This window comes from Bombus huntii, chromosome 17 (assembly GCF_024542735.1).
Source record: "Bombus huntii isolate Logan2020A chromosome 17, iyBomHunt1.1, whole genome shotgun sequence".
NCBI classification, from domain to species: domain Eukaryota; kingdom Metazoa; phylum Arthropoda; class Insecta; order Hymenoptera; family Apidae; genus Bombus; species Bombus huntii.
Window position 1 is genome coordinate 58,885 of NC_066254.1, and position 1,153,433 is coordinate 1,212,317.

The 1,153,433-nt window shown below is 38.7% G+C and overlaps 27 protein-coding genes, 4 long non-coding RNA genes and 1 pseudogene across 66 annotated transcripts; 10 read left to right on the plus strand and 22 right to left on the minus strand.

The window, feature by feature from the left end:
• Window positions 1-442: 442 nt before the first annotated feature.
• LOC126875016 (putative fatty acyl-CoA reductase CG5065) lies at window positions 443-2,908 on the minus strand. The gene is made up of 7 exons (XM_050637638.1): window positions 2,641-2,908; window positions 2,222-2,538; window positions 1,875-2,122; window positions 1,454-1,637; window positions 1,003-1,188; window positions 655-909; window positions 443-583 (listed from the first exon to the last, which is right to left on the minus strand). The coding sequence occupies exons 1-7, from the start codon at window positions 2,884-2,886 to the stop codon at window positions 505-507; spliced, it is 1,515 nt and encodes a 504-aa protein (XP_050493595.1). The 5' UTR covers window positions 2,887-2,908; the 3' UTR covers window positions 443-504.
• An 86,774-nt stretch (window positions 2,909-89,682) lies between these two features.
• LOC126875044 (uncharacterized) lies at window positions 89,683-92,885 on the minus strand. The gene is made up of 2 exons (XR_007693226.1): window positions 91,119-92,885; window positions 89,683-91,085 (listed from the first exon to the last, which is right to left on the minus strand). It is a non-coding gene; the product is annotated as an uncharacterized LOC126875044 (long non-coding RNA).
• Window positions 92,886-92,905: 20 nt separating this feature from the next.
• LOC126875034 (uncharacterized) lies at window positions 92,906-96,198 on the minus strand. The gene is made up of 3 exons (XR_007693217.1): window positions 96,148-96,198; window positions 93,984-94,070; window positions 92,906-93,244 (listed from the first exon to the last, which is right to left on the minus strand). It is a non-coding gene; the product is annotated as an uncharacterized LOC126875034 (long non-coding RNA).
• Window positions 94,497-97,474, plus strand: LOC126874979 (katanin p60 ATPase-containing subunit A-like 2). Of its 6 annotated transcripts, none has more exons than XM_050637541.1 (9): window positions 94,497-94,590; window positions 94,947-95,017; window positions 95,091-95,147; window positions 95,434-95,631; window positions 95,725-96,013; window positions 96,190-96,358; window positions 96,417-96,547; window positions 96,743-96,942; window positions 97,093-97,474. In XM_050637541.1, the coding sequence occupies exons 1-9, from the start codon at window positions 94,528-94,530 to the stop codon at window positions 97,451-97,453; spliced, it is 1,539 nt and encodes a 512-aa protein (XP_050493498.1). In that variant the 5' UTR covers window positions 94,497-94,527; the 3' UTR covers window positions 97,454-97,474. The 6 variants fall into 6 exon arrangements, with proteins under 6 accessions (XP_050493498.1, XP_050493501.1, XP_050493499.1 ...); XM_050637544.1 differs by having other exon boundaries at window positions 96,417-96,529; XM_050637542.1 differs by having other exon boundaries at window positions 95,734-96,013.
• Window positions 97,475-98,710: 1,236 nt separating this feature from the next.
• LOC126874998 (survival motor neuron protein-like) lies at window positions 98,711-100,904 on the minus strand. 4 transcript variants are annotated; one of them, XM_050637610.1, is made up of 7 exons: window positions 100,569-100,904; window positions 100,412-100,500; window positions 100,049-100,231; window positions 99,809-99,923; window positions 99,148-99,421; window positions 98,956-99,026; window positions 98,711-98,887 (listed from the first exon to the last, which is right to left on the minus strand). In XM_050637610.1, the coding sequence occupies exons 2-7, from the start codon at window positions 100,463-100,465 to the stop codon at window positions 98,829-98,831; spliced, it is 756 nt and encodes a 251-aa protein (XP_050493567.1). In that variant the 5' UTR covers window positions 100,466-100,500; window positions 100,569-100,904; the 3' UTR covers window positions 98,711-98,828. The 4 variants fall into 4 exon arrangements, with proteins under 4 accessions (XP_050493567.1, XP_050493566.1, XP_050493568.1 ...); XM_050637609.1 differs by having other exon boundaries at window positions 100,412-100,904; XM_050637611.1 differs by having other exon boundaries at window positions 100,421-100,902.
• Window positions 100,905-101,254: 350 nt separating this feature from the next.
• On the plus strand, window positions 101,255-103,279 carry LOC126875005 (adrenodoxin-like protein 2, mitochondrial). 5 transcript variants are annotated; one of them, XR_007693163.1, is made up of 6 exons: window positions 101,258-101,622; window positions 101,720-101,766; window positions 101,897-102,073; window positions 102,168-102,280; window positions 102,445-102,577; window positions 102,945-103,279. XR_007693163.1 is itself a non-coding variant. In XM_050637625.1 (4 exons), exons 1-4 carry the CDS (start codon window positions 101,618-101,620, stop codon window positions 103,033-103,035), a joined length of 486 nt encoding a protein of 161 aa, XP_050493582.1. In that variant the 5' UTR covers window positions 101,269-101,617; the 3' UTR covers window positions 103,036-103,279. The 5 variants fall into 5 exon arrangements, 1 of the variants encoding a protein (XP_050493582.1); XR_007693162.1 differs by having other exon boundaries at window positions 101,255-101,766; XR_007693164.1 differs by having other exon boundaries at window positions 101,261-101,766; window positions 101,897-102,019.
• Window positions 103,280-104,211: 932 nt separating this feature from the next.
• LOC126874996 (dual specificity tyrosine-phosphorylation-regulated kinase 1A-like) lies at window positions 104,212-109,271 on the minus strand. The gene is made up of 4 exons (XM_050637607.1): window positions 109,193-109,271; window positions 108,664-108,749; window positions 107,685-107,809; window positions 104,212-106,617 (listed from the first exon to the last, which is right to left on the minus strand). Exons 1-4 carry the CDS (start codon window positions 109,201-109,203, stop codon window positions 106,081-106,083), a joined length of 759 nt encoding a protein of 252 aa, XP_050493564.1. The 5' UTR covers window positions 109,204-109,271; the 3' UTR covers window positions 104,212-106,080.
• A 512-nt stretch (window positions 109,272-109,783) lies between these two features.
• LOC126875118 (putative fatty acyl-CoA reductase CG5065) lies at window positions 109,784-112,235 on the plus strand. Its single transcript, XM_050637842.1, has 7 exons — window positions 109,784-110,029; window positions 110,132-110,448; window positions 110,548-110,795; window positions 111,033-111,216; window positions 111,482-111,667; window positions 111,761-112,015; window positions 112,087-112,235. Exons 1-7 carry the CDS (start codon window positions 109,784-109,786, stop codon window positions 112,163-112,165), a joined length of 1,515 nt encoding a protein of 504 aa, XP_050493799.1. The 3' UTR covers window positions 112,166-112,235.
• A 2,074-nt stretch (window positions 112,236-114,309) lies between these two features.
• On the minus strand, window positions 114,310-115,405 carry LOC126875120 (uncharacterized). Its single transcript, XM_050637843.1, has 2 exons — window positions 115,395-115,405; window positions 114,310-115,243 (listed from the first exon to the last, which is right to left on the minus strand). The coding sequence occupies exons 1-2, from the start codon at window positions 115,403-115,405 to the stop codon at window positions 114,310-114,312; spliced, it is 945 nt and encodes a 314-aa protein (XP_050493800.1).
• Window positions 115,406-143,213: 27,808 nt separating this feature from the next.
• On the minus strand, window positions 143,214-145,618 carry LOC126875121 (putative fatty acyl-CoA reductase CG5065). The gene is made up of 7 exons (XM_050637844.1): window positions 145,351-145,618; window positions 144,932-145,248; window positions 144,585-144,832; window positions 144,178-144,361; window positions 143,711-143,896; window positions 143,364-143,618; window positions 143,214-143,292 (listed from the first exon to the last, which is right to left on the minus strand). The coding sequence occupies exons 1-7, from the start codon at window positions 145,594-145,596 to the stop codon at window positions 143,214-143,216; spliced, it is 1,515 nt and encodes a 504-aa protein (XP_050493801.1). The 5' UTR covers window positions 145,597-145,618.
• A 7,739-nt stretch (window positions 145,619-153,357) lies between these two features.
• LOC126875122 (uncharacterized) lies at window positions 153,358-173,794 on the plus strand. Its single transcript, XM_050637845.1, is given in 10 exon segments — window positions 153,358-153,979; window positions 154,033-154,486; window positions 154,850-154,996; window positions 168,920-169,059; window positions 169,901-169,996; window positions 170,389-170,600; window positions 170,704-170,880; window positions 171,340-171,638; window positions 173,249-173,427; window positions 173,506-173,794. Coding segments are annotated over 10 exon segments (2,472 nt in total). The 3' UTR covers window positions 173,652-173,794.
• Window positions 173,795-180,836: 7,042 nt separating this feature from the next.
• Window positions 180,837-853,051, plus strand: LOC126874980 (putative fatty acyl-CoA reductase CG5065). 15 transcript variants are annotated; one of them, XM_050637559.1, is made up of 9 exons: window positions 467,226-467,386; window positions 482,621-482,777; window positions 675,097-675,212; window positions 675,316-675,632; window positions 675,732-675,979; window positions 676,193-676,376; window positions 676,651-676,836; window positions 796,656-796,910; window positions 851,974-853,051. In XM_050637559.1, exons 2-9 carry the CDS (start codon window positions 482,648-482,650, stop codon window positions 852,050-852,052), a joined length of 1,515 nt encoding a protein of 504 aa, XP_050493516.1. In that variant the 5' UTR covers window positions 467,226-467,386; window positions 482,621-482,647; the 3' UTR covers window positions 852,053-853,051. The 15 variants fall into 15 exon arrangements, with proteins under 15 accessions (XP_050493507.1, XP_050493508.1, XP_050493509.1 ...); XM_050637548.1 differs by lacking the exons at window positions 675,097-675,212; window positions 675,316-675,632; window positions 675,732-675,979; ... (2 more) ...; window positions 796,656-796,910; window positions 851,974-853,051 and adding exons at window positions 481,876-482,130; window positions 482,982-483,298; window positions 483,398-483,645; ... (2 more) ...; window positions 484,610-484,864; window positions 484,936-485,142 and having other exon boundaries at window positions 482,621-482,893; XM_050637550.1 differs by lacking the exons at window positions 467,226-467,386; window positions 675,097-675,212; window positions 675,316-675,632; ... (3 more) ...; window positions 796,656-796,910; window positions 851,974-853,051 and adding exons at window positions 180,837-180,847; window positions 482,982-483,298; window positions 483,398-483,645; ... (2 more) ...; window positions 484,610-484,864; window positions 484,936-485,142 and having other exon boundaries at window positions 482,619-482,893.
• LOC126874990 (fatty acyl-CoA reductase 1-like) lies at window positions 193,542-195,262 on the minus strand. Its single transcript, XM_050637595.1, has 5 exons — window positions 194,974-195,262; window positions 194,553-194,736; window positions 194,102-194,287; window positions 193,754-194,008; window positions 193,542-193,682 (listed from the first exon to the last, which is right to left on the minus strand). The coding sequence occupies exons 1-5, from the start codon at window positions 195,245-195,247 to the stop codon at window positions 193,604-193,606; spliced, it is 978 nt and encodes a 325-aa protein (XP_050493552.1). The 5' UTR covers window positions 195,248-195,262; the 3' UTR covers window positions 193,542-193,603.
• On the minus strand, window positions 195,302-197,950 carry LOC126875123 (putative fatty acyl-CoA reductase CG5065). The gene is made up of 3 exons (XM_050637847.1): window positions 197,666-197,950; window positions 197,532-197,576; window positions 195,302-195,592 (listed from the first exon to the last, which is right to left on the minus strand). The coding sequence occupies exons 1-3, from the start codon at window positions 197,948-197,950 to the stop codon at window positions 195,317-195,319; spliced, it is 606 nt and encodes a 201-aa protein (XP_050493804.1). The 3' UTR covers window positions 195,302-195,316.
• LOC126875124 (fatty acyl-CoA reductase 2-like) lies at window positions 227,528-231,157 on the minus strand. The gene is made up of 4 exons (XM_050637848.1): window positions 231,032-231,157; window positions 228,414-228,526; window positions 227,881-228,128; window positions 227,528-227,643 (listed from the first exon to the last, which is right to left on the minus strand). Exons 1-4 carry the CDS (start codon window positions 231,155-231,157, stop codon window positions 227,528-227,530), a joined length of 603 nt encoding a protein of 200 aa, XP_050493805.1.
• On the plus strand, window positions 255,846-260,442 carry LOC126875125 (phospholipase B1, membrane-associated-like). The gene is made up of 7 exons (XM_050637849.1): window positions 255,846-255,975; window positions 257,334-257,396; window positions 257,707-257,918; window positions 258,056-258,232; window positions 258,692-258,990; window positions 259,950-260,128; window positions 260,209-260,442. The coding sequence occupies exons 1-7, from the start codon at window positions 255,846-255,848 to the stop codon at window positions 260,349-260,351; spliced, it is 1,203 nt and encodes a 400-aa protein (XP_050493806.1). The 3' UTR covers window positions 260,352-260,442.
• On the minus strand, window positions 272,683-332,778 carry LOC126874985 (phospholipase B1, membrane-associated-like). Of its 4 annotated transcripts, none has more exons than XM_050637582.1 (7): window positions 332,449-332,778; window positions 277,981-278,076; window positions 277,377-277,588; window positions 277,097-277,273; window positions 276,339-276,637; window positions 273,050-273,228; window positions 272,683-272,971 (listed from the first exon to the last, which is right to left on the minus strand). In XM_050637582.1, exons 1-7 carry the CDS (start codon window positions 332,576-332,578, stop codon window positions 272,826-272,828), a joined length of 1,239 nt encoding a protein of 412 aa, XP_050493539.1. In that variant the 5' UTR covers window positions 332,579-332,778; the 3' UTR covers window positions 272,683-272,825. The 4 variants fall into 4 exon arrangements, with proteins under 4 accessions (XP_050493539.1, XP_050493540.1, XP_050493537.1 ...); XM_050637583.1 differs by lacking the exon at window positions 277,981-278,076 and adding an exon at window positions 331,511-331,606; XM_050637580.1 differs by lacking the exon at window positions 332,449-332,778 and adding an exon at window positions 278,918-279,289.
• On the plus strand, window positions 309,553-310,617 carry LOC126875004 (putative fatty acyl-CoA reductase CG5065). Its single transcript, XM_050637624.1, has 3 exons — window positions 309,553-309,755; window positions 309,848-310,102; window positions 310,174-310,617. Exons 1-3 carry the CDS (start codon window positions 309,580-309,582, stop codon window positions 310,250-310,252), a joined length of 510 nt encoding a protein of 169 aa, XP_050493581.1. The 5' UTR covers window positions 309,553-309,579; the 3' UTR covers window positions 310,253-310,617.
• LOC126875126 (multidrug resistance protein homolog 49-like) lies at window positions 349,259-352,451 on the plus strand (the record flags this gene model as incomplete). Its single annotated transcript, XM_050637850.1, has 1 exon — window positions 349,259-352,451. A coding segment is annotated over one exon (3,165 nt), but the record flags the coding sequence as incomplete, so codon positions are not given.
• Window positions 383,415-602,063, minus strand: LOC126874981 (putative fatty acyl-CoA reductase CG5065). Of its 7 annotated transcripts, none has more exons than XM_050637567.1 (9): window positions 602,019-602,063; window positions 598,376-598,460; window positions 581,709-581,981; window positions 581,301-581,617; window positions 580,954-581,201; window positions 580,533-580,716; window positions 580,069-580,254; window positions 579,721-579,975; window positions 579,442-579,648 (listed from the first exon to the last, which is right to left on the minus strand). In XM_050637567.1, the coding sequence occupies exons 3-9, from the start codon at window positions 581,952-581,954 to the stop codon at window positions 579,570-579,572; spliced, it is 1,515 nt and encodes a 504-aa protein (XP_050493524.1). In that variant the 5' UTR covers window positions 581,955-581,981; window positions 598,376-598,460; window positions 602,019-602,063; the 3' UTR covers window positions 579,442-579,569. The 7 variants fall into 7 exon arrangements, with proteins under 7 accessions (XP_050493525.1, XP_050493524.1, XP_050493523.1 ...); XM_050637566.1 differs by lacking the exon at window positions 602,019-602,063 and adding an exon at window positions 600,245-600,289; XM_050637568.1 differs by lacking the exons at window positions 579,442-579,648; window positions 598,376-598,460; window positions 602,019-602,063 and adding exons at window positions 383,415-383,500; window positions 600,160-600,266.
• LOC126875002 (phospholipase B1, membrane-associated-like) lies at window positions 532,656-535,213 on the minus strand. Its single transcript, XM_050637621.1, has 3 exons — window positions 533,634-535,213; window positions 533,186-533,481; window positions 532,656-533,006 (listed from the first exon to the last, which is right to left on the minus strand). The coding sequence occupies exons 1-3, from the start codon at window positions 533,853-533,855 to the stop codon at window positions 533,000-533,002; spliced, it is 525 nt and encodes a 174-aa protein (XP_050493578.1). The 5' UTR covers window positions 533,856-535,213; the 3' UTR covers window positions 532,656-532,999.
• On the minus strand, window positions 642,098-781,160 carry LOC126875038 (uncharacterized). Its single transcript, XR_007693221.1, has 3 exons — window positions 781,063-781,160; window positions 654,548-655,022; window positions 642,098-642,328 (listed from the first exon to the last, which is right to left on the minus strand). It is a non-coding gene; the product is annotated as an uncharacterized LOC126875038 (long non-coding RNA).
• Window positions 826,763-828,677, minus strand: LOC126875003 (putative fatty acyl-CoA reductase CG5065). The gene is made up of 3 exons (XM_050637622.1): window positions 828,260-828,677; window positions 827,912-828,166; window positions 826,763-827,840 (listed from the first exon to the last, which is right to left on the minus strand). The coding sequence occupies exons 1-3, from the start codon at window positions 828,433-828,435 to the stop codon at window positions 827,762-827,764; spliced, it is 510 nt and encodes a 169-aa protein (XP_050493579.1). The 5' UTR covers window positions 828,436-828,677; the 3' UTR covers window positions 826,763-827,761.
• Window positions 853,052-862,883: 9,832 nt separating the features above from the next.
• On the minus strand, window positions 862,884-866,245 carry LOC126875127 (putative fatty acyl-CoA reductase CG5065). The gene is made up of 8 exons (XM_050637851.1): window positions 866,104-866,245; window positions 865,083-865,414; window positions 864,668-864,984; window positions 864,321-864,568; window positions 863,906-864,089; window positions 863,445-863,630; window positions 863,102-863,356; window positions 862,884-863,030 (listed from the first exon to the last, which is right to left on the minus strand). Exons 2-8 carry the CDS (start codon window positions 865,326-865,328, stop codon window positions 862,952-862,954), a joined length of 1,515 nt encoding a protein of 504 aa, XP_050493808.1. The 5' UTR covers window positions 865,329-865,414; window positions 866,104-866,245; the 3' UTR covers window positions 862,884-862,951.
• A 12,573-nt stretch (window positions 866,246-878,818) lies between these two features.
• On the minus strand, window positions 878,819-881,736 carry LOC126875128 (putative fatty acyl-CoA reductase CG5065). Its single transcript, XM_050637852.1, has 7 exons — window positions 881,457-881,736; window positions 881,052-881,368; window positions 880,705-880,952; window positions 880,063-880,227; window positions 879,605-879,638; window positions 879,341-879,511; window positions 878,819-878,963 (listed from the first exon to the last, which is right to left on the minus strand). Exons 1-7 carry the CDS (start codon window positions 881,700-881,702, stop codon window positions 878,819-878,821), a joined length of 1,326 nt encoding a protein of 441 aa, XP_050493809.1. The 5' UTR covers window positions 881,703-881,736.
• A 73,583-nt stretch (window positions 881,737-955,319) lies between these two features.
• LOC126874989 (odorant receptor 24a-like) lies at window positions 955,320-971,630 on the minus strand. The gene is made up of 6 exons (XM_050637594.1): window positions 971,337-971,630; window positions 970,862-971,268; window positions 956,234-956,333; window positions 956,069-956,170; window positions 955,841-955,996; window positions 955,320-955,754 (listed from the first exon to the last, which is right to left on the minus strand). Exons 1-6 carry the CDS (start codon window positions 971,628-971,630, stop codon window positions 955,689-955,691), a joined length of 1,125 nt encoding a protein of 374 aa, XP_050493551.1. The 3' UTR covers window positions 955,320-955,688.
• Window positions 971,631-1,002,535: 30,905 nt separating this feature from the next.
• Window positions 1,002,536-1,003,448, minus strand: LOC126875130 (odorant receptor 85b-like; the record flags this gene model as incomplete). The annotated part of the gene is made up of 4 exons (XM_050637853.1): window positions 1,002,536-1,002,586; window positions 1,002,745-1,002,900; window positions 1,002,989-1,003,102; window positions 1,003,191-1,003,448. Coding segments are annotated over 4 exons (579 nt in total), but the record flags the coding sequence as incomplete, so codon positions are not given.
• A 52,698-nt stretch (window positions 1,003,449-1,056,146) lies between these two features.
• Window positions 1,056,147-1,057,075, minus strand: LOC126875036 (uncharacterized). The gene is made up of 2 exons (XR_007693219.1): window positions 1,056,396-1,057,075; window positions 1,056,147-1,056,328 (listed from the first exon to the last, which is right to left on the minus strand). It is a non-coding gene; the product is annotated as an uncharacterized LOC126875036 (long non-coding RNA).
• A 35,149-nt stretch (window positions 1,057,076-1,092,224) lies between these two features.
• LOC126875131 (uncharacterized) lies at window positions 1,092,225-1,094,702 on the plus strand. The gene is made up of 5 exons (XM_050637854.1): window positions 1,092,225-1,093,386; window positions 1,093,453-1,093,976; window positions 1,094,055-1,094,328; window positions 1,094,405-1,094,535; window positions 1,094,613-1,094,702. Exons 1-5 carry the CDS (start codon window positions 1,092,225-1,092,227, stop codon window positions 1,094,700-1,094,702), a joined length of 2,181 nt encoding a protein of 726 aa, XP_050493811.1.
• A 30,734-nt stretch (window positions 1,094,703-1,125,436) lies between these two features.
• On the plus strand, window positions 1,125,437-1,138,211 carry LOC126875132 (uncharacterized). Its single transcript, XM_050637855.1, has 3 exons — window positions 1,125,437-1,125,704; window positions 1,126,674-1,128,771; window positions 1,138,010-1,138,211. The coding sequence occupies exons 1-3, from the start codon at window positions 1,125,437-1,125,439 to the stop codon at window positions 1,138,209-1,138,211; spliced, it is 2,568 nt and encodes an 855-aa protein (XP_050493812.1).
• Window positions 1,137,719-1,137,837, minus strand: LOC126875290 (5S ribosomal RNA; annotated as a pseudogene).
• A 4,351-nt stretch (window positions 1,138,212-1,142,562) lies between the features above and the next one.
• On the minus strand, window positions 1,142,563-1,143,099 carry LOC126875133 (uncharacterized). The gene has a single exon (XM_050637857.1). It carries the CDS (start codon window positions 1,143,097-1,143,099, stop codon window positions 1,142,563-1,142,565), a length of 537 nt encoding a protein of 178 aa, XP_050493814.1.
• Window positions 1,143,100-1,153,433: the final 10,334 nt, after the last annotated feature.

A 1,153,433-nucleotide genomic window follows, 5' to 3' on the forward strand; every position in this document is an offset into this window, starting at 1 on the left:
GCCGATTGGTCAAGCAACTGCAAGGTTCATGAGCAAACAACTTGAGAACCAAAGTGAGCCTTTAGAGCAATTGAAGGATTCTTAAAAATGATTTACTTTAGCACTATTATATTTTAAAATATATTTATTTTCTACCATCATTGTTTATTGCTCAGTAGATTTTTCCAATAGTAAATTATTATTGTCAACGAATAACTATCTCGTAACTTTTGTTTGGTGAAGAATGATAGAGGATTTTGTCATTATACCGTTGTCCTTATAATGCAAAAATGTTTATATTCAGTGAGCAGATGAATTGCTTACAGCTCTGAAATCATGTGCGTATAAATAACTGCATTCTTATTAAAATATTATAGAAAAAACAAGCAATGTCATAAATGGATTTATTTAGAAAGGGACGAGTGAAAAGGCAAAATGAAGAGGATATGAGGATGTTGAATCCCTTCTTCATAAGATTGTATTTATATTCCTTTGGTTTAAACAGAAAAAATAAGGTTCGAATAGTCAGTACACGATACGGTATACTATCCATAGTAAGATCATTATACCGGACATTTTAGTGATCTGGTGTATCCAGTACAACCTGAAATAACCGAAAATAAATGAATTTATATTAGTTCCTATTTTTTTATACGAAGATACTTTTATATGCACCTTGATAACCGTTGTCGGGCTGCTGACTTAAACTCTTGTTTCAGAATAAATTTCCTAACTCCCATTTGGTAAATTGCAACATACTTCTCCCAATTCATAGCCCGTAAATCTAGTTTGACCATATCGCCGTCGTTCAACATTTTCACTTTTCTCACTAAGTCAGAACAGTTATCCCTTTGGAAAGTCCATTCGTGCGTGGTGAAATATTTTACCGATGTGAACAGCTTGTTGCAATTTTTTAAAAGTTTCATCATTCTGAAATATCATTTTTAATTATTATTATAGATGAAGTCAGAGATTATCCCAGAACGATTGTTCCTGTTGTTTGACGATCGATGGAACACTCACATTGGTTTACTACCTCGAAGTCTTAAAAAGATATCTATGACGACCGCAGGCAAAATACGCGGAATTACACACAGAACGTGGTAAATATACCTATTAGCTACAACTGAACATCCTGGGTACCATAGCGTATCGTTTATTGGCATTTCTATGCTACATTTTACTATAGCATCTATCATCGGACCCCACCTTGTCAATTGAAACACTAACATTATTATTAATTACTAGAATTATACTTAAAGCAAAGTTTATTATCATACGAGTATCTCGGGAAATATTATGGAAATGACATAAATATTATATTGTATCGCCATTTTTCTAAACTAATGACATATTGAGATCTTCTCTATTTGTTTGCTCTTCTATTGTCCACGTTACTTAAATAATCTGAAACTTTTGGAATACTCTAACAACCGAACAACATTAGTTGAAAATTACTCGTAAGAAATATTACTTAAAAGGGCATGCGTTACTCGTGCAGTTGTATACTTTAACTTCACGATCACGATGTAGCGTGACATGCCATGCTGTACATATTATCATGTCGACTACGAAATCGACAGGCACTACATCCAATCTTGCCTCTCTTATACCTCGTATCGCTGTTGCACATCCTCTGCCGATTAGCACAATGGTACCTGGTAACATTAAATTGGTTTAGAAATTATTTGTGAATTTTGATTACCAGAAATGTAGCGCTAAATAGATTGGTAAGAATTCTCGTAATTGTGAGCAACAACAAATGTGAACTATAATAATGATGATCAAGTGGAGAGCCTCTCATTTATCCTCTCACAAACAAATCGATTAACTTCACTTTTAGGAAATGTAAGGAGTATTGAAAAATTACTGTCGGAAAAGATCTATGAAAATACTTGTTAATGCAGAAATATTCTCTATCCAACCAGGACATGGTTCTTGCAAAGAGGCACCAACTATGCTTGGCCGTACTATCGCAACTGGCAGATCTTTGCACTTGCTTGCTACAATCTGCTCTGCTAAATTCTTACTAAATGCGTATGTATTTGGATAAGTTTTTAAAATCCCCTTTTCCATTAGGTTTATCGAATTTTTGTCGAATTGGTCACATATATCGATCACCTCCGAAGGTTTCAAGCTCGTACTGCAAAGTCGATAATAAGTGAACATATTATTCACGTTATAATTATGAATATAATATTCGTAAATCATGGAACAACGTTTACGTATAACTTATTCTTACGTATAAACTTTTTCCCCAATCTCATGTAGATTAGCATTACTAAAAGCTGTGCTGACGTGGACGAAGCTAATTGGATGCTTTAGTTCGTTCCAAAGTTCGATGATACGATCTGTACCTTTCGTATTCACATTAACAGCCACGTGTAATGGCTCGTTGAATCTCACAGTGGCCGCGGCGTGAAACACTATATTTACTTTCTCTGACAACATACTTCTATCTTCTCGCGAAAGACCTAAATCTGGCAGACTCACGTCACCATTTACGGGATAAACCTTGTTCAAAGCTGAAGGGTGTTTTGCTTTGATGTCATCGTAAATCTGAAGACGAAAAATTACCAACTCAATTCCAGAAAAGAAAGTTAATCAATTTGGCTCCTGACAGCCTTAAATATTGAATGGAACAAGTATATATTTACGAACGGGATCATCTATGAGCTTCTTAAATCGTTGTTCTATCGTTTCGGTAGTTTTTGGACGAATTAGTATAAAAATGGCAGCGATGCGTGGACATATGCGGATCAGTTTTTCCAGGAGACCTTTCCCAACGAAACCGGTTGCTCCTGTCACAAGAATTCCACTACCGGCGTAGAATTCCTCGAGAGAACTCGTCTTATTCAGTTCTTTATTGATTCCATTTTCATTTGTTTCTTTATTGATTGTATCCATGTTTCAGGATCTTCGCACTTTCTGTCCCAATATTTGCCACAGAGTAACAAATAGTAAGTGGTAAAACTTTTAAGATAATGTACAAAATTTGTTATAGCTGAGATTTTTTTACATATTATTTTCCAAAGAAATCTACAGTTAATCTTCACAAAGAGAAACATAATCCACCAATAATGGTTTCGTTTTCCACGAACCAAAAAATTGCGTTATGTCAATGGCGCTTCCATTGTAATTTAAAAAATATTTCTCCTACTTGGTAGACTTTAATTTAAAAAAAAGCGAGAAGTTGAAAGAACTATTCAAGCATTAAATTCAATTTTTCATGTGGCTGTACATTAATTTGTATTATTACACATTACTCCATAAAAGTATAATTAATACTTCGAGTTTAACTTTATTCGAGTCAAGCATTTTCCAATTTCGTTTGACTTTTTCATTTCATATTTTATGTGCATGTATATGAATATTGTAATATGTAGTAATCAGTAATTTGCGTGGAAAATGTGCGTGGTCGTACGAGACAGTGTTCGCCCACATTTAGTAGCACCTCCAGAATACTTAATACGTATGTGATTTTTCTGTGCACGCATGGACGAGACGGTCGCGTTGTGTATGTGAAATCAGTATAAACATTGTTTATATATGCTGTTATTCATTAATTATTTATGGAGTCAAAAGGAAGCATATTTCCGATAAGTCGTTAAAGATTTCAGTGAGTAAACATCAATAAATAACAATGAGTATAATCTATAATCGATGATTATTCGCGTTCGTGTAAAAAACAAAGCGCAATTTTGTTGTTCTCCATTTTCACCTTAATTTAGCTTCAAGATTCTGCAACCGAACAACCTATAAAAGTACCTAACCCCCTGTCCCGATTTATCCGAGCACCAATTATTCGATTACCCTAATACCGGAACAATCTATTATCCGAACATAATATTTCCTTATAACGAATGCCCCTTTTGTTTGAAATATGTACTGCATACATATTTTATTAGCGTTCGTGTGTAATGTATTCTAACGTATTCTTTCCTTTATTCGGTTCATTAAATTCTGTTTATAAGACTTTAGTATGAAACTTATAGTGCTGTAGCCATCTAAACAAAATAAAAGAAAAACTCGAAAGTGGTGTCAATGGACTAGAATTTATAAATATACATGGTGTAGGGAATGGCCACATGACATACGTTGTTGTACTGATATAATGAACTGGCTTCACTGCGAAACAGCTAATGAAATGATAAAAAGTGCCTTTTGAAACGTATGTATTCGAGAAATGGCCTCAATGTCTAAGAGTACAAAAAGATTGTAGCTCGTTGCAGTTAATTATGTTGAAAGAATTATGTGACTTAGCAGCCAAGAAGATATGAAATACATATACACTTAAAAGAATTGTCATTCAATCGTAATCTATGTTTCAATAAACGAAATTTCATATCAACGTGATTGTTCCATTGTCCGGACTATTCTGCCTCCCTGTTAATTCGGATACGGGAGACTCCACTGTATTTCAGATTACCTGGTTGAAATTTTACTGTCATTGCAAACTGATGAGCAAGGTGTGATAATGTAAATGAGCACAGCGGCTAATGAAATCAACCAAAACATAAAATTTTTACAAATTAGGTGTCTCGTATTATATTTATATCTTTATTATAATATCATATACTCTGTAATTTAATTATGTACGAATGTATGTATTTATTGCTATGTATGTATCTGTTATTGTATACGTGTATATCTATATTGCTTTGCAAAATGTAAAATATAAAATAAATGTTTGGGAATTCAAAAACTTCATTTAAACTATTGTAGTAATTAATGATCCGATGATATTTTTGGCATATATGACATTGATAATAATGAATGACATTAATGAAACACTCAACTGAATACAAAATAACAAGCAATCGCCTGTTACCTGATACTGTTTCCACTGCGTATTATTTCGAACAAAAATGCGACTTCACGGTAATAGATACCGATACGTTTGTCACAGTACTGCAACGATATTCGATGTGATACTCCTCTAAATATACTTTTAGTAACATACCCTACTACTGAAACTGGATAATGTTATGCATGAATAATGCGATTTATATATTTATCTCCAAAACCAAACAAGAAATAGCCTTGAATAAGCTTTGATCGTGAAAGATCGACGGGAATTGACTTTTTATCCCTGACTGCTTCCACCGCTTGCATTTTAATGACATTTGCATGACATACAACTTCTTATCGATCAAGACAAAGGTTGCATTACAAATACCATTTCTGATGATTACGGATGATTTGTTGTAGTGGAGTTAAACAGCACTAACTCAGAGGCAGTGTAAAACGTATACATATAGGCATAACCTTAATAAAATTATGGTATAACATCACTTATTCTGAAATATTTAAAAAATGAAAAATATATATGTCGGAGATGAAAGGACATCGAAGCCCCCCCCCCCCCTTTGGAACTTCAGGATAATCCCCTAACATTGTAATCTAGAGTCTACTATAGCTGTAATGAAACAATCGTAGTTATTCAATCTGACTGTAATTGTTCGAGATTAGTGACAGTGAGATTTGGCTCGAGGCGACAGTGATAGTATGACCCTCATTAAAGGAAATACCCATAGAGGTACCTGACAGTAAAACATTTTTTTTCTTTTTTTATATTTATTAAAATTTACAATCAATTCTCGCATTGAGAATTTTCAGTAATTTTTCTGGCGTGGCGCAGTGACATGGCTGTTTATTTATAATAAGTTAATACTTATTATAGATAAGTATAATTTATAAGTATTATAAGTAAGTGAATATTACTTAATTTAGATAACTAATTGAATCTAGCGTTTAGGTCTAGCGGGTAGTGCCTCTTCAGCCTGCGAATCTGGTCCGTCGTATCAAGTAGTCCAGTGATTAGGGGATTTCGGTGTTTGTTGACTCTTTTGCTATATCTGTCGCTGTATTTTGCTATTTCCTCTTTGACTGTGGGTATCTTGAGGTCGCGACGGATGGTTTCGTTGGTAACATACCAAGGTGTGTCTATTAAGGATCTTAGCGTTTTCGATTGAAGCGTTGAAGTATTTCAATGTTGGAGTTACATGCTGTTCCCCATAGTTGGATTCCGCAGGTCCAGACAGGTTTTATTACGGTCTTGTAGAGGGTAATTTTATTCTGTATGTTTAGTTTGGAGCGTCGGCCCGTGAGCCAAGAGAGTTTTTTTAGTTTGTCCTTTAGTTGCTTCGTTTTATCTGAGATGTGTTTTTTCCACGTTAGTCTCCTGTCCAGGGTCATGCCCAGGTATCTGACTGAGTCCCTGCTAGGAACTGTTGTGTTGTTGATGGTGACCTGGGGGCAGGTTTGTTTTCGGAGCGTGAAGGTTACATGTGAGGATTTCTTTTCGTTGATTTTGAAGCCCCATTTGTGAAACCACTTTTCCATGGAGTCGAGACTTCGCTGGAGAGTGGATGAGGCTATTACCGGGTCTGCGTGGGTAGCTAATAGCGCTGTGTCGTCTGCAAATGTCGCTATTGTTATATCGTTTGATATAGGTAGGTCGGCAGTGTAGATGGAGTACAGTAGGGGTCCGAGGACACTACCTTGGGGTATGCCGGATTCTATTGGGAATGTTGCGGAAGTGGCGTCTAGGCATTTAACAATGAATTGTCTAGTGGTTAGGTAGGATTTTAGGATGGAGTAGTAGGGGTGAGGTAGGATCTTTTTAATTTATAGTAGCCCTTTTTTTCTTATAGTATAGCATATAGTATAGTATAGTATAGCATCTTTTTTTTTATAGTAGCCCTTCATGCCATACTTTGTCGAATGCCTGTTGGATGTCTAGGAAAACCGCTGAGCAATATTATTTCTTTTCGAGTGTCTGGCTGATCGTATGGGTTATGCGGTGGATTTGCTCTACTGTTAAATGTTGTTTTCGGAAGCCGAATTGGTGATCTGGGAGTGTTTTCAAGTTCTCTAGGAGTGGAAGGAGTCGGTTCGTGAGCATCTTCTCGAATAGTTTGGACAGGGTAGGTAAAAGACTGATTGGACGATAGGAGCTGGTTTCGTATATCGGTTTACCGGGTTTAGGGATGAGGGTAATCAATGAGATTTTCCAGGCCTTAGGATAGTGTTCAAGGCGACGGATAGCATTAAAAATCGATGTGACGAGTGCTATCCCTTTTATGGGAAGTTCCTTGATTGCTTTATTGCCTATTAGGTCGTATCGTGCAGCTTTCTTGGGGTTTAGGCGACTGATCGTTTCTATAGTCTCTGCAGAAGTGAAGGGTTCGATAGGAGGGGACATTTGGAAGGGGGTGTGCAAGTATTCAGTAACGTCTGCGGCAGCTTTGGGGGAATGGGGTTTGAATACTTTTGACAAGTATTTAGCAAACAGGTAGGGTTTTCTATAGATCTTCGCGCTCATCCACCTTGCGGACGGCGGATCGGTGGGATTATTTGTGGGGGGCGTGTGAGTTTCCTGGAGGCCTTCCATAGTAAGTAGTTGCAGTCGGCTGTGGGGGATAAGCTGGCGAGATATTTTTGGAAACAGTCGTTTTTATAATTTTTTAAGGTTTTGGATAGCTTTCTAGTTGCGTTGTTTAGTTTGCGTTTGTCATTCGGTGTTCTATGGGTCTGCCATACTCTTCTTAGTCTACGTTTTTCTGCTATTTTTTTTTAATATGTAATGGGCATATTCTCGTTTGCTGATCGACGTCTTTGTCGGTGTGGAGAGGCGGATTGCGTTTATTATGCTCGTGTTTAGGTATTCCGTGGCTGCTTCGATTTCTTCCTTTGTTTTTAGTGGAGTTAGGGCTGAAGTTGAGTGTGTAAAGACTTCTCTAATGAGCTGCCAGTTGGTGTGTTGGTTGTGAATGGAGCCTTTAGGTGTATTCTCGATGATTGTTGAACTGACTGTTGCTATCACGGGGGAATGATCAGAGGAGAGATCAGCCGAGGAGTTGATCTGGGCGTGTCTTGATGAGATATTTTTAGTTACAGAGAAGTCGAGAAGGTCGGGTATTTTGTTGGTGTCAGTGGGCCAATATGTGGGTTCGTATGTGGTGAGGTAGTTGAGGTTGTTGTTTATTATGCTGTTTAAGAGGTTTTTGCCTCTTGCTGTAACCAGTCTGCTGCCCCATTGGATGTGCTTGGCGTTATAGTCTCCTCCAACTATGAATCTGTTGCCCAGGGTGTCCAGGAAGTTATCAAAGTCTTCTTTGGCGATGGAGTGTCTGGGACCGCAGTATACTGCTGAAGTGGTGATTGTGCCATGACAGTCTTCTATTGCTACGTTTGTTGCTTGGAGGTAGTCTTTCTGGAATGATGGAAGTTCGTAGTGCTTAATACTTGCTTTGATTATTATTCCGGTGCCACCGTGGGCCTTTCCGCTGGGGTGTTGGGTATGGTAGAATTTGTAACTATTTATTTTCAGGTAGTTTTTGTCGGTGAAGTGGATTTCCGATACGAGCATTACGTCGATTTGCTGGTGTTTTAGGTTCTAGTTCAAGTTTGTGTTGCGCTAGACCGTTGGCGTTCCAAAGAGCTATGCGCCTTGGTTTTATTTTGCGTCGGGACGTATTAATTTATCCAGGATGAGTGTTAGTAGTGTTAGCAAATTATTTATTTGCTCTGATTGTTTCTCTATTAGCTTTTCAAGCCTAGAGGAGTTGTCTGTGTTAGGTGGGTTGGGGACACTATTTTGGGGAAGATTCCTTTGGCTATTCGGGTTATTTTGGATGCGTTGTACTGCTTGGGCATAAGAGGTTAAGGTGGTGATGAATTTGGTAGGACTGGGTGTTTTTTTGGTTGAGGGGATTGGGGTAGTCGTGAATTTCGGCGGGCTGGGTGTTTGGTTGGTTACCTCTTTTGCTCTGAGTTTAGGGTACCTGTTTGTGTATAGAGTTTTATAGGCTGAGCAGCCTTTATAGTTGGCAGGATGGTCACCTTGACAGTGGATGCATTTCGCTGGGGTTCCCGGTGATTTAGCGCACTGGTCAGTGGAGTGAGTGCCTGCACATTTAACGCAGCGGAAAGTATGGTTGCAGTATTTCTGCGTATGACCGTACCTTTGGCACCTTTTGCATTGCAGTATTTCTTTTTTCACAAGCGGTGGTTCGAATTTTACTATTGCGTTCATTAGGCAACTGATATTGTAGATTTCCTTATTGTTAGGCTTTTGTTTTATATCTATGAAAAATAAGGATAACGGGTCTTTCGAGACTCTATGCCTTATATTACTTACGTTGATGACTTCGTGGCCGAGTTTTGAGAGTTCGTATTTGAGTTCGTCTATGTCTGATGAGTGGTGGATGTTTCGTCGGACCACCCGGAAAGGCCTTTCCTGTTTGAGTTGGTAGGTGTGGAAGTTGGCGTTCAGGGTCCTAAGTATCTTGGTGAGTTTTCTGTAAGCTTCTGGGTTCCTCGGCAGTATTTTTACTTTGTTGTTATTTATCTTTAGGTTGTAGTCCTCCTTGGAGATATCTCTCTCTAAGGACTTGATCATTGTCTGTATGTCGATGACATCGTCCACAAATATTTGTGGGGGAGGGGGTATTCTCTGTGATTGTTGGTTTGGCGGTGGGTCTGCGATTTCCATGGCGTCGTTAGTGGATTGCAGTACGGCGAACCTGTTGTGCGCGTTTATTTGTATCGTTGATTGTTCGTTCCGGGTGTCGATTGTGTATGGTTTTGCTGTTCCTATTTTCCGTTTCTTGGTAATATCAGCGTCGTTGGTGCGGAGAGTTCTGCTACACTTCTGCCACGGGGGAGGTAGCGCGGGGTAGTTGCGAGTCTGCTCCGGAGACCCTGGTCGCGATTGCTGGGCCATCATCGAGCTAGTTTATTCAATATGAATAACTAGTCGTGAGGCTATGAGGCTAGCATTCGAGTTGGGATTAGGTGCGTGGGATTTTCTTCTCCCGAAAGAATAGCAAACACTTGGCTGTGTTCACTTTCGACGGTTGGGCGACACGTGTTGTTTTCGGACTACACTGGAGACACGTCTGCACGCTTCGGCACTCCACAGCGAACTGGTCTTTAGAAATGATTCGGAAAACAGTGTTTTTTGGGTCTGAAGGACCTTAGCTAGCAAATTACTGGGATTTATGATGGGTCCTTAAGAATATTGCGGGTACGCAGCAAGGATGAGCGGACATCTGTTTCCCGTCTGGCCCGCGGTGTGTGGCCTGGTCTAGGTACAGTGTTGCCCGACGCAACATACTCCATGATAAGACACGACAGACCGAACGCCAGTCAAGGAGGAGGAACAGCAATCCTCAAAACAACCCCATAAAACACAAAACAATTCTAAATGACAAAATAACAAGTTTCAAAATCCTAGAAACAACGATCATAAAAATAAGCAATAAGGAAAACTTGTTTATCACTGTAGCCTACGCAACCCTCGGAAAACAGAAAGAATTTAGCGACGAATTCAATAAACTTTGCGAACTCTTACAGCTCAATAAACCGTAGAACTACTATATAATAGCAGGCGAGCTTAACGCAAAACATACGAGCTGGAAAAACGAAATAAACAACACGAGAGGCAACTTCATTAGAAACTGGCTAGACAATAAAAGCATCCACTACAAAACAAACTTATACACCTCCGAGCTACCCTCTTGCCAGAAGGAGGCTCACACCTGGACATATGCCTAGCAGATGCGCGACTAAAATTTCAAAACCTACGTTCAAATAACACTGTCACAAAGCCCAAATAAACCAACAAGTGAAGTACAGGACTGCTCAAATACAAACGAAATAGAGATGGAAATCATACACAAAGACGACGAAAAGAACAACATCAACAAGGATCTACCACAATATAACGAAAGCTGGAAGACTGTAACTCCCAGCAAAGAAAGAAAAATAAACACAAACGATAGGAGGACCACAGAAACAGAAAGACAACAATGGCTACAAGAAATTCCTAGACGAAACTCCTTCAGCTCACTGACAGAAGAGATGGACACAGACCCTACAGAAAAACCAAGAACACACACTCCCAAGCCACCACCAATCTACATAGACGCTAAAATAATAGACCCCCTCATTGATCTGCTAAACAGCACGGCAGGAAAAGAAAACTATACTATCAAACAGCTCAAACTGGATCAGGTGAAAGTACAAACTAATAACCCAGAAATCCACAGGAAAGTAACAAAAGCGCTAAAGGGAAAAAACGCTGGGTATCACACTTACCAACCCAAATCCGACAAAAGCTACAAAGCAGTAATCAGAGGTCTACACCCTAAAACAAATACAAACAAAATGTGCGAGGAATTGGCCAAGATCGGACATCAGGTAAGAACGATCAACAATATAACCAGATTTGACACTAAGCAACCACTACCGCTATTCCTAATAGAGCTAGAACCGAAAAGTAACAACAAAGAAATATTTGCAATTAAAAAAATCTCAAAACAATAATCACAATTGAGCCACCCAGACATAAAAAAGACATACCACAATGCATGCGGTGTCAACAATATGGACACACAAAAAACTCCTGCAACAGAAACACGGCGTGGGTCAAATGCACAGAAAAGCACCTAACAGTAAACTGCCCACACACGGGGAAAATAAATGACGTAAAATGTCACAATTGCGGTGGAAATCACCCAGCCGGCTACAAAGGCTGCGTAGTCAGAAAACAACTACAAAGCAAACTTTTCCCGCCGATTCGAAACAGGACACGCAACAATTTCCACACGCAACAGAACAACGCAGAATCTATGTCAACACCAAATACACAGCATGTAATGAACAATAACCACACTAACACCAACACCGTTAGAAATCGAAGCTACGCGCAAGTAGTCAACCGGTCGTCACCCTTAGACAGTCAAGAACAGAACAACCACAGCAACGGTACTACAGAAATCAAAGAGTTAATAAAACATTCCATAAAAAACACCGAAATACTCACAAAAATTATAAGCGAACAAAACGAACTCCTCAGACAGCAAACAGCAGATAACAATCGTGTTACAATTACTTACTAACATGATGAGCAAAAAATAAAAATAGACACGCTTAAAATAGCAGCCTGGAACTCTAACGGCCTACAAACTAAAACATTCCTGTATAGCAATAACATCGATATACTACTCGTCTCAGAAACACACCTCACAATAAAAAGCTACATAAAAATACCGCACTACACCATATACAACACCAAGCGTCCCTCAGGGAAAGCACACGGAGGGACGGCAGTAGTAATAAAAAACGACATTAAACATCGCCTACACAGCCAGGTCAGTAAGGAACATATACAAGCAACCACCGTTACTGTACAGACTAGCAGCAACCAACTGCAGTTGTCAGCAGTATACGTACCGCCGCGACACAAAATTACATCGCAAATGTGGGAGAGTACTTTCGACACTTAGCTGACAAGTATATTGCAGCTGGAGACTATAACTCAAAGCACACACTATGGGGATCAAGAATCACCACACCTCGAGGCAGAACCTTGGAAAAATACATTAGAAATAATAACCTCAATATATTATCCACAGGAAGATCGACATACTGGCCGACAGACCTGACCTGCTAGATTTTGCAGTTACAAAGGGACTAAACGCAAATAAACTAAACATAGCACCCAGCCTCGAGCTTACCTCTGACCATACGCTCATAATAATTACATACGGAAACAAACCTTTACAGCAGCACAGAGACGCTATGCAATAAAACCACTAAATGGCAAATATTCAAAGAAATAATAGAGAGCAAAATCAGCTGCAACATCCCACTGAAAACACCTGAACACATCGATCAAGCAGTAACAGGGAGTTCGCTGTGGAGTGCCGAAGCGTGCAGACGTGTCTCTAGTGCCCAGCGTAGTTCGAAAACAACACGTGTCGCCCAACTGTCGAAAGAGAACGCAGCTAAGTGTCCCTTACCCTCTAGGGAGAAGAAAATCCCACGCACCAAACCCCAACCCGAATACTAGCCTCACAGCCTCACGACTAGTTGTTCATTCCGAATTAACTAGCTCGATGATGGCCCAGCAACCGCGACCAGGCTCTCCGGAGCAGACTCGCAGCTACCCCGTGCTACCCCCCCCCCCCCCCGTGGCAGAAGTGCAGCAGAACTCTCCGCACTAACGACGCTAACACTACAAAGAAAAGGAAAATAGAACCAGCAACGCAAATAAACACACACAACAGGTTCGCCGTATTGGAATCCTCAAACGACGCCATGGAAATCGTAGAACCGCCACCAAACCAACATCCACAGAGAATCCCCCCTCCCCCACCAATATTTGTAGACGACGTCATTGACATACAGACAATGACCAAGTCCCTAGAGAGAGATATCAGCAAGGAGGAATATAACCTTAAGATAAGCAACAACAAGGTGAAAATACTACCGACGAACCCAGAAGCTTACAGAAAACTCACCAAGACACTCAGGACCCTGAACGCCAACTTCCAGACCTACCAACTCAAACAGGAAAGGCCTTTCCGGGTGGTCCTACGAAACATACACCACTCAGCAGACATAGACGAACTAAAATACGAACTCTCAAAACTTGGCCACGAAGTCATCAACGTAAGTAACATAAGGCATAGAGTCTCGAAAGACCCGTTATCCTTATTCTTCCTAGACATTAAACAAAAACCGAATAATAAGGAAATATACAGCGTCAGTCGCCTAATGAACGCGATAGTAAAGATCGAACCACCGCTCGTGAAAAAAGAAATAGTGCAGTGCAAAAGGTGCCAAAGGTACGGTCATACGCAGAAATACTGCAACCATACTTTCCGCTGCGTTAAATGCGCAGGCTCTCACTCCACTGACCAGTGCGCCAAATCACCGGAAACCCCAGCGAAATGCATCCACTGCCAAGGGGACCACCCTGCCAACTACAAAGGCTGCCCAGCATATAAAACACTATACACGAACAGGTACCCTAAGCTCAGAGCAAAAGAGGTATCCAACCAAACAACCAGCCCGCCGAAATTCTCGACTACCCCAACCCCCTCAACCAACCAAACACCCAGTCCTACCAATTTCATCTCCACCTCAACCTCCTATGCCCAAGCAGTACAAGGCATCCAAAATAACCCGAACAGCCAAAGGAACCTTCCCCAAAACAGTGTCCCCAACCCACCAAACGCAGACAACTCCTCAAGGCTCGAAAAGCTAATAGAGAAACAATCGGAGCAAATAAATCACTTGCTATCGCTACTAACACTCATCGTGGAAAAATTAGCACGCCCCGACTCAAAATAAAACCAAGGCGCATAGCTCTCTGGAACGCCAACGGTCTAGCGCAACACAAACGTGAACTAGAACTCTTCTTAAAACACCAGCAAATCGACGTAATGCTCGTATCGGAAACCCACTTCACCGACAAGAGCTACCTGAAAATAAATGGTTACAAATTCTACCATACTCAACACCCCAGCGGAAAGGCCCACGGTGGCACCGGAATAATAATCAAAGCAAGTATTAAGCACTACGAACTCCCACCATTCCAGAAAGACTACCTCCAAGCAACAAACGTAGCAATAGAAGACTGTCATGGCTCAATCACCACCTCAGCAGTATACTGCCCTCCCAGACACTCCATCGCCAAAGAAGACTTTGATAACTTCCTGGACACCCTGGGCAACAGATTCATAGTTGGAGGAGACTATAACGCCAAGCACATCCAATGGGGCATCAGACTGGTTACAGCAAGAGGCAAAAACCTCTTAAACAGCATAATAAACAACAACCTCAACTACCTCACCACATACGATCCCACATACTGGCCCACTGACACCAACAAAATACCCGACCTTCTCGACTTCTTCATAACTAAAAATATCCCATCAAGACACGTCCAGATCAACTCCTCGGCAGATCTCTCCTCTGATCATTCTCCCGTGATAGCAACAGTCAGTTCAACAATCATCGAGAGTACACCTAATGGCTCCATTCACAACCAACACACCAACTGGCAGCTCTTCAGAGAAGTCTTTACACACTCAACCTCAGCCTTCACCCCACTAAAAACAAAGGAAGATATCGAAGCAGCCACGGAATACTTAAACACGAGCATAATAAACGCAATCCGCCTCTCCACACCGACAAAGCCAACCAACAGCAAACAAGAATATCCACAATTCATATTAAAAAAAATAGCAGAAAAACGTAGACTAAGAAGAGTATGGCAGACCCACAGAACACCGGAGGACAAACGAAAACTTAACAACGCAACTAGAAAGCTAACCAGAACCTTAACAAACTATAAAAACGACTGCTTCCATAAATACCTCGCCAGCTTATCGCCCACAGCCGACACCAACTACTCACTATGGAAGGCCTCCAGGAAACTCACACGCCCCCCACAAATAATCCCACCTATCCGCCGTCCGCAAGGTGGATGGGCGCGAAGCCCTATCGAAAAAGCCGACCTGTTTGCAAAACACTTGTCAAAAGTATTCAAACCCCATTCCCCCCAAGCCGCCGCGGACGTTACTGAATACCTACACACCCCCTTCCAAATGTCCCCTCCTATCGAACCCTTCTCCTCTGCTGAGACTATAGAAACAATCAGTCGCCTAAACCCCAAGAAAGCAGCAGGACACGACCTAATAGGCAATAGAGCAATCAAGGAACTTCCCACAAAAGGGATAGCACTCATCACATCGATTTTTAATGCTATCCTTCGCCTGGAACACTATCCTAAGGCTTGGAAAATCTCATTGATTACCCTCATCCCTAAACCCGGTAAACCGATATACGAAACCTGCTCCTATCGCCCAATCAGTCTTTTACCTACCCTGTCCAAACTATTCGAGAAGATGCTCACGAACCGACTCCTTCCAATCCTAGAGAACTTGAAAACACTCCCAGATCACCAATTCGGCTTCCGAAAACATCATTCTACAGTAGAGCAAATCCACCGCTTAACTCATACGATCAGCCAAACACTCGAAAAGAAAAAATATTGCTCAGCGGTTTTCCCAGACATCCAACAGGCATTCGATAAAGTATGGCATGAAGGGCTACTATACAAACTTAAAAAGATCCTACCCCTCCCCTACTTCTCCATCCTAAAATCATACCTAACCAATAGACAATTCATGGTTAAATACCTAGACGCCACTTCCGCAACATTCCCAATAGAAGCCGGCATACCCCAAGGTAGTGTCCTCGGACCCCTACTGTACTCCATCTACACTGCCGACCTACCTATATCAAACGATATAACAATAGCGACATTTGCAGACGACACAGCGCTATTAGCTTCCCACGCAGACCCGGTAATAGCCTCATCCACTCTCCAGCGAAGTCTCGACTCCATGGAAAAGTGGTTTCACAAATGGGGCTTCAAAGTCAACGAAAAGAAATCCTCACATGTAACCTTCACGCTCCGAAAACAAACCTGCCCCCAGCCCTGTCACCATCAACAATGCAACAGTTCCTAGCAGGGACACAGTCCGATACCTGGGCATGACCCTGGACAGGAGACTAACGTGGAAGACACACATCTCAGATAAAAGGAAGCAACTAAAGGACAAACTAAAAAAACTCTATTGGCTCACGGGCCGACGCTCCAAACTAAATTTACAGAATAAAATTACCCTTTACAAGACCGTAATAAAACCTGTCTGGACCTACGGAATCCAACTATGGGGAACAGCAAGTAACTCCAACATCGAAATACTCCAACGCTTTCAATCGAAAACGCTAAGATCCCTAATTGACGCACCTTGGTATGTAACCAATGAAACAATACACCGCGACCTCAAGATACCCACCGTCAAAGAGGAAATAGCAAAATATAGCAACAGATACAGCAAAAGAATCAACAAACACCGAAACCCCATAATCACTGGACTACTCGATACGACGGACCAGATTCGCAGGCTGAAGAGGCACTACCCGCTAGACCTAAACGTTAGATTCATTTAATTATCCAAATCAAGCATATGCACTTACTTATAATACTTATAGATCATAAATTATAACTATCTATAATAAGTATTAACTTATTGTAAATAAACAGCCATGTCACTGCGCCACGCCAGAAAAATTACTGAAAATTCTCAACGCGAGAATTGATTGTAATTTCAACAAATAAATAAAAAAAAAAAAGCAGTAACAGCATTTACAGAAACTATCCAAGAAGCAGCAAGGGCAACCACTATACCTGAAACAACCAACAGACAAACAGAAACAGTTCCACTAGACATCCTCGAAAAAATTAGAGAAAAAAGAAAAGCGAAAGCAAAATGGCAAAGACACAGAACAAAAGAAAACAAAAAACACCTAAACAAACTCGCAAAAGAAATAAAAAACAAAATAAAAGAGCACAACAACAACGAGTTCACAAAGTTCATCGAGTCACTATCTCCTCATGAAAACTACAACTACTCTCTATGGAAAGCCGCAAAAAAAAAATAAAGAAGACAATAAAAATGGTACCAGCAATCAGAAGAGCAGATAACACATGGGCAAGAAGCAACGAAGAGCAAGCTGAAGAATTTTCAAACCACCTATGCAACACATTTACCCCACATAACATCAACAACAGCAGCCACAATAGTCATACGGACGAAGATGCGCTAACCACTAGTACACCAGCTGACAATAACTACACCATACCCAAAGCAACAGCACAAGAAATCAGAAACATAATTGAGAAAACAAAAAATAATAAAGCACCAGGAATCGACCTAATTAACGGCAAAATCTTGAAAAACCTTCCACCAAAAGCGATAAGACAAATCACAATAATAGTTAACGCAATACTAAGAATACAATATTTTCCAAAATCTTGGAAACTGGCACAAATCATAATGATACCCAAACCAGACAACGACCCACACGAAACCAAATCCTACCGACCAATCTCATTACTTCCGGTGTTCTCTAAGATACTAGAGAAAGTAATTTACGACTGAATAAAACCTATAATAGAGAAGAATCAACTAATACCGGATCACCAATTCGGATTCAGAAACGAACACTCCATAATAGAACAAACGCACAGACTCGTCAATGAAATCTTACAGGCGCTGGAAACAAAACAATATTGCACGGCACTCTTTATGGACATCGAGAAAGCATTCGATAAAATAAACCACACTAGCCTACTCCAATCAATCAGGAAACAGTTCCCGGAGCAGATATACCAACTAATCAAATCATACTTAAGCAGCAGAAGCTTCATAGTAAAAATCAAAGACACATACTCTGAAGTTAAAGAAATCAAGGCAGGAGTTCCGCAAGGAAGCGTCCTAGGACCAATTTTATACACATTAGACACGGCCGACATACCAACAACTAACAATAGCAAAATACTGACATTCGCGGATGACACAGTTGTACTAGTCAGGCACACTAGCCCTGCAACAGCAGTTACATTACAACAGGAACATATCACAAAAATAGAAAAGTGGCTTCAAGCAAAACAAATCAAAGCAAACCCCGAAAAATGCAAACACATTACATTCACACTGCGAAAACAGAAACCACCAAACATTGTACTAAACGGCACACACATGATACAAACAAGGCAAGTCAAATATCTAGGACTCCACCTAGATGCACGACTCACATGGAAACAGCATATTAAAGCAACAATAGACAAAATACAGATGGCAAGGAGACAAATGTACTAGCTAACAAGTCGAAAATCCAAACTAAGCATAGAAAACAAACTAAAAATATATAATATGGTCATAAAACCAATCTGGACATACGGAATAACCAAACCAGATAACCAAAATACAGGCAATACAATATAAAATACTCAGAACAATAGCAAACGCGCCATGGTACGTTAGAAACGAGGACATTCGGAAAGACCTGGGAATACCAACGGTCAAGGAGAAGATTAACAGAAGTGCAAGAAGGTACAGAGAAAGAATAGCAACGCATCCGAACCGGCTGGCAGCGGAAACGGTCGGCGCAACAAACATAAAAAGAAGACTAAAAAGGAAACACCCAACAGATCTCACAAAGGGCATAACCTAACATACAAATACTCACCATACTAAAGAAATAAATCAATCAAATTCGAAGATGGTATCCCACTGGGGGTAGCCATCCACATGTTATATTATTACATGACTAAGCTATAATATTTTACCAAATGTCCTACTAGACAAATTGTAAAATGTAAATAAATAAATAATTAAAAAAAATGGGACCACAAGAAAGAATGACTTTCCGTCCCGACGATGCCACACAGGAAAACTATAATGGGGTGTGTCCAAGGACACGAGATCATCGGATACGTCGAGAAAAGCCTTCGTTCAGAAAGTAAGGGAAATTGGCGTTGCTGCTAATTGGTCAATCTCCATATCGGTGGTTAGAAAAAGATGCTAGCCGCCCTCGAGCGAAAGTTGCTGGTGGGAGACGTCGTTCGTCGAAAAAAATAGATTTCCCCTATCTTTCCTTAGTTGAGGCAAAGACTGTTTGTCTGTTTGAAGGACTTTAGGTAACTAGATCTTAGTGTTTATAACGGTCCTCGGGCTAGCTGATCAAGTACTGTGGAGACGTGTCGGCATCTGGTAACCATCATACCCGAAGAATAGGATCTGCGTGTGGCGAGCCACGGGACAGAAACCGTTGGAATGTTTATTGTCGCGTGCCGCTACAAATATTTCTTTTAAGGAAAGCTATCAGTTCGCTGTTGAGTGCCGAAGCGTGCAGACGTGTCTGTAGTACCCAGTGAAGTTCGAAAACAACACGTGCCGCTCAACCGTCGAAAGTGAACACAGCCAAGTGTTTCCTATCCTTTAGGGAGAATAAAATCCCATGCACCTAACCCTAACCCGAATACTAGCCTCATAGCCTCACGACTAGTTATTCATTCTGAATTAACTAGCTCGATGATGGCCCAGCAATCACGACCAGGCGCTCCTGAGCAAAGTTATAACTAACCCGCGCAATCCTCCATGGCAAAAGTGCAGCAGATCCCCCCGTACCAATGACGCCATTAATTAAAAAAAGCGAAAGATAGAAACATCAAAAACAAACACGAACGACATCCGGAACGAACAATCAACAATATGTGACGGATGAAAAGAGAGAGAGAGTGCGTTTCGTCCCGGGACTACCGGTGGACTCGTCAGTAAGGCTATGCCAGGTAGTCCCTGCCTTAGACGTAGAGGGAGTCTCGCCAGGTGCGGTATTTGTTTCAATCGCTCGTATATTCGACCGCTAGCGAGTTAGACAGACAGACTCGTTGTCGTCGTAGCCCTCTAGTGTTGGCGGTTGGTACCCGCGGCTCGACGTGTCGGCGTCCTATTGATACCGATCCGCCACAAATACAAATAAACACTCACAACAGGTTCGCCGTATTGGAATCCTCAAACGACGCTATGGAAATCGCAGACCCGCTGCCAAACCAACACGCACAGAGAATCCCCCCTCCCCAACCAATATTTGTTGATGATGTCATTGACATCCAAACAATGCCAACCAACGGTGTTGGTGTTACTGTGGTTATTCTTCATTACATGCTGTAGATTTGTTGTTGTCTCAGTTTCTGTGCTATCCTGTTGCGCGTAAAAGTTGTTGTGCGTCCTGTTTCGAAGCGGCGGAAACAGTTTACGTTGCAATTGTTTTCTGACTACACAGCCCTTGTAGCTAGCTGGATGCTTTCCATCGCAGTTGTAGCATTTTACTTCATGTCAGATATTATCGAGATAACGTATGTATTCTTTTCAATTTTTTCTAAATTAAGCTTCTACCAACGTATTTGTAAAATCTTTTTGATTAAAATGAGACTAAACACGGTGCAATACGAATTATATTGATTTACCAATATGCATTTAATAACATTCAGCATAAGCAAATATGCTTCGGATTGTATCATGCTTTTTGCCATTTTAATCGGAAACATCTAACAAACAGTTGGTAAAAGTTCTATTCATTGGATATTAAAAATAAGAAAATTTGATTTTTCAGCTGAAGAAGGTCTCAGCTTATTACGCAGCTTCATATTTTATACGTCGCCGAATACTTCGACTCTCAGTCCCTGTTTCTCTTTCCTTTTCAATCGCATTATTCTTTTCTACGTTCGCCACGTGTAACACTTCATTGTCACTAGCTTTAGGAATAGAATCGTTTCTACTTCTAGTTTACTATCTAATTGCGGAATTTAGATCACGAATTTCAGTCAAGAATCATCAAGACATTGGACGAGACAATACTAATGAAACAGAGAAATCTTTTTACTGTTTAGAATTTTTTGAAATTAAATTTTCACTAACGTACTTGTGAAATTTTGATGATCAAAATAAGACCAAATACAGCGATATGCTACTGTTAAGTCCGATGACTCTTTGCGTAACACGGAATCCATTCCTCGGTCGATGCGGCCACTAGCTGTGCAAATATAATTAGTCGGACCGCAATAATCATAAGGAACTGTCATAAATCTAAGCTTTTCGATTTTACGCTTAAGCCCGTTAATTGGTATAAAACACCTTCAAGTCAAGAGGTTCCTCATGGTTATTGCTCCATCAGGTAAAAAAGTAGGGAAACGGGGCTTTCCCATTTTTCCCGAGATTTTTACCCATAAGCGACCAGTGGTGGGGCGACCAACACCCAGCAAGAGTTTTCCTTTGCGACAGCATCGTCACCGAACTTCACTGGTTTATCATCTACAGATCGGTCAACACATCAGCACTGGTTTCTCATCGTTAGATCAGTCAACATCTCAGCACAGGTTTTGCATCTTTAAATCAGTCATCTGTTTAACTTATATCTATACGCACATACGAGCGTCACTGTCTATGTCTACAAGTTGTTGGAATAAAGCCTTGAATTGTAACCTGTTACCTTAGTGTTATAATCAATTCAACCACCTCCATCATCCTGACCGAAATAGAGGATCGATCATTTCGTGGCATCGATTCCATAATCGAAACGGGAATTTACGATTCCCGTTGGCGCGCTTCCTCGCGATCGCATCTCTTCGCGAATGGTCGAACGAAGTGAGATGTATCTGAACACGGTTACTCAATTAAAGCAACAATTACATGAAATACGGTATGTATGCATTACAGCCAATGCGTGGTCTAATAGAAGAAGGAGTTTCCTCGGTGTCATTGTACGTTGCTTAGGTTGAATTGCATTCGAGCGGCAGCCAGCAGCTTTGGCATGTATGAAGTTCAAAGGCGTACACAGTTTTAATAAGATTGCTGATATTCTTCGTCAAATTCACTTAGAATTCGATTAAAGTTCTGAGGTGATATTGGGTGTAGCGCGTCAAATAATCACTTGGTGTTTAGATCAACAATATATTTGTCGGGTTTACATTAGAATTAGGGTTAGGGGCGTGAAACGAATCTTCGTTTGGGTTACACGTTGTCGTTATGCAATAGAGAAGACATTGACTAGTGCAAATACGATTATTATAGAACCGGACAAGTAACCGCGGTAGTTAGGTACTCGAGAAACTAATGACAATGATCCTAGGTTCAATAACGAATCCGCGGTCGACGGGATGATAGATGAACGTACTCACAAAATCTAAGTCGGACGCGTAATATTCACTAATCGTAAAGAATTACTCCTTTCATCAATGAGATCGCGAGCGAGAATGTCTTTCCCGTCCCGATCATGCCACAGAGGAAAACTATAATGGGGTGTGTCTAAGGACACGAGATCATCGGATTCGTCGAGAAAAGCCTTCGTTCAGAAAGTAAGGGAAATTGGCGTTGCTGCTAATTGGTCAATCACCATATCGGTGGTTAGAAAAAGATGCTAGCCGCCCTCGAGGGAAAGTTGCTAGTGGGAGACGCCGCTCGTTGAAAAATATGTCTCCCCTATCTTCCCGTAGTTGGGACAAAGACTGTTTGTCTGTTTGAAGGACTTTAGTTAACTAAACCTTAAGATTTATAACGGGCCCTCGGGCTAGCCGAACATGTACTGCGGAGACGCATCGACATCTGGCAATCATCTTACTCGAAGAATAGGGTCTGCGTGTGGCGAGCCACGGGACAGAAACCGTTGGAATGTTTACTGTCGCGTGTCGCCACGAATATTTCTTTTAAGGAGAGCTATAGAATTACTCCATACCTTTGTTAGACAAAGCGTTCATCCCGTGACCGCGGCTACGTTCGGCGACTGACTGTCGCCTCGAGCCCAAGCTCATTATCACAACTCTCGAACAATTACAATCGGATTGAATAACTACAATTGTTCAATTACAGCTATAGTAGACTCTAGGTTACAATGTTGCGGGATTATCCAAAATTCCAAAGGCTCCGGTGTTCTTTCATCTCCGACATATATATGTCGGAGTCAGGTTGGCACTTTGGGGTGTTCTATGAACCTTTACTTACTTTACCGTCACGGATGTGGTTAGTATTTATCAGTGCGAATATGGGCACTACAAGAGGCTATGAGTAACGGCAATAGGATGTCCGAGATGATGGTGACAACGAATCCAGGTTCGATAACGAATTCACGGTCCACGGGATGACCAGTATCAGCGTGACTTACTCGGCAATTCGCCCAACGACTAACTAACTAAAAACTCTCTCAATCCAGATGAACCTGCCCTTATATACTCCTGTCCTTGCTTCTTGGGATTTTTCCGAAGTTCCAAAGGGAAGGCTCCGACGTCCTTTCATCTCCGACATGCATAATACATAGTAGCATTCGTGACAAAAAGTGCAAGTTTTTTTGTCATATGCATTGATGCTGTAATTTTTCAAATGGACGTTACTAAGTGATTTCTTCAAACTGTTGAGGTTATTAGATGTATAAACAGAGAAACGCGTGGATAAATTATAAGGTAGAAAATATATCTTAATGCAGAAGTGTAATTACAAGTAGGTATATAATTTGAGCTGGTCCAGATCCGCACGCTAGCAGTGTTACCATATAACTGAAAACCCCGAAGCCAACATCGCCTGTCTATAGTTTATGGTCTGCCTTCGTCCCAGTCTTTTGTCTATACGCTGTCGATGACTTCAGTGCTTGAGAAAATTAAAAAGACCAGATGTAGAGTTTTCTTAGAAGTGGTGACCACTTCAACACAAACAATTTTGAAAATTCCTTATTAACTGGTCGCATTTTTGTTCAATACGTTAAAATTCTTAGTCACAAATATTTGTCTGTTTTTAATTGTATCCGAGATATTCCTTTAGGGGTTGAACTTTAGAGGATGGTTACACCTCATAAGTTTGATTTACCGCAACTAAAAAAGAATACGTGTTTAATATTTCGCGCTGTTCTTCAAGTCTCAAGTTTTATTAAAGTCAGAGTCTGCCTATTCGCGACCTTTTCTTGTTAGTGAAGTTTCCTTTTGATTCCATTATGTTTTGCAAGTATCGTGGCATTGAATTTATCAAATTGCTGAGTACTCCACTTAAAATATTTTTCCATTTTTTAAAGGAAATCGTCTTTAAACGATTTTATGATGATATATGGTGAATCGTTATTTTTCGTTTCAGGTAGTCTTATGCATTTTCAATAATGGAGATATTGCGGAACTGTTTTTAAGTGTTTCTAAACATGATACAAGATTAATGCTCGTGTATTAGCATCGTATTGCATAGCATTGTATATCGTGTATTATCGTGTTTTGGATAGTTATCTTGTATCAGGATGAAATTGTCTTTCAAATCCATTTTTTAACGCATTGATGCAGATTATTTTTAAAAATATTTATACACGTTTTAACCTATGAAGCGCTAACTGCACGAATATATATTACACATATATTTTTATCATTAGCTTGATTCTTTTTAATATTTTCACAACAGAAATCAGAGTCTAGTTTGGACAGTCCGTTTAACGCGGAATCAGCGGACTATAATATCAAGAAGAAAACATCGACGCAGTGAACCAGGAGGGTTACAAACGCCAGCAGTTACAAATTCTAATCCACTGTATCCAATCTACTGGAAGGAATCTGAAGAAACGGAAGATAAGATGCCTCTGATATCGTCTTACGCTGATAATTAGGCCAAGATACTCGGCACTAACGACACGAAGAAGAGAACAAGAGCTAAGCTAGTACAAACATTAAGAATCAACAACAAGAATACGCGATTCGGATGGTTCAGCAGGGGGAGCTCTGTCTCCCAATTAACCGTAAATCTTCTTCACGCCTCCACGTTTGCTTTACTTGTCACTGTCACTTGCTTTATTGAAATCGACAACACTTCCTGGGGCGTTGTGTTCAACGACACTTCTTGGGTCGAGGTGTTCAACGACACTTCGCAGGTCGTGCGCAGGTTCGCAGGATGACGGGGTGGCGGCGATCCAGACTACGAGGTAGACAACGTGCTCTCAAGGCAACGGCCTTTCGGCCACGTCATCAAGTTCACCCCGGCGACGACTACGTCTTCCGGACGATCACAGTCAGACGGCAACGAACATCCTGGATCGAGGTTTCAAGCGGCTCGTCTCACTAGCGAGCCAACACGATCCAGCGGACTAAGGTCAACCAGCAATCGACAATGAGTTGGGTGGGAAATTCAATTAATTTCTCTTTATAGAACTTTTGATCGGTAGCCTCTGAACGGGTGGAGGGTGTTACGTCCGGCGACTCTTTGCATAGCCCGAAATCCATCTCTCGGTCGAAGTGGCCACTAGCGGTGCAAATATAATTCATCGGACCGTAATAATCATAAGGAACTGTCATAAAACTAAGCTTTTCGATTTTACTGTTAAGTCCGTTAATTGCCATAAAACACCTTCGAGTCAAGAGGTTCCTTATGGTTATTGCTCCATCAGGTAAAATGTGGGGAAAAGTGGGTTTTCCCGTCCTTCCTGGGATTTCCACCCATAAGCGAGTAATGGTGAGACACCGAAACCCAGCAAGAGAGCACCGAACTTTATTGGTTCAACGACTACAGATTAGTCAACATCTCGGCACTGATCTATATCCACATTAGATCAGTCATCTAGTTAACGTATATCTATACGCACCGAGTGTATCTATTTTATCTACAAGTTGTTGGAATAAAGTGTAAATTGTAACCTGTTACCTCTGGGTTATAATCAGTTCAACCACCTCTATTATCATAACTGAAATAGGGGATCGATCATTTCGTGGCGTCGATTCTATAATCGTAACGGGAATTTACGACTCCCGTTGGCGCGCTTCCTCGCGATCGCGTCTCTCCGCGAACCAATGTGAATATTTTATCTTTTCAAAGGGATAACTGTTCCGACTTGGCGAGAAAAGTAAAATGTTGAATGACAGCGATATGATCAAACTAGATTTACGAGATATGGATTGGGAGAAGTATGTTGCAATTTACCTGATGGGAATTAGGAAATTAATTCGGAAACAAGACATTAAGTCAACAGCCCGACGACGGTTATCAAGGTGTATATAAAAGTATCTTCGCATACAAAAATAGATACTAATTTAAATACATAAATTTTCGGTTATTTCAGGTTGTACTGGATACGTCAGATCACCAAAATGTCCGGTATAATAATTTTACTATGGATAATATTATGTTTTGTGTACTGACTATTTGAACGCTACTTGTTTGTTTTTAAACCAAAAACAATATAAATAGAATTTTATAAAGAAGGGATTTATCATCCCTCTCATTTGGTCTTTCCACTCGTTTCATTTCTAAATAAAACTATTTATGACATTGCTCGATAATGATGCATATATTTACACGCGAACAGCTTCAGATTTATAAACAATTCACACATGATATTTCGATCTGATGTAGATCTTCGATCTTCATAACCATTATGTGTCTCTCTAGGTGTCGAATCTTAGGTTTCTGGAATAATACTTAAATCAAAACGATAGTTGCTGTCACCAGAAATATTCGTTAAACTATTTCGAATAGTTCAATTCACGTTCGTTAATTTTTGAAACAATTTTGAGATCATTCCATTCAATCCTTTCTAATAACTATTTCTGATGTCAGCTACTACTGTTTTGATCTAAATATGATTCGAGAAATCTAAGATTCGATACCTAGAGTAACACGTAACTGTTACGAACGCCGAAGATCAACACCAGATCGTAACATTTCTCTTTTTTACTTTTAATTTCGGCTAATGGACATTTAAGGCCACGTTTTTATTGTTATGGATTTTGTTTTTAAATATGATCCCTTCTTGCTATTGACATCTTTTTTCTTTTGCACGTGGAGAAATCCTCATGGGCACTCCGTTGCTGCTGATAAGCGGCAACAGCAGAGTAGTGTCGGATTCTTACCAACTAAAACTCCGATTTCAGCTGATCAACGAGGGAGACGAACATCGAGGCGTCGAGGCCGTCCTCCCAAACTGGGAGGCATCGAGAAGCCCCAACGGCCTCCCGCTCACGTTCAGGATGACCCAGGTGCTCACTGGACACGGCGTATTCGGCGAGTTCCTGAGGAAAATCAGACGGGAGACGACAGATATTTGCCATCACTGCGGAGAGGGAAGGGACACGGCGCAGCACACGTTGGAGTTTCGTCCGGCGTGGGAGTTGCCCCGCTACACTCTGCGTTACACTCATAGGCGAGAGATTGACCTCCTGGGCGAGCGTAGAAGCGATGCTGAGCGGGCCGCAGGAATATGAGGCTCTCCGCCTCTTCGGCGAGCGAGCTATGTTCGTAAAGGAGCAGGCAGAAAGGCAGAGAAAGGGAAACTCTCATCCTTGCTGGGTTACGCGCTGGAGACGCAGCGGGACGTGACTAAAAGGAGAATGGCGCCAGGGGCAATGGCCTCCACTGGTGCCAATACATTAGGACCGGCTCGATAAAGAGTCGTGGAGAATACACTGGTAGTAATTCGCAAAGACCGAGACTACGGGGCATTCTTGTCACACGCGTAGACAGTACAACGTGGAGTTTCAGTCGGTAAGAGTCCGACACTGCTCTGCTGCTGACTACAAGCACTATACCATGCCTAATAAAACAAGTAATTAGAATCATAACAGAGGAAACAAAAAACAATAAAGCACCAGGAATCGACCAAATCAATGGTAAAATCTTGAAACACCTTCCCTCAAAAGCAATATGTTTAATCAAAATAATATTCAATGCAATTTTAAGAATACCATACTTTCCCAATCCATGAAAGCTAGCACAGATCATAATGTTGCCTAATCCAGACTAAGACACACAGCAAACTGCATCCTACAGGCCAATATCATTACTTCCTGTGTTTTCCAAAATACTAAAGTACAAATTATCTAATAAGAAAAATACTGTTACGTCTTGGGACCCTCCACGTAAACCATACTCCATCCATCGGTCTAGATAATCACCAGATGTGTCAACATCCTTAGTCGGACCTGCAATAATCCTAAGATCTGTCATAAATTTTAGCATTTTTTATAATCAAGGACCTTAAATTTCTCAAGTATCATACAAGTAACGAGAATTTACGACTCTCGTTGGCGCGTTCTACCGCGGACGCGTTACTCCGCGAAGCGGACGAACAAGTCTATCTTTACTGCGCGTGACGGTAAATCCACATCAATATATTTTTAATCGTATGCGCTCGGCATTTTAATTAGCATAGGTTTTTTTTTAAATGGATTCTGCACCCGGACACAGAATGGCGCACATGTGTTTATAGCCGATATCCACCAAGTGTGTTGTAGAACAATTATCTGCTTGTGTTTCTCTGCACCGGTTATGTGTTTTCTTTTGTGTCTATTTTCCTGTAATATCTATTTGTTTATTTCTCACCCCTGTGAATTCTGTGGAAGGCATCAATCTGAAAGAAAGAACGGGAATAATACTCTTGATATCGACAAGTGATGATTGCGACGAAAATATAACAAGCAAATGTCATACACTTGCGAATGTAGCGCCTATCGTAATAGCAGAAAAAGGATTATCATCTACTAAAAATAAGCCTGCTATCGCGAATGGGATTCGTTGCGTGATGAAAAATGTAACAAGTTTTGAGTCATCATATTTCATCAAGAAATCATTTAAAGAAGGCTTTTTTTAGGAGAGTGGAAAGATATTTCCAATAGAGTACTCATCAATTTGATAAATTCAATACCACGACAGTTTCAAGCCATAATAAAATCAAAAGAAAATTTTCTACTAACAAGAGAAGGTGGCAATCGGTTAGACGATGATTTCGATATAACTTTGCAGGTTCATCCTTTTTATCCTTTTTAGATGTGGCAGCTCACGTTTGAAAGATGAAACCACTCTCTAAAGTTCAAGCCCTAAGAGGTTGTAAATTCGACCAATTGCGGGGAGACGTAATCGCGAGGAGAGACGTCAACAGGGGTCGTAAATCCCCGTTACGATTATAACAATCGACACCACGAATTGATCGATCCCCTGATTTCCGTTGAGATAATAAGGGGTGATTGAGTTGGTATAACACTGGGATTCACAGTATTATAAAGTATATATTTCCAACACTTAGTTACACTGACGTAGAGAAATAAATAGTTAACAACTTGTCGCACGAAGATGCGATAGATATGTACGCTAGAGCAGGGCTCTTATAATGGAAATTAATGTGTCAATGGACTTAGCACTATGATATGTTTAGGAGAGAAGATGTATGTTCGACAACACCGAGAACCGACAAAAGATGTGCGTGAAGTATGCGACTCTCGCGCTATGTGTAGCCTGCTGCGTTAGGCGTTAGTTGGTAGACTGTGTGTCGCTCTTTTTTTAATACGGAAGAAAAGTTCGGTGTGGGTGTGCCCCTGTGCCTAAAGAACGCGGATTCGTTGGTCCCACTTTCGTTAGGAAAAGTGAGGGTAACGAACCGCGGTGTCGATTGGTCATGACCTGCACTACTGCTCGAAGGGATGAGTAGGGAGTCTCCTACCATCGTGGTGCGTAAATGACTGTGTGTGTGAGAAAAACCTAGCCTGTTTTATTACAGGGCTATTCGGATTTTCTTAATGGGTGCATACCCGCTTTCTCCGTGTTTTAAAGGCGACTAATAAACCCAAGGACACCTCTAAAACCGACTGTGTTTCGAGCCTATTTTTAAGCTTTAGCAATTCTTCAAGACAAACGGATTGAAGACATATGGCGAAACAATGCAGGGAAGTGAAAGTTATGGTGGGTCCTTAGGTTTATTGAGGGTCGAAGTGACGTTACGCAGGTCGGTTGTTGTCCGGTCGCGCGGGCTGGCGTGCAGATGTTTTAGGCGTCGTAACAGAGGTTATTTCAGAATCAGTTAAACACAGATAAAAATTTGTTAATTTGTAAATTTCATGATTTCCAGCGTATTGAAAGAAACTGCTCCTATTAATAACAAATTTTCAAAATTGTTTGAAGAAATTACATTAATCATGTTCATTTGAAAAATTATGGCAGCAATACATATGACAAAAAAAATTGTATTTTTTGTTGAGAATTGTGGATCTTGATAGCCGAAATAATGTTATAGGAACACTAAATTTACACTTGGAATTAATATTAAAATAGTTATATATTTGTTTTATGGACGATTTCTAAGATAGTCATCGATACACGCTTGCACGCGTCTCGGCACTTTCTTCTATACCCGATTGTTATCCGACTGTTTTCAAGATGCCGCGCACACACATACCTCCGCATACTGACACCCACATACAAGTATCTCTACTACGCATTTAACCCAGTTCAGCATACAAAATTATACATATTTCAATATTTTTATTATCAAATCCTTCAAATTATGGCATGCAGTCTTTCGCGAACCTGAATCTTGATATTTGCTGATTGAGGATGTTACGGCATTGATTATATGGCACAAAAGTGTAATTGGAACTTAAGTAGCATCTGATGTTAGGGGTTTCACTAAGTGCCATAACCATTTAGAGTGTTTGAATTCGACAAATTTTTTAAAATTATAAGTTTTGTCTGGTATTCGCCGGTGATCGATTTAAAATATTTTATGTAAACACTTTAGCGAATATGTATCAGTAAAGGCGATAATTAATCTTATTTTTTAGGAACACATGGCCGATTTATCTTTGATATGGATTTAAATGCCGTAATATTAATTTCTGAATCGCCAAGTTTTTCACTTAGTTGCTGAAAATATATTGTGAATAACGCCAATTTAAGGAGTAGAAGGAGTAATTTGTGATCCATATATCCTTGTGCTTGCCTTCATTTCCTTACACGCTCATGCGTGTAATTGCATGCTCATTAAAATCCGTAACATCATATCGTAAACTGCGCCAGGGTGTTTTCGAATAGAGAGGATTAGTATTTCCTCTGAACCTTCGCCTTCATAAATAATTAATAAACAAATATACAAGTAAACAATTTGTTTACAAGTTTACCTAGCGTAGGAAAATCACACACGCACTGCGGTGGCCGAACTGTTCCCAGATAAATCGTAACAAAAGTAGCAATATTTATACAGAAAAACCACATATGCATTACAAATTTATGAGCTGTTAATAAATGTGGCAATACGTTGTCTTCTATGAATCACACAAAATTTCTGTACAAATCATTGATCATGTTACGCCACGAGGCTTACTATAGGCCGTATTTCTAACCATCACTCCTGGTCCTACAGTGTCGCAGACGTATCGTCTTATCTGCCCGACGGTAGATATACAATGTATCGACGAGCGTGTCACGTAAACTTGAGGGTTGGTTGATGAAATAAAATAGCTGAGTCGTAACACAACTATTAATTTTGTTTTAGTTAAACTTTATTACGAATTCAGCAATCACAACGGAATACACACTGAATTAACATAAGTCACAATTCACTCGAACCACGTTATGTAAAACTTAGTTACAATGATACGTTAAGTACGCGACTGTTATAAGGGTAGAGACCGGTGAAGATATGTTGACTATTCTAAGGATACAGAATAAGTGAAGTTTTACTGACGATACTGTGTCTGAGGAAAGCTAGTGGTGGGTGTGTCTAAGGACATGGGACTATTGGATTTGTTGATGACAATTTCGGTTAAGGAAGTGAGGGCAGTAGACACCGTCTCCGATTGGATAATAAGACGGTTGGTGGACCAGAAAGGGTTTTAGTCGCCCTCGCGAGAAAGTTGCTAACGGAACATACCAGATGTGAGGAAAACCAACTTTCCATGCTAACACGTGGTAAACAATAAACGTAAAAGGAAATCTAAGGCAAGTGATACTTGCTTGGACCGAAGGACCTTTTTTTTCTTTTTTTATATTTATTAAAATTTACAATCAATTCTCGCATTTAGAATTTTCAGTAATTTTTTCTGGCGTGGCGCAGTGACATGGCTAATTATTTATAATAAGTTAATACTTATTATAAATAAGTATAATTTATAAGTATTATAAATAAGTAAATATTACTTAATTTAGATAACTAATTGAATCTAGCGTTTAGGTCTAGCGGGTAGTGTCTTTTCAGCCTGCGGATCTGGTCAGACGTATTAAGTAGTCCAGTAATTAGGGGGTTTCGGTGTTTGTTGACTCTTTTGCTATATCTGTCGCTATATTTTGCTATTTCCTCTTTGACTGTTGGTATCCTAAGGTCACCATGTATTAGTTCGTTGGAGACATACCGAGGTGCATTTATAATGGATCTTAGCGTTTTCGATTGGAAGCGTTGAAGTATTTCAATGTTGGAATTACTTGCTGTTCCCCATAGTTGGATTCCGTAGGTCCAGATAGGTTTTATTACGGTCTTATATAGGGTAATTTTATTTTGTGTGTTTAGTTTGGAGCGTCGGCCCGTGAGCCAATAGAATTTTTTGAGTTTGTCCTTTAGTTGCTTCGCTTTGTCTGTGACGTGGTTTTTCCAGGTTAGACTCCAGTCCAGGGTCATGCCCAGAGATCTGACTTTGTCTTTGCCAGGAATTGTTGTATTGTTGATGGTGGGGGCAGGTTTGTTTTCGGAGCGTGAAGGTTACATGTGAGGATTTTTTTCATTGATTTTGAAGCCCCATTTATGAAACCACTTTTCCATGGAGTCGAGACATCGCTGGAGAGTGGATGAAGCAATTACCGGGTCTGCGTGGGAAGCTAATAGCGCTGTGTCGTCAGCAAATGTTGCTATTGTTATCTCTGCTGATATAGGCAAATCGGCAGTGTAGATGGAGAATAGCAGGGGTCCGAGGACACTACCTTGGGGTATGTCAGATTCTATGGGAATGTTGTGGAAGTGGCGTCTAAGCATTTAAGCATGAATTGTCTATTGGTTAGGTAGGACTTTAGGATGGAGTAGTAGGTGTGTGGTAGGATTTTTTTAAGTTTGTATAGTAGCCGTTCATGCCATACTTTGTCGAATGCCTGTTGAATGTCTAGGAATACCGCTGAGCAATATTTTTTCTTTTCGAGTGTTTGGCTGATCGTATGAGTTATGCGGTGGATTTGCTCTACTGTTGAATGTTGTTTCTGAAAGCCGAATTGATGATCTGGGAGTGTTTTCAAATCCTCTAGGAGTGGAAGGAGTCGATTCGTTAGCATCTTTTCGAATAGCTTAGACAGGATAGGTAAAAGACTAATTGGGCGATAGAGCTAGTTTCATATATCGGTTTTCCGGTTTTAGGGATGAGAGTAATCAGTGAGATTTTCCAGGCCTTAGGAAAGTATTCAAGGCAGAGAATTGCGTTAAAAATCGATGTGATGAATGCAATCCCTTATGGGAAGTTCTTTGATTGCTTTATTGCCTATTAGGTCGTGCCCTGCTGCTTTCTTGGGATTTAGGCGACTGATAGATTCTATAATCTTTGCAGAAGTGAAGGGTTCAATAGGAGGGAACATTTGGAAGGGAGTGTGCAGGTATTCAGTAACGTCCGCGGCAGTTTTGGAGGAATGGGGTTTGAATACTTTAGACAAGTATTTAGCAAACAGGTTGGCTCTTTCTGTAGGGCTACGCGCCCATCCACCTTGCGGACGGCGGATTGGAGGGATTATTTACGGGGGGCGCGTGAGTTTCCTGGGATCCTTTCATAGTGAGTAGTTGGAGTCAGCTGTGGGGGACAAATTGGCGAGATATTTATGAAAGCAGTCGTTTTTATAATTTTTGATGATTTTGGTTAGCTTTCTAGTTGCGTTGTTTAGTTTGCGTTTGTCATCCGGTGTTCTATGGGTTTGTCATACTCTTCTTAGTCTACGTTTTTCTCCTTTTTCTTTTAATATGTAATGGGCATATTCTCGTTTGCTGATAGAAGTCTTAGTAGGTGTGAAGGAGCGGATAGCGTTTATTATGCTCTTGTTTAAGTATTCCTTGGCTGCCTCGATATCTTCATTAGTTTTTCGTGAAATTAATGCTGAAGTTTAGTGATTAAAGACTTCTGTAAAGAGCTGCCAGTTGGTGAGTTGGTTATGAGTAAAGCCATTAGGTGTATTCTCGATAATTGTTGAACTGACTGTTGGTATCACGGGGGAATGATCACAAGAGAGATCAACCGGGGAGTTGATTTGGGCGCATCTTGGTGAGATATTTGTAGTTATGAAGAAGTTAAGTAGATCGGGTATTTTGTTAGTGTCAGTGGGCCAGTCTGTGGATTCGTATGTGATGAGGTAGTTGAGATTGTTGGTTATTATGCTGTTTAAGAGATTTTTGCCTCTTACTGTGACCAGTCTGCTGCCCCATTGGGTATGTTTGGCGTTATAGTCTCTTCCAGCTATGAATCTATTGCACAGGGTATCAAGGAAGTTATCAAAGTCTTCTTTGGCGATGGAGTGTCTGGGAGGGCAGTATACTGCTGAAGTGGTGATTGTACCATGGCAGTCTTCTATTGCTACGTTTGTTAATTGGAGGTAGTCTTTCTGAAATGATGGAAGTTTGTAGTGCTTAATGCTGGATTTGATTATGATTCCGGTGCCGCCGTGGGCCTTTCCACTGGGATGTTAGGTATTGTAGAAGTTATAACCATTTATTTTCAGATAGTTTTTGTCGGTGAAGTCGGTTTCAGATACGAGCATTACGTCGATTTGCTGCTGTTTAAGGAAGAGTTCTAGTTCAAATTTGTGTTGAGCTAGACCATTGGCATTCAAAAGAGCTATGCGTCTTGGTTTCATTTTGCGTCGGGGCGTATTAATTTATCCATGATGAGTGTTAATAGTGATAGCAAATTATTTATTTCTTCAAATTGTTTTTCTATTAGGTTTTCAAGTCTAGAGACGTTGTCTATGTTTTGTGAATTGAGGACACTATTTTCAGAATGGTCCCTGTGGCTATTCGGATTATTTTGGTTTCCTTGTACTGCTTGGGAATAGGAGATTGAAGTGAATTTAGGAGGACTGGGTATTTGATTGGTTGTCTCTTTGGCTCTTAGTTTAGGGTACTTATTTATGTGTCGGAGATGAAAGGAAAACCGAAGTCTTTCCTTGGAAATTTTGGGAACATCCTCTTGTACTCTAGCTTAGATTTTATCATAGCTGTAATTGTTGGAGATTTGTGATAGCGAGATTGGGCTCGAGGTGATAATTGGTCGCCGAACGTAGCCACGATCACGGGATGGATGTTTTATCTAACGGAGGTCTAGAGTGGTTGTATGTGTTTTCCGAGAAATGTGGTTGTGGCGGCATGCGGCCTCGAGAGCGGGCCGAGCCACGTGTGATGTTGCCTCGGAGGTGCCGATGCAATGGGACATACATTGTATTAGTAATCAAAACTCCAGGCAGAAACTGCCTAGCAACGGCGTTTGGAACTTTCTCGATGCTTCCAACGAGTGTGCCTAGCAACGGCGTTTGGAACCTTCTCGATGCTTCCAAACGGGTATAGAAAACAAAATGCAATCGTACAGGGAGAAAAATCTCCACGAGGCTGTCATTCTTGGGATTGCCTTGGAGAGTGATACATCGAGCATTTTCGACGATCGCATTTGCGTCTAAGTTAGTTTCGCTTAGTAAGGAGTTATCCCGGTGACCGTGGATTCGTTTGAACTCAAACATTGCTAATAGTATTATTTAATTTAATTATTCGTAGATCGTATTATTCATTAGGCTTAGTGTTTGTGAGACTTATTATTAGTTGTACTTATTATTTGTTAAGCTTAGTGATAGACCTGTATATACGTGTAAATAAAATCTCGGCTTTGCGAAACGATGGCTAGTCCACATGAAGAGTCGTCGCGCGCCCAAAATTCGAATCGTGATCCGACATATATATAGTATAAAAGAGAAGAAAATTAATATAATCAACTAACAACAATTTGGTAAAATACTGAAAATAAAGTCCTTTTAACTCACAAATGTTTATGAAACGATGTTTATATTGTTATTCTAAGAGATATTTTGACGCAGCATCTGAATAATTAATAAGTATAATTATAAAGAATGTGATTAATATAACAAGAGAAATATATTTTATCACCATGTAGAGTATTTTGCTTAAATTTAATAAAATAATTGCGTAATAACTTACTCCCTCTACTGCCATTTCATCGTTTCTTTTAAATGCAATCAATATTATGTATGTGCACTTCAGTTCATTTGCGTATATTTCAGTTTATTTATTAAAAACAAGGGATCTTACCAGTTAAAATGGAAAACGCCTGAAATATCTCGCATGGTTAATGTTGTCACCGCGGAGCGCATTTTCAATTTCCATAAACGCGAGAATCGAAACAAGTCCCAACAATAACTTGTGAAATATCGTCCCCAAACTCAATTTTTGACAAAAATTAACCGATGTCTCACGCAACTATCTCGCAAAGGCGAATGTTCCGATTACCTCTATTGACTGGTTGTAAATTATTGAAAAATCGAAATATTGAACCATTTCATTGCGTAAAATGTAAAATACAAAATATTTGAGTATTCAAAAACTTCATTTAAACTATTGTAATAATGTTAGGGAAGTGATACATTTACACTGTACATGAGAGTGTGTGTGTAAGGGTTAGAGGGCGTCAAGGTCTTAGTGGAGACAAAAGACTGTTGCCAGATGTTAGAAGAATCTAGGATAGTCTTTTGGCGACCAGCGTGCGTGCAAGACGTTCTTCAGAGAGTAATATAGATGTATAACTGTTGTGTGGGAAATATAGTAAATAATTTGTATTCCCAAATCCTCGAATTTCCTTAACAAATAATTAAAGACCCGAATGATATTTTGGTATATATCATATTTACAATAATAAATTAATTAATAAATTAATGAAAGACACAATTCAATACAAAATAACAAGGAATCGTCTGTTACCTGATAATATTTCCACTGCGTATTGTTTACCAAAGATCGATCAAAAGTACACTTCACGATAGTGAATACCTACACGTCTTCCACAGTACTGTAACGATATTCCATTAGTCGCTCCTCTAGATTCTTATATTATTATCAAGCCCACCCTACTACTGAAACTGGATAATGATATGCGTTAAAGAGTCGGTTAACTAATTCATCTCCCACATCTTTGGTGTTTATGAAAGTACAAAATATGCTGCTCAGCGTTAATTACATCAACCATGCGAGATATATTTTAGTTGTGTAACATTTTAAATGTCAAGATCCTTTGTATTTAGTAAAATAAACTGAAACATGCGCAGATGAAATGAAGTATACTAATCTAACATTGATTACATATGTATAAAAGATACCATGAAATGATAATGGAGAGATATTTACTACGCAATTATATTACTAAGTTCAAGTAAAATATCGTTCATCGTGATCACATACATTTTCCTTATTTTATTTATCACTTTCTTCATGAATATACTTGTCAATTATTTAGATGCTGTGTCAAAATATCTCTTCGAACATGACGAAACTGTACGGTTAATGAAGCAATCACTTTCATGTGAAATTTCATTTATTCAAATACACATCAAGATTGATTGATAGTACCTTTCACACTAAATCTACCGACACTTCGTGTACATCTCTTCCTACCTTATCGGGTCAAAATGACCGGTGATTAAAGAAATAACAGTTTTTATGATTTAGTTTTGATAATGGTTAATTTATAACTCAATGTATATAAAATGATGAGCTTTCAGAAAATTTCGTCCAAATTTGCTTTTGTTTAATTTCAATTCTAGACTTAAATAAAATTACACTTTTATTTATGTAGAGATATATCTTCTTCAACCTCGCTGCATTTTGTACAAATTATCTTATTATCGAATGTACATTTGCCGCATACATATTTCCCGCATCTTAAACTCATTTTCGTAATTTTGTAACATTTACAATTTTTTATTTGACAAGATATTGTAGTAATGAATCTGAACTTATTGATAGTATTATTACGTGGTTTTTTTGCCACAGTCTTTATACAAAGGTAACGTATGCACCAGGTTTATAACTACTTTGTGAATTCTCTATAAATGGGTCACCATACTGTAGATACCATTGCAAATTTATTGGCTTCATTCGCTCTTCTTATCAAATCGTATAAATCTTATCCTTTCAGCAAAGTCATTCCTGCTCATTGTTTTCGAAAAAATGCAGGCCCCCAAATTTCATTCCACAAATATGAGACATCTAAATTCTTTGCCTAATACGCACCGTGGGCATATAGCGGAACAATAAATGCATCTAGATTTGTTGCATCTAGCTCCCTCTTGGACCCCAATACTCTAAATGCTTTTTCTTCCGTATATTTTATTATATGATTCCTTATACGGTGATCAGTGATAAAATAAAATGTCGTCCTTACTTGTCCTTTCATTATATGCCGTTTAGCATATCTCTAAAAATATTATGAACTGATGTCTTGGCAGGTTTGGGACTTGCATCTATTTCTTTCCAAGCTGTCCCATCGGGCCCAGTTTCGATACGTTGGTTCTCTACATCAGTCTCAGTCTCTACTGTTAACGATAATTTCTTTCCTTCTTGCTCTAAACGTGAACGCTTAATAATAATATTGAACATTCATTCGCTTATAAATAACTTTTCATGTGTTTCCATGCTGTTTTCTCTTGCTGAAGTTTTTTGTTCATCGCACATTCAACATTCTTCTATGTCCGTTATTTTTTTTAATAATTTTTTTTGGAAACTCTTGACATTTTTAGGGTAAATATTTATCACAGAATAATGTAATGAAAGGAATACAAAATTGTTGTCAAATTATATATTCTCCTCCTTCTCCTTTTATGACAACTTTACACAAAACGCTCTGAGATGCTTGCTCTCAGTTTTAGAGATTAGAAGTTTAGATGTCGACTTATTGACTAACAAACTGAGATATATTCTGGTCGAAAGAGCAATAGCGTAAGAATATGGTCTGTGATGGCGATATTTAAGCGAAAATATCGATGAGTATTGGCCGTTCTCCACCAACGGTTCCTCGGGGGTGGAGTTTGGAAAAACCCACTTTTACCGTATTTTAACGCAATGAACAATAACCCTAAGGAACTTCTTGACTTTTAAAATGTTTGTAATAATTGACCGTAAAAGATGCTAAATTTTATGGCGGTTCCTTAGGATTATTATGGGCCTAAGTTGATGCTTTGATACCTAGCGGCCATCTTGATCGAGGGATGGATTACAGTTTATGACAAGATTACGGGCGTAACAGTTGTTATTATTTGTTACTACTGATTTTGTTTGTCATCTGACGTGGAGATAGCCTTTTCTTTGTACTGATTGCATTTATTTTAAGAATAAATAAAATATTATATCGGCTGGTCAAATTGATCGCCCGCTGTAGGTAGGGTAGAATACAAGTTTTTCTTAGAAAAGAAAAAAGCAAACTAGAAGTAAATACCGAAAAATATTTTGTATGCATGTCTTAGGAAGCATGTTATGTCAGAAATTCTGAAGCGATATGATAACGTTTAAATATGGCTAAATTTGTGTAGAAGTTTGAAAAAGGTCAATTTGACTAGCACTGGTAGGTTTAGTGTTAAACATTTATGGATTCTATATCTTGTTGGCTGCTAATTTAAATAACGCTTTTAACATAAACAACTGCAAAGAGTTACGTTCTTTTTGTACTTTGAGCCAATGAGGCCATTTCTCGAATACACGTGCGGTTCATCATTGAGAAGGCATCTCTTCATTACAATTTCATTTGCTGTTTTGCAGATAAACAAAATCATTACATCAGTATATCCGACGTCTTTAAATGTGACTTTTCCCAACACTATGTATATTTGTTAATTCTATTGCATTTACACCACTTTCGAGTTTTTGTTTTGTTTTGTTTCGATAGCTAGAGCACTATTAGTTTCATACTATTCACTGAACCGAATAAAGGAAAGAATACATTGTACATGAACGCTAATAAAATATGTGCACAGTAGATATTTGAAACGGAAAATAGTATCATTTACTGCAAAATGTGATGTTCGGATAATAAATCGTTTTTACATTAAAATATTGCGATAATGGGTGCTCGGATTAAGGGGGGGGGGGAGTCTTTAATGGGGACTCAACTGTATATAGTGTTACGATCTGGTGTTGATCTTCGATGTATGTAATTATTATGTGTAATTCTACATGTCGAATCTGCTGTTTCTCGAATTATATTTAAATCAAAACGGTAGTTGCTGTCACCAGACATACCCGTTAAACTGTTTCGATTAATTCGAATTTCGTTCATTAATTTTTGAAACAAGGCGAACGACTGACTAGAATATTTTCAAAAACTTGTCGTACTATTTTGAATATACCAATATATCGTGTTCCTGATATGTTTACGACAACTGAGTAGAATAAATTCGAAAACTTGTCGTATCCAATTAAGCTCGGCAATATTTTTAGTTGTTTTTTTTGTACGTCATCCTCATGGACACTCCGCTGTTGCAATGATCGCGTAACAGCAGAGTAGTGTCGGACTCCTACCGACTAAAACTCAATGACCATCCTGCGCGTGTGACAGGAATGCTCCAGGAACCTCTTATGAAGTAACTTCCGTTGCACCCCCTTCACGCAGCCTCTTATTCGAGGATATTTTTTTGATGATGAATAAAAAATATTTATTTGATGATGAATAAATTAAAAATTTTTTGGTGTCTCCGCATAACTCGCTCGCAGAAGAGGCGGAGAACCTCGAGTTTATGTGGCTCGCTCAATTTCGCTTCTACGATCGCCGAGGGGGTCAATCTTTCACCTATGACGTGCCGCAGGACGTCCCGCCGTGTAGCGGGACAGTTCCCACGCCGGACAAAGCTCTAGCGTGTGCTGCGCCGTGTCCCTGTCCTCTCCGCAGTAGTGGCAAATATCTGTCGTCTCCCGTCTGATTTTCCTCAGGAACTCGCCAAACACACCGTGTCCAGTGAGAACCTGGGTCATCCTGAACGTGAACGGGAGGCCGTGGCGGCTTCTCGGTGGCTTCCAGTTTGGGAGAACCGCCTCCGCGCCTCGATGTTTGCCTCCCTCGTTGATCAGCTGGGATCGCCACAGGTCCCACGTGTCTTCCTCGGCAGTTCCTAGGTCGCTTGGAGCCGCCTGCTCGGTCAGATCTTCTCCCGGATGCCATACTCTCCGACGGGTGTATCTCCTTTTGAGCGCCAGCGCCCGGAGCACTGGGGGGACGCGACTTGAGCGGCCGCCGACGCGCGGGACACCGTCCGGTTTCCCCTAATGTTTCTGATGGCGGTTACCCTGTGCAGCCTCCTCAGGAGCAGGATGTTGCGACGACTCGCCATCAGATCGTCCGCCCATACTGGGGCCCCTTACATCACTCGGGACCGAACGACGCCCTCGTAAAGTCGGCGCACCGCAGCTCCCGCCCCGCCGATGTTCGGTAGCAGGCCGCACAAGGCATTGGCAGCCGCCGACACCTTCGGAATGAGGGAGTCGAAGTGCGGCTCGAACGTCCACTGGCTGTCGATGACGAGACCCAGATATTTCATCTGCGATACCATCCGGACGATTTCGCCTGCCATGTTTATGCATAGGCCGGGCGGTGGAGTCCCTCGCCTCTTCTTGTCGTAGAACCAGATGGCCTCCGACTTCGCAGGAGAAACCCTCAGGCCCAATCCACGCACAACACGGGTCGCGCACCAGGACTTTAGATTCCAAACTGCTGTACCCTTGATGTTTTAATTCGTTAATATAACTGTATAGCTAGCGTTAACTAGCGTATCAATAGAATTGATAAATACAATTTCAATTTTGGATTAGCCGCTCTGTGCAGGAGTAATAGCTCGGGGAGGATTAAAGTTTTCTTGGAATATTAAATATTCTCAATATCCTCTTGATTGTTGACAATAATAGTCAATAAATAATTTTACTCCAGTAAATGTGGTGCAAGTCCGAAATCGAAAAGGAAAGTGTTACAATGTTTAGCTTCTCACCTTGCTTATATGTGGTGTCGATCGCACTCTTGGACTACCGTAGGAAGATAGTGTAGTTGTTAGATGATTGACTATATTAATCGTTGACGATTGTTTTCATTTTAAATGCTTGGTTTTACTTCCTGACTTCCTTACTCAAAGACTATTGTAAAACAATTCACAGCTTCATATTAACTCTCAACCAATTTTGTACTCGACTCAACTGACACATACTGACTGAATGACTGAACCCTTAACAAACTTTTAACTGAGTGACGTCTTGATAACTGGAGTCTGGACAAATTTTTAACTCACTGACTACTGTCTCTAAGTGACTACACTTATTTATAGTACGGCTATGATGGGCTAATTGTTACGTGATTATTCAATGCTAGAGCAAAGTTTTGGTACGTGATTACTTTCTTTGGTTCTGTTGGTATCCTTCCAGAAATATTAGGGTTGCAGCTGATGTGATTTACGTGGAAGTATTATTCAAGTTTCCCATTTTCTTTAACTAGTCCTTGTTACCGCGTTCTTTTTGCAGTATTAGTTTCTGCCGATACTAGGCTGTACTCTGCTAAACACGTGGTTACCTTGCTGATGCCGGTACTTGATCCTTAGGCGTGAGCTGCTTATTGTACAGTGTATGGTCACAGGGAGAGCGGTACGTGACAGTGGACGTCTCATTGTTCCTTGTTTCTATTTCCATATTCTTATATTTTTAATTTGTTCAATAATGCCTTGGATTATTGATTTATTGCGATATTTAAATATTTGGATGCGTTGTATCTTTTATTCCCTTTAAGATTTCTGTTTTTAATTCCATATGCCTAGAGTTGTGGCTCGTGCAAATCGCGAGTTACGGCGTAATAAATACGTTACGGCTCGTGTGGAGCGCGAGACCTCAACGAACGAAATCGAACAAATCGTGAGCGCCAACTTACCTCATACAAGTCGCAGAAAAGGAGATTGTGACATTCGAAATCGCAATCCATTCTGCGTGATGCTTTCTAAGAAAGATCATACATTATAGATTAAACCTGTTTACTTATTGAAATCTATAACGCCGTATCGCAAATATGACTCCTTTTGTTTCCATAAATAAATAATTCAAAGAGGCGAGGAAAGAGGCAGAAATAGAGATAAGGATACAAACATTGAAAATTAAAAAGAACCAGAGGAGGATTTGAAGGAAAGATTAAAATAGATAGAGCAGAGAGAAGAGTTAGAAGAAATAACATAATGCTTAAGGCAAATGATATGCCAATAGGTCGAAGGGAATGGTAAAAATAGCAATAAAACAAACCATGCAGGTGGAAACTGAAGACGTCGCGTTCTAGATAGGATGGGAAAGCAGAAGCAGCATGATAATAATACAATTAAGGAAATGGCAACAAGGAAAAGAAATGATGGTGAAGAAGAATAGGATGAAAAGGCAAGGAAGCAATTTACTTAATAGAAAGTTAATAAATATTTCGAAAGATTGGGGCAAACCATAATCATACAGGTATGTAAAATAAAAACACAGAATAAAATCTGAAGAATACTAATAGTGTAGAGTAGAGATACGAAAAAACCGGCGGAGAAGATGGAGAAAATAATCGGAAACGTAAAGGAAGAACGGGTGCCGATTGGCGAGGATTTCAACGCAAGGATAAGAATGGGTGGTCCGTTACGAAGCAAGGAAAGAGGAAGAGGAAACGAGGAAGCCAAAGTATAAAATAAATGCACAGAAGGAACGAAACTGTTCGGATGAGAAATTCTGTACGGGAACATGGTAGGAAACGATGTAGGGGATTACAATTTCATCGGCAAGAAGGACAGTTGAGTAACCGATTATGTAATAATACAGCCAATGATAAAACACCAAGTTAGAAGAATCAGAACTAAAGATATAATAGAATCAGACCACTTACCGATGAGGGTGGAGAAATGTAGAACAACTAGCTCGAATATTCAAAGTGAAGAGCAGTGTAAAAAAGGAAAGGTATGAATAACAGAAGGAAAAGACTAGACTTCGAAAACGAGGAAACAAGCGAAATGATGGAAGAAATAATACGAAAATAAAAGAGGCGCCACTGAAAAGATTTGATGTGTGTGTGTGTGTGTGTGTGTCCGTGATACTTCTAGATGTTGGTGTAGTTTACTTGCTTAAATTTTTAACAGTGTAAAATGTAAATATGAAAGAGGCAAAGAAAACAGAGGAGCGAAGGATCATAAGAGCTTCCGTCATCCTGTTATCGATTAACGTTTAAGTCTCACTAGGAAGTAAGTATACGTACGAAGACGCGTATTTGGTTTCCATGTAGAACATCATAAAAATCTTTCTGTTACACGCCGACCTAATTGTCTCGCAAAACTTCCTCTCATTTATTCTGATAATTTTAGTACATGATCTTATAATAATAAGATTTTTAGATATTTTCTCTGTCTAGAAACAAAAATTAATAGATATATTTCTTTTTCTGAAGATAAGCCAGAAGCACATGTACCAACACTCCTCATTGCTGTGGTATACATTGGTTTTGTTTCTTCTGGAATTGGTTCCTCGTTATTAAAACAACGTAAAACATAATAACATAATAGATACTATACGAGTAAATATAATATTATCTACTATTTTTACAAAATCAATAACACACAATGGGATATTGCAAGATATCGCAAGATATCGCAAAACATCGTATAAAATGTAAGATATTGCTCAAGACATGGCGGAAAACATCACATGATACATTACGCAAAATTTGATTCTGAGTTTTAGTACATTCGTGATACACTTGATCGATCAATAAATATTTACCCACAGAGGCAGGTTTTTGTTTATCCTCTTGCTCTTTTATAGCTCCCGTTGTTGTTTTTCTTGCTCTCTTCATTGAGCGTAATTTGTCATTTTGTGTTGTTCATAGGTTGCGTTGCGATTTTCTGAGGCAGGAGTACGTGCAAGTGTAAAATTCTATATTTTCTCTGTGATTACAAGATATCCTTTCTATATTCTACTTATATTTTTGTAGATGTTTTCTGTTTTAATGTTCATCCAAGTTGCTGCTATATTCAATAGATAACGTTGCATGTAACACAAAAAAGGTAAGTTCAGGTGATCCCCGGAATGAATTACGTGAAAAGACATTGCATGTCCTGCCTATTCTGTACTTTGTGTTGTCAGAGACTAAGTTTCCTCTTCGCTACTACAATCGAAACTTGATATGCGCCATCTATGAGTTGCTGTTAGAACTAGATTTAGGTATAAGCGATTACACAGTGGAAGATTCGTATCGTCAATCATTCCAGGGTATGTTTTACATGAAAGATAATCATTTACGTACTATAGCACCATTCACATATAACAAATATTACAAATATAATTATTACTAAAATTTACTTATGTACGGCGTTTTCCATGGGCTTTAAATCTCTACAGGGCAATTACGGGCACAGTATTACTCTAAATCAAACATCAAATTAGCACACCATTCGTGATGAGCTAAAAATTTATGTCTACTTAAGAAGTCAATGGAAGGAATAAGGTATCATGAAAGTCGTTGCATCTACAAAGAGTCTACAGCTCTGCTTTCTGCCGAAAATAGCATCTACGTGATCTAATTTCAACGTTTAATTTTCTATTTAAATATTCTCAATATTCTCTACCTATACCATAACTTTGCACTGCTTGCGATTTAATTATTCAATGTAATTGTATTTTAAATGTGTTTTAGAGGCATTAAATGTTTTGTTAAACTGGTTAGTTAAATTAATACAAAGTGTCTAAAATTCAATTACATGTTTATTTATCTTTACAATTCCGTGTTATTTATTTTCATTTAATGCAACAATTAGGAATATTCATCAGTCTCTAATACAATTTATCATCGGTATATGACTAATTAATCTCATCACGGCTACTTAAAGGAGTATCCTCGTATATACAGACACTCTTATAAAATTCAAATTATACCTAATAAAATTTGCAATTCAGATAGTTGCGATAGCGCTCGACGTAGCCTAGACCTTCGTAATCTAGATATAGACGAGGTTATGTCATGACGAAGCCGCAAAAATCCATCTCTACGTAACAGGTAAACGAGCCAAGGTAAACTATGCAAATCAGGATTGAGAACACAGACTGTAAGAATTTATGACCAGCGAAGAACTATGTCGCATAAATGTACTTGTATTTGGTGACACTATATAGCTATCCCCGGTAAAAGAACATTGTTGTTTCGTACAACTACAGTTGTGATTATTACAGTCACATTGCAGATATTAATTCTTGGTACCAATTTTCAATCTGCGAACTCGTCACGAATACCATATAAGGCAGAAGGACGATACAGAGCTTATCGACCTATTAAGTAATTTACGATTTCACGACATAACAATTCCTCAATAAGAAATACTATGCGAGCGAAGGAGAATTCCTGTATTCTGAGAGTTTGTAGTTGGTGCAGCATTAAAAATATTCCCGACAGCAAAATTAATGGACGAAAATGATACAAAAATGAGATAGCATAATCACATTGTATACACATTACTTACTCAGTAAGACGAGTTTCGCTAGATATGGAAAAAGATCATTCAAGAATGTTATTTCTGCAAATGTAAATAAATGCAGCGGAATGTTGCATACAATAGCATTAGCTGAGAGATCACGAATTATGTTACAACGAAACATGTCAACTCTCACCCTTGTAGGATAAGACGATGGAGAGGGATGGCAGTCAGACGACCTAGAGCCGTTCCACCACCGTCCCAACGGATCACGACTGGAAGAAGCGACAGCGCTAGGGGCAATGACACCCCCTAACGCCGAATTCAATAGTCAGGAATTAGTAGGAATTGCTAGAACAAGAGGACGCGTGAAGGGGGCGCAACAGAAGTTAATTCATAAGAGGTTCCTGGAGCACTCCTGTCATACGCGTAGGATGGTCATCGTGGAGTTTTAGTCGGTAGGAGTCCGACACTACTCTGCTGTTACACAATTACTAGAACAGCGGAGTGTCCATGAGGATTTCTCCACGTACAAAAAAAAGGTTAAAACGTGTATAAATATTTATAAAAATTATATGCATCAATGTGTAAAAATGTGGATTTGAAAGACAATTTCATCCTGATACAAGACAACTATCCAAAACACAATAATACACGATACACAATGCTAGAAAGTACAATGCTAATACACGAGCCCTAATTCTGTATCATGTTTAGAAACGCATGAGAACAGTTCCGCAATATGTGCGTTATTGGAAACATATGACTACCTGAAACGAAAAATATCGATTCACCATATATCATCATAAAATCATTTAAAGACGGTTTCCTTTAAAAAATGGAAAAACATTTTAAGTGGAGATACTCAGCAATTTGATAAATTCAATGCCACGATAATTGCAAAACATAATGGTATCAAAACGAAACTTCACTAACAAGAAAAGATCCCGAATAAGCAGACTCTGATTTTAATAAAACTTAAGACTTGAAGAACAGCGCGAAATATTAAACACGTATTCTTTGTTAGTTGCGGTAAATCAAATTTATGATGTGTAACCATCCTCTAAAGTTTAACCCTTAAAGGATTATCTAGGATACGGTTAAAAACAGACAAATATTTGTGAGTAAGAATTTCAACGTATTGAACGAAAATGCGACAGTTAATAAGAAATTTTCAAAATTGTTTGAAGAAATCACGCAGTAATGTCTATTTAAAAAGTTGTGGTATCAATGCATATGACAAAGAAAAGTTGCATTTTTTATCACGAATGCTACTATGTATTATGCATATATATGTCGGGTTTACATTAGAATTAGGGTTAGGGGCGTGAAACGAATCTTCGTTTGGGTTACACGTTGTCGTTATGCAATAGAGAAGACATTGATTAGTGCAAATACGATTATTATAGAACCGGACAAGTAACCGTGGTAGTTAGGTACTCGAGAAACTAATCACAATGATCCTAGGTTCAATAACGAATCCGCGGTCGACGGGATGATAGATGAACGTGCTCACAAAATTCACTGGTCGTAAGGGGTTACTCTTTTCGTCGATGAGATCGTGAGAAAGAATGACTTTTCCGTCCCGATGATGCCACAGAGGAAAACTATAATGGGGTGTGTCTAAGGATACGAGATCATCGGATTCGCCGAGAAAAGCCTTCGTTCAGAAAGTAAGGGAAATTGGCGTTGTTGCTAATTGGTCAATCTCCATATCGGTGGTTAGAAAAAGATGCTAGCCGCCCTCGAGAGAAAGTTGCTAGTGAGAGACGCCGCTCGTTGAAAAATATGTCTCCCCTATCTTCCCGTAGTTGGGACAAAGACCGTTTGTCTGTTTGGAGGACTTTAGTCAACTAAATCTTAAGATTTATAACGGGCCCTCAGACTAGCCGAACATGTACTGCGGAGACGCATCGACATTTGGCAATCATCTTACTCGAAGAATAGGGCAGAAACCGCTGGAATGTTTACTGTCGCGTGCCGCCACAAATATTTCTTTTAAGGAGAGCTATAGAATTACTCCATACATTTATTAGACAAAGCGTCCATCCCGTGACCGTGGCAACGTTCGGCAACTGGTTGTCGCCTCGAGCCCAAGCTCATTATCACAAATCTCGAATAAATACAATCAGATCAAATGACGACAATTGTTTAATTACGCCTATGATAGAATCTAAATTACGGTCTTAAGGGATTTTTCCGAAGTTCCAAAGGGAAGGCTCCGATGTCCTTTCATCTCCGACATATATATTACAACTATATTATAATTGTATCATGTTTCAGATAGAGGAATATGTTTAATATACTGAATATAAAGTATTTTTTTCACACTTTCCTGTACACTTCTTTTCATATTGGCCTTTACAATGAACTTTCTTTTAAACGTAAAATATAAAATTTTGTTATTCTTTGGTAAATTTATCATTAACGCATAACTGAGCAATCTCTCCACGGATACAGAAGAAGACATTGGTGTGTTATATCAAAGAAAATTCTTCTCTATTACAGGTTTTATGCGGTCGTAAATTACTTTCTCTAGTATCTTAGAGAATACAGGAAGTAACGAGATTGGTCTGTATGGTTTGGTTTCGTGTGGGTCCTTGCGTGGTTTGGGTAACATTATGGGGAAGACAAGTTGCGCAAAAAATTACTACTACATACGCTATCACACTAATAATAAGAAAATTGTTTTATCTGTACGTACATGTCAGCAACAACCGTTTTAAGTTCTGCATATAATTCTGGATGGTGACTCATTTCGATGTAATTCAGCCAACGCGATTTGAATTGTGAAAGCGAGAACGCTGTAGCTGCAGTTTTCTTACCCCCAATAGTGCCAAAATAAAAAGAGGATTCCAATCTTGTATAGAAACTCTTCAATAATCCTTTAACTAATGGCATACAGTACTTGCATTACCTTTTATTAATGTTTCTAACTTTTTTTAAACATACATCCCAAAGCACAATGCCACGATGTGGTCCCTTTATTCCCTGGATGATATCTAAAACTTTTACTAGTGGTAGTAGATGTTGTAGATACTCTCCGATATATTCAAATTCAGTGCCCTTTATGTTAGCGTTTAAAGTTTCTCACGAATTTTAAAAATTATTTGCAACGAGATCGCATGGAAAATTCCATCTTGCTATTCCCGGTCTGTTAAAAGTATGTCTTAATGTATTTTCCATTATTTCGGCAAACTTGGGACGTGCATTTCCGTAATGCATTCCATTTGGACATAACGTTGTTGTTAATTAAGAGCAATATGTCACATTTTTCATACATTACCGCCATGCAATCAATTGTAATACATAAACTTAAAGTATATGCACCTCTAAATTGTTGTCATAAACACGGACTGATATCCAAGGTGAAAGATGCATCGTCGTCTTTATCGACAGTTACATAATTTTCGTCTTCATGATTCATTACATGATCTCGATATTCCTGATACAGATGCTGACGATAGTTTCTCAATGTATCTATCACATTCAAAAGTATCTGAGGCATAAGTGTTGTCCGTGATAATTGTAGCTGCTGGCTATAGATGTTGCCTGCTGAGGTACTGCTGTATGTTTCTTCTCATTTTAACACGTTCCTAACCTAAGGCGCTAACCACTGCGCTACCGTTGTCCGGTATTAGTTAGTGTCGAGTAGCGGTATTCGTTGTCGAGTGCCGTCACATATCTATACGAATGCTAAACAAACGAAATGGATTTACGGAGCTACCGGCGTTGTTTGTAATTACTGTCTGCATTCTAAAGAACTTTAATCGAATTCTAAGTGAATATGACCAAGAATATCAGATGGAATGCAATTCAACCTAAACAGTGTACAATGACACCGAGGAAACTCCTTCTTCTATTACACTTATTATCACTAGCTATGTTTCTATGACTCATCATCTTAATTGCGTTTCCATGCTCTTTGATTCTAACGTTTCCAAAAATAAGTCGAAGGTCATCGACAGTTGATAAGGCTGCCATTCAGTGAACAACATATTCGTGATACATATGCGTTGCGTCGTTCCTCTAATGACCGTTCCTTTGCCTCTTTGCTCATTGTTACTTATGAGGAGAAATGTGTAACTAAAGCAATATACGAAATTTCCTTAATTTCATTAGATTTCTTGTTCTGTTTAACATAATCTTTATATTCGTGAAGGATTGTACCGTCGTGTTTACGCTTTCAATGTGATTTATAATTAAACGGCGAAGATGATCTTATGAAGTCTACTTGTTTGCAAACTGTCAACATTAAATTAATACAAAATTCTTATCATCTCTGCTCACAGCTGTACCTTCAGCCGATGTCACTGATCCCTCGAAAACGTTCTGATTTTTAATGTATTGGTTCATATTTAAATTCTATAAAAAAGACATTCATAAACATTATGTAATTTTTCAAATGAATCACTGCAAATATTTCCTATATTATTCCTTTATCATAGAATACTTTCACTCTTACAGTTCAAAATATCGACTTTTCATATTTACAACTTGTACGTGATTCGTACTGATAACGTTGCTGATAACATATTTATGTATTACGTTGTTGTGCGTCGAAATATGTCGACGTTTCGGAGGGAGATAAATTCTGATCCTGGAAATCGCTGGTCGGGTGGGAGCTCGAGAAAAGGCCTCGCTCCTGACCGAGAGCATGGCAGGGTCATTAGGAATACCCCCGATAAGGTCGCCGTGCCTCAGAAGATGGCAGAGTCAACACTTAACCAACCGAATAAGGGGATCTCCTCTCTGTGAAGAACATCGCTACGTGACCGAACGGGAAGATCTCCCTTCCTGACTTTAGCAACGCGTTTTCTTTTTTCTTTTCTCTCTTTGTTCTTATCATCAGTTATTGTTTACCTAGAATTGTTCCCAATTAATTGCGCTACCCTTTCTGCTTTCATAAAGCACAGTATATAATAAAATACACTAAATTAGTGGTGTTAAAATTAATTAAATATTTACATTATCAGTTATGACTAAATAAACTTATAATCGAACGATACCACACTGTGAAAGAATATCAAAGTGCATTATGAAATTTAGGAGAGAAGACATCCCGCAGACTAGCACAGGCAGGAAAACGAGAGAAGATGGAATCAGTTTCAGAGCCTGGTGGAGCAGGGGGTCGATCTGGCGGTAGCTACTGAGCCATACTACATACCCGACGAGTTTCAAGGCGCGGATGTCTAGGACAACCCGGTCGCCATTTTTTGGACCGGAATTAGGGGAGCATCACTTGCTCGGTAATTGGTCTGGGTCGGTTGTTTGTAGCGACGGGGAGGGGGGGGGGGGATAAGAAAGTGCGCCCGGGCTTAGTGTCATCGAGGCCGTTCTGCCAAACTAGAAGGTTTGGTTGGACGGCGGCGGGTTTCCCTTGACGTCCAAGGTTATGCAGGTGCTCACCGGACACGGATGCTTCGATGAGTACTTGCATCGTATACGGAAGGAGGCGACTAGGCGATTCTTCGGGCATTGCATGGAGTGGCTTGTGCCACGCCGCTGTGCTATCGTGGAGATAGAGGCTGATCTCTCGCTGCCGGCGGTTCTAGGGATCATGTTGAAGAAGAAGGGCTGCTGATGGTCACTACCCTGTGTCCTCCCCCGCGAGGACGCGTAATGCCTATGAAGATTTCCTGCACGTAAAAAGAAAAGAGAAAGGTCCGTCTGAGAAGAAATGATCATTTTTAGCATAATCGTTTAAAAAGTTGCATATAACACGAAACCTATCGTCTATATAAACAGCTATGTAAGCAACAGCTTCATTTTCAACAATATCTCCTATTATTGTTTACGGATCTAGTGAATGACGTCTACAATTTGTTTGTTAATAACAAAATTTTGTTATAACAATAATTGACATAAAAAGCACAAAGGTATATAATTTTCACTTAGCAATGAAATATAAATTATTATTTTGCATCAATAATAATTTTTTGCATACATGTCGTTTAGAAAAAAGATGTATTCAATTATACAATATTAACAATACATTTTTTCAGTTAGATCTTAAATTATATTTTTTCCCGATTACTTACAATTTATTGAATTGAATATACAGGTATTAATTGGACAGAAAACGATGTTTGTTTAACTGAAACTAGATGCGATACTCGTATCTATCTCAAATAACTTTACAGTTATTTGGCAACTCTCGTCACAACGAATTTCTCTCTCTCTCTCCCTCCCTCTCTCTCTCTCTCTCTCCCTCCCTCTCTCTCTCTCTCTCTCCCTCCCTCTCTTTCTCTCTCTCTCTCTCTCTTTCTCTCTCTCTCTCTCTCTCTCTCATTCACTCACTAGCAACTCTAACAACTCTACAACACTGATAACTCGATCAACTCTCTCAACTCTATTCTTCCATGTCTCGATCAACTCTGACTCTCGCAACACCCTCACTTTTCGATTCGCATACTCTGACGTCTCGGTCATCAAACCCGAAAGCGTCCTTCTGCTCTAACGTTGTTTATTGTTTTTCTCATATCTTTGCAAGAACTAGGTGACTTTAGTCACATAGGTGCTCTTAAATGTAAACGAACCACAGAAGGCCGACGTACACGGTTTTTTCTATTTTCAACCGATCTCTAATCAAACTCTTTTATGATATTACAATTAATACATTTATTATGGTTTAGAATGAATTTGAATCTTTGCATAAAGTTTTTCCTTGTTTCAAGGTAGAAACCTATACATATTGTCCGTTTCTTGATTCAAGGAATCTAACCCGTTCAATTCGTTATTAAATCGAATCACTTCTTCGTCAAGGTCTAGCTAAAGATTTTCTTCGTTAAATTCCAAAGTGTAGGTTGTCGTTATATCTGATCTATCGCTTAAATCAATTAAGGTCAAATCATCAGCTTTTTCGGTGTTTGCCCTTTTAAGCAATAACCGGAATCACCGGAATGTTTGCCTGACATGTACCATATTAATCTGTGGCGAAAATTTAAAGATCATGGCTGATCATTCGTCACTCTCATACTTCATAAGTACCAAAAAAAGATTCTCTCAGCAATCCTGTGTCAATAGATTTGTTAGAATAAAATACATTTTGAAAGTGGACGAATTAAACTGTTCTGTGGATGCGGCAGCAATTTCTGAAGAGAAATGTTATTTAAAATAATCCTATTTTTTTTTTTTTATTGAAACCAAACAACGGTTATTGTCCTGAATCAAAAAACCTTCCTTGCCGCATAACATTGCATCTCCGACAGTCGTCTTGAAAAAAATCCTTTTTATATAGGTATTTTTTGTCTAATGTGAGTCAGAGGCACCTAAGTTCTATTGAGTAATTTTGAAAATAAAATTTAAATCGGTTAAATTTGCAACGGTAGGTTTATCAGTACAGTCCTTGGTAATATGTTCTAAATTTAGGAAAAAGCATGACTTAAAGAGTTATCTCCTATAAGTTTTAACAAATGAGGTCCATCATTACAAAGAAAAATTATTGTTACGACCGTTCGCGGAGAGACGCGGTCGCGAGGAAAACGCGTCAGCGAAAGGCGTAAATTCTCGCTACGATTCGGTGAATCGACGCCGCGAAGTAGTCGTTCCTCTATTTCGATTAAGATAACAGAGGTAGTTTAATGAATTTAACACTGTTTTAACGGGTTAACATAAAATAGTAAATTTGACAATAATATGATGCCACAAATTGTTTAACAATGAATACAGTAAATATGTTACAGAAAGTTGACCCGACTTTACGATATCTCTCAATGAATTCGTTAGATTATGCGACTTTAATTTTAATCGTCAGATCTCTCGATGTATAACGTTTGACTCTTCAGAAGGGACTGATTGCTCTTCGATCATTTCTTTGTCTTCTCTGGGAGACGACCCCCATGTAACGTCAATTCACATCAGAGACCAGGCCACACACCACGGACAGGATGGCACCCATATGTCTGCATATCCTTGGTGCGCACCCTCAATAGTCTTAAGTGCCCACCAGGGGCCTTGGCATTTTCATAGTTAAGGTCCTTCGAACCAAGCGAGTATTTCCTGTCTTAGATTTCCCTTTACGTTTATTGTCTACCACGTGTTAGCTTAGAAAGTTGGTTTTCTCCACATCTGGTATGTTCCGTTAGCAACTTTCTCGCGAGGGCGGCTAAAACCCTTCCTGGTCCACCAATCGTCTTATTATCCAATCGGAGACGGTGTCTACTGCCCTCACTTCCTTAACCAAAATTGTCATCAACAAATCCGATAGTCCCGTGTCCTTAGACACACCCACCCCTCGCTTTCCTCAGACACAGTATCGTCAATAAAACTTCACTTATTCTGTATCCTTAGAATAGTCAACATATCTATATCGGTCTCTACCCTTATAAGTCGCGTACTTAATGTATTGTTGTAACTAAGTCTTACATAACGTGGTTGGAGTGAATTGTGATTTATGTTAATTCAGTGCGTGTTACATTGTGATTGCTGAATTCACAATAAAGGTTGATTAAAACAAAGTTAATAGTTGTGTTACGACTCAACTATATTTTATTTTCACCAACCAACCCTAAAAATTACGTGACACCCACTACGTTCGAGTCACGCCACCGTTCGCGCCTATGATCACGTATGCCACCTTCTTATGTGGAAAAGTAACGGACCAAAATTGACGTTTATAGATCTCGCTGCTTGGTGACAACTATGCGCTCGTAGATACATTGTATATGTTCCGTAGGGCAGATAAGACGATCTGCCTGCGACTCTGTAGGACCGCGAGCGACGGTTAGAAATACAGCCTGTGGCGTAACAATTATACATCGTTACCAGATGAATGTACGGAACAAGGCTTTTGGAATTTCTCTGCCCAGGCACTGATTCATTTAAAACTTTACTATTAGTTGGTGCAAATCACAGGTAAATGCGACAACAATGCAGCAATGCTTTGTACAATTGAAATATGACGTCGTTTACTCTATCCTTGACCAGAAATTTATCGTAATGATAGAAAATAATTATCTTTTAATTATCTAACAGACCTCCGAGAATAACAAGTCTCACAGTTTTGCGAATTTGTGTGTTCCTTTTGTGTATTTCCATCCTCTGAGAAATGTATACGTGGCTGAAACAACTGATGCTTTTCGTTTCATGAGAAATAAAACGTTGGATAGAATGCCTTGGTGAACTATCATCTGAATAGCCCATTTTCTAAGCGTTGATAAAGCTGGAAATGGATAATGATTCTTTCTCAAAACGTGATAGGCTTCTGGACTCACGGTGCTCAATATTATGGCAGTACACATGGTTGCCACACTCTACTTGACTCTTTTTTTTTATCATTTATTAGAACATTACTGAAAACTCTCAATGCGAGAATTGATTGTAATTTTAACAAATAAATAAAAAAAAATCTATTAGAACATCTATTTGTTTTTGAATGAATATCCTTTTCAAAATATTACGTACATTTTCTTTGATTATGTTTTGTAATTTGAGATGTTCCTCTTTCTAATCGATTTAATTTTATTTCAGCGTTTTGTTTTCTTTACTCCTTTTCTTCAGTTATTCGTTTAAATCGTTTGTATCTTTCGTTTGACATTTGAAAAAAATACAAATTATTAAGAAAACTTTTTTTTTCTGTTTATTGATAGGTTATAATAGTATGAAAACGTTGTGAAAATGTCAAATTTTATAACGCCCTAATTTCTTTAGAATAAATATCTTTATTTATTTAAAGTAGATACTTTACTACACATTACACAAAATTAATTAGAGTAAATTTTTGTGATTCTGGGCTAGATTGCTCAGAAGATGTATCTGCATCACTTTCTATCGATGTGTTAATTACATTAGTTGTAATTGTATTGGGACTGTTTTCACTGGTGAAAAAGAAATTTTAGATAGAGTGAATATATTATATTATATAATATACAATAGTACTAGTAGCATATATTAATATCAATAATTGACAATTTGCTAAATAAGCTGATTTTTCTTTGTATTTTCAGCATGGAGAAATGTATAGAGCTTATACGAGCTACAGAAATGTAATTAATTGAACCATTACAAATACATAGAACAAACAAATACTCATATATTATGACCGTGAATACCATTTTGAATGTTAATTTTTTTATTTTAGGCTTCCATCCATCTGAAAGCGATTTCCTTATTTTTAGGAAAAGAGAAAAACACTCAATGACAAACTTACTAACATTACACATGATATATCTAACTATTTATATGTCGGAGATGAAAGGAAACCGGAGCCTTTCCTTTGAAATTTTGGGAAAATCCTCTAATACTTTAGCCTAGATTCTATCAGCAGTAATTAAGCAATTGTTGTCATTCAATCTGATTGTAATTGTTCGAGGTTTGTGATAGTGAGATTGGGCTCGAGGCGACACAACTGATCGCCGAACGTAGCCACGGTCAGGAGATGGACGTTTTACCTGACGGAGGTGTGGATTGGTTGTATGGTTCTCCCTGGAAATGTGGTTGTGCTGACATACGGCCTCAAGAACGGGCCTAGCCACGTGTGATTTTACCTCGGAGGTCCCAATATAATGGGACACACGTTTTATTAATAATGAAACTCCAGGCATAAACTGCCTAGCAACGGCGATTGGAACTTTCTCGATGCTTCTAATGAGTATAAAACAAACGAACGCAATTGTAAAGAGTGGAAAGTTTTCATCAGTCTGGCGTGCGATTCGTGCGATCGCCTTGGAAAGTTACACATCGAGCAGTTTATACCGAGCGTCCCAGCAATAGTATTTTGTGCTTAAAAGTATTCTACGCTTAGTAAAGAGTTATTCTTGACCGTGGATTCGTTATCGAACCCAAGAACATTATCAATTGCATCTTGCGTGTTTAAACACCACGGTTGTTCGTTAAACTTTGTAAAAGTCATTTTTGTACCTGTAAATATAATCTTTGTTGTACAAAACGATGTCTAATTCAAAAGAAGATCTGTTACGCGCCCTAAATTCTAACGATAACCAGACATATATAAATAAAATAGTTTTGATACACACAGAATAATTATGTAAATATGTATATCTATATTATAATATACTTTTAATTATTGCAATTAACTTTATACGGAAAATTTTTTCTATAAAATCAAAAATGATAGAGGTACTATATGGTTGCCATTTAAATGTCCCGCTTTGTATATTCAAGATAGTGGTCAGATGGCGCTCTTGTCACGTAGGAGACACAAGAAATCACGAAACTGACAGATCACCGGTGATTCCTTGCGTCGCAGTTCGACCGTTTCACAAATAAGGTAACGAATTGAACTTTAGACACAGTAGTAAAACTGATTGTACGAATCCAACAGAGTGCCGGTTCAGAGTGTTAAAACAGAGACTGTCGAGAGCTGATTTTAGCAAGGTTTATATACTATAGGTTTGGCTCTTATAGAGGGGGTGTCGCCCAAGCCCAGGTCAGAGATCGCCATGCTGTTACTGTTTTCTGACACTGGAACACACTCTACGTTGTCGTTTCGATGGTCTGCGGGATGTTCGTTAGATCCCCTTGGATTTCCTATCGCAAATTTATGGCTCTGTGACACTCGCTTGGTTCAACCGCCATGACTACATAGAAATCTTTTACTCTCCTACAGAACCACGGTAAAATATACAACGTACTATATACAACGATATAAAGAACACAGTTTGTTTTCCTTCCAAATAAATTAAAAAATGTTTGCGTCTTGTTTGATGTTTTCACGGTTGCAGGATACGATATCTTTTTAAACGTACATATCCTTTCATAAAACTAGCATTTAATTCTACGGTAACATAAACTTAGTTCTCAGATTTCTACTCGGAATACAACTAAACTTTTACGTCATAAATGTAAATTGCAAAGTAATTAATAAAATATAAAATATAATACATGTATAAATATAAACGTAATCTAACGTTATCTACATGATATGCATATAAATATCTATATTACCATTTTTCATTATTAGCTGTATTTTCGACCTGTTGCGGGGAGACGCGCTCGAGAGGAAACTCGTCAACGGGAGTTGTAAATTCCCGTTACGATTGTAATAATCGACGCCGCGAACAGATCGATCCCCTGATTTCCGTTGAAATAATAGGGGTGGTTGAGGTGGTATAACGCTGCGATTAACGGGGTTATAAACTGTGTATTTCCAACAACTTTACACAAGATAGTAACGCCGATGCGTAAGATGTCAGTGAAGAATAAATGGATTACTCTTAGATGAGAGAATCAGTGTAGAGGTGATGACTGATCTGAAAACAGAGCTCGAGTCCTGATAGATATGTTGTCGTCGAAGAAATCTTGAAGTGATGAGTCTGTTAGAACTGAGAGATAACTGAACCTCCGCTCTCATGTAATTACGGAGGAAAGCTCGGTGTGTGGGTATTTTTTGAACGAAGGAAGCGGATTCGTTGTTCACACTTTTCGTTATGAAAATTGAGTGTAACGATCCGCGATACCCATTGGTTATGGCCAGCGTTAATGAATGAAGATAGGAGGAGGAAGCCTCCTACCAACATGGTTCATGGGTGACCTTGTTTATGGAAAAAAGCAGCTTTTTCGTAAACCATACTCCACGTAAACCTTATTCCATCCATCGGTCAAGATAATCACCAGATGTCTCAGCATCCTTAGTCAGACCTGCAATAATCCTAAGATCTGTCATAAATTTTAGCATTTTTTATAATCAAGGCTCTTAAATTCCTCAAGTATCATTTAAGTAACGAGAATTTACGACTCTCGTTGGCGCATTCTACCACGAACGCGTCACTCCGCGAAGCGGACGAACAAGTCTATCTTTACTGCGTGTGACGGTAAATCCACATCAATATATTCTTAATCGTATCGCTCGGCATTTTAATTAGCATAGGTTACTTTTAATGGACTCTGCACCTACACACTGAACCGCACGCATGTGTTTATAGCCGATATCAATCAAGTGTGTGGTAGAACAATGAGCGGCCTAGTGTTTCTTTTCATCGGTTGTTATGTGTTTTCTTTTGTATCTACTTTCCTATAATATCTATTTATTTATCTCTCATCCCTGTGAATTCTGTGGAAGGCATAAATCTGAAGGAAGGGCGAGGGCCAATACTTATGATGTCGACAAGTGATGATTGCGACGAAACACGCAAATGTCATAACGCCTATCGTAATAGCAGAAGAAGGATTATCATCTACTTACAATAAGCCTGCTATCGCGAATGAGATTCGTTGCGTGATTAAAAATGTAGTAAGTTGTGGTGCAGATATAATCAACGAGAAATTTGTAAAGAAGGCGATAACAAAATAAATGTTCGAGAATTCAATAACATCATTTAAATTATTGTAGTGATTAATGATCCGATGATATTTTTGATATATATTGTATTGATAATGATAATTGACAATTAATAGAAGACACAATTAAATATACAATGTCAAGGAATCTACGATCGCATGTTACTTGTTGCTATTTCCAGTCTGTGTTCTTTACCGAAGATCGAACAACAACGCGACTTCACGATAGTAGATACCGACACGTGTGTCACAGGGCTTTAATGAATTTCGGCGTGAAACACCTCAAGATATACATACCTTTAATAACATCACCCTCTTACTGAAACTGGATAATGTCATGCATTAATGATACGATTAACATTTTTACTTCCAAAACCAAAGTAGAAATACCTTTGAATCATCTTAAGGCGTGAAAAATTGACAGCAGTTGAGTTTTTATCATAGATTGCTTCTACGTTTACATTTTAATGATATTTTCATTACGTATAAGTTTTTACTGATTAAGATGAAGGTGAAAATGTTTGAATTGCTAATTGCATCTCATACGAACGATCTATTGTGGTGGTATTGAAAAGAAATACCACACAGTCAGTGTAAAAGATATTCATACAACAACTAACTGTGACAAAAATTAAAATTATGGTAGAATATCGTTAAGTAAGAAATTTTTTGCAAATGAATAATGTGTATATATTCTTACAGGTCTCCAAAGTAATTTAGGAAAAAATTCCTGTTACATATTCCTGTTCTGAAAATATTAATAAGAATCTAGCTAATGATAAAAATGTATGTGTAATATATATTCGAACAGTTCGCGGTTCATAGGATAAAAAGTATATAAATATTTTTAAGAATAATCTGCATCAATGCATAAAAAATGAATTTGGACGGCAATTTCGTCCTGATACAAGGTAACTATCCAAAGCACGATAATAAACGATATACAATGATATGCAACACAATGCTAATACACGATCGTTAATTTTGTATCATATTTGGAAACACTTAAAAATAGCTTTATAGTACAAACATTATTGAAAATATATGGGACCACCTGAAACGAAAAATATCGAGTCACCATATTTCATCAAGAAATCATTTAAAGGAGGTTTTTTTAGGAGAACGGAAAAATATTTTCACGACAGTTTGAAGCCATAAAATCAAATGGAAACTTCCCACTAACAAGAAACGGTGGAGATCGGTTAGATTCTGAAACTTTGTAGATTTGAAAGGCGGCGCATAATATTAGACTCGTATCTTTTTTAGCTGCGATATGCCTAATGCTAATGCCTAAGAGATTATTTCGCAAGCAGTTAAATGCAGATAAAAATTTGTTAATACAAATTTCACGATGTCCAGCGTATTGAAAGAAACCTCTCTTGTTAATCACAAGTATTCAAAATTGTTTGAAGAAATTACGCTAGTCATGTTCATTTGAGAGATTATGGCAGCAATACATATGACAAAAAAAATTGCATTTTTATTATCAATGCTACGACATGTATATATATGGGTTCTAATTAATGTAAATATCCTATTTATATTCCGATATTTCATTTTGTATTTATTACGCAGACGACCGAAATCAGTGTCGCCGACGATCAACGGTACAAGCATTTTCACTGATGATTTGATAATAGTAGTGGCCGTGGATGCTATCGTTCGAGAATGTTTATTAGAACTAATAAGGATTACGATTTTTGTACATTCATATTTTTACTAATCTGATTACTACAAACCAATGCCATTATATATGCATATTGCTATATATCGCATTTTTAATTTTATTACATTCGAAGTCCAATATTGTGGAACCTGAAGAACGAGGTGGTCCATGAGGAGCAGGTCTGCGTTCTGTCCGCAAGAACACAAATGTTTAATTAAAAAATTGGCGAACTGGTCAACAATGAGGTAGGCCGCAAGCAATCATACATGCAATAGATTGAGTTTACGCCTGTGCATTAACTTTAATACAATTTGTTATGGAGTCACGAACGTAAAAATCGCAAATATAATGCACTTGTTATCGATGCAGGCACATAATTCCATTCTTGATTAAATCAAAATTAAAATTATCGCATGCAGTCTTTCGCGAATCATAACCCTGATATATCTTGATCGAGGATGTTACTGCATTGGTTATATGGCACAAAAGCGTAGTTGCATCATAAGTAGCATCCGATGGCAAAATTTGTTAAAATTATAAGTTTTGTCTCACATTCGCCGATGATCGATTTAAAATATACTATGTAAACACTTTAACGAATATACATGAGTAAAGGCGATATTTAATTTTGTTTTTAGGAACACATGGTCGATTTAATTTTTGATATGGATTTAAATGCCGTAATATTAAGTTCTGGATCGCCAAGTTTTTCACTTAGTTGCTGAAAACATATTGTGAATAACGCCAATTTAAGGAGTGGAAGGAGTAGTTTGCGAACCATATATCCCTGTGCTTGGCTTCATTTCCTTACACGAACGAAAATATGTCAGCTCGAGCATAGTGCAGAACGATTCCAAATGAACGATGCATGGTTAGTAGCTTACAAGTCGTAGAGAAGCAGATTACGGGATTCGCAGACGTAAATCATCCTGCGAGACGTTTTTTAAGAAAAATCATAGATTGAAAATCAAATCTGTGTGCTCATTAAAATCCGTAACGTCATATCGTAAACTGCTCCAGGGTGTTTTCGAATTGAGAGGATTAGTATTTCCTCTGAACCTTCGCCTTCATAAATAATTAATAAACAAATATATATGTAAACAATTTTTTTGCAAGTTTACACATCGTAGGAAAATCACACACGCACAGCGGTGGCCGAACTGTTCCGAGATAAATCGTAACAAAAATAGCAATATTCACAGAAAAACCACGTACGCATTACAAATTTATGAGCTGTTAATAAATGTGGCAATACGCTGTCTTCTATGAATCACACACAATTTCTGTACAAATCATTGATCATTTATATTGCGATATTCACATACATACACATGAAATAAAATCCTACATCCTATTTATATCTAACTTAAATAGAAACCTACCTACTACTTATTATGTGAAATAATATTTTATTCAGCATGAATATTACATTTAGTCTCTATTTCGTTGATTGTACCATATATTTTAACGCCGACTGGTCAAAAAACGACAAGGTTTGTGAGTAAACAACTTGAGAATCAAAGTGAGCCTTTAGAACTAATGAAGGATTCTTAGAAAAGCTTTACTTTAGAATTATTTTATTTTAAAATATATTTATTTTCTATCATCATTGTTTATTTCTCAGTAGACTTTTCAATGGTAAATTATTATTGTTAACGAATAACTATCTCGTAACATTTGTATGTTGGAGAATGAAAGAAGTTTTTGTCATTATAATTGTGGCGGATCGGTATCAATAGGACGCCGACAGGTCGAGGCATCAACGCGGCGCAACACCTCCCGGGCGATCCGCTGGTACCAACCGCCAACACTAGAGGGCTACGACGACAACGAGTCTGTCTAACTTGCTAGCGGTCGAATATACGGACGATTGATACAAATACCGCACCTAGCGAGACTCCCTCTACGTTTAAGGCAGGGACTACCGGGCATAGCCTTACCGACGAGTCCACCGGTAGTCCCGGGACGAAACACAAACTCTCTTTTCATCCGCCACATAATGTTGACATTATAATGGAAAAATGTTCATATTCAGTAAGCAGATGAATAATTACTTACAGCTCTGAAATCATGTGCGTATAAATACCTACATTCTTATTAAAATTTTATAGAAAAAATAAACAATGTCATAAATGGATTTATTTAGAAAGGAGACGAATGAAAAAACAAAGTGAAAAGAATGATAAATCCCTTCCTCATAAATTGTATTCATATTGTCTTTGGTTCAAAAATAAAAAAGTAACGTTCAAGTAGTCAGTATACAAAACATAGTATTATCCATAACAAAATTATTATACCGGATATTTTGGTGATCTGATGTATCCAGTACAACCTGAAATAACCAACAATATATGTATTTATATTAGTTCCTATTTTTTTATTCGAAGATACTTTTATACGTACCTTGCTAATCGTTGACGGGCTGTTGACTGAAACTCTTGTTTTAGAACAAATTTCTTAATTCCCATCAGGTAAACTTCAACATACTTCTCTCAATTCATGTCCCGTAAGTCTAGTTTGACCATATCGCTGTCGTTGAACATTTTCACCTTCATGGCCAAGTCGGAACAGTTATCCCTTTGGAAAGTCCTTTCGTGTGTCACGTAATTTTTGGGTTGGTCGGTGAAAATAAAATATAGTTGAGTCGTAACACCACTATTTACTTGGTTTTAATCAACCTTTATTATGAATTCACCAATCACAATGTAACACGCACTGAATTAACATAAATCACAATTTACTCCAACCACGTTATGTAAGACTTAGTTACAACAATACATTAACTACGCGACTTATAAGAGTAGAGACCGACATAGATATGTTGACTATTCTAAGGATACAGAATAAGTGAAGTTTTATTGACGATACTGTGTCTGAGGAAAGCGAGGGGTGGGTGTGTCTAAGGACACGGGACTATCGGATTTGTTGATGACAATTTTGGTTAAGGAAGTGAGGGCAGTAGACACCATCTCCGATTGGATAATAGGACGGTTGGTGGACCAGGAAGGGTTTTAGCCGCCCTCGCGAGAAAGTTGCCAACGGAACATACCAGATGTGGAGGAAACCAACTTTCTAAGCTAACACGTGGTAGACAATAAACGTAAAGGGAAATTTAAGACAGGAAATACTCGCTTGGTCCGAAGGACCTTAACTATAAAAATGCCAAGGCCCCCCTGGTGGGCACTTAAGACTATTGAGGGTGCGCTCCAAGGATATGCAGACATCTGGGTGCCATCCTGTCCGTGGTGTGTGGCCTGGTCTCTGATATGAATTGACGTTACACGTGCGTGGTGAAAACTGCTATCGATGTGAATAGCTTAATGCCATGTTTGAGAAGTTCCATCATTCTGAAATATCATTTTTATTTATTATTATAGATGAAGTCGGAGATTATCCCAGAAAGATTGCCCTCGTTGTTCGAGGATCGATAGAATACATTCATTGGTATACTATTGTTTACTATTGTATACAGTATTGGTATACTGGAACATTGGTTTACTACCTCGGAGTCTTAAAAAGATATCTATAAAGAACGCACGAAAAACATGCGGAATTACACTCGGACCATTGTACATACATCTAGTAGCTAGGACTGGACAACCTGGATACCATAGCGTATCGTTCAGTGGCATTTCTGTGCTATATTTTTCCATAGCATTTATCATCGGACCTCATCTTGTTAATTGAAACATTTTCATTTGTATACTTATTGGAATTATACTTAAAGTAAAGTTTACTATCATCCGAGTATCTCGGGGAATATTATGGAATTGGAATAAATATTGTAATATCGTAGAATAGCTTTGATTGGAGATCGGCTGAAATTAGAAAACACCGTGTACGTCGTCTTTCGTGGTTTGTTTACATCCAAGAGCGCCTAGTAACAGTGACGCGAGAAAAGATAAGCAGCGTCAAAACAGAAGTACGGTTCCATATTTCAAGGAGTGGCAATCGAGAGGCCAGAGTATGTGAGCCGAAAAGTGTGTGTGTGTGTGTGTGTGTGTGTGTGTGTGTGAGAGAGGACGAGAGCAAGAGTGAGCACGACCGAGCAGGAGTGTATTGGCGAAGATCAGAGCTAATTGAGTCGTCAAAGAGTAGAGTCGTGAGAATTGATAGAGCTGTTAGAGAGAGAGAGAGAGTGTGTGTGTTAGAATCGTTGTGACGAGAGTGGTCAAATAACTGTAAAGTTATTTGATATAGATACGAGTATTGCATTTAGTTTCCGTTAAATAAATATCGTTCTCTGTCCAATTTATATTTGTATATTCAATTTAATATTAATAAATTGTAAGGAATCGGAAAAAAATTTCTATTATTATTTTCCGATATTACAATATTATATTGTATCGCTATTATTCTAAACTAATGACATATTGGGATCTTCTACGTTCGATTGCGTTTCCAGTGTCCAAGTTACTTAAATAAATTGAAACTTTTAGAATACTCTAACATTGGAATTACATTAGTAGAAAAAAATTCGTAATAAATATTACTTAAAAGGGTTAGCGTTCCTCGTACAGTTGTAAACTTTAATTTCAAGATCAGGATGTAGCGTGGCATGTCATTCAGTACATATTATCGTGTCGATTACGAAATCAACAGGCACTAAGTCCGATCTTGCATCTCTCCTGCCCCGTACTGCTGTTGCACATCCTCTGCCGATTAGCATAATGGTACCTGATAACATTAAATTGGTTTAGAAATTATTTGTGAATTTTGATTGCCAGAAATATAGCGCTAAATAGATAAGAGAGAATTCTCGTAATAGTGAGCAACAACAAATATAAACTATAATAATGATGATCTAGTGAAAAGCCTCTCATTTATCCTCTTACAGACAAATCGATTAACTCCACTTTCGTGAAATGTAAGGAGCGTTGAACAATTACTATTGAAAAAAATCTATGAAAATACCTGTAAATGCAGAAATATTCTGTATCCATCCAGGACATGGTTCTTCCACAGAGACTCCAATTATACTTGGCCGGACTATCGCAACTGGCAGATCTTTGCACTTGCTTGTTACTATCTGCACTGCCAAATTCTTACTGAATGTGTATGTGTTTGGATCAGTTCTTAAAATTTTTTTTTCTATTTGGTTGATGGATGTTTTTCCTAATTTGTCACACATATCGATCACCTCTGAAGGTTTCAAACTCGTGCTGCAAAATCAATAATATGTGAACATATTCTTCACTTTACAATTATAAATATAATATTCGTAAACGACGGAACAACGCCTGTGTATAACTTATCCTTACGTATAAACTTCTTCCCTGATCTCATAAGCTGTGCTAACGTGGACGAAGCTAATCGGATGACTCAGTTCGTTCCAAAGTTCGATAACACGAGTAGTACCATTCGTATTCACATTAATAGCTGCGTGCAACGGCTCGTTGAATCTCACAGTGGCCGCGACATGAAACAATATGTTTACTTTCTCTAACTACACATTTCTATTTTCTCGCGAAGGACTTAAATCCGGTAGACTCACGCCACCTTTCACATGGTAAACTTTGGTCAAAACTGAGAGATGTTTCGCTTTGATGTTGTCGTAAATCTGAAAACAAAATAACACCAGCTCAATTCCAGAAAAGAAATTTAATCAATTTGGCTCCTGACAAGCTTAAATATTGAAAGAAACAAGAAGAATATTTACGAACGGGATCATCTATGAGCTTCTTAAATCGCTGTTCTATCGTTTCGTTAGTTTTTGGGCGAATTAGTATAAAAATGGCAGCGATGCGTGTACGCAGTGATGCATCAGTTTTTCCAGTAGACCTACTCCCACGAATCCGGTCGCTCCAATCACAAGGTTCCTACTATCGGCGTTGAATTCCATGGGAGCGAGTTTGTCTTATTCAATCCTTCATTGGTCCCATTTTCATTCGTTTCTTTATTGATTGCATCCATGTCTCAGGGTCTTTACATTTTTAGTTCTAATATTTGCCATAGATTAAAATTTATAGATATTATATTTGCCATAGATTCCCGACAAACAGTGTTTAGAAAAAGTAAAGAATTATGTGACTTAACAGGCAAGAAGGTATGGAATCCATAGATATTTAAAGGAACTGTCAAGCAATCTTAATCTGTATTTGAATAAATGAAATTTCATATGAAAGTAATTTTTCCCACATCCGAGCAGTATTGTGTCCCTGTTAGTTTTGATACCGGAGGCTCTACTGTATTTCAGATTACCTGGTTGAAATTTTATTGCCACAGCAAACTGGCGAATGTAATAATGTAAATGAGAACTGCGGTCAATGAAATCAACCATAACATTTAACATCATTACATGTTATATGACATATATCATATCTACATTTTTATTATAATTTTCATATATCCTGTAATTTTATTATGTACGTATGTATGTATATATTGTTATATACTATATCTGTCATTGCATATATATATGTGTGTAATATGTTTTTATATCATCATGCCTATGTATATTATGTTGCATTATGTTCTACGGCATTTAGTTTTGTAATTTGTTTTCTGCTTGATCTTTATAATACCAAGCCTTTTATAGCACAAGTTGTTATGATATAGAGATTTAATACGTTGAGTATTGTACACGCACATTTATATATAGTATAAAAGTGAGGAAAATTGATATAATCAACTAATAACAATTTTACAAAAATACTGAATATAAAGCCCTTTTAACTCACAAATGTCTATGAAACGATGTTTATATTGTTATGCGAAGAGATATTTTGACGCAGCATTTAAATAATTAAAAAGTATAATTATATTTATTTTTCTTTATTAATCTTAGTCCGTGCCTTTCGGCTTTGGACGACTTCCAGATTACATCTCTTATAGAGTATAATTATAAAGAATGTGATTAATATAACAAGAGAAATATATTTTATCACCATATAGAGTAATTTGCTTAAATTTAATAAAATAATTACGTAATAACATACTCCCTCTACTGCCATTTCATCGTTTCTTTTAAATGTAATCAATATTATGTATGTACACTTCAGTTCATTTGCGTATATTTCAGTTTATTTATTAAAAACAAGGGATCTTACCAGTCAAAATGGAAAACGCCTGAAATATCTCGCATGGTTAATGTTGTCACCGCGGAGCGTATTTTCAATTTTCGTAAACGCGAGAGTCGACGCAAATCTTAACAATAACTTATGAAAATCCGTTCCTAAACTCAATTTTTGACGAAAATTAACCGATGTCGCACGCAACTATCACGCGAAGACGAATGTTCCGATTACCTCTACTAACTGGTTGTAAATTATTGAAAAATCGCAATAATGAACCAGTTTTACTGTGTATAATGTAAAATACAAAATGTTTGAGTATTCAAAAACTTCGTTTAAACTATTGTAGTAATTAATGACCCGGTGATATTTTTGATATATATGATAGTGGTAATAATGAATGACTTAATGAAAGATTAGGGAATAACAAGGAACCGTCTGTTACCTGATACTATTTCCACTGAGTATCGTTTACCAAACATCGAACAAATATACGACTTCACGATAGTGGATACCGACACGTCTGTTGTAACGTCGCCCAGAAGCCAGGAATCCGCCGACCTCAGGATATGCATATAACACCTGGTCATGCGATAGCGGTGAGAATAGACAGTAGCCGGACTCCCATCCGTGAGATATACGAATCATAGTGAGGAGGTAAAGATCCCAGTCCTTTAGTCAGTATGTCAGTCTGTATTTTGCTATTGAAGTGTAACTTCGCCTTGTGAATAAAATATACGAACGGGCTATTGTTAATTCGCCCCTTTTTTTATATATATATTACCTCGTCATTTATTACGTGACATTTTGGCGATCCTACCAGGATCCATTCGGTTCAGTGTAAACGAAATCACGATTTCGGCGTACGCGCATCACTGAAGATTGAAGGATCAGCGGACCTCTGCATAGATCAGCTCACATTGCGTGAAAACGACTTCTACGGAAAGCGGACTACGATCATCGTCCAAAACTGAAACTGGTCAGAGCAACATTCACGAAAGGAAAGATACCCAGGTGAAGAACTGGATTATTTTAAGCACTATCGTACTCGTAGCAACAGCTTCAATAGTACAGATTCCGACGACAGTACAATAACCACTATGAACAAAAGATCAGAAGACACATGTTCTGCTAGCTCTATGGCTATAGGTGTGGATCCAAATATTCGGGCCATACTAGAGGCTATGCAAAAACGAAACGAAAGACACGAACTAGCTTTGAGTATCTTGTATAAACTAATACACGATGAAAGTCAACAACGCATTAGAGAGATTGAACTCTTAGGTAGGAGTGTAGCTTAACTACGAGTAGGAATTCAATCAATTTCCACATGTGAATTTAACTCCATTATAACTGAAGACGTTAGTGCCAGCATTATTCAGAAAAGGCGACCTCCTGTTCCTAGAAAGACCGAAATAAGACCTAACGAAACGGACAATGCGGACAGTGAAGATGAATGCGTTAGATGTTTATTCCACGTTTGAACACTGTTTCTGGAACGACGTTCGACTACGTAACAATCGGCAATTCATTCACCCAATTATAGATGAAGAGAATTTCGTATTGCAAGCGATTATAACCAATATCCCAACCAAAGTTTTTATGTAAAATAGTACATGATTTCATTATTGTATAAGTATCCATCATTTTATCACACGTTATAGGAAAACGTCATTAATAGAATAAGTCTAGAAGTATTTCTTTAGAATACTTTCTCTCACAATCAGAAAGTTACATATGTTGTATTTTATTCTGGAATGCATTATAATAATATCAAGATCAATAGTTGTACACCTCAAGTGTATGTAGTATGTACATGAAATTTATATTCACATGTAGATTGTGTAGATTGAACATTAAATCGTTTCAATTTTTAATTATAAACAGTGTAACGGTAAATCATCTTTTATTGCAAAGTATCAATTTAAATATTATTTAGATACGTAATTATCAGAATTTCGGCAAAAGTTAGTATTATTATATTACGGAAGCAGGTCAATACAATTTTTACTATACTATCAACGTGCGCATCGATTTCTTTTACTTTCAATCGACATCTACATTTAGCACGAAGACAAGTGGATAAGTGATCGTGCATATATTTCTATACACATATGTGTATGTATATGTACTTGTACAAGATGAATGTGAGTATTATCACGCGATAACGATTCTGTAAAACGCAATGAGATTTACCCAATTGCCCCGTTGGTTATGCGATCTTTTATAAACTTTAATTTACATAGGTAGGTAGCGTGAAGCAGAGAAAGTGCGAGTCGTACGAGATTTGTCGCATTTAAGAGGATGTTGCACGTAGCGATGCACTTGAGAACGCAGCTCGAAGAAGCAATAAGCCGCGATGCATTTATTTCTTTTAACACAACCTACCTTTCTAAAGATTTATCATTAAGTAAAGATCAATTGGAAATTGTACATTTTATATAGTTGGAAAGTTTATGTCGATCAATTTTTAATTGTCTTCGTTTCATTACTTTATTTTTATTATGAAACATTATACGTAATTCGTTTACCGATATCGGTATATTATTGAATGAGATTTATAATATTTGAATAATTTTATTATTTTATAATTTTTAGAGATCAATTTTATTTTTAATTTATCTTTGCACGCATAATGATTTTTTTTTATAATTGATTATAGTACGTTGCATAATAGTACGAATACTTTGTTACGTTTATCGAGTCACGAGTTTCAGATTTGTTATACAGGTTTTCGTGCATGTTGCAAACGACAGCGTTCGATAAAAATGTTCAGTCAAATGAAATGGTCATTATTTTATCATCGTTAAATGAATAGAATGTACATATCTGCAACAAACAACAGAATAATTTGGAAATGACAAATTGGAAACGTCGATCATACGCGAATAAAGTTCCAAAAATATTTGCGAATATTTTTAGAAAGTTATTGCATACAAATTGTTCTATTGCAAAGAACGATATTTCCATAAAATTCTTTTTAGCATTAAGGTATCAGTTTGTTTTTCCAAACACGTTTACTATCGCTAAAGAAGATGCAATAAACTATATTTTACGTTCTGTATGGAACAGTGGCAGAATAAAGCAGTCGAAAAAGCGGAAATGAAAATGAAAATCAGAAAATCGAATAAGTATCGAATAAGTATCATTCGAATATTTATGAATAAAAAATTATAATAACCGTAACCACGATATTTGGATAAAATTCGGCGCCGTTAAAACATCGAAAGTCAGACATTGCAATAACACGATATTTGAATCGATGGAATTTTCTATTGAAAATTGTTATTAACTACGATACAAAATAATCAATTGCAGTAAAATCAATATTCTATCACAATAGAAAATACAGGCTACCTTTGCGTGCACACTAAAACTTTCGATCGAGTTGCATTAGTCTGAAATATTTGCTCGGGGAACAGTGTAATCAATACAAAGAAATGCAAGTTCCATTCATTTGACTCAACATGAGGCACGAATCTAAATTTGTTCTGTCTCGTTGAAACAGTATGCTTCGGATTTAAAGATAAAAGAAGAAGACGGGAAAAAGGAAAAAATAAACACGAGGTGAATTGTACATTCAGGGGAAAATAGTACGAAAACACGCGCGTAGAATCTATTCGTGTGTGTGTATATTCGTGTGTGTGAAGCACGAAAACGCTTGAGACCGAGCTAGTTCCGTTTTTTAGGGGACATAATCGCCGATCAAAGTTTAGAAGAATTTACCGATTAACCTCCTGAAATACGTTTTTTCTAGACGTATACGAACAACTTATTACTATTTTATAACGTGTAGAGGATGACAAAGGTGATAGCGTAGTGGATGAAACAAGTGCGTGTACCAACGATGCCTCATTGTACGCAGATAGAGTCATTCGCTGTTAAAGTATAGTCGACACTTTATGTTCATTTCGAGAGAAATGTTTCCCTGCAGTACACTGTACGTTTATATTTCCGCTGAACGCTGAATAAATTATCATTTTCTATGCTACAACAAACGGCCTTTGTATTTTATTGGAACACCTGCGGCGTAACGAAATTGAGAAAAATGTCGAACAATTTTCGTTGGAAATTGCTTGTTATTTATAAGATGATATAAATTGAAAAATTCCATTTTAGAAATAGATTCGAGATATTTGACGAAAATTATTTATTGAAAATAAAAAATTTGAAGCAATGGTATATAGAAACTAGGAATAATAAATATAAATAACATAGCACTTGAATACGGACAAAATAATAATGAGTGAATCGTAATGCGAGATATTCGGATTGACACAACTGCACTGTGCACAATTACACTGTGGACTGCAATTGTTCGATATTTTCATGTAATTTAAAATGTTCCTTGCCCCGGTAGAATATTCCAGAGCTGAGTAAACGAGAAATGCGGAAATCACAGAGAAATCTTATATCCGCGAGCAACATCGATTCGTTTACGATAACAAAGAAAGGGACTCGTTTGTCAACGAGGAAATAATATCCTTTCTTATTTCGACCATGAAAGTGTTATCGTTCCAATTTTTATTATTCCAACGCACCGTCAATCTGCCGTATTGCTTCATGACTTGGTCATGAAAGTAAGCAAATGTTCCATAGCTATCGTGCAGTCGGTTTTATCTTGGCAAGCAATGTCATGCCACGAATCTCGTTGATACAATCTCCCTTTCAGCAGTTGTCTTTCGACTTTGGTCTTGTTTCTTGTCCCTCTGCGGGAAATGATCGTCGACTTCATAATTGGTACAGTCTCCTTTCTCGTCAAACTTCCCTGTGAAACTGGGCTACGAACGATTGAAAAGGACAATGAGATTTGTTTTGGTTCCTGGTTCTTACTTGTTGAGGTTATTCGGTGTGTAAACAGAGAAAACACGTGGATAAATTGTAAGGTAGAAAATATATTTAAATAGAAGTGTAATAAGTAAAAATACAATTTGAGCTGGTCCAGATCCGCACGCTAGCTGTGTTACCTAATAACTGAAAAACCCCGAAGCCAACGTCGCCTGTCTACTGTTTATGGCCTGACTTCGTCGCAGTCTTTTGTCTACACGCTGTCGATGGCTTCAGTGCTTGAGAAAACTAAAAAAGACCAGATGTAGAGTTTTCTTAGAAGTGGTAACCACTTCAACATTACTTTTGTCTCTTAACCATTGAAAGATGGTGCAAGCTTTATTGAGGTCTCATTTCAAGGGGAATCGAAATTTTCAAACGTAACAGAATTGGCAGAATAGGTTTTGTATATGTATCGTAGAGGCTGCAAAACCAAGTGTTTTTGTTCCAGCAATTAAGAAACGTTGCGCATGTCATCATGTGACTGTGAAATGTGTATGCATTTATGAGAAATTTACAGTGGCTACGAAAAGTATATTCAATTGTTTCTTTTATCAAGCTCTGCGTTTCACTTTCACAGTATCGAATTTTTGTAGGCAGATAAAAGTGTTGCTAAATGATACACGATAAACTTGGATCTAATTAATTAGTAACAAAATCAGTGCTGCAATAATATATAAAATGGCTTGCGAATGCTTTTTACAGACACTGTATAGGTGCGAAAATTGAAAGAATACAATTGAATATTCAAAATGTATAAAATAGACAAAATAGCGTACTCGTAATATTTACGTCGTAAATGGAAAAGAACATTTGATCATCCTTCGAAATGTGAAATAATTAGAAATTCGTTTATAGTTTGAATAAAGAAAATGAAGTATTAATGTGTGATTAACTTGATTGATGGCTTATACAGCAATTGCATTTTTTATTCAAAGTGTGTGACGAGTGATTTGGAAAATAAATAAATACGTAAAAATAATGATTTTAGAATAAAGTACTAGTTCCAGAATAGAACTCAGAAGAATAATAGAAACTGTAGACTGAGATTTAATGCTTCACGGCTATGTGATTTTTAAAAATAGAACAGGATCCTAATTTAATGTCGTGACATAAAACTGAATGGGGTAGAAAATTAAGTTAAAAAAATACGGAAGGGAGATACATCAACTGGCATCGAATTTTTTTAAGGATTTTCGAGTCTTTTCGGTAAGATTTATTCCTGTTTCCCTTTTCGATCTCATGTTTCTTCTCTAATTTGTTATTTCGATAAATTTTCAAGGAAATTTTAAATTGCAGTTATGTACAGTCTTCTTTTTAAAACAATGAAATGTTAAAACCTACTATTTGTAATAAACCAGGAAGGTCATGTTACAAAAGAATTATTTTTTACCTAAATAAGGTTCTCTAAGGTTCTCTAAGCTGTGTCTAATTATTTATAAACCTTTACAAAGCTAAATAAATATCATAGATATTACAAATAGAAACATTCTCATATTTTCAAATTTAGATGAATGAGTCAGAATTATTTCTATTTTTAAATCAATCAAATTTTAAATAATAAGCAATTTTGTAGTCGAATATTATTTTCGTCACATTTCGTCGCATAATGTCACTACCACATAGTTTAAATGCCGATCCAATATAACGTTACAAAAATGAAAGCAGAAACAATCATTGAAACGTTCCATTCATTTTAATTAATTATTTCTATTCAATAAATTAAACACAATCTATTCATCTATCTACGCTCTCTGATGTTAAATACTTTATAATACGACAACGGAAGGGTACAATAATACAATACAAAGATATAGATTCCGTCATAGCTAATTAACCGCAGCATAATTATCACTTATTAATTTATGACCTAGAATAAAAATTTATCAATAATTTAGTGATATATTAAATCTCGTTTCGTCTTGAATGAAATGCTTATGAAACGTGATAGAATTAAATAATTAACAAAATAATCAACCATAGCTGCTTCAACTTGTGATTTTTAATAAAAGATGAATCGTAACCGATCGATCAAAATATCAAGACTCTTTTCTGTTTAGATTAAACATGTTCTTAGACTAAGCACGAAAAATGTGATGGATTAAGGAATAGAAGAAACACATAGTCATTTATTAATGAAATGTCGCGGCCATGGCACGGCTAGATATCGCGACCCTCCACTAAATATTCAAGAGAGGAGCCGGAATACGGTAGATCCTCAAAAGCAAAATGAAACTATTTTGATCGCGGCATATCCGCCGTCAAAGTGTCTGAGAGACGGCGAAAATCGTATTTTACTAGCGGCTATGTCGCTACTAAAGGAAGGAATACATTGTAAGTACTTCGCGTTGCTAGCTAATGCTGGATATGTGTCAGCATAATTTGCGGTATTCCCAATATGATAACAAAGCTGCCATTTTAATATCATTGCCAATCATGCGTTTATGTACTTTAGTCCGTTGTGTGTTGCATTATTAGACAGCAGATATTTATTCAGCTATGGAAAATACAACGCAAAGATTTGTAGAATGTACATAATAATGAAAACTGTCAAGTTGGAGCATACGAGACGTTGTTTTTTTTTCCAAAAAAATCTTTAAATCTTAATTGGTAGCTTTTTCGAGTCATCATACATAGACATATTTAACCAAAGCAATAACTTCTATTTTTTATCGAATCAATGCACGTTCGTAATGACTAAATATGTACATGATTTTATTCATTCAAATTGAGGAAAATTATCAATCCTGCGATTAAACAAACCTTGAAATGGGTCTGTGAGTGTCTCATGGGTCTGTCCGGTTCTGTAACGGTGTACATTAAAAATGTTGTTTATAATAAATAGAATAGCGTGGATCTCTTTGACCTTCTTCAAATGCCTTAGGCACATGGGTATCGGAGAGACATAATCAAAATTTACTAAGAGTAGCTAATCGACTGTTTACATATATTCTTAAAATGTATACTTGTACTAAACATTTCCCAGTACGTTTGTAATTTGACCAATGTTGTCGGATTACATTGTGTTATGTTTGAGTGTTTTCTATGACACACACGAGCTACTGTATTATAGAAAGCCATCGAATATTATGATTATTTATAACGACTAACAATGTGGTCGTAATATTTCTATGATAAATTTTAGTAACGTCAAGTAAACGTGATTTATAGAAAATGTCTCCTTTTCTCTTCTGTTTCTTTCTTTAATACGGTTCATATATAATGATGCTATGACAAAATTATTTTTTATCAGTACCTTCTCATCGGTAATTTCACAATTTCGGGATAGAAATATACAATTTTGCAGACTAGATTAATTATAGATAATTTAGTTTATCTATTCTGAACACTTTACCCCTAAAATATATATCTTTTTTTAACCGAACAACACAGACATATAAAAATTGAAAGAAATATCGAATTTGTATGCTTTAGAGGAATTATTATAATAACGTCGTAACATTGAAAAGGTTGCTCTGAAAATGTAACATTTGAATAGAAGGGCATGCTCGTCAACGTTGCTTTTGTCACGTAAAATAACAAAATAAAAAAGGAATTTGAGGTAAAAAATAAAAAAGAAAACTTTATTTTTTTTCTAACATCAATACACTTTACAATCTACTTCCGAACTCTAGGCGTGATTTTCTAAGACTGACTCTTATGAATTTACTTTCGATCGGATCCGATTACTTTCTTTTGTCATCCCTCAACATCCCCACCGTCCATGCATTTGCTAGGCGTCCGCGATCGTTGCCACGTGCTCTTTCTTCTAGAACCTTCGGTGGAAGGACCGTTGGGATGTTGATGGTTCATTAGGCACTTCAGCGATATACATTGTCGCCGAGTGCCGCCACATCTTTATCTCTATCGTCAGTCCGTCGGATTTGAAGTATGCCGGTCGTGACACTAGCGTTGTCGAGAGAGCGTTGGATCCGTGGTGAGTTGCAAATTAACTATCTAGTTTTCTTAATTATAATTGTTAGAATTTAATCTCGGAATTAAGGTTAATAAACTGTGAAAGACACAATGTTTGTGTTGAAACAATACTATGTGATATTTATTAAACAAAAATTACAGTAAATATAAGTAAACGTTGTGAATGTCGACAGTTGGCTAGTTATTCTCAGACAGACTTAGTGACCCATGACCTTGAACAGATGTGGAACCCCCCCTCTCTATGCAGTAATGAGTGTGACCTGTGTAGATGGCTTTCTGACGGCACGTGCCACGGAACCTTCCAGCAGCTTCGCGATACAAAGCGCTATGCCGTCAAAGCGCGACATCCACGTGCCGAATGATCCATCCATATCCTTATACTTCTTCCGCCGAATTCTCGGAAGAGCATGCACGCGCTAGCAGTCGCGGTACATCTAACGAACGCACTCTAGTGGGGATATCGCTGCGCAACGAAGGGAAGAATCCGTTCGATCAATCACCTCATCTGTATGCGATTAATATCGTTGTATTCCAACAATAATACGTTATTGTGATTAGTTCACTTTAAACAACCATCGTTTCCTATTTAACCAACATCTGTTTAATCCATTTATTGTAAATAAACTAATTGTAGTAAGGATCCTACAAAACGGAGTATACTATGTTTGGAATAACTTATGACATCGCTGGCTCAAGCAAATTTAAGAACGTCTACTTCCTGTTTTATGTTTACAGGTAATTCTTCATTTTATATATTCCATTTTTTCCTACAGTTTAACCAAAAGATTGATAAAATGTTTTTAGTCATCAACAATTTTCGTTAAAACTTCTTAAATTTTATTTCTTTTCATTATTTTAGGCAATTTAACGATTATTGTCGAAGGCCCAAAACTATGTGAAGAAATGCAACAATACAAAGTCACAAACAAGAACTAAACACTATATATTGAAAGTTAGCGCCTTAATGAAACATTCTATTGATGCCGATTACGTTTAATTAGGGTCACGGTCATGTAAACAGTTCTTGACACGCATATACTGAAAGCATAGAAGAAATGGTCCGAAAGTTGTGTTGTGTGAAAGGAAGACAAGAAAGGCATTCTACGTATGGGTGGCATGCTATGAATGTCACAGACAGAGACATTGGTACTTTATTCGTCTCCGCCTGCCTCGTATGAACGAAGGCGAAACTGTAAAACCGTTCCATGTTCTCTGATTTCGATGATTTGTAAAGCTCAACATTTTAAACAATCTTTTCCTCCATATGTAAACTGTGGATGGGCTACGGTCTCGGAGAAATTTGCAAAAGCTATCGGTACAGCTACAGTGTACTTTCGCTGATAATTGTGTTTCTATGGCAGCGCACGTATCATAGGCTGCCAGCGGCTGAATCTATCACTCACCCTCTCTTTGTCTTGACGAACGAGGCTGGGACGAGCTTGAGTAAAGCTCCGTACACAATTGCATATGAGATATTCTAAGATATTGTAGTATCATTGACAAGGGAGCGTAGGGGGGGGGGGGGGGGGGGGGGGTGTCGTGCGAATTGTAAACGAGCGGTGTGCATGATGGGGCTTAAACAAAAGATATCAGACAAAAGACAAAGGGTTACTAAGAGACATAAACGAATTAACAGGAGTATGAGTTGAGAAGCCAGAAAGTGTGGATTGCGTTGTCGAGATAGTGTTGTTAGCGTTGTTGAGAGAGAGTTGAATTTGTGTTGACGAGAGTTGTTAATTAATTATAATACGTTGTCGCGATTAGTTCATGTTAAATAACCATTGTTTTCTGTCTAATCCATTTCTTATTAATAAACTAAGCTAAATATATTTATATTTACGATACTAAAATTGGGGGTTCGTGCTGGGATTGGACAAGACAGAAAGCGAAAAGTTTAGCAGAACTATTCCTGCTAGTTTTGAATTTGCCGGTGAGCGGTGCGATAAAAGACGATATCGTTGAACGTTGAAGTTCGTGTGGCGTTGAGAAAAAATAATAAAAATGGCAAACGTTGAGGACGAACGATTGTCAAGTGAAGAGGGTTTGACGCTGGAGGAATTGAGGAGTAAGCTTGCACAGATGGATTTGCCTATATCTGGTGCGAAGTCAGTGTTGATTGCCAGATTGAACCGAGCGTGCAAGGCTGACCGATCGACTCCTAAGGGATCGAAGTGCGGTGAAGAATTAACAAATCAGCGAGACCTAAGGAGCAGGCAGAGCGCTGAGCGCAATCAAGAAGAGGACGAAGACCTCGAGAAGCTGAGGACGAAGGAGTTGAGAGAACGCCTCGCTAGTTTGGGGTTAAAAGTAACGGAAGGAAAAACTGATCTACGCGCACGGTTACAAGCGGCCATGGATGGAAACAATATACCGTCGGAAGAAGAGAGCGCCGACGAAAGTGATGATGAAGACGATGGAAAAAGCGTAAGAGAATACAAGAGAGGTACGCGAAGGGTGTACCAGGACTGTGATGAATATTATCGAAAGATATGTGTTGGTTCGACGTTGAGCCTCAAAGACGTAGAGGACTCGTTAGAGAAATTCAACAGGGATGACCTGCTGAGTATAAATCGGTGGGTAGAAGATTTTGAAGAAATGGCAGAAGTGTGTGGTCAGACATCCACATGGTAGCTTACGCCAAGAAATTGCTCACAGGCTCTGCTCAGGCTTTTGTACGACAAGAACGATGCACAAAGTCCTAGGCAAAGCTAAACAAAAGCGCTAAAGGATGAATTCGAGAACGTAGTGAGTGACCAGCAGATACATCGCAAGCTAGCGCATAGAAGGAAAAAACAGATGAGAGTCTGCAGCAATATATGTATAATATGCGCGAGATTTCGGAACAAGGAAGGGTTGATACACAGTCGTTAGTCAACTATATTATTCAAGGTATTTCTGACGGGGTCACAAACAAAGCTACGTTATACGGAGCCAGGAACATGCAACAGCCGAAAGAACGCTTTAAGCAGTACGAAGCGATGAAAAGGGACATGAAGGTGAAAACAAAATTTGAGAAACAGAAGAGTCGTGGAACAGAGTCGATTGTGAAGCCGGCTAAAACCGAGAAGAGCGAGAAGCCCAGTCAATCTGGAGATGTAGTGAAGAAGACAAGGTGTTTTAATTGTGGTGACAAAGAACACGTGTGTGCAGAGTGTCCGAACAAGTCGAGAGGACGTAAGTGCTTTAAATATAGAGAGTACGGACACATCGCATCGAAATGCGACAATCCGGGTAAGTCCTTTAAAGAAGTTTATAATGCGCGGAATTTGTCGCGGGCGAGTTGTAAAGGTGTGAAGATCGGAAATTTCGAATTGAACGAGCTGATAGATACCAGTAGCGAATTAACCTTAATGCGAGCGGATCAGTATGTAAAAATTGGAGCGGCCAGATTAGGTCGGAAAATTGTTGAATACCGCGGTATCGGATCCGAAAGAAATTGTACACTCGGAGAATTTTCAACGAATATTCTGATAGATGATGAATCGTACGATATAAAAATACATGTAATTCCGAACATTATGATGCGACGTCCGTTGTTAATAGGCACGGATTTTCTAGATACCGTCGAGGTGAGCATGAAGGGGGAGACATCTCCATTCGTAGAGTAAAGGACGAAAATTCCGATGAGTTTCCGGAGGTCCTTAAAATAAACGTAGAGACGGGAGCACGCGAGATAGATTTGTTCCATGTCAAGAACATGCAACATACGCAGGCAGTAGACAATTTGATTTTTAGGTTATAGGTCACAGAAAACGCGCGAAGTAGGAATCGAGATGAACATAATATTGCAGGACGATCTGCCAGTTTACGAAAGGCCGCGGAGACTATCTCCACAAGACAAGGTCGAAGTTGACAAACAGATCAAAATGTGGCTGGAAGACGGAATAGTACGCCAGTCACATTCTGATTATGCCAGTCCTATTATGTTGGTCAAAAAGAAAGACGGTTCGACTAGAATTTGTGTCAATTATAGACAGCTAAATCGAAAGGTAGTGAAAGACAGAGATATCCGCTGCCCTTGATCGAAGACCACTTTGGTTTATTGCAGGGCTCGACAGTATTCAGTACTTTAGATCTTAGAACGGATTCTTTCATGTTCCTGTTGGAGAGAGTAGCAGAAGATATACGGCTTTCGTAGTCCCCACAGGCCAGTATGAATTCCTTAAGTTGCCGTTTAGATTATGTAATCCACCGGCCGTTTTTCATAAATTCATAAATGTGGTTTTCAAAGAATTGATCGCGACGAGGGTTGTGCTGACGTACATGGACGATCTGATTGTGCCGTCGACTGACCTCTCGAGTGGACTAGAAAATCTAAGATCGGCGTTGCATGTCGCTAGCGAACACGGACTACTCGTAAACTGGAGTAAGTGTCGATTTCTACAAACAAGAATAGAATATTTGGACCATATTGTCGAGGGCGGTAACATTCAACCATCGGAATACAAAAGCAGGGCCGTCGCCAATTTTCCGGAGCCTCGGTCCGCTAGAGATGTGCAGAGTTTCCTTGGCTTAACGGGATATTTTAGAAAGTTTGTGCCCCGATATTCTGTCACTGCGAGACCATTATCAGATTTATTAAGAAAAGATGTCCCATTCGGATTCGAGTCGCGCGAGCGACAAGCGTTAAGAACGCTGAAAGTAGCGCAAAGCGAGAAACCGCTGTTGAAGCTGTATTGCGTGGGAGCGGAGACTCAGTTGCATACAGATGCTTGTAGCGTGGGATACGGTGCGATTTTATTGCAACGCGACAGCGAGGACAACGTTTTTCACACTGTATAGACTTCGCCGGCTGAGGAGAAATACACCAGCTATGAGCTTGAAGTTCTGGCTATCGTGAAAGCGTTGACGAAATTCCGCGTCTACCTGCTCGGCATTTCATGTAAAATCGTTACGGACTGTTAGGCATTAACGATGCGGAAAAAGGATTTATGCGTATGTCTTGCGAGGTGAGCAATTCTTTTAGAGGAGTTCGACTACAAGATAGAGCATGGGCCCGGTAAAAGCATGATGCACGTCGATGCACTGGATCGAAATCCGTTACCCGCGGTTATGCTGATAGACGAGGGCAAGCGAGGGATTGTGGCGCACGGTTGAGGAACGCGCAGCTGCAAGAAGACCACCTGCGGCAGATTCGAGACAACATTGCACAGTATCAGGCCAATGGATATGTTTTAAAGAACAGAGTTTTGTATAGAGAAGTGAGGGATACACCGCTGTTGGTCGTGCCAAAGTTGATGCAAACTCAAGTGGTTCGACGAGCCCACGAACACGAAGGGCCGCAAAAGACTTCCACGGCGGCTGATCATATGAAGTGGTGGAACATTGATGGTGTTAGTGACGCGAGTGAAAGTAGCAATGGTGAGCACATCTGAAGGCAGATGTGTTTGTCAAGTATGACCGAGTGTAGTATCGTGGATGAGGGGCTTAGGTGGTTGTCGTGCGAATTGTAAACGAGCGGTTGCTGAACGTGTGCATGATGGGGCTTAAACAAAAGATATCAGACAAAAGACAAAGGGTTACTAAGAAACATAAACGAATTAACAGGAGTATGAGTTGAGATGCCAGAGAGTGCGGATTGCGTTGTCGAGATAGTGTTGTTAGCGTTGTTGAGAGAGAGTTGAATCTGTGTTGACGAGAGTTGTTAATTAATTATAATACGTTGTCGCGATTAGTTCATGTTAAATAACCATTGTTTTCTGTCTAATCCATTTCTTATTAATAAACTAATGTGGCGGCACACGACAACAAATAACGCCACTCGACACTAACTTCTACCGGACGACGGTAGCGCAGTGGTCAGCGCCTTAGGTTACGAACGTTCTTCGGGACCCGGGTTTGAATCCCGGCACCCGTAGTTTTTCTATTCTTCTTCCACGCATCTAAATTAGAAGAAAAAAATTAGTACCCCAGCAGCGACATTTACAGCCAGCAGCTTATAATTATCACGGATATCACATACACCTCACTAAACTAAATATTATTATATTTAGGATACTACAATATGTTTGTTATGATTCAATCAAAAGCGAATGTCGTCAATATATTGGGTATTGGGTTTCGGTTTAGACTACTTATTTCAATGTAGTCAGAGCGAGACGACCTGCAACGCTAGCGTGAAGTAATAACAAACTAATTATAAAAATGGTAGGTGAATGAATAATTGTAATGTAATTGTAATTAAATATAATTGTAATAATGATATGTAGATATTTGTTAAATAATAAATGTAATAAAATAAATATTAACTTCTGACAGTATTAGAATTCATCGGTATGAATAAAAGCCATATACCATATTTGTGTAGGTAATCGGACCTACGTTTTTCTTTTTTTTTTTTTTTTATTTATTTGTTGAAATTACAATCAATTCTCGCGTTGAGAATTTTCAGTAATTTTTCTGGCGTGGCGCAGTGACATGGCTGTTTATTTACAATAAGTTAATACTTATTATAGATAGGTATAATTTATAAGTAATATAAGTAAGTGCATATGCTTAATTTGGATAATTAAATGAATCTAGCGTTTAGGTCTAGCGGGTAGTGCCTCTTCAGCCTGCGAATCTGGTCCGTCGTATCAAGTAGTCCAGTGATTAGGGGGTTTCGGTGTTTGTTGACTCTTTTGCTATATCTGTCGCTATATTTTGCTGTTTCCTCTTTGACTGTGGGTATCTTGAGGTCGCGATGGATTGTTTCGTTGGTAACATACCAAGGTGCGTCTATTAAGGATCTTAGCGTTTTCGACTGGAAGCGTTGAAGTATTTCGATGTTGGAGTTACTTGCTGTTCCCCATAGTTGGATTCCGTAGGTCCAGACAGGTTTTATTACGGTCTTGTAGAGGGTAATTTTATTCTGTATGTTTAATTTGGAGCGCCGGCCCGTGAGCTAATAGAATTTCTTTAGTTTGTCCTTTAGTTGCTTCGTTTTATCTGAGATGTGTTTTTTCCACGTTAGTCTCCTGTCCAGGGTCATGCCCATGTATCGGGCTGAGTCCCTGCTAGGAACTGTTGCATTGTTGATGGTGACCTGGGGGCAGGTTTGTTTTCGGAGCGTGAAGGTTACATGTGAGGATTTCTTTTCGTTAATTTTGAAGCCCCATTTTTGAGACCACTTTTCCACGGAGTCGAGACTTCGCTGGAGAGTGGATGAGGCTATTACCGGGTCTGCCTGGGTAGCTAATAGCGCTGTGTCGTCTGCAAATGTCGCTATTGTTATCTCGTTTGATATAGGTAGGTCGGCAGTGTAGATGAAGTACAGTAGGGGTCCGAGGACACTACCTTGGGGTATGCCGGATTCTATTGGGAATGTTGCGGAAGTGGCGTCTAGGCATTTAACCATGAATTGTCTATTGGTTAGGTAGGATTTTAGGATGGAGTAGTAGGGGTGAGGTAGGATCTTTTTAATTTATAGTAGCCCTTTTTTTCTTATAGTATAGCATATAGTATAGTATAGTATAGCATCTTTTTTTTTTATAGTAGCCCTTCATGCCATACTTTGTCGAATGCCTGTTGGATGTCTAGGAAAACCGCTGAGCAATATTTTTTCTTTTCGAGTGTCTGGCTGATCGTATGGGTTATGCGGTGGATTTGCTCTACTGTTGAATGTTGTTTTCGGAAGCCGAATTGGTGATCTGGGAGTGTTTTCAAGTTCTCTAGAAGTGGAAGGAGTCGATTCGAGAGCATCTTCTCGAATAGTTTAGACAGAGTAGGTAAAAGACTGATTGGGCGATAGGAGCTGGTATCGTATATCGGTTTACCGGGTTTTGGGATGAGGGTAATCAATGAGATTTTCCAGGCCTTAGGATAGTGTTCAAGGCGAAGGATAGCATTAAAAACCGATGTCATGAGTGCGATGCCTTTTATGGGAAGTTCCTTGATTGCTTTATTGCCTATTAGGTCGTGTCCTGCTGCATTCTTGAGGTTTAGGCAACTGATTGTTTCTGTAGTCTCTGCAGAAGTGAAGGGTTAAATAGGACATTTGGATGGGGGTGTGCAAGTATTCAGTAACGTCCGCGGCAGCTTTGGGGGAATGGGTTTTGAATACTTTAGACAAGTATTTAGCAAACAGGTTGGCTTTTTCTATAGGGCTTCGCATCCATCCACCTTGCGGACGGCGGATTGGTGGGATTATTTGTTGGGGGCGTGTGAGTTTCCTGGAGACCTACCATAGTGAGTAGTTGGAGTCGGCTGTGGGGGATAAACTGGCGAGGCATTTTTGGAAACAGTCGTTTTTATAATTTTTTAAGGTTTTCGATAGCTTTCTAGTTGCGTTGTTTAGCTTGCGTTTGTCATCCGGTGTTTTATGGGTCTGCCATACTCTTCTTAGTCTACGTTTTTCTGCTATTTTTTTTAGTATGTATTGGGGATATTCTTGTTTGCTGATAGACGGTGTGGAGAGGCGGATTGCGTTTATTATACTCGCGTTTAAGTATTCCGTGGCTGCTTCGATTTCTTCCTTTGTTTTTAGTGGAGTTAAGGCTGAAGTTGAGTGTGTAAAGACTTCTCTAAAGAGCTGCCAGTTGGTGTATTGGTTGTGAATGGAGCCATTAGGTGTATTCTCGATGATTGTTGAACTGACTGTTGCTATCAGGGGGGAATGATCAGAGGAGAGATCAGCCGAGGAGTTGATTTGGACGTGTCTTGATGAGATATTTTTAGTTACGAAGAAGTCGAGAACGTCGGGTATTTTGTTGGTGTCAGTGGGCCAGTATGTGGGTTCGTATGTGGTGAGGTAGTTGAGGTTGTTGTTTATTATGCTGTTTAAGAGGTTTTTGCCTCTTGCTGTAACCAGTCTGCTGCCCCATTGGATGTGCTTGGCGTTATAGTCTCCTCCAACTATGAATCTATTGCCCAGGGTGTCCAGGAAGTTATCAAAGTCTTCTTTGGCGATGGAGTGTCTGGGAGGGCAGTATACTGCTGAGGTGGTGATTGAGCCATGACAGTCTTCTATTGCTACGTTTGTTGCTTGGAGGTAGTCTTTCTGGAATGATGGAAGTTCGTAGTGCTTAATACTTGCTTTGATTATTATTCCGGTGCCACCGTGGGCCTTTCCGTTGGGGTGTTGGGTATGGTAGAATTTGTAACCATTTATTTTCAGGTAGTTTTTGTCGGTGAAGTGGATTTCCGATACGAGCATTACGTCGATTTGCTGGTGTTTTAGGTTCTAGTTCAAGTTTGTGATGCGCTAGATCGTTGGCGTTCCAAAGAGCTATGCGCCTTGGTTTTATTTTGCGTCGGGGCGTATTAATTTATCCATGATGAGTGTTACTAGCGATAGCTTTATTTATTTGCTCTGATTGTTTCTCTATTAGCTTTTCAAGCCTAGAGGAGTTGTCTGTGTTAGGTGAGTTGGGGACACTGTTTTGGGGAAGATTCCTTTGGCTCTTCGGGTTATTTTGGATGTCTTGTACTGCTTGGGCATAGGAGATTGAGGTGGAGATGAATTTGGTAGGACTGGGTGTTTGGTTGGTTACCCCTTTTGCTCTGAGTTTAGGGTACCTGTTTGTGTATAGAGTTTTATGGGTTTCCGGTGATTTGGCGCACTGGTCAGTGGAGTGAGTGCCTGCACATTTAACGCAGCGGAAAGTATGGTTGCAGTATTTCTGCGTATGACCGTACTTTTGGCACCTATTGCATTGTACTATTTCTTTTTTCACAAGCGGTGGTTCGAATTTTACTATTGCGTTCATTAGGCGACTGATATTGTAGATTTCCTTATTGTTAGGCTTTTGTTTTATATCTATGAAAAATAAGGATAGCGGGTCTTTCGAGACTCTATGCCTTATATTACTTACGTTGATGACTTCGTGGCCGAGTTTTGAGAGTTCGTATTTGAGTTCGTCTATGTCTGCTGAGTGGTGGATGTTGCGTAGGACCACTCGGAAAGGTCTTTCTTGTTTGAGTTGGTACGTGTGAAAGTTGGCTTTCAATGTCTTAAGTAGTTTGGTGATTTTTCTGTATGCGTCGGGGGTTGTCGGCAGAATTTTTACTTTGTTGTTGTTGATCTTCAGCTTGTAGTTGTCCTTGGAGATATCTCTCTCTAAGGACTTGATCATTGTTTGTATGTCGATGACGTTATCCACAAATATTGGTGGGGGAGGGGGGATTCTGTGTGATTGTTGGTTTGGCGGCGGGTCTGCGATTTCCATGGCGTCGTTAGTGGATTGCAGTACGGCGAACCTGTTGTGGGTGTTTATTTGTATCGTTAATTGTTCGTTCCGGGTGTCGATCGTGTATGGTTTTGATGTTTCTATTTTCCGTTTCTTTGTAATATTAGCGTCATTGGTGCGGAGAGTTCTGCTACACTTCTGCCACGGGGGAAGTAGCGCGGGGTAGTTGCGAGTCTGCTCCGGAGAGCCTGGTCGCGGTTGCTGGGCCATCATCGAGCTAGTTAATTCGGAATGAACAACTAGTCGTGAGGCTGTGAGGCTAGTATTCGAGTTGGGGTTAGGTGCGTGGGATTTTCTTCTCCCTAAAGGGTAAGGGACACTTAGCTGTGTTCTCTTTCGACGGTTGAGCGACACGTGTTGTTTTCGGACTACGCTGGGCACTAGAGACACGTCTGCACGCTTCGGCACTCCACAGCGAACTGACCAAAAAAAGATGACTAAAAAGGAAACACCCAACAGATCTCACAAAGGACGTAACCTAACATACAAACACTCACCACACTAAAGAAATAAATCAATCAAATTCGAAGATGGTATCCCACTGGGGGTAGCCATCTACATGTTATATTATTATACCACTAAGCTATAATATTTTACCAAATGTCCTACTGGACAAATTGTAAAATGTAAAATAAATAAATTAAAAAAAAAACCGTTTCGTGAAGTGACGCGTTCGCGGTAGAACGCGCCAACGAGAGACGTAAATTCTCGTTACCATACGATAATCGACGCCACAAATTAGTCGATTCCCTATTTCTGTTATGATAATAAGGCTGGTTGAATGATTATAACACTGAGTTATTTATTTCCAACAACTTTAATGACTTGAGCTTTTACGCGTGGCGCGTGTAGAGTTTTCTCAGCGCAGTGTTAATAGCAAGTGAGATGTGTTCAGATCTCAGAGTTACTAGCAAGTGCCGTTCGGAAACGGCGATGTCGGGGAGTAAAACTATTGATGGGTGTGTCTAGAACACGAAACAAGCGGATTCGTTGACAGCAATTTTCGTTAAGAAAGTGAGGGCAACGGACATCGCTGCTAATTGGATGAGGAAACAACTGGTGGGTAAGGATGGGCGCTGGCCGCTCCCTACCAAAGGTACTCACGAGTGGCATTATACACGAGAAGAATTCGCTGTTTCGCGTTTTCCCGGAATAAACAACTCTAAGGAACGTTTCGATTTGAAAGATTCTTGAGGGATTTAAGGGACTTGATTGTAAAAATTGCTAAAATTTATAACGGTTCTCAGGATTATTGCAGGTCCGAATAAGGATGTTAGACATCTGGTGATCATCTTGACCGATGGATGGCGTGGGGTTTATGTGGAGGGTCACGGGACGTAACAGTATATAACTGTAGATTCGCAAGTATGCAGCGACTTTGCGATTGTAAGTGCGCGAGCCGACACAGTCTCACCAAATTTATATCTATTACAATATATGTAATTTTGTGCGTTACTCTGCATCGACTACGCAGTAGTGATGCACTTATGTGTTTGTGAGTATGTGCGTGCGCAGCGTCTCGTAGAAGAAAAGAATGTCACTGTTTCGTATACATGCTGTAAAAGTGAGACTAGAAGAGTGCTGAAACACGTGTAATGGGTATCTATGAACATCTTGTAAATCACACAGTAAATAAATACAAAACTATTTTATTATCATCCCTACATGTAATTAAAATGTTACTGCATATTTATTTCGGCGATTACGATCCACAATTCTCAACAATACTGCTGCCCGCTCTTCATCTCATTGAAAAATCTAGATTTTTGAAGATACAGCGGTTGAAACCATCTCAGTGTTCGAATTTGAAAATGCCAATGGCGGATTCGATATGGAAAATAATTACCAATCGTCGTTGATTGCCTTGACAATTCGGGTCGCAAAGACCATAAAAGTACCCAATGGAACCACGTTTAATATTTGATAATAATGTCCCATTACAGTTTCGTCATTTTCAATTAATTAAACACGATCCTCTCTTTAAAAATTAGAAGATAAAATACGTAATACAAATCTACTCGAAATCTTTTAAACCTTACGGACGACTACTTATGGTCTTTAAAAGCAGCAGGGATTAGCAGAATATTAACTGCGGATTTTTCTTGGACCGCAGCATGCAATATGGAATATGGTTATTAAAATGTACACTGAAAATTTCATATCCATAAGATACTCGTGCTTGTAGAACCTTGAAAATGAATTCTTAACCCAAATAGTCGACCGCGATACTCGAGAAATTTTGTGAAGCTGACGTCAATACCAATATGTACCGTCGTTGTGCTATTATTTCGTGATAAGCCGTATTGATTGCACTTCCATTTCACGGAATTAATTTTTCCACACAAAAAGTGATAACGATAATCGAAAAAAGAAAAATATACTACCACTTTTCGTATCAGCATACACAAGCGCACTCGATTTTACACGAGTATACAATTTGCAAATTCGACGGAACGATCGGATTTAATTATTTTTTCGATATTTCAGGCATCAAGTTCTATTTACACATCGAACGTTGAAATACGGCGAAATACAAAATGTACAAACCACTCTGGACATTAATTAACTTTAAACGTTATTGATTAATTAAAGAAACCAACCATTGTGTTGATTTTTACATTTTGAAAAATTGTTATCCACTTTTGCTTTGTTTAAAAATTGAAAAAAAAAATACGTTTATTGTAAGTCACGAGTATCTCTTTTATTTATTTAAACTTTAGATCAAATATTACAATTTATAAATATATCATTTATTTAGATATACTTGTAATATCTGTTTTATAAGTTTCTACAACCATTTATCTATTTATCTATTTTATTTGCACATAATCTTTAAAGACTGATTTTGTAAAGAATAAAAAATTGTGATTCTATTTAAAAACGATCGTGTCAGACTCAAGTGATAAGCGATATATATTTCAGCGATATATATATTCAGATTTCACCATCACATAAACGGTGCATAAACGGTGCTATTGGAAACGTTTCACAATGGACGTCTTACAAGCGCCTGCGATGTCCGTCATATGTAAAGCTATACCACTGAATCACGGCCGACATTTAGTGATTAAGGTCGATCACTTAGAGCTGTTAATCCGACATAATGGCGAGCAATACATCGAAGACATTATTGGAAACACAGTTACAGTTCAATTTCATTGAGCTTATTTGCAAATAAATGTGTACAATATATTTTAGAGGTTTAAAATATTATTGCTGACTAAACTTCGCGTCTGCGCATCATCTTTCTTTAACTTTTTTTGCATTTTCTTATCGACGCATGAAGACGAAATGCGTAAATTTTATTATTTATTTAAACATTACTATATTGTGCTCAAAGTAGCGGAATATCGTTTTATTATCAATATATGAAGAACTAAAAGAATTAAAAAAGAATTAAAAAAATATGTAGTTCAATCAATACTTCGTGTATTTTTCTATCTCCACAAGACAATATCCGGACGCTTACAGTTACGCTTACAGTATCAACAAAGATTTGTCCAGCCATACGGAATAAGTCGTACTCGGTAAAAGTTTAAAAGTATTAACCGCACGAACTCCAGAAACACTTTTCAAGTAACTTTCGAACCAATAAATCCCCGAACTAAGAACTGTCATATTTCGTCTCTATTTATCGAATATTGTTAGAAAATGCAACAAAAAAAAAAAGAAGTTAAATAGAAAAAGTACTTGGAAACTTAAAAGAAAAAATCTCGAAAAATCTCTTAATACTTTTTACTGTCGTCTTGAGACGCACCATATGTTAAGCTTCTTCGTAGTTACAACTTTTACCGCAGATGTAACGAACTGACAAATGCTTCGAATGGCGCGCGCGCGTCGACGCCTACACTTAAATTTTAAATAAATGTTTTTAAATAAATGTTTAAAATAATACATTAAATGTATTAACTTTGTTGCGCAGTTTCATTTAATTTCTTACGATATGGAGGGTTTAATTACGTTTAAGATATCTATTTGAATCTTTTAAATTCGAAGTTTTTTAAAAAATTACCTTAAACTTTATAAAATTAAATCGTCTTTCCACTTTGTTGTATCATAAAACAGTTACTTAAATTCAAACCTTACCGTCGTCTTAAAATATTCTATATTTTCCTCGTCTTAAAAAATCTCCCTACAGAAAGAATAAAGAAGAATAAATTCCCATACGTTAAATTTCGCGTGATTGATGGAATACATAACGATAACGAGAACTAACTAGCGACAACAAGCAACCATTAGCAAGGACAACTGGCGACTATAACTGTCGTCTCTATGATGTATGGCGACTAAGGAGAACAGCCAGCAACTACGGATTACATGTAACAACCAACTGCCCCACTTCTAAAAGGCAACTAACTTGCAAACCCTTTGATGGTTTCTGTAGCGTGATATACCCCTTGAACGTGGTTAAAGAATGTGGTCGCCGCTGGACGGCCGTTTGACAGCAGAGCGATCTCGCCAATTCAAAGCTTGACATTACAAACTACCGAGAATCATTAGGCTCGTTATCGAGCATCTAGCTTTCAGAAGGTGCTTTATCATATGATATGACTTCACGATATTCTTATAGCAAGAAGAATGGCCAACCTCTAACAAAACAAATTTTTACTAAGTGCTGCATGTGAGCTGCAGGCCGGCCTACTAGGGAAATTTGACGAATGAATAAACTAAAATATATACGAATATATTCGTTATATCATAAAATGCCCGCATTGTGTTCTCTAACACCATAGAGGAAACTAAATTTATATATTAAAAAATTGGAATACCTGTTATAAGAGAGTTAATTAAATTCTAACCTATCGATGACTCCATAAAAACCTTTATTTCCTAAAAATGTATATCTTTCAAATTCTCCTTAGAAAGTATCATAGAGAAAATATGAAACCTGAAAAGTACATCACGCTGATGCCTCGATCAACCCTCGTGCTTCGCAGTCCATGTGTCCGAGCGATGAATTCCCTCCAAACAAGGAAAAACTAAAGGGAGGTCTTCTTCGAAGGACGTGAGAGGGTAAGGGAAGCAACGGGAACGATGATCACGCGATATACTGGCGGCGTACGTATAGAACGGCTGTTGCGAGAGAGTTCGCAAGAAACAAGAAGAAAAAAGGAATCGTAGGCCGACGCGACTATACGCTGTCGACGGACAAACAGCGATTGAGCCTAACTGAAACGAACTCTGTCGCAGTATGAGCACGGGCTACGTTCGCGGGTCGATCGAACACGTTCTGCGTCTCTCCTCGGCACCGGCGTCAAAACCACCCCCGACGAGCGCAACGCACTGGTGCACCTGCAATATTAACCACTGGTCTTTCCTTTTTCGCGCGATATTATATCAGCACCTATGATACCATTTCAAAGACCGCAAACAAAACATTAAATACCGCATTAAAGTCATACAATAATTCGCAATATTCATTCGTAAATGTTATTGTATATGTGCTTAATTAATCGTTATTATGTTTCGAATGATTTACTACCTCGTATTCCATAAGCAGATATATGGTTCATTTTCACCTCAAGTACGATATAATTTGTAACAAATATTTATAATTCACAATGTAAAATATTTATAATTCATTGGAAATATTTTTCTATCACGGTATAGTGGTCAAATTTCACAAGTGGTTAAATCACAAACATATGGTAGTCAGAAGCTATACTCACGACATGACAAATCATGAAGATGTCATGAAAAATGGCGTCCGTCCATATATATTCAAACGCAACGAACAAGTTCGAACTTTTCGAGAACAAACGATTTGTTCGATAACATCTGTCGCGAGCTTCTCTTCCTTTAACGATAACAATTGACAACTAAAGCTCGAGAGGCTCGTAAGGATGAACAGCGACGAGTATCTAGAAGCTATGTACTCACCTGGGCAAGGAGACTCCAACACCAAGGACGTTGGAAGTTTCGAGAAGCGAAGATGGAAACTGAAGTAGCACGTCAGGTCAACTCCGGCGAAAACTGCTAAAGAAAGAAAAATCCAACTAATTTGTTTCCAACAATAAAATGAAATTAATTTGTTTCACAAATTATTAACTGGATATTATTCAAAAATTATTCAAAATTCGCTTGATTGATTCACGGCCCGGGACATTTGGGTCATACCATTTTGGTAATGGACGAAAATGGCAGAAGGAAGAACGACCGTTTTTTTTCATATTTCTCTTTCCCCGGGAAACGATGGAATGCCCGAGCACCTTGTTTCATTTCTTCTCGACATCAATTTCAATCTTTTTAAACGAAATATAATCTGAACGATGAAAAGTTCATTCAAATAATGCTCCGCGCCAGACACTCACGAAAATTAAGAAGAAACACGGAAAATTCGCGAATAAAACGGATTTCTTTGTCCCAGTGAGATAATAAACCTCGTTCACGTATTGGTTTTTAAAATCAATATATCCACCAATGTGCACTCGTTTAACAAGGATGATGGAACGTGCCAAAAATCTCTCAAGAGGGTCTTGGCAACGGAAGAGTCGAAAACGTCACAATTATGAATGAAAAATTCGAATAGTTGCTGATTTTACAGTCGAAACCGATAAAGAACTCCAGATATTCCCCCAATTAATTTACAATAAATTCGCGAAAATGATCGATTGTTGACGTCATTGTATTCTTGAAAAAACTTATTATTGAAAAAACTTATATTCGATGATAACACTTCTAATAAGAGTACTAAGAGGAGCGATTCTGTACTCACCTTCCTGTCTCGAAGTACCGAACGCAATTAACCGTCCGCCCAGGATGGAACCGTTCGGAACTTTTGTAAGTCACTGCACGGCCGCTGCTTATGGTGGAAATGTAATAGATATAAGTACAGAGCGCGTGAGCGAACTAAAAACGCGATAGAGAAGTAGAGAGAGGATGTTCCGTCCTTGTTTAATGACGCGCACTTGTACAGGAAATATGTAACAGCGGTATACGAGCAGCGTCAGTGTCCACTAGTGTGCATGCCTGATTAAACAAGGACAGGAAGTATCTATACATGGTGTTCTCTTTCTATTTCCATGTTGCATCCATCTTACTATATAGTACACACACTCAGCTATTCTATCATTATATTTGTGCGTTGCTTATGTGTGAACCAAACATTTCCATGGCAACAAATCGTTTGTCTCTTGTTTGATGCACGGTTTTCAACGGAGTTGAAAGAATTTTTTAAGAGAAACGTAATGGACGGGTTGTTTTTAAAGTAATAAACGGAAATTCCATTGAGAAACGATAGGCGATTTGAAAGTGTTACTATGAACGGTGATTTATCGATGCAAGGTAGTATGAATAAGATATTTTATAATCTGCGAAAAAAGGTAAGGAATATTCTAGATTTTAGATTTTAGATTTTAGATTTTAGATTTTAGATTTTAGATTTTAGATTTTAGATTTTAGATTTTAGATTTTAGAATTTCCACGTCACAGACGAGTGTGTTTTGTTATTTGATTTGTAATATTGCTGCAGTTCTCTCAATAGCTGTTCGTTTCATGCGATACTCGCACATAGTATCTATGACTTTTGCTTCTAACAATTTTTATAATTAGGCTGTATCAAATATTTTTAACGTTCGTGTTTCATGAAAAATCATGTGTAACTCGTTGAATTCGCAAATGTAACAAAAAATTACATGAAAAAACTTATATTATTGTAATGAAAAAATAATTATATTAGGAGGAGAGTCGTATTTCGGAACGTCATCGCAACATATTATACCTTGTATGTGATTATTTGGAACACAATGGGTGAGTATACTATAATTAAAATATATTCCTAGTTCCAATTCTCTTGAATAGTGTCAGTGACCAATCGAAATAGAAATCAGTGGACATCGTGGAAAGAGAAGGCGAAACCAAATTTGAAAATTCGACATCGGTAATTCAGTAGTTAAGAATAACTTAATCGATAATGTAGATTAACTAGTTATAAACAAATATATGAAATATAAATTCAAATTATTCTTATCCATCTAAAAATTGGAAATTAAAGAGCAGAAGACAAGAAATTATCTTCGAGGATTTATATAGTAAATACATTCTTTTGCCCGTCTTACCTAGAGATAAAACAGTTGTTTGATGGTTATCTTATAGTGTTCAGTCATTGCGAAAAATATTTTTAATCAGTTAAAAACTATAATTAATTAAAAACTACATTTTTTTAGGTATATAGACATTAGCGATGTATTATTCCGGGAAGCTCGTCTGTCTCCCGAACATCGGGTCTGCGACAACATCGATTTGGAAATTATCGTTGCAGAGTATGAAAATTATTACAAGATGAAATTTCAAAAATATCCCATATTGTGTAAGAAAATAACTGGAAGGGAAATGACGAGGGAAGTGACAAATGCAAGCAAAACGTAAGAATTTAAATTATTTAACGATATTAAACGGTATTCAACTATCCTATTCAACGTATCAAATTCAACGTATCGTATTACAATATGATCCAGTGTTTGTAGAAGTATTGAGACAAAAGCCAAATCTGTTAGTAAACAAGCGAGAAGTGAGCCTGTGAAAGAGACGAATCTACAGCAGAAGATAACTGATGACAATACAAATCATATTAATCTCGCAATGACAGTGACGTCAATATTCCCCAATGAGAGTGATGGACGTTCATCAGAAGAGCTATTTAACGTCCCAATGGAACAATCCATGCAATCGAAGATATTGAAATGCATTGAAAAGCTTTATTCAGATAATCCGGAATTACGAAAGATTGCTGAGGACGTCTCATGCGTAAGTTATTTTCGATTAATATACGTATCGTAAAGCTTTTAAACGATAAAATTCCCGTCGATAAATCGTCCAACGTATATCGACGATGACGTGATTTCGGTAACGCTTCAAATATCAAATTACGTAACACTTACTTAATATAGAGAAGACGCCATTTTATCTTTGTATCGTCACAGGAGATCGTAGTAAACAAATTAAATGTACATTGGGATGACGTTATAGGCCTAGAAGAATGTAAAACCGCTGTTAAGGAGGCCGTTGTGTATCCCCTTAAGTATCCTATCTTTTTTGATGGCCCGTTTTCCCCCTGGAAAGGTATTTTGCTGTACGGCCCACCTGGTACAGGTAAGATACTCGCATTCTTTTCATTTCTGTACGTGTTTACAAGAAATATACAAAACAGGGAAAACGATGTTAGCGAAGGCAGTCGCGACAGAATGCCATTGCACCTTTTTTAACATAACTGCCAGCTCATTGGTCAGCAAATGGAGAGGCGATTCCGAGAAGTATATACGTGTAAGTTGCTTTGTCTATGTAAGTTTCTTTGTTCCTTTGTCTATGAAGGAGAGATTCTAGGTATAAAAAGATTTGATTTTATTTTTCGTCATTTATATATAAATAGAATAGTTGTTTGGAAAACGAAATGATATCATATTCGCGATGAGGCAATGAATTTAAGGAATTTCGAATATAATATTTAATGAATAATACATTTGTTAAACTGAACAGGTTTTATTTGAACTTGCCTATAGTCATTCGCCTACAATTATTTTTATCGACGAGATTGACTGGATCGCCACAAATAAAGGAGACTGTATATTGTCTGAACCTGCAAAGAGATTCAGATCAGAACTTCTTTCTAGATTGGATGGATTAGTGTCTAATGAGAATTCTAATGTAGTTCTTCTGGCTACAACTAATTCCCCTTGGTACGTATATCACGTTATTTCAATGTTTTCTAAGTAGAAAATATCGTAATATTTCTCCAAATTCCAAATATGTTATTGTGTTGTTTGAAGTATTCCTTCATTATTATTAGTATAATAGAACGATAATATTTATTGTAAATATGTTATTAGGGGCATTGATGCAGCTTTACTCAGGCGTCTCGAAAAGCAAATATACGTATCATTACCCAATGAAGTTGCTCGACTTGGTATATTCAAATTATACCTTAGCAACCACTTATTAGAAAATACAGATATTGTAAACCACATAGTAAAATGTACTGAAAGATATTCTTGTGCAGATATAAAATTGCTTTGTAAGCAAGCGTGGCTACTAGAAATAAGCCCGATATGGAGGAGACTTGAAAAGAAAGAAACACCTGTTACCACTTTGAAATATGAATTAAAAAGTTATGAAATATTAGCAAAATTGTTAAAAAAAATGTCACCTACAGTTATGCAAATAGATAAATATGATACGTGGAACAAATAAATACGCAATCGTAATGACAGATATTGAAAAATATAAATAAATGGATTATCGTTCGAGAAATCATTCGCATGTGTGTGCATGTGTGTATGCGCGCATGTGTGTGCGCGCATGTGTGTCATGTGTGTCATGTGTGTCATGTGTGTCATGTGTGTCATGTGTGTCATGTGTGTGCGTGTGTGTGCGTGTGTGTGCGCGCACACGCTATAGGCTAAGTTTAAAATGTTCGGTTGTATTATATCCTTGTATTATATATGTCGGAGATGAAAGGAAAACCGGAGCCTTCCCTTTGCAATTTTGAGGAAGCCTTCTAATGCTTTAGCCTAGATTTTATCATAACTGTAATTAAGCAATTGTCATTTGTAATTGTTTGATATTTGTGAAAGCGAAAGTGGGTTCGAGGTGACAACTGGTCGCCGAACGTAGCCACGGTCACGGGATAAACGTTTTGCCTGACGAAGGTGTGGATCGGTTGTATTGTTCTCCCTAGAAATCACATAGAATTGTACTTTAGAGATGTCGATATAATGGGACACACGTTGTATTAGGAATCAATCTCCAGACAGAAACTGCCTAGTAACGGCGTTTCAATCTTTCTCGATGTTTCCAAAGAGTATACAACAAACTTTTGACAGAAATTGCCTAGCAACAACGATTGGAACCTTCTCGATGTTTCCAGCGAGCATATAACAAACAAATGCAGTCGTATAGCGAAAAAGATTTTCATCAGATATTCATTCGTGTGATCGCCTTGGAAAGTGATACATCGAGCAATTTACCGAGTGTCTCAGCAATTGTATTTTGTGTTTAAAATTATTCTACACATAGTAAAGAGTTATCCCGTTGACCGTGGATTCGTTTGAACCCCGGAACATTGTTAATAGCGTTAATTAAATTCATTATTCGTGAAACCTATCAATCGTTAATCTCATTATACGTTAAATTCATTATTCGTAAGACATATTATTCGTTCCTCTTATTGTTCGTTAAACTTATTAATCTTTAATCTAATTATTAGTTAAACTTATCGTTTGTTAATCTTATTATTTATTAAACTCATTATTCATAATATTTTGTAAAATCTTGTTTATTCGCGTAAATATATTCTCTGTTTCGTAAAACAATGGCTAATTCAAACGAAGGATCATTACGCGCCTTAAATCCTAATGATAACCCGACATATATATGAGAGTGTATTTTATCAAAAATATGTTTTTTAGTTTTTCTTATCTTAGTAATTATTTTTAAAAAAATAAAGTCTTATATGAAAATAAAGCTGTTCTTTATTTCAAATAATTGAAGTAAATAAATACAATGAGTTTTATATTTTATTATATCTTATATTATCGTTATATTGTTATTGAAAAAATTGATATAATCAACAGTTCTTCCTGTTCTCTTGATTGTTTCTTGCTTGTTTCAAACCATGATAATAACCTACAAAAGAAATAACATAGTCCATTGAAAATTTAATATACAATAAAATACTTATATGAAATAATTACCTGTGTGAAAACCACTAATATACCATGACATCAACATACTTGAAAGTGCGTCTGTATCATTATCTGGTAATCTAGTACATTTTATTAAAATTTCGTATTTTTTTTTCCAAATAAAATGTTAAACTTATTCCAAATTACTTATTAATATTAGAAGTATTCAGCATTCCATTAGAATTTTTAAATTGTACTTACTTGGCCATTAATTGTGGTGGTAAAGGAGGTGCAGGTGGCATTATATCAGTCATCGAATTGAAAGATGGTCCCGGTATGAAGTGATGTTCACAATCCATTTTTTCTACATTATATTTTTTCGAATTTACATTTGTAGAAAAATTAGTCTCACAAGTCTCGTCGTTCTCTTCATTGAATTTCTCTTCCAAAGCTTTCTTTTGTTGTGCTATTTGACTTTGCAAACCTTCTGATTCTAAAAGAGAACTCAACTCGACTTTCTCTGTATTACCATAGCCTAAACACAGAGTAAAAGAAATTTTTGTCATTTAATAGAATGGCTGAGTGACATTCAGTTACTGTCCTTACAGGCAATGTATTAGAATTTCCCGTGCATAAATGTATATGTATAAATGTTTGCCTTGATATATGTAGTAATAATCACTCGTCTAATGAGGAGAATTATATTCCAAGCAGCTAATAATGAACAATAAGTAACATGCATGTTTATGGTTCATGACCCTATATCCCACGGGTCTCCCCATAGACATTGACAGGTACTCCTGCCCAGTTAAGAACCTGCTGAATGACACTGTGATAGACTATGCGAAAGCCTTTACTTCATATATATATGTATTTTTAGTACATTTCTTAATTGACATAACCATCATGCTAAAGGTATTACCTACAAATTTTACAACACACGTGCCATTGTTTTCGTAAATTTTTGATATTATAGCTTCATAAATTTCTCCATCCTCTGAGTATATTGCACGACAAGGTGCTCCTATGATCCATTTCTATAGAGAAAAGATGTGTATACAAATAAATATAAGTAAATAGCAAAATAAAATAATTTGCTTCTTAATCAATATATTTAATAATATTCTGTATCAAATTTGTAATATTCTATCAAAATCACAACCTTGTGTAATTTACTTGCGTGTTTAGGCTGCTTAAGATTTTGTAGGTTTTCTTTCGGTTGAGAATTTCCAACATCCATTCCCATTCGCTTGATAACTTCTTCCTTTGCTAAATTTATTGCTTTATCATATGCTTCTATTAATGCACTATCGTCCCAAACATTATCATTGGCTGTGTCTGTATCCTTTTGAGATAGCAAATTATACGTTATTAATATCGATACAAGTATTTTATTATCAAACTATTGCAAATTATCATATATGTCATTTTTCAAAAATTGACTAAAAGGTAATGGATACTGTTAATTACTATTATGCTAAGATCTTGTACTAAAATAATGTTAAAACCATTACGTTTCCATTACCATACATACGTTTCCATTTCCTCGTATAAAAAGAACATTCATATCATCTGCCATTTTAAAATAACATCATTTAAATATTGAATTTGCTTCTGAAATATTAATTTGTCTCATTTCTTTAACTCTAACACATTGTAAACAATGATGACATTATACCAACTATAATACTAAAAATCTATTCCCCATTCATTCGAAAGATTATTTTTTGAAGCAAGGTTAACATTGAATGTTCCCAGACTTCAATAACTGTATTTTACTTTCTTTACAATATCTAACAATATATTAGAATACTATAAAAAAATATTGTATGCACAAAAAACTGTTTATAGCGAAATAGCAAAAGAATTAATCACATATTATAACTAAAACGAGATTGTTAAGTAGATTATATTATACTGCATATGCGTTAGTGTTTCAGCTGGTAAATATAGTTTTTATATCTGAAGATAAATAAGATTTAATTCTATAAAATTGCATAATGAATTATACATCTATTTATTACTATTCGTATTTCCCCTTAGTTGTATGTTGTCAATAGCATCAATCACGAACATATAAATAAATATAGAAGAAACCTCTATATGGTTTCTTCTATATGGAAATGGAAAGGGAAAAATGAACATGGAAGACAAGAAAGTTTTCTTCAGGTTTAGCGTATGCGTGATACGCTTTGAATGTCTCAGATAAAGATAAAGATACTCTGCTCATTTCTATTTGTTCCGCAGAACGAGAAATTTATTGTCTTTCATATTGGTTTTTACGATTCAATTTTTGGGCAGTTTTCCCTAGCGAGTGTCGGTCCCTGTTTGATATAACCAGACCGTAATTTATACAGATATGTATTATAGATATATATTTGTAAAACTGAAATCAGATGAAATAAATGTTGCCTGAGGTTTTAAACGTTTGATAAAAACAATATTTCATTTGGAAAAAATGTAAGATATGTAAAATTACACATTGATCATTTTGCTGGTCTTGTATCATAAAACGTGTGGCCCGAAGAGCACGTGTCCGGTAGAGATACGTCACTTGTGTTAGGAACCGTTTTATAACCTATCACAGTAAAGGAACGTCCCAGTATAGCAGCCGAAGAATGCCGTGAAAGTTTCTGTACAAAGTACAATTGATCTACAATTGATATTTTCCGCAATACTTATCTGGTGTTCGGTCAGGGTGTCCCATACTCATGATATTTATGACAGTGGAATGGCGTTAGTAAATCAATTACAAAAATTTTCGAGATCAATTCTCGGTATTGCATCAAATTATTCAAAATATACAAGCAACACAACGTTACCCTTTTTGCAGGCAACAAGAGGAATATCGACCACGCAACCACTTTCAGAAAAACAAGAGTAAGTGATACAAATTTTCTTGTGCTTTCCTTCTTTTTTTAATAGAATTTCAGTACTTACCTTCCAATATAAAATTGGTGTCAAAATAATAATGCTAATAATAATGTCTAAGAAATTTTTCTCTTTGTAGGAGTATAACATCTAGAAAAATAACATAGTATTAATAAGAACAACATTGACAGTGAACAACTAAAAATATAACACTGTTATAAATATATGATATACGAATTTTATTTATGTATTATTAAGACAAGTATATCTTATTTTTAAATTATTTCTATTATCATAAGTGATACATATAATTAAGGTATAATTAAGAGAAGATTAATTGAAGAAACACAAAAAATAAAGAAAATAATTATATTGAGATAATTTTTATCTTTCATAAATATTATTTTCAGAGTAAATATAACGTTTGTTAAAGCAAGTAGAGAGAGAATCAAAGCAAAAGGGAAAGTTGGAGATACTATATTAGGCATAGTAGTAAATAATGAAATTGATTTAGATGGATATGGTATGTTTTAAAGAAGCATAATTTACTTAATTTAAAATAAATAATTTTGAGGTAGAAAATATTTGAAAATTTTCATTTTTATCGAGTTTAATATTCTTATTATTTTTAACTTTTGATACTTTATTATATAAGTATGTTGTAATATTAAAATATAATTGATATAGGTGCTTGTGAAGGAACATTAACTTGTAGTACGTGCCATTTAATATTTTCGAAAGAAGTTTATGATGCACTTCCTGACAAACCAACAGATGAAGAATTAGACATGTTGGATTTAGCATATGAATTAACAGATACGTGAGTTCATAATAATCAGTATCAAATCATTCACATTATTAATTCTATTACCTTTTAATATTTTATAAAGTGAATTTTTCTTTGTAAATTTATGTAAAAACAGGTTAGTATTGGGTATTTCGAAATCTGCATCTCAATGTAGAATTTCAAATCGCTATCTCTGAATACTACGAAACTGAAATTATAATAAATTTTCATAGTTTTTTATTTATGACCCTATAATCATTACGAATCTATGTTGGAATTAGCATATTTACAATGTTGATTTTCAAATGGATAAATAGAAATCTTATTGTGTATTAGTATTAATTTGTATAGCAATAAATATATTTATTGACATATTCAGTTATATAATATTTAATTTTAGGTCACGGCTAGGCTGTCAAATAGTAATGTCTAAGGAACTAGATGGAATTGAGGTAAGAGTTCCATCAACAATTAATGATGCAAGAGCATAACTGAAATTATCTATAGGTTTTTGAAAATTTGTATACAATGTTATACATCTCTTGTTAAAAAACCCTTGTTATAATTATTAAAATATTGGTATTAAAAAAATATAATAAAGAATCTTGTGTTTAAATGTGAAGCTTATATATATACATATGTTATATAGTATAATTGCAATTTTGATATTTGTACATTGCCATTGTAAAAAGCCTATCCAATTATGAAGAAAATATATCTTTTATTTTTAATATACAGGGTGTCAATTTTAAAACATTCATCTAAATTATTTTCGTTACTATTAAAGATAAGAAGAAATTACTAAGGAAGACTTAAATGGTTTTAAGATGTGTACTTGGTTATGATAAAAAAGACTCTTGTGGAATAAATTTTGCAACTTCTGAAAGATTAGATAAAAGCTTAGAACCTAAAAAATAATTTGAAATTAATTTCGTTTAGATATACTGTTTGATTTCTTAGCTGTGGGCAAGTTTAAAAGATCATCAAACTCATGGTCAACAAAACAACAGAAATGTACATGCAATGCTTTTTCGTTTCACAACAAGTTATCTGACACTATCATCATTTTCGTGGCACATGCAACATTATCGATTCAGTATAGTAATGTTTTGGATTGAAACAAGTGTCTCGACATTGGGGCAAAATATTTCAACCTTTAAGGACTAAAATTAAAACTTATGAGTTTGTTTATAATTTTAATAGATTTTATTAATATTGTGTTTACTGGTTTATTAATTACAAGAAAGTTTGTAAAAGACTGAAGTTTTACGTAAAAAGTACAAATATTCTTTCAACAAAATTAGTCAAATCACATCATTATTTATACATATTGTATATAAATAAAATATGCGGATATATTACTTTACCCTAGAATTAAAATTCAATAATATTGAGGAATCTTATTTATTCAGATTTTGTACATTATCGCTTCTAACCTCGGATAATAGAACAACAAATTAAATATTTTTAAACAAAAAAACTTTGTTCCTTTGTTTGATTTCCCTTGCTCGCGTTTCTTAACTACTTAGATATAAAATACTTACGTTTTCGAAAATTCATACTTTACAAGCTATTAAACGCTTTATCTGTTCAGAATAATTTATTGTTTTCTTAACTAGGTACATACCAAATACATCTATTAAGTTGGTATTTCTCATAATTTCCAGTACATAAAGCTAAAACACTTTTGTACTATGCTTGTTATACATGGATCTAACAAATAATTTAACTTGTGTATTGTCGTTTGTATATTTTGTTACGTGTAAAATATTCTATTTCTACACTACTTACAAGTTCGATAAAGTGTACATTACACATCGTGAAATTTACATATTTTCACTTGGTTACCCTGCCCAATTCGAATATAATTCAGAACGTATGTGCTATATTTATATATTCTGCATTTGTTTTGTATATTATGTACACTGATCTGATCTTTGTAAACGCGAGTTTTACGATATTAATGAGAAATTTGCCAATTTAATGGAAGTTGTTAATTTTTTCTGGCACGTTTCACGTTAGCAGACATTTTTCTTAAGTTACAGTCGAAAAATGTTTTTATGTAAAAGAATAGGAATGATTATTAGGAAGTTATTTTAAGATGACAAGATATTTCACGTCTTCTATTTAAATATAGCGTTAAATTTTAATTCCGTCAATTCGTATATACTCGTACATCGAATTTCCTTTTCTCATGTCATTTCTTTTCTTTCATTTCACATTTAATTACAAAGATAAAGTGTAAGTACGTTGCTCATAAAATTAATATCAAATGTCGCAAAATATACAAAAGTAAACTAAGAAGAGGGGTACATATTATTACACAAACTGTCGTTCATATTGCATATGTACATATGCAGTATAAAAACAATACTTTTTAGTTTTTAATCTCTTGTTTAAATAATCCTAATATCTAAATTTGTATCGGTCATTGATTCGATATAACTGCGTTTATTGGAAGTAATTAAGCTATAGCCTGCGCACAAGAGAAGAAGGAACAAACACGTATAGTATACACGCTTAAATAACAAAATTAAGTCAGTTTACGTTCAATGTGAACTTGATCAAAGTTCCAGTCTCGAATTATAGAGTTTCTTACTATCAGTTTACAAAATTCGATATTACGATTATGTACCGTATTTGAAAAACATAAAATGCTTTGTTCAATTTTAAATAAAACTAATATTTACCAAAGCGAATACGAAAAAAATGTTATCATCAAACTCAATTTTCAATTATCAAACTTAATCCAGCACAAATACAAATGTTCTTCGTGCTTTTTTACTTTTACTACTTTTCAACTCTCTATAGTTCGAGATTTGAGTTCCGCTAACTTTCTTTCTACTGCGCATGCGCAACAGGAAAACTTGAATTACACGTAATAGTAAAAAATTCGAAAATCTTATCCTTTCGTGGCAGCGAAAGTAACCTAGGACTAGAGGTTCCATAACATTAATAATAATAAGGCAATAATATTAATATTAATAATAATGTAATCGAGTACTACTAACAATATTAATAATAATAATAATAATAATAGTATGGTAATGGCAAGATACACGCGGGTATAAATTAATCATTCCTTTCGTAATATCTACGACGTCTTCGGGATATTCTTTAGAAATTACTTTATTTCTGGTCAATATTCATTAACGAGCAACTTTTCTCTCTGTTTCTTATCACGATTTTTTTCACTTCATCACAATTGTACCGTTAGAAATTATTCAAAACATTGTTAAAATGTCCATGAAATATATGCAATTGCCGTATTGAATAAGCGAGTAATGAAGTTGCTGTTTCACTGAATAAAAGTGAAATCTCCAATGCGTGTGCTCAAGTATATAAGTTAAAAAAAGATTGGTACATCAATGCCTATTATTCTTAATCAATATTCATCATTTAACAATTAGGACCGAATTTTTACAAACCAACTCTAAACCACGACCCAATTTACAAATAAAAAGATCGATGTGTAAATTAACTATCAACTATTAATCTCCAATCCTATGTGAAGATATAATGTTCGGACCAAATTTCTAAACTAACGTGGACAATTCATGCGGACTATTGGTGGTTGCTGCGCTACTTAGATCCAATGTGGCAGCCGGAAGACCAGGACTGACGCTGCCGGTTGCTTCCCGTGGCAAATGCTGCGATCTATTTAGCTTATTTCCAGGACTCGGTGGCGATCTATCTGCTGGTGTATCCGGTGGCGTAACCACGTTTCTGTGTCCGCTCACGTTCAGATGATTGTGCGTCGCCGCGATCGGAGCTGGCGATGAGAGCAACAAGGGCGGTGGGGACATTGACACGTGTCGATGATGATGATGGTGATGATAGTGTTGGTACTGTGCAGCTCGGCCGTGCGTTGCGTGGCTGGTATTTAGTTGGTTCGTCACGGGCCCGACTTTCGTTGGGCAGCCAGCATGGTGGATGGTTAACGGGCCACGTAGTTGTTGTTGCTGTTGTAGCTGGGGCTGGTTCTGGTGCTGTTGCAGCTGCTGCTGACGCTGCAGCTGTACCGCCGCTTCGCACTGTTCGCGCGCTAACGCCTTCACGGCATTCGTCTTCTCCTACGAAATAAGAATGATAGGTTAGGTTGTAGTCAGGGGCCATAACAAATTAAAAAAGTTATAATATAAGAATTTACATTTTAGTTGAAATGATTCTAGTTACGAATAAGTATTAAAGATGATTCAAATCTTTTTCGTTACCGATAACCATGGTGAAAACTCTTTTGGATTACTTTCAGCCATTGTCAATCTTATTGTCTTATTATACTACATGCTTGAAGTAGAAGGAGGGGTACAGAGAAAAAGACTTTTTCTCAGCAAATATAATCGTTACTCAATTATTTTGTTCAACAGTTTTACAAATCTCCCCAAAATAAACGAGAATACGAAAATACACTGAATATCGTGTGTATGGTTATTTATAAAATCCCCTTGAAATAGTTGCGATCGCGGATCACATAAACAAACGAACCTGTCATTCTACAGAGTATCTTTTTCGGTGAAATTATGCAAACGTAAATGTAACTTCGGTAGAACTCCTCGAGAACTTGTAAGCTTATATGACTCTGACCCAACCAGTCCATTCTAAAGTGTATAATTTATAAAAGGGGATTATATTAATACGCGGAGGATGTGGTAGGTGGTAAGTTTTGCATATGAATGTTTGTTGATACAACGAATGGTTAAATGGAGGTTTTCATGAATGTGATAAGGACTAGATCGAATGTTTTAACACTTATAACTAGAATGCGTATTTTTATACAAGTTTGTAGTTTTACGAACATAATCAAAGAAATAAAATTTTAATAGAGATTTGTTTTCTTATATACGTATATTTTAGCGCATTTTATGCATTTTGCGCCATTTGCGTACTTTTCAATTTCGCACGAACGTATAAAGATCCGCAATATAATTATAACGCTTCTTAAAAATGTGAAAAATCCTGGTTTCCTAAAAGCTTGCAATTGATTTCAGAAAAATTTTTATGAACTCTACCAGATAAATTATGGTAACTCTGAAAAACAAAATTTCACGATAAAATGATTTCCGGGTAAAATACACATAAAAGATGATTTAGACGTGTTTGAACGTGTTCGTTTTCTTTTTTAATAGCGATATGTTCTTACCCTCTGCCACACGAAGACGTTATGGACCATTGCGCATCCACAAAACACGATGCCAAGGCCTATGAAAACCGACGTAACGATTGCCGGCGTCGAATGAAACTGGATGAATGTATACAATATCATACCTGAAAGCATTGTTAGAGGATCATTATAACACGTATGCCATAACAAGCGGGACAAAGAATCGGCGCAAATACATATTCTCAATACATATAATTCTCGAAGCGTAAACTATATACATATGCTTTTAATTGAAATTTTCAATACTAGTTGCAAATTATTTTTCAATTAATTTATTATTTAAGTCTTTATATATCAATTCTCGACGAATAAATTACTTAAATTATAGAGAATCTATCTTCAGACAATAGAGAATTCAATATTTTTGGTCGTTAAGTAATTTACAAATTTCTAAAACGATTACGTTCGAAGTTTTGGACAGTATTTGAAGTTTCTAACATGACATTAAAAAAAAATAAATAAATTTTATGATATAATTAAAAAAACATTGTAGTCTATCATAATTTCTATTCCGTCAAATTTATTAAAACGCAGTTTTCTTCTGAACAGAGTCAAAATGTCCGTCTTGAATCGAGTTCAACAGCTTAACGATCGATCGAGCGAATGATAGCTGTGTAAACTAGCATGACACAACGTAAACTTTAGATTAGATCTCGATCCATCCACCAGCCGTATTCATGCATGACATGAATATTCTGTTTCAGCTCTTTATAAATTAATCTGTTAAAACTTCTCTAAAAGACGATCATTTTTTATTTTTCTAAGAAAAATAATGACTATTCGGCGTTAAAATTAACTTTATTTCCATTGGATTTCTAAACTGATTTCATACACTCAGAGATAGTTCACAGTATCTTTTAGATTCATGCCTGAATTCAAGAAAAATTAAACGTATAACTTATGTACTAGTATCTTTCAAAAGGTTAAAGTTGACAGAATTGAAGGAATTGGTTCTTACCAGTTAGAAAGACGGGAATGCTAATGAAAAACCCTCCGACAGCACATATCCGGCTGATGGATGATTTTTGCAGGTACTTGTTACTCCTGAAACAGACAAAATTTGAAGTGAAAGTCAGTTTCACGATTCTATGATAATTGAGCGAAATATAAAGGAACCAGTTTTTTGTTTAACAGCCAAGAATCTTTCAAAAATTCTACTGTAATTGATACTTCAAATATATTTAGTCAGACAAAGGATAATCATAATCGCAACATTAATCTTAACTTTAATTCAAGGATCAAACAGTATCATTATACATATAAAAGTAAACATAAAGTCTATCCACATTATTGTTATTGTTATTATTATTATTATTATTATTATTATATGTTATTCTATAATTGATTTTTATTTCTTTATTATCAATATTATTCTATTTTCTATAATGATTCAATTATAGATCTTATTTTTTGTCAATCATATTTCACTGAAAAGATCACTTTGAAAATAATCTAATAGTAAAAAATGAAAAATAATCCTTTTCTACCTTGTCTTCATTTTTTACAAACTCTGTCCACCGCCGTAAACCTATTAAATGCATGAAACGACAAAGCAAAGCTGCTTCACATAATCGAATACTGTTTCGCATAAACCACACACATTTTCCACACAAATCACTGACCACTGCCTATTACAATATTCACATACATAAACCTAAAATAAAAAATGAAAAAGGCAAAGGAAATTACATAAATATTGTTTAAACTAATACTCGAAGGATTAAAAAAGGTATCGTTTCATGGAGCAATGGATAATAATGCAAATTATTGAACAGCCAAATTAAAAGCTGCATTTATTGCGTTGAATAGTTCTTTTTTGGTGAAAATCTACCATAAAGTAAAATGATTCAATTATTATCATTATTTAATTATTTCATTCATGCTAAACGAAACCATAATTATTAAATTATGTTTCTCTTTGTAAAGATTATCTGTAAACTTCTTTAGAAAGTAATGCACAAAAGGGTATCAACTATAATCAATTTTCTATATCATTTAGAACATTTTTCCACTTACTAATTGTTGGGAATGTTAATCTATGGCAAATATAGGGACTGCAAGTGTGAAGATCCTGAAACATGGATACAATCAATAAAGAAACAAATGAAAATGGAATCAATAAAGAACTGAATAAAACGAGTTCTCTCGAGGAATTCTACGCCGGTAGTGGGATTCTTGTGACAGGAGCAACCGGTTTCGTTGGGAAAGGTCTCCTGGAAAAACTGATCCGCATATGTCCACGCATCGCTGCCATTTTTATACTAATTCGTCCAAAAACTACCGAGACGATAGAACAACGATTTAAGAAGCTCATAGATGATCCCGTTCATAAATATATACTTGTTCCATTCAATATTTAAGGCTGTCAGGAGCCAAATTGATTAACTTTCTTTTCTGGAATTGAGTTGGTAATTTTTCGTCTTCAGATTTACGATGACATCAAAGCAAAACACCCTTCAGCTTTGAACAAGGTTTATCCCGTAAATGGTGACGTGAGTCTGCCAGATTTAGGTCTTTCGCGAGAAGATAGAAATATGTTGTCAGAGAAAGTAAATATAGTGTTTCACGCCGCGGCCACTGTGAGATTCAACGAGCCATTACACGTGGCTGTTAATGTGAATACGAAAGGTACAGATCGTATCATCGAACTTTGGAACGAACTAAAGCATCCAGTTAGCTTCGTCCACGTCAGCACAGCTTTTAGTAATGCTAATCTACATGAGATTGGGGAAAAAGTTTATACGTAAGAATAAGTTATACGTAAACGTTGTTCCATGATTTACGAATATTATATTCATAATTATAACGTGAATAATATGTTCACTTATTATCGACTTTGCAGTACGAGCTTGAAACCTTCGGAGGTGATCGATATATGTGACCAATTCGACAAAAATTCGATAAACCTAATGGAAAAGGGGATTTTAAAAACTTATCCAAATACATACGCATTTAGTAAGAATTTAGCAGAGCAGATTGTAGCAAGCAAGTGCAAAGATCTGCCAGTTGCGATAGTACGGCCAAGCATAGTTGGTGCCTCTTTGCAAGAACCATGTCCTGGTTGGATAGAGAATATTTCTGCATTAACAAGTATTTTCATAGATCTTTTCCGACAGTAATTTTTCAATACTCCTTACATTTCCTAAAAGTGGAGTTAATCGATTTGTTTGTGAGAGGATAAATGAGAGGCTCTCCACTTGATCATCATTATTATAGTTCACATTTGTTGTTGCTCACAATTACGAGAATTCTTACCAATCTATTTAGCGCTATATTTCTGGTAATCAAAATTCACAAATAATTTCTAAACCAATTTAATGTTACCAGGTACCATTGTGCTAATCGGCAGAGGATGTGCAACAGCGATACGAGGTATAAGAGAGGCAAGATTGGATGTAGTGCCTGTCGATTTCGTAGTCGACATGATAATATGTACAGCATGGCATGTCACGCTACATCGTGATCGTGAAGTTAAAGTATACAACTGCACGAGTAACGCATGCCCTTTTAAGTAATATTTCTTACGAGTAATTTTCAACTAATGTTGTTCGGTTGTTAGAGTATTCCAAAAGTTTCAGATTATTTAAGTAACGTGGACAATAGAAGAGCAAACAAATAGAGAAGATCTCAATATGTCATTAGTTTAGAAAAATGGCGATACAATATAATATTTATGTCATTTCCATAATATTTCCCGAGATACTCGTATGATAATAAACTTTGCTTTAAGTATAATTCTAGTAATTAATAATAATGTTAGTGTTTCAATTGACAAGGTGGGGTCCGATGATAGATGCTATAGTAAAATGTAGCATAGAAATGCCAATAAACGATACGCTATGGTACCCAGGATGTTCAGTTGTAGCTAATAGGTATATTTACCACGTTCTGTGTGTAATTCCGCGTATTTTGCCTGCGGTCGTCATAGATATCTTTTTAAGACTTCGAGGTAGTAAACCAATGTGAGTGTTCCATCGATCGTCAAACAACAGGAACAATCGTTCTGGGATAATCTCTGACTTCATCTATAATAATAATTAAAAATGATATTTCAGAATGATGAAACTTTTAAAAAATTGCAACAAGCTGTTCACATCGGTAAAATATTTCACCACGCACGAATGGACTTTCCAAAGGGATAACTGTTCTGACTTAGTGAGAAAAGTGAAAATGTTGAACGACGGCGATATGGTCAAACTAGATTTACGGGCTATGAATTGGGAGAAGTATGTTGCAATTTACCAAATGGGAGTTAGGAAATTTATTCTGAAACAAGAGTTTAAGTCAGCAGCCCGACAACGGTTATCAAGGTGCATATAAAAGTATCTTCGTATAAAAAAATAGGAACTAATATAAATTCATTTATTTTCGGTTATTTCAGGTTGTACTGGATACACCAGATCACTAAAATGTCCGGTATAATGATCTTACTATGGATAGTATACCGTATCGTGTACTGACTATTCGAACCTTATTTTTTCTGTTTAAACCAAAGGAATATAAATACAATCTTATGAAGAAGGGATTCAACATCCTCATATCCTCTTCATTTTGCCTTTTCACTCGTCCCTTTCTAAATAAATCCATTTATGACATTGCTTGTTTTTTCTATAATATTTTAATAAGAATGCAGTTATTTATACGCACATGATTTCAGAGCTGTAAGCAATTCATCTGCTCACTGAATATAAACATTTTTGCATTATAAGGACAACGGTATAATGACAAAATCCTCTATCATTCTTCACCAAACAAAAGTTACGAGATAGTTATTCGTTGACAATAATAATTTACTATTGGAAAAATCTACTGAGCAATAAACAATGATGGTAGAAAATAAATATATTTTAAAATAAAATAGTTCTAAAGTAAAACTTTTCTATGAATCCTTCATTAGTTTTAAAGGCTGACTTTGGTTCTCAAGTTCGCTCACAAACCTTGTTGTTCTTTGACCAGTCGGCGTTAGAATATATGATACAATCAACGAGATAGAAACTAGATGTCACATTCATGCTGGATAAAATATTATTTCACATAATAAGTAGTAGATAGGTTTCTATTTAAGTTAGATATAAATAGGATATAGGGTTTTATTTCATGTGTATGTATATAAATAACGCAATATAAGTGATCTGTTACGACCATTCGCGGAAAGACGTGGTCGTGTCACGACCGGCATACTTCAAATCCGATGGACTGACGATGGAGATAAAGATGTATCGCTGAAGTGCTTAATCAACATCCCAACGGTCCTTCCACCGAAGGTTCTAGAAGGAAGAGCACGTGGCAACGGTCGCGGACGCCTAGCAAATGCATGGACGGTGGGGATGTTGGGGGATGACAAAAGAAAGTAATCGGATCCGATCGAAAGTCAAATCATAAGAGTCAGTCTTAGAAAGTCACGCCTAGAGTTCCGAAGTGGATTGTAAAGTGGATTGTTGTTAGAAAAAAAATAAAGTTTTCTTTTTTTTATTTTGTTATTTTTTTATTTTACCTGACAGTCGTGAGGAAAACGCGTCAGCGAGAGGCGTAAATTCTCGCTACGATTCTACTAATCGACGCCGCGAAATAGTCGTTCCCCTGTTTCGATTAAGATAACAGGGGTAGTTCAATGAATTTAACACTGTATTAACAGGTTAAGATAAAATAGTATATTTGACAATATTTAACAATAATATGATGAACACACCACAGATTGTTTAACAATGAATACAGTAAATATGTCACAGAAAGTGGACCCGATTTTACGATATCCCTCAATGAATTCGTTAGACTATTCGACTTTAATATTGATCGACAGACCTCTCGATGTATAACGTTTGACTCTTCAGAAGGCACTGATTGCCCTTCGATCATTTCTTTGTCTTCTCTGGGAGACGACCCCCACTATGCTCGGGTCACGCCACCTTTCGCGCCTATGATCACGTATGCCACCTTCTTTATGTGTATGACATAACGGACGGAAATCGACGTTTCCAGAACTCGTTGCTTGGTGACAACTATGCACTCGTAACGTCAATTCACCTCAGAGAGCAGACCATACACCGCGGACAGGATGGCACCCAGATGTCTGCACATCCTTGGCGCGTACCCTCAATAGCCTTAAATATCCACCAGGGGTCTTGGAATTTTTATAGTCTAGGTCCTTCGTCAGTTCGCTTTTGAGTGCCGAAGCATGCAGACGTGTGTCTAGTGCTCTGTGAAGTTCGTAAAACAAAATGTGTCGCCCATCCGTCGAAAGTGAACACAGCCTAGTGTTTCCTACCCTTTAGGGAGAAGAAAATCCCACGCACCTAACCCCAACCCGAATACTAGCCTCATAGTCTCACGACTAGTTATTCATTTTGAATTGACTTTTTTTTTTCTTTTTTTAACGTGGAGAAATCCTCATGGACACCCGCTAGCGGGTAGTGTCGGACTCTTACCGACTAAAACTCCACGGTGGTCTGTCCTGACACCTGAGTCGAGATGCACCCGGGATCTCTCCCGAATTACTACCGGTTACCCCCGGGCGTCTATCTCCCTGTCGTTATTGAAGGGAGGCTTTCTTGGGCCGTTAGGGGGGGACCACACCCCCTAACGTCTCTTCTGGTTCATCACACTCCTACGGTGGCCGCGGCGGCGTCGCGCCTCCATGGCGCGTGGTGTTCCTCCGATGTTGTTGTTGCGTCGTCCTCGAAGGATGCCGCGTTCTCGCCCTGTTTCTTTCCGCCCGCTCCTTCGCAAGCATCACCTGCTCGCAGAAAGTGCGAACGGCGGCGAACTCCCGACGCCCTCTGAGCATGGCCTCCACCAACGCTTCCGGGGCCAACCTCTCGCCGATTTCGAGCTGCAGGACGCGTCGCTGTTCCGCCCACGCCGGGCAAAACTCCAACGTATGTTGCGCCGTGTCCCCCTCTTCCTCGCAATGGTGACAGGTGGACGTCACCTCTCTGCGAATCCTCAGCAGGTACTCGCCGAACACTCCGTGCCCGGTGAGCAATTGCGTCACCCGGAATGTCAGCGGTACCCCGCCTCGCTCTCTCCAGGCGTCCCAGTTGGGAAGCACGGCGCGAACGGCTCGGTGCGGCCGCGCGGCGTCCTCTTCCAGCAGTCGAGAGCGCCATCGCTCCCAGATCTCCAGTTTGGCCTCCTCCCGGATGTTCGGGGATAGCGGCCCGTCCGAGCTCGAGCCCCTCAGGTGTTCGTACACCCGTCGGAGCGCCAGGGCCTGCAGCTCGAACGGGGGCGACGCCGCCAGCACGGTCGCCGACGCGTACGACGTCGTCCTGTACCCCCTGGCGATGCGAATAGCCGTCGTCCTATGCAGTCTCCTCAGCGCGATCAGGCTGCGCCGACTCGCCGCCAGGTCTTCAGCCCACACCGGGGCCCCGTACAGTACTCGGGACCGGATCACCCCCTCGTAGAGTCGACGAACTCCCACTCCTGCTCCGCCGATGTTCGGCAGGAGGCCGCACAGAGCGTTTGCCGCGGCCGTCACCCTCGGAATTTTCAATTGACTAGCTCGATGATGGCCCAGCAATCGCGACCAGGCTCTCCTGAGCAAATCCACAATTGCTCCGCGCTACCTCCTCCGTGGAAAAAGTGCAACAGATCCCCCCGTACTAATGACGCCAAAACTCTAAAAAGCGAAAAATAGAAGCATCAAAAATAAACACAAACGCAAGCCAGAACGAACAGTCAACAAACCAAGTAACCATATATGACAGATACGCAATATTGGAAACGACTCCGTGGAAATTGCAGACCCACGAACATACCAACACACCCAAAAAAATTGCCCCCCCCCCCCCCACCAATATTTGTTGATGATGTCATCGACATGCAAACGATGATTAGGTCCATAGAGAGAGATATCTGCAAAGAGGACTACAACTTAAAAACTGTTGAGGTTATTCGGTGTGTAAACAGAGAAAACACGTGGATAAATTGTAAGGTAGAAAAATATATTTAAATAGAAGTGAATAAGTAAAAATACAATTTGAGCTGGTCCAGATCCGCACGCTAGCTGTGTTACCTAATAACTGAAAAACCCCGAAGCCAACGTCGCCTGTCTACTGTTTATGGCCTGACTTCGTCGCAGTCTTTTGTCTACACGCTGTCGATGGCTTCAGTGCTTGAGAAAACTAAAAAAGACCAGATGTAGAGTTTTCTTAGAAGTGGTAACCACTTCAACAAAAACAAACAACAACAAAGTAAAAATCCTGCCGACAAACCCTGACGCATATAGAAGACTCACAAAACTGCTGAAGACCATGAATGCCAACTTCCACACATACCAACTTAAACACGAAAGACCTTTCCTAGTGGTTCTACGCAACATCCACCACTCAGCAAACATAGATGAACTGAAATTCGAACTCTTAAAACACGGCCACGAAGTAATCAACGTTAGTAACATAAGGTATAGAATCTCGAGAGACTCGTTATCTTTATTATTTATTGACATAAAACAAAAGCCTAACAATAAGGAAATATACAACATCAGTCGTCTAATGAACTCAATAGTAAAATTCGAACCACCGCTTGTCAAAAAAGAGATAGTGCAATGTAAAAGGTGCCAAAGGTAAGGTCATACACAGAAATACTGCAACCATACCCTCCGCTGCGTTAAATGTGCAGGTACACACTCCACCGACCAGTGCACTAAATCACCGGAAACCCCAGCGAAGTGCATCCACTATTAAGGTGACCATCCTGCCAACTATAAAGGCTGCTCAGCCTACGAAACCTTATATATAAGTCGGTGATGAGAGGACACCGGGGCCTCCCCTCCGAAACTTCAGGAAAATCCATAAAAATTGTAATTAAAAAATTTGCCGTTATTTTACCCAATTGTATTTATTTGAGATTAGTGACAATGAACTTGAGCTCAAGGCGACAGTCAGTTGCCGAACGTAGCCGCGGTCAACGGGACGAACGCTCCGTCTAACAAAAGTATGGAGTGATAACATAGCCCTGCCCCAAATTCACCACTTAACAGCAGCGTCAATTTCCCTCACTTTTCAAATGAAGACATCTCTCCACGAATCCGAGAATGCCGTGCTCTTAGACACACCCATCATAGTTTTCCTGGACAGCGTCACCGTGACGGAAAGTCACTTTTTCGCCGGGACGCGCTCTTGTACGAGTTAACTAACGTCTTGCTGGATAACCATTACAACTTAGACTTGTACGAAGAAACAAGCCTACCAACCCGTTGACCGCGGATGCATTATCGAATCTCAGACCAGAATCACAAGTGTCCACATTTGTACCAATAAACATTAGCTACACCCGCGATGGTAAAGTAAGCAAAGGTTCATTGAACGCCCCCAAAATTCCAACCTGACTACGACATATATGTCGGGTTATGGTTAGAATTTTGGGCCCGTAACAACTCTTCACGTGAATTAGCCATTGTTTTATAAAGCCAAGATTATATTTACACGTATATACGAGACTACTACAAAGTTTAACGAATATTAGAGTTTAACGAATAATAAGTTTAACAAATAATAAGTCTAATGAATAATAAGTTTAACGAATAGTAAGTTTAATGAATAGTATGTTTTACGAATAATAAGTTTAATGGACGCTATTAACAATGTTTTTTGGGTTCAACCGAATCCACGGTCAACGGGATAACTCTTTACTAAGCGTAAACTAATCTTAGGCGCAAAAATACGATTGTTGAAAATGCTCGATGTGTCACTCGCCAAGGCAATCGCACGAATGCCAGCCTCGTGGAGATTTTTCTCGCTGTACGATTGCCTTTTGTTTTCTATACTCGTTTGGAAGCATCGAGGAGGTTCCAAACGCCCGTTGCTAGGCAGCCTCTGCCTGGAATTTGATACGCACTCGTTGGAAGCATCGAAAAAGTTCCAAACGCCGTTGCTAGGCAGTTTCTGCCTGGAGTTTGATTATTAATACAATGTATGTCCCATTGTATCGACACCTCCGAGGCAACATCACACGTGGCTAGGTCCGCTCCCGAGGCCGCATGCCGCCACAACCACATTTCTCGGAAAAACCATACAACCACTCCAGACCTCCGTTAGGCAAAACGTCCATCCCGTGATCGTGGCTACGTTCGGCGACCAATTATCACCTCGAGCCCAATCTCGCTATCACAAATCTCCAACAATTACAGCTATGATAAAATCTAAGCTAGAGTACAAGAGGATGTTCCCAAAATTTCCAAGGAAAGACTTCGGTTTTCCTTTCATCTCCGACACATAAATAAGTACCCTAAACTAAGAGCCAAAGAGACAACCAATCAAATACCCAGTCCTCCTAAATTCACTTCAATCTCCTATTCCCAAGCAGTACAAGGAAACCAAAATAATCCGAATAGCCACAGGGACCATTCTGAAAATAGTGTCCTCAATTCACAAAACATAGACAACGTCTCTAGACTTGAAAACCTAATAGAAAAACAATTTGAAGAAATAAATAATTTGCTATCACTATTAACACTCATCATGGATAAATTAATACGCCCCGACGCAAAATGAAACCAAGACGCATAGCTCTTTTGAATGCCAATGGTCTAGCTCAACACAAATTTGAACTAGAACTCTTCCTTAAACAGCAGCAAATCGACGTAATGCTCGTATCTGAAACCGACTTCACCGACAAAAACTATCTGAAAATAAATGGTTATAACTTCTACAATACCTAACATCCCAGTGGAAAGGCCCACGGCGGCACCGGAATCATAATCAAATCCAGCATTAAGCACTACAAACTTCCATCATTTCAGAAAGACTACCTCCAATTAACAAACGTAGCAATAGAAGACTGCCATGGTACAATCACCACTTCAGCAGTATACTGCCCTCCCAGACACTCCATCGCCAAAGAAGACTTTGATAACTTCCTTGATACCCTGTGCAATAGATTCATAGCTGGAAGAGACTATAACGCCAAACATACCCAATGGGGCAGCAGACTGGTCACAGTAAGAGGCAAAAATCTCTTAAACAGCATAATAACCAACAATCTCAACTACCTCATCACATACGAATCCACAGACTGGCCCACTGACACTAACAAAATACCCGATCTACTTAACTTCTTCATAACTACAAATATCTCACCAAGATGCGCCCAAATCAACTCCCCGGTTGATCTCTCTTGTGATCATTCCCCCGTGATACCAACAGTCAGTTCAACAATTATCGAGAATACACCTAATGGCTTTACTCATAACCAACTCACCAACTGGCAGCTCTTTACAGAAGTCTTTAATCACTAAACTTCAGCCTTAATTTCACGAAAAACTAATGAAGATATCGAGGCAGCCAAGGAATACTTAAACAAGAGCATAATAAACGCTATCCGCTCCTTCACACCTACTAAGACTTCTATCAGCAAACGAGAATATGCCCATTACATATTAAAAGAAAAAGGAGAAAAACGTAGACTAAGAAGAGTATGACAAACCCATAGAACACCGGATGACAAACGCAAACTAAACAACGCAACTAGAAAGCTAACCAAAATCATCAAAAATTATAAAAACGACTGCATTCATAAATATCTCGCCAATTTGTCCCCCACAGCTGACTCCAACTACTCACTATGGAAGGATCCCAGGAAACTCACGCGCCCCCCGTAAATAATCCCTCCAATCCGCCGTCCGCAAGGTGGATGGGCGCGTAGCCCTACAGAAAGAGCCAACCTGTTTGCTAAATATTTGTCTAAAGTATTCAAACCCCATTCCTCCAAAACTGCCGCGGACGTTACTGAATACCTGCACACTCCCTTCCAAATGTTCCCTCCTATTGAACCCTTCACTTCTGCAAAGATTATAGAATCAATCAGTCGCCTAAATCCCAAGAAAGCAGCAGGGCACGACCTAATAGGCAATAAAGCAATCAAAAAATTTCCCATAAGGGATTGCATTCATCACATCGATTTTTAACGCAATTCTCCGCCTTGAATACTTTCCTAAGGCCTGGAAAATCTCACTGATTACTCTCATCCCTAAAACCGGAAAACCGATATATGAAACTAGCTCTATCGCCCAATTAGTCTTTTACCTATCCTGTCTAAGCTATTCGAAAAGATGCTAACGAATCGACTCCTTCCACTCCTAGAGGATTTGAAAACACTCCCAGATCATCAATTCGGCTTTCAGAAACAACATTCAACAGTAGAGCAAATCCACCGCATAACTCATACGATCAGCCAAACACTCGAAAAGAAAAAATATTGCTCAGCGGTATTCCTAGACATTCAACAGGCATTCGACAAAGTATGGCATGAACGGCTACTATACAAACTTAAAAAAATCCTACCACACACCTACTACTCCATCCTAAAGTCCTACCTAACCAATAGACAATTCATGCTTAAATGCTTAGACGCCACTTCCACAACATTCCCATAGAATCTGACATACCCCAAGGTAGTGTCCTCGGACCCCTGCTATTCTCCATCTACACTGCCGATTTGCCTATATCAGCAGAGATAACAATAGCAACATTTGCTGACGACACAGCGCTATTAGCTTCCCACGCAGACCCGGTAATTGCTTCATCCACTCTCCAGCGATGTCTCGACTCCATGGAAAAGTGGTTTCATAAATGGGGCTTCAAAATCAATGAAAAAAATCCTCACATGTAACCTTCACGCTCCGAAAACAAACCTGCCCCCACCATCAACAATACAACAATTCCTGGCAAAGACAAAGTCAGATCTCTGGGCATGACCCTGGACTGGAGTCTAACCTGGAAAAACCACGTCACAGACAAAGCGAAGCAACTAAAGGACAAACTCAAAAAATTCTATTGGCTCACGGGCCGACGCTCCAAACTAAACACACAAAATAAAATTACCCTATATAAGACCGTAATAAAACCTATCTGGACCTACGGAATCCAACTATGGGGAACAGCAAGTAATTCCAACATTGAAATACTTCAACGCTTCCAATCGAAAACGCTAAGATCCGTATAAATGCACCTCGGTATGTCTCCAACGAACTAATACATGGTGACCTTAGGATACCAACAGTCAAAGAGGAAATAGCAAAATATAGCGACAGATATAGCAAAAGAGTCAACAAACACCGAAACCCCCTAATTACTGGACTACTTAATACGTCTGACCAGATCCGCAGGCTGAAAAGACACTACCCGCTAGACCTAAACGCTAGATTCAATTAGTTATCTAAATTAAGTAATATTTACTTATTTATAATACTTATAAATTATACTTATTTATAATAAGTATTAACTTATTATAAATAATTAGCCATGTCACTGCGCCACGCCAGAAAAAATTACTGAAAATTCTAAATGCGAGAATTGATTGTAAATTTTAATAAATATAAAAAAAGAAAAAAAAGGTCCTTCGGTCCAAGCAAGTATCACTTGCCTTAGATTTCCTTTTACGTTTATTGTTTACCACGTGTTAGCATGGAAAGTTGGTTTTCCTCACATCTGGTATGTTCCGTTAGCAACTTTCTCGCGAGGGCGACTAAAACCCTTTCTGGTCCACCAACCGTCTTATTATCCAATCGGAGACGGTGTCTACTGCCCTCACTTCCTTAACCGAAATTGTCATCAACAAATCCAATAGTCCCATGTCCTTAGACACACCCACCACTAGCTTTCCTCAGACACAGTATCGTCAGTAAAACTTCACTTATTCTGTATCCTTAGAATAGTCAACATATCTTCACCGGTCTCTACCCTTATAACAGTCGCGTACTTAACGTATCATTGTAACTAAGTTTTACATAACGTGGTTCGAGTGAATTGTGACTTATGTTAATTCAGTGTGTATTCCGTTGTGATTGCTGAATTCGTAATAAAGTTTAACTAAAACAAAATTAATAGTTGTGTTACGACTCAGCTATTTTATTTCATCAACCAACCCTCAAGTTTACGTGACACGCTCGTCGATACATTGTATATCTACCGTCGGGCAGATAAGACGATACGTCTGCGACACTGTAGGACCAGGAGTGATGGTTAGAAATACGGCCTATAGTAAGCCTCGTGGCGTAACATGATCAATGATTTGTACAGAAATTTTGTGTGATTCATAGAAGACAACGTATTGCCACATTTATTAACAGCTCATAAATTTGTAATGCATATGTGGTTTTTCTGTATAAATATTGCTACTTTTGTTACGATTTATCTGGGAACAGTTCGGCCACCGCAGTGCGTGTGTGATTTTCCTACGCTAGGTAAACTTGTAAACAAATTGTTTACTTGTATATTTGTTTATTAATTATTTATGAAGGCGAAGGTTCAGAGGAAATACTAATCCTCTCTATTCGAAAACACCCTGGCGCAGTTTACGATATGATGTTACGGATTTTAATGAGCATGCAATTACACGCATGAGCGTGTAAGGAAATGAAGGCAAGCACAAGGATATATGGATCACAAATTACTCCTTCTACTCCTTAAATTGGCGTTATTCACAATATATTTTCAGCAACTAAGTGAAAAACTTGGCGATTCAGAAATTAATATTACGGCATTTAAATCCATATCAAAGATAAATCGGCCATGTGTTCCTAAAAAATAAGATTAATTATCGCCTTTACTGATACATATTCGCTAAAGTGTTTACATAAAATATTTTAAATCGATCACCGGCGAATACCAGACAAAACTTATAATTTTAAAAAATTTGTCGAATTCAAACACTCTAAATGGTTATGGCACTTAGTGAAACCCCTAACATCAGATGCTACTTAAGTTCCAATTACACTTTTGTGCCATATAATCAATGCCGTAACATCCTCAATCAGCAAATATCAAGATTCAGGTTCGCGAAAGACTGCATGCCATAATTTGAAGGATTTGATAATAAAAATATTGAAATATGTATAATTTTGTATGCTGAACTGGGTTAAATGCGTAGTAGAGATACTTGTATGTGGGTGTCAGTATGCGGAGGTATGTGTGTGCGCGGCATCTTGAAAACAGTCGGGTAACAATCGGGTATAGAAGAAAGTGCCGAGACGCGTGCAAGCGTGTATCGATGACTATCTTAGAAATCGTCCATAAAACAAATATATAACTATTTTAATATTAATTCCAAGTGTAAATTTAGTGTTCCTATAACATTATTTCGGCTATCAAGATCCACAATTCTCAACAAAAAATACAATTTTTTTTGTCATATGTATTGCTGCCATAATTTTTCAAATGAACATGATTAATGTAATTTCTTCAAACAATTTTGAAAATTTGTTATTAATAGGAGCAGTTTCTTTCAATACGCTGGAAATCATGAAATTTACAAATTAACAAATTTTTATCTGTGTTTAACTGATTCTGAAATAACCTCTGTTACGACGCCTAAAACATCTGCACGCCAGCCCGCGCGACCGGACAACAACCGACCTGCGTAACGTCACTTCGACCCTCAATAAACCTAAGGACCCACCATAACTTTCACTTCCCTGCATTGTTTCGCCATATGTCTTCAATCCGTTTGTCTTGAAGAATTGCTAAAGCTTAAAAATAGGCTCGAAACACAGTCGGTTTTAGAGGTGTCCTTGGGTTTATTAGTCGCCTTTAAAACACGGAGAAAGCGGGTATGCACCCATTAAGAAAATCCGAATAGCCCTGTAATAAAACAGGCTAGGTTTTTCTCACACACACAGTCATTTACGCACCATCACGCTCCCTACTCATCCCTTCGAGCAGTAGTGCAGGTCATGACCAATCGACACCGCGGTTCGTTACCCTCACTTTTCCTAACGAAAGTGGGACCAACGAATCCGCGTTCTTTAGGCACAGGGGCACACCCACACCGAACTTTTCTTCCGTATTAAAAAAAGAGCGACACACAGTCTACCAACTAACGCCTAACGCAGCAGGCTACACATAGCGCGAGAGTCGCATACTTCACGCACATCTTTTGTCGGTTCTCGGTGTTGTCGAACATACATCTTCTCTCCTAAACATATCATAGTGCTAAGTCCATTGACACATTAATTTCCATTATAAGAGCCCTGCTCTAGCGTACATATCTATCGCATCTTCGTGCGACAAGTTGTTAACTATTTATTTCTCTACGTCAGTGTAACTAAGTGTTGGAAATATATACTTTATAATACTGTGAATCCCAGTGTTATACCAACTCAATCACCCCTTATTATCTCAACGGAAATCAGGGGATCGATCAATTCGTGGTGTCGATTGTTATAATCGTAACGGGGATTTACGACCCCTGTTGACGTCTCTCCTCGCGATTACGTCTCCCCGCAATTGGTCGAATTTACAACCTCTTAGGGCTTGAACTTTAGAGAGTGGTTTCATCTTTCAAACGTGAGCTGCCACATCTAAAAAGGATAAAAAGGATGAACCTGCAAAATTATATCGAAATCATCGTCTAACCGATTGCCACCTTCTCTTGTTAGTAGAAAATTTTCTTTTGATTTTATTATGGCTTGAAACTGTCGTGGTATTGAATTTATCAAATTGATGAGTACTCTATTGGAAATATCTTTCCACTCTCCTAAAAAAAGCCTTCTTTAAATGATTTCTTGATGAAATATGATGACTCAAAACTTGTTACATTTTTCATCACGCAACGAATCCCATTCGCGATAGCAGGCTTATTTTTAGTAGATGATAATCCTTTTTCTGCTATTACGATAGGCGCTACATTCGCAAGTGTATGACATTTGCTTGTTATATTTTCGTCGCAATCATCACTTGTCGATATCAAGAGTATTATTCCCGTTCTTTCTTTCAGATTGATGCCTTCCACAGAATTCACAGGGGTGAGAAATAAACAAATAGATATTACAGGAAAATAGACACAAAAGAAAACACATAACCGGTGCAGAGAAACACAAGCAGATAATTGTTCTACAACACACTTGGTGGATATCGGCTATAAACACATGTGCGCCATTCTGTGTCCGGGTGCAGAATCCATTTAAAAAAAAACCTATGCTAATTAAAATGCCGAGCGCATACGATTAAAAATATATTGATGTGGATTTACCGTCACGCGCAGTAAAGATAGACTTGTTCGTCCGCTTCGCGGAGTAACGCGTCCGCGGTAGAACGCGCCAACGAGAGTCGTAAATTCTCGTTACTTGTATGATACTTGAGAAATTTAAGGTCCTTGATTATAAAAAATGCTAAAATTTATGACAGATCTTAGGATTATTGCAGGTCCGACTAAGGATGTTGACACATCTGGTGATTATCTAGACCGATGGATGGAGTATGGTTTACGTGGAGGGTCCCAAGACGTAACAGTATTTTTCTTATTAGATAATTTGTACTTTAGTATTTTGGAAAACACAGGAAGTAATGATATTGGCCTGTAGGATGCAGTTTGCTGTGTGTCTTAGTCTGGATTAGGCAACATTATGATCTGTGCTAGCTTTCATGGATTGGGAAAGTATGGTATTCTTAAAATTGCATTGAATATTATTTTGATTAAACATATTGCTTTTGAGGGAAGGTGTTTCAAGATTTTACCATTGATTTGGTCGATTCCTGGTGCTTTATTGTTTTTTGTTTCCTCTGTTATGATTCTAATTACTTGTTTTATTAGGCATGGTATAGTGCTTGTAGTCAGCAGCAGAGCAGTGTCGGACTCTTACCGACTGAAACTCCACGTTGTACTGTCTACGCGTGTGACAAGAATGCCCCGTAGTCTCGGTCTTTGCGAATTACTACCAGTGTATTCTCCACGACTCTTTATCGAGCCGGTCCTAATGTATTGGCACCAGTGGAGGCCATTGCCCCTGGCGCCATTCTCCTTTTAGTCACGTCCCGCTGCGTCTCCAGCGCGTAACCCAGCAAGGATGAGAGTTTCCCTTTCTCTGCCTTTCTGCCTGCTCCTTTACGAACATAGCTCGCTCGCCGAAGAGGCGGAGAGCCTCATATTCCTGCGGCCCGCTCAGCATCGCTTCTACGCTCGCCCAGGGGGTCAATCTCTCGCCTATGAGTGTAACGCAGAGTGTAGCGGGGCAACTCCCACGCCGGACGAAACTCCAGCATGTGCTGCGCCGTGTCCCTTCCCTCTCCGCAGTGATGGCAAATATCTGTCGTCTCCCGTCTGATTTTCCTCAGGAACTCGCCGAATACGCCGTGTCCAGTGAGCACCTGGGTCATCCTGAACGTGAGCGGGAGGCCGTTGGGGCTTCTCGATGCCTCCCAGTTTGGGAGGACGGCCTCGACGCCTCGATGTTCGTCTCCCTCGTTGATCAGCTGAAATCGGAGTTTTAGTTGGTAAGAATCCGACACTACTCTGCTGTTGCCGCTTATCAGCAGCAACGGAGTGCCCATGAGGATTTCTCCACGTGCAAAAGAAAAAAGATGTCAATAGCAAGAAGGGATCATATTTAAAAACAAAATCCATAACAATAAAAACGTGGCCTTAAATGTCCATTAGCCGAAATTAAAAGTAAAAAAGAGAAATGTTACGATCTGGTGTTGATCTTCGGCGTTCGTAACAGTTACGTGTTACTCTAGGTATCGAATCTTAGATTTCTCGAATCATATTTAGATCAAAACAGTAGTAGCTGACATCAGAAATAGTTATTAGAAAGGATTGAATGGAATGATCTCAAAATTGTTTCAAAAATTAACGAACGTGAATTGAACTATTCGAAATAGTTTAACGAATATTTCTGGTGACAGCAACTATCGTTTTGATTTAAGTATTATTCCAGAAACCTAAGATTCGACACCTAGAGAGACACATAATGGTTATGAAGATCGAAGATCTACATCAGATCGAAATATCATGTGTGAATTGTTTATAAATCTGAAGCTGTTCGCGTGTAAATATATGCATCATTATCGAGCAATGTCATAAATAGTTTTATTTAGAAATGAAACGAGTGGAAAGACCAAATGAGAGGGATGATAAATCCCTTCTTTATAAAATTCTATTTATATTGTTTTTGGTTTAAAAACAAACAAGTAGCGTTCAAATAGTCAGTACACAAAACATAATATTATCCATAGTAAAATTATTATACCGGACATTTTGGTGATCTGACGTATCCAGTACAACCTGAAATAACCGAAAATTTATGTATTTAAATTAGTATCTATTTTTGTATGCGAAGATACTTTTATATACACCTTGATAACCGTCGTCGGGCTGTTGACTTAATGTCTTGTTTCCGAATTAATTTCCTAATTCCCATCAGGTAAATTGCAACATACTTCTCCCAATCCATATCTCGTAAATCTAGTTTGATCATATCGCTGTCATTCAACATTTTACTTTTCTCGCCAAGTCGGAACAGTTATCCCTTTGAAAAGATAAAATATTCACATTGGTTCGCGGAGAGACGCGATCGCGAGGAAGCGCGCCAACGGGAGTCGTAAATTCCCGTTACGATTATAGAATCGACGCCACGAAATGATCGATCCCCTATTTCAGTTATGATAATAGAGGTGGTTGAACTGATTATAACCCAGAGGTAACAGGTTACAATTTACACTTTATTCCAACAACTTGTAGATAAAATAGATACACTCGGTGCGTATAGATATACGTTAACTAGATGACTGATCTAATGTGGATATAGATCAGTGCCGAGATGTTGACTAATCTGTAGTCGTTGAACCAATAAAGTTCGGTGCTCTCTTGCTGGGTTTCGGTGTCTCACCATTACTCGCTTATGGGTGGAAATCCCAGGAAGGACGGGAAAACCCACTTTTCCCCACATTTTACCTGATGGAGCAATAACCATAAGGAACCTCTTGACTCGAAGGTGTTTTATGGCAATTAACGGACTTAACAGTAAAATCGAAAAGCTTAGTTTTATGACAGTTCCTTATGATTATTACGGTCCGATGAATTATATTTGCACCGCTAGTGGCCACTTCGACCGAGAGATGGATTTCGGGCTATGCAAAGAGTCGCCGGACGTAACACCCTCCACCCGTTCAGAGGCTACCGATCAAAAGTTCTATAAAGAGAAATTAATTGAATTTCCCACCCAACTCATTGTCGATTGCTGGTTGACCTTAGTCCGCTGGATCGTGTTGGCTCGCTAGTGAGACGAGCCGCTTGAAACCTCGATCCAGGATGTTCGTTGCCGTCTGACTGTGATCGTCCGGAAGACGTAGTCGTCGCCGGGGTGAACTTGATGACGTGGCCGAAAGGCCGTTGCCTTGAGAGCACGTTGTCTACCTCGTAGTCTGGATCGCCGCCACCCCGTCATCCTGCGAACCTGCGCACGACCTGCGAAGTGTCGTTGAACACCTCGACCCAAGAAGTGTCGTTGAACACAACGCCCCAGGAAGTGTTGTCGATTTCAATAAAGCAAGTGACAGTGACAAGTAAAGCAAACGTGGAGGCGTGAAGAAGATTTACGGTTAATTGGGAGACAGAGCTCCCCCTGCTGAACCATCCGAATCGCGTATTCTTGTTGTTGATTCTTAATGTTTGTACTAGCTTAGCTCTTGTTCTCTTCTTCGTGTCGTTAGTGCCGAGTATCTTGGCCTAATTATCAGCGTAAGACGATATCAGAGGCATCTTATCTTCCGTTTCTTCAGATTCCTTCCAGTAGATTGGATACAGTGGATTAGAATTTGTAACTGCTGGCGTTTGTAACCCTCCTGGTTCACTGCGTCGATGTTTTCTTCTTGATATTATAGTCCGCTGATTCCGCGTTAAACGGACTGTCCAAACTAGACTCTGATTTCTGTTGTGAAAATATTAAAAAGAATCAAGCTAATGATAAAAATATATGTGTAATATATATTCGTGCAGTTAGCGCTTCATAGGTTAAAACGTGTATAAATATTTTTAAAAATAATCTGCATCAATGCGTTAAAAAATGGATTTGAAAGACAATTTCATCCTGATACAAGATAACTATCCAAAACACGATAATACACGATATACAATGCTATGCAATACGATGCTAATACACGAGCATTAATCTTGTATCATGTTTAGAAACACTTAAAAACAGTTCCGCAATATCTCCATTATTGAAAATGCATAAGACTACCTGAAACGAAAAATAACGATTCACCATATATCATCATAAAATCGTTTAAAGACGATTTCCTTTAAAAAATGGAAAAATATTTTAAGTGGAGTACTCAGCAATTTGATAAATTCAATGCCACGATACTTGCAAAACATAATGGAATCAAAAGGAAACTTCACTAACAAGAAAAGGTCGCGAATAGGCAGACTCTGACTTTAATAAAACTTGAGACTTGAAGAACAGCGCGAAATATTAAACACGTATTCTTTTTTAGTTGCGGTAAATCAAACTTATGAGGTGTAACCATCCTCTAAAGTTCAACCCCTAAAGGAATATCTCGGATACAATTAAAAACAGACAAATATTTGTGACTAAGAATTTTAACGTATTGAACAAAAATGCGACCAGTTAATAAGGAATTTTCAAAATTGTTTGTGTTGAAGTGGTCACCACTTCTAAGAAAACTCTACATCTGGTCTTTTTAATTTTCTCAAGCACTGAAGTCATCGACAGCGTATAGACAAAAGACTGGGACGAAGGCAGACCATAAACTATAGACAGGCGATGTTGGCTTCGGGGTTTTCAGTTATATGGTAACACTGCTAGCGTGCGGATCTGGACCAGCTCAAATTATATACCTACTTGTAATTACACTTCTGCATTAAGATATATTTTCTACCTTATAATTTATCCACGCGTTTCTCTGTTTATACATCTAATAACCTCAACAGTTTGAAGAAATCACTTAGTAACGTCCATTTGAAAAATTACAGCATCAATGCATATGACAAAAAAACTTGCACTTTTTGTCACGAATGCTACTATGTATTATGCATGTCGGAGATGAAAGGACGTCGGAGCCTTCCCTTTGGAACTTCGGAAAAATCCCAAGAAGCAAGGACAGGAGTATATAAGGGCAGGTTCATCTGGATTGAGAGAGTTTTTAGTTAGTTAGTCGTTGGGCGAATTGCCGAGTAAGTCACGCTGATACTGGTCATCCCGTGGACCGTGAATTCGTTATCGAACCTGGATTCGTTGTCACCATCATCTCGGACATCCTATTGCCGTTACTCATAGCCTCTTGTAGTGCCCATATTCGCACTGATAAATACTAACCACATCCGTGACGGTAAAGTAAGTAAAGGTTCATAGAACACCCCAAAGTGCCAACCTGACTCCGACATATATATGTCGGAGATGAAAGAACACCGGAGCCTTTGGAATTTTGGATAATCCCGCAACATTGTAACCTAGAGTCTACTATAGCTGTAATTGAACAATTGTAGTTATTCAATCCGATTGTAATTGTTCGAGAGTTGTGATAATGAGCTTGGGCTCGAGGCGACAGTCAGTCGCCGAACGTAGCCGCGGTCACGGGATGAACGCTTTGTCTAACAAAGGTATGGAGTAATTCTATAGCTCTCCTTAAAAGAAATATTCGTGGCGACACGCGACAGTAAACATTCCAACGGTTTCTGTCCCGTGGCTCGCCACACGCAGACCCTATTCTTCGAGTAAGATGATTGCCAGATGTCGATGCGTCTCCGCAGTACATGTTCGGCTAGCCCGAGGGCCCGTTATAAATCTTAAGGTTTAGTTAACTAAAGTCCTTCAAACAGACAAACAGTCTTTGTCCCAACTACGGGAAGATAGGGGAGACATATTTTTCAACGAGCGGCGTCTCCCACTAGCAACTTTCCCTCGAGGGCGGGTAGCATTTTCTTCTAACCACCGATATGGAGATTGACCAATTAGCAGCAACGCCAATTTCCCTTACTTTCTGAACGAAGGCTTTTCTCGACGAATCCGATGATCTCGTGTCCTTAGACACACCCCACTATAGCTTTCCTCTGTGGCATGATCGGGACGGGAAAGACATTCTTTCTCGCGATCTCATTGATGAAAGGAGTAACTCTTTACGACCAGTGAATATTACGCGCCCGACTTAGATTTTGTGAGTACGTTCATCTATCATCCCATCGACCGCGGATTCGTTATTGAACCTAGGATCATTGTCATTAGTTTCTCGAGCACCTAACTACCGCGGTTACTTGTCCGGTTCTATAATAATCGTATTTGCACTAGTCAATGTCTTCTCCATTGCATAATGACAACGTGTAACCCAAACGAAGATTCGTTTCACGCCCCTAACCCTAATTCTAATGTAAACCCGACATATATATGGCTTCCTCATTAGTTAATGTAAATGTCCTATTTATATTCTGCCATTATATTTTCTTTTATTATGACGGCCAACATTAACACACCTTAATACATAACTCTACCATAGTAGTAACCATCAACGCTATCTTTCGAGAATTTAATGAAACTAACAAGGATTATGATTTTCGCATATTTTACAAATTACATACATTTTATTGTGAGCAAAGTTCAGTGGTGTCGAATATGGTGAACGGGATGCTCCATGAGGAACGGGTGTGCATTCTGTTCGCAATAATACAAACGTTTCATTAAAAAATTGACGATCTGGTCGACTATGACTTGAATCGTGAGCAATCGCATATGGAATAAATAGAGTTTAGGCCTGTGCTTTAACTTTGTGCTGCTTTATATTTGCTACGAAGTCGTAAAGGTAAAAATCGCAAATATAATGCACATGTGATTGATGCTGACGCATAATTCCATTCTTGAATAAATCTTTCGAATTATTGCATGTGGTTTTTCGCGAGCCCAAGTGCTGGAATTTGTTGATTGAGGTGTTACTGCATTGATCATATAGTCCAAAAACGTAGTAGGATCATATTAATATGCGAATGCATTCGCTGAACGTTAGTTTCTACTTTCGCATGATCGGCCACCTTACGGCGCGGTGGTCAGAAAATGAAGCATAATCCCATTCTTATATCCAATTCTATTACCTAATTACAGATACACGCTCGCACTAACGTCAAAAATATGTTATTGAAGCTCACTGTTATCGCACCGACCTCTTAAATTATTTTTCTTATGATACAAACGTCTTGACAAAATGAATAAAGAAAATTATTTTCATATCCACGAAATAGCATTTCGAGAAATTCGTCCACCTTTTCCTCACCGAAGATGGTATCCCGCCGAGGTAGCCATCCACATGTTATTTATTAATTAAGCTAGAAAAATTTACCGAATGTCGAGCTGGACAAATTATAAAGTACAAATTAAGCAATAAAAAAAAAACAGAAATTGTACCTTTAGCTCTTTTACCTGGTACGTCGCGATGGGTTTTTGCAGCTCCGTCATGACACGACCTCGTCTACCTCAGGTTACGAAAATCTAGCCTACGTCGAGCGCTATCGCGTGAATTATCTGAATTGCAAATTTTATTAAGTATAATTTGAATTTTATAAGAGTGTCTGTATATACGAGGATCCTCTTTCCTGTAACCGTGATAAAATTAATTAGTCGCGTACCGATGATAAATTGTATTAGAGACTGATGAATATTCCTAATTTTTGCATTAAATGAAAATAAATGACACGGAATTCTAACGATAAATAAACATGTAAATGAATTTTAGACTCTTTGTATTAATTCAACTAACCAATTTAACAAAACATTTAATGAAAGCCTCTAAAACACATTTAAAATACAATTACATAAAGTAATTAAATCGCAAGCAGTGCAAACTCATGGTATAGGTAAAGAATATTGAGAATATTTAAATAGAAAATTAAGCGTTGAAATTAGATCACGTAGATGCTATTTTCGGCAAAAAGCAGAGCTGTAGACTCTTTGTAGATGCAACGACTTTCATGATACCTTATTACTTCCATTGACTTGTTAAATAGACATAAATTTTTAGCTCATCACGAATGGTATGCTAATTTGATGTTTGATTTAGAGTAATACTGTGTCCGTAATTGCTCTGTAGAGATTTAAAGCCCATGGAAAACGCCTTACATAAGTAAATTTTAGTAATAATTATATTTGTAATATTTGTTATATGCAAATAGTGCTATAGTACGTAAATGATTATCTTTCATGTAAAACATACCCTGGAATGATTGACGATACGAATCTCCCACTGTGTAATCGCTTATACCTAACTCTAGTTCTAACAGCAACTCATAGATGGCGCATATCAAGTTTCGATTGTAGTAGCAGAGAGGAAACTTCGTCTCTGACAACACAAAGTACAGAATAGGCAGGACATGCAATGTCTTTTCACGTAATATATTCCGGATGTTACAACCGTTCGCGGAGAGACGCGGTCGCTAGGAAAACGCGTCAGCGAGAGGCGTAAATTCTCGCTACGATTATGTTAATCGACGCCGCGAAATAGTCGTTCCCCTGTTTCGGTTAAGTTAACAGAGGTGGTTTAATGAATGTAACACTGTATTAACATATTAACATAGAATAATATATTTTACAATAATACGATGAATATGTTACAGAAATTTGACTCGACTTTGCGATATCTCTAGATAAATTCGTTTGCTCGTCAGATTTGTCGAAGTGTCACGTTTGACTCGTCAGAAGGAACTGAACGCCCTTCGATTATTCCTTTGTCTCATTTGGAAGACGACCCCCACTATGCTCGGGTCACGCCACCGCTCGCGCCTATGATCACGTATGCCTCTTCTTGTGTGAAAAACCTAACGGTCAAAAATCGACGTTTCTAGAGCTCGCTGCTTGGCGACAACTATGCTCTTGTCACGTAATTTTTGGGTTGGTCGGTGAAAATAAAATATAGTTGAGTCGTAACACAACTATTTACTTGGTTTTAATCAACCTTTATTATGAATTCAGCAATCACAATGTAACACGCACTGAATTAACATAAATCACAATTCACTCCAACCACGTTATGTAAGACTTAGTTACAACAATACATTAACTACGCGACTTATAAGAGTAGAGACCGACATAGATATGTTGACTATTCTAAGGATACAGAATAAGTGAAGTTTTACTGACGATACTGTGTCTGAGGAAAGCTAGGGGTGGGTGTATCTAAGGACACGGGACTATCGGATTTGTTGATGACAATTTTGGTTAAGGAAGTGAGGGCAGTAAACACCATCTCCGATTGGATAATAGGACGGTTGGTGGACCCGGAAGGGTTTTAGCCGCCCTCGCGAGAAAGTTGCCAACGGAACATACCAGATGTGGAGGAAACCAACTTTCTAAGCTAACACGTGGTAGACAATAAACATAAAGGGAAATTTAAGACAGGAAATACTCGCTTGGTCCGAAGGACCTTAACTATAAAAATGCCAAGGCCCCCCTGGTGGGCACTTAAGACTATTGAGGGTGCGCTCCAAGGATATGCAGACATCTGGGTGCCATCCTGTCCGTGGTGTGTGGCCTGGTCTCTGATATGAATTGACGTTACACTCTCGTCGATACATTGTATATGATCCGGCTGGCAGATAAGACGGTCTGCCTGCGACGTTGTAGGACCGCGAGAGACGGTTAGAAAATACAGCCTGTGGTAAGCCTCGTGGCGTAACACTATTCATATAAATATTTCTCTTATATACGGAAAAAATGTTCTTTTTCTACTGTTAAACAAATATTTCTTTTATAATTAAATCTATATATCTTGTACATTTGAAAAAGCTATTTGTATGTATATTTAAATAGAAAAAGATTGAATCTATTTTTACCATTGGGGTCACGAGCTGATAAGTGTAGAAATAACACGTGCTAATAAGGGAGGAAAGACAAAATTGTAGTTTTCATGATTTAATGAAGAAGATGAAATCGTATTAAAAGGGTAAGAGGAAGAAGTGATTAACCCGAAAAAGTAAAGATACAGAAAGAAAGTGAAAGAAAAGGCAGTCTGTAAGCAAGCTGAAACTGTTCAGAGAAATAAGAAATTAGAGCGATAAACGATTAACGTGAAACGATAAACACAAACGGCAGATCGGTACGATAATACGAGAAAATTAATACGATAAGGAAAGGTAAAACGGTGCCACCTACCGGGTGAAAAGAGAACATACTCAGATGATAACGACGGTAAGTCAGGCAGACAAATAGATAGACACAAAAATGGGCAAGATAAGAAAAGATAAAGTACCTTTATATTTGATTAGCAGTTGTATTTTTCGAGTACTTTAGTGGTATTAGAGAAGGAATGAGAGCGTTCAAGCTTATGGTTGTTTCCGGACTAGTACTGCACAATGCGGCTAGGTACTGAAGATGACACATGCTACCATATACAATATTCTATAAAATTATGGATCCACCCTGTTTGGTTACGCGCTAGCATAGACAAGAACCTATAGTGTTCCACGCTACAAGAACCTATTTAATTGTATGGTTCTACGGAAAAGTTCACATCTATTTGCCTATCCGAGATAGACGAGTATGAGAATAACAATATCGCGCAATAATTCCAGTGGCACGAATATTTTTTCGTCGTCCCATGGAACCACATAAATATTTCTCTTCCTTAGTACGTACTATGAAGATTATTGAAACGAATTCAATGACCTTGCCCGTGAAGACATGTACTGCTGGTACAGTACAGTATCGATGCTACTGGATGTTACCAGAAATTTCTTAGCGGGAGAAAATTGAATGTTTCAATATTGTTTAAGGATGCAATGGTAAAGGTGTAAATTACTCATTTATTAATACTCCGTTATCGATTATGAAGATTTGATCGTCATGTGTAATAAATTTATTTTTAATGCTTTACAATACCTTTAAACACCATACTCTACAATACTATAAGTTCATTCATTATTCATCTCCATTTATTTGGCATTTGTGATGTTCTTTGAAATTTTGTATATTGTACATGAATCATCCAATATCAATGGCATCCAATATCGTATGCGTCGATTACTTTGTGCATAATGCCATCTAAGGGAAAACGTACGATACTAATCGTCGAAATGAAACGAGAGATGCTCTGAAAACTATAAAATAGGAAAGTGATGCAGAAGGTGGAAAAATATTTTTCTAACATTGAAGATACTTTTGCTCTGAAGCATTGATGATACTAAAAAAAAGACATTTATAGGTGGTTTAAGTCACAAATAAAATGTAATTCAACGCAGTTTAATATATTGAACAACATCGCGCCATTTAGTGGGAAAAGTGTTATAGGACTCATAAGTAATTAACACACTGTTACGTTTATGGCAATATCTTACCCTTCGCTGTTTTAATCTTGGAATTAATATTATTCTTTTTACAATATCTACTAGGAAAGATGGATATTAATCCAGATACTGAAAATCACGTTATATCTATCATATAATATGGATATTAAATGAAAGAAATTTTTCAAAGAATATGATATCCAAAGTTTCAAAATCATTGCTTCCAAATGAAGCGATGTACTTTTATCACTATTGTAAATAAAGTCATGTTTAATATGTTTCCTTTTGGGCAACTCTTTTAAAAGGCAATTTATATGAAAATTAATTCGTGTATCGATCAAGTTTGTCCGCGACATAACTCAGTTTATAAGAAACTGAATTTTCGGGTACAGTTTCCTAGTTTCTAGACGAAATAATATTAGTAACGTAATAGGAATTTTCGTCATTTTTGCGTTACTGAAAATAGATTTGATTCCATGTTTGTGTAAGTGACCCCGCCGAGCAGGCGGCCCGTGACGTTCGGGGGAAAGTTAGACGAGTGGTGTGACCAGACCAGACTACTGAGATCAGATCCGGGGCCACCGAGCTGTTAGATCGATCCTGCCAAACTGTGAGGCTTGGAGAGAAAGCGGAGGGCTTCCACTGTCCTTCCGGATGACGCAGGTGCTCGCAGGACATGAAGTATTCGGGGAATACCTGTGTTACGTTTTTGTTTGGTTCGTTTTGGTTGTGTTGCCGTCAATTTTTGAACTTAGATTAAATTGTAGCGTTGTCTGATGTTTAATGCGATTGGCAATTAAACTCCACGTTTTAGCTAACCTGCTACGCGCAGGAGTACTGGCACGGGAGAGGATCAAAGTTGGTGAAAATAAATGTTCGGTTAATCCTATTATATTATTAGACAAATATTCTTCACAACAAATGTTTATTCGTATTCTAATTGGATATTGACAGAATTGTCGTTGAGATTTCGAATACTCGAAGTTACAATCGTCCGCAATATTTTTTTACTCTTATTAATTACAAGATTTCAATTTGATTGATTTTCAATAATTTACAAATTGACAAATATAAACACGTTGATTAACAAAACTGACAAGAACTGGGAAGTAAGGATCAAAGAACTAAAAGCTAAAGAACTAAAGAGCTAAAGAACTTAAGAACTGAGAGCAAAAACTAAGAGCTAAAGGAACTAAGAGCTGAAAAGCTAAGGAACTAAAGAATTGAAAGGCAAAGGAACTGAGAAATTAAGAGCTAAAGGAATTGAGAACTAATCGCTATGAACAAAGAAATTACTCGCCAAGAATTGGGGAACTGATCGCCAAGAACCAAGGAATTAATCACCAAGAACTGAATTATTTTTCTCTCTTCTATGTCGCTATGCTTATCTATATTTAGGTCTACCGTGGAGGGGTCGTCATGTGACGGGTTATTCCGTGGGGGTTGTGAGGCTCGAATTTGGTTTCTATACAAATTGTTAAAGTTTATTTGAATCTCAAATTGAGACGCTCACTCGCGCTATTGGTAGTTTTACTCTACGTTACGGCGCGTGCGCAGCGCGGGACGTGACACCTGAATAAAATCGGAAGAGAGGTAACGTGCACCTGTTAGCACTGCGGTGTGGGCGAGGACACGGCCCAGCACACGTTGGAATTTTGTCCGGCGTGGGAGGCCCCACATCGTATTCTACGGCTGATGATTGGCGGAAGTTTAGACCCCTCGTCAGTTGTGAAAGCGACACTGAGGGGGCGGCAGGAGCTCGTCACAGTACGCTCATATTGCGAAAGCGTAATGCTCGTAAAGGAACGAACAGAGCGGGAGAGGGTGAGAACATCCCACCCTTGCAGGGTTCCGCGCCGAAGGACGACCCTACGCCGTCCTAGCTGGTCATAGAGGCCGACACGCCGAGGAGGATCTGAACCTCCTCAGACCAGCACGACTGCCCAGGGCATAGCGTAGAGAGGTGTGGTCCCTCCCAATGCCCGAACTAACCAAGGAACGACTCCCTCAGTCAGGAGAAGACACAGAAGTGCGCCGGCAGTAATTTGAAATAGGTCCCTGCCATTCCAGCTGAGCGTCGGGCGGTCCACCGTGGAGTTTTAGTTGGTATAGTTCGATATTACCCGCCGCTTCCAAGCGGGGGGGGGGGGGGGGGGTGGCTATGAGGATTTCCCCACGTATAAAAAAAATGTTTGAGTAAGTGAAATCACAAAATGAACTTCATCCAGATCGTAATGACCGAATCGTATGACCTAATGAAACATATTTTCTCGGAGCAAATAATCACGATGAGGAAACACTCCCACAATCAGCGCGAAATGAAAGCGAACTTTAAGTACAGGTTCCATCAGACGTTCTATTTCCTTGCAACATTACAGGTAGTTAAAACTTTATTTATTATTGTTTAAAAATTTGTATTTGTTATTATGAAAAAACGAAATCATCCTTAGATATTACTTTTTCGTATTTACTTTTCCAAAATCACTGCTTAATTTAAATTGCAGTTAGCCGTGTTTTGCCTCGGAAATTTAAATTAATTAAACGCACAGTAATTTTAATATACTTTTAAGTTTATTTCTAATCTCTTTATAGTATTGTCATTTTTCGTGATTGATATTTATTTAATCGATACTGTTACGCCCCGAGGTTTACCATAGACCGTATTCGTAACCGTCGCTCGTGGTACTACAGTGTCGCAGACAGATCGTCTTATATGACCGACGAAAAACATACAATGTAGCGACAAGCGCATATTTGTCATCAAGCAGCGAGTTCTAGAAACGTCGATTCTCCTTCGGTCCGTTATTTCATCTCCACAAAGAAGGGGCATACGTGATCATAGGCGCGAACGGTGGCGTGACCCGAGCGTAGTGGGGCTCGTCTCGGAAAAAGAGAAGACAAAGAAAAATATCGAAGGGCAATCAGTATCATTTGAGGATCAAAACGTTATGTATCGAGAGGTTCAGACGAATAAAATTGAAGTCGTTTAGTCTAACGAATATATCCAGAAATATAATAAAGTTGGGTCGAATTGCTAACAAACTAATTGTATAATCGTTAAATAATTTGTGACGTGCTCATTATAATATTAAATATTGATAAATATACAAGTTTATATTAACCCTGTTAATTCAGTGTTAAATTCATTTGAACCACCTCTGCTATCTTAATCGAAACAGGGGAACAACTAATTCGCGGCGTCGATTATCCGAATCGTAACGAGAATTCGCGCCTCTCTGTAACGCGCTTTCCTCGCGATCGCGTTCTCCGCGAACGGTCGTAACAGATACAACAATTATTCAAACATGGCAGATCTATTTATCTCCAATTAATATTTTATCGCCATATTTTTAAGTCATTATATTTAAATAAATAGATTCATTGCCGTAGCTTGGTACAATTGTTAGGATTTGTTGTAATCGCTCGATATAATTCCAGGAACTGAGTATCCTAAATCTTTTATTCTAACCCCTTTAGGTGGTAGGTCTCTCAAAGTTCCCGAGCCGGTTCATCGTTTCAGACCAGGTGACAAAGATGTTATTGCCGCGATGGGCTCTCTTATTTACTCTTATTCTATCGTCTTCTTTTTCTCTCTTCGATCTTTTCTTGCGCAATCCTGGACTTCATTATTTTATTACATAAAGCCTGGAACTTAGTCCAGTGGTCCTCTTTCTTCACCAGTAGCCTGATCAAATTGTCAATTGTTATTGATGTGCCGAGGTGATTCTCCCATTCGGTCCTTTCCCTTATCCACCTGGGGCAGTGGAACAGCGCATGTTCGGCATCGTTACTATCACCATTGCAGTCTTTCCTGATCATCCGTCGGTACATTTAGTGTCTGCCGCCGTAGCAGCTCCAATTACAGGACCATACCTTGGCGAAGTGACCATACCGGACCTGTGCACCCCTAGTTACATCTCCTCTTACCCATTGGCGGGGGGTACACTTTTTTAAGTTCGGAGGCACATGTCGTTTCCAGAATAGTCTGTAAACATTCCCCACGCGCTTCCTCGTCCTCGACCTTTTAATCATAAAATTATGCAAGACGTATCTGTGGTCCGATGCCGACCAGACCTTCGGCAACTTCCCACCTGCATATTTCTTAGCCAATCCCTCGTTGGTACTAATAATGTCGAGGTAACTTTTCCTTCCGTTCTTACAAAATGTATGATCTTCGTTCATCTTGACCGGGACGATCACATTGTTCGCGAACATGTTCAAGAGACTGGTTCCCCTGCCATTTCATTTCATTTACATTTACATGGCCTCCCTATGCGGTTGCCTTTGAGTTAAAATCTCCGGCGATCATCGTTGCTGGTTAACTCCTCTTGGTCGCCTGAATCAAAGTGTCCAACTCCTGTTAAACTGTTCCATATTCACATTGGGGGAGGAATAACCCCAATACAAAACCCCAATACAAAATACGTCCACGCTGACTCCTACGATTCCACATCTAGCGACTAATCTCTGGTTGTTTCCCTCTGAAGAGCGTCACCCACAACGACGCATCGCCCTTATCGTCATTGTACCAATATGTCTGCTGCCTATAAGGCTCCGATATGAATACAACGTCTACTCCAGCTTCGCAGACATACTGGTACATTAATTCGTGTGCAAGCCTCCACCTATTCAAGTTAATTATTGAAATCCTTATCTTCCGCTAGGATTGCCTCTCTTCGTCCTCTCTTTTACTACAGGGCACTCCTGGGACCGGTAATGTGCCTCAGATTATTCCTATTTTCCTTCAGGCAGATAGCACACCTTGGTTCCTTCGTGCACTGGTTTATGGTGTCGTCCTGTCTTCACATCGTCTGCACAATTCTCTACCAGGGCTCACTACCATACACCTGGCCGCAGTATGCCCCAGCATGCGACACTTATAGCATCTCACTACGTTGCGCAGAATCCTCGCCGACGCAATCGTCAATCCCGTTTTAATCTTGATCGTCGGTCTGTCCCAGGGAGCAGTACTCGCAGACAGCACAACCACCGTCTGCTGGATTCCCCACGGCGTCATGCTTAGGGGCTTCACCTCTATCCATCTCCTCTACCTTTAAGTTCAGTTCAGTGGATATGTTTTCCGCCAATACTTCAATTCCAAGAGAACAATTTCACCTCCTCTTCTGGTTCACAACGCCCTCTTATTCACTAGAACCTTCTCCATTTCCTCCGCTTTCGCTCCTTTCCTGAGGTTGCTAGTACCTCTGGTCGATCAACTCCGCTTGAGAGTTAATTTCCATTTAGATGTTTTGCCCCACCTTTCCCTTTAGTAATTCCTTGGCACTCTCCCTTTTGCCGACCAGAATCAACGATGCTACTTAGAATCTTTTCTCTGTATCGCAATCGATCCCATGATGCCCGGTCGCTCTTTCCGAGCGAGAGACGGCCTTGGGACCGACCGTCCTCTCCTCGTTCCTCGCCCAGTCGTGTAATGATCGTCGGGGCGACCCTGGGGAGGTACCACTCGTCGAACTGACGGGGCTTGGGGCCTTCGAAACCCCTCGAGCCGTACTTTTATTCTTCCGTGTCACTCTATCCATATTTTTTTATAAGTTAAGAATAGACTATTACAATAGTCCATTACAATAGGACATTGTCATGTCCAGTACGTTGCCGATATTGTCATATTGTCGTTATTCTGTTTCCATTGTCCGTATAATCTTGCCAGGTTCGTATATTGCGTATCATCCAATAACTCCTTTTACCTCACTTTTATTGGCGTCGATGTGTGTACATCATCATATGTGTGTATATTCCTTAATTTTACCAGTTCGCTTACCGCTTCATCATGTATATAATTGCATAAAACTAACATAATTATTTACATCTCTCTCTTATTTAACTGTCATCTTCATCTTGATGTTGTTGTTATGTTACCAATTAACATTAACTTAACTATATACCATTAACGGTATTCAGCAAAACGAAAACAAACAAAATAAAACAAAATGAACAGTCTTAATCTGTTGAGACATTGTTATTAGAGGCTCGTATAATCCCTCACTTTTGTTAGTCATAGCTAAATTCTATTTACTTTCCTTTTCGTTCATAATTTGACTTTATATGATTCTGACCCAAATAACCTTATTTAACGACCATTGTAAATAATACTTATCGTTATTTATACTTTATATGTATGTATATGTCTTATATCCCTTATATACTTAAAAGCTATACTACCAACATTTTGGAAATTAACCATTTATTAATTAATTTATAATTAATTAATTTCTGATAAATGGCTCCTGACGAAAATACTGTCAATAAACCCGGCCCTTCAAACGTACTTTCCAATTATTTATCATGACGCCCAATACTCATATGGTAATAAATACCACATGTGAGTATTATTCTTTCTTAATTTATCAAATTATTCAATATTGAAATATATTCATCAGCTTCTATACTTTCAATATTACAATTACTTAATTTATTTTAGGTTTAAAGGCGACGATGTGTAGTACAACCACCAGTATCATCTATTAAGATTCTATCGTATTGCAACACTATGAGAGTGAGGATATGGATCAGCATAAACTTATACACTATACTTGTACTTATACCTTTATTTATTTAAATTTTTCTATTACAAATTCATCCACTTGTTCTTCTATCAGTCAACCTCAACATATGTAAACAATTTGTTTACAAGTTTACCTAGCGTAGGAAAATCATAAACGCACTGTGGTGGCCGGACTGTTTCCAGATAAATCGTAATAAAAATAGCCATACTCACATAAAAACCGCGTACGCATTACGAATTTATGAGCTGTTAATAAATGTGGCAATATGCTGTCTTGTATGAATCACACACAATTTCTATTCAAATCATTGATCACTTATATTGCGATATTCACATACATACACATGAAATAAAACCCTACATCCTATGTATATCTAACTTAAATAGAAACCTATCTACTACTTATTATGTGAAATAATATTTTATCCAGCATGAATGCCACATCTAGTTTCTATTTCTTTGACTGTATCATATATTTTAATGCCGATTGGTCAAGCAACTGCAAGGTTCATGAGCAAACAACTTGAGAACCAAAGTGAGCCTTTAGAGCAATTGAAGGATTCTTAAAAATGATTTACTTTAGCACTATTATATTTTAAAATATATTTATTTTCTACCATCATTGTTTATTGCTCAGTAGATTTTTCCAATAGTAAATTATTATTGTCAACGAATAACTATCTCGTAACTTTTGTTTGGTGAAGAATGATAGAGGATTTTGTCATTATACCGTTGTCCTTATAATGCAAAAATGTTTATATTCAGTGAGCAGATGAATTGCTTACAGCTCTGAAATCATGTGCGTATAAATAACTGCATTCTTATTAAAATATTATAGAAAAAACAAGCAATGTCATAAATGGATTTATTTAGAAAGGGACGAGTGAAAAGGCAAAATGAAGAGGATATGAGGATGTTGAATCCCTTCTTCATAAGATTGTATTTATATTCCTTTGGTTTAAACAGAAAAAATAAGGTTCGAATAGTCAGTACACGATACGGTATACTATCCATAGTAAGATCATTATACCGGACATTTTAGTGATCTGGTGTATCCAGTACAACCTGAAATAACCGAAAATAAATGAATTTATATTAGTTCCTATTTTTTTATACGAAGATACTTTTATATGCACCTTGATAACCGTTGTCGGGCTGCTGACTTAAACTCTTGTTTCAGAATAAATTTCCTAACTCCCATTTGGTAAATTGCAACATACTTCTCCCAATTCATAGCCCGTAAATCTAGTTTGACCATATCGCCGTCGTTCAACATTTTCACTTTTCTCACTAAGTCAGAACAGTTATCCCTTTGGAAAGTCCATTCGTGCATGACGAAATATGCTGCCATTGTAAACAGCTTATTGCCATTTAGGAGAAGTTTCATCATTCTGAAATACCAGTTTTACTTTTATTATAGATGAAGACAGAGATTTCCCCAGAAACATTATTCTCGTTGCATGAGAATCGATAGAATACTCACATTGGTTTACTACCTCGGAGTCTTAAAAATATATCTATGACGAACGCAGGCAAAACATGCGGAATTATACTCCGAACCTGGTAAATATATCTATTAGCTATCATTGGACAACCCGGGTACCATAGCGTATCGTTCAGTGGCGTTTCTGTGCTACATTTCACAATGGCATCTCTCATCTGACCCCATCTTGCCAATTGAAACAATTACATTGTATTATTAATTAATTGAAATACGCTTAAAGTAAAGTTTATTGTTATCCGAGTATCTCAGCAAATATTATGCAATCTAAATAAGTATTACATTACATCACTATCTTCCTAAATTAACGTATTGAGATCAAAATTGGACTTTCGTATTCTACGTTTGTGTGCGCTTCCATTGTTCACCTTACTTAAATAAACTGAAACTTATGGAATACTCTAACAATCGAATTACATTAGTAGAAAAAAATTCGTAATAAAAATTACTTAAAAGGGCATGCGTTACTCGTGCAGTTGTAAACTTTAACTTCATGATCTCTATGTAACGTGACATGCCATGCAGTACATATTATCATGTCGACTACGAAATCCACAGGCACTACATCCAATCTTGCATCTCTCCTACCTTGTATCGCTGTTGCACATCCTCTGCTGATTAGCAGAAAGGTACCTGGTAACATAAAAATGGAATAATTTAGAAACTATTTGTGATTTGTGATTAGCAGAAATGCAGCACTCGCAATTGTATTATAGTTCAAAACAAATTTGAACTATAATAATGATAATCTAGTGGAAAGCCTTTCATCTAGCCGCTCACAAACTAAGCAATTAACTCCAATCTTGTGAAATGTAAGGGATATTGAATTACTATTGAAAAATATCTGTTAAAATACCTGTAAATCCAGAAATATTCTCTATCCAACCAGGACATGGTTCTTCCAGAGAAGCACCAATTATGCTTGGCCGCACTATCGCAACTGGTAGACCTTTGCACTTGCTTGCTACAATCTGCTCTGCTAAATTCTTACTGAATGTGTATGTGTTTGGATAAGTTTTTAAAATCTTTTTTTCTATTTCGATGATGGACGTTTTGTCGAATTGGTCACATATATCGATCACCTCCGAAGGTTTCAAGCTCGTACTGCAAAGTCGATAATAAGTGAACATATTATTCACGTTATAATTATGAATATAATATTCGTAAATCATGGAACAACGTTTACGTATAACTTATTCTTACGTATAAACTTTTTCCCCAATCTCATGTAGATTAGCATTACTAAAAGCTGTGCTGACGTGGACGAAGCTAATTGGATGCTTTAGTTCGTTCCAAAGTTCGATGATACGATCTGTACCTTTCGTATTCACATTAACAGCCACGTGTAATGGCTCGTTGAATCTCACAGTGGCCGCGGCGTGAAACACTATATTTACTTTCTCTGACAACATACTTCTATCTTCTCGCGAAAGACCTAAATCTGGCAGACTCACGTCACCATTTACGGGATAAACCTTGTTCAAAGCTGAAGGGTGTTTTGCTTTGATGTCATCGTAAATCTGAAGACGAAAAATTACCAACTCAATTCCAGAAAAGAAAGTTAATCAATTTGGCTCCTGACAGCCTTAAATATTGAATGGAACAAGTATATATTTACGAACGGGATCATCTATGAGCTTCTTAAATCGTTGTTCTATCGTTTCGGTAGTTTTTGGACGAATTAGTATAAAAATGGCAGCGATGCGTGGACATATGCGGATCAGTTTTTCCAGGAGACCTTTCCCAACGAAACCGGTTGCTCCTGTCACAAGAATTCCACTACCGGCGTAGAATTCCTCGAGAGAACTCGTCTTATTCAGTTCTTTATTGATTCCATTTTCATTTGTTTCTTTATTGATTGTATCCATGTTTCAGGATCTTCGCACTTTCTGTCCCAATATTTGCCACAGAGTAACAAATAGTAAGTGGTAAAACTTTTAAGATAATGTACAAAATTTGTTATAGCTGAGATTTTTTTACATATTATTTTCCAAAGAAATCTACAGTTAATCTTCACAAAGAGAAACATAATCCACCAATAATGGTTTCGTTTTCCACGAACCAAAAAATTGCGTTATGTCAATGGCGCTTCCATTGTAATTTAAAAAATATTTCTCCTACTTGGTAGACTTTAATTTAAAAAAAAGCGAGAAGTTGAAAGAACTATTCAAGCATTAAATTCAATTTTTCATGTGGCTGTACATTAATTTGTATTATTACACATTACTCCATAAAAGTATAATTAATACTTCGAGTTTAACTTTATTCGAGTCAAGCATTTTCCAATTTCCTTTGACTTTTTCATTTCATATTTTATGTGCATGTATATGAATATTGTAATATGTAGTAATCAGTAATTTGCGTGGAAAATGTGCGTGGTCGTACGAGACAGTGTTCGCCCACATTTAGTAGCACCTCCAGAATACTTAATACGTATGTGATTTTTCTGTGCACGCATGGACGAGACGGTCGCGTTGTGTATGTGAAATCAGTATAAACATTGTTTATATATGCTGTTATTCATTAATTATTTATGGAGTCAAAAGGAAGCATATTTCCGATAAGTCGTTAAAGATTTCAGTGAGTAAACATCAATAAATAACAATGAGTATAATCTATAATCGATGATTATTCGCGTTCGTGTAAAAAACAAAGCGCAATTTTGTTGTTCTCCATTTTCACCTTAATTTAGCTTCAAGATTCTGCAACCGAACAACCTATAAAAGTACCTAACCCCCTGTCCCGATTTATCCGAGCACCAATTATTCGATTACCCTAATACCGGAACAATCTATTATCCGAACATAATATTTCCTTATAACGAATGCCCCTTTTGTTTGAAATATGTACTGCATACATATTTTATTAGCGTTCGTGTGTAATGTATTCTAACGTATTCTTTCCTTTATTCGGTTCATTAAATTCTGTTTATAAGACTTTAGTATGAAACTTATAGTGCTGTAGCCATCTAAACAAAATAAAAGAAAAACTCGAAAGTGGTGTCAATGGACTAGAATTTATAAATATACATGGTGTAGGGAATGGCCACATGACATACGTTGTTGTACTGATATAATGAACTGGCTTCACTGCGAAACAGCTAATGAAATGATAAAAAGTGCCTTTTGAAACGTATGTATTCGAGAAATGGCCTCAATGTCTAAGAGTACAAAAAGATTGTAGCTCGTTGCAGTTAATTATGTTGAAAGAATTATGTGACTTAGCAGCCAAGAAGATATGAAATACATATACACTTAAAAGAATTGTCATTCAATCGTAATCTATGTTTCAATAAACGAAATTTCATATCAACGTGATTGTTCCATTGTCCGGACTATTCTGCCTCCCTGTTAATTCGGATACGGGAGACTCCACTGTATTTCAGATTACCTGGTTGAAATTTTACTGTCATTGCAAACTGATGAGCAAGGTGTGATAATGTAAATGAGCACAGCGGCTAATGAAATCAACCAAAACATAAAATTTTTACAAATTAGGTGTCTCGTATTATATTTATATCTTTATTATAATATCATATACTCTGTAATTTAATTATGTACGAATGTATGTATTTATTGCTATGTATGTATCTGTTATTGTATACGTGTATATCTATATTGCTTTGCAAAATGTAAAATATAAAATAAATGTTTGGGAATTCAAAAACTTCATTTAAACTATTGTAGTAATTAATGATCCGATGATATTTTTGGCATATATGACATTGATAATAATGAATGACATTAATGAAACACTCAACTGAATACAAAATAACAAGCAATCGCCTGTTACCTGATACTGTTTCCACTGCGTATTATTTCGAACAAAAATGCGACTTCACGGTAATAGATACCGATACGTTTGTCACAGTACTGCAACGATATTCGATGTGATACTCCTCTAAATATACTTTTAGTAACATACCCTACTACTGAAACTGGATAATGTTATGCATGAATAATGCGATTTATATATTTATCTCCAAAACCAAACAAGAAATAGCCTTGAATAAGCTTTGATCGTGAAAGATCGACGGGAATTGACTTTTTATCCCTGACTGCTTCCACCGCTTGCATTTTAATGACATTTGCATGACATACAACTTCTTATCGATCAAGACAAAGGTTGCATTACAAATACCATTTCTGATGATTACGGATGATTTGTTGTAGTGGAGTTAAACAGCACTAACTCAGAGGCAGTGTAAAACGTATACATATAGGCATAACCTTAATAAAATTATGGTATAACATCACTTATTCTGAAATATTTAAAAAATGAAAAATATATATGTCGGAGATGAAAGGACATCGAAGCCCCCCCCCCTTTGGAACTTCAGGATAATCCCCTAACATTGTAATCTAGAGTCTACTATAGCTGTAATGAAACAATCGTAGTTATTCAATCTGATTGTAATTGTTCGAGATTAGTGACAGTGAGATTTGGCTCGAGGCGACAGTGATAGTATGACCCTCATTAAAGGAAATACCCATAGAGGTACCTGACAGTAAAACATTTTTTTCTTTTTTTATATTTATTAAAATTTACAATCAATTCTCGCATTGAGAATTTTCAGTAATTTTTCTGGCGTGGCGCAGTGACATGGCTGTTTATTTATAATAAGTTAATACTTATTATAGATAAGTATAATTTATAAGTATTATAAGTAAGTGAATATTACTTAATTTAGATAACTAATTGAATCTAGCGTTTAGGTCTAGCGGGTAGTGCCTCTTCAGCCTGCGAATCTGGTCCGTCGTATCAAGTAGTCCAGTGATTAGGGGATTTCGGTGTTTGTTGACTCTTTTGCTATATCTGTCGCTGTATTTTGCTATTTCCTCTTTGACTGTGGGTATCTTGAGGTCGCGACGGATGGTTTCGTTGGTAACATACCAAGGTGTGTCTATTAAGGATCTTAGCGTTTTCGATTGAAGCGTTGAAGTATTTCAATGTTGGAGTTACATGCTGTTCCCCATAGTTGGATTCCGCAGGTCCAGACAGGTTTTATTACGGTCTTGTAGAGGGTAATTTTATTCTGTATGTTTAGTTTGGAGCGTCGGCCCGTGAGCCAAGAGAGTTTTTTTAGTTTGTCCTTTAGTTGCTTCGTTTTATCTGAGATGTGTTTTTTCCACGTTAGTCTCCTGTCCAGGGTCATGCCCAGGTATCTGACTGAGTCCCTGCTAGGAACTGTTGTGTTGTTGATGGTGACCTGGGGGCAGGTTTGTTTTCGGAGCGTGAAGGTTACATGTGAGGATTTCTTTTCGTTGATTTTGAAGCCCCATTTGTGAAACCACTTTTCCATGGAGTCGAGACTTCGCTGGAGAGTGGATGAGGCTATTACCGGGTCTGCGTGGGTAGCTAATAGCGCTGTGTCGTCTGCAAATGTCGCTATTGTTATATCGTTTGATATAGGTAGGTCGGCAGTGTAGATGGAGTACAGTAGGGGTCCGAGGACACTACCTTGGGGTATGCCGGATTCTATTGGGAATGTTGCGGAAGTGGCGTCTAGGCATTTAACAATGAATTGTCTAGTGGTTAGGTAGGATTTTAGGATGGAGTAGTAGGGGTGAGGTAGGATCTTTTTAATTTATAGTAGCCCTTTTTTTCTTATAGTATAGCATATAGTATAGTATAGTATAGCATCTTTTTTTTTATAGTAGCCCTTCATGCCATACTTTGTCGAATGCCTGTTGGATGTCTAGGAAAACCGCTGAGCAATATTATTTCTTTTCGAGTGTCTGGCTGATCGTATGGGTTATGCGGTGGATTTGCTCTACTGTTAAATGTTGTTTTCGGAAGCCGAATTGGTGATCTGGGAGTGTTTTCAAGTTCTCTAGGAGTGGAAGGAGTCGGTTCGTGAGCATCTTCTCGAATAGTTTGGACAGGGTAGGTAAAAGACTGATTGGACGATAGGAGCTGGTTTCGTATATCGGTTTACCGGGTTTAGGGATGAGGGTAATCAATGAGATTTTCCAGGCCTTAGGATAGTGTTCAAGGCGACGGATAGCATTAAAAATCGATGTGACGAGTGCTATCCCTTTTATGGGAAGTTCCTTGATTGCTTTATTGCCTATTAGGTCGTATCGTGCAGCTTTCTTGGGGTTTAGGCGACTGATCGTTTCTATAGTCTCTGCAGAAGTGAAGGGTTCGATAGGAGGGGACATTTGGAAGGGGGTGTGCAAGTATTCAGTAACGTCTGCGGCAGCTTTGGGGGAATGGGGTTTGAATACTTTTGACAAGTATTTAGCAAACAGGTCGGCTTTTTCTATAGATCTTCGCGCTCATCCACCTTGCGGACGGCGGATCGGTGGGATTATTTGTGGGGGGCGTGTGAGTTTCCTGGAGGCCTTCCATAGTAAGTAGTTGCAGTCGGCTGTGGGGGATAAGCTGGCGAGATATTTTTGGAAACAGTCGTTTTTATAATTTTTTAAGGTTTTGGATAGCTTTCTAGTTGCGTTGTTTAGTTTGCGTTTGTCATTCGGTGTTCTATGGGTCTGCCATACTCTTCTTAGTCTACGTTTTTCTGCTATTTTTTTTTAATATGTAATGGGCATATTCTCGTTTGCTGATCGACGTCTTTGTCGGTGTGGAGAGGCGGATTGCGTTTATTATGCTCGTGTTTAGGTATTCCGTGGCTGCTTCGATTTCTTCCTTTGTTTTTAGTGGAGTTAGGGCTGAAGTTGAGTGTGTAAAGACTTCTCTAATGAGCTGCCAGTTGGTGTGTTGGTTGTGAATGGAGCCTTTAGGTGTATTCTCGATGATTGTTGAACTGACTGTTGCTATCACGGGGGAATGATCAGAGGAGAGATCAGCCGAGGAGTTGATCTGGGCGTGTCTTGATGAGATATTTTTAGTTACAGAGAAGTCGAGAAGGTCGGGTATTTTGTTGGTGTCAGTGGGCCAATATGTGGGTTCGTATGTGGTGAGGTAGTTGAGGTTGTTGTTTATTATGCTGTTTAAGAGGTTTTTGCCTCTTGCTGTAACCAGTCTGCTGCCCCATTGGATGTGCTTGGCGTTATAGTCTCCTCCAATTATGAATCTATTGCCCAGAGTGTCCAGGAAGTTATCAAAGTCTTCTTTGGCGATGGAGTGTCTGGGACCGCAGTATACTGCTGAAGTGGTGATTGTGCCATGACAGTCTTCTATTGCTACGTTTGTTGCTTGGAGGTAGTCTTTCTGGAATGATGGAAGTTCGTAGTGCTTAATACTTGCTTTGATTATTATTCCGGTGCCACCGTGGGCCTTTCCGTTGGGGTGTTGGGTATGGTAGAATTTGTAACCATTTATTTTCAGGTAATTTTTGTCGGTGAAGTGGATTTCCGATACGAGCATTACGTCGATTTGCTGGTGTTTTAGGTTCTAGTTCAAGTTTGTGATGCGCTAGATCGTTGGCGTTCCAAAGAGCTATGCGCCTTGGTTTTATTTTGCGTCGGGACGTATTAATTTATCCAGGATGAGTGTTAGTAGCGATAGCAAATTATTTATTTGCTCTGATTGTTTCTCTATTAGCTTTTCAAGCCTAGAGGAGTTGTCTGTGTTAGGTGGGTTGGGGACACTATTTTGGGGAAGATTCCTTTGGCTATTCGGGTTATTTTGGATGCGTTGTACTGCTTGGGCATAAGAGGTTAAGGTGGTGATGAATTTGGTAGGACTGGGTGTTTTTTTGGTTGAGGGGATTGGGGTAGTCGTGAATTTCGGCGGGCTGGGTGTTTGGTTGGTTACCTCTTTTGCTCTGAGTTTAGGGTACCTGTTTGTGTATAGAGTTTTATAGGCTGAGCAGCCTTTATAGTTGGCAGGATGGTCACCTTGACAGTGGATGCATTTCGCTGGGGTTCCCGGTGATTTAGCGCACTGGTCAGTGGAGTGAGTGCCTGCACATTTAACGCAGCGGAAAGTATGGTTGCAGTATTTCTGCGTATGACCGTACCTTTGGCACCTTTTGCATTGCACTATTTCTTTTTTCACAAGCGGTGGTTCGAATTTTACTATTGCGTTCATTAGGCAACTGATATTGTAGATTTCCTTATTGTTAGGCTTTTGTTTTATATCTATGAAAAATAAGGATAACGGGTCTTTCGAGACTCTATGCCTTATATTACTTACGTTGATGACTTCGTGGCCGAGTTTTGAGAGTTCGTATTTGAGTTCGTCTATGTCTGATGAGTGGTGGATGTTTCGTCGGACCACCCGGAAAGGCCTTTCCTGTTTGAGTTGGTAGGTGTGGAAGTTGGCGTTCAGGGTCCTAAGTATCTTGGTGAGTTTTCTGTAAGCTTCTGGGTTCCTCGGCAGTATTTTTACTTTGTTGTTATTTATCTTTAGGTTGTAGTCCTCCTTGGAGATATCTCTCTCTAAGGACTTGATCATTGTCTGTATGTCGATGACATCGTCCACAAATATTTGTGGGGGAGGGGGTATTCTCTGTGATTGTTGGTTTGGCGGTGGGTCTGCGATTTCCATGGCGTCGTTAGTGGATTGCAGTACGGCGAACCTGTTGTGCGCGTTTATTTGTATCGTTGATTGTTCGTTCCGGGTGTCGATTGTGTATGGTTTTGCTGTTCCTATTTTCCGTTTCTTGGTAATATCAGCGTCGTTGGTGCGGAGAGTTCTGCTACACTTCTGCCACGGGGGAGGTAGCGCGGGGTAGTTGCGAGTCTGCTCCGGAGACCCTGGTCGCGATTGCTGGGCCATCATCGAGCTAGTTTATTCAATATGAATAACTAGTCGTGAGGCTATGAGGCTAGCATTCGAGTTGGGATTAGGTGCGTGGGATTTTCTTCTCCCGAAAGAATAGCAAACACTTGGCTGTGTTCACTTTCGACGGTTGGGCGACACGTGTTGTTTTCGGACTACACTGGAGACACGTCTGCACGCTTCGGCACTCCACAGCGAACTGGTCTTTAGAAATGATTCGGAAAACAGTGTTTTTTGGGTCTGAAGGACCTTAGCTAGCAAATTACTGGGATTTATGATGGGTCCTTAAGAATATTGCGGGTACGCAGCAAGGATGAGCGGACATCTGTTTCCCGTCTGGCCCGCGGTGTGTGGCCTGGTCTAGGTACAGTGTTGCCCGACGCAACATACTCCATGATAAGACACGACAGACCGAACGCCAGTCAAGGAGGAGGAACAGCAATCCTCAAAACAACCCCATAAAACACAAAACAATTCTAAATGACAAAATAACAAGTTTCAAAATCCTAGAAACAACGATCATAAAAATAAGCAATAAGGAAAACTTGTTTATCACTGTAGCCTACGCAACCCTCGGAAACCAGAAAGAATTTAGCGACGAATTCAATAAACTTTGCGAACTCTTACAGCTCAATAAACCGTAGAACTACTATATAATAGCAGGCGACTTTAACGCAAAACATACGAGCTGGAAAAACGAAATAAACAACACGAGAGGCAACTTCATTAGAAACTGGCTAGACAATAAAAGCATCCACTACAAAACAAACTTATACACCTCCGAGCTACCCTCTTGTCAGAAGGAGGCTCACACCTGGACATATGCCTAGCAGATGCGCGACTAAAATTTCAAAACCTACGTTCAAATAACACTGTCACAAAGCCGAAATAAACCAACAAGTGAAGTACAGGACTGCTCAAATACAAACGAAATAGAGATGGAAATCATACACAAAGACGACGAAAAGGACAACATCAACAAGGATCTACCACAATATAACGAAAGCTGGAAGACTGTAACTCCCAGAAAAGAAAGAAAAATAAACACAAACACAAACGATAGGAGGACCACAGAAACAGAAAGACAACAATGGCTACAAGAAATTCCTAGACAAAACTCCTTCAGCTCACTGACAGAAGAGATGGACACAGACCCTACAGAAAAACCAAGAACACACACTCCCAAGCCACCACCAATCTACATAGACGCTAAAATAATAGACCCCCTCATTGATCTGCTAAACAGCACGAGACGAAAAGAAAACTACACTATCAAACAGCTCAAACTGGATCAGGTGAAAGTACAGACTAATACCTCAGAAACCTACAGGAAAGTAACAAAAGCGCTAAAGGGAAAAAACGCTGGGTATCACACTTATCAACCCAAATCCGACAAAAGCTACAAAGCAGTAATCAGAGGTCTACACCCTAAAACAAATACAAACAAAATATGCAAGAAATTGGCCAAGATCGGACATCAGGTAGGAACGATAAACAATATAACCAGATTTGACACTAAGCAACCACTACCGCTATTCCTAATAGAGCTAGAACCTAAAAGTAACAACAAAGAAATATTTGCAATTAAAAAAATCTCAAAACAATAATCACAGTTGAGCCACCCAGACATAAAAAAGACATACCACAATGCTTGCGGTGTCAACAATATGGACACACAAAAAACTACTGCAACAGAAACCCGGCGTGGGTCAAATGCGCAGGAAAGCACCTAACAGTAAACTGCCCACACCCGGGGAAAATAAATGACGTAAAATGTCACAATTGCGGTGGAAATCACCCAGCCGGCTACAAAGGCTGCGTAGTCAGAAAACAACTACAAAGCAAACTTTTCCCGCCGATTCGAAACAGGACACGCAACAATTTCCACACGCAACAGGACAACACAGAATCTATGTCAACACCAAATACACAGCATGTAATGAACAATAACCACACTAACATCAACACCGTTAGAAATCGAAGCTACGCGCAAGTAGTCAACCGGTCGTCACCCTTAGACAGTCAAGAACAGAACAACCACAGCAACGGTACTACAGAAATCAAAGAGTTAATAAAACATTCCATAAAAAACACCGAAATACTCACAAAAATTATAAGCGAACAAAACGAACTCCTCAGACAGCAAACAGCAGATAACAGTCGTGTTACAATTACTTACTAACATGATGAGCAAAAAATAAAAATAGACACGCTTAAAATAGCAGCCTGGAACTCTAACGGCCTACAAACTAAAACATTCCTGTATAGCAATAACATCGATATACTACTCGTCTCAGAAACACACCTCACAATAAAAAGCTACATAAAAATACCGCACTACACCATATGCAACACCAAGCGTCCCTCAGGGAAAGCACACGGAGGGACGGCAGTAGTAATAAAAAACGACATTAAACATCGCCTACACAGCCAGGTCAGTAAGGAACATATACAAGCAACCACCGTTACTGTACAGACTAGCAGCAACCATTTACAGTTGCCAGCAGTATATGTACCGCCGCGGCACAAAATTACATCGCAAATGTGGGAAGAGTACTTTCGACACTTGGGTGACAAGTATATTGCAGCTGGAGACTATAACTCAAAGCACACACTATGGGGATCAAGAATCACCACACCTCGAGGCAGAACCTTGGAAAAATACATTAGAAATAATAACCTCAATATATTATCCACAGGAAGACCGACATACTGGCCGACAGACCTGACCTGCTAGATTTTGCAGTTACAAAGGGACTAAACGCAAATAAACTAAACATAGCACCCAGCCTCGAGCTTACCTCTGATCATAATAATTACATACTGAAACAAACCTTTACAGCAGCACAGAGACGCTATGCAATAAAACCACTAAATGGCAAATATTCAAAGAAATAATAGAGAGCAAAATCAGCTGCAACATCCCACTGAAAACACCTGAACACATCGATCAAGCAGTAACAACATTTACAGAAACTATCCAAGAAGCAGCAAGGGCAACCACTATACCTGAAACAACCAACAGACAAACAGAAACAGTTCCACTAGACATCCTCGAAAAAATTAGAGAAAAAAGAAAGGCGAAAGCAAAATGGCAAAGACACAGAACAAAAGAAAACAAAAAACACCTAAACAAACTCGCAAAAGAAATAAAAAACAAAATAAAAGAGCACAACAACAACGAGTTCACAAAGTTCATCGAGTCACTATCTCTTCACGAAAACTACAACTACTCTCTATGGAAAGCCACAAAAAAAAATAAAGAAGACAATAAAAATGGTACCAGCAATCAGAAGAGCAGATAACACATGGGCAAGGAGCAACGAAGAGCAAGCTGAAGAATTTTCAAACCACCTATGCAACACATTTACCCCACATAACATCAACAACAGCAACCACAATAGTCATACGGACGAAGATGCGCTAACCACTAGTACACCAGCTGACAATAACTACACCATACCCGAAGCAACAGCACAAGAAATCAGAAACATAATTGAGAAAACAAAAAATAATAAAGCACCAGGAATCGACCTAATTAACGGCAAAATCTTGAAAAACCTTCCACCAAAAGCGATAAGACAAATCACAATAATAGTTAACGCAATACTAAGAATACAATATTTTCCAAAATCTTGGAAACTGGCACAAATCATAATGATACCCAAACCAGACAACGACCCACACGAAACCAAATCCTACCGACCAATCTCATTACTTCCGGTGTTCTCTAAGATACTAGAGAAAGTAATTTACGACTGAATAAAACCTATAATAGAGAAGAATCAACTAATACCGGATCACCAATTCGGATTCAGAAACGAACACTCCACAATAGAACAAACGCACAGACTCGTCAATGAAATCTTACAGGCGCTGGAAACAAAACAATATTGCACGGCACTCTTTATGGACATCGAAAAAGCATTCGATAAAATAAACCACACTAGCCTACTCCAATCAATCAGGAAACAGTTCCCGGAGCAGATATACCAACTAATCAAATCATACTTAAGCAGCAGAAGCTTCATAGTAAAAATCAAAGACACATACTCTGAAGTTAAAGAAATCAAGGCAGGAGTTCCGCAAGGAAGCGTCCTAGGACCAATCTTATACACATTAGACACGGCCGACATACCAACAACTAACAATAGCAAAATACTGACATTCGCGGATGACACAGCTGTACTAGTCAGGCACACTAGCCCTGCAACAGCAGTTACATTACTACAAGAACATATCATAAAAATAAAAAAGTGGCTTCAAGCAAAACAAATCAAAGCAAACCCCGAAAAATGCAAACACATTACATTCACACTGCGAAAACAGAAACCACCAAGCATTGTACTAAACGGCACACACATGATACAAACAAGGCAAGTCAAATACCTAGGACTCCACCTAGATGCACGACTCACATGGAAACAGCATATTAAAGCAACAATAGACAAAATACAGATGGCAAGGTGATAAATGTACTAGCTAACAAGTCGAAAATCCAAACTAAGCATAGAAAACAAACTAAAAATATATAATATGGTCATAAAACCAATCTGAACATACGGAATAACCAAACCAGATAACCAAAATAGAGGCAATACAATATAAAATACTCAGAACAATAGCAAACGCGCCATGGTACGTTAGAAACGAGGACATTCGGAAAGACCTGGAAATACCAACGGTCAAGGAGGAGATTAACAGAAATGCAAGAAGGTACAGAGAAAGAATGGCAACGCACCCCAACCGGCTGGCAGCGGAAACGATCGGCGCAACAAACATAAAAAGAAGACTAAAAAGGAAACACCCAACAGATCTCACAAAGGACGTAACCTAACATACAAACACTCACCACACTAAAGAAATAAATCAATCAAATTCGAAGATGGTATCCCACTGGGGGTAGCCATCCACATGTTATATTATTATACCACTAAGCTATAATATTTTACCAAATGTCCTACTGGACAAATTGTAAAATGTAAATAAATAAATAATTAAAAAAATTGGGACCGCAAGAAAGAATGACTTTCCGTCCCGACGATGCCACAGAGGAAAACTATGATGGGATGTGTCTAAGGACACGAGATCATCGGATTCGTCGGGGATAGCCTTCGTTCGGAAAATAAGGGAAATTGACGAATTGGTCAATCTCCATATCGGTAGTTAGAAAAAGATGCTAGCCGCCCTCGAGAGAAAGTTGCTGGTGGGAGACGTCGTTCGTCGAAAAAAATAGATTTCCCCTATCTTTCCTTAGTTGAGGCAAAGACTGTTTGTCTGTTTGAAGGACTTTAGGTAACTAGATCTTAGTGTTTATAACGGCCCTCGGGCTAGCTGATCAAGTACTGTGGAGACGTGTCGGCATCTGGTAACCATCATACCCGAAGAATAGGATCTGCGTGTGGCGAGCCACGGGACAGAAACCGTTGGAATGTTTATTGTCGCGTGCCGCTACAAATATTTCTTTTAAGGAAAGCTATCAGTTCGCTGTTGAGTGCCGAAGCGTGCAGACGTGTCTGTAGTACCCAGTGAAGTTCGAAAACAACACGTGCCGCTCAACCGTCGAAAGTGAACACAGCCAAGAGTTTCCTATCCTTTAGGGAGAAGAAAATCCCATGCACCTAACCCTAACCCGAATACTAGCCTCATAGCCTCACGACTAGTTATTCATTCTGAATTAACTAGCTCGATGATGGCCCAGCAATCACGACCAGGCTCTCCTGAGCAAAGTCATAACTACCCCGCGCTACCTCCTCCGTGGCAAAAGTGCAGCAGATCCCCCCGTACCAATGATGCCATTAATTCAAAAAAGCGAAAGATAGAAACATCAAAAACAAACACGAACGACATCCGGAACGAACAGTCAACAATATGTGACGGATGAAAAGAGAGAGAGAGTGCGTTTCGTCCCGGGACTATCGGTGGACTCGTCAATAAGGCTATGCCCGGTAGTCCCTGCCTTAGACGTAGAGGGAGTCTCGCTAGGTGCGGTATTTGTATCAATCGCTCGTATATTCGACCGCTAGCGAGTTAGACAGACAGACCCGTTGTCGTCGTAGCCCTCTAGTGTTGGCGGTTGGTACCCGCGGCTCGACCTATCGACGTCCTATTGATACCGATCCGCCACAAATACAAATAAACACTCACAACAGGTTCGCCGTATTGGAATCCTCAAACGACGCTATGGAATCGCAGACCCGCTGCCAAATCAACACGCACAGAGAATCCCCCCTCCCCAACCAATATTTGTTGATGATGTCATTGACATCCAAACAATGCCAACCAACGGTGTTGGTGTTACTGTGGTTATTATTCATTACATGCTGTAAATTTGTTGTTGTCTCAGTTTCTGTGCTATCCTGTTGCCCGTAAAAGTTGTTGTGCGTCCTGTTTCGAAGCGGCGGAAACAGCTTACGTTGCAATTGTTTTCTGACTACACAGCCCTTGTAGCTAGCTGGGTGCTTTCCATTGCAGTTGTAGCATTTTACTTCATGTCAGATATTATCGAGATAACGTATGTTTTCTTTTCAATTTTTTCTAAATTAAGCTTCTACCAACGTATTTGTAAAATCTTTTTGATTAAAATGAGACTAAACACGGTGCAATACGAATTATATTGATTTACCAATATGCATTTAATAACATTCAGCATAAGCAAATATGCTACGAATTGTATCATGCTTTTTGCCATTTTAATCGGAAACATCTAACAAACAGTTGGTAAAAGTTCTATTCAGTGGGTATTAAAAATAAGAAAATTTGATTTTTCAGCTGAAAAAGGTCTCAGCTTATTACGCAGCTTCATATTTTATGCGTCGCCGAATACTTCGACTCACAGTCCCTGTTTCTCTTTCCTTTTCAATCGCATTATTCTTTTCTACGTTCGCCACGTGTAACACTTCGTTGTCACTAGCTTTAGGAATAGAATCGTTTCTACTTCTAGTTTACTATCTAATTGCGGAATTTAGATCACGAATTTCAGTCAAGAATCATCAAGACATTGGACGAGACAATACTAATGAAACAGAGAAATCTTTTTACTGTTTAGAATTTTTTGAAATTAAATTTTCACTAACGTACTTGTGAAATTTTGATGATCAAAATAAGACTAAATACAGCGATATGCGACTGTTACGACCGGTGACTCTTTGCGTAACACGGAATCCATTCCTCGGTCGATGAGGCCACTAGCTGTGCAAATATAATTAGTCTGACCGCAATAATCATAAAGAACTGTCATAAATCTAAGCTTTTCGATTTTACGCTTAAGCCCGTTAATTGGTATAAAACACCTTCAAGTCAAGAGGTTCCTTATGGTTATTGCTCCATCAGGAAAAAAAGTAGGGAAACGGGGCTTTCCCATTTTTCCCGAGATTTTCACCCATAAGCGATCAGTGGCGGGGCGACCAACACCCAGCAAGATTTTTCTGTTGCGACAGCATCGTCACCGAACTTCACTGGTTTATCATCTACAGATCGGTCAACACATCAGCACTGGTTTCTCATCGTTAGATCAATTAACATCTCAGCACAGGTTTTGCATCTTTAAATCAGTCATCGGTTTAACTTATATCTATAAGCACCAAGCGTCACTGTCTATGTGTACAAGTTGTTGGAATAAAGCGTGAATTGTAACCTGTTACCTCAGTGTTATAATCAATTCAACCATCTCTATCATCCTGACCGAAATAGAGGATCGATCATTTCGTGGCATCGATTTCATAATCGAAACGGGAATTTACGATTCCCGTTGGCGCGCTTCCTCGCGATCGCGTCTCTTCGCGAATGGTCGAACGAAGTGAGATGTATCTGAACACGGTTACTCAGTTAAAGCAACAATTACATGAAATACGGTATATATGCATTACAGCCAATGCGTGGTCTAATAGAAGAAAGAGTTTCCTCGGTGTCATTGTACGTTGCTTAGGTTGAATTGCATTCGAGCGGCAGCCAGCAACTTTGGCATGTATGAAGTTCAAAGGCGTACACAGTTTTAATAAGATTGCTGATATTCTTCGTCAAATTCACTTAGAATTCGATTAAAGTTCTGAGGTGATATTGGGTGTAGCGCGTCAAATAATCACTTGGTGTTTAGATCAACAATATATTTATTAACAAGTGTCTTCTTTTGATCGCGTCGCGTATCGCTCTCGGTTTCGCTACTCAGTCTCGCTGCGTGGTTACAACGCGACCTTTTCACTTCCTGGTTCAGACCTAACCGTCGATCGGATTCGAATCTTTTCTTTTTGTTGCCCCTCAATATCCCCACTATCCACGCGTTTGTTAGGCGTTCGAGACCGTTGCCGCGCGTTCTTCTCCAACGTTCGGCGGAAGGACCGCTGGGATATAGATGGTTCATTAGGCACTTTGCTTCAGCGGTATACAATGTTGCCAAGTGTTGCCACTGTTCTAGTATGATACAGACAGTAATTATAGACAATGCTGGTAGCTCCGTAAATGCATTTCGTTTGTTTAGCATATCATTTAGCATTGGTGTAGATACTTTTCAATGTGATAAATACATTGAGAGATCATCGGCAACATCTGCATCAGGAATCATGAAGATGAAAATTATCTAACTGATGTTGAAGACGATGCATCTTTCACCTTGGATATCAGACCGTGTTTATCACAACATTTTAGACATGCACACATGTCTTTAAGTCTATGTACTACAATTGATTGCGTGACGGTAATGTGTGAAAAATGTGATTAACAACTTAATTAACAACAACGTTATGTCCAAATGCAATGCATTACGGAAATGTACCGCACGTCCTAAATTTGCCGAAATTATGCAAAATACATAAAGTTATACTTTGAACAGAACGGGAATAGCAAGATGGAATTTCCTATGCGATCTCGTTGCAAACACCACTAGTAAAAGTTTTAGATGTCATCCAGAGAGAAAAAGGGCCACATTATGGCATTGCGTTTTCGGTTTTGTGTTTAGAAAAAGGTTAGAAACATTAATAAAAGGTAATACAAGTTTTGTACGCCATTAGTTAAAGGATTATTGAAGAGTTCCTATACAAGATTGGTATCATCTCTTTATTTTGCCACGATTGAGGCTAAGTAAACTGCAGTTATAGCGTTCTCGTTTTTATAATTCAAATCTCGATGGCCGAATTACATCGAAACGAGTCACCATCCACAATTACATGCAGAACTTGAAACGGTTGTTGCTGACAAGTACGTATAGATAAAATAATTTCCTTATTATTATTGCGATAACGTATGCAGTATTATTTTTTTACGTAACTTGTCTTCTCCTTTTTATGTTCCTTAGGGACCGTCAGAGGATATTGATACCACACATGATGACCTTTTCGACTTTGGATCGTCACAATCTGAAATCTATAATTGAGTTTCTATTAATACAGAATTAGAAATCACAAAATTTTCTTCCACGAAAGTCGTGATTTGCATATGTTAAAGGATTATCCATTGATTCGACGTATATTTTCTTTGATATAACACACCAATGTCTTCTTCTGTATCCGTGGAGAGATTGTTCAGTTATGCGTTAATGATAAAATTACCAAAGAATAACAAAATTTTATATTTAACGTTTGAAAGAAAGTTCATTGTAAAGGCCAATATAAAAAGAAGTGTACAAGAAAGTGTGAAAAAAATACTTTATATTCAGTATATTAAACATGTTCCTTTATCTGCAACATGATATAATTATAATATAGTTATAATATATAAATATAACAATTACAAATATTTTAATTGGGATAAACCTTTATCCGATTAAGTGATATTTATATTATATCGACTTCGAGAGAGGGGACTTCTAATTCAATGATTATATCTTTTTCTTTCCTTTTTTTTCATGCATCTTGTAGGATATACTCTTTCGTTAATCTTGTTAAGAAAACTTTTCCGATTTGTTTATTCTAAACTATGTTCTGTTTTAAAACATTAATTTCACCGATGAATGATATACCGATTTCGTGTATGTCTATCGATTTCCATGGAACGGCTTGATGAACCAAAACGATTCCTGTTGCATCTCATAGAGCATATTCTCCTGTTGGTCTCGTGATATAATCTTTTTGCGTTAATTTTTCAGTGATTGCTCTGCAATCGTTGAACTGATATTAAGATGTTTCGCGTAGGGTATGTCTTCCGTTGATCCCATTAAAGAATTTTTCACGCATGATTATTGTCAAGTAGTCAGTCAAGCAGTCATGACCATTTTTATATATGCGTATCGATCGCTCTGTGTTGGATCAACCAGTTGGGATAAAACATCCTGCATCTTGTAGAGATAGTCTAATGATTGGTCTCTCTTGTGAAATTTGTTCAATTTCTTTATTCTTATCGTTATTGCAAATGAACTGTCTTATTCGTCGTTTCATTCGGTTGTATCCCACCGTTTCTCACAAACTAGTTGCTGGAAGTGATGAAATTGGGCGATTGTTTTACAAAATTTTCATTGGGAGAGTACATCGCCCGGTTCTAAATATAGGTTTGTCATTCAATGCTGACTTGTTTCGTATATTTTATTACTAACTCCTCGTTTCAAAGATATTTGGGTCGTTTCTTGACACATTGGTCGTAGAAAGTAGGCTTCAGCTGTTTTTTGGCGAAGAAAGTCCTGGTAATCTTTGCATTTCTGCAAGTACCTTTTCGTCATAGGATTCATTAATAAATGTCTTAGGCGTTAAATCAGATGTAGCAAGGCCGTCTAACGTTTTAACACGACTAAGAGCAAAGTAGATTTGGTCGTTTGAAAAATTCTTTTTGCCAAGACCAATTACAGCCCTGTTTGGTGTAGTTTCTCGTAATTTATGTACAGTCACTACAGCTTAGGATAAGGGATAACATTCTGCGTTTAACGTTAATTTCATAACCTTTCATCGCCTGAAATGTTGCAGATATCGGAATGTAGCCATCGATGTCTTTGAATTTGCTTTCAATGGATTCGTCGTTAAATTTTATAAGCACTGAGTCCGGGAATGCCCCGTCTTTCAGTTGATTTCTTCAAAGTGTTGACGATGTAAATTTTTTTACGACTCCCGTTGCGCCGTTCATCAAACCACCAGAATTGACACGTTTCGTCGTAACATTTCGTGATCTCTCAGCTAATGCTATTGTATGCAACATTCCGCTGCATTTATTTACGTTTGCAGAAATAACATTCTTGGAGGATCATTTTCCATATCTAGCGAAACTCGTCTTACTGAGTAAGTAATGTATATACAATGTGATTATGCTATCTCATTTTTGTATCATTTTCGTCCATTAAATGCTGTCGGGAATATTCTTAATGCTGCACCAACTACAAACTCTCAGAATACAGGAATTCTCCTTCGCTCGCATAGTATTTCTTATTGAGGAATTGTTATGTCGTGAAATCGTAAATTACTTAATAGGTCGATAAGCTCTGTATCGTCCTTCTGCCTTATATGGTATTCGTGACGAGTTCGCAGATTGAAAATTGGTACCAAGAATTAATATCTGCAATGTGACTGTAATAATCACAACTGTAGTTGTACGAAACAACAATGTTCTTTTACCGGGGATAGCTATATAGTGTCACCAAATACAAGTACATTTATGCGACATAGTTCTTCGCTGGTCTTGAATTCTTACAGTCTGTGTTCTCAATCCTCATTTGTATAGTTTACCTTGGCACGTTTACCTGTTACGTCGAGATAGGTTTCTACGGCTTTGTCATGACATAACCTGGTCTATGTCTAGATTACGAAGGTCTAGGCTACGTCGAGTGCTGTCGCGTGAACTATCTGAATTGCAAATTTTATTAAGTATAATTTAAATTTTATAAGAGTGTCTGTATATACTCTTTTCTGTAACCGTGATAAAATTAATTAGTCATGTACCGATGATAAATTGTATTAGAGACTGATGAATATTCCTAATTGTTGCATTAAATGAAAATAAATAACACGGAATTGTAACGATAAATAAACATGTAATTGAATTTTAGACACTTTGTATTAATTTAACTAACCAGTTTAACAAAATATTTAACGAAAGCTACTAAAAGACATTTAAAATACAATTACATAAAGTAATTAAATCGCAAGCAATGCAAACTCATGGTATAGGTAGAGAATATTGAGAATATTTAAATAGAAAATTAAGCGTTGAAACTAGATCACGTAGATGCTATTTTCGGCAGAAAACAGAGCTGTAGACTCTTTGTAGATGCAATGACTTTCATGATATCTTATTCTTCCCATTGACTTGTTAAATAGACATAAATTTTTAGCTCATTACGAATGGTATGCTTGATGTTTGATTTGATGTTTGATTTAGAGTAATACTCTGTCCGTAATTGCCCCGTAGAGATTTAAAGTCCATGGAAAAACGCCGTACATAAGTAAATTTTAGTAATAATTATATTTGTAATATTTGTTATATGCGAATAGTGTTATGGTACGTAAATGATTATTTTTCACGTAAAACCAAACCCTGTAATGATTGATGATACGAATCTGCCACTGTGTAATCGCTTATACCTAACTCTAGTTCTAACAGCAGCTCATAGATGGCGCATATCAAATTTCGATTGTGTAGCAGAGAGGAAACTTCGTCTCTGACAACACAAACAAAGTACAGAATAGGCAGAACATGCAATGTCTTTTCACGTACTACATTCTGGGGATCACATGAACTTACCTTTTTTGTGTTACATGCAACGTTATCTATTCATTATAGCAGCGATTTGAATTATGATTAAAACTGAAGACTTCTACAAAATTATAAATAGAATTTAACATAATATAGAATTTTACACTTGCACGTATTTCTGCCTTAGAAAATCGCAACGCAACCTATGAATTACTCAAAAAGACAAATTACGCTCAGTGAAGAGAGCAAGAAAAACAACAACGAGAGCTATAAAAGAGCAAGAAGATCAACAGAAACCTGCTTCTGTGGATAAATATTTATTGACCGATCAAGTACATCATGAATGTATTAAATCTAAGGATCAAATTTTGTGTAATGTATTATGTGATGTTTTTCACCATGTCTTGAGCGATATCTTACATTTTCTACAATGTCTTGCGATATTTTGCAATATCCCAATGTATCCCATGTGTGTGTTATTGACTTTGTGAAAATATTACATAATATTATATTTGTTTCTATAGTATCTATTAGGTTATTACGTTTTACGTAGTTTCAATAACGAGGAAACAATTCCAAATGGAACAAAACCAATATATACAATAGCAATGAGGATTGTTGGTATATGTGCTTCCGGTTCATCTTCGGAAAAACATATATATCCATTAATCGTTGTTTCTACACACAGCGACAGAGGAAGTATCGAAAAATCTTATTATTATAAGATCATGCATAACAATTACCGGAATAAATGAGAGGAAGTTGTGTGAGACAATTAGGCCAGTGTGTAACCCGCTCTGTAACGTATCGACGCAAACAGGAAGTTTTTTATGACGTTCTACATGGAAAATAAATACGCGTCTTTGTACGTATACTTACTTCCTAATGAGACTTAAACGTTAATCGATAACAGGGTAACGGAAGCTCTTGGGATCCTTTTCTCCTCTGCTTTCTTCGCTCCTTTCACATTTGCATTACACACTGATAAAAATTTAAGCAAGTAAACTGTCAAGAACTTTTTATACTGTTATATTTATTGTATTAGATTAGTGTGATCGGGATTTGACTCAACCCCGATATATATACGAGGAATACGAGGAAAAATTATATTTATAGGGAACGGAAACACGTAAAAGTGTACCGGATTAACGATCGCAAACAGAAAAGATGTCGAACAAACATTATATTTCTTTGTCTTTGCATCACCGGCTCTTGATATAAATTGAACAACTTGGATGTGATATTATGTTACTGTCTGTAACTATCTAACTGTAACTATGTTACTGTTTATCGAATTATACAATTAAATTGGTTTAATACTACAAAACCTGGAGCTATTGCTTTCCTCTCTTCGAGCACGACATTCGATTGAAGAAAGTGAGTATAAATTCAAGTATCATAATTCGTGTTCGGAATTTTGAGTGGCCATCCGTTTATGGACAGGCCCAATCCCTTTTTTAGGAAATTCCGAATTACATGTTCTCCTCGAGCTGTAAACCTGATGACTTCGAGGTTAGGTAAAAACCCCGGGAAAGGACCAGCCAGAAGGGCACGATGGACAGACGAAACCCAACAGCTGGTAAGGAGAATCGGCAACGTAAGAGAACAGTTAATATTGAAATTACTGAAATATTGAAATTTGAAAATCAGGAGTGCCAACTTTAATAAACTTCAAATAGAATACACTTTCGATTAGAATAACGTAAAATTATTTTTTTCTATTATAAATTAGTTTAATGATGACGTTCCCTGTTAGAAAATAAGTTATGTTAAAAAAATAAAAAAATTCTCGGCAAAGCAATCAACGAATAAACATGTAATTAGCAACCAGTAACGAACTAGAAACTAACATCTTCCGTATTAACTCCGTTCATTTAAATATTTTCATTTCAGAGAATACGGGAAAATGCTTCGCATAAGGATTCTAGGATTTAAAAGACTGAAAAATGTGGTAATAAGGTTTAGAGAAAATGCAAAAGTCAGTTTTGGTTTTTCAAATAAAATCATATGCCTTTTAATACGTTAATCCAGTTCGGCATTCTCTATAAAAAAGTATTAACCTATTTTTATCCAAAACTATATTAATTTAGCAGATATTTTAACTTGAATTTATCATATTTAACGTATGAAAGTCAAGGAAAGCAACATCTGTAACATTTTTCTTGAGAAAAATTTTTCTTTCAAATCTTTTTTCTTGTTATACAATTTTTATAGTATGCTTAAAGTACAATAAGAAATAACGGTAGTCTATACACGTTATATTGTTACGTTTTTGTTTGGTTCGTTTTGGTTGTGTTGCCGTTAATTTTTGAATTTAGATTAAATGGTAACGTTGTCTGATGTTTAATGCGATTGGCAATTAATCTCCACGTTTCGACTAACCTGCTACGCGCAGGGGTACTGGCACGGGACAGGATCAAAGTTGGTGAAAATAAATATTCGCTTAATCCTATTATATTTGTAGGAGGTTGAATGATGAGATTACTAGTAGGTATGTAAAATCGTTATTGTATTTAAAATCGTCAATACAATGTCCTAGTCGTAAAACGGTGTGTGTAACGTCGTTCGATCACAGTTTATAATAATCCGTTTGCGATCGCGTCCGTTTATTTATAGTAGTCAGAGGGAAGTCGGAAGATTCAAATTTGTCTTTGTTTTACGGTTACATGTAGCGGCGACGTTGTTTTGCTCGCAGTTTGTTTATTCTTACATTATACGTAACCTAACGAACTTCATACTCCGAAGCAAAACAACAACATGATTTGAATGGAATTCTAACTCTTGTGCCGCTATATATTATTAGACAAATATTCTTCACAACAAATGTTTATTCGTATTCTAATTGGATATTGACAGAATTGTCGTTGAGATTTCGAATACTCGAAGTTACAATCGTCCGCAATATTTTTTTACTCTTATTAATTACAAGATTTCAATTTGATTGATTTTCAATAATTTACAAATTGACAAATATAAACACGTTGATTAACAAAACTGACAAGAACTGGGAAGTAAGGATCAAAGAACTAAAAGCTAAAGAACTAAAGAGCTAAAGAACTTAAGAACTGAGAGCAAAAACTAAGAGCTAAGGGAACTAAGAGCTGAAAAACTAAGAAACTAAAGAATTGAAAGACAAAGGAACTGAGAAATTAACAGCTAAAGGAATTGAGAACTAATCGCTATGAACAAAGCAATTACTCGCCAAGAATTGGGGAACTGATAGCCAAGAACCAAGGAACTAATCACCAAGAACTGTGGAACTAATCACACAGAACTGAGGATTTAACTACTCTTAACTAAGGAATTACCTCTCTATCTTCCATGTCGCTACGCTTATTTATAATTAGATTTAACGTGGAGGGGTCGTCATGTGACGGGTTATTCCGTGGGGGTTGTGAGGCTCGAATTTGGTTTCTATACAAATTGTTAAAGTTTATTTGAATCTCAAAATGAGACGCTCACTCGCGCTATTGGTAGTTTTAGTCTACGTTACGGCGCGTACGCAGCGCGGGGCGTGACAATATAATATGTAAATAAAATTGCCCAGGCGTTGCCTATCCGTATTTATTAATTTTCCTGACCTTGTTAACGACGTAAATGCAAATACATAAGCAAGAAAAATAATTGAGATGGGAGTATCTGAATCTAAGAATACAATTTATCTCACATTATGATCATGTAGCATAACAGACTCAAACCTTTTATGAGTGCGAACAGTGTTCATAACGATCTTTAACTAGCAACAGCTAAGACTGGATGCGGTGCTATCAAGGTCCTCGATAATACGCGCCACAGTTAGCAGTCATCGAAAAAACTTATATCTTTTTATTCTTATAATCAACAAAAATAAAAAATCACTGTGGAAACGTAAAAGTGACCATTTGATTGTGCAAGAAAACTTACGATGAAGAAGCTGTATCTGTGCCTTGTATTGGAATTATGCGTACTGACCATGTCGTAAAGAACTGCCTTGGATACGTCGATTCTTAATTCCATCTACCGTGGATATCGTAATTGGTTAACGCAATCCTACGGTACGTCTGTTTTAGTTTATTTCGTGTTACGTCTTTATGCAATAATATCACTTTCTTTTGGTTAGAGAGATGCTTTTTGGAGGAATTGAAATATTGTGTATCTTATTTTTCATAGACTAATGTTTTATTGTGAATATATATATTTTCGTGATAAAATGATAAGTTGTCGAAATTTTTTTTCGGTAAAAGTAGACAAAAACTTGCACAGCACGGATCATTTTTCTTTTAACATATAAATATTGTAGAGATTATATTTTCAAGTAACATGCGCTATGAATTCTGTGGCACCCTCTTCTGGTTCTTGAGATGAGGAATTTTGCAAACAGTACTTATTTCGAAATTCGTAACGAAACTAAACAGCAGTCCTGAAGTGTATTAAAAGTGACGAGTTGTTAGGTAAATGTGAAATCAAAAAATGTCCATTTCCATTTGTTCTTAAAATACTGGCCAGTCTTGTTATACGAGTACAAGAGGCAGCAACCTGATTGTGATTTCAGATGGAAATTGGGTTTTGGTTAAGTTAGTGACGGGCTGCGCGGGAAAAGTTGATACCTCGCCACTGAACGCCTTTATTTTATAGCATAAATCTTGAAAATATACAGTAGCTCACGAAAGTTTTCACATACTATTAAAACTCTAGACGATTTAAATACGCACGTTAAATTTAAGAAGTGAAAACATACATCTGTATATCTAAAATTAAGAACGAATTCGATAACGTTTGTAAAAGTTCTGAAATCCTTCGTTGTAATTACTTGATCGGAATTATGACATATCGCGCGCAATGCTTCATCACAGATGAAGTATTTTTGTAAATTGTTTTAAAATAACTATTTTGTAGGCACAAGAAATGGCGATCGAATGTCTCAATTACGAAATAAATATAAATTTCAAAAGGAAGTTCCAATAGACGTCCCTTTTCCTTGCAATGTAACAGGTACTTAACCAAATTTATGATTATTATTGTCAAATACTTCATGATATCACTTGTAAATATTATATCGTCGTATTTATTCTTTAAAATCATTATTCAATTTAAATCGCAAATTTCTTTTATTTCCAATAATTTTTGCAATTTATCCTAGGGACAATCGGTAAATTTCTGTAGCAGGAAATTACAGTGAAGGACGCTGTTCTTTATAATTTGTAATGGCCACAAGAATGTCAATGTGATTTCGAGTTCATCCATAGTCTTGTCCTATTAATATCATTTTTGAAGATATATAACATTATAAGCTTCTCACCCCACTGTAGTTTAAGAATAGTAAAATTGATGCTTATCTTTTGAAGTTCACATGTATTCTAATGTATTTACTTTAATTTGTTTAGCCGGCAGGTCTCCAAAAGTTCCCGAGTCGGTTCACCATTTAAAACCAGGAGACATAGATGTTATTGCCGCAATGGGTGATTCCGTGACAATCGGCGCTGGAGTTACTTCGATTTATACGTTCGAAGTGAACATTGAAAATAGAGGCATAGTGGGTAGTATCGGCGGTCAAGGAACTTGGCGAGAGTACCTGACTCTCCCTAATATTCTTAAAGTATGTTCATATTTTACATCTGCATTGTTTACGCACACGATTTGTGTTATCGCCATAAATGCGAATACTGAAATCTTTCATAGTCCGATTTTTCTATATGCAGGAATTCAATCCTAAATTAATAGGTTATTCACTTGGAGACGCTATAAGTACTGATCCAGCTGCGCAGTTAAACGTCGCCGAAGCTGGAGCTATGTCTAAAGATATGACTTTCATGGCGACATATCTGGTCAATAAAATAAAAGTTGACCCGAGAGTAGATATAAACAAACATTGGAAGGTTCGTATGTTGGTAGACAAAGTAATTATATATTATACATATTTACTACATGACAAGTGGTGTTTTAATATGCATATGATCATTGAAATTAACAACTGATTAATGGAACATAAATTCACATAAAATCTAAATTATTCACCTTTACCATTTTTATTCAAATATTAAAATAAAAATTAGACAAGGCCTTTATACGTTCATTAATAAGGAATAAAGATCATAATGAAATTATTGGCATTATAATTCGAGAAGTATTTCACTGCAGTTCTGGTGAACTGTTTTCAAAAGTTAATTACATTACCTTTTATTCACTAGAAACACACTTGCAATATAATTAAAAATTACAATTACAATTTAAAAAGATTAGATGCAAGTATGAAATTGCAAGTATAAGATGCAAGTATAATTTCATTTATTGTTTAATCGTTTACGCAATAATATCTACATTTTTATGTTTTCCAGTCGATTTCGTTGATGATTGGAAGTAATGATTTTTGCTCTAATATGTGTGCAACTTCTTCTCCATGGACTATGTTAAATGATCACAAAATAGATTTAATTCATACTCTTAGAATCTTAAGAGACAATTTACCAAGAACTTTTGTTGCTCTTATACCACCATCTCACTTAAAGGAACTGGTTGCTGCACACCAAGGAAGAGAGTCATTCCTGTGCTATTTGGCATCCATGATTGAATGCTCATGTATGTTTGCTTTACAATTTAGGGATCGAAGACCGGAATATTATAAATTAATTGAGAGGTTTGTATAATTTTCCGAATTTAACTTTTTAAATATTTTGTGCTTGAGGATTAAACACTTACAAGAATTTTGTTATATCATACTTTATATTTAATCTTAGTAATTATAGATAAAAGGGGCTACAATTCCCATTTTAATGAAACTTAAGTATGTTGTGAAACTCAACATTTTTCCTATAGGGGGTAAACTCACTTAGTTTCCGAAATATTTAGAGAAAGCTGCTGCTACTACTATGTTGAATCTGACTTATAAGGCATGGTGTGACTACACATCTACTGTTGCGTGTCTATAAACACATCGCTGCGACCTGCAAATAATCTCTTTGACGGGCGAACTGTTTAATACTTATCCTACCTAACTACTATTCTAACTACCTCGAAAACGTAAAAAAACATTTTGAACGCACAAGTCTTACATATATCAGCGGTTGTCAAAAACTATACAAAGCCGAACCCTATTCTAGAAAAGTATCAATACTGAACAATTCAGTCGTCGCACCGTGAGGAGGCTGACTGCCATCAGACTTTAACGACGGCCTAATTGAAAGACCGATCTACATTCAATACGGATTGCGCTCTTGAACATGCATTTAGTTTTGCAACCTTCAACAAGTAATTCATGTACACACTTTTGAGCTAAATACGAATTGGCCAACCATTTTTTGCTAGAACGCACAGCTTTTGAAAAACTCAATTTTGAGAAAAAATGTAAGAAAAATTCAAATTCGCAACTTCGCGAATGTTTTGTTTATTTACATTAGTAGCTATCGAGATGTGTTTTGGACAAAAAATATTGTGGCTCTCTTGAATTAAATGATATGTACTGTTATGGTATTATAGACATTTAAATATGTGTAGATAATGATTAAAGCGAGAAGAACGCATAGAACGCGTCATTTTTTTGCTTAGATTTTCCAACTTATTTCAAAAATTAAAGGTCTACAAGAGAATCTAACACTAGCACGCGATAGAACAAACATTTTTGCTAAGGACAGCTTCAATAAAGCCAGAAAATCATGTTTTGTTTTTAATGTAAATGCGAAGAAGTTTGACAAAACACGCGGTGACGGCAATGGTACTCAGTGTTACCCAGTGTAAATACCCCAACTTTCATCCTTCTTTCTCTCCGTAAATGAATCATCGACAATTCTCCTTCAGTTCGAAACAGTTTCAATTCACCTCTAGCCTTTACTAAATCAATGGCGTCAATCCCGATTAGGAATGCGGCATTTACCCTAATTATCTTGAAAAAGTGTTGCACCTTTCCATTACCATACCGTGTATCGGAAATCGTTAATTTTGGTAGTGGATTATTCCACATAATTTGTAAAAAACTACGAACTTTTAGTTACTATGATAATCCAAATGATCACGAAGTGTAATTACGAAGCCAAAATGTGAGATGTTTATACTGAAAAAATGCGAAGTCCTGGTAACTAACAAAGGCATTTTACTTCTGTCTCAGCGCGGTGCGACATTTCGCACTGCAATCAGCTTATTTTTCTTATTTCACATTTATGCGATATTATTTCCCTAACACATTTCAAGTACCTTTTGATATATATTTTAATATACATATGAAGAATAAGCTAGTTTGTTTCATTTTTTTAGGTGGCAAGAAATTGACGAAGAAGTCGCTAATTATCCAGAATTTCATAGAAATGACTTCACCGTAGTAATTTTACCGACTCTGGAACATGCAAAAATACCTCTAGCCGAGGATGGATTTGCCGACTTCTCATATCTTAATGCTGATTGCTTTCATTGGAGTCAAAAACTACATGCACTATGTGAGTTTAACAGATGAAACTATACAATTATTTCATGAGTGTTACGTTGATAATCAGAAATGTTTTGTGTTTCCCAAGATGCGAATAATCTGTGGAACGATTTGTTGGAACCAGTTGGTAACAAGAGTAGGTTTCTCACTTCGTTATTTGAAAAATTTCTGTGTCCTACTTCGGAAAGACCGTTCTTGATGACGTATGAAAATTCACAGAACAATGAAACTTAAGGATGGTTAGAGAAGTTTAGAACAGTTTCTGTAAGTGGAAGATGTATTATAATCTTCGTATTTGTCTATTTAAAAATGACAAAAATTATAATCAGCAAATGTTCCAATATAAGAACCAATGTTGGAGCAATAATAATATTTAATTTTTACTGTGGTACTTCACTCATTATCATATTGTTCTTATAATTTAAGTTCTTTGTGAATAAAGGTAATAACGAAAATAGGTAATACGCTGACCAATGGAACATTTTCTCAGTCCTCGTCGGACGTACAAATTCAACATGAAATTCGGCTTTTTCGAAAATGTTGCGCTTTTCCTATCTTTTTGCTTTAGTTACTTAGTTACTTATTTCTTCTTTTGCTTATGTTTAAAGTATATACATATATAGTATATCATTGATATGTTCTTGTTGAGAATTGTGGATCTTTGAGGCCGAAATAATGTTATAGGAACACTAAATTTATATTGAGGATTAATATTAAAACAATGATATATTTATTTCATGGACGATTCCTTATATATTTATCGATACACATTTGCACGCGTCTCAGCACTTTCTTCTATACCCGACTGTAAACCGACTCTTCGACGACCCTTAACCGACCCTTCGACGGATCTTAACCGAACGAGGAGTTTACATTCATCTGTTTTCGAGACGCTTCGGACACACATACTTCCACACACTGATATTCGCATACAAGTATCTCTACTACGCACTTAACCTAGTCCAGCACAGAAAATTATACATGTCTCAACAGTTCTGAACGTGAATCGTGCATGAATCCAGAAATGAAAGAAGAAAGGAGATCTCCAGTGGAGAAAAAGAATCTACTTTTCATATTCACATAATCGTCATTAAATCATAATTTGTATTTTACAATTTGTCCAGCTGGACAATCGGTAAATTTTTCTAGCTAGTGTAACATGACCGAATGTCAGATATTACCGAGATTTGGATGGGTGATCGCCTGGGAACTCCATGTGGCGTTGGCGAAGCGCGCTGGGCTCGCCGCGCCCCCCGGTGAGATTCGGGCTTTGGAGCTGGCAGCTCAGCGCCTCGGGGCCGCCAAGCAGTCTGGTAGGGGAACCGGTCACGGTTGCTCCGGCGAGGAGGCGCAATGTGACATGGCCACATACCGCTCCATCAGTGGCTGTATTAGGCGCTCGGGGGGGGGGGGGGGCTGTTGTGTCGCTCGCACCGGTTCCCGGGCCTCTCTCGATCGCAGCCGGGACGGTCATCGTGGAGGTTTTAGTCGGTTGGAGTCCGACACTACCACGCCGCTTTCCCCAGAAGCGGCCTGGCGTCCGTGCGAATTTCCTCCGCGTAAATATATATGTCGGAGATGAAAGAACACCGGAGCCTTTGGAATTTTGGATAATCCCGCAACCTTGTAACCTAGAGTCTACTATAGCTGTAATTGAACAATTGTAGTTATTCAATCCGATTGTAATTGTTCGAGAGTTGTGATAATGAGCTTGGGCTCGAGGCGACAGTCAGTCGCCGAACGTAGCCGCGGTCACGGGATGAACGCTTTGTCTAACAAAGGTATGGAGTAATTCTATAACTCTCCTTAAAAGAAATATTCGTGGCGACACGCGACAGTAAACATTCCAACGATTTCTGTCCCGTGGCTCGCCACACGCAGACCCTATTCTTCGGGTATGAAGGTTACCAGATACCGACAGATACCGTATCCACAGTACATGATCAACTAGCCCGAGAGCCGTTATAAATATTAAGATTTAGTTATCTAAAGTCTCTCAAACAGACAAACAGTCTTTGTCCCAACTACGGGAAGATAGGGCAGATCTATTTTTCAACGAACGACGCTTCCCGCTAGCAACCTTCCCTGAAGGACGGCTAGCATCTTTTTCTAACCACCGATATGGAGATTGACCAATTAGCAGCAACGTCAATTTCCTCCACTTTCTGAACGAAGGCTATCTTCGATGAATCCGATGATCTCGTGTCCTTAGACACACCCTAGCATAGTTTTCCTCTGTGGCATCATCAGGACGGAAAGTCATTCTCTCTTACGATCTCATGGACGAAAAGAGTGACGCCTTACGATCAATGAATATTACACGTTTTATTAACAAAGAGTCCGACTTAAATTTTGTGAGCACGTACATCTATCATCACGTTGACCGCGGATTCGTTATCGAACCTAAGGCCATTGTCACTAGTGTCGCGAGCGCCTAATCGCCGTGGTTGATTGTCAAGTCTGTGGTATCCATACTTGTGTTAATAAACCGTACCTTTGTTATACAATAACGATGGCTAATTCCAATGGAGATTCATTAAACACATACAACCCTATCCACAACGTCACCCCGACATATATAACATAACCTCTGTCTTTTTACAAACAAACTATGGTATGAGAATGATACACACAACACGTATTGTACGCACTACACACACTACATACCCGAATCACTCGCGTTGGAACTAAATAAAACATTTTTTAAATAACAAAGAATACAATAATAAAGGAAAGAAGTTCAAGGAACTAAAAATAAAGAAGCCTAAAAATACGTACAGCGAAATAACTTAAATCTATACTACAATTACGATTAACTTCAATTTTACGTTTATACAGTCCTCTTAACCCCTTCCCGTACTTTAGCGAGTCAGACTCGCGATGAAGATTTTGGCCCAAACATGAATATCGCGAGTCTGACTAGATACTTGGGTCAAACGTAAACATAACAAGCCGGGCTCGCGGATTGTTTTTTGCCCCTTACGATCGTGACTGAATGTTAGTTCCTGTTTACGAGCATCAGTCTGGTCTGTTTCGTCGAGCTAAATGGCACGGGAAGGGGTTAACGTCTCTCTTCGACGATGTCGAAATAAATTTGCCCTTCAAAAACTGTTCTATCCTCTTTCTAAAAGAAAGAGGTTGGGCTCTGCCCAAATTTTTAAAGTCACTAAAACATGTTACATAACAAGGTAATAGTGGAGAGTTCTTGCAGAAAGAAAATGTACAATATTCTTGGCCAACCCGTTTACTTCTTTTGTATGATTTTTTCGAAATTGGCCAGGAATGGACACGTTAATTGAGGTGTTTCTTTGGGTATGTCTATTGAAAAAACGTATAGGCTGCTCACCAGATGTGTTTCAAAATGGTTAGAACTGCCTTCCAAGGATAGTATCATCTCGGCAACAAAAGCGAAAATTTTAAAAGAGCTATTTAATGCCATACATATAATTTTTCAATTGACATTTATTATTACCCGTTACTGCATAAAACGATACCTTAATTAATTCTTCGAGTATAAGTTTAAATCATTTTTTTGCAGTTTTTTCCGTGTTTCCTGATTTCTTATTTCATGTGCATGTGTCAGTTCGCTGTGGAGTGCCGAAGCGTGCAGACGTGCCTCTAGTGCCCAGCGTAGTTCGAAAACAACACGTGTCGCCCAACTGTCGAAAGAGAACGCAGCTAAGTGTCCCTTACCCTCTAGGGAGAAGAAAATCCCACGCACCTAACCCCAACCCGAATATTAGCCTCACAGCCTCACGACTAGTTGTTCATTCCGAATTAACTAGCTCGATGATGGCCCAGCAACCGCGACCAGGCTCTCCGGAGCAGACTCGCAGCTACCCCGTGCTACCCCCCCCCCCCACCCGTGGCAGAAGTGCAGCAGAACTCTCCGCACTAACGACGCTAACACTACAAAGAAAAGGAAAATAGAACCAGCAACGCAAATAAACACACACAACAGGTTCGCCGTATTGGAATCCTCAAACGACGCCATGGAAATCGTAGAACCGCCACCAAACCAACATTCACAGAGAATCCCCCCTCCCCCACCAATATTTGTAGACGACGTCATTGACATACAGACAATGACCAAGTCCCTAGAGAGAGATATCAGCAAGGAGGAATAAAACCTTAAGATAAGCAACAACAAGGTGAAAATACTACCGACGAACCCAGAAGCTTACAGAAAACTCACCAAGACACTCAGGACCCTGAACGCCAACTTCCACACCTACCAACTCAAACAGGAAAGGCCTTTCCGGGTGGTCCTACGAAACATACACCACTCAGCAGACATAGACGAACTAAAATACGAACTCTCAAAACTTGGCCACGAAGTCATCAACGTAAGTAACATAAGGCATAGAGTCTCGAAAGACCCGTTATCCTTATTTTTCATAGATATAAAACAAAAGCCTAACAATAAGGAAATCTACAATATCAGTTGCCTAATGAACGCAATAGTAAAATTCGAACCACCGCTTGTGAAAAAAGAAATAGTGCAATGCAAAAGGTGCCAAAGGTACGGTCATACGCAGAAATACTGCAACCATACTTTCCGCTGCGTTAAATGCGCAGGCTCTCACTCCACTGACCAGTGCGCCAAATCACCGGAAACCCCAGCGAAATGCATCCACTGCCAAGGGGACCACCCTGCCAACTACAAAGGCTGCCCAGCATATAAAACACTATACACGAACAGGTACCCTAAGCTCAGAGCAAAAGAGGTATCCAACCAAACAACCAGCCCGCCGAAATTCTCGACTACCCCAACCCCCTCAACCAACCAAACACCCAGTCCTACCAATTTCATCTCCACCTCAACCTCCTATGCCCAAGCAGTACAAGGCATCCAAAATAACCCGAACAGCCAAAGACAAATTCCCCAAAACAGTGTCCCCAACCCACCAAACGCAGACAACTCCTCAAGGCTCGAAAAGCTAATAGAGAAACAATCGGAGCAAATAAATCACTTGCTATCGCTACTAACACTCATCGTGGAAAAATTAGCACGCCCCGACTCAAAATAAAACCAAGGCGCATAGCTCTCTGGAACGCCAACGGTCTAGCGCAACACAAACGTGAACTAGAACTCTTCTTAAAACACCAGCAAATCGACGTAATGCTCGTATCGGAAACCCACTTCACCGACAAGAGCTACCTGAAAATAAATGGTTACAAATTCTACCATACTCAACACCCCAGCGGAAAGGCCCACGGTGGCACCGGAATAATAATCAAAGCAAGTATTAAGCACTACGAACTCCCACCATCCCAGAAAGACTACCTCCAAGCAACAAACGTAGCAATAGAAGACTGTCATGGCTCAATCACCACCTCAGCAGTATACTGCCCTCGCAGACACTCCATCGCCATAGAAGACTTTGATAACTTCCCGGACACCCTGGGCAACAGATTCATAGTTGGAGGAGACTATAACGCCAAGCACATCCAATGGGGCAGCAGACTGGTTACAGCAAGAGGCAAAAACCTCTTAAACAGCATAATAAACAACAACCTCAACTACCTCACCACACACGAACCCACATACTGGCCCACTGACACCAACAAAATACCCGACCTTCTCGACTTCTTCATAACTAAAAATATCCCATCAAGACACGTCCAGATCAACTCCTCGGCCGATCTCTCCTCTGATCATTCTCCCGTGATAGCAACAGTCAGTTCAACAATCATCGAGAGTACACCTAATGGCTCCATTCACAACCAACACACCAACTGGCAGCTCTTCAGAGAAGTCTTTACACACTCAACCTCAGCCTTCACCCCACTAAAAACAAAGGAAGATATCGAAGCAGCCACGGAATACTTAAACACGAGCATAATAAACGCAATCCGCCTCTCCACACCGACAAAGCCAACCAACAGCAAACAAGAATATCCACAATTCATACTAAAAAAAATAGCAGAAAAACGTAGACTAAGAAGAGTATGGCAGACCCACAGAATACCGGAGGACAAACGAAAACTTAACAACGCAACTAGAAAGCTAACCAGAACCTTAACAAACTATAAAAACGACTGCTTCCATAAATACCTCGCCAGCTTATCGCCCACAGCCGACACCAACTACTCACTATGGAAGGCCTCCAGGAAACTCACACGCCCCCCACAAATAATCCCACCTATCCGCCGTCCGCAAGGTGGATGGGCGCGAAGCCCTATAGAAAAAGCCGACCTGTTTGCAAAACACTTGTCAAAAGTATTCAAACCCCATTCCCCCCAAGCCGCCGCGGACGTTACTGAATACCTACACACCCCCTTCCAAATGTCCCCTCCTATCGAACCCTTCTCCTCTGCTGAGACTATAGAAACCATCAGTCGCCTAAACCCCAAGAAAGCAGCAGGACACGACCTAATAGGCAATAGAGCAATCAAGGAACTTCCCACAAAAGGGATAGCACTCATCACATCGATTTTTAATGCTATCCTTCGCCTGGAACACTATCCTAAGGCTTGGAAAATCTCATTGATTACCCTCATCCCTAAACCCGGTAAACCGATACACGAAACCTGCTCCTATCGCCCAATCAGTCTTTTACCTACCCTGTCCAAACTATTCGAGAAGATGCTCACGAACCGACTCCTTCCAATCCTAGAGAACTTGAAAACACTCCCAGATCACCAATTCGGCTTCCGAAAACATCATTCTACAGTAGAGCAAATCCACCGCTTAACTCATACGATCAGCCAATCACTCGAAAAGAAAAAATATTGCTCAGCGGTTTTCCTAGACATCCAACAGGCATTCGATAAAGTATGGCATGAAGGGCTACTATACAAACTTAAAAAGATCCTACCCCACCCCTACTTCTCCATCCTAAAATCATACCTAACCAATAGACAATTCATGGTTAAATACCTAGACGCCACTTCCGCAACATTCCCAATAGAAGCCGGCATACCCCAAGGTCCTCGGACCCCTACTGTACTCCATCTACACTGCCGACCTACCTATATCAAACGACATAACAATAGCGACATTTGCAGACGACACAGCGCTATTAGCTTCCCACGCAGACCCGGTAATAGCCTCATCTACTCTCCAGCGAAGTCTCGACTCCATGGAAAAGTGGTTCCACAAATGGGGCTTCAAAGTCAACGAAAAGAAATCCTCACATGTAACCTTCACGCTCCGAAAACAAACCTGCCCCCAGGTCACCATCAACAATGCAACAGTTCCTAGCAGGGACACAGTCCGATACCTGGGCATGACCCTGGACAGGAGACTAACGTGGAAGGCACACATCTCAGATAAAAGGAAGCAACTAAAGGACAAACTAAAAAAACTCTATTGGCTCAGGGGCCGACGCTCCAAACTAAATTTACAGAATAAAATTACCCTCTACAAGACCGTAATAAAACCTGTCTGGACCTACGGAATCCAACTATGGGGAACAGCAAGTAACTCCAACATCGAAATACTCCAACGCTTTCAATCGAAAACGCTAAGATCCCTAATTGACGCACCTTGGTATGTAACCAATGAAACAATACACCGCGACCTCAAGATACCCACCGTCAAAGAGGAAATAGCAAAATATAGCAACAGATACAGCAAAAGAATCAACAAACACCGAAACCCCCTAATCACTGGACTACTCGATGCGACGGACCAGATTCGCAGGCTGAAGAGGCACTACCCGCTAGACCTAAACGTTAGATTCATTTAATTATCCAAATCAAGCATATGCACTTACTTATAATACTCATAGATTATAAATTATATCTATCTATAATAAGTATTAACTTATTGTAAATAAACAGCCATGTCACTGCGCCACGCCAGAAAAATTACTGAAAATTCTCAACGCGAGAATTGATTGTAATTTCAACAAATAAATAAAAAAAAAAAAATGTGCATGTGTGTGGATATTGTAATATTTAGTGATCAGTAGTTTGTATGGAAATCGTTTCTGATTTATGCAAAAAAGCGTACGGCTGTTTGAATACTTAATTCATATGTAGTTTTTTCTGTGAACATTGCTATTTTCATTACGATTTTCTTGTCAGCAGTGTGCACACTCGAGGTACGTGTGCGATTTCCCAACGTGTGTGAATTTTCTACAAATATTGTCTATATGTGCTTTTGTTTATTAATTATTTATCGAGACAAAGAATTAAAGGAGACACTAATCCTCTCTATTCGAAAATAAAGCGGTTTACGATATGCTGCTATGGATTTTAATGAGTAAGCATAATCGATGATTTTTCTTAAAAAACTTTACGCAGGATGATCATCGTGTACCCCGCTGCTTAAGCTGACCTACTTTCGTTCGTGTAAGGAGATTTACTCGCGCACAGTGATATTTCGGCCGATTTTTAATTGTCAATAATTCAAAAATAAATCCGAAAACGCAATTTTTTCCTTTTTGATTTCCGTCTTATTTTACCTTCAAGAATCAGCCTTTATGTTGTTTTACATTGAACATCCTGTATATACTATAAACAAAAGATGGTCGGGCAACAAATAACAGCGCGTACGCTGTCGCGGATGCACAATTGTATATAATTATATACATTATACATTGGTAGAATTCATTGGACTGGCGTCGATAATTTTTTCCGAATATCTCAGAAACTATAGCCGTCTAACAGTTACATGTACAGGAAATGGTTGTTTAGAGTCGTATTCCCGATAATGTGTTCAAAAGTCATCGAAATCATAGAGGATGTAGCTATTCTACAGTTCCACGTTATTCGTTTCAGGAAAAGGCGGAAGAATTTCTCGAAATGCTATTTCACGGATATGAAAATGATTTTTTAAATCATTTTGTTACGACGTATGTATGACAAGAAAAGTAATTTAAGAGGATGGGACAATGACAGTGATTTTGAATAAAATAACATATTGTTGACGTTAGAGCGAGCGTGTATTTGTAATTAGGTTTGTGATTATTAAATGAGAATGGGAGGACTATGCTTCATTTTCAGACCACCGCGACGTAAGGTGGCCGATTATGCGCAAGTAGAAACTAACGTCGAGTGAATGCATTGATTATTTGCAATATGATTCGTGAGTATGTCGACGCTTTTTCCTGTTATTTTTTTCTGTTATTCGTACGACGTAATAGAGTGATTAAATAAAATACCGCTTCTGCCCGCCTTTCGCCCTCTTGCTGCTCGCTTTCCATCAGCTTAACATTTTCCACACTCTACCAGCGCATTCAATGCTGCGCTCGCTCAGATTTTGTCATTCATAAAATTTATTTAAAAATTGCGAAACAGAGCAACACATCCCGTAATATTTAATACATATTTATGTTGTACAGGGTGTACAGAGAGTAAAGTGTAAAGAGAATCTATCGTATAGTAATTTTACACTTTCGGATCGGTGAAGATTTGTAAAAAATAATTTGTTCAAAAACGATCTTGACCATGAAGTTCGAGGTCTAACATTTTTATTGCTATGTACTCCGTTCGTCACGAGGAACAAGGGTCTCAAAAGAATCATGGGTCGCAAATGACCCCTTCTCTGAGGAACAAATGTTAAAGTGCATATTGACATTTACTTTTATTAAGAAAAATATCCTACTATCGATGAAGCAGCAGAAAATTGTAGGTATATCAGAATACAGAGATAACGGAAGGCTTTTACATGAGAGAAAAGGTTAACCAACGCTACGATTTACAGTGAATACGTGAATTTGGTGAGCAAGAACTTAATATTACGACGTTTAAATCCGTATCAGAGGTAAATCGGCTGTGCATTCCTAAAGAAGAGATTAATTGTCGCCTTTGCCCATGCATATTTGCCAATGTGTTTATATATAGTACGTTGTTCAATCAATCGGAGAATATAAGACAAAACTTGCAATTTTATCAAATTTGTCGTGTTCAAGCACTTCAAACAGCTATGTCACTCGGCGAAATTTTTATTGGATACTACGTAGGTTGCAACTACGCTTTTGGACTATATGATCAATGCAGTAACACCTCAATCAACAAATGCCAGCTTTTGGATTCGCGAAAAACCACATGCAATAATTCGAAAGATTTATTCAAAAATGGAATTGTGGCGGATCGGTATCAACAGGACGCCGACAGGTCGAGGCATCAACGCGGCGCAACACCTCCCGGGCGATCCGCTGGTATCAACCGCCAACACTAGAGGGCTACGGCGACAACGAGTCTGTCTAACTCGCTAGCGGTCGAATATACGAGCGATTGATACAAATACCGCACCTAGCGAGACTCCCTCTACGTCTAAGGCAGGGACTACCCGGCATAGCCTTACTGACGAGTCCACCGGTAGTCCCGGGACGAAACGCACAACTCCCTTTTCATCCGCCACAGAATTATGTGTCAGCAGCAATGACATGCGCATTATATTTGCAATTTTTATGTTTACGACTTCGTAGAAAATTTAAAGCAGTACAAAGTCAAAGCAAATGCGTAAACTCTATCTATTTCTTACACCATTGTTCACGATTCATGTCATAGTCGACCAGTTCGTCAAGTTTTGAATGAAACGCTTGTATTATTGCGAACAGAATGCAGACCCGCTCCTCATGGAGCTTCCCGTTCTCCATATTCGACACCACTGGACTTTGCTCACAATAAAATAAAAACTGCATGTAATTTATGAAATATAAAAAAATCATAATGCTTGTTAGTTTCAATAAATTCTCGAACAATTGCAATAATGGTTACTACTATCGTAGATTTATGTGTTAATGTCGGCCGTCGTAATGAAAGAAAATAAAATTGCAGAATATAAATAGATTAACTAATGAGGAAACCATATATATATGTACAATACATGGTACCATTCGTGACAAAAAGTGCAAGTTTTGTTTGTCATATGCATTGATGGCATAATTTTTCAAACAGTCGTGACATGTAATTTCTTCAAACAATTTTGAAATTTCTTATTAACTGTAGTACTTTTCCTATATGTTAACATTTTTATTAACAAATTTTTGTCTATTTTTAATTGTTTCGTGGTAGCCTTTTTGGGCTAGAACTTTATAAACTTCATAAACTTGATTTACCGCAACTAAAAAAAAATGCCTGTTTAATTATTTCGCGCTGTTCTTCAAATCTCGAGTTTTACTAAAATCAGTCTTCCCACTCCCGACCTTTTTCTGCTAGTAAAGTTTCCTTTTGATTCCATTATGTTTTACAAATATCGTGACATTGAATTTATTAAATTGATGAGTACACCACTAGAAATATTTTTCTATTTTTTAAAGGAAACCTGTAAATAATTATACTATATTATATTATGATATGTACATTGTATCCTATGAAGCGCTAACTGTACGAATATGTCGGGTTTACATTAGAATTAGGGTTAGGGGCGTGAAACGAATCTTCTTTTGGGGTTACACGTTGTCGTTATGCAATAGAGAAGACATTGACTAGTGCAAATACGATTATTATAGAACCGGACAAGTAACCGCGGTAGTTAGGTACTCGAGAAACTAATGACAATGATCCTAGGTTCAATAACGAATCCGCGGTCGACGGGATGATAGATGAACGTACTCACAAAATCTAAGTCGGACGCGTAATATTCACTGATCGTAAAGAGTTACTCCTTTCATCAATGAGATCGCGAGCGAGAATGCCTTTCCCGTGCCGATGATGCCACAGAGGAAAACTATAATGGGGTGTGTCTAAGGATACGAGATCATCGGATTCATCGAGAAAAGCCTTCGTTCAGAAAGTAAGGGAAATTGGCGTTGCTGCTAATTGGTCAATCTCCATATCGGTGGTTAGAAAAAGATGCTAGCCGCCCTCGAGGGAAAGTTGCTAGTGGGAGACGCCGCTCGTTGAAAAATATGTCTCCCCTATCTTCCCGTAGTTGGGACAAAGACCGTTTGTCTGTTTGGAGGACTTTAGTTGACTAAATCTTAGGATTTATAACGGGACATCTGGCAATCATCTTACTCGAAGAATAGGGTCTGCGTGTGGCGAGCCACGGGACCGAAACCGTTGGAATGTTTACTGTCGCGTGTCGCCACGAATATTTCTTTTAAGGAGAGCTATAGAATTACTCCATACCTTTGTTAGACAAAGCGTTCATCCCGTGACCGCGGCTACGTTCGGCGACTGACTGTCGCCTCGAGCCCAAGCTCATTATCACAACTCTCGAACAATTACAATCGGATTGAATAACTACAATTGTTCAATTACAGCTATAGTAGACTCTAGGTTACAATGTTGCGGGATTGTCCAAAATTCCAAAGGCTCCGGACTTCTTTCATCTCCGACATACATATAAAGTATAGATAACGATAAGTATTATTTAAAATGGTCGTTAAATTAGGTTATTTGGGTCAGAATCATATAAAGTCAAATTATGAACGAAAAGGAAAGTAAATAGAATTTAGCTATGACTAATAAAAGTGAGGGATTATACGAGCCTCTAATAACAATGTCTCAACAGATTAAGACTGTTCATTTTGTTTTATTTTGTTTGTTTTCGTTTTGCTGAATACCGTTAATGGTATATAGTTAAGTTAATGTTAATTGGTAACATAACAACAACATCAAGATGAAGATGACAGTTAAATAAGAGAGAGATGTAAATAATTATGTTAGTTTTTTGCAATTATATACATGATGAAGTGGTAAGCGAGCTGGTAAAATTAAGGAATGTACACACATATGATGATGTACACACATCGACGCCAATAAAAGTGAGGTTAAAGGAGTTATTGGATGATACGCAATATACGAACCTGGCAAGATTATACGGATAATGGAAACAGAATAACGACAATATGACAACATCGGCAACGTAACTGGACATGATAATGTCCTATTGTAGTGGACTATTGTAATAGTCTGTTCTTAACTTAACGGGCCCCAAGCCCCGTCAGTTCGACGAGTGGTACCTCCCCAGGGTCGCCCCGACGATCATCACACGACTGGGCGAGGAACGAGGAGAGGACGGTCGGTCCCAAGGCCGTCTCTCGCTCGGAAAGAGCGACCGGGCATCATGCGATCGATTGCGATACAGAGAAGAGGTTCTAAGTAGCATCGTTGATTCCGGTCGGCAAAAGGGAGAGTGCCAAGGCATAGGAAACTAAAGGGGAAGGTGGGGCAAAACATCGAAATGGAAATTACTCTCAAGCGGAGTTGATCGACCAGAGATACTAGCAACCTCAGGAAAGGAGCGAAAGCGGAGGAAATGGAGAAGGTTCTAGTGAATAAGAGGGCGTTGTGAACTGTTGAAGTGGTTACCACTTCTAAGAAAACTCTACATCTGGTCTTTTTTAGTTTTCTCAAGCACTGAAGCCATCGACAGCGCCTAGACAAAAGACTGCGACGAAGTCAGGCCATAAACAGTAGACAGGCGACGTTGGCTTCGGGTTTTTTCAGTTATTAAGTAACACAGCTAGCGTGCGGATCTGGACCAGCTCAAATTGTATTTTACTTATTACACTTCTATTTAAATATATTTTCTACCTTACAATTTATCCACGTGTTTTCTCTGTTTACACACCGAATAACCCCAACAGGTTATGGGCCCAGGGCTGTAAATTGCAAGGTAGCAACGTGAAGTGAATAAATCGTTAAAGTGTTGTGCTTAGTAAAATAAGAGATAGTGCTAAAATGGAATCAGCAAGTTCGAAGGTCGAGATGTTACGCGGCGAAGAAAATTGGCTCCAGTGGCGTTTTGTTATGCGTACACTTTTGGAGGAAGATGACGACCTGATCAACGTGTGTGAAGGGAATTTGTGTCATCCAGATAACAGCGCGGAGAAAGAAATCGCTCGTGGAAGATTTTTGAAAGCAGATCGATTAGCGAGAAAATTAATCGTGACCTCAGTAGGCAAGAAACTGTATTTTCTGACATTTAAAGACGATTTTTCAAAATTCACAAAGATTTACTTCTTACGACGTAAGTCAGAAGTAATTGAAAAACTAAAAACCTTTTGCCTAGAAGTTGAAAATCAATTTAAGGATAAAATTAAAGAAATTCATAGTGATGGAGGGAAAGAATTCCAAAATAAAGAAGTCAAAGATTTTTTAAAAAGTCAGGGAATTAGGCACACGATTAACGTCCCATACACTCCTGAACAGAATGGTGTCGCAGAAAGGGAAAATAGAACAATAGTAGAGGCAGGTCGGTCGATGCTATATTCGAAACCAAATCTACCGCTGTTCTTATGGGTCGAAGCCATGAACACTGCAGTACATGTCATAAATAAGACGGGGCCGACAAGACAAGATAAGAAAACACCATATGAACTGTGGTACGGGAAACCGCCGAATTTAGAAAAGTTTAGGGTTTTCGGTACTGAGTGCTTTGCTCACATACCTGCGGAGAAAAGGACAAAACTTGACAAAAAGGCTAACAAAGTATATTTGGTAGGCTATTTAGATGACGGACGAGGGTATCGAGTGTACGTGCCAACAGTAAAAAATGTAATATTAAGCCGTGACGTAATATTTAAGCCTGAACTAGAAAATGCGAAATTCGTAAAATTAAGTTTACAGAAAATTGTCGAGCGCGAAGATGTGAGTGCGCAGAGCGATAGAGCATGTACGTATGAAAGTGCAGAGAGTGAACATGAAAAACAACCTCATGGAACTAGCGACAATGTGAGACAATTGAGAGATAGAGATAAGATCAAACGAACCGATTTTTATGGTAACCCAGTAACGTACGTAGCGGAAAAATTACCGGTGGATTTTAACGAAGCGATGAGATCCGAAAAGAAAGAGTTATGGGAAACAGCTATGAATGATGAAATGAAATCGCACCATGAAAATAAGACGTGGATACTTGTAGAAAAACCTAAAGATCAGAAGGTACTTAGCAATAGGTGGGTTTTAACGATAAAGCTAAATCCGGACAACTCGGAACGATACAAAGCGCGACTTGTAATAAAAGGGTGTTCACAGAAAGAAGGCATAGTTTATAAGGAAACATATAGTCCCGTTGCTCGATTTGACACAATTAGATTAATGCTCAGTATTGCAGCCAAAAATAATTTACACCTCGGACAGTTCGACATTAAAACCGCATTCTTATATGGAAGTCTGAAAGAAGATATTTATATGAAACAACCTAAAGGTTATGATGATGGTACAAATCGGGTTTGCAAATTGCTAAAAAGCCTATATGGCTTAAAGCAGTCTCCAAGATGTTGGACGGAACGTTTCACAAAATTTATCTCGAACTTAAAATTTTATCAGAGTAATGCAGATCCTTGTTTTTATATTTATACAGAAGACGACAAATTAATGTTGATGACCATATACGTAGGCGATGGACTGGTAGCAGCTTCAGACGAATCTTTAACTGATAAATTCTTCGATGATTTAAATAAAGAATTCAAAATTACGAGTTCGAAAGAAGTAAAGAGTTTTCTTGGGCTTGAAATTAATAGATTAGAAGATGGTTCAATATTCATTCATCAGAGTAGGTATATCGAAAACATATTGGAAAAATTTAATATGAATGAGGCAAACAGTGTTTCTACACCTATCGAGACTAATTGGAACGAAAGTAACATAGACGATAATGATTGTAACGCACCATACAGAGAAGCCGTAGGGAACTTAATGTTTTTACAAACCGTAAGTAGGCCAGATATTAGTTTTGCAATAAATATAGCGGCGAGACACTTAGAGAATCCAAACCAGTATCAATGGAAATTAGTCAAACGAATTTTGCGCTACATAAAAGGGACCGCAGACATGGGACTCTTATATACAAAAGCAGGCAGTCTCGAAACCTTTAGCGACGCTGACTATGCAGGCGACAAAGAAACAAGAAAGTCGACATCAGGCGTTGTATGTAAGTATGCGAATGCGGCCATCACATGGCAATGTAAGCGACAACAATGTATAGCTCTATCTACGACCGAAGCTGAATATGTCAGTGCAGCCTCAGGAGCGAAAGAAATTATGTGGCTAAAGAAAATATTTCTTGAATGTAAATTAGAGATCCTTAAGTATATGCTATGTGTAGACAATACTAGTGCCGTGAAATTAATTAAGAATCCAGAATTCCATCAAAGAAGTAAGCATATTAACGTAAGATATCATTTCTTGCGAGATTTATACAATAGAGGCGAAATTGATATAACGTATGTAACAAGCGAAGAGCAATTGGCAGAAATATGTACAAAGGCGTTGCCAAAACCGAGATTTGAATATTTAAGGAAAAAGTTAGGTTTGAAAAGTAAAAAAGATATTAAGAGGTAATTGTTTGTAAACATGTAGAGTTTTTAGGGAGGGTGTCGAAGTGATTATTACTTCTCAAAAAAAAGAGGAAAAACTCTACATGATCTGTTTAGTCTTCTAGTTTTTTTTTTTGTGTAATAAATTAATTTGTATGGAAAAGAGAAAGGCGGCTGGCAAACGTACTTGAGAAGGCATTGACAAATTAATTTTCAGATATTTACGACAAGAGTTAGAAAATATTAAGAGATAATTTGTAAATTTGAGATAATTGTTTGTTGGGATGTAGAGTTTTAGGGAGGGTGTTGAAGTGGTTACCGCTTCTAAGAAAACTCTACATCTGGTCTTTTTTAGTTTTCTCAAGCACTGAAGCCATCGACAGCGTGTAGACAAAAGACTGCGACGAAGTCAGGCCATAAACAGTAGACAGGCGACGTTGGCTTCGGGGTTTTTCAGTTATTAGGTAACACAGCTAGCGTGCGGATCTGGACCAGCTCAAATTGTATTTTTACTTATTCACTTCTATTTAAATATATTTTTCTACCTTACAATTTATCCACGTGTTTTCTCTGTTTACACACCGAATAACCTCAACAGTTTTTAAGTTGTAGTCCTCTTTGCAGATATCTCTCTCTATGGACTTAATCATCGTTTGCATGTCGATGACATCATCAACAAATATTGGGGGGGGGGGGATTTTTTGGGTCTGTTGGTATGTTCGTGGGTCTGCAATTTCCACGGAGTCGTTTGTGGATTCCAATATTGCGTATCTGTTATATATGGTTACTTGGTTTGTTGACTGTTCGTTCTGGCTGGCGTTTGTGTTTATTTTTGATGCTTCTATTTTTCGCTTTTTAGAGTTTTGGCGTCATTAGTACGGGGGGATCTGTTGCACTTTTTCCACGGAGGAGGTAGCGCGGAGCAATTGTGGATTTGCTCAGGAGAGCCTGGTCGCGATTGCTGGGCCATCATCGAGCTAGTCAATTGAAAATTCCGAGGGTGACGGCCGCGGCAAACGCTCTGTGCGGCCTCCTGCCGAACATCGGCGGAGCAGGAGTGGGAGTTCGTCGACTCTACGAGGGGGTGATCCGGTCCCGAGTACTGTACGGGGCCCCGGTGTGGGCTGAAGACCTGGCGGCGAGTCGGCGCAGCCTGATCGCGCTGAGGAGACTGCATAGGACGACGGCTATTCGCATCGCCAGGGGGTACAGGACGACGTCGTACGCGTCGGCGACCGTGCTGGCGGCGTCGCCCCCGTTCGAGCTGCAGGCCCTGGCGCTCCGACGGGTGTACGAACACCTGAGGGGCTCGAGCTCGGACGGGCCGCTATCCCCGAACATCCGGGAGGAGGCCAAACTGGAGATCTGGGAGCGATGGCGCTCTCGACTGCTGGAAGAGGACGCCGCGCGGCCGCACCGAGCCGTTCGCGCCGTGCTTCCCAACTGGGACGCCTGGAGAGAGCGAGGCGGGGTACCGCTGACATTCCGGGTGACGCAATTGCTCACCGGGCACGGAGTGTTCGGCGAGTACCTGCTGAGGATTCGCAGAGAGGTGACGTCCACCTGTCACCATTGCGAGGAAGAGGGGGACACGGCGCAACATACGTTGGAGTTTTGCCCGGCGTGGGCGGAACAGCGACGCGTCCTGCAGCTCGAAATCGGCGAGAGGTTGGCCCCGGAAGCGTTGGTGGAGGCCATGCTCAGAGGGCGTCGGGAGTTCGCCGCCGTTCGCACTTTCTGCGAGCAGGTGATGCTTGCGAAGGAGCGGGCGGAAAGAAACAGGGCGAGAACGCGGCATCCTTCGAGGACGACGCAACAACAACATCGGAGGAACACCACGCGCCATGGAGGCGCGACGCCGCCGCGGCCACCGTAGGAGTGTGATGAACCAGAAGAGACGTTAGGGGGTGTGGTCCCCCCCTAACGGCCCAAGAAAGCCTCCCTTCAATAACGACAGGGAGATAGACGCCCGGGGGTAACCGGTAGTAATTCGGGAGAGATCCCGGGTGCATCTCGACTCAGGTGTCAGGACAGACCACCGTGGAGTTTTAGTCGGTAAGAGTCCGACACTACCCGCTAGCGGGTGTCCATGAGGATTTCTCCACGTTAAAAAAAGAAAAAAAAAAGTCAATTCAAAATGAATAACTAGTCGTGAGACTATGAGGCTAGTATTCGGGTTGGGGTTAGGTGCGTGGGATTTTCTTCTCCCTAAAGGGTAGGAAACACTAGGCTGTGTTCACTTTCGACGGATGGGCGACACATTTTGTTTTACGAACTTCACAGAGCACTAGACACACGTCTGCATGCTTCGGCACTCAAAAGCGAACTGACGAAGGACCTAGACTATAAAAATTCCAAGACCCCTGGTGGATATTTAAGGCTATTGAGGGTACGCGCCAAGGATGTGCAGACATCTGGGTGCCATCCTGTCCGCGGTGTATGGTCTGCTCTCTGAGGTGAATTGACGTTACGAGTGCATAGTTGTCACCAAGCAACGAGTTCTGGAAACGTCGATTTCCGTCCGTTATGTCATACACATAAAGAAGGTGGCATACGTGATCATAGGCGCGAAAGGTGGCGTGACCCGAGCATAGTGGGGGTCGTCTCCCAGAGAAGACAAAGAAATGATCGAAGGGCAATCAGTGCCTTCTGAAGAGTCAAACGTTATACATCGAGAGGTCTGTCGATCAATATTAAAGTCGAATAGTCTAACGAATTCATTGAGGGATATCGTAAAATCGGGTCCACTTTCTGTGACATATTTACTGTATTCATTGTTAAACAATCTGTGGTGTGTTCATCATATTATTGTTAAATATTGTCAAATATACTATTTTATCTTAACCTGTTAATACAGTGTTAAATTCATTGAACTACCCCTGTTATCTTAATCGAAACAGGGGAACGACTATTTCGCGGCGTCGATTAGTAGAATCGTAGCGAGAATTTACGCCTCTCGCTGACGCGTTTTCCTCACGACTGTCAGGTAAAATAAAAAAATAACAAAATAAAAAAAAGAAAACTTTATTTTTTTTCTAACAACAATCCACTTTACAATCCACTTCGGAACTCTAGGCGTGACTTTCTAAGACTGACTCTTATGATTTGACTTTCGATCGGATCCGATTACTTTCTTTTGTCATCCCCCAACATCCCCACCGTCCATGCATTTGCTAGGCGTCCGCGACCGTTGCCACGTGCTCTTCCTTCTAGAACCTTCGGTGGAAGGACCGTTGGGATGTTGATTAAGCACTTCAGCGATACATCTTTATCTCCATCGTCAGTCCATCGGATTTGAAGTATGCCGGTCGTGACACGACCACGTCTTTCCGCGAATGGTCGTAACAGATCACTTATATTGCGTTATTTATATACATACACATGAAATAAAACCCTATATCCTATTTATATCTAACTTAAATAGAAACCTATCTACTACTTATTATGTGAAATAATATTTTATCCAGCATGAATGTGACATCTAGTTTCTATCTCGTTGATTGTATCATATATTCTAACGCCGACTGGTCAAAGAACAACAAGGTTTGTGAGCGAACTTGAGAACCAAAGTCAGCCTTTAAAACTAATGAAGGATTCATAGAAAAGTTTTACTTTAGAACTATTTTATTTTAAAATATATTTATTTTCTACCATCATTGTTTATTGCTCAGTAGATTTTTCCAATAGTAAATTATTATTGTCAACGAATAACTATCTCGTAACTTTTGTTTGGTGAAGAATGATAGAGGATTTTGTCATTATACCGTTGTCCTTATAATGCAAAAATGTTTATATTCAGTGAGCAGATGAATTGCTTACAGCTCTGAAATCATGTGCGTATAAATAACTGCATTCTTATTAAAATATTATAGAAAAAACAAGCAATGTCATAAATGGATTTATTTAGAAAGGGACGAGTGAAAAGGCAAAATGAAGAGGATATGAGGATGTTGAATCCCTTCTTCATAAGATTGTATTTATATTCCTTTGGTTTAAACAGAAAAAATAAGGTTCGAATAGTCAGTACACGATACGGTATACTATCCATAGTAAGATCATTATACCGGACATTTTAGTGATCTGGTGTATCCAGTACAACCTGAAATAACCGAAAATAAATGAATTTATATTAGTTCCTATTTTTTTATACGAAGATACTTTTATATGCACCTTGATAACCGTTGTCGGGCTGCTGACTTAAACTCTTGTTTCAGAATAAATTTCCTAACTCCCATTTGGTAAATTGCAACATACTTCTCCCAATTCATAGCCCGTAAATCTAGTTTGACCATATCGCCGTCGTTCAACATTTTCACTTTTCTCACTAAGTCAGAACAGTTATCCCTTTGGAAAGTCCATTCGTGCGTGGTGAAATATTTTACCGATGTGAACAGCTTGTTGCAATTTTTTAAAAGTTTCATCATTCTGAAATATCATTTTTAATTATTATTATAGATGAAGTCAGAGATTATCCCAGAACGATTGTTCCTGTTGTTTGACGATCGATGGAACACTCACATTGGTTTACTACCTCGAAGTCTTAAAAAGATATCTATGACGACCGCAGGCAAAATACGCGGAATTACACACAGAACGTGGTAAATATACCTATTAGCTACAACTGAACATCCTGGGTACCATAGCGTATCGTTTATTGGCATTTCTATGCTACATTTTACTATAGCATCTATCATCGGACCCCACCTTGTCAATTGAAACACTAACATTATTATTAATTACTAGAATTATACTTAAAGCAAAGTTTATTATCATACGAGTATCTCGGGAAATATTATGGAAATGACATAAATATTATATTGTATCGCCATTTTTCTAAACTAATGACATATTGAGATCTTCTCTATTTGTTTGCTCTTCTATTGTCCACGTTACTTAAATAATCTGAAACTTTTGGAATACTCTAACAACCGAACAACATTAGTTGAAAATTACTCGTAAGAAATATTACTTAAAAGGGCATGCGTTACTCGTGCAGTTGTATACTTTAACTTCACGATCACGATGTAGCGTGACATGCCATGCTGTACATATTATCATGTCGACTACGAAATCGACAGGCACTACATCCAATCTTGCCTCTCTTATACCTCGTATCGCTGTTGCACATCCTCTGCCGATTAGCACAATGGTACCTGGTAACATTAAATTGGTTTAGAAATTATTTGTGAATTTTGATTACCAGAAATATAGCGCTAAATAGATTGGTAAGAATTCTCGTAATTGTGAGCAACAACAAATGTGAACTATAATAATGATGATCAAGTGGAGAGCCTCTCATTTATCCTCTCACAAACAAATCGATTAACTCCACTTTTAGGAAATGTAAGGAGTATTGAAAAATTACTGTCGGAAAAGATCTATGAAAATACTTGTTAATGCAGAAATATTCTCTATCCAACCAGGACATGGTTCTTGCAAAGAGGCACCAACTATGCTTGGCCGTACTATCGCAACTGGCAGATCTTTGCACTTGCTTGCTACAATCTGCTCTGCTAAATTCTTACTAAATGCGTATGTATTTGGATAAGTTTTTAAAATCCCCTTTTCCATTAGGTTTATCGAATTTTTGTCGAATTGGTCACATATATCGATCACCTCCGAAGGTTTCAAGCTCGTACTGCAAAGTCGATAATAAGTGAACATATTATTCACGTTATAATTATGAATATAATATTCGTAAATCATGGAACAACGTTTACGTATAACTTATTCTTACGTATAAACTTTTTCCCCAATCTCATGTAGGTTAGCATTACTAAAAGCTGTGCTGACGTGGACGAAGCTAATTGGATGCTTTAGTTCGTTCCAAAGTTCGATGATACGATCTGTACCTTTCGTATTCACATTAACAGCCACGTGTAATGGCTCGTTGAATCTCACAGTGGCCGCGGCGTGAAACACTATATTTACTTTCTCTGACAACATACTTCTATCTTCTCGCGAAAGACCTAAATCTGGCAGACTCACGTCACCATTTACGGGATAAACCTTGTTCAAAGCTGAAGGGTGTTTTGCTTTGATGTCATCGTAAATCTGAAGACGAGAAATTACCAACTCAATTCCAGAAAAGAAAGTTAATCAATTTGGCTCCTGACAGCCTTAAATATTGAATGGAACAAGTATATATTTACGAACGGGATCATCTATGAGCTTCTTAAATCGTTGTTCTATCGTCTCGGTAGTTTTTGGACGAATTAGTATAAAAATGGCAGCGATGCGTGGACATATGCGGATCAGTTTTTCCAGGAGACCTTTCCCAACGAAACCGGTTGCTCCTGTCACAAGAATCCCACTACCGGCGTAGAATTCCTCGAGAGAACTCGTTTTATTCAGTTCTTTATTGATTCCATTTTCATTTGTTTCTTTATTGATTGTATCCATGTTTCAGGATCTTCACACTTGCAGTCCCTATATTTGCCATAGATTAACATTCCCAACAATTAGTAAGTGGAAAAATGTTCTAAATGATATAGAAAATTGATTATAGTTGATACCCTTTTGTGCATTACTTTCTAAAGAAGTCTACAGATAATCTTTACAAAGAGAAACATAATTTAATAATTATGGTTTCGTTTAGCATGAATGAAATAATTAAATAATGATAATAATTGAATCATTTTACTTTATGGTAGATTTTCACCAAAAAAGAACTATTCAACGCAATAAATGCAGCTTTTAATTTGGCTGTTCAATAATTTGCATTATTATCCATTGCTCCATGAAACGATACCTTTTTTAATCCTTCGAGTATTAGTTTAAACAATATTTATGTAATTTCCTTTGTCTTTTTCATTTTTTATTTTAGGTGTATGTATGTGAATATTGTAATAGGCAGTGGTCAGTGATTTGTGTGGAAAATGTGTGTGGTTTATGCGAAACAGTATTCGATTATATTCAGTAGCACCTGAAGAATGCTTGTTGCGTATGTGATTTTTCTGTCCCCACCCGTGAACGCGCGCGTGTTTGAAATCTGTATAAACATATTTCATACGTGATCCGCATTCATTATTTATTTATGTGCCGTTATAGATTTCTATGAATAGACGGGTTTAATCTACAATTGATGATTTTTCTTAAAAAACGTCGCGCAGAATAGTTTGCATCTCCGAACGTCGTAGTCTTCTTCTTTACGATTCACACGAGGTAAGCTGTTGGCCATCTATCGTGTGAAAAACAAATCGCAATTATCTTGTTCTCCATTTTCATTTTAGTTTATCTTCAAGAATGTGCTATATTTTTATATTATCATGATTGTGCATATTATATTGCATTACGTTCTACGTCTTCTAGTTTTGTAATTAGTTTTCTGCTTGATCTTTACAGTACCAAGCCTTGTGTTTCAGAAATTGCTGTTTTATAGAAATTTAATACGTTAAATACTGTACACATATATATGTCGAAGATGAAAGGACACCGAAGCCTTCCCTTTGGAACTTTGGGAAAATCACCTAATATTATAATCCAGATTCTAATCATAGCCGTAATTAAGCAATTGTCGTCATTCAATCCGATTGTATTTGTTCGAGATTTGTGATATCGAGCTTGGGCTCGAGGCGACAACCAGTCGCCGAACGTAGCCGCGGTCAAGGAATGAACGCTTTGTCTAACAAAGGTATGGGGTAATAAGTCTCCTTAAAAAGAAATAGTTGTATTGACACTCGACAGTAAACATTCCAACAGTTTCTGTCCCGTGGCTCGCTACACGCAGACCCTATTCTTCGGGTAAGATGATTACCAAATGTCGACGAATCTCCACAGTACATGTTCAGCTAGCCTGAGGACCCGTTACAAATGTTAAGATTTAGTTAACTAAAATCCTTCAAACAGACAAACTACAGGAAGATAGAGGAAATTTATTTTTTCCGCGAACGACGCTTCCCGAAAGATCTAAATCCGGCAGACTCACATCACCTATCACAGGATAAACTCTGTTGAAAAGTGCGGTGTTCTTTGCTTTAATACTATCATATATCTGAAAACGAAAATTTCAGAAAAGAAAGTTAATCAATTTAGCTCCTGACTGCCTTAAATATTGAAAGGAACAAGAATATATTTACGAACGGGATCATCTATGAGCTTTTTAAATCGTTGTTCTATCGTTTTGTTAGTTTTTGGACGAATTAGTATAAAAGTGGCAGCGATGCGTGGACACATGCAGATCAGTTTTTCCAGGAGACCTTTTCCAAGGAAACCGGTTGTTCCAGTCACAAGGATCCCATTACCGGCGTAGAATTCCTCGAGCGAATTCGTCTTATTCAATCCTTCGTGTGTCCCATTTTCATTCGTTTCTCGATTGATTGATCCATGTTTCAAGATCTTCACACTTTCAGTTCCAATATTTGCCATAAATTGCCATTCCCGACAAACAGTAAGTGGATAAATGTGTTAAATAATATACCATATTGGTTATAGTTGAGATCTCTTTATATATTACCTTCTAAAGAAATCTACGCAATTCAACAATTATGGTTTCGCCTTGCATGAATCGAATAATCGCGTTAAGTCAACGATGCTTCCAGTGTAATGTACAAATATTTTTCTACATGGGAAAGTCGTTCATCAAAAAAAGGAAGAAGTTAGAAGAGCTATGTGACGCAATAAATACAATTTGTCATGTGGCTGTACATTAATTTGTATTATTGCACACTACTCCATAAAACGATATCTTAATTAATATTTCGAGTCCAAGTTTAAACAATCCTTATGTAGATTCATTTGACGTCTTTATTTTTTATTCCATGTGTATGCTTGTGAATATCACAACATATAGTGATCAGTGATTTGTGTGGGGAATGTGTGTGGTTCATGCGATAAAGTGTCCGCTCACATTTAGTCGCTCCTCGTGAATACTTAATGCGTATGTGATTTTGCTGTCACCACCCGTGAACACGTGCATATGTGAAATCTGTATTAACATATTTTATATGTTCTCTTCATTCATTAATCATTTATCGAGGCAAAAAGAGGCAAATTTCCGATTTGTCGTTATTGATTTCAATGAATTATGTGACTTGACAGCCAAGAAGATATAGATTCCAGAGATATTTAAGGGAACTGTCAATCAATCTTGATCTGTATTTGAATAAATGAAATTTCATACGAATATGATTGTTCCAATATCTGAACAGTTTTGTCCCCCCGTTAGTTTTGATACCAGAGGCTGTATTTCAGATTACCTGGTTGAAATTTTATTATCACAGCAAAGTGATGAATGTGATAATATAAATGAGAACAGCGGTCAATGAAATCAAGCAGAACATAACATTTCTACATGTAATATGTCCGATATATTATACGTTATTTGTATTATAATTTTCATTTATCCTGTAAGTTTATTATGTACGTATGTATGTATACATTGTTATGCATTATATCTGTCATTGTATACATATATATCTATATTGCTTTGTATATATGTGTAATATATTTTTATATTATCATGCCTATGTATGTTATGTTGCATTATGTTCTACGGCATTTAGTTTTGTAATTTGTTTTCTGCTTGATCTTTACAATACCAAGCCTTTTATAGCACAAGTTGTTGTGATATAGAGATTTAATACGTTGAGTATTGTACACGCACATTTATATATAGTATAAAATTGAAGAAAATTAATAGAATCAACTAACAACAATTTGGTAAAATACTGAAAATAAAGTCCTTTTAACTCACAAATGTCTATGAAACGATGTTTATATTGTTATTCTAAGAGATATTTTGACGCAGCATCTGAATAATTAATAAGTATAATTATAAAGAATGTGATTAATATAACAAGAGAAATATATTTTATCACCATGTAGAGTATTTTACTTAAATTTAATAAAATAATTGCGTAATAACATACTCCCTCTACTGCCATTTCATCGTTTCTTTTAAATGTAATCAATATTATGTATGTACACTTCAGTTCATTTGCGTATATTTCAGTTTATTTATTAAAAACAAGGGATCTTACCAGTTAAAATGGAAAACGCCTGAAATATCTCGCATGGTTAATGTTGTCACCGCGGAGCGCATTTTCAATTTCCATAAACGCGAGAATCGAAACAAGTCCCAACAATAACTTGTGAAATATCGTCCCCAAACTCAATTTTTGACAAAAATTAACCGATGTCTCACGCAACTATCTCGCAAAGGCGAATGTTCCGATTACCTCTATTGACTGGTTGTAAATTATTGAAAAATCGAAATATTGAACCATTTCACTGCGTAAAATGTAAAATACAAAATATTTGAGTATTCAAAAACTTCATTTAAACTATTGTAATAATTAAAGACCCGAGTGATATTTTGGTATATATCATATTTATAATAATAAAATTGATAATAATGACATTAATGAAAGACACAATTCAATACAAAATAACAAGGAATCGTCTGTTACCTGATAATATTTCCACTGCGTATTGTTTACCAAAGATCGATCAAAAGTACACTTCACGATAGTGAATACCTACACGTCTTCCACAGTACTGTAACGATATTCCATTAGTCGCTCCTCTAGATTCTTATATTATTATCAAGCCCACCCTACTACTGAAACTGGATAATGATATGCGTTAAAGAGTCGGTTAACTAATTCATCTCCCACATCTTTGGTGTTTATGAAAGTACAAAATATGCTGCTCAGCGTTAATTACATCAACCATGCGAGATATATTTTAGTTGTGTAACATTTTAAATGTCAAGATCCTTTGTATTTAGTAAAATAAACTGAAACATGCGCAGATGAAATGAAGTATACTAATCTAACATTGATTACATATGTATAAAAGATACCATGAAATGATAATGGAGAGATATTTACTACGCAATTATATTACTAAGTTCAAGTAAAATATCGTTCATCGTGATCACATACATTTTCCTTATTTTATTTATCACTTTCTTCATGAATATACTTGTCAATTATTTAGATGCTGTGTCAAAATATCTCTTCGAACATGACGAAACTGTACGGTTAATGAAGCAATCACTTTCATATGAAATTTCATTTATTCAAATACACATCAAGATTGATTGATAGTACCTTTCACACTAAATCTACCGACACTTCGTGTACATCTCTTCCTACCTTATCGGGTCAAAATGACCGGTGATTAAAGAAATAACAGTTTTTATGATTTAGTTTTGATAATGGTTAATTTATAACTCAATGTATATAAAATGATGAGCTTTCAGAAAATTTCGTCCAAATTTGCTTTTGTTTAATTTCAATTCTAGACTTAAATAAAATTACACTTTTATTTATGTAGAGATATATCTTCTTCAACCTCGCTGCATTTTGTACAAATTATCTTATTATCGAATGTACATTTGCCGCATACATATTTCCCGCATCTTAAACTCATTTTCGTAATTTTGTAACATTTACAATTTTTTATTTGACAAGATATTGTAGTAATGAATCTGAACTTATTGATAGTATTATTACGTGGTTTTTTTGCCACAGTCTTTATACAAAGGTAACGTATGCACCAGGTTTATAACTACTTTGTGAATTCTCTATAAATGGGTCACCATACTGTAGATACCATTGCAAATTTATTGGCTTCATTCGCTCTTCTTATCAAATCGTATAAATCTTATCCTTTCAGCAAAGTCATTCCTGCTCATTGTTTTCGAAAAAATGCAGGCCCCCAAATTTCATTCCACAAATATGAGACATCTAAATTCTTTGCCTAATACGCACCGTGGGCATATAGCGGAACAATAAATGCATCTAGATTTGTTGCATCTAGCTCCCTCTTGGACCCCAATACTCTAAATGCTTTTTCTTCCGTATATTTTATTATATGATTCCTTATACGGTGATCAGTGATAAAATAAAATGTCGTCCTTACTTGTCCTTTCATTATATGCCGTTTAGCATATCTCTAAAAATATTATGAACTGATGTCTTGGCAGGTTTGGGACTTGCATCTATTTCTTTCCAAGCTGTCCCATCGGGCCCAGTTTCGATACGTTGGTTCTCTACATCAGTCTCAGTCTCTACTGTTAACGATAATTTCTTTCCTTCTTGCTCTAAACGTGAACGCTTAATAATAATATTGAACATTCATTCGCTTATAAATAACTTTTCATGTGTTTCCATGCTATTTTCTCTTGCTGAAGTTTTTTGTTCATCGCACATTCAACATTCTTCTATGTCCGTTATTTTTTTTAATAATTTTTTTTGGAAACTCTTGACATTTTTAGGGTAAATATTTATCACAGAATAATGTAATGAAAGGAATACAAAATTGTTGTCAAATTATATATTCTCCTCCTTCTCCTTTTATGACAACTTTACACAAAACGCTCTGAGATGCTTGCTCTCAGTTTTAGAGATTAGAAGTTTAGATGTCGACTTATTGACTAACAAACTGAGATATATTCTGGTCGAAAGAGCAATAGCGTAAGAATATGGTCTGTGATGGCGATATTTAAGCGAAAATATCGATGAGTATTGGCCGTTCTCCACCAACGGTTCCTCGGGGGTGGAGTTTGGAAAAACCCACTTTTACCGTGTTTTAACGCAATGAACAATAACCCTAAGGAACTTCTTGACTTTTAAAATGTTTGTAATAATTGACCGTAAAAGATGCTAAATTTTATGGCGGTTCCTTAGGATTATTATGGGCCTAAGTTGATGCTTTGATACCTAGCGGCCATCTTGATCGAGGGATGGATTACAGTTTATGACAAGATTACGGGCGTAACAGTTGTTATTATTTGTTACTACTGATTTTGTTTGTCATCTGACGTGGAGATAGCCTTTTCTTTGTACTGATTGCATTTATTTTAAGAATAAATAAAATATTATATCGGCTGGTCAAATTGATCGCCCGCTGTAGGTAGGGCAGAATACAAGTTTTTCTTAGAAAAGAAAAAAGCAAACTAGAAGTAAATACCGAAAAATATTTTGTATGCATGTCTTAGGAAGCATGTTATGTCAGAAATTCTGAAGCGATATGATAACGTTTAAATATGGCTAAATTTGTGTAGAAGTTTGAAAAAGGTCAATTTGACTAGCACTGGTAGGTTTAGTGTTAAACATTTATGGATTCTATATCTTGTTGGCTGCTAATTTAAATAACGCTTTTAACATAAACAACTGCAAAGAGTTACGTTCTTTTTGTACTTTGAGCCAATGAGGCCATTTCTCGAATACACGTGCGGTTCATCATTGAGAAGGCATCTCTTCATTACAATTTCATTTGCTGTTTTGCAGATAAACAAAATCATTACATCAGTATATCCGACGTCTTTAAATGTGACTTTTCCCAACACTATGTATATTTGTTAATTCTATTGCATTTACACCACTTTCGAGTTTTTGTTTTGTTTTGTTTCGATAGCTAGAGCACTATTAGTTTCATACTATTCACTGAACCGAATAAAGGAAAGAATACATTGTACATGAACGCTAATAAAATATGTGCACAGTAGATATTTGAAACGGAAAATAGTATCATTTACTGCAAAATGTGATGTTCGGATAATAAATCGTTTTTACATTAAAATATTGCGATAATGGGTGCTCGGATTAAGGGGGGGGGGGGAGTCTTTAATGGGGACTCAACTGTATATAGTGTTACGATCTGGTGTTGATCTTCGATGTATGTAATTATTATGTGTAATTCTACATGTCGAATCTGCTGTTTCTCGAATTATATTTAAATCAAAACGGTAGTTGCTGTCACCAGACATACCCGTTAAACTGTTTCGATTAATTCGAATTTCGTTCATTAATTTTTGAAACAAGGCGAACGACTGACTAGAATATTTTCAAAAACTTGTCGTACTATTTTGAATATACCAATATATCGTGTTCCTGATATGTTTACGACAACTGAGTAGAATAAATTCGAAAACTTGTCGTATCCAATTAAGCTCGGCAATATTTTTAGTTGTTTTTTTTGTACGTCATCCTCATGGACACTCCGCTGTTGCAATGATCGCGTAACAGCAGAGTAGTGTCGGACTCCTACCGACTAAAACTCAATGACCATCCTGCGCGTGTGACAGGAATGCTCCAGGAACCTCTTATGAAGTAACTTCCGTTGCACCCCCTTCACGCAGCCTCTTATTCGAGGATATTTTTTTGATGATGAATAAAAAATATTTATTTGATGATGAATAAATTAAAAATTTTTTGGTGTCTCCGCATAACTCGCTCGCAGAAGAGGCGGAGAACCTCGAGTTTATGTGGCTCGCTCAATTTCGCTTCTACGATCGCCGAGGGGGTCAATCTTTCACCTATGACGTGCCGCAGGACGTCCCGCCGTGTAGCGGGACAGTTCCCACGCCGGACAAAGCTCTAGCGTGTGCTGCGCCGTGTCCCTGTCCTCTCCGCAGTAGTGGCAAATATCTGTCGTCTCCCGTCTGATTTTCCTCAGGAACTCGCCAAACACACCGTGTCCAGTGAGAACCTGGGTCATCCTGAACGTGAACGGGAGGCCGTGGCGGCTTCTCGGTGGCTTCCAGTTTGGGAGAACCGCCTCCGCGCCTCGATGTTTGCCTCCCTCGTTGATCAGCTGGGATCGCCACAGGTCCCACGTGTCTTCCTCGGCAGTTCCTAGGTCGCTTGGAGCCGCCTGCTCGGTCAGATCTTCTCCCGGATGCCATACTCTCCGACGGGTGTATCTCCTTTTGAGCGCCAGCGCCCGGAGCACTGGGGGGACGCGACTTGAGCGGCCGCCGACGCGCGGGACACCGTCCGGTTTCCCCTAATGTTTCTGATGGCGGTTACCCTGTGCAGCCTCCTCAGGAGCAGGATGTTGCGACGACTCGCCATCAGATCGTCCGCCCATACTGGGGCCCCGTACATCACTCGGGACCGAACGACGCCCTCGTAAAGTCGGCGCACCGCAGCTCCCGCCCCGCCGATGTTCGGTAGCAGGCCGCACAAGGCATTGGCAGCCGCCGACACCTTCGGAATGAGGGAGTCGAAGTGCGGCTCGAACGTCCACTGGCTGTCGATGACGAGACCCAGATATTTCATCTGCGATACCATCCGGACGATTTCGCCTGCCTGTTTATGCATAGGCCGGGCGGTGGAGTCCCTCGCCTCTTCTTGTCGTAGAACCAGATGGCCTCCGACTTCGCAGGAGAAACCCTCAGGCCCAATCCACGCACAACACGGGTCGCGCACCAGGACTTTAGATTCCAAACTGCTGTACCCTTGATGTTTTAATTCGTTAATATAACTGTATAGCTAGCGTTAACTAGCGTATCAATAGAATTGATAAATACAATTTCAATTTTGGATTAGCCGCTCTGTGCAGGAGTAATAGCTCGGGGAGGATTAAAGTTTTCTTAGAATATTAAATATTCTCAATATCCTCTTGATTGTTGACAATAATAGTCAATAAATAATTTTACTCCAGTAAATGTGGTGCAAGTCCGAAATCGAAAAGGAAAGTGTTACAATGTTTAGCTTCTCACCTTGCTTATATGTGGTGTCGATCGCACTCTTGGACTACCGTAGGAAGATAGTGTAGTTGTTAGATGATTGACTATATTAATCGTTGACGATTGTTTTCATTTTAAATGCTTGGTTTTACTTCCTGACTTCCTTACTCAAAGACTATTGTAAAACAATTCACAGCTTCATATTAACTCTCAACCAATTTTGTACTCGACTCAACTGACACATACTGACTGAATGACTGAACCCTTAACAAACTTTTAACTGAGTGACGTCTTGATAACTGGAGTCTGGACAAATTTTTAACTCACTGACTACTGTCTCTAAGTGACTACACTTATTTATAGTACGGCTATGATGGGCTAATTGTTACGTGATTATTCAATGCTAGAGCAAAGTTTTGGTACGTGATTACTTTCTTTGGTTCTGTTGGTATCCTTCCAGAAATATTAGGGTTGCAGCTGATGTGATTTACGTGGAAGTATTATTCAAGTTTCCCATTTTCTTTAACTATTCCTTGTTACCGCGTTCTTTTTGCAGTATTAGTTTCTGCCGATACTAGGCTGTACTCTGCTAAACACGTGGTTACCTTGCTGATGCCGGTACTTGATCCTTAGGCGTGAGCTGCTTATTGTACAGTGTATGGTCACAGGGAGAGCGGTACGTGACAGTGGACGTCTCATTGTTCCTTGTTTCTATTTCCATATTCTTATATTTTTAATTCGTTCAATAATGCCTTGGATTATTGATTTATTGCGATATTTAAATATTTGGATGCGTTGTATCTTTTATTCCCTTTAAGATTTCTGTTTTTAATTCCATATGCCTAGAGTTGTGGCTCGTGCAAATCGCGAGTTACGGCGTAATAAATACGTTACGGCTCGTGTGGAGCGCGAGACCTCAACGAACGAAATCGAACAAATCGTGAGCGCCAACTTACCTCATACAAGTCGCAGAAAAGGAGATTGTGACATTCGAAATCGCAATCCATTCTGCGTGATGCTTTCTAAGAAAGATCATACATTATAGATTAAACCTGTTTACTTATTGAAATCTATAACGCCGTATCGCAAATATGACTCCTTTTGTTTCCATAAATAAATAATTCAAAGAGGCGAGGAAAGAGGCAGAAATAGAGATAAGGATACAAACATTGAAAATTAAAAAGAACCAGAGGAGGATTTGAAGGAAAGATTAAAATAGATAGAGCAGAGAGAAGAGTTAGAAGAAATAACATAATGCTTAAGGCAAATGATATGCCAATAGGTCGAAGGGAATGGTAAAAATAGCAATAAAACAAACCATGCAGGTGGAAACTGAAGACGTCGCGTTCTAGATAGGATGGGAAAGCAGAAGCAGCATGATAATAATACAATTAAGGAAATGGCAACAAGGAAAAGAAATGATGGTGAAGAAGAATAGGATGAAAAGGCAAGGAAGCAATTTACTTAATAGAAAGTTAATAAATATTTCGAAAGATTGGGGCAAACCATAATCATACAGGTATGTAAAATAAAAACACAGAATAAAATCTGAAGAATACTAATAGTGTAGAGTAGAGATACGAAAAAACCGGCGGAGAAGATGGAGAAAATAATCGGAAACGTAAAGGAAGAACGGGTGCCGATTGGCGAGGATTTCAACGCAAGGATAAGAATGGGTGGTCCGTTACAAAGCAAGGAAAGAGGAAGAGGAAACGAGGAAGCCAAAGTATAAAATAAATGCACAGAAGGAACGAAACTGTTCGGATGAGAAATTCTGTACGGGAACATGGTAGGAAACGATGTAGGGGATTACAATTTCATCGGCAAGAAGGACAGTTGAGTAACCGATTATGTAATAATACAGCCAATGATAAAACACCAAGTTAGAAGAATCAGAACTAAAGATATAATAGAATCAGACCACTTACCGATGAGGGTGGAGAAATGTAGAACAACTAGCTCGAATATTCAAAGTGAAGAGCAGTGTAAAAAAGGAAAGGTATGAATAACAGAAGGAAAAGACTAGACTTCGAAAACGAGGAAACAAGCGAAATGATGGAAGAAATAATACGAAAATAAAAGAGGCGCCACTGAAAAGATTTGATGTGTGTGTGTGTGTGTGTGTCCGTGATACTTCTAGATGTTGGTGTAGTTTACTTGCTTAAATTTTTAACAGTGTAAAATGTAAATATGAAAGAGGCAAAGAAAACAGAGGAGCGAAGGATCATAAGAGCTTCCGTCATCCTGTTATCGATTAACGTTTAAGTCTCACTAGGAAGTAAGTATATGTACGAAGACGCGTATTTGGTTTCCATGTAGAACATCATAAAAATCTTTCTGTTACACGCCGACCTAATTGTCTCGCAAAACTTCCTCTCATTTATTCTGATAATTTTAGTACATGATCTTATAATAATAAGATTTTTAGATATTTTCTCTGTCTAGAAACAAAAATTAATAGATATATTTCTTTTTCTGAAGATAAGCCAGAAGCACATGTACCAACACTCCTCATTGCTGTGGTATACATTGGTTTTGTTTCTTCTGGAATTGGTTCCTCGTTATTAAAACAACGTAAAACATAATAACATAATAGATACTATACGAGTAAATATAATATTATCTACTATTTTTACAAAATCAATAACACACAATGGGATATTGCAAGATATCGCAAGATATCGCAAAACATCGTATAAAATGTAAGATATTGCTCAAGACATGGCGGAAAACATCACATGATACATTACGCAAAATTTGATTCTGAGTTTTAGTACATTCGTGATACACTTGATCGATCAATAAATATTTACCCACAGAGGCAGGTTTTTGTTTATCCTCTAGCTCTTTTATAGCTCCCGTTGTTGTTTTTCTTGCTCTCTTCATTGAGCGTAATTTGTCATTTTGTGTTGTTCATAGGTTGCGTTGCGATTTTCTGAGGCAGGAGTACGTGCAAGTGTAAAATTCTATATTTTCTCTGTGATTACAAGATATCCTTTCTATATTCTACTTATATTTTTGTAGATGTTTTCTGTTTTAATGTTCATCCAAGTTGCTGCTATATTCAATAGATAACGTTGCATGTAACACAAAAAAGGTAAGTTCAGGTGATCCCCGGAATGAATTACGTGAAAAGACATTGCATGTCCTGCCTATTCTGTACTTTGTGTTGTCAGAGACGAAGTTTCCTCTTCGCTACTACAATCGAAACTTGATATGCGCCATCTATGAGTTGCTGTTAGAACTAGATTTAGGTATAAGCGATTACACAGTGGAAGATTCGTATCGTCAATCATTCCAGGGTATGTTTTACATGAAAGATAATCATTTACGTACTATAGCACCATTCACATATAACAAATATTACAAATATAATTATTACTAAAATTTACTTATGTACGGCGTTTTCCATGGGCTTTAAATCTCTACAGGGCAATTACGGGCACAGTATTACTCTAAATCAAACATCAAATTAGCACACCATTCGTGATGAGCTAAAAATTTATGTCTACTTAAGAAGTCAATGGAAGGAATAAGGTATCATGAAAGTCGTTGCATCTACAAAGAGTCTACAGCTCTGCTTTCTGCCGAAAATAGCATCTACGTGATCTAATTTCAACGTTTAATTTTCTATTTAAATATTCTCAATATTCTCTACCTATACCATAACTTTGCACTGCTTGCGATTTAATTATTCAATGTAATTGTATTTTAAATGTGTTTTAGAGGCATTAAATGTTTTGTTAAACTGGTTAGTTAAATTAATACAAAGTGTCTAAAATTCAATTACATGTTTATTTATCTTTACAATTCCGTGTTATTTATTTTCATTTAATGCAACAATTAGGAATATTCATCAGTCTCTAATACAATTTATCATCGGTATATGACTAATTAATCTCATCACGGCTACTTAAAGGAGTATCCTCGTATATACAGACACTCTTATAAAATTCAAATTATACCTAATAAAATTTGCAATTCAGATAGTTGCGATAGCGCTCGACGTAGCCTAGACCTTCGTAATCTAGATATAGACGAGGTTATGTCATGACGAAGCCGCAAAAATCCATCTCTACGTAACAGGTAAACGAGCCAAGGTAAACTATGCAAATCAGGATTGAGAACACAGACTGTAAGAATTTATGACCAGCGAAGAACTATGTCGCATAAATGTACTTGTATTTGGTGACACTATATAGCTATCCCCGGTAAAAGAACATTGTTGTTTCGTACAACTACAGTTGTGATTATTACAGTCACATTGCAGATATTAATTCTTGGTACCAATTTTCAATCTGCGAACTCGTCACGAATACCATATAAGGCAGAAGGACGATACAGAGCTTATCGACCTATTAAGTAATTTACGATTTCACGACATAACAATTCCTCAATAAGAAATACTATGCGAGCGAAGGAGAATTCCTGTATTCTGAGAGTTTGTAGTTGGTGCAGCATTAAAAATATTCCCGACAGCAAAATTAATGGACGAAAATGATACAAAAATGAGATAGCATAATCACATTGTATACACATTACTTACTCAGTAAGACGAGTTTCGCTAGATATGGAAAAAGATCATTCAAGAATGTTATTTCTGCAAATGTAAATAAATGCAGCGGAATGTTGCATACAATAGCATTAGCTGAGAGATCACGAATTATGTTACAACGAAACATGTCAACTCTCACCCTTGTAGGATAAGACGATGGAGAGGGATGGCAGTCAGACGACCTAGAGCCGTTCCACCACCGTCCCAACGGATCACGACTGGAAGAAGCGACAGCGCTAGGGGCAATGACACCCCCTAACGCCGAATTCAATAGTCAGGAATTAGTAGGAATTGCTAGAACAAGAGGACGCGTGAAGGGGGCGCAACAGAAGTTAATTCATAAGAGGTTCCTGGAGCACTCCTGTCATACGCGTAGGATGGTCATCGTGGAGTTTTAGTCGATAGGAGTCCGACACTACTCTGCTGTTACACAATTACTAGAACAGCGGAGTGTCCATGAGGATTTCTCCACGTACAAAAAAAAGGTTAAAACGTGTATAAATATTTATAAAAATTATATGCATCAATGTGTAAAAATGTGGATTTGAAAGACAATTTCATCCTGATACAAGACAACTATCCAAAACACAATAATACACGATACACAATGCTAGAAAGTACAATGCTAATACACGAGCCCTAATTCTGTATCATGTTTAGAAACGCATGAGAACAGTTCCGCAATATGTGCGTTATTGGAAACATATGACTACCTGAAACGAAAAATATCGATTCACCATATATCATCATAAAATCATTTAAAGACGGTTTCCTTTAAAAAATGGAAAAACATTTTAAGTGGAGATACTCAGCAATTTGATAAATTCAATGCCACGATAATTGCAAAACATAATGGTATCAAAACGAAACTTCACTAACAAGAAAAGATCCCGAATAAGCAGACTCTGATTTTAATAAAACTTAAGACTTGAAGAACAGCGCGAAATATTAAACACGTATTCTTTGTTAGTTGCGGTAAATCAAATTTATGATGTGTAACCATCCTCTAAAGTTTAACCCTTAAAGGATTATCTAGGATACGGTTAAAAACAGACAAATATTTGTGAGTAAGAATTTCAACGTATTGAACGAAAATGCGACAGTTAATAAGAAATTTTCAAAATTGTTTGAAGAAATCACGCAGTAATGTCTATTTAAAAAGTTGTGGTATCAATGCATATGACAAAGAAAAGTTGCATTTTTTATCACGAATGCTACTATGTATTATGCATATATATGTCGGGTTTACATTAGAATTAGGGATAGGGGCGTGAAACGAATCTTCGTTTGGGTTACACGTTGTCGTTATGCAATAGAGAAGACATTGATTAGTGCAAATACGATTATTATAGAACCGGACAAGTAACCGTGGTAGTTAGGTACTCGAGAAACTAATCACAATGATCCTAGGTTCAATAACGAATCCGCGGTCGACGGGATGATAGATGAACGTGCTCACAAAATTCACTGGTCGTAAGGGGTTACTCTTTTCGTCGATGAGATCGTGAGAAAGAATGACTTTTCCGTCCCGATGATGCCACAGAGGAAAACTATAATGGGGTGTGTCTAAGGATACGAGATCATCGGATTCGCCGAGAAAAGCCTTCGTTCAGAAAGTAAGAAGAAGACATTGGTGTGTTATATCAAAGAAAATTCTTCTCTATTACAGGTTTTATGCGGTCGTAAATTACTTTCTCTAGTATCTTAGAGAATACAGGAAGTAACGAGATTGGTCTGTATGGTTTGGTTTCGTGTGGGTCCTTGCGTGGTTTGGGTAACATTATGGGGAAGACAAGTTGCGCAAAAAATTACTACTACATACGCTATCACACTAATAATAAGAAAATTGTTTTATCTGTACGTACATGTCAGCAACAACCGTTTTAAGTTCTGCATATAATTCTGGATGGTGACTCATTTCGATGTAATTCAGCCAACGCGATTTGAATTGTGAAAGCGAGAACGCTGTAGCTGCAGTTTTCTTACCCCCAATAGTGCCAAAATAAAAAGAGGATTCCAATCTTGTATAGAAACTCTTCAATAATCCTTTAACTAATGGCATACAGTACTTGCATTACCTTTTATTAATGTTTCTAACTTTTTTTAAACATACATCCCAAAGCACAATGCCACGATGTGGTCCCTTTATTCCCTGGATGATATCTAAAACTTTTACTAGTGGTAGTAGATGTTGTAGATACTCTCCGATATATTCAAATTCAGTGCCCTTTATGTTAGCGTTTAAAGTTTCTCATGAATTTTAAAAATTATTTGCAACGAGATCGCGTGGAAAATTCCATCTTGCTATTCCCGGTCTGTTCAAAGTATGTCTTAATGTATTTTGCATTATTTCGGCAAACTTGGGACGTGCATTTCCGTAATGCATTCCATTTGGACATAACGTTGTTGTTAATTAAGAGCAATATGTCACATTTTTCATACATTACCGCCATGCAATCAATTGTAATACATAAACTTAAAGTATATGCACCTCTAAATTGTTGTCATAAACACGGACTGATATCCAAGGTGAAAGATGCATCGTCGTCTTTATCGACAGTTACATAATTTTCGTCTTCATGATTCATTACATGATCTCGATATTCCTGATACAGATGCTGACGATAGTTTCTCAATGTATCTATCACATTCAAAAGTATCTGAGGCATAAGTGTTGTCCGTGATAATTGTAGCTGCTGGCTATAGATGTTGCCTGCTGAGGTACTGCTGTATGTTTCTTCTCATTTTAACACGTTCCTAACCTAAGGCGCTAACCACTGCGCTACCGTTGTCCGGTATTAGTTAGTGTCGAGTAGCGGTATTCGTTGTCGAGTGCCGTCACATATCTATACGAATGCCAAACAAACGAAATGGATTTACGGAGCTACCGGCGTTGTCTGTAATTACTGTCTGCATTCTAAAGAACTTTAATCGAATTCTAAGTGAATATGACCAAGAATATCAGATGGAATGCAATTCAACCTAAACAGTGTACAATGACACCGAGGAAACTCCTTCTTCTATTACACTTATTATCACTAGCTATGTTTCTATGACTCATCATCTTAATTGCGTTTCCATGCTCTTTGATTCTAACGTTTCCAAAAATAAGTCGAAGGTCATCGACAGTTGATAAGGCTGCCATTCAGTGAACAACATATTCGTGATATATATGCGTTGCGTCGTTCCTCTAATGACCGTTCCTTTGCCTCTTTGCTCATTGTTACTTATGAGGAGAAATGTGTAACTAAAGCAATATACGAAATTTCCTTAATTTCATTAGATTTCTTGTTCTGTTTAACATAATCTTTATATTCGTGAAGGATTGTACCGTCGTGTTTACGCTTTCAATGTGATTTATAATTAAACGGCGAAGATGATCTTATGAAGTCTACTTGTTTGCAAACTGTCAACATTAAATTAATACAAAATTCTTATCATCTCTGCTCACAGCTGTACCTTCAGCCGATGTCACTGATCCCTCGAAAACGTTCTGATTTTTAATGTATTGGTTCATATTTAAATTCTATAAAAAAGACATTCATAAACATTATGTAATTTTTCAAATGAATCACTGCAAATATTTCCTATATTATTCCTTTATCATAGAATACTTTCACTCTTACAGTTCAAAATATCGACTTTTCATATTTACAACTTGTACGTGATTCGTACTGATAACGTTGCTGATAACATATTTATGTATTACGTTGTTGTGCGTCGAAATATGTCGACGTTTCGGAGGGAGATAAATTCTGATCCTGGAAATCGCTGGTCGGGTGGGAGCTCGAGAAAAGGCCTCGCTCCTGACCGAGAGCATGGCAGGGTCATTAGGAATACCCCCGATAAGGTCGCCGTGCCTCAGAAGATGGCAGAGTCAACACTTAACCAACCGAATAAGGGGATCTCCTCTCTGTGAAGAACATCGCTACGTGACCGAACGGGAAGATCTCCCTTCCTGACTTTAGCAACGCGTTTTCTTTTTTCTTTTCTCTCTTTGTTCTTATCATCAGTTATTGTTTACCTAGAATTGTTCCCAATTAATTGCGCTACCCTTTCTGCTTTCATAAAGCACAGTATATAATAAAATACACTAAATTAGTGGTGTTAAAATTAATTAAATATTTACATTATCAGTTATGACTAAATAAACTTATAATCGAACGATACCACACTGTGAAAGAATATCAAAGTGCATTATGAAATTTAGGAGAGAAGACATCCCGCAGACTAGCACAGGCAGGAAAACGAGAGAAGATGGAATCAGTTTCAGAGCCTGGTGGAGCAGGGGGTCGATCTGGCGGTAGCTACTGAGCCATACTACATACCCGACGAGTTTCAAGGCGCGGATGTCTAGGACAACCCGGTCGCCATTTTTTGGACCGGAATTAGGGGAGCATCACTTGCTCGGTAATTGGTCTGGGTCGGTTGTTTGTAGCGACGGGGAGGGGGGGGGGGGGATAAGAAAGTGCGCCCGGGCTTAGTGTCATCGAGGCCGTTCTGCCAAACTAGAAGGTTTGGTTGGACGGCGGCGGGTTTCCCTTGACGTCCAAGGTTATGCAGGTGCTCACCGGACACGGATGCTTCGATGAGTACTTGCATCGTATACGGAAGGAGGCGACTAGGCGATTCTTCGGGCATTGCATGGAGTGGCTTGTGCCACGCCGCTGTGCTATCGTGGAGATAGAGGCTGATCTCTCGCTGCCGGCGGTTCTAGGGATCATGTTGAAGAAGAAGGGCTGCTGATGGTCACTACCCTGTGTCCTCCCCCGCGAGGACGCGTAATGCCTATGAAGATTTCCTGCACGTAAAAAGAAAAGAGAAAGGTCCGTCTGAGAAGAAATGATCATTTTTAGCATAATCGTTTAAAAAGTTGCATATAACACGAAACCTATCGTCTATATAAACAGCTATGTAAGCAACAGCTTCATTTTCAACAATATCTCCTATTATTGTTTACGGATCTAGTGAATGACGTCTACAATTTGTTTGTTAATAACAAAATTTTGTTATAACAATAATTGACATAAAAAGCACAAAGGTATATAATTTTCACTTAGCAATGAAATATAAATTATTATTTTGCATCAATAATAATTTTTTGCATACATGTCGTTTAGAAAAAAGATGTATTCAATTATACAATATTAACAATACATTTTTTCAGTTAGATCTTAAATTATATTTTTTCCCGATTACTTACAATTTATTGAATTGAATATACAGGTATTAATTGGACAGAAAACGATGTTTGTTTAACTGAAACTAGATGCGATACTCGTATCTATCTCAAATAACTTTACAGTTATTTGGCAACTCTCGTCACAACGAATTTCTCTCTCTCTCTCCCTCCCTCTCTCTCTCTCTCTCCCTCCCTCTCTCTCTCTCTCTCTCTCCCTCTCTTTCTCTCTCTCTCTCTCTCTTTCTCTCTCTCTCTCTCTCTCTCATTCACTCACTAGCAACTCTAACAACTCTACAACACTGATAACTCGATCAACTCTCTCAACTCTATTCTTCCATGTCTCGATCAACTCTGACTCTCGCAACACCCTCACTTTTCGATTCGCATACTCTGACGTCTCGGTCATCAAACCCGAAAGCGTCCTTCTGCTCTAACGTTGTTTATTGTTTTTCTCATATCTTTGCAAGAACTAGGTGACTTTAGTCACATAGGTGCTCTTAAATGTAAACGAACCACAGAAGGCCGACGTACACGGTTTTTTCTATTTTCAACCGATCTCTAATCAAACTCTTTTATGATATTACAATTAATACATTTATTATGGTTTAGAATGAATTTGAATCTTTGCATAAAGTTTTTCCTTGTTTCAAGGTAGAAACCTATACATATTGTCCGTTTCTTGATTCAAGGAATCTAACCCGTTCAATTCGTTATTAAATCGAATCACTTCTTCGTCAAGGTCTAGCTAAAGATTTTCTTCGTTAAATTCCAAAGTGTAGGTTGTCGTTATATCTGATCTATCGCTTAAATCAATTAAGGTCAAATCATCAGCTTTTTCGGTGTTTGCCCTTTTAAGCAATAACCGGAATCACCGGAATGTTTGCCTGACATGTACCATATTAATCTGTGGCGAAAATTTAAAGATCATGGCTGATCATTCGTCACTCTCATACTTCATAAGTACCAAAAAAAGATTCTCTCAGCAATCCTGTGTCAATAGATTTGTTAGAATAAAATACATTTTGAAAGTGGACGAATTAAACTGTTCTGTGGATGCGGCAGCAATTTCTGAAGAGAAATGTTATTTAAAATAATCCTATTTTTTTTTTTATTGAAACCAAACAACGGTTATTGTCTTGAATCAAAAAACCTTCCTTACCGCATAACATTGATCTCCGACAGTCGTCTTGAAAAAAATCCTTTTTATATAGGTATTTTTTGTCTAATGTGAGTCAGAGGCACCTAAGTTCTATTGAGTAATTTTGAAAATAAAATTTAAATCGGTTAAATTTGCAACGGTAGGTTTATCAGTACAGTCCTTGGTAATATGTTCTAAATTTAGGAAAAAGCATGACTTAAAGAGTTATCTCCTATAAGTTTTAACAAATGAGGTCCATCATTACAAAGAAAAATTATTGTTACGACCGTTCGCGGAGAGACGCGGTCGCGAGGAAAACGCGTCAGCGAAAGGCGTAAATTCTCGCTACGATTCGATGAATCGACGCCGCGAAGTAGTCGTTCCTCTGTTTCGATTAAGATAACAGAGGTAGTTTAATGAATTTAACACTGTTTTAACGGGTTAACATAAAATAGTAAATTTGACAATAATATGATGCCACAAATTGTTTAACAATGAATACAGTAAATATGTTACAGAAAGTTGACCCGACTTTACGATATCTCTCAATGAATTCGTTAGATTATGCGACTTTAATATTAATCGTCAGATCTCTCGATGTATAACGTTTGACTCTTCAGAAGGGACTGATTGCTCTTCGATCATTTCTTTGTCTTCTCTGGGAGACGACCCCCATGTAACGTCAATTCACATCAGAGACCAGGCCACACACCACGGACAGGATGGCACCCATATGTCTGCATATCCTTGGTGCGCACCCTCAATAGTCTTAAGTGCCCACCAGGGGCCTTGGCATTTTCATAGTTAAGGTCCTTCGAACCAAGCGAGTATTTCCTGTCTTAGATTTCCCTTTACGTTTATTGTCTACCACGTGTTAGCTTAGAAAGTTGGTTTTCTCCACATCTGGTATGTTCCGTTAGCAACTTTCTCGCGAGGGCGGCTAAAACCCTTCCTGGTCCACCAATCGTCTTATTATCCAATCGGAGACGGTGTCTACTGCCCTCACTTCCTTAACCAAAATTGTCATCAACAAATCCGATAGTCCCGTGTCCTTAGACACACCCACCCCTCGCTTTCCTCAGACACAGTATCGTCAGTAAAACTTCACTTATTCTGTATCCTTAGAATAGTCAACATATCTATATCGGTCTCTACCCTTATAAGTCGCGTACTTAATGTATTGTTGTAACTAAGTCTTACATAACGTGGTTGGAGTGAATTGTGATTTATGTTAATTCAGTGCGTGTTACATTGTGATTGCTGAATTCACAATAAAGGTTGATTAAAACAAAGTTAATAGTTGTGTTACGACTCAACTATATTTTATTTTCACCAACCAACCCTAAAAATTACGTGACACCCACTACGTTCGAGTCACGCCACCGTTCGCGCCTATGATCACGTATGCCACCTTCTTATGTGGAAAAGTAACGGACCAAAATTGACGTTTATAGATCTCGCTGCTTGGTGACAACTATGCGCTCGTAGATACATTGTATATGTTCCGTAGGGCAGATAAGACGATCTGCCTGCGACTCTGTAGGACCGCGAGCGACGGTTAGAAATACAGCCTGTGGCGTAACAATTATACATCGTTACCAGATGAATGTACGGAACAAGGCTTTTGGAATTTCTCTGCCCAGGCACTGATTCATTTAAAACTTTACTATTAGTTGGTGCAAATCACAGGTAAATGCGACAACAATGCAGCAATGCTTTGTACAATTGAAATATGACGTCGTTTACTCTATCCTTGACCAGAAATTTATCGTAATGATAGAAAATAATTATCTTTTAATTATCTAACAGACCTCCGAGAATAACAAGTCTCACAGTTTTGCGAATTTGTGTGTTCCTTTTGTGTATTTCCATCCTCTGAGAAATGTATACGTGGCTGAAACAACTGATGCTTTTCGTTTCATGAGAAATAAAACGTTGGATAGAATGCCTTGGTGAACTATCATCTGAATAGCCCATTTTCTAAGCGTTGATAAAGCTGGAAATGGATAATGATTCTTTCTCAAAACGTGATAGGCTTCTGGACTCACGGTGCTCAATATTATGGCAGTACACATGGTTGTCACACTCTACTTGACTCTTTTTTTTTATCATTTATTAGAACATTACTGAAAACTCTCAATGCGAGAATTGATTGTAATTTTAACAAATAAATAAAAAAAAATCTATTAGAACATCTATTTGTTTTTGAATGAATATCCTTTTCAAAATATTACGTACATTTTCTTTGATTATGTTTTGTAATTTGAGATGTTCCTCTTTCTAATCGATTTAATTTTATTTCAGCGTTTTGTTTTCTTTACTCCTTTTCTTCAGTTATTCCTTTAAATCGTTTGTATCTTTCGTTTGACATTTGAAAAAAATACAAATCATTAAGAAAACTTTTTTTTTCTGTTTATTGATAGGTTATAATAGTATGAAAACGTTGTGAAAATGTCAAATTTTATAACGCCCTAATTTCTTTAGAATAAATATCTTTATTTATTTAAAGTAGATACTTTACTACACATTACACAAAATTAATTAGAGTAAATTTTTGTGATTCTGGGCTAGATTGCTCAGAAGATCTATCTGCATCACTTTCTATCGATGTGTTAATTACATTAGTTGTAATTGTATTGGGACTGTTTTCACTGGTGAAAAAGAAATTTTAGATAGAGTGAATATATTATATTATATAATATACAATAGTACTAGTAGCATATATTAATATCAATAATTGACAATTTGCTAAATAAGCTGATTTTTCTTTGTATTTTCAGCATGGAGAAATGTATAGAGCTTATACGAGCTACAGAAATGTAATTAATTGAACCATTACAAATACATAGAACAAACAAATACTCATATATTATGACCGTGAATACCATTTTGAATGTTAATTTTTTTATTTTAGGCTTCCATCCATCTGAAAGCGATTTCCTTATTTTTAGGAAAAGAGAAAAACACTCAATGACAAACTTACTAACATTACACATGATATATCTAACTATTTATATGTCGGAGATGAAAGGAAACCGGAGCCTTTCCTTTGAAATTTTGGGAAAATCCTCTAATACTTTAGCCTAGATTCTATCAGCAGTAATTAAGCAATTGTTGTCATTCAATCTGATTGTAATTGTTCGAGGTTTGTGATAGTGAGATTGGGCTCGAGGCGACACAACTGATCGCCGAACGTAGCCACGGTCAGGAGATGGACGTTTTACCTGACGGAGGTGTGGATTGGTTGTATGGTTCTCCCTGGAAATGTGGTTGTGCTGACATACGGCCTCAAGAACGGGCCTAGCCACGTGTGATTTTACCTCGGAGGTCCCAATATAATGGGACACACGTTTTATTAATAATGAAACTCCAGGCATAAACTGCCTAGCAACGGCGATTGGAACTTTCTCGATGCTTCTAATGAGTATAAAACAAACGAACGCAATTGTAAAGAGTGGAAAGTTTTCATCAGTCTGGCGTGCGATTCGTGCGATCGCCTTGGAAAGTTACACATCGAGCAGTTTATACCGAGCGTCCCAGCAATAGTATTTTGTGCTTAAAAGTATTCTACGCTTAGTAAAGAGTTATCCTTGACCGTGGATTCGTTATCGAACCCAAGAACATTATCAATTGCATCTTGCGTGTTTAAACACCACGGTTGTTCGTTAAACTTTGTAAAAGTCATTTTTGTACCTGTAAATATAATCTTTGTTGTACAAAACAATGTCTAATTCAAAAGAAGATCTGTTACGCGCCCTAAATTCTAACGATAACCAGACATATATAAATAAAATAGTTTTGATACACACAGAATAATTATGTAAATATGTATATCTATATTATAATATACTTTTAATTATTGCAATTAACTTTATACGGAAAATTTTTTCTATAAAATCAAAAATGATAGAGGTACTATATGGTTGCCATTTAAATGTCCCGCTTTGTATATTCAAGATAGTGGTCAGATGGCGCTCTTGTCACGTAGGAGACACAAGAAATCACGAAACTGACAGATCACCGGTGATTCCTTGCGTCGCAGTTCGACCGTTTCACAAATAAGGTAACGAATTGAACTTTAGACACAGTAGTAAAACTGATTGTACGAATCCAACAGAGTGCCGGTTCAGAGTGTTAAAACAGAGACTGTCGAGAGCTGATTTTAGCAAGGTTTATATACCATAGGTTTGGCTCTTATAGAGGGGGTGTCGCCGGGGGTGTCGCCCAAGCCCAGGTCAGAGATCGCCATGCTGTTACTGTTTTCTGACACTGGAACACACTCTACGTTGTCGTTTCGATGGTCTGCGGGATGTTCGTTAGATCCCCTTGGATTTCCTATCGCAAATTTATGGCTCTGTGACACTCGCTTGGTTCAACCGCCATGACTACATAGAAATCTTTTACTCTCCTACAGAACCACGGTAAAATATACAACGTACTATATACAACGATATAAAGAACACAGTTTGTTTTCCTTCCAAATAAATTAAAAAATGTTTGCGTCTTGTTTGATGTTTTCACGGTTGCAGGATACGATATCTTTTTAAACGTACATATCCTTTCATAAAACTAGCATTTAATTCTACGGTAACATAAACTTAGTTCTCCGATTTCTACTCGGAATACAACTAAACTTTTACGTCATAAATGTAAATTGCAAAGTAATTAATAAAATATAAAATATAATACATGTATAAATATAAACGTAATCTAACGTTATCTACATGATATGCATATAAATATCTATATTACCATTTTTCATTATTAGCTGTATTTTCGACCTGTTGCGGGGAGACGCGCTCGAGAGGAAACTCGTCAACGGGAGTTGTAAATTCCCGTTACGATTGTAATAATCGACGCCGCGAACAGATCGATCCCCTGATTTCCGTTGAAATAATAGGGGTGGTTGAGGTGGTATAACGCTGCGATTAACGGGGTTATAAACTGTGTATTTCCAACAACTTTACACAAGATAGTAACGCCGATGCGTAAGATGTCAGTGAAGAATAAATGGATTACTCTTAGATGAGAGAATCAGTGTAGAGGTGATGACTGATCTGAAAACAGAGCTCGAGTCCTGATAGATATGTTGTCGTCGAAGAAATCTTGAAGTGATGAGTCTGTTAGAACTGAGAGATAACTGAACCTCCGCTCTCATGTAATTACGGAGGAAAGCTCGGTGTGTGGGTATTTTTTGAACGAAGGAAGCGGATTCGTTGTTCACACTTTTCGTTATGAAAATTGAGTGTAACGATCCGCGATACCCATTGGTTATGGCCAGCGTTAATGAATGAAGATAGGAGGAGGAAGCCTCCTACCAACATGGTTCATGGGTGACCTTGTTTATGGAAAAAAGCAGCTTTTTCGTAAACCATACTCCACGTAAACCTTATTCCATCCATCGGTCAAGATAATCACCAGATGTCTCAGCATCCTTAGTCGGACCTGCAATAATCCTAAGATCTGTCATAAATTTTAGCATTTTTTATAATCAAGGCTCTTAAATTCCTCAAGTATCATTTAAGTAACGAGAATTTACGACTCTCGTTGGCGCATTCTACCACGAACGCGTCACTCCGCGAAGCGGACGAACAAGTCTATCTTTACTGCGTGTGACGGTAAATCCACATCAATATATTCTTAATCGTATCGCTCGGCATTTTAATTAGCATAGGTTACTTTTAATGGACTCTGCACCTACACACTGAACCGCACGCATGTGTTTATAGCCGATATCAATCAAGTGTGTGGTAGAACAATGAGCGGCCTAGTGTTTCTTTTCATCGGTTGTTATGTGTTTTCTTTTGTATCTACTTTCCTATAATATCTATTTATTTATCTCTCATCCCTGTGAATTCTGTGGAAGGCATAAATCTGAAGGAAGGGCGAGGGCCAATACTTATGATGTCGACAAGTGATGATTGCGACGAAACACGCAAATGTCATAACGCCTATCGTAATAGCAGAAGAAGGATTATCATCTACTTACAATAAGCCTGCTATCGCGAATGAGATTCGTTGCGTGATTAAAAATGTAGTAAGTTGTGGTGCAGATATAATCAACGAGAAATTTGTAAAGAAGGCGATAACAAAATAAATGTTCGAGAATTCAATAACATCATTTAAATTATTGTAGTGATTAATGATCCGATGATATTTTTGATATATATTGTATTGATAATGATAATTGACAATTAATAGAAGACACAATTAAATATACAATGTCAAGGAATCTACGATCGCATGTTACTTGTTGCTATTTCCAGTCTGTGTTCTTTACCGAAGATCGAACAACAACGCGACTTCACGATAGTAGATACCGACACGTGTGTCACAGGGCTTTAATGAATTTCGGCGTGAAACACCTCAAGATACACATACCTTTAATAACATCACCCTCTTACTGAAACTGGATAATGTCATGCATTAATGATACGATTAACATTTTTACTTCCAAAACCAAAGTAGAAATACCTTTGAATCATCTTAAGGCGTGAAAAATTGACAGCAGTTGAGTTTTTATCATAGATTGCTTCTACGTTTACATTTTAATGATATTTTCATTACGTATAAGTTTTTACTGATTAAGATGAAGGTGAAAATGTTTGAATTGCTAATTGCATCTCATACGAACGATCTATTGTGGTGGTATTGAAAAGAAATACCACACAGTCAGTGTAAAAGATATTCATACAACAACTAACTGTGACAAAAATTAAAATTATGGTAGAATATCGTTAAGTAAGAAATTTTTTGCAAATGAATAATGTGTATATATTCTTACAGGTCTCCAAAGTAATTTAGGAAAAAATTCCTGTTACATATTCCTGTTCTGAAAATATTAATAAGAATCTAGCTAATGATAAAAATGTATGTGTAATATATATTCGAACAGTTCGCGGTTCATAGGATAAAAAGTATATAAATATTTTTAAGAATAATCTGCATCAATGCATAAAAAATGAATTTGGACGGCAATTTCGTCCTGATACAAGGTAACTATCCAAAGCACGATAATAAACGATATACAATGATATGCAACACAATGCTAATACACGATCGTTAATTTTGTATCATATTTGGAAACACTTAAAAATAGCTTTATAGTACAAACATTATTGAAAATATATGGGACCACCTGAAACGAAAAATATCGAGTCACCATATTTCATCAAGAAATCATTTAAAGGAGGTTTTTTTAGGAGAACGGAAAAATATTTTCACGACAGTTTGAAGCCATAAAATCAAATGGAAACTTCCCACTAACAAGAAACGGTGGAGATCGGTTAGATTCTGAAACTTTGTAGATTTGAAAGGCGGCGCATAATATTAGACTCGTATCTTTTTTAGCTGCGATATGCCTAATGCTAATGCCTAAGAGATTATTTCGCAAGCAGTTAAATGCAGATAAAAATTTGTTAATACAAATTTCACGATGTCCAGCGTATTGAAAGAAACCTCTCTTGTTAATCACAAGTATTCAAAATTGTTTGAAGAAATTACGCTAGTCATGTTCATTTGAGAGATTATGGCAGCAATACATATGACAAAAAAAATTGCATTTTTATTATCAATGCTACGACATGTATATATATGGGTTCTAATTAATGTAAATATCCTATTTATATTCCGATATTTCATTTTGTATTTATTACGCAGACGACCGAAATCAGTGTCGCCGACGATCAACGGTACAAGCATTTTCACTGATGATTTGATAATAGTAGTGGCCGTGGATGCTATCGTTCGAGAATGTTTATTAGAACTAATAAGGATTACGATTTTTGTACATTCATATTTTTACTAATCTGATTACTACAAACCAATGCCATTATATATGCATATTGCTATATATCGCATTTTTAATTTTATTACATTCGAAGTCCAATATTGTGGAACCTGAAGAACGAGGTGGTCCATGAGGAGCAGGTCTGCGTTCTGTCCGCAAGAACACAAATGTTTAATTAAAAAATTGGCGAACTGGTCAACAATGAGGTAGGCCGCAAGCAATCATATATGCAATAGATTGAGTTTACGCCTGTGCATTAACTTTAATACAATTTGTTATGGAGTCACGAACGTAAAAATCGCAAATATAATGCACTTGTTATCGATGCAGGCACATAATTCCATTCTTGATTAAATCAAAATTAAAATTATCGCATGCAGTCTTTCGCGAATCATAACCCTGATATATCTTGATCGAGGATGTTACTGCATTGGTTATATGGCACAAAAGCGTAGTTGCATCATAAGTAGCATCCGATGGCAAAATTTGTTAAAATTATAAGTTTTGTCTCACATTCGCCGATGATCGATTTAAAATATACTATGTAAACACTTTAACGAATATACATGAGTAAAGGCGATATTTAATTTTGTTTTTAGGAACACATGGTCGATTTAATTTTTGATATGGATTTAAATGCCGTAATATTAAGTTCTGGATCGCCAAGTTTTTCACTTAGTTGCTGAAAACATATTGTGAATAACGCCAATTTAAGGAGTGGAAGGAGTAGTTTGCGAACCATATATCCCTGTGCTTGGCTTCATTTCCTTACACGAACGAAAATATGTCAGCTCGAGCATAGTGCAGAACGATTCCAAATGAACGATGCATGGTTAGTAGCTTACAAGTCGTAGAGAAGCAGATTACGGGATTCGCAGACGTAAATCATCCTGCGAGACGTTTTTTAAGAAAAATCATAGATTGAAAATCAAATCTGTGTGCTCATTAAAATCCGTAACGTCATATCGTAAACTGCTCCAGGGTGTTTTCGAATTGAGAGGATTAGTATTTCCTCTGAACCTTCGCCTTCATAAATAATTAATAAACAAATATATATGTAAACAATTTTTTTGCAAGTTTACACATCGTAGGAAAATCACACACGCACTGCGGTGGCCGAACTGTTCCGAGATAAATCGTAACAAAAATAGCAATATTCACAGAAAAACCACGTACGCATTACAAATTTATGAGCTGTTAATAAATGTGGCAATACGCTGTCTTCTATGAATCACACACAATTTCTGTACAAATCATTGATCATTTATATTGCGATATTCACATACATACACATGAAATAAAATCCTACATCCTATTTATATCTAACTTAAATAGAAACCTACCTACTACTTATTATGTGAAATAATATTTTATTCAGCATGAATATTACATTTAGTCTCTATTTCGTTGATTGTACCATATATTTTAACGCCGACTGGTCAAAAAACGACAAGGTTTGTGAGTAAACAACTTGAGAATCAAAGTGAGCCTTTAGAACTAATGAAGGATTCTTAGAAAAGCTTTACTTTAGAATTATTTTATTTTAAAATATATTTATTTTCTATCATCATTGTTTATTTCTCAGTAGACTTTTCAATGGTAAATTATTATTGTTAACGAATAACTATCTCGTAACATTTGTATGTTGGAGAATGAAAGAAGTTTTTGTCATTATAATTGTGGCGGATCGGTATCAATAGGACGCCGACAGGTCGAGGCATCAACGCGGCGCAACACCTCCCGGGCGATCCGCTGGTACCAACCGCCAACACTAGAGGGCTACGACGACAACGAGTCTGTCTAACTTGCTAGCGGTCGAATATACGGACGATTGATACAAATACCGCACCTAGCGAGACTCCCTCTACGTTTAAGGCAGGGACTACCGGGCATAGCCTTACCGACGAGTCCACCGGTAGTCCCGGGACGAAACACAAACTCTCTTTTCATCCGCCACATAATGTTGACATTATAATGGAAAAATGTTCATATTCAGTAAGCAGATGAATTACTTACAGCTCTGAAATCATGTGCGTATAAATACCTACATTCTTATTAAAATTTTATAGAAAAAATAAACAATGTCATAAATGGATTTATTTAGAAAGGAGACGAATGAAAAAACAAAGTGAAAAGAATGATAAATCCCTTCCTCATAAATTGTATTCATATTGTCTTTGGTTCAAAAATAAAAAAGTAACGTTCAAGTAGTCAGTATACAAAACATAGTATTATCCATAACAAAATTATTATACCGGATATTTTGGTGATCTGATGTATCCAGTACAACCTGAAATAACCAACAATATATGTATTTATATTAGTTCCTATTTTTTTATTCGAAGATACTTTTATACGTACCTTGCTAATCGTTGACGGGCTGTTGACTGAAACTCTTGTTTTAGAACAAATTTCTTAATTCCCATCAGGTAAACTTCAACATACTTCTCTCAATTCATGTCCCGTAAGTCTAGTTTGACCATATCGCTGTCGTTGAACATTTTCACCTTCCTGGCCAAGTCGGAACAGTTATCCCTTTGGAAAGTCCTTTCGTGCGTGGTGAAAACTGCTATCGATGTGAATAGCTTAATGCCATGTTTGAGAAGTTCCATCATTCTGAAATATCATTTTTATTTATTATTATAGATGAAGTCGGAGATTATCCCAGAAAGATTGCCCTCGTTGTTCGAGGATCGATAGAATACATTCATTGGTATACTATTGTTTACTATTGTATACAGTATTGGTATACTGGAACATTGGTTTACTACCTCGGAGTCTTAAAAAGATATCTATAAAGAACGCACGAAAAACATGCGGAATTACACTCGGACCATTGTACATACATCTAGTAGCTAGGACTGGACAACCTGGATACCATAGCGTATCGTTCAGTGGCATTTCTGTGCTATATTTTTCCATAGCATTTATCATCGGACCTCATCTTGTTAATTGAAACATTTTCATTTGTATACTTATTGGAATTATACTTAAAGTAAAGTTTACTATCATCCGAGTATCTCGGGGAATATTATGGAATTGGAATAAATATTGTAATATCGTAGAATAGCTTTGATTGGAGATCGGCTGAAATTAGAAAACACCGTGTACGTCGTCTTTCGTGGTTTGTTTACATCCAAGAGCGCCTAGTAACAGTGACGCGAGAAAAGATAAGCAGCGTCAAAACAGAAGTACGGTTCCATATTTCAAGGAGTGGCAATCGAGAGGCCAGAGTATGTGAGCCGAAAAGTGTGTGTGTGTGTGTGTGTGTGTGTGTGTGAGAGGACGAGAGCAAGAGTGAGCACGACCGAGCAGGAGTGTATTGGCGAAGATCAGAGCTAATTGAGTCGTCAAAGAGTAGAGTCGTTAGAGGTTTCGAGTCGTCGAAGAGTAGAGTCGTGAGAATTGATAGAGCTGTTAGAGAGAGAGAGAGAGTGTGTGTGTGTTAGAATCGTTGTGACGAGAGTGGTCAAATAACTGTAAAGTTATTTGATATAGATACGAGTATTGCATTTAGTTTCCGTTAAATAAATATCGTTCTCTGTCCAATTTATATTTGTATATTCAATTTAATATTAATAAATTGTAAGGAATCGGAAAAAAATTTCTATTATTATTTTCCGATATTACAATATTATATTGTATCGCTATTATTCTAAACTAATGACATATTGGGATCTTCTACGTTCGATTGCGTTTCCAGTGTCCAAGTTACTTAAATAAATTGAAACTTTTAGAATACTCTAACATTGGAATTACATTAGTAGAAAAAAATTCGTAATAAATATTACTTAAAAGGGTTAGCGTTCCTCGTACAGTTGTAAACTTTAATTTCAAGATCAGGATGTAGCGTGGCATGTCATTCAGTACATATTATCGTGTCGATTACGAAATCAACAGGCACTAAGTCCGATCTTGCATCTCTCCTGCCCCGTACTGCTGTTGCACATCCTCTGCCGATTAGCATAATGGTACCTGATAACATTAAATTGGTTTAGAAATTATTTGTGAATTTTGATTGCCAGAAATATAGCGCTAAATAGATAAGAGAGAATTCTCGTAATAGTGAGCAACAACAAATATAAACTATAATAATGATGATCTAGTGAAAAGCCTCTCATTTATCCTCTTACAGACAAATCGATTAACTCCACTTTCGTGAAATGTAAGGAGCGTTGAACAATTACTATTGAAAAAAATCTATGAAAATACCTGTAAATGCAGAAATATTCTGTATCCATCCAGGACATGGTTCTTCCACAGAGACTCCAATTATACTTGGCCGGACTATCGCAACTGGCAGATCTTTGCACTTGCTTGTTACTATCTGCACTGCCAAATTCTTACTGAATGTGTATGTGTTTGGATCAGTTCTTAAAATTTTTTTTTCTATTTGGTTGATGGATGTTTTTCCTAATTTGTCACACATATCGATCACCTCTGAAGGTTTCAAACTCGTGCTGCAAAATCAATAATATGTGAACATATTCTTCACTTTACAATTATAAATATAATATTCGTAAACGACGGAACAACGCCTGTGTATAACTTATCCTTACGTATAAACTTCTTCCCTGATCTCATAAGCTGTGCTAACGTGGACGAAGCTAATCGGATGACTCAGTTCGTTCCAAAGTTCGATAACACGAGTAGTACCATTCGTATTCACATTAATAGCTGCGTGCAACGGCTCGTTGAATCTCACAGTGGCCGCGACATGAAACAATATGTTTACTTTCTCTAACTACACATTTCTATTTTCTCGCGAAGGACTTAAATCCGGTAGACTCACGCCACCTTTCACATGGTAAACTTTGGTCAAAACTGAGGGATATTTCGCTTTGATGTTGTCGTAAATCTGAAAACAAAATAACACCAGCTCAATTCCAGAAAAGAAATTTAATCAATTTGGCTCCTGACAAGCTTAAATATTGAAAGAAACAAGAAGAATATTTACGAACGGGATCATCTATGAGCTTCTTAAATCGCTGTTCTATCGTTTCGTTAGTTTTTGGGCGAATTAGTATAAAAATGGCAGCGATGCGTGTACGCAGTGATGCATCAGATTTTCCAGTAGACCTACTCCCACGAATCCGGTCGCTCCAATCACAAGGTTCCTACTATCGGCGTTGAATTCCATGGGAGCGAGTTTGTCTTATTCAATCCTTCATTGGTCCCATTTTCATTCGTTTCTTTATTGATTGCATCCATGTCTCAGGGTCTTTACATTTTCAGTTCTAATATTTGCCATAGATTAAAATTTATAGATATTATATTTGCCATAGATTCCCGACAAACAGTGTTTAGAAAAAGTAAAGAATTATGTGACTTAACAGGCAAGAAGGTATGGAATCCATAGATATTTAAAGGAACTGTCAAGCAATCTTAATCTGTATTTGAATAAATGAAATTTCATATGAAAGTAATTTTTCCCACATCCGAGCAGTATTGTGTCCCTGTTAGTTTTGATACCGGAGGCTCTACTGTATTTCAGATTACCTGGTTGAAATTTTATTGCCACAGCAAACTGGCGAATGTAATAATGTAAATGAGAACTGCGGTCAATGAAATCAACCATAACATTTAACATCATTACATGTTATATGACATATATCATATCTACATTTTTATTATAATTTTCATATATCCTGTAATTTTATTATGTACGTATGTATGTATATATTGTTATATACTATATCTGTCATTGCATATATATATATATATGTGTAATATGTTTTTATATCATCATGCCTATGTATGTTATGTTGCATTATGTTCTACGGCATTTAGTTTTGTAATTTGTTTTCTGCTTGATCTTTATAATACCAAGCCTTTTATAGCACAAGTTGTTGTGATATAGAGATTTAATACGTTGAGTATTGTACACGCACATTTATATATAGTATAAAAGTGAGGAAAATTGATATAATCAACTAATAACAATTTTACAAAAATACTGAATATAAAGCCCTTTTAACTCACAAATGTCTATGAAACGATGTTTATATTGTTATGCGAAGAGATATTTTGACGCAGCATTTAAATAATTAAAAAGTATAATTATATTTATTTTTCTTTATTAATCTTAGTCCGTGCCTTTCGGCTTTGGACGACTTCCAGATTACATCTCTTATAGAGTATAATTATAAAGAATGTGATTAATATAACAAGAGAAATATATTTTATCACCATATAGAGTAATTTGCTTAAATTTAATAAAATAATTACGTAATAACATACTCCCTCTACTGCCATTTCATCGTTTCTTTTAAATGTAATCAATATTATGTATGTACACTTCAGTTCATTTGCGTATATTTCAGTTTATTTATTAAAAACAAGGGATCTTACCAGTTAAAATGGAAAACGCCTGAAATATCTCGCATGGTTAATGTTGTCACCGCGGAGCGTATTTTCAATTTTCGTAAACGCGAGAGTCGACGCAAATCTTAACAATAACTTATGAAAATCCGTTCCTAAACTCAATTTTTGACGAAAATTAACCGATGTCGCACGCAACTATCACGCGAAGACGAATGTTCCGATTACCTCTACTAACTGGTTGTAAATTATTGAAAAATCGCAATAATGAACCAGTTTTACTGTGTATAATGTAAAATACAAAATGTTTGAGTATTCAAAAACTTCGTTTAAACTATTGTAGTAATTAATGACCCGGTGATATTTTTGATATATATGATAGTGGTAATAATGAATGACTTAATGAAAGATTAGGGAATAACAAGGAACCGTCTGTTACCTGATACTATTTCCACTGAGTATCGTTTACCAAACATCGAACAAATATACGACTTCACGATAGTGGATACCGACACGTCTGTTGTAACGTCGCCCAGAAGCCAGGAATCCGCCGACCTCAGGATATGCATATAACACCTGGTCATGCGATAGCGGTGAGAATAGACAGTAGCCGGACTCCCATCCGTGAGATATACGAATCATAGTGAGGAGGTAAAGATCCCAGTCCTTTAGTCAGTATGTCAGTCTGTATTTTGCTATTGAAGTGTAACTTCGCCTTGTGAATAAAATATACGAACGGGCTATTGTTAATTCGCCCCTTTTTTTATATATATATTACCTCGTCATTTATTACGTGACATTTTGGCGATCCTACCAGGATCCATTCGGTTCAGTGTAAACGAAATCACGATTTCGGCGTACGCGCATCACTGAAGATTGAAGGATCAGCGGACCTCTGCATAGATCAGCTCACATTGCGTGAAAACGACTTCTACGGAAAGCGGACTACGATCATCGTCCAAAACTGAAACTGGTCAGAGCAACATTCACGAAAGGAAAGATACCCAGGTGAAGAACTGGATTATTTTAAGCACTATCGTACTCGTAGCAACAGCTTCAATAGTACAGATTCCGACGACAGTACAATAACCACTATGAACAAAAGATCAGAAGACACATGTTCTGCTAGCTCTATGGCTATAGGTGTGGATCCAAATATTCGGGCCATACTAGAGGCTATGCAAAAACGAAACGAAAGACACGAACTAGCTTTGAGTATCTTGTATAAACTAATACACGATGAAAGTCAACAACGCATTAGAGAGATTGAACTCTTAGGTAGGAGTGTAGCTTAACTACGAGTAGGAATTCAATCAATTTCCACATGTGAATTTAACTCCATTATAACTGAAGACGTTAGTGCCAGCATTATTCAGAAAAGGCGACCTCCTGTTCCTAGAAAGACCGAAATAAGACCTAACGAAACGGACAATGCGGACAGTGAAGATGAATGCGTTAGATGTTTATTCCACGTTTGAACACTGTTTCTGGAACGACGTTCGACTACGTAACAATCGGCAATTCATTCACCCAATTATAGATGAAGAGAATTTCGTATTGCAAGCGATTATAACCAATATCCCAACCAAAGTTTTTATGTAAAATAGTACATGATTTCATTATTGTATAAGTATCCATCATTTTATCACACGTTATAGGAAAACGTCATTAATAGAATAAGTCTAGAAGTATTTCTTTAGAATACTTTCTCTCACAATCAGAAAGTTACATATGTTGTATTTTATTCTGGAATGCATTATAATAATATCAAGATCAATAGTTGTACACCTCAAGTGTATGTAGTATGTACATGAAATTTATATTCACATGTAGATTGTGTAGATTGAACATTAAATCGTTTCAATTTTTAATTATAAACAGTGTAACGGTAAATCATCTTTTATTGCAAAGTATCAATTTAAATATTATTTAGATACGTAATTATCAGAATTTCGGCAAAAGTTAGTATTATTATATTACGGAAGCAGGTCAATACAATTTTTACTATACTATCAACGTGCGCATCGATTTCTTTTACTTTCAATCGACATCTACATTTAGCACGAAGACAAGTGGATAAGTGATCGTGCATATATTTCTATACACATATGTGTATGTATATGTACTTGTACAAGATGAATGTGAGTATTATCACGCGATAACGATTCTGTAAAACGCAATGAGATTTACCCAATTGCCCCGTTGGTTATGCGATCTTTTATAAACTTTAATTTACATAGGTAGGTAGCGTGAAGCAGAGAAAGTGCGAGTCGTACGAGATTTGTCGCATTTAAGAGGATGTTGCACGTAGCGATGCACTTGAGAACGCAGCTCGAAGAAGCAATAAGCCGCGATGCATTTATTTCTTTTAACACAACCTACCTTTCTAAAGATTTATCATTAAGTAAAGATCAATTGGAAATTGTACATTTTATATAGTTGGAAAGTTTATGTCGATCAATTTTTAATTGTCTTCGTTTCATTACTTTATTTTTATTATGAAACATTATACGTAATTCGTTTACCGATATCGGTATATTATTGAATGAGATTTATAATATTTGAATAATTTTATTATTTTATAATTTTTAGAGATCAATTTTATTTTTAATTTATCTTTGCACGCATAATGATTTTTTTTTATAATTGATTATAGTACGTTGCATAATAGTACGAATACTTTGTTACGTTTATCGAGTCACGAGTTTCAGATTTGTTATACAGGTTTTCGTGCATGTTGCAAACGACAGCGTTCGATAAAAATGTTCAGTCAAATGAAATGGTCATTATTTTATCATCGTTAAATGAATAGAATGTACATATCTGCAACAAACAACAGAATAATTTGGAAATGACAAATTGGAAACGTCGATCATACGCGAATAAAGTTCCAAAAATATTTGCGAATATTTTTAGAAAGTTATTGCATACAAATTGTTCTATTGCAAAGAACGATATTTCCATAAAATTCTTTTTAGCATTAAGGTATCAGTTTGTTTTTCCAAACACGTTTACTATCGCTAAAGAAGATGCAATAAACTATATTTTGCGTTCTGTATGGAACAGTGGCAGAATAAAGCAGTCGAAAAAGCGGAAATGAAAATGAAAATCAGAAAATCGAATAAGTATCGAATAAGTATCATTCGAATATTTATGAATAAAAAATTATAATAACCGTAACCACGATATTTGGATAAAATTCGGCGCCGTTAAAACATCGAAAGTCAGACATTGCAATAACACGATATTTGAATCGATGGAATTTTCTATTGAAAATTGTTATTAACTACGATACAAAATAATCAATTGCAGTAAAATCAATATTCTATCACAATAGAAAATACAGGCTACCTTTGCGTGCACACTAAAACTTTCGATCGAGTTGCATTAGTCTGAAATATTTGCTCGGGGAACAGTGTAATCAATACAAAGAAATGCAAGTTCCATTCATTTGACTCAACATGAGGCACGAATCTAAATTTGTTCTGTCTCGTTGAAACAGTATGCTTCGGATTTAAAGATAAAAGAAGAAGACGGGAAAAAGGAAAAAATAAACACGAGGTGAATTGTACATTCAGGGGAAAATAGTACGAAAACACGCGCGTAGAATCTATTCGTGTGTGTGTATATTCGTGTGTGTGAAGCACGAAAACGCTTGAGACCGAGCTAGTTCCGTTTTTTAGGGGACATAATCGCCGATCAAAGTTTAGAAGAATTTACCGATTAACCTCCTGAAATACGTTTTTTCTAGACGTATACGAACAACTTATTACTATTTTATAACGTGTAGAGGATGACAAAGGTGATAGCGTAGTGGATGAAACAAGTGCGTGTACCAACGATGCCTCATTGTACGCAGATAGAGTCATTCGCTGTTAAAGTATAGTCGACACTTTATGTTCATTTCGAGAGAAATGTTTCCCTGCAGTACACTGTACGTTTATATTTCCGCTGAACGCTGAATAAATTATCATTTTCTATGCTACAACAAACGGCCTTTGTATTTTATTGGAACACCTGCTGCGTAACGAAATTGAGAAAAATGTCGAACAATTTTCGTTGGAAATTGCTTGTTATTTATAAGATGATATAAATTGAAAAATTCCATTTTAGAAATAGATTCGAGATATTTGACGAAAATTATTTATTGAAAATAAAAAATTTGAAGCAATGGTATATAGAAACTAGGAATAATAAATATAAATAACATAGCACTTGAATACGGACAAAATAATAATGAGTGAATCGTAATGCGAGATATTCGGATTGACACAACTGCACTGTGCACAATTACACTGTGGACTGCAATTGTTCGATATTTTCATGTAATTTAAAATGTTCCTTGCCCCGGTAGAATATTCCAGAGCTGAGTAAACGAGAAATGCGGAAATCACAGAGAAATCTTATATCCGCGAGCAACATCGATTCGTTTACGATAACAAAGAAAGGGACTCGTTTGTCAACGAGGAAATAATATCCTTTCTTATTTCGACCATGAAAGTGTTATCGTTCCAATTTTTATTATTCCAACGCACCGTCAATCTGCCGTATTGCTTCATGACTTGGTCATGAAAGTAAGCAAATGTTCCATAGCTATCGTGCAGTCGGTTTTATCTTGGCAAGCAATGTCATGCCACGAATCTCGTTGATACAATCTCCCTTTCAGCAGTTGTCTTTCGACTTTGGTCTTGTTTCTTGTCCCTCTGCGGGAAATGATCGTCGACTTCATAATTGGTACAGTCTCCTTTCTCGTCAAACTTCCCTGTGAAACTGGGCTACGAACGATTGAAAAGGACAATGAGATTTGTTTTGGTTCCTGGTTCTTACTTGTTGAGGTTATTCGGTGTGTAAACAGAGAAAACACGTGGATAAATTGTAAGGTAGAAAATATATTTAAATAGAAGTGTAATAAGTAAAAATACAATTTGAGCTGATTCAGATCCGCACGCTAGCTGTGTTACCTAATAACTGAAAAACCCCGAAGCCAACGTCGCCTGTCTACTGTTTATGGCCTGACTTCGTCGCAGTCTTTTGTCTACACGCTGTCGATGGCTTCAGTGCTTGAGAAAACTAAAAAAGACCAGATGTAGAGTTTTCTTAGAAGTGGTAACCACTTCAACATTACTTTTGTCTCTTAACCATTGAAAGATGGTGCAAGCTTTATTGAGGTCTCATTTCAAGGGGAATCGAAATTTTCAAACGTAACAGAATTGGCAGAATAGGTTTTGTATATGTATCGTAGAGGCTGCAAAACCAAGTGTTTTTGTTCCAGCAATTAAGAAACGTTGCGCATGTCATCATGTGACTGTGAAATGTGTATGCATTTATGAGAAATTTACAGTGGCTACGAAAAGTATATTCAATTGTTTCTTTTATCAAGCTCTGCGTTTCACTTTCACAGTATCGAATTTTTGTAGGCAGATAAAAGTGTTGCTAAATGATACACGATAAACTTGGATCTAATTAATTAGTAACAAAATCAGTGCTGCAATAATATATAAAATGGCTTGCGAATGCTTTTTACAGACACTGTATAGGTGCGAAAATTGAAAGAATACAATTGAATATTCAAAATGTATAAAATAGACAAAATAGCGTACTCGTAATATTTACGTCGTAAATGGAAAAGAACATTTGATCATCCTTCGAAATGTGAAATAATTAGAAATTCGTTTATAGTTTGAATAAAGAAAATGAAGTATTAATGTGTGATTAACTTGATTGATGGCTTATACAGCAATTGCATTTTTTATTCAAAGTGTGTGACGAGTGATTTGGAAAATAAATAAATACGTAAAAATAATGATTTTAGAATAAAGTACTAGTTCCAGAATAGAACTCAGAAGAATAATAGAAACTGTAGACTGAGATTTAATGCTTCACGGCTATGTGATTTTTAAAAATAGAACAGGATCCTAATTTAATGTCGTGACATAAAACTGAATGGGGTAGAAAATTAAGTTAAAAAAATACGGAAGGGAGATACATCAACTGGCATCGAATTTTTTTAAGGATTTTCGAGTCTTTTCGGTAAGATTTATTCCTGTTTCCCTTTTCGATCTCATGTTTCTTCTCTAATTTGTTATTTCGATAAATTTTCAAGGAAATTTTAAATTGCAGTTATGTACAGTCTTCTTTTTAAAACAATGAAATGTTAAAACCTACTATTTGTAATAAACCAGGAAGGTCATGTTACAAAAGAATTATTTTTTACCTAAATAAGGTTCTCTAAGGTTCTCTAAGCTGTGTCTAATTATTTATAAACCTTTACAAAGCTAAATAAATATCATAGATATTACAAATAGAAACATTCTCATATTTTCAAATTTAGATGAATGAGTCAGAATTATTTCTATTTTTAAATCAATCAAATTTTAAATAATAAGCAATTTTGTAGTCGAATATTATTTTCGTCACATTTCGTCGCATAATGTCACTACCACATAGTTTAAATGCCGATCCAATATAACGTTACAAAAATGAAAGCAGAAACAATCATTGAAACGTTCCATTCATTTTAATTAATTATTTCTATTCAATAAATTAAACACAATCTATTGTCACGACCGGCATACTTCAAATCCGACGGACTGACGATAGAGATAAAGATGTGGCGGCACTCGGCGACAATGTATATCGCTGAAGTGCCTAATGAACCATCAACATCCCAACGGTCCTTCCACCGAAGGTTCTAGAAGAAAGAGCACGTGGCAACGATCGCGGACGCCTAGCAAATGCATGGACGGTGGGGATGTTGAGGGATGACAAAAGAAAGTAATCGGATCCGATCGAAAGTAAAATCATAAGAGTCAGTCTTAGAAAGTCACGCCTAGAGTTCGGAAGTAAATTGTAAAGTGTATTGATGTTAGAAAAAAAATAAAGTTTTCTTTTTTTATTTTTTACCTCAAATTCCTTTTTTTATTTTGTTATTTTACGTGACATTTTGGCGATCCTGCCAGGATAGTGAAAAGTGTTTGTTCGGAAACCAAAAGACATTCATCATCTACGGAAGATCGAATTATTTGGGACTACGGTCATCCGCAACAACAAAGTAACTATCACGAACCAAGTGAAGTAACAATAAAAGGTAAACTGAATTCCTGTGTACGTTACCGTGAAAGAAAATTTAGCTTCAGTAGCCAAGACTCGTCTTCGTCTGAAAATTATAAATCAGCGCAATAATGTCTAAGGCAAACGAATCTCAAACTTCAACCTCAACTGACCCAATGTTGCGAGCAATATGGGACAGTATTCAAAAACAGAACGAGAACATTGCCCTTTTACGAGAGGAAATGTTACATTTGTCTATGCAAAATGACGAAGAGAACAGACACAGGGCAGCAGAAATCGAGAATCTCGGGAAAACCGTCGCAGCGCTACGGACTGGGTTCGGATCCCCTGCGACCGATGAATTTGCTTCCATTATCACCGAAGACAATGAAAGTGCGTCGACAGCAATCAATCGTACTGTGAATATGGCAAAAGCACGCAAACTGTCAGGGTTAGCAGCTTCAGACACCCCACCTGTCCACCTCGACAGCGAACAACCCGAGGTGGAAGAAAGAGGCTATTTTTCGCCCGCTCCTCCCACTCTACGAGCTAAGGATGCAATACGCTACATCCCAACGCTCAACGGAGATGATGATGTAGGAGTTGAAGACTTCATCAAAGAAGTGAGAAGTATGAAGGATCGCTGTATGGAGCAAGATCTATTGCTAAAAGCAATAAAAGTGGAAAAAATCGTGGGGAAAGCAGCCCAAAGTATTCGCAACATTCCTATTGAGTGTTACAGTGATCTGTACGACGCACTGAGAAATAACTTAGCAGCACAAGTGACTTCGGATGAGTACCAAGAACAATTACGAGAGTTGAGACAGGGACGCGAGGAATCAGTGCAAAGTTTTAATATTCGGTTTAGAAGAATACTCAACCGTTTGCTGTACGCAGTAACCAATGAGTACCCACAACCACTAACACGTAAAATTATGACTGAAGAAATCACGAAGAAGACTGTTCGTGTGTACCTAAAGGGACTCAGACGCGACATAGGGCGAATACTATTAAGCAGTGAACCCTTGAATCTTCCGGAAGCTGAAAAAAAGGCAGCCGATGTAGAACGCTACTTGCGAGAAGAACGACAACCTAATTGGTCATGTAATCGCTTACCTTCGGTTAGTAATCGCCCCGACAACCAGCATATGCAGGTAAGACGATCTAATGTACCATCAAGATCGCCTAACACGCCAGTAGCTCAGAAACCTGCTACATTTAACCAAGTAGAAAATAGATCACCTGCTGAACGCGCACAGATGAAGTGCTTCAAGTGCGGAAAGCTGGGACACATTGCCAACAAGTGTCAAAATTTTCTACCACCGAGCCAGCGCGATCGACCACCCGCAAGAATTCAGGCAGTCCAGGAATGGGACGAAATACAAGAAACAACATCGAACCAGGAGATGGACGAACCGTACGAGACATACGAGTCAACATCGCCACGGGAAGATTACTCGCAATACCTTTGTCAACCCGAACCGAAGAGCGAGTATTTCTGGTCGACACAGGAGCAGGGATAAACCTGGTGAAACGTAACAAAACTGTCAACGCGATACAAATAGGGCCTAAACAAAAATTTTCTATGGGACGAGACAAATACGAAACTAACGAATACGTAACGAAACGAATTTTTGGACAAAATCACATTTTTCACATAGTACCGAACAATTTCCCTATTATCGAAGACGGAATCATTGGGCTACCATGTTTAGAGAAGTATAACTATTCAATATCCAATGACAAAATCCGATTAAACGACAAAACCATTTTATTTCAGAAACCAATACATTTGACTCCTGGAGAAAACAGAGTTCAAACAATCTATTTGGAAGGCAAACCAACTAAAGTATGTTTTATCAACACTGGTGAGCAAAACGTTGAAATTTCTAGCAATATTCAAAATTCTCATGACTTTTCCAACGTATCAAAACTAAAAAGTCTAGTGAGAACAGATCACATTGAAAAACCAATCCGTGAAACCATCGAAAAGATTATCCTTCATTATATTGACATCTTTAATTTAGAAACCGATCTTTTACCCTGTACTAATTTAACTCAGCACACAATTTCGTTAACCAAAGACAAAATTATTAACACACGATCGTATAGACCACCGGAATGTCACCGTGACGAGATTTCGCGACAAATAGGAGACATGTTGAAGAAAAATATTATAGAAGAATCCGAATCCCCTTATAACTCTCCGGTATGGGTAGTTCCGAAAAAATTAGACGCCTCAGGAAAACAGAAATGGAGGATAGTTATCGATTTCAGGAAACTAAATGAACTCACAGAACAAGACGCTTACCCTTTACCTGATATAGACGACATTTTAACACAACTAGGAAACGCAAAATTCTTTTCGGCGCTTGATTTATCCTCAGGATTCCATCAAATTCCAATGAACGAGAAATCTAAAAAATATACCGCTTTTTCGACACCGCAAGGGCATTTTCATTTCAATCGAATGCCATTCGGACTTAAAAACGCACCCGCTACCTTTCAAAGATTAATGGACAGAGCCTTAGCTGGACTTGTAGGAAAATACTGCTTTGTTTATTTGGATGACATAGTGATATTCGGAAAAACGATTCAAGAACATAACGAAAACCTCGCGATAGTATTTCAGAGACTCAGAGAATTAGGACTTAAATTGCAACCGGACAAATGTGAATTCGTAAAACCGGAATTAGAATACTTAGGCCATGTAGTTTCATCCGAAGGAGTCAAACCAAACCCCAAGAAATTAGACGCTGTAAAAAACTTTCGATTACCCCGCAATGCCACGGACGTGAAATCATTCTTAGGTTTAGCAGGTTATTATCGCAAATTTATTCGAAACTTTTCCAAAATCGCGAAAAGCCTTACAGACTTAACAAAAAAGGACACACCATTCCATTGGACTGACAAACACCAGATTAGCTTTGATACTTTAAAAGACAAACTCTGTAATTTCCCAATATTAGCTTATCCAGACTTTAACAAAACCTTTACCTTAACTACCGACGCAAGTAACGAAGGACTAGGAGCAATACTGTCGCAAGACGGTCATCCTTGTTGTTACATTTCAAGAACACTGAATCCACCCGAACGAAACTATACCACGACAGAAAAGGAACTCTTAGCCATCGTATGGGCCGTGAAAAGATTAAGACAATATTTGTTAGGACGACGCTTCATTATTCGAACCGACCACCAAGCTCTTAAGTGGCTACACAATTGCAAAGACCCTTCTAGCAGACTGATTCGTTGGAGACTTAGACTCGAAGAATATGACTATGAAATCGAATATACAAAGGGTAAAGATAACACAGCTGCAGACGCTTTATCTAGAGTTCACGCAGTAACTCGCGACGAAGTAGTTAACCTCGACCTAGTAATTGATCACACTAATTCATTCAACGCATGGAAAGACAACAACGAGAATCCGAAACTCTTAGAAATTAAACCAAATGACCAAACATTTTACCAATTAACTCGAAACGACTTAGGAGAATACGACGAGACACTTTGGATCAGAAGACTTTACAAAATTCTTAAAGATACAACAAAAATCGGCATAGGAAATAACGACTTCACTGAATTAGAGAAAACACAGATTAAACTCATGCTAATATATTTTAACGACACGTACAAGAAAATTACTTATGCACCTAATCCCATCTTAAAACTAGACGAAAACGAAATAATACAAGCAATAAAGGAAAACCATAACGACACCGTAGGACATTTAGGGATACAGAAAACGTATCAACGGATCAAGGATAAATTCAAAATTTCCGGACTTTTAGAAAGAGTAGAAAACTTTGTGAAAACATGCGACACATGTCAAAAGGAGAAACTAACACGTATCAGACCCAAAGAATCCCCACAAATCTCAGACACGCCACTTAACCCTAACGACAAAATCGCTATGGACATCATAGGACCGATGACGAAAACCAAACGCGGAAACCAATACATACTTTCAATACACGATGAACTTACGAAATATCTGATACTAGTTCCCCTTAAAACGCAACGAACTGAATCCATAATTAACGCGCTTATTGAACACTATATTTACATATTTTCGGCACCAAAAACGATCCTAACAGATCAGGGACAAAATTTTGTTAGTGATTTAATGACGAAATTTGAAGAAGCTTTTAAAATCAAACACATCAAAACAACTTCATTTCACCCACAAAGTAACGGATCCCTCGAAAGAACGCATGCCTCAGTTAAAGATTTAATTCGTACTGCATTACACGACAATGACAAAGAATGGGATGAAGTACTTAATTTCATTTGTTTAGGGTACAACACCGCGAAACATGAAGGAACAGGATTCTCTCCCTTTGAATTGACCTTTGGGCGAAAAGCTAACTTACCTTCCGCAATATCCAAATTTCCCACACTTACCTATGATGATATGTACTCACTTTGGCAAAAACAGTTGAATAAATATTGGGAAACAGCTCACAAAACACTTATTCAGAATAAGCAACGATACAAGCGAGACCAAGAAAGAAAGATTGTTAAAACTCAGACTGTGTTTAGGAAAGGAGACTTTGTTTTAATTCACAACGACCATAAAAGAGATAAGTTGGACATTGAATGGTTAGGACCCTACAGAATTAACGATGTGAAAACTCCTTATTACATTATTTCTATCGACAATGCTAAGAAAAAGATACATGGTAACCGATTGAAAGCGTACTTTTTTCAGGATAATGCTGACCCTAGCACTAGTAACAATACCCTTAATTAGTTGCCTTAAATTCACGGGATAGGAATTACGCTTTGTAAACAAACCCAACCAATTCACGATCGAAAACTACAACATGATTACGCCTCTGAAATTATTAGCTTCTCGAACACTAACAAATATTGTAAAATTGCTATATTTAAGATTAACGAAATAACTTTTGTACCATAACATGCAGAAAATCAATTCATAGCGATTCCTGAAAAAAAAAGCATAAACATATCCTTTGATCTACATTTAAATAATTCCATTCTACTACGATCTTAGAGGACCAAGATCAATCTAACCAGGGGGGTATGTCACGACCGGCATACTTCAAATCCGACGGACTGACGATAGAGATAAAGATGTGGCGGCACTCGGCGACAATGTATATCGCTGAAGTGCCTAATGAACCATCAACATCCCAACGGTCCTTCCACCGAAGGTTCTAGAAGAAAGAGCACGTGGCAACGATCGCGGACGCCTAGCAAATGCATGGACGGTGGGGATGTTGAGGGATGACAAAAGAAAGTAATCGGATCCGATCGAAAGTAAAATCATAAGAGTCAGTCTTAGAAAGTCACGCCTAGAGTTCGGAAGTAAATTGTAAAGTGTATTGATGTTAGAAAAAAAATAAAGTTTTCTTTTTTTATTTTTTACCTCAAATTCCTTTTTTTATTTTGTTATTTTACGTGACACTATTCATCTATCTACGCTCTCTGATGTTAAATACTTTATAATACGACAACGGAAGGGTACAATAATACAATACAAAGATATAGATTCCGTCATAGCTAATTAACCGCAGCATAATTATCACTTATTAATTTATGACCTAGAATAAAAATTTATCAATAATTTAGTGATATATTAAATCTCGTTTCGTCTTGAATGAAATGCTTATGAAACGTGATAGAATTAAATAATTAACAAAATAATCAACCATAGCTGCTTCAACTTGTGATTTTTAATAAAAGATGAATCGTAACCGATCGATCAAAATATCAAGACTCTTTTCTGTTTAGATTAAACATGTTCTTAGACTAAGCACGAAAAATGTGATGGATTAAGGAATAGAAGAAACACATAGTCATTTATTAATGAAATGTCGCGGCCATGGCACGGCTAGATATCGCGACCCTCCACTAAATATTCAAGAGAGGAGCCGGAATACGGTAGATCCTCAAAAGCAAAATGAAACTATTTTGATCGCGGCATATCCGCCGTCAAAGTGTCTGAGAGACGGCGAAAATCGTATTTTACTAGCGGCTATGTCGCTACTAAAGGAAGGAATACATTGTAAGTACTTCGCGTTGCTAGCTAATGCTGGATATGTGTCAGCATAATTTGCGGTATTCCCAATATGATAACAAAGCTGCCATTTTAATATCATTGCCAATCATGCGTTTATGTACTTTAGTCCGTTGTGTGTTGCATTATTAGACAGCAGATATTTATTCAGCTATGGAAAATACAACGCAAAGATTTGTAGAATGTACATAATAATGAAAACTGTCAAGTTGGAGCATACGAGACGTTGTTTTTTTTTCCAAAAAAATCTTTAAATCTTAATTGGTAGCTTTTTCGAGTCATCATACATAGACATATTTAACCAAAGCAATAACTTCTATTTTTTATCGAATCAATGCACGTTCGTAATGACTAAATATGTACATGATTTTATTCATTCAAATTGAGGAAAATTATCAATCCTGCGATTAAACAAACCTTGAAATGGGTCTGTGAGTGTCTCATGGGTCTGTCCGGTTCTGTAACGGTGTACATTAAAAATGTTGTTTATAATAAATAGAATAGCGTGGATCTCTTTGACCTTCTTCAAATGCCTTAGGCACATGGGTATCGAAGAGACATAATCAAAATTTACTAAGAGTAGCTAATCGACTGTTTACATATATTCTTAAAATGTATACTTGTACTAAACATTTCCCAGTACGTTTGTAATTTGACCAATGTTGTCGGATTACATTGTGTTATGTTTGAGTGTTTTCTATGACACACACGAGCTACTGTATTATAGAAAGCCATCGAATATTATGATTATTTATAACGACTAACAATGTGGTCGTAATATTTCTATGATAAATTTTAGTAACGTCAAGTAAACGTGATTTATAGAAAATGTCTCCTTTTCTCTTCTGTTTCTTTCTTTAATACGGTTCATATATAATGATGCTATGACAAAATTATTTTTTATCAGTACCTTCTCATCGGTAATTTCACAATTTCGGGATAGAAATATACAATTTTGCAGACTAGATTAATTATAGATAATTTAGTTTATCTATTCTGAACACTTTACCCCTAAAATATATATCTTTTTTTAACCGAACAACACAGACATATAAAAATTGAAAGAAATATCGAATTTGTATGCTTTAGAGGAATTATTATAATAACGTCGTAACATTGAAAAGGTTGCTCTGAAAATGTAACATTTGAATAGAAGGGCATGCTCGTCAACGTTGCTTTTGTCACGTAAAATAACAAAATAAAAAAGGAATTTGAGGTAAAAAATAAAAAAGAAAACTTTATTTTTTTTCTAACATCAATACACTTTACAATCTACTTCCGAACTCTAGGCGTGATTTTCTAAGACTGACTCTTATGAATTTACTTTCGATCGGATCCGATTACTTTCTTTTGTCATCCCTCAACATCCCCACCGTCCATGCATTTGCTAGGCGTCCGCGATCGTTGCCACGTGCTCTTTCTTCTAGAACCTTCGGTGGAAGGACCGTTGGGATGTTGATGGTTCATTAGGCACTTCAGCGATATACATTGTCGCCGAGTGCCGCCACATCTTTATCTCTATCGTCAGTCCGTCGGATTTGAAGTATGCCGGTCGTGACACTAGCGTTGTCGAGAGAGCGTTGGATCCGTGGTGAGTTGCAAATTAACTATCTAGTTTTCTTAATTATAATTGTTAGAATTTAATCTCGGAATTAAGGTTAATAAACTGTGAAAGACACAATGTTTGTGTTGAAACAATACTATGTGATATTTATTAAACAAAAATTACAGTAAATATAAGTAAACGTTGTGAATGTCGACAGTTGGCTAGTTATTCTCAGACAGACTTAGTGACCCATGACCTTGAACAGATGTGGAACCCCCCCTCTCTATGCAGTAATGAGTGTGACCTGTGTAGATGGCTTTCTGACGGCACGTGCCACGGAACCTTCCAGCAGCTTCGCGATACAAAGCGCTATGCCGTCAAAGCGCGACATCCACGTGCCGAATGATCCATCCATATCCTTATACTTCTTCCGCCGAATTCTCGGAAGAGCATGCACGCGCTAGCAGTCGCGGTACATCTAACGAACGCACTCTAGTGGGGATATCGCTGCGCAACGAAGGGAAGAATCCGTTCGATCAATCACCTCATCTGTATGCGATTAATATCGTTGTATTCCAACAATAATACGTTATTGTGATTAGTTCACTTTAAACAACCATCGTTTCCTATTTAACCAACATCTGTTTAATCCATTTATTGTAAATAAACTAATTGTAGTAAGGATCCTACAAAACGGAGTATACTATGTTTGGAATAACTTATGACATCGCTGGCTCAAGCAAATTTAAGAACGTCTACTTCCTGTTTTATGTTTACAGGTAATTCTTCATTTTATATATTCCATTTTTTCCTACAGTTTAACCAAAAGATTGATAAAATGTTTTTAGTCATCAACAATTTTCGTTAAAACTTCTTAAATTTTATTTCTTTTCATTATTTTAGGCAATTTAACGATTATTGTCGAAGGCCCAAAACTATGTGAAGAAATGCAACAATACAAAGTCACAAACAAGAACTAAACACTATATATTGAAAGTTAGCGCCTTAATGAAACATTCTATTGATGCCGATTACGTTTAATTAGGGTCACGGTCATGTAAACAGTTCTTGACACGCATATACTGAAAGCATAGAAGAAATGGTCCGAAAGTTGTGTTGTGTGAAAGGAAGACAAGAAAGGCATTCTACGTATGGGTGGCATGCTATGAATGTCACAGACAGAGACATTGGTACTTTATTCGTCTCCGCCTGCCTCGTATGAACGAAGGCGAAACTGTAAAACCGTTCCATGTTCTCTGATTTCGATGATTTGTAAAGCTCAACATTTTAAACAATCTTTTCCTCCATATGTAAACTGTGGATGGGCTACGGTCTCGGAGAAATTTGCAAAAGCTATCGGTACAGCTACAGTGTACTTTCGCTGATAATTGTGTTTCTATGGCAGCGCACGTATCATAGGCTGCCAGCGGCTGAATCTATCACTCACCCTCTCTTTGTCTTGACGAACGAGGCTGGGACGAGCTTGAGTAAAGCTCCGTACACAATTGCATATGAGATATTCTAAGATATTGTAGTATCATTGACAAGGGAGCGTAGGGGGGGGGGTGTCGTGCGAATTGTAAACGAGCGGTGTGCATGATGGGGCTTAAACAAAAGATATCAGACAAAAGACAAAGGGTTACTAAGAGACATAAACGAATTAACAGGAGTATGAGTTGAGAAGCCAGAAAGTGTGGATTGCGTTGTCGAGATAGTGTTGTTAGCGTTGTTGAGAGAGAGTTGAATTTGTGTTGACGAGAGTTGTTAATTAATTATAATACGTTGTCGCGATTAGTTCATGTTAAATAACCATTGTTTTCTGTCTAATCCATTTCTTATTAATAAACTAAGCTAAATATATTTATATTTACGATACTAAAATTGGGGGTTCGTGCTGGGATTGGACAAGACAGAAAGCGAAAAGTTTAGCAGAACTATTCCTGCTAGTTTTGAATTTGCCGGTGAGCGGTGCGATAAAAGACGATATCGTTGAACGTTGAAGTTCGTGTGGCGTTGAGAAAAAATAATAAAAATGGCAAACGTTGAGGACGAACGATTGTCAAGTGAAGAGGGTTTGACGCTGGAGGAATTGAGGAGTAAGCTTGCACAGATGGATTTGCCTATATCTGGTGCGAAGTCAGTGTTGATTGCCAGATTGAACCGAGCGTGCAAGGCTGACCGATCGACTCCTAAGGGATCGAAGTGCGGTGAAGAATTAACAAATCAGCGAGACCTAAGGAGCAGGCAGAGCGCTGAGCGCAATCAAGAAGAGGACGAAGACCTCGAGAAGCTGAGGACGAAGGAGTTGAGAGAACGCCTCGCTAGTTTGGGGTTAAAAGTAACGGAAGGAAAAACTGATCTACGCGCACGGTTACAAGCGGCCATGGATGGAAACAATATACCGTCGGAAGAAGAGAGCGCCGACGAAAGTGATGATGAAGACGATGGAAAAAGCGTAAGAGAATACAAGAGAGGTACGCGAAGGGTGTACCAGGACTGTGATGAATATTATCGAAAGATATGTGTTGGTTCGACGTTGAGCCTCAAAGACGTAGAGGACTCGTTAGAGAAATTCAACAGGGATGACCTGCTGAGTATAAATCGGTGGGTAGAAGATTTTGAAGAAATGGCAGAAGTGTGTGGTCAGACATCCACATGGTAGCTTACGCCAAGAAATTGCTCACAGGCTCTGCTCAGGCTTTTGTACGACAAGAACGATGCACAAAGTCCTAGGCAAAGCTAAACAAAAGCGCTAAAGGATGAATTCGAGAACGTAGTGAGTGACCAGCAGATACATCGCAAGCTAGCGCATAGAAGGAAAAAACAGATGAGAGTCTGCAGCAATATATGTATAATATGCGCGAGATTTCGGAACAAGGAAGGGTTGATACACAGTCGTTAGTCAACTATATTATTCAAGGTATTTCTGACGGGGTCACAAACAAAGCTACGTTATACGGAGCCAGGAACATGCAACAGCCGAAAGAACGCTTTAAGCAGTACGAAGCGATGAAAAGGGACATGAAGGTGAAAACAAAATTTGAGAAACAGAAGAGTCGTGGAACAGAGTCGATTGTGAAGCCGGCTAAAACCGAGAAGAGCGAGAAGCCCAGTCAATCTGGAGATGTAGTGAAGAAGACAAGGTGTTTTAATTGTGGTGACAAAGAACACGTGTGTGCAGAGTGTCCGAACAAGTCGAGAGGACGTAAGTGCTTTAAATATAGAGAGTACGGACACATCGCATCGAAATGCGACAATCCGGGTAAGTCCTTTAAAGAAGTTTATAATGCGCGGAATTTGTCGCGGGCGAGTTGTAAAGGTGTGAAGATCGGAAATTTCGAATTGAACGAGCTGATAGATACCAGTAGCGAATTAACCTTAATGCGAGCGGATCAGTATGTAAAAATTGGAGCGGCCAGATTAGGTCGGAAAATTGTTGAATACCGCGGTATCGGATCCGAAAGAAATTGTACACTCGGAGAATTTTCAACGAATATTCTGATAGATGATGAATCGTACGATATAAAAATACATGTAATTCCGAACATTATGATGCGACGTCCGTTGTTAATAGGCACGGATTTTCTAGATACCGTCGAGGTGAGCATGAAGGGGGAGACATCTCCATTCGTAGAGTAAAGGACGAAAATTCCGATGAGTTTCCGGAGGTCCTTAAAATAAACGTAGAGACGGGAGCACGCGAGATAGATTTGTTCCATGTCAAGAACATGCAACATACGCAGGCAGTAGACAATTTGATTTTTAAGTTATAGGTCACAGAAAACGCGCGAAGTAGGAATCGAGATGAACATAATATTGCAGGACGATCTGCCAGTTTACGAAAGGCCGCGGAGACTATCTCCACAAGACAAGGTCGAAGTTGACAAACAGATCAAAATGTGGCTGGAAGACGGAATAGTACGCCAGTCACATTCTGATTATGCCAGTCCTATTATGTTGGTCAAAAAGAAAGACGGTTCGACTAGAATTTGTGTCAATTATAGACAGCTAAATCGAAAGGTAGTGAAAGACAGAGATATCCGCTGCCCTTGATCGAAGACCACTTTGGTTTATTGCAGGGCTCGACAGTATTCAGTACTTTAGATCTTAGAACGGATTCTTTCATGTTCCTGTTGGAGAGAGTAGCAGAAGATATACGGCTTTCGTAGTCCCCACAGGCCAGTATGAATTCCTTAAGTTGCCGTTTAGATTATGTAATCCACCGGCCGTTTTTCATAAATTCATAAATGTGGTTTTCAAAGAATTGATCGCGACGAGGGTTGTGCTGACGTACATGGACGATCTGATTGTGCCGTCGACTGACCTCTCGAGTGGACTAGAAAATCTAAGATCGGCGTTGCATGTCGCTAGCGAACACGGACTACTCGTAAACTGGAGTAAGTGTCGATTTCTACAAACAAGAATAGAATATTTGGACCATATTGTCGAGGGCGGTAACATTCAACCATCGGAATACAAAAGCAGGGCCGTCGCCAATTTTCCGGAGCCTCGGTCCGCTAGAGATGTGCAGAGTTTCCTTGGCTTAACGGGATATTTTAGAAAGTTTGTGCCCCGATATTCTGTCACTGCGAGACCATTATCAGATTTATTAAGAAAAGATGTCCCATTCGGATTCGAGTCGCGCGAGCGACAAGCGTTAAGAACGCTGAAAGTAGCGCAAAGCGAGAAACCGCTGTTGAAGCTGTATTGCGTGGGAGCGGAGACTCAGTTGCATACAGATGCTTGTAGCGTGGGATACGGTGCGATTTTATTGCAACGCGACAGCGAGGACAACGTTTTTCACACTGTATAGACTTCGCCGGCTGAGGAGAAATACACCAGCTATGAGCTTGAAGTTCTGGCTATCGTGAAAGCGTTGACGAAATTCCGCGTCTACCTGCTCGGCATTTCATGTAAAATCGTTACGGACTGTTAGGCATTAACGATGCGGAAAAAGGATTTATGCGTATGTCTTGCGAGGTGAGCAATTCTTTTAGAGGAGTTCGACTACAAGATAGAGCATGGGCCCGGTAAAAGCATGATGCACGTCGATGCACTGGATCGAAATCCGTTACCCGCGGTTATGCTGATAGACGAGGGCAAGCGAGGGATTGTGGCGCACGGTTGAGGAACGCGCAGCTGCAAGAAGACCACCTGCGGCAGATTCGAGACAACATTGCACAGTATCAGGCCAATGGATATGTTTTAAAGAACAGAGTTTTGTATAGAGAAGTGAGGGATACACCGCTGTTGGTCGTGCCAAAGTTGATGCAAACTCAAGTGGTTCGACGAGCCCACGAACACGAAGGGCCGCAAAAGACTTCCACGGCGGCTGATCATATGAAGTGGTGGAACATTGATGGTGTTAGTGACGCGAGTGAAAGTAGCAATGGTGAGCACATCTGAAGGCAGATGTGTTTGTCAAGTATGACCGAGTGTAGTATCGTGGATGAGGGGCTTAGGTGGTTGTCGTGCGAATTGTAAACGAGCGGTTGCTGAACGTGTGCATGATGGGGCTTAAACAAAAGATATCAGACAAAAGACAAAGGGTTACTAAGAAACATAAACGAATTAACAGGAGTATGAGTTGAGATGCCAGAGAGTGCGGATTGCGTTGTCGAGATAGTGTTGTTAGCGTTGTTGAGAGAGAGTTGAATCTGTGTTGACGAGAGTTGTTAATTAATTATAATACGTTGTCGCGATTAATTCATGTTAAATAACCATTGTTTTCTGTCTAATCCATTTCTTATTAATAAACTAATGTGGCGGCACACGACAACAAATAACGCCACTCGACACTAACTTCTACCGGACGACGGTAGCGCAGTGGTCAGCGCCTTAGGTTACGAACGTTCTTCGGGACCCGGGTTTGAATCCCGGCACCCGTAGTTTTTCTATTCTTCTTCCACGCATCTAAATTAGAAGAAAAAAATTAGTACCCCAGCAGCGACATTTACAGCCAGCAGCTTATAATTATCACGGATATCACATACACCTCACTAAACTAAATATTATTATATTTAGGATACTACAATATGTTTGTTATGATTCAATCAAAAGCGAATGTCGTCAATATATTGGGTATTGGGTTTCGGTTTAGACTACTTATTTCAATGTAGTCAGAGCGAGACGACCTGCAACGCTAGCGTGAAGTAATAACAAACTAATTATAAAAATGGTAGGTGAATGAATAATTGTAATGTAATTGTAATTAAATATAATTGTAATAATGATATGTAGATATTTGTTAAATAATAAATGTAATAAAATAAATATTAACTTCTGACAGTATTAGAATTCATCGGTATGAATAAAAGCCATATACCATATTTGTGTAGGTAATCGGACCTACGTTTTTCTTTTTTTTTTTTTTTTATTTATTTGTTGAAATTACAATCAATTCTCGCGTTGAGAATTTTCAGTAATTTTTCTGGCGTGGCGCAGTGACATGGCTGTTTATTTACAATAAGTTAATACTTATTATAGATAGGTATAATTTATAAGTAATATAAGTAAGTGCATATGCTTAATTTGGATAATTAAATGAATCTAGCGTTTAGGTCTAGCGGGTAGTGCCTCTTCAGCCTGCGAATCTGGTCCGTCGTATCAAGTAGTCCAGTGATTAGGGGGTTTCGGTGTTTGTTGACTCTTTTGCTATATCTGTCGCTATATTTTGCTGTTTCCTCTTTGACTGTGGGTATCTTGAGGTCGCGATGGATTGTTTCGTTGGTAACATACCAAGGTGCGTCTATTAAGGATCTTAGCGTTTTCGACTGGAAGCGTTGAAGTATTTCGATGTTGGAGTTACTTGCTGTTCCCCATAGTTGGATTCCGTAGGTCCAGACAGGTTTTATTACGGTCTTGTAGAGGGTAATTTTATTCTGTATGTTTAATTTGGAGCGCCGGCCCGTGAGCTAATAGAATTTCTTTAGTTTGTCCTTTAGTTGCTTCGTTTTATCTGAGATGTGTTTTTTCCACGTTAGTCTCCTGTCCAGGGTCATGCCCATGTATCGGGCTGAGTCCCTGCTAGGAACTGTTGCATTGTTGATGGTGACCTGGGGGCAGGTTTGTTTTCGGAGCGTGAAGGTTACATGTGAGGATTTCTTTTCGTTAATTTTGAAGCCCCATTTTTGAGACCACTTTTCCACGGAGTCGAGACTTCGCTGGAGAGTGGATGAGGCTATTACCGGGTCTGCCTGGGTAGCTAATAGCGCTGTGTCGTCTGCAAATGTCGCTATTGTTATCTCGTTTGATATAGGTAGGTCGGCAGTGTAGATGAAGTACAGTAGGGGTCCGAGGACACTACCTTGGGGTATGCCGGATTCTATTGGGAATGTTGCGGAAGTGGCGTCTAGGCATTTAACCATGAATTGTCTATTGGTTAGGTAGGATTTTAGGATGGAGTAGTAGGGGTGAGGTAGGATCTTTTTAATTTATAGTAGCCCTTTTTTTCTTATAGTATAGCATATAGTATAGTATAGTATAGCATCTTTTTTTTTTATAGTAGCCCTTCATGCCATACTTTGTCGAATGCCTGTTGGATGTCTAGGAAAACCGCTGAGCAATATTTTTTCTTTTCGAGTGTCTGGCTGATCGTATGGGTTATGCGGTGGATTTGCTCTACTGTTGAATGTTGTTTTCGGAAGCCGAATTGGTGATCTGGGAGTGTTTTCAAGTTCTCTAGAAGTGGAAGGAGTCGATTCGAGAGCATCTTCTCGAATAGTTTAGACAGAGTAGGTAAAAGACTGATTGGGCGATAGGAGCTGGTATCGTATATCGGTTTACCGGGTTTTGGGATGAGGGTAATCAATGAGATTTTCCAGGCCTTAGGATAGTGTTCAAGGCGAAGGATAGCATTAAAAACCGATGTCATGAGTGCGATGCCTTTTATGGGAAGTTCCTTGATTGCTTTATTGCCTATTAGGTCGTGTCCTGCTGCATTCTTGAGGTTTAGGCAACTGATTGTTTCTGTAGTCTCTGCAGAAGTGAAGGGTTAAATAGGACATTTGGATGGGGGTGTGCAAGTATTCAGTAACGTCCGCGGCAGCTTTGGGGGAATGGGTTTTGAATACTTTAGACAAGTATTTAGCAAACAGGTTGGCTTTTTCTATAGGGCTTCGCATCCATCCACCTTGCGGACGGCGGATTGGTGGGATTATTTGTTGGGGGCGTGTGAGTTTCCTGGAGACCTACCATAGTGAGTAGTTGGTGTCGGCTGTGGGGGATAAACTGGCGAGGCATTTTTGGAAACAGTCGTTTTTATAATTTTTTAAGGTTTTCGATAGCTTTCTAGTTGCGTTGTTTAGCTTGCGTTTGTCATCCGGTGTTTTATGGGTCTGCCATACTCTTCTTAGTCTACGTTTTTCTGCTATTTTTTTTAGTATGTATTGGGGATATTCTTGTTTGCTGATAGACGGTGTGGAGAGGCGGATTGCGTTTATTATACTCGCGTTTAAGTATTCCGTGGCTGCTTCGATTTCTTCCTTTGTTTTTAGTGGAGTTAAGGCTGAAGTTGAGTGTGTAAAGACTTCTCTAAAGAGCTGCCAGTTGGTGTATTGGTTGTGAATGGAGCCATTAGGTGTATTCTCGATGATTGTTGAACTGACTGTTGCTATCAGGGGGGAATGATCAGAGGAGAGATCAGCCGAGGAGTTGATTTGGACGTGTCTTGATGAGATATTTTTAGTTACGAAGAAGTCGAGAACGTCGGGTATTTTGTTGGTGTCAGTGGGCCAGTATGTGGGTTCGTATGTGGTGAGGTAGTTGAGGTTGTTGTTTATTATGCTGTTTAAGAGGTTTTTGCCTCTTGCTGTAACCAGTCTGCTGCCCCATTGGATGTGCTTGGCGTTATAGTCTCCTCCAACTATGAATCTATTGCCCAGGGTGTCCAGGAAGTTATCAAAGTCTTCTTTGGCGATGGAGTGTCTGGGAGGGCAGTATACTGCTGAGGTGGTGATTGAGCCATGACAGTCTTCTATTGCTACGTTTGTTGCTTGGAGGTAGTCTTTCTGGAATGATGGAAGTTCGTAGTGCTTAATACTTGCTTTGATTATTATTCCGGTGCCACCGTGGGCCTTTCCGTTGGGGTGTTGGGTATGGTAGAATTTGTAACCATTTATTTTCAGGTAGTTTTTGTCGGTGAAGTGGATTTCCGATACGAGCATTACGTCGATTTGCTGGTGTTTTAGGTTCTAGTTCAAGTTTGTGATGCGCTAGATCGTTGGCGTTCCAAAGAGCTATGCGCCTTGGTTTTATTTTGCGTCGGGGCGTATTAATTTATCCATGATGAGTGTTACTAGCGATAGCTTTATTTATTTGCTCTGATTGTTTCTCTATTAGCTTTTCAAGCCTAGAGGAGTTGTCTGTGTTAGGTGAGTTGGGGACACTGTTTTGGGGAAGATTCCTTTGGCTCTTCGGGTTATTTTGGATGTCTTGTACTGCTTGGGCATAGGAGATTGAGGTGGAGATGAATTTGGTAGGACTGGGTGTTTGGTTGGTTACCCCTTTTGCTCTGAGTTTAGGGTACCTGTTTGTGTATAGAGTTTTATGGGTTTCCGGTGATTTGGCGCACTGGTCAGTGGAGTGAGTGCCTGCACATTTAACGCAGCGGAAAGTATGGTTGCAGTATTTCTGCGTATGACCGTACTTTTGGCACCTTTTGCATTGTACTATTTCTTTTTTCACAAGCGGTGGTTCGAATTTTACTATTGCGTTCATTAGGCGACTGATATTGTAGATTTCCTTATTGTTAGGCTTTTGTTTTATATCTATGAAAAATAAGGATAGCGGGTCTTTCGAGACTCTATGCCTTATATTACTTACGTTGATGACTTCGTGGCCGAGTTTTGAGAGTTCGTATTTGAGTTCGTCTATGTCTGCTGAGTGGTGGATGTTGCGTAGGACCACTCGGAAAGGTCTTTCTTGTTTGAGTTGGTACGTGTGAAAGTTGGCTTTCAATGTCTTAAGTAGTTTGGTGATTTTTCTGTATGCGTCGGGGGTTGTCGGCAGAATTTTTACTTTGTTGTTGTTGATCTTCAGCTTGTAGTTGTCCTTGGAGATATCTCTCTCTAAGGACTTGATCATTGTTTGTATGTCGATGACGTTATCCACAAATATTGGTGGGGGAGGGGGGATTCTGTGTGATTGTTGGTTTGGCGGCGGGTCTGCGATTTCCATGGCGTCGTTAGTGGATTGCAGTACGGCGAACCTGTTGTGGGTGTTTATTTGTATCGTTAATTGTTCGTTCCGGGTGTCGATCGTGTATGGTTCTGATGTTTCTATTTTCCGTTTCTTTGTAATATTAGCGTCATTGGTGCGGAGAGTTCTGCTACACTTCTGCCACGGGGGAAGTAGCGCGGGGTAGTTGCGAGTCTGCTCCGGAGAGCCTGGTCGCGATTGCTGGGCCATCATCGAGCTAGTTAATTCAAAATGAATAACTAGTCGTGAGGCTATGAGGCTAGTATTCGGGTTGGGGTTAGGTGCGTGGAATTTTCTTCTCCCTAAAGGATAGGAAACACTTGGCTGTGTTCACTTTCGACGGTTGGGCGACACGTGTTGTTTTCGGACTACACTGGGCACTAGAGACACGTCTGCACGCTTCGGCACTCCACAGCGAACTGAATTGGGTGGAATGATGGCAAATCGTTTAATTACAACTGTAGATTTTAATTACAATGTTTTTATGGATTTTCCCGAGGTTTCAGAGGGAAGGCACCGGTGTCCTCTTATCTCCGACATATATGATGTTACATCTTGTACCACGGCACTAAATCTGCGAAAAAGTGCAGAATTTCAAGTGTTTTATTTTCGTGGCTCGACATCGGACATCTAGAGTACTTAAGTGATTATGTATGTTATATTAATGACGAAAACACGTATAAATAATCGTTCATCATGCCGGAACTTTAAATGTTTCATCGAATTGTCTTATACTTTATCGACAAGGGTATGAGATATATTGGCAGATCTTGTCTAAATCCTGCTTCACTTTCGATAACGATCTTATAATTGTGTACAATTTCTCTGAAATATACCACAGTCGAGACAACCTTCATAGCGATTATTACACCTCATCGTCAAGACCGGCTAGCACATTAAAGAAATGAAAGTATACCACCTTGAATCCATTTGGTATTGTTACAAGGTTATAGCAGAATAAAAAGTACGAGTTTTCGTGAGTATCTCATTTCGTTAATTGGTCGAACAAGACGTGCAATGGACAAGTTTCGTTTGTATCTTTTGTTACAACTATGCGTGCTGACGGCGCCTCAAAAGACGATTTTAGACTCGCCAATAAATTTACACTATTATCGGCAATTTCGTAACTGGCTTCTCCAAAGTATCGGTATGTGTTTACTTAATGTGATTATTGTGTATAGTGACCATTTCCTACGATATATAAAAAGGAATGATGTGTAATTCTCAACCAATGTATTTTTAAAACGGCGCAAAAGAAAAAATGCGTTATTTTAGAAAAAGTGTACACAATACTTGTTATACAGATATACAATGTGCAGAAAGTTTATATCCCGTTTAGGGCCGAGTTGCACCACGGAAAACGATCGATGATACTTGATGTTACCAGAAATTTCTTAGCGCGAGAAAATTAAATGTTTCAATATTGTTTAAGGATGCAGTGGTAAAAGTGTAAATTACTTATTTATTAATACTCCGTTATCGATTATGAAGATTTGATCGTCATATGTAATAAATTTATTTTTAATGCTTTACAATACCTTTAAACACCATACTCTAAAATACTATAGGTTCATTCATTATTCATTTCCATTTATTTGGCACTTGTGATGTTCTTTGAAATTTTTCTCGGTGTATATTGTACATGAATCATCCGATATCAATGGCATCCAATATCGTATGCGTCGATTACTTTGTGCATAATGCCATCTAAGGGAAAAAGTACGATACTAATTGTCGAAATGAAACGAGAGATGCTCTGAAACTATAAAATAGGAAAGTGATGTAGAAGGTGGAAAAATATTTTTCTAACATTGAAGATACTTTCGCTCTGAAGCATTGACGGTACTAAAAAAGAGACATTTATAGGTGGTTTAAGTCACAAATAAAATGTAATTCAACGCAGTTTAATATATTGAACAACATCGCGCCATTTAGTGGGAAAAGTGTTATAGGACTCATAAGTAATTAACACACTGTTACGTTTATGGCAATATCTTACCCTTCGCTGTTTTAATCTTGGAATTAATATTATTCTTTTTACAATATCTACTAGGAAAGATGGATATTAATCCAGATATTGAAAATCACGTTATATTTATCATATAATATGGATATTAAATAAAAGAAATTTTCCAAAGAATATGATGTCCAAAGTTTCAAAATCATTGATTCCAAATGAAACGATGTACTTTTATCACTATTGTAAATAAAGTCATGTGTAATATGTTTCCTTTTGGGTGACTCTTTCAAAAAGCAATTTGTATGGAAAGTAATCCATGTACCGATCAAATTGTTCGCGACATAACTCAATTTATAAGAAACTGAATTTACAGATAGTTTCCTAGTTCTAGACGAAATTATATTAGTAGCCAAATAGGAGTTCTCGTGATTTTTGCATTACTGAAAATAGATTTGATTCCATGTTCGTATAAGTGAAATCACAAAATGAACTTCATCCAGATCGTAATGACTAAATCGTATAACCTAATGAAACGTATTTTCTAGGAGCAAATAATCACGATGTGAGACCAGTTCCATCGGACGTTCCATTTCCTTGCAACGTTACAGGTAGTTAACATTTTATTTATTATTGTTGAAAATTTTTTATCCATTATTATGAAAAATCGAAATCATCCTTAGATATTACTTTTTCGTATTTACTTTTCTAAAATCATTGTTTAATTTAAATTACAGTTAGACGTATTTTGCCTTGGAAATTTAAATTAATTAAACCATTATCGCCATATTTTTAAGTTGTCATTACATTTAAATAAATAGATTCATTATCGTAGCTTGGTATAATTGGTAGGATTTGTTGCTATCGGTCGGTACAATTTCAGAAACTGAGTATCCTAAATCCTTATAATAACCCTTTTAGGTGGCAGGTCTTCCAATGTTCCCGAGTCGGTTCATCGTTTGAGACCAGGTGACATAGATGTTATTGCCGCGATGGGCGATTCTTTGACAGCCGGTAGTGGAATTTTTGCAACTAATTTATTGGAGATGCTCGTCGAAAATAGAGGTGCGTCAGCTAGCATTGGTGGCGAAGGAACTTGGCGAACATACTTGACGCTTCCCAATATTTTTAAAGTACGTTACTCAAATTCTTTATTCAAAAATTGATCACGTACATAAATTATATAATCATTAATATATTTATTACTTTGTATGATTTATTAATCATAAAAGAGAATAGCGCTTTCATAGTCGGCTCTTTTTATAATTAGGAATTTAACCCCAAATTATTGGGCTATGCACTTGGAGATTCTCTGACTACTCAATCAGCTTCGCAGTTAAATGTCGCTGAGATCGCTGCAATATCCAGAGATATGCCATTTATGGCCAAACATCTAGTCAATAAAATGAGAAATGATCCGAGGATAGATATAAAGAGATATTGGAAGGTTCGTATTTTAGGTAAAATAATGAGATAATAACATGAAATTAATATTAGCATTCTGTAATATATATTAACACTGAATTTCACAATTACTTCGCCTGCTTGTGATTTCTTTCAAATCCATAATATTAGCAACATTATTGCTAGTAGTGTTGTGGTAGAAACTACTATGTTTATTATGGCTGAAAATGTGTCGAAATATTTTTATAGATATATGAAAATTATACATAGTTTTCATATATTCGTTGTGGAATAAAGAAACAGATAAGTATTTCATTTAAGTTTTATTGAAATAATTTTAAAAGTTAAGGATATTTGTTTTATGTTAGGGGATTTCCGAGTTACCAGTGAAAATCAAAAGTGTTTAGAGCAAATATCAAATTGGGCAGAAAGTTTTTTTCAGTTAGTTTAATTTTTTATTTCATTGTTCAAATAATAAAGTCCCTGTTTCTATGTTTTATAGTTGATCTCCTTATTCTTCGGGCACAATGATTTTTGTAGCAATATATGTGAACTTCCTTCTCCGTGGTCTGTTTTGGATAATCACAAAACTGATTTAATTAATACTCTTACGATATTAAGAGATAATTTAACCAGGACTTTTGTCACTATTCATATAATGCCTCACTTAAAGGAACTCGTTGCTACATGTCAAGGAAGAAAGTCTTTGAAATGCTATATAACCACTACCATTGAATGTTCATGTTTGTTCGCTTTGCAATTCAGAAATCAAAGACAGGAGTATTTTAAAATAATGGAGAGGTTCGTATAATTCAGAGAATTGTCAAAGGTTTTTGGATATCTCACGCTTAAACGAGTCGCCTGTCAAGATTTTATGTTACACAATATTTATTTCATATTGCAACATTTACAATATTATTATTAGATAATTGTAATCAATTTTATTGCAAAAAGTTATTACAAAATGACACAAGTTGACTGGCATTAAACTTATTCGATGGCAAAATCTTATGTTAAAATTATCTTCTGGTTGCTTTCAGTTTTCTACTTTAATTTAAATTGGTTAATTTTGATGAACATTAAATCAATGTGCATACATATTTTTATTATTTTAGCTTTGTACTTACGATATTAGTTAAATTTTATGAAGATAAAAGTTAAATTTATCTTAAATTTCGCAAAATTCGAACACGAAGAATTTTTCAGCGATCTACATTTCGAAATAAACTATTTGACTCGTTATTAGTGGCATGATATACAGTGAAACATATCGTGTATTTAGGAGAACCTCATCTAGTCATTAGAGGAAGGTTTTCTTAATGATAATATTCTCATTTGTAATTTGACAGTCTGTGTGCATTACTTATTTCTGAAAGTTATTTTGTTGTATTTCTTCAGTTTTTATACTTGTTGTTATTTTGTTGTATTTCTTCAGTTTTTATACTTGTTGGTTGACTCAAATAACACTGCCCTATCACCTTATGGTTATTCGAATCAGTTCCTCGTTTTTGATATTTTCCCTTGCTAGACCTAAATTATACGTGAAAAACTAATTTTATCTGAACAATACACATGTGTGTGTATAACAAGTTTGATTATTTTGTACAAAGTTCAAGACTGAGATGTTGTGAATGTCAACAGCTTAGATGACTCGAATAAATGAACGTCGATATATTTCTCTGATAGGTTTTAGATATCGACATCGATCCTATGATGCATATGAGGAATATGCAGATACAATCTTGCTCAAATTTTTTTAGGTGGCAAGAATTGGAAGAAGAAATCGCCAATTATCCAGAATTTCATAGAAATGACTTCACTGTTGTAATTTTACCAACACTTAAACACGCGAAGATACCACTTGCCAAGGATGGATTCGCCGATTTATCGTATCTTTCTGTTGATTGCTTTCACCTAAGCCAAAAATCTAACGCAATATGTAAGTATAATGGAGAAGCTTGTGTAATACCATGACTTTTACATTAATAATCAAGTGAAAATTGTTTCATGTATATCAAGTGGCAAATAATCTGTGGAACAATTTGTTAGAACCAGTTGGCAACAAATCTTCTGTTTGGACCCCATTATATGAAAGATTTTTGTGTCCTACATCGGAAAGACCATTCTTGATGACACGTGAAAACTCGCACAAGTTTTTCTAAATTGAAGACGCGTCTGTGATTTGATTTCAAGATTAAAATTGTGGGCATTAAAATTTAGTATAGTAGAATCAAAGTGCCCTTTTTATCCACAATCCAATTTTGTTAATATATCATATACTTAATTATAACTAATAATTATTTCTTAATTTGATAAAGTATATCTGTTCAGATATCTCTGTTATTGCATATGATCTCATCCCGAACTTTATGTATTTCACATTTGTAATCACAGCTGCCTTTTTTACTTTATATCTCACACTAATCTTTATCAGCGCTTTTATGAGACGTCTATGCTAAGTACATTCATATATGATTTCATGGTTTGAGAAAGAGATGTTACGAAATATAGGTTTGATTGATATTTAATTGATTCACACAGATTCAATTATGGGTTTCTATATTTCACCACCATATACAACCGTCTGAACACAACGGATACACTTAGATAATTAACACGTGGTCGACTCCTAAGACAAAAGAGCGTTGTTAGAAGTCGTACCAACTTAGCTCGTAGGAACTAGCGATCATACCAACTTAACGTTTCTCAACAAGAAAGGAGTGTAGAGTCGACGAATTTTTAATTTTCGAACGATAAATGACTGGGAATGCTTGAGAGATATTCAATGGTATTTTCAGTTATTTATTTGTCTTCCGTTTTCTATTCTGTCATCGTTGCTTGTTTGTTTCGTTCCTCTTCATTACTATCACGATAAAGTAAAAAATTAGTTACGAAATTATTATTCAGCGTAGTAAAAATTGTTCAGATTTACAGAAAAATAAATTTCCTCGGGAGTTAGCCATATTATTAATAATACATATTATTAATAATTATAAATAATACAAACCATACTATTCCATTTTGTATTGTTGAAAATAATATCGCAAATGAAAAAGTTCGTACAACTATTCTAATAGTATTTTCAAATACAACAACTATGTGTAAAATAGTTTATGCTATATAAATTTATGTTTCCAATTATTATTATTACTTCTGCTAATATTATTATTTATTATCACGCAAAGGGACGAACAAAAGTTAAAAGAAAATTCGAGTTTCTCTAATTTAATTACTGTTCTACCATGGATTAGGCTACTTTACTTTAAAACGTCATCATCACTTTTTCAGTTGTGGTTGGATGTATTAAGAAAAATTGTTACTAATCCTTTATAAAAACACGAAGTGAAACAACAACAGTAATTGTTCTTCCACAAATACTTCATTTAGTTTATTGCTTACTTTATTGCTTATTTCGAATAAAATTTCAAAACATTTTACTTTCTACTACTATTTTTCAGTTTTCTACCGCCAGGCGAGAGTACTTCGTGTACTAGTAGAAAATAATAGGTTATCTAGAAGACAAATTATATTAATAAAATGAAAGAAGTAGTAGAGTCAAATGGCTATGCTTTAACATCTAGGAAGGACACGCGTGTAACTAGCTTACACAATCCAATCAATCTGGATTTTTCATAAAAATATTAAGAAGCCAAAATTGGCGTTTTGTTTATATATTGAGGAACACCGTAGGAGCTTCACTTTGTTCGACCATTATATTGAAATGACACAAATGCCATTATCACACACCGGTATAGTGTGTCAAACATATGACTTTAACAAGATGGAACGTTTCTACTGTAATAAAAATCGTTAAAAACGATTCCTTCGTCCTTAAGTTCTTCGTCTAATTGACGAAAGCACAAACGTATCAGAAAATAAAAATTTATATATTTTATTAAGATATGTATTTACACCAAAGCAAATACAAAAATAATTATCAGATCTGATTCAGGTTAAGAACAGTACATCAGAAAATTTATACAAGTACGTAGCTGGCATTTATGTGGATAACACAAACTAGAGAGACAGGATTTTAATTAATTAATTTTCACTTATTGCGATATAATACGGAAGGTGCTGTCTTCCCATGTATTTGCCACTGCATGCGTTTAATTGTATATCATGTGTGCGAATCTTTTCCGATAAGTGTTGAGCAGTTTCTACATATAATTTGTTATAACTATTTTAACTATTTTACAAGAAAGCACGCAGAATTTTGTGACAGCAGCGCGCTAGAGGGTGCTTCAACCGTATGCAACAAGCTGGTTAGCTTAGTCAGAGTTCGTCAAAAGATTTTTGGGACAGTGAAAAAGTACTATTCAGTGTGTTTGCAGATACAGCTATGAAAAAAATGTGTGCTATTGCCAATATCATATTTAATTCTTCTAGTTGTAAAATTATACGACAATTATAAAAATTATAATATAAAATATAAAAAATTATAGAAATATAAGAAAAAGATTGTAAAATTCGAGGCAATAATTGTTTTTGCTCAAATAATCGTAAGCTGTCGCATCGCGTTCGTTTTCATATCATCAGTAGTCAATAAATGTTCCCAAAGTATCGATGAATCTAGTTGTGTCTCCCCGCTGGTTTTCTCAGTGTTCGATCGTCCAAAGGCTTAGCAATAATCCGAACCCGAATTGTCAAGGCAATCAACGACGATCGGTAATTATTTTCCATATCGAATCCGCCATTGGCATTTTCAAATTCGAACACTGAGATGGTTTCAACCGCTGTATCTTCAAAAATCTAGATTTTTCAATGAGATGAAGAGCGGGCAGCAGTATTGTTGAGAATTGTGGATCGTAATCGCCGAAATAAATATGCAGTAACATTTTAATTACATGTAGGGATGATAATAAAATAGTTTTGTATTTATTTACTGTGTGATTTACAAGATGTTCATAGATACCCATTACACGTGTTTCAGCACTCTTCTAGTCTCACTTTTACAGCATGTATACGAAACAGTGACATTCTTTTCTTCTACGAGACGCTGCGCACGCACATACTCACAAACACATAAGTGCATCACTACTGCGTAGTCGATGCAGAGTAACGCACAAAATTACATATATTGTAATAGATATAAATTTGGTGAGACGGTGTCGGCTCGCGCACTTACAATCGCAAAGTCGCTGCATACTTGCGAATCTACAGTTATATACTGTTACGTCCCGTGACCCTCCACATAAACCCCACGCCATCCATCGGTCAAGATGATCACCAGATGTCTAACATCCTTATTCGGATCTGCAATAATCCTGAGAACCGTTATAAATTTTAGCATTTTTTACAATCAAGTCCCTTAAATCCCTCAAGAATCTTTCAAATCGAAACGTTCCTTAGAGTTGTTTATTCCGGGAAAACGCGGAACAGCGAATTCTTCTCGTGTATAATGCCACTCGTGAGTACCTTTGGTAGGGAGCGGCCAGCGCCCATCCTTACCCACCAGTTGTTTCCTCATCCAATTAGCAGCGATGTCCGTTGCCCTCACTTTCTTAACGAAAATTGCTGTCAACGAATCCGCTTGTTTCGTGTTCTAGACACACCCATCAATAGTTTTACTCCCCGACATCGCCGTTTCCGAACGGCACTTGCTAGTAACTCTGAGATCTGAACACATCTCACTTGCTATTAACACTGCGCTGAGAAAACTCTACACGCGCCACGCGTAAAAGCTCAAGTCATTAAAGTTGTTGGAAATAAATAACTCAGTGTTATAATCATTCAACCAGCCTTATTATCATAATCGAAATAGGGAATCGACTAATTTGTGGCGTCGATTATCGTATGGTAACGAGAATTTACGTCTCTCGTTGGCGCGTTCTACCGCGAACGCGTCACTTCACGTAACGGCTTTTTTTTTTAAATTTATTTATTTACATTTTACAATTTGTCCAGTAGGACATTTGGTAAAATATTATAGCTTAGTGGTATAATAATATAACATGTGGATGGCTACCCCCAGTGGGATACCATTTTCGAATTTGATTGATTTATTTCTTTAGTGTGGTGAGTGTTTGTATGCTAGGTTACGTCCTTTGTGAGATCTGTTGGGTGTTTCCTTTTTAGTCTTCTTTTTATGTTTGTTGCGCCGATCGTTTCCGCTGCCAGCCGATTGGGGTGCGTTGCTATTCTTTCTCCGTACCTTCTTGCATTTCTGTTAATCTCCTTCTTGACCGTTGGTATTCCCAGGTCTTTCCGAATGTCCTCGTTTCTAACGTACCATGGCGCGTTTGCTATTGTTCTGAGTATTTTAGAATTCGCGAAACGGTGAAACAAGTACTATCTTTAGTGCGCGTGACGTAAACCCAGCTTAATATATTTTTAATCGCATACATTCGGCATTTTAATTAGCATAAGTTATTTTTAAATAGGCTCTGCACCCGGACACTGAACCGCGCGCATGTCTTTGTAGCCGATATCCACCCAGTGTATTGTGGAACAATTAGCTGTCTTGTGTTTCTCTTCATTGGTTGTTATCTGTTTTCTTTTGTGTCTACTTTCCTGTAATATCTGTTTGTTTATTTTTCATCCCTGTAAATTCTGTGGAAGGCATTAATCTGAAGGAAGGGCGGTGGCCAATACTCTTGATGTCGACAAGTGATGATTGCGACGAAAATATAACAAACAATTGTCATACACCTGCGACGGTATTGTAACGTCAATTCATATCAGAGACCAGGCCATACACCACGGACAGGATGGCACCCAGATACCTGCATATCCCTGGCGCGCACCCTCAATAGTCTTAAGTGCCTACCAGGGGCACTTGGCATTTTTATAGTTAAGGTCGTTCGGACCAAGCGAGTATTTCCTGTCGTAAATTCCGTCCCTTGTCCTTAGATACCCCCACCCCTAGCTTTCCTCAGACACAGTATCGTCAGTAAAACTTCACTTATTCTGTATCCTTAGAATAGTCAACATATCTATGTCGGTCTCTACTCTTATAAGTCGCGTACTTAATGTATCGTTGTAACTAAGTCTGACATAACGTGGTTGGAGTGAATTGTGATTTATGTTAATTCAGTGCGTGTTACATTGTGATTGCTGAATTCATAATAAAGGTTGATTAAAACCAAGTTAATAGTTGTGTTACGACTCAACTATATTTTATTTTCACCAACCAACCCAAAAATTACGTGACAGTATCGCCTATCGTAATAGCAGAAGAAGGATTATCATCTATTAAAATCAGCCTACTACCACAAATGAAATTTCTTGCGTGATTAAAAATGTAACAAGTTGTGGTGCAGATATAATCAACGGGAAATTTAATTTAACGGGAAAGAAAATAAATGTTCGAGAATTCAGTAACTTCATTTAAATTATTGTAGTAATTAATGATCCGATGATATTTTTGATATATATCGTATTGATAATGATAATTGACAATTAATAGAAGATACAATTAAATATACAATGTCAAGGAATCTGCGATCGCATGTTACTTGTTGCTATTTCCACTCTGTGTTCTTTACCGAAGATCGAACAACAATGCGGCTTCACGATAGTAGATATCGACACGTGTGTCACAGGGCTTTAATGAATTTCGGCGTGAAACACGTCAAGATACACATACTTCTAATAACATCACCCTCTTACTGAAACGGAATAATGTCTTGCATTAATGATACGATTAACATTTTTACTTCCAAAACCAAAGTAAAAATACCTTTGAATCATCTAAAAGCATGATAGATTGACAGCAGTTGACTTTTTATCATAGATTGCTTCTACATTTACATTTTAATGATATTTTCATTACGTATAAGTTTTTACTGATTAAGATGAAGGTGAAAATGTTTGAATTGCTAATTGCATCTCATACGAACGATTTATTGTGGTGGTATTGAAAAGAAATACCACACAGTCAGTGTAAAAGATATTCATACAGTGACTAACTGTAACAAAAATTAAAATTATGGTAGAATATCGTTTAGTAAGAAATTTTTTGCAAATGAATAATGTTTATATATTCTTACAAGTCTCCAAAGTAATTTAAGAAAAAATTCCTGTTACATATTCCTGTTCTGAAAATATTAATAAGAATCTAGCTAATGATAAAAATATATGTGTAATATACATATATTCGTACAGTTAGCGCTTCATAGGATACAATGTACATATCATAATATAATATAGTATAATTATTTACAGGTTTCCTTTAAAAAATGGAAAAATATATCTAGTGGTGTACTCATCAATTAAATAAATTCAATGTCACGATATTTGCAAAACATAATGGAATCAAAAGGAAACTTTACTAGCAGAAAAAGGTCGGGAGTGGGAAGACTGATTTTAATAAAACTCGAGACTTGAAGAACAGCGCGAAATAATTAAACACGCATTTTTTTTTAGTTGCGGTAAATCAAGTTTAAAAAGTTTATAAAGTTCTAGCCCAAAAAGGCTACCACGAAACAATTAAAAATAGACAAAAATTTGTTAATAAAAATGTTAACATATAGGAAAAGTACTACAGTTAATAAGAAATTTCAAAATTGTTTGAAGAAATTACATGTCACGACTGTTTGAAAAATTATGCCATCAATGCATATGACAAACAAAACTTGCACTTTTTGTCACGAATGGTACCATGTATTGTACATATATATATATGGTTTCCCCATTAGTTAATCTATTTATATTCTCAATTTTATTTTCTTTCATTACGACGGCCGACATTAACACATAAATCTACGATAGTAGTAACCATTATTGCTATTGTTCGAGAATTTATTGAAACTAACAAGCATTATTTTTTTATATTTCATAAATTACATGCTATTTTTATTTTATTGTCAGCAAAGTCCAGTGGTGTCGAATATGGAGAACGGGAAGCTCCATGAGGAGCGGGTCTGCATTCTGTTCGCAATAATACAAGCGTTTCATTCAAAACTTGACGAACTGGTCGACTATGACATGAATCGTGAACAATGGTGTAAGAAATAGATAGAGTTTACGCATTTGCTTTAACTTTGTACTGCTTTAAATTTTCTACGAAGTCGTAAACATAAAAATCGCAAATATAATGCGCATGTCATTGCTGCTGACACATAATTCTGTGGCGGATGAAAAGGGAGTTGTGCGTTTCGTCCCGGGACTACCGGTGGATTCGTCAGTAAGGCTATGCCCGGTAGTCCCTGCCTTAGCCGTAGAGGGAGTCTCGCTAGGTGCGGTATTTGTATCAATCGCTCGTATATTCGACCGCTAGCGAGTTAGACAGACAGACTCGTTGTCGTCGTAGCCCTCTAGTGTTGGCGGTTGGTACCAGCGGATCGCCCGGGAGGTGTTGCGCCGCGTTGATGCCTCGACCTGTCGGCGTCCTGTTGATACCGATCAACAACCGATACCGATACCGATTGAACAACGTACTATATATAAACACATTGGCAAATATGCATGGGCAAAGGCGACAATTAATCTCTTCTTCTTTAGGAATGCACAGCCGATTTACCTCTGATACGGATTTAAACGTCGTAATATTAAGTTCTTGCTCACCAAATTCACGTATTCACTGTAAATCGTAGCGTTGGTTAACCTTTTCTCTCATGTAAAAGCCTTCCGTTATCTCTGTATTCTGATATACCTACAATTTTCTGCTGCTTCATCGATAGTAGGATATTTTTCTTAATAAAAGTAAATGTCAATATGCACTTTAACATTTGTTCCTCAGAGAAGGGGTCATTTGCGACCCATGATTCTTTTGAGACCCTTGTTCCTCGTGACGAACGGAGTACATAGCAATAAAAATGTTAGACCTCGAACTTCATGGTCAAGATCGTTTTTGAACAAATTATTTTTTACAAATCTTCACCGATCCGAAAGTGTAAAATTACTATACGATAGATTCTCTTTACACTTTACTCTCTGTACACCCTGTACAACATAAATATGTATTAAATATTACGGGATGTGTTGCTCTGTTTCGCAATTTTTAAATAAATTTTATGAATGACAAAATCTGAGCGAGCGCAGCATTGAATGCGCTGGTAGAGTGTGGAAAATGTTAAGCTGATGGAAAGCGAGCAGCAAGAGGGCGAAAGGCGGGCAGAAGCGGTATTTTATTTAATCACTCTATTACGTCGTACGAATAGCAGAAAAAAATAACAGGAAAAGGCGTCGACATACTCACGAATCATATTGCAAATAATCAATGCATTCACTCGACGTTAGTTTCTACTTGCGCATAATCGGCCACCTTACGTCGCGGTGGTCTGAAAATGAAGCATAGTCCTCCCATTCTTATTTAATAATCACAAACCTAATTACAAATACACGCTCGCTCTAACGTCAACAATATGTTATTTTATTCAAAATCACTGTCATTGTCCCGTCCTCTTAAATTACTTTTCTTGTCATACATACGTCGTAACAAAATGATTTAAAAAATCATTTTCATATCCGTGAAATAGCATTTCGAGAAATTCTTCCGCCTTTTCCTGAAACGAATAACGTGGAACTGTAGAATAGCTACATCCTCTATGATTTCGATGACTTTTGAACACATTATCGGGAATACGACTCTAAACAACCATTTCCTGTACATGTAACTGTTAGACGGCTATAGTTTCTGAGATATTCGGAAAAAATTATCGACGCCAGTCCAATGAATTCTACCAATGTATAATGTATATAATTATATACAATTGTGCATCCGCGACAGCGTACGCGCTGTTATTTGTTGCCCGACCATCTTTTGTTTATAGTATATACAGGATGTTCAATGTAAAACAACATAAAGGCTGATTCTTGAAGGTAAAATAAGACGGAAATCAAAAAGGAAAAAATTGCGTTTTCGGATTTATTTTTGAATTATTGACAATTAAAAATCGGCCGAAATATCACTGTGCGCGAGTAAATCTCCTTACACGAACGAAAGTAGGTCAGCTTAAGCAGCGGGGTACACGATGATCATCCTGCGTAAAGTTTTTTAAGAAAAATCATCGATTATGCTTACTCATTAAAATCCATAGCAGCATATCGTAAACCGCTTTATTTTCGAATAGAGAGGATTAGTGTCTCCTTTAATTCTTTGTCTCGATAAATAATTAATAAACAAAAGCACATATAGACAATATTTGTAGAAAATTCACACACGTTGGGAAATCGCACACGTACCTCGAGTGTGCACACTGCTGACAAGAAAATCGTAATGAAAATAGCAATGTTCACAGAAAAAACTACATATGAATTAAGTATTCAAACAGCCGTACGCTGTTTTGCATAAATCAGAAACGATTTCCATACAATCTACTGATCACTAAATATTACAATATCCACACACATGCACATGAAATAAGAAATCAGGAAACACGGAAAAAACTGCAAAAAAATGATTTAAACTTATACTCGAAGAATTAATTAAGGTATCGTTTTATGCAGTAACGGGTAATAATAAATGTCAATTGAAAAATTATATGTATGGCATTAAATAGCTCTTTTAAAATTTTCGCTTTTGTTGCCGAGATGATACTATCCTTGGAAGGCAGTTCTAACCATTTTGAAACACATCTGGTGAGCAGCCTATACGTTTTTTCAATAGACATACCCAAAGAAACACCTCAATTAACGTGTCCATTCCTGGCCAATTTCGAAAAAATCATACAAAAGAAGTAAACGGGTTGGCCAAGAATATTGTACATTTTCTTTCTGCAAGAACTCTCCACTATTACCTTGTTATGTAACATGTTTTAGTGACTTTAAAAATTTGGGCAGAGCCCAACCTCTTTCTTTTAGAAAGAGGATAGAACAGTTTTTGAAGGGCAAATTTATTTCGACATCGTCGAAGAGAGACGTTAACCCCTTCCCGTGCCATTTAGCTCGACGAAACAGACCAGACTGATGCTCGTAAACAGGAACTAACATTCAGTCACGATCGTAAGGGGCAAAAAACAATCCGCGAGCCCGGCTTGTTATGTTTACGTTTGACCCAAGTATCTAGTCAGACTCGCGATATTCATGTTTGGGCCAAAATCTTCATCGCGAGTCTGACTCGCTAAAGTACGGGAAGGGGTTAAGAGGACTGTATAAACGTAAAATTGAAGTTAATCGTAATTGTAGTATAGATTTAAGTTATTTCGCTGTACGTATTTTTAGGCTTCTTTATTTTTAGTTCCTTGAACTTCTTTCCTTTATTATTGTATTCTTTGTTATTTAAAAAATGTTTTATTTAGTTCCAACGCGAGTGATTCGGGTATGTAGTGTGTGTAGTGCGTACAATACGTGTTGTGTGTATCATTCTCATACCATAGTTTGTTTGTAAAAAGACAGAGGTTATGTTATATATGTCGGGGTGACGTTGTGGATAGGGTTGTATGTGTTTAATGAATCTCCATTGGAATTAGCCATCGTTATTGTATAACAAAGGTACGGTTTATTAACACAAGTATGGATACCACAGACTTGACAATCAACCACGGCGATTAGGCGCTCGCGACACTAGTGACAATGGCCTTAGGTTCGATAACGAATCCGCGGTCAACGTGATGATAGATGTACGTGCTCACAAAATTTAAGTCGGACTCTTTGTTAATAAAACGTGTAATATTCATTGATCGTAAGGCGTCACTCTTTTCGTCCATGAGATCGTAAGAGAGAATGACTTTCCGTCCTGATGATGCCACAGAGGAAAACTATGCTAGGGTGTGTCTAAGGACACGAGATCATCGGATTCATCGAAGATAGCCTTCGTTCAGAAAGTGGAGGAAATTGACGTTGCTGCTAATTGGTCAATCTCCATATCGGTGGTTAGAAAAAGATGCTAGCCGTCCTTCAGGGAAGGTTGCTAGCGGGAAGCGTCGTTCGTTGAAAAATAGATCTGCCCTATCTTCCCGTAGTTGGGACAAAGACTGTTTGTCTGTTTGAGAGACTTTAGATAACTAAATCTTAATATTTATAACGGCTCTCGGGCTAGTTGATCATGTACTGTGGATACGGTATCTGTCGGTATCTGGTAACCTTCATACCCGAAGAATAGGGTCTGCGTGTGGCGAGCCACGGGACAGAAATCGTTGGAATGTTTACTGTCGCGTGTCGCCACGAATATTTCTTTTAAGGAGAGTTATAGAATTACTCCATACCTTTGTTAGACAAAGCGTTCATCCCGTGACCGCGGCTACGTTCGGCGACTGACTGTCGCCTCGAGCCCAAGCTCATTATCACAACTCTCGAACAATTACAATCGGATTGAATAACTACAATTGTTCAATTACAGCTATAGTAGACTCTAGGTTACAAGGTTGCGGGATTATCCAAAATTCCAAAGGCTCCGGTGTTCTTTCATCTCCGACATATATATTTACGCGGAGGAAATTCGCACGGACGCCAGGCCGCTTCTGGGGAAAGCGGCGTGGTAGTGTCGGACTCCAACCGACTAAAACCTCCACGATGACCGTCCCGGCTGCGATCGAGAGAGGCCCGGGAACCGGTGCGAGCGACACAACAGCCCCCCCCCCCCCCCCGAGCGCCTAATACAGCCACTGATGGAGCGGTATGTGGCCATGTCACATTGCGCCTCCTCGCCGGAGCAACCGTGACCGGTTCCCCTACCAGACTGCTTGGCGGCCCCGAGGCGCTGAGCTGCCAGCTCCAAAGCCCGAATCTCACCGGGGGGCGCGGCGAGCCCAGCGCGCTTCGCCAACGCCACATGGAGTTCCCAGGCGATCACCCATCCAAATCTCGGTAATATCTGACATTCGGTCATGTTACACTAGCTAGAAAAATTTACCGATTGTCCAGCTGGACAAATTGTAAAATACAAATTATGATTTAATGACGATTATGTGAATATGAAAAGTAGATTCTTTTTCTCCACTGGAGATCTCCTTTCTTCTTTCATTTCTGGATTCATGCACGATTCACGTTCAGAACTGTTGAGACATGTATAATTTTCTGTGCTGGACTAGGTTAAGTGCGTAGTAGAGATACTTGTATGCGAATATCAGTGTGTGGAAGTATGTGTGTCCGAAGCGTCTCGAAAACAGATGAATGTAAACTCCTCGTTCGGTTAAGATCCGTCGAAGGGTCGGTTAAGGGTCGTCGAAGAGTCGGTTTACAGTCGGGTATAGAAGAAAGTGCTGAGACGCGTGCAAATGTGTATCGATAAATATATAAGGAATCGTCCATGAAATAAATATATCATTGTTTTAATATTAATCCTCAATATAAATTTAGTGTTCCTATAACATTATTTCGGCCTCAAAGATCCACAATTCTCAACAAGAACATATCAATGATATACTATATATGTATATACTTTAAACATAAGCAAAAGAAGAAATAAGTAACTAAGTAACTAAAGCAAAAAGATAGGAAAAGCGCAACATTTTCGAAAAAGCCGAATTTCATGTTGAATTTGTACGTCCGACGAGGACTGAGAAAATGTTCCATTGGTCAGCGTATTACCTATTTTCGTTATTACCTTTATTCACAAAGAACTTAAATTATAAGAACAATATGATAATGAGTGAAGTACCACAGTAAAAATTAAATATTATTATTGCTCCAACATTGGTTCTTATATTGGAACATTTGCTGATTATAATTTTTGTCATTTTTAAATAGACAAATACGAAGATTATAATACATCTTCCACTTACAGAAACTGTTCTAAACTTCTCTAACCATCCTTAAGTTTCATTGTTCTGTGAATTTTCATACGTCATCAAGAACGGTCTTTCCGAAGTAGGACACAGAAATTTTTCAAATAACGAAGTGAGAAACCTACTCTTGTTACCAACTGGTTCCAACAAATCGTTCCACAGATTATTCGCATCTTGGGAAACACAAAACATTTCTGATTATCAACGTAACACTCATGAAATAATTGTATAGTTTCATCTGTTAAACTCACATAGTGCATGTAGTTTTTGACTCCAATGAAAGCAATCAGCATTAAGATATGAGAAGTCGGCAAATCCATCCTCGGCTAGAGGTATTTTTGCATGTTCCAGAGTCGGTAAAATTACTACGGTGAAGTCATTTCTATGAAATTCTGGATAATTAGCGACTTCTTCGTCAATTTCTTGCCACCTAAAAAAATGAAACAAACTAGCTTATTCTTCATATGTATATTAAAATATATATCAAAAGGTACTTGAAATGTGTTAGGGAAATAATATCGCATAAATGTGAAATAAGAAAAATAAGCTGATTGCAGTGCGAAATGTCGCACCGCGCTGAGACAGAAGTAAAATGCCTTTGTTAGTTACCAGGACTTCGCATTTTTTCAGTATAAACATCTCACATTTTGGCTTCGTAATTACACTTCGTGATCATTTGGATTATCATAGTAACTAAAAGTTCGTAGTTTTTTACAAATTATGTGGAATAATCCACTACCAAAATTAACGATTTCCGATACACGGTATGGTAATGGAAAGGTGCAACACTTTTTCAAGATAATTAGGGTAAATGCCGCATTCCTAATCGGGATTGACGCCATTGATTTAGTAAAGGCTAGAGGTGAATTGAAACTGTTTCGAACTGAAGGAGAATTGTCGATGATTCATTTACGGAGAGAAAGAAGGATGAAAGTTGGGGTATTTACACCATATTGATACGACACTTTCACGGAATCAGTCAATAGCCCCTTTGCGTTCACGCGTCATTCGAGTAAGGGTCTCGCCGATCTTCCTGATAAGAGAAATGAAATGTTAAAGGTTGTCATGTGTAGGACCTCGTCATGTTTATTGCTACGCGTAAACTCAATCGGCAAACTCGCGCGGGCCGCGAAATCTCACGAGGCACGTCCTGCGCGTATCTCACTTACCCCACCATCAAACCTTCCGCACGTCTTCCGTGCATGCGCACGAAATGTCGAAAGTGTTGAGTTTATGTTAGCCATCGAGGCGACGACATTTAGAATACCCCCGAACAAGATGATCGCGGTGCATGTATCAAATTTGTATAAACATTGTTTATATGCGCTAGAATATATTAATCACTTATGGTGGCAATGGACTAGAGGAAACATTGATCCTCTCTACTCGAGAATTTAATGGGACGATTTTCGGGTTGCTGTTATGGATTTTAATGAATAAGCAGATTTAACGTCTAACCTATGATTTTTCTTACAAGAATGGTTTATGTTTTCGAATGCCACAATCTTTTTCTCTACGACTTGTACGAGGTAAGCTGTGAATCTATATTCATTCGTGTAAAATAACAAAGCGCGATTCTGTTGTTCTCGATTCTCATCTTACTTTAGCTTCAAGAATCTGTACCGAAACTTACCTGCGGTATCAGACGAGTATCGATACGTTTGTGGTGTTTCAAGTACAGTACTTGTTGGTATCGGTTAGTAAAGAATCAATATCCTGATTAACTGAACAATAACTAATACCTTTGCCTTTGATATTAATTGATAACAGATTGAAATTCGTAGATCGCTGTCGATAACATCGATACCGTATCGAACACATCACTAGATATGTGTTATATAAATACGAACTCGTCGAAGGAATAGACGCTCATAATATACACTTATAAATATACTTATCAGCGTTTTTTCATCCAAAGTTGGCCCGACATTGCCCAATAAGATCTTAATGTGAATTGAAATCAAATATGATCAATCTATGTTGTTCTCTAATAACTCTTTTCAATAAAGTTATTCACCAACATATAACGAGAATGGTATACGCTTAAATATGAAATAAAAATTAAAGTAATTGGGCACAAAAGCTGCTGCGCCTCCGATTTTGATGATATTTAACTATAATGTAAAACTCATCATTCAAAACAACATTATGCTATAAACATTATACCATTACCCGACTTTAGCTTCCGAGATATTTGCAAAAATCTGCTGCTAATACTACATTAAATCTTATCTATCCATGCACGTCCATGGCAACGTATGCGTCAGAGTGGTGCGATCGCTTATTCACTGTTTCTATAAACACATCATAGCTGGTGTGAAACGATCTGTATAGCGGATGAACTCCTGGAAAAGCGAAAAAGTTTGACAAAATACGGGACGAAGGCAATGCTAGTCAATGTCGACGGCTAATAGCCTCACGCGTTCTGCGGTTCCATTATACTGAGTGACAGGTGAGACACTCGGTAACACTGAGTACCATTGCCGTCACCGCGTGTTTTGTCAAACTTATTCGCATTTACATTAAAAACAAAACATGATTTTCTGGCTTTATTGAAGTTGTCCTTAGCAAAAATGTTTGCTCTATCGCGTGCTAGTGTTAGGTTCTCTTGTAGACATTTAATTTTTGAAATAAGTTGGAAAATCTAAGCAAAAAAATGACGCGTTCTATGCGTTCTTCTCGCTTTAATCATTATCTACACATATTTAAATGTCTATAATACCATAACAGTACATATCATTTAATTCAAGAGAGCCACAGTATTTTTTGTCCAAAACACATCTCGATAGCTACTAATGTAAAAAAACAAAACATTCGCGAAGTTGCGAATTTGAATTTTTCTTACATTTTTTCTCAAAATTGAGTTTTTCAAAAGCTGTGCGTTCTAGCAAAAAATGGTTGGCCAATTCGTATTTAGCTCAAAAGTGTGTACATGAATTACTTGTTGAAGGTTGCAAAACTAAATGCATGTTCAAGAGCGCAATCCGTATTGAATGTAGATCGGTCTTTCAATTAGGCCGTCGTTAAAGTCTGATGGCAGTCAGCCTCCTCACGGTGCGACGACTGAATTGTTCAGTATTGATACTTTTCTAGAATAGGGTTCGGCTTTGTATAGTTTTTGACAACCGCTGATATATGTAAGACTTGTGCGTTCAAAATGTTTTTTTACGTTTTCGAGGTAGTTAGAATAGTAGTTAGGTAGGATAAGTATTAAACAGTTCGCCCGTTATAGAGATTATTTGCAGGTCGCAGCGATGTGTTTATAGACACGCAACAGTAGATGTGTGGTCACACCATGCCTTATAAGTCAGATTCAACATAGTAGTAGCAGCAGCTTTCTCTAAATATTTCGGAAACTAAGTGAGTTTACCCCCTATAGGAAAAATGTTGAGTTTCACAACATACTTAAGTTTCATTGTAGCCCCTTTTATCTATAATTACTAAGATTAAATATAAAGTATGATATAACAAAATTCTTGTAAGTATTTAATCCTCAAGCACAAAATATTTAAAAAGTTAAATTCGGAAAATTATACAAACCTCTCAATTAATTTATAATATTCCGGTCTTCGATCCCTAAATTGTAAAGCAAACATACATGAGCATTCAATCATGGATGCCAAATAGCACAGGAATGACTCTCTTCCTTGGTGTGCAGCAACCAGTTCCTTTAAGTGAGGTGGTGGTATAAGAGCAACAAAAGTTCTTGGTAAATTGTCTCTTAAGATTCTAAGAGTATGAATTAAATCTATTTTGTGATCATTTAACATAGTCCATGGAGAAGAAGTTGCACACATATTAGAGCAAAAATCATTACTTCCAATCATCAACGAAATCAACTGGAAAACATAAAAATGTAGATATTATTGAGTAAACGATTAAACAATAAATGAAATTATACTTGCATCTTATACTTGCAATTTCATACTTGCATCTAATCTTTTTAAATTGTAATTGTAATTTTTAATTATATTGCAAGTGTGTTTCTAGTGAATAAAAGGTAATGTAATTAACTTTTGAAAACAGTTCACCAGAACTGCAGTGAAATACTTCTCGAATTATAATGCCAATAATTTCATTATGATCTTTATTCCTTATTAATGAACGTATAAAGGCCTTGTCTAATTTTTATTTTAATATTTGAATAAAAATGGTAAAGGTGAATAATTTAGATTTTATGTGAATTTATGTTCCATTAATCAGTTGTTAATTTCAATGATCATATGCATATTAAAACACCACTTGTCATGTAGTAAATATGTATAATATATAATTACTTTGTCTACCAACATACGAACCTTCCAATGTTTGTTTATATCTACTCTCGGGTCAACTTTTATTTTATTGACCAGATATGTCGCCATGAAAGTCATATCTTTAGACATAGCTCCAGCTTCGGCGACGTTTAACTGCGCAGCTGGATCAGTACTTATAGCGTCTCCAAGTGAATAACCTATTAATTTAGGATTGAATTCCTGCATATAGAAAAATCGGACTATGAAAGATTTCAGTATTCGCATTTATGGCGATAACACAAATCGTGTGCGTAAACAATGCAGATGTAAAATATGAACATACTTTAAGAATATTAGGGAGAGTCAGGTACTCTCGCCAAGTTCCTTGACCGCCGATACTACCCACTATGCCTCTATTTTCAATGTTCACTTCGAACGTATAAATCGAAGTAACTCCAGCGCCGATTGTCACGGAATCACCCATTGCGGCAATAACATCTATGTCTCCTGGTTTTAAATGGTGAACCGACTCGGGAACTTTTGGAGACCTGCCGGCTAAACAAATTAAAGTAAATACATTAGAATACATGTGAACTTCAAAAGATAAGCATCAATTTTACTATTCTTAAACTACAGTGGGGTGAGAAGCTTATAATGTTATATATCTTCAAAAATGATATTAATAGGACAAGACTATGGATGAACTCGAAATCACATTGACATTCTTGTGGCCATTACAAATTATAAAGAACAGCGTCCTTCACTGTAATTTCCTGCTACAGAAATTTACCGATTGTCCCTAGGATAAATTGCAAAAATTATTGGAAATAAAAGAAATTTGCGATTTAAATTGAATAATGATTTTAAAGAATAAATACGACGATATAATATTTACAAGTGATATCATGAAGTATTTGACAATAATAATCATAAATTTGGTTAAGTACCTGTTACATTGCAAGGAAAAGGGACGTCTATTGGAACTTCCTTTTGAAATTTATAATTATTTCGTAATTGAGACATTCGATCGCCATTTCTTGTGCCTACAAAATAGTTATTTTAAAACAATTTACAAAAATACTTCATCTGTGATGAAACATTGCGCGCGATATGTCATAACTCCGATCAAGTAATTACAACGAAGGATTTCAGAACTTTTACAAACGTTATCGAATTCGTTCTTAATTTTAGATATACAGATGTATGTTTTCACTTCTTAAATTTAACTTGCATATTTTAATCGTCTAGAGTTTTAATAGTATGTGAAAACTTTCGTGAGCTACTGTATATTTTCAAGATTTATGCTATAAAATAAAGGCGTTCAGTGGCGAGGTATCAACTTTTCCCGCGCAGCCCGTCACTAACTTAACCAAAACCCAATTTCCATCTGAAATCACAATCAGGTTGCTGCCTCTTGTACTCGTATAACAAGACTGGCCAGTATTTTAAGAACAAATGGAAATGGACATTTTTTGATTTCACATTTACCTAACAACTCGTCACTATTAATACACTTCAGGACTGCTGTTTAGTTTCGTTACGAATTTCGAAATAAGTACTGTTTGCAAAATTCCTCATCTCAAGAACCAGAAGAGGGTGCCACAGAATTCATAGCGCATGTTACTTGAAAATATAATCTCTACAATATTTATATGTTAAAAGAAAAATGATCCGTGCTGTGCAAGTTTTTGTCTACTTTTACCGAAAAAAAATTTCGACAACTTATCATTTTATCACGAAAATATATATATTCACAATAAAACATTAGTCTATGAAAAATAAGATACACAATATTTCAATTCCTCCAAAAAGCATCTCTCTAACCAAAAGAAAGTGATATTATTGCATAAAGACGTAACACGAAATAAACTAAAACAGACGTACCGTAGGATTGCGTTAACCAATTACGATATCCACGGTAGATGGAATTAAGAATCGACGTATCCAAGGCAGTTCTTTGCGACATGGTCAGTACGCATAATTCCAATACAAGGCACAGATACAGCTTCTTCATCGTAAGTTTTCTTGCACAATCAAATGGTCACTTTTACGTTTCCACAGTGATTTTTTATTTTTGTTGATTATAAGAATAAAAAGATATAAGTTTTTTCGATGACTGCTAACTGTGGCGCGTATTATCGAGGACCTTGATAGCACCGCATCCAGTCTTAGCTGTTGCTAGTTAAAGATCGTTATGAACACTGTTCGCACTCATAAAAGGTTTGAATCTGTTATGCTACATGATCATAATGTGAGATAAATTGTATTCTTAGATTCAGATACTCCCAACTCAATTATTTTTCTTGCTTATGTATTTGCATTTACGTCGTTAACAAGGTCAGGAAAATTAATAAATACGGATAGGCAACGCCTGGGCAATTTTATTTACATATTATATTGTCACGCCCCGCGCTGCGTACGCGCCGTAACGTAGACTAAAACTACCAATAGCGCGAGTGAGCGTCTCATTTTGAGATTCAAATAAACTTTAACAATTTGTATAGAAATCAAATTCGAGCCTCACAACCCCCACGGAATAACCCGTCACATGACGACCCCTCCACGTTAAATCTAATTATAAATAAGCGTAGCGACATGGAAGATTGAGAGGTAATTCCTTAGTTAAGAGTAGTTAAATCCTCAGTTCTGTGTGATTAGTTCCACAGTTCTTGGTGATTAGTTCCTTGGTTCTTGGCTATCAGTTCCCCAATTCTTGGCGAGTAATTGCTTTGTTCATAGCGATTAGTTCTCAATTCCTTTAGCTGTTAATTTCTCAGTTCCTTTGTCTTTCAATTCTTTAGTTTCTTAGTTTTTCAGCTCTTAGTTCCCTTATCTCTTAGTTTTTGCTCTTAGTTCTTAAGTTCTGTAGTCCTTTAGTTCTTTTGCTTTTAGTTCTTTGTTTCATTAGTTCCCTGTTCTTGTCAGTTTTGCTAATCGACGTGTTTGTATTTGTCAATTTGTAAATTATTGAATATTAATTAAATTAAAATCTTGTAATTAATAAGAGTGAAAACGTATCGCGAACGATTGTAACTTCGAGTATTCGAAATCTCAACGACAATTCTGTCAATACCCAATTAGAATTAGAATAGACATTTGTTGTGGAGAATATTTGTCTAATAATATATAGCGGCACAAGAGTTAGAATTCTATTCAAATCATGTTGTTGTTTTGCTTCGGAGTATGAAGTTCGTTAGGTTACGTATAATGTAAGAATAAACAAACTGCGAGCAAAACAACGTCGCCGCTACATGTAACCGTAAAACAAAGACAAATTTGAATCTTCCGACTTCCCTCTGACTACTATAAATAAACGGACGCGATCGCAAACGGATTATTATAAACTGTGATCGAACGACGTTACACACACCGTTTTACGACTAGGACATTGTATTGACGATTTTAAATACAATAACGATTTTACTTACCTACTAGTAATTTCATCATTCAACCTCCTACAAATTGGTGACCTCGACGTGATAAAAGTGATAGAGATAACCGGGAGAGTGTCGATAAGACTTCGAACTCCGCGAGTATTAGAGCGTTCGAGATGACGAGTACCGGCAAAAACGAGCTCGGTAACGTGGACGCGGAAAACGCTCAGTTCCGCATACCACCGTTCTGAGCGGATGATGTAGAGCTGTGGTTTAATGTGTTAGAGGCACAGTTCAAACACGCCCGGATTACGAGTGAGGAGGCCAAATATAATGCCGCCATCGCGAATATCGATAAACCTTATGTTCGACTCATCCGCGACACCTAATCCAATCCACCGGAGAGCGGGCAGTACGAGATCCTCAAAAAGGAACTCATTAAGAGGCTGGGCGAGTCAGACGCCCGACACCTACGTAAAATAATAGAGAGCGAACAACTAGGCGATAGGACGCCTTCTCAATTTTACCGGGACCTGAAAAGCCTCGCCACCCCTGCAACATCGGACGAACTCATCCGGACTCTCTGGGAAGGCCGACTCCTGGTGCACGTGCAGCGCGTCCTGGCCTCCGCCCAGGATAAGAAGCCCGAAACTCTGACCACGATCGCCGACAGCATCCACGAAATACGCCCGGAACTAGGACAAGTATTGTCTGTCTTTGTTTACGGGTGCTTTCCTCGGCGTCAACTTATCGCCATACAGAACCCGGGCACTCCTAGGGCCATAGGGGTTGGGATACGCTCAACCATCGCGCAAGGCACCCAGTGCCTTGCTACCTTGATTAGCTAAGCCTGCAGGGGCTGTCGCTCGTTACAGGTCGAACGGGGCGATTCTAAGCCCTACCGTCTCACCAGGACGGTTCCGGAGCAGGTGGGACGCTGCTCACCCGCCGAAGGCCATTCGGGGCGAGCCATTACCCCCTAAATCGGTTCTCTTGCCAGCATCTTGGCCATCAGCCACTACCACCACGAGTCCAAACCCATAATTGGTCGAGCAGAGGGGTCACTACTCCCTCCGAGTTTACACTCGACCGCCCGTGGTACCATCCTAAGTCATTGGTGGGACTATCATGTGGATGTACCGCCACGTCACTGCCAGCCGGCGACCTGCTAACCGTACTTGACAGATCCAGATAGGACCCACGTAAGCGGGGGCCTCAAGGCACAAAGTGCGCAGGAACTTATCCAACGGTCCTATCCTTGGCATCAGGATCGTGGGTGCGTTACTACCCAAGGCCACGTAGAGAAAGCATAGACGAGCCTCTCGTCTACACTCCCGGCGACCTTCCTTGCGGTGTACAGAGAGGACTCACGTAAGCGGGACGCTTGTCCCGACGGTCCTCCCTGGCTGCGGGAACGTGGGTTTGCCAGCCCCCATAGACTTACATAAGCAAGTCCTCCCTGCGGGACCCGTATCGGGACAATCGAAAACGCGGTAGATCATCGAACGTTAGCAGTAGCGCAAGGTAACGACGATGAACTACACCAAATCCTCAATTCCGATTCTCGCACGCTGCGGCTTGAGAAGATCCGATTTCCTGAAAAAGACACCGAAATATACTGCGACACGTCGACCGGAACCTTGCGGCCGTTCGTACCGAAACAACGATACGACACAACGTGTTTCAACCGTTACGCGGACATTCCCATCCGGGAAAAGCTGGTGACAACGCGTTTTGTCTAGCCGTCTGTAAACAAAGATTGCCGTACGTGGACGCGGTAATGTATAGCGTGCCAACGTAATAAAGTCACCAGGCATGTATCATCACCAGTTGGATCGTTCGGAACTTTAGCAGGCCGATTCGAGCATATACACGTGGATATTATCGTAATGCAGTATTCACTGGGCTTTCAATACTGTCTAACGTGTATTGATCGTTTTTTCGCGCTGGCCAGAAGCCGTTCCCATTGCCGACATGGAAGCGCTAACCGTTGCTGCGGCCCTCCTATCGACTTGGATTTCTCGTTTCGGCGTCCCTTTAAAAATAACAACCGACCAAGGACGCCAATTCGAATCGCGTCTGTTCGAAGAGTTGTGCCGGTTGCTCGGCGTCACGCACCTACGCACATCGGCCTATCATCCTGCGTCTAATGGGATGGTAGAACGCCTACAGAGGCAGCTTAAAGCGGCGATCAAATGTCACGACACGAGCAACTGGGTCGAAATTCTGCAAATCATGCTATTAGGTATTAGAACCACGATAAAGGAGGATCTAAACGCAACGACAGCCGAGATGATATACGGCGAGTTCTTTCTACCAACTAAGCAGCGGTCCACCTCGGAATTCGCAACCCTGCTCAAGGAACAAATGGAGAAAGTCCGGTCTCAGCCCGTTACACAACACGATGAAAAGAAATTATTCACTTTCCGCGAGTTGGAGCCTTCCGCCTATGTATTCTTACGATACGACGCAATTAGAGGTCCTTTACAGCAGCCTTACTATGGACCGTTTAGAGTAACGCGAAAAGGCGAGAAAACGTACACTATTAATGTCAACAATCGCGATATAACGGTTTCCGTCGACTGGCTAAAGCCAGCCTTTGTAGTACCAGAGGATCTCGAAGCGAAAACCGCCGAAACCCGTGACATGCTTATTCCAGTAGAACAGACGAACACCTGCAACGAAAGCGGCGTAAATAGTAATAACGAAAGCAACGAAGGAAACACTAGTAATACGTACGTTACGCGGTCTGGCCGAAGAGTCCGTTTCCCGATCGGCTACAGGCAGGTTTCGGCTAGACATCATAAACTATCAAACACGGGGACTTTCAAGGGAAGTGCAATAAAAACGTTATCACTGGTAGGGGGGGGGGGTGATGTAGCGGCACAAGAGTTAGAATTCGATTCAAATCGTGTTGTTGTTTCGCTACGGGGTATAAAGTTCGTTAGGGTACGTATAATGTAAGAATAAACAAACTGCGAGCAAAACAACGTCGCCGCTATATGTAACCGTAAAACAAAGATAAATTTGAATCTTCCGACTTCCCCCTGACGACTATAAATAAACGGACGCGATCGCAAACGGATTATTATAAACTGTGACCAAACGACGTTACACACACCGTTTTACGACTAGGACATTGTATTGACGATTTTAAATACAATAACGATTTTACTTACCTACTAGTAATCTCATCATTCAACCTCCTACAAATATAATAGGATTAAGCGAATATTTATTTTCACCAACTTTGATCCTGTCCCGTGCCAGTACCCCTGCGCGTAGCAGGTTAGTCGAAACGTGGAGATTAATTGCCAATCGCATTAAACATCAGACAACGTTACCATTTAATCTAAATTCAAAAATTAACGGCAACACAACCAAAACGAACCAAACAAAAACGTAACAATATAACGTGTATAGACTACCGTTATTTCTTATTGTACTTTAAGCATACTATAAAAATTGTATAACAAGAAAAAAGATTTGAAAGAAAAATTTTTCTCAAGAAAAATGTTACAGATGTTGCTTTCCTTGACTTTCATACGTTAAATATGATAAATTCAAGTTAAAATATCTGCTAAATTAATATAGTTTTGGATAAAAATAGGTTAATACTTTTTTATAGAGAATGCCGAACTGGATTAACGTATTAAAAGGCATATGATTTTATTTGAAAAACCAAAACTGACTTTTGCATTTTCTCTAAACCTTATTACCACATTTTTCAGTCTTTTAAATCCTAGAATCCTTATGCGAAGCATTTTCCCGTATTCTCTGAAATGAAAATATTTAAATGAACGGAGTTAATACGGAAGATGTTAGTTTCTAGTTCGTTACTGGTTGCTAATTACATGTTTATTCGTTGATTGCTTTGCCGAGAATTTTTTTATTTTTTTAACATAACTTATTTTCTAACAGGGAACGTCATCATTAAACTAATTTATAATAGAAAAAAATAATTTTACGTTATTCTAATCGAAAGTGTATTCTATTTGAAGTTTATTAAAGTTGGCACTCCTGATTTTCAAATTTCAATATTTCAGTAATTTCAATATTAACTGTTCTCTTACGTTGCCGATTCTCCTTACCAGCTGTTGGGTTTCGTCTGTCCATCGTGCCCTTCTGGCTGGTCCTTTCCCGGGGTTTTTACCTAACCTCGAAGTCATCAGGTTTACAGCTCGAGGAGAACATGTAATTCGGAATTTCCTAAAAAAGGGATTGGGCCTGTCCATAAACGGATGGCCACTCAAAATTCCGAACACGAATTATGATACTTGAATTTATACTCACTTTCTTCAATCGAATGTCGTGCTCGAAGAGAGGAAAGCAATAGCTCCAGGTTTTGTAGTATTAAACCAATTTAATTGTATAATTCGATAAACAGTAACATAGTTACAGTTAGATAGTTACAGACAGTAACATAATATCACATCCAAGTTGTTCAATTTATATCAAGAGCCGGTGATGCAAAGACAAAGAAATATAATGTTTGTTCGACATCTTTTCTGTTTGCGATCGTTAATCCGGTACACTTTTACGTGTTTCCGTTCCCTATAAATATAATTTTTCCTCGTATTCCTCGTATATATATCGGGGTCGAGTCAAATCCCGATCACACTAATCTAATACAATAAATATAACAGTATAAAAAGTTCTTGACAGTTTACTTGCTTAAATTTTTATCAGTGTGTAATGCAAATGTGAAAGGAGCGAAGAAAGCAGAGGAGAAAAGGATCCCAAGAGCTTCCGTTACCCTGTTATCGATTAACGTTTAAGTCTCATTAGGAAGTAAGTATACGTACAAAGACGCGTATTTATTTTCCATGTAGAACGTCATAAAAAACTTCCTGTTTGCGTCGATGCGTTACAGAGCGGGTTACACACTGGCCTAATTGTCTCACACAACTTCCTCTCATTTATTCCGGTAATTGTTATGCATGATCTTATAATAATAAGATTTTTCGATACTTCCTCTGTCGCTGTGTGTAGAAACAACGATTAATGGATATATATGTTTTTCCGAAGATGAACCGGAAGCACATATACCAACAATCCTCATTGCTATTGTATATATTGGTTTTGTTCCATTTGGAATTGTTTCCTCGTTATTGAAACTACGTAAAACGTAATAACCTAATAGATACTATAGAAACAAATATAATATTATGTAATATTTTCACAAAGTCAATAACACACACATGGGATACATTGGGATATTGCAAAATATCGCAAGACATTGTAGAAAATGTAAGATATCGCTCAAGACATGGTGAAAAACATCACATAATACATTACACAAAATTTGATCCTTAGATTTAATACATTCATGATGTACTTGATCGGTCAATAAATATTTATCCACAGAAGCAGGTTTCTGTTGATCTTCTTGCTCTTTTATAGCTCTCGTTGTTGTTTTTCTTGCTCTCTTCACTGAGCGTAATTTGTCTTTTTGAGTAATTCATAGGTTGCGTTGCGATTTTCTAAGGCAGAAATACGTGCAAGTGTAAAATTCTATATTATGTTAAATTCTATTTATAATTTTGTAGAAGTCTTCAGTTTTAATCATAATTCAAATCGCTGCTATAATGAATAGATAACGTTGCATGTAACACAAAAAAGGTAAGTTCATGTGATCCCCAGAATGTAGTACGTGAAAAGACATTGCATGTTCTGCCTATTCTGTACTTTGTTTGTGTTGTCAGAGACGAAGTTTCCTCTCTGCTACACAATCGAAATTTGATATGCGCCATCTATGAGCTGCTGTTAGAACTAGAGTTAGGTATAAGCGATTACACAGTGGCAGATTCGTATCATCAATCATTACAGGGTTTGGTTTTACGTGAAAAATAATCATTTACGTACCATAACACTATTCGCATATAACAAATATTACAAATATAATTATTACTAAAATTTACTTATGTACGGCGTTTTTCCATGGACTTTAAATCTCTACGGGGCAATTACGGACAGAGTATTACTCTAAATCAAACATCAAATCAAACATCAAGCATACCATTCGTAATGAGCTAAAAATTTATGTCTATTTAACAAGTCAATGGGAAGAATAAGATATCATGAAAGTCATTGCATCTACAAAGAGTCTACAGCTCTGTTTTCTGCCGAAAATAGCATCTACGTGATCTAGTTTCAACGCTTAATTTTCTATTTAAATATTCTCAATATTCTCTACCTATACCATGAGTTTGCATTGCTTGCGATTTAATTACTTTATGTAATTGTATTTTAAATGTCTTTTAGTAGCTTTCGTTAAATATTTTGTTAAACTGGTTAGTTAAATTAATACAAAGTGTCTAAAATTCAATTACATGTTTATTTATCGTTACAATTCCGTGTTATTTATTTTCATTTAATGCAACAATTAGGAATATTCATCAGTCTCTAATACAATTTATCATCGGTACATGACTAATTAATTTTATCACGGTTACAGAAAAGAGTATATACAGACACTCTTATAAAATTTAAATTATACTTAATAAAATTTGCAATTCAGATAGTTCACGCGACAGCACTCGACGTAGCCTAGACCTTCGTAATCTAGACATAGACCAGGTTATGTCATGACAAAGCCGTAGAAACCTATCTCGACGTAACAGGTAAACGTGCCAAGGTAAACTATACAAATGAGGATTGAGAACACAGACTGTAAGAATTCAAGACCAGCGAAGAACTATGTCGCATAAATGTACTTGTATTTGGTGACACTATATAGCTATCCCCGGTAAAAGAACATTGTTGTTTCGTACAACTACAGTTGTGATTATTACAGTCACATTGCAGATATTAATTCTTGGTACCAATTTTCAATCTGCGAACTCGTCACGAATACCATATAAGGCAGAAGGACGATACAGAGCTTATCGACCTATTAAGTAATTTACGATTTCACGACATAACAATTCCTCAATAAGAAATACTATGCGAGCGAAGGAGAATTCCTGTATTCTGAGAGTTTGTAGTTGGTGCAGCATTAAGAATATTCCCGACAGCATTTAATGGACGAAAATGATACAAAAATGAGATAGCATAATCACATTGTATATACATTACTTACTCAGTAAGACGAGTTTCGCTAGATATGGAAAATGATCCTCCAAGAATGTTATTTCTGCAAACGTAAATAAATGCAGCGGAATGTTGCATACAATAGCATTAGCTGAGAGATCACGAAATGTTACGACGAAACGTGTCAATTCTGGTGGTTTGATGAACGGCGCAACGGGAGTCGTAAAAAAATTTACATCGTCAACACTTTGAAGAAATCAACTGAAAGACGGGGCATTCCCGGACTCAGTGCTTATAAAATTTAACGACGAATCCATTGAAAGCAAATTCAAAGACATCGATGGCTACATTCCGATATCTGCAACATTTCAGGCGATGAAAGGTTATGAAATTAACGTTAAACGCAGAATGTTATCCCTTATCCTAAGCTGTAGTGACTGTACATAAATTACGAGAAACTACACCAAACAGGGCTGTAATTGGTCTTGGCAAAAAGAATTTTTCAAACGACCAAATCTACTTTGCTCTTAGTCGTGTTAAAACGTTAGACGGCCTTGCTACATCTGATTTAACGCCTAAGACATTTATTAATGAATCCTATGACGAAAAGGTACTTGCAGAAATGCAAAGATTACCAGGACTTTCTTCGCCAAAAAACAGCTGAAGCCTACTTTCTACGACCAATGTGTCAAGAAACGACCCAAATATCTTTGAAACGAGGAGTTAGTAATAAAATATACGAAACAAGTCAGCATTGAATGACAAACCTATATTTAGAACCGGGCGATGTACTCTCCCAATGAAAATTTTGTAAAACAATCGCCCAATTTCATCACTTCCAGCAACTAGTTTGTGAGAAACGGTGGGATACAACCGAATGAAACGACGAATAAGACAGTTCATTTGCAATAACGATAAGAATAAAGAAATTGAACAAATTTCACAAGAGAGACCAATCATTAGACTATCTCTACAAGATGCAGGATGTTTTATCCCAACTGGTTGATCCAACACAGAGCGATCGATACGCATATATAAAAATGGTCATGACTGCTTGACTGACTACTTGACAATAATCATGCGTGAAAAATTCTTTAATGGGATCAACGGAAGACATACCCTACGCGAAACATCTTAATATCAGTTCAACGATTGCAGAGCAATCACTGAAAAATTAACGCAAAAAGATTATATCACGAGACCAACAGGAGAATATGCTCTATGAGATGCAACAGGAATCGTTTTGGTTCATCAAGCCGTTCCATGGAAATCGATAGACATACACGAAATCGGTATATCATTCATCGGTGAAATTAATGTTTTAAAACAGAACATAGTTTAGAATAAACAAATCGGAAAAGTTTTCTTAACAAGATTAACGAAAGAGTATATCCTACAAGATGCATGAAAAAAAAGGAAAGAAAAAGATATAATCATTGAATTAGAAGTCCCCTCTCTCGAAGTCGATATAATATAAATATCACTTAATCGGATAAAGGTTTATCCCAATTAAAATATTTGTAATTGTTATATTTATATATTATAACTATATTATAATTATATCATGTTGCAGATAAAGGAACATGTTTAATATACTGAATATAAAGTATTTTTTTCACACTTTCTTGTACACTTCTTTTTATATTGGCCTTTACAATGAACTTTCTTTCAAACGTTAAATATAAAATTTTGTTATTCTTTGGTAATTTTATCATTAACGCATAACTGAACAATCTCTCCACGGATACAGAAGAAGACATTGGTGTGTTATATCAAAGAAAATATACGTCGAATCAATGGATAATCCTTTAACATATGCAAATCACGACTTTCGTGGAAGAAAATTTTGTGATTTCTAATTCTGTATTAATAGAAACTCAATTATAGATTTCAGATTGTGACGATCCAAAGTCGAAAAGGTCATCATGTGTGGTATCAATATCCTCTGACGGTCCCTAAGGAACATAAAAAGGAGAAGACAAGTTACGTAAAAAAATAATACTGCATACGTTATCGCAATAATAATAAGGAAATTATTTTATCTATACGTACTTGTCAGCAACAACCGTTTCAAGTTCTGCATGTAATTGTGGATGGTGACTCGTTTCGATGTAATTCGGCCATCGAGATTTGAATTATAAAAACGAGAACGCTATAACTGCAGTTTACTTAGCCTCAATCGTGGCAAAATAAAGAGATGATACCAATCTTGTATAGGAACTCTTCAATAATCCTTTAACTAATGGCGTACAAAACTTGTATTACCTTTTATTAATGTTTCTAACCTTTTTCTAAACACAAAACCGAAAACGCAATGCCATAATGTGGCCCTTTTTCTCTCTGGATGACATCTAAAACTTTTACTAGTGGTGTTTGCAACGAGATCGCATAGGAAATTCCATCTTGCTATTCCCGTTCTGTTCAAAGTATAACTTTATGTATTTTGCATAATTTCGGCAAATTTAGGACGTGCGGTACATTTCCGTAATGCATTGCATTTGGACATAACGTTGTTGTTAATTAAGTTGTTAATCACATTTTTCACACATTACCGTCACGCAATCAATTGTAGTACATAGACTTAAAGACATGTGTGCATGTCTAAAATGTTGTGATAAACACGGTCTGATATCCAAGGTGAAAGATGCATCGTCTTCAACATCAGTTAGATAATTTTCATCTTCATGATTCCTGATGCAGATGTTGCCGATGATCTCTCAATGTATTTATCACATTGAAAAGTATCTACACCAATGCTAAATGATATGCTAAACAAACGAAATGCATTTACGGAGCTACCAGCATTGTCTATAATTACTGTCTGTATCATACTAGAACAGTGGCAACACTTGGCAACATTGTATACCGCTGAAGCAAAGTGCCTAATGAACCATCTATATCCCAGCGGTCCTTCCGCCGAACGTTGGAGAAGAACGCGCGGCAACGGTCTCGAACGCCTAACAAACGCGTGGATAGTGGGGATATTGAGGGGCAACAAAAAGAAAAGATTCGAATCCGATCGACGGTTAGGTCTGAACCAGGAAGTGAAAAGGTCGCGTTGTAACCACGCAGCGAGACTGAGTAGCGAAACCGAGAGCGATACGCGACGCGATCAAAAGAAGACACTTGTTAATAAATATATTGTTGATCTAAACACCAAGTGATTATTTGACGCGCTACACCCAATATCACCTCAGAACTTTAATCGAATTCTAAGTGAATTTGACGAAGAATATCAGCAATCTTATTAAAACTGTGTACGCCTTTGAACTTCATACATGCCAAAGTTGCTGGCTGCCGCTCGAATGCAATTCAACCTAAGCAACGTACAATGACACCGAGGAAACTCTTTCTTCTATTAGACCACGCATTGGCTGTAATGCATATATACCGTATTTCATGTAATTGTTGCTTTAACTGAGTAACCGTGTTCAGATACATCTCACTTCGTTCGACCATTCGCGAAGAGACGCGATCGCGAGGAAGCGCGCCAACGGGAATCGTAAATTCCCGTTTCGATTATGAAATCGATGCCACGAAATGATCGATCCTCTATTTCGGTCAGGATGATAGAGATGGTTGAATTGATTATAACACTGAGGTAACAGGTTACAATTCACGCTTTATTCCAACAACTTGTACACATAGACAGTGACGCTTGGTGCTTATAGATATAAGTTAAACCGATGACTGATTTAAAGATGCAAAACCTGTGCTGAGATGTTAATTGATCTAACGATGAGAAACCAGTGCTGATGTGTTGACCGATCTGTAGATGATAAACCAGTGAAGTTCGGTGACGATGCTGTCGCAACAGAAAAATCTTGCTGGGTGTTGGTCGCCCCGCCACTGATCGCTTATGGGTGAAAATCTCGGGAAAAATGGGAAAGCCCCGTTTCCCTACTTTTTTTCCTGATGGAGCAATAACCATAAGGAACCTCTTGACTTGAAGGTGTTTTATACCAATTAACGGGCTTAAGCGTAAAATCGAAAAGCTTAGATTTATGACAGTTCTTTATGATTATTGCGGTCAGACTAATTATATTTGCACAGCTAGTGGCCTCATCGACCGAGGAATGGATTCCGTGTTACGCAAAGAGTCACCGGTCGTAACAGTCGCATATCGCTGTATTTAGTCTTATTTTGATCATCAAAATTTCACAAGTACGTTAGTGAAAATTTAATTTCAAAAAATTCTAAACAGTAAAAAGATTTCTCTGTTTCATTAGTATTGTCTCGTCCAATGTCTTGATGATTCTTGACTGAAATTCGTGATCTAAATTCCGCAATTAGATAGTAAACTAGAAGTAGAAACGATTCTATTCCTAAAGCTAGTGACAACGAAGTGTTACACGTGGCGAACGTAGAAAAGAATAATGCGATTGAAAAGGAAAGAGAAACAGGGACTGTGAGTCGAAGTATTCGGCGACGCATAAAATATGAAGCTGCGTAATAAGCTGAGACCTTTTTCAGCTGAAAAATCAAATTTTCTTATTTTTAATACCCACTGAATAGAACTTTTACCAACTGTTTGTTAGATGTTTCCGATTAAAATGGCAAAAAGCATGATACAATTCGTAGCATATTTGCTTATGCTGAATGTTATTAAATGCATATTGGTAAATCAATATAATTCGTATTGCACCGTGTTTAGTCTCATTTTAATCAAAAAGATTTTACAAATACGTTGGTAGAAGCTTAATTTAGAAAAAATTGAAAAGAAAACATACGTTATCTCGATAATATCTGACATGAAGTAAAATGCTACAACTGCAATGGAAAGCACCCAGCTAGCTACAAGGGCTGTGTAGTCAGAAAACAATTGCAACGTAAGCTGTTTCCGCCGCTTCGAAACAGGACGCACAACAACTTTTACGGGCAACAGGATAGCACAGAAACTGAGACAACAACAAATTTACAGCATGTAATGAATAATAACCACAGTAACACCAACACCGTTGGTTGGCATTGTTTGGATGTCAATGACATCATCAACAAATATTGGTTGGGGAGGGGGGATTCTCTGTGCGTGTTGATTTGGCAGCGGGTCTGCGATTCCATAGCGTCGTTTGAGGATTCCAATACGGCGAACCTGTTGTGAGTGTTTATTTGTATTTGTGGCGGATCGGTATCAATAGGACGTCGATAGGTCGAGCCGCGGGTACCAACCGCCAACACTAGAGGGCTACGACGACAACGGGTCTGTCTGTCTAACTCGCTAGCGGTCGAATATACGAGCGATTGATACAAATACCGCACCTAGCGAGACTCCCTCTACGTCTAAGGCAGGGACTACCGGGCATAGCCTTATTGACGAGTCCACCGATAGTCCCGGGACGAAACGCACTCTCTCTCTCTTTTCATCCGTCACATATTGTTGACTGTTCGTTCCGGATGTCGTTCGTGTTTGTTTTTGATGTTTCTATCTTTCGCTTTTTTGAATTAATGGCATCATTGGTACGGGGGGATCTGCTGCACTTTTGCCACGGAGGAGGTAGCGCGGGGTAGTTATGACTTTGCTCAGGAGAGCCTGGTCGTGATTGCTGGGCCATCATCGAGCTAGTTAATTCAGAATGAATAACTAGTCGTGAGGCTATGAGGCTAGTATTCGGGTTAGGGTTAGGTGCATGGGATTTTCTTCTCCCTAAAGGATAGGAAACTCTTGGCTGTGTTCACTTTCGACGGTTGAGCGGCACGTGTTGTTTTCGAACTTCACTGGGTACTACAGACACGTCTGCACGCTTCGGCACTCAACAGCGAACTGATAGCTTTCCTTAAAAGAAATATTTGTAGCGGCACGCGACAATAAACATTCCAACGGTTTCTGTCCCGTGGCTCGCCACACGCAGATCCTATTCTTCGGGTATGATGGTTACCAGATGCCGACACGTCTCCACAGTACTTGATCAGCTAGCCCGAGGGCCGTTATAAACACTAAGATCTAGTTACCTAAAGTCCTTCAAACAGACAAACAGTCTTTGCCTCAACTAAGGAAAGATAGGGGAAATCTATTTTTTTCGACGAACGACGTCTCCCACCAGCAACTTTCTCTCGAGGGCGGCTAGCATCTTTTTCTAACTACCGATATGGAGATTGACCAATTCGTCAATTTCCCTTATTTTCCGAACGAAGGCTATCCCCGACGAATCCGATGATCTCGTGTCCTTAGACACATCCCATCATAGTTTTCCTCTGTGGCATCGTCGGGACGGAAAGTCATTCTTTCTTGCGGTCCCAATTTTTTTAATTATTTATTTATTTACATTTTACAATTTGTCCAGTAGGACATTTGGTAAAATATTATAGCTTAGTGGTATAATAATATAACATGTGGATGGCTACCCCCAGTGGGATACCATCTTCGAATTTGATTGATTTATTTCTTTAGTGTGGTGAGTGTTTGTATGTTAGGTTACGTCCTTTGTGAGATCTGTTGGGTGTTTCCTTTTTAGTCTTCTTTTTATGTTTGTTGCGCCGATCGTTTCCGCTGCCAGCCGGTTGGGGTGCGTTGCCATTCTTTCTCTGTACCTTCTTGCATTTCTGTTAATCTCCTCCTTGACCGTTGGTATTTCCAGGTCTTTCCGAATGTCCTCGTTTCTAACGTACCATGGCGCGTTTGCTATTGTTCTGAGTATTTTATATTGTATTGCCTCTATTTTGGTTATCTGGTTTGGTTATTCCGTATGTTCAGATTGGTTTTATGACCATATTATATATTTTTAGTTTGTTTTCTATGCTTAGTTTGGATTTTCGACTTGTTAGCTAGTACATTTATCACCTTGCCATCTGTATTTTGTCTATTGTTGCTTTAATATGCTGTTTCCATGTGAGTCGTGCATCTAGGTGGAGTCCTAGGTATTTGACTTGCCTTGTTTGTATCATGTGTGTGCCGTTTAGTACAATGCTTGGTGGTTTCTGTTTTCGCAGTGTGAATGTAATGTGTTTGCATTTTTCGGGGTTTGCTTTGATTTGTTTTGCTTGAAGCCACTTTTTTATTTTTATGATATGTTCTTGTAGTAATGTAACTGCTGTTGCAGGGCTAGTGTGCCTGACTAGTACAGCTGTGTCATCCGCGAATGTCAGTATTTTGCTATTGTTAGTTGTTGGTATGTCGGCCGTGTCTAATGTGTATAAGATTGGTCCTAGGACGCTTCCTTGCGGAACTCCTGCCTTGATTTCTTTAACTTCAGAGTATGTGTCTTTGATTTTTACTATGAAGCTTCTGCTGCTTAAGTATGATTTGATTAGTTGGTATATCTGCTCCGGGAACTGTTTCCTGATTGATTGGAGTAGGCTAGTGTGGTTTATTTTATCGAATGCTTTTTCGATGTCCATAAAGAGTGCCGTGCAATATTGTTTTGTTTCCAGCGCCTGTAAGATTTCATTGACGAGTCTGTGCGTTTGTTCTATTGTGGAGTGTTCGTTTCTGAATCCGAATTGGTGATCCGGTATTAGTTGATTCTTCTCTATTATAGGTTTTATTCAGTCGTAAATTACTTTCTCTAGTATCTTAGAGAACACCGGAAGTAATGAGATTGGTCGGTAGGATTTGGTTTCGTGTGGGTCGTTGTCTGGTTTGGGTATCATTATGATTTGTGCCAGTTTCCAAGATTTTGGAAAATATTGTATTCTTAGTATTGCGTTAACTATTATTGTGATTTGTCTTATCGCTTTTGGTGGAAGGTTTTTCAAGATTTTGCCGTTAATTAGGTCGATTCCTGGTGCTTTATTATTTTTTGTTTTCTCAATTATGTTTCTGATTTCTTGTGCTGTTGCTTCGGGTATGGTGTAGTTATTGTCAGCTGGTGTACTAGTGGTTAGCGCATCTTCGTCCGTATGACTATTGTGGTTGCTGTTGTTGATGTTATGTGGGGTAAATGTGTTGCATAGGTGGTTTGAAAATTCTTCAGCTTGCTCTTCGTTGCTCCTTGCCCATGTGTTATCTGCTCTTCTGATTGCTGGTACCATTTTTATTGTCTTCTTTATTTTTTTTTGTGGCTTTCCATAGAGAGTAGTTGTAGTTTTCGTGAAGAGATAGTGACTCGATGAACTTTGTGAACTCGTTGTTGTTGTGCTCTTTTATTTTGTTTTTTATTTCTTTTGCGAGTTTGTTTAGGTGTTTTTTGTTTTCTTTTGTTCTGTGTCTTTGCCATTTTGCTTTCGCCTTTCTTTTTTCTCTAATTTTTTCGAGGATGTCTAGTGGAACTGTTTCTGTTTGTCTGTTGGTTGTTTCAGGTATAGTGGTTGCCCTTGCTGCTTCTTGGATAGTTTCTGTAAATGTTGTTACTGCTTGATCGATGTGTTCAGGTGTTTTCAGTGGGATGTTGCAGCTGATTTTGCTCTCTATTATTTCTTTGAATATTTGCCATTTAGTGGTTTTATTGCATAGCGTCTCTGTGCTGCTGTAAAGGTTTGTTTCAGTATGTAATTATTATGATCAGAGGTAAGCTCGAGGCTGGGTGCTATGTTTAGTTTATTTGCGTTTAGTCCCTTTGTAACTGCAAAATCTAGCAGGTCAGGTCTGTCGGCCAGTATGTCGGTCTTCCTGTGGATAATATATTGAGGTTATTATTTCTAATGTATTTTTCCAAGGTTCTGCCTCGAGGTGTGGTGATTCTTGATCCCCATAGTGTGTGCTTTGAGTTATAGTCTCCAGCTGCAATATACTTGTCACCCAAGTGTCGAAAGTACTCTTCCCACATTTGCGATGTAATTTTGTGCCGCGGCGGTACATATACTGCTGGCAACTGTAAATGGTTGCTGCTAGTCTGTACAGTAACGGTGGTTGCTTGTATATGTTCCTTACTGACCTGGCTGTGTAGGCGATGTTTAATGTCGTTTTTTATTACTACTGCCGTCCCTCCGTGTGCTTTCCCTGAGGGACGCTTGGTGTTGCATATGGTGTAGTGCGGTATTTTTATGTAGCTTTTTATTGTGAGGTGTGTTTCTGAGACGAGTAGTATATCGATGTTATTGCTATACAGGAATGTTTTAGTTTGTAGGCCGTTAGAGTTCCAGGCTGCTATTTTAAGCGTGTCTATTTTTATTTTTTGCTCATCATGTTAGTAAGTAATTGTAACACGACTGTTATCTGCTGTTTGCTGTCTGAGGAGTTCGTTTTGTTCGCTTATAATTTTTGTGAGTATTTCGGTGTTTTTTATGGAATGTTTTATTAACTCTTTGATTTCTGTAGTACCGTTGCTGTGGTTGTTCTGTTCTTGACTGTCTAAGGGTGACGACCGGTTGACTACTTGCGCGTAGCTTCGATTTCTAACGGTGTTGATGTTAGTGTGGTTATTGTTCATTACATGCTGTGTATTTGGTGTTGACATAGATTCTGTGTTGTCCTGTTGCGTGTGGAAATTGTTGCGTGTCCTGTTTCGAATCGGCGGGAAAAGTTTGCTTTGTAGTTGTTTTCTGACTACGCAGCCTTTGTAGCCGGCTGGGTGATTTCCACCGCAATTGTGACATTTTACGTCATTTATTTTCCCCGGGTGTGGGCAGTTTACTGTTAGGTGCTTTCCTGCGCATTTGACCCACGCCGGGTTTCTGTTGCAGTAGTTTTTTGTGTGTCCATATTGTTGACACCGCAAGCATTGTGGTATGTCTTTTTTATGTCTGGGTGGCTCAACTGTGATTATTGTTTTGAGATTTTTTTAATTGCAAATATTTCTTTGTTGTTACTTTTAGGTTCTAGCTCTATTAGGAATAGCGGTAGTGGTTGCTTAGTGTCAAATCTGGTTATATTGTTTATCGTTCCTACCTGATGTCCGATCTTGGCCAATTTCTTGCATATTTTGTTTGTATTTGTTTTAGGGTGTAGACCTCTGATTACTGCTTTGTAGCTTTTGTCGGATTTGGGTTGATAAGTGTGATACCCAGCGTTTTTTCCCTTTAGCGCTTTTGTTACTTTCCTGTAGGTTTCTGAGGTATTAGTCTGTACTTTCACCTGATCCAGTTTGAGCTGTTTGATAGTGTAGTTTTCTTTTCGTCTCGTGCTGTTTAGCAGATCAATGAGGGGGTCTATTATTTTAGCGTCTATGTAGATTGGTGGTGGCTTGGGAGTGTGTGTTCTTGGTTTTTCTGTAGGGTCTGTGTCCATCTCTTCTGTCAGTGAGCTGAAGGAGTTTTGTCTAGGAATTTCTTGTAGCCATTGTTGTCTTTCTGTTTCTGTGGTCCTCCTATCGTTTGTGTTTGTGTTTATTTTTCTTTCTTTTCTGGGAGTTACAGTCTTCCAGCTTTCGTTATATTGTGGTAGATCCTTGTTGATGTTGTCCTTTTCGTCGTCTTTGTGTATGATTTCCATCTCTATTTCGTTTGTATTTGAGCAGTCCTGTACTTCACTTGTTGGTTTATTTCGGCTTTGTGACAGTGTTATTTGAACGTAGGTTTTGAAATTTTAGTCGCGCATCTGCTAGGCATATGTCCAGGTGTGAGCCTCCTTCTGACAAGAGGGTAGCTCGGAGGTGTATAAGTTTGTTTTGTAGTGGATGCTTTTATTGTCTAGCCAGTTTCTAATGAAGTTGCCTCTCGTGTTGTTTATTTCGTTTTTCCAGCTCGTATGTTTTGCGTTAAAGTCGCCTGCTATTATATAGTAGTTCTACGGTTTATTGAGCTGTAAGAGTTCGCAAAGTTTATTGAATTCGTCGCTAAATTCTTTCTGGTTTCCGAGGGTTGCGTAGGCTACAGTGATAAACAAGTTTTCCTTATTGCTTATTTTTATGATCGTTGTTTCTAGGATTTTGAAACTTGTTATTTTGTCATTTAGAATTGTTTTGTGTTTTATGGGGTTGTTTTGAGGATTGCTGTTCCTCCTCCTTGACTGGCGTTCGGTCTGTCGTGTCTTATCATGGAGTATGTTGCGTCGGGCAACACTGTACCTAGACCAGGCCACACACCGCGGGCCAGACGGGAAACAGATGTCCGCTCATCCTTGCTGCGTACCCGCAATATTCTTAAGGACCCATCATAAATCCCAGTAATTTGCTAGCTAAGGTCCTTCAGACCCAAAAAACACTGTTTTCCGAATCATTTCTAAAGACCAGTTCGCTGTGGAGTGCCGAAGCGTGCAGACGTGTCTCCAGTGTAGTCCGAAAACAACACGTGTCGCCCAACCGTCGAAAGTGAACACAGCCAAGTGTTTGCTATTCTTTCGGGAGAAGAAAATCCCACGCACCTAATCCCAACTCGAATGCTAGCCTCATAGCCTCACGACTAGTTATTCATATTGAATAAACTAGCTCGATGATGGCCCAGCAATCGCGACCAGGGTCTCCGGAGCAGACTCGCAACTACCCCGCGCTACCTCCCCCGTGGCAGAAGTGTAGCAGAACTCTCCGCACCAACGACGCTGATATTACCAAGAAACGGAAAATAGGAACAGCAAAACCATACACAATCGACACCCGGAACGAACAATCAACGATACAAATAAACGCGCACAACAGGTTCGCCGTACTGCAATCCACTAACGACGCCATGGAAATCGCAGACCCACCGCCAAACCAACAATCACAGAGAATACCCCCTCCCCCACAAATATTTGTGGACGATGTCATCGACATACAGACAATGATCAAGTCCTTAGAGAGAGATATCTCCAAGGAGGACTACAACCTAAAGATAAATAACAACAAAGTAAAAATACTGCCGAGGAACCCAGAAGCTTACAGAAAACTCACCAAGATACTTAGGACCCTGAACGCCAACTTCCACACCTACCAACTCAAACAGGAAAGGCCTTTCCGGGTGGTCCGACGAAACATCCACCACTCATCAGACATAGACGAACTCAAATACGAACTCTCAAAACTCGGCCACGAAGTCATCAACGTAAGTAATATAAGGCATAGAGTCTCGAAAGACCCGTTATCCTTATTTTTCATAGATATAAAACAAAAGCCTAACAATAAGGAAATCTACAATATCAGTTGCCTAATGAACGCAATAGTAAAATTCGAACCACCGCTTGTGAAAAAAGAAATAGTGCAATGCAAAAGGTGCCAAAGGTACGGTCATACGCAGAAATACTGCAACCATACTTTCCGCTGCGTTAAATGTGCAGGCACTCACTCCACTGACCAGTGCGCTAAATCACCGGGAACCCCAGCGAAATGCATCCACTGTCAAGGTGACAATCCTGCCAACTATAAAGGCTGCTCAGCCTATAAAACTCTATACACAAACAGGTACCCTAAACTCAGAGCAAAAGAGGTAACCAACCAAACACCCAGTCCGCCGAAATTCACGACTACCCCAATCCCCTCAACCAAAAAAACACCCAGTCCTACCAAATTCATCACCACCTTAACCTCTTATGCCCAAGCAGTACAAGGCATCCAAAATAACCCGAATAGCCAAAGGAATCTTCCCCAAAATAGTGTCCCCAACCCACCTAACACAGACAACTCCTCTAGGCTTGAAAAGCTAATAGAGAAACAATCAGAGCAAATAAATAATTTGCTATCGCTACTAACACTCATCCTGGATAAATTAATACGTCCCGACGCAAAATAAAACCAAGGCGCATAGCTCTTTGGAACGCCAACGGTCTAGCGCAACACAAACTTGAACTAGAACCTAAAACACCAGCAAATCGACGTAATGCTCGTATCGGAAATCCACTTCACCGACAAAAACTACCTGAAAATAAATGGTTACAAATTCTACCATACCCAACACCCCAGCGGAAAGGCCCACGGTGGCACCGGAATAATAATCAAAGCAAGTATTAAGCACTACGAACTTCCATCATTCCAGAAAGATTACCTCCAAGCAACAAACGTAGCAATAGAAGACTGTCATGGCACAATCACCACTTCAGCAGTATACTGCCCTCCCAGACACTCCATCGCCAAAGAAGACCTTGATAACTTCCTGGACACCCTGGGCAATAGATTCATAGCTGGAGGAGACTATAACGCCAAGGACATCCAATGAGGCAGCAGACTGGTTACAGCAAGAGGCAAAAACCTCTTAAACAGCATAATAAACAACAACCTCAACTACCTCACCACATATGAACCCACATACTGGCCCACTGACACCAACAAAATACCCGACCTTCTCGACTTCTTCCTAACTAAAAATATCCCATCAAGACACGTCCAGATCTACTCCTCGGCTGATCTCTCCTCTGATCATTCTCCCGTGATAGCAACAGTCAGTTCAACAATCATCGAGAATACACCTAATGGCTCCATTCACAACCAACACACCAACTGGCAGCTCTTCAGAGAAGTCTTTACACACTCAACCTCAGCCCTAACTCCACTAAAAACAAAGGAAGAAATCGAAGCAGCCACGGAATACCTAAACACGAGCATAATAAACGCAATCCGCCTCTCCACACCGAAAAAGACGTCGATCAGCAAACAAGAATATCCCCAATACATACTAAAAAAAATAGCAGAAAAACGTAGACTAAGAAGAGTATGGCAGACCCATAGAATACCGAATGACAAACGCAAACTAAACAACGCAACTAGAAAGCTATCCAAAACCTTAAAAAATTATAAAAACGACTGTTTCCAAAAATATCTCTCCAGCTTATCCCCTACAGCCGACTCCAACTACTTATTATGGAAGGCCTCCAGGAAACTCACACGCCCCACACAAATAATCCCACCGATCCGCCGTCCGCAAGGTGGATGAGCGCGAAGCTCTATAGAAAAAGCCGACCTGTTTGCTAAATACTTGTCAAAAGTATTCAAACCCCATTTCCCCAAAGCTGCCGCAGACGTTACTGAATACTTGCACACCCCCTTCCAAATGACCCCTCCTATCGAACCCTTCACTTCTGCAGAGACTATAGAAACGATCAGTCGCCTATACCCCAAGAAAGCTGCAGGACACGACCTAATAGGCAATAAAGCAATCAAGGAACTTCCCATAAAAGGGATAGCACTCATCACATCGATTTTTAATGCTATCCGTCGCCTTGAACACTATCCTAAGGCCTGGAAAATCTCATTGATTACCCTCATCCCTAAACCCGGTAAACAGATATACGAAACAAGCTCCTATCGCCCAATCAGTCTTTTACCTACCCTGTCCAAACTATTCGAGAAGATGCTCACGAACCGACTCCTTCCACTCCTAGAGAACTTGAAAACACTCCCAGATCACCAATTCGGCTTCCGAAAACATCATTCAACAGTAGAACCAATCCACCGCATAACCCATACGATCAGCCAGACACTCGAAAAGAAAAAATATTGCTCAGCGGTTTTCCTAGACATCCAACAGGCATTCGACAAAGTATGGCATGAAGGGCTACTATACAAGCTTAAAAATATCCCAACTCACCCCTACTACTCCATCCTAAAATCCTACCTAACCACTAGACAATTCATGGTTAAATGCCTAGACGCCACTTCCGCAACATTCCCAATAGAATCCGGCATACCCCCAGGTAGTGTCCTCGGTCTCCTACTGTACTCCATCTATACTGCCGACCTACCTATATCAAACGATATAACAATAGCGACATTTGCAGACGACACAGCGCTATTAGCTACCCACGCAGACCCGGTAATAGCCTCATCCACTCTCCAGCGAAGTCTCGACTCCATGGAAAAGTGGTTTCACAAATGGGGCTTCAAAATCAACGAAAAGAAATCCTCACATGTAACCTTCACGCTCCGAAAACAAACCTGCCCCCAGGTCACCATCAACAATGCAACAGTTCCTAGCAGGGACTCAGCCCGATACATGGGCATGACCCTGGACAAGAGACTAACGTGGAAAAAACACATCTCAGATAAAACGAAGCAACTAAAGGACAAACTAAAAAAACTCTCTTGGCTCTCGGGCCGACGCTCCAAACTAAACATACAGAATAAAATTACCCTCTACAAGACCGTCATAAAACCTGTCTGGACCTACGGAATCCAACTATGGGGAACAGCAAGTAACTCCAACATCGAAATACTACAACGCTTCCAATCGAAAACGCTATGATCCTTAATAGACGCACCTTGGTATGTTACCAACGAAACCATCCATCGCGACCTCAAGATACCCACAGTCAAAGAGGAAACAGCAAAATATAGCGACAGATATAGCAAAAGAGCCAACAGACACCGAAACCCCCTAATCACTGGACTACTTGATACGACGGACCAGATTCGCAGGCTGAAGAGGCACTACCCGCTAGACCTAAACGCTAGATTCATTTAGTTATCCAAATTAAGCACATTCACTTACTTATAATACTTATGAGTTATACTTATCTATAATAAGTATTAACTTATTATAAATAAACAGCCATGTCACTGCACCACGCCAGAAAAATTACTGAAAATTCTCAATGCGAGAATTGATTGTAAATTTTAATAAATATAAAAAAAGAAAAAAAATGTTTTACTGTCAGGTACCTCTATGGGTATTTCCTTTAATGAGGGTCATACTATCACTGTCGCCTCGAGCCAAAGCTCACTGTCACTAATCTCGAACAATTACAATCGGATTGTGTTACGTCGCGTAACACTCTACCTAGCCGAGGTCACACACCGCAGGCAATATGGCAACCAGATGTCTTCGGATACTCCCAACGTATCCTCCATAGATTCAAGGACCTTCCATAAATCACATAGGTTTCCTAGAAAAGGTCCTTCAAACGAAACAAACATCTGGTTCGGAGGAATTTCTAGAGACTATTGTCTACCACGGCGAAAAGGGGAAAGTTAGTTTTCGTCACGTACGCTGCAACTTTCCTCGAGGGCGGTTAAGACCCTTCGTTTAACCAATTAAAAACGAAGCCTATTCCCTCACTCTCCTAAATAACATCGGCACCAACAAATCCGATGGTCCCGTGCGCTAGACACACTCATCCTTAGCTCTCCTCCGAGACAGCATCGTCTTCCAAGAGTACTGTTTTTGCATCCTTCGAACTGTCAACATCCTTCGAGCGGGTATACACACCCGCAGATCAGTCAGTCACTCATCTCGTACATACGCACCAGTGTAACTATCCTCGTTATAAGTTGTGGAATAAACGGTGAAATATAACTTACTACTGTGTCATATTCATATCAACCACCTCTGTTATCCCAACCGAAACAGGGGAACGACTACTTCGCGGCGTCGATTCACCGAATCGTAGCGAGAATTTACGCCTCTCGCTGACGCGTTTTCCTCGCGAACGCGTCTCTCCGCGAACGGTCGTAACATTTGGTTCTTCGAGCCGGATTATCAGTGGCAGTGGAAAGTTTTGTCACCCATCCGGTCGAAACATTCGATCTTTCGAGCCGGATTCAGTGACAAGTGATAAGTGTGGACACGTAACCGGTCGAATCATTCGATCCTCAAAGCCGCATCACGCGTCAAGTGCCACGTGAATCCAACATAACCAGCAGCGGAAGCGTTACCCCCCCAGCGAGGTCAGTAACGTCAAGGATCGTCACCCTTGAAGAGGTATAATTCGGTGGTTAAAACGCAACCACGCAACCTCCTGCCGCAACTGGACAATCTTCAACAGAAGTAAGTTATAACCATCCACTCTCAATTATCTAACAAATAATGGCCACCGGTAACGAACTTACCGCCTTGCGTCGACGCCGGGATTATTGCATCGGCCACTTTACACGCTTATCGAAAAAACTGGACGAAATTGAACAATCCGGCTGTCCGCGAGAGAACGAGCTAATTCAAATCAAAAATCGTCTGGACACATACGAGACGGAGCTCCGCGCCATCCAAAACGAGATTGTAAGCATAGATGAGGAAGAGATCGAGCGCGGCCTCGAAATAGCCGACGAGTACGAGAAATTAGAACTCCGAGTAATTACTCAACTGAGCAACCTACGACTAACTACGACGTCACAATCGACAAACGACGAATCAGCTGCCGGTCGCGAGTCTGCTTCGCTTAAATTACCGGAGAATCATTTTCCTGGACACAATGCGAAGACGCCACCTTCGCCATTGCCACAAGGGCCCACGGATAAGGGAAGTAACAATGACTTAAATAAAACACGCAACGTCATTCAAACTCCGCCGACGGAGAAGATCGCATCGACTCGAACGCCGACCTCGCCGCGAGTCACGCGCAATTCATTGCACAATACTAGCAGTGTGTCACCTACACGCGACTTGACGACAACCAAGTTCGCGTCCTCATTATCTCAACAATCTGATACAACGCTGCCGAGCGCCTTAAATCAGAAAACTCTTCCCATTCGCAACTCATCGTATCACACTCGCAACGCGTTACCTAAACACGGCCTGACGACAGCCACATTAGCATCGGCAGGAACTGAACAATCGGATTCAACGCTACTAATCACCTTGAATTTGACAAGCTTCAACGAGCCTTTGGACCTGAAGAAAGAGAGGGTCTCACCAGACGACAAATCGTTTCCGAGCTTAATCTCCCACAATTTGTTACAGAACATTCTATCTGATCCCAACGATTCTCTACTGAGTTCACAGAGCGCCACACCGAACAAGTCGCGTGTCACGGACTTCTCCCTGAAGTCACCCTTGGCTGCAACGACGTTACCACACTCTCCAATGGCAAAACAAGTCCAAATCACGACGCCCAACGCTTCTCCTCTACCAAGAATCATCACTAAGAGAATGCGATTCGAGCGGGTCATCGGGGGGAGTCCAGCCTCCCAATCAACCTCAAACCGCCGCACCGCGCTTGATGAAACTTCACCAAGCATCACTGACGTTCCCTTCGACGATACTTCCTGGGCCGAGGTGTTTAACGACACTTCCAGAAGCAAGATTCACGACACTTCTTGGGTCGTGAATTTCACCTGGAAATCGCTCGGCATCGACGAGGAAAACGGCGATCTAGACTACAAGGGAGACGACGTTCCAGCCAGGCAACGGGCCTTCGGCCGCATCGCCGTAGCGAGAATTTACGCCTCTCGCTGACGCGTTTTCCTCGCGACCGCATCTCTCCGCGAACGGTCGTAACAGATTGAATAATTACGATTGTTTAATTACAGCTATAGTAGACTCTAGATTACAATGTTAGGGGATTATCTCCGACATATATATCTTTCATTTGTTAAATATTTCATAATAAGTGATGTTATACCATAATTTTATTAAGGTTATGCACTATATGTATACGTTTTACACTGCTTCTGAGTTAGTGCTATTTAACTCCACTACAACAGATCATCCGTAATCATCAGAAATGGTATTTGTAATGCAACCTTTGTCTTGATCGATAAGAAGTTGTATGTCATGCAAATGTCATTAAAATGCAAGCGGTGGAAGCAGTCAGGGATAAAAAGTCAATTCCCGTCGATCTTTCACGATCAAAGCTTATTCAAGGCTATTTCTTGTTTGGTTTTGGAGATAAATATATAAATCGAATCATTCATGCATAACATTATCCAGTTTCAGTAGTAGGGTATGTTACTAAAAGTATATTTAGAGTATCACATCGAATATCGTTGCAGTACTGTGACAAACGTATCGGTATCTATTACCGTGAAGTCGCATTTTTGTTCGAAATAATACGCAGTGGAAACAGTATCAGGTAACAGGCGATTGCTTGTTATTTTGTATTCAGTTGAGTGTTTCATTAATGTCATTCATTATTATCAATGTCATATATGCCAAAAATATCATCGGATCATTAATTACTACAATAGTTTAAATGAAATTTTTGAATTCCCAAACATTTATTTTATATTTTACATTTTGCAAAGCAATACAGATATACATGTATACAATAACAGATACATACATAGCAATAAATACGTACATTCGTACATAATTACATTACAGGGTATATGATATAATAATAAAGATATAAATATAATACGAGACACCTAATTTGTAAAAATTTTATGTTTTGGTTGATTTCATTGGCCGCTGTGCTCATTTACATTATCACACCTTGCTCATCAGTTTGCAATGACAGTAAAATTTCAACTAGGTAATCTGAAATACAGTGGAGCCTCCCGTATCCGAATTAACAGGGAGGCAGCACAGTCCGGACAATGGAACAATCACGTTGATATGAAATTTCGTTTATTGAAACATAGATTACGATTGAATGACAATTCTTTTAAGTGTATATGTATTTCATATCTTCTTGGCTGCTAAGTCACATAATTCTTTCAACATAATTAACTGCAACGAGCTACAATCTTTTTGTACTCTTAGTCATTGAGGCCATTTCTCGAATACATACGTTTCAAAAGGCACTTTTTATCATTTCATTAGCTGTTTCGCAATGAAGCCAGTTCATTATATCAGTACAACAACGTATGTCATGTGGCCATTCGCAACACCATGTATATTTATAAATTCTACTCCATTGACACCACTTTCGAGTTTTTCTTTTATTTTGTTTCGATGGCTAGAGCACTATAAGTTTCATACTAAAGTCTTATAATCAGAATTTATTGAACCGAATAAAGGAAAGAATACGTTAGAATACATTGCACATGAACGCTAATAAAATATGTATGCAGTACATATTTCAAACAAAAGGGGCATTCGTTATAAGGAAATATTATGTTCGGATAATAGATTGTTCCGGTATTAGGGTAATCGAATAATTGGTGCTCGGATAAATCGGGACAGGGGGTTAGGTACTTTTATAGGTTGTTCGGTTGCAGTATCTTGAAGCTAAATTAAGGTGAAAATGGAGAACAACAAAATTGCGCTTTGTTTTTTACACGAACGCGAATAATCATCGATTATAGATTATACTCATTGTTATTTATTGATGTTTACTCACTGAAATCTTTAACGACTTATCGGAAATATGCTTCCTTTTGACTCCATAAATAATTAATGAATAACAGCATATATAAACAATGTTTATATTGATTTCACATACACACCGCAACCGTCTCGTCCATGGGTGCACAGAAAAATCACATACGTATTAAGTATTCTGGAGGTGCTACTAAATGTGGGCGAACACTGTCTCGTACGACCACGCACATTTTCCACGCAAATTACTGATTACTACATATTACAATATTCATATACATGCACATAAAATATGAAATGAAAAAGTCAAAGGAAATTGGAAAATGCTTGACTCGAATAAAGTTAAACTCGAAGTATTAATTATACTTTTATGGAGTAATGTGTAATAATACAAATTAATGTACAGCCACATGAAAAATTGAATTTAATGCTTGAATAGTTCTTTCAACTTCTCGCTTTTTTTTAAATTAAAGTCTACCAAGTAGGAGAAATATTTTTTAAATTACAATGGAAGCGCCATTGACATAACGCAATTTTTTGGTTCGTGGAAAACGAAACCATTATTGGTGGATTATGTTTCTCTTTGTGAAGATTAACTGTAGATTTCTTTGGAAAATAATATGTAAAAAAATCTCAGCTATAACAAATTTTGTACATTATCTTAAAAGTTTTACCACTTACTATTTGTTACTCTGTGGCAAATATTGGGACAGAAAGTGCGAAGATCCTGAAACATGGATGCAATCAATAAAGAAACGAATGAAAATGGGACCAATGAAGGATTGAATAAGACAAACTCGCTCCCATGGAATTCAACGCCGATAGTAGGAACCTTGTGATTGGAGCGACCGGATTCGTGGGAGTAGGTCTACTGGAAAAACTGATGCATCACTGCGTACACGCATCGCTGCCATTTTTATACTAATTCGTCCAAAAACTACCGAAACGATAGAACAACGATTTAAGAAGCTCATAGATGATCCCGTTCGTAAATATATACTTGTTCCATTCAATATTTAAGGCTGTCAGGAGCCAAATTGATTAACTTTCTTTTCTGGAATTGAGTTGGTAATTTTTCGTCTTCAGATTTACGATGACATCAAAGCAAAACACCCTTCAGCTTTGAACAAGGTTTATCCCGTAAATGGTGACGTGAGTCTGCCAGATTTAGGTCTTTCGCGAGAAGATAGAAGTATGTTGTCAGAGAAAGTAAATATAGTGTTTCACGCCGCGGCCACTGTGAGATTCAACGAGCCATTACACGTGGCTGTTAATGTGAATACGAAAGGTACAGATCGTATCATCGAACTTTGGAACGAACTAAAGCATCCAATTAGCTTCGTCCACGTCAGCACAGCTTTTAGTAATGCTAATCTACATGAGATTGGGGAAAAAGTTTATACGTAAGAATAAGTTATACGTAAACGTTGTTCCATGATTTACGAATATTATATTCATAATTATAACGTGAATAATATGTTCACTTATTATCGACTTTGCAGTACGAGCTTGAAACCTTCGGAGGTGATCGATATATGTGACCAATTCGACAAAACGTCCATCATCGAAATAGAAAAAAAGATTTTAAAAACTTATCCAAACACATACACATTCAGTAAGAATTTAGCAGAGCAGATTGTAGCAAGCAAGTGCAAAGGTCTACCAGTTGCGATAGTGCGGCCAAGCATAATTGGTGCTTCTCTGGAAGAACCATGTCCTGGTTGGATAGAGAATATTTCTGGATTTACAGGTATTTTAATAGATATTTTTCAATAGTAATTCAATATCCCTTACATTTCACAAGATTGGAGTTAATTGCTTAGTTTGTGAGAGGCTAGATGAAAGGCTTTCCACTAGATTATCATTATTATAGTTCAAATTTGTTTTGAACTATAATACAATTGCGAGTGCTGCATTTCTGCTAATCACAAATCACAAATAGTTTCTAAATTATTCCAATTTTATGTTACCAGGTACCTTTCTGCTAATCAGCAGAGGATGTGCAACAGCGATACAAGGTAGGAGAGATGCAAGATTGGATGTAGTGCCTGTGGATTTCGTAGTCGACATGATAATATGTACTGCATGGCATGTCACGTTACATAGAGATCATGAAGTTAAAGTTTACAACTGCACGAGTAACGCATGCCCTTTTAAGTAATTTTTATTACGAATTTTTTTCTACTAATGTAATTCGATTGTTAGAGTATTCCGTAAGTTTCAGTTTATTTAAGTAAGGTGAACAATGGAAGCGCACACAAACGTAGAATACGAAAGTCCAATTTTGATCTCAATACGTTAATTTAGGAAGATAGTGATGTAATGTAATACTTATTTAGATTGCATAATATTTGCTGAGATACTCGGATAACAATAAACTTTACTTTAAGCGTATTTCAATTAATTAATAATACAATGTAATTGTTTCAATTGGCAAGATGGGGTCAGATGAGAGATGCCATTGTGAAATGTAGCACAGAAACGCCACTGAACGATACGCTATGGTACCCGGGTTGTCCAATGATAGCTAATAGATATATTTACCAGGTTCGGAGTATAATTCCGCATGTTTTGCCTGCGTTCGTCATAGATATATTTTTAAGACTCCGAGGTAGTAAACCAATGTGAGTATTCTATCGATTCTCATGCAACGAGAATAATGTTTCTGGGGAAATCTCTGTCTTCATCTATAATAAAAGTAAAACTGGTATTTCAGAATGATGAAACTTCTCCTAAATGGCAATAAGCTGTTTACAATGGCAGCATATTTCGTCATGCACGAATGGACTTTCCAAAGGGATAACTGTTCTGACTTAGTGAGAAAAGTGAAAATGTTGAACGACGGCGATATGGTCAAACTAGATTTACGGGCTATGAATTGGGAGAAGTATGTTGCAATTTACCAAATGGGAGTTAGGAAATTTATTCTGAAACAAGAGTTTAAGTCAGCAGCCCGACAACGGTTATCAAGGTGCATATAAAAGTATCTTCGTATAAAAAAATAGGAACTAATATAAATTCATTTATTTTCGGTTATTTCAGGTTGTACTGGATACACCAGATCACTAAAATGTCCGGTATAATGATCTTACTATGGATAGTATACCGTATCGTGTACTGACTATTCGAACCTTATTTTTTCTGTTTAAACCAAAGGAATATAAATACAATCTTATGAAGAAGGGATTCAACATCCTCATATCCTCTTCATTTTGCCTTTTCACTCGTCCCTTTCTAAATAAATCCATTTATGACATTGCTTGTTTTTTCTATAATATTTTAATAAGAATGCAGTTATTTATACGCACATGATTTCAGAGCTGTAAGCAATTCATCTGCTCACTGAATATGAACATTTTTGCATTATAAGGACAACGGTATAATGACAAAATCCTCTATCATTCTTCACCAAACAAAAGTTACGAGATAGTTATTCGTTGACAATAATAATTTACTATTGGAAAAATCTACTGAGCAATAAACAATGATGGTAGAAAATAAATATATTTTAAAATATAATAGTGCTAAAGTAAATCATTTTTAAGAATCCTTCAATTGCTCTAAAGGCTCACTTTGGTTCTCAAGTTGTTTGCTCATGAACCTTGTAGTTGCTTGACCAATCGGCGTTAAAATATATGATACAGTCAAAGAAATAGAAACTAGATGTGGCATTCATGCTGGATAAAATATTATTTCACATAATAAGTAGTAGATAGGTTTCTATTTAAGTTAGATATACATAGGATGTAGGGTTTTATTTCATGTGTATGTATGTGAATATCGCAATATAAGTGATCAATGATTTGAATAGAAATTTTGTGTGATTCATACAAGACAGCGTATTGCCACATTTATTAACAGCTCATAAATTCGTAATGTGTACGCTGTTTTTATGTGAGTATGGCTATTTTTATTACGATTTATCTGGAAACAGTCCGGCCACCACAGTGCGTCTATGATTTTCCTACGCTAGGTAAACTTGTAAACAAATTGTTTACATATGTTGAGGTTGACTGATAGAAGAACAAGTGGATGAATTTGTAATAGAAAAATTTAAATAAATAAAGGTATAAGTATAAGTACAAGTATAGTGTATAAGTTTATGCTGATCCATATCCTCACTCTCATAGTGTTGCAATACGATAGAATCTTAATAGATGATACTGGTGGTTGTACTACACATCGTCGCCTTTAAACCTAAAATAAATTAAGTAATTGTAATATTGAAAGTATAGAAGCTGATGAATATATTTCAATATTGAATAATTTGATAAATTAAGAAAGAATAATACTCACATGTGGTATTTATTACCATATGAGTATTGGGCGTCATGATAAATAATTGGAAAGTACGTTTGAAGGGCCGGGTTTATTGACAGTATTTTCGTCAGGAGCCATTTATCAGAAATTAATTAATTATAAATTAATTAATAAATGGTTAATTTCCAAAATGTTGGTAGTATAGCTTTTAAGTATATAAGGGATATAAAGTATAGATAACGATAAGTATTATTTAAAATGGTCGTTAAATTAGGTTATTTGGGTCAGAATCATATAAAGTCAAATTATGAACGAAAAGGAAAGTAAATAGAATTTAGCTATGACTAATAAAAGTGAGGGATTATACGAGCCTCTAATAACAATGTCTCAACAGATTAAGACTGTTCATTTTGTTTTATTTTGTTTGTTTTCGTTTTGCTGAATACCGTTAATGGTATATAGTTAAGTTAATGTTAATTGGTAACATAACAACAACATCAAGATGAAGATGACAGTTAAATAAGAGAGAGATGTAAATAATTATGTTAGTTTTATGCAATTATATACATGATGAAGCGGTAAGCGAGCTGGTAAAATTAAGGAATGTACACACATATGATGATGTACACACATCGACGCCAATAAAAGTGAGGTTAAAGGAGTTATTGGATGATAGGCAATATACGAACCTGGCAAGATTATACGGATAATGGAAACAGAATAACGACAATATGACAACATCGGCAACGTAACTGGACATGATAATGTCCTATTGTAGTGGACTATTGTAATAGTCTATTCTTAACTTAACGGGCCCCAAGCCCCGTCAGTTCGACGAGTGGTACCTCCCCAGGGTCGCCCCGACGATCATCACACGACTGGGCGAGGAACGAGGAGAGAACGGTCGGTCCCAAGGCCGTCTCTCGCTCGGAAAGAGCGACCGGGCATCATGCGATCGATTGCGATACAGAGAAGAGATTCTAAGTAGCATCGTTGATTCCGGTCGGCAAAAGGGAGAGTGCCAAGGAATTACTGGGCAAAACATCGAAATGGAAATTAACTCTCAAGCGGAGTTGATCGACCAGAGGTACTAGCAACCTCAGGAAAGGAGCGAAAGCGGAGGAAATGGAGAAGGTTCTAGTGAATAAGAGGGCGTTGTGAACCAGAAGAGGAGGTGAAATTGTTCTCTTGGAATTGAAGTATTGGCGGAGAACATATCCACTGAACTGAACTTAAAGGAAGAGGAGATGGATAGAGGTGAAGCCCCTAAGCATGACGCCGTGGGTAACCCAGCAGACGGTGGTTGTGCTGTCTGCGAGTACTGCTCCCTGGGACAGACCGACGATCAAGATTAAAACGGGATTGACGATTGCGTCGGCGAGGATTCTGCGCAACGTAGTGAGATGCTATAAGTGTCGCATGCTGGGGCATACTGCGGCCAGGTGTATGGTAGTGAGCCCTGGTAGAGAATTGTGCAGCCGATGTGAAGACAGGGACACCATAAACCAGTGCACGAAGGAACCAAGGTGTGCTATCTGCCTGAAGGAAAATAGGAATAATCTGAGGCACATTACCGGTCCCAGGAGTGCCCTGTAGTAAAAGAGAGGACGAAGAGAGGCAATCCTAGCGGAAGATAAGGATTTCAATAATTAACTTGAATAGGTGGAGGCTTGCACACGAATTAATGTACCAGTATGTCTGCGAAGCTGGAGTAGACGTTGTATTCATATCGGAGCCTTATAGGCAGCAGACATATTGGTACAATGACGATAAGGGCGATGCGTCGTTGTGGGTGACGCTCTTCAGAGGGAAACAACCAGAGATTAGTCGCTAGATGTGGAATCGTAGGAGTCAGCGTGGACGTATTTTGTATTGGGGTTTTGTATTGGGGTTATTCCTCCCCCAATGTGAATATGGAACAGTTTAACAGGAGTTGGACACTTTGATTCAGGCGACCAAGAGGAGTTAACCAGCAACGATGATCGCCGGAGATTTTAACTCAAAGGCAACCGCATAGGGAGGCCATGTAAATGTAAATGAAATGAAATGGCAGGGGAACCAGTCTCTTGAACATGTTCGCGAACAATGTGATCGTCCCGGTCAAGATGAACGAAGATCATACATTTTGTAAGAACGGAAGGAAAAGTTACCTCGACATTATTAGTACCAACGAGGGATTGGCTAAGAAATATGCAGGTGGGAAATTGCCGAAGGTCTGGTCGGCATCGGACCACAGATACGTCTTGCATAATTTTATGATTAAAAGGTCGAGGACGAGGAAGCGCGTGGGGAATGTTTACAGACTATTCTGGAAACGACATGTGCCTCCGAACTTAAAAAAGTGTACCCCCCGCCAATGGGTAAGAGGAGATGTAACTAGGGGTGCACAGGTCCGGTATGGTCACTTCGCCAAGGTATGGTCCTGTAATTGGAGCTGCTACGGCGGCAGACACTAAATGTACCGACGGATGATCAGGAAAGACTGCAATGGTGATAGTAACGATGCCGAACATGCGCTGTTCCACTGCCCCAGGTGGATAAGGGAAAGGACCGAATGGGAGAATCACCTCGGCACATCAATAACAATTGACAATTTGATCAGGCTACTGGTGAAGAAAGAGGACCACTGGACTAAGTTCCAGGCTTTATGTAATAAAATAATGAAGTCCAGGATTGCGCAAGAAAAGATCGAAGAGAGAAAAAGAAGACGATAGAATAAGAGTAAATAAGAGAGCCCATCGCGGCAATAACATCTTTGTCACCTGGTCTGAAACGATGAACCGGCTCGGGAACTTTGAGAGACCTACCACCTAAAGGGGTTAGAATAAAAGATTTAGGATACTCAGTTCCTGGAATTATATCGAGCGATTACAACAAATCCTAACAATTGTACCAAGCTACGGCAATGAATCTATTTATTTAAATATAATGACTTAAAAATATGGCGATAAAATATTAATTGGAGATAAATAGATCTGCCATGTTTGAATAATTGTTGTATCTGTTACGACCGTTCGCGGAGAACGCGATCGCGAGGAAAGCGCGTTACAGAGAGGCGCGAATTCTCGTTACGATTCGGATAATCGACGCCGCGAATTAGTTGTTCCCCTGTTTCGATTAAGATAGCAGAGGTGGTTCAAATGAATTTAACACTGAATTAACAGGGTTAATATAAACTTGTATATTTATCAATATTTAATATTATAATGAGCACGTCACAAATTATTTAACGATTATACAATTAGTTTGTTAGCAATTCGACCCAACTTTATTATATTTCTGGATATATTCGTTAGACTAAACGACTTCAATTTTATTCGTCTGAACCTCTCGATACATAACGTTTTGATCCTCAAATGATACTGATTGCCCTTCGATATTTTTCTTTGTCTTCTCTTTTTCCGAGACGAGCCCCACTACGCTCGGGTCACGCCACCGTTCGCGCCTATGATCACGTATGCCCCTTCTTTGTGGAGATGAAATAACGGACCGAAGGAGAATCGACGTTTCTAGAACTCGCTGCTTGATGACAAATATGCGCTTGTCGCTACATTGTATGTTTTTCGTCGGTCATATAAGACGATCTGTCTGCGACACTGTAGTACCACGAGCGACGGTTACGAATACGGTCTATGGTAAACCTCGGGGCGTAACAGTATCGATTAAATAAATATCAATCACGAAAAATGACAATACTATAAAGAGATTAGAAATAAACTTAAAAGTATATTAAAATTACTGTGCGTTTAATTAATTTAAATTTCCGAGGCAAAACACGGCTAACTGCAATTTAAATTAAGCAGTGATTTTGGAAAAGTAAATACGAAAAAGTAATATCTAAGGATGATTTCGTTTTTTCATAATAACAAATACAAATTTTTAAACAATAATAAATAAAGTTTTAACTACCTGTAATGTTGCAAGGAAATAGAACGTCTGATGGAACCTGTACTTAAAGTTCGCTTTCATTTCGCGCTGATTGTGGGAGTGTTTCCTCATCGTGATTATTTGCTCCGAGAAAATATGTTTCATTAGGTCATACGATTCGGTCATTACGATCTGGATGAAGTTCATTTTGTGATTTCACTTACTCAAACATTTTTTTTATACGTGGGGAAATCCTCATAGCCACCCCCCCCCCCCCGCTTGGAAGCGGCGGGTAATATCGAACTATACCAACTAAAACTCCACGGTGGACCGCCCGACGCTCAGCTGGAATGGCAGGGACCTATTTCAAATTACTGCCGGCGCACTTCTGTGTCTTCTCCTGACTGAGGGAGTCGTTCCTTGGTTAGTTCGGGCATTGGGAGGGACCACACCTCTCTACGCTATGCCCTGGGCAGTCGTGCTGGTCTGAGGAGGTTCAGATCCTCCTCGGCGTGTCGGCCTCTATGACCAGCTAGGACGGCGTAGGGTCGTCCTTCGGCGCGGAACCCTGCAAGGGTGGGATGTTCTCACCCTCTCCCGCTCTGTTCGTTCCTTTACGAGCATTACGCTTTCGCAATATGAGCGTACTGTGACGAGCTCCTGCCGCCCCCTCAGTGTCGCTTTCACAACTGACGAGGGGTCTAAACTTCCGCCAATCATCAGCCGTAGAATACGACGTGGGGCCTCCCACGCCGGACAAAATTCCAACGTGTGCTGGGCCGTGTCCTCGCCCACACCGCAGTGCTAACAGGTGCACGTTACCTCTCTTCCGATTTTATTCAGGTGTCACGTCCCGCGCTGCGCACGCGCCGTAACGTAGAGTAAAACTACCAATAGCGCGAGTGAGCGTCTCAATTTGAGATTCAAATAAACTTTAACAATTTGTATAGAAACCAAATTCGAGCCTCACAACCCCCACGGAATAACCCGTCACATGACGACCCCTCCACGGTAGACCTAAATATAGATAAGCATAGCGACATAGAAGAGAGAAAAATAATTCAGTTCTTGGTGATTAATTCCTTGGTTCTTGGCGATCAGTTCCCCAATTCTTGGCGAGTAATTTCTTTGTTCATAGCGATTAGTTCTCAATTCCTTTAGCTCTTAATTTCTCAGTTCCTTTGCCTTTCAATTCTTTAGTTCCTTAGCTTTTCAGCTCTTAGTTCCTTTAGCTCTTAGTTTTTGCTCTCAGTTCTTAAGTTCTTTAGCTCTTTAGTTCTTTAGCTTTTAGTTCTTTGATCCTTACTTCCCAGTTCTTGTCAGTTTTGTTAATCAACGTGTTTATATTTGTCAATTTGTAAATTATTGAAAATCAATCAAATTGAAATCTTGTAATTAATAAGAGTAAAAAAATATTGCGGACGATTGTAACTTCGAGTATTCGAAATCTCAACGACAATTCTGTCAATATCCAATTAGAATACGAATAAACATTTGTTGTGAAGAATATTTGTCTAATAATATAATAGGATTAACCGAACATTTATTTTCACCAACTTTGATCCTCTCCCGTGCCAGTACTCCTGCGCGTAGCAGGTTAGCTAAAACGTGGAGTTTAATTGCCAATCGCATTAAACATCAGACAACGCTACAATTTAATCTAAGTTCAAAAATTGACGGCAACACAACCAAAACGAACCAAACAAAAACGTAACACAGGTATTCCCCGAATACTTCATGTCCTGCGAGCACCTGCGTCATCCGGAAGGACAGTGGAAGCCCTCCGCTTTCTCTCCAAGCCTCACAGTTTGGCAGGATCGATCTAACAGCTCGGTGGCCCCGGATCTGATCTCAGTAGTCTGGTCTGGTCACACCACTCGTCTAACTTTCCCCCGAACGTCACGGGCCGCCTGCTCGGCGGGGTCACTTACACAAACATGGAATCAAATCTATTTTCAGTAACGCAAAAATGACGAAAATTCCTATTACGTTACTAATATTATTTCGTCTAGAAACTAGGAAACTGTACCCGAAAATTCAGTTTCTTATAAACTGAGTTATGTCGCGGACAAACTTGATCGATACACGAATTAATTTTCATATAAATTGCCTTTTAAAAGAGTTGCCCAAAAGGAAACATATTAAACATGACTTTATTTACAATAGTGATAAAAGTACATCGCTTCATTTGGAAGCAATGATTTTGAAACTTTGGATATCATATTCTTTGAAAAATTTCTTTCATTTAATATCCATATTATATGATAGATATAACGTGATTTTCAGTATCTGGATTAATATCCATCTTTCCTAGTAGATATTGTAAAAAGAATAATATTAATTCCAAGATTAAAACAGCGAAGGGTAAGATATTGCCATAAACGTAACAGTGTGTTAATTACTTATGAGTCCTATAACACTTTTCCCACTAAATGGCGCGATGTTGTTCAATATATTAAACTGCGTTGAATTACATTTTATTTGTGACTTAAACCACCTATAAATGTCTTTTTTTTAGTATCATCAATGCTTCAGAGCAAAAGTATCTTCAATGTTAGAAAAATATTTTTCCACCTTCTGCATCACTTTCCTATTTTATAGTTTTCAGAGCATCTCTCGTTTCATTTCGACGATTAGTATCGTACGTTTTCCCTTAGATGGCATTATGCACAAAGTAATCGACGCATACGATATTGGATGCCATTGATATTGGATGATTCATGTACAATATACAAAATTTCAAAGAACATCACAAATGCCAAATAAATGGAGATGAATAATGAATGAACTTATAGTATTGTAGAGTATGGTGTTTAAAGGTATTGTAAAGCATTAAAAATAAATTTATTACACATGACGATCAAATCTTCATAATCGATAACGGAGTATTAATAAATGAGTAATTTACACCTTTACCATTGCATCCTTAAACAATATTGAAACATTCAATTTTCTCCCGCTAAGAAATTTCTGGTAACATCCAGTAGCATCGATACTGTACTGTACCAGCAGTACATGTCTTCACGGGCAAGGTCATTGAATTCGTTTCAATAATCTTCATAGTACGTACTAAGGAAGAGAAATATTTATGTGGTTCCATGGGACGACGAAAAAATATTCGTGCCACTGGAATTATTGCGCGATATTGTTATTCTCATACTCGTCTATCTCGGATAGGCAAATAGATGTGAACTTTTCCGTAGAACCATACAATTAAATAGGTTCTTGTAGCGTGGAACACTATAGGTTCTTGTCTATGCTAGCGCGTAACCAAACAGGGTGGATCCATAATTTTATAGAATATTGTATATGGTAGCATGTGTCATCTTCAGTACCTAGCCGCATTGTGCAGTACTAGTCCGGAAACAACCATAAGCTTGAACGCTCTCATTCCTTCTCTAATACCACTAAAGTACTCGAAAAATACAACTGCTAATCAAATATAAAGGTACTTTATCTTTTCTTATCTTGCCCATTTTTGTGTCTATCTATTTGTCTGCCTGACTTACCGTCGTTATCATCTGAGTATGTTCTCTTTTCACCCGGTAGGTGGCACCGTTTTACCTTTCCTTATCGTATTAATTTTCTCGTATTATCGTACCGATCTGCCGTTTGTGTTTATCGTTTCACGTTAATCGTTTATCGCTCTAATTTCTTATTTCTCTGAACAGTTTCAACTTGCTTACAGACTGCCTTTTCTTTCACTTTCTTTCTGTATCTTTACTTTTTCGGGTTAATCACTTCTTCCTCTTACCCTTTTAATACGATTTCATCTTCTTCATTAAATCATGAAAACTACAATTTTGTCTTTCCTCCCTTATTAGCACGTGTTATTTCTACACTTATCAGCTCGTGACCCCAATGGTAAAAATAGATTCAATCTTTTTCTATTTAAATATACATACAAATAGCTTTTTCAAATGTACAAGATATATAGATTTAATTATAAAAGAAATATTTGTTTAACAGTAGAAAAAGAACATTTTTTCCGTATATAAGAGAAATATTTATATGAATAGTGTTACGCCACGAGGCTTACCACAGGCTGTATTTTCTAACCGTCGCTCGCGGTCCTACAACGTCGCAGGTAGACCGTCTTATCTGCCCGCCCGATCATATACAATGTATTGACGAGAACATAGTTGTCGCCAAACAGCGAGCTCTAGAAACGTCGATTTTTGACCGTTAGGTTTTTCACACAAGAAGAGGCATACGTGATCATAGGCGCGAGCGGTGGCGTGACCCGAGCATAGTGGGGGTCGTCTTCCAAATGAGACAAAGGAATAATCGAAGGGCGTTCAGTTCCTTCTGACGAGTCTAACGTGACACTTGGACAAATCTGACGAGCAAACGAATTTATCTAGAGATATCGCAAAGTCGAGTCAAATTTCTGTAACATATTCATCATATTATTGTAAAATATATTATTCTATGTTAACCTGTTAATACAGTGTTGCATTCATTAAACCACCTCTGTTATCCTAACCGAAACAGGGGAACGACTATTTCGCGGCGTCGATTAACATAATCGTAGCGAGAATTTACGCCTCTCGCTGACGCGTTTTCCTAGCGACCGCGTCTCTCCGCGAACGGTCGTAACAAATAGTTTATTTTAGCCTCCAGGCCGTAAAAACTGTGCTTACCATTCATATCTCTTCATTCACACGCATATCCCTAAATTGACTCTTATTTTCTATCAAATAGAGTGAAATATTTATTTTATATTAAAATCAAAATGTCTTTCGCTCTTCTTTAGATATTGAGTGAATGCGTATACAGTATTATTGCTATTAGGATATGAAACGAGTATCGAAATTTGCGGGAAGTATAAAAAGGATGTCGAAGCTTCCGCGCGATATCCTTTTTATACAGTACTAGTTCGGTATCGACTAGAAAAGGATCAATATCGATAAAGGATACCATTGCTTTCGATATGTATTGATAACAGATCGAAATGATTTTATATGATTTTATGTTCTGTTAATCAGTTGTTAATTTCGATGATTCCATGTATATTATAATAATATTACTTCCCATATGTTTTCGCACGTTCGCGGGAGACACGATCTCGAAATCATGACACGAGTCGTAAATTCCCGTTACGATTTGCTAATCGACGCCGCGAATCGTTCGATCCCTTATTTCTTTTGGGATAATAAGGGTAGTTAAATTGAAGATAACGCTACTACTAACAGGTTATTATATATTTTCACAATCCAACAACTTCGGTGTAATACAAAATGAATGTAACACTGTATAGTAAGTTATAAATCACCGTTTATTCTAACAACTTGTAAAGAAGATAGTTAAGCTGGTGCGTATGTATAAGATGAGCGAGTGACTGATCTTCGGGTGTAAACCCGGTCGAAGGATGTTGACTGTTCGAAGGATAGAAAATCAGTGATGTTCGGAGACGATGCTGTGGCGGAGGAAAGCTAAGGATGGGCGTGTCTAGCGCGCGGGACCATCGGATTTGTTGGTGACGATTTTGGCTAAGAGAGTAAGGGAAATAGGCTTCGTTGTTAATTGGTTAAACGAAGGTTGGTGGACTAGGAAGGGTCTTAGCCGCCCTCGATAGAAAGTGGTTAGTAGGAAGAAAGTTGCATCGTACGTTAGAAAAACTAACTTTCCCTTGTCAAGCCGTAGTAGACAATAGTCTTTAGAAATGAGTTGGAAAACAGATGTTTGTTCGGTTTGAAGGACCTCCACTAGGAAATTCCTGAGATTTATGGAGGATACTTGAGACTATTGAGGGTACGCAGTAAGTATCCGAAGACATATGGTTGCCATCTTGCCCGCGGTGTGTGGCCTGGTCTAGGTAGAGTGTTACGCGACGTAACAAATATAGTATAATCATTTACAGAAGGTTTCCTTTAAAAAATGGAGAAATATTTTCAGTAGTGTACTCATCAATTTGATAAATTCAATGTCACGATACTTGCAAAACATAATGGAATCAAAAGGAAACTTTACTAGCAGGAAAAGGTCGGGAATGAGGAGACTCTGCTTTTAATAAAACTCGAGACTTGAAGAACAGCGCGAAATATTAAACACGTATCCTTTTTTGGTTGCGGTAAATCAAGTTTATGAGGGGTAATCGTTAGGTAGATGATACATTTACACTGTACATGTGAATGTAACCCTGCGATCGTCGGTGCAGGCGGTACTCATGCAAATGAATACTGTGACGGTGACGGGAATAATCGGCTGGAAAGCCAACCTGCTGGGACCGAGCTACATGCTGGCAGCTCCGCCTCCTCGTGTCTCCCGCTGGTAACGGCATGGCGAGATGCGTACATCGCGCCGCGCCGGTTAAGCGAGCTGCCGCCCGAAAGGGCAGGTTCAACTTGTCCAATGACCCGAAAGGAGAGGGCAGGGTTTTCCCAAGTCGCGCGCCGACCATCTATGCGCGCCGTCCCCCGGGCAATGGACGCTTGAAAGTAGACGATAATTAAAGAACATCTATCAGCGAAGCCAGTATGAGTTCCATACTCCAGGAATGGCACGGTCGGCCGCAAAGCCGAGCACTTACACGCCCACACTACTCGTACGTGTGAATGTGTGTGTCAGCGTCAGAGGGCGTCCAGGTCTCAGTTGAGACAAAAGATATTTGGAAGCTGTTAGAAAAATCTAGAGGAGTCGGTTGACAACAAGCGTGTGTGCAAGAAGGTTTTCGAGGTCTTCAGAGTGTAATATATATGTATAGCTGCTGTGTGTGAAATAAAGTAAACTATTTGCATATCCGAATCCTCTTTATACCTTAACATGGTAGCACAGCATGGTTAGTAGTTTTGCGAGCTATTCAGTGCTATTTAGTCAGTTCGAGTGAGTTTTAGTAAGGGAAGAAACGTTAAAAGGATATAAAATAAAAGAAAAAATACTTCGAGAACGTAGGAACGCTTGAGTAAAGGATAAGAAATCAATAAGAATGGAGAGATCGGAAATTATGATACCGTTATTTGATGGTGAGGATTACGGTATGTGGAAGAAAAGAATAACGATGTTTCTGAGGTATAAAGAATGTGATATTGTTACAACTAGAGTGAAGACTGAAACAGACAACCCAGACCGGAAGAAAAAGGATCTGAAAGCAATAAACACAATTTACAGTGCCATCACGAATAGACAATTAGAATATATTAGGAAAGAAAAAACAGCGTATGAAATAATGAAAAAGTTCGACGAAATGTACTTGAAAGTGTTGACGGCACTACAGATCGTGTGCAGAAGGAGATTTGAGAAGATAAGTCTTGATAAATACAGTGATTCAGCATCGTTCTTTAGCGATTTTGAAAAAGTAATAAATGAATTAAAAGGTGCAGGCGCACAAGTGAGTGAGAAGGAAAAACTAAATTACATGCTAAATACTTTACCCGAAGAGTATAGCTACATAGCGGATATAATAGATGCAGTGAAAGAAGAGAATCAAACGGTAGCGTACGTGAAGAATAAAATAGAAATAGCGGAGAAGAAAGATAAATCTAATCGAGGAGAAATGAAAACTAACTTTCTTTGCTGCAAAAGAGGAAGGATGCTTCAAATGTGGAAAAGTAGGACATTTTGCGAGAGAGTGTCAAAATGGCGTCTAAGCGGGAAGCAGTAACAGTAATCAGCGTGGGCCAACACGTGGTCGCAGCAGTGGAAGGGGAAGCACCGGCAATACGAGCAGGGGACGTGGAAAGTTTCATCGTCAATCAGCAGCTGACACGAGCGAGTATGGCAACTCAGGAGCAGGCATGTGGATGGCAACGGCGCATGCAGCACACAGCAGCGAGATGAACGAGATAAGTGATAACGAAATAATGTGGCTATTAGATAGCGGTTGTACCGATTACATAATTAACGATGTAAATTATTTTGATAAATTTATCGACCTTAAAGGACCGGTAAATATATATTTGGGCGATAATAGATCGATAATGGCAACAAAAGTAGGAAATGTTACAAGCTATTTTGAAGCATTTGGAAAGCGAAATAAAATAAATACGAATAAAGTTTTTTATATGAAAGAAATGTCCGCGAACTTAATTAGTTTAGGCAAGTTAACACCGGTTCCTTGGCCCCTTTCAATCGCAGCCGGGTCGGTCATCGTGGAGGTTTTAGTCGGTTGGAGTCCGGCACTACCACGCCGCTTTTCCCCAGAAGCGACCTGGTGTCCGTGCGGATTGCCTCCACGTTAATAATAATAAAAAAAAAAAGTTTATTTTGTACTACAAACTATGACATTCGGAGACGTAGACCATCCTGCGTAAAGTTTTTTAAGAAAAATCATCGTATGCTTAATCATTAAAATCCACAGCAGCATATCGCAAACCGCTTTGTGATATTTTCGAATAGAGAGGATCAGTGTCTCTTCTAATCCTTTGTCTCGATAAATGATTAATAAACAAAGGCACATATAGACAATGCTTGTGCAAAGATCACATACGTTGGAAAATCGCACACGTACCGCGAGTGTGCAGGCTGATGCGAATTTTCAACTAAATGGCGACCAGTCAGATTGCAACTGATCGGTTGATATCGCGAACCGTGGACGCTGTTAATGCTCAAGGTGGAGGTAGATTAAAGATGCAGAGTAATGTGACAGAGTATAACTGTATGCTGGAGACTGTTCTAGGACTTGTTCATGATTCCCTGAAGAAACCTCGCCTGGTCCTCATATACTGGCTCTCTGTCTTAGGGTTTTCCTACTCACCATGGTTTTTGTGGGGTGCGAAACTATTCCTTCCAATCTTCTCTGGTGTTGCCGAATAATACCAGCTGTTTACTTTAGAGCGAACCCATCGAACACTTAGTGTGTTAATTAGCTTCCTGTTTCTTACGAGGCAGGCGGAGACGAATAAAGTATCAATGTTTCTGTCTGTGACATTTATGCCACGCATACGTAGAATGCCCTTCTTGTCTTTCTTCATCACAACACAACTTTCGGACCATTATGCTTTCGGTATATGAGTGTCAAGAACTGTCTACATGGCCGTGGTCCTAACTACACGTAATCGGCATCAATGGAATGCTTCATTAGGGCGCTAACATTCAATATATAGTGTTTAGTTTTTGATTATGACTTTGTATTGTTGCATTTCTTCACATAATTTTGGACCGTAGACAATAATCGTTAAATTGTCTAAAATAATGAAAAGAAATAAAATTTAAGAAGTTTTAACGCAAATTGTCGCTGACTAAGAATATTTTATCAATCTTTTGGTTAAACTGTAGGAAAAAAATAGAATATATAAAATGAAGGATTACCTGTAATCATTAAACGGGAAATAGACGCTCTTAAATTTGCTTGCCAGCAATGTCATAAGTTATCCTACACATAGTATACTCTATTTTTATCTACAGTTTAATAAAATTGAAAACATGAGTTGAACTGGGCAATAATTTTCATACTTCACTTTACTACATACTGCATAATAATTATGTTACAAATGGTGGATGCTTGTACTAAAATGTATTCGCAAATATAGGATAAATTATTTTGTTCCAGACATCTTTATGTTTCATTTTCTCATTAACATCTAAATGTTAGTAATAAAAGGACTTATATGCATATATACATCATTAACATGCACATACACATATCATGTAGATAACGTTAGACGTAATATAGCATTTATAATGTAGAAGTTTCGTAATATTCTTTCAAGAAATCTGTACTAAATCAACAATTTTCTTGCAATGGGATTAAATTCTGATTTTGTTACATAATACATACATCAAAGGTAGTTACGCGTTCGATACCAAGAAACAAGGCTAAGCGTTCGATTTCGATAAATTTTAAACATGTTGTATAACTTATCATGAAAAACATATTCTCATAAATACATCGCTCGACTTTAGTTTCCGAGATATAGGAAACACAGAGAAACAAGGACTGAGAGTCGTAACGTTCGGCAAATATTAACTAAAAACCCGCGATAAGCTGAGATCTTTAACTCAAAAATCAAACTTTCTTATTTTTGATTCATGATCGATGAAGCTTTTACCAATATGCTCCTTACATTTTTGGGATTAAAACAACATCAAACATATATATTTTTTGAGGCATATTAGCTAACTGAATAAATGATAATTAAATACATATTAATACGTAACTATAATTCCAATTACATTATGCTTAGTCTCATATTAATCAACAACGTCACACAAATACGTTAGTAAGAGTCTCATTTTTAAAAAGTCAACAATTAAAAAGTTTTGCTTTTGAATTAGTACTTAGGTACATTGTGACAATCAATGTCTAACATTGGAGCATGTTGCAATACTCGATCGCGGTGGGATGTCGAGTTTTTCCGTGCTTCATAGAGCTAGACCTCTCCTTCGGAATGCAGATAATGACACTGCAATTATCAAATGTTTCCTGTATTTACAATAAATTACTGCTACTAATACTATATTGAATCCTGCCTATACTTGCACGTTTATGGTATCGTTTGCATCGGCATAGTGCAACAGCTTATCTACTGTTTTTATAAACATATCCCTACCGTCGGAAAACTATCTGTATAACAAGTTAATTCGTCCACAAGGTACTTCAGAAAGATAGACTAGAAATCCGTTTTAAAGGAAAATGATTGCAGTTAGGAGTAAGAGGCTATCAAGTGTGAATTGGTTGAAAAGTCGTGGAGAAATACTTTGTTTGAATACGCAAAGCTCATGTCACGTAGGAGACACAAGAAATCGCGAAATTAACACATCACCGGTGATCTGCTCGCGTCTTAGTTCGAACGTTTCACAAGTAAGGTAAAAAATTTGAACTTCAGATATGGTAGTAAAATTTATTGCATGAATACAACAGAGTGATGGTTCAGAGTGTTATAACAAAAAAAGTGCTGAGTGCTGATTTGGGAGGGCTCTTATACTAAGGTTTGGTTCCTCTGGAGGGGTTATCGTCAAGTGTATATCAGACGCGATGTTACTATCTGGTTATTGTTTCGATGACTGTGGTATGCACGATAATAATTGCGGCATAAATTATCGATACTTATACCAACTTATACTTACAGATATAGGATAAATTATTCTGTTCTACACTATTTTATATTTTTGTCTTCCTCATTAACATCATAAATATTAGTAATGAAAAAAGGTAATACAGATATTTATATTGTGGTGGATTGGTTGAGGATCAATAATATAGAATAACAAGAGCGAAAGATTGCTGTTGCAACCCGTCTAATATATTTGGAAGAAATTAAATAAATATAAGTATAAATACTGTCGAAAGACGCTCGTTCAATGTATTCTCACGATAGTGTATGATCGCTCGCAGATAACTCGATAACTAGTACATTCCGTTAATCGCGTATGATAGCTCGTGTAATAACCCGTATGACAACTCGGATACTATCTCGAATAATTACTTGAATAATCTGCCTCTCTTGCAATTACGTCCGTTTATTTATACTGGTCGGAGAAGAGTCGGAAAATTCGAATTCGTCTTTATCCGACGGTTGCATGTAGCGGCGATATTGTTTTGCTCGGAGTTTATTTATCATTACGTTTCATGCGTAAAAGCTGTGTCAATACCCCGAGGCGAAACAACAACATGAGTCGCTCTCGATTCGCATCGCCCTCTGACTCATGTGCCGCTACATTTCCATCATTGCGAGAAATCTCTCGTTAAGGATAAAGTAAACAACGTCATATGTCAATTGTACGAAGCATTGCAACATTGCTGTTGCATTTATCTGCGACTTAGACCAACTAATAAGAAAGTTTCGAACGAACTGAATTTTGGAACACAGAAATCCCAAAACTCGTATTTCACATATTCCTCTCGCCAAAATTACACGGTTTTTGCATTTAATGATGGATTTCCTTTTTTGGATTATCTTTATTCTCTACATTAAAAAAACACATTACAAGGGACTATAGTGAAAAAGCTTTCGCTGTGAATTGCAATAGAGATCTGAAGGTCACTTTTGAAATTACTCAGTAGATGTTAGCCTCTGACTCAAATAGACAAAAACTGTCTACAGTGGCTAATCTTTTTTCCGGAACGATCGCTGAAGATGCACTGTGATGCGGCAAACAGGTTTTTTTTTGATACAAGGTGATTACGATGTTACATCAAAATTCATGAAGTTAATAACCTAGTGAATCGATATTTTTAATACCAAATTTCTAACGGATCTACAGACTGTTCGGTTATGAATGTAACAAAATTTAGCAGTGATTCTTGGAACCAAAATAAAAAATGAAAGTTCTGAACAAGAAGGTTACGTATTCGGCTTTCTTTTTTAGTTGTAGTCAATTAAACATCGGCCGAAATATCTCTGTGCGGGGATAACTCTCCTTACAGGAACGAAAGCAGGTTAGCCTGAACGACAGAGTGCAGAGCGATTCCAAATCGAACGATACATGGGTAGTGTCTTACCTCGTACAAGTCGTAGAGAAGAAGATTATGGGATTCGCAGACGTAAACTATCCTACGAGACGTTTTATAAGAAAAATCGCACATTATACATTAAACCTGCTTACTCATTGAATCCTATACCGGCATATCGAAAACTGCTTACGGAATTTCTGAGTAGAGAGGATTAATATGTTCTCTAATCCTTCGCCCCCCACACACATCTGCCTTTTTTTTGTAAAAGTTCGAATTTCCTACCTCTCAAGTTGTAAACTTTGCGATGCGGACCTCATCAAGAGGCTAATTAACATACTAAGTATTCGATGGGTACACTCTATAGTTATCATGTGCTGGTATCAATCGGCAACACCGGAGGATATGTGCCCACGAGGATGCACAGTTACAAGATTAGAAAGAATAGATTCTCACCCCATGAAAACCATGGTAAGAAGGAAAACCACGGGATGAACAGTTAGCATATAAGGACCAGGCGAAGCTTCTTCAAAGAGCCTTAAAACAGTCTTCATCCGAGCGTCATACTCTTCGTGTTATATTATACAGTGCAAATAAATCAATTATACATAACATTACTCGTCATCTTTAATATATCACCTCGGGCGTTAATAACGTTCACGGTTCGCGATATCAACCGATCAGTTGCAACCTGACTGACTGTCATCTAGTAGTTGAGAATCGCAACACAGACCGCGCACTGGGATATTTGGACCGATTTCTCACTGTCAATAATTAAAGAACATAGCCGAATACCCTGTATATGAACCGACGCGTGATAGGACACTTCCGATAGAGTAACTTGAAAGTAATAACTAATGAAACTTGGGAAAGATCAATAACGGCACTGTCACAGAATAAAAATTAGGACCGTATTACATAATATTTAATGAATTGGATTTACAACGAATTCTGCTTTCGTTTTATCAGCACCGTTGTTTTTCGGCAAAGAGTGGAGGAATGTTTACTTCGACAAAGTTCTTGCCCTTCAGTTGTATTCGTGTCGACCACGTGAATTCCCCGTAAATAATTATTTTCGATTACTTTCACTGGATGAAAATAGTATAATCGCACACAAGTGGAATATATGTGGTCCTTATGCAGATACAGTTTTCATATGATTCTGAAATCGATGAAGAAGGCCGTTCGTTTAACAAATGATAGGAACTTCCTTTCCCTTCTTTCATCAATAAGTAAATGTGATTTCTAGCATATCGCTGTATTTGGTCTTATCTTAATCAGCAAAATTTCACAAACACGTTGGTAAAAATTTAATTTTAAAGAATTTCAAACAGTAATCAAATTTCACTGTTGCATTAGTATTGCCTCATCGATATTTGAATTCGCATCAGGTTGCATTACTCGACCATCCAATGCCTTGATGCATCAAGGGGAAAGATAGCGGGGGTAATTGCCGAGCATTTAATGGCGTATACTTTCAAGTAACGCCAACTGTTACGACCGTTCGCGGAGAGACGCGATCGCTAGGAGAACGCGTCAGCGAGAGGCATAAATTCTCGCTACGATTATGTTAATCGACGCCGCGAAATAGTCGTTCCCCTGTTTCGGTTAGGATAACAGAGGTGGTTTAATGAATGTAACACTGTATTAACAGGTTAACATAGAACAATATATTTTACAATAATATGATGAAGATGTTACAGAAATTTGACTCGTCTTTGCGATATCTCTAGATAAATTCGTTTGCTCGTCAGATTTGTCGAAGTGTCACGTTTGACTCGTCAGAAGGAACTGAACGCCCTTCGATTATTCCTTTGTCTCATTTGGAAGACGACCCCCACTATGCTCGGGTCACGCCACCGCTCGCGCCTATGATCACGTATGCCTCTTCTAGTGTGAAAAACGTAACGGTCAAAAATCGACGTTTCTAGAGCTCGCTGCTTGGTGTGCAGCAACCAGTCCCTTTAAGTGAGGTGGTGGTATAAGAGCAACAAAAGTTCTTGGTAAATTGTCTCTTAATATTCTAAGAGTATGAATTAAATCTATTTTGTGATCATTTAACATAGACCATGGAGATGTTGCACACGTATTAATGCAAAAATCATTACTTCCAATCATCAACGAAATCAACTGGAAAACATAAAAATGTAGATACTATTGCTTAAACGATTAAATATTAAATGAAATTATAAATTTTGATTAAAGAAAGAAAAAATTTGTCCAATTTCATACTGGCATTTATATATATGTCGGACATGAAAGAACACCGGAGCCTTTGGAATTTTGAATAATCCCGCAGCATTGTATCCTAGAGTCTACTATAGCTGTAATTGAACAATTGTAGTTATTCAATCCGATTGTAATTGTTCGAGAGTTGTGATAATGAGCTTGGGCTCGAGGCGACAGTCAGTCGCCGAACGTAGCCGCGGTCACGGGATGAACGCTTTGCCTAGCAAAGGTATGGAGTAATTCTATAGCTCTCCTTAAAGGAAATATTCGTGGCGACACGCGACAGTAAACATTCCAACGGTTTCTGTCCCGTGGCTCGCCACACGCAGACCCTATTCTTCGAGTAAGATGATTGCCAGATGTCAATGCGTCTCCGCAGTACATGTTCGGCTAGCTCGAGGGCCCGTTATAAATCTTAAGGTTTAGTTAACTAAAGTCCTTCAAACAGACAAACAGTCTTTGTGCCAACTACGGGAAGATAGGGGAGACATATTTTTCAACGAGCGGCGTCTCCCACTAGCAACTTTCCCATAAGGGCGGGTAGCATTTTCTTCTAACCACCGATATGGAGATTGACCAATTAGCAGCAACGTCAATTTCCCTTACTTTTTGAAGGAAGGCTATCCTCGACGAATCCGATGATCTCGTGTTCGTAGGCACAACCCATTATAGTTTTCCTCTGTGGCATCATGGGGAGGGGAAAGGCATTCTCGCTCGCGATCTCATTGATGAAAGGAGTAACTCTTTACGACTAGTGAATATTACGCGTCCGACTTAGATTTTGTGAGTACGTTCATCTATCATCCCGTCGACCGCGGATTCGTTATTGAACCTAGGATCATTGTCATTAGTTTCTTGAGTACCTAACTACCACGGTTACTTGTCCGGTTCTATAATAATCGTATTTACACTAGTCAATGTCTTCTCTATTGCATAACGACAACGTGTAATCCAAACGAAGATTTGTTTCACGCCCCTAACCCTAATTCTAATGTAAACCCGACATATATGTATATAATTATTTTGTCTACGAACATACGAACAATAAACAAGTGCGTAAACAATGCAGATGTAAAAAATGAACATACTTTAAGAATATTAGGGAGAGTCAGGTACTCTCGCCAAGTTTCTTGACCGCCGATACTACCCACTATGCCTCTATTTTCAATGTTCACTTCGAACGTATAAATCGAAGTAACTCCAGCGCCGATTGTCAAGGAATCACCCATTGCAGCAATGACATCTATGTCTCCTGGTTTTAAATGGTGAACCGACTCGGGAACTATTGGAGACCTGCCGGCTAAACAAATTAAAGTAAATACATTAGAATACATATGAACTTCAAAAGATAAGCATCAATTTTACTATTCTTAAACTACAGTGGGGTGAGGAGCTTATAATGTTATATATCTTCAAAAATGATATTAATAGGACAAGACTATGAATGAACTCGAAATCACATTGACATTCTTGTAGCCATTACAAATTATAAAGAACAGCGTTCTTCACTGTAATTTCCTGCTACAGAAATTTACCGATTGTCCCTAGGATAAATTGCAAAAATTATTGGAAATAAAAGAAATCTGCGATTTAAATTGAATAATGATTTTAAAGAATAAATACGACGATATAATATTTACAAGTGATATCATGAAGTATTTGACAATAATAATCATAAATTTGGTTAAGTACCTGTTACATTGCAAAGAAAAGGGACGTCTGTTGGAACTTCCTTTTGAAATTTATATTTATTCCGTAATTGAGACATCCGATCCCCATTTCTTGTGCCTACAAAATAGTCATTTTAAAACAATTTACAAAAATACTTCATCTGTGATGAAGCATTGCGCGCGATATGTCATAATTCCGATCAAGTAATTACAACGAAGGATTTCAGAACTTTTACAAACGTTATCGAATTCGTTCTTAATTTTAGATATACAGATGTATGTTTTCACTTCTTAAATTTAACGTGCGTATTTTAATCGTCTAGAGTTTTAATAGTATGTGAAAACTTTCGTGAGCTACTGTATATTTTCAAGATTTATGCTATAAAGTAAAGGCGTTCAGTGGCGAGGTATCAACTTTTCCCGCTCAGCCCGTCACTGACATAACCAAAACCCAATTTCCATCTGAAATCACAATCAGGTTGCTGCCTCTTATACTCGTATAACAAGACTGACCAGTATTTTAAGAACAAATGGAAATGGACATCTTTTGATTTCACATTTACCTAACAACTCGTCACTTTTAATACACTTCAGGACTGCTGTTTAGTTTCGTTACGAATTTCGAAATAAGTACTGTTTACAAAATTCCTCATCTCAAGAACGAGAAGAGGGTGCCACAGAATTCATAGTGTATGTTACTTGAAAATATAATCTCTACAATATTTATCTGTTAAAAGAAAAATGATCCGTGCTGTGCAAGTTTTTGTCTACTTTTACGGAAAAAAATTTCGTCAACTTATTATTTTATCGCGAAAATATATATATTCACAATGAAACCTTAGTCTATGAAAAATAAGATTCACAATACTTCAATTTTCCTCCAAAATGCATCTCTCTAACCAAAAGAAAATGATATTGCTGTATAAAGACGTAACACGAAATAAACTAAAACAGACGTACCGTAGGATTGCGTTAACCAATTACGATATCCACGGTAGATGGAATTAAGAATCGACGTATCCAAGGCAGTTCTTTGCGACATGGTCAGTACGCATAATTCCAATACAAGGCACAGATACAGCTTCTTCATCGTAAGTTTTCTTGCACAATGAAATGGTCACTTTTACGTTTCCACAGTGATTTTTTATTTTTATTGATTATAAGAACAAAAAGATATAAATTTTTTCGATGACTGCTAACTGCTACGCGTATTATCGAGGGCCTTGATAGCACCGCATCCAGTCTTAACCGTTGCTAGTTAGCGATCGTTACGAACACTATTCGTACTCGTAAAAGATTTGAAACTGTTATGAAACATGCTCGTAATGTGAGACAAGATATATGTATTAATTCAGATACTTCGTTCCCAATCATGTTTCTTGCAGATGTATTTGCATTTACGTTGTTAACAAGGTCAAGAAAATTTATGAACACGGACAGGTAAAGCCTGAGCAATGTGATTTAAATATTGTACAATGTATATGTACTACCGTTATTTCTTATTTTACTTTAAACATACTGTAGAAATTGTATAACGAAATACGATTTGAAAAAATATTTTTCCCAGGAAAAATGTTACAGATGTTACTTTCCTTGGCTTTCATGCGTTAAATGTCATAAATTCAAGTTAAAATATCTTTTAAATTAATATAGTTAAATAGGTTAGTAAATAGTTAAAATAGGTTAATACTCTTTTGTAGAGAATAACGAAGTGGATTAACATATTAAAAAGCATATGATTTCATTTAAGGAAAAAAAACTGACTTTTACATTTTCTCTAAATCCTATTACCACATTTTTTAATCCTTTCAAATATTTAAGTGAAATTTGAAAATATTTAAATGAACGGAGTTCGCGGAACACAGTACAGATTTAATACGGAAGATTTTAGTTTCTATTTCGTTACTGGTTACTAGTCATATGCTTACTCGTTGGTTGCCTCACCGAGAAGGATGAAATCACATAATCTTTTTCTAACGTAACAGGGAAACGTCAATATTAGCTAATTTATAATTGAAAAAATATAATTTTACGTTTCGCTAATCGAAAGTCTATTTGAAGTTTATTGAAGTTGACACTCCCGATTTTCAAATTGTAAAATTTCAGTCCTGTTTCAGCGTTACTGCGTCAACGATGTGTAACAAATTGTTTTTCTAAGAGGTCTAGTTCTTCCTTTTACCGAGTTTTCTGTGTTTAAATAATCAAGCCATGTTTGCAGAATGAAAACTAATCGAATTTTTCAGTTTTTTACGTAACTTTGAAATATCCATAAACATTGATTAAAATTGACACGTTACAGAATTAATATCTAATAATCCATAATGTTTATTTATACATGACTCATAACATGCATTACGAATTATAATACTTGAATTTACACTCACTTTCTTCAATTGAATCTCGTGCTCGAAGAGGGGAAAGCAACAGCTCCAGGTTTTGTAGTATTAAACTAATTTAATTGTATAATTCGATAGACAGTAACATAGTTGACACGAATAACGTAATGTCACATCGAAGTTATTGAATTTGTATCGCAAAATTCGCATCATCATCGACAGTCAATAACGAAACCATAAATTCAAAAAATATAATGTTTGTTCGATATCCTTTCTGTTTGCGATCGTTAATCCGGTACACTTTTACACGTTTCCTTTGCGTAATAATATAATTTTTTCACGCTAATATAATACAGTCAATATAATAGTATAAAAAGTCCTTGACAGTTTACTTGCTTAAATTTTTAACAGTGTAGAATGCAAATGAGAAAGAGGCGAAGAAAACAGAGGAGCAAAGGATCATAAGAGCTTCCGTTATTCTGTTATCGATTAACGTTTAAGTTTCATTAGGAAGTAAGTATACGTACGAAGACGCGTATTTGGTTTCCATGTAGAACATCATAAAAATCTTTCTGTTACACGCCGACCTAATTGTCTCGCAAAACTTCTTCTCATTTATTCTGATAATTTTAGTACATGATTTTATAATAATAAGATTTTTAGATATTTTCTCTGTCTAGAAACAAAAATTAATAGATATATTTCTTTTTCTGAAGATAAGCCAGAAGCACATGTACCAACACACCTCATTGCTGTTGTATACATTGGTTTTGCTTCTTCTGGAATTGGTTCCTCGTTATTAAAACAATGTAAAACATAATAACATAATAGATACTATACAAGTAAATATAATATTATCTACTATTTTTACAAAGTCAATAACACACACGTGGGACACAGTGGGATATTGCAAGATATCGCAAGATATCGCAAAATATCGTATAAAATATAAGATATTGCTCAAGACATAGCGGAAAACATCACATGATACATTACGCAAAATTTGATTCTGAGTTTTAGTACATTCGTGATACACTTGATCGATCAATAAATATTTACCGACAGAGGCAGGTTTTTGTTTATCCTCTTGCTCTTTTATAGCTCTCGTTGTTGTTTTTCTTGCTCTCTTCACTGAGCGTAATTTGTCATTTTGTGTTATTCATAGGTTGCGTTGCGATTTTCTGAGGCAAAAGTACGTGCAAGTGTAACATTCTATATTTTCTCTGTGATTACAGGATATCCTTTCTATATTCTACTTATATTTTTGTAGATGTTTTCTGTTTTAATGTTCATCCAAGTTGCTGCTATATTCAATAGATAACGTTGCATGTAACACAAAAAAGGTAAGTTCAGGTGATCCCCGGAATGAATTACGTGAAAAGACATCGTATGTCCTGCCTATTCTGTACTTTGTTTGTGTTGTCAGAGACAATAAGTTTCCGCTCTGCTACCACAATCGAAACTTGACATGCGCCATCTATGAGTTGCTGTTAGAACTAGAGTTAAGTGTAAGCAATTAAACAGTGGGAGGTTCGTATAATCAGTCATTGCATGGTATGTTTTACATGAAAGATAATCATTTACGTACCATAGCACTATTCACATATAACAAATATTACAAATATAATTATTACTAAAATTTACTTATGTACGGCGTTTTCCATGGGCTTTAAATCTCTACAGGACAATTACGGGCACAGTATTACTCTAAATCAAACATCAAATTAGCACACCATTCGTGATGAGCTAAAAATTTATGTCTACTTAAGAAGTCAACGGAAGGAATAAGGTATCATGAAAGTCGTTGCATCTACAAAGAGTCTACAGCTCTGCTTTCTGCCGAAAATAGCATCTTCGTGATCTAATTTCAACGTTTAATTTTCTATTTAAATATTCTCAATATTCTCTACCTATACCATGACTTTGCACTGCTTGCGATTTAATTATTTAATGTAATTGTATTTTAAATGTCTTTTAGAGGCTTTCATTAAATGTTTTGTTAAACTGGTTAGTTAAATTAATACAAAGTGTCTAAAATTCAATTACATGTTTATTTATCGTTACAATTCCGTGTTATTTATTTTCATTTAATGCAACAATTAGGAATATTCATCAGTCTCTAATACAATTTATCATCGGTATATGACTAATTAATCTCATCACGGCTACTTAAAGGAGTATCCTCGTATATACAGACACTCTTATAAAATTCAAATTATACCTAATAAAATTTGCAATTCAGATAGTTGCGATAGCGCTCGACGTAGCCTAGACCTTCGTAATCTAGATATAGACGAGGTTATGTCATGACGAAGCCGCAAAAATCCATCTCTACGTAACAGGTAAACGAGCCAAGGTAAACTATGCAAATCAGGATTGAGAACACAGACTGTAAGAATTCAAGACCAGCGAAGAACTATGTCGCATAAATGTACTTGTATTTGGTGACACTATATAGCTATCCCCGGTAAAAGAACATTGTTGTTTCGTACAACTACAGTTGTGATTATTACAGTCACATTGCAGATATTAATTCTTGGTACCAATTTTCAATCTGCGAACTCGTCACGAATACCATATAAGGCAGAAGGACGATACAGAGCTTATCGACCTATTAAGTAATTTACGATTTCACGACATAACAATTCCTCAATAAGAAATACTATGCGAGCGAAGGAGAATTCCTGTATTCTGAGAGTTTGTAGTTGGTGCAGCATTAAGAATATTCCCGACAGCATTTAATGGACGAAAATGATACAAAAATGAGATAGCATAATCACATTGTATATACATTACTTACTCAGTAAGACGAGTTTCGCTAGATATGGAAAATGATCCTCCAAGAATGTTATTTCTGCAAACGTAAATAAATGCAGCGGAATGTTGCATACAATAGCATTAGCTGAGAGATCACGAATTATGTTACAACGAAACATGTCAACTCTCACCCTTGTAGGATAAGACGATGGAGAGGGATGGCAGTCAGACGACCTAGAGCCGTTCCACCGCCGTCCCAACGGATCACGACTGGAAGAAGCGACAGCGCTAGGGGCAATGACACCCCCTAACGCCGAATTCAATAGTCAGGAATTAGTAGGAATTGCTAGAACAAGAGGACGCGTGAAGGGGGCGCAACAGAAGTTAATTCATAAGAGGTTCCTGGAGCACTCCTGTCATACGCGTAGGATAGTCATCGTGGAGTTTTAGTCGGTAGGAGTCCGACACTACTCTGCTGTTACACAATTACTAGAACAGCGGAGTGTCCATGAGGATTTCTCCACGTACAAAAAAAAGGTTAAAACGTGTATAAATATTTATAAAAATTATATGCATCAATGTGTAAAAATGTGGATTTGAAAGACAATTTCATCCTGATACAAGACAACTATCCAAAACACAATAATACACGATACACAATGCTAGAAAGTACAATGCTAATACACGAGCCCTAATTCTGTATCATGTTTAGAAACGCATGAGAACAGTTCCGCAATATGTGCGTTATTGGAAACATATGACTACCTGAAACGAAAAATATCGATTCACCATATATCATCATAAAATCATTTAAAGACGGTTTCCTTTAAAAAATGGAAAAACATTTTAAGTGGAGATACTCAGCAATTTGATAAATTCAATGCCACGATAATTGCAAAACATAATGGTATCAAAACGAAACTTCACTAACAAGAAAAGATCCCGAATAAGCAGACTCTGATTTTAATAAAACTTAAGACTTGAAGAACAGCGCGAAATATTAAACACGTATTCTTTGTTAGTTGCGGTAAATCAAATTTATGATGTGTAACCATCCTCTAAAGTTTAACCTTTAAAGGATTATCTAGGATACGGTTAAAAACAGACAAATATTTGTGAGTAAGAATTTCAACGTATTGAACGAAAATGCGACAGTTAATAAGAAATTTTCAAAATTGTTTGAAGAAATCACGCAGTAATGTCTATTTAAAAAGTTGTGGTATCAATGCATATGACAAAGAAAAGTTGCATTTTTTATCACGAATGCTACTATGTATTATGCATATATATGTCGGGTTTACATTAGAATTAGGATTAGGGGCGTGAAACGAATCTTCGTTTGGGTTACACGTTGTCGTTATGCAATAGAGAAGACATTGATTAGTGCAAATACGATTATTATAGAACCGGACAAGTAACCGTGGTAGTTAGGTACTCGAGAAACTAATCACAATGATCCTAGGTTCAATAACGAATCCGCGGTCGACGGGATGATAGATGAACGTGCTCACAAAATTCACTGGTCGTAAGGGGTTACTCTTTTCGTCGATGAGATCGTGAGAAAGAATGACTTTTCCGTCCCGATGATGCCACAGAGGAAAACTATAATGGGGTGTGTCTAAGGATACGAGATCATCGGATTCGCCGAGAAAAGCCTTCGTTCAGAAAGTAAGAAGAAGACATTGGTGTGTTATATCAAAGAAAATTCTTCTCTATTACAGGTTTTATGCGGTCGTAAATTACTTTCTCTAGTATCTTAGAGAATACAGGAAGTAACGAGATTGGTCTGTATGGTTTGGTTTCGTGTGGGTCCTTGCGTGGTTTGGGTAACATTATGGGGAAGACAAGTTGCGCAAAAAATTACTACTACATACGCTATCACACTAATAATAAGAAAATTGTTTTATCTGTACGTACATGTCAGCAACAACCGTTTTAAGTTCTGCATATAATTCTGGATGGTGACTCATTTCGATGTAATTCAGCCAACGCGATTTGAATTGTGAAAGCGAGAACGCTGTAGCTGCAGTTTTCTTACCCCCAATAGTGCCAAAATAAAAAGAGGATTCCAATCTTGTATAGAAACTCTTCAATAATCCTTTAACTAATGGCATACAGTACTTGCATTACCTTTTATTAATGTTTCTAACTTTTTTTAAACATACATCCCAAAGCACAATGCCACGATGTGGTCCCTTTATTCCCTGGATGATATCTAAAACTTTTACTAGTGGTAGTAGATGTTGTAGATACTCTCCGATATATTCAAATTCAGTGCCCTTTATGTTAGCGTTTAAAGTTTCTCATGAATTTTAAAAATTATTTGCAACGAGATCGCGTGGAAAATTCCATCTTGCTATTCCCGGTCTGTTCAAAGTATGTCTTAATGTATTTTGCATTATTTCGGCAAACTTGGGACGTGCATTTCCGTAATGCATTCCATTTGGACATAACGTTGTTGTTAATTAAGAGCAATATGTCACATTTTTCATACATTACCGCCATGCAATCAATTGTAATACATAAACTTAAAGTATATGCACCTCTAAATTGTTGTCATAAACACGGACTGATATCCAAGGTGAAAGATGCATCGTCGTCTTTATCGACAGTTACATAATTTTCGTCTTCATGATTCATTACATGATCTCGATATTCCTGATACAGATGCTGACGATAGTTTCTCAATGTATCTATCACATTCAAAAGTATCTGAGGCATAAGTGTTGTCCGTGATAATTGTAGCTGCTGGCTATAGATGTTGCCTGCTGAGGTACTGCTGTATGTTTCTTCTCATTTTAACACGTTCCTAACCTAAGGCGCTAACCACTGCGCTACCGTTGTCCGGTATTAGTTAGTGTCGAGTAGCGGTATTCGTTGTCGAGTGCCGTCACATATCTATACGAATGCCAAACAAACGAAATGGATTTACGGAGCTACCGGCGTTGTCTGTAATTACTGTCTGCATTCTAAAGAACTTTAATCGAATTCTAAGTGAATATGACCAAGAATATCAGATGGAATGCAATTCAACCTAAACAGTGTACAATGACACCGAGGAAACTCCTTCTTCTATTACACTTATTATCACTAGCTATGTTTCTATGACTCATCATCTTAATTGCGTTTCCATGCTCTTTGATTCTAACGTTTCCAAAAATAAGTCGAAGGTCATCGACAGTTGATAAGGCTGCCATTCAGTGAACAACATATTCGTGATATATATGCGTTGCGTCGTTCCTCTAATGACCGTTCCTTTGCCTCTTTGCTCATTGTTACTTATGAGGAGAAATGTGTAACTAAAGCAATATACGAAATTTCCTTAATTTCATTAGATTTCTTGTTCTGTTTAACATAATCTTTATATTCGTGAAGGATTGTACCGTCGTGTTTACGCTTTCAATGTGATTTATAATTAAACGGCGAAGATGATCTTATGAAGTCTACTTGTTTGCAAACTGTCAACATTAAATTAATACAAAATTCTTATCATCTCTGCTCACAGCTGTACCTTCAGCCGATGTCACTGATCCCTCGAAAACGTTCTGATTTTTAATGTATTGGTTCATATTTAAATTCTATAAAAAAGACATTCATAAACATTATGTAATTTTTCAAATGAATCACTGCAAATATTTCCTATATTATTCCTTTATCATAGAATACTTTCACTCTTACAGTTCAAAATATCGACTTTTCATATTTACAACTTGTACGTGATTCGTACTGATAACGTTGCTGATAACATATTTATGTATTACGTTGTTGTGCGTCGAAATATGTCGACGTTTCGGAGGGAGATAAATTCTGATCCTGGAAATCGCTGGTCGGGTGGGAGCTCGAGAAAAGGCCTCGCTCCTGACCGAGAGCATGGCAGGGTCATTAGGAATACCCCCGATAAGGTCGCCGTGCCTCAGAAGATGGCAGAGTCAACACTTAACCAACCGAATAAGGGGATCTCCTCTCTGTGAAGAACATCGCTACGTGACCGAACGGGAAGATCTCCCTTCCTGACTTTAGCAACGCGTTTTCTTTTTTCTTTTCTCTCTTTGTTCTTATCATCAGTTATTGTTTACCTAGAATTGTTCCCAATTAATTGCGCTACCCTTTCTGCTTTCATAAAGCACAGTATATAATAAAATACACTAAATTAGTGGTGTTAAAATTAATTAAATATTTACATTATCAGTTATGACTAAATAAACTTATAATCGAACGATACCACACTGTGAAAGAATATCAAAGTGCATTATGAAATTTAGGAGAGAAGACATCCCGCAGACTAGCACAGGCAGGAAAACGAGAGAAGATGGAATCAGTTTCAGAGCCTGGTGGAGCAGGGGGTCGATCTGGCGGTAGCTACTGAGCCATACTACATACCCGACGAGTTTCAAGGCGCGGATGTCTAGGACAACCCGGTCGCCATTTTTTGGACCGGAATTAGGGGAGCATCACTTGCTCGGTAATTGGTCTGGGTCGGTTGTTTGTAGCGACGGGGAGGGGGGGGGGGATAAGAAAGTGCGCCCGGGCTTAGTGTCATCGAGGCCGTTCTGCCAAACTAGAAGGTTTGGTTGGACGGCGGCGGGTTTCCCTTGACGTCCAAGGTTATGCAGGTGCTCACCGGACACGGATGCTTCGATGAGTACTTGCATCGTATACGGAAGGAGGCGACTAGGCGATTCTTCGGGCATTGCATGGAGTGGCTTGTGCCACGCCGCTGTGCTATCGTGGAGATAGAGGCTGATCTCTCGCTGCCGGCGGTTCTAGGGATCATGTTGAAGAAGAAGGGCTGCTGATGGTCACTACCCTGTGTCCTCCCCCGCGAGGACGCGTAATGCCTATGAAGATTTCCTGCACGTAAAAAGAAAAGAGAAAGGTCCGTCTGAGAAGAAATGATCATTTTTAGCATAATCGTTTAAAAAGTTGCATATAACACGAAACCTATCGTCTATATAAACAGCTATGTAAGCAACAGCTTCATTTTCAACAATATCTCCTATTATTGTTTACGGATCTAGTGAATGACGTCTACAATTTGTTTGTTAATAACAAAATTTTGTTATAACAATAATTGACATAAAAAGCACAAAGGTATATAATTTTCACTTAGCAATGAAATATAAATTATTATTTTGCATCAATAATAATTTTTTGCATACATGTCGTTTAGAAAAAAGATGTATTCAATTATACAATATTAACAATACATTTTTTCAGTTAGATCTTAAATTATATTTTTTCCCGATTACTTACAATTTATTGAATTGAATATACAGGTATTAATTGGACAGAAAACGATGTTTGTTTAACTGAAACTAGATGCGATACTCGTATCTATCTCAAATAACTTTACAGTTATTTGGCAACTCTCGTCACAACGAATTTCTCTCTCTCTCTCCCTCCCTCTCTCTCTCTCTCTCCCTCCCTCTCTCTCTCTCTCTCTCTCCCTCTCTTTCTCTCTCTCTCTCTCTCTTTCTCTCTCTCTCTCTCTCTCTCATTCACTCACTAGCAACTCTAACAACTCTACAACACTGATAACTCGATCAACTCTCTCAACTCTATTCTTCCATGTCTCGATCAACTCTGACTCTCGCAACACCCTCACTTTTCGATTCGCATACTCTGACGTCTCGGTCATCAAACCCGAAAGCGTCCTTCTGCTCTAACGTTGTTTATTGTTTTTCTCATATCTTTGCAAGAACTAGGTGACTTTAGTCACATAGGTGCTCTTAAATGTAAACGAACCACAGAAGGCCGACGTACACGGTTTTTTCTATTTTCAACCGATCTCTAATCAAACTCTTTTATGATATTACAATTAATACATTTATTATGGTTTAGAATGAATTTGAATCTTTGCATAAAGTTTTTCCTTGTTTCAAGGTAGAAACCTATACATATTGTCCGTTTCTTGATTCAAGGAATCTAACCCGTTCAATTCGTTATTAAATCGAATCACTTCTTCGTCAAGGTCTAGCTAAAGATTTTCTTCGTTAAATTCCAAAGTGTAGGTTGTCGTTATATCTGATCTATCGCTTAAATCAATTAAGGTCAAATCATCAGCTTTTTCGGTGTTTGCCCTTTTAAGCAATAACCGGAATCACCGGAATGTTTGCCTGACATGTACCATATTAATCTGTGGCGAAAATTTAAAGATCATGGCTGATCATTCGTCACTCTCATACTTCATAAGTACCAAAAAAAGATTCTCTCAGCAATCCTGTGTCAATAGATTTGTTAGAATAAAATACATTTTGAAAGTGGACGAATTAAACTGTTCTGTGGATGCGGCAGCAATTTCTGAAGAGAAATGTTATTTAAAATAATCCTATTTTTTTTTTTATTGAAACCAAACAACGGTTATTGTCTTGAATCAAAAAACCTTCCTTACCGCATAACATTGATCTCCGACAGTCGTCTTGAAAAAAATCCTTTTTATATAGGTATTTTTTGTCTAATGTGAGTCAGAGGCACCTAAGTTCTATTGAGTAATTTTGAAAATAAAATTTAAATCGGTTAAATTTGCAACGGTAGGTTTAATATGTTCTAAATTTAGGAAAAAGCATGACTTAAAGAGTTATTTCCTGTAAGTTTTAACAAATGAGGTCCATCATTAGAAAGAAAAATTATTGTTACGACCGTTCGCGGAGAGACGCGGTCGCGAGGAAAACGCGTCAGCGAGAGGCGTAAATTCTCGCTACGATTCTGCTAATTGACGCCGCGAAATAGTCGTTCCTCTGTTTCGATTAACATAACAGAGGTAGTATAATGAATTTAATACTGTTTTAACGGGTTAATATAAAATAATAAATTTGACAATAATATGATGCCACAAATTGTTTAACAATGAATACAGTAAATATGTTACAGAAAGTTGACCCGACTTTACGATATCTCTCAATGAATTCGTTAGATTATGCGACTTTAATTTTAATCGTCAGATCTCTCGATGTCAGTTCGCTGTGGAGTGCCGAAGCGTGCAGACGTGTCCCTAGTGCCCAGCGTAGTTCGAAAACAACACGTGTCGCCCAACCGTCGAAAGAGAACACAGCTAAGTGTCCCTTACCCTTTAGGGAGAAGAAAATCCCACGCACCTAACCCCAACCCGAATACTAGCCTCACAGCCTCACGACTAGTTGTTCATTCCGAATTAACTAGCTCGATGATGGCCCAGCAACCGCGACCAGGCTCTCCGGAGCAGACTCGCAGCTACCCCGTGCTACCCCCCCCCCCCCCTCCGTGGCAGAAGTGTAGCAGAACTCTCCGCACTAACGACGCTAACACTACAAAGAAAAGGAAAATAGAAACAGCAACGCAAATAAACACACACAACAGGTTCGCCGTATTGGAATCCTCAAACGACGCCATGGAAATCGTAGAACCGCCACCAAACCAACACTCACAGAGAATCCCCCCTCCCCCACCAATATTTGTGGACGACGTCATTGACATACAGACAATGATCAAGTCCCTAGAGAGAGATATCAGCAAGGAGGAATATAACCTTAAGATAAGCAACAACAAAGTAAAAATACTACCGACGAACTCAGAAGCTTACAGAAAACTCACCAAGACACTCAGGACCCTGAACGCCAACTTCCACACCTACCAACTCAAACAGGAAAGGCCTTTCCGGGTGGTCCTACGAAACATACACCACTCAGCAGACATAGACGAACTAAAATACGAACTCTCAAAACTCGGCCACGAAATCATCAACGTAAGTAATATAAGGCATAGAGTCTCGAAAGACCCGTTATCCTGATTCTTCCTAGACATTAAACAAAAGCCGAACAATAAGGAAATCTACAACATCAGTCGCATAATGAACGCGATAGTAAAGATCGAACCACCGCTCGTGAAAAAAGAAATAGTGCAGTGCAAAAGGTGCCAAAGGTACGGTCATACGCAGAAATACTGCAACCATACTTTCCGCTGCGTTAAATGCGCAGGCACTCACTCCACTGACCAGTGCGCCAAATCACCGGAAACCCCAGCGAAATGCATCCACTGCCAAGGGGACCACCCTGCCAACTACAAAGGCTGCCCAGCATATAAAACACTATACACGAACAGGTACCCTAAGCTCAGAGCAAAAGAGGTATCCAACCAAACACCCAGCCCGCCGAAATTCACGACTACCCCAACCCCCTCAACCAACCAAACACCCAGTCCTACCAAATTCATCTCCACCTCAACCTCCTATGCCCAAGCAGTACAAGGCATCCAAAATAACCCGAACAGCCAAAGGAACCTTCCCCAAAACAGTGTCCCCAACCCACCTAACACAGACAACTCCTCAAGGCTTGAAAAGCTAATAGAGAAACAATCGGAGCAAATAAATCACTTGCTATCGCTATTAACACTCATCGTGGAAAAATTAGCACGCCCCGACTCAAAATAAAATCAAGGCGCATAGCACTCTGGAACGCCAACGGTCTAGCGCAACACAAACTTGAACTAGAACTCTTCTTAAAACACCAGCAAATCGACGTAATGCTCATATCGGAAACCCACTTCACCGACAAGAGCTACCTGAAAATAAATGGTTACAAATTCTACCATACCCAACACCCCAGCGGAAAGGCACACGGTGGCACCGGAATAATAATCAAAGCAAGTATTAAGCACTACGAACTTCCATCATTCCAGAAAGACTACCTCCAAGCAACAAACGTAGCAATAGAAGACTGTCATGGCTCAATCACCACCTCAGCAGTATATTGCCCTCCCAGACACTCCATCGCCAAAGAAGACTTTGATAACTTCCTTGACACCCTGGGCAATGGATTCATAGTTGGAGGAGACTATAACGCCAAGCACATCCAATGGGGCAGCAGACTGGTTACAGCAAGAGGCAAAAACCTCTTAAACAGCATAATAAACAACAACCTCAACTACCTCACCACATACGAACCCACATACTGGCCCACTGACACCAACAAAATACCCGACCTTCTCGACTTCTTCATAACTAAAAATATCCCATCAAGACACGTCCAGATCAACTCCTCGGCTGATCTCTCCTCTGATCATTCTCCCGTGATAGCAACAGTCAGTTCAACAATCATCGAGAATACACCTAATGGCTCCATTCACAACCAACGCACCAACTGGCAGCTCTTCAGAGAAGTCTTTACACACTCAACCTCAGCCTTCACCCCACTAAAAACAAAGGAAGATATCGAAGCAGCCACGGAATACTTAAACACGAGCATAATAAACGCAATCCGCCTCTCCACACCGACAAAGCCATCTAACAGCAAACAAGAATATCCCCAATACATAGTAAAAAAAAATAGCAGAAAAACGTAGACTAAGAAGAGTATGGCAGACCCATAGAACACCGGAGGACAAACGCAAACTTAACAACGCAACTAGAATGCTATCCAGAACCTTAAGAAACTATAAAAACGATTGTTTCCATAAATACCTCGCCAGCTTATCCCCCACAGCCGACGCCAACTACTCACTATGGAAGGCCTCCAGGAAACTCACACGCCCCCCACAAATAATCCCACCTATCCGCCGTCCGCAAGGTGGATGGGCGCGAAGCCCCATAGAAAAAGCCGACCTGTTTGCAAAACACTTGTCAAAAGTATTCAAACCCCATTCCCCCCAAGCCGCCGCGGACGTTACTGAATACCTGCACACCCCCTTCCAAATGTCCCCTCCTATGGAACCCTTCACTTCTGCAGAGACTACAGAAACAATCAGTCGCCTAAATCCCAAGAGAGCAGCAGGACACGACCTAATAGGCAATAAAGCAATCAAGGAACTTCCCATAAAAGGGATAGCACTCATCACATCGATTTTTAATGCTATCCGTCGACTTGAATACTATCCTAAGGCCTGGAAAATCTCATTGATTACCCTCATCCCTAAACCCGGTAAACAGATATACGAAACCAGCTCCTATCGCCCAATCAGTCTTTTACCTAGCCTGTCCAAACTATTCGAGGAGATGCTCACGAACCGACTCCTTTCACTCCTAGAGAACTTGAAAACACTCCCAGATCACCAATTCGGCTTCCGAAAACATCATTCAACAGTAGAGCAAATCCACCGCTTAACTCATACGATCAGCCAAACAATCGAAAAGAAAAAATATTGCTCAGCGGTTTTCCTAGACATCCAACAGGCATTCGATAAAGTATAGCATGAAGGGCTACTATACAAACTTAAAAAGATCCTACCCCACCCCTACTACTCCATCCTAAAATCTTACCTAACCAATAGACAATTCATTGTTAAATGCCTAGACGCCACTTCCGCAACATTCCCAATAGAAGCCGGCATATCCCAAGGTAGTGTCCTCGAACCCCTACTGTACTCCATCTACACTGCCGACCTACCTATATCAAACGATATTGTTAGGGAAGTGATACATTTACACTGTACATGAGAGTGTGTGTGTAAGGGTTAGAGGGCGTCAAGGTCTTAGTGGAGACAAAAGACTGTTGCCAGATGTTAGAAGGATCTAGGATAGTCGGTTGGCGACCAGCGTGCGTGCAAGACGTTCTTCAGAGAGTAATATAGATGTATAACTGTTGTGTGGGAAATATAGTAAATAATTTGTATTCCCAAATCCTCGAATTTCCTTAACATGGTAGCAGAGCGTGGTTACTAGTTTTGCAAGATATTTAGTGCGTGGTTACGATCTTGCGAGTGAGTTTTCAGTAAAGAAAAAAAAACTTTCAGAGAAAAAAAAAGAAATATACTTCGAGCACGTAGGAACGCTTGAGTAAGAAAAGAAAAAAAAGAAGAATCAATTAAAATGGAGAGATCGGAAACCATGATACCTATATTCGATGGTGAGGATTATGGAATGTGGAAGCGAAGAATCACGATGTTTCTCAAATATAAGGAATGCGAGGTTGTTACAACTAGAATGAAGAACGAAAGAGACGATGAAGACTGGGACAAAAAGGACTTGAAGGCAATTAATATAATTTATAGTGCAATATCGAACAGGCAATTGGAGTATGTTAGGGAAGGAAAAACGGCGTATGATATAATAAAAAGGTTCGATGAAATGTACTTGAAAGAGTCGACGGCACTGCAGATCGTATGCAGAAGGAGATTGGAAAACATAAGACTGGAGAACTACAGTGATTCAGCATCATTCTTTAACGACTTTGAAAAATTAATCAATGAATTAAAAAGTGCGGGCGCACAAGTAAGTGAGAGGGAAAAGCTGAATTACATGCTGAATACGTTACCCGAAGAATACAGCTACATAGCGGACATAATAGACGCATTGAAAGAAGAGGATCAAACGGTAGCGTATGTAAAAAATAAAATAGAGATAGCAGAGAAGAAAAATAAATCCAATCGAGGAGATAGGCAAACCAACGCCTTTTCTGCAAAAAAGGAAGGATGCTTCAGATGTGGAAGATTAGGACACTTTGCGAGAGAGTGTCAAAACGGCGTCCAAGCGGGAAGCAGTAACGGCTATTGGCATGGGCCAACACGTGGTCGAAACAGAGGAAACTCAAGAGCAGGCATATGGACAGCAACGGCGCACGCAGCAAACAGCAGTGAGACGAATGAAATAAGTAAGAACGAAATAGTGTGGCTATTAGATAGCGGTTGTACCGATCACATAATTAATAATATAAATTATTTCGATAAATCTATCGACCTAAAAGAACCGGTAAATATATATTTAGGCGATAATAGACCGATAAAAGCGACAAAAGTTGGGAATGTTATAAGTTATTTTGAAGCATTCGGAAAACAAAATGAAATAAATATGAGGAAAGTATTTTACGCGAAAGAAATGTCCGCAAATTTGATTAGTTTAGGTAAACTAACAGACAATAAGAATACGATTATTTCCAAAGGAAATATTGCGAAAGTAATAGATGAGGATAATAAACTTACAGCTGTAGCGTTCAAAGAGAATGGGACATATAGAATAAAAAGTATATTGAAAGGGAAGAAGCACTTAGTAAACAGCGCCGAACGTAGTGGTATGAGTAAAAAGGAAAGATGGCATAGGATGCTAGGACACGTAAATTTTAAATATTTAGAGATTTTGGGTAAAGAGCAGCTAGTGACTGGCATACCGAATGAATTTGAAAAGGAACTTTTGAAATGTAGGATGTGAATAGAAAGCAAAATGCATAACTTACCTTTCAAAAATAATCGAACTAAGGCTAGGGAAATAATGGAAATTATTCATACGGACGTATGTGGTCCCTTTAAGACTACCGGATTCAATGGAGAAAAATATTTCATTTCATTTATCGATGATTATAGTAACATAGCTAGGATCTATTGTATAAAATCAAAAGATGAGGTCTTTGATTCTTTCGTACAGTTCGTAAATGAAGCCGAAAATTTAACGGGCAAGAGGTTAAAAATATTAAGATGCGATAATGGTAAAGAATATTTAAATAATCGAATTTATAAATTTGCTAGGGATAAAGGTATAAGGCTAGATTAGTGGTAAGGGGATTTCAACAAAGAAACGTAGCCGATGACATATATTCTCCAGTGGCGAGTAATCAGACCTTTAAGATATTGCTATCATATTGTTGTCAAAATGGATTAATAATTGAGCAAATGGATGTAGAAACTGCCTTTTTAAATGGTGAAGTAAGCTCGGAGGTATATGTAAATCAACCAAAGGGATATGCGGACGGAACGAATAGAGTTTGTAAATTATCGAAAACGCTTATGGGCAAGCCGGTAGAGTGGCCGAGGAAGTACTAGGCGCCATCAGGACCGTGATCGCCTTCAATGGAGAGGAAAAGGAAGTGGAGAGATACGCTGAGAAACTAGTACCAGCCGAGAGAACCGGAATAAGACGTGGAATGTGGTCCGGAGTTGGTGGTGGCGTGATGTGGTTCATCATATACATCAGCTACGCAATAGCGTTTTGGTACGGAGTTCAGCTGATCCTGGAGGACAGGCCAAAGGATGTGAAGGAGTATACACCAGCAGTGTTGGTGATCGTGTTCTTCGGTGTGCTAGCTGGCGCTCAGAACATGGGTCTGATATCGCCGCATCTCGAAGCGTTCGCGGTGGCGCGTGGTTCAGCCGCGGCGATTTTCCAAGTGCTTGATCGCGTGCCAACGATCGATAGCTTGAGCAAGGATGGTCAGAAGCTTCCATCCGTCAATGGTGAGATCGAGTTCAAGAACGTACACTTCCAGTATCCCGCTAGAAAGGACGTGAAGGTGTTGCAAGGTTTGAATCTGAAGATCAATCGGGGCGAGACCGTGGCACTCGTCGGCGGGTCCGGCTGTGGCAAGTCTACTTGTCTCCAGCTCATCCAACGTCTCTACGATCCTCATAAGGGACAGGTTTTACTGGACGGTGTGGACGTGGCGAAGTTGAACGTTCAATGGCTCCGTTCGCACATAGGCGTGGTCGGCCAGGAACCGGTGCTCTTTGACACAACGATACGGGAGAATATCCGATACGGAAATGACAGCATTACCGAGGAGCAGATGATCAAAGCCGCGAAGGAAGCGAACGCTCACGACTTCATCAGCAAACTGCCCGAGGCCTACGATAGTCCCGTGGGAGAGAGAGGATCGCAAATGTCCGGTGGACAGAAACAAAGGATCGCGATTGCTCGAGCTCTGGTTAGACGACCGGCTATACTTTTATTGGATGAAGCTACGTCTGCTCTGGACGTTCATAGCGAAAACACTGCTTTGCACCGCGTGCAAAGAGCTTTGGACGCGGCGTCAAAGGGTAGAACAACGATCGTCGTCACTCACAGGCTGTCGACAATAACAAATGCTGATAGGATAGTGTTTATAAAGGAGGGTCAGGTGGTTGAACAGGGTACGCACGAGGTACTGCTCGCCTTGAAAAATCATGATTACGGATTGGTCTCTGCTGACGCCAGTGCCACTGCTAGAGCGAAAGCGACGGCATCAGCCGCAAAGACGGTCACCGCAGCCATACCGAAGCAGAAACCACCGTTGAAGAGGCAATTCTCCACTCTGTCGATGCACTCTCATCGGTTGTCGTTAGCCGGCGCATCTGAGTGCTCGGAGAATCAACTGGAGGAACACGAGAAGCCGTACGACGCGCCAATGATGAGGATATTCGGGCTCAATAAACCGGAATGGCCTTACAATTTGATCGGGTGTTTAGCAGCAGGCATGGTGGGCGCCTCGTTCCCAGCATTCGCTGTTCTCTTCGGTGAAGTGTACTCTGTATTGGGTCTTCAGGATGACGAAGAAGTACGCCACGAGAGTGTCAAGTTCTCGATTCTCTTCCTAGTGGTCGGAGTTGTTACGGGCCTTGGTACCTTCCTACAAATGTATATGTTCGGATTGGCCGGTGTGCGTATGACCGCGAGGATCAGAAAAAAGGCGTTCACCGCGATGTTGCGACAGGAAATGGGCTGGTACGACGAGAATACGAATAGCGTGGGTGCCCTTTGCGCCAGATTATCCACAGACGCCGGTGCTGTTCAGGGTGCAACGGGGACACGTGTCGGTGCGATTCTTCAGGCTCTGTCGACTTTAGTCCTTGGAATCGGATTATCCATGTATTATACCTGGAAGATGACGTTAGTATCCGTCGTCTCGATACCTTTGGTGCTGGGTGCAGTCTTCTTCGAGGCGAGAGTGATGAGCGGCCAAGGTCTGCAAGAAAAGAAGAAGATGGAGGCCGCGACGAGAATCGCCATAGAGGCAATCTCGAACATTCGAACTGTAGCCAGTCTTGGGAAAGAGGAAGCCTTCTTGCAGCGTTATTGTGTGGAACTGGATCTCGTGGCTAAAGCGACAAGAATTAGAAATAGTCCGAGGGACTGGTATGAGTGTTTTGATAAGTATGTGACGAGATTAGGTTTTAAAAAGAACAATATAGAGCTGTGCCTATATACTTATGGAGAGGGAGAAAATGTTGTTTATTTGTTAATATACGTAGACGATTTGTTGATTTGTAGTAAAAACAAAGGGAAGATACAAAGTGTAAAAAGATTATTAACTGATAAATTTGAAATGAAAGATTTAGGTGAAGTAAAAGAATATCTTGGAATAAATATAGAGTATGATTATTTAAAAAATGAAATGGGATTAAGCCAAAAGAAATACATAGAATCATTAGCAAACAAATATAAATTACATAATAGCAAATTGTACTGTACACCTATGGAGACCAACTTAAAAATTGAAAAAGCTGAGATAAATAGAGAGGACATTGGATACAAGAATTTAATTGGCGCATTGCTGTATATTAGTGCAAATACCAGACCCGATATAAGTTATAGTGTGAATTATCTGAGTAGATTTCAAGATTGTTGTAACGAGACACATTTTAAATATGCCTTGCGAATATTGAAATATTTGTACCGGACTAGAGATTTAGGGCTGCATTATAAAAGAAATGAAAAGTGCGAAACGATAGATTGTTATGTGGACGCTGATTGGGCAGGAGATCATATAGATAGGAAATCGACTTCTGGGTATGTAATTAGATTGTATGGAAATGTAATTGGATGGAAGTCTAAAAAACAAAGGTGTGTGACAAAAGCCTCGACGTATGCAGAGTATGTTGCTCTATCGGAAGCGGTGAGCGAAGTAATGACTATCAGAGAACTAATGAAAATCTTCGATGTAAATGTAGACGATAACCCTGTAAAAATCTATGAGGATAACTCTGGAGTAATGAGTATAGCAAAATACGGAACTTTTACAAAAAATTCTAAACACATTGAAGTTCATTACCACTACGTTCACGAGTACGTAAAGGAAAATAAGATAAACATAATAAAAGTAAGTACAGAAGAAAACACTGCGGATATTTTTACGAAGGCACTGTGTAGAGAGAAATTTGAAAGGTTTAGGTCATGGATGAATGTAAAATAAGAGAAATGTAAATAAAGCGATAAATGTTAAATATTTTGTTAATTCAACAAGTATGTAAATAAAATTAAGTGTACAGTATAAATGTAAGGAGGCGTGTTAGGGAAGTGATACATTTACACTGTACATGAGAGTGTGTGTGTAAGGGTTAGAGGGCGTCAAGGTCTTAGTGGAGACAAAAGACTGTTGCCAGATGTTAGAAGAATCTAGGATAGTCGGTTGGCGACCAGCGTGCGTGCAAGACGTTCTTCAGAGAGTAATATAGATGTATAACTGTTGTGTGGGAAATATAGTAAATAATTTGTATTCCCAAATCCTCGAATTTCCTTAACAGATATAACAATAGCGACATTTGCAGACGACACAGCGCTATTAGCTACCCACGCAGACCCGGTAATAGCCTCATCCACTCTCCAGCGAAGTCTCGACTCCATGGAAAAGTGGTTTCACAAATGGGGCTTCAAAGTCAACGAAAAGAAATCCTCACATGTAACCTTCACGCTCCGAAAACAAACCTGCCCCCAGGTCACCATCAACAATGCAACAGTTCCTAGCAGGGACACAGTCCGATACCTGGGCATGACCCTGGACAGGAGACTAACGTGGAAGACACACATCTCAGATAAAAGGAAGTAACTAAAGGACAAACTAAAAAAACTCTATTGGCTCACGGGCTGACGCTCCAAACTAAATATACAGAATAAAATTACCCTCTACAAGACCGTAATAAAACCTGTCTGGACCTACGGAATCCAACTATGGGGAACAGCAAGTAACTCCAACATTGAAATACTCCAACGCTTTCAATCGAAAACGCTAAGATCCCTAATTGACGCACCTTGGTATGTAACCAATGAAACAATACACCGCGACCTCAAGATACCCACCGTCAAAGAGGAAATAGCAAAATATAGCGACAGATATAGCAAAAGAATCAACAAACACCGAAACCCCCTAATTACTGGACTACTCGATACGACGGACCAGATTCGCAGGCTGAAGAGGCACTACCCGCTAGACCTAAACGTTAGATTCATTTAATTATCCAAATTAAGCATATGCACTTACTTATAATACTTATAAATTATACCTATCTATAATAAGTATTAACTTATTGTAAATAAACAGCCATGTCACTGCGCCACGCCAGAAAAATTACTGAAAATTCTCAACGCGAGAATTGATTGTAATTTCAACAAATAAATAATAAAAAAAAAAAGATCTCTCGATGTATAATGTTTGACTCTTCAGAAGGCACTGATTGCTCTTCGATCATTTTTTTGTCTTCTCTGGGAGACGACCCCCATGTAACGTCAATTCACATCAGAGACCAGGCCACACACCACGGACAGGATGTCACCCAGATGTCTGCATATCCTTGGTGCGCACCCTCAATAGTCTTAAGTGCCCACCAGGGGCCTTGGCATTTTCATAGTTAAGGTCCTTCGGACCAAGCGAGTATTTCCTGTCTTAGATTTCCCTTTACGTTTATTGTCTACAACGTGTTAGCTTAGAAAGTTGGTTTTCTCCACATCTGGTATGTTCCGTTAGCAATTTTCTCGCGAGGGCGGCTAAAACCCTTCCTGGTCCACCAATCGTCTTATTATCCAATCGGAGACGGTGTCTACTGCCCTCACTTCCTTAACCAAAATTGTCATCAACAAATCCGATAGTCCCGTGTCCTTAGACACACCCACCCCTGGCTTTCCTCAGACACAGTATCGTCAGTAAAACTTCACTTATTCTGTATCCTTAGAATAGTCAACATATCTATATCGGTCTCTACCATTATAAGTCGCGTACTTAATGTATTGTTGTAACTAAGTCTTACATAACGTGGTTGGAGTGAATTGTGATTTATGTTAATTCAGTTCGTGTTACATTGTGATTGCTGAATTCACAATAAAGGTTGATTAAAACAAAGTTAATAGTTGTGTTACGACTCAACTATATTTTATTTTCACCAACCAACCCTAAAAATTACGTGACACCCACTACGTTCGAGTCACGCCACCGTTCGCGCCTATTATCACGTATGCCACCTTCTTATGTGGAAAAGTAACGGACCAAAATTGACGTTTATAGATCTCGCTGCTTGGTGACAACTATGCGCTCGTAGATACATTGTATATGTTCCGTAGGGCAGATAAGACGATCTGCCTGCGACTCTGTAGGACCGCGAGCGACGGTTAGAAATACAGCCTGTGGCGTAACAATTATACATCGTTACCAGATGAATGTACGGAACAAGGCTTTTGGAATTTCTCTGCCCAGGCACTGATTCATTAAAACTTTACTATTACTTGGTGCAAATCACAGGTAAATGCGACAACAATGCGTCGTTTACTCTATCCTTGACCAGAAATTTATCGTAATGATAGAAAATAATTATCTTTTAATTATCTAACAGACCTCCGAGAATAACAAGTCTCACAGTTTTGCGAATTTGTGTGTTCCTTTTGTGTATTTCCATCCTCTGAGAAATGTATACGTGGCTGAAACAACTGATGCTTTTCGTTTCATGAGAAATAAAACGTTGGATAGAATGCCTTGGTGAACTATCACCTGAATAGCCCATTTTCTAAGCGTTGATAAAGCTGGAAATGGATAATGATTCTTTCTCAAAACGTGATAGGCTTCTGGATTCACGGTGCTCAATATTATGGCAGTACACATGGTTGCCACACTCTACTTGACTCTTTTTTTTTATCATTTATTAGAACATTACTGAAAACTCTCAATGCGAGAATTGATTGTAATTTTAACAAATAAATAAAAAAAAATCTATTAGAACATCTATTTGTTTTTGAATGAATATCCTTTTCAAAATATTACGTACATTTTCTTTGATTATGTTTTGTAATTTGAGATGTTCCTCTTTCTAATCGATTTAATTTTATTTCAGCGTTTTGTTTTCTTTACTCCTTTTCTTCAGTTATTCGTTTAAATCGTTTGTATCTTTCGTTTGACATTTGAAAAAAATACAAATCATTAAGAAAACTTTTTTTTTCTGTTTATTGATAGGTTATAATAGTATGAAAACGTTGTGAAAATGTCAAATTTTATAACGCCCTAATTTCTTTAGAATAAATATCTTTATTTATTTAAAGTAGATACTTTACTACACATTACACAAAATTAATTAGAGTAAATTTTTGTGATTCTGAGCTAGATTGCTCAGAAGATGTATCTGCATCACTTTCTATCGATGTGTTAATTACATTAGTTGTAATTGTATTGGGACTGTTTTCACTGGTGAAAAAGAAATTTTAGATAGAGTGAATATATTATATTATATAATATACAATAGTACTAGTAGCATATATTAATATCAATAATTGACAATTTGCTAAATAAGCTGATTTTTCTTTGTATTTTCAGCATGGAGAAATGTATAGAGCTTATACGAGCTACAGAAATGTAATTAATTGAACCATTACAAATACATAGAACAAACAAATACTCATATATTATGACCGTGAATACCATTTTGAATGTTAATTTTTTTATTTTAGGCTTCCATCCATCTGAAAGCGATTTCCTTATTTTTAGGAAAAGAGAAAAACACTCAATGACAAACTTACTAACATTACACATGATATATCTAACTATTTATATGTCGGAGATGAAAGGAAACCGGAGCCTTTCCTTTGAAATTTTGGGAAAATCCTCTAATACTTTAGCCTAGATTCTATCAGCAGTAATTAAGCAATTGTTGTCATTCAATCTGATTGTAATTGTTCGAGGTTTGTGATAGTGAGATTGGGCTCGAGGCGACACAACTGATCGCCGAACGTAGCCACGGTCAGGAGATGGACGTTTTACCTGACGGAGGTGTGGATTGGTTGTATGGTTCTCCCTGGAAATGTGGTTGTGCTGACATACGGCCTCAAGAACGGGCCTAGCCACGTGTGATTTTACCTCGGAGGTCCCAATATAATGGGACACACGTTTTATTAATAATGAAACTCCAGGCATAAACTGCCTAGCAACGGCGATTGGAACTTTCTCGATGCTTCTAATGAGTATAAAACAAACGAACGCAATTGTAAAGAGTGGAAAGTTTTCATCAGTCTGGCGTGCGATTCGTGCGATCGCCTTGGAAAGTTACACATCGAGCAGTTTATACCGAGCGTCCCAGCAATAGTATTTTGTGCTTAAAAGTATTCTACGCTTAGTAAAGAGTTATCCTTGACCGTGGATTCGTTATCGAACCCAAGAACATTATCAATTGCATCTTGCGTGTTTAAACACCACGGTTGTTCGTTAAACTTTGTAAAAGTCATTTTTGTACCTGTAAATATAATCTTTGTTGTACAAAACAATGTCTAATTCAAAAGAAGATCTGTTACGCGCCCTAAATTCTAACGATAACCAGACATATATAAATAAAATAGTTTTGATACACACAGAATAATTATGTAAATATGTATATCTATATTATAATATACTTTTAATTATTGCAATTAACTTTATACGGAAAATTTTTTCTATAAAATCAAAAATGATAGAGGTACTATATGGTTGCCATTTAAATGTCCCGCTTTGTATATTCAAGATAGTGGTCAGATGGCGCTCTTGTCACGTAGGAGACACAAGAAATCACGAAACTGACAGATCACCGGTGATTCCTTGCGTCGCAGTTCGACCGTTTCACAAATAAGGTAACGAATTGAACTTTAGACACAGTAGTAAAACTGATTGTACGAATCCAACAGAGTGCCGGTTCAGAGTGTTAAAACAGAGACTGTCGAGAGCTGATTTTAGCAAGGTTTATATACCATAGGTTTGGCTCTTATAGAGGGGGTGTCGCCGGGGGTGTCGCCCAAGCCCAGGTCAGAGATCGCCATGCTGTTACTGTTTTCTGACACTGGAACACACTCTACGTTGTCGTTTCGATGGTCTGCGGGATGTTCGTTAGATCCCCTTGGATTTCCTATCGCAAATTTATGGCTCTGTGACACTCGCTTGGTTCAACCGCCATGACTACATAGAAATCTTTTACTCTCCTACAGAACCACGGTAAAATATACAACGTACTATATACAACGATATAAAGAACACAGTTTGTTTTCCTTCCAAATAAATTAAAAAATGTTTGCGTCTTGTTTGATGTTTTCACGGTTGCAGGATACGATATCTTTTTAAACGTACATATCCTTTCATAAAACTAGCATTTAATTCTACGGTAACATAAACTTAGTTCTCCGATTTCTACTCGGAATACAACTAAACTTTTACGTCATAAATGTAAATTGCAAAGTAATTAATAAAATATAAAATATAATACATGTATAAATATAAACGTAATCTAACGTTATCTACATGATATGCATATAAATATCTATATTACCATTTTTCATTATTAGCTGTATTTTCGACCTGTTGCGGGGAGACGCGCTCGAGAGGAAACTCGTCAACGGGAGTTGTAAATTCCCGTTACGATTGTAATAATCGACGCCGCGAACAGATCGATCCCCTGATTTCCGTTGAAATAATAGGGGTGGTTGAGGTGGTATAACGCTGCGATTAACGGGGTTATAAACTGTGTATTTCCAACAACTTTACACAAGATAGTAACGCCGATGCGTAAGATGTCAGTGAAGAATAAATGGATTACTCTTAGATGAGAGAATCAGTGTAGAGGTGATGACTGATCTGAAAACAGAGCTCGAGTCCTGATAGATATGTTGTCGTCGAAGAAATCTTGAAGTGATGAGTCTGTTAGAACTGAGAGATAACTGAACCTCCGCTCTCATGTAATTACGGAGGAAAGCTCGGTGTGTGGGTATTTTTTGAACGAAGGAAGCGGATTCGTTGTTCACACTTTTCGTTATGAAAATTGAGTGTAACGATCCGCGATACCCATTGGTTATGGCCAGCGTTAATGAATGAAGATAGGAGGAGGAAGCCTCCTACCAACATGGTTCATGGGTGACCTTGTTTATGGAAAAAAGCAGCTTTTTCGTAAACCATACTCCACGTAAACCTTATTCCATCCATCGGTCAAGATAATCACCAGATGTCTCAGCATCCTTAGTCGGACCTGCAATAATCCTAAGATCTGTCATAAATTTTAGCATTTTTTATAATCAAGGCTCTTAAATTCCTCAAGTATCATTTAAGTAACGAGAATTTACGACTCTCGTTGGCGCATTCTACCACGAACGCGTCACTCCGCGAAGCGGACGAACAAGTCTATCTTTACTGCGTGTGACGGTAAATCCACATCAATATATTCTTAATCGTATCGCTCGGCATTTTAATTAGCATAGGTTACTTTTAATGGACTCTGCACCTACACACTGAACCGCACGCATGTGTTTATAGCCGATATCAATCAAGTGTGTGGTAGAACAATGAGCGGCCTAGTGTTTCTTTTCATCGGTTGTTATGTGTTTTCTTTTGTATCTACTTTCCTATAATATCTATTTGTTTATCTCTCATCCCTGTGAATTCTGTGGAAGGCATAAATCTGAAGGAAGGGCGAGGGCCAATACTTATGATGTCGACAAGTGATGATTGCGACGAAACACGCAAATGTCATAACGCCTATCGTAATAGCAGAAGAAGGATTATCATCTACTTACAATAAGCCTGCTATCGCGAATGAGATTCGTTGCGTGATTAAAAATGTAGTAAGTTGTGGTGCAGATATAATCAACGAGAAATTTGTAAAGAAGGCGATAACAAAATAAATGTTCGAGAATTCAATAACATCATTTAAATTATTGTAGTGATTAATGATCCGATGATATTTTTGATATATATTGTATTGATAATGATAATTGACAATTAATAGAAGACACAATTAAATATACAATGTCAAGGAATCTACGATCGCATGTTACTTGTTGCTATTTCCAGTCTGTGTTCTTTACCGAAGATCGAACAACAACGCGACTTCACGATAGTAGATACCGACACGTGTGTCACAGGGCTTTAATGAATTTCGGCGTGAAACACCTCAAGATACACATACCTTTAATAACATCACCCTCTTACTGAAACTGGATAATGTCATGCATTAATGATACGATTAACATTTTTACTTCCAAAACCAAAGTAGAAATACCTTTGAATCATCTTAAGGCGTGAAAAATTGACAGCAGTTGAGTTTTTATCATAGATTGCTTCTACGTTTACATTTTAATGATATTTTCATTACGTATAAGTTTTTACTGATTAAGATGAAGGTGAAAATGTTTGAATTGCTAATTGCATCTCATACGAACGATCTATTGTGGTGGTATTGAAAAGAAATACCACACAGTCAGTGTAAAAGATATTCATACAACAACTAACTGTGACAAAAATTAAAATTATGGTAGAATATCGTTAAGTAAGAAATTTTTTGCAAATGAATAATGTGTATATATTCTTACAGGTCTCCAAAGTAATTTAGGAAAAAATTCCTGTTACATATTCCTGTTCTGAAAATATTAATAAGAATCTAGCTAATGATAAAAATGTATGTGTAATATATATTCGAACAGTTCGCGGTTCATAGGATAAAAAGTATATAAATATTTTTAAGAATAATCTGCATCAATGCATAAAAAATGAATTTGGACGGCAATTTCGTCCTGATACAAGGTAACTATCCAAAGCACGATAATAAACGATATACAATGATATGCAACACAATGCTAATACACGATCGTTAATTTTGTATCATATTTGGAAACACTTAAAAATAGCTTTATAGTACAAACATTATTGAAAATATATGGGACCACCTGAAACGAAAAATATCGAGTCACCATATTTCATCAAGAAATCATTTAAAGGAGGTTTTTTTAGGAGAACGGAAAAATATTTTCACGACAGTTTGAAGCCATAAAATCAAATGGAAACTTCCCACTAACAAGAAACGGTGGAGATCGGTTAGATTCTGAAACTTTGTAGATTTGAAAGGCGGCGCATAATATTAGACTCGTATCTTTTTTAGCTGCGATATGCCTAATGCTAATGCCTAAGAGATTATTTCGCAAGCAGTTAAATGCAGATAAAAATTTGTTAATACAAATTTCACGATGTCCAGCGTATTGAAAGAAACCTCTCTTGTTAATCACAAGTATTCAAAATTGTTTGAAGAAATTACGCTAGTCATGTTCATTTGAGAGATTATGGCAGCAATACATATGACAAAAAAAATTGCATTTTTATTATCAATGCTACGACATGTATATATATGGGTTCTAATTAATGTAAATATCCTATTTATATTCCGATATTTCATTTTGTATTTATTACGCAGACGACCGAAATCAGTGTCGCCGACGATCAACGGTACAAGCATTTTCACTGATGATTTGATAATAGTAGTGGCCGTGGATGCTATCGTTCGAGAATGTTTATTAGAACTAATAAGGATTACGATTTTTGTACATTCATATTTTTACTAATCTGATTACTACAAACCAATGCCATTATATATGCATATTGCTATATATCGCATTTTTAATTTTATTACATTCGAAGTCCAATATTGTGGAACCTGAAGAACGAGGTGGTCCATGAGGAGCAGGTCTGCGTTCTGTCCGCAAGAACACAAATGTTTAATTAAAAAATTGGCGAACTGGTCAACAATGAGGTAGGCCGCAAGCAATCATATATGCAATAGATTGAGTTTACGCCTGTGCATTAACTTTAATACAATTTGTTATGGAGTCACGAACGTAAAAATCGCAAATATAATGCACTTGTTATCGATGCAGGCACATAATTCCATTCTTGATTAAATCAAAATTAAAATTATCGCATGCAGTCTTTCGCGAATCATAACCCTGATATATCTTGATCGAGGATGTTACTGCATTGGTTATATGGCACAAAAGCGTAGTTGCATCATAAGTAGCATCCGATGGCAAAATTTGTTAAAATTATAAGTTTTGTCTCACATTCGCCGATGATCGATTTAAAATATACTATGTAAACACTTTAACGAATATACATGAGTAAAGGCGATATTTAATTTTGTTTTTAGGAACACATGGTCGATTTAATTTTTGATATGGATTTAAATGCCGTAATATTAAGTTCTGGATCGCCAAGTTTTTCACTTAGTTGCTGAAAACATATTGTGAATAACGCCAATTTAAGGAGTGGAAGGAGTAGTTTGCGAACCATATATCCCTGTGCTTGGCTTCATTTCCTTACACGAACGAAAATATGTCAGCTCGAGCATAGTGCAGAACGATTCCAAATGAACGATGCATGGTTAGTAGCTTACAAGTCGTAGAGAAGCAGATTACGGGATTCGCAGACGTAAATCATCCTGCGAGACGTTTTTTAAGAAAAATCATAGATTGAAAATCAAATCTGTGTGCTCATTAAAATCCGTAACGTCATATCGTAAACTGCTCCAGGGTGTTTTCGAATTGAGAGGATTAGTATTTCCTCTGAACCTTCGCCTTCATAAATAATTAATAAACAAATATATATGTAAACAATTTTTTTGCAAGTTTACACATCGTAGGAAAATCACACACGCACTGCGGTGGCCGAACTGTTCCGAGATAAATCGTAACAAAAATAGCAATATTCACAGAAAAACCACGTACGCATTACAAATTTATGAGCTGTTAATAAATGTGGCAATACGCTGTCTTCTATGAATCACACACAATTTCTGTACAAATCATTGATCATTTATATTGCGATATTCACATACATACACATGAAATAAAATCCTACATCCTATTTATATCTAACTTAAATAGAAACCTACCTACTACTTATTATGTGAAATAATATTTTATTCAGCATGAATATTACATTTAGTCTCTATTTCGTTGATTGTACCATATATTTTAACGCCGACTGGTCAAAAAACGACAAGGTTTGTGAGTAAACAACTTGAGAATCAAAGTGAGCCTTTAGAACTAATGAAGGATTCTTAGAAAAGCTTTACTTTAGAATTATTTTATTTTAAAATATATTTATTTTCTATCATCATTGTTTATTTCTCAGTAGACTTTTCAATGGTAAATTATTATTGTTAACGAATAACTATCTCGTAACATTTGTATGTTGGAGAATGAAAGAAGTTTTTGTCATTATAATTGTGGCGGATCGGTATCAATAGGACGCCGACAGGTCGAGGCATCAACGCGGCGCAACACCTCCCGGGCGATCCGCTGGTACCAACCGCCAACACTAGAGGGCTACGACGACAACGAGTCTGTCTAACTTGCTAGCGGTCGAATATACGGACGATTGATACAAATACCGCACCTAGCGAGACTCCCTCTACGTTTAAGGCAGGGACTACCGGGCATAGCCTTACCGACGAGTCCACCGGTAGTCCCGGGACGAAACACAAACTCTCTTTTCATCCGCCACATAATGTTGACATTATAATGGAAAAATGTTCATATTCAGTAAGCAGATGAATTACTTACAGCTCTGAAATCATGTGCGTATAAATACCTACATTCTTATTAAAATTTTATAGAAAAAATAAACAATGTCATAAATGGATTTATTTAGAAAGGAGACGAATGAAAAAACAAAGTGAAAAGAATGATAAATCCCTTCCTCATAAATTGTATTCATATTGTCTTTGGTTCAAAAATAAAAAAGTAACGTTCAAGTAGTCAGTATACAAAACATAGTATTATCCATAACAAAATTATTATACCGGATATTTTGGTGATCTGATGTATCCAGTACAACCTGAAATAACCAACAATATATGTATTTATATTAGTTCCTATTTTTTTATTCGAAGATACTTTTATACGTACCTTGCTAATCGTTGACGGGCTGTTGACTGAAACTCTTGTTTTAGAACAAATTTCTTAATTCCCATCAGGTAAACTTCAACATACTTCTCTCAATTCATGTCCCGTAAGTCTAGTTTGACCATATCGCTGTCGTTGAACATTTTCACCTTCCTGGCCAAGTCGGAACAGTTATCCCTTTGGAAAGTCCTTTCGTGCGTGGTGAAAACTGCTATCGATGTGAATAGCTTAATGCCATGTTTGAGAAGTTCCATCATTCTGAAATATCATTTTTATTTATTATTATAGATGAAGTCGGAGATTATCCCAGAAAGATTGCCCTCGTTGTTCGAGGATCGATAGAATACATTCATTGGTATACTATTGTTTACTATTGTATACAGTATTGGTATACTGGAACATTGGTTTACTACCTCGGAGTCTTAAAAAGATATCTATAAAGAACGCACGAAAAACATGCGGAATTACACTCGGACCATTGTACATACATCTAGTAGCTAGGACTGGACAACCTGGATACCATAGCGTATCGTTCAGTGGCATTTCTGTGCTATATTTTTCCATAGCATTTATCATCGGACCTCATCTTGTTAATTGAAACATTTTCATTTGTATACTTATTGGAATTATACTTAAAGTAAAGTTTACTATCATCCGAGTATCTCGGGGAATATTATGGAATTGGAATAAATATTGTAATATCGTAGAATAGCTTTGATTGGAGATCGGCTGAAATTAGAAAACACCGTGTACGTCGTCTTTCGTGGTTTGTTTACATCCAAGAGCGCCTAGTAACAGTGACGCGAGAAAAGATAAGCAGCGTCAAAACAGAAGTACGGTTCCATATTTCAAGGAGTGGCAATCGAGAGGCCAGAGTATGTGAGCCGAAAAGTGTGTGTGTGTGTGTGTGTGTGTGTGTGTGTGAGAGGACGAGAGCAAGAGTGAGCACGACCGAGCAGGAGTGTATTGGCGAAGATCAGAGCTAATTGAGTCGTCAAAGAGTAGAGTCGTTAGAGGTTTCGAGTCGTCGAAGAGTAGAGTCGTGAGAATTGATAGAGCTGTTAGAGAGAGAGAGAGAGTGTGTGTGTGTTAGAATCGTTGTGACGAGAGTGGTCAAATAACTGTAAAGTTATTTGATATAGATACGAGTATTGCATTTAGTTTCCGTTAAATAAATATCGTTCTCTGTCCAATTTATATTTGTATATTCAATTTAATATTAATAAATTGTAAGGAATCGGAAAAAAATTTCTATTATTATTTTCCGATATTACAATATTATATTGTATCGCTATTATTCTAAACTAATGACATATTGGGATCTTCTACGTTCGATTGCGTTTCCAGTGTCCAAGTTACTTAAATAAATTGAAACTTTTAGAATACTCTAACATTGGAATTACATTAGTAGAAAAAAATTCGTAATAAATATTACTTAAAAGGGTTAGCGTTCCTCGTACAGTTGTAAACTTTAATTTCAAGATCAGGATGTAGCGTGGCATGTCATTCAGTACATATTATCGTGTCGATTACGAAATCAACAGGCACTAAGTCCGATCTTGCATCTCTCCTGCCCCGTACTGCTGTTGCACATCCTCTGCCGATTAGCATAATGGTACCTGATAACATTAAATTGGTTTAGAAATTATTTGTGAATTTTGATTGCCAGAAATATAGCGCTAAATAGATAAGAGAGAATTCTCGTAATAGTGAGCAACAACAAATATAAACTATAATAATGATGATCTAGTGAAAAGCCTCTCATTTATCCTCTTACAGACAAATCGATTAACTCCACTTTCGTGAAATGTAAGGAGCGTTGAACAATTACTATTGAAAAAAATCTATGAAAATACCTGTAAATGCAGAAATATTCTGTATCCATCCAGGACATGGTTCTTCCACAGAGACTCCAATTATACTTGGCCGGACTATCGCAACTGGCAGATCTTTGCACTTGCTTGTTACTATCTGCACTGCCAAATTCTTACTGAATGTGTATGTGTTTGGATCAGTTCTTAAAATTTTTTTTTCTATTTGGTTGATGGATGTTTTTCCTAATTTGTCACACATATCGATCACCTCTGAAGGTTTCAAACTCGTGCTGCAAAATCAATAATATGTGAACATATTCTTCACTTTACAATTATAAATATAATATTCGTAAACGACGGAACAACGCCTGTGTATAACTTATCCTTACGTATAAACTTCTTCCCTGATCTCATAAGCTGTGCTAACGTGGACGAAGCTAATCGGATGACTCAGTTCGTTCCAAAGTTCGATAACACGAGTAGTACCATTCGTATTCACATTAATAGCTGCGTGCAACGGCTCGTTGAATCTCACAGTGGCCGCGACATGAAACAATATGTTTACTTTCTCTAACTACACATTTCTATTTTCTCGCGAAGGACTTAAATCCGGTAGACTCACGCCACCTTTCACATGGTAAACTTTGGTCAAAACTGAGGGATGTTTCGCTTTGATGTTGTCGTAAATCTGAAAACAAAATAACACCAGCTCAATTCCAGAAAAGAAATTTAATCAATTTGGCTCCTGACAAGCTTAAATATTGAAAGAAACAAGAAGAATATTTACGAACGGGATCATCTATGAGCTTCTTAAATCGCTGTTCTATCGTTTCGTTAGTTTTTGGGCGAATTAGTATAAAAATGGCAGCGATGCGTGTACGCAGTGATGCATCAGATTTTCCAGTAGACCTACTCCCACGAATCCGGTCGCTCCAATCACAAGGTTCCTACTATCGGCGTTGAATTCCATGGGAGCGAGTTTGTCTTATTCAATCCTTCATTGGTCCCATTTTCATTCGTTTCTTTATTGATTGCATCCATGTCTCAGGGTCTTTACATTTTCAGTTCTAATATTTGCCATAGATTAAAATTTATAGATATTATATTTGCCATAGATTCCCGACAAACAGTGTTTAGAAAAAGTAAAGAATTATGTGACTTAACAGGCAAGAAGGTATGGAATCCATAGATATTTAAAGGAACTGTCAAGCAATCTTAATCTGTATTTGAATAAATGAAATTTCATATGAAAGTAATTTTTCCCACATCCGAGCAGTATTGTGTCCCTGTTAGTTTTGATACCGGAGGCTCTACTGTATTTCAGATTACCTGGTTGAAATTTTATTGCCACAGCAAACTGGCGAATGTAATAATGTAAATGAGAACTGCGGTCAATGAAATCAACCATAACATTTAACATCATTACATGTTATATGACATATATCATATCTACATTTTTATTATAATTTTCATATATCCTGTAATTTTATTATGTACGTATGTATGTATATATTGTTATATACTATATCTGTCATTGCATATATATATATATATGTGTAATATGTTTTTATATCATCATGCCTATGTATGTTATGTTGCATTATGTTCTACGGCATTTAGTTTTGTAATTTGTTTTCTGCTTGATCTTTATAATACCAAGCCTTTTATAGCACAAGTTGTTGTGATATAGAGATTTAATACGTTGAGTATTGTACACGCACATTTATATATAGTATAAAAGTGAGGAAAATTGATATAATCAACTAATAACAATTTTACAAAAATACTGAATATAAAGCCCTTTTAACTCACAAATGTCTATGAAACGATGTTTATATTGTTATGCGAAGAGATATTTTGACGCAGCATTTAAATAATTAAAAAGTATAATTATATTTATTTTTCTTTATTAATCTTAGTCCGTGCCTTTCGGCTTTGGACGACTTCCAGATTACATCTCTTATAGAGTATAATTATAAAGAATGTGATTAATATAACAAGAGAAATATATTTTATCACCATATAGAGTAATTTGCTTAAATTTAATAAAATAATTACGTAATAACATACTCCCTCTACTGCCATTTCATCGTTTCTTTTAAATGTAATCAATATTATGTATGTACACTTCAGTTCATTTGCGTATATTTCAGTTTATTTATTAAAAACAAGGGATCTTACCAGTTAAAATGGAAAACGCCTGAAATATCTCGCATGGTTAATGTTGTCACCGCGGAGCGTATTTTCAATTTTCGTAAACGCGAGAGTCGACGCAAATCTTAACAATAACTTATGAAAATCCGTTCCTAAACTCAATTTTTGACGAAAATTAACCGATGTCGCACGCAACTATCACGCGAAGACGAATGTTCCGATTACCTCTACTAACTGGTTGTAAATTATTGAAAAATCGCAATAATGAACCAGTTTTACTGTGTATAATGTAAAATACAAAATGTTTGAGTATTCAAAAACTTCGTTTAAACTATTGTAGTAATTAATGACCCGGTGATATTTTTGATATATATGATAGTGGTAATAATGAATGACTTAATGAAAGATTAGGGAATAACAAGGAACCGTCTGTTACCTGATACTATTTCCACTGAGTATCGTTTACCAAACATCGAACAAATATACGACTTCACGATAGTGGATACCGACACGTCTGTTGTAACGTCGCCCAGAAGCCAGGAATCCGCCGACCTCAGGATATGCATATAACACCTGGTCATGCGATAGCGGTGAGAATAGACAGTAGCCGGACTCCCATCCGTGAGATATACGAATCATAGTGAGGAGGTAAAGATCCCAGTCCTTTAGTCAGTATGTCAGTCTGTATTTTGCTATTGAAGTGTAACTTCGCCTTGTGAATAAAATATACGAACGGGCTATTGTTAATTCGCCCCTTTTTTTATATATATATTACCTCGTCATTTATTACGTGACATTTTGGCGATCCTACCAGGATCCATTCGGTTCAGTGTAAACGAAATCACGATTTCGGCGTACGCGCATCACTGAAGATTGAAGGATCAGCGGACCTCTGCATAGATCAGCTCACATTGCGTGAAAACGACTTCTACGGAAAGCGGACTACGATCATCGTCCAAAACTGAAACTGGTCAGAGCAACATTCACGAAAGGAAAGATACCCAGGTGAAGAACTGGATTATTTTAAGCACTATCGTACTCGTAGCAACAGCTTCAATAGTACAGATTCCGACGACAGTACAATAACCACTATGAACAAAAGATCAGAAGACACATGTTCTGCTAGCTCTATGGCTATAGGTGTGGATCCAAATATTCGGGCCATACTAGAGGCTATGCAAAAACGAAACGAAAGACACGAACTAGCTTTGAGTATCTTGTATAAACTAATACACGATGAAAGTCAACAACGCATTAGAGAGATTGAACTCTTAGGTAGGAGTGTAGCTTAACTACGAGTAGGAATTCAATCAATTTCCACATGTGAATTTAACTCCATTATAACTGAAGACGTTAGTGCCAGCATTATTCAGAAAAGGCGACCTCCTGTTCCTAGAAAGACCGAAATAAGACCTAACGAAACGGACAATGCGGACAGTGAAGATGAATGCGTTAGATGTTTATTCCACGTTTGAACACTGTTTCTGGAACGACGTTCGACTACGTAACAATCGGCAATTCATTCACCCAATTATAGATGAAGAGAATTTCGTATTGCAAGCGATTATAACCAATATCCCAACCAAAGTTTTTATGTAAAATAGTACATGATTTCATTATTGTATAAGTATCCATCATTTTATCACACGTTATAGGAAAACGTCATTAATAGAATAAGTCTAGAAGTATTTCTTTAGAATACTTTCTCTCACAATCAGAAAGTTACATATGTTGTATTTTATTCTGGAATGCATTATAATAATATCAAGATCAATAGTTGTACACCTCAAGTGTATGTAGTATGTACATGAAATTTATATTCACATGTAGATTGTGTAGATTGAACATTAAATCGTTTCAATTTTTAATTATAAACAGTGTAACGGTAAATCATCTTTTATTGCAAAGTATCAATTTAAATATTATTTAGATACGTAATTATCAGAATTTCGGCAAAAGTTAGTATTATTATATTACGGAAGCAGGTCAATACAATTTTTACTATACTATCAACGTGCGCATCGATTTCTTTTACTTTCAATCGACATCTACATTTAGCACGAAGACAAGTGGATAAGTGATCGTGCATATATTTCTATACACATATGTGTATGTATATGTACTTGTACAAGATGAATGTGAGTATTATCACGCGATAACGATTCTGTAAAACGCAATGAGATTTACCCAATTGCCCCGTTGGTTATGCGATCTTTTATAAACTTTAATTTACATAGGTAGGTAGCGTGAAGCAGAGAAAGTGCGAGTCGTACGAGATTTGTCGCATTTAAGAGGATGTTGCACGTAGCGATGCACTTGAGAACGCAGCTCGAAGAAGCAATAAGCCGCGATGCATTTATTTCTTTTAACACAACCTACCTTTCTAAAGATTTATCATTAAGTAAAGATCAATTGGAAATTGTACATTTTATATAGTTGGAAAGTTTATGTCGATCAATTTTTAATTGTCTTCGTTTCATTACTTTATTTTTATTATGAAACATTATACGTAATTCGTTTACCGATATCGGTATATTATTGAATGAGATTTATAATATTTGAATAATTTTATTATTTTATAATTTTTAGAGATCAATTTTATTTTTAATTTATCTTTGCACGCATAATGATTTTTTTTTATAATTGATTATAGTACGTTGCATAATAGTACGAATACTTTGTTACGTTTATCGAGTCACGAGTTTCAGATTTGTTATACAGGTTTTCGTGCATGTTGCAAACGACAGCGTTCGATAAAAATGTTCAGTCAAATGAAATGGTCATTATTTTATCATCGTTAAATGAATAGAATGTACATATCTGCAACAAACAACAGAATAATTTGGAAATGACAAATTGGAAACGTCGATCATACGCGAATAAAGTTCCAAAAATATTTGCGAATATTTTTAGAAAGTTATTGCATACAAATTGTTCTATTGCAAAGAACGATATTTCCATAAAATTCTTTTTAGCATTAAGGTATCAGTTTGTTTTTCCAAACACGTTTACTATCGCTAAAGAAGATGCAATAAACTATATTTTGCGTTCTGTATGGAACAGTGGCAGAATAAAGCAGTCGAAAAAGCGGAAATGAAAATGAAAATCAGAAAATCGAATAAGTATCGAATAAGTATCATTCGAATATTTATGAATAAAAAATTATAATAACCGTAACCACGATATTTGGATAAAATTCGGCGCCGTTAAAACATCGAAAGTCAGACATTGCAATAACACGATATTTGAATCGATGGAATTTTCTATTGAAAATTGTTATTAACTACGATACAAAATAATCAATTGCAGTAAAATCAATATTCTATCACAATAGAAAATACAGGCTACCTTTGCGTGCACACTAAAACTTTCGATCGAGTTGCATTAGTCTGAAATATTTGCTCGGGGAACAGTGTAATCAATACAAAGAAATGCAAGTTCCATTCATTTGACTCAACATGAGGCACGAATCTAAATTTGTTCTGTCTCGTTGAAACAGTATGCTTCGGATTTAAAGATAAAAGAAGAAGACGGGAAAAAGGAAAAAATAAACACGAGGTGAATTGTACATTCAGGGGAAAATAGTACGAAAACACGCGCGTAGAATCTATTCGTGTGTGTGTATATTCGTGTGTGTGAAGCACGAAAACGCTTGAGACCGAGCTAGTTCCGTTTTTTAGGGGACATAATCGCCGATCAAAGTTTAGAAGAATTTACCGATTAACCTCCTGAAATACGTTTTTTCTAGACGTATACGAACAACTTATTACTATTTTATAACGTGTAGAGGATGACAAAGGTGATAGCGTAGTGGATGAAACAAGTGCGTGTACCAACGATGCCTCATTGTACGCAGATAGAGTCATTCGCTGTTAAAGTATAGTCGACACTTTATGTTCATTTCGAGAGAAATGTTTCCCTGCAGTACACTGTACGTTTATATTTCCGCTGAACGCTGAATAAATTATCATTTTCTATGCTACAACAAACGGCCTTTGTATTTTATTGGAACACATGCGGCGTAACGAAATTGAGAAAAATGTCGAACAATTTTCGTTGGGAATTGCTTGTTATTTATAAGATGATATAAATTGAAAAATTCCATTTTAGAAATAGATTCGAGATATTTGACGAAAATTATTTATTGAAAATAAAAAATTTGAAGCAATGGTATATAGAAACTAGGAATAATAAATATAAATAACATAGCACTTGAATACGGACAAAATAATAATGAGTGAATCGTAATGCGAGATATTCGGATTGACACAACTGCACTGTGCACAATTACACTGTGGACTGCAATTGTTCGATATTTTCATGTAATTTAAAATGTTCCTTGCCCCGGTAGAATATTCCAGAGCTGAGTAAACGAGAAATGCGGAAATCACAGAGAAATCTTATATCCGCGAGCAACATCGATTCGTTTACGATAACAAAGAAAGGGACTCGTTTGTCAACGAGGAAATAATATCCTTTCTTATTTCGACCATGAAAGTGTTATCGTTCCAATTTTTATTATTCCAACGCACCGTCAATCTGCCGTATTGCTTCATGACTTGGTCATGAAAGTAAGCAAATGTTCCATAGCTATCGTGCAGTCGGTTTTATCTTGGCAAGCAATGTCATGCCACGAATCTCGTTGATACAATCTCCCTTTCAGCAGTTGTCTTTCGACTTTGGTCTTGTTTCTTGTCCCTCTGCGGGAAATGATCGTCGACTTCATAATTGGTACAGTCTCCTTTCTCGTCAAACTTCCCTGTGAAACTGGGCTACGAACGATTGAAAAGGACAATGAGATTTATTTTGGTTCCTGGTTCTTACTTGTTGAGGTTATTCGGTGTGTAAACAGAGAAAACACGTGGATAAATTGTAAGGTAGAAAATATATTTAAATAGAAGTGTAATAAGTAAAAATACAATTTGAGCTGGTCCAGATCCGCACGCTAGCTGTGTTACCTAATAACTGAAAAACCCCGAAGCCAACGTCGCCTGTCTACTGTTTATGGCCTGACTTCGTCGCAGTCTTTTGTCTACACGCTGTCGATGGCTTCAGTGCTTGAGAAAACTAAAAAAGACCAGATGTAGAGTTTTCTTAGAAGTGGTAACCACTTCAACATTACTTTTGTCTCTTAACCATTGAAAGATGGTGCAAGCTTTATTGAGGTCTCATTTCAAGGGGAATCGAAACTTTCAAACGTAACAGAATTGGCAGAATAGGTTTTGTATATGTATCGTAGAGGCTGCAAAACCAAGTGTTTTTGTTCCAGCAATTAAGAAACGTTGCGCATGTCATCATGTGACTGTGAAATGTGTATGCATTTATGAGAAATTTACAGTGGCTACGAAAAGTATATTCAATTGTTTCTTTTATCAAGCTCTGCGTTTCACTTTCACAGTATCGAATTTTTGTAGGCAGATAAAAGTGTTGCTAAATGATACACGATAAACTTGGATCTAATTAATTAGTAACAAAATCAGTGCTGCAATAATATATAAAATGGCTTGCGAATGCTTTTTACAGACACTGTATAGGTGCGAAAATTGAAAGAATACAATTGAATATTCAAAATGTATAAAATAGACAAAATAGCGTACTCGTAATATTTACGTCGTAAATGGAAAAGAACATTTGATCATCCTTCGAAATGTGAAATAATTAGAAATTCGTTTATAGTTTGAATAAAGAAAATGAAGTATTAATGTGTGATTAACTTGATTGATGGCTTATACAGCAATTGCATTTTTTATTCAAAGTGTGTGACGAGTGATTTGGAAAATAAATAAATACGTAAAAATAATGATTTTAGAATAAAGTACTAGTTCCAGAATAGAACTCAGAAGAATAATAGAAACTGTAGACTGAGATTTAATGCTTCACGGCTATGTGATTTTTAAAAATAGAACAGGATCCTAATTTAATGTCGTGACATAAAACTGAATGGGGTAGAAAATTAAGTTAAAAAAATACGGAAGGGAGATACATCAACTGGCATCGAATTTTTTTAAGGATTTTCGAGTCTTTTCGGTAAGATTTATTCCTGTTTCCCTTTTCGATCTCATGTTTCTTCTCTAATTTGTTATTTCGATAAATTTTCAAGGAAATTTTAAATTGCAGTTATGTACAGTCTTCTTTTTAAAACAATGAAATGTTAAAACCTACTATTTGTAATAAACCAGGAAGGTCATGTTACAAAAGAATTATTTTTTACCTAAATAAGGTTCTCTAAGGTTCTCTAAGCTGTGTCTAATTATTTATAAACCTTTACAAAGCTAAATAAATATCATAGATATTACAAATAGAAACATTCTCATATTTTCAAATTTAGATGAATGAGTCAGAATTATTTCTATTTTTAAATCAATCAAATTTTAAATAATAAGCAATTTTGTAGTCGAATATTATTTTCGTCACATTTCGTCGCATAATGTCACTACCACATAGTTTAAATGCCGATCCAATATAACGTTACAAAAATGAAAGCAGAAACAATCATTGAAACGTTCCATTCATTTTAATTAATTATTTCTATTCAATAAATTAAACACAATCTATTCATCTATCTACGCTCTCTGATGTTAAATACTTTATAATACGACAACGGAAGGGTACAATAATACAATACAAAGATATAGATTCCGTCATAGCTAATTAACCGCAGCATAATTATCACTTATTAATTTATGACCTAGAATAAAAATTTATCAATAATTTAGTGATATATTAAATCTCGTTTCGTCTTGAATGAAATGCTTATGAAACGTGATAGAATTAAATAATTAACAAAATAATCAACCATAGCTGCTTCAACTTGTGATTTTTAATAAAAGATGAATCGTAACCGATCGATCAAAATATCAAGACTCTTTTCTGTTTAGATTAAACATGTTCTTAGACTAAGCACGAAAAATGTGATGGATTAAGGAATAGAAGAAACACATAGTCATTTATTAATGAAATGTCGCGGCCATGGCACGGCTAGATATCGCGACCCTCCACTAAATATTCAAGAGAGGAGCCGGAATACGGTAGATCCTCAAAAGCAAAATGAAACTATTTTGATCGCGGCATATCCGCCGTCAAAGTGTCTGAGAGACGGCGAAAATCGTATTTTACTAGCGGCTATGTCGCTACTAAAGGAAGGAATACATTGTAAGTACTTCGCGTTGCTAGCTAATGCTGGATATGTGTCAGCATAATTTGCGGTATTCCCAATATGATAACAAAGCTGCCATTTTAATATCATTGCCAATCATGCGTTTATGTACTTTAGTCCGTTGTGTGTTGCATTATTAGACAGCAGATATTTATTCAGCTATGGAAAATACAACGCAAAGATTTGTAGAATGTACATAATAATGAAAACTGTCAAGTTGGAGCATACGAGACGTTGTTTTTTTTTCCAAAAAAATCTTTAAATCTTAATTGGTAGCTTTTTCGAGTCATCATACATAGACATATTTAACCAAAGCAATAACTTCTATTTTTTATCGAATCAATGCACGTTCGTAATGACTAAATATGTACATGATTTTATTCATTCAAATTGAGGAAAATTATCAATCCTGCGATTAAACAAACCTTGAAATGGGTCTGTGAGTGTCTCATGGGTCTGTCCGGTTCTGTAACGGTGTACATTAAAAATGTTGTTTATAATAAATAGAATAGCGTGGATCTCTTTGACCTTCTTCAAATGCCTTAGGCACATGGGTATCGAAGAGACATAATCAAAATTTACTAAGAGTAGCTAATCGACTGTTTACATATATTCTTAAAATGTATACTTGTACTAAACATTTCCCAGTACGTTTGTAATTTGACCAATGTTGTCGGATTACATTGTGTTATGTTTGAGTGTTTTCTATGACACACACGAGCTACTGTATTATAGAAAGCCATCGAATATTATGATTATTTATAACGACTAACAATGTGGTCGTAATATTTCTATGATAAATTTTAGTAACGTCAAGTAAACGTGATTTATAGAAAATGTCTCCTTTTCTCTTCTGTTTCTTTCTTTAATACGGTTCATATATAATGATGCTATGACAAAATTATTTTTTATCAGTACCTTCTCATCGGTAATTTCACAATTTCGGGATAGAAATATACAATTTTGCAGACTAGATTAATTATAGATAATTTAGTTTATCTATTCTGAACACTTTACCCCTAAAATATATATCTTTTTTTAACCGAACAACACAGACATATAAAAATTGAAAGAAATATCGAATTTGTATGCTTTAGAGGAATTATTATAATAACGTCGTAACATTGAAAAGGTTGCTCTGAAAATGTAACATTTGAATAGAAGGGCATGCTCGTCAACGTTGCTTTCATTGCCTTGATAAAGCGGTCGTTTGAAATATTGTGTATAGCTAGAATAATTTGCGAAACTGGAATGGTTTGTCCGTTGGTGCTTGAAATATCTTTTACTTGAGAAATTTGATGAATTATTCAAGATCCTGGCATTGTGTTTGATATTTTTATTAATACTGTTATGCAGTATTATTCGATCAACGCGTTAATATGTGGAAAATTTCTTGCAAAACCGGCATTAGTGGAATAGCGTGATACGAATTCTGTGGCTTTGCTATATTTGGCAGAATTCTACCAAAGCAAGAGAAACTTCTATGTAGCCTGACTCTGCAGAACTAATTTCCCAAACGTGCTCGTATATTGCTAATTACTGACGAAATTACTATATGTAAAATATTAATTTCGCTAAACCATAGATAATTATAATTTCAAGCCTTTACTTTTTTCTTTTTCCATTTCTCGTTGAACGAATCTTTTATCAGTGTAATAGCGAAGCATTTCTAATTAAAACGGAACCAAACACGATATATGTAATTTGAAGCATATTTGATTATTTAATGATGTTAACTTATTTTCTTTCGTCTATTAAATATATGTACATACATGGAAATGAGATTTAAACTATATCGTGTTTGGTCTCATTTTGATGGGAAAAATCTGACAAATACCTGAGTGAAAGTTTTATTTAAAAAGAATCAGAAATAAAAAGGTTTCGTTATTGTCTCAGGAATAATTAATATTGTTTCATGGACAACTGAATTCGGTTTAGGTCGCACTACTCAGCCGTCGAACTTTATGGTGTGTCAAAGGGAATACTATGACCCATTGAAAGAAACTTGGTCCTAGATGTGAGGGTGACTACCGGTCATTTATGGGGAACAGGCGATCAATAATCGACTGTACAGTTTTTGTTTCTTGATGAAACAATATGCAAGTTACTTTATGTATCTTTTTCAACAATGTTGCATTTATGCAAACTTTACTCATTATTCCACTGTTTAGTTTTCGTAAGATGGTTAAGAAGTGTGATTTTTGAAAATATTTGTTAAGCAGAATACTATAATGCGGTAATGAGTATTTAATTCAAATATGTAGAAAGGAGCAACCTTTTTTACAAATGAATCTTATCCTTTTTCAAATGTTATTAATATTTTATTTTATATTAATTCATCCTATATAGAAAAAGTTCTGGGTTTACAATTTATGCTATTGACAATGCATGAGTTTCCTTCTATAAGAATTTACTTATAAAAGAATTTTTTCTTATAAAAGATTTCGTTTTCTAAAAACATGTTATATGTTTTAATAAATAGAAAAAAGTATTTTATTTAATATTTTACTTGGAAAAGGTCTTTTAAAAGGCACCATTTTCAGATATTCTTATCTGAGAAACTACTGTATTACAGAAAGTACTGTATTTGCAGTACAATAGGGTACAAATGATAACGGTCATGAGTGATAATTAATACAAATGATCTTTTGTGTTGCTAACTTCCGTTCGATTGACTCATCTACTACAGTTACACCAAGCAACTTCTATCTACTATTCCAGTATCAAAGCATTCATTTATGACATGGTATTGTTTAAAAGGTTATAAGCTACAAAGAACAGGTATTAATCTTTTTATAACAAAGTGTCATGTTTTCAAAAATTGACAATTTGTTAAAATATAATGGAAATTTATTTTCACGTTCATACATTTTTACCAGTATGAAAATTAGACGCTCGACATTACAATTTAATTTAAATTTTGTACATTTTATATTGTGATTGAAATCTTATTTGGTTGATTTGTGATATGTTCATTGATATTAAAATTTTTAACATTTACTTAGTATTTTAGTTAGAATTTTAATTCAGGAAAAGAATGAATTTCTGAAAATTAAAATTAAAAAGTCTTGGAATTTCAATTTAGTTCGAAAGCTTCAGTGTTAAATACTTCTTAATACTTGTTGTTAAATACTTTGCTTAATTTGTCTTTAACTAAGACCTAATAATTCCATCAATGTTCGTAAATGCTTGAAAATGTTATATAATAGCATCAGCTTCTTTTTAAAACATTTTATAGTAAAATCTTTATAAAATTGTAATATTTTTTAGATAATTTCAATTCATTATATTATACATCATACATTGTAGTCATTTCTAATTAAGTTACTTTTGCGATGTTTAACTTTATTTTACGTATATTCTTATAACTCTCTATGTTACAGGGCGTAAGATGGTCCGTGCGCCGTCTGAATCTTTATATTATATACTGATCTACTACATACTATATACTATAAACTGACTCTTTTGAAGTAATCTTAATAGCTTGAAGGAATCTCTAATCCTGTAAGTGTTTTCGGTTTACGGATAGTCCTTAGAACAAACCTTAGGTTTATTGTGCGCTATTACAAGTTACGGAAAAAGGGGGTAGTTATTATTCCAATAAACAATGTCACCCACGAGCCATGTTTGTAGGAGACTTCCTCCTCCTACCTTCATTTATTAACGTTGGCTATAACCAATGGGCATCGCGGATCGCCACCCTCGCTTTCCTCACGAAAAGTGTGAACAACGAATTCGCGTTTTTCGTTCAAAAAGCACACCCACACCGAGATTTCTTTCTATGGCGGCATTCGACACCGCAAATATCACCACTCGACACTATGTAGCGTCGGACGATGGCAGCGCAGTGGCTAGCGCCTTAGACTACGAACGTTCGGATCCCGGGTTCAAATCCCGGCGCCCGTATTTTTCCGAAGTCCGATTTTTCTTCCACGACATCTGAGTAAGAAGAAGAAAATACAGCAGTACACCCCGGCATGCGACGACATCTACAGCCAGCAGCAGCTATAATTATCACGGATATTTGGAAGAAGATGGAGAAGATGGAGAGAAAAGGAAAAAAAAAGTGTGTTTCGTCCAGAGCCTGCTAGTGGACTCATCAGTAAGGTTTACCCAGCAGGCTCATGCCTTAGACACAATGGAAAGGAGAAGACGAATAGTGTCGGGGTGGTATCCCCTTCCCCCTCCCTCTTCACCAGTGACCGCCTCCATTGTATCGAAGGCCGGATTCTTCCACCATCTCTAAGCCGACGTTTCTCAAAGAAGCATCAATAACAATTGAGCAAATGATTGCTCCTTTGAGAATGATTTAAAGAAGAAGTGACGGAAGAACAATAACTATTCCAACAATAACAATAACACTCCTTCAATTAATCCGTGGCGAATATCATCCTCTTTCCTTTCCGTCACACCATCTTGCCCATATGTGTCAAGATGGTGATAACACGAGGGAGGGCGATGGATGATGTAGGATGGATAAAGAAAGGAAATGGAGAAGAGAGAAGTAGTGTTTCGTCCGAGATCTGCTAGTTGGGACTCTTCAGTAAGGCTTACCTAACAGACCTGTACCTTAGACACTACTGGGATATGAAAACTTGTGTTGGAAGTTATATTTATTGAAACAAACAGTGTCAATGTGACCACTAGTGAGAAAGCATTAATATCGCTAGGCCCTATGTTGATATCGATGGCCCCCTGGTGACAAGTGTAAGACGGTGTATTCTACAAACATAGTTTAAATTAAACCATTATCATGAGTTATGAATAGATTGTACATTTATAGTACATAAATTTAATAATAATAGTAATAAATTTAAAAGTGTAGAAATGCACAGATTGCATAGAATAATGTGCAAAGATATTGAAAATAAAGTTTCTTTTATACTGTTAAGGATTAACGTAATAAATGAGTTATGATACTTAATTGTATTGAATGAAAGAAATTTTTGTTTAAATTCAATTTCCATAATTGTATTTCTGTTATAGTGTTAAATAAAGCTACGAATTTATATAAACATCCACGGTCTCATCATAATAGAGAATCTAATATAAACCAAATTAGAAGAGTATGAAACAGAATATCGGACGTTAGTGAATTCCTGTTTAGAATATCGTTAACGCGATATGTTTTAAAGGAAAAAACAAAAGAAAAAATAGTGCACGGTAATGTTTTTCTTTCTTTTTCCACATTGTTCACGTACGCAGCATCGCGATGAATCGAAGTGTTGAATCTCGGTGACAAATAACAGGAATGACGTGCTAGATGCTAGATGACCTCTATTTGCGCGTTCAATTGCTCGCGTTAGACTTGTACACTGTAATTATACAGAAACACGATCCATCGATTATTGAAAAAGTATTGGATGAACTAAATGTTGATGGAAGCTCTTACGATCGGCAAGTCGTAGACCTCCGTTATAGATGTTTCTTACATTTTAAACGTTTTTTTATTCAACAGAATTATGTAATTGTAAAAGATCGATTATGTAAAATAAAGTTTCTGATGGTACTGTGAAAAAGACTTTTCATATGAATACTATGCATATTCTGTATATTCCTGCACCATTAAATTTCGTCGTGTGTCTCAACTGTCTCAAGTCATAGAAAAAGCGTTTATTTGAATGATTACATCGTCTAGTCTGATATCACAGAGTTAAACGTGCTGTGCATGTTTACCGCTTTACAAACCTTCCAACTTGTAACATACACGTTTTAGTATGTTCCCGATAGGGGAACCGGACTGCCTGGCACGGTGGCTCCGGTGACGAGGCGCGGTGTGACGTGGCCACACATCGCTCCATTAGGCGACGTAACGATTGGGGAGGGGGGGGGGGGGGGCGACGGTGTATCGCTCACTCCGGTTCCCGTATGGGTAACCATATAACATATGGTTTTAGTAGGTTGGAGTCCGGCACTACCGCGCCGCTTTTCCCCAGAAGCGACCTGGTGTCCGTGCGGATTTCCTGCACGTTAATAAAAAAGAGAGATATTTGTATGTGGGTGTCAGTATGCGGAGGTATGTGTGTGCGCGGCGTCTTGAAAACAGATGAATGTAAACTGTTCAGTCGGATAACAGTCGGGTATAGAAGAAAGTGCTGAGACGCACGCAAGCGTGTATCGATGACTATCTTAGAAATCGTCCATAAAACAAATATATAACTATTTTAATATTAATTCCAAGTGTAAATTTAGTGTTCCTATAGCATTATTTCGGCTATCAAGATCCACAATTCTCAACAAAAAATACAACTTTTTTTTGTCATATGTATTGCTGCCATAATTTTTCAAATGAACATGATTAATGTAATTTCTTCAAACAATTTTGAAAATTTGTTATTAATAGGAGCAGTTTCTTTCAATACGCTGGAAATCATGAAATTTACAAATTAACAAATTTTTATCTGTGTTTAACTGATTCTGAAATAACCTCTTAGGGCTTGAACTTTAGAGAGTGGTTTCATCTTTCAAACGTGAGCTGCCACATCTAAAAAGGATAAAAAGGATAAACCTGCAAAGTTATATCGAAATCATCGTCTAACCGATTGCCACCTTCTCTTGTTAGTAGAAAATTTTCTTTTGATTTTATTATGGCTTGAAACTGTCGTGGTATTGAATTTATCAAATTGATGAGTACTCTATTGGAAATATCTTTTCACTCTCCTAAAAAAAGCCTCCTTTAAATGATTTCTTGATGAAATATGGTGACTCCAAACTTGTTACATTTTTCATCACGCAACGAATCCCATTCGCGATAGCAGGCTTATTTTTAGTAGATGATAATCCTTCTTCTGCTATTACGATAGGCGTTACATTCGCAAGTGTATGACATTTGCTTGTTATATTTTCGTCGCAATCACCACTTGTCGACATCAAGAGTATTGTTCCCGCTCTTTCTTTCAGATTGATGCCTTCCACAGAATTCACAGGGATGAGAAATAAACAAATAGATATTACAGGAAAATAGACACAAAAGAAAACACATAACAACCGATGCAGAGAAACACAAGGCAGATAAATGTTCTACAACACACTTGGTGGATATCGGCTATAAACACATGCTCGTGATTCTGTGTCCGGGGGCAAAGTACATTTAAAAATAACCTATGCTAATTAAAATGCTGAGCGCATACGATTAAAAATATATTGACGTGGATTTACCGTCACGTGCAGTAAAGATAGACTTGTTCGTCCGCTTCGCCGAGTGACGCGTCCGCGGTAGAACGCGCCAACGAGAGTCGTAAATTCTCTTTACTTGCATGATACTTGAGGAATTTAAGAGCCTTGATTGTAAAAAATGCTAAAATTTATGACGGATCTTAGGATTATTGCAGGTCCGACTAAGGATGCTGAGACATCTGGTGATTATCTAGACCATCTAGATGGATGGAGTATGGTTTACGTGGAGGGTCACAAGACGTAACAGTATCTTTCTTATTACTTAATTTGTGCTTTAGTATTTTGGAAAACACAGGAAGTAATGATATTGGCTTGTAGGATGCAGTTTGCTGTGTATTTTAGTCTGGATTAGGTAACATTATGATCTGTGCTAGCTTTCATGGATTGGGAAAGTATGGTATTCTTAAAATTGCATTGAATATTATTTTGATTAAACATATTGCTTTTGAGGGAAGGTGTCTCAAGATATCACCATTGATTTTGTCGATTCCTGGTGCTTTATTGTTTTTTGTTTCCTCTGTTATGATTCTAATTACTTGTGCTGTTTTATTAGGCATGGTGTAGTGCTTGCAGTCAGCAGCAGAGCAGTGTCGGACTCTTACCGACTGAAACTCCACGTTGTACTGTCTACGCGTGTGACAAGAATGCCCCGTAGTCTCGGTCTTTGCGAATTACTACCAGTGCATTCTCCACTACTCTTTATCGAGCCGGTCCTAATATATTGGCACCAGTGGAGGCCATTGCCCCTGGCGCCATCCCCCTTCTAGTCACGTCCCGCTGCGTCTCCAGCGCGTTACCCAGCAAGGATGAGAGTTTCCCTTTCTCTGCCTTTCTGCCTGCTCCTTTACGAACATAGCTCGCTCGCCGAAGAGGCGGAGAGCCTCATATTCCTGCGGCCTGCTCAGCATCGCTTCTACGCTCGCCCAGGGGGTCAATCTCTCGCCTATGACGAGACGCAGAGTGTAGCGGCGCAGCTCCCACGCCGGACGAAACTCCAGCGTGTGCTGCGCCGGGTCTCTGCCCTCCCTGCTGTAATGACAGATGTCCGTCGTCTCGCGCCCGGCTTTCATCACGTACTCGCCGAACACGCCGTGTCCCGTGAGGACCTAAGTCATCCTGAAGGACAGTGGGATTTCGCGGGTGCTCCTCCATGCCTCCCAACTTGGGAGGACGGCCTCGACGCCTCGACGTTCGTCTCTCTCGTTGATCAGCTGAGATCGGAGTTTTAGTTGGTAAGAGTCCGACACTACTCTGCTGTTGCCGCTTATCAGCAGCAACGGAGTGCCCATGAGGATTTCTCCACGTGCAAAAGAAAAAAGATGTCAATAGCAAGAAGGGATCATATTTAAAAACAAAATCCATAACAATAAAAACGTGGCCTTAAATGTCCATTAGCCGAAATTAAAAGTAAAAAAGAGAAATGTTACGATCTGGTGTTGATTTTCGGCGTTCGTAACCGTTACGTGTTACTCTAGGTATCGAATCTTAGATTTCTCCAATCATATTTAGATCAAAACAGTAGTTGCTGACATCAGAAATAGTTATTAGAAAGGATTGAATGGAATGATTTCAAAATTGTTTCAAAAATTAACGAACGTGAATTGAATTATTCGAAATAGTTTAACGAATATTTCTGGTGACAACAACTATCGTTTTGATTTAAATATAATTCGAGAAATCTAAGATTCGACACCTAGAGAGACACATAATGGTTACGAAGATCGAAGATCTAGATCAGATCGAAATATCATGTGTGAATTATTCATAAATCAGAAGCTGTTCGCGTGTAAATATATGCATCCTTATCGAGCGATGTCATAAATAGTTTTATTTAGTGGAAAGACAAAATGAAACGGATTATGATTCCCTTCTCATAAAATTCTATTTGTTATTTCTCATAAAATTCTATTTATATTGTTTTTGATTTAAACAGAAAAAATAAGGTTCAAGTAGTCAGTAAACGACACGGTATATTATCCATAGTAAGATCGTTATACCGGACATTTTGGTGATCTGATGTATCCAGTACAACCTGAAATAACCGAAAATTTATGTACTTAAATTAGTATCTATTTTTTAATACGAAGATACTTTTATACGCACCTTAATAACCGTTGACTTAAAGTCTTGTTTCAGAATAAATTTCCTAATTCCCATCAGGTTAACTGCGACATACTTCTCCCAATCCATATCCCTCGAATCTATCTTGACCATATTGCTGTCATTTAACATTTTTACCTTCCTCCTCAAGTCGGAACAGTTATCCCTTTGGAAAGTCCATTCGTGCATGGTGAAAGCTGCTACCGATGTGAATAGCTTAATGTCACCTTTGAGAAGTTTCATCGTTCTGAAATATCATTATTAATTATTATTATAGATAACGTCAGAGATTATCCCCTAAAGATTGTTCACGTTGTTCGGGGATTCGTAGAATACTGACATTGGTTTACTACCTCGAAGTCTTAAAAAGATATCTTTAACGAACGCACGAAAAACATGCGGAATTACACTCCGAACGGTATAAATATATTTATTAGCTACAGCTGAACGACCTGGGTACCATACTGTATCGTTCAGTGGCATTTCTATGCTACATTTTACTATCTATGATAGCATCTATCATCGGACCCCACCTTGTCATTTGAAAAACGTACATTATTTTTAATTTCTAGAATTATACTTAAAGCAAAGTTTATTATCATACGGAGAATCTCGGGAAATATTACGGAACTGAAATAAATATTATATTGTATCGCTATTTTTCTAAACTAATGACATATTGAGATCTTTCATGTTTGTTTGCTCTTTTATTATCCACGTTACTTAACTAATCTGAATCTTTTGAGATACAATAACAATCGAATTACATTAGTTGAAAAAACTTCGTTATAAATATTACTTAAATAGGCATGCGTTACTCGTGCAGTTGTATACTTTAACTCCATTATCACGATGTAGCGTGACATGCCATGCAGTACATATTATCACGTCGACTACGAAATCGACAGGCACCACATCCAATCTTGCATCTCTCCTACTCCACATCGTTGTTACACATCCTCTGCTGATTAGCAGAAAGGTACCTGGTAACATTAAATTTGTTTAGAAATTATGTGTGATTTTTGATTACCAGAAATGTGGCGCTAAATAGATTGGTAAGAATTCTCGTAATTGTGAGCGACAACAAATTTGAGCTACAATAATGATGATCTAGTGGAGAGCCTCTCATTTATCTATTCACAATCAAATCGATTAACTCCACTTGTAGGAAACGTAAGGAGTATTGAACAACTACTATTGGGAAAGATCTATGAAAATACTTGTTAATGCAGAAATATTCTCTATCCAACTAGGACATGGTTCTTCTAGAGAAGCACCAATTATGCTCGGCCGCACTATCGCAACTGGTAGACCTTTGCACTTGCTTGCTACAATCTGCTCTGCTAAATTCTTACTGAATGCATATGTATTTGGATAAGTTTTTAAAATCCCTTTTTCCATTAGGTTTATCGAATTTTTGTCGAATTGGTCGCATATATCGATCACCTCCGAAGGTTTCAGGCTCGTACTGCAAAGTCTTTAATAAGTGAACATATTATTCACGTTATAATTATGAATATAATATTCGTAAATCATGGAACAACGTTTGCGTATAACTCATTCTTACGTATAAACTTTTTCCCCAATCTCATGTAGATTAGCATTACTAAAAGCTGTGCTGACGTGGACGAAGCTAATTGGATGATTTAGTTCGTCCAAAGTTCGATGGTACGAGCTGTACCTTTCGTATTCACATTAACAGCCACGTATAATGGCTCGTTGAATCTCACAGTGGCCGCGGCGTGAAACACTATATTTACTTTCTCTAACAACATATCTCTATCTTCTCGCGAAAGACCTAAATCTGGCAGACTCACGTTACCTTTCACGGGATAAACTTTGCTCAAAACTGAGGGGTGCTTTGCTTAGATGTCATCGTAAATCTGAGGACGAAGAAATACCAGCTCAATTCCAGAAAAGAAAGTTAATCAATTTGGCTCCTGACAACCGTAAATATTGAAAGGAACAAGTATATATTTACGAACGGGATCAGCAATGAGCTCCTTAAATCGTTGTTCTATCGTTGCGTTAGTTTTTGGACGAATTAATATGAAAATGGCAGCGATGTGTGGACACATGCGGATCAGTTTTTCCAGGAGAGCTTTTCAAAGGAAACCGGTTGCTCCAGCCACGAAGATTCCATTACTGGCGTAGAATTTCTCGAGAGAATTCGTCTCATTCAAACCTTTAGTGCTCCCATTTTCATTTGTTTCTTCATTGACTCTATCCATGTTTGAGAATCTTGTATCATGTTGAGAAAACTTTCTGTCCCAATATTTGCCATAGAGTAACAAATAGTAGGTGGAAAAATTTTTAAGATAATGTACAAAATTTGTTATAGCTGAGATTTTCTTACATATTATTTTCCAAAGAAATCTACAGATAATCTTTACAAAGAGAAACATAATTTATCAATATGGTTTCGTTTTCCACGAATCAAATAATTGCGTTATTTCAATGGCGCTTCCATTGTAATTTAAAAAATATTTCTCCTACTTAGCGGACTTTAATTTGAAAAAAGCGAAAAGTTGGAGGAGCTATGCAAGCAGTAAATACAATTTTTCATGTGGCTGTACATTAATTTGTATTATTACACATTAGTCTATAAAAGTATAATTAATACTTCGAGTTTAACTTTATTCGAGCCAAGCATTTTCTAATTTCCTTTGACTTTTTCATTTCATATTTTATGTGCATGTATATGAATATTGTAATATGTAGTAATCAGTACTTTGCGTGGAAAATGTGCGTGGTCGTACGAGATAGTGTTCGCCCACATTTAGTAGCGCCTCGAGAATACTTAATACGTATGCGATTTTTTTGTGCACCCATGGACGAAACGGTCACGGTGCGTATGTGAAATCTGTATAAACATTGTTATATATGCTGTTATTCACTAATTATTTATGGAGTCAAAAGGACGCATATTTCCGATATGTCGTTAAAGATTTGAATGAGTAAACTTCAATAAATAACAATGACTGTAATCTATAATCGATGATTATTCGCATTCGTGTAAAAAACAAAGCGCAATTTTGTTGTTCTCCATTTTCACCTTAATTTAGCTTCAAGATTCTGCAACCGAACAGCCTATAAAAGTACCTAACCCCCTGTCCCGATTTATCCGAGCACCGATTATTCGATTACCCTAATACCGGAACAATCTATTATCCGAACATAATATTTCCTTATAACGAATGCCCCTTTTGTTTGAAATATGTACTGCATACATATTTTATTAGCGTTCATGTGCAATGTATTCTAACGTATTCTTTCCTTTATTCGGTTCAATAAATTCTGATTATAAGACTTTAGTATGAAACTTATAGTGCTCTAGCCATCGAAACAAAATAAAAGAAAAACTCGAAAGTGGTGTCAATGGAGTAGAATTTATAAATATACATGGTGTTGCGAATGGCCACATGACATACGTTGTTGTACTGATATAATGAACTGGCTTCATTGCGAAACAGCTAATGAAATGATAAAAAGTGCCTTTTGAAACGTATGTATTCGAGAAATGGCCTCAATGACTAAGAGTACAAAAAGATTGTAGCTCGTTGCAGTTAATTATGTTGAAAGAATTATGTGACTTAGCAGCCAAGAAGATATGAAATACATATACACTTAAAAGAATTGTCATTCAATCGTAATCTATGTTTCAATAAACGAAATTTCATATCAACGTGATTGTTCCATTGTCCGGACTATTCTGCCTCCCTGTTAATTCGGATACGGGAGACTCCACTGTATTTCAGATTACCTGGTTGAAATTTTTCTGTCATTGCAAACTGATGAGCAAGATGTGATAATGTAAATGAGCACAGCGGCCAATGTAATCAACCAAAACATAACATTTTTACATATTAGCTGTCTCATATTACATTTATATCTTTATTATAATATCATATACTCTGTAATTTAATTATGTACGAATGTATGTATTTATTGCTATGTATGTACCTGTTATTGTATACATATATATCTATATTGCTTTGCAAAATGTAAAATATAATATAAATGTTTGGGAATTCAAAAACTTCATTTAAACTATTGCAGTAATTAATGACCCGATGATGTTTTGGTATATATGATACTGATAATAATGAATGACATTAATGAAACACACAATTGAATAAGGAATAACAAGGAATCGTCTGTTACCTGATACTATTTCCATTGCGTATTATTTATCAAAGATCGAACAAAAATGCGACGTCACGATAGTAGTTACGGATATGTCTGTCACAGTACTGCAACGATATTCGATGTAATACTCCTCTAGATATACTTTTAATAACATCACCCTACTACTGAAACTGGATAATGTTATGCATGAATGATTCGATTTATATATTTATCTCCAAAACCAAACAAGGAATAGCCTTGAATGATCTTTGATCGCGAAAGATCGACAGGAAGTGACTTTTTATCACTGACTGCTTCAACTGCTTGCATTTTAATGACATTTGCATTACGTATAAGTGGCTAAGACGAAGGGAGAAATGTTTGAGAATGCTGAGATATGTATAATTTTCTGTGCTGAACTGGGTTAAATGCATAGTAGAGATTCTTGTATGTGGGTATCAATGTGTGGAGGTATGTGTGTGCGCGGAGTCTCGAAAACAGATAAATGTAAACTAGTCAGTCGGTTAACAGTCGGGTATAGAAGAAAGCGCTGAGACGCGTGCAAGTGTGTATCGATGAATATATAAGACATCGCCCATAAAATAAATATATTACTATTCTAATATTAATCCCAAGTATAAATTTAGTGTTCCTATAACATTATTTCGGCTTCAAAGATCCACAATTCTCAACAGGGAAATGTCTATTCGAGTGGAGTTAAAAAGCACTAACACAGAACAAGTGTTGTTACGCCACGAGGCTTATCACAGGCTGTATTTTCTAACCGTCGCTCGCGGTCCTACAGTGTCGCAGGCAGATCGTCTTATCTGCCCGCCGGATCATATACAATGTATCGACGAGAGTGTCACGTAAAATAACAAAATAAAAAAAAAATTTGAGGTGAAAAATAAAAAAAAGAAAACTTTATTTTTTTTATAACAACAAGACACTTTACAATCCATTTCCGAACTCTAGGCGTGACTTTCTAAAACTGACTCTTATGATTTTACTTTCGATCGGATCCGATTACTTTCTTTTGTCATCCCTCAACACCAACATCCACCACTCAGCAGACATAGATGAACTCAAATGCGAACTCTCAAAACTCGGCCACGAAGTCATCAACGTGAGTAATATAAGACATAGAGTTTCGAAAGACCCGTTATCCTTATTTTTTATAGACATAAAACAAAGACCTAATAATAAGGAAATTTACAACATCAGTGGCCTAATGAACGCAATAGTAAAATTCGAACCACCGCTTGTGAAAAAAGAAATAGTGCAATGCAAAAGGTGCCAAAGGTGCGGTCACACGCAGAAATACTGCAACTATACCTTCCGCTGCGTTAAATGTGCAGGCACTCACTACACTGACCAGTGCGCTAAATCACCGGAAACCCCAGCGAAATGCATCCACTGTCAAGGTGACCATCCTGCCAACTACAAAGGCTGCTCGGCCCATAAAACTCTATACACAAACAGGTACCCTAAGCTCAGAGCAAAAGAGGTATCCAACCAAACACCCAGCCCGCCGAAATTCACGACTACCCCAACCCCCTCAACCAACCAAACACCCAGTCCTACCAAATTCATCTCCACCTCAACCTCCTATGCCCAAGCAGTACAAGGCATCCAAAATAACCCGAACAGCCAAAGGAACCTTCCCCAAAACAGTGTCCCCAACTCACCTAACACAGACAACTCCTCTAGGCTTGAAAAGCTAATAGAGAAACAATCAGAGCAAATAAATAATTTGCTATCGCTACTAACACTCATCATGGATAAATTAATACGCCCCGACGCAAAATAAAACCAAGGCGCATAGCTCTTTGGAACGCCAACGGTCTAGCGCAACACAAACTTGAACTAGAACTCTTCCTAAAACACCAGCAAATCGACGTAATGCTCGTATCGGAAACCCACTTTACCGACAAAAACTGCCTGAAAAAAAAATGGTTACAAATTCTACCATACCCAACACCCCAGCGGAAAGGCCCACGGTGGCACCGGAATAATAATCAAAACAAGTATTAAGCACTTCCATCATTCCAGAAAGACTACCTCCAAGCAACAAACGTAGCAATAGAAGACTGTCATGGCGCAATCACCACTTCAGCAGTATACTGCCCTCCCAGACACTCCATCGCCAAAGAAGACTTTGATAACTTCCTGGACACCCTGGGCAATAGATTCATAGCTGGAGGAGACTATAACGCCAAGCACACCCAATGGGGCAGCAGACTGGTTACAGCAAGAGGCAGAAACCTCTTAAACAGCATAATAAACAACAACCTCAACTACCTCACCACATACGAACCCACATACTGGCCCACTGAAACCAACAAAATACCCGACGTTCTCGACTTCCTCGTAACTAAAAATATCTCATCAAGATACGTCCAAATCAACTCCTCGGCTGATCTCTCCTCTGATCATTCCCCCCTGATAGCAACAGTCAGTTCAACAATCATCGAGAATACACCTAATGGCTCCATTCACAACCAGCACACCAACTGGCAGCTCTTTAGAGAAGTCTTTACACACTCAACTTCAGCCTTAACTCCACTAAAAACAAAGGAAGAAATCGAAGCAGCCACGGAATACTTAAACGCGAGTATAATAAACGCAATCCGCCTCTCCACTCCGTCTATCAGCAAACAAGAATATCCCCAATACATACTAAAAAAAATAGCAGAAAAACGTAGACTAAGAAGAGTATGGCAGACCCATAGAACACCGGATGACAAATGCAAACTAAACAACGCAACTAGAAAGCTATCCAAAACCTTAAAAAATTATAAAAACGACTGTTTCCAAAAATACCTCGCCAGCTTATCCCCCACAGCCGACTCCAACTACTCACTATGGTAGGCCTCCAGGAAACTCACACGCCCCCAACAAATAATCCCACCAATCCGCCGTCCGCAAGGTGGATGGGCGCGAAGCCCTATAGAAAAAGCCGACCTGTTTGCAAAACACTTGTCAAAAGTATTCAAACCCCATTCCCCCCAAGCCGTCGCGGACGTTACTGAATACCTGCACACCCCCTTCCAAATGTCCCCTCCTATTGAACCCTTCTCCTCTGCAGAGACTATAGAAACAATCAGTCGCCTAAACCCCAAGAAAGCAGCAGGACACGACCTAACAGGCAATAGAGCAATCAAGGAACTTCCCACAAAAGGGATTGCACTCATCACATCGATTTTTAATGCTATCCTTCGCCTGGAACACTATCCTAAGGCTTGGAAAATCTCATTGATTACCCTCATCCTTAAACCCGGTAAACCGATATACGAAACCTGCTCCTATCGCCCAATCAGTCTTTTACCTACCCTGTCTAAACTATTCGAGAAGATGCTCACGAATCGACTCCTTCCACTTCTAGAGAACTTGAAAACACTTCCAGATCACCAATTCGGCTTCCGAAAACAACATTCAACAGTAGAGCAAATCCACCACATAACCCATACGATCAGCCAAACACTCGAAAAGAAAAAATATTGCTCAGCGGTTTTCCTAGACATCCAACAGGCATTCGACAAAGTATAGCATGAAGGGCTACTATACATGCTTTAAAAAATCCCAACTCACCCCTACTACTCCATCCTAAAATCCTACCTAACCAATAGACAATTCATGGTTAAATGCCTAGACGCCACTTCCGCAACATTCCCAATAGAATTCGGCATACCCCAAGGTAGTGTCCTCGGACCCCTACTGTACTCCATCTACACTGCCGACTTACCTATATCAAACGAGATAACAATAGCGACATTTGCAAACGACACGGCGCTATTAGCTACCCACGCAGACCCGGTAATAGCCTCATCCACTCTCCAGCGAAGTCTCGACTCCATGGAAAAGTGGTTTCATAAGTGGGGCTTCAAAATTAACGAAAAGAAATTCTCACATGTAACCTTCACGCTCCGAAAACAAACCTGCCCCCAGGTCACCATCAACAGTGCAACAGTTCCTAGCAGGGACTCAGTCCGATACCTGGGCATGACCCTGGACAGGAGACTAACGTGGAAAAAACACATCTCAGATAAAACGAAGCAACTAAAGGACAAACTAAAATAACTCTATTGGCTCACGGGCCGACGTTCCAAACTAAACATACAGAACAAAATTACCCTCTGCAAGACCGTAATAAAACCTGTCTGGACCTACGGAATCCAAATATGGGGAACAGCAAGTAACTCCAACATTGAAATACTTCAACGCTTCCAATCGAAAACGCTAAGATCCCTAATAGACGCACCTTGGTATGTTACCAACGAAACAATCCATCGCGACCTCAAGATACCCACAGTCAAAGAGGAAATAGCAAAATATAGCGACAGATATAGCAAAAGAGTCAACAAATACCTAAACCCCCTAATCACTGGACTACTTGATATGACGGACCAGATTCGCTGGCTGAGGAGGCACTACCTGCTAGACCTAAAAGCTAGATTCAATTAGCTATCTAAATTTAAGTAATATTCACTTATTGATAACACTTACTTGTAAATTATACTTATCTATAATAAGTACTAACTTATTATAAATAATCAGCCATGTCACTGCGCCACGCCAGAAAAATTATTGAAAATTCTCAACGCAAAAATTGATTGTAATTTCAACAAATAAATAAAAAAAAAATCCCTCAACATCCCCACCGTCCATGCATTTACTAGGCGTCCGCGCCCGTTGCCATGTGATCTTTCTTCTAGAACCTTCGGTGGAAGGACCGTTGGGATGTTGATGGTTCATTAGGCACTTCAGCGATATACATTGTCGCCGAGTGCCGCCACATCTTTATCTCTATTGTCAGTCCATCGGATTTGAAGTATGCCGGTCGTGACAAGAGCATAGTTGTCGCCAAGCAGCGAGCTCTAGAAACGTCGGATTTTTGACCGTTACGTTTCCCACACAAGAAGAGGCATACGTGATCATAGGCGCGAGCGGTGGCGTGACCCGAGTATAGTGGGTGTCGTCTTCCAAATTTTTTTTTTATTTATTTATTTGGATTTTACAGTTTGTCTAGTAGGACATTTGGTAAAATATTATAGCGGTATACTTGTCGGAGACGAAAGGACGCCGGGGCCCCTCTGGAACTTCAGGATAACCTCCTAACATTGTAATCTAGAGTCTACTACAGCCGTAATGAAACAATCGCAGTTATCCAAGCCGATGGTAACCGTCCGAGATTAGTGACGGTGAGCTTTGGCTCGGGGCGACAGCCTGTCGCGGAGCGGTGTTATGACCCTCATTAAAGGAACTACCCATAGAGGTATCGGACAGCAAAACATGTTAACGGTTCCTTAGGACAAGTAATACCTGAGGTTGAGGCACGTACACAGCACAAGTCCCGGTAGCCCGAGGACCCGCTATAAAACCTGGGTTTTTCGGCAATTAAGATGTTTTGCAAACGGACAGGCAGCTTCTGTCCCAAATTGACCAATCGACAGCGAAGTCGATCCGAGGATCTTGGGTACTTAGCACCCCACCAGAGTTTATCTCGGTGGCGTTGTTGGGACGAAGAAGCATTCCTGACTGAGACCTCATCGAGGAAGGGAATAGCGCCTTACGATGAGTACACGTTTGAGTTAGAGCAAGCATATCCATCCTCCCGTTGACCGTGGATTCGTTATCGAACCTAAGACCACTATCACTAGTGTCGCGAGGGCCTAATCGCCGCTGTTGATTGTCGAATCGGTAGTGTTCATACCCGTTGTATCAGGCCGTATCTTCGTTATAACACGACCCTGGCCAACTCCAAGGGAGGTCTAGCAAATGCCCACAACTCTATTACTGACGCTTCTCTGACATATATTATAGTGCTACGTCCATTAATACACTAAATCCAATTATGAGAGCCTTGCTCTAACGTACATATCTATCTTATCTTTGTGCGATAAGTGATTATCTATTTATCTATGCTCAACAGTGTAATTTAAGTGTTGGAAATATATAACTTATAATTCTGTGAATCACAGTGTTATACAAACTATTATCTCAACGGAAATTAGGGGATCGGTCAATTCGTGGTGTCGATTGTTATAATCGTAACGGGAATTTACGACTCCCGTTGACGTCTCTCCTCGCGATTACGTCTCCCCGCGATTGGTCGAAATTCCATTATATGTACAAGTATTTGGAATGATTCATTGAATTACTTTTATATTTAGTTTATATATGCTCTATACATTTCTGTCCATGCTGAAAATGTAAAGAAAAAGGAGCTTATTTAGGAAGTTGCGAAAATTATTCAGCGAAAATGGAGCGTGCAATTGTCGATATTGCTATTCCAAATGACAATTTACCATGGAAGATGAAAAAGATACTCAAAGAAATATAAATTTAGCAAAACATGTATTCTTGTGAAAACAATAGCTATATGTATATTAACTGTATGTATATTGATGTTATATGCTACTAGTACTGCATTCATTGTAGCTAAAATTCCTTTTTTCAGCCTCAGTACAATTACAACTAACGTAATTGACACAATCTTCTGACGCTAATCTTCCCGAAACGTGCAAAAGTCTGTTCTAATTAATTTTATTTCTTTCGTTTCTTAGAATTATTGCGAGTCCGAATGAGGAGGTATAGAGATCTGGTGGCCATCTTGACCAAGAGATGGAGTATGGCTTATGTTTGCAGGACGCAACAGTTTTCTATTTGTACCAGTATTTTTAAGTATTTCTCTTGTTGCTAATACTAAAGCATACGTTTGATATTGAATTGCCATATATGTATATATGTATACTTTTTCTTTAACAACAAGAGCTACACCAGATTAGATACTTCAAATCCGCAATTGCGCAAGTTCATCGTGTTTGATGATTTACTTCTATATGGTATTATATATGTCGGAGATGAAAAGAACACCGGAGCCTTTGGAATTTTGGATAATCCCGCAACATTGTAATCTAGAATCTGCTATAGCTGTAATTAAACAATTGTAGTTATTCAATCCGATTGTAATTGTTCGCGAGTTGTGATAATGAGCTTGAGCTCGAGGCGACAGTCAGTCGCCGAACGTAGCCGCGGTCACGGGATGAACGCTTTGTCTAACAAAGGCATGGAATAATTCTATAGCTCTTCTTAAAAAGGAAATAGTTCTAACACTCGACAGTAAACATTCCAACGGTCTCTGTCTCGTGGCTCGCCACACGCAGACCCTATTCTTCGAGCAAGATGATTGCCAGATGTCGATGCGTCTCCGCAGTACATGTTCAGTTAGCCCGAGGGCCCGTTATAAATCTTAAGATTTAGCCAACTAAAGTCCTTCAAAACAGACAAACAGTCTTTGTCCCAACTACGGGAAAATAGAGGAGACATATTTTTCAACGAGCGGCGTCTCCCACTAGCAACTTTCCCTCGAGGGTGGCTAGCATCTTTTTCTAACCACCGATATGGAGATTGACCAATTAGCAGCAACGCCAATTTCCCTTACTTTCTGAACGAAAGCTTTTCTCGACGAATCCGATGATCTCGTGTCCTTAGACACATCTCATTATAGTTTTCCTCTGTGGCATCATGGGGAGGGGAAAGGCATTCTCGCTCGCGATCTCATTGATGAAAGGAGTAACTCTTTACGACTAGTGAATATTACGCGTCCGACTTAGATTTTGTGAGCACGTTCATCTATCATCCCGTCGTCCACGGATTCGTTATTGAACCTAAGATCATTGTCATTAGTTTCTCAAGTATCTAATTACCACGGTTACTTGTCCAGTTCTATGATAATCGTATTTGCATTAGTCGAAGTCTTCTCTATTGCATAGCGATACGTGTAATCCAAACGAAGATTCGTTTCACGCCCCTAACCCTAATTCTAATGTAAACCCGACATTAGAAGTGGGATCGGTGGCGGTTATAACAGTGCAAGAGCTTACGATCATCGTGCGCGAGTTAATTCCGTCGCTATTGCAAAAATCGAGTGTGGAACCTAACAATTTTTCGACTCCGCGGCATGGTGCGCAGCTACCAATCTGATTATGGAGGAAAATCCTTTACAAAGCAGTGCTCTGAATATAATTTCAATACCGAGTGTCGAATCGACTTCTACGTAGTGGAGGCGCTAACTGGTAGATCAAGACATCCGGGTGAGTCGTTTCCATTTTACCTCGATTTCGAAGCCGAGTGTTCACTAATTAAAGAATCCGTAGTCTTGAGAATTTCTGGCAAAAGAACGATTGATATAGTAGTAATGCGAGGAATAAGAGATATTGGTACTAAACGTATCGCTCAAATCTTGTCCGTTGCAGGTGTTAGTGGTTAGAGATAAATTTTTCATGTCCTCGCTGATAGTTATTTAAAAATACGATATCGCGATTGCTCGTCAAATTTTAAGCCAAGATCTTGACGTAATATTACACAAACTAGCCTCGCTATGTGCAAAACAAAAATAACTCATGTCCGTAATAAAACCGCTGAAAACGAGATCGATGTCAATGAAGTTGACAATGAGGTACGTGGTAGTGATAAAAGTCGATTAATCTTTCTTTACGAAAATTCAGAGATTCATCCGTTACGGGTTTCCTACGTACTCGCGTAAATACAGGCCAGTCAGAAATATAACTAATTGATCCTAACATCACCGTACAAAGGAGTTCTAATAGACTTCGCGAGGAAGAACGGAGAATAGTACGTGAGAGAATAAGCGAGTTGATTAGAGTAAAAAATCATAAGGCCTAGTAATTCACCGTTCGCGAGCCCTATGTTACTCGTGAAGACGAACGATGGTTCAGATAGATGATTGGTAGATTTTCGAGGACTAAATAAAAATACGGTCGCGGATCGGTATCCTTTACCCCTTACTGCGGATCGAGTCGCGAGATTGCAAAAGCGAGATATTTTATTAGTTTGGACACGGCAAGCAGGTTTCTCCAAATCCCTATTCATCCTAATTCTAGGAAATATACAGCATTGGTTACCCTCGATGAGCAATTTGGACAATAAGTTGTTGTTTTCTTCAAATCCTTTTGTGCCTTTGTTCGACCCATTCGATGTCCTTTATTTGCATAACATAAGTGCGTGCGCGTTTAATGTTTCTTCCGGAAGTCATTTTCCGGACGGCGATACTATGCTGACTCCGTCGAAAATGGGGATTCTTACATTTTCGGACAACCCTAATAATTTTGCAACTAATATTTGTCTAAATATTCTAATATTTATGTTCTTCCTTGCTACAATTTTGTAAACCATCAAAGCGTTTACTACGGAAATCCTCAGGAGTAGTCGCAGGCCAAGTCTTCTGTAGCATTTGACCCTTTTTAATTGTGGTGACATAGGAAATCATTTGGTCGGAGTGATCTGTACTACACTTTCCTTCATTGCATTCAGCAGCGGCTGCTGATTTCGAGGTTGCGAACAAACGAAACGAGAGATCATTCTTGAGATTCCTTTGAAAACACGTATAACAGCCAACGTGCCATTCTTACGTTGTCGTCTATTTGGATGATCCCCTAATTATTGCCGACTCGATAGATCAAGCTCTAAAAGGATTGCACACCGTACTAGATACCCTTGTAAAAGCCGGATTCTCCTTTAACTTTTCAAAATGTTCTTTTCTAAAGACATCGGTACTCTATTTGGAATATGTAATTTACGAAGGAGAAGTTCGTCCCAATCCGGGTAAAACGCACGCCTTGAGTTCTTTACCTGCGTCAACGACCGTCACACAGCTCAGACAGTTCATAGGTTTAGCCTTTTATTTCCGAAAATTCGTCCCTAAATTTTCACGGGTAATGAAACCCTTGTATGCGCTTACTTCCGATAATAAAAACATGACTTCAACAGATAGGCATGAAAAAATAAGGCGAAAGGTAATTTCCGCCCTGACCGACGCGCCGGTGTTAATGGTATTTGACCCGAACCATCCGATAGAACTTCATATCGACGCTAGTTCGGATGGATATGAGGTTATTTTAATGCACAAGATTGAAGGTAAAAAATAGAGTAATAGAATATTACAGTATAAGAAGTAGCCCTGCGGAATCTAGGTATCATTCTTACGAACTAGAAACGTTAGCAGTTGTGAACGCCGTCAAGCATTTCCGTCATTATCTCCACGGACGAGAATTTCTTGTCGTCTCCGATTGTAATCCTTTGAAGGCATCCAGTAGTAAGGTAAATTTAAATGACAGGGTTTACAGGTGGTGGGCTTACTTACAATCTTTTACTTTTGACATTCTGTACCGGGAGGGTAAACGAATGGCCCACGTAAATTTTGTCTCGCGAAATCCCGTAGACTTGGATCACCTTACGATCAACGAAGTCATAGAGAAGGAAATCAATCTGACCGAAATCTCCGAAGACTAGCTATTAGTGGAATAACGTCGCGACTCCCAAATTTCTGGGATCGTCAATAAATTACAGAACGAAGAGCTCGCGGAAGACGTCGCGAATACGTATGAGTTACGGTCCGCTACCCTTCACCGTAAAATACAGAGAAAAGGCAGAACTCTCCGCTTGTCCATTGTCCCCAGAGGTTTTAGATGATCTGTTATTAACCATGTGCAACAGTCAATTATGCACTTAGGTTGGGATAAAACGCTTGAGAAACTGTGCGAGTGTTACTGGTTCGAAGGAATGGCGGAGTATGTTCGCCAATTCGTAGAGAACTGTCACGCTTGTCAAGTTTCGAAGGCCAGTTCAGGTAAAATACGAGCTGAATTACATCCTATACCTAAGACCAGCATACCTTGGCATACAGTTCACGTGGACATAACGGGCAAACTAAGCGGTAAAAATGGTTCGAAAGAATATGCCATTGTTTTGGTCGACGTCTTCACTAAATTCGCATATCTGCATCATACTCGTAAAGTAGATTTCCTTAGTACCGTTAAAGCACTTACGTACTATATTTTTATTCGGCAGTCCTTGCCGGACAATAGCGGATCAAGAGAGGTGTCCTAACGGGTAAAGAATTCCAAGATTTCTGACAAGGTAAACACTAAAACTCCTCTTAATCTCAATCGGTGCGAGTAGGGCCAACGGTCAGGTAGAGCGTATTACGGGTACGTTGAAAATTATGTTCACGATCATAGAAACGACCGGGCGATCGTGGCTAGACGCGATTGGCAAAATACAGCCGGCTTCGAATTGCACCACCAACCGCGTGACTAAATCGAGCCCATTGGAACTATTAATTGGTGGAACAGCAAAGACCTTACGACTCGTTGATACCCGATAATATCGAAGAAAAAGAAGTAGATATCTCTGATGTAAGACAGAGGCAATAGAGGATATAGAAATTAGTGCTAGGTACGATAAGGGTGGAGTTGACAAAACTAAAGCTAAGGTAGTTAGGTTTAACCTTGGTGATTTTGTATTATGCAAAAACGAAGAAAGAAACCAGACGAAGTTAGATCCGAAATTCAGAGGTCCATTCGAGATAGCAAAGATTTTGGAAGGAGATAGATATACTTTAAAAACCTTAGACGGCAAACAATCATATAAGGACAGACATGACAGACTGAGAAAGATGCTAGAAAGTTGCGCCCCTGCTGAGATGGACGTCTGCGGTGATGACAACGATGGTGATAATAACGATGCAAGTGCACTGACCTCAGAGGATCATTAATACCACGTTGTGGTCGTAGTGTATACCCACAGTGACGTTTTGCGTATCTGCAATATACCCACTGTGATGTCTCATACATCTGTAATATATCCACAGTGACGTTTTGAGTGTCTGCAATATATCCACTGTGATGTCTCATACATCTGTAATATACCCACAGTGACGTTTTGAGTTTCTGCAATATATCCACTGTGATGTTTCATGTATCTGTAATATACCCAGAGTGACGTTTTGCGTATCTGCAATATATCCACTGTGATGTTTCATACATCTGCAATATACCCACAGTGATACACCCAACGTAGCAATATGATCCAACCAACTGAGATTCATCAGTGTACGAAACCGAACATGATCTGTCGTGTCATTACGGTCTGGCGACTCACAGAACGCAACTAGCACTTTGAATACAAATTATAACGCTGCAAATTCTTGTTCTCTTTTAGTTTTGTGTTGTCAAGCCTCCGAACGAAATTTTGTTATTGCACTGGACCCTTGACTTACTTGGACATTTAGTTAAATCGTAAATAATGTCAGTTGCATCGAATCTAATGTAAGAATGCACGATATTTTAGTTACACACGAGGATGTGTGATAGTCAGGATGGCCGTGTCGGAGATGAAAGAACACCAGAGCCTTTGGAATTTTGGATAATCCCGCAACATTGTAACCTACAGTTTACTATAGTTGCAATTGAACAATTGTAGTTATTCAATCCGATTGTAATTGTTCGAGAGTTGTGATAATGAGCTTGGACTCGAGGCGACAATCAGTCGCCGAACGTAGCCGCGGTCACGGGATGAACGCTTTGTCTAACAAAGGTATGGAGTAATTCTATAGCTCTCCTTAAAAGAAATATTCGTGGCGACACACGACAGTAAACATTCCAACGGTTTCTGTCCCGTGGCTCGCCACACGCAGACCCTATTCTTCGAGTAAGATGATTGTCAAATGTCGATGCGTCTCCGCAGTACATGTTCGGCTAGCCTGAGGGCCCGTTATAAATCTTAAGATTTAGTTGACTAAAGTCAATCTTTAGTCTAAAGACAAACAATCTTTGTCCCAGCTACGGGAAGCTAGGAGAGACCTATTTTTCAACGAACGGCGTCTCCCACTAGCAACTTTCCCTCGAGGGTGGCTAGCATCTTTTTCTAACCACCGATATGGAGATTGACCAATTAGCAGCAACGCCAATTTCCCTTACTTTCTGAACGAAAGCTTTTCTCGACGAATCCGATGATCTCGTGTCCTTAGACACATCTCATTATAGTTTTCCTCTGTGGCATCATCGGGACGGGAAAGGCATTCTCGCTCGCGATCTCATTGATGAAAGGAGTAACTCTTTACGACCCGTGAATATTACGCGTCCGACTTAGATTTTGTGAGCACGTTCATCTATCATCCCGTCGTCCACGGATTCGTTATTGAACCTAAGATCATTGTCATTAGTTTCTCAAGTATCTAATTACCACGGTTACTTGTCCAGTTCTATGATAATCGTATTTGCATTAGTCGAAGTCTTCTCTATTGCATAGCGACACGTGTAATCCAAACGAAGATTCGTTTCAGGCCCCTAAACCCGACATATACAATGCATTCAGAAAGAACCATTGAATATTTATAATTTGTAGCGTACAAAGAAAGCAAGTTTAGAGATCGTAGCGTGATTCTGCACCTCTGGATAGGAAATTTGTAAAAAAAAAAAAAAAAAACAGTTTGTGTAAAAGCGACCTTTACCTGGAATCGAAGGTCAAATTTTGTTTAATTACAATGCATTCTACTCATTATATCATAACTGTTTATTCGACCATTCGCGGAGAGTCGCGATCGCGAGAAAGCACGTCAAAGGGAGTCGTACATTCCCGTTACGATTACATAATCGACGCCACGAACTGATCGATCCCTTGATTTCTGTTACAATAACAGGGGTGGTTTAATTGAGTTTACACTGAATTAACAGGTATAAATTAAGGTTTATTCCAACAACTTTGTAAAGAAGATAATTACACTGATGCGTATGTATAAGTTAAGTAAGTGATTGATTTAAGGATAGAAATCCGGTAATGACATGTTGTTTATTCTAACGATGAAGAATAAGTAAAGTGACGATGTTGTGGCGGAGGAAAGCTAGCGATGGGTGTGTCTAACGCAAGGGACCATCGGATTTGTTGATAACAATTTTGGTTAGGAAAGTGAGGACAGTAGACATTGCTTCTGATTGGATAAAAGAAGGTTGGTGGACTAGGAAGGGTCTTAGCCGCCCTCGATAGTTGCTAGTGTGAAGTATCATACGTGAGAAAAACTAACTTTCCTGTGGCTTTCCGTAGTAAACGATAGGCTTTAGAAATGATTCAGTAAAGAGATGTTTGTTCGGTCTGAAGGACCTTAGCTAGCAAATTACTGGGATTTATGGTGGATCCTTAAGACTATTGAGGGTACGCAGTAGGGATGAGCGGACATCTGGTTTCCATCTGGCCCGCGGTGCATGGCCTGGCCTAGGTAGAGGGTCGCCCGACGTAACAGCCCTTGTATTCCAAAAACTCAGGGAAGTAGGTCTAAGAATACAAGCAGATAAATGTGAATTCTTAAAACCCGAATTAGAATATCTAGGATATGTAGTGACGGCAGATGGAGCAAAACCTAACCCTAAAAAGATAGAGAAGCAGTGAAGAATTTCAAACTACCCAAAAATCCTACAGATGTAAAATCATTCCTTCGGCTAGCTGGATACTATAGAAAATTTATTAGAAACCCCCAAAATTGCCTAACCGTTAACAGAACTAACTAAGAAAGACATACAATTTCACTGGACTAACAAAACACAACTTAGCTTCGATACATCAAAAGAAAAACTATGACAAGCACCAGTATTGAAATATCCCGACTATGCGAAACATTTACGTTAACAACGGACGCCAGTAATGAAGGTTTAGGGGCCATTCTTTCACACGACGGACACCCTTGTTGCTTCGTTTCAAGAACATTAAACTCCCCTGAACGAAATTATACTACAACAGAAGAGGAATTCTTAGCTATCGTTTGGGCAGTTAAAAGACTTGGACAATATTTACTAGGCCGCAAATTCAAAATTCGAACAGACCATCAAGCTCTTAAATGGCTACACACCTGCAAGGAGTCCTCTAGCCGATTGACATAGATTACCTAAAAGGAAAGGAAAACACAGCCGCTGACGCCCTATCCAGAGTACATGCGATAACACAAACTGACGTTTTATTTAAGCAATTCAAAGACTAGGAAAAATCAGAAAAAATACCAAAATTATTAAAACTAACATCCAACAAAGACAACTTTTTCCAATTAACAAAAATATATCTAGGCCCATATGACGAAACCGTGTGGTTACAGAAAATATCAAACATACCTAAAACAAATAGAAAGATAGGAATAGGAGACAACAACTTAAACGCACAAGACAAAGCACACATAAAAAGACTTCTTTTATTTTTCGGACTCCCACCGACTAAAACTCCACGATGACCATCCTACGCGTATGACAGGAGTGCTCCAGGAACCTCTTATGAATTATCTTCTGTTTCACCCCCTTCCCGCGTCCTCTTGTTGTAGCTAGTCCTAATACTTCCTGACTAATGAATTGGCGTTAGGGAGGGGAGGGGGGGGGGGGCATTGCGCCTAGCGCTGTCGCGCTAGGTGTTTCCTGATTTCACATCCTTTATAACTGGCTGGGTGCTTTCCGTTACAATTATACAAAAACTTCTTCTATTTTTCCTGTGTATGGGCAGTGTATTGTTAAGTGATTTTTTGCACATTTAACACATGCCGGGCTTCTGTTACAATAATTTTTTGTGTGACCGTATTGTTGGCACCGCATCCATTGTGGTATATCTTTTTTGTAGCGTGGTGGTTCCACTGTTACTATTGTGTTTAGAATTTTTTTGATTTCATAAATTTCCTTGTTATTGGTTCTGGGTTCAAGTTCTATTACGAATAGTGGTAATGGTTGCTTCGTATCGTACCTTCTCATATTGTTTATTGTTCTTGTTCAATTTTTGCTAGTTCGTCACTTAATTTTTCTGTGTTAATTTTTGGATGTAATCCTCTTATAACTATTTTGTAGCTCCTTTCCGTTTTGAGCTAGTACGTGTGGTATATAGCATTTTCTTTCTTTAATTCTTTTATCACTTTCCTATAATTTTCTGGGGTGTTTGTTTGAATTTTTACCTGCTCTGATTTTGTTTGTTTTATTGTGTAATTATCCTTCTCAACTATATTGTTTAGTCGATCAATAAGCGGGTCTATTATTTGCGCCTCGACAAATATTGGTGGTGGTTTTGTAATGTGTGTTGGTTGAGTTGTGGTTTTGCTTGTTGGGTCATCGTCTATGCTGTTTTTCTGTATCTAGATTTCCTGCGGCACTTGTGCCTGGAATTATTTTACGTTTTTTGCTAGTCTTTGCTAGCTTCCAGTTTTCGTCCTAGTAACATCTTTCGTTATCATGGCTGCGCTCCTCCTGTCTCCACTGTTCTTCCATTTCTTCTGTAGCCATATCGTTTTGATTGTTATTATTTTGCTGATGTTGCTTTAAGCCTGGTAAATCTACCGACCCGTTTATATAATACTTTTCTCCTTTGGTTTCAATCTTGATTGTTGGTATCTGCTGCTGCATTGTTTGACTTCCCCTCACTATCACTATTCGTAACACTTCTCTGAATCACTTCACTGGAGCGCACGATTGCTTATACATGTCTGTTCACCTCGGTTGCACGAGCCGGTCTGTGATTGTCTCTTTGGCTCTGAGTTTAGGATATTTATTTATATATAGGGCTTTGTAGGCTGAGCAGCCTTTGTAGTTAGCAGGATAGTCACCTTGACAGTGGATGCACTTCGCTGGGGTTTCCGGTGATTTAGTGCACTGGTCAGTGGGGTGTGTACCGGCACATTTAACGCAGGTATTTTGTTTTATGTCAATAAAAAATAAGGATAACGGGTCTTTCGAAATTCTATGCTTTATGTTACTAGCTGGGTGGTTTCCATTGCAGTTGTAGCATTTTACTTCATTTATTTTTCCTATGTATGGGCAGTTTATTGTCAGCTGTTTTTCTGCGCATTTGACACACGCCGGGATTCTGTCGCGGTAATTTTTTGTGTGTCCATATTGCTGACACCGTGTGCATTGCGGTATGTCTTTTTTATGTCTAGGTGGCTCCACTGTTACTATTGTGTTTAGAACTTTTTTAATCTGAAACAATTCTTTGTTATTATTTTGAGGTTCGAGTTTTATTAGAAATAGCGGTAATGGTTGTTTAGTATCATATCTGGTTATGTTGTTTATTGCTCTTACCTAGTGTCCGATTTTAGCTAGTTCTTCGCATATGTTATGGATGTAATCCTCTGATTACTGCTTTATAACTTTTATCATCTTTGAGCTGGTAAGTGTGATACCCGGCGTTTTTTCTTTTAGTGCTTTTCTCACTTTTCTGAAAACTTCTGGGGTGTTAGTTTGGACTTTTACCTGGTCCAGTTTTGGTTGCTTAATGCTGTAATTTTCTTTACCTGCCGTGTTGTTAAGTAGTTCAATGAAAGGGTCTATTATTTGGGCTTCAATTTAAATTGGCGATGTGGATTATTGGTTTTTCGGCCCGGTCTGTTTCTTTCTCCTTTGGCAGTGCGCCGAAGTTTCGGAGTGTGATTTCTTGTAGCCATTGTTGTTTTTCTGCTTCCATAGCTTTCCTAACATTTGTGTTTGGTATTATTTTTCGTTTTTTGTTATAACTTGCCACCTTCCAGCTTTCATCCTGGTGGGTTAATTCGTTACTGATTTTATTCTCTTCATTGTTTTGTATTGGTTCCATTTCTACTTTGTTTGTAGCTGAGCACTCCTGTTCTTCGTTTATTGATTGGCTTGGTTTTGAAATGTTTGTTGCTTTGTTTATGTAGTATGTTTCATCTTTACTAATTATTTTTATCGGTGGGATGTGATTTTGCATTTTAGATTTGATAATAGTCTTCTTAGTAGAAGACACGGATTTCCACCATTTGGGTATGGGTGTTGACGCTCGTAATTTTCTTTTCCCCACTTGCTGTACTTTCTCTGAAGCACTGTTTTACACGTCCGTTTGGCTCGACTGTTCGGGCAGAACTAAACAGCTCTTTACCTGGTTCTTCGCATCTGCCCCGCTGTTGATCGTTTACGATGTCGGTGAAGGGTAACAGTTTGAAGAGCTTTCGGAACTAGACTCTTAGGCCTCGCTTAGCAGTGTCATAAATCCTTACCTATTCAATTATCTTGAACAGTATATTTGCATTTTTTTACATATTATAGAAATTTCATTGTAGTATGTACGTATAAAACTTGTGTAAGAAGATGATATTCAACTTTTTAATATTTTAACGTGTAAGAAACAAAGAAATGTCTTATTCGAAGTGTATTCAAACTAAGAGTATTCATTTAATTCATTTAGTACAAATTATCTTACTTCTATGGGAGAAAGAAAGAGTTTTAGTATTACATTATTGATAAATTTAAAAAACATACACAATCTTAATATTTTTGTAGAAACAGTAACATTTCAAAAATCTATTCACCCTATCGTAGCATGTATGAGAAATAATTAATTATTTTCCTTTTCTATCTATTTTACAAATCTGTTATTTATGAAAAGAGAAGCATTAAGAATATCGGAAACATCCTATATACTACCTGGTATTACTTTAAGTTGAAATATTTCCTTTTTCCTTAAAGTGTTTAAAATCTTGTATCTCATGAATTTATTTAGGTGCTTCGTAGAAGAAAAGCTTGGTTTAAAATTTGTTGAATCCAGATCTCCACATTGTCATAAATCCTTTGAAGAAACCAGTTCAATCACGCCTATATTTTTCATTCTCTCTCCTGGCGTTGAATCGTTGAAGGTAAGAAATTTATTCAATAGCTACAAACATTTCTTATGCATAACAGATCTGTTAATTTTCTTTTTTATTTACATAATATCACATCGGCTTATTAGTTATTAATAACCATTTAGTATTGTGTTATCAATCGAAACAAAAATCCAGTAGTTTGTTTATAGTCTATTAGGATAGTTTCCAAAAGCTTATCAAGATTCGTCTGTTTAAATTTATCTCAGGAAAGGAAAAGAAAATTTGAGTGGAGATTCATATGTTGCGACGCACAACTTACTAACAGTCGGATGGCAACTGATCGGTTGTTTATCGCGAGCCTTGAACGTTATTAGCGTCAAAGGTGGAGGAATACAATAAAGGTAAAGAGCGAGGTTTAATTCACCTTATTTATTATACTCAATACTCGGATTACACTGATTTAAGTTACTATGTTCCACGTTCTACTCTGAATCCACTGTCCGTAAGTGTACTGATTGTCCTGTTAAATATACTGTTCACTGAGTGAGTACTGGTAAGTGTTGACTCTTAGAATATTGATGCAAGAGTCTGTCCTGTCCGTAGGTTACGGAATATACTGTTCACTCGTACGTGTTGACTCTTCGAATACTGCTGCGAGAGTGAGTCTTGGGGGTTTTGCTGTTGTAACGGAAGGTTCGTCGTGGGGGTGTCCCAGGTCTGTTCCTATCTGGTGCTTGGGTAAAGCCGTATGTTTCTGAATGGGCTGGCTGCCTTAGTGACGGTTCGCGCGGGTGACCTTACACTTGGGGAAACCCGCGTGTCCCGTCTTCCTGAGATGTCGCATAAAAATATCGGTATTTTATACTACCTATAGTCCTATTATATCTATAGTACCTATTATACCTATAGTACCTATTTTATAGTCCTAAAGTACCTGGACTGTACAATAGGCCCACTGTTTATGATGGGTCCGCATTATGGTACCCTTGACGGTCGTCCTACCCGAGGCTCGCATCTGGTGGTCATACCGTAGCGGTAATTACCAGGCGACCCCTCCAAATCTCGAACATCATACGAATCTTTTGTCTTCTTTTTCGTTAAATACTTCGGGTCTCCAAGGTTCTCAGCTAAGTATCGTGCGGTCCCTTACAATCTGCTTACTAAAGGCATCACTACTTTCCCCACTCCGTAGCAAGATCCTTTAAACGACGTCTACTCTTTATTCTTCTTCCCAATGTCGACCAGATGCGCGCAACCGCGCGACCATAACTCTGCGACTACAAAGAATATGGAAGACATGCATATATATGTACGTGCTATGCATACGTGCAAAATAGTCGCGCGCGACTGAACGTCATTTTGCTGTTAAAATGTCAGAAATTCTTACTGAGGATTTTTTTTATTTATTTATTTATTTATCTAATGTATAGCACTATTAACTTATAATAATAATAATAATATGTATACTGTATAATATTGCATGCGATATATAACGCTATATAGGGTGAAACTGTAAAAACGTTATCTACCCTTGGATTTCTATGATTTTTGGATATGTTATAGAAATATTTTGAACAACTTTTACCTATATACTATACTGTATACAAGGAGTGAGCTGGTTTAGTTTTCAATATATTGGCAAGAAACTACCGGCTGAATTATAGTGTATTTCCGCCTATAGATGTTCATCTGTGACAGCGTATGCATCGGTCTGGTTGCCAGTCGCCGGTCACTTATCTTTTGTATATTAATAATTATTTAATTATTTAATATTTGAACCCAATACATTGATGATATTCACTTTTAATTGAGTTATAAATTACCAGTTATGACAGACTCTTGCAGCCTCGCATGTGTACGTTGTGCACGAAACTTTTAAACTCGCTCGACCCTCGTTTTCAAAGAGAAAATAAATGACCGGCAATCGGCAACCAAACTAACGCATACGCTGCCACGGTTGCACAACTGCAGACGCAGAATTCACTGTAGCGATATCGGTAGTTTTTGGCGAATATCCCGGAAACTAAGCGAATTCACTTCTTATATAGGAATACATATTCTACAACATATTCAAAAACATCGAAATCGAAGAGTAGTTAACGTTTCTGCAGTTCCATCTACCAAATCATATTCTCTTCAACGTTATTCAATTTTTATGCGAAAGATTTTTCCATAAAGTAAATAATTTTGTAATAGTTTAAATGATGAAGTTAGATGCTTCATCCTATTTAGCGTAGATTATCATACATTCAAAGGAATAGCTTTCTGTTTGTTCATTAATATGGCATTACTTAGTTTTTATCTAACTGGGAAATGTAAACATTTTCTTATGTAATTTCAATATAAGAGCTAATGAAATTTAAGATAATTTTCCAAAAGAACGGTTCATTTGTGACCCATGGTTCCTTACAGATATTTATTCCCCGTAACGAGGATTAAGCAATGCAACACAAAAAATTTAGCTTTGTTATAGCTTTAGCTTTGTTAGCTTTAGTTCTGTTATACGGTATCTTTCTTTAATAATTCTCCACCGATCTGAAGGTATAGGATCATCGACCAAAATCATGAGATATAATTCTTGCATACCCTGAACAACCAATAAGCTATAACCAAACTGCGCAACATTTAATAATTTTTCTTTAATGCAATATAATTGTAATACCTTCTTACTCTTCTCATTTCCTGTACTCTGTTGTTTTCGATGACATATCTTTCGTTTACCAATTTATAACCTGTATCGAAGACAATTAAAACTAAGTATTATCGATACCTAATGAATTATACAAAAACATGTTACGAAAATCAACGTAATCACGTCGTAACCACAATAATAAACAATTGTATAATTTGAAGAAGCAAAAGAAAATATGCACCTTTAATTAAGCTAATATGTGTGTTACGTTGGGCGACACTCTACCTAGACCAGGCCACACACCGCGGGCGAGATGGGAACCAAATGTCCGCTCTACTACTCTACTGCGCAGTTCTGCCCGAGCAGTCGAGCTATGCGGACGTGAAATCTAGTGCCTCTGACATTGTGCGACAAGAGTAGAGCTACAGAACCAATCAAGGATGGAAAAAATACCATCGATAAGAATACTAAACAAAGGAGAAACATACGCTATAAACAGGGCAGTAGACCAACAGAGCCCAAATAAACCAACAAGTGAGGTATAGGATTGCTCAAATACAAACGAAATAGAGATGGAAATAATACAAAAAGACGACGAAAAGAGCAATACCAACAAGGATCTACCACAACATAACGAAAGCTGGAAGACTGTAACTCCCAGCAAAAAAAGAAAAATAAACACAAACACAAACGATAGGAGGACCACAGAAACAGAAAGACAACAATGGCTACAAGAAATTCCTAGACAAAACTCCTTCAGCTCACTGACAGAAGAGATGGACACAAACTCTACAGAAAAACCGAGAACACACACTCCCAAGCCACCACCAATCTACATAGACGCAAAAATAATAGACCCCCTCATTGATCTGCTAAACAGCGCGGCAGGAAAAGAAAACTACACTATCAAACAGCTCAAACTGGACCAGGTAAAACTACAAACTAATACCCCAGAAACCTACAGGAAAGTAACTAAAGCGCTAAAGGAAAAAAACGCTGGGTATCACACTTACCAACCCAAATCCGATAAGAGCTACAAAGTAGTAATCAGAGGTCTACACCCTAAAACAAATACAAACAAAATATGCGAGGAATTGGCCAAGATCGGACACCAGGTAAGAACGATCAACAATATAACCAGATTTGACACAAAGCAACCACTACCGCTATTCCTAATAGAGTTAGAACCGAAAAGCAACAACAAAGAAATATTTGAAATTAAAAAAATCTCAAACACAATAATCACAGTCGAGCCACCCAGACATAAAAAAGACATACCACAATGCATGCGGTGTCAACAATACGGACACACAAAAAACTACTGCAACAGAAACCCGGCGTGTGTCAAATGCGCAGGAAAGCACCTAACAGTGAACTGCCCACACACGGGAAAAATAAACGACGTAAAATGTCACAATTGCGGTGGAAATCACCCAGCCAGCTACAAAGGATGCGTAGTCAGAAAACAACTACAAAGCAAACTTTTCCCGCCGATTCGAAACAGGACACACAACAATTTCCACACGCAACAGGACAACACAGAATCTGTGTCAACACCAAATACACAGCATGTAATGAACAATAACCACACTAACACCAACGCCGTTAGAAACCGAAGCTACGCGCAAGTAGTCAACCGGTCGTCACCCTTAGACAATCAAGAACAGAACAACCACAGCAACGACACTACAGAAATCAAAGAGTTAATAAAACATTCCATAAAAAACACCGAAATACTCACAAAAATGATAAGCGAACAAAACGAACTCCTCAGACAGCAAACACAGCAGATAACAGTCATGTTACAATTACTTACTAACATGATGAGCAAAAAATAAAAGTAGACACGCTTAAAATAGCAGCCTGGAACTCTAACGGCCTACAACAAAGGGCCCTAGAAACTAAAACATTCCTGTATAGCAATAACATCGATATACTACTCGTTTCAGAAACACACCTTACAATAAAAAGCTACATAAAAATACCGCACTACACCATATACGACACCAAGCATCCCTCAGGGAAAGCACACGGAGAGACGGCAGTAGTAATAAAAAACGACATTAAACATCGCCTACACAGCCAGGTCAGTAAGGAACAAATACAAACAATTATCGTTACCGTACAGACTAGCAGCAACCAACTGCAGTTGTTAACAGTATACGTACCGCCGCGATATAAAATTACATCGCAAATGTGGGAAGAGTACTTTCGACACTTAGGTGACAAGTATATTGGAGCTGGAGACTATAACTCAAAGCACACACTATGGGGATAAAGAATCACCACACCTCGAGGCAGAACCTTGGAGAAATACATTAGAAATAATAACCTCAATATATCATCCACAGGACGACCGACATACTGACCGACAGACCTGAGTAAAATACCTGACCTGCTAGATTTTGCAGTTACAAAGGGACTAAACGTAAATAAACTAAACATAGCATGCAGCCTCGAGCTTACCTCCGATCATACGCCCATAATAATTACATATAGAAACAAACCAATACTTTACAGCAGCACAGAGACGCTATGCAATAAAACCACCAAATGGCAAATATTCAAAGAAATAATCGAGAGCAAAATCAGCTGCAACATCCCACTGAAAACACCTGAACACATCGATCAAGCAGTAACAACATTCACAGAAATTATCCAAGAAGCAGCAAGGGCAACCACTATACCTGAAACAACCAACAGACAAACAAAAACAGTTCCACTAGACATCCTCGAAAAAATTAGAGAAAAAAGAAAAGCGAAAGCAAAATGGCAAAACACAGAACAAAGGAAAACAAAAAACACCTAAACAAACTCGCAAAAGAAATAAAAAACAAAATAAAAGAGCACAACAACAACGAGTTCACAAAGTTCATCGAGTCACTATCTGCTCACGAGAACTACAACTACTCCCTATGGAAAGCCACAAAAAAATAAAGAAGGCAATAAAAATGGTACCAGCAATCAGAACAGCAGATAACACATGAGCAAGAAACAACGAAGAGCAAGCTGAAGAATTTTGCAACCACCTATGCAACACATTCACCCCACATAACATCACCAACAGCAACCACAATAGTCATAGGTACGAGGATGCGTTAACCACTAGTACACCAACTGACAATCACTACACCATACCCAAAGCAACAGCACAAGAAATCAGAAACATAATTGAGAAAACAAAAAATAATAAAACACCAGGAATCGACCTAATTAACGGCAAAATCATGAAAAACCTTCCGCCAAAAGCGATAAGACAAATCACAATAATAGTTAACGTAATATGAAGAATACAATACTTTCCAAAAACTTGGAAACTGGCACAAATCATAATGATACCCAAACCAGGCAAGGACCCACACGAAACCAAATCCTACCGACCAACCTCACTACTTCCGGTGTTCTCTAAGATACTGGAAAAGGTAATTTACGACCGAATAAAACCCACAATAGAGAAAAATTAACTAATACCGGACCACCAATTCGGATTCAGAAACAAACACTCCACAATAGAAAAAACGCACAGACTCGTCAATGAAATCTTACAGGCTCTGGAAACAGAACAATACTGCACGGCAAAAAGAATTCGATAACATAAACCACACTAGCCTACTTCAATCAGTAAGGAAACAGTTCCCGGGGCAGATATACCAACTAATCAAATCATACCTAAGCAGCAAAAGCTTCATAGTAAAAATCAAAAACACACACTCGGAAGCTAAAGAAATCAAGGCAGGAGTTCCGCAAGGAAGCGTCCTAGGACCAATTTTATACACATTATACACGGCTAACATATCAACAACTAACAATAGCAAAATACTGACATTCGCGGATGACACAGCTGTACTAGTCAGGCACACTAACCCTGCAACAGCAGTTAAATTACTACAAGAACGTATCACAAAAATAGAAAAGTGGCTTCAAGCAAAACAAATGAAAACAAACCCCGATAAATGCAAACACAATACATTCACACTGCGAAAACAGAAACCACCAAACATTGTATTAAACGGCACACACATAATACAAACAAGGCAAGTCAAATACCTAGGACTCCACTTAGATACACGACTCACACGGTAACAGCATATTAAAGCAACAATAGACAAAATACAGATGGAAAGGAGGCAAATGTACTGGCTAACAAGTCGAAAATCCAAACTAAGCATAGAAAACAAACTAAAAATATATAAAATGGTCATAAAACCAATCTGGACATACGGAATAACCAAACCAGATAACCAAAATACAGGCAATACAATATAAAATACTCAGAACAATAGTAAACGCGCCATGGTACGTTAGAAACCAAGACATTCGGAAAGACCTGGGAATACCAACGGTCAAGGAGGAGATTAACAAAAGTACAAGAAAGTACAAAGAAAGAATAGCAACGCACCCAAACCGGCTGGCAGCGGAAACGGTCGACACATCAAGCATAAAAAGAAGATTGAAAAGGAAACACCCAACAGCTCTCACAAAGGACATAACCTAATACCCGCTGGGGGTAGCCACCCACATGTTATATTAGTATACCGCTATAATATTTTATCAAATGTCCTACTGGACAAATTGTAAAATTGAAATAAATAAAAAAAAATCCTTACTGCGTACCCTCAACTGTCTTAAGGACCCATTATAAATCTCAGGAATTTGCTAGCTAAGGTCCTTCATACCCAACAAATATCTTTTTTTCAAATTATTTTCTAAAGACTATTGTCTACTACGGCCTGACACGGGAAAGTTAGTTTTTCTCACGTACGATGCTTCCCACTGGCAACTTTCTATCGAGGGCGGCTAAGACCTTTCCTAGTGCACCAACCTTCGTTTATCCAATCAGGAGCAATGTATACTGCCCTTACTTTCCTGACCAAAAATGTCATGAACAAATCCGATGGTCCCGTGCGCTAGACACACCCATCGCTAGTTTTCCTCCGACACAGCATCGTCACTCAACTTCTTCTTCTACACCGCTAGAAAAGTCAACATGTTAGTGACGGGTTAGTCAACTATAACAAAACTCTAAGAGCCTTGCTCTATCATCAACGAATATTGTGCCAGTGTATCGCATCCCTATACGCTAACTCAGTGTCGACGATATATATTATAAGCAACAGTGTAACTTATTTGGAAAAAATATATAATTTATAATTCTGTGAATCACAGTGTTATACTAACTGAATCACACCCATTATCCTAACGGAAATCAGGGGATGGATCACTCGTGGTGTCGGTTATTATAATCGTAACGGGAATATACGACTCCCTTTGACGTCTATCTTCGCGATTGCGTCTCCCCGCGATTGATCGAGAATACACTATTGTTATCTCTGTTGATATAGGTAAATCGGCAGTGTAGATGGAGAACAGTAGGGGTCCGAGGACACTACCTTGGGGTATGTTAGATTCTATTGGGAATGTTGTGGAAGTGGCGTCTAAGCATTTAACCATGAATTGTCTATTGGTTAGGTAGGGCTTTAGAATGGAGTAGTAGATGTGTGGTAGGATTTTTTTAAGTTTGTATAGTAGCCCTTCATGCCATACTTTGTCGAATGTCTGTTGGATGTCTAGGAATACCGCTGAGCAATATTTTTTCTTTTCAATGATTTGGCTGATAATGTGGGTTATACGATGGATTTCTTCTACTGTTGAATGTTGTTTCTAAAAACCGAATTGATGATCTGAGAGTGTTTTCAAATCTTCTAGGAGTGGAAGGAGTCGATTCGTTAGCATCTTCTCGAATAGTTTAGACAGGGTAGGTAAAAGGCTGATTGGGCGATAGGAGCTGGTTTCGTATATCGGTTTACCGGGTTTAGGGATGAGGGTAATCAGTGAGATTTTCCAGGCCTTAGGGTAGTGTTCAAGGCGTAGGATAGCATTAAAAATCGATGTGATGAGTGCGATCCCTTTTATGGGAAGTTCCTTGATTGCTTTATTGCCTGTTAGGTCGTGCCCCGCTGACTTCTTGGGAGTTAGGCGACTGATTGATTTTACAATCTCTGCAGAAGTGAAGGATTCAATAGGAGGAGACATTTGGAAGGGAGAGTGCAGGTATTCAGTAATGTCCTCCGCAGCTTTGGATGAATGGGGTTTAAATACTTTAGACAAGTATTTAGCAAACAGGTTGGCTTTTTCTATAGGGCTACGCGCCCATCCACCTTGCGGGCAGCGGATTGGAGGGATTATTTACGGGGGGCGCATGAGTTTCCTGGAAGGCCTCCATAGTCAGTAGTTGGAGTCAGCTGTGGGGGACAAATTGGTGAGATATTTATGAAAGCAGACGTTTTTATAATTTTTGATGATTTTGGTTAGCTTTCCAGTTGCGTTGTTTAATTTGCGTTTGTCATCCGGTGTTCTATGGGTCTGTCATACTCTTCTTAGTCTACGTTTTTCTGCTATTTTTTTTAGTATGTATTGGGGATATTCTTGTTTGCTGATCGACGTCTTTGTCGATGTGGAGAGGCGGATTGCGTTTATTATGCTCTTGTTTAAGTATTCCTTGGCTGCTTCGATATCTTCATTAGTTTTTAGTGAAGTTAATGCTGAATTTTAGTGATTAACGACTTCTGTAAAGAGCTGCCAGTTGGTGAGTTGGTTATGAGTAAAGCCATTAGGTGTATTCTCGATAATTGTTGAACTGTCTGTTACTATCACGGGGGAATGGTCTGAAGAGAGTTCCGCCGAGGAGTTGATTTGGACATATCTTAACGAGATATTTTTAGTTATAAAGAAATCAGGTAAAGCAGGTATTTTGTTAGTGTCAGTGGGCCAGTAAGTGGGCTCATATGTGGTGAGGTAATTGAGTCTGTTGGTGTTCATGCTATTCAAGAGATTTTTCCCTCTTACTGTGGTAAGTCTGCTGCCTCATTGGATATGTTTGGCGTTATAGTCTCCTCCAGCTATGAATCTATTGCCCAGGGTCCAAGAAGTTATCAAAGTCATCTTTGGCGATGGAGTGTCTGGGAAGGCAGTATACTGCTGAAGTGGTGATTGTAGCATGACAGTCTTCTGTTGCTATGTTTGTTGCTTGGAGGTAGTCGTTCTGGAATGATGGAAGTTCGTAGTGCTTAATGCTGGCTGTTACGCCGGGCGTCTCTCCGCCTGGCCCAGGTCACACACCGCGAGTCAGACGGACACCAGATGTCCGCTCTTCCGTACGGCGTACCCTCAATAGCCTTCAGCACCCGTCATAAACCCGAGTCACTTGCCTGCTAAGGTCCTTCAGACCCAACAAATGTCTTTCCTAAATCAGTTTCCAAAGACTATTGTTTACTACGGCTTGACACGGGAAAGTTAGTTTTTCTCATGTACGATGCTTCCTACCAGCAACTTTCTATCGAGGGCGGTTAAGACCCTTCCTAGTCCACCAAGCTTCGTTTGTCCAATGCGAGGCAATGTATCCTGCCCTCACTTCCTGACCTAAAATGGCATGAACAAATCCGATGATCCGTGCGCTAGACACACCCATCACTAGCTTTCCTCCGACACAGCATCGTCACTCAACTTCACTTCTTCTACATCGTTGGAAAAGTCAACTACTAAGTCTACCTCTAATGCCCATCGGGGCAGTCTAAGCATAACGCGAGAGTCGGTCTCGGTATTGTCGAGCATACATTTCCTCTCCTAAATATCTTATATTGCTACGTCCACTAATACATTAAATCCAATTATAAGAGCCCTGCTCTAACGTACATATCTATCTTATCTTCGTGCGATAAGTGATTATCTATCTATCTATGCTCATCAGTGTAATCTAAATGTTGGAAATATGTAATTTATAATTCTGTGAATCACAGTGTTATACAAACTCAATCACCCCTATTATCTCAACGGAAATCAGGGGATCGATCAATTCGTGGTGTCGATTGTTATAATCGTAAAGGGAATTTACGACTCCCGTTGAAGTCTCTCCTAGCGACTACGTCTCTCCGCGATTGGTCGAACAAACACTACTCTTTGGTAAATTTATCATTGAATCAATGGGTAATCCATTAATATATGCAAATCATCACTTTCGCGGAAGAACATTTTGTGATTTCCAATTCTGTATTAATAGAAACTCAATTATAGATTTTAGATTGTGATGATCTAAAATCGGAAAAGTCATCATCTGCGCAATCAATATCCTCTGACGGTGCCTAACGAACATAAAGAGGGGAAGACAAGTTGCGTAAAAAATTACTACTACATACGTTATTGTAATAATAATAAGAAAATTATTTTATCTGTACATACATGCCAGCAACAACCGTTTTAAGTTCTGCATATAATTCTGGATGGTGACTCGTTTCGATGTAATTCAGTCATCGCGATTTGAATTGTGAAAGCGAGAACGCTATAGCTGCAGTTTGCTTACCCCCAATAGTGGCAAAATAAAAAGAGGATTCCAATCTTGTATAGATACTCTTCAATAATCCTTTAACTAATGGCGTACAGTACTTGCATTACCTTTTATTAATGTTTTTAACTTTTTCTAAACATAAAGCCCATAGCACAATGCCACGATGTGGTCCCTTTATTCCCTGGATGATATCTGAAACCTTTACTAGTGGTAGTAGATGTTGTAGATACTCTCCGATATATTTAAATTCAATGCCCTTTATGTTAGTGTTTAAAGTTTAACACGAATTTTAAAAATTATTTGCAACGAGATCGCAAAGGAAATTCAAAGGAAGTTCAAAGTATATCTTAATGAATTTTGCATTATTTCGGCAAACTTGGGACGTGCGATACATTTCCGTAATGCATTCCATTTGGACATAACGTTGTTGTTAGTTAAGAGCAATATGTCACATTTTTCATACATTGCCACCATGCAATCAATTGTAGTACATAAACTTAAAGTATATGAACGTCTAAAATGATGTGATAAACACGGACTGATATCCAAGGTGAAAGATGTATCGTCGTCTTTATCGACAGTTACATAATTTTCATCTTCATGATTCATTGCATGTTCTCGATATTCCTGATACAGATGCTGACGATACTTTCTCAATGTATCTATCACATTCAAAAGTATCTGAGGCATAAGTGTTGTCCGTGATAATTGTAGCTGCTGGCTATAGATGTCGCCTGCTGGGATACTGCTGTATGTTTCTTCTAATTTTAATGCGTGGAAGAAAAATCGGACTACGGGCACCGGGATTCGAACCCGAGTCTCGAACACGTTCGTAACCTAAGGCGCTAACCACTGCACTACCGTTGTTCGGTATTAGTTAGTGCCGAGTGGCTGTATCGCTGTCGAGTGCCGTCACATATCTATACGAATGCTAAACAAACGAAATGGATTTACGGAGCTACCGGCGTTGTCTGTAATTACTGTCTACATTCTATTAGAACTTTAATCGAATTCTAAGTGACTGTGGCCAAGAATATCAGCTGGAATGCAATTCAAACTAAACAGTGTACAACGACACTGAGGAACCTCCTTCTTCTATTACACTTATTATCATTAGCTACGTTTCTACGATTCATCATCTTAATTGCGTTTTCATTTTGAATCTACTTTTCCAAAAATAAGTCAAAGGTCATCGACAGTTGATAAGGCTGTCATTCAATGAACAATAAATTCGTGATATATATGCGTTGCATCGTTTCTCTAATGACAGTTCCTTTGCTTCTTTGCTCATTGTTACTTGTGAAGAGAAATGTGTAACTAAAGCAATATACGAAATTTCCTTAGTTTGATTAGATTTCTTGTCTGTTTAAGATAATCTTTATATTCGTGAAGAATTGTACCGTTATGTTTTCGCTTTCAATAAGTGTTACGCCATTTGTCTTGCCATAGGTCATATTCTTAACCGTCGATCGTGGCACTACAATGTCGCTGACGGATCGTCGCGTCTGCCCGGCAAACAAAGAACGTAGTGGCAAGCACATGGTTCATTAAGCAGGACGACTTCCAGAAACGTCGACTCGTGGCCGTTATTTTACCTCGCGTAAAAGAATGTGGCATGATCCGAACGTAGTGGGGATCGTCTTCCAGAAAAGACGAAAGAGATCGAAGGGCGATCAGAACTTTTCGAGAAGTTGAACCGTCAACACATATCATACGTCGCACTTTACTCATCAACCAAAACGCAGTTATATTTTTGTTCCATTTATATCTCTCTATTTGTGTTAAATCTGTGCAATTTCATTGAACTACCCTTATTCTCATAATAGAAATAAGGGGATCGATCAGTTCGTGGCGTCGATTATTTAATCGTAACGGGAACTTACAACTCTCGTTGACGTGCTATCTCGCGATCGCATCTCTCCGCGAACGGTCGAAACAATGTGATTTATAATTAAACAGTGAAGATGATCCTATGAAGTCTACTTGTTTGCTAACTGTCACCAATAAGTTAAAACAAAATTCTTATCATCTCTGCTCACAGCTGTATTATGCGTCTTGTATGCTCTTCAGCCGATGTCACTGATGCCTCGAAAACGTTCTGACTTTTAATGTAATGGTTCATATTATAATTCCATAAAAAAGACATTGTTAAAGATTATGTAATTTTCCAAATGAATCACTGCAAATGTTTCCTATATTATTCCTTTATCATAAAATACTTTCACTTTCGCAGCTCAAAATATCAACTTCTCCATAAAAAATTCCATAAAAAGGACATTGTTAAACATTATGTAATTTTCCAAATGAATCACTGCAAATGTTTTCTATATTATTACTTTATCATAAAATACTTTCACTTTCGCAGCTCAAAATATCGACTTCTCATATTTACCACTTGTAGGTGATTCGTACTACTCCGTTGCTGATAACATATGTAGGTATTACGTTATTCTGCGTCGAATATTCAGTTAATGAAATACAAAAGGTCAAGTATGTACATGATTATAGATAAAACGTTATCAGCAGAATAGTAAGAATTTTACAAAATTCAAATGAAATCGAAAATAATTAGCAGTTACTCCCAATATTATTTAAATAGTATTGCAATCGTTATTTGAATAAAGTATTCGAATACATAACGATAAATTATTCAAGCGGCTACAGAAATTAATTTCCTATGAATAATAAATAGTTATCATCCGAATAAATTTTTCGGCCGAAAGGAATTTATACGAATAAATAGTTTGAATAAATATTTATTCGGAATTATTCTTGCGGAAACATAATTTAATTTTGGTGGTCGGAAAATATGAAGGTACAATATTCTGCATTTGACGTAATTTTGGATAGCGTGTTGGATTCTGTCATATGGGAATAAAAAAGGATAGTATTGCCAATAGTCTTGTTAATAGTAGTAGTAACTTGGTAATAGAGTAATATTCGTTGCACTATATATCTTTACGATGAGATGAAAGCAAAGTATCCTTCAGTTTTCTACAGAGTATATCTCCTGAAAGGTGATGTGAGTCTGTCGGATTTGGGTCTTTCGCAAGAACATAGAAATCTGCTTTAAGAGAAAGAAAACATAGTGTTTCACGTCGCGGCCACTGTGAAATTCAATAGGCCGTTACACGTTGCTGTTAATGCTAATATGAAAGGTACTACTCGTGTCATTGAACTTTGGAACGAACTGAGGCATCCGATTAGCTTCGTCCACGTTAGCACCGCTTATAGTAATGCGAATCTACATGAGATCGAGGAAAAAGTTTATACGTAAGGATAAGTTATACGCGGACATTGTTTCGTGGTTTAGAAATATTACATTTATAATTATATCATGAAGATTATGTTCACTTATTATTGACTTTGCTGTACAAGCTGGAAACCTTCGAAGGTGTGTGTGACAAATTCGACAAAGCGTCCATCAACCAAATAGAAGAAAAGATTTTAAAAACTTATCCAAACACATACACATTCAGGAAGAATTTAGCAGAGCAGATCTGCCAGTTGCGATAGTACGGCCAAACGTAATTGGTGCCTCTTTGGAAGAACCATGTCCTTGCTGGATACAGAATATTTCTGCATTTACAGGTATTTTCATAGACCTTCCCCGTAGGACTTGTTCAATACTCCTTACGTTTCCTAAAAGTGAAGTTAATCGATTTGTTTATGAGAGGATAAATGAGAGACTCTCCACTAGATCATCAATATGATAGTTCAAATTTGTTGTTGCTCACAATTACGAAAATTCTTACCGATCTATTTAGCGCTACATTTATGGTAATCAAAAATCACAAATAATTTCTAAACTCATTTAATGTTACCAGATACGTTTCTGCTAATCAGCAGAGAATGTGTAACAGTAATGTGGTATTATTGGTATATTCAAAATTGTACGACAAGTTTTTGAAACTATTCAGTCGTTTGCCTAGTTTCAAAAATTAACGAACGAAATTCGAATTAATCGAAACAGTTTAACGAGTATTTCTGGTGGCAGCAACTACCGTTTTTATTTAGATATAATTCGGGAAACCCCAGCTTCGACATGTAGAATTGCACATAACGGTTACGAACATCGAAGATCAACACCAGATCGTAACACTGTATACAGTAGAGTCCCCATTAAAGACCCCCCCCCCCTTAATCGGAGCACACATTATCGCATTATTTTAATGTAAAAACGATTTATTATCCGAACATCACATTTTGCAGTAAATGAAACTATTTTCCGCTTCAAATATCTACTGTGCACATATTTTATTAGCCTTCATGTACAATGTATTTTAATGTATTCTTCCCTTTATTCGATTCAATGAATTCTGATTATAAGACTTTAATATGAAACTAATAGTGCTCTAGCTATCGAAACAAAACAAAACAAAAACTCGAAACTGGTGTAAATGCAATAGAATTAACAAAAATTAGGAAAGCCACAATCATAGACGTCGGAAGTACTGATGCAATGAACTGGTTTCTCTGTAAAACAGCAAATGAAATAGTAACGAAGTGGTGCCTTCCCATGATGAACCGAGCGTGGCGTTCGAGTAGTGGACTCAATGACTGACAGTATAAAAAGAAGGTAGCTCTCTGCAATTAATTATGTTGAAAGGATTATGCAACTTAACAGCCAAGAGGACATAGAAACCATAGATATTTAATACTAAACTTGCCAATGCTAGTCAAATTGACCCTTTTCAAACTTTTATATAAATTTAACCATATTTAAACGCTATCATATCACTTCAGAATTTCTGACATAACATGCTTCCTAAAACATGCATACAATATATTTTTGGGTATTTACTTCTAGTTTGCTTTTTTCTTTTCTAAGAAAAAATTGTATCCTGCCCTGCCTACCGCGGGCGGTCAATTTGACCAGCCGGTAAAATAATTAAGTTATTCTTAAAATAGATGCAATCAGTACAAAGAAAAAACTATCTCAACGTCAGATGAGAAACAAAATCGGTAGTAACATATAATAACAACTGTTACGCCCGTAATCTTATCATAAAGTATAATCCATGCCACCAGCTGTGAAAGCATATCAATTCAGGCCCATAATAATCCTAAAGAACTGTCATAAAATTTAGCATTTTTTATGGTTAATTATTACATACACTTTAAAAGTCAAGAAGTTTCCTAGGTGTACTGCTCATTGCGATAAAACACGGTAAAAGCGGATGTTTCCCAATTCCACCCTCGAGTAACCGTTGGTGGAGAACTACCAATGCTCATCAATATTTTCGTACAAATATCGCCAACGCAGACTATATTCTTACTTGCTATTGTCCTTTCCACCAGAAGATATCCCAGATTATTAGTCAATAAGCCGACATCTAAACTTGATATCTCTAAAACTGAGAGGAAGCATCTCAGAACGTTTTGTGTAAAGTTGTTATAAAAAGAAAAGTAAAGCATATATAATTTCACAATAATTTTGTATTCCGTTCATTGTATTATTCTGCGATAAATATTTACCCTAAAAATGTCAAGACTTTCCAAAAAAATTATTAAAACAAATAACGGACATAGAAGAATGTCGAATGTGCGATGAACAAGAAACTTCAGCAAGAGAAAACAGCATGGAAACACATGTAAAGCTATTTAATAGCGAATGAATGTTCAATATTATAATTAAGCGTTCACGTTTAGAGCAAGAAGGAAAGAAACTATCGTTAACAGTAGAGAGTGAGACTGATGTAGAGAAACAACGTATCGAAACTGGGCTCGATGGAATAGCTTAAAAGGAGATAGATGCAAGCCCCAAACCTGCCAAGACATCAGTTCATAATATTTTAGAGATATGCTAAACGGCATATAATGAAAGGACAAGTAAGGACGACATTTTATCATGTCACTGATCACCGTATAAGGAATCATATAATAAAATATACGGGAGAAGCATTTAGAGTATTGGGACTAAGGGGGAACTAGATGCAACAAATATAGATGCATTTATTGCTCTGCTATATGCCCGCGGTGCGTATTAGGCAAAGAATTTAGATGTCTCATATTTGTGGAATGAAATTTGGGGGCCTGCATTTTTTCGAAAACAATGAGCAGGAATGACTTTGCTGAAATGATGAGATTTATACGAATTGATAAGAAGGGCGAATGAAGCCAATAAATTTGCAATGGTATCTATAGTATGGTGACCCATTTATAGAGAATTCACAAAGTAGTTATAAACCTGGTGCATACGTTACTTTTGTATAAAGAATTGCGGGAAAAAACCATGCAATAAAACTATCAAAAAGTGCAGATTCATGTAGTATCGGGGAGAAGGACCTAAGAAACATCGAGTTAACTATAGACAATGTCGCGAGAGCCGAGGCGCTGTCGGCTCCATCAATGCGTTATCGGTCCTTCAAATAAATAGTTTCGCCGAAAAGGCCTACGTGACCCTGGCTACCAGCGTCCGCGGAACACGTGTGCGGTGGGCCTAGCAAAAGACAAAAGAATGCTACAACGGCCAGAGAGTCAGCTGAGAAGCAGAGTTTGAGTTGAGTGGTTGTGAATCGACGTGCGACGATATTATAATCGGTCCTCTTGTTCTTGAATATCGCTTATTTAAACTACACTAAACTCTATTTATATTCCTTTTGTTATTGAATATCGCTTATTAAACTACATTAAACTTTAAATCTACCATCATTACTTGTCCTTACTCTAAGAATCCATACGTTACTACATATTTTTGGGGGCCCGAGCCGGGATTTAGCGTGCCAAGTGACAAGTGAAGAGTTCAAGTGACTGTATTCGTGAAAGTGATATCTGAAAACAATGGCTGACTACGATACAGGAGAAGCAGTATTGACCGACGAGCAGGTGGCTCAGATGCGAACATCTGAACTAAAAGACGAACTGAGAAGACGACGGCTGAGACTAGCGGGCAGAAAACGCGAGCTGGTAGAACGATTGCTTGCTGCGTTACACGTAGAACGGGAATACGGTGCGCGAGAAGACGATCTAGAGGATAATAATGACGACGATTCAGAAGAAGAAGAAGAAGAAGAAGAAGAAGAAGAAGAAGAGGAAGAGGAAGAGGAGGAGGAGGAAGAGGAGGAGGAAGAGGAGGAGGAGGAGGAAGAGGAGGAGGAGGAGGAAGAGGAGGAGGAGGAGGAAGAGGAGGAGGAGGAGGAAGAGGAAGAGGAAGAGGAAGAAGAAGAAGAAGAAGAACGACGATGGGATTAGCGTGGTTGGGGACCGTTTGGACGCTAACGGCCCAGGAAATCGCAATCTAAATAGTCAAGACGACGGAGTTCGCGTAACTCCAGTGATAAGACGATCGTGGCAAGGCGAGTCTAGGTGCACGGTGTTAACGTTCAGGGACGTAGAGGGCTCGCTAGAGAAATTCAGCGGGGACGATCTGCCGAGTGTAAGTCGGTGGATCGAGAACTTCGAAGAAATGGCAAAAGTGTGCGGTTGGTCAGACATGCACATGGTAGTTTTCGCGAAGAAACTGCTCACAAGCTCCGCTAAATCTTTCGTGCGATGTGAACGAGGCACGATGTCCTGGGTAAAGCTAAGAAAGGCACTAAAAGACGAGTTTGAAGATGCAGCAAGCGACCGAAAGATACACCAGGAGTTGGCGAATAGAACGAAGAGACCAGACGAGAGTCTGCAACAATACATGAATAGTGTGCGTGAGATTGCGGGACAAGGAAGAGTCGATATACCGTCGCAAATCAGCTATATCATTCAAGGCATTCCCGACGAGGTCGCAAACAAGGCTGTGTTGTATGGAGCTAAGAACATGAAACAGCTGAAAGAATGCTTGAAGCAGTATAAAGAGATGAAGATGGATACGAAGGCGGAAACAAAATTTCGGGAACGCAAGGACGATATGGGAAGACGATCGGAAGTGCGAGATCAGTCGGGGCAAAGAGTTAATGACAAAAGCTGTTTCAATTGTGTCCGGAGAAAGAAAAAGGACCCGAGAAGAAGCGAGACGTCGGGATAACCGCAAAAATAGTTCTGAAAAGCGACAAACCCGTAGCACGAAGACCGCGAAGACAGGCGCCGTCGAAAAGAAAGGAAATAGAAGATTTGATGGAAGCGTGGACAAACGAGGGCGTCATCGAACGATCAGACTCGGAGTATGCAAGTCCGATAGTGGTAGTCCGAAAGAAAGATGGCTCCATCAGGGTCTGCGTCGATTTTCGTGAGTTTAACGAACTCATTGAGTGTCCACATTTTCCGTTGTCTTTAATTGAAGACATTTTAGATGCGTTGCAGGGCGCTCAGCTTTTTACGACGATAGATCTAAAAAATGGGTTTTTCCACGTAAATCTAGACAAAGATAGCCAGAAGTATACTTCTTTTGTTACGCCAACGGGGCAATACGAATTTCTGAAGTTGCCGTTCGGTCTGAAAATTTCCCCTATTGTCTTCCAAAAGTATATATCGAAGATTTACAAAGAACTGATGGATAAGGGTATTGTCATCGTGTACATGGACGATATCATTATCCTTGCAAAGAATTTAGAGGAGGCATGGGAACGCTTGCAGATGGTCGTAGAATTAACTAGGTCGTGACAATGACGCATCCGAGGACAGCGAGAATGAACACAACATCTGAGGGCAGAAGTTACTGCATGATGGCCGAGTGTAGTATCGGGGAGAAGGGCCTAAGAAACATCGAGTTAACTATAGACAATGTCGCGAGAGCCGAAGTGCTGTTGGCTCCATCAATACGTTATCGGTCCTTCAAATAAATAGTTTCGCCGAAAAGGCCTACGTGACCCTGGCTACCAGCGTCCGCGGAACACGTGTGCGGTGGGCCTAGCAAAAGACAAAAGAATGCTACAACGGCCAGAGAGTCAGTTCAGAAGCAGAGTGTGAGTCGAGCGGACACAGAGTGTGAGTCGACGTGCGACGATATTATAATCGGTCCTTTTGTTCTTGAATATCGCTTATTTAAACTACACTAAACTCTATTTATAATCCTTTTGTTATTGAATATCGCTTATTAAACTACATTAAACTTTAAATCTACCATCATTACTTGTCCTTACTCTAAGAATCTATACGTTACTACATTCATTACTACAAAAAACTTGTCAAATAAAAAATTGTAAATGTTACAAAATTACGAAAATGTGTTCATGATGCGGGAAATATATATGCGGCAAATGTACATTCGATAATAAGATAATTTGTACAAAATGCAGCGAGGTTGAAGAAGATATATCTCTACATAAATAAAAGTGTAATTTTATTTATGTCTAGAATTGAAATTAAACAAAAGCAAATTTGGACGAAGGTTTCTGAAAGTTCATCATTTTATATACATTGAGTTATAAATTAACCATTATCTAAACGAAATCATAAAAACTGTTATTTCTTTAATCACCGGTCATTTTGACCCGATAAGGTAGGAAGAGATGTACACGAAGTGTCGGTAGATTTAGTGTGAAAGGTATCAATCTTGATGTGTATTTGAATAAATGAAATTTCATATGAAAGTGATTGCTTCATTAACCGTACAGTTTCGTCATGTTCGAAGAGATATTTTGACACAGCATCTAAATAATTGACAAGTATATTCATGAATAAAGTGATAAATAAAATAAGGAAAATGTATTTTATCACGATGAACGTTATTTTACTTGAACTTAGTAATATAATTGGGTAATACATATCTCTCCATTATTATTTCATGGCATCTTTTATACATATGTAATCAATGTTACATTAGTATACTTCATTTCATCTGCGCATGTTTCACTTTATTTTACTAAATACAAAGGATCTTATCATTTACAATGTTACACGACTAAAATATATCTTGCATGGTTGACGTAGTTACCGCTGAGGATATTTTGTACTTTCATAAACACGAAAGATGTAGGAAATGAATTAGTTAACCGTCTCCTTAACGCATACCACTATCCAGTTTCAGTAGTAGGGCGGGCTTAATAATAATATAAGAATCTAGAGGAGCGACACATCGATACAGTACTGTGGAAGACGTATAGGTATTTACTATCGTGAAGTGTACTTTTGATCGATCTTTGGTAAACAATACGCAGTGGAAATATTATCAGGTAACAGACGATTCCTTGTTATTTCGTATTGAATTGTGTCTTTCATTAATATCATTATTATCAATTTTATTATTATAAATATGATATATATCAAAAATATCATTCGGGTCTTTAATTATTACAATAGTTTAAATGAAGTTTTTGAATACTCAAATGTTTTGTATTTTACATTTTACGCAGTGAAATCGTTCACTATTTTGATTTTTCAATAATTTACAACCAGTCAATAGACGTAATCGGAACATTCGCCTTTACGAGATAGTTGCCCGAGATATCGGATAATTTTTGTCAAAAATTGAGTTTAGGAACGGATTTTCGTAAGTTATTGTTAGGACCTGCTTGGACTCTCGCGTTTATGAAAATTGAGAATACGCTGCGCGGTAACAACATTAACCATGCGAGGTATTTTAGGCGTTTTACATTTTAACTGGTAAGATCCCTTGTTTTTAATAAATAAACTGAAATGTACGCAAATGAACTGAAGTATACATACATAAAATTGATAACATTTAAAAGAAACGATGAAATGGTAGTAGAGAGAGCACGTAATTACGCAACTATTTTATTACATTTAAGCAAAATACCTTACATGGTGATAAAATATATTTCTCTTGTTATATTAATCACATTCTTTATGATTAAACTTTTTAATTATTGAGATGCTGCGCCAAAATATCTCTTCGAATATCAATATAAACATCGTTTCATAGATATTTGTGAGTTAAAAGGGCTTTATGTTCAGTATTTTTAGAAAATTGTTGTTAGTTGATTATATTAATTTTCTTCACTTTTATACTATATATAAATGTGCGTGTACAATACTCAACGTATGAAATCTTTGTAACACTATTGTTTGTGCTATAAAAAGCTCGGTATTGTAAAGATCAAGTCGAAAACAAATAATGCAACGTAACATACATAAGCATGATGATATAAATTTTTTTTACATATATTATACATGAAAATTATAATCATTTATGCAAGGCGAAATAATTGTTGAATTGCGTATATTTCTTTAGAAGGTAATATATATGAAAAGATCTCAACTGTAACCAATATGGTATATTATTTAACACATTTATCCACTTACTGTTTGTCGGGAATGGCAATTTATGGCAACTATTGGAACTGCAAGTGTTAAGATCTTGAAACATGGATACAATCAATCGAGAAAAAAATGAAAATGGGACAAACGAAGGACTGAATAAGACGAATTCGCTCGAGGAATTCTACGCCGGTTGTGGGATCCTTGTGACTGGAGCAACCGGTTTCGTTGGAAAAGGTCTCCTCGAAAAACTGATCCGCATGTGTCCACGCATCGCTGCCATTTTTATACTAATTCGTCCAAAAACTAACGAAACGATAGAACAACGATTTAAGAAGCTCATAGATGATCCGGTTCGTAAATATATATTTGTTCCTTTCAATATTTAACGCAGTCAGGAGCCAAATTGATTAACTTTCTTTTCTGGAATTGACTTGCTAATTTTTCGTCTTTAGATTTACGATGCCATCAAAGCAAAACGCCCTTCAGCTTTGAACAAGGTTTATCCCGTGAAAGGTGACGTGAGTCTGCCAGATTTAGGTCTTTCGCGAGAACATAGAAATCTGTTGTTTGAGGAAGTAAATATAGTGTTTCACGCCGCGGCCACTGTGAGATTCAACGAGCCATTACACGTGGCTGTTAATGTGAATACGAAAGGTACAGCTCGTATCATCGAACTTTGGAACGAACTAAAGCATCCAATTAGCTTCGTCCATGTCAGCACAGCTTTTAGCAATGCGAATCTACATGAGATTGGGGAAAAAGTTTACACGTAAGAATAAGTTATACGCAAACGATGTTCCATGATTTATGAATATTATATTCATAATTATAGCGTGAAGGATATGTTCACTTATTATCGACTTTGCAGTACGACCTTGAAACCTTCAGAGGTGATGGATATGTGCGAACAATTCGACAAAAATTCGATAAACCTAATGGAAAAAGAGATTTTAAAAACTTATCCAAACACATACGCATTCAGTAAGAATTTAGCAGAGCAGATTCTAGCAAGCAAGTGCAAAGATCTGCCAGTTGCGATAGTTCGGCCAAGCATAATTGGCCCCTCTTTGGAAGAACCATGTCCTGGTTGGATAGAGAATATTTCTGCATTAACAAGTATTTTCATAGATATTTTCCGATAGTAATTTTTCAATACTCTTTACATTTCCTAAAATTGGAGTTAATCGATTTGTTTGTGAGAGGATAAATGAGAGGCTCTCCACTAGATCATCATTATTAAAGTTCAAATTTGTTGTTGCTCACAATTACGGGAATTTTTACCAATCTATTTAGCGGTACATTTCTGGCAATCAAAAATCACAAATAATTTCTAAGCCAACTTAATGTTACCAGGTACCTTTGTGCTAATTGGCAGAGGATGTGCAACAGCGATACGAGGTATGAGAGAGGTCAGATTGGATCTAGTGCCTGTCGATTTCGTAATCGACATGATAATATGTACAGCATGGCATGTCACGTTACATCGTGATCATGAAGTTAAAGTATACAACTGCACGAGTAACGCATGCCCTTTTAAGTAATATTTCTTACAAATATTTTTCAACTAATGTTATTCGATTGCTAGAGTATTCCAAAAGTTTCAGATTATTTAAGTAACGTGGACAATAGAAGAACAAACAAACAGAGAAGATCTCAATATGTCATTAGTTTAGAAAAATAGCGAAACAATATAATATTTATGTCATTTCCATAATATTTCCCGTGATACTCGTATGATAATAAACTTTGCTTTAAGTATAATTCTAGTAATTAATAATAATGTTATTGTTTCAATTGACAAGGTGGGGTCAGATGATAGATGCTATACTAAAATGTAGCACAGAAATGCCACTGAACGATACACTATGGTACCCAGATTGTTCACTTATAGCTAATAGGTATATTCATCGCGTTCTGTGTGTAACTCCGCGTGTTTTGCCTGCGGTCGTCATAGATATTTTTTTAAGACTTCGAGGTAGTAAACCAATGTGAGTGTTCCATCGATTGTCAAACAACAAGCCAATCGTTCTGGGATAATCTCTGACTTCATCTATGATAACAATTAAAAATGATATTTCAGAATGATGAAACTTCTGAAAAATGGCAACAAGCTGTTCTCATCGGTAAAATATTTCACCATGCACGAATGGACTTTTCAAAAAGATAACTGTTCCGACCTGGCGAGGAAGGTGAAAATGTTCAACGACAGCGATATGGTCAAACTAGATTTACGGGTTATGAATTGGGAGAAGTATGTTACAATTTACTATATGGGAATTAGGAAATTTATTCTGAAACAAGATTTTAAGTCAACAGCCCGACAACGATTATCAAGGTGTGTATAAAAGTATCTTCATATAAAAAAATAGGAATTAATATAAATACATATATTTTCGGTTATTTCAGGTTGTACTGGATACATCAGATCACCAAAATGTCCGGTATAACGATCTTACTATGGATAATATACCGTATCGTGTACTGACTATTTGAACGTTATGTTTTTCTCGTTCAAGCAAAAACAATATAAATACAATTTTACGAAGATGGGGCTTATAATCCGTTTCATTTTGTCTTTTCACCTGCCCTATTTCTAAATAAATTCATTTGTGACATTGCTTGGGATGGATGCACGTATTTGTATTCACAATCAATCAGTAACTTACACAATTTCTAAACGAAGAGTTTCACGAAATTTCGAAATGCGTTTGCGCGTATTCATTGGCGCACTCCTTTTGTCATTACAAATGTCGAATAACATACGAATGAGAGAAGGCATATTTTAACGGTTTCTATCCTTTTGCAAATCATCATACGGAGGGTTTCTAACCTCGGACGTCTTATTTCATAGAATTTTCCGAAGTCCAGATTTGTCAATTTATCTGAAAAATCATTATATATCTTTTCTATATGCGAAAAACCTGCTTTCCGTACCTCCGTGTCTCTTCTTATCAATGATATCCAACTTCTCACGGGTTCCAAGGGCACACATTTCCTTTCTAATGACCTTGCGGATCATCTCGCGTAAGAAAATGTAAAATTCGAACGCCTGGGGCGACCGCCTGTCCTACTTTACCTTCGCCTGTGGAAGGAGAAATCGTAGATAACGACCATAAATGATGTGTGGTAAACTACTATAGGTTAGATACTAATTTTGATTATTCGAAGAAAAACTAGAGACATAACGTGTTATAATCACGTAAAATCACAGAATATCACAAACTACGAGAATGTCTACAACTTTTACGGTCATGCATGTGCCACGTCATAAACCGTACGGAGCTTTTTGTCTTTCTTTTTTACATAAAGTTTGATATCTCAAAGGTGCTTCGAAAGAGTTTACTGCGTACGATAAACTTCACTTAACTTTCAAGAAAATATTAGTATTGTAATCGTAAAGTGTTAAGGACTATAATTATTCAGCAAAATGAAATAAAATTTACTCTTTGAGGAATAATACAAAAAGAATCGATTTCGGGAAATTGGGAATGGCTTTTATAATCTTACAATTGAAAGAGTAGGGTATTCGTTCGGAGAACTTTGTAGTATTAATAGACTATGCTCAGACGATAAAGGGGTTTTGTCAGATGCGTAACACATGCTTGATGACTCCATTTATGTAGAATCGACGAAAACAAAGATTATGTTATAATGTCGAAAATCCGAACTCCAGGTGATTTGTATTTTGTAGGAATATTTGAACTTTATGAACGTGAATTTTCATGAAAATGGTGTAACATTTTACAACAAAACTTAACGATATCATTCGGTGAGATTTAATTACTTAGTGATAAATTATGTACAGAAACATACACAGTATGTACATATATTGGAATTGGAAGAATTACAAAAGTTTGTAATTACCAATTACAAAAATGAAAAAAAATTATACGTAGTACTAAGAACTAAACAAAGATTAAGCAATTATTTACTATTCAGTAATGCATATTGAACGATTGATGTATAAGCTGAAACTTTCAAGGAACATATTCTCTATATCCTTTATATCTTGTGTCGAGCGGTGGACGTAAACAAGTATACGAGATAAAGAAAGATTTTAAAGGTCAATGTGACTTTATACTACGATCTTGAAATGACCCTCAATCTTTAAACCTGCTGTAACAGCAACAAACATTTCCTTGATCAATGCTGAAGAAGTTCTCAGTTGTTGTAACAAATACTAAATATTCAATGAATAGATACTACAACGATATAAAATCATTATTACAGTTAAATTGATATCGTAAATATGTTATTTATTCTTAATACTTAGGGTGTTCACTGTTTAAACCTTATTCATGTTTTTGATTGAAGTGAACACTTTTGAAGATAACAGCGTCACTGAATTGTACATACATAATATATTATCTATACACGTTATTATATTATACATGCATATTATATTGTGGAATTGCTACCTACTTCGGCTTATATAAATGATGAAAAAGTGTTATTTGTAAATTATTCTTGATACGTTATCTTTTCTGCTCAATAGTTCTTATGAAACAATTAATTGCATATGTTACAATTTTCACACCTTTCATTCCATAAACATACAAACAATATCAATATATGTATTATATTGTGAAATATAGCTACTATTTAATAATTTAGTATTTTTATGTACCTCGTGGTACCCTTTTAATGTGCGTTCTAAAGTAACGTATTTCAACGAAGCTTTTATTGAACGGAATCTAAAATATTTATTCATCGAGAACACCTTTTAAGGAAGTTCCCTTTTAAGGAAGTTCCCAACATTTCTTTCCGTAACAACTCCACAGGAACAGATATTTTCTTAAACGGACATATAAGTACGAACAGAATTTTTTAGGACATGAAAGTTAACTGCTTATTTTCGATCCTGTTCTCTGTAGATATAAAAGCGCAAGGTTACATTTTGCTAACAGAATGACATTTACTTGAATAATGACAAAAATAGTAATACACAAACAAATAAAAAAGATTTATGTAGTTACGAAATGCATTTTCGTTAATAACAGCTTGTAAGTGCAATGATGTAAGTAGATTCGATTTTTACACAACTTTACGAATAAGCTTAAAGCGTCTGAATACAGAAATCAATCTTCTAGCACATGTTGATCCAAAAAGAAGGTACTACCACAAAACAATAATGAAAATTCAAATTCTAATTTAAATACATATAATTCGATAGACACAATATTCACAACATCAGTGTACTATATACTGTTACCTCATTGGATACAACCTCCAGAAGGCGCGATGAACTGCGTCAATGTTGGAAGCTACTTTTCCTTTCTTTTTTTTTTTATACGTGGGGAAATCCTCCTGGAAAGCGGCGGGGTAGTGTCGCACTTTACCGACTAAAACCCTACGGTGGTCCGCTTGACGCTCAACAGGAATGCCCCGGGATCCCTTTCGAATTACTGTCGGAGCTCTCCTGCTTCTTCTGCCATTCTGGGGGATTCGTTCATAGATTAGTTCGGGCATTGGGAGGAATCACCCGTCTCAACGCTATCCTCTAGGCCGTCGTGCAAGTCCGAGGAGATACCAGAACCTCCTCGACGTGTCGCCCCCTATGACCACCTAGGGCGGAGCTGAACCCTACAAGGATGGGATGTTCTCACCCTCTCCCACTCTGTCTGCTCCTTCACGAGCATTACTCCTTCGCAATAGGAGCGGACTGCGAGGAACACTTGTTGCCGCCTTAGCATCGCTTTCACAACTGACGAGGGTTGCGGAACAGGTGCGTGGTGGAGCTAAGAGAAAAGACAAAGGGATGCTAAAGGAGAAAGACGAATTAATAGGCAGTGTTAGCTGAGAAGTCAGAGTGTGAATGGAGACGTCAGAGAGTGGGAATTGCGTTGTCGAAGTAGTGTTGCTAGCATTGTCGAGGGAGTATGATCCGCGTGAGAGAGAGAGCGTTATGGAATTAACGTTAAACGAAGAATGTTATCCCTTATCCTAAGTTGTAGTGACTGTAAATAAATCACGAGAAACTACACTAAACAGGACAGTAATTGATCTTGGCAAAAAGAATTCCTCAAAGAACCAAATCTACGTGATTCTTAGTCGTGTTAAAACGTTAGATGGTCTAGCTACATCTGATTTAGCACTTAACAAATTTCTTAATGAATCGTATGACGAAAAAGTACTTGCAGAAATGCAAAGATTACAAGGACTTGCTTCGCCAAAAAAACAGTTGAAGTCTACTTGCTACGAACAATGTGTCAAAAAACGATCCAAGTATCTTTGAAACGAGGAGTTAGTTATAAAATACACCAGACAAGTCAGCATTGAATGACAAACCTGTTGGAATATAACGATATTAATCGCATACAGATGAGGTGATTGATCGAACGGATTCTTCCCCTCGTTGTCCAGCGATATCCCCACTAGCGTGTGTTCGTGAGATGTACCCCGGCGGCTAGCACGTGCATGCTCTTTCGGGAATTCGGCGGAAGAAGCGTAAGGATATGGATGGAACATTCTCGATGGGCACGTCGAGAAGCTACTAGAAGGTTCTGTAGCACATGTGACACCACACAGACATCCACACAGGTCACACTCGTTACTGTATAGAGAGCGAGGTTCTAAACCTTTTCAAGGGAGATGGGTCACTAAGTCAGTCAGTCTGTGAATAACTAGCCAACTATCTACATTCCAGAACACACACTTATAATTCCTTTAATAATTGTTTAACAAATATCACATTATATTGTTTCAACACAAACATTGTGTCTTGCACAGATTATTAATCTTAATTCCGAGATTAATTCCAGGTGCATGGAAGAATACACTTCTTTGCGCGTTGTTGGTAAGTCACGTGGTAATAACAGAGTCCAGGCTGCTGTCTTTCTCGAGAAGTCGATCTACGACGGTTTCGGCTTCGTCCACGTGAAGGGCGATTGTTACCGAGGCTCAACGCACTTACTTGCGCCCGCAGTTGGATTATCTGTGCATTCAAGGCGTTGTAGTAGGCGATCCATGGTTCGACGGCTGCTAATCGGGATGCACGCTGGCCATTCTCTGAATAAGCTTCCTCTATCTGGTCAGCTGCTCGGGTTAACTTGTCTGCGCTGGTGTCGTCGACAGCAGCCAGAACGTGCGTGCTGGTAGGCGATTCCTCCAAAGTGTGAGGATGAAATCGTCTGATGCGAAAGGACTGACGAGTTTCTTTAAGTCGTAATGGAATTGCGACGGCAATCTCTTGTCGCCCATCTCTTCGCTTTCCACCAATCTTTTTACTCTAGCGCTGTCGGATTCAGCCAGGATACGCATAAGCTCATTCTTGAGTTTGTCATATCGTCCGGTGACTGGGAGATTCAATACAATGTTCTCGATATGCTCCAGGTACCGAGTCTCGAGGCATCCGATTAGGGTCTGTGATGCCCGCTGACGCGAATTGCCCTTCCAGTATGGCGAATCATAGCCCTATCCTTTGCGGCATTACTGGAGGCACGCGGACCAATTGACTGGCTGTACTTCCTTGATGATTATTTGCTATTTTACATACATTGGGAAATGCAGTGATTGAAATCTCAGTGGCACTATCACGGTCGCCTCTTTCGCTGTAGATCACGTCGGGGTCACCAATTTGAAGTGGTTGTTGGTGAAGGTGCCCACAAGAAATACTCTTGATTTTCAACAAGAAAGTTTATTAAACTATTAACAATCAACTGGCAACAATGTACGATCAACAATTAACGATTAGCGATTAACTATCAAGTGTCAATAATCACGTATCTCTAATTGTGTTTGCTTCGCTATGACACTAAACCTTTCGTACTTCTCAGTTCGGGCCAGAATGAATCTTTGGTTTGAAACCAAACGGATTCTTTTCTTTGTTGCCCCTCGTTATCCCCACTATGCACGCGTTTATTAAATGTCCGCAACGGTTGCCGCGTATGCATTCTTCCGAATATTCGGCAAAAGAACCGTAGGGATATCGATAGTACATTAGATTTCTCGGCCTTACGCGTTGAAGATGTGGCGACACTCAACAGCAAATACCACCACTGGACACTAACTAGTGTCGGACGACGTTCGGATTCGAATCTCTGCCACCGAAGTCCTATTTTTCTTCTACGCATCAAAAATGGAAGAAAAACAGCAGTACCTCATCAGCGACATCTACACTAGACAGCCAGCAGCTACAATTATCACGGACAACACTTAAACCTCAAAGGTATAGCGCTTTGTGTCGCGAAGACCGTTGGAACGTTCCGTGGCAGAGTGCTGCCACAAGACTATGTAACGAGACCAATCGTTTTGGTTCATCAAGCCACTCCATAGAAATCGATAGACATACACGAAATCGGTATATCATTTATCGATGAAATTAGTGTCTTAAAGCAGAAGATAGAATAGAATTTAGAATAAACAATTCGAAAAAGTTTTCTTAACGAGATGAACGAGAGATATCTCGATTGGCCAAGGAGTTTCGTAGAAATTGGCAAACATTCATGAAATATCAACAAAAGGAGGCGCATATGCTTGGTCCATCATATATTTAAGTTCGAGTTTCTCGAGATAGTATAATGCAGTGCCGCAGACAGATCGTCGTATAGGACCGGCGAAAAGCATTCAATGTAGCGACCAGCATTATAGTTCCAGAAACATCGATTCGCCTTCGGTCTGTTTTTTTTACATACACAAGGAAGGTGCACACGCAATCATAGGCGCGAACGGTGGCGTGACCCGAGCGTAGTGGGGGGTCGTCTCCGAGAGTAGACAAAAAAGATCGAATGGCGGGCAGTACCATTTTGAGGAGTCAGAGAGTGCAAATCGAGAAATGTGAGTGTTGCCAGTGTCACGTAAACTTGAGGGTTGGTTGGTGAAATAAAATAGCTGAGTCATAACACTAGCTTTTAATTTTGTTTTAATTAAACTTTATTACGAATTCAGCAATCACAACGGAATACACACTGAATTAACATAAGTCACAATTCACTCCAACCACATTATGTAAAACTTAGTTACAATGATACGTTAAGTACGTGACTGTTATAAGGGTAAAGACCGGTAAAGATATGTTGACTATTCTAAGGATACAGAATAAGTGAAGTTTTACAGACGATACTGTGTCCGAGGAAAGCTAGGGCTAGGTGTGTCTAAGGACAGGGGACTATCGGATTTGTTGATGATAACTTTGGTTAAGGCAGTGAGGGCAGTAGACACCGTCTCTGATTGGATAATAAGACGGTTGGTGGACCAGGAATGGTTTTAGCCGCTCTCGCGAGAAAGTTGCTAACGGAACATACCAGATGTGAGGAAAACAAACATGCTAACATGTGGTAAACAATAAACGTAAAAGGAAATCTAGGGCAAGAGATACTCGCTTGGTCCGAAGGACCGTAACTATGAAAATTGCAAGACCCCTGGTGGGTACTTAAGACTATTGAGGGTACGCGCCAAGGATGTGCAGATATCTGGGTGTCATCCTGTCCGAGGTGTGTGACCTGGTCTCTGATGTAAATTGACGTTACAAGCGCATAGTTGTCACCAAGCAGCGAGTTCTAGAAACGTCGATTTCGGTCTGTTACTTTTTCCACACAAGAAGGCGGCATATGTGATCATAAGCGCGAACGGTGGCGTGACCCGAGCGTAGTGGGGGTCGTCTTCCAAACAAGACAAAGAAATGATCGAAAGGCAATCAGTCCTCTCTGACGTGTCAAACGATATACATCGAGAGGTCTGACGAGTAAAATCAAAATCACATAGTCGAACGAATTCATTGAGAGATATCGTAAAGTCGGGTCCACGTTCTGTAACATATTTACTGTATTCATTGTTAAACAATTTGTGGTGTGTTCATTATATTATTGTCAAATATTGTCAAATATATCATTTTATGTTAACCTGTTAATACAGTGTTAAATTCATTGAACTACCTCTGCTATCTTAATCGAAACAGGGGAACGACTATTTCGCGGCGTCGATTAGCAGAATCGTAGCGAGAATTTACGCCTCTCGCTGACGCGTTTTCCTCGCGACCGTGTCTCTCTGCGAACGGTCGTAACATTATAATTATATTATGTCGCAGATGGAGGAACATGTTTAATATACTGAATATAAACTAATTTTGCACGTCTTATTCTACACTTCTTTTCATATTGGCCATTACAATAAACATTCCTTCAAACGTTAAATATAATATAAATGTGTTCTACTTGTTACGCCGGGCGACTCTCCGCCTGGCCCAGGTCACACACCGCGAGTCAGACGGACACCAGATGTCCGCTCTTCCGTACGGCGTACCCTCAATAGCCTTCAGCACCCGTCATAAACCCGAGTCACTTGCCTGCTAAGGTCCTTCAGACCCAACAAATGTCTTTCCTAAATCAGTTTCCAAAGACTATTGTTTACTACGGCTTGACACGGGAAAGTTAGTTTTTCTCATGTACGATGCTTCCTACCAGCAACTTTCTATCGAGGGCGGTTAAGACCCTTCCTAGTCCACCAAGCTTCGTTTGTCCAATGCGAGGCAATGTATCCTGCCCTCACTTCCTGACCTAAAATGGCATGAACAAATCCGATGATCCGTGCGCTAGACACACCCATCACTAGCTTTCCTCCGACACAGCATCGTCACTCAACTTCACTTCTTCTACATCGTTGGAAAAGTCAACTACTAAGTCTACCTCTAATGCCCATCGGGGCAGTCTAAGCATAACGCGAGAGTCGGTCTCGGTATTGTCGAGCATACATTTCCTCTCCTAAATATCTTATATTGCTACGTCCACTAATACATTAAATCCAATTATAAGAGCCCTGCTCTAACGTACATATCTATCTTATCTTCGTGCGATAAGTGATTATCTATCTATCTATGCTCATCAGTGTAATCTAAATGTTGGAAATATGTAATTTATAATTCTGTGAATCACAGTGTTATACAAACTCAATCACCCCTATTATCTCAACGGAAATCAGGGGATCGATCAATTCGTGGTGTCGATTGTTATAATCGTAAAGGGAATTTACGACTCCCGTTGAAGTCTCTCCTAGCGACTACGTCTCTCCGCGATTGGTCGAACAAACACTACTCTTTGGTAAATTTATCATTGAATCAATGGGTAATCCATTAATATATGCAAATCATCACTTTCGCGGAAGAACATTTTGTGATTTCCAATTCTGTATTAATAGAAACTCAATTATAGATTTTAGATTGTGATGATCTAAAATCGGAAAAGTCATCATCTGCGCAATCAATATCCTCTGACGGTGCCTAACGAACATAAAGAGGGGAAGACAAGTTGCGTAAAAAATTACTACTACATACGTTATTGTAATAATAATAAGAAAATTATTTTATCTGTACATACATGCCAGCAACAACCGTTTTAAGTTCTGCATATAATTCTGGATGGTGACTCGTTTCGATGTAATTCAGTCATCGCGATTTGAATTGTGAAAGCGAGAACGCTATAGCTGCAGTTTGCTTACCCCCAATAGTGGCAAAATAAAAAGAGGATTCCAATCTTGTATAGATACTCTTCAATAATCCTTTAACTAATGGCGTACAGTACTTGCATTACCTTTTATTAATGTTTTTAACTTTTTCTAAACATAAAGCCCATAGCACAATGCCACGATGTGGTCCCTTTATTCCCTGGATGATATCTGAAACCTTTACTAGTGGTAGTAGATGTTGTAGATACTCTCCGATATATTTAAATTCAATGCCCTTTATGTTAGTGTTTAAAGTTTAACACGAATTTTAAAAATTATTTGCAACGAGATCGCAAAGGAAATTCAAAGGAAGTTCAAAGTATATCTTAATGAATTTTGCATTATTTCGGCAAACTTGGGACGTGCGATACATTTCCGTAATGCATTCCATTTGGACATAACGTTGTTGTTAGTTAAGAGCAATATGTCACATTTTTCATACATTGCCACCATGCAATCAATTGTAGTACATAAACTTAAAGTATATGAACGTCTAAAATGATGTGATAAACACGGACTGATATCCAAGGTGAAAGATGTATCGTCGTCTTTATCGACAGTTACATAATTTTCATCTTCATGATTCATTGCATGTTCTCGATATTCCTGATACAGATGCTGACGATACTTTCTCAATGTATCTATCACATTCAAAAGTATCTGAGGCATAAGTGTTGTCCGTGATAATTGTAGCTGCTGGCTATAGATGTCGCCTGCTGGGATACTGCTGTATGTTTCTTCTAATTTTAATGCGTGGAAGAAAAATCGGACTACGGGCACCGGGATTCGAACCCGAGTCTCGAACACGTTCGTAACCTAAGGCGCTAACCACTGCACTACCGTTGTTCGGTATTAGTTAGTGCCGAGTGGCTGTATCGCTGTCGAGTGCCGTCACATATCTATACGAATGCTAAACAAACGAAATGGATTTACGGAGCTACCGGCGTTGTCTGTAATTACTGTCTACATTCTATTAGAACTTTAATCGAATTCTAAGTGACTGTGGCCAAGAATATCAGCTGGAATGCAATTCAAACTAAACAGTGTACAACGACACTGAGGAACCTCCTTCTTCTATTACACTTATTATCATTAGCTACGTTTCTACGATTCATCATCTTAATTGCGTTTTCATTTTGAATCTACTTTTCCAAAAATAAGTCAAAGGTCATCGACAGTTGATAAGGCTGTCATTCAATGAACAATAAATTCGTGATATATATGCGTTGCATCGTTTCTCTAATGACAGTTCCTTTGCTTCTTTGCTCATTGTTACTTGTGAAGAGAAATGTGTAACTAAAGCAATATACGAAATTTCCTTAGTTTGATTAGATTTCTTGTCTGTTTAAGATAATCTTTATATTCGTGAAGAATTGTACCGTTATGTTTTCGCTTTCAATAAGTGTTACGCCATTTGTCTTGCCATAGGTCATATTCTTAACCGTCGATCGTGGCACTACAATGTCGCTGACGGATCGTCGCGTCTGCCCGGCAAACAAAGAACGTAGTGGCAAGCACATGGTTCATTAAGCAGGACGACTTCCAGAAACGTCGACTCGTGGCCGTTATTTTACCTCGCGTAAAAGAATGTGGCATGATCCGAACGTAGTGGGGATCGTCTTCCAGAAAAGACGAAAGAGATCGAAGGGCGATCAGAACTTTTCGAGAAGTTGAACCGTCAACACATATCATACGTCGCACTTTACTCATCAACCAAAACGCAGTTATATTTTTGTTCCATTTATATCTCTCTATTTGTGTTAAATCTGTGCAATTTCATTGAACTACCCTTATTCTCATAATAGAAATAAGGGGATCGATCAGTTCGTGGCGTCGATTATTTAATCGTAACGGGAACTTACAACTCTCGTTGACGTGCTATCTCGCGATCGCATCTCTCCGCGAACGGTCGAAACAATGTGATTTATAATTAAACAGTGAAGATGATCCTATGAAGTCTACTTGTTTGCTAACTGTCACCAATAAGTTAAAACAAAATTCTTATCATCTCTGCTCACAGCTGTATTATGCGTCTTGTATGCTCTTCAGCCGATGTCACTGATGCCTCGAAAACGTTCTGACTTTTAATGTAATGGTTCATATTATAATTCCATAAAAAAGACATTGTTAAAGATTATGTAATTTTCCAAATGAATCACTGCAAATGTTTCCTATATTATTCCTTTATCATAAAATACTTTCACTTTCGCAGCTCAAAATATCAACTTCTCCATAAAAAATTCCATAAAAAGGACATTGTTAAACATTATGTAATTTTCCAAATGAATCACTGCAAATGTTTTCTATATTATTACTTTATCATAAAATACTTTCACTTTCGCAGCTCAAAATATCGACTTCTCATATTTACCACTTGTAGGTGATTCGTACTACTCCGTTGCTGATAACATATGTAGGTATTACGTTATTCTGCGTCGAATATTCAGTTAATGAAATACAAAAGGTCAAGTATGTACATGATTATAGATAAAACGTTATCAGCAGAATAGTAAGAATTTTACAAAATTCAAATGAAATCGAAAATAATTAGCAGTTACTCCCAATATTATTTAAATAGTATTGCAATCGTTATTTGAATAAAGTATTCGAATACATAACGATAAATTATTCAAGCGGCTACAGAAATTAATTTCCTATGAATAATAAATAGTTATCATCCGAATAAATTTTTCGGCCGAAAGGAATTTATACGAATAAATAGTTTGAATAAATATTTATTCGGAATTATTCTTGCGGAAACATAATTTAATTTTGGTGGTCGGAAAATATGAAGGTACAATATTCTGCATTTGACGTAATTTTGGATAGCGTGTTGGATTCTGTCATATGGGAATAAAAAAGGATAGTATTGCCAATAGTCTTGTTAATAGTAGTAGTAACTTGGTAATAGAGTAATATTCGTTGCACTATATATCTTTACGATGAGATGAAAGCAAAGTATCCTTCAGTTTTCTACAGAGTATATCTCCTGAAAGGTGATGTGAGTCTGTCGGATTTGGGTCTTTCGCAAGAACATAGAAATCTGCTTTAAGAGAAAGAAAACATAGTGTTTCACGTCGCGGCCACTGTGAAATTCAATAGGCCGTTACACGTTGCTGTTAATGCTAATATGAAAGGTACTACTCGTGTCATTGAACTTTGGAACGAACTGAGGCATCCGATTAGCTTCGTCCACGTTAGCACCGCTTATAGTAATGCGAATCTACATGAGATCGAGGAAAAAGTTTATACGTAAGGATAAGTTATACGCGGACATTGTTTCGTGGTTTAGAAATATTACATTTATAATTATATCATGAAGATTATGTTCACTTATTATTGACTTTGCTGTACAAGCTGGAAACCTTCGAAGGTGTGTGTGACAAATTCGACAAAGCGTCCATCAACCAAATAGAAGAAAAGATTTTAAAAACTTATCCAAACACATACACATTCAGGAAGAATTTAGCAGAGCAGATCTGCCAGTTGCGATAGTACGGCCAAACGTAATTGGTGCCTCTTTGGAAGAACCATGTCCTTGCTGGATACAGAATATTTCTGCATTTACAGGTATTTTCATAGACCTTCCCCGTAGGACTTGTTCAATACTCCTTACGTTTCCTAAAAGTGAAGTTAATCGATTTGTTTATGAGAGGATAAATGAGAGACTCTCCACTAGATCATCAATATGATAGTTCAAATTTGTTGTTGCTCACAATTACGAAAATTCTTACCGATCTATTTAGCGCTACATTTATGGTAATCAAAAATCACAAATAATTTCTAAACTCATTTAATGTTACCAGATACGTTTCTGCTAATCAGCAGAGAATGTGTAACAGTAATGTGGTATTATTGGTATATTCAAAATTGTACGACAAGTTTTTGAAACTATTCAGTCGTTTGCCTAGTTTCAAAAATTAACGAACGAAATTCGAATTAATCGAAACAGTTTAACGAGTATTTCTGGTGGCAGCAACTACCGTTTTTATTTAGATATAATTCGGGAAACCCCAGCTTCGACATGTAGAATTGCACATAACGGTTACGAACATCGAAGATCAACACCAGATCGTAACACTGTATACAGTAGAGTCCCCATTAAAGACCCCCCCCCCCTTAATCGGAGCACACATTATCGCATTATTTTAATGTAAAAACGATTTATTATCCGAACATCACATTTTGCAGTAAATGAAACTATTTTCCGCTTCAAATATCTACTGTGCACATATTTTATTAGCCTTCATGTACAATGTATTTTAATGTATTCTTCCCTTTATTCGATTCAATGAATTCTGATTATAAGACTTTAATATGAAACTAATAGTGCTCTAGCTATCGAAACAAAACAAAACAAAAACTCGAAACTGGTGTAAATGCAATAGAATTAACAAAAATTAGGAAAGCCACAATCATAGACGTCGGAAGTACTGATGCAATGAACTGGTTTCTCTGTAAAACAGCAAATGAAATAGTAACGAAGTGGTGCCTTCCCATGATGAACCGAGCGTGGCGTTCGAGTAGTGGACTCAATGACTGACAGTATAAAAAGAAGGTAGCTCTCTGCAATTAATTATGTTGAAAGGATTATGCAACTTAACAGCCAAGAGGACATAGAAACCATAGATATTTAATACTAAACTTGCCAATGCTAGTCAAATTGACCCTTTTCAAACTTTTATATAAATTTAACCATATTTAAACGCTATCATATCACTTCAGAATTTCTGACATAACATGCTTCCTAAAACATGCATACAATATATTTTTGGGTATTTACTTCTAGTTTGCTTTTTTCTTTTCTAAGAAAAAATTGTATCCTGCCCTGCCTACCGCGGGCGGTCAATTTGACCAGCCGGTAAAATAATTAAGTTATTCTTAAAATAGATGCAATCAGTACAAAGAAAAAACTATCTCAACGTCAGATGAGAAACAAAATCGGTAGTAACATATAATAACAACTGTTACGCCCGTAATCTTATCATAAAGTATAATCCATGCCACCAGCTGTGAAAGCATATCAATTCAGGCCCATAATAATCCTAAAGAACTGTCATAAAATTTAGCATTTTTTATGGTTAATTATTACATACACTTTAAAAGTCAAGAAGTTTCCTAGGTGTACTGCTCATTGCGATAAAACACGGTAAAAGCGGATGTTTCCCAATTCCACCCTCGAGTAACCGTTGGTGGAGAACTACCAATGCTCATCAATATTTTCGTACAAATATCGCCAACGCAGACTATATTCTTACTTGCTATTGTCCTTTCCACCAGAAGATATCCCAGATTATTAGTCAATAAGCCGACATCTAAACTTGATATCTCTAAAACTGAGAGGAAGCATCTCAGAACGTTTTGTGTAAAGTTGTTATAAAAAGAAAAGTAAAGCATATATAATTTCACAATAATTTTGTATTCCGTTCATTGTATTATTCTGCGATAAATATTTACCCTAAAAATGTCAAGACTTTCCAAAAAAATTATTAAAACAAATAACGGACATAGAAGAATGTCGAATGTGCGATGAACAAGAAACTTCAGCAAGAGAAAACAGCATGGAAACACATGTAAAGCTATTTAATAGCGAATGAATGTTCAATATTATAATTAAGCGTTCACGTTTAGAGCAAGAAGGAAAGAAACTATCGTTAACAGTAGAGAGTGAGACTGATGTAGAGAAACAACGTATCGAAACTGGGCTCGATGGAATAGCTTAAAAGGAGATAGATGCAAGCCCCAAACCTGCCAAGACATCAGTTCATAATATTTTAGAGATATGCTAAACGGCATATAATGAAAGGACAAGTAAGGACGACATTTTATCATGTCACTGATCACCGTATAAGGAATCATATAATAAAATATACGGGAGAAGCATTTAGAGTATTGGGACTAAGGGGGAACTAGATGCAACAAATATAGATGCATTTATTGCTCTGCTATATGCCCGCGGTGCGTATTAGGCAAAGAATTTAGATGTCTCATATTTGTGGAATGAAATTTGGGGGCCTGCATTTTTTCGAAAACAATGAGCAGGAATGACTTTGCTGAAATGATGAGATTTATACGAATTGATAAGAAGGGCGAATGAAGCCAATAAATTTGCAATGGTATCTATAGTATGGTGACCCATTTATAGAGAATTCACAAAGTAGTTATAAACCTGGTGCATACGTTACTTTTGTATAAAGAATTGCGGGAAAAAACCATGCAATAAAACTATCAAAAAGTGCAGATTCATGTAGTATCGGGGAGAAGGACCTAAGAAACATCGAGTTAACTATAGACAATGTCGCGAGAGCCGAGGCGCTGTCGGCTCCATCAATGCGTTATCGGTCCTTCAAATAAATAGTTTCGCCGAAAAGGCCTACGTGACCCTGGCTACCAGCGTCCGCGGAACACGTGTGCGGTGGGCCTAGCAAAAGACAAAAGAATGCTACAACGGCCAGAGAGTCAGCTGAGAAGCAGAGTTTGAGTTGAGTGGTTGTGAATCGACGTGCGACGATATTATAATCGGTCCTCTTGTTCTTGAATATCGCTTATTTAAACTACACTAAACTCTATTTATATTCCTTTTGTTATTGAATATCGCTTATTAAACTACATTAAACTTTAAATCTACCATCATTACTTGTCCTTACTCTAAGAATCCATACGTTACTACATATTTTTGGGGGCCCGAGCCGGGATTTAGCGTGCCAAGTGACAAGTGAAGAGTTCAAGTGACTGTATTCGTGAAAGTGATATCTGAAAACAATGGCTGACTACGATACAGGAGAAGCAGTATTGACCGACGAGCAGGTGGCTCAGATGCGAACATCTGAACTAAAAGACGAACTGAGAAGACGACGGCTGAGACTAGCGGGCAGAAAACGCGAGCTGGTAGAACGATTGCTTGCTGCGTTACACGTAGAACGGGAATACGGTGCGCGAGAAGACGATCTAGAGGATAATAATGACGACGATTCAGAAGAAGAAGAAGAAGAAGAAGAAGAAGAAGAAGAAGAGGAAGAGGAAGAGGAGGAGGAGGAAGAGGAGGAGGAAGAGGAGGAGGAGGAGGAAGAGGAGGAGGAGGAGGAAGAGGAGGAGGAGGAGGAAGAGGAGGAGGAGGAGGAAGAGGAAGAGGAAGAGGAAGAAGAAGAAGAAGAAGAACGACGATGGGATTAGCGTGGTTGGGGACCGTTTGGACGCTAACGGCCCAGGAAATCGCAATCTAAATAGTCAAGACGACGGAGTTCGCGTAACTCCAGTGATAAGACGATCGTGGCAAGGCGAGTCTAGGTGCACGGTGTTAACGTTCAGGGACGTAGAGGGCTCGCTAGAGAAATTCAGCGGGGACGATCTGCCGAGTGTAAGTCGGTGGATCGAGAACTTCGAAGAAATGGCAAAAGTGTGCGGTTGGTCAGACATGCACATGGTAGTTTTCGCGAAGAAACTGCTCACAAGCTCCGCTAAATCTTTCGTGCGATGTGAACGAGGCACGATGTCCTGGGTAAAGCTAAGAAAGGCACTAAAAGACGAGTTTGAAGATGCAGCAAGCGACCGAAAGATACACCAGGAGTTGGCGAATAGAACGAAGAGACCAGACGAGAGTCTGCAACAATACATGAATAGTGTGCGTGAGATTGCGGGACAAGGAAGAGTCGATATACCGTCGCAAATCAGCTATATCATTCAAGGCATTCCCGACGAGGTCGCAAACAAGGCTGTGTTGTATGGAGCTAAGAACATGAAACAGCTGAAAGAATGCTTGAAGCAGTATAAAGAGATGAAGATGGATACGAAGGCGGAAACAAAATTTCGGGAACGCAAGGACGATATGGGAAGACGATCGGAAGTGCGAGATCAGTCGGGGCAAAGAGTTAATGACAAAAGCTGTTTCAATTGTGTCCGGAGAAAGAAAAAGGACCCGAGAAGAAGCGAGACGTCGGGATAACCGCAAAAATAGTTCTGAAAAGCGACAAACCCGTAGCACGAAGACCGCGAAGACAGGCGCCGTCGAAAAGAAAGGAAATAGAAGATTTGATGGAAGCGTGGACAAACGAGGGCGTCATCGAACGATCAGACTCGGAGTATGCAAGTCCGATAGTGGTAGTCCGAAAGAAAGATGGCTCCATCAGGGTCTGCGTCGATTTTCGTGAGTTTAACGAACTCATTGAGTGTCCACATTTTCCGTTGTCTTTAATTGAAGACATTTTAGATGCGTTGCAGGGCGCTCAGCTTTTTACGACGATAGATCTAAAAAATGGGTTTTTCCACGTAAATCTAGACAAAGATAGCCAGAAGTATACTTCTTTTGTTACGCCAACGGGGCAATACGAATTTCTGAAGTTGCCGTTCGGTCTGAAAATTTCCCCTATTGTCTTCCAAAAGTATATATCGAAGATTTACAAAGAACTGATGGATAAGGGTATTGTCATCGTGTACATGGACGATATCATTATCCTTGCAAAGAATTTAGAGGAGGCATGGGAACGCTTGCAGATGGTCGTAGAATTAACTAGGTCGTGACAATGACGCATCCGAGGACAGCGAGAATGAACACAACATCTGAGGGCAGAAGTTACTGCATGATGGCCGAGTGTAGTATCGGGGAGAAGGGCCTAAGAAACATCGAGTTAACTATAGACAATGTCGCGAGAGCCGAAGTGCTGTTGGCTCCATCAATACGTTATCGGTCCTTCAAATAAATAGTTTCGCCGAAAAGGCCTACGTGACCCTGGCTACCAGCGTCCGCGGAACACGTGTGCGGTGGGCCTAGCAAAAGACAAAAGAATGCTACAACGGCCAGAGAGTCAGTTCAGAAGCAGAGTGTGAGTCGAGCGGACACAGAGTGTGAGTCGACGTGCGACGATATTATAATCGGTCCTTTTGTTCTTGAATATCGCTTATTTAAACTACACTAAACTCTATTTATAATCCTTTTGTTATTGAATATCGCTTATTAAACTACATTAAACTTTAAATCTACCATCATTACTTGTCCTTACTCTAAGAATCTATACGTTACTACATTCATTACTACAAAAAACTTGTCAAATAAAAAATTGTAAATGTTACAAAATTACGAAAATGTGTTCATGATGCGGGAAATATATATGCGGCAAATGTACATTCGATAATAAGATAATTTGTACAAAATGCAGCGAGGTTGAAGAAGATATATCTCTACATAAATAAAAGTGTAATTTTATTTATGTCTAGAATTGAAATTAAACAAAAGCAAATTTGGACGAAGGTTTCTGAAAGTTCATCATTTTATATACATTGAGTTATAAATTAACCATTATCTAAACGAAATCATAAAAACTGTTATTTCTTTAATCACCGGTCATTTTGACCCGATAAGGTAGGAAGAGATGTACACGAAGTGTCGGTAGATTTAGTGTGAAAGGTATCAATCTTGATGTGTATTTGAATAAATGAAATTTCATATGAAAGTGATTGCTTCATTAACCGTACAGTTTCGTCATGTTCGAAGAGATATTTTGACACAGCATCTAAATAATTGACAAGTATATTCATGAATAAAGTGATAAATAAAATAAGGAAAATGTATTTTATCACGATGAACGTTATTTTACTTGAACTTAGTAATATAATTGGGTAATACATATCTCTCCATTATTATTTCATGGCATCTTTTATACATATGTAATCAATGTTACATTAGTATACTTCATTTCATCTGCGCATGTTTCACTTTATTTTACTAAATACAAAGGATCTTATCATTTACAATGTTACACGACTAAAATATATCTTGCATGGTTGACGTAGTTACCGCTGAGGATATTTTGTACTTTCATAAACACGAAAGATGTAGGAAATGAATTAGTTAACCGTCTCCTTAACGCATACCACTATCCAGTTTCAGTAGTAGGGCGGGCTTAATAATAATATAAGAATCTAGAGGAGCGACACATCGATACAGTACTGTGGAAGACGTATAGGTATTTACTATCGTGAAGTGTACTTTTGATCGATCTTTGGTAAACAATACGCAGTGGAAATATTATCAGGTAACAGACGATTCCTTGTTATTTCGTATTGAATTGTGTCTTTCATTAATATCATTATTATCAATTTTATTATTATAAATATGATATATATCAAAAATATCATTCGGGTCTTTAATTATTACAATAGTTTAAATGAAGTTTTTGAATACTCAAATGTTTTGTATTTTACATTTTACGCAGTGAAATCGTTCACTATTTTGATTTTTCAATAATTTACAACCAGTCAATAGACGTAATCGGAACATTCGCCTTTACGAGATAGTTGCCCGAGATATCGGATAATTTTTGTCAAAAATTGAGTTTAGGAACGGATTTTCGTAAGTTATTGTTAGGACCTGCTTGGACTCTCGCGTTTATGAAAATTGAGAATACGCTGCGCGGTAACAACATTAACCATGCGAGGTATTTTAGGCGTTTTACATTTTAACTGGTAAGATCCCTTGTTTTTAATAAATAAACTGAAATGTACGCAAATGAACTGAAGTATACATACATAAAATTGATAACATTTAAAAGAAACGATGAAATGGTAGTAGAGAGAGCACGTAATTACGCAACTATTTTATTACATTTAAGCAAAATACCTTACATGGTGATAAAATATATTTCTCTTGTTATATTAATCACATTCTTTATGATTAAACTTTTTAATTATTGAGATGCTGCGCCAAAATATCTCTTCGAATATCAATATAAACATCGTTTCATAGATATTTGTGAGTTAAAAGGGCTTTATGTTCAGTATTTTTAGAAAATTGTTGTTAGTTGATTATATTAATTTTCTTCACTTTTATACTATATATAAATGTGCGTGTACAATACTCAACGTATGAAATCTTTGTAACACTATTGTTTGTGCTATAAAAAGCTCGGTATTGTAAAGATCAAGTCGAAAACAAATAATGCAACGTAACATACATAAGCATGATGATATAAATTTTTTTTACATATATTATACATGAAAATTATAATCATTTATGCAAGGCGAAATAATTGTTGAATTGCGTATATTTCTTTAGAAGGTAATATATATGAAAAGATCTCAACTGTAACCAATATGGTATATTATTTAACACATTTATCCACTTACTGTTTGTCGGGAATGGCAATTTATGGCAACTATTGGAACTGCAAGTGTTAAGATCTTGAAACATGGATACAATCAATCGAGAAAAAAATGAAAATGGGACAAACGAAGGACTGAATAAGACGAATTCGCTCGAGGAATTCTACGCCGGTTGTGGGATCCTTGTGACTGGAGCAACCGGTTTCGTTGGAAAAGGTCTCCTCGAAAAACTGATCCGCATGTGTCCACGCATCGCTGCCATTTTTATACTAATTCGTCCAAAAACTAACGAAACGATAGAACAACGATTTAAGAAGCTCATAGATGATCCGGTTCGTAAATATATATTTGTTCCTTTCAATATTTAACGCAGTCAGGAGCCAAATTGATTAACTTTCTTTTCTGGAATTGACTTGCTAATTTTTCGTCTTTAGATTTACGATGCCATCAAAGCAAAACGCCCTTCAGCTTTGAACAAGGTTTATCCCGTGAAAGGTGACGTGAGTCTGCCAGATTTAGGTCTTTCGCGAGAACATAGAAATCTGTTGTTTGAGGAAGTAAATATAGTGTTTCACGCCGCGGCCACTGTGAGATTCAACGAGCCATTACACGTGGCTGTTAATGTGAATACGAAAGGTACAGCTCGTATCATCGAACTTTGGAACGAACTAAAGCATCCAATTAGCTTCGTCCATGTCAGCACAGCTTTTAGCAATGCGAATCTACATGAGATTGGGGAAAAAGTTTACACGTAAGAATAAGTTATACGCAAACGATGTTCCATGATTTATGAATATTATATTCATAATTATAGCGTGAAGGATATGTTCACTTATTATCGACTTTGCAGTACGACCTTGAAACCTTCAGAGGTGATGGATATGTGCGAACAATTCGACAAAAATTCGATAAACCTAATGGAAAAAGAGATTTTAAAAACTTATCCAAACACATACGCATTCAGTAAGAATTTAGCAGAGCAGATTCTAGCAAGCAAGTGCAAAGATCTGCCAGTTGCGATAGTTCGGCCAAGCATAATTGGCCCCTCTTTGGAAGAACCATGTCCTGGTTGGATAGAGAATATTTCTGCATTAACAAGTATTTTCATAGATATTTTCCGATAGTAATTTTTCAATACTCTTTACATTTCCTAAAATTGGAGTTAATCGATTTGTTTGTGAGAGGATAAATGAGAGGCTCTCCACTAGATCATCATTATTAAAGTTCAAATTTGTTGTTGCTCACAATTACGGGAATTTTTACCAATCTATTTAGCGGTACATTTCTGGCAATCAAAAATCACAAATAATTTCTAAGCCAACTTAATGTTACCAGGTACCTTTGTGCTAATTGGCAGAGGATGTGCAACAGCGATACGAGGTATGAGAGAGGTCAGATTGGATCTAGTGCCTGTCGATTTCGTAATCGACATGATAATATGTACAGCATGGCATGTCACGTTACATCGTGATCATGAAGTTAAAGTATACAACTGCACGAGTAACGCATGCCCTTTTAAGTAATATTTCTTACAAATATTTTTCAACTAATGTTATTCGATTGCTAGAGTATTCCAAAAGTTTCAGATTATTTAAGTAACGTGGACAATAGAAGAACAAACAAACAGAGAAGATCTCAATATGTCATTAGTTTAGAAAAATAGCGAAACAATATAATATTTATGTCATTTCCATAATATTTCCCGTGATACTCGTATGATAATAAACTTTGCTTTAAGTATAATTCTAGTAATTAATAATAATGTTATTGTTTCAATTGACAAGGTGGGGTCAGATGATAGATGCTATACTAAAATGTAGCACAGAAATGCCACTGAACGATACACTATGGTACCCAGATTGTTCACTTATAGCTAATAGGTATATTCATCGCGTTCTGTGTGTAACTCCGCGTGTTTTGCCTGCGGTCGTCATAGATATTTTTTTAAGACTTCGAGGTAGTAAACCAATGTGAGTGTTCCATCGATTGTCAAACAACAAGCCAATCGTTCTGGGATAATCTCTGACTTCATCTATGATAACAATTAAAAATGATATTTCAGAATGATGAAACTTCTGAAAAATGGCAACAAGCTGTTCTCATCGGTAAAATATTTCACCATGCACGAATGGACTTTTCAAAAAGATAACTGTTCCGACCTGGCGAGGAAGGTGAAAATGTTCAACGACAGCGATATGGTCAAACTAGATTTACGGGTTATGAATTGGGAGAAGTATGTTACAATTTACTATATGGGAATTAGGAAATTTATTCTGAAACAAGATTTTAAGTCAACAGCCCGACAACGATTATCAAGGTGTGTATAAAAGTATCTTCATATAAAAAAATAGGAATTAATATAAATACATATATTTTCGGTTATTTCAGGTTGTACTGGATACATCAGATCACCAAAATGTCCGGTATAACGATCTTACTATGGATAATATACCGTATCGTGTACTGACTATTTGAACGTTATGTTTTTCTCGTTCAAGCAAAAACAATATAAATACAATTTTACGAAGATGGGGCTTATAATCCGTTTCATTTTGTCTTTTCACCTGCCCTATTTCTAAATAAATTCATTTGTGACATTGCTTGGGATGGATGCACGTATTTGTATTCACAATCAATCAGTAACTTACACAATTTCTAAACGAAGAGTTTCACGAAATTTCGAAATGCGTTTGCGCGTATTCATTGGCGCACTCCTTTTGTCATTACAAATGTCGAATAACATACGAATGAGAGAAGGCATATTTTAACGGTTTCTATCCTTTTGCAAATCATCATACGGAGGGTTTCTAACCTCGGACGTCTTATTTCATAGAATTTTCCGAAGTCCAGATTTGTCAATTTATCTGAAAAATCATTATATATCTTTTCTATATGCGAAAAACCTGCTTTCCGTACCTCCGTGTCTCTTCTTATCAATGATATCCAACTTCTCACGGGTTCCAAGGGCACACATTTCCTTTCTAATGACCTTGCGGATCATCTCGCGTAAGAAAATGTAAAATTCGAACGCCTGGGGCGACCGCCTGTCCTACTTTACCTTCGCCTGTGGAAGGAGAAATCGTAGATAACGACCATAAATGATGTGTGGTAAACTACTATAGGTTAGATACTAATTTTGATTATTCGAAGAAAAACTAGAGACATAACGTGTTATAATCACGTAAAATCACAGAATATCACAAACTACGAGAATGTCTACAACTTTTACGGTCATGCATGTGCCACGTCATAAACCGTACGGAGCTTTTTGTCTTTCTTTTTTACATAAAGTTTGATATCTCAAAGGTGCTTCGAAAGAGTTTACTGCGTACGATAAACTTCACTTAACTTTCAAGAAAATATTAGTATTGTAATCGTAAAGTGTTAAGGACTATAATTATTCAGCAAAATGAAATAAAATTTACTCTTTGAGGAATAATACAAAAAGAATCGATTTCGGGAAATTGGGAATGGCTTTTATAATCTTACAATTGAAAGAGTAGGGTATTCGTTCGGAGAACTTTGTAGTATTAATAGACTATGCTCAGACGATAAAGGGGTTTTGTCAGATGCGTAACACATGCTTGATGACTCCATTTATGTAGAATCGACGAAAACAAAGATTATGTTATAATGTCGAAAATCCGAACTCCAGGTGATTTGTATTTTGTAGGAATATTTGAACTTTATGAACGTGAATTTTCATGAAAATGGTGTAACATTTTACAACAAAACTTAACGATATCATTCGGTGAGATTTAATTACTTAGTGATAAATTATGTACAGAAACATACACAGTATGTACATATATTGGAATTGGAAGAATTACAAAAGTTTGTAATTACCAATTACAAAAATGAAAAAAAATTATACGTAGTACTAAGAACTAAACAAAGATTAAGCAATTATTTACTATTCAGTAATGCATATTGAACGATTGATGTATAAGCTGAAACTTTCAAGGAACATATTCTCTATATCCTTTATATCTTGTGTCGAGCGGTGGACGTAAACAAGTATACGAGATAAAGAAAGATTTTAAAGGTCAATGTGACTTTATACTACGATCTTGAAATGACCCTCAATCTTTAAACCTGCTGTAACAGCAACAAACATTTCCTTGATCAATGCTGAAGAAGTTCTCAGTTGTTGTAACAAATACTAAATATTCAATGAATAGATACTACAACGATATAAAATCATTATTACAGTTAAATTGATATCGTAAATATGTTATTTATTCTTAATACTTAGGGTGTTCACTGTTTAAACCTTATTCATGTTTTTGATTGAAGTGAACACTTTTGAAGATAACAGCGTCACTGAATTGTACATACATAATATATTATCTATACACGTTATTATATTATACATGCATATTATATTGTGGAATTGCTACCTACTTCGGCTTATATAAATGATGAAAAAGTGTTATTTGTAAATTATTCTTGATACGTTATCTTTTCTGCTCAATAGTTCTTATGAAACAATTAATTGCATATGTTACAATTTTCACACCTTTCATTCCATAAACATACAAACAATATCAATATATGTATTATATTGTGAAATATAGCTACTATTTAATAATTTAGTATTTTTATGTACCTCGTGGTACCCTTTTAATGTGCGTTCTAAAGTAACGTATTTCAACGAAGCTTTTATTGAACGGAATCTAAAATATTTATTCATCGAGAACACCTTTTAAGGAAGTTCCCTTTTAAGGAAGTTCCCAACATTTCTTTCCGTAACAACTCCACAGGAACAGATATTTTCTTAAACGGACATATAAGTACGAACAGAATTTTTTAGGACATGAAAGTTAACTGCTTATTTTCGATCCTGTTCTCTGTAGATATAAAAGCGCAAGGTTACATTTTGCTAACAGAATGACATTTACTTGAATAATGACAAAAATAGTAATACACAAACAAATAAAAAAGATTTATGTAGTTACGAAATGCATTTTCGTTAATAACAGCTTGTAAGTGCAATGATGTAAGTAGATTCGATTTTTACACAACTTTACGAATAAGCTTAAAGCGTCTGAATACAGAAATCAATCTTCTAGCACATGTTGATCCAAAAAGAAGGTACTACCACAAAACAATAATGAAAATTCAAATTCTAATTTAAATACATATAATTCGATAGACACAATATTCACAACATCAGTGTACTATATACTGTTACCTCATTGGATACAACCTCCAGAAGGCGCGATGAACTGCGTCAATGTTGGAAGCTACTTTTCCTTTCTTTTTTTTTTTATACGTGGGGAAATCCTCCTGGAAAGCGGCGGGGTAGTGTCGCACTTTACCGACTAAAACCCTACGGTGGTCCGCTTGACGCTCAACAGGAATGCCCCGGGATCCCTTTCGAATTACTGTCGGAGCTCTCCTGCTTCTTCTGCCATTCTGGGGGATTCGTTCATAGATTAGTTCGGGCATTGGGAGGAATCACCCGTCTCAACGCTATCCTCTAGGCCGTCGTGCAAGTCCGAGGAGATACCAGAACCTCCTCGACGTGTCGCCCCCTATGACCACCTAGGGCGGAGCTGAACCCTACAAGGATGGGATGTTCTCACCCTCTCCCACTCTGTCTGCTCCTTCACGAGCATTACTCCTTCGCAATAGGAGCGGACTGCGAGGAACACTTGTTGCCGCCTTAGCATCGCTTTCACAACTGACGAGGGTTGCGGAACAGGTGCGTGGTGGAGCTAAGAGAAAAGACAAAGGGATGCTAAAGGAGAAAGACGAATTAATAGGCAGTGTTAGCTGAGAAGTCAGAGTGTGAATGGAGACGTCAGAGAGTGGGAATTGCGTTGTCGAAGTAGTGTTGCTAGCATTGTCGAGGGAGTATGATCCGCGTGAGAGAGAGAGCGTTATGGAATTAACGTTAAACGAAGAATGTTATCCCTTATCCTAAGTTGTAGTGACTGTAAATAAATCACGAGAAACTACACTAAACAGGACAGTAATTGATCTTGGCAAAAAGAATTCCTCAAAGAACCAAATCTACGTGATTCTTAGTCGTGTTAAAACGTTAGATGGTCTAGCTACATCTGATTTAGCACTTAACAAATTTCTTAATGAATCGTATGACGAAAAAGTACTTGCAGAAATGCAAAGATTACAAGGACTTGCTTCGCCAAAAAAACAGTTGAAGTCTACTTGCTACGAACAATGTGTCAAAAAACGATCCAAGTATCTTTGAAACGAGGAGTTAGTTATAAAATACACGAGACAAGTCAGCATTGAATGACAAACATATATTTAGAAACGGGCGATATACTCTCCCAATGATAATTTTGTATAACAACCGCCCAATTTCATCACTTCCAGCAACTAGTTTGTAGACAAACGATAGGATAGAACCAAATGAAGCGACGAATAAGACAGGTCATGTGCAATAACGATAAGGATAAGGAAATTGAACAAATTTCACAAGAGAGACCAATCATTAGACTATATCTACAAGATGCAGGATGTTTCATCCCAAAAAATTGATCCAGCACAGATTGATTGATACTCTTATATAAAAATTAGATTTTTGTGGCGCACAGTACTTGACAATAATCATGCGTGAAAAATTCTTTAATGGGATCAACGGAAGACATATGCTACGCGAAGCATCTTAATATCAGTTCCACGATTGCAGAGCAATCACTGCAAAATTAACTAAAAAAGATTATATCACGAGACCAACAGGAGAATATGCTCTATGAGATGCAACAAGAACCATTTTGGTTCATCAAGCCGTTCCATGGAAATCGATAGACATACACGAAATCGGTATATCATTCATCGGTGAAATTAGTGTTTTAAAACAGAACATAGTTTAGAATAAACAAATCGGAAAAGTTTTCTTAATAAGATTAGCGAAAGAATATATCCTACAAGATGCATGAAAAAAAGGAAAGAAAAAGATATACTCATTGAATTAGAAGTACTGTCTCTCGAAGTCGATATAATATAAATAACATTTAATCGGATAAAGGTTTATCCCAATTATAATATTTGTAATTGTTATATTTATATATTATAACTATATTATAATTATATCATGTTGCAGATAAAGGAACATGTTTAATATACTGAATATAAGGTATTTGTTTCACACTTTCTTGTACACTTCTTTTTATATTGGCCTTTACAATGAACTTTCTTTCAAACTTTAAATATAAAATTTTGCTATTGTTTGGTAAATTTATCATTAACGCATAACTGAACAATCTCTCCACGGATACACAAGAAGACATTGGTGTGTTATATCAAAGAAAATATACGTCGAATCAATGGATAATCCTTTAACATATGCAAATCACCACTTTCGCGGAAGAAAATTTTGTGATTTCCAATTCTGTATTAACACGTTCGTCGCCGCGTCGCACATATTCGTGCGACGGGTATACTTCCGTGGGGGCCCCGTTACCAACGTATGGTGACGCTCTTCTTGTTCGAGTTAAGACGTTTGTCGCCCAGCGTGTTTCGGCTACGTTTCCTGCGGGGCCCAAATCCGACCGTGGCTTCCTCAATATTCGAACTCGATGAAATTCTATTTATAATTTTTTTTTTTAATTCACTACTTCGTCATCACTACTCTCCCCACTTCCAAATATATTTTCATACTGCTTACTGAACATTTTGAGGATGAAAAAATCACTGATGTACGTCTCACAAGTATGCGTCAAAGATCTCAGATATCTGCCATGAGATCCCTCGGAATACTCTAGCTGGAAAGTTTATCGCTTTCTCCATTTCAGAACTAAATATACTTGTCGGAGATGAAAGAACATCGGGATTTCCCGTCTGGAATGTTGGGAAAACCTCCAATACCCTAGTCCAGACTTTTACTATAGCTACACTTAAGTAATAAAAATAAGAAATAGTTTTAATGTTCCAATCTGGCTTTACGACGATGGGTTCGGACTCGAAGTGACATAGCGGATCACTGGACGTAGCCACGGTAGGATTTGGGCCCCGCAGGAAACATACCCGAAATACGCTGGGCGACGAACGTGTTAATAGAAACTCAATTATAGGTTTTAGATTGTGATGATCTAAAATCGAAAAAGTCATCATCTGTGCTATCAATATCGTCTGACGGTGTGTAACGAACATAGAAGGGGGAAGACAAGTTGCGCAAAAAATTACTACTACATACGTTATCGCAATAATAATAAGAAAATCGTATCTGTACATACAGAGAAGATTAAAAAGGAAACACCCAACAGATCTCACAAAGGACATAACCTAACAAACACGATGATGGTACCCCGCTGGGGGTAGCCAACCACATGTTATATTAGTATACCGCTATAATATTTTACCAAATGTCCTACTGGACAAATTGTAAAATCCAAATAAATAAATAAAAAGAAATCTATACTTACATGTCAGCAACAACCGTTTTAAGTTCTGCATATAATTCTGGATGGTGACTCGTTTCGATGTAATTCAGCCATCGCGATTTGAATTGTGAAAGCGAGAACGCTGTAACTGCAGTTTGCTTACCCCCTGTATTTTCGACCGATCGCGGGGAGACGTAATCGCGAGGAGAGACGTCAACGGGAGTCGTAAATTCCCGTTACGATTATAACAATCGACACCACGAATTGATCGATCCCCTGATTTCCGTTGAGATAATAGGGGTGATTGAGTTTGTATAACACTGTGATTCACAGAATTATAAATTATATATTTCCAACACTTAAATTACACTGTTGGGTAGGTATAAATCGTAGATAACAACTTGTCGCATGAAGGTAAGATAGATACGCACAATAGAGCAAGGCTCTTATAGTTAAATTTAGTATGTTAGTGGACGTAGCACTGTAAGATACTTAATAGAGGAGGTGAATGTTCGACAATACCGAGAGTCGACTTAGATAGTTGACGTGAATTACGCTCCTCTAGCGTTATGCTTAGACTTAGACGTAGGCGTTAGGTTTTGTACTCAGTAGTTGACTTTTCTAGCGGCGTAGAAGAAGTAAGGTAGAGTGACGTTGCTGTGTCGGACGAAAGCTAGCGATGGGTGAGTCTAGCGCACAGGACCATCAGATTTGTTCATGACATTTTTGGTCAGGAAAGTGAGGGCGGTATACATTGCTTCTGACTGGATAAATGTAGATTGGTGGACTAGGAACGGTCATAGCCGCCCTCGATGCAAAGTTGCTAGTGGGAAACATCGTACGTGAGAAAAACTAACTTTCCCGTGTCAAGCTGTAGAAAATAATTTGGCAAAAAGATGGGTCTGAAGGACCTTAGCTAGCAAAGTACTGGGATTTATGATGAGCCCTTAAGACTATTGATGGTACGCAGCAAGGATGAGCGGACATCTGGTGTTCGTCTGGCCCGCAGTGGTAGGCCTGGTCTAGGTAGAGGGTCGCCCGACGTAACACTGAGCACGACAAGCTACAATCTGAATTCCAGAGAAGGAAGTAAAGTTAATCAATTTGGCTCCTGGCAAGCTTAAATATTGAAAGAAGCAAAAATAATATTACGAACAGGATTACCTATGACTAGATTAAAAATACTTCTCAGCTTCGCAATGACTACTGTTTTTCTGAACTTGATATTAACTCTCGACCAATTCTTTATTCAAATGCAAAAGCTGACTGACTCTCGACTGATCTTTACTGGCTGACTTTAACTGACTCTCAACAAAATTTCAACTAATTAACTAACTTATCTGAGTAGCTCTTATCTCTAAGTGGCCACCCTTATTTATACTAAGACTATGGAATAATTGTCACGTGACGGTCACAAGGTTTTGGTACGTAATTACTTCTGCGCATGCTGCAATCTTTGTTTCTGCAGGTGTTCTCCTAGAAATATTAGGGTTTCAGCTGATGTGGCTTTTGTGGAAGCATTATTTAAATTTCCGTTTTTTATTAGTTTTTACTAGTCCGTGCTGCTGCATTCTTCCTGCAGTATTAGTTCCTGCTGATGATAAGTCGCTCTCTGGTTCACGTATACGCGGTTAGCTTGCTGATGTCTGTACTTGATCCTTTGGCGCGTGCTAGTTGTTTATCGCTGTTGATGTTGTGTGACAAGGTCGTAGCATCTCATCACCCATTATCTGCTTATTATACAGTGTATTGTGGTGGGGATAGCGCGTGTGTCACTTAAGAGACACAAGAAATCGCGAAATTAACAGATCACCGATGATCTCCACGTGTCGCAGTTCGAACGTTTCATAAGTAAGGTAAAAACTTTGAGCTTTAGATATGGTAGTAAAATTTATTGTACGAATCCAACAGAGTGACGGTTCAGAGTGTTATAACAAAAAAGATGTCGAGTGCTGATTTTGGAGGGTTCGTATATGTTACGCAACGAGGCGTACCATAGACCGCACTACATTGTCGCAGACAAATCGTCTTATATGACCGACGAAAAAATATACAATGTAGCGACAAGCGCATAGTTGTCATCAAGATTGATTTTTGAGTTAAAGATCTCAGTTTATCGCGGGTTTTTATTAATATTTGCGGAACGTTACGACCCTTTTTTCTCTGTGTTTCCTATATCTCGGAAACTAAAGCCGAGCGATGTATTTATAAGAATATGTTTTTCATGATAAGTTATACAACATATTTAAAATTTATCGAAATCGAATGCTTAGCCTCGTTTACGCATAATTACCTTTGATGTATGTATTATGTAACAAAATCAGAATTTAATTTCATTGCAAGAAAATTGTTGATTTAGTACAGATGTCTTGAAAGAATATTACGAAACTTCTACATTATAAATGTTATATTACGTCTAACGTCATTTACATGATATATGGATGTGCATGTTAATGATGTATATATGCATATAAGTCTTTTTATCACTAACATTTAGATGTTAATGAGAAAATGATACATAAAGATGCCTGGAACTGAATAATTTATCCTTTATTTGCGAATACATTTTACATCGTTTGTAACAAGTGAACTAATTAAAGCAAAAATTGTAAGGTCTAGCAACTCGTCGTTCGCGACCCCTATGTTACTCGTGAAAAAGAAGGACGGCTCAGATAGATCGTGTGTAGATTTCCGAGCGCTAAATAAAAATACGGTTGCAGTTCGGTATCCCTTACCCCTATTGCTGATCAAATCTCGAGATTACAAAACGCGAGGTACTTTATTAACCTGGACATGGCCAGCGGATTTCACCAGAATTCCCATTCATCCTAATTCGACAGAGTATACCGCGTTTGTTACCCCCAATGGTCAATACGAATACATGACAATGCCGCTTGGATTGAAGAATGCACCATCCGTCTTTCAGAGAGCCATTTTCAAAGCCCTAGGCGACCTTGCGTATTCATACGTTATTGTTTATTTGGATGACGACCTAATTATTGCCGACTCGATAGATCAGGCGTTAGAAAGATTAAACACCGTCTTAGATACCCTCGTAAACGCCGGATTTTCTTTCAATTTCTCTAAATGCTCCTTCTTGAAGACATCAGTACTTTATCTGGGTTATGTGATTCATAACGGAGAAGTCCGTCCACACCCAGGTAAAATACAAGCCTCGAGCTCCTTACCCGCACCGATGACCGTCACACAGCTTCGGCAATTCATTGATCTTGCTTCTTATTTCCGAAAATTCGTTCCTAAATTCTCATAAGTAATGAATTCACTTCCGGTAACAAAAAAAAATAAATTGGACGGAAAAACACGAAAAGATAAGGAAAAAAGCAATTTCTATTCTAACCGATGTGCCGGTGTTAATGATATTTGACCCTAAATATCCTATAGAATTACATACTGATGCTAGTTTGGATGGATATGGCGCTATTGTAATGCAAAAAGTTGAAGGTAAAAAAAAAAAAAACAGAGTAGTAGAATATTATAGTAAAAGAACTAGCTCTGCGGAATCTAGGAATCATTCATATAAACCAGAGACGTTAGCAGTCGTCAAACGCTGTTAAACATTTTCGCCACTATTTACATGGACGAGAATTTCTTGTTGTTACTGATTGTAATTCCTTGAAGGCATCTAGTAATAAGGTAAATTTAAATGACAGGGTTTACAGGTGGTGGGCTTACCTACAAACTTTTACTTTTGACATTATGTATCGAGGAGGTAAACGAAAGGTCCATGTAGATTACTTTTTACGAAACCCCGTAGACTTGGATCACCGTACGATCAGCAAAGTTACAGAGAAAGAAAAGAATCTGGTTGAAATCTCCGACGATTGGTTACTAGCGGAACAACGTCGCGACCCACAAATTGCCGAGATCGTCAATGTAATTGCAAAACGAGGAGCTCGCGGAGGACATCGCGAATACGTATGAATTACGATCCGGTACACTCCATCGTAAAATACAGAGAAAAGGCAGAACTCTCTGCTTGCCTATTGTCCCAAGAGGTTTTAGGTGGTCCGTCATTAACCATGTGCATCAGTCAATTATGCACTTAGGTTGGGATAAAACGCTTGAGAAACTGTACGAGTATTACTATTTTGAAGGGATGGCGAAATATGTTCGTAAATTCGTAGAGAACTGTCATGCTTGTCGAGTTTCGAAGGCTGATTCAGGTAAAACACAAGCTGAACTACATCCTATACCTAAGACCAGCATACCGTGGCATACAGTTCACGTGGACATAACGGGCAAACCAAGCGGTAAAAGTGGTTCGAAAGAATATGTCATTGTTTTGGTCGACGTCTTCACTAAATTCGCATATCTGCATCATACTCGTAAAATCGATTCTCTTAGTGCCGTTAGAGCACTTAAGTATGCTATATTTTTATTCGGCAGTCCTTGCCGGATAATAGCGGATCAAGAGAGGTGTTCTACGGGTAACGAATTCCAAGATTTCTGTCAAGGTAAACACTAAACTCCACTTAATCTCAACCGCTGCGAGTAGGGCCAACGGACAGGTAGAACGTATTATGGGTACGTTGAAAATTATGTTCACAATCATAGAAACGAACGGGCGATCGTGGCATACGCGATAGGCAAAATACAGTTGGCTTTGAATTGCACCACCAACCGCGTGACTAAATCGAGTCCATTGGAACTATTAATTGGTAGGACAGCAAAGACCTTATGACAGCAAACCGTAAAACAGCAGGCAATAGAGAATATAGAAATTAGTGTCAGGTACGATAAAGGTGGATTCGACAAAATCAAACCTAAAGTTGTTAGGTTTAATCTCGGTGACTTTATATTACGCAAAAACGAGGAAGGTAACCAAACGAGGTTAGATCCGAAATTCAGGAGTCCATTCGAGATAGCAGAGATTTTGGAAGGAGATTGATATACTTTAAAAACCTTAGACGGCAAACGATCGTATAAGGAGAGACATGACAGACTGAGAAAAATGCCAGAAAGTTGCGCCCCTGCTGAGTTGGACGTCTGCGGTGATGACAACGATGGTGATAATAACGATGCAAGTGCACTGACCTCAGAGGATCATTATCACCACGTTGTGGTCGTAGTATATACCCACTGTGATGTTTCATACGTCTGTAATATATCCACAGTACCCAACGTAGCAATCCAACCAACCAACTGATCCAACCAAACCAAATGACCCAACCAACTGAGATTCATCAGTGTACGAAATCGAAAATGATCTGTCGTGTCATTACGATCTGACTGGTAGCTCACAGAACGTAACTAGCACTTTGAATACAAATTATAACGCTACAAATTCCTGTTCTCTTTTATTTTTTTGTTGTCAAACCTCCGAACGAAATTTCGTTATCGCACGGGACCCTTGACTTACTTGGACATATAGTTAAATCGTAAATAATGTCAGTTGCATCGAATCTAATGTAAGAAAGCACGATATTTTAGTTACACACTAGGACGTGTGATAGTCAGGATGGCCGTGTTGGAGATGAGAGAACACCAGAGCCTTTGGAATTTTGGATAATCCCGCAACATTGTAACCTACAGTTTATTATAGCTGTAATTGAACAATTGTAGTTATTCAATCCGATTGTAATTGTTCGAGAGTTGTGATAATGAGCTTGGGCTCGAGGCGACAGTCAGTCGCCGAACCTAGCCGCGGTCACGGGATGAACGCTTTGTCTAACAAAGGCATAGAATAATTCTATAGCTCTCCTTAAAAAAGCTTTTCTCGACGAATCCGATGATCTCCTGTCCTTAGACACACCTTATTATAGTTTTCCTCTGTGGCATCATCGGGAAGGGGAAAGTCATTCTCTCTCGCGATCTCTTCGACGAAAAGAGTAACCTCTTACGACCAGTGAATATTTCGCGTCCGACTTAGATTTTGTGAGCACGTTCATCTATCATCCCGTCGACCGCGGATTCGTTATTGAACCTGGGATCATTGTCATTAGTTTCTCGAGTACCTAACTATCACGGTTATTTGTCCGGTTCTATGATAATCTTATTTGCACTAGTCAATGTCTTCTCTATTGCATAACGACAACGTGTAATCCAAATGAAGATTCGCTTCACGCCCCTAACCCTAATTCTAATGTAAACTCGACATATATATGCATAATACATAGTAGCATTCGTGATAAAAAATGCAACTTTTCTTTGTCATATGCATTGATACCTCAATTTTTCAAATAGACATTACTGAGTGATTTCTTCAAACAATTTTGAAAATTTCTTATTAACTGTCGCATTTTCGTTCAGTACGTTGAAATTCTTACTCACAAATATTTGTCTGTTTTTAACTGTATTGGAGATAATCCTTTAAGGGTTGAACTTTAGAGGATGGTTACACCTCCTAAATTTAACTTACTGCAACTAAGAAAGAATACGTGTTTAATACTTCGCGCAGTTCTTCAAGTTTCAAGTTTTATTAAAATCAGATTCTGCCTATTTGGGACCTTTTCTTGTTAATAAAGTTTCGTTTTGATACCATAATGTTTTGCAATTATCGTGGCATTAAATTATCAAATTGATAAGTACTTTACTTAAAATATTTTTCATATTTAACATATTTAACATATTTAAAATATTTAACATATTTTAAAATATGTTTTTAAAGATATCTTCTTTAAATGATTTTATGATGATATATGGCGAATCGATGTTTTTCGTTTCAGGTAGTCATATGTTTTCAATAACACACATATTGCGGAACTGTTTTCAAGTGTTTCTAAACATGATACAGAATTAGGGCTCGTGTATTAGCATTGTATTTTATAGCATTGTGTATCGTGTATTATTGTGTTTTCTATAGTTGTCTTGTATCAGGATGAAATTGTCTTTCAAATCCATATTTTTGCACATTGATGCATATAATTATTATAAATATTTATACACGTTTTAACCTTCTTTTTTGTACGTGGAGAAATCCTCATGGACACTCTGCTGTTCTAATAATTGCGTAACAGTAGAGTAGTGTCGGACTCCTACCGTCTAAAACTCCACGATGACCATCCTACGCATATGACAGGAGTGCTCCAGGAACCTGTTATGAATTAACTTCTGTTGTGCCTCCTTCACGCGTCCTCTTGTTCTAGCAAGTCCTACTAATTCCTGACTATTGGATTCGGCGTTAGGGGGGGGGGGGGCATTTCCCCTAGCGCTATCGCCCCTTCTAGTCGTGGTCCGCTGGGACGGCGATGGAGCGGCTGTAGATCGCTTGACTGCCATCCTCCTCCATCGTTTTATCATACAAGGGTGAGAGTTTTCCTTTCTCTCCCTTTCTGCTCGCTCCTTCGCGAGGATAACTCGCTCGCAGAAGAGGCGGACGGCCTCGTATTCCTGTGACCCTCTCAACATCGCCTCTACAATCGCTGGGGGGGGGGGTCAATGTTTCTCCTATGGCGTGCCGCAGTGTGTAGCGGGGCAGCACCCACGCCGGACAGAGCTCCAGTGTGTGCTGCGCTGTGTGCCTGCCCTCTCCGCAGATCTGGCAGATGTCTGTCGTCACCCGTCCTATTTTTCTCAGGTACTCGCCGAACACGCTGTGTCCAGTGAGCACCTGGGTCATCCTGTAGGTCAGCGGGAGGCCCCGGCGGTTTCTCCATGTCTCCCAGTTTGGGACGACCGCCTCCACGACTCGATGTTCGCCTCCCTCGTTGATCAGCTGGGTTCGCCACTAGTCCCACGCGTCCTCCTCGGCGGTTCCTAGGTCGTTTGGGGTCGCCTGCTCGATCAAGTCTTCATACACCTTTTAACCTAGGAAGCTAGGTACTTATTAATATTTTCACAATAAGAAAATGTACCGAATTTTTTTTTATATTATTTTGGGGACTTGTAGGAATATGTATACATTTTCCATTTCCTAAGAATTTCTTACTAAACGATGTTGTACCATAATTTTTATTTTTGTTACAGCATTACATGAATACGTTTCACACTGATGGTGTGTTACTTAAACTCGGCGGAATAGGTACTTCGTAATATGAAATGGAATTTACAATTCAAATATTTTCGACATCATCTTAACTAAGAAAATGTTATATGTAATGAGAATGTCATTAAAATTGAAATGTTTAAATGTATTTTTTGCTTGGTTCTGGAGATAAAAATGTTAATCGAATCATTCATGTATGACGTTATACAGTTTCAGTAGTAGGGTGGTGTTATTAAAAGCATGAGTATCTAGAGGAGCGACACATCGAATATCGTTACAGTACAGTGACAGACTTATCGGGATTTACTGTCGTGAAAACGGATTATTGTACGATCTTTGGTAAAGAATACGCAGTGGAAGTAGCAGCAGGTAACTGGTGATTCCTTGTTATTCTGTGTTCAATTGTGTCGTCTACTAATTGTTTTTATCATTAAAAATGTCATATATATCAAAAATATTATCAGGTAATGTTACGCCATGCGGCTTACCATAGGTCATATTCTCAACTGTCGATCGCGGCACTATAATGTCGCAGACGGATCGTCGCGTCTGCCCAGCAAACAAACATTGTAGTGGCAAGCGCATGGTTCATTAAGCAGGGCGACCTCCAGAAACGTCGACTCGTGGCCGTTATTTTACCTCGCGTAAAAGAATGTGGCGTGTTCCGAACGTAGTGGGGGTCGCCTTCCAGAAAAAACGAAAAAAATCGAAAGGCGTTCAGAACTTTTCGAGAAGTCGAACCGTCAACACATCTCATATATCGCGCATTACTTATCAATCAAAACGCAGTTACATTTTTTTGTTCCATTTATATCTTACTAGTTAATAAGTTGTTGAAATAAACATTAATTTATTTGTGTTAATTCTGTGGAATTTCATTGAACTACCCTTATTATCATAATCGAAATAAGGGGATCGATCAGTTCGTGGCGTCGATTATTTAATCGTAACGGGAACTTACAACTCTCGTTGACGTGCTATCTCGCGATCGCGTCTCTCCGCGAACGGTCGGAGCAGGTAATTTACTGTAATAGCTTAAATGAAATATTTGAATTTTAAAATATTTATTTTGCATTTTACATTTTACACAGTAAAAATGGTTCATTATTGTGGTTATTCGGTTATATACAACCACTCATTAGAGGTGATCGAAACATTCGCCTTCGTGTGATAGTTGCATGAACCTCCGGATATTTGTTGGCAAAATTTGAGTTTAAGAATGGTTTTTCATATTATTGTTAGGACTGTCTTCGATCTTTCGTGTTTATGAAAGGTGAAAATACGCTCCGCGGTGAATACATTAAACATACGAGATACTTGTTATATTATATTTTAAATGGTAAGAATCCATTGTTTGTAGTAAAATAAATTGAAGCAAATGCAAATGAACTGAAATATATGTCGGAGTTGAAAGGACATCAGAGCCTTCCCTCTGGAACTTCGGGAAAATCCCTTAACACCGTAATCTAGATTCTATCGTAGGCGTAATTAAAGAATTGTCGTCATTCGATCCGGTTTTATTTGATCGCGATTTGCGATAATGAGCTTGGGCTCGAGGCGACAGCCAGTCGCCGAACGTAGCCGCGGTCACGTGATGAACGCTTTGTCTAACAAAGGTATGGAGTAATCAATAACTCTCCTTAAAAGAAATATTTGTAGCGGCACGCGACAGTGAACATTCCAACGGTTTCTGTCCCGTGGCTCGCCACACGCAGATCCTATTCTTCGGGTATGATGGTTACCAGATGCCTACGCGTCTCCACAGTACGTGATCGGCTGCTCGAGGGCCGTTATAAACACTAAGATCTAGTTACCTAAAGTCCGTCAAACAGACAAACAGTCTTTGTCCCAACTCCGGGAAGATAGGGGAGATCTATATTTTTCAACGAATGACGTCTCCCACTTGCAACTTTCCCATAAGGGCGGGTAGCATTTTCTTCTAACCACCGATATGGAGATTGACCAATTAGCAGCAACGTCAATTTCCCTTACTTTTTGAAGGAAGGCTATCCTCGACGAATCCGATGATCTCGTGTTCGTAGGCACAACCCATCATAGTTTTCCTATGTGGCATCATCAGGAGGGAAAGTCATTCTTTCTTGTGGTTCCATTGACGACAATAGTAACGCCTTACGAGCAGTGAATATTATGCTTTTTATTAACAAAGAGTCCGACTTAGATTTTGTGAGCACGTACATCTATCATCCCGTTGACCGCAGATTCAATATTGAACTTAGAATCATTGTCATTAGTTTCCCGAGTATCTAAGTACCAGGTTATTTGTCAAGTTCTGTAATAATCGTATTTGCATTATTCAATGTCTTCTCTATTGCATAACGACAATGTGTAATCCAAATGAAGATTCGCTTCACGCCCCTAACCCTAATTCTAATGAAAACCAGACATATACATATGTAATATTGATTCTACACTAGTGACGAGCAAAAGTGTTAACACACTCCGCTGATTTTATGTAAAAGGCGATAGATAATACGACTAATTTTTCAAGTGATCGGTAAAGATTAGGTTACAGTAACTACAAGCTGCGTCTGATTAACGAAGTGTAATAGTTCATTTTCATTAACATTAATAATGTACAGAACATTTTACAAACATGGACATCTCAAACCATGTTTACAATTTTGCACTTTAATTATACTCGTCGAATTATGATTTCAACCTAGTATTTCGTCCACGTTCCTTTACTTTTTTTCAATGCTTTTGATGTACGAAGCATACTGTCAATTAAATTTTTAATTATTTGTGGTTCAATATTGTACCATTCTTGTTGTGTTCTTTCTCATAATTCATGAACACCTAAAGGTGCATTGTTATATTTTGCCAGCCTTCTTTTCAAAACGGACCACAAATTTTCGATCGGATTCATATCCGGACTTTGTCCTGGCCACTTGATCACAAAAAAATTTTGATTTTCTAGCCAGGTTTTAACTACTTTAGCAGTATGCTTAGGATCCTCGTCTTGTTGAAATACTACTTCACGCTCATTATATCCAATAGAATTAACTACAGAAGGTAAATTACTTTGTAGAATGGTCAAATAATGCTCTTTTCGTATTATACCTTCGATTTGAACTAAGGGACCAACACCTCTGTGAGAAGAGCAACCCCAACACATAATAGAGCCACCTCCAAACTTCATAGCTTATTTTATACCACCTGGTTGATCATTATTCTCGGATGAAGTCCAATACCAGGACCTTCTCTCAGATTCGAATCTGTTAATTTTTGTTTCGTCACTCTATATAACTGCTTTTCAATCTTCGGCCGTCCATTCTTTGTAGGTGTCAACAAATTGTTTTCGTAATTTAATATTTTTGTTTGAAAGAGCTGGTTTACTTTCTTTTTCCTTCGCTCGTAAACCAATTCTCTTCAAAGAGCGACGAATGGTCCAATCGCTAGCACTTATTTCGATTTCCTGAGCAGCAATTTTTGGTGTTTTGTAACTATTCGACCGAATACAGTGTGCAATTTCACGTGCTGCTCTATCCGAAATAAGTCGCGGTCTACCGTTTTCTAAAGAATTTGGTGCACTAACATACTTTTTTCTTATACTTGCAACTATCGTATGACTGGCACCACATTTCTCTGCAATTTGCCGCAACGATGAAGCTTTATCACACAAACAAATAATACTGTTCCTTTCACTAAGTGGCTTCATCTTGGATTAAGCATATCAAACTGAAAAGTAATGTAACAATGGTGTGGAACCGTTGACTGCGAAATAGTGGATAATCAGTGCTTATTGACAGTTTCGTTTCCCTGACATTTACATGCTATCATAAACGTTTCTGACGAAACGTGCAAAATTATAAACATTGATTCAAAGCGCAATTATTATAAAATATTCTGTACATTATTAATTTTAATAAAAATAAACTATTACATTTCGTTAATCAGATTCAGCTTGTAGTCACTGTTACCTAATCTTTACCGATCACTTGAAAAATTAGTCGTAGTATCGCCTTTTACATAAAATCAGCGGAGTGTGTTTACAATTTTGCTCGTCACTGTATATAAAAGAAACTATGAAATGGTAGTGAAGAGATTATGTATGGCGCAATTATATTATTAAGTACAAGTAAAATATTCTATATTGTGATAAAATATATTTCCCTTATTTTATTTATCACGATTTTAAAAATCCACTTGTTAGTTATTTAGATGCGACAAAATATCTCGTCGAATTATAATATAAACATCCTTTCATCACATTCAAGTGTTAAAAAAACTTTATGTTCAATTTTACAAATGTCAAATTTCACTTATTGTTATTAGTTATTACTCAATATATAACTTTTTTCACTTGTATACTATATAGATATATAGGGTTCACATTACGAATAACAGTTCCGCCCGAGCAACCGAGCTAAACGGAAGTGTGAAACAATGCTTCAGTGAAAGTGCGGCAAGTGGGTAAAAGTAAGTGACGAACGACAAAGCCCATCGCCAAATGGTGGAAAATCCATAATGAAACAACAAATATCGCCAGTAAAATTAAGAAGTAAACGCGAAACATATTTCATAAACAAAGCTACAAATATAACAAATCCGAGTCAATCACTAAACGAAGAACAGGAGTGCTCAGCTATAAATGAAATAGAAATGGAAACATTACAAAATAATGTACTATCGTGAGCGAGGGGCCTGGGGTGGGGGAGGGGGGCCGTGTCAATTAGAAACAAGCGGTTGCTGAGCATGTGCATAATGGGGCTTAGACAAAAGATATGAGGCTAACAAAAGTCAAAGTGTAGCTAAGGGACATAAACGAATTAACGGCAGTATGAGTTGAGAAGCCAGAGAGTGCGGATTGCGTTGTCGAGATAGTGTTGTTAGAATTGTTGAGAGAGAGTTGAATCTGTGTTGACGAGAGTTGTCCGTGTTGACGTATTAACTATTATACGTTGTTACGATTAGTTTATGTTAAATAACCATTGTTTTCTGTTTAATCCATTTATTATTAATAAATTAATTATTATATTTACGATACTATAATAATGACGAGAATAAAATCAACAACGAAATAACCCACCCCGATGAAAGCTGGAAGGTGTCATTTTACAACAAAAAACGTAAAATAACAACAAGCACAAACGTTAGGAAAGCTATAGAAGCAGAAAAGCAACAATGGCTACAAGAAATTACTCTCCGAAAATCCTTCAGCGCACTGGCAGAACAGAAAGAAACAGACCCAGCCGAAAAACCAATAACCCACATCGCCAAACCACCACCAATTTACATAGAGGCCCAAATAATAGACCCCCTCATTGAACTACTGAACAACACGGCAGGAAAAGAACCTTACAGTATAAAACAATTAAAACTAGACCAGGTAAAAGTATAAACGAACACCCCAGAAACATTTGGAAAAGTGACAAAAGCACGAAAAGAAAAACATGCCGGGTATCACACTTACCAACTCAAAACTGATAAAAGTTACAAAGCAGTAATCAGAGGATTGCATCCGAAAACAAATACAAACGAAATATGCGAGGAACTAGCTAATATCGGACAAAAGGTAAGAGCAATGATCAGCATAACCAGATATGATTCTAAACAACTATTACCGCTATTTCTAATAGAACTCGAACCTTTTTTTTTTGTACGTGGAGAAATCCTCATGGACACTCCGCTGCCGCTAATAATCGCGTAACACCAGAGCAGTGTCGGTCTCCTACTGACTAAAACTCCACGATGACCATCCTACGCATATGACAGGAGTGCTCCAGGAACCTGTTATGAATTAACTTCTGTTGTGCCTCCTTCACGCGTCCTCTTGTTCTAGCAAGTCCTACTAATTCCTGACTATTGGATTTGGCGTTAGGGGGGGGGGCATTTCCCCTAGCGCTATCGCCCCTTCTAGTCGTGGTCCGCTGGGACGGCGATGGAGCGGCTGTAGATCGCTTGACTGCCATCCTCCTCCATCGTTTTATCATACAAGGGTGAGAGTTTTCCTTTCTCTCCCTTTCTGCTCGCTCCTTCGCGAGGATAACTCGCTCGCAGAAGAGGCGGACGGCCTCGTATTCCTGTGACCCTCTCAACATCGCCTCTACAATCGCTGGGGGGGGGGGGGGGGTCAATGTTTCTCCTATGGCGTGCCGCAGTGTGTAGCGGGGCAGCACCCACGCCGGACAGAGCTCCAGTGTGTGCTGCGCTGTGTGCCTGCCCTCTCCGCAGTGGTGGCAGATGTCCGTCGTCTCCCGTCCGATTATTCTCAGGTACTCGCCGAACACGCCGTGTCCAGTGAGCACCTGGGTCATCCTTTATGTGAGCGGAATGCCGCGGTGGCTTCTCCATTTCTACCAGTTTGGGACGACCGCCTTCGCGCCTCGATGTTCGCCTCGGCCGGCTCGGTCAAGTCTTCTCCCGATTCCATATACTCCAGCGGGCGTATCTCCTTTTGAGCGGCGGTGCCCGAAGCTCCCGCGGGTGGGGGGGCTAGTGTGACATCAATCACATTTCAACCTACATCAGTGATAAGACATCGACCTTTGACCTTCGGACTCCCTTTGATACATCACCACCTTATCATTATAGCCTACACCAAGGCTGTGACGCACCTTAGTCCACATCAGAGATAGGATATCGACCCCCGACATTCGACAACTTTTCCACATCATAACCTACACCTAGCACCTCGACATCCTAAAACCAAAACGTTTGTAAACCGGGACTTCACCCAGCTCGGGCAGTTCTTGTTGTAGTCGCTGTTCTCGTACAACCCCTTTTCTCCAGTTCAGTGTTATTCTTGTAAGTGCTAAAATTTATAATAAAATTTGATAAAAGAAAATTTATAGTTGGGTTACCACTCAGCCTTCTCTTCTCTTACAAACTAAGTATCAATTTTACGTGACACTAGAGCGGTCGCCGACGCGTGGAACACTGTCCGGTATCCCCTAATGATTCTGATGTCGGTTACCCTGTGCAGCCTCCTGAGGAGCAGGATGCTGCCACGACTCGCCATCAGATCGTCCGCCCATACTGTGGCCCCGTATATTACTCGTGACCGAACGACGCCCTCTTATAGTCGGCGCACCGCAACTCCCGCCCCGCCGATGTTCGACAACAGGCCGCACAAGGCATTGGCAGCCGCCGACACCTTCGCAATAAGGGAGTCGAAGTGTGGCTCGAACGTTCACTGGCTGTCGATGACGAGACCCAGGTATTTCATCTGCGATCCCACCCCGACGGTTTTTACTGGCATGTTTATGCTTAGACCGGGCGGTGGAGTCCCTCGTCTTTTCTTCTCGTAAAACCAGATTGCCTCCAACTTCGCAAGGGAGACCCTCAGGCCCAGTCCGCGCACAGCACGAGTCGCGCAGGCCGTTGCGATTTCGTTGATGTGCAGCGTCTCGTGCCAACCATGCCCCCCCCCCCCGACCAGAAGCATAGTGTTGTCCGCATAGCACACCATAGCCGCGCCCCGGGGGCAGCGGGCATCGCAGTACCTCGTCGTACGCGACATTCCACAGGATCGGTCCCAACACCAAGCCCTGCGGAACGCCGGGCTCGACGGGCCGCCTTTCCTCCCCTTCCTTGCTGGCGTAGCATATGTACCTGTCGTCGAGGTTGGCTTGGATCAGCCGGACGAGGTAAGTAAGTAGGTATTCTCATTTTTTGTTTCGGGTGCTTTCCGGAGCGTAGACTTAGCGCTATACAGTACCTGGCCATCCCATAGGGCCATAGGGGTTGGGCACGCCCAATTAGCGCACAAGGCACCCAGTGCCGTGATATCTGGATTAGCTAAGCCTGGCAGGTGCTGCCGCTCGTCTCAGGTCGAACAGGGTGCTTTCTAAGCCCTTCCGTCTCTCCAGGACGGTTCCGGAGCAGGTGGGACGCCGCTCACCCGCCGAAGGCCATTCGGGGGAGCCAATACCCCTTAAATCGGCCTTCTTGCCAGCATCTTGACCATCAATCACTGCCACCACGAGTCCAAACCCATAATTGGTCGAGCAGAGGGGTCGCTACTCCATTCGGGCATACACTCGATCCCCGCGGTATCATCCTAAGTCATTGGTGGGACCATCCTGTGGATGTACGGCCACGTCACTACCGGCCGGTGACCTGTTAACCGTGCTCGGCAGTTCCAGATGGAACTCACGTAAGCGGTGGCCTCAAGGTACAAAGTACCCGAGAACTTATCCCGACGGTCCCATCCTTGGCATCAGGATCGTGGGTGCGCTACTACCCAAGGCCACGTAGAGAGAGTGTAACCGTACTTAACGCCTTACACTCCCGGCAACCTTTCCTGTGATGTACATAGAGGACTCGCGTAAGTGGGACGCTTGTCCCGACGGTCCTCCCTGGCTACGGGAACGTGGATTTGCCAGCCCCCATAGACTCACATAAGCAACTTCTCCCTGCGGGAACCCGGACGAGATAGCTGTAAACCTTGAAGTGCTCCAGGGATGCCACTATCCTGTCCCATGGTATGGAGTTGAACGCGTTGACAATGTCCAAAGAGACCGCCAGCGCCACGCCGTTCCGAAAAACGATATCCTCCGCGAGTGCCCGCACGCATCTGATAGCGTCAATCGTCCAGCGTCCCTTCCGGAAGTCGTACTGGCTTTCGTACCAGCCTGGTACCTGTCCTGTCATGTGTCGCTCCAAGCGGGTGACAACCACTCTCTCGAGGAGTTTGCCGGCCTCGTCCAGCAGGCATATCGGCCGGTACGCCGACGGCGAAGTCGTCAGTCGCCCTCTTTACGGAGCAAGACCAGCCTCGCCGCCCGCCATGCCCGGGGGTGAACTCCCTCTCTCAGGCATCTTGTGTAGAGGCGCCGAAGTGTGGGAGCCATGAAGCCCATCACTTCCCCCCAGATCCGGCCACGTAGCGGGAATCCATTCTTCTGGTCGCTTCCAACATCTCTTCCTCCGTGATTGCACAATCATCTCTCCATTCGATCGGCCGTGTCGTTTCCCGCGACTGTTCTGCCGCACAATGGAACTCGAACCTAAAAATAATAACAAAGAATTGTTTGAGATTAAAAAAGTTCTAAACACAATAGTAACAGTGGAGCCACCTAAACATAAAAAAGACATAGCGCAATGCATACGGTGTCAGCAATATGGACACACAAAAGTTACTGCAACAGAAGCCAGGCGTGTGTCAAATGCGCAGAAAAGCACCTAACAATAAACTGTCCATACATAGGAAAAATAAATGAAATAAAATGCTACAACTGCAATGGAAACCACCCAGCTAGCTACAAAAGCTGTGTAGCCAGAAAACAACTACAACGTAAACTGTGTCTGCTGCTTCGAAACAGGACACACAATAACTTTCACGCGCAACAGGATAGCATAAAAAATGAGACAAAACCATATTTACAGCGCGTAAAGAACGATAACCACAGTAACACCAATACCGTTGGTAGCCGAAGTTACGCGCAAGTAGCCAACCGATCGCCACCCTTAGATAACCAAAATCAGAACAATAACAGCAACGACACTACAGAGATCAAGGAACTGCTCAAACAATCCATCAAAAACACCGAAATGCTAACAAAAATGATAGCGAACAAAACGCAGTTCTCAGACAACAAACGCAACAAATCACAGTCATGTTACAACTTCTTACAAACATGCTAAGCAAAAAATAAAAACGGATACGCTGAAAATAGCAGCCTGGAACTCAAACGGCCTACAACAACGGGCCCTAGAAACTAAAACATTCCAGTATAACAACAATATAGACATATTACTTGTTTCAGAAACACACTTCACTCCAAACAGCTACATGAAAATACCATGCTACACCATATATGATACTAAACAACACTCAGGAAAAGCACACGGAGTGACTGCAGTGATAATAAGAAACGATATCAAACATCACTTACACAGCCAAGTAAGAAAGGAATATACCCAAGCAATCACCGTTACAGTACATACTAGTAGCAACCACTTCCAGTTGTCAACAGTATACATACCACGGCGACACAAAATGACAACAGAAATGTAGGAAAAGCACTTTCAACACTTAGGTGACAAGTATATCGCAGCTGGAAACTACAATGCAAAGCACACGCTATGGGAATCAAGAACCACTAAACCTCGAGGTAGAACCCTGGAAAAATACGTTAGAAACAACAACGTCATTATATTATCCACAGGAACACCGACATACTCGCCGATAGATCTGAGCAAAATACCTGACCTACTCGATTTTTCAGTTACAAAGGGACTAAACGCAAATAAACTAAAAATAAAACCCAGCCTCGAACTTAGCTCCGATCATATGCCTATAATAATTGCATACAGAAACAAACCAATACTTTATAGCAATCCAGAGACACTATACAACAAAACCACCAAGTGGCAAACTGTTAAAGAAATAATCGAGAGTAAAACCAACTGCAACATCCCATTGAAAATACCCGAATACATCGAACAGACAGTAGTAACATTGACAGAATCTATCCAAGAAGCAGCATAGGCAACCACTATACCTGAAACAACCAACAGACATACAAAAATAATTCCACCAGACATACTTGAAAAAATCAGAGGAAAAAGAAAAGCGAAAGCAAAATGGCAAAAACATAGAACACGAGAAAACAAAAAACACCTACACAAACCTGCAAAGGAAACAAAAAACAAAATAAAACAGCACAACAATAACGAATTCACAAGATTCACAGAGTCACTCTCTGCACACGAGAATTCCAAGTACTCCCTATGGAAAGCCACGAAGAAAATAAAGAAGCCAATAAAACTAGTCCCAGCAATCAGAAAAGCAGACAACACATGGGCAAGAAGCAACGAAGAGCAAGTTGAAAAATTTTCCAACCACCTTTACAACATATTTGCACCACATAATATCAACTTACAAGATTTTTGCCTCTTACTGTAACCAGTCTGCTGCCCCATTGGGTGTGCTTGGCGTTATAGTCTCCTCCAGCTATGAATCTATTGCTCAGGGTGTCCAGGAAGTTATCAAAGTCTTCTTTGGCGATGGAGTGTCTGGGAGGGCAGTATACTGCTGAAGTGGTGATTGTACCATGACAGTCTTCTATTGCTACGTTTGTTGCTTGGAGGTAGTCTTTCTGTAATGATGGAAGTTCGTAGTGCTTAATGCTGGATTTGATTATGATTCCGGCTCCTCCATGGGCCTTTCCGCTGGGATGTTGGGTATGGTAGAATTTATAACCGCTTATATTCAGGTAGTTTTTGTCGGTGAAGTGGGTTTCCGATACGAGCATTACGTCGATCTGCTGGTGTTTTAGGAAGAGTACTAGTTCAAATTTGTGTTGCGCTAGACCGCTGGCATTCCAAACAGCTATGCGTTTTGGTTTTATTTTGCGTCGGGGCGTATTAATTTATCCATGATGAGTGTTAATAGTGATAGGAAATTATTTATTTGTTCTGATTGTTTGTCTATTAGCTTTTTAAGCCTGGAGACGTTGTCTGTATTTGGTGCATTGGGGACACTATTTTGAGAATGGTCCCTGTGGCTATGCGGATCATTTTGATTTCCTTGTACTGTTTGGGCATAGGAGATTGAAGTAGTAGTGAATTTAGGAGGTCTGAGTATTTGATTGGGTGTCTCTTTGGCTCTGAGTTTAGAATACTTATTTATATATGTCGGGTTTACATTAGAATTAGGGTTAGGGATGTGAAATGAATCTTCAATTGGATTACACGTTGTCGTTATGCAATAGAGAAGACATTGACTAGTGCAAATACGATTATTATAGAACTGGACAAGTAACCGTGGTAATTAGATACTTGAGAAACTAATGACAATGATCTTAGGTTCAATAACGAATCCGCGGTCGACGGGATGATAGATGAACGTGCTTACAAAATCTAAGTCGGACGCGAAATATTCACTGGTCGTAAGAGGTTACTCTTTTCGTCGATGAGATCGCGAGAGAGAATGACTTTCCCGTCCCGATGATGCCACAGAGGAAAACTATAATGGGGTGTGCCTAAGAACACGAGATCATCGGATTCGTCGAGAAAAGCCTTCGTTCAGAAAGTAAGGAAAATTGGCGTTGCTGCTAATTGGTCAATCTCCATATCGGTGGTTAGAAGAAAATGCTACCCGCCCTTGAGGGAAAGTTGCAAGTGGGAGACGTCATTCGTTGAAAAATATAGATCTCCCCTATTTTCCCGTAGTTGGGACAAAGACTGTTTGTCTGTTTGAAGGACTTCAGTTGGCTAAATCTTAAGATTTATAACGGGCCCTCGGGCTAGCTGAACATGTACTGCGGAGACGCATCGACATCTGGCAATCATCTTACTCGAAGAATAGGGTCTGCGCGTGGCGAGCTACGGGACAGAGACCGTTGGAATGTTTACTGTCGAGTGTTACAACTATTTCCTTTTTAAGGAGAGCTATAGAATTATTCCATGCCTTTGTTAGACAAGGAGTTCATCCCGTGACCGCGGCTAGGTTCAAGCTCATTATCACAGCTCTCGAAAAATTACAATCGGATTGAATAACTACAATTGTTTAATTACAGCTATAGTAGATTCTAGGCTACAATGTTGCGGGATTATCCAAAATTCCAAAGGCTCCGGTGTTCTTTCATCTCCGACATATATAAGGTTTTGTAGGCTGAGCAACCTTTGTAGTTAGCAGGATGGTCATCTTGACAGTGGATGCACTTCGCTGGGGTTTCCGGTGATTTAGCGCACTGGTCCGCGGAGTGTGTACCTGCACATTTAACGCAGCGGAAGGAATGGTTGCAGTATTTCTTTCTTGTGATCGTACCTTTGGCATCTTTTACATTGCACTATCTCTTTTTTAACAAGCGGTGGTTCGAATTTTACTATTGAGTTCATTAGACGACTGATGTTGTAAATTTCCTTATTGTTAGACTTTTGTTTTATGTCGATAAAAAATAAGGATAACGGGTCTTTCGAGATTCTATGCCTTATGTTACTAACGTTGATTACTTCGTTACCGTGTTTTAAGATTTCGAATTTGAGTTCATCTATGTTGGCTGAGTGGTGGATGTTGCGTAGAACCACTCGGAAAGGTCTTTCATGTTTAAGCTGGTATGTGTGGAAGTTGGCGTTCATAGTCTTTAGTAGTTTTGTGAGCCTTCTATATAAGCCTGGGTTAGTCGGCAGAATTTTGACTTGGTTATTATTTATTTTTAGTTTATATTCCTCTTTGTTGATATCTTTCTCAATGGACTTTACCATTGTTTGTATATCGATGACATCATTAACAAATATAGGTGGGAGAGGGGAATTTTTTTGGGTGTGTTGGTTTGTTGGTGGGTATGCAATTTCCATGGAGTCGCTTGTGGATTCCAATATGGCGTATCTGTTATGTGTGGTTACTTGGTTTGTTGACTGTTCGTTCTGGGTGGCGTTTGTGTTTATTTTTGATGCTTCTATTTTTCGCTTTTTAGAGCTTATGGCGTCATTACTACGGGGGGATCTGTTGCACTTTTGTCACGGAGGATGTAGCTTGGAGCAATTGTGGGTTTGCTCAGGAGAGCCTGGTCGTGATTCCTGGGCCATCATCGAGCTAGTTAATTCAAGTTGAATAGCTAGTCGAGAGCCTATGAGGCTAGGATTCGGGTAGAGGTTAGGAGCGTAGGAATTTTTCTTTAAAAGAAAACGCTTCGGCACTCAACAGCGAACTGAAAAGAATTAAAAAAATAAAAAACATTGTGATTAGGATTAGGGGAGTGTAACGGATCTTCATTTGGATTAGACATTGTTGTTATGCAATAGAGAAAATATTTACTAGTACAAATATGATTATTAGTACAAATGTGGATATTCCATAATTGACAGGTAACCGCGGTGATTAGACACTAATGACAATGGTCTTAGGTTCTATAACGAATCCGCGGTCAACGGGATAACAAATGTACTTTCTTCCAAGTCTAAGTCTACTTGTCTACGATACAAGTGTTATTAAACTAGCTCTTTGTTAAAACGTAAAATATTCGCTGAGCGTAAAGACGTAACTCTCTAATGAAACCTCACGAGAGAATGACTTTCCGTCACGATGATGTTGCAGAGGAAAACTATGATGGGGTGTGTCTAAGGACACAAGATCATCGGATTCGTCAAGAAAAGTCGTTCGGAACGTGAGGGAAATTGACGTTGCTGTTAATTGGTCAATTTCCATGTTGGTGGCTAGAAAAGGATGCTAGCCGCCTTTGAGGGAAAGTTGCTAGCGGAAGCATTGTTCGTAACAAAAATAGATTTCTCCGATCTTCCCATAGTTGGGACAAAGACTGCTTGTCCGTTTGAAGAACCTTAATTAACAAAATCCTAAGATTTCTAACGAGTCCTCAAGCTAGCTGAACCTGTACTGTATAGGTGCATCGACAACTGGTAATCATTTTGCACGAAAGAACGGATGGAATGTTTACTTTCGAGTACCTCTACAAATATTTCTTTTAATGAGGGTGCCCCATACATTTGTTAGACAAAGCGTTCATTCCTTGACCGCGGCTACGTTCGGCGACTGGCTGTCGCCTCGAGCCCAAGCTCGATATCACAAATCTCGAACAAATACAATCGGATTGAATGACGACAATTCTTTAATTATACCTATGATAGAATCTAGATTACGGTGTTAAGGGATTTTCCCGAAGTTCCAAAGGGAGGGCTTCGGTGTTCTTTCATCACCGACATATATATGTGTACAGTATTTAACGTATCAAATTTCTATAAAACAGCAATTTCTGAAACACAAGGCTTGGTATTGTAAAGATCAAGCAGAAAACTAATTACAAAACTAGAAGACGTAGAACGTAATGCAATATAATATGCACAATCATAATAATATAAAAATATAGCACATTCTTGAAGATAAACTAAGATGAAAATGGAGAACAAGATAATCGCGCTTTGTTTTTCACACGATAGATGGGCAACAGCTTACCTTGTGCGAATCGTAAAGAAGAAGACTATGACGTTCGGAGGTGCAAACTAACCTGCGCAACGTTTTCTAGGAAAAATCATCAATTGCAGATTAAACCCGTCTACTCATAGAAATCTATAACGGCACATAAATAAATAATCAATGCGGAGCACATATAAAATATGTTTATACAGATTTCAAATACGCACGCATTCACGCGTGGGGACAGAAAAATCACATACGCAACAAGCATTCTTCAGGTGCTACTAAATATAATCGAATACTGTTTCGCATAAACCATACACATTTTCCACACAAATCACTGACCACTGCATATTACAATATTCACATACATACACCTAAAATAAAAAATGAAAAAGGCAAAGGAAACTACATAAATATTGTTTAAACTAATACTCGAAGGATTAAAAAAGGTATCGTTTCATGGAGCAATAGATAATAATGCAAATTAATGAACAGCCAAATTAAAAGCTGCATTTATTGCGTTGAATATCTCTTTTTCGGTGAAAATCTACCATAAAGTAAAATGATTCAATTATTATCATTATTTAGTTATTTCATTCGACGAAACCATAATTATTAAATTATGTTGCTCTCTGTAAAGATTATCCGTAGACTTCTTTAGAAAGTAATGCACAAAAGGGTATCAACTATAACCAATTTTCTATATCATTTAGATTATTTTTGCACTTACTAATTGTTGGGAATGTTAATCTATGGAAAATATAGGGACTGCAAGTGTGAAGATCCTAAAACATGGATACAATCAATAAAGAAACAAATGAAAATGGAATCAATAAAGGACTGAATGAGACGAGTTCTCTGGAGGAATTCTACGCCGATAGTGGGATCCTTGTGACTGGAGCAACCGGTTTCGTCGGGAAAGGTCTCCTGGAAAAACTGATGCGCGTGTGTCCACGCATCGCTGCCATTTTTATACTAATTCGCCCAAAAACTAACGAAACGATAGAACAACGATTTAAGAAGCTCACAGATGATCCCGTTCGTATATAATACTTGATTCCTTCAATGTTTAAGCCTGTCAGGAGCCAAATTGATTAACTCTCATTTCCGGAATTTTCGTTTTCAGATATATGATGGCATTAAAGCAAAGAACACCTCACTTTTCAACAGAGTTTATCCTGTGAAAGGTGACGTGAGTCTGCCGGATTTAGGTCTTTCGCGAGAAGATAGAAATCTGTTGTTAGAGAAAGTGAACATAGTGTTTCACGTCGCAGCCACTGTGAAGTTCAATGAGCCGTTACACACGGCTGTTAATGTGAATACGAAAGGTACTGCTCGTGTGATCCAACTTTGGAACGAAATAAGGCATCCAATTAGCTTCGTCCACGTCAGCACAGCTTATAGTAATGCGAATATACCTGAGATTGGAGAAAAGATTTATACGTAAGAATAAGTTACGCGCAAACATTGTTCCATGGTTTATGAATATTTTAATTCTAATTATAGCGTGAAGAATATGTGCACTTACTATTAATTTTGCAGCACGAGTTTGACGCCTTGGGAGGTGATCGATATCTGTGACAAATTAGACAACACGTCGATCAATGAAATAGAAGAAAAGATTTTAAAAACTTATCCAAACACATACACATTCAGTAAGAATTTAGCAGAGCAGATTGTAGCAAACAAGTGCAGAGATCTGCCAGTTGCGATAGTGCGGCCAAGCATAATTGGCGCCTCTTTGGAAGAACCATGTCCTGGTTGGATAGAGAATATTTCTGCATTAACAAGTATTATAGATCTTTTCCGATAGTAATTTTTCAATACTCCTTACATTTCCTAAAATTGGAGTTAATTGATTTGTTTGTGAGAGGATCAATGAGAGGATCTCCACCAGATTATCATTATTATATTTCAAATTTGCTGTTGCTCACTATTAGGAGAATTCATTTCTATCTATTTAGCATTGCATTTCTGCTAATCGAAAGTCACAAGTAATTTCTAAATCAATTCAATACCCAGGTATCATTCTGCCAGTCGGCAAAGGGTGTGCAACAGCGATACGGGGTACGAGAGATGCAAGATTGGATTTAGTGCCTGTCGATTTCGTAGTCGACACGATAATATGTACTGCCTGGCATGTTACGCTACATCGTGATCATGAAGTTAAAGTTTACAACTGCACCAGCAACGCATACCCTTTTAAGTAATATTTCTTACAAATATATTTCAATTAATGTAATTCGATTGTTAGAGTATTCCAAAAGTTTATTTAAGTAACGTGGACAATGGAAGTGCACACAAACGTAGAATACGAAAGTCCAATTTTGATCTCAATACGTTAATTTAGGAAGATAGTGATGTAATGTAATACTTATTTAATTGCATAATATTTACTGAGATACTCAGATAGTAATTAACTTTACTTGAAGCGTAATTCGATTAATTGTACCAATGTAATTATTTCAATTCGCAAGATGGGGTCAGATGAAAGATACCATCGTGAAATGTTGCATAGAAACGCCACTGAACGATACGCTATGGTACCCGGGTTGTCCAATGATAGCTAATAGATATATTTATAACGTTCGGAGTGTAATTCCGCATATTTTGCCTGCGTTCATCATGGATAACTTTTTAAGACTCCGAGGTAGTAAACCAATGTGAGTATTCTACCAATCCTCGAACAACGAGAACAATCTTTCGGATAGCTTATATCTTCATCTGTAATAATAGCTAAAAATGGTATTTCAGATGGATGAAACTTCTCAAAAATGGTAATAAGCTGTTCACATCGCTACAATACTTCATCTTGCACGAATGGACTTTTCAAAGAGATAATTGTTCCGACTTAGCGAGGAAAGTAAAAATGTTAAACGACAGCGATGTGGTGAAACTGGATTTACGGGATATGGATTGGGAGAAGTATATTGCAATGTACCAGGTGGGAATTAAGAAATTTATTTTGAAAGAAGACTTTAACTCAATAGCCCGACAACGATTGTCAAGGTGCGTATAAAAGCATCTTCGCTTAAAATAGTAGGAACTAATGCAAATACATATATTTTCGATTATTTCAGGCTGTTCTGGATACATCAGATTACGAAAATATGCGGTATAATGGTCTTACTACTGATAATATACTGTATCGTGTACTGACTATTTGAACGTAATTTCTTCTGATTAAACCAAAGGAATATAAATACAATTTTCTGGAGAAGGGATTCATCATCCTTTTCATTTTGTCTCTTCACTCGTCTCCTTGCTAAATAAATCCATTTGTGACATTGCTTGTTTTTTCTATAACATTTTAATAAGAATGCAGTTATTTATACCCATATGATTTCTGAGCTGTACGCAATTCATCTGCTCGCTGACTATGACCATTCTTCCATTACAATGACATTATTATAATGACAGAAACTTCTTTCATCCTCCATCAAATAAAAGTTACGAGATAGTTATTCGTTGACAATAATGTATAATAATAATTTACCATTGAAAAGTCTAGTGAGCAATAAACAATGACGATAGAAAATAAATATATTTTAAAACAAGATAGTTGTAAAGTAAAACTTTTTTAAGAATGCTTCATTTGCTCTAAAGGCTCACTTTGGTTCTCAAGTTGGTTGCTCATGAACCTTGTAGTTGCTTGACCAGTCGGCGTTAAAATATATGATACAGTCAACGAAATAGAAGCTAGATGTGACATTCGATAAAATATTATTTCACATAATAAGTAATAGGTAGTTTTTTATTTAACTTTGTTGAAGTGGTTACTACTTCTAAGAAAACTCTACATCTAGTCTTTTTAGTTTTCTCAAGCACTGAAGCCATCGACAGCGCGTAGACAAAAGATTGCGACGAAGTCAGGCCATAAACAGTAGACAGGCGACGTTGGCTTCGGGGTTTTTCAGTTATTGGGTAACACAGCTAGCGTGCGGATCTGGACCAGCTCAAATTGTATTCTTACTTATTACACTTCTATTTAAATATATTTTCTGCCTTACAATTTATCCACGTGCTTTCTCTGTTTACACATCGAATAACCTCAATAGGTTATGGGCACAGGGCTGTAAATTGCAAGGTAGCAACGTGAAGTGAATAAATTGTTAAAGTGTTGTGCTTAGTAAAATAAGGGATAGTGCTAAAATGGAATCAGCAAGTGCGAAGGTCGAGATGTTACGCGGCGAAGAAAATTGGCTCCAGTGGCGTTTTGTTATGCGTACACTTTTGGAGGAAGATGACGACCTGATCAACGTGTGTGAAGGGAATTTGTGTCATCCAGGTAACAGCGCGGCGAAAGAAATCGCTCGTGAAAGATTTTTGAAAGCAGCGAGAAAATTAATCGTGACCTCAGTAGGAAGGAAACCGTTGGATCTTCTTTTATGTTGCTCAACAGTACATGAAATGTGGAAAAAGCTGAATACAGTATATGACATGAAGTCGAACGAGAATTTAAATATGGCCCAGAAGCAGTTCTTTGATTTTAAATGGGAAGAATCTGAAAATGTCTCGTACAACCTATCAAAGTTGGAACTCATAGCGGCAAAGATGAAAGCCCTTGGGCGTGAAATTGGCGAGAAAATGCTGATAACACGCATTTTATCGGTGTTACCAAACAAATTTGATCATTTTCACAGTGCGTGGGATTCCGTGAAAGAAGAAAAGAAGACCTTAGACAGGCTTAGTACCAGGCTGATGACGGAAGAAATCAGATGGAAAAAAGACGACCAGGAAACATCGGTGGCACTGGTAACAAAAAGTAACAATTATAAAAGGGAACAGCAGAAGTAGTCAAGTAAACGTGAACACGAGAAACAAGGATCAAGCTGCTTCAATTGTGGAAAAGTTGGATTGCTTTAGATGCTTTATATGCAAAAGGAAAGGCCACACCAGTAAAAACTGCTTTAAAATAACAGAAGAAGCAACAGTAGAGACAACCAGGAACCTAGAAATCAAAATCGGGATCACAGCGGAATTGGTCTATTAGGAAGTACCTCAGCGATACAAACGGCAAACCCTGATGTTTGGATAATCGACTCGGGAGCTACGGATCACATGACAGGACGACGGGAATGGTTCAGCGTTTTCGAAGAATTCGATAACACGGTGAAGATAGAGATCGGCGATGGTTCGGGATCGTTCATGGATGCGTGCGGTAAAGGAAAAATCAGAGTAGAGACTTTTGTGGACAGCAAATGGGTAACATGTACAATGAACGATGTGCTGTACGTACCAGGTATGAAAAGAAATCTGTTTTCGATTAGATCTGTCGCAAGAAGGGGCATAGATTTTTGTATTTCAAAGGATGGGACCAATTGCATATTTTTACAAAATCAGAAAATAATAGCAAGAGGTTCTGTTATCGGAAATTTGTATAAAGTAGATATGCGAGTTATCATACCGTCAGTTTGTAATTTTAGCAATAGAGCGGAGTCAAACGCGGACACATTGCAGTTATGGCACGAACGGCTATGTCATCAGAACATCAGACATGTTAAAGAATTCTTAAAGAATTCAAATATGAAAGTTGTAGAGGATAATAACTTTTTCTGTGAAGGTTGCGCGTACGGGAAACAGCATAGATCGAGTTTTCACGAGAAAATCAATCGAGCGACTAAATCTCGCGAAATTATTTATACGGATGTATGTGGACCTATGGAAGTCGAGTCATTGGGCAAGAAACTGTATTTTCTGACATTTAAAGATGATTTTTCAAAATTCACAAAGATTTACTTCTTACGACGGAAGTCAGAAGTAATTGAAAAACTAAAAACCTTTTGCCTAGAAGATGAAAATCAATTTAAGGATAAAATTAAAGAAATTCATAGTGATGGAGGGAAAGAATTCCAAAATAAAGAAGTCAAAGAATTTTTAAGAAGTCAGGGAATTAGGCACACGATTAACGTCCCATACACTCCTGAACAGAATGGTGTCGCAGAAAGGGAAAATAGAACAATAGTAGAGGCAGGTCGGTCGATGCTATATTCGAAACCAAATCTACCGCTGTTCTTATGGGCCGAAGCCATGAACACAGCAGTACATGTCATAAATAAGACGGGGCCGACAAGACAAGATAAGAAAACACCATATGAACTGTGGTTTCGGGAAACCGCCGAATTTAGAAAAGTTTAGGGTTTTCGGTACTGAGTGCTTTGCTCACATACCTGCGGAGAAAAGGACAAAACTTGACAAAAAGGCTAACAAAGGATATTTGGTAGGCTATTTAGATGACGGACGAGGGTATCGAGTGTACGTGCCAACAGTAAAAAATGTAATATTAAGCCGTGACGTAATATTTAAGCCTGAACTAGAAAATGCGAAATTCGTAAAATTAAGTTTACAGAAAATTGTCGAGCGCGAAGATGTGAGTGCGCAGAGCGATAGAGCATGTACGTATGAAAGTGCAGAGAGTGAATATGAAAAACAACCTCATGGAACTAGCGACAATGTGAGACAATTGAGAGATACAGATAGGATCAAACGAACCGGTTACCGATGGTAACCCAGTAACGTACGTAGCGGAGAAATTACCGGTGGATTTTAACGAAGCGATGAGATCCGAAAAGAAAGAGTTATGGGAAACAGCTATGAATGATGAAATGAAATCGCACCATGAAAATAAGACGTGGATACTTGTAGAAAAACCTAAAGATCAGAAGGTACTTAGCAATGGGTGGGTTTTAACGATAAAGCTAAATCCGAACAACTCGGAACGATACAAAGCGCGACTTGTAATAAAAGGGTGTTCACAGAAAGAAGGCATAGATTATAAGGAAACATATAGTCCCGTTGCTCGGTTTGACACAATTAGATTAATGCTCAGTATTGCAGTCAAAAAGAATTTACACCTCGGACAGTTCGACATTAAAACCGCATTCTTATATGGAAGTCTGAAAGAAGATATTTATATGAAACAACCTAAAGGTTATGATGATGGTACAAATCGGGTTTGTAAATTGCTAAAAAGCCTATATGGCTTAAAGCAGTCTCCAAGATGTTGGACGGAACGTTTCACAAAATTTATCTCGAACTTAAAGTTTTATCAGAGTAACGCAGATCCTTGTTTTTATATTTATACAGAAGACGACAAATTAATGTTGATGACCATATACGTAGACGATGGACTGGTAGCAGCTTCAGACGAATCTTTAATTGATAAATTCTTCGATGATTTAAATAAAGAATTCAAAATTGCGAGTTCGAAAGAAGTAAAGAGTTTTCTTGGACTTGAAATTAATAGATTAGAAGATGGTTCAATATTCATTCATCAGAGTAGGTATATCGAAAACATATTGGAAAAATTTAATATGAATGAGGCAAACAGTGTTTCTACACCTATCGAGACTAATTGGAACGAAAGTAACATAGGCGATAATGATTGTAACGCACCATACAGAGAAGCCGTAGGGAACTTAATGTTTTTACAAACCGTAAGTAGGCCAGATATTAGTTTTGCAATAAATATAGCGGCGAGACACTTAGAGAATCCAAACCAGTATCAATGGAAATTAGTCAAACGAATTTTGCGCTACATAAAAGGGACCGCAGACATGGGACTCTTATATACAAAAGCAGGCAGTCTCGAAACCTTTAGCGACGCTGACTATGCAGGCGACAAAGAAACAAGAAAGTCGACATCAGGCGTTGTATGTAAGTATGCGAATGCGGCCATCACATGGCAATGTAAGCGACAACAATGTATAGCTCTATCTACGACCGAAGCTGAATATGTCAGTGCAGCCTCAGGAGCGAAAGAAATTATGTGGCTAAAGAAAATATTTCTTGAATGTAAATTAGAGATCCTTAAGTATATGCTATGTGTAGACAATACTAGTGCCGTGAAATTAATTAAGAATCCAGAATTACATCACAGAAGTGAGCATATTGACGTCAAATACCATTTCTTGCGAAATGCGGGTGTCGAAGTGATTATTACTTCTCAAAAAAAAAAAAAAAAAAAAAGGAAAAACCCTATGTTTCGATCATTCGCGGAGAGACGCGATCGCGAGATATCACGTCAACGAGAGTTGTAAGTTCTCGTTACGATTAAACAATCGACGCCACGAACTGATCGATTCCCTTATTTCGATTATGATAATAAGGGTAGTTCAATGAAATTTCACAGAATTAACACAACTAAATTAATGTTTATTGCAACAACTTATTAACTAGAAAGATATAAATGGAACAACAAAAAGAAATGTGACTACGTAATGCGCGATATAAGATATGTGTTGACTGTTTGGCTTCTCGAAATGTTCTGCTTCTTTCTGGAAGGCGACCCCCACTACCTTCGGATCACGCCAAATTCTTTTACGCCAGATAAAATAACGGCCACAAATCGACGTTTCTGGAGGTCGCCCTGCTTAATGAACCATGCGCTTGCCACTACAATGTTTCTTTTGCCGGGCAGCCGCGACGATCCGTCTGCGACATTATAGTGCCGCGACCGACAGTTAAGAATATGATCTATGGCACGCCGCATGGCGTAACACCCTACATGATCTGTTTAGCCTTCTAGTTTTTTGTAATAAATTAATTTGTATGGAAAAGAAAAAGGCGGCTGGCAAGTGTACTTGAAAAGGCATTGACAAATTAATTTTCAGTTATTTACGACAAGAGTTAGAAAAATATTAAGAGATAATTTCTAAATTTGAGATAATTGTTTGTAGGGATGTAGAGTTTTAGGGAGAGTGTTGAAGTAGTTACCACTTCTAAGAAAACTCTACATCTGGTCTTTTTAGTTTTCTCAAGGACTGAAGCCATCGACAGCGTATAGACAAAAGAATGCGACGAAGACAGACCATAAACAGTAGACAGGCGACGTTGGCTTCTGGGTTTTCAGTTATAGGGTAACACAACTAGCGTGCGGATCTGGACCAGCTCAAATTGTATTCTTACTTATAATTACACTTCCATTTAAATGTATTTAATGTAAATATATTTAAGGTAAAAGTAATGTTCACTGCTCGTATGGTGTTACCCTATTCGTCAATGGGATCGCAAGAAGGAATGAATTTCCGTTCCGATGATGCCATAGAGGAAAACTATAATGGGGTGTGTCTAAGGATACGAGATCATCGGATTCGTCGAGAAAAGCCTTCGTTCAGAAAGTAAGGGAAATTGGCGTTGCTGCTAATTGGTCAATCTCCATATCGGTGGTTACAAAAGGATGTTAGCCGCCCCCGAAGGAAAGTTGCAAGTGGGAGACATCATTCGTTGAAAAAATAGATAGCCCCTATCTTCCCGTAGTTGGGACAAAGACTGTTTGTCTGTTTGAAGGACTTTAGTTAACTAAATCTGGAGATTTATAACGGGCCCTCGGGCTAACTGAACATGTACTGCGGAGACGCATCGACATCTGGCAATCATCTTACTCGAAGAATAGAGTCTTCGTGTGGCGGGCCACGGGACAGAAACCGTTGGAATGTTTACTCTCGCGTGTCGCCACAAATATTCCTTTTAAGGAGAACTATAGAATTACTCCATACCTTTGTTAGACAAAGCGTTCATCCCTTGACCGCGGCTACGTTCGGCGACTGGCTGTCGCCTCGACCCCAAGCTCATTATCACATCTTACATTATCAAGCTCATTATCACATCAAATCTCGAACAATTACAATCAGATTGAATAACTACAATTGTTTAATTACAGCTACAGTAGACTCTAGGTTACAATGTTGCGGGATTATCCAAAATTCCAAAGGCTCCGGTGTTTTTTTATCTCCGACATATAGAATAAAAATTTTTCGTTTGGAGCTTTGTTTTCGAGAAAATCGACTTTGAATTTTCGCTCGGTACGCGTGCACTTTATCACGTCTCGTTATAACGAATCTCACTGTAGATTTAAAAAAAAATTAAAAAAAGAAATTTTTTTTTTAATTTTTATTCTATATTTTCGATTTCTTTTTTCGCGTAGAATCACTCCCTTTCCGCTTGTACCACCAGTTACCAACCACCCTGTATATTATATTATATATTATATTTGGCCCGAACATTGTACTACGGTCTATGCCCGTAATATTTACGTTTGGTCTGATCATCTACTACGGGCTATGCCCGTAGTTGTAGGTTAAGGGGTTAATTGGCGTAGGAGGCTTAGGAGCCGAATTGAAAGCACGACGGGAGGAAGGACCGTAGTCAGGGAGAAAAGAGAGAGAACTCCAAGGAGTAGGAGTGAGATTATCCTTGTTAAAGTGAAGTGGGATAACAATTGCATAGATTCCTATAGGGAGGACGTTGGGGGCGAAGAATGCCCTGAAGGAGACAACTGGCGTCAGGAAGACGAGGACTGGGCACATCCTTATTGAACTAAATAACAAGGTAACGGTTGGGCAGGTTGCGGAAAACCTGAAAAAGGCGATGTGTCAGGGGATGGAAATTGTACCTATGGCGAATAGGGAGACCCTGGAAATCAGGATTATTGATCCTATCGCCACAAGGGAAGAATTGGCAGAGAACATATCCACTGAACTGAACATAAAGGAAGAGAGATGGATAGAGGTGAAGCCCCTAAGGATGACGCCGTGGGGAACCCCAGCAGGCGGTGGTTGTGCTGTCTGCGAGTACTGTTCCCGGGGACAGACCAACGATCAAGATTAAAACGAGATTGACGATTGCGTCGGCGAGGATTCTGCCCAACTTAGTGAGATGCTATAAGTGTCATATGCTGGGGTATACTGCGGCCAGGTGTACGATAGTGAGCCTTGGTAGAGATTTGTGCAGATGATGTGAGGACAAGGACCACAACATAAACCAGTGCACGAAGGAACCAAGGTGTGCTATCTGCCTGAAGAAAAATAGGAATAATCTGAGGCACATTACCGATCCCAGGGGTGCCCTGTAGTAAAAGAGAGGTCGAAGAGAGGCAATCCTAGCGGAAGATAAGGATTTCAATAATTAACTTGAATAGGTGGAGGCTTGCACACGAATTAATGTACCAGTATGTCTGCGAAGCTGGAGTAGACGTTGTATTCATATCGGAGCCTTATAGGCAGCAGACATATTGGTACAATGACGATAAGGGCGATGCGTCGTTGTGGGTGACGCTCTTCAGAGGGAAACAACCAGAGATTAGTCGCTAGATGTGGAATCGTAGGAGTCAGCGTGGACAACGTGCTTTGCATTGGGGGTTATTGCTTTCCCTATGTAAATATGAAACAGTTTAATAGCTATGTCCAGGTGTTGGACACTCTGATTCAGGCGGCCAAGAGGAGTTACCCAGCAACGATGATCTCCGAAGATTATAACTCAAAGGCAACCGCATGGGGAGTCCATGTAAATGTAAATGAAATGAAATGGCAGACGAACCAGTCTCCTGAACATGTTCGCGAAGAATGTGATCGTCCCGATCCGGTTGAACGAAGATCATGAAGGAAGAGGCGAACAATAAATTAAGTACAACATTGGGCGGGATCGTGCGGTGATATGCCGGAAGACCGAGTAACGGGTAAGCGGATCCTCAAGGTAATCGAGATAAACGTGGAGGGGCCCCTTCTAACCACGAAGTAGGAGATTAGATACTTTGGGGAACAGGTAGATAACTACAGAAGGTTCGGGGCTCATTTGTTGAAAGTGTGCAATAGGACAGATACCCTTATGGGAGCTTTGAGATCGTTACTGCCCAATGTTAACGGTCCCACCGACTCTGCAAAGAAGCTCTATTTTGGAGTCTGGGAAGTCTGGTCGGTGGTGTTCTGTGTGGCGTCTGTATGGGTCAAGACGGTAGTAGTGAAGAAGAACAGAAACACTTTTAAGAGGGCGCCAGGGGCCGTATTGATAAGATTATCTACGGCTTATCCGCACAGTGTCCCACGCAGCACTGTGCGTGCTTACGGGCACCTTGCCCATTTTCTATACGGTCGAGCTCCGGGTCGAGAAGAAGGAATATCTACAGTCACTATACGATATCCGTTCCAGAGAAGACACAGTCTTGTATGAAAGGATCAAGGCTCTGGAAGAACATATGGAGCGTATTGGAAGGAGGAGGACAACTGGACGAAGAGGCTGGTAGAGGACGTCTCTATATTCAGGAAGCACAGGAGGTATATTGACCGGTTTACTATGCAGATCCTGATCCTTATGCGCACCCACGAACTCGAAGCCAAGGGTGGGACCATCGGGGTAAGCTCAGGGACCGGACCATCGGCGTTGACCGATACCCGTCGTCTTGGGCCCTCGCTTACGTAGGTTCCATCTGGAACTGTCGAGTTCGGTTGGCAGGATCTCCGACCGATAGTGACGTGGCTGTTCATCCACACCGCTAGTCCTACCAATGATTGAAGTTGGGATCACCGTCGTCGAGTGAATCCCGGAGAGATTTGCGATCCCTCAACTCGGCCAATTTGAGTTAGATTCGTGGAGGTAGTGGTTGAAGGCCAAATGTTGGACAGATGGCCGATATGGTGTACTTGGCATCCGCGATGGCCGTCGGCGGGCGAGCAACTTCCCAACTGCTCTGAAACCGCCCGGGAGAGACGGTAAGGCTGGGAAAGGAGCCCCGTTCGACCTGAGATGAATGAAAGCCCCTGCAAGCCTAACCAATACAGGTAGCAAGGTCTGGGTGCCGAGTGCACTGGTTAGGTGTGATCACAACCCCATGGCCCTAGGGGTGCCAGGGTCCGGTATGGAGACTTTGCCGAGGTACGGACCTGTAACTGGAGCTGCTACTGCGGCAGACACTAAATGTATCGAAGGATGATCAGGAAGGTAGTACGCGCCCGCTGCTGGTACTGCAATAGTGACAGTGACGACGCCGAACATGCGCTGTTCTACTGCCCCAGGTGGATAAGGGAAAGGAACGAATTGAAGAATCACGTCGGTACATCAATGGCAATTGACAATTTGATCGTGCTGCTAGTGAAAAAAGAGGACAACTGTCCAGTTGTTTTATGTAATAAAGTTCCAGGTTTTATGTAATAAAATAATGAAGTCCAGGCTTGCGCAAGAAGAGATCGAAGAGAGGAAAAGAAGATGATAGAATAAGACTGAATAAGAGAGCCCATCGCGGCAATAACATCTTTGTCACCTGGTCTCAAATGATGAACGGACTTGGGAACTTTGGGAGTCCTACCACTTAAAGGTTTTAGAATAAAAGATTTAGGATACTCAGTTCCTGGAATTATATCGAGCGATTACAACAAATACTTGCAATTGTACCAAGCTACGGTAATGAATCTATTTATTTAAATATAATGACAACTTAAAAATATGGCGATAAAATATTAATTGGAGATAGAAGGATCTGCCATGTTTCAATACGAAACAGCCACTGCCAGTGTTTCTAATGGAACTTGAACCGAAAGCTCATAACAAAGAAATTTGACATTACAAAAATTCTAAACACAATAGTGACAATCGAGCCACCCCGTTATATGTAGGACATACCGCAATGTATACAGTGTCCACAATACGGACACACTGAAAACTATTCCAACAGAAACCCGGAGAATGTCAAATGTGAACGAAACCACCTAACAATAAACTGCCCATACACAGGAAAGATAAACGAAGTAAAATGCTATAAGTGTAATGGAAACCACCTAGTAAGCTATAAAGCCTGCGAAGTCAGAAAGCAACTACAACGAAAACTGTTTCCATCGCGTCGAAGTAAAACATGCGGCAACTAGCCCACCCAACAAGAAATTGCAGAATCAGAGCCAACACCAAATGTACAAAACGTAGCGAACACTAACCATAGAAACATGAACACCTTTGGTATCCGAAGTTATGCGAAAGTAACTAATCAAACTCTACCCTTAAACAACTAGAACCAAAACGACAAGTATATCGACGCCACAGAAATCAAGGAACTGCTCAAGCAATGCATCAGAAACACTGAAATGGCAACAAGAATGATAAGTGAGCAAAACGCAATACTCAGACAATAAACACAACAAATTACAGTTATGCTACAACTACTTACAAACATGTTAGGAAAAAAATAGAAATGGACATGCTGAAAATTGCAGCTTGAAATACCAATGGCCCACAACAACGGGCCCTCGAATCTAATACATTTCTATAGAACAATAATATTGACATATTACTTGTTTCAGAAGCTCATTTCACACCAAAAAGCTACATGAAAGTACCATATTACACCATCTATGATACCAAACACCCCCCAGGAAAAGCACACGGAGGGACCGCAGTGATAATAAGAAACGACATTAAACACCACTTACACAGCCAAGTTAGTAAGGAATATACAAGGTGGTTGGTAACTGGTGGTACAAGCGGAAAGGGAGTGATTCTACGCGAAACAAGAAATCGAAAATTTGATCAGTAGTTGCTCGCTTGGAGCGACACATAGCGGGCCAGGTGCCAGGTTGGCACGAAAGTCAGTACGGCTTCCGCAAGAGACGCTCGACGATCGACGCTGTCAGACCCGTGCGGACACTGGCAGAGGACAGAGTTTCCCGGAACGACGTGGCGCTGGCGGTTTCCCTGGACATCGTCAACGCGTTTAACTCCATGCCGTGGGACAGGATACTGACGGCCCTGGAGCACTTCGAGGTTCCCAGCTACCTCGTCCGGCTGATCCGGGCCTACCTCGACGACAGGTGGATTTGCTACAGCAGCAAGGAAGGAGAGGAAAGGCGACCTGTCGAACGCGGAGTACCGCAGGGCTCGGTGCTGGGACCGATACTGTGGAACATGTGGAACTGTGGAACATGCGAGCGATGCCCGCTGCCCCCAGGCTCGGCCATGGTGTGTTACGCGGACGACACCCTGGTCCTGGTCGGGGGTCGTGGCTGGCACGAGACACTGCGCATCGGCGAAATCGCAACGGCCTGCTCAATCCGTGCCGTGCGCGGACTGGGCCTGAGGGTCTCCCCTGCGAAGTCAGAGGCCATCTGGTTCTTCGACAAGAAGCGGCGAGGGACCCCACCGCCCGGCCTATGCATAAACATGGCAGGCGAAACCGTCCAGGTGGGATCGCAAATGACATATCTGGGTCTCGTCATCGACAGCCAGTGGGCGTTCGAGCCACACTTCGACTGCCTGATTCCGAAAGTGTCGGTGGCCGCTAATGCCCTACGCGGCCTGCTACCGAACATCGGCGGGGCGGGAGACGCGGTGCGCCGAATTTACGAGGACGTCATTCTGTCCCGAGTGATGTACGGAGCCCCGGTATGGGCGGACGACCTGATGGCGAGCCGCCGCAGCATCCTGCTCCTGAGGAGGCTACACAGGGTAACCGCCATCAGAATCATTAGGGGATACCGGACGGTGTCCCACGCATCGGCGACTGCCCTAGCCGCCCCCCCCCCCCCGTGGGAGCTCCGGGCGCTAGCGCTCAAAAAGAGATACACTAACCGGAGATTATGGCAACCGGGAGAAGATCCGACCGAGCAGGCGGCTCCGAATGGCATAGGAACCGCTAAGGAGGACACGTGGGACCGGTGGCGATCCCAGCTGATCAACGAGGGACGTGAACATCGGGGCGCGGAGGCGATCCTCCCAAACTGGGAGGCATGGAGAAACCGCCACGGCCTCCTACTCACATTCAGAATGACCCTGATGCTCACCGGATACGGTGTGTTTGGCGAGTTCCTGAAGAGAATTGGACGGGAGACGACAGACATCTGCCACCACTGCGGAGAGGACAGGGACACGACGCAGCACACCCTGGAGCTCTGCCCGGCGTGGGAGCTGCCCCGACACTCCCTGCGGCACGCCACAGGAGGAACACTGACCCCCCCCCCCCCCCCCCAGCGATCATAGAGGCGATGCTGAAAGGGCCGCAGCGAGCGAGTCATGCTCGCGAAGGAGCGAGCGGAAAGGGAGAGGGAGAAAAACTCCCACCCCTGCGGGATAAGACGATGGAGAAGGATGGCAGTCAGCCGACCTAGAGCTGCCCTAACGCCGCGCCAACGGACCATGCCTGAAGGAGCGCAGCGCTAGGGGCAAGGACCCCCCTAACGCCAGCTCAATAGACGGAAGATACTAGGACCGGCTCGAACAAGAGGACGCGAGAAGGGGATGCAACTGAAGTTAATTCATAAGAGGTTCCTGGAGCACCCCTGTCACGCACATAAGATGGTCATCGTGGAGTTTTAGTCGGTAGGAGTCCGACACTACTCTGCTGTTACGCGATTATTGCAACAGCGGAGTGTCCATGAGGATTTCTCCACGTACAAAAAAAAAAAAAAAAAAGAAAAAAGTCTAGCACACAAAATTATGCATATCTCAATAATAATAAATAGGTGTACAAATATATAGTAATATTTAAGAACACTTTATGTGAGTATAAATATAATATATGCACCTATATCTTGCTAAGCATGTGTCTCGCCCTACGCAATGTGTTAAAAGAACCTCCTGAGATATCGTGACTGTTCCTGAGTAATTTCGAGAAAATCATACAAAAAAAGCGGAAGCGTTGGTGAAGAATATCATAAATTCTTCATTGTGAATGAACTCTCCACTATTACCTTGATACGTAACATAATTTAACGACTTTAGGAATTTGGCAAGAGGGTAGAATAGTTCTGGAAAGACAAAATCATTTCAACATCCAAGGAGAAACGTTAGAAGAATTGTAGAAGCATAAAGTTGAAGATAATTGTAGACATAGTTGAACTTCTTTCCTTTATTTACTGTATTGTTTGTTATTTAAAAATGTTTTATTTAGTTCTAACGCGAGTGATTTGGATATATTTCGTATATTAATATACCCGTTTAGAGATAATTGGTAGAAAATCAAATGCGACGATTGACGAAGCACCAGTAGAGGTATGCCACGAATTTGAGCGGTTATTTTTGCGCAGGAAACGATGTTACAGTTTAATCAATTACCATCCATGTCAATATTTCTCATTTGCCAAATTGTCTCATTTATTATTTTATATGGTTGTATATTATTTACCAATATAACGTGTATCGTTGTCTGCGCAGCGCAATAATACTTCAATTTGTCATGATAAAAGAATCAATTCTAATAACTACATTAGTTGATTTCTTACGATTCCTGTGAAATCTTGAAGATACAGTATTTAGTATATTATTTGGTATATAATTAAATTCTTAAAAAGACTAGCATTACCGACATGGAGATATTCATTTTCAAAGTTGAAAGTTTTATCATATAGTCAATTTCGATTAAGATAGTAGAGGAGGTTGAAATGAGATACCAGCTTAAATATACCCACCGTTTTATTTTATTTTATTCCCACACCGTTTCCTCGAAGAATATAAGGTGAAAAGATGACTAACAAGTTGAAATGTATACTGTTCGAAGAGATGATCGCAAGTGAAGTTATATTCTGTGAAGGCGGTATTTGTACGGAACTAGTGATGGGTGCTGGTCGCCCCACTAACGCGAGGAACATAACAAACATTGAACACGAGAAACATCCGACTTTCCCATTTTTTACCGGATTGAACAATAATCCCAATGTACTTCGCGATTTGAAAGATGCTTTACAGCAATCAAAGCCCTTGATGGTAAAGTAAAAATGCTTAATTTTATGGCCGTTCCTTCGGATTATTGCGATTCGACTAATTATATTTATACAGCTGTCTTGACCGAGGGATGGATTCTGGTTTATGTAAAGGGTAACGGGACGTAACGTCAACCCCAGTGGAGAGGGTACCGATCAAATCTTCTGTGAATGTAGAATTACTTGGATCTCCCACCCAAATCCCTCTCGATTGGTGGTTGTCCGGATTCCGCTGGATCGGGTTGGGTCGGTAGTAGGACTAGCCGTTTGACGTCTCGATCCAAATGCTCGTTGTCGTCTGAACAGTGGCCGACCGGATAATGGCGTTGGAGCCTGGATGGACCTTGATGACTCGGCCCAAGGACCACTACATTGATGGTACCTGATCTTCCCTGATGATGACGATCGTACCTTCCTGTATGCCGTTACTGCCCTTGCTCTATTTCCTTCAACTGATCAGCTCGTTTCGATACTCCTGATGCCACTAGCTCCAAATGTGCTGCTTGAATTATTGTAAGCGTTGCCAGCTGGATAGACGGTTAGATGGAACGTTCCTGAAATCTTGCTCCCGAAAGTTCGTTAATGAATCGCCAATAAGAAAGTGGCCAGGAGTACGGACAAGGAGGTCATTGGGATTGGTGGAAATTGGAGTCAGTGGCCGAAAATAGAGAATTGATTAGATTACGATAACGACTTATGATTTTGACAGGATGATTGGATGTTTCTGATGGAATGGCATCGGCGAGTAGCTGAGTCGACCCCCGACTCGCAATATCACTTCGATGTCGAGAAAAGGGTTAAGCGGCTGGAGCTTCCCCCTAACAGCTGTGTCTCGATCTTTTTGTAGAGTAGAACTCGGTAATTAACTGTAACTAAAACTGTATCTAATGTAACGAACACGTAACTCGCATTTGTCTGCGATTACGCTATTTTCGTCCAATGAAGCCAAACAAAATATTTATGAGAAATTCACGTGTCCGACACAAACATGGAGGGGCGAGAGCTTTGTCGAAGTAAACGTTCCCACTAACTAAAAACAAGTATGTACATACACATGAATGCTTTTGGCTCCCATTGATACTTCTTTAATAAATAATTTATCGAATGAACGTCGTTTATAATTACAGGACGCTAAAATGATGTGTCAAATTTCCAAGTCAGTATGACAGTCACATCGGGCCACAAAGGTGCAAAAGGTACATTATCTTTTCTTATCTTGCCTATGTTGTGTCTAGCTATTTGTCTGTCTGACTTACAGTGGTTATCATCTGATTATGTTCTCTTTTCAGCCGGTAGGTGGCACCGTTTTACCATTCCTTATCTTATTAATTTTTCTCATATTATGGTACCGATCTGCCGTTTCTGTTTATCGCTTTTACGTTGATCGCTTATCGCTTTAGCCTCTTATTTTTCTGAACAGTTTCAACTTGCATTCAAACTGCTTTTTCTCTCACTTTCTTTCTGTATCTTTACTTTCTCGGATTAATCACTTCTTTCTCTTACCCTTTTAGCACTACTCCATCTTTTTCATTAAACCATGAAAGCTACAATTTTATCTTTCCTCCTTTATTAACACGTTGTTACGACCGTTCGCGGAGAGACATGGTCGCGAGGAAAACGCGTCAGCGAGAGGCGTAAATTCTCGCTACGATTCTGCTAATCGACGCCGCGAATTAGTCGTTTCCCTGTTTCGATTAAGATAACAGAGGTGGTTCAAATGAGTTTAACACTGGATTAACAGGGTTAATATAAACTTGTACATTACGGCGTGATAATCGGCTTCGAATTGTTTATCACATTGGAATCGACGGCAGAGAGATGCGAGTCGCTTCATCGCCATAGCTTTAGAGGATCCAAGCGAGGGAGTTGTTTCGTTAAATGGGAGAGCGACAATGTATCGCCCTTCGTTGGTGCGTTGGACGTGATTTCGGAAGTGTTTCTCACATTGTCGTTCCGCCTCCGAAATGTGTGAAGTGGGCGCACCTTCGTCGATTTCTCGAAAACGGGCGGGGTTTGCCTGTAAAACCGTCGTGGAGGCGTGAAATGTGTGTGTTGACGATTGCGAGGTTGGGCTCCCGCCGATGACCCATCCGAATCGCATTTTTTGTAGACCCAAGTCGGGCCCGTTTGATTGACTGATATCAAGTTGATCGACGCAGAGTGATGCTAGCGTTGGTCCGGCGCTCAATAAGATTTCGATCGGAGCAGGTATATGAAATCTTGGATCGGCTAGTTGGAGATTCCTAGGTATTTGTATCGTTGAGCGATCTACGGGTTGATCTGGGACCCAAGTCTGTATCGTTGATATGATTAGGAACGTCAAGGTGCGTTCGTATGTGCCGTCAATGGAGGTGATCGTGGCCATGATACAGCGTTTCGAGGTCGTCGATAACGTGTTGAGGGTTCCGATTTGGACCGAACACTTCCGTTGGTAGAGTTCATGCTAGAGCCGGTGTCTAGCTGAGCTCTACAACGGAATGGTTGAATTTTATTATTTAAGATGTTGGCCTGCGCTGTGACTAACAAATCGCGATGTAGTGATTCAGAAGGAAGCGAGGTTAGTGAGTCCGTTTTCTATGATTCGGTCCCTAGCAAAGACGTCTGATGTGGTCATTGCTTTCCTTGTCGTTTAGGACTGGACGATATGTTTGATCCGGCTACATTTGTTCGCGATAAGCGAGATTCGCGTTTCGGTGACGTTCGAGGAGATGTTCGGGGAGACGTTCGGGGAGACGTGGATGCTCGTCTCGAACGATGTGACGAACGAGGGGACGGTGAACTAGGTGATGATCGTCCGTTAGATGATCGGTCGCTCGACTATTGATCGCTCAATGATCGGCCACTATATGTTCGTGTTTTTATCGCGGTTGATGTTGAGTTTGTCCTATCGCCGTTCGTGTGTGTTTTAAGAAAGTCTACCAAGTGCGTGTATGACCGCAGTTTTTGTCAGGTAATGTGCGTTGCCACTTGCGAATGGTGGCGGAGGGTAGCTTCGATATGAATAATTTAATCAAAACAACATTTGATGTTACTGGTTCACCTAGTTTCTCTAAAGCTTGAAGATTTACTTTGACCGTCTCGAGAAAATCATCTACGGCCTCGGGTGTCTCCTTGGTTATTTTCGTATAGTAAAAAATTAGGTCCCAGTGGCGCATACTTGACGGTGACAGTCAAATTTTTCTCTAAGCAAATCAATCGCGATTGAATAATTTATCTCTATAATGTCTAACGATTGGATGCTTCACGCGGCCTTTCCGGCCAAGGACGATCGGAGATAATGAAATTTTTGTACGGGTGTAAGTCGTTCACTTCGATCTATAGTGAACGAGAAGGAGTTGTAAAATGAATGCCAATTCTCGATGGTAGAATTGTCCAGTTCTGGCCGAGCAGAACTTCAGAAAAACAGTGCTTCAGAAAAAGTGCGGCAAGTGGGGAAGAGAAAGTTACGAACGGCAACGCTCATAGTTAAATGGTAGAAACCCGTGTCTTCTACTAAGAAGACTATAAACAAATCTAAAATGAAAAAGCACATCTCACCAATAAAAATAATTAACAAAGACGAGCAATACTACATAAATAAAACAACAAACATATCAAAACCAAGCCAACCAATAAACCAAGAACAGGAATGCTCAGTTACAAACGAAGTTGATAATGGAAACCAATAAAGAAATAACCCAACGGGATGAAAGCTGGAAGGTGGCGAGTTATAACAAAAAACGAAAAATAACAGGAAATTCAGATATAGAAAAGCAACGATGGCTGCAAGAATTACCACTAAGAAACTCCTTCAGCTCACTTACGGAAGAAATAGACGACGACCCAGCAACCAAAAATACAACTAAATCAACGCACACTACAAAACCACCGCCAATATTTGTCGCGGCCGAGATAATAGACCCGCTTATTGATCGACTAAACGATATATTTGGGAAGGAAAACTACAATACATAATAAAACAAACAAAAATAGAACAAGTACAAATACAAACAAACACCCCAGAAAGTTATAGGAAAGTGATAAAAGAATTAAAGGAAAAAATGCTATATACCACACGTACCAGCTCAAAACGGAAAGGAGCTACAAAGTAGTTATGAGAGGACTACTTCCAAAAACTAACACAAAAAAACTAAGTGACGAATTAGCAAAAATTGGCCACCAAACAAGAGCAATAAACAACATGACAAGATACGATACGAAGCAAACACTATCCTTATTCATAATAGAGCTAAAACCTAGCACCAACAACAAGGAAATCTACGAAATCAAACGAATTCTAAATACGATAGTAACAGTGGATCCACCAAGCCATAAAAAAGATATACCACAATTCACGCGGTGTCAACAATACGAACACACTAAAAATTATTGTAACAGAAGCCCGCAATGTGTTAAATGTGCTAAAAACAACCTAACAACACACTGTCCTTACATAGGGAAGATAAACGAAGTTAAATGTTGCAACTGTAATGGAAACCAGCTATAAAGGATGTGAAATCAGGAAACACCTACAACGTAAACTGTTTCCACCACTTCGCAATAGATCAGTCGATAACTACCAACCACAACAAAGTATAACGGAAAATGAAGCAACATTGAAAGCACAAAATGAACAAAAAGCTATAAACAGTAACACAGATCCCCAAGGAAACCGAAGTTACGCGCAAGCAACCCAAAACATTAGACACGCAACGCCCATGAACAATCAGAGTCAAAGCAACAACACCGAAGACGCTACAGAAATCAAAGAACTACTAAAACAATCAATCAATAACACCGAAGTACTTACAAAAATGATAAGCGAACAAAAGGCAGTCCTCAGACAGCAAACGGAATAAATTACAGTTATGCTACAACTACTTACAAATATGCTGAGCAAAAAATAAGAAATAAAAATCGACATGCTTAAAATAATAGCCTGGAACTCTAACGGCCTACAACAAGGGGCCCTAGAAACTAAAACATTCATGTATAACAATAATATCGATATACTACTCGTTTCAGAAACACAATTTACTATAAAAAGTTATATAAAAATACCGTACTACACCATATATGATACCAAGCATCCCTCAGGAAAAGCACACGGAGGGAACGCAGTAGTAATAAAAAACGACATTAAACATCACTTACACAGCCAAGTAAGAAAGGAATATACCCAAGCAACCACCGTTACAGTACAAACTAGCAGCAACCACTTCCAGTTGTCAGCAGTATACATACCACGGTGACACAAAATGACAACACAAATATAGGAAGAGTATTTTCAACACTTAGGTGACAAGTATATCACAGCTGGAAACTACAATGCAAAGCACACACTATGGGGATCAAGAATTACTACACCACGAGGTAGAAATTTGTCGAAAGTAGAAGTAGAGGGTAGAAAAGGGTAAAACTACATTAGAAAAAATAACCTCAATATATTATCTACGGGAAGACCTACATACTGGCCGACAGACCTGAGCAAAATACCTGACCTACTTGATTTTGCAGTTACAAAGGGACTAAACGCAAATAAACTCAACGTAGCACCCAGTCTCGAGCTTTCCTCCGACCATACACCCATAATAATTACATACAGAAACAAACCAATACTTTACAGCTATTCAGAGACGCTATGCAATAAAACCACCAAATGGCAAACATTTAAAGAAATAATTGAGAGCAAACTCAACTGCAACATCCCATTGAAAACACCTGAACACATCAATCAAGCAGTAACAACATTTACAGAAACTATTCAACAAGCAGTATGGACAACCACTATACCTGAATCAACCAATAGATAAACAAAAATAATTCCGCCAGACATCCTCGAAAAAATTAGAGAAAAACGAAAAGCGAAAGCAAAATGGCAAAAACATAGAACAAAAGAAAACAAAACACACCTAAACAAACTTGCAAAGGAAATAAAAAAGAATATAAAAGAGCACAACAATAACGAGTTTACAAAGTTCATCGAGTCACTATCTGCACACGAGAACTACAACTACTCCCTATCGAGAGCCACAAAAAAAAATACGGAAGACAATAAAAATTGACCCAGCAATCAGAAGAGCAGATAACACATGAGCAAGAAGCAACGAAGAGCAAGCTGAAGAATTTTCCAACCACCTAAGCAACACATTTACACCACATAATATTAATAACAGCAACCTCAATTGTCATACGGACGAGGATACGCTAACCACTAGTACATCAACTGACAAACATTACACCATACCTAAAACAACAGCACAACAAAATTAGAAACATAATCGAGAAAACAAGAAATAATAAAGTACCAGGAATTGACCTAATCAATGGCAAAATCTTGAAAAACGTTACGCCAAAAGCGATAAGACAAATCACAATAATAGTTAACGCAATACTAAGAATACAATACTTTCCTAAAATTTGGAAACTTGCACAGATCATAACGTTACCTAAACTAGGCAAAGACCCGCATGAAACAGAATCATGCAGACCAATTTCATTACTTCCTGTGTTCTCTAAAATACTAGAGAAAGTAATTTACGGCCGCATAAAACCAATAATAGAGAAGGAAAAATTAATACCGGATCGCCAATTCGGATTCAGAAACAAACACTCCACTATAGAGCAAATGCACGGACTGGTCAACGAAATAATACTAGCACTAGAAAACAAGCAATACTGTACAGCCCTCTTTATGGACATAGAGAAAGCATTCGACAAAATAAACCACGAAAGCCTTCTACAAACAATCAGGAAACAATTCCCGGAACAAATATACCAATTACTAAAATCCTACTTAAGCAGCAGAACCTTCGTAATAAAAATCAAGGATACATACTCCGAAGTCAAAGACAGCAAGGCAGGAGTTTCGCAAGGAAGCGTCTTAGGACCAATACTATACACACTATACACGGCCAACATACGAACAACTACCAATAGCAAAATACTGACATTCGCGGACGACACAGCGGTACTTGTCGGGCACACTGACCCTGTAACAGCAATCACATTACTACAAGAACATATCACAAAAATAGAAAAGTGGCTACAAGTTGAACAAATTAAAGCAAACCCCAGTAAATGCAACCACATTACATTCACACTGCGAAAACAAATACCACCAAACATCTTTCTTAACGACACACACATATTACAATTAAGGCAAGTCAAATGCCTAGAACTCCACATAGATACACAAGTCACATGGAAATAGCATATTAAATCAATAACAGATAAAATACAGATGGCAAGGAGGCAAATGTACTGGCTAACAAGTCGAAAATCCAAACTAAGTATAGCAAATAAACTAAAAATATACAAAATGATCATAAAACCAATCTGGACGTACGGAATACCACTATGGGGAACAGCAGCAATGAGCCATATAAGCAAAATAGAGACAATGCAAGCTAAAATTCTTAGAACAATAGTAAACACCCTATGGTACGTTAGAAACGAGGACATTCGGAAAGACCTGGGAATACCAACGGTCAAGGAGGAGATTAGCAGATGCGCAAGAAGGTACAGAGAAAGAATAGCAACGCACCCGAACCGGCTGGCAGCAGAAACGATCAACACATCAAGCATAGAAGGAAGACTAAAAAGAAAACACCCAACAGATCTCACAAAGGATATAACCTAATAATCACGAAGATGGTACCCCGCTGGGGGTAGCCACCCACATGATAATCAAACAGCCAATAAATTCTACCAAATGTCCACATCGGACAAATTGTGAATATAAACAGCTAAAAAAAAAAAAAAAAAAATTCTCGATGGTACCGTCGAAAGCAGGTAAATGAATTTCTGGTAATTTAATTGATGTCGGCTCGGCGACATTAGACGAATCGCAGCTGGGCGATTTCTACGACGATGCTGGTGCATCATCCATGAGAGCGTGTATTCGTGCTACGCACACATTGTAATATGTGTTTGTTATTTCGGAAACGCGCGCGTCTTCCTTCTCGCCTAGATCTTCTAATTCTTCTTGTAATAGTCTGTATTGTTTCCACGTGTCGTTGAGCAGTGTCGTGTAGGCCTGTAAAGACGCCTTATTCGTTTGGCTGGATTCTTCATATTCATCGAGTTGTTTCGATGAAGTAGTAGATCGGCCGATTTGAAAGCCTCGTCTCTGATGCAAGAAGGTAATTTTGTCTGTGTTATCCATTGATAAAGCGGATTGCAAAGGCAATACAATAGACGAGCGTACCTTGTAGTTGTGAGTTTAAATGTTACTCGTCGCCGTATGCGTCTCGTTTGACGTGTAAGACGTGTCCTTGCAGAAGTTGACCCTCTAGTTGTTCGCTTGAGGCTGCGTGGTTGCGTTCTTCAACCACCTGGTTATGCCTTTTCAAAACTGACGGTCTCTGGTGTTCCTGACTTCGCTGGAGTGGTTACGCTTCTGCTGCTGTTTATGTTGGATTCACATGGCACTGTATTGTAGTGGGTGTCACTGTCAACACTTTTCACTTGCCACTGAATCCGGCTCGAAGGACCAAATGTTACGACCAATCGCAGGGAGGCGCAATCGCGAGAAAATACGTCAACGGGAGTCGTAAATTCCCGTTACGATTATAATAATCGACACCACGAGTTGATCGATCCCCTGATTTGAGTTAGTATAACACTGTGATTCACAGGGTTATACGGTTTTTATTTCCAACACTTATGAAGTACATTGTTGAGTAGGTATAAATCGTAGATGACAATTTGTCGCACGAAGATACGATAAATATGCACAATAGAGCAAGGCTTTTATAGTTGAATTTAGTATGTTAGTGGACGTAGCACTAGAGGATACTTAATAGAGGAAGTGAATGTTCGGTAATCCCGAGAACCGACTTAGATAGATGATGTGAGTTAGACTTGTTGCTCTTATGTTAATATTGAAGAAAATTCGGTGTGGGCGTACCCCTTTGAATGAAGAACGCGGATTCGTTGTTCACACTTTTCGTTAGGAAAAGTGAACGTAACGGTCCGCGATGTCGATTGGTTATGACCCACGCTGATGCTTGAAGAGATGAGTAGGAAGCCTCCTACCATCGTGGTTCGTAGGTGACCTTGTTCATGGGAAAAACCAGCCTGTTTTATTAGACAGCTATTCGGGTCCCAATAGGTGCGTACCCGCTTTCTCCGTGTTTTTAAGAGCGCCTAATAAACCCAAGGACCTCTCCAAAAAACAGATGTGCGCCGAAAATACTTCTAGGCCTAAGAAATCCTCCAGGACAAACGGATTGACTGAAGACACATGTTGATACAACGCAATGAAGAGTGAAAAGTTATGGTGGGTCCTTAGGTTTATTGAGGGTCGGAATGACGATCCACAGACCGTTGGCTGTCCGGTCGCGAGGGCTGGAGTGCAGATGTCTTAGGCGACATAACACTCTGTACACACTCTGATCACATTGTCTGTCCTAGTCCACTCTCCCCGTTTCTGGTTCACACGTGGTCTATATTACGATGGTCAGTTCGAGTTCCTACACAATTTAAATGTCCCGCTCTATATATTCAACACAGTGCTCACATAGCGCTCACTTGGATCAATTGCCATGTCTAAACAGAAATTTGTTATTCTCTTGGAGAACCATAAAGAAGCAGTCGAAATTCCACCATGTTTACGGCATTGTTTACTTATCCAAATAAATTAAAAAATGATTGCGTCTTGTTAGATTTGACGTTTGTGCGATTGCAGGATATCTTCTTAAATATATGTATTTACTTAATTGGAATTTAATTCCACTGTTACACAAACTTACATATTTCTCAGATTTCTACATGCAATACTACTAAACTTCCACATCATAAATGTAAATTGCAATGTAATCTGCAAATCAATGATATAAATATGCATGCTAACTTGTTTTACTACTAACGTTTAGATATTAATGAGGAAGACAAAGACATAAATGAGTCAAGAACGGAATAATTTATCCTTTACTTGTAACTATATCGGCATAAGTATCAATATCTATCCATTCATATAAAATGAAGAATGACGTATGGTGTTGCTTACGCAAACAAATTGAAAAAGTTTACTGCTTTCTGCAATACAATGATATTCTGTAATTATTCATAAACCGATTTTGGTGAAATTTAACACTAAGTTTACGGGACCCGCCAATTTGAAATCCTTCAAACTTCGAAATGACATATTCCAAAAACCATTAATTTTAACCATTTTGCATCGTAAATTAATCATTTCATCTAAAGAATTTATACACACAATTATTTTTTCCTAGGCTTTCTAATCTTTGAAATCTATGTAGTATATCTATCTCTACGAAATCCGTCAAATTGACGAGCTAGCTGATTTCATAAATAATCCGTTTTTCAAAGACAGTGTGCAAAAGTTTCAGTTGTAGACATTTTCCATTATTGTCTCCGCTTATTGTAAGTATTTACAATAGGATAATTGAATTTGGGCACAGTATTTTCTTATTTTGACCAATCCCCCTTTTCTAACAATCAAGAGTAAATCCAAGGGTTATAATAAGATATTGAACAAAATTGTCAACATCAATGAAGATTGTTTTGAGGATACCTCCGAAGAAAATTAGTGTAATATCGGAAAATAAAGATAGAAAGTTTTTCCCGATTACTTACAATTTATTAATATTAAATTGAATATACAAATATAAATTGGACAGAAAACGATATTTATTTAACGGAAACTAAATGCAATGCTCGTATCTATATCAAACAACTTTACAGTTATTTGACCACCCTCGTCACAACGAATCTAACACACACACTCTCTTTCTCTAACAACTCTATCAATTCTCACGACTCTACTCTTCGACGACTCGATTACCCCTAACGACTCTACTCTTCGACGACTCAATTAGATCTGATTCTCGCAACACGCACACTTTTCGATTCGCCTTGGATAGCGAAACCGTCCTTCTTCTAACGTTGTCTATTGTTTCCCTCATACCTATGTAAGAACTACCAACTACGTGCCTTTAGTCGCGTAGGCACTCTTAAATGTAAACGAACCACAGAAAGACGACGTACACGGTTTTTCTATTTTCAACTGATTTCTAATTCGAACTACCTTACGATATTACATTAGTATGAATTAGGCCAAAGCGAAGCTGTCAGTGGACATTGAAAGTGGAGAAATAGAAGGATCTTCGGATAGTGAAGAGGAACACTTCTTGAAAGAGTGTGGTAACAAAAAAAGGATGCGTATTCTTTCTAGTTCTGAGTCCGAGGATAAAAGGACGAGCATTCCAAGCACATTCCAAAATGTAATAGGTGAAATTGAAATTGCAATTGACACAGTGGATAAAACTGAAAGCAGGCAGATCCAGGGGTAGGACGCCCGTTCGTATGATATTCAAGGATATCGCAGGGCCTACTGGCTGTGCTAAGAGAAGTATTATGTCGGGTTGTGTTACTAGTGCTTTCGAATTGATAATTGACAAACACATAATGGAACACATAAAAGATTGCACTGAAACCGAGGCGCATCGAGTTTTGAAAAAAGACTGGACAATCACAGTTGCTGAGTTGCGTAGTTTTCCAGGAATTCTATATGCCCGCGGCGCATATGAAGCGGGATCATTGAAAGTCTTCGAAAGATTACAAACAGATAAATTTGCGCTGATATCCGAAATATGGAACAGATTTATAAGTAATAGCCAAGCTTGTTACAAGCCATATGAAAATATCTCAATAGATGAACAATTATTTCCAACGAAAGCCCGATGCAGGTTTATCATATGTTATTCTTCTTAAAACCTAATCTCATCACATACCTATCAAAACACTCATACTAATCCCTCAGACTTTCTTTTAACCCATAAAGCGCTTTCGATAATTTACAAACTCTATTCGTTCCGTCTGCATATCCCTTTGGTTGATTTACATATACCTACAAGCTTACTTCACCATTTAAAAAGGCAGTTTCTACCTCCATTTGCTCAATGATTAATCCATTTTGACAACAATATGATAGCAATATCTTAAAGGTCTGATTACTCGCTACTGGAGAATATATGTCATCGACTACGTTTTTTTGTTGATATCCTCTTGCCACTAATCTAGCCTTATACCTGTCATCTGATTTTCTCGTGTGAACCCATTTTACATCTAATACGTCTTTGCCTTTTATCCTTTCTACCAATTTCCAAGTTTTATTTTTATAGAGACATTCTATTTCTTTATCCATAGCCTGTTTCCAATCTTCACTATTTTCACAACAAATCGCCTCCTCAAATGTACAAGAGATATCTACTCTACAATAATTTACATGAATCTCACTACTGTTTTCCTTTTCTGGATACCTTATTGGAGTTCTCTTATTACGTGTAGATCTCCTAGGGATCTTTAAGCTTTCAGAACTACTATCATTTTCATCTTCTCTGCTTTCTAAGTCTTCCTTATTCATGCTGTCCAATAAATAATTATCTTTACTATCATCGCTATTTGCATCGAATGAATTCTCCCCAAAACCGATACATTTTGTGTCTGTTTCTATGACCTCTTCATGTCTAGCTACTGTTATTTTTCCACCTAATAGGACTCTGTAATCTACTTCACTATATCTTAACAGAATTCCCATATCTGCCTTCTTATCCCATTTAGAAACTCTTTTTTGTTCTGGCCTTCTTACATGTTAAAGTGGTTACCACTTCTAAGAAAACTCTACATCTGGTCTTTTTTAGTTTTCTCAAGCACTGAAGCCATCGACAGCATGTAGACAAAAGACTGCGACGAAGTCAGGCCATAAACAGTAGACAGGCGACGTTGGCTTCGGGGTTTTTCAGTTATTAGGTAACACAGCTAGCGTGCGGATCTGGACCAGCTCAAATTGCATTTTTACTTATTCACTTCTATTTAAATATATTTTTCTACCTTACAATTTATCCACGTGTTTTCTCTGTTTACACACCGAATAACCTCAACATTACAAAAACCTTACTTCCATATAGACATAGATTTTCAACGCATGGTTTTCTCGCGAAGAATATTTCAAAAGGTGTCTTTCTCTCTACAGTGTTTGGTAGTATTCGATTTTTCAAGTATGCCGCTGTACATACTATTTCCGACCAGTACTTTTTATGTACTTTCGCTTCCGTTAACAAGCAACGCGCCATGTCTATTACTGTCGTATTATACCTTTCCACCGTCCCGTTTAATTCATGTACGTAGGTTGGACAATTATTTATTATGATACCTTTATCCCTAGCAAATTTATAAATTCGATTGTTTAAGTATTCTCTTCCATTATCGCATCTCAATATTTTTAACCTTTTGCCTGTTTACTAAGTGCTCCTTCCCTTTCAATATACTTTTCATATTATATGTTCCATTCTCTTTGACCGCTACAGCTGTAAGTTTATTGTTCTCATCTATTATTTTTGCAATATTTCCTTTTGAAATAACCATATTATTATTATCCGTTAACTAATCAAGTTTGCGATCATTCCTTTCATATAAAAAACTTTATTTTTTTTTCGCTTTCCAAATGCTTCAAAATAGCTTATAACATCTCCTACTTTTGCTGCCTTTATCGACCTATTATCGGCCAAATATATACCGGTTCTTTACGGTCGATAAATTTATTAAAATAATTTACATCGTTAATTATGTGATCGGTACAACCGCTATCTAATAGCCACATTATTTCGTTATCACTTATCTCGTTCATCTCGCTGCTGTGTGCTGCATGCGCCGTTGCCATCCATGTGCCTGCTCCTGAGTTGCCATACTCGCTCGTGTCAGCTATACCGAATAAGCCTCATATATTTGGCATTAAGTTTTGGTTAGCAGTTTGACGCCCAAACAAAATATATTTTGAATGGTTTCCCTTATATGGGAAAAGATAAAACTCGGCGCTTAAGGGAAAAAAGGACAAGATGACTTTGTTTTCCTCAAATTTATATAAATCAGAAAACTGCACGCTTACTGTGTATAGAAGTAAACCTAACGTAAAACTCCTCCTTCTCAGCACCAAACATACAGGTATACTAGTAGAAGACAATTGCATGTTCCAGAAACCATTGCTTTTTATAATAAAACAAAGTTTGGTGTGGACATCGTTGACCAGATGGCACGCAAATATAGTGGGAAAGCAGAGAGTTCCCGATGGCCCCTTCAAGTTTTTTTCAATATTTTAGATTTGGCAGTGATAAACGTGTGGATATTATGTAAAGAATGCACCGGATCGAAAATATCCAGAAAGGAGTTCATATTCCGCCAAAGATCAGACAGATGAACGTTGTTGCCATTTAAATTATTATTACTTCCCTGGAAACTGATAGACGTGTTGCTGCTGCATTCCGGTGGTTATGAATTCGCCATGGTATTGGAAACTTCCATTGAGGAAGGCTTGGTTGTGGTGAGCGTTGACAATCGTTTGTCCAGGTTTAACGAGAGCTCAAGTAACCTTTTATTGACAAGGTTAAACTGTATCCGAATGTCGGCGACTTGTTTTCGATATGACCTTAGGAGGTTTTTGCTTTGTTTGCCGGACTGTTCATATCCGTCGAACAGTCTTGTCAAGGACTGGAATTGGTAATGGAGAGAAGCGAGTCGTTTCATCGCCATTGTTATCGTTGATCCGCTTCTGATATGTACTTTATCCGTGGCCCCTCGTCGAGTTCGCAAAAGCGGGTGAGGTCTGTTTCTAGATCCGTCGTAGAGGTATGAAAGACCCTTGCGGTTAATGGAGAAATTGGGCTCCCCGATGACCCATCCGAATCGCGTTTTTGGCAGGCGCACATCGGGGCCTTGTGCTTGGAGGTGTTGTCGGGGGTGTTCGGTTGCCAAAGATAATCCGATCCTTAATTCGAGCGTCGGATCTATGTAAAAGCGTGTGGTGGCGTCGCTCGCATATGCGGCAGGATCCGCCGTTACAACGTTGAAGCGTGTGTCCTGTCGTCAGGCAGTTAGTACACGCTGATATTTCTTATATATATAACGCGGCTATAACACTTTCTTCGATGGTTTTCGTCCTGAAGGTATTGCAGCTCCAAATTTTGTGTGGTCCACGGCAAATTGGACAGAGCGACGGCAATTGGGACGTGACAAATGCATCCCCACGTGTTTGGCGTGTCGTACTTGCCGGTTCGATGACCTGACAGCGATAGTTCAAAAACTTCAGGAAGTCTTTGAACGTAGGGAATGGCGTGGGTTTTGTCTTGTTCTTCCATATTAAATCGGTATCCCGGTCTAATTTAGAGGTACATAGATATAACAACAAGGCATCGGCGGTCGGTTGGCCGAGAGCTTCCAAAGCCTTGTAATGTGACTCTAGTTTGGTTGTATAGGACTGCAAATCTCGATGTGCTGTCCATGATAAGGAGGTCGTGTCAATTATCTCCTGCAAATGTTTCTCTACGATTTTAGCTGGTCTGTTGTATCTTTGTTCCAGTATTTCCCACGCGGCTGAGTAATTAATTGCCACATTACTTAGCGATGATGTAGCGAGAGCTGCTCCATGTGTTAAACAAGAACGGAGATACAATAGTCGTTTGCAGTCATCAATATGAGGGTTATCGTGAACTGTGGAGCGAAATTGATCTGCGAAACCTGGCCAATCTTCGTAGGCTCCCGAAAAGGTAGGCAGTCGAATTCTCGGTAAAACGACGGAATCCAGTAATGAAATGTTCGATAAGTTCGTGGTAAGGCTTCGAATTATCGGCTCTGATTGCTTGTTTGCATTACTAATGATGGCAGACGCGTGTCTATGATGGTGACGCGGTAATAGTATAAAACATCTGTTGTAAGTCAACACAGTCCTGCTGTGTTTGACCTTCATCCCTATCATCTAATTCACATCAACCTTCTTTGAACGCTGTAAATTCTACCTCCACGTCGCTTAAATTACGTTGGATAGCATGTGTGGATGTCCCTTTCTCATAATTATTGAGCAATATGCGAAGAGCTTCTAATTCTTTCCTGAATCCTTCTCGTTTCCGTAACAACTGTCTTACACGCTCTTCCTGATTGGAAGCCACGAGGGGTTTTGATAATTTGAATGAGCTTACCATGCAGTCGCGGTGCGGACGTCGGTCCGACTATCGGTTGTTGGTCGTTAATGTGCGGCAAGAGGTTGAGTATTTGTTTGGCACGGAAGGTGTTCCTTCCCAAAAGTGACACTTGCATTGTTGAGGCAGAAGTTGTTCCGGCTGTAAGATGTCGCTTATGACTGTGCAGCGGAGTTTCGTTGACGTGCGCTTCGCAAGGAAGGTGATCCTTCCCGAAGGCGACACGCATGAAGTGAGATTGAAGTTGTTGGAACTTGCTATGTTGACAATTGTCTAGCTGCAGCGGGAGGTTGCATGGTTGCGTTCCTCGACCTACGGGTTATGCCTCTTCGAAGGTGACGCACCTGACGTCACTGACTTCGTTACAGTTATAACGCTTCCGCTGCTGATTATGATGTATTTACGTGGCACTGTGTGGTCACTGGTAAGTGCACCTTTTCACTGACACGCATCCGACTCGAAGGACCATTTGTTTCGACCACTCGCGGAGAGACGCGATCGCGAGGAAGCACGCCAACGAGAGTCGTAAATTCTCGTTACGTATGTCGAAGATGAAAAAACACTGGAGCCTTTGGAATTTTGGATCATCCCGCAACATTGTAATCTAGAATCTACTATAGCTGTAATTAAGCAATTGTAGTTATTCAATCCGATTGTAATTGTTCGAGAGCTGTGATAATGAGCTTGGGCTCGAGGCGACAGCCAGTCGCCGAACGTAGCCGTGGTCACGGGATGAACGCTTTGTCTAACAAAGGCATGGAGTAATTGTATAGCTCTCCTTAAAAGAAATATTTGTAGCGGCACGCGGCAATAAACATTCCAACGGTTTCTGTCCCGTGGCTCGCCACACGCAGACCCTATTCTTCGAGTAAGATGATTGCCAGATGTCGATGCGTCTCCGCAGTACATGAACAGCTAGCCTGAGGGCCCGTTATAAATCTTAAGATTTAGTTGACTAAAGTCTTTCAAACAAACAGTCTTTGTCCCAGCTACGGGAAGATAGGAGAGACCTACTTTTCAACGAACGGCGTCTCCCACTAGCAACTTTCCCTCGAGGGCGGCTAGCATCTTTTTCTAACCACCAATATGGAGATTGACCAATTAGCATCAACGCCAATTTCCCTCGCCTTCTGAATGAAGGCTATCCTCGACGAATCCGATGAACTCGTGTCCTTAGACACACCCCATCATAGTTTTCCTCCGCAGCATCATCGCGACGGAAAGTCATTCTCTCGTGAGGTCGTATAAGCGAGCTACTTAGTGTCTGTACGCTCGGTGGATATTCCAACAAAGAGTCCGACTTAGATATTGTGAGCATGTTCATCTATCATCCCGTTGACCGCGGATTCGTTATTGAACCTAGGATCATTGCCATTAGTTTCTCGAGTATCTAATTACCACGGTTACTTGTCCAATTCTATAATAATCGTATCTGCACTAGTCAATGTTTTCTCTATTGCATAACGACAACGTGTAATCCGAACGAAGATTCGTTTGACGCCCCTAACTCTAATTCTAATGTAAACCCAACATATGCATAGCCATTGTGTGTGAACTACAGTAAATTATATGTATTTCCGAATCCTCTTTATACCTCAACACTATTATATTTTAAAACATTTATTTACTACCAGCATTGTTTATTGCTCAGTAGACTTTTCAATAGTAAATTATTATTTTCAACCAATAACTATCTCGTAACTTTTGTTTGGTGAAGAATGATAGAGAATTTTGTCATTATAATGTTGTCCTTGTAATACAAAAATGTTCATATTCAGTAAGCAGATGAATTGCTTACAGCACTGAAATCATCTGTGTATAAATAACTGCATTCTCATTAAAATTTTATAAAAAAATCAAGCAGTATTATAAATGGATTTATTTAGAAAGGAAACGAGTGAAAAACCAAATGAAAAGGATGTTGAATCCCTTCTTCATAAAATTGAATTAGTATTCCTTTGGTTTAAACAAAAAAAAAAAAAAAATAAGGTTCAAATAGTCAGTACAGTATACGGTATATTATCCATAGTAAGATCGTTATACCGGACATTTTGGAGATCTGATGTATCCAGTACAACCTGAAATAACCGAAAATATATGTATTCATATTAATTCCCATTTCTTTATACGAGGATACTTTTATACGCACCTTGATAATTGTTGTCGGGCTGTTGACTTAAAGTCTTGTATCAGAATAAATTTCCTAATTCCCATATAGTAAATTGCAACATACTTCTCCCAATTCATAGCCCGTAAATCTAGTTTGACCATATCGCTGTCGTTCAACATTTTCACCTTCCTCGCCAGGTCGGAACAGTTATCTCTTTGAAAAGTCCATTCGTGCATGGTGAAATATTTTACCGATGTGAACAGCTTATTGCAATTTTTCAGAAGTTTCATCATTCTGAAATATCATTTTTAATTATTATCATAGATGAAGTCAGAGATTATCCCAGAACGATTGGCTTGTTGTTTGACAATCGATGGAACACTCACATTGGTTTACTACCTCGAAGTCTTAAAAAGATATCTATGACGACCGCAGGCAAAATACGCGGAATTACACACAGAACGTAATAAATATACCTATTAGCTACAACTGAACAACCTGGGTACCATAGTGTATCGTTCAGTGGCATTTCTATGCTACATTTTACTATAGCATCTATCATCTGACCCCACCTTGTCAATTGAAACACTTACATTATTATTAATTAATAGAATTATACTTAAAGCAAAGTTTATTATCATACGAGTATCTCGGGAAATATTATGGAAATGACATAAATATTATATTGTTTCGCTATTTTTCTAAACTAATGACATATTGAGATCTTCTCTGTTTGTTTGCTCTTCTATTGTCCACGTTACTTAAATAATCTGAAACTTTTGGAATACTCTAGCAATCGAATAACATTAGTTGAAAAATATTTGTAAGAAATATTACTTAAAAGGGCATGCGTTACTCGTGCAGTTGTACACTTTAACTTCATGATCACGATGTAGCGTGACATGCCATGCTGTACACATCATCATGTCGACTACGAAATCGACAGGCACTAGATCCAATCTGGCCTCTCTCATACCTCGTATCGCTGTTGCACATCCTCTGCCAATTAGCACAAAGGTACCTGGTAACATTAAGTTGGCTTAGAAATTATTTGTGATTTTTGATTGCCAGAAATGTACCGCTAAATAGATTGGTAAAAATTCCCGTAATTGTGAGCAACAACAAATTTGAACTTTAATAATGATGATCTAGTGGAGAGCCTCTCATTTATCCTCTCACAAACAAATCGATTAACTCCAATTTTAGGAAATGTAAAGAGTATTGAAAAATTACTATCGGAAAATATCTATGAAAATACTTGTTAATGCAGAAATATTCTCTATCCAACCAGGACATGGTTCTTCCAAAGAGGCGCCAATTATGCTTGGCCGAACTATCGCAACTGGCAGATCTTTGCACTTGCTTGCTAGAATCTGCTCTGCTAAATTCTTACTGAATGCGTATGTGTTTGGATAAGTTTTTAAAATCTCTTTTTCCATTAGGTTTATCGAATTTTTGTCGAATTGTTCGCACATATCCATCACCTCTGAAGGTTTCAAGGTCGTACTGCAAAGTCGATAATAAGTGAACATATCCTTCACGCTATAATTATGAATATAATATTCATAAATCATGGAACATCGTTTGCGTATAACTTATTCTTACGTGTAAACTTTTTCCCCAATCTCATGTAGATTCGCATTGCTAAAAGCTGTGCTGACATGGACGAAGCTAATTGGATGCTTTAGTTCGTTCCAAAGTTCGATGATACGAGCTGTACCTTTCGTATTCACATTAACAGCCACGTGTAATGGCTCGTTGAATCTCACAGTGGCCGCGGCGTGAAACACTATATTTACTTCCTCAAACAACAGATTTCTATGTTCTCGCGAAAGACCTAAATCTGGCAGACTCACGTCACCTTTCACGGGATAAACCTTGTTCAAAGCTGAAGGGCGTTTTGCTTTGATGGCATCGTAAATCTAAAGACGAAAAATTAGCAAGTCAATTCCAGAAAAGAAAGTTAATCAATTTGGCTCCTGACTGCGTTAAATATTGAAAGGAACAAATATATATTTACGAACCGGATCATCTATGAGCTTCTTAAATCGTTGTTCTATCGTTTCGTTAGTTTTTGGACGAATTAGTATAAAAATGGCAGCGATGCGTGGACACATGCGGATCAGTTTTTCGAGGAGACCTTTTCCAACGAAACCGGTTGCTCCAGTCACAAGGATCCCACAACCGGCGTAGAATTCCTCGAGCGAATTCGTCTTATTAAGTCCTTCGTTTGTCCCATTTTCATTTTTTTCTCGATTGATTGTATCCATGTTTCAAGATCTTAACACTTGCAGTTCCAATAGTTGCCATAAATTGCCATTCCCGACAAACAGTAAGTGGATAAATGTGTTAAATAATATACCATATTGGTTACAGTTGAGATCTTTTCATATATATTACCTTCCAAAGAAATATACGCAATTCAACAATTATTTCGCCTTGCATAAATGATTATAATTTTCATGTATAATATATGTAAAAAAAATTTATATCATCATGCTTATGTATGTTACGTTGCATTATTTGTTTTCGACTTGATCTTTACAATACCGAGCTTTTTATAGCACAAACAATAGTGTTACAAAGATTTCATACGTTGAGTATTGTACACGCACATTTATATATAGTATAAAAGTGAAGAAAATTAATATAATCAACTAACAACAATTTTCTAAAAATACTGAACATAAAGCCCTTTTAACTCACAAATATCTATGAAACGATGTTTATATTGATATTCGAAGAGATATTTTGGCGCAGCATCTCAATAATTAAAAAGTTTAATCATAAAGAATGTGATTAATATAACAAGAGAAATATATTTTATCACCATGTAAGGTATTTTGCTTAAATGTAATAAAATAGTTGCGTAATTACGTGCTCTCTCTACTACCATTTCATCGTTTCTTTTAAATGTTATCAATTTTATGTATGTATACTTCAGTTCATTTGCGTACATTTCAGTTTATTTATTAAAAACAAGGGATCTTACCAGTTAAAATGTAAAACGCCTAAAATACCTCGCATGGTTAATGTTGTTACCGCGCAGCGTATTCTCAATTTTCATAAACGCGAGAGTCCAAGCAGGTCCTAACAATAACTTACGAAAATCCGTTCCTAAACTCAATTTTTGACAAAAATTATCCGATATCTCGGGCAACTATCTCGTAAAGGCGAATGTTCCGATTACGTCTATTGACTGGTTGTAAATTATTGAAAAATCAAAATAGTGAACGATTTCACTGCGTAAAATGTAAAATACAAAACATTTGAGTATTCAAAAACTTCATTTAAACTATTGTAATAATTAAAGACCCGAATGATATTTTTGATATATATCATATTTATAATAATAAAATTGATAATAATGATATTAATGAAAGACACAATTCAATACGAAATAACAAGGAATCGTCTGTTACCTGATAATATTTCCACTGCGTATTGTTTACCAAAGATCGATCAAAAGTACACTTCACGATAGTAAATACCTATACGTCTTCCACAGTACTGTATCGATGTGTCGCTCCTCTAGATTCTTATATTATTATTAAGCCCGCCCTACTACTGAAACTGGATAGTGGTATGCGTTAAGGAGACGGTTAACTAATTCATTTCCTACATCTTTCGTGTTTATGAAAGTACAAAATATCCTCAGCGGTAACTACGTCAACCATGCAAGATATATTTTAGTCGTGTAACATTGTAAATGATAAGATCCTTTGTATTTAGTAAAATAAAGTGAAACATGCGCAGATGAAATGAAGTATACTAATGTAACATTGATTACATATGTATAAAAGATGCCATGAAATAATAATGGAGAGATATGTATTACCCAATTATATTACTAAGTTCAAGTAAAATAACGTTCATCGTGATAAAATACATTTTCCTTATTTTATTTATCACTTTATTCATGAATATACTTGTCAATTATTTAGATGCTGTGTCAAAATATCTCTTCGAACATGACGAAACTGTACGGTTAATGAAGCAATCACTTTCATATGAAATTTCATTTATTCAAATACACATCAATATTGATTGATAGTACCTTTCACACTAAATCTACCGACACTTCGTGTACATCTCTTCCTACCTTATCGGGTCAAAATGACCGGTGATTAAAGAAATAACAGTTTTTATGATTTCGTTTAGATAATGGTTAATTTATAACTCAATGTATATAAAATGATGAACTTTCAGAAACTTTCGTCCAAATTTGCTTTTGTTTAATTTCAATTCTAGACATAAATAAAATTACACTTTTATTTATGTAGAGATATATCTTCTTCAACCTCGCTGCATTTTGTACAAATTATCTTATTATCGAATGTACATTTGCCGCATACATATTTCCCGCACCATGAACACATTTTCGTAATTTTGTAACATTTACAATATTTTATTTGACAAGATATTGTAGTAATGAATCTGAACTTATTGATAGTATTATTACGTGGTTTTTCCCGCAATTCTTTATACAAAAGTAACGTATGCACCAGGTTTATAACTACTTTGTAAATTCTGTAGAAATGGGTCACCATACTGTAGATACCATTGCAAATTTATTGGCTTCATTCGCCCTTCTTATCAAATCGTATAAATCTCATCATTTCAGCAAAATCATTCCTGCTCATTGTTTTCGAAAAAATGCAGGCCCCCAAATTTCATTCCACAAATATGAGACATCTAAATTCTTTGCCTAATACGCACCGCGGGCATATAGCAGAGCAATAGATGCATCTATATTTGTTGCATCTAGCTCCCCCTTAGTCCCAATACTCTAAATGCTTCTTCTTCCGTATATTTTATTATACGATTCCTTATACGTTGATCAGTGATATGATAAAATGTCGTCCTTACTTGTCCTTTCATTATATGCCGTTTAGCATATCTCTAAAATATTATGAACTGATGTCTTGGCAGGTTTGGGGCTTGCATCTATCTCCTTTTAAGCTATTCCATCGAGCCCAGTTTCGATACGTTGTTTCTCTACATCAGTCTCACTCTCTACTGTTAACGATAGTTTCTTTCCTTCTTGCTCTAAACGTGAACGCTTAATTATAATATTGAACATTCATTCGCTATTAAATAGCTTTACATGTGTTTCCATGCTGTTTTCTCTTGCTGAAGTTTCTTGTTCATCGCACATTCGACATTCTTCTATGTCCGTTATTTGTTTTAATAATTTTTTTTTTTGGAAAGTCTTGACACTTTTACGACAAATATTTGTCACAGAATAATACAATGAATGGAATACAAAATTATTGTGAAATTATATATGCTTTACTTTTTCTTTTATAATAACTTTGTACAAAACGCTCTGAGATGCTTGTTCTCAGTTTCAGAAATTATAAGTTTAGATGTCGACTTATTGACTAACAAACTGATATGTAGTCTGGTCAAAAGAACAATAGCAAGTAAGAATATGGTCTCTGATGGCGATATTTAATTGAAAATATCTCGAGGGTGGAGTTGGGAAAAACCCACTTTTACCGTGTTTTAACGCAATGAACAATAACCCTAAGGAACTTCTTGACTTTTAAAATGTTTGTAATAATTGACCGTAAAAGATGCTAAATTTTATGGCGGTTCCTTAGGATTATTATGGGCCTAAGTTGATGCTTTGACACCTAGTGGCCATCTTGATCGAGGGATGGATTACAGTTTATGACAAGATTACGGTCGTAACAGTTGTTATTATTTGTTATTACTGATTTTGTTTGTCATCTGACGTTGAGATAGCCTTTTCTTTGTACTGATTGTATTTATTTTAAGAATAAATAAAATATTATATCGGCTGGTCAAATTGATCGCCCGCTGTAGGTAGGGCAGAATACAAGTTTTTCTTAGAAAAGAAAAAAGCAAACTAGAAGTAAATACCGAAAAATATTTTGTATGCATGTTTTATGTCAGAAATTCTGAAGCGATATGATTACGTTTAAATATGGCTAAATTTGTGTAAAAGTTTGAAAAAGTTTAATTTGACTAGCACTGGTAGGTTTAGTGTTTAACATTTATGTTTAACACTATGTTAAACACTAGTGTTAAACATTTATGTTACGTTCTTTTTGTACTTTGAGCCATTGAGGCCATTTCTCGAATGCACGTGCGGTTCATCATTGAGAAGGCATCTCTTCATTACAATTTCATTTGCTGTTTTGCAGATAAACAAAATCATTACATCAGTATATCCGACGTCTTTAAATGTGACTTTTCCCAACACTATGTATATTTGTTAATTCTATTGCATTTACACCACTTTCGAGTTTTTGTTTTGTTTTGTTTCGATAACTAGAGCACTATTAGTTTCATACTATTCACTGAACCGAATAAAGGAAAGAATACATTGTACATAAACGCTAATAAAATATGTGCACAGTAGATATTTGAAACGGAAAATAGTATCATTTACTGCAAAATGTGATGTTCGGATAATAAATCGTTTTTACATTAAAATATTGCGATAATGGGTGCTCGGATTAAAGGGGGGGGGGGGGGGGGGGAGTCTTTAATGGGGACTCAACTGTATACAGTGTTACGATCTGGTGTTGATCTTCGATGTACGTAATTATAATGTGTAATTCTACATGTCGAATCTGCTGTTTCTCGAATTATATCTAAATCAAAACGGTAGTTGCTGCCACCAGACATACGCGTTAAACTGTTTCGATTAATTCGAATTTCGTTCATTAATTTTTGAAACAAGGCGAACGACTGACTAGAATATTTTCAAAAACTTGTCGTACTATTTTGAATATACCAATATATCGTGTTCCTGATATGTTTACGAGAATTGAGTAGAATAAATTCGAAAACTTGTCGTATTCAATTAAGCTCGGCAATTTTTTTAGATTCCAAACTGCTGTATCCTTGATGATGTAATTCGTTTGTGGAGGAATAGTCTGATTCTGGTTGAGCGAAATAACGAAAGCGAATTATTGCCGTCGCAATCCGTTAAATATATTTTCGAATAAATAAATAAATTACAGACGAATTGTGAGTCCGCTGGTACAAGTATAAGTGACGGAATAAATACCCGGTAAATATTCGGAGAAACTTTGTAGATCACTGCGATGCTTGTTTACACGTTAATACTCTTCGACTCTGTTCGGTGAACTCTCTCGCTCGTGATTGCGTCTATTTATTTATACTGGTCGGAGGATAGCCGGAAAATTTGAACTCGACTACGTTTGACGGTTGTATGTAGCGGCGACATTGTTTTGCTCGGGGTTCATTGATTCTTACAATACTTGTGACCTAACGGTCTTGATACTCCGAAGCAAAATAACAACAGGATTTGAATTGTCCTGCCCGCGTGCCGCCACACGTTAATATAATCGTATAGCTAGAGTTAACTAGCGTATCAATAGAATTGATAAATAAAATTTCAATTTCGGCTTAGCCGCTCTGTGCAGGAGTAATAGCTCGGGGAGGATTAAAGTTTTCTTGGAATATTAAATATTCTCAATATCTTCTTGATTGTTGACAATAATAGTCAATAAATAATTTTACTCCAGTAAATGTGGTGCAAGTCCGGAAACGAAAAGGAAAGTGTTACAAAGTTTAGCTTCTCACCTTACTTATATGTGGTGTCGATCGCACTCTTGGACTACCGTACGAAGATAGTGTAATTGTTAGATGATTGACTATATTAATCGTTGACGATTGTTTTCATTTTAAATGCTTGCTTTTACTTCCTGACTTCCTTACTCAAAGACTATAGTAAAACAATTCACAGCTTCATATTAACTCTCAACCAATTCTGTACTCGACTCAACTGACTCATACTGACTGAATGACTGAACCCTTAACAAATTTTTAACTGAGTGACGTCTTGATAACTGGAGCCTGGACAAATTTTTTACTCACTGACTACTGTCTCTAAGTGGCTACACTTATTTATAGTATGGCTATGATGGGCTAATTGTTACGTGATTATTCAATGCTAGAGCGAAGTTTTGGTACGTGATTACTTTCTTTGGTTCTGTTGGTATCCTTCCAGAAATATTAGGGTTGCAGCTGATGTGATTTACGTGGAAGTATTATTCAAGTTTCCCATTTTCTTTAACTAGTCCTTGTTACCGCGTTCTTTTTGCAGTATTAGTTTCTGCCGATACTAGGTTGTACTCTGCTAAACACGTGGTTACCTTGCTGATGCCGGTACTTGATCCTTAGGCGTGAGCTGCTTATTGTACGGTGTATGGTCACAGGGAGAGCGGTACGTGACAGTGGACGTCTCATTGTTCCTTGTTTCTATTTCCATATTCTTATATTTTAAATTTGTTCAATAATGCCTTGGATTATTGATTTATTGCGATATTTAAATATTTGGATGCGTTGTATATCTTATTCCCTTTAAGATTTTTGTTTTTAATTCCACATGCCTAGAGTTGTGGCTCGTGCAAATCGCGAGTTACGGCGTAATAAATACGTTACCGCTCGTGTGGAGCGCGAGACCTCAACGAACGAAATTGAACAAATGGTGAGCGCCAGCTTACCTCATACAAGTCACAGAAAAGGAGATTGTGACATTCGAAATCGCAATCCATTCTGCGTGATGCTTTCTAAGAAAAATCATAGATTATAGATTAAACCTGTTTACTTATTGAAATCTATAACGCCGTATCGCAAATATGACTCCTTTTGTTTCCATAAATAAATAATTCAAAGAGGCGAAGAAAGAGGCAGAAATAGAGATAAGGATACAAACATTGAAAATTAAAAAGAACCAGAGGAGGATTTGATGGAAAGATTAAAATAGATAGAGCAGAGAGAAGAATTAGAAGCAATAACATAATGCTTAAGGCAAATGATATGCCAATAGGTCGAAGGGAATGGTAAAAATAGCAATAAAACAAACCACGCAAGTGGAAACTGAAGGAAATGGCAACAAAGAAAAGAAATGATGGTGAAGAAGAATAGGATGAAAAGGCAAGGAAGCAATTTACTTAGTAGAAAGTTAATAAATATTTCGAAAGATTGGGGCAAACCATAATCATACAGGTATGTAAAATAAAAACACAGAATAAAATCTGAAGAATACTAATAGTGTAGAGTAGAGATACGAAAAAAACGGCGGAGAAGATGGAGAAAATAATCGGAAACGTAAAGGAAGAACGGGTGCCGATTGGCGAGGATTTCAACGCAAGGATAAGAATGGGAGGTCCGATACGAAGCGAAGAAAGAGGAAGAGGAAACGAGAAAGCCAAAGTGTAAAATAAATGCACAGAAGGAACGAAACTGTGCGGATGGGAAATTCTGTATGGGAACATGGCAGGAAACGATGTAGGGCATTACAATTTCATTGGCAAGAAGGACAGTTGAGCAACCGATTATGTAATAATACAGCCAATGATAAAACACCAAGTTAGAAGAATCAGAACTAAAGATATAATAGAATCAGGCCACTTACCGATGAGGGTGGAGAAATGTAGAACAACAAGCTCGAATATTCAAAGTGAAGAGCAGTGAAAAAAGGAAAGGTATGAATAACAGAAGGAATAGACTAGACTTCGAAAACGAGGAAACAAGCGAAATGATGGAAGAAATAATACGAAAATAAAAGAGGCGCCACTGAAAAGATTTGAGGTGTGTGTGTGTGTGTGTGTCCGTGATACTTCTAGATGTTGGTGTAGATGTCGCTGATGGGGTACTGCTATTTTTCTGCCAATTTAGATGCGTGGAAGAAAAATCGGACTCCGGTCGCCGGGATTCGATCCCGGGTTCCGAACGTTCGTAATCCAAGGCGCTAACCACTGCGCTGCCGTCGTCCGACACTAGATACTGTCGAGTGGTGAGATATTTGCTGTTGAGTGCCGCCACAGAGTAACAAAGATTAAGAGAATAAAAGTAGGTTTGGAGAAGTAGTTGCAAAAAGAAAATGGAAGCAAAGAAAGAGAGAAAGCATTGTTCTAGATTTGTACTTATTTCCCACGGACTAGGAGAAAAATTTTATGAACTTACTAGTGGAAGAAGAACGAAGCAGACAGAAATAAAGGAATGCAACAATGAGAGGAAACAGGTAGCAAGAAGATACCATAAATGAATAGGAAGTAAGAAGCCAGACAAAGAAATTAAAGAAAGGAAAGGTGATAGGAACAGATGACACGGCAAATGTGATAAATATGCAGTATATGAGGTATAGTTGCATGGTGGTAGAAAAGCACTAACAGGAATTACAGAGTTGATGAATGAAGGATTACTAGAAGCATGAAAAGAAGATATTATTCGCCCTACATTTGAACCAGGAGACTGAGACAGTACAAAGAATTACACAGGGATAGCATCACTAAATAAGGCATACAAGATATATGCGATGGCTCTTGAAAAAAGATTAAATGCGAAACTGGAACAGAAGAAAATTATGTCAGAGATGCAAGCAGATTCTCATCGCGGAAAAATATTTTCATCCTGAATTACGTGATAAACAGAGAAATTAAGAGAAGAGAGGAAAAGCTGTACACGTTTTCACCAACCTCGTAGCTATTTTCGATAAAGGAAAAGATTTAATGACAAACGCGAGAAAATCGGAAGTATCGATAGTCACGAAAAACAGAAGCCAAAGGAAAAGAGGAATAGAAAATTATGGCGATGGAGTAAAACTAGAGAAAAAAGTAGAAAACTTTAGTATTTAGAATACATTCTGCAAAAAAAAGAAAAAAAGAAAAAATACAGAGACTCAAAAAAAGCATTTGAGTGAGACGACAAAGAGGGCAGTGATAGCCATGAAATAGACGTGGGAAATAGAGGGAAGAGGTTTAAAAATAGCCTGGGGAAAAAATGATGATTTTCGGCAATTGGTGAAAAGCATCACGTAGCAGAAATATGGAAATGGAAAGAATCGGAAGGGTTAGAAAAATTATAGACGAAAAACATAAAGAGGGTTTTAAGGAAAGATTTTAACACGTCCTCGCACGTAGTGATGGAAGAAAATAAAGTGGACAAGTTAAGAATCGCAAGGGGCAGAAAAGACGTAAGGTACGAAGAAAAATCAAAGTCAAACGATACAAATAATGTAATCCCCAAATGCAGGAAAGCGAAAAGGTGAAAATGGTACGAGGAAAGAGAACGATATTATGAAGAAGGGGTCATAAACATGAGAGAATTGTGTACATCGGATGGAGAAGAACCTGGCAGAAACCCTAGTACAGGTGGACAGGACAGAGCAAAGACATACACAATGTAACAGAATAATAAAAGAAACGAAGAGTACAAGGGATTAAGGGAGGGAAGCAGTGTCGAAAGAGGAATGTAGAGGAAAGGATCAAGTGGTGACAGTGAGATTCAGATGCGATAATATAGAAAGAATCAATGACTTTTGGATAAAATCAGAGGAGAAAAACCTGTGTGGTACTAGATTATTACTAGATTGTTGGGACGAACGGAAGAAACGATATAACATTTTATAAAAGAATGCAGGAAAAAGGATGGCCATGCGTGTACAAGAGCAAGGAAAGAAATGTGACGAGCATTTTGTATATTTTAACATATTTAACATATCGTATGAAAATTACAATGATTGAGTAAGAAAATTATAATAATGTATATGTATCCCGATTTTGAAGACACAAGTAGGTTACATATCGAGATTCTGCGTAACTTTGCATGAGCTTCAACGGAATTTTTTGTTTCTTATAGAATTTCCTTGTCCACGAATAGCGCGTGTTTAATCTCGAATTTAGATTGATCAAGAGGAAGCAAGGGAGAGGGTTAATGTAGTATAACATATTTTCTTTGTTATACATATTTATATGATGATAAAAAAACTTCGCTGGACCACATGAAATAAGCACTATGAAACTGTTCGCCCTCGGCCTTCCCACATTCTAGTTAGCACTATAGGCTATCGAAGAACATCACCCGTGCCGTACAGCGTTTCAAAAGACACACTGGCCGAAAGGCGGAACGCGAGTCCGGAGAGCATCCAGGCTTCGGCAACAGGACCATCCGTCCCTCCTTCCACGGGACGGGAAATTCTCTCCGGGCCAGGCATATGTCGAACAGACGCCTCAGCCCCGGGGTCAAGACCACGGCGACCTCCTTCCACAGACGGACCGGGGATTCGTCGAGACCCGGAGCTTTCCGCGCTTCGATCGCTGACCCGTGATTAAGGGCTCCAACTTCACGTGGTGTCCGGTGGCTTTTCCTCCAGCAGTTGTAGTTCCTGCTCTTCGCTACCCCTGCTCTCCTCCTCGTTGACAGCTCCAGGAAACAGAGCGCCGACGACCTCCTCCAGGAACCGAGAGTCCATGTTCTCCGTTTCGGGAGGCCCCTAAGGACGGAGTTTGTACAACACCATTCTGTAAGGACGCCCCCAGGGATACTGTGAGGTGCTCGTCCCAGGCCCGCCTCTTCGCCTTCTTGATCGCTCGTTGCAGGGGCTTCGTGCTTCGCGGTAGGCTTCGTAAAAACAAGCCATCGTGGATACGGCGGGATCCGGTGTACCGACGCCGGGCACGGATGTACGCTTCGCGGAGTCGAGCGATTTCCCCGGAACACCAGTACACCGCACCAGCGTAACGCGGAGCCCCCGACCGGGGCATGCACGAATAACAGATCGCCTGCATGTCGCGCCTCAGCCTCCGCTTCCTCATCTGACCGGGATTCTTCCACCCAAGTGACGGCCATGGCGGCCGCCGCCATGACATCCTCGTCGCGCCAGGTCGCTGCCCACCGCGCGAAGTTCCTTCCTCTTCCCGATGTGCTGCCGGGCCCGCGAGTCCCAGACGAACGATCGTCTGTCGCGCCGCCGATAACTACATCCATCACGATGTAGAGGCGATCCGAGAGTGTTTCCTCTGGGGAAACCTTCCGCCTTGCAACATGCCCGGAAGCGGCAGGGTCTGCCCACGTGAGGTCCACTATGGACTCGCCCTGCCACGCCACGCACGTCCTGGACTACCCCCGGTTGATAAGCCGAAGGTCAAGCGCAGACGTCCAGTCCTGTGCGGCGCGCCCCCTTCCATCAGTGCTACGGGAACCCCCCACGTCGTGGGGCTGACGCAGATCTAGCGGGTTATTAACTCGCGAAGGCGCTCCACTCCCTTACTCAAGAAAGGTGGACTCTTACACTCGCATTGTCTGCCTGAAATATCCACGCCGACAAACTCACGTCGAACTGAAAGATAAGAATGTGTAAAAAGCAACTGGATATGGAAAGAATTTGGGATAGTCATTGCTCCGTTAGCCATTGGCAAATCAGTGTTTACCAGGCACCATCGACTTGGTCGAGGTATTGGCATTTGACATAGGTGAACGTAAGAAGTGCAATGACCAGTACTTTAGAGGCCCAAATGTCAATAAAGACCTAGGTGATTACTTAGGTCTATGCTTTCATGCATTCCTTCTTCCTAATTTTTGGGTACAAGAAGTTATTTTGTTTGTATTTATATTATTTTTTGTTGAAAGGGAAGAAGGTAACGTTCAAATAGTCAGTATACAACACATAATATTATTCATAGTAAAATTATTATACCGGATATTTTGGTGATCTGATGTAACCAGAACACACTAAAATAACCAAAAATATATATATATTTGTATTAGTTCCTATTTTTTTATACGAAGATACTGTCATACGTACCTTAATAACCTTTGTGAGGCTATTGACTTATTGTCTTGTTTCAGAATGAATTTCTTAATTCCCATCAGGTAAATTGCAACATACTTCTCCCAATTCATATCCTGTAAATCTAGTTTGACGATATCGCTGTCATTCAACATTTTTACTTTCCTCCCTAAGTCGGAAAATCCATTCGTGCATAGCGAAATATGCTGTCAATGTGAACATCTTATTGCCATTTTGGAGAAGTTTTATCATTCTGAAATATCATTTTTAATTGTTATTATAAATGAAGTCAGAGATTATCCCCGAAAGATTGTTCTTGTTTTGCGAGGATTGATAGAATACTCACATTGGTTCCCCACCTCGGAGTCTTGAAGTGATATCTATGACGAACGCAGGCAAAACATGCGGAAATACACTCCGAACGTTGTAATGACGTTCCACCGTACCCGCTTCCTTGCCCGCGGGCTTAGGGTCGGAGGTTCCCTGCGGCAGCAAGCGTTTCTCGTTGCCACTTGCGGACGTGGATCCGCGGATGGTTCCTCTTGCTTCCTCCTTCGGGGGGGGGCGGTCCCCCTATCCTGTTTACGGGTGGTGCTCCGAGCGCCTCGCAAAACAGGCATTTCTGGCACGCGGTAGTACATGCCTTGGCTTGGTGTCCCGACCTGCCGCATCTGTAGCACAGGTCCCCCTATCCTTGGAGGTGCAGGTCTTGTTTATGTGCCCAATCTCCAGGCACCTGTAACATTGTAAAGGTTCGATTGCTTCGACCTTCACTATCGACCAACCTACGGCCACCTTGCCAACCTGGGCCAGTTTCCTCTCTGCACCGTCCGGGCCTCGTATCTACACGGATCCAAGGCCGTTTCGAGCGAGGCGGATCTCTCCCAGTCGGACGTCCTCCGCCTGGTAACCGCTCTCCTTCACCAGGGTGTTCCTGATTTCCTCCTTGGTGGCCGAAATATCTATCCTGGTCAACTTCGCTTCTCCAGCTCGGAAAGGTGTCGCCACGCGGACTTTGATCGGATCCAGGGTCCAGGTCAGCCGTGCTGCGAGTGCAGCGGCCTTCTCCCTCTTTTGGTCCTCGGAGAACTCCAGAACGACGCCTCCGGTCATAGTTTTCCACCCTCACTGCGTTGATGCCAGCCTCAGCCAGAGAGACGCTTCCTTGGCCGCGGCCATCGCCTCCGCGCAGGATTGGCCTGTTCCTTTAGCGTAATCGTTGCCGCCGATGTTCGCGGTGTATGAAGGGGGGCAGTTCGTCCCCCCCCCTATTCGCACGTTCTCCGATTCTCCTTCTGGAGCTTTCCTCGGGTTCTTCGTCTCTGTTCTGGGAGTTAGCTTCGCCGGTTGCTTCTTCGCTGGCTCCTTTTTCTTCTTGTTTCTTCTTTCGACGGTCTGTCATTCCATGGCAGCCGCTTATCTTCCCTTGGTCGCTGGAGTGTTTGGAACACCAGGCTCCACCCTTCTCGTGATCTCGTCGGGGACTACCTGCTTTTCTCTTCTTTTTTCTATATTTTCGAGGCGTTCTTCCATCAGCCGGAGCAGCGAATGTCCTAGCTCCTCCATCTTGTTTTCGATCGCGGCGAGACGCGCTGTCTCGCTGTTCTTTTCTGCAGTGGAGCGCGAGGCCAGCTCTTTTCAGAGCATCTCGTTCCTCGCCTCTAATGCCGCTATGCGTCCTTCTATTATCGTTAAAATCTGATGGTAGTCAGCCTCCTCACGGTGCGATGACTGGATTGCTCAGTATTAATACTTTTCTAGTTTATGACTTACAGTTTTTGACAAGTTGACTTGTGCGTTAAAAATATTTTTTTACGTTTTCGAGGTAGTTAGAATAGTAGTTAAGTAGAATAAGTATTAAACAGTTTGCCCGTTACACAGATAGTTCGCAGGTCGCAGCTATGTATTTATACACACATAGCAACAGTAGATGAGTGGCCACACCATGCTGACGCATACGTTGCCTTCTATGTAAGATTCAATATAGTAATATCACCAGCTTTCTCTGAATATTTCGAAAACTAAGTGAGTTTACCTCCTATAGGAAAAAAGCTGAGTTTCACAACATACTTAAGTTTCATTAACATGGGAATTGTAATCCCTTTTATGTATAATTATTAAGATTAAATATAAAGTATCATATATCAAAATTCTTGTGAGTGTTTAATCCTCAAGCATAAAATATTTAAAAAGTTAAATTCGAAAAATTATACAAACCTCTCAATTATTTTATAATATTCCGGTCTTTGATCCCTAAATTGTAAAGCAAATATACATGAACATTCAATTATGGATGACAAATAGCACAGGAATGACTCTCTTCCTTGGTGTGCAGCAACCAATTCCTTTAAGTGAAGTGGTGGTATAAGAGCAACGAAAGTTCCTGGTAAATTGTTTCTTAATATTCTAAGAGTATGAATTAAATTTATTTTGTGATCATTTAACATAGACCATGGAGATGTTGCACACTTATTAATGCAAAAATCATTACTTTCAATCATCAACGAAATCAACTGGAAAACATAAAAATGTAGATACTATTGCTTAAACGATTAAATATTAAATGAAATTATAAATTTTGATTAAAGAAAATAAAAAATTTGTCCAATTTCATACTGGCATTTATATATATGTATATAATTACTTTGTCTACGAACATACGAACCTTCCAATGTTTGTTGATATCTATCCTCGGGTCATCTTTTCTTTTATTGATCAGATATGTCGCCATGAAAGTCATATCTTTAGACATAGCTCCACTTTCGGCGTCGTTTAACTGCGCAGCTGGATCAGTACTTATAGCGTCCCCAAGTGAATAACCTACTAATTTGGGATCGAATTCCTGCATGTAGGAAAATCGGACTATGAAAGATTTCAGTATTCGCATTAATGGCGATAACACAAATCATATGCGTAAACAATGCAGATGTAAGAAGTGAACAAATTTTAAGAATATTAGGGAGAATCAGGTACTGTCGCCAAGTTGCTTGACCACCGATACTGCAGACTATGCCTCTATTTCCAATGTTCACTTCGAACGTATAAATCGAAGTAACTCCAGCGCCGATTGTCAAGGAATCACCCATTGCAGCAATGACATCTATGTCTCCTGGTTTTAAATGGTGAACCGACTCGGGAACATTCGAAGATCTGCCGGCTAAACAAATTAAAGTAAAGACATTAGAATACATATGAGCTTCAAAAGATAAGCATCAATTTTACTATTCTTAAACTACAGTGGAGTGAGGAGCTTATAATGTTATATATCTATCTTCAAAAATGATATTAATAGGACAAGACCATGAATGAACTCGAAATCACATTGACATTCTTGTAGCCACTACAAATTATGAAGAACAGCGTTCTTCGCTGTAATTTCCTGCCACAGAAATTTATCGATTGTCCCTAGGATAAATTGCAAAAATTATTGGAAATAAAAGAAATCTGCGATTTAAATTGAATAATGATTTTAAAGAATAAATACGACGATATAATATTTACAAGTGATATCATGAAATATTTAACAGCAATAATCATAAATTTGGTTAAGTGCCTGTTACATTGCAAGGAAAAGGGACGTCTATTGGAACTTCCTTTTGAAATTTATATTTATTCCGTAATTGAGACATTCGATCCCCGTTTCTTGTCCCAACAAAATAGTCATTTTAAAACAATTTGCAAAAATACTTCTTCTGTGATGTAACGTTGCACGCGATATGTTATAATTCCGATCAAGTAATTGCAACGAAAGATTTCAAAACTTTTACAAACGTTATCGAATTCGTTCTTAATTTTAGATATATAGATGTATGTTTTCAGTTCTCAAATTTAATATGCGTATCTTAATTGTCTAGAATTTTAATAGCGTGCGAAAACTCGTGAGCTACTGTATATTTTCAAGATTTATGCTACAAAGTAAACGCGTTCAGAGGCGAGAGGTATCAACTCCTCCCTTTGCACCCCGTCATTAACATAACCAAAACTCAATTTCTATCTGAAATCACAATCAGGTTCCTGCCTCTTATACTCGTATAACAAGACTGACCAGTATTTTAAGAACAAATGGAAATAGTATACGGACATCTTTTGATTTCACATTTACATAACAGCTCGTCAATTCTAATGCACTTCAGAACTACTGTTTACTTTCGTTACGAATTTCGAAATAAGTACTGTTTACAAAATTACTCATCTCAAGAATCAGAAGAGGGTGCCACAGAATTCATAGCGTATGTTACTTGAAAATATAATGTTACGCCATGCGGCTTACCATAGGTCATATTCTTAACTGTCGATCGCGGCACTATAATGTCGCAGACGGATCGTCGCGGCTGCCCGGCAAACAAACATTGTAGTGGCAAGCGCATGGTTCATTAAGCAGGGCGACCTCCAGAAACGTCGACTCGTGGTCGTTATTTTACCTCGCGTAAAAGAATGTGGCGTGATCCGAACGTAGTGGGGGTCGCCTTCCAGAAAAAACGGAAAAAATCGAAAGGCGTGCAGAACTTTTCGAGAAGTCGAACCGTCAACACATCTCATATATCGCGCATTACTTATCAACCAAAACGCAGTTACACTTTTTGTTCCATTTATGTCTTTCTAGTTAATAAGTTGTTGAAATAAACATTAATTTAATTGTGTTAATTCTGTGGAATTTCATTGAACTACCCTTATTATCATAATCGAAATAAGGGAATCGATCAGTTCGTGGCGTCGATTATTTAATCGTAACGGGAACTTACAACTCTCGTTGACGTGCAATCTCGCGATCGCGTCTCTCCGCGAACGGTCGAAACATATAATCTCTACAATATTTAAATATTAAAAGAAAAATGATCCGTGCTGTGCAAGTGTTTATCTACTTTTACCGAAAAAAATTTCGTCAACTTATCATTTTACACCGAAAATATATATATTCACAATGAAACATTAGTCTATGAAAAATAAGATTCACAATATTTCAATTTTCCTCCATAAATCGTCTCTGTAACCAAAAGGAAACGAAATTATTGCATAAAGACGTAACACGAAATATACTAAAACAGACATACCATAGGACTGCGTTAACGAATTGCGATATTCACGATAGATGAAAGTAAGAATCGACGTATCCAAGGCAGTTCTTTGCGACATGATCAGCACGCATAATTCTAATACAAGGCACAGATATTGCTTCTTCATCGTAAGTTTTCTTGCACAATCAAATGGTCACTTTTAAGTTTCCACAGTGATTTTTTATTTGTGTTGATTATAAAGACAAAAAGATATAAATTTTTGCGATGACTGTCAACTGCTACGCGTATTATCGAGGGTCTCGATAGCACCGCATCCAGTCTTAACCGTTCCTAGTTGGAGATCGTTACGAACACTATTCGTACTCGTAAAAGATTTGAAACAGTTATAATACATGATCATAATGTGAGACAACATATATGTATTAATTCAGATACTTCGTTCTCAATCATGTTTCTTGCAGATGTATTTGCATTTACGTTGTCAACAAGGTCAAGAAAATTTATGAATACGGATAGGCAAAGCCTGAGCAATGTGATTTACATATTGTACAATTTGTATGTACTACCGTTATTTCTTATTGTACTTTAAGCATACTATAGAAATTGTATAACGAAAGAAGATCTGGAAAAATATTTTTCCCAAGAAAAATGTTACAGATCTTTCCTTGGCTTTCATACGTTAAATGTCATAAATTCAAGTCAAAATATCTACAAAATTAATATAGTTTAATATGTTAGTAAATAGTAAAATGGAATTAATACTTTTTTGCAGAGAATGACGAAGTAGATTAACATATTAAAAAGCCTATGATTTCATTTGAGGACACAAAACTGACTTTTGTATTTTCTCTAAATCCTGTTACCACATTTTTTAGTCCTTTAAAATATTTAAGTGAAATTTGAAAATATTTAAATGAACGGAGTTCGTGGAACACTCCGTACAGATTTAATACGGAAGATTTTAGTTTCTATTTCGTTACTGGTTACTACTCATATGCTTACTCGTTGGTTGCCTCGTCAAGAAGGATGAAATCACATAATCTTTTTTTAACATAACTTATTTTCTAACAGGGAAACGTCAACATTAGCTAATTTATAATAGAAAAAATATAATTTTACGTTTCGCTAATCGAAAAGTCTATTTGAAGTTTGTTGAAGTTGATACTCCCGATTTTCAAATTGTAAAATTTCAGTCCTGTTTCAGCGTTACTGCGTCAACGATGTGTAACAAATTGTTTTTCTAAGAGGTCTAGTTCTTCCTTTTACCGAGTTTTCTGTGTTTAAATAATCAAGCCATGTTTGCAGAATGAAAACTAATCGAATTTTTCAGTATGGTACGTAACTTTGAAATATCCATAAACATTGATTAAAACTGAAACGTTTATGTATATAATGATAGCAATCTGTCATAATAAAATAGTATATATGTTTATAACTTAGTTAACAATAAATGATGTTCACTGAATTAATATCTAATAATTCATAATGTTTATTTATCCATGATTCAGAACATGCATTACGAATTATAATACTTGAATTTACACTCACTTTCATCAATTGAATCTCGTGCTCGAAGAGAGGAAAGCAATAGGCCCAACTTTTGTAGTATTAAACTAATTTAATTGTATGATTCGATTAACAGTAACATAGTTGACACGAATAACATAATGCCATATCGAAGTTATTGAATTTATATCAAGTGCCCGTGATACGTCAATCAAAGATATTATTCTGTCCTTTTACAATCGTAGTAGCTTTAATGGCAACATTCGCATCATCATCGACAGTCAATAACGAAATCATAAATTCAAGAAATATAATGTTTGTTCGAATTAGTCGACTCCCGATCACGCTAATATAATACAGTCAATATAACAGTAGAAAAAGTCCTTGACAGTTTACTTGCTTAAATTTTTAACAGTGTAGAATGCAAATATGAAAGAGGCAAAGAAAACAGAGGAACGAAGGATCATAAGAGCTTCCGTTATCCTGTTATCGATTAACGTTTAAGTCTCATTAGGAAGTAAGTATACGTACGAAGACGAGTATTTGGTTTCTATGTAGAACATCATAAAAATCTTTCTGTTAAACGCCGACCTAATTGTCTCGCAAAACTTCCTCTCATTTATTCTGATAATTTTAGTACATGATCTTATAATAATAAGATTTTTAGATATTTTCTCTGTCTAGAAACAAAAATTAATAGATATATTTCTTTTTCTGAAGATAAGCCAGAAGCACATGTACCAACACACCTCATTGCTGTTGTATACATTGGTTTTGCTTCTTCTGGAATTGGTTCCTCGTTATTAAAACAATGTAAAACATAATAACATAATAGATACTATACAAGTAAATATAATATTATCTACTATTTTTACAAAGTCAATAACACACACGTGGGACACAGTGGGATATTGCAAGATATCGCAAGATATCGCAAAATATCGTATAAAATATAAGATATTGCTCAAGACATAGCGGAAAACATCACATGATACATTACGCAAAATTTGATTCTTAGTTTTAGTACATTCGTGATGCACTTGATCGATCAATAAATATTTACCCACAAAGGCAGGTTTTTGTTTATCCTCTTGCTCTTTTATACCTCTCGTTGTTGTTTTTCTTGCTCTCTTCACTGAGCGTAATTTGTCATATTGTCTTATTCATAGGTTGCGTTGCGATTTTTTGAGGCAGAAGTACGTGCAAGTGTAAGATTTTATATTTTCTCTGTGATTACAAGATATCCTTTCTATATTCTACTTATTTTTTTGTAGATGTTTTCTGTTTTAATGTTCATCCAAGTTGCTGCTATATTGAATAGATAACGTTGCGTGTAACACAAAAAAGGTAAGTTCAGGTGATCTCCGGAATGTATTACGAAAGACATTACATGTCCTGTCTATTCTGTATTTTGTTTGTGTTGTCAGAGACGAAGTTTCCTCTCTGCTACTACAATCGAAACTTGACATGCGCCATCTATGAGTTGCTGTTAGAATTAAAGTTAGGTGTAAGCGATTACACAGTGGGAGGTTCGTATCATCAATCATTATCAGGGTATGGTTTTACGTGAAAGACAATCTCTTACGTACCATAACATTATTTGCATATAACAAATATTACAAATATAATTATTACTAACATTTACTTATGTATGGCGTTTTCCATGGGCTTTAAATCTCTACAGGGCAATTACGGACACAGTATTACTCTAAATCAAACATCAAATTAGCACACCATTCGTGATGAGCTAAAAATTTATGTCTACTTAAGAAGTCAACGGAAGGAATAAGGTATCATGAAAGTCGTTGCATCTACAAAGAGTCTACAGCTCTGCTTTCTGCCGAAAATAGCATCTACGTGATCTATTTTCAACGTTTAATTTTCTATTTAAATATTCTCAATATTCTCTATCTATACTATGACTTTGCACTGCTTGCGATTTAATTACTTTATGTAATTGTATTTTAAATGTCTTTTAGAGGCTTTCATTAAATGTTTTGTTAAACTGGTTAGTTAAATTAACACAAAGTGTCTAAAATTCAATTACATGTTTATTTATCGTTACAATTCCGTGTGATTTATTTTCATTTAATGCAACAATTAGGAATATTCATCAGTTTTTAATACAATTTATCATCGGTAAATGACTAATTAATCTCATCACAGCTACAGAAATGAGTATCCTCGTATATACAGACACTCTTATAAAATTCAAATTATACTTAATAAAATTTGCACTTCAGATAGTTGCGATAGCGCTCGACGTAGCCTAGACCTTCGTAATCCAGACATACACGAGGTTATGTCATGACGAAACCGCAAAAATCCATCTCGACGTAACAGTAACAGGTAAACGAGCCAAGGTAAACTATGCAAATGAGGATTGGGAACACAGACTGTAAGAATTCATGACCAGCGAAGAACTATGTCGCATAAATGTACTTGTATTTGGAGACATCATATAACGATCCCCGGTAAAAGAAACATTGTTGTTTCGTACAACTACAGCGACATGATTATTACTATCACATTGCAGATATTAATTCTTGGTACCAATTTTCAATCTGCGAACTCGTCACGAATACCATATAAGGCAGAAGGACGATACAGAGTTTATCGACCTATTAATTTACGATTTCACGACATAACAATTCCTCAATACGAAATACTATGCGAGCGAAGGAGAATTCCTCTATTCTGAGAGTTTGTGGTTGGTGCAGCATTAAGAATATTCGCGACAGCAAAATTAATGGACGAAAATGATACAAAAATGAGATAGCATAATCACATTGTATATACATTACTTACTTAGTAAGACGAGTTTCGCTAGATATGGAGGAAGCTCATTCAAGAATGTTATTTCTGCAAATGTAAATAAATGCAGCGGAATGTTGCATACAATAGCATTAGCTGAGAGATCACGAATTATGTTACAACGAAACATGTCAATTCTGGTGGTTTGATGAACGGCGCAACGGGAATCATAAAAAAATTTACATCGTCAACACTTTGAAGAAATCAGCTGGAAGACGGGGCATTCCCGGACTCAGTGCTTATAAAATTTGACGACGAATCCATTGAAAGCAAATTCAAAGACATCGATGGCTACATTCCGATATCTCTAATAGTGCAACATTTCAGGCGATGAAAGGTTATGAAATTAACGTTAAACGCAGAAAGTCTCTTATCCTAAGCTGTAGTAACTGTACATAAATTACGAGAAACTACATCAAACAGGGCTGTAATTGGTCTTGGCAAAAAGAATTCCTCAAAGAACCAAATCTACGTGATTCTTAGTCGTGTTAAAACGTTAGATGGTCTAGCTACATCTGATTTAGCACTTAACAAATTTCTTAATGAATCGTATGACGAAAAAGTACTTGCAGAAATGCAAAGATTACAAGGACTTGCTTCGCCAAAAAAACAGTTGAAGTCTACTTGCTACGAACAATGTGTCAAAAAACGATCCAAGTATCTTTGAAACGAGGAGTTAGTTATAAAATACACGAGACAAGTCAGCATTGAATGACAAACATATATTTAGAAACGGGCGATATACTCTACCAATGAAAATTTTGTAAAACAACCGCCCAATTTCATCACTTCCAGCAACTAGTTTGTAGAGAAACAATAGGATAGAACCAAATGAAGCGACGAATAAGGCAGGTCATGTGCAATAACGATAAGGATAAGGAAATTGAACAAATTTCACAAGAGAGACCAATCATTAGACTATATCTACAAGATGCAGGATGTTTCATCCCAACAGATTGATCCAGCACAGATTGATTGATACGCATACATAAAAATTAGATTTTTGTGGCGCACAGTACTTGACAATAATCATGCGTGAAAAATTCTTTAATGAGATCAACGGAAGACATACCCTACGCGAAGCATCTTAATATCAGTTCAACAATTGCAGAGCAATCACTGCAAAATTAAGGAAAAAAGATTATATCACGAGACCATCAGGAGAATATGCTCTATGAGATGCAACAGGAACCATTTTGGTTCATCAAGCCGTTCCATGGAAATCGATAGACATACACGAAATCGGTATATCATTCATCGGTGAAATTAGTGTTTTAAAACAGAACATAGTTTAGAATAAACAAATCGGAAAAGTTTTCTTAACAAAATTAACGAAAGAATATATTCTACATGATGCATGAAAAAAAGGAAAAAAAAAGATATACTCATTGAATTAGAAGTACTGTCTCTCGAAGTCGATATAATATAAATATCACTTAATCGGATAAAGGTTTATTCCAATTATAATATTTGTAATTGTTATATTTATATATTATAACTATATTATAATTATATTATGTTGCAGATGGAGGAATATGTTTAATATACCGAATATAAAGTATTTTTTCACGTTTATTGTACACTTCTTTTCATATTGGCCATTACAATGAATATTCCTCCAAACGTTAAATATAATATAAAAGTGTTCTACTCTTTCATAAATTTATCATTGAATCAATGGATAATCCTTTAACATATGCAAATCACCACTTTCGCGGAAGAAAATTTTGTGATTTCCAATTCTGTATTAACACGTTCGTCGCCACGTCGCACATATTCGTGCGACGGGTTTACTTCCGTGGGGGCCCCGTTACCAACGTATGGTGACGCTCTTCTTGTTCGAGTTAAGACGTTTGTCGCCCAGCGTGTTTCGGCTACGTTTCCTGCGGGGCCCAAATCCGACCGTGGCTTCCTCAATATTCGAACTCGATGAAATTCTATTTATAATTTTTTTTTTTAAATTCACTACTTCGTCATCACTACTCTCCCCACTTCCAAATATATTTTCATGCTGCTTACTGAACATTTTGAGGATGAAAAAATCACTGATGTACGTCTCACAAGTATGCGTCTCGACTAAATCAAAGATCTGAGATATCTATGAGATCCCTCGGAATACTCTAGCTGGAAAGTTTATCGCTTTCTCCATTTCAGAACTAAATATATTTGTCGGAGATGAAAGAACATCGGGATTTCCCGTCTGGAATGTTGGGAAAACCTCCAATACCCTAGTCCAGACTTTTACTATAGCTACACTTAAGTAATAAAAATAAGAAATAGTTTTAATGTTCCAATCTGGCTTTACGACGATGGGTTCGGACTCGAAGTGACATAGCTGGTCACTGGACGTAGCCACGGTCGAATTTGGGCCCCGCAGGAAACAGCCGAAACACGCTGGGCGACGAACGTGTTAATAGAAACTCAATTATAGGTTTTAGATTGTGATGATCTAAAATCGGAAAAGTCATCATCTGTGGTATCAATGTCCTCTGACGGTGCCTAACGAACATAAAAAGGGGAAGACAAGTTTTTTTTTTATTCATTTATTTATTTAAATTTTACAATTTGTCCAGTAGGACATTTGGTAAAATATTATAGCTTAGTGGTATAATAATATAACATGTGGATGACTGCCGCCAATGAGATACCATCTTCGAATTTGATTGATTTATTTCTTTATTGAGGTGAGTGTTTGTTTGTTAGGTTATGTCCTTTGTGAGATCTGTTGGGTGTTTCCTTTTTAATCTTCTTTTTATGCTTGATGTGCCGACCGTTTCCGCCGCCAGCCAGTTTGGGTGCGTTGCTATTCTATCTCTGTACCTTCTTGCACATCTGTTAATCTCATTCTTGACCGTTGGTATTTTCCCTCCTCCTTTCCGAATGTCCTCGTTTCTAACGTACCATGGCGCGTTTACTATTGTTCTAAGTATTTTAGCTTGCATTGCCTCTATTTTGGTTATATAGCTCATTGCTGCTGTTCCCCATAGTGGTATTCCGTACGTCCAGATTGGTTTTATGATCATTTTATATATTTTTAGTTTATTTTCTATACTTAGTTTGGATTTTCGACTTGTTAGCCAATACATTTGTCTCCTTGCTATCTGTATTTTGTCTATTATTGATTTAATATGCTGTTTCCATGTGAATCGTGTATCTAATTGGAGTCCTAGGTATTTGACTTGCCTTGTTTGTGTTATGTGCGTGCCGTTTAGCGTAATGTTTGGTGGTATCTGTTTTCGCAGTGTGAATGTAATGTGTTTGCATTTATCGGGGTTTGCTCTAAGTTGTTTAACTTGAAGCCACTTTTCTATATTTGTGATATGTTCTTGTAGTAATGTAACTGCTTTTACAGGGTTAGTGTGCCTGACTAGTACAGCTGTGTCATCCACGATTATCAGACTTTTGCTATTGTAAATGTTGGTATGTTGGCCGTGTATAGTGTACATAGTATTGGTCCTAAAACGCTTCCTTGCGAAATCCCTGCTTTGATGTCTTTGACTTCGGAGTATGTATCCTTGATTTTTATTACGAATGTTCTGCTGCTTAAGTAGGATTGTATTAATTGGTATATTTGCTCCGGGAATTGTTTCCTGATTCTTTGTAGTAGGCTTTCGTAGTTTATTTCGTCAAATGCTTTCTCCATGCCCATAAAGAGGGCTGTACAGTATTGTTTGTTTTCTAATGCTATTATTATTTCGTTAATGAGCCTGTGCATTTGCTCTATAGTGGAGTGTTTGTTTCTGAATCCAAATTGGTGATCTGGTATTAATTTTTCCTTCTCTATTATTGGTTTTAAGCGGGCGTAAATTATTTTTTCTAGTATTTTGAAAAACACGGGAAGTAGTGATATTGGTCTGTAAGATGCTGTTTGGTGTGGGTCTTTGCCTGGTTTAGGTAACATTATGATCTGTGCCAGTTTCCATAGTTTAGGAAAGTATTGAATTCCTAGTATTGCATTAAATATTATTGTGATTTGTCTTATCGCTTTTGGCCGAAGGTTTTCCAAGATTTTACCATTGATTAGGTCGATTCCTGGTGCTTAATTATTTTTTGTTTTCTCGATTATGTTTCTCATTCCTTGTGCTGTAGTATTACGTAGTGTAGTGTTTGTCAGTTGAGGTACCAGTGGTTTGCGCATACTCGTCCGTATGGCATTTGGGGTTGCTGTTGTTGATATTATGTAGTGTAAATGTGTTGTAAAGGTGGTTGGAAAATTCTTCAACTTGCTCTTCGTTGCTTCTTACCCATGTGTTGTCTGCTTTTCTGATTGCTGGGACTAGTTTTATTGGCTTCTTTATTTTCTTCGTGGCTTTCCATAGGGAGTACTTAGAGTTCTCGTGTGCAGAGAGTGACTCTGTGAATCTTGTGAATTCGTTATTGTTGTGCCCTTTTATTTTGTTTTTTGTTTCCTTTGCAAGTTTGTGTAGGTGTTTTTTATTTTCTCGTGTTCTATGTTTTTGCCATTTTGCTTTCGCTTTCCTTTTTCCTCTGATTTTTTCAAGTATGTCTGGTGGAATTGTTTTTGTTTGTCTGTTCGTTGGTTCAGGTTGTTGCCCATGCTGCTTCTTGGATAATCTCTGTCAATGTTGTTACTGTCTGTTCGATGTGTTCGGGTGTTTTCAATGGGATGTTGCAGTTGGTTTTACTCTCGATTATTTCTTTAAGAGTTTTCCACTTGGTGGTTTTGTTGCATAGTGTCTCTGGATTGCTGTAAAGTATTGGTTTGTTTCTGTATGTAACTATTATGGGTGTCTGATCGAAGGTAAGCTTAACGCTGGGTGCTATTTTTAGTTTATTTGCGTTTAGTCCCTTTGTAACTGCAAAATCAAGTAGTGCAGTAGTAATTGGGGGCACCGTCTTTGAAAACGTGAGTTGTGGAGAAAACGCTTTAAAGTTTTGAACACTAAAAAATCTGGTATAAAACGTTCATAAGCGAATTTTATCGGCATACCTCTTCACTAGCGTAGCAATTGTTGAAAAGACTAATAACAAATCAATTATCCTATAATATTTTTCACGATCCTTCGTAACTTGATCTTCAACGGTCACTTTTATTTTTTTAGCTGACGCGCTACTTGCTGAAGTGCCTTCGTATTTACATTTATGCGGAGGTGCAATTTTTCTAAGTCGACATAATCTCGAACCAGTTGATTGTCTATCAGATCTAGTAACTTTTTTAGGCATTTTAATAATAATTTAACACAAAATAATAAAATAATAAATAATTTAACATTTATTGAAAATGGAATATTTACTCCTACACTAAATTTTTTACTCTACACTGACAAAATATTTAGCACAGGTATAAGGAGTTTTGTACTTAAGTCGTTAAGAGAAAAAAACGTCTGCGAAGTAACAATGGCACGCTCGGGTCGGGTAGGTAATATCATCCGACATGTATAAAAATACTCGTAACTTCGTCAATTTTGCTCCAATCGACTTGAAATTTTGACACAATATTCTTAAGATGTTATGCATTCAATTAGAAAAATAAAAAAATGCAAAAAAAAATTTTAGAACCTTACCCCCCCCCCCCCCCCCCCCCGCCCCCTTAAGTAAGATTTAATTAAATGATATATCTGCTCCGGGAATTTTTTTCTGACTGATTGAAGTAGGCTTTCCTGTTTTATTTTGTCAAATGCTTTCACGATGTCCATAAAGAGGGCTGTGCAGTATTGTTTGTTACAACAAACTTGAACTATAATAATGATGATCTAGTGGAAATCCTCTCATTTAGCTTCCCACAAAACAAAAGATTAACTCCACTTTTGGGAAATGTATGGAGTATTGGACAAGTACTACTGGGAAAGGTCTATGAAAATACCTATAAATGCAGAAATATTCTGTATCCAATCAGGACATGGTTATTCCAAAGAGGCACCAATTATGCTTGGCCGCACTATCGCAACTGGCAGATGCTTGCACTTGCTGGCTACAATCAGTTCTGCTAAATTCATACTGAATGTGTATGTGTTTGGATAAGTTTTTAAAATCCCTTTTTCTATTTGGTCCATCGACGTTTTGTCGAATTTGTCACACATATCGATCACCTCTGAAGGTTTCAAGCTCGTGCTGCAAAGTCAATAATAAGTGAACATATACTTCATGATATAATTATAAATGTAATATGTCTAAACCAGGAAACAATGTCCGCGTATAACTTATCCTTACGTATAAACTTTTTCCTCGATCTTATGTAGATTCGCATTACTATAAGCGGTGCTAACGTGGACGAAGCTAATCGGATGCATCAGTTCATTCCAAAGTTCGATGATGCGAGCAGTACCTTTCGTATTCACATTAACATTGTGAGCTCGTTGAAGCTCACAATGGCCGCGGAGTGAAACACTATGTTTACTTTCTCTAATAACAGATTTCTATGTTCTCGTGAAAGACCCAAATCCGACAGACTCACATCACGTTTCAGGAAATATACTCTGTAGAAAACTGAAGGATTCTTTGCTTTCATGTCATCGTAAAAATATAGCGCAACGGATATTACTCTATTACCAAGTTACTACTACTGTTTTCGCACGTTCGCGAGGAGACACGATCTCGAAGAAGCGCGCCAACGGGAGTCGTAAATTCCCGTTACGATTTGCTAATCGACGCCGCGAATCGTTCGATCCCTTATTTCTTTTGGGATAATAAGGGTAGTTAAATGAAAGATAACGCTGCTGCTAACAGATTATTATATATTTTCACAAACCAACAACTTCGGTGTAACACAAAATGAATATTTGCTATGAGATGACTACGAATGAGTGCGACCTGAGTCTCTAGTCGGATCATCGCGTATAATGATGGATTTGTCGACTCACTGTATTCGAATTGTTGACTGCTTGACGAGATGCTTGATTGAGACTGACTGATCTTCGGGTGTAAACCCGGTCGAAGGATGTTGACTGTTCGAAGGATGTTGACTGTTCGAAGGATGTAAAATCAGTGATGTTCGGAGACGATGCTGTGGCGGAGGAAAGCTAAAGATGGGTGTGTCTAGCGCATGGGACCATCGGATTTGTTGGTGACGATTTTGGCTAAGAGAGTGAGGGAAATAGGTTTCGTTGTTAATTGTTTAAACGAAGGGTCTTAACCGCCCTCGAGAGAATGTGGTTTGTGGGAGGAAAGTTGCATCATACGTGAGAAAAACCAACTTTCCCTTGTCAAGCCGTAGTAGACAAAGGTCTTTACAAATGCTTCGGAAACAGACGTTTGTTTGGGTTGAAGGACCTTGACTAGGAAATTCCTGAGATTTATGGAAGATACTTGAGACTATTGAGGGTACGCAGTAAGTATCCGAAGACATGGTTGCCCATCTTGCCCGCGGTGTGTGGCCTGGGCCAGGTAGAGTGTTACGCGACGTAACAATAAACGTTACTTAAATGGCTATATGTTACTCATGCAGTTGTAAACCTTAACATCATGATCATGATGTAGCGTGACATGTCATGCAGTAAATATTATCGTGTCGACTACGAAATCGACAGACATTATATTCAATCTTGTATCGCTCCTACCTTGTGCCGCTGTTGCCCATCCTCTGCTGATTAGCAGAAAGGTACTTGGTAGCATTAAATTATTTGAGAAATTATTTGTGATTTCCGATTAGCAGAAATGTAGCACTAAATAGATAGGAATGAATGCTCGTAACTGTGAGCAACAACAAGTTTAAACTATAATAATGATGATCTAGTGGAAATCCTCTCATTTAGCTTCCCACAAACCAACAGATTAACTCCACTTTTAGGAAATGTAAGGAGTATCGAACAAGTCCTACTGGGAAAGGTCAATGAAAATACCTGTAAAAGCAGAAATATTCTGTATCCAACCAGGACATGATTCTTCCAAAGAGGCGCCAATTATGCTTGGCCAAACTATCGCAGTTGGCAGATCTTTGCACTTGCTTCATACAATCTGCTCTGCCAAATTCTTACTGAATGTGTATGTGTTTGGTTAAGCTTTTAAAATATTTTTTTCTATTGCGTTGATCAACGTTTTGTCGAATGTCACACATGTCGATCACCTCTGAAGGTTTCAAATTCGTGCTGCAGAATCAACGATAAGTGAACATATTCTTCACGCTACAATGATAAATATAATATTCGCGAACGTCGGAACAGCGTCTGCGTATAAATTATCCTTGCTTATAAATAAACTCTTCCCCTAATCTGATGTAGATTCGCATTACTATAAGCTGTGTTAACGTGGAGGAAGATAACTGAATGCCTTAATTCGTTTGAAAGTTCGATAACATAAAAAGTACCTTTCGTATTCACATTAACAGCCACGTGTAAGGGCTCGTTGAATTTCACAGTGGCCGCGACGTAAAACACTGTTTTCTTTCTCTAACAGCAGATTATTATGTTCCTGCGAAAGACCCAAATCTGGCAGACTTCACATCACCTTTCAGGGGATAAACTCTATAGAAAACTGAAGGATACTTTGCTTTCATGTCATCGTAAAAATATACAGCGCAACGAATATTACTCTATTACTAAGTTACTATTACTATTAACAAGATTATTGCCAATACTATCCTCTACAGTTCGCTGTTGAGTACCGAAGCGTGCAGACGTGTCTCTAGTGCCCAGTGAAGTCCGAAAACAACACGTGTCGCCCAACCGTCGAAAGTGAACATAGCCAAGTGTTTCCTACCCTTTAGGGAGAAGAAAATCCCATGCGCCTAACCCCACCCCCGAATACTAGCCTCATAGCCTCACGACTAGTTATTCATTTCGAATTAACTAGCTCGATGATGGCCCAGCAATCGCGACCAGGCTCTCCGGAGCAGACTCGCAACTACCCCGCGCTACCTCCCCCGTCGCAGAAGTGTAGCAGAACTCTCCGCACCAACGACGCTAATATTACCAAGAAACGGAAAATAGAAACAGCAAAACCATACACAATTGACACCCGGAACGAACAATCAACGATACAAATAAACACCCACAACAGGTTCGCCGTATTGCAATCCACTAACGACGCCATGGAAATCGCAGACCCGCCGCCAAACCAACAAGCACAGAGAATGCCCCCTCCCCCACCAATATTTGTGGATGATGTCATCGACATACAAATAATGATAAAGTCCTTAGAGAGAGATATCTCCAAGGACGACTACAACCTGAAGATTAACAACAACAAAGCAAAAATTCTGCCGACAACCCCTGACGCATACAGAAAAATCACCAAACTGTTTAAGACCTTGAACGCCAACTTTCACAGGTACCAACTCAAACAAGAAAGACCTTTTCGAGTGGTTCTACGCAACATCCACCACTCAGCAGACATAGATGAACTCAAATACGAACTCTCAAAACTCGCCCACGAAGTCATCAACGTAAGTAATATAAGGCATAGAGCCTCGAAAGACCCGTTATCCTTATTTTTCATAGACATAAAACAAAAGCCGAACAATAAGAAAATCTACAATATCAGTCGCCTAATGAACGCGATAGTAAAATTCGACCCACCGCTTTTGAAAAAAGAAATAGTGCAATGCAAAAGGTGCCAAAGGTACAGTCATACGCAGAAATACTGCAACCGCTGCGTTAAATGTGCAGCCACCCACTCCACTGCCAAATCACCGGAAACCCCAGCGAAATGCATCCACTGTCAAGGGGACCAATCACAAAGGCTGCTCAGCCTATAAAACTCTATACACAAACAGGTACCCTAAACTCAGAGCAAACGTAATCACGTAATCACGTAATGCTCGTATTGGAAACCCACTTCACCGACAAAAACTATTTGAAAATAAATGGTTACAAATTCTACCATATCCAACACCCCAGCAGAAAGGCCCACGGTGGCACCGGAATCATAATCAAAACAAGTATTAAGCACTACGAACTTCCATCATTCCAGAAAGACTACCTCCAAGCAACAAACGTAGCAATAGAAGACTGCCATGGTACAATCACCACCTAAGCAGTATACTGCCGTCCCAGACACTCCATCGCCAAAGAAGACTTTGATAACTTCCTGGACACCCTGGGCAATAGATTCATAGCTGGAGGAGACTATAACGCCAAACACACCCAATGGGGCAGCAGACTGGTTACAGTAAGAGGCAAAAACCTCTTAAACAGCATAATAACCAACATCTTCAACTACCTCACCACATACGAACCCACATACTGGCCTACCGACACTAACAAAATACCCGACCTTCTGGACTTCTTCGTAACTAAAAATATCTCATCAAGACACGCCCAAATCAACTCCTCGGCTGATCTCTTCTTTGATCATTCCCCCGTCATAGCAACAGTCAGTTCAACAATTATCGAGAATACACATAATGGCTCCATTCACAACCAACACACCAACTGGCAGCTCTTTAGAGAAGTCTTTACACACACAACTTCGGCCTTAACTTCACTAAAAACTAAGGAAGAAATCGAAGCAGCCACGGAATACTTAAACACGAGCATGTTAAACGCCATCCGCCTCTCCACACCGACAAAGACGTCCATCAGCAAACAAGAATATCCCCAATACATATTAAAAAAAATAGCAGAAAAACGCAGACCAAGAAGAGTATGGCAGACCCATAGAACACCGGATGAGAAACGCAAACTAAGCAACGCAACTAGAAAGCTATCCAAAACCTTAAAAAATTATAAAAACGACTGTTTCCAAAAATACCTCGCCAGCTTATCCCCCACAGCCGACTCCAACTACTCACTATGGAAGGCCTCCAGGAAACTCACACGCCCCCCACAAATAATCCCACCTATCCGCCGTCCGCAAGGTGGATGGGCGCGAAGCCCTATAGAAAAAGCCGACCTGTTTGCTAAATACTTGTCTAAAGTATTCAAACCCCATTCCCCCAAAGCTGCCGCGGACGTTACTGAATACTTACACACCCCCTTCCAAATGTCCCCTCCTATCGAACCCTTCACTTCTGCAGAGACTATAGAAACAATCAGTAGCCTAAACCCCAAGAAAGCAGCAGGGCACGACCTAATAGGCAATAAAGCAATCAAGGAGCTTCCCATAAAAGGGATAGCACTCATCACATCGATTTTTAATGCTATCCTTCGCCTTGAACACTATCTTAAGGCCTGGAAAATCTCATTGATTACCCTCATCCCTAAACCCGGTAAACCGATATACGAAACCAGCTCCTATCGCCCAATCAGTCTTAAAAGACTACCTACCCTGTCCAAACTATTCGAAAAGATGCTCACGAATCGACTCCTTCCACTCCTAGAGAACTTGAAAACACTCCCAGATCACCAATTCGGCTTCCGAAAACAACATTCAACAGTAGAGGAAATCCACCGCATAACTCATACGATCAGCCAAACACTCGAAAAGAAAAAATATTGCTCAGCGGTTTTCCTAGACATCCAACAGGCATTCGACAAAGTATGGCATGAAGGGCTACTTAACAAGCTTAAAGAGATCTTACCCCACCCCTACTACTCCATCCTAAAGTCCTACCTAACCAATAGAAAATTCATGGTTAAATGCTTAGGCGCCACTTCCGCAACATTCCCAATAGAATCCGGCATACCCCAAGGTAGTGTCCTCGGACCCCTACTGTACTCCATCTACACTGCCGACCTACCTATACCAAACAAGATAACAATAGCAACATTTGCTGACGACACAGCGCTATTAGCTACTCACGCAGACACGGTAATCGCCTCATCCACACTCCAGCCATGTCTCGACTCCATGGAAAAGTGGTTTCATAAATGGAGCTTCAAAATTAACGAAAAAAAATCCTCACATGTAACCTTCACGCTCCGAAAACAGACCTGCCCCCAGGTCACCATCAACAACACAATAATTCCTAGCAAGGACTCAGTCAGATACCTAGGCATGACTCTCGACAAGAGACTAATTTGGAAAAAATACATCTCAGATAATACGAAGCAACTAAAGGACAAACTAAAAAAATTCTATTGGCTCACGGGCCGACGCTCCAAACTAAACATACAGAATAAAATTACTCTCTACAAGACCGTAATAAAACCTGTCTGGACCAACGGAATCCAACTATGGGGAACAGCAAGTAACTCCAACATTGAAATACTCCAACGCTTTCAATCGAAAACGCTAAGATCCCTAATTGACGCACCTTGGTATGTAACCAATGAAACAATACACCGCGACCTCAAGATACCTACCGTCAAAGTGGAAATAGCAAAATATAGCGACAGATATAGCAAAAGAATCAACAAACACCGAAACTCCCTAATAACTGGGCTACTTGATACGACGGACCACATCCGCAGGCTGAAGAGACACTATCCGCTAGACCTAAACGCTAGATTCAATCATTTATTTAAATTAAGTAATATTTACTTATTTATAATACTTACTTACAAATTATACTTATCTATAATAAGTATTAAGATATGATAAATAATTAACCATGTCACTGCGCCACGCCAGAAAAAATTACTGAAAATTCTCAATGCGAGAATTGATTGTGAATATACTAAATAATAAAAAAAAAATAATCCATTGGAAGCAAATTAAAAGACATCGATGGCTACATTCCGATACCTCTAATAGTGCAACATTTCTTTGTTGAAATCCTCTTACCACTAATCTAGCCTTATACCTGTCATCTGATTTTCTCGTGTAAACCCATTTTACATCTAATACTTCTTTGCCTTTTACTCTTTCCACCAACTTCCAAGTTCTTATAGAGACATTCTATTTCTTTATCCATAGCCTGTTTCCAATCTTCACTATTTTCACAACAAATCGCCTCCTCAAATATACAAGGGATATCTACTTTACAATAATTTGCGTGAATCTTACTACTGTCTTCCTTTTCTCGATACCTTACTGGGGTTCTCTTATTACGTGTAGATCTCTTAGGGATCTTTAAGCTTTCGGAACTATTGTCGTTTTCATCTTCTCTGCTTTCTAACTCTTCCTTATTCATGCTGTCCAATAAGTAATTATCTTTACTATGATCGCTATCTGCATCGATTGAATTCTCCTCAAAACCGATACATTTTGTGTCTGTTTCAATGACCTCTACATGTCCAGCTACTGTTATTTCTCAACCTAATAGGACTCTATAACTTACTTCACTATATCCTAACAGAATTCCCGTATTTGCCTTCTTATCCCATTTAGAAACTCTTTTTTCTTCTGGCCTTCTTACAAAAACCTTACTTCCACATAGATATAAATTCTCAACACAGAGTTTTCTCCCGAAGAATATTTCAAAAGGTGTCTTTCTCTCTACAGTGTTTGCTAGTATTCGATTTTTCAAGTATGAAGCTGTACATACTATTTCCGGCTAGTACTTTTTATGTACTTTCGCATCCGTTAACAAGCACCGCGCCATGTCAGTCACTGTTCTATTATACCTTTCCGCTGTTCCGTTTAATTCATGTACGTAGGTTGGACAATTATTTATTATGATACCTTTATCCCTAGAAAATTTATAAATTCGATTGTTTAAGTATTCTCTTCCATTATCGCATCTCAATATTTTCAACCTCTTGCCCGTTAAGTTCTCAACTTCATTTACAAACTGTGTTACGACCGTTCGCGGAGAGACGCGATCGCGAGGAAAACGCGTCAGCGAGAGACGTAAATTCTCGCTACGATTCGTTGAATCGACGCCGCGAAGTAGTCGTTCCCCTGTTTCGGTTAGGATAACAGAGGTGGTTGATATGAATATGACACAGTAGTAAGTTATATTTCACCGTTTATTCCACAACTTATAACGAGGATAGTTACACTGGTGCGTATGTACGAGATGAGTGAGTGACTGATGTACGGGTGTGTATACCCGCTCGAAGGATGTTGACCGTTCGAAGGATGTAAAAACAGTACTGTTGGGAGACGATGCTGTCTCGGAGGAGAGCTAAGGATGAGTGTGTCTAGCGCACGGGACCATCGGATTTGTTGGTGCCGATGTTATTTAGGAGAGTGAGGGAATAAGCTTCGTTTTTAATTGGTTAAACGAAGGATCTTAACCGCCCTCGAGAGAAAGTTGTTAGTGGGAGGAAAGTTGCAGCATACGTGACAAAAACTGACTTTCCCTTGTTAAGCCGTGGTAGACAATAGTCTCTAGAAATTCCTCCGAACCAGATGTTTGTTTCGTTTGAAGGACCTTTTCTAGGAAATCTATGTGATTTATGGAAGGTCCTTGACATCATGGATGATACGCTGCGAGTATCCGAAGACATCTGGTTGCCATATTGCCTGCGGTGTGTGGCCTCGGCTAGGTAGAGTGTTACGCGACGTAACAAACTGTATGAGAGAATCAAAGACCTCATCTTTTGATTTTATACAATAGTTCCTAGCTATTTTACTATAATCATCGATAAATGAAGTAAAATATTTCTCTCCATTTAATCCGGTAAAGGGACCGCACACGTCCGTATGAATAATTTCCATTATCTCCCTAGCCTTAGTTCAATTATTTTTCAAAGGTAAATTATGCATTTTACTTTCTATACACACCTTCATTTCAACAATTCCTTCTGAAATTTATTCGGTATACCTGTCACTAGCTGCTCTTTACCCAAAATATTTAGGTATCTAAAATTTACGTGTCCTAGCATCCTATGCCATCTTTCATTTTTACTCATACCACTACGTTCGGCATTGTTTACTAAGTGCTCCTTCCCTTTCATTATACTTTTCATTTTATATGTTCCATTCTCTTTTACCGCTACAGCTGTAAGTTTATTGTTCTCATCTATTATTTTTGCAATATTTCCTTTTGAAATAACCATATTATTATTATCTGTTAACTTGCCTAAACTAACCAAGTTTGCGGACATTTATTTCACATAAAAAACTTTATTCATATTTATTTTATTTCGTTTCCCAAATGCTTCAAAATAGCTTATAACATTTCCTATTTTTGTTGGCTTTATCGATCTATTATCGCCCAAATATATATTTACCGGTTCTTTATGGTCGATAGATTTATCAAAATAATTTACATCGTTAATTATGTGATCGGTACAACCGCTATCTAATAGCCACATTATTTCGATATCACTTATCTCGTTCATCTCGCTGCTGTGTGCTGCATACCCCGCTGCCATTGTGACATCAATCTCATCTCAAAGACAAGATATCGACCCCGAGCTTTGGACTCCTTTGGACACATCACCACCTTACCATCATAACCTACACAGAAGCTATGACACACCTTAGTCCACATCATAAATAAAGGCTTCGACCCCTGACCTTCGACGCATCACCGGCGACACAGAAGCTATGACACACCTTAGTCCACATCATAGATAAGACGTCGACCCCCGACCTTCGGACACTTTTCCACATCATAACCTACACCTAGCCCCTCAACATCCTAAAACCAAAACGTATATAAACCGAGACTTTACCCAGCTCGGGCAGTTCTTGTTCTTCTTCTAGTTGCTGTACTCATACAACCCCATTTCTCCGGTTCGGTGTTATACTTGTAAGTGTTAACATTTATAATAAAGTTTTATAAAGGAAAATTAGTAGCTGCGTTACGACTCAGCCTTCTTACTACAATCCAAGTACCAACTTTACGTGACACAATCCATGTGCCTGCTCCTGAGTTGCCATACTCGCTCGTGCCGGCTGCTGATTGACGATGGAAGTTTCCACGACCCCTGCTCGTATTAACTTTGTTTGCTCTTCCTCTGCTGCTACCACGTGTTGACCCACGCCGATAACTGTTATTGCTTCCCGATTGGACGCTGTATTTTCGACCAATCGCTGGGAGACGCAATCGCGAGGAGAGACGTCAACGGGAGTCGTAAATTCCCGTTACGATTATAGCAATCGACACCACGAGTAGATCGATCCCCTGATTTCGGTTAAGATAATAGGGGTGATTCAGTTAGTATAACACTGTGATTCACGGAATTATAAATTATATATTTCCAACACTTAAATTACACTGTTGAGTAGGTATAAATAGATAACAACTTGTTGCACGAAGATAAGATAGATATGCACACTAGAGTAAGGCTCTTATAATTGAATTTAGTAGATTATTGGACATATTACTATAGTATACTTAGTAGAGGAGATGAATGTTCGACAATACCGAGAACCGACTTAGATAGTTGATATGAGTTATACTCCTCTAACGTTATGCTTAGACTTAGACGTTAGGCGTTAGATTTTGTACTTAGTAGTTGACTTTTCTAGCGGTGTAGAAGAAGTAAAGTAGAGTGACGATGCTGTGTCGGTCGAAAGCTAGCGATGGGTGTGTCTAGCGCACGGGACCATCGGATTTGTTCATGCCATTTTTGGTCAGGAAAGTGAGGGTTGTATACATTGCTTCTGATTGGATAAACGAAGGTTGGTGGACTAGGAAAGGTCTTAACCGCCCTCGATAGAAAGTTGCTAGTGGGAAGCATTGTACGTGAGAAAACCTAACTTTCCCTTGTCAAGCCGTAGTAGACAATACTCTTAAAAGAAGCGATTTAGAAAAAGATATTTGTTGGGTCTGAATGGCCTTAGCTAGAAAATTGCTTAGATTTACGATGGGTCCTTAAGACTTTTGAGGGTACGCAGCAAGGATGAGCGGAAATCTGGTTTCCGTCTGGCCCGCGGTGTGTGGCCTGGTCTAGGTAGAGTGTCGCCCGACATAACAGACATGTTACGCCACGAGGCTTACCACAGGCTGTATTTTCTAACCGTCGCTCGCGTTCCTACAACGTCGCAGACGGATCGTCGCGGCTGCCCGGCAAACAAACATTGTAGTGGCAAGCGCATGGTCCATTAAGCAGGGCGACCTCCAGAAACGTCGACTCGTGGCCGTTATTTTACCTCGCGTAAAAGAATGTGGCTTGATCCGAACGTAGTGGGGGTCGCCTTCCAGAAAAAACGAAAATAATCGAAGGGCGTTCAGTTCCTTCTGACGAGTCAAACGTGACACTTCGACAAACCTGACGAGCAAACGAATTTATCTAGAGATATCGCAAAGTCGAGTCAAATTTCTGTAACATCTTCATCATATTATTGTAAAATATATTGTTCTATGTTAACCTGTTAATACAGTGTTACATTCATTAAACCACCTCTGTTATCCTAAACGAAACAGGGGAATGACTATTTCGCGGCGTCGATTAACATGATCGTAGCGAGAACTTACAACTCTCGTTGACGTGCTATCTCGCGATCGCGTCTCTCCGCGAACGGTCGTAACAGTCCCACTCTTTCACATTTGAAGCATCCTTCTTTTTTTGCAGCAAAGGCATTAGTTTTCATTTCTCCTCGATTAGATTTATCTTTCTTTTCCGCTATTTCTATTTTATTCTTCATGTACGCTACGTATTTAACATGTAATTCTTTTCACTCACTTTTGCGCCTGCACCTTTTAATTCATTTATTAATTTTTCAAAATCGCTAAAGAACGATGCTGAATCACTGTATTTATCAAGACTTATCTTCTCCAATCTCCTTCTACACACAATCTGTAGTGCCGTCGACTCCCTTAAGTACATTTCGTCGAACTTTTTCATTATTTCATAAGCTCATTTTTCTTCTAATTGTCTATATATATTCTAATATATTCTAATTGTCTATCTGAGATGGCACTGTAAATTATATTTATCGCCTCCAGATCCTTTTTATCCCAGTCTGGATTGTCTGTTTCAGTCTTCATTCTAGTTATAACAATATCACATTCTGTATACCTCAGAAACATCGTTAATCTTTTCTTCCACATACCGTAATTATCATCAAATATCGGTATCATAATTTCCGATCTCTCCATCTTAATTGATTTTCTATTCTTTAGACAGCGTTCCTACGTCCTCGAAGTATTTTTTCTTTTATTTTATATCCTTTGAACTTTTCTTCCTTTACTAAACTCACTCGAACTAACTCGCAAGACTAAAAATCACGCACTAAATAGCTTGCAAAACTAGTAACCACGCTCTGCTACTATGTTATGGTATAGAGAGGATTCGGAAATATAAATAGTTTACTTTATTTCACACACAACAGCTATACATATATACGTCAGATTTACATTAGAATTAGGGTTAGGGGCGTGAAACGAATCCTCATCAGGATCACACATTGTCGTTATGCAACAGAGTAGACATTGACTAGTGCAAATACGATTATTACAGAATTTGACAAATAACCGTGGTAATTAGATACTGGAGAAGCTAATGACAATGATCCTAGGTTTAATAACGAATCCGCGGTCAGCGAGATAACAGGATGCGCTTTCTTCGAAAGCTCAAATCGTACTCGACTTGCTTGGCTACGATAGAAGTATAACTAAACTAACTCTTTGTTAAAACGTGGAATATCCACCGAGCGTTTAGACGCTAAGTAACTCGCTAAAACGACCTCACGAGAGAATGACATTTCGTCGCGACGATGCTACAGAGGAAAACTATGATGGGGTGTGTCTAAGGACACGAGATCATCGGATTCGTCCAGGATAGCCTTCGTTCAGAAAGTGAAGGAAATTGACGTTGCTGTCAATTGATCAATTTCCATGTTGGTGGTTAGAAAAAGATGCTAGCCGCCCTCGAGAGAAAGCTGTACGTATACTGTGGAAACGCATCGACATCTGGCAATCATCTTACTTGAATAATAGGGACTGCTAGTGGCAAGCTACGGGACAGAGACCGTTGGAATGTTTACTGTGGAGTGTTACAACTATTTCCTTTTTAAGGCGAGCTATAGAATTACTCCAGGCCTCTGCCAGACAAAGCGTTCATCCCGTGACCACGGCTACGTTCGGCGACTGGTTGTCGCCTCGAGTCCAAGCACATTATCACAAATCTCGAACAAATACAATCGGATCGAATGACGACAATTGTTTAACTACACCTATAATAGAATCTAGATTACTGTGTTAAGGGACTTTCCCGATGTTCCAAAGGGAAGGCTCCGATGCCCTTTCATCTCCGATATATATTACACTCTGAAGACCTCGATAACCTTCTTACACGCACACTTGTTGTCAACCGATTCCTCTAGATTCTTCTAACAGCTTCCAATCGTCTTTTGTCTCAACTGAGACCTGGACACCCTCTGACGCTTACAAACATTCACATGTACAGTGCAAATGTATCATCTACCTAACAGTTATATATTAGCCCTCGCTCGTTGTTCGTTATAAAATATATTCAGACTTCTTCTGTCGAGATACTACTATTCACAGTCAGCTTATCGTGTAATCAACTTACACAATTTCTAGACGAACAGTTTTACAAAATTTCGAAATACGTTAGTACGAATTCGTTAGCGCGCTTCTTTTATCATTACCAATTTCGAATAACAAACGAGTGAGAAAACGCATATTTTAACGGCTTCTATCCTTTTGCAAATCGTCATACGTTATTTATCGACCATTCGTGGAGAGACGCGATCTCGCGATAGCGCGTCAACGGGAGCCATAAATTCCCGTTATGATTATACAATCGATGCCACGAACTGATCGATCCCCGATTTCGTTTCGGATAATAGAGGAGGTTGAATTAGTATAACACTTGTTTAACAGTTCAAATATATTATGTATTTCCAACAACTTGTAGACAAAATGCTTACGCTCTATGCATTTATGTGTAAGTTAGATAGATGCCTGATTTGAAGTAGATATGGCCCAGTGCCAAGAAGTTGACTAATCTAAAGTCGTTGAACCAGTGAAGTTCGGTGACGATGCTGTCGCAAAGGAAAACTCTTGCTGGGTGATAATCGCCCCATCGCGAAAAAGCCACTATTTATCCCCCCCACTATTTATCTTTTTTTTTTATTTATTTGTTGAAATTACAATCAATTCTCGCGTTGAGAATTTTCAGTAATTTTTCTGGCGTGGCGCAGTGACATGGCTGTTTATTTACAATAAGTTAATACTTATTATAGATAGGTATAATTTATAAGAATTATAAGTAAGTGCATATGCTTAATTTGGATAATTAAATGAATCTAACGTTTAGGTCAAGCGGGTAGTGCCTCTTCAGCCTGCGAATCTGGTCCGTCGTATCGAGTAGTCCAGTGATTAGGGAGTTTCGGTGTTTGTTGATTCTTTTGCTATATCTGTCGCTATATTTTGCTATTTCCTCTTTGACGGTGGGTATCTTGAGGTCGCGGTGTATTGTTTCATTGGTTACATACCAAGGTGCGTCAATTAGGGATCTTAGAGTTTTCGATTGAAAGCGTTGGAGTATTTCAATGTTGGAGTTACTTGCTGTTCCCCATAGTTGGATTCCGTAGGTCCAGACAGGTTTTATTACGGTCTTGTAGAGGGTAATTTTATTCTGTATATTTAGTTTGGAGCGTCGGCCCGTGAGCCAATAGAGTTTTTTTAGTTTGTCCTTTCCCACTATTTATCTGATGAAGCAATAACCATAAGGAACCTCTTGACTCGAAGGTGTTTAATGCCAATTAACGTCCTTAACGCTAAATCGAAAAGCCTCGTTTTATGACAGTTCCTTAGGATTATTGCTCCCCGTCACCCTACACCGACTAATTCCTTCTTCTGGGACGAGCTTCCTTTGCGGCATGCGATCGTACCGGAGAATCGCCAGGATACGGGATGGGAACAGTGGCAAAAATGAAGAGCCGAAGACCGGAACAGACACTGGGGAGAAGGAGCAGCTCGAGTTCGAGTCCGAAAGTAAAGGAACGGCAACGGCTCCGAAAAAAGGGAGGAGAAGCGCTGCCTCTGTCGCCATACGGTGGTCGAATACGACGGTCGGTCGAATAACTGCCGACCTTGGCGCGGAATTGATACGCGAGGACGCACGCCGGAGGGAAAGGGTGCGTTACCTCGTTAATATGAAGTTGGTTGTCCTCAAAGGACGATAAAAGCCGCAGACCAGGAGGAAAAAGGAGAGAGGGTGGAGATTTCGAAGGTCCCAATGAAGCGAAGGAAACAACTTCGTCGGAACCAAGAGGAGGATCAACAATATGATATCCGGGGCCTAAACGGCTATCATAGGATCCCACCCTCACTACCGCAGCATTACCAAACAGTGCGAAACCACTGTCGGATTTCCGCTGTCGGAAGAAGAAGGAGTCGGACCGATGGTGAGCGTTTTTCTTCATCCACCAAGAAACGGAACACCGGACGGGATCGCCGCTTGCGAGGGTGGGTTCACCTTCTAGGGTGGAAACGAACTCCTCTAGGATGGGATCTAGCAAAAAGGGCGATTAGACGACAGCGAGGGTTCCGGGAGAAAGAAGGAAACAGCAGCAACGATAACAACTACAACCACCTCGACCAGAACATTTGCCGAGATGGCTGCTCTTCCCCGAATGAATGGAGTATGGAAGACCGTTCAAAAGAGGGATAAGCGGGCAAAAGAGAAGGTGACAGAGAGTGAAATAGGGACGTCTCAGATGGTTCGGAAGTGAAGTACGCAGAGGAGATACTGACGGTTCGGAGGGAGATTAATCTCTCCAAGCTCGGCATCGTCTAAGTTTGACCTAGGAGGGTGGTGACGGGTGCCCTGATCCTTGGAAATCGCTGGTAGAGAGAAGACCGCGCTCCTGGCCGAGCGCATGACGGAGTTCATAGAAACAACCCCGTTAGGGTCGCCGTGCCGCAGGGGACGGCGGAGTCAACACTTAACCAATCGAAGAGGGCGCCTCCCCTGTGTGAAGAACATCGCTGCGTGCTCGAAGAGAGAGATCTTCCTTTCTGCTGTTAGAAAAATAAAACAAAGTCTTTGACGTCGCTGTCACTGTGACATTCAAGGAGCCATTGCACGTAGCTGTTAATGTGAATATGAAAGGTACTTCTTGAGACATCGAACTTTGGAACGATCTAAAGCATCCAATTAGCATTGTCCACGTTAGTGTCACGACAGGCACACTTCCAATCCGATGAACTGATGACGGAGATAAAGATGTGTACTGGTGGTCTGAGGAGATCGCTCGTCTCCGCGAGGCCTGCATCCGCGCTGGGCGCCGGTATACCAAATCCCGCCGAAGCCACGGTGGCTCGTCTGTATAAGGCCTACCGCGAAGCGCGGAGGCCACTGCAACGAGCCATCAAGGAGGCGAAGAACAGAACAACAGAAAGGTGTTGAGCAAACTCTGTCCATGGGCGCCTCCCGTAACGGAGAGCATGGACCCTCGGTTCCTGGAAGAGGTCGTCGGCACCCTGTTCCCGGGAGCGGCGAACGAGGAAGATGGTAGCTTTACCGAAGAGGAGGGGCAGGAGCCGCAACCGCCGGAGGAAGAACCACGTATAATCTGTACACTCTTCCGGGTTCGTATATTGCGTATCACCAAATAACTCCTTTAACCTCACTTTTATTGGCGTCGATGGGCCATCATATGTGTGTACATTCCATAATTTTACCAACTCGCTTATCACTTCATCATATATATAATTGCATAAAACTAACATAATTATTTACATCTTTCCTATTTAACTGTGTTACGTCGCGTAACACTCTACCTAGCCGAGGCCACACACCGCAGGCAATATGGCAACCAGATGTCTTCGGATACTCGCAGCGTATCTTCCATGATGTCAAGGACCTTCCATAAATCACATAGATTTCCTAGAAAAGGTCCTTCAAACGAAACAAACATCTGGTTCGGAGGAATTTCCAGAGACTATTGTCTACCACGGCTTAACAAGGGAAAGTCAGTTTTTGTCACGTACGCTGCAACTTTCCTCCCACTAACAACTTTCTCTCGAGGGCGGTTAAGACCCTTCGTTTAACCAATTAAAAACGAAGCTTATTCCCTCACTCTCCTAAATAACATCGGCACCAACCAATCCGATAGTCCCGTGCGCTAGAGACACTCATCCTTAGCTCTCCTCCGAGACAGCATCGTCTTCCAAGAGTACTGTTTTTGCATCCTTCGAACGGTCAACATCCTTCGAGCGGGTATACACACCCGCAGATCACTCAGTCACTCATCTCGTACATACGCACCAGTGTAACTATCCTCGTTATAAGTTGTGGAATAAACGGTGAAATATAACTTACTACTGTGTCATATTCATATCAACCACCTCTGTTATCCTAAACGAAACAGGGGAACGACTACTTCGCGGCGTCGATTCACCGAATCGTAGCGAGAATTTACGCCTCTCGCTGACGCGTTTTCCTCGCGACCGCGTCTCTCCGCGAACGGTTGTAACATTTGGTCCTTCGAGCCGGATTCAGTGACAAGTGATAAGTGTGGACACGTAACCGGTCGAATCATTCGATCCTCAAAGTCGCATCACGCGTCAAGTGAAAAGCGCATACCAGTGACACCCACTATCATACAGTGCCACGTGAATCCAACATAACCAGCAGCGGAAGCGTTACCCCCCCCCCCCCCAGCGAGGTCACTAACGTCAAGGATCGTCACCCTTGAAGAGGTATAATTCGGTGGTTAAAACGCAACCACGCAACCTCCTGCCGCAACTGGACAATCTTCAACAGAAGTAAGTTATAACCATCCACTCTCAATTATCTAACAAATAATGGCCACCGGTAACGAACTTACCGCCTTGCGTCGACGCCGGGATTATTGCATCGGCCACTTTACACGCTTATCGAAAAAACTGGACGAAATTGAACAATCCGGCTGTCCGCGAGAGAACGAGCTAATTCAAATCAAAAATCGTCTGGACACATACGAGACGGAGCTCCGCGCCATCCAAAACGAGATTGTAAGCATAGATGAGGAAGAGATCGAGCGCGGCCTCGAAATAGCCGACGAGTACGAGAAATTAGAACTCCGAGTAATTACTCAACTGAGCAACCTACGACTAACTACGACGTCACAATCGACAAACGACGAATCAGCTGCCGGTCGCGAGTCTGCTTCGCTTAAATTACCGGAGAATCATTTTCCTGGACACAATGCGAAGACGCCACCTTCGCCATTGCCACAAGGGCCCACGGATAAGGGAAGTAACAATGACTTAAATAAAACACGCAACGTCATTCAAACTCCGCCGACGGAGAAGATCGCATCGACTCGAACGCCGACCTCGCCGCGAGTCACGCGCAATTCATTGCAAAATACTAGCAGCGTGTCACCTACACGCGACTTGACGACAACCAAGTTCGCGTCCTCATTATCTCAACAATCTGATACAACGCTGCCGAGCGCCTTAAATCAGAAAACTCTTCCCATTCGCAACTCATCGTATCACACTCGCAACGCGTTACCTAAACACGGCCTGACGACAGCCACATTAGCATCGGCAGGAACTGAACAATCGGATTCAACGCTACTAATCACCTTGAATTTGACAAGCTTCAACGAGCCTTTGGACCTGAAGAAAGAGAGGGTCTCACCAGACGACAAATCGTTTCCGAGCTTAATCTCCCACAATTTGTTACAGAACATTCTATCTGATCCCAACGATTCTCTACTGAGTTCACAGAGCGCCACACCGAACAAGTCGCGTGTCACGGACTTCTCCCTGAAGTCACCCTTGGCTGCAACGACGTTACCACACTCTCCAATGGCAAAACAAGTCCAAATCACGACGCCCAACGCTTCTCCTCTACCAAGAATCATCACTAAGAGAATGCGATTCGAGCGGGTCATCGGGGGGAGTCCAGCCTCCCAATCAACCTCAAACCGCCGCACCGCGCTTGATGAAACTTCACCAAGCATCACTGACGTTCCCTTCGACGATACTTCCTGGGCCGAGGTGTTTAACGACACTTCCAGAAGCAAGATTCACGACACTTCTTGGGTCGTGAATTTCACCTGGAAATCGCTCGGCATCGACGAGGAAGACGGCGATCTAGACTACAAGGGAGACAACATGCCATCCAGGCAACGGGCCTTCAGCCGCATCGCCAGGTTCACCCTGAGGACGACAGCATCATCCGGACGGCGGTGGTTCACACGGCAAGGAGCATCTTGGATCGAGGTGCCACGCAGCTCGTCCCACCATCGAGCCAAGCCGACCCAGCAGAATACGGGTCATCAACAATCAACATGGAGTTGGGCGGCAGCTCCAACTAACTCCACCTTTACAGAACTTTTGATCGGTACCCTCTCAACGGGGGGAGTATGTTACGTCGCGTAACACTCTACCTAGCCGAGGCCACACACCGCAGGCAATATGGCAACCAGATGTCTTCGGATACTCGCAGCGTATCTTCCATGATGTCAAGGACCTTCCATAAATTTCATAGATTTCCTAGAAAAGGTCCTTCAAACGAAACAAACATCTGGTTCGGAAGAATATCTAAAGACTATTGTCTACCACGGCGAAAAAGGGAAAGTTAGTTTTTGTCATGTACGCTGCAACTTTCCTCCCACTAACCACTTTCTCTCGAGGGCGGTTAAGACCCTTCGTTTAACCAATTAAAAACGAAGCTTATTCCCTCACTCTCCTAAATAACATCGGCACCAACAAATCCGATGGTCCCGTGCGCTAGACACACTCATCCTTAGCTCTCCTCCGAGACAGCATCGTCTTCCAAGAGTACTGTTTTTGCATCCTTCGAACGGTCAACATCCTTCGAGCGGGTATACACACCCGCAGATCATTCAGTCACTCATCTCGTACATACGCACCAGTGTAACTATCCTCGTTCTAAGTTGTGGAATAAACGGTGAAATATAACTTACTACTGTGTCATATTCATATCAACCACCTCTGTTATCCTAAACGAAACAGGGGAACGACTACTTCGCGGCGTCGATTCACCGAATCGTAGCGAGAATTTACGCCTCTCGCTGACGCGTTTTCCTCGCGACCGCGTCTCTCCGCGAACGGTCGTAACAAACTGTCATTTTCATCTTGAAGTAAATATTAAATGTTGTTATGGTACCAATTAACATTAACTTAACTATATACTATTGTCACGTCCCGCGCTGCGCACGCGCCGTAACGTAGGCTAAAACTACCAATAGCGCGAGTGAGCGTTCCAATTTGAAATTTAAATAAATTCTAACAATTTGTATATAAACCAAATTCGAACCTCACAACCCCCACGGAATAACCCGTCACATGACAACCCCTTCACGGTAGACCTAAATATAAATAAGCGTAGCGGCATAGAAGAAGCGGTAATAATTCCTTAGTTTTAGAGTAGTTAATTCCTAAGTTTTGGGTGATTAGTTTTCTCAGTTCTTGGTGATCAACTCTGGTTCTTGGCGATCAGTTCCCATTTCCTGGCAAGTAATTTCTTGTTCATAGCGATTAATTCTTAATTCCTCCGGCTCTTAATTTCTCAATTCCTTTGTTTTTTATGTTGAGGTTATTCGGTGTGTAAACAGAGAAAACACGTGGATAAATTGTAAGGTAGAAAAATATATTTAAATAGAAGTGAATAAGTAAAATACAATTTGAGCTGGTCCAGATCCGCACGCTAGCTGTGTTACCTAATAACTGGAAAAACCCCGAAGCCAACGTCGCCTGTCTACTGTTTATGGCCTGACTTCGTCGCAGTCTTTTGTCTACGCGCTGTCGATGGCTTCAGTGCTTGAGAAAACTAAAAAAGACCAGATGTAGAGTTTTCTTAGAAGTGGTAACCACTTCAACACCCTCCCTAAAACTCTACATCCCTACAAAAAATTATCTCAAATTTACGAATTATCTCTTAATATTTTCTAACTCTTGTCGTAAATATCTGAAAATTAATTTGTCAATGCCTTCTCAAGTACATTTGCCAGCCGCCTTTCTCTTTTCCATACAAATTAATTTATTACACAAAAAAAAAGTAGAAGACTAAACAGATCATGTAGAGTTTTTCCTCTTTTTTTTTTTGAGAAGTAATAATCACTTCGACACCCTCCCTAAAAACACTACATGTTTACAAACAATTACCTCTTAATATCTTTTTTACTTTTCAAACCTAACTTTTTCCTTAAATATTCAAATTTCGGTTTTGGCAACGCTTTTGTACATATATCTGCCAATTGCTCTTCGCTTGTTACATACGTTATATCAATTTCGCCTCTATTGTATAAATCTCGCAAGAAATGATATCTTACGTCAATATGCTTACTTCTTTGATGGAATTCTGGATTCTTAATTAATTTCACGGCACTAGTATTGTCTACACATAGCATATACTTAAGGATTTCTAATTTACATTCAAGAAATATTTTCTTTAGCCACATAACTTCTTTCGCTCCTGAGGCTGCACTGACATATTCAGCTTCGGTCGTAGATAGAGCTATACATTGTTGTCGCTTACATTGCCATGTGATGGCCGCATTCGCATACTTACATACAACGCCTGATGTCGACTTTCTTGTTTCTTTGTCGCCTGCATAGTCAGCGTCGCTAAAGGATTCGAGACTGCCTGCTTTTGTATATAAGAGTCCCATGTCTGCGGTCCCTTTTATGTAGCGCAAAATTCGTTTGACTAATTTCCATTGATACTGGTTTGGATTCTCTAAGTGTCTCGCCGCTATATTTATTGCAAAACTAATATCTGGCCTACTTACGGTTTGTAAAAACATTAAGTTCCCTACGGCTTCTCTGTATGGTGCGTTACAATCATTATCGCCTATGTTACTTTCGTTCCAATTAGTCTCGATAGGTGTAGAAACACTGTTTGCCTCATTCATATTAAATTTTTCCAATATGTTTTCGATATACCTACTCTGATGAATGAATATTGAACCATCTTCTAATCTATTAATTTCAAGTCCAAGAAAACTCTTTACTTCTTTCGAACTCGCAATTTTGAATTCTTTATTTAAATCATCGAAGAATTTATCAATTAAAGATTCGTCTGAAGCTGCTACCAGTCCATCGTCTACGTATATGGTCATCAACATTAATTTGTCGTCTTCTGTATAAATATAAAAACAAGGATCTGCGTTACTCTGATAAAACTTTAAGTTCGAGATAAATTTTGTGAAACGTTCCGTCCAACATCTTGGAGACTGCTTTAAGCCATATAGGCTTTTTAGCAATTTACAAACCCGATTTGTACCATCATCATAACCTTTAGGTTGTTTCATATAAATATCTTCTTTCAGACTTCCATATAAGAATGCGGTTTTAATGTCGAACTGTCCGAGGTGTAAATTCTTTTTGACTGCAATACTGAGCATTAATCTAATTGTGTCAAACCGAGCAACGGGACTATATGTTTCCTTATAATCTATGCCTTCTTTCTGTGAACACCCTTTTATTACAAGTCGCGCTTTGTATCGTTCCGAGTTGTTCGGATTTAGCTTTATCGTTAAAACCCACCCATTGCTAAGTACCTTCTGATCTTTAGGTTTTTCTACAAGTATCCACGTCTTATTTTCATGGTGCGATTTCATTTCATCATTCATAGCTGTTTCCCATAACTCTTTCTTTTCGGGTCTCATCGCTTCGTTAAAATCCACCGGTAATTTCTCCGCTACGTACGTTACTGGGTTACCATCGGTAACCGGTTCGTTTGATCCTATCTGTATCTCTCAATTGTCTCACATTGTCGCTAGTTCCATGAGGTTGTTTTTCATGTTCACTCTCTGCACTTTCATACGTACATGCTCTATCGCTCTGCGCACTCACATCTTCGCGCTCGACAATTTTCTGTAAACTTTTTTTTTTTTTTTTTTTTTTATTTGTTTGTTGAAATTACAATCAATTCTCGCGTTGAGAATTTTCAGTAATTTTTCTGGCGTGGCGCAGTGACATGGCTGTTTATTTACAATAAGTTAATACTTATTATAGATAGTTATAATTTATGATCTATAAGTATTATAAGTAAGTGCATATGCTTGATTTGGATAATTAAATGAATCTAACGTTTAGGTCTAGCGGGTAGTGCCTCTTCAGCCTGCGAATCTGGTCCGTCGTATCGAGTAGTCCAGTGATTAGGGGGTTTCGGTGTTTGTTGATTCTTTTGCTGTATCTGTTGCTATATTTTGCTATTTCCTCTTTGACGGTGGGTATCTTGAGGTCGCGGTGTATTGTTTCATTGGTTACATACCAAGGTGCGTCAATTAGGGATCTTAGCGTTTTCGATTGAAAGCGTTGGAGTATTTCGATGTTGGAGTTACTTGCTGTTCCCCATAGTTGGATTCCGTAGGTCCAGACAGGTTTTATTACGGTCTTGTAGAGGGTAATTTTATTCTGTAAGTTTAGTTTGGAGCGTCGGCCCGTGAGCCAGTAGAGTTTTTTTAGTTTGTCATTTAGTTGCTTCCTTTTATCTGAGATGTGTGTCTTCCACGTTAGTCTCCTGTCCAGGGTCATGCCCAGGTATCGGACTGTGTCCCTGCTAGGAACTGTTGCATTGTTGATGGTGACCTGGGGGCAGGTTTGTTTTCGGAGCGTGAAGGTTACATGTGAGGATTTCTTTTCGTTGACTTTGAATCCCCATTTGTGAAACCACTTTTCCATGGAGTCGAGACTTCGCTGGAGAGTGGATGAGGCTATTACCGGGTCTGCGTGGGAAGTTAATAGCGCTGTGTCGTCTGCAAATGTCGCTATTGTTATATCGTCTGATATAGGTAGCTCGGCAGTGTAGATGGAGTACAGTAGGGGACCGAGGACACTACCTTGGGGTATGCCGGCTTCTATTGGGAATGTTGCGGAAGTGGCGTCTAGGTATTTAACCATGAATTGTCTATTGGTTAGGTATGATTTTAGGATGGAGAAGTAGGGGTGGGGTAGGATCTTTTTAAGTTTGTATAGTAGCCCTTCATGCCATACTTTATCGAATGCCTGTTGGATGTCTAGGAAAACCGCTGAGCAATATTCTTTCTTTTCAAGTGTTTGGCTGATCGTATGAGTTAAGCGGTGGATTTGCTCTACTGTAGAATGATGTTTTCGGAAGCCGAATTGGTGATCTGGGAGTGTTTTCAAGTTCTCTAGGATTGGAAGGAGTCGGTTCGTGAGCATCTTCTCGAATAGTTTGGACAGGGTAGGTAAAAGACTGATTGGGCGATAGGAGCAGGTTTCGTGTATCGGTTTACCGGGTTTAGGGATGAGGGTAATCAATGAGATTTTCCAAGCCTTAGGATAGTGTTCCAGGCGAAGGATAGCATTAAAAATCGATGTGATGAGTGCTATCCCTTTTGTGGGAAGTTCCTTGATTGCTCTATTGCCTATTAGGTCGTGTCCTGCTGCTTTCTTGGGGTTTAGGCGACTGATTGTTTCTATAGTCTCAGCAGAGGAGAAGGGTTCGATAGGAGGGGACATTTGGAAGGGGGTGTGTAGGTATTCAGTAACGTCCGCGGCGGCTTGGGGGGAATGGGGTTTGAATACTTTTGTCAAGTGTTTTGCAAACAGGTCGGCTTTTTCGATAGGGCTTCGCGCCCATCCACCTTGCGGGCGGCGGATAGGTGGGATTATTTGTGGGGGGCGTGTGAGTTTCCTGGAGGCCTTCCATAGTGAGTAGTTGGTGTCGGCTGTGGGCGATAAGCTGGCGAGGTATTTATGGAAGCAGTCGTTGTTATAGTTTGTTAAGGTTCTGGTTAGCTTTCTAGTTGCGTTGTTAAGTTTTCGTTTGTCCTCCGGTGTTCTGTGGGTCTGCCATACTCTTCTTAGTCTGCGTTTTTCTGCTATTTTTTTTAATATGAATTGTGGATATTCTTGTTTGCTGTTGGTTGGCTTTGTCGGTGTGGAGAGGCGGATTGCGTTTATTATGCTCGTGTTTAAGTATTCCGTGGCTGCTTCGATATCTTCCTTTGTTTTTAGTGGGGTGAAGGCTGAGGTTGAGTGTGTAAAGACTTCTCTGAAGAGCTGCCAGTTGGTGTGTTGGTTGTGAATGGAGCCATTAGGTGTACTCTCGATGATTGTTGAACTGACTGTTGCTATCACGGGAGAATGATCAGAGGAGAGATCTGCCGAGGAGTTGATCTGGACGTGTCTTGATGGGATATTTTTAGTTATGAAGAAGTCGAGGAGGTCGGGTATTTTGTTGGTGTCAGTGGGCCAGTATGTGGGTTCGTATGTGGTGAGGTAGTTGAGGTTGTTGTTTATTATGCTGTTTAAGAGGTTTTTGCCTCTTGCTGTAACCAGTCTGCTGCCCCATTGGATGTGCTTGGCGTTATAGTCTCCTCCAACTATGAATCTGTTGCCCAGGGTGTCCAGGAAGTTATCAAAGTCTTCTTTGGCGATGGAGTGTCTGGGAGGGCAGTATACTGCTGAGGTGGTGATTGAGCCATGACAGTCTTCTATTGCTACGTTTGTTGCTTGGAGGTAGTCTTTCTGGAATGGTGGGAGTTCGTAGTGCTTAATACTTGCTTTGATTATTATTCCGGTGCCACCGTGGGCCTTTCCGCTGGGGTGTTGAGTATGGTAGAATTTGTAACCATTTATTTTCAGGTAGCTCTTGTCGGTGAAGTGGGTTTCCGATACGAGCATTACGTCGATTTGCTGGTGTTTTAAGAAGAGTTCTAGTTCACGTTTGTGTTGCGCTAGACCGTTGGCGTTCCAGAGAGCTATGCGCCTTGGTTTTATTTTGAGTCGGGGCGTGCTAATTTTTCCACGATGAGTGTTAGTAGCGATAGCAAGTGATTTATTTGCTCCGATTGTTTCTCTATTAGCTTTTCGAGCCTTGAGGAGTTGTCTGCGTTTGGTGGGTTGGGGACACTGTTTTGGGGAAGGTTCCTTTGGCTGTTCGGGTTATTTTGGATGCCTTGTAATGCTTGGGCATAGGAGGTTGAGGTGGAGATGAAATTGGTAGGACTGGGTGTTTGGTTGGTTGAGGGGGTTGGGGTAGTCGAGAATTTCGGCGGGCTGGTTGTTTGGTTGGATACCTCTTTTGCTCTGAGCTTAGGGTACCTGTTCGTGTATAGTGTTTTATATGCTGGGCAGCCTTTGTAGTTGGCAGGGTGGTCTCCTTGGCAGTGGATGCATTTCGCTGGGGTTTCCGGTGATTTGGCGCACTGGTCAGTGGAGTGAGAGTCTGCGCATTTAACGCAGCGGAAAGTATGGTTGCAGTATTTCTGCGTATGACCGTACCTTTGGCACCTTTTGCACTGCACTATTTCTTTTTTCACGAGCGGTGGCTCGATCTTTACTATCGCGTTCATTAGGCGACTGACGCTGTATATTTCCTTATTATTCGGTTTTTGCTTAATGTCTAGGAAGAATAAGGATAACGGATCTTTCGAGACTCTATGCCTTATGTTACTTACGTTGATGACTTCGTGGCCGAGTTTTGAGAGTTCGTATTTTAGTTCGTCTATGTCTGCTGAGTGGTGTATGTTTCGTAGGACCACCCGGAAAGGCCTTTCCTGTTTGAGTTGGTAGGTGTGGAAGTTGGCGTTCAGGGTCCTGAGTGTCTTGGTGAGTTTTCTGTAAGCTTCTGGGTTCGTCGGTAGTATTTTCACCTTGTTGTTGCTTATCTTAAGGTTATATTCCTCCTTGCTGATATCTCTCTCTAGGGACTTGGTCATTGTCTGTATGTCAATGACGTCGTCTACAAATATTGGTGGGGGAGGGGGGATTCTCTGTGAAAGTTGGTTTGGTGGCGGTTCTACGATTTCCATGGCGTCGTTTGAGGATTCCAATACGGCGAACCTGTTGTGTGTGTTTATTTGCGTTGCTGGTTCAATTTTCCTTTTTTTTGTTGTATTAGCGTCGTTAGTGCGGAGAGTTCTGCTGCACTTCTGCCACGGGGGGGGGGGGGGGGGGTAGCACGGGGTAGCTGCGAGTCTGCTCCGGAGAGCCTGGTCGCGGTTGCTGGGCCATCATCGAGCTAGTTAATTCGGAATGAACAACTAGTCGTGAGGCTGAGAGGCTAGTATTCGGGTTGGGGTTAGGTGCGTGGGATTTTCTTCTCCCTAGAGGGTAAGGGACACTTAGCTGCGTTCTCTTTCGACAGTTGGGCGACACGTGTTGTTTTCGAACTACGCTGGGCACTAGAGACACGTCTGCACGCTTCGGCACTCCACAGCGAACTGTCTGTAAACTTAATTTTACGAATTTCGCATTTTCTAGTTCAGGCTTAAATATTACGTCACGGCTTAATATTACATTTTTTACTGTTGGCACGTACACTCGATACCCTCGTCCGTCATCTAAATAGCCTACCAAATATCCTTTGTTAGCCTTTTTGTCAAGTTTTGTCCTTTTCTCCGCAGGTATGTGAGCAAAGCACTCAGTACCGAAAACCCTAAACTTTTCTAAATTCGGCGGTTTCCCGAAACCACAGTTCATATGGTGTTTTCTTATCTTGTCTTGTCGGCCCCGTCTTATTTATGACATGTACTGCTGTGTTCATGGCTTCGGCCCATAAGAACAGCGGTAGATTTGGTTTCGAATATAGCATCGACCGACCTGCCTCTACTATTGTTCTATTTTCCCTTTCTGCGACACCATTCTGTTCAGGAGTGTATGGGACGTTAATCGTGTGCCTAATTCCCTGACTTCTTAAAAATTCTTTGACTTCTTTATTTTGGAATTCTTTCCCTCCATCACTATGAATTTCTTTAATTTTATCCTTAAATTGATTTTCATCTTCTAGGCAAAAGGTTTTTAGTTTTTCAATTACTTCTGACTTCCGTCGTAAGAAGTAAATCTTTGTGAATTTTGAAAAATCATCTTTAAATGTCAGAAAATACAGTTTCTTGCCCAATGACTCGACTTCCATAGGTCCACATACATCCGTATAAATAATTTCGCGAGATTTAGTCGCTCGATTGATTTTCTCGTGAAAACTCGATCTATGCTGTTTCCCGTACGCGCAACCTTCACAGAAAAAGTTATTATCCTCTACAACTTTCATATTTGAATTCTTTAAGAATTCTTTAACATGTCTGATGTTCTGATGACATAGCCGTTCGTGCCATAACTGCAATGTGTCCGCGTTTGACTCCGCTCTATTGCTAAAATTACAAACTGACGGTATGATAACTCGCATATCTACTTTATACAAATTTCCGATAACAGAACCTCTTGCTATTATTTTCTGATTTTGTAAAAATATGCAATTGGTCCCATCCTTTGAAATACAAAAATCTATGCCCCTTCTTGCGACAGATCTAATCGAAAACAGATTTCTTTTCATACCTGGTACGTATAGAACATCGTTCATTGTACATATTACCCATTTGCCGTCCACAAAAGTCTCTACTCTGATTTTTCCTTTGCCGCACGCATCCATGAACGATCCCGAACCATCGCCGATCTCTATCTTCACCGTGTTATCGAATTCTTCGAAAACGCTGAACCATTCCCGTCGTCCTGTCATGTGATCCGTAGCTCCCGAGTCGATTATCCAAACATCAGGGTTTGCCGTTTGTATCGCTGAGGTACTTCCTAATAGACCAATTCCGCTGTGATCCCGATTTTGGTTTCTAGGTTCCTGGTTGTCTCTACTGTTGCTTCTTTTGTTATTTTTAAAACAGTTTTTGCTGGAGTGGCCTTTCCTTTTGCATATAAAGCATCTAAAGCAATCCTTCTTTAGATGGCCAACTTTTCCACAGTTAAAGCAACTTGGTCCTTGTTTCTCGTATTCTTGTTTACTTGACTGCTTCTGCTGTTCCCTTTTATAATTATTACCTTTTTTACCAGTGCCACCGATGTTTCCTGGTCGTCTTTCTTCCATCTAATTTCTTCCGTTATCAGCCTGGTACTGAGCCTGTCTAAGGTCTTCTTTTCTTCTTCCACGGAATCCCACGCACTGTGAAAATGATCGAATTTGTTTGGTAACACCGATAAAATGCGTGTTATCAGCATTTTCTCGCCAATTTCACTCCCAAGGGCTTTCATCTTTGCCGCTATGAATTCCAACTTTGATAGGTTGTAAGAGACATTTTCAGATTCTTCCCATTTAAAATCGAAGAACTTCTTCTGGACCATATTTAAATTCTCATCCGACTTCACGTCATATACTGTATTCAGCTTTTTCCACATTTCATGTGCTGTCGTGCAACATAAAAGAAGATCCAACGGTTTCTTTCCTACTGAGGTCACGATTAATTTTCTCGCTAATCGATCTGCTTTCAAAAATCTTCCACGAGCGGTTTCTTTCTCCGCGCTGTTACCTGGATGACACAAATTCCCTTCACACACGTTGATCAGGTCGTCATCTTCCTCCAAAAGTGTACGCATAACAAAACGCCACTGGAGCCAATTTTCTTCGCCGCGTAACATCTCGACCTTCGCACTTGCTGATTCCATTTTAGCACTATCCCTTATTTTACTAAGCACAACACTTTAATAATTTATTCACTTCACGTTGCTACCTTGCAATTTACAGCCCTGGGCCCATAACCTGTTGAGGTTATTCGGTGTGTAAACAGAGAAAACACGTGGATAAATTGTAAGGTAGAAAAATATATTTAAATAGAAGTGAATAAGTAAAATACAATTTGAGCTGGTCCAGATCCGCACGCTAGCTGTGTTACCTAATAACTGAAAACCCCGAAGCCAACGTCGCCTGTCTACTGTTTATGGCCTGACTTCGTCGCAGTCTTTTGTCTACGCGCTGTCGATGGCTTCAGTGCTTGAGAAAACTAAAAAAGACCAGATGTAGAGTTTTCTTAGAAGTGGTAACCACTTCAACATTTTAGTTCTTCAGTTCCTTAGTTTTCAGCTCTTAATTCCTTTAGCTCTTAGTTTTGCTCTCAGCTTTTAGGTTCTTTAGTCCTTTAGTTCTTTAGCTTTTAGTTCTTTGCTTTATTAGTTTCCAATTCTTGTTAGTCTTGTTAATCGACGTATTTGTATTTGTCAATTTGTAAACTATCGAAAATCTATCGAAATTAAAATCTTGTAATTAATAAGAGAGAAACGTATTGCGAACGATTGTAACTCCGAGCATTCGAAATTTCAACGACTATTCTGTCAATATCCAATTAGAATACGAATAAACATTTTCTTTTGTGAAGACTATTTGTCTAATAATATAGCAGGATTAAGCGAACATTTATTTTCACCAACTTTAATCATCTCCCGTGCCAGTACTCCTGCGCATAGCAGGTTAGCCGAAACGTAGAGTTTAATTTCAAATCGCATTAAATAACAGACAATACTACAATTTAATCTAAATTCAAAAATTAACGGCAACGCAACCAAAACGATCCAGACAAAACGTAACACTATTAACGGTATTCAGCAAAACCAAAACAAACAAAATAAAACAAAATAAACAGTCTTAATCTGTTGAGTCATTGTTATTAGGGACTCGTATAATCTCTCGCTTTTATTAGTCATATCTAAATTCTATTTACTTTCTTTTTCGTTCATAATTTGACTTTATATTATTCTGACCCAAATAACCTTATTCAACGACCATTTTAAGTAATACTTATCGTTATGTATACATTACACGATGTATATATCTTATATCTCTTATATACTTAAAAGCTATGCTACCAACATTCTGGCAATTAACCATTTATAATTATAATTTAATTTATAATTATATATTTAATTTATAATTATTAATAAATAAAATTAATAAATAAAATAATTATTAATTAATTTCTGGGTATTGCACGATAAATGACTCCTGAAGGAAATACTGTCAATAAACCCGGTCCTTCAAACGTACTTTCCAATTATTTATCATTACGCCCAATACGCATATGGTAATAAATAACACATGTGAGTATTATTCTTTCTTAATTTATCAAATTATTCAGTATTAAAATATATTCATCAGCTTCTATACTTTCAATATTACAATTACTTAATTTATTTTAGGTTCAAAAACGACGATGTGTACTACAACCACCAGTATCATCTATATTGTATTGTAACACTATGAGAGTGAGGACATGGATCCGCATAAACTTATACACTATACTTGTACTTATACTTATGCCTTTATTTATTTAAATTCTTCTACTACAAATTTATCCACTTGTTCTTCTATCAGTCAACCTCAACACATGTAAACAATTTGTTCACAAGTTTACGCAGCGTAGGAAATTCGCAAACGCATTGTGGTGGCCGGACTGTTCCCAGATAAATCGTAATAAAAATAGCCATATTCACATAAAAACCGCATATGCATTACGAATTTATGAGCTGTTAAGGGGGGAGGGTAAGGTTTTAAAATTTTTTTTGCATTTTTTTTTATTTCTTTAATTGAATGCATAACATCTTAAGAATATTGTGTCAAAATTTCAAGTCGATTGGAACAAAATTGACGAAGTTACGAGTATTTTTATACATGTCGGATGATATTACCTACTCCACCCGAGCGTGCTATTGTTACTTCGCAGACATTTTTTTCTCTATATAATACCTAATCTTACCCCCAGATCTATTTATAGTACTTAACGACTTAAGTACAAATCTCTTTATACTTGTACTGTATATTTTGTCAGTGTAGAGTAAAAGATTTAGTGTAGAAGTAAATATTCCATTTTCATTAAGTTTTGTGTTAAATTATTACTAAAGTGCCTAAAAAAGTTACTAGATCTGATAGACAATCAACTGGTTCGAGATTATATCAACCTAGAAAAATTATACCTCCGCATAAACGTAAATACGAAGGCACTTCAACAAATAGCGCTTCAGCTGAAAAAATTAAAGTGACTGTTGAAGATCAAATTACGAAGGATCATGAAAAATATTATAGGATAATTGATTTTTTATTAGTCTTTTCAACAATTGCTACGCTAGTGAAGAGGTAAACCGATAAAATTCGCTTATGAACGTTTTATACCAGATTTTTTAGTGTTCAAAACTTTAAAGCATTTTCCCCACAACTCACGTTTTCAAAGTCGGTGCCCCCAATTACTTCAAAACTACTATACCCATGCTTTGAAATTTTGAAAGCTACTTCTCCACATAATTTGCGAGGTAACGCTGCAGAGTTTTTTCAAATTTGTTAATTATTTTTATTTTAAAATGACAAATTTGCCGAAAATTTTCGCACAAAATCGCGTTTTTCCCTTCAAAGTGTTCCAAAAAAGTGAAAAATTGAAATTTCGAAAAAATCTTCACAGCGTTACCTGGGGAAAACTGTTACCTAACAAATGAACTTTAACTTTTTGATGTCTGATGATCCAGCACCAAGTTCTGAGGGGCACCGAAATTATACTTTTTTCTGAGACACGTCCGAATAATTGCTGTCATTGCCATATTTTTTAATATTTCGTCGTGAAAATTTTATACAATATTCTTCGAATGTCATACTTTAATGAATTATTGGTTTTAAAAAAGAAATTTTAACTGTATCGTCAGAAAAAATTCACAAAGACATGCCTTTTTTGTACGAATTAACCTTACCCCCCCCCCCTCACCTTAATAAACGTGGCAATTCTTGTATGAACCACATACAATTTCCGTACAAACCATTGATCACTGTACATTGCGATATTCACATACATACACATGAAATGAAAACCAATATGATATTTAAATTTAACTTAAAAAACTACCTACTACTTATTATGTGAAATAATATTTTATCCAACATGAATGTCACATCTAGTTTCTATTTCGTTGAATATATCATATATTTTAACGCCGACTGGTCAAGCAACTACGAGGTTCATGAGCAAACAACTTGAGAACCAAAGTGAGCCTTTAGAGCAAACGAAGCATTCTTAAAAAAGTTTTACTTTAGAACTATCTTATTTTAAAATATATTTATTTTCTATCATCATTGTTTATTGCTCAGTAGACTTTTCAATGATAAATTATTATTGTACATTATTGTAATATCGTGATATAATGTATTTACAAGGAGTGAACAATAGAGATGTTAATCAGACAGAAAAAGACGATTGTTGTTCAACCTGAACTATTCACGCCAAACGTACAGAAAACAGCGCAACTAAATAACTAGATAGCGACTCGACTTTTACCAAAACGCAATCAACACTCTCTCGGCAACGCCACTCGCAAACTCTGTCTCCGCTCAACTCGCACTCGGCTCCTCGACTCACACTCTGTTCCTCGACTGACGCTCTGCTTCTCGACTAACACCCTGGCCGTTGTCGCATTCTATTGCCTTTTTCCTAGGCCCACCGCACACGTGTTCTGCAGACGCTCGTAGCCAGGGTCACGTAGGTCTTTTCCACGAAACTATGCACTTGAAAAGACCGATGACACATTGATGGGCCCGACGGCGCCACGGCTCTCGCGACATTGTTCATAGTTCGCCCGATATTTCTTAGGCCTTTCGTCCACGATACTACATTATTGTCAACAAATAACTATCTCGTAACTTTTATTTGGTGGAGGATGAAAGAAGTTTCTGTCATTATAATAATGTCATTGTAATGGAAGAATGTTCATAGTCAGCGAGCAGATGAATTGCTTACAGCTCAGAAATCATATGGGTATAAATAACTGCATTCTTATTAAAATGTTATAGAAAAAACAAGCAATGTCACAAATGGATTTATTTAGCAAGGAGACGAGTGAAGAGACAAAATGAAAAGGATGATGAATCCCTTCTCCAGAAAATTGTATTTATATTCCTTTAGTTTAATCAGGAGAAATTACGTTCAAATAGTCAGTACACGACACAGTATATTATCCATAGTAAGATCGTTATACCGGACATTTTGGTGATCTGACGTATCCAGTACAACCTGAAATCAACGAAAATATATGTATTTATATTAATTCCTATTTTTTTTACACGAAGATACTTTTATATCCACCTTGATAACCGTTGTCGGGCTGTTGACTTAAAGTCTTGTTTCAAAATAAATTTCTTAATCCCCACCTGGTACATTGCAACATACTTCTCCAAATCCAAATCCCGTAAATCCAGTTTCACCATATCGCTGTCGTTCAACATTTTCACCTTCCTCGCCAAGTCGGAACAGTTATCCCTTTGGAAGGTCCATTCGTGTATGGTGAAAAATGCAAACGATGCGGCAAGCTTATTGCCATTTCTGAGAAGTTTCATCACTCTGAAATAACATTTTAAATTATTATTATAGATGAAAACAATGATTATTCCAGAAAGATTGTTCTCGTTATTCAAGGGTCGATAGAATACTCACATTGGTTTACTACCTCGGAGTCTTAAAAATATATCTATGACGAACGCAAGAAAAACACGCGGAATTACACTCAGAACGTTGTAAATATATCTATTAGCTACGACTGAACAACGTGGGTACCATAGCGTATCGTTCAGTGGGGTTTCTATGCTATATTTTACCATAGCGTCTATCATCGGACCAAACCTTGTAAATTGGAACATTTACATTATTACAATTAATGGAATTACGCGCAAAGTAAAGTTTATTATTATCCGAGTATCTCAGGAAGTATTATGCAATTTCAATAAATATTATTTATATTACTATTTTTCTAAATTGAACTATTGGGAGCAAAAGTGGACTTTTGTGCTCTTCATTTGTTTGCGCTTTCATTGTCCACGTTATTTAAATAAACTGAAACTTTTGGAATACTCTAACAATCGAATTACATTAGTTCGTAAAAAATTCGCAATAAATATTACTTAAAAGGGTATGCGTTACTCGTGCAGTTGTATACTTTAACTTCGTGATCACGATGCAGCGTGACATGCCATGCAATACATATTATCGTATCGACTACGAAATCGACAGGCACCACATCCAATCTTGTATCTCTCCTACCCCGTACCGCCGTTACACATCCTCTGCCGACTAGCAGAAAGGTACCTGGTAATATTAAATTGGTTTAGAAATTATTTGTGATTTTGTATTAGCAGAAATGTACCGTTAAATAGATTGGTAAGAATTCTCGGTATTGTGAGCAACAACAAATTTGAACTATAATAATGATGATCTAGTGGTAAGCCTCTCATTTAGCCTCTAACAAACTAACCAATTAATTCTACTTATGTGAAATGTAAGGAGTACTGAACAATTATCACTGAAAAAGATTTATGTAAATACCTGTAACTGCAGAAATATTCTGTATCCAACCAGGACATGGTTCTTTCAAAGAGGCACCAATTACGCTTGGCCGTACTATCGCAACTGGCAGGTGTTTACTCTTGTTTACTACAATCTGCTCTGCTAAATTCTTACTGAATGTGTACGTGTTTGGATATGTTTTTAAAATCCCATTTTCTATTAGGTTAATGGACGTTTTGTCTAATTTGTCACAGATATCGATTACCTCTGAAGGACTCAAGCTCGTGCTGCAAAGTCAGTAATAAGTGCACATATTCTTCACGTTATAATTACAAATATAATATTCTTAAACCATGGAACAACGTTTGCGTATAACTTATTCTTACGTATAAACTTTTTCCCCAATCTCACGTAGATTCACATTACTATAAGCTGTACTGACGTGGACGAAGCTAATTGGATGCCTTAGTTCGTTCCAAAGTTCGATAACACGAGCAGTACCTTTCGTATTCACATTAATAGCCACTTGTAACGGTTCGTTGAATCTCACAGTGGCCGCGGCGTGAAACACTATGTTTACTTTCTCTAACAACAGATTTCTATCTTCTCGCGAAAGACCTAAGTCCGGCAGACTCGCGTCACCTTTCATGGGATAAACTCTGCTGAGAGCTGAGGGGTGTTTTCCTTTGATGTCATCGTAAATCTGAAGACGAAAAATTACCAGGAAAGAAAGTTAATGAATTTGGCTCCTGACTGCCTTAAACATTGAAAGGAACAAGAATATATTTACGAACGGGATCATCTATGATCTTCTTAAATCGTTGTTCTATCGTTTCGTTAGTTTTAGGACGAATTAATATAAAAATGACAGCGATGCGTGGACATATGCGGATAAGTTTTTCCAGGAGACCTTTCCCAACGAAACCGGTTGCTCCAGTCACAAGGATCCCACAACCGGCGTAGAATTCCTCGAGAGAACTCGTCTTATTCAGTCCTTTATTGATTCCATTTTCATTTGTTTCTTTATTGACTGTATCCATGTTTCAGGATCTTCACACTTGAAGTCCCTATATTTGCCATAGATTAACATTCCCAACAATTAGTAAGTGGAAAAATGTTTTAAATGATATAGAAAATTGGTTATAGTTGATACCTTTTTATGGATTACTTTTTCAAGAAGTCTACGGATAACCTTTGCAAAGAGAAACATAATTCAATAATTATGGTTTCGTTTTGCAGAATGAAATAATTAAATAACGATAATAATTGAATAATTTTGGTAGATTTTCACCAAAAAAAGAGATATTAATTTGCATTATTATCTATTACTCCATGAAACAATACCTTTTTTAATCCTTCGAGTAATAGTTGAAACAATATTTATGTAGTTTCCTTTACCTTTTTCATTTTTTATTTTAGGTGTATATATGTGAATATTGTAATATGCAGTGGTCAGTGATTTGTGTGGAAAATGTGTGTGGTTTATGCAAAACAGTATTCGATCATATTTAGTAGCACCTGATGAATGCTTGTTGCGCATGTGATTTTTCTGTCACCATTCGTGAACGCGTGCGTATTTGAAATCTGTATAAACATATTTTATATGTGCTCCGCATTCATTATTTATTTATGTGCCGTTATAGATTTCTATGAGTAAACGGGTTTAATCTATAATTGATGATTTTTCTTAGAAAACGTCGCGCAGGATAGTTTGCATCTCCGAACGTCATAGTCTTCTTCTTTACGATTTGCACGAGGTAAGCTGTTGTCCATCTATCGTTCGTGTGAAAACAAAGCGCAATTATCTTATTCTCCATTTTCATCTTAGTTTAACTTCAAGAGTGTGCTATATTTTATATTATCATGATTGTGCATATTATATTGCATTACGTTCTACGTCTTCTAGTTTTGTAATTTGTTTTCTCCGTGATCTTTACAATACCAAGCCTTCTATTTCAGAAATTGCTGTTTTATAGAAATTTGATACGTTAAATACTGTACACATATATATGTCGGAGATGAAAGGACACCGAGTCATTTCCTTTGGAATTTTGGGAAAATCTCCTAATATTATAATCTAGATTCTAATCATAGCCGTAATTAAGCAATTTTCGTAATTCAATCCAATTGTATTTTTTTTTGTTTGGTTGTTTACATTCTCAATTTGTTCGATTTGGACATTTGGTAGAATTTTTTGACTGTTTGATTATCATGTGCGTGGCTACCCCCAGTGAGGTACCATCTTCGTGTTTGTTAGGTTATATCCTTTGTGAGATCTGTTGGGTGTTTCCTGTTTAGTCTTCTTTCTATGCTTCATGTGTTGATCGTTTCCGCTGCCAGCCGGTTTGGGTGCGTTGCTATTCTTTCTCTGTACCTTCTTGCACGCTAATCTCCTCCTTGACCGTTGGTATTCCCAGGTCTTTCCGAATGTCCTCGTTTCTAATGTACCATGCGGCTTTTACTATTGTTCTAGGAATTTTAGCTTGCATTGTCTCTATTTTGCTTATATGGCTCATTGGTGCTTTTCCCTATAGCGGTATTCCGTACGTCCAGATTGGTTTTATGATCATTTTGTATATTTTCAATTTATTTTCTATACTTAGTTTGGATTTTCTACTTGTCAGCCAATGCATTTGTCTCCTTGCCGTCTGTACTTTGTCTGTTATTGATTTGATATACTGTTTCCATGTGAGTTGTGTATCTCTGTGGAGTCCTAGGTATTTGACTTGCCTTGTTTGTATTGTGTGCGTGCCGTTAAGAAAGATGTTTGTTGCTATCTGTTTTCGCAGTGTGAATAGAATATGGTTGCATTTAATGGGGTTTGCTTTAATTTGTTTAACCTGTAGGCACTTTTCTATTTCTGTGATATGTTCTTGTAGTAATGTGACTGTTGTTACAGTGTTAGTGTGCCTGCCTAGTACCGCTGAGTCGTCCGCGAATGTCAGTATTTTGCTATTGGTAGTTGTTGGTATGTTAGCCGTGTATTGTGTGTATAGTATTGGTCCTAAGACGCTTCCTTGCGGAACCCCTGCCTTGATGTCTTTGACTTCGGAGTATGTGTCCTTGATTTTTATTACGAAGGTTCTGCTGCTTAAGTAGGATTTTATTAATTGGTATATTTGCTCAGGGGAATTGTTTCCTGATTCTTTGTAGTAGGCTTTCGTGGTTTATTTTGTCAAATGCTTTCTCTATGCCCATAAAGAGGGCTGTACAGTATTGTTTGTTTTCTAATGCTAGTATTATTTCATTAGTGAGTCTGTGCATTTTCTCCATCGTGGAGTGTTTGTTTCTGAATCCAAATTGATGATCTGGTATTAATTTTTCCTTCTCTATTATTGGTTTTAAGCGGGCGTAAATTATTTTTTCGAGTATTTTGGAAAACACAGGAAGTAGTGATATTGGTGTGTAAGATGCTGTTTGGTGTGGGTCTTTGCCTGGTTTAGGTAACATTATGATCTGTGCCAGTTTCCATAGTTTAGGAAAGTATTGAATTCTTAGTATTGCATTAAATATTATTGTGATTAGTCGTATCGCCTTTGGAGAAAGGTTTTTCAAGATTTTACCATTGATTAGGTCGATTCCTGGAGCTTTATTATTTTTTGTTTTCTCGATTATGTTTCTAATTTCTTGTTCTGTTGCTTTAGGTATGGTGTAGTGTTTGTCAGTTGATGTACTAGTGGTTAGCGCATCCTCGTCCGTATGACTATTGTGGTTGCTGTTATTGATAGTATGTGGTGTAAATGTGTTGCAAAGGTGGTTGGAAAATTCTTCAGCTTGCTCTTCGTTGCTTCTTGGCCATGTGTTATCTGCTCTTCTGATTGCTGGGGCCAGTTTTATTGTCTTCTTTACTTTTTTTGTGGCTTTGCACAGGGAGTAGTTGTAGTTCTCGTGTGCAGATAGTGATTCAATGAACTTTGTAGACTCGTTGTTGTTGTGCTCTTTTATTTTGTTTTTTATTTCTTTTGCGAGTTTGTTTAGGTGTTTTCTGGTTTCTTTTGTTCTGTGTTCTTGCTATTTTGCTTTCGCTTTTCTTTTTTCTCTAATTTCTTCGAGAATGTCTAGTGGAACTGTTTTTGTTTGTCTGTTGGTTGTTTCAGGTATTGTGGTTGCCCTCGCTGCTTCTTGGATAGTTTCGGTGAATGTTGTTACTGCTTGATCGATGTGTTCAGGTGTTTTCAGTGCGATGTTGCAGATGATTTTGCTCTCAATTACTTCTTTGAAAATTTGCCATTTGGTGGTTTTATTGCATAGTGTTTCTGAATTGTTATAAAGTATTGGTTTGTTTCTGTATGCAATTATTATGGGTCTATGATCAGAGGTAAGCTCGAGACTGGGTGCTATGTATAGTTTATTTGCGTTTAGTCCCTTTGTAACTGCAAAATCTAGTAGGTCAGGTATTTTGCTCAGGTCTGTCGGCCAGTATATCGGTCTTCCTGTGGATAATATATTGAGGTTATTATTTCTAATGTATTTTTCCAAGGTTCTGCCTCGAGGTGTGGTGATTCTTGATCCCCATAGTGTGTGCTTTGAGTTATAGTCTCCCGCTGCAATATACTTGTCATCTTAGTGTCGAAAGTACTCTTCTCACATTTGCGTTGTAATATTGTGTCGCGGCGGTACGTATACTGCTGACACCTGCAGTTGGTTGCTGTTAGTCTATACGGTAACGGTGGTTGCTTGTATATTGTATATGTTCCTTACTGACCTGGCTGTGTAGGTGATGTTTAATGTCGTGTTTTATTACTACTGCGGTCCCTCCGTGTGTTTTTCCTGAGGGATGCTTTGTATCATATATGGTGTAGTACGGTATTTTTATGTAACTTTTTGTAGTAAAGTTTGTTTCTGATACGAGTAGTATGTCGATATTATTGTTGTACAGGAATGTTTCAGTTTCTAGGGCCCTTTGTTGTAGGTTGTTAGAGTTCCAGGCTGCTATTTTAAGCGTGTCTATTTTTATTTTTTGCTTAGCATGTTTGTAAGTAATTGTAACATGACTGTTATCTGCTGTGTTTGCTGTCTGAGAACTGTGTTACGTTCCCTTATCATTTTTGTTTGCATTTCGGTGTTTTTGATGGATTGTTTGAGTAGTTCCTTGATTTCTGTAGTGTCGTTGCTGTTATTGTTCTGATTTTGGTTGTCTAAGGGTGGCGATTGGTTGCCTACTTGCGCATAGCTTCGGCTACCAACAGTGTTGGTGTCACTGTGGTTATTGTTCATTGCGTGCTGTAAATATGATGTTGTCTCAGTTTTTATGCTGTCCTGTTGCGCGTGAATGTTATTGTATATCCTGTTTCTAAGCGGCGGAGACAGTTTACGTTGAAGTTGTTTTCTGACTTTACAGTCTTTGTAGCTGGCTGGGTGGTTTCCACTGCAATTGTAACATTTTACTTCATTTATTTTTCCTATGTATGGACAGTTTATTGTTAGGTGCTTTTCTGCGCATTTGACACACGCCTGGCTTCTGCTGCAGTAATTTTTTGTGTGTCCATATTGCTGACACCGTATGCATTGCGGTATGTCTTTTCTATGTCTAGGTGGCTCCACTGTTACTATTGTGTTTAGGACTTTTTGAATCTCAAACATTCCTTTTTTATTATTTTTAGGTTCGAGTCCTATTAGAAATAGCGGTAATAGTTGCTTAGTATCATATCTGGTTATGTTGTTTATTGCTCTTACCTGGTGTCCGCTTCAGCTAGTTCCTCGCATATGTTGTTTGTATTTGTTTTCGGGTGTAATCTTCTGATTACTGCTTTGTAACTTTTATCAGTTTTGAATTGGTAAGTGTGATACCCGGCGTTTTTTTTTTGTTTTGGTGCTTTTGTCACAATTCTAAAAGTTTCTGGGGTGTTAGTTTGTACTTTTACTTGGTCTAGTTTTAATTGTTTTATACTGTAATTTTCTTTTTCTGCCGTGTTGTTCAGTAGTTTAATGAGGGGGTCTATTATTTGGGCTTCTATGTTAATTGGTGGTTTGGCGATGTGGGTTATTGGTTTTTCGGCTAGGACTGTTTCTTTCTCTTCTGGCAGTGCGCTGAAGGAGTTTCGGAGAGTAATTTCTTGTAGGCATTGTTGCTTTTCTGCTTCTATAGCTTTCCTGACGTTTGTGTTTGTTGTTATTTTACTTTTTTTGTTGTAAATTGCCACCTTCCAGCTTTCATCCTGGTGGGTTAGTTCGTTGTTGATTTTATTCTCGTCATTATTATTGTTGCGTCGTGCAACACTCTACCTGGACCCGGCCATACACCGCGGGCCAGACAGATCCCAGATGTCCGCTCATCCTTACGGGGTACCCTCAATAGCCTTAAGTACCCGTCATAAATCCCAATAATTTGCTTGCTCAGGCCCTTCAGACCGAACAAATATCTTTTTCTAAAACGCTTTCTGAGGACTATTGTCTACCACGGCTGGACAAGGGAAAGTTGGGTTTTTCCACGTACGATGCTTCCTAATAGCAACTTTCTATCGAGGGCAGCTAAGATCCTTCCTAATCCACCAACCTTCGTTTGACCAATTAATACAAATCCGAGGGTCCCGTGCGCTAGACACACCCATCCTCAGCTTTCCTCCGCTACAGCATCGTCACCGAACATCACTGATTCTTCAACCTTCAAACATACAACATCCTTCGACCGGGTTTACACTCGAAGATCAGTCAATCACTTATCTTATACACACGCACCAGCGTAACTATCTTCTTCACAAAGTTGTTGGAATAAACTGTCATTCACACCTTGTTACATCAGTGTCATATTCAATTAACCACCTCTATTATCCTAATCGAAATAGGGGATCGATCATTTCGTGGCGTCAATTATCTAATCGTGACGGGAATTTACGACTCCCGATGGCGTGCTTCCTCGCGATCGCGTCTCTCCGCGAGTGGTCGAAACAATTATAGTATCGTGAATATAATAATTAGTTTATTAGTAATAAATGAATTAAACAGAAAACAATGGTTATTTAATATAAACTAATCGTAACAACGTATTATAATTAATTAACAACTCTCGTTAACAGAGATTCAACTCTCTCTCAACAACGCCACTCTCTGGCTTCTCAACTCATACTGCCGTTAATTCGTGTATGTCCCTTAGCTACCCTTTGTCTTTTGTGTTAACCTCATATCTTTTGTTTAAGCTCCATCATGCACATGCACAGCAACCGCTTGTTTATAATTAGCACGATGACCCACCCCCCAGGCCCCTCGTCCACGATAGTACATTATTTTGTAATGTTTCCATTTCTATTTCATTTATAGCTGAGCACTCCTGTTCTTCGTTTAGTGATTGACTCGGATTTGTTATATTTGTAGCTTTGTTTATGAAATATGTTTCGCGTTTACTTCTTAATTTTATCGCCGATATTTGTTGTTTCATTATGGATTTTCCAGCATTTGGCGATGGGCGTTGTCGTTCGTCACTTTCTTTTCCCCACTTGCCGCACTTCACTGAAGCACTGTTTCACACTTCCGTTTAGCTCGGTTGCTCGGGCGGAACTGTTATTGGTAATGTGAACCCTACATATTTATATAGTATACAAGTGAAAAGAGTTATATATTGAGTAATAACTAATAACAATATGTGAAATTTGACATGTGTAAAATTGAACATAAAGTCTTTTTAACACTTGAATGTAATGAAAGGATGTTTATATTATAATTCGAAGAGATATTTTGTCGCATCTAAATAATTAACAAGTGGATTTTTAAGAAAGTGATAAATAAAATAAGGGAAATATATTTTATCGCAATATAGAATATTTTACCTGTACTTAATATAACTTAATATAATTGCGCAATACACAATCTCTTCACTACCATTTCATAGTTTCTTTTATATACAGTGACGAGCAAAAGTGTAAACACACTCCGCTGATTTTATGTAAAAGGCGATACTACGACTAATTTTTCAAGTAATCGGTAAAGAGCAGGCAACAGTGACTACAAGCTGCTTCTGATTAACGAAATGTGATAGTTCATTTTCATTAACATTAATAATGTACAGAATATTTTATAATAATTGCGTTTTGAATCAATGTTTATAGTTTTGCACGTTCCGTCAGAAACGTTTATGATAGCGTGTAAATGTCAGGGAAACGAAACTGTCAAAAAGCACTGGTTATCCACTGTTTCGCAGTCAACGGTTCCACACCATTGTTACATTACTTTTCAGTTTGATATGCTTAATCCAAGATGAAGCCATTTAGTGAAGATAAAGGAACAGTATTATTTGTTTGTGTGATAAAGGTTTGTCGTTGCGGCAAATTGCAGAGAAATATGGTGCCAGTCATACGATAGTTGCAAGAATAAGAAAAAAACAGTTGACCGTAAACCTCCGAAAGGGACGGACCTCTCAGCCTAAAAAGGGACAGCAGGCTTAGGCCTTAAAAGTGTGCGCGTCAAAGTAAAGAACCACCCTCTAAAGGAAAAAGAAAAAGTGACAAAAAAAGTGAAAGATACTGCAGTGACATCATCGTGATATAAATTAAAAAAAATAAGACAAAATAAAAGTATATAAAAAATAGAAGCTACCGAGAATGATGCAAAAAGCAAGGCAACGAAACCCGCCTTAGAACTAACAAGAAAACCCACCAAAAGAAAAATAAATCCGCAAAAAGCGGCCAAGGAAATCAACAGCTTAAGACTGTCCGCGAAAAGGACGCGGAAACTCAACCCCCAACCAAACCTAGATGCCAGAAACAAAGGATTAGAAGAAATCCTAAAAAACACAAAACAAGAGTCCCCCCCCCCCCGCGCGCCCAGGACGAAAGTACCAAAGAAGATAGAAACATGAGACCCGTAAAAGCTGCCTCGCCCCCAACGATCACAGCACATAACCGATTCAGCTTGCTAGAATCAGGACCACATCTACAGTCACGGCCGGGACCAGCAAACTACCCAACGCCAAACACAAAGCTAGAGCAAATTAAACAAAAAAACCAAATACTACGTGGCAAAATGGGAAAACACAGTCCCACCCCAGACGGACACCCCACCAGATACGCTGCAGAGGAGCGTACGAAGGCCCCATCCACCACAAGGGAATACAAACCGCCGCCTATCAACATAACGTTACAAGACCCTAAGGACGCAGTAACGCTCATAGAGAAAGTAGCCAAGATCAATCAGTTGTATATCAAAAGGATACACTCAGGTAAGCATGCTCTCTACCTCCGAAATCTATCCGATTTCCACACAGCGAAAGAAACTCTTCGGGCAGCCAACACAACCTTCTACACGTATACACCCAAAGCAGAGAAACACCACACATACTTGCTAAAAGGCTTAGACAATAGCTACACCGAAATGGAAATACTCACGGACCTACAAGCCTTGCAAATAGACGACGTAAAATTCACAAAAGTCACACGATTCACGACAAAAAGATCAAGGGAGAACAATATATTGCTACCAATTTGCATAATACAAGTATCCCCCCGACAACAACATAAGCAAACTGCTAAGAATAAACCATTTTAACTACTACAAAATAAAATGGGAAAAAATAATAAAAAAAAAATAATGATATAACTCAATGCCACAAATGCCAGTGACTAGGACCCATAGCACAAAACTGTAACCTAAACTACCGCTGTGTATAATGCACCGAGCCTCACGGCCCAGGCGAGTGCAAAATCAAAAAAGAAGAAGCAGTAACCAAGGAGAAAATATTTTGCGTGAACTGCAAAAACTACGGACACCCCGCATCTTACAAGGGGTGTCCAAAACTCGTGGAACTGCGCAAAAAGCTAGCTGAAAAAAAAGAAAAAAGACAAAGAAACATAGATAAAACGAATTACCCAAATAAGCCGTAAATACGTCCCAGAACTAAAGTTCCTGACGTAGTGAAACAACAAACAAAACTAAACTAAATAATCGAAAACACAACACAAATAACAAACTTAAATCCGCGATCAAGCCAAAGCGCAACTACAACCGATAACATCCCCAACAAAGCATTATAAACGTTATCGAAGAATTAAGAAAAAAGCATACTACAAGCGTTAAAAGATCAACAAACGCAATTAAATGAAATAAAAGAAACACTATCGACACACGAAGAAAGGATCAGCGCCATCTTCATCACTTTTAACACTGCAGAAGATAAATAGCCAAAATCCACTAAACCAACAGTTACAGCAAAAAACACATAAATTAAACTTAAAACACCTGAAAATAATAGTAATAAATGCCAACTCTCTAATCTCAAACCAAAAAAGATACAGTATGCTAACCCTAATAAATAAAGAAACCCCCGATATCGTACTCGTCTCAGAAACAAAACTAAATAAAAAACACAAAGTACACTTCAAAAACTACTCCATGATAAGACACGACCGACCGAACGCCAGCCAAGGAGGAGGAACAGCAATCCTCATAAAAAACCCCATAAAACACAAAACAATTCTAAATGACAAAATAACAAGTTTCAAAATCCTAGAAACAACGACCATAAAAATAAAAATAAGCAATAAGGAAAACTTGTTTATTACTGCAGCCTACGCAACCCTCGGAAACCAGAAAGAATTTAGCGACGAATTCAATAAACTCTTCGAACTCTTACAGCTCAATAAAACAGAAAACTATTATATAATAGCAGGCGACCTGAACGCAAAACATACGAGCTGGAAAAACGAAACAAACAACACGAGAGGCAACTTCATTAGAAATTGGCTAGACAATAAAAACATTCACTACAAAACAACCTTATACAGCTCCGAGCTACCCTTTTACCCAAAAGGACGCTCATACCTGGACATATGCCTAGCAGACGCACGACTAAAATTTCAAAACCTACGGCCAAATAACACCCTCAAAACCTTAGCCTATGATAGTGACCATAACGCCCTAACATTTCACGTAAGCAAGAACACATCTGACCTCCTAACACTCGAAACACAGACCCAAATACCCAGGTATAACTACAAAAAGACAGACTGGAAAAAGTTCCAAAACATACTCGAACAAAACTGTGACCTAAAGATCTGCAACAACGTCAACCTAACAAACAGACAAATCGACGCATTCATAGACGAAATAGAAAAACATACACAAATCGCTCTCCAAAGATCTGTGCCAAACATAAAACAAAAAAACTCATGCGAGCCCTATATCAACAACAAAATAAAAGAGCTACATCGAGGCAAAAGCTACATAATCTCCAAGATAAACAACATAAAACTTAACTATTCTTACGACAAAAGAGAAGAATTAGAATTCCTAAAGTACCTACTATACAAAATAAAAGCGCAAATGAAACAAGAATTCGCGAACTCTATAAACCATTACTGGACGAATAAAATAAAAAACATCTCCAAAAACGACTCAGCCAACATGTTCCCACAAATAAATCAAATCTTCAGATCAAAAGGACAAAGCCCCATCCCACCCCTCAAATTGCCCCCGGAAAAAACCTCCCTCATCCAAGAAGCAGGTATAACGATACACAACACCACCAGAGACAACGAGAGTAACTTCATAATAACTAAAACCACAGAAAAACTAGACATTATCGGCACCCACTTTTCCAAAATACACACACAAAACGAACACATGGGCCGAGATCAACTAAACAGAATTATCATCGCCGAAACAAACAAACTCAAAAATGAAGTGGAACAAGACAAAACGCTAAACAAAACAGTCTGCACATTCTCAAACGAAAACACCGCAGACAACTCCAAACAACCAGATCCAGAAACAAACTACTTCACAAATTACAACCAACTAAACACAATCTGCTCCAAACTTAACAACAAAAAATCCTCCGGCTTCGACGGCATCCCAAACATTTTACTCAAGCGCCTACCGAACAAAATAAAATGGTACTACACAGTACTCTTCAACAATGCACTAAACAACACATATTTCCCCAGAAAGTGGAAAAAAGCCAAACTGATTGCTATTACAAAAAAAGATAAAGACGGCTCATTGCCCGTAAACCTATGACCCATAAGTCTCCTCCCCAACATAAGCAAAGTATTTGAAATAATCATAAACAACCCCCTAACCCCCTTCTGCAAAAAAATAACATAATCCCAGAAAATCAATTAGGCTTCAGGCACAAACACTCCACAATCCACGCAATAAACAAACTTACGTCGGACATGTGCTGGGCCCTAAACGCAAAACAACGAGTAGCCGCCTGCTTAATAGACCTCGAAAAAGCTATTGACACAGTCTGGATCCCAGGTCTCATATACAAATTGATCAAGATAAACCTTCCTAAACGCCTAATTAAAATAGTCTGGGACATGATCACATGCAGCACATTCGTAATGACCGAAGGTTCAAACACATCAAGCAAAGAATTCTCCATAACAAACGGTCTGCAACAAGGTACAGTAAATTCCCCGCTACTTTTCAGTATTTTCAACAGTGACTTACTAAACCTCTTTAATCTCAATACATCCACCCACAAACTCTCCATAGCCTTCGCAGATGACCTAATCATCTACGTAACAGGCCGTAAAACTAAGACAATAAAAACTGAACTGCAAGAATTTTTCGAAAAAATAAACGACTATTACCGCGCATGGAAACTACAAATCAACACAAGCAAATGCGAAACCATACTGTTCATACCCAAGTTAAGTGAAATCGGCCCAACAGAAAGAGAACACTGCAGAAAATTCCAAGTAAGAGAAAAAGCAAACAAAGGGGCACTCATACCACACAAAAACTGCGTAAAATACCTAGGAATAAACATAGACGACAAATTATACTACAAACAGCACACCGAAACCCAACTTGCTAAGGCCAACAAAGCATTCTGGAGAATAAAAAGACTATTCTATTCCAAACATCTCGACAGCAAAGTAAAAATACTATGCTACCAAGCACTAATCAGACCAATCATTACCTACGGCTGCCCAATCTGGTACAACATATCAGCATCCCAGATGGAAAAAATCCGCATATTCGAAAGAAAATGTATCAGGGCTTGCCTGAGTACATACAGATCCGAACACAGCGGATTCAAAAAATATGTAAAAAACAAAACAATATACAACCTAGCCAACATTCACCGCATCGACTGTCACATCCCAAAGATAATAAGAAACCACTTCGCACAAGCGGCAAAAACAGAAGAAAACAGCTTAATTTTCAGTTACCTATTTCTTAACAACGCATATTACAAAAACACTCTGACAACAGGCCACATCCCCCCAGAAGATTTCCTATACCTAGACGAAAAAAACTACCTCCAGGACCAAAACAACATCCCAATAATATATCACATAAAAAGAAAAATAGGGATCAAAACCATACTTTACGCAGAAAACATAAATGGACAGACCGCAGACACCAGATGGAGATACAACATGGCCCTCTCCCGGAAAGACACCAAAGACAAACAGAAAAAACACAAAAAAAAATACTGGTGGATACAGAACCCATAACAAAATAAGGGACAACATTAAACCGACAGAACTCAATTCTGACACCGCATAAAACATGTGTACAATGTAAATAATGTAAATATTTGTAAATATTTGTAAATATTTGTAAATAATCCTATTTGACATCCCCCCAGCCCCATCCCTCTCATCCCGCCCCTCCCCAAAGTTACACAGCACCCAAAAAGCAAACTACCGAAGCGTCCTGTTTTGCGACCAAGGTTTCAGGACAGAAAAAAAAAATAAAAAAAGAAGCTCCGCTTCCCAGAGGCTTAAACCCAAAAACCTCATCATACAACAAAAAATGTAAAGCGCCGACACATAATACAGTATGGCTACGTCGTACCGCCGCGTATCGGTATCTTTGCCTAACATACCATTACAAAAATTCATGTTTATTGTGAATAATGTACTTAAAATCTGTATTTTCTGGACTCAATAAACTCCTTTGTAAAAAAGAATAAGAAAAAAGTATGTTAGTGCACCAAATTCTTTAGAAAACGGTAGACCGCGACTTATTTCGGGTAGACAAGCACGTGAAATTGCACACTGTATTCGATCGAATAGTTACAAAACACCAAACATTGCTGCTCAGGAAATCGAAATAAGTGCTAGCGATTGGACCTTTCGTCGCTCTTTAAAGAGAATTGGTCTACGAGCGATGGAAAAAGAATGTAAACCAGCTTTTTCAAGCAGAAATATTAAATTACGAAAACAATTTGTTGACACCTAAAAAGAATGGACGACGGAAGATTGGAAAAGAGTTATATGGATTGACGAAACAAAAATTAACAGATTCGAATCTGACAGAAGTTCCTAGTATTGAACTTCATCCGAGAATAATGGTCAACCAGGTGGTAAAAAACAAACTATGAAGTTTGGAGGTGGCTCAATTATGTGTTGGGGTTGCTTCACTCACAGAAATGTTGGTCCCTTAGTTCGAATCGAAGGTATAATGCGAGAAGAGCATTATTTGACCATTCTACAAAGTAATTTACCTGCTGTAGTTAATTCTATTGGATATAATGAGCGTGAAGTAGTATTTCAACAAAACGTGGCTGGAAAATCAACATTTTTCTGTGATGAAGTGGCCAGGACAAAGTCCGGATATGAAACCGATCGTAAATTTGTGTTCCATTTTGAAAAGAAGGCTGGCAAAATATAACAATGCACCTTCAGGTGTTCATGAATTATGGGAAAGAACACAACAAGAATGGTACAATATTGAACCACAAATAATTAAAAATTTAATTGACAGTATGCTTCGTACATTAAAAGCATTGAAAAAAAGTAAAGGAAAGTGGACGAAATACTAGGTTGAAATCATAATTCGACGAGTATAATTAAAGTGCAAAACTGTAAACATGGTTTGAGATGTCCATGTTTGTAAAATGTTCTGTACATTATTAATGTTAATGAAAATGAACTATTACATTTCGTTAATCAGACGCAGCTTGTAGTTACTGTTACCTAATCTTTACCGATCACTTGAAAAATTAGTCGTATTATCGCCTTTTACGTAAAATCAGCGGAGTGTGTTTACACTTTTACTCGTCACTGTATGTTACGACCGTTCGCGGAAAGACGCGTTCGCGAGGAAAACGCGTCAGCGAGAGGCGTAAATTCTCGCTACGATTCGGTTAATCGACGCCGCGAATTAGTCGTTCCCCTGTTTCGGTTAAGATAACAGAGGTGGTTGAATGAATATGACACAGTATAGTAAGTTATATTTCACCGTTTATTCCAACAACTTATAACGAAGGCAGTTACGCTGGTGCGTGTGTACGAGATGAGTGAGTGACTGATCTACGGGTGTGTATACCTGGTCGAAGGATGTTGACGGTTCGAAGGATATAAAATCAGTACTGTCTTGGGAGACGATGCTGAGTCGTAGGAAAGCTAGTGATGGGTGTGTCTAGCGCACGGGACCATCGGATTTGTTGGTGCCGATGTTAGTTAAGAGAGTGAGGGAAATAGGCTTCGTTGTTAATTGGTTAAACGAAGGGTCTTAACCGCCCTCGAGAGAAAGTGGTTAGTGGGAGGAAAGTTGCATCATACGTGAGAAAAACTAACTTTCCCTTGTCAAGCCGTGGTAGACAATGGTCTTTAGAAATGCTTCGGAAACAGGCGTTTGTTTGGTTTGAAGGACCTCGACTAGGAAATTCCTGAGATTTATGGAAGGCACTTGAGTCTATTGAGGGTACGCAGTGAGTATCCGAAGACATCTGGTTGCCATCTTGCCCGCGGCGTGTGGCCTGGGCTAGGTAGAGTGTTATGCGACGTAACACTGTATATAAAAGAAACTATGAAATGGCAGTGGAGAGATTAAGTATTGCGCAAATATATTGTTAAGTTCAAGTAAAATATTACATATGTATATATCAGTTCATTTGCGTTGCCTTCAATTTATTTTGCTACAAACAATGGATTCTTACCATTCATAATATAATATGACAAGTATCTCGTATGTTTAATGCATTCACCGCGGAGCGTATTTTCACCTTTCATAAACACGAAAGATCGAAGACAGTCCTAAAAATAATATGCAGATGAAATATCTGGGTCTCGTTATCGACAGCCAGTGGACGTTCGAGCCACACTACGACTCCCTGATTCCGAATGTGTCGGTGGCTGCTAATGCCTTTTGCGGCCTGTTAACGAACATCGGCGGGACGGGAGACGCGGTGCGCCGACTTTACGAGGGCGTCGTCCGGTCCCGAGTGATGTACGGGGCTCCGGTATGGGCGAACGACCTGATGGCGAGTCGCCTCAGTATCCTGCTCCTGAGGAGGCTGCACAGGGAAACCGCCATCAGAATCATTAGGGGATACCGGACGGTGTCCCGCGCGTCGGCGACCGCTCGAGCCGCGTCCCCCGTGGGAGCTCCGGGCGCTAGCACTCAAAGGGAGATACACCCACCGGAGAGTATGGCATCCGGGAGAAGATCTGACCGAGCAGGCAGCTTCAAACTACATAGGAACCGCTGATGAGGACACGTGGGACCGGTGGCGATCCCAGCTGATCAACGAGGGAGGCGAACATCGGGGTGCGGAGGCGGTCTTCCCAAGCTGGGAGGCATGGAAATGCCGCCACGGCATCTCGCTCAAATTCAGAATGACCCAGGTGCTCACCGGACATGGCGTGTTCGGCGAGTTCCTGAAGAGAGTCGGACGAGAGACGACAGACATCTGCCACCACTGTGGAGAGGGCAGGGACACAGCGCAGCACACCCTGGAGCTCTTTCCGGCGTGGGAGCTGCCTCGCTACAATCTGCGGCACGCCATAGGAGGAACATTGACCCTCCCCCCAGCGATTGTGGAGGCGATGTTGAGAGGGTCACAGGAATACGAGGCCTCTTCTACGAGCGAGTTATGCTCGCAAAGGGGCGAGCGGAAAGGGTGAGAAAGAAAAACTCTCACCCTTGTAGGATAAGACGATGGAGAGGGATGGCAGTCAGACGACCTAGAGCCGCCCCGCCGCCACCCCAACGGACTACGACCAGAAGAAGTGACAGCACTAGGGGCAACGACCTCCCCCTAACGCCTACTCAATAGCCGGCTCGAACAAGAGGACGCGAGAAGGGGATGCAACTGAAGTTAATTCATAAGAGGTTCCTGGAGCACCCCTGTCACGCACATAAGATGGTCATCGTGGAGTTTTAGTCGGTAGGAGTCCGACACTACTCTGCTGTTACGCGATTATTGCAGCAGCGGAGTGTCCATGAGGATTTCTCCACGTACAAAAAAAAAGTCCTAACAGTAATATGAAAAACCCTTCTTAAACTCAACTTTTGCCAAAAAATAGCCGTAGGTTCGTGCGACCATCACACGAAGGCAAATGTTTCGATCACCTCTAATGAGTCGTTGTAAATTACCGAATAACCACAATAATGAACCATTTTTACTGTGTAAAATGTAAAATGCAAAATAAATATTTTAAAATTCAAAAACTTTATTTAAGCTATTGCAGTAAATTACCTGATAATATTTTTGATATATATGACATTGGTAATGATGATTACAATTAATAGAAGACCAAATGAATACAGAATAACACGGAATCACCTGTTACCTGTTGTTACTTCCACTGCGTATTCTTTACCAAAGATCGTACAATAATGCGTTTTCACTACAGTAGATCCCGATAAGTCTGTCACTGGTCACTGTACTGTAACGATATTCGATGTGTCGCTCCTCTAGATACTCATGCTTTTATAATAATAACACCACCCTACTACTGAAACTGTATAACGTCATACATGAATGATACGATTAACATTTGTATGTCCAGAACCAAGCAAAAAATAGATTTAAACATTTGAATTTTAATGACATTCTTAGTGCATATAACATTTTATTTGTTAAGATGAAGGCGAAAATATTTGAATTGTAAATTCCATTTCATATTACGAACTACCTATTCTGCTGAGATTAAATAACACACTAGCCGTGTGAAACGTATTCATCTAATGCTGTAACAGAAATTAAAATTATGGTACAACTTCGTTTAGTAAGAAATTCTTAGGAAATGGAAAATGTATTCATATTCTTACAAGTCTCCAAAATAATATTAAAAAAAAAATTGGATACATTTTCCTGTTGTGAAAATATTACTAAGTACCTAGCTTATTATAAAAACATATGTATAATACATATTCGTGCAGTTAGCACTTCCTAGGTTAAAACGTGTATGCACACCTTACCGAGCAGGCAGCTCCAAACGACCTAGGAACCGCCGAGGAGGACACGTGGGACCTGTGGCGATCCCAGCTGATCAACGAGGGAGGCGAACATCGAGACGCGGAGGCGGTCCTCCCAAATTGGGAGACATGGAGAAGCCGCCACGGCCTCTCGCTCAAATTCAGAATGACCCAGGTGCTCACCGGGCATGGCGTGTTCGGCGAGTTCCTGAAGAGAGTCGGACGAGAGACGACAGACATCTGCCACCACTGTGGAGAGGGCAGGGACACAGCGCAGCACACCCTGGAGCTCTTTCCGGCGTGGGAGCTGTCCCGCTACACTCTGCGGCACGCCATAGAAGAAAGATTGACCCCCTCAGCGATTGTAGAAGCGATGTTGAGAGGGTCACAGGAACACGAGGCTGTCCGCCTCTTCTGCGAGCGAGTTATGCTCGCGAAGGAGCGAGCAGAAAGGGAGAGAAAGAAAAACTCTCACCCTTGTAGAATAAAACGATGGAGGAGGATGGCAGTCAGGCGACCTAGAGCCGCTCCATCGCCGTCCCAGCGGACCACGGCTAGAAGGAGCGATAGCGCTAGGAGCAATGCCCCCCCCCCCTTACAACACCGAATTCAATAGTCAGGAATTAGTAGGACTTGCTAGAACAAGAGAACGAGTGACGGGGCCGCAACAGAAGTTAATTCATAAGAGGTTCCTGGAGCACTCCTGTCACACGCGTAGGATGGTCATCGTGGAGTTTTAGTCGGTAGGAGTCCGACACTACTCTGCTGTTACGCGATTATTGCAGCAGCGGAGTGTCCATGAGGATTTCTCCACGTACAAAAAAAAAGTCCTAACAGTAATATGAAAAACCCTTCTTAAACTCAACTTTTGCCAAAAAATAGCCGTAGGTTCGTGCGACCATCACACGAAGGCAAATGTTTCGATCACCTCTAATGAGTCGTTGTAAATTACCGAATAACCACAATAATGAACCATTTTTACTGTGTAAAATGTAAAATGCAAAATAAATATTTTAAAATTCAAAAACTTTATTTAAGCTATTGCAGTAAATTACCTGATAATATTTTTGATATATATGACATTGGTAATGATGATTACAATTAATAGAAGACCAAATGAATACAGAATAACACGGAATCACCTGTTACCTGTTGTTACTTCCACTGCGTATTCTTTACCAAAGATCGTACAATAATGCGTTTTCACTACAGTAGATCCCGATAAGTCTGTCACTGGTCACTGTACTGTAACGATATTCGATGTGTCGCTCCTCTAGATACTCATGCTTTTATAATAATAACACCACCCTACTACTGAAACTGTATAACGTCATACATGAATGATACGATTAACATTTGTATGTCCAGAACCAAGCAAAAAATAGATTTAAACATTTGAATTTTAATGACATTCTTAGTGCATATAACATTTTATTTGTTAAGATGAAGGCGAAAATATTTGAATTGTAAATTCCATTTCATATTACGAACTACCTATTCTGCTGAGATTAAATAACACACTAGCCGTGTGAAACGTATTCATCTAATGCTGTAACAGAAATTAAAATTATGGTACAACTTCGTTTAGTAAGAAATTCTTAGGAAATGGAAAATGTATTCATATTCTTACAAGTCTCCAAAATAATATTAAAAAAAAAATTGGATACATTTTCCTGTTGTGAAAATATTACTAAGTACCTAGCTTATTATAAAAACATATGTATAATACATATTCGTGCAGTTAGCACTTCCTAGGTTAAAACGTGTATGCACACCTTACCGAGCAGGCAGCTCCAAACGACCTAGGAACCGCCGAGGAGGACACGTGGGACCTGTGGCGATCCCAGCTGATCAACGAGGGAGGCGAACATCGAGACGCGGAGGCGGTCCTCCCAAATTGGGAGACATGGAGAAGCCGCCACGGCCTCTCGCTCAAATTCAGAATGACCCAGGTGCTCACCGGGCATGGCGTGTTCGGCGAGTTCCTGAAGAGAGTCGGACGAGAGACGACAGACATCTGCCACCACTGTGGAGAGGGCAGGGACACAGCGCAGCACACCCTGGAGCTCTTTCCGGCGTGGGAGCTGTCCCGCTACACTCTGCGGCACGCCATAGAAGAAAGATTGACCCCCTCAGCGATTGTAGAAGCGATGTTGAGAGGGTCACAGGAACACGAGGCTGTCCGCCTCTTCTGCGAGCGAGTTATGCTCGCGAAGGAGCGAGCAGAAAGGGAGAGAAAGAAAAACTCTCACCCTTGTAGAATAAAACGATGGAGGAGGATGGCAGTCAGGCGACCTAGAGCCGCTCCATCGCCGTCCCAGCGGACCACGGCTAGAAGGAGCGATAGCGCTAGGAGCAATGCCCCCCCCCTTACAACACCGAATTCAATAGTCAGGAATTAGTAGGACTTGCTAGAACAAGAGAACGAGTGACGGGGCCGCAACAGAAGTTAATTCATAAGAGGTTCCTGGAGCACTCCTGTCACACGCGTAGGATGGTCATCGTAGAGTTTTAGTCGGTAGGAATCCGACAGTACTCTGCTGTTACGCGATTACTGCAACAGCGGAGTGTCCATGAGGATTTCTCCACGTACAAAAAAAAGTCCTAACAGTAATATGAAAAACCCTTCTTAAACTCAACTTTTGCCAAAAAATAGCCGTAGGTTCGTGCGACCATCACACGAAGGCGAATGTTTCGATCACCTCTAATGAGTCGTTGTAAATTACCGAATAACCACAATAATGAACCATTTTTACTGTGTAAAATGTAAAATGCAAAATAAATATTTTAAAATTCAAAAACTTTATTTAAGCTATTGCAGTAAATTACCTGATAATATTTTTGATATATATGACATTGGTAATGATGATTACAATTAATAGAAGACCAAATGAATACAGAATAACACGGAATCACCTGTTACCTGTTGTTACTTCCACTGCGTATTCTTTACCAAAGATCGTACAATAATGCGTTTTCACTACAGTAGATCCCGATAAGTCTGTCACTGGTCACTGTACTGTAACGATATTCGATGTGTCGCTCCTCTAGATACTCATGCTTTTATAATAATAACACCACCCTACTACTGAAACTGTATAACGTCATACATGAATGATACGATTAACATTTGTATGTCCAGAACCAAGCAAAAAATAGATTTAAACATTTGAATTTTAATGACATTCTTAGTGCATATAACATTTTATTTGTTAAGATGAAGGCGAAAATATTTGAATTGTAAATTCCATTTCATATTACGAACTACCTATTCTGCTGAGATTAAATAACACACTAGCCGTGTGAAACGTATTCATCTAATGCTGTAACAGAAATTAAAATTATGGTACAACTTCGTTTAGTAAGAAATTCTTAGGAAATGGAAAATGTATTCATATTCTTACAAGTCTCCAAAATAATATTAAAAAAAAAAATTGGATACATTTTCCTGTTGTGAAAATATTACTAAGTACCTAGCTTATTATAAAAACATATGTATAATACATATTCGTGCAGTTAGCACTTCCTAGGTTAAAACGTGTATGCACACTTTACCGAGCAGGCAGCTCCAAACGACCTAGGAACCGCCGAGGAGGACACGTGGGACCTGTGGCGATCCCAGCTGATCAACGAGGGAGGCGAACATCGAGACGCGGAGGCGGTCCTCCCAAATTGGGAGACATGGAGAAGCCGCCACGGCCTCTCGCTCAAATTCAGAATGACCCAGGTGCTCACCGGACATGGCGTGTTCGGCGAGTTCCTGAAGAGAGTCGGACGAGAGACGACAGACATCTGCCACCACTGTGGAGAGGGCAAGGACACGGCGCAGCACACCCTGGAGCTCTGTCCGGCGTGGGAGCTGTCCCACTACACTCTGCGGCACGCCATAGAAGAAAGATTGACCCCCTCAGCGATTGTAGAAGCGATGTTGAGAGGGTCACAGGAACACGAGGCTGTCCGCCTCTTCTGCGAGCGAGTTATGCTCGCGAAGGAGCGAGCAGAAAGGGAGAGAAAGAAAAACTCTCACCCTTGTAGAATAAAACGATGGAGGAGGATGGCAGTCAGGCGACCTAGAGCCGCTCCATCGCCGTCCCAGCGGACCACGACTAGAAGGAGCGATAGCGCTAGGAGCAATGCCCCCCCCCCTTACAACACCGAATTCAATAGTCAGGAATTAGTAGGACTTGCTAGAACAAGAGAACGAGTGACGGGGGCGCAACAGAAGTTAATTCATAAGAGGTTCCTGGAGCACTCCTGTCACACGCGTTTCTTTTTCTAACCACCGATATGGATATTCCACGTTTTAACAAAGAGTCCGACCTAGATTTTGTGAGCACGTTCATCTATTATCCCGTCGATCGCGGATTCGTTATTGAACCTAAGATCATTGTCATTAGTTTCCCTAGAATCTAATTACCACGGTTACTTGTCCAGTTCTATGATAATCGTATTTGCATTAGTCGAAGTCTTCTCTGTTGCATAACGACACGTGCAATCCAAACGAAGATTGGTTTCACCCTAACCCTCATTCTAATGTAAACCCGACATATATATAAGTTGTCATGAATGTATTTACGCTTCTTGTGTATTGAAAAGTTAAACCATCTTAGTGTCTTGATTTATCATTTTGATGACAAATAAAAAGTTCTTACCTATAGCCTTATCTAATCTAAAAGGTTTACAAGTGGATGGTAAGAAGTACAGGATAAAGAAAAGTTAAGTGCTGGGACCACCATAGTGTTATTCTGCAGCCTCTGTGTGGTGGGGATTAATATAAAAATGCTGCCGAAAATTTAACCTTGACCTTGAAATTCCAGATCAAAAGATCATATTTTTCTACTTACATCATATTCTACTTATCACCGGGACCGATTTTGTATCAATCAGAATTCAACCATTCTCCTGCAAAATGATGTTGAAGTTTCCTGTACAGGTCTACACAAAGTGAGAGTGATTTTCTGATTTTGAATCTAAAGAAGAAATTGTAAATGGTGTTTTGTTTTATAATGCGAGAAAAATTGAACCAACATACCAGAAAAAAACTGTATCCGCTGCCGAAGATTACAAATGATGAAAAACATGGTTCCACGCCACTAGAGAAGATAAATCTTTTTCTTTGAAGATACAGTGGTCCCTCAATCTACGAGGCACTTCTTTTACGCGAGTCCCTGTTTTACGCGGTAAATTATAACAAAATTTTTTAGCGCGGAAGTTTTTTAGCGCGATCTTATCTTACGCGGCCGGTAGGCGTTAGTGCCGTATGAGATGAAGATGAAAGTACATTACGTTGTGCTAGTCATCATATGCGTACATATTTTTTCTTTTATGTTGACAGACTTTATTTACGTGATTTTCATTCGTGTAAAACGAATTCACGTGAAACGGAAACTCCGCGTAAATTGAGGAACAGATGTAATTATATTGTAAGCGTTTTGCAAGTTTATAAATCATTCATGTATAATGTATGATATACATCATGTCATAAGTGGAAATATTATATATGTCGGAGATGAAAGGAAAACCAGAGCTTTCCCTCTGCAATTTTGGGAAAGTCTTCTAATGCTTTAGCCTAGATTTTATCATAGCTGTAATTAAGCAATTGTTGTCATTTGTGATTGTTCGATATTTGTGATAGCGAGTGGGTTCGAGGTGACAACTGGTCGCCGAACGTAGCCACGGTCACGGGATAAACGTTTTGCCTGACGAAGGTGTGGATCGGTTGTATTGTTCTCCCTAGAAATCACATAGAATTGTACTTTAAAGATGTCGATATAATGGGACACACGTATTAGGAATCAATCTCCAAACAGAAACTGCCTAGTAACGGCGTTTGGATCTTTCTCGATGTTTCGAAAGAGTATACAACAAGCTCTTGGCAGAAACTGCCTAGCAACGGCAATTGGAACCTTCTCGATGCCTCCAGCGAGCATATAACAAACAAATGCAGTCGTACAGCGAAAAAGATTTTCATCAGATATTCATTCGTGTGATCGCCTTGGAAAGTGATACATCGAGCAATTTACCGAGTGTCTCAGCAATCGTATTTTTGTGGTTAAAATTATTCTACGCATAGTAAAGAGTTATCCCGTTGACTGTGGATTCGTTTGAACCCAGGAACATTGTTAATAGCGTTAATTAAATTCATTATTCGTAAAACCTATTAATCGTTAATCTCATTATTGGTTAAATTTATTATTCGTAAAACATATTATTCGTTACTCTTATTATTCGTTAAACTTATTATCCTTTAATCTAATCATTAGTTAAACTTATCGTTTGTTAATCTTATTATTCATTAAACTCAACGTTCATAATATTTTGTAAAATCTTGTATATTCGCGTAAATATAATCTCTGTTTCGTAAAACGATGGCTAATTCAAACGAAGAATCGTTACGCGCCTTAAATTCTAATGTTAACCCGACATATATATATAATATATTTATCATTATTACAATTATATTTAACTGCAATTACATTACAATTATTCATTCACTTACCATTTTTATAATTAGTTTGTTATTACTTCACGCTGGCGCTGCAGGTTGTCTCGCTGTGACCAGATTGAAATAAGTAATCTAAACTCAAACCCAATACATTGACGACATTCCCTTCTGATTGAATCATAACAGACATATTTTAGAGTATCTCATATGCTATTGTGTATGGAGCTTTACCTAAGCTCGTCCCAGCCTCGTAAGAAAAAGGGATGGTGAGTGATAGATTCGGCCGCTGGCAGCCAATAATGCATGCGCAGTCATAGAAGCACAATTATCAGCGAAAGTACACTGTAGTTGTACCGATAGCTTTTGAGAATATTTCGGAAACCATGGCTCATCCACAGTTTACATATAGAGAAAAAAATTGTTTAAAATGTTGAGCTTCATAAATCATCGAAATCAGAGAACATGGAACGGTTTTACAATTTCGCCCTCGTTCTTAGGAGGCAGACGAAGACGAATAAAGTACCAATGTCTCTGTCTGTAAAATTCATAGCATGCCACGCATACGTAGAATGCCTTTTTTGTCTTTCGTTATCACAACACAACTTTCGGACCATTTCTTCTATGCTTTCGGTATATGCGTGTGAAGAACTGTATACATGACCGTGATCCTAATTACACGTAATCGGCATCAATAGAATGTTTCATTAAGGCGCTAACATTCAATATATAGTGTTTAGTTCTTATGTATGACATTGTATTGATGTATTTCTTCACATAGTTTTGGACCTTCGACAATAATTATTAAATTATCCAAAATAATGAAAAGAAATAAAATTTGAGAAGTTTTAAGGAGAATTGTCGCCGACTAAAAAAATTTTATCAATCTTTTGGTTAAACTGTAGGAAAAAATGGAATATATATGTCGGGGTTTACATTGGAATTAAGGTTAGGGGCGTGAAGCGAATCTTCGTTTGGATTACACATTGCCGTTATGCAGTAGAGAAGACATTGACTGGTGCAAATACGATTATTATAGAATTGGACATGTACCCGTGGTAATTAGATACTCGAGAAACTAATGACAATGATCCTAGGTTCAATAACGAATCCGCGGTCAACGGGATAATAGATGTACATGCTCACAAAATCTAAGTCGGACTCTTTGTTAAAACGTGGAATATCCACCGAGCGTACAGACACCCGCTAATACGACCTCACGAGAGAATGACTTTCTGTCGCGATGATGCTGCAGAGAAAAGCTATGATGGGGTGTGTCTAAGGACACGAGATCATCGGATTCGTCGAGGATAGCCTTCGTTCAGAAGGTGAGGGAAATTGGCGTTGCTGCTAATTGGTCTAACTTCATATCGGTGGTTAGAAAAAGAAAAGTGGCTAGCCACCCTCGAGGGAAAGTTGCTAGTGGGAGACACCGTTCGTTGAAAAATAGGTCTCTCGTATCTTCCCGTAGCTGGGACAAAGATTGTTTGTCTGTCTGAAGGACTTTAGTCAGCTAAATCTGAAGATTTATAACGGGCCCTCAGGCTAGCCGAACATGTACTGCGGAGACGCATCGACATTTGGCAATCATCTTACTCGAAGAATAGGGTCTGCGTGTGGCGAGTCACGGGACAGAAACCGCTGGAATGTTTATTGTCGCGTGCCGCTACAAATATTTCTTTTAAGGAGAGCTATAGAATTACTCCATACCTTTGTTAGACAAAGCGTTCATCCCGTGACCGCGGCTACGTTCAGCGACTGGTTGTCGCCTCGAGCCCAAGCTCATTATCACAAATCTCGAATAAATACAATCAGATCAAATGACGACAGTTGTTTAATTACGCCTATGATAGAATCTAGATTACGGTGTTAAGGGATTTTCCCGAAGTTCCAAAGGGAGGGCTCCGATGTCCTTTCATCTTCGACACATATATCATGTAGATGACGTTAGACGTAATATAACATTTATCATGTAGAAGTTTAGTAGTATTCTTTCAAGAAATCTGTACTAAATCAACAATTTTCTTGCAATGGGATTAAATTCTGATTTTGTTACATAATACATACATCAAAGGTAGTTATGAGTAAACGAGGCTAAGCGTTCGATTTCGATAAATTTTAAATATGTTATAGGAGATATGTTATATGAGATATAGGAAACACAGAGAAACAAGGACTGACAGTCGCAACGTTCGGCAAACATTAATCAAAAACCCGTGATAAGCTGAGATTTTTAACTCAAAAATCAAACTTTCTTATTTTTGATTTATGATCGATCAAACTTTTACCAATAGTAATATAGTGCTCCTTACATTTTTGGGATTAAAACAACATCAAACATATACATATTTTTGAGGGATATTAGCTTACTCAATAAATGATAGTTAAATACATATCAATAAGTAACTGTAATTCAAATTACATCATGTTTAGTCTCGTATGAATCAGAAACGTCACACAAATACGTTAGTAAGAGTCTCATTTTTAAAAAGTTAACAATAAAAATGTTTTGCTTTTGAATTAGTACTTAGGTACATTGTGACAATCAATGTCTAACATTGGAACATGTTACACTACTCGGTCGCGGCGGGATGTCGAGTTTTCCCGTGCTTCATAGAGCTAGAGACCACTCCTTCGGGATGCAGATAATGACACTGCAATTATCAAATGCTTCCTGCATTTACAATAAATTACTGCTACTAATACTATATTGAATCCTGCCTATACTTGCACGTTCATGGCATCGTTTGCGTCGGCATAGTGCAACCGCTTATCTACTGTTTCTATAAACACATCGCGACCGCCGGAAAACTACCTGTATAACAAGTTAATTCGTCGACAAGGTACTTCAGAAAGATAGACTAGAAATACGTTTTAAAGGGCAATGATTGCAGTTAGGAAGAAGAGGCTATCAAATGTGAATTGAGTCAAAATTCGTGGACAAATATTTCGTTTGAATACGCAAAGCTCATGTCACGTAGGAGACACAAGAAATCGCGAAATTAACAGATGACCGGTGATCTGCTCGCGTCTTAGTTCCAACGTTTCACAAGTAAGTAAGTATAAGTAAGTAAGTAAGTAAGTAAGTTATAATAAAAAAAGTGCTGAATGCTGATTTGGGGGGGGGGGTTCTTATACTAAGGTTTGGTTCCTCTGGAGGGGTTATCGTCAAGTGTATATCAGACGCGACTATTCTGTTACTGTCTGGTTACTGTTCCGATGATTGTGGCATGCAGGATGTTCTGTCTACTCTGTTACTGTTTCTGAGCGTGAGACACTCACAGGGGTTGACGCCCGCTATTTCAATCTACATAAGCCCAAACCTTGTTACAAGAAAATGAAAATATTTATTGTCTGTATTGGATATGGATTACATTTTTTCAATTCGGCTGTCTTAGTAAACAAAATGATATTAATGTCAAGTGATAGCCAACTTCCTCACGACAGGCGGATTGATCGGTATTTTTTATTTTACTTTTGAGTACCATTTAATAGCGGCTGTCAACACATGTGAGATCTATGCGTCTAAAAGTTCCTTTTTTCATTTTCAAAGTAGTTTCATGTTAGTAAAAGAAAGAAATAAATATTTAAATGTTTGTGCGCTATAGGGGTTGTTTTCAGACTGCCGCGATGTGTTTTTAGAAGCAATAGTTAAGTGGACGTACCATGCAAACACGTATGTCGCCATGGCATGCTTATATGGGCAAGATTAAATGTGGTAGTACCAATAATCTTGTGCAAATATCTCGGAAACTAAGGCCGAGCGACGGTTATGTGTATAGGAAGAAGTTCAAAATGTTGAATTTTACAACAAATTTAGATTTCACCAAAATCAGAGGTGCAGACTCGTTTATAAATAATTACAGAATATCATTGTATCCTGAAAATTTTTCTAATTAATTTGTGTAAGAAATACCATACGACATTCTTCAGCATCAGAAATATATTCTCAGCTAGGGAACGAATTCCATACATTGCTTTAATACATTAAAAGGGACTGTAGTGAAAAAGGTCTCTCTGTGAATCGCAATAGAGATCTGAATGCCACTTTTGAAATTACTCAATAGATGTTAGCCTCTGACTTAAATAGACAAAAACTATCTACAGCCGCTAATCTTTTTTCCAAGACGATTGCTGGAGATGCACAGTAATGCGGCAAACAGGTGTTTTTAATAAAAGATGATTACGATGTTACATCAAAATTCATGTAGTTAATAACCTAGTGACTCGACATTTTCAATACCAAATTTCTAACGGATTTACAGACTGTTCCGTTATGAGTGTAGCAAAATTTAAGCAGTTATTCTTGGAACCAAAATACGATGAAAATCCTAAACAAGAAGATTACGTATTCGGCTTTCTTTTTTAGTTGTAGACAATTAAACATCGGCCGAAATATCCCCGTGCGGGGGCAACTCTCCTTACAGGGACGAAAGTAGATTAGCCTGATCAACAGAGTGCAGAGCGATTCCAAATCGAACGATACATGGGTAGTGGCTTACCTCGTACAAGTCGTAGAGAAGAAGATTATGGGATTCGCAGACGTAAACTATCCTACGAGACGTTATATGAGAAAAATCGTACATTATACATTAAACCTGCTTACTCATTGAATCCTATACCGGCATATCGAAAACTGCTTTATGAAATTTCTGAGTAGAGAAGATTAGTATTTTCTCTAATCCTTCGCCCCCACACACATCTGCCTTTTCTATAAAAGCCCGAATTTCCTACCTCTCAAGTTGTAAACTTTACGATGCGGACCTCATCAAGAGGCTAATTAACACACTAAGTGTTCGACCGATACACTCTAAAGTTATCATGTGCTGGTTTCAGTCGGCAACACCAGAGAATATGCGCCCACGAAGGTGCACAGTTACAGGTGTTACGTCGGACGACGCTCTACCTTTTTTTTTTTTTTTTTTTTGTACGTGGAGAAATCCTCATGGACACTCCGCTGCTGCAATAATCGCGTAACAGCAGAGTAGTGTCGGACTCCTACCGACTAAAACTCCACGATGACCATCTTATGCGCGTGACAGGGGTGCTCCAGGAACCTCTTATGAATTAACTTCAGTTGCACCCCCTTCTCGCGTCCTCTTGTTCGAGCCGGCTATTGAGTAGGTGTTTATTAAGGCGATAATTAAAAAATGTATAGATAATATATTAAATAACATATTGTCGAAATTTGAAAGAAATTGTAAGGATACCAATCAGCGCTATCAATACCTTACATGATAAATTTTGTATAACTTTCCAAATAAAATATCATTGAGATGTTACTAGAATTTCCCATATGAATGTAGTTATTAGAATCGATTCTTCCCTCATGGCAAATTGAACTTATTATTATTATTCTGCGCAGACACTGATACACACAATATTGGAAAATAACACACACAGAGTAATAAATACCACAGTTTGCCAAATGAGAAATATTGACAAGCAACTGATTAAACTCCAACGTCGTTTCCTGCGTAAAAATAACCAGCCTAATTTATGGCATATCTTCACCAGAACTTCGTCAAGTTTCGCGTTTGGCTTCCTATCGATTATTTCGAATCGAATAAATTAATATTTAAACTATTTGGAATAATTTCCGTATTCTAAAGTTTTCAACAACGCAATCAACCTTAAACGTTTCAATTGGAAAAATTTGAAACTTTATATTTCATAAAGAATTGTTAATCGTAATGGATATTATTTCGAAAAACACCAATGTCCGATTAACATGAAATTTGCGGGAAGGCGGCGAGCAAATGGAAAATTTCAGCTTCGGGTGTTTATTACTTCTCGAGATATTGATAAAAAACGAACAGTAGTATTCTATTTCTAAGAAAAATCATCGATTATAGATTAAACCCGTTTACTCATTGAAATTTGTAACGGCATGTCGGAAACCGCTCTATGGAATTTTCGAATAGAGTGGATTAATGTTTCTTCTAATCCTTTACCTCGATAAATAATTAGTAAACAAAAACACATATAAGAAATGTTTGTACAAAGTTCGCATGCCGTAGGAAAATCGCACACGTGCCGCGAGTATGCATACTGATGCGAGTTATCAACTGGATGGCGATCAGTCAGGTTGCAACTGATCGGTTCATTTCGCGAACTGTGAACGCTGTTAATACTCAAGGTGGAGATAGGTTAAAGATGCAGAGTAATGTTACAGAGTATGACTGTATGCTGGAGACTGTTCGAAGACTTGTTTATGATTCCCTGAAGAAACCTCGTCTGGTCCCTATATACTAGTTTTCTGTCTTAGGGTTTTCCTACTCACCATGGTTTTTGTGAGGTGGGAAATTATTCCTTCCAATCTTCTCTGGTGCTGCTGAATGATACCACCTGTTTGCTTTAGAGCATCCCATCGAACACTTAGGGTGTTAATCAGTTTTTCGGTGAGGTGCGCATCTACGTGTTTACTATTTGGGAGGTAGGATCTTCGGACTTTCCCAAAAAAAGCAATTGTGGTGTCCGTATCGCAAACTGAGGGTCACCAAAAATCCCGAACACAGACTGCTCACAGAAAATTGATATGTGATATTTGAGGTGTTCTTTCTAAAAGCACGGTTGGGTACGTGTATAGAGAAAAAGAATGGGCTACTCATCATATGCGTTTAAAATTGCTTAGAACTTCTTTGCAAGGATAGTGTTATTTCGTCAACAAAATCAAAAACTTAAAAGAGTTATTCAACGGGATACATATTATTTTTCATTCGGCATATGTTACACATTAGAGCATAAAACGATACCTTAACTAATCCTTCGAGTATAAGTTTAAATAACTTTTTTGTTATTTTTCTCGTGTTTCTTCATTTATTATTTCATGTATATGTATTTGAATATTATAATGTAGAATGAACAGTAATTTGTATGGGAATCATTTGTTGCTTATGTAAAACAACGTACAGCCACATTCAGTAGCAGCTCAAGTATACTTAATGCACGTGCCGTTTTTCTCTGTACATTGCTATTTTCATTACGACTTTTTTGTGAATAGTCTGCACACTCGCGGTGCGTGTGCGATTTTCCAACCTATGTAAACTTTGTACAAGCATTGTCTATGTGTGCCTTTGTTTATTAATTATTTATCGAGACAAAGGATTAGAGGAGACACTAATCCTCTCTATTCGAAAATATCATAAAGCTGTTTACGATATGCTGTTATGGATTTCAATGAGTAAGCATAATCGATGATTTTTCTTAAAAAAACTTTACGCAGGATGGTTTACGTCTCCGAATGTCATAGTTTGTAGTACAAAATAAACTGCTGCCTATCTATCGTTTGATTTGATGATCACCGTGTACCCCACTGCTTGAGCTGACCTACTTTCATTCGTGTAGGGATTTACTCGCGCACAGTGATATTTCGGCCCATTTTTAATTGTCAATAATTCAAAAATAAAACCGAAAACGCAATTTTTTTTCTTCTTGATTTTAGTCTTATTCTAGCTTCAAGAATCAGCCCTTAAGTTGTTTTAGATTGAACACCCTGTATATACTATAAACAAAAGATGGACGGGCAACAAATAATGGCGCGTACGCTGTCGCGGGTGCACAATTCTATATAATTATATACATTATACATTGGTAGAATTCATTGGACTGGCATTGATAATTTTTTCCGAATATCTCAGAAACTATAGCCGTCCAACAGTTACATGTACAGGAGATGGTTGTTTAGAGTCATATTCCCGATAATGTGTTCAAAAGTCATCGAAATCGGAGAGGATGTAGCTGTTCTACAGTTTCATGTTATGCGTTTCAGGAAAAGGTGGACGAATTTCTCGAAATGCTATTTCACGGATTTGAAAATGATTTTTTTAATCATTTTGTCACGACGTATGTATGACAAGAAAAATAATTTAAGAGGACAGTGCAGTGACTGTGATCTTGAATAAAATAACATATTGTTCACGTCAGAGCGAGCGTGTATCTGTAATTAGGTTCGTGATTATTAAATAAGAATGGGACTATGCTTCATTTGCAGATTACCGCGCCGTAAGGTGGCCGATCATGCTCAAGTAGAAACTAACGTTGAGCGAATGCATTCGCACATTAATATGTTTCGTGAGTATGTTAAGGCCTTTTCCTGTTATTTTTTCCGTTATTCGTACGACATAATAGAGTAATTAAATAAAATACCGCTTCTGCCCGCCTTTCGCCGTCTTTCTGCTCGCTTTCCGTAAGCTTACCATTTTCCACGCTCTACCAGCGCATTCAATGCTGCGCTCGCTCAGGATTGTCATTCTTAAAATTTATTAATAAATTGCGAAACTGTGCAACACATCCCGTAATATTCAATACTTATGTATATTGTACAGGGTGTGCAGAATAAGTGTAAAAAAGAATCTGTCGTATCGTAATTTTACTCTTTTGGATTGGTGAAGATTTGTAAAAAATAATTTGTTAAAGAACGACCTTGACCACGAAATTTGAGGTCTAAAAGTCTCAAAAAAATCATGGATCGCAAATTACCCCTTCTCTGAGGAACAAATGTTAAAGTTCATATTGACATTTACTTTTACTAAGAATAATATCCTACTATCGATGAAGCTGTAGAAAATTGTACGTATGTCAGAATAAAAAGAATAACGGAACACTTTTACATGTAGAGAAAAGGTTAACCAATGATACGATTTACAGTAACAATGTGAACTTGGTGAGCAAGAACTTAATATTGCGACGTTTAAATCCGTATCAAAGGTGAAATCGGCTGTGCATTCCTAAAGAAGAACAGATTAATTGTCGCCTTTACTCAAGAATGGAATTATGTGCCAGCAACAATGACATGTGCATTATATTTGCGATTTTTATGTTGACGACTTCGTAGAAAATTTAAAGCAGTACAAAGTTAAATCAAAGGCGTAAACTCTGTCTATTTCATACACGATTGTTCACGATTCATGTCATAGTCGACCAGTTCGTCAAGTTTTGAATGAAACGTTTGTATTATTGCGAACAGAATGCAGACCTGCTCCTCATGGGGCATCTCGTTCTCCATATTCGACACCACTGGACGTTGCTCAGAATAAAATAAAAACTGCATGTAATTTATGAAATATAAAAAAGTCATAATGCTTGTTAGTTTCAATAAATTCTCGAATGATAGCAATAATGGTTACTACTATCGTAGATTTATGTGTTAAGGAACGTTAATGTCGGCCGTCGTAATAGAAGAAAATAAAATTGCAGAATATAAATAAGATATTTACATTAACTAAGAAGGAAATCATATATATATGTCGAAGACGAAAGAACACCGGAGCCTTAGAATTTTGGATAATCCGCAATATTGTAATCTAGAGTTCGCTATAGCTGTAGTTAAACAATTGTAGTTATTCAATCCGATTGTAATTGTTCGAGATTTGTGATAATGAGCTTGGGCTAGAGGCGACAGTCAATCGCCAAGCGTAGCCCCGGTCAAGGGAAGAACGCTTTGTCCAGAAAAGGTATGAAGTAATTCTATAGCTCTCCTTAAAAGAAATATTTGTGGCGACGCGTGACAGTAAACGTTCCAACGGTTTCCGTCCCGTGGCTCGCCACACGCAGACCCTATTCTTCGAGTAAGATGATTGCCAGATGTCGATGCGTCTCTGCAGTACATGTTCAGCTAGCCTGAGGGCCCGTTATAAATCTTCAGATTTAGCTGACTAAAGTCCTTCAGACAGACAAACAATCTTTGTCCCAGCTACGGGAAGATACGAGAGACCTATTTTTCAACGAACGGTGTCTCCCACTAGCAACTTTCCCTCGAGGGTGGCTAGCCACTTTTCTTTTTCTAACCACCGATATGAAGCTAGACCAATTAGCAGCAACGCCAATTTCCCTCACCTTCTGAACGAAGGCTATCCTCGACGAATCCGATGATCTCGTGTCCTTAGACACACCCCATTATAGTTTTCCTCTGTGACATCATCGGGACGGAAAGTCACATTTTGTGATCTCATCGACGAAAAGAGTAACGCCTTACGATCAGTGCATATTACGTGTTTTCGTAACAGACAGTCAGACTTAGATTTTGTGAGTATGCGCATCTATCAGCCCGTTGATCGCGGATTCGTTATCGAAATTAACACCATTGTCACTAGTGTCGCGAGCGCCTAATCGCTGTGGTTGATTGTCAAGTCTGTGGTATGCATACTTGTGTTAATAAACCATACCTTGCTATACTATAACGATGGCTAATTTCAATGAAGATTCATCAAACGCCCGCAACCCTATTCCCGACGTTACCCCGACATATATATATATGTCGAAGATGAAAGGAAAACCGGAGCCTTCCCTTTGCAATTTTGGGAGAGTTCTCTAATGCTTTAGCCTAGATTTTATCATAGCTGTAATTAAGCAATTGTTGTCATTTGTAACTGTTCGATATTTGTGATAGCGAGTGGGTTCGAGGTGACAACTGGTCGCCGAACGTAGCCACGGTCACGGGATAAACGTTTTGCCTGACGAAGGTGTGGATCGGTTGTATTGTTCTCCCCAGAAATCACATAGAATCGTACTTTGGAGATGTCGATATAATGGGACAAACGTTGTATTAGGAATCAAGCTCCAGACAGAAACTGCCTAGCAACGGCGCTTGGATCTTTCTCAATTCTTCCAAAGAGTATACAACAAGCTCTTGGCAGAAACTGCCTAGCAACGGCAATTGGAACCTTCTCGATGCCTCCAGCGAGCATATAACAAACAAATGCATTCGTACAGCGAGAAAGATTTTGATCAGATCATCATTCGTGTGATCGCCTTGGAAAGTGATACATAGAGCAGTCTACCGAGCGTCTCAGCAATCGTATTTTTGTGTCTAAAATTATTCTACGCATAGTAAAGAGTTGTCCCGTTGACCGTGGATTCGTTTGAACCCCGGAACATTGTTAATAGCGTAAACTAAATTCATTATTCGTAAAACCTATCAATCGTTAATCTCATTATTCGTTAAATTCATTATTCGTAAGACATATTATTCGTTCCTCTTATTGTTCGTTAAACTTATTATTCTTTAATCTAATTATTAATTAAACTTATCGTTTGTTAATCTTATTATTCATTAAACTCAACGTTCATAATATTTTGTAAAATCTTGTATATACGCGTAAATATAATCTCTGTTTTGTAAAACGATGGCTAATTCAAACGAGGAATCGTTACGCGCCTTAAATTCTAATGTTAACCCGACATCGAAAGTGGGATGAAGCCCATGTATAACCATGGAACAACTCGTGAGAATCGTGGATCGGATAACTGAGCCGAGGGAGCAAAGACCGAGACTACTCGATACAAGATAGAACAGTTCCTTTCGCGTTGTGGTGGCAATGAGACAGCCGTCTCGGCGTTAATAAGGATATCCAGAGAACGACCGCCGGAGATCGAATCCCCAGGAGCTTACGCCGACATCTTCGCCAAGAAATTCACCGGCGGAACCCGAAGCCAAACGATGCAATCTATCGGGCCATCAGGATGCATAGCGAACAGCAGAAGGATACACGACGCCAGGAAAGAAGCCGACCAGCCACAAAGCCAGTCCAAAGTGGTTTGCTTCAAGTGTCGCGCGGAGGGTCGTATCGCACCTGATTGTCCGCTACTGCAGAACAGAAAACCCGGCCTCAGGAACGAACGTCGAGTCGACTCCTGCGTGATGGAGTCTCTAGCTGGTAGTTTCAGTCATCTGGGTGAGTCGTTCCCATTTTACTTCGATTCCGGAGCCAAATGCTCATTAATTAAAAAATCTACAGTCTCGAACTTTTCTGGCAAACGAACGACTGATGTAGTAGTAATGCGAGGCATAGGGAATACTTGTGTTAAAAGTACATCTCAGATCTTGTCCACTGTATGTATTAACGGTTTTACGTTGGAGATAACTTTTCATGTCCTTGCTGATAACTACTTAAAATACGATATCATCATTGTTCGTGAAATTTTGAGCCAAGGTTTTGACGTGAATATTACAGGAAACAGCGTCGATATTTGTAAGACAAAAATGGTTAACGCCTGTAGTAAAGTCGCGGAAGATGCGGTCAACATTAACGAGGTCGGCACTGATGTAGTTGTTAACGACAAAGATCGATTGATTTCTGTTCATGAAAAATTCAAAGAGTCATTTATTACGGGCTTCCCGCGGACTCGTGTAAATACGGGCCAGTTAGAAATTCTGTTAATTGACCCTAACGTCACCGTACAAAGAAGCCCTTACAAATGTAGCGAGGAAGAGCGGAAAATAGTGCGCGAGAGAACAAGTGAACTAATTAAAGCAAAAATTGTAAGGTCTAGCAACTCGCCGTTCGCGACCCCTATGTTACTCGTGAAAAAGAAGGACGGCTCAGATAGATCGTGTGTAGATTTCCGAGCGCTAAATAAAAATACGGTTGCAGTTCGGTATCCCTTACCCCTATTGCTGATCAAATCTCGAGATTACAAAACGCGAGGTACTTTATTAACCTGGACATGGCCAGCGGATTTCACCAGAATTCCCATTCATCCTAATTCGACAGAGTATACCGCGTTTGTTACCCCCAATGGTCAATACGAATACATGACGATGCCGCTTGGATTGAAGAATGCACCATCCGTCTTTCAGAGAGCCATTTTCAAAGCCCTAGGCGACCTTGCGTATTCATACGTTATTGTTTATTTGGATGACGACCTAATTATTGCCGACTCGATAGATCAGGCGTTAGAAAGATTAAACACCGTCTTAGATACCCTCGTAAACGCCGGATTTTCTTTCAATTTCTCTAAATGCTCCTTCTTGAAGACATCAGTACTTTATCTGGGTTATGTGATTCATAACGGAGAAGTCCGTCCACACCCAGGTAAAATACAAGCCTTGAGCTCCTTACCCGCACCGATGACCGTCACACAGCTTCGGCAATTCATTGATCTAGCTTCTTATTTCCGAAAATTCGTTCCTAAATTCTCATAAGTAATGAAGCCTTTATATGCACTCACTTCCGGTAACAAAAAAAAATAAATTGGACGGAAAAACACGAAAAGATAAGGAAAAAAGCAATTTCTATTCTAACCGATGTGCCGGTGTTAATGATATTTGACCCTAAATATCCTATAGAATTACATACTGATGCTAGTTTGGATGGATATGGCGCTATTGTAATGCAAAAAGTTGAAGGTAAAAAAAAAAAAAACAGAGTAGTAGAATATTATAGTAAAAGAACTAGCTCTGCGGAATCTAGGAATCATTCATATAAACCAGAGACGTTAGCAGTCGTCAAACGCTGTTAAACATTTTCGCCACTATTTACATGGACGAGAATTTCTTGTTGTTACTGATTGTAATTCCTTGAAGGCATCTAGTAATAAGGTAAATTTAAATGACAGGGTTTACAGGTGGTGGGCTTACCTACAAACTTTTACTTTTGACATTATGTATCGAGGAGGTAAACGAAAGGTCCATGTAGATTACTTTTTACGAAACCCCGTAGACTTGGATCACCGTACGATCAGCAAAGTTACAGAGAAAGAAAAGAATCTGGTTGAAATCTCCGACGATTGGTTACTAGCGGAACAACGTCGCGACCCACAAATTGCCGAGATCGTCAATGTAATTGCAAAACGAGGAGCTCGCGGAGGACATCGCGAATACGTATGAATTACGATCCGGTACACTCCATCGTAAAATACAGAGAAAAGGCAGAACTCTCTGCTTGCCTATTGTCCCAAGAGGTTTTAGGTGGTCCGTCATTAACCATGTGCATCAGTCAATTATGCACTTAGGTTGGGATAAAACGCTTGAGAAACTGTACGAGTATTACTATTTTGAAGGGATGGCGAAATATGTTCGTAAATTCGTAGAGAACTGTCATGCTTGTCGAGTTTCGAAGGCTGATTCAGGTAAAACACAAGCTGAACTACATCCTATACCTAAGACCAGCATACCGTGGCATACAGTTCACGTGGACATAACGGGCAAACCAAGCGGTAAAAGTGGTTCGAAAGAATATGTCATTGTTTTGGTCGACGTCTTCACTAAATTCGCATATCTGCATCATACTCGTAAAATCGATTCTCTTAGTGCCGTTAGAGCACTTAAGTATGCTATATTTTTATTCGGCAGTCCTTGCCGGATAATAGCGGATCAAGAGAGGTGTTCTACGGGTAACGAATTCCAAGATTTCTGTCAAGGTAAACACTAAACTCCACTTAATCTCAACCGCTGCGAGTAGGGCCAACGGACAGGTAGAACGTATTATGGGTACGTTGAAAATTATGTTCACAATCATAGAAACGAACGGGCGATCGTGGCATACGCGATAGGCAAAATACAGTTGGCTTTGAATTGCACCACCAACCGCGTGACTAAATCGAGTCCATTGGAACTATTAATTGGTAGGACAGCAAAGACCTTATGACAGCAAACCGTAAAACAGCAGGCAATAGAGAATATAGAAATTAGTGTCAGGTACGATAAAGGTGGATTCGACAAAATCAAACCTAAAGTTGTTAGGTTTAATCTCGGTGACTTTATATTACGCAAAAACGAGGAAGGTAACCAAACGAGGTTAGATCCGAAATTCAGGAGTCCATTCGAGATAGCAGAGATTTTGGAAGGAGATTAATATACTTTAAAAACCTTAGACGGCAAACGATCGATCTTATGAGGAGAGACATGACAGACTGAGAAAAATGCCAGAAAGTTGCGCCCCTGCTGAGTTGGACGTCTGCGGTGATGACAACGATGGTGATAATAACGATGCAAGTGCACTGACCTCAGAGGATCATTAACACCACGTTGTGGTCGTAGTATATACCCACTGTTGGAGGACTAGTGCCTGTGAACGCAAAACGGGTGTGGATACGGGAAGTCCGGCTTGGACAAGGAGTTAAAGCAAAACCAACCAAGTGTGAGGTTAGGACGGTGGAGTAGCCATATTAGGACGCGTGACAACAGCGCCGCTACACGGGCTACTCGAGGAACTACCCAGACGCAGCCATATTGGCGCGTGCGCCGAAGCGCGTCGCGCGGGCCACTTGAAAGTGGCAGCGATTGGCAGAGTGGCAAGTGCTGACCGAGCGACATTTCCCGCCCAACCATGGCAAAAGAGAAGGAGGTAGAGGAAAACGCTAGGGGGCGGAGGGAAACGGAACTGGCTGCGGAGCCGCCACACGTTAGCACCAGGAGCATGACGAAGGCGATGCCGCCAAAAGAGGGACCCTCCCGCTTCACACTGGACAAGGAGGGAATATGGACTGAGGAAACAACAGAGGAGGAGGAAACCCCCGCCAGAGAAGCACCCCGAGCGAAGAAAAAGAAGGCCAACGAATTCCCCGAACTCCCCGCGGACCCGGCTGAAGAAATGAGAACAGCCACAACGGCGGACATAGGAGCCGAACTGATTCGCCGGGCCGCCGAGGTGGCCAAGGCTGCCGAGGCACCTCGCAGCCACAAGGGCACGCAGGGGAAGACCCTGAAGGAGGCGGCGAGAACCATCACCGCGGGCGTGACAGAGATAGTGAGGAGAACGGACCCTGTCACCGACGCACTCGCTATAGCGCAAGGACGCATAGCAACACTGGAGGCGGCGGTAGAGGCACTCCGAAAAGAGCCGGCCTTGCGCCCCACCGCGGATGAGAGCAGCTACAGGGCGCGTCTCGCTGCAATCGAACACCATGTAGAGGAGATGAGATCCTTGCTGCTCCGACTGGAGGAACAACTGCAGAGAACAGAAAAAGGAGAAGGAAAGGAGGTCGCCCCTGCCGCGAACACGAGAGGGATGGAGCCTGGAGCCCCAAGCGCCCCGGCGCCCAAGGGAGGCCGAACGGCTGTCACCGAATGGCAGACTGTCGGAAGGAAAAGAAGTGGAAAGAAGAAGGAGGCAGGGAAGAAGCAGCCGGCGAAGCTGATCCCCGAGACAGGGGCGGAGAGCCAGAGGAAAACTCCGGAGAGTGGATTGGAGAACGCACGAAGAGGGGGAGGCAGGGGGCCCCTCCCGCACGCACCGCGAACGTCAGCGGTAACAATCACCCTGACGGACAAATCGAGCCAATCCTACGCGGAGGTGCTGGCTGCGGCCAAGGACAGTGTCTCCCTGACCGAGCTCGGCATCAACAGGATGAGGATGCGGAAGACCATCACCGGAGGCGTCATCTTAGAGGTCCCTGAGGACCAGGGAAGGGAGAAGGCCGCAGCGCTCGCAGCACAGCTGACGCGGGCTCTGGACCCGAACGAGGTCCGCGTGGCGAAACCCTTCCGAGCCGCGGAGGCAAGGGTGTCCCTGATAGACATAGCGGCCACCAAGGCGGAAATCCAGAACACCCTGGCGAGGGAGAGCGGCTGCAAGTGGGAGGACATCCGGCTGGGAGAAATCCGCCCCGCCCGGAACGGATTTGGCACCGTGTGGATACGAGGCCCTGCCAGTGCAGTGAGGAAACTGGCGCAGGCTGGAAAGGTCCCCATTGGCTGGTCGACGGCGAAGGTCGAAGCCATCGAACGGAGACCGTTACAGTGCTACAGGTGCCTTGGGATAGGACACACGGGGAAGACCTGCACCGCCAAGGAGGACAAGAGGCACCTGTGCTTCAGATGCGGCGAACCAGGGCACCAGGCGAGAGCATGCACTACTGCGAGCCCGAAATGCCTGCACAGCGAGGCGCTTGGAGCACCGTCGGTGCACAGGATGGGGGGACCGGCCTGCGCCCCCTCGAAGAAAGGAACGAAAGGAGCCGCCCGCGGATCCACGGCTGCAAGAGGCAGCGAGAAAGGCTCCCCGTCGCAAAGCGACCCTAAGCCCGCGAACAAGGAGGTAGGCACGGAGGAAGCCACAAACAAGGAAAGAACACCAAAGAACTGAGAATGCGCATCCTCCAGACTAACCTGGGAAGGTCAAGGCGAGCACAAGAGCTGCTCCACCAAACCATCCGGGAGAGAACGGTCGCCCTAGCGGTGATGGCGGAACCATATAGGGTTCTGGATGCCCCGGAGTGGGTCGGAGACACGGAAGGAATGATTACCGTCACCTGGACATCAACGCCCGGGGCGTTGACCCACGGAGCCCTGCTGGAACGCGGCAACGGGTACGCCGCGGTCGAATGGGCAGGGATGATGGTGGTGGGGGTGTACCTGTCACCTAACAGCGGACGGGCAGCGTTCGAGGAATTCCTAGACGGAGTTGGCGACTACGTCAGGCGACGACTCCCCCGACAAGTGCTCGTCCTGGGAGACTTCAACGCGCACTCCACGGAATGGGGGAACGCCAGGACCAACGCGCGCGGCCGCACGCTATCAAACTGGGCCGCGGGACTTGGACTTCTGTTAGTGAACAGGGGCTCGACCAGTACCTGCGTGACGTGCAGAGGGAGCTCCATTGTTGACGTAACATGGGCCTCCCCCGAGGCATTCAGGCGAATCTCAGGCTGGAGAGTGGCCGAAGGGGTCGAGGCGCTGTCGGACCACCTCTACATATTCATGGAGGTGGACGCACCTGGACCTGGAATGCCGACGACAAACGACGGGCGCGGCCCGCCGAGGGGGAGACACGCGCGCTCACCGCCTAGATGGAAAATAAAGGAGAGGAATGAAGATCTACTCCGGGCGGCCGCTATAGCAACAGCTTGGAGCTGGGAGGCCTCGACAACGACGACCGAAGCAAACGTGGAAGAGGAGGCCGAGAACCTCCGCCAAGCCATGACAGCAATCTGCGACGCATCCATGCCACGGGCCACACCGGGCACGGTGCGAAGCAGAGCAGTTTACTGGTGGAACCCCGACATCGCGGAACTGAGGACGAGATGTGTCCGGGCCCGAAGACAGTACCTAAGGGCCCGCCGCTGGCGACAACGCGACGAAGAAGAAGTCTCCTTGCGCTACCGGGCGTACCGCGCGCTATGGCGCTCGCTACAAAAGGAAATTAAAAAAGCGAAGGACCGTGCCTGGTCCGAACTGGTCGAAACAGTCGAGTCGGACCCATGGGGGAGGCCATACAGGACGGTGACACAGAAACTACGCGCTGAGGGCGTCCTGACAACGGAGAAAATGGAACCTACGTTGCTGACGCGGATCACCGGAACGCTCTTTCCCCCACAAGAAAACAGAGCGGCGGTACGGCCACGGGAAACGACACGACCGCTGGAATGGAGGGACGACTGGGAAGTCACGGAGGAGGAGATATGGGAGGCAACCAGAAGAATGACCTCCCGCAACGTGGCACCGGGCCCGGACGGAATCCCTGGCCGGATCTGGAGGAAGTGATGGGGGTCATGGCCCCCAGACACCGGCACCTCTTCACAAGATGCCTGAGGGAGAGAGTCTACCCCCGGGCGTGGCGGACGGCGAGGCTGGTCCTGCTCCATAAAGAGGGCCGACCGACGACCTCACCGTCAGCGTACCGGCCGATATGCCTACTGGACGAGGTCGGCAAACTACTCGAGAGGGTAGTCGCCGCCCGCTTGGAACGACACATAGCGGGCCAAGTGCCAAGTTTGCACGAAAGCCAGTACGGCTTCCGGAAGGGGCGCTCGACGATTGACGCGGTCAGACGCGTACGAGCGATTGCGGAGGACATGGTCTCCCGGAAAGGCGTGGCGCTGGCGGTTTCCCTGGACATCGTCAACGCGTTCAACACCATGCCATGGGACAGGATAGTGACGGCCCTGGAGCACTTCGAGGTTCCCAGCTACCTCGTCCGATTGATCCGAGCCTTCCTCCACGACAGGTGGGTGTGCTACACCAGTAAGGAAGGAGAGGAAAAGCGATCCGTCGATCGTGGAGTCCCGCAGGGCTCGGTGCTGGGCCCCATACTATGGAACGTTGCGTACGACGTATGCCCGCTACCCCCAGGCGCGGCCATGGTATGCTATGCGGACGACACCCTAATCCTGGTCGAGGGTCGTGGCTGGCACGAGACGCTGCGCATTGGCGGAATCGCAACGGCCTGTGCGACCCGTGCCGTGAACGAACTGGGCCTGAGAGTCTCCCCTGCGAAGTCGGAGGCCACCTGGTTCTTTGACAGGAAGAGGCGAGGGACACCACCGCCCGGCCTATGCATAAACATGGCAGGTGAAACCGTCCGGGTGGGATCGCAGATGAAGTATCTGGGACTCACCATCGACAACCAGTGGACGTTCGAGCCGCACTTCGACTCATTGATCCCGAAGGTGTCAGCGGCTGCCAATGCCCTGTGCGGCCGATTACCGTACATTGGCGGGGCCGGAGACGCGGTGAGCCGACTTTACGAGGGCGTCGTTCGGTCACGAGTGATGTACGGGGCCCCAGTATGGGCGGACGACCTGATGGCAAGCCGTCGCAGCATTCTGCTCCTGAGAAGGCTGCACAGAGTGACCGCCATCAGAATCATTAGGGGATAACGGACGGTGTCTCACGCGTCGGCGTCCACCCTAGCCGCGTCCCCCCCCCCCTCTCCTCCCCCGTGGGAGCTGCGGGCGCTGGCGCTCAAAAAGAGATACACCCGCCGGAGAGAATGGCACCCGGGAGAAGACCCCACCGAGCAGGCGGCTCTAAACGACACAGGAACCGCCGAAGAGGACACATGGAACCTGTGGCGATCCCAACTGATCAACGGGAGAAGCGAACACCGAGGCGCGGATGCGGTTCTACCAAACTGGGAAGCATGGAGGAGCCGCCACGGCCTCCCACTCACATTCAGGATGACACAAGTGCTCACCGGACACGGCGTGTTCGGCGAGTTCCTGGAGAGAATAAGGCGAGAGACGACAGACATCTGCCACCACTGCGAAGAGGGCAGGGACACAGCGCAGCACACCCTGGAGCTCTGTCCGGCGTGGGAGCTGCCCCGCTACACCCTGCGGCACGCCATAGGAGAAACGTTGACCCCCTCAGCGATTGTAGAAGCGATGTTGTGAGGGTCACAGGAATACGAGGCCGTTCGCCTCTTCTGCGAGCGAGTTATGCTCGCGAAGGAGCGAGCGGAAAGGGAGAGAAAGAAAAACTCTCACCCCTGCAAGATAAGAAGATGGAGAAGGATGGCAGTCAGAAGACCCAGAGCCGCCCCGCCGCCACCCCAACGGACTACGACCAGAAGAAGTGACAGCACTAGGGGCAACGACCTCCCCCTAACGCCTACTCAATAGCCGGCTCGAACAAGAGGACGCGAGAAGGGGATGCAACTGAAGTTAATTCATAAGAGGTTCCTGGAGCACCCCTGTCACGCACATAAGATGGTCATCGTGGAGTTTTAGTCGGTAGGAGTCCGACACTACTCTGCTGTTACGCGATTATTGCAGCAGCGGAGTGTCCATGAGGATTTCTCCACGTACAAAAAAAAAAGTAAATACCCACTGTGATGTTTCATACGTCTGTAATATACCCACAGTGACGTTTGCTTATCTGCAATATATCCACTGTGATGTTTCATACGTTTGTAATATATCCACAGTGATACACCCAACGTAGCAATCCAACCAACCAACTGATCCAACCAAACCAAATGACCCAACCAACTGAGATTCATCAGTGTACGAAATCGAAAATGATCTGTCGTGTCATTACGATCTGACTGGTAGCTCACAGAACGTAACTAGCACTTTGAATACAAATTATAACGCTACAAATTCTTGTTCTCTTTTATTTTTTTGTTGTCAAACCTCCGAACGAAATTTTGTTATCGCACTGGACCCTTGACTTACTTGGACATTCAGTCAAATCGTAAATAATGTCAGTTGCATAGATTCTAATGTAAGAAATCACGATATTTTTGTTACACACTAGGACGTGTGATATTCAGGATGGCCGTGTCGGAGATGAAAGAACACCAGAGCCTTTGTAATTTTGGATAATCCCGCAACATTGTAACCTACCGTTTACTATAGCTGAAATTGAACAATTGTAGTTATTCAATCCGATTGTAATTGTTCGAGAGTTGAGATAATGAGCTTGGGCTCGAGGCGACAGTCAGTCGCCGAACGTAGCCGCGGTCACGTGATGAACGCTTTGTCTAACAAAGGCATGGAATAATTCTATAGCTCTCCTTAAAAAGGAAATAGTTGTAACACTCGACAGTAAACATTCCAACGGTCTCTGTCCCGTAGCTCGCCACACGCAGACCCTATTCTTCGAGTAAGATGATTGCCAGATGTCGATGCGTCTCCGCAGTACATGTTCAGTTAGCCCGAGGGCCCGTTATAAATCTTAAGATTTAGCCAACTAAAGTCCTTCAAAACAGACAAACAGTCTTTGTCCCAACTACGGGAAAATAGGGGAGACCTATTTTTCAACGAGCGGCGTCTCCCACTAGCAACTCTCCCTCGAGGGCGGCTAGCATCTTTTTCTAACCACCGATATGGAGATTGACCAATTAGCAGCAACGCCAATTTCCCTTACTTTCTGAACGAAAGCTTTTCTCGACGAATCCGATGATCTCCTGTCCTTAGACACAGCTCATTATAGTTTTCCTCTGTGGCATCATCGGGAAGGGGAAAGCCATTCTCTCTCGCGATCTCTTCGACGAAAGGAGTAACCTCTTACGACCAGTGAATATTTCGCGTCCGACTTAGATTTTGTAAGCACGTTCATCTATCATCCCGTCGACCGCGGATTCGTTATTGAACCTGGGATCATTGTGTTAGGGAAGTGATACATTTACACTGTACATGAGAGTGTGTGTGTAAGGGTTAGAGGGTCAAGGTCTTAGTGGAGACAAAAGACTGTTGCCAGATGTTAGAAGAATATAGGATAGTCGGTTGGCGACAAGCGTGCGTGCAAGACGTTCTTCAGAGAGTAATATAGATGTATAACTGTTGTGAGGGAAATATAGTCAATTATTTGTATTCCCAAATCCTCGAATTTCCTTAACACATTGTCATTAGTTTCTCGAGTACCTAACTATCACGGTTATTTGTCCGGTTCTATGATAATCGTATTTGCATTAGTCAATGTCTTCTCTACTGCATAACGACAACGTGTAACCCAAACGAAGATTCGTTTCACGCCTCTAACCCTAATTCTAATGTAAACCCGACATATATATGCATAATACATAGTAGCATTCGTGATAAAAAATGCAACTTTTCTTTGTCATATGCATTGATACCTCAATTTTTCAAATAGACATTACTGAGTGATTTCTTCAAACAATTTTGAAAATTTCTTATTAACTGTCGCATTTTCGTTCAATACGTTAAAATTCTTACTCACAAATATTTGTCTGTTTTTAACCGTATCCGAGATAATGCTTTAAGGGTTAAACTTTAGAGGATGGTTACAGCTCATAAATTTGATTTACCGCAACTGACAAAAAATACGTGTTTAATATTTCGCGCTGTTCTTCAAGTCTCAAGTTTTATTAAAATCAGAGTCTGCTAATTCGGGACCTTTTCTTGTTAGTAAAGTTTCGTTTTGATACCATAATGTTTTGCAATTATCGTGGCATTAAATTATCAAATTGATAAGTACTTTACTTAAAATATTTTTCCATGTTTTTAAGGATATCTTCTTTAAATGATTTTATGATGATATATGGTGAATCGATGTTTTTCGTTTCAGGTAGTCATATGTTTTCAATAACACTCATATTGCGGAACTGTTTTCAAGTGTTTCTAAACATGATACAGAATTAGGGCTCGTGTATTAGCATTGTACTTTCTAGCATTGTGTATCGTGTATTATTGTGTTTTGGGGTACTTACTTACAGTGGGTATTTACTTTTTTTTTTTTTTTGTACGTGGAGAAATCCTCATGGACACTCCGCTGCTGCAATAATCGCGTAACAGCAGAGTAGTGTCGGACTCCTACCGACTAAAACTCCACGATGACCATCTTATGTGCGTGACAGGGGTGCTCCACGAACCTCTTATGAATTAACTTCAGTTGCATCCCCTTCTCGCGTCCTCTTGTTCGAGCCGGCTATTGAGTAGGCGTTAGGGGGAGGTCGTTGCCCCTAGTGCTGTCACTTCTTCTGGTCGTAGTCCGTTGGGGTGGCGGCGGGGCGGCTCTAGGTCGTCTGACTGCCATCCCTCTCCATCGTCTTATCCTACAAGGGTGAGAGTTTTTCTTTCTCACCCTTTCCGCTCGCCCCTTTGCGAGCATAACTCGCTCGTAGAAGAGGCCTCGTATTCCTGTGACCCTCTCAACATCGCCTCCACAATCGCTGGGGGGAGGGTCAATGTTCCTCCTATGGCGTGCCGCAGATTGTAGCGAGGCAGCTCCCACGCCGGAAAGAGCTCCAGGGTGTGCTGCGCTGTGTCCCTGCCCTCTCCACAGTGGTGGCAGATGTCTGTCGTCTCTCGTCCGACTCTCTTCAGGAACTCGCCGAACACGCCATGTCCGGTGAGCACCTGGGTCATTCTGAATTTGAGCGAGATGCCGTGGCGGCATTTCCATGCCTCCCAGCTTGGGAAGACCGCCTCCGCACCCCGATGTTCGCCTCCCTCGTTGATCAGCTGGGATCGCCACCGGTCCCACGTGTCCTCCTCAGCGGTTCCTATGTAGTTTGAAGCTGCCTGCTCGGTCAGATCTTCTCCCGGATGCCATACTCTCCGGTGGGTGTATCTCCCTTTGAGTGCTAGCGCCCGGAGCTCCCACGGGGGACGCGGCTCGAGCGGTCGCCGACGCGCGGGACACCGTCCGGTATCCCCTAATGATTCTGATGGCGGTTTCCCTGTGCAGCCTCCTCAGGAGCAGGATACTGAGGCGACTCGCCATCAGGTCGTTCGCCCATACCGGAGCCCCGTACATCACTCGGGACCGGACGACGCCCTCGTAAAGTCGGCGCACCGCGTCTCCCGTCCCGCCGATGTTCGTTAACAGGCCGCAAAAGGCATTAGCAGCCACCGACACATTCGGAATCAGGGAGTCGTAGTGTGGCTCGAACGTCCACTGGCTGTCGATAACGAGACCCAGATATTTCATCTGCATATTATTTTTAGGACTGTCTTCGATCTTTCGTGTTTATGAAAGGTGAAAATACGCTCCGCGGTGAATGCATTAAACATACGAGATACTTGTCATATTATATTATGAATGGTAAGAATCCATTGTTTGTAGCAAAATAAATTGAAGGCAACGCAAATGAACTGATATATACATATGTAATATTTTACTTGAACTTAACAATATATTTGCGCAATACTTAATCTCTCCACTGCCATTTCATAGTTTCTTTTATATACAGTGTTACGTCGCATAACACTCTACCTAGCCCAGGCCACACGCCGCGGGCAAGATGGCAACCAGATGTCTTCGGATACTCACTGCGTACCCTCAATAGACTCAAGTGCCTTCCATAAATCTCAGGAATTTCCTAGTCGAGGTCCTTCAAACCAAACAAACGCCTGTTTCCGAAGCATTTCTAAAGACCATTGTCTACCACGGCTTGACAAGGGAAAGTTAGTTTTTCTCACGTATGATGCAACTTTCCTCCCACTAACCACTTTCTCTCGAGGGCGGTTAAGACCCTTCGTTTAACCAATTAACAACGAAGCCTATTTCCCTCACTCTCTTAACTAACATCGGCACCAACAAATCCGATGGTCCCGTGCGCTAGACACACCCATCACTAGCTTTCCTACGACTCAGCATCGTCTCCCAAGACAGTACTGATTTTATATCCTTCGAACCGTCAACATCCTTCGACCAGGTATACACACCCGTAGATCAGTCACTCACTCATCTCGTACACACGCACCAGCGTAACTGCCTTCGTTATAAGTTGTTGGAATAAACGGTGAAATATAACTTACTATACTGTGTCATATTCATTCAACCACCTCTGTTATCTTAACCGAAACAGGGGAACGACTAATTCGCGGCGTCGATTAACCGAATCGTAGCGAGAATTTACGCCTCTCGCTGACGCGTTTTCCTCGCGAACGCGTCTTTCCGCGAACGGTCGTAACATACAGTGACGAGTAAAAGTGTAAACACACTCCGCTGATTTTACGTAAAAGGCGATAATACGACTAATTTTTCAAGTGATCGGTAAAGATTAGGTAACAGTAACTACAAGCTGCGTCTGATTAACGAAATGTAATAGTTCATTTTCATTAACATTAATAATGTACAGAACATTTTACAAACATGGACATCTCAAACCATGTTTACAGTTTTGCACTTTAATTATACTCGTCGAATTATGATTTCAACCTAGTATTTCGTCCACTTTCCTTTACTTTTTTTCAATGCTTTTAATGTACGAAGCATACTGTCAATTAAATTTTTAATTATTTGTGGTTCAATATTGTACCATTCTTGTTGTGTTCTTTCCCATAATTCATGAACACCTGAAGGTGCATTGTTATATTTTGCCAGCCTTCTTTTCAAAATGGAACACAAATTTACGATCGGTTTCATATCCGGACTTTGTCCTGGCCACTTCATCACAGAAAAATGTTGATTTTCCAGCCACGTTTTGTTGAAATACTACTTCACGCTCATTATATCCAATAGAATTAACTACAGCAGGTAAATTACTTTGTAGAATGGTCAAATAATGCTCTTCTCGCATTATACCTTCGATTCGAACTAAGGGACCAACATTTCTGTGAGTGAAGCAACCCCAACACATAATTGAGCCACCTCCAAACTTCATAGTTTGTTTTTTACCACCTGGTTGACCATTATTCTCGGATGAAGTTCAATACTAGGAACTTCTGTCAGATTCGAATCTGTTAATTTTTGTTTCGTCAATCCATATAACTCTTTTCCAATCTTCCGTCGTCCATTCTTTTTAGGTGTCAACAAATTGTTTTCGTAATTTAATATTTCTGCTTGAAAAAGCTGGTTTACATTCTTTTTCCATCGCTCGTAGACCAATTCTCTTTAAAGAGCGACGAAAGGTCCAATCGCTAGCACTTATTTCGATTTCCTGAGCAGCAATGTTTGGTGTTTTGTAACTATTCGATCGAATACAGTGTGCAATTTCACGTGCTTGTCTACCCGAAATAAGTCGCGGTCTACCGTTTTCTAAAGAATTTGGTGCACTAACATACTTTTTTCTTATTCTTTTTTACAAAGGAGTTTATTGAGTCCAGAAAATACAGATTTTAAGTACATTATTCACAATAAACATGAATTTTTGTAATGGTATGTTAGGCAAAGATACCGATACGCGGCGGTACGACGTAGCCATACTGTATTATGTGTCGGCGCTTTACATTTTTTGTTGTATGATGAGGTTTTTGGGTTTAAGCCTCTGGGAAGCGGAGCTTCTTTTTTTATTTTTTTTTTCTGTCCTGAAACCTTGGTCGCAAAACAGGACGCTTCGGTAGTTTGCTTTTTGGGTGCTGTGTAACTTTGGGGAGGGGCGGGATGAGAGGGATGGGGCTGGGGGGATGTCAAATAGGATTATTTACAAATATTTACAAATATTTACAAATATTTACATTATTTACATTGTACACATGTTTTATGCGGTGTCAGAATTGAGTTCTGTCGGTTTAATGTTGTCCCTTATTTTGTTATGGGTTCTGTATCCACCAGTATTTTTTTTTGTGTTTTTTCTGTTTGTCTTTGGTGTCTTTCCGGGAGAGGGCCATGTTGTATCTCCATCTGGTGTCTGCGGTCTGTCCATTTATGTTTTCTGCGTAAAGTATGGTTTTGATCCCTATTTTTCTTTTTATGTGATATATTATTGGGATGTTGTTTTGGTCCTGGAGGTAGTTTTTTTCGTCTAGGTATAGGAAATCTTCTGGGGGGATGTGGCCTGTTGTCAGAGTGTTTTTGTAATATGCGTTGTTAAGAAATAGGTAACTGAAAATTAAGCTGTTTTCTTCTGTTTTTGCCGCTTGTGCGAAGTGGTTTCTTATTATCTTTGGGATGTGACAGTCGATGCGGTGAATGTTGGCTAGGTTGTATATTGTTTTGTTTTTTACATATTTTTTGAATCCGCTGTGTTCGGATCTGTATGTACTCAGGCAAGCCCTGATACATTTTCTTTCGAATATGCGGATTTTTTCCATCTGGGATGCTGATATGTTGTACCAGATTGGGCAGCCGTAGGTAATGATTGGTCTGATTAGTGCTTGGTAGCATAGTATTTTTACTTTGCTGTCGAGATGTTTGGAATAGAATAGTCTTTTTATTCTCCAGAATGCTTTGTTGGCCTTAGCAAGTTGGGTTTCGGTGTGCTGTTTGTAGTATAATTTGTCGTCTATGTTTATTCCTAGGTATTTTACGCAGTTTTTGTGTGGTATGAGTGCCCCTTTGTTTGCTTTTTCTCTTACTTGGAATTTTCTGCAGTGTTCTCTTTCTGTTGGGCCGATTTCACTTAACTTGGGTATGAACAGTATGGTTTCGCATTTGCTTGTGTTGATTTGTAGTTTCCATGCGCGGTAATAGTCGTTTATTTTTTCGAAAAATTCTTGCAGTTCAGTTTTTATTGTCTTAGTTTTACGGCCTGTTACGTAGATGATTAGGTCATCTGCGAAGGCTATGGAGAGTTTGTGGGTGGATGTATTGAGATTAAAGAGGTTTAGTAAGTCACTGTTGAAAATACTGAAAAGTAGCGGGGAATTTACTGTACCTTGTTGCAGACCGTTTGTTATGGAGAATTCTTTGCTTGATGTGTTTGAACCTTCGGTCATTACGAATGTGCTGCATGTGATCATGTCCCAGACTATTTTAATTAGGCGTTTAGGAAGGTTTATCTTGATCAATTTGTATATGAGACCTGGGATCCAGACTGTGTCAATAGCTTTTTCGAGGTCTATTAAGCAGGCGGCTACTCGTTGTTTTGCGTTTAGGGCCCAGCACATGTCCGACGTAAGTTTGTTTATTGCGTGGATTGTGGAGTGTTTGTGCCTGAAGCCTAATTGATTTTCTGGGATTATGTTATTTTTTTGCAGAAGGGGGTTAGGGGGTTGTTTATGATTATTTCAAATACTTTGCTTATGTTGGGGAGGAGACTTATGGGTCATAGGTTTACGGGCAATGAGCCGTCTTTATCTTTTTTTGTAATAGCAATCAGTTTGGCTTTTTTCCACTTTCTGGGGAAATATGTGTTGTTTAGTGCATTGTTGAAGAGTACTGTGTAGTACCATTTTATTTTGTTCGGTAGGCGCTTGAGTAAAATGTTTGGGATGCCGTCGAAGCCGGAGGATTTTTTGTTGTTAAGTTTGGAGCAGATTGTGTTTAGTTGGTTGTAATTTGTGAAGTAGTTTGTTTCTGGATCTGGTTGTTTGGAGTTGTCTGCGGTGTTTTCGTTTGAGAATGTGCAGACTGTTTTGTTTAGCGTTTTGTCTTGTTCCACTTCATTTTTGAGTTTGTTTGTTTCGGCGATGATAATTCTGTTTAGTTGATCTCGGCCCATGTGTTCGTTTTGTGTGTGTATTTTGGAAAAGTGGGTGCCGATAATGTCTAGTTTTTCTGTGGTTTTAGTTATTATGAAGTTACTCTCGTTGTCTCTGGTGGTGTTGTGTATCGTTATACCTGCTTCTTGGATGAGGGAGGTTTTTTCCGGGGGCAATTTGAGGGGTGGGATGGGGCTTTGTCCTTTTGATCTGAAGATTTGATTTATTTGTGGGAACATGTTGGCTGAGTCGTTTTTGGAGATGTTTTTTATTTTATTCGTCCAGTAATGGTTTATAGAGTTCGCGAATTCTTGTTTCATTTGCGCTTTTATTTTGTATAGTAGGTACTTTAGGAATTCTAATTCTTCTCTTTTGTCGTAAGAATAGTTAAGTTTTATGTTGTTTATCTTGGAGATTATGTAGCTTTTGCCTCGATGTAGCTCTTTTATTTTGTTGTTGATATAGGGCTCGCATGAGTTTTTTTGTTTTATGTTTGGCACAGATCTTTGGAGAGCGATTTGTGTATGTTTTTCTATTTCGTCTATGAATGCGTCGATTTGTCTGTTTGTTAGGTTGACGTTGTTGCAGATCTTTAGGTCACAGTTTTGTTCGAGTATGTTTTGGAACTTTTTCCAGTCTGTCTTTTTGTAGTTATACCTGGGTATTTGGGTCTGTGTTTCGAGTGTTAGGAGGTCAGATGTGTTCTTGCTTACGTGAAATGTTAGGGCGTTATGGTCACTATCATAGGCTAAGGTTTTGAGGGTGTTATTTGGCCGTAGGTTTTGAAATTTTAGTCGTGCGTCTGCTAGGCATATGTCCAGGTATGAGCGTCCTTTTGGGTAAAAGGGTAGCTCGGAGCTGTATAAGGTTGTTTTGTAGTGAATGTTTTTATTGTCTAGCCAATTTCTAATGAAGTTGCCTCTCGTGTTGTTTGTTTCGTTTTTCCAGCTCGTATGTTTTGCGTTCAGGTCGCCTGCTATTATATAATAGTTTTCTGTTTTATTGAGCTGTAAGAGTTCGAAGAGTTTATTGAATTCGTCGCTAAATTCTTTCTGGTTTCCGAGGGTTGCGTAGGCTGCAGTAATAAACAAGTTTTCCTTATTGCTTATTTTTATTTTTATGGTCGTTGTTTCTAGGATTTTGAAACTTGTTATTTTGTCATTTAGAATTGTTTTGTGTTTTATGGGGTTTTTTATGAGGATTGCTGTTCCTCCTCCTTGGCTGGCGTTCGGTCGGTCGTGTCTTATCATGGAGTAGTTTTTGAAGTGTACTTTGTGTTTTTTATTTAGTTTTGTTTCTGAGACGAGTACGATATCGGGGGTTTCTTTATTTATTAGGGTTAGCATACTGTATCTTTTTTGGTTTGAGATTAGAGAGTTGGCATTTATTACTATTATTTTCAGGTGTTTTAAGTTTAATTTATGTGTTTTTTGCTGTAACTGTTGGTTTAGTGGATTTTGGCTATTTATCTTCTGCAGTGTTAAAAGTGATGAAGATGGCGCTGATCCTTTCTTCGTGTGTCGATAGTGTTTCTTTTATTTCATTTAATTGCGTTTGTTGATCTTTTAACGCTTGTAGTATGCTTTTTTCTTAATTCTTCGATAACGTTTATAATGCTTTGTTGGGGATGTTATCGGTTGTAGTTGCGCTTTGGCTTGATCGCGGATTTAAGTTTGTTATTTGTGTTGTGTTTTCGATTATTTAGTTTAGTTTTGTTTGTTGTTTCACTACGTCAGGAACTTTAGTTCTGGGACGTATTTACGGCTTATTTGGGTAATTCGTTTTATCTATGTTTCTTTGTCTTTTTTCTTTTTTTTCAGCTAGCTTTTTGCGCAGTTCCACGAGTTTTGGACACCCCTTGTAAGATGCGGGGTGTCCGTAGTTTTTGCAGTTCACGCAAAATATTTTCTCCTTGGTTACTGCTTCTTCTTTTTTGATTTTGCACTCGCCTGGGCCGTGAGGCTCGGTGCATTATACACAGCGGTAGTTTAGGTTACAGTTTTGTGCTATGGGTCCTAGTCACTGGCATTTGTGGCATTGAGTTATATCATTATTTTTTTTTTATTATTTTTTCCCATTTTATTTTGTAGTAGTTAAAATGGTTTATTCTTAGCAGTTTGCTTATGTTGTTGTCGGGGGGATACTTGTATTATGCAAATTGGTAGCAATATATTGTTCTCCCTTGATCTTTTTGTCGTGAATCGTGTGACTTTTGTGAATTTTACGTCGTCTATTTGCAAGGCTTGTAGGTCCGTGAGTATTTCCATTTCGGTGTAGCTATTGTCTAAGCCTTTTAGCAAGTATGTGTGGTGTTTCTCTGCTTTGGGTGTATACGTGTAGAAGGTTGTGTTGGCTGCCCGAAGAGTTTCTTTCGCTGTGTGGAAATCGGATAGATTTCGGAGGTAGAGAGCATGCTTACCTGAGTGTATCCTTTTGATATACAACTGATTGATCTTGGCTACTTTCTCTATGAGCGTTACTGCGTCCTTAGGGTCTTGTAACGTTATGTTGATAGGCGGCGGTTTGTATTCCCTTGTGGTGGATGGGGCCTTCGTACGCTCCTCTGCAGCGTATCTGGTGGGGTGTCCGTCTGGGGTGGGACTGTGTTTTCCCATTTTGCCACGTAGTATTTGGTTTTTTTGTTTAATTTGCTCTAGCTTTGTGTTTGGCGTTGGGTAGTTTGCTGGTCCCGGCCGTGACTGTAGATGTGGTCCTGATTCTAGCAAGCTGAATCGGTTATGTGCTGTGATCGTTGGGGGCGAGGCAGCTTTTACGGGTCTCATGTTTCTATCTTCTTTGGTACTTTCGTCCTGGGCGCGCGGGGGGGGGGACTCTTGTTTTGTGTTTTTTAGGATTTCTTCTAATCCTTTGTTTCTGGCATCTAGGTTTGGTTGGGGGTTGAGTTTCCGCGTCCTTTTCGCGGACAGTCTTAAGCTGTTGATTTCCTTGGCCGCTTTTTGCGGATTTATTTTTCTTTTGGTGGGTTTTCTTGTTAGTTCTAAGGCGGGTTTCGTTGCCTTGCTTTTTGCATCATTCTCGGTAGCTTCTATTTTTTATATACTTTTATTTTGTCTTATTTTTTTTTAATTTATATCACGATGATGTCACTGCAGTATCTTTCACTTTTTTTGTCACTTTTTCTTTTTCCTTTAGAGGGTGGTTCTTTACTTTGACGCGCACACTTTTAAGGCCTAAGCCTGCTGTCCCTTTTTAGGCTGAGAGGTCCGTCCCTTTCGGAGGTTTACGGTCAACTGTTTTTTTCTTATTCTTGCAACTATCGTATGACTGGCACCATATTTCTCTGCAATTTGCCGCAACGACAAACCTTTATCACACAAACAAATAATACTGTTCCTTTATCTTCACTAAATGGCTTCATCTTGGATTAAGCATATCAAACTGAAAAGTAATGTAACAATGGTGTGGAACCGTTGACTGCGAAACAGTGGATAACCAGTGCTTTTTGACAGTTTCGTTTCCCTGACATTTACACGCTATCATAAACGTTTCTGACGGAACGTGCAAAACTATAAACATTGATTCAAAACGCAATTATTATAAAATATTCTGTACATTATTAATGTTAATGAAAATGAACTATCACATTTCGTTAATCAGAAGCAGCTTGTAGTCACTGTTGCCTGCTCTTTACCGATTACTTGAAAAATTAGTCGTAGTATCGCCTTTTACATAAAATCAGCGGAGTGTGTTTACACTTTTGCTCGTCACTGTATATAAAAGAAACTATGAAATGGTAGTGAAGAGATTGTGTATTGCGCAATTATATTAAGTTATATTAAGTACAGGTAAAATATTCTATATTGCGATAAAATATATTTCCCTTATTTTATTTATCACTTTCTTAAAAATCCACTTGTTAATTATTTAGATGCGACAAAATATCTCTTCGAATTATAATATAAACATCCTTTCATTACATTCAAGTGTTAAAAAGACTTTATGTTCAATTTTACACATGTCAAATTTCACATATTGTTATTAGTTATTACTCAATATATAACTCTTTTCACTTGTATACTATATAAATATGTAGGGTTCACATTACCAATAACAGTTCCGCCCGAGCAACCGAGCTAAACGGAAGTGTGAAACAGTGCTTCAGTGAAGTGCGGCAAGTGGGGAAAAGAAAGTGACGAACGACAACGCCCATCGCCAAATGCTGGAAAATCCATAATGAAACAACAAATATCGGCGATAAAATTAAGAAGTAAACGCGAAACATATTTCATAAACAAAGCTACAAATATAACAAATCCGAGTCAATCACTAAACGAAGAACAGGAGTGCTCAGCTATAAATGAAATAGAAATGGAAACATTACAAAATAATGTACTATCGTGGACGAGGGGCCTGGGGGGTGGGTCATCGTGCTAATTATAAACAAGCGGTTGCTGTGCATGTGCATGATGGAGCTTAAACAAAAGATATGAGGTTAACACAAAAGACAAAGGGTAGCTAAGGGACATACACGAATTAACGGCAGTATGAGTTGAGAAGCCAGAGAGTGGCGTTGTTGAGAGAGAGTTGAATCTCTGTTAACGAGAGTTGTTAATTAATTATAATACGTTGTTACGATTAGTTTATATTAAATAACCATTGTTTTCTGTTTAATTCATTTATTACTAATAAACTAATTATTATATTCACGATACTATAATTGTTTCGACCACTCGCGGAGAGACGCGATCGCGAGGAAGCACGCCATCGGGAGTCGTAAATTCCCGTCACGATTAGATAATTGACGCCACGAAATGATCGATCCCCTATTTCGATTAGGATAATAGAGGTGGTTAATTGAATATGACACTGATGTAACAAGGTGTGAATGACAGTTTATTCCAACAACTTTGTGAAGAAGATAGTTACGCTGGTGCGTGTGTATAAGATAAGTGATTGACTGATCTTCGAGTGTAAACCCGGTCGAAGGATGTTGTATGTTTGAAGGTTGAAGAATCAGTGATGTTCGGTGACGATGCTGTAGCGGAGGAAAGCTGAGGATGGGTGTGTCTAGCGCACGGGACCCTCGGATTTGTATTAATTGGTCAAACGAAGGTTGGTGGATTAGGAAGGATCTTAGCTGCCCTCGATAGAAAGTTGCTATTAGGAAGCATCGTACGTGGAAAAACCCAACTTTCCCTTGTCCAGCCGTGGTAGACAATAGTCCTCAGAAAGCGTTTTAGAAAAAGATATTTGTTCGGTCTGAAGGGCCTGAGCAAGCAAATTATTGGGATTTATGACGGGTACTTAAGGCTATTGAGGGTACCCCGTAAGGATGAGCGGACATCTGGGATCTGTCTGGCCCGCGGTGTATGGCCGGGTCCAGGTAGAGTGTTGCACGACGCAACAATAATAATGACGAGAATAAAATCAACAACGAACTAACCCACCAGGATGAAAGCTGGAAGGTGGCAATTTACAACAAAAAAAGTAAAATAACAACAAACACAAACGTCAGGAAAGCTATAGAAGCAGAAAAGCAACAATGCCTACAAGAAATTACTCTCCGAAACTCCTTCAGCGCACTGCCAGAAGAGAAAGAAACAGTCCTAGCCGAAAAACCAATAACCCACATCGCCAAACCACCAATTAACATAGAAGCCCAAATAATAGACCCCCTCATTAAACTACTGAACAACACGGCAGAAAAAGAAAATTACAGTATAAAACAATTAAAACTAGACCAAGTAAAAGTACAAACTAACACCCCAGAAACTTTTAGAATTGTGACAAAAGCACCAAAACAAAAAAAAACGCCGGGTATCACACTTACCAATTCAAAACTGATAAAAGTTACAAAGCAGTAATCAGAAGATTACACCCGAAAACAAATACAAACAACATATGCGAGGAACTAGCTGAAGCGGACACCAGGTAAGAGCAATAAACAACATAACCAGATATGATACTAAGCAACTATTACCGCTATTTCTAATAGGACTCGAACCTAAAAATAATAAAAAAGGAATGTTTGAGATTCAAAAAGTCCTAAACACAATAGTAACAGTGGAGCCACCTAGACATAGAAAAGACATACCGCAATGCATACGGTGTCAGCAATATGGACACACAAAAAATTACTGCAGCAGAAGCCAGGCGTGTGTCAAATGCGCAGAAAAGCACCTAACAATAAACTGTCCATACATAGGAAAAATAAATGAAGTAAAATGTTACAATTGCAGTGGAAACCACCCAGCCAGCTACAAAGACTGTAAAGTCAGAAAACAACTTCAACGTAAACTGTCTCCGCCGCTTAGAAACAGGATATACAATAACATTCACGCGCAACAGGACAGCATAAAAACTGAGACAACATCATATTTACAGCACGCAATGAACAATAACCACAGTGACACCAACACTGTTGGTAGCCGAAGCTATGCGCAAGTAGGCAACCAATCGCCACCCTTAGACAACCAAAATCAGAACAATAACAGCAACGACACTACAGAAATCAAGGAACTACTCAAACAATCCATCAAAAACACCGAAATGCAAACAAAAATGATAAGGGAACGTAACACAGTTCTCAGACAGCAAACACAGCAGATAACAGTCATGTTACAATTACTTACAAACATGCTAAGCAAAAAATAAAAATAGACACGCTTAAAATAGCAGCCTGGAACTCTAACAACCTACAACAAAGGGCCCTAGAAACTGAAACATTCCTGTACAACAATAATATCGACATACTACTCGTATCAGAAACAAACTTTACTACAAAAAGTTACATAAAAATACCGTACTACACCATATATGATACAAAGCATCCCTCAGGAAAAACACACGGAGGGACCGCAGTAGTAATAAAACACGACATTAAACATCACCTACACAGCCAGGTCAGTAAGGAACATATACAATATACAAGCAACCACCGTTACCGTACAGACTAACAGCAACCAACTGCAGTTGTCAGCAGTATACGTACCGCCGCGACACAATATTACAACGCAAATGTGAGAAGAGTACTTTCGACACTAAGATGACAAGTATATTGCAGCGGGAGACTATAACTCAAAGCACACACTATGGGGATCAAGAATCACCACACCTCGAGGCAGAACCTTGGAAAAATACATTAGAAATAATAACCTCAATATATTATCCACAGGAAGACCGATATACTGGCCGACAGACCTGAGCAAAATACCTGACCTACTAGATTTTGCAGTTACAAAGGGACTAAACGCAAATAAACTATACATAGCACCCAGTCTCGAGCTTACCTCTGAACATAGACCCATAATAATTGCATACAGAAACAAACCAATACTTTATAACAATTCAGAAACACTATGCAATAAAACCACCAAATGGCAAATTTTCATAGAAGTAATTGAGAGCAAAATCATCTGCAACATCGCACTGAAAACACCTGAACACATCGATCAAGCAGTAACAACATTCACCGAAACTATCCAAGAAGCAGCAAGGGCAACCACAATACCTGAAACAACCAACAGACAAACAAAAACAGTTCCACTAGACATTCTCGAAGAAATTAGAGAAAAAAGAAAAGCGAAAGCAAAATGGCAAGAACACAGAACAAAAGAAACCAAAAAACACCTAAACAAACTCGCAAAAGAAATAAAAAACAAAATAAAAGAGCACAACAACAACGAGTCTACAAAGTTCATCGAGTCACTGTCTGCACACGAGAACTGCAACTACACCCTATGGAAAGCCACAAAAAAATAAAGAAGACAACAAAAATGGTACCAGCAATCAGAAGAGCAGACAACACATGGGCAAGAAGCAACGAAGAGCAAGCTGAAGAATTTTCCAACCACCTATGCAACACATTCACCCCACACAACATCAACAACAGCAACCACAATAATCATACGGATGAGGATGCGCTAACTACTAGTACACCAACTGACAATCACTACACCATACCCAAAGCAACGGCACAAGAAATCAGAAACATAATTGAGAAAAGAAAAAATAATAAAGCACTAGGAGTCGACCTAATTAACGGCAAAATCTTGAAAAACCTTCCGACAAAAGCGATAAGACAAATCACAATAATAGTTAACGCAATACTAAGAATACAATACTTTCCAAAAACTTAGAAACTGGCACAAATCATAATGATACCCAAACCAGGCAAGGACCCACACGAAACCAAATCCTACAGACCAATCACATTATTTCCTATGTCCTCTAAGATACTAGAGAAAGTAATTTACGATCGAATAAAACCTATAGTAGAGAAGAATCAACAAGTACCGGATCACCAATTCGGATTCAGAAACAAACACTCCACAATAGAACAAACGCACAAACTCGTCAATAAAATCTTACAAGCGCTGAAAACAAAATAATATTGCACGGCACTCTTTATGGACATCGAAAAAGCATTCGATAAAATAAACCACACTAGCCTACTTCAATCAGTCAGGAAACAGTTTCCGGAGCAGATATACCAATTAATCAAATCATACTTAAGCAGCAGAACCTTCATAGTAAAAATCAAAGACACATACTCTGAAGTTAAAGAAATCAAGGCAGGAGTTCCGCAAGGAAGCGTCCTAGGACCAATTTTATACACATTATACACGGCCAACATACCAACAACTAACAATAGCAAAATACTGATATTCGCGGATGACACAGCTGTACTAGTCAGGCACGCTAGCCTTGCAACAGCAGTTACATTACTACAAGAACATATCACAAAAATAGAAAAGTGTCTTCAAGCAAAACAAATTAAAGCAAACCCCGATAAATGCAAACACATAACATTCACACTGCGAAAACAGAAACCACCAATGCCAATGATAAGGAAAGGTAAGACAGTGCCACCTACCGGGTGAAAGAGAACATAGTCAGATGATAACGACGGTAAGTCAGGCAGATAAGTAAGTAAATACACACATAGGCAAGATAAGAATAGATACAGTATCTGTTGTGCCTTTGTAGCCCGATGTGTCTGTCATACCGACTTAGAAATTCGACACTCATTTAAGCGTCCTCTACTCATAAACGACGTTCACTCAATAAAGTACTTATGTATGTGCATACTTGTATGCCTTCAGAGAGAGGAGATATTAGATCAGCAATTGCATTTCTCGATTGCTTTAATAGTACCAGAGAAGAAATGAGAGCGTTCATACTTATGGTTCTGGTTGTTCCCGAACTAGTGCTGCACAATGCGGCTAGGTACTGAAGATGACACACGCTACCATATACAATATTCTATAAAATTATGCTTTCGCCCTGTTTGATTACACGTTAGAATAGACAAGGATCTATTGTGTTCCACGCTACACGAATCTATTTAATTTTATGGTTTTACGTAAAAGTTCATATCTATTTGTCTATCTGAGATGCACAATTATGAGAATAACAATATCGCGCAATAATTCCAGAGGCATGAATATTTTTTTATCATCGCACGGAACCACATAAATATTTTTTTTCTTAGTACGTACTATGAAGTTTGTTGAAGCGAATTCAATGACATTGAACATGAAGTCATTTACTGCTGTAAAGCGTTAAAAATTCGCCAGTTCCCAAGAAATTAAATGAGCAAAAGGCGTTGGCTATCGAATGTTAGGTTTCTATTGTAGGATGTTTTTATTTACGTAGAATGGATTAAACAGGAAACGATGGTTATTTAACGTGAACTTAATACAGTAATGTGCTATAAGTAAGACAACTAAATAGTTAATATACAACTCTCGTCACCACGGTTCCAACGCATTTTTTCACGCGGACCACCCTCCACGACAACACTTCCCTGACGACAACACTTCTCAACTCACGGCTGCCTGTTAATTTGTCTTTCTTCCTTAAGCATTCCTTTGTGTTTTTTCATAGCTCTACCACGTATGCGTTCTGTAACCGCCCGCGACCATGGTCACGTATGTAGGCCTCTGGTCGAAATTTTGAGTGTTGCTTCTTTAGGAAATTCCGAATTACATGTCACCCCCGGGCTGCAAATCTAATGAATCCGAGGTCAGGTAAAAGCCCCGGGAAAAGCGCCAACCAGGAAGGCACGAGGGACGGACGAGACCCAACGGCTGGGTGAGAGAATCAGCAACATACTAGGACAGTTCATCATCAGACATCGTACCGTGCGGATGAAATACTTCACTCTCAACAGGATCTTACCATCGGCGTGTTCATAATATCACACCTTACTTTACACAACAAGTGCAAATATAGTGCTAAGTTACACTAACACTCGATCTATTAAACCTCCTGCACCTTGAGCGTTAAGTCATCCGAGTAATACGCGATATTGACCGATGAGATTGACCTAACCGGTTGCCCTTTAGTGGATAATTCGCAACACGCAGAAACGAGTAAAGGTGCTCTTTTACAACTTTTTTATCTGGGCATGTAATGAAAATTTAAATAACACATTTTGAAGAATTTTTTCAGCCATATACATACTTTCACATACTTACATACATTTCAGCCATATACGTTTCATTGAAATCGGTTAATACAGAAACATGTAACCATCGAAAAATGGAAAAAATATAGAGTTATTACAGGTACAGGCTAAGAGTTGTCCTCTTCTGCGAGCCAATGATGCTCCGAAAGGCGGCGATGGAGTGGGAAAGGGAGTGGGTCTCCCATTTATAAAGATTCGGTAAGCGTTGACGTGGCAGAGGACGTGGACGCTTCTCGGCACGACCATTTCAGGGCACCCCGTCCTCCGGTAGGTCTTAAGCGTTGGCCGGTCCAGTACCGCGGTGTTGCCAAATTGCATGCTTCCCCAAACAGCCAGTCTTGCACGGCGACAACTGGCATGGGGCGCACCGTGTTATAACCGCACACCGCGTCATTGGAGGGCCAATCCCTTCGGGGCTGATCTTGGTTCCCGTGGTACCAATTTAAGTCATTGATGGGATTATTGCTGAGGAGGGACGGCCACGTCACTGCAAGCTGGGGTTCCTGCAGCCACTGTTACTAAACAAAACCAGGTTGGACTTACGTAAGCGGGGGCCACAGATTCTGACCTCGCTCGATGCTGATGGTCTTGCTCTTTGGACTTGTCCTGGGGGTTCCTCCCTGGCTCAGGTTCGTGTGAGCGTCACTAAGGACTCATACAAGGGGGCTGCAGTCCCGATACACAGTTCTACACTCCCAGTGATCCTCCATGCTTTCTCCTAGACTGGCGTCGGGTCCGTGGGTTCGCCATTACCCAAAGGATTCACGCAAGCGGGCTGGAGTTGTGAAGGAAAAGGCCAGGAAAAACAACGCTGTTCTGCACTCCCGTACCCTACCCCCCTGCGGGAATGAAGGAAGATACATCGTCACGCTCCCATTCATCGACAAGTTACCGTCACTTGGGTCATCAAAAACAATTGTGACGGAAAGACTCGTTTATCTCCACCGCCGATTCCAACAAGACAAAAAACTTGAAGTCGAATATTATGCTGTCATGCAAGAGTACTTGGGATTAGGGCACATGGCAAGGATTACCACAGACCACCCCAAAAATGGCGGATACTATCTGCCACATCACGGCGTAATCAAGGAATCAAGGGGCCAAACTACCAAACTCCGAGTTATGTTTGACGGATCTGCACCAAGCACCACCGGAGTTTCTCTAAACGACATCCTTCATACTGGACCCACGCTGTAAGAAGATTTATACTGTATATTCCTGAGATTTCGCTTTCGCCAATATGTTCTTACTGGCGACGGTAAGATGATCTACCGGAAATTTCTCGTTCGTGCAAAAGATAGAAAATAGCATAGAATATTGTGGGGCAACGACAACGGGGAAGTCGAGACATACCAACTCATCACTGTGACGTTCAGGTTGCCTGCAGCCCTGTATCTAGCTATTCGGTGTCTCAAACAATTGGCAGACGACGAGGGACATCAATTCCCGCCAGCCTCTTCTGTCCTTCAGCGACATTTCTACGTCAACAACGCTCTCACCGGAGCCGATACGAAGGATGATGCACTATCGCTCAGAGTAGAACTCACTGACATTATTACATTAGTAGGTTTGAATATCCGTGAATGGGCACCCAACGACCAGGAACTGATACAAGGATTATCCATACAAGACACCAACCGAAAACTACAGCTGGGAGAATCTCAAACGTTGAAACCTCCCAGCGTCTTGTCGAATTCCTCCGACGACTCCATCATCTAGTCGGTCGAAGTCAGACCCACTACCTTCCGTGTCACTAGACGTACATTCAGCTCCGAAATAGCGAAGATTTATGACCAATTAGGCTGCTCGCGCCGGTGATCGTTTAGGCAAAGATGTTGCTCCAACGAGTTTGGTCACTCAACTTCGGCAGGGATGAATCCCTTTCGGCGGATTCACATGCAGAATGAGACAGATACTATGCACAGCTATCACTACTGAATAACGACAAGTTCCCTCGTAAGATAATAGTCAAGTCTGCAACAGAGATTGAATTACACGGCTTCTGTGACGTCAGTGAGGCGGCGTATGGGGCATGTGTTTATCTCCGAACCATCGATTCTGACGGCCACATCTGGACCCGGTTACACATAGCAAAATGAGGAGTAGCTGCGCTCAAATCCCAAACCATTCGACGGCTTGAGCTGAGTGGAGCACTTTTTTACACATCCTTCATCGCTACGCTACATCAAGCCGTACCAGATAAAATTACTCGAACCGTTTACTGCACTGATTCCACCATCGTCCTTCACTGGATTAGCACCTTTGTCGCTAACCGCGTGGCCAAAACTCAAACAAAGACCCATAACAACGACTGGCGTCACGTTCCTACAGCCGATATTCTTGCAGGTCTTATCTCCCGAGATGAATCGCGCGAAGAATTTCTGCGCCCGATCATTTGGCAACATGGACCAGAATGGCTATACCAACCTGAAGGATGCTGGCCATCGTGGAGCCGAACACCATTGGTTGAAGTACCCGAGTAGGAAAAGGAGATTTGTCTGTCTACGATACCCGCCGATCAGAGTTTATTAGAAAGATATTCCTCCTGGCCCAAACTGTTGAGAATCACTGCTCGTTGACTTCGGTGGAGACAAAAACAGAATAACCGTCTCTAACCTCTACAGCGAACACCTCTAACCGCAGATGATTAACCACTGCGCACAACAAGCTCATAAAACTGCTCCAATTTAGTCATTTTTCAGAAAAAATTCACAATCTACCAAAACATAGAAACACAGCTGTAAGGGGGAAGCTCCAGCCGCTCAACTATTTTCTCAACAAGGAAGTGATATTGCGAGTCGGGGGCGGACTCAGCCACTCGCCGATGTCATTCCATCAGAAACGTCCAATCACCCTGTCGAAATCATAAGTCGCAGCTCTCCTTGTCCTCCTTCTTGTCCTCACTCCTGGCCACTTCCTTATTGGCGATTCATTAACGAACTTTCGTGAGCGAGATTTCAGGAACTCTCCATCTAACCGTCTATCCAGCTGGCAACGCTTACAATAATTCAAGCAACACTTTTGGAACTGGTGGCATCAGCAGTATTGAAACGAGTTGACCAGTCGAAGAAAATGGAGCATGGGAAGTCACGGCATACAAGAAGGTACGAAGGTAATCATTTGGGAAGATCACGTGCCATCAATACAGTGGATCCTTGGGCCGAATCATCAAGGTCCATCCAGGCTCCAACGCCACTGTTCAGACGACAACGGAAATTTGGATCGAGACGTTACACGGCTAGTTCCACTACCGATCTAACCCTATCCAGCGGAATTCGGACAACCACCAATCGAAAGGGATTTGGGTGGAGGATCCAAATAATTCTACATTCACGGAATTTTTGACCGGTACCCTCTCCACGGGAGTTAATGTTACGTCCTGTTACCCACTACATAAACCAGAATTTATTCCTCGATCAAGGCGACCACCAGCTGTACAAATATAATTAATGGGACTGCAATAATGTTAATGGGGCGTCCAGCACTCATCACTAGTTCCGTATAAATACCTCCTTCACAGAACATAACTTTACTTGCGATCATCTCTTGGAACAATATACATTTCAACTTGTTAGTCATCTTTTCACCTTATATTCTTCATCGTGCCGTAACGGGAATTTACGACTCCTGTTGGCGCGTACCACCGCAACTGTGTCTCTCCGCGAACGGTCCAACAGTAGTTGTCCATCTCGAGATGATAAAAACTAACAAAGCCAATCCGAATACGTTAATCATATTCTCTTTTAATCGAATTACTAGCAAATATTTCTGACATGCAGTTGTGCTCGGAGCTTTACCCAAGATCGCCTCACTCTCACTTGTACATCCTATAAACGAAAGATAAAAGTTAGCTTTCGGTTGGGTCATTATACAATTTAGTATAGTTAGCTTGTAGCGGCACATGAGTCATAGGACGATGCGAATCGAGAGTGACTCATGTTGTTGTTTTGCCTCGGGGCATTGACACCGTCTCGACGTACGAAATGTAATAATAAACAAACTCTGGACAAAACAATATCGCCGCTACGTGCAACCGACAACAGGAGTCGAATTCAAACTTTCCGGTACTCCCCCGACCAGTATAAATAGACGAGCATGCTCTGCAGAAGGTAGAGTATCGCGTATCCTTATAACGAGTAGCATCGAGCGAGCGAGGATTATGACTAACTCTGTATTCTGTACTTGGAACTATTTTAAATACACTTGACAATATTAAGTATCAACTTGTCTCGTCGTTATATATGTCGGGTTCAGATTATAATTAGGGTTAGGGGCGTGAAACGAATCTTCGTTTGGATTACACGTTGTCGTTGTCCAATAGAGTAGACATTGACTAGTGCAAATATGATTATTAGTATAAGCGTGGATATTCCAGAATTGAGAAATAACCGCGGTGATTAGACACTAATGACAATGGTCTTAGGGTCGAAAACGAATCCGCGTTCAACGGGATAACACATGTACTTTCCTCCAAAGTCTAAGTTGGACTCGATTTATTTGTATACGATACAGGTATTATTAAACTAGCTCTTTGTTAAAACGCAAAATATTCACCGAGCGTAAAGACGCTATGTAACTCGCTAATGAGACCTCACGAGAGAATTACTTTGCGTCGCGATGATGCTGTAGAGGAAAACTATGATGGGGTGTGTCTAAAGACACGAGATCATCGGATTCGCGGAGAGATGCCTTTGTTCGGAAAATGAGGGAAATTGACGTTACTGCTATTGGTCAACTTCCATGTTGGTGGTTAGAGAAGGATGCTAGCTGCCCTTGAGTAACGTAACGGTTCTATAGTTTAACCAGAACGAGGACATTGTTGTTTTCTATGTTCATTTTTCACAACTGAGTTTGCAGACATATTTGTCTAACAAAAGTCAAGATCTGTTTGTATGAGTGAGATTACGGCACTTACGACTCATGACAAGCAGACAATGGCCGCATGACAGCAACTCTGCCATTTTTCTGTAAATCTTTTAGGTTATATAAGCCTATAGGTTGCGCAAGAACTTTTTATTCTTCATCAGAATAGCAAAATTCTGGCTGAACATCTCAGTGCACAAAAAGTGTTAAAACATTCATGACGAGACCCTATTTAAATAGTTTAAATACTACATTGCCTCCTTGATGTTTCCAAGAAAATAAGCTAGCACTGACGCATACAGATTTCCAATGCAAGTATTATTTATTAATTATTACAAGCAATTCGCAACATTATACGTGCATTACAGCATTGTACGACGATTTTTATTTATGATTTCTTAATTTTCCCGATATTCTATATAATCATACATTGAAACATAAAAATTATACGTAATGTTACTGAGGGGTATTATCCGTGATAATTGTAGAACTGCTGGTTGTAGATTTCGCTGATGGGGTACTGCTATTTTTCTTCCAATTTAGATGCGTGGAAGGAAAATCGGACTCCGGTCGCCGGGATTTGAACCCGGGTTCCGAACGTTCGTAACCTAAGGCGCTAACCACTGCGCTGCCGTCGTCCGACACTAGTTAGTGTCGAGTGGTGGTATTTGCTGTTGAGTGCCGCCACATTACTAATTAACAAGATTGAAAGCCTAAACATTAAACATTGCATTTATAGCGCAACTGGAATATCAGTCAAAAATAAAACGCGCCATATTCTTCGTGTGTTTAGTCGACCGTTCGCGGAGAGACGCGACTGCGAAGGAATTGATCGCGAAGGAGGGAGTCGTAAATCCCGTTATGATATACAATCGACCCCACGAAACTGATCGATCCCCAATTTCAGTTAGTATAATAGAGGTGGTTGAATTATTATAACACTGAGTTTAACAGGCTGTACTATGTACTTTATTCCAGCAACTTATCTCGCGGATTATATAAATGTTCGGAGAGCTTACGGTGTCGAAGTGTAGTTTTGTTTACAATAAGGTTAGAAGTGTTCGACTCGAATAGTCATTAACAAGATCACATTGTTAATTTTAGTAGGAGTGACTTGCGAGTAGTGAGTTACAGTATCGCGAGAGATATAAATTGTAAGTAAGATCTGAACCGAGAGATGGGTTCACAGATTTAGCGACTAAGCGATTAGTAAAGAGATTTGGCAACTTGGCGATTAGTAGAGAGATGTTGACTGATCAAAGGATGGAAGTCAGTGAAGTTCGGTGACGATGCTGTGTCGTAGGAAAGCTAGTGATGGGTGTGTCTAGCGCACGGGACCCTCGGATTTGTTCATCACATTTTTAGTCAGGAAGTGAGGGCAGTATACATTGCTCCTGATTGGATAAACGAAGGTTGGTGGACTAGGAAGGGCCTTAGCCGCCCTTGATAGAAAGTTGCTAGTGGGAAGCATCATACGCGAGAAAAACTAACTTTCCCTTGTCAAGCCGTAGTAGACAATACTCTTAAAAAGAGCGATTTAGAAAAAAGACATTTGTTCGGTCTGAAGGACGTTGGCTAGCAAATTACTGGGATTTATAGTGGGCCCTTAAGACCATTGAGAGTACGCAGTAAGGATGAGCGGACATCTGGTGTATGGCCTGGTCTAGGTAGAGGGTCGCCCGACGTAACATCCTCCCCCCCCCCCCCCCCGTTAAGAGGGTACCGATCAAAATTTCTGTAAAGATAGAGTTAATTGTAGCTTCCGCCCAACTCTATGTTGATTGCTGCATGCCTGTATTCTGCTGGATCGGGTTGGCTCGATAGTAGGACGAGCTGCGTGGCACCTCGATCCACAATTGTGGTTGTCTGGATGAGGCTCGTGAACAAAACTACAACCGCGCCGTTCTACCTCCTCCGTGGCAAAAGGATAATATATCCCATCTTTCAAACCACACTGACATCAAAAAACGTAAGCTTGATTCAATCAAAAAGATGTAAACACCGGTCAGAACGAACCGTCAACAAGCAACGTTACTACTTAGGACAGGAGTTCTGACCGAGCAGTCGAGCTATGCGGACGTGAAAACTAGTGCCTCCGTAAGTGCGACAAGAGTGAAAGAAGGGACGTGCAACAGAACCAATCGATGATGGAAAACATTCAAAAGATACCAACAATAAGAATACTAAACAAAGGAGAAACATACGCTATAAACAGGGCAGTAGACCAACAGAGCCCAAATAAACCAACAAGTGAGGTACAGGATTGCTCAAATACAAACGAAATAGAGATGGAAATAATACAAAAAGACGACGAAAAGAGCAATACCAACAAGGATCTACCACAACATAACGAAAGCTGGAAGACTGTAACTCCCAGCAAAAAAAGAAAAATAAATATAAACACAAATGCTAGGAGGACTATAGAAACAGAAAGACAACAATGGCTACAAGAAATTCCTAGACAAAACTCCTTCAGCTCACTGACAGAAGAGATGGACACAGACCCTACAGAAAAACCAAGAACACACACTCCCAAGCCACCACCAATCTACATAGACACAAAAATAATAGACCCCCTCATTGATCTGCTAAACAGCGCGGCAGGAAAAGAAAACTACACTATCAAACAGCTCAAACTGGACCAGGTAAAAGTACAAACTAATAACCCAGAAACCTATAGGAAAGTAACAAAAGCGCTAAAGGAAAGAAACGCTGGGTATCATACTTACCAACTCAAAACTGATAAAAGCTACAAAGCAATAATCAGAGGATTACACGCAAAGACAAGTAACATATGCGAGGCATTAGACAAAATCGGATATCAGGTAAGAACAATAAATAATATAACCAGATTTGATACTAAACAACCATTACCGCTATTTTTAATTGAACTTAAACCTAAAAATAATAACAAGGAAATTTTCGAAATTAAAAAAGTTCTAAACACAATAATTACAGTCGAGCCACCCAGACACAAAAAAGACATACCGCAATGCATACGGTGTCAGCAATATGGACACACAAAAAATTACTGCGACAGAAACCCGGTGTGTGTTAAATGCGCAGGAAAGCACCTAACAATGAACTACCCACACGCGGAAAAAATAAACGACGTAAAATGTTACAATTGCGGTGGAAATCACCCAGCGAGTTACAAAGGCTGTCTAGTAAGAAAGCAACTTTAAGGCAAACTTTTTCCGCCGCTTCGTAACAGGACACGCAACAATCTCCACACGCAACAGGACAACACAGAACCTACGTCAAGACCAAAAACACAGCACGCAAGGAACAATAACCACACTAACAACAACACCGCTAGAAACCGAAGCTACGCGCAAGTAGTCAACCGGTCGTCGCCCTTAGATAATCAAGAACAGAACAACAACAGCAACGACGCTACAGAAATCAAAGAGTTAATAAAACATTCCATAAAAAACACCGAAATACTCACAAAAATGATAAGCGAACAAAACGAACTCAACAGACAGCAAACACAGCAGATAACAGTCATGTTACAATTACTTACTAACATGATGAGCAAAAAATAAAAACAGACACGCTTAAAATAGCAGCTTGGAACTCTAACGGCCTACAACAAAGGGCCCTAGAAACTAAATCATTCCTGTATAGCAATAACATCGATATACTACTGATTTCAGAAACACACCTCACAATAAAAAGCTATATAAAAATACCGTACTACACCATATATGACACCAAGCATCCCTCAAGGAAAGCACTCGTGGGGACGGCAGTAGTAATAAAAAACGACATTAAACATCACCTACACAGCCAGGTTAGTAAGGAATATATACAAGCAACCATCGTTACTGTACAATCTAGCAGCAACCAACTGCAGTTGTCAGCAGTATACATACCGCCGCGACACAAAATTACATCGCAAATGTGGGAAGAGTACTTTCGACACTTAGGTGACAAGTATATTGCAGCTGGAGACTATAACTCAAAGCACACACTATGGGGATCAAGAATCACCACACCTCGAGGCAGAAGCTTGGAAAAATACATTAGAAATAATAACTTCAATATATTATCCACAGGAAGACCGACATACTGGTCGACAGAACTGAGCAAAATACCTGACCTACTAGATTTTGCAGTTACAAAGGGCCTGAACGCACATAAACTAAACATAGCACCCAGTCTCGAGCTTACCTCCGACCATACGCTCAAAATAATTACATACAGAAACAAACCAATACTTTATAACAATTCAGAGACACTATGCAATAAAACCACCAAATGGCAAATATTCAAAGAAGTAATTGAGAGCAAAATCATCTGCAACATCGCACTGAAAACACCTGAACACATCGATCAAGCAGTAACAACATTCACAGAAACTATCCAAGAAGCAGCAAGGGCAACCACAATACCTGAAACAACCAACAGACAAACAAAAACAGTTCCACTAGACATTCTCGAAGAAATTAGAGAAAAAAGAAAAGCGAAAGCAAAATGGCAAGAACACAGAACAAAAGAAACCAAAAAACACCTAAACAACCTCGCAAAAGAAATAAAAAACAAAATAAAAGAGCACAACAACAACGAGTCTACAAAGTTCATCGAGTCACTATCTGCACACGAGAACTGCAATTACACCCTATGGAAAGCCACAAAAAAATAAAGAAGACAACAAAAATGGTACCAGCAATCAGAAGAGCAGACAACACATGGGCAAGAAGCAACGAAGAGCAAGCTGAAGAATTTTCCAACCACCTATGCAACACATTCACCCCACACAACATCAACAACAGCAACCACAATAGTACGCTAACCACTAGTACACCAACTGACAATCATTACACCATACATAAAGCAACAGCACAGGAAATCAGAAACATAATTGAGAAAACAAAAATTAATAAAGCATCAGGAATCGACCTAATTAACGGCAAAATCTTCAAAAACCTTCCGCCAGAAGCGACAAGACAAATCACAATAATAGTTAACGTAATACTAAGAATACAATACTTTCCAAAAATTTGGAAACTGGCACAAATCATAATGATACCCAAGCCAGGCAAGTACCCATACGAAACCAAATCCTACAGACCAATCTCATTACCTCCTGTGTTCTCTGAGATACGAGAGAAAGTAATTTACGGCCGAATAAAACCTATAATAGAGAAGAATAAACTAATACCGGATCACCAATTCGGATAAAGAAACAAACACTCCACAATAGAACAACCGCACAGACTTGTCAATGAAATCTTACAGGCGCTGGAAACAAAACAATATTGCATGGCACTCTTTATGGACATCGAAAAAGCATTCGATAAAATAAACCACACTAGCCTACTTCAATCAGTCAGGAAACAGTTCCCGGAGCAGATATACCAATTAATCAAATCATACTTAAGCAGCAGAACCTTCATAGTAAAAATCAAAGACACATACCCTGAAGGTAAAGAAATCAAGGCAGGATTTCCGCAAGGAAGCGCCCTAGGACCAATTTTATACACATTATACACGGCCAACATACCAACAACTAACAATAGCAAAATACTGACATTCGCGGATGACACAGCTGTACTAGTCAGGCACGCTAACCCTGCAACAGCAGTTACATTACTACAAGAACATATCACAAAAATAAAAAAGTGGCTTCAAGCAAAACAAATTAAAGCAAACCCCGATAAATGCAAACACATTACATTCACACTGCGAAAATAGAAACCACCAAACATTGTACTAAACGGCACACACATAATACAAACAAGGCAAGTCAAATACCTAGGACTCTACTTAGATACACGACTCACATGGAAACAGCATATTAAAGCAACAATAGACAAAATACAAATGGCAAGGAGACAAATGTACTAGCTAACATGTCGAAAATCCAAACTAAGCATAGAAAACAAACTAAAAATATATAAAATGGTCATAAAACTAATCTGGACATACGGAATAGCACTATGGGGAACAGCAGCAATGAGCCATATAACCAAAATAGAGGCAATGCAATCTAAAATACTCAGAACAATAGCAAACGCGCCATGGTACGTTAGACACGAGGACATTCGGAAAGACCTGGGAATGCCAAAGGTCAAGGAGGAGATTGACATAAGTGCAAGAAGGTACAGAGAAAGAATAGCAACGCACCCGAACCGGCTGGCAGCGGAAGCAGTCGGCGCCACAAACTTAAAAAGAAGACTAAAAAGGAAACACCCAACAGATCTCACAAAGGACATAACCTAGTATACAAACACTCACCACACTAAAGAAATAAATCAATCAAATTCGAAGATGGTATCTCAGTGGGGGTAGCGATCCACATGTTATATTACTATATCATTAAGCTATAATATTTTACCAAATGTCCTACTGGACAAATTGTAAAATGTAAATAAATAAATAAATAAATAAAAAAAAACTTAGAACAGATACACAATATTAGAATCTATAGACGATTCTATGGACGTAGTTGAAACACCAACAAATCAATATACACAAAAAACCCTTCTCCCACAACCAATCTGCATTGACGATGTTATCCGCATTCAAAAAATGATAAAGTCTATCGAGAATGATATTAACAAAGAGGATTACATACTAAAAATTAATAATAATCAGGTTAAAATCCTACCGGCCAATGCAGACTCCTACAGAAAACTAACAAAATTACTAAAAACCCTGAACGCAAACTTTCACACATATCAACTGAAACAAGAAAGACCTTTTCGTGTGGTACTACGCAACATCCACCACTCAGCTAACTTAGATGAACTGAAGTTAGGACTCTTAAATCATGGCCAAACAGTAACCGACATTAGCAATATAAGGCATAGAATCACAAAAAAACCGCTATCTTTATTCTTTATTGACTTAAAGCTAAAGCCAAATAACAACGAAGCCTATAATATCAATCGATTAATGAATGCGGTAGTAAACATTATACCACCTTTTATATAAAAAAAAACAGATAGTTCAATGTAAAGGTGCCAAAGGTACGGCCACACGTAGAAGTATTGCAACTACAATCACCGCTGCATTAAATGTACCCTACAGATATTTGGTAGGTATTTACCCTACAGATCAGTGCACTAAACCTTCAGAAACTCCTGCGAAGTTCATCCTTCGTTAAGGAGAGCATTCTGCGAACGATATAAAGGTTGCACAGTCTATAATATTATGTATAAGAACAAGTACCCCAAACCCAGAGTTAAGGGTTTAACCAACCAAGCACTTAATCCACAAAAATTCACTACTCTTTCAATCTCTTATGCACAGGTAGTTCAAGGAAGACAAAGTAAGCCGGAAATCTATAGTGATCAATCACAAACTAATGTTTCCACTTCATAGAACACGGATAACTTCAATAGGCTTGAAAAATTAATCGCGAAACAAACAGAGCAAATTAATCACTTGCTATCATTGATTACAGTCATCGTGGACAAATTAACACGCTTCGACGTAAAATAAAACCAATACGCATAGCTCTTTGGAATGCTAACAGTCTAGCTCAGCATAAATACGAACTAGAACTCTTTCTAAAACAACAAGAAATTGACATAATGCTTTTATCTGAAACCCACTTCACCGATAAAAATTACCTGAAAATAAATGGTTATAACTTTTACCTTACCCAACATGCCAGTGGAAAGGCCCACGGCAGCACCAGAATTGTCATCTAGATCAGCATAAAACACTATGAACTTCCATCATTCCAGATGGACTACCTCCAAGCTACAAACGAAGCGATAGAAGATTGGCATGGTCCAATCACCACATCAGCAGTATATTGTCCTCCTAAACATTCTATTTCCAAAGAAGACTTCAATAATTTCCTCGGAGGCCTGGACAATAGACTCATAGCTGGAGGAGACTATAGCGCCAAACATACGCAATGGGGCAGCAGACTTATCACAGTAAGAGGCAAAAATCTTTTGAAATGCATAAACGCCAACAGACTTAACTACTTCAGTAAAAACGAACCCACTTACTGGCCCACTGACATTAACAAACTACCTGACTTATTAGACTTCTTTATAACTAAAAACATCTCGCCAGATACATCCAAATCAACTCATCTGTGGAACTCTCTTCAGATCATTCATCCGTCGTAGCAACAATTAACTCAGCAATTATCGAAAACCAACTTAATGGCTTTGTTGATAACCAACTCACAAACTGGCAGCTCTTTAGGGAAGTATTCAATCATTCAACATCAGCCTCAATATCCTTAAAAGCATAGAAGAAGATATAGAAGCAGCCACGGAATATTTAAACACCAGCAAAATAAACGTGATCCGTTCTTCCAGTCCCACTAAGTGTTTTGTCAATAAACATGAATACCTCCTTACATAATAATAAAAATCGCAGAAAAACGCAGACTTAGAAGAGTATGGCAAAGTCATAGAACACCCGAAGACAAGTGTAAGCTAAATAACGCAACGAGAAAACTAACCAAAATTCTCAAAAATTACAAAAATGACTGTTTTCAAAAATAGCTTGCTAATCTCTCACCCACAGCTGACTCCAACTACTTACTATGGAAGGCATCCAGGAAATTCACTCGCCAAATAATCCCTCCAATTCGCTGTCCGCAAGGTGGATGGGAGCGTAGCCCTATTCAAAAAGCCAAGTTGTTCGCAAGTCACCTAACTAATGTTTTCAAACCGTATTCTTCCACTATTGCCGCCGTAATAACGGAATACTTGCACTCTCCCTTCCAGATCCTCTTCTATTGAACCCTTCTCATCTCTGGAAGTTATAGAATTAATCCGTCATCTAAATCCCAGGAAAGCATCGGGACATGATCGGATAAGTAACAAAGCTGTCAAGGAACTTCCCGTAAAAGGGATCGCTTTCATTACCCCTATTTTTAATGCAATTTTTCGCCTTGAATACTTCCTAAGTCCTGGAAAATATCACTAATTACTTTTATCCCTAACCCTGGAAAACCAATACACGCAACTAGCGGTTATCGCCCAATTAGTCTTCTACCCACTTTGTCCAAACTATTTATGAAGATGTTAACGAAACGACTCCTTCCACTCTTAGAGGATTTGAAAGCAATGCCAGATCATCCATTCGGATTTCGGAAGCAATATTCTACGATAGAGCAAATTCATCGTCTAACTCATAAAATCAGTCAAGATCTAGAAAAGGAAAAATACTGCTCTGCGGTATTCCTGGGCATCAGCAGGCGTTTGACAAAGTTTGACATGAACGACTTTTGTTTAAACTAAAGAAAATCCCACCACACACTTACTACTCCATCTTAAAATCATATCTAATCAATAGGTTGTTCATGATTAAATACTTAGACGCTCTAACCGCAACATTCCCAATAGAAGGGGCATACCTCAAGGCAGTGTCTTCGGATCTCTGCTGTTCACCATCTACACTGCCGATTTACCAACTTTAACAGAGATAACCACAGCGGCATTTGCGGATGCTTTATTAGTATTGCACTCAGACCCGATAATTGCCTCCTCAACTCTCCAGCGAGGTCATGCAGAATAAAATAATGCTACGTAAAGCCATATTAAAACCTGTTTGGACCTATGAGATCCATCTATGGGGAACAGCGAGTAATTCAAACATAGAAATTCTCCAACGATTCCAATTAAAAACTCTTAGATCCTTAATAGATGCACCTTGGTATGTTACCAACGAAAAAATACATCGCGACCTTAAGATACCTATAGTTTATGAAGAAATGGTTTGAGACCTGGGAACGGTGGCACATTCAGCTCGCCGCTAAGGACACGGTGCGGCTTCATCGAGCCGTTAGAGCGGTCCTACCGAACTGGGAGGCCTCGGGAGATCGTGGCGGGTGCCCGCTGACGTACAGGATGACGCAGGTGCTCACTGGGCACGGAGCGTTCGGGAGTTTCTGCTAAGGATTCGGCGGGAGGTGACTAGTATGTGCCACCACTGCGAGGAAGAGGAAGACACGGCACAGCACACGCTGGGGTTCAGCCCGGCGCGGGAGGAACCGCGCTGTGTCCTGCGATTCGTCATCGGCGAGAGTTTAGCCCCCGGAGCGATCGTATGAAGTCATACTGTAAGCAAGTCATGCTCGCAAAGGTGCGCGCCGAGAGAGAAAGGGTTAGAGGACGACATCCATCGAGAGCGCCGTCACGCCGAGGAGGGTCTGCCCCCCCCCCCCCTCCCTCGAACTTGCACGACGGCCCAGATAGAGTCGCGTTAGGAGGAGTGGTCCCTCCTAACGGCCCAACCAACCAAGGATGACTTCCGAGTGCACCATCAGGGAGAAGACGAAGGATCCCGGAGCTCTCCTACCAATCGTCAGTGTGACCACTGTAGAGGTTTTAGCCGGTACGAACCCGGCACCTCTCCCCGGAGGGCGCGGAGCGCCTATGAAGGTTTCCTCCACGAAAAAAAAGTTAAAGAAGAAATATCTAAGTTCAGAAACAGATACAATATAAGAGTTAACAATCACCAAAACCCATTAGTTACCCAATTACTTGGCACGACGGATCAGATCCGCAGGCTAAAAAAGACAATACCCTTTAGACTGAAGCATTAGATTCAACTAGAAGCAAACATACTATAAACTCTTATAATTAAAGTTACAGTACCACGCCAAAAGAATTGACTTATAATTCTCAATGAGAATTTATTGTAAATAATTTACCAAAAAAAAAAAATAAATAAATAACTCTTGTTTGTGGCATACCTCCACTGGTGCAAACGTCGCATTTGATTTTCTACCAATTATCTCTAAACGGGTATATTGATATACGAAATATATCCAAATCACTCGCGTTAGAACTAAATAAAACATTTTTAAATAACAAACAATATAGTAAATAAAGGAAAGAAGTTCAACTATGTCCACGATTATCTTCAACTTTATGTTTCTACAATTCTTCTAACGTTTCTCTTTAGATGTCGAAATGATTTTGTCTTTCCAGAACTATTCTACCCTCTTACCAAATTCTTAAAGTCGCTAAATTATGTTACGTATCAAGGTAATAATGGAGAGTTCATTCACAATGAAGAATTTACGATATTCTTCATCAACGCTCTTTTTGTATGATTTTCTCGAAATTACTCAGGCACGATATCTCAGGAGGTTCTTTTAACACATTGCGTAGGGCGGGCACATTTTTGAACGCTCCAGAAGCATGCTTGGCAAGATATAGGATGTATATGTGCACATTTTTAATTCGCATTTGGAATTATATTCACATAAAGTGTTCTTAAATATTACTATATATTTTATACATCTATTTGTCGGAGATGAGGGAACACCGGAGCCTCTGGAATTTTGGGTAACCCCGCAACATTGTAACCTAGAGTCTACTATAGCTGTAACTGAACAATTGTAGTTATTCAACCCGATTGTAATTATTCGAGAATTGTGATAATGAGCTTGGGCTCGAGGCGACAGTCAGTCGCCGAACGTAGCCGCGGTCACGGGATGAACGCTTTGCCTGACAGAGGTATGAAGTAATTCTATAGCTCTCCTTAAAAGAGATATTTGTGGCGACACGTGACAGTAGGCATTCCAACGGTTTCTGTCCCGTGGCTCGCCACGTGCAGACCCTATTCTTCGAGTAAGATGATTGCCAGATGTCGATGCGTCTCCGCAGCACATGTTCGGCTAGCCCGAGGGCCCGTCATAAATCTTAAGGTTTTGTTAACTAAAGTCCTTCAAACAGACAAACAGTCTTTGTCCCAACTACGGGAAGACAGGGGAGACATATTTTTCCAACGAGCGGCGTCTCCCACTAGCAGCTTTCCCTCGAGGGCGGCTGGCATCCTTTTCTGGCCACCGATATGGAGATTGACCAATTAGCAGCAACACTTTCTGAGCGGGGGCTTTTCTCGACGAATCCGATGATCTCGTGTCCTGGGACACACCCCGTTATGGTTTTCCTGTGTGGCATCATCGGGACGGAAAAGGCATTCTCGCTCGCGATCTCATCGATCCAAGAGTAACGCCTTCGCGATCAGTGATCACTCTCAGACTTAGACTTTGTGGCTACGTCCTGTTGTCATCCCGTTGACCGCGGATTCGTTATTGAGCCCGAGAGCATCGTCACTAGTGTCGCGAGTGCCGAACCGCCGTGATCAATTGTTAAGACTGTAATAATTCTATCACTGTAATAAACCACGCCTGTGCGTACCGTATCAATGGCTAATCCTCGAGAAGATTCATTCGACGCCCACAACCCCATTCCCAGTGCCAACCCGACATATTTATTATTATTGAGATATGTATATGTCGGGTTAACATTAGAATTTAGGGCGCGTAACAATTCTTCGTTTGGATTAGCCATCGTTTTACGAAGCAGAGATTATATTTACATGTATATACAGAACCTTTACAAAGTATAATGAGTATTGAGTTTTGCGAATAATAAATTTAACGATTAATAAGATTAACGAATAATAAGTTTAACGAATAATAAGATTAACGAATAATATGTTTTACGAATAATAAGTTTAACGAATAATGAGTTTAATGAACGCTATTAACAATGTTCTTGGGTTCATACGAATCCACGGTCAACGGGATAACTCTTTACTATGCGTAGAATAATTCTAGGGACAAAATACGATTGCTGAGACACTCGGTATAAACTTTTCGATGTGCCACTTTCCAAGGCGATCGCACGAATAAAAAACTGATGGGAATTTTCTTCGCTGTACGATTGCATTTGTTTGTTATATACTCGTTGGAAGTATCGAGAAAGTTCCAATCGCCGTTGCTAAGCAGTTTCTGCCTGAAGTTTGATTATTAATACAACGTGTGTCCCATTATATCGACACCTCCGAGGTACAATCCCATGTGGCTAGGCCCGTTCTTGAGGCCGTATGCCGCCACAACCACATTTCTAGGGAGAACCATACAACCACTCCATACCTCCGTCAGGCAAAACGTCCATCCTGTGACCGTGGCTACGTTCGGCGACCAGTTGTCACCTCGAGCCCAATCTCATTATCACAAGTCTCGAACAATTACAATAGAATTGAATAACTACAATTGTTTAATTACAGCAATGGTAGACTCTAGATTACAATGTTGCGGAATTATCCGAATTTTCAAGGGCTCCGGTGTTCTTTCATCTCCGACATATAGTTTTGTGTGCTAGACTGGATTGACCACGTAGTAGAGACACACGTATGTGAATACGAGTGTGTGGAAGTATGTGTATGCGCGGCGTCTCGAAAAACAGATGAATGTAACTGTTCCGTTGGCATTGTGGTATAGAAGATGGTGAGACAAAGAAAGTGCTGAGACGCGTGCAAATGTATATTGACGAAGATCCTGGAAATGGTTTATTAAATAAATCTAAAGCTATTTTAATATGAATTCTAGGTGCAACCTTAGTGTTCCTTTACTTTTATTTTTGCAATTAAGATCCACAATTTTCAACATTTATATAAGATTTAGTGCATTTTAAACATTATTTATTTCACAAACTTGAATAATGCTTTTGAGTGTGATATCTGGTAAAGCATACTCCATTGTGCAATGGTGTTCAACACGATTTGCAACAGTATCTTGTTTCACTCTTTTTTCTATTGGACAAACAGACTTTACATTGTTTAGTTAGGAACTTCTTGCCTTTCCCCGTTATTGGTTCAAATATATACTGTTCCATATTACCAGAGAGTCTATATGGTAGGTCGATGCGTGGATAATTTGCTGTATTTGGAATACTTTGTTCCATATCCATAACTGTATCCGCTGATTTTTCTTCCGTCGTCCAGAATACCATCACAGCAAGTAGGAAATCATTATATTTCATTTTTTCATTATTACAAAAATTATAGATCATGAATACATTGGACAGGCCGCAGTTGGAGAGATATAATACTACCTTTTTCGGCCATTTATTTGTTTTTCTCAATATTGAGTAATATGATAGATACTGATCAGCAAGAACGAACAAATTTTTCTGGACATGAGTCATTCCTCCATTTTCCTTGTTTCGAATTAGCCTTATATTTATATACATTTTGTAAACGATAACAACTTGTTTCTTCAGAAATAATTTGGAAAAATTCATTGCCAAATATACAATCAACAGCTTCCTTCACACTGCAGTTTCTTTGTAATGATGCTGACGTAAAACAAATTCCTTCAAAAGGTTCCAGATGTGGAAAAGTATCATCATCTGTTCATTCTTCAATTATTGTGAATCTTTACTTTCGCTTGAAACATTATATTTTTTATTCAGTCCTCTTCTATGTCTAATCGCATCACTTAATTCAGGAATGTTGATGCTATCACTGAATTCATTTTCGGCGCAAGTGTTGTTTGGTGCATTAGATAAATCATCAAACAACAATTCACCTTGACTTTCATTTTCTTTACATCTATGTGTCATTTTGCTACTTTTATAAAATTAGGGCCCATTTCATAAAATAATTTTTGTTATAAATTATTAGCAACAGATTGAAAATGTATATGATTTTTAAAAAGTTGATTCCTTACAAATTAAAACACGAACTTTGAAATAACAAAATGTACAACAATAAAACACTTTACAAGGTACGATAGACGATCGGCATAGATCTACCGATGTATTGGCTATACTGTCTGATTGTTTTTACATGCTTGGAATGTCAACATTCAGTTGTTTTACTAATCATTTATCACAAGAATGCGCAAGACTTCATTACCTGGTAACGTAACAAAAACATTTGTCTCTGATTGCTTAAGACATCGCTTGAGTCGAAAAGACATGAAACTGAAAACTTTAAGAGAGTTATTTAATGCAATATACATAATTTTTCATTTAGCTGTCCATTGATATGTATTATCACGCGATACTTCATAATACTTCATAATACCTTAATTAATTCTTCGAGTATAAGATTAAATAATTTGTTTGTAGCTTTTCTCATGTTTCTGGATTTCCTATTTCAGGTGCATGTGTGCGAATATTGTAATATGCAGTGACCAGTAGTTTTTATGGAACTCGCTTGTGATTTATGCAAAATAACGTACGGCCACAGTCAGTAGATCCGTGAAGAATACTTAATGCACATGTAGTTTATCTGTGGACATTGTTATTTTCATTACGATTCTTCTGTGAACAGTCTCCATACTCGTGGTAAATTTGCGATTTTCTCACTATGTGTAAACGGTAACACAGGTTTTTATACTATTTTTATGCAATATACCAAATAAAGCGGGACTAATATACCAGTTGTCTACGTAAAGAGCGTGACCTTTACCGAAATGGAGTTCCAGAAAGGACATTACAACACTTCCCGATTTACCAACATCTTTATGTTTGAGTTCTATCTTAATTTCAGGCCCCATATAAATACTGAAATCCTGAATATAACCAGTCTTACGGGAACAAAGAAAGAATGATTTCATATCAAATCTTATTTCTTTTCCATGTAATGAATTTTTGAATGCCAGTTTGTCTGTGTACAAGAGCAGACGTTTCTCTATACATAGATTGCGATAAGGGTAAAATGTACTTGCAAATGTTCCACGTAATTTACCAATTATGTTTCGGATTCTTCGCAGACGATCGAGATTGGATACAATATCGTCACAAAATGTAACATTTGTAGCAGTAATAAGTGGCGGCCACTGCTTATTATTTCGCCATAGATATCGCTTCTCCAGAGCTTATCTTTGTTCCAGTATTCTGGTAATGATAGCTTCTTATTTCTCATCATTAAAAGAGAGATAGCCATGGAACAATATAATTAACTGAGCAGTGTATCAGCTTTTACATTATTGTTATCTTTTTTTCTTTTTTTGGGCGGCACTAATTGTTTGCATTTTCAACATCACACTCTACTATCTCCTCCCTAACAAACGACTGAAAGTAATTTATAATTTTTCATGAATAATTTATGTCTGCTTGAGTACTCGAATTTCGTACGGTAAAATTATGAATTTTGGGGTCACATTTTTCTGTCGTCCACATGACATTGTGTAAAATCGTCCTTTGCGCGTTATTATTTTCTATTTCAGAATCATCAGAATCTGTAATACTTAATACATTCAATCTTTTTCACTGCAGTTATCCGAAACAGTTTCTGATTCATCTAATACGTTCAACACTTGTAGCTTTCTCAGATTTTTAGAAACCACTTCGAAAAGAGCAGAATCTGAAAAGTTTATTAAAATAAAACGCAAATTATAATACTTTTAAGAAATAGGAATACCTTCAGAGAGTGAATGGACCAGTATACAAATTGTTGGGACCTTTTTTTGCCTAAAGTTTGTAACACTTTCCTTAACTAACTATTGTTCTGTGATAGTCGAAAAAAATTAAAAAATCAAACGATGTATAAAAGCGCGGAAGTCACAAGAGGCGCTGCTAGGCATAAATTAGTTTACGACGTCGCTGCCACACGCTCAAGAAGGCCACCTGCTCAGAAATAGTAATCAAGTAGACGAGACATCCTGCATGCCACAACTATCGATCAAAACAGTAACTGAATAACCGCCTCTGATAAACATTCGACGATAACCCCTCCAAAGGGGCTATAACCTCAATATAAAAACCCTCCTAAATTAGCGCTCAAAATCTTATTCTGTTGTTACACTTTGAACCGTCACTCTGTTGGATTTATATAATAAAACTTCCATCATCTTATACGAAGTTCAATTTTTTCACCTTATTTGTGAAACGTTCGAACTGCGACGCGAGGAGATCACCGGCGATCTATCGGTTTCGTGATATCTTGTGTCTCCGACGCGACACCGCCGGTTATAGGCGGCCTTAGCCTCTAAGAGTCACTTCGTGGCCGCCGGCTATAACTAACGTTATTAGCGAAATGGTTAATTTTCAATAATTAAAGGACAAAGCCGAAAACACAATTTTTTTGCTCTTGATTTTTTCATCTTATTCTAGCTGCAAGAATCACCTCTTATGTATTTGTACACTTATAGCTGAACACCCTGTATATACTATAAAGAAAGGATGGGCGACCAACAACTCCTAGTACGCACGCTATCACGGACGCACAATTACACATATAATTCGCTGTAGCGGTATCGATAATTTTTTCCAAATATCTCAGACACTACAGCCGCCCGACAGTTACATCTATAGGAAAGAGTTGTTTAGAATCATACCGGCGATGACGTGTTCGAAAGTCGTCGAAATCGGAGAGGATGTAACTGTTTTATAATTCCACGTTATAGTTCATTTCAGAAAAGGGTGAATGAATTTCTCAATATGTCATTTCATAGATTTAAGAGAGATTTTATCTAATCACTTTGTCACGACGTATGTATAACAAGAAGCATAATTTAACAGAACGGTCCGATGCGAGTGATCTTGGATAAAATGATATATTGTTGACGTTAGTAGGCCGTCAAGCTGATTCTCTACGTCATGTGTGCACGTACATTCGTGCGAGCGTGCATCTGTAATCAGATTTGTGATTATTAAATAAGGATTGGGGTATTCTCCATTTTCCGATCACCGTGCTGTAAAACGGTCGGTCAAGCTAGTACATAGAAACCACTGATCGGCGAATGCAATCGCATATTAATATGACTCATGAGTATGGTGACACCTTTACCAATTATTTTTTCCATTCTTACGACATAACAGAGTGATTAAATAAAATTTCGCTTTTGCCCTCTTTTTGCCCTTCACCGGTCGTTTTCCGCCAGTTTACCACTTCTCATCCGCTACCTGCGCATTCAATGCTGCGTCCTTCCAGATTCATCATTCATGAAATTTATTAAAATATTGCGTAATATTTAGTACATATGCATATCGTGCAGGGTGTGCCGAGAGTAAGTGTAAAGAAAATAATACCTCAATCAACAAGTGGCGCAATTTCGGCTTGCAAAAGGACTACATGCTATAACTCGAAAAAATTAATCAAAAATGGAATTATGTGCCGGCATCAATGACACGTGCATTATATTTGCTGTTTTTACATTTACAATTTCATGGCAATCTGTACAAAGTTAAAGCAAAGGCGTAAACTCTATCTGTTCCATACACGATTGCTCACGATTCACGTCATAGTCGACTAGTTGACCAATTTTCCAATGAAACGTGTGTATTATTGCTAACAGAATACAGACCCGCTTCTCATGCAGCACCTGGTTCTTCAAATTCGACATCACTGAACTTCGCACACAATAAAATTAGAAATGTATGTAATATATAAATTTTAAGAGAAATCGATGTGTAAAAATCGTAATGCTTATTAGTTTCACTAAACATTCTCGAATTATAGCATTGATGGTCACTACTATTGTCGAGTCATCTATTAAGATGGTTGTAGCATTGATCACTGGCGACGCTAATGTCTGCCGTCGTAATAAAAAAAAAACGACACGTCGGAATATAAAAAAGATATTAACATTAACTAGTTAGGAAAACATATATATATATATATATATATATATATATATATATATATATATATATATATGTATGTATGTATAATGTATAGTAGCATCTTTGACAAAAAATGTAACTTTTTTGTCATGTGCATTGATGCCGTATTTTTCAAATAGACATGACTGACGTAATCTCCTTAAACACTTTTGAAAATTTCTTATTAACTGTAATATTCTCGTTCAATACACTGAAACTTTTATTCGCAAATATTTGTCTACTTTAACTGTATCCCAGACAATCTTTTAGGAGTTGAACTTTACAGGGTGATTATACCTCATAAACTTGGGTTACGGCAACTAAAACAGGATACGTGTTTAGTATTTTGCGCCGCTCTACTAGTCTCAAGTTTTATCAAAATCTGAGTCCCACTATTCGCGACCTTTTCCTGATAATAAAGTTTCCTTTTGATACCATTATGGCTTGCAACTATCATGACATTGAATTTACCTGATTGATGAGTATTCTACTTAAAATACTTTTTCATTTTTCTAGGAAAGCCTTCTTTAAATAATTTCATGACGAAATATGCTGAATCAATACCTTCATTTATATTTTTATTTATTTTATTTATATATTTTCAATAATGCTCATATTGCGGGGCTATTTTTAAGCGTTTTCTAACTTGATACAAAATCCACGCTAATAATTAGTATCAGTAGTATTGTGCTTTGGATTTTCTTACATCACGATGAAATTGTGCTTTAAATACATTCTATTCTACGAAGCATTAATTGCGCGAATATATGTCGCACATATACTTTCAGCATTAGTTAGATATTAATATTTTCACAACAGGAGCTGGTATCGAACCATTTTTTTTATATTATTTCGGAGACTTGAAAGGATATGTACATATTTTTTATTTGCTAAAAGTTTCTTACTGAACGGCGTTCGACCATAATTCTAATTGGTGTTCTCTAACTTTAGCAGAATGGATCGTTCGTAATATGAGATGGAATGTGCAATTCAACTATTTGCCTTTATGTTAATCAATGAAAAGTTATGTGAAATAATAATTATAAAATCGTAAAACTGTAAAATTGTAAAATTCTTAAAATTCTAAAATCCTAAAATTCTACAATTCTACAATTCTACAATTCTAAAATTCTAAAATTCTAAAATTCTAAAATTCTAAAATTCTAAAATTCTAAAATTCTAAAATTCTAAAATTCTAAAATTCTAAAATTCTAAAATTCTAAAATTCTAAAATTCTAAAATTCTAAAATTCTAAAATTCTAAAATTCTAAAATTCTAAAATTCTAAAATTCTAAAATTCTAAAATTCTAAAATTCTAAAATTCTAAAATTCTAAAATTCTAAAATTCTAAAATTCTAAAATTCTAAAATTCTAAAATTCTAAAATTCTAAAATTCTAAAATTCTAAAATTCTAAAATTCTAAAATTCTAAAATTCTAAAATTCTAAAATTCTAAAATTCTAAAATTCTAAAATTCTAAAATTCTAAAATTCTAAAATTCTAAAATTCTAAAATTCTAAAATTCTAAAATTCTAAAATTCTAAAATTCTAAAATTCTAAAATTCTAAAATTCTAAAATTCTAAAATTCTAAAATTCTAAAATTCTAAAATTCTAAAATTCTAAAATTCTAAAATTCTAAAATTCTAAAATTCTAAAATTCTAAAATTCTAAAATTCTAAAATTCTAAAATTCTAAAATTCTAAAATTCTAAAATTCTAAAATTCTAAAATTCTAAAATTCTAAAATTCTAAAATTCTAAAATTCTAAAATTCTAAAATTCTAAAATTCTAAAATTCTAAAATTCTAAAATTCTAAAATTCTAAAATTCTAAAATTCTAAAATTCTAAAATTCTAAAATTCTAAAATTCTAAAATTCTAAAATTCTAAAATTCTAAAATTCTAAAATTCTAAAATTCTAAAATTCTAAAATTCTAAAATTCTAAAATTCTAAAATTCTAAAATTCTAAAATTCTAAAATTCTAAAATTCTAAAATTCTAAAATTCTAAAATTCTAAAATTCTAAAATTCTAAAATTCTAAAATTCTAAAATTTTAAAATTCTAAAATTCTAAAATTCTAAAATTCTAAAATTCTAAAATTCTAAAATTCTAAAATTCTAAAATTCTAAAAGTCTATATCTCTAAAATTTGGAAATTATATTAAAAGTTATATGGAAGATTATTTCTTCCTCGGTTTTGAAGATAAAAATGTTAATCGAATCATGCATAATATTATCCAGTTTCAGTAGTAGGATGGCGTTTTTAAAAGTACGAGTATCCAGAGTAGTGCCACATCGTGATCATTACAGTACTGTGACATACGTTTCAAGATCTACTATCGTGCAGACGCATTTTTGTTTGATCTTTGGTAAAGAATACAGAGTGGAAATAGCAACAGGTAACAGATAATTCCTTATGATACTACAATTCAATCGTGTTTTCTATTAACTATTAATCATCATTACCAATATTGTATATTTAAAAAATACCATCGGATCATTAATTACTACAATACTTTAAATGAAGCTTTTGAATTCTTAAATATTTATTTTGTATTCTACACTTTACACAGTAAAAATGGTTCATTATTGTGGGTATAGCATAATTTATAACGAATCACTAAAGATGAACGTAACATTTGCCTTTATGTGATAGTTGCATGAAACTTTGGCTATTTTCTGGAAAAAGTTGAATTTAGGAACAATTTTTCACAAGTTACTGTTAGGACTTGCTTCGAATTCTCGTGTTTATGAAAGTTGAAAATACACTCCGCGGAGACTGTATTAATCATGCGAAATATTTTAGTTATTTTACATTTTAACACGTTGACTGTCACGCGTGTTTTCAAGGAAATCTCCGTTAGGCCATGCGTGCCACACTACCAAGCGTTCTCTGCTAGGTACTCCCATGGATATTTTAGTAATGCAAGTCGCTCAAGCGGTGGTCTCAAGAATGATCTCTCGTTTCGTTTGTTCGCAATATTAAAATCACTAGCCGTTGTTGAATATAATGAAGTAAAGTGTGGTATAGATTATTTCGACCAAATGGTCTCTTATGCCACCAAAATTAGAAAAGGAATCAAATGGTACAAAAAACTTGGCGTTCAACTCCTTCTGGGAATTTCTGTTGTAAACACTTTGACGGTTTACAAAATTGCAACAAGGAAGGATATAAATATTAGAATATTTAGAGAGTTATTAGCCGCAAAGTTATTAGGGTTATCTGAAAATACGAAAAATCCTTATCTTCGACGGAGTCAGCATAATATCGCCGTTCGGAAAATTGATTCCGGAAGAAGCATTAGACGCGCATGCAAACTATGTTATGCAAATAAAAGACGTCGAATGGACCGAACAAAGACACAAAAGAATTTAAAGAAAACAACAACTTATTGTCCAAGTTGTCCCGACTAACCTCAGCTATGTATAGAATGCTTTAACGTTTTACATTCGAAATAATTTTTTGTAATAAACCATTTTCGTATTACTTTTATAATAATTCTATAGTTTTATTATTTCCTCTGGAATATCTTTTCAAATAACTAGAATGATCCTTCGCAAGTAGTCAAATAAGCGACACCCGAATACAGGTTTCGAGGCCATCAACGTGTTAAATGGTACAGATCCCTTGTTTTTAATAAAATAAACTGAAACATACGCAAATAAACTGAAGTATACTTCCTAATAAAATACACTTCCCTTATTTTATTTATCACTTTCTGTATAAATATACCTGTCAACGGAATAATAAAAATGGAATAATAATAAAAATAAGTAAATGGAAAAATGTAAATGGATAATGGAAGAATCATTTTCATACGAAATTTCATTTATTCAAATATAGATTAAGATTGATTGACAGTTCCTTTAAATATCTATGGATTCCATATCTTCTTGCCTGTTAAGTCACATAATTCTTTCGACATAATTAACTGCAAAGAACTACATTCTTTTTATACTGTGAGTCATTGAGTCCACTTCTCTAGTGCCACGCGCGGTTCATCATAAGCAGGCACTTCTTCGTTACTGTTGAGAATTTTGGATCTTAATAGCCGAAATAATGGTATAGGAACACTAAATTTGCTCTTAGAATTTATATTAGAATAGCTATATATTTATTTGATAAACGATTTCAAAGATATTCATCGATACACACTTGCACGAGTGTCAGCACTTTCTTCTATACCCGACTGTTATCCGACTGAACAGTTTACATTCATCTGTTTTCGAGACGCCGCGCACACACATACTTCCACACACTCATATTTACATACAAGTATTACTACTGCGCAGTTAACTTAGTCTAGCACATAAAATTATACATATTTCAAAGTACCATTTCATTTGCTGTCTCACAGGGAAACAAGTTGATTACATCAATACATTCATCGTCTGTGATTGTGGATTTTTCCAACACTATATATATTTGTTAATTCTATTGCATTTACACCACTTTCGAGTTTTTATTTTGTTTTGTTTCGATAGCTAAAGTACTATTAGTTTCATACCAAAGTCTTATAATCAGAATTCATTGAATAAAGGAAAGATACATTAAAATACATTGTGCACGTACACTAATAAAATATGTTTATTCGACCAATCGCGGGGAGACGTAGTCGCTAGGAGAGACATCAACGGGAGTCGTAAATTCCCGTTACGATTATAACAATCGACACCACGACTTGATCGATCCCCTGATTTCCGTTGAGATAATAGGGGTGATTGAGTTTGTATAACACTGTGATTCACAGAATTATAAATTATATATTTCCAACACTTAGAGTACACTGTTGAGCATAGATAAATAGATAATCACTTATCGCACGAAGATAAGATAGATATGTACGTTAGAGCAGGGCTCTTATAATTGGATTTAGTGTATTAGTGGACGTAGTACTATAATATATTTAGGAGAGAAGATGTATGCTCGACAATGCCGAGAACCGACTCTCGCGTTATGCTTAGACTGCCACGATAGGCATCAGCGTTAGACTTAGTAGTTTACTTTTCCAACGATGTAGAAGAAGTGAAGTTGAGCGACGATGCTGTGTCGGAGGAAAGCTAATGATAGGTGTGTCTAGCGCACGGGACCATCGGATTTGTTGGTGACGATTTTAGTTAGGAGAGTGAGGGAATAGGCTTCGTTGTTAATTGGTTAAACGAAGGGTCTTAACCGCCCTCGAGAGAAAGTGGTTAGTGGGAGGAAAGTTGCAGCATACGTGAGAAAAACTAACTTTCCCTTGTCAAGCCGTGGTAGACAAGAGTCTTTAGAAATTCTTCGGAAACAGACGTTTGTTTGGTTTGAAGGACCTCTAGTAGGAAATTCCTGAGATTTATGGAAGATACTTAAGGCTATTGAGGGTACGCCGTACGGAAGAGCGGACATCTGATGTCCGTCTGGCCCGCGGTGTGTGACCTGGGTCAGGCAGAGGGTCGCCCGGCGTAACAAAATATGTGCACAATATGATGCGAATTCTCAAGTAATTGGCGATCAGTCAGGTTGCAACTGATCGGTTGATATCACGAATTGTGAACGCTATTAACATTCTACTGTATACAATGTTACGGTCTGGTCTTGATCTTCGGTGTTCATAACCGTTATGTGTAATTCTACATGTCGATTCTGGGGTTTCTCGAATTATATCAAAATTAAAACAGTAGTTGCTACCACCAGAAATAGTCGTTAAACTGTTTCGATCAGTTCGATTCTCGTTCGTTAATTTTTGAAATAAGGCAAACGACTGAATAGAAAGGTTTCAAAATCTTGTCGCACCCTTCTAAAGAGCGACACTATTCTCAGATTCCAAACTGCAGTATCCCCGATGTTCTAATACGTTAATGTAACCGTATATACAGCGTTAACTAGCGTATCAATACAATTCATAAATAAAATTCCTATTCTGCCATAGCCGCTATGTGCAGGAGTACTAGCACGGAGAGAATTAAGGTTTTCTTGGAACAAATGAACACTCTCAGTATCTTCTTGATTGTTGACAATAATAGTCAATGTATAATTTTATTCGAGTAGTAAATGTGGTGCAAGTCCGAAATCCGAACAAGGAGATATTATAATGTTTAGTTTCTCACCTTGCTTATATGTGTTATTAATCGCACTCTCGGACTATCGTACTAGGTTAGTGTAGTTGTTGGAAAATTGGCTGTATTAATGGTTGACGATTAATAATTACTCGGTTGTACTTCCTGACATAACTCAAAGACTATAGTAAAACAATTCTCGGCTTCGCAAAGACTGCTGTTTCTTTTGAACTTGATATTAACTCTCGATACATTTTTAACCGACTCTTGACAAAATTTCAATTAACTTGACTGAACTCTATAACTGAACGGAATAACTGAACTCAACTGACTGAACTCTCTACAAATTTTTTAACTGAACTGTACCTTGACGAAATTTCAAGTGAACTGCCCTATTTACAAATGTTTACTAAACTGCCCTGTCCTTACGTGACTAGCCTTATTTATACTAAGACTATCATGGGATAATTGTCACGTGATTATTCAATGACAGCGCGGAGTTTCGGTACGTGATTACTTCTGCGGGCGCTGTATACTTCGGTTCTGTTTGTATCCTTCCAGAAATATGAGGATTGCAACTGATATGGTTTTCGTGGAAGTATTATTCAAGTTTCCCTTTTTTTTTACTAATCCTTGTTGCTGCATTGTTTTTACAGTATTAGTTTCTGCTGATGATAGGTCGTACTTTGCTGAACACGTGGTTAGCTTGCTGATGTCGGTACTTGATCTTTTGGCGCGTGCTAGTTGTTTGTAGCTGTTGATGTTGTATGAGAAGGTCATAGCGTCATATCTTCCATTATCTGCTTATTATGCTGCGTATTGAGGGTACGTGTCAGTGGACGTCTCATTCTTCCCTGTATCTATTTCGATATTCTTAGATTTTAATTTTGTTCAATAATAAAGTTGTGTATATGTTTATTAATTTATTGTAATATTGAAGTATTTATATGCGTCGTATCTTTTATTCCTTTTAAGTATTTCATTTTTAATTCCATATGCCTAGAGTTGTGGCTCGTGGTATTCTCGAGTTAAGACGTATCACGTTATGGCTCGTGTGGAGCGCGAGACCTCAATCGAACAAATCGTGAGCGCCAGCTTACCTCGTAGCGACGTCGTAGCAAAGGAGATTGTGACATTCGAAATCGCAACCCATTCTGAGTTATGTTTTCTAAGAAAAATCATCGATAATAGATTAAACCTGTTTACTTATTGAAATCTATATTGACATATCGAAAATGTGAATGCTCCTGCTTCATACATAATTAATGAATAACAGCATATATAAACAATATTTATACAGATTTAACATGCACGCCGTGTTCGTCTCGTCCATGGGTGCACAGAAAAATCACATACGCATTAAGTATTCTCGAAGTGCTACTATATGTGGGCGAACACTGTCTTTCACGGAGCATGCACATTTTTCACACAAATTAGCGCTCACTGTATACGATAATATCCACATATATACAAATAAAACAAAAAATAAATGAGCTGATGGAAAGTACAAAAAAGATTGTTTAAGCTGAAGATTACAACTATAACAAATTTTGTACATTATCTTAAAAACTTTTCGACTAACTATTTGATAAATCAGTGGCAAATATAAGGACAACAAGTGTGGAGATCCTGAAACATGAATACAATCAATAAAGAAAGGAATAAAAATGGGATCAATAAAGGGTTGAATAAGACGAATACTCTCGAAGAGTTCTACGCCGGTAGTGGGATTCTTCTGACTGGAACAACCGGTTTCGTTGGAAAAGGTCTCCTGGAAAAACTGATCCGCATGTGTCCTCGCATTGCTGCCATTTTTATACTAATTCGTCCAAAAACTACCGAAACGATAGAACAACGATTTAAGAAGCTCATAGATGATCCCGTTCGTAAATATTATTCTTGTTTCTTTCAATATTTATGCTTGTCAGGAGCCAAATTGATTAAATTTCTTTCCTGGAACTGAGCTGGTATTTTTTCGTTTTCAGATTTACGATAACATTAAAGTGAAACATCCCTCAGTTTTGAGCAAAGTTTACCCCGTCAAAGGAGACGTGAGTCTGTCGGATTTAGGTCTTTCGCGAGAAGATAGAAATCTGTTGTTAGAGAAAGTAAATATAGTGTTTCACGCCGCGGCCACTGTGATATTCAACGAGCCGTTACACGTGGCTGTTAATGTGAATACGAAAGGTACCGCTCGTGTCATCGAGCTTTGGAGCGAACTAAAGCATCCGATTAGCTTCGTCCACGTTAGCACAGCTTTTAGTAATGCTAATCTACATGAGATCGAGGAAAGAGTTTATACGTAAGGATACGTTATGCACAAACGTTGTTCCATAGTTTACGAATATAATATTTGTAATGATAGTGTGAAGAATATGTTCACTTATTATTGACTTTTCAGCACGAGCTTGAACCCTTCAGAGGTGATCGATATGTGTGATAAATTCGACAAAACGTCGATCAACCAAATAGAAAAAAAGATTTTAAAAACTTATCCAAACACATACACATTCAGTAAGAATTTAGCAGAGCAGATTGTAGCAAGCAAGTGTAAAGATCTGCCAGTTGCGATAGTGCGGCCAAGCATAATTGGTGCCTCTTTGGAAGAACCATGCCCTGGTTGGCTAGAGAATATTTCTGCAATAACAGGTATTTTCATAAATCTTTTTTAATGATAAATGTTCAACACTCCTCACATTTTAGAAAGTGGAGTTAATCTGTTGGTTTTTGGGAAGCTAAATGAGAGGATTTCCCCTAAATCATCATTATTATAGTTCCAATCTATTAGTCCAATCTATTTAGTGTTACATTTCTGCCAACCGAAAATCACAAATAATTTCTAAACCAATTTAATGTTACCAGGTATCCTTCTGCTAGTCAGTAGAGGATGTGCAACAGCAATATGGGGTAGGAAAGATGCAAGATTAGATGTAGTGCCCGTCGATTTCGTAGTTGACACGATAATATGTACTGCATGGCATGTCACGCAACAACGTGGTCACGAAGTTAAAGTTTACAACTGCACGAGTAACGCTAACTCTTTTAAGTAAAATTTATTACGAATCTTTTTCAACTCATGTAATTCGATTGTTACAGTATTCCAAAAAAATCAGTTTACTTAAGTAGTGTAGACAATTCGCAAACAAACGTAGAAAACAAAAGTCCACTTTTTCTCTCAATACTTCAATTTAAAAAAGTAGTGACATACCATAATATTTATCTAAATTACATAATATTTCCCGAGATACACAGATGACAGTGAACTGTGCTTGAAGCATAATTGCAATAATTGTAATAACGTAAATGTTCCAATTGTCAAGGTGGGGTCAGTTGCAACAGCTCGTGTTGAAGTATAGCAGAGAAACGCCACTGAACGATACACTATGGTACCCGGGTTGTCCAATGATAGCTAATAGATATATTTACAACGTCCTGAGTGTAATCCCGTATATTTTGCCTGCTTTCGTCATAGACATCTTTTTAAGACTCCGAGGTAGTAAACCAATGTGAGTATTCTATCGATCCTTGAATAACGAGGACAATCTTTCTGGGACAATCTTTGTGTTCATCTATAATAATAATTAAAAATGATATTTCAGAATGATGAAACTTCTCAAAAATGGTCATAAGCTGTTCACATCGGTAACATATTTCACCACGCACGAATGGGCTTTCCAAAGAGATAACTGTTCCGACTTAGTGAGGAAAGTAAAAATGTTGAACGACAGCGATATGGTCAAACTAGATTTACGGGATATGGATTGGGAGAAGTATGTTGCAATTTACCTGATGGGAATTAAGAAATTTATTCTAAAACAAGAGTTTCAGCCAACAGCCCGACAACGATTAGCAAGGTGCGTATAAAAGTATCTTCGTATAAAAAAATAGGAACTAATATAAATACATATATTTTTGATTATTTCAGGTTGTACTGGATACATCAGATCACCAAAATATCCAGTATAATAATTTTGTTATGGATAATGTTATATTTTGTATACTGACTACTTGAACGTTACTTTTTTATCTTTAAACCAAAGACAATATAAATACAATTTTATGAAGAAGGAATTTATCATCCTTTTCATTTTGTCTTTTCATTCGTCTCCTTTCCTAATAAATCCATTTATGACATTATTTATTTTTTCTATAAAATTGTAATAAGAATGCAGTTATTTATACGCACATGACTTCAGAGCTGTAAGCAATTCATCTGCTCACTGAATATGTACGTTTTTCCATTATAAGGACAACATTATAATGACAAAATCCTCTATCATCCTTCACCAAACAAAAATTACGAGATAGTTATTCATTGACAATAATAATTTATCATTGAAAAGTCTACTGAGCAATAAACAATCATGATAGAAAATAAATATATTTTAAAATAAGATAGTTGTAAAGTAAAACTTTTTTAAGAATGCTTCATTTGCTCTAAAGGCCCACTTTGGTTCTCAAGTTGTTTGCTCATGAACTTCGTAGTTGTTTGACCAGTCAGCGTTAAAGTATATGATACTGTAGTAACTAGTTTTAGTAGTAGTGGTGGTTTCTTAGAGTAAGGACAAGTGATGATGGTAGAGTTCAAAGTTTAAGGTATTTTAATGAGTGATATTCAATAACAAAAGGACCGACTACAATATCGTCGCACGCCGACTCACACTCCGTATCCGCTCAACTCGCACTCTGCTTCTCGACTGACTCTCTGGCCGTTGTAGCATTCTATTGTCTTTTGCTGGGCCCACCGCACACGTGTTCTACAGACGCTCGTAGCCAGGGTCACGTAGGTCTTTTCGGCAAAGCTATTTACCTGAAAGACCCGGTAATGCATTGATGGAGCCGACAGCGCCTCGGCTCTCGCGACATTGTCTGTAGTTAGCTCGACGTTTCTTAGGCCCTTCTCCCCGATACTACAATACATTCAACGAAATAGAAACTAGATGTGACATTCATGCTGGATAAAATATTATTTCACATAATAAGTAGTAGGGAGTTTTTTATTTAAGTTAAATTTAAATATCATATTGGTTTTCATTTCATGTGTATGTATGTGAATATCGCAATATACAGTGATTGTTACGACCGTTCGCGGAGAGACGCGGTAGCTAGAAAAACGCGTCAGCGAGAGGCGTAAATTCTCGCTACGATAATCGACGCCGCGAAATAGTCGTTCCCCTGTTTCGGTTAAGACAACAGAGGTGGTCTAATGAATGTAACACTGTATTAACAGGTTAACATAAAATGATATATTTTATAATAATATGATGAATATATTACATAAAGTTGACTCAACTTTACGATATCTCTAGATAAATTCGTTTGCTCGTCAGATTTGTCGATGTGTCACATTTGACTCGTCAGAAGGAACCGATCGCCTTTCGATTATTCCTTTGTCTCATTTGGAAGACGACCCCCACTATGCTCGGGTCACGCCACCGCTCGCGCCTATGATCACGTATGCCTCTTCTTGTGTGAAAAACGTAACGGTCAAAAATCGACGTTTCTAGAGCTCGCTGCTTGACGACAACTATGCTCTTGTCACGTAATTTTTAGGGTTGGTTGGTGAAAATAAAATATAGTTGAGTCATAACACAACTATTAACTTTGTTTTAATGAACCTTCATTGTGAATTCAGCAATCACAATGTAACACGCACTGAATTAACATAAATCACAATTCACTCCAACCACGTTATGTAAGACTTAGTTACAACAATACATTAAGTACGCGGCTTATAAGGATAGAGACCGATATAGATATGTTGACTATTCTAAGGTCTATTCTATAAGTGAAGTTTTACTGACGATACTGTGTCTGAGGAAAGCTAGGGGTGGGTGTGTCTAAGGACACGGGACTATCGGATTTGTTGATGACAATTTTGTTTAAGGAAGTGAGGGCAGTAGACACCGTCTCTGATTGGACAATAAGACGGTTGGTGGACCAGGAAGGGTTTTAGCCGCCCTCGCGAGAGAGTTGCTAACGGAACATACCAGATGTGGAGAAAACCAACTTTCTAAGCTAACACGTGGTAGACAATAAACGTAAAGGGAAATCTAAGACATGAAATACTCGCTTGGTCCGAAGGACCTTAACTATGAAAATGCCAAGGCCCCTGGTGGGCACTTAAGACTATTGACGGTGCGCACCAAGGATATACAGACATCTGGGTGCCATCCTGTCCGTGGTGTGTGGCCTGGTTTCTGATGTGAATTGACGTTACACTCTCGTCGATACATTGTATATGATCCGGCGGGCAGATAAGACGATCTGCCTGCGACACTGTAGGACCGCGAGCGACGGTTAGAAAATACAGCCTGTGATAAGCCTCGTGGCGTAACAGTGATCAATGATTTGTACGAAAATTGTGTGTGATTCATACAAAACAGCATATTGCCACGTTTATTAACAGTTCATAAATTCGTAATGCGTTCGTGGTTTTTCTGTGGATATTGCTATTTTTGTTACGATTTATCTGGGAACAATCCGGCCACCGCAGTGCATGTGCAATTTTTCTACGATGTGTAAACTTGCAAAAAAATTGTTTACATGTTCATTTGTTTATGAATTATTTATGCAGGCGAAAGTTCAGAGGAAATACTAATCCTCTCTATTCGAAAACACCCTGGAGCAATTTACGATATGACGTTACGCATTTTAATGTGTATGCAGATTTAATGTTCAATCTATGATTTTTCTTAAAAACGTCTCGCAGGGTGATTTACGTCCGCGAATCCTATAATCTCTACGACTTGTAAGCTACTAACTATGCATCGTTGATTTGGAATCGTTCTGCACTATGTTGCTCAAGTTGACATATTTTCGTTCGTGTAAGGAAATAAAGCCAAGCACAGGGATATATGGTTCACAAACTACTCCTTCCACTCCTTAAATTGGCGTTATTCACAATATATTTTCAGCAACTAAGTGAAAAACTTGGCGATCCAGAACTTAATATTACGGCATTTAAATCCATATTAAAGATTAAATCGACCATGTGTTCCTAAAAACAAGATTAAATATCGCCTTTACTCATGTATATTCGTTAAAGTGTTTTATAGTATATTTTAAATCGATCATCGGCGAATGTGAGACAAAACTTATAATTTTAAAAAATTTTGCCATCGGATGCTACTTATGATGCAACTACGCTTTTGTACCATATAATCAATGCAGTAACATCCTCAATCAAGATATATCAGGGTTATGGTTCGCGAAAGACTGCATGCGATAATTTTAATTTTGATTTAATCAAGAATGGAATTATGTGCCTGCATCGATAACAAGCGCATTATATTTGCGATTTTTACGTTCATGACTCCATAGCAAATTGTGTTAAAGTTAAAGCAAAGGCGTAAACTCTATCTGTTCCATATACGATTGCTCACGATTCACGTCACAGTCGACTAGTTGGTCAATTTTCCAATGAAACATGTGTACTATTGTGGACAGAATGCAGACCCGCACCACATGGACCACCTCGTTCTTCAGGTTCCACAACATTGGGCTTCGCACGTAATTAGATTAAAAAAGCGATATGTAAAAATATGCATATATATATAATGGTATGGTTTGTAGTAATCATATTAGTAAAAATATGAATGTATAAAAATCGTAATCCTTATTAGTTCGAATAAACATTCTCGAACGATAGCATCGACGGCCACTACTAATATCAAATCATCAATGAAAGTGCTTGTACCGTTGATCGTCGGCGACGTTAATTTCAGTCTGTGGAGTACGATTAAACATGTTGGTATAAATAGTGACGAGACGAGTTAATCCTTTGTATAGTTAAATGTATTTAAAGTTATTTGTAGTACAGAATTACTCGTCGTCCGCTCAGTGTTGCTCGATATACAAGGTAATGTGTACGTTCGCTCGATATTAGTCGCGGACTTTTTTTTACACGTGGAGAAATCCTCATGGACACTCCGCTGCTGCTAATAATCGGTAACAGCAAAGTAGTGTCGGACTCTTACCGATTAAAATTCATGATGATCATCCTACGCGCGTGACAGGAGTGCCCAGGGACCTCTTACGAATTATCTTTCCGTTGCACCCCCTCCCCCGTCCTTTTGTTCGAGCCAGTCCTAAAAATTCCCTAACTGTAGAATTTGGCGCTAGGGGGGGGGGGGGCATTGTCTCTAGCGTCGTTCCCCCTTCTAGTCGCGATCCATTGGGACGGTGGTGAAGCGGCTTTAGGCCGCCTGACCCCCATTTCCCTCCAACGCGTTATCCTACAAGGGTGAGAGTTTCTCTTTCTCTTCCTTTCTGCTCGTGCCTTTGTACCTCCCGTCGAGGTAGGCGCGGATCAGCCGATCGAGGTATTCTCATCTTTGGTAACGGGTGCTTTCCTTAGCGCAAGTTTATCGCCGTACAGTACCCGAGAACCCCCATGGCCATAGGGGTTGGGTACGCCCAACCAGCACACCAGGCACCCAGTACCTTACTACCTGGATTAGCTAAGTCTGGCAGAGGCTGTCGCTCGTCACAGGTCGACCGGGGCGTTTTCTAAGCCCTACCGTCCCTCCAGGACGGTTCCGGAGCAGGTGGGACACTGCTCACCCGCCAAAGGCTATTCGGGGGAGCCAAGTACCCTTTAAAAGGCCAATCGAGGTATCTGGGAACCTCGAAGTGCTCCAGGACCGCCACTATCCTGACCCACGGCATGGAGTTGAATGCGTTGACGATGTCCAGAGAGACAATCAGCGCCACGCCATCAGCGTCCCGGGAAACCATGTCCTCCGTAAGCGTCCGCACACGTCTGACCGCGTAAATCGTCGAGCGCCCTTTCCGGAAGCCGTACTAGCTTTCGTGCCAACTTGGCACCCGCCCCGCCATGTGTCGCTCCAGGCGGGCGACAGCCACTCTCTCGAGGAGTTTGCGGGCCTCGTCTAGCAGACATACCGGCCGGTGCACCGCCGGTGCGAAGTCATCGGTCGGCCCTCTTTACGGAGCAAGAACAGCTTCGCCGTCCGCCATGCCCGGGGGTAAACTCCCTCTCTCAGACATCTTGTGGGCCCGACGCCACGTCGCGGGCGCCATTCTTCTAGTCGCCTCCCACATCTCTTCCTCCGTGACTTTCCAGTCATCTGTCCATTTTATCGGCCATGTTGTCTCCCGCGACTGTTCTGCAACACTGTCCCCTTGCGCGGAAGGGGGGGGGGGGTGAAAGCGTCCCGATGATCTGCAACAGCAGCGCAGGTTCCATCTCCATCGTTACTAGAGGGCCCTCATGACATTATAGACTTTCGGCAGTAGGGTGGTGTTATTAAGAGTACGAGTACCTAAAGGAGTATTACATCTGTGACAGACTTGTCGGGATCTGCTATCGTGAAGTCGCACTTTTGTTCGATGTTTGATAAACAATACGCAGTGGAAATAGTATCAGTAAAAGTTATATATAATTATAAAAAAATAATAGATCCTTTATAGTAAAGGCATAGGCGAAAATATTTGTTAATAAAATTGTAAATGTTTGAGTCAATAAGAGTGATCACCTGAAGTAACTCGTTATATTCGAATGTATTTGGGAAACATGATCATCAGGCGACTAAAAGTTGGTTTTTTAATTCCTTATATTTTTTGAGATATTAAGGTGACATTAGGTTTTTCAAATGGCGTCGTATATGTATTTTCAACAGTAGTTCATTCAGTTGGACATTCTTTACAAAAAGGCATTAATATATTTATATCGGAAAACCATTAGTTTACTAGATATTTCAATGTCTCAAATTTAACACATACGAGACAGATGACATAGCATATGTATGTCGGAGATGAAAAGAACACCGGAGCCTTTGGAATTTTGGATAATCCCGCAATATTGTAATCTAGAGTCTACTATAGCTGTAATTAAACAATTGTAGATATTCAATCCGATTGTAATTGTTCGCGAGTTGTGATAATGAGCTCGGGCTCAAAGCGACAGCCAGTCGCCGAACGTAGCCGCGGTCACGGGATGAACGCTTTGTCTAGCAATGGTTTGGAGTAATTCTATAGCTCTTCTTAAAAGAAATATTTGTGGCGGCACGCGACAGTAAGCATTCCAACGGTTTCTGTCCCGTGGCTCGCCACACGCAGACCCTATTCTTCGAGCAAGATGATTGCCAGATGTCGATGCGTCTCCGGAGTACATGTTCAGCTAGCCTGAGGGCCCGTCATAAATCTTAGAATTTAGTTGACTAAAGTCCTTCAAACAAACAGTCTTTGTCCCAGCTACCGGAAGATAGGAGAGACCTATTTTTCAACGAACGGCGTCTCCCACTAGCAACTTTCCCTCGAAGGCGGCTAATATCTTTTTCTAACCACCGATATGGAGATTGACCAATTAGCAGCCACGCCAAATTCCCTCACCTTCTGAACGAAGGCTATCCTCGACGAATCCGATGATCTCGTGCCCTCAGACACATCCCATCATAGTTTTTCTCTGCAGCATCATCGCGACGGAGAGTCATTCTCTCGTGAGGTCGTACTAGCGAGTTACTTAGAGTCTGTACGCTCGGTGGATATTCCACGTTTTCGCAAAGAGTCCGACTTAGATTTTTGTGAGCACGTACATCTATCATCCCGTTGACGGCGGATTCGTTATTAAACCTAAGACCAACATCACTAGTATTGCGAGTGTCCAACCGCCGCGGTTGATTGTCGAGTCGGTAGCATCCATACTCGTATTAACAGACCGTACCTTCGTTATAAGACGACGATGGCCGATTCCAATGAAGATTCATCAAACGCCTACAACCTTATTCCTGACCCTTCTTCGACATGTATATACAATGTCTGGAAAAAGCGTCCCGATGATCTGCAGCAGCAGCATAGGTTCCATCTCCATCGTTGCCAGGGGGCCCTTCGCGCGAAGTTTTCGCGTCACCGTCCTGTATGGCCTTCCCCATGGGTCAGATTCGACTGCTTCAACTAGTTCGGGCCAGGCACGGTCCTTCGCGTTCTTGATCTCCTTTTGTAATGAGCGCCGTAGAACGCGGTACGCGTATTATAATGTCTTTGATTTGCTTAGGTGGCAGGTGCCAGGAAAGTCCCCGAGTCGGTTCAGCATTCAAATCCAGGAGACATAGATGTCATTGCCGCAATGGGTGACTCTCTGACAATCGGCGCTAGAGCTATTTCGATTTATACGTTCGAAGTGAACATTGAAAATAGAGACATAGTGGGCAGTGTCGGCGTTCAAGGAACTTGGCGACAGTACCTGACTCTCCCTAATATTCTTAAAGTTTGTTCATTTCTTACATCTGCATTGTTTACGCATAGGATTTGTGTTATGGTTGTGGCGGCACTTGACAGTAAACTTCCCAACAGTTTACGTCGCGTGACGCACGACACAAAGACCCTATACCTGCGGACAAGATGATTGCCAGATGTCGATACATTCGTACCGAATATTTCCAGCTAGCCTAAGGACCGCTATAAATCTTAGGATTTATTTTAGCTAAGGTCCTCCAAAGAGACAAACAGTCTTTGTTTATCAGTCTCGAAGTCGACCACCTACCACGGGGACACACGAGGAATCTGCTATCTCTCACGTACAATGCTTCCCGCTAGCAACACCCTCTCAAGGGCAGCTAGCATCCTTTTCCAACGACCAACACGAATTAGCCAATAAACATTAACGTACATTTCCCTCTCTTTCCGAACCAAAGCTTTTCTCAACGAATCCGATGCCTTCGCATCCTTAGACACATCCCAACGCAGTCTTCCTCCGCAGCAGCATCGCGACAAAAAAGTCAGTCTATTACAGCGAGTCAACATACCACGATCGTTATACTTACACGGTTCGAGTCGAATAATTACCTAAACTCTCGACATCTCGTGCAATCACTGTCCGCACTCGTAGCGCATCTCGAATCATAGCTATCCAAGCTCTAACTTATAACCGCGCATTCGCGAACCGAATATAATCGCGAGTCCTGCGTCAAGTGTACTCGTTGACATTACAGTGAATAAACATTTATCGTTGAATAAATCTGAGTTTTCCTTCCGACCCTATCACGACATATCACCTCATGGCTATAAATGCGAATACTGAAATCTTTCATAGTCGGATTTTCCTATATACAGGAATTAAATCCTAAATTGGTAGGTTATTCACTTGGGAACGCTATCAGTACTGATCCAGCTGTGCAGTTAAATGTCTCCGAATGTGGAGCTATGTCTAAAAGTATGACACTTATGGCGACATATCTGGTGAATAAAATAAAGGAGAATCCGAGGATAGATATCAACAAACATTGGAAGGTTTGTAGGTTTGTAGACAAAGTAATTATATACAATACATATTTAATTTCACATAATAATAATAGTATATGGGAAATGATGTTTTAATATGCACATAATCGTTGAAATTAACAACCGATTAACAGAACATAAATTCACATAAAAGCATTTCGATCTGTTATCAATACATATCGAAAACAATGGTATCCGTTAACGATATTGGTCCTTTTCTAATCGATACCAAACTAGTACTGTATAAAAAGGATATCGCACGGAAGTTTCGATATCCTTTCTATACTTTCCGAAAATTTCGATACTCGATTCATATCCTAATAGCAATAATACTGTATACGCATTCACTCAATATCCGAAGAAGTGTGAACAATATTTTGATTTTAATATAAAATAAATATTTCATTCTATTTGATAGAAAATAAGGGTCAATTTAGGAATATGCGTGTGTATGAAAGAAATGAATTGCAAGCACAGTTTTTATGGTCTGGAGGCTAAAATAAACTATTCATATAAATATTTCTTTTATATACGGAAAAGTAATGTTCTTTTTCAAGTACTAAACAAATATTTCTTTTATATTTGAAAGAAATATTTTCCTCGAAATATGGAATAGATATACCGTGTATACTTGAAAAAAATATTCGTATTTCTACTTAAACAGGAACATATTGAATTGATTTCTAATATTGAAGGTCCTGTGCTGATAAGTGTAGAAATAACACGTGTTAACGTAGGAGGACAGATAAAATTGTAGTTTATATGGTTTAAAGAAAAAGTGGAGTAGTACTAAGAGGGTAAGGGAAGAAGTGATGAATCCGAGAAAGTAAAGATACGGAAAGAAAGTGAGAGAAAAGGCAGTCTGTAAGGAAGTTGAAACTAAAAATTAATAAGATAAGGAAAGGTAAAACGGTGCCACCTATCAGGTGAAAAGAGAACATAGCCAGATGATAACGACGGAAAAGTTCATATCTATTTGTCTATCCGAGATAGACAAGTATAAGAATAACAATATCGCGCAATAATTTCAGCGGCAAGAATATTTTTTCATCGTTGCATGAAACCACATAAATATTTTTTTTTCTTAGTACGTACTATGAAGTTTGTTGAAACGAATTCCATGGCCTTGAACGTGACATCATTTACTGCTATAAAATGTTATAAATTGATCAGTTCCCAAGAAATTAAGTGAGCAAAAGTCGTTAGGTCTCGAATGTTAGGTTTCCATCGACGCTCTAAACAAATATCGAATTCCTTATCTTCCATGGTGCTTCTTAAATTGCCAAACATTATTAAATCGTGAAAGCTTTCTTTAGTCAAAGGGTAGAAATAGCAAACATGTATATGACAGTTTTATATTATTATGGTTGGTGGTTTAACTTTATGACTAAACTTCGTCTCTCGGGCACCAATCTTTCTTAACTTGGTTTGCTTTTCTGATAGTTTTAGATGAGTAGAGACTGTGATATATCACATGTCACACCACATGTATGACATCACATCTAAAATATAATAGTATTTAGTGTATTTTAGAGACAAAATTCAAGTCCAAGTACCGTCTGTGGATAAAAACCTAGAATTTGTAGGCAATTGTTGCCAGACATGCATTCACTATGAATTTACAGAATGCTTGACTATATGGTAAGTATGAAAAAATTTAAGATGTGATTCTTGAAACCTAAATTAACTAAAGATCAAGAATAAAGAAGTTGTGTGTTTCGGCTTTGTTCTTTAGTTATCGAAATTAGAAATTAGCCGAAATATCCCCGTGTGCAAGATAACCCGCTTATACGAACGAATGTACGTCAGCAGCTTACCTCGTACAAGTCGTAGAGAAGAAGACTGTAAACTGTACTGCGCTACGTTTTCTAAGAAAAATCATAGATTAGACATTAAGCCTGCTTACTCATTAAAATCCATAACAGCATATCGAAAACCGCCGCATAGAATATTAATGTAAAGAGGATTAGTGTTTTCTCCAACACTTTGTGCACATAAATAATTTATAAAAAAGGCATATATAAACAATTTTTATACAACGTTTATACACGCACCACGGTTAACCTGTCCGCGGTCATACGTCGAAAAATCACATACATAAGAAACTTGGGAAAGATTAATAACGGCACTATGACAGAATAGAAATTACATAATATTTAATGAATTGTATTCGCAACGATCTCCGCTTTCGCGTTATCAGCACTCTTGTTTTTTTGGGAAAGAGTACGTTTAGTACTCTTATTAGTGGAAACACACACTTATTTAGTGGGAACCTTTGCTTTGACAAAGCTCTCGCCCCTTAGTCATGTTCGTGTCGGATACGTGAATTTCTCATTTCATTTGACGAAAATAGCGTAATCGCAAACAAATGCGAGTTATATGCTCGTTATAGAGATACAGTTTTTATATGATTCGGATATCGATGAAGAAGGCGACTTATTGAATACATGATAGCAACATATTTTTCTTTATTTCATCAATAAGTAAATGTGATTTGAAGTATATCGCCGTATTTGATCTTACATTGATCAGCAAAATTTCACAAGCACGTTAGTGAAAATTTAATTTTAAAAAAGTTCAAACAGTAATCAAATTTCATTGTTGCATTACTATTGCCTCATCGATATTTGAATTCGGATCAGAATGTATTACTCGATCGTACAATGCCTTGATGCATCAAGGGGAAAGATAGCGGGGGTAATTACGAAGCATTCAATGGCGTACATTTTCAAGTAACGCCAACTATGGCGTTGCCCACATTCTTCCAGCTTTTTAAAATAAATACATAGAGCGACTACAATTGCTTTTCAAGTAAATAAATCATTATTGCAACAAATTTGTGACCTAAATCCCGCAATTATAGCGTAAAATAAAAGTAGAACCGATTCTATTCCTGAAGCTAGTGACAATGAAGTGTTAAACGTGGCGAACGTAGAAAAGAATAATGCGAGTAAAAGAGAAAGAGAAAGAGGAACTGAGACACGAAGCGTTCTGCAAAATATAAAATACGAAACCTGGCAATAAGCTGAGACCTTATTAAGCTGAAAAATCAAACTTTCTTATTTTTAATTTGTAATGAATAGAACTTATACAACTGTTTGTTAGATGATTCCAATTTTTTTTTATTTATTTGTTAAAATTACAAACAATTCTAGCGTTGAGAATTTTCAGTAATTTTTCTGGCGTGGCGCAGTGACATGGCTGTTTATTTACAATAAGTTAATACTTATTATAGATAGGTATAATTTATAAGTATTATAAGTAAGTGCATATGCTTAATTTGGATAACTAAATGAATCTAGCGTTTAGGTCTAGCGGGTAGTGCCTCTTCAGCCTGCGAATCTGGTCCGTCGTATCAAGTAGACCAGTGATTAGGGGGTTTCGGTGTTTGTTGACTCTTTTGCTATATCTGTCGCTATATTCTGCTATTTCCTCTTTGACTGTGGGTATCTTGAGGTCGCGATGAATTGTTTCGTTGGTAACATACCAAGGTGCGCCTATTAAGGATCTTAGCGTTCTCGATTGGAAGCGTTGAAGTATTTCAATGTTAGAATTACTTGCTGTTCCCCATAGTTGGATTCCGTAGGTCCAGACAGGTTTTATTACGGTCTTGTAGAGGGTAATTTTATTCTGTATATTTAGTTTGGAGCGTCGGCCCGTGAGCCAATAGAATTTTTTTAGTTTGTCCTTTAGTTGCTTCGTTTTATCTGAGATGTGTTTTTCCGCGTTAGTCTCTTGCCCAGGGTCATGCCCAGGTATCTGACAAGAGTCCCTGCTAGGAACTGTTGCATTGTTGATGGTGACCTGGGGGCAGGTTTGTTTTCGGAGCGTGAAGGTTACATGTGAGGACTTCTTTTCGTTAATTATGAAGCCCCATTTATGAAACCACTTTTCCATGGAGTCGAGACTTCGCTGGAGAGTGGATGAGGTTATTACCGGATCTGCGTGGGTAGCTAATAGCGCTGTGTCGTCTGCAAATGTTGCTCTTGTTATCTCGTTTGATATAGGTAAGTCGGCAGTGTAGATGGAGTACAGTAGGGGTCCGAGGTCACTACCTTGGGGTATGCCGGATTCTATTGGGAATGTTGCGGAAGTGGCGTCTAGGCATTTAACCATGAATTGTCTATTTTAGGATGGAGTAGTAGGGGTGAGGTAGGATCTTTTTAAGCTTGTACAGTAGCCCTTCATGCCATACTTTGTCGAATGCCTGTTGGATGTCTAGGAAAACCGCTGAGCAATATTTTTTCTTTTCGAGTGTTTGGCTGATCGTATGGGTTATGCGATGGATTTGCTCTACTGTTGAATGTTGTTTTCGGAAGCCGAATTGGTGATCTGGGAGTGTTTTCAAGTTCTCTAGGAGTGGAAGGAGTCGGTTCGTGAGCATCTTCTCGAATAGTTTAGACAGGGTAGGTAAAAGGCTGATTGGGCGATAGGAGCTGGTTTCGTATATCGGTTTACCGGGTTTAGGGATGAGGGTAATCAGTGAGATTTTCCAGGCCTTAGGGTAGTGTTCAAGGCGTAGGATAGCATTAAAAATCGATGTGATGAGAGCGATCCCTTTTATGGGAAGTTCCTTGATTGCTTTATTGCCAATTAGGTCGTGCCCTGCTACTTTCTTGGGATTTAAGCGACTGAATATTTCTATAGTTGGAGGTATTTAGTAACGTCCGCGGTAGCTTTGGAGGAGTGGGGTTTGAATACTTTAGACAAGTATTTGACAAACAAGTCGGCTTTTTCTATAGGGCTACGCGCCCATCCACCTTGCGGACGGCGGATTGGGGGGATTATTTGTGGGGGGCGTGTGAGTTTCCTGGAGGCCTTCCATAGCGAGTAGTTGGAGTCGTTTGTGGGGGATAAACTGGCGAGATATTTTTGGAAACAGTCGTTTTTGTAATTTTTTATGATTTTGGATGGCTTTCTAGTTGCGTTGTATAGTTTGCGTTTGTCATCCGGTGTTCTATGGGTCTGCCATACTCTTCTTAGTCTACGTTTTTCTGCTATTTTTTTAGTATGTATGGGGGATATTCTTGTTTGCTGATAGACGTCTTTGTGGGTGTGGGGAAGTGGATGGCGTTTATTATGCTCGTGTTTAAGTATTCCGTGGCTGCTTCAATTTCTTCCTTAGATTTTAGTGAGGTTAGAGCTAAAGTTGAGTGAGTAAAGACTTCTCTAAAGAGCTGCCAGTCGGTGTGTTGGTTGTGAATGGAGCCATTAGGTGTATTCTCGATAATTGTTGAACTGACTGTTGCTATGACGGGGGAATGATCAGAGGAGAGATCAGCCGAGGAGTTGATTTGGACGTGTCTTGATGAGATATTTTTAGTTACGAAGAAGTCGAGAAGGTGGGGTATTTTGTTAGTGTCAGTGGGCCAGTATGTGGGTTCGTATGTGGTGAGGTAGTTGAGGTTGTTGGTTATTATGCTGTTTAAGAGGTTTTTGCCTCTTGCTGTAACCAGTCTGCTGTCCCATTGGGCGTGCTTGGCGTTATAGTCTCCTCCAGCTATGAATCTATTGCCCAGGGTGTCCAGGAAGATATCAAAGTCTTCTTTGGCGATGGAGTGTCTGGGAGGGCAGTATATTGCTGAAGTGGTGATTGTGCCATGACAGTCTTCTATTGCTACGTTTGTTGCTTGGTGGTAGTCTTTCTGGAATGATGGAAGTTCGTAGTGTTTAATACTTGTTTTGATTATGATTCCGGTGCCACCGTGGGCCTTTCCGCTGGGGTGTTGGGTATGGTAGAATTTGTAACCATTTATTTTCAGGTAGTTTTTGTCGGTGAAGTGGGTTTCCGATACGAGCATTACGTCGATTTGCTGGTGTTTTAGGAAGAGTTCTAGTTCAAGTTTGTGTTGCGCTAGACCTTGGCGTTCCAAAGAGCTATGCACCTTGTTTTTATTTTGCGTCGGGGCGTATTAATTTATCCATGATGATTGTTAGTAGCGATAGCAAATTATTTATTTGCTCTGATTGTTTCTCTATTAGCTTTTCAAGCCTAGAGAAGTTGTCTGTGTTAGTTGGGTTGGGGACACTATTTTGGGAAAGATCCCTTTGGCTATTCGGGTTATTTTGGATGCCTTGTACTGCTTGGGCATAAGAGATTGAGGTGGTGATGAATTTGGTAGGACTGGGTGTTTGGTTGGTTGAGGGGATTGGGGTAGTCGTGAATTTCGGCGGGCTGAGTGTTTGGTTGGTTACCTCTTTTGCTCTGAGTTTAGGGTACCTGTTTGTGTATAGAGTTTTATAGGCTGAGCAGCCTTTATAGTTTGCAGGATGGTCACCTTGACGGTGGATGCATTTCGCTGGGGTTTCCGGTGATTTAGCGCACTGGTCAGTGGAGTGAGTGCCTGCACATTTAACACAGCGGAAGGTGTGGTTGCGGTATTTCTGCGTGTGACCGTACCTTTGGCGCCTTTTGCATTGCACTATTTCTTTTTTCACAAGCGGTGGTTAGAATTTTACTATTGCGTTCATTGGACGACTGATATTCTAAATTTCCTTATTGTTAGGCTTTTGTTTTATGTCTATGAAAAATAAGGATAACGGATCTTTCGAGACTCTATGCCTTATATTACTTACGTTGATGACTTCGTGGCCGAGTTTTGAGAGTTCGTATTTGAGGTCGTCTATGTCTGCTGAGTGGTGGATGTTGCGTAGAACCACTTGGAAAGGTCTTTCTTGTTTGAGTTGGTACGTGTGAAAGTTGGCGTTCAATGTCTTAAGCAGTTTGGTGATTTTTCTGTATGCGTCAGGGGTTGTCGGCAGAATTTTTACTTTGTTGTTGTTAATCTTCGGGTTGTAGTCGTCCTTGGAGGTATCTCTCTCTAAGGACTTGATCATTGTTTGTATGTCGATGACATCATCTACAAATTTTGGTGAGGGAGGGGGATTTTCTGTGCTTGTTGGTTTGGCGGCGTGTCTGCGATTTCCATGGCGTCGTTAGTGGATTGCAATACGGCGAACCTGTTGTGGGTGTTTATTTGTATCGTTGATTGTTCGTTCCGGGTGTCGATCGTGTCTGGTTTTGATGTTTCTATTTTCCGTTTCTTTGTAATATTAGCGTCGTTGGTGCGGAGAGTTCTGCTACACTTCTGCCACGGAGGAGGTAGCGCGGGGTAATTCCGAGTTTGCTCCGGAGAGCCTGGTCGCGATTGCTGGGCCATCATCGAGCTAGTCAATTCAAAATGAATAACTAGTCGTGAGGCTATGAGGCTAGTATTCGGGTTGGGGTTAGGCGCGTGGGATTTTCTTCTCCCTAAGGTGTAGGAAACACTTGGCTATGTTCACTTTCGACGGTTGGGCGACACGTGTTGTTTTCGAACACACTGGGCACTAGAGACATGTCTGCACGCTTCGGCACTTCACAGCAAACCGATAATATAAAAACAAAATATATTGCAAAGAAAAGAGTTTGTAATTAATTAATGCACTTGATATTGCTATTAAAGCAATAATTAACAAATGTATTCTGGACGAATGGAATCTTATTCTCAACTGCAACTCATTATTCTATTCATTGTTTCTGTACTGGAAATGGGTATATCTTATTGCCAGTTATAGTTGTAGAATATTCTACTTGCAGAAAAGCGCAGATGTCTATAGCACGTGTATTCAAGAATTTTTGCATTCGTCCTATAGCATCCCGTGTCCGGCATGGACAATTGGAAGAATTACGTATAAGAAACATCATTTGCAATTGCCATTTCGATTCATGGCCTAAACACTGTCACCACTCCCTAAACACTGTCATTTTTATTGTCGTCACGGGTAATATTTCGCAATAATAGTAGAAATATTATTGAACGCTCAGAATATTTCTATTTTCAATTATCATAGATGTATTACTTCGCATTGAAAATTAATGAAGCATATGGCTGTCCATTATACAAATAATACGAAATATATGATGTTACATCTTGTACCACAATACTAAATCTGCGAAAAAATGTAGAATAATTATTTCAATGTTTTATTTTCGTGGCTCGACATCAGACATCGAGAGTACTTAAGTGATTATATATGTTATGTTAATGACGAAAACAGGTATAAATAATCGTTCATCATGGCGGAACTTGAAATGTTTCATCGATTTATCTTATACTTGATTGGTAAGGGCATGAGATATACTGACAGACATTGCCTCAATCCAGCTTCACTTTCGATAACGACTTTACAATTGTGTTCAATTTCTCTCAAATATATTACACGCAAGACAACCTTCATAGCGATCATTGCATCTCATCGTGAAAACCGGCTGCAGCAAAATCAAGATTCCAAAATGATACATGTGCGCAGCAGCCAGCGCGGCCTTTTGTGCAGTTTAACAAGTACATTTATCTCGGATCGTGAGAAACTTTGAGGGGGAAAAAAGGATACCACCTTGAATTCATTTAGTATTGTTATAAAGTTATAGCCGAGTAGAAAGTAGAGTTTTCGAAAAATATCTCATCATTTCGTTAGTTGGTAGAACAAGATGACCGGCGATGGTTAAGTCTCGTTTGTATCTTTTGTTACAATTATGCGTGCTGACGGCGTCTCAAAAGATGATTTTAGATTCACCAATAAATTTGTACTATTATTGGCAAGTTCGTAACTGGCTTTCACAAAGTATCGGTATGTGTTTACTTAATGTGATTATTTTGTATAGTGACCATTTCCTATGATATATAAAAGGAAACGATATGTAATTCTCAACTAATGTGTTTTTAAAACGGCGCAAAAGAGAAAATGCGGTATTTTAGAAAAAGTGTACACGTTTCTTGTTATACAGATATACAATGTGCAGAAAGTTTATATCCTGTTTAGGGCCAAGTTGCATCACGGAAGATGATCGATGTTACTGGATGTTACCAGAAATTTCTTAGCGCGAGAAAATTAAATATTTCAATATTGTTTAAGGATGCAATGGTAAAAGTGTAAATTACTCATTTGTTAATTATTATCGATTATTTGTTAATTATTATCGATTTGATCATCATATGTAATAAATTTATATTTAATGCTTTACAATATTTCATACTTTACACACCATACTCTAGAATACTATAGATTTATTCAATATTCATTTCCATTTATTTGGCACTTGTCAGACTATTACATTTATGGTAATATCATATCCATCGCTGTTTTAATCTTGGAATTAATATTATTCTTTTTTCAATATCTAAGAGGAAAGATGGATATTAATTCAGATACTGAAAATCACGTTATAGTTATCATATAATATGGATATTAAATAAAAGAAATTTTTCAAAAAAATGATATCCAAAGTTTCAAAGTCATTGATTCCAAATGAAGCGATGTACTTTTATCACTAATGTAAAAAAAGTCATGTGTAATATGTTTCCTTTTGGGTGACTCTTTTAAAAAGTAATTTGTATGGAAATAATCCATGAACCGATTAAGTTTGTTCGCGACATAACTCAGTTTATAAGAAACTGAATTTACAGATATAGTTTCCTAGTTTCTAAACGAAATTATATTAACAGTGAAATAAGAGTTCTCGTGATTTTTGCATTATTGAAAATAGATTTGATTCTGTGTTTGCGTAAGTGAAATCACAAAATGAACTTCAGCCAGATCGTAATGACTGAATCGTATGAACTAATGAGACATATTTTCTAGGAGCAAATAATCACGACGGGGGATCGGTCTCACAATCAGCGCGAAATAAAAGCAAACTTCAAATACAGGTTCCATCAGACGTGCCATTTCCTTGCAACGTTATAGGTAGTTAAAATTTTATTTATTACTGTTGACAAATTTTTATCCATTATTATGAAAAAACGAAATCATCCTTAGATATTACTTTTTCGTACTTACTTTTCTAAAATCATTGCTTAATTTAAATTACAGTTAGACGTATTTTGCCTTGAAAATTTAAATTAATTAAACGCACAGAAATTCTAATATACTTTTAAGTTTATTTCTAATCTCTTTATACTATTGCCATTTTTCGTGATTCATATTTATTTAATCGATACAACAATTAGTCAAACATGGCAAGTCTTTTTATATCCAATTAATATTTTATCGCCATATTTTTAAGTTGTCATTACATTTAAATAAATAGATTCATTATCGTAGCTTGGTACAATTGTTAGGATCTGTTGCTATCGCTCGATATAATTCCAGGAACTGAGTATCCTAAATTTTTATAATAACCCTTTTAGGTGGCAGATCTCCCAATGTTCCCGAATCGGTTCATCGTTTGAGACCTGGTGACATAGATGTTATCGCCGCGATGGGCGATTCTTTGACAGCCGATGCTGGAATTTTTGCAACTAATTTATTGGAGGTGCTCGTCGAAAATAGAGGCGCGTCAGCGAGCATTGGTGGTGAAGGAACTTGGCGAACATACTTGACGCTTCTCAATATTTTTAAAGTACGTTACTCAAATTCTTTACTCAAAAACTGATTACGTATATAAATTATATAATCATTAATACATTTATTACTTTGTATGATTTATTAATCATAAAAGAAAATAACGCTTTCATAGTCGGCTCTTTTTATAATTAGGAATTTAACCCCAAATTATTGGGTTATGCACTTGGAGATTCTCTGACTACTCAATCAGCTTCGCAGTTAAACGTCGCTGACGACGTTATGAATGACTGGGAATGCTTGAGAGATATTCAATGCGATTTTCAGTTATTTATTTGTTTTCCGTTTTCTATTCTTTCATCGTTGCTTGTTTGTTTTGTTCCTCCTCATTACTATCACGATAAAATAAAAAATTAGTCACGAAGTTATTATTCAGCGAAGTAAAAATTGTTCAGTTTTGCAGAAAAATAAATTTCCTCGAGAGTTAGCCATATTATTAATAATACATATTATTAATAATTACAAATAATACAAACCTTTTCGTATTGTAGAAAATAATATCGCAAATGAAAAAATTCGTACAACTGTTCTAATAGTATTTCCAAATACAACTATCTGTAAAATAGTTTATAAAATACAAATTTATGTTTCCAATTATTATTATTACTTTTACTAATATTATTATTTATTATCACGTAAAGAGGCGAACAAAAGTTAAAAGAAAATTCGAATTTCTCTAATTAAATTACTATTCTACGATGGATTAGGCTACTTTACTTTAAAACGTCATCATTACTTTTTCAGTTTTGGTTGAATGTATTAGGAAAAATTGTTACTAATCCTTTATAAAAGCACGAAGTAAAACAGCCCAAATATCAGTAGTTGTTCTTCTGCAAATTCTAGTTCATTTAGTTTATTGCCTACTTTATTACTTATTTCGAATAAAATTTCTAAAATTTTTTTTCTATGACTATTCTTCAGTTTTCTACGTCGTGTACTTAATAGAAAATGATAGACTATCTAGAATTATAATAGAAAATTCGAACACTCCACTAATTTTTTATGTTCACATCCCTATTTGCTGAGCTTCATCTGCTCTAGGGGTATATAATACAATTTTATTCCTATAAATGTATTAGAAACAAGCAATTCTAGAGATCCACAAAGCAAACAAGACTTGTTGTGAAATACTAGGAAGGAATTCGAACGATACGTCCATCGAATTATTGTAATACAAACGAAGTCTTGTATTCAACGTTGAAAGCCATACTCCAAGGTTTTCGTTAATCATTTCTCGTAAATTAACCAATATACATCCTTCACCCTATAATCTGACCTTACCAATTAACACGAGGTGACACGATATACATACAGATATATGTAGTGTGTATTAATAGGTATACGATATTTTTTAAGATGATTCGCAGTCCTATCTTTTCCTCATGTGAAGTTTCGAAACTTGTTGAGCCATTTTCTGCTTACTCGTTACTTATCGTGAGTATTCTTCTAAATAAATCGGATACATAGTTTTTTACAAGCTTTCTAGAAAAAGGTAGGATGGAAAGGTAGGATGGAAAGAAGATTATTTAAAAACTAGTTAATAATAATTACTTGTACTAATGAATAATAAATACTTTAACTAAGGTTTTTTTAGCCCTACTAGAAGACGCTTTAAAAAATCTTGCGATTTCTTTATAAATTCTACTTATCAGAAATCTAAAGATTTTTCTATAAGTCCTGTTTGTGCAAAAATTTAAAGACAACAAATGTGCATGCTCGTTTGTAGTAGAGACTTATTGTTCGTGAATAAACGTTTGTATTGCGTAAGTATAGATTTGTTCCATGCTCCACCGCCAGAACCGGCAAAAATTCCCTTTCTTTTCTTGTTTTGAACTTGCATGTGATTATGAAAATGCTATCAGTATTTTTGCTGGTCTATATAACCATTTGTGGTAATTGCACTATCGATATTTTGTATTTCAGTATTTACGTGATTTTCATTTTCTTCTTTCTTCGTTTCTTCATTTTACTGATAATAACTGTTTTAAATGTCTGATATGAGATACTGGTCTTTTTGGTTCAAGGCGCGTAATTAGTAATTAGTATGTCGGTAATTATCAAATTTAAAATTAACTTATCTATCTTTTATTTTCTCCTATCAGTTTCCAAGTAAGATATGTAGCCATTATTTCTGTTAATTCTATAACTATCTTGAGTTGTGCACTTTTAAATGTTTCATCATATTTGTCATACATTTGTTGGATTTTATTGTTTTCGCACAAATATTACACTCCTCATCTCCATCCTCAATAACTGTGTAATAATTTCACACACATATCCATGAATCGCGGCTCACAAATTCACGAATACCACGATCGTGATCCTTTCAGCTATCTGACGTCTTTATAATAAATAAATTCAGTGAGCATAATTGCGGTTTTTTTCAGTGTAGGAATATTGTTCGTAGTGCGAAACCCAAGTATTTGTGGAGACACTCCTTATTCTACCGTCAAATGACCGACACATCCAAACCAGCTAGCTAAACTAAAAAGAAAGGAAACTAAAAAGAGAACACCACACTGATTTCACTAAAAAAATAAAATAGGCAAACTCGAAGATGGTATCCCGCTGGGGGAAGCCCTCCACATGTTATTTAGCAATTAAGCTAGAAAAATTCACCGAATGTCCAGCTGGATATATTGTAAAGTACGAATTAAATAATAATAATAAAAAAAAAACAGCGATCATCCCTTACACAGATATGCTAAATGTCGCCACCTAAAACAGAACACGAAGGAAGCTCCTAGTGAGATGTCGCATTCCGCGCGAGTTTGCTGATCGGGTTTACTGACCAACTGAGTGTTTGGGGTTACACATATTAAGATATGTATAATTTTGTGTGCTAGATTAGATTGGCCGCGTAGTAGTGACACACATATGTGAATATGAGTGTGTGGAAGTATGCGTGTGCGCGGCGTTTTGAAAAACAGATGAATGTAACTGTTCCGTTGGCAGTGTGGTATGGAAGATGGTGAGACAAAGAAAGTGCTGAGACGCATACAAATGTATACCCACGAAGATCCTGGAAAACATTTATTAAATAAATCTGAAACTATTTTAATATGAATTCTAAGTGTAACCTTAGTGTTCTTTTACTTTTATTTCGGTAATTAAGATCCAGAATTCTCAACAACACAACAGCTGTAATATTTCGTTTCTCTTATCACCAAGATCGGCGAGATCGTTACTCGAACGACACGTGACCACAGAGATTATTGGGATGCAATGAGGCTATCCCCTATGAACCTAACCCCAATCCCATGAAAATGTCTTATCGAAATGGTGTAACTACCACTGCTTTCATCCTTCATTTTCACCGTAGAGAAATCATCGACAGTGCCCTTTCAGTGTGAAACAGTTTAAGTTCGCCTCTAGCCTTTACTAAATCAATATTTGTGTCTGTCCCAATTAGGAATGTGGCACTTATACCAAATATCTTGGAGAGATGTTACATCCTTCCATTACCATATCGTGTAACGAAAATCGCTAATTTTGGCAGTGAAACATTTCACATAATCTGCTATCGTGTAACAAAAATTATATTATGAAAAACTATGAACTTTTAGTTACTATGATAATGCAATTGATTACGAAGTATAATTACGAAGGCAAAATGTGATATACTTATACTGAAAAACTGGAAAATCTTGCAAACGAATTTTACCTCTATCTCAGCACGGTGCGAAATTTCGCCCCACAATCGGCCTATTTCTATAATTTCACGTTTATGAGATATTATTTCCCTAACAAATTTCAAGTACCGTTTGATATCCATTCTAAGATGCATATAAAGAATATGCCATTTTGCTTCATCTTTATAGGTAGCAAGAGATAGACGAAGAAGTTGCTGATTATCCAGAATTTCATAGAAATTACTTCACTGTAGAAATTTTACCGACTCTGAAAGATGCAAAAGTACCGCTTGCCGAGGATGGATTCGCCGATCTCTCATATCTTACTGCTGATTGCTTTCATTCGAATCAAAAACTACATGCACTATGTGAATATAACAGATGAAACTATACAATTATTTAATGAGTGTTACGTTGATAATCAGAAATGTTTTGTGTTTCCCAAGATGCGAGTAACCTGTGGAATAATTTGTTGGAACCAGTTGGTAACAAGAGTAACACTTACACTACGCTATTTAAAAAATGTCTGTGTCCTACTTCGGAAAAACCGTTCTTGATGACGTATAAAAATTCACAGAATAACGAAAATTAGGATGGTTAGAGAAATTAAAAACAGTTTCTGTAGATGTATTTTCGTCTTGGCATTCAATTAAAACAACAAGCAATTTGTGTGCATCAAAACGGCATATTTATGAATAATGAATTAAAAGAAACTTGTTTTTCTACATTTCTTCCTTCTTGTACATAACTGCTTACAGTTATTTTTTTTTTTTGTATGACATGCTTTTACAGTCGCAGGAAGATTCTGAGGTTTTTGATTCCTTTTGATCTATCCAGACTATTTACTCCGATTTTAAATAGTATCAAATAAAATGAACATATAGTTTTTAAATAGATTTTCTAAAAGAAACGTAACAAGCTGTAGTACCAGATTTAATGTCGCTTTATTTCACTAGATTCATCTACATACAGTCATGTCCTAGATACAGTAATGTAAATCTCGTGTTCGAGACTCGAGTGGCATAAATTTTCATTTTCTTCGTTAATTTTTTATGTGGTTCCAGTTCTGCGCCTATGGGTCTCTTGGAAACACATCACCCAATTTCTGAAACGCTCATGTAACCACACTTATAAAAACGCATTTTCCGGTGACCAAGCTTCTTGCCGCCCTTAGAACAAAGAGTAAATTCGCCAAGATCATACCTTTTATTCAGAACGCGCTATGCGTCGCACTGCAACGACTTTTTAGTTTAATTTTTAAAAAAGTTAGAATCCTTTCAATCGTCTTCGTCGTAAATGTTGAGTAAATATTAGGTTGGTATGATTACTAGTTCCTACATGCTAAGTTGGTATGACTTTTAGCGACGCTCCTTCGTCTTTGGCGTCGGCCAGGTGTTAATTATCTGAATGTATCCGGTGTGTTCATATGTACATGATGGTGAAATACAGAACGTAAAAGCTGAATCTGTGTGAATCAATAGATATCAAACTCCAAAACCTATTTAGTAACAGTAAAAATCGTCCACGTAAAGTCTGGTCGTCCAGCACCGTTAATTTTAGTTGTGCAATAAATGTTAAACAGAAGTTCGCCTTTTTCTCTTTTTAATTCATCGGAGATTTCTCCACGACACTATCCTACCCGACTTTGCTCTCGGCACAGAGTGGTTCCGGCAGTTTGCATATCTGAATCAGCTGTCACTGCCTGGCGGATACATCTCAAAATCTTGAAGACCAGTTTATGTCATATGTATCAGTACCAATTAAGTAATATAATGTGTTTTTTCTTTTTTGCTGTAAAATAGGGATTAGTTTGAAAGCATTTATCCGGAACTATTCCGATGTAACCCTTTTTGCATAATATAATATCATCAGTTAGAAACTTTGCAACTTGGAGAGTACAAATTACCAAAAGTAATAATTTGTAATTATTAAAAAATTAGCAAATTCGACAGCGAAATAATCGAAATTTTACGAGAGTTTTATAAAAGTTAAAAAAGTTACAAGCTAACTGATTTAATGAAAAATCACAGAACCCTAAACAAAAAGTGTAACGAAAATGAAGAATAGTGTTAATTAATCAACATTGTTAGATTATCGTGCAAGGCGGTCCAATTTATTGTGAAATATGTCATGGCTTCGTTGATCTGATGACGATGATGGAATATCAATGACGGATTTCACCGTTGCAGAGATGTGCTAAATCGTGGTAGAAGCACATGCCGCTACTTCTTCCTCCAATCTGGAAGATTTTCTTATCCATTTTATTCACTATTTTATTATTCCAACTATTTATTTCAGCGACATGACATTCCGACATATGTTCTGACAACTAAACTTATTGTAACTAAATTTTAAAAAAAGCAAATGTCATGGTCGCTATTCAAAAACGACAAAAATTATAGTCAGCGAATGTTCTACAATAAGAGCCAATATTGGATCCATAATCATATTTAATATTTACTGTGGTATTTCAGTCATTATCATATCGTTGTGTTCTTGTATTAAAACTCTGTATCAATAAAAGCAATAATGAAAATTGATAATGCGCTGACCAATGAAACATTTTCCCCGTCCTTGCCGGACGTTCAAATTCAACATAAAATCTAACTTTTTAGTTTAGTTGGTAACTAGTTAGTTGGTTGTTTATATCTCCTTTGCAATTTTATCTTTTTGTTTTTGTTTATATACATATATAGCATATCTCATGCTATGAACGTGAATCGTGCATGAATCCAGAAATGAAAGTAGAAAGGAGATCTCCAGTAAATAAAAAGAATATGAGTATATCGCGTATATATGAGTATAATATTCGTAGTCGCATGATCGTCATCTCCACCATTCAAAGATGGTCGAATAATGTTAACATAACCCAATGTCAGATATTACCGAGATAAAGTATGTTCCTTTTAAATTTTTTCTAAATTAAACTTCTACCAACGTATTTGTAATATCTTCTTGATTAAAATCAGACCAAACACGGTGTAATTCGAATTATATTTACTTACCAATGTGCATTTAATAACATTTAGCATAAGCAAATATGCTACGAATTATATCGTGCTTTTTGTTATTTTAGTCGGAAACATCTAACGAACAGTTGTAACGAACAGCTTAATAAGGTCTCAGCTTATTGCGAGGCTTTATATTTTATATGTTGCCGAACGCTTCGACTATCAGTCTCTCTTTCTCTTTCTTTTCCACTCGCATTATTCTTTTCTACATTCGCCACGTTTAATACTTCATTGTCACTGGCTTCAGGAATAAAATCGTTTCTACTTTTATTTTACCCTCAAATTGCGGAATTTAGGTCACGAATTTGTTGCAATTATTGCAGAATTCCTGCATATGATTTATTTACCTAATAAATTATTAGAGAGAGGAGTTGTAGACGCTGTATCTATTTTAAGAAGCTAGAAGAATGCGGGCAACGCCAGAGTTGGCGTTACTTGAAAGTATACGCCATTGAATGCTCGGTAATTAAACCCGCTATCTTTCTTCTTGATGCACCAAGGCATTGGACGATCGAATAATGCAATCTGATCCGAACTCAAATATAGATAAGGCAATACTAATGCAACAGTGAAATTTGATTACTGTTTAAAATTCTTTAAAATAAAATTTTCACTAACGTACTTGTAAAATTTTGCTGATCAAACTAAGACCGAATACAGCGATATGCTAGGAATTATATTTATTTATTGATGAAACAAGGGAAAGGAAGTTGCTAGCGTTTGTTAAACAAACCGCCTTCTTCACCGGTATCCGAATAATATGAAAGCTGTATCTGTATAAGGAGCACATATATTCCACTTGTGTGCGATTATACTATTTTCATCCAGTGAAAGTAATCGAAAATAATCATTTACGGGGGATTCATGTGGTCGTCACGAACACGACTGAGGGGCGAGAGCTTTGTGAAAGTAAACATTCCTCCACTCTTTACCGAAGAACAACAGTGCTGACAACACAAAGCGGAAATCGTTGCAAATTCAATTGATTAAATATTATGTAATACGGTCCAAATTTTTATTTTGTGATAGTGCCGTTATTAATCTTTCCCAAGATTCATCAGTCATTACTTTCAGGTTACTCTGTCGGAAATGTAATATCACGCGTCGGTAATATACAGGGTGTTCGGCTATGTTCTTTAATTATTGACAGTGAGAAATCGGTCGAAATATCCCAGTGCACGGTCTGTGTTGCGCTTCTTAACGACTAGGTGACAGTCAGTTAGGTTGCAACTGATCGGTTGATATCGCGAACTGTGAATGTTATTAACGCTCAAGATGGAGGTAGATTAAAGATGACGAGTAATGCTATATGTAATTGATTTAGTTGCACTGTGTAATATAACACGAGGGATATGGCGCTCGGATGAAGACTGTGTTAAGGCTCCTTGAAGAAGCTTCTTCTGATCCTTATATATTAACTCTCCGTCCCGTCGTTTCCCTTCTTACCATGGTTTCTATGGGGTGAAAATCTATTCTTTCCAATCTTGTGTACCCTCGTGGGCGCATAACCTCTGGTGTTGGTGATTGATACCAGCGCATGATAACTTTAGAGGGTACCCATCATGCACTTAGTGTGTTAATTAGCCTCTTGATGAGGTCGGCATCGTAAAGTTTACAACTTGGCGGATAGGAAATTCGGACTTTCCCAAAAACGGCAATTGTGTTGTCCGTATTGCAAACTGAGGGACACCCAAAATTCCGAACACAGACTGCTCAAAGAAAATTGATATGTGATATTTGAGGTGTTCTTTTTAAAAGCATGGTTGGGTATGTGTATAGAGAAAACGAATGGGCTGCTCACCAGATGTTTTTTTTATTTACAAGTACATTACAATCGATTCTCATATTGAGAATTTTGAATAAGTTTCTCTGGCGTGGCGCAGTGATATGACTAATTATTTATAATAAGTTTATTTCTAGCAGAATCTAGTGCTTAGGTCTGAAGGATAGTGTTTTCTTAGCCTGCGGATCTGGTCCGACATATTAAGTAATTTAATAACTAGGGGGTTCGATGGTTGTTGAGTCTTATGATATATCTATTACTACATTTTGTTATTTCTTCTTTGACTATGGGTATCTTGAGGTCACGATGTATTGGAATTACTTGCTGTTCCCCATAGTTGGATTCCGTAGCTTCAGACAGGTTTTATTATGGTCTTATAAAACGTAATTTTGCTCTGCGTGCTTAAGTTGGAACGTCGGCCAATGAGCCAGTAGAATTTTTCAATTTAGACTGGAGTTGCTTCGATTTGTCTACGATGTGTTGTTTCCATGTCATTCTCCTGCCCACAGTCATGCCCAGGTATCTGAGTATCAAGTATACTTAATGCACCTGGATATTGGTATTTTCATTATGATCTTTTTGTGGATAATTCGCACACTAGCGGTACGTGTGCGATTTTCCAACGTGATTGAACTTTGTACAAACACTGTCTATATGTGCTTTTGTTTATTAATTATTTACCGAGACAAAAGATTAGAATAAGGAGACACTCATCCTCTCTATACGAAAATATCATAAAGCGGTTTACAATATGCTTTTATGGATTTTAATGGGTAAGCATAATCGATGATTTTTCTTAGAATACGTCACGCAGGATAGTACACGTCTCCGAATGTCATGGTTTATAGTACAAGGTAAACTGCTGTCCACTTATTGTTCAATTTGATGATCACCGTGTACCCCACTGCTTGAGCTGATCTACTTTCGTTCGTGTAAAGAGATTTATTCGCGCACAGTCATATTTCGACCGATTTTTAATTGTCAATAATTCAAAAATAAAACCGAAAACGCAATATTTTTCTTCCTGGTTTTCGTCTTATTTTAGCTTCAAGAATCACCCCTTAAGTTGTTTTACATTGAGCACCCTGTATATACCATAAACAAAAGATGGACGGACAACAATTACCAGCACGTACGTTGTCGCGGATGCACAGTTGAGCATAATTATATACATTATGCATTGGTAGAATTCATTGGACTGGTATCGATAATTTTGTTGGAATATCTCAGAAACTATGATATAGCCAACAACAACAACAATAACAACAGTTACATGCACAGGAAAGAGCTGTTCAGAGTCATTGTTACGCCACGAGGCTTACTATAGGCCGTATTTCTAACCGTCGCTCGCGGTCCTACAGTGTCGCAGACGGATCGTCTTATCTGCCCGACGGAAGATATACAATGTATCGACGAGCGCATAGTTGTCACCAAGCAGCGAGTTCTGGATACGTCGATTTCGGTACGTTATGTCATACACATAGAGAAGGTGGCGTACGTGATCATAGGCGCGAACGGTGGCGTGACCCGAGCGTAGTGGGGGTCAATTAGTCCCTTCTGAAGAGTCAAACGTTATACATCGAGAGGTCTGACGATTAAAATTAAGGTCGCATAGTCTAACGAATTCATTGAGAGATATCGTAAAGTCGGGTCGACTTTCTGTAACATATTTACTGTATTCATTGTTAAACAATTTGTGGCGTGTTCATCATATTATTGTTAAATATTGTCAAATATACCATTTTATGTCAACCTGTTAATACAGTGTTAAATTCATTGAACTACCTCTGTTATCTTAATCGTAACAGGGTAACGACTATTTCGCGGCGTCGATTAGCAGAATCGTAGCGAGAATTTACGCCTCTCGCTGATGCGTTTTCCTCGCGACCGCGTCTCTCCGCGCGCGGTCGTAACAGTCATATTCCCGATAATGTGTTCAAAAGTCATCGAAATCAGAGAGGATGTAACTGTTCTACAGTTTCACGCTTTTCGTTTCAGGAAAAGATGAACTAACTCGAAGTGCTATTTCACGGATGTGAAAATGATTTTTTTTATTATTTTTTCACGACGTATGTATAATAAGAAAGGTAATTTAAGAGGACAGTGCAATGGCAGTGATCTTGAATAAAATAACATATTGTTGACGTTAGTGCGAGCGTGTATCTGTAATTGGGTTTGTGATTATTAAATAGGAATGAGACTATGCTTCATTTTTTGACCACCCCGCCGTAAGGTGGTCAATCATGCGCAAGTAGAAGCTAACGTTCAGCTAATGCATATGAATATGATTCGTGAGTATCTTGACGCTTTTTCCTGTTATGTTTTTGTGTTAGTCGTACTATATAATAGAGTGATTAAATAAAATTCCGCTTCTGTCGCCTTTTGTCCTCTTGCTGCTCGTTTCCCGCCAGCTTGCCATTTTCCATGCTAGAGCATTCAATGCTGCGCTCGCTCAGATTTGTCATTCATAAAATTTATTAAAAAATTGCGAAACAAAGCAACACATCTCGTAATATTTAATATACGTGTATATTGTACAGGGTGCGCAGAAAGTAAGTGTAAATAGAATCTATCATATCGTAATTTTACTCTTTCGGATCGGCGAACATTTGTAAAAAATGATTTGTTCAAAAACGACCTTGACCATGAAATTCGGGGTCTCACTTTTTTGTAGCTATGTACTCTACTCATTACGAGGAACAAGGGTCTCAAAAGAATAATGGATCGCAAATGACCCCTTCTCTGGGCAAAAAATATTAAAGTTCATATTTACATTTACTTTTGCTAAGAAAAATAACCTGCTATCCATGACGCAGCGGAGAATTGTAGGTATATCAGAATACAGGGATAACGAAAGATATTTACATGTAGAGAAAAGGTTAACCAACAGTACGATTTTCAATGACTAAGTGAACTTGGTAAGCAAGAACTTAATATTGCGACGTTTAAATCCGTATCAAAGGTCAAATTGACTGTGCATTCCTAAAGAAGAAGAGATTAATTATCGCCTTTATCCATGCATACTCGCTAAAGTGTTTACATAAAATATTTTAAATCAATAGAGATAATGTTAAATGTTAATCGAATTATTCATGCATGACATTATAGAGTTTCAGCAGTAGGGTGGTGTTATTAAGAGTACGAGTATCTAAAGGAGTATTACATCGTGATCTGTGACAGACTTGTCGGGATCTACTATCGTGATGTCGCACTTTTGTTCGATGTTTGATAAACAATACGCAATGGAAATAGTATCAGTAAAAGTTATATATAATTATAAAAAAATAATAGATCCTTTATAGTAAAGGCATAGGCGAAAATATTTGTTAATAAAATTGTAAATATTTTGAGTCAATAAGAGTGATCACCTGACGTAACTCGTTATATTCGAATGTATTTGAGAAACTTGATCATCAGGCGACTAAAAGTTGGTTTTTTAATTCCTTATATTTTTTGAGATATTAAGGTGACATTAGGTTTTTCAAATGGCGTCGTATATGTATTTTCAACAGTAGTTCATTCAGTTGGACATTGTTTACAAAAAGGCATTAATATATTTATATCGGAAAACCATTAGTTTACTAGATATTTCAATGTCTCAATGTTAAGGAAATTCGAGGATTTGGGAATACAAATTATTTACTATATTTCCCACACAACAGTTATACATCTATATTACTCTCTGAAGAACGTCTTGCACGCACGCTGGTCGCCAACCGACTATCCTAGATCCTTCTAACATCTGGCAACAGTCTTTTGTCTCCACTAAGACCTTGACGCCCTCTAACCCTTACACACACACTCTCATGTATAGTGTAAATGTATCACTTCCCTAACACGCCTCCTTACATTTATACTGTACACTTAATTTTATTTACATACTTGTCGAATTAACAAAATATTTAACATTTATCGCTTTATTTACATTTCTCTTATTTTACATTCATCCATGACCTAAACCTTTCAAATTTCTCTCTACACAGTGCCTTCGTAAAAATATCCGCAGTGTTTTCTTCTGTACTTACTTTTATCATGTTTATCTTATTTTCCTTTACGTACTCGTGAACGTAGTGGTAATGAACTTCGATGTGTTTAGAATTTTTTATAAAAGTTCCGTATTTTGCTATACTCATTACTCCAGAGTTATCCTCATAGATTTTTACAGGGTTATCGTCTACATTTACATCGAAGATTTTCATTAGTTCTCTGATAGTCATTACTTCGCTCACCGCTTCAGATAGAGCAACATACTCTGCATACGTCGAGGCTTTTGTCACACACCTTTGTTTTTTAGACTTCCATCCAATTACATTTCCATACAATCTAATTACATACCCAGAAGTCGATTTCCTATCTATATGATCTCCTGCCCAATCAGCGTCCACATAACAATCTATCGTTTCGCACTTTTCATTTCTTTTATAATGTAGCCCTAAATCTCTAGTCCGGTACAAATATTTCAATATTCGCAAGGCATATTTAAAATGTGTCTCGTTACAACAATCTTGAAATCTACTCAGATAATTCACACTATAACTTATATCGGGTCTGGTATTTACACTAATATACAGCAATGCGCCAATTAAATTCTTGTATCCAATGTCCTCTCTATTTATCTCAGCTTTTTCAATTTTTAAGTTGGTCTCCATAGGTGTACAGTACAATTTGCTATTATGTAATTATATTTATATATTTGTTTGCTAATGATTCTATGTATTTCTTTTGGCTTAATCTCATTTCATTTTTTAAATAATCATACTCTATATTTATTCCAAGATATTCTTTTACTTCACCTAAATCTTTCATTTCAAATTTATCAGTTAATAATTTTTTTTACACTTTGTATTTTCCCTTTGTTTTTACTACAAATCAACAAATCGTCTACGTATATTAACAAATAAACAACATTTTCTCCCTCTCCATAAGTATATAGGCACAGCTCTATATTGTTCTTCTTAAAACCTAATCTCGTCACATACTTATCAAAACACTCATACCAGTCCCTCGGACTTTCTTTTAACCCATAAAGCGCTTTCGATAATTTACAAACTCTATTCGTTCCGTCCGCATATCCCTTTGGTTGATTTACATATACCTCCGAGGTTACTTCACCATTTAAAAAGGCAGTTTCTACATCCATTTGCTCAATTATTAATCTATTTTGACAACAATATGATAGCAATATCTTAAAGGTCTGATTACTCGCCACTGGAGAATATATGTCATCGGCTACGTTTCTTTGTTGAAATCCCCTTACCACTAATCTAGCCTTATACCTGTCCTCTGATTTTTTCGTGTAAACCCATTTTACATCTAATACTTCTTTGCCTTTTACCCTTTCTACCAATTTCCAAGTTTTATTCTTATAGAGACATTCTATTTCCTCATCCATAGCCTGTTTCCAAACTTCATTATTTTCGCAACAAATCGCCTCCTCAAATGTACGAGGGATATCTACTTTACAATAATTTGCATGCATCTCGCAAATATTTTCCTTTTCTGGATACCTTACTGGAGTTTTCTTAATACGTGTAGATCTCCTAGGAGTGTTTGAGCTTTCAATACTACTATTATTTTCATCTTTCCTACCTTCTAACTCTTCCTTATCCATACCAACCAATGAATAGTTATCTTCGCTATCACTTCTATCTGCCTCTGATGAATTTTCCTCAAAACCGATACATTTAGTGTCTGTCTCTATGACCTCTACATGTCTAGCTATTGTTATTTTCCCACCTAATAAGACTCTGTATCCTACTTCACTATATCCTAATAGAATTCCCATATCTGCCTTCTTGTCCCATTTGGAAACTCTTTTTTGTTCTGGCCTTCTTACAAACACTTTACTTCCATATAGATGTAGATTTTTAACACTTGGTTTTCTCCCGAAGAATATTTCAAAAGGTGTCTTTCTCTCTATAGTATTCGCTAATATTCGATTTTTCAAGTATACTGCTGTACAAACTATTTCCGGCCAGTACCTTTTATGTATTTTCGCTTCCGCTAACAAGCAACGCGCCATGTCCATCACTGTTCTATTATACCTTTCCGCTGTCCCGTTTAATTCATGTACGTATGTTGGGCAATTATTTATTCTTATACCTTTATCCCTAGCAAATTTATAAATTCAATTATTTAAATATTCTTTACCATTATCGCATCTTAATATTTTTAACCTCTTGCCCGTTAAATTTTCGGCTTCATTTACGAACTGTACGAAAGAATCAAAGACCTCATCTTTTGATTTTATACAATAGATCCTAGCTATTTTACTATAATCATCGATAAATGAAATGAAATATTTTTCTCCATTGAATCCGGTGGTCTTAAAGGGACCACATACGTCCGTATGAATAATTTCCATTATTTCCCTAGCCTTAGTTCGATTATTTTTGAAAGGTAAGTTATGCATTTTGCTTTCTATACACACCCTACATTTCAAAAGTTCCTTTTCAAATTCATTCGGTATGCCAGTCATTAGCTGCTCTTTACCCAAAATCTCTAAATATTTAAAATTTACGTGTCCTAGCATCCTATGCCATCTTTCCTTTTTACTCATACCACTACGTTCGGCGCTGTTTACTAAGTGCTTCTTCCCTTTCAATATACTTTTTATTCTATATGTCCCATTCTTTTTGAACGCTACAGCTGTAAGTTTATTATCCTCATCTATTACTTTCGCAATATTTCCTTTGGAAATAACCGTATTCTTATTGTCTGTTAGTTTACCTAAACTAATCAAATTTGCGGACATTTCTTTCGCGTAAAATACTTTCCTCATATTTATTTCATTTTGTTTTCCGAATGCTTCAAAATAACTTATAACATTCCCAACTTTTGTCGCTTTTATCGGTCTATTATCGCCTAAATATATATTTACCGGTTCTTTTAGGTCGATAGATTTATCGAAATAATTTATATTGTTAATTATGTGATCGGTACAACCGCTATCTAATAGCCACACTATTTCGTTCTTACTTATTTCATTCGTCTCACTGCTGTTTGCTGCGTGCGCCGTTGCTGTCCATATGCCTGCTCTTGAGTTTCCATGCTCGCCCGTGCCGGTTGTTGATTGACGATGAAAGTTTCCACGTCCTCTGCTCGTATTGCCTTTGTTCCCTCTTCCTCTGTTTCGACCACGTGTTGGCCCATGCCAATAGCCGTTACTGCTTCCCGCTTGGACGCCATTTTGACACTCTCTCGCAAAGTGTCCTAATCTTCCACATCTGAAGCATCCTTCCTTTTTTGCAGAAAAGGCGTTTGTTTGCCTTTCTCCTCGATTGGATTTATTTTTCTTCTCTGCTATTTCTATTTTATTTTTCACATACGCTACCGTTTGATTCTCTTCTTTCAATGCGTCTATTATGTCCGCTATGTAGCTGTATTCTTCGGGTAACGTATCCAGCATGTAATTCAGCTTTTCCCTCTCACTTACTTGTGCGCCCGCACTTTTTAATTCATTTATTAATTTTTCGAAATCGTTAAAGAATGATGCTGAATCACTGTAGTTCTCCAGTCTTATGTTTTCCAATCTCTTTCTGCATACGATCTGCAGTGCCGTCGACTCTTTCAAGTACATTTCATCGAACCTTTTTATTATATCATACGCCGTTTTTCCTTCCCTAACATACTCCAATTGTCTGTTCGATATTGCACTATAAATTATATTTATCGCCTTCAAATCCTTTTTGTCCCAGTCTTCATCGTCTCTTTCGTTCTTCATTCTAGTTGTAACAACCTCGCATTCCTTATATTTGAGAAACATCGTGATTCTTTGCTTCCACATTCCATAATCCTCACCATCGAATATAGGTATCATGATTTCCGATCTCTCCATTTTAATTGATTCTTCTTTTTTTTTTTTCTTTTCTTACTCAAGCGTTCCTACGTGCTCCAAGTATATTTTGTTCCTCTGAAAGTTTTTTTTCTTTACTGAAAACTCACTCGCAAGATCGTAACCACGCACTAAATATCTTGCAAAACTAGTAACCACGCTCTGCTACCATGTTAAGGAAATTCGAGGATTTGGGAATACAAATTATTTACTATATTTCCCACACAACAGTTATACATCTATATTACTCTCTGAAGAACGTCTTGCACGCACGCTGGTCGCCAACCGACTATCCTAGATCCTTCTAACATCTGGCAACAGTCTTCTGTCTCCACTAAGACCTTGACGCCCTCTAACCCTTACACACACACTCTCATGTACAGTGTAAATGTATCACTTCCCTAACACTCAAATTTAACACATACGAGACAGATGACATGGCATATGTATATAGAATGCCTGGAAAAAGCGTCCCGATGATCTGCAGCAGCAGCGTAGGTTCCATCTCCATCGTTGCCAGGGGGCCCTTTGCGCGAAGTTTTCGCGTCACCGTCCTGTATGGCCTTCCCCATGGGTCAGACTCGACTGCTTCAACTAGTTCGGACCAGGCACGGTCCTTTGCGTTCTTGATCTCCTTTTGTAGCAAGAGCCGTTGCACGCGGCATGTCCGGTAGCACAAGGAGACTTCTTCCTTGTCGCGTTGTCGCCAGCGGCGGGCCCTTAGGTACCGTCTTAGGATCCGGACGCATCTCGCCCTTTGCTCCGCGATGTCGGGGTTCCACCAGTAAACTGCTCTGCTTCGCACCGTGCCCGGTGTGACTCGTGGCATAGATGCGTCGCAAATTGCTGTCATGGCTCGGCGAAGGTTCTCGGCCTCCTCTTCCACGCCTGTTTCGGTCGTAGTCGTCGAGGCCGTCCAGGTCCAAGCTGTTGCTATAGCGGCCGCCCGGAGCAGATCTTCGTTCCTCTCCTTTACCTTCCATCTTGACGGGGGCCGCGTGCGTCCTCTTCTCGACGGGCCGCGACCATCGCCTACGGTCGCCGTTCCAGGTCCAGGTGTGTCCACCTCCATGAATATGTAGAGGTGGTCCGAAAGTGTCTCGACCACCTCGGCCACTCTCCAACCTGAAAGCCGCCTGAATGCATCGGGAGAGGCCCATGTAATGTCGACGATGGAGCTCTCTCTCCACGCCACGCTAGTACCAGTCGAGAACCTGTTTGCAAACAGAAGTCCAAGTCTTGGTGTCCCGGTTTGCCGCATCAATAGCACAGGTGCCCCTTGTCCTCCTTGGACGTGCAGATCTTGCTTATGTGTCCAATTTCCAGACATCTGTAGCACTGTAAAGGTCTTCGCTCGATGGCTTCGACCTACGCTGTCGACCAACCTATGGCGACTTTGCCAGCCTGGGCCAGTTTCCTCGCTGCACCGGCCGGGCTTCGTGTCCACACAGATTCAAGGCCGTTTCGGACAAGACGAATTTCTCTCAGTCGATCGTCCTCCGCCCTGCAACCGCTCTCCTTCGCCAGGGTGTTCTTGATTTCCGCTTTAGTGGCCGATATATCTATCCTAGTCGGCCTTGCTTCCGCAGCTCGGAAGGGTATCGTCACGCGGACTTTGTTCGGATCCAAGGCCCGGGTCAGCTGTGCTGCGAGCGCAGAGGCCTTCTCCGTCTTCTGGTCCTCGGGGACCTCCAGAACGACGCCTCCGATAATGGTTTTGCGCATCTTCACCGCTTTGATGCCGACCTTGGCAAGGGAGACGCTATCCCTGGCCACGGCCAACACCTCCACGTAGGATTGGCCCGATTTATCCCTTAGTGTGATCGCTACCGCCGATGTCCGTGGGGTATGCAAGGGGCAGCTTGTCTCCCCCTTTTCGCGCGTTCTTCGATCCTCCCTCTGGAGCTTTCTTCGGGCTCTTCGCCCCTGTCCCTGGAGTTAGCTTCGCCGGCTGTTTCTTCTCTGACTCCTTTTTCTTTTTATTTTCTCCTTCAACGGTCTGGCATTCCATGGCAGCCGCCTGTTCTCCCTTGATCGCAGGAGTGTTTCAAACTCCAGCATCTACCCTTTTCGTGTTCTCGTCGAGGACGACCTCCTTTTCTTTCCTTCTTTCTATGTTTTGAAGGCGTTCTTCCATCAACCGGAGCAGCAAAGGTCCTAGCTCCTCCACCTTGCGTTCGATTGCGGCGAGTCGCGCTGTGTCGCTGCTCTTTTCTGCGGTGGGGCGCGAGGCCAGCTCTTTTCAGAGCGCCTCGTCCTCCGCCTCTAGTGTCGCTATGCGTCCTTCCATTATAGCGGCGCCATAGGCGGTGTCCATTCTTCTCACCATCTCTGTTGCGCCAGCAGCAATGGTCCTCGCCGTTTCCTTCAGCGTTTTCCCCCGTGTGCCCTTGAGGTTGCGAGATGTCTCGGCAACCTTGGTCACCTCAGAAACCCGACGGATCAGTTCGCCTTCTATGTTCGCCGTAGTAGATGTTCGCATCTCTTCGACTAGGTCCGTGGGGAGCTCGGGGGATCCACCAGCCTTTCTTTTCTTCACGCGGGGCGCTTCGCCGGCGGGGGTTTCTTCTTTCTCCGTCACTTTTTCCGTCCGTAGGTTCCCCGCGTTCAGTGTGGAGTAGCAGAACCCCTATTTAGGAGGGATCGCCTTCTTCATGCTTCTGGTGCTGACGTGTGTTGGCTCAGCAGTCAACTCCGCTTCGCCTCCTCATCTCGCGGTTTCCTCTACCTCCTTATCTTTCCTCACGGCTACGTCCTTTATCCCCATTGTTCCGCACTTGTCACTCCACCAGTCACTGCCACTTTCGAATGGCCCGCGCAGCGCGCTTACGGCGCGCGTGCCAATATGGCTGCGTCCGTGTAGTTCCTCGGGTAGCTCGTGTAGCGGCGCTGTTGTCACGCGTCTCAATATGGCTACCTCACAATCATAACTTCACACTCGGCTTAAATTCGCCTTTAACGTCTTTCCAGGCCGGATTTCGTTAGTTCATCCACCCGCTTTTTTTCACAGGCACTAGCCCTTCACTCTGGTTACCTTCCTTGTCCGAATTCTCCAGATTTCCGGAGATTTCCATCACGCTCACTTCTCTGTCCTCTCTACGTCTGCTCCACGTGGATGCCCCAATGGAGCTCTTCAAGTTGCATAAACTAATACACGACGAAAGTCAACAACGCGTTGGAGAAATTGAATTCTTGGGTAAGAGTTTCGCTGAAATGCGAGTAGGAGTTCAGTCAGTTTCCAGATCTGAATTCAACTCCTAGTCGCTGGTATTTGTGGCATTGAGTTATATCATTATTTTTTTTTTATTATTTTTTCCCATTTGATTTTGTAGTAGTTAAAATAGTTTATTCTTAGCAGTTTGCTTACGTTGCTGTCGGGGGATACTTGTATTATGTAAATTGGGAGCAATATATTGTTCTCCCTTGATCTTTTTGTCGTGAATCGTGTGACTTTTGTGAATTTTACGTCATCCATTTGCAAGGCTTGTAGGTCTGTGAGTATTTCCATTTCTGTGTAGCTATTGTCTAAGCCTTTTAGCAAGTACGTGTGGCGTTTCCCTGTTTTGGGTGTATACGTGTAGAAGGTTGTGTTGGCTGCCCGAAGAGTTTCTTTCGCTGTGTGGAAATCGGATAGATTTCGGAGGCAGAGAGCATGCTTACGTGAGTGTATCCTTTTGATATAGAACTGATTAATCTTGGCTACTTTCTCTATGGGCGTTACTGTGTCCTTAGGATCTTGTAACGTTATGTTGATAGGCGGCGGTTTGTATTCCCTTGTGGTGGATGGGGCCTTCGTACGCTCCTCTGCAGCGTATCTGGTGGGGTGTCCGTCTGGGGTGGGACTGTGTTTTCCCATTTTGCCACGTAGTATTTGGTTTTTTTGTTTAATTTGCTCTAGCTTTGTGTTTGGCGTTGGGTAGTTTGCTGGTCCCGGCCGTGACTGTAGATGTGGTCCTGATTCTAGCAAGCTGAATCGGTTATGTGCTGTGATCGTTGGGGGCGAGGCAGCTTTTACGGGTCTCATGTTTCTATCTTCTTTGGTACTTTCGTCCTGGGCGCGCGGGGGGGGGGGACTCTTGTTTTGTGTTTTTTAGGATTTCTTCTAATCCTTTGTTTCTGGCATCTAGGTTTGGTTGGGGGTTGAGTTTCCGCGTCTTTTGCGCGGAAAGTCTTAAGCTGTTGATTTCCTTGGCCGCTTTTTGCGGATTTATTTTTCTTTTGGTGGGTTTTCTTGTTAATTCTAAGGTGGGTTTCGTTGCCTTGCTTTTTGCATCATTTTCGGTAACTTCTATTTTTTTATATACTTTTAGTTTGTCTTTTTTTTTATTTATTTATGTCACGATGATGTCACTGCAGTATTTTTCACTTTCTGTCACTTTTTGTCACTTTTTGTCACTTTTTCTTTTTCCTTTAGAGGGTGGTTTTTTATTTTGACGCGCACACTTTTAGGGCCTAAGCCTGCTGTTCTTTTTTAGGCTGAGAGGCCCGTCCTGTTCGGAGGTTTACGGTCAACTGACTAATCTAGTCTTATACTTGTCGTGTAACCCATTTCACATCTAATACTTCTTTGCCTTTTACCCTTTCTACCAATTTCCAAGTTTTATTCTTATATAGACATTCTATTTCTTTATCCATAGTCTGTTTCCAATCTTCACTATCTTCACAACAAATCACCTCCTCAAATGTACAAGGGATATCTACTCTACAATAATGTTTTCCTTTTCTGGATACCTTATTGGAGTTCTCTGATTACGTGTAGATCTACTAGGGATTTTTACGCTTTCACCACTACTATCATTTTCATCATCTCTACTTTGTAACTCTTCCTTATTGATGCTGTCCAATAAATAATTATCTTTACTATCATCGCTACCTACATCGAATGAATTCTCCTCAATACCGATACATTTTGTGTCTGTTTCTATGACCTCTACATGTCCAGCTACAGTTATTTTTCAACCTAATAGGACTCTGTAACCTACTTCACTATATCCTAACAGAATTCCCGTATCTGCCTTCTTATCCCATTTAGAAACTCTTTTCTGTTCTGGCCTTCTTACAAAAACTTTATTTGCATATAGGTATTAATTTTCAACACATGGTTTTCTCCCGAAGAATATTTCAAAAGGTGTCTTTCTCTCCACAGTGTTTGCTAGTATTCGATTTTTCAAGTATGCCGTTGTACATTTCCGGCCAGTAGTTTTTATGCACTTTCGCTTCCGTTAACAAGCAACGCTCCAAGTCCATCACTGTTCTATTATACCTTTCCGTTTAATTCATCTACGTAGGTTATACAATTACTTATTATGATATCTTTATCCCTAGCAAATTTATAAATTCGATTGTTTCAGTATTCACTTACATTATCGCATCCTCATATTTTTAACCTCTTGCCCGTTAAGTTATCAACTTCATTTACAAACTGTACGAGAGAATCAAAGACCTCATCTTTTGATTTTATACAATAGACCCTAGCTATTTTACTATAATCATCGATAAATGAAAAGGAATATCTTTTTCCATTTAATTCGGTAGTCTTAAAGGGACCGCACACGTCCGTATGAATTATTTCCATTATTTCCCTAGTCTTAGTTCGATTATTTTTGAAAGGTAAATTATGCATTTTACTTTCTATATACACCTTACATTTCAAAAATTCCTTTTCAAATTTATTCGGTATACCTGTCACTAGCTGCTCTTTACCCAAAGTATTTAAGTATTTAAAATTTACGTGTCCTAGCATCCTATGCCATCTTTCCTTTTTACTCATACCACTACGTTCGGCACTGTTTACTAAGTGCTCCTTCCCTTTCAATATACTTTACATTTTATATGTTCCATTTTCTTTGACCGCTACAGCTGTAAGTTTATTGTTCTCATCTATTATTTTTGCAATATTTCCTTTTGAAATAACCATATTATTATTATCCATTAACTTGCCTAAACTAATCAGTTTGCTGACATTTTTTTCACATAAAAAACTTTATTCATATTTATTTTATTTCGCTTTCCAAATGCTTCAAAATAGTACTTTTGTTATACTTTTGTTGCCTTTATCGATCTATTATCGCCCAAATATATATTTACCGGTTCTTATAGATGTATCTAAATAATTTACATCGTTAATTATGTGATCGGTACAACCGCTATGTAATAGCCACATTATTTCGTTATCACTTATCTCGTTCATCTCGCTGCTGTGTGCTGCATGCGCCGTTGCCATCCATGTGCCTGCTCCTGAGTTGCCATACTCGCTCGTACCGGCTGCTGATTGACGATGGAAGTTTCCACGTCTCCTGCTCGTATTGCCTTTGTTTCCTCTTCCTCTGCTGCGACCACGTGTTGACCCACGCCGATAACTGTTACTGCTTCCCGCTTGGACGCCATTTTGACACTCTCTTGCAAAATGTCCCACTCTTCCACATTTGAAGCAGCCTTCTTTTTTTGCAGCAAAGACATTAGTTTTCATTTCTCCTCGATTTGATTTATCTTCCTTTTCCGCTATTTCTATTTTATTCCCCGCGTACGCTACCGTTTGATTCTCTTCTTTCACTGCATCTATTATATTCGCTATGTAGCTATACTCTTCGGGTAACGCATTTAGCATGTAATTCAGCTTTTCCCTCTCACTCACTTGTGCGGCTGCACAAGTTCATTCATTAATTTTTCAAAATCGCTAAAGAACGATGCTGAATCACTGTATTTGTCGAGACTTATCCTCTCCAATCTCCTTCTGCACACGATCTGTAGTGCTGTCGACTCTCTTAAGTACATTTCGTCGAACTTTTTCATTATTTCATACGCTGTTTTTTTCTTCACTAATATGTTCTAATTGTCTATTTGAGATGGCACTATAAATTATATTTATCGCCTTCAGATCCTTTTTGTCCCAGTCTGGATTGTCTGTTTCGGTCTTCACTCTAATTATAACAATATCACATTCTTTATACCTCACAAACATTGTTATTCTCTTCTTCCACATCCCGTAATCATCACCATCAAATATCGGTATCGTAATTTCAGATCTTTCCATTTTAATTGATTTTCTATTCTTTACTCAAGCGTTCCTACGTGTTCGAAGTATTTTTCTTTTATTTTATCCTTGGAACGTTTCTTACCTTACTAAACTCACCCGAACTAACTCGCAAGACTAAAACCCACGTACTAAATAGCTTGCAAAATTAGAAACCACGCTCTGCTACCATGTTGAGATATAGAGAGGATTCGGAAATACAAATAGGGTACTGTATTTCACACACAAAAGCTATACATATATATTACACTCTGAAGACCTCGATAACCTTCTTGCACGCACGCTTGTTGTCAACCGACTCTTCTAGATTCTTCTAACAGCCTCCAATAGTCTTTTGTCTCAACTGAGACCTGGACGCCCTCTGACGCTTACACATACATTCACATGTACAGTGTAAATGTATCATCTACCTAACATAGACAATACCATATGATTTTGTAAATTTATAGTCTATAAGATCGTAGAAATAACTTTTATACCACTCAAAAATAAAATCACTACATAGCTATTCCAGAAAAACCAATAGAACTCAATATATTCTCTAAAGAAGGGCATCCAGTTGTTAAACTGATGCAACCCTCTCTGTTGGAAACTAAAATAACTATAGATATATTGTGTGGAGGCAATCATATGAGTATCATTGGCAGTCCCAAGAGTTTCTTGCGATATTGAGACCAAAACTATAAATATAACTAATAACGTAGATTTATCCTCAATGCTCGACACCTTAGAAAAGACTTCTAAAGTAATGAGCAACCTAAACGGTTATAGCGATACCTTGAATCAAATAGAAGATAGAGTCAATCAGTTAACTTTTTCGCACAGAATGACACAAATTAAAACTTGGGGTCTCACTACGTTGCAGATAATAGGATATATATCCATCGGACTCATATGCTTGTATCTGCTTGATCAGATAGGACTGTCAAAATTATGTATTTACATATTTTGCTCCAAAATTAAGAAAAACACTGTTAGTAACACACCTAGCGTTAGTACTGCAACACCCTCCGACTCCATAAACATTTACACATCGATACCTGGAACAGAAAAAGAACTAAGAGTAAGTTTTGAATTATCAACGCTACCCAAGGCCAAATTTCATCCATCGATTCTGAAGAAACGCAAGAACTTAGAAGACTAAGTTCACTGTACGAAGGGGGGAATGCAACGTCACCCAAAAGCCAGGCATCTGGCGACATCGGATATATCGATAACACCTAGTCATGCGATAGCGATAAGAAAAGACAATAGTCGGACTCCCACCCAAAAGATATGTGAATCATAATGAAGAGATAAAAACCCCAGTCCTTTAGTAAGTAAGTCAGTCCGTATTCTGCAGTTAATAGAGCATACGAATGGGCTATTGCTCATTCACCTTTTTATGACACCTCGTCATTTATTACGTGACAGAGACACCGAACGTGAGGCAAACCAAATTTCCCGTTTCTTCCCGTAATAGACAATAAATTTAAGGAACACTTGAAATAAAAGCTATTTGTTTAGTCTGAAGGACCTTAAATATGAAAATGCCAAGATTTATGGTGGGTCCTCAAGACTATTGCGGGTACGCAATAAGGATGTGCGGTCATCTGACTACCATCTTGCCCGCAGTGTGATGCCTTGTTTTCTAGAGAGTCACCGGACGTAATATTATGTATTACGCAATTATATTATTAAGTTCAAGTAAAATATCCTACATTGTGATAAAATATATTTCCCTTATTTTATTTATCACCTTCTTTAAAAATATAGTTGTTAGTTATTTAGATCCTACGAATTGTACGTGTCATTTCAGTCGGAAACATCTAACAAACAGGCGATGAAAGATCTTTTCATTACAAATAAAAAATAAGAAAGTTTGATTTTTCAGCTTAATAAGGTCTCAGCTTATTGCCATTCATATGTTATGTGTTGTCGAACGCTTCGACTCTCAGTCCCTCTTTCTCTTTCACTCGCATTATTCTTTACCACATTTGCCACGTCACGTTTAACACTTCATTGTCACTGGCTTCAGGAATAGAGTCGTTTCTACTTCTATTTTACTCTGTAATTGCGGGATTTAGGTCACGAATGTGTTGCGATTATTGAAAATTTCATGCATATGATTTATTTACATAATAAATTATTAGAGAAAGGAATTGTAGACGCTGTATGTATTTATTATAAAAAGCTGGAAGAATGCGAGCAACGCCGTTACTTAAAATTCAAGGTTTCATCCAGTGCATGCTATTCAACACTCGGCAGTCCTGTCTGCTACCTTTCCCTTTGATCCAGATATTGGATGGTCGAGGGCACAAATATCAATGAGGTAATACTAATGCAACAATGAAATTTTTTTACTCTTTAAAATTCTTTAAAATTAAATGTTTACTAACATACTTGCGAAATTTTTCTGATCAAAGTAAGACCAAATACGGCGATTTACTTCAAATCACATTTATTTATTGATGACACAAAGGAAAATAAGTTGCTATCATTTATTAAATAAGCTGCCTTCTTCATCGATATCCGAATCATATAAAATCTGTATCTGTATAAGGAGCATATAACTCGCATTTATACGCAGTTACGCTATTTTCATCCAGTGAAGCCAATCAAAATATTTACGAGAGAGTCAGGTGGCGCGAGTGAAGGGTGAGAGCTTCGTCGAAGTAAACTTTCCTTTGCTCTTTCCCAAGAAACAAGAAGGCTGGTAACACGAAAGCGGAGATCGTTGCGAATCCATTTCATCAAATATTATGTAGGCTCGTAAACGAAATTTTACTAGCAATAGAGAACAAACACAATGAGATTAAACATAATGTTTAGTCTACGATTTTTCTTACAACACGTCGCGTAGGATGCTTTATGACTTCGAATGTCATAGTCTTCTTCTCTACGTCTTGTACAAGATAAGCTAGAGCCCATGTATTGTTCGATTTCAGTATCCCTGTGCACCCCGCTGCTGAGGTTGCCCTACTTCCCTCTGTGTAAGGAGGTTATCACGCGCACAGGAATATTTCGACCAATCTTTAATTGCCAACAACTTAAGCATAAAGTCGGAAACGTAATATTTTTATTCTTGATTTTCATTTTATTCGTACTTCAAGAATTACCAATTAAATTTTTCATCAAATAATATCATTAATATCATCATTCATATCAGCAATATCATCAAAGCCGACGTGCCTAATGTGCCATTGATATCTCTACGGTTCTTCCGCCAAATATTCGGAAGAATGCGTACGCAGCAACGGTCGCGGACATCTAACGAACGAGTGCGTAGTGAGCATATCGAGGAGTAACAAAAGAAAAGAATCTGTCCAAAGATTCATTCGGTTTTGAACAGGGAAGTGCGAAGGGTTATGTGTATCAGCGAAGCATACATAGTCGAGAAGCGGGGATTGTAGATTGTTGATTGTTAAATAAATTATATTGTTGAACATCGAGAGTATTTCTTAGGCACTTACACTCCTCGTCAAAGAGATAGCCCAGGTGAGTTACCTTTAATTTCTCAATGACGCGTGTAAAGTTTTTCGTCTGTAACGTGTAATATCAAAACATCATGTTTTGTTGTTTTGTTGAAAATAATTGAAAATATTGTAAGGCTTAGTGTGTATGAAAAAAAATTGTTTTATTCTACGAACGAAATGATAGCACATGTACAATAAGAAAATAATGTTCAACATAAATTATAACTAGCAATAACTATTTATCAAACATATGTCGGAGAGGCGTCAGGAGTAGGATTGTGGGCGTTTGATAAATCTTCATTGGAATTGGCCATCGTTGTGGTATAACAAAGGTACGGTTTGCTAACACAAGTATGGATACTACAGACTTGACAGTCAACCGTGGCGGTTGGACATTCGCGATATTAGTGATATTGGTCTTAGGTTCAATAACGAATCCGCGGCCAACGGGATGATAGATCTACTTGCTCACAAAACTAACTCAAACGTGTAACACTCGCGGACCGTAAGGCGTTACTCCTCGTCGATGAGATCGCAAAAAAGAATGAATCTCCGTCCCGATAATGCCACAGAGAAAAACTATGATGGGGTGTGTCTAAGGACGCGAGATCATCGGATTCGCCGAGGACGGCCTTCGTTCAGAAGGTGAGGGAAATTGGTGTTGCTGCTAATTGGTCAATCTCCATATCGGTGGTTAGAAAAAGAAAAGTGGCTAGCCACCCTCGAGGGAAAGTTGCTAGTGGGAGACGCCGTTCGTTGAAAAATAGGTCTCTCCTATCTTCTCATATTTGGGACAAAGACTGTTTGAAGGACTTTAGTCAACTAAATTCTAAGATTTATGACGGGCCCTCAGGCTAGCTGAACATGTATTGCGGAGACGCATCGACATCAGCCAATCATGTTACTCGAAGAATAGGGTCTGCGTGTGGCGAGCTACGGGACAGAGACCGTTGGAATGTTTACTGTTGAGTGTGACAACTATTTTCTTTTTAAGTAGAGCTATAGAATTACTCCATACATTTGTTAGACAAAGCGTTCATCCCGTGACCGCGGCTACGTTCGGCGACTGGCTGTCGTCCCGAGCCCAAGTTTATTATCACAAATCGCAAATAAGTACAATTGGGTAGAATGACGGCAAATCGTTTAATTACAACTGTAAACTTTAATTACAATTTTACGGATTTTCCCGAAGTTCCAGAGGGAGGGTCTCCGGTGTCCTCTCATCTCCGACACATATTGTTACGACCGTTCGCGGAGAGACGCGGTCGCTAGGAAAAACGCGTCGGCGAAAGGCGTAAATTCTCGCTACGATTATGTTAATCGACGCCGCGAAATAGTCGTTCCCCTGTTTCGGTTAAGATAACAGAGGTGGTTTAATGAATGTAACACTGTATTCACAGGATAACATAGAATAATATATTATACAATAATATGATGAATATGTTACAGAAAGTTGACTCGACTTTACGATATCTCTAGATAAATTCGTTAGACTATTTGATTTTGCTCGTCAGATATCTCGATGTGTCACGTTTGACTCGTCAGAAGGAACTGATCGCCTTTCGATGATTTCTTTATCTCATTCGGAAGACGACCCCCACTATGCTCGGGTCACGCCACCGCTCGCGCCTATGATCATGTATGCCTCTTCTTGTGTGGAAAACGTAACGGTCAAAAATTCGACGTTTCTAGACCTCGCTGCTTGGCGACAACTATGCTCTCGTCGATACATTGTGATCCGGCGGGCAGATAAGACGATCTGCCTGCGACATTGTAAGACCGCGGGCGACGGCTAGAAAATACAGCCTGTGGTAAGCCTCGTGGCGTAACACATATATACTTATTTAATAATGGGTACATCCCCCTTTATTTTCTATTGCTTGTATTGTATGATTTTCTATCGATTTATATAGTTTTTGGATGTAATTTTAATTTAACATATCCCATTCGCGTACAATTACATTTTTTAATTTTTGTACGTGTTGATACTGCTTTACATTCGCGTATACGCTGTGAACAAATTCTGCCCAGCAATTTCCAATAACATTAAGTTCCGGGGAGCGTGCAGGTCACGACAAAATAGACATATTGTTTTCATTAAAATATGATTGGACCAATCTAGATGAGTGTACAGATGCATTATCTCGTTGAAAGATGTAATCAGGTCCAGAAATGGGTTCTGTACTATTATTTATTTGTTCTTTGATTAAATTTATATATCGGACACTATTCATTCCCCCATTGATGAGCTTGATACTTGTCTTGCCGAAATAACCGATGCCGGCCCAAACCATCACACTGCCTTCTCCCATTTGTCGTCGAATTGCTGACATTGTCTCTTTTCTTATGTCATGAAAATAATATTTTAATCCATCAGGATCATCCAAATTGAATCTTTTTCATCTGAAAATAGTACCCTTCTCCATTTCTTTTTCAAATGCATTCTTTCTTTTGCAAAGCGTAATCGTTCTACTTTGTGTTTCGTTGTTAAAGAAGGTTTCTTCTTCAATTTTAGTCTCTTGATATTTTTGCAGGATAGTAGAACTCGACGAACACTTGAAACACTGACACCAACACTACATTTCTTCATTATTTGCTTCGTTGTTAACTGCGAGTTGGAAGCTACACGCAAAATTGCTCGCTTATCAGGATCGGATAACGATGACCGTCGACCACTACTTTTCTTTTTGCCATAATCTTTGTGGTAACCGTCGGAGTCCCTTCTAGGTGAAAAGAGAATTCGCGTTTCGTCCCGGGACTATCGGTGGACTCGTCAGTAAGGCTATGTCCAGTAGTCCCTGCCTTAGATGTAGGGGGAGTCTCGCTAGGTGCGGTATTTGTAACGTGACATCGTATATTCGACCACTAGCGAGATAGACAGACTCGTCGTCGTAGTAGCCCTCTGGTGTTGGCGGTTGATACCCGCGGATCGCCCGGGAGGTGTTACGCCGCGTTCATGCCTCGACCTGTCGGCGTCCTATTGGTACCAATCCGCCACATCTTCAACATTTTTTAAGAAATTGTGTATTACTACGACTTCTTATTACTTCCGATATTTTTGCTACTGATAACTGTTGCTGTTTGAGTTCTAGAATTTTCTTTTTTTCGGACTCGTTTAATTTTTTTCCGCGTCCCATACTTAGAAATTTATATAATATTGTACTGTAATCTTTACTCGTTGATAGATCATGAAGTACTGAGCAATTTGCAAACATATTAACAGAGTGTGCTATCATTTCGACCTTAGTTTGGAATAGTTTTTCTTGATTGTATAAAAACATCTACGACATTGTGACTTATTTCCAACAAGCTGCGTATCCTGAGCTCATCATGTTTTGATATTATACGTTACAGATGAAAAAATTTACACGCGTCATTGAGAAATTACAGGTAACTCACCTGGGCTATTTCTTTGACGAGGAGTGTACATCTAACACCAGCTCAATATGAATAGACATAACTGACGTAATCTCTTCAAGCAATTTCTTATTAATTGTAGTATATTTTCCCTATATGTTAAATTTCTGTCTATTTTCAATTATTTTCGTGAATGCCTTTTAGGGGGTTAACTTTAGAGAGTGGTTTTTCTTTATAAACTTGAGTCAGCGTAGATAAAAGACAGTATATGTTTAATATTTTGCACAGTTCTTCGAACCTGCAAAGTTTTAACAAAAGCGGAATCTGACTGTTACATCTGGCGACTCTCTACACAAACCAGGCCCAACACCGCGGGCAAGATGGCAGCCAGATGTCTACACAACCTTACTGCGTACTCTCAATAGTCTTAAGGGCCCACCATAAATCTTGGCATTTTCATATTTAAGGTCCTTCAGACCAAACAAATAGCTTTTATTTCAAGTATTCCTTAAATGTATTGTCCATTACGGGAAGATACGGGAAATTTGGTATGTCTCACGTTCGGTGTCTCCCGCCAGGAACTTTCTCTCGTGGGCGACTAAAACCCATCCTAGCCCACCAACTTTCTTCTTATCCAATCAGAAGCAATGAGTATTGTCCTCACTTTCCTAGCCAAAATTGCCACTAACAAATCCTATCTCGGTTTCCTTTCGATCACCGAAGCGTGCAGACGTGTGTCTAGTGCTCAGTGAAGTTCGCAATACAATATGTGACGACCTTCCGACGAAAGTGAGTTGAAACAGAAACAAACCAAGTGTTTTCTAAACTTGCTCGTGGAACATCCAACACATCTAATCTCTAATCCAAATCCTCATCGACTAGTTATTTCAATTTGAATTAACTAGCTCGAAGATGGCTCAAGTAACCAGATCGGGCACCCATGAACAAAACTACAACTGCATTGTTCTACCTCATCCGTGTCAAAAGGATAATATATCCCATCTTTCGAACTACACTGACATCAAAAAACGTAAGCTTAAGTCAGTCAAAAAAATGTAAACACTACTCAGAACGAACCGTCAACAAGCAACGTTACTACTTCGAACAGATTCACAATATTAGAATCTATAGACGATTCTATGGACGTAGTTGAAACACCAACAAATCAATATACACAAAAAACCCTTCTCCCACAACCAATCTGCATTGACGATGTTATCCGCATTCAAAAAATGATAAAGTCTATCGAGAATGATATTAACAAAGAGGATTACATACTAAAAATTAATAATAATCAGGTTAAAATCCTACCGGCCAATGCAGACTCCTACAGAAAACTAACAAAATTACTAAAAACCCTGAACGCAAACTTTCACACATATCAACTGAAACAAGAAAGACCTTTTCGTGTGGTACTACGCAACATCCACCACTCAGCTAACTTAGATGAACTGAAGTTAGGACTCTTGAATCATGGCCACGAAGTAACCGACATTAGCAATATAAGGCATAGAATCACAAAACAACCCCTATCTTTATTCCTTATTGACTTAAAGCAAAAGCCAAATAACAATGAAGCCTATAATATCAATCGATTAATGAATGCGGTAGTAAAAATTGAACCACCTTCTATATAAAAAAACAGATAGTTCAATGTAAAGGTGTCAAAGGTACGACCACATGTAGAAATATTGCAACTATAATCACCGCTGCGTTAAATGTACCCTACAGATATTTGGTAGGTATTTACCCTACAGATCAGTGCACTAAACCTTCAGAAACTCCTGCGAAGTTCATCCTTTGTCAAGGAGAGCATTCTGCGAACGATATAAAGGTTGCACAGCCTATAATACCTTGTATGAGAACAAGTACCCCAAACCCAGAGTTAAGGGCCTAACCAACCAAGCACTTAATGCACAAAAATTCACTACTCCTTCAATCTCTTATGCACAGGTAGTTCAAGGAAGTCAATGTAAGCCGAAAATCTATAGTGATCAATCACAAACTAGTGTTCCCAGTTTATAGAACACGGACAACTTCAATAGGCTTGAAAAATTAATCGTGAAACAAACAGAGCAAATTAATCACTTGTTATCATTGATTACAATCATCGTGGACAGTTTAACACGCTTCGACGTAAAATAAAACCAATACGCATAGCTCTTTGGAATGCTAACAGTCTAGCTCAGCATAAATACGAACTAGAACTCTTCCTAAAACAACAAGAAATTGATATGATGTTTTTATCTGAAACTTACTTCACCGATAAAAATTACCTGAAAATGAATGGTTATAACTTTTACCATACCCAACATGCCAGTGGAAAGGCCCACGGCAGCACCAGAATTGTCATCAAGACCAGCATAAAACACTATGAACTTCCATCATTCCAGAAGGACTACCTTCAAACTACAAACGAAGCGATAGAAGATTAGCATGGTCCAATCACCACATCAGCAGTATATTGTCCTCCTAAACATTCTATTTCCAAAGAAGACTTCAATAAGTTCGCTAAACGATAAATTCGATAAATTCGAAAATAACACTAAACATACGCAATGGGGCAGCAGACTTATCACAGTAAGAGGCAAAAATCTTTTGAAATGCATAAACGCCAACAGACTTAACTACTTCAGTAAAAACGAACCCATTTACTGACCCGTCGTAGCAACAATTAACTCAGCAATGATCGAAAACCAACTTAATAGCTTTGTCCATAACCAACTCACAAACTGGCAGCTCTTTAGGAAAGTATTCAATCACTCAACATCAGCCTCAATATCCGTAAAAACATAGAAGAAGATATAGAAGCAACCACGGGATATTTAAACACCAGCATAATAAACGCGATCCGTTCTTCCACCTCGCACTAAGTGTTTTGTCAATAAACATGAATACCTCCTTACATAATAATAAAAATCGTAAAAAAGCGCAGACTTAGAAGAGTATGGCAAAGTCATAGAACACCCGAAGACAAGCTCCCCATATGCGGCTTCAAGTACTCACTAAGGAAGGTAGCCAGGAAACTCGCGGTTTCAGGGTTAAAACACGGTAGCGAAATATTGTTAGTTTAACCCCTTCCCGTACTTTAGTGAGTCAGATTCGCGATGAAGATTTTGGTCCAAACATGAATATCGCGAGTCAGACTCGCGATGAAGATTTTGGCCCAAACATGATTATCGCGACTCTGACTTGGGCCAAACGTAAACATAACAAGCCGAGCTCGCGTACTGCTTTTTGCCCGTTACGATCGTGACTGAATGTTAATTCCTGTTTACGAGCATCAGTCTGGCCTGTTTAGCGCGCGTCGATGTCTACCGCTTGGGCCCGAGTTTCGTCGAACTAAATGACACAGGAAGGGGTTAAACTGACTGTTGGAGACCTTTTCTTATTAGTGAAGTTTCCTTCTGATTGGGGTTAGGCTGTCCGAAAAGTTTCTTTCGTTTTATAAGGAAATAACAAACGCGCAATGTTTTTTTGTTTCATATTACTTAATAATAGAAATAGAGCGGAGTGTTTTAAAATAATATAAAACAGAAATTATTGTTCATCTATTATGGCCTTACGAAACGAAAAAAACTTTTCGGACAACCTAATATTCTTGCCTGAAACTCTCGTGGCGTTGAATTTATCGAATTTATGATTATTCTACTTGAAATATTTTTCCATTCTCCTAAAAAATTCTTCTTTAAATGATTTCTTGATGAAATATGGTGACTTGATTTTCTTTGTTTCAAGTGCTTCTATATATTATCAATAATGTTTATATTGCGGAGCTGTTTATAAGCGTTTCCAAACACGATACAAGATTAACGCTCTACCATATCATTGTATATCGTGTATCATTGGGCTTTGAATAATTACCTTGCATCAGGATGAAATCGTCTTTAAACCCATTTTTTTATGCTTTGATACAGACTATTTTTTTTAAATATTTATGTACGTTTTATCCTATGAAGCGCTAACTCTACAAAAATATATTACATATATATTTTTACCATTAGTCAGATATTTATTAATATTTTCATAACAGGTAGCGAATACTTTTTTTAAATTATTTTGAGGGTTTGCAGGAATATGTATATATCTTTCATTTGCTAAAACTTTCACAATAAACGATGTTATACCATAGTTTTGTTAAGGTTATGTACTACATGAAAACTTTTTACATTGGCTCTGTGGCATTGACTTCACCACAAGAAATGATCCGTAATTATTAGAAGTGGAATTTATAATGCAAATATTTCTCCCTTCATCTTGACGAATAAGAACTCATATATCATGCAAATGTCATTAAAATGCAAGCGATGGAAGCAGTCAGTGATAAAAAGTCAATTCCTGTCGACCTTTCACGATCAAAGACCACTCAGTGCTATTTCTTGTTTGGTTTTGGAGATAAAATTGTTAATCGAATTATTCATGCGTAACATCCAGTTTCAGTAGTAGGGTGGGCTTATTAATAGTATGAGAATCTAGAGGAGCGACACATCGTATATCGTTACAGTACTGTAAAAGACGTGTCGGTATCTACTATCGTGAAGTCGCAATTTTTGTTCGACTTATAGTAAAGAATACGCAGTGGAAACAGTATCAGGTAACAGCCGAGTTTTTGTTATTCTCTATTCAATTGTTTTCCATTAGCTGTCATTTATCATTACTAATGTCATATAGATCAAAAATATCATTGGGTTATTAATTACTACAATAGCTTAAATGAAGTTTTTGAATACTCAAATATTTTGTATTTTACATTTTACGCAGTAAAACTGGATCATTATTGTAATTTTGTAATTTTGTAATTTGTAATTTTTTACAACCAGTCAGTAGAGGTAATCGGAACATTCGTCTTCGTAACATACTTGCACGAGACACCCGTTATTCTTTGGCAAAAATTGAATCAATCCGCGGTGATAACATTAACCATGCGAGATATTTTAGGCATTTTACATTTTAAATGGTAAGATCCCTTGTTTTTAGTAAATAAACTGAAATATATGCAAATAAACTGAAGTATACATACGTAATATTGAATGCATATAAAATAAACCATGAAATGGTAGTGAAGAGAGTATGTATTTACGTAATTATTTTATTAAATTTGAGCAAAATACTCTACATGATGATAAAATATATTTCTCTTGTTATATTTATCACATTGTTAATAATTATATTTGTTAATTATTTAGATGCTGCGTCAAAATATCTCATCGTTTCATAGACATTCAAGAGTTAAAAGGACTTTATGTTCAATATTTATACAAAATTGTTGTTAGTTGATTATAACAATTTTCTTTACTTGTGTACTATATATATGGATGTGTGTGTACAATATTTGACGTATCAAATCTTTATGACACAATAATTTGTGCAATAAAAGCCTTGGTATTGTAAAAATCAAACAGAAAACAAATTATAAAACTAAATGACATAGATGTAATGCACTATAATATACATAAACAGGATAATAAAAAATATTGCACGTTTCTAAAGCTAAAGTAAGATGGAAATGGACCACGAAAAAGTGCGCTTTGTTTCTTAGATACGATAGATGAGTGACAGCATACCTCGTGCAAATCGTAAAGGAGAAGATTATGACGTTCGGAGACGTAAAGCATTCTGCGCGACGTTTTCTAAAAAAAATCATCTATTATGGATGAAACTTGTTTACTCAATGAAATCTGTAACGGCATATTGGAAATATGAGTCCTTCTACCTCCATAAATAGTTAATAAATAAGAGCACATATAAACAATGTTTATCCAGATTTCATCGTCCCTTCTACGCGTGCAAGCTTAAAAATCACATACGTATTCTCCAGGTGCTACTATATGTGACTGTCTCGCACGAACCACGCATATGTTCTACACAAATTAGCGATCACTGCATACTATTATATTCACACAAATACAAATAAAGCAAAAAATGCAGAAGCCAAAGGAAACTACAAAAACATTGTTTAAGCTTAAAATCTCATCTATAACAAATTTTGTACATTATTTTAAACATTTGCCCACTTACTATTTGATAATTCAGTGGCAAATATTGGAACTGAAAGTGTGAAGACCCTGAAACATGGATACAATCAATAAAGAAACGAATGAAAATGGGACCAATGAAGGATTGAATAAAACGAACTCGCTCGAGGAATTCTATGCTGGCAGTGGGATCCTTGTGACTGGAGGAACCGGATTCCTGGGAGTAGGTCTACTGGAAAAACTGATGCGCGTGTGTCCACGCATTGCTGCCATTTATATTCTAATTCGTCCAAAAACGAACGAAACGATAGAACAACGATTTAAGAAGGTTATGGATAATCCTGTTCGTAAATATATTCTTGTTTCTTTCAATGTTTAAGCCTGTCAGGAACCAAATTGATTAACTCTCATTTCCGGAATTTTCGTTTTCAGATATATGACGGCATTAAAGCAAAGAACACCTCACTTTTCAACAGAGTTTATCCTGTGAAAGGTGACGTGAGTCTGCCGGATTTAGGTCTTTCGCGAGAACATAGAAATCTGTTATTAGAAAAAGTAAACATAGTGTTCCATGTCGCAGCCACTGTGAGATTCAATGAGCCGTTACACGTGGCTGTTAATGTGAATACCAAAGGTACTGCTCGTGTGATCCAACTTTGGAACGAAATAAGGCATCCAATTAGCTTCGTGCACGTGAGCACAGCATATAGTAATGCGAATCTACCTGAGATTGGAGAAAAGATTTATACGTAAGAATAAGTTAGGCGCAAATACTGTTCCATGATTTATGAATATTTTAATTGTAATTGTAGCGTGAAGAATACGTTCACTTATTATTAATTTTGCAGCACGAGTTTGAAACCTTCGGAGGTGATCGATATGTGTGACAAATTCGACAAAACGTGGATCAATGAAATAGAAAAAAAGATTTTAAAAACTTATCCAAACACGTACACATTCAGTAAGAATTTAGCAGAGCAGATTGTAGCAACCAAGTGCAGAGATCTGCCAGTTGCGATAGTGCGGCCAAGCATAATTGGTGCCTCTTTGGAAGAACCATATCCCGGTTGGGTACGGAATATTTCTGGAATTACAGGTATTTTAATAGATATTCTTCAATAATAATTGTCAATACACCTTACATTTCACAAAAGTGGGGTTAATTGATTTGTTTGTGAGAGGATCAATGAGAGGCTCTCCACTAGATTATCATTATTGTAGTTCAAATTTGTTGTTGCTCACTATTACGAGAATTCATTCCTATCTATTTAGCATTACATTTCTGCTAATCGAAAGTCACAAATAATTTCTAATCGATTCAATGTTACCAGGCACCTTTCTGCTCATCGGCAAAGGATGTGCAACAGCGATACGAGGTAGGAGAGATGCAAGATTGGATGTAGTGCCTGTCGATTTCGTAGTCGACACGATAATATGTACTGCATGGCATGTCACGCTACATCCTGATCATGAAGTTAAAGTTTACAACTGCACCAGCAACGCATACCCTTTTAAGTAATATTTCTTACGAATATATTTCAACTAATGTAATTCGATTGTTACAGTATTCCAAAAAATTCAGTTTATTTAAGTAATGTAGACAATGCGCAAACAAACGTAGAAAATAAAAGTCCAATTGTGATCACAATACGATAATTTAGGAAGATAGTGATGTAATGTAATACTTATTTAATTGCATAATATTTCCTGAGATACTCGGATAGTAATAAACTTTACTTTAAGCGTAATTCGATTAATTGTACAAATGTAATTATTTCAATTCGCAAGATGGGGTCAGATGAAAGATACCATGGTGAAATGTAGCATAGAAACGCCACTGAACGATACGCTATGGTACCCGGGTTGTCCAATGATAGCTAATAGATATATTTACAACCTTCGGAGTGTAATTCCGCATGTTTTGCCTGCGTTCGTCATAGATATCTTTTTAAGACTCCGAGGTAGTAAACCAATGTGAGTATTCTACCAATCCTCGAACAACGAGAACAATCTTTCGGGGATAGCTTCTATCTTCATCTGTAATAATAACTAAAAATGATATTTCAGATTGATGAAACTTCTCAAAAATGGTAATAAGCTGTTCACATCGCTACAATATTTTATCTTGCACGAATGGACTTTCCAAAGAGATAACTGTTCCGACTTAGCGAGGAAAGTAAAAATGTTGAACGACAGCGATATGGTCAAACTAGATTTACGGGATATGAATTGGGAGAAGTATGTTGCAATTTACCTGATGGGAATTAAGAAATTTATTCTGAAAGAAGACGTTAACTCAATAGCCCGACAACGATTGTCAAGGTGCGTATAAAAGTATCTTCGCATTAAAAAATAGGATCTAATGTAAATACATATATTTTCGATTATTTTAGGCTGTTCTGGATTCATCAGATCACGAAAATATGCGGTATAATAATTTTACTCTGGATAATATTATGTTTTGTGTACTGACTATTTGAACGGCACGTTTTTCTCCTTTAAGCAAAAACAATATAAATACAATTTTACGAAGATGGAGCTTATAATTCGTTGCATTTGGTCTTTACACCCGCTCCATTTCTAAATAAATTCATTTATGACAATGCTTAGAAAGGATTCATGTATATATATTCACAATCAATTAGTAACTTACACAATCTCTAAACGAAGACTTTCACGAAATTTCGAAATGCATTTGTACGAATTCATTAGCGCACTCTGTTACGTCGCCTAAAACATCTACACTCCAGCCTTCACGACCGGACAGCCAACGGCCTGCGTAACGTCATTCCGACCCTCAATAAACCTAAGGACCCACCATAACATTTCACCTTTCACTGTATTGCGTCAACATGTATCTTCAGTCAATCCGTTTGTCCTGAGGAATTTCTTAAGCCTAAAAGTATTTTCGACGCAAATCTGGTTTTTAGACAGTTCGCTGTTGAGTGCCGAAGCGTGCAGACGCGTGTCTAGCGCTCCGTGAAGTTCGTGAAACAACACGTGTCGCCCATCCGTCGAAAGTGAACACAATCAAGTGTTCCCTATCCCTTAAAGAAAAAAATCCTACGCTCCTAACCTCTACCCGAATACTAGCCTCATAGCCTCACGACTAGTTATTCATTTTGAATTAACTAGCTCTATGATGGCCCAGGAATCGCGACCAGGCTCTTCTGAGCAAACTCATAACTACCCCGCGCTACCTCCTCCGTGCATCAGATCCCGCAGCAGTGACGCCAAAAGTTCGAAGAAACAAAAAATAGAACCACCAAAAACAAACACAAACGACACCCGGAACGAACAAACAACAATTCAAGTAAACAGCAATTCAAGTATACACTCACAACAGGTTCGCCGCATTGGAATCCTCAAACGAGGCCATGGAAATCGTAGACCCGCCACCAAACCAACACACACAGAGAAGCCCCCCTCCCCACCAATATTTGTTGATGATGTCATTGACATAAAAACGATGATCAAGTCCTTAGATAGAGATATCTCCAAGGAGGACTACAACCTGAGGATAAACAACAACAAGGTAAAAATTCTGCCGACAAACCCAGATGCATACAGAAAACTCACCAAGCTACTTAGGACCTTGAACGCCAACTTCCACACTTATCAACTCAAACTCGAAAAACCTCTCCGAGTGGTTCTACGCAATATCCACCACTCAGCAAACATAGATGAACTCAAATTCGAAATCTTAAAACACGGTCACGAAGTTATCAACGTTAGTAACATAAGTCATAGAGTCTCGAAAGACCCGCTATCCTTATTTTTCATAGACTTAAAACAAAAACCTAACAACAAAGAAATTTACAAAATCAGTCGGCTATTGCACGCAATAGTAAAATTCGAACCACCGCTTGTTAGAAAAGAGATAGTGCAATGTAAAAGGTGCCAAAGGTACGGTCACACGCAAAAATACTGCAACCATACCTTCCGCTGTGTTAAATGTGCAGGCACTCACTCCACTGACCAGTGCGCTAAATCACCGGAAACCCCAGCGAAATGCATCCACCGTCAAGGTGACCATCCTGCAAACTATAAAGGCTGCTCAGCCTATAAAACTCTATACACAAACAGGTACCCTAAACTCAGAGCAAAAGAGGTAACCAACCAAACACTCAGCCCGCCGAAATTCACGACTACCCCAATCCCCTCAACCAAAAAAACACCCAGTCCTACCAAATTCACCACCTCAACCTCCTATGCCCAAGCAGTACAAGGCATCCAAAATAACCCGAAGAGCCAAAGGAATCTTCCCCAAAACAGTGTCCCCAACCCACCTAACACAGACAACTTCTCTAGGCTTGAAAAGCTAATAGAGAAACAATCAGAGCAAATAAATATCTTGCTATAGCGACAGATATAGCAAAAGAGTCAACAAACACCGAAACCCCCTAATCACTGGACTACTTGATACGACGGACCAGATCCGCAGCCTGAAGAGACACTACCCCCTAGACCTAAACGATAGATTCAATTGGTTATTCAAATTAAGTAATATTTACTTATTTATAATACTTACGTACAAATTATACTTATCTATAATAAGTATTAACTTATTACAAATAATTAGCCATGTTACTGCGCCACGCCAGAAAAATTACTGAAAATTCTCAACGCGAGAATTGATTGTAATTTTAATAAATATTAAAAAAAATCTGGTTTTTAGAGAGCTCCTTGGGTTTATTAGGCGCACTTAAAAACGTGGAGCAAGCGGGTACGCACCAATTAGGAAAAACCGAATAGCTTTCTAATAAAACAAGCTGGTTTTCCCATGAGCAAGGTCACTCACGAACCATGATGGTAGGAGGCTTCCTACTCATCCCTTCAAGCAGCAGCGTGGATCATAACCAATCGACATCGCGGATCGTTACCCTCACTTTTCCTAACGAAAAGTGTGAACAACGAATCCGTGTCCCTTGTGCAAAGGAGCACGCCCATATCGAATTTTCTTCCGTATTAACATAAGAGCGACAAGTCAGTACAAAAATCTAGCGCCTAATCTAAATCTACGTATAAGCACAACGCTAGAGGAGTCTAACTCACATCAACTATCCAAGTCGGTTCTCGGGAATATCGAACATTCACCACCTCTATTAAGCATCCTCTAGTGCTGCGTCCACTAACATACTAAATTCAATTATAAGCGCCTTGCTCTAGTGTGCATATCTATCTTAGCTTCGTACGACAAGTTGTTATCTACGATTTATACCTATTCAACAGTGTAACTTAAGTGTTGGAAATATATATATAATTCTGTGAATCACAGTGTTATACTAACTGTTACGACCGTTCGCGGAGAGACGCGATCGCGAGGAAAACGCGTCAGCAAGAGGCGTAAATTCTCGCTACGATTCGGTGAATCGACGCCGCGAAGTAGTCGTTCCCCTGTTTCGGTTAGGATAACAGAGGTGGTTGATATGAATATGACACAGTAGTAAGTTATATTTCACCGTTTATTCCACAACTTATAACGAGGATAGTTACACTGGTGCGTATGTACGAGATGAGTGAGTGACTGATGTACGGGTGTGTATACCCGCTCGAAGGATGTTGACCGTTCGAAGGATGTAAAAACAGTACTGTTGGGAGACGATGCTGTCTCGGAGGAGAGCTAAGGATGGGACCATCGGATTTGTTCGTGACGATGTTATTTAGGAGAGTAAGGGAATAAGCTTCGTTTTTAATTGGTTAAACGAAGGGTCTTAACCGCCCTCGAGAGAAAGTGGTTAGTGGGAGGAAAGTTGCAGCGTACATGACAAAAACTAACTTTCCCTTTTTCGCCGTGGTAGACAATAGTCTTTAGATATTCTTCCGAACCAGATGTTTGTTTCGTTTGAAGGACCTTTTCTAGGAAATCTATGAAATTTATGGAAGGTCCTTGAAACTATGGAGGATACGCTGGGAGTATTCGAAGACATCTGGTTGCCATATTGCCTGCGGTGTGTGGCCTCGGCTAGGTAGAGTGTTACGCGACGTAACACTAACCGAATCACCCCTATTATCTTAACCGAAATCGATCTATTCGCGGTGTCGATTCTTGCAATCGTAATGGGAATTTAAGACTCCTGTTGACGCGTATTTTGGCGACCGCGTCTCCCCGCGATAGGTCGAAAATACACATTCCCTTTGTCATTACGAATGTCGAATAACATACGAATGAGAGACGGCACATTTTAACGGTTTCTATCCTTTTGCATATCATCATATGGAGGGTTTCTAACCTCATACGCCTTATTTTATAGAATTTTCCAAAGTCTACATTTGTCAATTTATCTGAAAAATCATTATATATCTTTCTATATGCGAAATACCTGTTTTCCGTACCTCCGTGTCTCTTATTATCAATTTTTTTTAATTTTTATTTAATATTTCACATTCACAATTTGTCCAATTTGGACATTTGGCAGAGTTTTTTAGCTGTTTGATTATCATGTGGGTGGATACCCCCAACGGGGTACCATCTTCGTGTTTGTTAGAATATATCCTTTATGAGATCTGCTGGGTGTTTCCATTTTAGTGTTCTTTCTATGCTTGTATTAATCGTTTCCGCTGCCAGCCGGTTCGGGTGCGTTGTTATTCTTTCTCTGTACCTTCTTGCGCATCTGCTAATCTCTTCCTTGACCGTTGGTATTCCAAGGTCTTTCCATATGTCCTCGTTTCTAACGTACCATGGGGCGTTTACTATTGTTCAAAGAATTTTAGCTTGGATTGTCTCTATTTTGCTTATATGGCTCATTGCTGCTGTTCCCCATAGTGGTATTCCGTACGTCCAGATTGGTTTTATGATCGTTTTGTATATTTATAATTTGTTTTCTATGCTTAGTTTGAATTTTCGACTTGTTAACCAATACATTTGTCTCCTTGCTATCTGTATTTTGTCTATTATTGATTTAATATGCTGTTTCCATGTGAATCGTGTATCTAAGTGGAGTCCTAGGTATTTGACTTGCCTTGTTTGTATTATGTGCGTGCCGTTTAGTGTAATGTTTGGTGGTATCTGTTTTCGCAGTGTGAATATAACGTGGTTGCATTTATCGGGGTTTGCTTTAATTTGTTTATCTTGAAACCACTTTTCTATTTTTGTGATATGTTCTTGTAGTAATGAGACTGCTGTTACAGGGTTAATGTGCCTGACTAGTACAGCTGTGTCGTCCGCGAATGTCAGTATTTTGCTACTGGTAGTTGCTGGTATGTTGGCCGTGTATAGTGTGTATAGAATTGGCCCTAAGACGCTTCCTTGCGGAACCCCTGCCTTGATGTCTTTAACTTCAGAGTATGTGTCTCTAATTTTTACTACGAAGGTTCTGCTGCTTAACTAAGATTTTATTAAATGGTATATCTACTCCGGGAATTGTTTTCTGATTGATTGAAGTAGGTTTTCGTGGTTTATTCTGTCAAATGCTTTCCCGATGTCCATAAAGAGGGCTGTGCAGTATTGTTTGTTTTCTAATGCTAGTATTATTTCATTAGTGAGTCTGTGCATTTGCTCCATCGTGGAGTGTTTGTTTCTGAATCCGAATTGATGATCTGGTATTAATTTTTCCTTCTCTATTATTGCTTTTAAGTGAGCGTAAATTATTTTTTCTAGTATTTTGGAAAACACGGGAAGTAGTGACATTGGTCTGTAAGATGCTGTTTGGTGTGGGTTTTTGCCTGGTTTAGGTAACATTATGATCTGTGCTAGTTTCCATAGTTCAGGATAGTATTGAATTCTTAATATTGCATTGTAAATTATTGTGATTAGTCGTATCGCTTTTGGAGGAAGGTTTTTCAAGATTTTACCATTGATTAGGTCGATTCCTGGTGCTTTATTGTTTTTTGTTTTCTTGATTATGTTTCTAGTTTCTTGTGCTGTTGTTTTAGGTATGGTATAGTGTTTGTCAGTTGAGGTACTAGTGGTTAACGCATCCTCGTCGGTATGACAGTTGTGGTTGCTGTTATTGATATTATGTGGTGTAAATGTGTTGCTTAGGTGGTTAGAAAATTCTTCAGCTTGTTCTTCGTTGCTTCTTGCCCATGTATTATCTGCTTTTCTGATTGCTGGGACTAGTTTTATTGACTTCTTTATTTCTTTTTTTTTTTTTTGTGTGTGTCTTTCCATAGGGAGTTCTCGTGTGCAGATAGTGACTCTATGAATTTTGTGAACTCGTTATTGTGTTCTTTCATTTTGTTTTTTATTTCCTTTGCAGGTTTATTTAGGTGTTTTTTGTTTTCTTTTGATGTATGTTTTTGCCATTTTGCTTTCGCTTTTCTTTTTTCTCTGATTTCTTCGAGGATGTCTAGTGGAACTGTTTTTGTTTGTCTGTTGGTTGTTTCAGGTATAGTGGTTGCCCTTGCTGCTTCTTGGATAGTTTCTGTAAATGTTGTTACTACTTGTTCGATGTGTTCAGGTGTTTTCAATGGGATATTGCAGTTGATTTTGCTCTCAATTATTTCTTTAAATGTCTGCCATTTGGTGGTTTTATTGCATAGTGTCTCTGAATTGTTATAAAGTATTGGTTTGTTTCTGTATGTAATAATTATGGGTGCATGATCGGAGATAAGCTCGAGGCTGAGTGCTATATTTAGTTTACTTGCATTTAGTCCCTTTGTAACTGCAAAATAAAGTAGGTCAGGTATTTTGCTCAGGTCCGTCGGCCAGTATGTCGGTCTTCTTGTGGATAATATGTTGAGATTATTGTTTCTAACGTATTGTTCCAGGGTTCTACCTCGAGGTGTAGTGATTCTTGATCCCCATAGTGTGTGCTTTGAATTGTAGTCTCCCGCTGCGATAAACTTGTCACCTAAGTGTTGAAAGTACTTGAGGTGATATGTCGAGATAGGGTCGGAAGGAAAACTCAGATTTATTCAACGATAAATGTTTATTCATTGAAATGTCAATGAGTACACTTGACGCAGGACTCGCGACTATATTCGGTTCGCGAATGCGCGGTTACAAGTTAGAGCTCGGATAGCTATGATTCGAGATGCGCTACGAGTGCGGACAATGATTGCACGAGATGTCGAGAGCTTAGGTAATTATTCGACTCGAACCGTGTAAGTGTAACGATCGTTGTGTGTTGACTCGCTGTAATAGACTGAATTTCCGTCGCGATGCTGCTGCGAAGGAAGACTCGTTGGGACGTGTTTAAGGATGCGAGGGCATCGGATTCGTTGAGAAAAGCTTTGGTTCGGGAAGTGAGGGAAATGTACGCTAATGTTTATTGGCTAATTCGTGTTGGTCGTTGGAAAAGGATGCTAGCTGCCCTTGAGAGGGTGTTGCTAGCGGGAAGCATCGTACGTGAGAGATAGCGGATTTCTCGTGTGTCCCCGTGGTAGGTGGTCGATTTCGAGACTGATAAACAAATACTGTTTGTCTCTTTGGAGGACCTTAGCTAAAATAAATTCTAAGATTTATAACGGTCCTTAGGATAGCTGGAAATATTCGGCACGAATGTATCGACACCTGGCAATCATCTTATCCGCAGGTGTAGGGTCTTTGTGTCGTGCGTCACGCGACGTAAACTGTTGGGAAGTTTACTGTCATGTGCCGCCACGTACTCTTCCCACATTATGTGATGTAATTTTGTGTCGCGGTGGTACATATACTGCTGGCAACTGTAAATGGTTGCTGCTAGTTTGTGCAGTAAAGGTGGTTGCTTGTATATGTTCCGTACTAAGTTGGTTGTGTAAGTGATGTGTAATGTCGTTTCTTATTATTACTGCGGTCCCTCCGTGTGCTTTTCCTGAGGAATGCTTAGTATCATATATGGTGTAGTACGGTATTTTTAAATAGTTTTATATAGTGAACTGTGTTTCTGAAACAAGTAGTATATCGATATTATTGTTATACAGGAATGTTTTGGTTTCTAGGGCCCTTTTCTCTAGGCCGTTATAGTTCCAGGCTGCTATTTTAAGCGTGCCCATTTTTATTTTTTGCTTAGCATGTTAGTAAGTAATTGTAGCATGACTGTTATTTGCTGTGTTTGCTGTCTGAGGAGTTCGTTTTGGTCGCTTATCATTTTTGTGAGTATTTCGGTGTTTTTTATGGAATGTTTTATTAACTCATTGATTTCTGTAGCGTCGTTGCTGTGGTAGTTCTGTTCTTGATTGTCTAAGGGTGAAGACCGGTTGACTACTTGCGCGTAGCTTCGGTTTCTAGCGGTGTTGTTGTTAGTGTGGTTATTGTTCCTTGCGTGCTGTGTTTTTGGTGTTGACGTAGGTTCTGTGTTGTCCTGTTGCGTGTGGAGATTGTTGCGTGTCCTGTTACGAAGCGGCGGAAAAAGTTTGCCTTAAAGTTGCTTTCTTACTAGACAGCCTTTGTAACTCGCTGGGTGATTTCCACCGCAATTGTAACATTTTACGTCGTTTATTTTTTCCGCGTGTGGGTAGTTCATTGTTAGGTGCTTTCCTGCGCATTTAACACACACCGGGTTTCTGTCGCAGTAATTTTTTGTGTGTCCATATTGCTGACACCGTATGCATTGCGGTATGTCTTTTTTGTGTCTGGGTGGCTCGACTGTAATTATTGTGTTTAGAACTTTTTTAATTTCGAAAATTTCCTTGTTATTATTTTTAGGTTTCAGTTCAATTAAAAATAGCGGTAATGATTGTTTAGTATCAAATCTGGTTATATTATTTATTGTTCTTACCTGATGTCCGATTTTGGCTAATTCCTCGCATATGTTACTTGTCTTTGGGTGTAATCCTCTGATTATTGCTTCGTAGCTTTTATCAGTTTTGAGTTGGTAAGTATGATACCCAGCGTCTTTTTCTTTTAGTGCTTCTTGTCACTTTCCTAAAAATTTCTGGGGTTTGTACTTTTACCTGATCCAATTTAAGTTGTTTAATGGTGTAATTTTCTTTTCCTGCCGTGCTGTTTAGCAGATCAATGAGGGGGTCTATTATTTTAACATCTATGTAGATTGGTGGTGGTTTAGGAATGTGTGTTATTGGTTTTTCAGCTGGGTCTGAATCCATCTCTTCTGGCAGAGAGCTGAAGGAGTTTTTTGGAGGAATTTCCTGTAACTATTGTTGCCTTTCTGTTTCTATAGCCCCCCCCCCACCCCTAGCATTTGTATTTGAAGTTATTTTTCGTTTTTTTGCTGGGAGTTACAGTCTTCCAGCTTTCGTTCTGATGTGGTAGATCATTGTTGATATTATTCTTTTCGCCATTATTTTGTGTAATTTCCATTTCTATTTCATTTATAATTGAGCAATCCTGAACTTCGCTTGTTGGTTTAGTTGTGTTTGTTTTATCTGCAGCTCTGTTTATAGAATATGTTTCGCCTTTATTTAGAATTTTTATTGGTGGTATTTTTTGCATGTTTTCCATCATTTAGCGATTGGTTCTATTACGCGTCACTTTGTTTTCCCACTTGTCGCACTTACGGAATCACTGATTCACACGACCGTATAGCTCGATTGCTCGGGCACAACTGACTTCTTATCAATGACATCCAGCTTCTCGCGGGTTTCAAAGGCGTACATTTCCCTTCTAATGACCTTGCGGATCATTTCGGGTAAGAAAATGTAAATTTCGAACGCCTGGGGTGGCCGCCTGTCCTCCTTCATCTTCGCCTGTGGAAGGAGAAGTCGTAGATAACGACTTCTGAGGATTTCAACGCAAGGACAAGAAAGGGTGGTTAGTTACGAAGCGAGGAAAGAGCGAAGCCAACTTGTAAAATAAATGGTACAGAAAAAACGAAACTGCTCGAATGAGAAATTCTGTATGGGAATATGGAAGAAAACGATGCAGGGGATTACAAGGGGATCGGCAAGAAGGACAGTTGAGTAACCGATTATATAATAATACAGCCAATGATAAAACACCAAGTTAGAAGCATCAGAACTAAGGATATAATAGAATCAGACCACTTACCGATGAGGGTGGAGAAAAGTAATACAACCAGCTCGAATATTCAAAGTGAAGAGCAGTGTAAAAAAGGAAAGGTATGAATACCAGAAGGGATAGACTACACTTCGTAAACGAGGAAACAAGCGAAATGATGGAAGAAATAATACGAACATAAAAGAGGCGACACTGAAAAGAGTAACAAAGATTAAGAGAATAAAAGTAGGTTTGGAGAAGTAGTGGCAAACAGAAAATGGAAACAAGGAAAGAGAGAAAGCACTGTTCTGGATTTGTACTTATTTTCCACTGACTAGCAGAAAAATTTTATGAAACTACTAGTGGAAGAAGAACGAAGCAGGCAGAAATAAGGGAATGCAGGAATGAGAGGGAACAGGTAGCAAGGAGATACCATAAATGAATAGGAAGTAAGAAGCCAGACAAAGAAATTAAAGAAAGGAAAGGTGATAGGAACAGATGACACGGCAAATGTGATAAATATGCAGTATATGAGGTATAGTTGCATGGTGGTAGAAAAGCACTAACAGGAATTACAGAGTTGATGAATGAGGGATTACTAGAATGATGAAAAGAAAGTATTATTCGCCCTACATTTGAACCAGGAAACGGAGACAGTACAAAGAATTACGCAGTGATAACATCACTAAGTAAGGCATACAAGATATATGCGATGGCTCTTGAAAAAAGATGAAATACAAAACTGGGACAGAAGAAAATTATGCCAGAGATGCAAGCAGACTCTAGACGCGGAAGAATATTTTTGTCCTGAATTATGTGATAAGTAGAGAAATTGAGAAGAGAGAGGAAAAGCTGTAGACGTTCTCACCGACCTTACAGCGACTTTCGAAAAAGGAAAAGATTTAATGTTAAACGCGAAAAAATCAGAAGTATTGATAGTCACGAAAAAAAGAAGCTAAAGGAAAAGAAGAGAAGGAAATTAGGTCGATGGAGTAAAACTAGAGGAAAAAGTAGAAGAATTTAAGTATTTAGAATACATTCTGCCAAAAAATAAAAAAAAAAAAAGAAAAAATTCAGAGACCCAAGAAAGACACTTGAGTGAGATGGCAAAGAAGGCCGTGATAGCCATGAAACAGACATGGGGAATAGGGGGAAGATGTATAAAAATAGCCAGTAAAAAAAATAATGATTTTCGGCAATTGGTGAAAAGCTTCACGTAACAGAAATATGGGAATGGGATGAATCGGAAGAGTTAGAAAAATTATACACGAAAAACGTAAATAGGGTCTTAAGGAAAGATTTTAACACGTCCTCGCACGTAGTGATGGAAGAAAATAAAGTGGACAAGTTAAGAATCGCAGCGGGCAGAAAAGACGTAAGGTACTAAGAAAAATGAAAGTCAAGCGATGCAAATAATATAATCCCCAAATGCAGGCAAGAGAAAAGGTGAAAATGGAAAGAGGAAAGTGAACGATATTATAAAGAAGAGGACATAAACGGGAGAGAATTAAGCCCTAGTACCGGTGCACAGGGCAGGGCAAAGACAGACACAATATAAAAGAATAATAAAAGAAACGAAAAGTACAAGGGATTAAGGGAGGGAAGCAGAGCACAGTGTCGAAAGAAGAATGTAGAAGAAAGGATGAAGTGGTGACAGCGGGATTCAGATGCGGTAATATAGAAAGAATCAATAACTTTTGGATAAAATTAAAGGAGAAGAACCTGTGTGGTACTAGATTGTTACTAGATTGTTGGGACGAACGGATGAAACGATACAACACCTTATAAAAAGATGCAGGAATAAGGATGGCCATGCGTGGACAAGAGCAAGGAAAGAAATGTGACGAGCATTTTGAATATTTTAGCATATTTAAAATATCATCTATTTTAATATCGTACGAAAATTACAATGATTAAGTAAAAAAAGCTATAGTAATGTATATGCATCCCGATTTTGACGACACAAGTAGGTTACATATCGGGATTCTGCGCAACTTTGCATGAGCTTCAACAGAATTTTTTGTTTCTTGTAGAATTGCCTTGTTGACGAATAGCGTGTGCTTCACCTCGAATTTAGGTCGATCGAGCGGAAGCAAGGAAGGGGATTAATATCGTATAAGGTATTTTGTTTCTTATACATATTTATATGGTGAGAAAAATTTTTGCTGGACTATATGAAATAAGCATTTTGGAACTGTTTCCCCTCGTCCTTTCCACAGTCTAATTAGCACCATAGGCTATCAAAGAACATCACCCGTGCCGTACAGCGTTTTGGAGGAATGTCTTTGCGTCTTATGTATTTTTTATCTAAGAGCCTGACTGCATTTTGAATAAACATCTTTTGCGCGTGTTACATAATATTTCCGATGAACATCTTTTACACGTTATATATTTTACGTAACTTGACCTGTCCTGTTCCTTCGTATATTTGATTCCTTTCGAAAAAAAAAAAAAAAAAAAAAAAAAAAAAATGGTAGAAGGGCAAGAGGAAGGAATTTACTACAACAAAATTGTTCTAATTTTTTATATTTTATTAGTGTGAAAAAAAGAACATTGATATTTACATATTTAACTTATATTCTTTTTAAGAAATTGTAGAGAAGAAATAAAAGGCATTTAGAAAGAAATAAAAGAAATTTATATAAAATAATTCTTTTTATTTTTGAAATTCTATACGCGAATAGTATAAAATTTATAAACGATAAAACAGACTTTAAGTTAATAGCTGAAGTTAGCAGTTCGCGATCTGTCTGGAAGCGTTCTTCGAAAGAGTTCTCATTTCACGTTTCTTGGATGTACAACATGTACAGTCCTACGTATCTGCTTTTTGCACAATTTCAGCGAATTTCACGTATTTATCGTATCGTATAGAACACTTTCGAATTGCTGTGGGAATATATGATTCATACAATACTCAAATTTACATATCGTATTCATAACACATTCAGTAACAAATATAGATGTAATATCGTCCGAAATTTTTTTAACTTTTATTTAATCCTGATAAAAGGATCTCCAATTTTATGATACTGGCAAATCCTACACACCAACCCTCGGCTGACTCGTTGATTGCATCTAATCGTTGAACATGGTTTTTCGATCGCATCAGTTCTTTCTACATGTACATGTTGAAATTCAGATATCAACTATTGGTGATAGAGTGCCGCCACTCCAATCATGGTCAATGACATGACCCACGGAGTACGGTATTTTTGACTCAGACTCATCGGGATCACATTCCCGTACTGCCATCGAATCCCCATTTCCGCACCCAATCTGATCGGTTCGAAGTGGGAGTCAGTTCAGATTAGAGAAAAGAGAAAGAACGAGCAGCGGCAGACGCAGATCTCGAGGGGTTATTAACCCGCGAAGACGCCCCCCTCCTTTACTCGGGAAAGGTGGACTCTTACGCTCGCATTGCCTTCCTGAAATATCCAATATTACTCCGTTACCCATTACCAAGTCAGTGTTTACCAGGCCCACCGACTTGGACGAGGAATTGGCATTTGACACAGGTGGGCGTGAGGAGTGCAATGCCACACCAGCACCTTAGAGACCCAAATGTTAATAAAGACCTAGGCGATTACTAAGGTCTATCCTTTCATGCATTCTTTCTTTCTAATTTTTAGATACTCGAACGTATTTTGTTTGCATTTATATTATCTTTGATTGAAAGGGAAGCAAGTAACCTTCACATAGTCAGTACACAACACATAATATTATTCATAGTAAAATTATTATACAAATATTTGGGTGATCTGATGTAACCAGAACACACTAAAATAACCGAATATATATATATATATATATATATATATATATATATATATTAATATTTGTTGATGATGTCATTGACATAAAAACGATGATCAAGTCCTTAGATAGAGATATCTCCAAGGAGGACTACAACCTGAGGATAAACAACAACAAGGTAAAAATTCTGCCGACAAACCCAGATGCATACAGAAAACTCACCAAGCTACTTAGGACCTTGAACGCCAACTTCCACACTTATCAACTCAAACTCGAAAAACCTCTCCGAGTGGTTCTACGCAATATCCACCACTCAGCAAACATAGATGAACTCAAATTCGAAATCTTAAAACACGGTCACGAAGTTATCAACGTTAGTAACATAAGTCATAGAGTCTCGAAAGACCCGCTATCCTTATTTTTCATAGACTTAAAACAAAAACCTAACAACAAAGAAATTTACAAAATCAGTCGGCTATTGCACGCAATAGTAAAATTCGAACCACCGCTTGTTAGAAAAGAGATAGTGCAATGTAAAAGGTGCCAAAGGTACGGTCACACGCAAAAATACTGCAACCATACCTTCCGCTGTGTTAAATGTGCAGGCACTCACTCCACTGACCAGTGCGCTAAATCACCGGAAACCCCAGCGAAATGCATCCACCGTCAAGGTGACCATCCTGCAAACTATAAAGGCTGCTCAGCCTATAAAACTCTATACACAAACAGGTACCCTAAACTCAGAGCAAAAGAGGTAACCAACCAAACACTCAGCCCGCCGAAATTCACGACTACCCCAATCCCCTCAACCAAAAAAACACCCAGTCCTACCAAATTCACCACCTCAACCTCCTATGCCCAAGCAGTACAAGGCATCCAAAATAACCCGAAGAGCCAAAGGAATCTTCCCCAAAACAGTGTCCCCAACCCACCTAACACAGACAACTTCTCTAGGCTTGAAAAGCTAATAGAGAAACAATCAGAGCAAATAAATATCTTGCTATAGCGACAGATATAGCAAAAGAGTCAACAAACACCGAAACCCCCTAATCACTGGACTACTTGATACGACGGACCAGATCCGCAGCCTGAAGAGACACTACCCCCTAGACCTAAACGATAGATTCAATTGGTTATTCAAATTAAGTAATATTTACTTATTTATAATACTTACGTACAAATTATACTTATCTATAATAAGTATTAACTTATTACAAATAATTAGCCATGTTACTGCGCCACGCCAGAAAAATTACTGAAAATTCTCAACGCGAGAATTGATTGTAATTTTAATAAATATTAAAAAAAATCTGGTTTTTAGAGAGCTCCTTGGGTTTATTAGGCGCACTTAAAAACGTGGAGCAAGCGGGTACGCACCAATTAGGAAAAACCGAATAGCTTTCTAATAAAACAAGCTGGTTTTCCCATGAGCAAGGTCACTCACGAACCATGATGGTAGGAGGCTTCCTACTCATCCCTTCAAGCAGCAGCGTGGATCATAACCAATCGACATCGCGGATCGTTACCCTCACTTTTCCTAACGAAAAGTGTGAACAACGAATCCGTGTCCCTTGTGCAAAGGAGCACGCCCATATCGAATTTTCTTCCGTATTAACATAAGAGCGACAAGTCAGTACAAAAATCTAGCGCCTAATCTAAATCTACGTATAAGCACAACGCTAGAGGAGTCTAACTCACATCAACTATCCAAGTCGGTTCTCGGGAATATCGAACATTCACCACCTCTATTAAGCATCCTCTAGTGCTGCGTCCACTAACATACTAAATTCAATTATAAGCGCCTTGCTCTAGTGTGCATATCTATCTTAGCTTCGTACGACAAGTTGTTATCTACGATTTATACCTATTCAACAGTGTAACTTAAGTGTTGGAAATATATATATAATTCTGTGAATCACAGTGTTATACTAACTGTTACGACCGTTCGCGGAGAGACGCGATCGCGAGGAAAACGCGTCAGCAAGAGGCGTAAATTCTCGCTACGATTCGGTGAATCGACGCCGCGAAGTAGTCGTTCCCCTGTTTCGGTTAGGATAACAGAGGTGGTTGATATGAATATGACACAGTAGTAAGTTATATTTCACCGTTTATTCCACAACTTATAACGAGGATAGTTACACTGGTGCGTATGTACGAGATGAGTGAGTGACTGATGTACGGGTGTGTATACCCGCTCGAAGGATGTTGACCGTTCGAAGGATGTAAAAACAGTACTGTTGGGAGACGATGCTGTCTCGGAGGAGAGCTAAGGATGGGACCATCGGATTTGTTCGTGACGATGTTATTTAGGAGAGTAAGGGAATAAGCTTCGTTTTTAATTGGTTAAACGAAGGGTCTTAACCGCCCTCGAGAGAAAGTGGTTAGTGGGAGGAAAGTTGCAGCGTACATGACAAAAACTAACTTTCCCTTTTTCGCCGTGGTAGACAATAGTCTTTAGATATTCTTCCGAACCAGATGTTTGTTTCGTTTGAAGGACCTTTTCTAGGAAATCTATGAAATTTATGGAAGGTCCTTGAAACTATGGAGGATACGCTGGGAGTATTCGAAGACATCTGGTTGCCATATTGCCTGCGGTGTGTGGCCTCGGCTAGGTAGAGTGTTACGCGACGTAACACTAACCGAATCACCCCTATTATCTTAACCGAAATCGATCTATTCGCGGTGTCGATTCTTGCAATCGTAATGGGAATTTAAGACTCCTGTTGACGCGTATTTTGGCGACCGCGTCTCCCCGCGATAGGTCGAAAATACACATTCCCTTTGTCATTACGAATGTCGAATAACATACGAATGAGAGACGGCACATTTTAACGGTTTCTATCCTTTTGCATATCATCATATGGAGGGTTTCTAACCTCATACGCCTTATTTTATAGAATTTTCCAAAGTCTACATTTGTCAATTTATCTGAAAAATCATTATATATCTTTCTATATGCGAAATACCTGTTTTCCGTACCTCCGTGTCTCTTATTATCAATTTTTTTTAATTTTTATTTAATATTTCACATTCACAATTTGTCCAATTTGGACATTTGGCAGAGTTTTTTAGCTGTTTGATTATCATGTGGGTGGATACCCCCAACGGGGTACCATCTTCGTGTTTGTTAGAATATATCCTTTATGAGATCTGCTGGGTGTTTCCATTTTAGTGTTCTTTCTATGCTTGTATTAATCGTTTCCGCTGCCAGCCGGTTCGGGTGCGTTGTTATTCTTTCTCTGTACCTTCTTGCGCATCTGCTAATCTCTTCCTTGACCGTTGGTATTCCAAGGTCTTTCCATATGTCCTCGTTTCTAACGTACCATGGGGCGTTTACTATTGTTCAAAGAATTTTAGCTTGGATTGTCTCTATTTTGCTTATATGGCTCATTGCTGCTGTTCCCCATAGTGGTATTCCGTACGTCCAGATTGGTTTTATGATCGTTTTGTATATTTATAATTTGTTTTCTATGCTTAGTTTGAATTTTCGACTTGTTAACCAATACATTTGTCTCCTTGCTATCTGTATTTTGTCTATTATTGATTTAATATGCTGTTTCCATGTGAATCGTGTATCTAAGTGGAGTCCTAGGTATTTGACTTGCCTTGTTTGTATTATGTGCGTGCCGTTTAGTGTAATGTTTGGTGGTATCTGTTTTCGCAGTGTGAATATAACGTGGTTGCATTTATCGGGGTTTGCTTTAATTTGTTTATCTTGAAACCACTTTTCTATTTTTGTGATATGTTCTTGTAGTAATGAGACTGCTGTTACAGGGTTAATGTGCCTGACTAGTACAGCTGTGTCGTCCGCGAATGTCAGTATTTTGCTACTGGTAGTTGCTGGTATGTTGGCCGTGTATAGTGTGTATAGAATTGGCCCTAAGACGCTTCCTTGCGGAACCCCTGCCTTGATGTCTTTAACTTCAGAGTATGTGTCTCTAATTTTTACTACGAAGGTTCTGCTGCTTAACTAAGATTTTATTAAATGGTATATCTACTCCGGGAATTGTTTTCTGATTGATTGAAGTAGGTTTTCGTGGTTTATTCTGTCAAATGCTTTCCCGATGTCCATAAAGAGGGCTGTGCAGTATTGTTTGTTTTCTAATGCTAGTATTATTTCATTAGTGAGTCTGTGCATTTGCTCCATCGTGGAGTGTTTGTTTCTGAATCCGAATTGATGATCTGGTATTAATTTTTCCTTCTCTATTATTGCTTTTAAGTGAGCGTAAATTATTTTTTCTAGTATTTTGGAAAACACGGGAAGTAGTGACATTGGTCTGTAAGATGCTGTTTGGTGTGGGTTTTTGCCTGGTTTAGGTAACATTATGATCTGTGCTAGTTTCCATAGTTCAGGATAGTATTGAATTCTTAATATTGCATTGTAAATTATTGTGATTAATCGTATCGCTTTTGGAGGAAGGTTTTTCAAGATTTTACCATTGATTAGGTCGATTCCTGGTGCTTTATTGTTTTTTGTTTTCTTGATTATGTTTCTAGTTTCTTGTGCTGTTGTTTTAGGTATGGTATAGTGTTTGTCAGTTGAGGTACTAGTGGTTAACGCATCCTCGTCGGTATGACAGTTGTGGTTGCTGTTATTGATATTATGTGGTGTAAATGTGTTGCTTAGGTGGTTAGAAAATTCTTCAGCTTGTTCTTCGTTGCTTCTTGCCCATGTATTATCTGCTTTTCTGATTGCTGGGACTAGTTTTATTGACTTCTTTATTTCTTTTTTTTTTTTTTGTGTGTGTCTTTCCATAGGGAGTTCTCGTGTGCAGATAGTGACTCTATGAATTTTGTGAACTCGTTATTGTGTTCTTTCATTTTGTTTTTTATTTCCTTTGCAGGTTTATTTAGGTGTTTTTTGTTTTCTTTTGATGTATGTTTTTGCCATTTTGCTTTCGCTTTTCTTTTTTCTCTGATTTCTTCGAGGATGTCTAGTGGAACTGTTTTTGTTTGTCTGTTGGTTGTTTCAGGTATAGTGGTTGCCCTTGCTGCTTCTTGGATAGTTTCTGTAAATGTTGTTACTACTTGTTCGATGTGTTCAGGTGTTTTCAATGGGATATTGCAGTTGATTTTGCTCTCAATTATTTCTTTAAATGTCTGCCATTTGGTGGTTTTATTGCATAGTGTCTCTGAATTGTTATAAAGTATTGGTTTGTTTCTGTATGTAATAATTATGGGTGCATGATCGGAGATAAGCTCGAGGCTGAGTGCTATATTTAGTTTACTTGCATTTAGTCCCTTTGTAACTGCAAAATAAAGTAGGTCAGGTATTTTGCTCAGGTCCGTCGGCCAGTATGTCGGTCTTCTTGTGGATAATATGTTGAGATTATTGTTTCTAACGTATTGTTCCAGGGTTCTACCTCGAGGTGTAGTGATTCTTGATCCCCATAGTGTGTGCTTTGAATTGTAGTCTCCCGCTGCGATAAACTTGTCACCTAAGTGTTGAAAGTACTTGAGGTGATATGTCGAGATAGGGTCGGAAGGAAAACTCAGATTTATTCAACGATAAATGTTTATTCATTGAAATGTCAATGAGTACACTTGACGCAGGACTCGCGACTATATTCGGTTCGCGAATGCGCGGTTACAAGTTAGAGCTCGGATAGCTATGATTCGAGATGCGCTACGAGTGCGGACAATGATTGCACGAGATGTCGAGAGCTTAGGTAATTATTCGACTCGAACCGTGTAAGTGTAACGATCGTTGTGTGTTGACTCGCTGTAATAGACTGAATTTCCGTCGCGATGCTGCTGCGAAGGAAGACTCGTTGGGACGTGTTTAAGGATGCGAGGGCATCGGATTCGTTGAGAAAAGCTTTGGTTCGGGAAGTGAGGGAAATGTACGCTAATGTTTATTGGCTAATTCGTGTTGGTCGTTGGAAAAGGATGCTAGCTGCCCTTGAGAGGGTGTTGCTAGCGGGAAGCATCGTACGTGAGAGATAGCGGATTTCTCGTGTGTCCCCGTGGTAGGTGGTCGATTTCGAGACTGATAAACAAATACTGTTTGTCTCTTTGGAGGACCTTAGCTAAAATAAATTCTAAGATTTATAACGGTCCTTAGGATAGCTGGAAATATTCGGCACGAATGTATCGACACCTGGCAATCATCTTATCCGCAGGTGTAGGGTCTTTGTGTCGTGCGTCACGCGACGTAAACTGTTGGGAAGTTTACTGTCATGTGCCGCCACGTACTCTTCCCACATTATGTGATGTAATTTTGTGTCGCGGTGGTACATATACTGCTGGCAACTGTAAATGGTTGCTGCTAGTTTGTGCAGTAAAGGTGGTTGCTTGTATATGTTCCGTACTAAGTTGGTTGTGTAAGTGATGTGTAATGTCGTTTCTTATTATTACTGCGGTCCCTCCGTGTGCTTTTCCTGAGGAATGCTTAGTATCATATATGGTGTAGTACGGTATTTTTAAATAGTTTTATATAGTGAACTGTGTTTCTGAAACAAGTAGTATATCGATATTATTGTTATACAGGAATGTTTTGGTTTCTAGGGCCCTTTTCTCTAGGCCGTTATAGTTCCAGGCTGCTATTTTAAGCGTGCCCATTTTTATTTTTTGCTTAGCATGTTAGTAAGTAATTGTAGCATGACTGTTATTTGCTGTGTTTGCTGTCTGAGGAGTTCGTTTTGGTCGCTTATCATTTTTGTGAGTATTTCGGTGTTTTTTATGGAATGTTTTATTAACTCATTGATTTCTGTAGCGTCGTTGCTGTGGTAGTTCTGTTCTTGATTGTCTAAGGGTGAAGACCGGTTGACTACTTGCGCGTAGCTTCGGTTTCTAGCGGTGTTGTTGTTAGTGTGGTTATTGTTCCTTGCGTGCTGTGTTTTTGGTGTTGACGTAGGTTCTGTGTTGTCCTGTTGCGTGTGGAGATTGTTGCGTGTCCTGTTACGAAGCGGCGGAAAAAGTTTGCCTTAAAGTTGCTTTCTTACTAGACAGCCTTTGTAACTCGCTGGGTGATTTCCACCGCAATTGTAACATTTTACGTCGTTTATTTTTTCCGCGTGTGGGTAGTTCATTGTTAGGTGCTTTCCTGCGCATTTAACACACACCGGGTTTCTGTCGCAGTAATTTTTTGTGTGTCCATATTGCTGACACCGTATGCATTGCGGTATGTCTTTTTTGTGTCTGGGTGGCTCGACTGTAATTATTGTGTTTAGAACTTTTTTAATTTCGAAAATTTCCTTGTTATTATTTTTAGGTTTCAGTTCAATTAAAAATAGCGGTAATGATTGTTTAGTATCAAATCTGGTTATATTATTTATTGTTCTTACCTGATGTCCGATTTTGGCTAATTCCTCGCATATGTTACTTGTCTTTGGGTGTAATCCTCTGATTATTGCTTCGTAGCTTTTATCAGTTTTGAGTTGGTAAGTATGATACCCAGCGTCTTTTTCTTTTAGTGCTTCTTGTCACTTTCCTAAAAATTTCTGGGGTTTGTACTTTTACCTGATCCAATTTAAGTTGTTTAATGGTGTAATTTTCTTTTCCTGCCGTGCTGTTTAGCAGATCAATGAGGGGGTCTATTATTTTAACATCTATGTAGATTGGTGGTGGTTTAGGAATGTGTGTTATTGGTTTTTCAGCTGGGTCTGAATCCATCTCTTCTGGCAGAGAGCTGAAGGAGTTTTTTGGAGGAATTTCCTGTAACTATTGTTGCCTTTCTGTTTCTATAGCCCCCCCCCCCCCTAGCATTTGTATTTGAAGTTATTTTTCGTTTTTTTGCTGGGAGTTACAGTCTTCCAGCTTTCGTTCTGATGTGGTAGATCATTGTTGATATTATTCTTTTCGCCATTATTTTGTGTAATTTCCATTTCTATTTCATTTATAATTGAGCAATCCTGAACTTCGCTTGTTGGTTTAGTTGTGTTTGTTTTATCTGCAGCTCTGTTTATAGAATATGTTTCGCCTTTATTTAGAATTTTTATTGGTGGTATTTTTTGCATGTTTTCCATCATTTAGCGATTGGTTCTATTACGCGTCACTTTGTTTTCCCACTTGTCGCACTTACGGAATCACTGATTCACACGACCGTATAGCTCGATTGCTCGGGCACAACTGACTTCTTATCAATGACATCCAGCTTCTCGCGGGTTTCAAAGGCGTACATTTCCCTTCTAATGACCTTGCGGATCATTTCGGGTAAGAAAATGTAAATTTCGAACGCCTGGGGTGGCCGCCTGTCCTCCTTCATCTTCGCCTGTGGAAGGAGAAGTCGTAGATAACGACTTCTGAGGATTTCAACGCAAGGACAAGAAAGGGTGGTTAGTTACGAAGCGAGGAAAGAGCGAAGCCAACTTGTAAAATAAATGGTACAGAAAAAACGAAACTGCTCGAATGAGAAATTCTGTATGGGAATATGGAAGAAAACGATGCAGGGGATTACAAGGGGATCGGCAAGAAGGACAGTTGAGTAACCGATTATATAATAATACAGCCAATGATAAAACACCAAGTTAGAAGCATCAGAACTAAGGATATAATAGAATCAGACCACTTACCGATGAGGGTGGAGAAAAGTAATACAACCAGCTCGAATATTCAAAGTGAAGAGCAGTGTAAAAAAGGAAAGGTATGAATACCAGAAGGGATAGACTACACTTCGTAAACGAGGAAACAAGCGAAATGATGGAAGAAATAATACGAACATAAAAGAGGCGACACTGAAAAGAGTAACAAAGATTAAGAGAATAAAAGTAGGTTTGGAGAAGTAGTGGCAAACAGAAAATGGAAACAAGGAAAGAGAGAAAGCACTGTTCTGGATTTGTACTTATTTTCCACTGACTAGCAGAAAAATTTTATGAAACTACTAGTGGAAGAAGAACGAAGCAGGCAGAAATAAGGGAATGCAGGAATGAGAGGGAACAGGTAGCAAGGAGATACCATAAATGAATAGGAAGTAAGAAGCCAGACAAAGAAATTAAAGAAAAGAAAGGTGATAGGAACAGATGACACGGCAAATGTGATAAATATGCAGTATATGAGGTATAGTTGCATGGTGGTAGAAAAGCACTAACAGGAATTACAGAGTTGATGAATGAGGGATTACTAGAATGATGAAAAGAAAGTATTATTCGCCCTACATTTGAACCAGGAAACGGAGACAGTACAAAGAATTACGCAGTGATAACATCACTAAGTAAGGCATACAAGATATATGCGATGGCTCTTGAAAAAAGATGAAATACAAAACTGGGACAGAAGAAAATTATGCCAGAGATGCAAGCAGACTCTAGACGCGGAAGAATATTTTTGTCCTGAATTATGTGATAAGTAGAGAAATTGAGAAGAGAGAGGAAAAGCTGTAGACGTTCTCACCGACCTTACAGCGACTTTCGAAAAAGGAAAAGATTTAATGTTAAACGCGAAAAAATCAGAAGTATTGATAGTCACGAAAAAAAGAAGCTAAAGGAAAAGAAGAGAAGGAAATTAGGTCGATGGAGTAAAACTAGAGGAAAAAGTAGAAGAATTTAAGTATTTAGAATACATTCTGCCAAAAAATAAAAAAAAAAAAGAAAAAATTCAGAGACCCAAGAAAGACACTTGAGTGAGATGGCAAAGAAGGCCGTGATAGCCATGAAACAGACATGGGGAATAGGGGGAAGATGTATAAAAATAGCCAGTAAAAAAAATAATGATTTTCGGCAATTGGTGAAAAGCTTCACGTAACAGAAATATGGGAATGGGATGAATCGGAAGAGTTAGAAAAATTATACACGAAAAACGTAAATAGGGTCTTAAGGAAAGATTTTAACACGTCCTCGCACGTAGTGATGGAAGAAAATAAAGTGGACAAGTTAAGAATCGCAGCGGGCAGAAAAGACGTAAGGTACTAAGAAAAATGAAAGTCAAGCGATGCAAATAATATAATCCCCAAATGCAGGCAAGAGAAAAGGTGAAAATGGAAAGAGGAAAGTGAACGATATTATAAAGAAGAGGACATAAACGGGAGAGAATTAAGCCCTAGTACCGGTGCACAGGGCAGGGCAAAGACAGACACAATATAAAAGAATAATAAAAGAAACGAAAAGTACAAGGGATTAAGGGAGGGAAGCAGAGCACAGTGTCGAAAGAAGAATGTAGAAGAAAGGATGAAGTGGTGACAGCGGGATTCAGATGCGGTAATATAGAAAGAATCAATAACTTTTGGATAAAATTAAAGGAGAAGAACCTGTGTGGTACTAGATTGTTACTAGATTGTTGGGACGAACGGATGAAACGATACAACACCTTATAAAAAGATGCAGGAATAAGGATGGCCATGCGTGGACAAGAGCAAGGAAAGAAATGTGACGAGCATTTTGAATATTTTAGCATATTTAAAATATCATCTATTTTAATATCGTACGAAAATTACAATGATTAAGTAAAAAAAGCTATAGTAATGTATATGCATCCCGATTTTGACGACACAAGTAGGTTACATATCGGGATTCTGCGCAACTTTGCATGAGCTTCAACAGAATTTTTTGTTTCTTGTAGAATTGCCTTGTTGACGAATAGCGTGTGCTTCACCTCGAATTTAGGTCGATCGAGCGGAAGCAAGGAAGGGGATTAATATCGTATAAGGTATTTTGTTTCTTATACATATTTATATGGTGAGAAAAATTTTTGCTGGACTATATGAAATAAGCATTTTGGAACTGTTTCCCCTCGTCCTTTCCACAGTCTAATTAGCACCATAGGCTATCAAAGAACATCACCCGTGCCGTACAGCGTTTTGGAGGAATGTCTTTGCGTCTTATGTATTTTTTATCTAAGAGCCTGACTGCATTTTGAATAAACATCTTTTGCGCGTGTTACATAATATTTCCGATGAACATCTTTTACACGTTATATATTTTACGTAACTTGACCTGTCCTGTTCCTTCGTATATTTGATTCCTTTCGAAAAAAAAAAAAAAAAAAAAAAAAAAAAAAAAATGGTAGAAGGGCAAGAGGAAGGAATTTACTACAACAAAATTGTTCTAATTTTTTATATTTTATTAGTGTGAAAAAAAGAACATTGATATTTACATATTTAACTTATATTCTTTTTAAGAAATTGTAGAGAAGAAATAAAAGGCATTTAGAAAGAAATAAAAGAAATTTATATAAAATAATTCTTTTTATTTTTGAAATTCTATACGCGAATAGTATAAAATTTATAAACGATAAAACAGACTTTAAGTTAATAGCTGAAGTTAGCAGTTCGCGATCTGTCTGGAAGCGTTCTTCGAAAGAGTTCTCATTTCACGTTTCTTGGATGTACAACATGTACAGTCCTACGTATCTGCTTTTTGCACAATTTCAGCGAATTTCACGTATTTATCGTATCGTATAGAACACTTTCGAATTGCTGTGGGAATATATGATTCATACAATACTCAAATTTACATATCGTATTCATAACACATTCAGTAACAAATATAGATGTAATATCGTCCGAAATTTTTTTAACTTTTATTTAATCCTGATAAAAGGATCTCCAATTTTATGATACTGGCAAATCCTACACACCAACCCTCGGCTGACTCGTTGATTGCATCTAATCGTTGAACATGGTTTTTCGATCGCATCAGTTCTTTCTACATGTACATGTTGAAATTCAGATATCAACTATTGGTGATAGAGTGCCGCCACTCCAATCATGGTCAATGACATGACCCACGGAGTACGGTATTTTTGACTCAGACTCATCGGGATCACATTCCCGTACTGCCATCGAATCCCCATTTCCGCACCCAATCTGATCGGTTCGAAGTGGGAGTCAGTTCAGATTAGAGAAAAGAGAAAGAACGAGCAGCGGCAGACGCAGATCTCGAGGGGTTATTAACCCGCGAAGACGCCCCCCTCCTTTACTCGGGAAAGGTGGACTCTTACGCTCGCATTGCCTTCCTGAAATATCCAATATTACTCCGTTACCCATTACCAAGTCAGTGTTTACCAGGCCCACCGACTTGGACGAGGAATTGGCATTTGACACAGGTGGGCGTGAGGAGTGCAATGCCACACCAGCACCTTAGAGACCCAAATGTTAATAAAGACCTAGGCGATTACTAAGGTCTATCCTTTCATGCATTCTTTCTTTCTAATTTTTAGATACTCGTTCAAAGCGTTCATCCCGTGAGCGCGGCTACGTTCGGCGCCTGACTGTCGCCTCGAGCCCAAGCTCATTACCACAACTCTCGAACAATTACAATCGGGTTGAATAACTACAATTGTTCAATTACAGACTCCGGTGTTCTTTCATCTCCGACATATATCGGTTATTTTAGTGTGTTCTGGTTACATCAGATCACCCAAATATTTGTATAATAATTTTACTATGAATAATATTATGTGTTGTGTACTGACTATGTGAAGGTTACTTGCTTCCCTTTCAATCAAAGATAATATAAATGCAAACAAAATACGTTCGAGTATCTAAAAATTAGAAAGAAAGAATGCATGAAAGGATAGACCTTAGTAATCGCCTAGGTCTTTATTAACATTTGGGTCTCTAAGGTGCTGGTGTGGCATTGCACTCCTCACGCCCACCTGTGTCAAATGCCAATTCCTCGTCCAAGTCGGTGGGCCTGGTAAACACTGACTTGGTAATGGGTAACGGAGTAATATTGGATATTTCAGGAAGGCAATGCGAGCGTAAGAGTCTACCTTTCCCGAGTAAAGGAGGGGGGCGTCTTCGCGGGTTAATAACCCCTCGAGATCTGCGTCTGCCGCTGCTCGTTCTTTCTCTTTTCTCTAATCTGAACTGACTCCCACTTCGAACCGATCAGATTGGGTGCGGAAATGGGGATTCGATGGCAGTACGGGAATGTGATCCCGATGAGTCTGAGTCAAAAATACCGTACTCCGTGGGTCATGTCATTGACCATGATTGGAGTGGCGGCACTCTATCACCAATAGTTGATATCTGAATTTCAACATGTACATGTAGAAAGAACTGATGCGATCGAAAAACCATGTTCAACGATTAGATGCAATCAACGAGTCAGCCGAGGGTTGGTGTGTAGGATTTGCCAGTATCATAAAATTGGAGATCCTTTTATCAGGATTAAATAAAAGTTAAAAAAATTTCGGACGATATTACATCTATATTTGTTACTGAATGTGTTATGAATACGATATGTAAATTTGAGTATTGTATGAATCATATATTCCCACAGCAATTCGAAAGTGTTCTATACGATACGATAAATACGTGAAATTCGCTGAAATTGTGCAAAAAGCAGATACGTAGGACTGTACATGTTGTACATCCAAGAAACGTGAAATGAGAACTCTTTCGAAGAACGCTTCCAGACAGATCGCGAACTGCTAACTTCAGCTATTAACTTAAAGTCTGTTTTATCGTTTATAAATTTTATACTATTCGCGTATAGAATTTCAAAAATAAAAAGAATTATTTTATATAAATTTCTTTTATTTCTTTCTAAATGCCTTTTATTTCTTCTCTACAATTTCTTAAAAAGAATATAAGTTAAATATGTAAATATCAATGTTCTTTTTTTCACACTAATAAAATATAAAAAATTAGAACAATTTTGTTGTAGTAAATTCCTTCCTCTTGCCCTTCTACCATTTTTTTTTTTTTTTTTTTTTTTTTTTTTTTCGAAAGGAATCAAATATACGAAGGAACAGGACAGGTCAAGTTACGTAAAATATATAACGTGTAAAAGATGTTCATCGGAAATATTATGTAACACGCGCAAAAGATGTTTATTCAAAATGCAGTCAGGCTCTTAGATAAAAAATACATAAGACGCAAAGACATTCCTCCAAAACGCTGTACGGCACGGGTGATGTTCTTTGATAGCCTATGGTGCTAATTAGACTGTGGAAAGGACGAGGGGAAACAGTTCCAAAATGCTTATTTCATATAGTCCAGCAAAAATTTTTCTCACCATATAAATATGTATAAGAAACAAAATACCTTATACGATATTAATCCCCTTCCTTGCTTCCGCTCGATCGACCTAAATTCGAGGTGAAGCACACGCTATTCGTCAACAAGGCAATTCTACAAGAAACAAAAAATTCTGTTGAAGCTCATGCAAAGTTGCGCAGAATCCCGATATGTAACCTACTTGTGTCGTCAAAATCGGGATGCATATACATTACTATAGCTTTTTTTACTTAATCATTGTAATTTTCGTACGATATTAAAATAGATGATATTTTAAATATGCTAAAATATTCAAAATGCTCGTCACATTTCTTTCCTTGCTCTTGTCCACGCATGGCCATCCTTATTCCTGCATCTTTTTATAAGGTGTTGTATCGTTTCATCCGTTCGTCCCAACAATCTAGTAACAATCTAGTACCACACAGGTTCTTCTCCTTTAATTTTATCCAAAAGTTATTGATTCTTTCTATATTACCGCATCTGAATCCCGCTGTCACCACTTCATCCTTTCTTCTACATTCTTCTTTCGACACTGTGCTCTGCTTCCCTCCCTTAATCCCTTGTACTTTTCGTTTCTTTTATTATTCTTTTATATTGTGTCTGTCTTTGCCCTGCCCTGTGCACCGGTACTAGGGCTTAATTCTCTCCCGTTTATGTCCTCTTCTTTATAATATCGTTCACTTTCCTCTTTCCATTTTCACCTTTTCTCTTGCCTGCATTTGGGGATTATATTATTTGCATCGCTTGACTTTCATTTTTCTTAGTACCTTACGTCTTTTCTGCCCGCTGCGATTCTTAACTTGTCCACTTTATTTTCTTCCATCACTACGTGCGAGGACGTGTTAAAATCTTTCCTTAAGACCCTATTTACGTTTTTCGTGTATAATTTTTCTAACTCTTCCGATTCATCCCATTCCCATATTTCTGTTACGTGAAGCTTTTCACCAATTGCCGAAAATCATTATTTTTTTTACTGGCTATTTTTATACATCTTCCCCCTATTCCCCATGTCTGTTTCATGGCTATCACGGCCTTCTTTGCCATCTCACTCAAGTGTCTTTCTTGGGTCTCTGAATTTTTTCTTTTTTTTTTTTTATTTTTTGGCAGAATGTATTCTAAATACTTAAATTCTTCTACTTTTTCCTCTAGTTTTACTCCATCGACCTAATTTCCTTCTCTTCTTTTCCTTTAGCTTCTTTTTTTCGTGACTATCAATACTTCTGATTTTTTCGCGTTTAACATTAAATCTTTTCCTTTTTCGAAAGTCGCTGTAAGGTCGGTGAGAACGTCTACAGCTTTTCCTCTCTCTTCTCAATTTCTCTACTTATCACATAATTCAGGACAAAAATATTCTTCCGCGTCTAGAGTCTGCTTGCATCTCTGGCATAATTTTCTTCTGTCCCAGTTTTGTATTTCATCTTTTTTCAAGAGCCATCGCATATATCTTGTATGCCTTACTTAGTGATGTTATCACTGCGTAATTCTTTGTACTGTCTCCGTTTCCTGGTTCAAATGTAGGGCGAATAATACTTTCTTTTCATCATTCTAGTAATCCCTCATTCATCAACTCTGTAATTCCTGTTAGTGCTTTTCTACCACCATGCAACTATACCTCATATACTGCATATTTATCACATTTGCCGTGTCATCTGTTCCTATCACCTTTCTTTTCTTTAATTTCTTTGTCTGGCTTCTTACTTCCTATTCATTTATGGTATCTCCTTGCTACCTGTTCCCTCTCATTCCTGCATTCCCTTATTTCTGCCTGCTTCGTTCTTCTTCCACTAGTAGTTTCATAAAATTTTTCTGCTAGTCAGTGGAAAATAAGTACAAATCCAGAACAGTGCTTTCTCTCTTTCCTTGTTTCCATTTTCTGTTTGCCACTACTTCTCCAAACCTACTTTTATTCTCTTAATCTTTGTTACTCTTTTCAGTGTCGCCTCTTTTATGTTCGTATTATTTCTTCCATCATTTCGCTTGTTTCCTCGTTTACGAAGTGTAGTCTATCCCTTCTGGTATTCATACTTTTCCTTTTTTACACTGCTCTTCACTTTGAATATTCGAGCTGGTTGTATTACTTTTCTCCACCCTCATCGGTAAGTGGTCTGATTCTATTATATCCTTAGTTCTGATGCTTCTAACTTGGTGTTTTATCATTGGCTGTATTATTATATAATCGGTTACTCAACTGTCCTTCTTGCCGATCCCCTTGTAATCCCCTGCATCGTTTTCTTCCATATTCCCATACAGAATTTCTCATTCGAGCAGTTTCGTTTTTTCTGTACCATTTATTTTACAAGTTGGCTTCGCTCTTTCCTCGCTTCGTAACTAACCACCCTTTCTTGTCCTTGCGTTGAAATCCTCAGAAGTCGTTATCTACGACTTCTCCTTCCACAGGCGAAGATGAAGGAGGACAGGCGGCCACCCCAGGCGTTCGAAATTTACATTTTCTTACCCGAAATGATCCGCAAGGTCATTAGAAGGGAAATGTACGCCTTTGAAACCCGCGAGAAGCTGGATGTCATTGATAAGAAGTCAGTTGTGCCCGAGCAATCGAGCTATACGGTCGTGTGAATCAGTGATTCCGTAAGTGCGACAAGTGGGAAAACAAAGTGACGCGTAATAGAACCAATCGCTAAATGATGGAAAACATGCAAAAAATACCACCAATAAAAATTCTAAATAAAGGCGAAACATATTCTATAAACAGAGCTGCAGATAAAACAAACACAACTAAACCAACAAGCGAAGTTCAGGATTGCTCAATTATAAATGAAATAGAAATGGAAATTACACAAAATAATGGCGAAAAGAATAATATCAACAATGATCTACCACATCAGAACGAAAGCTGGAAGACTGTAACTCCCAGCAAAAAAACGAAAAATAACTTCAAATACAAATGCTAGGGGGGGGGGGGCTATAGAAACAGAAAGGCAACAATAGTTACAGGAAATTCCTCCAAAAAACTCCTTCAGCTCTCTGCCAGAAGAGATGGATTCAGACCCAGCTGAAAAACCAATAACACACATTCCTAAACCACCACCAATCTACATAGATGTTAAAATAATAGACCCCCTCATTGATCTGCTAAACAGCACGGCAGGAAAAGAAAATTACACCATTAAACAACTTAAATTGGATCAGGTAAAAGTACAAACCCCAGAAATTTTTAGGAAAGTGACAAGAAGCACTAAAAGAAAAAGACGCTGGGTATCATACTTACCAACTCAAAACTGATAAAAGCTACGAAGCAATAATCAGAGGATTACACCCAAAGACAAGTAACATATGCGAGGAATTAGCCAAAATCGGACATCAGGTAAGAACAATAAATAATATAACCAGATTTGATACTAAACAATCATTACCGCTATTTTTAATTGAACTGAAACCTAAAAATAATAACAAGGAAATTTTCGAAATTAAAAAAGTTCTAAACACAATAATTACAGTCGAGCCACCCAGACACAAAAAAGACATACCGCAATGCATACGGTGTCAGCAATATGGACACACAAAAAATTACTGCGACAGAAACCCGGTGTGTGTTAAATGCGCAGGAAAGCACCTAACAATGAACTACCCACACGCGGAAAAAATAAACGACGTAAAATGTTACAATTGCGGTGGAAATCACCCAGCGAGTTACAAAGGCTGTCTAGTAAGAAAGCAACTTTAAGGCAAACTTTTTCCGCCGCTTCGTAACAGGACACGCAACAATCTCCACACGCAACAGGACAACACAGAACCTACGTCAACACCAAAAACACAGCACGCAAGGAACAATAACCACACTAACAACAACACCGCTAGAAACCGAAGCTACGCGCAAGTAGTCAACCGGTCTTCACCCTTAGACAATCAAGAACAGAACTACCACAGCAACGACGCTACAGAAATCAATGAGTTAATAAAACATTCCATAAAAAACACCGAAATACTCACAAAAATGATAAGCGACCAAAACGAACTCCTCAGACAGCAAACACAGCAAATAACAGTCATGCTACAATTACTTACTAACATGCTAAGCAAAAAATAAAAATGGGCACGCTTAAAATAGCAGCCTGGAACTATAACGGCCTAGAGAAAAGGGCCCTAGAAACCAAAACATTCCTGTATAACAATAATATCGATATACTACTTGTTTCAGAAACACAGTTCACTATATAAAACTATTTAAAAATACCGTACTACACCATATATGATACTAAGCATTCCTCAGGAAAAGCACACGGAGGGACCGCAGTAATAATAAGAAACGACATTACACATCACTTACACAACCAACTTAGTACGGAACATATACAAGCAACCACCTTTACTGCACAAACTAGCAGCAACCATTTACAGTTGCCAGCAGTATATGTACCACCGCGACACAAAATTACATCACATAATGTGGGAAGAGTACGTGGCGGCACATGACAGTAAACTTCCCAACAGTTTACGTCGCGTGACGCACGACACAAAGACCCTACACCTGCGGATAAGATGATTGCCAGGTGTCGATACATTCGTGCCGAATATTTCCAGCTATCCTAAGGACCGTTATAAATCTTAGAATTTATTTTAGCTAAGGTCCTCCAAAGAGACAAACAGTATTTGTTTATCAGTCTCGAAATCGACCACCTACCACGGGGACACACGAGAAATCCGCTATCTCTCACGTACGATGCTTCCCGCTAGCAACACCCTCTCAAGGGCAGCTAGCATCCTTTTCCAACGACCAACACGAATTAGCCAATAAACATTAGCGTACATTTCCCTCACTTCCCGAACCAAAGCTTTTCTCAACGAATCCGATGCCCTCGCATCCTTAAACACGTCCCAACGAGTCTTCCTTCGCAGCAGCATCGCGACGGAAATTCAGTCTATTACAGCGAGTCAACACACAACGATCGTTACACTTACACGGTTCGAGTCGAATAATTACCTAAGCTCTCGACATCTCGTGCAATCATTGTCCGCACTCGTAGCGCATCTCGAATCATAGCTATCCGAGCTCTAACTTGTAACCGCGCATTCGCGAACCGAATATAGTCGCGAGTCCTGCGTCAAGTGTACTCATTGACATTTCAATGAATAAACATTTATCGTTGAATAAATCTGAGTTTTCCTTCCGACCCTATCTCGACATATCACCTCAAGTACTTTCAACACTTAGGTGACAAGTTTATCGCAGCGGGAGACTACAATTCAAAGCACACACTATGGGGATCAAGAATCACTACACCTCGAGGTAGAACCCTGGAACAATACGTTAGAAACAATAATCTCAACATATTATCCACAAGAAGACCGACATACTGGCCGACGGACCTGAGCAAAATACCTGACCTACTTTATTTTGCAGTTACAAAGGGACTAAATGCAAGTAAACTAAATATAGCACTCAGCCTCGAGCTTATCTCCGATCATGCACCCATAATTATTACATACAGAAACAAACCAATACTTTATAACAATTCAGAGACACTATGCAATAAAACCACCAAATGGCAGACATTTAAAGAAATAATTGAGAGCAAAATCAACTGCAATATCCCATTGAAAACACCTGAACACATCGAACAAGTAGTAACAACATTTACAGAAACTATCCAAGAAGCAGCAAGGGCAACCACTATACCTGAAACAACCAACAGACAAACAAAAACAGTTCCACTAGACATCCTCGAAGAAATCAGAGAAAAAAGAAAAGCGAAAGCAAAATGGCAAAAACATACATCAAAAGAAAACAAAAAACACCTAAATAAACCTGCAAAGGAAATAAAAAACAAAATGAAAGAACACAATAACGAGTTCACAAAATTCATAGAGTCACTATCTGCACACGAGAACTCCCTATGGAAAGACACACACAAAAAAAAAAAAAAGAAATAAAGAAGTCAATAAAACTAGTCCCAGCAATCAGAAAAGCAGATAATACATGGGCAAGAAGCAACGAAGAACAAGCTGAAGAATTTTCTAACCACCTAAGCAACACATTTACACCACATAATATCAATAACAGCAACCACAACTGTCATACCGACGAGGATGCGTTAACCACTAGTACCTCAACTGACAAACACTATACCATACCTAAAACAACAGCACAAGAAACTAGAAACATAATCAAGAAAACAAAAAACAATAAAGCACCAGGAATCGACCTAATCAATGGTAAAATCTTGAAAAACCTTCCTCCAAAAGCGATACGACTAATCACAATAATTTACAATGCAATATTAAGAATTCAATACTATCCTGAACTATGGAAACTAGCACAGATCATAATGTTACCTAAACCAGGCAAAAACCCACACCAAACAGCATCTTACAGACCAATGTCACTACTTCCCGTGTTTTCCAAAATACTAGAAAAAATAATTTACGCTCACTTAAAAGCAATAATAGAGAAGGAAAAATTAATACCAGATCATCAATTCGGATTCAGAAACAAACACTCCACGATGGAGCAAATGCACAGACTCACTAATGAAATAATACTAGCATTAGAAAACAAACAATACTGCACAGCCCTCTTTATGGACATCGGGAAAGCATTTGACAGAATAAACCACGAAAACCTACTTCAATCAATCAGAAAACAATTCCCGGAGTAGATATACCATTTAATAAAATCTTAGTTAAGCAGCAGAACCTTCGTAGTAAAAATTAGAGACACATACTCTGAAGTTAAAGACATCAAGGCAGGGGTTCCGCAAGGAAGCGTCTTAGGGCCAATTCTATACACACTATACACGGCCAACATACCAGCAACTACCAGTAGCAAAATACTGACATTCGCGGACGACACAGCTGTACTAGTCAGGCACATTAACCCTGTAACAGCAGTCTCATTACTACAAGAACATATCACAAAAATAGAAAAGTGGTTTCAAGATAAACAAATTAAAGCAAACCCCGATAAATGCAACCACGTTATATTCACACTGCGAAAACAGATACCACCAAACATTACACTAAACGGCACGCACATAATACAAACAAGGCAAGTCAAATACCTAGGACTCCACTTAGATACACGATTCACATGGAAACAGCATATTAAATCAATAATAGACAAAATACAGATAGCAAGGAGACAAATGTATTGGTTAACAAGTCGAAAATTCAAACTAAGCATAGAAAACAAATTATAAATATACAAAACGATCATAAAACCAATCTGGACGTACGGAATACCACTATGGGGAACAGCAGCAATGAGCCATATAAGCAAAATAGAGACAATCCAAGCTAAAATTCTTTGAACAATAGTAAACGCCCCATGGTACGTTAGAAACGAGGACATATGGAAAGACCTTGGAATACCAACGGTCAAGGAAGAGATTAGCAGATGCGCAAGAAGGTACAGAGAAAGAATAACAACGCACCCGAACCGGCTGGCAGCGGAAACGATTAATACAAGCATAGAAAGAACACTAAAATGGAAACACCCAGCAGATCTCATAAAGGATATATTCTAACAAACACGAAGATGGTACCCCGTTGGGGGTATCCACCCACATGATAATCAAACAGCTAAAAAACTCTGCCAAATGTCCAAATTGGACAAATTGTGAATGTGAAATATTAAATAAAAATTAAAAAAAATTGATAATAAGAGACACGGAGGTACGGAAAACAGGTATTTCGCATATAGAAAGATATATAATGATTTTTCAGATAAATTGACAAATGTAGACTTTGGAAAATTCTATAAAATAAGGCGTATGAGGTTAGAAACCCTCCATATGATGATATGCAAAAGGATAGAAACCGTTAAAATGTGCCGTCTCTCATTCGTATGTTATTCGACATTCGTAATGACAAAGGGAATGTGTATTTTCGACCTATCGCGGGGAGACGCGGTCGCCAAAATACGCGTCAACAGGAGTCTTAAATTCCCATTACGATTGCAAGAATCGACACCGCGAATAGATCGATTTCGGTTAAGATAATAGGGGTGATTCGGTTAGTGTTACGTCGCGTAACACTCTACCTAGCCGAGGCCACACACCGCAGGCAATATGGCAACCAGATGTCTTCGAATACTCCCAGCGTATCCTCCATAGTTTCAAGGACCTTCCATAAATTTCATAGATTTCCTAGAAAAGGTCCTTCAAACGAAACAAACATCTGGTTCGGAAGAATATCTAAAGACTATTGTCTACCACGGCGAAAAAGGGAAAGTTAGTTTTTGTCATGTACGCTGCAACTTTCCTCCCACTAACCACTTTCTCTCGAGGGCGGTTAAGACCCTTCGTTTAACCAATTAAAAACGAAGCTTATTCCCTTACTCTCCTAAATAACATCGTCACGAACAAATCCGATGGTCCCATCCTTAGCTCTCCTCCGAGACAGCATCGTCTCCCAACAGTACTGTTTTTACATCCTTCGAACGGTCAACATCCTTCGAGCGGGTATACACACCCGTACATCAGTCACTCACTCATCTCGTACATACGCACCAGTGTAACTATCCTCGTTATAAGTTGTGGAATAAACGGTGAAATATAACTTACTACTGTGTCATATTCATATCAACCACCTCTGTTATCCTAACCGAAACAGGGGAACGACTACTTCGCGGCGTCGATTCACCGAATCGTAGCGAGAATTTACGCCTCTTGCTGACGCGTTTTCCTCGCGATCGCGTCTCTCCGCGAACGGTCGTAACAGTTAGTATAACACTGTGATTCACAGAATTATATATATATTTCCAACACTTAAGTTACACTGTTGAATAGGTATAAATCGTAGATAACAACTTGTCGTACGAAGCTAAGATAGATATGCACACTAGAGCAAGGCGCTTATAATTGAATTTAGTATGTTAGTGGACGCAGCACTAGAGGATGCTTAATAGAGGTGGTGAATGTTCGATATTCCCGAGAACCGACTTGGATAGTTGATGTGAGTTAGACTCCTCTAGCGTTGTGCTTATACGTAGATTTAGATTAGGCGCTAGATTTTTGTACTGACTTGTCGCTCTTATGTTAATACGGAAGAAAATTCGATATGGGCGTGCTCCTTTGCACAAGGGACACGGATTCGTTGTTCACACTTTTCGTTAGGAAAAGTGAGGGTAACGATCCGCGATGTCGATTGGTTATGATCCACGCTGCTGCTTGAAGGGATGAGTAGGAAGCCTCCTACCATCATGGTTCGTGAGTGACCTTGCTCATGGGAAAACCAGCTTGTTTTATTAGAAAGCTATTCGGTTTTTCCTAATTGGTGCGTACCCGCTTGCTCCACGTTTTTAAGTGCGCCTAATAAACCCAAGGAGCTCTCTAAAAACCAGATTTTTTTTAATATTTATTAAAATTACAATCAATTCTCGCGTTGAGAATTTTCAGTAATTTTTCTGGCGTGGCGCAGTAACATGGCTAATTATTTGTAATAAGTTAATACTTATTATAGATAAGTATAATTTGTACGTAAGTATTATAAATAAGTAAATATTACTTAATTTGAATAACCAATTGAATCTATCGTTTAGGTCTAGGGGGTAGTGTCTCTTCAGGCTGCGGATCTGGTCCGTCGTATCAAGTAGTCCAGTGATTAGGGGGTTTCGGTGTTTGTTGACTCTTTTGCTATATCTGTCGCTATAGCAAGATATTTATTTGCTCTGATTGTTTCTCTATTAGCTTTTCAAGCCTAGAGAAGTTGTCTGTGTTAGGTGGGTTGGGGACACTGTTTTGGGGAAGATTCCTTTGGCTCTTCGGGTTATTTTGGATGCCTTGTACTGCTTGGGCATAGGAGGTTGAGGTGGTGAATTTGGTAGGACTGGGTGTTTTTTTGGTTGAGGGGATTGGGGTAGTCGTGAATTTCGGCGGGCTGAGTGTTTGGTTGGTTACCTCTTTTGCTCTGAGTTTAGGGTACCTGTTTGTGTATAGAGTTTTATAGGCTGAGCAGCCTTTATAGTTTGCAGGATGGTCACCTTGACGGTGGATGCATTTCGCTGGGGTTTCCGGTGATTTAGCGCACTGGTCAGTGGAGTGAGTGCCTGCACATTTAACACAGCGGAAGGTATGGTTGCAGTATTTTTGCGTGTGACCGTACCTTTGGCACCTTTTACATTGCACTATCTCTTTTCTAACAAGCGGTGGTTCGAATTTTACTATTGCGTGCAATAGCCGACTGATTTTGTAAATTTCTTTGTTGTTAGGTTTTTGTTTTAAGTCTATGAAAAATAAGGATAGCGGGTCTTTCGAGACTCTATGACTTATGTTACTAACGTTGATAACTTCGTGACCGTGTTTTAAGATTTCGAATTTGAGTTCATCTATGTTTGCTGAGTGGTGGATATTGCGTAGAACCACTCGGAGAGGTTTTTCGAGTTTGAGTTGATAAGTGTGGAAGTTGGCGTTCAAGGTCCTAAGTAGCTTGGTGAGTTTTCTGTATGCATCTGGGTTTGTCGGCAGAATTTTTACCTTGTTGTTGTTTATCCTCAGGTTGTAGTCCTCCTTGGAGATATCTCTATCTAAGGACTTGATCATCGTTTTTATGTCAATGACATCATCAACAAATATTAATATATATATATATATATATATATATATATATATATATATATATATATATATATATATTCGGTTATTTTAGTGTGTTCTGGTTACATCAGATCACCCAAATATTTGTATAATAATTTTACTATGAATAATATTATGTGTTGTGTACTGACTATGTGAAGGTTACTTGCTTCCCTTTCAATCAAAGATAATATAAATGCAAACAAAATACGTTCGAGTATCTAAAAATTAGAAAGAAAGAATGCATGAAAGGATAGACCTTAGTAATCGCCTAGGTCTTTATTAACATTTGGGTCTCTAAGGTGCTGGTGTGGCATTGCACTCCTCACGCCCACCTGTGTCAAATGCCAATTCCTCGTCCAAGTCGGTGGGCCTGGTAAACACTGACTTGGTAATGGGTAACGGAGTAATATTGGATATTTCAGGAAGGCAATGCGAGCGTAAGAGTCCACCTTTCCCGAGTAAAGGAGGGGGGCGTCTTCGCGGGTTAATAACCCCTCGAGATCTGCGTCTGCCGCTGCTCGTTCTTTCTCTTTTCTCTAATCTGAACTGACTCCCACTTCGAACCGATCAGATTGGGTGCGGAAATGGGGATTCGATGGCAGTACGGGAATGTGATCCCGATGAGTCTGAGTCAAAAATACCGTACTCCGTGGGTCATGTCATTGACCATGATTGGAGTGGCGGCACTCTATCACCAATAGTTGATATCTGAATTTCAACATGTACATGTAGAAAGAACTGATGCGATCGAAAAACCATGTTCAACGATTAGATGCAATCAACGAGTCAGCCGAGGGTTGGTGTGTAGGATTTGCCAGTATCATAAAATTGGAGATCCTTTTATCAGGATTAAATAAAAGTTAAAAAAATTTCGGACGATATTACATCTATATTTGTTACTGAATGTGTTATGAATACGATATGTAAATTTGAGTATTGTATGAATCATATATTCCCACAGCAATTCGAAAGTGTTCTATACGATACGATAAATACGTGAAATTCGCTGAAATTGTGCAAAAAGCAGATACGTAGGACTGTACATGTTGTACATCCAAGAAACGTGAAATGAGAACTCTTTCGAAGAACGCTTCCAGACAGATCGCGAACTGCTAACTTCAGCTATTAACTTAAAGTCTGTTTTATCGTTTATAAATTTTATACTATTCGCGTATAGAATTTCAAAAATAAAAAGAATTATTTTATATAAATTTCTTTTATTTCTTTCTAAATGCCTTTTATTTCTTCTCTACAATTTCTTAAAAAGAATATAAGTTAAATATGTAAATATCAATGTTCTTTTTTTCACACTAATAAAATATAAAAAATTAGAACAATTTTGTTGTAGTAAATTCCTTCCTCTTGCCCTTCTACCATTTTTTTTTTTTTTTTTTTTTTTTTTTTTTTTCGAAAGGAATCAAATATACGAAGGAACAGGACAGGTCAAGTTACGTAAAATATATAACGTGTAAAAGATGTTCATCGGAAATATTATGTAACACGCGCAAAAGATGTTTATTCAAAATGCAGTCAGGCTCTTAGATAAAAAATACATAAGACGCAAAGACATTCCTCCAAAACGCTGTACGGCACGGGTGATGTTCTTTGATAGCCTATGGTGCTAATTAGACTGTGGAAAGGACGAGGGGAAACAGTTCCAAAATGCTTATTTCATATAGTCCAGCAAAAATTTTTCTCACCATATAAATATGTATAAGAAACAAAATACCTTATACGATATTAATCCCCTTCCTTGCTTCCGCTCGATCGACCTAAATTCGAGGTGAAGCACACGCTATTCGTCAACAAGGCAATTCTACAAGAAACAAAAAATTCTGTTGAAGCTCATGCAAAGTTGCGCAGAATCCCGATATGTAACCTACTTGTGTCGTCAAAATCGGGATGCATATACATTACTATAGCTTTTTTTACTTAATCATTGTAATTTTCGTACGATATTAAAATAGATGATATTTTAAATATGCTAAAATATTCAAAATGCTCGTCACATTTCTTTCCTTGCTCTTGTCCACGCATGGCCATCCTTATTCCTGCATCTTTTTATAAGGTGTTGTATCGTTTCATCCGTTCGTCCCAACAATCTAGTAACAATCTAGTACCACACAGGTTCTTCTCCTTTAATTTTATCCAAAAGTTATTGATTCTTTCTATATTACCGCATCTGAATCCCGCTGTCACCACTTCATCCTTTCTTCTACATTCTTCTTTCGACACTGTGCTCTGCTTCCCTCCCTTAATCCCTTGTACTTTTCGTTTCTTTTATTATTCTTTTATATTGTGTCTGTCTTTGCCCTGCCCTGTGCACCGGTACTAGGGCTTAATTCTCTCCCGTTTATGTCCTCTTCTTTATAATATCGTTCACTTTCCTCTTTCCATTTTCACCTTTTCTCTTGCCTGCATTTGGGGATTATATTATTTGCATCGCTTGACTTTCATTTTTCTTAGTACCTTACGTCTTTTCTGCCCGCTGCGATTCTTAACTTGTCCACTTTATTTTCTTCCATCACTACGTGCGAGGACGTGTTAAAATCTTTCCTTAAGACCCTATTTACGTTTTTCGTGTATAATTTTTCTAACTCTTCCGATTCATCCCATTCCCATATTTCTGTTACGTGAAGCTTTTCACCAATTGCCGAAAATCATTATTTTTTTTACTGGCTATTTTTATACATCTTCCCCCTATTCCCCATGTCTGTTTCATGGCTATCACGGCCTTCTTTGCCATCTCACTCAAGTGTCTTTCTTGGGTCTCTGAATTTTTTCTTTTTTTTTTTTTATTTTTTGGCAGAATGTATTCTAAATACTTAAATTCTTCTACTTTTTCCTCTAGTTTTACTCCATCGACCTAATTTCCTTCTCTTCTTTTCCTTTAGCTTCTTTTTTTCGTGACTATCAATACTTCTGATTTTTTCGCGTTTAACATTAAATCTTTTCCTTTTTCGAAAGTCGCTGTAAGGTCGGTGAGAACGTCTACAGCTTTTCCTCTCTCTTCTCAATTTCTCTACTTATCACATAATTCAGGACAAAAATATTCTTCCGCGTCTAGAGTCTGCTTGCATCTCTGGCATAATTTTCTTCTGTCCCAGTTTTGTATTTCATCTTTTTTCAAGAGCCATCGCATATATCTTGTATGCCTTACTTAGTGATGTTATCACTGCGTAATTCTTTGTACTGTCTCCGTTTCCTGGTTCAAATGTAGGGCGAATAATACTTTCTTTTCATCATTCTAGTAATCCCTCATTCATCAACTCTGTAATTCCTGTTAGTGCTTTTCTACCACCATGCAACTATACCTCATATACTGCATATTTATCACATTTGCCGTGTCATCTGTTCCTATCACCTTTCCTTTCTTTAATTTCTTTGTCTGGCTTCTTACTTCCTATTCATTTATGGTATCTCCTTGCTACCTGTTCCCTCTCATTCCTGCATTCCCTTATTTCTGCCTGCTTCGTTCTTCTTCCACTAGTAGTTTCATAAAATTTTTCTGCTAGTCAGTGGAAAATAAGTACAAATCCAGAACAGTGCTTTCTCTCTTTCCTTGTTTCCATTTTCTGTTTGCCACTACTTCTCCAAACCTACTTTTATTCTCTTAATCTTTGTTACTCTTTTCAGTGTCGCCTCTTTTATGTTCGTATTATTTCTTCCATCATTTCGCTTGTTTCCTCGTTTACGAAGTGTAGTCTATCCCTTCTGGTATTCATACCTTTCCTTTTTTACACTGCTCTTCACTTTGAATATTCGAGCTGGTTGTATTACTTTTCTCCACCCTCATCGGTAAGTGGTCTGATTCTATTATATCCTTAGTTCTGATGCTTCTAACTTGGTGTTTTATCATTGGCTGTATTATTATATAATCGGTTACTCAACTGTCCTTCTTGCCGATCCCCTTGTAATCCCCTGCATCGTTTTCTTCCATATTCCCATACAGAATTTCTCATTCGAGCAGTTTCGTTTTTTCTGTACCATTTATTTTACAAGTTGGCTTCGCTCTTTCCTCGCTTCGTAACTAACCACCCTTTCTTGTCCTTGCGTTGAAATCCTCAGAAGTCGTTATCTACGACTTCTCCTTCCACAGGCGAAGATGAAGGAGGACAGGCGGCCACCCCAGGCGTTCGAAATTTACATTTTCTTACCCGAAATGATCCGCAAGGTCATTAGAAGGGAAATGTACGCCTTTGAAACCCGCGAGAAGCTGGATGTCATTGATAAGAAGTCAGTTGTGCCCGAGCAATCGAGCTATACGGTCGTGTGAATCAGTGATTCCGTAAGTGCGACAAGTGGGAAAACAAAGTGACGCGTAATAGAACCAATCGCTAAATGATGGAAAACATGCAAAAAATACCACCAATAAAAATTCTAAATAAAGGCGAAACATATTCTATAAACAGAGCTGCAGATAAAACAAACACAACTAAACCAACAAGCGAAGTTCAGGATTGCTCAATTATAAATGAAATAGAAATGGAAATTACACAAAATAATGGCGAAAAGAATAATATCAACAATGATCTACCACATCAGAACGAAAGCTGGAAGACTGTAACTCCCAGCAAAAAAACGAAAAATAACTTCAAATACAAATGCTAGGGGGGGGGGGGGGCTATAGAAACAGAAAGGCAACAATAGTTACAGGAAATTCCTCCAAAAAACTCCTTCAGCTCTCTGCCAGAAGAGATGGATTCAGACCCAGCTGAAAAACCAATAACACACATTCCTAAACCACCACCAATCTACATAGATGTTAAAATAATAGACCCCCTCATTGATCTGCTAAACAGCACGGCAGGAAAAGAAAATTACACCATTAAACAACTTAAATTGGATCAGGTAAAAGTACAAACCCCAGAAATTTTTAGGAAAGTGACAAGAAGCACTAAAAGAAAAAGACGCTGGGTATCATACTTACCAACTCAAAACTGATAAAAGCTACGAAGCAATAATCAGAGGATTACACCCAAAGACAAGTAACATATGCGAGGAATTAGCCAAAATCGGACATCAGGTAAGAACAATAAATAATATAACCAGATTTGATACTAAACAATCATTACCGCTATTTTTAATTGAACTGAAACCTAAAAATAATAACAAGGAAATTTTCGAAATTAAAAAAGTTCTAAACACAATAATTACAGTCGAGCCACCCAGACACAAAAAAGACATACCGCAATGCATACGGTGTCAGCAATATGGACACACAAAAAATTACTGCGACAGAAACCCGGTGTGTGTTAAATGCGCAGGAAAGCACCTAACAATGAACTACCCACACGCGGAAAAAATAAACGACGTAAAATGTTACAATTGCGGTGGAAATCACCCAGCGAGTTACAAAGGCTGTCTAGTAAGAAAGCAACTTTAAGGCAAACTTTTTCCGCCGCTTCGTAACAGGACACGCAACAATCTCCACACGCAACAGGACAACACAGAACCTACGTCAACACCAAAAACACAGCACGCAAGGAACAATAACCACACTAACAACAACACCGCTAGAAACCGAAGCTACGCGCAAGTAGTCAACCGGTCTTCACCCTTAGACAATCAAGAACAGAACTACCACAGCAACGACGCTACAGAAATCAATGAGTTAATAAAACATTCCATAAAAAACACCGAAATACTCACAAAAATGATAAGCGACCAAAACGAACTCCTCAGACAGCAAACACAGCAAATAACAGTCATGCTACAATTACTTACTAACATGCTAAGCAAAAAATAAAAATGGGCACGCTTAAAATAGCAGCCTGGAACTATAACGGCCTAGAGAAAAGGGCCCTAGAAACCAAAACATTCCTGTATAACAATAATATCGATATACTACTTGTTTCAGAAACACAGTTCACTATATAAAACTATTTAAAAATACCGTACTACACCATATATGATACTAAGCATTCCTCAGGAAAAGCACACGGAGGGACCGCAGTAATAATAAGAAACGACATTACACATCACTTACACAACCAACTTAGTACGGAACATATACAAGCAACCACCTTTACTGCACAAACTAGCAGCAACCATTTACAGTTGCCAGCAGTATATGTACCACCGCGACACAAAATTACATCACATAATGTGGGAAGAGTACGTGGCGGCACATGACAGTAAACTTCCCAACAGTTTACGTCGCGTGACGCACGACACAAAGACCCTACACCTGCGGATAAGATGATTGCCAGGTGTCGATACATTCGTGCCGAATATTTCCAGCTATCCTAAGGACCGTTATAAATCTTAGAATTTATTTTAGCTAAGGTCCTCCAAAGAGACAAACAGTATTTGTTTATCAGTCTCGAAATCGACCACCTACCACGGGGACACACGAGAAATCCGCTATCTCTCACGTACGATGCTTCCCGCTAGCAACACCCTCTCAAGGGCAGCTAGCATCCTTTTCCAACGACCAACACGAATTAGCCAATAAACATTAGCGTACATTTCCCTCACTTCCCGAACCAAAGCTTTTCTCAACGAATCCGATGCCCTCGCATCCTTAAACACGTCCCAACGAGTCTTCCTTCGCAGCAGCATCGCGACGGAAATTCAGTCTATTACAGCGAGTCAACACACAACGATCGTTACACTTACACGGTTCGAGTCGAATAATTACCTAAGCTCTCGACATCTCGTGCAATCATTGTCCGCACTCGTAGCGCATCTCGAATCATAGCTATCCGAGCTCTAACTTGTAACCGCGCATTCGCGAACCGAATATAGTCGCGAGTCCTGCGTCAAGTGTACTCATTGACATTTCAATGAATAAACATTTATCGTTGAATAAATCTGAGTTTTCCTTCCGACCCTATCTCGACATATCACCTCAAGTACTTTCAACACTTAGGTGACAAGTTTATCGCAGCGGGAGACTACAATTCAAAGCACACACTATGGGGATCAAGAATCACTACACCTCGAGGTAGAACCCTGGAACAATACGTTAGAAACAATAATCTCAACATATTATCCACAAGAAGACCGACATACTGGCCGACGGACCTGAGCAAAATACCTGACCTACTTTATTTTGCAGTTACAAAGGGACTAAATGCAAGTAAACTAAATATAGCACCCAGCCTCGAGCTTATCTCCGATCATGCACCCATAATTATTACATACAGAAACAAACCAATACTTTATAACAATTCAGAGACACTATGCAATAAAACCACCAAATGGCAGACATTTAAAGAAATAATTGAGAGCAAAATCAACTGCAATATCCCATTGAAAACACCTGAACACATCGAACAAGTAGTAACAACATTTACAGAAACTATCCAAGAAGCAGCAAGGGCAACCACTATACCTGAAACAACCAACAGACAAACAAAAACAGTTCCACTAGACATCCTCGAAGAAATCAGAGAAAAAAGAAAAGCGAAAGCAAAATGGCAAAAACATACATCAAAAGAAAACAAAAAACACCTAAATAAACCTGCAAAGGAAATAAAAAACAAAATGAAAGAACACAATAACGAGTTCACAAAATTCATAGAGTCACTATCTGCACACGAGAACTCCCTATGGAAAGACACACACAAAAAAAAAAAAAAGAAATAAAGAAGTCAATAAAACTAGTCCCAGCAATCAGAAAAGCAGATAATACATGGGCAAGAAGCAACGAAGAACAAGCTGAAGAATTTTCTAACCACCTAAGCAACACATTTACACCACATAATATCAATAACAGCAACCACAACTGTCATACCGACGAGGATGCGTTAACCACTAGTACCTCAACTGACAAACACTATACCATACCTAAAACAACAGCACAAGAAACTAGAAACATAATCAAGAAAACAAAAAACAATAAAGCACCAGGAATCGACCTAATCAATGGTAAAATCTTGAAAAACCTTCCTCCAAAAGCGATACGACTAATCACAATAATTTACAATGCAATATTAAGAATTCAATACTATCCTGAACTATGGAAACTAGCACAGATCATAATGTTACCTAAACCAGGCAAAAACCCACACCAAACAGCATCTTACAGACCAATGTCACTACTTCCCGTGTTTTCCAAAATACTAGAAAAAATAATTTACGCTCACTTAAAAGCAATAATAGAGAAGGAAAAATTAATACCAGATCATCAATTCGGATTCAGAAACAAACACTCCATGATGGAGCAAATGCACAGACTCACTAATGAAATAATACTAGCATTAGAAAACAAACAATACTGCACAGCCCTCTTTATGGACATCGGGAAAGCATTTGACAGAATAAACCACGAAAACCTACTTCAATCAATCAGAAAACAATTCCCGGAGTAGATATACCATTTAATAAAATCTTAGTTAAGCAGCAGAACCTTCGTAGTAAAAATTAGAGACACATACTCTGAAGTTAAAGACATCAAGGCAGGGGTTCCGCAAGGAAGCGTCTTAGGGCCAATTCTATACACACTATACACGGCCAACATACCAGCAACTACCAGTAGCAAAATACTGACATTCGCGGACGACACAGCTGTACTAGTCAGGCACATTAACCCTGTAACAGCAGTCTCATTACTACAAGAACATATCACAAAAATAGAAAAGTGGTTTCAAGATAAACAAATTAAAGCAAACCCCGATAAATGCAACCACGTTATATTCACACTGCGAAAACAGATACCACCAAACATTACACTAAACGGCACGCACATAATACAAACAAGGCAAGTCAAATACCTAGGACTCCACTTAGATACACGATTCACATGGAAACAGCATATTAAATCAATAATAGACAAAATACAGATAGCAAGGAGACAAATGTATTGGTTAACAAGTCGAAAATTCAAACTAAGCATAGAAAACAAATTATAAATATACAAAACGATCATAAAACCAATCTGGACGTACGGAATACCACTATGGGGAACAGCAGCAATGAGCCATATAAGCAAAATAGAGACAATCCAAGCTAAAATTCTTTGAACAATAGTAAACGCCCCATGGTACGTTAGAAACGAGGACATATGGAAAGACCTTGGAATACCAACGGTCAAGGAAGAGATTAGCAGATGCGCAAGAAGGTACAGAGAAAGAATAACAACGCACCCGAACCGGCTGGCAGCGGAAACGATTAATACAAGCATAGAAAGAACACTAAAATGGAAACACCCAGCAGATCTCATAAAGGATATATTCTAACAAACACGAAGATGGTACCCCGTTGGGGGTATCCACCCACATGATAATCAAACAGCTAAAAAACTCTGCCAAATGTCCAAATTGGACAAATTGTGAATGTGAAATATTAAATAAAAATTAAAAAAAATTGATAATAAGAGACACGGAGGTACGGAAAACAGGTATTTCGCATATAGAAAGATATATAATGATTTTTCAGATAAATTGACAAATGTAGACTTTGGAAAATTCTATAAAATAAGGCGTATGAGGTTAGAAACCCTCCATATGATGATATGCAAAAGGATAGAAACCGTTAAAATGTGCCGTCTCTCATTCGTATGTTATTCGACATTCGTAATGACAAAGGGAATGTGTATTTTCGACCTATCGCGGGGAGACGCGGTCGCCAAAATACGCGTCAACAGGAGTCTTAAATTCCCATTACGATTGCAAGAATCGACACCGCGAATAGATCGATTTCGGTTAAGATAATAGGGGTGATTCGGTTAGTGTTACGTCGCGTAACACTCTACCTAGCCGAGGCCACACACCGCAGGCAATATGGCAACCAGATGTCTTCGAATACTCCCAGCGTATCCTCCATAGTTTCAAGGACCTTCCATAAATTTCATAGATTTCCTAGAAAAGGTCCTTCAAACGAAACAAACATCTGGTTCGGAAGAATATCTAAAGACTATTGTCTACCACGGCGAAAAAGGGAAAGTTAGTTTTTGTCATGTACGCTGCAACTTTCCTCCCACTAACCACTTTCTCTCGAGGGCGGTTAAGACCCTTCGTTTAACCAATTAAAAACGAAGCTTATTCCCTTACTCTCCTAAATAACATCGTCACGAACAAATCCGATGGTCCCATCCTTAGCTCTCCTCCGAGACAGCATCGTCTCCCAACAGTACTGTTTTTACATCCTTCGAACGGTCAACATCCTTCGAGCGGGTATACACACCCGTACATCAGTCACTCACTCATCTCGTACATACGCACCAGTGTAACTATCCTCGTTATAAGTTGTGGAATAAACGGTGAAATATAACTTACTACTGTGTCATATTCATATCAACCACCTCTGTTATCCTAACCGAAACAGGGGAACGACTACTTCGCGGCGTCGATTCACCGAATCGTAGCGAGAATTTACGCCTCTTGCTGACGCGTTTTCCTCGCGATCGCGTCTCTCCGCGAACGGTCGTAACAGTTAGTATAACACTGTGATTCACAGAATTATATATATATTTCCAACACTTAAGTTACACTGTTGAATAGGTATAAATCGTAGATAACAACTTGTCGTACGAAGCTAAGATAGATATGCACACTAGAGCAAGGCGCTTATAATTGAATTTAGTATGTTAGTGGACGCAGCACTAGAGGATGCTTAATAGAGGTGGTGAATGTTCGATATTCCCGAGAACCGACTTGGATAGTTGATGTGAGTTAGACTCCTCTAGCGTTGTGCTTATACGTAGATTTAGATTAGGCGCTAGATTTTTGTACTGACTTGTCGCTCTTATGTTAATACGGAAGAAAATTCGATATGGGCGTGCTCCTTTGCACAAGGGACACGGATTCGTTGTTCACACTTTTCGTTAGGAAAAGTGAGGGTAACGATCCGCGATGTCGATTGGTTATGATCCACGCTGCTGCTTGAAGGGATGAGTAGGAAGCCTCCTACCATCATGGTTCGTGAGTGACCTTGCTCATGGGAAAACCAGCTTGTTTTATTAGAAAGCTATTCGGTTTTTCCTAATTGGTGCGTACCCGCTTGCTCCACGTTTTTAAGTGCGCCTAATAAACCCAAGGAGCTCTCTAAAAACCAGATTTTTTTTAATATTTATTAAAATTACAATCAATTCTCGCGTTGAGAATTTTCAGTAATTTTTCTGGCGTGGCGCAGTAACATGGCTAATTATTTGTAATAAGTTAATACTTATTATAGATAAGTATAATTTGTACGTAAGTATTATAAATAAGTAAATATTACTTAATTTGAATAACCAATTGAATCTATCGTTTAGGTCTAGGGGGTAGTGTCTCTTCAGGCTGCGGATCTGGTCCGTCGTATCAAGTAGTCCAGTGATTAGGGGGTTTCGGTGTTTGTTGACTCTTTTGCTATATCTGTCGCTATAGCAAGATATTTATTTGCTCTGATTGTTTCTCTATTAGCTTTTCAAGCCTAGAGAAGTTGTCTGTGTTAGGTGGGTTGGGGACACTGTTTTGGGGAAGATTCCTTTGGCTCTTCGGGTTATTTTGGATGCCTTGTACTGCTTGGGCATAGGAGGTTGAGGTGGTGAATTTGGTAGGACTGGGTGTTTTTTTGGTTGAGGGGATTGGGGTAGTCGTGAATTTCGGCGGGCTGAGTGTTTGGTTGGTTACCTCTTTTGCTCTGAGTTTAGGGTACCTGTTTGTGTATAGAGTTTTATAGGCTGAGCAGCCTTTATAGTTTGCAGGATGGTCACCTTGACGGTGGATGCATTTCGCTGGGGTTTCCGGTGATTTAGCGCACTGGTCAGTGGAGTGAGTGCCTGCACATTTAACACAGCGGAAGGTATGGTTGCAGTATTTTTGCGTGTGACCGTACCTTTGGCACCTTTTACATTGCACTATCTCTTTTCTAACAAGCGGTGGTTCGAATTTTACTATTGCGTGCAATAGCCGACTGATTTTGTAAATTTCTTTGTTGTTAGGTTTTTGTTTTAAGTCTATGAAAAATAAGGATAGCGGGTCTTTCGAGACTCTATGACTTATGTTACTAACGTTGATAACTTCGTGACCGTGTTTTAAGATTTCGAATTTGAGTTCATCTATGTTTGCTGAGTGGTGGATATTGCGTAGAACCACTCGGAGAGGTTTTTCGAGTTTGAGTTGATAAGTGTGGAAGTTGGCGTTCAAGGTCCTAAGTAGCTTGGTGAGTTTTCTGTATGCATCTGGGTTTGTCGGCAGAATTTTTACCTTGTTGTTGTTTATCCTCAGGTTGTAGTCCTCCTTGGAGATATCTCTATCTAAGGACTTGATCATCGTTTTTATGTCAATGACATCATCAACAAATATTAATATATATATATATATATATATATATATATATATATATATATATATATATATATATATATATATATATATATATATATATATATATATATATATATTCGGTTATTTTAGTGTGTTCTGGTTACATCAGATCACCCAAATATTTGTATAATAATTTTACTATGAATAATATTATGTGTTGTGTACTGACTATGTGAAGGTTACTTGCTTCCCTTTCAATCAAAGATAATATAAATGCAAACAAAATACGTTCGAGTATCTAAAAATTAGAAAGAAAGAATGCATGAAAGGATAGACCTTAGTAATCGCCTAGGTCTTTATTAACATTTGGGTCTCTAAGGTGCTGGTGTGGCATTGCACTCCTCACGCCCACCTGTGTCAAATGCCAATTCCTCGTCCAAGTCGGTGGGCCTGGTAAACACTGACTTGGTAATGGGTAACGGAGTAATATTGGATATTTCAGGAAGGCAATGCGAGCGTAAGAGTCCACCTTTCCCGAGTAAAGGAGGGGGGCGTCTTCGCGGGTTAATAACCCCTCGAGATCTGCGTCTGCCGCTGCTCGTTCTTTCTCTTTTCTCTAATCTGAACTGACTCCCACTTCGAACCGATCAGATTGGGTGCGGAAATGGGGATTCGATGGCAGTACGGGAATGTGATCCCGATGAGTCTGAGTCAAAAATACCGTACTCCGTGGGTCATGTCATTGACCATGATTGGAGTGGCGGCACTCTATCACCAATAGTTGATATCTGAATTTCAACATGTACATGTAGAAAGAACTGATGCGATCGAAAAACCATGTTCAACGATTAGATGCAATCAACGAGTCAGCCGAGGGTTGGTGTGTAGGATTTGCCAGTATCATAAAATTGGAGATCCTTTTATCAGGATTAAATAAAAGTTAAAAAAATTTCGGACGATATTACATCTATATTTGTTACTGAATGTGTTATGAATACGATATGTAAATTTGAGTATTGTATGAATCATATATTCCCACAGCAATTCGAAAGTGTTCTATACGATACGATAAATACGTGAAATTCGCTGAAATTGTGCAAAAAGCAGATACGTAGGACTGTACATGTTGTACATCCAAGAAACGTGAAATGAGAACTCTTTCGAAGAACGCTTCCAGACAGATCGCGAACTGCTAACTTCAGCTATTAACTTAAAGTCTGTTTTATCGTTTATAAATTTTATACTATTCGCGTATAGAATTTCAAAAATAAAAAGAATTATTTTATATAAATTTCTTTTATTTCTTTCTAAATGCCTTTTATTTCTTCTCTACAATTTCTTAAAAAGAATATAAGTTAAATATGTAAATATCAATGTTCTTTTTTTCACACTAATAAAATATAAAAAATTAGAACAATTTTGTTGTAGTAAATTCCTTCCTCTTGCCCTTCTACCATTTTTTTTTTTTTTTTTTTTTTTTTTTTTTTTTCGAAAGGAATCAAATATACGAAGGAACAGGACAGGTCAAGTTACGTAAAATATATAACGTGTAAAAGATGTTCATCGGAAATATTATGTAACACGCGCAAAAGATGTTTATTCAAAATGCAGTCAGGCTCTTAGATAAAAAATACATAAGACGCAAAGACATTCCTCCAAAACGCTGTACGGCACGGGTGATGTTCTTTGATAGCCTATGGTGCTAATTAGACTGTGGAAAGGACGAGGGGAAACAGTTCCAAAATGCTTATTTCATATAGTCCAGCAAAAATTTTTCTCACCATATAAATATGTATAAGAAACAAAATACCTTATACGATATTAATCCCCTTCCTTGCTTCCGCTCGATCGACCTAAATTCGAGGTGAAGCACACGCTATTCGTCAACAAGGCAATTCTACAAGAAACAAAAAATTCTGTTGAAGCTCATGCAAAGTTGCGCAGAATCCCGATATGTAACCTACTTGTGTCGTCAAAATCGGGATGCATATACATTACTATAGCTTTTTTTACTTAATCATTGTAATTTTCGTACGATATTAAAATAGATGATATTTTAAATATGCTAAAATATTCAAAATGCTCGTCACATTTCTTTCCTTGCTCTTGTCCACGCATGGCCATCCTTATTCCTGCATCTTTTTATAAGGTGTTGTATCGTTTCATCCGTTCGTCCCAACAATCTAGTAACAATCTAGTACCACACAGGTTCTTCTCCTTTAATTTTATCCAAAAGTTATTGATTCTTTCTATATTACCGCATCTGAATCCCGCTGTCACCACTTCATCCTTTCTTCTACATTCTTCTTTCGACACTGTGCTCTGCTTCCCTCCCTTAATCCCTTGTACTTTTCGTTTCTTTTATTATTCTTTTATATTGTGTCTGTCTTTGCCCTGCCCTGTGCACCGGTACTAGGGCTTAATTCTCTCCCGTTTATGTCCTCTTCTTTATAATATCGTTCACTTTCCTCTTTCCATTTTCACCTTTTCTCTTGCCTGCATTTGGGGATTATATTATTTGCATCGCTTGACTTTCATTTTTCTTAGTACCTTACGTCTTTTCTGCCCGCTGCGATTCTTAACTTGTCCACTTTATTTTCTTCCATCACTACGTGCGAGGACGTGTTAAAATCTTTCCTTAAGACCCTATTTACGTTTTTCGTGTATAATTTTTCTAACTCTTCCGATTCATCCCATTCCCATATTTCTGTTACGTGAAGCTTTTCACCAATTGCCGAAAATCATTATTTTTTTTACTGGCTATTTTTATACATCTTCCCCCTATTCCCCATGTCTGTTTCATGGCTATCACGGCCTTCTTTGCCATCTCACTCAAGTGTCTTTCTTGGGTCTCTGAATTTTTTCTTTTTTTTTTTTATTTTTTGGCAGAATGTATTCTAAATACTTAAATTCTTCTACTTTTTCCTCTAGTTTTACTCCATCGACCTAATTTCCTTCTCTTCTTTTCCTTTAGCTTCTTTTTTTCGTGACTATCAATACTTCTGATTTTTTCGCGTTTAACATTAAATCTTTTCCTTTTTCGAAAGTCGCTGTAAGGTCGGTGAGAACGTCTACAGCTTTTCCTCTCTCTTCTCAATTTCTCTACTTATCACATAATTCAGGACAAAAATATTCTTCCGCGTCTAGAGTCTGCTTGCATCTCTGGCATAATTTTCTTCTGTCCCAGTTTTGTATTTCATCTTTTTTCAAGAGCCATCGCATATATCTTGTATGCCTTACTTAGTGATGTTATCACTGCGTAATTCTTTGTACTGTCTCCGTTTCCTGGTTCAAATGTAGGGCGAATAATACTTTCTTTTCATCATTCTAGTAATCCCTCATTCATCAACTCTGTAATTCCTGTTAGTGCTTTTCTACCACCATGCAACTATACCTCATATACTGCATATTTATCACATTTGCCGTGTCATCTGTTCCTATCACCTTTCTTTTCTTTAATTTCTTTGTCTGGCTTCTTACTTCCTATTCATTTATGGTATCTCCTTGCTACCTGTTCCCTCTCATTCCTGCATTCCCTTATTTCTGCCTGCTTCGTTCTTCTTCCACTAGTAGTTTCATAAAATTTTTCTGCTAGTCAGTGGAAAATAAGTACAAATCCAGAACAGTGCTTTCTCTCTTTCCTTGTTTCCATTTTCTGTTTGCCACTACTTCTCCAAACCTACTTTTATTCTCTTAATCTTTGTTACTCTTTTCAGTGTCGCCTCTTTTATGTTCGTATTATTTCTTCCATCATTTCGCTTGTTTCCTCGTTTACGAAGTGTAGTCTATCCCTTCTGGTATTCATACCTTTCCTTTTTTACACTGCTCTTCACTTTGAATATTCGAGCTGGTTGTATTACTTTTCTCCACCCTCATCGGTAAGTGGTCTGATTCTATTATATCCTTAGTTCTGATGCTTCTAACTTGGTGTTTTATCATTGGCTGTATTATTATATAATCGGTTACTCAACTGTCCTTCTTGCCGATCCCCTTGTAATCCCCTGCATCGTTTTCTTCCATATTCCCATACAGAATTTCTCATTCGAGCAGTTTCGTTTTTTCTGTACCATTTATTTTACAAGTTGGCTTCGCTCTTTCCTCGCTTCGTAACTAACCACCCTTTCTTGTCCTTGCGTTGAAATCCTCAGAAGTCGTTATCTACGACTTCTCCTTCCACAGGCGAAGATGAAGGAGGACAGGCGGCCACCCCAGGCGTTCGAAATTTACATTTTCTTACCCGAAATGATCCGCAAGGTCATTAGAAGGGAAATGTACGCCTTTGAAACCCGCGAGAAGCTGGATGTCATTGATAAGAAGTCAGTTGTGCCCGAGCAATCGAGCTATACGGTCGTGTGAATCAGTGATTCCGTAAGTGCGACAAGTGGGAAAACAAAGTGACGCGTAATAGAACCAATCGCTAAATGATGGAAAACATGCAAAAAATACCACCAATAAAAATTCTAAATAAAGGCGAAACATATTCTATAAACAGAGCTGCAGATAAAACAAACACAACTAAACCAACAAGCGAAGTTCAGGATTGCTCAATTATAAATGAAATAGAAATGGAAATTACACAAAATAATGGCGAAAAGAATAATATCAACAATGATCTACCACATCAGAACGAAAGCTGGAAGACTGTAACTCCCAGCAAAAAAACGAAAAATAACTTCAAATACAAATGCTAGGGGGGGGGGGGCTATAGAAACAGAAAGGCAACAATAGTTACAGGAAATTCCTCCAAAAAACTCCTTCAGCTCTCTGCCAGAAGAGATGGATTCAGACCCAGCTGAAAAACCAATAACACACATTCCTAAACCACCACCAATCTACATAGATGTTAAAATAATAGACCCCCTCATTGATCTGCTAAACAGCACGGCAGGAAAAGAAAATTACACCATTAAACAACTTAAATTGGATCAGGTAAAAGTACAAACCCCAGAAATTTTTAGGAAAGTGACAAGAAGCACTAAAAGAAAAAGACGCTGGGTATCATACTTACCAACTCAAAACTGATAAAAGCTACGAAGCAATAATCAGAGGATTACACCCAAAGACAAGTAACATATGCGAGGAATTAGCCAAAATCGGACATCAGGTAAGAACAATAAATAATATAACCAGATTTGATACTAAACAATCATTACCGCTATTTTTAATTGAACTGAAACCTAAAAATAATAACAAGGAAATTTTCGAAATTAAAAAAGTTCTAAACACAATAATTACAGTCGAGCCACCCAGACACAAAAAAGACATACCGCAATGCATACGGTGTCAGCAATATGGACACACAAAAAATTACTGCGACAGAAACCCGGTGTGTGTTAAATGCGCAGGAAAGCACCTAACAATGAACTACCCACACGCGGAAAAAATAAACGACGTAAAATGCTACAATATAATATTTCTAATATTTCTGGAAGGATACCAGCAGAACCAAAGTAAGTAATCACGTACCAAAACTCCGTGCTACTCAAACTACTCAAAATTCAGTTATCAAGACTTTGGTTATTCAGTTCAGTTATTCAGTTCAGTAGGAGTCACTCGGCCAAAAATTTGTTAAGGGTTGAGCCATTCAGTCAGTAAGAGTCAGTCAAGTTGAGTACAGCAATGGTCGGCAGTTAATATGAAGTTCAGGAGATCAGTACTCTTTGCGTACCTGTGAATTGTTTTACTATAGTCTTTGAGTAAGGAAGTCAGGAAGTAAAACGAAGCATTAAAAATAAAACCAATCGTCAACGATTAATATAGTTAATCATCTAACAACTACACTATCTTCGTACGATAGTCCAAGAGTGCGATCGACAACACATATAAGCAAGGTGAGAAGCTAAACATTGTAACACTTTTTTTGCGATTTCGGTCTTGCACCACATTTACTAGAGTAAAATTATTTATTGACTATTATTGCCAACAATCAAGATGATATTGAGAATTACTATATTTTCCAAGAAAACTTTAATCCTCTCCGTGCTATTACTCTTGCACATAACGGCGAAGCTGATTTTGAAATTTTATTTATCAATTCTATTGATACGCTAGTTAACGGTAGCTATACGGTTATATTAACGAATCAAAACATCAAGGATACAGCACTTTAGAATCTAAAAATAGTGTCGTGTTGAATTGGACACAACAAATTTCCAAATTTATTCTACTCCGTTGTCGTAAACATATCAGGAACACGACATATTGATATATTCAAAATAATGCCGCGCTGTAGAAAGGTACGACAAGTTTCTGCAACTATTCCACAACATCGTCTGTCTTGTTTCAAAAATTAACGAACGAAATTGGAACTAATCGAAACAGTTTAACGACTATTTCTGGTGGCAGCAACCATCGTTTTGATTTAGATATAATTCGAGAAACAGCAGATTCGACATGTAGAATTAGACATAACAATTATGAATGTCGAAGATCAACACCAGATCGTAACACTGTGTACAGTAAAGTCCCCATTAAAGCCCCCCCCCCCCCACAATCCGAGCACCCATTATCACAATATTCTAATGTAAAAACGATTAATAAATGCGAACATTACCTTTTGCAGTAAATGATACTGTTTTCCGTTTCAAATATCTACTGTGCACATATTTTATTAGCCTTCATGTACAATGTATTTTAATGTATTCCTTCCCTTATTCGGTTCAATGAATTGTGATTATAAGATTTTAATATGAAACTAATAGTGCTTTATCTATTGGCACAAAACAGAACAAAAACTCGGAAGTGGTGTAAATGCAATTGAATTAACAAATATACATAATGTTGGGAAAAGCCACTATCACAGACCTTGAATGTACTGATGTAATGAAATGGATTCCCTATGCTGGAAACAGTAAATGAAATTGTAATGAAGAGGTACCTTGTCAATGATGACCCTCGTGTGGTATTCGAGAAATGGCCTGAATGGCTCAAAGTAGAAAAAGAACGTAAATCTTGACAGTTACTAATGTTAAAAGGAATATGTAACTTAACAGCCAAGAAGATGTCACACGCTCAAGAAGGGCACTCGCTCGGAAATAGTAACGAGGTAGACGAAACGTCCTGCATGCCACAGCTATCGAAATAGTAGCCAGACCGTAACGGAATAGCTGTCTCTGAGACACATGCAACGATAACGCCTTCAAAGGAACTAAAATCTCAATATAAAACTCCCCTAAATTAGCGCTCAAGACATTATTCTGTTGTAACACTTTGAACCATTACTCTGTTGGATTTATATAACAAAATTTCCATCATCTTATACGAAGTTCAATTTCTTCACCTTATTCGTCAAACGTTCGAACTGCGACGCAAGAAGAACACCGGCGCTCCATCGGTTTCGTGATTTCTTGTGTCTCCGACGTGACAAACACATAGAATCCATAAATATTTAACACTAAATTTTCGAGTGCTAGTCAAATTGACCGTTATCAAACTTTCACATAAATTTAGCCATATTTAAACATTATTGTATCCTTTAAAATTTTCTGACATAACATGCCTGCTAAAACATGCATACAATATATTTTTCGGTATTTACTTCTAGATCGCTTTTTTCTTCTTTAAGAAAAAATTGTATTTTGTCCTGCCTACCGTGGGATATAAAATATATCTCGCATGGTTGATGTAGTTCCCGCGGAGCGTATATTTCACTTTCATAAACGCGAAAGCTTTGGGAGATGAATTAATTAATAGAATCCTTAACGTATATCATTATCCAGTTTCAGTAGTAGGATGAGTTTATTAATAGTATGAGAATCTAGCGGAGCGACACATCGAATATCGTTACAGTACTGTGAAAGACGTGTCGGTATCTACTATCGCCAAGTCGCATTTTTGTTCGATCATTGGTAAACAATACGCAGTGGAAATAGTATCAGGTAACAGACGATTCCTTATTATTTCGTATTCAATTGTGTCTTTCATTATCATCAATATCATATATGTCAAAAATATCATTCGGGTCTTTAATTATTATAATAGTTTAAATGAAGTTTTTGAATACTCAAATATTTTGTATTTTACATTTTACACAATAAAACTGGTTCATTATTGTGATTTTTCAATAATTTACAACCAGTTAATAGAGGTAATCGGAACATTCGCCTTTACGAGATAGTTGCACGAGATATCGGATAATTTTTGTCAAAAATTGAGTTTAGGAACTGATTTTCGTAAGTTATTGTTAGGACCTGCTTGGACTCTCGCGTTTATGAAAATTGAAAATACGCTCCGCGGTGACAACATTAACCGTGCATATATTTTATGCATTTTACATTTTAAATAATAAGATCCCTTGTTTTTAGTAAACAAACTGAAGTATACATATGTAATATTAATTACATTTAAAAGAAACGATGAAATGGTAGTAGAGAGAGTATGTATTTACGCAATTATTTTATTAAATTTTAGTAAAATGCCCTACATGGTGATAAAATATATTTCTCTTGTTATATTAATCACATTCTTTATAATTATACTTTTTAATTATTTATCAATATAAACATTGTTTCATAGACATTCGTGAGTTAAAAGGGCTTAATTACTTCTATAATATATATAAATGTATCAAATCTCTATATCACAAAAACTTGTGCTATAACAGGCTTGATATTATAAAGATCAAGCAGAACACAAATTACAAAACTAAATGACGTAGAACATAATGCAACATAACATGCATAAGCATGATAATATAAAAACATATTACACATACATACAAAACAATATAGATATATATATGCACAATAACAGACATAATACATAACAATATATACATTCATACGTATATAATAAAATTACAGGATATATGAATATTATAATAAAAATATAGATATAATATATGACATATATCATGTAAAAATGTTGTGTACTGGTTGATTTCATTGACCGCTGTTCTTATATACATTATCACATTCATCAGTTTCCTATGACAATAAAATTTCAACCAGGTAATCTGAAATACAGTAGAGCCTCCGGTATCAAAACTAACAGGGCGACAAAACTATTCGGATATTGGAACAATCATGTTCGTATGAAATTTCATTTATTCAAATAAAGATCAAGATTAATTCCCTTAAGTATCTATGGAATCTATATCTTCTTGGCTGTCAAGTCACATAATTCCTTCAACATAATTAACTGCAAAGAGCTACATTCCTTTTATACTGTGAGTTATTGAGTCCATTTGTCGAATACCACGCGCGGTTCATCATGACAAGGTACCTCTTCGTTACCATTTCTTTTGCCGTTTCACAGAGAAACCAGTTCATTGTATCAGTACTTCTGACGTCTGCTGTTGTGGCTTCTACCAACACTATGTATATTTGTTAATTCTATTGCACTTACACCACTTTCGAGTTTTTGTTTTGTTCTGTTTCAATAGCTAGAGTACTATTAGTTTCATACTACAGTTTCATAATCAGAATTCACTGAACCGAATAAGGGAAAGAATATATTAGAACACATTGTATATGAACGCTAATAAAATATATATGCAGTACATATTTCAAACAGAAGAGGCATCCGCTATTAGGAAATGTTATGTTCAGATAATAGATAGATCCGGTATCGGGATAATCGGATAATGGATGCTCGAAAAAATTGGGAGGGGGGGGGGTCTACTTATTCAGGGTGTTTCGTTACAGAATCTTCATGCTAAAATGAAATGAAAATGGAGAATAAAATAATTACGCTTTGTTTTTTACACGAACGCGACGTTTTCTAAGAAAAATCATCGATTATATATTATACCTGTCTACTCACTGAAATCTGCAACGACATATCGGAAATTTGCCTCCTTGTCTCCATAAATAATTAATGAATGAAGAGAAAATAGAAAATATGTCAATACAGTTTTCACATACGTACGCGTTCACGAGTGATGACAGAAAAAAACACATACACATTAAGTATTCACGAGGAGCTACTAAATGTGGGCTAACACTGTCTCGCATGAACCACACGCATTTTCCACACAAATTACTGATCACGGTATATTACAATACTCACAAGCATACACATGAAATAAAAAATAAAGACGTCAAATGAAACTACATAAGGATTGTTTAAACTTAGACTCGAAATATTAATTAAAATATCGTTTTATGGAGTAGTGTGCAATAATACAAATTAATGTACAGCCACATGAGAAATTATATTTACTGCGTCGCATAGCTCTTTCAACTTTTCTCTTTATTTGATGAACGACTTCCCCACATAGAAATATATTTGTACATTACACTGGAAGCATCGTTGACTTAACGCAATTATTTGATTCATGCATAAGGAAAACCATAATTGTTGAATTACGTAGATTTCTTTAGAAGGTAATATATAACAAAATCCCAATTATAACTAATATGGTATATTATTTACAAAACGTTTCCACTTACTGTTTGTCGGGAATGCCAATCTATGGTAAATATTGGAACTGAAAGTGTGAAGATCCTGAGACATGGATATAATCAATAAAGAAACGAATGAAAATGGGACCAATGAAGGATTGAATAAGACGAATTCGCTCGAGGAATTCTACTCTGGTAGTGGGATTCTTGTGACTGGAGCAACCGGTTTCGTTGGAAAAGGTCTCCTCGAAAAACTGATCCGCATGTGTCCACGCATCGCTGCCATTTTTATACTAATTCGTCCAAAAACTAACGAAACGATAGAACAACGATTTAAGAAGCTCACAGATGATCCCGTTCGTATATAATACTTGTTTCCTTCAATGTTTAAGCCTGTCAGGAGCCAAATTGATTGACTGTCATTTCTGGAATTCTCGTTTTCAGATTTACGATAACATTAAAGCGAAACATCCCTCAGTTTTGAGCAAAGTTTACCCCGTGAAAGGTGACGTGAGTCTGCCAGATTTAGGTCTTTCGCGAGAAGATAGAAATCTGTTGTTAGAGAAAGTAAACATAGTGTTTCACTCCGCGGCCACTGTGAGATTCAACGAACCGTTACACGTGGCTGTTAATGTGAATACAAAAGGTACCGCCCGTGTCATCGAGCTTTGGAGCGAACTAAAGCATCCGATTAGTTTCGTCCACGTCAGCACAGCTTTTAGTAATGCGAATCTACATGAGATTGAGGAAAAAGTTTATACGTAAGAATAAGTTACGCGTAAACATTGTTCCATGGTTTATGAATATTTTAATTCTAATTATAGCGTGAAGAATATGTGCACTTATTATTAATTTTGCAGCACGAGTTTGAAAGCTTCAGAGGTGATCGATATGTGTGACAAATTCGACAAAACGTCGATTAATGAAATAGAAAATAGGATTTTAAAAACATATCCAAACACATACACATTCAGTAAGAATTTAGCAGAGCAGATTGTAGCAAGCAAGTGCAAAGATCTGCCAGCTGCGATAGTGAGGCCAAGCATAGTTGGTGCCTCTTTGGAAGAACCATGTCCTGGTTGGATACAGGGTACTTCTGCATTTACAGGTACTTCCATAGATATTTTTCAATAGTAATTGTTCAATACTCGTCACATTTCGGAAAGGTGGAGTTAATCTGTTGTTAATCTAAAATGAAAGGATTTCCACCAGATCATCATTATTATAGTTCAAGTTTGTTGTTGTTCACAATTATGAAAATTCATTCCAATCTATTTAGTGCTACTTCTGATAACCGAAACTCACAAATAATTTCTAAACCAATTTTATGTTACCAGGTATTTTTCTGCTAATCAGTAAAGGATGTGCAACAGCGATACGAGGTAGGAGAGATGCAAGATTGGATGTAGTGCCTGTCGATTTCGTAGTCGACACGATAATATGTACTGCATGGCATGTCACGCTACAACGTGGTCACGAAGTTAAAGTTTACAACTGCACGAGTAACGCTAACCCTTATAAGTAAAATTTATTACGAATCTTTTTCAATTGATGTAATTCGATTGTTACAGTATTCCAAAAAAATCAATTTACTTAAGTAGTGTAGACAATTCGCAAACAAACGTAGAAAACAAAAATTCATTTTTGCTCTCAATACTTCAATTTAGAAAAGTAGTGATACAAAATAATATTTATATCAATTCCATAATATTTCCCGAGGTACTCGGATGATAATAAACTTTGCATTAAGTATAATTCCAACAAATATACAAAAATATAATTATTTCAATTCGCAAGATGGGGTCAGATGAAAGATACCATGGTGAAATGCAGCATAGAGACGCCACTGAACGATACGCTATGGTACCCAGGTTGCCCAATGATAGCTAATAGATATATTTACAATGTTCGGAGTGTAATTCCGTATGTTTTGCTTGCATTCGTCATTGATATCTTTTTAAGACTCCGATGTAGTAAACCAATGTGAGTATTCTCGCGATCCTCGTACAACGATGACAATCTTTCTGGGATAATCTCTGTCTTCATCTATAATAATAATTAAAAATGATATTTCAGAATGATGAAACTTCTCAAAAATGGTCATAAGCTGTACACATCGGTAACATATTTCACCACGCACGAATGGACTTTCCAAAGAGATAATTGTTCCGACTTAGCGAGGAAAGTAAACATGTTGAACGACAGCGATATGGTCAAACTAGATTTACGGGATATGGATTGGGAGAAGTATGTTGCAATTTACCTCATGGGAATTAGGAAATTTATTCTAAAACAAGAGTTTAAGTCAACAGCCCGACAACGATTATCAAGGTGAGTATAAAAGTATCTTCGTATAAAAAAATAGAAACTTTTATAAATACATATAATTTCGGTTATTTCAGGTTATACTGGATACATCAGGTCTCCAAAATATCCGGTATAATAATTTTACTATGGATAATATTATATTTTGTGTACTGACTATATAAACGTTACATTTTCTCTTTTAACAAAAAACAATATAAATACAATTTTATGAAGAAGGGACTCATAATCCGGTTCATTTTGTCTTTTCACTCGTCTCATTTCTAAATAAATTTATATTTTGTTGAGATAAGTTAAGTTACCATGACCGCTAGTAACTACAAGCTAAGTTGGTACGACTTCTAACGACGCTCTTTTTGTCATAGAAGTCGACCACGTGTTAATTGACTAAGTGTATCCTGTGTGTTAAGACGTGATGTACGAGATGGAGAAATATAGAGAGAAAAATCGAATCTGTGTTTAATCGATTAATTATCAACCCGAAACCTACATCAGTTAACAGATTATGGGCCCACGGCAGTAAACTGCGATAATAAGGAGAATTATTTTTGAGTTCTTGCGTATTCTGAGACTATCCGAGAAGAGATCACGCCATGATCGACCAGGAGGGAATGGGACATGGAGGGATGTGGACAAGGATATGAACCCGATCCTGAGAAAGGGCAATTATGAATATTGGAAGACAATGACGGAAGCCTCGTTAGTTTTCCTGGGCTGCTGGGATGCAGTAGAACCAGGATTTATGGCAGCAGAAAGGTTGAGACCAGACTGCATGAAAATGGACAACAAAGCACGTGCGTATATTCTCCGGCATGTTCGCCCCGAGATCCACGTCAATGGACATCGTTCTATGCATGCCGGAACTGGAAACTATCGAGAAAACCCCAGCATGGATATCTCCACGTACTGCGGAAGGATGCAGGACCTGTGCGATAAGTTGTCCAGTGTAGGTATAAAAATTGAGGACCATGTTATGGCATGCTTTCTTTTGGCAGACCTCGTGGAGGATCCAAATTACGCGACGTACATGAGAGCAACAAGGATCAATATGGATCTAACCGCGAGGGTCGTGAATCCGATCTTTTACTCGAAGAAAGAAGGATCGATGCGGCTGCGGACTCGGCTAAGAATAACAGCGCAATGGCGGCCTGGAAACAATGGAGGCCCAAGCCTCAACAGAACAAAGATGGCGCGAGGCCAAAGCACAGAGACCCAAATGACCAGAAGTGCTACAAATATGGAAAACGGGGCCGCATTTCGTACCAGTTCCAAGAAGGGAAGGGAGATAAGGAGGAGCAAGACCAAAGAGAGAAAAGGAGACAAGAAGAAGACAGCAAAAAGGAGAGAGAATCAGAAGACAAATCGAGGTCCAAGGATCTTTTCTCTACGTTAGCCATCAGCCTCAGCCATCAGCCATCATCCATCAGCCTCATGGAAAGAGATAGGATCAGTTACCTTGACTCGGGTGCCTCGAATCACATGACTCCGGACAGGCATCGGTTCGTGGACTTCGCGCCTGCAATCGGACAGATAAGGATTGGTAAGGGATATCTGGAGGTTAAGAGAAAGGGAGCGATCGTTGTGAAGATGACTGAGGCCTGTGGCGGTTGGATCCTATCCTTGTCGGACGCTCTATGGGTGCCTGAATTACATATGAATCCAATCTCGATCAGGCAACTGGCAATGAAGGGTGTCGCCACAGTGTGTACGAGGAATGCGGCTGTTGGAACACATGATGATGGGGAAGTTATATTCAACTCAAGGGTAGGAGACAATGTATACTAGCTTGAGATAATACCATCTGAAAGGGACGTAGCAAACGTCTCCGTGGAGAACAATCAGGAGGTGCCTGGGAAATATGACGAAGACATTGAGGTCATTGAGGCAAAGGCATACATAAGTATTGTATCGTGGCACGACAGATTAGGTCACCTGCATGGAAATGCAATGAGAAAAATCCCTGTAAGCAGTGTGAAAGAGAACTCGATGAAATATGAAAAACTATGTGGAGTCTGCGTGAATAAAAAAATGACAAGGAAAAATAAATAGTGAATAATTTGGTAATCTCTGTTTAATTCTTACTACTGCAGCGGCACGTGACTCAACGGAAGATTTGAAACGGGGGAAACTCGTGCCTTGGAATACCAACGTTGTTTTGTTTTGGTTTGCTACTTTCAAAGATAAACGAACTTCGGACAAAAAAATATCGGCGTTATTTGTAATCGTCAAGCGGAATTACATTTGAGCTGAACAGTAGCATTGAGCGAGCGACGATTACGACCGGCATACACTTTCCGTATTTGTACTGAAATTGATTTTAATATACATTGACTATTACAATTTTATCACTCGACTCTTTAATAAACCGACATGTATTATAATCCACCTCACTACTTTTTACAATTTTCTAAAATGTTTGTAATTTGTAGTTGCAAACTTTTGTAATTCTTCCTATTCCAATATATCTACATACTGTGTATGCTTTTATATATAACTTTTATATACAGGGTGGTTGGTAACTGGTGGTACAAGCGGTAAGGGAATGATTCTACGCGAAAAAAGAAGTCGAAAATATAGAATAAAAAATTTTTCTTTTTTAATCTTTCTTTTTTTAATTTTTCTATCGAGACAACGATCTACAGTGAAATCCGTTATAACGAGACGTGGTAAAGTGCACGCGTACCGAGCGAAAATTCAAAGTCTATTTTCTCGAAAACAAAGCCTCAAACGAAAAGTTGTTATTCTATATTTTCGACTTCTTTTTTCGCGTAGAATCGCCCCCTTTCCGCTTGTACCATCAGTTACCAACCACCCTGTATATTATTTCATATAATAAATCGTAAATAATATAGGTGAAGAGTGGTGGTTAGGGAACCTGTCTGCCGCAGCTCGTTGTTCGTATTGCCGAGTGCTGTCTGATCTTTGGAGATCAGCGAATACTTTGAAAACTAACTTTCCCTTATACAAGACCTCTCTCCAGATTTACGTTCCTCCCCCTCATCAATGTCCTTGCTAGTTTTTGTTACACAATGGCGGATAACTGAGATAGACGAATGTATTCTATGCACTTTTCTTTATAAGGTATTTCGTCAGAAATACATGGTTGTACACATCTGTTTCAATTATCTTTTAATCAATCGTAAACTTCAGATATAATAACCTTTACCCGTTTTCAACCAATTGCGTATTTTGAATATATATCTGCGAGCGCAGACCCTGTCTTTACAAAACGTACTATCGTAGGTATCATGAACCATATAACACATTCATAATCACATACATCCAACTGTTGTAATCTTGGAATTTGTGAGACAAGATTCGCCTTCTCCTCTCTGATGATTCACATCGAAATACCCAGCATCTTTTCTAACCATTTCTTTTATTTCGTTCCTCTAGTTGAAATTTGGCCAGTTGGTTGAAACATAGATGTCAACGGCTTCCTGTATGGAACGTCTCCGAAATGCCAGTTCATGATGATACTTCGTGAGTCACACGTACTGATGTCTGCTCTTCGCGTCGAGGTTCAACCATGGAAACGGCGATTCCAAGATATATAACGACTTTTCATTATCTCTGAGGATAATTAGCTCTTTCATGACGTGGTCTTCCTTCTGCTTGCATCTTTAGACCTCAACGATAGCTACCTGCACTGTTTCCTTCTTTGTTGTTCATTGTGTCTTTTTGTCCCTACGAAAGATTCTTCATGACAGCCGTCAAAGAATGTTGAAGTGAGTCTTACTTCTAGGAAATCTCTACAATTTCTCTAGTGTTTAGCTTTTGGCACAACGACTCTCTTTACAGTGGTTTCTTTGGTCTTTATAACAGTTGTTACAACCGTTCATGGAGAGACGCGATCGCGAAGAAGACGCTTCAGCGAGAGGCATAAATTCACGCTACGATTCTGATAATCGACGCCGCGAATCAGTCGTTCCCCTGTTTCGATTACGATAACAGAGGTAGTTCAAATGATTGCAACACTAAATTAACAGGCTTAATATAATCATCTATTTTTAACAATATTTAAAATTATAAGAAACACGTTATAAATGATTTAAAGATGATACAATTAGTTTATTATTAGAATTCGTCTAGACTTTATGATATTCCTCGACATATTCGTTTCAATAAGCGACTTTGATTTTATCCGTCTGGGCGACGACCCCACTACGCTCGGGTCACGCCACCGTTCGCGCCTATGATCACGTATGTCACCTTCTTTGTGTAGATGAAAAGATTAACTCCACTTTCTAAAATGTGAGGAGTGTTGAACATTTATCATTAAAAAAGATTTATGAAAATACCTGTTATTGCAGAAATATTCTCTAGCCAACCAGGGCATGGTTCTTCTAAAGAGGCACCAATTATGCTTGGCCGCACTATCGCAATTGGCAGATCTTTGCACTCGCTTGCTACAATGTACATTCTTACTGAATGCATATGTGTTTGGGCAAGTTTTTAGAATCTTTTTCTTCTATTTGGTTGATAGACATTTTGTCAAATTTGTCACACATATCGATCACCTCCGAAAGTTTCAAACTCCTGCTGCAAAATTAACAATAAGTTAACATATTCTTCACGCTATAATTACAAATATTATGGTCGTAAACCATAAAACAACGTCTGCGTATAACTTATTCTTACGTATAAACTTTTTCCCCGATCTCATGTAAATTCGCATTACTATAAGCTGTGCTAACGTGGGCAAAGCTAACTGGATGCCTTAGTTCGTTCCAAAGTTCTATGACACGAGCTGTACCGTTCGTATTCACATTAATAGCCACATGTAACTGCTCATTGAATCTAACAGTGGCCGCGGCGTAGAGTACTATATTTACATTCTCTAATAGCAAATTTCCATGTTCTCGCGAAAGACTTAAATCTGGCGGACTCGCGTCACCTTTCACGAGGTAAACTTTACTCAAAACTCAGGGGTGCTTACTTTGATGTCATCGTCATTCTGAAAACGAAAATTCCAGAAATGAGAGTTAATCAATTTGAGTCCTGACAAGCTTAAATATTGAACGGAACATGGATAATAATTACGAACGGGATCATCTATGAGCTTCGTAGATCGTTTTATCGTTTCGTTCGCTTTTAGACGAGTATAAAGTATAAAGTAGTATAAAGGTGGCAGCGATGCGTGGACACGCGCCCATCAGTTTTTCCAGAAGACCTATTTCGCCGGTGTCGGTTGCACCAGTCAGACGAATCCCACTTCCTGTGTAGAATTTCTTGAGAGTATTTGTCTAATTCAAGTCTTTATAGATCCTATTTTTATTCGCTTCTTTATTGATTGTATCCATGTTTCAGAATCTTCACTCTTTTAGTCCCAATAGTTGTCTTCGCGAAAGTATCTTTTCACGTCCATTGCTTTTTTTTCTGCGTCGATGATGTTTGGGGAGGGGGGATTAGCCAATAGCACTTGTCCTATTTTTGAACGAAGGCCTCTTACATAGTCAGTCACAGAGCGCACGTATAGTCGATCGTTCATCGCTCGTCGAGTTAGTTCGTCTTTATATTCATTGCCAATGCTGTATTGAAGTTTGTTAAAAGCACGTCGAAATCTAATGTTATAATTTTGCACGCTTTCGGTTAATCCTTGCCTTATTTCTCTTAATTGATCTTGGTGTTCTCTTACTGATGCTTGAGTAGCTACGCTACGTCTTAATGCTTCGTACAGAGTTTCGAATTCGTTAATGTGGATATTGCGAATTGCCGTTGCGGCTTTTCCTAGAATTTTCTCTATTTTGATCATTTCTAATAATAACGTTTGTTCGCTACACATCATTCTCATTTGTTTTATTTCACGAATAAAATCTTCTACACCTATATCATCTTCTTCGTTTAGTATCGGAATACATTTTAATGCAATTTCAGCGTTTAGATTTCCAAAGTTTGCAGTTGTTGGATTGGACGGTTGGATGTATGTTGATGGTCTTTGTGACATAGGTGGAGATGGATTAGTATCGTGTTTTAATACTGATATGTCATCGTTAGTCATCACAGAACCGAATCCACTTGATTTTACATCTATTTGTGATCGTTTAACACGAGAGAGGTTTCTATCTAATATTTCTATTTCGTCAACGCGTTTTGTATTTTATTCGTTGGCTAATCTTAATGCATTTTTTATTATTTTAAATTGTTGTCGAAATTTTTCGTTCTGTCTCTGCACTAAGTCTAAAATTGCACTGGTAGAGTACAAGTTTACGACTAGACCGTTACCGAAAGACTGAACCCTCGATCAAGACCCAGCCTTTCTAGATGTTCGTTTATCTTATGCCTACGTGCCGAAATCATAATCCTTTGTTTTGTGAGTTGGAGTCGTATGCAAGGCGGTTCAAGTTTCCTGAGTCGGTTGGAGATATTTGTTGACGTTACAAGAGACGCGGTCTATGGTGAGCCTCGTGGCGTAACACATATTCAAAGCACTCTGTCAGGTTGCTGTTTTGCTATCAATCCAACAGCTGCAGAGCAATTACTAAATACACATACATGAAATTTGTAAACAATAAATTACAATTACAATAGTTAACAATGAACTTTTGCAATAAAAAATAATTTACAAAACGTACTTGCAAAACAGTTTTCTAATGGGACGAACGGGAGAGCATTCTCTTTACGATTCCAAAAGTTCCGTTTGGTCAAGTCATTTCCAAGAAACAGGCCGACATACATAAAGAAAAAGGGAAAATACTGTCATATTGAGGTACCTTTTTTCTTTTCTGGAGCTGGTATAAAAATAGAAACTATTTCGAACTTTTTACTGAATTTTTATGAATACAATAAAAGTTATTTTTCTCTTTTCGACGCATTTGAAAGTCTTTAATATTTTTCTTGGGAAAAATCAGAATTCAGATCTTCTTTTTATACAATTTCTATAGTATGCTTGAAGTATAGTAAGAAAGAAAGGTAGTGTATACAATATAGTTATATATAGTTATATAGGTATATATTATGTAAATCATGTTGCTCAAGCTTTGCCTATATTAATTCATTAACTTTCTTGACCCTATTGACGAAGTAAATGCAAATACATATGTAAATAAGATAACTGAGATGGGAGTATCAGATCAATGTACATATCTTATCTCACATTATGATCATGTGACATAACAGTTTCAAATCTTTTACGAGTAACGATCGCCAAATAATAACAGTTTAGACTGAATGCGGTGCTCTCAAGGCCCACGATAATACGCATAGCAATTAGCAGTCCTTGCAAGTATTTATATTTCTTTATCTTTATAATCGGATAAAGATAAAAAAGTCACTGTGGAAACTCGAAACTGGCTTCATTTGTCTGTTATCATATCGTTGATTTTCCTAAACTTTACCGGATTCATTGACCTCTTCGTAAGTAATACCATGTGCAGCAGGAAAATATTAGACCACAGTAAAAAAATGGAACATTTCATTAAAAAGAGTGAAAACTATATAAAATAATTAACACTTAGCCAACAGTGCGCGCCAGAGCGAGCTATACGTTTCCACCGCGCATTTTCCGCGCAAATTCGAGGATTAATATTCACTATTTAAAAAAGAAAGAAGTCTAAAAATTATTTAAATGGTTAAGTATATTTTGCGGTAATGATTTTATTTAACAATTTCACATATTTTTTATACAAAAAATCAAATTAAAAGTATGTATTAAAAGTATAAAAAAATATAGGTAAAATTAAAAACATCAAAGATGACTAAAGATAAATAGCACGACTTGAAGGTGAAGTTAAAAATTTATAATCCATTTTAATATTCTTTTACAATGTGGTACCGTTCGATTATAACTTTATTTAGTCATAACTGATAGTGTAACTTTTGAATTAATTTTAACACTACTAAATTGGTGTGTTTTATTATATACCGTACTTTTTAAAAGCAGACGAAGTAGTGCAATTAATTGGGAACCATCCCAGGTAAACAATAACTGATAATAACAACAAAGGAAAAGAAGAAACGATGTTTTTCACAAGAGGGCAGATCTGCCTATTCCGTTGGCTAAGTGTGATAAACGGTTGCATGAGATTCTATTTTCTCTGCTCGTTAAATTACAGTTACTATCACTTATATGCGACAAAAGAAAACGAATTTTTGTTGGTACTTTGAGGCTACAAAATTTTGTGTTAAGTGGCGTGCGGTCTCTGACAATCACACCGTGGCTAGATCCCTTAAACAATGTCCCTATGTTCTGTTATTTATTCTTTGACATTATGCCATTGACACCTCATGGTTGAGTGATTTCGATTCGCCTGCTATCGACTTAGTTCAAGTGTCCTATAGCCGCGGGTTATTTGCCTTTGTAACCGTACGAAGTTGCGTTGAAGCTATCAAGTGTGTACGTTGCGCAGAAACAGGTACGACATAGTGCAACATGTCGTATATCAGTAGGTTCACTGAAAATTATTTCACGGTAGTGTTATTGCACTACTCTGGCTCAACCCATAACCCATTCAATTCTCCTTCTAATTTACACAATATTAAATCTGATTACGCTGACGCTGACGCTAATTCACATGGATTGAAGTTTTGTCTGATATGCGAGCGGTTCGAACACGATGAGACTTTCACATATCTTTTGCATTACATGATCGGAATTTTGAAATTTTCGCATAAACATTATCCGTAAAAATATTTTCGTAAAAAGTTTTAAAAAGACCATTTTGTAGCTACAAAAAATGATGATGAACGATGTTTGAATTATGGCATGAAAATAAATTTCAAGATGAAGTTCCAACAAACGTCTCTTTTCCGTAAAACGTAACAGGTATTTAACCAAATTTATGATTATTGTTATCAAATACTTCATGCTATCACTCGTAAATATATAAATATATGTAAATATATTGTCGTATTTATTCATGCAAATTATTATTCAATTTACATCACAGATTTAATATGTATAATTTATCTTAGGAAATAATCCGTAAATTTCTGTAGCAGGAAATTTCAGTGAAGAACGCTGTTCTTTATAGTTTGTAGTGACTACAAGAATTTCAAAGCGATTTCCAGTCCATTCATATTCTTGTTTTATTAATATCACTTTTGAAGATAGATATGTAATACTACAAGCTCCTCACCCACCTGTTGAAGAATAGTAAAATTGATGCATATCTTTCGAAGTTCGTGTGTATTCTAATGTCTTTATTTTAATTTGTTTAGGCGGAAGGTGTTCGAAAGTTCCCGAGTCGGTTCATCGTTTAAAACCCGGAGACATAGATGTCATTGCCGCAATGGGTGATTCTTTAACAATCGGCCCCGGAGCTACTTCAATTTATACGTTATATTTATACATGAACATTGAAAATATAGGCATAGAAGGCAAGTCAAGGAACTTGGCGACAGTGTCTGACTCTCCCTAATGTTCTTAAAGGTGCTACATTTCTTATATCTACATTGTTTTGATTTGTGTTATTGCTATGAATGCAAGTACTTCTTTCATAGATGAATTTTCCTATATACAGGAATTCAATCCTAAATTAGTAGGTTATTCGCTTGGGGACGCTATAAGTACTGATTCAGCTGCGCAGTTAAACGTCGCCGAAAGTGGAGCTGTATCTAAAGATATGACTTTCATGACGACATATCTGGTCAATAAAATAAAGGATGCGCCGAGGAGAGATATAAACAAACATTGGAAGATTCGTATGTTTATTACAGGTGTAGTTTATTACAATAATGGAATTGGTTACAGTTCAGACAATTAATCGATGACGAGTACGAACATAATACACGGTTCGGGCAACTTTCTCGATAACTCAATCAGCAATTCATCCAACAACTAACTAACTAACTAACTCGTAATCCAAATGAAACTGCCCTTATATACTCCTGTCCCCACTTCTCGGGTCAATCTTTGTTTTTAAGGAGAGCCATATAATCATTCCATACCTCTGTCAGGTACACGTCCCTCCTGTGACCGTGGCTACGTCTAGTGACCCGCTATGTCACCTTAAACCCGAACCCATCGTCATAAAACCAGGTTGGAACATTAAAACTATTCCTTATTTTTTTTATTGCTTAAATGTAGCTATAGTAAAAGTCTGGACTAGGGTACTGGGGGTTTTCCCAACATTCCAGACGGGAAATCTCGCTGTCCTTCCTTCTCCGACATATTATATATAATACATATTTAATTTCACATAATAACACTGTATGGGAGGTGGTGTTATAATATGCATATATTTATTGAAATTAACAAAAGATTAGTAGAAAATAAATTCACATAAAATCTAAATTGTTTACCATTTATGTTCAAATATTAAAATAAAAATTACCGAAGGCCTTTATATGTTCATTAATAAGGAATGAATGTCATAATAAAATTATTGGCATTATAATTCGAGAAGTATTTCGCTGCAGTTCTGGTGAACTATTTTTAAGTGTTGATTACATTACCATTTATTTACTAAAAACACACTTCAAATGTAATTAAAAATTATAACTACAATTAAAAATGATTAGATGCAAGTATGAAATTGTACAAATTCTTTCCTTTTTGACGAAATTTATAATTTCATTTATTGTTTAATCGTTTATGTAATAGAATATACGTTTTTATGTTTTCCGGTTGATCTCGTTGATGATTGGGGCTAATGATTTTTGCATTAATACGTGTGCAACTTCTTCATGCTCTATGTTAAATGATCACAAGATAGATTTAATTCATACTCCTAGAATATTAAGAAACAATTTACCAAGAACTTTCGTTGCTCTTATACCACCACGTCACTTAAAGGGACTCGTTGCTGCATACGAAAGAAGAGAATAATTGCCGTGCTTAATTTAAGATCAAATACCGGAATATTCTAATATAATTGAGAGGTTTCTATAAGTTACTGAATTTAAGAATTATTCTCAATATTTTGTGCTTAAATACGTAATTAATTAAAGATTTTGTTATATCATACTTTATATTTAATCTTAATGATTGTGGATAAAACGGGCTGCTCTCCTGATTTTAGGAAAGTTAAGTATGTTGTGAAACTCAATATTTTTCCTATATATATGAGTGGTAAACTCATTAAGTTTCCGAAACATTTATAGAAAATTGCCATTACTACAATATTAAATCTGGCCTATAAGACAATGCATGCGTCAGTATGGTGTGACCACTCATCTACTGTTGTTGTGTGTGTATAACACATAGCTGCGACCTGCGAATTATCTCTATAACGGGCGAACTGTTTAATACTGACTTCGTTTTTTTTCCTTTTTTTACTAACCCAAAACTAGCTGGAAAATGTAAAAAAATCTTTTGAACGCACAAGTCTTACACATATTGGTGGGTGTTAAAAAATACATAAAGCCGAACCCTGTTCCTAAAAAATAATAATACTGATCAATCCGGACATCCCACCTTGAGGAGGCTGATGCCATCGGACTTTAATGACGGCCGAATTGAAAGAATAATCTAAATTCAATATGAATACACCGTTGAACACGTATCTAGTTTTACAACCTTCAGTAACTGAGTCTTGTGCATGTTTCTGAGCTAAATACGAATCTAAAAACCATTTTTTTGCTGAACGCACAGAATTTGAATAACTGAATTTTGAGAAAAAATGTGAGAAAAATTCAAATTCTAAACTTCGCAGATGTTTTGTGCTATTATAGTAGCAGCGATCAAGTTGCATTTTGGACAAAAAATTCTGTGGACTCTATGAATAAAATGATATATATTGTTATTGATAATAAATATCTAAATGTGTATAGATAATGATTTAAGGACGATTAGAACGCTTTTTGGTTAGATTTGCCAATTTATTTCAAAAATTAAAGGTGTAGAAAATATAACACTGGGAATATATAACACCAGTACGCGATAGAACAGACACCTTTGCTAAGCAAACATCGAAAAAGCTGAAAAATCATGTTTTGTTTTCAATGTAAATGCTAGACGGTTTGACAAAACGATCACTTTGGAGACACAAGAAATCATGAAATTGACAGATCGCCGGTGTCTCCTCGCGGCGTAGTTCAAACGTTTCACAAATAAGGTAAAAAGGAATTTATACTTTAGATAAGGTAGTAAAATTTATTGTACGAATCCAACAGAGTGTCGGTTCAGAGTGTTATAACAAAAAAGGTATCGAGCGCTAATTTGGTAGGGTTTTTATAGTATTCCGTTACTATCTGGTTATTATTTCGATAGCTGTGGCATGCAGGATTTCTTGTCTACCCTGTTACTGCTTCTGAGCGCGTGACAACGGTAATGGCACTCAATGTTGGCGAGTGCCTCGCCTGCCGCTCTGCAGAATGGAACCGCTAAACGCGCGAGGCCATTAGCCTGCGACATCGAGTGCCATTTTCGTCGTTACGTGTTTTGACAAACTTCTCCGCTTTTTCACGAGTTCATCCGTTCTGCAGATCATTTCACGCCAGCTATGATGTGTTTATAGAAACAGCAGATAAGCGATGGCATCACGCTGATGCTGTCACGTAAAAAATCGAAGATGAAAATAAGAAAAAGAGATTTTATTTACTAACACCTTGATTACACTAATGACAGTTTAGTTCCGAGCTCCAGCAGTGACTTTCCAAGACCGGAACTCTTACAACTTGGTCGCATACCCACACAAGTGGTTATCTTATGAAGTAGGGATGGTCTGTCGGGTCTGGGCTCTGGACCTCCTGCTGTCGCGTGGACTCCTTTGCCATCTGGTGGGTCTCCGTCTTCAGCCCATCGGTTTTGAAGTGTACTGGTCGTGACAAATTTATTGAAAACAGTTATTAGAGAACGATATAGATTCATCATTTTTGAATTCAATTCACATTAAGATCTTAGTGACGACTCAACTTTTTATGAAAAGACACTGATAAGTATTTAATATATTTGTAAACGTATATTATTTATATGTATTCTAGCCACCAGTTCGTATTTATAACACATATTTAACGATGTGACCGATACTGCATCGATGCTATCGATATGTATCTACGAATTTCAATCTCTTATCGATATATAGTGGCTCGCGAAAGTATTCGAACGCTTCCACTTACAAATTTTAATTAACAAAATGAGGTGTACTAAATTAATTTGTTAAAACAATTTTTAACAACTATTGTTAAAACAATTGTTAAAACAAAACAGGCACTCACTCCACTGGATACCCTAGGCAATAGTTCATAGCTGGAGGAGACTATAACGCCAAGCACACCCAATGGGGCAGCAGACTGGTTACAGCAAGAGGCAAAAACCTCTTAAACAGCATAATAACCAACAACCTCAACTACCTCACCACATACGAACCCACATACTGGCCCACTGACACCAACAAAATACCCGACATTCTCGACTTCTTCATAACTAAAAATATCCCATCAAGACACGTCCAGATCAACTCCTCGGCTGATCTCTCCTCTGATCATTCTCCCGTGATAGCAACAGTCAGTTCAACAATTATCGAGAATACACCTAATGGCTCCATTCACAACCAACACACCGACTGGCAGCTCTTTAGAGAAGTCTTTACACACTCAACCTCAGCCTTCACCCCACTAAAGACAAAGGAAGATATCGAAGCAGCCACGGAATACTTAAACACGAGCATAATAAACGCAATCCGCCTCTCCACACCGACAAAGCCAACTAACAGCAAACAAGAATATCCCCCATACATACTAAAAAAAATAGCAGAAAAACGTAGACTAAGGAGAGTATGGCAGACCCATAGAACACCGGATGACAAACGCAAACTAAACAACGCAACTAGAAAGCTAACCAAAATCACCAGAAATTATAAAAATGATTGTTTTCATAAATATCTCGCCAATTTGTCCCCCACAGCTGACTCCAACTACTCACTATGGAAACTCCAGGAAATTCACGTGCCCCCGGCAAATAATCCCTTCAATCCGCCGTCCGCAAGGTGGATGGGCGCGCAGCCCTATAGAAATAGCCAACCTGTTTGCTAAATACTTGTCTAAAATATTCAAAACCCATTCCTCCAATGCTGTCGCGGACGTTACTGAATACCTGCACACTCCCTTCCAACTGTCCCCTCCTATCGAACACTTCACTTCTGCGGTGATTTTAGAATCAATCAATCGCCGAAATTCCAAGAAAGCAGCAGGGCACGACCTAATAGGCAATAAAGCAATCAAGGAACTTCCCATAAAAGGGATCGCATTCATCACATCGATTTTTAATGCTATCCTTCGCCTTGAACACTATCCCAAGGCCTGGAAAATCTCATTGATTACCCTCATCCCTAAACCCGGTAAACCGATATACGAAACCAGCTCCTATCGCCGAATCAGTCTTTTACCTATCCTGTCTAAACTATTCGAGAAGATGCTCACGAATCGACTCCTTCCACTCCTAGAGAACTTGAAAACACTCCCAGATAACCAATTCGGCTTCCGAAAACAACATTCAACAGTAGAGCAAATCCACCGCATAACCCATACGATCAGCCAAACACTCGAAAAGAAAAAATATTGCTCAGCAGTTTTCCTAGACATCCAACATCCATTCGACAAAGTATGGCATGAAGGGCTACTATACAAGCTTAAAAAGATCCTACCCCACCCCTACTTCTCCATCCTAAAATCATACCTAACCAATAGACAATTCATGGTTAAATACCTAGACGCCACTTCCGCAACATTCCCAATAGAAGCCGGCATACCCCAAGGTAGTGTCCTCGGACCCCTACTGTACTCCATCTACACTGCCGACTTACCTATATCAAACGAGATAACAATAGCGACATTTGCAGACGACACAGCGTTATTAGCTACCCACGCAGACCCGGCGATAGCCTCATCCACTCTCTAGCGAAGTCTCGACTCCATGGAAAAGTGGTTTCATAAATGGGGCTTCAAAATTAATGAAAAGAAATCCTCGCATGTAACCTTCACGCTCCGAAAACAAACCTGCCCCCAGGTCACCATCAACAATGCAACAGTTCCTAGCAGGGACTCAGGCCGATACCTGGGCATGACCCTGGACAGGAGACTAACGTGGAAGAAACACATCTCAGATAAAACGAAGCAACTAAAGGACAAACCTATTGGCTCACGGGCCGACGCTCCAAACTGAACATACAGAATAAAATTACCCTCTACAAGACCGTAATAACACCTGTCTGGATCTACGGAATCCAACTATGGGGAACAGCAGGTAACTCCGACATTGAAATACTTCAACGCTTCCAATCGAAAACGCTAAGATACCCACAGTCAAAGAGGAAATAGCAAAATATAGCGACAGATATAGCAAAAGAGTCAACAAACACCGAAACCCCCTAAATACTGGACTGCTTGATACGGCGGACCAGATTCGCAGACTGAAGAGGCACTACCCGCTAGACCTAAACGCTAGATTCATTTAGTTATCCAAGTTAAGCATATGCACTTACTTATAACACTTATAAATTATACCTATCTATAATAAGTATTAACTTATTGTAAATAAACAGCCATGTCACTGCGCCACGCCAGAAAAATTACTGAAAATTCTCAACGTGAGAATTGATTGTAATTTCAACAAATAAATAAAAAAAAAGCAACAGTATTTAAAATGTATACCAAAAGGTCTGAAACAAAAGTGTGAAAGAGAAATGATATTCCGACTAGGACGGAATATCACATAACGAGATTGCCGAAATTGTGAACAGAAGTAAGTCCACAATACATTAAATCATAAAAAAATAAATGATTCAGAGAATACTTGCAAACGAAGCTTGATCAGGTCAACGAAAGAAATTGACTGGAAGAGAGGAGAAAGTTATCATTCGCGAATTAAAAAAAAATCCTAGTACATCCGCTCGTCAACTCGCAAGTATGGTAGCTGATGTTTCATAAAGAAGTTCACCCGGAATTATATCGACGAATCTTACGAAACAATGACATCCATGGCAGAGTACCGCGAAAGAAGGCACATATTAATGCGGTAAATCATAAGAAAAGATTGACTTTTGCAAAAACCTATATTAATAAAGATAACTCATTTTGGGACAAAATCATCTTTTCGGACGAGTCAAAGTTTAACATTTTTGGCTCAGATGGTCAAAATTATGTGTGCATAAAACCAAATACGGAATTAGAAATTCGACATTTACATCAAACAGTGAAACACGGAGGTGGATCGATCATGGTGTGGGGTTGCATGGTTGCCAGTGGCACCGGAAATCTGATATTTATTGCTGGAATGCTTGATAAATATAAGTATTAAAATATATCAAAAAATAACCTCAAAGAAAGTGGCCGTGAATTAGAATTACTGGAAGTTTTCCACTTCCAACAAGATAATGATCCTAAGCATACTGCTAGAATTGTGAGAGAATGGACCGTACATAACACATCACACATGTTAATTACTCTACCACAAAGTCCAGACATATATCCGATTAAAAATTTATGGGCTGAAATCGGAAAAAGGTTAAATAAATTTTAGATAATCTTAAAGCAAGTGTTGAAAGATAAAATTGTAGAAATATGGAACTCCGTTGAGTGTAGTTTTACAAAATCATTGGTTTACAATATAGAACGTCGAGTAAAACATACTATTGCAGCTAAAGATAGTTCAACAAAATATTAATATTAAATAACTTAATAATATATGTAGAGTTCAAATACTTTTGTAAGTCACTTACAATGCGTGTTTCTAATAAATGTATCATACTCCCACCTACGTTGTTGAATCCTTTTCAAATTTTACTGACATAATCTTAAGAATTCCATCTTCCTTTTGACATCTGCCTGTCTAAGAAAATTACTTTAATATACATTATTTCGGGCATTCAAGTTTGCATATGTAAGCTACTTTAGTGCTACGAATACTTTCGTGAGCCACATATCAAATGCAAAGGTATCAGTTATCGTTATTGGTTCTTTCCTAATCCATACTAAACAATTACAGTACTTGAATCACCACAAAAATATCGATACTCGTCTGATAACGTACATAAGTTTCGATACAGATTCTTAATGTTAAAATAAGATGAAACTCGGGAACCAAAAAATTGCGCTTTGTTGCTTATACGAACGAAAGTAGGTCAGCAGCTTACCTCGTAAAAGTCGTAGCGAAGATGATTATGGCATTCGAGAACGTAAACCATCTTGCGCGATGTTTTGTAAGAAAAATCATAGATTAGACATTAAAACTGCTTACGGATTAAAATCCATAACAGCATATCGGAAAACGTCTCATTAAATTTTCGAGTAGAGAGGATTTATGTTTTCATAAGTAATTAATATATGATGAAGCATATAAACAATGTTTAATCAAAGTTGGTACACGCACCGTGATCTAATTATGGTCGCCTCGATCGCTAACACAGAACTCAGCACTTCCGCCAATTCGAGAGCATGCACGGGAGCCGCGCGAAACGATTCGATTGTGGAGTAAGTGATTTGCGCCAAGAAAACGCCCAGTGAGATCTTGTGGTCCGCGCGAGTTTGCCGATCGGATTTACGCGCAATGATATACACGATGAGGTCCTCACACTGATCAACTGAGTGCTTGGTGTTACACAGGTGCTCTAACATTTCGTTTTTCTTATCACAAAGATCGGCGAGACTGTTACTCGAACGACGCGTGAACACATAGATGATCGGAACGCAATGACGTTATCGACCGATTCCGTGAAAATGTCGTATCGAAATGGTGTAAATACACCTGCCTTCATCCTTCATTTTTACCGTAGAGGAATCATCAACAGTGCCCTTTCAATGTGAAACAGCTTAAATTCGCCTTTAGCCCTTACTGAATCAATATGGCGTCTATCCCGATTAGGAATGCGACATTTATTCCAAGCATCTTGGAAAGATATTACATCCTTCTATTACCATGTCGTGCAAGGAAAATCGTTAATCTTGGCAGTGGCATATGTACGGAATTCGGAGCGTTCCGTCCCTTTATAACTCGGACAGCACAACTGCCTTTTTTGGAAAAGTCCGAATTTCCTACCTCCCAAGTTGTAAACCTTACGGTGCGGACCTCACCAAGAGGATAATAAGCACCCTAAGTGCCCGAAGGATCCGCTCAAAAATAAACATCAGGTATCAATCAGCATCATCAGAGAATATGCGTCCACGAGGTTACACAATTACAAGATTGAAAGGAACAGATCCCCATTCCATACAATCCATGGTGACAAGGAAAAGCCGGGGCGCGAGAGTTAATATATAAGGACCAGGCGAACCTCCTTGAGGCAGTCTTAAAATAGTCCTCATCAAAGCGTCATAAACTCCGTGTTATACTAAACCGTATTAAATAAACATCTTCATTCTTCTGTATCTTAACTTGCTAGTGACTTTCTTCGTGTATACTAAAGAATGCATATAATTAAACTAAACATACTATTACTCGGAATCTTTAATTTACCTCCACCTTGAGCGTTAATCTCGTTCAAGGTTCGCGATAGCAGCAGATCAGTTGCAACCTGACTGATCGCCAATTAGTTGAGAATTCGCAGCACACTCTGATCACACTCTTTTTCCTAGTCCACTTTCCCCGTTCCCGGTTTTCACGCAGTCTATACTACATTAGTCAGTTCGAACTCCAACACTATTTCAATGTCCTACTCTGTATATTCAATATACTGCTCACATGGTGCTCACTTGGATCAATTGCCACATCTACGCAGAAATTTGTTACCTTCTAAAGAACCACGGTCGAATATACAAAATAATATACGATATAAAGAACATAGTTTGTTTTCATTACCCCTTGCCGATGGCATTTCTCGCCTACGCAAATAAATTAAAAAATGTTTGCGATTTGTTTGATGCTCGTACGATTGCAGGATGCAATATCTCCTTAAATATGTGTATTCACTTAATAAACATAGAATCTAATTCTACTGCAGCACAAACTTAATTAGTTCTCATATTTCTACACGCCTAATACTACTGCACTTCTACGTCATAAATGTTATACCTTTTCTAACGTTAACTACATGATATGTGTATGTGAAGGTTAAAGATATAAATATACGTATTAAATTTTTTCGTTATTATCATTCATATATTAATGAGGAAGTAAAAAACAAAACAGAGTCTAGAACAGAATAATTTATCCTGTATTTGTAAGTATAAGTTGGTATACGTAACGACATTTTATAGCATAATTATCATACTGTATGTAGTAAAGTAACGTACGGAAATCGTTCTCCAGCTGAAAACATTTTTCTAATATTGTTGAACTATAGGAACGAAAATGGAATATATAATAAATAATGGATTATAAAATGAAGAATGACGTATGGCGTTGCTTACGCAAACAAATTAGAAAAATTTGCAGCTTTTTAATGATATTCTGTAAATGTTCGGAAGCAAGGCTGCACGGCCGATTTTGCTGATATTTAAATTTATTATAAAACTCAACATTCCGGGCAACATTTTCCTATACATATAACCGCCACTCGGCCTTAGGTTCCGAGATATTTAGAAATAATTGCTGCTACTATTACTTTGAATCTTACCTGCACCCGCATGCCCATGGCAACGTTGTAGCTGCATAGTGCGTCTGCTTATTTACTGCTTCTATAAACACATCACGGCGATCAGCATTCTCTATAACGCACAAGCATTTCAATATTTATTTCTTTCTTTTACTAACCTAAAACTACTTCGAAAATGAAAAACGATCTCTTAAACATATATGTATTTTTGACCAATCGCGGGGAGACGTAATAGCGAGGAGAGACGTCAAAGGGAGTCGTAAATTCCCGTTACGATTATGATAATGGACACCACGAGTTGATCGATCCCCTGATTTCCGTTAAGATAATAGGAGTGATTCATTTAGTATAACACTGTGATTCACAGAATTATAAGTTATATATTTTCAACACTTAAGTTACACTGTTGAGTAGGTATAAATCGTAGATAACAACTTGTCGCACGAAGATGAGATAGATATGCACACTAGAGCAAGGCTCTTATAATTGAATTTAATATGTTAGTGGACATGGCACTAGAGGATGCTGAATAGAGGAAGTGAATGTTCGATATTCCTGAGAACCAACTTAGATAGTTGATGTGAATTATACTCCTCTAGCGTTGTGCTTAGACTTAGATGTTAGGCGTTAGATTTTTGTGCTGACTTGTCTTTCTTATGTTAATACGGAAGAAAGTTCGGTGTGGGTGTGCTCCTTTGCATGAAGCACGCGGATTCGTTGTTCACACTTTTCGTTAAGAAAAGTGAAGGTAACGGTTCGCGATGTCGACTGGTTATGACCCATGCTGATGCTTGAAGGGATGAGTAGGAAGCCTACAAATGTGATTCGTGTGTGAACTTGTTCATGGGGAAAACCAGCCTGTTTTATTAGATAGCTATTCGGTTTTTCCTAATAGGTGCGTACGCGCTTTCTCCGTGTTTTTAAGTGCGCCTAATAAACCCAAGGACCTCTCTAAAAACCAGATGTGCGTCGAAAATACTTTTAGGCTTAAGAAATTCCGCAGGACAAATGGATTGACTGAAGACACATGTTGATACAATACAGTGAAAAGTGAAAAGTTATGGTGGGTCCTTAGGTTTATTGAGGGTCGGAATGACGCTGCGCAGGTCGTTGGCTGTCCGGTCGCGAGGGATGGAGTGCAGATGTTTTAGGCGACGTAACAATATAGATCTGGCATGTGCTGGCAACCGCTATTGAAACATGTAGGTCGAAGAAGGGTCAGGAATAAGGTTGGGGGCGTTCGATGAATCTTCATTGGAATCGGCCATCGTCGTGTTATAACGAAGTTACGGTCTGTTAATACGAGTATGGATGCTACCTGCTCGACAATCAACCGCGGCGGTTGGACACTCGCGATATTAGTGATGTTGGTCTTAGGTCTAATAACGAATCCGCCGTCAACGGGATGATAGATGTACGTGCTCACAAAAATCTAAGTCGGACTCTTTGCGAAAACGTGGATTATCCACAGAGTGTATAGACTCTAAGTGACTCGCTAATACGACCTCACGAGAGAAAGACCTTCCGTCGCGATGATGCTACAGAGGAAAACTATGATGGGGTGTGTCTGAGGACACGAAATCATCGGATTCGTCGAGGATACCCTTCGTTCAGAAGGTGAGGGAATTTGGCGTTGCTGCTAATTGGTCAATCTTCATATCGGTGGTTAGAAAAAGATATTAGCCGCCTTCGAGGGAAAGTTGCTAGTGGGAGACGCCGTTCGTTGAAAAATAGGTCTCTCCTATCTTCCCGTAGCTGGGACAAAGACTGTTTGTTTGAAGGACTTTAGTCAACTAAATCCTAAGATTTATGATGGGCCCTCAGGCTAGCTGAACATGTACTGCGGAGACGCATCGACATCTGGCAATCATCTTACTCGAAGAATAGGGTCTGCGTGTGGCGAGCTACGGGACAGAGACCGTTGGAATGTTTACTGTCGAGTGTTACAACTATTTCCTTTTTAAGGAGAGCTATAGAATTATTCCATGCCTTTGTTAGACAAAGCGTTCATCCCGTGACCGCGGCTACGTTCGGCGACTGACTGTCGCCTCGAGCCCAAGCTCATTATCACAACTCGCGAACAATTACAATCGGATTGAATAACTACAATTGTTTAATTACAGCTATAGTAGACTCTAGGTTACGATGTTGCGGGATTAATCAAAATTCCAAAGGCAAAGATATATATATATCGAGGGCCCGTTATAAATCTTAAGATTTAGTCAACTAAAGTCCTTCAAACAAACAAACGGTCTTTGTCCCAACTACGGGAAAATAAGGGAGATCCATTTTCAACGAGCGGCGTCTCCCACTAGCAACTTTCCCTCGAGGGCGGCTAGCATCCTTTTCTAACCACCGATATGGAGATTGACCAATTAGCAGCAACGCCAATTTCCCTTACTTTCTGAACGAAGGCTTTTCTCGACGAATCCGATGATCTCGTATCCTTAGACACACCCCATTATAGTTTTCCTCTGTGGCATCATCGGCACGGGAAAGGCATTCTCGCTCGCGATCTCATTGATGAAAGGAGTAACTCTTTACGATCAGTGAATATTACGCGTCCGACTTAGATTTTGTGAGTACGTTCATCTATCATCCCGTCGACCGCGGATTCGTTATTGAACCTAGGATCATTGTCATTAGTTTCTCGAGTACCTAACTACCGCGGTTACTTGTCCGGTTCTATAATAATCGTATTTGCACTAGTCAATGTCTTCTCTATTGCATAACGACAACGTGTAACCCAAACGAAAATTCGTTTCACGCCCCTAACCCTAATTCTAATGTAAACCCGACATATATATATATATATATACAATGACAGATATAATACATAACAGTATATACATACATACGTACATAACAAAATTACAGGATATATGGAAATTATAATAAAAATATTCATATAATGTATGACATATAACATGTAGAAACGTTATGTTCTGGTTGATTTCATTAACCGCTTTTCTCATATACATTATCACATTCATCAGTTTGCTGTGGCAATCAAATTTCAACCAGGTAATTTGAAATACAGTAGAGCCTGCCGTATCAAAACTAACAGGGGAACAAAACTTTCAGGGGAACAAAACAATCACTTTTATATAAAATTTCATTTATTCAAATACAAAATTGATTGATAGTTCCGTTAAATATCCAACACCATGTATATTGGTTAATTCTATTGCATTTACACTACTTTCGAGTTTTTGTTTTGTTTTGTTTCGATAGCTAGAGCACTATTAGTTTCATACTAAAGTCTTATATTCAGAATTCACTGAACCGAATAAAGGAAAGAATAGCGATCAATTTATGGAATGCGATCGTTAGTAAACTTTCATGTACGGTGCAGAAGAAAATGTCATTTCATTGAAAATAAAAATTACTGAACGAAATATAAGAAAGGACCCGATATTTATTAGAATGCCAACAATTTAACTGTTATTCGCTGATAATTCTGGCAACTGACTATAATGAGGTGATTTAGTAGGCCGTGTAGAGTGCCAAAGAAATATTAGGCATATTGCTTAACGGTATATCATTAACTCGTTTAATGACTTCCTTATAAGTCTCGACACGCGACTTGTACGGGCGATAATTTATTCATGATTCTTGTTTCCGACTTTTTAAGCATTACTCTCGATTTCGACTGACCAGTCTCGCTTCTCGGTCACAACTCAACTATCCTCTTGATCCATTTTGTTTCTTTTTTATCGCTTTTCATTATCCCCACTACGCACGCGTTCCAACTTTTCGGCGGAAAGATCGTAGAGATATCGATGTCTCATTAGGCCTGTCGGCACATACGCTTCGTCGCGACCTTTTTTTCCTTTTTTTTTTATTTATTTATTTAAATTTTACAATTTGTCCAGTAGGACATTTGGTAAAATATTATACCTTAGTGGTATAATAACATAACATGTGGATGGATACCCCAGCGGGATTCTATCTTCCAAGTTGTTTATTTTATTTTTATTGTGAGGTTTGCGGGATGCTTCTTCTTCAGTCTTCTTTCTATTATGGTTTTATTCGTTTCAGCAACCAGCTGGTTTGGGTGTGTTACAAGTCTTTCTTTATACTTTTTTGCATATCTAGCGATTTCCTCTTTGACTGTTGGAATTTTTAAATCTTTTCGTAAGTCTTCATTTCTGACGTACCATGGAGCATTAACTATTGTCCTTAAAATTTTTGCTTGCTCTGTTTCTACTTTATTTATGTGACTCATTGCTGCCGTCCCCCATAGTGGGACTCCGTATATCGAGATTGGTTTGAGTATTGTTTTGTATATACTTAGTTTGTTCATTATGCTTAATTTAAATTTTCTATTGGTTAACCAGTACATCTGCTTCCTTTTTTTTCACGTATCCTGTTTATTATTGATTGTATGTGATGTAAGGTGTCCATGTAAGGTGTATGTCTAAATGTATTAATAGATATTTGATTTGCTTTGTTTGTCCTATGCGGGCGCCGTTCAGTTGGATATCTGGTGTTTTTCCTTTTCTAAGTGTAAATGGTATCTGATTGCACTTACTGGTGTTCGCTTTTATTTGCTTGTTTTGCAGCCGCTTTTCTATTTTTGTGATATGTTCTTGTAGTAGTGTAACTGCTGTTGCAGGATCAGTGTGCCTGACTAGTACAGCTGTGTCATCCGTGAATGTCAGTATTTTCCTGTTGTTAGTTGTTGGTATGTTGGCCGTGTATAATGTGTATAGAATTGGTCCTAGGACGCTTCCTTGCGGAACTCCTGCCTTGATTTCTTTAGCTTCCGAGTGCGTGTTTTTGATTTTTACTATGAAGCTTCTGCTGCTTAGGTATGATTTGATTAGTTGGTATATCTGCCCCGGGAACTGTTTCCTGATTGATTGTAGTAGGCTAGTGTGGTTTATTTTATCGAATACTTTTTCGATGTCCACAAAGAGTGCCGTGCAGTATTGTTTTGTTTCCAGCGCCTGTAGGATTTCATTGACGAGTCTGTGCGTTTGTTCTATTGTGGAGTGTTTGTTTCTGAATCCGAATTGGTGATCCGGTATTAGTTGATTCTTCTCTATTCTTGGTTTTATCCGGTCGTAGATTATTTTCTCTAGTATCTTAGAGAACACCGGAAGTAGTGAGATTGGTCGGTAGGACTTGGTTTCGTGTGGGTCCTTGCCTGGTTTGGGTATCATTATGATTTGTGCCAGTTTCCAAGCTTTTGGAAAGTATTGTATTCTTAGTATTGCGTTTACTATTATTGTGATTTCTCTCATCGCTTTTGGCGGCAGGTTTTTCAAGATTTTGCCGTTAATTAGGTCCACTCCTGGTTCTTTATTGTTTTTTGCATTCTCAATTATGTTTCTGATTTCTTGTGCTGTTGCTTTGTGTATGGTGTAGTGATTGTCAGTTGGTGTACTAGTAGTTAGCGCATCCTCGTCCGTATAACTATTGTGGTTGCTATTGTTGATTTTATGTGGGGTAAATGTGTTGCACAGGTGGTTGGAAAATTCTTCAGCTTGCTCTTCGTTGCTTCTTGCCCATGTGTTGTCTGCTCTTCTGAATGCTGGTACCATTTTTATTGTCTTCTTTATTTTTTTTGTGGCTTTCCATAGGGAGTAGTTGTAGTTTTCGTGAGGAGATAGTGACTCGATGAACTTTGTGAACTCGTTGTTGTTGTGCTCTTTTATTTTGTTTTTATTTCTCTTGTGAGTTTGTTTAGGTGTTTTGTGTTTTCTTTTGTTCTGTGTTTTTGCCATTTTGCTTTCGCTTTTCTTTTTTCTCTAATTTTTTCGAGGATGTCTAGTTGAACTGTTTTTGTTTGTCTGTTGGTTGTTCCAGGTATGGTGGTTGCCCTTGCTGCTTTTTGGATAGTTTCTGTGAGTGTTGTTACTGCTTGATCGATGTGTTCAGATGTTTTCAGTGGGATGTTGCAGCTGATTTTGCTCTCTATTATTTCTTTGAATGTTTGCCATTTGGTGGTTTTATTGCATAGCTTTTCTGTGCTGCTGTAAAGTATTGGTTTGTTTCTGTATGTAATTATTATGGGCGTATGGTCGGAGGTAAGCTCGAGGCTATGTTTAGTTTATTTGCGTTTAGTCCCTTTGTAACTGCAAAGTGTAGCAGGTCAGGTATTTTGCTCAGGTCTGTCGGCCAGTATGTCGGTCTTCCTGTGGATAATATATTGAGGTTGTTATTTCTAATGTATTTTCCCAACGTTCTGCCTCGAGGTGTGGTAATTCTTGATCCCTATAGTGTGTGCTTTGAGTTATAGTCTCCCGCTGCAATATACTTGTCACCTAAGTGTCGGAAGTAGTCTTCCCACATTTGCGTTGTGATTTTGTGTCGCGGCGGTACCTATACTGCTGACAACTGCAGTTGGTTGCTGTTAATCTGTACGGTAACGATAATTGTTTGTATATGTTCCTTACTGACCTGGCTGTGTAGGTGATGTTTAATATCCTTTTTTATTATTACTGCCGTTCCTCCGTGCGCTTCCCTGAGGGATGCTTGGTGTCGTATATGATGTAGTGCGGTATTTTTATGTAGCTTTTTATTGTGAGGTGTGTTTCTGAGACGAGTAGTATATCGATGTTATTGCTGTACAGGAATGTTTTAGTTTCTAGGGCCCTTTGATGTAAGCCGTTAGAGTTCCAGGCTGCTATTTTAAGCGTGTCTATTTTTATTTTTTGCTCATCATATTAGTAAGTAATTGTAACATGACTGTTATCTGCTGTGTTTGCTGTCTGAGGAGTTCGTTTTGTTCGCTTATCATTTTTGTGAGTATTTCGGTGTTTTTTATGGAATGTTTTATTAACTCTTTGATTTCTGTAGTGTCGTTGCTGTGGTTGTTCTGTTCTTGATTGTCTAACGGTGACGACCGGTTGACTACTTGCGCGTAGCTTCGGTTTCTAGCGGTGTTGGTGTTAGTGTGGTTATTGTTCCTTGCGTGCTGTGTTTTTGGTGTTGACGTAGGTTCTGTGTTGTCCTGTTACGAAGCGGCGGAAAAAGTTTTCCTTGAAGTTGCTTTCTTACTAGACAGCCTTTGGAACTCGCTGGGTGATTTCCACCGCAATTGTAGCATTTTACGTCGTTTATTTTTCCCGTGTGTGGGCAGTTCGCTGTTAGGTGCTTTTCTGCTCATTTGACACACGCCAAGTTTCTGTTGCAGTAATTTTTAGTGTGTCCATATTGTTGAGACCTCATGCATTGTGGTATGTCTTTTTTTGCCTAGGTGGCTCGACTGTGATTAGTGTGTTTAAAATTTTTTTTAATATCGAGAATTTCCTTGTTTTTATTTTTAGGTTCTAATTCTATTAAGAATAGCGGTAGTGGTTGCTTCGTATCGTACCTTGTAATATTGTTTATAGTTCTTGTTTGGTGGCCCATCTTTGCTAATTCGTCACTTAGTTTTTTTGTGTTAATTTTTGGGTGCAGTCCACTTATAACTACTTTGTAGCTCCTTTCCGTTTTGAGCTGGTACGTGTGGTATATGGCATTTTTTCCTCTTAATTCTTTTATAACTTTTCTGTAATTTTCTGGTGTGTTTGTTTGGATTTTTATTTGTTCTAGTTTTGTTTGTTTTATTGTGTAACTATCCTTTCCAACAATGTTGTTAAGTTGATCGATAAGCGGGTCTATTATTTGCGCCTCAACAAATATTGGTGGTGGTTTTGTGATGTGTGTTGATTAGGTTGTGGTGTTGCTTGTTGGGTCGTCGTCTGATTCTTCTGTTAGCGAGCTGAAGAAATTTCTTAGCGGTAATTCTTGCAGCCATCGCTGGTGTTCCATATCTGGGTTGGCTGTTATTTTTCTTTTTTTGTTATAGCTGGCTACCTTCCAGCTTTCGTCCTGTTGAGTTGTTGCTTTGTTGTTTTCCATGTCAACTTCTATTGTGGCTGAGCAGTCCTGTCCTCGGTTTGCTGGTTGACGTGTTTTTAATGTATCTGTTGTTTTGTGCATGTAATATTGTTCTTGTTTGTTTATAATTCTTATCGGTGGAATATTTTCCATAGTTGGTTTGCTAGTCTTCTTGATATAGGACACGGGTTTCCACCGTTTGGCTATAGGCGTAACCGTTCGTTGTTTTCTCTTCCCCACTTGCCGCACTTTCTCCGGAGCGCTGTTTCACACGCCCATTTAGCTCGGCTGCTCGGGCAGAACTGCGCGATAAGTTGACGTCGAGGGAAGCACCCGTAAACTGGGACTGACAATTATAATATAATCTTTGTTTTCGTCGATTCTACATAAATAGAGTCATCAAGCATGTGGTATGCATCTGACAAAACCCCTTTATCATCTGAACATGAACCATTAAAACCACAAAGTTTTTAGAACGAATACTCTACTCTTTCAATTATAAGACTATAAAAGCCATTTCCAATCTCCAGAAACCAATTCTTCTTGTATTATTCCTCGAAGAGTGAAATTTATTTTATTTTGCGGAATAATTACAATCCTTAACACTTTACAATTAAAATACTGATATTTTCTACAAAGTTAAGCGAAATTTATCCTACGTAGTAAACACTTTCGAACTACCTTTGAGATATCAAAACTTATTTAAAAAAGAAAGACGAAAATCTCCGTAAGATTTATGACGTGGCACATGCATGGCCGTAAAAATTGTAAACATTCTCGTCGAATATGATGTTCTATGATTTTACTTGATTATAATTCATAGCGGTTTACATCAAACGATTCATGATAGTTATTTACTATTTCTTTTTCTACAGGCAAAGGTGAAGAACAGGCGGCCGCCGCGGGGGTTCGAACTTTACATTTTCTTATATAGGATGCTCCGGAAGGTCATTAAAAACGAAATGTATGTCTTTGAAACTTGCGAGAAGTTGGATGTCATTGCTAAAATGTACGGAGGTACGAAAAGCAGGTTTTTCGCATATGGAAAGAAATATAATGGTTTTACAGAAAAATGTTTAGATTTACAAATGTGGACTTTGGAAAGTCTACAAAATAATAAATAAAAGGATAGTGTTACATCCTGTGACTCTCTACACGAACCAGGCCCCACGCCGCGGGCAAGATGTCTGCCAGATGTCTACACACCCTTATTGCATACCCTCAATAATTTTAAGGACCTACCATAAATCTTAGCATTTGCATAGTTCAGGTCCTTCAGACCAAACAAGTATCTTTTCACTTCAAGTGTTACTTAAATTTATGGTCCACTCCGTGAAGGTACGGGAAATTTGGTTTTTCTCACGTACGGTGTCTCCCGCTAGCAATTTTCTCTTGGGGGAGACTAGAATCCTTCCTTGTCCACCAACCTTTTTCTTATCCAATTAGAAGTAACGACTATTGCCCTCGCTTTCCTAGCCAAAATTACAATCCACCAACCCAATGGTTCCGTGCGCTAGACACATCCATCAATAGCTTTCCTCCACCACATTATCAAATCAACTGATTTTCCATCTCTAGATAAGTCAACATCTCTTGAATGCTTTTCCACCCTTAGATCCGTCATCTATTTAACTTATATCCATATGCACCGTGCGTAAATGTCTATGTCTATAAAGTTGTTGGAATAATGTGTATATTATAACCTGTTACTTCAGTGTTATAATCAGTTCAACCACTTCTATTACCCTAAACGAAACAGGGGATCGAACACTACGTGGCGTCGATTATCCAATCGTAACGGGAATTTACGACTTCCGTTGGCACACTTCCTGGCGAACGCGTCTCTCCGCGGGCGGTCGAACAGATAGAAATCATTAAACTGTCTTTTCTCACCCCTTTGTTATTCGACATTCGTAATGATAAAAGAAGCGCGCCAACGAATTCGTGCTAACGCATTTCGAAATTTCGTGAAACTGTTCGCCTAGAAATTATGTAAATTACTACTTGGTTACGTGATAAGCTGACTGTAAGCGGTACTATTAAGTACTATATCAAGAAGAATCTCGACAGGAGAAGTCGGAATACAACGATAAATACAAGAATATTATTATTCAACACGTATATATCACATGGTGACCCCTTATATATGTAACCAGTGTCGAGAAGACACGTTCTTTCTATCAAAAATAGATTCTTAATAATTTTATAACGAACAACGAGCGAAGGCTAATACATGATGAATGAATGATAACCTCGACAACATAGGTGAATGACAAGGTTATTGGACGTGAGTGCCCCGAACATCAATTCCTACGTATACTATTTGCGACTTGTTATGTAAAGTAACATTTCGTCCAGTTCTTACTGTCACGTCTGTTTCCTATTTCGTCGATGGTGTTATATATTTTAACGCCGACTGCTCAAAGAACTACAAGGTTTGTGAACAAACAATTCAGAAACGAAAGTGGGCATTTAGAACTATCTTATTGTAAAAGATATTTATTTTCTATCATCATTTTTTAAATCTCAAAGGAATTTTCAATGATGAATTATTGTTGTTATAGTATAATTATCTCTTAACTTTTGTTTGGTGGAAAAAGAAAGAAATTTTAATCATTATACGGAATAATATTTATTTTCAGTGAACAGATTTAATATAGAAATTATTAGTAGTAAATATTGTAATATCGGAATATATTAAAGGTGTAATTTTGTCCGATTAATTATAATTTATTAATAATGGATTGAAAATACAGATATTAGTGAGACAGAGAAACGATGTTTGATTAACAGGAAAACTAAATGCAACGCTCGTATTTACATCAAATAACTTGACAACTATTTGATAACTCTCTCTCTCTCTCTCTCTCTCTCTCTCTCTCTCACTAGCAACTCTAACACTCGACAACACTCGCAACTCAATTCTACCGACTCTATGCTTCGACGTCTCGATCAACTCTGACCCTCGCCAATGCATTCCTGCTCGGTCGTGCTCGCTCTTGCTCTCGTCTTCTCTCACACGCACGCGCGCGCGCGCGCACGCACACACACACACACACACACACACACACTTTTCGGCTCACATACTCTGGCCTCTCGATTGCCACTCCTTGAAATATGAAACCGTACTTCTGTTTTGACGCTGCTTATCTTTTCTCGCGTCACTGTTACTAGGCGCTCTTGGATGTAAACAAACCACAAAAAGACGACGTACACGATGTTTTCTAATTTCAGCCGATCTCCAATCAAAGCTATTCTACGATATTACAATAATACAATTTTTCTCTATATAAATTATTTTGTTGTTTAGCATAACGTAAAGACATGCCGCAGAATTTTTATGTAGAAATCATCTTTAAACAAACACTTAAAGGTGATGTATTAACGTTCGCAGATGTTATTGTACTAGAAACATCGAGGAGTAAAGGTATTGTCATGTATGATAAATCAGAAACCGTGTGTATATAAATACATACATCCTTATTAAGCAATGTCATAAATGAATTCATTTAGAAATGAAACGAGTGGAAAGACAAAATGAAAGGAATGATGAATCCCTCATTTATAAAATTCTATTCATATTGTTCTTGGTTCGAAGAGAAAACAGTAAAATAGTCAGTACACTAAACATAGTATTATCCTTAGCAAAATTATTATACCGGATGTTTTGGTGATCTGATGTACCCAGTACAACCTGAAATAACCGAAAATATATGTATTTATAAAAGTTCCTATTTTTTTATACGAAGATACCTTTATACTCACTTTGATAATCGTTGTCGGGCTGTTGACTTAAACTCTTGTTTTAGAATAAATTTCCTAATTCCCATCAGGTAAGTTGCAACGTACTTCTCCCAATTCATATCCCGTAAATCTAGTTTGACCATATCGCTGTCATTCAATATTTTCACCTTCCTGGCCAAGTCGGAACAGTTATCCTGTTGAAAAGTCCATTCGTTCAAGGTGAAATGCACTACCGATGTGAACAGTTTGTTGCCATTTTTTAGAAGTTTCATCATTCTAAAATATTATTTTTAATTATTATTGTAGATGAACACAAAGATTGTCCCAGAAAGATTGTCCTCGTTATTCAAGGATCGATAGAATACTCACATTGGTTTACTACCTCGGAGTCTTAAAAAGATATCTATGATGAACGCAGGCAAAATATACGGAATTACACTCAGAACGTTGTAAATATATCTATTAGTTATTATTGAACAACCCGGGTACCATAGCGTATCGTTCATCGGCGTTTCTATGCCACATTTCACCACGGCATCTTTCATCTGACCCCATCTTGCGAATTGAAATAATTACATTTGTACAATTAATCGAATTACGCTTAAAGTAAAGTTTATTACTATCCGAGTATCTCAGGAAATATTATGCAATTAAATAAGTATTACATTACATCACTATCTTCCTAAATTATCGTATTGTGATCACAAATGGACTTTTATTTTCTACGTTTGTTTGCGCATTGTCTACATTCCTTAAATAAACTGAATTTTTTGGAATACTGTAACAATCAAATTACATTAGTTGAAATATATTCGTAAGAAATATTACTTAAAAGGGTATGCATTGCTGGTGCAGTTGTAAACTTTAACTTCATGATCGGGATGTAGCGTGACATGCCATGCAGTACATATTATCGTGTCGACTACGAAATCGACAGGCACTACATCCAATCTTGCATCTCTCCTACCTCGTATCGCTGTTGCACATCCTTTACTTACTAGCAGAATGACACCTGGTAACATTCAATTGGTTTAGAAATTATTTGTGATTTTCGATTATCAGATATGTAGCACTAAATAGATTGGAATGAATTCTCATAATTGTGAACAACAACAAACTTGAACTATAATAAGTATGATCTGGTGGAAATCCTCTCATTTTAGATTAACAATAGATTAACTACACTTTTCCGAAATGTGACGAGTATTGAACAATTGTCATTGAGAAATATTTATAAAAATACCTGTTAATGCAGAAATATTGTGTATCCAACCAGGACATGGTTCTTCCAAAGAGGCACCAACTATGCTTGGCCTCACTATCGCAACTGGCAGATCTTTGCACTTGCTTGCTACAACCTGCTCTGCCAAATTCTTACTGAATGTATATGTGTTTGGATAAGTTTTTAAAATCCTCTTTTCCATTACGTTGATCGACGTTTTGTCGAATTTGTCACATATATCTATCACGTCTGAAGGTTTCAAGCTCGTGCTGCAAAGTCAATAACAAATGAAAATATTCTTCGAACTATAATTACAAATATAATATTCGTAAACCGTGGAACAACGTTTTCATATATCTTATTCTTACGTATAAACTTTTTCCTCAATCTCATGTAGATTCGCATTACTAAAAGCTGTGCTGACGTGGACGAAGCTAATCGGATGCTTTAGTTCGCTCCAAAGCTCGATGACACGGGCGGTACCTTTTGTATTCACATTAACAGCCACGTGTAACGGTTCGTTGAATCTCACAGTGGCCGCGGAGTGAAACACTATGTTTACTTTCTCTAACAACAGATTTCTATCTTCTCGCGAAAGACCTAAATCTGGCAGACTCACGTCACCTTTCACGGGGTAAACTTTGCTCAAAACTGAGGGATGTTTCGCTTTAATGTTATCGTAAATCTGAAAACGAGAATTCCAGAAATGACAGTCAATCAATTTGGCTCCTGACAGGCTTAAACATTGAAGGAATCAAGTATTATATACGAACGGGATCATCTGTGAGCTTCTTAAATCGTTGTTCTATCGTTTCGTTAGTTTTTGGGCGAATTAGTATAAAAATGGCAGCGATGCGTGGACACACGCGCATCAGTTTTTCCAGTAGACCTATTCCCACGAATCCGGTTGCTCCAGTCACAAGGATCCCACTACCAGAGTAGAATTCCTCGAGCGAATTCGTCTTATTCAATCCTTCATTGGTCCCATTTTCATTCGTTTCTTTATTGATTATATCCATGTTTCAGGATCTTCACACTTTCAGTTCCAATATTTACCATAGACTGGCATTCCCGACAGACAGTAAGTGGAAACGTTTTGTAAATAATATACCATATTAGTTATAATTGAGATTTTGTTATATATTACCTTCTAAAGAAATCTACGTAATTCAACAATTATGGTTTCCTTATGCATGAATCAAGTAATTGCGTTAAGTTAACGATCCAGTGTAATGTACAAATATATTTCTATGTGGGGATGTCGTTCATCAAATAAAGAGAAAAGTTAAAAGAGCTATGCGACGCTGCAAATACAATTTTTCATGCGGCTGTACATTAATTTGTATTATTGCATATTACTCCATAAAACGATATCTTAGTTGATGCTTTATTAATACTTAATCTTTATGTAGTTTTGTTTCACGTCTGCATTTTTTATTTTATGTGTATGTTTGTGAGTATTATAATATACCGTGATCAGAATTTGTGTGGAAAATGTGTGTGGTTCATGGGATACAGTATTCGCCCACATTTAGTAGCACCATGAGAATATGTAGTACGTGTGATTTTTCTGTCACAACCCGTGAATGCGTGCGTATTTGAAATCTGTGTAAACATATTTTATATGTGCTCTGTATTCATTATTTCTTCAGGAAGACAAAAAGAGGAAAATTTCCGATATGCTGTTATAGATTTCAATGAGTAAACAGGTTTAATCTATAATCGATGATTTTTTTTAGAAAATGTTGCGCAAGATGGTTTACGTCACCGAACGCCATGGTCTTCTCCTTTACGACTTGCACGAGGTAAGCTGTTGCGAACCTATCGTTCGTGTAAAAAAGAGCGCGGTTTTTATATTCTCTATTTTCATCTTATTTTAACTTCAGGAATGTACAATATTTTTATATTGTTATGATTGTGTATATTACATTGCATTACGTTCTACGTTATTTAGTTTTTGTAATTAGTTTTCTGCTTGAACTTTACAATATCAAGCCTTTTGTTTCAGAAGTTGCTGTTTTATAGAAATTTGATACGTTAAATATTGTACACACATATATATAGTATACGAGTGAAGAAAATTATTATTATTAAGTAATAACTAATAACAATTTATAAAAGCATTGAAAATAAAGCCTTTTTAATACTTGAATGTCTATGAAAGGATGTTTACGTTGTAATCCGAAGGGATATTCTGTCGCATGTAAATAATTAACAACTATATTTATAAAGAAAGTGATAAATAAAATAGGGTAAATATATGATATCACAATGTAGGATATTTTACTTGAACTTAATAACATAATTGCGTAATACATAATCTCCCCACTACCATTTCATAGTTTCTTTTATATAGAATCAATATTACATATGTATATTTCAGTTCATTTGCGTTTGTTTCAATTTAATTTACTACAAACATTTACTATTTAAATTATAAAATGACTAAAATATCTCACATGATTAATATAGTCACCGCGGAGCGTATTTCCTCCTTTCATAAACCCGAAAAGTCGAAGTAAGTTCTAACAATAACTTGTGAAAAACGATACTAAACTCAATATTTGCCAAAAAATAGCCAGTGTCTCATGCAACTATGACACGGAGGCGAATGTTCCGATTACCTCTACTGACTGATTGTAAATTATTGAAAAATCACAATAACGAACCATTTTACTGCGTAAAATGTAAAATACAAAATAAAAATTTCAGAATTCAAAAACTTCATTTAAACTATTGTAGTAATTAATAACTCGATGATAGTTTTGATCTATATGACATCGGTAATGATGAATGACAGCTAATGGCAGACACAATTGAATACAGAATAACAAGAAATCGTCTGTTACCTGCTACTGTTTCCCAGACACGTCTTTCACTGTACTGTAACGATATTCGATGTGTCGCTATTCTAGATACTTGTACTTTTAATAACGTCACCCTACCACTGAAACTGGGTAATGTTATGCGTTGCTGATTCGAATAATATATTCATCTCGAAAACCTTTCGTGTTCATGAAAGTGTAAACAACACACCGGGCCGACTAAATTAAACATGCGAGATATTTTAGTCATTTTACGTTTGAAATAGCAATGACTCCTTGCATTTAGTAAAATAAACTGAAACATAGGCAAATAAACTAAAGTATTTATAAGTAATATTATGTAATGGAGAGATTATGCATTTTCGCAATTATTTTATATATTATACTTTGTATACTTTTTTTTTATACGCGGAGAAATCCTCATGGACACTCCGCTGCTGCAGTAATCGCGTAACAGCAGAGTAGTGTCGGACTCCTACCGACTAAAACTCCATGATAGCCATCTTACGCGTGTGACAGGGGTGCTCCAGGAACCTCTTATGAATTAACTTCTGTTGCACCCCTTTCTCGCGTCCTCTTGTTCGAGCCAATCCTAGTACCTCCTGACTATTGAATTGGAGTTAGGGGGGAGGGGGGGGGGGGTCATTGCCCCTAGCGATGTCGCTCCTTCCAGGCGTGGTCCGTTGGGACGCCGGTGGAGCGGCTCTAGGTCGTCTGACTGCCATCCTTCTCCATCGTCTTATCCTGCAAGGGTGAGAGATTTTCATTCTCTCCTTTTCCGCTCACTCCTTTGCGAGCATAACTCGCTCACAGAAGAGGCGGACGGCCTCGTATTTCTGTGACCCTCTCAACATCGCCTTTACAATCGCTGGGGGGGGGGGGGGGGTCAATGTTCCTCATATGGCGTGTCGCAGAGTGTAGCGGGGCAGCTCCCACCCCGGACAGAGCTCCAGGGTGTGCTGCGCCGTGTCCTTGCCCTCTCCGCAGTAGTGGCAGATGTCTGTCGTCTCTCGTCCGATTCTCTTCAGGAACTCGCCGGACATGCCGTCCTGCACCTGGGTCATTCTGTATCTGAGCGCGAAGCCGTGGCGGCTTCTCTATGCCACCCAGTTTGGGAGGACCGCCTCCGCGCCCCGGTGTTCGCATCCCTCGTTGATCGGCTGGGATCGCCACTGGTCCCACGTGTCCTCCTCAGCGGTTCCTATGTCGTTTGAAGCCGCCTGCTCGGTCGGATCTTCTCCCGGATACTCTCCAGTGGGTGTATCTCCTTTTGAGTGCTAGCGCCTGGATCCCGCAAGAGGATTTGCTTATGTAAGTCTATGTATGTAAGTCTAACCTAACCCCAACCCATGTTCCCGTCGGGACAAGCGTCCCGCTTACGTGAGGCCTCTATGTACGCCGCAAGGAAGGTCGCCGGCAGTGTAGGCGAGAGGCTCGTCTATGCTCGCTCTACGTGGCCTTGGGTAGTAGCGCACCCACGATCCTGATGCCAAGGATAGGACCGTCGGGATAAGTTCCCGGGCACTTTGTGCCTTGAGGCCCCCGCTTACGTGAGTCCTATCTGGATCTGTCGAGTACGGTTCGCAGGTCGCCGGTCGGCAGTGACGTGACGGTACATTCACACGATAGTCCCACCAATGACTTAGGATGATACCACGGGCGGCCGAGTGTAAGGCCGGAGGGAGTAGCGGCCCCTCTGCTCGGCCAATTATGGGATTGGACTCGTGGTGGCAGTGGTTGATGGCCAAGATGCTGGCAAGAGGGCCGATTTAAGGGGTAATGGCTCGCCCCGAGTGGCCTTCGGCGGGTGATCAGCGTCCCACCTGCTCCCGAACCGTCCTGGTGAGACGGTAGGGCTTAGAAACGCCCCGTTCCACCGGTAACGAGCGAAGGACCCTGCGGGCTTAGCTAATCAAGGTAGCAAGGCACAAGGTGCCTTGCGCGATGGTTGGGCATATACCAACCCCTATGGCCCTAGGGGTGCCCGGGTACTGTGTGGCGATAAGTATACTCCGAGGTAAGCACCCGTTATCAAAGACTGACAATGCTTGCCAGCGCCCGGAGCACCACGGGGGCGGGGGGATAGAGCGGTCGCCGACGCGCGGGATACCGTCCGGTATGCCCTAATGATTCTGATGACGGTTACCCTGTGCAGCCTCCTCAGGAGCAGGATGCTGCGACGACTCGCCATCAGGTCGTCCGCCCATACCGGGAACCCGTACATCACTCGGGACCGAACGATGCCCTCGTAAAGTCGGCGCACCGCGTCTCCCACCCCGCCGATGTTCGGTAACAGGCCTCACATGGCATTAGCAGCCACCGACACTTTCGGAATCAGGGAGTCGAAGTGTGGCTCGAACGTCCACTGGCTGTCGATGACGAGACCTAGATATTTCATCTGCGATCCCACTTGGACGGTTTCGCCTACCATGTTTATGCATAGACCGGGCAAGACCAGCCTCGCCGTCCGCAATATCCGGGGGTAAGCTCCCTCTTTCAGGCATCTTGTGTAGAGGCGTCGAAGTCTGGGGGCCATGACTCCCATCACTTCTGCCCAGATCCGACCCCAGATTCCGTCCGGGCCCGGCGCCACGTCGCGGGAGGCCATTCTTCTGGTCGCCTCCCATATCTCTTCCTCTGTGACTTCCCAGTCGTCCCTCCGTCCATTCCAACGTCCGTGTCGTTTCCCGCGGCCGTTCTGCCGCCCTGTCTTCTTGCGGGGGGAAAAGCGTCGCGATGATCCGCAGCAGCAGCGCAGGTTCCATATCCATCGTTGCCAGGGGGCCCTTCCGCCAGCTCCGCTTCGCCCCCTCCTCTGACGATTTCCCCTAACTCCTTATCTTTCGCCACTGTTGCGTCTTTTTTCGCCATTGGGCGCAAAAATGGCCACTTCCTCCGCACTTGCTATTCCACCAGTCGCTGTCACTTTCGAATGGCCCGCGCGGCGCTTTGACGCGCATGTCAATATAGCTGCGTCCGTGTAGTTCCTCGGGTAGCCCGTGTAGCGGCGCTGTTGTCACGCGTCCTAATATGGCTACCCCACCGTCATAACCTCGCACTCGGTTTACCTTCGCCTTTAGCGCCTTGCCACATCAGATTTCATGGGTTCCTACACCCGCTTTACTTTCACGGGCGTTAATCCTTCACTCTGGTTACTTTCCTTGCCTGAATTCTCCAGTTTTCCGGAGATTTCGAGTACGCTCACGGCTCCGTCCTCCCTACGTCTGCTCCGCCACACAGTCACCACAAAAAACCTGCTTCTTGTCATATTATACTTTATATACTATGATTATATTATCAAGTTTATCAAGCTGTGTCTTAGCCCTCGCTCGTTGTTCGTTATAAAATAGCAAACAAAATATTTTTCATAGAAAGGACGTATCTTTTCGACATTGGATGATATGTATTGAAGGGACCACCACGTGATATATACGTGTTGAATATTAAGAATCTTGCATTCATCGTTGTATCCTGATTTCTTCTGTCGAGCTTCTTCTTCATATATTATCTAACATTACTACTCACAGTCAGTTTATCGTGCTATCAAGTAATAACTTACATATCTTCTAGACGAACAGTGTCATGAAATTTCGAAATACATTAGCACGAATTCGTTAACGCACTATTTTTATTATTACGAATGTCGAATAACAAAAAAGTTAGAAAAGGCATATTTTAACGGTTTCTATACTTTTGCAAATCATCGAATGAAAGGTTCCTTACCTTATACGTCTTATTTTGCAGATATTTCCAAAGATTACATTTGTCAATCTAAACATTTTTCATCATTATAAAATCATTAATTCAAAATTATTATATTTCTTTCCATATGCGAAAAGAATGCTTCTCGTACCTCCGTGTCTCTTATTAGCAATGACATCCAACTTTTTTTCATTATTCGGAGAAAAACTAGACAACTATACAACTAGAAAACTATACAACGTGTTATTATCACTTAAAATCATAGAATATCACAAACTACGAGAATGTCTACAATTTTTACGGTTACACATGTCCACTTCATAAACCTTACGGACCTTTTTGTCTTTCTTCTTTAACCCTTTCGCTTCGGCAGTCCAGTCCGCCGAAGTACTGTCACTGAACAGAAACGCGCGCCAGAAATGCCCACAGTGTGTGTGGTTGCTGTATAAACGTTTTCCTAAGTCTTAAATAACAACAATTCTTGTAAGAATCGTATATGGCAGTTCACTGTTGAGTGCCGAAGCGTGCAGACGATTGTCTAGTGCTCTGTGAAGTTCGTAAAACAACACGTGTCGCCCATCCGTTCAAAGTGAACACAGCTAAGTGTTTCCTATCCTTTAGAGAAAAAGATCCTACACTCCTAAACTCTACCCGAATACTAGCCTCATAGTCTCACGACTAGTTATTCATTTTGAATTAACTAGCTCGATGATGGTCCAGGAATCACGACCAGGCAGGAGCAACTCCATAATTGCTCCGCGCTACCTCCCCCGTGGCAAAAGTGCAACAGATCCCCCTCGTACCAATGACGCCAAAAACTCCAAAAAGCGAAAAATAGAAGCATCAAAAATAAACACAAACGCCACTCAGAACGAACAGTCAACAAACCAAGTAACCACATACAATCGATACGCCATATTGGAATCCACAAACGACGCCATGGAAATTGCAGACCCACCAACAAACCAACACACCCAAAGAAATTCCCCTCCCCCACCAATATTTGCTGATGATGTCATCGACATACAAACGGTGATTAATTCCATAGAGGGATATATCTCCAAAGAGGACTACAACCTAAAAACAAATGATAACAAAGTAGAAATCCTGCCGACAAACCCTGATGCATATAGAAGGCTCACCAAACTATTAAAGACCATGAACGCCAATTTCCATACATACTAGCTCAAACTCGAAAAACCTCTCCGAGTGGTTCTAGGCAACATCCACCACTCAGCAAACATAGATGAACTCAAATTCGAAATCTTAAAACACGGTAACGAAGTTATCAACGTTAGTAACATAAGGCACAGAGTCTCGAAAGACCCGTTATCCTTATTTTTTATCGACATAAAACAAAAGCCTAACAATAAGGAAATTTACAACATCAGTCGTCTAATGAACTCAATAGTAAAATTCGAACCACCGCTTGTTAAAAAAGAAATAGTGCAATGTAAAAGGTGCCAAAGGTACGATCACACGAAGAAATACTGCAACCATACCTTCCGCAGCGTTAAATGTGCAGGTACACGCCCCACTGATCAGTGCACTAAATCACCGGAAATCCCAGCGAAGTGCTTCCACTGTCAAGGTGACCATCCTACTAACTACAAAGGCTGCTCAGAATAAAAAAAACCTTATATATAAATAAGTATCCTAAACTCAGAGCCAAAGAGAGAACCAATCAAATACCCAGTCCTCCTAAATACCAAATACCCAGTCCTCCTAAATTCGCTTCAACTTCAATCTCCTATGCCCAAGCAGTACAAGGAAACCAAAATGATCCGCATAGCCACAGGGACATTCTCAAAATAGTGTCCCCAATGCACCAAACACAGACAACGTCTCCAGGCTTAAAAAGCTAATAGAGAAACAATCAGAACAAATAAATAATTTCCTATCACTATTAACACTCCTCATGGATAAATTAATACGCCCCGACGCAAAATAAAACCAAAACGCATAGCTCTTTGGAATGCCAACGATCTAGCTCAACACAAATTTGAACTAAAACTCTTCCTTGAACAGCAGCAAATAGTAATGCTCGTATCTGAAACCCACTTCACCGACAAAAACTATCTGAAAATAAATGGTTATAACTTCTACCATACTCAACATCCCGGCGGAAAGGCCCACGGCGGCACCGGAATCATAATCAAATCCAGCATTAAGTACTAACTTGCATTAAGCGAACTTGCATCATTCCAGAAAGACTAGCTCCAAGCAACATACATAGCAATAGAATAGATTGTGCCATGGTACAATCACCACTTCAGCAGTATACTGCCCTCCCAGACACTCCATCGCCAAAGAAGACTTTGATAGCTTCCTTGACATCCTGGGCAGTAGATTCATAGTTGGAGGAGACTATAACGCCAGACATATCAAATGGGGCAGCAGACTGGTCACAGTAAGAGGCAAAAATCTCTTAAGCAGCAAAATAACCAGCAGTCTCAACTACCTTACCACATACTGGCCCACTGACACTAACAAAATACCTGACCTTCTTGACTTCTTCATAACAAAAATATCTCGCCAAGATACGTCGAAATCAACTCCTCGGCTGATCTCTCTTTTGATCATTCCCCCCTGATAGCAACAGTCAGTTCAACAATTATCAAGAATACACCTAATGGCTTTATCCATAACCAACTCACCAACTGGCAGCTCTTTAGAGAAGTCTTTATTCACTCAACTTCAGCCTTAACTTCACTAAGAACTAATGAAGATATCGAAGCAGCCACGGAATACTTAAACACGAGCATAATAAACGCCATCCGCTCCTCCACACCTACTAAGACTTCGATCAGCAAGCGTGAATATCCCCATTACATGTTTAAAAAAATAGCAGAAAAACGTAGACTAAGGAGAGTATGGCAGACCCATAGAACACCGGATGACAAACGCAAACTAAACAACGCAACTAGAAAGCTAACCAAAATCACCAGAAATTATAAAAATGATTGTTTTCATAAATATCTCGCCAATTTGTCCCCCACAGCTGACTCCAACTACTCACTATGGAAACTCCAGGAAATTCACGTGCCCCCGGCAAATAATCCCTCCAATCCGCCGTCCGCAAGGTGGATGGGCGCGCAGCCCTATAGAAATAGCCAACCTGTTTGCTAAATACTTGTCTAAAATATTCAAAACCCATTCCTCCAATGCTGTCGCGGACGTTACTGAATACCTGCACACTCCCTTCCAACTGTCCCCTCCTATCGAACACTTCACTTCTGCGGTGATTTTAGAATCAGTCAATCGCCGAAATCAGTAAATCGTTAATTAGGTCCATTCCTGATGCTTTATTGTTTTTTTGTTTTCAGAATTATGTTTCTGATTTCTTGTACTGTTGCTTTGGGTATGGTGTAGTGATCGTCAGTTGGTGTACTAGTGGTTAGCGCATCCTCGTCTCTATGACTATTGTGGTTGCTGTTGTTGATATTATGTGGGGTAAATGTGTTGCATAGGTGGTTGGAATATTCTTCAGCTTGCTCTTTGTTGCTTCTTGCCCATGTGTTATTTGCTCTTCTGATTGCTGGTACCATTTTTATTGTCTTCTTTATTTTTTTTGTGGCTTTCCATAGGGAGCAGTTGTAGTTCTCGTGTGCAGATAGTGTGACTCTATGAACTTTGTAGACTCGTTGTTGTTGTGCTGTTTTATTTTGTTTTTAATTCTTTTGCGAGTTTGTTTAGCTGTTTTTTGGATTCTTTTGTTCTGTGTTCTTGCCATTTTGCTTTCGCTTTTCTTTTTTCTCTAATTTCTTCGAGAATGTCTAGTGGAACTGTTTTTGTTTGTCTGTTGGTTGTTTCAGGTATGGTGGTTGCCCATGCTGCTTCCTGAATAGTTTCTGTAAATGTTGTTACTGCTTGTTCGATGTGTTCAGGTGTTTTCAATGGGATGTTGTAGTTGATTTTGCTCTCAATTATTTCTTTAAATGCTTGCCATTTGGTGGTTTTATTGCATAGTGTCTCTGAATTGTTATAAAGTATTGGTTTGTTTCTGTATGCAATTATTATGGGTGTATGATCAGAGATAAGCTCGAGGCTGGGTGCTCAGGTCTGACGGCCAGTATGTCGGTCTTCCCGTGGATAATATATTGAGGTTATTGTTTCTACATATACTGCTGACTACTGTAAATGGTTGCTGCTAGTTTGTACAGTAACGGTGGTTGTTTGTATATGTACCTTACTAACTTGGCTGTGTAAGTGATGTTTAATGTCGTTTTTTATTACTACTGCGGTCCCTCCGCGTGCTTTTCCTGAGGGTTGCTTGGTATCATATATGGTGTAGTACGGTATTTTTTAGTGAAGTGTGTTTCAGATACGAGTAGTATGTCGATATTCTTGTTGTACAGGAATGTTTTAGTTTCTAGGGCCCTTTGATGTAGGCTGTTAGAATTCCGGGCTGCTATTTTAAGCGTGTCCACTTTTATTTCTTATTTTTTGCTCAGCATGTTTGTAAGTAGTTGTAGCATGACTGTGATTTGTTCCGTTTGCTGTCTGAGGACTGCGTTTTGTTCAGTTATCATTTTTGTAAGTATTACGGTGTTTTTGAAGGATTCTTTTAGTAGTTCTTTGATTTCTGTAGCGTCTTCTGTTTTGTTGCTTTGACTCTGATTGTTTATGAGCGTTGTTTGTCGAATGTTTTGGATTAATTGCGCGTAGCTTCGGTTTCCTTCGGGATCTATGTTTCTGTTCATAGCTTTTGGTTCATTTTGTGTTTTCAATGTTGCTTCATTATCCGTTTACTTTGTTGTGGTTGGTAGTTATTGATTGATCTATTGCGAAGTGGTAGGATCTTTTTAAGCTTGTATAGTAGCCCTTCATGCCATACTTTGTCGAATGGATGTTGGATGTCTAGGAAAACTGCTGAGCAATATTTTTTTCTTTTCGAGTGTTTGGCTGATCGTATGGGTTATGCGGTGGATTTGCTCTACTGTTGAATGTTGTTTTCGGAAGCCGAATTGGTTATCTGGGAGTGTTTTCAAGTTCTCTAGGAGTGGAAGGAGTCGATTCGTGAGCATCTTCTCGAATAGTTTAGACAGGATAGGTAAAAGACTGATTCGGCGATAGGAGCTGGTTTCGTATATCGGTTTACCGGGTTTAGGGATGAGGGTAATCAATGAGATTTTCCAGGCCTTGGGATAGTGTTCAAGGCGAAGGATAGCATTAAAAATCGATGTGATGAATGCGATCCCTTTTATGGGAAGTTCCTTGATTGCTTTATTGCCTATTAGGTCGTGCCCTGCTGCTTTCTTGGAATTTCGGCGATTGATTGATTCTAAAATCACCGCAGAAGTGAAGTGTTCGATAGGAGGGGACAGTTGGAAGGGAGTGTGCAGGTATTCAGTAACGTCCGCGACAGCATTGGAGGAATGGGTTTTGAATATTTTAGACAAGTATTTAGCAAACAGGTTGGCTATTTCTATAGGGCTGCGCGCCCATCCACCTTGCGGACGGCGGATTGAAGGGATTATTTGCCGGGGGCACGTGAATTTCCTGGAGTTTCCATAGTGAGTAGTTGGAGTCAGCTGTGGGGGACAAATTGGCGAGATATTTATGAAAACAATCATTTTTATAATTTCTGGTGATTTTGGTTAGCTTTCTAGTTGCGTTGTTTAGTTTGCGTTTGTCATCCGGTGTTCTATGGGTCTGCCATACTCTCCTTAGTCTACGTTTTTCTGCTATTTTTTTAAACATGTAATGGGGATATTCACGCTTGCTGATCGAAGTCTTAGTAGGTGTGGAGGAGCGGATGGCGTTTATTATGCTCGTGTTTAAGTATTCCGTGGCTGCTTCGATATCTTCATTAGTTCTTAGTGAAGTTAAGGCTGAAGTTGAGTGAATAAAGACTTCTCTAAAGAGCTGCCAGTTGGTGAGTTGGTTATGGATAAAGCCATTAGGTGTATTCTTGATAATTGTTGAACTGACTGTTGCTATCAGGGGGGAATGATCAAAAGAGAGATCAGCCGAGGAGTTGATTTCGACGTATCTTGGCGAGATATTTTTGTTATGAAGAAGTCAAGAAGGTCAGGTATTTTGTTAGTGTCAGTGGGCCAGTATGTGGTAAGGTAGTTGAGACTGCTGGTTATTTTGCTGCTTAAGAGATTTTTGCCTCTTACTGTGACCAGTCTGCTGCCCCATTTGATATGTCTGGCGTTATAGTCTCCTCCAACTATGAATCTACTGCCCAGGATGTCAAGGAAGCTATCAAAGTCTTCTTTGGCGATGGAGTGTCTGGGAGGGCAGTATACTGCTGAAGTGGTGATTGTACCATGGCACAATCTATTCTATTGCTATGTATGTTGCTTGGAGCTAGTCTTTCTGGAATGATGCAAGTTCGCTTAATGCAAGTTAGTACTTAATGCTGGATTTGATTATGATTCCGGTGCCGCCGTGGGCCTTTCCGCCGGGATGTTGAGTATGGTAGAAGTTATAACCATTTATTTTCAGATAGTTTTTGTCGGTGAAGTGGGTTTCAGATACGAGCATTACTATTTGCTGCTGTTCAAGGAAGAGTTTTAGTTCAAATTTGTGTTGAGCTAGATCGTTGGCATTCCAAAGAGCTATGCGTTTTGGTTTTATTTTGCGTCGGGGCGTATTAATTTATCCATGAGGAGTGTTAATAGTGATAGGAAATTATTTATTTGTTCTGATTGTTTCTCTATTAGCTTTTTAAGCCTGGAGACGTTGTCTGTGTTTGGTGCATTGGGGACACTATTTTGAGAATGTCCCTGTGGCTATGCGGATCATTTTGGTTTCCTTGTACTGCTTGGGCATAGGAGATTGAAGTTGAAGCGAATTTAGGAGGACTGGGTATTTGGTATTTAGGAGGACTGGGTATTTGATTGGTTCTCTCTTTGGCTCTGAGTTTAGGATACTTATTTATATATAAGGTTTTTTTTATTCTGAGCAGCCTTTGTAGTTAGTAGGATGGTCACCTTGACAGTGGAAGCACTTCGCTGGGATTTCCGGTGATTTAGTGCACTGATCAGTGGGGCGTGTACCTGCACATTTAACGCTGCGGAAGGTATGGTTGCAGTATTTCTTCGTGTGATCGTACCTTTGGCACCTTTTACATTGCACTATTTCTTTTTTAACAAGCGGTGGTTCGAATTTTACTATTGAGTTCATTAGACGACTGATGTTGTAAATTTCCTTATTGTTAGGCTTTTGTTTTATGTCGATAAAAAATAAGGATAACGGGTCTTTCGAGACTCTGTGCCTTATGTTACTAACGTTGATAACTTCGTTACCGTGTTTTAAGATTTCGAATTTGAGTTCATCTATGTTTGCTGAGTGGTGGATGTTGCCTAGAACCACTCGGAGAGGTTTTTCGAGTTTGAGCTAGTATGTATGGAAATTGGCGTTCATGGTCTTTAATAGTTTGGTGAGCCTTCTATATGCATCAGGGTTTGTCGGCAGGATTTCTACTTTGTTATCATTTGTTTTTAGGTTGTAGTCCTCTTTGGAGATATATCCCTCTATGGAATTAATCACCGTTTGTATGTCGATGACATCATCAGCAAATATTGGTGGGGGAGGGGAATTTCTTTGGGTGTGTTGGTTTGTTGGTGGGTCTGCAATTTCCATGGCGTCGTTTGTGGATTCCAATATGGCGTATCGATTGTATGTGGTTACTTGGTTTGTTGACTGTTCGTTCTGAGTGGCGTTTGTGTTTATTTTTGATGCTTCTATTTTTCGCTTTTTGGAGTTTTTGGCGTCATTGGTACGAGGGGGATCTGTTGCACTTTTGCCACGGGGGAGGTAGCGCGGAGCAATTATGGAGTTGCTCCTGCCTGGTCGTGATTCCTGGACCATCATCGAGCTAGTTAATTCAAAATGAATAACTAGTCGTGAGACTATGAGGCTAGTATTCGGGTAGAGTTTAGGAGTGTAGGATCTTTTTCTCTAAAGGATAGGAAACACTTAGCTGTGTTCACTTTGAACGGATGGGCGACACGTGTTGTTTTACGAACTTCACAGAGCACTAGACAATCGTCTGCACGCTTCGGCACTCAACAGTGAACTGCCATATACGATTCTTACAAGAATTGTTGTTATTTAAGACTTAGGAAAACGTTTATACAGCAACCACACACACTGTGGGCATTTCTGGCGCGCGTTTCTGTTCAGTGACAGTACTTCGGCGGACTGGACTGCCGAAGCGAAAGGGTTAAAGAAGAAAGACAAAAAGGTCCGTAAGGTTTATGAAGTGGACATGTGTAACCGTAAAAATTGTAGACATTCTCGTAGTTTGTGATATTCTATGATTTTAAGTGATAATAACACGTTGTATAGTTTTCTAGTTGTATAGTTGTCTAGTTTTTCTCCGAATAATGAAAAAAAGTTGGATGTCATTGCTAATAAGAGACACGGAGGTACGAGAAGCATTCTTTTCGCATATGGAAAGAAATATAATAATTTTGAATTAATGATTTTATAATGATGAAAAATGTTTAGATTGACAAATGTAATCTTTGGAAATATCTGCAAAATAAGACGTATAAGGTAAGGAACCTTTCATTCGATGATTTGCAAAAGTATAGAAACCGTTAAAATATGCCTTTTCTAACTTTTTTGTTATTCGACATTCGTAATAATAAAAATAGTGCGTTAACGAATTCGTGCTAATGTATTTCGAAATTTCATGACACTGTTCGTCTAGAAGATATGTAAGTTATTACTTGATAGCACGATAAACTGACTGTGAGTAGTAATGTTAGATAATATATGAAGAAGAAGCTCGACAGAAGAAATCAGGATACAACGATGAATGCAAGATTCTTAATATTCAACACGTATATATCACGTGGTGGTCCCTTCAATACATATCATCCAATGTCGAAAAGATACGTCCTTTCTATGAAAAATATTTTGTTTGCTATTTTATAACGAACAACGAGCGAGGGCTAAGACACAGCTTGATAAACTTGATAATATAATCATAGTATATAAAGTATAATATGACAAGAAGCAGGTTTTTTGTGGTGACTGTGTGGCGGAGCAGACGTAGGGAGGACGGAGCCGTGAGCGTACTCGAAATCTCCGGAAAACTGGAGAATTCAGGCAAGGAAAGTAACCAGAGTGAAGGATTAACGCCCGTGAAAGTAAAGCGGGTGTAGGAACCCATGAAATCTGATGTGGCAAGGCGCTAAAGGCGAAGGTAAACCGAGTGCGAGGTTATGACGGTGGGGTAGCCATATTAGGACGCGTGACAACAGCGCCGCTACACGGGCTACCCGAGGAACTACACGGACGCAGCTATATTGACATGCGCGTCAAAGCGCCGCGCGGGCCATTCGAAAGTGACAGCGACTGGTGGAATAGCAAGTGCGGAGGAAGTGGCCATTTTTGCGCCCAATGGCGAAAAAAGACGCAACAGTGGCGAAAGATAAGGAGTTAGGGGAAATCGTCAGAGGAGGGGGCGAAGCGGAGCTGGCGGAAGGGCCCCCTGGCAACGATGGATATGGAACCTGCGCTGCTGCTGCGGATCATCGCGACGCTTTTCCCCCCGCAAGAAGACAGGGCGGCAGAACGGCCGCGGGAAACGACACGGACGTTGGAATGGACGGAGGGACGACTGGGAAGTCACAGAGGAAGAGATATGGGAGGCGACCAGAAGAATGGCCTCCCGCGACGTGGCGCCGGGCCCGGACGGAATCTGGGGTCGGATCTGGGCAGAAGTGATGGGAGTCATGGCCCCCAGACTTCGACGCCTCTACACAAGATGCCTGAAAGAGGGAGCTTACCCCCGGATATTGCGGACGGCGAGGCTGGTCTTGCCCGGTCTATGCATAAACATGGTAGGCGAAACCGTCCAAGTGGGATCGCAGATGAAATATCTAGGTCTCGTCATCGACAGCCAGTGGACGTTCGAGCCACACTTCGACTCCCTGATTCCGAAAGTGTCGGTGGCTGCTAATGCCATGTGAGGCCTGTTACCGAACATCGGCGGGGTGGGAGACGCGGTGCGCCGACTTTACGAGGGCATCGTTCGGTCCCGAGTGATGTACGGGTTCCCGGTATGGGCGGACGACCTGATGGCGAGTCGTCGCAGCATCCTGCTCCTGAGGAGGCTGCACAGGGTAACCGTCATCAGAATCATTAGGGCATACCGGACGGTATCCCGCGCGTCGGCGACCGCTCTATCCCCCCGCCCCCGTGGTGCTCCGGGCGCTGGCAAGCATTGTCAGTCTTTGATAACGGGTGCTTACCTCGGAGTATACTTATCGCCACACAGTACCCGGGCACCCCTAGGGCCATAGGGGTTGGTATATGCCCAACCATCGCGCAAGGCACCTTGTGCCTTGCTACCTTGATTAGCTAAGCCCGCAGGGTCCTTCGCTCGTTACCGGTGGAACGGGGCGTTTCTAAGCCCTACCGTCTCACCAGGACGGTTCGGGAGCAGGTGGGACGCTGATCACCCGCCGAAGGCCACTCGGGGCGAGCCATTACCCCTTAAATCGGCCCTCTTGCCAGCATCTTGGCCATCAACCACTGCCACCACGAGTCCAATCCCATAATTGGCCGAGCAGAGGGGCCGCTACTCCCTCCGGCCTTACACTCGGCCGCCCGTGGTATCATCCTAAGTCATTGGTGGGACTATCGTGTGAATGTACCGTCACGTCACTGCCGACCGGCGACCTGCGAACCGTACTCGACAGATCCAGATAGGACTCACGTAAGCGGGGGCCTCAAGGCACAAAGTGCCCGGGAACTTATCCCGACGGTCCTATCCTTGGCATCAGGATCGTGGGTGCGCTACTACCCAAGGCCACGTAGAGCGAGCATAGACGAGCCTCTCGCCTACACTGCCGGCGACCTTCCTTGCGGCGTACATAGAGGCCTCACGTAAGCGGGACGCTTGTCCCGACGGGAACATGGGTTGGGGTTAGGTTAGACTTACATACATAGACTTACATAAGCAAATCCTCTTGCGGGATCCAGGCGCTAGCACTCAAAAGGAGATACACCCACTGGAGAGTATCCGGGAGAAGATCCGACCGAGCAGGCGGCTTCAAACGACATAGGAACCGCTGAGGAGGACACGTGGGACCAGTGGCGATCCCAGCCGATCAACGAGGGATGCGAACACCGGGGCGCGGAGGCGGTCCTCCCAAACTGGGTGGCATAGAGAAGCCGCCACGGCTTCGCGCTCAGATACAGAATGACCCAGGTGCAGGACGGCATGTCCGGCGAGTTCCTGAAGAGAATCGGACGAGAGACGACAGACATCTGCCACTACTGCGGAGAGGGCAAGGACACGGCGCAGCACACCCTGGAGCTCTGTCCGGGGTGGGAGCTGCCCCGCTACACTCTGCGACACGCCATATGAGGAACATTGACCCCCCCCCCCCCCCCAGCGATTGTAAAGGCGATGTTGAGAGGGTCACAGAAATACGAGGCCGTCCGCCTCTTCTGTGAGCGAGTTATGCTCGCAAAGGAGTGAGCGGAAAAGGAGAGAATGAAAATCTCTCACCCTTGCAGGATAAGACGATGGAGAAGGATGGCAGTCAGACGACCTAGAGCCGCTCCACCGGCGTCCCAACGGACCACGCCTGGAAGGAGCGACATCGCTAGGGGCAATGACCCCCCCCCCCCTCCCCCCTAACTCCAATTCAATAGTCAGGAGGTACTAGGATTGGCTCGAACAAGAGGACGCGAGAAAGGGGTGCAACAGAAGTTAATTCATAAGAGGTTCCTGGAGCACCCCTGTCACACGCGTAAGATGGCTATCATGGAGTTTTAGTCGGTAGGAGTCCGACACTACTCTGCTGTTACGCGATTACTGCAGCAGCGGAGTGTCCATGAGGATTTCTCCGCGTATAAAAAAAAAGTATACAAAGTATAATATATAAAATAATTGCGAAAATGCATAATCTCTCCATTACATAATATTACTTATAAATACTTTAGTTTATTTGCCTATGTTTCAGTTTATTTTACTAAATGCAAGGAGTCATTGCTATTTCAAACGTAAAATGACTAAAATATCTCGCATGTTTAATTTAGTCGGCCCGGTGTGTTGTTTACACTTTCATGAACACGAAAGGTTTTCGAGATGAATATATTATTCGAATCAGCAACGCATAACATTACCCAGTTTCAGTGGTAGGGTGACGTTATTAAAAGTACAAGTATCTAGAATAGCGACACATCGAATATCGTTACAGTACAGTGAAAGACGTGTCTGGGAAACAGTAGCAGGTAACAGACGATTTCTTGTTATTCTGTATTCAATTGTGTCTGCCATTAGCTGTCATTCATCATTACCGATGTCATATAGATCAAAACTATCATCGAGTTATTAATTACTACAATAGTTTAAATGAAGTTTTTGAATTCTGAAATTTTTATTTTGTATTTTACATTTTACGCAGTAAAATGGTTCGTTATTGTGATTTTTCAATAATTTACAATCAGTCAGTAGAGGTAATCGGAACATTCGCCTCCGTGTCATAGTTGCATGAGACACTGGCTATTTTTTGGCAAATATTGAGTTTAGTATCGTTTTTCACAAGTTATTGTTAGAACTTACTTCGACTTTTCGGGTTTATGAAAGGAGGAAATACGCTCCGCGGTGACTATATTAATCATGTGAGATATTTTAGTCATTTTATAATTTAAATAGTAAATGTTTGTAGTAAATTAAATTGAAACAAACGCAAATGAACTGAAATATACATATGTAATATTGATTCTATATAAAAGAAACTATGAAATGGTAGTGGGGAGATTATGTATTACGCAATTATGTTATTAAGTTCAAGTAAAATATCCTACATTGTGATATCATATATTTACCCTATTTTATTTATCACTTTCTTTATAAATATAGTTGTTAATTATTTACATGCGACAGAATATCCCTTCGGATTACAACGTAAACATCCTTTCATAGACATTCAAGTATTAAAAAGGCTTTATTTTCAATGCTTTTATAAATTGTTATTAGTTATTACTTAATAATAATAATTTTCTTCACTCGTATACTATATATATGTGTGTACAATATTTAACGTATCAAATTTCTATAAAACAGCAACTTCTGAAACAAAAGGCTTGATATTGTAAAGTTCAAGCAGAAAACTAATTACAAAAACTAAATAACGTAGAACGTAATGCAATGTAATATACACAATCATAACAATATAAAAATATTGTACATTCCTGAAGTTAAAATAAGATGAAAATAGAGAATATAAAAACCGCGCTCTTTTTTACACGAACGATAGGTTCGCAACAGCTTACCTCGTGCAAGTCGTAAAGGAGAAGACCATGGCGTTCGGTGACGTAAACCATCTTGCGCAACATTTTCTAAAAAAAATCATCGATTATAGATTAAACCTGTTTACTCATTGAAATCTATAACAGCATATCGGAAATTTTCCTCTTTTTGTCTTCCTGAAGAAATAATGAATACAGAGCACATATAAAATATGTTTACACAGATTTCAAATACGCACGCATTCACGGGTTGTGACAGAAAAATCACACGTACTACATATTCTCATGGTGCTACTAAATGTGGGCGAATACTGTATCCCATGAACCACACACATTTTCCACACAAATTCTGATCACGGTATATTATAATACTCACAAACATACACATAAAATAAAAAATGCAGACGTGAAACAAAACTACATAAAGATTAAGTATTAATAAAGCATCAACTAAGATATCGTTTTATGGAGTAATATGCAATAATACAAATTAATGTACAGCCGCATGAAAAATTGTATTTGCAGCGTCGCATAGCTCTTTTAACTTTTCTCTTTATTTGATGAACGACATCCCCACATAGAAATATATTTGTACATTACACTGGATCGTTAACTTAACGCAATTACTTGATTCATGCATAAGGAAACCATAATTGTTGAATTACGTAGATTTCTTTAGAAGGTAATATATAACAAAATCTCAATTATAACTAATATGGTATATTATTTACAAAACGTTTCCACTTACTGTCTGTCGGGAATGCCAGTCTATGGTAAATATTGGAACTGAAAGTGTGAAGATCCTGAAACATGGATATAATCAATAAAGAAACGAATGAAAATGGGACCAATGAAGGATTGAATAAGACGAATTCGCTCGAGGAATTCTACTCTGGTAGTGGGATCCTTGTGACTGGAGCAACCGGATTCGTGGGAATAGGTCTACTGGAAAAACTGATGCGCGTGTGTCCACGCATCGCTGCCATTTTTATACTAATTCGCCCAAAAACTAACGAAACGATAGAACAACGATTTAAGAAGCTCACAGATGATCCCGTTCGTATATAATACTTGATTCCTTCAATGTTTAAGCCTGTCAGGAGCCAAATTGATTGACTGTCATTTCTGGAATTCTCGTTTTCAGATTTACGATAACATTAAAGCGAAACATCCCTCAGTTTTGAGCAAAGTTTACCCCGTGAAAGGTGACGTGAGTCTGCCAGATTTAGGTCTTTCGCGAGAAGATAGAAATCTGTTGTTAGAGAAAGTAAACATAGTGTTTCACTCCGCGGCCACTGTGAGATTCAACGAACCGTTACACGTGGCTGTTAATGTGAATACAAAAGGTACCGCCCGTGTCATCGAGCTTTGGAGCGAACTAAAGCATCCGATTAGCTTCGTCCACGTCAGCACAGCTTTTAGTAATGCGAATCTACATGAGATTGAGGAAAAAGTTTATACGTAAGAATAAGATATATGAAAACGTTGTTCCACGGTTTACGAATATTATATTTGTAATTATAGTTCGAAGAATATTTTCATTTGTTATTGACTTTGCAGCACGAGCTTGAAACCTTCAGACGTGATAGATATATGTGACAAATTCGACAAAACGTCGATCAACGTAATGGAAAAGAGGATTTTAAAAACTTATCCAAACACATATACATTCAGTAAGAATTTGGCAGAGCAGGTTGTAGCAAGCAAGTGCAAAGATCTGCCAGTTGCGATAGTGAGGCCAAGCATAGTTGGTGCCTCTTTGGAAGAACCATGTCCTGGTTGGATACACAATATTTCTGCATTAACAGGTATTTTTATAAATATTTCTCAATGACAATTGTTCAATACTCGTCACATTTCGGAAAAGTGTAGTTAATCTATTGTTAATCTAAAATGAGAGGATTTCCACCAGATCATACTTATTATAGTTCAAGTTTGTTGTTGTTCACAATTATGAGAATTCATTCCAATCTATTTAGTGCTACATATCTGATAATCGAAAATCACAAATAATTTCTAAACCAATTGAATGTTACCAGGTGTCATTCTGCTAGTAAGTAAAGGATGTGCAACAGCGATACGAGGTAGGAGAGATGCAAGATTGGATGTAGTGCCTGTCGATTTCGTAGTCGACACGATAATATGTACTGCATGGCATGTCACGCTACATCCCGATCATGAAGTTAAAGTTTACAACTGCACCAGCAATGCATACCCTTTTAAGTAATATTTCTTACGAATATATTTCAACTAATGTAATTTGATTGTTACAGTATTCCAAAAAATTCAGTTTATTTAAGGAATGTAGACAATGCGCAAACAAACGTAGAAAATAAAAGTCCATTTGTGATCACAATACGATAATTTAGGAAGATAGTGATGTAATGTAATACTTATTTAATTGCATAATATTTCCTGAGATACTCGGATAGTAATAAACTTTACTTTAAGCGTAATTCGATTAATTGTACAAATGTAATTATTTCAATTCGCAAGATGGGGTCAGATGAAAGATGCCGTGGTGAAATGTGGCATAGAAACGCCGATGAACGATACGCTATGGTACCCGGGTTGTTCAATAATAACTAATAGATATATTTACAACGTTCTGAGTGTAATTCCGTATATTTTGCCTGCGTTCATCATAGATATCTTTTTAAGACTCCGAGGTAGTAAACCAATGTGAGTATTCTATCGATCCTTGAATAACGAGGACAATCTTTCTGGGACAATCTTTGTGTTCATCTACAATAATAATTAAAAATAATATTTTAGAATGATGAAACTTCTAAAAAATGGCAACAAACTGTTCACATCGGTAGTGCATTTCACCTTGAACGAATGGACTTTTCAACAGGATAACTGTTCCGACTTGGCCAGGAAGGTGAAAATATTGAATGACAGCGATATGGTCAAACTAGATTTACGGGATATGAATTGGGAGAAGTACGTTGCAACTTACCTGATGGGAATTAGGAAATTTATTCTAAAACAAGAGTTTAAGTCAACAGCCCGACAACGATTATCAAAGTGAGTATAAAGGTATCTTCGTATAAAAAAATAGGAACTTTTATAAATACATATATTTTCGGTTATTTCAGGTTGTACTGGGTACATCAGATCACCAAAACATCCGGTATAATAATTTTGCTAAGGATAATACTATGTTTAGTGTACTGACTATTTTACTGTTTTCTCTTCGAACCAAGAACAATATGAATAGAATTTTATAAATGAGGGATTCATCATTCCTTTCATTTTGTCTTTCCACTCGTTTCATTTCTAAATGAATTCATTTATGACATTGCTTAATAAGGATGTATGTATTTATATACACACGGTTTCTGATTTATCATACATGACAATACCTTTACTCCTCGATGTTTCTAGTACAATAACATCTGCGAACGTTAATACATCACCTTTAAGTGTTTGTTTAAAGATGATTTCTACATAAAAATTCTGCGGCATGTCTTTACGTTATGCTAAACAACAAAATAATTTATATAGAGAAAAATTGTATTATTGTAATATCGTAGAATAGCTTTGATTGGAGATCGGCTGAAATTAGAAAACATCGTGTACGTCGTCTTTTTGTGGTTTGTTTACATCCAAGAGCGCCTAGTAACAGTGACGCGAGAAAAGATAAGCAGCGTCAAAACAGAAGTACGGTTTCATATTTCAAGGAGTGGCAATCGAGAGGCCAGAGTATGTGAGCCGAAAAGTGTGTGTGTGTGTGTGTGTGTGTGTGTGCGTGCGCGCGCGCGCGCGTGCGTGTGAGAGAAGACGAGAGCAAGAGCGAGCACGACCGAGCAGGAATGCATTGGCGAGGGTCAGAGTTGATCGAGACGTCGAAGCATAGAGTCGGTAGAATTGAGTTGCGAGTGTTGTCGAGTGTTAGAGTTGCTAGTGAGAGAGAGAGAGAGAGAGAGAGAGAGAGAGAGAGTTATCAAATAGTTGTCAAGTTATTTGATGTAAATACGAGCGTTGCATTTAGTTTTCCTGTTAATCAAACATCGTTTCTCTGTCTCACTAATATCTGTATTTTCAATCCATTATTAATAAATTATAATTAATCGGACAAAATTACACCTTTAATATATTCCGATATTACAATATTTACTACTAATAATTTCTATATTAAATCTGTTCACTGAAAATAAATATTATTCCGTATAATGATTAAAATTTCTTTCTTTTTCCACCAAACAAAAGTTAAGAGATAATTATACTATAACAACAATAATTCATCATTGAAAATTCCTTTGAGATTTAAAAAATGATGATAGAAAATAAATATCTTTTACAATAAGATAGTTCTAAATGCCCACTTTCGTTTCTGAATTGTTTGTTCACAAACCTTGTAGTTCTTTGAGCAGTCGGCGTTAAAATATATAACACCATCGACGAAATAGGAAACAGACGTGGCAGTGAGAACTGGACGAAATGTTACTTTACATAACAAGTCGCAAATAGTATACGTAGGAATTGATGTTCGGGGCACTCACCTCCAATAACCTTGTCATTCACCTATGTTGTCGAGGTTATCATTCATTCATCATGTATTAGCCTTCGCTCGTTGTTCGTTATAAAATTATTAAGAATCTATTTTTGATAGAAAGAACGTGTCTTCTCGACACTGGTTACATATATAAGGGGTCACCATGTGATATATACGTGTTGAATAATAATATTCTTGTATTTATCGTTGTATTCCGACTTCTCCTGTCGAGATTCTTCTTGATATAGTACTTAATAGTACCGCTTACAGTCAGCTTATCACGTAACCAAGTAGTAATTTACATAATTTCTAGGCGAACAGTTTCACGAAATTTCGAAATGCGTTAGCACGAATTCGTTGGCGCGCTTCTTTTATCATTACGAATGTCGAATAACAAAGGGGTGAGAAAAGACAGTTTAATGATTTCTATCTGTTCGACCGCCCGCGGAGAGACGCGTTCGCCAGGAAGTGTGCCAACGGAAGTCGTAAATTCCCGTTACGATTGGATAATCGACGCCACGTAGTGTTCGATCCCCTGTTTCGTTTAGGGTAATAGAAGTGGTTGAACTGATTATAACACTGAAGTAACAGGTTATAATATACACATTATTCCAACAACTTTATAGACATAGACATTTACGCACGGTGCATATGGATATAAGTTAAATAGATGACGGATCTAAGGGTGGAAAAGCATTCAAGAGATGTTGACTTATCTAGAGATGGAAAATCAGTTGATTTGATAATGTGGTGGAGGAAAGCTATTGATGGATGTGTCTAGCGCACGGAACCATTGGGTTGGTGGATTGTAATTTACATAATTTCTAGGTGAAAAGTTTCAGGAAATTTCGAAATGCGTTAGCACGAGTTCGTTAGCGCGCTTCTTTTATCATTACGAACGTCGAAGAACAAACGAGTGAAAAAATGATAACGGTTTCTATCCTTTTAGAAATCATCGTATACAGTGTTTTATACGTCGTATTATGTAGATTTCTGCAAAGTCTACATTTGTCAATCTATACATTTTTCTGTAAAATCATTACATTTCTCTCTATATGCGAAAAACTTGCTTTCCGTACCTCCGTGTCTCTTCTTAGCCATGACATCCAACTTCTCTCGAGTTTCGAGAACACACATTTCGTTTCTGATGATCTTCCGGAGCATCTCCTGTAAGAAGATGTGAAGTTCAAACACCAGGGGCGGCCATCTGACCTTCTTCACCTTCGCCTGTGGAAAAAGAAATCGTAGATGGCCACCATAAATCATATGTGGTAAACTACTATGGGTTAGGTACTAATTTTCATTATTCGGAGAAAAACTAGAGATACAACGTGTTATTATCACTTAAAATCATAGAGTATCACAAACTACGAGAATGTCTACAATTCTTACGGTCCTATATGTGCCATAGTTTGCTTTTGAGTGCCGAAGCGTGCAGACGATTGTCTAGTGCTCTGTGAAGTTCGTACAACAACACGTGTCGCCCATCCGTCTAAAGTGTTTGTTAGGTTATGTCCTTTGTGAGTTCTGTTGGGTGTTTCCTTTTTAATCTTCTTTTTATGCTTGATGTGTCGACCGCTTCCGCTGCCAGCCGGTTTGGGTGCGTTGCTATTCTTTCTCCGTACCTTCTTGCACTTTTGTTAATCTCCTCCTTGACCGTTGGTATTCCCAGGTCTTTCCGAATGTCCTCGTTTCTAACGTACCATGGCGCGTTTACTATTGTTCTGAGTATTTTAGATTGCGTTCCCTCTATTTTCGTTATATGGCTCATTGCTGCTGTTCCCCATAGTGCTATTCCGTACGTCCAGATTGGTTTTATGACCATTTTATATATTTTTAGTTTGTCTTCTATGCTTAGTTTGGATTTTCGACTTGTTAGCCAATACATTTGTCTCCTTGCCATCTGTATTTTGTCTATTGTTGCTTTAATATGCTGTTTCCATGTGAGTCGTGAATCTAAGTGGAGTCCTAGGTATTTGTCTTGCCTTGTTTGTATTATGTGTGTGCCATTTAGTACAATGTTTGGACGTTTCTGTTTTCGCAGTGTGAATGTAATGTGTTTGCATTTTCCTTGGTTTGCTTTGATTTGTTTTGCTTGAAGCCACTTTTCTATTTCTGTGATATGTTCTTGTAGTAGTGTAACTGCTGTTGCAGGATTAGTGTGCCTGACTAGTACAGCTGTGTCATCCGTGAATGTCAGTATTTTCCTGTTGTTAGTTGTTGGTATGTTGGCCGTGTATAATGTGTATAGAATTGGTCCTAGGACGCTTCCTTGCGGAACTCCTGCCCTAATTTCTTTAGCTTCCGAGTGTGTGTTTTTGATTTTTACTATGAAGCTTCTGCTGCTTAGGTATGATTTGATTAGTTGGTATATCTGCCCCGGGAACTGTTTCCTGATTGATTGTAGTAGGCTAGTGTGGTTTATTTTATCGAATACTTTTTCGATGTCCACAAAGAGTGCCGTGCAGTATTGTTTTGTTTCCAGCGCCTGTAGGATTTCATTGACGAGTCTGTGCGTTTGTTCTATTGTGGAGTGTTTGTTTCTGAATCCGAATTGGTGATCCGGTATTAGTTGATTCTTCTCTATTCTTGGTTTTATCCGGTCGTAGATTATTTTCTCTAGTATCTTAGAGAACACCGGAAGTAGTGAGATTGGTCGGTAGGACTTGGTTTCGTGTGGGTCCTTGCCTGGTTTGGGTATCATTATGATTTGTGCCAGTTTCCAAGCTTTTGGAAAGTATTGTATTCTTAGTATTGCGTTTACTATTATTGTGATTTCTCTCATCGCTTTTGGCGGCAGGTTTTTCAAGATTTTGCCGTTAATTAGGTCCACTCCTGGTTCTTTATTGTTTTTTGCATTCTCAATTATGTTTCTGATTTCTTGTGCTGTTGCTTTGTGTATGGTGTAGTGATTGTCAGTTGGTGTACTAGTAGTTAGCGCATCCTCGTCCGTATGACTATTGTGGTTGCCATTGTTGATTTTATGTGGGGTAAATGTGTTGCACAGGTGGTTGGAAAATTCTTCAGCTTGCTCTTCGTTGCTTCTTGCCCATGTGTTGTCTGCTCTTCTGAATGCTGGTACCATTTTTATTGTCTTCTTTATTTTTTTTGTGGCTTTCCATAGGGAGTAGTTGTAGTTTTCGTGAGGAGATAGTGACTCGATGAACTTTGTGAACTCGTTGTTGTTGTGCTCTTTTATTTTGTTTTTATTTCTCTTGTGAGTTTGTTTAGGTGTTTTGTGTTTTCTTTTGTTCTGTGTTTTTGCCATTTTGCTTTCGCTTTTCTTTTTTCTCTAATTTTTTCGAGGATGTCTAGTTGAACTGTTTTTGTTTGTCTGTTGGTTGTTCCAGGTATGGTGGTTGCCCTTGCTGCTTTTTGGATAGTTTCTGTGAGTGTTGTTACTGCTTGATCGATGTGTTCAGATGTTTTCAGTGGGATGTTGCAGCTGATTTTGCTCTCTATTATTTCTTTGAATGTTTGCCATTTGGTGGTTTTATTGCATAGCTTTTCTGTGCTGCTGTAAAGTATTGGTTTGTTTCTGTATGTAATTATTATGGGCGTATGGTCGGAGGTAAGCTCGAGGCTATGTTTAGTTTATTTGCGTTTAGTCCCTTTGTAACTGCAAAGTGTAGCAGGTCAGGTATTTTGCTCAGGTCTGTCGGCCAGTATGTCGGTCTTCCTGTGGATAATATATTGAGGTTGTTATTTCTAATGTATTTTCCCAACGTTCTGCCTCGAGGTGTGGTAATTCTTGATCCCTATAGTGTGTGCTTTGAGTTATAGTCTCCCGCTGCAATATACTTGTCACCTAAGTGTCGGAAGTAGTCTTCCCACATTTGCGTTGTGATTTTGTGTCGCGGCGGTACCTATACTGCTGACAACTGCAGTTGGTTGCTGTTAATCTGTACGGTAACGATAATTGTTTGTATATGTTCCTTACTGACCTGGCTGTGTAGGTGATGTTTAATATCCTTTTTTATTATTACTGCCGTTCCTCCGTGCGCTTCCCTGAGGGATGCTTGGTGTCGTATATGATGTAGTGCGGTATTTTTATGTAGCTTTTTATTGTGAGGTGTGTTTCTGAGACGAGTAGTATATCGATGTTATTGCTGTACAGGAATGTTTTAGTTTCTAGGGCCCTTTGATGTAAGCCGTTAGAGTTCCAGGCTGCTATTTTAAGCGTGTCTATTTTTATTTTTTGCTCATCATATTAGTAAGTAATTGTAACATGACTGTTATCTGCTGTGTTTGCTGTCTGAGGAGTTCGTTTTGTTCGCTTATCATTTTTGTGAGTATTTCGGTGTTTTTTATGGAATGTTTTATTAACTCTTTGATTTCTGTAGTGTCGTTGCTGTGGTTGTTCTGTTCTTGATTGTCTAACGGTGACGACCGGTTGACTACTTGCGCGTAGCTTCGGTTTCTAGCGGTGTTGGTGTTAGTGTGGTTATTGTTCCTTGCGTGCTGTGTTTTTGGTGTTGACGTAGGTTCTGTGTTGTCCTGTTACGAAGCGGCGGAAAAAGTTTTCCTTGAAGTTGCTTTCTTACTAGACAGCCTTTGGAACTCGCTGGGTGATTTCCACCGCAATTGTAGCATTTTACGTCGTTTATTTTTCCCGTGTGTGGGCAGTTCGCTGTTAGGTGCTTTTCTGCTCATTTGACACACGCCGGGTTTCTGTTGCAGTAATTTTTAGTGTGTCCATATTGTTGAGACCTCATGCATTGTGGTATGTCTTTTTTTGCCTAGGTGGCTCGACTGTGATTAGTGTGTTTAAAATTTTTTTTAATATCGAGAATTTCCTTGTTTTTATTTTTAGGTTCTAATTCTATTAAGAATAGCGGTAGTGGTTGCTTCGTATCGTACCTTGTAATATTGTTTATAGTTCTTGTTTGGTGGCCCATCTTTGCTAATTCGTCACTTAGTTTTTTTGTGTTAATTTTTGGGTGCAGTCCACTTATAACTACTTTGTAGCTCCTTTCCGTTTTGAGCTGGTACGTGTGGTATATGGCATTTTTTCCTCTTAATTCTTTTATAACTTTTCTGTAATTTTCTGGTGTGTTTGTTTGGATTTTTATTTGTTCTAGTTTTGTTTGTTTTATTGTGTAACTATCCTTTCCAACAATGTTGTTAAGTTGATCGATAAGCGGGTCTATTATTTGCGCCTCAACAAATATTGGTGGTGGTTTTGTGATGTGTGTTGATTAGGTTGTGGTGTTGCTTGTTGGGTCGTCGTCTGATTCTTCTGTTAGCGAGCTGAAGAAGTTTCTTAGCGGTAATTCTTGCAGCCATCGCTGGTGTTCCATATCTGGGTTGGCTGTTATTTTTCTTTTTTTGTTATAGCTGGCTACCTTCCAGCTTTCGTCCTGTTGAGTTGTTGCTTTGTTGTTTTCCATGTCAACTTCTATTGTGGCTGAGCAGTCCTGTCCTCGGTTTGCTGGTTGACGTGTTTTTAATGTATCTGTTGTTTTGTGCATGTAATATTGTTCTTGTTTGTTTATAATTCTTATCGGTGGAATATTTTCCATAGTTGGTTTGCTAGTCTTCTTGATATAGGACACGGGTTTCCACCGTTTGGCTATAGGCGTAACCGTTCGTTGTTTTCTCTTCCCCACTTGCCGCACTTTCTCCGGAGCGCTGTTTCACACGCCCATTTAGCTCGGCTGCTCGGGCAGAACTGCGCGATAAGTTGACGTCGAGGGAAGCACCCGTAAACTGAGACTGACAATTATAATATAATCTTTGTTTTCGTCGATTCTACATAAATAGAGTCATCAAGCATGTGGTATGCATCTGACAAAACCCCTTTATCATCTGAACATGAACCATTAAAACCACAAAGTTTTTAGAACGAATACTCTACTCTTTCAATTATAAGACTATAAAAGCCATTTCCAATCTCCAGAAACCAATTCTTCTTGTATTATTCCTCGAAGAGTGAAATTTATTTTATTTTGCGGAATAATTACAATCCTTAACACTTTACAATTAAAATACTGATATTTTCTACAAAGTTAAGCGAAATTTATCCTACGTAGTAAACACTTTCGAACTACCTTTGAGATATCAAAACTTATTTAAAAAAGAAAGACGAAAATCTCCGTAAGATTTATGACGTGGCACATGCATGGCCGTAAAAATTGTAAACATTCTCGTCGAATATGATGTTCTATGATTTTACTTGATTATAATTCATAGCGGTTTACATCAAACGATTCATGATAGTTATTTACTATTTCTTTTTCTACAGGCAAAGGTGAAGAACAGGCGGCCGCCGCGGGGGTTCGAACTTTACATTTTCTTATATAGGATGCTCCGGAAGGTCATTAAAAACGAAATGTATGTCTTTGAAACTTGCGAGAAGTTGAATGTCATTGCTAAAATGTACGGAGGTACGAAAAGCAGGTTTTTCGCATATGGAAAGAAATATAATGGTTTTACAGAAAAATGTTTAGATTTACACATGTGGACGTTGGAAAGTCTACAAAATAATAAATAAAAGGATAGTGTTACATCCTGTGACTCTCTACACGAACCAGGCCCCACGCCGCGGGCAAGATGTCTGCCAGATGTCTACACACCCTTATTGCATACCCTCAATAATTTTAAGGACCTACCATAAATCTTAGCATTTGCATAGTTCAGGTCCTTCAGACCAAACAAGTATCTTTTCACTTCAAGTGTTACTTAAATTTATGGTCCACTCCGTGAAGGTACGGGAAATTTGGTTTTTCTCACGTACGGTGTCTCCCGCTAGCAATTTTCTCTTGGGGGAGACTAGAATCCTTCCTTGTCCACCAACCTTTTTCTTATCCAATTAGAAGTAACGACTATTGCCCTCGCTTTCCTAGCCAAAATTACAATCCACCAACCCAATGGTTCCGTGCGCTAGACACATCCATCAATAGCTTTCCTCCACCACATTATCAAATCAACTGATTTTCCATCTCTAGATAAGTCAACATCTCTTGAATGCTTTTCCACCCTTAGATCCGTCATCTATTTAACTTATATCCATATGCACCGTGCGTAAATGTCTATGTCTATAAAGTTGTTGGAATAATGTGTATATTATAACCTGTTACTTCAGTGTTATAATCAGTTCAACCACTTCTATTACCCTAAACGAAACAGGGGATCGAACACTACGTGGCGTCGATTATCCAATCGTAACGGGAATTTACGACTTCCGTTGGCACACTTCCTGGCGAACGCGTCTCTCCGCGGGCGGTCGAACAGATAGAAATCATTAAACTGTCTTTTCTCACCCCTTTGTTATTCGACATTCGTAATGATAAAAGAAGCGCGCCAACGAATTCGTGCTAACGCATTTCGAAATTTCGTGAAACTGTTCGCCTAGAAATTATGTAAATTACTACTTGGTTACGTGATAAGCTGACTGTAAGCGGTACTATTAAGTACTATATCAAGAAGAATCTCGACAGGAGAAGTCGGAATACAACGATAAATACAAGAATATTATTATTCAACACGTATATATCACATGGTGACCCCTTATATATGTAACCAGTGTCGAGAAGACACGTTCTTTCTATCAAAAATAGATTCTTAATAATTTTATAACGAACAACGAGCGAAGGCTAATACATGATGAATGAATGATAACCTCGACAACATAGGTGAATGACAAGGTTATTGGAGGTGAGTGCCCCGAACATCAATTCCTACGTATACTATTTGCGACTTGTTATGTAAAGTAACATTTCGTCCAGTTCTCACTGCCACGTCTGTTTCCTATTTCGTCGATGGTGTTATATATTTTAACGCCGACTGCTCAAAGAACTACAAGGTTTGTGAACAAACAATTCAGAAACGAAAGTGGGCATTTAGAACTATCTTATTGTAAAAGATATTTATTTTCTATCATCATTTTTTAAATCTCAAAGGAATTTTCAATGATGAATTATTGTTGTTATAGTATAATTATCTCTTAACTTTTGTTTGGTGGAAAAAGAAAGAAATTTTAATCATTATACGGAATAATATTTATTTTCAGTGAACAGATTTAATATAGAAATTATTAGTAGTAAATATTACTCTTTTTCTCTATATAAATTATTTTGTTGTTTAGCATAACGTAGAGACATGCCGCAGAATTTTTATGTAGAAATCATCTTTAAACAAACACTTAAAGGTGGTATATTAACGTTCGCAGATGTTATTGTACTAGCAACATCGTGGAGTAATTGTCATGTATGATAAATCAGAAACCGTGTGCATATAAATATATCGGAGATGAAAGGACATCGGAGTCTTCCCTTTGGAACTTCGGGAAAACCCCTTAAAACCGTTATCTAGATTCTATCATAGGCGTAGTTAAACAATTGTCGTCTTTCGATCCGATTGTATTGGTTCGAGATTTGTGATAATGAGCTTGGGTTCGAGGCGACAGCCAGTCGCCGAACGTAGCCGCGGTCACGGGATGAACGCTTTGTCTAACAAAGGTATGGATTGTAGGCTGTGTTGTTGCTGGCAGATGAAAAGAGAGTATGCGTTTCGTCTCGGGACTACCAGTGGACTGGTAGTCCCTACCTTAGATGTAGAGGGAGTCTCGCTAGGTGCAGTATTTGTACCGTGTTATATATCGTGTGGTATTGTTATCGTGGTCGTATATTCGACCGCTAACGAGACAGACAGACTCGTTGTCGTCGTAGCCCTCTGGTGCTCGCGGTTGGTACCCGCGGATCGCCCGGGAGGTGTTGCGCCGCGTTCGAACACTCCAACGGTCTCTGTCCCGTAGCTCGCCACATGCAGACCCTATTCTTCGAGTAAGATGATTGCCAGATATCGATGCGTCTCCGCAGTACATGTTCAGCTAGCCTGAGGGCCCGTCATAAATCTTAAGATTTGGCTAACTAAAGTCCTTCAAACAAACAGTCTTTGTCCCAACTACGAGAAGATAGGGGAGATCTATTTTTTTCAACGAACGACGTCTCCCACTAGCAACTTTCCCTCGAGGGCGGCTAGCATCTTTTTCTAACCATCGATATGGAGATTGACCAATTTGCAGCAACGTCAATTTCCCTTATTTTCTGAACGAAAGCTTTCCTCGACGAATCCCATATAGTTTTAGACACACCCCATATAGTTATCCTCTGTGGCATCATGGGGACGGAAATTCATTCACTCTTGCAATCTCATCGACGAAAAGAGTAACAGTGAATATTACGCGTTTGACTTAGATTTTGTGAGCACGTTCATCTATCATCCCGTCGACCGCAGATTCGTTATTGAACCTAGGATCATTGTCATTAGTTTCTCGAGTATCTAATTACCACGGTTACTTGTCCAGTTCTATGATAATCGTATTTGCACTAGTCAATGTCTTCTCTATTGCATAACGACAACGTGTAATCCAAACGAAGATTAGTTTCACGCCCCTAACCCTAAGTCTAATGTAAACCCGACAAATACATACATCCTTATTAAGCAATGTCATAAATGAATTTATTTAGAATTGAAACGAGAGAAAAGACAAAATGAAAGGAATGATGATTCCCTCATTTATAAAATTCTATTTATATTGTTCTTGGTTCAAAGAGAAAAAAGTAACGTTCAAATAGTCAGTGCACTAAACATAGTATTATCCATAGCAAAATTATTATACCGGATACTTCGGTGATCTGATGTATCCAGTACAACCTGAAATAACAGAAAATATATGTATTTATAGAAGTTCCAATTTTTTTATACGAAGATACTTTTATACGCACCTTGATAATCTTTGTCGGGCTGTTGACATAAATTCTTGTTTTAGAATAAATTTCCTAATTCCCATCCAGTTAGCTGCAACATACTTCTCCCAATTCATATCCCGTAAATCTAGTTTGACCATATCGCTGTCGCTCAACATTTTCACCTTCCTCGCTAAGTCAGAACAGTTATCTCTTTCAAAAGTCCATTCGTGCAAGAAGAAATGTCCTATGAATGTGAACAGCTTATTGCCATTTCTGAGAAGTTTCATCATTCTGAAATATCATTTTTAATTATTATAGACGAAGTCAGAGATTATCCACGAAAGATAGTTAGTTGTTCGTGGATGAGTAGAATACTCACACTGGTTTACTACCTCGGAGTCTTAAAAAGACATCTATGACAAACGCACGCAAAAAATGCGGAATTACACTCCGAACGTTGTAAATATATCTATTACCTACGACTGAACAACCTGGATACCATAGTGTATCGTTCAGTGGCATTTCTATGCTATATTTTACCACAGCATCTATCATCGGACCCCACCTTGTCAATTGAAACATTAGCATTATTATTGATTACTAAAATTATACTTAAAGCACAGTTTATTGTCATATGAGTATCTCGGAAAATATTATGAAATTGAAATAAATATTATATTGCATCATTACTTTTCTAAATTGAAGTATTGAGAGCAAAAGTGAACTTTTGTATTCTACGTTTGTTTACGAATTCTCCACATTACTTAAATAAACTGAATTTTTTGGGATACTGTAACAATGGAATTACACGTATTAAAAAAGATTCGTAATAAATTTTACTTAAGAGGACTAGCGTTACTCGTGCAGTTGTAAACTTTAACTTTAAGATCACGATGTAGCGTGACATGCCATGCAGTACATATTATCGTGTCAACTACGAAATCGACAGGCACTACATCCAATCTTGCATCTTTCCTAACCGGTATTGCTGTTGCACATCCTCTGCTCACTAGCAGAAAAATACCTGGTAACATTAAATTGGTTTAGAAATTATTTGTGAGTTTCGGTTATCAGAAATGTAGCACTAAATAGATTGGAATGAATTCTCATAATTGTGAACAACAACAAACTTGAACTATAATAATGATGATCTGGTGGAAATCCTTTCATTTTAGATTAACAACAGATTAACTCCACTTTTCCGAAATGTGACGAGTATTGAACAATTACTATTGAAAAATATCTATGGAAGTACCTGTAAATGCAGAAGTACCCTGTATCCAACCAGGACATGGTTCTTCCAGAGAGGCACCAACTATGCTTGGCCTCACTATCGCAACTGGCAGATCTTTACACTTGCTTGCTACAATCTGCTCTGCTAAATTCTTACTGAATGTGTATGTGTTTGGATATGTTTTTAAAATCCTCTTTTCTATTTCATTAATCGACGTTTTGTCGAATTTGTCACACATATCGATCACCTCTGAAGCTTTCAAACTCGTGCTGCAAAATTAATAATAAGTGAACATATTCTTCGAGCTATAATTACAAATATAATATTCGTAAACCGTGGAACAACGTTTTCATATAACTTATTCTTACGTATAAACTTTTTCCTCAATCTCATGTAGATTCGCATTACTAAAAGCTGTGCTGACGTGGACGAAGCTAATCGGATGCTTTAGTTCGCTCCAAAGCTCAATGACACGAGCGGTACCTTTTGTATTCACATTAACAGCCACGTGTAACGGTTCGTTGAATCTCACAGTGGCCGCGGAGTGAAACACTATGTTTACTTTCTCTAACAACAGATTTCTATCTTCTCGCGAAAGACCTAAATCTGGCAGACTCACATCACCTTTCACGGGGTAAACTCGGCTTAAAACTGAGGGATTCTTTGCTTTGACGCCATCGTAAATCTGAAGACGAAAAGATCGAAGCTCAATTCCAGAAAAGAGAGTTAATCAATTTAGCTCCTGACAGGCTTAAACATAGAAGGAAACAAGTATTTACGAACGGAATCATCTATAAGCTTCTTAAATCGTTGTTCTATCGTTTCGTTAGTTTTTGGGCGAATTAGTATAAAAATGGCAGCGATGCGTGGACACACGCGCATCAGTTTTTCCAGTAGACCTACTCCCAGGAATCCGGTCGCTCCTGTCACAAGGATCCCACTACCAGCGTAGAATTCCTCGAGAGAATTCGTCTTATTCAATCCTTCATTGGTCCCATTTTCATTCGTTTCTTGATTAATTGTATCCATGTTTCAGGGTCTTCACACTTTCAGTTCTAATATTTGCCATAGATTAGATTTTATAGATATTATATTTGCCATAGATTGCAGACAAACTGTATTTGGAAAAAGTAAAAGAATTATGTGACCTAACAGCCCAGAAGATATGGAATCCGTAAATATTTAAAGGAACTGTCAATCACTCTTAATCTTAATCTTAGTTTATGTTGTTATTCGAAGAGATATTTGGACGCAGCATCTAAATAACTAACAAGTATAATTATAAGGAATGTAATAAATATAACAAGACAAATATATTTTATCATGATGTAGAGTATTTTGCTTAGATTTAATAAAATAATTGCGTAAATACATACTCCCTCTAATACTACATCGTTTGTTTTATATGTAATTTATATTACGTATGTATACTTCACTTTGTTTACTAAAAACAAGTGAACTTACTATTTAAAATGTAAAATGCATAAAATATATCGCACGGTTAATGTTGTCACCGCGGAGCGTATTACAATTTTCATAAACGCGAGACTCGAGGTAGGTTATGAAGGCGAATGTTCCGATTACCTCTACTGACTGGTGATAAATTATTGCAAAATTAAAATGATGAGCCATTTTACTGTGTAGAATGTTAAACACAAAATATTTGAGTATTCAAAAACTTCATTTAAACTATTGTAGTAGTTAATGACCCGATGATATTTTTTATACATATGATATTGATAATAATCAAAGACATAAATGAAAGACACAATTGAATTCAGAATAACAAGGAATCACCTGTTACCTGATGCTATTTCCACCGCGTAATGTTTACCAAATATCGTACGAAAATGCGACTTGGCGATAGCAGATACCGATACGTCTGTCACAGTACTGTAACGATATTCGATGTGATACACTTCAAGATACTGACTCTTTTAATAACATCACCCTACTACTGAAAGTGGATAATGTCATGCATGAATGATTCGGTTAACGCTTTTTATCTCCAAAACCAAGGAAGAAAGAGTCTTGAATGGTCTTTAAACATGAAATATCGATCACAGCTGACTTTTTATCACTGATTGCTCATACATTTGCATTTTAATGACATTTTCATTGCACATAACGTTTTATAGGTTAAGCTGAAGGTGAAAATAATTGAATTGCAAACTCCATCTCATATAACGAACGATCTTTTTTGCTGAGGTAAAAAAACACCAACACACAATCAGCGAAGAAGATATTCATACAGTACTTAACTATAACAAAAATTATAATTATGATAGAACGTCATTTAGTAGGATATTTTTAGCAAATGAAAAATATATACATATTCTTAAAATCTGCAAACAAATTTTCAAGAGAAGAAGAGGAAAAAGATTCGATACCAGCTCCTGTTGTGAAAATACTAATATCTAGCTAATGTTAAAAATTATATGTGTAACATATATTCGTGCAATTAGTGCTTCGTAGTATAAGATGTATTTGAAACGCAATTTCATCCTGATGTAAGCAAATCCAAAGCACAATACTACTAATACATCAGCGTGGGTTTTGTATCATGTTTGGAAACACGTAAGAGGAGTAAGAACACTTAAGAACAAAAATCATTTATAGAAGGCACTCTTTAAAAAATGGAAAAATAACTTAAATAGAGCACTCATCAATTTGATCAATTCAGTGTCACCATATTTGTAAGACATAAAGGAATCAAAAGAAAACTTTACTAGCAGGAAAAGTCGTGGTTGGGCAGGCTCCGATTTTAATAAAACTTGAGACGTAAACGTAAAATTAGCAAATATAATGCACATGTATTGATGGTGGCACATAATTCCATTCTGGATTAAATCTTTCGCATTATTGCATGTGGTTTTTCGAGAGTTCAATTCCTGGCATTTATTGATAAGGTGGTACTGCATTTTTCACATAGTCCAAAAGCATAATTGCAACTTAGGTAGTATCCAATGGCAACAATTTTACCGTGTTGCATATATATTTAGAATGCAGGAGCACGACAAATTTTATATAATTGCAAGTTTTGTCTTCTATTCACCGATGATTGATTGAACAACATATTTTATATAAACACATTGGCAAATATGCATGATCGAAAGGGACGATTAATCTGTCCTACTTTAGGAACGTGTAGCAGATTTGATCTTTGATATGGATTTAAATGTCATAATAATAATTTCTTGATCACCAAGTAGTTCACTTTGTCGCTGAAAATCGTTGTGTTGTTCAACCTTTTTTGCATGTAGAAGTCTTCTGTTATACCTGTATTCTGATACACCTACAATTTTCTGCTGCTTCATGGATAGTAAGTTATTTCTCTTAGTAAAAATAAATGTAAATATGAACACAAAGGTAAATACAAGCAAATAAATATAAACATATTGCGAATAAAGTCAATTTAAGAATTATTAAAATTTTGATATGTTTTATCCACAGAAGTTATTGAACAAATTATTTTTTACAAATCTTCAGTATATCGATACGAATGATTCTCTTTACACTTACTCTCGTACGTGCTAATCTATTTCGCAATATTTTAATAAATTTTATGCGACCGCAGTTTTGAACGCGAGGGCAGAGCATGGAAAGTGGTAAGCTGGAAGAAAGTAAGCGACAAGAGGGCGAAATACTGGTAGAGGTGGAATCTTATTTAATCACTCTATTATGTCGTACGAATAACAGAGAAAAATAATTTGAGAAGGTGGCATCATACTCACAAATCATATTAATATGCAAATGGATTCGCCAATCGTCAATTTCTGCTTACGCATGACTGCCCGCCTCAGGGCGCGATGGTTGGAAAATGAAGAATAGTTCCATCCTTACTTAACAGCCACAAATTTAATTACAAATACATGCTCGTACTAACGTCAACAATATGTTACTTTACTCAAGATTACTGGCCTTTTAAATTATTTTCTTTCTTATACATACGTCGTGACAAAGTGATGAAAAAAATCCCTTTCGTAACGTCGAACTGTAGAATAGCCCACATCCTGTTCGATTTCGATGACTTTTTAACACATTATCGGGAGTACGACTTTAAACAACTTCTTCCTGTACATGAAACTGTTGGACGGCAATAGTTTCCGAGATATTCGGAAAAAATTATCGATACCACTCCTGTGAATTCTACCAATGTATAATTATATACAATTGTACATCCGCCACTGCGTACGCGCTGGTATTTGTGGCCCACTCATCTTTTGTTTATGGTATATACAGGGTGTTCAATTACAAATGTAAAAAAAGGGGTGATTCTTAAAGCTAAAATAGGACGAAAATCAAAAACAAAAGTATTGCGCTTTCGGCTCTATTTTTACGTTATTGACAATTAAAAATCGGCCGAAATGTCACTATGCGTAAGCAAATCTAATTACATAAACAGGTAGGTCGGCTCGAACAGCGGGCTACACAATGATCATTAAATCGAACGATAGATGGGCAGCAGCTTATCTCATACAAGTTGTAATAAAGAAGACTGTGACGTTCGGAAACCATCCTGCACGACGTTGCCTATGAAAAATCATCGATTATGCTTACTCATTAAAATCTATAACAGCATAACGTAAACCGCTTTATTTTCGAATAGAGAGGATTAGTGTCTTCTCTAATCCTTTACACTAATAAATAATTAATAAATAAAAACACATATAAGCAATGTTCCTGACAAATTTCAAAAAGATTATACAAAAGAAGTAAACGCGTTAGCCAAGAATATTGTAAATTTTTCTTTCTGGAAGAACTCTCCACTACTACCTCGTTATGTAACATGTTTTAGTGACTTTAGAAATTTGGGCAGAACCCGATCTCTTTCCTTTAGAAAGAGGATAGAACAATTTCGGAAGGACAGAATCATTTCAATTTCGTTGAAGAGAAATGTTAACAGGACTGTATAAACGTAAAGTTGAAGTCAATCGTAGCTGTAGTATGGGTTTGTTATTTCGCTGTAGATATTTTCAGGCTTCCTTATTTTTAGTTCCTTGAACTTCTTTCCTTTGTTTATTGTATTCTTTGTTATTTAGGAAATGTTTTAATTTGCAAATGATTTGGATGTGTAGTGTGTGTGGGGCGTACAATACGTGTTGTGTGTATTGTTCTCGTACCGTAGTTTGTTTGTAAAAAGACACAGGTTATATTGTATATTTACAAATATATATAATCTTTTTATTTTCGTTACAATTTTTTTGTGAACGGCCTAGACAATCGCGGTGTGCGCGTGAACTTTGTATAAATATTCGTAATATGAGCCATTACTGATTAAGTATTTATGGAGGCAAATGATTAGAAGAAAAAGAAATCCTCTCCACACGGAAATTCCATGGAGCGGTTTCCGACATGCTGTTATAGATTTAAATGAGTAAATTAAACGTGTTTAATCTACAATCGGTGTTTTCCTTAGAAAACGTCACGCAGAATGTCATTTAAATCTCCGAATGCCATAGACTTCTTTTCTACAACTTGTAAGCTGCTGACCATGTATCGTTCCATTTAAGGATCAATGTGCACTTCGATGCTCGACTTCACATACTTTTGTTCGTGTAAGGACGATTGCTCGCGCACAAGGATATTTCGATCGATTTTTAATAATTGATAATTGAAAAATGAAGTCGAAAACGTTACACTTTTTATTTTTCATTTTCGTCTTATTTTGTAATATTTTCAAATATCACTCCTTACATTTTTTTATATCTGTACCGGAACGCTCCATATGAGCGAGGATTGGACGACAGTCGGATTGATCTGTGTTCTCATTTTTCCATTATATATGTTTCAATAGCAGTTGCCAACACATGTCAGATCTATATGTTTAAGAGATCGTTTTTTCATTTTCGAAGTAGTTTCAGGTTAGTAAAAGAAAGAAATAAATATTGAAATGTTTGTGCGTTATAGAGATTCTTTGCAGATCGCCGTGATGTGTTCATAGAAGCAGTAAATAAGCATGTCGAGTCAAGTTCCGAGCCTGGGCCCGAGTCGTCCTCGTGGCGGGGGCTTGGGACAGGTAAGGATTCCTCACTGAAGCTATCCATGTTTTCTTTTATACTGAAGTTATTTTTATTGACACACACGAAATTGTTACAGAGTTGACACAAACTCACAATGACCACACACTCGCGACGCTAGTGACAATGGTCTTAGGTTCGATAACGAGTCCGCGGACAACGGGACGGTAGTCGTACGCACTCGCAAAAATCTAAGTCGGATTCTGTGTTGATATTCACTGACCGTAAGGCGTTAATCTCTTTTTGTCGGTGAGGTCGCAAGAGAGAATGACTTTCCGTCCCTAGAGGAAAACTATGACGGGGTGTGTCTAAGGACACGAGATCATCGGATTCGTCGGGGATATCACACGTTCGGAAAGTAAGGGAAATTGACGTTGCTGCTAATTGGCCAATCTCCATATCGGTAGTTAGAAAAGGATGCTAGCCGCCCTTGAGATCTGGTAAACATCCTGCCCGGAGAATAGGATCTGCGTGTGGCGAGCTACGGGACAGAAACCGTTGGAATGTTTACTGCCACGTGCCGCTACAAATCTTTCTTTTAAGGAGATCTATAGGGTTACTCAATGCCTTTGTTAGATGGAGAGTTCGTCCCGTTGACCGCGGCCACGTTCGGCGACTAATTGTCGCCTTGAGCCCAAGCTCATTGTCACAAGTTTCAAACAAATACAATTGGGTAGAGTGACGGCAAATCGTTTAATTACAACTGTAGATTTTAATTACAATGTTTTTATGGATTTACCCGAGGTTTCGGAGGGAAGGCATCGGTGTCCTCTTATCTCCGACAAGCAGATATACCATGCAGATACAACGTTGCCATGGACATGCGTATGCAGGCAAGATTCAAAGTAATAGTAGCAGCAATTATTTGTAAATATCTCGGAAACTAAGGCCGAGCGGCGGTTATATGTGTCGGAGATGAAAGAACACCGGAGCCTTTGGAATTTTGAATAATCCCGCAACATTGTAACCTAGAGTCTACTATAGCTGTAATTGAACAATTGTAGTTATTCAACCCGATTGTAATTGTTCGAGAGTCGTGATAATGAGCTTGGGCTCGAGGCGACAGTCAGTCGCCGAACGTAGCCGCGGTCACGGGATGAACGCTTTGTCTAACAAAGGTATGGAGTAATTCTATAGCTCTCCTTAAAAGAAATATTCGTGGCGACACGCGACAGTAAACATTCCAACGGTTTCTGTCCCGTGGCTCTCCACACGCAGACCCTATTCTTCGAGTAAGATGATTGCCAGATGTCGATGCGTCTCCGCAGTATATGTTCGGCTAGCCCGAGGGCCCGTTATAAATCTTAAGGTTTAGTTAACTAAAGTCCTTCAAACCGACAAACAGTCTTTGTCCCAACTACGGGAAGATAGGGGAGACATATTTTTCAACGAGCGGCGTCTCCCACTAGCAACTTTCCCTCGAGGGCGGCTAGCATCTTTTTCTAACCACCGATATGGAGATTGACCAATTAGCAGCAACGCCAATTTCCCTTACTTTCTGAACGAAGGCTTTTCTCGACGAATCCGATGATCTCGTATCCTTAGACACACCCCATTATAGTTTTCCTCTGTGGCATCATCGGGACGGGAAAGGCATTCTTTCTCGCGATCTCATTGATGAAAGGAGTAATTCTTTACGACCAGTGAATATTACGCGTCCGACTTAGATTTTGTGAGTACGTTCATCTATCATCCCGTCGACCGCGGATTCGTTATTGAACCTAGGATCATTGTCATTAGTATTTCAAGCACCTAACTACCGCGGTTACTTGTCCGGTTCTATAATAATCGTATTTGCACTAGTCAATGTCTTCTCCATTGCATAACGACAACGTGTAACCCAAACGAAGATTCGTTTCACGCCCCTAACCCTAATTCTAATGTAAACCCGACATATGTATAGGAAAACGTTGCTCGGAATGCTGAATTTTATAATAAATTTAAATATCTGCAAAATCGGCGGTGCAGCCTTGCTTATGAACATTTACAGAATATCATTGTATCTTAAAAAGCTGCAAATTTTTCTAATTTGTTTGCGTAAGCAACGCCATACGTCATTCTTCATTTTATAATCCATTATTTATTATATATTCCATTTTCATTCCTATAGTTCAACAGTATAAGAAAAATGTTTCCAGCTGGAGAACGATTTCCGTACGTTACTTTACTAAATACAGTATGATAATTATGCTATAAAATGTCGTCACTTATACCAACATATACTTACAAATACAGGATAAATTATTCTGTTCTAGACTCTGTTTTGTTTTTTACTTCCTCATTAATATATATGTCGGGTTTACATTAGAATTAGGGTTAGGGGCGTGAAACGAATCTCCGTTTGGGTTACACGGTGTCGTTATGCAATAGAGAAGACATTGACTAGTGCAAATACGATTATTATAGAACCGGACAAGTAACCGTGGTAGTTAGGTACTCGAGAAACTAATGACAATGATCCTAGGTTCAATAACGAATCCGCGGTCGACGGGATGATAGATGAATGTACTCACGAAATCTAAGTCGGACGCGTAATATTCACTGGTCGTAAAGGGTTACTCCTTTCATCAATGAGATCGCGAGCGAGAATGTCTTTCCCGTCCCGATGATGCCACAGAGGAAAACTATAATGGGGTGTGTCTAAGGACACGAGATCATCGGATTCGTCGAGAAAAGCCTTCGTTCAGAAAGTAAGGGAAATTGACGTTGCTGCTAATTGATCAATCTCCATATCGGTGGTTAGAAAAAGATGCTAGCCGCCCTCGAGGGAAAGTTCCTAGTGGGAGATGCCGCTCGTTGAAAAATAGGTCTCCCCTATCTTCCCGTAGTTGGGACAAAGACCGTTTGTCTGTTTGAAGGACTTTAGTTGACTAAATCTCAAGATTTATAACGGGCCCAGTTCGCTGTGGAGTGCCGAAGCGAGCAGACGTGTCTCTAGTGCCCAGCGTAGTCCGAAAACAACACATGTCGCCCAACCGTCGAAAGTGAACACAGCCAAGTGTCCCCTACCCTTTAGGGAGAAGAAAATCCCACGCACCTAACCCCAACGCGAATACTAGCCTCACAGCTTCACGACTAGTTATTCATTCCGAATTAACTAGCTCGATGATGGCCCAGCAATCGCGACCAGGCTCTCCGGAGCAGACTCGCAACTACCTCCTCCGTGGCAGAAGTGTAGCAGAACTCTCCTCACCAACGACGCTAATATTACAAAGAAACGGAAAATAGAAACATCAAAACCAGACATGAACGACACCCGGAACGAACAATCAACGATACAAATAAACACCCACAACAGGTTCGCCGTATTGCAATCCACGAATGACGCCATGGAAATCGCAGACCCGCCGCCAAACCCACAAGAACAGAGAATACCCCTCTCCCACCAATATTTGTGGATGACGTCATCGACATACAAACAATGATCAAGTCCTTAGAGAGAGATATCTCCAAGGAGGACTACAACTTAAAGATAAATAACAATAAAGTAAAAATACTGCCGAGGAACCCAGAAGCTTACAGAAAACTCACCAAGATACTTAGGACCCTGAACGCCAACTTCCACACCTACCAACTCAAACAGGAAAGGCCTTTCCGGGTAGTCCTACGAAACATCCACCACTCAGCAGACATAGACGAACTCAAATACGAACTCTCAAAACTCGGCCACGAAGTCATCAACGTAAGTAATATAAGGCATAGAGTCTCGAAAGATCCTTTATCCTTATTTTTCATAGATATAAAACAAAAGCCGAACAATAAGGAAATCTACAATATCAGTCGCCTAATGAACGCAATAGTAAAATTCGAACTACCGCTTGTGAAAAAAGAAATAGTGCAATGCAAAAGGTGCCAAAGGTACGGTCATACGCAGAAATACTGCAACCATACTTTCCGCTGCGTTAAATGTGCAGGCACTCACTCCACTGACCAGTGCGCCAAATCACCGGAAACCCCAGCGAAATGCATCCACTGTCAAGATGACCATCCTGCCAACTACAAAGGCTGCTCAGCCTATAAAACTCTATACACAAACAGGTACCCTAAACTCAGAGCAAAAGAGGTAACCAACTAAATACCCAGCCCGCCGAAATTCACGACTACCCCAATCCCCTCAACCAAAAAAACACCCAGTCCTACCAAATTCATCACCACCTCAACCTCTTATGCCCAAGCAGTACAAGGCATCCAAAATAACCCGAATAGCCAAAGGGATCTTTCCCAAAATAGTGTCCCCAACCCACCTAACACAGACAACTTCTCTAAGCTTGAAAAGCTAATAGAGAAACAATCAGAGCAAATAAATAATTTGCTATCGCTACTAACACTCATCATGGATAAATTAATACGCCCCGACGCAAAATAAAACCAAGACGCATAGCTCTTTGGAATGCTAACGATCTAGCTCAACACAAATTTGAACTAGAACTCTTCCTTGAACAGCAGCAAATAGTAATGCTCGTATCTGAAACCCACTTCACCGAGAAAAACTATCTGAAAATAAATGGTTATAACTTCTACCATACTCAACATCCCGGCGGAAAGGCCCACGGCGGCACCGGAATCATAATCAAATCCAGCATTAAGTACTAACTTGCATTAAGCGAACTTGCATCATTCCAGAAAGACTAGCTCCAAGCAACATACATAGCAATAGAAGACTGCCATGGTACAATCACCACTTCAGCAGTATACTGCCCTCCCAGACACTCCATCGCCAAAGAAGACTTTGATAACTTCCTTGACATCCTGGGCAGTAGATTCATAGTTGGAGGAGACTATAACGCCAGACATATCAAATGGGGCAGCAGACTGGTCACAGTAAGAGGCAAAAATCTCTTAAGCAGCAAAATAACCAGCAGTCTCAACTACCTTACCACATACTGGCCCACTGACACTAACAAAATACCTGACCTTCTTGACTTCTTCATAACAAAAATAATAAAAATATTTTATTTCATAGGACCTGCAATATAATAGATTCTCCTTATAGTTATTTAGAATTACTAATATTAATGGTTGAAATTCTATTATGTTAATTTAATTTTAGGTGTTACATACTGTAATATAAATTGATATTATTATTCACTTTGTGGTTGATACTTCGTTAGTTCTGTGGTTGATAATTCTCGTTCTTTTCAGCCAGATAGAAGTGTGTGCTTACGCTAGGACGCGGAGGATATGTTCAAGTAAGAGCTCCGTGAAGGTTTTAGTCGATTCGGCACTACACCTAGGCATTGCGAAGTGGCTATGAAAATTTCCTTCATATTTAAAAAAGTGGTTGAGGTAGGGGTTCTGCACGGTCATGATTATATTAGGTAGGATAAGTTAATAAAAACTATTGTCTAAAATATTTCGTTTTGTATTGATTGTATCAAAAAACCTTTGAAATGAATTATGTTGCATTTGGATGATTTCTTTCTGTCTTATATTTTTGAAATACCAGGGTGACCGGGATTTTTCAACATATCTTCATTTTAATGTTACGTTCTAGCCGATAAAATACGATTTCAGCTATCTGTAATAGGGTGTCCTTGAGCTGACTGTGGCGAATTCTCAATTAATTAGCGATCAGTTAGGTTGCAACTGATCGGTTGATATCGCAAACCGTAAACACTATTAACGCTCAAAGTGAAGATAGATTGAAGATGCGGAGTAATGTTATGTTTAGTTGATTTATTTGCACTGTTTAATATAACACGAAGAGAATTACTAGCACGTTAAGATGTTGACCGATTGAGGATTGAAAAACCAGTCTCTTTCGGTGCTGGTGTTGTCGTGAAGGAAAACTAGTGATAGGTGTATCTAAGCCACGGGACAAGCAAATTCGTTCATGGCAATTTCGGTTAGGAAAGTAAGGGCAACGGCCATTGCTGTTAATTCGATAAGAAAATAGCTGGTGGATAAGGCTGGGTGCTGCCCGCTCCCAATCAAAGGTCGACCGTGGGTGGGATTGTACATGGGAAAACCCTGTTTCCTGTGTTTTCGCGGAATGGACAATAACTTAAAGGAATGCGTCAACTTAAAAGATACTTATGTGGTCTTAAGGATCTTAACTATAGAAAATGCTAAAATGTATATGGGTCCTTAAGATTATTGAGAATCCGCAATAAGGGTGTTTAGACATTTGGTGACCATCTTGCTCGAGGGATAGAGTCTGGTGTATGTAGAGAATCACGAGATGTAACCAACGGCCACTCCAAATCCCGAATACTGACATTGAACCTTAAAACGAAACAAGAAATCCAGTGTAATTGTATTTTGTTTTATTGTGTTTATTGGGAGTTTTCGTCATTCACTTCTTTACATTTCGTCAAAGGCTGTCAAAATAATTGACTATTCTGAGTGAATCCGGTTTTATCGCACATTTTTTTAATTCGCTGTGTCGTATGTATTCTGTAGTAGTCGATAAATCTTGATAAACGAAATAAATATGTAACATTGATGAATGTATCATATCTGTTTTTGGAAGAGCTTTCATGCGATGTTCGCGAAATTTACATTGTGCCTATATTTATATTGTATTAACAAGACTAGTATGCCACACATTACGCTTTAATTTCGAAGAAAATTATTCAACAAATATTTTCAGATAGATGGATTCGTTCAAACATTCGGTAAATTTTTCTAGCTTAATTGCGAACTAACATGTGGAGGGTATAGCAGTGTTGTTCAATAATTCGATTAAGGGATCTATTATTTGGTCATCTATGTAGATCAGTGGAGGTTTAACCATATGAGTTGCGACCTTTCCTATTGGGTCCGTATCTATTTCTTTGATTAGTGAACTGAATAAGTTTCGAAGTGGGATTTCTTGTATCCATTGTTGCTTTTCTGTATGCGAAGTTTTCATGGTGCTTTGGCCTGACATTATTTTACGCTTTTTATGCGCTGTTGCTACCTTCCAGTGTTCATCTTGATATAATAGTTCGTCATTATAGCTATTTCCTTCTTGGTTTTGAATCGTTTCCATTTCTTTTGTATCTTTATTTATGTTGAGATATGTATAATTTTCTGTGCTGGACTAGGTTAAAGGCGTAGTAGAGATACTTGTATGTGAATATCAGTGTGTGGAAGTATGTGTGTCCGAAGCATCTCGAAAACAAATGAATGTAAACTCTTCAGTTGGTTAAGAGTCGTCGAAGAGTCGGTTAAGAGTCGTCGAAGAGTCGGTTTACAGTCGGGTATAGAAGAAAATGCTGAGAGGAGGGCAAGTGTGTATCGATGAATATATAAAGAATCGTTTTGTTCATGAAATAAATATATCATTGTTTTAATATTAATCCTCAGTATAAATTTATGTTATGTTATGTTATGTTATGTTATGTTATGTTATGTTATGTTATGTTATGTTATGTTATGTTATGTTATGTTATGTTATGTTATGTTATGTTATGTTATGTTATGTTATGTTATGTTATGTTATGTTATGTTATGTTATGTTATGTTATGTTATGTTATGTTATGTTATGTTATGTTATGTTATGTTATGTTATGTTATGTTATGTTATGTTATGTTATGTTATGTTATGTTATGTTATGTTATGTTATGTTATGTTATGTTATGTTATGTTATGTTATGTTATGTTATGTTATGTTATGTTATGTTATGTTATGTTATGTTATGTTATGTTATGTTATGTTATGTTATGTTATGTTATGTTATGTTATGTTATGTTATGTTATGTTATGTTATGTTATGTTATGTTATGTTATGTTATGTTATGTTATGTTATGTTATGTTATGTTATGTTATGTTATGTTATGTTATGTTATGTTATGTTATGTTATGTTATGTTATGTTATGTTATGTTATGTTATGTTATGTTATGTTATGTTATGTTATGTTATGTTATGTTATGTTATGTTATGTTATGTTATGTTATGTTATGTTATGTTATGTTATGTTATGTTATGTTATGTTATGTTATGTTATGTTATGTTATGTTATGTTATGTTATGTTATGTTATGTTATGTTATGTTATGTTATGTTATGTTATGTTATGTTATGTTATGTTATGTTATGTTATGTTATGTTATGTTATGTTATGTTATGTTATGTTATGTTATGTTATGTTATGTTATGTTATGTTATGTTATGTTATGTTCCTATAACATTATTTCGGCCTCAAAGATCCACAATTTTCAAGAATTTATGTAATATATTTTTGCTTTGTTCGTTATTTTGAGTGGTGGTATTTACTGTTGCATTTTGTAGCTTTACCATTTGCCAGCGTTTGTTGTGTTCTCGTTCACCTAAATTGACTGCCTATCGCACTTTCATTCAAGCACAGTTTCTCACGTCTGTCTAGCTCGGCTGCTCAGGCAGAAACCAAAGTGAGCCTTTAGAACTATCTTATTTTAAAAGATATTAATTTTCTATCACCATTGTTCATTTCTCAGAGGACTTTTTAATGATAAATTATTGTTGTTATTGTACAATTATCATTACAGAGAAAAATATTCATTTTCAATGAACAGATTTAATATACAAGTTATTAGTAGTGAATGTTACTATTTTTCTCTATATAATTCTTTTGTTGTTTAGCATTACAGGAAGACATGTTGTAGAATTTTTGTGTAGAAGTGATCTCTAAATACACATTTAAAGATGATGTATGAATGTTTGCAAATGTTATTATACTACAAACATCGAGGAGTAAAGCAATGTCATAAATGAATTTATTTAGAAATGGGACGAGTGAAAAGACAAAATGAAACGGATGATAAGCCCCTTTTCCTTAAAATTGTATTTATATTGTCTTTGGTTCAAGGATAAAAAAGTAACGTTTATATAGTCAGTACATTAAACATAATATTATCCATAGCAAAATTATTATACCGGATGTACCCAGTACAACCTGAAATAACCGAAAATATATGTATTTATAAAAGTTCCTATTTTTTTATACGAAGATACTTTTATACGCACCTTGATAATAGTTGTCGGGCTGTTGACTTAAACTCTTGTTTAGAAGAACTCTTGTTTCCTAATTCCCATCAGGTAAGTTGCAACATACTTCTCCCAATTCATATCCCGTAAATCTAGTTTGATCATATCGCAGTCGCTCAACATTTTCACCTTCCTCGCCAAGTCGGAACAGTTATCCTTTTGAAAAGTCCATTCGCTCATGGCGCAAAATGCTGCCAAGTTGAACAGCTTCTTGCCTTTTTTGAGATGTTTCATCATTCTGAAATATAATTTTTAATAATTATTGTAGATGAACACAAAACTTGCCCCAAAAAGATTACCCCCGTCGCTCGAGTATCGATAGAGTACTCACATTGGTTTACTACCTCCAAGTCTTAAATAGACATCTATGACGAACGCAGGCAGAACATATGGAATTATACTCAGCACGTTGAAAATACATTTATTAGCTATCATTGGACAACCCGTTTAGTGGCGTTTCTCTGCTGCACTTCAACACGACATCCTTCAACTGACCCCATCTTGTCAATTGAAAGATTTACACTTGTATACTTATTAGAATTATACTTCAAGCAAAGTTTATCATCCGAGTACCGCGGAAGATATTATGGAATTGGTATAAATATTATTTTGTATCACTACTTTTCTAAATTGAAGTATTGAGAGCAAAAGTGGACTTCTGTTTTTACGTTTGTTTGCGCATTGTCTACATTACTTAAATAAACTGAATTTTTTGGAATATTGTAACAATCGAATTACATGAGTTGAAAAAGATTCGTAATAAATTTTACTTAAAAGAGTTAGCGTTACTCTTGCAGTTGTAAACTTTAACTTCGTGACCACGACGTAGCGTGACATGCCATGCAGTACATACTATCGTGTCAACTACGAAATCGACAGGCACTACATCTAATCTTGCATCTTTCCTAGCCAGTATTGCTATTGCACATCCTTTACTGACTAGCAGAAGGATACCTGGTAACATTCAATTGGTTTAGAAATTATTTGTGATTTTCTATTTCCAGATATGTAGCGCTAATTAGATTGGAAAGTGTTAGGGAAGTGATACATTTACATTGTACATGAGAGTGTGTGTGTAAGGGTTAGAGGGCGTCAAGGTCTTAGTGGAGACAAAAGACTGTTGCCAGATGTTAGAAAAATCTAGGATAGTCGGTTGGCGACCAGCGTGCGTGCAAGACGTTCTTCAGAGAGTAATATAGATGTATAACTGTTGTGTGGGAAATGTAGTCAATAATTTGTATTCCCAAATCCTCGAGTTTCCTTAACAGAAAGAATTCTCGTAATTGTGAGCAACAACAAACTTGAACTATAATACTGATGATCTAGTGGAAATCCGTCATTTAACTTCCCACATACCCAAAGATTAACTCCACTTTTCCGAAATGTGACGAGTATTGAACAATTATCATTGAAAAAGATTTATAATAATACCTGTTAATGCAGAAATATTGTGTATCCAACCAGGACATGGTTCTTCCAAAGAGGCACCAACTATGCTTGGCATCACTATCGCAACTGGCAGATCTTTGCACTTGCTTGCTACAACCTGCTCTGCCAAATTCTTACTGAATGTATATGTGTTTGGATAAGTTTTTAAAATCCTCTTTTCCATTACGTTGATCGACGTTTTGTCGAATTTGTCACATATATCTATCACGTCTGAAGGTTTCAAGCTCGTGCTGCAAAGTCAATAACAAATGAACATATTCTTCGAAATATAAATACAAATATAATATTCGTAAACCGTGGAACAACGTTTTCATATAACTCATTCTTACGTATAAACTTTTTCCTCAATCTCATGTAGATTCGCATTACGAAAAGCTGTGCTGACGTGGACGAAGCTAATCGGATGCTTTAGTTCGCTCCAAAGCTCGATGACACGAGCGGTACCTTTTGTATTCACATTAACAGCCACGTGTAACGGTTCGTTGAATCTCACAGTGGCCGCGGAGTGAAACACTATGTTTACTTTCTCTAACAACAGATTTCTATCTTCCTTCGAAAGTCCTAAATCTGGCAGACTCACGTCACCTTTCACGGGGTAAACTTTGCTCAAAACTGAGGGATGTTTCGCTTTAATGTTATCGTAAATCTGAAAACGAGAATTCCAGAAATGACAGTCAATCAATTTGGCTCCTGACAGGCTTAAACATTGAAGGAATCAAGTATTATATACGAACGGGATCATCTGTGAGCTTCTTAAATCGTTGTTCTATCGTTTCGTTAGTTTTTGGGCGAATTAGTATAAAAATGGCAGCGATGCGTGGACACACGCGCATCAGTTTTTCCAGTAGACCTATTCCCACGAATCCGGTTGCTCCAGTCACAAGGATCCCACTACCAGAGTAGAATTCCTCGAGCGAATTCGTCTTATTCAATCCTTCATTGGTCCCATTTTCATTCGTTTCTTTATTGATTATATCCATGTCTCAGTATCTTCACACTTTCAGTTCCAATATTTACCATAGATTGGCATTCTCAACGACAGTAAGTGGAAACATTTTGTAAGTAATATAGCATATTGGTTATAGTTCAGTTCTTTATATATGTCGGAGATGAAAGAACACCGGAGTCTTTGGAATTTTGATTAATCCCGCAACATCGTAACCTAGAGTCTACTATAGCTGTAAGTAAACAATTGTAGTTATTCAATCCGATTGTAATTGTTCGAGAATTGTGATAATGAGCTTGTGCTCGAGGCGATAGCCAGTCGCCGAATGTAGCCGCGGTCACGGGATTAACGCCCTGTCTAACAAAGGCATGGAATAATTCTATAGCTCTCCTTGAAAAGGAAATAGTTGTAACACTCGACAGTAAACATTCCAACAGTCTCTGTCCCGTAGCTCGCCACACGCAGACCCTATTCTTCGAGTAAGATGATTGCCAAATGTCGATGCGTCTCCGCAGCACATGTTCAGCTAGCCTGAGGGCCCGTTATAAATCTTAAGATTCAGCTAACTAAAGTCCTTCAAACAAACAGTCTTTGTCCCAGCTACGGGAAGATAGGAGAGACCAATTTTTCAACGAGCGGCGTCTCCCACTAGCTACTTTCCCTCGAGGGCGACTAGCATCTTTTTCTAGCCACCGATATGGAGATTGACTAATTAACAGCAACGCCAATTTCCCTTACTTTCTGAACGAAGGCTTTTCTCGACGAATCCGATGATCTCGTGTCCTTAGACACACCCCATTATAGTTTTCCTCTGTGGCATCATCGGGACGGGAAAGTCATTCTCGCTCGCGATCTCATCGATGAAAAGAGTCCTCCTTTACGACCAGTGAATATTACGCGTCCGACTTAGATTTTGTGAGCACGTTCATCTATCATCCCGTCGACCGCGGATTCGTTATTGAACCTCGGATCATTGTCATTAGTTTCTCGAGTACATAACTGCCACGGTTACTTGTCCGGTTCTATAATAATCGTATTTGCACTAGTCAATGTTTTCTCTATTGTATAACGACAACGTGTAACCCAGACGAAGATTCGTTTCACGCCCTTAACCCTAATTCTAATGCAAACCCGACACCTATATATGTCGGAGAAGGCTCAGGAATAAGGTTGTGGGCGTTCGATGAATCTTCATTGGAATCGGCCATTGTCGTGTTATAACGAAGGTACGGTCTGTTAATACGAGTATGAATGCTACCGACCTGACAATCAACCGCGGCGGTTGGACACTCGCGATATTAGTGATGTTGGTCTTAGGTTCAATAACGAATCCGCGGTCAACGGGATGATAGATGTACGTGCTCATCAAAAATCTAAGTCGGGCTCTTTGCGAAAACGTGGAATATCCACCGAGCGTACAGGCTCTAAGTAACTCGCTAATACGACCTCACGAGAGAATGACTTTCCGTTGCTATGATGCTGCAGAGGAAAACTATGATGGGGTGTGTCTGAGGACACGAGATCATCGGATTCGTCGAGGATACCCTTCGTTCAGAAGATGAAAGAATTTGGCGTTGCTGCTAATTGATCAATCTCCATATCGGTGGTTAGAAAAAGATGCTAGCCGCGCTCGACGGAAAGTTGCTAGTGGGAGACGCCGTTCGTTGAAAAATTGGTCCCTCCTATCTTCCCGTAGCTGGGACAAAGACTGTTTGTTTGAAGGACTTTAGTCAACTAAATTCTAAGATTTTTGACGGGCCCTCAGGCTAGCTGAACATGTACTCCGGAGACGCATCGACATGTGGCAATCATCTTACTCGAAGAATAGGGTCTGCGTGTAGCGAGCCACGGGACAGAAACCGTTGGAATGTTTACTGTCGCGTGCCGCCACAAATATTTCTTTCAGGAGAGCTATAGAATTATTCCATGCCTTTGTTAGACAAAGCGTTCATCCCGTGACCGCGGCTACGTTCGGCGACTGGCTGTCGCTTTGAGCCCGAGCTCATTATCACAACTCGCGAACAATTACAATCGGATTGAATATCTACAATTGTTTAATTACAGCTATAGTAGACTCTAGATTACAATGTTGCGGGATTATCCAAAATTCCAAAGGCTCCAGTGTTCTTTCATCTCCGACATATAAAATAAATAACCATTGCCTTTCATACTAATCATAATAATCATAATCATGCATTGAATCTTACCTATGATTGCTTATCTGCTGTTTCTATACACACATCATAGCTGCTGTTCGGGATTTGGAGTGGCAGTCAGTTTATGACGCGGACAACACATTTCCTTTTTTGGGGGAAGTCCAAATTGCCTGTCTCCCCAAGCTGTAAACCTTATGAGGCTGAACTAATTAAGAGGCCAAAAAACACCTTAAGTGCCCGATGGAACAGGTGAAAGGTAAACAAATGGCAATGGCAGAGGATATGCGCCCACGGGAGAACAAAAGCCATGGACAACCCGGGGACGGAAGTCCTCGTCAGTCTCAGTCTTCATTAGAGCGTCGTATCTACTATCCGGATTTAGCCTCATCAAGATGGTACAACCGTCGTGATCAAAACATCAAACTCTTCGTGTATGTGATTTTCTTCGTTTTTTTTTTTAATTTTTTTAATTTCACCACTCTCCGTGTTTCCGACGTGACACCATCGTAGCGTGTTTTGTCAAACTACTTCGTATTTATATTGAAAACAAAACATGATTTTGTAGCTTTTTTTATCCTTATCTTAGCAAAAATGTCTGTTCTAGCGCGTGCTAATGTTAGATTTTCTTCTAAACCTTTAGTTTTTGATATAAATTGGAAAATCTAAGCAGAACACGGACGCGTTCTAAGCGTCATTTAATCATTATCTACACACATTTAAATGTTAATAATACAATAACAGCGCATATCACATTATTCAGGAGGATCTACAAAATTTTTTATCCAAAACGCAACTCGATTTGAATTTTTCTCACATTTTTTCTCAAAATTGTGTGTTGCAAATCCTGTGCGTATAATGTCCCCAAGTAAATAACCTTCTAATTTAAGATTAGATTTTAGATTTTAGAATTCCTGTATATAGGAAAATCCGACTATGAAAGAAGTATTCACATTTATAGCGATAATACAAATCATATGCGTAAACAATGTAGATATAAGAAATGAACAAACTTTAAGAATATTAGGGAGAATCAGGTACAGTCGATAAGTTCCTTGACCGCCGATATGCCCATATTTTCAATGTTTGCTTCGAATGTATAAATTGAAGTAGCTCCGGCGCCGATTGTCATAGTATCATCCATTGCGGCAATGACATCTGTGTCTCCTGACTTTAAACGATGAACCAACTCGGAAACTTTCGAAGCCCTGCTGCCTAAACAAATTAATGTAAAGGCATTAGAATACATTCGAACTTCGGAAGATAAGTTGTCACGTCCCGCGCTGCGCACGCGCCGTAACGTAGACTAAAACTACCAATAGTGCGAGTGAGCGTTCCAATTTGAAATTTAAATAAATCTTAACAATTTGTATAGAAACCAAATTCGAACCTCATTACCCCCACGGAATAACCCGTCACATGACGACCCCTCCACGGTAGACCTAAATATAAATAAGCGTAGCGACATAGAAGTAGCGAAATAATTCCTTAGGTTTAGAGTAGTTAATTTCTCAGTTTTGTATGATTAGTTTCTCAGTTCTTAGTGATTAACTCCTTGATTCTTGGCGATCAGTTCCCCATTTCTTGGCAAGGAATTTCTTGTTCATAGCGATTAATTCTTAATTCCTCTAGCTCTTAATTTCTCAATTCCTTTTTTTTTATTCTTTAGTTCCTTAGTTTTTCAGCTCTTAATTCCTTTAGCTCTTAGTTTTTGCTCTCAGCTTTTAGGTTCTTCAGTCCTTTAGTTCTTTAGCTTTTAGTTCCTTGTTTTATTAGTTCCCAATTCTTGTTAGTCTTGTTAATCGACGTGTTTGTATTTGTCAATTTGTAAACTACCGAAAATCTATCGAAATTAAAATCTTGTAATTAATAAGAGCGAAAACGTATTGCGAACGATTGTAACTCCAAGCATTCGAAATTTCAACGACCATTCTGTCAATATCCAATTAGAATACGAATAAACATTTTTTTTGTGAAGAATATTTGTCTAATAATATAATAGGATTAAGCGAACATTTATTTTCACCAACTTTAATCCTCTCCCATGTCAGTACCCCTGCGCGTAGCAGGTTAGCCGAAACGTGGAGTTTAATTTCCAATCGCATTAAATAACAGACAACACTGCAATTTAATCTGAATTTAAAAATTAACGGCAACGCAACCAAAACGAGCCAAACAAAACGTAACAAAGTATCAATTTTACTATTTTTCGTCTACAGTTGGGCGAGGAGTTGGTAATATTGTAACGGATATGAATATTTATCTTCAAAAATAATATTAATAGGACAAGATTATGAAGGAATTGGAAAACACATTGAAATTCTAGTAGGCACTACAAATTATGAACAACAGCGTTCTACATTATAATGTCCTGCCACAGAAATTTACCTATTGTTCTTAGGATAAATTGCACAAATAATTGGAAATGAAAGAAATCTGCGACTTGAACTAAATAATGATACTGAAGAATAAATACGACGATATAATATTTACGACTGATATCTGTTATTAAATATAGGTTTGGGGTTGATATTTAATAGATTCACACAGATTGAATTTTACTGTCTATATTTCACCACCTCGTACAAAACGTCTGAACACACCGGATATACTCAGATAATTAACACGTGGTCGACTCCTAAGACAAAAGAGCGACGTTAGTCGAAGTCGTACCAACTTAGCTTGTAGGAACTAGCGATCATACCAACTTAACGTTTCTCAACATAAAATAAATAAAAATATAAATAGAAGTATTGATTCAGCATATTTCATCATTAAATCATTTAAAGAAGGCTCTCTTAGAAAAATGGAAAAATATTTTAACTAGAGTATTCATCAATTTGACAAATTCAATGCCACGATATTTGCAAGGCATAATGGAATAAAAAGGAAGCTTCACTAATAAGAAGAGGTCGCGAATAGTGAGACTCAGATAAGTTTTTGATAAAACTTGAGACTAGAAGAACAGCGCAAAATATTAAACACGAATCCTTTTTTAGTTTAAGTTTAAAGTTTATGAGGTGTAACCACCCTCTAAAGTTGAACCCCTAAAAGATTATCCAGGATACAGTTAAATATAGACAAATATTTGTAAATAAAAATCTTAGCATATTCAACGAAAATACTACAGTCAATAAGAAATTTTCAAACTTTTTGGAGAGATTACGTCAGTCATGTCTATTTGAAAAATTACGGCGTCAATGCATACGACAAAAAAGTTACAATTTTTGTCACATATGCTGCTATACATTATGCTATATATACTACAATATATATATGGTTTCCTCGCTAGTTAATGCAAATATCCTATTTATCTTCCGCCGTTTTTATTTACTACGATGGCAGACATTGGCGTCGCAAATGATCAACGCTGCAAGCACTTTAAGGGGGGGCTAAATAAAAGGAAAATTAGCCGATTTTGCGAAAATTTGCGACTAATTTTCCCTTCAAAGTGTTCCAAAAAAGTGAAAAATTGAAATTTTGAAAAACCCTCCCAGCGTTACCCGAGGAAAACTGTTACCTAACGAATGAACTTTGATTTTTTGATTTCAGATAATCCAGCACCAAGTTATGAGCAATTCTACTTTTTTCCGAGACACGTCCGAATAATTGCTACCATTGCCGTATTTTTTAATATTTCTCCGTAAAAATTTTATACAATATTGTTTGAATGTCATACTTTAATGTACTATTGGCTTTAATAAAGAGATTTTAGCTGTGTCGGCACAAATAATTCGCAATGACATGCCTTATTTTGTACGAATTAACCTTAGCCTCCCCTTAATAGATGACTTCACAATAATGACCATCAATGCTATAATTCGAGAATGTTTATTGAAACTAATAAGCATTATGATTTTTACACATCCATATTACTTTTATTTTTTTATATATTACTTGCATTTTTAATTTTATTGTGTGCGAAGTTCAGTGGTATCGAATTTGGATGGTATTGCATGAAAAGCTATTCTACGTTCTATTAACAATAACACAAACGTTTCATTGGAAAATTGGCCAACTGTTCGACTATGACGTGAATTGTGAGCAAATAGAGTTTACGCCTTTGCTTTAACTTTGTACGGTTTGCTGCGAAGTATTAAACGTAAAAATCGCAAATATAATGCACATGTCATTGATGCTGGTACATAATTCCATTCTTGATTAATTTTTTTGACTTCGAGGTCTTTTGCGAGCCGAAATTGAGTCATTTGTTGGTGGAGTTGTTACCGTATTGATCATTTGGCCCAAAAGCGTAAATGCAATGTAGGCAGCATCCAATTGGCAAAAATTTCGTGCAGTTACGTAGCTATTTGGAGTGCTTGAACACGATAAGTTTTATAAAATTGAAAGTTTTGTCTTGTATTCCCTGATGATTGATTCAGCGACGTATTTTATATAAACACATTGGCAAATATGCATGAGCAAAGATGAAAATCAATCTGTTCTGCATTAGGAATGCGCAGCCGATTTGATCTTTGATACAGGTTTAAAGGTCGCAATGTTAAGTTTCTGATCATCAAATTATTCACTCAGTCGCTAAAAATCGTTTTGTTGCAAAATCTTTTCTGCGTGTAAAAGTCTTCTGTTGTAACTATATTCTGATACATCTACAATTTTCTGCTGCTTCATCGATAGTAAAAACAAATGTAAATATGAACACAAAGGTAAATACAAGCATATAAATATAAAAATATTGCGAATAAAGTCAATTTAATTTATTTATCGTTATCGGCAGAATGATTCTAACCAAATCTTTCCTGTACATGTAACTGTCGGACGGCTATAGCTTCTGAGATATTCGAAAAAAACTATCGATACCACTGCAGTGAATTATACGTATAAGTGTGCGTCCGTGACAGTGTCACGTAAAATCAATACTTGGGTTGTAAGAGAAAAGAAAGCTGAATCGTAACTCAACTATTAATTTTCTTTTATCGAACTTTATTATAACTTTGGCACTGAACCAGAGAAAAAAGGTTGTGCGAGAACAGCGACTAGAACAAGAACAAGAACTGCCCGAGCTGGGTGAAGTCTCGGCTTATATACACCCTGGCTTGGGGATGTTGAGGGGTTCGGCGTGGGTTCCAAAGGAGTCCGAAAGTCGGGGGTCGAGGCCTTATCTCCGATGGGGACTAAGATGCGTCGCAGCCTTGGCGTCCGACAGTCGGGAGTCGATGTCTTTTCTTTGATGGGGACTAAGATGCGTCGCAGCCCCTTGGTGTCCGAAAGTCGGGGGTCGATATCTTATCTCTGATGGGGTTGAGAAGTAATTGATATCACAACAGCGTACGTGCTAGGATTTTTTGGCCGCTCATTATTTCTTTACAGTATATACAGGTATATAGTATATACGGTGTTCAGCTACAAGTGTAAAAAAATTTTAGAGGCGATTCTTGCAGATAGAATAAGATGAAATAAGGTCAAGAACAAACAGATCGTGTTCTTGGTTTTGTTCTTTAATTATTGACAATTAATCGTTTCGCTATTAACGCTAGTTATAGTTGGCGGCCACGATGCGATTCCGAGAGGCTAACGCGCCTATAAGCGGCGGCGTCGCGAATTAATTTATGCCTAGCAGCGCCTCTTGCAACACAACATTTTCGTCACGATAATGTGTCCAATTCCGATCGTCTGTGGAAAATCTGAAAAGATAGTTGATAAATTACGAGGAACATTTGCAAGTACATTTTACCCTTACCGCAACTTATGTATAGATGAACGTCTGCTCTTGTATATGGACAGGCTGGCATTTAAAAATTCAGTTACATTCAGGATTTCATTATTTATATGCGGTCTGGAATTAAGGTAAAAAGATGGGAAATCTCTTTGGGCTACTTTAATTTTACGTAAGATAGGCTATGATCACTGATATTCGGTATGGCTATTCCATTATCGGTTACTCAACGACAACGAGTACTACAGCGAAGATTAATGGTTGACTAATAACGTCATATTATTTTTAGTATTTGTAGCGGCGCTCGACAACAAAACTTTTCAACGGTTTCGTCGGTAAAGTATATCACCGACGCGTAAGAGCCAACAGGTCTAATGAGCCATCGATATCCCAACGGTCCTTCCGCCGAATATTTGGAAGAAGCCGCGGATGCCTAACGAATGCGTGCGCAGTGGGGATATTGAAAGGCGACAAAAAGAAACGAATCGGTTCAAGAAAACAGTTCGGTTGAGTTGAAGAAAGAATAAGCAGTTGGAATCGAGAGTTGTACGTAAAGTATCGAAACCCAGAATTGTTAGTAAATATGAAGTGTATATGTGTTGTCCGTGGTACCGGTAGCTGCTGGCCATAGATGTCGCTGCTGGGGTACTGCTATTTGTCTTCTAATTTAAATGCGAGGAAGAAAAATAGGACTACGGGCGCCGGGATCCGAATCCGGGTCCCGAACGTACGTAACACCTAAGGCGTTAACCACTGCGCTACTGTCACAAGCTCAAGGAGGGCCGCCTGCTCAGAAGCAGTGATCAAATAGTCCAAACATCCTGCACGCCACAGCTATCGAAAGAATAACCAAACAGCAACTGAATAGCCGCCTCTGATATACATCCGACGATAACCCCTCCAAAGGGACTAAAACTTCCATATAAAAACCCTCATGAATTAGCGCTCACACATTATTCTGTTATAACACTTTGAACCGTCACTCTGTTGGATTTATACAATAAAAATTCCATCATTTTATACAAAGTTCAATTTCTTCATCTTATTCGTGAAACGTTCGAATTGCGACGCGATCTATCGGTTTCGTGATTTCTTGTTTCTTCGACGTGACAACGGTGTAGCGCTTTGTATCACGAAACCGTTGGAAAGTTCCGTGACACGTGCCGCCACATTTCTATTATTATGTTCGTATATAATTCAATAAACTAATATAAAACAAAAAACATTGTACGTGTATTATTTCCTTATAAAACGAAAGAAACTTTTCGGACAACCTAATATATAACGGATATCGGTCGAGAATTGTTCGATGTAGTCGAGATACCAAAATTGTCGCGGTGATCATTTCTCTAGATTTTAGTTGAATGCGTATGTCAAGGGCTTGTGATCGGTGTATATTGCGAAGTATCTGCCTTCTACAGCATGTCGAAAACGTTTAACCGCGATGTACATCGCAAGAAGTTCGCTGTCGTATGCGTTATATTTCTGCTGCGCGAAGTCAGGGACTTTGTAACGAATCCTAGCGGCTGCCATTTGTCGTTCACGCGTTGTTGTAATACTGCTCCTATCGCATAGTCAGACGCGTCTACCGCGAAGCTGACGGACGCACTTGGTATCGGATGCGCTAGTGTCACAGATGAAATCCGACTAAACAAAGCAATAAGATAGCGAAATTCCAAGCGCCATAGCATGAGTGACCATCGGGATAACATCCGGCCACTCTATCCGTTCTCGGAAGTATATGATAAATACGATCGAAGTCTTTTCCCACTCCCACTAATAAAATCATCCAAGTCAGTCTTGAACAGTCACGTCTAGAGCTCGGAAGTGTATTGTAAACCAGAAAAAAATAAAGTTTCTTTTTTTTTTTTTTTAATTTCTTTTTTATTTACGTGACACTAGCAACACTATCTCGACAACGCAACTCGCACTCTCTGACTTTTCGATTCACACTCTCTGGCTTTTCCACTGACACTGACTGTTCTAGCATCCCTTTGTCTTTTTTTAGGCCCACCACGCACGTGTTCCACAAATACTCGTAGTCAGGATCACGTAGGCCTTTTTTACGAAACTATTCAATTGAAGGACCGACGACACATTGATGGTCCCGACGACGCTTCGGCTCTCGCGACATTGTTGATGGTTTACCCGATATCTTTTAAGCCTTTTGTCCACGATACTACAAGAGAAATTACAAATGACGTTTTGCCTTGCAATGTGAGAAAAATTATATCAATACACCAAAAAAATTGTGGTCTGCTGAAACTATAGATCCGGCCTCTACGATTTTGATGATTTTTTAACATGTTGTCAGGAACGTGATTTTCAACAATCTTTGCCTATACATATAACTGTCGGTCGGCCATAGTTTTCAAACTATTTGCAAAAAGCACTGAATTCTATAATGATACAACCGAAAGCTAACTTTTATCTTTTGTTTACAGGATGCATAAGCGAGAATCGGACGAGCTTGGGTAAAGCTCCGTCCACAACTGCATATGCGAGACTGTCAGAAATATATGCTCGTAATTCGATTAAAAGTGAATATGATCAACGTGTGGCGGATTGGTATCAACAGGCCATCGATAGGTAGAGGCATCACCCTGGGTGGTGACTGTGTAGTGGAGCAGACACAGAGAGGACGGAGCCGTTAGCTTACCCGAAATCTCCGGAAAACTGGAGAATTCAGGCAAGGAAAGTAACCAAAGTGAAGGATTAGCGCCCGTGAATGCAAAGCGGGTGTAGGAACCCACGAAATCTGGTGTAGAAAGGCGCTAAAGGCGGAGGTAAACCGAGTGCGAGGTTATGACGGAGGGGTAGCCATATTGGGACGCGTGACAACAGCGCCGCCACACGGGCTACTCGAGGAACCACACAGACGCAGTCATATTGGCCAAGCGGCCATATTTGTGCCCAATGGCGAAAAAGGACGCAACGGTGACGAAAGATAAGGAGGTAGGGGAAACCGTCGGAGGAGGGGGTGAAGCGGAGCTGGTCGCCGAGCCGCCACACGTCCGCACCAGGAGCATAACGAGGGCGGCTCTGACAAAAGAGGGGCCCTCCCACCCCACACTGGACACGGAGAACACGCAGACCGAAGAAACGACGGAGGAAGAGGACCTAACCGAACAGATGAGAACCGCTACTACGGCAGACATAGGAGCGGAACTGATCCGTCGGGCCGCAGAGATGACCAAGGTTGTCGAGACATGGCGCAACCTCAAGAGTACGCAGGAGGAAACGTTGAAGGAAGTGGCGAGGACTATCACCGCGGGCACAACAGACCTGGTGAGGAGAATAGACCCCTCCATCGTCGCCCTCGCTATAGCGCAAGGACGCATAACGACACTAGAGTTAGAGAACGAGGCACTCAAAAAAGAGCTGGCCGCGCGTCCCCCCGCAGAGAGGAGCAGCGACACGGATCGTCTCGCCGCATTCGAACATGAGCTAGGGGAGTTAAGACCCTCGCTGCACCGGCAGGAGGAACGCCCCCAAAACATGGAAAGGAGGGAAGAAAAGGAGGTCGCCCCGGATGAGAGCACAAGAAGGGGTGAGACCGGAGCCCCAAACGCTCCATCGACCAAGGGAGGACAAGCGGCTGTCACGGAATGGTGGACCGTCGGAAAAAAAGGAAACAGAAGAAGAAGAATAACAGAAAGAAGACGGGGGCAGAGACGAAACAATCGGCCAAACCAACCCCCGGGACAGAGGCGAAGAGCCCGAGGAATTCCCCAGAGAGCGGATCGAAGAACGCGCGAAGAGGGGGAGGCAAGCTGCCCCTCCCACATACACCACGATCGTCAGCGGTAGCGATCACCATGGCAGACAAATCGGGACAATCCTACGCGGAGGTCCAGGCTGTGGCCAGGAACAGCGTGTCCCTGGCTGAGGTTGGCATCAGCACGATGAGGATGCGAAATACCATCACTGGAGGCGTCATTCTGGAGGTCCCCGAGGATCAGGAGAGGAAGAAAGCCGCAGCGCTCGCAGCATGCCTGACGCGGGCTCTGGACCCGAACAAGGTCCGCGTGGCGACACCCTTCCGAGCCGCTCAAGCAAGGGTGTCAATGATAGACGTATCAGCCACCAAGGAGGAAAACCGGAACACCCTGGCGAAGGAGAGCGCCCGCAAGCCGGAGGACGTCCGACTGGGAGAAATCCGCCCCGTCCGAAACGGTGTTGGATCTGTGTGGATACGAGGCCCGGCCGGTGCAGTGAGGAAACTGGCCCAGGCTGGCAGGGTCGCCATAGGGTGGTCAACGGCGAGGGTCAAAGCCATCGCGCGAAGACCTCTACAGCGCTACAGGTGCCTGGAGATCGGACACGTAAGGAAGTCCTGCACCGCCAAGGAATACGGGGGGGCACCTATGCTTCAGATGCGGCAAACCAGGGCACCAAGCGAAAGTATGCACTGCCGCGCGCCCGAAATGCCCGGCGAGGCGCTTGGAGCACCATCCGGGCACAGGATGGGTGGACCGGCTTGCGCCCCCCGAAGAAAGGAACAAAAGGAGCCACCCGCGGATCCACAGCGGCAAGCGGTAACGGGGAAGGCTCCCCACCGCAAGGCGACCCTAAGCCCGCGGACAAAAAAGCTGGCACGGAGGAAGCCAGAGAAGCGACAACGCTAGGGGGCCGAAAATGCGCATTCTCCAGACGAACCTAGGAAGATCAAGACGAGCGCAAGACCTGCTCTACCAAACCATTCGGGAGAGCACGGTCGGCCTAGCGCTGGTGGCGGAACCATACAGAGTCCCGGATGCCCCGGAATGGACCGGAGATACAGACGGAATGGTTGCCGTCACCTGGACATCAACGCCCGGGGCGTTCGCCCACGGAACCCTGCTGGAACGCGGCAACGGATACATCGCGATCGAGTGGGCAGGGATGGTGGTGGTGGATGTGTACGTGTCACCCAACAGCGGACGGGCAGCATTCGAGGAATTCCTGGACGGAGTCGGCGACTGCGTCAGGCGACGACTCCCCCGGCAAGTGCTCGTCCTGAGAGACTTCAACGCGCACTCCACGGCCGCGGGAACCAACACGGACGTCGGAATGGAGGGATGACTGGGAAGTCACAGAGGAAGAGATATGGGAGGCGACCGGAAGAATGGCCTCCCGCAAAGTGGCGCCGGGCCCAGACGGAATCTGGGGTCGGATCTGGGAGGAAGTGATGGGAGTCATGGCCCCCAGACTTCGGCGCCTCTACACAAGATGCCTGAAAGAGGGAGGCCACCCCCGGGCATGGCGGACGGCGAGGCTGGCCTTGCTCCGTAAAGAGGGCCGACCGACGACCTCGCCGTCAGCGTACCGGCCGATATGCCTGCTAGACGAGGTCGGCAAACTGCTCGTGAGGGTAGTTGTCACTCGCTTGGAGCGACATATAGCGGGCCAGGTGCCAGGTTGGCACGAAAGCCAGTACGTCTTCCGGAAGGGACGCTCGATGATCGACGCGGTCAGACGCATGCGAACACAGGCAGAGGACAGAGTTTCACAGAACGATGTGGCGCTGGCGGTTTCCCTGGACATCGTCAACGCGTTTAACTCCATGCCGTGGACAGGATACTGACGTCCCTGGAGCACTTCGAGGTTCCCAGCTACCTCGTCCGGCTGATCCGGACCTACCTCGACGACAGGTGGATCTGCTACAGCAGCAAGGAGGGAGAGGAAAGGCGACCTGTTGAGCGCGGAGTCCGAAAGGGCTCGGTGCTGGGACCGATCCTATGGAACATTGCGTACGACGAGGTACTGCGATGCCCGCTGCCCCCAAGCGCGGCCATGGTGTGCTACGCGGACGACACCCTGTTCCTGGTCGGGGGTCGTGGCTGGCACGAGACACTGCGCATCGGCGAAATCGCAACGGCCAGCGCAATCCGTGCCGTGCGCGGACTGGGCCTGAGGGTCTCCCCTGCGAAGTCAGTGGGCATCTGTTTCTATGACAAGAAGCGGCGAGGGACCCCACCGCCCGGCCTATGCATAAACATGGCAGGCGAAACCGTCCAGGTGGGATCGCAGATGAAATATCTGGGTCTCGTTATAGACATTCAGTGGACGTTCGAGCCACACTACGACTGCCTGATTCCGAAGGTGTCGGTGGCTGCTAATGCCCTGTGCGGCCTGCTACCGAACATCGGCTGGGCGGGAGACGCGGTACGCCGACTTTACTAGGGCGTCATTTGGTCCCGAGTAATGTACGAGGCCCCGGTATGGGCGTACGACCTGATGGCGAGCCGCCGCAGCATCCTGCTCCTAAGGAGGCTACACAGGGTAACCGCCATCAGAATTATCTGGGGATACCGGACGGTGTCCCACGCGTCGGCGACCGCCCTAGCCGCCCCCCCCCCCCCGTGGGAGCTCCGAGCGCTAACGCTCCAAAAGAGATACACCCACCGGAGAGTATGGCATCCGGGAAAAGATCCGACCGAGCAGGCGGCTCCGAACGGCATAGGAACCGCCGAGGAGGACACGTGGGACCGGTGGCGATCCCAACTCATCAACGAGGAAGGTGAATATCGGGGCGCGGAGGCGGTCCTCCCAAACTGGCATGGAGAAGCCGCCACGGCCTCCCGCTCACATTCAGAATAACCCAGATGCTCACCGGACACGGCGTGTTCGGCGAGTTCCTGAAGAGAATCGGACGGAAGACGACAGACATCTGCCACCACTGCGGAGAGGACAGGGACACGGCACAGGACACCCTGGAGCTCTGCTCGGCGTGGGAGCTGCCCCGACACTCCCTGCGGCACGCCACAGGAGGAACATTGACCCCCCCCCCCCAGCGATTATAGAGGCGATGCTGAGAGGGCCACAGGAATACGAGGCCGTCCGCCTCTTCTGCGAGCGAGTTATGCTCGCGAAAGAGCGAGCGGAAAGGGAGAGAACTTCTTTTTTCTTCTTTTTTCGCGTAGAATCACTCCCTTTCCGCTTGTACCACCAGTTACCAAACACCCTGTAGATTCCTGTAGCTCAAACGCTGTTCCTATACACGTTCTAAAACCTATACCGCTCATCCCATATTTTCCCACTCCCAGAGATAACTTTAGCCCTGTACTAGTACTATAGTGCCCACAGCGCCGACAGAACCAGACGGCCACTGCATCTATTCTTGATGTCGATCTGGAATCGATTTCTATAATATCGATTGGGATGGTGATAAGTAAGACAACAGGTTGCTCTGCGTGACAGTAATTCGAAAACAGTCGAAGAGGAAGAAATTGTACATTCAGTACGATAAGGTGTTGTTTAACGTTACCAAAGTCGAGTATTTGTTGCACTCGGATGTCACGTAAAATAACAAAATAAGAAAAGAAATTTGAGGTGAGAATAAAAAAAAGAAACTTTATTTTTTCTAACAACAATCCACTTTACAATCCACTTCCGAACTCTAGGCGTGACTTTCCAAGACTGAAGCTCTTACAATTTGACTTTCAATCGGATACGATTACTTTCTTTTGTCATCCCTCAACATCCCCACCGTCCATGCATTTCATAGGCGTCCGCGACCGTTGCCACGTGCTTTTCTTCTAGATCCTTCGGTGGAAGGACCGTTGGGATGTTGATGGTTCATTAGGCACTTCAGCGATATACATTGTCGCCGAGTGCTGCCACATCTTTATCTCCCAGTTCTGCCCGAGCAGCCGAGCTAAACGGGCGTATGAAACAGTGCTCCGGAGAAAGTGCGGCAAGTGGGGAAGAGAAAACTACGAACGGTTACGCGTATAGTCAAACGGTGGAAACACGTGTCTTATATAAAGAAGACTAGCAAACCTGCTATGGAAAATATTCCACCGATAAGAATTATAAACAAACAAGATCAATATTACATACACAAAACAACAGATACATTAAAAACACGTCAACCAACAAACAGGACGAAAGCTGGAAGGTAGCCAGCAATAACAAAAAAAGAAAAATAACAGTCAACCCAGATATGGAACACCAGCGATGGCTGCAAGAATTACCTCTAAGAAACTTCTTCAGCTCGCTAACAGAAGAATCAGACGACGACCCAACAAGCAACACCACAACCTAATCAACACAGATCACAAAACCACCATCAATATTTGTTGAGGCGCAAATAATAGGCCCGCTTATCGATCAACTTAACAACATTGTTGGAAAGGATAGTTACACAATAAAACAAACAAAACTAGAACAAATAAAAATCCAAACAAACACACCAGAAAATTACAGAAAAGTTATAAAAGAATTAAGGGGAAAAAATGCCATATACCACACGTACCAGCTCAAAACGGAAAGGAGCTACAAAGTAGTTATAAGAGGACTGCACCCAAAAATTAACACAAAAAAACTAAGTGACGAATTAGCAAAGATGGGCCACCAAACAAGAACTATAAACAATATTACAAGGTACGATACGAAGCAACCACTACCGCTATTCTTATTAGAATTAGAACCTAAAAATAAAAACAAGGAAATTTTCGATATTAAAAAAAATCTTAAACACACTAATCACAGTCGAGCCACCCAGGCAAAAAAAGACATACCACAATGCATGAGGTGTCAACAATATGGACACACTAAAAATTACTGCAACAGAAACCCGGCGTGTGTCAAATGAGCAGAAAAGCACCTAACAGCAAACTGCCCACACACGGGAAAAATAAACGACGTAAAATGCTACAATTGCGGTGGAAATCACCCAGCGAGTTCCAAAGGCTGTCTAGTAAGAAAGCAACTTCAAGGAAAACTTTTTCCGCCGCTTCGTAACAGGACAACACAGAACCTACGTCAACACCAAAAACACAGCACGCAAGGAACAATAACCACACTAACACCAACACCGCTAGAAACCGAAGCTACGCGCAAGTAGTCAAACGTTCGTCACCGTTAGACAATCAAGAACAGAACAACCACAGCAACGACACTACAGAAATCAAAGAGTTAATAAAACATTCCATAAAAAACATCGAAATACTCACAAAAATGATAAGCGAACAAAACGAACTCCTCAGACAGCAAACACAGCAGATAACAGTCATGTTACAATTACTTACTAACATGATGAGCAAAAAATAAAAATAGACACGCTTAAAATAGCAGCCTGGAACTCTAACGGCTTACAACAAAGGGCCCTAGAAACTAAAACATTCCTGTACAGCAATAACATCGATATACTACTCGTCTCAGAAACACACCTCACAATAAAAAGCTACATAAAAATACCGCACTACACCATATACGACACCAAGCATCCCTCAGGGAAGCGCACGGAGGGACGGCAGTAATAATAAAAAAGGATATTAAACATCAGCTACACAGCCAGGTCAGTAAGGAACATATACAAACAACTACCGTTACCGTACAGATTAACAGCAACCAACTGCAGTTGTCAGCAGTATAGGTACCGCCGCGACACAAAATCACAACGCAAATGTGGGAAGACTACTTCCGACACTTAGGTGACAAGTATATTGCAGCGGGAGACTATAACTCAAAGCACACACTATAGGGATCAAGAATTACCACACCTCGAGGCAGAACGTTGGGAAAATACATTAGAAATAACAACCTCAATATATTATCCACAGGAAGACCGACATACTGGCCGACAGACCTGAGCAAAATACCTGACCTGCTACACTTTGCAGATACAAAGGGACTAAACGCAAATAAACTAAACATAGCACAGAGCCTCGAGCTTATCTCCGACCATACGCCCATAATAATTACATACAGAAACAAACCAATACTTTACAGCAGCACAGAAAAGCTATGCAATAAAACCACCAAATGGCAAACATTCAAAGAAATAATAGAGAGCAAAATCAGCTGCAACATCCCACTGAAAACATCTGAACACATCTATCAAGCAGTAACAACACTCACAGAAACTATCCAAAAAGCAGCAAGGGCAACCACTATACCTGGAACAACCAACAGACAAACAAAGACAGTTCAACTAGACATCCTCGAAAAAATTAGAGAAAAAAGAAAAGCGAAAGCAAAATGGCAAAAACACAGAACAAAAGAAAACACAAAACACCTAAACAAACTCACAAGAGAAATAAAAACGAAATAAAACAGCACAACAACAACGAGTTCACAAAGTTCATCGAGTCACTATCTCCTCACGAAAACTACAACTACTCCCTATGGAAAGCCACAAAAAAAATAAAGAAGACAATAAAAATGGTACCAGCATTCAGAAGAGCAGACAACACATGGGCAAGAAGCAACGAAGAGCAAGCTGAAGAATTTTCCAACCACCTGTGCAACACATTTACCCCACATAAAATCAACAATGGCAACCACAATAGTCATACGGACGAGGATGCGCTAACTACTAGTACACCAACTGACAATCACTACACCATACACAAAGCAACAGCACAAGAAATCAGAAACATAATTGAGAAAGCAAAAAACAATAAAGCACCAGGAATGGACCTAATTAACGGCAAAATCTTGAAAAACCTTCCGCCAAAAGCGATGAGACAAATCACAATAATAGTAAACGCAATACTAAGAATACAATACTTTCCAAAAGCTTGGAAACTGGCACAAATCATAATGATACCCAAATCAGGCAAGGACCCACACGAAACCAAGTCCTACCGACCAATCTCACTACTTCCGGTGTTCTTTAAGATACTAGAGAAAATAATCTACGACCGGATAAAACCAAGAATAGAGAAGAATCAACTAATACCGGATCACCAATTCGGATTCAGAAACAAACACTCCACAAAATAGAACAAACGCACAGACTCGTCAATGAAATCCTACAGGCGCTGGAGACAAAACAATACTGCACGGCACTCTTTGTGGACATCGAAAAAGCATTCGATAAAATAAACCACACTAGCCTACTACAATCAATCAGGAAACAGTTCCCGGGGCAGATATACCAACTAATCAAATCATACCTAAGCAGCAGAAGCTTCATAGTAAAAATCAAAAACACACACTCGGAAGCTAAAGAAATCAGGGCAGGAGTTCCGCAAGGAAGCGTCCTAGGACCAATTCTATACACATTATACACGGCCAACATACCAACAACTAACAACAGGAAAATACTGACATTCACGGATGACACAGCTGTACTAGTCAGGCACACTAACCCTGCAACAGCAGTTACACTACTACAAGAACATATCACAAAAATAGAAAAGTGGCTTCAAACAAAACAAATCAAAGCAAACCAAGGAAAATGCAAACACATTACATTCACACTGCGAAAACAGAAACCACCAAACATTGTACTAAATGGCACACACATAATACAAACAAGGCAAGACAAATCCTAGGACTCCACTTAGATTCACGACTCACATGGAAACAGCATATTAAAGCAACAATAGACAAAATACAGATGGCAAGGAGACAAATGTATTGGCTAACAAGTCGAAAATCCAAACTAAGCATAGAAAACAAACTAAAAATATATAATATGGTCATAAAACCAATCTGAACATACGGAATAACCAAACCAGATAACCAAAATAGAGGCAATACAATATAAAATACTCAGAACAATAGCAAACGCGCCATGGTACGTTAGAAACGAGGACATTCGGAAAGACCTGGGAATACCAACGATCAAGGAGGAGATTAACAAAAGTGCAAGAAGGTACGGAGAAAGAATAGCAACGCACTCAAACCGGCTGGCAGCGGAAACGGTCGACACATCAAGCATAAAAAGAAGATTAAAAAGGAAACACCCAACAGATCTCACAAAGGACATAACCTAACAAACACGTATTATCTGAGATGATTAAAGAAATAAATCAATCAAATTCGAAGATGGTATCCCACTGGAAGTAGCCGTCCACATGTTATAATACTATATCACTAAGCTATAATATTTTACCAAATGTCCTACTGGACAAATTGTAAAAGGTAAATAAATAAATAAAAAAAAAATCTTTATCTCAATCGTCAGTCCATCGGATTTGAAGTATGCCGGTCGTGACACGGACATGCAGCATAGCTGTCGTGTTCAGTACAAAAGCTAAATATCCAAACCCATACAATCAATTAAACAAAACTAATCAAATATAACACTATCAATTAAACAAATATTCTAATAAAACCCTTTTTCGTCCAACAAGTGAAAGAAATTTTTTTTTCTAACATATTAATCATTTTAATATACTTGTTACGTCGCGTAACACTCTACCTAGCCGAGGCCACACACCGCAGGCAATATGGCAACCAGATGTCTTCGGATACTCGCAGCGTATCCTCCATAGTTTCAAGGACCTTCCATAAATTTCATAGATTTCCTAGAAAAGGTCCTTCAAACAAAACAAACATCTGGTTCGGAAGAATTTCTAAAGACTATTGTCTACCACGGCGAAAAAGGGAAAGTTAGTTTTTGTCACGTACGCTGCAACTTTCCTCCCACTAACCACTTTCTCTCGAGGGCGGTTAAGACCCTTCGTTTAACCAATTAAAAACGAAGCCTATTCCCTCACTCTCCTAAATAACATCGGCACCAACAAATCCGATGGTCCCGTGCGCTAGACACACCCATCCTTAGCTCTCCTCCGAGACAGCATCGTCTCCCAAGAGTACTGATTTCACATCCTTCGAACGGTCAACATCCTTCCACCGGGTATACACACCCGTAGATCAGTCAATCACTCATCTCGTACATACGCACCAGTGTAACTATCCTCGTTATAAGTTGTGGAATAAGCGGTGAAATATAACTTACTACTGTGTCATATTCATTCAACCACCTCTGTTATCCTAACCGAAACAGGGGAACGACTACTTCGCGGCGTCGATTCATCGAATCGTAGCGAGAATTTACGCCTCTCGCTGACGCGTTTTCCTCGCGACCGCGTTTCTCCGCGAACGGTCGTAACAATACTCTTGTATCAATTTGCACTAAAATTTAATGTACTATTACAACTATGTGATTCCATAACAGTAAGGTACAATTAAAGTGCTTTATACGTTAAAACAAGAAGGAAATTAAATGTCACTTAAAAATTCCCTGCTAAATTGATATTGGTCATTTAATGAAAATTGTAGTCACGCGAATCAACACGATATCAGGTACCCGATAGAATGCGCAAGAACTTACCTCGTTTGCCTTCTTGTGGATCTGTGGATCTGTGTATCGGGAAATTGAATATTCCGATATACCATCTGTGTAGTACCAGAAAATAAAACAACAGAGTCGAGTATTTACATCATTACCGGTGTCATCAAGAGGTGTCCGCTCTTCCTTACGGCGCACCCTCAATAGCCTTAAGCATCCGTCATAACTCCGAGTAATTTGCTTGCTAAGGTCCTTCAGACCCAACAAATCTCTTTTTCTCAATCACTTCTAAAGACTATTGTCTACTACGGCTTGACACGGGAAAGTTAGTTTCTCTCACGTACGATGCTTCCCACTAGCAACTTCCTATCGAGGGCGGTTAAGACCCTTCCTAGTCCACCAATCTACGTTTATCCAATCAGAAGCAATATATACTGCCCTCACTTTCCTGACCAAAAATGTCATGAACAAATCGGATGGCCCCGTGCACTAGACACACCCATCACTAGCTTTCCTCCGACACAGCATCGTCACTCAACTTCACTTCTTCTATATCGTTGGAAAAGTCAACTACTAAGTCTAACGCTAACGCCTATCGTGGCAGTCTAAGCATAACGCGAGAGTCGGTTCTCGGTATTGTCGAACATACATCTCCTCTACTAAATATATTATAGTGCTACGTCCACTAATACACTAAATCCAATTATAAGAGCCCTGTTCTAACGTACATATTTATCTTATCTTCGTGCGATAAGTGATTATCTATTTATCTATGCTCAACAGTGTAATCTAAGTGTTGGAAAAATATAATTTATAATTCTGTGAATCACAGTGTTATGCAAACTTAATCACCCCCATTATCTCAACGGAAATCAGGGGATCGATCAATTCGTGGTGTCGATTGTTATAATCGTAACGGGAATTTACGACTCCCGTTGACGTCTCTCCTCGCGATTACGTCTACCCGCGATTGGTCGAAATTACATTGTGCGACATTAATATTATTTAATTTATTTATTTAATTTATTAAAAAATTTATTGAAAAAGTTACAATTGATCGGGATTCCAAAGAAAAAAGAAAGGATCTATTTTTACAACTGTTTTTATATGGGTTCGCAATAAAAATTTAAACACCATATTTTGAAGATTTCTGTCAGTTATACAGGGTGGTTGGTAACTGGCGGTACAAGCGGAAAGGGGGCGATTCTACGCGAAAAAAAGAAGTCGAAAATATAGAATAAAAATCTTCTTTTAATTTTTTTTTTAATTTTTCCATCGAGACAACGATATACAGTGAGATCCGTTATAAGACGTGATAAAGTGCACGCGTACCGAGCGAAAATTCAAAGTCGATTTTCTCGAAAACAAAGCCTCAAACAAGAAATTTTTATTTTATATTTTCGACTTCTTTTTTTCGCGTAGAATCACCCCCTTTTCGCTTGTACCACCAGTTACCAACCACCCCGTATAGGTATATGTTGCAAATTTTATCGAAATTTGTAGGAACAAGCGACAAGGATCGAAAGATATAGCTTTCTTCCACTTATGGGCCGAATGTCAAGAAAAATGGCCATTTTCAAAATTTTTAATCGTTTGTAGCTTATAACAATGTTACCCGATTTCGAACTACTGCACTAATTTTTCTAACCATATATAAAAAACTGTCTTTCTATGCGCACATCATCATTAGTGCGGCACCTTGATAAAGCCAACTGCAGTGGTGACAAAACGTCGGAATTCTCTATTAGATTTGTTGATTACAGATTTATCGGTTAACTGTCAAAATTATTTAGTAATGACAATTATAATCGCTTTCCATTTTTCTTCTTTACGTATCTTGCAATTGGAAAGATCATTGCCAAAGCCATATATCACTCTCTTTAGTGTAAAATTAATTCCAATAAGAACAATTTTTATTAGTATTAGCCAATAACAATTTTTCTTATAAGATCAGAAGTAAACCAAGCGGCGACAGGAAAATAAGAGAATCGCAATACTAAGATCAATATCCGAACTTATTTTTTAATAGCGTACAAATATAATAGTTTGAAGCTTTTCTCAATTTGTAATTAGTTAAAAAGAAACAGTTCATTGCTTTAAAGTTTGTTTCGTTATAGTTTGTGTTCATTTCCAAGTTATTCGTTAATTATCAAGTTTCTTTAAGGAGGGAGTAAGGTTTAAAAAATATTTTTGCATTTTTCTTTGTTGTTTTAATGGAATGCATAACGTCTTAAAAATATTGTGTCAAAATTTCAAGTTGATTGGAGCAAAATTGACGAAGTTACGAGTATTTTTATACATGTCGGATGATATTACCTACTCGACCCGAGCGTGCTATTGTTACTTCGTAGACATTTTTTTCTCTATATAATACCTAATCTTACCCCAAGATCTATTTATAATACTTAACGACTTAAGTACAAACCTCCTTATACCTGTACTGTATATTTTGTCAGTGTAGAGTAAAAAATTTAGTGTAGGAGTAAATATTCCATTTATTTAAGTTTTGTGTTAAATTATTACTAAAATGCCTAAAAAAGTTACTAGATCTGATAGACAATCAACTGGTTCGAGATTATATTGACCTAGAAAAATTGTACCTCAGCATAAACGTAAATACGAAGGCACTTCAACAAATAGCGCGTTAGCTAAAAAAATAAAAGTGACTGTTGAAGATCAAGTTACGAAGGATCGTGAAAAATATTATAGGATAATTGATTTTTTATTAGTCTTTTCAACAATTGCTACGCTAGTGAAGAAGTAAATCGATAAAATTCGCTTAGGAACGTTTTATACCAGATTTTTTAGTGTTCAAAACTGTAAAGCGTTTTCCCCACAACTCACGTTTTCAAAGTCGGTGCCCCCAATTACTTCAAAACTGCTGCACCGATCCTTTTGAAAGTTTGAAAACTAACTTCTGTACATAATTTGCGAGGTAACGCTGTAGAGATTTTTCAAATTCGTTAATTATTTTTGTTTTAAAATAACAAATTATCCGAAAATTTTCGCACAAAATCACGCTTTTCCCTTCAAAGTGTTCCAAAACAGTGAAAAATTGAAATTTCGAAAAACCCTCGCAACGTTATATGGGGAAAACTGTTGCCTAACGAATAAACTTTAATGTTTTGAATTCAGATGATCCAACACCAAGTTCTGAGGGGCACCACAATTATACTTTTTTCCGAGACACGTTTGAATAATTGTTGCCATTACCGTATCTTTTAATATTTCTCCGTGAAAATTTTATACAATATTCTTCGAATGTCATACTTTAATGTAGTATTGGTTTTAAAGAAGAAGTTTTAACTGTATCGTCAGAAAAAATTCACAAAAACATGCCTTTTTTTGTACGAAATAACCTTACCCCCCCTTAATTTAAATTCACTAGTACGAGCAGGGAGTTTCGTCACTCCACGGTAGTGTTGAGCAAAATTTCTCTTACATATGAAGTAATAAATACATATACAATTTCATTTCTAAATGAGAATAAAATTATGTGTTTATAGAAAAGATATTTAGACGATATTCGAGACACATAATGTCTTATTATTTCTTATTTGGGTTAAATTGGAAAACAATAAATGCTTTTCCACTTTGTCTTTTCCTTTTTGTTTTATACGATGAAAAAGTTGCAAACTTCTTGTCGTTGATTTCTAATTAAGTTAGTCGCACTTCTTAGTTACGTTTAAAACTATTCGTCTTTCAAACGTTTGATTTTGGTGTATTCGTTACAGTCGGCAAAGAAAATATTCGCTTCGCTGGAACCAACAACTGGTAAAGGTGTGTTATATTTTTATGCCGACTTGGGAAAAGAGAAAAGATGTACCAATTCGACGCAATCGACGTAGTTTCCCTTTTTTTTAATGTATGTTTGCCGATTGCTTCAAAACTACTTGACCAATCGGGATTTTTTGCATCTTGCAGGGAATGTTCTGCCGTTGGATCGCTTAGACAATTTTCTTTCATTTGTTTTTTCTAAAAACTTTTTTGCAAAAATTCAATTTTCATGTATGTATGTCAGTTACTAAGGATTGCACTGAGCTATCGGAATGAAATCTTTTGTGTCTTCTACAGGTACGATCGTTCTTGCAAAGTTCATTATTAACTACTGTTATTGTAAATAATTTGTTTGCCAATTTCATTTATATGTGTTTAATAATTGCTCTGCAATAGGACTGATTATAGTTATTGGGCTGATATCGAGGTGACATCAAAGCAGCAATCGGACCGAACGTTTTAAAATTGCAGTTGTCAATATAAGCATCAACTCGTGTTTCTGTCGCAGGAAATATTGTTCTGCGGGCTCTTTTTCGGGCATGAGTTTACTTTCATTGCGAACTCAAAAGACCCAATTATTGTAAATCAATATTTATACAGTCATAACTGATTCAAGTTAACGATATATTGTTATGTAAATTATCACTAGAATTGTTTTCAATCAATAGTACATCTTTTTTTCAATTCGCGCCCGTCGATCCGTATTTTCAAGTAAACATATATATGTCGGGTTAAGATCGGAATTTTGGGCGCGTGACAACTCTGCGCGTGGACTAGCCATCGTTTCACAAAGCCGAGATTATATGTATACGTATATACAAGACTATCACTAAGCTTAACAAATAATTAAGTCTAATGAATGATAAATTTGATAAAAAATGAAATTAATGAATAATATGATTTACGAATAATGAATTTATGTACACTATTAACAATGCTTTTGTTGGGTTCAAACGAATCCACGGCCAACGAGATAACTCTTTACTAAGCGTAAAAAATAATCTTAGGCGCAAAATACGATTGACGAGAAATGTTCGATGTGTCACTCTCCAAGGCAATCGCAAGAATGCCAGTGTCACGACCGGCATACTTCAAATCCGAAGGACTGACGATAGAGATAAAGATGTGGCGGCACTCGGCGACAATGTATATCGCTGAAGTGCCTAATGAACCATCAACATCCCAACGGTCCTTCCACCGAAGGTTCTAGAAGAAAGAGCACGTGGCAACGATCGCGGACGCCTAGCAAATGCATGGACGGTGGGGATGTTGAGGGATGACGAAAGAAAGTAATCGGATCCGATCGAAAGAAAAATCATAAGAGTCAGTCTTAGAAAGTCACGCCTAGAGTTCGGAAGTGGATTGTAAAGTGTATTGATGTTAGAAAAAAAAAAGTTTTCTTTTTTTATTTTTCACCTCAAATTCCTTTTTTATTTTGTTATTTTACGTGACACCAGCCTCGTCTGCAAGAACGCCGTTGCTAAGCAGTTTCTGCCTGGAGTTTGGTTATTGATACAGTGTATGTTCCATTGTCTCGATATCTCTGAGGTAACCTCACACGTGGCAAGGCCCGCTCAAGAGGCCGCATGCCGCCACAATCACACTTCTCGGAAAACCCATACAACCACTCCAGACCTCCGTTAGGCAAAACGTTTATCTCGTGACCGTGGCTACGTTCGGCGACCAATTGTCACCTCGAACCCAATCTCGCTATCACAAATTTTAAACAATTACAGCTATAATAAAATCTAGACTAAAGTACTAGAGGATGTTCCCAAAATTTCCAAGGAAAGGCTTCGACTTTCCTTTCATCTCCGACATATATAACTGTTAAGATAAAGAAAGGATTCGAAAATACAAAAGTTTACTTTATTTCACGCACAACAGCTATACATATACCTTACACTCTGAAGATTTCGATAACCTTCTTGCACGCACGCTTGTTGTCAACCCTCTCTTCCAGATTCTTCTAACATCTAAGAACAGTCTTTTGCCTCTACTAAGCCTGGACGCGCTCTAACGCTTACACACACATTCACATGTAGAGTGTAAATGTATCATCTACCCAACAATAACTTTCTTATCAGCAAACAATCAGAAATGCAGCAACCGGGGATGTATATTTGGTAGTTGTTTTGTATTTGTACATGTATTTTTAATTAATGCTCTTTACGCGAATATTAAATCATACGCTTCATGCAGTTGTCATATATATGTCGGGGTGGCGTTGAGGATAGGGTTGTGGGTGTTTGATGAATATTCATTGAAGTTAGCCACCGTTGCGGTATAACAAAGGTATGGTTTATTAACACAAGTATGGATAACACAGATTTACAATCAACCACGGCGATTAGGCGCTCGCGACACTAGTGACAATGGTCTCAGGTTCGATAACGAATCCGCGGTCAACGAGATGATAGGTGGAAGTTCTCACAAAATCTAAGTCTGACTCTTTGTTGGTAAAACGTGAAATAATTGCTGATCGTAAAGACGTTACTCTTTAGTCGACGGGATCGCGAGACAGAATGACTTACCCGAATGACCGTCCCGATGACGCCACAGAGGAAAACTATAATGGGTGTGTCCAAGGACACGAGATCATCGGATTCGTCGAGGAAAGTAAGGAAAATTGGCGTTGCTGCTAATTGGTCAATCTCCATATCGGTGGCTAGAAAAAGATGCTAGTCGCCCTCGACGGGAAGTTGCTAGTGGGAGACGTCGTCCGTTGAAAAAATAAGTCTCCTCTATTTTCTCGTAGTTGGGACAAAGATTGTTTGTCTGTTTGAAGGACTTTGGTTAGCTAAACCTAAAGATTTATAACGGGCACTCAGGCTAGCTGAACACATACTGCGGAGACGCATCGACATCTGGCAATCATCTTACTCGAAGAATAGAGTCTGCGTGTGGCGAGTTACGGGACAGAGTTGGAGTGTTGGAACGCGGCGCAACACCTCCCGGGCGATCCGCGGGTACCAACCGCGAACACCAGAAGGCTACGACGACAACGAGTCTGTCTGTCTCGTTAGCGGTCGAATATACGACCACGATAACAATACCACACGATATATAACACGGTACAAATACTGCACCTAGCGAGACTCCCTCTACGTCTAAGGTAGACGTAGTAAGGTAAGGTTTCGTCCCGGGACGAAACGCATACTCTCTTTTCACCTGGCAGCAACAACACAGCCTACACTCCATACCTTTGTTAGACAAAACTTTCATCCCTTGACCGCGGCTACGTTCGGCGAGTGGTTGTCGCCTTGAGCCCAAGCTCATTATCACAAGTATCGAACAAATACAATCGGATTGAATGACGACAATTGCTTAATAACGGCTATAGTGGAAGCTAGATTACAGTATTATGGGGCTTTCCCAAAGTTCCAAAGAAAAGGTTCCGGTGTCCTTTCATCTCCGACAAATGTATTGTTATGGTGCAGAATGAATTTGAATCTTCTCACATAAAACTTTTCCTTGTTTCTACCTATTCTTATGGTTTATTTCTTGATTCACTGAATCTTCTTAGTCTTCGTCTTCGTCAACGTCTAGCTAAAGACTTTCTCTGTCAAATTCCGAAGTGTAGCTCATTGTTATATCAGATCTATCGCTTACATCAGTTAAGATCAAATCATCATCTTTTTCAGTGTTTGCCCTGTTAAACAATAACCGGAATCACCGAAATGTTTCCCTGACATGTACCATAACTCCCATACTTCATAAATATCAGAAAAATATTCTCTGAGCAATCCTGTGTCAATAGATTTATTAGAATTAAACACATTTTTAAAGTAGTTGAATTAAGTTGTTCTATGGATGCGGTAGCAACTCACGAAGAGAAATGTTTTTTGAAATAATTCTTTTTTGGAATGAAACCAAACAACCGTTATTGTTTTGAATAAAAAAACCTTGCTTGCCGCCTCTCCGACAGTTATCTTCTAAAAAGGATTAACAACAATGGGTACTTTTTGCCTAATTTGAGTCACAGACATCTAAGTGCTATTAATTAATTTTGAAAATAACGTTCAAATCAATATAGTCCTTTGCAATATGTTCACCATTTAGAAAAAATCACGACCTAAGAAATTATTTTCCCATGTACGGAGTTTGTTTTAGGTTTTAACAAATGAGACGCATCATTAAAAACAAAAATTATATGTCGTTACCAGATAAATGTACAAAATAAGAATTTTGAGATTTCTCTGTCTCAACACTCAATTTATTTTAAACTTTACTGTTAGTTGGTCTACGTTGCAGGTAAAATGTAACAACAACGTCGCGATGCTTTGTACAATTGAAACATATCGTCATTTACCATACTTCTGGCGAGAAATTTGTCACAATGATAGAAAATAATTCGCCTTCAATTGTCTAATAGACCTTTGACAATACCAAGTTTTACAGTTTTGTGAGACCCGACGACTTGTTCGTTGTTTTCGTCTATTTCCATCTTCTGACAAATGTATGCTTCGTCGAAACATTTCCTCTCGGAAATTAAACGTCGAATACCTTGGCCAAATTCCACCTAAATTGCCCATTTTCTAAGCGTAGATAAAGCTGGAAACGAATACCGATTTTTCCTCAAAACCTGATAGGCTGTTGGGCTTACGCTGCTTAGTAGTATGGCAGTACACATTTTAACACTCCACTTGATTCTATTTTTTATCACTCATTAGAACATCTATTTGTTTTTGAGCGAATGCGTTTTTCAAAACATTACGTACATTTTCTTTGATTAAATGTTTTGCAACTCGAGATGTTTCTCTTTCTAATCGATTTAATTCCATTTCAGCGTTTTTCTTTCTTTTCTTCTCTTCTTCTATTACTCATTTTAATCGTTCATATCTTTTACTTGACATTTGAAAATAATACAAATTATGGACAAAACTTTATTATTTTTGCTTATTGATATCTTATAACAGTATGAAAAAGATGCGAAAATGTCAAATTTTATAGGACTGTAAATTGTTTAGAATAAATACTTTTATATATTTGTCGGGTTTACATTAGAATTAGGGTTAGGGGCGTGAAACGAATCTCCGTTTGGGTTACACGTTGTCGTTATGCAATAGAGAAGACATTGACTAGTGCAAATACGATTATTATAGAACCGGACAAGTAACCGCGGTAGTTAGGTGCTCGAGATACTAATGACAACGATCCTAGGTTCAATAACGAATCCGCGGTCAACGGGATGACAACAGAACGTACTCACAAAGTCTAAGTCTGAGAATAATCACTGATCGCGAAGGCGTTACTCTTGGATCGATGAGATCGCGAGCGAGAATGCCTTTCCCGTCCCGATGATGCCACACAGGAAAACTATAACGGGGTGTGTCTAAGGATACGAGATCATCGGATTCGTCGAGAAAAGCCTTCGTTCAGAAAGTGTTGCTGCTAATTGGTTAATCTCCATATCGGTGGTTAGAAAAGGATGCTAGCCGCCCTCGAGGGAAAGTTGCTAGTGGGAGACGCCGCTCGTTGAAAAATATGTCTCCCCTATCTTCCCGTAGTTGGGACAAAGACTGTTTGTCTGTTTGAAGGACTTTAGTTAACTAAACCTTAAGATTTATAACGGGCCCTCGGGCTAGCCGAACATGTACTGCGGAGACGCATCGACATCTGGCAATCATCTTACTCGAAGAATAGGGTCTGCACGTGGCGAGCCACGGGACAGAAACCGTTGGAATGTTTACTGTCGCGTGTCGCCACAAATATTTCTTTTAAGGAGAGCTATAGAATTACTTCATACCTTTGTTAGGCAAAGCGTTCATCCCGTGACCGCGGCTACGTTCGGCGACTGACTGTCGCCTCGAGCCCAAGCTCATTATCACAATTCTCGAATAATTACAATCGGGTTGAATAACTACAATTGTTCAATTACAGCTATAGTAGACTCTAGGTTACAATGTTGCGGGGTTATCCAAAATTCCAAAGGCTCCGGTGTTCTTTCATCTCCGACATATTTAAATCCATTTTAAATATTTATTTAATATACTTTGCTATACATTACATAAAATTTTTGAGTGGATGATTTAACGTGTTGATGTCAAGACAAATTGATATTTGATATCGTCAAATGTACTTAAAATTATTCCAAGTACAGAGTTAATCGTCGCTTACTCAATGACACTCGATATACGTGTAGGAGGTGGGGTGGTTCGAGCTAGGTGAAAAGGGAATGAGCGTTTCGTCCCGAGACTACCGGTGGACTCGTCAGTAAGGCTATGCCCGGTAGTCCCTGCCTTAGATGTAGAGGGAGTCTCGCCTGGTGCGGTATTTGTATCGTGTGCCCGTATATTCGACCGCTAGCGAGATAGACAGACTCGTTGTCGTCGTAGCCCTCTGGTGTTGGCGGTTGGTACCCTCGGATCGCCCAGGAGGTGTTGCGCCGCGTTGATGCCTCGACCTGTCGGCATCCTGTTGATACCGATCCGCCACATACGAATATTAGGTCACGCTTACGTTCGCTCGATATTAACTGTCCTAGAGAGCGTGTTCGTTTATTTATACTGGTCGGGGAAGTGCCAGAAACTTTAAAATCGTCTCCAGTTGACGGTTGCACGTAGCGGCTATATTATTTTGTCCGGAATTTGTTTATCATTATGTTTCGTACGTCAAGACGACGTCAATACCCCGAGGCAAAGCAACAACATGAGTCACTCTCGATTCGCCTCGTCCTAAGACTCATGTGCCGCTACAAACTAGTTAGAATAGACCTTTGTAATCCTCGAGCAGATTATCGTCAGAAGATGTATCTACACGGAATACTACTAAACTTCTACGACATATAATAAATTGCGTATGTGTGCAAATTAATGATATATATATGCGTATTAACTTTTTTCATTACCAACGTTTAGATGTTAATGAGGAAGACAAAAACATAAGAGATTAGAACGAAATAATTTATCCTGTATTTGCAAATATAGGTTATGCAAAATATAGGTTATAAACTATATATATTGAAACTATGCGCCCGAATGAACGATACTATTGATATCGATTACGTGTAGTCAGGATCACGGTTATGTAAACAGTTCTTGACACGCAAATACCGAAAGCGTAGAAGAAATCGTCCGCAAGTTGAGTTGTGATAAAAGAACATGGAAGACAAGAAGGGCATTATACATATGCGTGGCATGCTATGAATGTCACAGGCAGAGAAATGGGTACTTCATCCGCTTTCACCTGCCTCGTAAGAACGAGGGCGAAACAGACAATGGCCATGTCACGTAAAATTCGTGATAAAAAAAGGAAGAGCTGAACAATAGCTTAACTTGACTGTCCCTTTATATTTTTATATGCTTTTATTCACAAAAATGATTAAATACAATATTACAATGAAGTAGCGAAGTTACAAAGTATTAAAATAGTTGCTCAAATCGCGGCCAAGACTGTTCCAAAACTAGTCTCGTGGTCGAATGCTTGCAGTATTTATATGTTGAGTTTATAGGAGTTGAGGGGCAAGGAGAGGATACTGAGTGCCCTACATAATGGGGAAAATTTGGTGTTGGGCCATGTACAAAGGCAAGGTCAAAGTCTAACAGTTCATTGCCTGGTAGTGGAATGACGTGATTTGGGTATGGTCGCTGTCACAGCTGCATGTCAGCAAAACACTACGCACATTCTGCCAATGACTATTTTTCTCAACCTGTTAGGACTAAAAACAATTCGCAAACTTCCGTTAAACAGTTTCTTGTTTAGAGATGTCTACAGACAGCTGAATAAAACTCCTTGAAATGAATTTTCCGTATTCAGGACACCAAACATGTAATTCTTTTGAACCCAAAATATTTTGGATGTTTCAGTATCATGTAATTCTATATAATATGACTGTTTACATGTTTCGAATTCAGGTGCCTTAGACATGTTAAATAGCTATGCAAATAAATATTATAAGATAAATATTAACTGCTGATAGTACTAGAATTCATCATTTAATTAGACCTTTGTTTTAGCGAAATTGTTCAGATTTATACAGGGTGGTTAGTAACTGGTGGTACAAGCGAAAAGGAGGTGATTCTACGCGAAAAAAGAAGTCGAAAATATAGAATAAAAAAAATTTTTTTTTTTTAATTTTTCCTACAGTGAGATCCATTATAACGTACCGCACGCGTACCGAGCGAAAATTCAAAGTCGATTTTCTTGAAAACAAAGCCTGAAACGAAAAATTTTTATTCTATATTTTCGACTTCTTCTTTCGCGTAAAATCACCCCCTTTCCGCTTGTACCACCAGTTACCAACCACCCTGTATATTTCCTTGCTCGCTCTATTCATTTTTTCCAGATCTGTCCAGACCTGTTTATGTCACTGTGTCTGAAGTACAAAAGCAGCTGCATAAGATGTTCACATTATTTGTTTCGACAAAATACTAATATTAAACTTGATGTATTATTCTATATTTTAATTTCCTTAATGAAATATGAAATAAACTGGACATGTTTTAATTGTTTAATAGGTTATGCTTATATTATATTTCACCAGTTGATCTATTACAACTTGTGGTATGATTTGTATTATACATTATGCATGAGTGATTTACCTCCATAGCAAAAGAAATATCTTTTTTAGTGTCATAAATCCATGCTTTCCGTCGTTTATTACCTTTAGCAGCGAGCAAAGTCTTTTCTGATGTATTGATTCCATTTTCTTCACATTTCAATACAAAACACCATTTATAATTTCTCGTTTAGATTCACGATCAGAAAATCACTCCCACTTTGTGCTGACTTGTATAAGAAACTTTAACATCATTTTCCATGAGAATGGACGAGTGTGGTTGATAGTTGTTTTCGCAAAGTTGGTCCCTGTGCTCAGGAGAATACGACGCAAGCAGAAAAATTTTACCTTTTGATCCTGAATTTCAAGGCTAAGGTCGATTTTTCGGCAACACTTTTGTATTTCGACCAAATAGAGACGTAAAGCATCCTACGCGATGTGTTTTAAGAAAAATTATTGATTCAACATTAAATATGTTGTTCACAGAAAAATCGTAACGAAAATAGTAATCGTACTATATTGCAGTAAATGTTCAATGTAACCTCTGTTTTCTTACAAACAAAGTACACAGTAAGCACGATACATGCAACACACTGTATACACTACACACACTACACACCAAAATCACTCGCATTGGAATTAAATAAGAAAGATTTAAAAAAGAACAAAGAATACAAAAATAAAAAAGAGTAGCAGTGTACAAAGAATTAAAAACTAAAAGGCCCCAAATTACATATTACTTCATAAAACAATACCTTCATTAATCCTTCGAGTATAAGCTTAAACAATCTCTTCCGTAGTTTCCTTTGGTTATTTTATTTTTTATTTCATGTGTATGTATGCGAATATTTAAATATGCAGTATCAGTATCTCAAGAATACTTGATGCGTATGTGATTTTTTGCGAATACCCGCGGACGGGACGATCGCGGTGCGTGTATCAAATTTGTCTAAACATTTGTATTATTTATTATTTACTAATACTACTATTATGATATTTTATTTATTTATATTATATTATTTGTTGTTTTTATATTATTAATTATATATTATTTATTTTACTTATATTATTAAATACTATTATTTATTAATTACTTATGGAGACAAAGAATGAAAGTAAACAGTAAGGATCTCTACTCTACAATTCCATGAGGCGGTTTCCGATATGCTGTTATGGATTTTAATAAGGAGGCAAGTATAATGTTTAATCTATGATGTAAAAAAAATCATAGATTATAAAAAATAACACTTCACGCAGGGTGTTTTATGACTTCGAATGTCATAATCTTGTTCTCTACGCTTTGTGGAGGTAAGCTAGTACCCATGTATCGTTCGATTTGAGCACCCTGTGCACCCCGCTGCTTAGGCTGATCTATTTTCCTTTGTGTAAGGAGGTTAGAGCGCGCACAGGAATGTTTCGACGAATCTTTAATTGCCAAAAACTTAAGGATAAAGTCTGAAATGTAATATTTTTTTCCTGATTTTCATTTTATTCTTACTTCAAGAATCACCAATTAAATTTTTTCACATCTGTAGTCGAACACCTTGTATATATAATGGTATGATCTGTAGTCAAATCAGCAAAAATGTGAATGTATAAATATCAAATGCTTATTAGTTTGAATAAACACTCTCAATAGCATTGACGGCTATTGTCGACTCATCTAGTAAGGTGCTTTTAGCGTCGATCGTTGGCGATGGTAATATTGGCGTAATAGATAGATATGAATATACATGACTGACGTAATCTCTTCAAACAATTGCTTATTTACTGTAGTATTTTTTCCCTATATGTTAAAATTTTTATTAGCATATTTTTGTCTATTTTTAATTTGTTGAAGTGGTCACCACTTCTAAGAAAACTCTACATCTGGTCTTTGTAGTTTTCTCAAGCACTGAAGTCATCGACAGCGTATAAACAATAGACTGGGACGAAGGCAGAACATAGACAGTAGACAGGCAACAATGGCTTCGAGGCTTTCAGTTATAGGGTAACACTGCTAGCGTGCGGATCGGGACCAGCTCAAATTATATTTCTATTTGTACACTTCTGTATTAAAATATATTTCCTACTTTACAATTTATCCACACGTTCCTCTGTTCATACATCTAATAACCTCATCATAATTGTTTTCATGATAGACTTTTAAGGATTGAACTTTAGAGGGTGGTTTCACTTTATAAACTTGAGTTAGCGTGGCTAAAAGAGAATACGTGTTTAATATTTTGCGTTGTTCTTCAAACCTGCAAAGTTTTAATAAAATCGGAATCTGACTGTTCGCAGCCTTTTTTTGTTAGCGAAGTTTGCTTCTAATTTTATTATGGCCTGAAACTCTCGTGGCGTTGAATCAAATCAAATGGCGTTATCAAATTGATGAGTGTTCTACTTGAAATATTTTTCCATTTTTTAAAGAAAGCCTTCTTTAAATGATTTTCCCATATATTTTCAATAATGTTTATATTGTGGAGCTGTTTATAAGCGTTTCCAAACACGATACAAGATCAACGCTCGTGGATTAGCATTGTATTGTATAACATTGTGTATCGTGTATCATTGGGCTTTGGATAGTTATCTTGCATCAGGAAGAAATTGTCTTTAAACCCATTTTTTTAGGCTTTGATGCAGATTATTTTTTTTTTACATTTATGTACGTTTCATTCTATGAAGCGCTAACTCGACAAATATGTATTACACATATATGTGTACCATTAACCAGATATTTATTAATATTTTCATAATAAGAATAGATTATCCAATACTTTTTTTAAAATTACTTTGAGGATTTGTAAGAATATGTATATATCTTTCATTTGCAAAAAATTTTGTAATAAACGATGTTATATTACAATTTTGTTAAGATTATGCACTATATAAATAGTTTTTACACTGCTTCTGCGTTATTGTTTTTCAACTCCACCAGAAAAAATAATCCGTAATTATCAGAAATGGAATTTGTAATGCAAATATTTTTCCCTTCATCCTGACCAATAAGAAGTTGTATGTAATGCAAATGTCATTAAAATGCAAGCTGTAGCAGCAATCAGTGACAAAAAATCAATTCCTGTTGACCTTTTACGATCAAAAACCACTCAAGGCTACTTCTTGTTTGATTTTTGAGATAAATATATTAATCAAATGATTCTTGCATAGCATTATCCAGTTGCAGTAGTAGGGCGATGTTATTACAAGTATGAGTATTTAGAGGAGCGACACATAGAATATCGTTACAGTACTGTGACGGACGTATCGGTATCTACTATCGTGAAGTCGCATTTTTGTTCGATCTTTGGGAAACAATACACAGTGAAAATACTATCAGGTAACAGGCAATTCCTTGTTATTCTGTATTAAATTGTGTCCTTCACTAACTGTCATTCATTTATCTAACTCATTATTATTATTAATAACTCATCGAGTTATTAATTATTACAAAAGTTTAAACGAAGTTTCTGAGTTCTCAAATATTTATTTTGTATTTTACATTTTACGCAGCAAAATGGTTTATTATTGTGATAATTCAATAATTTACAGCCAGTCAGTAGATGTAATCGTAATTTTGACAAAACTTGAGTTTAGGATCGATTTTTTATAAATTATTGTTAAGACTGTCTTCGACTTTTCGGGTTTATGAAAGATGAAAATACGCTTCGCGGTGATTACAACAACCGTGCAAGATATTTTAATCATTTTACATCTTAAATGGTAAAATTTCTTGTTTTTAGATTACATATAAAAAAAACCATGAAATGGTAATGGAAAGATTATATATTTACGCAATTACATTAGTAAGTTGAAGTAAAATATCCTACATCGTGATAAAATACATTTCTCTTATTTTATTTATCACTTTCTTTAGAAATATATTTGTTAATTATTTAGATGCTGTGCCAAGATATCTCTTTGAATAAGGACATCCTTTTGAATATTTGAACATTCCATTGAATATAAACATCCTTTCATAGAAATTCAAGAGTTAAAATGGCTTGATGTTCAATGTTTTTACAAAATTGTTGTTAGTTAATTATAATAATTTTCTACACTTGTATACTATATACATGTATTAACATATTAAATCACTATAACACAACTTGTACAATAAAAGGCTTGGTATTGTAAAGATCAAACAGAAAGTTACGAAACTAAATAACGTAGAAATTGATGCACTATAATATAAACAAAAAGGATAATATAAAATTATTGCACATTCCTGGAGCTAAGTAAGATGCAAATGGAGCACAAAAAGAGTGCGCCTTGTTTCTTATACGAACGATCGGTGGGCAGCAGCTTATCTCGTCCAAGTCATAAAGAAGAAGGCTATGACGTTCGGAGACATAAACCATTCTGCGCGATATTTTCTAAAAAAAATCATCGATTATAGATTAAACCTGTTCACTCATTGAAACCTGTGACGGCATATCGGAAGTATGAGTCCTTTTGCGTCCATAAATGATGAATAAATAAGAGCACATATAAACAATGTTTATACATATTTTACATGTGCACCGCAATCATCTCGTTCACGGATGATACAAGAAAATCACATATGCACTACTTATTCTTGAAGTACTACTAAATTTGGTCTCGCATGCACCACACACATTTTCCACACAAATTACCGATCACTGTATATTACAATATTCACACATATATAAATAAAACAAAAAATAAAGAAGCCAAAGGAAACTACAAAAAGGTTGTTTAAGCTTGAGATATTAACCATAATAAATTTTCTACATTATTTTAAAAATTTTTCCACTTCCTATTTGATAATTCAGTGGCAAATATTGGGACTGAAAGTGTGACGATTCTGGAACATGGATACAATCAATAAAGAATCGAATGAAGATTGGATCAACAAAAGGTTGAATAAAATGAATGCTCTCGAGGAATTCTACGCCGGTAATGGGATTCTTGTGACTGGAGCAACCGGGTTCGTGGGAATAGGTCTTCTGGAAAAACTGATGCGCGTGTGTCCGCGCATCACTGCTATCTTTATACTAATTCGTCCAAAAACGAACGAAGCGCTAGAACAACGATTTAAGAAGCTGATAGATGATCCCGTTCGTAAATACAATTCTTGTTTCTTTCAATGCTTCAGCCTGTCAGGAACCAAACTGGCTAACTTTCTTTTCTGGAAATGAGCTTGTATCTTTTCGTCTGCAGATTTACGATGGCGTGAAAGCAAAGAACCCATCAGTTTTGAACCGAGTTTACCCCGTGAAAGGTGACGTGAGTCTGCCAGATTTAGGTCTTTCGCGAGAAGATAGAAATCTGTTGCTAGAAAAAGTAAACATAGTATTTCACGCCGCGGCCACTGTGAGATTTAACGAGTCGTTACACGTGGCTATTAATGTGAATACGAAAGGTACTGCTCGTGTCATCGAACTTTGGAACGAACTGAGACATCCTATTAGCTTCGTCCACGTTAGCACAGCTTTTAGTAACGCGAATCTATATGAGATCGGGGAAAAAGTTTATACGTAAGAATAAGTTATACGCAAACGTTGTTCCACTGTGGAACAATATGGGATATAATATTTGTAATTATAGCGCGAAGAATATGTTCACATATTATTATCTCCGCAGCACGAGCTTGAAACCTTCAGAGGTGATCGATATGTGTGACAAATTCGACAAAACGTTGATCAACCAAATAGAGGAAAGGATTTTAAAAACTTATCCAAACACATACACATTTAGTAAGAATTTGGCAGAGCAGATTGTAGCAAGCAAGTGCAAAGATCTGCCAGTTGCGATAGTGCGGCCAAGCATAATTGGCGCCTCATTGGAAGAACCATGTCCTGGTTGGCTAGAGAATATTTCTGCAATAACAGGTGTTTTCAGAAATCCTTTACAATGATAAATGTTCAATACCCCGCAAATTTCAGAAAAGTGGAGTTAATCTTTGGATTTGTGGGAAGTAAAATGAGGGATTTCCACTAGATCATCAGTATTATAGTTCAAGTTTGTTGTTGCTCACAATTACGAGAATTCTTTCCAATCTAATAAGTGCTACATATCTGGAAATAGAAAATCACAAATAATTTCTAAACCAATTTAATGTTACCAGGTATCCTTCTGCTAGTCAGTAAAGGATGTGCAACAGCAATACTGGCTAGAAAAGATGCAAGATTGGATGTAGTGCCTGTCGATTTCGTAGTTGACACGATAATATGTACTGCATGGCATGTCACGCTACATCCTGATCATGAAGTTAAAGTTTACAACTGCACCAGCAACGCATACCCTTTTAAGTAATATTTCTTACGAATATATTTCAACTAATGTAATTCGATTGTTACAGTATTCCAAAAAATTCAGTTTATTTAAGTAATGTAGACAATGCGCAAACAAACGTAGAAAACAAAAGTCCACTTTTGCTCTCAATACTTCAATTTAGAAAAGTAGTGATACAAAATAATATTTATATCAATTCCATAATATTTCCCGAGGTACTCGGATGATAATAAACTTTGCATTAAGTATAATTCCAACAAGTATACAAATGTAAATGTTTCAATTGACAAGATGGGGTCAGTTAAAAGATGCCGTGGTGAAGTGTAGCATAGAAACGCCACTGAACGATACGCTATGGTACCCGGGTTGTCCAATGATAGCTAATAGATATATTTACAACGTCCTGAGTGTAATCCCGTATGTTTTGCCTGCATTCGTCATTGATATCTTTTTAAGACTTCGGCGCAGTAAACCAACGTGAGTATTCTCGCGATCCTCGAACAACGAGAACAATCTTTCTGGGATAATCTCTGTCTTCATCTATAATAATAATTAAAAATGATATTTCAGAATGATGAAACTTCTCAAAAATGGTCATAAGCTGTTCACATCGGTAACATATTTCACCACGCACGAATGGACTTTCCAAAGAGATAACTGTTCCGACTTAGCGAGGAAAGTAAAAATGTTGAACGACAGCGATATGGTCAAACTAGATTTACGGGATATGGATTGGGAGAAGTATGTTGCAATTTACCTGATGGGAATTAGGAAATTTATTCTAAAACAAGAGTTTAAGTCAATAGCCCGACAACGGTTAGCAAGGTGCGTATAAAAATATCTTAGTATAAAAAATAGGAACTAATATAAATACATATAATTTCGGTTATTTCAGGTTATACTGGATACATCAGGTCACCAAAATATCCGGTATAATAATTTTACTATGGATAATATTATATTTTGTGTACTGACTATATAAACGTTACATTTTCTCATTTAACAAAAAACAATATAAATACAACTTTATGAAGAAGGGACTCATAATCCGGTTCATTTTGTCTTTTCACTCGTCTCATTTCTAAATAAATTTATATTTTGTTGAGAAAAGTTAAGTTACCATGACCGCTAGTAACTATAAGCTAAGTTGGTACGACTTCTAACGACGCTCTTTTGTCATAGAAGTCGACCACGTGTTAATTGACTAAGTGTATCCTGTGTGTTAAGGCGTGTTGTACGAGATGGAGAAATATAGAGAGAAAAATCGAATCTGTGTTTAATCGATTAATTATCAACCCGAAACCTACATCAGTTAACAGGTTATGGGCCCACGGCAGTAAACTGCGATAATAAGGAGAATTATTTTTGAGTTTTTGCGTATTCTGAGACTATCCGAGAAGAGACCACGCCATGATCGACCAGGAGGGAATGGGACATGGAGTGATGTGGACAAGGATATGAACCTGATCCTGAGAAAAGGCAATTATGAATATTGGAAGACAATGACGGAAGCCTCGTTAGTTTTCCTGAGCTGCTGGGATGCAGTAGAACCAGGATTTATGGCAGCAGAAAGGTTGAGGCCGATGCACAGACACCCAAATGACCAGAAGTGCTACAAATGTGGAAAACGGGGCCACATTTCGTACCAGTGCCAAGAAGGGAAGGGAGATAAGGAGGAGAAAAACCAAAGGGAGAAAAGAATACAAGAAGAAGACAGCAAGAAGGAGAGAGAATCAGAAGACAAATCGAGGTCCAAGGGACTTATATCTCTACGTTAGCTTTATCGTCCATCAGCCACATGGTAAGAGATGGGATCAGTTACCTTGACTCGGGGGCCTCGAATCACATGACTCCGGACTGGCATCGGTTCGTGGACTTCGCGCCTGCAACCGGGCAGTTCAGGATTGGCAAGGAATACCTGAAGGTTTAGCGAAAGAGAACGATCGTTGTAAAGATGACTGTGGCGGTTGGACCCTATCCTTGTCGAACGCTCTATGGGTGCCTGAGCTAGATGTGAATCTAATCTCGATCAGGCAATTGGCAATGAAGGGTGTCACCACAGTGACAGTAAAACGCAGAACTCTAAGAATTCTGCTTCCTCTGTGTGCAGAGAATGAGTGAGTTTACGAGCATATCGATGTGGAGTGTGCATATCTCAACAGTCCGTTGGATGAGAATATATACATGGAGCAACCAGAATTTTTTAAAGTTCCAGGAAAAGACAGGACTCAATATGTGTGCAAATTCAAAAGGAGCCTGTATGGACTGGGGCAAGCCGGGAGAATGTGGTTTAGGTACATCAATAGTATCTTGAAAGGTATGAGTCTGAACCCATGTATGAGTGATAAGTGTGTGTATGTGAATGCGTCTAAGGATCTGATTGTAGCTGTGTATGTGGATGACATTCTCGTGTTTGGAACGAAGGATAGGGTCGAAGTGTTCAAAACTAGAATTAAGGACAAATTAGACGTTAGAATGCTAGGTACAGATACTCAATTTTTATCCATCCACCTGAGTAAGCCAAACAGTACCACTGTCGTATTTGATTAATGCGTACAGATAGGTCAAATGCTGGATCTGTTTGACATTGCTCATGAGGTTGGAGTGTCAACACCCCTTCGATAATAAGTTTTACGAACAAGCTGTGGGGTATATAATGTATGTCGCAACTGTGAGTCGTCCTGATGTCGCGTGTGAAATAGGGAAATTAAGCCAAAGATGCGCAAATCCCACTGTATTCGATTCGAAAGCAGTGAGGCGGATTTTTAAGTACCTCCCAAAAACCAAGGACTTGAAACTAGTGTAACAAAAGACAGGACAATCTTTGAAGGTGTTTTGTGATTCAGATTTTGCGGGCTGTACGATAGATAGGAAATCTAGAGCGGGTATGTCTTCATACTCGCAAGTGGTGCAATATCTTGGTTGTCTAAGAAACAACCAATTATAGCTCAATCGACGTGCGAAGCGGAGTTTGTGGCGATGCAAGAAGCAGCAAGGGAAACTGTGTGGATTTCCTTACTGTTAAGGGAGCTGGGTCAATTGTCATATTGCCCTCGTCCTTGCCAGATTTTTTGTGTTGACATCGGGGCTATTTCATGGTCCGAATATAATGTAGTTGCTGAAAGTTCTAAACATGCCCAAGTACGTTATTTTTATGTTAAGAACTGCGTGTCGAAGGCAATATAAGATTATACATATACAACTAGTCCCGAGAATATTGCTGACATACTCACCAAAGGCTTAAATAGAGTTAAGACTCAGTATTTTACCAAATCTATGGAGCTTGTAGAAACTACGATCAATGGGGAGAAAAGTTAAGTTGGCATGGTCGCTAGTTACTACAAGCTAAGTTGGTACGACTTCGACTAACGACGCTCTTTTGTCTTAGAAGTCGACCATGTGTTAATTGACTAAGTGTATCCTGTGTGTTAAGGCGTGTTGTACGAGGCAGAGAAATATAAAGAGAAAAATCGGATTTGTGTGAATCGATTAATTATCAACCCCAAACCTACGTCAATTAACATATAAATACGAAGCAGTTTGACAAAACACGCTGCGGTTGTGTCGCGTCAAAAATTAAGAAAAACGAAGAAAATCACATACACGAATAGTTTGACGTTTTGATCACGACGGTTGTACGATCTTCATGAGGCTGCATCCGGTTAGTAGATACGATGCTCTGATGAAGACTGAGGCTGGCGAGGACTTCCGCACCAGGTTGTCCATGGTTATTGTCCACTCGTGGGCGCATATCCTCTGGTATTGCCATTTGTTTACCTTTGCTCTGTTCCATCGGGCACTTAAGGTGTTTTTTGGCCTCTTAATAAGTTCAGCCCCATAAGGTTTACAGCTTGGGGAGATAGGCAATTTGGACTTTCCCAAAAAAGGGATATGTGTTGTCCGAGTCATAAACTGACAGCCACTCCAAATCCCGAACAGCAGGTATGATGTGTTTATAGAAACAGCAGATAAGCAATCATAGGTAAGATTCAATGCAATATTATGCAAGGCAATGATTATTTATTTTATATTTAAGCGTATTTCATTCTTGTAATATATTGGTGAGTAACTTTATTGAAAAAGTTATTGGAGACCGATGTAGATTGATCATCTATGAATTCAATTGACATTAAGATCTTATTGACAAGCCGGGCTAAGATTTGGATGGAAAGACACTGATAAGTAGTTAATATATTTATAAACGTATATTTTGAATGCTTATTCGGACGTCCAGTTCGTATTTCTAGAACACATATTCAGCGATGTGGCCGATACTGTATCGATGCTACCAATATCTATCTACGAATTTCAATCTCTTGTGGATACATATCAAAGGCAAAGGTATCGGTTATCGATATTGATTTCTTTTTAATCGATACCAAACTAGTACTCAACTTAAAACATTATGAAAATATCGATACTTGTCTGATAGGGCACGTAAGTTTCGATACAGATTCTTAAAGCTAAAATAGGATGAAACTCGAGAACAAAAAAATCGCGCTTTCTTTTTTACAGGAACGAAAATAGGTTAGCAGCTTACCTCATACAAGTCGTAGAGAAAAAGATTATGGCATTCGAGAACGTAAACCATCCTGCGCGATGTTCTGTAAGAAAAGTCATAGATTAGACATTAAATCTGCTTACGCAAAACAATCCGTAACAGTATACCGAAAACCGTCTCATTAAATTTTCGAGTAAAGAGGAATAATGTTTTCTCTAATCGTCCTGTACGCAGGTATGCTAAATGTCGTCACCTAACACAGGACACCAAGGAAGCGCCTAGTGAGATCTCGAGCTCAGCGCGAATTTGCCAATAGGGGTTACACGTAATAATATACACGATGAGATCTTCGCACTGATTAACCGGGTGCTTGATATTATGCAGGAGCTCTAACATTTCATTTCTCTTATTACGAAGATCAGCGCTACCGTTACTCGAACGATGCGTGAACGCGGAGATAGCAATGCGGCTGTCGCCCGATTCCGTAAAAATGTCGTGTCGTGGTGTAAATACCCCTGCTTTCATCTTTCATTTTTACCGTAGAAGAATCATCGACAGTGCTTCTTCGGTGTGAAACGGTTTAAATTCGCCTCTGGTCTTAATAAATCAATATGTCGTCTATTTCGATTAGGAATGCGGCATGTATCCCAAATACCTTGGAGAGAATTTTTCCATTATCATGTCGTGTATCGAAAATCGTTAATTTTGGCAGTGGGTTACCCCGCATAATCTGCTCACGTGTAACAAAAATTATACTATGAAAAACTAAAAACTTTAAAGTTACTAATGATGTAGCGGCACATGAGTCAGAGGACGATGCGAATCGAGAGCGACTCATGTTGTTGTCTTGCCTCGGAACATTGACACCGTTTTAACATACAAAACGTAACAATAAACATATTCCGGACAAAACAATATCACCGCTACGTGCAACCGTCAACTGAAGTCGAATTTAAACTTTCCGGTACTCCTCCGACCAGTATGTATAAACGAACGCGATCTTTAGAATAGTTAGTATCGAGCGAACGTAAACATTACCTAGCGTACGAGTAGCAAGTATTCTTATAGCTAGTGACTTTGAACGAACGACAATTGACTCTGTATTCTGTATTATATATTTAAAAATATTTTAAAATACATTTGACGACACAAGTATCAACTCGTTTCGTTATTGTATAAACCAACACGTTTAGAGTCCACTACAATGATAATCCAGACGATCAGGAAATATAATTTCGAAGGCAAAATATGATATACTTATACCGAAAAACTGCAAAACTTTGGTAACTAGCAAAAGAAATTCTACCTCTGTCTCAGCGCTGTGCGACGCGGCATCTCCTCTCGGTGCAACATTTCGCCCCACAATCAGCCTACTTTTATAACTTCACATTTATGCGATATCATTTCCCAACAAATTTCAGGTATCGTTTGATATCGATTCTAAGATGTATGTGAAGAATATGCCATTTTCCTTCGTCTTTTTAAATGGTAAGAGATAGACGAAGAAGTTGCTGATTATCCAGAATTTCACAGGAATGACTTCACTGTAGAAATTTTACCGATTCTGAAAAATGCACCTCTGGCCGAGGATGGATTCGCCCATCTCTTATATTTGAATGCTGATTGCTTTTACTGGAGTCAAAAACTACAAGCACTATGAGAGTATAACAAATGAAACTATACAATTAATTAATGAGCATTATATTATTAATCGGAAATGTTTTGTGTTTCCCAAGATGCAAATAATCTGTGGAATAATTTATTGAAACCAGTTGATAACAAGAGTAGAGCTTACATTAAGCTATTTATAAAATGTCCTACTTCGAAATAACCGTTCTTGATGACGTATAGAAATTCACAGAACAACGAAATTTTTTTTTTATTTATTTGTTGAAATTACAATCAATTCTCGCGTTGAGAATTTTCAGTAATTTTTCTGGCGTGGCGCAGTGACATGGCTGTTTATTTACAATAAGTTAATACTTATTATAGATAGGTATAATTTATAAGTATTATAAGTAAGTGCATATGCTTAATTTGGATAACTAAATGAATCTAGCGTTTAGGTCTAGCGGGTAGTGCCTCTTCAGCCTGCGAATCTGGTCCGTCGTTTCAAGTAGTCCAGTGATTAGGGGGTTTCGGTGTTTGTTGACTCTTTTGCTATATCTGTCGCTGTATTTTGCTATTTCCTCTTTGACTGTGGGTATCTTGAGGTCGCGATGGATGGTTTCGTTGGTAACATACCAAGGTGCGTCTATTAAGGATCTTAGCGTTTTCGATTGGAAGCGTTGTAGTATTTCGATGTTGGAGTTACTTGCTGTTCCCCGTGGTCGGATTCCGTAGGTCCAGACAGGTTTTATTACGGTCTTGTAGAGGGAAGTTTTATTCTGTATGTTTAGTTTGGAGCGTCGGCCCGTGAGTTTTTTTTAGTTTGTCCTTTAGTTGCTTCGTTTTATCTGAGATGTGTTTTTTCCGCGTCAGTCTCCTGTCCAGGGTCATTCCCAGGTATCGGACTGAGTCCCTGCTAGGAACTGTTGCATTGTTGATGGTGACCTGGGGCCAGGTTTGTTTTCGGAGCGTGAAGGTTACATGTGAGGATTTTTTTTCGTTAATTTTGAAGCCCCATTTATGAAACCACTTTTCCATGGAGTCGAGACTTCGCTGGAGAGTGGATGAGGCTATTACCGGGTCTGCGTGGATAGCTAATAGCGCTGTGTCGTCTGCAAATGTCGCTATTGTTATCTCGTTTGATATAGGTAGGTCGGCAGTGTAGATGGAGTACAGTAGGGGTCCGAGGACACTACCTTGGGGTATGCCGGATTCTATTGGGAATGTTGCGGAAGTGGCGTCTAGGCATTTAACCATGAATTGTCTATTTTAGGATGGAGTAGTAGGGGTGAGGTAGGATCTTTTTAAGATTGTAAAGTAGCCCTTCATGCCATACTTTGTCGAATGCCTGTTGGATGTCTAGGAAAACCGCTGAGCAATATTTCTTCTTTTCGAGTGTCTGGCTGATCGTATGGGTTATGCGGTGGATTTGCTCTACTGTTGAATGTTGTTTTCGGAAGCCGAATTGGTGATCTGGGAGTGTTTTCAAGTTCTCTAGAAGTGGAAGGAGTCGATACGCGAGTATCTTCTCGAATAGTTTAGACAGGGTAGGTAAAAGACTGATTGGGCCATAGGAGCTGGTTTCGTATATCGGTTTATCGGGTTTAGGGATGAGGGGAATTAATGAGATTTTCCAGGCCTTAGGATAGTGTTCCAGGCGAAGGATAGCATTAAAAATCGATGTGATGAGTGCTGTCCCTTTTATGGGAAGTTCCTTGATTGCTTTATTGCCTATTAGGTTGTGTCCTGCTGCTTTCTTGGGGTTTAGGCGACTGATTGTTTCTATAGTCTCTGCAGAGGAGAAGGGTTGGATAGGAGGGGACATTTGGAAGGGGGTGTGCAGGTATCCAGTAACGTCCGCGGCAGCTTTGGGGGAATGGGGTTTGAATACTTTTGACAAGTATTTAGCAAACAGGTCGGCTTTTTCTATAGGGCTCCGCGCCCATCCACCTTGCGGACGGCGGGTAGGTGGGATTATTTGTGGGGGGCGTGTGAGTTTCCTGGAGGCCTTCCAGAGTGAGTAGTTGGAGTCGGCTGTGGGGGATAAGCTGGCGAGGTATTTTTGGAAACAGTCGTTTTTATAATTGTAGTATCGTGGACGAAAGGCTTAAGAAATATCGGGCGAACTATGAACAATGTCGCGAGAGCCGAGGCGCCGTCGGGCCCATCAATGTGTCATCGGTCTTTTCAAGTGCATAGTTTCGTGGAAAAGACCTACGTGACCCTGGCTACGAGCGTCTGCAGAAGACGTGTGCGGTGGGCCTAGGAAATAGGCAATAGAATGCGACAACGGCCAGAGTGTGAGTCGAGAAGCAGAGTGCGAGTTGAGCGGAGACGGAGGTTGCGAGTGGCGTTGCCGAGAGAGTGTGGATTGCGCTGTTTTCTGTACGCTTGGCTGTGAATAGTTCAGGTTGAACAACAATCGACTTTTTCTGTCTGATTAACATCTCTATTGTCCATTCTTTGCAAATACATTATATCACGATATTACATAATTTTTTAAGGTTTTGGATAGCTTTCTAGTTGCGTTGTTTAGTTTGCGTTTGTCATCCGGTGTCCTATGGGTCTGCCATACTCTTCTTAGTCTAAGTTTTTCTGCTATTTTTTTTAGTATGTATTGGGGATATTCCTGTTTGCTGATAGATGACTTTGTCGGTGTGAAGAGGCGGATTGCGTTTATTATGCTCGTGTTTAAGTATTCCGTGACTGCTTCGATTTCTTCCTTTGTTTTTAGTGGAGTTAAGGCTGAAGTTGAGTATGTAAAGACTTCTCTAAAGAGCTGCCAGTTGGTGTGTTGGTTGTGAATGGAGCCATTAGGTGTATTCTCGATAATTGTTGAACTGACTGTTGCTAGCACGGGGGAATGATCAGAAGAGAGATCAGCCGAGGAGTTGTTTCGACGTGTCTTGATGAAATATTTTTAGTTACGAAGAAGTCGAGAAGGTCGGGTATTTTGTTAGTGTCAGTGGGCCAGTATGTTGGTTCGCATGTGGTGAGGTAGTTGAGGTTGTTGGTTATTATGCTGTTTAAGAGGTTTTTGCCTCTTGCTGTAACCAGTCTGCTGCCCCATTGGGTGTGCTTGGCGTGTGCATAGCTCCTCCAGCTATGAATCTATTGCCCAGGGTGTCCAGGAAGTTATCAAAGTCTTCTTTGGCGATGGAGTGTCTGGGAGGGCAGTATACTGGTGATTGTACCATGACAGTCTTCTATTGCTACGTTTGTTGCTTGGAGGTAGTCTTTCTGGAATAATGGACGTTCGTAGTGTTTAATACTTGTTTTGATTGTGATTCCGGTGCCACCGTGGGCGTTTCCGCTGGGGTGTTGGGTATGGTAGAATTTGTAACCATTTATTTTCAGATAGTTTTTGTCGGTGAAGTGGGTTTCCGATACGAGCATTACGTCGATTAGCTGGTGTTTTAGGAAGAGTTCTAGTTCAAGTTTGTGTTGCGCTAGACCGTTGGCGTTCCAAAGTGCTATGCGCCTTGGTTTTATTTTGCGTCGGGGCGTGTTAATTTATCCACGGTAAGTGTTAGTAGCCATAGCAAGATATTTATTTGCTCTGATTGTTTCTCTATTAGCTTTTCAAGCCTAGAGAAGTTGTCTGTGTTAGGTGGGTTGGGGACACTGTTTTGGGGAAGATTCCTTTGGCTCTTCGGGTTATTTTGGATGCCTTGTACTGCTTGGGCATAGGAGGTTGAGGTGGTGAATTTGGTAGGACTGGGTGTTTTTTTGGTTGAGGGGATTGGGGTAGTCGTGAATTTCGGCGGGCTGGGTGTTTGGTTGGATACCTCTTTTGCTCTGAGTTTAGGGTACCTGTTTGTGTATAGTGTTTTATAGGCTGAGCAGCCTTTGTAGTTGGCAGGATGGTCCCCTTGACTGTGGATGCATTTCGCTGGGGTTTCCGGTGATTTGGCGCACTAGTCAGTGGAGTGAGTGCCTGCACATTTAACGCAGCGGAAAGTATGGTTGCAGTATTTCTGCGTATGACCGTACCTTTGGCACCATTTGCATTGCACTATTTCTTTTTTCACAAGCGGTGGTTCGAATTTTACTATCGCGTTCATTAGGCGACTGATGTTGTAGCTTTCCTTATTGTTCGCTTTTGTTTTATGTCTAGGAAGAATAAGGATAACGGGTCTTTCGAGACTCTATGCCTTATATTACTTACGTTGATGACTTCGTGGCCGAGTTTTGAGAGTTCGTATTTGAGTTCGTCTATGTCTGCTGAGTGGTGGATGTTTCGTAGGACCACCCGGAAAGGCCTTTCCTGTTTGAGTTGGTAGGTGTGGAAGTTGGCGTTCAGGGTCCTAAGTATCTTGGTGAGTTTTCTGTAAGCTTCTGGGTTCGTCGGCAGTATTTTTACTTTATTGTTATTTATCTTTAGGTTATAATCCTCCTTGGAGATATCTCTCTCTAAGGACTTAACAACGAAATTTAAGGACGGTTAGAGAAATTAAAAACAGTTTCTGTAAGTGTAGGATGTATATTTATCTTGCAATTCAATTAAAAGTATAAGCAATTTGTGTGTATCAATACGGTATAACGGTATATACGGTATAATGCATAATGAATAAAAAGAAAATTGTTTTTCTACATTTCTTTGTTCTTGTACCATAATTCCATAGAGTTATCTTTCTGTAAGACATAGTTTTACAGTCGCAGAAAGATTCTGAGACTTTTGATTGCTTTTGAACCATCCAAACTATTTATTCCAATTTCAAATAGTATCAAATAAAACGAGCAAATAGTTTTTAAATAGATTTTCTAGAAAAACATAGCAAGCTGCAGTACCAGATTTAATGTTGCTTTATTTTACTAGACGAATCTACATACAGTCATGTCCTATATACAGTAATGTAAATCTCGTGTTCGAGATTCGAGTAGGATAAATTTTCTTTTTCTCCGTTAATTTGAATATGGCTCAAGTCCTGTACCTATGGGTCTTTTCCGCACACCTCATATCCAACACATCACCCAATTTCTGGAACGGTCATGTAAGCGCGCTTACAAAAACGCATTTTTCGCTGCTCGAGCTTATTTAATTAATTTCATTAATTTATTTAATTTATTTCAAATATATTTGACGGGCTGCAACAGCAATCTCTCGTTCCCGTTTTATTAATCCTCTACACCATCCACCACAGGTTGTTAAAAATCACGTACTTGACAACGTGTTCAAAAATCATCAAAATCGGAGAGGATGTAACGGTTCTGTAGTTTCACCAGAACGAGAACATTGTTGTCTTCTATGTTGATTTTTCACAACTCAGTTTGCGGACGTATTTACCTAGCAAAAGTCAAGACTTGTTTGTATGATGGTGATTAGGCCACTTACAATTTATGATAGACAGACAATGGTAGCATGACAGCAAAACACTACGTGCATTCTGCCAAGGACTATTTTCTCAACCAGTTAGGATTAAAAACAGTTTGGAAACTTTTTCTAAATAGTTTCTTTTCTAAAGATGTCTACAGACTGTTGGATTACTACAGACAGATGGCTAAAAGCTCCTTCAGATTAATTTTTTCTATTCAGGGCAACGAACATATAATTCATTTGGTAATCCTATACAATATAGCTGTTTTCATGTTACAAATCTAGGTGCCTCAGACGTGCTAAATAGCTATGTAAATGAATATTATAAAATAAATATAACTTCTGATAATATTAAAATCCATCGGTATGAATAAAAGCCATAGCATAATTGTGGAGCTAATTCTACCTTCATTTTAGCGGAATTACTCAGATTCGTGTAGTATCGGAGAAAACTCTGGGTTTAAGAAGGTCTACTTAACCATGGGTCATCCACGTCTGTGGAATATGTGCGTGCCGGGTATACCGGAGCCATGGTATAAGAGGTAGCCATTAGTCAGTTATCAAGGAATGTTGTCAGCGTTGTCAAGGAGTGCGGTCAGCGTGAAAAAGAGCGTTGGAACCCTTGTAACGAGGGTAGTGAGTGACGAGTGACGAATGGTGACTGCGTGCATATAGACTGACGGAGCATCATACTTGATTTCGTGTTGAAGTGAACGATATCGAAACAAATCATAGCGTTACCAAACCTACTATCACTATACTTTCCCACATTTATATAGTTTACAAATAATTTTGGGCACACTCGTACTTTTTCCTTACATAATTTCATATCTATGTTATATCGCGGAACGAGATCTTTCCTTGCTCCCTATATTCACTGTTTTCCCATATCTGTCCAAGCCTGATTATGTCATTGTGGCGGCACTTGACAGTAAACTTCCCAACAGTTTACGTCGCGTGACGCACGACACAAAGACCCTATACCTGCGGACAAGATGATTGCCAGATGTCGATACATTCGTACCGAATATTTCCAGCTAGCCTAAGGACCGCTATAAATCTTAGGATTTTAGCAAAGGTCCTCCAAAGAGACAAACAATCAGTCTCGAAGTCGACCACCTACCACGGGGACACACGAGAAATCCGCTATCTCTCACGTACAATGCTTCCCGCTAGCAACACCTTCTTAAGGGCAGCTAGCATCCTTTTCCAACGACCAACACGAATTAGCCAATAAACATTAACGTACATTTCCCTCACTTTCCGAACCAAAGCTTTTCTCAACGAATCCGATGCCTTCGCATCCTTAGACACATCCCAACGCAGTCTTCCTCCGCAGCAGCATCGCGACAAAAAAGTCAGTCTATTACAGCGAGTCAACATACCACGATCGTTATACTTACACGGTTCGAGTCGAATAATTACCTAAGCTCTCGACATCTCGTGCAATCACTGTCCGCACTCGTAGCGCATCTCGAATCATAGCTATCCAAGCTCTAACTTATAACCGCGCATTCGCGAACCGATTATAATCGCGTGTCCTGCGCCAAGTGTACTCATTGACATTACAGTGAATAAACATTTATCGTTCAATAAATCTGAGTTTTCCTTCCGACCCTATCACGACACATCCCACCTCATCACTGTGTCCGAAGTATAAAAGCAGCTGTATGAGAAGATGTTCACATTATTTGTTTCGATAAAATACTAATATTAAACTTGATGTATGTTGCTATATTTTAATTTTCTTAATGAAGCATGAAATACACTGGGCATGTTTTAATTATTTAATAGGTTATTGGTTTAATAGGTTTATGGTAATGTTATTATTTAATAGGTTTTAATTATATTTCAGTAATTGATCTATTTCAACCCATGGTATGATTTGTATCATACATTATACATGAATGATTTATACACTTGCAAAACACACAATATAATTATCTTCGTAGCAAAAGAAATATCTCTTCTAGTGAAACCATGCTTTTTGTCGTTTATTATCTTTAGCAACGAGCAAAGTTTTTTTCTGACGTATTGGTTCAATTTTCCACAAAATGCAATACAAAACACCATTTATAATTTTTCTTTTCCATTCACAATCAGAACACTTTATTCTTCCTCAAAATTGTAAAATAAGAAACTAACGTGATTTAACATTTCAGTGCACAAAAAATGTAAAAACATTCATGACGAGAGCCTATTTGAATAGTTTACACATTACATTTCCTCCTTGACGTTTCCAAGAAAATAAGCTTACACTGACGCACACAGATTTCCAATGCGAGTATTATTTATTAATTATTACAAGCAATTCGCAACATCATATATCGCGCATTGCAGCATTGTGCAATATATTTTTTATTTATAATTTCCTAATTTTCTCGATATTCTAAATAACCATATATTAAAACATAAACATTGTACGTAATGATACAAACTAACAAGAATGAAAGTCTAAAGATTAATTATGGCACTTGTAGCGCGACTGGAATATCAGACAAAAATAAAACGCGCTAGGCCTGAAAAGCCCATATTCTTGAATATGTCGGAGATGAAAGGGCATCGAAGCCTCCCCTTTGAAACTTCGGGATAATCCCCTAACATTGTAATCTAGAGTCTACTATAGCTGTAATTAAACAATCGTAGTTATTCAATCCGAATGTAATTGTTCGAGATTAGTGACAGTGAGCTTTGGCTCGAGGCGACAATCTGTCGCCCAACGTAGCCGCGGTCAAGCGATGAACGCTTTGTCTAACAAAGGCATGGAGTAATTCTATAGCTCTCCTTAAAAAGGAAATAACTGCAACACTCGACAATAAACATTCCAACGGTCTCTGTCCCGTAGCTCGTCAAGTGCAGACTCTATTCTGCGAGAAAGATGATTGCCAGATGTCGATGCCTCTCCGCAGTACATGTTCAGCTAGCCCGAGGGCCCCCTATAAATCTTAAGATTTAGCTAACTAAAGTCCTTCAAACAGACAAACAGTCTTTGTCCCAACTACGAGAAAATAGAGGAGACCTATTTTTCAACGAACGACGTCTCCCACTAGCCGAGGGCGGCTAGCATCTGTTTCTAACCACCGATAGGGAGATTGGCCAATTAGCAGCAACGCCAATTTCTCTTACTTTCGGAACGAAGGCTATCATCGACGAATCCGATGATCTCGTGTCCTCAGACACACCCCACATAGTCTTCCTCTGTGGCATCATCGGAACGGGAAATTCATTCTCTCTCGCGAACTAATCAACTACAGAGTAACGTCTTTACGATCAGTGATTATTTCACGTTTTACCAATAAGAGTCAGACTTAGATTGTGTGAGAACGTTCGTCTATCATCCCGTCGACCGCGTTATTGAACCTAGGATCATTGTCATTAGTTTCTCCAGTATCTAATTACCACAGTTACTTGTCCAGTTCAAATCAATATATATATAGCATTAGCTAGATATTTATTAATATCTTCACAGTAGAAATAGGTATCGAATCCTTTTTTTTTTTTTTCTTAATTAGTTTGCAGACTTGTAAGAATATGTACATATCTTTCATTTCTTTAGAATTCCTTACTAAACGATGTAATACCATAATTTTAATTTTTGTTAAAGTTAAGTTCTGTATGAGTACGTTTTACACTAACTGTGTGTTGGTGTTTTTTAACCTCAGCAGAATAGGTCGTGCATAATATGAAATGGAATTTGTAATTCACATATTTTTGCCCAATAAACTGTTATATGCAACAAAAATATCATTAAAATATAAATATATGGGCAGTCATTGATACAAAGTCAGCTGCGATCAAAGTTTTACGATCAAAGTTTTACGAGGTTTATTAAAATTATTTCTTCCTTGGCTCTGGAGATAAAAATGTTAATCGATTCATTTATGTATGACGATATACAGTTTCGGTAGTAGGGTAGTAGGGTAATGTTATTAGAAGTACGAGTGTCTAGAAGAGTATCATATCGTATATCATTACAGTACCGTTACAGAGGTGACGAGATTTACTGTCGTGAGTTCGCATTTTTGTTCGATCTTTGGTAAAGAATACACAGTAAAAATAGTATCAGGTAACAGACTATTCTTTATCATTCAATCATGTTTTTTATTAACTGTCAATCATCAGTACCAATCGTTTGCATCAAAAATACCATCGGATCATTAATTATTACAATAGTTTTGAGGTGGAATGGATGAGGACCAATAATGACTGTAACTCATTTCCTTGTGATCGCGTCCGCTTATTTATGCTGGTCGGGGGAGAGTCGGAAAATTCGAATTCGTCTTTATTCGACGGTTGTATGTAGCGGCGACATTGTTTTGCCCGGAGTTTATTTATCATTACGTTGCATGCGTCAAAGCTGTGTCAATGTCCCGAGGCAAAACAAGAATATGAGTCGCTCTCGATTCGCTTCGTCCTTTGACTCCTGTGCCGCTACATTTTAAATGAGGTTATTGAACTTTCGAATATTTATTTTGTATTTTACATTTCATGCAGTAAAATTGATTCATTATTGTGGTTTTTCAATAATTTACAACCAATCAGTAGAGATAATCGGAACATTCGCTTTCATGTGATAGTTGGATGAAAATCTGGCTATATTCTGGCAAAAGTTGAAGTTAGGAACGGTTTTTCATAAGTTATTGTTAGGACATGCTTTGATTTTGCCGGTTTATGAAAGGTGAAAATACCTTTTGCGGTGACTATGTCATGTCGGAGACACAATAAATCACGAAACCGATATATCACCGGTGATCTTGCGTCGGAGTTCGGACGTTTCACGAATAATGTGAAGAAATTGAACTTTGTATATGAAAATAGAATTTATTATGCAAATCCAACCGAGTGACGATTCAAAGTGTTACAGAATGATTCAAAGTATTAGAAGAGACTAAGTCAAAATATTTTAACAGACTGATCCGAACGCTTACTTTGGAGGGTTTTTATACTGTGGTTTTAGTCCCTCTGGAGGGGTTGTCGTCTGGAGTATCTCAGAGACGCTTATTCCGTTACTATTTGGTTATTGTTTCGATGTCTGTGATATGCAGGATGTGTAGCCTATCCTATTACTGTTTCTGAGCGGGTGGTCTTGAGCGTGTAACAACTATATTAACCATGCGAGATATTTTAATTATTTTAGAATTTAAATGGTAAAGATCCCTTGTTTGTAGTAAAATAAATTGAAACAAACACAAATGAACTGAAGTAAACGTATGTAATATTGATTAGATATAAAAGAAACCTTGAAATGGCAATAGGAATATTATATCTAAGATTATAATTTCAAATAAAATACTGTACATCGTGATAAAATACATTTCCCTTGTTATATTTATCACATTCCTTATAATTATACTTGTTAATTATTTAGAATCTGCGTAAAAATATCTCCTTGAATACGAACATGAATATCATTTCATAGACATTCAAGAGTTAAAAAGATTTTATGTTTAATATTTTTACAAAATTGTCGATAGTAATTATTTAATTGTAATAATTTCCTTTTCTTGTATACTATATGTACGTGTGTACAATATTTAACGTATCAAATCTCTATAAAACAACAATTTTTCTAACAAACGGCTTGGTATCGTAAAAATCAAGCAGAAAGCAAATTAGAAAATTAAATAACGTAGAACGTAATGCAATATAATATGCATAAACATGATAATATAAAAAAATATATACATATATACAAAATAATACAAATATATAGATATAAAATAACAGATACATACATAACAGCAAATAAACATATATAATAAAATTACAGAATATATGAAAATCATAAAAAACATATAAATATAATATATGACACATAATATGTAAAAGTTTTATGTTCTGGTTGATTTCATTAATCAAAGTAAATACTTTATCATATTCATCAGTCTGCCGCGGCAGTAAAATTTCAACCAGGTAATTTGAAATACAGTATAGCCTTCTTTATTCAGATAACAAGAAGACAAAACTGTACGGATAATGGAACAATCACTTTGATATGAAATTTCATTTATTGAAATACAGATCAAGATTGATTGATAGTTCCATTAAATACCTATGGAATCCATATCTTCTTGGTTGCTAAGTCACATAATTCTTTCAACATAAGTAACTGCAAAGAGCTACTTTCCTTTTTGTACTTTGAACCATTGAGGCCATTTCTCGAATGTCAACCAGTTCATTACGTTAGTACATTCAACGTCTGTAATTGTGGCTTTTCCAACACTACGTATTTTTGCTAATTCTATTATACTTATATCACTTTTGAGTTCTTCTTTTGTTTCGATAGCTAGAGCACTATTAGTTTCATACTAAAATCTTATAATCAGAATTCACTGAACCCAATGAAGGAAAGAATACTTTAGAATACATTGTACATGAACGCTAATAAAATATGTGCACAGTAGGTATTGGAAACGGAGACAGTCATCATTTATTGAAAAGTGCTATGTTGGGATAATAAATCGTTCTTATATTAGAAAATTGGGATAATGGGTGCTCGGATTAAGGGGGAGCGGCTTTAATGGAGGCTCCACTGAATCCAGTGTACTTTGCTATAAATTCTTGAAGTTAAAATAAAATGGAAACCTAGAATAAAAAGATTGCGTTTTCCATTTCGTTCCTTAGTTATTTACAATTGAAGATCGACTGAAATATCACTGTGCGGAAGCAAATTTCCTTACACGAATGAAAACTGGTAAGCTCAAACAGCGGGGTATACAGTGATCCTCAAATCGAACGATACGTGAGCGGCAGATTACCACGTACGAGTCGTAGAAAAGGAGACTGTTACATTCGAAAACGTAATCCATCCTGCGTGACATTCTCTAAGAAAAATGATCGATTATATGTTATATCTATAACTCTATATCTATAATATACTCTATATCTACAATATACTCATTGAAATCTATAATGGTATATCGGAAATATGAGTCATTTTGCCTCCATAAATAATTAATAAATATGATCAGGCATAAACAAGGTGAGGTGCGATAGTGTGGATGATAGTGCTACTGCTGGCATAGATGGCGCTGGGGGTACTGCTGCTATTTCTTCTCATTTAAGAATTGCGGAAAGAAAAATCGGACTACGGACGCCGGGATTTGAACCCGGGTTCCGAACGTTTGTAACCAAAGACGCTAATCACTGTTGGCATCGAGTGCCGCTACAAATGTTTATACAACCATCATGCGTTATATATCTCAATCCTCTCGTTCACGGGTGAACACAAAAAGATCACATACTCATTAAATATTCTTCAAGTGCTACTAATTGTAGTTAAACATTTGCTCGCATGCTCCACACACATTTTCCAAGCTAAAGGAAACTACAAAAAGATTGTTTAAGTTTAAGATCTCAACTATAACAAATTTTGTACATTATTTAAAAAATTTTTCCACTTACTATTTGATAATTCAGTGACAAGTATTGGGACTAACAGTGTGAAGATCCAGAAACATAAATACAATCGATAAAGAAACGAATGAAAGTGAGATCAATAAAGGGTTGAATAAGTCGAATATTCTCGAGGAATTCTATGCCGATAGTGCGATTCTTGTGACTGGAGCAACCGGTTTCGTTGGAAAAGGTCTCCTAGAAAAACTGATGCGCGTGTGTCCGCGCATCGCTGCCATTTATATTCTAATTCGTCCAAAAACTGACGAAACGATACAACAACGATTTAAGAAGATCATAGATGATCCCGTTCGTAAATGTTATTCATGTTTCTTTCAATAATTAAGCATGTCCGGAGCTAAATAGATTAACTTTCTTTTCTGGAATTGAGTTGGTATTTTTTTGTCTTCAGATTTACGATGGCATCAAAGCAAAGAACCCATCAGTTTTGAGCCGAGTTTACCCCGTGAAAGGTGACGTGAGTCTGCCAGATTTAGGTCTTTCGCGAGAAGATAGAAATCTGTTGTTAGAAAAAGTAAACATAGTGTTTCACGCCGCGGCCACTGTGAGATTAACGAGCCGTTACACGTGGCTATTAATGTAAATACGAAAGGTACTGCTCGTGTCATCGAACTTTAGAACGAACTGAGGCATCCGATTAGCTTCGTCCACGTCAGCACAGCTTTTAGTAATGCGAATCTACACGAAATTGGGGAAAAAGTTTATACGTAAGAATAAGTTATACGCAAACATTGTTCCATGATTTACAAATATTATATTTGTAATTATAGCGTAAAAAATATGATCACATATTATTAACTTTGCAGCACGAGCTGGAAACCTTCAGAGGTGATCGATATGTGTGACAAATTCGACAATACGTCGATCAACCAAATAGATAAAAGGATTTTAAAAGCTTATCCCAATACATACACATTCAGTAAGAATTTGGCAGAGCAGATTGTAGCATGTAAGAGCAAAGATCTGTCAATTGCAATAGTGCTGCCAAGCATAATTGGCGTCTCTTTGGAAGAACCATCTCTTGGTTGAATACAGAATATTTCTGCAGTAACAGGTATTTTCATCAATCTTTTACAAATGATAAATGTTCAATACAGATTTCCTCAGATTTCAGAAAAGTGGAGTTAATCTCCGGGTTTGTGGAAAGCTAAATGACAGGATTTCCACTAGATCATCATTATCATAGTTCAAGTTTGTTGTTGCTCAAAATTACGAGAATTCTTTCAAATCTATTTTGCGCTGCATTTCTGGTAATATCAATAAAAAATTACAATTAAATTCTAAACCAATATAATGTTACCAGGTATCTTTGAGCTAATCAGCGGAGGATGTGCGAGAGTAGGACGATGTAGGAGAGATACAAGATTGGGTAGTGCCTGTCGAACTCATAGTCGACACGATAATATGTACTGCATGGCATTTCACCCTACATTGTGATCGTGAAGTTAAAGTTTACAACTGCACGAGTTACACATGTCCTTTTAAGTAATATTTATTACAAATTTTTTTCTACTAATGTAATTCTAATGTTAGAGTGTTCCAAAAGTTTCAATTTATTCAAGTAATGTGGACAATGGAAGTCAAACAAATATAAAATACAAAAGTGCACTTTTGCTACCTATACTTCAATTGCGATACAATATAATATTTATTTCAATTTCATAATATTTCCCGAGATAATCGGATAATAATAAACTTTGTTCTAAGTATAATTCCAGTAATTGTAATAATGTAAATGTTCCAACTGACAAGGTGGGGTCCGATGATAGATGCTATGGTAAAATGCAGCATAGAAACCCCACTGAAAGATACGCTATGGTATCCAGGTTGTTCAGTCGTAACTAATAGATATCTTTACAACGTTCTGAGCGTAAGTCCGCGTGTTTTGCCTGCGTTCGTCGTAGATATCCTTTTAAGACTTCGAGGTAGTGAACCAATGTGAGTATTCTATCGATTCTCGAACAACGAGAACAACCTATCTGGAATAATCTCTTTATCTATAACAATAATTAAAAATGATATTTCAGAATGATGAAACTTCTCAAACGTGGCAATAGGATGTTCGCATCACTACAATACTTTATGTTGCACGAATGGACTTACCAAAGAGATAACTGTGCCGAATTGGCGCGGAAGGTAAAAATGTTGAACGACAGCGATATGGTCAACCTAGATTTACGGGATATGGATTGGGAGAAGTATGTTGCAATTTACCTGATGGGAATTAGGAAATTTATTCTGAAGCAGGAATTTAAGTCAACAGCCCGACAACGATTATTAAGGTGCGTATAAAAGTATAAAAAAATAGAAACTAATATAAATACATATATTTTCGACTATTTCAAGCTGTACTGGATACATCGGACCACCACAATATCTGTTACAGTAATTTTGCTATGGATAATATTATGTTTTCTGTACTGACTATTTGAATGTTATTTTTGAACAATTTTGAACAATTCTATAAAAAAGAGGCTCATTATCCGTTTCATTTTGTCTTTTCACTCGTGTCGTTTCTAAATAAATTCATTTATGACATTGCTTCATAAGGATGTATGTATTTATATGCACACGGTTTTTGATTTATAAACAATTTATATATGATGATTTCTTTACACCTCGATGTTTATAGTAAAATAACATTTGCGAACGTTTATACCACATCTTTAAATGTGTGTTTAAAGATCATTCCTACATAAATATTCTACGACATGTGTTTATGTAGTGCTGAACAACAAAATAATTATATAGAGAAAAATAGTAATATTTACTACTAATAATTTGTATATTACGCCTGTTCACTGAAAATAAATATTCTTCCGTATAATGATAAAAACTTCTTTCATCCTCCACCAAACAAAAGTCATGAGATAATAGCTCGATAGCAACATCAATTTACTATTGAAAAGTTCACTAAGTAATTAACAATGATGATAAAGAATAAATATCTTTTAAAATAAGGTAATTCTAAAGTAATACTTTTCTAAAAATCCTCCATTTGTCCTAAAGGCTCAGTTAGTTACAAAATTGTTTGTTCACAAATCTTGTAGGCCTTTCACCAGTCAGCGTTAAAATTATAACACTATAGACGAAATAGGGAATAGACGTGACAGTTAGAGCTGGATAAAATATTATACATAATATATAATATTATCAAATAATAGTTAGTAAATAGTGTACGTAGAAAGGCGATGTTTGGGGGGGCCCACCTCCAATACCCTTGACATTCTCATATGTTATTAAGGTTATCAGGTTCCAGTCCTCGCTCGTTGTTCGTTATAAAATTATTAAAATATCTTTGATAGAAAGAACGTATTTTTTCGACACTGCGTACATATTTAAGGAGTCGTACATATTTAAGCATGTTGTATGTACGTGTTGTGAACTAATTGCATTTATCATTGTATTCTGACTTCTTCTGTCGAGATTCTTCTTCTATATTGTATATCTTCTTCTTATGTATTACTCAATATAACTATTCACAGTCAGTTTATCGTGTAATCAAGCAGTAACTTACACAATTTCTAGACGAAGAGTTTCACGAAATTTCGAAATGCGTTTTTTTATTTGGAAGAATTTTACAGTCAATTCTCATTGAGAACTATAAGTAAATTATTCTGGCGTGGTACTATAACTTAAATAATAAGTGTTTAGCCTATGTTTGATTCTAGTTGAATCTAATGCTTAAATCTAAAGGGTAATGCCTTCTTAGCCTGCGGATCTGATTCGTCGTATCAAGTAATTGAGTAACTAGTGGGTTTTGGTGGTAGTTAATTCTCATGTTATATCTATTACTGAATTTGGATATTTCTTCTTTAACTGTAGATATCTTAAGGTCGTGATGTATTGTTTCGTTGGTAACATACCAAGATGCATCTATTAAGGATCTTAGAGTTTTTGATTGGAATCGTTGAAGAATTTCTATGTTGGAATTACTCACTGTTCCCCATTGGTTGGATCCCATAGGTCCAAACAGGTTTTAATATTGCTTTGTATAACATTATTTTATTCTGCACACTTAAGTTGGAGCGTCTGCCAATGAGCCAGTAGAATTTCTAAAATTTTGATTTAAGTTGTTTGGATTTATCCATGATGTGTCGTTTCCATGTCATTCTTCTGTCCATCAAAATGTGTTTTCACCATGTTCAGATGACAAAGGAGTTTTGTCAGATGCGCCACACATGCTTGATGACTCCATTTAATGTAGAATCGACGAAAACAAAAATTATATTATAATTTCGAAAATCCGAATTCCAGGTGATATATTTTTTCTTCTTCATGAATAAAATTATTCATTGACTATTATTGTCAACAATCAAGAAGATATTGAGAATATTTTATTCATTCCAAGAAAACTGTAATCTTCCCTGTGCTGGTAGTCCTAGACATAGTAAGTAAACCGAAACGTGGAGTTTACTTACCAGTAGCATTGATACGCTAGTTAATGCTACTCATACGGTTTTGAATTAGAATATCAAGGATACAAGAATCTGGGAATTCAAAATAGTGTCGCGCTTTAGAATGGTACGACAAGCTTTTGCCTTGTTTCAAAAATAACGAATGAGAATCGAATTAATCGAAACAAATTAACGACTATTTCTGGTGGCAGCAACTACTGTTTTGATTTAAACATAACTCGAGAAATTTGAGATTCGCCATCTAAAGTAATACATAACGGTTACGAACATCGAAGATCAAGACCAGATCGCAACAACCGGCTTGCCAATGGCTATCGGAGCAATGGCTATCCCAAATCCTTTTTCTATCCATTTTCCTTTCTCACAGTCCTATCCTTGACATTCGATGTGAGGTTCTAGGCGTGGATGCTGACTGCTTCAGAAAGATAAAGCAAGCGTAAAAACCCACCCGAGAAAGGGAGCGGGACGGCGATGTAGGCTTAATACATGGCATCGGTCCGACCGGAGGACTTCGCGGGTTAATAACCCGCCAGACCTGCGTCAGCCGCTGCTCGGAAATGGACATGGACGGGACATGGCCGCGAGGCCGTCAGGGCTATAATTGTTCGGAGCTGCTGTCACGGCTCGTCCTTTCTCTTTTCTGTAATCTTACCACATTCCCCTTCCCAACCCTTCAGGGGCCGCGATTCCGCTAGCGGCTCGTTGTACGGGAATGCGATCCCGAGGAAATCCAGCCAAAAATATCGTACCCCGTTGATCACATTGCAACAGGTGGGAGCCCCGCCTTCATCCGCCGGACTACCAGGATGACTCTATAAATGATCCCTAACCTTACGCTGAGGTGCGCGGCTATGGGGAATTTTCCCATCAATAGCACTGGGAGGTGACTGATGAGTGTATCAGTCATTAACGGCCAACCTCGTAATACCAAGTGGTATTAGCCGTCGATCGACAAGCAGCTTTACTGGGAGCTTCGCCTTTTCCGCCGAAATTGGAGGCCACCGGAGGCTTCGGTCAAGGGGGAAAGGCAAATGACCCAGTTGATGTTTGATTCCATGAAAGCCAAAACTACAACCAGGATTCGAAGCAATGACGACAACAGCAAGCATACAATAACGGAAACGAGAAGGACCAGAAAGGAAGCGACATCGGCGGAAGCGATATTAGGTTCTCCGATCCCGGTAACGACAGAGAGAACTGCTGACATTGGTGTAGCCTCAGTGGGAGTTCCAAGGAAGCGGATATCATCGGAGGACGAAGAATCTACTGGTAGTAATGCGGAGACTGATGCAGGAAGGTAATATTGCCTTGGATGGTTGACTGCAATGGTCGAAGCCATATGGCAGAAAGCTTCTAGGGAGGAAGCCTTGCAGTACCTCGGGTACCTCGAGCTGGGACACGTGAGGAGGACATGTGCCTCAACGGTAGATCGGTGGTACCCATGTTATAGGTGCCCTGGCTCCGATCACCGAGCGAGGGTATGTCCTGCCTCTGCTTCCAAGTGTCCACTTTACGAGGTGCTTGGAACACATACGGCACATCGGATGGAGTGGCCGATATATGTGCCCCTCCCCGAGATTGAAGAATAAAAGATTGCATAGGTATCATAATTGAAGTCTTCACTTTTGGTTTTAAATGTCATGAAATCATACTTTTCTTAAAAATAAACAATACTTATAATTGTCTGTGACACATTTTTTGTGACAATGCGCTCATTTAAATGGCCCGCTTTAACATATTAAAGTTTGAAAAATCGAAGATATTCACCAAGTTATAAACAAAGTATATGGATAAGATAACACGAGAAAAAAGATAAAAGTAGGTTTAGAGAAGTGGTGAAAAAAAGAATATGGAAGCAAGTAAAGAGAGAAAGCACTGTTCTGGATTTGTATTTATTTCCCACCGACTCAATTTATCGAGAGAGCGTGCCCTGAAGGGGGATCAGGTTGCATCGACATCGGCACAGCGGCAGGTGAACGAATGTCAGGGACTAAGATATGAGTCATCGCCACGTTTCAACGCATTTTTCTGCTGACGGAAACGAGCGAAATGGATAATCTCAAATGTTCAAATCCTCAAATGCTGGTAAGAGGAACGGTCGAAATGGAAAAAGGATAGAGAAACGATTAAAATGGGAAGAGGAAAGAACTTGGCAGATATCCTACAGTACAGATGGACAGGGCAGGGCAAAGACAGATACAATATAAAAAAATAATAAAAGAAATGGAAAGTACAAGGAATTAAGGAGAATATAGAGGAAGAAATCAAGCGATGATAGCAAGATTCAAATACGGTAATAAAGAAAGAATCAATAACTTATGGATAAAATCAGAGGAGAAGAACCTGAATGGTACTAGATTGTAATTAGATTGTTTGGACAAGCTGAAGAAACGATGGAAAAGAATAAAAGAATGCAGGGAAAAGGATAGCCATGTGTGGACAAGAGCAAGGAAGGAGATAATGAAGAAAATAATGGAAAAGAAAAGAAAGTTAGCTGGAGAGATCTAACGAGCATTTTGAACAGTTTAAATTACTTTAAATACCATTTATTTTAATATCATATGAAAATTTCAATAACTATTTAAAAAGATTATTATAGTGTATGTGTACTCTGATTTTGATGACACAAGTATGTTACATATCGGGATTATGAGCAACTTTGCATGAGCTTCAACGGAATTTTGTGTTTCTTGTAGAATTTCCTTGTCCGCGAATAGCGTGTGCTTGACCTCGAATTTATGTTGATCGAATGGGAGTGGGGGAGAGGGGGTTTAGGTAGATTAATGTAGCATAACATACTTTGTTCCTTATACATATTTAATGAGGGAGGGCGAGGAGTTATATGGCGATAAGGAACTTCGCTAGGCTGTATGAAATAAGCACTATGAAATTGTTTCCCCTGTTTTCTTCCTTGTTCTAGCGAGCACAAGAATGTGATGCATGCCGCACAGCGTTTCGGAGGAATGTCTTCGCATCTTATGTATTTTTTATCTAAGAGCCTGACTGCATTTTGAAGGAACACCTTTTGCGTATGTTGCATAATATTTCGGACGAATGTCTTTTACGCGTTATTTATTTTACGTAACTTGACATATCCTGTTCCTTTGTATGTTTGATTTATATCCTTTCCAAGAAATCGTACAAGAGCAAGAGGAAGAAATTCATAGAGAAGGAATGGAAAGCAGAAATTTATCTAAAATAATTCTTTTAATTTTTTAAATTTTGCAGCATCATAGCTTTATTTTCTTTCCCGAGAGAACGATTGAGTTGGGATCCATGGTTCCTTTCAGATTTTTAATCCTCACGCTGAATAGAATACGACGTAATAAAAGAATTTCGTCTTGAACTTTAAGATGAAAGTCATCGCGTAGCTGCTTTCTTTGCAGTTCTTCACCGATCCGTATATGTAGAATAACGCTCACAGCAAATCATTTTCGAATACCCGGTACATTTTCAAGAGATGCAGCGAAATTAGTCCTTAATTATTATTTTCACTATTAAACTATTTAACCACTATACTATTGATATTATATAATTATACTATTATACTATTATTCTTAACTATTAGATTTACTCAAAATTGAAATATTCTTCGTTATTTTGACATAAATAATATAGCATGCCATTTAAAAGTAAGAGGAAGTTGGCTTTTAAATCTTCAAACCGCCACGAACTATATAAAAGGAGTACATGCACTTCATAATGTTCGAAACCGTTCGAAATTATGCAAACCATGCAGAAACACATTTTTTCATATGACGCATACTTTAGATGTTATTCGAAATTTTCGAGTTGCGTAGACCATCCTGTACATTGATATTTTGTATTCTCTGTACAGTAGTCTGCGGATGATTGTGTTCAGCCCTGCGGATGATTGTGTTCAGCCAACTCATTGTTTATCAAATGTTTTTCAGTATATTGTAAGATATTTAATTTTTCGTATAACATATGTGGAGAGGACTTGTATAGAGAGTGTCTGATCGTGAGATTTATTGAATGTTATTGCATGTTGTTGAAACCGTCGAATATATTTAAAAATAATAAGTTAGTAAACAGGCTATATTTTCTAAGTCGCTCGTACAGTTTATAAATTGCAAACTAAGATTGCTAATTAATACTTGATACATGCTCGCAAGATACTCGTCGATAACTCTTAGATAACGCGTCGATACTGTCGCGCACACGATCACTTCTGTTTATTTATACTAGTCGGGGAAGAGTCGGAAAATTCAAACTCGTCTTTATTCGACGGTTGTATGTAGCGGCGACATTGTTTTGCCCGGAGTTTATTTGTTCTTACATTACTTGTAATCTAACGGTCTTGATACTCCGAGGCAAAACAACAACATGATTTGAAATGTCCTCTGTCTCGTGTGCCGCTACACATACTTTGCAATAGTTACTCACTTATTGTGATATGATTTATTATCGCAACAGTTCCTTTTACACGGATACATATTCGATTATGTAACAGTTACGACCTCTTGGACTAACAATTCAGACTCTCTAGATGTATTTTCAGAACTGTTTTTATTTAATATTTTCCTAACATTTCTTAATGATCTTATCTTAATGATCTTAATCTTTTTGATCTTCTCGAGAAACGATTCTGGGCGGTGTATATATGTAAATTGTATTACAATTTAAATAGTAAGACAGTCCATAAATTTGGCTGGTGAGATATTTCTTTCTAAATTTTTAAGATTTAAACCAATATACTTACTCTCATATGTGTTAAACTATTTCGCAATATTTTAATAAATTTTATGAACGATGAATCTGAGCGACCGCAGCATTGAACACGCAGGCAGAGCATGGAAAGCGATAAGCTGGCGGAAAGTAGGCTGCAAGTGGGCGAAAGACAGGAAGAAGCGGAATTTTATTTAATTATTCTATATGTCGTACGAATAACAGAAAAAAATAATTGGAGAAGGTGTCACCATACTCATGAGTCATATTAATACGTGAGTGGATTCGCCGATCGTTACTTTCTACTTGCGCATGACCGACCGCCTTGCGGCATCCGACAATGAGGAATAGTCCCATCCTTATTTAATAATCACCAATTTAATTACAGATATATGCTCGCACTAACGTCAATAATATGTTACTTTATTCAAGATCACTGGAATTGCACCGTCCTTTTAAATTATTTTTCTTCTTATACATACGTCGTGACAAAGTGATTAAAAAAAAATCTCTTTCAAATCCTTGAAATTGCATTTCGAAACATTTTTCTTTTGCATATTTTTTAACAGCGGCCGCCAACACATGTCAGATCTATGCGTTTAAAGGATCTTTTTTTCATTTTCGAAGTAGTTTTCGGTTAATAAAAAAAAGAAATAAATAATAAAATGTTTGTGCGTCATAGAGATTGTTTGGAGATGGTCGTGATGTATTTATGGATGCAATAGATAAGCGGGCGCACCATGCAGATACAACGTTGCCATGGGCGGTAAGATTCAACTTAATAATAACAACAATTGTTTGTAAATATCTCGGAAACTAAGGCCGAGCAGCGGTTATATGTATAGGAAAATGTTGCTCGGAATATTGAATTTTCCAACAAATTTAAATTTCAGCAAAATCGACAGTGCAGTCTTACTTATGAATAATTACAGAATATCATTGTATCTTACAAAGCTGCAAATTTTTCTAATTCGTTTGCGTAAGCAACACCATACGTCATTCTTCATTTTATAATACGTTATTTATTATATATTCCATTTTTATTTCTATTCAGAAATATATATTTATTTTTCAGCCCGAGAAAGATTTCCGTACGTTACTTCACTACGTATTGCATAATAATTATGCTATAAAATGTCGATACTTATACTAACTTATACTTGTAAATGTAGGATAAATTATTCTGTTCTAAACTCTTCTATGTTTTTGACTTCCATATTAATGTATAAACGTTAGTAATGAAAAGAGTTAATATGGATATTTATATCATTAATTTTCACATACACATATCGTGTAAATAACGTTGGAAAAGGTATAACATTTATGAGGTAGAGGTTCAGTAGTATTCCGTGTAGAAATCTGAGAACTAATTAAGTTTGTGTTACAGTAGAATTAAATTCTAAGGTTATTAAGTGAATACATACATATGAGGTGTAAGTGTTGACTTATTTCCACTATAGAGTAAATGCGCAGGCTAGTCAACGAAATAACACTAGCACTAGAAAACAAACAATACTGTACAGCCCTCTTTATGGACATACCTAGTGGACATAGAGAAAGCATTTGACAAAATAAACCACGAAAGCCTACCACAAACAATCAGGAGACAATTCCCCGAACAAATACACCAATTAATAAAATCTAACTTAAGCAGCAGAACCTTTGTAATTTGGTGGTAGTTGAGTCTCAGCCAGGAGAAAAGAGAATGCGCGTTTCGTCCCGGGACTACCGGTGGATTCGTCAGTAAGGCTATGCTCGGTAGTCCCTGCCTTAGACGTAGAGGGAGTCTCGCTAGGTGCGGTATTTGTATTATGCGCCCGTATATTCGATCGCTAGCGAGACAGACAGACACGTTGTCGTCGTAGTAGCCTTTTGATGTTGACGGTTGGTACCCCTTTTTTTTTTTTTTTTTTTTTTTGTACGTGGAGAAATCCTCATGGACACTCCGCTGCTGCAATAATCGCGTAACAGCAGAGTAGAGTCGGACTCCTACCGACTAAAACTCCACGATGACCATCTTAAGCGCGTGACAGGGGTGCTCCAGGAACCTCTTATGAATTAACTTCAGTTGCATCCCCTTCTCGCGTCCTCTTGTTCGAGCCGGCTATTGAGTAGGCGTTAGGGGGAGATCGTTGCCCCTAGTGCTGTCACTTCTTCTGGTCGTAGTCCGTTGGGGTGGTGGCGGGGCGGCTCTGGGTCGTCTGACTGCCATCCTTCTCCATCGTCTTATCCTGCAGGGGTGAGAGTTTTTCTTTCTCTCCCTTTCAGCTCGCTCCCTCGCTAGCATAACTCGCTCGCAGAAGAGACGGAAGGCCTCGTATTCCTGTGACCCTCTCAACATCGCTTCTACAATCGCTGAGGGGGTCAACGTTTCTCCTATGGCGTGCCGCAGGGTGTAGCGGGGCAGCTCCCACGCCGGACAGAGCTCCAGGGTGTGCTGCGCTGTGTCCCTGCCCCCTCCGCAATGGTGGCCGAGTCGTAACCCAACTACTAATTTTCCTTTATAAAACTTTATTATAAATGTTAACACTTACAAAACAACACCGAACCGGAGAAAAGGGGTTGTATGAGTACAGCAACTAGAAGAAGGACAAGAACTGCCCGAGCTGGGCGAAGTCTCGGTTTATATACGTTTTGGTTTTAGGATGTTGAGGGGTTAGGTGTGGGTTATGATGTAAAAAAGTGTCCGAAGGTCGGCGGTCGATGTCTTATCACTGATGTAGGTTGAGGTGTGATTGATGTCACACGCTCGTCGATATATTGTATATGTTCCGTCGGGCAGATAAGACGATCTGCCTGCGACACTGTAGGACCGCGAGCGACGGTTAGAAATACAGCCTGTAGTAAGCCTCGTGGCGTAACACCAGTCAAGTTTGCAGAATGAAAACTAATCGAATTCTTTAGTTCGGCACATAACATTGAAATATCTATAAGCATTCATTAAATCTGACACATATATGCATGTAATGATAGCAATCTGCCGCAATAAAATGGTAAACATGTTTATAACTTGATTAACAATACATTTCATAAAGCTTATTTATCCATGGTTCAGAACATGCATTACGAATTATAATACTTGAATTTATACTCACTTTCTTCAATTGAATCTCGTGCTCGAGGAGGAAAGCAATGCGCTCCTTGCGATTTAATTACGTTTTGTAATTGTATTTTAAATGTCTTTTAGAGGCTTTCATTAAATGTTTTGTTAAACTGATTAGTTAAATTATTACAAAGCGTTTAAGATGCATTTATATGCTTATTTACAATTACAATTCCGTGTCATTGATTTTTATTTGATAACAAAAATTAGGAATATTCATCAGTCTTTTTGATACGATTTATCTTTGGTACGTGGCTAAATAAGCTTATTACGGCTACAGCAAAAAGCATCTTCGTATATACAGACACTCTTATAAAATTTAAATTATACTTAATAAAATTTGCAATCCAGATAGTTCATGCGATAGCGCTCGATGTAGCCTAGATCTTCGTAACCTGGGTGTAGACGAGGTTGTGTCATAACGGAGCCGCAAAAACCCATCGCGACGTAACAGGTAAACGAGCTAAAGATACAATGGCTCATAATTATTAATGGTAGTTGATCGTTACTTAATCGGAGCTTCTACAAGCAATATTAAAAACCATGCAATCCAGTTATGCATTTATGAATTCAAAGATCTCATCGCTATAAAGAATACATATCTTTACTATTAATATGTATTACTATTATTGCATAGATAATTAATAAAATATTATTTCATAAATTACATCCAAACAAAGTTAAGAGCTTTACACATTTCCGTTTACACATAATTTGACAAAATAATGTTTCGAACGAAAGCTAATAAATTCTCAATCGGCTATAAATTTCGATGCATGAAATTTCCAAAAAATTGTTTTTTCGATAAAAGGTCAAGGTGACTTTATACTACGATCTTAAAATGACCTTGAATCTTGAAACATCCTGTAACAGCAACAGACATTTTATTCATCAATATTATAGGAGTTCTCAGTTGTTGTAACAAATATCGAATATTCAACGAATAGATACTATAACGATATTAAATCATTATTACAGTTAAATTTATATCGTAAATATATTATTTATTTTTAATACTTACTTAGGTTGTTCACAGTTTAAAGCTTATTCATGTTTTTGATTGAAGTGAACAATTTTGAAGATAAGAACGTCACTGAGTTGTACATGCATAATATATTATCTATACACGTTATTATACTATACATGCATTATTATATTATAGAATTGCTACCTACTTCAGCTTATTTGAATGATGAAAAAATGTTACTTGTAAATTATTCTTGATAAGTTCTCTTTTCTGCACAATACCTCTTATGAAATAACTAATTATTTATGTTACGATTTTCATACCTTTCATTCAATAAACATGCAAATAATATCAATATATGTATTATATTGTGAAATATAACTAATATTTAATAGTTTGGTATTTTTATATGTCGGAGATGAAAGAACACCGGAGCCTTTGGAATTTTGGATAATCCCGCAACATTGTAACCTAGAGTCTACTATAGCTGTACTTGAACAATTGTAGTTATTCAATCCGATTGTAATTGTTCGAGAGTTGTGATAATGAGCTTGGGCTCGAGGCGACAGTCAGTCGCCGAACGTAGCCGCGGTCACGGGATGAACGCTTTGTCTAACAAAGGTATGGAGTAATTCTATAGCTCTCCTTAAAAGAAATATTCGTGGCGACACGCGACAGTAAACATTCCAACGGTTTCTGTCCCGTGGCTCTCCACACGCAGACCCTATTCTTCGAGTAAGATGATTGGCAGATGTCGATGCGTCTGCGCAGTACATGTTCGGCTAGCCCGAGGGCCCGTTATAAATCTTAAGGTTTAGTTAACTAAAGTCCTTCAAACCGACAAACAGTCTTTGTCCCAACTACGGGAAGATAGGGGAGACATATTTTTCAACGAGCGGCGTCTCCCACTAGCAACTTTCCCTCGAGGGCGGCTAGCATCTTTTTCTAACCACCGATATGGAGATTGACCAATTAGCAGCAACGCCAATTTCCCTTACTTTCTGAACGAAGGCTTTTCTCGACGAATCCGATGATCTCGTATCCTTAGACACACCCCATTATAGTTTTCCTCTGTGGCATCATCGGGACGGGAAAGGCATTCTCGCTCGCGATCTCATTGATGAAAGGAGTAACTCTTTACGATCAGTGAATATTACGCGTCCGACTTAGATTTTGTGAGTACGTTCATCTATCATCCCGTCGACCGCGGATTCGTTATTGAACCTAGGATCATTGTCATTAGTTTCTCGAGTACCTAACTACCGCGGTTACTTGTCCGGTTCTATAATAATCGTATTTGCACTAGTCAATGTCTTCTCTATTGCGTAACGACAACGTGTAACCCAAACGAAGATTCGTTTCACGCCCCTAACCCTAATTCTAATGTAAACCCGACATATATATTTCATGGTACCCTTTTTAATGTACGTCCTAAAATAACGTATTTCTGCGAAATTTTCATTAAATGGAATCTAAAATATCTCGAGAACACTTTTTAAGGAAGTTCATACGAATAATATTTCTTTCCATAACAACTCCACAGATATGGAACAGGAACAGATATTTTCTTAAACGGAGATATAAGTTCGAACAGAATTTTTCAAGAAATGAAAGTTAACTGTTTACTTTGGTCCCTGTTCCCTATAGATATAAAAGCGCAATTTTACATTTTGCTAACAGAATAACTCAATTCATTACGAATATTTACTGTATCCTGTTACCTTTTAATGTTTCTGGTTATATAGTTGCATTTACTTGAATAACGACAATAATGATAATACACAACAAATAAATACAGCAATAATAATAAATAAATAAGTAACAAAATGCATTTTCTTTAATAATAGCTTGTAAGAACCGTAAAGTAAATAGATTTTATTTCTACAAAACTTTACGAATAAGCTTAAAGCGTTTGATACAGAAATCAATCTTCTAGCACAATCTTATAATCCAAAAAGAAGGTACTACCACAAAGCGGTAATAAAAATTCAAATTATAATTTGAATACACATAATTTGATAAACACAATCTGCACACCATCAGTGCAGTATGTACTGTCACCCCAAATACATCCTCCGGAGGCACGGTGGACTGCGTCAATGTTGGAAGCTGCACTATTTTTATTCGTCGACAATGTACTATTTCAAAGATATGTAATATATATTTGGTGCAGGAGTATCGTAACAATATCATATAATGTAAACAGCCCTATCAGCTGCTACCTCTACTCTTACAGCTAAGGGTAATCCCTAAGCTTCACACTAAATGGTATATCAACCTTCAACATATACGCTCAGCTATAACAGATGTAAAGTATCCGATTGTTACAAAGAAAACACTTTGTATTAATCATAATATTACGAATAATGGAACAAGAATTTTAACTAGTCATCAATCATGCAACTAATTATAAATTATGTAACTGTTACAATATACAGAGTCACATTTTTTAACAGTGATACCTGTTTATTCGCCTATTTGTGCATTACGCAACAAGTTCAAAGTTTGATATAAGTATTACAATTAGTTTTCACCGATATTATAGCGTTGACATTTTACTAATTGCGGAACTTACTTCGTAATCGTGATGCTAATCATAATCGTAATAAAAACTTCATTATATGATAAAATTAATACTCTGGATACGCTTATGTAGAATTATCTCCTATCGCGGCACGCAAAGCGGTGAAGATGGACATGGCATTGGATAGATACTGAAATGTCACCAATTTGTTATTCATATGTTATCCTTCGTTGATATATTTATCGCAATTGACATTTGAATATTAACTTGTCGTACCGAACAATAATAGCGGAGAGAGAGCTCTGGTAACACGCAACTGACAGACAAAGTTACGGGTTCTTGAAATACTAATACGTTTAGTAAATTCTTTTGTATTTCTAACGTCTGTTTATACCATATCAAGTTGTATGCACTTCGTGAAACATTTGCGCTCTAAGAAATGTGATAGATCGATTGTAACAAATAAATTATATACAAATTACGATTACATAGAACATGACTTACCATTTCTCTTAAGTAGTCAGCAGGCCATGCGTACATGAAAACTTCCGTAAGTACAGTGAGAGATACGATTACGAACTGCAGTTTTAGAAGTAGTGGTGAATTCTATTTAGAAATAGTATTATCAAGTCGTTATATTATACGTAAAGTACAAGAAGTCTCACTTACCACAATTAATATAATTCCACCAAAAGTCAAGACAAGTGTGCTTATTATTATTGAAAAAAGTACCATAATACGGAAATTATTTAGCACTTCCTCTGCGTACCTAAAGGAATAGAACACTTACAACGAACGTAAATGTATCATTCGATCTATACTTTGTAAAATATTGGATAATTATATCGATCAGACTACAATTCATCTATTTCAATAATTTTCAAATAAGTTACCAGGGTTATTATTCTGACTAATTTCACTTATATATATAACTGTTGTTTAATTTTAGTTTTCGAAACATTTTTTGTTTTAATTAAAATTTAGAAATTTTATGTTCATTAAAATTATTTCGATACCTTTTACTTTGTTGTAGATCAAATGTGCGTTAAGTTTGGGTGAAATTTAGCCCTAGTCGCGAATTTGTGTTTTTTAATGATGTTTATTTGACCCAAAATACAATTTTAAATACATTTTGGTATTCACAATAAACTATGAATTTTGGTAATGATGTGTTAGGCAAGGGTACCGATACGCGACGGTACGACGTAGCCATACTATATTATGTGTCGGCGCTTTACATTTTTTGTGTTTAATACAAACTTTGGGTTTAAACCGCTGGGGAGCGGAGCTTTTATATGATTTTATTTTTTTTTTTATTTTTCTGTCCTGAAAACTTGGTCGCAAAACAGGACGCTTCGGTAGTCTGCTTTTTGGGTGCTGTGTAACTTTGGGGAGGGACGGGATGGGGGGAGGGAGAGGGGAGGGGTCGCGAACTTGTGTCCTTCCCTTCAAATGACTATGGCCTGCTGCGATGAAGCGTTGTTACGGACGATTCGGATAAGGACGGCGTGGCCGGAAAATATCATACAGTGTAGCATACCATAAGGGGAAGGCGTAAACCTCTCTAAGAATGATGGTCGATGACCGTAGTTCCTTTTCTTTTTAAACAGTGTTTTATTATCATGATAAATGTATATAATACATAACAATATTCAAACGTAGTTTCGAAAGACATCAATAATTGATTACGAAGTTTGAAAGAAATTTGAGAAGATAGATGGGAAGGAGGAGAAGGGTGGACCCAGAATTTTAGCTTTAGGTATTTATTAGTTTCCGAGGTATTACTAAAAAAATTTCGGTATTACACATTGAATTCTGTCTATACTGTCTATACTATACAAATGAGAATTGAGAACACAGACTCTAAGAATTCAAGACCCGCGAAGAACTATTTCGCATAAATGTACTTTTGTTTGGTGACATCATATAACTACCCCCGTGATGATTACAATTACAGCGCAGAGATTAATTCTTGTTACCAATTTCCAATCTGCAAACTCTTCACTAATATAAAGCAGAAGGACGATAAAGAGCATCGACCTATTAAATAATTTACGATTTGGTGACGTAAAAATTCCTCAACAAGCAATACTAAGAATATTCAGCATTCGGTGCAGCACTAGGAATATTCCCGACAGCAAAATTAGTGGACGAATATCATACAAAAATGATAGATGATCACTATTGATCCACATTATTATATGTACATTACTGATTCAGTAGACGAGTTTCGCTAGATATGGAAAAAGATTACCCAACAATGTTATTTCTGCAAATGTAAATAAATGCAGCGAAATGTTGCATACAATAACGTTAACTGAGAGATCATTAATTATGTTACAACGAAACATAGCAATTTCTGATGGTTTGATGAACGGTCCAATGGGAATCGTAAAAAATTTATATCGTCAACATTTTGAAGAAATCAGCTGGAAAACGAAGCATTCCCTGACGCAGTGCTTATAAAATTTGACGACCAATCCATTGAAAGCAGATTCAAAGATATCAATGGCTACGTTCCGATATCTCTAATAGTGCAACATTGCAGGCGATGAACGGTTATGAAATTAACGTTAAACTAAGAATGTTATCCCTTATCTTATAAGCTGTAGTGACTGTATATAAATTACAAGAAACTACATTAACCAGGGCTATAATTGGTCTTCGCAGAAAGAATTCTTCAAAGGACAAAATCTACGTTGCTCTTAGTCGTGTTAAAACGTAAGATTGTCTAGCTACATCTGATTTAGCGCCTAACAAATTTCTCCATGACTCGCATGACGAAAAAGCACTTGCAGAAATGCAAAGATTACCAGAACTTCCTTTGGCAAAAAAGCACCTGAAGTATACTTCCTATGATCAATGTGTAAAGAAAAGACCCAAGTATCTTTGAAACGAGGAGTTAGTAATAAAATACGCGGAGCAAGTCAGCTTTGAGTAACAAGCCTATGTTTAGAAACGGGCGATGATAGGAAACTTTGTAAAGCAACCGCTTAATTTCATCACTTTCAGCGACGAGTTTGTGGAGAAATGTTGGGATAGAACCGAATGAAACGACGAATAATTCAGATTATTTGCAAGAACGATAGTTAAGAATAAAGAAGTTGAATAAATTTCACAAGCGAGAACAATCGTTAGACTATCCCTACAAGATGCAGGATGTTTCACCGTGACAGCTTCAGCTAGCACAAAGAGATCGATGCGCATACTTAAAAATTAAATGTTTGTTACAGACAGTAGTTGACAATAAACATGTGTGAAAAATTCTGTAATGGGATCAACAGAAGACATACTCTACACGAAGCAAATAGAATCATCTTGAGACGCAACAATTGCAGAGCTCTCACTGATCATACGTAACTGAAATTGACGATCAGCAAATTCTTTGCAATAATAGCAGTAAATAATAAATAAATTGGACAAAGTTTGCAAACGAGACTAATCTCGGCGCACTACACCTACCAGGGATGCAATGCAAAAGGTTTTATCCTGATAACTCCATCGAATTCAAAGTAATCGATAAACGTACATAAAATTTGGATTTTTGCAAAAAATATAGTTTACAGAAAATTAAAACAAAAAGATTATATAACAAGGCCAACGGGAAAACATATTCTATGAGATGCAACAGGAATCGTTTTGGCTGATGAAGTCTTTCCATGAAAATCGATGAACATACGCGAAATCAGTATAACATTCATCGGTGAAATTAGTGTTTTAAAACAGTTTAAAGTAAACAAATTGAAAAAGTTTACTTAACGAGATCAACGGCAGGATATGCCCTACAAGATGCGAAAAGGATCATCAAGATTAGCCAAGGTGTTTCTTAGAAATTGACGAACATACATGAAAAAGAGGAAAGAAAATATCGATATAATAGAAATATCATTTAATCGGATAAAGATTTATTCCAATTAGAATATGTGTATTTGTTATATGTATTTAATTATATTATGTCGCAGATCGAGGAACATGTTTAATATACTGAATATAAAGTATTTTTTCATGCATTATTGTACATTTCTTTTCATATTGGCTTTTACAATGAACTTTCTTTCAAACGTTAAATATAAAAGTCTTTTGCTCTTTGGTAAATTTATCATTGACGCATAACTGAATAATCCCTCCCTGGGTGTAGGAGAAGAGATTGGTGTGTTATATCAAAGAAAATACACGTCGAATCAATGGATAATACTTTAACATATGCAAATCGCGACTTTCACGGAAGAAAAATTTTGTGACTTCCAATTCTGCATTAATAGAAACTCAATTATTGGTTTCAGGTTGTGATGATCCAAAATCGAAAAACTCATCATCTGCACTATCAATATCCTCTGACGGTCCCTAACGAACATAAGAAATGGAAGACAAGTTGCATAAAAAAATAATACTGCATACGTCATCACAATAATAATACGAAAATTTTGTCTATACGTACTTGTCAGCAACAATCGTTTGAAATTCTGCGTATAATTGTGGATGGTGACTCGTTTCGATGCAATTCAGCCATCCAGATTTAAATTTTGAAAGCGAGAACGTTATAACTGTAATTTGCTTAATCTCAATCGTAATAAAATAAAAAAATAATGCCAATCTTGTATAGAAACTCTTCAATAATCCTTGAACTAATGGCGCACAGTACTTGTATTTCTTTTTTATTAATGTTGCTAACTTTTTCTAACATAAAATCTATAACACAATGCCATAATGTGGTTCTTTTTCTCCCAGGATGATATCTAAAACTTTTGTTAGTGGTGTTAGACATTGTAGATACTCTTCGATATATTGAAATCCAGTGCCTTTTATGTTAGCGTTTAAAGTTTCTCACGTATTTTAAACATTATTTGCAACGAGATCGCATAGCATATTCCATCTTGCTATTTCTGGTCTGTTCAAAGTATATCTTAATGTATTTTGCATAATTTCGGCAAACTTAGGATGTGCGGTACATTTCCGTAATGTACCATTCCATTTGGATATAACTTTGTTGTTAATTAAGAGCAATGTGTCACATTTTTCACACATTGCCGCCATGCAATAAATTGTAGCACATAACCTTAAAGTATGTGCACAACATTTTAAATGTAGTGATAAACACGACCTGATATCCAAGGCGAAAGATTCATCGTCTTTATCGACAGTTACATAATTTTACTGTCTTTATTTTATTAGAACTTTAATTGAATTCAAAGAGAATTTAACGAAGAATATCAACAATCTTATCAAAACTGTGTACGTCTTTGAATCTCTTACATGCCAAAGCTGCTGACCACCGCTCGTATGTAATTTGCAACTTAAGCAGTGTACACTAACATCGAGAGAACTTCTTCCTTTATCAGACCACACATTGGCTGTAGTGTATAGATACTGTGTTTCATGTAATTGTTGCTTTTACTGAGTAACTGTGTGCAAATACATCTCACTTATTATTATTAACTATGTTTCTACGGCTCATCATCCTAATTGCGTTTCCATGCTCTTCGATTCCTAAGTTTTCAAAAATAAGTCAAAGGTCATCGACACCTGATAAGGCTGCCATTCAATGCACAACATATTTGTTATTTATGCGTTACACCGTTCTTCTAATGACCGTTCCTTTGCTTTTTTTGCTCATTGTTACATGTGAAGAGAAATGTGTAACTAAAACAATATAAGAAATTTCCTCAGTTTAATTAGATTTCCTGCTTTGTTTAATATAATCTTTGTTGAGAATGACAACGTGAGTTCGTACTCGCCATCCATATGCAGATGCGCTAGTTACAATAAATAGTAACTAGAAGATAGTTCTAGATATAATCGATAGGTTTAAAATATTCTTTTGTTTTTTTATCCCTAGTCCATGTAAGAAAGCGCAATAAAGGTTATTCAGCTCAGAACGGTGTGATAGATTTATCCGAAGAATAAACTAATAGCTATTGTGATCCTACCTCTAAATACAGAAATAACAACAATTTTATGCTTTTAATATGATTTATAATTAAAGCTGTTCCTTCAGCCGATGCCACTGATGTCTCGAAAACGTTCTGATTTTTAATATAATGGTTCATATTTAAATACCATAAAAAGGACATTCATAAACACTACGTAATTTTTCAAATTAATCACTGTAAATGTTTCCTTTCTTATAAAATATTGAAATGGATCTCACTTCTAGGAAAACTCTACATCTTCTCTAGTGTTTAGTTTGTGGCATAACGATTCTCTTTACAGCAGCTTTTTTGGTCTTTATTATAGTACCGCCGAAAGATCGCCGGCATACAGACAATGTCGACGATAAAGTGCTAATGCCGACAAATCGAAAGGGTCGGGAAACTTCAATATACAGGGTGGCTGATAACTGGTGGTACAAGCGGGAAGGGGGTGATTCTACGCGAAAAAAGAAGTCGAAAATATACAAAAAAAATTTTTTTTTTTATTTTTCCATCGAGACAACAATCTACAGTGAGATCCGTTATAACGAGACGTGATAAAGTGCACGCGTACCGAGCGAAAATTCAAAGTCGATTTTCTCGAAAACAAAGCCTCAAACGAAAAATTTTTATTCTATATTTTCGACTTCTTTTTCGCGTAGAGTCACCCTCTTTCCGCTTGTACCACCAGTTACCAACCACCTTGTATATCGGCATCGCAGTCGTTGATCGTCAATTAGCCACTAGAGAGCGAAGAGTCAAGAACCGTTAATGGGGTGTTGTCATATCACACTACTGCATTAAGTTCCAAATTAAATAATCATCGTTTTCTGTTTAATCCACTGTAGTAAATCCATCTATCAATAAATTACTATATAGGGTAGAAATCACTAGAAATCTTAATTTCTAATATTTCTGAATAAAGAAATTCTATAACACATTCATTCACGTTTGTTCTCTCTATTCCGAGATAAAATCTCAACATAAAATACTTTCACACTCATAATTCAAAATATCGACTTTTCGTATTTAACGAATACTATTCTAATGCTGATAACATGTTTATGTGTTATGCTGCTGTACGTCGAATATTCAGTTAATTCAATACAAAAGGTCGAGTATTATCGATTATAGATAAAATATTATCAGCAGAATAGTGAGAGTTTTACAAAATTCAAATGAAATCGAAAATAATTAACACTTACTCGCAATATTATTCAAATAGTATTGCAATTGCTATTTGAATAATGTATTCGAATACATAACGATAAATTATTCGAACGACTAGAGAAATTAACTTCCTATGAATAATGAATAGTTATTATCCGAATAAAATATTCAGCCGAAAGAATTTATACGAATAATTAGTTTAAATAAATATTTATTCGGAATCATTCGAATAACGTCCAAATCAGATTTTAAATTACATTACATTTTAATTTTGGTGGTCGGAAAATATGAAGTTACAATATACCGTACTTACCGTAATTTCGGATAGCATGTTGGATGCTGTCTTATGGAAATAAGAAAGGGCAAATATTGGTAATAATCTTGGTAGTAACTTGGTAATAGAGTAATATTTGTTGCGCTATATATTTTTCCAGTCACCCTTATCTAAAGAAAGCAAAATGGCAAAAACACAGAACAAAAGAAAACAAAAAACACCTAAACAAACTCGCTAAAGAAATAAAAAACAAAATAAAAGAGCACAACAACAACGAGTTCACAAAGTTCATCGAGTCACTATCTGCACACGAGAACTACAACTACCCTCTATGGAAAGCCACAAAAAAAATAAAGAAGACAATAAAAATGGTACCAGCGATCAGAAGAGCAGATAACACATGGGCAAGAAGCAACGAAGAGCAAGCGGCAGAATTTTCCAACCACCTATGCAACACATTTACCCCACACAACATCAACAACAGCAACCACAATAGTCATACGGACGAGGATGCGCTAACTACTAGCACACCAACTGACAAATACTACACCATACACAAAGCAACAGCACAAGAAATCAGAAACATAATTGAGAAAACAAAAAATAATAAAGCACCAGGAATCGATCTAATTAACGACAAAATCTTGAAAAACTTTCCGCCAAAAGCGATAAGACAAATCACAATAATAGTTAACGCAATACTAAGAATACAATACTTTCCAAAAACTTGGAAACTGGCGCAAATCATAATGATACCCAAACCAGGCAAGGACCCACACGGAACCAAATCCTACCGACCAATCTCATTACTTCCCGTGTTCTCTAAGATACTAGAGAAAGTAATTTACGACCGAATAAAACCTATAATAGAGAAGAATCAACTAATACCGGATCACTAATTCGGATTCAGAAACAAACACTCCACAATAGAACAAATGCGCAGACTCGTCAATGAAATCTTACAGGCGCTGGAAACAAAACAATATTGCACGGCACTCTTTATGGACATCGAAAAAGCATTCGATAAAATAAACCACACTAGCCTACTTCAATCAATCAGGAAACAGTTCCCGGAGCAGATATACCAATTAATCAAATCATACTTAAGCAGCAGAACCTTCATAGTAAAAATCAAAGACACATACTCTGAAGTTAAAGAAATCAAGGCAGGAGTTCCGCAAGGAAGCGTCCTAGGACCAATTTTATACACATTATGCACGGCCAACATACCAACAACTAACAATAGCAAAATACTGACATTCGCGGATGACACAGCTGTACTACTCAGGCACACTAACCCTGCAACAGCAGTTACATTACTACAAGAACATATCACAAAAATAGAAAAGTGGCTTCAAGCAAAACAAATTAAAGCAAACCCCGATAAATGCAAACACATTACATTCACACTGCGAAAACAGAAACCATCACATTGTACTAAACGGCACACACATAATACAAACAAGGCAAGTCAAATACCTAGGACTCCACTTAGATTCACGACTCACATGGAAACAACATATTAAAGCAACAATAGACAAAATACAGATGGCAAGGAGACAAATGCATTGGCTAAGAAGTCGAAAATCCAAATTAAGCACAAAAAACAAATTAAAAATATACAAAACGATCATAAAACCAATCTGGACGTACGGAATACAACTATGGGGAACAGCAGCAATGAGCCATATAACCAAAATAGAGGCAATACAATATAAAATACTCAGAACAATAGCAAACGCGCCATGGTACGTTAGAAACGAGGACATTCGGAAAGACCTGGAAATACCAACGGTCAAGGAGGAGATTAACAGAAATGCAAGAAGGTACAGAGAAAGAATGGCAACGCACCCCAACCGGCTGGCAGCGGAAACGATCGGCGCAACAAACATAAAAAGAAGACTAAAAAGGAAACACCCAACAGATCTCACAAAGGACGTAACCTAACATACAAACACTCACCACACTAAAGAAATAAATCAATCAAATTCGAAGATGGTATCCCACTGGGGGTAGCCATCCACATGTTATATTATTATACCACTAAGCTATAATATTTTACCAAATGTCCTACTGGACAAATTGTAAAATGTAAATAAATAAATAAATAAATAAAAACCCTTATCTAAAATGTAATTTTACGAATCGTTTCATATATTGAAAATAAATTGATATTCCACTACATTCTATTACTTCAAGCGCAATATTTATTTAAATAAATAAAGTTTATCATCTAAATGGTTATCACGTTAAAGTAAGCCATGCAGTACGCTGAGAGAACCAAGCTTTGGAAACTCATAAATTTTGAACTAATGGATTCCTAAACTCAAAACCATTACATTTTATCTATATTATAGTATCGTCTTCAGAAATATTAGAAATTAGGATTTCCAATGGATTAAACAGGAAGCGATGGTTATTTAATATGAACTTAATGCAGTAATATGATATAACTAAGACTATCATTGATAGTTCACAACTCACAACTAATAATTAACAACTCATTACTGTTGTGTCGCGTAAGACATTTGCACTCCATCTCTCGTTGCTTGACAGCCAACAGTCCATGTACCGTCATTCCGACCCTCAATAAATCTATGGACCTACCATAAACATTTAACTTTTTAACTTCATTGTTTCAACATATGTTTTGCAGTTAATCTGTTTGTTCTAAAAGATTTCCTAATCTTAGAAATGTTTTCAGTTTATGACTGGTTTTTAGAAAAGTCCTGGGGTTTATTATGCGCTTTTAAAAATTAGGGAGAAAGCGGGCAGTGATTCGACGGAAAAAGTGGATATTTATCTAACGGAAAACCCGAGTTTTCCCTTAAACAATGACACCAACTAGCAACATTGGTAGGAGGTTTCCTTCCCCTCTTATCACTCATTAACATTGACTAGAACCAATGAACATCGCAGATCGTTGCCCTCACCTTACTAACGAAAAGTGTGAGCAACGAATCCGCTTTCTTCGTTCAAAAAATCACACCCACACCGAGCTTTCCTCCGTAATTGCACGAGAGCGGAACATCAGTCTGTTTAATTGCTATTTCTGCTAGACCAAGAAAGTCACCCTTTTCTTATATTCAACTGTAAGGGCTTTGCTCTACTACGAAAAAACATCTATCGGAGTATCATACTTCAAAGTATCGTCTACGATATTTATATCATACATAACGGCGTAACACATCATTGTATTAAGTTGTTGGAAATATAAATTTTATAATCCTGTTAATCGCAGTGTTATATCACATCAATCATCCTTATTATCCCACAAGCAATAATGGGATCGATCTGTTCACGGTGTCGATTCTTATAATCATAGCGGGAATTTACGACTCCCGTTGACGCGCTTCCTCGCGATAGATCGAAAATACAATAACAACTCGGCAAACAATGATTAACCAACTTGCAACTCGCTCTTAACTCTCTCTCGACTCAACTCTCTCGACTCAACTCTCTCGACTCAACTGACGACTCGCAACTAACTAACTCCTCGCAACTAGGCTCTCAATTAACAACTGATGATTTATTGTCTTGCATACCCCCACCACGTACATGTTCCGTAACCGTCCGCGATCATGGTCACGTACGCCTTCCTTCGAGTAACTATTTGACTGAAGGAACTAGGATACATTGATGGGCCGTTTCGCTAATTGAAGTTACCCTTTTGGCCTGTTGGCACTTAGACTTTCTCGCAATATTATTTATATTTCGTCGGATGTTTCTCAGACAATCTTTCCACGGTACTACAATATTTATCGAGTACTATCAGGAAACACAAAAACGGTTACAAAAGAGTGGTGTCCAGATATGAAGTTTAACCACCGGTTGCCTGCGCATCCAATATCATGTACCATGCAATTTGAATCCGTGGAATATGGAAGCAAAATATAAAATCTTCCATGGGCCAACTCGTTTTGTGACATTTGTAGATATAAACCATATTACGTGACATTTTGTAAGAAAAATCGTAGATTAGACATTATACCTAGCTATTCATTAAAATCCATAGCAGCACATCGAAGACTGCCTCATGCAGTATTTGTTTAATGTTTCCTTTAATCCTTCCTTTAATCCCCTGTATCCATAAATAATTAATAAGGTTCAAAGATCTGAAAATGGCAAGGACCCAAAAAATCTACGGCAGAATAACTTAAACCTATACTAAATCTGCAATTAACTCCAACTTTATTGTGGATTTTTACAGTTTATACAGTTCTCTAGCATTTTGCCTCGGATATCGAATGATTCTGTCCTTCCAGAACTATTCTACTCTCTTATCGAATTTCGAAAGTCGCTAAAACATGTTACGTAATATAGTAATAGTGGAGAGTTCATTCGCAAAGAAAAACTTACGATATTCTCCACCAATGTTTTCCCTTTTTTTATATAATTTTCTCGAAATTACCCAGAAACAGTCATGATCCCCGAGGTGTTTCTTCTAAAGCATAAAGAAGTATGCCTATTGAGAAAACATTCAGAGAAGACATTCAGTAGCACGATTGTAGTGCATGCGTGAAATTTGTATAAACATTGTTTATATGTACTTTTGTTTATTAATTATTCATTGAGGTAAAGGATTAGAGAAAACATTAGTCTTCTGTACTCAAAAATTCCTTATATTGCCATGACAAAACTTTGAGAATATTGAGATATTGTTCGGAAAGGCACCAGTGGTCGATCGATACGGAATTTGAGGAGTGTAGTGAAGAGGGAGGTAGTCAAACATGTGATAGGAATTTTGAAATTGATGCGCACGGCTACATTTTTGTTCAGTTGGAACCATGTGGGTATTGATGGCCTAAAGAGTAGTTGTGTAGTTTCACACTTGATGGCATTAATTTTAAGCTTCCAGTATGAAAGAAATACGTACATTTTATTAAGTAGGTCTTGCAAATGTTTTTTGATTATTGATAGTTTTTTATGACTAGTGTATACTATTAAGTCTTTGGCAAAAGCAATTACAGAGTTATTGACGTTATCAGGAAAGTATAATTTTAAATAAGTACAATGTTAAATAAGTACAATTTATCACTGAAATAAAGAGAAAATAGAATTGGTGAACGTCCCTGATAGTAATCTGCTGGGGATTTTAAACTCAACGTTAGCAGCATAAATCGGAAATAAATTTGTTAATTTCATGCGTTGTACTTATTTTATTCGGAAAATCAAATTTTGAATAAGGCGGAAAAGATTGAAATAACAAAAAATAAGTACATACTTGTTATATTGCAGTTTCAAATTTCTCCAATATCTTATCTTAAATATCTCCAATGTCTTACTTATATTTGGTAAAAGTGAAAGAGGTATATACCTAGTGAGGTTGGAACCACTTTTATCTTTCTTTAAGAGTGGTATAATTTCCGTTTTTATCTAAATATTGTATTAGGAAAATAAACAAAATCTAAGTAATTCTTGAATATAACGACATAATCCCTTCTATATGCCTGAGACATATATATGAGCGCTATATTAGGGATCTTGTTATACCCACATACTCTCTCTGGTTTAAGTTTACTAAAAATTAATCTGAGCTCATCATAAGTGACGAAATGTTTATCAACCGAGGGAATCTAGAACCGGGTCGCAGATAGGATAGACTTTAATAAGTATACTTAAGGTTGTCTTTTGAGATCAGTCTGCAAACGTCTCAGTTTTAAATTGTAATATTCTACTTCAGATAAAACCTCCAAATTTCTTGCTACCTAGATTTGCATTTCACTCATAGATCGTCTTAAATTTAACATCTATATTTTGTAAATTAATATTTACTTTATTAACTAAATTGGAATTGTCATGTGCAACTAATAAAACAAAACAGAAATATTTGCTTTAGGACGAAGTATTGAATGTATCTGAGGGAACATTTTTCCAGAATTATTAATATTAATAATTGAAATTCTATTGTACCAATAAAAATTTATGAAGTTTTGAAATTCTTCTTTTATATGTCTTTTAAAGGAATTTAGGCCTTGCTACGGACTGCATGCAATCTTGCAAAATATACTGTATCTTGGTGAAAATGATCTTTACAGGAATGCTTCTGCGTTACAAAGAAGCTTTTAAACTGTTTTAATTTTTTAGTTTTAGGTGTTACATACTGTAAAAGGAATTGATATTATTATTCACTTTGTGGTTGATGCTTCGTAAGCGTTACTTACATTCTCGTTCCCTTCGGCCAAATAGAAGCGCGTGCTTACGCTGGGACGGGGAGGATACGTTCAAGAGCCCCGTGAAGGTTCTAGTCGGTACAGATTCGGCACTACGCGTTAGGATTACGAAGTGTCTGTTAAAATTTACTTCACATTGAAAAAAAAGGTTGAGATAGGTTTTCTATACGGTCATGATTATATTACATAGGATAACTCAATAAAAACTATTATCTAACATAGTTTGTTATCTATTAATTGTATCAAATAACGTTCGAAATGAATTATGTTGCATTTGAATGATTTCTTTGTATCTTATATTTTTGAAATATCAGGGTCACGTATCTTTATTTTAATGTTACGTCCTAGCCAATAAAATACGATTTCAATTATCTGTAATAGGGTGTCCTTGGGCCATTGAACCGTACGACGAGACAAGATATCCAATCTAATTGTATCACTTTGTTTTATTGTGTTTGTTCGAAGTTTTCGTCGTTCATTCCTTCGCGTTTCTTCAAACGTTGTCAGAATAATTGGTGAACTATTCTGAGTGAGCCCTATTATCTCGCACATTTCTTCTAATTCGTTGTGTCGTATGCATTCTATAGCAATCTGTACATCGTGATAAACGAAACAAATACGTAAGCTTATTGATGAATGTATCATATCTGTTTTTGGAAGAGCTTTCGTACGATGTTCGCAAAATTTACATTGTACTTATATTTATATTGTACTAACAAGACTAGTACGCTACACATTACACTTTAATTTCGAGGAAAATTTCCCAACAACTATTTTCAAATAGATGGATTTGTCCAAACGGATTCACTTTCGTCGAGTCTAAATCCACAATTCTTCTTGCGGAAGGCATTAAAACCCGCTGTTTATCAAAAAGTACCAATTGGCGCAGAAGATATACGATGGCGTATTGAAAGAGCGTTCGAGAAAATGAAACCGGACTATTACACTCAGTATTTTGTGTAATTTTGAGATTCAAGGAAAAATCAAGGCCACCTTACTTTAAAACTTGAATTCATCTTCTCATCGGTTACAACAGGGGCGCAGAACTTCTCCGCCGAACACCGCACGACTAATCCTCTCAGCTATCCCATTACCAGACCATTGAGAATGCGAGCGACGAGAGCGAAAAAGACAGTCCAGGGGCTACCGGGAATAGTGTAAATAAGAGAGTATGGTGGAGCTCGCTTTCCTGCGGTCTACGACAAACAAACGACTTACTCGAGGCCCGCGAATTACGATATCGTGTTAGGAAACAAACACATTAACCTTGAAAAATCCAAGGTTACCTTGATATCACAGAAAATATAAGATGTAAAAGAATCAGATTGTATCCATCCGACAGACCACTTCAAATGCAACTTAATTCATTTAAAATACTTTTTATTATTATTATTTTATTTATTATTACAATTCTAGCTATATTAGATGATAGTTTCTTTTTACTGACTGTGTATGTTTCCACGGCGATGCATTTATACGTCTCACGTTTTATTTTGTATACAGAGAAAGAAAAGAAATGAATACTTCAGTAAATGACCAACTTTCCTTCTTTCATATTCTTTGGTTTGATTTTAGGTTTGGATCCTTTGAGTTAGTTAATACACGAAGAAAAACAATAAACAACCTAACCGGATAACTCACACCGAAATAAAAAGCCTACAAAACATTTTTACAAGCACTTTGAAAACTACAGCCTTGACAACACTTTAGAAAATACTTGAAATTGGTGATGTGCGCCCTGATCGATATAATTACCAAATGTTGCCTTTACCTCCTTAAAGATAATTGCTTTTTAATGCAAACAATTAGCGTATTGATACTTGTACTTTTTTCTAATTCCACAGTCAAACATTCGAATCTTGCGGCTGTGAACCAAAGCAATAGCGCTCCAAATATGCTCACGCAACTGTGTGCAGCGCATTGGTAGCTAAGAATAGATTGATGCGCATATATAATAATATTCATTGGCGTATAATTAACGCGAAATGGATATTCCGCATCGGCTGGAAAAGAAATTGGCAAGATTGCAGGTCCCAATGAAAAACCAGTCGCAGTCGCGTACATACATACTATGGTACATATGCACAACATGTCGCATCTTGTGATATATTTATAGAAAATTTCCTTTTCATACTGTTGCGTTTCTTTAACATAAGTCATCATTTCTCTAACTGTACGCTGTAATTCGTAGTTAAAACACATATCTGTTTACGTCAAATGCCAAAGGTAAGCAAATAGAAACTTACTTGTAGAGAGTCTTGCTTAATCCAACACATAGTAGTCTGAACGATAAGTTGACACAAAGCTGTTGACATGCACATACATTTGAAAACAACGACCAGGTCGTCAGGGTGCAAATAAATCGAATATAACATAGGCAGTAGTAACATGCAAGCACTAATAATTGCACTTATTTGTAGAATTCTGAAACCAAGGACTCGAGTTCTGCTGCTACTAATAGGAAGCGGCCAACAGAAAGATAAAGCAGCACTAAGCCAAACAATGTGGATAACTTTCTCCGGTGTCACTTGTCTCAACATAATTACAACAAAGTACTTGCTTTGCGATTCGAACGAAATGGAATTAAAGTGATAGATAGAACGATAGGAACGATATAACAATATATGCAAGTTGTTGGGACTTGAAAACCCGTTACATTGCTTTAAATGCATCTGAATAATCACAGATGTTACCCGTATAAAATTCTGTTGCATGCATGAGAAATTTAATAAATTATACCCGGCGTAACATTCAAAAGCGAGATATCGATTAGTGGTTTTCTTTGAATAGTATTTCTGACGTTAACAGCTGTGTTGATAATGATACATTGGCGGTGCATATGTTATTAGACAGGTGCAAAGGGAGGCTATCATGCAACAATGCTAGAGTTCATGAGCACCGTATCTTAGGAAAAGAATATACATATGTATGTATATATTCAATTAAACATTCAGTAAGACAAGAGCGTGCTCGCAATGTTTACGAAAGACAATGGTCAGAAAGAGAACGTAATAGCTTAAACGTACGGTATCGCTTTATCGATAAGCATCTTTTAACGTCTGCTAGTCTAGTCTATATCGCTACAAAATACAAATGCATTGTCCCTTAAAAGAGTTTTAAATGCCTATTGCAATCATAATTCAAGGTTAGCAGTTACATCTATCAGTGAAAAAATTGTTTGACAGTTTTTTTTTTATAAAGAACATGTCGTTGCCAGTGAGCAGCGAGGAGGAGAAAAACTTACTTTCGAGAAAACATATCAAAAATTGTCTGACTAAGCTACCAATTCTGATCAGAAAACCATTGTATAATAGGAAGTATAGTGAATTCTCCACATGACGTGGGGGATACGTTACATGCCATAGGAAGCAGCACTGTACGATCGACATGTGTTATACGGATTATATGTTATCACGCGAATCGGAGAATCGACTGGAAATGATTCCACATACAGCAGTGTGTCGAAAAGAAAGAGTAAAATTTTTTCACCCGAGGCTTCATTTTCGAAAATATCAGATTCGCAAATTTACGTGCACTCAACTGTATGCCGACTTTATGCCGCATCTCGCTCTACATTCTTGTTTCGCTTTGTACTTGTAACTGTAAATAACCTAGATTGGCGGTTTACTGTCGGTACTGTCGGAGAGTACGAGGTAAGGATTACGCACAAAAGGCAAAATCTTTGCTTTGCAATATTTTTATACTTGTGCTCTTATATTGTATGTAGTCATCAATTGTTGAAAATATTGTCTTGCCGTTGCATGCAAAGTTGATCTCTTCTGATTAAATTATTATGAACTCTTCCTAACCTATTCTGTTTTCTCAAGGAGCCAGATGCAAAAAATTCTTAAAGGCTCTTTACTTCTAAACGATTGATGGTTACATTAGATACGTATGTTTTATAGGAAGAGGGCTAAATAGTTAAAAAAAAACGAATCACGTTTGTCTGCTAAAGTGTTTTATGTACTGAAGGCGGCCGAAGTCTCAAATCTGAACCTCTTGAAGTTTTCTCGCCGATTAATTAAACCGATCATCGACGGTTCGATGTCGGGGAAATATTTAGATTATCGGCGCTCGATCCGCCGCGAACACTGATGCCTGACACTGAAATTTCCGCATCTCACAGCTTATAGTTTGTATAGATTTGTATAGATATTGATGGTAAAACTTTAGATGTTCATGTATCTCCTTTTCACATTATTTCAAGCATTTGATCCATTTTCATCTGTGCCTTTAACTCTAGACTAACAATGAAACATCTCCAAATGTAAATTACAGAAGATATGTATCCATTGTTATTTTGAAGATTATATATATATATGCAGCGCTATGAAAACAGTTGATTCTTGGATTACTAAACAGGCGCGTTGCAATACATGCACGAATACCGATACAGCATATTTCAGTGTGTCGGAAATTATTAAATGTGGCAGTTAAACGTACGACTATTCGATTCAATAGAATTTTTATCGGCAAGCAAACAAACATCGTACCAAAGTACGATAACAAGTACAAAAATATAAACTTACATAATAATGCAGATAAGCTTTCATTCCTTTCACTTAAGCCAGAAGAGATACGAGACGATGACGCAATCGATAAATTCGAAATTAATACTATTGTAATATCAAAAAATAAGGATAGAAAATTTTTTTTTTCGATTACTTACAATTTATTAATATTAAATTGAATATACAAATATAAATTGGACAGAGAACGATATTTAACGGAAACTAAATGCAATACTCGTATCTATATCAAATAACTTTACAGTTATTTGACCACTCTCGTCACAACGAATCTAACACACACACTCTCTCTCTCTAACAACTCTATCAATTCTCACGACTCTACTCTTCAACGACTCGAAAACTCTAACGACTCTACTCTTCGACGACTCAATTAGCTCTCATTCTCGCAACACGCACACTTTTCGATTCGCCTTCGATAGCGAAACCGTCCTTCTTCTAACGTTGTCTATTGTTTCCCTCATACCTATGTAAGAACTACTAACTACGTGCCTTTAGTCACGTAGGCACTCTTAAATGTAAACGAACCACAGAAACACGACGTACACGGTTTTTTCTATTTTCAACCGATTTCTAATTCAAATCTATTCTACGATATTACACTATTGAGGCATTACCCGTGATGTTTAACTATTTGGTTGCAGAAACAGCAGAGGATATTGAATTACAAGAACTTTTTTAAGGCTTACAAAATGGTACTGAGTTGAAAATGAAGACTAGATTATACATTCGAAAAATTCGACAAAGGAATTTGGTTGTCAAAAGAGAGTCATGTAATGCGACAATCGTGTGGTAGTGCCACGAACATTGTAAGACTATGTTTTACGTGAACTAAACAGCTATCATCCGGATATTGCAAAAATTAAATTTGTAACGCGTTGATATTGTTGATGACCCGATATTGACCAGGATTTAAGGACGATAATGAGAGATCATGCGAACTACAACGTATTACGTAATGATCCAAAAATGGTTAACGAATCACGTTGAAAGATCACCGAAAGACCCTTTCAGTAAGTCGATATTGATTACCCTGCATCTGGAAAAGGCATCATGGAAAAGAAGTCGGTAAGATTACTAATCCTAATGAAAAATTGTCATAGTGAAGTATGCAAATAACATACAACTACCTTAAAAGATGCTGCATTTTGCAATACACTTGCAGAAATTCTTCATTATTATTTTTATTATATTAGCGTCATGTTGAAGAAAATTTCTGTTTTGTGTTATTGCGTATTGCTGCTTCTTTGACATATGTAGATCTCCATTTCATCGATTGATTACGCGTAGTATCTTTTAATTAACTTAAACGTTAGAAAACGCAGCAGCAACAATATACTTTCCGTGTATTATTTTTTCTTCTAATGCTATGAACGAGAATTATGTTGAATATTTATTTTATCACTAATAGCAAATTAATTATTATAAAGGTAGGCTTTTTATCGGTTTGTAACTTTTTGTAACAATTGTCGAAATCACGTCGACGAAATGGTATGAAAGTACGAATATTCTTGATTTCTGTACATGTACAGTCTGTATGATAACGTATGATAAAAAATCTAAAGAGTGGCTATGCAAATTGAAATAAAATGATAGTGAAGAATAAAATGAAAGTGAAGAATAAGTTACACTGAAACTTTGTTTATTAGGTGTTGGTTTTTAAAAATTAACGAACATGTCCTTGAGGCCAGGATAAACTCATCTATATGAACGAACGTAATGCAATTTAAGCAACGGGAAACACAGCAATCATCAATTACTAAGGTTAATTTTTAAATGCCAATAAACAAAGCTTTAAACAATTGAATGATATATATATCAATAAAGTAAATTCGTTTTCAAGTATAAATTAATTAACGATTTGTGTTCCGTGTCCTGGATTATTATTGGCATGTGATGCATAAATTTAATGTTTGAATAATGTTTCTTCAGCAAAAGGGGAAGGATATTGAATGAAATAGAATTTAACTGGTAGGATAAAACGATATACGCAGATCATTGAGTTCCAGGATACTGTTATACTCAAATTATGCTCATTGTCAGTCAGAATGGTATGTCGGTTAGTGTAACGGTCAATAACTTCCTTCGTACAAATGTAACGTTGTTGCCTGACTTGAAGATGATAATTATTGGTTGCATTACACATTCATATGACTTGTGGTATTAAGCACGTGCTAATGGAAGATATTATACTATGGAAAAATAGTATTACACATCGATGCTATGCCATAATAGAAAGGAGAACAGATTCAGTTTTTAAACACATTTTTATTATACTTTATCATCTGAAATATCTTTGTTTACTTAAAGTTCTAGAAAAATGTTGCCTACGAAAGTTAATGACCTTCATCAAGGTCAACGTATAGTAATAATAATTTCGTCCTGAAAAGAATTGCTAAAATAAACGGACAATACGTCAAGTTTCGTCTTTTTAAGTAAACTCTATGTATTACTAATTTATTTTACTTACACGATTGTCATTTCGAAACTGAATTCAATAAACTGTGCACTGCGATAAGACTAAGGCTTGTGAGCCACCAAAGATTATATAAATTAAGTTTCTCTTAATTTCGCTATCATCATGAAATTATTATAATTCGATTCGTGAAAACATTACATTTCACAGTACGATGTTTTTCAGTTGGTCAATTGCTATAAGTAGACTGCGGATTTTTTTCGCATTTAAAATACGCGAGAAGTACATGGCATCTATGCATATAAAATATACAAATATGTAAAATATATGTGTATGCTTGAAAAATGTGTATATATATATGTACATACTGTAGGTTTTTATTCTTATTTATTTAAAATAGCTTAAACAGGAAACGATGGTTATTGAACGTGAACTAAATACAATAATGTGCTGTAACTAAAATAATTAAATAGTTAATTTACAACTCTCGTCACCACGGTTTCAACACTCTCTTTCACGCGGACCATACTCTCTCACAACGCTGACCACACTCTCTGACTTCTCATGACTGACTGTCAATTCGTTTTTCTTCCTTAAGCATCCCTTTGTCTTTTCTCATGGCCCCACCATGTACGCGTTCCGCAACCGACCGTGGCCAGGCTTTTTCGCGATATTGTTTATGGTTCACCCGATATTTCTTATGCCATTTGTCCACGATACTACAATACAGTATAAAATGCATACTGTGCGTTGCGTGAAAGATGACGAGTGAATAAAATGTGGGTGTGATTGATCAGAATAGAGGAGGCAGGTTTGCCTCTTCTAACACATATACCATACAAATTGCGTGATGAACAGAACGAATGAATACAGAGTTATCCACTTGACTCGGAACCCGCGTTTGTGAGAACGTTAAGAATGGCAACAATGTAACATATACGCTTCCTAATACAATCAAATGTCGTGAGTCATCTATAAGTTGTTGAACACTAATGCTAACTCTGCCGTTCAGCTTCTTATTGTTCTAACATAAACAACTTACTTCGTTTACCAGTTGGAACGAACCCACGCACTACAATACAAAAGGTAAATTAATTTCTATCTTTTTAAACTAGTCTATCTAAATACGAATTACGTGATTAACCCTGTTGTACCTCAATTACTTTCCTTGTTCCTTATTCGTAGATCTGACGTAATCAGAGCAGAGCGATCAGATAACAGTGATTAATTCGTAGAAAGTCAACAAATTAGGCGTAGAAGAAAATGTTTAAAAAGTTAACAATGAAAATTACCGAACGAAATAGAAAAAGGGCCTCGATGTTGGTAAGGACAATCTCATTGTAATTCACTAATAGCTCTGGAAGATGAATGCGATTTTAAATAAAAAAGAATTACATTGTAATTAAATTTCAGGTATGCATAACTCAAAATGTCAGCCTGAAAAAAATTGAGTTACTTGTGTAATATCGAAAAATAAGGATAGAAATTTTTTTTCGATTACTTACAATTTATTAATATTAAATTGGATATACAAATATAAATTGGACAGAGAACGATATTTATTTAACGGAAACTAAGTGCAATACTCGTATCTATATCAAATAACTTTACAGTTATTCGACCACTCTCGTCACAACGAATCTAACACACACACACACACTCTCTCTCTAACAACTCTATCAATTCTCACGACTCTACTCTTCGACGACTCAAAACCTCTAACGACTCTACTCTTCGACGACTCAATTAGCTCTGATTCTCGCAACACACTCCTGCCCGGTCGTGCTCGTTCTTGCTCTCGTCCTCTCACACACATACACACTTTTCGGCTCACATACTCTGGCCTCTCGATTGCCACTCCTTGAAATATGAAACCGTACCTCTGTTTTGACGCTGCTTATCCTTTCTCGCGTCGCTGTTACTAGGCGCTCTTGGATGTAAACAAACCACGAAAGACGACGTACACGGTTTTTTTCTATTTTCAACCGACCTCTAATTCAAATCTATTCTACGATATTACACTTGTGGGAAGAGAACTAGGTTCGCTTGCTTGCTTTGAAGTTTCGGAATCGAGCATAAAATCTTCGGGCGACGAACCGCGAGGCTCGCTCTCTTAACGATAGTCTTCTTCTTACTATGACATCAAATTTGAAGTTCTTTGGCGACAAAGAAACCGTTCTATGAACTCGTCTAATTATAATGCAATATAATGTTATATAACAGCAAAACCACAAAATATTTTTATAGAATTGTGACGGCACTTGACAGTAAACTTCCCAACAGTTTACGTCGCGTGACGCACGACACAAAGACCCTATACCTGCGGACAAGATGATTGCCAGATGTCGATACATTCGTACCGAATATTTCTAGCTAGCCTAAGGACCGCTATAAATCTTAGGATTTATTTTAGCTAAGGTCCTCCAAAGAGACAAACAGTCTTTGTTTATCAGTCTCGAAGTTGACCACCTACCACGGGGAACACACGAGAAATCTGCTATCTCTCACGTACGATGCTTCCCGCTAGCAACACCCTCCCAAGGGCAGCTAGCATCCTTTTCCAACGACCAACACGAATTAGCCAATAAACATTAACGTACATTTCCGTACATTACATTTCCATAACGTACATTACATGAAGGGTACCGGACCGTAATTCATACGTATTCGCGATATTTCCCATGAGCTCCTCGTTCTGCAATTTATTGACGATCCCAGAAATTTGGGAGTCGCGACGTTATTCCACTAATAGCCAGTCTTCGGAGATTTCGGTCAGATTGATTTCCTTCTCTACGACTTCGTTGATCGTAAGGTGATCCAAGTCTACGGGATTTCGCGAGACAAAATTTACGTGGGCCATTCGTTTACCCTCCCGGTACAGAATGTCAAAAGTAAAAGTTTGTAAGTAAGCCCACCACCTGTAAACCCTGTCATTTAAATTTACCTTACTACTGGATGCCTTCAAAGGATTACAATCGGAGACGACAAGAAATTCTCATCCGTGGAGATAATAACGGAAATGCTTGACGACGTTCACAACTGCTAACGTTTCTAGTTCGTAAGAATGATACCTAGATTCCGCAGGGCTACTTCTTATACTGTAATATTCTATTACTCTATTTTTACCTTCAATCTTGAGCATTAAAATAACCTCATATCCATCCGAACTAGCGTCGATATAAAGTTCTATCGGACAGCTCGGGTCGAATACCATTCCCACCGGGGCGTCGGTCAGGGCGGAAATTACCTTTTGCTTATTTTTCCATGCCTATCCGTCCAAGTCATGTTTTTATTATCGGAAGTAAGCGCATACAAGGGTTTCATTACCCGTGAAAATTTAGGGACGAATTTTCGGAAATAAAGGGCTAAACCTATGAACTGCCTAAGCTGTGTGACGGTCGTTGACGCAGGTAAAGAATTCAAGACGTGCATTATACCCGGCTTGGGACAAACTTCTCCGTCGTAAATTACATATTCTAAATAGAGTACCGATGCCTTTAGAAAAGAACATTTTGCAAAGTTAAAGGAGAATCAGGCTTTTACAAGGGTATCTAGTACGGTGTGCAATCCTGTTAGAGCTTGATCTATCGAGTCGGCAATAATTAGGACATCATCCAAATAGACGACAACGTACGAATGGCACGTTGGCTGTTATACGTGTTTTCGAAGAAATCTCAAGAATGATCTCTCGTTTCGCTTGTTCGCAACATCGAAATCAGCAGCCGCTGCTTAATACAATGAAGGAAAGTGTAGTACAGATCACTTCGACCAAATGATTTCTTATGTCACCACAATTAAAAAGGGTCAAATGCTACAGAAGACTTGGCATGCGACTACTCCTGAGGATTTCCGTAGTAAACGCTTTGATGGTTTACAAAATTGTAGCAAGGAAGAACATAAATATTAGAATATTTAGACAATATGAGTTGCAAAAATTATTAGGGTCGTCCGAAATTACAAGAATCCCCATTTTCAACGGAGTCAGCATAGTATCGCTGTCCCAAAAACGACTTCCGGAAGAAACATTAAACGCGCACGCACTTATGTTATGCAAATAAAGGACATCGAATGGATCGAACAAAGGCACAAAAGAATTCGAAGAAAACAACAACCCATTATCCAAATTGTTCATCGAGGGTAATCAAGGCTGTATACTTCCTAGAATTAGGATGAATAGGGGTTTGGAGAAACCCACCGGCTATGTCCAGAATAATAAAATATCTCGCTTTTGCAATCTCGCGACTTGATCCGCAATGAGGGGTAAAGGATACCGATCCGAGACCGTATATTTATTTAGTTCTCGAAAATCTACCTATCATCTATCTGAACCATTGTTCGTCTTCACGAGTAACACAGGGCTCGCGAACGGTGAATTACTAGGCTTTATGATTTTTGGCTGTAATTAAGTCGCTTGTTCTCTCACGTACTATTCTGCGCTCGCGAAGTCTATTAGGACTCCCTGTACAGCGATGTTAGGATCAATTAATTGTATTTCTACCTGGCCTGTATTTTTTTTTTTTTTTTTTTGTATGAGTACGTAGGGAACCCGTAACGGATGAATCTCTGAATTTTCGAAAAGAAAGATTAATCGACTACTATCACTACCACGTACCTCATTGTCAACTTCATTAACATCGATTTCGTTTTCAGCGGTTTTATTACAGGTATTAATTATTTTTGTTTTGCACATAGCGAGGCTATTTTGTGTAATATTACGTCAAAATCTTGGCTTAAAATTTAACGAGCAATCGCGACATCGTATTGTTAAATAACTATCAGCGAGAACATGAAAAGTTTATCTCTACCCGCCGACACCTGCAACGGACAAGATTTGAGCGATACGTTTAGTACCAATATTTCTTATTCCTCGCATTACTACTATATCAATCGTTCTTTTGCCAGAAATTCTCAAGACTACGGATTCTTTAATTAGCAAACACTCGGCTCCGAAATCGGGGTAAAATGGAAACGACTCACCCGGATGGCTTGATCTACCAGTTGGCGCCTCCACTACGTAGAAGTCGATTCGACACTCGGTATTGAAATTACATTCAGGGCACTGCTTTGCAAAGGATATTCCTCCATAATCAGATTGGTAGCTGCGCACCATGCAGCGGAGTCGTAAAATTGTTAGGTTCCACACTCGATTTTTGCACTAGCGACGGAATTAACTCGCGCACGATGGTCGTAAGCTCTTGCACTGTTATAACCGGCACTGATCCCACTTCTGATGTCGGGTCTACATTAGAATTAGGGTTAGGAGCGTGAAGCGAATCTTCGTTTGGATTACACGTCGTCGTTATGCAATAGAGAAGACATTGGCTAGTGTAAATACGATTACCATAGAACCGGACAAGTAACCGTGGTAATTAGATACTCGAGAAACTAATGACAATGATCCTAGGTTCAATAACGAATCCGCGGACAACGCAGTGCGGTAGTCGTACGCACTCGCAAAAATCTAAGTCGGATTCTGTGTTAATGTTCACTGACCGTAAGGAGTTAATCCTTTTTGTCGATGAGACCGCAAGAGAGAATGACTTTCCGTCCCCGTGATACCCCAGAGGAAAACTAGGACGGGGTGTGTCTAAGGACACGAGATCATCGGATTCGTCGGGGACATCCTACGTTCGGAAAGTAAGGGAAATTGACTTTGCTGCTAATTGGCCAATCTCCATATCGGTAGTTAGAAAAGGATGCTAGCCGCCCTTGAGGGAGGGTTGCCAGTGGGAGACGTCGTTCGTGGAAAAATAGGTCTCTCCTGTCTTCCCGTAACTGGGACAAAGACTGTGTATCTGTTGAAGGATTTTAGGTAACTAGATATTAGTGTTTATAACGGTCCTCGGGCTAGCCGATCACGTACTGCGGAGACGCGTCGGCATCTGGTAAACATCCTGCCCGGAGAATAGGATCTGCGTGTGGCGAGCTACGGGACAGAAACCGTTGGAATGTTTACTGCCACGTGTTGCTACAAACCATTCTTTTAAGGAGAACTATAGGATTACTCAATGCCTTTGTTAGATGGAGACCGCGTTGACCGCGGCTACGTTCGGCGACTAATTGTCGCCTTGAGCCCAAGCTCATTGTCACAAGTCTCAAACAAATACAATTGGGTAGAATGACGGCAAATTGTTTAATTACAACTGTAGATTTTAATTACAATGTTTTTATGGATTTTCCCGAAGTTTCAGAGGGAAGGCACCGGTGTCCTCTTATCTCCGACATATTAAAATAAATAAATATAATATATATGTCAGAGATGCAGGGATAACGGGCCTTTCTTTTGGAATTTGGGATGATTCCCAATATCATACTTTGGTCTAAACTGTTTGTTACAGCTGTTCATTGTAGTATTATAACAGTGGTCTTGGGGTCGAGGTGACACAACTGGTCACCGAACGTAGCCACGGTCATGGGATGAACGTTTCACTTAACAGTAGAAGTACCAATGTTGAGGGACACACGTTGTATTAACAAACAAGTCCCGAGGAGGGGACTAATGACGGCTCTGCGCGTGTCTGCTTAGTAACGACGCCTGGAATTTTGTTGATAACCCGGGTCAATACGCAATTGACAAGTGTGATCGTGTCAGTCTTTTATTCTTATGATCACCTTGGAGAGTTTATACACAACGTCAGTCTGTCAGTCTGAAAGATACCGTACGACACAGCCAACGTCATTTTGAGTGTCAACACATATCCAATTGTACAAAGAGTTATCCCGTTGATCGTGGATTCGTTTGAACCTAAGAACATTGTCTTTACTTTAAGAGTGTCTTATAATCACATATAATTGTTAAACCCTGTTAAATCAATTCTTGTACATATCACTGTAAATATAAACCTCTTTGAACAACTACAATGGCGTTCATTTATTTATACTGGTCGGGGGAGAGTTGAAAAATTCAAATTCGTTTTTGTTCCACGGTTGCACTAGCGGCGACATTGTTTTGCCCGGAGTTTATTTATCGTTACGTTTCGTGCTTCAAGGCGGTGTCAATGTCCCGAGGCAAAATAACAACATGAGTCGCTCTCGATTCGCATCGTCCTCTGACTCATGTGCCGCTACATATAATTATGTCTACTAATATAACATACAGTACAATGAAATAACAAGTATAATAAACGTGACAAAAAGTAAATGATCCATTTGAGGTGTAGACTCATCCAGTTGTAAGGCTTCTAAAATTGCTCTATCAAAAGTGATTTGATTATATTTATTTTTATCAGCACAATCTTTACAGATTTACAATTGTGAAAAATAAATTTTTCACTTTCTTACCTCATAAATCTTCTAAACTACTATTACTTTCGCCTGAGTCATTTGAGGTTCATCTTGAATTTGTGTACCCATATTTTCCGTTGCATCCTCTAAGAGTTCATTTCTCTCTCTATATATAGTGGTTTTCTAATTTTTCTACATATGAATAATACTTTATCCACTCATTTTGGTCAACCTTGTTGAATGTACGATGTATAGGATGGCCTAATTTATTTCTCGTCAGCGTGGGAGTATTTCCTTAATAATATATTATTATATATTTATAATATTTTCTACTTCAGTTCAGACCAATTCGATTTAGTTCGCACGTATAGGATGGTAATCTTCAAATACCCTATACCTATGTAATTGTATCATTTCACCGGCCTTGAATATTTTTTCCGTTCTTCTATTTCTTTTAATTAATTCATGCAAGTGATATTTTCTCATCGTTTCCTCGCGCGGAATCTAGTTTTCTTTCAATCACTTTATTTTGAAATTGTAATTCAAAGACTACCCGCCGCCTTCCATGACCTTGCAATGGTCAATGACCACTTTCGGTCTAATGAATCTTTTGATCCAGTCTGCGCTTTTCCAAAAGATGGTTCCTATGGCAAACGGACTGTAGTCCTTTGAATGAATTTGAGTAGGGAAAGTCTTGAGAATGTAGGCGTTGTCTAGAAGAAGACACTAGATCATGGTTTAACGTTTTGGAGTTAGCACGGGATACAGCTTTTACAATTACAAAAACGAAAAATGCACACATCTATCACATATATAACATGTTGCGAATTATCAACTAAAGAGCGACCGGTCAAATCCAACCGATCGGCCGATATCGCCAACCTTGAATGAATTAACGCTCAAGGTGGAGGAGGTTTAATATATCGAGTGTTAGTGTAATTTGGCGCTTTATTTGCATTTGTTGTATACAAGCAAAGTTTGATGCCCTGAACACTACGGTTGTAAGAATCTTGTTGAGACTGGAGTATTTTGCCCGCACGGTACGATGCTCTGTTGATGACTGCCCTAGTATGTTGTTAATACTCGACCCCACCAGCCATTGAGTTTCGTCCTTCCATCGTGCCTTCCCGGCCGGGGGGGGGGGGGGGGGGTTCCTGAGTTTTTCCCCTAACCTCTGAGTCATCAGGTTTGCAGCTCGGGGAGGACAGGTAATTCAGAATTTCTCAAAAAAAGGTCCGTTACCGGACGGGCCTTAAACATTGATTGTGTTCCTGGTATTCACTTACATTGGAACCTGCGCTCGCAAGAATATATGAAAATGGCAACAGCGTAACATGTATGCTACCGACGATGATGTGGTTATTAATGAATCGCCGAAATAAGGCGATTATAATTAAGTGTCAAATGAAGCTTCGACTATTCTGATAATCATACAAATTAAAGTTCTCCTAGCTATAAACAAAATAAGAATTCCGTTGTAATTATATTTTAGGTAAGTCTTACTCAAGATATTAGTTATTAGAAAAAGATTGAGTCACATGTGGACATGTACTGGAATCGGCGTGACTGTTTGCTCCGAAAGCCAACTTCGGAATCGAGTAGAAAACGTGAGGCTCCCTTTTCTTCATCGTATAAAGAACAGGGCTCGCCTTCTCCTTCTTGTGACGTCAAATGTGAAGTCCTTCAATTTAATTGCTCTTTTCTCTCACTTATTATATAATTATATTTCTAGCAACAGCTCATAGATGGCGCGCGGTGTGCATGTTCACTGTTGCCATTTTCATATGTTCTTGCAAGTGCGTGTTCTAAGTTATATGGATAACCCTATATATATACCATTCTTACCTCCCGCGTGCAGTATAATGGATCGGTACGAGCAACTGGAATTTTTTAAAATGCCTAATAAGTTTGATCTTCCCAATATTTGTAAAGCATAACATAACTAGCCATATTCTGTTATCCTACCCATATATTGATAAATAATATTTCTCTTCTGGCAGTCGCTTCATAACTTTCAAATATTTGGTTCGCCACGCTACAACATTTAGCCTTTCAATTTAAACTTTTCCGGTGAGATCCTCCTCCGTTTATCCGCCCATCCGCGCAAGTAATCTGTACAAAGTAGACATTTTTCAAGAAAAAATTATTTTATCACGAATTGCCGCTAACAGCTTCGGATCCGTCGGTACGATTTTTTTCTCTATATGAAATTCATAATAATTCTAACTCATCAGCGCAGTGAAACTTCTTATGCTCCCTTCTTAGATATTTTTTTCCTGCCGATGATAAAAGTTCATCTTCTCCAAAAGTTGAATCTTCCTTCCAATTGCTTGTAATTGATGCAACAAATGCGCTGGTATACTCCCCTAAACGCAAATGTACCTGTTGTATTTATTGTATATCATGAAACAGTTGCATCTTTCTCGTTTCTTCAGCACATTTTTTAATTACTCGTCGCCCAATGTTTCGAATCTCACTATGAATCTATCTATGTTTTCGAGATTCCACAACGTTTTTATAATATGGATTAATATGGAATAATATGGTAAATTAACAGTTAAGTTAAGTATAATAAAGTTAATAGTTTTCAGTGTCCACATATATTTTAACTACAATTGTATTATAGTTACTGAATTAGATTTTAAGATCTACATATGAGAATTGTATAAAAACAGGCACATTAGGAATAATGTGTTACATGAGCACCTTTGTATAAATAGGTTTTCATTTCTAATATACACAAGGTCCCGGTATAAAATTTAAATTTAATTTATCATATTAACTTAAGACATTTAAACATAGCACAAAATAACAGAATATGAGAGAAGTTACAACAAAAATACTATTTGACACACACTTTAACATTAAAAGAATTGAATTAATTAACTTAAAAGAATAAAAATGATGCAATTATAAACCTTTTATATTAAAGGAGGGTTTTATGATGACCCTTGCACTTCGTACTCCATTATCTATACCGGTTACAATAAAAACGAGTTTCTCAGTGATAAGTCCATCGATATGTGTTGTGATGAGTGTGCGTATGTGTGTAGCTTATATATGTAGTATCGTAAAATTAATATTATAATGAAGATTTATTTACGATGAATGGATTTTACAGATATTGATTAATCACAATAACGTATTATGGTCTAGACAACGAAATAGTTAATTTGTAACTCTCGTCACAATGGATCCAACGCTCTCTCTCTCTCTCTCTCTCTCTTTCTCACGCGTACCACACTCTCACGACAACGTTGGAAACACTCTCACTTCTTTATTTGCACTCTCTGACTCCTCAAAATGGTACTGCCCGCCCTTTGCCCCCTCTGGTCCCGTCTATGATCGCGTATGCACCTTCCTTGTGTATGTGACAAAAACGGACCGAAGGTGAATCGACGTTTCTGGAACTATACGCTGGTCGCTACATTCTATGCATTTCGCCGGTCCTATACGACGATCTGTCTGCGGCACTGCATTATACTATCCCGAGAAACTCGAACTTAAATATATGATGGACCAAGCTTAAATATATGATGGACCGAACTTAAATATATATGTCCCCCTTTTTTTTTATATTACATATACAGGGTGGTTGGTAACTGGTGGTACAAGCGGGAAGGGGGTGATTGTAAGCGAAAAAAAAGTCGAAAATATAGAATAAAAATTTGTTTTTTTTTAATTTTTCCATTAAGACAACGATCTACAGTGAGATCCGTTATAACGAGACGTGATAAAGTACACGCGTACCGAGCGAAAATTCAAAGTCGATTTTCTCGAAAACAAAGCCTCAAACGAAAAATTTTTATTCTATATTTTCGACTTCTTTTTTCGCTTTCGCGTAGAATCACCTCCTTTCCGCTTGTACCACCAGTTATCAATCACCCTGTATATCAGTACAACTAGTATTATACGAAATTTATCGATATGGAAATTATACTAGGCGATACAGTAATTGTTTTATACTAAATAATGGTAATAATAAGATTCTATATTATTGTACATGCTAGGGTATCGGTGTTCTTATTTTTATACTCGGTCAATTTCACGGGATTACCCGACAGTGCTATTACATGTGCTCACGAGGTAGTGTCCAAGGAGGCTCATACGGTACTGCAGACACGTGATCTCACGAGACTCCAGTTCCTCGGAAAGATTGTTTCCTGGCTGTTATGTATTCTCATTAATTTCACTATACGTACTGACCTGATGAAGTTTGATGAGGGGTTTTCTTGGTATTGTTTCCTTTGATACATATGCTCACGAGATCGATTCGAAAATGCTCAGTACTTCGTTCGATACTATCTTAGCTGTTGGGGTCTCACTCACCGTATGTATGTTTTCACTGCCGGGCGTGTTACGTAGCGTCACGTTGATGGAGTGTATTTGGTATTTTGGATCTTCCAATCCTTTTTCGAGCAGAGGGTCTCGTCGGTACTGTTAATAGCGCATTACTTCGGCGAAACCCCATTCGACGAGTCAACTCCTTATCTAACAAATGCCTCCATTTCTTCGGAGATAGTCATCATCCTCTTCTTCCCATTCTTCGATTCGCTCCACCTTTGTGCCTGTCTTGTCTTCATCATTGCCCCGCAGAAACTACGGAACAGCCAAGTATGGTCCTCGGCCGACACCAGTGCGATTGTTACTCAGTGTGAGCGTATCGCCAACGAAATTTTCCAGAGTAATACGCTGGTCTGCTCATCTTGAACACCTCAGTAAGACGTGCTCCTCATCATCTGGGCACACGTCGCAATCCCAGCATTTGTCGACGGTTTCCTTGTTTATTCTGACCCTATACGTGTTGAGGACACCATGCCCAGTCAACAGCTGCATGGTGTAGTAGTCCATACTTCTTTTCCTCTTCCTAAAGATGGCTGCATCCTCGATCAGCCTCCTTGTCCAATTGTTCGTGTTGGACCTGGTCCGCTCTCTTCTCCATTCGTCCACCGCCTCCTGATTTAGGAGTACTTCTGAATTTAACCCTGTAGATTCTTCCTCGCCACCGCGTCCTAGTATGAATTGGCATAGTCTCCGTCAACATGCACAACGCCGCATGCGAAACCGTCCTGTAGGCCGTAGAGGTACTTATCAAGGCACTCCTCTGTGCCCTGCAGAGTTCGCCTACTGTCTTAATCCTGCTAAGCGCATCCACCCAGACCAGGAAGGATATAGCACGACCGACTCCCGCACCTCATAGTATAACTTTCTACAGGCGTCGGAGGGGTTTACATTCGGCAGGAGCCCTCTGATAGCTCCTACAATCGCATCCGCTCTATTAGAAACCGCTTCAAAATGATCACAATATTTTCTGTCAGAGTCCAACACCACGCCTAGGTATTTGCGTGTGTTAAGCGTCCAGTCAATGTTATACTAAACTTCTTCGAAACTCTCATACTCGTCAACAATATAATCTTCAATATAACAATATAATATATAAACAATATAATCTCTTAATCTCAATATATTTCTCCTTTGCTATCTGGAGACCCGAATTTTCGCACCAATTTAATATCGTCTTCATGTGAAGATTCAAATTGACCTCCACACTTTCCTTCTTCTTCAGACCCATCAAGATAGCAAGGGCGTCCACAAATGCAATAGCTCTTAGATTAACGCGGTTGTCAAATCTGGCCAACAGGCCATCGTAAACTAGATTCCACAAAAGCGAGCCTACCACAGAACCTTGTGGAACACCCGCAAAAATTTGTTTCACGATAAGACCACTCGGGTTGTCTAGAACTACAAATTGGTTCTTGAGGTAGTTTGCGAGAACTCTCGTCAGATTATAGGGGAGACTCCTACGCTTCGCCTCTTTTAGGATTATCTCCCACCGCAGAGAATTGAACGCGTTTTTAACATCGATGCACATCATGACACAGACAGTGCCCTTCATTCTGCAAAAATCAGCGAACTTGCAGACCTGCGTGATGGCATCGATAGTATTCTTCCCCTTGCAAAACCCAAATTGATTTTGGTGGAACGGGTTCATTCCCAGTTTCTTCTCAATGGCCGACTTGAATGTGTATTCCCACACTTTGCTCGTCACCGGTAGGATACTTATTGGTCGATACGACGAAGCCAACCTGGGATCCTGTCCCGGTTTATTGAGCAAGATCCACCGAGCCCTTTTTCCACTTGGCTGGAACTCTTCCAGCCTCGTAAATAGAGTTCACCATATCGAGTAGGTCGTGTACCCGATGATCGAATATCCACTTAATGATCGTTTCCAGCACCCTGTCAATCCCAACGGCCTTGTTCACATTCAGCCGGCCAACCGCTGCTCTCAGCTCGTCCATTTGGACCACACCAGCTCTGGGGGTCCAGTCGCTATTTTCCTCTATTACGTCTTCGTTAACAACGCCCGTATCCTCGATTTTGCCGAAGAGTTTGCCGACAATGTTCTCAGCCCGCTCCCTCCCTGGGCTCACATTCTGCTTGCTCCTTCTGAGCCAGGCAATGACTTTTATACGGAAGGCCCCATGGATCATGGTCGAGGGTGGCTGTGAACTCCTTCCAGGCCAGCCTCTTGCTCGAATAGATAGCTGACCTGAGCTCTTTCCTATTCTTTCTATAACCGGCATCAAGCTGGGCGGCGCCCTCCTTATTTTGCCGCCTCGATATCTGTGCTAATCTCCTCTTCTTAAGGGTCTCCCCCCGCGCTATCTCGTCGATTCATCAATAATTTAGGTTTCTACTCCCCGTAGGGGAAAATACTTTCTTGAGTGAAGCCTTACGAGATTCTTCAATGATCCGCTGTAGGTAATCCTCTTGCTTTATCGTCTCCTTCGGCTGATCTTCCAATAATTTATTTTTCTTGTCGTCGAAACCACTTAAAAACTTCTCAGGTATAACGTCCTTCGTCGAATATTTAAAACATCTCTTCCTTTTATAAGTAGCACCTCCTCTGAACTCGTGTAAAACGTACCTGTGATCCGGAGCACTGTATTCTCCAAGGACTCTAAAACGCTTATGCTTCACAAGGAGCTTACTGCTCGCGCTCATTATATCCAGGAAACTCCTCTTCGAGCCTCTGAAATGTGAAGCCATCCTGGATCCCAATAGGAGCAAGGTGGTTCCTGTCTAGAACCTTCGTCAGCATCTTTCCCCTTCTGTCAGTCTTGGGGCCACCCCATGCTTTGGATTTCGCATTGAAATCACCGGAAACGATCACTTCATTACACCTCCTCGTAGCTGTCCCGATGGATATGTCGAGCCTCTCAATGTACTGATCATAATTGATTATACTAATGTTGGGCAAGCAGTAACGGCTCACGCAGTACACTTTCCCTATCTTGATCCCGACATACCCCTCCTCTTCGATCAGCGTATCTTCGCTGGAGTGGAGGCCAATCTGGTTACCCAGATAGATGCACCCTCCTTCGTATCGTTGTACCAAAAGGAGAGCTGTCTATTTGGTTCAGATGTGATGACTACATCGACGCGCCGCACCCAGGCCAGCTGCTGCATCAGGTCCTGGGGAAGCCTGCTCCTATTTAAATTTATCTGCACCACCTTCAGGGTGCTCTCCCTCTAGCTGCCTCTTTCTGTACTATCTTCCTGAGCGTAGGGAACGCTAGAGACCTCATGACATGATTAGTCCGAAACTCGGACTCCCTACTGCACAGTGTGCACTTCGGATCGTTTCCGCAGTTTGATATTGTGTGCCCTATCACGCCACATTTCCGGCAGCGCTCCTTACCAGGACCGTACGAACACCTATTCGCCATGTGCCCCATCTCATGGCACCTATAGCATCTGATTATTTTAGGCAAAACCCGCATAGTGGCGACATTAAGGCCTGTTCTTAGTTTTACTCTCGTTTCCTTGCCCGCGATATACGTAGTTGGTATAACGGCAATCGCAGGCTGCGTGCCCCAGGCTGCTGCTTTCAACGACTTTACCTCCACCGCGCTGGTATCGTTTATTCCCAGCCCTCTTGCTATATCCTGCATGAGATTCTTTTTACTTTCTAGCGGGAGGGAGGAAACACAGACCCTACCCTCATGGCTTCGTTGATCTTAAGGGCAACATCGCCCTCTTTGACCCCCGCCTTCAATTCCAGGAGTATATCGCCGCCCCTTGTACGCCTGACACCCGTGCTTTCACTCAATGCCTCTTTGGCCCCCATAAGCTCCCTACACTTTTGAATCCAATCCTCATTCTTCCGGACTTTCACCAAGAGGGTCTCAGGACAAGAGGGCCTCCTTTTATCTCTCCTGTTCATCTGGACAGCCCACTCCCCTCCAAAATCGCATGTATCTCTAGTCACGTGGTCGGCTTAGTTTCTTCTCCTCTCACTGCATATCTCCGCGTACGAAGTATCACCCCTCTTTGACCTTTTCATGTCGTCCACCTTTCTGTCTTCTGGTGGCGACACAATTTTTCCCTTACTACTGTATTTCACAGCTTTCCTAGTACTCACTCTCCCATCTTCGACCTGGACCGAAGGGTGGGGGGGGAGGTTTGTGTTGAAGCGTTTACCTCAGCGGGCCTATCCACCCGCCTCCTACATCTACGACCCTTCTTAGTCAATATTACGTTTAATTTATCCCACACACAATCCATTTTCATATCGGCCGATGCTGCTATTTAAATACGAGAATCCTATTACTATGTCAAAGCATGTCATTAGAACGAATAGTGGAGGTTATAGGAATGACAGATGTGGTGATTGGGTAGAGCATGCTGAGTAATCCTCTTGTCTCCGCTCGTCATCTATCCAGCACTCCACCGTCTACATATAGCAATTTTCATGTATCATATTATTTTCATTTCGCAATGAGGCTGTTTTATATTAATTTGCTAATTTTCTAATTGTAATTTCTTTTAGCGTTCTTTGTCCTTTACTTTCTAAGGTAGTGTCTTTCCTACTCCTAGATCGCTCAAAGTTTTGCATAATCCTTTGCCAATATGATTCACCCACCCTTATTTTTTGATGATTACAACTTTTTGCATATACTTCTAAGACATTACGACGCTGAAATGTTTCACTATCGTCATGAGAAATGAAAGGTTTGATTTGAACTCCATGTTCTTCGTATCTATTCCATGCTTGTGTTGCGAATATTTCTGTCGCATTGAATGAAGCAGTACGATTTCGGATGCTATTGTGCCGAATGAATAATCGATCAGATATCGGCAATACGGTGAGCTCCAATATCGTCAATTCCTTAGTAGCCTGTGTCGCGATCGTCAATGAGAATCTGCCGATTCATTTTCTCGATATTGACAATGTGAATGAACATGCATTTGACGTTCGATCGTGTGTGTCTACGAAATAATCTTTACTGCACTGTGTTTGGAAAAGTTTGAAAAAGGAGACGTTCCACCTCTCAAAACAAATAGAATTAGACTTCCAATTGTTCAACGATATTACAATGTTCTAAATTGAGCAAGAATATGAAGATGGCAAAAGAGGACCCTGAAGAGAAACAAACCAGATTCACTGGAGGGTCGTGCTCCCTGCAATGTGATCGGTAGAGGTGTCTTTCCGCTTATGTCGTGACTTCGTCGCGCCGACGCGATCCCAGCTTGTTTATTGGTTGGGTTGGAATTTATAGAATTATTGATTTTAAATCATTTGGTAGCGATGAAAATAAGCACTGCTACCGTTGGAATATCGCAAACAATTCCAAGGGCAAACAACATGAAAATCAATGTACATGCCGTACAATGTGAGCAATTCCAGAAGTACGAAACAGTTCTTCTGGTATGTCTACAACATTTAGTCACGGCCGGTTCGTTTCCTTATCGAGTCCAGGTGTCGTGATATGGCGATCGAAACCTTCACTTCGTATTATTCAGCCGGTATTCGTTTCATCTCGTGCCACGATTTAACGGATAACAAACAGTTTTCATTTTTTCACCCGTAACTTCGTCATCTATGCATTGTCTCTTTATTGTTAAATATCGCCTATATCGTTATTTATTATATAAACATTATTACATGATATTATCACATAAACGTTAATTATTTTGTGTTCGTGAGTGTAATAAACGGTTAACATCTCACCAAGTTTGAGTTGAAATTCTCTGTACTTGTACAGACCGTCCTTGCACTTGTTAAATCAGAACCTCACTTTGTATAGTCCATAAACTAAACAAAGTCGTTGCAACCAGAGGTAACGATGTACCTTGCCTGAACTACTTACAGCGAGCATCCAATATTTATTATTTTTTATTACTTTGTTATTTACTTTATTATTCTTTAATACAAGAAGTTTTTAATTGAAGATACAAACCTGTAGCGGTACTCGACAGTAAACTTTCCAACAGTTTCTTTGCCGTTACCCGCTACATTAGTTTGGAAGTTTTGCTTTTGTCCCAAACATAAGCGACCGTTGTGTAGCGATCAGATCGCGAATTACTCTAAATAGCCGAATCTCGTCAAGTATTTAGAGAGGAGGGACTTTCTGGTACCTAAATAATTCTTGTTACATCCCCCTAGGTATGACCTTCCTATGGAGTCTTATGCAAGTATAGCTGCAGGTAGCTCCCATCCTCCGACGTGCCCTCCTTTCCCCTCTCCCTGGAACCGATAGAAAAGTCACGATGAAATTATCCTATGCCATACGCGAAATAAACTCACTCGCGGATCTTCAAGTGCTTCTAAATATGACTAATGACTATACGCGAATATGAAATATGACTATACGCGAGATGCACAAGTGCTCGACAAATTCCTGGCCTTCTGGATCGTACCGCGGCAGTTTAATGCTCTATACTGTTTCCAAAAATCCTGCCTTGGAACGCTCGTTTTATCCATACGAAACGTAACGGGTTACTGCTTGTGATTGCAAATTCAGATAATCTTAACAATAGTATCCTGTAGGGGCATGGGTTGTTTATTTCGTTAGTTGGTTTAGTGAATGTAAACTAAAGATTAATCCAGATAAGAGTGAGACCATTCTTTTGCATAGTCAATTCCCACGTAACCCCCTCCAGGTTCGGTTACACATCACTATGCCTTAGTCCAGTAACATTAAGTATCTGGGGATCGTTTTACTGGATCTGAGGAGGATAGTATTATTTAACGTGTTGGTTGGTTTATTACAGAGTGATAAAATTGTAATAGTTGATTATGTTTGTAGTATCTAAATAGTCTAGAGTAAGGATAAGAAAGGATGTTCTATTTGTACTGAAGTTTAGTTTTATTTTAACAAGCAATACCCAATGCAAAAACTGGTTACAATATCTTCGTACGTCTTATTCTAACACTCGGCTCACAACTTCTGTCTTCCCAGGTCAAAAAAAAAAAAAAAATAAAAAATGCTGACCCTCAGCCCTCGCACACTTCTCCCAATCCTTTACTTATTTAGCTTTGACGTCACCAAGGCATACACTCTTACTTACACACTCCCTCTCTCTCTCTCTTTCTCTCTTCTCCGGCACTCTTATGATTCTTAGCTTATACCTTAAATTTACAACTTATACCATCCCGAGAAAACTGGAACTTAAATATGTGATAGACGAAGCATATACCCCACTTTTTTGATATTACATGTTAAAATCACTTTAAGTACAAGTACAGAGATAGTGTATGCCGGTCGTAATCATCGCTTGCTCAATGCTACTGTTCAAATCTACGCTCGATATTCGACTGTCTGACTCGCTATAATAATTGTCCTAGAGAGCTCGTTCGCGTATTTGTATCGACCGGTGTTATTATAAAAAATTCAAATGTAACTCCGGTTGACGATTACAAATAACAGTGATAATATTTTGTCCGGAGTTCGTTTGCCTTTGAACCTAACAAACCAAAACAACGTTGGTATTCCAAGACACAATAATATGAGGCTCTCCGAATTCAAATCTTCTGTTGACTCACGTGTCGTGACAAATCGACTATAATGGGCGGATGCTGCCTCAAATCGTCTCGTCAAAGATATTGAGTGCCTGCGCCACCACGTTTCTTGCTGTAAATATTGGATTGAATACTTATAAAATATGCATACTACCCGTGCTGACATACGGTGTCTTGATGTGGTAGGACATTGTCTCTACGTACATCCGAATGGGACACCAAATTTTTCGAGGCTAATTCCTTAAAGTCATTTGAACTAAACTCGATTCCCAAATAGGATCTACATCACACCGCTGCCATCCGGCTCGTGGATATTTTCGTTCTATAGCATGTTGACAGATATGAGGTGTAAGTGTTGTCCGTGATAATTGTATCTGCTGGCTGTAGATGTCGCTGCTGGGGTACTACTGATTTTCTTCCGTTTTTGATGCGTAGAAGAAAAATCGGACTCCGGTCGCCGGGTCCTGAACGTTCGTAACCTAAGGCGCTAACCACTGCGCTGCCGTCGTCCAACGCTAGTTACTGTCGAGTGCCGCGACAGATGTTAATTGATGTAGGTTTGGGGCTGATAATTAATCGATTCACACAGATTCGAGTTTTCTCTCTATATTTCTCTGCCTCGTACAACACGTCTTGACACACAGGATACACTTGGTCAATTAACACGTGGTCGACTTTTAAGACAAAAGAGCGTCGCTAGAAGTCGTACCAACTTAGCTTGTAGTAACTAGCGATCATGCCAACTTAACTTTTCTCAACAACAGATACATTGTATTTAATCATTGTTATCTCTCGGATACTATTCCCTTTCGAATTAAATATAAACTCCCTTTCCTCAAAGCTGCTTGACCGCAGAATAGCATCAAGCATCATGCTGGCAGCATACTATTTACAACTGCCGGGCCTGGATCTACCATTCCGGAACTCTTCCGAATTATCGCACCACGATGTGATGTGGCTATCGGGAGGATCGCCTGTTGTTTCGATTCTGTATTATTTACATTCATTATTGTGTCATGCTTCTATAGCTGAGTATCTCTCACCTTCTCTTATATTTATTTATGTTTCCTTTGTTAAATCTCATTTTATTCATTATAGGGCAGCGATTGTTTTGAAGCTTTTTCTGCTAGTCATTCTCTTCTTTCTATAGCATTTGTATCGATTCAGTACGTCATTATAACATTATAACCGGTACGAAGAATACCATAAGGAAGGCGACATTGAGCTCCTTAAAACCAACAATCTAAAAAACTGTGTCATTTAAGCTTGACCAATCATGTACAAGAATGTGCCGTGAAATTATTCTCTTATTTTTGCGCCAAAGGGCGGACGAATTCTTGTTTACACTTTCATCTTTTAATTTTGCTACAATGGGGGAAGAGCGAATATTAACCCGGCTGGTCTAAACGCACCATAATTGAGCCTCAGGACGTTTAACTTGTTCGGATAAACAAGAGGCGAATAAACGAAATTTTATTGTAATGCAAAATAAAATAAAAATAATAATAGGTATTATAAGAGAGTGGAGAGTGTGTTAAATGATATGGTTTTGGGTTTATCAATTAATCGATTCACGCAGATTCGATTTTCTCCAATATATTTTATCGCCTCGTACAACAACACGTCTTAACACACAGAATACACTCGGTCAATTAACACGTGTTCGACTTCTAAGACAAAAAGCGTCGTTAGAAGTCGTACCAACTTAGCTTGTAGTAACTAGCGATCATGCCAACCTAACATTTCTCAACAGAGTGTTTATACAGTTGGCCTGATACATTGTTAGATCAATCTACTGACATGGTGAATTTGCCAAACTAAATTTATAACATATCAGGTATATAAAAATACAAATATAAAAATATATACAAATTATATACCATTATTTTAAAGAAAAACAAGAGAACTTTTATCGAAACGGAATAATGGCTCTACCAGTAAAATGGGAAGAAGTTGTACAACGAGAGGGGGATTTGTTAGGTAGATGATACATTTACACTGTACATGTGAATGTGTGTGTAAGCGTTAGAGGGCGTCCAGGTCTTAGTGGAGACAAAAGACTGTTGCCAGATGTTAGAAGAATCTGGAAGAGTCGGTTGAGAACAAGCGTGCGTGCAAGAAGGTTGTCGAGGTCTTCAGAGTATAAGATATATGTATAGCTGTTGTGTGTGGAATAAAGTAAACTATTTGTATTTCCGAATCCTTTCTTTACCTTAACATGGTAGCAGAGCGTGGTTACTAGTTTTGCAAGCTATTTAGTGCGTGGTTTTCAGTCTTGCGAGATAGTTCGAGTGAGTTGAGTAAGGGAAGAAATTTTCCAAGGATATAAAAATAATAAAAAAAAAATAATTCGAGCACATAGGAACGCTTGAGTAAAGAATAGAAGATCAATTAAAATGGAAAGATTGGAAATTATAATACCGATATTTGATGGTGAGGATTACGGTATTTGGAAGAAAAGAATAACAATGTTTGTGAGGTATAAAAAATGTGATATTGTTATAACTAGAGTGAAGACCGAAACAGACAATCCAGACTGGGACAAAAAGGATCTGAAGGCGATAAATATAATTTATAGTGCCATCTCAAATAGACAATTAGAACATATTAGTGAAGAAAAAAACAGCGTATGAAATAATGAAAAAGTTCGACGAAATGTACTTAAGAGAGTCGACAGCACTACAGATCGTGTGCAGAAGGAGATTGGAGAGGATAAGTCTCGACAAATACAGTGATTCAGCATCGTTCTTTAGCGATTTTGAAAAATTAATGAATGAACTTGTGCAGGCGCACAAGTGAGTGAAACATGCTAAATGAGTTATCCGAAGAGCTACATAGCGAATATAATAGATGCAGTGAAAGAAGAGAATCAAACGGTAGCGTACGTGAGGAATAAAATAGAAATAGCGGAAAAGGAAGATAAATCAAATCGAGGAGAAATGAAAACTAATGCCTTTGCTGCAAAAAAAGAAGGATGCTTCAAATGTGGAAGAGTGGGACAAGATATATGTATAGCTGTTATGTGTGAAATAAAGTAAACTATTTGTATTTCCGAATCCTTTCTTTACCTTAACAGGATTACATTTTTTCATGAAACTGAAAGGTATGTAAACAATCTTAATCTAATATAATAGTATCCTAGTATTAAATCAAAAATATGTAGCCGCACATGAGTCATAGGACGATGCGAATCGAGACTGGCTCATGTTGTTTTGCCTCGAGTTCTATCATTGTGTAATACGATTTTCTATAACTGTTACATTATTTTTCTTGGAGCGAATAGAAATGTCCTGCTTAAATTCGTCCATTTTATACAAAATGGAGTGTAATTATGGCAATGTTAAACCAATAACTCATTAATAATCTATTCGGCAAATAGTCATATCACTTGTTGACAATTTCCGTGAATACAAAACATCACAGTATGGAAGTGTATTAATCACAAATAACGACAACAAACGACAAACTGCAAACATAACTGTGTATGTTTTCGTCGGATGTTATCTAAAAGAAGAGAAAAAACTGCAATACTTCTATCATACGTGTAACAGAAAACCATCTCCCTGGGAGAGTGTTTTAAAATACGTCACATATGGATAATTAATCAGTATAATTAAACAATTACAGCTTAATTCTTTCTCTATTATAGTATCGTGAAAAAAGGCATAATTAGAGATCGATCGAATCATAAAAACAGTGTCGTCTGCCCTTCAATTGTTAGTATCAAAGAAAGCCTATATGACTAAGGTCGCCTAGTTCTTGCGGAGCATGGGCGTGGTGAGATTAAAAAAAAAGAAAAGAACGCTAGAGGAGAAGGACGATTTTGGGTTCAAAGAGCGTTGACCGAGAGGCCAGAGTGTGCGAATCGAGAAGAGAGTGTGAATCGACAAGAGAGTGTGAATCGAGAAGAGAGTGTGAATCGAGAAGAGTGTGAATCGAGAAGAGAGTGTGAATCGAGAAGAGAGTGTGAATCGAGAGTCAGAATTAGTCGAGAAGTCGAGGAGTAGAGTTGTTAGCGTTGTTGAGTTGCGAGAGTTGTTTGAGATAAAATACGATTTTTGTATTTAGTTCCAGTTAAACAACCATCGTTTTCTGTCTAATTAATATCTATACAGTCAATTTATTGTAAATGAATTGTAAATAGTCCGGGAAAGATTTATACCTAAATTTCCCCGATACTACACTATTACGCATCAAATGCATATAACGCATTTTAAAAGCCACTTGCATTAGTTATTTATTATTCTTTATTGTTATATATATATAAATATATATCATAATGTGTTAATATGTTCTCATATCAAGTATTATTGTTAGTGCAACGCTTTTTACATACAGTGGCTTACGAAAGTAGTCGAACGTGTATATATGCAAACTTGAATGGCCGAAATAATGTACATTAAAGTAATTTGCTTAGACCAGCAGATGTCAATAGGAAAATTGGAGTCTTAAGATTGTGTCAGTAAAAGTTGAAAAGAATTCAACAACGTAGGTAGGAGTTATGATACATTTATCAGAAACACCCATTGTAAGTGACTCACAAAAGTATTTGAACGCTATATACACTATTAAATTATTTAATATTAATATTATTGTTGGATCATCTTTAGCAGCAATAATGGGTCTCAATCGATGTTCCATACTGTAAACCAATGATTTTGTAAAATTACACTCAACGGAAATCTATATTTCTATATTTACATTCTATATGTATTTATATATTCTATATATCTATATTTATATATTATATATATTCTATATTCTATATTTCTATATATTTGCGGTGGAGTAATTAAGATGTGTGGTGTGTTATATACGATCCATTCTTTCACAATTCTAGCAGTATGCTTAGGCATTATCTTATTGGAAGTGGAAATCTTCCAATAATCCTAATTTACGGGCACTTTTTTTAAGGTTATTTTTTAAAATATTTAAATACTTATATTTATCAAGTATTCTATCAATAAATATCAAATTGCCGGTGCCACTGGCAGCCACGCACCACCACACCATGATCGATCCACCTCCGTGTTTCACTATTTGATTTAAATGTCGGATTTCCAATTCCGTATTTCGTTTTCTTCACACATAATTTTGACCATCTAAGCCAAAAATGTTAAACTTTGACTCATCTGAAAAGATGACTCTGTCTCAAAAAGAATTATCTTTATTAACATAGGTTCTTGCAAAAGTCAATCTTTTCTTGTGATTTACCGCATTAATATATGGCTTCTTTCGCAGCACTCTGCCATGAATATCATTGTTTCGTAAGATTCATCGACAATTCCGGCTGAAGTTCTTTATGAAACATATCAGCTACCATACTTGCGAGTTGAGGAGCGGATGTAGTAAGATTTTTTTTTAATTCGCGAGTAACTTTCTCCTCTCTTCTAGTCAATTTCGTTGGTCGACCTGATCGATCTTTGTTTGCAAGTATTCCCTCGTTCTTTGACTCTTTTATGATATAGCGTATTATGGACTTACTTCTGTTCACAATTCCGGCAATCTCGTTATATGATTTGTCGTCCTCGTGTAATCGGAATATTATTTCTTTTTCACACTTTTGTTCCAGACTTTTTGGTATTCATTTTAAATACTGTTGTGCACACTTTTACGTTACTGTTACTGAAACGATATCCTAACATCAAGTGAACGTACCAATATTTTCATTTAGCAATGATGTTTACATTCGGTGCAAAGGAAGATGAAAAACTCTCAACAGTGCTACAACGTTCGAATACTTTTGTGATACACTTATCATGAATGTTTCTAATAAATGTATTATAACTCCTGTCTATATTACTGAATTGTTTTCAAATTTTACTGATGTAATCTCGAGACTTTTCCGTCGCTATAGATACCAAATTGTTTTAACAAATTAGCTTAGCACACCTCATTTTATTAATTTAGATTTGTAAATTTAAGAGTTCGAATACTTTCGTGAGCCACTGTAAGTGCCAAGGAAAGCGGTGACCTAGCGACAAGTTATGTGCGAAGCGCTAACGTCAGGATCTATCAGTATACATTAACTACGTTATACAATATATATTACATTCTCTGACGTTATAATGTGTAATATTATGCACAAGTCATCGGAATGTACCTACAGTTAAAGGGTAACATGAAATTTCAAATTTCATCAAGTTTAACGAAAATTATATATGAATAATCTTTCAACACGTATCTCTTTTATAAAAATTAAAATCAGTGTGAAAGGGATGCAAAGATCTTAATGACGGGACACAAAAACTTTGTCTTGTAATATTCAGAAAACAGTTAGCTTTAATAATCTGTTCTAAATGTAGCAATTTTGAAAGAAAAAGTTAAACCACATAAATACGTTTTAAAAGTGTTCATATAAAAAAGAAGCGGCCCTTTAAACAGCAAAGTACCGGCTCTATAACTCGAGAGCGGTTCTCTATCTAGGAAATCGGTGTATTTTCCATCCCTAGCCAATTATACTATCTTCAAGTAAGGAAACTTGCTGCGAACGTGATAACATATCTAATAATTATAATAATAATATCTAATAAGAAAGGAGATAAGTTAATGTCATTAAATAAGTAAATATACTCCAAGGAAGGTGGTATTATATCGTGCTTGGTCTGTCTTTTAATCAGAAAAACCTCTCATCAATAGTGGTGAGAGGTTAATACGACAAAAATGAACAATAAAAAGGTTTCACCGTTGCATTTCTATTGTCTCACTCACTGATATATTTTCAATCAAAACTTTGGATTTCTTCCTCTTTCACTTGCACTACATTTTTCTACATTCGACCAAGTGGCGTATTATAATGGCATGTAATTAGACTGAACCACGGTCGTATATTTAGGTTTGACAACACTCGTGAAAGGCTATTTACCGCATAATATAGTGTCATAAGCTGTGCTTTATTGAAAACAATCTACATTTCGTTGTACGCTACGGTCATATTTCACGTATATCCGACCGTCTTATATACGCAGTTAACACAACGATTAGAACGCCTTACTGTACAGCGGACAAATTGAAAAACTTGTGCCATTGAGTAAGACGTAATCTGTATCGTATTTCAGTATAGACCACACGCGATGAATAATACTGTCAATAATGACCAATGTTATGTATGTATCGTTTTAGAATTAATTTATTTGGTTACATTTTAGCCATGAAAAGTGGTAATGCTTCACATACACGCAGTTATTCGCGAATAATTTGAGAATACACTGTAAGCGTATATCACGATTCGCTTTAAATAAAGCAGCTTGCACAAGCTTTATTATTTGGGATATCTTTCTTTTGTGCACTTATTTTGTGAAATATTAGGGAAATTAAATAACAGATTTTATTCGATTCATTAAGTTCAACTTCTATTTACATATCTCTACAAAGAAAATCAAATGTATCAGTCTATTAATATGATACTTCTGTTAAAATTTTTCGTGCCCAAATAAAACCTATAAAACTTTGAAACAATTTTTCAACAAATCAGTACATTGCGTACAAAACAGACACGTACGAAGCAGATGCTTTTAACATCTAAAAATTTTAATTTACTATAATTACATAAAAGCAAAATGTCCGTTTACACAGAAACTAATTACAAAAATTAAAAAAATAATAATAATAAAATTGGAACATAGGTACATTCTTACTTTATATATATTCATTTCATATTATAAACTCAAGTGTCTTACATTCGCAAAAGCCTCGAGAGAAAGGCAAAGAAACTTTCCCGCTGTTAATGTTAATTTTCCCTGTGATCGCAATATCATTAATAATATAACACGAGCATTTTGAGGTTTTAATTCGTACCAAAGAAAATTATATACAGATTTAGTAATATCTTCGCTCTGAAAAGAAGGTATATAAGTATTAGTAAACTATTATGTTGTATATAGTAGTTTATTTTGCTTTATTTCTTATATTTCCATTTCTTACCTTAGAAGTAAGATATTCGCCAGTATAACATAATATAAATGCTTCACAATTAACAGCAATGTAATACGGAAAGCATTTCATTATTATCACAGTCGCTTGATCCAGATGTGAAGACTATTATCAATGAAAGTCATTTGTTTTATATACACTCAGTTCAATTCTCTATCAATGTTACTGTTAATCATAAGTCAAATTCACTTACGACCACCAAAATGAAACTTATGAAACAGATTACTAACATATTCGATACAAATTGACATAACGATATGTAAGTGAAGATTTTCTCAATATTCTTTGAGAATTGTATGATTCGTTGATGTCTTCCAACGATGTCATCTATTATATATTTCTGCAATTTTTCTTTTTCGCAATTATGAGAAATTTCCGTCAATTTGTAACAAAGTAAGTCAATCTGACTACCAACGTGTAATATCTGAAACGTAAAAAAATCTTCAGCTGGTTATTGAAAAATACCGCATAAATATTAATAATATGACACCTGAAATATTTGAAGCATCTAATATTTTTAGTATAATAATGTTGTACACAGCTAAAATTCAGACGGAAATGTCACGCAAACATGATCAGCAGATAAAATATGAAAAAAATGGTGCTGACTTTAATGAACGTCATCAACATATAAATGCTTGTATGTAATAACTATTGACATTCAATACACAAGTTGACCTACGCAACTTGTAAAGAGCACTTTGTATGAAAAAATGTATTTTAGAATAATTGTACAGTTTGGAAAGTCATATTATGTGGTGCATCTACCTTTTTATACGTGAAGATGTTTCGGAAATTTTAAGGTCAACTTCATTATTTCAAATGATAAGTTATATTTTTAATGCCAATGTATCGGAGGACGTTGAATTGTGATGTCACGTTTCGCGCTCCACCCGAATCGTAACGTGAGGCAGTAAAGGAACACGTCATAACTCACGAATAGCACGAACCACAACTTCAGGCAAATGGAATTCAAAACAGAAAACTCAAGAGAAATAAATGATACGACTCGTACAAATACTTATTGAAATCTGACTTAAGAATATCGAAATCAAAACATGGAACGATGAGACATCCGCTGACACGCGTCGACGGGAGGGCTTGCGCGCGCCCTCCCCGCCACAATACGCCACATCAGCAGAAACAACTAACTGTCACGCGCCAAAAAATCAAACATCGGCATCAGCAAAAGGTAACATCAGGTCAAGAAAAGTACGACTCATTATTAGCGGACATAAAAATTCTAAGAGGAATGCAATAGCAAAGTCTTCAGAAAGGAAAAGGTTCAAAACAGTTCCATGAAAACGACATCAGCGAAGAAAGGAAATCCTAACACTTCTTGGAAGGACATCAGCAAAAATGAAGATTGCAGCGTCTGCAGAAGTAATAACATGTCGAAACTCCGCATATTCATGGAATAACCCGTCACGCGACAATTATTCCATGATATCTTTTTGTATAAATAAGCGTAGCCAAGGAGTTGTCAAGGAGTTCAAGTTATGAGTTCAAGTTGTCGAGCAATTAGCAGTTGAGTTCTTTTGAGTTGAGAGTTTTCAATTATCAGTCAGTCAGTTTAGTTCTTTGTATTCTTTGTGTTCTTTGTGTTCTTTGTATCAAGAAGTAAAACCTTGTTAATTGTTAATGAATTGTAGTCTCCAACCAATAATATTAATTCATTATAATATTCCAAGAGTGTGTTCGACTATACACATAAACAAGGTGAGGATCTAAATACTGTAATATTCTTATTCAATTTCGGATCTGCACCATATGTACTACTCGAATAAGATATCAATTCAACAACCAAGAAGACATTGAAAAAGACTTTAATCCTTCCTGTGCTAATACTTCTGCACACAGCGAGTAAACCGAAACGTGGAGTCTACTTACCAGTTGCATCGATACGCTAGTCAACGCTACTCATACGGTTATGAATTAGAATATCAAGGACACAACAGTTTGGAAATTGAAGATAGTGTCGTGCTTTAGAAAGGTGTGACAAGTTTTGAATCCATTCAGTTGTCGCGAAAGTAATTAGAGCACAACCATCTGGAATATTTGGAAAAGCGCCGCGCTTCAGAAAGGCTCGGTTATGGGGTTGATTAGAATAGTATCCGACCACCATTAGACGCCCGGTAACAACAGCGAGAAATAATTTTCGATGAATTTGCCAATATATAGAATGTTCTACTTAATTTTAATCTTCAACTGATCAAGATAATGTAAGATAATGTATATAAACTGTATACATTACCATGTGGAACCTAGTGATAACTGCATAGTGTCTTAGTTGTTGAGTTATACGCAACAATATGTTTGGTAGTACATGTAAATAATACTAAGTAGTAATGTGGTCGAATTTACTTAGATAGGTACACGCTACGCTTAAAAAATCGAATAAAATAAACATTAAATCATGTTGGCATTATTAGTCGATTGATTTTCTTTAATTTATATTAAAAACGATTAGCATCAATGAGTTAATCTTGTATTGGGCTATGTACAAATGCGGTCAAATATGCCAAAGAGACGTATAACGCAAAGTAAGTTCGATTAAATTTTTCATGAATATCGTGGATACTAAGGCTGAGCGGCGATGACATATATAGCGAGAAGTTATTCAGAATGTTGATCTTGACAAGATAATTCAAGGTCATCAAAATCGCTGAGGTGTTCTCTGAAGTAAGTGATCATTCATTAATAAAGTATTAATTGTTTGCCGAGTATGCCACACTACAATTACTTTTACTATTAACGCTCCATTGACATTGGTGGTCTAACTTCTTTAAGTCAGTGAGGATTTTGTAGTATCCAATTGTGCATGTTTCTCAAATTAATATCCTCGTAATTACTAAATATTGCTTCCTCGATAAGTAACATTTATGTAAAAAAAAATCATTATTGTGTTATTGATCCAGAAAACACTAGGCGGATTCGTTCCGTGCAGCTCCTAATGAGGAACTAGGTGATATATTTCATTGTGAAGGACTCGAAGTACGCGTCTTTTACTGATGCTAGACTCTCATGAAATCTGATATTTTCTGTTACCGTTGCTAGACCCGCGATAGTATTTTCATCAAATGTGACAGTCTTGGATACGTTACGTTGGTAACATTAAAACTTTTAGTATCTCGAAGCGATTGACAAAGTTCCTGGAATGTCCATCGAGATGGCTGATTTCGTTGAGGATACGTTTCGACATAGATGGCTCGAGCTGCTGTTGCATTTTCGCCGCACGGACCATAAACTAACAGCATATCTTTTTTCGCTATTAATAAATTTCATTGTTGCTTTTATCTTACTGATATTTGTATATAGATATCGATGATAGCTTGAGTGCTAAATCACGGGTATAATAGGCGATTGCAATGTTGTAGGCAGTATTGGTGAACACGTAATTTTCACGTAAACATCGCTGCCTTACGAAAATCTTTGCTGATACTGAGTCACCACTTTGAGGTTACACGAAGCACAGATTCGTACAGCATCACAGCGTTTCTCCACGCCTTTGGATCGGTGAAGATTTGCAAAAATAAGAATTTTATTTTACATTTCTAACTTACTTTCGGATGTAGAATAACCTCCTCCTGATTGTTTACTCATATTAAATCAATAATTCATCAAATTTAAGTATACTTGACAAATTTTCATTTCGTCAAAAACGAAGCGTCAATCAAGAAACATTTATTGTATATTTCCAATTTGTGTCTTTCACGTAGAATTATCTCCTTTTCGCTAGTATCACCAATTCAATTACATTCTGTATAATGGAGGATCTGAGTTACTTACGTGCGACAATAGATGCCATTATCCATTCATCCGATTGCAAAATATAAGCACATTACAAATACAGTGAGTTCGGAAGTTAATAGTACTTTAACATTGTTTCCAAGAGAACGGTTGCGTTGAGACCCATGGTTGCCTTCAGATTTTTTATCCTCACGATGACTAGAGCACGACGCAATAAAAGAATTTCGCCCTGAATTGAAGGCGAAAGTCAACGTGCAGCTACTTCCTTTGCAGTTCTTACCGATGTAGTTCTTACACCGACTCGTAGGTGTAGAATAAGGCTATGATGCTCGGGAGAAATCATTTTTGAGCGCCCGATACATTTTGTAGAAATGAAGCGAAATTACTGCTTAAATATTATTTTCACTATTATTTATTATTATACTATAATAAAATTATTCTTAACTATTATTTTTATTCAGAATTTAAATATTTTAAATATTATTTAAATATTTTAAATATTTTTTAAATCTACAAACCACCACGGCGTATAAAAAAAAATATAAGTTCGGCTTCTTATCGTTCCTAGATAAACACCTTTCGTTGTTCACCACCAAGTCCGAAGGTGAACAAGGCTAGTGCCTCGTATTGTAGTCAATACGAGGGCTAAGTTAATTTGTATGTTTTAAAACTGGTTTGTCTAAAAACATGAATTCCGTGAGGTATCTTATTGTATCTCAATTGCCTTCTTTCTTCTTTATTCGCGGTATATGCAGTGATTATCGTAAAATGTTCACTTTTTTCGCTCATTATATATGTCGGGTTTACATTAGAATTAGGGTTAGGGGCGTGAAGCGAATCTTCGTTTGGATTACACGTCGTCGTTATGCAATAGAGAAGACATTGGCTAGTGTAAATACGGTTACCATAGAACCGGACAAGTAACCGTAGTAATTAGATACTCGAGAAACTAATGACAATGATCCTAGGTTCAATAACGAATCCGCGGACAACGCAGTGCGGTAGTCGTACGCACTCGCAAAAATCTAAGTCGGATTCTGTGTTAATGTTCACTGACCGTAAGGAGTTAATCCTTTTTGTCGATGAGACCGCAAGAGAGAATGACTTTCCGTCCCCGTGATACCCCAGAGGAAAACTAGGACGGGGTGTGTCTAAGGACACGAGATCATCGGATTCGTCGGGGACATCCTACGTTCGGAAAGTAAGGGAAATTGACTTTGCTGCTAATTGGCCAATCTCCATATCGGTAGTTAGAAAAGGATGCTAGCCGCCCTTGAGGGAGGGTTGCCAGTGGGAGACGTCGTTCGTGGAAAAATAGGTCTCTCCTGTCTTCCCGTAACTGGGACAAAGACTGTGTATCTGTTGAAGGATTTTAGGTAACTAGATATTAGTGTTTATAACGGTCCTCGGGCTAGCCGATCACGTACTGCGGAGACGCGTCGGCATCTGGTAAACATCCTGCCCGGAGAATAGGATCTGCGTGTGGCGAGCTACGGGACAGAAACCGTTGGAATGTTTACTGCCACGTGTTGCTACAAACCATTCTTTTAAGGAGAACTATAGGATTACTCAATGCCTTTGTTAGATGGAGACCGCGTTGACCGCGGCTACGTTCGGCGACTAATTGTCGCCTTGAGCCCAAGCTCATTGTCACAAGTCTCAAACAAATACAATTGGGTAGAATGACGGCAAATTGTTTAATTACAACTGTAGATTTTAATTACAATGTTTTTATGGATTTTCCCGAGGTTTCAGAGGGAAGGCACCGGTGTCCTCTTATCTGCGACATATACATTGAAATTAATATTCAATTTATCTTATTTCATTTCTAACGTCCCCACTCATCAGTAAGCGATCTCGTGAATAGAACTCGTATGAGACTAGAATATTTCCGAACTTACAAACTTTCCGCAGATTAACCTTATCTTACAGCTATATTTGAAGTAGTTTATTTTCGTTTTCTAAACTATTTCGTTTAGTTCGAGTATATTGTGCTTGTCCGGGCGTTGACACATGTCTGTTCCAGGATGAGCTATTTACACACTCGCCCGCACTGCACGCAGAACGCATGTGTATTGTAGGATTTGTTATTTATTTAAAATGGATTAAACAGGAAATGATGGTTATTTAACGTGAACTAAATACAGTAATGTGCTATAACTAAGACTACTAAATAGTTAATTTACAACTCTCATCACCACGGTTCCAACGCTCTCTTTCACGCGGACCACCCTTCTCGACAACGCTGACAATTCTCTCTCGTGTGACAACGCTGACCACACTCGGACTTCTCAACTCACGATTGACTGTTAATTCGTCTTTCTCCCTTAAACATCCCTTTAGCTCCACCACGTACGTGTTCCCCAACAGTTCGCGGCCATGGTCACATAGGCCTTTCTTCCGCGCAACTATTCCATTGAAGTTTCCAGACCCATTTGGCCTATCGGCACTTAGGCTTTTTCGCAACATTGTTTATGGTTCACCCGATATTTCTTAGACAATCTGTTCACGATACTACAATATTTACGCCTTGCATGGCCCGAGCGAATCATTGCCTGCGCGTGCTGCGTGCCGTATAGGCACGTGACAATCCTTACAAATGTTATTATGGGACAGTTAATACTGTATATTAGAATGATGATGAATGGAATGATGAACTATAGATCGCAAATCGATCGATTTGTTGACATTTTTCCCAAGAACAAGAGATGTTAACCTTGAATATCACATTTTGCGGCTAATCTTTGTAACAAACCTTCATCGATCCAGTGGTGTAAAACACACCACGCAGCGTATGCAATTATGCTGTATTTATATTAGGCACGCGATACATACGCATAAAAATATATGAGGGATAATAATCACTACACAGTATGATATTCACGTACACAAATGAAATAAAAAGTAAAAGAATAAGAAAATGTTAAAGGTTCAAGGAAATAAATTATATATAAAAAACACATTTAAACTGTAGCATGGACTGGTTCATCCAACGTTTTGCTTTGGTTATCGAAATACTCTTATCTTTTAAAAAGCAGTGGAGTATGGTTCTTTCTGCTCTGTACATCGTTCACCTAGGGAGATGTCGCATTTCAGAGACATTTAGGTCAACTTCTGAATGTTAGAAACTAATAAACATAACCTAGAACTATGCATTTTTTTTTTATTCCATGTATTTAGTTTCGTCTTAATTTGACTTGTAGAATTACTTATTAAATTTTCTACCAATCATTGCCGCGTACGTGTTGCATCAATAAAATTTAATACAGACGAGGAGAAATGTACCGTTTATACAGATAGTGCTGGAAGTGAGAATACCTTCCAGAGTTAGTACAGTTCAGAAGTGGATATGTTGATGAGGTGGCCTACAGTCGTTGATGATGATCAAATCGTAACTGTTAGGGAAGTGATACATTTACACTGTACATGAGAGTGTGTGTGTAAGGGTTAGAGGGCGTTAAGCTCTTAGTGGAGACAAAAGACTGTTGCCAGATGTTAGAAGAATCTAGGATAGTCGGTTGGCGACAAGCGTGCGTGCAAGACGTTCTTCAGAGAGTAATGTAGATGTATAACTGTTGTGTGGGAAATATAGTCAATTATTTGTATTCCCAAATCCTCGAATTTCCTTAACATGGTAGCAGAGCGTGGTTACTAGTTTTGCAAGATATTTAGTGCGTGGTTACGATCTTGCGAGTGAGTTTTCAGTAAAGAAAAAAAACTTTCAGAGGAACAAAATATACTTGGAGCACGTAGGAACGCTTGAGTAAGAAAAGAAAAAAAAAAAAGAAGAATCAATTAAAATGGAGAGATCGGAAATCATGATACCTATATTCGATGGTGAGGATTATGGAATGTGGAAGCAAAGAATCACGATGTTTCTCAAATATAAGGAATGCGAGGTTGTTACAACTAGAATGAAGAACGAAAGAGACGATGAAGACTGGGACAAAAAGGATTTGAAGGCGATAAATATAATTTATAGTGCAATATCGAACAGACAATTGGAGTATGTTAGGGAAGGAAAAACGGCGTATGACATAATAAAAAGGTTCGATGAAATGTACTTGAAAGAGTCGACGGCACTGCAGATCGTATGCAGAAAGAGATTGGAAAACATAAGACTGGAGAACTACAGTGATTCAGCATCATTCTTTAACGATTTCGAAAAATTAATAAATGAATTAAAAAGTGCGGGCGCACAAGTAAGTGAGAGGGAAAAGCTGAATTACATGCTGGATACGTTACCCGAAGAATACAGCTACATAGCGGACATAATAGACGCATTGAAAGAAGAGAATCAAACGGTAGCGTATGTGAAAAATAAAATAGAAATAGCAGAGAAGAAAAATAAATCCAATCGAGGAGAAAGGCAAACAAACGCCTTTTCTGCAAAAAAGGAAGGATGCTTCAGATGTGGAAGATTAGGACACTTTGCGAGAGAGTGTCAAAATGGCGTCCAAGCGGGAAGCAGTAACGGCTATTGGCATGGGCCAACACGTGGTCGAAACAGAGGAAGAGGGAACAAAGGCAATACGAGCAGAGGACGTGGAAACTTTCATCGTCAATCAACAACCGGCACGGGCGAGCATGGAAACTCAAGAGCAGGCATATGGACAGCAACGGCGCACGCAGCAAACAGCAGTGAGACGAATGAAATAAGTAAGAACGAAATAGTGTGGCTATTAGATAGCGGTTGTACCGATCACATAATTAACAATATAAATTATTTCGATAAATCTATCGACCTAAAAGAACCGGTAAATATATATTTAGGCGATAATAGACCGATAAAAGCGACAAAAGTTGGGAATGTTATAAGTTATTTTGAAGCATTCGGAAAACAAAATGAAATAAATATGAGGAAAGTATTTTACGCGAAAGAAATGTCCGCAAATTTGATTAGTTTAGGTAAACTAACAGACAATAAGAATACGGTTATTTCCAAAGGAAATATTGCGAAAGTAATAGATGAGGATAATAAACTTACAGCTGTAGCGTTCAAAAAGAATGGGACATATAGAATAAAAAGTATATTGAAAGGGAAGAAGCACTTAGTAAACAGCGCCGAACGTAGTGGTATGAGTAAAAAGGAAAGATGGCATAGGATGCTAGGACACGTAAATTTTAAATATTTAGAGATTTTGGGTAAAGAGCAGCTAATGACTGGCATACCGAATGAATTTGAAAAGGAACTTTTGAAATGTAGGGTGTGTATAGAAAGCAAAATGCATAACTTACCTTTCAAAAATAATCGAACTAAGGCTAGGGAAATAATGGAAATTATTCATACGGACGTATGTGGTCCCTTTAAGACCACCGGATTCAATGGAGAAAAATATTTCATTTCATTTATCGATGATTATAGTAAAATAGCTAGGATCTATTGTATAAAATCAAAAGATGAGGTCTTTGATTCTTTCGTACAGTTCGTAAATGAAGCCGAAAATTTAACGGGCAAGAGGTTAAAAATATTAAGATGCGATAATGGTAAAGAATATTTAAATAATTGAATTTATAAATTTGCTAGGGATAAAGGTATAAGAATAAATAATTGCCCAACATACGTACATGAATTAAACGGGACAGCGGAAAGGTATAATAGAACAGTGATGGACATGGCGCGTTGCTTGTTAGCGGAAGCGAAAATACATAAAAGGTACTGGCCGGAAATAGTTTGTACAGCAGTATACTTGAAAAATCGAATATTAGCGAATACTATAGAGAGAAAGACACCTTTTGAAATATTCTTCGGGAGAAAACCAAGTGTTAAAAATCTACATCTATATGGAAGTAAAGTGTTTGTAAGAAGGCCAGAACAAAAAAGAGTTTCCAAATGGGACAAGAAGGCAGATATGGGAATTCTATTAGGATATAGTGAAGTAGGATACAGAGTCTTATTAGGTGGGAAAATAACAATAGCTAGACATGTAGAGGTCATAGAGACAGACACTAAATGTATCGGTTTTGAGGAAAATTCATCAGAGGCAGATAGAAGTGATAGCGAAGATAACTATTCATTGGTTGGTATGGATAAGGAAGAGTTAGAAGGTAGGAAAGATGAAAATAATAGTAGTATTGAAAGCTCAAACACTCCTAGGAGATCTACACGTATTAAGAAAACTCCAGTAAGGTATCCAGAAAAGGAAAATATTTGCGAGATGCATGCAAATTATTGTAAAGTAGATATCCCTCGTACATTTGAGGAGGCGATTTGTTGCGAAAATAATGAAGTTTGGAAACAGGCTATGGATGAGGAAATAGAATGTCTCTATAAGAATAAAACTTGGAAATTGGTAGAAAGGGTAAAAGGCAAAGAAGTATTAGATGTAAAATGGGTTTACACGAAAAAATCAGAGGACAGGTATAAGGCTAGATTAGTGGTAAGGGGATTTCAACAAAGAAACGTAGCCGATGACATATATTCTCCAGTGGCGAGTAATCAGACCTTTAAGATATTGCTATCATATTGTTGTCAAAATGAATTAATAATTGAGCAAATGGATGTAGAAACTGCCTTTTTAAATGGTGAAGTAACCTCGGAGGTATATGTAAATCAACCAAAGGGATATGCGGACGGAACGAATAGAGTTTGTAAATTATCGATAGCGCTTTATGGGTTAAAAGAAAGTCCGAGGGACTGGTATGAGTGTTTTGATAAGTATGTGACGAGATTAGGTTTTAAGAAGAACAATATAGAGCTGTGCCTATATACTTATGGAGAGGGAGAAAATGTTGTTTATTTGTTAATATACGTAGATGATTTGTTGATTTGTAGTAAAAACAAAGGGAAGATACAAAGTGTAAAAAAATTATTAACTGATAAATTTGAAATAAAAGATTTAGGTGAAGTAAAAGAATATCTTGGAATAAATATAGTATGATTATTTAAAAAATGAAATGAGATTGAGCCAAAAGAAATACATAGAATCATTAGCAAACAAATATAAATTACATAATAGCAAATTGTACTGTACACCTATGGAGACCAACTTAAAAATTGAAAAAGCTGAGATAAATAGAGAGGACATTGGATACAAGAATTTAATTGGCGCATTGCTGTATATTAGTGTAAATACCAGACCCGATATAAGTTATAGTGTGAATTATCTGAGTAGATTTCAAGATTGTTGTAACGAGACACATTTTAAATATGCCTTGCGAATATTGAAATATTTGTACCGGACTAGAGATTTAGGGCTACATTATAAAAGAAATGAAAAGTGCGAAACGATAGATTGTTATGTGGACGCTGATTGGGCAGGAGATCATATAGATAGGAAATCGACTTCTGGGTATGTAATTAGATTGTATGGAAATGTAATTGGATGGAAGTCTAAAAAACAAAGGTGTGTGACAAAAGCCTCGACGTATGCAGAGTATGTTGCTCTATCTGAAGCGGTGAGCGAAGTAATGACTATCAGAGAACTAATGAAAATCTTCGATGTAAATGTAGACGATAACCCTGTAAAAATCTATGAGGATAACTCTGGAGTAATGAGTATAGCAAAATACGGAACTTTTATAAAAAATTCTAAACACATCGAAGTTCATTACCACTACGTTCACGAGTACGTAAAGGAAAATAAGATAAACATAATAAAAGTAAGTACAGAAGAAAACACTGCGGATATTTTTACGAAGGCACTGTGTAGAGAGAAATTTGAAAGGTTTAGGTCATGGATGAATGTAAAATAAGAGAAATGTAAATAAAGCGATAAATGTTAAATATTTTGTTAATTCGACAAGTATGTAAATAAAATTAAGTGTACAGTATAAATGTAAGGAGGCGTGTTAGGGAAGTGATACATTTACACTATACATGAGAGTGTGTGTGTAAGGGTTAGAGGGCGTCAAGGTCTTAGTGGAGACAAAAGACTGTTGCCAGATGTTAGAAGAATCTAGGATAGTCGGTTGGCGACATGCGTGCGTGCAAGACGTTCTTCAGAGAGTAATGTAGATGTATAACTGTTGTGTGGGAAATATAGTCAATTATTTGTATTCCCGAATCCTCGAATTTCCTTAACAGTAACACTAATTGAAAGAACTGTAGCGGCACATGAGCCAACGGAATATTTGAATCGGGAGAGACTCATATTATTGTGCCTTGGAATACCAACGTTGTTTGGGTTTGCAAAGTCTAAAGGTAAACGAACTCCGGACAAAATTTTATTGTCGTCATTTGTAATCGCCAACCGGAGTTACATATGAAATCTAACTTTGAACTTTTTATAATAACATCTGTCGATATAATAGTTGAATAGTTAACGAGTGCAAGAGTTGAATTGTTATCGATATATGAGTTTCGAGCGAGCGACGATTGCGACCGGCATACACTATTTCTGTACTTGCACTTACATTGATTTTAATGTAATTGACTATTACAATTTTACCACTCGTTTCTTTATAAAACAAACCAACACGTTTAAAATAGCGTCCCAAATTGGTGACCCCAACGTAATATAAAAGTGAAAAGAGGTGAATGTGTTACATTCAAAATGGCGAGTGCCAATCAGGACGTAATTGCAACGGACGCAACGGACAACGTACGCTTGGTGAGCACACCGCTCTGGGTACCGCTGTTCTGGAGTCACGGGGTGATACTGTGGTTCCAGGTATTGAAATCACAGTTCGAGGCTGCCCGCATTACCAGCGACGAAGTTAAATTTCATATCACTGTTGCGAGTCTTACTGAGCAGCAGTTCCAGCTGGTCCGGGACGTATTGCTCGACCAGCCGATGACGGGACACTACGACCGATTAAAGTACAAGACTCGCCGACTTAGATGCAAGAGTGCGCAAGTTGTTGGAGTGCGGAGAAATGGGCGACAGTACTCCGTCGTAATTTTATCGGGACCTAAAGAAACTCGCCACCCTCTCAACACCAGATGACTTCGTCCTCACTACCGGTTCATATCCAGCACGTCTTGGCCACCACGAAAGAAAAGTTGAAAATTTAATTCAGATGGCCGATCTGATACATGAAATTCGCCCTGAGACGGGACGAATTGCCGCCGTCGAAGCAGAAACAACTGATGGCGAATGGCATAACAGCAACTCGGACCCGATACACAAGCTGCTATGTCGGTTAGTAGAGCGAATAGACGCGTGAAGCCTCGATAGCCGTCGCCGTCCACGATCACGCTTGAGACGCCGACGTTCACGTTCTCGAGAAAGGACACAACCGACCGGCCTATGTTATTACCATGCGATCTTTGGAGACCGAGCACGAAAGTGCCGAGCTCCTTGAAAGCATGGAAACGGGATCAGACATCCATAAACGCGGCGTGCGACAACAGCTCAGGATCAGGATTTGCGTGTACCCGCGCAATAAGTCACACGGACCTGTGAACAAAGACACGTGCAAACTGTTCGCGGCAAACGGGACACGCATCACGACTTACGGCACCATCCTAGTGACCCTCGACATGTTGCTTCGACGAGCATTCAAATAGTTTCACGGTAGCGGACGTTAACACGCCTATCATTGGTGTGGCTTTCTGAGCCACTATGGGTTACTGATTGACCCTCGAAATCGACAGCTCATCGACAAGACCACCAACCTATCTTTGACAGGATACACGGTCACAACTGAAGCCGTATCGATCAAGACAATCCTCGATGAATCGACGTATCACCGACTTCTCGCCGAATTTCCGGACCTAACCTGTCCACCCTTTTTTGGACGAGAAAAAACTCGACACGGTGTGGTAGACCACATCAAAACCACGCCCGGCCCCCTCGTCTTCAGCAAACCTCGACGCCTCGCACGCGACCGACTCAAGTGAAGATGGAGTTTGATGATGGAGCAAGGAGTGATACGGCTATCAAAGAGTTCATGGGCATCACCGCTGCGTGTCGTATCGAAGAAAGACGGCGGCCTACATCCTTGCGGCGACTACCGTGCGTTGAACGGTACTCACACGTCGCATATCAAAAAATTCGCGCAACATTTGCACGGTAAGCGTATCTTTTCTAAGATCGACCTCCTCCGCGCTTACCATCAAATGCCAATCGCGCTCGAAGACGTTAAAAGAAACTGCGATTACTACAGCCTTCGGACTTTTCGAGGCAGTGAATACGATGTTTGGACTTTGAAATGCCGCGCAAATGCGTCAACGATTCGTTGACGAAATCACGAGAGGCCTAGATTTCGTCTACGCGTACATCGACGATTTTCTAATAGATTCGGAAGACGACAAACAACATTGCGAACACTTGCGAACGCTATTTAACCGCCTAAACGACTACGGTGTCGTAATAAACCACGCGAAATGCAAATTCGGCGCGCACGAAATCATATTCCTGGAATATACGGTAAACGCCGACGGAATAAAGCCGCCAGCCGAGCGTGTGGAAGCGGCTGTAAACCGTACTCGCAAGACTACCGATAATGTCTAACGAGTATCGACCGTTTCTCGCGTAAGCCCGAAGCAATGCCCATAGCCGATATGGAAGCATCAACCGTTGCTTCAGCCCTACATGGATAGCTTTTTTGGCGTACCCTTGAAAATAGCATCCGACCAAGAACATCAATTCGAATCGAAACTATTCGAAGAATTATGCCTGTTGCTCAGCATCAAGCATTTGCGCACAACGGCCTATCATCCTGCGACCATTGGTATAGTAGACAGTTTACATCGGCAATTAAAAGAAACGTCAAATTCGATGACACGAGCAACTGAGTCGAAAATTTGACGATAATTTTATTGAGAATTCGAACAGCCATTAAGGAGGACCTGAATGCAAGGGCTACCGAAATGGCTTACGGTACTGAAATACGGTTGCCAGCGGAATTATTTGTACCAACGGTTCAGCAAGCAAACTCGGAATACGCGAATCGGTTAAAAGAGCAAATACTAAAAAGCCCAAAACCGATCACACGACATGGTACGAAAAAAAGTTTTTACTTTTCCGCGAACTCTCGTCTTCACCCTATGTGCTCTTGCGTAACGACGCCGTCCGAAGTCCCGCCCAACCACCTTACGACGGGCCATGCAAGGTGATACAACGCGGAGATAAGAATTTTATTAGAATTTTAATATAATTATAGTTATAATTATAATTATAAGAATTTTATCTTTATTTTATTAAAAACGTGACAGTCTCTATAGATCAAATAAAACCCGCCTTGTCGTACCCGACGACAACTAGCGACAAAACGCCGAAAGCCGCGACGTGTGAATGCCGCGCAAAATTCAAATCGAGCGAAACGATGGGCAGACAAGTACAAGTGACGAAAACGCGAGAAATATGTACGTATCGCACGCGCGCAGAAGAATTCGCTTTCCTGATCGGTTACAGGCAGGTTTCGAGTAAAGCTGTACAGCTTGTTTTGCTTGGAAAATCTACCTACGACAACCTTTGTAAACCAAACAAAACAAAAAAAAGAAAACGTTATCACTGGTAAGAGGGTTGTAGTGGCACATAAATCAAGGAAAGATTTGAATTGGGAGAGACTCGTATTATTGTGCCTTGGAATAGCAACGTTGTTTTGGTTTGCAAAGTCTAAAGGTAGACGAACTCCGGACGAAATATTATTGCCGTTATTTGTAATCGTCAAGCGGAGTTATATATGAACTCTAACTTTGAATTTTTTATAATAACACCTGTCGATATAAATAGACGAACGTGCTCTCTAGAACAGTCAAATACTTGAATAGTTAGCGAGTAGAAGAGTTGAATTGTTATCAATATATGAATTTTGAACGAGTGACGATTACGACCGACATACAGTATTTCTGTACTTGTACTCACATTGATTTTAATATAATTGACTATTACAATTTTATTACTCGTTTCTTTATAAAACAAACCAACACGTTTAAAATAGCACCTCAGGAGTTTAAGTCACACAAGACATGTTACATACGTTGTTGAATATATATATGTACAAAAAATCAATGTATCTAAATCTTCGTATTGTATCTGAATGTCACCTAGAAAGACGCTATGAACTTTCGTTCCAGCACAATGATATGGTAATCATATATTATATTAATTGATATTTCAAATGTTACACATTCGAATTACGAAATTGAATAGAATAGCAATAATAGTATCTGCATCGCTTACCTCTTTGTTATAAATGCATTACACATTTGAGTAAGTATTAAACATTTTACAACGTCAATTTATGAAAACATAATAGGAAAGAATTACTTACTAATGCTGCAATTAGTGCTATCGACGTGGCTGCTCCATAAACTATGACTGATTCGAAAATAAACTGTATAGCTAGAATAACCTCATAACGTGGAGAGATTGTTGCTGTGAATGGAAATTCCATCCTGATTAAAAACTTCCTTTGTTTTGAGTCTGATGAAAGTTGCTCTTCGTCAAATAATGTTAAAGCAAGTCCTGCATATACGAAGAAAGTAATCGCGAAATAACCAATTAAAAAATTCGAAATGCGGAATGATAATATAGCCTTATCCGACATTATTCGTTTATTTCGAGCGGTAGAGTTATCAATATTCCAGTCTTCAAACATGGTCGTCAGGATTTCATACAACGTTCTGTTACAAAATAATATTTTCTTTAAGTCAAGTATAAGAAATATATATCGAAAATTGAATTTCGTTAAACGTTTTTCAATTATCAGTGCCACTGTAATTTTGACGTAACGATAGTTGTTTCATCTAAATAAATATACGGTTATATTGGATGCGTATTGGATCGACTAGCTCGTCGTTCATATACGGTCCATCTATTGAAAGCCTCAACACTTCACTGACTGATAGCCGATTAATCGGTTCTTTGTCGTCGACGCTTACCGACCGATAGCCTATTAATCGGCTTTTTGTTGCCGACAATCTACTTATTATTTGAGCAGTAATTTGTTATTTAGTACTAAGGTTCCTTGCTCAGTTGTGTCAGTTGCATTGCTTTGTAAGCTCCTACAGTTTTATACCTATTTGAAAAACTTACCGTTCGCGATGAATGAAAAGAATGGTATTGGAGAGTCTAAACTGAAACAGAGACGGCGCCAGAGAGAATCTGCGTCTGAACTGCTGGTCGAAAGTGCGTATGCTGTTGAACCGCTAGCGGTCAGTAAAGTGTTAAAATAAATGGAAGTGGTTATATCGAACATCACCCAAACTCGTCGGTATACGTACGATGCATCGTCCAAATCACTTTGATTTTTTCGTCCAACTTCTTGCGACTAGGAATACGATTAATTCGTCGTCTGGACACTGCACGTCCTATGTCGTCTTTACACGCAAAGCATAAAATCGATTCGATCCTTTCGTCCAATTTTTTGCGACTGAAGATATATAACTCACATCTTTCAAGCGAACTTCTTCAAACTAATGAACTATTTGAAGTTGTTCACGATGTAAGAAAAATGGAAGATTAATGTACGAAGTGAAAGATTTGAATAATTCTAGAAATAGACGTTTGTATAGATATTTGTGTGTTGCACAAATAATTGATGCTCACAATTAGAAATTTTCATGATGAATGTGACAAACATGTGTACTCACACATGCAAGTACGAATCTGAAATTTGCAGTATACAATAAAGTCTCCATAAAACTTGAAAATTTGGGACCGCTATGAAATATTTATATACACTTGCACACATACATGCACACACACACATTTTCAAATTACATTTTGCCGACACCGACGGACGTAGAAACAGACAGCAGAGAAAGAAGAGATAGAGTGATCGACAGTTGCGATAGTCATAATAGACTAAAAGCCTACATCTCAGGCGAAGCAACGCTAATGCAGCCAACAGACTTTTTATTTTTGGCTTTTGTAAATCAAAAATTCATTAACATATTAACGCAGTGTTTCTCGTTAAAATGAAATGGGATGTTATGCGGTTCAGGTTTATCTAGTAAGAAATAGTAAACATTTGTTAAATCCGTGTCATATTAGATCTGATCGTCCGCATACGCATCCAGTATAACCGTAACCTAATGAATAAATTTTGTTTATTTACTTATAAAAAGTAAATAGGTTATACAATATATTTATATCCTACCGTTTATGAAGCCAAATAATGGTAAATTTGAGGAAAAAGAGTGAATTTGATAAAGTAATGCTCAATCCATCTAATAATTCAATTAAACTCGATTTAATATGTGTAATACAATACCAATATTGAAATACTAGAAACGTTAACATTACTGTCGTCCAAATGATAATTTTTAATATTGGACAAGAAGAGTCTGGCCAAATACCGAACAAGCGAAGACTATATTCCAAAGGACGATTGATCATACTTTTCGAAGTCATCTTCATCAACTTTTGGTCTACGTTAAAACAGAATGTAATACCAGTCTAATAATTACTATAGCTGTAATCGCACTGATTTATTAATATGCGATAATAAAGCCCGGAATTTGGCACTAAATATCATATCAATTAATATTATACGTAAAACTTGAAAAGTCAAAAAATTTCGTTATCTCGAAAACTCGTTGTAGGAGACCTCGTATTATTATTTATTTATTTAACATTTTTCTCAACTTAATTAAAATCTTTTCTAAAATCTTTTTGAGTAATACCACTGCAGTGACAATTCAAATAAAATGAATAGTACACGTTGAAGTAATTTCCCTAACATAGTTGCAAGTTGCACAGGTTGAATGTCCACTATATACTAAACTTTTCTCAGTGTTCTTATCGATTAGCTGAAATTACCTAGCATTATTACACTAATAATCCTAAGGTATCAATAATAAAAGTGAAATGACTTATTTTCCATAACTGCAACTTTAAGAAAAGAAAGAAGTCCACTCATTTATAATTGAAGCGATAAGAGCATGTAATTTTGCTTGCGTTCGCATTATCACGAATTTTATAGCGATACTCCTAACTTCTGAAGGAAAGACTATAATAATATTCTGTACATACGATGACTCATACATGACGACTTCAAATGACCAGTAAATTAATAAGTGAATTGTTTGTTGCATGAAAAAATGTTTCAAAGGTTGCACAATTTCCAGAAAGACATACAGAGCTGTGATCGGTGCGTTGTTACTTTACCATCTTATCGAGCTTTTAAATGTAATGTCTAACATTTCTTTTCGGATTCATATAAAGCATTAAATTGTATGTGAAAATTACAGAAATAAATCAATTAAAGTGATATGCACTACTAGGCGATGCAGAATCTTCGGTGGCTTCCTGAAACGGAGATTTGACCGACGTCTTGTGATAGGTCGTACGCTGTTACGAACACGCGATTTTAAAAATAAGAGATCGTCACTGAAAATTTCCTGGCGAAGAATCTAACCAAAAGGAAATCACGAGAATCGAGAATCTAGTCGTTTACTCGACTCGGAATGATTTACGATAAAGAAAAGAATGGCGACGATGGATTTCGTGCGATGCAAAACACTACAAATCTTTATTCGATTTGAACCGAGGTAGGTGCCGCACAATAAATTAATATATAAGGAATGAAACAGTTCTAAATAAATAATACAGTAATAAATAAAGAATGAGAAGTTCTTTGCGCGATATAATAAGCAATACGATACAGTAGTAGAGGACTTGTGTAGAGCATGTTTGATCGTGAGATTTATTAGACGAGATGTTGAAACCGTCGAGTGTATTTAAAAATAATTAAATAAATTAGTATACAGACAATATTCGCTGAGACGCTTGTACAGTGTATAAATCGCAAATAAGATCGCTGATGAATGCACGATAGATACTCGTAAATGCTGATCGACATTGCTGAGGCGACACTGTTTTACCCGGAGTTTATTATTACATTACGTGTATCCTAACGATCTTGATACTCCGAGGCAAAACAACAACATGATTTGAATTGTCCTCTAACTCATATGCCGCTACATTAACAATACTTTGCTTATAAATTGTAAATTGTAATTATAAACTTATAAATTGTGTAAAGTTTTACAAGTGTTAAATAATGGAATCCCAAAGAAGACTATTTTCGTTACAACAGCAATCGTTCCGTGCCATAGCGTGCTCAAAAGCGTGGCGTTGTTGGCAAAAAGTACGGTTTCTCTCTTCTGCTCTCCCACTTACACGAACAGTAGCGCGTACGTAACGAGATATTTCCCCTTAAAATCACACCATTCCGAGAAAGCTTGGTAATGTTATTAAATTTAATCTTGCCCGCCGACTAACGTTTAGTTAACGTTAAATTTAGAAACCTTTACACGCAATTAAACATTAATTAAACATACTAAAATCCAGTACGAGTTTCTAACATCTTGGAATTCGAATACTTCGTACGTCATAATCGATCACTAGATCATTCTCTTTTATATAACACTTGCCGTGACTGTGGAGCATATCGACGGAGCACCATCATGCTGATAGGATATTTGTGAACGTATGACAAACGGTACATGTTTTAATAGATCTGTGAACAATTCTCTAGTGGAGTAGGGTTCAATGATTTGGTGATAACATTCAGACTCCACCAATACGATATTGATTGCCAATTTCACGAAGCTAATAAGGATTATCTATTGCTCAGCATTGCATATCTTCTAAAAGATTGTAGTATTTTAGACCGTATTTCGTATAATACTTTTTTACATAAAATATGATGCTTTACCTGAATTAGGAAAGAAATGTTAAACATTTCATTTAAAAACTGAAAAAAAATCACATCTCGATAAAAAAACAAAATAACAACAACTGATTACAGCACTGTAAATTCCCTCGAAAACCGTACAATTTTTGCTTGAAACAGTGTTTCGTATACCAAATAATTTACGAGTTAAGTGAAGTCGTCATATGGCGCGTTTCGCCGTATACAAGCTACATTAGATTTTAACTTTGCTTAACATTTGAAATACAAAATTAGGATTCACCGATGTGTGACACGAATTTTCGATCGGTAAAGCGGTATATTTTCTTCAGCAGAGTATGTCTGAGTATGTTGCGAGGTATGTTAAGGTATGTTTCAGTTACCTTCAGTACGTTTTATCACAAGAAAAGTTGGACGGCGATACTACGATAAAATTACGTAGTGACACTTTCTACAGAAGAAAAAGACAAGTGGCTGGGGTTTAAGAACCTTGTTTTCATGGAGTGCGCGCCGTTCGTTGTCTATACTGACTGTTTACTAATAACTTACACCTAGCAAAATGTTATTCTAGAGGGACAAGAACTTACATTAGCACAGTATCAGTGACCGTTTAAAGTAGGTTCTTACGTCCGCTGCACGTGCAACCTATCATTGTGCGCCTATTGCGTTTCCCGAGACGAGGTGGGAAGTAGTTCGCCAAAGAGTTGTACGAGCTAGATTCGAAGATAGGAAAGTTATTCGATAGGATGGTTCCGATAAATCGCTTTATCAGAGAGCAGTGGACAGGCTTCCATCTCGCTACCTGTTGCCATGTGTGCGAAAAGTTGAAACGATGTAAAGTTTCACAATCATTATCACGTTACAGACACGTGATGTGGATAGGTCGGTGATAGGTGCTGATGTATAGATGATGAGACTGCTGCTGGTGTATAAGATATTGTCTTCGTCCGAGTTGGTTTCTTCTCAGTTAGGAGTCGTGGAGAAAAAATCGGCCTACGATTGCCGGGATTTGAACCTGTTCTTGAGCATTCTGTCTTTGTTGTCGCTAGGAGAGACGTCAACGGGAATCGTAAATTCCCGTTACGATTATAACAATCGACACCACGACTTGATCGATCCCCTGATTTCCGGTGAGATAATAGGGGTGATTGAGTTTGTATAACACTGTGATTCACAGAATTATAAATTATATATTTCCAACACTTAGATTACACTGATGAGCATAGATAGATAGATAATCACTTATCGCACGAAGATAAGATAGATATGTACGTTAGAGCAGGGCTCTTGTAATTGGATTAATGTATTAGTGGACGTAGCACTATAAGATATTTAGGAGAGGAAATGTATGCTCGACAATACCGAGACCGACTCTCGCGTTATGCTTAGACTGCCCCGATAGGCATTAGCGTTAGATTTAGTAGTTGACTTTTCCAACGATGTAGAAGAAGTGAAGTTGAGTGGCGATGCTGTGTCAGAGGAAAGCTAAGGATGGGTGTGTCTAGCGCACGGGGCCATCGGATTTGTTGGTGACGATTTTAGTTAGGAGAGTGAGGGAATTGGCTTCGTTGTTAATTGGTTAAACGAAGGGTCTTAACCGCCCTCGAGAGAAAGTGGTTAGTGGGAGGAAAGTTGCAGCATACGTGAGAAAAACTAACTTTCCCTTGTCAAGCCGTGGTAGACAAGAGTCTTTAGAAATTCTTCGGAAACAGACGTTTGGTTGGTTTGAAGGACCTCTACTAGGAAATTCCTGAGATTTATGGAAGATACTTAAGGCTATCGAGGGTACGCCGTACGGAAGAGCGGACATCTGGTGTCCGTCTGGCCCGCGGTGTGTGATCTGGGCCAGGCAGAGGGTCGCCCGGCATAACACCCTCTTCGGCGTGACGGCACTCTCGATGGGTGCTGCCCTCTCACCCTTTCTCTCTCGGCGATGTACTCATGTTTCACCCTCAGCATTGCTTCTACGATCGCCACGGGGGCCAAACTCTCGCCGATGGCGAGTCGTGGGACACGGCGCGGTTCTTCCCACGCGGGGCAGACCTCCAGCGTGTGTTGTGCCGAGTCTTCTCCTTTCTCGCAATGATGGCAAGTGCTAGTTACCTCCTACCGAATTCTTACCAGGAACTCCCCGAACGCCCCGTGCCCGGTGAGCACCTGCGTCATCCTGTACGTCAGTGGAAGCCTGCCACAATCACTCCAGGCCTCCCAGTTCGGTAGGACGATTCCAACGACCCGCTGAGGCCGCACCGCATCCTCGGCGGCGAATTGACTGCGCCACCGTTCCCAAGTCTCGAGTCTTGCCTCTCCCCGGACGTCGCGGACCGACTGGTCGGCAGAGTACAGGCCCTGCAGTTGATGTTACACCTGTCGGGGCGCTAGGTCCTTGAGCTCGAACGGAGGAGACGCCGCCAGGACAGTCGCCGACGCATATGATATCATCCGGTATCCCCTTAGAGTCCTGATGGCGGTCGTTCTATGAAACTTCCTCAACAAGAGTAGACTGCGTCGACTTTTCATCAGATCCTCTGCCCACACTGGAGCCCCGTACAGGACCTGAGGGCGGATGACTCCTTCATACAATTGGCGCACTCTGACTTCTGCCCCACCGATATTCGGCAGCAGTCCACATAGGGCGTTGGCTGTCGTCGTCACTTTGGGAACCAGGAGCTTGAAGTGCGGCCCGAACGTCCATTGATTGTCGATGGTGAGGCCCAAGTATTTCATCTGCGGTCCTACCTCAACCTCCTCTCCGCTTATGACCAGACACGGGTTGGGCGGAGAAGTCCCTCTACGTCGGTAGTCATAAAACCGTATGGCGTCCGATTTTTCTGGGGACACCTTCAGGCCCAGCCTTCCTATCACGCAAACGGCGTCAAGCTCTCCGTGACGCAGCGTCTCGTGCCACCCGCGTCCTCCGGCCACGACCAATGTGTCGCCTGCGTAACACACCAATCCTGAGTCTGGACGCATGGGGCAACCAAGCACCGTGTCATATGCAATGATCCACAGAATCGGGCCTGAAACCGAACCCTGTGGAACCTCGCGTTCAACGGGGGTTCCCAGCACCATTCTCCATGCTTGTCGGTGTAGCCGACCCATTTGTCGTTCAGGTAGGCCCGTATGACACGAATGATGTAGGGAGGCACCTCGAAACATTCAAGGGCATCTAATATCCTGTCCCAGGGTATGGTGTTGAATGCATTGACTATGTCTAAAGAGACAGCCAGCGCTACCCCACCCTGGGAAACTATGGCCCGTGACATCTCTCTCTGGTTCACCGCATCCATCGTCGAGCGGCCTCGCCGGAAGCCGTACTGGCTTTCGTGCCAATCGGGCACTTGCCTTGACCTGTGCGCCTCCCGAGGGGCGGCAATGCCACTTTCGAAGAGCTTGCCCGCTTTATCCAGTAGACATACCGGGCGATCTGCGGACGGCGAGTCTGTCGGTCGTCCCTCCTTCCGAAGCAGGACCAGCCTCGCCATGCGCCATATCTGAGGATATACTCCCTCCCTCAGACAGCTTGTAAATAGGTGACGTAGTCTGGGAGCCATGATCGTCATCGTCTCCGTCCATATCCGCCCCGGGACTCCTTCCGATCCCGGGTCCACGTTGCGGGAGGCCATGTTATTCGTCGCATCCAGCATTTCGTCCTTCGCAACCCCTAGTTCCTCTTTCCACTCCACTGCCCAAGTCCGGGTAGTGCGCACCTGCCCCAGGTTGTCCTACTGTGGCGGGAAGAGTGTGCAAATGGCCTCTCCCAGCAATGCCGGATCCATATCTGCCGTCAGTGGTGCGGCCCTTGGACGCAGCCTCTTCATTATCATCCTGTACGGCCCTTCTCACGGGTCGGATTCGACTGACTGGACGAGGTCCATCCAGGCTGGGGTTTTAGCGCTCTTGATCTTCCGCTTAAGGTATGTAGCCACTCTCTGTATGTCTCGTAGCGGATTGAGATCTCTTCTTCGTCATATAGCCGCAGACGACGGGCGCTCTGGAACCGCTTGCAGTCTCAAATGCACCTCGCCCATAGCTCATTGCGATCTCTGGGGTCTACCAGTACACATTCCCGTTCTGTCGAGCCCCAGGCACGGAGCGCGGCATTGATTCATCAGATGCCGCTTTCATATCTTGGTGAAGGTTCTCCGCCTCCTCGTCCACGCTTGTCTCCTCTGTACGGACGTCCCAGTTCCAGGCCGCGGCAATGGCTGCTGCCTGGAGCATCTCGTTGTCTCTATCCTTGAGGCACCATATCCGGTGGCAGGTGGGAGCGTTCCATTCCCCTGATACCGCGGGCCTCTCTCGCGGGCATTGTCTCCGGGACGACCTCCACGAATATATATAGATGGTCTGAGAGAGTCTCAATCCCTTCAGCTACTCTCCAGTCTGAGACCCGCCTAAGGCATTGGGGGTATCACATGTGATATCGACGATGGAACACCCTCTCCACGCCACACATGTGCTGGTCGAGCCTCTGTTAAATAAGAGGAGTCCGAGGTCCGCAGCCCAGTCTGACAGCACCGGGCCAGGAGCATCTGTCCTTGTGTTCCCCTATTGCGTGGAGTGAGCATTAAAATCTCCCAGGACGAGGACCTGACTTCGATTCTTAATTTGTCTACCTTACTTTCTTCCATACTATGTACGAGAACGTGTTAAAATCTAACCTTAAGACCCTCTTCATGTTCTTCGTTTGTAATTTTTCTAAAACTACCGATTCCTTCCATTCCTATATACCTACTGCGTGATGCTTTTCACCAATTGCCGAAAACTGTCATTCTTCTTTCCAGGTTACTTTTAAACCTCCTCTCCCCTATTCCCCATGTCTGTTTCATGGCTATCACGCCCTTCTCTGCCATCTCACTCAAATGCTTTTTTGAGTTTCTGTTTCTTGCAGAATGTATTCTAAATACTATAAATCTTTTACTTTGACCTTTATTCTCACTCCATCACCCTAATTTCCTTTGCCTCTTTTCTTCTGGCTTTTTTTCTTGATTATCAATACTTCCGACTTTCTCGCGTTTAACATTAAATCTTTTTCTTTATCGAAAATCGCTACAAGGTTGGTAAAAAACGCACACAGCTTCTCCCCTCTTTCCTTAATTTCTCTGTTTATCACGTAATTCAGGGTAAAAATTATTGCGATGTGTGTCATTTTGTGTGCTACACTAGATTAGCCGCGTAGTAGTGACACACATATATGAGTATGAGTGTGTGGGGGAGGACGCGCGTGCGCAGCGTCTCGTAAAACAGAAGAATGCAACTGTTCCGTACTTATGGTGGAAGAAACGGTAGTTAAACAAAAGGAGTGCTGAGACGCGTGCAATGCGTATCTATGAATATCTTGTAAATCACATATTAAATGTCATATACTGCATATATACCTCATTCTCCATGTTATCTATTCCTATCACCATTCCTTTATTTTTTTAATTTCTTTATTTGGATTCTTACTTCCTATTCATTTATGGCATCTCCTTACTGCCAGTTCCCTCTCATTCTCGCATTCCTTTCTTTCTGCCTCCTTTGTTCTTCTCCCTCTAGTAGCACCATAAAATATTTTCTCCATCCCTGCAAGGTGTTTCTGTCTGTTATTTCCATCGTAACATTCTCTTTCGCTGTTGGTACTGACGTACGTCCATACTTTATTTGTGTTCCTTATTTCTTCTATTTCTTCTTCTATCCTTTTTTACTGCTTGTTCTTCATTTCTTCGCATATCTTATTCTCACCTCTTCTGATTGAAAGGCTCTGTCTGTTGTACCGGACTTGGTCGCTAATAAAATGACAGTTCTCTGAATGATAATCTCGGAGGCGCGAGAGTCCAAGATTCCTTATTTGCGTTCAGTAAGGTAAATCAGAGTAATGCTCTAACAAAGAGGAATTTCCTCTCTGGCGGTAGGATCTCTATCGTTTCATAGACGAGAAAAAAGTAGTTCGCTCTTTTCCGTAGGCGCAAAAATGTGCCGAAAAATGTGGTTGTGACTCATACCTTAGCCTTCGACATTCATTCAGCCGCAACCAACCCGGTGTCACTGGGTTACAATACAGTAAATGGATGGCCCTGTATCATGAACGTGTGTAGAGGACTTGTGTAAAGGATGTTGGTTGGTGAGGTTTATTGGCGAGATTGCTCGTTGTTGAAATCGTCGAATATATTTAAAAATGATAAATTAATATACAGGCTATATTCGCTGAGACCCTCGTAACTTAGACTCGTTAATTAGATCGCTGATAATTCGTTGATAACTGAGTGATAACTGATCGACAACTGACTGTAACTCTTTTCGGTTGCGTCCGTTTATTTATACTGGTCGGGGGAGAGTCAGAAAATTCGAATTCGTCTTCGTTCGACGGTTGCACGTAGCGGCGACATTGTTTTGTCCAGAGTTTATTTATTTTTACATTACGTGTATCCTAACGATCTTGATACTCCGAGGCAAAACAACAGCATGATTTGAATTGTCCTCTAACTCATGTGCCGCTACAAACGTCCTGCAGAGCTACGGCTATCTTACTTGTGAAACGTTCGAACTACAACGCGAGTTACACCGGTGATCAATTAATTTAGTGATTTCTTGTGTCTCCTACGTGACACCAGAGTTGCAGCTGCTTGATCCCCTTGATGGCATGCTCTCTCGATAAATGCAGTCGGTGGGTAAGTATAAATCCAGAACAGTGCTTTCCCTCTTTCTTTGCTTCTATTTTCTTTTGTCACTACTTCTCCAAACCTACTGTAGTATCGTGGAAATTAAAATATAAATTTTATAATAAAGCTATTAATTGGACAGAAAACGATGTTTGTTTAACTGAAATTAAATGCGATACTCGTATCTATCTCAAATAACTTTACAGTCATTTGGCAACTCTCGTCACAACGAATCTAACACACTCTCTCTCTCTCTCTCTCTCTCTCTCTCTCTCTCATTAGCAACTCTAACAACTCTACAACACTGAAAACTCGATCAACTTTAACGACTCTACTCTTAGACGACCATACCTTTCTTTCTTTCCACTGCTCTTCACTTTGAATTTTCGTGCTAGTTCTTCTATATCTCTGCACCCCCATCAGTAAGTGATCTGATTCTATACTAGTTCCTTTCTGATACTCTTAATATAGTGTTTTGTCATTGGCCCTATTATTACGTAATCGGTTATTGAACTGTCTTTCTCGCTGATGGAATTGTAATCTACTTCATTTCCTTCCATATTCTCGTCTAGAATTTCTCATCCGTTTTCTTCCACTATTTCCAACAGCTTTATTCCTTCTGTGTCCTTTACTGTATCTTTTGATTTTGTCCTTTCCTCTTTGTCTTCTCCATCGCTTCAGAAGAAACCTACTTTTCGAAATTTCCTCGCTGGTAGTACTGATAAAAACAAGTAAACGGATTTTAATAAATATAGGTTCAAAAGACCATTAGTTTCAGAGTAACTTGCATAGTATTTAAAAGGAGTTATGTAATAATTAAAAGGATAGTATGTAAAAGATTTGTAATTGAATCTCACCGAATTACATCGTTACATTTTGTTGTAAAATAAAGTAAAAAGTAACTGAGATCGAGCGTGCTCTCGGTTATATGAACGTGTATTCTGTGAAGATCATTGATATATTTTGTTCTTACATAATTTTTCCAAAATTTTTGCTGTTTAAGACATACATATATACATGGTACAATATTAAGTTACAACTTTTACAAAATATTTAATTCTCAATAACAATAAAAATCGTATTGAAAAGACCACTTTTAATAAGAAAAGTAGTAAGTAATATAATTAATATCTATGAAAATAATTAGCTTCTATTTAAAATCCTTAGCCTTGCGAGTTTCCTTATATATTTAATGATCCCTAAATGAGTTGTATTCGATTCTCGCTGTATTTGAAACCATTGTATAGTTGTATTTAAGCATCCAATGCATCCATGTCGGTGGAAGTTTGTTCATTACTGTTGTTAGTACTAAATTCCGCTTCCTCTACTTCATTCCCTTCTTCTTCTTCCTCTTTTAATTCGTCAGTAGGTGTGTTATGTCCTGTAACTTTCCGTATAATTTCTTCATCGTTTAAAATTTGGTGACTTTGCTCATTTCTATCATTTTTAGTCCATTCTGCGAATGGAAGATTCTCTATTTCGTAATCTGCATAGGAAGAGATACATCGATAAAAATCAATTTGATGAATATCTGAAATTTCTTCCTTATCATTATTCCTTCCGATCACTTCTTCTTCTATTTCCTCGGAATGAAGTTTCCTGCATGCTGTATGAAGATCTTCCATTATCAATAAATGCATGCATCGTTGACGCCGGCGCCGATAATCAGGGTTTTCTCTGGAAGGTGTCGCCCGAATGTACGGTGTGCTTTGTGCGCCGGCGCAGCACCAGATTACACTGTTCAACACGATCGCAATTTTTCAACTTTGTCCTCAATTTATAGCAAAATTACAAAAGCTACACGATTCCTGACTGGTTTAAAGAATTCCGCGGACTTAAAATAACACATTGATATCCAATAGTTTGGCAATATCAATTTGTATATATCTGTAACTGTCAAGTAAAGCTGACGGGACCAGCTTTGGTCCTAATTTCGGAGTACTCTTTTCCATTTTTCTCAAAAAGCAGAGGTCTGACACGAATTCTGACCATCACACGCAATTCTGTGAACATTTTTCCATAAGAAACGTTCATAGCACAAATCAAAAAATTTTTCAATTCCGTACAGGAAAAAAGAATAGTCATGCGTGTTTGTCGGAGATCGACGGCGCATGCGCGAAGGAACATGCACGACGAAAATAGTGTTAGTGTATTTTCGACCAATCGCGGGGAGACGCAATTGCGAGGAAACACGTCAAGGGGAGTCGTAAATTCCCGTTACGATTATAATAATCGACACCGCGAGTTGATCGATCCCCTCATTTCCGTTGAAATAATAAGGGTGGTTGAGGTGGTATAACACTGCGATTCACAGGGTTATAAAATTTATATTTCCAACAACTTTGTAAAGAAGATAGTTATTTAAGGATAGAAACCCAGTGATGACATGTTGACTATTCTAACGATGAAGAATAAGTGAAGTTCGTTCTTATGTGATTACGGAGGAAAGCTCGGAGTGGGTGTGTCTTTTCATCTAAGGACGTGGATTCGTTATTCACACTTTCCGTTAGAACAGTAAGGGTAACTATCCGCGATGCCCATTGGTTATAGCCAATATTAATAAGTGAAGATCGCAGGAGGAAGCCTCCTTTCGACGTGCAGGGGCGACCTTGTGCATGGGAAAAACCGACTTTTCCGTTAGACACCCATCCGCTTTCTCCGTAATTTGTAGGAACGTACAATAAACCTAAGGACTGTTCAAGAACCATCCATAAACCGATAAAATTTATAGGAATAAACTAATTTAAGTTTAAGTTTATGGTGGATCCTTGAGATTATTGAGGGTACGCGGTAAGGGCCGGCACACATCTGGCCTCTAGTGTCACAGTGGCCTGGTTTTTAATGTGAATTGAATTTACAATGCACAGGAGGTATACAAGGTAATAACTGATCCATATCCTTATATTTTTCATGTGTAATAGGTCTGGCATCGTTATACAAAGACGTCAGAGCGATTCTTTCAAATTCTGTATCCTCTATCGATGTTTTATATAAAATAGTATACGGTACACTTTTGCCGAACCTCATCCAACATATTTTCTGTCACTTTACCTTTTCCCCGTTAGTATTTTTTCTTACCCGTTTTCGAGTTGCATTTTGTAGATTTTTGTAGATTTTTTGTTGAAACGAAATTCTCTCGTTTCATTTCGTGTAAAATAAATTTGTTGCTTTGTTTACATTGTTTTATAATATCATAATAATTCTGTGGTTTGTATAAGAAATCCTTTTTTCGTAATGCCCCGCCACCCATGTTTATGGAAATTGGACTTGCACCACTTTCATAATCAGTCGTTAAACAATTTCTTTTATTGGCCAATTTTAAATTGAACAAAGCATTGGCATTTTTTAAGATATTAAATATTAGCTAGTTATAAATAAAGAGTTTAGACTAAATTAATCACAAATTATATGATATCTCATTTTTTTACCAAAATGAATTTACACCTCTTTCAAAATAAACGCTTCATACTACTAAATTCAAGTAAAATATCCTACATCGTGATAAAATACATTTCCTTTACTTAATCATCACTTTATTTGTAGATATACTCGTTGATATAGATGCTGGGTCAAAATATCTCTTCGAATACGGACATAAACATCGTTTCATAGACATTTAAGGGTCAAACAAATTTTATGTTCAATAGTTTTACAAAATTGTTGTTAGTAATTAATTAATTATAATCATTTCCTTCGCTTGTATACTATATGTCGGAGAAGCGTCAAGGATGGGGTTGGGAGCGTTCGATGATTCTGAAACATAGCCATTGTTGCGGTATAGTAACAGCACGGTTTATTAACACAAGTATGGGTAACACAGGTTTGACGATCAAACACGGCGATTAAACGCTTGCGGCATTAGTGACAATGATCTCAGGTTCGATAATGAATCCGCGGTTAACGGGATGATAGATGAGCGTTCTCACAAAACCTAAGTCTGAATAGTTGTTGATTGTAAAGACGTTACTCTTTAGTCGACGAGGTCGCCAGAAAGAATGCCTTTCTCGTTCCGATGGTGCCACAGAGGAAAACTATCACGGGGTGTGTCTAAGGACGTGAGATCATCGGATTCGTCGAGAAAAGCCTTCGTTCAGAAAGTAAGGGAAATTGGCGTTGCTGCTAATTGGTCAATCTCCATATCGGTGGTTAGAAAAAGATGCTAGCCGCCCTCGAGGGAAAGTTGCTAGTGGGAGACGCCGCTCGTGGAAAAATAGGTCTCTCCTGTCTTCCCGTAACTGGGACAAAGACTGTGTATCTGTTGAAGGATTTTAGGTAACTAGATATTAGTGTTTATAACGGTCCTCGGGCTAGCCGATCACGTACTGCGGAGACGCGTCGGCATCTGGTAAACATCCTGCCCGGAGAATAGGATCTGCGTGTGGCGAGCTACGGGACAGAAACCGTTGGAATGTTTACTGCCACGTGTTGCTACAAACCATTCTTTTAAGGAGAACTATAGGATTACTCAATGCCTTTGTTAGATGGAGACCGCGTTGACCGCGGCTACGTTCGGCGACTAATTGTCGCCTTGAGCCCAAGCTCATTGTCACAAGTCTCAAACAAATACAATTGGGTAGAATGACGGCAAATTGTTTAATTACAACTGTAGATTTTAATTACAATGTTTTTATGGATTTTCCCGAGGTTTCAGAGGGAAGGCACCGGTGTCCTCTTATCTGCGACATATACATTGAAATTAATATTCAATTTATCTTATTTCATTTCTAACGTCCCCACTCATCAGTAAGCGATCTCGTGAATAGAACTCGTATGAGACTAGAATTACTCCGTATCTTCGTTAGACAAAGCGTTCATCCCTTGACCGCTTGACGTTAGGCGACGGGCTGTCGCCTCGAGCCAAAGCTCACTATCACTAATCTCGAACAATTACAATCGAATTGAACAACTACAATCGTTTAATTACAGCTGTCGTAGACTCTAGATTACAATGCTGCGGGATTATCCAAAATTCCAGAGGCTTCGGTGTTCTCTCGTCTCCGACATATATATATATATGTATGTACAATATTTAACATATCAAGTCTCTAAATACAATAACTTCAGTAACAAAAAGTTTGGTATTGCAAAGATCACGCAAAAAACAAATTATGAAATTAAATACTGTAGAATATAATGCAATATAATATATATAAAAATGATAGTATAAAAATGTTGCATTCCTGAAGCCAAAAGTAAGATGAAGATGCAGAACAAAAAAATTGCGCTTTGTTTTTTACAACAGCGCGAAGTTTTCCAAGAAAAATTATCAATTATAGATTGTACCCATTTACTCATTAAAATCTATAACTACATAGCGGAAATATACCTCCTTTTGTTTCCATAAATAATTAATAAATAAGAACACATATAAACAATGTTTATAACAAACTTTGTACATTATTTTAAAAACTTTTCCACTTATTATTTGATAATTCAGTGGCGAATATTCGGATTGAAAGTGTTAAAATCCTGAAACATGGAACATGAAAAATCAATAAAGAAACGAATAAAAATAGGATGAACAAAGGGTTGAATAAAACGAATACTCTCGAGAAATTCTATGCCAGTAGTGAGATTATTGCGACTGGAGCAACGGGTTTCGTGGGAATAGGTCTTCTGGAAAAACTGATGCGCGTGTGTCCGTGCATCGCTGCCATCTTTATACCAATTCGCCCCAAAACTAACGAGACGATAGAACAACGATTTAAGAAGCTCACAGATGATCCCGTTCGTAAATATTATTCTTGTTTCTTTCAATAATTAAGCCTGTCAGGGGCCAAATTGATGAACTTCCTTCTCTGTGATTCAGCTGATATTTTCTTGTCTTTATTTAAGTCTTTCGCTAGCAGATAGAAATCTGTCGTTAGAGGAAGTAAACATAGTGTTTCACGTCGCGGCCACCGTCAAATTCGACGAGCCATTATACATAGCTGTTAACGTGAATACGACAATTCGTACCTTTACTGCTCGTGTCATCGAACTTTGGAACGAAATAAAGCATCGAATTAGCTTTGTCCACGTTAGTACAGCTTATAGTAATGCGGAACAATATGAAATTGGAGGGAAAGTTTATACGGAAGCATAAATTATACGGAAACGTTGTTCCATGTTCACTCATTATTGATTTTGCAGCACGAGTTTGAGACCTTCCAAGGTGATCGATATTCATGACAAATTCGACAAAACGTCAAGCAACTTAATGAAAAAAAGGATTTTAAAACTTATCTAAAGACATACACATTCAGCAAGAATTTAGCAGATCAGGTTGTAGTCAGCAAGAGCAAAGATTTGCCACTTGCGATAGTATGGCCAAATATAATTGATGGCTCTCTGAAAGGACCATGTTTTGGTTGGTTGGAGAATATTTTTGCATTGAATGCTACTTTCATAAATCTTTTTCATTGATAATTCAATATTCCTTAATGATTGTTTGCATGCTATGTTACGCTATATCGTGATAATGAAGTTACTGTTGACAATTTCAGGCGTAACGCATTTTTCGGCTAATGTAATTCGATTGTTAGAGTATTCCAAAAGTTTCGGTTTATTTAAGTAACGTGGACAATGGAAATGCAAACAAATGTAGACTAGAAAAGTCCACTTTTGCTCTCAATACGTTTACCTCAGCCTAACCCGTTACCTCAGCCAATTAATTCAATTAATTCAGTCACCTCTATCATCCTAAACGAAATATAGGATCGATCAGTTTCGTGGCAGCGATTGTATATCGTAACGAGAACGTTAAAGTGTTAGTATTTCAAACATAATATGACAGATTGTGAACGTTACGTCAGGATATGCGCTATGTATGCCGCTATTTGTGAGATTGCATTATTTCGCGCAGTTTATTGCCTGGAGACCTCTCAATTTCCGACGTGGAAGTCTGTAGGGGGTCTCTTGCGCTCTCAATAGCAGTCGGAATATCATGGGCTCATGTGCGCCGTAGACTCTCATGCCAAGAAAGTACTTGCGTGCACTTGGACCCTAACCTCATCCCAGTTACATCTTCTGCACAGGGCCGGACGCTAGTATCTCTCTAAACTAGCTCGTATATCTTATTAGCCTCTTTGTATCCTCCCTTTCGTGCAATTCTCATGGCGGCATCTATATTGACAGATATTTAGATAGCTTCTTATAACATTAGTCTCTCCTTTGGGAATCTGTCGCTCGATCAGGCTGGAGTGGATATGATCGGACTGGTTTTTGTCAACGAGATGATCGTGAGTTGTCGAGATTGACTCATCATGGTAGTCGGTGCTGTTTATCTCTTGCGAACTTGCTGCTGGGATATCCATGAGGCAACGTCGAACGGTCACAGATGTGAAATCATAGTCATTAAAACGAAGTCTTCTTGACGACTCTGGGCTTCTGTCGGGCGAAATTGGTAGAATAAGGTCGGCGGAATAATCTAGGATTTGATGTTTGTAGACTTTGCCAAAATAGACGATCTTGTAGTGTAAACCTTCGAGTCGTGTAACGAATGTATCTAGGATCCACGTGTCTGTGCGCTCGTTACCGGAAGGAAAGTAAACCTGTTGTGTCGACTAGGATTTGCAGAATGTGAGATCGAATCAGTCCTGTCGCCTCTCGGCGATCCTCGTTTGTGTACTTTGAGGTCGCAGTAGATCAAAACGTATACACAACTTTCGTTTTAAGAAAAGCTGCATTGGAGAAAGTTCGGTCTAGTGAGCACCTTCTCTATATTATCTCAGAAACTCTAATTTTTTGCAGAGTCCTTGACCGTTTGGACGTATCTCTCAGACTGTCCATTTGTTGCCAGATGATACCGGGTGATTAATTTGTGATACCTCACGCTTCTCATTTACGGAATTGTCCTGATTTCGACGGAAATGAACTGAGGCCCATTTCCTGAGACCACTGTCATCGAAGTACTATATGCGGAGGACAACTTATCCAAAATCGAAAATGTCATTGTGCTCAGTGTGGAACTAGTGGTTTTGATCTCGACCCCGCCTGCTGTAGGCGTTAATTTAGATCAAGAGCATGTTCGCTGTGAAAAACCTGCATAGTCTATATAAATGCGTTCTAAAGGATCTTGATGGTATTTTCTATGTCAGGGAACTTGGATGGAGCATGCGCGTGCTTTGTATATATTCAAGTGGTCACCACTTATAAGAAAACTCTACATCTGGTCTTTTTAGTTTTCTCAAGCACTGAAGCCATCGACAGCGCGTAGACAAAAGACTGAAATATAGAAAGTAAAATTCAATCTGTGTGGATCTATTAAATATCAATTCCAAACCTATATTTAATAACATATTCCAGCTTTATTGTATCCTCATTTTTACTTAATATCTTTTCAATCTTTCGTACATGCTTCTCACATTGCTATTATTGTATTGCAATTTTAGTTTTAAGCATACCGTAGATGTTTACTTCGCTCATTGTACCTATCAATATACTTTTCATTGTTTTTAATCTGGCGTTCCTTTTTCTCACACCTGGCCTATTTCTCCCAACTGAAGGTAAAAATTGACAGAATTTAACACTTGTAAGAGCACTAAAAAGTGGCCTCCCTTTTCTAGCGTGTGGGACTAACAAAAGTTTCCTATCCTTAAAAAAAATTTCCCATCCTTAAAAGGCCGCGGTTAAACGATACCGACATATCGCGGCTCACTTAATAATCCAAGATTACACTGGTATTGGAGTATCCCTCCCCTGCATCGGAAAAAATTTTCTGTTTTTTTTTGTCCATTTCCATAATTTTTAATAAATTTTTTCAGTCCGTCGACTGTAATCGTATCCCACTCATTATTTCGCAGTCCGCCTCTGTCAAAACCGGCGCAGAGCAACAAGGAACCACGATGTGAATGCAATGAGTGATCTTAGCTGGAACGAGCCCAACAACTTCACCAAAGTTCTCCATATCGGATTGGCATGCCGACTGGTGCCCTGACACCGATTGGCAGCTACCGGTCTATAGAGGAACATTAGATCCATTGGTGTTTCCCGCGGAATGATACTACGCCTACGGAAACTGCATCTGCCTCTGTTCCTCAATCTTTCTTTCTTTCTTTTCCTTTTTGCGCGAAGAAGGGGAAATGCAAATTTCACATACCCAGTGGTCAGTACCACTGCGTTATTTGGAGCTCGGCAAGATGGTAGCGTCTCTACCCACTAAAAACCCCTCCCCTTCCTAATTTTATCCGGTGTGTGAAACAACCCCGGAACAGCCATAAGCAATACATCGAGCTTGCTCTAACTATATGCACCACGTTATTTAATTTTGGTATTTTTACCATCACTTTCGAAATTATATTTCAATAGCTGATTTTGTTGTTTAATAACATTAAATTATTTCTTACGGTTGTATTACATTCTTCTTTAAGTTAAAGTTTATATAAATTGTTTTGTTACATCTTGGTTTTTATGCTACAATTAACACTGTATTGTATTATTATATTATTTCTATTATATTATTATAGATTATGTTGTATTTATTATATTTAAATGAGGATATAACTAATTGTTAGTAATATAATGTTTATATATTTGACAAAAAATAAAAATTGTTCATTAACTTATTTTTTTATATTATTTTATTATATTTTCAATTTTATGCTATAATTAATACTGTATTGTATTATTATTCTATATTATTCTATGAGATTGTATTATTATATTTAAATTGAGGATACAACCGATTATTTATTATATAATCTTTGCAATTGTCCAAAAATAAAATTATTTCAATAACTTATTATTGTTATACGACTTTTATTATATTTCTTTTATTTTTGTGTTGTAATTAATACTGTATTGTGTTATTATACTATTATTATTCTATTATTAGATTGTATTCTATTTATTATAATTAAATTGAGGATATAACTAATTGTGTGTTATGTAATATATAAGGATTATTTCAATAATTATATATTTTATTATAATTTATCTTCTATGTTATAATTATTACTGTATTGCATTATATACTATTATTATTCTTTTATTTTGGTTATATTCTATTTATTATTTTTAAATTCTGTGTATAACTATTTATTTATTAATAATTAATGATATATATGAACTTTCGGACGTTCGCGGAGAGACGCGATCTCGAAGAAGCGCGCCAGTGGGAGTCGTAAATTCCGTTACGATTTGACTAATCGACGTATTTCTTGTGGAATAATAAGGGTAGTTGAGTTGAATATAACGCTGCTATTATCAGGTTATTATATATTTGAATGCTCCAACAACTTCAGTGTAATACAAGATTGAGGATTTGAAATGACAACTATGAACGACTATGACCTGAGACTCCTTTCGTGTTGACGACGATGATGATATCTTATGTTGATTGACTGTTTTCGACTTGTAGATTCTTCCTGTTCCTCGTACTGTCCTTTTACCCGAGTTAATGTAGACCGATAAGTTTTAACTGTTACTTGAATGTTACTGTGGAACAAGTCTAAAGCGCAAGTAGAAGAAGTTGAGTTGACCATCCTGATGTCGTAAAAGAAGTCTAGAGATGTAGACTCGATACAGATACGATATATCATATACTGACTGGTCACTCTTATGTTGTCACGTAATAAAGTTCGGTGGGGGTGTACCATTTGAACGAAGAACGCGGAATCGTTGTTTACACTTTTCGTCAGGAAAAGTGAGGGTAACAGGGACTTTTCTAAGTACCGGTCAACTAAGAGCTAGTCAACTTCCGGATGAGCACATTAACTTGAAAACACATGTTAACAATTAAGTAAAAAGTTAAGGTTTATGGTGGAGCCTGAGGTTTATTGAGGGTCTGTCTAAAGGTGCTTGGGCCTTGACGGACAGACAATGAAGGACGTCGCACAGACCATTTCACGCGGCGTAACAATATATATTAATTTATTAAAAATAAATTATTATATGTTATTTAGTTGAGTATATTTGTTAACTCACTGTGTCCATCCACAAATAGCTATTCATATAATGTATTGTTCATTCTGTTGTTTGTTGGTTTTGTTGAGAAAAGTTAGGTTGATATGGTCGCTAGATACTACAAGCTAAGTTGGTACGACTTCTTACGACACTCTTCTGTCTTAAAAGTCGACCACGTGTTAACTGACCAAGTGTATCCTGTGAGTTAAGACGTGTTGTGCGAGGTGGAGATATATATATATATATATATAATCGAATCTGTGTGAATCGATTAATTATCAAACTCAAACCTACATCAATTAACAGGTTATGGGCCCAGTGCAGTAAACCGCGATAATAAGGAGTATTATTTTTTGAGTTTTGTGTTTTCTGAGATTATCCGAGAAGAGACCATGGTCGACCAGGAGAGAGTAGGTGATGTGGACATAGATATGAAGCCGATCCTGAGAAAGAGGAATTATGAATATTGGAAGACAATGCCGGAAGCCTCGTTAGTTTTCCTGGGCTGCTGGGATGCAGTAGAGTCACGATTTACGGCAGCAGAAAGGTTGAGACCAGAATGCATGAGAATGGATAACAAGGCACATGCGTACACTTTCCGGCATGTTCGCCCCGAGTATCTCGGGGATATTAGGATCTTGAAAACAGCGAGGGAATGCTAGACAGCACTAGAAGACGTCCATGGGAGATCCACGTCGATGGACATCGTTTTATGCATGCGGGAACTGGGAACTATGGGGAAGACCCCCAGCATGGATATCTCCACATACTATGGGAGGACCCACGACCTATGCGACAAGTTGTCCAGCGTAGGAATAAAAATTGAGGAACATGTGATGGCATGTTTCCTTTTCCAAATTACGCAACATATCATAGGACAACAAGGATCGATAAGGATCTAACCGCGAGGGTCGTGAAGTCCGATGTTCTATTAGAAGAAAGAAGGATCGGTGTGGCCGCGGACTCGGCCGAGAAGAACAGCGCAATGGCGGCCTGGTAACAATGAAAGCCCAAGCCTCAACAAAGCAAAGATGGCGCGAGGCCAAATCACAGAGACCCAAAAGACCAGAAGTGCTATAAATGTGGAAAACGAGGTCACATGTCGTACCACTGCCAAGAGGGAAATGGAGATAAGGAGGAGCAAAACCAAAGAGAGAAAAGGAAACAAGAAGAAGGCAACAAAAGGGAGGGAGAATCAGAAGACAAATCGAGGTCCAAGGGACATATCTCTACGTTAGCTTTATCGTCTATCAACCACATGGAAAGGGGCAGGATCAGCTACCATGATTCGGGGGCCTCAAATCACATGATTCCGGACAGGCATCGGTTCGTGAACTTCGTGCCTGCAACTGGACAGATCAGGATTGTTAAGGGGCACCCGGAGGTCAAGGGAAAAGGAACGATCGTCGTGAGGATGACTAAGGCCTATAGCGGGCGGACCCTATCCTTGTCGGACGCTCTGTGGGTGCCTGAATTAGATGTGAATCTAATCTCAATCAGACAATTGGCAATGAAGGGTGTTGCGACAGTGTGTACAAGGGACGAGGCCATCGGAACACATGATGATGAGGACGTTATATTCAATTCAAGGGTAGGAGACAATGTGGTAGAGACAATACCATCTGAAACGCATGTAGCAAACGTTTTCGTGGAGAACGATCAGGAGAGGCTTGGGAAAGATGACGAAGACATTGAGGTCATTAAAGCGAAGGTATACAAAAGTATCGTATCATGGCATGAGAGATTAGGTCACCTGCATGGAAATGCGATGAGGAAAATCCCTGTAAGTAGCGTGAAGGAGGACTCGAGGAAACATGAGGAGCTATGTGGAGTCTGCGTGAAAGGAAAAATGACCAAAGTACCATTTCCGAGGACAGCTCACCACATGTGTCAGCGCCCTTTAGAGATTGTTCACAGCGACGTTAGTGGCAGAACTCAATGCAAGTCGCTAGGCGTGGGTAATTATTTTGTGACTTTCATTGACGATTTCTCTCGTTTCATGTACATTAGGATCATCAGTAGGAAGAGCGAAGTACTTAAGTGTTTCAAAGAATACCAGATGGAAGTGGAGGCTTTACACCAGTCCAAAATAAGTGCCCTCCAAACTGATAACGGAGGTGAGTACACAGGATAAAATTTTGAAAATTACCTAAAAGAGAAAGGCATCTTAGGACAGGAAGACAGTCCTTAGGAACTCTGAGCAAAGTGCGGTTTCCGAACGAGCAAATAGAACCCTGGTCGAGATGTCTAGATGTTTACTCATCCAATCAGGGCTCCCTGACTATCTGTGGGGAGAAGCTGTGAACACGGCATGTCACATAAGAAACCTATGCCCACCCGCTGCTATCGGAGACAAGATCCCACTGGAATTATGGAAAGGTGAGGGATGTGACATCCAAGAGGAGATCAACAGACTGAGAGTATTTGGATGCAGAGTCTGGTACCTGAGAAGTCCACGTGGGGGAAAATTCGATAGCAGGGCAGATGAGGAGATATTTGTAGGTTACGACAGACAGATCAAAGGCTATAGGATCTATCTGCCAAAGATCAAGAAAGTAATAATATCTTGTCATGTCAGGTTCGAGGAGAATACGTTTCCCTACAAGAGTGTTAAGATGGAGACAATATAAAAAGGAGGTCCTCAGAATGGATATGGGACGTGGAAGAATTTGAACTTGGAAGGGGAGTTGACCAGATTGACGTCGAAACACAAAGTGATGGCGAAAACGATGAAGGCGAGACTGACTACTTCATGGACAATTTAACAAGTGAGAATAATCCGGGGGAGGCTGTGAGTGTACCGACTGTGCCCAGGAGGTCGGAAAGATTACATAAACCAAAGGCATGTGATAGTTGCGTTCATACTGCGACCGCAAAACTCAAAGCATGTGTGTACCTGTGAATGTGTACGAAGCCCTGAGGGGGCCAGATGCTCAAAAGTGGACTGATGCAATAATGAAGGAGTTAGACAATCTAAGAAGTAAAGATGTGTGGGACATTGTGCAAAGACCTTTGAACAGAAATGTTATAGACTGTAAGAAGCTGCTTGTCATAAAGAGAGACCCTGATAGATCTAAGGCTAGGCTTGTAGCTCGGGGATTCTGGCAGAGACCTGGAGTAGATTACTCAGAAACTTTCAGTCGAATAGTAAAACGCAGAACTAAGAATTTTGCTTGCTCTGTGTGCGGAGAATGAGTGGGTTTACGAGCGGATCGATGTGGAGTGTGCATATCTCAGCAGTAACCTCAGGTTAGAATATATATATGGAGCAACCAGAATTTTTTAGAGTTCCAGGAAAAGACAGGACTCAATTTGTGTGAAAACTCAAAAAGAGCCTGCATGGACTGAAGCAAGCTGAGAGAATGTGGTTTAGGTACATAAATAGTATCTTGAAAGGTATGAGTCTGAACCCATGTATGAGTGATCCGTGTGTGTATGTGAATGAGTCCAAAGATCTGATTGTAGCTGTGTATGTGGATGACATTCTTGTGTTTGGGACGAAGGATTGGATTGAAGTGTTCAAAACTAGAATTAAGGACAAATTAGACGTTAGGATGCTAGATACAAATACTCAATTTTTATCCATCCACCTGAGTAAGCCAAACAGTACCACTGTCGTATTTGATTAATGCGTACAGATAGGTCAAATGCTGGATCTGTTTGACATTGCTCATGAGGTTGGAGTGTCAACACCCCTTCGATAATAAGTTTTACGAACAAGCTGTGGGGTATATAATATATGTCGCAACTGTGAGTCGTCCTGATGTCGCGTGTGCAATAGGGAAATTAAGCCAAAGATGCGCAAATCCCACTGTATCCGATTCGAAAGCAGTGAGGCGGATTTTTAAGTACCTCCCAAAGACCAAGGACTTGAAACTAGTGTAACAAAAGACAGGACAATCTTTGAAGGTGTTTTGTGATTCAGATTTTGCGGGCTGTACGATAGATAGGAAATCTAGGAGCGGGTATGTCTTCATACTCGCAAGTGGTGCAATATCTTGGTTGTCTAAGAAACAACCAATTATAGCTCATACGACGTGCGAAACGGAGTTCGTGGCAATGCAGGAAACAGCAAGGGAAATTGTGTGGATTTCCTTATTGTTAAGGGAGTTGGGTCACTTGTCATATTGCCCTCGCACTTGCAAGATTTTTGTGATAATATCGGGGCTATTTCATGGTCAAAGGATGAAGTAGTTGCTGAAAGTTCTAAGCATGTCCAAGTATGTTATTTTTATGTTAAGAACTACGTGTCGAAGGGAATATTAGATTATACATATATACCTAGTCCTGAGAATGTCGCTAACATTCTTACCAAAGGCTTAAATAGAGTTAAGTCTCAGTATTTCACCAAAGCTATGGGGCTTGTAGAAACTACAATCAATGGGGTTGAGAAAAGTTAGGTTGGTATGATCGCTAGTTACTACAAGCTAAGTTGGTACGACTTCTAACGACGCTCTTTTATCTTAGAAGTCGACCACGTGTTAATTGACTAAGTTTATCCTGTGTATTAGGACGTGTTGTACGAGGCGGAGAAATATAGAAAGAAAAATCGAATCTGTATAAATCGATTAATTATCAACTCCAAAGCTACATCAATTAACAGCTTTATTAACTTGAGAATTCAATTTATAGTAATTCTAATTATCCTTGTATATACAGTGTGGTTGGTAACTGGTGGTACAAGCAGAAAGGGGGCGATTCTACGCGTTTGAGGCTTTCGTTTTCGAAAAAATAGACTTTGAATTTTCGCTCAGTACGCGTGCACTTTATTGTGTCTCGTTATAACGGATCTCACTATAGATCGTTGTCTCGATGGAAAAATAAAAAAAAAAATTTTTTTTAATTTTTTTTTCTATATTTTCGACTTTTTTCGCGTAGTATCACCCCCTTTCCGATTGCACCACCAGTTACCAACCACCCTGTATATTTAAGTGTAAGTGTCTATATCGTTATTCGCTACAATTAATACTTGATTATAGTAAAAGTGACTGCATTGCTAGCATCATATACATGTCTAGAATTGCGATATTTTTATCAGGTGTTAAATACTTAATAAAGATGAATCGCGGAAATAAATATTAATTGTGACGAGTAGTATTTTGTATTAACGTGTCATATACGTCTAAACTTGCGGCACATTGTTCGATAGCTAAGATAATAATTCAACGTTTTCTAGTTTAACTTACTAATTTGTATCATTAAAATGAGTATATTCAGAATTCGTTATTATTAAATATTAAAAAGATTAAATATTAAAATGAATAAAATAACTAATAAAATGTAATTAAAGTATCTAAGTTGCTGGTAACATGTAACATATGTCTAAATTAGGACGTTTGTTCGAATGTAAAAGTACCTATATATGAAAACACCCCGGAAAAGAGTAATTGCTAATTGAATAATTTCTAGTAGTGTAAATATATATCTAAGCTAGTGGCATTTGTTTAGATGTTAACTGGTAGATAAAGCACCACGAATTAATAATTAATAAATAAATAGTTACTGGTAACAATATTACAATGATTGATTAAAAACTAGTCATATTGGTATTACGCCATATTCAATGCTCTCAATATAACTAGCGGCTTTCTATAATACCACGTGCTAGTTCCATATCTAGTTTTTAACTCGATATAATATTTACAATTAAACTTTCATACATCAATTAAGTGATTACTTGATTTCTAAGTAGTCATCGCTGATTGCTTGTGAGTGCAATGTCGATAAACAGTGTTTAGTTTACTAAATTTACAATTTATCACAATGGTGCTACCATTCCATTGTGTGTGGGTTATGGAATATATCAATCTGTATTACTTTTCCATCCATTAAGTAATTATAAATGTATATACAAATACTAGATAAATAAATAACATAGCAAAATAGTATTTTAAATTGTGTATATAACTAATTATTTATTAAATTATGTTATTTTTCTTATATGTTATTTAGTTGAGTATATGTGTCAGCTCACTGTGTTTATCCACAAATAGCTAATCATATAATGTATTGTACATATAATTCAAATTATAAATAAATTAATTAATTAATAACTGATATATAAAACTAAATAAATAATTACAGTAGTTAATTAAATAGGTGGATAAAACAGAATAGATAAAAGTAGATAACAGATAATTAATTTCTTTAATTGTTGCTTAAAATAATTTTTATGGACTATACCCTGTATGTAAGCCTTATAGAAAGTTCATATTCTGTTTCATTTGGTTGCCTAGCCTTTATTATGGAACCACAAAATACATGGAAGTGATTCCATATATCAATGTCTGCTGTAACTAAGATAATTATATTCTTGGCGCTTAAGCCCTTTTCAAGGGCTGCACGTTGGGAGGTAAGTATTTGCATTGTACAATGATTAATAAGTTTTTTATTCTTTATAAAGATGACTGCACCGTCTATCAATTTTCTTGTCTAATTATCTTTCTTATATAGGGTCCATTCCGTCCTCCAATCCACTATTGCTGTTTCTTCCAATTATTCTATCTCCTACTTGAGTAACATTTGCACCCTACTGGTTATGCTTCCTACCGTCTTTATTGTGTGCCTTTTTTCACCTCATACATCTTTCCTTACAGCTGTGCTTTAATGTATATTGACATGTTGCCAGTATAAGCTATTGATGTCCATATTAAGGTCAATCTTTGTGCTTGTTTTAATATTTTTTTATTTTTAGTCATTTTTAGAACCTCAGCCCATATAGGAGAGGTTTATGGTACCACCGATTCCCAGACATTGTAGTACAATTTTCTAACGAGGTTAGTGGGGCCATTTACGTTGACAAGGAATCCTGTCAGCACTCCGACTAATGCATCAGCTCTATCGCATACTGTTTCCAGGTACATAGTGTACTTTCTGGTGTTGTCAATTGCTACTTCCAAGTACTTAATAGTCTTATTTGTAGTAATTGACGTATTTATAATATTTACATTATCTTAGATATTCGCATACCAGTCAATAGAATAATCTCTGCTTTTTCTTTCGTAATTTGCAATCCAGCGTTATTACGCCAAGTCATAATTTTACTTATGATCATATTTAGTTTATTTTCTATGGTTTCTTCTTTATTGAAGTCCATTAAAATTGCCAAATTGTCTGCAAAGGCTACAGTTCAAAAAATTTTTAGAGTAGCAAATTTATTAAGAAGTCCATTGTACACTAAGTTCCATAATAACTGTCCTGCTATAGAACCTTGTGAGACTCATGCGTGGACATTACTTTCAAATTCTTTATTTATGCTTTTAATTATAATCTCTCCATCCTTCAGGTGATCAAATAATAATGTCAACAAGTTTCCTGGAAGTTTTCTTTGCCTGGCTTTGTTAATTAATGTATCCCATCGAAGGATGTGCAAAGCATTTTTAATGTTGACAGCCATCAGGATACATACTAAATTTTTCTTTCTTCAGAAATTTGCAAATTTGCTAACTTGTGTGATGGCATCGACCATGCTCCTACATCTGCGGAAACCATATTGGTTTTTGTGATATAGATCCTGCTTCAATTATTTCTCAATGGAGAATTTAAAAGTATTTTCCCCTACCTTGCTCATTGCAGGTAGGATACTTATGGGGCAATAGAAAGTAAGAAGGAGGGGATCCTTTCCTGATTTTGCTGCCAATACTACTCTGGTAATTTTCCATTTTTTATGTATTTTATCTATTTTATGTATAGTATTAATCATGCTTAGTATGCTGTGAGCTTCGCGCTCAAATAATAATTTAATTGTTGTTTCAGGAACCCCATCTACGCCAACAACCTTTGTAGAATTCAATTGTTTGATGGCATTCGCTAATTCCTCCATTTGGACGGTGACATATACATCGTCGCTTGTTACTTCCTCGTATTTGCCATCCCGTCTCTCTTCTTTGGCAGTTATGTTTATTTTTGTGGTGAAAAGTGTATTTATAATGCTATTGATTTTATTTGAGTTCAAGTTAACTATTGGTTTCTTGTTTTTTAATTTATTTATAATGCTTCTGTAGGGTTTACCCCATGGATTCCATTTTACGAATTCCTTCCATGCTCTCTGCTTTTTTGAATTAATATTTTCAGTTTCTTTTTTCTGCTTACATATCTTAGTAAGATCCTCCACATTGCTGACTAAATTTAATACAGGTTTTTTGGGCAACCTCTCCAATTTATTCACTATTTTTCTAAATGAGGCTATATCCTTGTTCTACCATTCGTTTTCGTTCTTCTTAACCCTTAATGGGAAGACTTTTTTTCCCTTTGCACTCAAGAGGCGAATTTCAGTCACCACAGCATTCCGTGCTGCAATTCCAGTGGCGAGCGAGAGGCGATAGTCCCTGTTTATGCTAGATTTTGACATGTCCAATTGATGAGAGTGCAATATTGGTTCGTAAATTAGTTCCTTGGCTCTTTGTGTACTTTGTTAGGAAGTGTAAAGTGTTAGACTTTAAAATGCAGATAAAATATTTAATCTCATATCCCTCCGAAACTATGGTTCAACTATGGTATGGAAACAACGTCTCCAACGTTAGTTCGGATTCGACGATCGTGGCAAAAGTATTATAGTTTGGAAACCCTAAAAAAGTGGTTTTCGGAAGTGAAATTAGCTCAAATGAAGATGAACTTGATTTTGAACTGTTAAAAATGAGATTAATTATATCAAGAATACATCTTGGTGAATGGTTTATAAGTTATCATACAAAAAAATACAGAAATTAATATTATAAAATTATATTTTCGGCCGAAAAAGTCCTCGAGTGCAAAGGGTTAATAAACCTATCTGGATCAAAGGCCTCTGTCGAAAATTTATAATGACCCCAATTTCTGTTGATTGTCGTATTTTAAAATTCATATAATGCATAAAGGTGACCTGAAATATTAAAAATTTGTCGGATGTTTATCCTTTTATAAAGCCTAGCTAACCCTAGCTAAGGTTCTACCTCTTTTGTCGGTTTTATCTCCGCCCCACGCTGCTGTTTTTTCATTATAATCGGCAGCAACAATTATTTTTCTTTGTTTTTGATATATCTTTTTAATTAAACTTTCTAGTTTATTAACATATTTGTAATAGTTATCTTTATTGATGTTGGGGAACAATATCTACTCACACAGTCAAATTCTCCTATTCTTATTCCCACCACACCATGTTCTTGAATTATGGTATCTTCACACGGTTATGTGCCATTAAATAACATAACCTATATGGATGCGTCTCCTTTTGTGTCCTTGTATCAGTACGTCTGTTGTTTATTTGGTTCAGAGTTGATAACAATACTGCTCTGACTTCACAAGCGTATTGGTACATTAAATCCTGCGCCAACTTGCAGCGATTTAAATTGATCTGCAAGATCTCTATCTTTTTGGTCTAATATTCCCCTCCTTCATCGCTCTTCTGTATATAGGGTACGCCAATGACCCAGTGACGTGCCTTTTGTTTGTGGATCCTTGTACACTGTACATGGTGCAGTACGATTCGTTATTACAATATGCCTTATTGTTGTCCCTACCTCCACATTTCCTGCAGAGCTCCTTTCCTGGGCTGACTTATCTGCACCGGTTTGAAGTGTGTCCAATTTTATGGCACCTAAAACATCTACTGATTTTCGGCAAAATTTTTATATTTGTTATTGTTAACTCCGTTCTGATTTTTAGAGTGTTATAATCAGCAGGTACAGTTGATGTGGGGATAACAACTATGGTCTGTTCCCCATAGAGTTCTCCGTAGTGTCTTGGCGTTCAGTTCGCGTTACTTATGTCTAAATTTCGACAAATATCGCTACTGAGCTCTTCTTTGCTCGTCAGTGGATCAATGTTTTTTACTTCCAGTAACACCATAGTCTATAATGGTGTTGGTTGTACCCGGTTTTCTGTAACCGTTTTCATTTTCTCAGATATTTCACTCGCTGGTGCTTTAGCCTGTTGTTTCCTTGAGAGCTTCCTTAGCTCCTATAACCTTTCTATAGGCTTCGGGCCATTCTCTTTCTCTTTCGACCTCAACGAGTATTGCCTCCGGTCTATTGTGGATTCTTCGCTGACTTCTTGCTTCTCTAATGTCCCTTTTGGGTTGATATTGATATTCTATTTGCACTTTCTATTCGTTAATCTCGCTACTGTTGTCTTCCTTCTGGGTGTCATCTTTTTCGGTGCTCATTTTGATACGTCCGCGTATGCCAAATCTTCTTTCCTTGCTCTTTTCATTAAATCCCTCCTCTTTGTCTTCCGCTGCAAAGGTCTGTTTTCTTTTACTGAGTTGGTAGTGTTTTTTCCTTTGTATATCAGTCTTGTGGCGACACTCAACAACAAATACCACCACTGGACAGTAACTAGTACCGGACGACGGCAGCGCAGTGGTTACCGCCTTAGCTTACGAACGTTCGGGACCCGGGTTCGAATCCTGGCGACCGGAGTCCGATTTTTTTCCGTGCATCTAAATTAGAAGAAAAATAGCAGTACCCCAGCAACGACATCTACAGCCAGCAGCTATAAGTATCACGGACAACACAATACGCCTCAGTCTGTATTTAGTAGCTACTATATTCTGTTTTAGGGTGCGACGTTTGGGTTACCACCAGCTCTCTATGAATAACCGTTTCCTTGACCGATGTCCCCTCTTACCCCTCTTTTTTACCCACTTATATGTCTGTTATTTTTAGTGATTGGTTATTTTCGGATCTTTTTTGGATAATAAGTGGAACCTCGTATTTATTTTGTTTGTGTTTAAGATCACTTCGATTAGTGTATTAATGAACACATCCACCTCCACTTGTTTGATGAAGTATTCTATTTCTCTTTTTGATTGCGAGGATCTCCTTTCTTCCTCGTCATCCCTTTTCGTAAGATCTTTTATATTTTTCTGCCTCCTCATAGCCGATATGATTAACCCTTTCCCGTACTTTAGCGAGTCAGCCTCGCGATGAAGATTTTGGCCCAAACGTAAATATCGCGAGTCTGACTCGCGACCAGATACTTGGGCCAAACGTAAACATAACAAGTCGAGCTCGCGGACTGTTTTTTTTGCCCGTTACGATCGTGACTGAATGTTAGTTCTTGTTTATGAGCATCAGTCTGGTCTGTTTAGCGCGCGTCTACCGCTTGGGTCCGAGTTTCGTCGAACTAAATGGCACGGGAAGGGGTTAATGGTTCCTTAATTCTTTTTGTTTTTACCGCCATTGGGGTGCTATAATCGACTATGTTCGGAATATTCCAAAGGTATGTCGATATCTAATTCACTTTCATCAGCATATTTGTTCTAGTTAACTGGACTTCTCGCCAGGCTTTTTTTGGAATAAAGGGATCGTTAGCTTCCTTTGTTCCTTTTCTTAACAAGGGTAAAATCTTATCCTCCGATACTGTCCGAAATGATCTCCCGTCTATAAATCGTTTTGTTCCCCCTGTAGACGTGTCCCTAGTATAGGATGCTTTAATTAAAGAAAAGTTGTATTCAGCGGTGAAAAAGAATTCATGCTGAATTGCAGCATATCCAAGAAGTCCTTGGACAAAACCTTATACTGTAATATGTTCTACATCGACATATATTGGAAATATTCTTAATAAATCTGAAGATATAGATATTAGCTATCCGTATCTTAAATTTTTTGTAGGATCACACCTCCTAAGTGAATTAGTCAAAAAAGAAAACTCATCGATTAGGCATCATTTGCTTTTTCATTATCAACCTACGTATTTGATCAAGCTACACTTTGAAGGTTGCAAATAATGTTTACGAAACTGCAAAATGGCTTAATATTATTGGTTTCACGGATTAATATTTCAGTGTTGCGGGAATATAGCGTGTAACAATTCTAGACAGCGCCTTAACTGAGATCGAACTCGATAGAAAAAATTATGAAATCCTCATACGAATTCATATACGAATGGTATACTTGGTACGCACATTTCTTTGTCAACCGAGCTTAACGAGTCGAAGACAAAAACCATTTAAGAAAAGTGGAGCTCTTTATATAGAATTTAGGCATAAACAAATCTATGGTAAAATATAAATGGTCATATAATATACGAACTGCATTACCATGATTAATATTAACATTAGAATGTCATCCCAAGCGATGGAATTTAGATCATTGCGCACGATTTTTCGGAGTAAGCGCCACGTCTGAGATCATATCTGTAGGTTATATAATTGCTAGACGAAAAGTAAGATGTTAAATCCATGCAAAACTTTACAACCTTTAAAAACCACAGTAAAGTAAAAGAAGATAAGGCAGCTCTTCTAGTCTTATTATCCCTAGCTCAAAATAAATCAAGGCAAAACTTACAATGATTGATTTTTTTTAAATAAACGACAAAAATTTAGGTTGAGAACTAAGTATTCTAGGAATGTTGCTATATTCGAGTTTGCCTCGGGGTCAATTGATGGAATTTGGCCGTTACATGTGGCATGAAGCAAATTAAAATCATCTAGTATGTACAGTATTATACATACGATCGGGATACAAGTCAACGATTTCAATAACGCCATATGAGATATCGGAATATACAAATAGAGAAGATGTGGGTGGAAAACAAACTGCCGCGAAAGAAGCACATGTTGATCTAAAAAGAATCCTAACAAGGATATTAATGTGTGTACTTAAGGAACGAAATGAGCTTTTAACAGCAATTAAAACACCACCATCTCTTGAGAAGTTGTTAGTGAGAAAAGATCTTTGGCAGTGTTATAGCGCTGCCGTGTGAAAAGGGAATGGGCGTTCCGTCCCGGGACTACCGGTGGACTCGTCAGTAAGGCTATGCCCGGTAGTCCCTACCTTAGACGTAGACCTAGTCTCGCTAGGTGCGGTATTTGTATCGTGCGCTCGTATATTCGACCGCTAGCAAGATAGACAGACTCGTCGTCGTAGTAGCCGTCTGGTGTTGGCGGTTGGTACCCGCGGAGCGCCCGGGAGATGTTGCGCCGCGTTGATGCCTCGACCTGTCGGCGTCCTGTTGGTACCGATCCGTCACAGATCTACCACAACGAAATACAGCAAGCAAGTACATACTTGCAGCGAAATACATACTCGCAGCAAGAATAGCTAAGCTTCGAGGTTAATACATCAGAATGAAACCATGTTTTCATGAGAGCAATCACATCGTACGCACGTGGGGAACAAGCAGTTCCACATTACAGCTACTATAACTTTCTATAAAAACCATTACATTTTGGTTATGCACTAATGGATGGAGATGGTGTATTTTGACTTACCAGTAACCGGAAGAATCCTGTGAGGGATCCGAATATATTGGATTGATTTTGACACATCGTTAGTAACCTGCAATTTGGTTTCCACGGTGTCTAGAAACGCACGCTGTTTAATCGTTTGGTGTTGCGAAGCTCTGACTGAACCCTAGTAATTTGATCTGTTTTTCAAAATTAATAAAAGAGTCTCTGACAATTTAAGTGTGACACAAATTGACCTAAGCTTGTCACCAGAAATACTTCTATCAAACCGCTTGATAATAAAGCCAGTGTTGCAAGATTGGAGCTGAATTTTATGTAGACTACCTTTAATAATGGACGTCTCCGTGGAAAAGTATGAGATCTCTTATTTCTTGTCATAATTTGCTCAATAATATTTCCATCAAGATTACTTGTAGTCGATTCAAAATCGCTCATCCTATTCTTATATAAAACCACTCACTTTATCAAGCTGCAGCCTTGTACATCAGATGTAGGTAACACCGGAGCAATAATGGTTACTTGCATGTTACAATCCAGAAGTTTTCCCGACTGTTATAGGTGCAAATAACGGAATAAACAAGACACTTCCGGATATGATGATATCTAACAGAATAGACAAGAGATAGGGTTGCCAACTGGATTGGAATACACCTTGAAGGTGTGTTTCTTAGTAGATGTCTGTTTAGTAGATGTTAGAGAAAAACAATCGCTGGATAGGACACACTAGTAATAAATGGTAAACAAACTGTATATTCATCAGCAGACAGAGACATGATAATAGCAGAGTCGAAACGAGCACAGAAACAATCAGATAAAGTAATACAACTTTTCAAACAGGAAATTTAGGTTATTTATGACAAAACTGAGTAGAGACGCCATAATTGCACACTTGAAAAAGAAATCGATTTGGACATAAATCTGCACAGCAGAAGCTGAAAATATACGAAATTTTGCTATATGAATTCATGCAGTGTATAATATATCAGTGTATAACATGCTGAGACGCCAAGTGATAATAATGCAAATAAAAAGTAAATAATTTTTTAGAATTAATAATTTAATACTACGAGCATCTAAAACTTATTTCTTCTCGGAATGTTTTGCAATAACTTCATTCACTAATTTCTCGAGATCTTCAAATATGACCTCACTACACTCAGAATTGCCAATAGACAACAATAGATTTTATCTGTCTGCTTAAAAACCTATCATGGAAAGAAACACAAACTAATCGATTTCTCTGAGCGGTATAATTTAAGAAAGATTCTATTTCACGTTAAAACATAAGCTACAAAACAAAACTAAAATTACTACGATTTTAAATAGAAAAAAGGTAAAAGAATTAATGAAAGAAGATATAAAAAAGGGTATACGCAAGAGTGGGCTCTTAAGCTAGAGGATGATTTTCTCTGTCCAGTCTACCACGCTTAAGCAGACTCTAACTCAAACCATTCCACAGATCGTTACAACTCGCATCTTAGGATCGCACGTCGAAGAATAACGTAGCTTTACGCTCCCGTAAAAGGCCGGAGTGGGCCTAGCTAAAATTGTTTACGTTACATTATTGTTGTACATAACGAATTAGGTTGTGGAGCTCGATACGTGAATTATCATAATTCGTTAGTTGAGAAGCCGTGAGAGCCGTGAGATGTTTATTCCTTTTCTACCTTTCTTTCCTTTCCTTCAAGCATATTTCTTCACTCTTGCACTTTATCTATTAATTTTATAATTTATAATGCTATTATTTATAAATTGGTGTGTACATAGCGATAATCAAACTTTCGACACAAACTTATATTTTTCACGTTAACTATGGAAATTGTATGATAATGTTGAACAGAAATAATAAGTTTATAGTACAATGTAACTATCGATGAGGTAATATTCAATATCGAGATATATACATATGTGATATACATATCAGAAGATGAAGTTTTCGTGATTAAAAGTTTTGTAATTTTGACCGCAAAAATCGACGCTTCGTTCTGGTTGCGTGTCTCCTTCGTATCGCAGGATGTTTAACGTAAATGCTGATTTGAGTTCAGACCAGAAACTCCTCATACAAAATGAAATGTGTTATTAACAGAAAGAAAAGATATACCTAATATTAACATTAATGTTCACTTTTGAGAAATACATCAAGAAATACTCATGGTAAGGTTTCCCCACAATGTCGTGCTTTACAATAGTATTTTATAAAAGAAATTTTGTTTTAACAATTGTTATTAAACAGGTTTTGGAGTTTGATATTTAATTGATTCACACAGATTCAATTTTTATGTTCTGTATTTCACCACCATGTACAGCCATATGAACACATCGGATGCACTTGGATAATTAACACGTGGTCGACACCTAAAACAAAGGAGCGTCGTTAGAAGTCGTACCAACTTAGCATGTAAGAACTAGTAATCATACCAACCTAACATTCCCTCAACAACAACGGCTTTCCTTATGAACAATTCCAACCCAGTTACATACGTACAAATTATTACAGATTATATAAAATCTCATATGAACTGACTGAGCGCGCTTCCTTGCGATCACGAGGACGGTCGAACAAGGCCATTTAAACGCATCTTTAAGACCAACGATCATGCATAGGAATTTAAATAATCCGAACTGCGTGTTTATTGCCGTCTTCGGCACATCCTGCTTTATGACTAGAATTTTATTTTGATCACCTTGATTAGATCAAGAGTTGAAGAGATCTTACCGTGAAGCACCTTACAGATGTGATACTGGATAAGATTGAGTATTGAAACACTCATAGTTTCTATAGGGGCACCAGTTTACGATGCTAGTTAGAATCGCGCGTAGTGCTTTACCGGACGTGAATAGAAGACGGTTGAATAAATTATTCTTTGACACTTTACTTAGTCTTTATTGTTTGTCCGGAGGCTATTAAAGCATCAGTAAGAGAACACCAAGATCAATTAAGAGAAATAAGGCAAGGATTAACCGAAAACGTGCAAAATTATAACATTAGATTTCGACGTGCCTTTAGCAAACTTCAATACAACATTAGCAATGAATATAAAGACGAACTAACTCGACGAGCGATGAACAATCGACTATACGTGGACTCTGTGACTGACTATGTAAGAGGCCTTCGTTCAGAAATAGGACAAGAGGTATTGGCTAATCCCCCCCCCCCAAACATCATCGACGCAGAAACAAAAACAATGGACGTGGAAAGACACTTCCGCGAAGACAACGCTCGCAGACGGATGACGCGATAAACAACCGCTCCGCCATCTTATCGTAACCAGACGTCTCAACCAGTAGGTAACCGCTTCACGATTACGAACACAAACACAATCAATTCACACAAAACATTCAATCAAGAATGAATAATTTTACAAAGCTTGAGAACCGACCATTAAACGAAAGGACACAAACGAAATGTTTCAAATGCAATCGATTGGGACATCTTGCCAATCAATGCCAGAATTTTCGAATACCGCCTCGAACAAAGGCCCCTCCAGGAATAAACCATATTCAAAAACAATCAGAATTAACAATGCTATCGCAGGAAGATTACCCACAATACGACTACAATTACCAGGACGACCAGGATTGCGATTTCTCGTTGACAGGAATCAACTTGCTTAAACGAGGATGCTACCCAGGAAGAACAATAATACCAGACACAAAGAAATTCTCCATGGGACATTCCAAATACGAAACCAATTCCAAAATTATACTAAATTTATTCAACAAAGAAATAGAATTTTCCTTAGTAGATGATAATTTCCTTATTATAGAAGACGGCATATTAGGCTTACCCGGTTTAAATCAATATCGATTCGAACTCTCCAATAAAACATTGAAATTAGATAATAAACGCCCTTCTGCTGCAGCAAAAACCAATCCTCGTACCAGGAGAAACCGTTCAAGAAATTGTATACCTTGAAGGAAAGCCAACGCCAGTTTCAAATTTCTTACATTATTGAAAATACAAACCCTGTAGATCAAATCAAAAAATACAAATCTTTGATTCGACTATCGCACATAGAAAAGCCTCTTAGGGAACTTATGGAAAAGATTCTTCTCTATTACATGGACTTATTTAATTTAGACAGCGAAACATTATCATGTACATCTCTTGCCAAACATTCCGTTACGTTAAAAGAAAATAAGATCATCAACGTAAAATTCTACCGTCCTCCCGAACATTATAAAACCGAAATAAATAAACAGATGACTGAAATGTTAAACAAAAGGATTATAGAACCCTCTAACTCTCCCTATAACTCTCCTGTCTAGGTCGTTCCAAAGAAAATCGATACATCAGGGAAACAAAAGTGGCGAATAGTAATTAATTGTAGAAAGTTAAACGAACTAACATAGCAAGACGCATATCCACCACCTGACATTGGCGATATACGCTCACAACTAGGAAACGTAAAATATTTCTCCGCTTTAGACTTATCCTCAGGATTCCCCCAAATACCCATGGACGAGAATTCAAAGAAATACACACCACAAAAACATTGTCAAATTGTTATCTATAAAATCAAAGGCTTTAGCTTTATCTCGTTAAAACTTAGTAATCGCTACATAGCCATACCCGAAAAACCAACGCAAATTAATGTTATATGTGGAAAGGAACATCAAGCCATAACTATAGAAAACAACTCATTATTATATTATACTATTATAACTCTGACACTTGCGATTGATTATATGGTCACGAACACATGCGAATAGGAGAAGAAAAAACCAATATAACTTACAAAACAAATCTCAAAACTATAGTTTTACCCTTAAATGACAGTCTAAAAGAAATCCTAACAAAAATTGAAAACGCTCCAGAAATCATTAATAATGTACAATCTCTTACAATGTACTTGTAATGTACAATAAACTCTCTTGATTATGAACATAGAATTAGAAGTTTTAAGAAATGGGAACTAAGTGCCTTACAAATTATTAGTTATATTGCTTTAGCATTACTAAGAATATATATGTCGGGTTTACATTAGAATTAGGGTTAGGGGCGTGAAACGAATCTTCGTTTGGATAACACGAGTCGTTATGCAATAGAGAAGACATTGACTAGTGCAAATATGATTCTCATAGAACTGGACAATTAACCGTGGTAATTAGATACTCGAGAAACTAATGACAATGATCCTAGGTTCAATAACGAATCCGCGGTCGACGGGATGATAGATGAACGTGCTCACAAAATCTAAGTCGGAAGCGTAATATTCACTGGTCGTAAGGCGTTACTCTTTTCGTCGATGAGATCGCAAGAAGGAATGAATTTCCGTCCTGATGATGCCACAGAGGAAAACTATGATGGGGTGTGTCTAAGGACACGAGATCATCGGATTTGTCGGGAATAGCCTACGTCCGAAAAGTAAGGGAAATTGATGTTGCTGCTAATTGGTCAATCTCCATATCGGTAGTTAGAAAAAGATGCTAGCCGCCCTCGAGGGAAAGTTGCTAGTGAGAGACGCCGCTCGTTGAAAAATAGGTCTCCCCTATTTTCCCGTAATTGGCGCAAAGACTGTCTGTTTGAAGGACTATAGGTAACTAGATCTTAGTGTTTATAACGGCCCTCGGGCTAGCTGATCACGTACTGTGGAGACGCGTCGGCATCTGGTAACCATCATACCCGAAGAATAGGATCTGCGTGTGGCGAGCCACGGGACAGAAACCGTTGGAATGTTTACTGTCGCGTGCCGCTACAAATATTTCTTTTAAGGAGAGCTATAGAATTACTCCATACCTTTGTTAGACGGAAGGTTCGTCCCGTTGACCGCGGCTACGTTCGGTGACTGATTGTAGCCTTGAGCCCAAGCTCATTGTCACAAATCTCAAACAAATACAATTGGGTAGAATGACGGCAAATTGTTTAATTACAACTGTAGATTTTAATTACAATTTTTATGGATTTTCCCGAAGTTTCAGAGGGGAGGCGCCGGTGTCCTCTTATCTCCGACATATATATTCTATTTGCATACATATGCAACAAGGATGGAGGGTATATATATATCAGTAAGGTCTGTGCACACTTCTATCTTCAATTATGTGATTATAAAGCAGCATTTACGATTATTTTCTAAGGTGTGTTTATAATAATATCCGTAGGTTATCCCTCAAAGATGTGGATGCACCGTTAGATGCAAGATTTGTTCTCATTTTTTTTTATTGATATATATATATATCGGAGATGAAAGGAGAACCGGAGCCTTCCCCTTGCAATTTTGAGGAAGCCTTCTAGTGCTTTAGCCTAGATTTTATCATAATTGTAATTAAGCAATTGTCATTTGTAATTGTTTGATATTTGTGAAAGCGAAAGTGGGTTCGAGGTGACAACTGGTCGCCGAACGTAGCCACGGTCACGGGATAAACGTTTTGCCTGATGAAGGTGTGGATCGGTTGTATTGTTCTCCCTAGAAATCACATAGAATTGTACTTTAGAGATGTCGATATAATGGGACACACGTTGTATTAGGAATCAATCTCCAGACAGAAACTGCCTAGTAACGGCGTTTGGATCTTTCTCGATGTTTCCAAAGAGTATACAACAAACTTTTGACAGAAATTGCCTAGCAACAACGATTGGAACCTTCTCGATGTCTCCAGCGAGCATATAACAAACAAATGCAGTCGTATAGCGAAAAAGATTTTCATCAGATATTCATTCATTATGTCGGAGAAGGAAAGACAGCGGGATTTCCCGCCCGGAATGTTAGCACAAACCGCAATACACTAGTCCAGACTTTTACTATAGCCGTCCTTAAGTAATAGAAACAAGAAATAGTCTTAAAGTTCCAATCTGACTTTATGACGATGGGTTTGGGCTCAAAGTGACATGGCAGGTTACCGGACGTAGCCACGGTCACGGGAGGGACATGCACCTGACAGAGGTATGAAATGATTATATGGCTCTCCTTAAAACAAAGATCAACCCGAGAAGCAGGGACAGGAGTATATAAGGGCAGCCTCTTTTGGATTGACGGAGTCAGTTAGTGAGTCGTTGGACGATTGAGTTATCGGGAAGTTACCCGAATCGAGTAGCACGTGGATACGAGTCCTCCCGTGGACCGTGGATTCGTTGTCGAACCTGAATTCGCTGTCACCATCATCCCGACCATCCTATTACCATTACTCGTAGCCTCCGGTAGTGTCCACATTCGTACTGATAGAGATTGGCTACATTCGCGACGGTAAAGTAAGTAAAAGTTCGTCGAACGCCCAAGTGCCAACCTGCCTCCGACATCAGAAGTGGGATCAGTGCCGGGTATAACACTGCAAGAGCGTACGACCGATCCCGCTGCATGATGCGTAGCTGTCAACTTGATTATGGAGAAAAATTCTCAGAAAGCAGTGCCCTGAATATAATTTCAATAACGAGCGTCGAGTCGATTTCCACCTAGTGGAAGCATCAACTGGTGGATCAAGTCATCCGGGTGAGTCGTTTCCATTTTACCCCGATTTTTGGGAGCCAAGTGTTCACTGATTAAAGAATCCGTAGTCTTGGGATTTTCTGGCAAGAGAACGATTGATATAGTCGTAATGCGAGGAATGAGAAATATTGGTACATCTCAACTCTTGTCCGTCGCGAGCGTTAGTGGCTTTGCATTAGAAATAAATTCGTCATGTCCTCACTGATAGTTATTTTAAGATATGATATCGCTATTGATTGTGACATTACAAGTCAAGGCTGTGACGTAGTGTTACACAAAATAGCCTCGCTATGTGTAAGACAAATAATTAATGCCTGTAATAAAACCCTCGAAGACGAGATCGATGTTAATGAAGTGACAATGGCGTGCGGGGTAGTGATTAAAGTCGATTAATCTTTCTTTTCGAAAATTCGAAGATTCACTCGGCACGGGTTTCCTACGTACTCGCGTAAATACAGGCTAGTTAGAACTACAATTGAGCGATCCTAACATCGCCGTACAAAGAAGTCCTAATAGACTTCGCGAGAAAGAGCGCAGAAGAGTACGTGAGAGAATAAGCGAATTTATTAGAGCCAACTATCATAAGGTCTAGTAGCTCGCCGTTCGCGAACCCTATGTTACTCGCGAAGACGAGAGATGGTTCAGATAGCTGATTGGTAAATTTTCGAGAACTAAATGAAAATACGGCCCCGGGTCGGTATCCTTTACCCTTTATTGCGGATCAAGTCGCGAGATTACAAAAGCAAGATATTTTATTAGTCCGGGCATGGCCAGCGGGTTTCGCCAAATCCATATTTATCCTAACTCGAGGAAATATACGGCATTGCTCACCCTCGTTGGACGATTTCGACAATAAGTTGTCGTTTTCTTCAAACTCTTTTGTGCCGTTGTTCGGTCCATTCGACGTCTTTTATTTGCATAGCATGGTTGCGCGCGGGTCTGGTGTTTCTTTCAGAATCGTTGTTCCGAACGGCGATATTACGCTGACTTCATCGAAAACAAGGATTTCGCATTTTTGACAATACTAATAATTTTGCAACTAATACTTATCTGAATATTCCAATTTCTACCTGGCTGCAAGTCTTTTTTAAACCATCAAAGCGTTTACCATAGAAATCCTCGGAAGTAGTCGCATGCCAAGTCTTCTGTACCATTTGATCCCTTTTCTAATTTTGGTGACATAAGAAACCATTTAGTCAGAGTGAGCGGTACCATGCTTTTCTCCATTGTACTCAACAGCGTCTTGTGATTTTAATGTTGCGAACCAACGAAATGAGAGATCATTCTTGAGATTCCCTTGAAAACACGTATGGTAGCCAACGTGCCATTCGTACGTTGCTGGCTATTTGGACGATGCTCTAATCATTGCCCACTCCATGGATCAAGCTCTAGAAAGATTGTACACCGTATTACATACCCTCGTAAATGCCGGATTTTCTTCTAAGTTTTCTAAAGGCTCTTTCCCAAACGTATCGGTACTCGATTTGGGACATGTAACTCATAATGGAGAGGTCCGTCCCAATCCGGGTAAAATACAAACCTTGAGTTCTTTACCTGAACCAACGACCGTCACACAGCATAGCCAGTTTGTAGGCTCAGTCTTTTATTGCCGAAAATTCCTCCCTAAATCTTCACAGGTAACGAAACCCATGTATGCACTTACTTCCGGTAATAAAACATAACTTGGACGGATAGGCATGAAGAAATAAGGCAGAAGGTAATTTCCGCCCTGACCGACGCGCCAGTGTTAATGGCAGTCGACCCGAACTATCCGATGGAACTTCATACAGACGCTAGTTCGGATGGATATGGGGCTATTTTAATGCACAAGAGGGAAGTTCCGTGAAGGCATCTGATAATAAGGTGAAACTTACTTACAAACTAGTAATGTTGACATTGTGTATCGAGGAGGTGAATGAATGGCTCACATAGATTTCCTCCCGCGGAATCCCATAGACATTGATCAAAGTCATAGTCATAGTCAAAGTCAAGGAGAAGGAATTAATCTGACCGAGATCTCAGAAGATTAGCTGTTAATGGAATAACGTCGGGATCCTCAAATTTCAGAAATCGCCACTAACCTACGAAATGATGAGCCCGCGGAAGATGTCGTAAACGCGTATGAATTACGACCTGGTACCCTTTATCGTAAAGGACAAAGAAAAGGCAGGACTCTCTCCTTGCCCATTGCTCCAAGAGGTTTTAGGTGGCCCGTCATTAACCATGTGCAACAGTCGATTATGCACTTAGGTTGGGATAAAACGCTTGAGAAACTTTACGAGTATTACAGGTTCAAAGGAATGGCGAAATATGTTCGTAAATTCGTTTAGAACTGTCATGCTCGTCGAGCTTCGAAGGCTAATTCAGGTAAAATACCAGCGGAACTACACCCTATTCCTAAGACCAGCATATCTTGGCATACAGTTCACGTGGACCTAACGGGCAAATTAAGCAGCAAAAGTGATTCGAAAGAATATGCCATTGTTTTGGCCGACGCCTTCACTAAATTCGCATACCTGCATCATACTCGTAAAATAGATTCCCTTAGTACCGTAAGGTACCTAAGTATGCTATATTTTTATTCGGCAGTCCTTGCCGGATAATAGCGGATCAAGGAAGACGTTTTACGGGCAAAGAATTTCAAGATTTTTGTCAAGGTAGACACATTAAACTCCATGTAATAGCAACCGGTGCGAGTAGGGCCAAGGGACAGGTAGAGCGTACGATGCACGCGCTAAAGAGTATGTTTACAACGGTAGAAACGACCGGGCGGTCGTGGCAAGACGCGGCTGGGGAAATACAACTGGCCTTAAATTACACCACCAACCGCGTAACTAAGTCGAACCCCTTAGAACTACTGATCGGCAAAGCAGTAAGACCTTATGACCTGATAGTATCCGATAGTCTCGAAGAAAAGATAATATACATCGCTGAAGTAAGGCAACAAGCCCTAAGGAACATAGAGACTGGTGCCACATACGACAAGGACAGATTTGACAAAGGGAAAGCTAGAATAGTTCGTTTCAATCTCGGTGACCTTGTGTTACGAAAAAACGAAGAGAGAAATCAAACGAAGTTAGATCCCAAGTTCAGGGGTTCATTCGTGATAACAGAGATTTTAGAAGGGGATCGGTATACGTTAGAAACCTTAGACGGCAAAAGATCGTATAAAGACAGCCACGACAGACTAAGGGAGATGCCGGATAGTAACGTTCCCGCTGAGTTGGACGTCTACGACGACGACAACGACGGTGACGATAACGATGCAAGTGCACGGACCTCAGAGGATCATCACGTTGCGGTCGGACACCCAGTGTGGTGCCTCGCGCCTTCACAGTACGTCCACTGCGACCACCCGCGCCTCTAACCTGTCACCGTGACCTCCTGCGCATTTGTGGATACACCTGCGCCTCTAATCCGTCACAGTGACCTCTTGCGCCCCCACAATATGTCCAGTGCGACGCTCGGCGCCCCCATACACCCAACGTAGCAAGATGATTCAACAAACTGAGACTCATCCGTGTAGGAAATCGAAAATGATCCGCTGTGTCATTACGTCCCGACTGGTAACTCACAGAATGCAACTAGCAGTTAGAATACAAATCATAACAATACAAGCTTGTGGTCTCTCCTATTTTCGGTTGCCAAATCCCCAAACGAAATCTGGTTGTTGCACTGGACCCCTAGGCGTATTGGGATATTTAGTTGAGTCGAAAATCATACCAGTTGCACCGAATCTAATAGAATAATACACGATATTTTAGATACACCCGAGGACGGGTGATTGTCAGGATGGCCGTGTCGGAGAAGGAAAGACAGCGGAATTTCCCGTCCGGAATGTTGGGACAAACCCCAATACACTAGTCCAGATTTTTACTATAACCGCCTTTAAGTAATAAAAATAAGAAATAGTCTTAAAGTTCCAATCTGACTTTATGACGATGGGTTTGGGCTCAAAGTGACATGGCAGGTTACCGGACGTAGCCACGGTCACGAGAGGGACATGCACCTGACAGAGGTATGAAATGATTATATGGCTCTCCTTAAAACAAAGATCAACCCAAGAAGCGGGGACAGGAGTATATAAGGGCAGCCTCTTTTGGATTGACGGAGTCAGTTAGTGAGTCGTTGGACGATTGAGTTATCGGGAAGTTACCTGAATCGAGTAGCACGTGGATACGAGTCCTCCCGTGGACCGTGGATTCGTTGTCGAACCTGAATTCGCTGTCACCATCATCCCGACTATCCTATTACCATTACTCGTAGCCTCCGGTAGTGTCCACATTCGTACTGATAGAGATTGGCTACATTCGCGACGGTAAAGTAAGTAAAGGTTCGTCGAACGCCCAAGTGCCAACCTGCCTCCGACATATATATATAGAATGAGCAAATACTGTTTACTAGTATCTTCTACACGTTTCAACAATATATTCTGGACGTTTTGTTTACGACGAAGTAACGAATGCGAGTGATTTGTTGATATAAACGAAGTCTTGTTATACTATGTCGCTATCTACTGTTGGGCCACAGTTGTCGTCCGTGACCACCAATAAGATAAACGCTCTATTGGGGAAGAATGTTGTCTTACATAATCAATTTATTATTATTTTGCGATTATATGCTTTGAATAATAAAAATACTCCCGTGGCGTCCTGAGCAAAACATGTGATTTCGGCGTGGCAGTCAAAGTGTTAAAGCGTAAGAACAGTTAAAAAGAATGTATGTGTGTAACTAAAATATTGTTGCATTGGGACGATTCGGTATACGATATGGTTTTTCTACGTTGCTCATTTACAGCATTTACACAATTTTAATATTGTAGTGTAATTAATAACTATACACTTTTATGTACAACGACAAAATACGCACTCCTTGAAGGTTAAGACCCTCATTTTGAATATTCGCGGTCATTAACGAAACGACCGTCCAATCGAACAATCCATTTATCTCGATTCCAGTGGCATTTTCAGATTGATTGAAGTTGCACACAGCTATTTCATACCACTACAACAATATAAATAAAATAGAAATTGTTTCATATTGTTTCGTGTAGCGACTAATATTTCAGAACTGGCGTTGTAGCGGCACACGAGTCAGGACAATTCAAATCCTGTTGTTGTTTTGCCTCGGAGTTTCAAGACCGTTAGGTTACAAGTAATGTAAGAACGAATAAACTCCGGGCGAAACAATGTCGCCGCTACATACAACCGTCAAACGTAGACGAATTCAAATTTTCCGGTTTTCCCCCGACCAGTATAGATAAACGGACGCGACCGCGAGCGACGGAATTATCGAACAGTATCGAAGAGCATCAACGTGTGTAAACGAGTACCAAAGTGATCTACAGAGTTTCTCCGAGAATTTATCGAGTATTTATTCCGCAACTTATATTTGTACCAACGACTCACAATTCGTCTGTAAATTATTTATTTATTTATTTATTCAAAAATATATTTGTCGGACTGCGACAGCAATATTTCGCTCTCGTTATTTCGCTCAACCTAATAACGACTAATCCTCCACAGCGTAAAACGATTTTTAGCGTAATTAATAAGGTGATAATTTATTTCTATCTATTTATTGTTTGTTTCAATTCTTATTTCCTATTAAGAAATAAAAGACTGTATAGGCAGTCCAGCTTCGAATGCGAGTAAGGAATAAACCAACTGTATTCTGCCACCGATATTATACTGCGAACGACGACAAAGGATCATATTTCTATAACTTAATAGCGTGTCACAATGAATATTATTTCGCAATGAAAGTAGACTTATGACTGAAAACAAATCCGCAGAATAATGTTTTCTGCGACGGAAACACGAGTTGAGTCCAGGTTCCTGCTTCGCAATCATCTTGATATTGGTACAATGATTATACAACAATAAAACTGGTGAACAATAAATTTTTTACAATAATAATAGTTAACAATGGACATATTGGAAAAATTTTGCAAACGAGATCAATCGGCGGGCTACCCCTAAAAGATGCGAAAGGTTTCATTCTGATAGCTCAATATAATCGTAATAGATAGACGTGCATAAAATATTTAGTAATTTATTAAATTTATTAAAGTTTAGAATGACTAAATCGAAAAAATTATTCTAACGGGACCAACAGGAGAAGATACTCTACAAGATGCAAAAACAATCATGGCGTAGTACGAGAGTAATGCGACGACATCGAATTTCAAACAGGCCGAGTGATACGTACGACGTTGTTACGTCGCACAGCTGCCACTACGGTTGTATGTACAAGTCCTGAAAGTGCGTGGTAGATGTCACGTCGATTCGGGGTAATTTCACGTTCCGCACGTAAGGTGAGAGATTCGCACTTCAATTATGATCGTTATTACAAATTTTATTAGAAACTGACAGAGTAACGATACAGAATGTTTTAACAGAACAGAATAGAATGTCGAGTACTGACTTAGGAGGTATTTTTATATCAAGGGTTTGGTTCCTGTGGAGGTTATCGCTGGATGCCGGACACATAGGGATTCCGTTACTGCTTAGTTACTGTTTCGATGGCTAAGGTATGTGAGATATAATTATCCTTTCGCTGCATTCCCACGGTCATCGCTACATAGGCAATGTCCCGATTATACAACGACTTGTTTCTAAAACCGAAAGGAGCGGCGTCGCTGCAGAGTAGTCAAAACAATAGGAAACAAGGCTATAATTTTGTATTTCCTAACGCGAAATTTAACCATAAATACAATTGTTTATGAATAAATAAAGTATACTTATAAAGTGGTACTTATAAATTATTATAACAATTATAATAAATACTGTTGATTGCTTCCACCACGTGCTAGTTGATTGAAATTGTTTTGACTGCTTGACATCAGTGTTTTGTATGATAGATAATATAAGAAACTTCGTGTTATTCAATCTGGAACTACCCTCACTACAGGAATTCCCAGAACTGTTTTACGATCATAGTTGAAATTTCGAAATGTAAACATTGCATCAGTACGCGAGGCGAGGACAATAACAGATACGACCTATTGGTTGTCCGAAAAGTTTCTTTCGTTTCATGAGAAAGTAATAGACGCACAACGTTTTCTGTTTCATATTATTTTGCCGAATTACGTACGATCCATTTTGTTCTGTTAAGATAAACACCGCGAAATTTCACAGACTTGGTTTCACGTTTGTATGAAAGATACTTTTCGGACAATCTAATGTATCTGCTTTTAGAACTATTTGGACACTAGCATAATTTTCATTTATATGTTCTATATTTGAAATAAATACGGATAAAACAACAAAAATGTTTTGTAGTATATATAATAAATCTCAGAAAGCAAAAGACTTTCGACTTAAAACAAATCGTTGCTTAATTATCAAAAGAAACGTTTTAGAAAGTGAAAAACGAAAATTTTTTTTTAACAAAAATTGAATATTTTTTCTGATACCCTTTTTGTTCAATAACATATTTCAAGTATTTTAATATGTTGAAGATTATTTCTTGTTAGTAATCGATGTTGTACTTTATCCCTCTATTTGACAAATTTATCATTTTTCTTTAGTGTTTATTGTTGGTTTTTACTAATTCTACAGCGCAATTCATTTCGTAGGGGTGGTATACTGCTCATCTTAGTTTGATAATTTAAATTTCTATAATTTCTATTCAATTCTCTTCATTTCAACTACAAATTCGACAAGACAATAAATCAACTAATTTTTCTTATTTTAGCTATTTACATACAATATTGTAAAAGTGTATAACATAAAATATTACAATATGATCTATAGATATTAGAATAAAAAGATCTGTTGGTTTTTCATTTGTCAAAAATAACAAATTTGTTAATTATGTTGCCTTTATTATTGTTGCCTGAGCAATAACTAATTTGAGATAAATTAATTTTTAAAAATATTCGGATATATCACCCATTTATGTTATGAAACAAAGATAATGAGACTTTGAGACACAGAAATATCATCTTTATTAATAAATAGCGACAAACAGTAAAGAAAAATGATATTCCTCTAATAGAGGAATAGGATACAGCGTCGGTTATTAACAGAAGATAATCTTCGACAAATTAAATTTTTATAAAAAGAACGCTAGTAATTTCTTAATATTAATTTATAAAGTGTCCGATTATTTGACACATAAAAGTTCACTTTGTTTCAATATTTCTTTTAATACCTAAACAACAATCTGTTCCAAGCCCAAAGTTTTTGACTTTCCTACGCCTATATAATATGCTTCAATATACTGCAAAACATTTGTGTTTTTTTATCTGTATTTATTTTAAATATAAAACATAGAAGTCAAACTTATGCAATAGTGTCCGAATATTTTCGAAACCAATTGTATATCGGAGTAGGAGTAATGCAACAAGTATCACATTCTTTTTGTCATAACACTTAAATGACTATCGGCCCACGCTTCAGAAAAAGTGCATGTAACTCATAACCTTCCTCTCCACAACATCCCCGAAATTCGTTAAGATCGAAGTTGAGGCTCCCTTTTGCGCAAAATCACTTTATAAGTATAAGATCTGATTCTTTCGAATTGAAAAGTATTAATTCTAATCTGTATAATTTTAAGATTTTGATATTGTCCTTATTAAAGACTTTTACCAGCGGTTCTTTCTGCGTAATAGTTTCGTTTCTCGGATCTTGTCTACCGCACGACAAAGGCACCGTTAGATCGGGAGGATAGGAGCTTTACCCGACACACGTTTCCTATTTTGAAGTTCCTCTTTCCTGGAACTGCTGTCCCTCTCCAACAATGACATTTTAGTGGTGGGATAATCCACTGCTCTAGGAGATGCTTGCATATCAGCGTCCATATCCTTTTCTAACACATACTTGCGGATGGTGATGGGAACTTAAGAACCAAATTGTTATTTTTCAATACTTTCTTATTTAATTCTTTCGTTGTCTTAAGAGTTTCGTTGTATTAATTTAATTGTTGCCTGAAGAGAGTTGGTGGTCTTACTTAAATTTTTTATTTCAATAGATAGACCTTCCAAATTCTGTTTACAGTTTTTAATCTCTTCATCTTTTTCTTCAAGGATCTTTTTGAATATTCTTGTCGAATTCCGTGTTTTCTTTGTTAATGTGATGCCCTTTTATGATACTGGCCGAGCACTCCATATTTTACTAGAAATTGAGCGAAATGAATTCGTTCTATTAATAATATTTTCTGTTAAGTTATGTTTGTTGCCACGAAAATGATATCAAGGACTCTATCCAGACTAGATTCTGCAGACCGTATGATAATCTCTTCCAAGAATCCTTATATTACAGGATCTATATTTTTCTCCTCAGAATTTAGTGGCTCGGCGCTATTATAACAAGGGAGAGCAACATCCGATTTTTTCTAATAAAGAGTTTATTATGTAATATCGACTACACCATATTAATCAATTGAACTAGCATTTACGAAAGAAATAAAGTAGTTGATACAACGAAACTGCGTACAAATGGAAAGTAATACGACCGGGCGACTGACTCATATACGACGCAGCAAAACCGTAACACGTACGTTCCTCACGATGACTTTTGAGGAACTTCATAATTGTATCGTACAAAGAAACCAATATGAAAATGTATATAGAAGTTATAAGATATTTACTTTTTAAACATATACCTAGTGAAAAATTAATATTCGGTATAAGTACGTATCTGAAATATACAGGGTGGTTGGTAACTGGTGGTACAAATGGAAAGGGGCTGATTCTACGCGAAGAAAGAAGTCGAAAATATAGAATAAAAATGTTTTAAAACAATTTTTTTTTTAATTTTTCCATAGAGACAACGATCTACAGTGAGATCCGTTATAACGAGACGTGATAAAGTGCACGCGTACCGAGCGAAAATTCAAAGTCGATTTTCTCGAAAACAAAGCCTCAAACTAAAAATTTTTATTCTATATTTTCGACTTCTTTTTTCGTGTAGAATCACCCCCTTCTCGCTTGTACCACCAGTTACCAACCATCCTGTACAAATGTTAAATAAAGACTTAGTGTATATTAAGGTTCACTAATATAAAGGATAATTAACCCTCAACGCTTCAAGTGTGCCTCTCAAGCACCATCAATGTGCGGCGTTGCAAATATTGTAATCAAAATTATATTACTTCTGAGACGAATAAAGATTGTTTCGAATGACTTTAATATTATTATTTACACGTCATTGTAGCATTTCAAATCTGACACTTAAAAACTTGCAAGTCGAAGTATGATGAGAGTATGTTGGAGTTGCCGGTCGATATTCACAATTAAAAGTTGCAGCGTTAAACACAAATTAGCGAGAAACACAAATAGCAGCGCCGGCGTGAACGTGTTAAACATTTTGTAGCCTCTGTGTATGTTTTCAGATTTGTTTCAAGTTTTACCAATTCAATAATAATAGTCGAGTTTCATTACCGTACTAATAAAATTTGAAACTGCTTCGTGTAATATATGTGGCGGCACTCGACAACAAATACCGCCACTCGACAATAACTAATACCGGACAACGGTAGCGCAGTGGTTAGCGCCTTAGTTATGAACGTACGGGACCCGGGTTCTTGAATCCCAGCGCCGTAGTCCGATTTTTCTTCCACGCATCTAAATTAGAAGAAAAATAGCAGTACCCCAGCAGCGACATCTATAGCCCCAGCAGCTACAATTATACACCTCACATACATAATATATTCGTAATAGTTTCTACAGGTGATCGAATACTTCTGTAAGCAACCGTATCTTCTTTTTTTTTTTTTTTAATCGGCGGTATGTTTTACCCTAATATTCTTAAAATACAACGTTTCTTCTTACAGTAGGTCGAACGTATTCGTCCTTACACCCAGTCAATTGCACCAAAATTGCGGTAACATCTTTAACGAAATCTCCTTTTTGAAGAAGAACAGTTTTCGGTGCCTTTGTGATCAATCATGGTTCTAACACATCTTTAAACAGACTAACTTGTTTTATTTACCGTTCTCTGAAGATACCTACTGCTATTGAACATCGACCTCATCATCTGCGACTATAGCACGAATAAAATCACGATCAAACGCCTAAAAATAATTTTCTTCCTTTCACTCTTATCCTATCTCTTAATTTTGTATTTTCTCTATTTCGTTACAGTGTTTCGTCTCTTATTTTTTACAAATTTTGTTCGTTAATTGGATAGAAAGAAAGTTTTGTAGCGATTGAAAGTTTTGAAAAATATTGTTCTTTGCAAATGGATGATTACTAATTTATGGAGAATTTAAAAATGCAAAAATTTATAAAATTGTAATATTTATTAGGTGCAACAAATCTCTATTTAGGTTTAATTGTTTCAAATCATTTGGTAAAGATGTAAAGTGCGGCATTAAATAGATTAATTAGTGGTAAATTTGAAATAGAACGTGAACATGAGGTGGTGCTATCTAGCATTTTTTCATTTTTCGGGATATTTTGAAATGATTAAAATTTTCCACATTTTAAGTTTTTATGTAAAATTACATTTACCAGCTTTTACGAAACAACGACAAGATATAAATTAAGTGAAAAGGGAGAGAGAGAGATATAGATGGCACATAGAACATGATAAAATCAATTTCGAAGTAGTAAATAGAACATTTAAACCAAGAAGGGACCTATAATACCTAAAAGAAACAAGTTCGAAGATTCACGTATACCTACAAGTATGCGATTTGTAGCCAGATGTTTCTCACAAGCATTCAACGCCGTAGTAACCGCCCCTGAAACTCGTATCGGTCTAGCACGCAACTGAAAGATATTTATCAGATAGTTTGAAAAGGTTATTCAGGAGCACGCGAAATCCAGGCTGCAAATAGGATCATGAACTCACAGATGGGTAGACTGATCATCCAAATTATGGGACGCCGTAACGTTTCTCCAATTCTCTTCAACCATTTATTCTCATCCAACGAAACGCTACAATTATATTTATTATATTATATTATATTTATAATTATAAATGAGGTGATATTGGGTGTTGTGCGTTAAATAATCAATTTAGGGTGTTTAGGTTGACAGTATATTTATTAACAAGTATCTTATTTTGATCGCGTCGCGTATCGGTCTCGGTTCCGCTAGTCAATCTCGCTGCCGGTTACGACTCGACTTTTATCGCTTCCTGGTTCAAACTCGACTGTTGATCGCATTCGATTCTTTTCTTTTTGTCTGCGACCGTTGCCGCACGCCTTCTTCTCGAACATTCGGCGGACAGATGTTGGGATATTGATGGCTCATTGGGTACTTCGCTTCGGCAATATACATTATTGCCGAGTACCGCCACATAAATATATTATATTGTAATATTTATATTATATTATATTATGTATATAATTATATTATACAACGAAAGTTATCGTGCCTTCGTGGTTTTCGTGTGGCTCTAGTGGAACAGAGAAGAACTGTTGACCTCTAGTCGTTGACTAACTAATCCTTGATCTACTTTTCTTATGAAATACATTAATCAAGATGACTCTTAAATCCGGCCAGCTGGCCCGATTTGATGATCAGGCGGATGATGAATTGTGCGTCAATTTTGTTTATGTTCACAAATTAGTCACGGAGTAATCCGATAAATGACTATATGTCTTCAATAGGACCACACACTCGAACCCAATTGACTTTTGTTGGCTCGATTCAAGCCCGTAATTTCGAGTACCCACACATCCCTATAGATCACACCACTACCGCCGAATATGTTACTGTAACGTCCAAGAAGACTCCTATCAATACAAAATAAAGAGGTTCTCTTCCGTCCACAAAGGTAAGAGCAAAACTCACGGTCATTGCGAATTGAACCGAATGCGGTTCTGCCTTCAGATCGCGGCAGCCGCCTTTCAAAGGATAATGGGCACATAGAATTACCAGGATTTCGAGGAACCATAGTGTTCGTACGTATAAACTACTTCATCGTATGCGCCGGTTCTCTAGAGAAATATGCCCAGAAGTCGAAAATCCTTAACACTATTACGAAGAACTATCTTAACTCTACGACTGGATAAACGTTGGTTTTCTCGTAAGGAAATTGCTTTTCTAGGTCATATCGTCGTGAAGGAGTGAAAAGGAATACCATCACGATCGAAATCGTGAAACGATTTACAATCCCTAAAACTAAATAGAAAATAATAATAATAGTCATGTGGCGACACGGACTATGGAACTTTCCAACGGCTCCGTGATACAAAGCGCTACGCTACGCCATCAAAACGCAACACGACGTACTCAATCTGTCATCGATATCTTCAGCTCCTTCCGCCGAATTTCTCGGAAGGGCATACACGCGCCAGCCACGGCGGCACTTATAATGAACGCACGCCAGTGGGGATATCGATGGGCAACGAAGAAAAGAATCAGTTCGGTCGGAAAAATAAGCACATTCGACCACGAGCCGCGAGACGCGAAAGACGAAAGAAAACGGGTACGCTATTATCGAGAAATCGACCGAACGACGCTATTATTTATCGGCGTTAAGTATCAACCGATGTTAACTGCTAATTGTCATTTGTTGTTATCTGGTTTAATAAACGTTATTGGTTAAATATAACCTAGTGTACTTCAGTACCTATTACACCATTCCACCTCAGTCAAATAGCTTTTAGGCTTCTTAGGAAGTTTACACGCGGTATGGCAAATATCTAAAGACTGTTGAAAAATTCGCATCATCTGAAACGAGGTGGCCTAATCCACGTTAAGATATTTGTTCGTAAACTTCTCTCAACTCTTCGTAATCACAACTGACGCCTTTAATATCGTCGTGGGAGCGATATTGAGTCAGGAACCCATCGGAAAAGACCTCTCCATGTCTCTCCTCGAGGACTTTGAGTGAAGCGTAAACTCACTACTCTACCATTAACCTCTTAGATGCGATGCGCCAATATAGTTGCTTTCGCGGATGTTTTCTTATAGTACGACGCGTCACTATAGTGGCTCACTCTACTGACTCATTCTCATCGTTTCAACTAAATGATCTATTTCATTTGTCTTGCTGCACACTTTTTTGCTCTCACAATGTTTTATAACAGTGTTAACAACATACAGGCATTTTCGTCAAAATAAATATACCATTATTAGATGCTCTTTTTAACATGCCGATCTGTATCCTCATAATTTTTTAGAATCTTCAACCTTAAAATGTCGCTACGAAATAGAAAACGAAGATCAATTTGAAAAACACTATCGCGCTGTGAGTGTGAAAATTGTGACGTGGATCTATGTATCGTACCGTGCTTTAAAATATATCACACTCAATTCTATTATTAATTATTAAAGTAAATTTTTAAAGTTAAAGTATATGCATCATATCTTTAAGAGAAATTATTACTTAATTATCAAAAACTCCGTTGCAATGTGCTTGCGAGAGAATAGCATTATTCGTCACACATTGCAGTGCTGTATCATCTACGCGTAATTCGCGTTAAACTTTGCCGTACAGTGAAACAGCTCTGCACATAATTCAACCGTACTTTGGAGGTTAAGCAGAGATTATTAGTTGTTCTATTTGCCGTTGAACACCTCCAACCTAATTTCTATGGCTGCCAGTTCAATCTCGTAATCGATCATCGTCTGTGGATTTTTTTGTATAATGTGAAGGATCCTACCTCCAAAATTTTAAGGTGGAAGATAAGATTACGACTACAACATTGTATAGAACTCCGGTAAAGTCAATTCATTATCGCGGAAACCGATGGACTCGCAATCCAAGCATCGATACTATAGTTTCTCGTCAAAGGAGTTCTGGCGCGGCTCCGGAAGTTCCTAGTGAAGTCCTGCTTATAAATCCCCAACTGGATGCGTATACTGACCGACGAAGTTAGAAAACGAAAATAAAAAATTAGTAACCGCTGTTTTAATAGCATGCAGAACATTAGCTGAAGACAGGATCGAAGATAAATTCGAAAAACCTCCAACGGGAATCAGACGTCTTGTTTATTCGATCATTCGCGGAGAGACGTGACCGCGAGAAAGCACGTCAATGGGAGTCGCAAATTCCCGTTACGATTAGACAATCGACGCCACGAAATGATCGATTCCCTTATTTTTTTTAGAATAATAGGGTGTGGTTCAATTGAGTTTACACTGATTTAACATATATAAATTAATGTTTATTCCAACAACTTTGTAAGGAAGATAGTTACACTGATGTGTATATATAAGTTAAGTAAGTGACTGATTTAAGGGTAGAAACCCGGTAATAATATGTTGACAATTCTAACGATGAAGAATAAGTAAAGTAAGACGATGCTGTGTCGGAGGAAAGCTAGTGATGGGTGTGTTTAACGCAAGGGACCATCGGATTTGTTGATGACAATTTTGGTTAGGAAAGTAAGGGCAGTAGACAATGCTTCTGATTGGATAAAAGAAGGTTGGTGGAATAGGAAGGGCCCCCGAGAGAGAGTTGCTAGTAGGAAATATCATACTTTTTTTTTATTTAATTCTTTATATTCACAATTTGTCCAGTTTGGACATTTGGTACAATTTTTAGCTGTTTGATTATCATGTGTGTGGGTACTCCCAGTGGGATACCATCTTCGTGTTTGTTAGGTTGTGTCCATTGTGATGTCTGCTGGATGTTTCCTTTTCAGTCTTCTATCCATGTTTGAGGTGTTGATCGTTTCCACAGCTAGCCGGTTTGGGTGTGTTCCTATTATTTCTTGATGTTTTCCTGCGTATCTGCCAATTTCTAACGTACCATGGGGCGTTTACTATTGTTCTAAGAATTTTAGCTTGTACTGTCTCTATTTTGTTTATATGGCTCATTGCTGCTGTCCCCCATAGTCTCTGAAGCACTGTTTTACACGCCCATTTAGCTCGTCTGCTCGGGCAGAACTGAGGAAATATCATACGTGAGAAAAACTAACTTTCCGGTGTAAACGATAAGCATTAGAAACGATTTAGTAAAGAGATGTTTGTTCGGTCTGAAGGTCCTTAGCTAGAAAATTCCTGAAAATTACGATAGGTCCTTAAGACTATTGAGGGTACGCAGGAGGGATGTGCAAACATCTGGTTGCCATCTTACCCGCGGTGTGTGGCCTGGTCTAGGTAGAGTGTCGCCAGACGTAACACGCCTATTCCCTCAACGAGCTTGCTTTTACGAAGGGAAGGACCACTCTTCCAAGCAACTGCTTGCAATCCAACTGGATGCGACAGTGAGAAGAGCGTGGATCGTGCGGTGATAGTGTCTCGTGTGCTGCGTGGACCGGGGTGAAATTTGTGCAATATGTTGAAAACGCACCTGCAAATATACATATTACGTTTAAATAAATTTTGAAAGTATGTCAGCATATAACATTTTTCCGGTTTTAAATTTAAATAATACTGCAAAATATACTGTCAGTTCATTAAAGAGATGTCGGCAAGTTTCTATGGCAGCACAGCTGTATGTATTATACGATGCATGCACGTTTATCAATTCGAAATACATAGGTAAATATTACGTGAAAACAGGATAAATGTCTCCGCACACTAATACAGTTACATTTTTCATTAACTTCAGTAAATTCATCAATAATTATGTAAATGTTCGTTTCTCACCATTTAAGTCTTTAGGCATATTATTTTCGTACAATATCAAATTTGACGGTTTTCATATAACAAGCGACTTGTGCAACATCATGTAAGCGGAATTCTATCTGTTGCAACAATTGTTAGGGAATTTCGTTAGAATTGACCGATAAGTGTAATTGAAAGAACTTTTCTCTTGTTGGTGTCGGTTATTCAAAAACTCCAAAATAGTTGTGCACTGTTCACTGAGAATCGTATACGTTGCAAATTTTTTTATTACTACTTTTATTATCGATCGAATACAATGAGACAAAGTATACGTGACCAGTGACCAATTTATAAACATACTTGTTGCCTTTACTACGTTACGACCATTGCCGATAACAAAATTTAATGGTTTTCTAAATTTAACTAATGCTTCTTTAATGCTGTGTGAGATTTTCGTATACGATATAAATTAAGCATACGCTGACATATATCAAAGACTTTTGTCGCGTAATGGACTGTCGGAGATAAATAACCATTTACAGCGCCAGAATACCACCCATCGACTGCAAATGCTAATATAGAATCTGTCCTTTCCTTAACATAAGAAGCACAACAGTAAATAAACGAGTACAAGTAATAAGATTTTGGTACTAAATATAACGAAATTTATTACCTCCTGTATAATCTGATGCCTGCATGTATTTTATCATGGATTTGCTTTTTTATATCAGCATAGATAATGTAGTATCACGTCTCTGGAGAATGTGGACTGACACGTTATTTTGTAGCTTAGATCCACGATATTTAAATAATGACTTAAAGTTAACGTTTCCAACCACGCTATAGGGTTGTAGATATAAAACTCGAGTGGAGTAAAGGGAGCTTTAGTTCGAGAAATCTGAAAACTGAAGACTAGTATTGAAAACTAAATACTATAGTACTAACATAAAAAAACGACCAGTGAGTTAGAAGCTGTTCAAACGTAACAATTTTTCACCGAACGAATGGAGTTTTAAAACTGGAAAAAATTATTTATTACTTAGAATTCTTTAAAGAAATACACACATACGTCATGATACATATACTTAATTCGATTCGTTTACCGTTCTGCCGAGACTTCGCACGTGTAGCACGCGTTATTCCTTATTTCTTACAATTAAATATTTTTTGCATAATAGTAAGTTTTTAATATGTTATTTCATGAAAAATGACGTGATGTGGTTGTCTGTAATGCGTAGTTTCTGTGTTTGATTCAGTTATCTTGTCTTCATTTCGTAATGAGTTTTGATTATTTATTTATTTGTCCACATTATTTGGATTTCGATTGGTATTTTATATGATCGTTACTTTCGATATTTTAGCTTATTGGTGATTTACGTTTTCTTTGTAAATACGGGCGTAAATAATAAATTTTAATTTGTTGAGCGTAGTTTTCAAGGTTTTGTTCAATGTTTGATTTAATTATAAAGGTGTATAGTTTTGAGGTTATCTTGTCTTCGTTTCTTTATTCGCAGTGGCATATTACGAGTTTTGATTATTTATTATCTGTTCTCATCGTTTGGATTTCGATCTGTTTTTTATAAGATAGGTTACATTTTCTTTTATGAATACGGCATTAATTCAGAGTAAATTTTAATTTGTTGTGCGTGGTTTGGCGATTTAGTTTGGTGTTTGATGGTTTTACATTTTGAGGTTCTCTCGTCTTCGTTTCTTCATTCATAATGGCATATGTTAGATTAATAATTGTTCGATTTTATAATCCCTATATTTTATATTGTGCTTTGTGCCAGGCACGTTTATTAAATTATTAGTTGCGAGTTAATTATACTGTAATTTTGTATATTTATTTCTTAATATAATGTAATTTCATTAATGTCATATATTTTATTTCTTTATGTTTGTTGAATTGTCAATTATTTGCTTCAATATTGTAAACTTCATATATATGTAATATCAAAAAAGGGGGGCATATTCTTGGTCCATCATATATTTAAGTTCGAGTTTCTCGGGATACTATAACGCAGTGCCGCAGACAGATTGTCATATAGGACCGGCGAAATGCATACAATGTAGCGACCAGCGTATAGTTTCAGAAACGTCGATTCGCCTTCGGTGCGTTTTTTTCACATACACAAGGAAGGTGCATACGCGATCATAGGCGTGAACGGTGGCGTGACCCGAGCGTAGTGGGGGGTCGTCTCCGAGAGAAGACAAAAAGATCGAAGGGCGGGCAGTTCCATTTTGAGGAGTCGGAGAGTACAAATCAAGGAGTGAGAGTGTTGCCAGTGTAACGTCACATCAGAGACCAGGCCGCTGTCACACCGGCTCACTTTAAAATCGGATATAAAGATGTGGCGGCACTCGGTGACAATGTATATCGCCGAAGTGCCTAATGAGCCATCAATATCCCAACGGTCCTTTCGCCGAATATTCGAGGAGAAGGCGTGCGTGGCGGCGATCGCGGACGCCTACAAACTCAAGGATAGTGGGGATATTGAGGGGTGACAAAAGACAAATAACCGAATCTGATCGGAAGTCGAGTTGTAAGAGTCAGTCTTAAAAAGTCACGTCTAGAGCTCAAAAGTAAAAATTGTGAATTGTGTTAGAAGAAAAATTTTTTTGTTCTTTTGTGTTATTTTACGTGACACCAGCGTTGTCGTGAGAGTGTGGTTCGCGTGAGAGAGAGAGAGAGAAAGAGAGAGAGAGCGTTGGATCCGTTGTAACGAGAGTTACAAATAAACTATTGCGTTGTCTAGACCATAATACATTATTGTGATTAATTAACATCTGTACAATCCATTCATCGTAAATAAATCATCATTATAATATTATATTTACGATACTATATATATATGTATGTCGGAGAAGGGTCAGGAATAATGTTGTGGGCGTTTAATGAATCTTCATTGGAATCGGCCATCGTTTCCGACACGGCCATCCTGACTATCACACGTCCTCGTGTGTAACTAAAATATTGCGTTTTTCCAACAGTAGATTCGGTACAAATAACATTATTTACAACCTAACTAAATCAGGGGTCCGGTTTAACAGCAAATTTTTGTTCAGAGATTTGGTAATAAAAGGAATAAGAGAAACAAATTAATGACATCATGATTGGTATTGAAAATGCTAGTTGCATCCTGCATGTTGTTAATCTCGTCGCAATGACATGATGGACAATTTTCGATTTCGCACCCAAGTGAATCTCGTTTTTCTGGATCGCACGACCGCCCAAAGTTTTATTACATTATCGCCCCAGGAGCATGTGAATCTAACACACGGTCCGGCGAGCTTTCTAACATTATCACCCAATGGTACATTTAACCCATTGCACGGCCTTCCTGACTTTTCTTACATTATCGCTCCGAACACATGTGAATTCCATCACACGGTCACATTGAGCTTTCCTACATTACTCTGCTAGGCGTTATCGTCATCGTGCTTTTGATCCTCCGAGATCGGGATACTCATATCGCCATGGTCACTGTTCTCGCCATCGCTACAGATTCGTCCAATTGCAGCAGGGATACGACTATTCGGCATTTTCCGCAACCTATCATGACTATATTTATAGGATCGTTTACCATCTACTGTTTTCAAAACATACCTATCTCCTTCCAAAATTTCAGCTATTACAAACGGGCCCTTAAATTTTGGATTTAAATTAGTTTGATTTTATTTCCTCGTTTTTGCATAATACAAAATCACCAGGATTAAACCTAACTACTTTAACTTTAGTTTTGTCAAATCCACCTTTATCGTACCTAGCACTAATTTCTATATTCTCTATTGCCTGCTGTCTTACATCGGAGATATCTGAATATTTTTCTTCGGTATTATCGGGTATCAACATGTCGTAAGGTCTTTGCTGTTCTACCGATTAGCAGTTCCAATGGACTCGATTTAGTCACGCGGTTGGTGGTGCAATTCAAAGCCAACTGTATTTTGCCAATCGCGTATAGCCACGATCGCCCGTTCGTTTCTATGATCGTGGACATAATTTTCAACGTACTCGTAATACGCTCTACCTGACCGTTGGCCCTACTCGCACCGGTTGAGATTAAGTGGAGTTTTAGTGTTTACCTTGACAGAAATCTTGGAACACTTTACCCGTAGGACACGTCTCTTGATCCGCTATTATCCGGCAAGAATTGCCGAATAAAAATATAGCATACTTAAGTGCTCTAACGGTACTAAGAGAATCTACTTTACGAGTATGATGCAGATATGCGAATTTAGTGAAGACGTCGACCAAAACAATGACATATTCTTTCGAACCACTTTTACCGCTTGGTTTGCCCGTTATATCCACGTGAACTGTATGCCACGGTATGTTGATCTTAGGTATAGGATGTAGTTCAGCTTGTATTTTACCTGAATCAGCCTTCGAAACTCGACAAGCGTGACAGTTCTCTACGAATTTACGAACATATTTCGCCATCCCTTCAAAATAGTAATACTCGTACAGTTTCTCAAGCGTTTTATCCCAACCTATGTGCATAATTGACTGTTACACATGGTTAATAACGAACCACCTAAGACCTCTGGAGACAATGGCAAGCAGAGAGTTCTGCCTTTTCTCTGTATTTTGCGATGAAGAATACCGGACCGTAATTCATACGTATTCGCAATATCTTCCGTGAGCTCCTCGCACTTTACTGACGATATCAGAAATTCGGAGTTGGCGATGTTGTACCGCTAATAGCCAATCTTCGGGGATTTCGGTCGGATTGATTTCCTTCTCTATGACTTTGTTGATCGTGCGGTGATCCAAGTCCACGGAGAAGAAACCTACGTGGGCCTTTCGTTTACCTCCTTGATATATAATGTCGAAAATAAAAGTTTGTAAGTAAGCCCACCACTTATAAACCCTGTCATTTAAATTTACCCCATTACTAGATGTCTTCGAGGAATTACAATTAGTAACAGCAAGAAATTCTCGTCCATGTAAATAGTAGCGAAAATGTTTAACAGCGTGTAACAACTGCTAACGTCTCTAGTTCATATGAAAAATACCTGGAATTCCGCAGGGCTAGGTCTTCTACTATAATATTCTACCACTCTATTTTTACCTTTAGCCTTAAGCATTAAAGTAACCCCATATACATCCACACTAGCGTCAGTATGTAATCCTATCGGATAATTAGGGTCAAATATCGTTAACACCAAAGCATCAGTTAGGGCGGAAATTACCTTTTGCCTCATCTTTTCGCGTTTATCTGTCCAAGTTATGTTTTTGTTACCGGAAGTAAGTGTGCATAGAGGTTTCATTACCTGTGAAAGTTTAGCGACGAATTTTCGGACGTAAGAAATTAAACCTATGGACTGTCTATACTGTGTGACGGTCGTTGGTTCAGGCAAAAGGATCAAATGGCACAGAAAACTTGGCATGCAACTACTTCTGGGGATTTCCGTGGTAAACGCCTTGACGGTAACAATTGTAGCAAGGAAGAAATTAGAATATTTAGACAAGTATTAGTTGCAAAATTATTAAGGTTGTCTAAAAACGCAAGAATTCCCGCTTTCGACGAAGTCAGCATAGTATCGCCGTCCGGAAAATGATTTCCAGAAGAAACATTAAACGCGCAGGCACTTATGTTATGCAAATAAAGGACATCGAATGGATCGAATAAAGGCACAAAGAATTCGAAGAAAACAACAACTTATTATCCAAATTGTCCATCGAGGGTAATCAATGCTGTATACTTCCTAGAATTAGGATGAATAGGGATTTGGAGAAACCCACCGGCCATGTCCAGAATAATAAAATATCTCGCTTTTGCAATCTCGCGACTTGATCCGCAATGAGGGATAAAGGATACCGACCCGCGACCGTATATTTATTTAGTTCTCGAAAATCTACCTATCATCTATCTGAACCATTGTTCGTCTTCACGAGTAACACGGGACTCGCGAACGGTGAATTACTAGGCTTTATGATTTTTGGCTGTAATTAAGTCGCTTGTTCTATCACGTACTATTCTGCGCTCGCGAAGTCTATTAGGACTCCTTGTACGGCGATGTTAGGATCAATTAATTGTACTTCTAACTGGCCTGTATTTTTTGTACGAGTACGTAGGGAATCCGTAACGAATGAATCTCTGAATTTTCGAAAAGAAAGATTAATCACTTTTATCACTACCACGTACCTCATTGTCAACTTCATTAACATCGATCTCGTTTTCAGCGGTTTTATTACAGGCATTAATTATTTTTCTTTTACACATAGCGAGGCTATTTTGTGTAATATTACGTCAAAATCTTGGCTTAAAATTTAACGAGCAATCGCGATATCGTATTGTTAAATAACTATCAGCGAGAACATGAAAAGTTTATCTCTAACCACCGACACCTGCAACGGACAAGATTTGAGCGATACGTTTAGTACCAATATTTCTTATTCCTCGCATTACTACTATATCAATCGTTCTTTTTCCAGAGATTCTCAAGACTACGAATTCTTTAATTAGCGAACACTCGGCTCCGAAATCGGGGTAAAATGGAAACGACTCATCCGGATGGCTTGATCTACCAGTTAGCGCCTCTACTACGTAGAAGTCGATTCGACACTCGGTATTGAAATTATATTCAGGGCACTGCTTTGTAAAGGATCTTCCTCCATAATCAGATTGGTAGCTGCGTTCCATGCAGCGGAGTCGAAAAATTGTTAGGTTCCACACTCGATTTTTGCACTAGCGACGGAATTAACTCGCGCACGATGGTCGTAAGCTCTTGCACTGTTATAACCGGCACTGATCCCACTTCTGATGTCGGGTTTACATTAGAATTAGGGTTAGGGGCGTGAAACGAATCTTCGGTTGCGTTACACGTTGTCGTTATGCAATAGAGAAGACATTGACTAGTGCAAATACGATTATTATAGAACCGGACAAGTAACCGTGGTAGTTAGGTACTCGAGAAACTAACGACAATGATCCTAGGTTCAATAACGAATCCGCGGTCGACGGGATGATAGATGAACGTGCTCACAAAATCTAAGTCGGACGCGTAATATTCATTGGTCGTAAAGGGTTACTCTTTTCATCGATGAGATCGCGAGCGAGAATGACTTTCCCGTCCCGATGATGCCACAGATTAAAACTATATTGGTGTGTGTCTGAGGACACGAAATCATCGGATTCGTCGAGGATACCCTTCGTTCAGAAGGTGAGGGAATTTGGCGTTGCTGCTAATTGATCAATCTCCATATCGGTGATTAGAAAAAGATGCTAGCCGCCCTCGAGGGAAAGTTGCTAGTGGGAGACGCCGTTCGTTGAAAAATAGGTCTCTCCTATCTTCCCGTAGTTGGGACAAAGACTGTTTGTCTGTTTGAAGGACTTTAGTTAACTAAACCTTAAGATTTATAACGGGCCCTCGGGCTAGCCGAACATGTACTGCGGAGACGCATCGACATCTGGCAATCATCTTACTCGAAGAATAGGGTCTGCGTGTGGCGAGCCACGGGACAGAAACCGTTGGAATGTTTACTGTCGCGTGTCGCCACAAATATTTCTTTTAAGGAGAGCTATAGAATTATTCCATACCTTTGTTAGGCAAAGCGTTCATCCCGTGACCGCGGCTACATTCGGCGACTGACTGTCGCCTCGAGCCCAAGCTCATTATCACAACTCTCGAACAATTACAATCGGGTTGAATAACTACAATTGTTCAGTTACAGCTATAGTAAACTCTAGATTACAATGTTGCGGGATTATCCAAAATTCCAAAGGCTCCGGTGTTCTTTTATCTCCGACATGTATATGTAAATGTTTATATTTTCTTTATGGTTAGGTTATTAATTGGTTTTGTAAATTTTTTGTATTTCGTGTATTCCATATTTGTTATTAAAGTTTGTATTCCTATTGTCCCATTCCTTTTCCTTCCTTGTTGATGTCTCTTAGTCAATTTTTCGAATCGCGAGTCGCTTTAGATTGATTAGTTTTTCGGGTTGAATTGTCGAATCATAGGTTATATAATATTTTAGTATTACGTTGTATAGTAAAGAGTCGTAGTTTATTAATTACTTTGTTGAAATCGCGAGTTGCTTCGGATTAATTGGTTTGTCGGGTCGAGTTGGCGAGTCCTAGGTTGTTTCTTGATCGAATATTACGTTGTATAATATTATATAGTATCGAGTCCCAGTTTATTAATTGGTCTATGTTTCTAATGTTTCGTTTATTTTACTTGCTATTATGCTTGCTTGCTAATCGTTCTTTGTTCCTGATTAATTTGATCGGTTCGCGGCTTGCTCGGGTTGTTAGTTGGCACAGGTTATATTGCATTCTCTATTTGTTAATCTATTAGTCGCCCTTATTTAATACCATTTCTACGTGTGTCTACATCTAGTTAACCTATCATTAAAGTGTAGCGGCACGCGAGCAGGACAATTCAAATTCTGTTGTTGTTCTGTTTCGGACTATCATGACCGTTAGATCACAGGTATTCTAAGGAATAATGAACTCCGAGCAAAACAATGTCGCCGCTACTTTCAACGGTCCAACGCAGTCAAGTTCAAATTTTCCGACTGTCCCCCGACCAGTATAAATAAACAGACGAAATGACGAGCATGAAGTTCATCGATCGCAGCAGAAGCATTCGGACGCATAAGAAGTATCTACGGAGTTTCTCGAAGATAACGCGTATTTATTTCATGAGATATATCGTACCTGGACTTGTGATTTGTGTTGAATTAATTTCCATACACGAAATATGTATTTAACAAATTAACAGTTTGTCTATTTTATTTCGTGATATTCGAAAAGATCTATCCTCCACAAAAGTGTTCTTATAATCGTTATACCTTGCACTCACCTTGCGTGTTCGAATCGCCACTCGCGCTATTTGCATGTGTAGTTTTCAATTTTCGTTACGGCACGTGCGGAGCGCGGAACATGATTCGCACCAGCTTAATCACAGATACATTCCACCGAAATTAACATTCTAATAAAGAGACGCTCTACTTCAAACAGCAATTTTCCTACGCATTACATTTTCTAAATATTGTGATATAGTACACGCCATCATAGCATAAATCCCGTCCTACGTCACATCCGAATATTTTAGCACAATTCAGCTGACAATCATTGGCAAATTATAAGCTTGGTGTATCCGGGTATGTGTACACTGTATTATTTAAATTTCCCAATGTTCTGTCTTATATTTCTATTAAGCTCTTGAACCATCTCTTAAATCCTTTTGTTTCGCGAGGAGTGGAAAGTGCTTTACACATACCCAGCAACCCCCACTGTTGGACTCGGCTAGTTGGCACGACCATACTCGCTAAAATCCCTGGTATGGTATGTACAAGAGGAACCAACCGCGGAACCGCCATAGATATTACCTCGGAATTGGCTTTGTTATTTACTTGTACATAATGTATATCCTCGCCTAAAAGATAGCTCACGTGTGCTATCTTTAATTTCTCAATGACGCGTGTAAAGTTTTTCGTCTGTAACGCATAATATCGAAATATTATGAGCTCAGAATATGCGGTTCGTTGACAATAATTAAAACTATTATGAGATTTAATGTGTAACAAAAAGAATTGTTTTATTTTAAGAACGAAATGATAGTACACTCTGTTAATACGTTTAGAAATTGCTCAGTAGTTCATGATCTATCAACGAGTAAAGAGTACAGTAGAATATTATATAAATTTGTAAATATGGGACGCGGAAAAAACGAGCCTGAAAAAAAGCAAATTTTTCGATCAAATATCGAAATATCGAGCAAATATCGAAAGTAATAAGGAGTCGTATAGTAATACGCAATTTCTTAAAAAATGTTGAAGATTATGGCAAAAAGAAAAGTACTGGTCAGCCATCATCATTATCCGATCATAATAAGCGAGTAATTTTGCTCGTAGCTTTTAACTCGCAGTTAACGCAAACAATTAACGAAACAAATAATGAAAAAATCTAGTGTCAGTTTCAGTGTTTCAAAGAAAGAATGCATTGGACAAAAAAAGGAGAAGGGTACTATTTTCAGATGAAAAAAGGTTCAACTTGCATGGTTCTGATGGGTTCCAATATTATTTTCACGACATAAGAAAAGAGACAATGTCGGCAATTCGACGACAAATGGGAGGAGGCAGTGTCACGACCGGCATACTTCAAATCCAATGGACTGACGATGGCGGCACTCAGCGACAACGTATATCGCTGAAGTGCCTAATGAACCATCAACATCCCAACGGTTCTTCCACCAAAGGTTCTAGAAGAAAGAGCACGTGGCAACGATCGCGGGCGCCTAGCAAATGCATGGACGGTGGGGATGTTGAGGGATGACAAAAGAAAGTAATCGGATCCGATCGAAAGTAAAAATCATAAGAGTCAGTCTTAGAAAGTCACGCCTAGAGTTCGGAAGTGGATTGTAAAGTGTTGTTAGAAGAAGATAAAGTTTTCTTTTTTTATTTTTCAAATTTCTTTTTTTATTTTGTTATTTTACGTGACAGAGATAAAGATGTGGCGGCACTCGGCGACAATGTATATCGCTGAAGTAATGAACCATCAACATCCCAACGGTCCTTCCACCGAAGGTTCTAGAAGAAAGAGCACGTGACAACGGTCGCGGACGCCTAGCAAATGCACGGACGGTGGGGATGTTGAGGGATGACAAAAGAAAGTAATCGCGAGTGTCAAAACGTCCAAGCGGAAAACAATAACGGTATGACATCAATCACATCTTAATATACACCGCAGATAAGACATCGACCCCCGACCTTCGGACTCTCTTGCACATCATCCCCAAACCAAAACTTATATAAGCCGAGACTTCAGCCAGCTCGGGCAGTTCTTGTTCAACCTTTCTCTAATTCGATATCATTCTACTTCTGCAAAACCAATTTATAATAAAGTTCGATAAAAGAAAGTTAATAGTTGGGTTACGATTCAACCTTCTTTTCTTTTATATCATGTGGTCACGACAGAGGAAGAGAAGACAAAGGCCATACGAGCAGGAGACGCGGAAATTTCCATCGTCAACAAACAGCAGGCACGTGCAAGCAGAGCAACTGAGGAGCAGGTACATGGATAGCAAAGGCGCGCGTAGCACACAGCAGCGAGGGAGACAGGTTAGGTGATGACGAAATAGTTTGGCTGTTAGACAGCGGTTGTAACGATTACATAATAAATAACGTAAACTATTTTGATAAATGTATTGATCTTAAAAAACCAGTAAATATGCACTTAGGAGATAATAAACCGGTAAAAGCAACAAAAGTTGGAAATGTCATAAGTTATCTTGACGTATTTGGAAGACATAATGAAATAAATATGAATAAAGTTTATAAATAAATAAAGAATTTGATTAGTTTAGAAAAATTAACGGATAATAATAATACGGTTATTTTAAAAGGAAACATTGCGAAAGTGATAAATCGGAATAATAGACTTACAGCAATAGTGTTCAAAATAGTATAAAATAGTATAAAATAGTATAAAATAGTATGAAAAGTATATTGAAAAGGAAAGAGCACTTAGTAAACAGTGCCGAAAGTAATATTATGAGTCAAAAGGAAAGATGACATAGAACGCTAGGGCACATAAATTTTAGATACTTGAATATTTTGGGTAAATAGTAGCTAGTGACGGGTATACCAAATGAATTTGAAAAGGAATTTGTGAAATGTGAAACGTGTGTAGAAAATAAAATGCGTAATTTACCATCGAACTAAGGCTAGAGAGATAATAGAAATTATTCATACGGACATGTGTGGTCCCTTTGAAACTACCGGAGTAAATGGAGAAAAATATTTCATTTGATTTATTGCTGATTGTAGTAAATGAAATGAAATCCTAGTTTCAATAACGAATCCGCGGTCAACGGGATAACAAAATGCGCTTTCTTCCAAAGTCCAAGTTTTACTCGACTTGCTTGGCTACGGTACAAATATTACTAAACTAACTCTTTGTTAAAACGTGGAATATTCACCGGGCGTAAAGACGCCAAGTAACTCGCTAATACGACCTCACGAGAGAACGACTTTCCGTCGCGATGATGCTGCAGAGGAAAACTATTGTTCGGAATTTCAGGTGGCCGTCCGTTTATGGCACGGACAGGCCCATTCCTCTCGAATTACATGTCATTACGCGTACAGGCCAGAAAGAACCCAGGAAAAGACCAGCTGGAAGGGCACGGCGGGGAGAAGAAATCCACTGCGGGAGGAGAGAATCAGGCAGGAGGAACGGGAGAGTTCAGCTTCAACCATCGGACAGTACAGACATAGGACGACAAAGTCCCAACTTCGTTCGGTTAAGTGCTACAACGAATACAAATAAAGTGCTGTCAAAATCTAACACTCGAGTTATTCCATCTCCTCCACCTTGAACGTTAAGTCATTCGAGGTACGCTCTTTGCTGTAGTACGCAACATATTGGTCCTTCGAGCCGAATCCGGTGCCGTTGGAGGAAACCTCAGTCCGGAGAAAATCAAGAGTGTTAGATAAAGCACATTTAAGTGAGTGCCACCTTCGGGAAGAAAACACCTTCGACGAGAAGTACACAGCTAAACATACCGCTGCACAGCGAAGAGCAGCAGACACAACGTCCATTCGACTGAACATCCAAACGTAAGTAATATATTTGTGGAGTCACCTCTCCTCTCATACACAACGTAAAAGTATCGAACTACACATATACCATGGCGCCCAATCAGGAGGAACGCATGAAGCAATTAAAGCAGAAACGGGTAGCATTCACTGATGAATTAGCTAATGTTCAAGAGTTACTTGATAATTACGAGGAAGGAGGGTCAGTAACCTTCATGCAATACCGTTTGAACGACTTCGAAACAGAGTATGCCACATATAGTAAAAATCAGAGCGAACTAGACGATACAGACGATGGTCAAGCACGAAGTGAACGCATGGCCATAAGGTATACATTCTTGCGATGCAAAGCAGACATTGCGGACTTAGTTGAGAGAGTTACGAGACAGAACAGACAACCAACTGACAGAAATATGATGAACACACCGAGCACATCATATGCAGATCTAATCGCGAATGAAGCTGCTTTACCCAAAATTCAAATACCTACATTTTCAGGAGCCTACGAAAATTGGCCCGGGTTCGCGGATCAATTCCGTTGCACGGTTCACGATAATTCCCAAATCGATGCCTGTAAGAAATTAATATATCTCCGCTTTTGCCTAACGCAGGAAGCGGCTGACGCAGTAGCATCGTCGTCAAATACAGTTCGTAATTATCCGGTCGCCTGGGAAATTTTAGAGAGACTATATAACCAGCCTGCCAAGATCGTATACAATCATTTAAAGGCATTGTTCGAGGTATCACCTCTACAACGTCCATCGCATCAGGGCATAAAAACTTATGTTAACAGACTAGAAACGCACTATAAGGCGTTGCAAGCACTCAATCAGCCCACAGCGGATACAGTATTATTATATTTGTTTACGTCCAAACTAGGTACCGATACACAGCCACGATGGAAGGAATGAATAGATGACAAACCTTTTCCCACCGTAGGAGAATTATTCCAGTTTTTGCACAGTCGCGCCAATGCCTTAGAACCGATGAATTTTACACATCATGCGCAACCACGCCCTACAACCCGCACGTATAGTACACGTGTTAAGAGCCAAGACAATGTACGTAAGATAACGCCGAACCAGACCTATCTCGCCCAGCCCCCAAGCGTTTGCAACTTTTGTAACGGACCTCACGTAGTGCGGAAGTCTAAAAAGTTCGGATTACTGTCAGTTCCGGAGAGAATAAAACACGTCAGAGACAAAAATCTCTGTTTCAACTGTCTGCGGGACAATCATTCTGCGGACGACTGTACCTTGTGGAACTGCATAGTATGTCGTAAAAAACATCACACTCTTCTACATGCTGATAGAGAGAACTCAAGACAGCCATACAGATTGATTTAGCATGTCGCTTACCAGGTATGTTACCGGATATCATTTTATCCACAGCGGTCATAAATATCAATGATCAAACTGGGAAACCGCAAAAATGCAGAGTCCTACTGGACTCCTGCTCCCAGGCACATTTCCTGACAACCGATGCATGTAAGCGACTAGCGTTACCCACTAAACGAGTCAATGTACCTCCCTGTGGTGCGAACCATAGGACTTCGCACATCAGTCGAATGACTCGAACCAAGGTTCATTCACGAATTAGCGACTACACAGCAGACTTAACATTTCTGCTTGTCGACAACGTCTCGCAAGCAGTGCCATCAGAAATTATTGATAGAAACGATTTAGAGATACCAGGCGAAATTCCATTAGCCGATCCACAGTTCCACCGAGGTAGTGGTAGACGGTTGAAGTAGACGGTCTCATTGGAGCACAACTCTTTTGGGACCTCCTTCACGAAGGAAGACTCGATTTATCAGACAAAAACATGCAGTTGCGAAATACAGCATTAGGTTGGATCGTCACGGGCGATACAGGCACAAGGAAGCAACCATCCAAAGCAACTTGCAATGCGACACTGAAGGCTCTTCACGAAGAAGTGAACAAATTCTGGAACGTGGAAGAGGTCTCCTCAAATAAAATTTTATCTCCAGAGGAACAAGCCTGTGAAATGCATTATACGACTCACACCACTCGAGAGTCAACTAGACGATACAATGTCCGCTTGCCATTTAAAACCAAGAGCTCTCAGCTAGGTGACACATACGGGTTAGCTCTAAAGAGGTTTCTTTCATTAGCGCGTTCGCTCCGTAAGAAACCTACATACGGAGCACAATACCAAGAATTTTTGAGCGAATATAAACAGTTGGGTCACATGTTTGAGATTCCGAATTATCTGGGGGATGGCTGTTATGTATCTCATCACGCAGTCATCAAGGCGGACAGTGTCCCGAAGGTGCGCGTCGTCTTCGATGCTTCTGCCCTATCATCATCAGGAAAATCATTAAATGATTTGTTAATAATAGGCCCTACCATCCAAGACGATTTATTCGCCTTGACTATAAGATTCCGGACATACAAGTACGTATTCGCTGCCGATATAGCGAAAATGTACCGGCAAATAAACATTCACCCGGAGGATCGGAGGTATCATAAAATTCTTTGGAGGGAAAACATAAACGACCCAATAAAAACATACCAACTAAATACAGTGACATACGGTACCGCATCCGCACCATACGTGGCAATACGTACACTACAGCAGCTAGCACAAGACGAAGAACAGACTTATCCGATAGGGGCACGGGCATTGAAACGGGATTTTTATGTCGACGATCTGTTAACCGGGCAAACCACTCTCGAGAAGGCAACATTGCTACGGGATGAACTCATTAACATAACCATGAAAGGAGGATTCGAGCTCAGACAGTGGGTATCAAACGAACCAAATTTAATAGAGTCTATATGCATGACATCAGATGCTTCGGAACACCTCTTGCTAGATGACAAAGACAGCAAGAAGGCTTTGGGACTACAGTGGAAAGCTACGCAAGATACTCTAGGCTATTCCTTAAAACAAGAAGCAAAGGTGCACAAGATAACAAAACGGACAATACTCTCGAGAGTATCTCAACTATTCGACCCATTAGGTTTACTAGGACCGGTAATAGTCCAGGCAAAATTGATATTGCAAGAGTTGTGTTAATGTCAAGTAGCTTGGGACGATGCTGTACCACACAACATTCGGGTAGCATGGGTAAAATTCCAAGAGCAGCTACGGAAAATTCATCAAGTTACCATTCTTAGACGGGTCACTATAGAGAACAGTATCAGGTTACAACTACACGGATTCGCCGATGCCAGTGAGCGAGCATACGGAGCATGCATTTATTTTCATAGCACAGACCTCCAAGACAAGCATTGGAGCCATTTATTATGCTCAAAGTCCAGAGTAGCGCCGCTGAAAACGCAATCCTTACCCAGATTGGCAGTGTTGCTCATCCAGATATTCAGCAGCGTCACCAAAGCTTTACATCTGGCAGTTCAACCAAGCATCTTTTGGTCAGATTCAACAATAGTATTACATGGGATAAACACTCCACCTCACTCGCTTAAACCATTTGTTGCAAATAGGGTCACCGAAATTCTTCAAAGCAGTAACGTAACTCAGTGGCGACATGTACCATCAAGCGACAATGCGGCGGACATCTTATCTCGAAGAGGGAACATGGAAGACCTTGTAAACCATAATATGTTATATCGTGGTTCGCATTGGTTAACTCAAGCCGAAACCACATGGCCTACTGATGAATTATAGCCGATAGAAGTACCGGAGAAACGAAAGGTTACAACGTTAGAAACAACTATAGCAACCCAAAGTCAGATACTGGACAGATTTTCCTCACTCCCACTACTCAAACGAGTCATTGCCTATTGTCCCAGATTTTCTAACAACACGAGACAGCAATCAAAACGCAGGGGAGACCTAACTGTAGAAAAACTACAGCACGCAAGCAAAAGAATCATAGGCATGCTTCAAAAAATGGCATTCTCGAACGAAATACAGGACTTAGTCGCTAACGCAACAGCAAGCAAGACAAACCAATTAATTGCTTTAAACCCATTCATGGACGCAGAAGGAATAATAAGAGTGGGGGGGCAGATTAGCACAGTCAGAGCTGCAATATGAGCAGAAACACCCGGCCGTATTACCACAATATCATCATGTCACAGATTTAATTATTCGCGAAGCGCACATAAACCAGAGTCACAGCGGCGTTCAAGGCACACTACACGCAGTGAGACAAACATTCTGGCCAGTCAACGGAAGAGTAGCTGTAAAGTCAGTAATTCGAAAATGCGTTCTGTGCCATAGAATGCAAACCAGAACCCTTACATATCCTATAGGCCAACTTCCAGTAAATCGAGTCAGATTCTCGAGGCCATTTCTGGTTATAGGGATTGACTATTGTGGTCCGTTTTACATCAAATAGAAAAAATGTCGGAACACAAAACGGTTGAAGACCTATGCAGCAATATTTGTATGTTTCAGCACCAAGGCCGTACACGTAGAAGTGGTCAGTGAGCTCTAAAAAGGTTCTTCGCGAGGCGCGGAAAATGTACTGACATCTATAGTGATAATGGCACTACCTTTACCGGGGCAAACAGGGAACTACATAGAGTCATTACAGACATCAATTCCGAAAGGAACATTCCGTAATTACTTATTAAACAATAACGTAAGGTGGCATTTCATCCCACCTCGCATACCAGACTTTGGAGGATTATGGGAAGCCGCAGTAAAGGCAATTAAACATCACTTGGGGCGCATTATGAAGGAAACGCTCTTCACGTATGTAGTATCGGAGAAAAGGGCATAAGAAACATCAAGTTAACCATGGACAATGTCGCGAGAGCCCAGGCGCTGTCAGTCTATTAATGTGTCCTCGGTCTTTTCAAGTGCATAGTTTCGTAGAGAAGACCTACGTGACCTTGGCCACGAGCGTCTGCGGAACACGTGTGCGGTGGGCCTACCAAAAGACAAAAGAAATGCTACAACGGCCAGAAAATTAGTTGAGAGGCGCAGTGTGAGTCGAGGGATCACAGAGTGTGAATCGACGTACGACGATATTGTAGTCGGTCCTCTTGTTATTGCTTATTAAACTAAACTTAACTCTAAATATAACATCATTACCTGTCCTTAGTCTAAGAATCCATACGTTACTACACGTATGAAGAATTAACGACGTGCATGATCGAAATTGAAGATATCCTCAACTCGAGGGCATTAACACCACTATCATCGGATCCAGATGACCTCAGCCCTTTAACGCCCGGGCACTTTCTGATAGGTGATGTAACAACTAGCATTTCCGAGCGTGATCTTACTATCCAAAAACCTGGCCGACTATCTTCATGACAACGGATACAGCAAGTGAGGCAGCATCTGTGAAACAGATGGCATAAAGAGTACCTAAATCATCTGATGGTCGGAAAGGGTTGGCATAAGCCGGAACTCACAGAATTCAAGGAGAGCATGTTAGTCATACTAAAGGAAGACAATACTCCTCCACTCCAGTGGCCTATGGGCCGGATAACAAAGTTGCACCCAGGAACTGATGGGGTCACACGAGTAGTTACGGTGCGCACAGTTAACGGAGAATATAAACGAGGGATCAATAAAATAGCACCTTTATCAATCGACGCTGAGGAAAAAAAACATACAAACCAACCAAACACCACTACCAGCAACTTTTGAACGGGACCTTTCAAGGGGGCGGTATGTTCGGAATTTCAGGTGGCCGTCCATTTATAGCACGGACAGGCCCATTTCCCTCATTAGGAAATTCCGAATTACCGGTCCTCCCGGGGTTGTAATTCGGAATTTGAGTGGCCATCCGTTTATGACACGGACAGGCCCATTCCTCTCGTTAGGAAATTCCGAATTACATGTCCTCCCAGGGCGGTAAACGTAATGACTCGAGGCCAGGAAAAACCCAGGAAAAGACCAGCCGGAAGAGCACGGTGGGGAGAAGAAATCCAACTGCGGGAGGAGAGAATCAGGCAGGAGGAACGGGAGAATTCAACTACAAGCAACGAAGGGCACAGACACAGGACGACGGAGTCCCAACTTAGCTCAACTACAAGCAACGAAGACTACAGACACAGGACGACAAAGTCCCAACTTAGTTCGGTTAAGTGCTACAACGAATACAAATAAAGTGCCGTCCAAATCTAACACTCGAGTTATTCCATCTCCTCCACCTTGAACGTTAAGTCATTCGAGGTACGCGATATTGACCTGACCGGTTGCTCTTTAGTCGATAATACGCAACAACTATGATGGGGTGTATCTAAGGACACGAGATCATCGGATTCGTCGAAGAAAGCCTTCGCTCGGAAAGTGAGGGAAATGGACGTTCCTGTTAATTGGTTAATTTCTATGTTGGTGGTTGAAGAAGAATGCTAACCGCCCTTTAGAGAAAGTTGCCAGCTGGAATCGTCGAATGTGTTTGCTTCGTTGTTAGGCTAGACCCTTCGCACTTTGCTGTTCGAAACCAAGTGAATCTTTTGTTCGAAACCAAACAGATCTTTTTCTTTGTTGCCCCTCGATATCCCCACTACGCACGAGTTTGTTAGATATTCGCGACAGTTGCCAGGTATGCATTTTTCCAAATATTCGGGGAAAGAACCGTACGGATATAGATGGTACATTAGGCATGTCGGCCTTACGCTTTGATGGTATAGCGCTTTGTGTCGTGAAGCCATCGGAAAGTTCCGTCGTCGAGTGCCGTCACAAGGCTATAGAGTCTAGCAACTATTACTTTTCCACCTAATAATAGACATGTAGAGGTCGTAGAAATAGGTACAAAATATATCGGCCTTGAGGAAAATTCATTCGATGAAGATAACGATGACATTGAAGATAATGATTTATTAGAAAACGCGAATAAAGAAAATTTAGAAAGTAAAGAAGACGAAAATTATAGTAATCCCGAAAACTTGAAGATTTCTAGGAGATCTACACGTAATAAGAAAATCCCAGTGAGATATCCAGAAAACAGAAGTGAGATTTATGTAAATTACTGTAGAGTAGATATCCTTTGTTCATTTGAGGGGGCGATCTATAGCGAAAATCGTGAAAATTGGAAACAGGCTATGGGCAAGGAAATAGAATGTCTTTATAAAGATAAAACTTGGGAATGAGTAGAAAATGTAAAAGGCAAAGAGGTACTAGATGTAAAGTGGATTTATACGATAGCAGATAGCTGTAGCGAGTAATCAAACTTTAAAAATTTTGTTAGCATATTGTTGTCAAAATGGACTGACTAATCGTTGAACAAATGGATGTAGAAAGTGCATTTTTAAATGGCGAAGTAAGCTCCGGAGATATATGTAAATCACCAAATGGATATGTAGACAGGACGAATAGAGTATATAAATCAGCAAAGGCGTTTTATGGGTTAAAAGAAAGTCCGAGGGATTGATATGAATGTTATCATAAGCATGTAAGGAGATTAGCATTTAAGAAAATTAACATAGAGTTGTATAAACATACACTCATGGACAGGGAGAGAATGTTGTTTGTTTGCTAATATACGTGGGTGATTTGTTTATCTATTTGTTTATCTATTTGTAAAATGCAGAATGTAAAGAAATTATTGACCGACAAATTTGAAATGGAAAATTTTTGTGAGATAAAAGAATATCTTGGAATCAGCATAGAATATGATTATACCAAAAATGAAATGAAACTGAGTTAAACGAAATACATTGAGTCACTAGTATGTAAATACAAAAAAATTACAAGATAGCTGTTACGTCGTGCAACATTCTACCTAGACCACGCCACACACCGCTGGCAGGATGGCAACCAGATGTCCGCACGCCTTCACTGCGTACCTTCAATTGTCTTAAGAGGCGATCATAAATCTTAGGAATTTCTAAGGTCCTTCAGACCGAACCAAACATCTGCACTAAGTCACTGTCTGAAGATTATTGTTTATTACGGAAAGATAGGAGAAGTTCGTTTTTCTCATGTACGATGTTTCACATTAGCAACTTTCTCTCGGGGGCGGTTAACACCCTTCCTCCGCCCTTCCACACCAATCCAGAAAATTAATCAATTACCAGAGAAGTTATCATTGCAAGTATCCTCCGCTGCATCATCGTTACAGAAAGTCAGTCATTATACATTTTTTGAACCTTCAACATCTAAGCGTGCGTCGCGTACAACATCTTGTTACTCTAGCTATCAATCGAATTAATTGTACATTTGTAGTTAAGAAGTTGTTGGAATAAACATTATTTATATCTGTTAATTCAGTGTAAAGTCAATTCAACCACCCCTATTATCGCAACAGAAATCAGGGGATCGATCATTTCGTGGCGTCGATTATCCAATCGTAACGGGAATTTACGACTCCCGTTGACGTGCTTTCTCGCGCGCGTCTCCTCGCGAATGGTCGAAACAATAGCAAACTGTACGGTATACCTATGTGGAAAGTAATTTAAAAATTGAAAAGGCTGAGATAAGTGAAGAGGATATTAAATAGAGAAATTTAATTGGTGCATTGTTGTATATAAGTTCAAATACAAGACCAGATGTAAGTTATAGCGTAAATTACACGACCAGATTTCAGAACTGTTATAGCGAAACATATTTTAAGTATGCATGGCGAATATTGAAATATTTGGATCGGACAAAAGATTCAAAATTATGTTATAAAAGAAATGAAAACTGTGAAATGATAGGTTGTTTTGAAGACGCTGATTGGGCAGGAGATCACTTAGATAGGAAATCCACATCTGGATATTTAATTAGATTATGTGGAAATGTAATTGTTTGGAAGTCAAGAAAACAAAAGTGTGTAACAAAGGCTTCGATATATGCAGAGTATGTGGCTCTATCGGAAGCGGTGAGCGAACTAACGTTTATCAAAGAAGTAATGAAAATATTCTACGTAATTCTAGATAATAAACCTGTGAAGATTTATGAGGATGTCACGTAAAATAGGAAAAAGAAAATCTCAGATGAAAAGAAAAATAAAATATAAAAAAAATAAAAAGAGAATTTATTTTTGAACACTTAGTTTACACTAAATACGATTTGGTTCTGAACTCCAGCCGTGACTTTCCAAGACTGAAGCTCTTACAATTTGACTTTCGATTGGATCTGTTTCTTTTTTCTTCGTCACCCCTGAATATCCCCACTATCCGCGCGTTCGTTGTAAGGCGTCCGCAATCGTTGCCACGCACGCCTTCTTTTAGAACATTTGACGGAAGGACCGAGTGCCGTTACAGTTTTATCTCCATCATCAGTCCATCGGATTTGAAGTGTGCCGGTCGTAGCAAGGACAACGCTCAAGTGATAAATATAGTGAAATACGGGAATTTTACGAAGAATTCCAAACATATTGAAATTCATTATCTCTATGTTCACGAGTGTATAAAGGAAAACCTGATAACCGTAATTAAAATAAACACAGATAAGAATGTCGTGGATATTTTTACAAAAGCACTATATAAAGATAAGTTCGAAAAATTTAGATTGTTGATCGTATTTAAGTATTTAAGTTAATCGTTGTTCTTAAATGTAAAGTAAAGAAATGTCTTAATAGAAATGTACGATATAAATGTAAGGAGGCGTGTTGAATATATAGTATGTACATTCGTATGGTACGTGCGAGAGTGAAGGAACGTAGAGCGAAAACACACACAAGTATATGTAGCAGCACATGAGTTGTAGGACAATTCAAATCGGGAGTGGCTTATTTTGTTTGGGTTCGCGAAGTTCTAATGTTCCGTCCGGTGACTCTTTACATCAATCAGAATTCATCCCTTGGGCAAGACGACAACGCGCTGTGCAAATATAATTAGTCGGACCTAATAATCATAAGGAACTGTCATAAACGTAAACTTTTCGATTTGACCGTTAAGGCTGTTAATTGGTACAAAACACCTTCAAGTCAAGAGGTTTCTTATGGTTATTGTCCAATCATATAAAAAATGGGTAGGTCGGGTTTTTCCATGTTCAACAGTCAGTTCCACCTGTAAGCGACCTGTGCTGGAGCAGCCAACACCCAGCAATTTTCCTCTGCGACATCATCGTCACCAAACTGGACTGGTTCATCGTCCTCAGATCAGTCAACATCTCTTCATTATTTGTCATCCTTAGGCCAGTCAACATCTCTTGACTGGTTGTCCATCTTTAAATCAGTCATTTGTTTAAGGGGGTATTCTAATCTAGAGGCACAAATTTCGGGCGCTTTTTCGAGCTCTGTAAAAAAAACAAAGAATATTTTTACTATCAATTTTTATCATTCGTTTATTTATATTTTAAGAATGTATAAAAAATTTTTGACATCACGAGTTGATCGATCCCCTGATTTCCGTTAAGATAATAGGGGTGATTCAGTTAGTGTAACACTGTGATTCACAGAATTATAAGTTTTTTATTTCCAATATCTAAGTTACACTGTTGAGTAGATATAATTCCTAGATGACACTTTGTCGCACGAAGATATGGTATATGTACACTAGAGCAAGGCTCTTGGAGTTGAACTTAGTATGTTAGTAGGACGTAGCACTAGAGGATACTTAATAGGAAGTGAATGTTCGTGCCTATACTAAGATGTTAGATTTAGACGTTAGTTGTAAGTTGACCCTTCTAGCGGTGTAGAAGAAGTAGTTGACTTTTCTAGCGATGTAGAAGAAGTTGACCCTTCTAGCGGTGTAGAAGAAGTAAAGTTGACTGACGAGTGTAAATTCGCACGTTTGTGGGGAGACGCGATCTCGGGGAAGCGCGCCAACGGGAGTCGTAAATTCCAGTTACGATCGACTAATCGACGCCACGAATCGTTCGATCCCTTATTTCTTGTGGGATAATAAGGGTAGTTAACTTGAATATAACGCTGCTGTTAACAGGTATTATATATTGGCACAATCAAACAACTTCGGTGTAATACAAGTGAATGGTTGATATAAACTGACTACGAATGAGTACGACCTGAGACTCTGTTCGTGTTGTCGCGTATGTTGTGTCGACTGACTTGAGTGGATCCGTGGTGAAGACTGACTTGCACTGCTGATGTCGCAGTAAAAGTGGTTGACTTGTTTCTCCGAAGGATGGGAATTCAGTGCTGTTCGGTGACGATACTGTGTCGAAGGAAAGCTAAGGATGGGTGTGTCCCTTGAACGAAGAACGCGGATTCGTTATTCACACCTTTCGTCAATGAAGTGAGGGTAACCTTCCGCGATGCCGATTGGGTATGACCCATGCGAATGCAGAAAGAGATGAGGAAGTCTCCCACCAACGTGGGTCGGGGGGGATTTCATTCCTGGGAAAACCCAGTCGTTTTCGGTGGACATGTGTTGAGTTTTCCCAGTCTACCAGCTTTTTCCATGATTTTTAAGAACCTAATTAAAAACAAGGACTTTTTCTAAATCCGGACATAAACCGAAAATACTTCTAGACAAATAGATTACTTGACAACATGTGGAAACAATTAAGGTAGAAGTTGATGGTTTATGGTGAGTCCTTGAGTTTATTGAGGGTCGGGAAGAAGGTAGGTCGGCCGCTGGCTGCCAGGTAACGTCGGCTACGGTGCAGATGTTCCATGCGACGTAACAACGATGCTGTGTCGGAGGAAAGCTAGCGATGGGTGTGTCTAGCGCACGGGACCATCGGATTTGTTCATGATGTTTTTGGTCAGGAAGTGAGGGCAGTATACATTGCTTCTGATTGGATAAACGAAGGTTGGTGGACTAGAAAGATCTTAGCCGCCCTCGATAGAAAGTTGCTAGTAGGAAGCATCGTACGTGAGAACTAACTTTCCCTTGTCAAGCCGTAGTAAACCATACTCTTTAAAAATGGTTCGGAAAAAAGATATTTGTTGGGTCTGAAGGACCTAAGCTGGCAAATTACTGGGATTTATGATGGGTCTTTAAGACTATTGAGGGTACGCAGCACCGATGAGCGGACATCTGGTTCCCGTCTGACCCGCGGTGTATGGCCTGTTCTAGGTAGAGGGTCGTCCGACGTAACACCCGGCATATGTTAAATATGCAAAAAATCACTTAACAATACACTGTCCATACATAGGGAAAATAAATGAAGTAAAATACTACAACTGTAATGGAAACCATCCAACCAGCTATAAAGGATGTGAAATCAGGAAACAATTACAACGTGAACTGTTTCCACCACTTCGCAATAGATCAATCAATAACTACCAACCACAACAAAGTATAACGGATAATGAAGCAACATTGAAAGCACAAAATGAACCAAAAGCTGTAAACAGAAATATAGATCCCCAAGGAAACCGAAGCTACGCGCAAGTAACACAAAACATTCACAAACAACACTCACAAACAATCAGAATCAAACCAGCAACAACACCGAAGACGATACAGAAATCAAAGAAATGCTCAAACAATCCATTAAAGGTACGGAGATATTAGGAAAAATAGTAAGTGAGCTAAACACAATACTAAGGCAACAAGTACAACAAACAACAGTCATGTTACAACTACTCACAAACTTGTTAAGTAAAAAATAAAAACAGACATGCTTAAAATAGCAGCCTGGAACTCTAACGGCCTACAACAAAGGGCCCTAGAAACTAAACCATTCCTGTATGACAATAATAACGACTTACTACTCGTATCGGAAACACACTTCACTACAAGAAGTTACATAAAAATACCGTACTACACCATATATGATACCAAGCATCCCTCAGGAAAAGCACATGGGGGGACCGCAGTAGAAATAAGAAACGACATTAAACATCACTTACACAGCCAGGTTAGTAAGGAATATATACAAGCAACCACCGTTACTGTACAAACTAGCAGCAACCATTTACAGTTGCCAGCAGTATATGTACCGCCGCGGCACAAAATTACATCGCAAATGTGGGAAGAGTACTTTCGACACTTGGGTGACAAGTATATTGCAGCTGGAGACTATAACTCAAAGCACACGCTATGGGGATCAAGAATCACTACACCTCGAGGTAGAACCCTGGAAAAATACATTAGAAACAACAACTTCAATATATTATCCACAGGAAGACCGACAGACTGGCCGACAGACCTGAGCAAAATTCCTGGCCTACTCGACTTTGCAGTTACAAAGGGACTAAACGCAAATAAACTAAAAATAACATCCAGCCTCGAGCTTAGATCCGATCATACACCCATAATAATTACATACAGAAACAAACCAATACTTTATAGCAATCCAGAGACACTATGCAACAAAACCACCAAATGGCAAACTTTTAAAGAAATAATTGAGAGCAAAACCAACTGCAACATTCCATTGAAAACACCTGAACACATCGAACGAGCAGTAACAACATTTACAGAAACTATTCAAGAAGCAGCATGGGCAACCACTATACCTGAATCAATCAAAAGACAAACAAAAATAATTCCATTAGACATCCTCGAAAAAATTAGAGAAAAAGGAAAAGCGAATGTAAAATAGCAAAAACATAGAACAAAAGAAAAAAACACCTAAACAAACTGGCAAAGGAAATAAAAAATAAAATAAAATAACACATTAACAACGAGTTCACAAAGGTTATTGAGTCACCATCTGCGCACAAGAACTACAACTACTCCCTATGGAAAGCCACAAAAGATAAAGAAGACAATAAAACTGGTCCCAGCAATCAGAAGAGCAGATAACACATGGGCAAGAAGTAACGAAGAGCAAGCTGAAGAATTTTCCAACCACCTATGCAACACATTTACACCACATAATATCAACAACAGCAACCACGATAGTCATACGGACGAGGATGCGCTAACCACTAGTACATCAACTGACAAATACTACACCATACCTAAAACAACAGCATAAGAAATTAGAAACATAATCGAGAAAACAAGAAATAATAAAGCACCAGGAATCGACCTAATCAATGGCAAAATCTTGAAAAATCTTCCGCCAAAAGCGATAAGACAAATCACAATAATATTTAACGCAATACTAAGAATTCAATACTTTCCTAAACTTTGGAAACTAGCACAGGTCATAATGTTACCTAAACTAGGCAAAGACTCACATCAAACTACATCATACAGACCAATATCATTACTTCCTATGTTCTCTAAAATACTAGAGAAAGTAATTTACGACCACATAAAACCAATAATAGAGAAGGAAAAATTAATACCGGATCACTAATTCGGATTCAGAAACAAACACTCCACTATAGAGCAAATGCACAGACTGGTCAACGAAATAATACTAGCACTAGAAAACAAGCAATACTGTACAGCCCTCTTTATGGACATAGAGAAAGCATTCGACAAAATAAACCACGAAAGCCTTCTACAATCAATCAGGAAACAATTCCCGGAGCAAATATATCAATTGGTTAAATCCCACTTAAGCAGCAGAACCTTCGTAATAAAAATCAAGGACACATACTCCGAAGTCAAAGACATCAAGGCAGGAGTTCCGCAAGGAAGCGTCTCAGGACCAATACTATACACACTATACACTGCCAACATACCAAAAACTACCAATAGCAAAATACTGACATTTGCGGACGACACAGGGGTACTAGTCAGGCACACTAACCCTGTAACAGCAGTTACATTACTACAAGAACATACCACAAAAATGGAAAGGTAGCTACATGTTAAACAAATAAAAGCAAACCCCAGTGAATGCAACCATATTACATTCACACAGCGAAAACAGATACGCACGCACGCACATATTACAAACAAGGCATGTCAAATACCTAGGACTCCACATAGATACACAACTCACATGGAAACAGCATATCAAATCAATAATAGACAAAATACAGACGGCAAGGAGACAAATGCATTGGTTAACAAGTCGAAAATTCAAACTAAGTATAGAAAATAAATTCAAAATATACAAAAGGATCATAAAACCAATCTGCACGTACGGAATACCACTATGGGGAACAACAGCAATGAGCCATATAAGCAAAATGGAGACAATGCAAGCTAAAATTCTTAAAATAATAGTAAACGCGCCATGGTACGTTAGAAACAAGAACATTCGGAAAGACCTGGGAATACCAACGGTCAAGGAGGAGATTAGCAGATGTGCAAGAAGGTACAGCGAAAGAATAGCAACGCACCCGAATCGGCTGGCAGCGGAAACTATCAACACACGAAGCATAGAAAGAAGACTAAAAAGGAACACCCAACAGATCTCATAAAGGATATAACCTAACAAACACGAAGATGGTGCTGGGGGTAGCCACCCACATGATAAACAGCCAAAAAATTCTACCAAATGTCCAAATCGGACAAATTGTGAATGTAAACAACTAAATAAAAAAAATAACAGAGACCAGGCCACACACTGAGGGCAAGATAGCATCCAGATGTCTACGCATCCTTACTGCGTACCCTCAATAGTCTTAAGGACCTACCAATAAATCTTGGCATTTCATAGTTAAGGTCCTTCAAACCAAAAACAAGCATCTTCCATTTCCAGTGTTCTTTTCATTTATGTTTACTACGAAAAGATACGGGAAAGTTAGTTTTCTCACACTCGGTATTTTCCGTTAGCAGCTTTCTCTCAAAGGCGGCTAAGACCCTTCCTAGTTCACCAGGGTTCTTGTGCTCCAATCAAAAGCAATGTCTATCTCCCTCGCTTTCCTAATCAAAATTGTCCTTAATGAATCAGCTCATCTCGTGGCCTCAGACACACCCATCCCTAGCTTTGCTAAGCCACAACATCGTTACTAAACACTACTCAGTCTTTATCTTTAGAATAGTCAATACCTTTTACCGAGTTTCTACACTTAGACCGGTCGCGTACTTAACGTATCAGTCTAACTAGCTTCTACATAAAGTTGTGGAGTAAATTGTGATTTATGCGTGTTAATTCAGTGTATATTCCATTATGATTGCTGAATTCATAATAAAGTTTAATAAAAGTAAAATTGATAGTTGTGTTACGACTTAGCTATTTTATTTTATCATCCAACCCTCAAGTTTGGCCAAGTGACAATGGCCACACACCGCTCCATCAAGCGGCGGTATTAGGCACGTGGGGGGGAGGGGCGGTGTATCGCTCACACCGGTTCCCGGGCCTCTTTCAATCGCAGCCGGGACGGTCATTGTGGAGGTTTTAGTCGGTTGGAGTCCGGCACTACCACGCCGCTTTTCCCCAGAAGCGACCTGGTGTCCGTGCGGATTTCCTCCACGTTAATAAAAAAAAAAAAAGAGGTTGATATGATCACTAGTTCCTACATGCTAAGTTGGTACGACTTCTAACGACGCTCCTTTATCTTAGGCGTCGACTACGTGTTAATTATGTGACGACACAAAGCGCTATACCATCAAAGCGTAAGGCCGACATGCCTAATGTACCCTACGGTACTTTCGCCGAATATTCAGAAGAATGCATACGCGGCAACCGTCGCGGACATCTAGTAAACGCGTGCATAGTGGAAATATCGAGGGGCAAGAAAGAAAAGAATCCCTTTGGTTTAGAACCAAAGATTGATTCTGCCCCGAGCTGCGAAAGGTTAAGCGCATAGTGAAGCAAACACAATTAGAGATACGTGATTATTGACTCTTCATAGTTAATCGTTAATCGTTAATTGTTAATTGTAAATTGCTGACTGTTGATTGTTAATAGTTTAATGAACTTTCTTGATGAACTTCGAGAGTATTTCTTGTGGGCACCTTCACCAACAACCACCTCAATTATCTAAGTGTATCATATATTGTGTATCATAAGTGTGTTCATATGGCTGTACTTGGTGGTGAAATACAGAAAGTAAAAACTGAATCTGTGCGAATCAATTAAATATCAAACTCCAAAACCTATTTAATAACATAACTTTTGATACATCGTCACTTAGAGGAGGATTTTCATGGACAAATTTATCGATAGTGTTCTCGGCCACAGCTTTTAACTTTTTGTTCGATTTGTTCCGGTCGGAATAGCCAAAATCACCCCAATCGCTGTGACTCGGTAAATAATTGAAATTTTGAAAAATCCCTTTAAGGACAAATCCCCCATTAAGAAAAAGTCCCTTGAATGTCTAAACTTTGGAAATATAAAAAAAACTTTCGATTTTTTCAAATTTCCAGATTAGAATACCCCTTAACTCATATCTACACGCACCAAGCCTAACTGTCTATGTCAGCAAGTTGTTGAAATAAAATATCTTATACCTGTTAATTCAGTCTTATAATCCATTAACCGCTCCTATTATCTTAAACGAAATAGAGGATCGATCACTTCGACTCGACTGGCGTCGAGTATATAATCGTAACAGGAATTTACAACTCCTGTTGGCGCACTTCCTCGCGATCGCGCCTCTCCACGAACGGTCGAACATCTAGAATAAACAAACTCAAGACAAAAACAGCATCGCCGTTATGAGTAATCGTCAACTTGAATCAAATACGACTTTTTGTAAGTCCATCCGACAATATAAATAGACGAGCGTCCTCTTTAGGAAGAGAGTCTAGAAAGCGAGCCAGAATAGCGAAGAATACAGAGAATTATTGCAGCGACTCATACGAGCGACAATTACAAGTGTGGCGGCACTTGACAGTAAACTTCCCAACAGTTTGCGTCGCGTGACGCACGACACAAAGACCCTGTACCTGCGGACAAGATGATTGCCAGATATCGATACATTCGTACCGAATATTTCCAGCTAGCCTAAGGACCGCTATAAATCTTAGGATTTATTTTAGCTAAGGTCCTCCAAAGAGACAAACAGTCTTTGTTTATCAGTCTCGAAGTCGACCACCTACCACGGGGACACACGAGAAATCTGCTATTTCTCACGTACGATGCTTCCCGCTAGCAACACCCTCTCAAGGGCACCTAGCATCCTTTTCCAACGACCAATACGAATTAGCCAATAAACATTAACGTACATTTCCCTCATTTTCCGAACCAAAGCTTTTCTCAACGAATCCGATGCCTTCGCATCCTTAGACACATCCCAACGCAGTCTTCCTCCGCAGCAGCATCGCGACAAAAAAGTCAGTCTATTACCGCGAGTCAACATACCACGATCGTTATACTCACACGGTTCGAGTCGAATAATTATCTAAGCTCTCGACATCTCGCGCAATCATCGTCCGCACTCGTAGCGCATCTCGAATCATAGCTATCCAAGCTCTAACTTGTAACCGCGCATTCGCGAACCGAATATAATCGCGAGTCCTGCGCCAAGTGTACTCATTGACATTACAGTGAATAAACATTTATCGTTGAGTAAATCTGAGTTTTCCTTCCGACCCTATCACGACATAACACCTCACAAGCGACCTACACTATCTCTGTACTTTTACTTGAAGCGTTTTTAATATAATTGACTATTACAAATTTCCACTCGTATCTTTAATAACTAACACGTTTAATACCACCTCATATGTATCCCTTCCCTAATATGTATATGAGCGTCGCATGATGGCCTAGGCCTCCTATGAGAAAAAAGAAAGAAGTCTCGTACCCTAGGCCTCCGGCGAGTAACCACGTGGCGAGTGTCACGTCGGAGACACAAAAAATCACGAAATCGCTAGATCGCCGGTCATCTTCTCGCGTCGCAGTTCGAACGTTTCACGAATAAGGTGAAAAAATTGAACTCCGTATACGATGATGGAAATTTTATTATATAAATGCAACAGAGTGAGAGTTCAAAGTGTTACAACAGAATAATGTGTTGAGCGCTAATTTAGGAGGGTTTTTATATTGAGGTTTTAGTCTCTTTGGAGGGGTTATCGTTGGATGTATATCAGAGGCGGCTATTCCGTTACTGTTTGGTTATTATTTCGATAGCTGTGGCATGCAGGATGTTCCGTCTACCTGATTACTGTTTTTGAGCGGGTGGCCTTCTTGAGCGTGTGACACGAGCAAAGTTATGTGAGTATTCCAGTAAAGTTATTTGTAATACCTCTCCAATTTCTCTCCATACCTAAACAAATATAGATAAATAGATAAATTAATTAATCAACAATAAGATATGTAATTACAGTAACTTTTCTAAATAGATTCGTCTTATCGGATATCCTGCCACATGTCTCCAATGATGGAAAAGAATTTACGGCGTGTGATTTCGCAGTGTCGCCGTTATTACACGTGGGCATAACCAGTCGGTGCTTGCGAGATCTAAGTATTTTTATGTAGGCACATTATTCCTGCCTCACCTCCGTCGCCAACTTAGTTTGCGTTTCCCTTCCTAAATTTGTCTTGCTTTCATAATTTTTTTACACGCCTCCTTAAATTTGAACTTGTGAATTTTTAAAAAATAAAATTACTATGTGGGACACGCGATGATATATGAAATGACACGAATGAAAGTAATAGGAAAAAGTCGAATGTATTTAAAGTCGAAAAAAGGGACATAAAGTGCCATGGCTGTGGAAAGTACGGCCACGTGGTGAAAAATTGCACAAACACGTGCAGAGGTACAAACAATGCCGGAAACAATGACGGAGTGCAGTGGCAAGGAGGTGCGTATCAGTCATAGCAGAATAGGGATCGCAGCGGACGAGGTTTTGGCCAAAGAGGACGAGGATATGGTCAACGAGGATTTGGCCAACGAGGACGAAGCAAAGGCTGACAGCAACGCTACGACAGGACCAGTCAACGACAACAGTTATTCATACAACGAGGGTTAAGACGGCCAAGGAATTGGCATCCTACCGCAAGTAAAAATAGGAGACGGTAGAATTCTAAAAGGAACAAAAGTTGGAAAAATTTCGACTTACACTGTAATAAACAAAATGAGAATTAGAATCACTATGTCCAATGTATTCTACGTGAATGAAATGGACAAAAACTTGATTAGCTATGCGAGAGTAACGGATGAAGGTAAGATTGTCTCAGTAGGAAACTTAAGTAAAGTAAAGCTTAAAAGCTTTAATGAATTTCTAATAATTTCTAATAATTCTAGAAAATTTAAAGGAAAATTCTAATCAATATTTATATTTAAACACTTTTTCTTTAAAGAACATTGTAAGAGCGACGAAAATGTTACGTACATTCCAAATCATATGTTTATTTATACTTAAGCTTTTCGAATTTTCCTTTTAAGAACTTAATTCGTTCCAATTTTTCATTTTTCTATGTTATCGAATTTTCTATTTTAGTATCACAGCTTCTCTTTGCAATCCAAAAGTTTCAAAACTTGCCCTCTTATCGTAACATATCTTACAAGTTTCCTTCACTGTTGTTAATAATTTGAATTTTTAAACCTATTTTTAATAATTTCCATGTCGTATCTTATAAGAAATACCATAAACTCTTCAAAAACGATATTGACGAACGCTTAATGTTTAAAAAAAAATTGCAAATTTGATACGAAATGCTGTAAAGGTCGGGGAAGTCGTACGATTTCCAGTAATTTTGTGCTGCTATTTCTAGTTTGTAAAATATTGAGCAACGCTCATAGAAAAGGATGAAACTGTCTCGTTTTAATGAATGCCATGTCTTCATTCAACGTGACGATATTATTTGGAATCTGAATTCGAATCTCGATCAATACGGTAGTTGCTGCCACCAGAAACAGTCTGAAGACTATTTCAACAAATTCGTATTTATTATTATTTCCGAAATAAGGCTTACGACTGAAAGGAATGAATCAAAACTTGTCGCGTTTAGCTAAAGCGCAGCATTATTCGAAGATTCCAACCCGTTGTATTCTGTTAATGTTATAATCAATTAATTTCATGCATATGGGTAGTGTTAACTAGCGTTTAAACGCAAGTGGCAACTAAATTCCAGGGTTCGGCTAACCTGCTATACGCAGGAATACTGACACGGGAGAGGATTAAAGTTGTTCGAAATAAATAAATGTTTTCAATATGCAAAGATTTATTCGATTTATCCCGGTTATATTATTATTAACTAAATCTATCTTTAATCTTCTGGGTATTTAATATAGCAAGGATAACTGTCGTTGTCGTGTCACAGTCAATGCTGTTCAGGACGAAAATGGATGTGGCTCTTCTGGTCGAAGAGCACTATTACGTTCCGGCATCGGAGAATTAGAAGGTGAGAAACTAATTTCGGGATTGCCTCTTATTAATCCTAATTCTTTTCTAACTCTTTCCTCCTCTCCTTTAATTTCGGTCGCTACTAGTCATTTAAACTAGCGCTCAGCATGCTTTCTGCTCTTGCGACCTTGGCATCTATGATTCTTTCTTGCTTTGGGCATCTCATGCGAACAAAGTCGTTTTAATGATTCTCTCTGTGTGTAACCTGTGTGATTTCGCAAGTCTCGCCCAAAGATGAGCAACGTTTGCTGGCAATGGGAAGAGAAATGCGAAAATCCGCAAGAGTTTTCAACAATTGAAAATACCGTAATCCGCGCAACGTTTTCGGCTACGCGGGATCACAGATTAACACAGTGATTATCGTTTTATCGTTAATACTTCAAAGTTTGCAAAATAATCGTTTTATCATTAATACTTTAAATTTAGAAAAAATCGTGAGTGTAGAATAAGCAAGAACGAATACGTCGAATTACGACGGTGTTCTCTGTGGATAATCAGTGTGGCTTCGTAAATCTCGCTCAAAGATGTGCAATATTTGCTACCAGTGGGAAGAGAAACACGAAAACCTGTAGGTGCTTCCGATCATTGAAAACATCGTAATCAGCGCAACATTTTCGGCTGCGTCAGATCACTAGTTAATACAGCGAACGGTTGTTATGAGTTCAATATGTTTTAAAGTAAAATCCGAATTAACTGCATAATTGTTATTCTCGATCGTCGATTATAATTGTCGACGAATAGTTCTATTTCGATGCCGAATGTTGTACCAATGCGAAATTAATAGAGAAGAGAATATAGAAAAATTAAAATTCTCACCTTGAATATGTGTTGTCGATCGCACTTAGATGTACAGAACTGTCAGTTAACTGAACTCTGACAATCTAATTTCAACTCACTGATCGGCGTAATTAATAATTATAAACTTTCAACTAACTTGTACTTGACTGAAGAATAACTCTTGAACTAACTATTTGATTGACTATAACTGACCGTGTCAATGATTTACAATAATTATAAACTGACTATCTGTTGGATATTAATTGCGCCGCAGATAAATATTAACTAAGCGATGTACACCAACTGACGAACGTTAATAAACTGACTGCTCTAAGTAGCTACGCTTATATGTAAATTTACCATGGGATAATTGTCACGTGACAGAGGCTACGTGGGAGAATGTCGATGCCGGGATTACTTATGTGTTGCCGACGCTTCGTCTGCTCGGTTATCTTGTTGACGTCGCGTCTTAGTTTCTTAGTTTCCCACCGACACTACGTGAGAGAATGCCGCTGCCGTTATCTTTTGCTGATGTTTCGTCTGTTCGGCTAACTTGTTAACGTTGCGTCTTAATCTCTTAGCTTCCCACCGACATTACGTGAGAGAATGTCAAGGTCTCTTGATATCTGTCACTTGATTAGCTTTCCACCAATGCTACGTGAGAGAATGTCATCTCCCAGCATCTATCGCCTGACTAGCTTCCCACTTACGCTGCGTAAAAGAATATCAAGGTCTCCCACCGTCCGTTGTACGACTGTCACGCCGAGCGTCGTGGTGGAGAATCGCGTACACAAGGTGGTGCGCGTTATCGGACGATTGTTTCGCCGACTCTCGACCGTGCAACACGCATTACTTCGCGCTCTCGATAATACAGTTTTTCTCCGAGTGTTCGCGCGTTTTGTAGTGAGTTTGATTTAGTATTTTGTGGAAAGTGGCGTGAAGTGGATTTACTGATCGTAGTGCGTGATTTTATCGGTTTTGATTGTTTTATCCTTTCGTTATCCATTGTGACGTGCTGAATTATTTCGATTGGGATGCGCAAATTTCGATCAGTATTTCTATGTAATCGTCGCTTTCAGTGTTTTACTTTGATTTTGATTGATTGGTGGTTTATTGTTTCGGACTATTTGTAACCTTTGTGGATTTTTAATACGCGTTTCGGTTTTCTTTAATTATGAACATGGAGCCACCTTTATCCTTGATATTTGATCCAGTTAAAAAGGTATGTAATTTTACATTTTGAATTTATTCCTTGCTCGTTCTTCGATTTGTATTTATTTCTCCCCTTCCATTTTCTTGTGTTTTCTTCTAGCGCAAGAAGAGGAAGCGACGCAGGAGATATAAGCCAAACGGTTCAAGGCGGCGCGGTAAACGTGGGAGCCTGAAATGCCCAGAAAAGGAGCGAAGATCACTCATGCGTTGGCAGCTTCTGTCGGCCTGGATCGATGCCGCGAATCTTTTGTCGTCGTCATTTCCTGGTGATCCTCCCGTCGTCGATTTTACGTTATCCGAAAAAGATACCACAGGGCTTCCACCGTGTCCGCCTTCTGTCGAATTTCTCATCACCGACGAGTGTGTAGAAGTTCGTCTGCCCGAGGAGATTCCCGCTGAAATGTTAGATGCTCACATACGTCATCATCTTTGCGGTCAGGGAGGAATTTCGACCATTGTACGTCTCTGGTGTATGAACATGTTCCGTCAGATATATCCCGAGGAAAGTTTCGCTCCTGGAGCTGATGCTTCTTGTTTCGATTTTGATTTTATTTCATAATATACATTCGCGTATCTTATATATATATGTCGGAGATGAAAGAACACCGGAGCCTTTGGAATTTTGGATAATCCCGCAACATTGTAGTCTAGAGTCTACTATAGCTGTAATTAAACAATTGTAGTTATTCAATCCAATTGTAATTGTTCGCGAGTTGTGATAATGAGCTTGGGCTCGAGGCGACAGCCAGTCGCCGGACGTAGCCGCGGTCACGGGATGAACGCTTTGTCCAACAAAGCTATAGAGTAATTCTATAGCTCTCCTTAAAAGAAATATTTGTGGCGGCACGCGACAGTAAACATTCCAACGGTTTCTGTCCCGTGGCTCGCCACACGCAGACCCTATTCTTCGAGCAAGAGGATTGCCAGATGTCGATGCGTCTCCGGAGTACATGTTCAGTTAGCCTGAGGACCCGTCATAAATCTTAGAATTTAGTTGACTAAAGTCCTTCAAACAAACAGTCTTTGTCCCAGCTACGGGAAGATAGGAGAGACCTATTTTTTCAACGAACGGCGTCTCCCACTAGCAACTTTCCCTCGAGGGCGGCTAGCATCTTTTTCTAACCACCGATATGGAGATTGACCAATTAGCAGCAACGCCAAATTCCCTCACCTTCTGAACGAAGGGTATCCTCGACGAATCTGATGATCTCATGTCCTCAGACACACCCCATCATAGTTTTCCTCTGCAGCATCATCGCCACGGAGAGTCATTCTCTCGTGAGGTCGTATTAGCAAGTTACTTAGAGTCTGTACGCTCGGTGGATATTCCACGTTTTCGCAAAGAGTCCGACTTAGATTTTTGTGAGCGCGTACATCTATCATCCCGTCGACCGCGGATTCGTTATTGAACCTAAGACCAACATCACTAGTATCGCGAGTGTCCAACCGCTGCGATTGATTGTCGAGTCGGTAGCATCCGTACTCGTATTAACAGACCGTACCTTCGTTATAACACGACGATGGCCGATTCCAATGAAGATTCATCGAACGCCCACAACCTTATTCCTGACCCTTCTCCGACATATATTTGTTAAAGTAATACTATATAACATTTTATTAAATACAAAATTTATTTAGAACAGAATAACTGTTTCATATATAACATAATAACCTGAAATATTAACGAATATTGCTCTATTCTCTTATACTTCTCAAACTGAAATGAATTTGTTTTATTGCACATTCATTGATTCAACACATAAACGATGCGTTCATCTCATGGCTCTTTCACTCCTCACTCGTACAATACAGTTGTACATACATCTATCTTCTAACACGCCTCCCTACTTTGTCCTGTACACTCTAGTCTTACGTATTTCTTTTCATTTTACATTCACTAGTTATCTAAATTTTTCATATTTTTCTTTGCATAAAGACTTTGTGGACATGTCCGCAATATTCTCATTAGATCATTTTGATTGCATCGATTGCAATTTCTTCTACATGCTCATGTACTTAATGATAATGAATTTCTATATGTAGTATCGTGGAAATTAAAATATAAATTTTTTCCTGATTACTTACAATTTATTAATAATGAATTGGATATACAGCTATTAATTGGACATAAAACGATGTTTGTTTAACTGAAATTAAATGCGATACTCGTATCTATCTCAAATAACTTTACAGTCATTTGGCAACTCTCGTCACAACGAATCTCTCTCTCTCTCTCTCTCTCTCTCTCTCACTCTCTCTCACTAGCAACTCTAACAACTCTACAACACTGAAAACTCGATCAACTCTAACGACTCTATTCTTAGACGACTCTCTCAACTCTACTTTTTTCTATTTTCAACTCTAATCAAACTCTTTTACGATATTACACTACTTTAATTTTTTTAATGTTTGTTACTCTTTGTAGTGTCACTTCTTTTATTTTTCTTATCATTTCTTCCATCATTTCGCTTGTTGCTTCTTTTTCGAAGTCTATTCTATTCCTTCTCCCGTCCATACCTTTCTTTCTTTCCACTGCTCTTCACTTTGAATTTTCGTGCTAGTTCTTCTATATCTCTGCACCCCCATCAGTAAGTGATCTGATTCTATACTAGTTCTTTTCTGATACTCTTAATATAGTGTTTTGTCATTGGCCCTATTATTACGTAATCGGTTATTGAACTGTCTTTGCTCATGCTACAAATCAATAAACCATTTGCATATACGAGTAAATAAACAATATCTATTCCTTTCTTAAAAGTATGTAGGCTGTAATCTATATTACTTCTTCTACATCCTAAATTTATCAGAAATTTATTTGAACATTCATACCAAGCTCTCGGACTATCTCTTAAATCATATAATGCCTTTTCGAGTTTACATATCCCATTCATACCATCTTCGTATCCTTTCGGTTGATTGACATATATTTCAGAGATTACTTTACCATTTAAGAATACAGTTTCTCTACATCCATTTGTTCAATAACTAGGCCCATTTTACAACAATGAAATAGTAATATCTTTAACGTTTGCCTTTTTTGCTACAGGAGAGTATATGTCATTAATTACATCTGTTTTTAACCTAGCTTTATATCTAACATCTGATTTTCTTGTGTAAATCCACTTTACATCCAGAACCCTTTTCCTTGTATCTCATCAACTAATTTCCATGTTTTATTTTTACTTAGATATTCTACTTCTTTATTCATAGCCCTTTCCCAATTTTTACAGTCATTACTTTCAATCACCTCCTCAAATGTAAAAGGAGTATCTACACTACAATAATTTGCATAAATATTATTACTATATGTATTTCCTGGATATCTAATTGGTTCTTTCCTTTCGCGTTTTGATTTACGTAGTATACTCTAAAAATTGGTCTCAGATTTCGAATCATTTTTATTTTCTTTAACTTTTCCTTGTTCAATTTCATCAGCGCTTTCGGAGCTATCATCCGACGATTTGTCATTTACACAATCATTATTTTCTTCGTCTGATTCATCTAAACCGATACATTTTACATTTTTTTCTACGGTGTCAACATGTCTCGCAACTATTATTTTATTATTTATAAGAACTCTATAACCGACCCCATTGTATCCCCCGCATAGTACAAATCGCATATCTGTCTTTCTTTCAAATTTAGAAATTCTTTTCTGTTCTGATCTTCTCACAAAAATTTTGCTTCCATATGAACGTTAATTTGTAATATTTGGTTTTCTTTTGAAAAATATTTCAGGTGTTTTCTTTACTATAGTATTTGCTAACGTGCGATTTTTCAAATAAACAGTTGCGCACATTATTTCCGGCCAATATCTTTTGTGTACTTGTGCTTCTACTAATAAATAACGCGCCAAGCCCATTATTGTTTTATTAAATCGTTCCGCGGTTCCATTTAATTCGTGTACATACGCTGGACAATTATTAATAGTTATGCCCGTTTCTTTGGCAAAATTAGAAATATTATTGTTTAAATATTCTTTCCCATTATCGCATCTCTAAAATTTAACCCTTTTAGCGGTTAAATTCTCACTTTCATTTACAAATTGAAATACGTAATCAAAAACTGCTTTAGGCTTTATGCAATAAATCTTTGCAATTTTACTGTAATCTTCAATAAAGGAGACAAAATACATTTCTCCATTTATACCGGTTGTTGTGAGATTACCACACATGTCAGTACCAACTATTTCTAGAATATCTTCGGCCCTCGTTCTACTATTTTTGAATGACAAATTATGAGTTTTATTTTCTATGTACGTCTTATATTTCATAAATTCTGTTTCAAGTTCCATTGGGATAACCGTTAACAACTGTTCTTTATACAAAGTATTTAAATAGCTACAATTTACATGGCCTGATATTCTATGCCACTTTTCTTTCTGATTCGTTTGTTTTACTATTAACAGCATTTATCGAACACACTGTGCGCTTTAATTTGTTTGTCATTGTGTACGTTCTATTTTGTTTAAAAGCTACTGCTGTAACCTTACCATTTTTATCTATAATTTTTGATAAATTTCCTTTAGAAACAATCGTACTGTTCTCAGTTATCTTCCCGTAACTTACTTAATTCGAATGCATATTTTTCGCATAAAACACATTCTTCATTACTATTTCGTTTCTCTTACCAAACGTTCCAAAATAACTAAATACATTTTCCTACTTTCGTTGCTTTAACGACACTATTATCTCCTAAATATATATTTACGGGTTCTCTAAATTCAATGCATTCATCAAAATATTCATCGCTATTGATTATGTGATCAGTACAACCACTATCTAATAACAAATTTACTTCATCATTATTTAAACTATTTACTTCGCTGTTGTATGCTGTATCTACCATTGCCAACCATGAACCCGTTCCTGCGTTATTCTGCTCATCTTGATTACGAAAGCTTCGCAAGTTTCCGCGCCCTCTCTGGTGGTATCCTCTTCCAGCTCTGCCTCAGTCTCGACCACGTGTTGGCCCCCGCCAAGAACCGGCGTTGTTTCCCGTTTGGCCAGTCTGACAATCTCATACGAGATGACCAGTTTTTCCACATTTAAAACAAAATCTCTCCTTCTTAGTTTTACATTCAATCTTCTCCCTGTTCGGTCGTCCTTTTGATTTTTCATTTCTGCCATTTGTATTTTATTTCTAACGTACGCCACACTTTTATCTTCTTCCATTAATGCGCCCATTAAGTACTATATAGCTGTACGAGTCCGGCAACGCGTTTAGCATGTAACTCAATTTCTCCTTTTCCTTCACAGTAGCACCCGCGCTTTTCAATTCTTTTACCGCCTTTTCAAATTCACTGAAAAATGTCGCTGAATCACTATAGTTGCTAAGTTTCGTTTTTTCCAATCTGTTCCTGTACACAATCTGCAGTGCCGTTGATTCTTTCAAATACATCTCATCGAACTTTCTAATTGTATCATACGCCGTTTCTTCTACGCTAATGTATTCCAATTGCTTATTCGAAATAGCACTATATATATGTCGAGTGCATGTTATGATTAGAGTTATGGGCGTGAAACGAATCTTCATTTGGATTACACATTGTTGTTACGCAATAGAGAAGACATTGACTAGTGCAAATACGATTATTGCAGAATTTAACAAGTAACCGTGGTAATTAGATACTCGAAAAGCTAATGACAATGATCCTAGGTTCAATAATGAATCCGCGGTCAACGGGATAGCAGAATGCGTTCTCTTCCAAAGTCCAAGTTGTACCCAACTTTCTTGTCTACGGTACAAGTATTACTGAACTAACTCTTTGTTAAAACGTGGAATATCCACCGAGCGTACAGACGCTAAGTAACTCGCTAATACGACCTCACGAGAGAATTACTTTCCGTCACGATGCTACTGCAGAAGAAAACTATGATGGGGTGTGTCTAAGGACACGAGATCATCGGATTCGTGGAGAGATGCCTTCGTTCGGAAAGTGAGGGAAGTTGACGTTCCTGTTAATTGGTCAATTTCCATGTTGGTGGTTAGAGAAGGATGCTAGCCGCCCTCGAGGGAAAGTTGCTAGTGGGAGACGCCGCTCGTTGAAAAATATGTCTCCCCTATCTTCCCGTAGTTGGGACAAAGACTGTTTGTTTGAAGGACTTTAGTCAACTAAATTCTAAGATTTATGACGGGTCCTCAGGCTAACTGAACATGTACTGCGGAGACGCATCGACATCTGGCAATCATCTTACTCGAAGAATAGGGTCTGCGTGTGGTAAACCACGGGACAGAAACCGCTGGAATGTTTACTGTCGAGTGCCGCTACAACTATTTCTTTTAAGGAGACATATACTATTACTGCATACCTTTGTTAGACAAAACGTTCATCCCTTGACCGCGGCTACGTTCGGCGACTGGTTATCGCCTCGAGCCCAAGCTCATTATCACAAATCTCGAACAATTATAATCGAGGTAAGTTATAGAGGCAAAATATTGGGGGTTTTCTGAAGACACTGCTCATAAATCATTTTCATCCCAATCGGCTTTATCTGTTTCGATCTTTTTCCGTTTTATATCTTTAACGCATTTCTTGAATTTCAAAATCATTTCTATTATATTCAAACTATCATATCGCTTCATAATCTTTCACTTTTCCCAAAACATGCATACAATATATTTTTCGGTATTTAATTTTAGTTTGCTGTTTTATTTTCTGAGAAAAATTTGTACTCTGCCTTGCCTACCGTGAGCGGTCATTTTGACCGTCCGACAAAATATGTTAGTTATTCTTAAAATAAATGCAATCAGGACAGAGAAAAGGCTATCTCAAGGTCAGATGACAAACAACATCCGTCGATCAAGATAGCCACCAGCTGTCAAGGCATATCAACTCAGGCCCATAATAATCCTAAGGAACCGCTACAAAGTTTAGCATTTTTTACAGTCCATTGTCAAAAACATTTTAAAAGTCGAGAAGTTTCTTAGGGTTATTGCTCATTGCGATAAAACACGGGAAAAGCTTTCCCAACTCCACCCTCGAGTAACCGTTGGTGGAGAACGTTAAACGTGTTCAAGATGTTTACTCTTTACTGATCGTTAAGTTGTTAAGAATTGTGGATCGTAATTGGCGAAATAAGTATATAGGGACACTTACATTACACGTAGAGATGATGATAAAATAGTTTTGCATTTATTTAATATGTAATTTACAAGATATTTATATACATCTATTACACGTGTTTCTGCACTCTTCTAGCCTCACTTTTTCTCACCAAGCGCACGTAACAGTGACATTCGCTTATTCTACGCGAAGCTGCACACACACATACTCACACACATACTCACGTACATATATGTGTATCACTATTGCGCGGTTGATCCAGTGTAGCATATGAAATTACATATATCAATATAAGTAATTAACAGAATTCTGATTAAGAAGAAGGGGCGGCGGAGAAAATTGAACTGCGAACCTATTTGTTTTAATTTTCATTCATGAAAATCATATTTGTTGCAGTTGTAGTTTACCGAACACGTTAATCGAATCGCGAAGTTGGTAAGTAACATATATTTCACGTTTCGTTAACCATAAGCGGCAAAAATTCGACTGACTATTTCAGATGGGTGGTGTCAACCTTCTTTTTTTCCTTTTTTTTTTTTTTTTTGTACGTGGAGAAATCCTCATGAACACTCCGTTGCTGCAGTAGACGCGTAGCAGCAGACTGGTTTCGGACTCCTACCGACTAAAACTCCACGATGACCATCCTACGCGTGCGACGGGGGTGCTCCAGGAACCTCAATGAATTAACTTCTGTTGCACCCTCTTCTCGCGTCCTCTTGTTCGAGCCAGTTATAGTATCTCCTGTCCATTGAATTGGCGTCAGGGGGGGGGGGGGGGGTCATTGCCTCTAGCGCTGCGCTCCTTCAGGCGTGGTCCGTTGGGACGGCGGTGGGGCGGCTCTAGGTCGTCTGACTGCCATCGTCTTATCCTGCAGGGGTGAGAGTTTTTCTTCCTCTCCCTTTCCGCTCGTTCCTTCGCGAGCATAACTCGCTCGCAGAAGAGGCGGACGGCCTCGTATTCCTGTGGCCCTCTCAGCATCGCCTCTATAATCGCTGGGGGGGGGGGGGGGTCAATGTTCCTCCTGTGGCGTGCCGCAGGGAGTGTCGGGGCAGCTCCCACGCCGAGCAGAGCTCCAGGGTGTGCTGCGCCGTGTCCCTGTCCTCTCCGCAGTGGTGGCAGATGTCTGTCGTCTTCCGTCCGATTCTCTTCAGGAACTCGCCGAACACGCCGTGTCCGGTGAGCATCTGGGTTATTCTGAATGTGAGTGGGAGACCGTGGCGGCTTCTCCATGCCTCCCAGTTTGGGAGGACCGCCTCCGCGCCCCGATGTTCACCTCCCTCGTTGATCAGCTGGGATCGCCACCGGTCCCACGTGTCCTCCTCAGCGGTTCCTATGTCGTTCGGGGCCGCCTGCTCGGTCGGATCTTCTCCCAGATGCCATACTCTCCGGTGGGTCTCTTTTTGAGCGCTAACGCCCGGAGCTCCCACGGGGGGGGGGGGGGCTAGGGCAGTCGCCGATGCGTGGGACACCGTCCGGTATCCCCTAATGATTCAGATGACGGTTACCCTGTGTAGCCTCCTCAGGAGCAGGATGCTGCAGCGGCTCGCCATCAGGTCGTCCGCCCATACCGGGGCCCCGTAGGGTGGTGTCAACCTACCAGACAAAACGATACTCTCTGCCATTTGCAATTCTTCCAATCTTCCATATCGAGAATATACGAGAATTACAGGTGTGGGATATCTAATCAGTACCGGGGAAAATTTGGTATAAACTCCCTTTATAGTGTCACTTGTAATGATTAAGCTCGTTTCTTTAATTGGTGACTCATCGGTTTATTCTACTTTTGGCGATCTCACACACCCTGTCGCCTGGCGCCGATCGGTGAACTCGTTACTGTACACAGCATACTTGTGCAGATGTTGATCTGTTTTCGCCGATCGATTAAATCTATTTAACTGCTAATGCGGCCAATGCTCCGACAACATTTTGTCACGTCCCCCGCTCCGCACGAACCGTAACGCGAGATGAAAGATAGGACAATTAATCAAGAATAACGACGATTAAGGAAAATGAACGGAACAACAGAAACAAAATACTTTAATGGGCTAACAATCATATATACATGTAAATAAGCACACACACATATATAAATATTGTTAGCAAATAGATGTATGTACATCTCATTGTATGAGCGAGGAATGAAAGAGAGGAAGACAAAAGGAAAACGCCATCAAACGAGCGCATTGCGTATCTGTTGAATGAATGAATGAGCAATAAAACAAACTCATTCCTGTTTGACAAGTATAAGAAAATAGAGCGCTATTCGTTAATATTCTCAGTTATTTTAATAGTTATTACTATAAAAATTGGAAAATAAAAATTACTATGCAATAAATACAGATTACTATACAATAGTTATTCTTTTCTAAATAAATTTTGTATTTAATAAAACGTTATTATAGTAATACTTTAACATGGTGGCAAAGCGTGGTTGCAATCATAGTGCAAGACTGTGATTATTGTGTAATAGTGAGTGCTGTGAATATATAATTGCCGTTTGAGAACACGAAGGAACATTCGACAACCAGCAAAGAAACAAAATGGCTAAAAACTATATCAAGATACCAGTATGTGATAGAGAAGATTATTGTGTGTGGAAAAAACTTATATAATAGTTAAATTTGTGTAGAAATTCGAGGGCGGTCAATTTGACCGCGCCGGTAGGCTTAGTGTTAAACAAACGGATTGTACCGTTACGTTTTATAGGAGAGGTCATAGTCGTTGATTTGTCATCTATTTTCATAAAATCTTGTCTGATGAATCTGGAGTAAAAGTGAATTGATCCATACTTGGTTATTTTTATCAATATTCATTATTTGAGAAGATTTTTAATATCTAATTCTTTGATTAATAGAAATTGTTACGCCACGCGGCTTGCCATAGATCATATTCTTAACTGTCGGTCGCGGTACTATAATGTCGCAGACGGATCGTCGCGGCTGCCCGGCAAAACAAACATTGTAGTGGCAAGCGCATGGTTCATTAAGCAGGGCGACCTCCAGAAACGTCGATTCGTGGCCGTTATTTTATCTGGCGTAAAAGAATGTGGCGTGATCCGAAGGTAGTGGGGGTCGCCTTCCAGAAAAATCAGAACGTTTCGAGAAGCCAAACAGTCAACACATATCTTATATCGCGCATTACGTAGTCACATTTCTTTTTGTTGTTCCATTTATATCTTTCTAGTTAATAAGTTGTTGCAATAAACATTAATTTAGTTGTGTTAATTCTGTGAAATTTCATTGAACTACCCTTATTATCATAATCGAAATAAGGGAATCGATCAGTTCGTGGCGTCGATTGTTTAATCGTAACGAGAATTTACAACTCTCGTTGACGTGATATCTCGCGATCGCGTCTCTCCGCGAATGATCGAAACATTTTGGTCCTTCGAGCCGGATCACGTGCCAGTGAAGAGTGCACTTACCAGTGACCACACAGTGCCACGTGACTTTATCAAAACCAGCAGCGGAAGCAGGAGCATCCACTACAGCGAAACCAGTGACGTCAGGCGCGTCATCTTCGAAGAAGCACATCCCATTGGCAAGGGAACGCAACCACGCAGCCTTCCGTCGCAGCTGGACAACCATCAACGCAACGAATTTCACAACTTAACATACACGCGACCTCACGCCGCACGACAGTAAGGTAAGCTCGTTCCTTATTTCGATCATCTCCTATCCTCGGCAACGATGACGAGCGAAGACCAACTCATCTCCCTGCGTCGGAGACGAGGCTATTGTAGCGGCCGATTCACATATTTATCGAACCGACTGGACGAGTACGAGCAATCCGAGAGTCAGCAAAATTCCTTATTAAAGAATTACGAGAAACAACTGACCGAAGTTGCGAGTCAATTCGAAGCGATTCAACTCGAATTAGAAGTATTGGACGAGGAGGAACAAGCGCGCGGCTTCGAAATAAGGGATCAGTACGTCGCGGTAGACACAAGGCTACAAAATCTTCTGAGGAACGCGCAAACAGCTTCGCCGTCGACATCCATAAACCCTCCAACCTGTGCATCATCCGCAAGTTTAAATCCGATATCCATTAAATTACCAGATCTTCGGCTCCCTACTTTTGACGGAAGCTTAGAAAAATGGAACACGTTTTATGATACCTTTTCCTCCACAATCGATAAAAATCCTAGTCTCACTGACATACAGAAATTCCATTACCTGCAGTCCGCCCTACAAGGAGAAGCAGCCGATTGCTTAAACGCGTTACCCCTTAGTAATGTAAACTACAGTCAGGCTATAGCCGTTCTCAAGGAAAGTTTCGAATGTCCACGATACACAGCTTTCAGTCACTGCATGGCAATAATTGATTATCCAAGGATAACCAAGGAGTCTCCAACGGAATTAAGGCGCTTAGTCCACACATTTAAACAACACATATATGCATTGAACAAATTAGGAGAGTCCTACCCCGATACCAGTGCTATGCTCAACAGCCTCATCCTCTCGAAAATACCACTAAGTATCCAAAAGCAATGGGAAATGACGCTGCCCAATAACGAGGTACCTCCGTACATTCATTTATTAAACTTCCTAGAGAGATTAGCACGAAGCTCCAGACCGATCACCACGGTCAGACAAACAAGAGAATCACCGGAACAAACTACTCCGGTCCGTCAGCGCGCATCACGAGGGCATGCACTTACGGCGACACAGGTTACTCCAACATGCCCCACCTGTCAAGGACCACACCCCATTTGGAGATGTGACACCTTCAAAACCAAATCCCTTCGCGAACGCATTCGGGAGGTCAAAAGAGCATCACTATGCCTCAACTGCCTCGGGAAAGGGCACACAACGAAGCATTGTTTCGCAGGATCATGTCGCATATGCGGAGAACGACATCATACAATGCTGCATAGGACAAAACGCCATTCAGGGTCTCGTTCCAGCACGTCCAGCCCGAAATCTTCCCCATCCAATAGCCGATCCACAACACCTTCCTTGCCACCTTACGTATCACCCACTCGCCGCAAAAAGCACACAACAGACCACAGATCGGAAACACCACGAACAGCCGCGTCTCCAAGTCCACCGCCCAGTGACAGACGAACACACAACCAATGACGCCGACGATCGACGACTCCGTTGATGACCGAACATACCAGACCAATAGCATCCGAATTACTGTCCAATGATCTAGTCATCACAGCGCAGATTAATATTTTGAATGATAAACAGCAACCAATCCGTTGTCGAGCGATGCTCGACACCGGATCCAGTATGAACTTCATTACCGAGGAATTAGCAAAATCGTTAAAGATAAGACAAAACAAATGTTCGGTCCCGATCGGAGCTCTAGACACCTTGACAACGACCTCTAAGCGACACATCACGGCCACGATCACTTCCACTGACGGTACATACACGCGGACATTAACGTTCCTTATCATTCCAACCATATCAACCTTAATTCCCAGCGAACCCATCGATCGTTCGACACTTGAGATACCAAAAAATCTCAAATTGGCCGATCCACGATTTCATTTACCAGCTCCGATAAATGTACTACTAAGCTCAGGTTCAACACTCGCGTCGATGTGTGTGGGACAAGTCAACCTCACGCAGCCAGACGAGCCTGGACTGCGTCTGCAAAAGACGCGATTCGGATGGGTAATCGGGGGGAGTCCAACTTCCCAAACCGCTACAAACATATTTCACACATCCACGACGACTTTACAAGCAGACCTCGCGCGGTTTTGGGAAATCGATGAAGGACCCTCAATTAAACATATCTCAGAGGCAGATCGACGATGCGAAGAACACTTCCAAGCCCACACCCGACGCACCAGCGAAGGACGATACATCGTCGCTCTACCTTTCAACGATCAGCTTCAGTCACTCGGATCCTCTAAAGCGCTGGCGAGTAAACGACTCGCCTCACTCAATCGCCGATTCCAGCACGACAAACGCTTCGAATCAGAATATCGAACGGTAATACAAGAATACCTGGCGTTGGGACACATGACGAAGGTCAATGACAACCACTCCGACGACAACGGATACTATTTACCCCATCATGGCGTGACCAAAGCATCGAGTCAAACCACCAAACTCCGTGTAGTTTTCGACGGATCGGCACCAAGCACTACCGGAACCTCCTTAAACGATACACTTCACACAGGACCCAAGTTACAGGAAGATCTATTTTATATATTAATTAGATTCCGCGCTCATCAATACGTACTCACCGGCGACATCGAGAAAATGTATCGGCAATTCCTCGTACGACCAGAGGATCGGAAATATCAAAGGATATTATGGCGCAACGCGAGTGGAGAAACAGAAACATATGAGCTTAACACTGTAACGTTCGGTTTATCCGCAGCCCCGTATCTAGCTATTCGGTGCCTCAAGCAACTGGCAGAGGACGAAGGACATCGATTTCCACGTGCAGCACAGGTACTGCAGCGGGATTTCTACGTCGACGACGCTCTCACCGGAGCTGAAACGAAGGACGAAGCCCTCACGCTCAGAACAGAACTCACCAATTTACTTCAACTGGCCGGCTTAAACATACGAAAATGGGCGTCAAACGATAAGGACTTATTACACGGACTTTCCTTAGAAGAAACAAATCACCAACATTTTTTGGGCGACTCGCAAACCTTGAAGACGCTGGGAGTGTTTTGGAATTCATCCGACGACTCTATTCTTTACTCGGTCGAAGTCAAACCCACGCCCTCTCGAGTCACGAAACGAATCATCAGCTCGGAGATTGCAAAAATTTACGATCCGCTCGGTCTGCTCGCACCGGTGATTGTTCGGGCCAAGATGCTACTTCAACGAATATGGTCGTCGAAAATCGATTGGGATGAATCACTTCCGATCGAGTTACATACAGAGTGGGAAAGGTACTATGCCCAATTACCCTTATTAAACAACGTCAGGTTCCCACGCAAGGCAATAATCGAGTCCGCAATGGAAATTGAACTGCATGGTTTCTGCGATGCCAGCGAAAAGGCTTACGGAGCCTGTGTTTATCTTCGAACCCTTAACACCAACGGCCGTGTTTGGACCCAACTTTTAACCGCAAAATCGAAAGTCGCCCCACTCAAGTGCCAGACCATTCCTCGGCTCGAGCTGAGCGGAGCACTCCTTCTTACGTCCCTGATGTCGACAGTACAACAAGCCCTATCACACAAAATTACTCGAACTATCTATTGGACCGATTCCACTATCGTCCTCCATTGGCTCAATACATCACCTCACACCCTTAAAACATTCGTCGCTAACAGAGTCTCCGAAATTCAAACAAAAACCAGCATCCGCGATTGGCGCCACGTTCCTACCGACGACAACCCCGCGGACTTAATATCACGCGGCCAAACACCCGAAGAGTTTCTGCGCCCAACCATCTGGCAGCACGGTCCTGCATGGCTCTACCAGTCGGAAGGCTATTGGCCGACATGGGCGCTAACACCGCAAATTGAAGTACCGGAGCAGAAGGGGGCGATTTGTCTGTCCGCAAACCCCGCCGATTACAGTTTGTTGCAAAGGTATTCATCCTGGCCCAAGTTGATACGAATCATAGCTCGTTGCCTCCGTTGGAAACAGAAAAGGAACCGAGCGGCACCCCTAACCGTTACGGAATTACGCATAACGCACAATAAACTGATAAAATTGTTGCAAAACATCCATTTCTCCGAGGAAATTCGTACACTCCAAAAAGATCGGAACGCGGCGATAAAGGGTAAGCTCACGCGACTCAATCCGTTCATAGACAAGGAAGGAATATTGCGAGTCGGGGGTCGACTCAGTCATTCGTCGATGACCTTCGCCCAGAAACATCCCATAGTATTACCTAAGTCATCCGTTACAACACGCATCATAGACCACGAGCACAAGATCCACATGCATTCCGGAACGCAGGCTACGTTATACGCAGTAAGACAAAGATACTGGCCCGTTGACGGTCGAAGTCAAGTATGGCGGGCGATCAAAGGCTGCGTCCGCTGCTGCCGCGCTCAACCACCGCCGGTAGAATACGTGATGGGTAATCTGCCGGAGGCGCGAGTAACGGAATCTCGCCCATTTACAAACGTCGGCGTCGATTACTGCGGGCCGTTCCACATCAAGGAAAAACGAGATCGTAACCGTCGTCAGATAAAAGTATACGTAGCCATTTTCGTATGCCTAGCAATTAAAGCGGTACACATCGAGCTCGTTGACGATCTCACTAGCGAAGCCTTCATCGCCGCTCTTCGCAGATTTATCGCTCGACGAGGGTATTGCTCCACCATCCATTCTGATAACGGCACCAACTTCAGAGGAGCAAGCAACGAATTACGAGAGCTTCACGATTTATTACAATCGGACGATCACAAGGAAAAAGTAACCGCATTTTTAGCCGACAAACAAATCGAATGGCGCTTCATTCCCCCTCATTCGCCGCATTTCGGTGGGCTATGGGAAGCAGCGGTGAAGTCATTTAAACGCCACCTCAGGCGTGTAGCCGGCAACGAGTTACTCACCTCTGAACAATTGAATACTCTTATCATAGAAATAGAAGCAGTCCTCAATTCCCGCCCGCTAACTCCTATCTCCACCGATCCAAATGATCTCCTAGTCCTCACTCCCGGACATTTTCTCATTGGCGATTCACTAATGTACTTGCGTGATCGAGATTTCAGAGACATTCCATCGAACCGACTCTCCAGATGGCAGCATATCCAACAGCTTAAACAGCATTTTTGGAACCGCTGGCATAAGGAGTATTTGAACGAGCTAACCAACCGCAATAAGTGGAGCAAGGGTGGACACGGCATCCAAAAAGGCACAATCGTCATCCTCAGAGAGGACAACGTTCCCTCCATGCATTGGCCTCTGGGCCGAGTTATCAAGGTTCATCCAGGCGCCGATGGTGTCATCCGGACAGCTACAGTTCAGACGGCAAAGAGCGTTTTGGATCGGGCCGTCAAAAGGCTTGTCCCACTGCCAATTCAACCCGATCTCGAGAAACCCGAACAACTAGCCACCGAGACGAACTAAGATGGGAACTTCAACCACATCTCGCTAATTTGATCGGTACCCTCTCAACGGGGGGAGGATGTTACGCCACGCGGCTTGCCATAGATCATATTCTTAACTGTCGGTCGCGGTACTATAATGTCGCAGACGGATCGTCGCGGCTGCCCGGCAAAACAAACATTGTAGTGGCAAGCGCATGGTTCATTAAGCAGGGCGACCTCCAGAAACGTCGATTCGTGGCCGTTATTTTATCTGGCGTAAAAGAATGTGGCGTGATCCGAAGGTAGTGGGGGTCGCCTTCCAGAAAAATCAGAACGTTTCGAGAAGCCAAACAGTCAACACATATCTTATATCGCGCATTACGTAGTCACATTTCTTTTTGTTGTTCCATTTATATCTTTCTAGTTAATAAGTTGTTGCAATAAACATTAATTTAGTTGTGTTAATTCTGTGAAATTTCATTGAACTACCCTTATTATCATAATCGAAATAAGGGAATCGATCAGTTCGTGGCGTCGATTGTTTAATCGTAACGAGAATTTACAACTCTCGTTGACGTGATATCTCGCGATCGCGTCTCTCCGCGAATGATCGAAACAGAAATACTAAATTATATCGCGACAGTTGTGCTAGTGAAGATGGTAGAGTGATTTTTCCTGAATATTATAATACACAGAAACAATAAATTATACAAAAGGAGGTCGCACAAACTATATAAAAAGAATTAAGAAGTAGAAAAAAAACTGCTATCGTAAAAAGCACCAGGGCGTGATCAAATCCAAAACATAATAATAAGTTAGAGCGAGAAAGCTATGGTGCAAATTACATACATAATTAACAAATTACATACATAATTAGCAAATTACATACATAATTAAATTAGGTTATGTTACTTTCCATAGCAGTGAAAAATCGCACACAAAATGTCCATACTAAACTCCATAAGCCAGAAACCGCACCAACCTGCTACAGAATTGAGATGTAGTAAGAGTAGGGTGCCAAAGAAATACTCGATGTTTTATTTAACAATTCGTTTATTAACTCGACTAGCGGCTTCTTTATAACTCTCGACTCGCGATTCGCACTGACGACTGTTCGATCATAACTCCTCTCTTAATCCGTTTTCTTCCCTTTTGTCTTCTTTTGATATCCCCACTACGCATGTATTACGCACGTTGACACTGGCGTGCGTCATGGTGGGTCACACTTGTATTTCACAGAATAGGTAGTACAAAATAGGTTTGTTATTTTATCTCAACATTATAAACAGACTTTCAATAGTAAAAACACAACTATTCAATATTATAAACTTAACATAATTATTTACATTTTTAATGCAATTTTTTAAAACATATTAGACAGAGTGCCGGCTGGCCCTTACAACGATCACATTATGTTGTTACCTTTTTCGCTTCATTCGCGGCATGCTCTCTATTATTTATTCTAGAAATGCGTTTATGACATTGTTTACACCGCCGTCTCGTTTTTCTTGCAGGCCCTTGGTACGATTGCAGAAAATGTGAATGTTTTTTAGGCAGTACTTCATTTTCACTTGGCATTTCTTCTCTGTGGGGATTCATTGCATTTAAAAGGTGATCAATAATTTTTTTGCGAAATTTTAAAATTTTAGTATTTTTGGTACCCGATTTTCCATGTAGATACCACACATTTACGAGGCAAGTATCGCATATTAATTCTATTGCAATTTTTCTATATCATTTTACAGTTCTGCGCAAACTATAATAAGATGACATCTGATCGGATAGATCAACCCCCTTTTTAGCGTCATTATAAAAAAGAAAGAAAACAGTGTCTGGCTTTAATTTACTATTTTCCCCTGAACAATAACAAACCTGGTTTTTGAAAGTAGCTAGCATACATATTGGCCTTTTGTCAGTCCATTTTAAAAATTTAACGTAACCTAACACTATTTTCGTCATGCATGTTCCTCACGCGCACCGATGTTCTCCGACGAACATGCATGACTATTCTTTTTTCCTGTACGGAATTGAAAAATTTTTTGATTCGCGTTATGAACGTTTCATATAGAAAAATGTTCACAGAATTGCGTACGATAGTTAGAATTTGCGTTAGACCTCTACTTTTTGTGAAAAATCGAAAAGAGTACTTCATAATTAGGGCCAAAACTGGACCGGTCAGCTTTACTTAACAGTTACAGATATATGCAAATTGATATTGCCGAACTATTGTATATAATGTATTAGGTGAAGTGCACGGAATTTATTGAACTCAACAGAAATCATATAGCTTTTGTAATTTTGCTATGAATTGAGGTCAAAGTTGAAAAATTGCGATTTTTTTTCAAAATTTATTTTCTCAACAACTAAGGGTGATGGACAAACACTGGCTTTAGATTCCTTTTTAGCTCGTCGAGATCTATAAGAATCACCTAGTGGGTATTGCCGCGCAAAAAGCGTGTTGAACAGTGTAATCTGAGGCTGTGCCGCCCCACGAAGCAAAGCGTGCATTCGGGCGCCGCCTCATATACAAAAAGTCATGAATATCGGCGCCGGTGTCGCTCAAGAAAGGCCACCCGCTCAGACATAGTAACTAAGTAGACGAAACATCCTGCCTGCCACAGCTATCGAAATAATAACCAAACTGCAACTGAATAGCCGCCTCTGATATACATCCGACGATAACCCCTCCAAAGAGACTAAAACCTCCATATAAAAACCCTCCTAAATTAGCGCTCAACACATTATCCTGTTGTAACACTTTGAACCACCACTCTATTGAAATTTATATAATAAAATTTCCATCATCTTATACGAAGTTCAATTTCTTCGCCTTATTCGTGAAACGTTCGAACTGCGACGCAAGGAGATCACTGGCGATCTATCGATTTCGTGATTTCTTGTGTCTTCGATGTGACACCGGCGTCAACGTGTTAAGCGTCTGTCATCGTTGTCACGTACGCCTTCTTCCAAGTATTTGGCGGAAGTATCGTAGGGATATCGATACATGCCTGTCGGCATTTGCTTGTGTTTTTGATATGATATTTATCGCGGCCTTGCTTATATTTCGTCGATCTCTCATAAATAGTCTTTCAGCGATGATATAGTATGTACCGACGAAACCGTTGAAAAGAGAGTTGTTCCTTGCGGTCTAGTGCCGCTATAGAATCATAAGCTTATTCTTCACGCTAGCAAAACTGGGAGGAAAAATAATACTTAAAAGATCATAGGATCATGAGCATACTTTATGATAAAAAATTACCATTTTGAAAATCGTGCTGCAGGTTAATTTCGCACGAACTTTTTTTACACATGTTTTAATACATTCTGTGCTGGGAGCAAATAGTGGAAAAAATATATTGTTGAAAATTTTTCACTTGCACAATATAGACCATCAAGAACATTACAACTATTAATTTAACTTTTTTCCTACACTTTATGTAGTTTTTAAAATATGATTTATATACTTAATATTTCATATCACGAAAAGCCAAAATTTCTGTAGCGGTGTTTTTATCCTGAACATCGTTTTTCGATAGGAAAGACATTGTTGCGTTATTAGCATCACGTGAACCACATTTGTGAAGTTTCAAAATTGTTTAAGTTTTCAAGTTGCCGAATTTCCCTCGTGAGTCTAACTTCGGTTTAAGTTAGGTTTAGATCAGCTTTAATTCATGTTGTTGACGTCATATTGAAAGAGAGGCCCTTCCTTAGAGCATAGCAAATCGACGAGATGCGCCAGCAGTCGGTTGTGAGTTTAATTAACCGTGAACGAAAATAACGGAAAGCTATCTACCGGCTAGCAGAAGAACTAGCACATAAAATAGAATCTTAATTATAAGTTAATATTAATTATAGGTTAATTACGATGACCAACTAATAAAATGCAACAATAAATAAATATAGAGATAGAACAATAATAATAAATTGTTTCGATCATTCGCGGAGAGACGCGATCGCGAGATATCACGTCAACGAGAGTTGTAAGTTCCCGTTACGATTAAACAATCGACGCCACGAACTGATCAATTCCCTTATTTCGATTATGATAATAAGGGTAGTTCAATGAAATTTCACAGAATTAACACAACTAAATTAATGTTTATTGCAACAACTTATTAACTAGAAAGATATAAATGGAACAACAAAAAGAAATGTGACTACGTAATGCGCGATATAAGATATGTGTTGACTGTTTGGCTTCTCGAAACGTTCTGATTTTTCTGGAAGGCGACCCCCACTACCTTCGGATCACGCCACATTCTTTTACGCCAGATAAAATAACGGCCACGAATCGACGTTTCTGGAGGTCGCCCTGCTTAATGAACCATGCGCTTGCCACTACAATGTTTGTTTGCCGGGCAGCCGCGACGATCCGTCTGCGACATTATAGTGCCGCGACCGACAGTTAAGAATATGATCTATGGCAAGCCGCATGGCGTAACAAAATAGTTGCTAATAAAATGTAAAAAATAACGCTAATAACTAATACAATAATATATTAACTTAGTATCATCGTAGTAATAGTTACTAAATAGGACAAGCGAAGTATTAAATAATTAATGATAAATTGAAATGGAACAAGAGTAGTCCTCGACATGTAATAGTCAATCATAGAAATTATATTAACACTATGATACTAGATTACACAAGACACGTGCAGAATTCATTAACAGTCGCCATATTGACAGTGTCACCTAACCCAGAGTATAATATAACAAAGATGAGAGCTAGTCATTGGCTACGGGAAGATCTCTTTTAGTAGAGTAGGGAGTAAATGCAAATGGAGGCCCGAATGTCATTTATAGGATAATGGAAGTCAACTGATAAACAGAATATTATAGCAAAAGAATAGAAATAACTGTAGCACAGTTAATATATTGGATTTAAAGCGCAGAGCCGAACACGTACATGAATGTAACGAATGTAAAGATTATAAAGAACATATAGGTTATTATTTACGCAACATAAAATAACACATACACACAATCGGAAGTATATAAAGGGGAATCCTGTATGTAAGCAATATGAATGTAAAGGTCTCTTTGGATGTACGATCTATGGAAATTAAGATTGCTAATAGGATGGTAATCCATTGATCGATGTGATAGTTTCTGAAAATTACTGAAAACAATATTATACAAAAATTCTTCACAGCTTGAAGATACTCCTACAATGTCAGAATGATTACATACAAACACTTCACAACACTGTTACTTGTAAATGATGCTAAATTTACTTATTCAAACGAGGAAATCAAATAAAAGTGCAATATATATAAAGAATGGGAGATACGAATAATGACCTCCCCCTACGATTATGAGATTTACACTAGTTTAGATACATAACTAATGTTTAGTTTATACATTATAGCCACGTTAATTTATACTTTATATACTAACATACTTGACATATTTTATTCATACGACTTCTGTACTTTATTTTACTTTATTCTATATCTTTACACTCATAGGGTAGATTCAATGACGCAACAGATATTAGAATAATCCCCATATGCATTATATTATATATATGTCGGAGATGAAAGGAAAACCGAAACCTTTCCTTGGAAATTTTGGGAACATCCTCTAGTACTTTAGCCTAGATTTTATCATAGCTGTAATTGTTTAAAATTTGCGACAGCGAGATTGGGTTCGAGGTGACAATTAGTCGCCGAACGTAGCCACGGTCACGGGATGGACGTTTTGCCTAACGGAGGTCTGGAGTGGTTGTATGGTTTTTCCGAGAGCGGACCTAGCCACGTGTGATGTTGCCTCGGAGGTGCCAATATAATGGGACATACATTGTATTAATAATCAAACTCCAGGCAGAAACTGCTTAGCTACGGCGTTTGGAACTTTCTCGATGCTTCCAACGAGTATGTATCAAACTTCAGGCAGAAACTGCCTACTGTCACGTAAAATTGATACTTGGGTTGTAAGAGAAAAGAAAGCTGAGTCGTAACCCAACTATTAATTTTCTTTTATCGAACTTTATTATAATTTTGGCACTTACAATAGAATAACACTGAACCGAAGAAAAGGGGTTGTACGACTAGAACAAGAACAAGAACTGCCCGAGCTGGGTGAAGTCTCGGCTTATATACGCCCTGGCTTGATGATGTTAAGGGGTTCGGTGTGGGTTCCAAAGGAGTCCGAAGGTCGGGGGTCGAGATCTTATCTCTGATGGGAAGTAAGGTGCGTCGCAGCCTTGGCGTCCAACAGCGGGGGGTCGATGTCTTTTCTCTGATGCGGACTAAGATGTGATTGATATCACACTAGGAACGGCGTTTGGAACCTTCTCGATGCTTCCAAACGAGCATAGAAAACAAATGCAATCGTACGGCGAGAAAAATCTCCACGAGGCTGGCATTCGTGCGATTGCCTTGGAGAGTGACACATCGAGCATTTCAACAATCGTATTTTGCGCCTGAAATTAGTTTACGCTTAGTAAAGAGTTATCCCGTTAACCGTAGATTCGTTTGAACCCAAGAACATTGTTAATAGCGTTCATTAAACTTACTATTCGTTAAACTTATTATTCATTAGACTTATTATTTGTTAAACTTATTATTCGTTCAACTTATTATTCATTAGACTTATTATTTGTTAAACCTATTATTCGTTAAACTCTAATATTCGTTAAACTTTGTAGTAGTCTTGTATATACGTGTAAATATAATCTCGACTTTGTAAAACAATAGCTAATTCACGTGAAGAGTTGTTAGGCGTTCAAAATTCTAACCATAACCCGACATATATATACTTATATCGTGTATATGCTCATATGTATTTATTCTGATGAAATTTACAAATAACATATTATATTTGCATTATTATAATATTGTATATTATAATAGCGTGATTTATATGTGATTTGTGTTGACATCTTAGCTCTTTGCGGACGAGTGTCGGTAAATAGCTGCCCAAGACTTTTTATCGTTGCGGACATGTGTCGGCATATAGCCATCCGAATCTGTTTATAGTTTCGCACACTTATTTTGAAGTGTCTGGCGTACGTCTGTTTTTCTGCGCTTATGCGTATTTACGCATGGGTATAATAAACTAAACAGTACTATGTTTCTGATGAATGAAAATTATAGATCTTTAGAAATCTTTTTTTTTTTATATATGTCGGAAACAAGAGAACGCTGCAGCCTCTGGAATTTTGGATAATCCCGCAATATTGTAATCTAGAGTCTATGACAGCTGTAATTAAACAATTGTAGTTGTTCAATCCGATTGTAATTGTTCGAGATTAGTGATAGTGAGCTTTGGCTCGAGGCGACAGTCCGTCGCCTAACGTAGCCGCGGTCAAGGGATGAACGCTTTGTCTAACAAAGGTACAGAGTAATTCTATAGCCCTCCTTAAAGGAAATATTTGTGACGGCACGCGACTGTAAACATTCCAACGGTCCCTGTCCCGTAGTTTGCCACGTGCAGAGCCTATTCTCCGAGTAAGATGATTGCCAGATGTCGATGCGTCTTCGCAGTACATGTTCAGCTAGCCTGAGGTCCCGTTATAAATCTTAAGTCCTTCAAACAAACAGTCTTTGTCCCAACTACGAGAAGATAGAGGAGACCTATTTTTCCAACGAAAAACGTCTCTCACTAGCAACTTTCCCTCGAGGGCGGCTAGCATCTTTTTCTAACCACCGATATGGAGATCGACCAATTAGCAGCAACGCCAAATTCCCTCACCTTCTGAACGAAGGCTTTTCTCGACGAATCCGATGATCTCGTGTCCTTAGACACACCCCGTGATAGTTTTCCTCTGTGGCATCGTCGGAACGGGAAAGGCATTCTTTCTGGCGACCTCATCGACTAAAGAGTAACGTCTTTACAATCAGCAACTATTCAGACTTAGATTTCGTGAGAACGTTCATCTATCATCCCGTTGACCGCGAATTCGTTATCGAACCTGAGATCATTGTCACTAGTGCCGCAAGTGCTTAATCGCCGTGTTTGATCGTCGAACCTGTGTTACCCATACTTGTGTTAATAAACCGTACTGTTACTATACCGCAACAATGGCTAATTTCAATGAAGAATCATCTAACGCTCCCAACCCCATCCTCGACGTTTCTCCGACATATATATTTACGTGGAGGAAATCCGCACGGACACCAGGCCGCTTCTGGGGAAAGCGGCGTGGTAGTGTCGGACTCCAACCGACTAAAACCTCCACGATAACCGTCCCGGCTGCGATCGAGAGAGGCCCGGGAACCTGTGTGAGCGTCGCAACGCGGCCTCCCCCGCGCGCCTAATACCACCGCTGATAGGGCGGTGTGTAACCATTGTCACACCGCGCCTCGTCGCCGGAGCCGCCGCGCCAGGCAGCCCGGTTCCCCCAGCAGACTGCTTGGCGGCCCAGAGGCGCTAAGCCGCCAGCGTCCAAGCCCGAACCTCACGGTTCCAGCGCGCTTCGCCAACGCCACACGGAGTTCCCAGACGATCACTCATCCAAGTACTATCCGTGCCCGGCGCTGCTTAACTTTCGTGATCTGACGGAAACGAGTGCATTCAGCGCAGCCAGGGCGTTGGCCCAGATCTTTAGAAATCTTATCTTCCGTTTAACGTAAACTTGCGATGTAGGATGGTGGTCGAGTCAGAACGAATTTCAATTTTTCAATGGCATCATCAGACGAATCAGCAAGCTTTTCGTATATTATATATATTTTCTATAATACCTTATACACGATGCCTAAAAGATTCAGAAAGGACATGTTCGATAGTGATAGTTGTGATGAATATTATCTTGAACCTGACAAGGTAGAAGACGATAACAGTGCTTCAGATAGTGAAAACGAACTCCGTTCAACAAGGAATTGGCTCAGACGTTTTAATATTTCTAGTGATAGCGACAGTGATAATGAACTAAATATTGAAGAAAATAATACAAGCCTCAACAATGAATAACGCAAACGTTCAACATGTATATTTTTTCAAATGCGCGCGCCAATACCTCTCGTCCACAGCGACGCTCGCTCGTCGAGAGGCCCCGCCCGCAAACGGTTAGAATGGTATAAACTAAATTTAATTAGGATTGGCAACCCTCGTGGGTACTAATAATACAAGAGTATTAATGATGACCTTGGCAAGGAATATGGTTAATGGAAAGGGAATATCGCTTTTATGACGCCCTGAGAAATGTAATGGATTATGAAAATGGAACGGCGATGTATGACTTACACGGTTACAACCCTGGACAACGAACAATATTAATAATTATAATGGAAAAGTCGAATAAGGGAAAGAAAAGTGAGGCGCAGTGGGTTTTGGAGCCCCCAGGCCCCGTCGGAGACTCGAGTAGCCTACCAGACTCGACCCGACGGTCATCAAACTATTGGAGGAACGACATGGGGGAGGTTGATCCCAAGGCACTCTCGCTCGGAAATGGCGACTTGGGAAACTGAAGATGACCAAGACGCCAGTGGTAGTGACACTGGTGAGGAAAGTGGTAGCCGAATAAAGGGAATTAACCTCTTAGGTACGGCTGAATTTTGCGCGGAACTGTTTCTTTGTACAGCAGAGTTTGGTGCGAATTACGTAAACGATACTGCACTGCAATGTGTGACGGATAATGCTGTTCCCTACGCAAGCACATTGGAACGAAGTTTTTGATAACTAAATTACAATTTTTCTTAAAGATATGATGCATAAAGTTTAACTTTAATAATTTATTTTAATAATTAATAATACGATTGAGCGTGATATATGTTAAAGCACGTTACGACACATAGAACCACGTCTCAATTTTCACACTCATAGAGCGATAGTGTCTTTCAAATTGTTCTTAGTTTTCTATTTTGAAGCGACATTTTGAGGTTGAAGATTCTAAAAAATTATAGGGATACGGATCGGCATGTTAAAAGGAGAATCCAATAATTTATTTTAACGAAAAGTAACAATTGATATCTGACACTGGCGTATGAAAAACAAAGACTATATATTCTGCCTGTATATTGTTAACACTGTTATAAAACATTGCGAGGACAAAAAACGTGTGAAGCAAGACAAATGAAATAGATCATTTAGTTGAAACGGTGAGCGAATGAGTGGGTAGAATGAGCCATTATAGAGGCGCGTCGTAATGTAAGATGGCATCCACGAAAGCCACTATAGTGACACATCATACCTAAGGGTTTAACGGGAGTATTCCGCATTAATCCACTATTTGGTTTAAATAAACGTAAAATTCTTGATTACAATTTGTGTTTATAACAGATAGAAATTTTACTGCAGTACAATGTTTATTCTTTTATCGGGATTTTCCACGTTATCTCACTTCAATTCTCGGAATTTATGTCGAATCTTGGTATTTATCAAATTTTATCGAAGATACAATAGTTGACCGTTAAATGTTTAAAAAGATAAGAAAACTGAATTTATTGCTGCAGACTTCGAGCACACACTTCCTTGTATATAAAGAATTACTGTGTATATAGTGAGAAATACTCAGTGTCTGCAGTGTCACCTTAACGGAAATGACAGCAAGAAAATTAAATAATTATATTTTGCATTATAATCATACATTACACGTGTTGAAAAACAAAATAAAATAGAAAAAGAGAAGGGATCCACAATCCATCAGTTTTAACTTATGGTTTACAAAACAATAATACTGACGTTAGACGTCAATTGGGAAGTCAATTTTGAACAAGTTAAAAAAAAACTTTTTTGAAGTTAATACATTGAGTTGATGCATACAGTTAGAAAAATATGGCGTGAGATATCAGCTGCGTTTTGTGTTCGATTAATTCACGCGCAATCCAATTCAGTGTCACGCAAATGTCATGCAGTCGTCAAATCCAAAGGTTATAGGGGCTACCTAACATCTTATTAGAATATTTTTTATTTAGTTTTTATTAAAAGTAATTATATAATTCCAAATATGTTTAACTTTTGTCATAAACTTTTATTTTGTTCATTTTAGATCCAATATTAATTGTAGAAATTACACGAATATAATCGAAAATAAACATATTGCAATTCCATGTATACATTATTATCTCCTCATACTATTTTTAATTTCATCTAATATATCTCAGAAAATTAAAAATATGCAGTAATTTCCAAGCAATCATAATGTTTGTTAATTTCTGTCAGGTGTAGGTGTACATAGATATAAACAATGCAAAAGGGATTAATTTACTCATCAATGCCCAGCCTAAGTACTTAGAAAGATGAAATTCGGACAGTACACTTCTTTTATAGCGTAAGCATGAAATAAGTAAGGAGTTTTGGAAATATGGACCTAACGGGTAAAAAGCGGGTCTAATTTTCTTACAAGATAACTATATGCCCACTAAAGTTAGAGATGTGAAATTCGGCATATGAATCTGTGGCTGCACTCGACAGCACAAATACCACCACTCGACACTAACTAGTCGGACGACAGCAGCGCAGTGGTTAGTGCCTTAGGTTACGAACGTTCGGGACCCGGGTTCAAATCCTGGCGACCGGAGTCCAATTTTTCTTCCACGCATCTAAAAATGAGAAGAAAAACAGCAGTACCTCAGCAACGACATCTACATCCAGCAGCTACGATTATTACGGACAACACTCACACCTCAAACATTTCATAAAAAATAAATAAACATATGTTTGAACGTTTTTCGAAATTCAATATTTATGAGGCTGAACGAGGGGCACATTTTTTTCTCAAAGGATAACCACATCTCTATATCCACTGAAGCTGAAAATCAGAGACAATCTTCACGTCTATAATCTCAGTGTCTAAATCGTCGGATAGATTAGTTCGATGGTTAATCAGTAATGGAGCGTTTGGTATATGGTGCTGACTCGTCCGTAATGGCAATTACAGCCCGATGGACATCTAAACTCTACCGCCAAGATTGTTTGTTATCACACCAAAGTATGGTGCATTGCGATAAACTGTCCTTTCCAACTTTATTATAGGGATAGATATTTCTCGAATTCTTGCATATTGCTTTAATTTGCTTTATTACATTATTATACTTGCGAGAAACTTTACTCGATTGATTAAAGAATATTGGTTATTCAATTAGTCTTGCCTTTTCTTTAGATTTATATTCATTTCGTATGTGCTGGAGATGCTTTCACTGTCGTTCAATTAAAGAATATTGGCGATTTATTTGAATTCTTGATTTTGTTTGAACTGGAATTGTTTTCCTTGTCGATGAATTAACATTAATTAATAATTAAATTAAAATGTGGAGTGTTCTTCTGACAGCATTTGTTAGCTTTACTCCGTCTTCATCATCAGTGATTTGCTGTTAATTTAGTTTGTGATAAGTTGCGTAATACTAACTGCTAGTTCAGTTTAGTTATTGGAATTCGTGTCTGATAGATACAGAATTGTTTTTATAATCTTCGTAAATAAAGCATTTAATTGGATTTAATTGTCAGGTTTTGCTTTCTTATTTTCTTACTTAAAAATTTTATAAATTTCTACTTTACTTAGACGTGAATATAATTGCTTCAGACTTTTTTTTCGTGGAGGAAACCTTCACAGTCGCCCCGCGCCCTCCAGGGAGAGGGTGCTGGGTAGGGCTGGATACCAGCTAAAACCTCCACTGTGATCGTTCTGACGATTGGTAGGAGAGCTCCAAGGCTATCTTTTCGTATTGCTGCTGGGGTACTCCTTCGTCTTCTACCTGATGGTCGGGAGTCATCCTTGGTTGATTAGACCGTTAGGGGGGGGGGCCACTCCTCCTGATGCCAAGCTGCCTGGGTCGTCGTGCGAGTTTGAAGGAGAGACCAGACCCTCTTCGGCGTGACAGCACATGGGTGTTGTCCTCTCACCCTCTCTCTCATCGGCTCATGACTTGCTCGCAGTAGGAGCGGACGGTGATGTACTCCTGTTTCCCCCTCAACATTGCTCCTACGATCGCCTTGGGGGCCAAACTCTCGCCGATGGCGAGTCGTAGGACATGGCGCGGTTCCTCCCACGAAGGGCAGAACTCCAGTATGTACTGTGCCGTGTCTTCCTCTTCCTCGCAGTGGTGACACGTGCTAGTTACCTCCCGCCGAATCCTTAGCAGGAACTTCCTGAACGCTCTGTGCCTGATCAGCACTTACGTCATTCTGTACGTCAATGGAAGCCCGCCACGATCTTTCTAGGCCCGATGAGGCCGCACCATATCTTCGGCGGCGAGCTGGCTGTGCCACCGTTCCCAAGTTTTGAGCTTTGCCACACCCCGGACGTCGTGGACCGAGTGGCCGGCAGAGGACTTATTCCCGTCCGAACACAGGCCCTGCAGTTGATGGTATACCCGTGGAAACGCTAGGGCCTGGAGCTAGAACGAAGGAGACGCATCGCCGACGCATATGATATCGTCCGGCATCCCCTTACGGTCCTGGTGGCGGTCGTTCTATGTAGCCTCCTCAACAAGAGTAGACTGCGTCGATTTTTCATCAGATCCTCCGCCCACATCGGAGCCCCGTACAGGACCCAAGAGCGGATGACTCCTTCATACAGTCGGCGCACTCCGACTTGCGCCCTACCGATATTCGGCAGCAGTCCACATAGGGCGTTGGCTGTCGCCGTCACTTTCATAACCAGGAGCTTGAAATGCGGCCCGAACGTCCATTGATCGTCGATGGTGAGGCCCAAGTATTTCATCTGCGGTCCTACCTCATCCTCCTCTCTGCTTATGTGCAGACACTGATCTGGCGGAGTAGTCCCTCTGCGTCGGTAATCATAAAACGATATGATCTCCGACATGGCTGGGGCCACCTTCAGGCCCAGCCTTCGTATAGCCCGTATCACGCAAACGGCGGCAAGCTCTCCGTGGCGCAGGTCTCGTGCCACCAGCGTCATCCGGCCAAGACCAATGTGTCATCTGCGTAACAAACCATGCATGGGTCTGGGGACATGGGGCAAGGAAGCACCGCATCGTATCCAATGATCCATAGAATCGGACCTAAAACCGAACCCTGCGGAACCCCGCGTTCAATGGGCCACCACTCCTCTTCATCCTTGCCGGTGTAGCCGACCCATCTGTCTTTCAGGTAGGCTCGTATAACACAAATGATGTAGGGAGGCACCTCGAAACATTCAAGGGCCTCTAATATCCTGCCCCAGGGTATGGCGTTGAATGCATTGACTATGTCTAAAGAGACTGCCAGCGCTACCCCACCCGGGGAAACCATGGCCCGTGACATCTCTCGTACCCGGTTCACCGCATCCATCGTTGAGCGGCCTCGCTGGAAGACGTACTCGCTTTCGTACCAAGAGCTTGCCCACTTCATCCACTAGGCATACCGGGCGATATGCCGACGGCGAGTCTGTCGGTCGTCCCTACTTCCGAAACAGGACCAGCCTCGCCATACGCCATATCCAAGGTATACTCCCTCCCCCAGACACCTTGTAAATAGGTGATGCAGTCTGGAGGCCATGATCGTCATCGTCTCCGCCCATATCTGTTCCGGGATTCCGTCCGGACCAGGCACCACGTTGCGGGAGGCCATCTTCTTTGTCGCATCCAGCATCACCTTCTCCGCAACCCCTAGTTCCTCTCTCCCCTCCACTGTCCAAGTCGAGGTGGTGCGCGGCTGTCCCGGGCTGTCCTCCTGTGGCGAGAACAGTGTGTGAATGACCTCTTCCGTCACTGCCGGATCCATCTCTGCCGTCAGTGGCGGGGCCCTTGGACGCAGTTTCTTCATCGCCATCCTGTACGGCCGCCCCCCACGGGTCGGATTCGACTGACTGGACTAGTTCCATCTAGGCTCGAACTTTAGCGCTCTTGATCCTCCGCCGTAAGATATGTCGTGACTCTCTATATGTTTCGTAGCGGAGGGAGATCTGTTCCTCATTATGAAGTCGCCAGTGGCGGGCACTCTGGAACCGCCTGCGGACCCAAATTCTCCTCGCCCGTAGCTCTGCGATCTCCGGTGTCCACCAGAACACATTCCCGTTCTGTCTGGCTCCAGGCAACATGCCGCTTTCATGTCTCGGCGAAGGTTCTCCGCCTCCTCGTCCACGCCTGTTTCTTCTGTGCGGGCATCCCAGTTCCAGGCCGCGTCAATGGCTGCTGCCTGGAGCATCTCGTTGTCTCTATCCTTGAGGCGCCACCTCGATGGCGGGCGGGAGCGCTCCGTTCTCCCAATGCCGCGGATCTCTCTCGCGGGCATTGTCTCCAGGCCGACCTCCATGAATATATACAGGTGGTGTGAGAGAGTCTCAACCCTTTCGGCTACTCTCCAGCCCTTGTTCCCCCGTTGCGAGGAGTGAGCGTTGAAGTCTCCCAGGACAAGGACCTGACGTGAAAGGTATCGTTTCACGCAATCGCCAAGTCTGGGAACTGCTCAAACACGGCCAAGGCACTGTTCGGAGAGACATATACGCCCACCACCACCATGCCAGCCCACTCAATCGCGGCATACCCCTTGCCCTGCTCGAGCAGGTTCCCTGCGGCGGGTGTGCCTGATGCTGACGTCCACGTCCTAGTGACTAAGCCGTCCAGGTCTCCGTCCCAATCAGGGGTGTCGAGTATACAATAGGGCTCGCCTACCACTCATAGGGCAATCTTGCTCTCCCTTATCGTCTGGAAGAGCAGGTCTTCTGCCCGTTTCGATCGTCCCACGTTGGTCTTGAGGAGCCGCATTCATCTGCTTTACTAACTCCATGTCCATGGCCTCCCCCGGCTATCTGTCCTATTCGTGACCTTTTCCTCTTCTTGCGGTAGATATCTCGCGTCGTCGCCCTGTCTTCTGTCCGTAGCAGACTCCCGAATCCGTCTGGTCCCTTAAGTTTTCGGCGGAACGCATGCCACCCCTCCCATTCTGTGTGTGGCGGTTGCACCAAACGACTTACAGAGCGGGCACCAGGACATGGAGGCATAGCAGCTCTTGACCTGATGACCGATGCCTCCGCATCTGTAGCATAGCTGCCTCCGGTCTACCGTAGATCCGCAGGTCACTCTCACGTGTCCCAATGGCTTCGACCCTCGCCATTAACAAGCCCACAATAACTCTTCCAGCTCGGCTTAGTTTCCGCGCTGTTGCTGTCGGGCATCTTATCCATGCTGACCCAAGACCACCTCTGGAAGTCCTCAAGTCTCCTACTCGAACTTCCAGTGCCTTGCATCCTCCGGCCCTCGCCAGGCTGTCCCGAAGTTCTTCCTTGCCGACCGAGATATCAATGTTAGTTACCCTTAGCTCCGCCGTTTTCATTGAGGCCGCAACTTTCACCGTTGTCGGATCCAGGGCTTGTGTCAACCGTGTTGCAAGCGCGGGTGCCTTCTCCCTCTCTTTGTCCCCGGGAACTTCTAGGATGATGCTCCCAGTCACCCCCTTCCTGATTTTAACCTGTTCAATATCGAATTCACCTACCGGGACTTTCTGTCTAGCTATTCGCAGATGACCGCGGAGGGGAAGAGAGCACCACCTTCCTGATCTCCTGCACCGGCCCTTCTGTGGGAGTTCGTGGTGAGGTCCTATGCGCCTTGGCAGTAGCTGGTCTCTTCGCATCCATGCTTATTCTCTTGCGTTCGACCACCTTCCATTCACCACCCTCTTGTCCCTTCGAAAACGATGATATTTGGGTGACACCGGCCCCAACCGTGATTATCTTTCCCTGTCTTTCTTCCAGGCTATAACGCCAGTCCTGTAGGCGTTCTTCCAGGGTCGTGATTAGTGAAGGCCCGAGCTCTTCGAATTTCCTATCGAGGGCAGAAAGACCATCCTTCTGCCCCCCGTCATCCTCCTTAGGGCGCCCCAGCTCTGAAGTGGAGGCGTGTCACCGTGCTTTCTCCTGACGAACACGCTCGACCTTACCTGCTTATTCTTTGCGGAGGACCTCGATCTCCTTTTCCAATTCTTCTACTCGCATCTCCGCCATCGTGGCAGCTTCAGTGCCGTAGGCGGGCCCCGTTCTCCTTGTCATTTCCACCGTGCCCGCGGCAGTGGTGTTTGTTGCTCCCTTTAAGGTCTTAATATACGTATTTTTTAAATTCGACGATGTTGTCGCCACCTTTATTATCTCCTCAACTCGCCAAGTTAGTTCGGCTCCTATGTCCGCTGTGGAGGATGTTCTCATCTCCGAGGTCAGTTCCATAGGTATGTTTGGAACTGTGGGCGTCAGTTTTCTTTTTCTTCCCCTGGATGTCTCTGCTGAGGATGAGGATGGGGCCCCATAGGCCATTAGCTCTTTGACGTCTGAACTTGCACTTCCCTGCGAGTTTCTTGCTTGGTATTCGCTTGGAGCCATCACCAGATCCATATGCCTGAATCCTCTGGTTTATCCGTCATATTTGCATGCCTCGTGGATTTTCTGGTTACTTTTGATGCAGGTTCCATTTCTTCCTCCATATCCTGCTTTGTACTGTTGGTATTCTCCTCGTCGGACGCGGGAGCCCGTCCGGTGTCCTTTAACGCGGTGGGGCTTAGCGCGCACGTACTCTCGGGTAGATTCCGAGGTAGCCCGTGCGGCGGCTCTGCTGTCACGCGTCGGAGAATGTCTCCGTCTGCCCACGTGTGCCGCGAGGCGTACCCGTAGGACGGCGCTGCCGGCGCGCGTCCTAACCTGTCTTCCTTACAGCTTGGTCGACAGGGCTGAGTTTTATCTCTTGCTTTCCTGTCCCACCCAGTCCTTTCCTCACTAATTTTCTTGCGCACTTCGCACTCACGCACTGGCACAACACTCTGGTCCACTTTTTTGTCGCCTTTCCTTGTTCTCAATATGATATAGCCTGCAGAGTACGGAGCGACGTAAACGCGTCCTCTCTGCATGCTGCGATTTTTTCAATCTTAATTGCTCCAGACTATGACGATTTTGATCTCTCAAAGAATTCACAATCAGAAGTTTTGTAAAAGAGGATTCCTAGAATTCGTTTGATTCAGAAGAATGTTGTGATGTGGAGTTGGAAAAGAAAGAGCTACAAGAAAAGGATGCAGATAAAATTAAACACAATTACATCGGCCAACACCAATTAGCAGGGCTGGAAGCTAGTTAAAACGGGTAATTCTTTTGAGGAATATAATGAGGTACACGAAGTGTTGTCAGAAGTAAATATTGATGATGTGAAGAATGGTATCGTTTCGTACGCGATGAAGATGGGAGAGGAAATGCCATAAAGAAACCCAAAAAAATCAATACCTATTACTAAATTTATGCAAGCAAATGCACGCTTTCTCTCCCACCTTATTTGAATAAGACCTATTACTTTTAATCATTTACATTGTTCGATAAGAATTTAAGAACAACCTACTTAGTTTTTGTAAAATTAAACTTATTTACATAAATAAGACCATTTTTATAGGCAATACTACATGTTGTTATTTAATCGTCTCCAATAACACTTATATTTTATTCCAGTTTTGGTTAAATTACACTTTTATGAATTAAAATTGGAAATATATGTCGGGTGTGCATTAGAATTAGGGTTAGGGGCGTGAAACGAATCTCCTTTTGGATTACACATTGTCGTTATGCAATAGAGAAGACATTGATTAGTACAAATACGATTATCATAGAACTGGACAAATAACCGTGGTAATTAGATACTCGAGAAACTAATGACAATGATTCTAGGTTCAATATCGAATTCGCGGTCGCTGGGATGAACGTGCTCACAAAAGCTAAGCCGGACGCGTAATACTCACTGATCGTAAGGTGTTACACTATTCGTCGATGGGATCGCAAGAATTAAGAAGAAAGAATGAATTTCCGTCCCGATGATGCCACAGTGGAAAACTATGATGGGGTGTGTCTAAGAACACGAGATCATCGGACTCGTCGAGGATATCCTTCGATCAGAAAGTAAGGGGAATTGACGTTGCTGCTAATTGGTCAATCTCTATATCAGTGGTTAGAAAAAGATGATAGCTGCCCTCGAGGGAAAGTTGTTAGTGGGAGACGCCTCTCGTTGAAAAATAGGTCTCCCCTATTTTCCCGTATTTGGGACAAAGAAGGACTTTGGGACATTGAAGGACTTTAGTTAGCCAAATCTTAAGATTTATAACGGGCCCTCGGGCTAGCTGAACATGTACTGCGAAGGCGCATCGACATCTGGCAATCATCTTACTCGAAGAATAGGGTCTGCGTGTAGCGAGCCACGGGACAGGAACCGTTGGAATGTTTACTGTCGCATGCCGCCACGAATACTTCTTCTAAGGAGAGCTATAGAATTACTCCATACCTTTGTTAGACAAAGCGTTCAATCCCGTGACCGCGGCTACATTCGGCGACTGGTTGTCGCCTCGAGCCCAAGCTCATTATCGCAAATCTCGAACAATACAATCGGATCGAATGACGACAACGGTCTTGATACTCCGAGGCAAAACAACAACAGGATTTGAATTGTTCTGACTCGCGTGCCGCTACATGTAATACGTTATAAGGTAATTGTAAATTCGACCGATTGTGTGGAGGCGCGATCGCGAGGAAGCGCGTCAACGGGAGTTCCCGTTACGATTCTAAGCATCGGCACCGCGAATAGATCGATCCTCTGATTTCCGTTAAGATAATAGTGGTGGTTGATGTGGCATAACGCTGCAATTAACAGTGTTATAAAATATATATTTCCAACAACTTTGTACAACAACACAAGTTAGTAACTCCGCTGCTTATGATATAGGTGACGAAGAAATGGATTGCTATGATATGAGAGAATCCGAGTAGATATGTTGACTGATCTGAAGACCGAGATTGAGTACGGGTAGTTAGGTGGCCTTCGAAGAATTTTTGAGGGTTGAGAGTATTGGAACTGAGATATAACTGCCCGTCCGCACTTATATACTTACGGAGGAAAGCTCGGTATGTATTTAATTTTTAAACGAAGGAAGCTGATTTCGTTATAAAAAGTGAGGACTAGGATTTGCGATACCCATTAGCTACGACCAGCATCGATGAATGAATCCTACCAACGTGGTTCATGGGTGACTTTGTCCATGGGAAAATCCAGACATTTCCATTATGTAAATGTCCGGTTTTGCCAATTGTATAATTACCAGGTTTTCCCATTATACAGGGTGGTTGGTAACTGGTGGTACAAGCGGGGAGTGATTCTACGTTAAAAAAAGAAGTCGAAAATATACAATAAAAATTTTTCGTTTGAAGCATTGTTTTCGAGAAAATCGACTTTGATTTCCGCTCGGTACGCGTGCACTTTATAACGGATCTCACTATACATCGTTGTCTCGAAAGAAAAATTAAAAAAAAAAAATAAAAAGAAATTTTTTATTGCATTATTTTTTATTTTGAAAGCAATACGCTGCAGGACTTCGCCGCGTACAAATAAAAAGCATAACGCTGCTGGAGTTAGCCAAGTACAAATAGAAAGCAATACGCCGCTGGACTTAGTCGAACATCAATTTTGGGAAAGTCTTCTAATGCTTTAGCCTAGATTTTGTCATAGCTGTAATTAAGCAGTTGTTGTCATTCAATCTGATTGTAATTGTTCGATATTTGTGAAAGCGAAAGTAGGTTCGAGGTGACAACTGGTCGCCGAACGCAGTCACGGTGACAGGATAAACGTTTTGCCTGACGAAGGTGTGGATCGGTTGTATTGTTCTCCCTAGAAATCACATAGAATTGTACTTTGGAGATGTCGATATAATGGGACACACGTTGTATTAGGAATCAAACTCCAGACAGAAACTGCCTAGTGACGGCGTTTGGATCTTTCTCGATGCTTCCAAAGAGTATACAATAAACTTTTGACTGAAACTGCCTAGCAACGACGATTGGAACCTTCTCGATGCCTCCAGCGAGCATATAACAAATGCAGTCGTATAGCGAAAAAGATTTTCATCAGATATTCATTCGTGTGATCGCCTTGGAAAGTGATAAATCGAGCAATTTACCGAGTGTCTCAGCAATCGTATTTTTTTGTGTTTAAAATTATTCTACGCATAGTAAAGAGTTATCCCGTTGATCGTGGATTCGTTTGAACCGAGGAGCATTGTTAATAGCGTTAATTAAATTCATTATTCGTAAAACCTATTAATCGTTAATCTCATTAATCGTTAAATTTATTATTTGTAAGACATATTATTCGTTCCTCTTATTATTCGTTAAACTTATTATTCTTTAATCTAATCATTAGTTAAACTTATCGTTTGTTAATCTTATCATTCATTAAACTCATTATTCATAATATTTTGTAAAATCTTGTATAATCGCGTAAATATAATCTTTGTTTCGTAAAACAATGGCTAATTTAAACGAAGAATCGTTACGCGCCTTAAATTCTAATGATAACCCGACATATATATGTCGGAGATGGAAGGACAGCGGGATTTTCCGTCGGGAATACTGGGACCCCCCCCCCGTCACCATAGTCAAGATTTTAATGTTTAAGCAATAAAAATAATGAAAGTAACTTTTAATGTTCCAACCTGATTTTACGACGATGGGTTCAGGTTTAAGGTGACATAACGGGTCACCAGACGTAGCCACGGTCACGAGAGAGGCCGCGTACCTGACAGAGGTACGGTATGATTTTATGACTCTACTTAAAACCAAGGATTGACCCGAGAAGCGGGGACAGGAGTATATAAGGGCCGGTTCATCTGGATTGGCAGAGTTTTTAGTTAGTTAGTCGTTGGGCGAATTGCCGAGTGAGTGACGCTGATACTGGTCATCCCGTGGACCGTGGATTCGTTATCGAACCTGAATTCGTTGTCACCATCATCTCGAACATCCTATTGCCGTTACTCATAGCCTCTTGTAGTGCCCACACTCGTACTGATAGATACTAGCCACATCCGCGACGGTAAAGTAAGTAAAGGTTCATAGAACGCCCCAAAATGCCAATCTAACTCCGACATATATATTCGTCCTTATTTGTTAGTCTATTAGTCGCCCTTTATTCAATAATATTTTTATGTTAATCTTTTTATTTTGGTTTCGTAATAGTGTGTGTTGATTTGTGTATTCGAATCCTTACTCGCGTTAATTAGCATATAGTAGTTTTTGTTTCTTCGTTACGGCACGTGCGGAGCGCGGGACGTGACATTACATCTAATGGAGCCCGTGATAAATTGCAACGTACGCGACAAAACTTTAAGGAATCGGTACACAGTTATGTAAAGAGATTCTGACACAACCTCCACGAACTGATATACGCACTCCAACACGATATTCGCGATCCAATACGTCGAGCAGTTGCTATAGATCTTGAAACTGGACGAGCCACCAAAATTTTTATTCTAAACTTGAAACCCGAAATAGAAATACGCACATCGGCTACAAGATCGAAGAATCTCCTAGAAGCACAAGATACAGCTTTCGGGGCAGAGTTATTTATAGGGGAAATCGAACGCAATAAAAACATAGTAAGAGGAAGAACAATGAATCAACCAATTGCGAGTGCCAGCTCCCAATTTCAAGAAACACCTAATGCAAAAAGAAATATCACGCTTGGCGACACCGCGCGGCCAACTGGCCAATTGGCAACTAACGCCAATAAATCCGTCTACGAAGAAAAAAGTGATAATGGAACGACCACCACCCAAATGTTTCAAATGTTATCAAACGGGACATTTAGCCAACGCTTAGACCCAACAGCGAAATTTTCCATCAGCCAGCCAAAGAATCTTACCACCTCCAAGAAATTACCATATAATGGCGGACGAAGAGGATATGAATCCCGGAGAAGAAGTGGAAGAGAACCAACAATACGAATTGACGCCAACACTGGAAGACTCCTCACGATTATCATCGGATCAAAACTTGGACTAAAGCAATATTTAGTAGACACTGGTGCCGGAACAAACATAGTCAAACGCTCAAAAACCATTTCCACTCCATTAAAAGACGACAAGAAAACATTCTTTATGGGCAATGACAAATACGAGACAGACGAATACGTTTACCTTACAATCTGTGAAAATAGAAACAAATTCTACATAGTACCTGACAACTTCCCACTAATTGAATACAAAATTACAAACGACTAAATCCAACTCAACGATCAGGTGTTCTTATTTCAACAACTAATTTCTCCAGGGCAAACCAGAATTGAAACAATTTATCTGGACAAGAGACCAACGCAAGTATGCTTCTGCAATACTGGTGAGCAACCAATACCTATTTCTAATGATCTCTCTAATGAACTTCAATGATCTCGAATAAATTCAAAAATTCAAAAACATAATTAGAACGAGCCATATTGAAAACAATTTTCGCATTCCTATCGAAAATATCCTCCTACACTACATTGACGTATTCAACTTAGACACAGACACTTTACCATGCACCGATTTAACAAAGCACATCATTACGCTGAAAGAAAACAAAATCATAAACACAAAATCTTACAGACCACCCGAGGCACGCAAATTAGAAATCGAAAAACAAATCAAAGAAATATTAAACAAAAACGTAATCGAAGAATCAGACTTACTGTACAATAGTCCAGTATGGGTCCCCAAGAAATCGGATGCCTTCGGAAAACAAAGATGGCGCATAGTGATAGATTTCCGTAAATTAAACGAATTAACTGATCAAGACGCGTACCCTTTGCCAAACATTAACGATATACTCTCACAATTAGGAAACGCGAAATTCTTTTTCCTACTAGACCTCTCTTCTGGCTTTCATCAAATACCAATGGACGTAACATCAAAGAAATATACAGCTTTTAGTACGCCTCAGGGACACTTTCAATACAATCGAATGCCATTTGGATTAAAAATCGTCCCAGCTACACTCCAACGCATGATGGACGCAGCATTTCGCGGTTTATTGAATAAATATTGCTTCGTTTATTTAGATGACATCCTAATATTCGGAAGTAAGATTCAAGAACATAACAACAACCTTGTAATTGTATTACAGAGGTGAAGAGAATTAGGACTAAAGATTCAACCAAAGAAATGTGAATTCTTAAAGCCAGAATTAGAATACCTTGGACATATTATCACGCACGAAGGAATAAAACCAAACCCGAAAAAGATATGTAGGAAGTGAAAAGATATGTAGTTGGAGCTAGGTGAAAAAAGAATTCGTATTTCGTCCCGGGACGACCGGTGGATTCGTCAGTAACGCTATGCCCAATAGTCCCTGCCTTAGACGTAGAGGGAGTCTCGCTAGGTGCGGTATTTGTATCATGACATCGTATATTCGACCGCTAGCGAGATAGACAGACGGGTCGTCGTAATAGCCCTCTGGTGTTGGCGGTTGGTATCCGCGGATCGCCCGGGAGATGT

Excerpts from the sequence above, each read along its gene's own strand:
- LOC126875016 (XM_050637638.1), bottom strand. The coding sequence starts at position 2,886 with ATGGATACAATCAATAAAGAAACAAATGAAAATGGAATCAATAAAGAA. Across the intron at positions 1,189-1,453 it reads AGTAACGCATGCCCTTTTAA|GTGGGGTCCGATGATAGATG; the intron begins GTAATATTTCTT and ends TCAATTGACAAG. Across the intron at positions 910-1,002 it reads CTTCGAGGTAGTAAACCAAT|AATGATGAAACTTTTAAAAA; the intron begins GTGAGTGTTCCA and ends ATGATATTTCAG.
- LOC126874979 (XM_050637541.1), top strand. The coding sequence starts at position 94,528 with ATGAACGGTGATTTATCGATGCAAGGTAGTATGAATAAGATATTTTAT. Across the intron at positions 94,591-94,946 it reads TTTATAATCTGCGAAAAAAG|GAGGAGAGTCGTATTTCGGA; the intron begins GTAAGGAATATT and ends TAATTATATTAG. Across the intron at positions 96,359-96,416 it reads GTACGGCCCACCTGGTACAG|GGAAAACGATGTTAGCGAAG; the intron begins GTAAGATACTCG and ends TATACAAAACAG.
- LOC126874998 (XM_050637610.1), bottom strand. The coding sequence starts at position 100,465 with ATGGCAGATGATATGAATGTTCTTTTTATACGAGGAAATGGAAACGTA. Across the intron at positions 100,232-100,411 it reads GAAATGGAAACGTATGTATG|GATACAGACACAGCCAATGA; the intron begins GTAATGGAAACG and ends CTATCTCAAAAG. Across the intron at positions 98,888-98,955 it reads TATTAGTGGTTTTCACACAG|GTTATTATCATGGTTTGAAA; the intron begins GTAATTATTTCA and ends TTTCTTTTGTAG.
- LOC126875005 (XM_050637625.1), top strand. The coding sequence starts at position 101,618 with ATGGCGTTAGTAAATCAATTACAAAAATTTTCGAGATCAATTCTCGGT. Across the intron at positions 101,767-102,167 it reads CCACTTTCAGAAAAACAAGA|AGTAAATATAACGTTTGTTA; the intron begins GTAAGTGATACA and ends TATTATTTTCAG. Across the intron at positions 102,281-102,444 it reads AATTGATTTAGATGGATATG|GTGCTTGTGAAGGAACATTA; the intron begins GTATGTTTTAAA and ends TAATTGATATAG.
- LOC126874996 (XM_050637607.1), bottom strand. Across the intron at positions 107,810-108,663 it reads CATTCCCGTCTTTCTAACTG|GTATGATATTGTATACATTC; the intron begins GTAAGAACCAAT and ends CAATGCTTTCAG. Across the intron at positions 106,618-107,684 it reads ACGTCTTCGTGTGGCAGAGG|GAGAAGACGAATGCCGTGAA; the intron begins GTAAGAACATAT and ends CTTATTTCGTAG.
- LOC126875118 (XM_050637842.1), top strand. The coding sequence starts at position 109,784 with ATGGATACAATCAATAAAGAAACAAATGAAAATGGAATCAATAAAGAA. Across the intron at positions 110,030-110,131 it reads AGAAGCTCATAGATGATCCC|ATTTACGATGACATCAAAGC; the intron begins GTTCATAAATAT and ends TTTCGTCTTCAG. Across the intron at positions 112,016-112,086 it reads GCCCGACAACGGTTATCAAG|GTTGTACTGGATACACCAGA; the intron begins GTGCATATAAAA and ends CGGTTATTTCAG.
- LOC126875121 (XM_050637844.1), bottom strand. The coding sequence starts at position 145,596 with ATGGATACAATCAATAAAGAAACAAATGAAAATGGAATCAATAAAGAA. Across the intron at positions 144,833-144,931 it reads ATTGGGGAAAAAGTTTATAC|TACGAGCTTGAAACCTTCGG; the intron begins GTAAGAATAAGT and ends TCGACTTTGCAG. Across the intron at positions 143,619-143,710 it reads CTCCGAGGTAGTAAACCAAT|AATGATGAAACTTCTCCTAA; the intron begins GTGAGTATTCTA and ends CTGGTATTTCAG.
- LOC126874990 (XM_050637595.1), bottom strand. The coding sequence starts at position 195,247 with ATGTTCACTTATTATCGACTTTGCAGTACGAGCTTGAAACCTTCGGAG. Across the intron at positions 194,009-194,101 it reads CTTCGAGGTAGTAAACCAAT|AATGATGAAACTTTTAAAAA; the intron begins GTGAGTGTTCCA and ends ATGATATTTCAG. Across the intron at positions 193,683-193,753 it reads GCCCGACAACGGTTATCAAG|GTTGTACTGGATACACCAGA; the intron begins GTGCATATAAAA and ends CGGTTATTTCAG.
- LOC126875123 (XM_050637847.1), bottom strand. The coding sequence starts at position 197,950 with ATGGCAAATATTGGAACTGAAAGTGTGAAGATCTTGAAACATGGATCA. Across the intron at positions 197,577-197,665 it reads AAAAGCTCATAGATGATCCC|ATATATGATAGTATTAAAGC; the intron begins GTTCGTAAATAT and ends TTTCGTTTTCAG. Across the intron at positions 195,593-197,531 it reads ACACCGCACTTTTCAACAGA|GTTTATCCCGTAAATGGTGA; the intron begins GTTTATCCTGTG and ends GCTTTGAACAAG.
- LOC126875124 (XM_050637848.1), bottom strand. The coding sequence starts at position 231,157 with ATGGCCCGAATATTTGGATCCACACCTATAGCCATAGAGCTAGCAGAA. Across the intron at positions 228,527-231,031 it reads TATTGAAGCTGTTGCTACGA|ATTTACGACAACATCAAAGC; the intron begins GTACGATAGTGC and ends TTTTGTTTTCAG. Across the intron at positions 228,129-228,413 it reads CGAGAAAATAGAAATGTGTA|CACGAGTTTGAAACCTTCAG; the intron begins GTTAGAGAAAGT and ends TTGATTTTGCAG.
- LOC126875125 (XM_050637849.1), top strand. The coding sequence starts at position 255,846 with ATGGACAAGTTTCGTTTGTATCTTTTGTTACAACTATGCGTGCTGACG. Across the intron at positions 257,919-258,055 it reads CGCTTCCCAATATTTTTAAA|GAATTTAACCCCAAATTATT; the intron begins GTACGTTACTCA and ends TTTTATAATTAG. Across the intron at positions 260,129-260,208 it reads CCAAAAATCTAACGCAATAT|TGGCAAATAATCTGTGGAAC; the intron begins GTAAGTATAATG and ends ATGTATATCAAG.
- LOC126875004 (XM_050637624.1), top strand. The coding sequence starts at position 309,580 with ATGAGAGATGCCATTGTGAAATGTAGCACAGAAACGCCACTGAACGAT. Across the intron at positions 309,756-309,847 it reads CTCCGAGGTAGTAAACCAAT|AATGATGAAACTTCTCCTAA; the intron begins GTGAGTATTCTA and ends CTGGTATTTCAG. Across the intron at positions 310,103-310,173 it reads GCCCGACAACGGTTATCAAG|GTTGTACTGGATACACCAGA; the intron begins GTGCATATAAAA and ends CGGTTATTTCAG.
- LOC126874985 (XM_050637582.1), bottom strand. The coding sequence starts at position 332,578 with ATGAAGAAGCTGTATCTGTGCCTTGTATTGGAATTATGCGTACTGACC. Across the intron at positions 278,077-332,448 it reads TTGGTTAACGCAATCCTACG|GCACAAGAAATGGCGATCGA; the intron begins GTACGTCTGTTT and ends ACTATTTTGTAG. Across the intron at positions 277,274-277,376 it reads CTCTCCCTAATATTCTTAAA|GAATTCAATCCTAAATTAAT; the intron begins GTATGTTCATAT and ends TTCTATATGCAG.
- LOC126874980 (XM_050637550.1), top strand. The coding sequence starts at position 482,648 with ATGGATACAATCAATAAAGAAACAAATGAAAATGGAATCAATAAAGGA. Across the intron at positions 483,646-483,877 it reads GAATATTTCTGCATTAACAA|GTATCATTCTGCCAGTCGGC; the intron begins GTATTATAGATC and ends TTCAATACCCAG. Across the intron at positions 484,519-484,609 it reads CTCCGAGGTAGTAAACCAAT|ATGGATGAAACTTCTCAAAA; the intron begins GTGAGTATTCTA and ends ATGGTATTTCAG.
- LOC126875002 (XM_050637621.1), bottom strand. The coding sequence starts at position 533,855 with ATGCGAATACTGAAATCTTTCATAGTCCGATTTTCCTACATGCAGGAA. Across the intron at positions 533,482-533,633 it reads ATATCAACAAACATTGGAAG|TTGATTTCGTTGATGATTGA; the intron begins GTTCGTATGTTC and ends TATGTTTTCCAG.
- LOC126874981 (XM_050637568.1), bottom strand. The coding sequence starts at position 581,954 with ATGGATACAGTCAATAAAGAAACAAATGAAAATGGAATCAATAAAGGA. Across the intron at positions 581,202-581,300 it reads ATTGGGGAAAAAGTTTATAC|CACGAGCTTGAGTCCTTCAG; the intron begins GTAAGAATAAGT and ends CTGACTTTGCAG. Across the intron at positions 580,717-580,953 it reads GAATATTTCTGCAGTTACAG|GTACCTTTCTGCTAGTCGGC; the intron begins GTATTTACATAA and ends TAATATTACCAG.
- LOC126875003 (XM_050637622.1), bottom strand. The coding sequence starts at position 828,435 with ATGAAAGATGCCGTGGTGAAATGTGGCATAGAAACGCCGATGAACGAT. Across the intron at positions 828,167-828,259 it reads CTCCGAGGTAGTAAACCAAT|AATGATGAAACTTCTAAAAA; the intron begins GTGAGTATTCTA and ends ATAATATTTTAG. Across the intron at positions 827,841-827,911 it reads GCCCGACAACGATTATCAAA|GTTGTACTGGGTACATCAGA; the intron begins GTGAGTATAAAG and ends CGGTTATTTCAG.
- LOC126875127 (XM_050637851.1), bottom strand. The coding sequence starts at position 865,328 with ATGGATACAATTAATCAAGAAACGAATGAAAATGGGACCAATGAAGGA. Across the intron at positions 864,985-865,082 it reads AGAAGCTTATAGATGATTCC|ATTTACGATGGCGTCAAAGC; the intron begins GTTCGTAAATAC and ends TTTCGTCTTCAG. Across the intron at positions 864,569-864,667 it reads ATTGAGGAAAAAGTTTATAC|CACGAGTTTGAAAGCTTCAG; the intron begins GTAAGAATAAGT and ends TTAATTTTGCAG.
- LOC126875128 (XM_050637852.1), bottom strand. The coding sequence starts at position 881,702 with ATGGATATAATCAATAAAGAAACGAATGAAAATGGGACCAATGAAGGA. Across the intron at positions 881,369-881,456 it reads AGAAGCTCACAGATGATCCC|ATTTACGATAACATTAAAGC; the intron begins GTTCGTATATAA and ends TCTCGTTTTCAG. Across the intron at positions 880,228-880,704 it reads CAATATTTCTGCATTAACAG|GTATCCTTCTGCTAGTCAGT; the intron begins GTATTATTATAA and ends GAATGTTACCAG.
- LOC126874989 (XM_050637594.1), bottom strand. The coding sequence starts at position 971,630 with ATGTTGAGACAAGTGACACCGGAGAAAGTTATCCACATTGTTTGGCTT. Across the intron at positions 971,269-971,336 it reads TTAAGCAAGACTCTCTACAA|CGTACAGTTAGAGAAATGAT; the intron begins GTAAGTTTCTAT and ends TACGAATTACAG. Across the intron at positions 955,755-955,840 it reads CTCTCCGCTATTATTGTTCG|TATCTATCCAATGCCATGTC; the intron begins GTACGACAAGTT and ends GTGACATTTCAG.
- LOC126875131 (XM_050637854.1), top strand. The coding sequence starts at position 1,092,225 with ATGCAGTTGCGAAATACAGCATTAGGTTGGATCGTCACGGGCGATACA. Across the intron at positions 1,093,387-1,093,452 it reads TCAACTATTCGACCCATTAG|CTTGGGACGATGCTGTACCA; the intron begins GTTTACTAGGAC and ends AATGTCAAGTAG. Across the intron at positions 1,094,536-1,094,612 it reads TTCAAGGCACACTACACGCA|AATGCAAACCAGAACCCTTA; the intron begins GTGAGACAAACA and ends TCTGTGCCATAG.
- LOC126875132 (XM_050637855.1), top strand. The coding sequence starts at position 1,125,437 with ATGACCGAACATACCAGACCAATAGCATCCGAATTACTGTCCAATGAT. Across the intron at positions 1,125,705-1,126,673 it reads CACGATCACTTCCACTGACG|CCCCGTATCTAGCTATTCGG; the intron begins GTACATACACGC and ends GTTTATCCGCAG. Across the intron at positions 1,128,772-1,138,009 it reads CTATGGGAAGCAGCGGTGAA|AAAGGACATGTTCGATAGTG; the intron begins GTCATTTAAACG and ends TAAAAGATTCAG.
- LOC126875133 (XM_050637857.1), bottom strand. The coding sequence starts at position 1,143,099 with ATGACGCTGGTGGCACGAGACCTGCGCCACGGAGAGCTTGCCGCCGTT.